Source organism: Schistocerca serialis, chromosome 6 (assembly GCF_023864345.2).
Source record: "Schistocerca serialis cubense isolate TAMUIC-IGC-003099 chromosome 6, iqSchSeri2.2, whole genome shotgun sequence".
Classification (NCBI taxonomy): Eukaryota; Metazoa; Arthropoda; class Insecta; order Orthoptera; family Acrididae; genus Schistocerca; species Schistocerca serialis.
Window position 1 is genome coordinate 603,632,254 of NC_064643.1, and position 1,153,433 is coordinate 604,785,686.

Here is a 1,153,433-nt window from a genome sequence, read left to right on the forward strand (position 1 = left end):
CATCATGTAATGTAAGTTTTCTCTGAACTTAGTCAGTAGTCTTAGACGATCCACTAAGAGATAGGAAAAAGAAGGGCCACAGACTCTAGTCAGTGTTACACTGAGCAAATCGAGTTGAAAGAAAAATTTAAAGGCTCTAATGAAGAACTTCATTATGTTTTTTCTTTAATTTTATAACACTAGTTTATTTAAGGCTCCACACTCGTTTAATAATGAATTTAATAAATATTCAAGTACAATAAGTAAATAAATAAATAAATATGTAAATAAATAAATAAATAACATATTACATACGTAATACTATTTTGACTTCCCAGAACAGCAGAAACCTTCAATTTAAAACTCAAGTGTTTTTTGGAAAAGTGCATACTGAGACGAAAACTCTGTCATGGTAGAAAAAAATTGTTACACTTGAGTGGTTACACTTCGAATGTTTTCCAAAGTGTGGACAATTCTAGTGTCTGAAAAACAGGAAAAAGTCAGCAGGAATCCTTGTTACTTGTGACTCATGAAATGCAGTTGGTCTTAGTAAAATAAGATCATGTGTTTGAAGGACTAAGAACGTGCAGAGTGAAATTGTTCGTTACAGACCATTACACCAGAAGTGAAACACGAAGTGTAACGTAATCTTTCCCGTAACACCATTATCACCATTACCAATATCCCTTTCTAACTTTTCTGAATAAAGGCATCTGTGTACGGCTCAAAAAGATTAGAAAATAATAGGTCTAAGTGTCTGGATTGGCCAGACAAAAAGTCCTAATCTTTGGCATCTGTGATAAGATAATGAATGAGAGGTTTAATGAATCGAGTGCAAAAATCCACGGGTATTCTTTTCGAAAGCGTCTGCTGGTTCTATCAGTACTCATTCAAAGCATCGAAGAAATGAGGTCACCGGAGTCCAGAGTATGTCAGTAGAGCAGTGCAGTCAGCACGTGAGACGCATTTCCCGATGCCCCAGAGCGAAGAAACAGGTCCGACTGCTAGCCACGTCTTAGCCGGGTCACCGCCTGAGGCGCATTCGCCGGTGAGTGCGGCCACTCCTCAGCGCCGGGACTGGGAGCACTTTGCTGCCCCTTAGTTCGTCGTCGTCTTCGTCGTCTGCACCTTGTTCCTCGTCGCTGTCCTCCACCCGCAGTCCGTAGTCGTCGTCTTCGTCGTCCAGGTCCTCACCACTGTCGCTCAACTCGTCTTCGTCATCGTCATTGCCATCGTCGTCTTCGTCATCCTCATCGTCTTCGGCCTCCTCGTCGTCATCCTCTCCGTCAGGTACGCTATTGCTACTGTCTGTCGGCTTCTTCTTCTTGTTACTTCCTTGGTGCACATTTCTGTCTATCATCATAAGATCTTCAGCGGGATTGTCAGTCGTGTTCCAAGTTTCCTCCGAATCTGGGAACATAGTCATCTCTTCACTGGCTGTTCCTCCTTGTTTATCATCCCCGACGGCTTCCATTTCAGAACTGGCCTCTCCTAGAGGATCCGCAGGCTTCGAGTATGCTGGCGGCTGTGTCGTCACTTCATTTTTCTCCTCCTCTTCTTCTTCTTCATTCTTATCATCTCCACTATCACCCCCTTCTTGCTGTTCTTCACTTCCTTCTTCTGCAACCTCTTCATCCTTTTCCTCGTCATCCTCTTCGTCATCATCGTCATCATCATCATCATCATACTCTTCATCCTGTTCATCTGGTGTGTCAGAAGATTCGGCAGCCTCTTCCTCTCCTTCTTCTTCCACATCTTCCTCTGAGCTCTCTGTCGCGGGTGACGCTTCGACAGTTTCGTGGGTGGTAGGCTCCTTGGGGGGTGCTGCTGCAGCCGTTACCGGTTTCTCCGACGCAGGCCTTTTCCCAGCTGCGTTAACCTGCGTCGGGGCGCTGGTGACAACCTCTACCACGCTGATACTGGTGACGGTCGCCGTAACAGCTTCCGCCTCCTCCGCGGCGTTGTCCGTCGCCGCGGTCGACGACGCCATCTGGTCGTTACCCGTTCCTGCGACGCTCGACCACGTCACCACCTTCTGTGCGGCAGTGGACGGTGTGGGAGGGAGCGGAGTAGTCGACGGTCTCGTCGGCTTCGCGCGCGGAGTTGTAGACGCGGTAGTGTTGCGGCGGGTCGCCGGGCGCTTCGGAACGGCCGGTCTGGACTTGGTTGGTTTCGGTCTGGTGGCTTTGACCGGTTTGGCAGGCGCTCCGGCCGTCGCCTTCGGTGGCGAAATCGTGGAGGAGGCGGCGCCCTTGCGTACGGGTCGGGGTGTCGTTGCCGTCTTTGTGGGCCGGGCAGGCGCCGCCGCCGGCTTCCTCTTGTTCTTGCCGGGGGCGGCGGCAGTGTTGACTGGAGCGGGCTTCTTCTTGCTGGCGCCTCCGCTTCCGCCGCCGGCGAACAGTCCGAGGAGGTCGTCGCCTAAGACGCTGAAACCTGTGTAGTCGGGGGATACGTCGTTCTCAGAAGCGTCGTCGTCATCGTCATCGTCGTCGTCGTCGTCGTCGTCATCGTCGTCGAGCGCTATGTCGTCGTCGTCGTCGTCATCGTCGTCCAGTGCGTAGTCGTCGTCGTCGTCGTCGTCGTCATCGTCGTCGTCGTCGTCGTCGTTGTCCTGCTGGAGCGGCGGCAGTGGCGGCGCGGGCTCCAGCGAGAGGCCCTGCTGCGCGAAGCGGAAGCAGGAGACGCGCACGGCCGCCTCCAGATCCTCGAGGGTGCGCAGCTCCAGGCCGAGGCAGGCGCGGAATTGCTGGTCCCCGTCGCGCTGCACGCCGTACACGCGGCCGCAGAAGCGCGACACGCCGCCCGGCAGCGGCATGCACACCGGCTTGGGACGCCGCCCTGCCGCAGGAGACAACAAAAACAATTACCTCAATACTAGCTCATTGCCCGCTGCTTCGCTAACGTACACTCTGTGGTCTCAACATATTCCTGTATTTTTGTTTTTCTGTAACCGAATTTTTATGTCGTTCACAAATTGCAAAACCTTCTAACCTTTTCACCCTAATTGATACCATAGTACCATAGTAATTTTACAAATGTGCATATGACCTAAAAGGGATTCTGGTAGCTAGAATCCAACATACAAGGCAGATAAACCATATGCAAATTTTCATAGAATTAGTCTGAAAAACGCTTGCTTGATAAAATATTAAAATGAACACTTTCATCCGTATTTTACCCCCCCCCCCCCCCCCGGGTTGAATTACCAAAAAGAGTCAAACACATATTTTTTATTATTTCCAACTGAGAAGCTAAATTCCAGTTTTCATAGATTAGCTTTAAAAATGTGTTTGTAGTAACATATTTTCATAAAACATTTCGTCTTAATTTTAATTTTAAAAACCAACAGCCTCAGTTGCAAAGTTTACCTACATTTACCTACGTTTTAGTGGGAATAACCCAACCTTCTTCAGAATAAAAGTAACTAGCGTTTGTCCATAGTGGACATCGTCAAGTTAAAACTACAATTCCATAAATTATCGTCAGACTGTAAAAACTTATCTAAAGGGTTCTGATATTGAGAAGGTTATCTACACTTACAGTGAAAATGTGCTTAATTCATTAGATAAAAAATTGCAGGCAACTGGTATATTTTGTGATCTGTCAAAGGCATTTGACTGTGTAAATCACAATATCCTTTTAAGTAAATTAAAATATTATAGTGTAACAGGAAATGCTGCAAAATGTTCAAATCTTATATCTCTGGCAGGAAACAAAGGGTGTTATTAGGAAAGAGACATGTCTCAAGCTATCAGGCATAATCCAACTGGGAACTAGTTACATGTGGGGTCCCACAAGGTTCCATTTTAGGGCCCTTACCTTTTCTTGTGTATATCAGTGACCTTTCATCAGTAACATTACCAGATGCCAAGTTCGTTTTGTTTGCTGATGATACAAACATTGCAATAAATAGCAAATCAAGTATAGTCTTAGAAAGATCAGCTAATAAAATATTTGTGGTTCCTAGCCAAATCCTTGTCACTAAACTTTGAAAAAACACAATCCTGCAGTTCGGAACTTGTAAGGGGTGTCCCACGAGTATATGCCTAACATATGATGACAAGCAGAAGAAGTGGACAGTGTTAAAATCATGGGATTACAGCTTGATAATAAAGTCAACTGGGAAAAACACACCACAGAACTGCTGAAGCGTCTTAACAAATCTCTATTTGCAATGCGAATTGTGTCAGACATAGGAGATATAAAAATGAAAAAGCTGGCATACTATGCTTACTTTCATTCCATAATGTCATATGGGATTATTTTTTGGGGTAATTCATCAAGCCAAGCTAAATTTTTCCGGGCACAATAACGTACAGTAAGAGTTATATGTGGTGTGAACTCAAGAACATCCTGCAGAAGCCTGTTTAGGGAACTAGGGATACTAGCTACTGCATCCCAATATATTTATTCTTTAATGAAATTTGTCATTAAAAACATATCACTCTTTCAAACCAATAGCTCAATTCATGGAATCAATACTAGAAATAAGAATAATCTTCACAAGGATTAAAAGTCACTTAGTCTTGTACAAACAGGTGTGCATTATTCAGGAGCACACATTTCAATAACTTGCCAGCAGCCATAAAAAGCATAACAACCAATGAAATTCAGTTTAGGAGAAACCTAAAGGATTTATTGGTGGCCAACTCATTCTACTCCACTGATGAATTTCTCAGTAGAACCAATTCATTTGTGTGTGTGTGTACATATAAGTACAATATAACTTCTGCACAATTTCAGTGCAGTAATGTGTTGATTGTAAATAAGTGTGTGTGTGTGTGTAAGTACAATCTAACTTCCGCACCATTTCAGTGCAGTAGTGTGCTCATTGTAAATAAGTATTATAGTAGTTGTATTACACGATTATCACCTTATAAATAAATAAATAAACTTTTTTATTTTAAATTCAGTGCATTAGTATTTGTAAAATCATTCTTTCATATAGTGTTCATTAAAAAATGACGATCATTCCATTTGGGACCTGTGGAATGGTACATTAGCTTATTTGTTTAAGTTGTAAATATTTGTCATGTATTGTTGTTTTTCTGACATGTTCTACATCCTGGAGGACCTCCTCACTACGGATCAATTGGAATGAAAGTAAATCAAATCAAAATCAAAACTGCCACGGCCCCACTTCGCGACCGCGATGCGGTAGCCACGAGTGCTGTACTGGAACTGACCGTAGCGTAATGAGGCCCGCCTAGGCGGACACAATACCTTGCGCCTGCGCATAAACTGTGTGTTGTTGGGACAAGACGCGAACTTAACTCCTGACCTCGACTTTACTAGTAAAGTGAAATAAAAGAAAGGTACAGCTGAGGAAAAGAGCGTGTATGTTATCCTGTGCAGAACGTACTCAGTTCGACTGACTTAACATTTATGAAGTATTCGTTGGTCATGATATGGGGAACACATTACGTGCTTTCAACGTATGGCCTGTCTAGGAAACTTTTGTGCTTAAGCACGAAGTTTAATCACCTAAAAAGAACTTAGGAGTGAGAAGGATAATATAAAGCCAACATCGTCATTATTATGACCCCTCAGGGGTCGAATTCCAAAAAAACGCTGAAACACGTATTTCCTATTTGTAGCCGAGAATTGAAACACTAATTTTCACGCATGTGGCTATAAAAATATTTCAGTAGTTCCTTAATACTGATTTATTTTTAAAATAATCACCCACTATTTTACCCGCTACGGGGTTAAATTTCCAAAAATTCTGGAATATTTATACTTCTTTGTTTCTGACCAAGAAACCAATACTGATTTTCGTAGTTTCAGCTTTAAAAATGACTTAATGGGGACAGATTTTCAAAAAAACGTCTCATCCCCCTCCTCCTACTACGGGTGTAATTTCGAAAAATAGCTTCTTAAACGGCGCCAACAATACAAGATCTACACACACTCCAAATATCAAGCTTCTGTCATTATTTGTTTGAGCTGAGCGATGATGAGAAAGTCAGTCAGGACCCTGCCTTTTAAATATATACATGGCAGCTCTTTCAACGTGGATTCCGTCAACAGGGGTCATGCGAAAAATACGGCTCGCTCTTAGCTGCTGGTAAATCTCGCCGGTTGAATGGTCATGGTCCTTGAAACTTTTGCGTTCCTAACGTTTCGTCCACAGCGGCGCTGGACATCTTCAGACGTTCTCGTGGTTCCGCTGAGTCTTTCCGATTGACCGGCCGGGCGTCGCAGAGCTAAATACTTATAGATACTGTGGAAAAGGGGTGTGGTTAACATTTACACGTAATTGGCAGAGATAATCGTTGCCAGAGATAAAGCTTAATCATAGAACTGTTGATTGTCAAACATGTTATTTATTCATCAAGCCTGTACACCTGCTGTTTCATGGCTTCTTCTTTCCTCTTACAATATCCCTATGTTTATACAGGGCACGCCTAAAAGACCTATCGTATTTCGAGAGGCCACAGTGTGAGCTCTGGTGATGATACTGTTGTGTAGGGGGTATCGATTGATAGTGGTATACATGCCATTTTCAGTAGGTCTAATGGTTTGGCTAAGTTGACATCGTGCATCTGTTGCGAAGGAGTATATTTGTAGTGGTGGTTCTGTGATTATTACTCAGCGGGAATTTCGCATTCGGCCGACATGATTCTCTTTCAGATACAAAAACTGTTTGAGTTTGGTTATCAGACTTTAGAACATCAGGCTATGCACTGCGAATAAAATCTGCTGGCGGGCTCCGCACTATAACGACGCCGAAAAATGTGGCTCGTGCGAGAGCGTCAGTCCAGCGATCTCCAAAGCGTACAGGACTCAAAAACGCAGCTGCTCTGGGATTGACCGACAAGAGTGTAAGAGGAATGCTGCACAGAGATCTTCACATGCACCCATCAAAATAATGGCTGGCAAAGGACTATGTGAGAGATATTTTGAAATTTGCTGAGCTGTCTGTTAGGAAATTCTTCAGAAGCACCATCCAGGCAATCACCCAGGACGTGACTGCCATTCCATCGGAAATCGCACGTTATGAACAACTTCCGGTAAAGGATTCGTCAGTGTGTCAACAGTGGAGGGCGCCACTTACCGGAAGTAATTTTTAAAACCACCTAATGTAAAATGGCATAGTATTTGTTGTTCACAAACAAAAGTATTTTCTTTGTATCTTTGTTCGTCTGTTTGTGACTACTTTTCGAAATACAGGAGGCCTTTCCGACGGATCCTATATATTTCGGTGTATATCTCAGTATAGCCCTGAACAGTAGTTCGTCATTGTCACAAAATTTTGGTTTCAGAAATCTTCAGTTAGTAATTTCCTACTTAAGAGCATGCTCTGCTACAGCTGATTCTTCCACGTCCCCTAGGGCATGCTTCTCTTGTTAGTTCTAATGCTTACCTTACTGAACGATCTCTTAGGTTTTCACGACGCGGTTGATTAATAGTTTGCTTCCGGACGTTCTGGTTTTAGTCCAGGCAGTGCGCCACATTACAGTGAAACCCACAGCACCTGAAGAAGGCGTGTGGGCTGGTGGTCGATGTCTTGTGCATGAAATGGAAACAACAACTCGGCAGAACATCCGAAAACACACTGCCGTGCCTTACCGCACGTACACGGAATTTTTTTATAACACGCACGCCGACAGAAGAGTGCGTTTATCCTTTAGAGATCTGAGAGCTCGACGTATTTTCCTTCTTGGTCTAAAAACTAGTTCTATGTCATGCTTTTCCTAAAATCTTACCAATCCCATCAGTTACATTTTTAATAAAAAAATTGAGAAACTGTTTTCTTCCATAGTCGTGCTTTATCGTTGACCTTCGGTCTATTGTTACCTGGGCGTAGAGCTATGTTTATTTCTTTTCCTCAATAGCCATTTTTCTCTAAAGCCTGCTTCAGATGTTTTATTTTCGAGTCCAAGTTCTTCGACATGCTAATTCTCTTAGCTTTGTAAATATTTATTCGTATGCCTCATTTTCTGAAAACCTTTGTTTTCCAATCTTCAGTCGATCTGTCTCATAACTAAAACATCCAAGAAGGACTCACGAGCATTTCTGGATATGTCCAGCGCAGCTGTGGCCGAAATGTTAGGAACGGCGAACTTTCGTAGACTACGACCATACAGCCCTAAAGATTTGCTGGTAGATGAGACATCCGGTCGTGAAAGTCTTTATTCTATGATAGTTCGCTCTGTTCATCTACGAGATTCTGGCACGGTAAACAACAGTGACCAGGTTGAACAGTACAGGGCCGCCAGTTCAGAAAGAACTGTGGTAGTGAAAAAAACATATTTTTAATGTCTGTCATTAAGCATCAGTTAACGTAGAAGCCCTACTCGAAACTGGCTTGTTTTGGCTACCCACCACGGTCACGCCACGAGCGGTCCAAGTGAACACCACTCAGCAACTCTTGGATAAAAATGCTGAGTGTCAGACGCCGCAGTTTCCGCGCTCCGCTGAGAGGGAATCAGTACTGCGTTAGGGTTGTATGCCTTGATGCCTTGGGGCAATCAGCGAAGAGACGTAGCCATGAAGGCAATGCTCTCTTCTCTGCTGGCTCCTGAACCGAACAAACGGACCTGCTCTTATCTCCCTGACGACTTCCCCTCAGCCCTCCAGTTTCAACACCACTGAACTGGCGGCGTCTTCCTGGTGACGCTGTACACCGAATATGAATAAATTTTCATCATGGTTTAACTTGAAATTTTGCTTCAAAAAGAAGGGATGCCCCAACTTCGCCTGTCCGCCTCTGTCCTGAGCAGCGCAATGTTCCTTGGCTTCCGGAAGACATTCCACACAATTTCAAACTGTCGTTGAATGAACAAAATACGAGCTTACTGAACAACAGAACAGATTTGTGACTGTATTCAGTACTCCCTTGCAGACAGAAGTCGACACGTTTTCTTAACGGGACGGAATCGACCTGTGCGCAGGTGATTTCGGGAGTACCTAGATGGAGTGTCATATGGCCGTTACTGTTTACAATATTTTTAAGTAACGTTGCCGATAACGTCGGAAGTCCCGTGATGTAGTTCGCAGACGATGTTGTTGTCTATAGAATGCCTGCAACTGGAAACAGAAGAAACCGTACAATACCTGCAATTAACTGTGTGGAGCGATCTGATATCGAATGATCACATAAAACAAACTGTAGAAAAAGCAAATGCCATGCTCATATACTTCGGGAGAATCTTGAGGAAACGTAATTCATTCACGAGAGAAATGAGTAGCAAACCATTTCTAAGATCTATTCTTGAACGTTGGTCATTAGTATAAGTCCGTTACCATGTTGTATTAATAAAATAGGTAGCGAATATAAAGCGAAGAGCGGCGCGTTTTGACATGGAGCCGTTCAGTACGTGAGAGAGCCCTACGGAAATGCTCAACAACGTCCAGTGGCAGGTGCTACAGTCGAGCCGCTGTGTATCACACAGGTGTTTGCTATTGACATTCCGAGAGCTTTCTTTCCAAGAGAGAGATCGCTAATCATCTGCATAACACTCGCGTGTTGACTGAACCTACCATCAACAAATATAGCAGCACACTTACGAACTGCTTCGATGTCTTCCTTCAATCCGACCTGGCAGAGATCCCAAACAGTCGACCAGTACTCAAGAATGGGTCGCTCAAGAATTCTATGCGAGTTTTCCTTCCGAGTGGACCAGTCGCCTTCCCTACTATCGTCATTATACTCTCGGTCTATTTCATATTGTTTTGCAACGTTACGTTATATTTAATAGACGTGACTGTCTCACGCAGCACACAGCTAATGTTGTATTCGAACATTACAGGACTGTTTCTCCTTGTCAAATGCATTAGCTTATATTTTTCTACATTTACAAAACATTACACCAAACAGAAACTCTGAGTCATGCTGTAGCCTTCGACAGTCGCTCAACTACGACACTGTCCCCTATCCTATAGAGTCATCAGCAAACAGTACAGGTTGCTGCCTAGTGCGAACTCTGTCCGTCAGATCATTTATGCATACAGGGTGGTCCATTGATAGTGACCGGGCCAAATATCTCACGAAATAAGCATCAAACGAAAAAACTACAAAGAACGAAACTCGTCTAGCTTATAGGGGGAAACCACATGGCGCTATGGTTGGCCCGCTAGATGCCGCTGCCATAGGTCAAACGGATATCAACTGCATTTTTTAAAATAGGAACCCCCATTTTTGTTACATATTGGTATAGTACGTAAAGAAATATGAATGTTTTAGTTGGACCACTTTCTTCGCTTTGTGATATATGGCGCTGTAATAGTCACAAACGCATAAGTACGTGATATCACGTAACATTCCGCCAGTGCGGACGGTATTTGCTTCGTGATAGATTACCCGTGTTGAAATAGACTGTTTACCAATTGCGGAAAAGGTCGATATCTTGTTGATGTATGGCTATTGTGATCAAAATGCCCAACGGGCGTGTGCTATGTGTGCTGCTCGGTGTCCTGGACGACATCATCCAAGTGTCCGGACCGTTCGCCGGATAGTTACTTTATTTAAGGAAAGAGGAAGTGTTCAGCCACATGCGAAACGTCAACCACGACCTGCAACAAATGATGATGCCTAAGTAGGTGTTTTGGCTGCTGTCGCGGCTAATCCGCACATCAGTAGCAGACAAACTGCGCAAGAATCGGGAATCTCAAAAAAGTCGGTGTTGAGAATGCTATATCAACATCGATTGCACCCGTACCATATTTCTATGCACCAGGAATTGCATGGCGACGACTTTGAACGTCGTGTACAGTTCTGCCACTGGGCACAGGAGTAATTACGGGACGATGACAGATTTTTTGCACGCGTTCTATTTAGCGACGAAGCGTCATTCACCAACAGCGGAAACGTAAACCGGCATAATATGCACTACTGGGCAACGTAAAATCCACGATGGCTGCGACAAGTGGAACATCAGCGACCTTGGCGGGTTATGTATGGTGCGGCATTATGGGAGGAAGGATAATTGCCCCCCATTTTATCGATGGCAATCTAAATGGTGCAATGTATGCTGATTTCCTATGTAATGTCCTACCGATGTTTCACTGCATGACAGAATGGCGATGTATTTCCAACATGATGGATGTCCGGCAGATAGCTCGCGTGCGGTTGACGCGATATTGAATAGCATATTTCATGACAGGTGGATTGGTCATCGAAGCACCATACCATGGCCCGCACGTTCACCGGATCTGATGTCATTGGATTTCTTTCTGTGAGGAAAGTTTAGGGATATTTGCTATCGTGATCCACCGATAGCGCCTGACAACATGCGTCAGCGCATTGTCAATGCATGTGCGAACATTACGGAAGGGGAACTACTCGCTGTTGAGCGGAATGCCTTTACACGTATTGCCAAATGCATTGAGGTCGACGGACTATATTTTGCGCATTTATTGGATTAATGTGGTATTTACAGGTAATCACGCTGTAACGGCATACGTTCTCAGAAATGATAAGTTCACAAAGGTACATGTATGACATTGGAACAACCGAAATAAAATGTTCCAACGTACCTACGTTCTGTATTTTAATTTAAAAAACCTACCTGTTACCAACTGTTCGTCTAAAATTGTGAGCCATATGTTTGTGGCTATTACAGCGCCATCTATCACAAAGCGAAAAAAGTGGTCCAACTAAAACATTCATATTTCTTTACGTACTACACGAATATGTAAAAAAATGGGAGCTCCTATTTAAAAAAAAACGCAGTTGATATCCGTTTGACCTATGGCAGCGCCATCTAGCGGGCTAACCACAGCGCCATCTGGTTTCCCCCTTCAAGCTAGACGAGTTTCGTTCTTTATAGTTTTTTCGTTTGACGCTTATTTCGTGAGATACTTGGCCCGGTCACGATCAATGGACCACCCTGTATAGAGAACAAGAGCGATCCTTCCACACTTGTCTGGGGCAGTCCTGCCGATCCCTTGTCTCTGATGACCAATCGCCGTCGACGAGGACAATGTACTGGGTTCTATTACTGAAGAAGTCTTGATGCCATTCACATATCTTGGAATCTTCTCCCTATACTTGTACCTTCGTTAACAGTCCGCAGTGGAGCACCGTGTGAAACGCTTTCCGGATGCCATATATGGCAACACGTTGATACCATAGTTATGTAAAAGCTCCGAACCTATTATCATCAGGCGTTACTAAGAAGTACTTGTAAAGATAAGCTGTTGTAAACACTGTCTCACAGCAGAGGTGCAGCCACACAGTCCAGCACGTTTGCGGTACTGGCGGTACTGCAGATGAGTACTTCCTTCTGAGCAACTTACCTGAGATTGTTGTGTTGTGTAGGACCCGATCGGCAAAGCTCATGGTCACTAACATAGAATCACCTTGCAGGTACTGGATACGGGCACATCCTGAAAAAAAGTGCAAATTAATTTCATACATGGCATAATGTCTAAATTTTTATTTTAACGTTCTCTCTTGTAACGGTCGTTGTTTCAAGGCGTCTCTTTCAGAAAGATATAAGACTCCATGAAACAATAAATACGTAACTGTGAATGATTCTTAAACATAGCGCGTTTTAGCAATAAATTCAAATTAAATAAACACGGGAGCAGCTACGCAACCGATATTGTATTCATCCCATTTCTAAATGTCTCTCACACTTTCCATTTTTAATCAGATCTAAGCGACAATAGGTCACTGAGTAATGCAGGATAAGCCATGACAAGGATGTAAGTGTAGTAGAAATAGAGCAGTACCGTCAGGGCAGCACGGAAGTGCAACTAGTAGTGGAGATCGTAAAACTATTGTTAATGCTCATTGCTAAAATCAGTCAGTGTGTAACCTCAACAACGATTAAATAAAGTAAGTCATAATTAATAAAATTATAAACAGCCGACCAGTTGCAATGGATAAAGAATTCTTTACCTAGGTTTCAACAAATTTAAATTTGTCTTCTTCAGAAGGTGGCAATTTTACATTAGTAAGGACTAATGTACCATCGCCGTTTTTACAAATGTCGGCATAGATCCATTTGTCAAAATTAAAATATAGCCCTAGAAATAGGGTTTGTCACGTAAATATAAATTAGTACATGGATCTTGCAGAGCTCACAAGAGTCGCTAGCATACATACAGAAACAGAAGAAATAGTAAACAAACCACCACTGACTGGTTTTCTGCAAATCATCTCTCACTCCATTTTAAAAAGACGCACCATGTTCACTTCTATACATCTACGAGTACTAAATCAATGATAAGAGTACCACATGATGAGGAAATAATGTAGGGTGGAAACTTCAAATTCTTAGGTGCTCATATTGATGAGAATTTAAACTGGAAAAAGCATATTTTGTAATTCCAAAAACCAATTTTGTTCTGCAGCATTTGCACTTGGAATCATTGCAAACCTTGGGGAGAGACTGTGGCGCCTCTGGCGTGAAGCGCCATGTCTTTGAACCGATGTTCTTTGACTTTACTTTAGTTCACTTTGTCTATGTCTCGCGCGCCATTGTTTGACAGCTTCTCTTGTATTCGCTTTGTTCATTGTTAAAATAAATGTTCATTCGACTGCAAAAGTGTGTTGTTACAGTTCTACGCCACGTAATAACCACAAGACAAATCAGTAAGTTAACATATTTTGCATATTTTCGTTCAATAATTTCATATGAAATAATGTTTTGGGGTAATCCAGCCTTAAGAAAGAAAGTCTTCATTGCTCAAAAACTTGCTGTAAGAGTACTACGCAGTGTACACCCATGATCATCTTGTTGACATCTGTTTAAAGACCTGGGCATTCTTATTACTGCTTCACAATATGTTGATTCCCTCATGAGTATGTTGTAAATAACCCATTCCAGTTCAAAACAAACAATGCTGTACATAATTATAATACCCGAAGGAAAAATTTCGTTCATTACTTCACATTAAGATAGTCTTTAGTATAAAAAAGGGTACACAATGCTGCAACAAAAATTTTTGATCTCTTACCCAAGGATACAAAATGTCTGACTGATGCAAAGTAAAATTTGAAAACAAACTGAAAAAGCTTCTCCTTGTCAATTCTTTCTATTCTGTTCAAATGGCTCTGAGCACTATGGGACTCAACTGCTGTGGTCATAAGTCCCCTAGAACTTAGAACTACTTAAACCTAACTAACCTAAGGACATCACACACATCCATGCCCGAGGCAGGATTCGAACCTGAGACCGTAGCGGTCGTGCGGTTCCAGACTGAAGCGCCTTTAACCGCGCGGCCACTCCGGCCGGCCTTTCTATTCTGTAGAAGAATCTCTGATACTGTAATGTGTGAAATGTGGTATTTGGGAATTACTAACTCACATCTGTAGATTTAAAAAAAAACTACTACTTTATAACTGTTTAGCTTAAAAATTAAGTTGTGAAACGTACATAAAACGACTCTTTCCACATCATTATGATTTATCGTGCAAATGGTCCACGGAACGTGAAACTAACTAAGTAAGTAACTGACTAACCCTTGAAACTGGTCTGAATGTCAGTGTGCTGAACTAAAGCCAAATCATCAGCACAAATGAATTTTCTGTTGTGAAAAAATCTTGGCTCTATATTGGCAGTTCGCGCCATGGATCTCGACAAAGAATCAGGGTTTTCACTGGGCCTTTTCAGTGATACTCGTAAAACTATAATACTCTATGGTGTTGCAAAGAAGAATCAGTGTCGTTGTACACCGTGTTGTGAGCTACCGCGAGACTTACATGTGTCACCCAGTAAAAGTACTCTTCCGTCGTCCGAAACCTTCCTTTATGTGGTGGAGTGCACTTTCTGCCACATCTAAAGCTCTCTGTTCCTGGATAAGATGTTCTTTAACTTATGTGGCCAAGGAAGATCGCCACGAGTGTCGCGTATGTGACAAAATAGCGATACGTGTCAGCGTCTCTTACATCTTACGCAAGTGTGAAGATATTCCTCAAAGCTTAGTCAGAACATTCAAGGGTCTCCTGAACGTCTGTGGAAATGTCCCGCAGGTTGCAGGTATAACCTAAAAACTTTTCTCTGCTCCTCCATGCATGCTGTGGCTGTGCAGAACAACATATATTTCCCTCTGTTGTCAGTGAGTACGTTCTCTTTTGTCTCAAAATTTTTCATTTTTATTAGCGTGGATAAATAGTTGTATCCATAATTTTCTTTTTTCGGAACTAAAGTAGTGACCTTTAAAAATAGGTGTGTTTATCCATTCGTGATTATTCTTAAGCCCTCCGAGAGAACTTCTCAAATCCGAACGGTGGTTAGTGTGGAAAATCGTTCTTGTCTTCAATAGACACACATTGCACTATACAGTTCTCTTTTAGTGCTTCTACTCGAGAGCATAAATGCGCTCTGCTAACAAGCAGCCGGCAGTGGTTAAAATGGCTTCATTCGAATGACCGTCGTCACTACAATTCACAGATTGAAGAAATTTGTTAGGATATCCTGCACCGTCTTTGAACAGGGATTCGGTCGAGGAAGTCGTCAAGGCCTACCTTGCGAGCTTTTTCGTTGATGGTTACCGTTACCTGTGTAGGACACGGTCTGATTGAGGAAACACTCAATGCCCATCCTGGATGTTTTTTCCTTGAGCGTAGGCAGTACACAAGCAGCGGCGTTTACTATATGTTGGATCTTTGTCTAGTTTCAGAAGGTCTATCTTTCGAAATTTTCTCCACACTCTGGCTATTTATTTACTCTGAATATGCTAATTTACAAACTCAACGGACTTTCTTGCCGACATATTTACTTTCTTCCAATGTCATTCCACCTAGACCCGCTACTCTGCCCATACTTCCTTTTTTTTACTTTTTGGTACTTCTTCCTAGGTGTATTCTTTTGAGGTCATAAGTCTACATGTTTATTACTTTTTTCTATTTACAGCACTCACATTTTTTTTTCCATAAGGAAAGGAATCTGGGAACAAGTTGATGTGCTCAAGACTTTTCGTGCAGTTGCCAAAAGTTGTCATGCTTTCTGATTTTGGACGTATCACACCTTTCAAGGGTAGAGACCCATCAAAATATTGTTAGTGCTAAACCTTTCACTGCCGTCTCTTCATCAAGGATTTCAGCTCAAACAGAGCAACAAATTCAGATAAGACAGCTTAAGTATCTTTACTGAGCACAGGAATATATTTTACTTGGCAGCAATGGAGAGTTGGAAGCCAGTCCTTGGAGAGGTTAAAGTAGAAGTAAACCGAATTGTTTTTGTGGAAACCACAATGTTTTATTTGACTCTCTGACTTTTGAACTATTATAGCATGGTTTTGCTTACTGAGTTTCCAAAGACTTGAAATGGGACCAAGGTTGAAATAAAAACTATGCGCGGTGTGTGAGTTTTGGCTCATTGTAGATTTTGAGTTTCGGCTTATAGCTAGACACATGTCCCACGGTTCACTTTGCACGGTATATCGTAATGACGTTGAACGAACCAGTTTAGAGAACATTAACTTAATCGGTATTTTAATGTAGTAACGTGTTGACCATTTACGGATGACGTCAAATAACATAAAACAATGTTTGGTTTAATAACACAAGTAAGTATGCAACACATTTGCAGTAAATGTGATGCAAGTATCTAAATAACAATTGTTCTGTGGACTAGAAGAATTTGTCCAGAAGGAACTTTTCATGTTCCTAATTTGGCTTCTGTATCTCTAAAGCATTTAATGACATCGGGTAAGTGATCGTAGATGCTAAAAGCAGCATTATTCACCCTTTTTTGAACTCAAGTTAATTGTAATGAAGAGTAACGATGACCATTTTTTTCCTCTAACACTGTAATTATGGATGTGGTTATTCCTTCTGAACGCCGATGGAGACATACAACAAATTTCAAGAGAGAAAATATGTGGTGGAATGTTGTAGTTACAATACTCAACTCCTTAGAAACTTACTTCCTCTAAGTTGAGGATGCAATTTCGTATGAGATTGCTGAATGAAAATACCGAGAGTGTTAGCCTACTGATTTGTGTATGTTCAAGGACTGCAATAACAAAGATCACAAGTGTCTCCAATAACACAAAGCGTAAAAGTGACACTACTGAGCTGTTTAAGGAACTCTAAAACAACACGTTTCGCGGCCACGAGCTTTACTGATTTATAAGTTCAAGAGCAGAGAAAGAGGGAAAAGTTGCAGTTTTTAATATTCTCTTGTCTACAAAAAACCGACGTCTTTAGTAGTGTAGTCACAACGTATAGAATACAATAGTTTCGAGTAACAAAATCTTATTCAGTCAAGCACAGCCAGTTCTTCTCAGAACTAAACGTGAGACTCGTCGTACTAGTTAAAGTATACATTAACCTCTTGTAACACGGGTCAGCAGCCAGCGTGAAGTTCTGAAAGGAAATAATATCCCTTTTCCGGCTGCAGAAGTTTTATTTATTTGTTGTTGCAGTTTCGGCGTTAAGGCATTGGGAAGCATAAATTATTGGTGCCTTGCCACGGCACGGTGTCCTTACTTTATATTTCATCCTGCAAGAGAAACAGCACGACCTATGCTCGGTGGTCGCAGTTACTGCCTCCACTGCTGCAAAGTGGGACACAAGCGTACGATGGTACCGTTAGTTACAACTCATAACTGTTCCGTGACATAGCACCAATTATTCATGCCTGACGTTGGTGTAATGGCGAAACTGGTATAGCGAAATAGAAAAAAAAACACTTCTACAGCCATAAGAATAATCATTTTTTAAAGTGTACAGCTCTCCCGGACTTGTTAAGTAATTGTGATGCTATTAATAATGGCAGCAATTTGTTCTCAGCTAGCTATTCAAATATGTTTATTTTGCACAATAGAAAACAATTATTCGTCTTTTGTCGCCTAATTTTGCATCTTAGTCATACACGTTTCATCTACATCTACATCTACTCACTTACTTTGCTATTCACAATAAAGTGCCTGGCAGAGGGTTCAATGAACCACCTTCAAGCTGTCTCTCTACCGTTCCTCTCTCGAACGGCGCGTGGGAAAAACGAGCACTTAAATTTTTCTGTGCGAGCCCTGATTTCTCTTATTTTATCGTGATCATTTCTCCCTATGTAGGTGGGTGCTAACAGAAGTTTTTCGCAATCGGAGGAAAAAACTGGTGATTGAAATTTAATGAGAAGATCCCGACGCAACTAAAAACGCCTTTGTTCGAATGATTGCCACTCCAATTCACGTATCATGTCTGTGGTACTATCTCCCCTAGTTCGCGATAATACAAAACGAGCCGCCCTTCTTTGAACTTTTTCGTTATCATCCGTCAGTCCCACCTGATACGGATCCCACACCGTACAGCAATACTCCAGAATAGGGCGGACAAGTGCAGTGTAAGCCGTCTCTTTAGTAAATCTGTTGCACCTTCTAAGTGTTCTGCATAAATGAATCGCAGTCTTGGTTTGCTCTACCCACAACGTTATCTATGTGATCGTTCCAATTTGGGGTATTTAATTGTAAACCCTAAGTATTCAGTTGAATTTACAGCCTTCAGATTTGTGTGACTTATCGCTTAATCGAAATTTAGCGAATTTATTTTAGTACTCGTTTGAATTACTTCACACTTTTCTTTATTCAGGGTCAATTGCCATTTTTCGCACCATACAGATATCTTATCTAAATCCAAATGTTTAAAGCATGCTCGGTGCTCTAGAAATGAAGTTGTATTACAAGAGATGATCAAAAAATTTCAGTTTGAGGCTATTGCTGCAGCGTATACGCAACGTAGCGCGACTCTTATGCGGGTATATAAGCACCGACATGTAGGCAAGGGATTGGTGTATGCATTCGTGTCTTTCCAACGTCCGAGCGGTAAATGCGGAAACGTGAGCTGTGGCGATGTTATTATCAAATGCGTCCAAACAGGACCAACGTGTTATTCTTTTCTTGGATGCCGAAGGAAAAACACTGGTAGACACCTATCGGAGAATGAAAAATGTATATGGGATAATTAAAGCGAAACTAGGGAAAACTGCGACAACGGGTGCTTCCCCTTCGTGAAAACGTACGCCCCATACAGCAAGTGTCGCAACGAAGAAGTTCTCACTTGGGAGACATTAGAGCACCCATCGTATAGGCCTGATCCCTACCCACCACACCGTCGGTTCCTTAAAACACGGCTTGAAGGGTAGACAACTCCTGTCGAATGAGGATGTGCAGCAGGCAGTTATGGATTTCTTCACGCAGCAGGACACAGTGCTTTACCAGACGCGTTTCTTCGACATGGTGCATGATTGCCTCAATGCACACCGCAATTTTGCCTAACTGACGTACCGCTTCTGGACTGTAAGGCCTCCGAACGGAAACTTTTTGGTAGCCCCTTTTACAGGGTGGTCCATTGATAGTGACCGGGCCAAATATCTCACGAAACTCGTCTAGCTTGAAGGGGCAAACCAGATGGCGCTATGGTTGGCCCGCTATATGGCGCTGCCATAGGTCAAACGGATATCAACTACGTTTTTCAAATAGGAACCCCCATTTTTGTTACATATTCGTGTAGTACGTAAAGAAATATGAATGTTTTATTTGGACAAATTTCTCGCTCTGTGATAGATGGCGCTGTAATAGTCACAAACGTATAAGTACGTGGTATCACGTAACATTCTGCCAGTGCGGACGGTATTTGCTTCGTGATACATTACCCGTGTTAAAATGAACCGTTTACCAATTGCGGAAAAGGTCGATATCGTATTGACGTATGGCTATTGTGATCAAAATGCCCATCGGGAGTGTTCTATGTACGCTGCTCGGTATCCTGGACGACGTCATCCTAGTGTCCGGAGGTTCACCGGATAGTTACGTTATTTAAGGAAACAGGAAGTGTTCAGCCACATGTGAAACGTCAACCACGACCTTCAACAAGTGATGATGCCCAGGTAGGTGTTTTAGCTGCTGTCGCGGCTAATCCGCACATCAGTAGCAGACAAATTGAGCGAGAATCGGGAATCTCGAAAACGTCGGTGTTGAGAATGCTACATCAACATCGATTGCACCCGTACCATATTTCTAGCACCAGGAATTGCATGGTGACATCTTTGAACGTCGTATGCAGTTCTACCACTGGGCACAAGAGAAATTACGGAACGATAACGGATTTTTTGCACTCGTTCTATTTAGCGGCGAAGCGTCATTCACCAACAACGGTAACGTAAACCGGCATAATATGCACTATTGGGCAACGGAAAATCCACGATGGCTGCGACAAGTGGAACATCAGCGACCTTGGCGGGTTAGTGTATGGTGCGGCATTATGGGAGGAAGGATAACTGGCCATCATTTTATCAATGGCAATCTAAATGGTGCAATGTATGCTGATTTCCTGCGTAATGTACTACCGATGTTACTACAAGATGTTTCACTGCATGACAGAATGCCGATGTACTTCCAATATGATGGATGTCCGACACATAGCTCGCGTGCGGTTGAAGCGGTATTGAATAGCATATTGCATGACAGGTGGACTGGTCGTCGAAGCACCATACCATGGCCCGCACGTTCACCGGTTCTTACGTCCCCGGATTTCTTTCTGTGGGGAAGTTTGAGGATATTTGCTATCGTGATCCACCGACAACGCCTGACAAAATGCGTCAGCGCATTGTCAATGCATGTGCGAACATTACGGAAGGCGAACTACTCGCTGTTGAGAGGAATATCGTTACACCTATTGCCAATTGCATTGAGGTTGACGGACATCATTTTGAGCATTTATTGCATTAATGTGATATTTACAGGTAATCACGCTGTAACAGAATGCATTCTCAGAAGTGATAAGTTCACAAAGGTATATGTATGACATTGGAACAACCGAAATAAAATGTTCCAACGTACCTACGTTCTGTATTTTAATTTGAAAAACCTACCTGTTACCAACTGTTCGTCTTAAATTGAGAGCCATATGTTTGTGACTATTACAGCGCCATCTATCACAAAGCGAAAAACGTGGTCCAACTAAAACATTCATATTTTTTTACGTACTACACGAATATGTAATAAAAATGGGGGTTCCTATTTTTTAAAAACGTGGTTGATACCCATTTGACCTATGGTAGCGGCATCTAGCGGGCTAACCATAGCGCCATCTGGTTTCCCTCTTCAAGCTAGACGAGTTTCGTTCTTTGTAGTTTTTTCGTTTGATGCTTATTTCGTGAGATATTTGGCCCGTTCAGGATCAATGGACCACCCTGTATAATACATGATTTTGAAACATATATTGTGTTCGAACATTTTGAACTACCTCGAAGGAAACATTCTACTGACACACAGCCAACGTGGATTCAGAAAACATCATGAATCAAAACTATCTCTTTACTCGTTCGAAGTGTTGAGTGCTATTGACAAAGGATTTCAAATTGATTCGCCGGCCGTTGTGGCCGAGCTGTTCTAGGCGCTTCAGTCTGGAACCACGCGACTGTTACGGTCGCAGGTTCGAATCCTGCGTCGGGCACGGATGTGTGTGATGTCCTTAGGTTAGTTAGGTTTAAGTAGTTCTAAGATCTAGGGGACTGATGACCTCAGATGTTGAGTCCCATAGTGCTCACGCCATTTGAACCATTTCAAATTGATTCCGTATGTCTGGATTTCCAGAAGGCTTTTGACACTGTACCACACAAGCGGCTTGTAGTGAAATTGCGTGTTTATGGAATCTCGTTTCAGTTACGTGACTGGATTCGTGATTTCGTGTCGGAGAAGTCACAGTTCGTAGTAATTGACGGAAAGTTATGGAGTAAAACAGAAGTGATATCTGGCGTTCCCCAAGGAAGTGTTATTGGCCCTTTGCTGTTCCTTATCTATATAAACGATTTTGGAGACGGTCTGTGCAGTCGTTTTAGGTTGCTTACCGATCACGCTGTCGTTTATCGTCTAGTAAAGTCATCAGAAGATCAAAACAGATTGCAAAACGATTTAGAAAAGATATATGTATGGTGCAAAAATTGGCAGTTGACCCTAAATAACGAAAAGTGCGATGTCATCCACGTTAGTGCTAAATGAAACCCGTTAAACTTCGGTTACACAATAAATCAGTCAAATCTAAAAGCCGTAAATTCAACTAAATACCTAGGAATTACAATTACGAACAACTTAAATTGGAAAGAACACATAGAAAATGTTGTGGGGAAGGCTACCCAAAGACTGCGGTTTTTTTTTGTTTTTGTTTTTTCAGGGCACTTAGAAAATTTAACAGATCTACTAAGGAGACTGCCTACACTATACTTGTTCGCCCTCTTTTTAGAATACTGCTGCGCGGTGTGGGATCCTTACCAGATAGGACTGACGGAGTACATCGAAAAAGTTCAAAGAACGGCAACACGTTTTGTATTATCGCGAAATAGTGGAGAAAGTGTCAATGAAATGACACAGGATTTGGCATGGACATCATTAAAAAAAAAAAAAAAAGGCGTTTGTCTTTGCTGCGGAATCTTCTCACGAAATTTCAGTCACCAACGTTCTCCTCCGAATGCAAAAATATTTTGTTGACGTCGACCTCCGTAGGGAGACACGATTGCCGTAACATAATAAAGGAATCTTCAACTTTTGTGGTCCTGTCCGTAATAATAAAGGAAACTGGGTCTAGCACGGATAGATATAGAGGTGTTCGTATTTTCCATGCGCTATACGAGATTGCAACAATAGAGAACTGTGAAGGTGGTTCGATGAACCCTCTGCGAAGCACTTAAATGTGATTTACAGAGAATGCTTGTAGAGGTAGACGTAGAAGATGTAAAAGAAACACGTAAGTTATCCAAGCACACGCTTCACCTCCAGTGTTGAGCGCTGCAAGCACAAACATTCGCACATCGGTACTTGAATCACATGGATGCTTGTACCTGCGGCCCAGCTTCTGTAGTGTGTGTGTGTGTGTGTGTGTGTGTGTGGGTGTGTGTGGGTGTGTGTGTGTGGGTGGGTGTGGGTGTGGAACTCCGCTGGCTGGCGGCGCCTTACCTGGCCCACGGAGCAGCGGCAGCGCGAACTCGCGGCAGCACTTGCAGACGAGGCTGGCGCACGAGCAGTAGCGGCTGGGCCCTCCGCCCCCGCCGCCCCCAGCCGCCTCCACGTCGCCGGTGGCCACCTCCGCGGGGGCCGGCGCTGGGGCCACGGCCTGCTTCTGGCCCGGGCGGCGCTTCGGACCTGCGCGGCCCATGAGAGTGTCACACTGAATACAAGGCACATTTCCTATAACCCCACATTACACTGAGGTGACAAAAGTCAAGGGATAGCGATATGCACACATACAGATGGCGGTGGTAACGGGTACACGAGGTACACAAGGGCAGTGCATTGGCGGAGCTGCCATTTGAACTCAGGTGATTCATGTAAACAGGTTTCGAATGTGATTACCGCCGCACGACGGGAATTAATAAACTTTGAACGCAGATTATTGGAACAAGACGCATGGGACATTCCATTTCAGAAATGGTTAGAGAATTCAATATTCCTCGATCCACAGTATCAAGAATGTGCCGAGAATACCAAATTTCAGCCATCACCTCTCACCACGGACAGCTTAGTGGCCGACGGCCTTAATCTGACGACCGAGAGCAGCGGCGTTTGCTTAGAGTTGTCAGTGGCAACAAATAAACAACACTGCATGAAATAACCACATAAATTAAGGTGGGACGTAGGACGAACGTATCCGAAAGGATAGTGCGCCGAAATTTGTCGCTAATGGACTATGGCAGCAGACGACTGAAGCGAGTGCCCTCGCTAAAACCACGACATCGCCTGCAGCGCCTCTTCCGGACTTGTCACCATAGCGGTTGGACACTAGATGAATGGAGAACCGTGGCTTGGTCAGATGAGTCCCGATTTCGGCCGGTAAAAGCCGACGGCATGGTTTGAGTGTGGCACAAAACCCACGAAGCCATGGACTCAAGTTTTCCTGGGGACTGTTGTCCTCATCACTTCGTAATCATTCGGGAAAATGGCGAGACTGGGCAGAGTAAAGATTGGGATTTTGTATGGGAGCCGATAACCGCGTCGTTGAACGCCCCACAAGCCAATCACCATCAGTTGTGAATAAGGTACTGTGCAAGCGGGTGGTTGCTCCATGTTGTTGAATGTGTTTACGTGGAATGGACTGTGCTCTCTGGCCCGACCGAACCGATCACTGACTGCAAATGGTTTTTTGCGGCTACTTGGAAACCATTTGGAGCCATTCACGGACTTCATGCTCCCAAACAACGATAGAATTTTTATGGATGACGATGTACCATGTCACCAGGTCAACATTGTTCCCGATTGGTTTGAAGAACATTCTGGACAATTCGAACGAAAGATTTGGTCACCTGTCGGACTGTTATGGGACATAATCGTGCACAGAACCCTGCAGCAACACTTTCCCAATTATGGACGGCTATAGAGGCAACATGGCTCAATATTTCTGCAGGGAACTTCCAACGACTGGACTCCATGCCACGTCGACTTGCTGCACCCCGCCCGGCAAAAGGAGGCCACACACGATATCAGGAGGTAGCCCATGACTTTTGTCACCTCAGTGTAAGACACAATGGTCTCTTTAAATCCAATAAAAACTGAAACAATACCAACAGTAACTCAGTTAAACATAACAGAAACGATAAGACACTTAACCGTGTATGGAGCAAAAAATAAAAAGTTCAAGGAATACATCGTTTCCACCATGCTGTTACTTTACATGAATACCTCATCAGCACCACAAGTTAGTTTCCTAAGTGTGCCCATTCTCAAGTGCACAAATGATGTGGATACATCATCCGCGTATGTAGTGGATATCAGAAAACACGTATCGTGCGTGACGTCGTCAAAGGACACGGCCTCGGAATGTGTGTCCACAAAGCAGCTGTGCGCAGCTGCGTACCAGATTTCGGCCCTTACCAATGGACCTGGACGCAGCGAAGGCCAGCAGCAGGAATATGAGCAGCAGCTCCAGGATAAACGAGAGCCGCATCCTGGATGTCAGAGGTGGTCAGCGGCGCTGGCGGTAGGCTCCAGGCGGTGTGGTCCTCTCTCTGATACCTGCAAAGCAGTGCCCTCATCACCATCAGTTTGTCTCGGAGATTAACGGTAATGATGTAGGCCTAGGATTCTGTCTCATTCTCACACAAAAAACCTATACTCATTTCTTAAATGCTGGTGTTGGAGATTAAAAATTAAAACTTTCCCTTCAGCTGTGCATATTGGGTTCAAAATACTAGATGAAAATATTTTCGAAGCTAGGAGAGACGGGGGAACATTGGACATAGGGGCACGATGGACAACTGGTATTGTTTCGTTCAACTTACCTTAGAATGCGCCACCGACAAAGACGATTGATGGCAACAATATTGTCGCCTTTCCGCAAACGGGCTAGCGCAGTTAGATTGTCGAGCGAGATAGGCATGCTTTTATGTTTTATTGTCACTGAGAGTAAATTTTACTTCCTCCAGATGTTTTGTTGTGTACCCCGAGGTAACGCTTTCACGAAGCAAATAAGTCCATGGACAGGATTAGTCTGATATTGTAGACGGTGATAAACGTTTAAAACGTTTTCGTAAACGGACTAATATAATTCCAATATGGCGAAGGGGCACAATGGCCCATTAAATAGGGGCACGTCGGCCCACATGGTCAAACTGCCCCGTTCTTTTTTTCTAAACTTTAATACTTCCAACATAGTCAAACATGATACTCAATGCAATTTTTATGTGAGAAAATTTTATACTGAATTGATTTGAAGCTGATAACATAATTCGATATGTAAGTTTATCTTTGTTTTCCTTCCGAAACCAACAACTTTCCTTCATATATTCAACCAAAACGATTGTAATATAAATTTGAAATTATTGGTTATGGGACATTACATGATATATATTTTGAAATATAAAATCTACGTGTAACTTTGAATGTAATCACGTTTCCGCTCATAGTCGTTTTGCCGTTTTGTTTTTAGGATGGTTCGAAATTATAAAAACAAAACAGAACGGTGCAATGCTTTCTGAAGCACTTATGAGATTAGCAGTGATAGCAGTAAAACGAAATGAAAGATCCGTTAGGGAAGTGAGCCGAGAATTTAACATACCTAGAAAAACATTAGAGAGGTATTGTAACAGATTCAAAGATTAGAACCTTCGGAAACGCCAACAAAATTCTGGGATAGATTTAGCTTCGCAAAAAGATTTCAGGTAACGTTTTTCTTTCTTTTGTAGCGTTGTACTGTACTTAATATTTTAGCTACTTTAACGATGGCATCAAATGTAATGGAAATAACATATAAAACTAGGTTCGCTAATAATTTACTGAAAGCTTTATTTATCCAAGGATTACTAAAATACAGTATGACCTACATAGCTGAGAGAAATCCATGTTTTCAGGTATTTGACCCGAAGAGGAAACCTTGATTGAAGAGTGCCTCACTTAAAGCTAGTGACGTATACTTTGGCCTTTCACCAAAAGAAGTTCGACAGTTTCCCTGCATCTACGCAGTTGCCTCTCAACGCAAAATACTCCAACCTTAGACTGAATATGGAACGACGGGACCTGTTGGTCTTCAGGATTTCTGAAACGACATCCAACACTCTCCATTCGAACTCCTCAGTTAGCTAGTTTGGTGCGATCCAGTAGCTCCAAGAAGCGCAACATAGCCTTGTTTTTTGACAACCTGACCAACGTTTTGACAGAACTGCAACTGACACCTGGTGATATCTGGAATGTAGATTAAACTGGAATCACACTGTCAGAATGACAGAATGATAGCTCGAAGGCGATTACATCCATCAGAGCGGGGAACATCTACTGAAAGAGGATAATTTATCACTACCGCTTTAGCTGTTTGTGCAGTTGGGAATGTCTTGCCTCTATTTTTCATATTCCCGAGGGTTAACTTCAAACCCCATTTTATTGGGCACGGTCCTGTTGGGAGCAATGGTAGTGCGCGATCCTCAAGCTGAATGACAGAAACTACCTTCTTCAGATACATGCAACATTTCGTATCACATGTCCGACGTTCCGAAGACCATCCTCGCTTGGTAATAATTGACAACTGCAGTTCCCTTTTGTGAGCTGAAGTCTTATTTGCAAAGAAAATGGTGTCACACTTTCGTTTTCCCCAGCCCACCGTAGTCACAAACTACAGCCCTTAGATCGAAGTGTTTACGGCTCTTTTAAGAAATTTGTAACCTCAGTGTGCAGTGCATTGATCACAGCAAACAAACGACCAATGACAATATACGGGGGCCCAAGCATTGTAAAAATTGCGCTACCAAATCAGTTACAACTAAAATCATATTGGCTGGATTCAAAATGGCAGGCATCTCCCCCTTAATCAGGTACATTTTCACAGATACAGACTTTCTGCCTAAGTATACAGCAGATAGACCTGACCCTAATGCTGTCGTTTGCGGTTTGATAGCTGGAGCTTGCCCTTCAACTGCTGAAGAATATAATGGTACGTCTATTTTGTCAGTAACAACGCCTGTTAAGTTGAACGTCATATCGCGTGAACAACCGTGCTTACCAACGCCTGAATAAGTCACAGACAAGAAAAAGAGACAGTAAAGAAATGAAGAACTGCAGCAATACTGACAGACGCTCCAGTTAAAGACGAATTACAGCGCGAACAACAAGCCTCCAAAGTGAGAAAGGAAAACGCTTTAAAGAGAAATACATTTTCTGCGCAAAAGTGGCTGTGGCCATTGTAAAGCTGCCGAATAAAGCGCAGAAGCTCGAATTAAGCGCAGAAAGAAAGCAGACATTCGTAAGAAGGTCCTCCAAGATGAGGGTTATGATGCTCTGCGTCTTAAATCATTTTCTTATAGCAATCCAGGTGATGAATAGATTCAATCCACAAGTTGCAAGAGGCGGGCATATCAGCCGCGTGTAAATAATGACATGAAAGGATATTTTTATGAATGTTTGAACTGTGAAGATCCTATCGGACAATCGGACGAAGACATAAAAGTTTTGGACTTGCTTTTCTGTCAAACTGTATTTAAAGCAATGATAATACAATTTATGATTGTATTTTCTGTCATAAAGCTGTAGGAATTTATATTAAAATACACTGTGAGTATTAAAGTCGGTATATTTTCAGTTAAATAACCAACGTCATAAGTAATTAAATGATAAAAATCATATGGGCCAACTTGCCTCAGCTGCTGGCTTGACTTACCTCGTGGGTGGGATAGTTTGGGCAAGGTGGTATTACTGTACTAAATATTCTTTTTATGAATAGACAATCAGTGAGACGCCGTAATCGCTTAGTTGTAAAGTGCTGACACAATGTACCAGTGTTTCCACATAAAAAGATTATACGTCCGTAATTGATGAACCGTAACGAGATTTATGCAGGTATAAGAAATATGAGCAGCTACGAAATCGATCGCATATAACATTTTTACATCAATTAATAAAGCTGAACGAAACATTTTTTAAATTTTTGCTCATCGTTAGTACAAAGAGCTTAAGTGGTAAGAATTAATGTTTTCTTTGTGAGAAAAACGCATTTTTTTCGAAAATGCACCACTGGCAGAAACAAAACAATATCGACGCATAAAGATGTAACAAATACTGTTTTAGCGGTACAGATTGAGATCGCATAATGCTGTCGATTCTTTTCAGATGCTGGGCCTGCCAAGAGCGATGATTCGTTATTCTTTCTATGTATCGAACTCGATCTCTTCCACTTGCGCAATTGAATCTGTCAGCATTCCTCGCTCTATTTGTTTATCTGAGTACCCGTTTGCCTTTCATCGGCGCGGCTACCCTTGTCTAACAGCGTGCCATCTCTATGGGCTGGAGACCTTGGCACAATACATATTTCTCACACATAATGAACAGAGGTGTGGGCACTTGATTCAGTGTCTGTGAATCAGCTTATTCTTCTCTTAGCTAGTCACATAAATCACAACCTTTGCCGAACCAATAAAGAAAAAAATAGCTCTTAGTTGGTCAGGCAGGAAGTGTGAATGGATTCCCAAAACATACTGTGACATGCACGCTTTACAGGTCATGTTCACTGGAAAGAAGAGAAAGGGGTTATCAACTAGCGCTGCGATTGTTGCGTGTCGGCAGAATCAGTTACCGACAATTGTAGGCAGCATTTCTGTAGTCTTCGTAAGCACCTCAGGCATAATAATGGAGTTAACCCCCGCAGATCTCGACAGCGGTCTACAGCCACAATGATGATCGAAGGCCTACATCATTTTTAACACATTTTCTCGTTACTAGACATAATTTGGGGTAGGTATCAGGTTGCTACCACTTAGGATTCGGGAGGTGTTCACACTAAGCTTTAATACGGTCGCACGAGCTAAACTAAAAAAATAAAAACGGTTACCAACTGACGTGGCGATGTCAGAGTTTTTTTCATTAGCCGTAGGAGACTACGAAAGCTAGAATCCATGCTAAATGACAGGCATGGTTATGTCAGTGTGTTTTCTGTAGTCGATGGAGGCTACGAAAGTTAGAATTCATGCTAAATGACAGCCATGTTATGGTTATCAAGTCATCTTCAATCAAATTAGACTGACAAACTATAATAATTAACTTCTAATTAAAATAGAACCTCATTTACATGTTTGTAGTGCACTTTCCTAACATCTAGCTGCGAGAGAGATCAGTAGTGGATGTCAATTTTCACTGATTCCATTTTATTGGGACTTAATAGTGGTTATGGCATTACCGTTGCAAGGTCTTTCGTAATACAAAGTCCATTATGATTTTTATCTCAATCCAAATAAAAATGCCATCGCTGGAGGTTAAGATAACATACCGCCGACAGTTACTACAGTGCAATGCTTTTGTTCCACACGACGACCAAAATCTTTCGGTGCCAAGACTCTTTAACGCTAGTGCTTGAAAACAGTATTAACTATGAAGTGAGTTCAATGAACAGAAAAGCACTATTGCAATTTCTGGAGACGTTTTGTCACTGTTCACAACTTCATCCGAAAAGTAATAGTTCAAGATTTGTACCCAAAGACGAAACACTCCGTTAATAACAACTAAATAAGTAGTATTTAGCATCCAGAACTATTTATTTGGTCGTTGTTTTGAAAACATATTTAATTTAAAATGAACAATCTATCTAGCGCTGGATCTACTAAACTAAGAATTACACTGGATTAAGGAGTCCGGGGAGATTGTTAAATCTTTCCGGGCTACTGATTCGTAGCCGAGCAGTAAACTTGACGGAAGACATATTAGAGGGTGTCGTGGCTTCGATTCACTGCACAAACGGCCTCACTACTTAGCGATGTGAAATTTCCTACCCTTGTACATAGCGTGACGACTATTTTTTTTTATTCTAGCGTCGCTGACAGTTATCATTTACTTCCTCGCTACAACTGAAGCTATTGTCGTGTTTGGCAATCTGCATCGCTAATATAACAATAGTTTCAATAGGACGAAATATTGCGTTTATCGAGGAAATCCATTCCATTACGGTTTAATAGCCAAGAAAATTTCAATAATCGTAACTTTTGTGAATATTTCGACTGTGTCCTTAGCCAACAACTTGTTCTGTTAAAAATTTCCAGAACAAGCAGAATGATTTGGCTGCCGAAACAAGTCGTGTTGAAAAATATATGTATACAACTAGAGCAGTGATTTAAAGTATGAGTTAGCCTATGTCTGTAACGTAAGGTCTTTCATAATAATTAGTACATTGCTTTAAAGAAAAAGGAAACTCCGCGATCGTTCCCTCGAGACCACTCGATAGCCGACCGCCTGCCGTGTCATCCTCAGCCTCGGTCATCGGATGCCCTATGGAGGAACATGGGATCAGCACACGGCACTCCCGGCCGCTGTCGCCGTTACGACCTTGGAGGCGCTCGCTACCTCTCAGTTAGGCAGCACATCAGTCTGGCATCACGAGGTCGAGTACGCCCCGGTCAAGTTTCACCACCGAGGAAAAATCCCTGGCAATAGATGAGGGTCTGTCGCGTTGACCACTCTTTTTTGTCGCTCTCGGCATTTGGCCCGAGCGGACTTCACATGACACCAGGTTCATCGTTATTTTTATTACAAAGGGCAGCTGGTTTAATAATTATTTATTCCAATGAACTGATCGGGACTCCAGTTGACTGTTGGGTGACATCAATTTGTACATTACTTTAAAGTGATGTTACAGGTAGAGATTCAGAGTAAGGAAGTAATTTTAGTGTTTAACGTTCCGTCGACAACGAGGTCGTTAGAGACGGAGCAGAAGCTCGGATTAAGGAAGAATGGGGAACGCAACCGGCCGGGTTCTTTTAAAGGAACCATCCCGACATTACCTTAAGTGATTTAGGGAAATCACGGGGGATCTAAATCTGAATGGCCAGACGGGCTTCGAACCGTCGTCCTACCGAACCTAGTCCAGAGTGTCAACCACTGCGCCACTGCTGCCCCACGTCGCTCTGTATAGAGAGTTAAACAATCCCCCTGGAGGTTGCGTCCCACAGTTTGAGAACCGCTGCTATTTAGGCTCTCCAATGTAGTTGTATCAGCCGCGACTTCTGAGTCGTGGCCGTTCCAAAGAGGAAGCGTCTGATACAAAGATACTATCGCCGCATCTCGCTCAGTCGATTTCGATATCTCTGGAGGAGCAACTTGTTAGGAAATAAGTACAAAATAACAGAGAGAGTTGGTTAGTTTTCTTGTATCAACTTCCTTTCTACCCAAGAAACCTGCCTTTGAATGCACATTTAAGGGGGGGGGGGGGGGTGTTAAGACTTACTCAGTTTTCTTAATGTCTCACCGTACGCTTCAGAATTGATTATTTATACACATTGCATAAAACTGAAAGCAGGATTTCTTAGCTTCTTTGACAGTCGTAACCCTCCTGGCTGACAGGATTTGCCGCACGTGTTTTGGTTTATTGGGCGAGGGGACGTGATCCCAGATAGAATTAAGCTGTTTTGTCTCTTCGTTAACTAGGAAACCCCTGTCCCTTCACCGACTACAGTTATGTAAAGTGACATTTCTCTTCTGCATCGTAACAAAAACGAATGTCCAGACTCATTCTTAAATTTCTAGGTCATAGGAAAGACTTTTGAAACCAACCAGCACGGAACTTGTGGGACCCTTGTCGTTTGGACACGATCTTATATAAAAAACTTGAATATACTTCCGGAAATTTGACAGACACATTCCACAGACGTATAGCCACTTCTGTCATCATCACAAACACTCGTCCTTTCATTCTGAAACAAACGACACAATTGACGCGCAACACATCCACTTACCACATTCGGTCCGCACACATCACGCGTGTAGAGGAGAGTAACAACAGCTTTGAGATTACTGTCGCCACAAGCCATATTACAAAGAACAGATTTCACGTTTGGCGGGATTCGCAATCGCTGCACTCATTTTTAACGGCTATTGTAGGCGAACGAACAACACTGAGCCGTATGAATAAAATGAAGGAAACGCTTTTCTTCCAAGTTAGAAGCTTAAGTTTCGGAATTTATGAGTAAAAGATGAAGCAAGAGCTCTAGTTTGTGGGACAAAACGGAGAAAGTACCTCTTCCCTCACCTTGAGCTCTGCTTTCGACATTGGATAAACTGTATAAATAAAACGAAGCTTGGACTTCATTCTGGAAGAAGTAGCTTCTGAAATGTGAGGTCTGGTCAGTAGTACGGTCTTGTTTGCAGGGTGCAGTTGGGGCTCAACCAGCAGCATGTGTACGCCGCGAAAAATTCTACAGACCTAGCAAATGCTCAACTGGAGAGCATTATTAAGGTCTATATCATTTCAACGAAGTAAATGTTAAATAGATTGAGAATCATTTTCTGCCAGACCTAGCGAAGAGCCGAGGTGGAGCTCGATCGTCAGAACAGACGGAATGTAGCTGAATCCAGGATTCCAGTCCGGCATTGCGGAAGAAATGGGCACTCATCAAACTACAGTGATTAGTGCTTTTAAAACGATAATGGAAAAAGCTGACTTGTAGATGAAATTTCAGTCGTCACCACATGATCTGATTGTGGCAAAAAAAGAGTGGCTAGATAAATGTAAATTTCAGGTGGTACTGGTGTAATTGACTGCGCGTCTGAATTCCGAAACCAGCGTAGTATGGCTACGAATTTATTAACATAAATCGTTACGTTGGTATAAATGTGCATGCTATATGCAATGTAAATGAACATATCTGTAGCATTAAGGCTATCTGGCCCGGGTCATCACACGAAGTTCGAATATGAAGAAAGTAAAATGCCCGGGAAGTGCTAAATGACATTAAGAACACTCTTCTTTTGGGCTATGAAAGCTATGGCCTAGAGCGCTGGCTGATGAACCCTGTCGTAATTCAACAGAGGGTAGTCACAAGTCATTCAGTGTGATGGAGCGTTGTTTTGATCAGCTGAAGAGGTGGTTTGCTATTGTATAGTATGATTGCAGAGTTGCCTTAACAAATCATTCAATAATTATAGCTTGCTGCTTTGTGCTGCATAATTTTGCAAAACATCTTCAGGATGAAGATTTTGAGGATACTGCACTGGATTTCCACGGCGATCCTTCATTTGAATCGGATGAGGACATCGTTAATCTATAAGCCACACTTACAACAAATTGCAACGAGGCCTTAGGTTGAAAAAAAACAAAGGCTGCTGACAGTGCAGGCGAGGCAGACAGCTAAGAGCTTTTGTGTTAGAAGTAAATGGAAAAAGTTATTCATACAATCTGAAAAACAGCTTGATTTCATCCTTTTGCTTGCAAGTAGATGTTGTGACTTCCTCCTTTTGTCTTCCAATCTTGCATTTCAGTTTTATTCACACGTTGCAGTGTGACTTTCTCGCTGTTATAACTCTGTAAACATACTTACCTACTAAGGAAGTAGTTACCGAGTGTCCCGTTCCTCCCAGTAGTCCCATGCGATGGGGAAAAGGAAATACCTTTTCTGGTGGCCCTCGTACTAAACCGTTTCACTATCACTCGCACTGAACCTTCAAATGCCTCTTTTATTGGAGCGAAAGACAGTGTGTAATGATTTTAGTTAATGTCTTATTCAGAACTAACAATACCCACCGTTTCGTATTCCAGTTTGCGGAAGGGCTATTCGTAAGTACCTCTGGGGCTTCAGAAGACGACTGCAGAAAAACTACAAGGCTTACAGGAGACAGATACACGTCAGTGGGCAGAGACTCTCTCCAAGTTTTTAACTCACATTGCAGGTAGGTGTTCAGTACGGGCACCGTTTGGGACGCGTCAAACGTCAATACGAGTGTGCAATTCAGTCAAACGAATTCCCCGGGAAGGCAGATCTGTACATCGGGTTGCCTATCTGCAGGCGTCAACGAATTCGTTGCGGCAATACGGAGCGGAGAGTTAACAATGAAGCTTGAAGATATCACAACCTACAGCTGCCATTTGTAACTATAAGAATTCTGCAGACCATTAGCAGGTTTCCCACAATCAGTGAGACGCTGATAAATAGCAATAACATCCATCAAATTTCCACAGTTTCTCTGATAACATATGGTCGGACACGTTCGCTCCAATGGCGTATTTGTCCGACGATACGTGTCCCCTTAAATGCCCAGATTGTAATTCGTTTCTGACGACAACGCGAAACTAAAAAGAAAGACAACGCGAAACTAAAAACACGACTACTTGCAAAAATTACGCACTTGGATTACCTATAGCGTATCACATTTGCGTACTACGGAAGTACAGGACTACAGTCAAGAATGCACAAAACACCTGAAGCTGTAAAAATGTTACAGCGTCTGCATTCGAACGACAGCACTGCTTGTACAATGGAACGACCCGACATCTCTCCCACCTATAGCTGTCATCAAAGAAACTGAAGAACACTAATACTGAGTAACAGCTGCGGAACGAACGGCTGAGGTAGAACGTTTCCAAGGAATGAACACGACGTTGCAATCGTGAGGATAACATCCTGGCCGCACGGACTTATCTGTGCGTAATAGGTTGCGGGATGGAACTCTGAGGCTATGACAAAGCACACGAACGGTTTATCCATAAAATTTAGGGAATGCAACCGCATAAACTTCATTTCTTTTAATATTCCTGCCGTTTATCTTCCTGCCATCTTAAGCCGGGTTCATATACGCACAAAAGTGTCGCCACGGCTAGTGTCACACTGCAGAACTCCCAACATTTAGTGGCGTAATTTAAGAGATGCAACTTTTCTCACGCCACAAAAAGTTAAGATACGTTGTACTTTGTTGCGCCACTTTCCTACCACCACTGCTCTTTGGTGGCAGTAATTCGAAACACTAGCATTCTGTAACAGTTATCGTGGAGTAATTGCTGCCGTACTCGGTCCTATTTCAGTGTGTTATTATTTTATTTCTAATAAAAGTGAAAACAATGTCGGCAGGTACACTTTCGTAGCTTTTAGAACTACGGGAATAGCAACCTGATTTTCTGCAGCAGTGTGTGTATAAATAAACTTAATATATGTTACCAAAAATGGGATTCGTATAAACTTCGTAATTCCTGAGACCAAGCATTGTATAAACGATAGATTATATGCAGGAAATAGCTCCGGAACGTGATGTGGCAACTGTTAAACTGAAAATTAGTTTTTCGAAATGCCTATATCAATGAATACAGCAAGATTCTAAGATCCTGGAAGAGTGGCGTGTCTGCAGATATATTTACATGCCAGCTGTTGGTTAGTTTGCCATTGCAGACAGCATTTTCGTCTCCGTGTGTTATTTCTTTTATAAATGTGTTTTTATCCCCTGGTTTATCCATGTGCGAGATCTACTTTCGGATCCAACACTTGGGTTTCATTTTCCTTCTATTTAACTCTTGTCAAGGTCTAAGGCTATAACCTGCGCTACAACGTTCGTACTCGCCGGTATGATTTCAATTGACGCCATATTGAAAGTTGAGCAACTACATAGAATTTGTGGCGTCCTGTGTGAACAGTAGCTCACGATGCCACTACAGCAAGCCACAAGGTGTGGCGCCACATTACATGCGTGTGTGAACCCGGCTTTAGGAATGTGTCGGTTGAAGCGATAGTGCACAACAGTACTTATTCCAGCGTTTCAAACCATCGAAGCACAAGGACCAGAAACGTTTATCGGAGCTAAATGAGTAAGCATAAATTGAATCTGTGGCTACGGTGTGGATCCATGCTGAGATATCGATGTGTCATTATTAGCTACACTGTAGCGATTAAAGAAGGAGCCAGAGTCCATGATTTGTCTAGGTTTGGCGAGGAATGAAATAACAAAGACAGCGATTTCAACCTAGGCAAATCATGGAATCCGGCCCTTTCTTTAATCAACTCCCAAAGCCGTCGTTGCAGTGTAGCTAATAACGACACATCGATATCCCAGCATAGATCGATCTCGTAGTCTCAGATTCAGTTTGTTCATATGCTTTGCCAGATATCAGGATCTCTGGCACGCGTGTTCTTTGGTTTTAAACGGCGGAAGAAATAAAGTTTATGACAACGCGTTCCCGAAATTTATGTAAGAATTATTACGCCGCCAAAAGCATCAAGATGCACTCACGAGTGGTACTGATTTGTTCAAGATTACTGAAATGTTAACAGCATGAGAACAAGCAGTGCAATAAAAACTGTTTTTCTCATTGCTATCCCAAAAGTAAGTGAATGACGAAAACTCGTTTTTCTCTTGCTGCTTAACATGTAATATGTTCCAGCATGTAACACATTATTTGCTTAATACGAGTAGATACGATGTAGTAACAGTGCTACTGAAATAGTTCATTACATGTCGCCCATCTTCGATACCTACTCTCTGTCTTCCAGCAGAACTTGAGGAACCCGTCCAGTACCTCCAGGAGCTGCGCTACTACCGTCTGCACCGGTGCTGCACTCTCAGAAGCTCAGCAGGACCACTGTCCCATCAGTGGCAGCCGAGAGGCGCAGCCAACCGACAGTCCCTCCTTGCGTGGGTGGGGGTCCCTGCACGCGGCGCCGGTCGTTGCGCTGGAGGCTCCAGCTGCAGCAAGCGTGCAGCCCTGAGCCACCAGCCGTGTCTGACGACCCCCACACACAGCCCCTCTTAGCGGCAGCCTCAGAGAACGACCGCAGCTAGAACCAGATACTGGACGCGGTGGATGCCGTTAGCCGCTAGGCGCCCGTCAGCCGCGCCGTGGCATAAAATGCTATGACGACTGCATTCGTGCTCGAGAGCCTCCGTGCGGTGCAATGCACTGTGCGCTTCAAGCTGCTGTTATTCTACTTCCCTGTCCTTTGGCCTCGCGTCCTTCTCCAGTCAGACAGAGCTTCAGCGTACCTCCATGTTACTCAATCTGTACAATGAGCAAGAAGAAAAGGAAAACAGACAGAAATTTGGAAATGGAATTGAAGTTCAGAGGGAAGAAATAAAATTCTATGATTTGTGGATGACACTGTAATTCCGTCAGAGGCGACAAAGAAGTTGTAACGTTGGATACAGGACGAAAATAATAAAAGTCAAGCTGCGGTAATGAAGTATACGCGAATTGAAGCAGTTGATTTGGGAGAAAGTAAATTAAAAAATGATATGCTCATTTTAGTAGACGAATTTATCTTCTTGGCCAGCAGACGAATTGAGACAGCAGAATAAAGGGAAGCAGAATGTGCACTGGCAATAGCAAGAAAAACGTTCCTGAAAAAGAGAAATTTCTGCTTATTTCGAAAATAAAATTAAGTGTTAGAAAGTGTTTACTTAAAGTATTTCTTCTGAGTGTATTTTTGCGTAGAATTGATATCTGGACGTTAGCCGAGCGGTCTAAGACGCTGCAGTCATGGACTGTGCGGCTGGTCCCGGCGGAGGTTCGAGTCCTCCCTCGGGCATTGGTGTGTGTGTTTGTCCTTAGGATACTTTAGGTTAAGTAGTGTGTAAGCTCAGGGACTTATGACCTTAGCACTTAAGTCCCATAAGATTTCACACACATCTGAACATTTTTGATATCTGGACGATAAGCAGAAATGTTTTTGCAATGTGGTGGCACTGAAGAGTATCGTAGATTTCAAGGGGGAGGGGGGGGGAGGGGGTTAGAAAGGTACTGAATCGAATCAGGGAGAAAAGAGGTTTATGCTACAGTTTATCTGAAAGAAGGGGTAGGTTGATGAGGAAACATCTCGAGCCATCAAGGAATAGTTAATTTGATAACTGGGGGAAGTAAGGTGGCAATCAAGCCGTGGCTACAAAAAGAATGTTCAAATGGCTCAAATGGCTCTGAGCACTATGGGACTCAACTACTGAGGTCATTAGTCCCCTACAACTTAGAACTAGTTAAACCTAACTAACCTAAGGACATCACAAACATCCATGCCCGAGGCAGGATTCGAACCTGCGACCGTAGTGGTCTTGCGGTTCCAGACTGCAGCGCCTTTAACCGCACGGCAATGTTCAAATGGATGTGCATAACAGCAGTTATGCAGAAATGAAAAGACTTGCAAAAGATAGACTACTATGAACGGATGTATCCTATTTATGCCAACAGCTCACACAGAGACTTATAGCCTGACAAACAATCACAAACATCCGCCAAATTCTTTCTAATGATTTCCAGGGAATAGACATTGTAACGTAACGCTCATGTTGGGGAACTGGTCAGCCGCCTAAAGTGAATGGAAACTTGGAATTGTAAGTTTTGATTGGTCTGAGGAGCCGTGGAGCAATGGCTTCGAGTTGTATGGAGAAGTCATGTTGCCAGGTTAGTACCTACACCTTCGCTGGCGAGTGGGAGGCCAGTTACGGGTAATCGGTGGGTTTTCTCTGGGCTCTAGAGTTGGGGGGAGGTGCTTAGCTGTTCGGACAGCACATGGATGAAGGAGCTGATTCTGTAGATGGTGGCAATCGCAATATTTTGGACTAGGTCTGCTTAGAAATACTTTGAAATTAAACAATAATTCACAGTATCGACGTATAACAAAGCCAGTCACGTCAGAGTAATCACAGTACTAAGGTGCATGTTTTCAGACATTGGCATCGTGCATGTCAACGATTTTATGTAGTGATACCAAATTTATACACTTATAAAAATCTTTAAAAACTAGTAGCTGTTGAACACTTCATTTGAAGTCACTGATGACAGTGCCACTTAAGCAGAGTTAGTAAACACGATTTTCGGAAACTCCTTCACCAAAGAAGACGAAGTAAATATTCCTGAATTCCAGTCAAGAATAACTGCCAAGATGAGAAACATAGAAATAGATATCTTCGGTGTCGCAAAGCAGCTTAAATCACTTAATAAAGGCAAGACTTCCGGTCCAGATTGTATACCAGTCAGGTTCCTCTCAGAGTATCCTGACACAATAGCTCCATATGTAGCAATTATATACAACCGCTCGCTCGCAGGAAGATCCGTAACTAAAGACTGGAAAATTGCTCTAATCACACCAATGCCCAAAAAGGGAAGTACGAGTAATCCGTTTAATTACAGGCCCATATCACTAACGTCGATTTGCAGTACGGTTTTGGAACATATACTATATTCGAACATTATGAAGTACCTCGAAGAAAACGATTTATTGACACATAGTCAGCACGGATTCAGAAAATATCGTTCTTGTGGAACACAACTAGCTCTTTATACTCATGAAGGAATGAGTGCTATCGACAGGAGATGGTAAATTGATTCCATATTTTTAGATTTCCAGAAGACTTTAGACACCGTTCCTCACAAACGTCTTCTAACCAAACTGTGTGCCTCAGTTATGCGACTGGATTTGTGATTTTCTGTCAGAAAGGTCACAGTTCGTAGTAATAGACGGAAAATCATCAAGTAAAACAGAAATAATATCCGGCGTTCCCCAAGGAAGTGTTATAGGCCCTCTATTGTTCCTGATCTATGTTAACGACATAGACGATATCAGTAGCCGTCGTAGATTGTTTGCAGATGATGCTGTCATTTACCGTCTTGTAAAGTCATCAGATGACCAAAACGAACTGCAAAATGAATTAGATAATATATAAGAAAACTATCAGCCTCGATTGCGGTAATGAAACCAACCTTTACCTAGGTTTCAGCCCATATAATTAAGCCTTCTTCGGAAGATAACTTAATCTATAATTTGCCTAAGAGGGCAAGGTCTAGAAATAAAACTAAGCAGCCTAGACCATTCCCTCTTAGACAAATTATAGATTCAGGTATATCTTCAGAAGAAGGCTCAATTATTTGGGCTGAAACCTAGGTAAAGGTTGGTTTCCTTACCGCAGTCGAGGCTGATAGTTTCTTATATATTAGATTATCACGATTGCTGACTGGGCTGCAATGTTGAAAGTACAATGATTTAGATAAGATGCCTGTATGGTGCGAAAGTGGCAATTGACCCTGAATAAAGAAAAGTGTGAAATTATTCACATGAGTACTAAAAGAAATCCGCTAAATTTAGATTACGCGGTAAGCCACACAAATCTGAAGGCTGTGAATTCAACTAAATACCTAGGGTTTACAATTACAAATACCCTAAATTGGAACGATCTCATAGATAACGTTGTGGGTAGAGCCAACCAAAGACTGCGATTCATAGGCAGAGCACTTAGAAGGTGCAACAGGTCTACTAAAGAGAGTGCTTACACCATTCTTGTCCGCCTGTTCTGGAGTATTGCTGTGCGGTGTCGTATCCGCATCATATGGGATTGACGGATGACATCGAAAAAGTGCAGATAAGGGCAGATCGTTTAGTATTATCGCGAAATAAGGGAGATAGTGCCACAGACATGATACATGAATTAGAGTGGCAGTCATTAAAACAAAGGCGTTTTTCGTTGCTACGGGATCTTCTTATGAAATTTCAATCACCAGTTTTCTCCTCCTAATGGGAAAACATTCTGTTGGCACCCACCTACATAGGGAGAAATGATCATCGCGACAAAAGAAGAGAAATCAGGGCTCGCACAGAAAAATTTAAGTGCTCGTTTTTCCCGCGCGCCGTTCGAGAGTGGAACGGTAGAGAGACAGTTTGAAGGTGGTTCACTGAACCCTCTGCCAGGCACTTTATTGTGAATAGCAGAGTAGATGTACATGTAGATGTAGATGTGATCTTAACAAAACGAGGTATTAAATGATAGTGTAGGACATTAGGTATCATCACTAAAAGCCAAACATGTATGTATTTTATTTATTGATTCAATTACTACATGTTTTATATCTCTCTGGTTATGTAAATATGTCACACAATCGTATTCTCCACGCAATATCAGAACATAAGCGCAGTATGACTTTCCTTGTACCTCTCCATATGTGTCCGTATGTCACATATGTAGATTATGAGCTGATTTCTATTTTATTTAAGTATTAAACTTGGTCTCTACTAAAGACTCGCATTACTTGAAAGTAGTAACTTAAATGTAATATTTGATATCAGCATTGAGTAGACCGCAAAGACATGCTTCTATTGAAAAGGTCACCTTTACTTTTTCTCATGTTTTATCAACATTTTCTTGATTATTCATAGAAGCACATGTGCGCAAATTTCATGTTTTATTTGATTTTGCATAATTATTTGAAATAGGACAATGTGTTTTGGCGGGCAAACAAATGGCTTCTTAAGTGTGTACAAATGGCAGCTCCTGGTCATTATTTGTCAGGCGATCATCATGTGCGGATCTTTCTTCGAGGTGTCGTGTCTGCTACGCTGCTGAGAGCGTGGTTTCGGACTTGTGAAATGATAGTTTTTGGGTGGGAAACGTCTGTTGGCACTTAGAAAAATTTCGAGTCAGATGGGTCTTAGAATTAGTAAGCCATCTGCAACGTTAACAGTTCGCGAGTCATAAGCGATGCGCACTGTTCAACACTGATGATTTTTGTCAACAAATCTGGAAGTATTGAATAGACTGCGGTAGCCTATTCGTGGTTACGCGAATTTCATATATTCATCGCCACAGTGGACTTTATATATTTATGAGCTGGCAAATATTTTGTGGTTAGTCAACGAAATGGGATTCCTTTTTTCGCTGCCAAGTGATATTTAAATAGCAAATGGAGAATCCGCTCCCACAAGAAATACGTAATCAAGCAAGTTTTGCTCCGCTTCAATATTACTGTCATTTCATTTCGTGGGTAAACAATATCTATAGTACCACCATTTTAAGCTACTTTCGTGCTTGCCTGACCGAATAAATGATCTGTTCATTACAAACTAAAAACTTTGGTATCGATACATCTATTATTCAAAAGAATACACCTAACCTTTTTTTCATCATTTAATTATTTTTTATTGCGCTGCAGCTGGTATTTTTTACATTCGTGTTAAGAGAGTGGTTTCAAAAGTTCTCGGAATCACCACGAGAAGACTGCGGTAGAGCAACGAGCTGTTCACGTCATATTCATTGGACTGTTGCCTGTAAACATGTGGCACCTCAGTGCTCTTGGAAGAGAGCTGTTGCGGTGACGTGGCTCTGTTGTTGTTCCCGCGTGTTGATTTGCGAAGATGGAAAAAATCGAGATTCGAGCAGTGATTAAGTACTTCGTAAACAAAGATATGAAAGCAAAGGACATTCGTGCCGATTTCCAGAATACACTGGGGGACTCTGCTCCTTCATATTCAGCTGTTGCCAAGTGGACAAATGCTTTTAAATTTGATCGGGGCAGCTCAGATGATGATACGCGCAGTGGTCGACCAAAGATGTATCACTACTCCATAAATTATTGCAAAAGTGCACAAAATGGTCATGGAGGATCGCCGATTGAAAGTGCGTGAAATTGCTCACGCTTACCAGATGTCATCTCAAAAGGTATATTACATTTTAACTGAAGAATTAGAAATGAAAAAATTATCTGCAAGATGATGCCACAACTCTTGACGCTGGATCAAAAACGTATGAGAATGGACATATCGGAACAATCCAGAATGAGATTTTCACTCTGCAGCGGAGTGTGCCCTGATATGAAACTTCCTGGCAGATTAAAACTGTGTGCCGGACCGAGACTCGAACTCGGGACCTTTGCCTTTCGCGGGCAAGTGCTCTACCAACTGAGCTACCCAAGCATGACTCACTCCCCGTAGAGCACTTGCCCGCGAAAGGCAAAGGTCCCGAGTTCGAGTCTCGGTCCGGCACACAGTTTTAATCTGCCAGGAAGTTTCACATCGGAACAATGTTTGGGCCGTTTTAGGAGAAACGAACAAGATTTTTTTGCGCCAGTTTATGTCCACAGATGAAACTAGGGTGCACTTCTATACCCCAGAGACAAAACAACGGTCAAAGCAGTGGAAACATGCTGATTCTCCGCCACCAAAGAAAGCAAAGACAATTCCTTCGGCGGGAAAGGTCTTGGCATCAGTGTTCTGGGATGCGAAGGGGATGCTGTTTGTAGATTATCTCCCCACTGGGCAAACAATTACTGGATAAATTGCAACAAAAGATATGCGAAGAAAGGCGAGGTTCAGCAACGAAGAAAGTCATCTTCCATCAAGACAATGCGCGCCCGCAAACATATGTCGTCGGCATGGCAAAATTACACGAACTGAAGGTATGAATTGTTGCCACACGCACCTTATTCACCTGAAATGTCTCCGTCAGACTTCCATCTCTTCCCAAAACTGAAAATTTTTCTTGGTCGGCGAAGATTCACTTCAAACGAAAATTGAGAGCCGGAGTTGACAACTATTTTGCAGGCCTGGAAGAAACTCATTTTCGAGATGGGGTCAAGGCACTGGAGCATCGTTGGGCTAAGTGCATTAATCTACAAGGAGATACATTGAAAAATAAAGTTTCACTGATGTAAGTACTTTTCTTCTATTCCGTTCCGAAAACTTTTCAAACAACCCACGTAATTGCCGACACTTAGGTAAATTTGACCAATGGAAAATGGAAATGTCGTGTGGCTAGGGCCTCCCGTCGGGTAGACCGTTCGCCTGGTGCAGGTCTTTCGATTTGACGCCACTTCGGCGACCTGCGCGTCGATGGGGATGAAATGATGATGATTAGGACAACACAACACCCAGTCCCTGAGCGGAGAAAATTTCCGACCCAGCCGGGAATCGAACCCGGGCCCTTAGGATTGACAGTCTGTCACGCTGACCACTCAGCTACCGGGGCGGACTGACGAATGTCAGAAGTTACAATTAAAGCAGACTTGTACGGCTCGATCCTTTGGCGATATCGTGCCGATATTCCAAACAGAGCCGTGCATCGACTAGCTGTGTGTAGTGGGATTATTGTAGTTAAACAGTATTGGTGGTGGTGAGCCGCAACCGACATACACTGCTTGACAAAGAAAGTAAGGCATCAAGAAGACGTGGGTGGACGACAGTTGAACTTTGTACACGTACACATCACCGGCTGATATGTTACATATCTGATTCTGGTCGCAATACTCTGTGACACGTAGAACGGCCACTAGAGTGTATTAGAGGTGTTTGTGTTTAGTGTTGTTACCAGACTTGGTGACGTATTAAGGGGCGTGATCAAATGTTGATTGATTACTGTGAGCCGGCCGGGGTGGCCGAGTGGTTCTAGGCGCTACAGTCTGGAACCGCGGTCGCAGGTTCGAATCCTGCCTCGGGCATGGGTGTGTGTGATGTCCTTAGGTTAGTTAGGTTTAAGTAGTTCTAAGTTCTAGGGGACTGATGACCTCAGAAGTTAAGTCCCACAGTGCTCAGAGCCATTTGAACCATTTGATTACTGTGAAAGATAGCATTATCAGCTCCTGACAGCGTGAAAGGGACTTTATAATTGGTCTCCAATTGGCCGGCTAATCGAATCGCACAGGTTTGTGAGGCATACTGATGTGACAGTGGCCAGGTATTGGACAGCATGGGAACGTAAGGGCAGGCTTATTCGTCCTCAGTGTTCCGGGCGAAACATCTGACCCTCACAAGGGAGGATCGCCGACTTGTGCACCAGGCACATCGTAACCTCTTCAAGCCTGTGCCTGCCATCCGAGAACAAGTACGGGACTATATGCAGCGTTCTGTGTCATTCCGCACCATTTCTCGGACACTAGCAGCAGCCGGGCTAGGAAATTCCGTGCTGGAACCACGACACGAACGCCTGTGTTTGGGTGGGGGGAGGGGGGGGGAGGTTGTCGTGACTGCCGGACTGTTGATGAATGGCGGTACATTGTGTTGAGCACAACCCATGGCCATCGTACGCGCGTGTGACGTCGACCTGGGGAGAAGCCCCATTCCTCCAACGTTTTGGAGAGGCACAGCGGAGTTATTCCTCGCATCATGAGGTGGGAAGCCATCGAGTATGATTTCACCTCACAACTGGTAATGATTAAGGAAACTGTCACAGCACAATATTACGCTACGCACAACCTACGTCCTCACGTACAGGGTTATTACAAATTATTGAAGCGATTTCACAGCTCTACAATAACTTTATTATTTGAGATATTTTCACAATGCTTTGTACACACATACAAAAACTCAAAAAGTTTTTTTTAGGCATTCACAAATGTTCGATATGTGCCCCTTTAGTGATTCGGCAGACATCAAGCCGATAATAAAGTTCCTCCCACACTCGGCGCAGCATGTCCCCATCAATGAGTTCGATAGCATCGTTGATGCGAGCTCGCAGTTCTGGCATGTTTCTCGGTAGAGGAGGTTTAAACACTTAATCTTTCACATAACCCCACAGAAAGAAATCGCATGGGGTTAAGTCGGGAGAGCGTGGAGGCCATGACATGAATTGCTGATCATGATCTCCACCACGACCGATCCATCGGTTTTCCAATCTCCTTTTTAAGAAATGCCGAACATCATGATGGAAGTGCGGTGGAGCACCATCCTGTTGAAAGATGAAGTCGGCGCTGTCGGTCTCCAGTTGTGGCATGAGCCAATTTTCAAGCATGTCCAGATACACGTGTCCTGTAACGTTTTTTTCGCAGAAGAAAAAGGGGCCGTAAACTTTAAACCGTGAGATTGCACAAAACACGTGAACTTTTGGTGAATTGCGAATTTGCTGCACGAATGCGTGAGGATTCTCTACCGTCCAGATTCGCACATTGTGTCTGTTCACTTCACCATTAAGAAAAAATGTTGCTTCATCACTGAAAACAAGTTTCGCACTGAACGCATCCTCTTCCATGAGCTGTTGCAACCGCGCCGAAAATTCAAAGCGTTTGACTTTGTCATCGGGTGTCAGGGCTTGTAGCAATTGTAAACAGTAAGGCATCTGCTTTAGCCTTTTCCGTAAGATTTTCCAAACCGTCGGCTGTGGTACGTTTAGCTCCCTGCTTGCTTTATTCGTCGACTTCCGCGGGCTACGCGTGAAACTTGCCCGCACGCGTTCAACCGTTTCTTCGCTCACTGCAGGCCGACCCGTTGATTTCCCCTTACAGAGGCATCCAGAAGCTTTAAACTGCGCATACCATCGCCAAATGGAGTTAGCAGTTGGTGGATCTTTGTTGAACTTCGTCCTGAAGTGTCGTTGCACTGTTATGACTGACTGATGTGAGTGCATTTCAAGCACGACATATGCTTTCTCGGCTTCTGTCGCCATTTTGTCTCACTGCGCTCTCGAGCGCTCTGGCAGCAGAAACCTGAAGTGCGGCTTCAGCCGAACAAAACTTTATGAGTTTTTCCACGAATCTGTAGTGTGTCGTGACCATATGTCAATGAATGGAGCTACAGTGAATTTATGAAATCTCTTCAATCATTTGTAATAGCCCTGTATTATCTCTCATGCGAGAATACCGTGGTGTCATTTTTCAACAGGACAATGCTCGTGTGCACGTGGCACGTGTCTCTATGAAATGTCTGCGTGATGTTGAAGTACGTGGCCAGCAAGATCTCCAGATCAGCCCCTGATAGAATATGTGTTGGTCTAGCTCGGACGACATTTCCAGCCGTCCTTGGGGGCCGAGCGGTTCTAGGCGCTTCAATCTGGAACTGCGCGGCTGCTACGATCGCAGGTCGGAATCCTGCCTCGGGCATGGATGTGTGTGATGTCCTTAGGTTAGTTAGGTTTCAGTAGTTCTAAGTCCAGGGGACTGACGACCTCAGAAGTTAAGTTCCATAGTGCTCAGGGCTATTTGAACGACATTTCCCTCTCAGTGCCAGTATCCAGAATATAAAGGATCAGCTGCAACAGTAGTGTGACAGCATCCCTCAGGATAGGACACAAAGTATTTATGACCCCCCCCCCCCCCCAGTTCCCAACTGAATTTGTGCATACAATTTCGTACTGTTAAGTAGTCTGATTCTACCAAGTTCTTTGTAAATTTAACACTATATTATAATCACTGAAATAACATCATATATACACTCAGCCTGCGAACTTTCATTACGTTTCTTCCTCCCTTTACTGGTGCTTCATTTATTGTCAGCGAGTTTATTTTTAAATATTATCGACTGCTGCCCAATATACGACATAACGCGTTAACACCGCCATATCAACAGACTGATTTGAAGAACGTAATGGAAATCACGAAATTTTCTTAGCTATGAATACTGATGTTGATTATGTTCATAGCTTTATTCTCAGCTGAATATAAAATTGTCCCGTAAAGATAATAATGAGCAACACCGAAAGATAATAATTATTTATGTCTAATATTTGAGATGAATCGGGGAGCGAGATTGACAACTGAAAAGAAAGAGATTCGCTATAGACGAATGTTGAAAGAAGAGACAGCCGAACTCAAGTCTTTTGTGTTTTTTTTGAAATTTATTATAGAAGATCAATATTGGGGTTGCAAGAAGTATTTTATTTAAATGAGAAATGTGCGAGAGAACCTGAACACAGAGTTATAAATACGAGCGTTGTTCATCTCTGGGATAAACAAAAAATATATGGGTGAAAGATAAATAACTGAGGCTCGAGAAAGGAACGACGTGAGTATCAATTATTGTAAAATTGTTACTACAGTGTGATTTTATGTTTCAAATTTTTTGTTTTATAAAAAATGGACGCAGGTAAAAGTTATTACATTTTACTCTTTGCAAACGTGGCAGAAACTATGAGTCTTTTCATTCAATAGAAAATAAAGACACACCCACATCCCGAACTGCTCTATCAGAATGTTTTATAGTTTTCAGAGCAGAGACAAACGTTTTCTTGGCAGAAAATCCTAAGAAATTTTGGTCTTATGTCAAAGCGGTAGGTGGATCAAAACAAAATGTCCAGACACTCTGTGACCAAAATGGTACTGAAACAGAGGATGACCGACTAAAGGCCGAAATACTAAATGTCTTTTTCCAAAGCTGTTTCACAGAGAAAGACTGGACTGTAGTTCCTTCTCTAGATTGTCGCACAGATGACAAAATGGTAGATATCGAAATAGATGACAGAGGGATAGAAAAACAATTAAAATCGCTCAAAACAGGAAAGGCCGCTGGACCTGATGGGATACCAGTTCGATTTTACACAGAGTACGCGAAGGAACTTGCCCCCCTTCTTGCAGCGGTGTACCGTATGTCTCTAGAAGAGCGTAGCGTTCCAAAGGATTGGAAAAGGGCACGGGTCATCCCCGTTTTCAAGAAGGGACGTCTAACAGATGTGCAGAACTATAGACCTATATCTCTAACGTCGATCAGTTGTACAATTTTGGAACACGTATTATGTTCTAGTATAATGACTTTTCTGGAGACTAGAAATCTACTCTGTAGGAATCAGCATGGGTTTCGAAAAAGACGGTCGTGTGAAACCCAGCTCGCGCTATTCGTCCACGAGACTCAGAGGGCCATAGACACGGGTTCCCAGGTAGATGCCGTGTTTCTTGACTTCCGCAAGGCGTTCGATACAGTTCCCCACAGTCGTTTAATGAACAAAGTAAGAGCGTATGGACTATCAGACCAACTGTGTGATTGAATTGAAGAGTTCCTAGATAACAGAATGCAGCATGTCATTCTCAATGGAGACAAGTCTTCCGAAGTAAGAGTGATTTCAGGTGTGCCGCAGGGGAGTGTCATAGGACCGTTGCTATTCACAGTATACATAAATGACCTTGTGGATGACATCGGAAGTTCACTGAGGCTTTTTGCAGATGATGCTGTGGTGTATCGAGAGGTTGTAACAATGTAAAATTGTACTGAAATGCAGGAGGATCTGCAGCGAATTGACGCATGGTGCAGGGAATGGCAATTGAATCTCAATGTATTCAAGTGTAATGTGCTGCGAATACATAGAAAGATAGATCCCTTATCATTTAGCTACAAAATAACAGGTCAGCAACTGGAAGCAGTTAATTCCATAAATTATCTGGGAGTAGGCATTAGGAGTGATTTAAAATGGAATGATCATATCAAGTTGATCGTCGGTAAAGCAGATGCCAGACTGAGATTCATTGGAAGAATCCTAAGGAAATGCAATCCGAAAACAAAGGAAGTAGGTTACAGTACGCTTGTTCGCCCACTGCTTGAACACTGCTCAGCAGTGTGGGATCCGTACCAGATAGGGTTGATAGAAGAGATAGAGAAGATCCAACGGAGAGCAGCGCGCTTCATTACAGGATCATTTAGTAATCGCGAAAGCGTTACGGAGATGACAGATAAACTCCTGTGGAAGACTCTGCAGGAGAGACGCTCAGTAGCTCGGTACGGGCTTTTGTTAAAGTTTCGAGAACATACCTTCACCGAGGAGTCAAGCAGTATATTGCTCCCTCCTACGTATATCTCGCGAAGAGACCATGAGGATAAAATCAGAGAGATTAGAGCCCACACAGAAGCATTCCGACAATCCTTCTTTCCACGAACAATACGAGACTGGAATAGAAGGGAGAACAGATAGAAGTACTCAGGGTACCCTCCGCCACACACCGTCAGGTGGCTTGCGGAGTATGGATGTAGATGTAGATGTAGAAGGTTGTTCACACCGGATTGTATAACAGCTGTTATTTTTAACCTACTGCGATTAATACACCAAACAATACAGTTCTACAACGCATCGACGCCCTATGAGTGTAAACAGATAGCAGTACAACGAAAAAGGCGTTCGCCAGAGAAGGCGATCTTGCCTTCTCTGGTGAACGCCTTTTTCGCTGATTTTTTCGTCTTCTAAAACAAAACAACTGCACTCATCGAATAACGACAAAAAACTAGTGAAGTGCCACATCGAGTTACCCTTAATGAACCAAACACGTAGTAAAAGCTTGTAATACACTCTGATTTTAATCACAAAGAGATGTTTGCCATGTAAATATATTAGCTCAGGAATAGATTCTGTCGCAGTTACATTCAATATAACACTGACCATTTACTTTAACAATACATAACGCACCCTTATCAGTGATAAGTGATAAGTAATCAGTGATCGTATGAATGAAAGAAGCATATTTATCTTCTTTATCGGCATGATGTACGTGTTGAGCAATTATAAACTTTAATCTGTTGCGCACGCACACATTTTTGATCAACAGCGCAAACGTATTGTTATTTGTATGGCTTACATGGCCATTTTACATTCTAATTTAAGGATTTCATTTATAAATAATTAACTTTACGTAATATAAACAAACGAACCCAGTAAACATATGGACAGCAAACTGCAGAGAACATATATAATTGAATTCCTTTTATTATTATATGGATGATAGGTTAAAGTAGGAAAGAGGAAAACTTCGGGCTTTATGTAATTGTGCACAGGGCAGTGAACTCATATGAAGAGATACAATTTTTCTTATCGCATTTCCACCATATAAAGGTATATATAAACGCCTAGTGTTGTGCTATTTTTAAGTCGAAGTCTTGTAGTAACATGTGTTGCACTGGAATCTGATTTTATGATAACTATCTACTATGTGTGAAATGGCTGAGTAACTGAATCATCAGATAGACGTAAAATTTTGTCATGGAAATATCAAAGTTGTTATGCAGACCTAATCGGGAATAAACAATATGTGGGCAACTGCTATGTAGTCAAAGTTTTAAAGAATACATGTTTGTGGACTTATGTATTCTGTCTTCAACAAGTACTTTACAAAGCACCGATCTGTTAAACATTTCCATCTTAAGCACTCGTTAGTAGTTTGAATACCTGCCTATCTTAAATTAGTCTGTTGGCGAACAAAATATTGTTGAATTCCCATAGAAGGGAGTCAGTAAACAACAGAAAGACGCGGTTTAAACGCGAGAGCGGACTTAACTACTCGTAACTCAATGAAGACGCAAACAGCAAAACAAGTCGTCCAGTCGTGTCATCGTGAAGCTCGTCTGAACTGACACAACACAAGAAACAGGATTAGATAAGATTTTCAACATTATGTTGCCTTCTGTGCCAGGGTATTTAAAGAGCTGCACAGGGTAAATAGCAAAACGTTGGCGGAGGCTTGGTATCGTGTTATTAGCACAGGTCAATTTAATACTAGGTTAAACGTAGTCCTCCCTCTATTCCCGCATGGTACAAACATTTCATCTCTGCATACACACAAGACAGCCGAATCCGACTAAAATATGTTTTCCGTATGCTAAGTTTTCTATCCTTATAACTTTCAGTTCCATGACAACTATTTGTGCATGCTTTAGTATCTACCCTGTTAAGCTGTCTCTTCGTCTTATAAGGAACTATCATTAACTACATTCCTCCCTGTTCCTTCTGTAGTCTTTTATTTGTCAGTTCACTCATTTTAAAAACCATGCATCGTAAGACATCACAGATGCTTCCAGATAAATCTTCTCTGACTTTTCACTCGCCTAGAATTCAATTTCTCCAGCCGGTCACCGAACGAACAATGATAACCATTCTGTAAGTGTACCATTCTCACAATAGCATTTATTACCATTCTGTTTATTTCTTTACTACTGTACGCCTGTTAATGTAAGCGAGCATAACATTTCGAAACAGCAAGAAATCGGTAACTGCTAACAACTATATTACAACTTTTTGCTGGCTGCTGCAAATCGACAGATGGAGAGTGAGTGAGGGAGCTGCGCAGCTGGCGGACATTCTAGATCACTCTCACTTTTACGAACGTAATATCGATGTTAAATCAATTAAAGCTCGTATAGGGTATTAACTAATCCTAGTATGGAACCTGATATTTTCTTTTACGATGTTTTGTCAAAAATGATTTTTACTGATATTCATCGCCTGTTAAATCGACATGGCTAAGAAAAATGTATGTTCGCAACTGAAGTAGTAATGTATAATTATCGTCCACATCCATAAGCTTCGATTACTATTGGTTAGCATGGATACAGAAATTTTGTAATAACAGTATTTTCCTCCCCATACGTTCCCAGTACTTGCTTGCGCACCATCTACAATGACCACGTCAATAACGCGTCGTTAACCCAATCCTTTCATCTCCTCAGCGCACAGTTTCAGAGACTTTTTCTTCAATTCCATACTAACAGAACTTTCTTGTTTATCTGGCCTATCTGCTTGACGTGTCTCCTTTGATCCGGCCATGTTGTGCAACTTGATTCCTGTATGGCAGAATATTTTATTTACTCTATCGATACTTAGGAAGCCATTTTTATCCCTTACACTATTCGTAATATGATGTAGCGCAACTTCCACCTTTCGTACACATAACATCCTCGTTAGGATCTCCTCTCCCTCCCCCCCCCCCCCCCCTCACTCCCGACCTAACCTATTTATATGTTTACTACTTTGGGCAAGGATAGTTTCATTAACAGTGGTACTTAGTAGGTAATGCTATATTACGGACTTCCTCGAGACACACTAAATAGGCTTTCCGTTAACACCTTCTTTCCAGCGCTATATAATTCATAATGTTCTATATTTTTTTAGAGTCTAATTAATGCCATACTTGTGAGAGAAATGTATTTTCATTGCATTAAATGTAGTTGACATTAAACTATTTTGAATAATAATACTAGTATGCGTCATTTCTGATGAATATTAAGAAATTCTTCCTAAGCTACTGAGCCTGAGCTTTTGACTCTATCACGTCGTAGATGGTTTTGGATGAGCTCTCTTATTTTGAAATGCTCCCTTATTTTTTTCTTTTTACAAGGTTGTACATTCACACAGGACAAAAATAACAGTGAGAATCACTGGAAGAAATTTCAACTAACTGCATCGTACGTTTCGCAATGTAACATTTGTAGCAGGTAACCATCACAACACACTTTTGAGCATCACAAATTAGTACTAACGATGTAAAATACAACAAATTAACATACAAGCCAATTACATATAAAACATGTATTATTTATTCCTACATTAATGTCCTGCTTTTGAGTAAAAATGAGTATATCGGCGTGCGTATGATTTTACACTATTGTAGCAATGAAAGACCAAAGGTAATTATGCGGAGTAACGAAGATAATTGACAGTTGTATTCCGAACTAAACTATGTGCCTAACATTGTATTACGTGATCCCGCAAGGAAAATAAGAAAACGAATTGGAGAAAGATAAGATTGAAAATCAGTGATTCATGTGAAGTAATCAAAATCATAAGGAATGTATGTGGGACATGACTCGAAATAAGTTATTATTTCTCTCTAGCTATTTAATAATAAGTAACTAAAAACAATAGCTATTGCTTTTTGGGATGAGCTGCTATACTAGACTTTTTTTTGTAGGATTACTACTATTATGCGACACTTAAGAATTTATAGTGATGCATTCATATAACGGCTATCGTATTATGATGATGAAAGATTAATTTTTAGTTGTTACTGTAGTTTTGTCCTCTACCATATTACTAAAACTTATTCAGTGAAATAAACACTTGTCTCGAAACTAGTTCTGGCATAATAGATGCCCAGTTGTCCAGTGTACGGGAAAGTATTAATTTTTAATTTATATACAGCTGTAAGTGATTAGCGACTCGATAACCTCCTTTAAAAATACAGAAATTGTGAATGGAAATTTCTGTGATGTAAGCTATGAAAACTGATAAAAATGCCAAAATGTTGTAAACTTTTTGTAAACGGACCTTCAAACTAAGTGTCAACGGCCCATCTCTTTTGATATAGCAATGATATTGGTAATCCAAGAAAACGGTATAACTGTTACTGCTTAGTTTGTATGTTGCTGTCACAAACGGTGTTGCGCATATTTGTAGCAAACCATCATCAGCGGTGTTACAGTGCAGAAATTATAGTAGACTCAACATCGTCACTGTATGCTGAACAAACATTATAATTTACTAAACGGAAATGAATGTAGAATCCATTTGTATCTACGTGAATAACAGGTTAAAATGTACACTTACAAGCAGACAAAGAAGTATTTAAATGATTTTGTCGATTTTTATTGTACTGGCCTGCAGAACGAAAAAATTTGCACATTCCCTATCGTTGTGTGGAACAGCCTTCTGAAGTAGCGTATCTTAGGTCAGTAAAGTACTTAGTCTGCGAGAATCAGTAATAGGAATATGGTTTGTAAAATAGAAAACTGATCACAATACGGACTCCACTTCAGAGGTAAAATAGTAAACTGATCACAATACGGACTCCACTTCAGAGATCTATTAATTCTTACAGATACTGCCCAACACATATCCTTCTTAGTAGTATTTGTGATTAATAATAAAAATAAGTTTATGATGCACTGTGATTCACAAAACCAAAATATCATCACCACCATCAGTGACATGATAGCCTTTTGTGAATTTTGGCCTTCCAGCACTCCTGGTTGCATTGAATATCTTCTTAATCAATGTGTCATTAGTTTTCAGTACACGTCCTGCACATGCAAGCACTGCAACTGACATTGTCTTGCTCACTACATACATCATATAAGGTTCAAAAATAATTTCCACTTAAGAGTTTGTTTACATTTTTATGCCTTTATGCTATTTTTCTGGTGTCAGACTTAAGGTAAGGAATTTCAAATTCCTGCGAATTACAAAGAAAATCGAAAACAATCTTACTAGTGACTGCTTCTACAAATAACCAGGATTGAAAATTCCTTTTATGTAGGCCTCAGTTTTCACATTATGTAGATGAGTGTAATGTAGCGAAAACTATTATAGTGCTCGTATAAATATTAAGCAAAGAGAAGTAGATAAACAACAGCAACGGGAAAGAACTTAATTGTATTACTTTCATCTATCTCCTTTTTAACTGCAAATATAGTATATTTCATGTGATTGTTAATTACAGATACAATTAACCGTACCCGTTTTGGACAAGTAGTAATGTCTGTTAATTTAGGTACTAACTCATTATCTCCTAAATGTCGAGCCTGGTGATGTAGTGATAAAGTGTGCGCCTGGAAATCGAAACGTTGCGTGTTCGAATCCGGGTCGGATTGTAAAGTAGCCTTCACCTACCAGTGATGTGAAGATTCGCCAGGAAGGATTCCAGATTAAATAATACGTCTCCTTTCCCTGGTAGCATTCTTGGGGTATATTAAGGACAGACAATTCGCCGAAGTGGCATCAAATTGAAAGACACACCAAGGCGTTGTGCCACATGTATATATTATTAATCTCCGAAATAATTGGAATATATGTTACCACTTCCGGTAGGGTGCCGAATCTCACTGGCTTGACGTTTTAATTTATTACTTCTTTGCTACGAACTCTGGTCGTTCCAAATTTTGCAGGACAGCATACACATGTACTAATGAATGTACTTGCAAAATTGTTTCACTGTACAACACATACCTCAAGAGACAGGACGTCTCTGACTCTGTGCCAATGTCCGAGTGAGAGTCTGGCCCGTCTCAAAATCGTTATAGGTATTTTGTATTTCATGGTTGAAATACCTATTTAAAAATTAATAGACTCATTTCCAAAGTTGGATTGAACGGTGTAGTACCTAGGCCGACAATGACGTAAGAACTATCATAGACCTGTGTCCTACTGTCCTTCAACCCATTCAGGTAACAAGGAGTGAGCGCAAGAGGTTGCTGTAAAACTCGCCAGACGCAGTCCTCGCTTCAGTGTATACAGAACAAAGCTCTGAGAAAAGTGAAGACACGTAGACGAATGATAAAATCCTCAACATTATCGACGCTTCGAATCGAACACGTTTCATTCGCAGTGAAATGTGAACACGAGCCTCCATCTATATCTGTATCCCACAAGCCAGCTAACGAATGTGGCGGATGGTACTTTGTGTAGCATTGCTCCGTGAGAGTTCCAATGTCTTTCATTTTACCTTCTTAGGTTTTTTCCGGGTACGGGTAGATAGGAGCAATATGTCGTTTAACTGTACTACGATTAAACACTCGGAATTTTAACGATAAAACACGCTGAGATCTACAACGCTTCTCCTGTAGCATTTGCTACTGGAGTTGGATGAGCTTCTCCGTGTCACATTCGCACGTACTGAACGAACCTCTGGCGAAATGCTCTGCTCTTCTTTGCATTTCTATTTTTTCTGTCAGTTTCATCTGGCGAGAGTCGCGGGTGAGCAATACCCATCTCTAGGTTTAACGAAAGTTTTGTAATCTATGTCTTTCGTGCGTAGACAACAATTCCTGACAACTTTTCTAACGAATTTCAGTCTGGTCTTTACTTTTACGAAGTCATCATATTTTAAATAGTTCCATAGGAATGTCGTTGTCTTTGTTGTGATTTTTAGTCCGAAGATTAGTTCGACGCAGCTCTCCACACTTGTCTGCCCTGTGCGAACTTGTTCACTTTCGAATACCTACTGCAACCTACATAGATTTGAACTTTCTTACTGTGTTCATCCCCTCATCTCCCTCTGCAATATTTACCTCCACTTTCACAAGCTGCGACATTGTCGCGAATAAAACAGTAACCCGTATATACAATAAGTTTCCTTTAATTTGCGTATATGGTCACAAACTTTTTGTTAACAGATTACCGGTTTTGATCTATAATGATCATCATCAGATCTGCAGCAAAAATGGGAAACAAACATAAATACACTCGCAGATTGTCTACAGCTTAAAAACAATAAATAGGCCACAATGAAAAGTACTACTGACATATGCGTTTGTGCGCATACGAAGAGTGCCAAGTCAGCAAAAGCATCGTCAGATATAAGTAAATAACATCATGTGCACGATTCATGTTGTCAGCAACACTACTATTGAAAACAAGCTGCCGTACTTTTCATTGTGGTCTGTTTATTGTTTTTAAGCTGTAGACAATCTGCGAGTGTCTTTATGTTCTTTTCCCATTTTTTGATGCAGATCTGATGATGGTCATTATAGACCGAAGCCGATAATCTATTAACAAAAAGTTTGTGACCATAGACGTAAATTAAAGGAAACTTATTTTACCTCAACATTTCCCTCAGTTACCAGACTAATGAATGATTAATGTCTCAGAATATGTTCTATCAACTGATCCTTTCCTTCAGTCAAATGCGCCAAAAATATCTATTTTCCCCAAACTGATTCAATGACTCCTCATTAGTTACTCAGTCTACCGTTTAATCTTCAGCATTACCACACCACATTTCAGAAACTTATGTTCTCTTTTTATCTGAGCTGCTTATCGACCATGTTTTCAGACGAATTCATTCAGGAGAGTTTTCCTAATACTTAAACTTATTTTAGATATTAACCTTTTTTTTCAGAAATGTTTTTCTTGCTATAGCAAGTCTACATTTTATATCCTGCCTGCTGCGGTCATTATCAATTATTTCGCTGCACAAATAGCAAAACTCATCTGCTACTTTTAGTATCTCTTTTCTTAATCTGATTTCAGTAGCATCGCCTGACTTAACGCGACTACATTCCATTACCCTTGTTTTACTTTTCTTGCCGTCCATCTTTTAACCTTTTAACGCCTTTGAAGGCATCACCCAGTCCGTCCAACTGTTCTTCGAAGTTCTTTGCTGTGGCTGACAGAATTACAATGTCACCAGCAAACTTTGAGATTGTCCATACTCGCAAATGCGAATACATTTCATGTATGTTAAGATTTTTATTTCTTTTCCCTGAACTTTAATTAGCTTTGCAGATTTCTTTTTGGTCTTCTTTATTGTTTGCTTAATGTACAGATCGTGTAACATTGGGGTTAGGCTACAGCCCTGACAGCCTTAAAGAAGGAGATGGAACAATGGTTCACACACTGGACTTGCATCCGTAAGGGCGATTTTTCAAATGCCCATCCACCCATCCAGATTTAGGTTTCCTGTGATTTCCCTAAATCGCTCCATGCGAGTGCCAGGATGGTTCCTTTGAAAAGTGCATGGCCGATTTCTTCTCCGTCCTTTCGTAATCTGAGCTTGGGCTCCATTTCTAATGAATTCTCTTTCGACGGCACGTTAAACTCTAGTCTCCCTCCCTCCTTCCTAACAGCCTTGATTAGCCTTGTAATGAAGCCTACTGTACGGCGCACAACAGAAATCTGGCGACTCAAGCTGTGGGCGTTGGCGAGTTGGGAGCGGTCGAGGCGAGGGGCCGTAAGCTCCAGCAGAGCTTTCCTCCAGCCACGGCCGGCTCTCTCTCCAGCTGGACCGGGACCGGACGCTGCCTTGGCCGTGACCTCCAGCCGGGACACAACGGACCGCGTCCACAGCGGACTGCCTCACGCCTTCCCCACAGACACTACGCTGCTTCTCTGGCTTTCTCAATCCGCATTACGAACGCGATGCCGTAGAATTTAGCGGTTTAGAACTCGGGAAATCTTAGGCGCTTCAACAGTTCACGAGAACATTGCCTGAACAGATGACAGGGCATTGCCTTGTTAACTGTTTGAGTACAACAAAATGAAAACAAATATAATTTTGAAAAGTAACCTTTATTACCATGTTAAGCAACAAATGCAAGAAGAAATTGGCTGTTGTAAACCCTGAATTGTTTTAAGGAAGTGGTTTCACTTTGGGACATAGTTTTAAAATTTTTCACAAAATTAACCTTTTCTTATCATTGTGAGAACGAATACGAGAAGAAACTCGCAAAAAAACAAACATTCAATTATTTTAAGAAAGTGGATTCACTTTATAACCACTATGAACACTGCTTTCAACTACCCGTCATTTCATGTGATATATTTGAAAACAAATCCGCATTGTTCCTAGACACAGTCCCATATCTCGAAACGCCCATGAACTCATAATGCCTAAAACAAATTATAGTTCTAAATAACAAGCAATAAAGGACATAAAATTTAATAAAATTTATATCAAAATTACATAATCCACAGTGAATTCATTTCGAAACCACTCATAAAAGCAGTAGCAGAAACTCAAATTTACGTGGCACAACTTTACGTATACTTACTTTCACTGTTAATCATATCACCAACATGATTATAAAAAAGACGCATGTCCCAATCGCCTACAGCCACACAGCACAATCTCCCGGTCGACTGTTGCTTAGATTGCTATAAGCGACTACTATAATGCACAACATTCGTAGAAGTTCCACACTGTACCAGTAGATATCTCTGTGTTGCAACGGCATCGGTGATTTCTTATAAAGGCAGTGGTACCTTTAAAAAGTTAATAATATGTTGGTTTCAGGCAGAAGTCACTGAAACTCAAATGGTTAAACTTTCCTGACCTGCGGACATAATATCAATGGAAAAAGGAATATAGGAACTCACCCCATTTTCGTACTACGGAGGGAAGAGTACATGTAGCGATTTCTACTGTACTTAGTCTGTAATCTTCGGTAATCTGGGACGGAATATCTGTGCAAACTGGTGTCTTGTGTAACGTGGTTTAGAATGGCCGCTGTTAAAAACACACAATATTCGTTTTCTGTGGGCGAAAAAACTTGAAAAGCACTTACTTTGCCGGCCGCGGTGGTCTCGCGGTTCTAGGCGCGCAGTCCGGAACCGCGCGACTGATACGGTCGCAGGTTCGAATCCTGCCTCGGGCATGGATGTGTGTGACGTCCTTAGGTTAGCTAGGTTTAAGTAGTTCTAGGGGACTAATGACCACAGCTGTTAAGTCCCATACTGCTCAGAGCCAGCCAGCACTTACTTTCACCGTGGGAAGTGTAGTTAATGGAACGATCGTTACGGGTGACTGAGGCGTGACACAGTAGTGCCGCATGTTTGGGACAGAAAAATGTGAGGCCCGTGTCAGGAGAGCCGTAGGCGACTATCTGCACTCAATGACAAACTTGCAGAAATGATGAAGGAAGCACTTAGAGGGAACAGGTGATTTACACTCATCGAGTTATCGGACCATTTAGACATCCACCTACATGAGCAAGAAATGCTATAGGGCGACAGGAAGCTATAATCTGCCTCTATAGAGAAAGAAAAATAGAAAAAAAAATTAAATAAGTGCAGTGTTCGTCATATCTTTAAATTTAAGGTGAAAGGATTCCTTACGCTAGAGTATTAATTTTTTACAGCGGTTTCTCTAATAATTTATTTTAGGTTAATATCGAACATATCTACTACCATGAAATCTCTTGTTTAACGTAAGTTTTTCGTCATTTGAAACATAAATCATTTTGGATCATCTATAGTTCGCACTATAACGCTATAATAGCTCGAATAGAACAGTCATTGGATCTGCTATATGAAGTATGATGATTATGTTCTTATTTTGTGACGTGTTTGCAATTAATCGTACCCACTTCATGTCTATCATCATATTACTAAGGTATCATTGGTCTCCTTAGCCCTTTTCTTCTTAGCTTGCGTCTGACACCCTATGCTCTTTCTGCTCCTGAACTTTTTGCGTTGTGTGTATGCTTTGCCCTTCGAGTCCAAACACAGAAACTACTGTTATCATCTGGACGCAAGCTATCACGCTTTAGGAGTCCCCTTCTTGCTGACCAGTATTGGTTGACTGTAATTTTGTCTTAGTGCTATGGATTGCAGTTCGCAACTCAGCTATCTCTTTCTTGGCAACTGCTAAATCACCTCGAGGTTTGGAGGTTAGTTGCTACTTTTAACATTATTAGCAGTGCTATTGACAATCAGTGTGACTCCAAAAATGAACAGTGCTGTTTTTCGTGCTTGGAAGTTGAGCAAAAAATGTCATTCATGAAAAAAGTAGGAATTCATTGTACTGGTTTTCATACCTGGAATAGATTCCACATAAATATTTACTGAAACTAATAAATTTTCCATGAATTATACTTATTGAAACCATTCACATTACATTATCACGAGATAAGTCCCATCTTGAGAAAAGTTTTAACTCTTGCAACCAGAGATGCTCGGGCAACAAAAATTCTTTACTTATTCACTTACGACAAGAACATCAGTAACATCGTCTTAGTGTGCCATTCGGCTTATATTTGCTATATTATGATAGGTGTCACTACTAGCGGCGTTGTTTTTGTGCATTTGCGTGCCTCGGACCGTCAGTTTTCGACTGTAGAATACTGTGGACCCGAATAATTTTTTTCAAGTTCTTAGACGCGATTACTTAAATATTTGTGGTAGAGTATCAGTTACAACGTTTTCAGATATTGGTTAAAATTGGTTTGTAGATTTCTAAACCCTTTAGTGACATTTCTTTTTTACCTATATAGATCTTTCACGTCCATATAAAAGCAACGGATTAGTGCAATAACAGAAAGCTAGTTGTGGAATGCTTCGAATAAAAGCACAGATCACTCGTTCAACACCATCCCGAGGGTGTCCTGGATTCTTCCACCATCAGCTTTAATGAAATGTCTAGTTCGTGATTATATTACACTTTAGTCTAGTACTGATATACATAAGGCGAATTTGGCACGGAAGTCTGCCCTTATTCTGTTCCCTGACTAGCCGTCCGGTGCCCGACCAAGGAACGCAGTGTCACTTCCTGTATGGTAACGGTCTCAGTGCCGCGGTTGAGCCAGGGAAGGTTATGCGTCTGTGTGAACTGGGACAGTGCAGACATTGCTTTATAGTATTCTAAAGAAGCCGAACTCAGTTTCTGTATCAGTATCATGTTTTTAATTCTAACGGCTTCTACATGCCTCTTGAAGAGAATGTTTCAATGGTTCCTTTCCTAAGGCCACGATTAGTTCTTCTAACCTTTCTCGGCTGACTACATTAGTGATACGAATAACCGAAAATAAATATAATTCGCCTTCTATAAAGAACACACTGGTCGTTTTCGAGCACTGTACACAGTTCAGAATTGGTATCAGGTGGTCACTGTTGACGTTAAGTCATGGCAGTGAAGTGGTATGTGGTAGTGGTTCAAAATGGTTCAAATGGCTCTGAGCATATGGGACTTAACTACTGTGGTCATCAGTCCCCTAGAACTTAGAACTACTTAAACCTAACTAACCTAAGGACATCACACATATCCATGCCCGAGGCAGGATTCGAACCTGCGACCGTAGCAGTCGCGCGGTTCCGGACTGAGCGCCTTAACCGCGAGACCACCGCGTATGTGGTAGTGGTTGCGTAGGATCTGTCCAGTAAGATGAGTAGCAAAAAGGAGCTACCGTCTTTGGACGTCCCCACGACCACACCGTGAAATAACTTGCCCCACTTGTCGTTGTATCTACACTGTCTGTCCAACGTGTTTGCGGGGTATGGTGTAAGAGACGCAGCCATGTAGATGGCGTAAGAACAATTATCGCAAAAAAGATCGAAGCGGATAGGGACCGTAGACAAGTTTCTTGCTTTGTCAATGACAATCGGTTTCAAATCCGACAAGAATTCCTGCTGTCACTAAGCGTAGGTCTATCTGAACCAGTTTCCGTGCGAAAACTGCGAAGGAAACTGTACGCAATGGACAATATGAGTCGGGTACCTCCCAAAAGAGCGTTGCTCACAGTGGTACAAAAAACTGCACGTTTTCATCGGGTTCGATAATAGATGTTAACAAATTTATCTTCTTCAGAGACGCCTTCTTGCTATTGCAAGTAAGCCTTTTATGTCTTCTCTTATTTTGCTCCCCAAATAGCAGAACTCGCCTACTACTTTCAGTATTTAACTTCCTGATTTAATTACCTCTGCGGCACCTGATTTTATTCGACTACATTCCTTACTCTGGCCTTACTTTCGTCGATGCTTGTCTTATAATCTTCTTTCACGGCACTGTCCGTTGCATTCAACCGCTCTTCCATGTCGTTTGCCATCTCTGATCAATTTTCAAAGTCATCGGCAAACCCTAAATTTGTATTTCTGCTCCTTGGACTTTAACTTCTTTTCCTTATATCTCTTTGGTTTGCTTTACTGCTTGTTCAACGTAAAGATTGAATGCCATGGGGAATAAACTACAATCTCGTCTAACTCCCTTTTCAACCAACTTTTTTCCTTTATTTTCCTTCGACTTTTATAGCTACCTTTAGGTTTCTGTAGAGGTTGTAGGTGGGATTCGCTCTCTCTGTTTTACCCTTGCTATGTTCACAATATAAATGAATTAACGCTGACACGAGTTACGGAAGTACACTACTGGCCATTAAAATTGCTACACCAAGAAGAAATGCAGATGAAAAACGGGTATTCATTGGACAAATATATTATACTAGAACTGACATGTGATTACATTTTCACGCAATTTGGGAGCATAGATCCTGAGAAATCAGTACCCAGAACAACCACCTCTGGCCGTAATAACGGCCTTGATTCGTCTGGGCATTGAGTCAAACAGAGCTTGGATGGCGCGCACAGGTATAGCTGCCCATGCAGCTTCAACACGATACCACAGTTCATCGAGAGTAGTGACTGGCGTATTGTGACGAGCCAGTTGCTCGGCTACTATTGACCAGACGTTTACAATTGGTGAGAGATCTGGAGAATGTGCGGGCCAGGGCAGCTGTCGAACATTTTCTGTATCCAGAAAGGCCCGTACAGGACCTGCAACACGCGGTCGTGCATTATCCTGCTGAAATGTGGGGTTTCGCAGGGATCGAATTAAGGGTAGAGCCACGGGTCGTAACACATCTGAAATGTAACGTCCACTGTTCAAAGTGCCGTCAATGCGAACAAGAGGTGACCGGTACGTGTAATCAGCGACACCCCATACCATCACGCCGGGTAATACGCCAGTATCGCGATGGCGAATACACGCTTCCAATGTGCGTTCGCCGCGATGTCGCCCAACACGGATGTGACCATCATGATGCTGTAAACAGAACCTGGATTCATCCGAAAAAATGACGTTTTGCCATTGGTGCACCCTGGTTCGTCGTTGAGTACACCATCGCAGGCGCTCCTGTCTATGATGCAACGTTAAGGGTAACTGCAGCCATGGTCTCCGAGCTGATAGTCCATGCTGATGCAAACGTCGTCGAATTGTTCGTGCAGATAGTTGTTGTCTTGCAAACGTCCCCATCTGTTGACTCAGGAATCGAGTCGTGGCAGCACGATCCATTACATCCATGCGGATAAGATGCCTGTCATCTCGACTGCTGGTGATACGAGGCCGTTGGGATCCAGCACGGCGTTCCGTATTACCCTCCTGAACTCACCGATTCGATATTCTGCTAACAGTCATTGGATCTCGACCAACGCGAGCATCAATGTCGTGATAGGATAAACCGCAATCGCGATGGGCTACAATCCGACGTTTATCAAAGTCGGATACGTGATGGTACGCATTTCTCCTCCTTACAGGAGGCATCACAACAACGTTTCACCAGGCAACGCCGGTCAACTGCTGTTTGTGTATCAGAAATCGGTTGGAAACTTCCCTAATGTCAACACGTTGCAGGTGTCGCCACCGGCGCCAACCTTGTGTGAATCCTCTGAAAAGTTAATGATTTGCATATCACAGCATCTTCTTGCTGTCGGTTAAATTTCGCGTCTGTAGCACGTCATCTTCGTGGTGTAGCAATTTTAATGCCCAGTAGTGTATCATGCTGTTGGGGTTGGAAGAATATTTTGTTTCGTCTACATCGAGGCCGCTGTAAATGAAAAGCTGACGCAGTTGGCCAGGAAATCGAGTGCAGATAATTTTGGGGTGATTATTCCTGTTTAGTCTGAAGCAAAGTAAGAAAACCGATGTAGAGCTAAATGTAAGTGTTCAAACGGGGACTAGAACACCGTTTATTACTGCATTACCTCATTCTACTACTGTAGCGAATACCTTGCTGAAGTCTGTGGCAGAACAGAAAGCGAGCGCCCGAGGCGATCAGGAGTTGCCCAGCTGGGTAGGCAATCTTTCGAGGACACGAAGGTCGGCGCAGCGTCCAGGACGTCCCGGTGGTAGAAAGTGGCCGAGGGAGGAGTCCAGTCCTTCCACATGGAGCGCAGACGCGCTCACGCACGCGGCACGCACCGCTGACACACATGCGTGCAGGATCGCGGCCGGTCCTGGTCTGGCGGCCTTCCGGCGCCTGGCGACGTCGAACTCCCGACGCCGTTTCACGGTCAGCTGCCAAGGACTCCCGCACGAGTCTCGGCCGTATAATGCCACAACCCTTTTTCGATATGGACTGACACAGTTTAACACAGTAATAACTTACTGAGCAAGCAGTAAAGGAAACGAAAGAAAAGTTCGGAGTAGGTATTAAAATCGATGAAGAAGAAATAAAAACTTTGAGGTTCACCGATGACATTGTAATTCTGTCAGAGACAGCAAAGGACTTGCAAGAGCAGTTGAACGGAATGGACAGTGTCTTGAAAGGAGGGTATAAGATGAACATCAACAAAAGTGAAAGAAGGATAATGGAATGTAGTCGAATTAAGTCGGGTGATACTGCGGGAATTAGCTTAGGAAATGAGACACTTAAAGTAGTAAAGGAGTTTTGCTATTTGGGGAGCAAAATATATGATGATGGTCGAAGTAGAGAGGATATAAAATGTAGACTGGAAATGGCAAGGAAAGCGTTTCTGAAGAAGATAAATTTGTTAACATCGAGTATTGATTTAAGTCCCGGGTTCGATTCCCGGCGGGGTCAGGGATTTTCTCTGCCTCGTGATGGCTGGGTGTTGTGTGATGTCCTTAGGTTAGTTAGGTTTAAGTAGTTCTAAGTTCTAGGGGACTGATGACCATAGATGTTAAGTCCCATAGTGCTCAGAGCCATTTGAACCATTTTTTTTAAATTGATTTAAGTGTCAGGAAGTCGTTTCTGAAAGTATTTGTATGGAGTGTAGCCATGTATGGAAGTGAAACATGGACGATAAATAGTTTAGACAAGAAGAGAATGGCAGCTTTCGAAATGTGGTGCTACAGAAGAATGCTGAAGATTAGATGAGTAGATCACATAACTAATGAGGAGGTATTGAATAGAATTGGGGAGAAGAGGAGTTTGTGGCACAACTTGGCTAGAAGAAGGGATCGGTTGGTAGGACACGCTCTGAGGCATCAAGGGATCACCAATTTAGTACTGGAGGGCAGCGTGGAGGGTAAAAATTGTAGAGGAAGACTAAGAGATGAATACACTAAGCAGATTCAGAAGGATGTAGGCTGCAGTAGGTACTGGTAGATGAAGAGGCTTGCACAGGATAGAATAGCATGGAGTGCTGCATCAAACCAGTCTCAAGACTGAAGACCACAACAACAACTTACTGTAGCGTAATTTGTCTGATGTGATAGAAGAAGAAACAGGAGTCGATTTAGAAGATATGGGGGATCCAGTATTAGAATCAGAATTTAAGAGAGCATTGGAAGACTTAAGATCAAATGAGGAAGAAGGGATGGATAAAATTCCATCAGAATTTCTAAAATCATTGGGGGAAGTGGCAACAAAACGACTATTCCCGTTGGTGTGAAGAATGTACGAGTTAGGCGAAATACCATCTAACTTTCAGAAAAATATCATCCACATAATTCGGAAGACTGTAAGAGTTGACAAATGCGAGAATTATTGCACAAGTAGCTTAACAGCTCAAGCATCCAAATTGCTGACAAGGATAATATACAGAAGAATGGAAAAGAAAATTGAGGATATGTTAGCCGGCCGGTGTGGCCGAGCGGTGCTAGGCGCTACAGTCTGGAACTACGCGACCGCTACGGTCACAGGTTCGAATCCTGCCTCGGGCACGGATGTGTGTGATGTCCTTAGGTTAGTTAGGTTTAAGTAGTTCTAAGTTCTAGGGGACTGACGATCTTAGGTCCCATAGTGCTCAGAGCCTTTTTTTTTTTAGGATGTCTTAGATGACAACCAGTCTGGATTTAGGAAAGGTAAAGGCACCAGAGAGGCAATTTTGACGTTGTTGTTGATAATGGAGGCAAGACTAAAGAAAACTCAAGAGACGTTCATAGGATTTGTCGATCTGGAAAAAGCGAGCGACAGTGTGAAATGGTGCCAGATGTTAGATATTATACGAAAAGTAGGGGTAAGCTATGGGGAGAGACGGGTAATACACATTATACATAGAAGAGCCAAGAGGGTATAATTAGAGTGGACGACCAAGAACGAAGTGTTCGGGTCAAAAAGAGTGTAGGACAAGAATGAAGTCTTTCACCTCTACTGTTCAATCTGTACATCGAAGAAGCGATGATGGAAATAAAAGACAGGTTTAGGAGTGGAATTAAAATTCAGGGTGAAAGGATATCAGTGATACGATTGGCTGATGACATTGCTATCCTTAGTGAAAGTGAGGAAGAATTACGTGATTTGCTGAATGGAATTAACAGTATAATGGGTGAAGAATATGGATTGAGAATAAATCGAAGAAAGACGAAAGTAATGGGAAGGAGCAGAAATAAGAACAATGAGAAACTTAACATCAGGAATTCTGCTACCTAGCTAGCAAAATAACAAACAATGGACGCAACAACTTGGGCATCAAAAGCAGATTAACACTGGGCAAAAAGGGCATTCCTGATCAAGAGAAGTCTGCTACTATCAAACATAGGCCATAATTTGAGAGAGAAATTTCCGAGAATATACGTTTGGAACACAGGCTTGTGTGGCTATGAAATATGGACTGTGGGAAAATCGGAACAGAAGAGAATCAAATCATTTGAAATGTGCTGTTACAGACGAATGTTGAAAATGAGTAGACTGATAAGATAATGAATGAGAAGGTTCTGCGTAGAATCGGAGAGGTCATCCAAATGAGTGCTAAAAGAAACTCGTTACACTTCGGTTACACGATAAATCAGTCTCCTCTAAAAGCTGTAAATTCAACTAAATACCTACGTATTATAATTACGAACAACCTAAATTGGAAGGAACACACAGAAAATGTTGTGAGAAGGCTAACCAGATACTGCGATGTGTCAGGACACTTAGAAAATGTAACAGGCCTACTAAGAAGACTGCCTACACTACGCTTGTCCTTCCTCTTTTAGAATACAGCTGCGCGGTGTGGAATCCTTACCAAATAGGACAGACGGAGTACATCGAAAAGTTAAGAGATAGGCAGGACGTTTTGTATTATCGCGATATGCGGGAGAGAGTGTCACAGAAACGATACAGGATTTGGGCTGGACATAATTAAAAGAAAGGCGTTCTTCGTTGCGACGGAATCTTCTCACGAAACTCCAATCACCAACTTTCTCCTCCGAATGCGAAAATATTTTGTTGACACCGATCTATATGGAGAGGAATGATCACCACGATAAAATAAGGGAAATCAGAGCTCGTACGGAAAGATACAGGTGTTCATTCTTTCCGCGAGCTATATGAGATTGAAATAATAGAGAATTGTCAAGGTGGTGCAATGACCCCTCTGCCAGGCACTTAAATGTGATTTGCAGACTACCCATGTAGATGTAGCTGTAGGAATGGAACATGTGGAAAACACTGACAAGGAAGGAGAGGATGGTAGGACATTTGTTGAGACATCAGGGAATGACTTCCATGGTACTAGAGGGAGCTGTAGAGGGCAGAAACTGTAGATGAAGACAGAGATTGGAATACATCCAGCAAATAATTGAGGATGTAGGGTTGCAAGTGCTACTATGAGATGAAGAGGTTGGCACAGGAGAGGATTTCGTGGCGGTATGCATCAAACCAGTCAGAAGAGTGTTAACTGAAAACAAAAATCGTAATCTTTGTTTATCTTTCGTAATAAAAATTTTTATTGACGTCACCTAAAGAGCGAAATACATCTTAGTTAACCACAAGTCTCCCCAGGGAGACGTAAATCGAAAATTGTGTAACGCATGTCTGCGAGTGGATCACCATTGTTTTTAGACAAGTTGGACGGTCCGCGTCGATACACCAACAAATCGGGAAACATTCACTGTGTGGTCACGGTAGCGCCCAAGCTCGACAGAGTCTTTCTGCAACGCCTCCACGTCGACCCATCATACGGCGGAGATTCCTTACAAACGAGTGGCACGCACATACCACTTCGCTGCTGTGACTTAACGCCAGTCCCTGTGAGTTGCATTACTTCACCACGTTTCTCAAAAATGTTCAAATGTGTGTGAAACCTTATGGGACTTAACTGCTAAGGTCACCAGTCCCTAAGCTTACAGACTACTTAACCTAAATTATCCTAAGGACAGACACACACACCCATGCCCGAGGGAGGACTCGGACCCCCGCCGGTACCAGCCACACAGTCCATGACTGCAGCGCCCAGACCGCTCGTCTAATCCCGCGCGGCTACCACGTTGCTGTTATTGGCTTTAGCACGCCTGACAAAGCGGTCTTTAGTGACATTCTCTAAAATATTCACAACTGCTCAATCAAGAAGCATAAAATACTAACATTGTTTTAATATTGGGACACACTTAATGAGGCTTTAATTAGGTGCCTTGGTATACGTAGCCTAGAACAGCGACTGAAATTTTCCCGTGTTTGTCGCTTTGTTCTAATAATGTAGTTATCATTCGTAAAGTGATCATGATGCTACATGCCTTGTATTTAACATGTTACAATTTTTCGACAATCGTGTAAGGTACAACCATTTTCCATTTGTGTGTTAATGTTACATCACTATCCTTGTAAATGTCACAGAAGAAATTTATTTTCTTGAATTTTTTTGTTATCTTCGTCGCGCCACTTGTTATAACCACGTCTTGAATATAACGTTCAGTTCTAACACCTTTGAACATGTTATGTGCCACGTGCAGCATATAACGTTTTTATACAGTCACATCTACATGAAACGTCATGAAACGTTTCAAGGTTGACAGTTTGTCTCGCCATATCCGCAAAGTAATGCCTTAAACGCACAGTTGTTAATTTGTAAGTTTCAGTGGAGTAATGCCATTGTTTCTTTCTACAATGTCGACTGACTTATTGTGGATGAGTTGTCGTGCAGGAGTTCATAAAATATGCAAACATGGCGTAGTATTGCTGAAAAGAACAACTTCAATCGCTGGTTCATTGAAACACTATTGTATATTCTTTGTGAAACAGTAAACAGGGATTTTCACGCGAACAGTATTGATTGGAATGTCACATACGATCAAATTACTGTTACAAAAATAAAATACTCCACCTTGAACTGATAAAGATGTAACAAACATACCTGAAATATATAAAAATCAGCTTTTCAGGAGAAACGCATAGGGCCACGTCAAACAGAACTGCCTTACCCGTCTGTGAGCCGCATTATAGCCGGGCCCGGCTACCCTGTCCTCCAGTGTGACATTGCAGTACTGCCGTACCCCTGATTCATTCTCTGGCTAATTCATCACTTGACGGTAGCTCCTGAGGCATTATTGGTCAGCCCACAGCTTTCCTGGACGCTAATTTCTGCATTAAAGAGTGTAGTCGTTATTCCTGCCTCGAAGATCACCTGGCTTTTTCCTCACGATTAAGAGTGGGCTGTGCTTGAGTCTTTTCACCAAGAAAAATCTAGTGGTGTTATAGATCATCAAATTCAGTTGAGTCGCTGGTACAATCAAGTAGCTCTAAACTAGTGTACTAGTGTCCAGAAGGCACAAGTATTTCTCACAGTGCATTTATCTTAATGGACGAGATTCAGTCGAAACCTATAGCCAATAATGCGAGAATATTTGAAAGAAGAAACTTATAGTTGCGCTAATCTGCAAAATTCGCTTGAGATGCAGTGTACTGATAGATGTCTAAAATAACATAATGTATTCCAAATTTAAACTACTTGTAACGTCTGTGCTCTTCTGTTTTCCACGTGCAATGAAATGAAAATTAGAAAAGTCCCTGAAATTTAATAAATAGCTTATATTTGAATAATGCCACAAAGTCTTTATATTAAAGTGTGTTAAGGGTAATGGATATAATGTTTTACTGTGAGAAATGAGGAATATCTTTTGCCATAACGTTGCCAGAAATACGTTGTGGTAAACACTTCTGTAGACAGTATTGCGGACTGCTTGCTAACGCATGGTCGAACTAACGAGAGGATGACAAGATCACGCTTTTTAAACTTAGAGCAGGTATTATAACAAATGTCCCAAAATGTAACGAGAAGAATTTTACCGAGAATTACACCAAAACAACTATGAAAAAGACTAAAATTTGAATTCATCAGAGAATAGTGAAACTCTCACAGCTAAATGAGTACACTGAGGCCCAATGTTTCTAGGCATTCCACATATCTCGCGCAAATCTGTTGTGTCAGCTTAGAACGACCATGTTATTGGGGCATCTTTAGTTATTGCACATTCGATTAAAAAAATTCCCCTGCCCCCGGGGCATCTTTGATTATTATCCATTTTTTTCTTCACCACACCATACATATTCAGGTTTGGTTTGTTCGAAACGTCACAGCGTCTTCAATCGCTCACAGTTTTCACACTGCGGTGAGCTACTGTTTCAAGACGTCTCTGTTGTGGTTAAGTTAGTCTTGCCTGGTTCACTGCGAATATACTTGCAACACCTATCTTATGAAATAATGAGCTGGCGCCAGTGACAGACGACACGAGTCTCAGAGTGTAAAATTTATGATCAAAAGAAGAAAAGTCCTCAATATGAATGTATTGCACTCAAACAGGACAGCTGATCGATAATTCTCAAGAAGTTAAATAACTTATCTTATAAAGAATCATTCTACAAATTAAGAAAAGTTTGCTTCTTGATGTTTGTATCCCTATCAGCACTTAAGAAATAATGTCCATTAAAAATTAACATTTATTCATACAATAAGTAAGAGTTGTTATCCCTTAACAGTCATCAGCTTACTGAAGTAATTTATTACAAAGGAGTAACAGATGAACAGCAGATGAATAGCACAGGCAGAAAAGATGCATATTTTCTTTGTGTTATAAAGTGAGCTGACCCAGCAGTTAACAAACTGGACTGGCATTCTGTGGAACAGGGTTTAACACGGCCGAGTTCGTTTCCCCCTTTACCCGTTCTGAGTTTGAGCATCGTCTTTAACAGACTGTTCGTTGGTTCGGCATTAATCCTCAACTTCATTCGTTCCTTTTGCTTCTCTCTTATGGAAGAAGCTCATCTGGAGCCTTTTCCAGTTCAAACGTTACATTAATGATAGTCTTCTGAAAAATTTTATCACATTTGTATCTACGTCGGGTCTGGTGGGCTAGTGGCAAAACGCGTAGCTGGAAGCAGGAAGGTCGGACCACGGAAGTTTTCAGTCAGCCTTTAATCTAGCCTTCATCTCTCAACGGTGTGAGAAGTCCCCAGGAATGACTCAAGGTTCGGATAACTGTAGGTTCCCTTTTACCAGAATCACTAAGGAAGATTAGGGACACGTAAGTCGCCGGAGATGTGGCCTATTGCAAGACTTGCGCGCGGAAATTGAGAGACATGAAATCTGCGTCTCCATCTCCGAAGTAATATGTTTCTTGACGATTGTTCCTCACGAGGGAACACGACGATGGACTGATGAATGGCTGAAAGAATGACAGAATTAATCATTAGTGCTTCCGTGGATCATATCTGGCAGTGACGTGTCCACTGGTTTTACCGTCTAGTTCTACAGACATTACGCGAGAATGGGAAAAGCAAGGTATAGGCGCAACTGTTGATAAGCGAGAAAGCAGCATAATGTTATTTGTTATCATAGTAATTCATGTTGCCTAACATTTACATTTACTCGAAACTTAGAAAGTTAAGTTACAGAGCAAGTTGTTAGATAGAGCCCAAGAAAATGTATGCAGGTTTTCTCTGATGACAACTTCAGCATACAACTGATACATGGGCAGAAATTAACGAAACAGTTACTGAGAATTTAAGCAGAACTTCCAGTTGTTTACGTGTTTCAAGGGGCAGCGCATGGATTACCACAGGAGAAAATACTGTCAAAACAAATAACTAGTGTAGTTACGAGAAAGAATTAGTAATAACTTGTAAAAATTTTCGATCAAAAATTGATGAAAAATATAAAGCGAAGACTTTTTCTCAGGACGACGGTTCAATCCCGCGTCCGGCCATCCTGATTTAGGTTTTCCGTGATTTCCCTAAATCACTCCAGGCAAATGCCGGGATGGTTCCTCTGAAAGGGCACGGCCGACTTCCTTCGCCATCCTTCCCTAATCCGATGAGACCGATGACCACGCTGTCTGGTCTCCTTCCCCAAAATAACCAACCAACTTTTTCTCAGACAGATTTCTAAGTGCGTAGGTATCAGACTATAAAACGAAGGTTCAGGATTCAGATCCTCGATCTATCTCTAGAGGAAAGGAGGCGTTCTTTTCGTGAATCGCTACTGAGGAAATTTAGAGAACCAGCATTTGAGGCTGAGTGCAGTACAATTTTACTGCCATCAACTTACATTTCGCGGAAAGACCACAAAGATAAGATAAGACAGATTAGGGCTCGTACAGAGGCATATAGGCAGTCATTTTTCCCTCGTTCTGTTCGGGAGTGGAACAGGGAGAGAACATGCTAGCTGTGGTACGAGGTACCCTCCGCCACGCACCGTACGGTGGATTGTGGAGTATGTATGTAGATGTAGATGTAGATATCCTTGAAAATTTTTGGCATCCATCTCCTCTTTCACTTCCGACCACAATTTATGTGGAAAATGGAAACCTGTGCTGAGTGTCGGTGTCCACTTTAAACTGAAGGGCTGCTATAAATAACTGGCAGGAAAGTGAAGCGTAGCATGTGCAATAGGACGATACGTAGTAAAACACCGTGGTCTTCTCACCACCCTTCAGGCTGAGAACAGCACTAGTTTTTTAGGAGAGCCAGAAAACCTCGGAAGGTGCAGCCTGAGACAGCACGTACCTGTTGTGAGGTGACGGGTTCCGGGTACGTGGCGCGGCTGCAGGGAAGTTCTGGTAGGCGCGGTGGGCGATGCGTCGCGGTCGGCGTGCCGGCGTCTTCTGAGCTGGCGGCGCGGCCGCTTCCAGGTCAGCGGGCAAGTCGGCCGGAGCCGCCGGCCGGATTCGCTTTCCGACACCTGCCGTGCCGTGCCGTGCTGGGAACTCTCGAACCTTCCCTCCGGCTCCCCGACGGCTGCCGCGTGTGCCATGCCGTCTCACAGAAGTCTCACAAAGTTACAATGCGCGTAGGACGCTCAGTCAATTGTAACACTCTGTGATGAAACCAGTACTAAGCTAAGACGACAGGACTGAAAGGTTCAAATGGTTCTAAGCACTATGGGTCTTAACAGCTGAGGTCATCAGTCCTCCAAACTTAGAACTACTTAAACCTAACTAACCTAAGGACATCACAGACATCCGTGTCCGAGGCAGGATTCGAACCTGCGGCCGTAGCAGGCGCGTGGTTCCGGACTGCAGTGCCTAGAACCGCTCGGTCACCGCGGCCAGCGACTGAAAGGTGGAAGGAATACAGAGAAGAGGGGAAGGGGTACCTATATAAGGGAAACAAGTATTATAGATTTTTTTTTTTTTTTACATTTCATTCTCTATTCAAATTTGTAGACCGGGCTTGTCTCAGATCCGGCCCATTGAAGAGTAGCAGTTATTTTCAGCCACTTACCAGACGTGATCGTAGTGAGACATCGTGGGATCCTAATTGAGAAAAAATGAGAGGGGTTTACCAAGCGGCATTTACCGGGTGATCAAAAAGTCTGTATACATTTGAAAACTGAATAAATTACGGAATAATGTAGATAGAGAGGTACAAATTGACACACATGCTTGGAATGACATGGGGTTCTATTAGAACCAAAAAAACACAAAGTTCAAAAAATGTCCGACAGGTGGCGCTTCATCTGATCAGAATAGCGATAATTAGCATAATAAAGTAAGACAAAGCAAAGATGATGTTCTTTACAGTAAATGCTCAATATTTGCACCATCATTCCTCAACAATAGCTGTAGTCGAAGAATAATTTTGTGAACAACACTGTAAAGCATGTCCGGAGTTATGGTGAGGCACTGGCGACGGATGTTGACTTTCAGCATCCCTAGAGACGTCGGTCGATCACGATACACTTGCGACTTCAGGTAACCCAAAAGCCAATAATGGCACGGACTGAGGTCTGAGGACATGGAAGGCCAAGCATGACGAAAGTGGCAGCTGAGTACACGATCATCACCAAACGACGCGCGCGTCTTGCAATACTTTGTTTTTTCTTTTTTTTTCTTTGGTTCTAATAAAACCCAATGTCCTTCCAAGCATGTGTGTCAATTTTGACCTCTCTATCTACATTATTCTGCGGTTTATTAAGTTTTCAAATTTATACTGTCTTTTTGATCACACGTTATATAGGAAAACCTCCCAAGAAACTATGCTCTCCATTACCCCAAACAAAAATTAAAATTATGTGCCTATGTTTTATGTATGTATGTACGTTTAAAGCGTATGTATGTATGTATGTTGTGTATGTGCGTGTGTTGCGCTTGAAATTTGTAGAACTTTTTTATTACTTTTCGCTTTCTACCCAAGGTAAAGTGGTCAGTTCGATCAATGCCCCATTGAAGGCTCGGCGACCTTTCAGCCAAATACCAGGCCAGAGGGCCGAAGAAACCACAACTATGTGGAGTATCTGGGACAGGATTTCCTGTTCTTGAATGTGCCTTACACAAAGGGAAACCTCCCCAAATTCTTGGTTAAAAAAATGGCTCTGAGCTCTATGGGACTTAACTTCTGAGGTCGAGTCCCCTAGAACTTAGAACTACTTAAACCTAACTAACCTAAGGACATCACACACATCCATGCCCGAGCAGGATTCGAACCTGCGACCGTAGCGGTCGCACGGTTCCAGACTGTAGCGCCTAGAACCGCTCGGCCACACAGGCTGGCGAAATTCTTGGTCAGAACCGGAAGATGGTATTACTTATAATTTAATTCAGGAAAGGTATATGCCAGACAAAAAAATGGGGAGCCTAATGTAAGTATTTGGTCATGTGCATACCGACTAAACTACATCGTTTACTTGACATGTCATGTGTACGAGACCGGACTGATAATTACAGAAACGGAAGAGAAAGTAGATGAAGATGAGAAGCAAGGTATAATACTGGGAGTTGAATTTGACAGCACAATGAAAGCCGAAAAAAGGCTCCTGGAATAGGCGGCCCTTCCTCAGAATTATTGACGTCCTTGCGAAATGAATATTCCACCTGATATGCAGGATATATGAGACTGGCCAAATACCGTGAGACTTCATGTGGAATACAATTATTCCGATTCTAAAAAAGCGTGTGCGGTAAGTGTGAATATCATCGAATCATCGGTTTATTAAGTCACGGCTGCAATAACTAACATGAATTATTTACAGAAGAAAGGAAAAACTGGGAGCAGCCGTCCTTGGAATGTTCCATTTGGGTTCCAGAGAAATGTAGGGACACGGGAGGTAAATGCAGGCCCTACGGCTCATCTGAGACTGAAGAAAAACAAACCAGCTTTTATAGCGTTTGTAGATTTAATACACTCTTTGAAATTCTAAATGTATGGAGAATAAAATCCATGGAGCGAAAACTTATCTACAGCTTCAACCAAAACCAGGCTGTAGATATGAGAGTCCGACGACATGAAAAGGATGCAGTAGCTGAGAAAGGAGTAAGTAGCCTGTTTCCCGTGTTATTCAATCTGTACCTTGAGAAACCGGTGAAGGAAATCAATGAGAAATTTTGAAAGGAAATTAAGATGCATGGGGAATAAATATACGATTTGTTGATGTCATTGTTATTCTGGCTGACACGGTAAAGTACTTGGAAGATAATCGGAACGGAATGTATTATGCCTTAAAAAGAGATTATAAGATGATCGTCAACAAAAGTAAAACAACAGTGATGAAATACAGCCGATTTAAATCAGAGGTTGCTGAGGGAATTCGATTAGGAAATAAGACATTAAACACTGTTGATCAGTTTTCTTATTTCGGCAGAACATAAGGTAACCATGGAAGTATTAGAGAATATATAAAATGTAGTCTGGCAACAGCAAGAAAAGCATTTCTGAAAAAGAGGAATTTGTTAATACGGAATACAAATTTAAATTTTAGTATGTCTTTTCTTAAGCTATTTTTGTGAAATTTTGCGTTGTGCGAGAGTGAAACTTAACGCAATTACCAGTTCGCCTCTTTGAAATGCGGTGTTACAGAATGCTGAAGGTGAGATAGGAATATCGAATTACTAATGAGGTATTGAATGAGAATTACAAAAAGAGAAATTTTTGGCTCAAGTTGATGAAAACAAGGGAATGCCTGCCAGCGCACATCTAAGGCATCGAAGATGTAATGCTAATTGATGGTGGTGTTGAGGCAGTACAGTTGAGCCACCGTACAGTGCTTGTCGGAGGGTACCTTATATCACTATTGTCATTTCCTTTCCTGTTCCACTCGTAAATAGCGCGAGAGAAAAGCAACTGTGTGTCTGCCTCCACACGAAGCCTAATTTCTCTTACCTTATCGTCGTGGTCCTTACGCAAAATGTACTTTTTCGGCAGTAGAATCGCTCTGCAGTCAGCTTCAAATGCTGATTCTCTGAATTTTCTCAATGGTATTCCTTGAAAAGAACGTCACCTTCCCTCCAGGAATTCCCCTTTGAGTTCCCGAAGCATCTCCGTAATGTTTGCGTGAAGTTAGAACCTACCGGGAATAAATCTAGCAGCTCGCCTCTGAAATGCTTAGATGTCTTCCTTTAATCCGACCGGGTGGTGATCCCAAACACTCTAGTAGTACTCAAAAATGGGTCGCTATAGTATCCTAAATGCGGTCTGTTTTGCAGATGAATCCACTTTCCTAAAATTCTCCCTATAAACCGAAGTCAACCATTCATCTTCCTTGCAGCTATCCTTACATGTTCGTTCCATTTCATATCGCTTTGCAACGTTAGGCCAAGACGCTGCAGTCGTGGACTGTGCGGCTGATCCCGGCGGAGGTTCGAGTCCTCCCTCGGGCATGGGTGTGTGTATTTGTTCTTCGGATAATTTAGATTAAGTAATGTGTAAGCTTAGGGACTGATGACCTTAGCAGTTAAGACCCATAAGATTTCACACACATTTGAACATTTGTTACGCCAAGATATTTAAACGACGTGAGTTTGTCAAGCAGCACGCTATCAACACTGTATTCGCATATTACAGTTTCGTTTTTCCTACTCATTTGCGTTAACTTACATTTTTCCACATTTAGAGCCAGCTGCCATTCATCACACCAACCAGATATTTTGTCTCAGGTAAGTCACCCTGTGTCCCCCTACAGTCATCCAACAACGTCAACTTCCCATTCAACACAGCATCATCAGCAAACAGCAGCAGATTGCTGCCCACCTTGTCCGTCAAACCATGTATGTATACAGAAAATAACAGCGGTGCTATCACACTTCCCCGGACCACTTCTTATGACGCCCTTTCCTCTAATGAGCACTCACCGGCGAGTACAACGTACTAGGTTCTGTTACTTGAGAACCTATCCGCGAACCTATTCCGTACGCTCATACATACGTTAACAGTCTGACGGAGGGGCACTGTGTCAAATGCTTTTCGGAAATCTAGGAATGTGGAATCTTCCTGTTGCCCTTCATCCATGGTTCGCAGGGTATCATGTGAGAAAGGGGCAAGCTGAGTTTCGCACGTGCGATGCTTTCTAAAACCGTGCTGATTCCGTTTAAAAATTGCCCATAACTCCTCTACATCCAACACATTGGAACTAAATGGTGTCATTTCATTGTCCAAGTGGGATGCTAACAACTGCTTATTTGCTCTTTCTAGCAGAAATGCTCTCCTGTCCATCTTAATTCATTTATTAACTTTAGTAACCATAGACGGTATGATTCCTGTCTCTATATTGTCACCGTCGATAAGGTCAGGTCTGTCTGTCCTTACAAGGTTGTAGTGTAACGTGACATTTTGTTAGGAAATGCCATGGTACACTCTTAGGCTCTTCGAGAAATGTAAGATATTCACGTGAATATAGACAGAAAAACTATTATTTTAAGTTAAGTGAGCTAGAGTGGAGCAAAACACTGTAGCTAGGGTTCTGTCTATGCAGAGTCAAGAATATACGCGGGAGATGTCCCTGTCGTGGACACGAGTGGTGAACGGAAGTCGCCGCTTGATGTTGTGGGCATGTTGTTCCGTGTAGCCGCCGATAGAATGTGTTATTGTGGACCGCCAAGGAATAAGAGAATGCATTAGCAATGAACATTATGTAAATTGTATTGTATTGGATTTACTCTATTGTATATGGACCAGAGAGAAGGACGAACCTGGTGCTTTGACAATATATGATTGAAATGATAGAACTCTTGTTATGAATGCTTTCCGTTATTTGAAGCGAGAAATGAGCTCTTTTTCCAGCTAATTCATGCAAGCTTCGGGGAAGAGGATTCGAGCACGGTGAAGAAGGTTATTAGCAGGGAATAATGATGATGATGTTGGTTTGTGGGGCGCTCAACAACGTGGTCATCAGCGCCCGTAAAAGTTCCGAATCTTTCCATTTACAGTCTTGGCACTACCCTACTGATGATGAGATGATGACAACACAAACACCCAGTCCCCGGGCGGAGAAAATCCCCGACCCGGCCGGGAATCGAACCCGGGACCCCGTGGTCCAGAGGCAGCAACGCTAGCCACTTTTTTTAAAATTTTGTTCGATATATTTCGTTGCGTTTGGTCTGGGCGAAAGTCACAAGACATCCGTTCAAGTTGATCGTTGAATCCTTGACTCAGTTGTGGCTTTTTTTTTCCAGGAAGCACGTAGCCCAAGCCACTAGCCGCTTGCTGGGGACACTGAGGCTGAATAGAGGGACCATCTCGACAAGATAAGTTTATAAGTGACCGTAGCATCCAGAAGATATTAGAAAACAATTCTAATCTAAAAAAAGTCGTGTGCTATTACAGAAGGACATCTAATTAACTTGCTGATTTCAGAAGCTCCTATTGCTCCTTTTCCGTATTTTTTTAGTTAAATTTATGTTTTAAAAAGTCCGCCTTTTTCCTTTCCTCTCATTTTCTATCCAAACATGACCTATGTATGATCTTCAGTACGTCTCCTTTTAGTCCTGAAAAATGTTATAGGAGACTTCTGTTTCGCACCAAACATTCAGAAAGTAAGCAGCGACAATAACGTAACGTCTCGATGAGTGTGGAGACTTAAATTTCCCTAAATGTCGTCTTTGTGTATGAAAACTTGCGATACCAAGTGAGACTGAAGTGAAAAAGTTGAAAAACAGTGTATGTAATTACACTTCGTAAAGGAGCACACCAACGTAAACAACACTATGAAAAATATAAAAATATCCACTATTGTTACTCTCAGGAAAAAATTTTTTTTCCTTCGATTGCTTTGCAGGTAACATACTGTTAAGCAATAAAACACATAACAGCAGTCCAGTTGATACTTTCCCATATTTAAAATTAATGCAGTTTCACGTGAGCAATCACAACAAAATAAAAATATACGTAGTATTTTTATGCCTAAAATAGAAAACCAACGAAAAATTTTGTTTAATATTTTACAGAAATATATCGAGATCCACTGAAGATGACACGTACATGTCAACGTATGTTTGGGTAAAAAAGAAACAGAAAGGAAATTTATTGAGTTTTGTAGAAAGAGTGGAGTCTTAAAAGCCTGTGTGTTATCTCTTCAGTACTCATTGCTTTCAAGCATAGACAGGAGAGTCGGTCCGTCAGCTCATCATGACATTGACACCTACATAGAATAACTTAGTATTGAGTCCCTGCAGAGATGCTGAAAGTCTGTAACGAAATGTTCTCAAGGACACTGCTGAGCTGTACTAGACATGGTCGTGAAATGCCCTTGCCTTCCTCCGATCGTTCAATTGATTTATCTAGCCAGTTACAGGTGCGACCCAGAGTTTAACACGGACTAGGAATCACGATGCCGCTTGTCGTTATTCACACAAATGAATCACTGCCAGTGGTGAAAGAAGCGATAAGTGTCAGACAAAATCGCAGGAGCGTCTGAGGATCAAACCCCATAACTCTGGATTTATACTTACTCAGTGAGCCAGGGAGTTACACTAAGTGTATCATTTCTAAACTCTCATCAACATATGATGCCGATCCTCAAGATATGGAAATGACTTGGTGTCATGCGAATTACTACACACGTGATTGGTTGAAACGCTTCTGGAATAGCCGACCCGTCGCATTACGTGGCATCCATATTAGACTTGACTCCTCACTTATACTAGTGCTTCTTCACGAATAGTTCCCGTCTCTATGGGAAATTGAGCCCTTTCTTATCTTTCTGTCTGTTCAACGTTCCCCAAGAGATTAAAATCACTGGGTGTCACATGGATTGTTGCACATTTTGATGATTGAAAAACATTGGGTTGAAGATCGCAAGCCAAAACTTCCTCTCAGAGAGGTCACAGTTCGTAGCGATAGACGGTAAATCATCGGGTAGAACAGAAGTGATATCTGGCTTTCCGCAAGATAGTGTCATAGGCCTTCTGCTGTTCCTGATTTATATAAATGATCTAGGTGATAATCTGAGCAGCCCCCTTAGATTGTTTGCAGATGGCGGTATAATTTACCGTCTAGTAAAATCATCAGACGATCAATTCCAATCACAAAATTATCTAGAGAGAATTTCTGTATCGTACGAAAAGTGGCAATTAGCACTGAACAAAGAAAAGTGCGAGGTCATCCACATGGGTACTAAAAGAAATCCGATAAATTTTGGGTATACGATAAATCGCACAAATCTAAGAGCTGTCAATTCGACTAAATACCTAGGAATTACAATTACGAGCAACTTAAATTAGAAAGACCACGTAGATAATATTGTGGAGAAGGCGAAACAAAGACTGTGCTTTGTTGGCAGAACACTTAGAAGATGCAACACTCCCACTAAAGAGACAGCCTACATTACACTTGTCCGTCCTCTGCTGGAATATTGCTGCACGGTATGGGATCCTTACCAGGTAGGATTGACGGAGGACATCGAAAAAGTGCAAAGAAGGGCAGCCCGTTTCGTGTTATCGTGCAATAGGGGTGCGAGTGTCACTGGTATGATAGACGAATTGGTGTGACAGTCTCTGAAACAAAGGCGATTTTCTTTGCGGCGAGATCTGTTTACGAAATTTCAATCATCAGCTTTCTCTTCCGAATGCGTAAATATTTTGTTGACACCCACCTACGTCGGGAGAAATTATCATCATAATAAAATAAGAGAAATCAGAGCTCGAACGGAAAGATTTAGGTGTTCCTTTTTCCAAGCGCCATTCGAGAGTGGAATGGTAGAGAAGTAGTATGAAAATGGTTCGATGAACCCTCTGCCAGGCACTTAAGTGTGAATTGCAGAGTAACCATGTAGATGTAGATGTAAATTTTACGCTACCACTGAGGTTGCTGCCTCTTCACTCAAAAATGTTATTTACGCATTTTGCACGTATACTATTGATGACATTGTTAATTTGAATACCTATTACTTCCTCATCAATCTTTCATTACCGAATAGCGAGAGGAGCAGTGTTTTCACTGTAGCATTCAAAACTAAATTTTAAGGTTTCTCTTCTCGAAGAGGGCGTGTTACTTACAGTTCAGTTGACACTTCTCTACATCACGAACGACACCACTCATTAATTTTTGTGGACAATTAGTGCCATGTAGTTCACAAACCTGAGGGAACGATGGACAATTTAATTTTTCACAGCAGTTGATCGGAACAACAGGCATGTAGTAAATCAACATCTCCTTAGTGGACTATATGGTTTTTGTGCTTTCAAATTTCATAATATCCATCAATCTCTTACCCATGTGTCGGACATCTCTCCGAGCAGTGGACTATAGAATACAGTTTTTTTTTTTTTTTTTTGCAGGACTTTGCTTTTCTTTGTTCTCGTGCTCGTGTCGGTTGCTACTGCTTATTCATTCATATTAAATGTCTTTAATTCCTATCTAATTCTGTTGTTTTTTATTTTAGCTCCAAGGGAATATCGAATAATTCTTTTGTGGATTTCATTTCCACTGTTTCAGTGCTTCTCTTGGCTTTTTATGTTCAGGGCTCAGTCCTCACAACAGTGCACTAACATAGCCGCTGTCATTAGTGCATAAAATATCATTTCTGCGTCTTATTTTGTTTCGTTGGTAAGCTTTTTGTTTCTACTGTGTGCAGATCATTCACCTTGATCGTAGGTTATGGTACATCCTCAATAATTAATTTTGCTAACCTGCTCGATTATTGTCAGATACAATCTTTAAATTGACTGGATGTTTTCCCTTGAATATCATTACTTAACATTTGCCTTAGATGTCTCTAGGCTGTAATTTACAACCAAGTTCACCTATTCTTTCGTGACCAATTGTGCATCAGTTTCGTTGGCCGCGAGCTAGATCTGAACATTAGTAAATAAAGTTCTACATAAAGCTGTGTTGTAATTTGTAAAATATTACTTTGCTCATCTTTTATAGCGCTTTAGTACACATAGATACGTGTAGTACATAGAAATTCTCGCACACTTTTTGGGTGAATCGCGTCTCAGCGTATGGTCAAAGTGCTGGTGATCAATTCCGTGTCTATATATGCTAGGGTCTCAGAAATTAATGCTAAGAAATCCCGTAGGAAATAATAGAGTGGTCGAGTTCCCTGTGACTTGAATGATCAGGGAACAGAGATTCACCTTCTAGACAAGTGTCCAGAAACAGCGACCGAGTTATGGTTACTGGAATCGACAATTACGCGAAGCGATTTTCGACTCAGTGAGTACAACAAACACTTATATGTGCTTATCAGTGGAGTTAATGAATCAAATGAAAAGGAATATAACACTAACAAAAACTGAACATGTCTACATAAGTGCCTTGGAAGCCTCAATTTTACCCACTGATACTGATACAGGGCATGCAAAAGGCTGTGCTATCGAAGCCACGTACTAAGAACGTAAACGTTGAAATCAGAAGAGAAACTGGTAAATGTTTCCGGTCTCGATCGTATGGATGATCTTTATTAATTACAAGTTTCGCCACAGCCATCTTCAGATACTGTAACAATATCATAAAAAATACAACAAAACTATTACGACGTTTACATGTTAGAGACAATTATAATTTTTCTTATCTTGAATATAGCAGCATTTAGTTTCTGCAAAATACCTTGAACGTGATACCTCCAAAAAAATTTTTCGTCTGCCTTCCTATACCGAATTTAAATTGGTTTACTTCAATAAACTGTTTTACCATCTGGAGAACATGAAATTTTGCTTCTACAATAATTCCGTATGTTTTGAGTATTATTGCAGTTATGCATTGATCTGTTCTCTGAAATCCCACGTGGTGATGTTATTGAATACCGTGTTACGTAGATCATTTATATTCCATTCCACGCATTTCACAATAACACTTGTGTCAGCTGCATAGAGAAGACAGTTTTGGCTCTGAGCACTATGGGACTTAACATCTGAGGTCATCAGTCCACTAGAACCTAGAACTACACTACTGGCCATTAAAATTGTTACACCAAGAAGAAATGCAGATGATAAACGGGTATTCATTGGACAAATATATTATTCTAGAACTGACATATGATTACATTTTCACGCAATTTGGGTGCATAGATCCTGAGAAATCAGTACCCAGAACAACCACCTCTGGCCGTAATAACGGCCTTAATACGCCTGGGCATTGAGTCAAACAGAGCTTGGATGGCTTGTACAGGTACAGCTGCCCATGCAGCTCCTACACGATACCACAGTTCATCGAGAGTAGTGACTGGCGTATTGCGACGAGCCAGTTGCTCGGCCACCATTGACCAGACGTTTTCAATTGGTGAGAGATCTGGAGAATGTGCTGGCCAGGGCAGCAATCGAACATTTTCTGTATCCAGAAAGGCCCGTACAGGACCTGCAACATGCGGTCGTGCATTATCCTGCTGAAATGTAGGATTTCGGAGGGATCAAAAGAAGGGTCGTAACACATCTGAGATGTAACGTCCACTGTTAGAAGTGCCGTCAATGCGAATAAGAGGTGACCGAGACGTGTAACCAATGGCACGCCATACCATCACGCCGGGTGATACGCCAGTATGGCGATGACGAATAAACGCTTCCAATGTGCGTTAACCGCGATGTCGCGAAACACGGATGTGACCATCATGATGTTGTAAACAGAACCTGGATTCATCCGAAAAAATGACGTTTTGCCATTGGTGCACCCTGGTTCGTCGTTGAGTACACCATCGCAGGCGCTCCTGTCTGTGATGCAACGTTAAGGGTAACTGCAGCCATGGTCTCCGAGCTGATAGTCCATGCTGATGCAAACGTCGTCGAATTGTTCGTGCAGGTGGTTGATGTCTTGCAAACGTCCCCATCTGTTGACTCAGGTATCGAGTCGTGGCAGCACGATCCATTACATCCATGCGGATATGATGCCTCTCATCTCGACTACTAGTGATACGAGGCCGTTGGGATCCAGCACGGCGTTCCATATTACCCTCCTGAACCCACCGATTCCATATTCTGCTAACAGTCATTGGATCTCGACCAACGCGAGCAGCAGTGTCGCGATACGATAAACCGCAATCGCGATAGGCTACAATCCGACCTTAATCAAAGTCGGATACGTGATGGTACGCTTTTCTCCTCCTTACACGAGGTATCACAACAACGTTTCACCAGGCAACGCCGGTCAACTGCAGTTTGTGTATGAGAAATCGGTTGGAAAGTTTCCTCATGTCAGCACGTTGTAGGTGTCGCCACCGGCGCCAACATTGTGTGAATGCTCTGAAAAGCTAATCATTTGCATATCACAGCATCTTCTTGCTGTCGGTTAAATTTCGCGTCTTCCTGGTGTAGCAATTTTAATGGGCAGTAGTGTACTTGAACCTAACAAACCTAAGGACATCACACACATCCATGCCCGAGGCGGGTTTCGAACCTGCGACTGTGGCAGTCGCATGGTTCCGGACTGAAGCGCCTAGAACCGCTCGGCCACCGCGGTCGGCGAAGACAGTTTTAATCATTTGTCACGTTTGCTGGCTCATAATTGATAAATATCAAGAAAAGCAACGGACCCCAAACAGAACTAGGTGGCGCCCTTTTTTCATTCACTTCACACGTCACTAGTCAGATTCAAATCTCGTCTCTGTTTGTTTACTCTGAAAGACAGCCTTCTACTTCCTACTATTTCCCATATATGAAGTTACCCTTGTTGAGCTTCAGCCCTAATCCTGTAATGTTTCAAATTATGTAAAACTCTTTCATGATCCACAGACAAAATGTTTTTGTTTAAGCAAAGAAAATACTTGCCGTCCTGAGCCTATGGTTTAGCCCTGGTAGTACGTCTCACAGAAAATAATAACTTGCATTTTCTCATAACTGCGAGAACTATCACACAATTACCTCTACAGATCGTGCAACCGCGCGATGCAACCGTGCGGTCTTGAACGCCTTGTCACGGTTCGCGTGGCTCCCCCTCGTCGGAGGTTCGAGTCCTCCCTCGGGCATGAGTGTGTATGTTGTCCTTAGCGTAAGTTAGTTTAAGTTAGTGTGTATGCCTAGGGACCGATGACCTCAGCTGTTTGGTCCCATAGTACCTTACCACAAATTTCCAATGTGATGGTATTGATGGTGAGTTCGTATGGGACGAAACTGCGGAGGTCATCGGTCCCTGGGCTTACACTACTTAATCTAACTTAAACTAAAACCTCGAACCTCCCACGGGGGAGCAGCGCGAGCCGGGGCAAGGCGTCGTAGACCACGCGGCTACCCCGCGCGGCAAGCGTCTGATAACAATAATATACAGAAGAATGAAAAATGAGATTGAGGATCTGTTAGATGGCTAGTTTGGTTTCAGGAAAAGCAAAGGCATTGAAAGTCAGTTTCATACGGCTGTGGGTGTGGAGAGGGTGGAGGGGGGAGGAACGAAGGGGGGGGGGGGGATCTACGAAAAATCGAGACACCTTGACAGGATCTATCGACCTAGAAGAAACGTTCGACAGTGTAAAATGGTACAAGTCGCCAGAAATTCTCAGAAAAAAGGCAGAAGCTAAAGGAAAACAGGCTTAGTATACAAAACGTACCCAAGAGGGAAAAATAAGAATGGAAGTGCAAGTGCTTAGATTAAAAAGACAGTAAGACAAGGATGCTATCTATTAACCTTACTGTTGAACCTACGTGCTAAAGAAGCAGTGTCGAAAAGAAGTGAAACGTTCAAGAGTGAGATTAAAATTCAGGATATCAATGAAAAGACTCGCTGATATCATCGCTATCCTCAGTAAAAGTAACCACCTGTTGAGTGGGATGAACGAATTACTAAGTGTTGAATATAGAGTAAACTAAAGGAAGACAAAATTATTTACGAGTAGCGATTAAATTTCAGACCAAAACTGGGAACAACGTATTAGACAAAGTAAAGGAACTGCGTCAAATCGGGAACAAAATAACGAACACTGAACGATGCAAGGAGGCATAAGAAACAGATTAGCACGGGTAAAGAAGACATTCCTCACTAAAAAAACAATATACCATTATCGAACACCGGCCTTAATTTGAGGAAAAAATTTCTGGGACTGTGCATCTGAAATACAGCATTGTATGGAAGTAGATTAGGGATTGTGGGTAAAACCGGAAAAGAAAAGAGGAGAAGGGTTCCACACGTGGTATTACATAAGGATCTCGAAAATTAAGAAAACTGCTAAGAAATTAGGTAGTTCTCTGCAGAGCGGGCGAGGATAGGGATACGTGGAAAACAGTGACGAGAATAAGAGACAGGATGACAGGACGTGTGTAGTGAATCGCCTGCAAGGCCTTTGTTACATTCGTCTACATGTTTCACTTCAGTGTTGCAGCACAGTCGTTATCGCTCGAAGCAAAGCTCTCGTCCCCCGGCAGCTCTCTCCCGATCTCGCAAAATCCTGCGCCAGCTCATTCGCGGGATGGGACAAGGATGGCAGTCATTTCCCCTGGGATACAGCGTGGCTCATCGCACTTTCGCCGCGTTCCAGGAACATCCGTGACCGCGTCGTGTCCCAGTCACCGCGGCTCGGCTCAGCTCGCCTTCCGGAGGGGCCGCCGTCGGCCTTGATCGCTTAACGCCACCGCTGCGCCCTCCTTCCTGTGCCTTCATTTAATTCCTTGTCTTACTACTCCCGTTTCCTCTTAAATATTTATTCCATTTTGTTTCATTCAATTTCTTCCCTTTCCTTTAGTCTCATCCTTCCCTGCCTCATTGTAGCGATAAAATAGGACAACGAATAAAACGTTACCTAACAGCTTAACCCAATTTCTTTCTTTTATTTTTGTTCAGGCATTAAACTTATATCTCATCATGTACAGTTTTGTTACAGTGTGTTATCGTTATAGACTAGAAAATCAGCAAATACATTCAGGCTGTTGACCCTTAAAACTGCAACAGTACGAAGGCAGCAAGCAACAGACATCAATCTCGCATGCAGTGTGATACATGCTTCGACATACAAATGATTAGTATTTTAATAGAAAAGCAGAAAGTAGGTTGGAGTAATGTCATCTACATTACTTGTATCAGGAAAGGTTTTTCATTCAGAAATCAGTTTGTAAAGTTGCTTATTTATGACAAGATCATGTTGTGCCTCAAGTAAGAAGGAAAACTGTCTTCCAGCACGTGTCGCAATTCGGCAGCGGCAGGATCATGCCCTACCCAGCGTGCGTTTTGTCGTTCCGCGTTGCTCAGGTTGCCAAACTGCTGCGAGTATTCAACTTGACGTACCCCGTCTCGATACTAGCCGCGATGCCGTACCACCGATTGCGTGCTCTGTTCTCGCTTAATGTAATGTGGATAACTGAATGCCTTTCCGTCTTCAGTAGCCCACAGAGTCAGGCAGGTGTAGCCTGGACATGACAAGATGTTGTATTCTTTCTTAAGATGTATTGGAAATGAATTAATGTTCTTCAAATGACTTCTTTCGTTGGTATAAATGTCCTTGTTAATCGGCGGAATCACACCTAATATGAAAAATTCTTCGTAATTACTTTGTCTTTTTTAACATAACATGAATTCCAAATTTCTGTTTTTATACAGCTGAATCTTTTAGTCCGTCAAGATGAGAGGGGAGTGTCTTTCAAATTTCAAATAAACACGAGCGACGGATCGCAGCGATCCGTTGCATGGGCGACCGATCGCTGCGTAGATCGCACGTGTGAGCAAACCGCAGCGATCGATCGCTGATGGCGATGTGGCTGCCCTAGCTGGTTAGCAGCGGCGTGTGTCAATATGGCAGCGACTCGTTTCTCTGTTTATCATGTAGACCACAGATAACATACACTGCGTATGACGTCATTTTACTGAAACCAACATCTAAGTCACGTGACTCGGGGCACGAAGCCGTGTATGTCATTAAGCATTTATAGTGCACAATTTATAACATTTCTTTTTGCATATCAAATGTTGTGCTGTTGTGTTTTTTACTAGATGCAGAAGTAAAGATGTTCACAAATGCTCAGATAAATTTTTTTCTGTATCCCACAGATTAGAGAAAGTGACGAAAATCTCAGTTCTGTAAGTGAATTACTTAAAAATAATTGCAGAGGTATTTCCATAAGTTGAAAGTTAGGATGGGTGTTTGTCCTTCGATGTAAAACTTGTTAAATGCCTAAGCTTTCGAGACGACATATCCTTAATATCTAGCTCACTACGCCAGTATAATCAGTATTTTGTAATATATTACCCTTCCTATCTTGATATAGTATCGGTACTGGATTAAGCAAAAGTTAGAAAACGTTTGTGCTCTTTTGTGTAAATACCTGACATTATGTACATAAACGAATTTGCTTTCTTACAATCTTACAAAGGCTTACTAAAGCATTTCACACATATTCTTGTGGAATTGTTAGAAAACTAATGCTGCGTTCGAAATTGTTATTTTGTCCTCCCGGCGGAGGTTCGAATCCTCCCTCGGGCATGGGTGTGTGTGTTTGTCCTTAGGATAATTTAGGTTAAGTAGTGTGTAAGCTTAGGGACTGATGACCTTAGCAGTTAAGTCCCATAAGATTTCACACACGTTTAAACATTTTTTTTTGTCCTCCACTCCTGTGGAAGCGATGAACTACAAGAATTCAAAGTGAAAAAAAAGAAAGAAAGAAATAAAGTATTCGCTAAAGAACAGTCATTCTGTCGCTTGTTAAAAGAACTGCCAATACGTTTCACCTCGACCACATGTAAAAAAGATAACTACTGCTTTATTGTCAGGAATTTCTGAGAAATTAGCTTAACTGCACTATTAAATGTGTTACAGTTCGTTGAGTTGTCGAAATCCATGCTTGATTTCAGTTATAAATGAGAGAAATTGTAACTGTCAACTCCGCTTCACACAGCGCCTAATGACAGGAACTCAGCTTTCTGCCCCGAGTCACATGATTTAGATGTTGGTTTCAAGCGTTAACACGGCAGAGATATGGACATGCGCGGACTATCTTATATATGGTCTATATTATAGTTTATCAAGTGTGGGTGTGCAGTTCTGTTTCGTGTCTCTTTGCCCAGGTTGAGTAAGAAATTTGCGTTAGAATTTATAGTTGTCTCGGGAAAACGGAGTTGCCATTTATATTAATAAGTACGGTAACACAAAATACACCTTCCGATTTTGCACTGATTAGCATTTTGAAGATTATGCTGTAGAAGTAGAGTTGATGGAAAGTTCATAGTATTAGTCGTGTTACAATAGGCTCCCTCTTATGAACACGGACCTGTACTGTAACGTTAAGAGGACATTTTAATTTCAATATTCAGGACAAATCCATTATACAATTATACTCAGGTCAGTTGTCATTTCATATAATCTAACTCTCCTTCATACAACTTGTAGTAACAGTTATACAGTAATCACTAGTGCCGCCATCGACATCATTTCTATAGGTCCATCGAGTAAATTGTATAAATGCTTGCAGTTAAATTATAAGACTATTGTATAGAAAGAAATTCAGGACTAACAAGCGTCAAATGAATTGTAGTGGCACACTGGAAAAAGTTGCACAACCCATTTGGCGTTAGTGAAAAGTGTAATGCCATTCGGAAATCAGCTGCAAGTGCTGATAAACATAGCAGTTCATTTTCCACATCAGAACTTTTCGAAATAGTGACGTTCATAATACTGATTGAAATTGCTTGGCAAATCGCTCGTGAGTGTGATGTTGAGGCAAGCTACCGATTGCTGGCGATATCGCATGCAGAGGTCGCTACGATCCATCGGTCTTGTATGGGGCCCTTTAGAATAATTCCTTTCCGTTTCACTGAAACAATGACACTTCGCGTCATTAAGTTCGACAGGCCACAGATGCTATTTGACAGCATTCCCGAGCAACATCGATATAAATGTATCACTTCAAACTGCTTTTTCCTTTTAAAATGTCAGTTAATAGCCGGCCGGAGTGGCCATGCGTTTCTAGGCGCTACAGTCTGGAACCGAGAGACCGCTCCGTTCGCAGGTTCGAATCCTACCTCGGGCAGGGATGTGTGTGATGTCCTTAGATTAGTTAGATTTAATTAGTTCTAAGTTCTAGGCGACTGATAACCTCAGAAGTTAAGTCACATAGTGCTCAAAGCCATTTGAACCATTATTTTTTTGTCAGTTAATATTTGCGATTAGAGCGTAAGATCTGTAATTCTTTAAAACTCCTACGTCCACTTTACTGCCAAACACACATCTAATCTGAAACTGTTAATAAGTAACGTTCACAGATTCTATTGCTGGAAGCGAAGTTCACGTAACCGTATTGTTCTGGGATTCCTCTTGAATTACCATCTAGCTCAAATTTGCCCTGAAGGAATAAAATGAAACTATTTCGCTGATTGTGTAAGGACAACTTTACAAAAATGTAATTCAGACACTACTTCAGAAATCGGTAAAACTTTCAATATATGTTCCGACGTGCATCACAGTTCCAAAAATAACTTGTTCACTAATAGCTTTAAAGTAGCGTTCCACGCTCAGAAAAAGTTAAAAATGGTGACCTGTCCTTCAGTTGTATACATCAGGCAGTCTTTTCATTGTTACCCCTTAGTAAGTAAAATTAGAATAATTTCTTTTGCTCGCTACCCAATAGACATAGTTGTCACACATTTAAAATAACATTAATTTTATTTACAAGACGTTGGAATGGCAAACAGTGGTCATTAGAAGCTCATGTCTTATTTTGATCTGATAAATTTACATAAATTCATGTCAAACATCAGTTTTATAATACACCGCAGAGAAGACGCTCGCAGTGATGACACGATGATAACAATGAACGTCGCGGACCGTGATTAGTGACCCGCACTCACGATTACTGCGCCGGTGGAACACCGCTGAATCGCCTGCCAGAATCTCCCCCGTGCGAAATGAAAGAAATATAAAAACAATATTTTAGTACATACATTAAACGTAAAAAATGCATAATTAAATCATAGCCTTTTCTTGCCCACTTGGTGTCGCTCTCACGGTAAATGAGAACGGTGCTATTCACTAAAACATGGAGCAGCACAAACGTCATGCAGGTTCCCGTTGGTTCCGAGAGACTATATTGTACCCACTGCCGCGCTGTATCGTAAACCATATTACGTACCAGCCGGCTTGTTTGCAGCAAGATGAATATCCACGCGGGCAGTGCGACAATATCTGGAGAACTCCATAGCGACAGCAAGGCAACAACGATAGCTGTTGCAGTTAGTTAATTAGTTTCATCTTCTGTAGATTACATGCACGATAAGCATTATCATGTGGAGTGTGTCAGTTGAACTCAATGTCACAGAGACACTAATTATTTCTTTTCAAGAATTCCTCCGTGGTATAGAGGTTGTTAGAGAAAAAGAACGTCAACTTGTTAGAAATTTTATTACAATTTACACATTATCGAAGTGTTTCACAATTCAACGTAGCATTCCTTTTTGTGACAAAGTGAAGTTCACTAGAGGGAAGTGCATGTCGTTTTTCTTTCTGGTATTGTGTTGGTGAATACGGCTATTACTCTCGGGCGGTAATGGATTATTGATAACTAATTGCATGCATAAATAAACATACTGCGAGGCGTGGGTAAAAATTGCCGGTTTTTTAAACAGATGCTTACATGACATATGTTTGTATACTATACACGTAACACTAATTACTTTATTTTGAGCAATTAATATTTTTTGTCTCAGGGGTCACCCCAGAATATTACGAGTACCATGTACGATATCAGTGAATTAAAGTACAGCAAATCTGTTAACATACTAATTTCTATGTCCTCAAAAATTGGCAGTTGTTCTTATAGCGAAAGTTGTTTAACATAACGTTTTAGCAGGTATACTATAAGGATGTTACACTATAAGTTTTTATCAATACGCACACCCAATAACTTGGAACTTTCTACACTGCTTACTAATTTCTTTTCTTGGCAAACTGCAATCTTAGTAGGTGTTACACAATTTACGGTAAAGAAATGGAAGGGCTGTGTTTTTTCAGTTTCAAGGTAGCCAATTTGTGCATATACTGTTTCTATTACCATTTACTATTTTCACTGTCGATTATTATTTGATAGGCTTTACAGTAACGTTTGTACCATCTGCAGAAGTACAAATTTTGCGCCACGATTCAAATAAAATGATAAATCATTAGCATAGAGCAAGACGGTACTGGGCCTGTGTTCAAACTCTTCGGAACGCACACTGATTTCTCATGACGATGATGCGGCGTCTCTGTTTGCCTCATTCAAACATCTGACGGTAAACTGAATCAATTTTCACACTGCCGTGGAGTGTGCGCTTATTGGAAACTTCCTGGCAGGCCGGCCGCTGTGACCGAGCGGTTCTAGGCGCTTCAGTCCGGAACCGCGTTGCTGCTACGGTCGTAGGTACGAATCCTGCCTCTGGCGTGGATGTGTGTGATGTCCTTAGGTTAGTTAGGTTTAAGCAGTTCTATGTCTAGGGGACTGATGACCTCAGATGTTAAGTCCCATAGTGCTTAGAGTCATTTGAACCATTTGAACCTTCCTGGCAGACTGAAACTGTGTGCCGAACAGGGACGCGAATCTGAGACCATTGTTTATCGCGGGCAAGTGCTTTATCGACTGAGCTATTGTTGTGCACATAGTTCCGCGTAGTCAGCGCGTACACAACTTTCCCAATAGAGCGCGCCCAGCTAAGCACAACAGCGCAGGCGCTGCGCTCGTCCGTCTCCGCTCTACGAGATGGCGCTGCCATAAAGACGGACCAAATTCTGCTTCTGCCGATCCGCGTATTAATATGTAACGCAGCCAATGAGATTGGTGCTAACGTAGAACCTTTTCTCCTCGCGGATCACACTCGCGCAGTGATACCTGTACGCGCGAGGTATTATAACGAGTGTACAGACCTCTGATTAGTCAGTCTGCATTAGTCTGCATTAGTCTGTACCAGTCTGCATTAGTCTGTACCCGTCTATAGTCAAGTTTCAGTCTGCGCCTAATAAGATTATCATATTCCTGTACATAGCCATGAAGATAAATGTATAGACACTTTTGTCAAGTATCAGAGATATGTGAGAATAAGATTAACGTACCAAGACCAAAGGAACTTCAGACTGTCAATTGTAAACAGCATCCAGAATCAAGTTACGTAATGTCTATCCTTTTTATTATTTTAATAAATGTGTGTGAAAATTAATCAAGTTCTGTTTAAAGTTGGTCACCGTCAATCTGCTACTCTAAGCGTGCAAGTGGCATTTCTATCGTCTGACCTAACGGCAGAAGATAAACACGCCACTATAAGACCACGAGACATATTGCTGACACTCGCCTACTTAGTTAGAGCGACAAGTCAAATAATCTGATGTTGTGTGTAGCGAAGGTCTTACAGTACGCACACCACAGCTATCATAGCACAACAAACGCCCCGTCATCAAGGCTTTACTTCTGCCAGTACCTCATCTCCTACCTTTCAACTTTCACAGAAATTCTTCTGCGTACCTTACTAGTCCGTCAATGGATGCAGGAGAATTTCCGTGGAGTTCGGAAGGTAGGGGATGAAATACTGGCGGAAGTAAAAATGTGAGGCGGTAGAGCACTTCCCGCGGAAGGCAATGGTCCGATATTTGAGTCACTGTCCGGTGCACAGTTTCAGTCTACCAGAAAGTTTCGTCCTAATGTAACTTTCGGCACCCTGTTTCTTAAACAACTAAACCAGAAATGTACTGAAACATGTACCCCATAGAAACTCAATTTCTTTAATATAAATTATTGTCAACACAACCAGGTGCCTTTCATAAGTCACAGATCACGATTGGTGATATTTAACCATTTAAACATTTTGTAGTCTGCTCAGTCAAGATACACACAGCTTTCTCGGTAGAGTAACCCTTCTGAAATGAAAACTGTGATTGACTAAGTATCCCAGCATTATTTAGGTGCATGGCCAAACTCTAGTACTTTACAGTCTCAAACAGTTTTTTTTTTTTTTGAATGATGTAAGAAGTGAGACTGACATATGAGGAGACACCTTTCTTATAGAGTGCCGCAAAGTAGCATATTCGAATCTGTTGGGGGAAATACCCTAACTAACGATGTGTTACTCATTCGACACAGACTATAAGGAATTATAGTGCCACAACTTTTTAATGTCTTATTCGAGATTTCATCAGCTCCAGACTTTTCGTTTTACTTAAACTGCTCTGTACTCGTTCTTAAGCGTTCTGTTTTATTTTCACTTCTGAACTTATTCAAACGATTTTCTCATCCACTTTTAAAATGAAATTATTAAAGATATCTGCTACACTTGAATTGTCTTTAGCAGAAATTGTGCAGGCTTCAAGGGCTTCTTCTCCTGTCTCTATTTTAAATGTATTCCATACTGATTTGATTTTAGCGTCGAATCCGGCTATATTGGATAAGATGTGTGCACTCCTGAATGTTTTACAACTTTTCTTAAAATGTTACAGTATTGTTTATAATATGAAAGTACATTCGGATCCTTACTTGTTCTATTTTGTAGACTCACCCTTTTCGTTCTGAAGATACTTTGATACCTGAGGTGATCCAACGTTTCTTTGAAGACTTACTACTATTGCAAAGAATAATTCTTTGGGAAAAGTGCTTTCAAAAATGGTACATTTTTAAATATGCTTAATTTGGAGTGGCACTGGACTCACCGTAAATTTCGCACTAGTCACTTTCTTCAAGTTTTCCTGAAAATATTTCGTTGTTTTATCATTAATCGAACTGACGATTGGACTGTACATGCAGCTAATGTAATGTGATTAACTACGTATCAAGATACGACATTCCATTTCTCACATGGTAGGCTTATGTTTATTTAACTTTTGCTTTTTGCCCGAATGGTTTATCAGCTACTGCCACCTTGAATTACTAGAGTAAGGAAATTGATAACGAACTGTTGATACTAAACTGTATGTGACTGATACATCAAGTGTTCACTTATCCTGTCAGATTTCTTTAAAAAAATTGTACTAAAATCACTACACATCAGTAACATCTTTTTTTCCGTCTCACAGACAGCACAATGAGGGATCAATATGTTCCACGAAAATTTCCCTAATACGCGACAGGGACCTTTATACTGTAACTATAAAAAATGTTATATTGTCCAATATTGGCACACAAGCACATGCTCCCATATCCTGGTCTATACAAAATTTATTACTCATTTGTAAATTTTTGAATTTATATTCATTTTTTAATGAAAGTAACAACTCCTCCTTTATCTATACTGGATCTACATGAATTCACAGATAATTGGGAACACTTTTTGACATAATTTTTATCCCACTTGTTATATGGTGTTGAGAGACAAATGACGTCAGTTTCTTCCCTACTATTCTGATCTTCCAAATAAACTGACAATTCACTTACTTTACATTTTATTCCCCTTACAATATGTGATGAAAGGTATCCGGCCACCACCAGATCATATGTTTTTTATATTTAGTGCGTTGTGCTGCCACCTACTGCCAGGTACTACATGTCAGCGACCTCAGTAGTCATTAGTCATTGTGAGGGAGCAGAATGCGGCGCTCCGCGGAACTCACGGACTTCAAACGTGGTCAGGTGATTGGGTGTCACTTGTGTCGTATGTCTGTACGCGTGATTTCCACACTCCTAAACATCTCTAGGTCCACTGTTTATGATGTGATAGTGAAGTGGAAACATGAAGGGACACGTACAGCACAATAGCGTACAGGCCGACCTCGTCTGTTGACTGACAGAGACCTCCGGCAGTTGAAGAGGGTCGTAATCTGTAATAGGCAGACATCTATCCAGACCATTATACAGGAATTTCACACTGCATCAGGATCCACTGCAAGTACTATGACGAATGGCGGGACGTGAGAAAACGAATTTCATCGTCGAACGGCTGCTCATAAGCCACACATCACTCCGGTAAATGCCAAACTATGCCTCGCTTGGTGTAAGGAGCGTAAACATTGGACGACTGAAAAGTGGAAAAATGTTGTGTGGAATGACGAATCACGGTACACAATATGGCGATCCGGTGACAGGGTGTGGGAATGGGGAATTCCCGGTAAATGTCATATGCCAATGTGTGTAGCGCCAACAGTAAAATTCGGAGTCGGTGGTGTTATGGTGTGGTCGTGTTTTTCATGGACGGAGCTTGCACCCTTTGTTGTTTTGCGTGGCACTATCACAGCACAGTCCTACATTGATGTTTTAAACATCTTCATGCTTCCCGTTGTTGAAGAGCAATTTGGAGATGGCGATTGCTTCTTTCAACACGATCGAGCACCTGTTCATAATGCACGGCCTGTGGCGAAGTGGTACACGACAATAACATCCATGTAATGGACTGGCCTGTACAGAGTCCTGGCCTGAATCCTATAGATAACCTGTGGGATGTTTTCGAAAGCCTTGCCAGACCTCACCGACCGACATCGATACCTCTCCTCAGTGCAGCACTCCGTGAAGAATGGCCTGCCATTCCCCAAGAAACCTTCCAGCACCTGACTGATCGTGTGCCTGCGAGACTGGAAGCTTTCATCAAGGCTGAAGGTGGGCCAACACCATGCTGAATTTCAGCATTACCGATGGAGGGCGCCACGATCTTGTAAGTCATTTTCAGCCAGGTGTCCGGATACTTTTGATCACATAGTGTATATTTTGATGAAGCAGGATAATTTCCATTTCTGTGTCTTAAGTGATGAAGTGGGAGTTTGTCAACTTAATTTCCTTTAATGCTGTTCGTCTGAATTTCGCCTAAAACATTTGTCTCATTTTACCTCAACAACCACATGGATTTGTTCTTGTCTGCTGGAGGACTGTCTAACCTTTCTTCTAATAGATCTGCTAACTTATTTGCAGCCATGCTATTCAGTTGTAGACCACGAGAAGTACGAGTATATCTCAACATTCCTATAGAACAACACTAACATGATATCTCTCATCCATCGCAAGGAGCCCACGCAGCTTTGTGCTCATTCGCCTCACAGGGCGTTAACCCGAGGCCAGCCATGGTTTCACAAGACCTCTACAAAACCAACACGTTTGTGCACAATGGCTATTCCTATTTTTTTCAGGTCATCCCTAATACTGCAGTTTACATTATTAGACAGACTGTTTCCAGACCCACGAACTAAGAGCTCCTGGTCATCTTCGCTGAAATCGCTACCCATTTGTCTTACATTTTCTCTTGATGCAGCAGCAAAGAGTGTGCCCTAACAGTGGTGCGCCCACAACAACAGGTAGAAGAGTGGGACTGCATCGTCTCCGACTCGATTCTGCGTGCAGCAGTAGATGAGACGTATGCGTATTTGGAGTCTCCACGGAGAATCGTCATATTGCATTCGTCGTAGTCACACAGTCCCAACATATGGTGTGATGGTATGGCATGCCATTGGGTAAACAACACTATCACCTCTTTTTCACGTAGCCAGCAATTTGGAAAGCAGCCATTACAATTCTGTCGTGTTAAGGTCGGTGGCAGTGCCCTGTCTTCGAGGTCTCTCTCTTTTAGCAAGATAACGCATGACCACGTGTTACCTGTCCTGTCCTGACCTACCTCAGTGCAGAGCGTGTTTGACTGTTGCCCCAGCCCGGACCTTCTCCATATCTCTCCCACTGAAAACATCGAATCCTTTCTGGACTTGCAATTTTAATTGCCAGCCTGTAAGTAGAGTGAAAAGTAGGGCTAATTTAATTTTTAAATATGAACGAGGCATTTATTGGAGTCTTTCTTCTTCTTCTTCCTCTCCTTCTTCTTCGTCTAGTGTTCAACCCTGAGGTTGGTTTTCAGCAGACCGCCATTCCTCTCTTCTGTCTGTCTTGCTCTTCATTTCCACATATGTGTTACATCCAACGTCATTCATGATCTGTTGACGTATGATATCCTTGGTCGTCCCCACCGATTCCTTCCATCATTAGCTTCTTCTGCTATTGTTCCAATGATGTTGTTCTGTCTAGGATGTGCCCTCCAAGTTTGTCTCTTCGTGTTTAGTTGTGCCTTCACAGACATCTGGTTTCCTGTAATCTTCTAAGCACTCCTCCGTTTGTTACTTCATCCCTCCAGCTGATCTTCGTCATCCTTCTATAGCACCACATCTTCAGGGCCTCTAGCCATCTTCTCCCTTATCTTCTAATTGTCCAAGTTTCATATCCGCATAGGGCCACACTCCAAAAGAAAGCTTTCATGATACGTTCCCTTATTTTCAGACTGATGTTCTTGTTAGTGAGTGAGTTCCTCCTCTCATTAAATGCAATTTTGGCCATATGTGTTCTGCTCGCAATTTCTTTCTGGTTTCTACCATCCCTTGTGATTTTGATTCCCATGTAAGTAAATCCCACTATCACTTCCAACTCCTCTCTTCCAATTCTCATTCTCAGAGGTTCATATTCTGTTCCTGTATTGCATACCATCACTTTAGTCTTTTAATGTTTAATCTCAGTCCATACTGGCTGCATAGAATCCTCTCCATTGTTCTGAGGACTTCCTCTAGTTCTTCTTTTGTCTCCGTGACTATAGCGATATCATCTACATAACGTGGCATGTCTATCTTCTCTCCATTAATTTTGATCCCCACCTCAGTAGTTTCTTGAACTTTGTCTATAGCTTCCTGGATTGAACCGTTGGATACAAGAGGAGAGAGAGAACATGCTTGTCTTACCCCTTTTCTAATATTTTCTTCTTGTTCCTGGAGACAGTTCCTAATCACTGCCACCTCATTCTTACAGAAACTGAGTATCACACGGATTGTACTTCAGTCCACTTTTCCTCAGCACTCTAAACATCTCTTGCCAGATAACGTTATCAAATGCCTGTTCCAGGTCTACAAAGGCAATATAAGTTGGTTTATTTTTCTGTAATTGCTTTTCGATACGGAGTCTCAGTGCCAGAATCGCTTCTCTTACCAATCCCCTTCTGAAACCAAACTGATCTTCACTCAGCATATGCTCCATTGAAGTAAGAACATGGAAACACTACGTTATTACGTATTACCATTGGTTTACTGTCCCTCTCCTCTTTCTAAAGCATGTGATGTCGCTTTTTCTCTGTCTAATTGTATATTGTACGTCTCGGTGAATCGAGCAATAGTAGTTTCCCATCGTTCGGTATTGCAACGGCTCTGATAACGTCTTACGAACTCTTTGATGTTTTTATGAAAGAACTGACTTTACTCAAAATTTCGGGGGAAAATCAAGGTAATTGCTCAAAAAGTGAATCTTGAACTAACATCTTAAACTTTAGCAGCATTTTTGTTACACCACAAACGCACTGAAGCGCCAAAGAAACTGGTATGGGCATTCACATTCAAATACAGATATATGTAAGCAGGCAGAATACGGCGCTGCCTATATAAGAAAACAAGTGTCTGGTGCTGTTGTTAGACCGATAATTGCTGCTACAATGGCAGGTTATCAAGATTTAAGTGCGTTTGAGCGTGGTGTCATAATCGGCGCACGACCGATGGGACACAGCATTTTCGAGGTAGCAATGAAGTGGGGATTTTCCCGTATCACCGTTTCACGAGTGTACCGTGAATATCAAGAATCCGAAAAAACATCAAATCTCCGACATCGCTGCAGCCGGAAAAAGGTCCTGCAAGAACGGGACCAACGACGACTGAAGAGAATCGTTCAACGTGACAGAAGTGCAACCCTTCGGCAAATTTCTGAAGATTGCAATGCTGGGCCATCAATTAGTGTCAGCGTGCGAACCATCAGCGAAACATAATCGACATGGGCTTTCGGAGCTGAAGGAGCACTCGTGTACCCTTGATGACTGCACGACACAAAGCTTTCCAACTCGCCTGGGTCAGTCAATCCAACATTGGACTGTTGATGACTGGAAACGTGTTGCCTGGTCGTACGAGTCTCGTTTCAAATTGTATCAAGCAGATGGACGTGTACGGAAATGGAGACAACCTCATGAATCCATAGACACTGCTGACGTTGAAGCTGGTGAAGGCTCTGCAATGGTGTGGGGCGTGTACACTTGGAATGATATGGAACTATATAAGACTCTGACAGGTGACACGTACGTAAGCATCCTGTTTAATCACCTGCATCCATTCGTGTCGATTGTGCATTCCGAAGGACTTGGCCCATCTCCCGTGCGGAACACGATCGTGCGGACATCTGATTGACAGTTTGTGTAATTATGGCGTGAGTTAGACACAGGACGGCAAAATAGCGGTTTGTTGCTTCAATTTTGGACACCAATGTAATATCCCCTGAACTATGAATGGTACCATGATATAATTTTGTAGGTTCATTTAGCGGCATACATTAACACTGTCTGCCAAATTTATTGCAAATACAGTTAGCAGCACAAAAGTACTAAATTTGAACGTCATGATGATGGGGCAGCTATTCACGCATCTCATTGTTTATGTCGCCATATCTCCTGAACTATGATAGGTAGGTGGTCTTACCTCCAAGAGATTGTTACGTGATAGCAAGGTGTATGTGTACCAAGTTTTGTCTAAATCAGTCGAGTGGTTTAGGAGAAGATGCGGAAAAAACAAACATATACGCATCAACTTTTGTAATATGTAACTAAACAAAGCACTCTGTACATAAATTTTATAAAGACTACATTCCAAAGAAAAATTTTGTTAGATGAGGCACAGATCGGAGGAAAGGATTGGATTGTGTTTTGAAAAGAGATTATCAGGTAAGAGTCAGGATTAAATTAGCTTCAAAAATAAGGCTTCAAAATCAGCAGACGAATTTTGCTATTTGAGCATCAAAATAGCAGACGATGACCGAAGTAGAGAGAACATAAAATATAGACAGACAACAGCAAGAAAAGCATTTATGAAAAAGATGAATTTGTTAACAGCTAATGCAAACTGAAGTGTTAGAAAGTATTTTCAGCGGGTATTTGTCTGGAGTGTAACCTTATATGAAGCTGAAATGTGGGCGATAAGGACTTCAGAAAAAATAATAGCTTTTGAAATATGCTACGTGAGAGTACTGAAGATAAGATGCGTATATCTGATGACCAATGAAGAGTCGCTTAAATGATTTGAGAAGAACAATTACAGCACAACTTGATTAAAAAAGAATCCGTGAATTGGACACATCCTTTGGCTTTTCAGTTTAGTGGAGAGTAGAGAGAGTAAAAACTGTCGAAGGAGACCAAGACCTGATTCTATTAAGTATGTTAAAACGGATACAGATTGCAGTAGCAAGATATAAAGAATCTTGCACCGTTTGAGAGCGACATCAAACCGGTCTTTGTACTAAAGACGAGAACAAGAAAAGTTTTTTAATATGAATATCCACTACGTGTACTGTAGTAAAATTTTCTTTGCCATTCAGAAAATAATTACTCGTGATTTTGACATGAAGTTGCAGGTAGTAATGGTAAAAATCTGTATTAGATAATTCCACTATATCGAATAGCTATGTATGTCTTACATTTTTATCTTTTTTTTTTTTTTTTTTTTTTTTTTTTTTTACTCTTGAGATGAATACACTTAAGAGAAAGAAACCAAACAACGTTAAATAACGATAGCAGTGTAATCTTTATGCTTCCACTACGGTTACTCTTCCACCCATGCATTGAAGTCTCCTGGCAGAATTTTTGCAGTATGCCCAGTGGCGACCTCTCAAGCAAGGCATGTGTACTCGAGCGCAGTCAGCGACATTCTCCGGCAGATGGCACTGACAGCCACAATCTGCTAGGCGTCTTTCACAGCCTCATACTTTACCACTAAGGAAAACTATTCGCATTTCTGAGGTTTCCATTACAGACCCATGCTAACATTCGTGCAAATTATTCTGAATGAGAAGGGCCGTTTAGCATTAGCATTAATTTTTAGGAAACTATTCCTCCACATAAATCGCCAAATCAGTAAGTCATGCAAAATAATTAACACGTCATACAGGAGGATTTTATCAGGAAAAGCAAAAGAAGCATTCTACGCGTTGGGGCGTGTCATGTTAGATTCCTTAATCGAGTAGGTAAGTTAGAAAATTTAAAAAGGGAAATGGCTAGACCGAAGTTACACATAATGAGCATTAGTGAAGAGATGTACGTTTAGGCTGCAGTTGAAAAGTGTCCAACTGAAGTTATCAGGTGATACAAGAGACTATCAACGCAGCCGATACGACGAGTACTAAACACTGGTACGATAGCTGGATAGAGTTCGTTTTTTCCCTGTAACTTCAGTTCCTTATATTTCTCTTCAATAGTAGTAATATACTTTATTTATTTTCAGCTCCTTCCATACATCTTCCATGCCAGATGTCTCGGTTTCAGTGATAAACTCGATTCTACACAACCGCTATCTTTTATTTTGCGTACATTAGCTTGCATAACAAATATCGTTTCATCACCACCCGAAAAAGAAAACTGACATTCTACGGGTCGGAGTCTGGAACGGTAGCTTCCTTAATCGGATAGGTAGTTTAGAGAATTTAAAAAGGAAACGTTGTAGATTGTACATAAGTACAATGGGAATTAGTGAAGTGCGGTGGTAGGAAGAGTATCACTTTTGGTCAGATCAGTACAGGGTTTTAAATACAAAAGCAAATAACAGATATGCAGAAATATATCTAATAATGAATAAGAAAAGAAGACTGCAGCTAAACTATTATGAACAGTATAGTAAACGCAAATGCGTAGCCAAGATAGACGCGAAGACGACATCTGCCACGGTAGTACATGTTTATGCACCAACTAACTCCGAGATGATAATGAGATTGAAGAAATTTATGACGAAAGAAAAGAAAGTTTTCAGATGGTTAAAGGAGATAAAAATGTAATTGTGTTGAGGAACTGAAATTCGATAGCAGGAAAGCGAAGGGGAGAAAAATTAGTAGGAGATTATTGAGAGGGCAAAGAAGTGGAAGAGATAGCCTACTGGTAGAATTTTGCACAAAGTTTAATTTAACCATTGGTAACATTTGGTCTAAGAATAATGAAAGAAGGTTATATATGTGGAAGAGACGTGAAGACAGTGGAAGGTTTCAGATGAACTGTATAATGGTAAGACAGATTTCAAAAACAAAGTTTAAGCTGTAAGTTGTTTCCAGGGGCTGATGTGGACTCTGAACATAATTTATTGGTTATGAACTGCTTATTGAAACTGAATAAAGTGCAAAATGGTACGATTTCAAGGCGATGGGACCTACATAAACTGGAAGACTCGGAGGCTATTTAGAGTTTCAAAGGGTGCGTTAGCCATTGTTGAAATGCAACAGGAGTAAGGAACACAGTAGAAGATGAATAGGAAGCTTCGAGAGACGAAACAGAGAAGTTAACAAGGAACACAAAGGTAAAAAGATAAGGCCTAGTAGAAATCCTTAGATAACACAGGATATATTGAAATTAATTGTTGAAAGGAGAAAATATACAGGGTCCGGCAAAAAGACCTCCCGTATATGGAATCAGTTTCGTTGTGGCTGCTGACATGGAGGAAGTATCGATCGATAGCGGTGTACATGCCATTTTCAGCAGGCGCAATGACTTGACTAGGTGATCATAGTGAGTGTGTCGTGGAGGAGTATATTCATAAAGGTGGTTCTGTGATTACTAATCAGTGAGTATTTGGCGTCCGTTTCCAGCTTGGCCGACAATTCTATTTCTGATGAAAAAAATTTCAAGTTTGGGTATCCAACTTTAGAGTATCAGGTACTCCACCGAAAATAAAATCAGCTAGCAGACCTCAGAATGTAACAACACCCGAAAATTTGGGAAGTGTGAGAACATCCGTCTAGCAATCTTCAGAGTGTTCAGGTTTTAAACATTCACCTGCCTTGGAATTGTCTGATAAGACCATTTGCACAGAGGTCTTGACATGGACCCGTACAAAAGATGGTTACCCGAGAATGAAGTGAGAGAGAGAGTTTGAATCTCGCAAAGCTATATGCGAAGAAATCCGCTGGGCCGAACAAGCTTTGCAGTGGCGTCAGTAGGTGACAGCAACATTGAGTCGTGATGATGGACCTGTACATCAAAGTATGAGAAATCCTAAGTGCAGGTCAGGTAGCAGAGGCTCTGACCACTCAGCGGGAAAAACCTGACCATTTGAGTGAACTTCGGAAGGTAGCCGCCATGACCGAATTCATTGAACAAAGTAAATATTAGATAAGCGAAACTCTAAATAAAAACTAAATCAAACCAGTGACAGAGAAGCCAGTGATATGAATTTAAATACAAAAATTAGAAGAGTGCATGGACTACGAGATTTAGATCTCAAGTTGTTTGATGTTTAACATTTAAGATATCAAATGATATTTGAAAGTTAATAACTCACTGATGCCTTAAGCGAAACATACAAACGTAGTATCAGTGGATGGGGTCAGTGAGTATGTCAAAATTAATAATAAATCTGATATTCTGGAAAGTAGATTTGAGGAGAACGAAATTTCACAGGACACCAAAGTTGATTCATTGCTATTACAGTTAGACTCTGGAAACAATGGTTTGTCCAATTTATATGAAATATACCATACAAAGAACGCAATGATTTATGACTTAAAACTAGAAACTTTTGAAGAAATTATCGGAGAGATACAGGAATAGAAAACAGATCTGTTTAACATTCTGACTAATAACCAGGAAGTGTTTTCAGATAAACTGAGAGTAGTAAAGAACTTTGAATACCGTATTGAAGCAATAGAACATGAACCATTTTTCGTGAGACCTTATCCAGTACCTCTAGCTAAGAGAGAAGCCGTGAAGACGGAAATCGACAAAATGATTGAATGGGGAATTATCGAAAGCAGAAATAGTGAGTATAATAGCCCTCTCATTATTGTAAACAAGAAAGATGGAGGCGTGCAAGTAGTAATCGATGCATGAACACTAAACAAGGTGGTCAATAGAAAAGTAGATTGTCCAGAAAATTTAGACGAACTGTTGCAAAAGTACTACAATGTGCGGTATTTGACTAGCTTAGATCTCACAGTGGGGAATTGGCAAATTCCATTCCATAAAGACTCTCAAAAGTATACTGCATTTCTATACGCGGGAAAATATTACCAATATAAAGTCGTTCCTTTTGGTCTTAATACTTCTGTCTTAGTTTTCATTAGGGCTTTAGATTGTGTGTTAGGAAGGGAACTAAGTGCCAGATTGACCACAAACGTGGACAACTTGATCGCCACGGAATATTGGAAAGGACACTGTGGATTATTACACAAAACCTTTTCTGCTCTTCAAGCAGGAGGGATGACACTAAAACTGAAGAAGTGCAAACTCGTAAAACAAGATATAAAATTCTTGGGGCATATTATTACCACTTCTGGGGTTGGAAGGGACCCAGAGAAGTTAAATGCCATTGAAAAATGCCCACCACCTAAGAACCGAAAGCAATTAAAAGCGTATCTGGGTCTCTGCAGATGTTACTGCAAATTCGCGAAGGGGCAAGCATTTAATAGTCCTCATTTAAATGGGTTACTTACGAAAAATAGCGCATTCATTTGGACAGAGGAATGCCAACAATATTTCGAAAATTTGAAAAATGAATTAATAAGGAACAATATCTTGCATCTCCCTGTTTTGAGTGAACCATTTCATATGGGTACTGATAGCAGTGCATATGGGATCAGCATAGAAATTTTCCAAGAAAACATACATACAGTAGAACCGAAACATAGAATAATAGCTTTCGCTAGTCGAACCCTGACTAAAGACAAAATAAATTACACCATTTCAGAAAAGGAAGCTCTAGCAATGATATGGGGTTCGAAAAAGTTTCGAAATTATTTGTGGGGGCATAAAACAATTAAACATACTGATCACAAAGCGTTGACGTTTCTTAAATACTGCTGCTTATTTGTTGTTGTTGTGGTCTTCAGTCCTGAGACTGGTTTGGTGCAACTCTCCATGCTACTCAATCCTGTGCAAGTTTCTTCATCTCCCAGTACCTAACGCAACCTATGTCCTTCTGAATCTGCCGCTTATTTACTGGAAGATTAAGCCGTTGAGCACCGTACCTCCAGCAGTTGAACTACGATATTTTGTATGTTAAAGCAAGTGCAATCACGTAGCAGATGCTCTATCCAACTACCTGAAGGTATAGACAGTGTGCCAAAGGAAAATAACGAAGATGGCACATTCCATATGAGGTTCATCAAAGCGGTACAGGGGAAAAAGAAAATCCAACATATTTGCAAAACTATACGATACTACCAAAATGAAGACGAAGTCTTGAAGTCAGTTAAAGTAAATTTTAATAATACCAAATATCATCAAATTAGTAAATATTATAAGATCTTCAAAGATATTCTATACAAACGAACAGATGTGAGTAGACAGGAGTGGAAAATGTGCTGGCCATCTCAATTTGAGACAGAAGTAATTGACTATTTTCACCTCACCATAGGACACTGTGGTCAGAAAAAGTGTATCGAAAAACTTTCTGACGTAATAACAATAAATATCAGTGCAATAAAGAAAGTGACAGATCGAATTAAGTCATGTGATATTTGACAAAGGGGAAAGGTCACAAATCGAACCAGCCAAGGTAACATGCAAAACAATGTACCACAAGATACTCTTGATTTATTGTCAGTGGATTTGTACGGGCCTCTCCTGAAAATATCCGGAAATTTTACCTGCATTGTAGTGGTATTAGAAGTATTTTCGAAGTTTTTCAAACTTTTTTCCATTAGGAAAGCTACTGCAAAGCAGTATTTAATAGAATGACTGAATGTTTCAATGTGATAGGAAAACCAAAGGCAGTACTATCTGATAATGGACCCCAATTCATTTCAAAAATATGGAAGGAAAGGATGGAACAGAATGGCATTCAAGTGGCATGTATTTCGGCCTACCATCCTGCAAGCAACCCAGTGGAACTAGGTAGATTGTGTCGAACTTACTGCCACCACAATCATAAAGCATGGGGTCAGGTTTATTGCAGACTTTTAAATTGTAATGAATACTCTCCACAATGAACTCCCAAGATTAAAGCCCATTTGGTTGTTCTGTTAATTTTACCAAAATCGAAATTGTATCCGACACCCTTGTCCATTATACACACCTCTCAGAGGGTAACATTAGCGTGTTTCACGGCACATTAGTGTTATAAGTACTACTGAAATGTTATGAGAGATTGTTCGTGAATGTAAGGTATTTTAAATTACAAGCCGGAATTTGTATGCCATGCATGAAAAAGTGAATTTTCCCGTAAACGAAATAGTGAAAGTAGCGGCAACATTGTTAAATTTGTGTAATTAGGGATGTATAAAAAATCATTATTCCCATGCACTATTCACGAGTGGAGCATGGTTGGAAGGATCAGATAGTGAGTGATACGAAAGTACCTTCCACTGCACAACATTAGGTGGCTTTCGGAGTATGCTGTAGATGTAAATGTAGATTGTGATTGGTTTAGTTGTTCAATGTTTATTGATGATCTAACTATACAAACCAGCAAGCGTATGAACAAAAACACTAATTGTGACAAAACCAGTCAAGCTGCTCGGAAACTGCGATCAGCTTTGGAAAGCTGGCAAATTCACGTGCAATCTACAAAATTATATTTATGCTTTAGGTACTCCTTCGAAAGACTGAAGCGTGACAGTTTTGACTCACGTTAGTGCGAGGCTATAAGTAATGGCGACAATATGCGTGCTGCACACGCTTTGCATTCGGAAGTCAGTTGGAGTGGGGTTCACGAAAAGACAGGATGTATGAGCGGCAACAGGTGCATCAGAAATACGTTCTAAGTATTTGGTGGTGGACTTGTAAGTATTTGATGTGTACCGATCGCGAGACTCTGAACCTTTTTAGCTTGTGACGACTTATAAAAAACTGACTTCGGGTGAATTGGTTGTGATTACTCAATAATTTTGGGTTAGGCGACCTAGTTTTAAACATTTAAAAATTGTTCTGCGGTCGATTTTGATGGTGACCTACAATAGAATATTTTGTCAGTCTGCGATCATAATATTGCGGAGAAGCAGCTTTAAATATTATGCACTTAAACCCTCACACAGAAACATTTCAATAATGAACGATTTTAAATAGCGAGAAATTATATTTTGGTTTTTTCTGCAATAAACTCAGTTTGTGAAAAGATTAAATCGCAGTGAGAAAGAAATATTATTTCACGGTAAATTTCTGCCTGCGTTATTGAACTTGCGACAGACTTCACACAGGATTTAAAGTGATGTATGCGTCGGTTGGTCTCTGGACTGTGCTGTAGCCAACAATTTGAAATCCAACCACGCATCAGAAGGCCCGAAAACAGTGCTGTTCTTGCTTTTATTCAATTTTTTATTCGTGTTGATGCACGTGGAGTCTCGCGATTCATTATTAGGTGATAGCAATAGCTTTAGCTTCATCCTTAGACAATTAGGTATTTGACAAGAATCAGCGAGAAGAACATTTCATGAACATTAATTATGACTTAAAAAATATAGCGAGAAAATTAACCAGGAACCTCACACCCTAGTAACGTATTAAGCGAATTTCTTGATTGAAAAAAAAAAGTTGAATACTTCTTAATACGTTGTAACGCATCTTATACAGGATGAGTCACTAACTATTGCCACCTGGAATAACTCCGCAAGTATGACAGTAGCTGAAAAGTTTGTGGGACAAATGTTGCATGGGAGAACGAGGGCCATAATATGACGTTGGTTTTTTGTTGCTAGGTGGGGTCGCGTCAGAGATATGAAGGTCAACTTTTTTTTATGGGATGCTGTAGTTTGGTACTTATTTTCTGATAGCGGCTGTCGAGACGAATCCACATTCGCTTGATTCCACGATCCTAGTCTTACCATTCCTATTTGTGTTGCATTGGGAAACCGTCGGATGGTGTTTACATGTCAGTGGCACGTTAGATGGATACGCCGTAGCCAGCCGATGTGGCCGAGCGGTTCTAGGCGCTACAGTCTGGAACCGCGCGACCGCTACGGTCGCAGGTTCGAATCCTGCCTCGGGCATGGGTGTGTGTGATGTCGTTCAATTAGTTAGGTTTAAGTAGTTCTAAGTTCTAGGGGACTGATGACCTCAGATGTTAAGTCCCATAGTGCTCAGAGCCATTTGAACAATTTTGATACGCCATATTCGGCGAATATTTACTATTTGCACGATATACGAGAGAGAATTGTCAGAGGATGTGCTTCGATAAGTGTCGCTGTGGTAAGGAATACCACTAAATCCATGATAAGAAATGGTTCAAGTGGCTCTGAGCACTATGGGACTTAACATCTGAGGTCATCAGTCCCCTAGAACTTAAAACTATTGAAACCTAACTAACCTAAGAACATCACACACATCCATGACAGAGGCAAGATTCGAAACTGCGACCGTAGCGGTCGCGCGGTTCCAGACTGAAGCGCCTAGAACCGCTCGACTACCGCGGCCGACAAGAAGATTGCAGCATTGCATTGAAACCAATGGTCATAACTTCCAACAACTTCTGTAGATGGACGTTGATGTCACCTTTGTGACCTTCGTTGACCTTCAAAGACCTTGCTGTTACACAGCATTGGATTCGTCTCGATGGCCGTTATCAAAAAATAAATACCAAACTATAGCACCCCTTTAAAAAGACAAAGTTGACCTTCATATCCCTGGCGCGACACAACTTAGCAACAAAAAACCAACGTCATATTGTGGCCTACGTTCTCCCTCGTACTTTCGGAGCTATTCCTGGTGGTAACAGTAAGTGACACCCTGCATATGACATACAGGAACTGGTAATCAAAACGTCATCCAAAGTTCCTATGAAATTTTCTAGACAGGGGTTCATATCTGCGCAGTCTACAATATTCTTAAGACACGTTGCATCATTCTAACACTTTCCTTCCGACAGTTTCACACTGACCCAGCTTAACATTATATGTACAGCTTTGCTGAATCCATAAAAGAAAACATAATTTTACGTTTTACAATCAACGTCCTTCTTTGTTTAGCTGCTGCAAACTCATCCAATTGATCCCATCAGCTCCATGTACTGCCTGCAAGTGGTCCAAGAGTCTTCTTACGCGAAGTCGTCCAGAAGACAGCAGACACCCTCAAGTACTGTGTTCAGTGGCACCAGGATCAATCTGTGCATACTGTGGAACATACTGTGAGTCATTTGTCACGGCCATCGGCCAACAGATAGCTCTAAGGGGTGTGTCTGTGCAATCTTTGTTCTGACTCTATAGACAGTAACTGTGTTGAGTTTCGAGGTGAACAGTGTTTGCATTTTTCTATGGCACAACAATGCCCCAACGTCGAGTACGTTCTCCTACTGAACGCTTCAGCCATTTGAATGGGGTCACATTGTGTGCTGCTGGATGCTGGATGGACATATCGACAGACTTCTTCACATGTTGGGTGCAGTGTATAGGCAGTGTGTCACTGCTATCAACACTGGTCTGGGGAACTTTCCCATACCTGTAGGCCGGGTTCTGAACATCCGCCGCAGTACAGACGCACGTCAAGCTGGACGCTTTGCGCGAGCAGCGTTGGCCGACCATTGTGCACCTGCTGTGTCATCAGCTACCTTTGCGTCCACCTGCTTGCAGCAAGGCGAAGATCACTTGTGCCTCTGGCCGGGCCACTACCGCCACCACGACACCGCCAAGTATGGCTGTTCTGGTGTCGTGAAACAGTTCACTGGAGAGTGCAACGACGCTCTGTTGTCTTCAGTGATGAGAATTGGTTGTGTCTGTATGCGAATGGTGGACGTACAGATGTACAGCGCAGACTTGGTGAGATACATATTCCATAGCGCATTCACCCGTCCCAGGCTTGTGTGTGTGTGTGTGTGTGTGTGTGTGTGTGTGTGTGTGTGTGACTTGGGGGGGGGGGGCTTCAGTTGCAACTAGCGGTCGCATTTGGTGTTTCTGCAGGGTAAAACAAACAGATCCCACTACACTGCACAACCCGTTATCGCCTTGCTACTGCCATTTCTTCGGCAGGAAGATGATGTGCTTTTTCAGCAGGACAACTCGGCTGCTGCGACGCAACGTGTTCTTCTTAGCGCACAACAGCTGTGGTGGCAGATCTCTCGCCAGCTGAACACTTATGGGACATGGTGGAACTTTCTCATTCTCCAGGGCCTGCAGGAACTTTTGCCGAATGGCAACAAAAGGCGCAAGATGCTTGGTACGTTCTACAACAGTTTGGCATTCGCCAGCTTTGTGATCGTTGCAGGCGAGAATATACGTCAACGTTCATGTCGAAGGTGGGAGGGATAGGCTGAGCATTCATGCGACTGTTTGGTCACCTTTTACTGTGACGTGTGTGTTTCATTTGATCTGAGATTGTTATCATGTACTCTTACAATGATGCACTACCTGTCACTTCACTTGTCAATATTATGGTCTTGCGCTTGAGGCTGTTCCATTTCCTTTTTCGGAAGTGTAGTTCGCCCAGCGCTACAGTAAACCTTTCTGAGACACCTTTCTCATCTGACAGGTAATCTAACCCTCACCACTGTAACACCTACTTAACTGGAGACTTACTCGATACGTAATCAACGTGGAAACCATTGCCAGACTGCATACTAAACTGAAAAGCGTTTCGCCTTGCCTCACTCCATCACCTCTCCCAGTCCTTCTGCTCAAATCTACTTTGTAATTACCTTGTGTCTTCTTTATACACATCTTCTTCACTTAAGATGCTGGCCGCGCGGGGTAGCCGCGCCGGCTTGGGCACCTTGCCACGGTTCTCGCGGCCTCCTCCGTCGGAGGTTCGGGTCCTCCCTCGGGCATGGATATATGTTGTCCTTAGCGTAAGTTGGTTTAAGTTAGTTTAAGTAGTGTGTAAGCCTAGGGACCAATGACCTCAGCAGTTTGGTCCCATAGGAACTTACCACAAATTTCGAAATAAGATGCTTTGGTGACAGCATCTAAAGGTCTGTACAACCAAGGATTTACTTTTTTGTCTATAATTTTTCCCTCTCGTTGTCAGTGAGTATCCTGTAGTTACCTGCCAATCGCTCTCAGTTTCCAGAAGGATAATTATTTTTAGACTTTTCATACCTTGAGGTATTACACTTGAAGGGCTCTTTGCGGTCAGCTATTAAACTTGAAGGGCTCTTTGCGATCTTGCCTTCATGGAATTCAGTTGTATTCAGCCAAATCACGATGACCTGAGAGAATGCGGAGAGGTTACCAAATGTGATCATTTGAAGAAAAGGAGACTACAGTTTGAAGTCCCGTCAACAACAAGGACGCAAGATCGGCCTGGGGAGGATGAGAAAGAAAATCGGCCTTTCCCTTTGTGAGGAAATATCCCGGAATTTGCTTCAAGTGATTTAAGGAAACTATGGGACATTTCAATCTGTATCGCGTGACGGGGATCTGAACCGTTGTCCTCCAGCGTCTCACCATGCTGCTGTCCCGCCCGCTGAGAGTATTTGGGAGAAGTTCCGGCATGTTCCCTGCAACAAAGGAAAACCTCTTGAAATTCTTAATCGAATCCTAGGAGTGAAGCTATTTTTCATTTTTTCTTAGAACAATATACTGAGGCAACAATAATGGCATACGTCCTAATAGCGTGTTGGACATCCTTTTGCACGGCATAGTGCAGCAGCTCGACATGACATGGACTCAACAACTCGTTACTGAGTCCCCTGCAGAAATATTGGTCCATGCTCCCTCCACAGTCGTTCATAATTGCGAAAGTGTTGTCGGTGCAGGATTTTGTGCACGAACTGACCTCCCGATTATGTCCCATAAACGTTCGATGGGACTCATCTCAGGCGAAATGGGTGACCAAAACGACTCGTTCGAATTCTCCAGAATGTTCTTCAAACCAATTGTGAACAATTGTGGCCCAGTGATAAGGCACATTGTCATCCATAAAAATTCCATCGTTGTTTGGGAACATGAAGTCCACGAACGGCTGCAAATGGTCTCCAAGTAGCCGAACACAGCCATTTCCAGTCCACGATCAGTTGTTTTGGACCAGAGGACACAGTCCATTCCATGTAAACACAGCCCACACCATTACTCGTATGAAGCTTGCATAGTGCCTTGTTGACAACTTAGCTGAATGGCTTCGTAGCGTCTTCGCCACACTCGAACCGTAGCATCAGCTATTGTCAACTGAAATCGGGAGTCATCTGACCAGGCCACGGTTTTCCAGTTGTCTAGGGTTTAACTGATATGGCCACGAGCCCAGGAGAGGCGCTGCAGACGATGTCGTGCTATGAGCAAAGCCACTCAGGCCGCCCGCCTGCTGCCACACCCCACTAACGCCATATTCCGCCGCACTGCCCCCGCGGATACTTTCGCCTCAAGCCCCACATTGATTTCGTCGGGTATTTCACGCAGTTAGCACTGGCAACACTACCCAGAAGCTGTGCTCTCAGTCGTTAAATAAAGGCCGTCGACCACTGAGTTGTCCGTGGCGAGAGGCAATGCCTGAAATTTGGTATTCTCGGCACTCTCTTGGCACTGTGGGTCTCGTAATATTGAATTCCCTAACGATTTCCGAAATGGAATGTCCCAAGCGTCTAGATCCAACTAACATTCCGCGTTCAGTTCACGTCGTACGGCCATAATCTTATAGGTAACCTTCCCACATGAATCACCTGATGTGGTATCGGTAGCTACGATGCCACGGCGTAGGTACAAGTTCTTAGGTTGGCACTAAGTCACCGACACCGACGACGGCGCCCTCTAGCCGGCGCTGTGCAGCTCTACGAGCGACGCTCCGGATTCAGCCCATTTGATCAACAGCAGACGACCAAGCAACTTAGCTTCTACTTCATAGGGGGGTAGCTTCTACTTCACAGGGGGCTAACCATGACAGACTTTACCTTGTTACTTCAATGATAGTTTGCCCAACTGCTACTAACTTATAGCTCTGATACAGAACGGCTTCGCACTTAAGCGCTCATCTGTACGCAAAGATAAAGGCTCTGAGCACTATGGGACTTTACAGCTATGGTCATCAGTCCCCTAGAACTTAGAACTACTTAAACCTAATTAACCTAAGGACAACACACAACACCCAGTCATCACGAGGCAGAGAAAATCCCTGACCCCGCCGGGAATCGAACGCGGGACCCCGTGCTCGGGAAGCGAGAACGCTACCGCGAGACCACGAGCTGCGGACACGCAAAGATAAGCAATACTGTAATTTATATATTTTCCTACACCAGTAAAAGAGCTTTAGCCTATACGCAGTACCGAAGTACTTCACCTTTTCCTTCTTCTACTCGCGTTCTTCACTCTCGGCCTATTTTGCAGGAGCAGATCCAGGCGGGATACAAAACATGAGACCTGAGTACAAACGGCAGCTCTGCCAATGCGCTGCCCTTCTATGCCCTGTGTACGCGATACTACCGCCATTTGGGTATGTGCATATCGCTCACCCATGACTTTCATCATGCACGTGTGTGTGTCTCAGTGCGCGACACACACACACACACACACACACACACGCACACACACACAGAGAGAGAGAGAGAGAGAGAGAGAGATACGCGCGCAAAGTGGAGGGTTTTTCTCGGTATGCGCGGCAGTGCACCTGTGTGTGTAGCACCAGCTGGGCGTCGTGCGGTAACACACTACTGCAGCAGAGAGAAACGCGGCACGGCACCTGCTGGCCTGTTTGAGCAGCCGCAGATGACGCCCTCTACCAGGAAGCCGCGCCAGTAGGCCAGTGGACCGGCTCGCCAGCCTGTGCTCGCCCGTTTTGCGCATCGACAAACATCAAAAAAGTTGCTGCAATTTGCTTCCACATTCCTGACGCATCCGCGCCATCCTCAGCGCGAGTAGTGGCTTCTTCCTCGTGAATTCCGGGTCTGGTTTGGGGCCTTCCTGATGTAAGCTTCTGGTTTACTTCTTGTTTATTGATCTTCCCGTTAAAGATGACACGGATACCAACGCAGCGAAGTTGGCGAAGGCGTTTACTGTGATCTGATGTACGTGTGTGTGGACAGACCCCATATTTAGAGTTGCCAACCGTACTTTTAATGAAATATTGTACTTATTTCGGGCAATTCTTCTGTAAATTGTGTGAGTACAATAAAGTACGTGAAAATACTTTACTTATTGTAAATTGATTTTTTTATAGAATTCATTTTACATAAATTGTTAAAAGACCACGAAACGTAATCGTAATTTTGGGTTTAACTGATTGGATGAATAACTGAGCCATGAACGGAGTAGGCTTGCCTTTTTTTTAAGCCAACCGCTGTGGCCGAGCGGTTCTAGGCGCTTCAGTCCGGAACCGCGCAACTGCTACGGTCGCAAGTTCCAATCCTGCCTCGGGCATGGATGTGTGTGATGTCCTTAAGTTGGTTAGGTTTAAGTAGTTCTAAGTTCTAGGGGATTGATGACCACAGATGTTAAGTCCCATAGTGCTCAGAGACATTTGATTTTTTTTTTTTTTTAACGCAACCAAACCTCGAATGTCAACAGTGTCGCTATCAAAGTTTCGTGTCCACATTTCAATGGAGAAAGAGTGATAACTCGTTAATTTCATATCCTCTGCAACTAGTAATACCGCATATGAGTCTGTTAGACTGTAAGAAGTACATAAGCATCTCTGTGTGGATTATTTATTTTACGAGAAGTTAGCTGACGGCCTCCAAAGTACTATTCGTTACATATAGGCACCAGTCGTAACATTTCTTGTCCTTAACAGACGATTGCTGCGAACCTCTGCAGTCAAACAGCTGTGGTGGCACTATTCCAGCATGGAAAAGCTTTGTGTAGTGTGTCTGTTTGTTTTCTGTGAGGCGTTCTGAGTGTAATGGAATCCGATTCTCCGCTTTAAAGCTTCGTGTAATAGTGATTCATGGATAAAGACAACTTTAGTAAACAGAGTACTCCATCTACAACTTCAAACCGTAATTTAAACGTGAAGCTGATGAAAGAGAGAATGAATATATTACACCGAAAAAATGTGTCAGAAAGACTGATAAGATGGTAAGTAAACAAAACTATCAGAGAAATATGGAAGTCAATTGGCAATCGAACATAATGCTTAGCTAACTAACAACGCACGAAACAATACAATGAAAAATGCAAATTATATGGCGCTACATTTCGAATTGCTTCCGTTGCAACAGGACAGGTGAGTGGAAAAATGTTATGTGGATGCATGTGTTGTATATACATGAGTGTATGTTTTGTTATGGTTATTATGGGTGGCTGGTCTGGTGGTTTGTGGTGAATGATGTGAACGATTTATTCTCGTTATTTTCAGGTTAAGCACCACATAGAAACAAAGCACCATGAACATAAATTAGGATTGAAAAAAGAAAATCTCGGTTCCCGGAAAAATTTCTGGACTCTGGATCAGTTTCCGCATCTATAAGTCCATCATGCAGTGATCTTGAAAATATTACCGCAGCTGAACTAGCCTTAACATATCACACTGTAAGTAAATTTGTCCTACAAGAATATGGTCGCTATTGTGAATGTGTATAAAATCGTCCACTTTAATTTAAAGGCAACTTAAAGTATTCGTCTGACTAGAACCAAAATGAAAGTTATAGTTACAGAAGTGCTATTCAAAATGCATTAAACCATCTAAATACAGCAAATTTATTTAGCTGCCTACAGACTGGTGCTTCTAACAAGGGAAATCATAAAAATGTTTCCATTAGTGGTACAATATTTGACAACCAAAAATGGTATTCAAAATAAGTTAATAGATTTTTACAAAAATAATGATGATTCTGCAGGCGGCATATTTCAAGCAATTCAGACATCAATGGAAAAATACAAGTTATTTTCTCATAGTACATCTGGCCTAAGTGCTGCCAATACAAAAGCTAATATTGGGTTAACCATTCATTATTTACAAATATGAGAGATTCGTTACTAGATTTGATTCAGGGAAATGTGGTGCACAAATAGTGCTTATCTGTATCAGACATTCCATGAGCTTTTATCACATGACATAGGGAATGTAATTTCGAAAATTTATTCTTATTTATTATTCTGCTGCAAAAAGTGAAGGATTACAAAAAAAACAATAAATGGAACGAGACTTTCATGCGGTGAAAGGCCATGTGTGGAAAAGACAGCGCTCTCTTTTACCCTGTAAAAATAAATTATTATTAAACTGGAATTCCAGCAGCAGTTATCTTGTAAGTTTAGGAGAAAACCGTCCAACGATTTAGCAAAACTTTTTAATGCTGAGCATAGAAAACGGCTTGATTGAAATTTACTTGCATTATTGTAGCCACATTTTAAATTTTTAACTAAAACTTTAACATAGTACAATTCTTGATGTGTATAATGTCATGGATAATCTTAAAAAAGGACTAAGAAAAGGAAAACAAAGTCTCTTCTTTCGATATGAATCAGGCAAAAATTTCAACTGTTGTCTTCACCTAAACTGCCTAGTAAAACTGACAAAACTTTTTACTCTTTGTTGACAAAGCTTTACAGTATCTAAATATATTGTTTGATTTTAGTGACACAACTGGCTATTTACACCAAGCAACATAAATTTAGAAAGTAATGTTGAATTTGACCATTTTGTTAAGATAGTTGAAAATTTAAAGCTACGAAAACTCATTTTAAATATGGATTAACTTTATGGGGAAACCGCATTATTAAATCAGTTGTATGATCACATATATTTCTGAAGGTTCTGCAGACTTACCCACTAAAGAAAAATGGCAGCAAATATTTAACAAGGCAAGTGATCACTTCATAGAAATGTACAAATTAATTTCATTTCTGAAACTTCCTGGCAGATTAAAACTGTGTGCCAGACCGAGACTCGAACTCGGGACTTTTGCCTTTCGCAGGCAAGTGCTCTACCAACTGAGCTACCCAAGCACGACTCACGCCCCGTCCTCACGGATTTACTTCTGCCAGTACCTCGTCTCCTACCTTCCAAACTTTGCAGAAGCTCTCCTGCGAACCTTTCTTTCAGGAGTGCTAGTTCTGCAAGGTTTGCAGGAGAGCTTCTGTAAAGTTTGGAAGGTAGGATACGAGGTACTGGCAGAAGTAAAGCCGTGAGGACGGGGCGTGAGTCGTGCTTGGGTAGCTCAGTTGGTAGAGCACTTGCCCGCGAAAGGCAAAGGTCCCGAGTTCGAGTCTCGGTCCGGCACACAGTTTTAATCTGCCAGGAAGTTTCATATCAGCGCACACTCCGCTGCAGAGTGAAAATCTCATTCTAATTTCCTTTATATTGTTGATTCCTGCCACTTAAGCATTCACAGAGTGAGTTTTTTCTGTGATGAATACGAACTGGCAGGTCAAAAGAAAAAAATCTCTGAATTAAATAAAAAGTAATTTTTTTTTAAATCTTGACTTAAATATTACTGCTAATATTGTGTGAGGCTACTTAGCAATCACAGTTATTTGGAATGAAAATATATTTAAAACAAAACCATGAAGTAAAATAAATAATACTTTATTTGCATATAGAGTACTCTTTTTTCCTGCCTTTATCAACCAATACACTTAATTTGCTCAAAAAAATTGGCAACCATACTCATATTTCATAAACTGTGCATGAAATTTCAAGAAGAATTTCTGATAATGATGCTACGCACTGGGGCCATTTAGTCGTGTAGTAAATACGCGTTATCTTTTTATGTACCGAAATCTCTACTACTAAAACTCCATCCTGGAATCCGGAACCAGGTACCAGTCACAGCCCAGGGGCAACATAAATTCAATATTTCACGTAATTATTCATGAATTTAAAAAATTTAAATGTTGTCATAAAACATTTATTAAGAGAGATAGTCATATGTTAAAAGGTTAACAGAAGACAAGTGTCTCAGAAACAACGAGTTTCTTCTGAGGCAATGTAATTGAAGATGCGCAAATACTCTGGCTTTATTCATCCAGTATTAGAGAACGAGAGCTCTTGGCGACTGCTAACAAACTTCAGACATAATTTAAAAACTTTACGAAGCTATTTCTCGATGATACCCAGCACAAAATGATGTCAGAAAAAATATTTGTCACTCCCCACATTTTCGTTGTTGATGCAGCCAAACTTCAGCATAACGTTTTAATTATTCCATCTTTACCTGTAACTCTTTTTGCAACACGATTTGCAGATAGTTTCCACATAAACCACTGAATGTACTTGCAAAATGATATCATTCTAAGACATATAGTTCAGGAGATGTGACTTCACGACACTGAGATGAGTGGTAAACTGGGTTTTTCTTAAAATGGAGCGCAAATTACCCAGTTTATATTCAACACATGGATACGCACTTTCGTGTATTACATTTTTACATCATTCGTTGGTGAGAGAGACTAGCAGACATGTCATAGGCCCCATTACTCCACATGTAAATTTCGTCGGTACAAGAATACTCCCACCACCTGCCTAAACAGAGGTCTCTATTCCCAAGTGAAATGTGTTACCTCATTTGGTTCGCGACTTATCGCATTCTACTCTCCAAGTGTAACAACGTGTATCATGTTACATCAGTCCATGGAAATGGTTTCCACCCTGTGAACGTCCAGTGTAGGTGGCCATGCTAATCTCAGTGCCCTGTAACATGCAGGAGCACATGTACACCTGATGCAGTGCCTTCTATATTCAATAGAGGGCTGGTGGTCTTGGGTGGTATGGCTGTTTACTAGTTGCTATCAGCTTGCGGTTGTGTTGTTTGCTGCCGCGACTACTGGGGAAGGGAACTATCAGTTACAGCAGGAATCGATCCAAACGAACTGTCTGATACGCCGAGAGTCTACAAAAATCTGACAAAGAAAGCACAATCCCGTTCCCTCCCCCAAAAATGTGTACACCTCAATCCGCAGTTGTGCTACACACACACACACACACACACACACACACAGAGAGAGAGAGAGAGAGAGAGAGAGAGAGAGAGAGAGAGAGAGAAGATACTAATACAAAAACTCAGCACAATGATTAATCAGCTGCCTGCTTCAAAATATGATTCAGTGCTAAAATTCTAGCGATCTAGTGTTTTAATTATTACAGTCTAAGTGAATTTAAACAAATGTCTTAAATGATTAAGATTTAACACTAAAAACACAAAGAGTTGCATTGATGTTTGCATCTCTTATGGATGTTGTAAATCGACCTCACTGCTCTTGGTACATGAATTTCACCAGTAAATATGAAACAATTGGATGGTACTTCAGTTTGTCTTTGAAAAACAAACCTCTCCGTTTAACACAAACTAGCACAGCTTCATATGAACATGTGAGGTGCATGGGGAAAGTAAGGACCGATTAGGTGCGAAATGGAAATCCCTGTGAAAATCTGATGGAACTTTGCGCAGATGTGTTGGGCACCGTCTTTAGTGTGCCTATCGATCGCTTTACGTCTCTCTGTTCAGTTCAGAGCGGAAAAGAGATCACGTAGAAATACCTAAAACAACAGTGTCTCTCGCCAAGTATGTAGATCTGGTGAGAGATTTCGCCTGAAACTATGCAGCCAACATAACATAAATGTCGTGCGTTTATTTCTTCAAGACAACTTTCAGCCGTATTCTATAGGGCAAAGGAGACGCTCCTGCAGCATTTTAGATGGGAAGTGTTTGGTCACCCACAATACAGCCCTTAATTGGTTCCCTCCGTTGTTCACTCCACTCGCATTAACCGCTGTCAATGAAGACATTTTTGTACAAACAACGAAAGGCAGGGCAACTTAGAGAATTGGCGGAGAGTACAGGCGGCTGCTTTCTGTGACGAGGGTACTGGAAAGTTTGTACAAGCCCGACAAATGTGTAAGTCGGAACGGCGACTATTAAGAAGGTGTGGCTAACCATTACGAATAAAAAAATTTTAATTGTCACTGTGGTTTTCATTTCGTGACCGATCGGACCTTACTTTCCGAACAGCCCTCATAAGTAGTTGAAACTGATCAAAAATTACTTAGGGGTCACTGAAAAGATGCGCTCACCAATCAGTATAGTTTATAATGCTGACTGCTTTGGTGAAGACAGATAGCGTCGCTCACGGGGTGGAAGCAGAGCCACTAGCCTTTTGCAGCATCGTTCACCCAACCGATGCCGGTCCTCTTGTTTGGAGCCGAATGGAGGCTTAGACGAGCTTGAGACGATCCTGGATGCGGATTTCTCGACCTCCGGTATCGGGTGGAGAACTGTAGGACCCGCACCCCGTCCCTCCACTTAGCAGGTCAGGCGTGTACTGCACGCAGGAAGCAGCTACTAGTGTACGAGTAGCTAAACACGCGTGGGTTATTTTAGGACAGAGGCAGCCTCCACACTTCCGATAAGAGGCGTTGTGATTTCACACGGTTAAGAATATTATCCCCATCAATTAAAGAATGTAACATTTGCTATGGCAAACTGGAGAAAGAAAATGTTAAGATAGCGTTAATTAACTGCAGAAGCAACTTCAGACAGCCCCCACACCTAGTCTCTCTTATAAACTGTAACAATGTCCACGTAGTTATAGGGACGGAAATCAGGCTGAATCAAGATGTTAATAGCAATGAAATTCTAGATTCCGATTAGAATATATATCGCAAAGATAACCGGTGTTGTAGGCGCGTTTATAGTCGTAAAAATACAATATTAAAGGTGGATCAAACACGTTCACTGGATGCTTTTGTAGACCCCCTCCCTCAGCAGTGGTAGCGGTGGACAATTTGAGGGGAAACTTGGAGAAAAGAAATATTACAGTATTCGGTGGATATATCAGCTTACCAGTTGTAGAGTGGCAGGCTATAGTGGTTAGAGCCATCTAGTAGATACACGGTATCGTGTGAAATTGTTCTAGATGCCTCATCCAAAAATTACCGTGAGCAGTTAGTCAGAGAAACGTCTCATGAAGAAAACATCCTAGATCTCCTGGTGACAAACACACCCGAACCTTTCAACTCAACGTAGAACAGGGAATCAGTGATCATAAGGTCTTTACAGCATCACTGAATACAGCAATGAATAGGAGCGCAAAGACAGGTTTGAATATATTTCTACTTAGCAAGAGCGACAAGAAACATATTTAAGATAAGCTGAGCGGTCAGTATCAAAATTCCATCTCTAGCACTGAACAGTGTTGAGCAACAGCAAAATTGAAGAGCATTTGCGTTAAGCATCAACAAAGCTGAACAACATTGTATAATACGCTGGAGACAGGTGAGCGCCATACAGATTTGTGAGGTATGGAAAACGTCCGCTGTGATTCGACAGCAGTGTTAAAAAATTGCTATGAAAGCAAGGAGCTTGACTGCAAATGTAAACGTAGTCAGAACCTCACAGACAAGCCAAAACTGAACGAAGCCGAAGTTAACGTCAGAAGAGCTAGACGTGAAGCGTTCAGCGAATTCTAAAGTATTCACAACGAATTCTAAGAAGTTCTGGTCTTACGTTAAATTAGTGAATGTATCGAAGTCGTCTATCCAGGCACTGTGTGACCGCATTGGGGTCGCAATGGAGGATGACACAAAAAAATGGTTCAAATGGCTCTGAGCACTATGGGACTTAACATCTATGGTCATCAGTCACCTAGAACTTAGAACTACTTAAACCCAACTAACCTAAGGACATCACACACATCCATGCCCGAGGCAGGATTCGAACCTACGACCGTAGCAGTCGCGCGGTTCCGGACTGAGCGCCTAGAACCGCTAGACCACCGCGGCCGGCGGATGACACAGAGAAGGCCGATATATTAAAAGTCTTTTTTTCCAAAACAGTTTCACTGAGTAAGATTCACTGTAGTTTCTCTGTTGGACCGTCGCACGAACGTCAGATTGACAGATATCGAAATAAGTGACAACAGGATAGAAAAGCAACTGAAGACGCTCAACAGACGAAAGACCACAGGACCTGACGGCGCACCAATACGGTTTTACATATAGTTTGCGACTACCAGAAGTGTATTCCAGGTCGCTGGAGGAACGAAGCGTTCCTAATGGTTGGAAAAGACAGCAGCTCATTCCCGTTTTGAGGAAAGGTCGTCGAACAGACGCACAAACTATAGGCCTATATCTTCGACATCAGCCTGTCGTAGAAGTTTGGAATATGTTTTATGCTCGCGTATTGTGACATTTTTGGAGACCGGAAACCTCCTCTGTAGAAATCAACACGAATTTCGAAAACAACGATCGTAGGAAACCCAGCTCGCTCTGTTCGTCCACGAGACCCAGAAAGCAGGAGATATCAGCACCCAGGCTGGTGCCGTGTTCTTTGGCTTCCGTATGGCTCTGCCGCCTAAGGAACGAAATACGAGCGTACAGAATATGAGACCAGCTGTGAGTTTAGATTGAAGAGTTTATCAAACGGAACACAGCATGCCTTTCTCAAAGGACAGAAACCTCTAGACGTAAACTTAACTTCGGTGTACCCCAACGGAGTTTCAGGATCAGTACTTTTCACAACATATATAAAATGGACTGCGTCGGAAGTTCCATGAGGCTTTTCACGGACGATATTGTTGTATGCAGAGGAGCTGTAACGCTATAAAATTGTAGTGAAACACAGAGCATCGTTGCTTGGTGCACGGGACGGCAATTACTTCCTTACTCCTTGGCGCTACAGCCCGTGTAGGAGCTTGCCCTCCTGGACAACCTCGGCTCACTCTTCTGTGCTGGCTGCCTTGGCTCTCCATCTTCTAACTCCCATTCTTCTCAAGTCTTCTACGTTGTCTAGCCATCTGGACCTTGGTCTGCTCCTTATACGGCGTCTATCTGGTTTTCCTTTGAAAACTTTGTTGACTGTGCTGCTCTCCACCATTCTTTCTACATCTCCCAACGAACGTACTCTACTGCTCTTTATTTCTGTCACGATATCTGGTTTGTCGTACAACTCTCTGACATCCTTATTATTTCTGATTCACCAAAACCCCCTATCATTCACTGGCCCGAAGACTTTCCTAAGTTTTATCTTTTTTTATATATATATCTGGGATTCACAGTCATGTAGAACTTTATAAAAGACATCGTATTTACGCCAGTGACTGTAACACTTCCTTTATTTCACGATTGCAATTTCGACCTTAGGCTATTATCAAGTGTAGATTTTTGTGGCTTTAAGCCATGTCAACTTAAAATGAGCTGACACATTTATATGTAATTGTCATTACTGTTAAATACATTCGTGACGATGCAATATGTGTGCTCGCAATATGTAACAGCGTCACGAATGTATTTAATAGTAATGACAACGGCATATAAATATGTCCGCTCATTTTAAGTTGAATGGCTTAAAGTCACAAAAATCTGCACTTGATAATGGCCTAAGGCCGAAACTGGAATCGTGAAATAAACAACGTGTTACAGTCACTGGCGTAAATACGATGTCTTTTATAAACTTTTCTAAGTATCTTCCTTTCCCATCTCTGCAACAACTCCTCATCATTTTGCGTCCTTGTCCAAGTCTCCGAACCGTACATCACCACAGGTCTCGCTGCTGTACGATACACTGTCAGCTTCAGATTCCTATTGGGGCTTCTTGCTTTAAATACTATAATCAGTGCGAAGTAGCTCCTGTTACCAGCTGTAATCCTCGCACATACTTCTTCTCTCATATCATTATTCTCAGTTACCAGTGACCCAAGATATTTGGAGCTCTCGCAGCGTTCAAATTGTTTCCCATCCGAAGTCATGCTTCTGTCCCCTACGCTATACCTTTTCCTACATGCTAACATATACTTAGTCTTTGACCGATTTATTGTCAGCCCCATCTCCGCTCCGTATCTTTCTAGTTTTTCAAGCTTTTGTTCCAGGTCCTGTTTCCTCCTGGATAAGACGGAATGGCCTTCAACATAAACAAATGTAGCGTATAACGCAAAAATAGACAGAAATACCGGTTACAGTATGATTATAGGATTTCAGAACAATCTCTAGAAGCAGTTATATCCATAAATATCTAGAAGCATGTGCACGGAGCGAGTTAAAATAGAATGACCACATAAAACTAATCGCTGGTAAGGCAGATGCCAGACTGCAATTCTTTGGAAGAATCCTTAGAAAATGTAGTCCACCGAGGAAAGAGGTTCACAAAATACTCTTCCGACCAATCATTCAATATTGGTCCTCAGTCTGGGATCCGTAACAGGTAGGACTGATAGACTAAATAGAGAAGATCCGAAGAAGAGCAGCACTTTTCGTTACAGGTTCATTTAGTAAGCACGAAAGCGTCACGGAAATGCCTAGCCAACTCCAGTAGCAGAAGCTGCAAGAGGTTCGTTTGGAATCACGGTGTGTTCCGACAGCATACGTTCGTAGGAGAGTCAACCAATATATTGTTTTCTCTTACGTACATCTCGCAAAGTCAGCATGAAGCTAACATTAGAGGTGTTCGTGTCCACACAGACGCTTACCAGCCCTCGTTCTTGCCTCGAATCATTCGCGACTGGAACAGGAAAAGGGAGGAGTAACAGTGGTACTAAGAGTAACCTCCGCCACATACCGCAAGGTGGCTTGCAGAGCGTAGTCGTAGATTTAGATGTAGATGCAAAAATTTAGTCCCAATTCAGTCATTCGTCCAAAATAGTCTTGCACATTTAAGATGATCCAAGATCAATTTGGATGCTAAATATTTACCTCTATCTTTCGGTAAGTGTATAGCTGTACAATAATCGTTTAGCACACAAGTATTCACGTTACTTTCACAAAATGGACCCGCACCCTTTTTATTCATACCTGAAACTAATGTGATACCTGCTTTCACAACAACATAATTCTACGAAGCTCCCCATCAAGATGCAGAAGCAGCTTGTATCATTCTTACACACATTAGCTCGCCGAATACTGTAATCTCCAGCTCTCTTCAACGTTCGACCGCTTCAGTCGACTGTCTACCGCATCTCCAGAATCAAACTTTCGATAGATATGTATGCGAACTATTAACATACACATATAAATCCTGGTGGAGTATAGGATATAGGTATATGTTACACTACACTCCGGTAAACATACGCCGTTAAGCCGCTACGATCGACGGCGAACCTGCCATCGACTATTCTACATCTGCATCCATACTCTGTGAAGTGCACAACTCGGTGTACTTCTCATTCATCCACATAATTACTCTGTAAGTCACAAGCATTTGGCATACGGTTCAAAGAAACACTATTGTGCTATCATTCAACCGTTTCACTTTAGAACAGCGCATCGAATAAATGAACAGCTATACCTTTCCATGCGAGCGCTGATTAATCTTACACTCCTGGAAATTGAAATAAGAACACCGTGAATTCATTGTCCCAGGAAGGGGAAACTTTATTGACACATTCCTGGGGTCAGATACATCACATTATCACACTGACAGAACCACAGGCACATAGACACAGGCAACAGAGCATGCACAATGTCGGCACTAGTACAGTGTATATCCACCTTTCGCAGCAATGCAGGCTGCTATTCTCCCATGGAGACGATCGTAGAGATGCTGGATGTAGTCCTGTGGAACGGCTTGCCATGCCATTTCCACCTGGCGCCTCAGTTGGACCAGCGTTCGTGCTGGACGTGCAGACCGCGTGAGACGACGCTTCATCCAGTCCCAAACATGCTCAATGGGGGACAGATCCGGAGATCTTGCTGGCCAGGGTAGTTGACTTACACCTTCTAGAGCACGTTGGGTGGCACGGGATACATGCGGACGTGCATTGTCCTGCTGGAACAGCAACTTCCCTTGCCGGTCTAGGAACGGTAGAACGATGGGTTCGATGACGGTTTGGATGTACCGTGTACTATTCAGTGTCCCCTCGACGATCACCAGTGGTGTACGGCCAGTGTAGGAGATCGCTCCCCACACCATGATGCCGGGTGTTGGCCCTGTGTGCCTCGGTCGTATGCAGTCCTGATTGTGGCGCTCACCTGCACGGCGCCAAACACGCATACGACCATCATTGGCACCAAGGCAGAAGCGACTCTCATCGCTGAAGACGACACGTCTCCATTCGTCCCTCCATTCACGCCTGTCGCGACACCACTGGAGGCGGGCTGCACGATGTTGGGACGTGAGCGGAAGACGGCCTAACGGTGTGCGGGACCGTAGCCCAGCTTCATGGAGACGGTTGCGAATGGTCCTCGCCGATACCCCAGGAGCAACAGTGTCCCTAATTTGCTGGGAAGTGGCGGTGCGGTCCCCTATGGCACTGCGTAGGATCCTACGGTCTTGGCGTGCATCCGTGCGTCGCTGCGGTCCGGTCCCAGGTCGACGGGCACGTGCACCTTCCGCCGACCACTGGCGACAACATCGATGTACTGTGGAGACCTCACGCCCCACGTGTTGAGCAATTCGGCGGTACGTCCACCCGGCCTCCCGCATGCCCACTATACGCCCTCGCTCAAAGTCCGTCAACTGCACATACGGTTCACGTCCACGCTGTCGCGGCATGCTACCAGTGTTAAAGACTGCGATGGAGCTCCGTATGCCACGGCAAACTGGCTGACACTGACGGCGGCGGTGCACAAATGCTGCGCAGCTAGCGCCATTCGACGGCCAACACCGCGGTTCCTGGTGTGTCCGCTGTGCCGTGCGTGTGATCATTGCTTGTACAGCCCTCTCGCAGTGTCCGGAGCAAGTATGGTGGGTCTGACACACCGGTGTCAATGTGTTCTTTTTTCCATTTCCAGGAGTGTATTTTACTGCGACTGTCGTTTCTCTCCTTGTAGCTAGGAGTCAGCAAAATATTTTGGATAATGAAAAACGGCACTATGTGCCTATTTTTTTTCTTTCTTGGCACAACACGTTTCGAGAATTTATTCACATTTTCGGGTGCATTCGTTTACATAAATATTTCCTGTCACCTTTGCATGTGTCATCTTTGCCTCTTGCAGTAGACTTGCCTTTTTGAGGTTACACTGCAATCCGAAAATCGTACAAAATGAATCTTGGAATGTTTTTATATTGTTGTAAATCGAGAATTCTTCATGATATCAGCAGGAAAATTACGAATGAGGCCGCCCACGCTGGGCGTCAAAATGTAGTGAACGAAAAAATTATCCTCTCTTATATGAAATGACATGTAGATGAATGATGAGGCAGCCCCACGTTGGACGCCAAAAATGTAGTAAATATAAGTATTTAAATGAAATCAAACACAAAATGTTATGAAAGTAGGAAACTGATAAGCGAATGGAACAGACTGTTCAGATGAATAAAACATGCAATGACTGCATTTATTTTAGTAACTTTTTCACACAAAACAAGAAAAATTACAAATCTCAGGGCCAATTTGACTTGACGTGGACACGACTCAGTCATTACGGTGAAGGACGGTGGGGGGAGGGGGGGGGGGGGAATGAATGAATCATCTCACCATTATTATTCGTGATCATTCGTCGTGTTGTGCTGTGCAGCGAGTCAGCTGCTCTTCACGGAGACCAGCAGCCTTACGGGGAGGCACGGTCTCCACGTTGACTTCGCCGTGTGTTGCGTGGCCGAAATGCCGGGAGGCGATGGATGAAAGAGCCCTGATGTCCTATTACTTCCACGCTGCCTCCCGACTCCTCATCTCTCTCTAAGCCTAACGGTCCTTCGAAATTTTCTTCCTCCCGGCGGTAAATAAATAATGGCGTGTGACGACGGCCTCCCGTCCGGTAGACCGTTCGCCTGGTGCAAGTCTTACAATGTGAGGCCACTTCGGCGACTTGCGCGTCGATGGGGATGAAATGATGTTGATTATTAGGACAACACAACACCCAGTCCCTGAGCAGAGAAAATATCCGACCCAGCTGAGAATCGAACCCGGGCCCTTAGGATTAGAGATGGGTCGAACTCGTTCATTCCCGTGAACTACTTCATTCATTTCACTCTTTGCCGTGAAGCGTTCAAATGAAGTAGTTCATTCATGAAGTACGGAAGGCTGGCGAAGTTGCCCAGTTCGCCGCTCAGCCACTCGCTTCGACTCGCTCGTGCAATAAAGCTTCGTAATACTTCATAATTTTACCAACAGATGGCCGAACTATGCAGTAACGTGCACGCAACGTTTTACGCTCTTACAGCATCTGAGTTAACTTAAATAGAGCACGGTAGAAGGGGACAAAGGAAAGATAAACAGAGGAGCCTGTCACATATAAAGAAGGTATTACATTTAATCTTGCTCGACATTGTCTCATGAAGCGCCCAAAAAAGTCTTTATCTGCCAAATGAAACATTATTTGTTGTATTCATGGACTGAAAACTAGGGCTACCAACGAAATACAGTCCAATTTTATGCTCCTTTTAAAATTTAATCCAAAATAGAATGAGTATGTTTACCACTGTCACAAAGTCTATATACCTACGTTAAGTAATTATTCAGAAGTTTTCCTGTAGATTTTATTTTCGTTGAGAATAATAACCCTCCAGATTCAAAAGGTAAACTGTCACCTGTAGTCATTGGTACGATTTCAGGTAAAATCCTTCTTTCAGTGTTATTAACAAACCTTTTATTTTCATGTTGGCTGTGCGTTCTCACACAGCCAGCCTCTTCGTTTGTATCTTTAATATTCATTTGTCTGCAAGCGCTGCCAACGGCAGGCTACCCGTAGAGGCGAAGTTTAACTGCACAAATGGTCACGGGTAATGATGTCAGCACTGCAGGAAGCAGCTGACGCTGCATTCCCCTCGCCCCTCATCCCCCAAACCCCTCGAAAACCTATCGTTCCCCACAATCACCGCGCTATTCGTCGACAGGCACTAGCGCCGAAGTAGTGGGAGAGGGAGAGGGGAAGAGAGTGAGTGAACTAGAATAAAGTGTGGAGTGTGCTATCTGTGAAGAGTTTGAAGTACCAGTTCATTGAAATTGAGTGGTCAGTTCACACTTCACTGGAGTGAAGCGTTCATTTGAACGACTCATTCGCGAGCTCCCCATCACTACTTAGGATTGACAGTCCGTCGCGCTGACCACTCAGCTACCAGGCGCGAACCCTCCCGGCATTCTCACTGGCGGATTGAATTTCGAATACCACCCAGCGCCTAGTTTCATGACCACCCTGTGCAGGGTAGAAATTTTCTACGTCTCGCGGGCTGGTATGTGACTTGGGAGCCGTCAGGGTGGCCGAGCGGTTCCAGGCGCTACAGTCTGGAACCGCGCGACCGCTACAGTCGCAGGTTCGAATCCTGCCTCGGGCATGGATGTATGTGATGTCCTTAGGTTAGTTAGGTTTAAGTAGTTCTAAGTTCTAGAGGACTGACGACTCAGAAATTAAGTCCCATAGTGTTCAGAGCCATTTGAACCATTTTTTTTGGCTTGGGAATTGGGGTCTATCTAACGATTTCAGTGGCAAGGCAGTTCTCAACGTTGATGGCATGACGTTTCGATGCTTTTCTGCTTTCCTAAGTTGCCTTGAAAGCAGCTACACATCACTTCTTTGTAACTGTTCTCTCTGCGTGAGATCTCCAGTGTTGCATTTGTGTGTCATCGAAGAATCTGCTGATGTTCGTCATTTGTAAGGAATGACCTTACTGTCCAGAAAACATCTTTTTAAGTAGGGTGATTTCTTCAGTAGTTCTTCAGTCCCACAGACCTCATTGTGCGAATTCTTGGCTCTTTGTTATGCTCCTTCATGGCACCTGTAGGGTGCTGGAATTGTCGACACGTTCTTGCTTTCCAAGACAGGTAAAAACGGCTGCTGCGAACCAAAAGAATTCAGACGCCTTCTCGTGTACATTCTTGACGTTTCGGTCCCAGTCACAGTAGGGTTCCATCAGTTTTCGCCGCGCCTTCACAAGGCGTCCATTCCTCAGTGATGTGGGGGTACCCGCCCAGCTATCCCCAGCGTGTTTGCAGAGTGGCTCCAATGTCCGCATCTCGGGCACCCGCCCCATGTGATCCGCCACTCTCCTCGTTCTGGGCCGCTGGCTCAGTGAGTTGGCGAAAGTGACAGAAGCGAATGTTAGAGATGGTATTTTTGTTTGTCTGCTTACAAGTATTGTGAAAATGTACGTACAAGGTGGAGAAAAATTGCGTCACGAAATTTTAACCCTGGATAGCTGATGTCAGAGGCAATTCTGACGTTACGGCTAATAATGGAAGCAAGGCTAAAGAAAAATCAAGACACTTTCATAGGATTTGTCGACCTGGAAAAAGCGTTCGAGAATATAAAATGGTGCAAGCTGTTCGAGATTCTGAAAAAAGTAGGGGTAAGCTATAGGGAGAGACGGGTCATATACAATATGTACAACAAACAAGAGGGAATAATAAGAGTGGACGGTCAAGAACGAAGTGCTCGTATTAAGAAGGGTGTAAGACAAGGCTGTAGCCTTTCGCCCATACTCTTCAATCTGTACATCGAGGAAGCAATGATGGAAATAAAAGAAAGGTTCAGGAGTGGAATTAAAATACAAGGTGAAAGGATATCAATGATAAGATTCGCTGATGACATTGCTATCCTGAGTGAAAGTGAAGAAAAATTAAATGATCTGCTGAACGGAATGAACAGTCTAATGAATACACAGTATGGTTTGAGAGGAAATCGGAGAAAGACGAAGTTAATGAGAAGTAGTAGAAATGAGAACAGCGAGAAACTTAACATAAGGATTGAAGGTCACGAAGTCAATGAAGTTAAGGAATTCTGCTACCTAGGCAGTAAAATAACCAATGACGGACGGAGCAAGGAGGACATCAAAAGCAGACTCGCTATGGCAGAAAAGGCATTTCTGACCAAGAGAAGTCTACTAATATCAAATACCGGCCTTAATTTGAGGAAGAAATTTCTGAGGATGTACGTCTGGAGTACAGCATTGTATGGTAGTGAAACATGGTCTGTGGGAAAACCGGAACAGAAGAGAATCGAAGCATTTCAGATGTGGTGCTATAGACGAATGTTGAAAATTAGGTGGACTGATATGGTAAGGAATGAGGAGGTTCTACACAGAATCGGAGAGGAAAGGAATATGTGGAAAACACTGATAAGGAGAAGGGACAGGATGATAGGACATCTGCTAAGACATGAGGGAATGACTTCCATGGTACTAGAGGGAGCTGTAGAGGGCAAAAACTGTAGAGGAAGACAAAGATTGGAATACGTCAAGCAAATAATTGAGGACGTAGGTTGCAAGTGCTACTCTGAGATGAAGAGGTTAGCACAGGAAAGGAATTCGTGGCGGGCCGCATCAAACCAGTCAGTAGACTGATGACCAAAAAAAAAAATAGCTGATGTCAGTAGAAACCAAAATTACTAGGGTTTTGCCGGTGGTTTCTGCGACGTGTTGCACGAGATCCAGATTTCTCGACCATTGTGTTGTTTAGCGATGAGCGCACCTTCCTTCGGTACGGCCTTTCCAACACTCGAAACATTCATTACGAAGCAAGGGGAAATCCTCACGACACGTACGTCCACTGACATCAGGAACGATTTTCGCTCAACATTTGGGCAATCATTGTGGGTGACCATCTGATTGGGCTGGTCCGTCTACCTCCTCTGTTACCGGGGCAAATTACCTTCACTTGTTGCAAGAAACTCTACTCGACCTGCTGGAAGTTGTTCCCGTGGACACACGGCTACGGATGTGGTTGCAGCTTGATTGGGCGGCCGCACATGACAGTCGTGCTGGGCGCGGATATTTAAATGAACTCTTCGATGGCTAGGTAACTGGCAGAGGCGCTCGTAGGACATGGCCCCCACAATCACCAGACCTCATGCCGCCGGACTTTTTCCTGTGGGGATTCTTCACCCGCCGCACGCAAACCACCCAGAAACGAAGAGGAATTAATGGATCGCATTCAACATGCCGTCAGTCACATCAGGGCAATGGCGTCAGAGAGTCGCCAGTTCGAGTACCTACTTTAAGTAAACAATCTCCTAGAGGCGTAAAAGGCCGTTTTCAGATCCGACACAATTTGTAAAAGACTATCTGTACCCGAACTAACAGCTGTTGACGGGTTTGTTCCCGGCACGTCTTATCATGAAACTACAATGGATGTGTCGGGACTCCGGCGGATTCGCCCCCAGAGTGGAAGGCTGGCGCGCTACCACCGAGCATGCGGGCCGCCTTGGATACAGCGCGATCTGCGGCAGGCAAAGCATTCGCGGTCATGCGTTGTCCAGAGCATCCGGCAACAGGGCAATCCAGCGGCCAATCGGAGCGCCTGGCGTCAAGTTCCCGTACTTCAATAATTGTGCGTTGTCGACCTACACAACATTAGTAATTTTGGTTCCTACTGGCATCAGCTATCCGAGGTTAAAATTTGGTGACACAGTTTTCCTTCACCCTGTATTTTGAACGTTACGTGTGGACTAATTCCTGTCGTAGTTTGTTATTTGTGAAGAAAGCTGCTTTCACTTTATGTGACTTAAGTAGTGTCCTAGTTTTTGAGAAATGTTTATGTAAGGTATGCTGGCCATACATTTACTGTATTGACTCTGTACCCTCGAAAGTCTCCTCTGGTTTGCTGACAGATCCTATAATCAACTTGATTCAATGTTTCGGCGATCCATCTGTCCACCATCTTCAGGAGGACGCTGCTGCTGCTACTGTATCCCGATGAAACCTGATGACAAGACTACAAATCGTCATCCTATACAGGACTTCGTACCGCACACGATGCATGCGCCGCCCGTCACAATTATTGCCCTCCAAGACTGGGCAGGTGGCGCCGGGCCTTGTAGAACACCGGCGGCAACGACATATCGCACTTAAAGACTATTTACAAACTCCCTGGTTGGATGCACCGAAGAACATTCTGCTTTGATGTAATTTAGTAAAGAGTTCCACGTCATGCTAAGAGGAAAGCCATTCTCTCTATTAATCACTTTTTCTGCCAACCTAATTTCGATTGCCTCTTTTTAAACACTGTTCCCAAAACCAGAAGTGTTGGTAGCTATCACAGTCTCGTCAGATTTCATCCAATGTCCCTCTTTTATGTAATGTTTTGCTACTGTCGATTTTTCCGGCTGCTATGGCTCCACACGACGGCGATGTTCCACGCATTTGTCTTGAATTGTGCGGACAGAACGGCCGATGTAAGCCTTCCCACATTGACACTGAACCTAAGCCCCGAATCATCTTTCACAGAGAAGAGTAATGCCCTGGTCTTGGAAGGTGGACGGAGCACCCTCTTAATCTTAAAAGTACTTGACATTCTTCCAATCTAGACTATATATCTCCAGCATAACGAATAACACAGCCGGGCGAATTTGCTTCTCAGAGTATCCATTGTTCTTAAAAACAGCCATCAAATGTGCAAGTTCTCGGGTTGAACTGTCCGCGTCGGAAATGGTATATGCTCTGCGTACCAGAGCCCTAAGATGCCACTGCGTTAGTATCTTATCATGCAGATACCGATCAGTGTGTGTCGGCTTTCGATGAACACTATGTCCCAGAGTACCATCTTGTTTTTTGTAAACCATGACGTCCAAAAATGGAAGCATCCCTCCACTTTCAACCTCCATGGTAAATTTAATGCTGGAATGAAGACAGTTGAAGTGGTCCAAAAATCTGTTGAGAGCTTTACATTCATGAGGCCAGACGAAATGTTCATCTATGTAGATGGCTGTTTGTTTCTGGTGGATTTTGATGTTGCGGTATTCATACTCACTATAGCGACCTTGTGGCCACCAATTCCTGTAACCGTCATGGCGTTCTCTATTTGCTGACGACTGTTTATCGCCAAGAGGTCTAGTATGTTATTGCAATAATTTAGACTTTGTGTGGGCTCCTGAACTAAATGATCAAAATAATTCTGGAAGGAAGCATTTAGTACTACGTGCCGCCTATAAAAGAACCTTCGCATTCCATTAACGTGTGGAGTGCGGAAAGAGTGACTCCTTCATTGCATTGCGCATGTAGTTATTGGTCCGATTTTCTCTTAGAAGTCCCTGCTGGTCCCTTAAGTAGGGGGCTGAAGTAGATTCCTAGATTTCTCGCTCAATACTGGTTTTCTCGTGTGTGAAACAAGCCGGTCACCATTTGCGCTCTGCTCCTCTGTGTACGTTCAATATCCCCCGTTAGATCTATTTGGTATCGGTATCACACACTTGGCCAATACTCAAGGATGAGTCGCGCAAGTGCTTTGTAAGCAATCTCATTTGTAGACTTATCCTATTTTCACAGTATCCTACCAATAACCTCCCTTAGTAACTATTGAGCGTAATACAAAATATTACTTCCAAGATTTGTACGAGTTGAGTGATCCCAGACGTGACTCCTTGATACTGTAGGTACTGGTTAATGGTTTTTGCGTTTTGTGAACACGTCAATTTTACAGCCAATGTTTGAACCACTTTGAAATCTTTCCAACAACTGACTGAATATTTCTGCAGCCACTTTCAGACTGCACTTCATTATTCGAGGGACGTTCAATAAGTAACACTATATATTTTATCCGTGAAAGAAGGTTGCTTTTATTCAGTATTTCAATATATCATATTATTCTCCACTCTTTTGGCTACAAATTCCTGTTTTTCTACATAATCTCCGTTCTATGCGAGGGCCTTGCACCAGCTTACTGGGAGGCCCTGTATGCCCGCGTGGTACCCACCACTCTACTGGTTGACGTCAGAGCCAACGTCTTGTAGCATCAATAACGTCCCCGTCACCCACGTACAGCTTCCCGCGGATTGTGTCCGTCACTGGGCCAAACAGGGGAAAGTCGGAAGGTGTGAGATTCGAGCTGTAGGGTGGATGAAGACGGACTGTCCAATGAAGTTTTGTGAGCTCCTGTCGGGTGCACGGACCTGTGTCAGGCCTTACATTGCCATGGAGAAGGAAAAGTCCGTTGGCGAACACGCTGAAGTCCCCTCTTCAATTTCCTGAGGCTAACACGCGGCTGACCGGACAGTTTGCGCGACTTAGTTGCGATGATGACAGACGCCTCGCCCAACGTCTCATCGTGCTTTTGTTCGCTGCAAGGTCTCAGTAGACATTCTGCACGCGCCTTTGGTTATCCGCGATGCTCTAGTTTTCCGCCAAAAGAAACTCAGTGACAGCTGTCTGCTTGGAACGCACTTCCGTTACAGACGCCATTTTGAAGGCTACGTATAGCGTCGCCATCTATCGAAACTAAGTGAAACTACAGGGGCTGAAGCGGAGATACTGCACGATGTCCTACAACAAACTCTGGATTTTTCCTACCGAAACTCTCCGAGAAAAAAATGTGTTGCATTACTTATTAAACGCCCCTCGTAGTAGCTGCGTCATTACAACAAGTCTCAGATTACTATTAATATTATCTTCCAGTCATTAATTTACAACATGAACAGCAAGGAGTCCACTGTGGCTCATCTCATGTTATGGCTACGTTTGTCGATGACTCCATATAAGATACAATGCTGTTTCCTCCGTCGCACTAAATTTTCGATCCAGTCATAAGTACCTCTTGATATCACGTATGATCGTACTTTCAATAATAAGCGTAGGTTTGGCTGAGACAAACTCTTGTTTGGAGGTGAAGAAGTACTGCGTCTACCCGGCTGCTTTGTCCCGTGGCTCTCAGGATGTCACGCAATCTTACTTTGGTTAACAATGCATGAAGTGGTTCGACGTCCAGTGCTCTGTACCATAGCCACGGAAGCGCTCTCTCTCTTTTCTTTATCTCTTTCTTTCTCTCCAAGACAGCAGCTGTCTGTAATCAAATTTATGTAGCTATATTTTTAGAACTGTTAAGAGCATTCGCCAGTAATCCACCTCTATCCCCACCACAGTTTCTTTAAAGAATCGAGCTCCCATGTATAAAACATCCGTTTCACGCTTTTCAATGTGTATGACGTCATATCTCCTGAACTATGTGTCGTACAGTCATATAACACTGTTCGACATGGGTTCTATTTCTGATATTAAAGTATGTGCTTCTAGACCATTTTACCGTGGGAAATTCAAATATGTAAACAAAATATCGTTGTCAGGGATACTTTTTATGTAATATGTATATATATGTATATTCACAATTCATGGCAAACACAGAGACGTTATAGGGAAATACGGGTATGTTGCCACATCCAGTAGTGATATAACGTGATAATTTCTTGTGCAACAGCAGGTGGGAAGAATCAGACATCATTAGGTTGTCCCCCGCCACACCTATGTCATTAAGACCACCTGAAACATCTCATTAACTCGAACGGCGACAGCAGTAAAGCTTCAAGCCTCCTAGGGGCAGGTGCATCGAGTTTACAACAGTGGTGTTAGCCGCAATTGTGTCAGTATTAACGAGTGGGTGTTTTGGCTGACAAGTAACTGTCTGTCATATTTCCGAGCACGGTTGAATTTTTTAGTTCCTGTGTGTAAACTGATTGAGCCTGGTGCTGAAGGTAAAACGACTACTTGTTTTTACACATCAGTGTTCCTCTAGTTCCCTACTATTAATTTAATATAGGTGTATTACCAATGTGGTATTTTTAAATTTGCAGAAATGCCACGTCGTCGTGGATGTCGATATAAGCCGGACAACTTCTGCTACATCTGTGGCAAGTTCACTTTTGCCAGAAATAAGAAGAAAATTTCTTCAGTCATAAAGAGAGCATACAAACATTACTTTGGAGTAGAGGTAGGAGACCAAGATAAAGAATAGGCACCACATTTCTGTTGTGCTACATGTTACTGCAAACTAATTCAGTGGTGGAAAAATAAAGAGAATGAGAATGTGGCGTTGTTTGCTGTTCCCATGGTGTGGAGAGCCTAAGGACCATGTTACTGATTGTTATTTCTGTCTAACAAAAATTCAGGGTTTTACAAACAAAGAGTCGAAGAGGCACATTGTTTACCCAGATCTGCCTTCAGCGAGAATGCCAGTGCAGCATTCCGACAACCTTCCAGTACCTTCAAGAGCTCGAGGTCAAATTCCGAGTGACAGTGAAATAAGCAGTACTGAAGAAATCACAGATGATGATTCTTTATATCACTGCACAAGTGAGTCATCGCCACATTTGTTAACACAGGCAGATTTGAATGATTTAGTACGTGATCTAGGACTAAGTAAACAAAAGGCGCAGCTGCTTGGTTCAAGATTATAAGAGTGTAATCTACTGCACCGAAATACTAAAATCAGTGTGTTCAGGCCCAGAGAACATGCCTTTATTTCTTATTTTTCAACTGACGAGGCACCGACATTTGCAATGACGTTGCTGACCTGATGAAAGTGCTGAACTTCCCTTATATTTCACAGGAGTGGAGACTTTTCATAGATGCATCGAAAACAAGTCTGAAGGGTGTTTTGCTCCATAACGGAAACAAAATACCCTCTGTTCCAGTAGCTTACGCTAGTTTGACAAAAGAGAATTACGAATTCATACAAAGGATGCTAAATTCATTAAAATACAATAAACACAAATGGAAAATATGTGCAGATTTCAAGGTAATTGCTGTGGTACTGGGAATGCAACAAGGCTACACAAAGTATGCCTGTTTCCTTTGCGAGTGGGATAGTCGAGACCGAAATTCTCACTACGTGAAAAAGAAATGGCCTAGGCGAAGATGGGAAGTTGGCGAAAAGAATGTACAACGTGAATGTCTGGTAGCTCCTGAATATATACTACTTCCACCGCTTCACATCAAAGTTGGCCTGATGAAACAATTCGTGAAGGCCATGGATCCAACAGGCTGTGGGTTTTCATATCTAGCTACCAAATTCCCCCGTCTTTCAGCTGCAAAAATAAAGGAAGGTGTTTTTGTGGGCCCACAAATCAGGGAGCTGCAGAAAGATGCAAATTTTGAAGCATATTTGATAAAGAAAAAACCGCATGGGACTGTTTCAAGATGGTGTCGGAAAACTTCCTCGGAAGAAGAAGAACTACTAACTACAAAGCAATGGTGAAGGATATGATCAAAGCATATCAGGATTTGGGGTGCAATATGTCTTTGAAGGTACATATGATGGACTCTCATCTGGACTACTTCACAGAGAGTTGTAGTGACGTATGGGATGAACATGGGGAAAGATTCCATAAAGACATTTCTACCATAGAAAGGTGTTATGAAAGGAAGTGGGTACCTTCTATGTTAGCAGATTAGTGCTGGAATATCATTCGAGAGAAGAAAGATTCAAAATACAAGAGAAAAAAGTGATGTGCATTACAAGGCAGTGGCTCATTGTTTGTCAATTTTCTGTAATGTCTCATGTCAAATAAATGCTTCAAAGTGTATACACAGAGGTTACTGTGTTATACGTTAGATCCCACCCTCCATTAATGTGATGAACTTATAACATCATAAAGATGTGCATTTGTTTGTCGAATTTCACCTCACGTTTGCTGCACTGTATCAGAAACTGAAAAGAGAAATAAAATTGCGATTACTCATAAACTATCCCTGACAGAAAAAAACCAAAAACATTTTTCAATTTAGCACTCAAAATACAACTAGGATCACAATATTTTTATCAGAAATAGAAAAAAAGTTTTTTTTTTGTAGAACAGTGTGATTTTACGGGTACATTCAATGGCATACGCAGATACTGTCTCCAACTGTATTGCATAATAGAGTCGGTAGTAGAGAAGTGATAAAGTAGAACGTCATGCCTCATGCTGAACTTTTATCACGTGAACAGCGAAAATATAGCAAACGATAAATTTTTTTTTCCTATTATTTTGTGAGACGTGTCAGCGAGAAAAAGTTTAGATAAGGGTTCAAAATATATATGAAGTTTGTTGAAAGCCGCTAAATGCTCTCATTCTCAAATGCTGGATGACTATAGTCTGGCTAATTTGCATGCCGTGAGTTACGCTGCCTTAAGACATAAACACAGTTTCTAACTATAATACTTGTCTTGCTGAGTTAAACCTCTAAAACAAGACTATACTTCTTAATCATCAGATTATGGTACCATTTTAAATAAATAAATTCGATCAGTGCATCAGCAAGGCTTTAGAAAGCATCGCTCCTGCGAAACGCAACTCGCCCTTTTTTCACATGATATCTTGCGAACCATGTATAAAGGGTATCAGACGGATGCCACATTCCTTGACTTCCGGAAAGCGTTTGACTCGGTGCCCCACTGCAGACTCCTAACTAAGGTACGAGCATATGGGATTGGTTCCCAAGTATGTGAGTGGCTCGAACACTTCTTAAGTAATAGAACCCAGTACGTTGTCCTCGATGGTGAGTGTTCATCGGAGGTGAGGGTATCATCTGAGGTGCCCCAGGGAAGTATGGTAGGTCCGCAATTGTTTTATATCTACATAAATGATCTTTTGGATAGGGTGGATAGCAATATGCGGCTGTTTGCTGATGATGCTGTGGTGTACGGGAAGGTGTCGTCGTTGAGTGACTGTAGGAGGATACAAGATGACTTGGACAGTATTTGTGATTGGTGTAAAGAATGGCAGTTAACTCTAAATATAGATAAATGTAAATTAATGCAGATGAATAGGAAAAGGAATCCCGTAATGTTTGAATACTCCATTAGTAGTGTAGCGCTTGACACAGTCACGTCGACTAAATATTTGGGCGTAACATTGCAGAGCGATATGAAGTGGGACAAGCATGTAATGGCAGTTATGGGGAAGGCGGATAGTCGTCTTCGGTTCATTGGTAGAATTTTGGGAAGATGTGGTTCATCTGTAAAGGAGACCGCTTATAGAACACTAATACGACCTATTCTTGAGTACTGCTCGAGCGTTTGGGATCCCTATCAGGCCGGATTGAGGGAGGACATAGAAGCAATTCAGAGGCGGGCTGCTAGGTTTGTTACTGGCAGGTTTGATCATCACGCGAGTGTTACGGAAATGCTTCAGGAACTCGGGTGGGAGTTTCTAGAGGAAAGGAGGCGTTCTTTTCGTGAATCGCTACTGAGGAAATTTAGAGAACCAGCATTTGAGGCTGACTGCAGTACAATTTTACTGCCGCCAACTTACATTTCTCGGTAAGACCACAAAGATAAGAGAGATTAGGGCTCGTACAGATGCATATAGGCAGTCATTTTTCCCTCGTTCTGTTTGGGAGTGGAACAGGGAGAGAAGATGCTAGTTGTGGTACGAGGTACCCTCCGCCACGCACCGTATGGTGGATTGCGGAGTATGTATGTAGATGTAGTAATTATATGAAATATTGAAAATCAAATTTTTGTTGGCCATGGATGCCGTTAGGTAGGCCTCTATGAGATGCACGCAGTGAAGAGGTACCCTACCGTATTAAAAGCCTATGCCGATAGTGAAGGTGAACGGGATTCTTGAACCCGTGACCTCGACTCTCGAGGGATCAACGGTAACCTAGCGATCACAGAAGCAAGGCAGCAGAGTTGTGCACTGTAAGCCCTATAAAAATCCGTTCAAGGCAACATTTTTGTTTCAATTAGAGGTCGAACCATTCACTCGCGCTTCAAATTACATTTCTAGACTTGCGTTATCTTGTGGGGATTTGTAGGACACTCCTTGATAGATCACACGTTGACTACACAAAGACAGCAGCTACTAGGGTAGCAGAATGCTTGTGGAGTGCACATGAGAGGTTTTTTTTTACGATAGACGGTAGTTTGAGGTACTCTGATGAACACTCGCCGGTCGACACGCAGCAAGGGAGGTCAGACCGCATTCGGTGAATTGTAGAAGCATTCGTAATAAAGTTCCCGAATTTACTGTCCTCCAGCTAACTTCTCGAGCTCAAATCATTCTTGGGATCGAGAGCTGGCTGAAACCCGAAGTGGAAATCTCTGAGATACACACTGTGTGATCTAAAGTATCCGGACACCCTCCCCCCCCCCCCCAAAAAAACACGTTTTTCGTATTAGGTGCATTGTGCTGCCACCTACTGCCAGATGCTCCACATCAGCGACCTCAGTAGTCATTAGACAACGTGAGAGAGCAGAACGGGGCTCTCCACGGAACTCACGGACTTCGAACGTGGTCAGGTGATTGGGTGTCACTTATCTCATACGTCTGTACTCCTAAACATCCCTATGTCCACAGTTTCCGATGCGATAGTGAAGCGAAAACGTAAAGGGACACGTAAAGCACAAAAGCGTACAGGCCGACCTTGTCTGTTGACCGACAGAGACCGCCGACAGTTGAAGAGAATTGTAATGTGTAATAGGCATACATCTCTCCAGACAGTATCAACTGCAAGTACTATAACAGTGAGGCGGAAGGTGAGAAAACTTGTATATCATGATCGAGTAGCTGCTCATAAGCCACACATCACGCCGGTAAATGCCAAACGACGACTCGCCTGGTGTAAGGAGCGTAAACATTGGACGATTGAACGGTGGAGAAATGTTGTGTGAAGTGACGAATCACGGTACACAATGTGGAGATCCGATGGCAGGGTGTGGGTATGGGGAATCCCCGGTGAACGTCATCTGCCAGCGTGTGTAGTGCCAACAGAGAAATTCGGAGGCAATTGTGCTATGGTGTGGTCCTGTATTTCACGGAGAGGGGTGGCACCCCTTGTTGTTTTGCTTGGCACTATCACAGCACAGGTCTACATTGATGTTTTAAGCACCTTCTTGCTTCCCACTGTTGAAAGCAATTCCCACTGTTGAAAGCAATACGGCGATGGCGATTGCGTCTTTCAGCACGATCGAGCACCTGTTCATAATGCACGGTCTGTGGCGGAGTTGTTACGCGACAATAACATCCCTGTAATGGACTGGCCTGCACAGAGTCCTGATCTGAATCCTACAGAACATCGTTGAGAAGTTTTGGAACGCCGACTTCTTGCCATGCCTCACCGACCGACATCGATACCTCTCCTCAGTGCAGCACTCCATGAAGAATGGGCTGCTATTCCCCAAGAATCCTTCCAGCACCTGACTGAAGTGTGCCTGCGAGAGTGGAAGCTGTTATCAAGGCTAAGGGTGGGCCAACATCTACTGAATTCCAGCATTAACGATGGAGGGCACCACGAACTTGTAAGTCATTTTCAGCCAGGTGTCCGGATACTTTTGATCACATAGTGTAGTTGCCACATTCATCTACACCTGTGTGACCTATGTGCATTGCAGTTGCTGTGATGAATGGCAGCTTGCCCTAAATGTGGAAAAATTTAAGTTAATGCGGATGAGTGGGAAAAACAAACCCTTAACTTTCGGATACAGTGTTAGTAGTGTCCTGCTTGACACAGTCAAGTCGTTTAAGTATCTGGGCGTAGCGTTGTAAAGCGATATAAAATGGAACGAGCTTGATAGGACTGTGGTAGAGGAGGCGAATGGTCAACTTCAGTTTATTGGGAGAATTTTAGGAAAGTATGGTTCTCCTGTAAAGGAGACCTATTCATCAGCACTGCTCCAGATTTTGGGATCCTAGCAGGTCGGATTGAAGGAAAGACATCGAAGCAATTCAGAGGCGGGCTCCTAGAGTTGTCACCGGTAGGTTCGAAACACGTAAGTGTCACGGAGATGCTTCGGGAACTCAAATGAGAATGCCTGGGGGAAGGCGACGTTCTTTTCGGGCAAATTATTGAGAAAATTTAGAGGACCGGGCATTTGAAGGTGACTGCCGAACGATTCTACTGCCACCAACATACTTTGCGCACAGGGATCACGAAGATAAGATACGAGAAATTAGTGCTCTTACGGAGGCATACAGACAGTCGTTTTTCAAAGGGTTCAAATGGCTCTGAGCACTATGGGACTTAACTTCCCAGGTCATCAGTCCCCTAGAACTTAGAACTAATTAAACCTAACTAACCTACGGACATCACACACATCCATGCCCGAGGCAGGATTCGAAGCTGCGAACGTAGCGGTCTCGCGGTTTCAGACTGTATCGCCTAGAACCGCTCGGCCACACAGGCCGGCAGTCGTTTTTCCGTTGCTTTATTTGCGAGTGGAACAGGAAAGGAAATAACCAGCAGTAGTACAGGCTACCGTTCGCCATGCACAGCGCGGCGGTTTGCGGAGTATCTATGTAGATGTAGATGTAGAGATCTCATCGAATTCGTAGCTATTCTGTGATAAGGTTAGCTGAGAAGGTGTAAGTAGCCTGTTTAGGTTTTTATATTGGTAACGCCACGTAGCGCTCTGTATGATAATCACTGGCTGTGCTGTGTGCAGTCTGTGGCTGGTTTGCATTGTTGTTGCCTATTGTAGTGTTGGGCAGTTGGCTGTTAAAAGCGCGTAGCGCTGCGCAGTTGGAGGTGAGTCGCCAGCAGTGGTGGATGTGGGGAGAGAGATGGCGGAATTTTGAGAGCGGACGATCTGGACGTGTGTACATTAGAAAGAGTAAATTTGTAATATTGGATATCATGGACTGATATATACATTATGACTTTTGAACACTATTAATGTAAATACATTGTTTGTTCTCTATCAAAATCTGTCATTTGCTGACTATACCTATCAGTAGTTAGTGCCTTCAGTAGTTTGAATCGTTTATTTAGCTGGCAGTAGTGGCGCTCGCTGTAGTGCAGTAGTTTGAGTAACGAAGATTTTTGTGAGTTAAGTGATTTGTGAAACGTATAGGTTAATTTAGTCAGGGCCATTCTCTTGTAGGGATTATTGAAAGTCAGATTGCGTTGCGCTAAAAAATATTGTGTGTCAGTTTAAGCACAGTCATGTATAATTTTTCTAAGGGGACGTTTCAAAGGTTAAGTGTTACATTGGTGGAATCTACTTTTAAGGCTCCTGGATGCATGGTGATAGATCTGGTGCCCCGGAAAGAAAAGAAAAATATTCATTTGCCCTAGCAATATCAAAAACAGTCAAATGCTTAGTGGAGTTGGGAAATTAAGAGTGAAAGACATCAGTGCATGCTGCAAGAACAAAGAAAATATGCAGAAACGCATTTCTCTCTCTCTCTCTCTCTCTCTCTCTTCCTACGTGTCACTGCTTAGTGAAGAAAGTCACCGGACTTTCTTAGCACAGTGCAGCGACTCCGCGATTGTGCGAAGAGGGCCGGGAGAAATTAAGGCGCGGCGAAAGCGCGTGCTGCGTGAATTACACGCGTGCGTCACCGCCTCTGCGGGTGGACGGCTTTCCACAGGCGGCGGAAGCAGTCCGTTACTGCGCTGTGGCCTCCTCTACTCTGGCCGGGGCAGGTCTGCGAATTCAGCGATCTTGTCATCTTATAGTTGAGACGCATGTTCTTCTCACCATATGTGATACACGAACTATAAAAAAAAGCGGCCGTCAAGAAAATAGGTCGCCTCACAGTCTTACAGCATTGCCAATCAGTGATAATAAATTTCAGATGTTAGTAAAAATTTCGAAAAAATGTTTGACATTTCTATTTTTAGTTTCCACTGTTACAGACTACATTCCAAAAGAAAACTGTCGCCAGCTGCTACGAAAAAGTATAAAATCTATCGTTACAATAAATTCAACCCGTAGGAAAAACAGAACCAGTGACACATTTGGACCGAAAAAAATATATGAACGTTCTGAAAGTTAGAGATCCATGTGAGACACGTTTTCGTGAAAACACAGAAGTACTGCGAAATAAAAAATAACGTACACTAAGAGGTGAGAAACTATTCCGCCTGTGTGACGAAAAATGTCATTGCTGATGAATTTGCATTCTTTTGTATCTTGTACAAACCTTCAGCGAGAAAATTGTTAAGATAGCTATATCATTATTTTAGGTAATACCTGAGACCTCATTTTTGTATCGTGTCACCTATGAATGCATTTTATTTATGAGAGAATCGGTGCACGATAGCGCGGCGTACTTGTATGCCGCCACCAGGATTTTAGTTCCGAGAAGATTCCCTACCCCCAAAAATTTTCTTATTTGCGGCTCTTACTGACCTTTTGTCACTGCGCTCATCAACCAAACTGCCGATACACGCTTTGCAAAAGTAAATGTAGCCGAGAGCGCTAACACGCTGCTTCCTGTAGTCGGATAGGCTCGCCGGCCCCGGATCGAATCCGCCCGGCGGATTAACGACGACGGCCGGGGTGCCGCCCAGCCTGGATCTGGTTTTTAGGCGGTTTTCCACATCCTACTAGTCAATACCGGGCTGCTCCCCACGTACCGCCTCAGTTACACGACTCGCAGACATTTGAAACACATTCACACTATTTCACGATTTACACTCGACGCAGACAGCTGGGGTACACAAATTCCGTCCTGAGGGGTATGGGGTGGCGGCAGGGAAGAGCATCCGGCCACCCCTTAAAATAACATGCCAAATCTGGTTAACCATGGCCGAACCTGCGTAACAGGGGGACAAGGCGCACGCGATAGATAGAAAAATAGAAGATTCGGGAATACCACGAGGTTTTTTGTCATGTAATGAATCAGTTTGGCCTCTGGAGTGAAGCTTGTGTTCAGTGAACCAATATTGGCGATGATTAAGCGGCCACCTCCAGCAATAGACACTTTCAAACCACCGTTTTCTTTGGAGTCGTGCCATATGCACTTGTTGGGTTTGCCCGCATCTCGTGGTCGTGCGCTAGCGTTCTCGCTTCCCACGCCCGGGTTCCCGGGTTCGATTCCCGGCGGGGTCAGGGATTTTCTCTGCCTCGTGATGGCTGGGTGTTGTGTGATGTCCTTAGGTTAGTTAGGTTTAAGTAGTTCTAAGTTCTAGGGGACTGATGACCATAGAAGTTTAAGTCCCATAGTGCTCAGGGCCATTTGAACCATTTTTGAACTTATTGGGTTGGTTTTGTGAAACCCGAGAACACTGCAGGCCTATTGTTCTCAGGATGCAATAATACGCAAAACTTTCGCTCTTGCCTTTGCAGTGTCTCTGCCTTCCATTGAAAATTTTCGTCCACCATTAAGCTTTCTGGATAGGAAACCAAGAGAGCGGAGAAGGCGAAGGGTAGTTCTTTCAGTGAGATCACCCTGTATTCTTTTAGGCGTCAGATGGTCTCCTCTCTCGTAATAACCAAGTACAGTTCTACAAACGAGATCTTTGTTGAAATCGTCAAAGTCTGTAGATTCAGTTCTCGTTTATATCCCTTTCTTGGAGAGTTGAAACACGTGTTCACATCCGGAGATTCTGTCGATGTTACTGATTTACTAATAGTCTACAGTCTACAGTCGACTTAGAAATACAAGACGCGTTGCTGTCCCTTTATGAATTTCCGCAAAATTTATGTTATTCCTGGCGTCTGCACTGTTGCCCAGATCAGTACAAGCTTCAATGCATTCGATACGAAGATTTTAGATTGTTTTCGAATGTTTTTCGCTCTTTACGCACACCAATCGCAATTTCTCTATACATGGACCTTTGCTCTAGCATTTTTCTCACTACCAAACAGATTTCAATGCACAGCTTCACGGAAGACTGAAACGACACGTGAATGCACGATATCGCATGGAAACACTGAACATTCTGCGGCAACAAAGCTATGAGGCAGGCGAATCACAGCTCTTAACGGCTGATGACTGCAGGCAGCGGGTATGGAGTACCGTAAGTAATCGTACGCTGCACTAGTTTCCCTAATAGCTTTAGACAGTTGAGGTCGTACCCGCTTACCTCTACGTTGGCTGTGTTGCGTACTTATTGGCAGTTACCCCACAACAATCGCTTTCTTTATGTATCCGATCAGTTTTAGTAGATTCTCCTAAAAACCAGAAGCAGTGAACCGCCTCGAAACTGAGTGAGGATATTTAAAGGACCGGCTAACCTGCGGAACATTTTTTTTTCTATATATTTATCCTCCTGTTGTTGTTGTTGTTGTTGTTGTTGTTGTGGTCTTCAGTCCTGAGACTGGTTTGGTGCAGCTCTCCATGCTACTCTATCCTGTGCAAGCTTCTTCATCTCCCAGTACTTACTGCAACCTACATCCTTCTGAATCTGCTTAGTGTATTCATCTCTTGGTCTCCCTCTACGATTTTTACCCTCCACGCTGCCCTCCAATACTAAATTTGTGATCCCTTGATGACTCAGAACATGTCCTACCGACCTGTCCCTTCTTCTTGTCAAGTTGTGCCACAAACTCCTCTTCTCCCCAGTTCTATTCAATACCTCCTCATTAGTTATGTGACCTACCCCATCTAATCTTCAGCATTCCTCTGCAGCACCACATTTCGAAAGCTTCTGTTCTCTTCTTGTCCAAACTATTTATCGTCCATGTTTCACTTCCATACATGGCTACACTCCATACAAATACTTTCAGAAACGACTTCCTGACACTTAAATCTATACTCGATGTTAACAAATTTCTCCTCTTCAGAAACGCTTTCCTTGCCATTGCCTGTCTACATTTTATATCCTCTCTACTTTGACCTCATCAGTTATTTTGCTCCCCAAATAGCAAAACTCATTTATTACTTTAAGTGTCTCATTTCCTAATCTAATTCCCTCAGCATCACCCGACTTAATTCGACTACATTCCATTATCCTTGTTTTGCTTTTGTTGATGTTCATCTTATATCCTCCTTTCAAGACCCTGTCCATTCCGTTCAATTGCTCTTCCAAGTCCTTTGCTGTCTCTGACCGAATTACAATGTCATCGGCGAACCTCAACGTTTTTGTTTCTTTTCCATGGACTTCAATACTTACACAGAATTTTTCTTTTGTTTCCTTTACTGCTTGCTCAATATACAGATTAAATAACATCTGGGACAGGCTACAACACTGTCTCACTCCCTTCCCAACCGCTGCTTCCCTTTCATGCCCCTCGACTCTTATAACTGCCATCTGGTTTCTGTACAAATTGTAAATAGCCTTTCGCTCCCTGTATTTTACCCCTGCCATCTTAAGAATTTGAAAGAGAGTATTCCAGTCAACATTGTCAAAAGCTTTCTCTAAGTCTACAAATACTAGAAATGTAGATTTGCCTTTCCTTAATCTTTTTTCTAAGATAAGTGGTTCAAATGGCTCTGAGCACTATGGGACTCAACTGCTGAGGTCATTAGTCCCCTAGAACTTAGAACTAGTTAAACCTAACTAACCTAATGACATTATAAACATCCATGCCCGAGGCAGGATTCGAACCTGCGACCGTAGCGGTCTTGCGGTTCCAGACTGCAGCGCCTTTAACCGCACGGCCACTTCGGCCGGCTTTTTTCTAAGATAAGTCGTAGGGTCAGTATTGCCTCACGTGTTCCAACATTTCTGCGGAATCCAAACTGATCTTCCTCGAGGTCGGCTTCTACCAGTTTTTCCATTCGTCTGTAAAGAATTTGCGTTAGTATTTTGCAGCCGTGACTTATTAAACTGATAGTTCGGTAATTTTCACATCTGTCAACACCTGCATTCTTTGGGATTGGAATTATTATATTCTTCTTTAAGTCTGAGGGTATTTCGCCTGTCTCATACATCTTGCTCACCAGATGGTAGAGTTTTGTGAGGACTGGGTCTCCCAAGGCTGTCAGTAGTTCCAATGGAATGTAGTCTACTCCCGGGGCCTTGTTTCGACTCAGGTCTTTCAGTGCTCTGTCAAACTCTTCACGCAGTATCATATCTCTCATTTCATCTTCGTCTACATCCTCTTCCATTTCCATAATATTTTCCTCAAGTACATCGCCCTTGTATAGTCTCTCTATATACTCCTTCCATCTTTCTGCTTTCCCTTCTTTGCTTAGAACTGGGTTTCCATCTGAGCTCTTGATATTCATGCAAGTGGATCTCTTTACTCCAAAGGTCTCTTTAATTTTCCTGTAGGCAGTATCCACCTTAACCCTAGTGAGACAAGCCTCTACATCCTTACATTTGTCCTCTAGCCATGCCTGCTTAGCCATTTTGCACTTCCTGTCCATCTCATTTTTGAGACGTTTGTATTCCTTTTTGCCTGCTTCATTTACTGCGTTTTTATATGTTCTCCTTTCATCAATTAAATTCAATATTTCTGCTGTTACCCAAGGCTTTCTACTAGCCCTCGTCTTTTTACCTACTTGATCCTCTGCTGCCTTCATTATTTCATCTCTCAAAGCTACCCATTCTTCTTCTGCTGTATTTCTTTCCCCCATTCCTGTTAATTGTTTCCTTATGCTGTCCCTGAAACTCTGTACAATCTCTGGTTTAGTCAGTTTATCCAGGTCCCGTCTCCTTAAATTCCCACCTTTTTGCAGTTTCTTCTGTTTTAATCTATAGTTCATAACCAATAGATTGTGGTCAGAGTCCACATCTGCCCCTGGAAATGTCTTACAATTTAAAACCTGGTTCCTAAATCTCTGTCTTACCATTATATAATCTATCTGATACCTTCTACTATCTCCAGGATTCTTCCATGTATACAACCTTCTTTTATGATTCTTGAACCAAGTGTTAGCTATGATTAGGTTATGCTCTGTGCAAAATTCTACCAGACGGCTTCCTCTTTCATTTCTCTCCCCCAATCCATATTCACCCACTATGTTTCCTTCTTTCCCTTTTCCTACTCTCGAATTCCAGTCACCCATCACTATTATATTTTCATCTCTCTTCACTAGCTGCATAATTTCTTTTATCTCATCACACATTTCATCAATTTCTTCATCATCTGCAGAGCTAGTTGGCATATGAACTTGTACTACTGTAGTAGGCATGGGCTTCGTGTCTATCTTGTCCACAATAATGCGTTCACTATGCTGTTGGTAGTAGCTTGCCCACAGTCCTATTTTTTTATTCATTATTAGACCTACTCCTGGATTACCTCTATTTGGTTTTGTATTTACTCAAACCTAAACAGTATTTGTAGCAAAACTAAGACATTCAATGTTTAATTCAAATTAATTCGAAAACCATTTATCCCTAACGTGAAACGGAGGAATGCTTTAGTAAAAATAAAGAAAACAATGCTAATCATAAAACGCAATTTCCGCAACGAATGGTGAAATAACAAAAACCGCAAAACATCAATATATCAAACTTCGCTTTAAAACTTCGGCGAACATATGTAAAGTATGTTGCTGTTATTCATAAACAACTTTTGCATTTATCAATAGTAACAGGACACTCCTGCCTTCGATCAAGATGAAGAACATTCTACTGAGTACAAAATAATAACAATAATTATAAATACTTTTTTATGTTTGTGCACGTAAACTGTGCTTCCATTAAAAGTAATTGCTTGTATTACATAAAAGCGGAGAAATCACGCGATCAACTAATTTTCATTACTTATTAAAAGCAATTTATATTCTGTAAGTATATACAATACACAATGGACTGACACTAAGTGATGTGCGGTGCTAATTATGTGGAAACAAACAACCGAACAAACAAAAAACAAAGAGAAATTGTCGGCTCCCATTTTCTCTCTTACACATTCATTTATGTTTTTTTCCTAACAAATCTACCAACACTACCAGTAATCCTACCATTTAGTACGTCATTTATGTACTGTACCAGAAATACTGAACCTTAGTTTTGGTAGAGCGCAACTCTAAGCGGGTGTGACGTAGAGGTGTCAACTTTCGTGACTGACACTTTAGTGATTTTTTGTGTGTCACAATATGATTTACAAACTTTTCACCTGACTACTCTGCACTACTTTTCTTTCCCGTGTTGCTGTTCCCTAACAAAACAAAACAAAAACAATAGGACAAGTCTTTTTTTCTAATGAAAGTTATTAAAATTTATGTGTAAAATTGTTTATAACATCAGTAAAAGAAGCTACAGACACGCTAAAAATTTGCACAACATACCATCTGATAGTGCTTGAAGTCAGCTACAAAATGAGTATATTTATTTTACTGCAAAACAAATTGTAATATATAAATTACTTAGTAAAGAATAACTGTGTTTCAAAACGAAGAATTCTCCAGAGGTACACGAAAGGTTATCGTCAGCATGAAAGATTCATGCATTTATTCATTTATTTTGTTTAATAAGTCATTGTTACAAGATGTCAGTTTGAATAAGATAGTGAGGAACAGCGAGCTGAACAAAGTAGATTTCACTAGCACAAGCCATTCTGTTTTGTGCTAAATGTAAAATATAACATCAAATTGATTGTCTTACAATGTTTAATGTATAATGAAGTGATACCTGTATGAAACTGTTAAAATGTATGTTATGTGTATCTGAAATATTTAGAATTGTAATAAGTCATATACAACTGACTGGTGGTCGAACATTCAAATACTCACTTGACTGCACTAGTGAGCCAAGTGACAAAAGTGACAAGAGGCAAACACAGCGTGATTCGTGGTCTTGATGTTCGTAGATGTTTGGGTAACGTGCTTGGTAAGGTTGAGTTGCTGCATGTGTGCTCGGTGTAAAGAATATTTCGAGGTGCACGGATTCAGGAGTCATTTTGCTGTATATCGGCTTGAATTTAGAGCATATTTGAACAGTGAATGATAGTATAGCTAACACTGGCTGACGTTTTCTGAATTGGTTATTGTGATAGACTTTGATGAGCTCTATGAGCATTAGAAATTTATTCAGTTTAGTTGATTTTGGTGCTCATCTGTCAGTTGACATCACAATATTTGTTTATTACCCCCCCCCCCCCTTGCCCATACAGACGTTGCAGTGTCTGACTCATCCCACATAAGGAGATAATTATTTACTCTCCCATTTTCTCACTATCTGCCCAAAATAAATTCATTAAATGAATTTTGAAACTAACTGGCTGTGTATTTTAGCTATAGTGTAAGGCCTATACTATAAAATATGTTTGTAGTATATTAATCTTCAATTTTGTGAGTCCAGTATAGTAAATAAGTTTTATTCGTTGTGAGAGTATTAATCAACAATTATTGCTTGACCGTCTTCCCAGTGACGCAATTACACAAAAATTAAATTACATCAATAGATTGAAAATGAAATGATGGTGTGGCATTATACGCCGTGAAACCTCATTTGGGATGGTTTGGCTGCCTGATGCAAGTTCTTCTCCAAATGTTCTGTTAAGATGATCTGTAATTAACTGTGTGGTACACCTATAAGCTGGTACCATACGAATTGTGTTTGTCCAGTGGAATGTCTTGCAGTAATTGTGGGGTATATCTGTTTGGCAATGTAGGTTCTTGCGTCTATGTACAGTCCCACCAGTCAAACAGGGACCAATGATGGGATGCTTGTAAAGCCTCCACCACACTCAGACCAACGTAATATTTACTGTCTTGTCTTAGCCACCGTGGATTTTCGACTGACTAGTAGTGTATATTGAAAAGACTGATTTGCCCGTGTTTTGTAAATGATGTCTCAACCATACAGAAAACCTTTCATCCAAACGCTGCACCACTTTGCAGTTTCGATATGCACCATTTGCAGAACTGTGATCAATTTCAAAAGACATTCGCAAGAAGTTGTTGATGGGCCAAAATGTGGAAAAGATGAAATGCGTTAGAATCTAGCATTTTCAGAAAACTCTTATAGCGGATACCTTTGACCAATGCAAGCTGCTTTGTAGTGACATGTTTTTGGATGGCACGTGCGTCTATATGGTATGCACTCGTTTTAGATCTAAGCCACACAAAGTCAACAATCTGCAACCCATTCACCCTGTCTTTCGTAAGGCCAGCAACCTTCCTGTTTTCAGACGTGTCGAATGCTTCAGGATTGTACCTAATTACCTCATATGGATACCAGCTTTTCACTCAGGAGATGAAACAGTCTCTAACCATATGAAGCAATTTGGGATGAGCGAAGTTTGTCTTCGTAAACTCATAGTGGTATCGGTACATGTGGACTTTGGACAGGTCCCTAATACACATACCAATATAGACAGGATTTGTGAACTGCACTGAAACCTTAGCCTTTATCACACCAACTAGCCCTTCATTGAATATTGTGGCCCACTTAAAATTTGGTCTTTCGATGTAATTCCTTTTGCCATGAAGCTCATCCCAACTGTGAACTAAATGAATTTTGCAGTGGTTTGTAACATTTCCATTGTTTTTCCGAAAACAAAATTATTCATTAATATATAAAAATCCTTTCCAGAATCACACATTGTAGAGCCCTCTTTTCGGTATTTACATAATTTTGCATCTTCAGCCAGAGCTGCTGCTTGAAGGGGATGGTGTGGGTGACTAATAAGTTTCGTCCTTAAATTGAGATACTGCTGGAGATTTCCATAAAGCAGAATATATCTCTGATCATTCCCCAGCATTTTCATCAGGTTGGGTACAGAACCATGTGATGGGACTAAGCTGAAAGTCACTGTGGATATGTCGCAAATGGGCAGGGTATGCCAGCTCTCCCTCCAAGACATAACCTTCACCATAATACGCAGCCAAATATTCGATATTTTTCTCCAGTCTGGCTGTTTACTCTTTGGACAGCCATCGGAAACCCCCAAACGTCAGACATTGTTGCACGGCGTGCCCATATAGGTTGTTTACAAACAAGTAAAGGATGTAACTCAAATTGTAAGATGGCCTGTACTTCTCCTCGCACCTTCGCGGGTTATTCATTTTGGGGTATCTGTGCACATAGTGGCAAAGTTCCCTGCGAATTCTGCGTTTAGAGAAGAGTAACATGTCAACGTCATTCAACAGTTCGATATTCACTTGTATACTTTTTGACTTTGCATCCTACGAAAGTCCTGATATGATGTAATAGAAGGCAGGATTCAGAGTCTAAGTGTCCAAGCATATACTCCTGAATTTATAAAAAATGTCTGTGAACAGGCGACGTCGGTGTCCACGTAAAATCCAGCATATTCCCCTAAATTAGGGATGTTGACCTCTAGTCCAACATTCACTGCATTCACATACTCTGCATGTATTATGGCAGTGGCTGCGAGTTTACTGGAGAATACGCTTACGTCGGGCACTGTGGTTTCTTCGACTACCTTCTTCAAATCCAGTTTCATGATCACAAGCTGGAACTTTGTATCATCAGGATATGCAACTCTGGTGATATGCCTATCGTCCTGATGCACTGTCTCAACAAGTTTCTGAAGAAACGCTTGCATTAAACATAGTGAGTTGAGGAAGTGGAGCATTATTCTTGGCATGATTCGGTTGGAAAATGAAATGTAGTTTTCTACACTGTAAGGTATGACACTGACCTTATCATTTTTGGTGCCTCGATCCAGTGGCGGCCCATAATTATGACACTCAACTGCCTTCTGGTATAAGGTATCATTTTTTCACAATCTGGCCACGGGATCGTTGTTGCTATAAATCTTATCAACACTCATTTCAAGTTTTTAGAGCTCAGAGAGCTATGTATGTGAATTGACTGATATTAGGGCCATACGAGCATACAATTGATATGCGTCCTCATACGTTATGTGCCATTCAGTGGAGGTGGTATGAGGGGCAGTAGGTTCACCTTCACAACGCACCACAGAAACTAGTAAGCACTCGATGTCAGCGTACACAACGAAGGGGCAATGCTCCCTGTGGCGGTCATTCTTAAATATTTAGAACCTTTTTTGCCTTTGTAGGCATTTCGACGTGTTTAGATTCCTGGTTAGGAGCATCAGTTAGGTGCTTTTCTACATACCCGCTCATAGTAAATGAACTGAGGCATCTGTAGCAAAAAGGCCTGGCTCTCTTTCATTTGTTTTCTATCTCTTTCTGTCTGTCAGTCTCTTACCTTTTTTGTAATTGGACGGAATGCAGGTGAGACATGATTTTGATCCAGACGTATTTTGGCTTCTCGCCGTTGGAGAATAGTAACAAACCTGGGTCACTGAGGTGCTGGCCAGCTGCTCTAGCAAAATAGAATGGGTTGAATAAATCACTTCTTCCTGCACAGGGTCCTCGTGATGTTCTTCTGGCATGTTTTTATCTACATGCAGGCCATGAACTTAAATTGAATGAACAGGGTTCTATCTCTTTCAGAGGTGGAGTATGCGGCTGAATGCCTTACGAGATGCTCTTTCCAGCATTTCGGAGAAATGACCCTGTATGACTCTGCAATCGATTCGTCCCAAGATGTCATGCCACACGCTCTTTCAGCATCACTGCCTTCCTTGGGAGGGAGGGAGTGCGGGTAGGGGGTGGGAGGGTTCGTGAGGTCGCAGTACAGAATGACCTTGCACCCCTAATGGTACAATAGTACAGATCGTTGACGATTTTAGTGAGCCACGTTTCCAAAACGACTTGACAGACATTGAGGAAAATGATAACTCTCAATTGCGTGATTTAGAGTTGTCAATGCACCAGCAGTCTTAGAGTAGCCGAATGCAGCGGCGTGATGTACCTGGTGAGCTGTAACGGAGTGGGCCACAGTGCTGCTGTCTGGATCAGAGGATGTTAGTGTGGTCTAGGGCGGATCAAGCTGAGAAGAATGCATCGTTGACGGATCCACTTGTGGCGAAAGCATCATCATCGATCGGCTTTATTGACGCGTATGGTCGTGGCGTTGTTGTTGGTGCAAGCCTACTTCTCGATGGTTCCAGAACTACTGCAAAGGAAGAAATGAGATTGATAAGTGTCCTGTGTAACACATTCAACAGGCCAATGCATCCGTCAACAATTTCTGATACTTACATTGCGTTTTATAGATGTTGGTATAGCCAGTAAGGGTTAACCACTCATTGTCATTACCATTTGGGATATTATTAATGTACTGTAAGGTTTTTCCTTTCAGTTCATCATCAACATCTGTTGGTATATTAACATCGAGTGCATCTAGAAGAAAGGCGAACATACATGATAAGTATTGCATGCGAGCGTAAATCACTGTAGAAGAAGAAATACGAGTTAACACTCATGTTGGAACATCTTTATTCAAATCTGAAACTGCTGAGTGAAACTGAACGTACTGCCTCTTTGCTATTTTTTATCATTTCATTTCTGACATACAGAACTATTCCCGACAAATACAACTCAAACTTATTCTATTCATTTATGACCCACAATGTACAAGGATAACGCAATCTGACTATTAATTAACACAAAAGAATGGCCCTGAATTAGAAGAATCCTAACAATAACCCATACATTTCACAAGTCACTTACCTCACAGAAAATCTTCATGATACGAACTACAGCAAACAGCAAGTATACAGCCAGCTAAATAAAACGATTCTAACTACTGTAGGCTCTAACTACTAATAGGCATGTGGTTAGCAAAGGAAAGATTTTGTTGCAGAGCAAACAATGTATTTAGCAGATTTTACCTTAATCATGTGATATCCAGTTCGAAAAACTATATAACCGTCCGTGACATCCAGTTCTAAAATAATTCCATTACCCACATTTTACTATCCATGTCCAACCAATATTAAATCTCCATGACAGACAAACGTCCAGACCGTCCGCTCGCGCTAACACTACTTCTGACCTCCGTCAGTGCTAACTATTAACCTCTAACTGCGAGTCCTTCCAGCCACAGAGTCTCTTACAGAGGGCGCACAGCGCTGTCAGTGATATTAATGCAGTCTATAGCGCTGCCAACATAAAAACGCATAAACAGGCTGAGACATAAACAGGCTACTTAGAATGTATCTGATCCAAAAAATCAGGCTTTGGGTCGATAACTGGGATAGATGGGGCAGAATAACTCCATCCTCCATGCTGTTAGCCCATTCAGACATAGATATAACAGTACTCACATCACCTACAAAAGAAAGAATGCACCTTAGAAGCATTGCTTAGGAAACATAAGTTACTATTTTTTTAATTATTTGAACGCAGACATATACTGATACAGAATGAGTGTTCAAATGAAAGATACAAAACGTTGTTACAAGAAAACAGTTTCTAATTTGCATATGCCTCTTTGGGATAATGTAGTCAGACATCTAGTGGCAATAATGTAGTGTCCGGCGTGTCACTAATCTTATTTATGGATTCTTCCGGTACTTTTTGGTAAGCAATTCCATGTTTAAGGTCGAATAACAAGTACACTGTTTTTGTTCTATTGGTCAATAGTGCCGATACACCACTTTTATCCGTCCTATACCCTTCCAGACGGCCGGCTGGAGTGGGCGAGCGGTTCTAGGCGTTACAGACTGGAACCGCGCGACCGTTACGGTCGCAGGTTCGAATCCTGCCTCGGGCATGGATGTGTGTGGTGTCCTTAGGTTAGTTAGGTTTAAGTAGTTCTAAGTTCTTGGAGACTGATGACCTCAGAAGTTAAGTCCCATAGTGCTCAGAGCCATTTGCACCATTTGAACCTTCCACATGCTAGTAAGTTAGTTCTTGAAGATGGCCAGAAACAGTTCGAAATAAACAAAAATTAGTAGAACAAAAAGAGTGTACTTATTATTCAACCTTTAAAAAATTGTTTTTATTATTAATACACTCATTTATACTTACATTTTAGTCCTTTATTTTCCAGTAGCACAGCACACCCCTGATCTGGGTCTCGCAGAACTGCAGGACCAGGACACACGGGTGTTGGACATACTGCCACAGGCAGTCTTCCTGATTTATGGAACCAGGCACTGCCGTCACAGCAGCCTCAACTCGCTGAGCCGTAGTTAGGTGCCAGCAGAATAATGCTATTCGCTAATGCTTACAACTTTACTGCTAGTGAATCTAAGTGCGATCATGTTGGTCTAGTGAGCAACAGTGGCTTTGATGAAGTAACTGAAGCAGAAAACTTACAATGTGTTGGGGATAGTGCAGTATTCACGGTACGAATGGGATTGTTTGAGCAGCTTGAAGGGATACATAGAGAAGAAGATGACGATGAAGCACAATCCATCTCATATACCTATTAACTTTCATATGGTTCAAATGGCTCTGAGCACTATGGGACTTAACATCTATGGTCATCAGTCCCCTAGAACTTAGAACTACTTAAACCTAACTAACCTAAGGACAGCACACAACACCCAGCCATCACGAGGCAGAGAAAATCCCTGACCCCGCCGGGAATCGAACCCGGGAACCCGGGCGTGGGAAGCGAGAACGCTACCGCACGACCACGAGATGCGGGCTAACTTTCATATGTCTGGGAGGAAGGTTTCAATAGTTGATATGTACGGAGAAGCTTTGCTTGAATTAACTCCAGGGACAAGCACATTTACATGAAGCATTCGTGTGTTGTGAATTTGAGTGATTTGTGTTGTGTGTTATTGATCACAACAGACAGGCTGAGCCGCCGGCTTCTGCATGTCAGAGGTGCGTACTATGATTTTGTGAACTATTTGCATTAGAATAGTGTAAACATGATCCAATTAAAACAGTGTATATGCTTGTATTCACCCAGTGCCAAAATGAACAAGTGTATATCCAATAAGCATAAAGTCTGTAGAAGCTGAACTCATGGGCGGTATTTATAACCGGGCTTATACCTACAAACAAGCACATCACTCTTAAATACTTCACACAGCCACCTAAATCTGTGTAAAATATCTCATAACAAAGGCATAAGTTGAGTATGAAACACATAATAAGCAATAGTGATCCAACTGATGTCTTTCAGTAAGTTTCGTAGAAATGTCTAAAAGTATTTTACGCACATTTCTATATTTCAGCTACTCATATATATGATAAGCATCAACGTGATCCTCTTCTCTTCCTTCTCCTTAAAACTGGAGTTCCCCAGCTGAATCACCATGACATATTGACGGATAATTATTTTCAGAACATCTAGGACATCTGGGCTAAGCAGAATTCTTGAGTACACCAAAGTCGTGCAGAAATCGTTCTCCTTTAACAGGAGTTGCTAGATATGTCCAGAGAATAACCACATGCAACAGTGCTCACAAAACGTTCGTTACCCTCACACAAGTTTACAACGAGAACTGTCGCTCTGCGTTTATTATTTAGTGCTGAGGATTATAATTTTATCCATTTTTGCATGAGCAACAGCGATGAACTGGCTGTAGAGCTCAGACTGTTTATTCTTTTATTCAGAAACCAATAATAACATAAATTATTTTTTAATGTTTTAAAGTAGAATGCGCTGTTGCTAAATACACACACACACACACACACACACACACACACACACACACACACACACACTGAAGCGCAAAAGAACTGTTATAGGCATGCATATTCAAATACAGAGATATGTAAACAGGCAGAATACGGCGCTGCTGTCGGCAACGCCTATATAAGACAAGTGTTTGGCGCAATTGTTAAACCGGTTACTGCTGCCACAATGGTAGGTTATCAAGATTGAAGTGAGTTTGAACACGATGTTACTGTCGGCACACGAGCGATGGGACATAGTATCTCCGAGATAGCGATGAAGTGGAGATTTTCCCGTACGAGCATTTCACGAGTGTACTGCGATTATCAGGAATGCGGTAAACATCAACTCTGCGACATCGCTGCGGCCGGAAAAAGATCCTGTAAGAACGGGACCAACGACGACTGAACAGAATCGTTCAACGTGACAGAAGTGCAACACTTCCGCAAATTGAAGCAGATTTCAATGCTGGGCCATCAACAAGTGTCAGCATGCGAATCATTCAACGAAACATCATCGATGTCGGCTTTTGGAGCCGAAGAGCCACTCGCGTACCCTTGATGATTGTATAACACAAAGCCTTACACCTAGCCTGCGCCTATCAACACCGATATTGGACTGTTGACTGGTTGTCTGGTTGGACGAGTCTCATTTCAATTTGCATCGAGCAGATGGACATATACGTGTATGGAGACAACAGGGGACAGTTCAAGTTGGTGGAGGCTCTGTAAAGGCGTGGAGCGTGTTCAGTTGGGGTGATATGGAACCCCTGATACGTCTAGATACGACTCTGATAGGTGACAGATACATAAGCATCCTGTCTGATCATCTGCATTCATTCATGTCCATTGTGCAGTCCGACGGCCTTGAGCAACTCCAGCAGGACAATGCGACACCCCACATGTCCAGAATTACTACAGAGTGGGTCCAGGCAAACTCATCTGACTTTAACACTTCCGCTGGCCACCAAACACCCCAGACATGAACATTATTGACCATACTTGGAATGACTTGCAACGTGCTGTTCAGAAGAGATCCCCCCCCCTTGCTCCCCCCCCCCCCTCCCTAGCACTCTTACGGATTTATGGACAGACTTGCAAAGGGTAAAAATGTCGAAACATACAGGAATAAGAATGTAGTTGGGACAAATATATACTGAACTAATTATTATTTCTTTCTTTTTCAGCAGCAGCCACCTGATGTGTTAATGATGTTGTTTAACATCAGTTACAATTTAAACAACAGTGCCTGTAAATATGTCAGAGTCGAAATGATGTCACTTCATGAGTTTTATCCAGTGGTGGTGTTCGAAAATCCTAGATATACTGACGCCAGCGTGATACTATGGTTGTATGAGTGGATTAGTCTATGTGGCGCTTCAATGCCGATTTCTGCTCCACTCCACAGGAACGTTCACTCTCCCACAGTGATATTATGAGATCGTACAAGTGCAACCCAGCTTCCTCGAGTATGTCGACTAAGTTGGCAACCATATGTCTATCGATTCTGTGTGAGAATGTGGAGCAATCTGTTGGAGTGGCGTGCAAAACTCTTCACCAATCAGATGAAATAGCTGCTGAGCTTTAAGATTCAGGTTGTGCATCGGTGCAGGTAGAAATGTATGAACCAGCTGTGCCAGATGTCGGCACAGAGCTATAATCTTACTTAAGTATCTTCGCATACCCTGATGTATGTAAGAGTTTATAAATAAATAAAAAATTATAACAGCTACATGTGTATGTTTTTCATTTCTGTATATAGCTGCCTGTATGCAAATGTAAACACAAAATTGTCACCATGACCGAATGGACGAAACACACTCATCCCATGGGTCTTGTAGTCACTGACTGGTCCTGCAGTGGTACTGAAAACTGAGAGAAAAAGAATGGATTGCTGCTTCCCAATAAATATGAGTACATTCTATAGTTATTGGATCATCTGACTGCGGAAAGAGTAATCTTATTCTCTCACTTTTAACGCATCCTGAGGAGATACATTTTGCGCATGTCTCATATATGTTTTCAAAAACACTATTTCAATCAAAATACTTGTTATTATAGGAGATTTTGCAAACTATTGACGGAGTTACATACCATAATTTCGGTGAAAGGAGTGATATTTCAGTACCTGAAAATGTAAAGTCAAACCGATATTCAGATTCGACGATGTTGCAGTGGAAAACCAGATCCGGTATGCAAATATTTTTGCTTCATTTGTCATATGAAAAATGATGTCTTTTGTTGGAGCCAAAGATGTTCCAGGATTCCATAGCAGATGGTAGAGAATAATATGAACCTCATTATCGCTTTCAAAGAGGATAATATGAATTTTAAAAAAATGGTTCAAATGGCTCTGAGCACTATGGGACTTAACTTCTGAGGTCATCAGAGTCCTAGAACTTAGAACTACTTAAACCTAACTAACCTAAGCACATCACACACATCCATGCCCGAGACAGGATTCGAACCTGCGACCGTAGCGGTCGCGCGATTCTAAACTGTAACGCCTAGAACCGCTCGGCCACTCCGGCTGGCATGAATTTAAAGCATATCTACTAATCACCAATAGGAACGGACAGGACATTCAATGAATTTCTAGTCAAATTCACAGACTGTTGGACATGCAGTATGGGTTTCTGGTTATTGTCAAAACAAGAAAATTGAATGTTTGCCAATACAGATGAAACTTACAGGAGTTTCTTTTTAAAAGATAGTGTACCAATGTGTAACCGTGTCAGTATACTGTATATAATGGACAAGTTTGCACTCATGTCACACACTCATCCCGAGGGGATGATGCACGGACCATACAAGATTGTATACATTGATACAAGAATTGAAGCAGTTAACAAAAAATTTATGGAATTGAATAGTATTGTCAAGGCGGTAGCTAGGAAAGGTGAGATGTATGAATCCCAGTTGGAGTAGTTGAATAAAAGAATGCAGTAACATGAGCTCTATGTTGATGGAAAAATTGAAGCAGTCAATGCAAGACTAATGGATAGGCTTGGGTTTATCCAGGCATAGACATGAAAGTTTATTCCCTTCACCACTATCATTCTGGGGATGTATACACAGAGGAGACACCTAAGACAGGCCACCCCTAATATATACAAAAAAATGGTTCAAATGGCTCTGAGCACTATGGGACTCAACTGGTGTGGTCATCAGTCCCCTAGAACTTAGAACTACTTAAACCTAACTAACCTAAGGACATCACACACATCCATGCCCGAGGCAGGATTCGAACCTGCGACCGTAGTAATATATACAGTGTGATAAATAAATCGAGGAGCTCCCGAAAATTGTCAACGACCTGTAGCATCGAATCATTAGGTGCAAAGCAGTTCTGTACTGCGAGCTCTTAAACCGCCACCCACCAGTCCCTCCCTCCCAAGCAAAGCAGTGATATTGAGGGAAAGAGCACTGTCAAATTTTGGGGGCAAAATGCCATGACGTTTTGGGACGAGTCAATTGCAGACTGATTTGGATTTTTTGCGAAGAGTATCATACTGGCTCATTTTCCGAAATGCAGGAAGGAGCATCTCGTAGTGCACTCAGCCACATACTCGACCTCAGTGTGTACTCTCATCCAGTTAATGGGTCTCCAGTTTCAACCCTTTTCCAAAAGATTTTTCTGCTAAAAAAGTGTGTAGAACTGTCTAGAATCTAGAGGAGAGGAATGAATATTGCTTTGCATGATCCCTTCGGGTTTGTGACAGAACTCACTTGAAAACTGCGTGTGTACAGACACATAGAAAACATAAAATGCCTGCGGGCATTATCACTCCAATGGCAACTCATTTCACATGAAAATACAGCATGTACCAAAATTCAAGAAATAGAACCCTGATCATTCAATTCACGTTTATGTGTTGGATGTAGATAAAAACATGCCGAAGAAGATGATTAAGAAGGCCCTGTGAAGGAAGAAGCAACTTATTCAACCCATTCTACTTTTCCAGAGCAGCTGTCCAGCACTACAGTCACACAAATTTGTTGCTGCGCTCCAGTGGCTAGAAGCCAAACTACATCTGGATCAAAAACATATCCCACCTACATCCCGCACAACACACACAGATAGAAAAAACCAGTGCCAGGTACTTTTTTCTGACGATGCCCCAGCTCTTTTACTAAGAGCGAGTATCCAAAAAAGCACCTAACTGAGGCTGTAGCCAAGAAACGACACCTGTGGAAATGCCTAAATGTTTAAGAATGCCCCAAATATTTAAGAATTCAAGAAGGACCACGACCAGGAGCGTTGCCCCTTCGTTGGATATGCTGACATCGAACGCCTATTGGTTCCTGTTGTGCACTGTGAAGGTGATCCCACTGCCTCTCATACCACCTCCACTGAATGACACATAACATATGAGGCAGCATAGCAATTGTATGGTCGTAGGACTAATCTCACATTCACATCATACATAGTAAATAATCCTGCAAGAATGTTGCTTTCTGAGCCCAAAAAACTAGATTTATGACAAAAACATTCCCATGGCCAGATTCTGGAAGAATGATACATTATACCAGAAGGCTTGACTGTCACAATTATGGGCTGCCGTTGGACGAGAAGTGGAAACTCCATATTCAGACCACTGTCATGTGATGGGGTAGGTCTCTTGTGCAGCTCGCAATGCATGGAACTTGAGATCCCTTCTTTTATTTATTCATTTATTTTTATTTATTGATTTATTTAACCTGGCAAGATTAGGGCCATCAGGCCCTCTCTTACATCTAACCAGGCATTCTACTTATTTTACATTCATACGTTTTAGTAGGCATGTTAAACTACATCTAGTACAAAAAGTGAAATAAACAATTAGAAAGGTACACCTGGAAAAATACATACATATAGAGTTTATATTCGTAGATCATAAGTACTGTTATAATTAGACATTATTGAAGAGACAAATTTTAGATAGGAGTGCTGGCAGCAGGGAGTATGAGGGAGACTCATGGTGAAGGGAGGAGAAGAATAGACATGATGGAACATAATTAAGGAAATACACTCCTGGAAATTGAAATAAGAACACCGTGAATTCATTGTCCGAGGAAGGGGAAACTTTATTGACACATTCCTGGGGTCAGATACATCACATGATCACACTGACAGAACCACAGGCACATAGACACAGGCAACAGAGCATGCACAATGTCGGCACTAGTACAGTGTATATCCACCTTTCGCAGCAATGCAGGCTGCTATTCTCCCATGGAGACGATCGTAGAGATGCTGGATGTAGTCCTGTGGAACGGCTTGCCATGCCATTTCCACCTGGCGCCTCAGTTGGACCAGCGTTCGTGCTGGACGTGCAGACCGTGTGAGACGACGCTTCATCCAGTCCCAAACATGCTCAATGGGGGACAGATGCGGAGATCTTGCTGGCCAGGGTAGTTGACTTACACCTTCTAGAGCACGTTGGGTGGCACGGGATACATGCGGACGTGCATTGTCCTGTTGGAACAGCAAGTTCCCTTGCCGGTCTAGGAATGGTAGAACGATGGGTTCGATGACGGTTTGGATGTACCGTGCACTATTCAGTGTCCCCTCGACGATCACCAGTGGTGTACGGCCAGTGTAGGAGATCGCTCCCCACACCATGATGCCGGGTGTTGGCCCTGTGTGCCTCGGTCGTATGCAGTCCTGATTGTGGCGCTCACCTGCACGGCGCCAAACACGCATACGACCATCATTGGCACCAAGGCAGAAGCGTCTCTCATCGCTGAAGACGACTCGTCTCCATTCACGCCTGTCGCGACACCACTGGAGGCGGGCTGCACGATGTTGGGGCGTGAGCGGAAGACGGCCTAACGGTGTGCGGGACCGTAGCCCAGCTTCATGGAGACGGTTGCGAATGGTCCTCGCCGATACCCCAGGACCAACAGTGTCCCTAATTTGCTGGGAAGTGGCGGTGCGGTCCCCTACGGCACTGCGTAGGATCCTACGGTCTTGGCGTGCATCCGTGCGTCGCTGCGGTCCGGTCCCAGGTCGACGGGCACGTGCACCTTCCGCCGACCACTGGCGACAACATCGATGTACTGTGGAGACCTCACGCCCCACGTGTTGAGCAATTCGGCGGTACGTCCACCCGGCCTCCCGCATGCCCACTATACGCCCTCGCTCAAAGTCCGTCAACTGCACATACGGTTCACGTCCACGCTGTCGCGGCATGCTACCAGTGTTAAAGACTGCGATGGAGCTCCGTATGCCACGGCAAACTGGCTGACACTGACGGCGGCGGTGCACAAATGCTGCGCAGCTAGCGCCATTTGACGGCCAACACCGCGGTTCCTGGTGTGTCCGCTGTGCCGTTCGTGTGATCATTGCTTGTACAGCCCTCTCGCAGTGTCCGGAGCAAGTATGGTGGATCTGACACACCGGTGTCAATGTGTTCTTTTTTCCATTTCCAGGAGTGTATAAAGGAAAAGAAGATTGCCTGGCTAATAGAGATAGATGAAGGGGAAGGCATCTCAGGAGCAAGATAGAAGACGCTAGCTTTGCTATTTGACAGATGAGAGGATTGGCCTGGTACATTAATTTTGTGGAGAACTTTATGAGGATGATAGTAGGAAATGCTTCAACTTCTTCTTAAAAGCAACAGGAGATTGAATTTTGCGCAAGGTAAGGGGCAGTTTGTTCCAGAGGCGGACAGCGGCAACTGAGAAGGAGTTTGCAAAAGTTTTTGTTTTGCGAGTGGGCACAATTAGGATACCAAATAAGAGTGACCTCGTGTTTCGATTATGATGGCATGACAGGTTTTTAATCTCTGAAGCAAGGTACTGGGGTGCTTGCGCGACGAGGAGTCTGTGAAGTAGACATAGAGTGTGGTAGTCACGCAATTTGTCCGGCCGCAACCACTTTAGCTCGGCGTATGAAGCACTAACATGATCATATTGGCGAATGTTGCAGGTGTAACGCACACAGGCATTAATGGTTAGCTCTAGCCGTCTTTTGTTTTCACTACTCGTGCCTTGATGAATCACATCACAATAGTGGAGGTTCGGTAGAACGAGTGCTTGCACGAGCTGGCGTTTCAAATCCTGTGGAAATATGTTCCGAAACTTTTTGAGAGCATAGAGACAAGCAGACGTCTTTCGGCACACTGCGACTATATTCTCCGCCCAGTTGAGATGCTCATCCAAAGTTACACCCAAGTTCTTCGCTGTTTTCTGATATGGTATTGGAGTACCGTCGAGTAGAATAGGAGGTAGCCGTTCGCGGAAATCTGAACTTATTAATTTCTGATGGGCTATTAAGATTACTTGCGTCTTTTTTGCATTTAGTTTAAGCCCCAGGCTTTTCGCCCATGTCACTACCGAAGACAGATCATCATTCATCTGAGCGATTGCAGTGTTTACGTCTTCAGGTCTGACGCTTAGGTAGAGCTGGAGGTCGTCGGCATAGAAATGATATTTACAGGAGGACAGAACCGACGAAATATCGTTGACATATAAAGAAAACAAAAGTGGTCCTAAGACTGATCCTTGTGGCACTCCCGGGGAAACATGTTTCCAGGAAGATTTTTCATTTACGCAGACAACACATTGCTGTCTGTCTTTTAAGTAGCTTTCAAACCATCTCATTGCACTATCAGAGAAATTAAGCTGTTGCATTTTTCTGAGCAATATGTCAAAGTTAACAGTGTCAAAAGCTTTGCTGAAGTCCAGTAGCGTCAATATTGTTGCCTTTCGATTGTCGATGGCACATTTCAGGTCATCTGTTACTTTAATTAGAGCAGTGTTTGTGCTGTGATGTTTACGGAAACCGAATTGAAATTTGTCATGTAGGCTGAATTCATGCAAGTGTTCAGTGATTTGGTCATGAACAATATATTCGAGTGCTTTGGAAACAGCAGGCAGTATGCTAATTGGTCGGTAATCACTAGGCAGTTGCGGGTTTTCGGTCTTAGGGATGGGTCGAATTATGCTTCTTTTCCATGCAGTGGGGTATATTCCGTTCACGAGGGAAAAATTAAATATGCCAGTTAAGACAGTACTAAGATATCGGCAACATTCTTAATCATGGTTATACCGATACTGTCGTTGCCTATTGCATCAGAAGAGATTCTCATTATTGCTTTTCTTGCCGTATTTGTTGTTACATGTTTTAGATGGAAGCTATCGTTGTTAGTTATCCTGTTTGGGGATTCTTGTGGACGGTAATTATCCGCCGTGCTGGTATTCAGAGGTGCAGAGAAGAATTCATTTAATTCGTTAGCTGACACATGAAAAGTAGTTTCCGATTTTGCCTTTCCGACCCCCAAGCTACGGAGATTCTTCCATAGAGTCGTGGGCGTCAGATCGCTGCATACAAGGGAGCGAGCGTGCCTGATTTTAGCATTGCGAATGCATTGTTTCACTCTGTTCCGTAGCTTTCTGTATTCTTCGAAACGCTCGGGTTTCGGATCTGCCTTGAAACGCCTGTGAGCAGCATCCCTATTAGTCATCATTTGACGTAATTCAGCTGTCAGCCATGGAGCAGGAGATTTTCTTACACGGATTGTGCGCACAGGTGCATGTTTGTCATAGAGGGCAGTGAGTTTATCACCAAGTTCATTAATTTTGCCGTCGATTGTAGGTTCTCTGATTATTTGATGCCATGAGATTTCTGAGCAATCGGCTGTTAGAGCGTCAAGGTCAATACGTTTCATGTTCCTACAAGTTATGTAACGCGATTTGATCCTTGGGGGCTGCACAGAGTAGGCCAGGAATATTACATCATGTGCTGAGAGGCCAGGGGCCGATGTTTGACCAACATCTCTTACTTTGTCAGTCTGTTTCGTTGCGATTACCTCTATAAGAGTATGACTGTGCGCCGTATGGTGTGTAGGTTGTAATGGAAGAATGTTCATGCTATTGCAACTAAACAATCTTCTTAGGTTTATTGCGGAGGGAGTGTCTCTTAGCAGGTCTACGTTCAAGTCACCCATTACGATGACATGTTCGTATTGACACTGGAGTGAATGTAATTCCGACTGCAAGGAACTCATTGAGTTTATTTTTGGCGGCTTGTACACGACGCCAGTCAAGAATTTCCGACTTTGTATATTTATTTCAATGAACATGAATTCAGCCTCTTTTTCTTCAGCAGGATTTGACGTACATAAGACTTTCGCTTTGAGATCTGTTCGTATATACGCACCGACCCCGCCACCTCGCTTGTTTTATCTGTCTGCCCTAAGAAATGTGTACCCTGGGAGATGAATAGATGCAGTGGATATGTGTGGTTTTAACCACGTTTCGGATAAGAGGATTACGTGGTAGTTTAGTTGGTTGAAGAGGAGGCTGGTACCACACATACCCATCTTCTTCCATAATTTGAATGAAGATGATGCACTTGGGTGATTTCGCCTTCAAAAATGAAAAGGTCAGTGTCATACCTTACAATGCTCCACTTCCTCAACACACTATGTTTCATGCATGCGTCTCTTCAGAAACTTATTGAGACAATGCACGAGTGCTGCATATTCTGATGATGCAAAGTTCCAGCTTGCGACGAAGAAAGAGATCTTTCCTTATGAATACCTGAATTTGAAGGAGAAACTCCACGAAACCACACTCCCCGACTTAACCGTTTTCTCCATTGCCACAGTGGAAGCAGAGTGTGGGCATGCAGTGAATGTTTGACAAGAGTTCAACATCCCTAATTTAGGGGAATGTACTAGTGTACTAGATTGTACATGGACACCGAAGTCGCCTGTTCACAGACACTTTTTAGAAATTCTGGAGTGTATGCATGGACACTTACACTTTGAATACTGCGTTCTTTTAAACCACTGGTTCTTTTAAACCATATCTTTCGTAGGATTTAAAGTTAAAAAGTATGCATGTGAACATCGAACTGTTGAATCATGTTGACTTGTTGCTCATTTTTGAACGCAGAATACGCAGTAGACTTTGTCAGTGTGTACACATATACCCCAAGATGAATAACCCGTGAATGTGCGAGGAAGAGTACAGACCATCTTACAATTTGAGTTACATCCTTTATCTGCATGTAAACAATCTATATGGGCACGCCAAGCAATAATCTCTGCTGCTCGGAGGTTTCTGATGGCTGTCCAAAGAGGAAATCGTCTGACAGGAGAAAAATATCCAACATGTGGCTGTGGATTCTGGTGAAGGATATGTCTTGGAGGCAGAGCTGCCACATCTTGTCCATTTGCAAGATGCCCATAGTGACTTTTAGCTTACTCCCGCGAAGTGCTTCTGTCCCCAAGCTGATGATAAAGCTAGGGAATAATCAGAGGTCGACCTGGCGCAGGGCTGTTGAAGCTGAGGTGACAGCCGTTGGCCACTCCTGGAGTAACACCAAGAAGATGGCAACGAACAGGTTCACATGGAGAGCTCTAATATGTGACCTATGCTTCACATCGGAGTAAAAGGAATTAAGTAAGTAACATTCTCCTTTACAGAAACCTCCAGTAATATATCAATTTGAGGATGAAACTTGTTAGTAACCCACAGAAGTTCCTTCAAGCAGCACCTCTGGCTGAAAATGCATGCATATGTAAATAACGAACAGCGGCCTCTTACGGTGTATGATTTCGGAAACATTTTTATAAATTAATGAATAATTATAATTTCGGAAAAACACTGTAATATGTTAGAAACCACAGCAAAATCCATTAAGTTTACAGTTTGGATGGGCATCATGGGAAAAGAGACCACATAACCAGACGAAATTTTGAGCTGTCCACAATTTTCAATGAAGGCTTACTCTCTTTGAAGACGGTTTAAGTTGCCTTTCTATATTGGTATTTGTATTGGGGACCCCTCCAAAGTGCACATGTACCCATTGCATTACGAGTTTACGAAGTCAGACTTCGCTCGTCCCAAATTACTTCACGTGGATACAAAAAATTTCATCTCCTAAGTGAAAGGCTGTTATCCGTATGAAGTAATCAGATACAATCCTGAAGCATTCGACACGTCTGGATATTGTGAGTTAACGAGCGTTTCGTTCTCATTTAAGTATATGGGCGAAAGAATCAGCCTTCAGGAATTGTGAAACGAACCCTGACGTCCAGGACCGTGTGCCACAAAGAGTGTAGATTCGCCACGAGACGGGGAAATTCACTGGCGTCTATTGTGCTGAATGAGACCTAAGTGCTGTTGTGTGCGAGTGAGACAGACGAGAACCTACGTAATAGGGAAACCCCGTAGAAGCTGTTTGTGGCCAGGGAAATGTAGCAGTGTTAAATATGGCGGACCTAAGATCGACCATAAAGGGAAACATTTAGAAAACTACTTAATTCTGTTGTAATTCAGGGGATGAAGCCACAGTAATTGTAATCTATCATCGCTCATAAATTTTCATGGTGATCCCAATAAAACTTGAATATTGATCATATCTATAATAGTTTAGCATTTACTGTTAAAGTGAAATTAACAAGTTTTGTTAAAAGACCTGAATGCTAAAATGTGAACCCTTTGGTTGGTCTCAACGATCGACATTTCATATACACTCCTGGAAATGGAAAAAAGAACACATTGACACCGGTGTGTCAGACCCACCATACTTGCTCCGGACACTGCGAGAGGGCTGTACAAGCAATGATCACACGCACGGCACAGCGGACACACCAGGAACCGCGGTGTTGGCCGTCGAATGGCGCTAGCTGCGCAGCATTTGTGCACCGCCGCCGTCAGTGTCAGCCAGTTTGCCGTGGCATACGGAGCTCCATCGCAGTCTTTAACAATGGTAGCATGCCGCGACAGCGTGGACGTGAACCGTATGTGCAGTTGACGGACTTTGAGCGAGGGCGTATAGTGGGCATGCGGGAGGCCGGGTGGACGTACCGCCGAATTGCTCAACACGTGGGGCGTGAGGTCTCCACAGTACATCGATGTTGTCGCCAGTGGTCGGCGGAAGGTGCACGTGCCCGTCGACCTGGGACCGGACCGCAGCGACGCACGGATGCACGCCAAGACCGTAGGATCCTACGCAGTGCCGTAGGGGACCGCACCGCCACTTCCCAGCAAATTAGGGACACTGTTGCTCCTGGGGTATAGGCGAGGACCATTCGCAACCGTCTCCATGAAGCTGGGCTACGGTCCCGCACACCGTTAGGCCGTCTTCCACTCACGCCCCAACATCGTGCAGCCCGCCTCCAGTGGTGTCGCGACAGGCGTGAATGGAGGGACGAATGGAGACGTGTCGTCTTCAGCGATGAGAGTCGCTTCTGCCTTGGTGCCAATGATGGTCGTATGCGTGTTTGGCGCCGTGCAGGTGAGCGCCACAATCAGGACTGCATACGACCGAGGCACACAGGGCCAACACCCGGCATCATGGTGTGGGGAGCGATCTCCTACACTGGCCGTACACCACTGGTGATCGTCGAGGGGACACTGAATAGTGCACGGTACATCCAAACCGTCATCGAACCCATCGTTCTACCATTCCTAGACCGGCAAGGGAACTTGCTGTTCCAACAGGACAATGCACGTCCGCATGTATCCCGTGCCACCCAACGTGCTCTAGAAGGTGTAAGTCAACTACCCTGGCCAGCAAGATCTCCGGATCTGTCCCCCATTGAGCATGTTTGGGACTGGATGAAGCGTCGTCTCACGCGGTCTGCACGTCCAGCACGAACGCTGGTCCAACTGAGGCGCCAGGTGGAAATGGCATGGCAAGCCGTTCCACAGGACTACATCCAGCATCTCTACGATCGTCTCCATGGGAGAATAGCAGCCTGCATTGCTGCGAAAGGTGGATATACACTGTACTAGTGCCGACATTGTGCATGCTCTGTTGCCTGTGTCTATGTGCCTGTGGTTCTGTCAGTGTGATCATGTGATGTATCTGACCCCAGGAATATGTCAATAAAGTTTCCCCTTCCTGGGACAATGAATTCACGGTGTTCTTATTTCAATTTCCAGGAGTGTAGAAGCGCATCATTAAAATGACAGATGTTGTAAATATCAACTTTGTAACTTTATTTGTTTAAAAGGTATAGTAAATTTAAATTATCAGTATTTTCAGTTAAGCATCGGATCATCGTTTCCTCCATACAAAACACGTTGAATGATGGCAGCATGATACGTTATTGAATCATTAGGTAACAGAATATTTGTTGTAAAATTTCGTGCATGATAGTTACTTTTGTTCTTTATTTATTTATCAGAAAGACATTGGTCCAAGGCTACTGGCCGTGACATTCAAAGCTAAGAAGGAAATTGCATTGGTTTTATTTAAAGAAACTTAACGTTTATTTTGTAATGGATATTATTGTTACTATATTTAGAACTTGAAAGTGGTCCAACTTTGATTATTTAAATATGTTAAAATGTAAAATAATGTAGAATGAGCCGTAGGCTATCAGATCGATGGCTTCAGGGAACTGCCCTAGTCAGTTAGTTGAGCGAGGATGTTCGGCGCGCGGGAAACGCGGCCGGGGACGGGTAGAGGGACAGTTCTGGCGGAGACGCGATGGCGGACGGTCGGTCTTTAGGTAGCTAGGAAGTGAAATGACTTGGAAAATTTCGCGTTGTGTGGTATCGTGGAACTTAGTCTCTGAGCGGTGCGCAGCCGCGCGCCTGGTGTAAACTCGAAACTTTTTGTGTAAATAACGAGGTGGAGTATTGGACTTGTAATTCGCGGTGAGATTGTGAATGATCGAACTGTGTCAAATGGATATGCGCTCGAGTGTAATAGTAATTCTAAATACGACGACTTTCGCTGTTAGTTTCCTTTCTGAATAAACATTACTCCAAGCAACCCGCAACTATATGGCCTACATCATTTGTGGGTCGTTAATTTCGCACCCGATATTATTATTGTTGTTGTTATAAGTTATATTAAAGTTGTATGTTTCATACAATTCCGCAAATTTGCCACAAGCCAGACAATTTAATCAATGGGTCACAAGTGTCTAATTTAGGGCACGTGCGGTTCAACCCCTAGATGAGTTTGAGCCAAGACATTTCGTCGAAAAGGAACTGCATGTGAGCCCGAACATCTTTGGGATGTTAGCTCGCACTATGTGGCTGATAGTGCTTATGGTACTACACTCAAAACAAGAAGCTTATTGGCCTGACCTGACGAAAAACGAGGTGAATGGGCTACAGACTGTGGAGACCTAAAGTGTACGTATACCATGTAGATGCAGGTGCCATCAGTGGCATGTGCCTACAATGCAGCTTGAATTGGTCAATGGTATGTGCTGTAAGAGAGTTCTGAGAATAATTTCCACATTTCGGCTCGTCAATAACTTCATGGCAAAGTCTTTCGAAATCTATCACAGTTCTCGGAGTAGTGCATACCAAAATTGCAAAGTGGTGCAGCGTTTGGATGCAAGGTTTTCTGCGTAGAGGAGACATCATTTACAAAACGTGGACAAATAAATGTTGACAATATGTACTACTCGTCAATCGACAATCCCTGTTGGCTAACAGAAGCGAGTAAATACTACGTTGGTGTGTCAGGTCTGGTGTAGGCTTTACAAGCATCGCATCATTAGTCCCTGTTTGTTGGTGGGAGTCCACATACTTGTAGACACAAGAAACTACGGTACCAAACAGATCGGATCAACCTTTGAGAAACACAAAACGCCGGCCGCGGTGGTCTAGCGGTTCTGGCGCTGCAGTCCGGAACCGCGGGACTGCTACGGTCGCAGGTTCGAATCCTGCTTCGGGCATGGGTGTGTGTGATGTCCTTAGGTTAGTTAGGTTTAAGTAGTTCTAAGTTCTAGGGGACTTATGACCTAAGATGTTGAGTCCCATAGTGCTCAGAGCCATTTGAACCATTTTTGAAACACAAAACGGTCAGCGCGATCAGCAGACTTAACACTTCTGAACTTTTATTTGTGATGTAAGTTAAGTTCTATAAGAAAAACACTGTGTGTTAAGACCAGATGCAGTGTTTAATGTGCATTAAAGGTATGTTTGAAGATAGTATGAAAGACATGTTTTTTTTAAACTTGCATGTTTAGCCTACTTTACATTACACATGTAAAGCTCAATTGGCATGTTTCAGTAACCAGGTAGCGCTGTTTTTATCTATACCATATTTCTGTAACATTTCAGTCTGGTTTTATTTGTCAGAGCAAAATTTGTTATTTTATATCAATACAAACACTGCAATAGTTTATTTTTGGTTATATATTTTATGTGAATTTGATGTATATTGAAATCTGTAAAGAACAATGTATGATGTACCTTGTGGCTGCCTGTGTAGGATTGCAAACAGCTGCTTCAGTGTGAATTGATCTGATCTATGGGCAGGTTACAGCATGTTTAACAACCTACATGCTACTAAACGGTATTTTTGTCTTGTCATGCAATATTTAAACTGAGCCACTGCTAAAACACTTCTTGTATTCAATTCAAATGTCTGATTCCTATATGTGTTGTTCTTTTTAGCACTGGTAATAGCTGTACTGCAGCTGAAATCTAGCTAGATCTGGAATAAAATACAGATTTATACGTGACTTCTTCCTGTGTGCATCCTTGATTACAACACTTTCACAATCGCTGAGCACAACAGCTCCTAATGGAACCCAACCCAGTAACGTTTCAAACTACCTTCGGAGTGTCGGCAGGGTGACTGGCGTTGGGGCATCTCCCGCCTCATGTTGAGTCTGATACTCTGCCAGCCGCCTTGGTCGTCCCTCTTTTGCTGTTTTAGTTGCATTAAGGTGCAGTTAACCTTTTTTCTGGCACAACCTTTTTCTGTCTCAGGAGTAGCACTCTGAAGAACGCACGACCTTATCCTCAGAACTAGCTGATGACGAAAGAAGAGTTGAACAGATTTTTACACTTCCCACACTTCCTCCATTACAGTTGGTGCTGATCCCATCTATAACACCTTGACTATAACGGATCAGGGGAGGGATGACTATAAGAGCGTCAGCCCCCTCACAAGCTGAGTCCCAGGGGACACTTGCCTGGGCGCACCCATCTACTGACCGGATTTTTTCCTCTCACCTTATTTTATTGTTGTCAGGCCAACTGATGTTCATTACATTTTAGTCTTTTCCTTTTGCTATTACGAGACCTCGCAGCTAGCGGCCATTATTTAGTCCGTAATTGTCTTGGGCCTTCCTTAATCGGGTTGGTGAGGGTCAGATGGAGATGAAGTCCTGGGGAGCCCTCTTCAGATGTATGACCTGCACACCGGACCGTCACACATAGTTTTACGTTAATTTTTTCTCAGCCTTGGGATCAATATTGCTGTTAGCACTCCTCTGTGCTTTCATAATTAGATCAAATTTCATTAACTCAAGATGTTCTATCTCTGGTCAGAGGGACTGGTGATATACTTGTTCAGGTCCTGAACCGTCCAAGCAACTAACGATTTCAAGTATGTTCTGTGATGCTCATTAACAAAGGCCAATCCTGCGTCAGTCTTATTATATAGATGTTCCGGAACAGTTTTATTGTTCCCGCTCTGTGTGGTCTATCTTAACTGCCTCACCTGTATACTGCGCTGCCTACAGAGCAGGTATGGCGTGTTTTCCCCGAATGAGAAATGGCGGGTTGATTTCTTTACACAGGGCACGGCAAGGTCCCTTCATCTTCATTCCTCAACCCGAGATTTTAATGTCTTTAATAACCTCATCGTCGATGGAAGGTAACGCACAGGCTTCCTTTCTGCACTGCCGATATTGACGCTCTGTAGCGTCGTTGGATTACGTTCCCAGATATGGATTCCTATTCGAAATATTATATTCTCACTCCCCCGGAAGTTTGTAACGGGTATTTTCGGACATCCTGTATGTGCCAGTAATTGCTGAGACACGATATACATTCATGCTCATAAATTAAGGATAATTCCAGAATGTGGTGCCACACAACGTGGTTCTGCACAAAACTGGCGCTAATAGCGTAGGCACATAGGGAACACACACGACACAGGTCTGTAAGTCCACGGTATCGGTGATAAGTTGAGAAAACCGTCCCGAAAAACACGTGCTACAAAACGCCACTGTTTCCTGCCCATGTACCCCGACATCAGTATGGGATATGATCAGCATGCACACGTACACAGGCCGCACAACGGGTTAGCATACTCTGGATCAGGTGGTCGAGCAGCTGCTGGGGTACAGCCTACCATTCTTGCACCAGTGCCTGTCGGAGCTCCAGAAGCGTCCTAAGGGTTTGAAGACGTGCAGAGGTACGTCGACCGAGAGCATCCCAGACGTGCACGATGGGGTTTAGGTCTGGAGAACAGGCAGCCACTCCATTCGCCAGATATCTTCTGTTTCAAGGTACTCCTCCACGATGGCAGCTCGATGTGGCTGTGCGTTATCATCCATCAGGAGGAAGGTGAGACCTACTGCATCCTTGAAATGGCGGACATACTGGTGCAAAATGACGTCCCGATACACCTGACCTGTTACAGTTGCTCTGTCAAAGACATGCAGGGGTGTACGTGCCCCAATCATAATCCCACCCACACCATCAAACCACGACCTCCATACAGGTCCCTTTCAAGGACATTAAGGGATTGGTATCTGGTTCCAGGTTCACGCCAGATGAAAACCCGGAGAGAATCATTGTTCAGACTATACCTGGGCTCGTCCGTGAACATAACCTGGGACCACTGTTCCAATGACCATGTACTGTGTTCTTGACACCAGGGGTCAGTGAAATGCACCTTGCAGGTCTCCGGGCGAGTAAACCACGTCTGTTCAGTCGTCTGCAGACTGTGCGTCTGGAGACACCTGTTTCAGTGGCTGTGGTAAGGTCCCGAGCAAGGCTACCTACAGTACTCCGCGGCTGTCTGCGGGCACTTATGGTGAGATATCGGTCTTCTTGTGGTGTTGCACACTGTGGACGTCCCGTACTGTAGCGCCTGGACGCGTTTCCTCTCTGCTGGAATCGTTGCGATAATCTTGAGATCACATGGAGGGCCCGTGATACGTCCTGCTGTGTTTGACCAGCCTCCAGTCGCTCTAGTATTCTATCCCTGATAACGTCATCAATATGTGTTCTTTGAGCCATTTTCAACACACCATCAGCACGTCTGAAAACGTCTGCACACCTACTCGCTGCACCGTACTCTGACATGCACCAACACACCTATGCGTATGTGGACTGCTGCCAGCGCCACCGTGTGACGACCGCAGGTCCTATTCACCGCATGGTCATACCCCGAGGTGATTTAAACACGCAAACCGCCCACCAGAGAGTCTTTTCACCATGTATCAGCATTATCCTTAATTTATGAGCATAAGTGTCTATCAAGAACTCGTACGCTATAATCAGGGGTAATTTCGTTTCTCGCTGCAATTTCTGACAAGGAAACCTCCCCACCGCACCACCCTCAGGTTTAGTTATAAGTTGGCATAGTGGATAGGCCTTGAAAAACTGAACACAGATCAATCGATAAAACAGGAAGAAGTTGTGTGGAACTATGAAAAAAATAAACAAAATATACAAACCGAGTATTCCATGAGCAAGATCGGCAACATCAAGGACATCTGAGTTCAGGGGCGCCGTGGCACGTGGTTAGCGTGAGCAGCTGCGGAATGAGAGGTCCTTGGTTCAAGTCTTCCCTCGAGTGAAAAGTTTAGTTTTTTTTATTTTCACACAATTATCTAAGTTCAGGCACTCACACATAATCAACTTCGCTCTCCAAAATTCCAGGACATGTTCAGATTTTCTTGGACATATGCACGATTTGACGCTATACACACGGAAAAATTTGAAAACGTTAAAAACATATGTTTTGACAGAGCACAAGGAAAACTGTGGGACTGTGAAACTGTTACATTCATTTGTTGCAGTTTGTGTGACGAACTCTTATGTTTCCATCACTTTCTTGGGAGTGATTATCACATCCACAAGAAAACCTAAACCGAGCAAGGTAGAAGAATCTTCGCCAAGTGTACAAGTTAGGTGGGTCGACAACATATTCCTGTCATGTGACGCACATGCCGTCGCCAGTGTCGTATAGAATATATCAGACGTGTTTTCCTGTGAAGTAATCAGTTGACCTATGACCTTGCGATCAAATGTTTTCGGTTCCCATTGCAGAGGCACGTCCTTTCGTCTACTAATCGTACGGTTTTGCGGTGCAGTCGCAAACCACAACACTAAATTTACTACAGTGAACAGAGGCGTCAATGAACGAACGGACAGATCATAACTTTGCGAAAAATAAAGAAAGTAAACTTTTCACTCGAGGGAAGACTTGAACCAAGGATCTCGCGTTTCGCAGCTGCTCACGCTAACCACGGGACCACGTCGCTCCTGAGCTAAGAGGTCCTTGATATTGCTTATCTTGCGCATGGACTACTCAGTTTGTATATTTTGCTTATTTTTTTCATAGTTCCACACAACTTCTTCCTGTTTTCTCGATTGATCTGTGTTCAGTTTTTCAAGGCCCATCCACTGCGCCAACTTATAAATAAATCTGACGGGGGTGCGATGGGGAGGTTCCCTTGTGAGCGTTAAAAGTTGGATGAAGTTACTTCACACATTATCAGCCACTATCCTGCGCCACCCACATTTCTTCTGACAACATAAAACACAGTAAAAAGTTGTTCAATTTGCATCGCTGTCGTCGCGTTGTCGCCTCTCTATCGTATTCTATTTGGATGCAGGCCTACTACACAACCTACAGTGCAGTCGCTCAGCTCTCATGTCCTGGATGTGGAGAGGTTGTGCTGTGACGGAGTGGAGTCGATGCGCGTAGACGACAATCGGCGAGTGCCGCCGGCTACGCGCGTCCTGCTTCGGTCCCCTGCCGGGCGTCGAAGCCACGGCCGGTACGTGCCTCGCCGCGCCGGCACACTTGCTGCGTGCTCGCGCTAAGTGGGCCGCTACCTGCTGCCCGCTGCCCGCTTTTATTGTCGCAGCCGCCTATCGCGGAAGCGCGGCGCCACACCGCGCCGGCTCTAGTTTCTCCTGGGCCGCGCTACAAATCTTTTTACCGTCCGTAATCACATTAGTCTTGTGGCTAGCCATAAAACTCCACTCACCGTCCGGGAAATGGCGGGATTAATATTCTCACCGACGTAGTTTTCTCATTTCTACGCTTAGCGTGTTTGAATCTCTTCCGGCATCGTGACCTTGTTTATAGGGTATTAGGCTGCGTTCACACCGCGCACCGGAATGGGATGTACTGGACCGGTACACGCCTAGGCTTCACACTATGCGCCGTGCCGCGACGGGAAAAAGTGTGGGAGGGGGGGGGGGAGGGGGCGTCCAGTTCCTCACGCTGTAAAAATTCTTGAGGGTGCCCCTGTAAGACTAAGCCACAACGTTTTATGAACTTATCTTTTTCTTACACACTTTCTTTTGCAAAAACAAATCATCATCATCATCTTCTTCTCCACTCCAAGTATTAGGCCATTTTAGTTTTGCTTGTTACAGTATCCTTGGCCGCTTCTCCCACCTGGCTCAGATCTTTTTACCTGGAGAGGTTGTCTTTCTCCACTCGTTCTTTCAATATGTTCATTTCAGTTTCTCCTATTTTCTTGTGTTTTATTGAGGATGCTGAATACATTTAGCTCTTTCCTAATATCCGCATTTCTAAATCTGTCGTCTCTTATGCATCCGTTTACTGCTCTTAGAAACCTCATCTCCATTGCCTGTAAGCGACGTTCTTGACGTTCGCTTATAACCCACGATTCACTTCCGTAAACAAACACTGGAATTGGTTCAAATGGCTCTGAGCACTATGGGACTTAACTTCTGAGGTCATCAGTCCCCTATAACTTAGAAGTACTTAAACATAACAAACCTAAGGACATCACACACATCCATGCCCGAGGCATGATTCGAACCTGTGACCGTAGCGGTCGCGCGGTTCCAGACTGTAGCGCCTAGAACCGCTCGGCCACTCCGGCCGGCAAACACTGGAATTGCCATCGTCTTATAAAATATCAGTCTTCTTTTTTTTCCTCGTTTTATGTTTTAGACATCTGTTTATTGTTCCACATATATTCCCAAACTATTTTAACCTCCTCTCCATGTCTTCGACCTACTAATATGTGACGTCACAACCTGAATAATTAAAATGTTTGACCTGTTCTACTGTCGATCACATTTATTGTCCGTACAGAATATTCCCTTTTGAAAGCCATTGATTTTGTCTTCTTTTCTGATATCTTACCTAATATTCGCCTTTGTAATGCATCTTCGTTATCCGTCAGCAGTGTGGCGTCGTTTGCATATAAAAGACAATTCAACCGGGAATTACTGTTGGTCGCCGGCCAGTGTGACCGAGTGGTTCTAGGCGCTACAGTCTGGAAACGCGCGACAGCTACGGTCGCAGGTTCGAATCCTGCCTTGGGCATGGATGTGTGTGATGTCCTTAGGTTAGTTAGGTTTAAGTAGTTCTAAGTACTATGGGAATGATGACCTCAGATGTTAAGTCCCATAGTACTCAGAGTCATTTGAACCATTTGAATTACTGTTAACCCTAATTCCCCCTTGAAAATCTCCTTCCGTTTCCGAAATTCGTCATCTAAATAAATGTTAAAAAGTGTGGGTGTAATGCTGCGCACTCGTTTTACTCCTTTGTTTGTGACTATAGTCTGTGTTATAATGCCATTTACATCTAAAGTTACAGTCGTGTGTTCGTACAGACTTTTTAAAACGTTTGTTGTATGTTGTGCATATCCCCTTTTCCTCATAATGCTCTACAGTTTATCAGTATTATCAAATGCCTTAATAAAACCAATGAATGCTAAATGAGTTCCCTCTTGTACTCTCCTGTTTTTCGATTATTTGTTCTATTAAAAATACTGCATCTGTCATCGATCTACCCCTCCGAAATCCCATTTGTTCTTCACCTAATAAACTCTCAGCCGTAACCTTTAATCTCTTGTTCACTTCTCTTGCATAAACTGTGCATGCGGTGTCAAGTAAGGTCAAGTAAGCTGAGCCCTCTATAGTTCTCGCAGCTACTTTGGCCTGCCTTTTTAAATAGTGACATCACCTTTGCTTGAGACTATGCTTTTGGATTAGCTCCCCTTCTCCAGCACATATTAAATAAATGAAGTAGTCTCTTTTGTAGAAGGGTACCTCCGTATTTTACCATTCCACCGTTTATACCATCCACCCAGTAGCTTTTCTGTGTTTTTGTGGAGTTGAGGGTTTCTCTTAATTCATCCACATGTAAATCGTCTACACGTCCTATTTGAAGCTCATTCTCTATATTCTCTGTGGAGCAGTTTTCTTCGTACCACAAGTTCTTGTAGTGTTCTGTCCAGTTTGCTTGTTGAATGTTATTATATGACCCAACTTCTTCGGTTTGATTTGGCATTTTCACTGTTTTATAAGCTATCATTTACGTTCCGTGAATATCGTCTTCTATTACTTCTTAATAAAACAAGACGCCAACTTTAAATTTCTCTTGATTTTTTAATTCCGTAACGCTTCTCAATGGATTTTGGATAAAGTTTGTGGTTACAAGTTCTCATTTTTGTACACGTTGTATCTTAGTTTCTGAATAAACCGTTTAATTTCTCACAGTTCGTAACAGTAACTGCGAAATGACGCTATTTACCAAGCTCGAGAACCTGATTTACAAAACTTGTATTGAAAAAGACTGCCGGTCGGAGTGGTAGAGCGGTTCTAGGCGCTACAGTCTGGAACCGCGCGACCGCTACGGTCGCAGGTTCAAATGATGCCTCAGGCATGGATGTGTGAGATGTCCTTAGGTTAGTTAGGTTTAAGTAGTTCTTAGTTCTAGGGGACTGATGACCTCAGAAGTTAAGTCCCATAATACTCAGAGCCATTTTTGAAAGAGACTGATAGCATGTAGCTTACTGTTTCACACGTTTTAGACCATACGTTGTTGTAAGAGAAATATAGCTAAAACTATTAGGTTCGTGGACAAGTCCCTTACGTTTTAGTTTTGCATATTCGTATTCCGGTTGTTATGCCTTTATTTATCATTGTAATTTTTCATTTGCAGTTCACTGTTGCCTCTGAGTGTACGTGTTGTTCTTTTGCCATTTGAGGATACTGCATGGAGTCGCGGTCGCTGAAAAATGGAGTGCCAAGTGGAAAAAGCGGAACATTTCCGGTATGTTGACGCATTTGTGTTCAAGAGAAGGGTGACAGCAGCGGAGGCAGCGAGAAACATTGGCACCGTGAATGGGTTTAATACTATGGGACAGAACCCCGCAATAAAATGGAAATTGTTTTCTCGTTTTAAGAAGGATCGTTTTGACGTTAGTGACTCCCCGTTGAAGAAGACCTTCGGCGTTTGGTGAATAACGTTTGAACGCATTAATCCGCAATGATCCAACTCACTGTACTTGAAAAGTGGCAGATGTGATGAACTGTGATCGTCTACCATCGTGTGACATTGTGAGGGCTCAAAAATCGGATGTATGTGCACCGCATGCTCTAAGCCGGGATCACAAAAATCAGCCAGTGGCTATGTATGCCTCTCCGCTTAATCGTCATCAATTGGCTCGTGAATAACACCGACCATTCTCATCCTGTACCGTTACTGGGGACGAGAAATAGTGTGTTTATACTAACAAAAGGAAAAGAAAGGAATGGCTGTACCCAAACAAAGCAGCAACTCCCCATACAAACACCTGCGTGCATCCACAAAAGATAATGTTATACATATGGTGTAATAGCGACCGAGTAGTGTGGTAAGGAAACCGGCGAGGTCAGGGATTTTCTCTGCCTCGTGATGACTGGGTGTTGTGTGCTGTTCCTAGGTTAGTTAGGTTTAGGTAGTTCTAAGTTCTAGGGGACTGATGACCATATATGTTAAGTCCCATAGTGCTCAGAGCCATTTGAACCATTTGTGCTAAGGAAAGTAGAACCATCACTACAGACGTTTGCCGTCAACAACTGAGACATACTGCAAACCCAATCCAAGATCAACGACCAGGAAGACTACGTCGAGTGACGCTACTCCACGATAACGCCCGCGCGCATTCTGTAGATTGACAAATACACTATACAGGAGTTGGGTTGGGAAGTCGTTCCGCACCCACCTTATTCACCTGATCCTGCGCCCTCAGATTTTCACCTTTTCCGCTCTCTATCGAACAACCTTCAAGGAACTTCCTTCCCGGACGACAATGCGCTCCGAATACAGCTTGACAGGTTCTACGCCTCAAAACCACGTGATTTCATAGTCGCGGAATCGAAAAGTTACTCCAGCGTTCGAATACTGTTGTACTAGTGAAAGAGACAACATTGTTAATGACTAAAGTCTCTGTTACTTAACTTATGGAAAAACGCAAAAATCTTAGCAGTAATCCACGCGCTTTCAAATTTAAACTGAAGAGTTTCTTCTTGGGTCACTCCTTCTGTTCTGTCGAGGAGTTCCTTGAAAAATGAAGCTGATTCCTGTGTTATATTGTTGATTGCGTTTATATGAACTTAAAGCTTGACGTCGTTTTAGGGTTCATAAACATTTTATTTTATCTGTTCTTACTTTTCTGTTGTAATTTCACTTACTGACACGTTCCATGGTCATGAAGATTTGCTCCTCAATTTGGTGCTACGGTACTACATTTGTAAAATAAACAAATACCGTAAATAAAAACTTGTGGAGCCGCGCGGAATTAGCCGAGCGGTATAGGCCGCTGCAGGCATGGACTGTGCGGCTGGTCCCGGCGGAGGTTCGAGTCCTCCCTAGGGCATGAGTGTGTGTGTTTGTCCTTAGGATAGTTTAGGTTAAGTAGTGTGTAAGCTTAGGGACTGATGACCTTAGCAGTTAAGTCCCATAAGATTTCACACACATTTGAACACATTTGAAAAACTCGTGCACCAACCTAATACAAACGATTTTTTGAAATGGTAATGACGTAATTTCTGTCTCCTTTCACTAGTGAGTGCGAGGTACTGGGTAGCGTCAATGAGACGAGCGAAGGTAATGCAGTTCGCACTGGTTTAGTTCAGTGTCAAATATTGCAGAACAGAAAAAAGAGTTAATGACGATCAGTGCAGACATAGTACCGGACTCTCATGTGATTTTAATCGTCGATGTTCAGAAAACCCCCTACAAACATACGTTTTTCATCTTTTGTGCATTGTGCTGTCACCTTCTGCCAGGTACTCCATATCAGCGACCTCAGTAGTCATTAGACATCGTGAGAGCAGAATGGGGCGCTCCGCGGAACTCACGGACTTCAAATGTGGTGAGCTCTCTGGGTGTCACTTGTGTCATACGTATGTATGCGAGATTTCCAAACATCCCTAGGTCCACTGTTTCTGATATGATAGTAAAGTGAAAACGTTAAGGGACACACACAGCACAAAAGCGTACAGGTCGACCTCGTCTGTTGACTGACAGAGACCGCCACAATTGAAAAGGGTCGTAATGTGTAGTAGAACACATTTGGTATGTTCTGGAACGCCGACTTCGTGCTAGGCCTCACCGACCGACCTCGATGCTTCTCATCAGTGCAGCACTCCGAGAAAAATGGGCTGCCATTCCCCGAGAAACTTTCTAGCGTCTGATTGAGCGTATGCCTGCGAGAGTGGGAACTGTCATCAAGGCTAAGGGTGGACCAACACCATATTGAATTCCAGCGTTTCCGATGAAGGGCGCCACGAACTTGCAAGTCATTTTCAGCCAGCTGCCCGGATACTTTTGATCACGTAGTGTATATACGAATTTCTCCCTCGGTGACTACCGATTTCACTAGACAGTCATCTCCTATGGCTTTATAGTTGGCTACACTTTACATTAAAAAAGACAAACATTTATGTATTTCCACATCCTGCAGTTAGTAGAATGTACATTTCGTATTTGGAATTAGAAGAGGGCAGTACCTTAATGTAAAATGGTATTTTGCTGTGGATGGACTATGTAATAAAAGCTCTCTCCCGACACTCAGCTTAATTGATTTGTAGTTGGTGATGAAAAACGGCAGATGTCAAAAACAGTATTACATTTATACATGTCTCTATGTCCGAATTGACTAATATGCAAGCTGTTCCTTTCTTAAATTTTCGCTTTTGTGTTTCTGTGAGTGTGTAATACCAAAAATTGTAAATAATTACACGCTTTAGATCGACCCCATCTTCACTTTCAAAGGACTTTGGTTAACTCTTAGAAATAATATTTCTTTTCGGAAACCCAGATGATGAAACCAATGGCAAATAGAGCCCCATTTCAACGGGATCTTCCTTGAATTATTTGATCTCACATGGCCAAATTATAGTATTCTCGTCTCCGTGTCTAAGGAGCTTCCATTTCGATTTTTCTATTTCAACAGAAAGAAGGAAGGAAGGAAGGTTAGAGTTTAAGGTCCAACGGAAATCGAGGTCACTACCGACAGTTCAGAGAAATAGTAATGGGTAGGTGTATCTAGTACGCAAATAGGCTGGTTGCAGGCTCTCAATTGGCCTCCTTATAACGGGGCAGAACCAGCTTTCATCAGAAAACACAATAGAGCTCCACTCTGCCCTCCAGTGAGCCTTCACTTGACACCAATGAAGTCGCAAACGGCGGTGGTTTGGGATCAGTGGAACGTACGCTAAAGGACGTCTGGCTCGGAGTTGTCCTCCAAGTAACCGATTTGTAACAGTTCGCTGTGTCGCTGTGGTGTCAACTGATGCTCAAACTGCTGCTGCAGATGCAGTACGATGCGCCACAGCCACAGGCCGAACACGACGGTCTTCCCTTTCAGCAGTGCCAAGTGCGCGCTCTTCTTGCGATCGTACATTCCCGTTATCACCGCTGCCCGCAATCATGTACGGTGGCTACATTCCTGCCAAGTCTTTCTCCAGTATCGGAGAAGGAACATCCATCTTCTCGTAGACCTATTACACGACCTCGTTCAAACTCAGTGAGGTGCTGAAATGGCGTCTTCGTCACCTTAAAGGCATTCTTGACTAACATCAGACCACCACGTCCATTATCAAAGGTTAATTAACGCTCACGACCGTTACAGCGTGTATTTAAAGAAAACCTGATTTACATCCACATACATCCTCCTACTATCTGTAGCACAACCACTTTTTGCTGTTGCAGTCTTTTTTCCGACACTGTATTTCAGGCGATACAAGGTTTAGAATGAGCAATACTTCTGCGGTAGTGCATGTTTCATAATACGAGTAAAAATGTGCTTGCTGTAAAGGTAATCTTCGTTCTACATAGAATACTATACAATCGTCTGTGATGTATCCGTGGTGCAGCTTACCAAATGTTTGCAGTTCCACTGGCGCTTACAACGGTGCGTCAAACCGGGGCACTCCCCCACCCCTCCCGCTTGCTATCCGGAGTGCAGAGTTTGGACTAATATAGTGAGTGAATAACCATGAATTCTCTGGGATATAAACCTACTGAATTTAGTTCTTATGGCATGACATGTCTGGAAACTGACCAGCACGTTTATACCAACAATGGCAATTTTCGAGTCTTGTATCTCCCCCCACCCCACCCCCACACAATAAATATTATAGCGGGCGTCCATTTGCGGTACACCACTAGGTGTCAGTGACGGATCATTACTCGACACAAGAACATGCTCACATGCGTTTAATATGTGGTGTTGGAATATGTAGTTAGCGGAGATCATAGCAATTAGAGAGAAGTGTTTTGCAACAAGAGTCGTCGTAATCGGAAGAAATTTAGCTCTGCGGATGGAAATGTGACACAAACTAAACCGTCCGAGCGACAGAGCTGGCCATGGCTCCCAACAACCGGCTGTTCTCTCTCTTAATTTGAGAAGATGGGTGATGTGGAAGAAGCTCCATCAATAGCCACCCGTCAACTCTCCTGTGAAATGCACATTTCGGTGGATGCAGTGTGAACAGTTCTGGAGGAGCAGCTGCTACTCCCACATCATTTTATCCATGATGGACTGTTATTTAGTTAAAGATTACTGGGGAGGCGGCGACCAGGCAGAAATTCCTTCAAAAGAGCTTTATTTAACTGCCGTACCCGTTTCGAACAAATATAACCGTCCTCAGAAGCTGTGCTTGTCTTAGTATGTGTAGTGTCAGAATCGTCAGTAACATGTCGTTTGCTCCCGTGGGGTGTAAGAATTTATTTAGTGTATCTACACTTACTATTGTGTGGATGACTTGCGTGGTATATAAAAATGTGTTAATGTGTATGCTATTCAAACTATATAAAGTGAGTAACTGTTGTACACTTACATTTGTTCCAATGGACAATGATTTTTACCCCTTCTAACACTATACGTTTTTTGGGAGGAAGCACGAGATGTTGAAATGCAAACAACAGGCACACACTATGCAATCAATTGTGGCACACGAATATTTTATAATATACTACATAATAGTTACGTCTCAACTACATTTCGTTAAGCATAGGATATGAGTAGAAGGCGCCACAGGTCAAAAGCAGAAAGAATTCCATATCTACATTCGAACAAATTTGTTATTTAAGGGCTAGAAAACAAATTGCTTACAGATGATTATGGAAAGCAAACAATGAGAACAAAGATGGGACTAACTTGAAGTTGACATCATAAATAAGTCACTTCCAATATAAATTTATCCAAGTATAATTACAGAACGTCGTAGCAAGTTTAAAAATTAAAAATATTTGATATCTACATCCACCTCTACATACATACTACGCGAGCCACCGTATGGTGCGTGGCGGAGGGTACCCTACACCACTACTAGTCATTTCCTTTCCTGTTCTACTCACAATGACTGTCCGGGCCCTAACCTCTCTAACCTTATTTCCATGGTCCTCACGAGAGACGTACGTTGGCGGCAGTAGAATCGTTCTACAGTCAGCCTTTAATGCCAGTTCTCTGAATTTTCTCAATGGTGCTCCTTGAAAAGAACGTCGCCTATCCTCTAGTGATCCCCATTTGAGTTCCCCAAGGACCTCCGTAATACTTGCGTGTTGTTGGAGCCTACCGATAACAAATCTACCTGCCCTTCTCTGAACTGCTTCTGTCCTCCTTTAATCAAACCTGATGGGGATCACAAACACTTGAACAGTACTCAACAATGGTTCGCACTAGTGTCCTATTGGCTGTCCCCGTTACAGATGAACCACACTTCCCTGAAATTCTCCCCATAAACCAAATTCAGTCACTCGCCTTACCTACTCCCATCCTTACATGCTCACGCCATTTCGTGTTGCTTTGCAACGTTACGCCTAGATATTTAATCGATGTAACTGTGTCAAACAGCACACTACTAATGCTGTACCCGAACAGTATTGATTTTTGGACTACTTTCAGTCTCTGGTTAGTATATATTGGTTTACGTTGAAAGTATACTGTTATTTGTGAACTAGATGGTTCTCGGAAAGGAACCAATTGAAAGTATGCTATTGTGAATAAAATAATGGTGCTGATAGGATCGGCAAATTGAAAAATTCCTACTTCTAAATCAGTTTCTATGATTTTGGCAAGAGTCGCCATGCGAACTACATCTACCTTGTAGTCTCGTTATAGAACAAATGGGCGCTTAAATTTCATTAACTTTCTTTAATCACTCATTTGATTTAATGGCCCACGTAAAATCTGAATTTGATAATGGCTCTTATAAAAAATTGATAACTTTATTCCATTTCAGTCATTCAATCAAACGATCAGGGCTTCACACCCAATTTTTTTCCATAAGGACTCTTATTAGTTCATGAGCGAATAAAGGGTTGATAGACTTGCAATATAGAAGTCATGGATTAGTTTTAAATGTTTGTTATGAATGATTTATTTATCTTGCAGGTTAGACTGGATTCGAGGTATGTTATGGAATTAAATTCATCAACACAATGCACACACGTCGTCCCTACTTTGTATGAATTTAAATTTACTGGTATGGCAACACCGAATATCGATAGGAGAACGTCAGGGTATTCTCACCAAAAAGCACATGCACTAGTGTAGAAATATCATAACTCATTTGTAAAAGAAAATGAAACTAATTCTCCACTACTGGTAACTGCTACATATCCTACTGCGTAATCAATAAAGAAGTCTTAGCTCAACCCTGAGCAAGTGCTAAACTGTCAAAAATCCAGCAAAGAAAATTTAAAAAAGAAAAAAATAATTCAAGCAAATGGCTGTTCGTTTAACTCTGTGAATTGAGACCTGTTGTGCTTAGAGTGACACTAGGTTGAATACACTGCTACGCGTACAAGAGGACCTCACGTCTTCCACTAGAAAATTCAACTTACATTTGGAAAACTGCACGCATATGACACGAACATTGAAGGTGCGGGCAATTCGTTACCGAAGAACTGGTGAATGTTTCTCCATTATCTGAACCAATCCCCAAACCAAGGAAAGTCCTTTAAATTACTCAATTTCAAAATGATGAAAAATAATTCACCCATGTAGTTATTCCCTCTACTTCACAAGTTTCGTCCAATACAATGTTTAACAAAGGACTGAGCCGGCCGAAGTGGCCGTGCGGTTAAAGGCGCTGCAGTCTGGAACCGCAAGACCGCTACGGTCGCAGGTTCGAATCCTGCCTCGGGCATGGATATTTGTGATGTCCTTAGGTTAGTTAGGTTTAACTAGTTCTAAGTTCTAGGGGACTAATGACCTCAGCAGTTGAGTCCCATAGTACTCAGAGCCATTTGAACCATTTTTAACAAAGAACTGAATTTCGATGTTCTCTGAGTGACATGTCATCAAGTACATGATGGTGCCTTCAAAGAAAATCATTCTGTATCCAAAGAAACATAAGTTTAATTTTGAACACCTCCGCACACATTGATTAAACACTGAAGGTGCAAGCGTTTACTGAAGATTAATGAAACAAAGAACTTGGCCCATACTGCCAGCCATGTGGCATTGTAGTTGAGCAACGTCACCAACTTTCAAGTCCCTAAAATCCGTGAAAACTATAACATGTATCACCGTGTTTCTCGCAGTAACGTTCCATGTATCTACTTTACACATTGAGAGCAAAGTCACTTTATAAACAGCATGGAAGAATAAAGGTTCTTTGTACTGCATTACAAATGATAGCTCACTGACTCACAAACGCATTCACTACCAAAAGCGCGTATGCCCTACCAAAGGCGCAAAAATAATGGTAATTCTACATCCGAAGCTACTCCTACCATAACTAAAATAATTTCCCCCACTATCTAAAAATTGAAATAAATACACTGAAATAAATAATACATTTACATAAGTACATTGAAATACCTCTCTCAACAGAGTCTGAAAGGATGCACCTGTTCTTACCAGATCCTAGTGTCAGATTGCCAATCGGACGTACCATGTAAACCTTCTTCCTCGCCAGCACAGAGGGGGAAGCCAGAGATGGCCGCCCACCCCCTGACAACTTAACTGTGTATCTGCTCAGACACCCGACCTGAGGTAATGCCAAACTTCTCCGCCTTTTTGCTGAATCTACCACTATTGGCACAACTTCACTAGCAGACAACAGACATTGATTTCCTTTACAAAACTCTTACTCACCCTTCTCAGTAACTCATATTGGATCAAACAATAGGAAAAGGATGTAGCAAAGACACAGGTGCATAATCATCAATGTAAATATTGAGAATGAAATGAGTCACTTCTTTCCAAGAGACTCACTACCTTCGCTATCAGGTAGGAGGCGGCAATGCGAGAGAAGAATGACTTACAATAGCAGAAAAAGACAGGAGATGGAGCTGACAGATCCATCTCAGCACACTACACCTCGTGAAAAGAAAATGTGTTGGAATTAGCCTTGCAGTGGAAGGCTGGTTCAAAACATTTTCATAAACAGTTTCTTTTGTTTCTTTCACAATGCTCTCAAAACAGTAACAAAAGTTATAAAACTCCATAGTACACCCGTTAGCTCTGTGTAAGTAAGGGACAGCTGCTAACTCTTTTGCAATGATAATGTCTAAAATATGCACAATATAACAAATAAATAAGAAACATTTCATACATGCAAAATGATTAACAAATGTTACATAAACACATATCATGTCAATTAGTTTTAAGTAGACACCTTTACGTAGATGTGCTCCTGCACCAAGTGCAAAAATATTGCATTGACCATTTGTATAATAATATCTTGGCACTCAAAAAAATTTTAAGCTGGTCCAAAGTATGGACTCATAGAAACAAAAACATGTAAATCACTAGATATTGAAACAACCAATTAAAGTAGAGAAGGAAATTAAAAATAATGAAAGCAAAAGGTATTAAATCCATAACGACACAATGATAAATCTAAGAAGCAAATATATATGAAAACCCATCAAAAATACATGTCATAGTGTAACAGTACAAGAGATTTCATCTACACACAGGTTTTTAATATCATGTACAAAAATGGTGGATAAAAGAAAGACTTTGTCACAGAAGAGCAAATGTAGTTATGCAAATAGTGATCAACAGGCACAAAATTAATATGAACTCAAAATAGACGGCAGCCACTGATGTATACAAGAAGCAAAAGTAATTATATGTTTTGTGTAAAAACAACAAGAAATTTCAATCATGCGAATGTATTCAGTGTCACATACAAAACTAGTGTGTAAATGAATGACTGTTACAAAACAGCAAATGCGATTAATACTTAAGGGGGACTGCCATGTAATGGCTGTCTACGGGCCACCTTAACAGATACCAAATTGAAGTTATTTCATATAACAATTTTCATGAAAATAAAGTCCACACTGTGACTTAGCAGATGACGTTTGCCCGTCTTCCCTGTATGTGGTACAAATCTTTCACGCGGTGCCTCTTGAAACACCAAACACTTGAGCTACCTTGTTTATAGAAGTGGCCACGAACAATTTGCCAAAATAATGCACTCACGGCTACAAGGAACACTGTTGTGACCACAACTTACGTTTGCAACGTATTGAGGGCATTGCACAGGTGGCATTCGTGCGCAAATACAATAGCGCAACTTGCAGGCTTGGCTTCCATCTGCATTCACATACAAGCATGCATTTCTCGTGGTGTTTCCATATTTTTGTACAACGTATGTAAATGTTTACGCAACGAAATCTGACTTTCTACTTGTTTTACACGCTTGCTATTCACTAGCATTGTTGGTGCAACATGACAGTGCCCTGTCCATCGCAAATGGCGATGGACGGAACTACAGAAAATTCTAGCAGCTAAAACTAGCCAGCTGGCATCTGCTGCTAGGTAGCTTGTGGGCCAGTATATCGATCGCGGTATCCTTACATTCCCACCATTGATTATTTTGCAAAATGCAAATGTTGGCAAAAATAACAGCTCAAAATCCCATGATATTTACAAACACGCCATCTAGATCGAAACACTCAACCAATTATCTGTGGCGTTACTACATTTGTCAAAAGAACAACAAACCAACTCAGTCACACATTAAAAGTTTACAACAGTTTACAACTCCGACTAGGACTGGCTTAGGTTAGTGATATCTAAGCATATGTTTTATTTTACGTATCAAAATGTCAAACATTTATGAAACTCAGTATCACACAAATTGGATGAAGGACTATCATATAGAAATGAAACTTCCTGGCAGATTAAAACTGTGTGCCCTACCGAGACTCGAACTCGGGACCATGCCTTTCGCGGGCAAGTGCTCTACCATCTGAGCTACCGAAGCACGACTCACGGCCGGTGCTCACAGCTTTACTTCTGCCAGTATCTCGTCTCCTACCTTCCAAACTTTACAGAAGCTCTCCTGCGAAACTTGGAGAACTAGCACTCCTGAAAGAAAGGATACTGCGGAGACATGGCTTAGCCACAGCCTGGGGGACGTTTCCAGAATGAGATTTTCACTCTGTCTCGGTCGGGCACACAGTTTTAATCTGCCAGGAAGTTTCATATCAGCGCACACTCCGCTGCAGAGTGAAAATCTCATTCTGGGATCATATGGAAAGATATAACAGTCTGGAAAAACTTAGTAACTATGCAGTAGTAAATTAAGTAAATAATGAGGAATATGCCTTTCTGTAAGATCAGTAGCCATGCTGATCATACATATGTATAAATTACATTAATCATTTTCTGTATACGTAGTATGGAAAGTATAAATAACCAAAGGGTTCAAATGCTGTTCAACAACATCTTAGAAAAAATATAATGTGTAAATAATCAAAATCAAAAGGTGATGTACATTAACAACATAACCAATGGATTAAATCAATACATCATCAACCAGACAACGCTCATAAATCACCTAAATACAAAACTGGATGTCTATATATTTTTATCCCATTTCACTTTTCCTGTTAAACATTTCCAACCAAAATACTATTATTAACAAGACGTTATGTACACACCGATAAATAAGCCTTGATAATCGTTTTTGATAAATGTGTTTGCTGTAAAAGAGGAAATAAACACATGCAAAAACATTCATCTTCATTATCAGTGCTTTCCACTTTTTTGAACATGGCGCTTTACTCACTGCGCTGAGAATCGCTCGAAGTTCTCGTAGTACTGCATAAGCTGATGAGCAGGGGAGCAGACCCACTTTTGTGGCTTGCTGATATTTTCGCACCTCCACTCATAGAAGAAAGAGGTATAGCCCACCTCTGGTGACGCATTTGGTCAGCTGTTGCTGGTAGACCCATGTTGTCAGCAAGTGAATTGAGCCCTGCTGGAATGTGAATGTTTGGGCAGCCTTAACAAGGAGACCATCCTACAATGGATTTTTGTAATTTTTTGTATTTATGGTATGTGAAGGTTGGAAGTCTAATATCGATATACCAAATCAGTTCGATGCAACTCTCAAACATTCTCAAAAAATATACTTTGAAGCTTACCAGGGAACTTTAATTCAGTAAAATAAAGGCTATTTTCACGATAGACTGTGTGGCTCACTTGGTAGCATTGGAGAATGGAAATGTGGATAAAAATCTCACTGTCTTCTTTTTCGTTTTTTTTTTCTATTCGAATACATCATTTAGATATAAAATTCATCTGTGCTAATTAACTCATGTAACCAATTTTTTAAAATGCAAATCTTGTTTCTAATTACACAGCACACACAAAATTCCAGTTTTCAATGCAAATATGTGTCTTTAATTATAGATGTTTTACCAAAGATTGTTAATAAATTTGTAATGTTTTTCAGTTAAACAATCTTTACTCATGATTTATATTTGCAATGCATGCAATATGCAGTTATAAACTAGAAGTTGCGCATTTTTTTTAAAAAAATTGATGATTAAATATGTGGTGTTTATCATAAATTTGATGAATTTTATATTTAAGTGATGATAGTATCAGAACTGAACAAAAAACGAAAAATGTAGAGAAATTTCAAACAGTTATTCTTTGGTTACCCAGTTTCCACTCTATAAAACTACTGTGTGAGACACACATCCCACTATGGCAATAGCTCTAACTTCAGCGATTTAAACTGCTCGAGAATTTTTGAGAACACCTCCGAACTGCTGTGAGGGATCGATTTTGAGGTCTGAAGTTTACATACCATAATCATTAAAAAATTACAAAAATCCATTTTCCGAGTGGTCTGTTTGTGAGTGTGGTCAACCGTTGATCCATGGCCATCTGCTGATATGTACCCTGCGCACCTCCCAGGTGCCTGACGCCTTCTCATCCCTCTGCGAAGCCATCATGGCGCCAACTCATTGATACTAACGAGTGACTGTAGCCAGCTGCATGAGCTCCGAGCAGCCTGAGCATGCACTGTGGAACCACCACGTCCGTCGGTGATTCTGACTGTACCATCGTGTGTAAAGGCGTGGTATGTACTTGATTACAAGTAAACATTGTGAGCCAAGACCGGAATCATAATAAAACAAACATGTATTTTAAACATTTATTTGCGTCATATAAAACTTATTTATCTTGAATCTGCCAGGAAGTTTCAGGTTTCTTATTTTTCTTCTTTTTCCATGTTATATTGCTTTTCTGTTGCAAGTAGATTTACTTTCAAATTATTACATCTATTCTTAATTTAGAAACGTCAGCTAGACCTGATTCTGGAGGTGCAACATTCAATTTGCCTGTGTTTCTCTCTAATGTCTCAGATAATGTTGCGATTTTAGCCAAGGTCCTGTTCATATCTCCTGTCTCTTCTTTAACTACATCTTCCAACTGCCATTGTTAAGGCGGTTCCCACAGTTTTGCTTTTTCTTCTGAGAACCATATATCTTCGGCATGCGCATTCACCACGACTTCTAATAAAGTTGCAAGGTCGCTCAAGGGCTCTGGGGTAGAAGAGTTTGATATTTCTAAAACCTTGTTTTTTGATACTTCTGGATCACGTTCTTTGTTATTTTCTTCTTCTATCGGCTATTTCCTCAGTTTTGTTTCTCTGATCGCATTTCATTTATACGTAATTTATTCGTAATTACACAGTCCATGGAAAAACGGTTGCTGAGTCTAATTATCCAATTTGTGCCAGAATGGAGGCAGAAATGTATGAGCCAAGTGTGCCAGATATATACATAACTGCGATCGTACTTAAGATTGTTATATACCCTGCAATAGAGAAGTTTTTATAAATGAACAAAATTGGGAGCGGTCTCTGTAAATTATCCTGTATGTCAATGTGGATGCACAGGCATCATCACGCAGAGTGAAGAAAACATCTCCTTCAGAGGAGTATTGTAGCAACCAACTTGTCCTGCAATGATGATAAAAGATGGAGAAACAAGAAGATAGGACCTTCAGACTGTGGAAAGCCTAATCTTGTTCTAACACTAGTAATGCACCCCGATGGGGTTCATTTTGGGTACATATATATATTTTTTCAGATACCTTGCTTCACCCAAAATAACAGCTATTGCAGAAGATATTGGACAGAATTGAGAGAGTAAAGTAGCGGTTTTCCACCACCAGGGAAATTTAAGCCAAACAGCATTTCATATTCGATGATGTCTCGGTAGAAAATAGGGATGAAAGGCGGAAATATTTTTGCGCTGGCCACCATATGCAAGTCGATACATTTTATTTGAACATGATATACTCAAGTATCCTAAAACAGTTGGTTCAAGTTAATGTGAAACTTATTATAGTTTTCAAACAGGACACTCTGAATGTAAAGCATATTTAACAAGATCTTTTAGGAACCAATATCTCATTCAATGAACTTGTCGCCATATGTGTGAATTTCTGGACTAACTCACAGGATAGCTTTCTGGTTATTGATAAAACTAGTAAATCGAATGAGGGCCAGTATTGATGAAACTTCAATGAAATTCTGCATAAAAATCAGTGTACCGGAATATAACTGTATCAGTATATTGTAGGCTATGGACAACTTTGTGCAGATGCAATGTGCTCATGCGAATGGGACGAAACACAAGCCAAACATATGTTTACACATCGACAGAAAAACCGGAACAATCAACGCAAGATTAACGGAACTGGATACCGGAGTCGAGGCAGTGATTATGAAAGGTGAACCTCAGCCGAATATGGAATCCAGTGAAGTGAGCGAGCAGTCAACACAAGTCTAACAAAACTGAGTGGCGATAACAAGGCAGAAGCTACGAGAGGTCAACCTCAGGAGCAGCAGTTGAATGATATAGTACAGTCGCACATTAAGATGACAAATGCAAAGACCAATGAGGCTCTTACAGCGGCTGTGAGGGCTCTAAAAACATTAGGAGAGATAAAAAATAGCATGGAAAGAAAAGCTCGGGAAGAAGGCAATGAAACCCTTATGATGGTACTCAACATAGTAAATGCAAAGTAGCTTGAGAGATTTATTTGTAAGTCTATATAAGATGTGTACTATCTCAAAGTGTGACAAACTCCAAAGTCATAGAGGTACGAAAGGCATTCATCACAATCTGTGACTCTTGAAACTGGGACGGCTGGATAATGTACAGTCTGTGATGTATTTAGACCTGTAACAGAAAATAAGCGGATCTCCCTCATGGTGGCAACATCAGATGGTGAGTGAAGAAGAGAAGAAGAAGATAAGAAGAAGAAGAGGGCAAGGAAAGATATACTGTCATTGATTTGATCAACCTTCATAGTGTTAGCGAACTATATATGATATATGGAATCAGCCAAGATCAACCATATAGACTGGGAAAGATACCTTTACAGGTAATGAAGGGCACCGTCCACATTGGTGACAGGGAGTCTGAGTGGACACTTGGTTTAGTGGAGTTAAAATTTCTGAAAACTTCAAACTCCAAGAAGTACTTCCCGAAAGGCAAGAGATCATATGTTGAAATATTACGAATGACTGGTGTACATAGGGGAGACAGTGCTTGAACAGGTCGATTAAAGAGCCTACCAGTCTGCAGCAATTGTTTACAAATCTGTGCAATTTGTCTCCCACTCTTAGCCTTCAAAGGATGGGTCCAATGAATTTGGAATATGCTTCTATTATCATTGAAATACCGGGTGATCAAAAAGTCAGTATAAATTTGAAAACTGAATAAATCACGGAATAATGTAGATAGAGAGGTACAAATTGACACACATACTTGGAATGACGTGGGGTTTTTATTAGAACTAAAAAAAATTGTTCAAAAAATGTCCGACAGATGGCGCTTCATCTGACCAGAATAGCAATAATTAGCATAACAAAGTAAGACAAAGCAAAGATGATGTTCTTTACAGGAAATGCTCAATATGTCCATCATCATTCCTCAACAATAGCTGTAGTCGAGGAATAATGTTGTGAACAGCACTGTAAAGCATGTCTGGAGTTATGGTGAGGCATTGGCGTCGGATGTTGTCTTTCAACATCCCTAGAGATGTCGGTCGATCACGATACACTTGCGACTTCAGGTAACCCCAAAGCCAGTAAATGCACGGACTGAGGTCTGGGGACCTGGGAGGCCAAGCATGACGCGTAAGAGATCTTTCACGCGCAATCTGTCCGACATTTTGTGAACTTCGTTTTTTTTTTTGTTCTAATAAAACCCCATGTCATTCCAAGCATGTGTGTCAATTTTTATCTCTCTATCTACATTATTCCGTGGTTTATTAAGTTTTCAAATTTATGCTGACGTTTTGATCACCCGGTATATTTGAGTATTTTATTCAACTGTGAGTATTCTCTCATATCCACAAGATCAGTCTGCCATAGATCAGGCCTGTTTCGTGAAACAGTAATAGCTCAAGACAAGAAGCGTAAACGACCTACAGTATTCACAGAAGCTCGTCTCGATGACATTGCATACCGCCTGGAAAATTCCCCTGAAACGTCTCTTAGACGTCTTCGGAGCAAACACAAATATCGTGCACCTCTGTACAAAGAGGTACTAAGCTGCTTGGGCTAAGGCCCTAAAAGTAACAGTAGTACAAGAACTTCGACTTCGTGATCCTGTGCACGGGGTCAAGTTTTGAGAATGAGTTATAAAACAAGTGGATGACGGTGAAATGGATCCTTACTCATTCTGTTTTCAGACGAGGCTTTGTTCCGTTTACACAGGTATGTTAACTCCCAAAACTGAAGACACTGGAATGCAGATAGACCTGTTGTGCTTAATGAGCAACCACTTCAGGGTCAGAAAATAGAGTGCGGTGCACAGTTAGTGGTGACAAAATAATAGGCTCAATTTTTTAATGACAAAGTTACAAGTGAAAACATGTGCAAAACATTTTGCGATCGTTTTTTAATGAACTGAGTGAAAGAGAACGAAGCTTCGCGTTTTTTCAACAGGAATCGGCAGGGTTTCATACGACACGCAATTCACGATGTGTTCGATGGAAGAGTGATTACTAACAGTATATGGCCCGCTAGAAGTCCTGATTTAATTCCATGCGATTTTTATTTGTGGGGTGCGCTGAATTACAAAGTGTGCACAACAAATCCTCACACGATAGAAGAACTCAAGGGCAATATCCGTGAATCGGTTAATGCAATATCACAGAGAGTATTACGTCGTGTCATTAATAATTTCTTGAGTAGATGGTATAAATATGTGGAAAGAAACGGCAGGCAGTTCCAGCATCTCCTTGCGTGACATGGGTGAGCACAAAATTTATTTGCTTACATTTTAAATGTAGTCATGTCGTACCGCAGCAGTAGACGGACGATACGGCATCTGATCGCCGGGCAACGGAGCGCTCGGTGCCCGGCATCTACATCTACATCTACATTGATACTCCGCAAGCCACCCAACGGTGTGTGGCGGAGGGCACTTTACGTGCCACTGTCATTACCTCCCTTTCCTGTTCCAGTCGCGTATGGTTCGCGGGAAGAACGACTGTCTGAAAGCCTCCGTGCGCGCTCTAATCTCTCTAATTTTACATTCGTGATCTCCTCGGGAGGTATAAGTAGGGGGAAGCAATATATTCGATACCTCATCCAGAAACGCACCCTCTCGAAACCTGGACAGCAAGCTACACCGCGATGCAGAGCGCCTCTCTTGCAGAGTCTGCCACTTGAGTTTATTAAACATCTCCGTAACGCTATCACGGTTACCAAATAACCCGGTGACGAAACGCGCCGCTCTTCTTTGGATCTTTTCTATCTCCTCCGTCAACCCGACCTGGTACGGATCCCACACTGATGAGCAATACTCAAGTATAGGTCGAACGAGTGTTTTGTAAGCCACCTCCTTTGTTGATGGACTACATTTTCTAAGCACTCTCCCAAGGAATCTCAACCTGGTACCCGCCTTACCAACAATTAATTTTATATGATCATTCCACTTCAAATCGTTCCGTACGCATACACCCAGATATTTTACAGAAGTAACTGCTACCAGTGTTTGTTCCGCTATCATATAATCATACAATAAAGGATCCTTCTTTCTATGTATTCGCAATACATTACATTTGTCTATGTTAAGGGTCAGTTGCCACTCCCTCCACCAAGTGCCTATCCGCTGCAGATCTTCCTGTATTTCGCTACAATTTTCTAATGCAGCAACTTCTCTGTATACTACAGCATCATCCGCGAAAAGCCGCATGGAACTTCCGACACTATCTACTAAGTCATTTATATATATTGTGAAAAGCAATGGTCCCATAACACTCCCCTGTGGCACGCCAGAGGTTACTTTAACGTCTGTAGACGTCTCTCCATTGATAACAACATGCTGTGTTCTGTTTGCTAAAAACTCTTCAATCCAGCCACACAGCTGGTCTGATATTCCGTAGGCTCTTACTTTGTTTATCAGGCGACAGTGCGGAACTATATCGAACGCCTTCCGGAAGTCAAGAAAAATAGCATCTACCTGGGAGCCTGTATCTAATATTTTCTGGGTCTCATGAACAAATAAGGCGAGTTGGGTCTCACACGATCGCTGTTTCCGGAATCCATGTTGATTCCTACATAGTAGATTCTGGGTTTCCAGAAATGACATGATACGCGAGCAAAAAACATGTTCTAAAATTCTACAAGAGATCGACGTAAGAGATATAGGTCTATAGTTTTGCGCATCTGCTCGGCGACCCTTCTTGAAGACTGGGACTATCTGTGCTCTTTTCCAATCATTTGGAACCCTCCGTTCCTCTAGAGACTTGCGGTACACGGCTGTTAGAAGGGGGGCATCAGATAAATGGAACACACAGTATATCTGAAGGTAGCAAGAGCAGGTAAGTGCGAGAACTATCGCCTAGTCCACTTAATAGCTTCTGCACCCAAGTTGCTGACAAGAATACCATACAGAAGAATGGAAAAGAAAACTGAGGAAGTCTTAACTGACGATCAGTCTGGCTGTAGGGAAAGTAAAGGCACCAGATAGGCAGACTTAACGGTTCGTTTGATAATGGAAGCGAGACCGAAGAAAAATCAAGACACTTTCATCGGATTTGTGGACGCGGATAAGGTATTCGACAATGTGAAATGGTGCAAGATATGAGAAATTCTGAGAAAAATTGGAGTATAGGGAAGGAGAATAATATACAGCATGTACAAGAATGAAGGGGGAACAGCAAGATTGAAAGACCAAAAACCAAATGCTTCGATTAAAAAACAAGTAGGACAGGGATGCGGTCTTTCAACACACTCTATACATCAAAGAAGCAATGACAGAAATACAATAAGGGTTCAGAAGTCAGATGAAAGTTCAGGGTGAAAGGATAGCAATGATAAGATTCGCTGATGACGTTGCTATCCTCAGTGAAAAATGGTTCAAATGGCTCTGAGCACTATGGGACTTAACTTCTCAGGTGATCAGTCCCCTAGAACTGAGAACTACTTAAACCTAACTAACCTAAGGACATCACACACATCCATGCCCGAGGCAGGATTCGAACCTGCGACCGTAGCGGTCGCGCGGTTCCAGACTGTAGCGCCTAGAACCGCTCGGACACCCCGGCCGGCTCCTCAGTGAAGATGCAGGAGAATTATGTGGATTGAGAGTAAACCGAAGAAAGACGAAAGTAATGAGAAGTAGCATAAATGAGAATAGCGAGAAACTGAACATCAGTCACAAAATATACGGAGCTGAGGAATTTTGTTACCTTGGAAGCAAAATAACCAGCGGCGGACGGAGCAAGGAGGACATCAAAAGCACACTAGCACTGGCAGAAAGGGCGGTCATGGCCAAGAGAAATCTACTCGTATCAAACATAGGCCTCAATTTGAGGAAGAAATTTCTGAGAACGTACGTCTGGAGAAAACACTGTATTGTAGTGAACCACTGACTGCAGTAAAACGGGAACAGAAGAGAATAGAGGCGTTTGAGATGTGGTGCTAGGGAAGTATGTTGAATATAAGGTGGATTAACAAGGTAAGGAATAAGAGTTTTCTCCGCATAATCAGAGAAGAAAAGAATATATGGAAACACTAACGAGAACAAGAGACAGGATGATAGAACTTGTATTAATACATCACACAATAGCTTCCACGCTACTCGAAAATTACACCAAATCAGAAAGTGAGCAGTAGTGAACAATACGAAAGACAAAGACATTTTAATCCAAGCATCCACAGCCAGCGTGGCAGACTGTCATTTAGAAGACACCCGGGTTGCATTTGCGAGGCCGGCCGCTGTGGCCGAGCGGTTCTAGGCGCTTCAATCTGGAACCGCGCGACGGCTACGGTCACTGGTTCGAATCCTGCCTCGGGCATGGATGTGTGTGATGTACTTAGGTTAGTTAGGTTTAAGTAGTTCTAAGTTCTAGGGGACTGATGACCTACAATGTTAGTACTCAGAGTCATTTGAACCATTTATCCTCAAAAAATGGTTCAAATGGCTCTGAGCACTATGGGACTTAACATCTGAGGTCATCAGTCCCCTAGAACTTAGAACTACTTAAACCTAACTAACCTAAGGACATCACACACATCCATGCCCGAGGCGGGATTCGAACCTGCGACCGTAGCGGTCACGCGGTTCCAGACTGAAGCGCCTAGAACCGCATTTATCCTCAGGGAAGATGCAGGAGAATTATGTGGATTGAGAGTAAACCGAAGAAAGACGAAAATAATAAGTAGTAGCATAAACGAGAATAGCGAGAAACTGAACATCAGTCACAAAATATACGAAGCTGAGGAATTTTGTTACCTTGGAAGCAAAATAACCAGCGGCGGACGCAACAAGGAGGGCATCAAAAGTAGACTAGCACTGGAAGAAAGGGCGGTCATGGCCAAGAGAAGTCAACTAGTATCATACATAGGCCTCAATTTGGGGAAGAAATTTCTGAGAATGTGCGTCTGGAGAAAACACTGTATTGTAGTGAACCATTGACTGTAGCAAAACGGGATCAGAAGACAATACAAGCGTTTGAGATGTGGTTCCAGGTAAGTATGTTGAATATAAGGTGGATTAACAAGGTAAGGAATAAGAGTTTTCTCCGCAGAATCAGAGAAGAAAGGAATATATGAAAACACTAACAAGAACAAGAGACAGGATGATAGGACTTGTGTTAATACATCACGCAACAGCTTCCACGCTATTCAAAAATTACACCAAATGAGAAACTGAGCAGTAGTGAACAATACGAAAGGAAAAAAAAATCATTTTAATCCAAGCATCCACAGCCAGTGTGGCAGACTGTCATTCAGATGACACCTGGGCTGTGTTTGTGAAAGGCTTGACACATTTCACATATCCAGTGGTTCTCCTCCGTAATAAAAATTGTGGAAATACGATGGATGTGTGCATGCACATAGTTGAGTACCGTGTACAACGCCTTGTTGGGGACCATGAAGATCCCGCTACCTTGCGATGGCTGACTCCAGCCGAAGAAACGCCAAGAGCTTCGGTTTGCATTGCTGCCCATGCACACACAGGAGCCGTTGCGGAGGCTGGATTCCTCCATCTCTTGCAGCCACCAGTGCCGTTACGAGAGGCGGTACTGCTGTGCAGAAAGATAGCCGGGAATGCATTTCGACATGCGTCTGCATTACTGGACTGATCCTCTAGCTAAGCTCACAACGAAAACCTCTTCCATCCATCCCGAAGGAAATAAAAGAATACAACTGCAATTAAAAAGATTGATGATGATTTAAGTACCATTACATATCATTTATTGCTGATTAATGAAGGAGGTTTTGGCTGCTGTAGTGGGTAGTGCATTCAAGCAGAATGATCGTATCACCTACGCGTCAATCGCTACGTTTACACGAGAGACGACGTCCGGCAGAGGAAAACCGAACTTCGAAGCCGGCCGAAGTAGCCGAGCGGTTCTAGGCGCTTCAGACTGGAACCGCGCGGCCGCGCAGGTTCGAATCCTGCCTCGGGCATGGATGTGTGTGATGTCTTTAGGTTAGTTAGGTTTAAGTAGTTCTAAATCTAGGGGACTGATGACCTCAGATCTTAGGTCCCATAGTGCTCAGAGCCATTTGAACCATTTTTTCGAACTCCGAAATCCATTTTCCGCTGTCGAATTCACATGTTAAGGTCTGAAACGGTTTTGCTAGACCGCTCAAATATCTGTTTTCCGACAGTCAGTTGTTTTAGACAAATTGGCTCTGCAAGGCAGTTGTTTCTGTCTCTAATTTAGTCAGCACATTGGCTACTTCTCTTCAGTTAAGCATTGTAGGTAGACAACTTCATGCTTAGACTCAATTACTGCACACAAACTCACTCCCTTCAGATTAAATGAAACTTTTTAAAAACTAAACGTAACTTGACAACCAAAGTACATTTTAAAAACGGGTGTGCGTTTACTTATAATGAAAATCTATTGTGGAATAAGAAATACGGCAGCTAGAAGCGTAGTTCCGGATTCGATATTGGTGTGTTTACAAAAGCAAAAAGGAGCGGTATTCGGAAATCGGTTAACGAAATCCGGGGTTGAGAGCCTCATGTAAATGTAGAGAATGTTTACCGCAGAGTCAGTGGTCATCTCTGCTTCGTCCACCCACTTAAAGGTAACACGCTGTCAGTCATTAATGCCTCTTTAAGTGTCCTGTCAGCTCTCGATGTCCCAAGCGATACTGACGGACAAAACGTTCATCTTACCAGGGACACCTTTGACCTCGAACGCTCCGAACCGCACGGAACCATGTTTGTAATAATATCTGATCATAAAAAAACAGTGGTCTGCGTCATTTTCATGCAAAACGTTGCATTCTACCACTAGTGACATTTTAATAGAGAAACAAAGTAACAATATGTTAACACCATAGGAAAGAAATTATATGTAATTCAATGACGTTAGTGTATCATTACATGTTCAATCAACAGTGGCAAAAAAACCTGCTTAAAGTAATTATTACAGCCCAGAATACATATATCTTACACACATAAAAGTGCTTTTATTAGTCCTCATAGTGCAGATGCGGTATTTCGGTGAAGGTGTTAAAGCAAAGTGGAAGAGGACAATGTGCCCATCTGACTGAAACCATTTTACCTTATAAATCACTTTCGCACCCAAGCAGTCCCGTATCAAAAACCGCACTAATTACATTTTCAAATGATGATATGGATATGTCGATATCGTAACCAGCCTTTCGCCAAGCATACCGTGACATAGGCGTACACTTTGATGCGAAAATTGATTGTAAATCATAGAGTGAAGTTTGCTGATGAAATGACATTTACGCATCTTCGCTTGCGATTTGGCACATTGTAGTCTTACAAAATCACCAATCCTTCTGATATGGAGCTCATACTTCCGAAAGAAGTAAATGTCAAGGTGATGGCAATATTTTATTGTTTTCGGTGGCAATATCTTCAGTTCAACATCCTTGTTTGGAGATCATGCAACTGAAAAGGTACTTACTGTCTGTATGTCCTGACCAGGAATCACACAGGAATAGGCTCTTTTTACTTGTTATACGTTTGCAAAGGACTGAAATTAGAACACGTTTCACGTGTTCTTTCGTCATTTTTCCACTTCTGCTTGCCACCAGATTAATGGCTTTGAAATATGTGGGCCGAAAGTGCCTTGTGCATCTTGAAAACAGACGCAAAACTTGTTTGCTATTTACCTGTCCTTGATAAAGCCACATCAGCTGTGTAGCTGTGGGTGAAGCCATGTACAGACTGCAACCCACTAGCTGTAATTTTGCCTCCTCTGTGAGGCAGTCTGAATGATGAAGACATTTCATACTGGAACTGACTCTGGTCACTGTTTGAAACTTTTCCTTTCGCCACCCTCTGCTTTCTCATAAACATGTTCACTTCCTCCACAAAACGTTGCACCTTCTGACGTATACTATTATCGCCTTCTATGTCTTACGTGTGACAAATGTAGTAATGTGCCTCGATGCAATGTCATATTCAGCATTAAGATTGTCGATAAAACAAATCGAAGCTTGAAATTGTCCAAGCCAACCATTTGAGACGCTTTTAGCTTCCACATTTGCAGATGTCAATAATGAACTGTAGATCTGTACGACCGTCAGAGCGCGATATTACAAGCCCTTTTATAGATTGTAATTGCGGCAGTCTGTTTCCTTTGAAACGAGCTCCTGCTCGCCTTTTGCTAGATACATAATATAGAATTAGTGTGAAATTTCATTTATTTTTAATGCACTTTTAATGCACTCATTAGTTTGCTATAGGAATTGAAGCCACGATTGTAATAGTCTTCATAAATGTTCGCTAGCACGATGTCATCAGTATTTTCTAATACACCGGCCGTCGATTGTTTGGTTGGAGATAGTCCATACTTACTTTCACTGGACTGTTCCTGTTGCTCTGAAGATGAACGACATGTACCGCTTGAACAATCAGTTGCAGGTTCAGGTTCTTACTGTCAAAAATCAGTATATCTATCCAGCGTAACGCACTGTATTTCTTTGTCTTTGCCATTGTATTTCTGAATTATTATGAACCATGAACCATGGACCTTGCTGTTGGTGGGGAGGCTTGCGTGCCTCAGCGGTACAGATAGCCCTACAGTAGGTGCAACCACAACGTAGGGGTATCTGTTGAGAGGCCAGACAAACGCGTGGTTCCTGAAGAGGGGCAGCAGCCTTTTCAGTAGTTGCAGGGCCAACAGTCTGGATGATTGACGGATCTGGCCTTGTAACACTAACCAAAACGGCCTCACTGCGAGCTGCTGAAAGCAAGGGGAAACTGCGGCCGCAATTTTTCCCGAGGACATGAAACTTTACTATATGGTTAAATGATGAAGATGTCCTCTTGGATAAGATATTCCGGAGGTGAAATACTCCCCCATTCGGAACTCCGGGCAGGGACTACTTGGTGGACGTCGTTATCAGGAGAAAGAAATCTGGCGTTCTACGCATCGGAGTGTGTAATGTCAGATCCCTTAATCGGGAAAAAAAGGGAAATGGATAGGTTAAAGACAGATATAGTGGGAATTAGTGAAGTTCGGTGGCAGGAGGAACAAGACTTCTGATTAGGTGAATACAGGGTTATAAATACAAAATCAAATAGGTGTAATGGAGGAGTAGGTTTAATAATGAACAAAAAAATAGGAGTGCGGGTAAGCTACTACAAACAGCATAGTGAACGCATTATTGTAGCCAAGACAGACACGAAGCCCACGCCTACCTCTGTAGTACAAGTTTATATGCGAACTAACTCTGCAGATGACGAAGAGATTGATGAAATGTGTGATGAGATAAAAAAAATTATTCAGATAGTGAAGGCATACGTGACTGGAATTCGATAGTAAGAAAAGGAAGAGAAGGAAATATAGTACGTGAATATGGAATGGGGGTAAGAAATGAAAGAGGTAGCCGCCTGGTAGAATTTTGCACAGAGCATAACTTAATCATAGCTAACACTTGGTTCAAGAATCATGAAAGAAGGTTGTATGCATGGAAGAGGCCTGGAGATACTGGAAGCGTTCAGATAGATTACGTAAAGGTAAGACAGAGATTTAGGTACCAGGTTTTGAATTGTAAGACATTTCCATGGGCAGATGTGGACTCTGACCACAATCTATTGGTTATTAACTGTAGATTAAAACTGAGGAAACTGCAAGAAGGTGGGAATTTAAGGAGATGGGACCTGGATAAAAAGACAGAACCAGAGGTTGTAGAGAGTTTCAGGAAGAGCATAAGGGAAAGATTGACAGGAATGGGGGAAAGAAATACAGTAGAAGAAGAATGGGTAGCTTTTAGGGATGAAATAGTGAAGGCAGCAGAGGATCAAGTAGATAACAAGACGAGGGCTAGTAGAAATCCTCGGGTAACAGAAGAAATATTTAATTTAACTGATGAAAGGAGAAAATATAAAAATGCAGTAAATGAAGCAGGCAAAAAGGAATACAAAGGCCTCAAAAAGGAGATCGACAGGAAGAGCAAAATGGCTAAGCAAGGATTGCTACATTGTGAGAATGTAGAGGCATATCTCACTAGGGGTAAGATAGATACTGCCTACAGGAAAATAAAAGAGGCCTTTGGAGAAAAGAGAACCACTTGTATGAATATCAAGAGCTCAGATGAAACCCAGTTCTAAGCAAAGAAGGGAAAGCAGAAACGCGGAAGGAGATGTACTTGAGGACAATATTATGGAAATGGAAGAGGCTGCAGATGAAGATGAAATGGGAGATACGATACTGCCTGAAGAGTCTGACAGAGCACTGAATGTCCTAAGTCGAAATAAGACCACGGGAGTAAACAACCTTCCATAAGAACTACTGACAGCCTTGGGAGAGCCAGCCCTAACAAAAGTCTACCATCTAATGAGCAATATGTATGAGACAGGCGAAATACCCTCAGACTTCAAGAAGAACACTATAATTTCAATCTCAAAAAGATCAGGTGCTGACAGATGTGAAAATTACCCAACTATCAGTTTAATAAGTCACGGCCACAAAATACTAACGCGAATTCTTTACAGACGAATGGAAAAACTGGTAGAAGCCCACCTCGAGGAAGATCAGTTTGGATTCCGTAGAGATAATGGAACACGTGAGGCAATACTTACCCTGCGACTTGTCTTAGATTCAGGAAAGGCAAACCAACATTTCTAGCATTTTTAGACTTAGAGAAAGCTTTTGACAATGTTGACTGGAATACTCTCTTTCAAATTCTGAAGGTGGCATGGGTAAAATACAGGGAGCGAAAGGCTATTTACAATTTGTACAGAAACCAGCTGGCAGTTATAAGAGTCGAGGGACATGAAAGGGAAGCACTGGTTGGGAAGGGAGAGAGACAGGGTTGTAGCTTATCCCTGATATTATGCAATCTGTGCATTGAGCAAGCAGTAAAGGAGACAAATCAAAAATTCGGAGTAGGTATTAAAATCCATGGAGAAGAAATAAAAACTTTGAGGTTCGCCGATGACATTGTAATTCTGTCAGAGACAGCAAACAACTTGGAAGAGCAGTTGTACGGAATGGACAGTGTCTTGAAAGGAGGATATAAAATGAACATCAACAAAAGCAAAACGAGGATAATGGAATGTAGTCGAATTAAGTCGGGTGATGCTGAGGGAATTAGATTAGGAAATGAGACACTTAAGGTAATAAATGAGTTTTGCTATTTGAGGAGCAAAATAACTGATGAGGTCAAAGTAGAGAGGATATAAAACGTAGACTGGCAATGGCGATGAATGCGTTTCTGAAGAAGAGAAATTTGTTAACATCGAGTATAGATTTGTCAGGAAGTCGTTTCTGAAAGTATTTGTATGGAGTGTAGCCATTTATGATAACTATTTAATTCTGTAGTAATTCAGGTAATGAAGCCACAGTAATTTTAATCTACCATCCTTCATAAATTTTCATGATAATCCAAATAAAACTCGAATATTCTTCATATCTATAATAGTTTAGGATTTACTGTTAAAGTGAAATTAACAAGTTTTGTTACAAAGACCTGAATGCTAAAATCTGAACGCTTTGGTCGATCTTAACGATCGACATTTCATATAGAAGCGCATCATTAAAATGACAAACGCTGTAAACATCAACTCTGTAACTTTGTTTGTTTAAAAAATATAGTAAATTTAAATTATCAGTATATTCAGTTAAGCATCAGATCATTATTCCTTCCACACAAAACACATTGAACGATGACAGCATGGCACCTTATTCAATCATTAGGTAATAGAATATTTGTTGTAAAGTTCAGTGCATAATAGTTACCTTTGTTCTTCATTTGTCAGAAAGCACATTGGTGCAAGGCTACTGGCCATGACATTCAAAGTTGCGATGGAAATTGCATTGGTTTTATGTAAAGAATTTAACATTTATTAAGTAATGGATATTGTGTAGAAGGTGAAAGTGGTCAAGCTTTGATTATTTAAATATGTTAAAATGTAAAATAATGTAGAATGAGCTGTAGCCAATCAGGTGGACGGCTTCAGGAAAAGGAACTGCTCTAGTCAGTTGAGCGAGGATGTTCGGCGCGTGGGAAAAGCGGCCGGGGACCGGCAGAGAGGAACAGTTCGGATTGAGACGGCAAACCGGACAGTCGGTCTTCAGGTAGCTAGGAAGTGAAGCGACTTAGAAAATTTCGCATTCTGTGGTATCGCGGAACTTAGTCTCTGACCGGTGAGCAACCGCGCGCCTGGTGTGAACTCGAACTTTTCGCGTAAATAACGAGGTGAAATTTTGGACTTGTGTTTTACGATGAGATAGTGAATGATTGAACTGTGTCAAATGGATATGCGCTCGAGTGTAACTCTAAATAAGACCACTTTCGTTATTAGTTTGCTTTCTGAATAAACATTATTCTAACCAAATCGCAACTGTGTGGCCTATATCATTTATGGGTCATTAATTTAGTTCGCGGTATTATTACTACTGTTATTATATGTTATATTAAATTAGTATTTCGCAAACTTGCCATCAGGCAGACAATTTAACCAAAGGGTCACAAGTGTCTAATTTAGGGCGTGTAATGCGACACATGCGGTTCAGCCTCTAGACGATTTTGAGCCAAGACATTTCGACGAAGAGGAACCGCATGTGAGCCAGAACATCTTTGGGATGATAGTTCGTAAGCTTTGCCCGGAAATGACACAGACCACTGTTGTTTTGTGATGGGTGTTATTCTAAGCATGATTTTGAGCGGTTCTGAGAGTTCGAGGTCAAAGATGTCCCATATATCATAGGGTCGAGCAAACACACAATAGGTCGGATGGTTGTGGGTGAGTAAAACTCAAGCAATTGCGGAAAATTAATAAAAACAGCTCAAGATTCAACTTAGATGGGCATGTGAGGACTCAATAAATTCAGTACGAAACGATTTGTGCAATTAAAATTGTTGAGTTGGGCTGCCATTCAGTTGGTGAGCATGTGGTCGTGGGTGGACAGAATCTATCAGTTACTGTGAGGTGCCGGTTGAACATTTAGCAGACTCCTGGGATGCTATGAGGTCTGAACTTGGTAACCTACGTAATGAACAAATTTCTCTCTGTGAGATCATGTGAAATGAAAAAGCAAAGTTGCGCTGCAGATAGCTAATTAAATATCTGATTTAAACAGGAGTCACCCAACTAAACATGAAATATGGGTATCATAACTCGCACATATATACTGATAATAGTTTCCATCAAACTACCAAATGAAGCTAAAGATAACAATTCGATTTATTGGTAGGTAATGTGATTCTAGTCACTGAACGAACACCACAAATAATTACAAAGGGTACAAGAATGTAAAAACGTGTACAAAAGACCTTGGCTCAGGCGGGTGAATTTGAGATGGAAATGATACAAAAACTGTGTCCATGAAAATCGCCAATAATCGTTAATAAGTTGACAGCCTAAAGAAAAGACCCAGAAAAGTACGTACAGGCACCAGCTCTCTCGCCTAAGCGCATATTGAGTACAGCGAGCTGGCGACATGGATTAATTCACAAAATCGAAACCCGATATGAAACAAATATTTCGCGGTCCCCTTGTCACATGTGGCACATGCTTACCCCTCTGCTGATACCCAGGTGCGGAGGGTGTCTGCCGAAGTGGTTGAGAACTCCAAGTTGAGCTCCGGCGTCTGAGGCAAAGACATCTCTCTTTGCAAAACTAAAGTGTACTCATCTCTCCCTGAACATAAAGGATGAAGAAGCGAGCTATATAATGTACAAGACGAAATGTCTTTCTTTCTCCTCTGCTTCACAAAATCTATCTGATTCTACCAGCGCCAGAATCTCGGTAGCGCAGAGCAATAGTATACTTTCCCAGTTCCAACCGATGAAATGTTTGTAACAGCTGAAACGATTTCCCTTCTCCTAACGAACTGCCGTGTTTAACTAATACTGCTGAAGTCACTCTTAGAATAGAGCAGTAGACAGAAATTCTCTTCCACTACTTGTGTGTTTTCGAGTTTTGTCCCACTGAAATTGCTGCATGTTCTCACTTGCAAGTCTCCGACACTGCTTCAACATTAGCTGTCATGAGATAGCCCTGGGCCTCCTTACAAAATTTAAACATCTGCATCTGCAGCCTTCTCCAGTCCCCAGCAACTGTGTTCCACGCTGAGTGTGTTGTATGTTTCTCTGTTCCACATGCAGACCTCATCTTTTCCAAAAGGCATTCATTAAGCTACTTCGCACCGGAAGCTTACAAGTGCTACGCACTCTTAGTCCGCCACCCTCATGGCAACCATCCTGGGTCCTCGCATCAGTCGAAAATCAGCTCTCACTTCCCCACACATACCTGACTATCCTGGTTTCCAACAAAAACATTTTTATGGCCTGCACGCCATCAACTTGGAGCTCTTGTACATTATCACAGTTGGCTACTGCACCCAAGTTTCCGAAAAACTCTACAAGGACACATCACCATTCAGAATTAGAGGAAACAGTGCTACTTGGATTTGCAGTTATTGGTATAAAATTTAACTGTGTGTATACTTTCATACAGCGTTGGGTATCCTCACGGGTATATTGGTTTATTAACAAGGTTATTAAGTAGCTTTGGAAAACCTGTCCCATAACATCATCCCTTCCTCAGTTTCATAATTGATGCTGATGTACTTATGCTGGGACATGTCAGCGGCCCAAGTACATCACAGAAACTTTCCCTTGGCTTGGGCTACATTTTATCATTTTGTTTTCGTGGGCACTGGGTTAATGTGATTCACGGTATGGATTGTGGCGTAGACTAGGGCATCCTGTTGCCAAGGCCACAACTTTAAACTCACATTCACTCTTAGCCACAACTATCCACGTAAGTACCTACGAGGCATGTTTTTTAAATAAGTACCGTTTTGAAATTTAAATAAAAGACGTACTAAGATATCTCAATAATTTTATTTTTACATGAAATCCTGTACCTTAATCTACTTTTCTACATAATTTCCGCCAATATTGAGGCACTTGTCATAACGTTGAACCAGTTTTTGAATACCCTCCTCATAGAAGTCTGCCGCCTGACTTGTTAACCACTGCATCACCACTGTTTTGACTTCGTCATCGTCTTGAAGACGCTCACTGCCCAGGTGTTTCTTCAAGTGCAGGAACAGATGGTAGTCACAGGGCGCGAGATCGGGGCTGTACGGAGGATGATCTAGAGTTTCCCATCGAAAAGATGTGATGAGATCTTTGGTCTGATTCGCCACATGTGGACGGGCATTGTCTTGCAGCAAAACTATGCCCTTGCTCAACTTGCCAGGTCTTTTGTTCTGAATTGAACGGCACAGATTGTGCAATGTCTTACAGTAAGCTGTTACATTGATTGCCTCATTACAAGGCAGAAATTCCACAAGCAATACTCCTTTTATCTCCCAAAAAACTGTGCACATGATTTTCCAGGCAGAAATTGTTCGTTTAAACTTCACTTTTCTGGGTGAATCTGGATGCCACCATTCCATGGACTGTTGCATTGATTCTGGTGTGATGTAGGCCTCCCATGTTTCATCGGCCATAACGATTTGGCTTAAGAAATCATCACCGTCGTTGTGGTATCGCTCAAGGAAAGTCAATGCATTCTCTAAACGTTTGGTTTTGTGCACATCCATCAACGTGAGCACAATTTTCGGTAATTCAAGTGCTCGGTCACAATGCCATACAAAACACCACGAGAAACATTAGGAAAGTCATCCCGCAAGGAGTAAATCGTAAAGCGTCTGTTTTCTCTCACCTTATTGTCCACTTCCTGCACCAAACTTTCATTAACGACCGAAGGAGCCCACTCTGTTGTTCATCATGCACATTTGTGCGGCCATCTTTAAATGCTCTCACCCACTTTCTTTCCACTCCATCACTCATAATGTTTTCTCCGTAAACTGAACAGATCTCACGACGAATATCGATCGCTTTTAGGACTTTGGCACTAAGAAATCTTATAACAGTCGGCGGGACTCACGATTATCGGAGGCATCTTAAACACTCAGTACACAACGTAAACAAGGAAGAATCAGCTTGTAATGGCATCAGTGTGTAGAAAACACATGTAGGTAACCAGTGCGCATGCGCAGAACGCCGACCGCAGTGCTGCGGCCGCAGTGTGGCAAAACGGTACTTACTTAAAAAACACGCCTCGAATATCTGCTGGCATGAGAGTAAACTTTTATTCAGATTACAAGTAAATAGGGAGCACCAGATCACAAACTTACAGTTTACTTCTACAATAGTCAAGAGAAAAGTCATTGCCATAAGAATGTCATACATGTTGCTCAAATTTACTCACACTCGAAGTCAGTTGAATAGTAACTTATTAGATATTCACATTTACTATATTAGAATCGCAAATCATTCATACTTTTAGCTCTCTTTCCTATTAACGTTATTCACAATATAAAAAACACCTAAATGCATTGACGTAATTTCATTTCAATGTATATGAACATAAAACGCAATATCGATCTCCAAGACACTATAAAACTCGTCTGTAATATCATTTGTGTCACTGTATGAGATAATTTAAGTACAAGTTTATAAAACACTGTCATTGTTGTGACATCTTAATTACATGAAACATGACATTCATATGTTTGACATAGACTTCAATTATTTTCACATATCCTTACACACTAAGCATTAAATATAGTCCCTGAAAATACATCAAACAGAAACACAAAAATAATAATGCACTGCACTGTTTCTGAGGAAAAACACTGTCCAACACGAGGGTCGTCTTGACCGCATGTTCAACTCGAGAAATGACATGATTTCGTAGGAGTTAGTGTTCACAGAGATTTTACAGTTCATTTTATGGAAGCGTGGCACAATTTGTAAGCTCGAATAAGGATTGCCTTTCATTGATTTGTTGGATGTCTCTATTTTGGTCCAAGGGCTAGGTAATATGATTGTTCATGTCCCCAGACAGCTTGCAATAAGCAATCCGATCATTCTCATCTCTACTCCTCTCGATGTTTGTCGTTGTATTGTTTATGACTGCTGGATCTGAAAGATGACCAGTGTCCCAACAGCATTAGTAAGGCAATGTGAATAGTCTTTCTGGTTGTAAACGTAGGCTTACGCGGCCGTTGTCACAGTCGATAAAATTCTTTTGGGTTTGAGGCCGCATTGTCATCTATAAAATTCCGACGTTTCGGCGACTGTTGCAAGGCGCCTTCCTCAAGGTGTATTGCTAACTGCTGAATGAGCACTACTTTGGTTACTTGTATACTATGGAGGAATGCTGTCATTGGATGTGAGGGTGAGGAGGAAGGGTCTTAGGAGTTCATTTTATTGGTCTTTGCATTGCGTGTTGTCATTGGCGGAAATAGGTGTTTTCCATTGGAGTTTCCTTTACTGCATGCCATTGTTGGAAATCGCCGAATAGGAAACTGAGCGGCGACTACAGGGTAGCGTTGTTTACTAACTGCCCAGTATCGACTAGAGAAGGTCAGCACTCTGCGTACCGTCCGCAGCTGTGGCCTACCGCACGCCTGTTGCTCTGCGAGAACTGTGAGCTGTCCTTCGGCAAAGCTGTCACTGCTGGCTGCCAAGACACTGGAAGTCCGTTTTCTCTATTCATATTGTCATTCCACAAGTGCCACAGGCACCAAGAATATATGGTGTACCAAAGTTCCACAAAGAAGCCTTTCCTTTACGACCGATAGTGAGTAGTATTAACTCACCGACCTACAAATTAGCGAAAGAATTGGACCCGAAGCTTGGACGTTTAGTGAGCCATACAGGTTCATACGTCAAGGACTCCACTCATTTTGTAGCACTTTTGAAAGAAAAGCGAGTCTCGGATACGGATCTGATGGTCAGTTTTGACGTAAAGTCATTGTTCACGAATGTATCCGTGACGGACACAATGAAGATCTTAGAGGAACGCATGGCACTTGATATCTGAGAGCTAGTGCGCCAATGTCTGACGACCACCTCTTTCAGATGGAAAGGGGATTTTTATGAGCAGACGCATTGTGTAGAAATGTGTTCCCCTCTAACGCCTGCCGCAGCAGACATTTTTATGCAAGCGTTCGAAGAAGTAGCACTCCAGTCCGCAACACTACGCTACGGTACGTTGATGACACCTTTGTTATCTGGCCACACTGAGAAGAGGAGCTTCAGAACTTCCTCGAACATCTCAACCAGCACCACAGCAAAATTCACTTTACCATGGAGATAGAAAAGAACGGGGTATTGCCTTTTCTTGACGTGGAAGTTTACCGTAAGCCGGACGGGAAGCTTGGACACAGAGTTTACAGGAAGCCCACCAAGACGGACAGGTACCTGCACGCATCCTCCCACCACCATCCTACACAAAATAAATCGTCCCTGCAAACTTTAACTAAGAGAGTCTACAGGATCAGTGATCAACACAACCTGCAAGCTGAACTACAGGGTTATTACAAATGATTGAAGCGATTTCCCAGCTCTACAATAACTTTATTATTCGAGATATTTTCACAATGCTTTGCACACACATACAAAAACTCAAAAAGTTTTTTTAGGCATTCACAAATGTTCGATATGTGCCCCTTTAGTGATTTGGCAGACATCAAGCCGATAATCAAGTTCCTCCCACACTCGGCGCAGCATGTCCCCATCAATGAGTTCGAAAGCATCGTTGATGCGAGCTCGCAGTTCTGGCACGTTTCTTGGTAGAGGAGGTTTAAACACTGAATCTTTCACATAACCCCACAGAAAGAAATCGCATGGGGTTAAGTCGGGAGAGCGTGGAGGCCATGAAATGAATTGCTGATCATGATCTCCACCACGACCGATCCGTCGGTTTTCCAATCTCCTGTTTAAGAAATGCCGAACATCATGATGAAAGTGCGGTGGAGCACCATTCTGCTGAAAGATGAAGTCGGCGCTGTCGGTCTCCAGTTGTAGCATGAACCAATTTTCCAGCATGTCCAGATACACGTGTCCTGTAACGTTTTTTTCGCAGAAGAAAAAGGGGCCATAAACTTTAAACCGTGAGATTGCACAAAACACGTTAACTTTTGGTGAATTGCGAATTTGCCGCACGAATGCGTGAGGATTCTCTACCGCCCAGATTTGCACATTGTGTCTGTTCACTTCACCATTAAGAAAAAATGTTGCTTCATCACTGAAAACAAGTTTCGCACTGAACGCATCCTCTTCCATGAGCTGTTGCAACCGCGCCGAAAATTCAAAGCGTTTGACTTTGTCATCGGGTGTCAGGGCTTGTAGCAATTGTAAACGGTAAGGCTACTGCTTTAACCTTTTCCGTAAGATTTTCCAAACCGTCGGCTGTGGTACGTTTAGCTCCCTGCTTGCTTTATTCGTCGACTTCCGCGGGCTACGCGTGAAACTTGCCCGCACGGGTTCAACCGTTTCTTCGCTCACTGCAGGCCGACCCGTTGATTTCCCCTTACAGAGGCATCCAGAAGCTTTAAACTGCGCATACCATCGCCGAAAGAAGTTAGCAGTTGGTGGATCTTTGTTGAACTTCGTCCTGAAATGTCGTTGCACTGTTATGACTGATTGATGTGAGTGCATTTCAAGCACGACATACGCTTTCTCGGCTCCTGTCGCCATTTTGTCCTACTGCGCTCTCGAGCGCTCTGGCGGCAGAAACCTGAAGTGCGGCTTCAGCCGAACAGAACTTTATGAGTTTTTCTAGGTATCTGTAGTGTGTCGTGACCATATGTCAATGAATGGAGCTACAGTGAATTTATGAAATCGCTTCAATCATTTGTAATAGCCCTGTATAGAACCTCAGGTCTATTTTTGGAGCTAATTGCTACGACGTGAGAATGATACACAAAACCATGGCGACGAAGGAGGGGGACAACATGGAAATGCAGAACGAAGCACAGAACACCGTCATGCTACCATATGTACAAGGGGTTACTGAACGCCTGGGCAAAACTCTCCGTCGGGCAGGCATTAAGCCGATTTTTCGTAGCAACAACAAAATAAAAGACATTCTGGGCTCGACGACAGATACAATTGACAAGTTTGACACCGCCGGAGCTTATGAAATCGGGTGCGAATGTGGACTGGTGTATGAAGGTGAGACTGGGCGCCTGATAAGCACGAGGTTAACTGAACAAGAGACATACATCTGCCTGAAACACTACAACAAATCAGCGGTGGCAGAACTTCAGGAACAGTGCAGGATCAAGATCGAATTTCGAGAGGCCCTCGTACCGGCGAAACAGCCGTTTAGTTTGAGGAGGAAGATTAAAGAGGCTATAGAAATAGCCAAGCGACCCGACAATGTGAATAGAGAAGACAGGTACGGACTTCCAGCGTCTTGGCAGCCAGCAGTGACAGCTTTGCCGAAGGACAGCTCGCAGTTCTCGCAGAGCAACAGGCGTGCGGTAGGCCACAGCTGCGGACGCTACGGAGAGTGCTGACGTTCTCTAGTCGATACTGGGCAGTTAGTAAACAACGCTACCCTGTAGTCGCCGCTCAGTTTCCTATTCGGCGATTTCCAACAATGGCAAGCAGTTAAGGAAACACTAAAGGAATACGCCTATTTCCGCCAATGACAACATGCAATGCAAAGACCAATAAAATGAACTCCTAATACCCTTCCTCCTCACCCTCACATCCAATGACAGCATTCCTCCGTGGTATATAAGTAACCAAAGTAGTGCTCATTCAGCAGTTAGCAATACACCCTGAAGAAGGCGCCTTGCAACAGTCGCCGAAACGTCGGAATTTTGTAGATGACAATGCGGCCTCAAATCCAGAAAAATTTTATTGACAGTCTTTCTGGTTGTTTCACAAGAACTGATGCTTTGGTGAGTTGTTCATGTTTATAAAAACAGTTTCCTAATTATGAGGACACTTTTTTTATAAAAAACAAATCTGAAGATGGTCATTATAGACCGAAACCGGTAATCTGTGAACAAATAGTTTGTAACCATAGGCGTAAATTAAAGGAAATTAATGCAATACAGGTTATAAAATAAATAAAATAAATTAAATAAAATATAATATTAATTATTTTTATCTGTATGATTGGCTCTCCTATGGGTCGTCAGGTTTTGATTATTCGGTATCAGACGCTTGACAATGGCTTTTTCGTAAAGGCAATGTTACTCGTAGTTGACCGTGAAATAAAACTGAAATAATCGGACTTCGTAATTAAATCGTTTCCAAAGACTGCTGCGGTAGGTGCGGACTCATAAACTAAATCTCAATATTACAATAATTTGCCAGCCATGCCAAAACGTCGTACAGAGGTGATTGTCTACTAAACAAAAAAATTACACAGTTAGTTAAATCAGATATATTCAATGAATAAGCCTACAGTTCATAATCCTACTTACTTTTATAAATATAAATTCTTTTCAGAATCGAGTGCCTAGTATGGTTGCAACTCGCAGTAATTTTCTATATCATGAAATATGGCGGTGTGCCAGACAATAAACTAAAATACGTGCTTCTCGCACCACTTCAACCAGGGCTCTTTCTTTTTTTTTTAATCAAACATACGAGTAACGTAAATGTACTTTTGTTTTATCAGCGACACAGCGCTGCAGTTGTGTGCCATAGGCTTTATTTGTTTGTCACTGATTATTTATTTAATTAATATCTCGCGTTTCCGAGGAAACTCACGCTCGGCATGCAAATGTGCCTTTATATTGCCCCCTGAATTGCGACGCGAAAGGACACACCTGCAGGCGAGCAATTCACCTAAAGGCACAAGAAAATCTAAGTTATCTACAACTATTTACATGACTTACATTATACAGTATATTATATACAAAATTTGAATGACGCGCGTGCGCCGAAAAAGTTCTTATGTTGGCAAAACGGAGTGCGCGCATGCGCAGAAGCGTCTGTGTAACTACGGCACTGCCGTTATTTCGTAAATTTAGATCACGCGGCACAGTATTGCAGTTCATATTGTTCGTGTGCGCGCGCATTTCTTAGTCGTTGCACAAAGAAAATATTCCACCAAGATTACATATGAAGACTACATTCTATGACAGGTAACTTAGTTTTAAAATTACAATATTTGTTATAATACAATACAACTTTAGATTGTTGAATGTTCTTAGTTACATAGCATTGCAATGAAATGCTTCAACGAAAAATGTTCTGTTGTTTCAGGTGCGTTGACCTATACACATGGTGTCGTTATCACAGTTCATATTCATCTGCTGCACCATAATTTTTTACAGGTTAGTATCGTCGTGGTAAAGTTTTTTGATCACAGTAACATCGTTGTATAACAACGTGATTAATACATAAGCGTGTCCATTTCCTATTTCCATTATAGTCGTTGTGATGCAGTTCGTTGTGACGAAAAGCATTGTTTATTACAGATCAGACGTGACCCGTCGAGTAATTGGTCCACGTGCAGTTCGTTTTTTTTTTTTTTTTTTTTACATTCCGTGGAAGCTTGGTTGCAGAACCTCGGACGGCACATAGCTGGCGTCGATCCTTGGACAGTCCAGGTAAGAGTGTCCGTCACATTTCGAGAACATTTCATTCCCTGAAGTTCCAACCAAAACTCTTCCACCCGTCGTGTTGTTTTCTGGACAGGCACTTTGTGTCCATTTAATCCAGTTAACATCTTGAAGTTGGGTACTGTAGTAATGTCACTAGACGATGCACGAATTATTCACTTCACATTTTCAGTTTTTTGCTGAATATAGCTCACCTAAATGTTCGTTAATGTCCGTGAACAGAGGTTCACTATGCAATGTCTTTTTGGCACTCGTTTTGTTCAAATTTTCACACAGTAACAGTTACATTATACATCAGTTTAAAAAAACATAAGTAATAACACATACACACGTCACATATTTTCTTAGCATAAACATAATACAGTTGCACATAAACATGTTTACATCATCATTACATAGCTATAGGTTATTACATTGTGTCACATTTGATTACATGAATTGCAGATATTTACATCCTCTTTAGCGGTTTTGCTGGGATATTATCGATGTTTTTTGTGATGTCATCTGAAATTAAGATAGGTTAGACACAACATTCCTTACATCAGTAGGCAAGACCAGGCGTTTTCACTACTCAATAAATATTCAAAATAGTAAGAGAGAGAAAATGTTCGATTCCTCGCGTTTTGTGCGTGTGTGTAGAGTGTCTGTGTGGCCTTGACTACTGATAGATGCTTTTCGTGTTGAGAGATGTGCGTCTAATCTATTTCTCAAAGTAAATGATCGCTTCACAGATGACGTCTGTCAGTTCGTCAGGTGTCATATCAAGTCAGTGGTACCTACAATAACAAATGTTCCGTGAAAAATTAATATATCATTCACTGCTACGTAATCATAAATTTTACTTTAATATTCAGTCTTCTCGGTGGAGCCGCGGCGTTGAAAGAAAAGTTCTTCTGTCTTCAACTGCGTCACTGGAACGCTGAAATGAAAATTTCTATACTACTTATTATCTGTGTTGTAGCAACAGAGTTTTTCGAGTTGCTTAGCAATATTTTGATGGGTATGACTTTTACATTATTCAGCCTGAAATGCTCTAAGATCTCGGTGTGCGTATAGCCCAATAATTTTGTTAGTTCTACGATGTTGTAACAGATACGCACCAGGGTGCGGTATGTTAACAATTATATAAGGTCCTTCATATAGCAGACGCCACTTAGCGTTGCGTCGTTTGAGTGCAACAGATTTATGATGAGTACGAAGTAGTACAAGCATTCCTACCTCGAATTTTTGTTTTCTTTTTATTATGTTTCTGTGATGTTTGTTTCGTATCTGTGCGTGATGTGTCAGCGTAGTCAATACTTCTTTTATTTTCTGTTCAGGTGTGATTTCCTTGTCTGACAACTTAGGTAATGGTTCTATCCACTGATCGTTCTGTTTGCAATTGAACATGATCTCGTTAGGTGTGTAATTCGTATCGTAAATATTTAAGTTATTGTGTACGTCTTCGAAAAGACTTAGGTAGGACACCCAATTAGTATGTTTTGATGAAATATAGGTCCTCATGAATCGATTTAGTTCTCGGAAAAGTCTCTCAGTCGCGTTACATTGTGGACTAAACTTTGGAATAAATATACTTTTAATGTTATTGTCCTTCAAGAAATTTCTCCATTTGTACCCAGAATAGTATGCTGCATTATCTGACAGAATTGCTTTAGGTTTTCCCACGTGCGTCAGGTAATCACTTGAGAATCTTCGTATTATAGCATTTGCAGTGGCGGATTTTAAAGCATAAAGTTTTACATGTTTAGAAAAGATATCGTAAAAAGCTAAGATATATTTGACGCCTCCAGAGCTTGCTGGATGCGGTCCACTGATGTCAGTACACAGAATTTCCAGGGGTTTACTAGGTAAAATAGAATGTAAATCTGTTTTTGTGGATAAATTCTGAGGTTTTGATTTTTGACATATGACACATGTTTTTAGTTCCCTATAAATTTTTCTTCTCATATTGCTAAAATAACAGTATGTACTGAGCTTTGCCAAACACTTTTTCGTCCCATAATGACCCCAAACTAAGTGTGTGTGCCAAATTAGATTACGTTCAGACTCTTTGGGAATGCATACACACCAGTTAGTAGCATTTGGATGTCGGCGGTAAAATAACACATCATTGTGTAACTTGTAATACTTAGTCAAAGGATGGTTGTGTTTTTCTACCAGTAATGTTATTATCTTATACCAGTGAGGATCAGATTTTTGTAATTCAGCCATGTTTCTGCACATATCAGTATAATATTGGTGATACTGCTTGTCTTGCATTAAGAGAATCCTGTAGTCATTTATATTTTCTAAGTCACTGTTGGTATCATTCATACCTTGTGGAAGTCTAGACAAAGTGTCTGCAATGGTGTTGTCCTTACCTCTTATGTACTTAATTTCAAAAGAGTAGTTCTGAAGTGTAACTGCCCATCGTGATAGTCTAGGATGTACAAGTTTACAAGTTAACAAAAATGTCAGGGCCTGGTGATCGGTGTAAATTACCGTATGTTTTCCAAATAAATAATAATTGAATTTCTTGAATGCCCATACTATGGAAAGTGTTTCTAACTCAGTAGTGGAGTATGTACGCTCACATTCAGTTAGAGTGCGACTCGCAAACCCAATAATTCTTATCTGCTCCTCCTCCTCTTTCTTCTTTACAACTTGAAATAAGCAACAGCCCAAGCCAGTACGTGAAGCGTCACAAGTCATACAAAAATCTAAATTGAAATCTGGATGGCTCAATATGTTAGCATTCACTAAAGCATGTTTAATTGTATTAAAGTCATTCTGGCACTGTTCCGACCAGATCCAAACTTGATTCTTTCTGAGTAGATTTAGCAGATGTTTACTGTTCAAAAGTGGTTGTGGCAAAAAACGTCTGAAAAATGAACATAGCCCAAGGAATGATTTTAACTGCTTTTTAGTTCGAGGGCTAGGAAAGTTTCTGATAGCATCTAATTTACTGGGATCCGGACGTATGCCCTGTGAATTAATGATATGTCCTAAATACTTTATCTCACTGCAACCAAACTTTGATTTTCTAAGATTGGCTGTGACTCCAGCTTGTGCAAATTTTTCTAAAATTCTTTGAAGTGTGTCAACGTGTTCATTCCAGGATTGTGTAGCTATCAGTATATCATCTACATAGTGTGTGACTGTCTCAAAGTGTGTGACTGTCTCAACTAAATCGTCGCCAAGCACGGTATCCAGGGCTGTAATGAATACCCCAGAGCTGACATTCAGTCCGAAGGGTAGAACACAAAACTGATAGGTTCGCCCCCCGAACATAAATGCAGTATATTTCCGAGAATCAGGAGTGATGCCCACCTGCCAAAACGAATTAGCGAGATCTATTGTGGAAAAATATTTTGCATCTAGAAATTTCTGTAATTGCTCTTCTAAATTTTCAGGTTTTGTGTGAACCGGTAAAATTATTTCATTAATAGCTCGTGCGTCTAACACTAACCTAATGCCTCCATTTGATTTTTTGACAACAAGTAGAGGACTACAATAAGGTGAGGTGGATGGTTCAATGACCTTCCAGTCTAACATTTGTTTTAATTCTTGCCACACAGCAGGTCGTTGAGATAACGGTACGTTATATGTCTTATGGTAGAAGATCTTGTGAGGCTTAACTTCAATCTTGTACACATACGTGTTGATAACACCTAATCGTCTGGTAAAAACTTGTAAATATTTGGATAACATTTCCTGTAGTTTTATACGTTCATGTACACTGAGAGCTGTAGCTTCACTTATCTTATGATCAAGCAATGTTTTCAAGTCCATTAGCTCTGTGTCAGATGAGTGTGTTTGCATGTCTTGAATGTCTTTGTCAAGTACTAACTGAACCTTGTACCCAGTACAGTGTTTGTCATGCTTTAGAGTTCTCCTGTCCAAATCAATAATAATTACACTGCCTTTATCATTTAAAATACATTTACCTTTGGAGAAGTCTATAATGCAGTCCTTCTCGCTCATAATATCTATTCCTAATATGCAATTTGTCACAAGGTTTTGTACAACCAGGAATGGCCATTGTACGGTTCCATTACCTATTTTAACGTTTACAAAAACTTGCTTCGTAACCCTACATGACTTATTACCTAGTGCAGTAGTTATTTTACAGTTTTGGGCAGGAAACTCAGGCACAGGTTCCCATTCACACATCTTTTTATAAAAATTAAAAGATAAAACGCTCACAGCTGCACCTGTATCTAGGATAATAGTAGTTGGAATCCCACCTACTACACCAGTAGTGGATGCTAAAACAATTTCATTTGTGTTTAAACGACATTGTGTACTGTCTTGTAAAAGTTCATCTGATATATTGTCATTGTGGTTGTATCTTATAAATAAAACAGGTAGCTTTTGTTTAGAATTATTAGGCACATCAATATTTTGTTGTTCAATTGTGGTGTCAAATAACTGATTAACATTGAAGTCGCCCCCCAAGAATTCTTCAGCCACGACCTGGGGCAAAGTAGTGACTGTTTCTAGTTTGTTGGATAATCATTTGTACTAGGTACTGACACAGATTGGGGTTGTGCATCAGGTGTCATTTCTATTATATTCACATTCGGATATTGCCTATTATGATCTCCAAACTTTTGCGGTTGTTGTTGCCGTTGCGCATTATAACTTACCTGTCGGTCGTAAGGTATGCTCCAATTTTGTCCTGGTGGCTGCTGTGGTAAAGCAGTGTTCGAATGAAAGTATTGATCGTTACGAGTCCAACCTTGATGCTGTCTTGGCTCGTAGTTATTATTATTTCTATTTCTGTTTGTGTTTTTGTTATTACCTTTGTATCCGTTGTTACCGTTGTAGTTATTACCGCGGTGGCTTTTGTATGGATTGCCGCATGAAGTGTTATTACTGTTGTAATTGTTGTTTGTATTGGAATACGCGTGTTGATTTTGATTTCCGTATTGAGACGGCATGTGAGTTTGCTGTTTTTGCTGTACCGCGTATCCAACTGTGGGCGCGCCAGAATTGTGTTGGCAAGCCTGCATGTTTTGCATACCACTAGTGTAAACATTGTGGCTGCTGTTTTGCCGCGCGAAGCGCTGATCTTCAAGTAACATGTCAACCGAATCTAAAGCTGTTAAAAAATAATCTGAATCGTCATCCGGGATATGTAGAAGTTTTTCTTTAATGTTGAAAGGCAATTTGGCCTTCAACGCTCGGAGTATATCACGTGTTGCGACTGGTTCGTCTAAAAAATGTCCCATGTTCAAGTATTTTTCAAAATATCTGCGTAAGTTACCATTTTTACTGTTAAAAGTTTCAGGTTCTAAGATTTGTCTTCTGAGTCGCTCCTGGACGGATTGCGACCAGAATTTGTTCAGAAAAGCACGCTCAAACTCACTGTACGTGGTACATACGTCAGCTTGACTGTATGCCCAGACAGCTGCATCGCCTTGGATGTAACCGACAATATATGAAATCTTTCTCCGGTCACTCCAAGTGCGTGGAAATGCGTTACTAAAAGATTTGAGAAAAATCACCGGATGAATGGTTCGTTTTTCTGGGATAAAAATCTGAAATTGCCTGTGTTTCATTAAGCTTTCTTCTTCCTTTGCATTATGATATGGATTTGTTCCACTGTAATTACTGCAATGCTCAGCTGGCGAGTAATTACGATAATGTTGCTGTGGTTTACCATGATAATAGCTTGTGTTTGTGGTTGCACGTCGTGGTATGTGTTGTAGTCGTGGTGTGTTTTGTTCTTGTGTGTTTGTGGTGTGCGGTATGTGTGAGTCATACTCGAATGTATATTGATTTCTGAACTGTACATTTTGACTGATATTTTCGTTACATTCAGACTGTGGTTGATCGGTGAATTGTCTCGTGGGCGCAGTGACGGATTGTACTGCGTCACTGATCAGCTGCTTGTTATTAGTAATGTATTGCGCTACGGAGTCGTGCACAATTGTTGGTAAATTTTCACGTAAGCATCTATCAAAATGTTTGTCTTTGTTCTCTACCCAATCATGAAATTCTTTATTAATATTTTGAAAATGAGCTGTGGCATCAGATTGTAAGATGTCAGTCAGGTGTTGTTCAACATCGTCAAATTTATTCTGCACGTCAGTAATTCGTTTTTCAAGGTTGTCGTGTACTGAAGGATATGTTTGAATTTGTTCAGTAAGAGCTTCACACGTGACATTAAGGTTTTTTAATTGTGTCTGTAAAAGTGCTACGTCATTTGTAGTCTTTCCTTGTCTCGTATTAAGCTTGGAAAATTTCGTACTGAGTTCAGTCATCTGTTTGGTCAGTGTGGCGTCTATAAGTTCCACACGTTTACACAAAGTGTCATTACATGCCTTGATTGCTATGAGGTCAGATTTAATTTCGTCATTTTGTGTCTTTAAGGTTGCCATGTTTTCCGCGTTCTGTTTCATTAGCACTTGTAACATGTTGGCAATGTTTACTGTTTGCAAGGTCTGTGCCCCCGCCGCGTCATTAGACGTGACGTCATGCATTAACATGGGCTCTGACTGAGACTTTGAAATTTTTGTGGTGGACGGCCTATTGTCAAAATTTTCGTCAACACTTGCCTCAATGTTTGATGAATCGTCACTACCGGTTGCTGTCGTAAAGTCATTTTCTAACATTTGTCTCTCGTCCGAGTCGGATTGCGTCTGAATAGTACGTCTTTGCTGTTCCATTTTTGCGTATTGTTTTCTAGTTATTACCATGCCACACGTGATATATATATATTTCAAGAAATTAATGTTTGACACTGGTTTTAAAATAAAATGCAGTTGAGCATGAATCGCTCGTAGCAACAATGGCTGTTTGTTAATTTAAAAATATAAACTGAATTTGAGATTATTGGTAATGCCTGCTGGCCATGTTACATGATATCGTACAGAAGTCGGCCATATTGTACACTCGTGTATTGGTATTGTTGCATACGTTATTGTTTAAGGAAAAATACTGAGAATGGAATTTATCACTGAAACTGTTATGCGGAAAAGAAACACTACAGAATTTTACTGAAAAGCTAATACACTGAATTATACGTCTGGTCAAGCCTGCTAATGCAAAGATGCTGCGTCTTACCTTATTTTGCTGGAAGCTTCTTTGCGTCTTCCCGCAAAATTTTATAATTGGCAAATATCTTCTGATTTTTTTTTTATTTCTCATATAGTCAAGTCCAGGACCAGAAGGTTGATTTTTCACATGAAACAAAGAGAACAATGTAACAAATGACAAAATAACAAGTCCGACACGCAGTCGCCAATATAAAATAAATAAAATAAATTAAATAAAATATAATATTAATTATTTTTATCTGTATGATTGGCTCTCCTATGGGTCGTATTAATTATGTATTATTATGTATTATTGTATGATAGTGATTGGTTGTACTTAATATTTGCGTGACGTTTAATTATTCGGTATCAGACGCTTGACAATGGCTTTTTCGTAAAGGCAATGTTACTCGTAGTTGACCGTGAAATAAAACTGAAATAATCGGACTTCGTAATTAAATCGTTTCCAAAGACTGCTGCGGTAGGTGCGGACTCATAAACTAAATCTCAATATTACAATAATTTGCCAGCCATGCCAAAACGTCGTACAGAGGTGATTGTCTACTAAACAAAAAAATTACACAGTTAGTTAAATCAGATATATTCAATGAATAAGCCTACAGTTCATAATCCTACTTACTTTTATAAATATAAATTCTTTTCAGAATCGAGTGCCTAGTATGGTTGCAACTCGCAGTAATTTTCTATATCATGAAATATGGCGGTGTGCCAGACAATAAACTAAAATACGTGCTTCTCGCACCACTTCAACCAGGGCTCTTTCTTTTTTTTTTAATCAAACATACGAGTAACGTAAATGTACTTTTGTTTTATCAGCGACACAGCGCTGCAGTTGTGTGCCATAGGCTTTATTTGTTTGTCACTGATTATTTATTTAATTAATATCTCGCGTTTCCGAGGAAACTCACGCTCGGCATGCAAATGTGCCTTTATAAGGTGTTGGTTTCAATTACCACTATTCAAGTAGTTCTGCAGTCAAGGTTTTCGCCATATCCTTCAACAGCAGGGTAAATGTATCGCTCTGAAGGGTGAATAGGTAGAGGAGAACTAATAACCTCACAACGTCACGGTCGTAAGACGTTTTTCTCTAGGTCCTAATTAAAACTCTGACTACTCCTCGTCCACCCACAGCTCCGTGCCCATTCCTGTAGACCAGAGGTCGGCGCAGACAAGCTTATCGTCAGCGGCCAACCGCATCCGGGCCGAGGGAAGCGGCGCCCCCTTGTTCTGGCGGCTGGTCCGAGGACGCGTTCCAGAGCTGTAGCGGGCAAACAAAGGCCTGGTTGGAAAGTGCAGGCAGCGTTTGCGCTGGCCCTTTCTCCGGGGAATTTCTCCGGCGCCCTCCCACGCCATCCGGGGCGGCGACCCGGTGACCCGGTTGCGGGGCGGCCGGTGGACCGCGCTGCAGACGCCAGAAGCCAGACGTCCGCCATGGCCCGCGCGCGCACCACCACCGCCGCCGCCGCCGCCGCCTCCCGCCGCTGCCGCGCGCCGACGCCGCCGCCGCTGCAGCTGCCTCTGCTACTGCTCGTGCTGTTGGCAGCTTCAGCGGCCGCCGCGCACACACACCGCGTCGCCAAGGGCTTCTTCGGTGAGTTCAGCGTGTGCGTCGAGGACTTCCTGACAGGCAGAATACGACACGCAACCCTGGACTTCGAGCTTACATTAATAATGTCGTCTGACTAGGGCCTCCCGTCGGGTAGACCGTTCGCCGGGTGCAAGTCTTTCGATTTGACGCCACTTCGTTGACTTGCGCGTCAATGGGGATGAAATGATGATGATTAGGACAACACAACACCCAGTCCCTGAGCGGAGAAAATCTCCCACCCAGCCGGGAATCGAACAAGGGCCCTCAGGATTGACATTCTGTCGCGCTGACCACTCAGCTAACGGGGACGGACCGAGCATACATTCAACTTAAGCTTATTGTGTCCCCCGTGAAACGTGATAGACACAAGGGAATTAAGGGAATAGTCTCGTAAAATAATGAAGTTTTTACTCTAATCAATCAATTTGTCTCAAAACTTAAACATACAATTTCTGCATCTTGCTAAATATAATTACAAAGTTACAACTCGATCTATCCACCCGTTTTTGGAATTATTTTATTTTATTCTGAAATGTTATTTTTTAAACTGTCTTCTTTTATGTAGTAAATTTACTGTAATGTTCCAGAAAAAATTGAAGACTGTATTTAATAACATAGACAAACAATTTTGTGTAAGCTTTCTTGGCTATCTTCTGCGTTGGCCTTAAAATTAATTTGCTGTAGTATACAGGGAAGTTGCAGCATTAGAAAATTGCAGCGAAATGCAGGAAGATCTGCAGCGGATAGGCACTTGGTGCAGGGAGTGGCAACTGTCTCTTAACATAGACAAATGTAATGTATTGCGAATACATAGAAAGAAGGATCCTTTATTGTACGATTATATGATAGCGGAACAAACACTGGTAGCAGTTACTTCTGAAAATATCTGGGAGTATGCATACGGAGCGATTTGAAGTGGAATGATCATATAAAATTAATTGTGGGTAAGGCGGGTACCAGGTTGAGATTCATTGGGAGAGTCCTTAGCAAATGTAGTCCCTCAACAAAGGAGGTGGCTTACAAAACATTCGTTCGACCTATACCTGAGTATTGCTCATCAGTGTGGGATCCGTACCAGGTCGGGATGACGGAGGAGATAGAGAAGATCCAAAGAAGAGCGGCGAGTTTCGTCACAGGGTTATTTGGTAAGCTTGATAGTGTTACGGAGATGTTTAGCAAACTCAAGTGGCAGACTCTGCAAGAGAGGCGCTCTGCATCACGGTGTAGCTTGCTGTCCAGGTTTCGAGAGGTTGCGTTTCTGAATGAGGTATCGAATATATTGCTTCCCCCCTGCTTATACCTCCCGAGGAGATCATGAATGTAAAATTAGAGCGATTCGAGCGCGCACGGAGGCTTTCCGGCAGTCGTTCTTCCCGCGAACCATACGCGACTGGAACAGGAAAGGGAGGTAATGACAGTGGCACGTAAAGTGCCCTCCGCCACACACCGTTGGGTGACTTGCGGAGTGTAAATGTAGATGTAGATGTAGAATTTTCAAAGTTCTCAATCTTTTTATTTAAATAATCAAAACATTCACTTATCAGTATTTTCTTTTATAAATACTTTTTTTTCCAAATTATACGCAACATTGTTAGCGCTGACAGTAAGAATGTCCCCTAAAAGTTTCGTCCACTTTTGGAAAAAATATTATATTTTAATGTTCTGTTTCACAAATTAGAGATAAACGCAGTCAAAGTTACACAACACAATCAAGCCCCGGTTCTTGCTATAAAATCCGCCTCGACTGTAACTTGTTCTTTCTGCTCTGTTCTGAGCTTCTTCAGCTTCTATGGCCGTCGCTCTGGACGCATGTCGTCGTCTTTTTTTTTCAAATTCTGGGCACTGTTTGGCCTTTTGCTTCCTTCTTCGCTCGCCTCTAACTTTGCTCCTTCACGTCCTTAATCCTCACAGTACAGTGGTCTCTGATGCTCTTATTGCTTCTGACAGATAGCACCCTTGATTGAACTGTGAAACAGCTTCTTTCACGGCTAGTTCTGCTTCTCTTTTAGACACAGATATATCCTTTGGGTACTTTGATCAGATTATTCTACGTAGACGTTACGTTGCATTTTGAGTCTTTCGAGGAGTGCATCTGGAGGGAATCATAACAGATGCCAGCCTCTGATAAACAGATATCATTCTAACAACAGCAGATGGTCTCAGAACAGTATGGCTTGCAGTTTTATTTGATTCTGCTTGTTCTCCTTTGGCAATGGCACGATTAAAGAAACGCCAAGAATCAAAAATGGTTCAAATGGCTCTGAGCACTACGGGACTTAAACATCTGTGGTCATCAGTCTCCTAGAACTTAGAACTACTTAAACCTAACTAACCTAAGGGCATCACACACATCCACGCCCGAGGCAGGATTCGAACCTGCGACCGTAGCAGTCGCGCGGTTCCGGACTGAGCGCCTAGAACCGCTAGACCACCGCGGCCGGCACGCCAAGAATTCCCGCCTTTTGGGGACTTCATGTGCTGCGATTTCTCATAAGGGCTCAGGCTGTGTTACAGTGTCGCATAGACTGCACCCTTCATTGCCGTAGTGTCTGGAGCATTGTCGACAATGGCTCTTCTGTAATAATGAGTCAGCTAACAACTGTTTCTTCTTTCAAACTTCTATGTGCTTTCTCATCGAGAGTCACGTTTTGTGCCCGAATTTCTTTCACCAATTTCTCAATCCTGCCCCACGTTCTTTGGCAATGCGAATAACACAATGTTCCTTCACAATTTCTGTGTTCCCACAGATATTCAGTTGAGTTTATTATATTTTTTATACATTTTTCTTTCGAATTTCACAAAATCCTTTCGTATTATATCAGTGCATGTATGAATGAACATATCTCATCAAAAAAAGATTTTTTTATTAAAAAAATCAATATTTTCTTTCCGGACTATTCCCTTAAGGGGGAGGGGGTCGATGCGAAATTGCAATACTTTGAAGAAAACCTTATAAAGTTCAAAGTTTTCAGGACAATTTTCCTATACCAGGCACAGTTGTTAAGACATGTTATGATCAAACGCATACAAGTTTTCATGCTTATTAACGTTACACGGTCTTAATTACAAAGAAATAAAATTTTTTCAACAAGGTGAGTACAAACGTTCCTTTTTTGAAAACGAAATTAATGTATTTTTGTACAAAGTTTCATGTACCATTATTACAAATACCTGTGAAACAGAATTTTGGTATCTCCTTTGGCTGAATACTTACGGCTCTCCAAATATCTGTGAAAAAGTGCACCAAATTTTAAGCTTTTTGTCTCTTAAATAAGTGCCTTAATATTGCAGTAAATGAAAGTTCATTGCACAGAATGTTTCATTATAATATTAACTAATTGTAAGCCAAATTCAAGTACTGCAACGTCAGTGGTTTGTGAGGAAAAGGTACATAAAGTTTCGAAAATGTAAGAAGCGGAAAGTCTGAATCGAAGATTTGTCTATGTTTGTATTATGTCTTACCTTATCGGAGTGAACTAGTGCAGATCATATGCATACTCCTCTTCATTCTCTAGGACTCTTTTCTTTGTCTTCTTGGTTTAACCTGATTTTTAAACTGAGTAGTAATAACGTCAGTTGCATCAATTCTCGTCTTCTGAGGACTCGTTTTCTTGCTTGAGGAGACGTCTTCCTTCTTTATTACTGAGCTAGTTTTCAGGCTGTGTTTATGGCATTGAGAAAAACGACATTTTCTAAACATTTTAAACACTTTACTGGAATGAGTTACGCTGCAGATTGTAATAATAGATGTACACATAACTTTCGTAAACGTTACTCCCTTGCAACTACTTGTAAACAAACACCATAAGCCAGAGAATACAACATCTGTGGCACTGATGCCATTCCAGAGCCTTTCTTATGTATCGTATACACATTCCCCGCGTTGTGACTGCATAAAACTATCAGAAATCACCGCAGAAATAAATATTATGTGAAAATACCTAACAAAAAAGGGGCGTGGCCTCGAAAAGCTTTTTCTGGTTATCATTTTTGTCACGCTTTGGAGTGGAATTGGGATTTAATATTCAGGAACCGAAATTCCATTACCATATAGTAAATGAAAAGCCAATAAAATATTTTTTTATTTCGATTCCTTTCACTTATTTCCCCCTTTAATGACATCTAGCTGCTAGTGGACATTGATTTACATCAATGGGGAAAGTCGAAGACTTGTGCCAGACTGTGATTCGAACCCCGGTCTCCTGCACTCGGCAGATGCTCTGACCCTAAGCCACCTATTTTTTTATATACCATTTTGTTCTTTATGGTTCGTTGTATTTTTTCGGGGCGGACGACCCATAACGTTTGTTCAAGTTTATCGCTCACCCATTAACTCAGTTTTTTTTATCACAGAGGGCAGACCGAACACACTGAGCTATCGTGCCAGCTAGCCAACCGGACATAGTTGCATCGTAACTTCACGGATTCCCCTGCACATTTCTCGTCAGACCCAAATCCTCAATCATCCGTATACTACTGACGTAATGCACCTGCCCATTAACGTCATTACTTGCGGCATTGTGTCGATTTCCGTAAGAGTTCGAGCATGATGTGTATCTGCACTGAATGGTTCATTGGTCACCCGCGTCTTAATTATATGTGAGGTGTCTGTTCTTTCGGACACATATACGACTCAGCAACGTGATGGACCACTGTTCATGATGCACAGCGAGTATATAAAATAATAGGCAACGTTTAAACACCGCACACCTTACGGAAAATAAGACGAAAATCCTGTGTCGATATTTGTCCTCACCAATTTGATCCATGTTGAGACGGTGGGTAGGCCAGGACTAGGATTTCAGCATATGTAAACAGGAACGAGCAACTCTCAATCGTTTTCGTTAGATCGAACTTGAAAGTTTTAGGCCTCTTTATATGCTTTGTATGGTCGCAGGTTTTCAAGCAGTCAGGAGCTGAGTGAGTAAGCGCTTAGTTCCATAAGTGCGAGGTCTACATATCGAATCTTATTGCTGGTACTTTCTTCTAATCCCCACGTACTTCTAATAATAGAGTTTTTCTTATTGAACTACCCATATGTGTTTCGGAGAAGTTTCTCCACCTTCGTTCAGTTTTAGTTATTATCTGTTGTGCAATATACAAAGAATATATGCATTATTATATACACCACTTTTTTGAGATTATAGTATTTACGTTACTATAAGTACTGACAGAAATATTAACGTGAAGAATAAATATATACCTTGTTATGACGTATTCGTGTTCACATGTCTGTTTGGTATTGACAATACAGCTACAATTATTACCTTCCAATATGTCATCTGCAGTTAATAAGCGTTTGTTTGTTACCAGTTCGTAATTTCTCACAACTTTTTTATGTCTAATATAATATTATCGTTTTTTTCTTTCTATGGCAGTACTGTTGTTATAATTTGTTGCTCTGTAAACAAAGATCCGCTATTTTACTCTTTGACTACCATTTTTAGCTAATCTTTGTTTACAAAACAACAAAACATAACGGTAATAGTGCTATAGAAAGAAGATAACGATAGTACCATATTAGGCAAAAAAGTTGTGACAAGTTACTTAACAAAACAATTATAAACGTTTATTGATTGCAGATTACATATTGGAAAGTAATAATTGCGTCTGTGTTGCAAATACCAAACATTTGTGAACACCAACACGTAATAATAAGATACATGTTCATTCTACAGTATTTCTGTCAATACTTATAGTAATGTAAATACCATAATCTCAAAAAACTGGGAAATATCATAATGCATAAATTCTTTGTATATTGTTCAACAGGTAATAAATAAAACCCACTGAAGAAGGAGAAACTTCTCCGAAACCTGTATGGGAAGTGAAATTGTGTTTGCTCAAGGCAGAACCACATTTTTCATATTACATATCAGGAAGAATACGCGCTGAAGGAGAGTGCTTCAACCACAAAATGACTGTCTAACAACAGATTTATTTTGACTGCGCAATTTATCAAATTAATGATTCAGTTATTATTTACATAATAAAATATCAAATTAATGATTCAGTTATTATTTACATAATATTTATCCTGAAAAATACAGAAAAAACTTTTTCCTTAAGAAGACTGGGAATAAAGAAGGGTACACGAGGATTTTCAATCAAATCAATAGAGTCATTTCATTTATGTTATTGCATATACATCTGTGATCAGTATAATATGTAATCTATGGAGCACTCCATGAATCAGGACGATACTAATCGTAGAAACTTGGCAAACAATAGTTATTACGAGATGCAGGACGTGTGATGAACGATGAATTTTTCCATATACATGATTTTCAATGTGTCTTTGGTTTAAATTCATAAACGGTTCTCCGTAATCACACACTTTAGCGGTGTACCACTCATATAGGAGCATATCGACGAATACTAGCGCGGAGACTGATGGTGTACGACTGACTGAAATTTTACGCGCTTTTATCTAGAAGCTGTCTCTCTATTCTGTTCGATGGTGTTCGCGCAATTTCATGGTAGTCTTCCAATGTTCTTCGCTAGCATGTAAAAATAAGGTTGCCCTAGAGGAGTACATTTGGCACAGATTACTTTAAGACTCCACTTTGGCAGAATAATGTGGGAATGAAGAAAAGACATACCAGTAGTTAGACTCGATCCAAGGACCTCGCGGTTAAGAAACTAACCGCTTACTCGCTAAGCTGCGTACCATTCAAAATATATAAGCAGGCCAAAAATTTTCGAATCCGATTTTCTCGGAATCAATTGAGAGTTGCGTCTACATATGTTGAAGTCCTAGTCGTGTCCTGCACACCCTGTCAATATGAATCAAATCGGTGAGGGGAAGTGCGTGCGGTCACTTTGTTAATGACAAATTATTAGATCAGCTCGTGCTGCTTGACGCAAAGCGCGCTAAATCCGTAGATCACTTTTACACGAATATTGCGCAATTAATGGCTTTATAATTTAAAAATAAGGGAAAAACATCATTCTTCTACACAGGCATTTACATACTTCCAGGTCTAGTTAATGGGCAGGAAGTAGAACGTGACATTATACAGTAGTAGGGACCAACTTGACACTTGCCGAAAGTAATTTAAAGAAACCACGGAAAATCTAACTCGGGTGGCCAGACACAGACTGGAACCTCTGTCCATCGGAATGCAACACTAGATGGTTTACAACAGCGGCACCCCGTTCAATTTTTCCCTGCTGTACAGTACTGGTTCCAAAACAAGTTATCTAATAATGTAACATTCTAGTGGAACATAGTTCATTCATTTCACATTACCATCACTACACACGGCACAAACACTTATACAAATTATATCATAATGCAACACTACATACACTGTCAAATGACACCAAGACCACAGCGAATGTGTTTGGTTTCCATGTCGTGTATTTCCCCCTCCCATTTGATTGTCTGGAAAGTGCTCGTATTTTGTGCATTTGTTCCCGAGAAAAGAATTTCACAGCTGTATAATAAGAGATATTAAACTCATAAAGAGGGTAAGATGTTAGCATTGTATATTGCAGCTCTGTGGAAATAGAGCAAGTGTAGCGGTTTCTTTGGCTCTTCAGTGTATAACAGAAGCAGACTCTTACAACACTGATAACCTCGCAATTTACACGATCTAAAATCAAAGTGTGCAGCCACAGCTGTCAGTAGCACTGCAGCTGTGAACACAAGTCTCAAGTCTACAGACTACACTTATACATGTTTGAAAGATACGCGGGGGGGGGGGGGGGGGGAGGGGGGGGGGAGTTGCTGTCTTTTTCTGCCTGATTTGGGAAAAGTCTTACTTTTTCTTACTGGTGATAAAGTTAATCATCGCCGGTGGCCTCCCAAGTCTCCAGACCTCACACCTTATGACTTTCATCTGTTGGGTTATGTAAAAGACCGCGTTTTTATCCCCATGCCCATGGATTCGATTAATAACTGAAATAGTGCTGGAGGGAATGACACCTTGAATCCTGCAGGGTTGTCCATAAATCCGTAAGAGTACGAGGGGGCGCAGATCTCTTCTGAACAGCACGTTGCAAAGCATCTCAGATATACTTAATAATGTTCATTTCTGGGGAGTATGTTGGTCAGCGGAAGTGTTTAAACTCAGAGGAGTGTTCCTAGAGCCACGCTGTAGCAATTCAGGATGTGTTGGACGTCACATTGTCCTGCTGGAATTGCCCAAGTTCGTCGGAATGCACAATGGACATGAATAGATGCAGGTGATCAGACAGGATGCTTATGTACGTGTCACCTGTCAGAGTCGTAACTAGACGTATCAGAAGTCTCATATCACTCCAACGGCACACGCCCTGCACCATTACAGAGCCTCCACCAGCTTGAACAATCCCATGCTGACATGCAGGGTCCATGGATTCATGAGGTTGTCTCCACACCCACACACGTCCATCTGCTCTATACAATTTGAAACGAGACCGTCCGACCAGGCAACGTGTTTCCAGTCATCAACAGTCCAATCTCAGTTCTGACGGGGCAGGCGACGCGTAAAGCTTTGTGTAGTGCAGTCATCAAGGATACACGAGTCGGCCTTCAGCTCTGAAAGCCCATATCGATGATGTTTCGTTGTGGTTCGCAGGCTGACACTTGTTGATGGCCCAGCATTGAAACCTGTAGTAATCTGCTTAAGGGTCGCACGTCTGTCACGTAGAACTATTCTCTCCAGTCGTCGTTGGCCCGTTTGTAGTATCTTTTTCTGGAAGCAGCGATTTCGGAGATTTGATGTTTTACTGGATTCCTGATATTCACGGAACAATCGTGAAGTGGTCGTACCAGAAAATCCCCACTTCATCGCTACTTCGAAAATGCTGTCCCCCATCGCTTGTGCGCTGACTATAACACCACGTTCAAACTCACTTAAATCTTGATAATCTACCATTGTAGCAGCAGTAACAGACCTAACAACTGCGCCAGACACTTAATGTCTTATATAGGCGTTGCCGACCGCAGCGCCGTATTCTGCCTGTTTATATACCTCTGTATTTGAATACGCATGCCTATACTAGTTTCTTTGGTGCTTTAGTTAATTCTTAAGTAAAGTGTGTGGCAAACATGCTTCTCAAATTTTCAAACACATGCTCTTAAATGACGTATTTCTCTGAATTATAATTTCTTGAAGTTATGGCAAAGCGATGTACTAGGTACTGATATAAACACATCATTATTAATGTATTAAAATGTTATGTAGTTTATCGTTACGTTATTTATTGCTAGTGTGTCCTAGGCATCTGTGGTGCCACTTTAGAAGTGGGGATCACAACAAAATCTATTTGGTGGGGATGGGCTAGGTGGAGGAAGAGGATAGTAACAAACCGTATTATATGCTCCTCAGACAATTATTTAAGACAGAGACAAAAGTTTCTTTTTTCTGGCCTGAGGCGTGAATGGGAATTTGGATTGAGCAGAGAGGCGTCCTGGGGTACATAGTCTGGGCAAATGTGCAAAGACACTGTGCCAGGATAGTATAGTGGTTAGGGCTCGAATCCTGTCCTTGGTAAAAAATTTGCCGGACGTGATTAGCCGAGCAGTCAGAGACGCTGCAGTCATGGATGGTGTGGCTGGTCCCGGCAGAGGTTCGAGTCCTCCTTCGGGCATGGCTGTGTGTTTTTGTGCTTAGGATAATTTAGATTAAGCAGTGTGTAAGCTTAGGGACTGATGCCCTAAGCAGTTAAGTCCCATAATATTTCACACACATTTTAACATTTTTGGTAAAAATTTTCATTCGTCGCTTCAGTCTGCATATCCATATTGTCGTAGCGGCCCCTTATCAGTTAGAGGGCCCGCACAACTGACAAGCAAAGTGGGCTGCCGACCTCCCTTCAAGAGATCAGATCGAAACATCGCCAGTGGATGTAAACAACAACAGACTCTGCATAAACACGGAACTACTTCGTGAAAAGCAACAAAAAAAAATGGTCCAAATGGCTCTGAGCACTATGGAACTTAACATCTGAGGTCATCAGTCCCCTAGAATTTTTAAATGGCATCCGTCCATCCTTGAGGGATGATGGTGTAGCATGCTTGGTTCAGAGTCTGCAGCGTCTGCTGTGGCTAAAAAGTCCCACTTGAGAGTGGCGTTCCCTACTGCACTTTGGACATGTGAAATTTGAGGGACATCGAACAGAAGCCGCTCTGTCTCTTCGCTTTGTCCTCTTCTTGATTTGTTCCTGTGTGCGTTCGTCCTCTGAGAGCTTGACGCCGTTGCGCACAGTTACTCGCCACTTGACATGGTCATCTGCAATGCTTTCCCAGCGACTTGGATTGATTCTGGTCTTGGTCAGGTCTCTCTTGCAGACATCCTTGAAACGAAGATGTGGTCGTCCCACTGGCCTCACACCTTCCTGAAGTTCGACGTACAGCAGCTGTTTCGGTATCCGTTCAGGATCCATGCACCTGACATGTTCCAACCATCTTAGACGTCGATGACTCAGGAGTGCAAAGATGCTGGTTGTGCTTGCACGATGAAAGACTTCGGTGTTGGGTACTCTATCTCTCCAAGAGATCTGAAGGATCTTCCGGAGACAGCGGAGATGGAAGCTGTTGAGTTGCGATTCATGCCTAGAAAGAGTTGTCCATGTCTCACAGCTATAGAGAAGGGTGCATATAACACAAGCGTTGTAGACTTTTAATTTAGTTTTTGTGGTAAGCAGTCCGTTGTTCCATACTCTGTTTTTCAATCTAGCCATGACAGATGATGCCTTTGCGATTCTGTTAGTAAGTTCAGTGTCCATGGACAAGTTGCTACATATTGTGGATCCCAAGTAGGTAAAGTCATCAACTATCTGGAGAGGATTGCCATCAATGCTAATGGATGGAAGGTTGGTAGTGCTCTGCGCCATTATCTTAGTCTTTTGAAGGCTGAAGAGTAGACCAAACTTTTCACAGGCATTTGATAATTTGTTGATTATATACTGCAGCTCATCTTCTGTGTTCGCTACTAGAGCTGCATCGTCCGCATATAACAACTCACGGATAACAACTGTATTTACTCCATCAGACCTCGTATGTAGATACACTCCCTCCTCACAGTCTTCAAAGGCAAATCTGAGCAGAAGGGAAAAGAAAATCCCAAATAATGTAGGAGCTAACACACACCCCTGTTTCATACCGCTATTAACAGGGAATGCTTCTGATGTTTTACCGTTGAAGCAAATTGTTGCTTGTGTTTTCTCATGGAAAGAGACAATTATCTGCAGTAGTTTAGGTGGGCATCCAATCTTCTGCAACAGTTTGAAAAGCCCATTCCTGCTCACTAAATCAAACGCTTTAACAAGACTTAGAACTACTTAAACCTAACTAATCTAAGGACAGCACACACATCCATGCCCGAGGCAGGATTCGAACCTGCGATCGTAGCAGCAGTGCGGTTCCAGACTGGAGCGCCTAGAACCGCTTGGGCACAACGGCCAGCTCGTGAAAAGCCGTGTGACAGAGACCCACGAATTGGAACTAATGTGACTAAGTGTAGCACTTCGCCGAATCGGCGTTATAAGCACACCAGCAGTCAGACCGGCAGTGTGTACCTACAGTTAGGAGAATTCCGCCCAATACCTACGCCGGCTCTAGCATAGTAGACACTCGCCATAGCATTCAGAAAAATTTTGTATCTTTGTAATTGTGTAGCGTAGTATTTTGGTTATTATTTTCTTTTCGTCGTGTCGTACTCTTATCTGGTTTCTGCCACGACAAGAATTATTGTGCTTCTTGTTGTTTTTTTTTTTACGTTTGGAAGGCAGTGCACGGCAAGAAGGTGTTTTAGTTATAAAGAAGTTTGTTCAAACTTGATCGTTAGTTCTTTTCTGTCAACTGCAGGACACTAGACACATAATACATGTTGCAAAAGTCTCTGGAACCACACGGTTTCTTTTGATTAAAATAAGTGAAGTTTTTAGGGAAAGGCTCTTCAGTTTACTGTACACCATGCGAAAGTAAAACTGGAACTGTTGAAGGTTTGAGATACTGAGCCACGATATCAGCTGCCCGGCATTGGTGAGGAATCGCCACCAGGCCACCACTAACGGAACACTGCTTCAGTAGTGGCTTTCCACCCGACGACACTCGGTGGCACCGCTGACAAGCCGAACAGTGGGTGGCCTCAACTGGACCGTCGGCTCGTGACGTACTGGGACGGGTCGCTGCTCAGTGTTATTTGGTAGTACGGTCGGGCAGGTCATGTGGTTGGCTAGACATGGAGTCAATACAGAAGATTTCATCTGTGAAGTTGTGAAGAATATTTAAATAAAATGGAGAAGGTTAAACCATGGGAATCAGTCATTTCCAAGTTTTCACTGGACTTCGGAGGCAAAAGTACTGTAGGAAAAAAAACTGGTGAGTGTGGAAACAGCAACGATTAACAGACTGGAGATGCTCCACATTTTCCATTTTATTAAACGAATAAAAACGACAGACCTAGGATATTCAGTTCTGTACAACTCCAGGCACTACGCCAGTTATACGAAGGTAATCCCAAAAATAAGGTCTCCTATTTTTTATAAGTACATAGACCTGTTTATTTTTACAATGGTTTACATCAGTTTACAGCTTGAACATTTAGCTATTTTTCGACATAATCACCAATTCTGTCGATGCATTTTTGTAGACGCTGTGGCAGTTTTTGTATGCTCATGTCATACCAGCTCACCGCCATGCTCTTCGGAAAGTTTTGAACCTCTTCTTTCACCTCGTCGTCGGAGCTGAATCGCCTTCCGGCCAAATGTTCTTTTAACCTACAGTTGATAGTCACTGGGCGCCCAGGACTATAGGGCGGGTGGGTGATTATGTTCCAATGAAACTGTTGCAGGGGAGCAACGGTTTGCCAAGCGATGTGTGGGCGGGCGTTGTCATGGAGAATGTGTACGCCCTTGCTTAACATTCCTCTTCTCCGGTTCTGAATGCCCGTTTTAGTTTGTTCAGAGTCTCACAGTACCTGTCAGCGTTAATTGTGGTCCCAGTGGGTATGAAGTCGACCAACAATGCCCCTTTCCGATCCCAAAAAACGGTTGTCATAACTTTACCGGCAGACTGTGTTCTTTTGAATTTCCGCGGCTTTGGCGAGGAAGGATGCCGCCACTGGCATGATTGTTACTTGGTCTCAGATGTAAAGTGGAATGCCCAGGTTTCGTCACCCGTGACAACTGAGTCCAGAAAGTTGTTCTGTTCGGCTGCAAGGCGGTGAAGAAATGCTCAGGAAGCATCAGCTCGTTGCCGCATGTGGTCCTCAGTCAGCATGCGTGGCACCCATCTTGCGCACACCTTCCGGTAGTTCAATAGGTCCGTTAAAATTTTGTGAGCGGTGCTTTGGGAAACCTCAGGAACCAACGTGCAGAGATCATCCAGTGTGATCTGCCGATCTCCACGCATGCTTTACTCAACCTTCAACACCGTCTCCTCAGAAATTGACGGTCTCCCGCTCCTTTGTTCGTCGTGAACTTCGGTCCGACCAGCTGCAAACTCTACACCACTTACGAACATTTTTGACATCCATGCACGACTCCCCATACACTTCCGTCAATCGGCAATGGATTTCAAAAACCGAATAGTTGCGCGCAATTCGCACTTGGCGGTAACATCCAACGGGAGCTCCATTCTCAACGGCTGCCAAGCCAAGACTGAGCGCCTCAGCGCGGCGTGCTCATGTTTACACACAGCGCGTGAAGCACTCTTCATAACAGTGCAACCAACTGCCACACAAACAGAGTTCTGTAGTTATAAAAAAAACAGGAGACCTTACTTTTGGGATTACCCTCGTAAGTCTAACACATGGTGAGGAAGTAATAGAGCGGAGAGGTCAAAATTTTAAGTGTCCCTATTGATGAGAATTTAAACTGGAGAAAGCAAATTTTTAGAGCTCCTAAAACAACTTAGTTTAGCTACGATTGCACATTGACTGATTGCACATCTTCGTGCTAGACATGTCAGTAAGTTGACATATATTGCATTTTTTCATTCATTAATGTCTACTAGAGGCAAACAAAGGCCTTAATTGGAAGAAGACATTTCTGAGAATATACGTTTGGGGTACAGCATTGTATGGTAGTGAAACATGGACTATGGGAAAACCGGAACAGAAGAGAATAGAAGCATTTGATATGTGGTGCCACAGACGAATGTTGAAAGTCAGATGGACTGTTAGGGTAAGGAATGAGGAGGTTCTGCGCAGCATCGGAGAGGAAAGGAATGTGTGGAAAACAATGACAAGAAGAAGGGACAGAATGATAGGACATCTGTTAAGATATCAGGGATTGACTTCCATGGTGCTGGAGGGAGCTTTAGAGGGCAAAAACAGCAGAGGAAGACAGAGATTTAAAAATATCCAGTAGATAAATGAGGACGCAGGTTGCAAGTGCTACTCTCAGATGCAGAGATTGACACAGGAGAGAAATTCGTGGCGGGCCGCAGAATTTCAGTCAGAAGACTGATAACAAAAAATATTCATATGGAATAATGTTCTGGGGTAACTTAACCTTAGGAAAGAAAGTATTCATTGCTCAAAAACGTGCTGTAAGATTAATATATGGGGCTCACCCAGGATCCTCTTGTGGACATCTGTTTAAGGGGTTGGATATTTCTCATTAACATCGTTGTGAATAATCCAGAGCAGTTCAAAAGGAATTATGATACACATAATTACAACAGCAGAAGGAAAATTTACTTTCATTATTCGTATTAAGGTTGTCTTTAGCACAAAAAGGGGTGCACAATGGTGCAACTAAAATTTTTGATCACTTATGCAGTGATACAAATTGTCTGACAAACAGCAAAGTAAAATTTGAAAGCAAACTGAAAAAGTTTTTCCTTGACAACTCCTTCCATTCCGTAAAACAATTTCTATTATTGTAGTGTGCAAACAGTGGTAGGTAGGAATTACTCACACCTGTTTACTAAAAAATTGTAGATGTTCAGCATATTTACGAATTAATTTGTTAAGTGAATGGAAAATGACTAGTCTGTATCGTTATGGTTTATCGTGCAAATGATCCAAGGAACATGAAACTGAGGAAACTAAACATCCAAAATTTACTTCATTTAAATGAGATTTCGAACAAGACGATCTCGTATTTGTTCATTCTGCCTGGTAGGTATCCCTCTGTGCTGACAAACCATTCTGCATATTTGTAATGAACATCGTTAACATCATCGTGTTTGTGTTGGATCTACTGATATGTTATATAAAACATAAGTAGTCGAAGTGACTTCAAGACACTGCGTAATACACAGCTTGTTTTTTATAACGTCATCAGAAGGTTCTGGAGATACGTTCAAAGTTCAACGAAAAACCCTCCACTTGTTAGCAACAATGCCGAAAGTACATTCAATATATCTTCTAGCCCCAATAATAAAGTGATCCATTGTAAGATGACTTGATGACATGTATATGTTTACCATCTATAGCCATCATACAGTCAGGGAAATTGGCTGCCCTTTCGAAGGTTGTGACGGATTCCAGGAGTTGACTCACTGCCAGATAGGGGAACTACAAAGATCTCAATTACTGCAGGATAACCTGATGCACCTGTTGTATGTTCACAGAAGTAGTTGATAGACCAAATCGAGATTGTCGGTGAAGCTCCAAGACCTAAAAATGGCAAATGCCTATTATAAGCAAGAAGCATTTCCTTTGCCTTTCCAATGCTATCGTTACACAAAACTCTCAGAATACAGTGCTTATGGATACTGGATATTTTTTTCGTTTCCTTTTCAGCATTCTGAGTCGTTGTCACCTTTGTGCTCATACGGCAAAGACTACCAAATCCACCGGTTAGTCCCTCAACCGTTAGGGGTAAAACTCAGTGGGACCCGGGGCAAGTAAGGCTAGCAACCTGCTTCCCTGGTACTTTAAATATGATGCTGGCAACAATCAGAGCAAACTGCCTCGGACCTTTGGAGGTAACGGAGTCCCACCTCAAACTGACAAACCAGGGACTCCTAAGATACGACTTGGCAAACAAATGGTAATGAGATGGGGAGCTATTAATATCAATGGGGGCTACTCTGGGAAGAAGATAGAGCTGGCAGAGGCTGCAAGTAAGATGGGGCTGGACGTCTTAGCTGTTAGTGACATCCGGGTAAGGGGTGAGAAAGAAGAGGAAGTGGGAGAATACAAGGTCTACCTGTCACCAGTCAAAGCAGGAATAGCACAATGTAGTGTAGAGCTTTACATCAGGAAATAAATGGAACCCAGCGTAGTTGCAATAAGGTATGTAAACGAACGACTGATGTGGATAGATTTGACAGTGTCTAGCAAGAAAATTAGGATTGTGTCAGTATATTCGCATTGTGAAGGGACAGATCGAGATAAGATGGATAGTTTTTATGATGCACTCAGTGATGTAGTTGTTAGAGTAAAGGACAATTTTCTGCTCATGGGTGATTTTAATGCCAGGATTGGAAATCGAACAGAAGGGTATGAAAAGGTTATGGGTAAATTTGGAGAGGATATGGAGGCCAACAGGAACGGGAAACAACTCTTGGATTTCTGTGCCAGTATGGGCTTAGTAATCACAAACTCCTTTTTTAAACATTAGATCATTCACCGGTATACTGGGGAAGGCAGGGGAATCAGATCTGTCATTGACTATATAATAACAGATCAGGAATTCAGGAAGGCTGTGAGGGACACACGTGTATTCAGGGGATTCTTTGATGACACTGATCATTATTTAATCTGCCGTGAAATTGGTATTGTGAGGCCGAAAGTGCAGGAGGTCAGGTCCACTCCATAAGAGTGGAGAAACTTCAAGGTAAGGAAATCAGGCACAAATACATAACAGTGATCTCAGAAAGGTACCAGTTAGTTGAATGTAGTCAATTACAGTCATTGGAAAAGGAATGGACAAGGTACAGTGACACAGTACTAGAAGTGGCTAAAGAATGTCTTGGAACAGTAGTGTGTAAAGGTAGGATGAGGCAAACAGCTTGGTGGAAAAGGAAAAAGAAGGCGTATCAAAAATGGCTACATACTAGAACTCAGGTAGACAGAGAAAGTTATGTTGAAGAAAGAAACAAAACCAAACAGATAATTGCAGCATCCAGGAAGAAATCTTGGGGAGACTTTGGAAACAGGTTGGAGACTTTGGGTCAAGCTGCTGGAAAACCATTCTGGAATGTAATTAGCAGTCTTCGAAAGGGAGGTAAGAAGGAAATGACAAGTATTTTGGACAGGTCAGGAAAACTGCTGGTGAATCCTGTGGATTCCTTGGGCAGCTGGAGGGAATAGTTTGAAGAGTTGCTCAATGTAGGTGAAAATACGATCAGTAATGTTTCCGATTTCGAGGTAGAATGGGATAGGAATGATGATGGAAATAGGATCACATTTGAGGAAGTGGAGAAAATGGTCAATAGATTGCAGTGCAATAAAGCAGCTGGGGTGGATGAAATTAAGTCGGAACTCATCAAAAACAGTGGAATGCCAGGTTTTAAATGGCTACACAGGATAATTGAAATGGCCTGGGAGTCGGTACAGGTTCCATCAGACTGGACAAAAGCAGTAATCACACCAATCTTTAAACATGGAAACAGAAAAGATTGTAACAACTACAGAGGTATCTCTTTAATCAGCGTTGTGGGTAAAATCTTCTCAGGTATTGTTGAAAGGAAAGTGCGAGTATTAGTTGAGGACCAATTGGATGAAAATCAGTGTGGGTTTAGGCCTCTTTGAGGTTGTTAGGACCAGATCTTTAGCTTACGGCAAATAATGGAGAAGTGTTATGAGCGGAACAGCGAATCGTATCTATGCTTTATAGCTCTAGAAAAGGCATATGACCGGATTCCTAGGAGGAAGTTATTGTCTGTTCTACGAGATTATGGAATAGGTGGCAAACTTTTGCAAGCAATTAAAGGTCTTTACATGCATAGTCAGGCAGCAGTTAGAGTTGACGGTAAATGGAGTTCATGGTTTAGAGTAGTTTCAGGGGTGAGACAAGGCTGCAACCTGTCTCCACTATTGTTCATATTATTTATGGATCATATGTTGAAAACAATAGACTGGGTGGGTGAGATTAAGATATGTGAACACAAAATAAGCAGTCTCGCGTATGCGGATGACTTAGTTGTGATGGTAGATTCGATTGAAAGTTTGCAAAGTAATATTTCAGAGCTAGATCAGAAATGTAAGGACCATGGTATGAAGATTAGCATCTCCAAAACGAAAGTAATGCCAGTGGGAAAGAGATACAAACGGATTGAGTGCCAAATAGGAGGAACAAAGTTAGAACAGGTGGACAGTTTCAAATACTTAGGATGCCTATTCTCACAGGATGGCAACATAGTGAAAGAACTAGAAACGAGGTGTAGCAAAGCTAATGCAGTGAGTGCTCAGCTACGATCTACTCTCTTGTGCAAGAAGGAAGTCAGTATCAAGACTAAGTTATCTGTGCACCGTTGAATCTTTCGACCAACTTTGTTGTATGGGAGCGAAAGCTGGGTGGATTCAGGTTACCTTATCAATAAGGTTGAGGTTACGGATATGAAAGTAGCTAGGATGATTGCAGGTACTAGTAGATGGGAACAATGGCAGGAGGGTGTCCACAATGAGGAAATCAAAGAAAAACTGGGAATGAACTCTATAGATGTAGCAGTCAGGGCGAACAGGCTTAGATGGTGGGGTCATGTTACACGCATGGGAGAAGCAAGGTTACCCAAGAGACTCATGGGTTCAGCAGTAGAGGGTAGGAGGAGTCGGGGCAGACCAAGGAGAAGGTACCTGGATTCGGTTAAGAATGATTTTGAAGTAATAGACTTAACATCAGAAGAGGCACCAATGTTAGCACTGAATAGGGGATCATGGAGGAATTTTATAAGGGGGCCTTTGCTCCAGACTGAACGCTGAAAGGCATAATCAGTCTTAAATGATGATGATGATGATGATGATTTTCAGCATCCACTTTTCACAGAAAGTAGAAAATCGTAAGGGATTCTTCCAACTGATAATCGCCCAAAAAGAAGAAAGAGCAGTCTAATACTGCAGCTTCTGAGTGAAAACAATACATTTACTTCGAGAATTTAGTATTTCTTACGGGGGTTGAATGAAAAGTAATGCCTCCACCTTTGTTAATTGGGTTTGGATGGGCATATTTTAATAAAACAAGTGGAGAAATAATCCTTAGAATGTGATCTTTAATTACCAATATTCACTTTTCCACATAATCACCAGTTAATTGGATACACTTCTGTGAACGATGAACAAGTTTTCTGAAGCCGTCACTGAAGGAGTCAACACTCTGTTTCGGCAACCACAGTCTCACAGTTCTCTCAACGTGTTCATCAGAAGCATAATGATGTCTCCGCAGATTGCCTTTCATTACCGGGAACAGATGGAAGTCAGACGGTACTAAATCTGGACTGTATGGAGGGTGCCGTACAGTGGTGAGACTCAGTCTCTGAAGTTCTGCTATGGTGGCACGTGAAGTGCGTGGTTTGGCATTGTCATGCTGCAGGAAAACCTTCCCCTTTCAGACCCTTGTTACCTGTCGTTTCAGAGTTCGCAGCGTTGTAACGCTCTGAATTTATTGTTGTTCCATGATCAAGAAAATCAACTTGGATAACATAATCTGCGTCCCAGAACACTGTGGCCATGATTTTTCCAGTTGAGGGCTGCATCTTGAATTTCTTTTTCTGGGGCGAGTCTTTGTGTCGATATTCCATAGACCGACGTTTCGTCTTCTGTCACAATTGAATGGAGAAAGGCGTCGCCTTCATTCTTGTACAGCGAGAGGAGTTCCTGGCAAATTTCAAGTCTGTGTGCTTTCATTTCAGGAGTCAGCATCCGGGGTACCCGTCATGCACAGATCTTCTGACAGCCAAGCAAAGCAACGTGACCCACACGTTCTTCTGAAATGCCGATTGTGCTTGCAATTTCTCTCCGAGTGATAACGACGATCGTCCTGAATCAATCTGTCAACATTTTGCTTGTGAAACTCGGTGGTTGTTGTCACAGGACGTCCAACTCTTTGTTTGTCACGCAGGTGAGATGTTCCTGCCTCAACATCTGTAAACTTACTCGCCCAACGACGCACAGTGCACACATCAACTTAATCACCATAAACTGCTTTCATCCTCTGATGAATCTCCTTTGGGCTGACACCTTCTGCTGTCAAGAATTCGATGACTGCACGTTGCTTAAATCGCATTGATCGACCGTCTGCACGAGGTTCCATACGTTACACTGTAACAACACAACCGTTCAATGCTAAGGCTTCCCACCAACTGGAGCTGTAGAGAAGAGGCTATGGAACAAGCAGGTACCTACCGTATACCAATGCTGCCGACTGTTGAAGAGTTACGAAGGTGGAGGCATTACTGTCCAGTCAACCCTCATAAAATGCCAGTTAAAGCTACGTCTGTCAGTACTGAAGAAGAAATAGAGGATGACCCCCAGCACGAGACGTCACAAACCAGAGAGACCGAAATAAGTACACGTGAGTTCTACGCATAATAAAAAGAAGAAACATACAGGAACAGACGAGCTAACTGGATCTCTTAAATCTAAATTCTACAGTCGTTAAAAAGCAAATGAACAGAAAGATGAATACACACCCTTCATGTTATCTTTAGTATCTGAACTTAAAAGCCTTGCAAAACTTGTGAAATTAGATATCTATACTCTGCAAGTGCTTGGAAGAGAGTACGTCACATTGTACCAGTTACTGGAGTTTCTTTCTGTTCCATTCACGCATGGAGCGCGGGAAGAATGATAGTCTGAATGCTTCTATGCGTGCTATAATGAAGTTCGTCGAGGTATCGTTGGGACTTCGTACAAAATGCTGCATTACTTCAACGCATTTTGTTGCAATTTATGACACGATGGTTACGGTAAGTTAACAATAAACGCCCTATTCTTGAACTTGTACCACGATTTACTGTGTTAACATTTCTATACGTTGCCCGAATTTTTCTCTATATTGTAACACTACAACTGACCAGATCACACTGATCATTGTCCTTATTTGTAAACATCGCTGATTTCTTTGAGAAGAATTAAACACTGCTAGCAGTAGTGCAATAACGTTAGTGATTCAAAGAGCAAGCAAGCCTTCAACAGACAAATTAAAACAAGGAAATAAAATTAAAATGAAGAACTTCGCCTATTACGAGGTCACACTTGTAATCGAACTAGCTACAAAATTACCTATGTAAAGTGGAAATATAAGATGTATCACTAAAGTAAAATAAAGTTGACACTCGCAAGTATATGGCTTATTTGAAATTCTTGCACGATTGTAATGACATTTTGCGTCTAAAGCAGGTACTGGTAATAGAAGAGGACAGAAATAAATTAAAGATATTGGCCTCCAAATTTGTTTTGCGAACACAGCTCACCAAAAACGGATGACGCTCGCCCGGTTAGCCGATCGGTCTAACGCACGGCTTTCCGGAGTGGGAAGGAGCGCCTGGTCCCCGGCACGAATCCGCCCGGCGGACTTGTGTCGAGGTCCGGTGAGCCGGCCAGTCTGTGGATGGTTTTTAGGCGGTTTTCCATCTGCCTCGGCGAATGCACGCTGATTCCCCTTATTCCTCCTCAGCTACACTATGTCGGCGATTGTTGCGCAAACAAGTTCTCCAAGCACGCGTACACCACTATTACTCTATGACGCAAACATAGGAGTTACACTCGTCTGGTGTGAGACGTTCATGGGGTGTCCACTAGGGGCCGAACAACACAATAATCCTGAAAGAGTGGTTCGGAATGTGGCAGCAGAGGGGTGAAGTGGACTGCGGTAGTCGTTGCGGGGTTGTGGACCACTGTGGCTGCGGCGGGGACGTAGTCTCTCCGTCATTTCTTAACATACGATACAATACAATAACGGATGACAGACACACTGTCGCTACACTGTCTGTTCTAAGAGCTTCCTCTTATGGTTTCTTTCAATTCCAAATGATTAGCTGTACTGAAGGATATAAGTGGGGAAGGAAAAGCTCAGCATGAAGGACTAAAATTAGTAGGCAGCGAGTGACGACCTGTTTGGCCTTGCAGACTTCCTGTGGGACCTGGGCGAGGAAGTAGCGGAGCAGAGGGAAGTGGCGGATGGCGACGATAGCGACGCAGACGTCGACGGCGGCCCGCTGGAGCGCGCCTGCTCTTGCGAAGGAGCCGCCTGCACGTGCTGCGTGGACTTCAATTTCACCTACGTCGATCTCGGTGGTCCAGGTGAGGAACTCATACAGCACTGGCAGCAGAGGTGTTTCCTCCATGTAGCAAATGCTACCGAGCCCTGCCGCACGTTTTCTCTTTCTTAGGGCGAAAATTAACCTTTAACAGTTTCGCATTGAAAGAAATAACCGTTTAGGATTTTGTGCGAATTATTGTTCAGTATTTTTAAAACACTGGAAATAGTGAATAGTTCACGTAAATTTGTATTTTCGAACGTATGAAGAAGAGGAAAGGTGTATTGTGCTTGTATGAATAGACTACTACTACTACTACTACTACTACTGCTAATAATTATGTTTTAATAAACATTTTACACATTGCAAATTGGCACGAGACTTTTACTGACACGTTCATTTCCACTATGGTCTGCCGTGCAGTAGATAATACGAACTTGCGCCACAATATTATTGACAGGCTTGTTTGTTTTACATTGTTATCGAGGATCGCCTAAAATCATTTGTTGATGAAAAACTAAGTAGTGCGTTGCCTTTTACATTTTAACATGAGCTGCAATTAAAAAAAAAAAAAAAACAATAATGCTAGACAGTTGGCACAAGTCTGGACCCACAACTGCCAGCAAAGTCACTTCTACTCTCCGGCTACTTGAGCGATGGTAAAAATATGGAACAGTTTTTATCCTACTTCTCTTGCTTAGTGGAAACAAGAGGGGGTCACTTGGCCAGTTCATATGTATACACGACTTGTATAGATACTGGTCGAAAAGGTTTGATTCAGCTTTATGATGTAGAGACTTATCATTTGTAAACAGTTTTTTCCCTTGCTATTTGGTTGGAGCTGGTAAGTCAGCTGTGATAGGTAGTTTCAATATCTTGAGTAAACTGATTATGTTTCTCAGAAAATAGTTGTCACTGATTGGTAGGCATACATTTGTCTAATATTAAACAATGGAAACTCCAGGTTAGAATATCAACAATATAAGGAAAAGATAGATTGCTACTTACCGTGAAGATGACACATTGATTTGTTGACAGACACAATGAAAAGACGCTTACATACTATTCAGCCACAGTCTTTGTCAGAAAAGGAAACACACACACACACACACACACACACTCATATGTCTGCTTGTGTCTGTATATGTGTGGATGGATATGTGTCTGTGTGCGAGTGTATACTACCCCTTTTTCCCCCTAAGGTAAGTCTTTCCACTCCCGGGATTGGAATGACTTACCCTCTCCCCTAAAACCCACATCCTTTCGTCTTTCCCTCTCCTTCCCTCTTTCCTGACGAAGCAACCGTGGGTTGTGAAAGCTTGAAATTTGTGTGTGCGTTTGTGTGTTTTTTGTTTTGTCTATCTACCAGAGCTTTCTTTTTTACAGGGTGTTTCAAAAATGACCGGTATATTTGAAACGGCAATAAAAACTAAACGAGCAGCGATAGAAATACACCGTTTGTTGCAATATGCTTGGGACAACAGTACATTTTCAGGCAGACAAACTTTCGAAATTACAGTAGTTACAATTTTCAACAACAGATGGCGCTGCGGTCTGGGAAACTCTATAGTACGATATTTTCCACATATCCACCATGCGTAGCAATAATATGGCGCAGTCTCTGAATGAAATTACCCGAAACCTTTGACAACGTGTCTGGTGGAATGGCTTCACATGCAGATGAGATGTACTGCTTCAGCTGTTCAATTGTTTCTGGATTCTGGCGGTACACCTGGTCTTTCAAGTGTCACCACAGAAAGAAGTCACAGGGGTTCATGTCTGGCGAATAGGGAGGCCAATCCACGCTGCCTCCTGTATGTTTCGGATAGCCCAAAGCAATCACACGATCATCGAAATATTCATTCAGGAAATCAAAGACGTCGGCCGTGCGATGTGACCGGGCACCATCTTGCATAAACCATGAGATGTTCGCAGTGTCGTCTAAGGCAGTTTGTACCGCCACAAATTCACGAAGAATGTCCAGATAGCGTGATGCAGTAATCGTTTCGGATCTGAAAAATGGTCCAATGATTCCTTTGGAAGAAATGGACCAGTACTTTTTGAGGATGCAGGGACGATGGGACTGCAACATGGGGCTTTTCGGTTCCCCATATGCGCCAGTTCTGTTTATTGACGAAGCCGTCCAGGTAAAAATAAGCTTTGTCAGTGAACCAAATGCTGCCCACATGCATATCGCCGTCATCAATGCTGTGCACTATATCGTTAGTGAATGTCTCTCGTGCAGCAATGGTAACGGCGCTGAGGGGTTGCCGCATTTGAATTTTGTATGGATAGAGGTGTAAACTCTGGCGCATGAGATGATACATGGACGTTGGCGTCATTTGGACCGCAGCTGCAACACGGCGAATGGAAACCTGAGGCCGCTGTTGGATCACCTGCTGCACTAGCTGCGCGTTGCCCTCTGTGGTTGCCGTACGCGGTCGCCCTACCTTTCCAGCACATTCATCCGTCACGTTCCCAGTCCCTTGAAATTTTTCAAACAGATCCTTTATTGTATCGCTTTTCGGTCCTTTGGTTACATTAAACCTCCGTTGAAAACTTCGTCTTGTTGCAACAACACTGTATTCTAGGCGGTGGAATTCCAACACCAGAAAAATCCTCTGTTCTAAGGAATAAACCATGTTGTCTACAGCACACTTGCACATTGTGAACAGCACACGCTTACAGCAGAAAGACGACGTACAGAATGGCGCACCCACAGACTGCGTTGTCTTCTATATCTTTCACATCACTTGCAGCGGCATCTGTTGTTGAAAATTGTAACTACTGTAATTTCGAAAGTTTGTCCGCCTGAAAATGTACTGTTGTCCCAAGCATATTGCAACAAACGGTGTATTTCTATTGCTGCTCGTTTAGTTTTTATTGCCGTTTCAAATATACCGGTCATTTTTGAAACACCCTGTATATATATATATATATATATATATATATATATATATATATATATATATATATATATATATAAAAACAAAGATGATGTGACTTACCAAACGAAAGCGCTGGCAGGTCGATAGACACACAAACAAACACAAACATACACACAAAATTCAAGCTTTCGCAACAAAGTGTTGCCTCATCAGGAAAGAGGAAAGGAGAGGGAAAGACGAAAGGATGTGGGTTTTAAGGGAGAGGGTAAGGAGTCATTCCAATCCCGGGAGCAGAAAGACTTACCTTAGGGGGTGTGGTGTGATGTGGATCTGAGTATGTGGAAAGCATGGTCCTTGTTGTCTGGAGTTAGGGTGTGTATCAGAGACAAAAAACTTAATCTGAAAAAAAAGATATACCATTCCATTATGTTGCCAGGTGGGAATTTTGTGGACAATACACATTCCAAACAGATCAGAATAACTTACAGATGTCAATGAGCATACACTAAGTGAAGCTTAGGCATCCAGATGCATAACAAATTGAGATGGCACCAGAGTCCGGAAAAAGTTAACTGAAAACCTCAGTTCTGCTGCATTTCTATATTTCCTCTTTTTATAAAATAAATTTTATTTGTTTTCTTGTCCAGGTATTTCTACTTGGCCTTACCATTTGCATAGTCTATAAGGAAAATATTTTTGCTTGTCATATTGTGCTTTTGAATTTCACAGTTCATCCTAAATCCTTACTCTCACATATACCATAAGGGAGTAAATGTATTGGCAAAGAGATGTAAGAACCCCATGCTCTCAGAACAAGCTTCTGCAAGATGCTCAGTCATCAACTTTACATAATATTCTTACTGCACACTTCTGTATAATGAGTCCTTTCTCAAGCTCAGCTGCTTTACCCTGGTACATTATGCCATTGCATAGTACTGAAATTACGCTAGCAATTCTGTCTGCAGTCCAACTTCATGAGAGAGGTTTCTCAACACAAAGTAGGCAGAACTGCCTCAACATCTATATCTATGTGCGTACTCTGGAAGCCAGCACATGATGCATGGTGGATGATACCTTCTACTACTACTGCTCATTCCCTTTCCTGTTACACTCCCAAATAGAGAGAGGGAAAAACAACTACCTATATGCTTCCACATGCACCCTGGTTTCTCTTCTCTTATCGTCTTGGTCCTTGCACAAAACGTATGTTGGCAACAGTAGAATTGTTATGCAGTCAGCGTCAAATGTTGAGTCTCTAAATTTTCTCAAGAGTGTTTCGTGAAAAGAACGTTGTCTTCCTTCAGTTCTTGAAGCATCTCCATAACACTCATGTGTTGACTGAACTTAGCAGTAACAGATCTATCAGACTGCCTCTACATTATTGTTTCGATGGCCTCCTTTAATATGACCTGGTGGTCCCAGATACTCTAGCAGTACTCAAAAATTTGTTGCGCTAGTGTCTTAAACATGGTCTCCTTAACAGATATGCTACACTTTCCTAAAACGCTCCCAATAAACCAAATTCAACCATTCACCTTTCCTATTGTTATCCTGAAGTGCTCATTCCATTTCATATAGCATTGCAACATAACACTTAGATATTTGATCTCCATGACTATGTCAAGCAGCATGCTGCTGATTCTGTATTTGAACATTACAGGATTATTTTTCCTATTCATCTGCATTAACCTACATTTGTCTACATTTAGAGCAAGTTGCCATTTATCAAAGCATCTATAAAGTTTGTCTAAGTCATCTTGTACCCTCCTACAGTAATTCAGTGACAACATCATCCCATACACCATAGCATCATCAGCAAAAACAGGCATGGATTGCTGCTCACCCTGTTTGTCAGATCATTTATGGATATAGAGGAGAAGGATGGGCCTATCACAATCCTCTGGTGCACTCCTGATGATACCCTTGTCTGTAGTGAACTCACAATTGAGAATGAAGTACTGGATTCTCTTATTTGAGAAGCCTTTGAGTCATTCATGTAACATACATCCAAGTAACTTCACAGAATATTTTTGCCAACTGCAATGAATTCTCCCTCTCCTATGGCATCTAATCTGTCTTCTCGATATACTTTCCATGCCTCTTGGTTCCAAGAATAATTTGAGTGTAAAAGCTTTCCTTGACAGCAGTAAATTCAGGAACTTTGTTATGAATACAAGTACTCTGCTACATGAGTAGCTGCACCCTTTGTGAACTGCACCCGCAACCTATCAGGGGGCGTCCAAAAATCCCCCCCCCCCTTTCCCCATAACTCAGGTCAAGAAATGTGCAGCCAAGACTGTCATAGAATTGATAGAGTCCTTGGTTTGTATCCCCCTATCCCCCCCGCCCCCCCTCGGCTCAAAGGATGCCGATCAACATTGGGTACAATGCTGCAAATAGTGAACCCCGCTTTCACCCCATACGCCAGGCTAGTGGTCTTCACAACTTCTGCCAGTTGCCCGTACAAACTGAGGATGACCTCAGAACCCAAGTGACAGATGTCATTAGTGCTGATGTGAGCCAGAAATATTGACAACAGTTTTTTGCTAATTCACATGCTGGTCCATCTCAGTCTGGATATCTAGAAATATTATGTGTCTTTGTGTGATTAAGGGTTAAGCATCTTATTGCGAACCAGTTTTAAGTCATTCCCTCTAAACTCCTGGCTGCACCTGGTGCGGCTGTGGCTGGTATGGATGTGATTGGGCCCTTAATCAGTATACAAGTTATAGCATACAATATCATTTATAAGAACCCTCAATTGATTAACAACACAGCTATGTATTTGACAGGCTGATTATGGTGTACACTATTTAACTGGTCTCCAAAAAGCTTGAACTAGGCTATGAGCAACACAGAAAGCAAGCAGCTAATAAATATTTCTCCTAGATCAGATGATGATAAGATCTATTTCAAGTTTCTATTGTCAATCAAAAACAGAAAAAAATAGAAAGTTGCCTGCTGACTAAACTTGTCTGTTACCAAGTACAGAAAGTTTCATATTGCCTGTGGTTCAGTATTCATATGTAACTTATTTAAGAAAGTTTAGTTGGAAATGAGTCTAATTACTTTACTGCACTACACTTTTGTTTGTTCTTACTCATTTTTCCTGGTGTACTTTTTGAACCAAATAGTTAATAATACTTGTACCATATGGGTTGATTGCCATCTTTAGCAACTGCAACGAAACATGCAAAATGGCAGGGGGACAATGATACTTCCCAACATGAAAGTGCACTTATCTTAAGTGCAGTGAAAGTGTTCTCTGCAAAAACATGTGGAAGATGAAAAAGAATGCAGTAAACAAAAAGAAAAGAAAAAAACGTTAGTAATGAAAAGAATAAATACTGTTTATAGTAATAAGTAAAGCACGTGAACTATTGATGATCATAACAAACAAAATTATAAGAGAAGAAACCGTATTGTTACAGTGACCACTTCAGGATGTTTTAAAAGAAAGTGAAACACTTCTGGGCTTAATAAAACTTTTATTGCAGTTGCTAAAGATGGCACTTAACCTATACAACTTATATATGTGCAACTGTGGAAAAAAGAGGCCAGAAAACAAAAACGCAACATGTATATTTAATACAACATTTGTCACTAATCTTTTCAGGATGTGTGGAGATGACATACCTGTCTCCTGCTGAAGGAATTAATGTCAATATTTCTTATGGAGACAATGTCCTTCTGAGTGAAGCAATCAAGGGTGAGTTTTGTATTTTCTAATCAATCACATTATTCATGAAATTCTTAAATACTTTCCAGTCCATCTGCTCCTGAAAGGTATCCATTGGTAATAATAAAAATTAATTTGAGATTAGCTGTGATTAACAAAATTTAATAAAAGATCAATACATAATTTTCATGTAGATGTTGTCTCCCAGCCTAGAGTTCAGAGTGAGGATCCGCATTCTGTTCGAAAGTTCTTCAGTAAACTATCACCAGATTTAAATCATGCAATTGAGAACTGCAATAAATTGAAAAGCAAATTGAAAACATATAAGTTAATACTAGTCATTTCTACAAATAATGTGCCTTGCTGCAAGGTTTTTGGATTACCAATAGCACTATGACACATGACAGTTTTCAACATAAACAGATCTCTGTTTTTACTGTAAGAGGACAGCTTCTGTTCTTGATAAATATAAATGCCAAAACGTAAATAATAAGCTGGCAGAAATAGATAATTAGCAGCTATTTAGTATACCTGACGAAACAGCAATCTTTTCAAAAGATAGGTGCTATTCTGCTAATTTTACTGCATTAAATTTATCTTCCATAAGCTCATAGGTCATAGTATGAGGGTGGTTTAAAAAGTTCCTGGAATCACCATGAGAGGTCAGCACTAGCGCAACGAGTTGTTCACATGATATTCATTGGACTGTTGCCTGTAAACATGTGCCACGTCATTGCTCTTGGAAGAGAGCTGTGGTTGTGATGTGGCTCTGTTGTTGCGATTTGTGAAGATGGAAAAAATCGAGATTCGAGCAGTGATTAAGTACTTCATAAAGAAAGGTATGAAAGCAAAGAACATTCATGCTGATTTCCAGAATACATTGGGGGACTCAGCTCCTTCATATTCAACTGTTGCCAAGTGGACAAATGAATTTAAACTGGTTGGAGAGCATAGATGATGATCAGTGCAGTGGTTGGCCAAGGTGTGTCACTACTCCAGAAATCATTGCGAAAGTGCACAAAATGGTCATTGAGGATCGCCAGTTGAAAGTGTGTGAAATTGCTCACACTTGCCAGATGTCATCTGAAAGGGTATATCACATTTTAACTGAAGAGTTAGAAATGAAAAAATTATCTGCAAGATAGGTGCCATGACTCTTGATGCTGTATCAAAAACATGTGCTGTCGCCATGGCAAAATTACATTAACTAAGGTATGAATTGTTGCCACATTCACCTGATATGGCTCTGTCAGACTTCCATCTCTTCCCAAAACTGAAAATTTTTCTTGGTGGATGAAGATTCACTTCAAACAAAGAATTGATAGCCAGAGTTGACAACTATTTTGCAGGCCTGGAGGAAATTTATTTCTGAGATGGGATCAAGGCACTGGAACATCATTGGGCCAAGTGTGTTAATCTACAAGGAGACTACATTGAAAAATAAAAAAGTTTCAGTGATGTAAGTACTTTTTTTCTATTCTGTTCCAAAAACTTTTCAAACCACCCTCTTGCTTTGGTGACAGTTACCTATTAATGGTGTTTTAACAACCGTTATATATCTGGATATGTTCATCAGGCCATCTTTTCCTTACAGGAAGGAATATACAGAAATGTATGAATGAAAGTTTTATATTCCAGAGCTTGTTGTTTGGTCAGTTTGCTATGAGGGCACTTAAAAAATTAAGTTATATGTTGTCTAAAAACAAAGACGATGTGACTTACCAAACAAAAGCGCTGGCATGTTGATAGATACACAAATAAACACAAACATACACATAAAATTCAAGCTTTAGCAACCAACGGTTGCTTCGTCAGGAAAGAGTGAAGGAGAGGGAAAGACGAAAGGATGTGGGTTTTAAGGGAGAGGGTAAGGAGTCATTCCAATCCCGAGAGCGGAAAGACTTATCTTAGGGGGAAGAAAGGACAAGTATACACTCGCACACACACACATATCCATCCGCACATACACAGACACAAACAGAGATTTGTAAAGGCAAAGAGTTTGGGCAGATATATCAGTCGAGGCAGAAGTACAGAGGCAAAGATGTTGTTGAATGATAGGTGAGGTATGAGCGGCAGCAACTTGACATTAGCGGAGGTTGAGGCCTGGTGGGTAATGAGAAGAGAGGATATACTGAAGGGCAAGTTCCCATCTCCGGAGTTCTGACAGGTTGGTGTTAGTGGGAAGTATCTAGATAACCCGGATGGTGTAACAGTGTGCTAAGATGTGCTGGCCGTGCACCAAGGCATGTTTAGCCACAGGGTGATCCTCATTACCAACAAACACTCCTCTTTCCTGACGAAGCAACCGTTGGTTGCGAAAGCTTGAATTTTGTGTGTATGTTTGTGGTTGTTTGTGTATCTATCAACATGCCAGCGCTTTCGTTTGGTAAGCCACATCATCTTTGTTTTTAGATATATTTTTCCCACATGGAATGTTTCCTCCTATTATAAGTTATATGTTGTTATTGCAGGTCAAGTAACTCATATTGAGTGCTGCACCACACTCCAGAGTGACAGAGGCACATTACACTATTTTTTGACATAATCACCAATACTCTGTAAACAACAGTCAGAATGTTCTATTAATTTTTCAATGCCTTGATGATAGGAATCCACTTCTCGGTCAGGGTGCCATCTGAGTACTGTTGTGTGAAAATCCAAATCTTATAAAAATCTGCACTTACTGCAAATTGGTTCCTTGATTGCTAGACATTGTCATCTACGGGCAATCACTATCAAATGCTCCTGTGTGGCCTTTGTCATGTTGTTGGCACGATTTCACTGTGACTGGACACAAATTTACATTTGGTCCATATACCACCAGAATTTCATGGTTAATCTGTGCAATTTAGACATTTAGCCCACAAGAATAGTGCTGTCCTGCTTAAATCAACTTTTGAGTGTGTTTCCAGTTGCTGCGCCATTTCAGTCCTGCACTGTGATGCATTTGTTAACCATATCACAGCAGAAATGTGTCCAGAGGAAGCCCAGAAAACAATGTGCCAATGTTCTCAATGTTCTTAGTGTGGACGACATGTTACATACTGTTTGAAGTCACCCCATAATTCTTTTCAATATAACTTAAAAATTAGTGGTGAATCTTCTGTGATTTCCTCCACAGGAATTTAAAGCTGGTTTTTTAACCTCAGCATCAAAGCTGCAAAAAGAAGTGCAAGGTATTGCATCCGGACTGTGATCCGGCACTAAATATCACTCCACTATAAAATTTGATGTACCACAAACATTTTCTGCATAAAGAAATGAGAACAATAAGCAGTATGAATCCAGAAGTCTTCTGAATCAATTTTTCCTTCATAGTGTAGCAATTCTGGCTGCAAGGTTTATTGCATGTCACATTCGTAGAAAGTGGGTGCCAGAGAGGGGGAGGTGGGGGCTCCTCAACACTCAAACTGGAAATCCTGCACCCCGTGGGACCATCAGGTTGTTAGGGAGTATTTGGTGAACCTATAAATGGTTAACTGTAGCCTAGTAAGAGCATTTCAATAAATTATGCAGAGAGATGTAAATGGTGTTCCATAAAACTTTGCTTGTAGCTATTTATGAAAGGACACCTGAAAAAAGTCTTCTGACTTAATTCCTGTGTACTCACAGTTTTGTATGGGTGGAGATACAGATCTGTACTGAAAACTCAGCTTACAAATTTATCAGAAATCTCGAATGCAACAGCATGTTTTTGAACATTGCCTTGGAGGCTAGTGTGTGGACTTTTTAATGGCAGTGATACTTTTGTGATTTTAATGCTCCTAGGATGGCCAGATGGTTTATTTGTAATGGACATACAGTTTTTCTTAGATATGCAACCCATTCCATTATCTCATGATCTAAAGAGACAACACTGGATTTAAAAGGAAGGACAGGCAAAATGTTTTTGTGTCACAGTAATTGACTCATTATATATTTGGGAAAATAAACACACTTCAGCTATTTAGTACTCTGTTTTCAGAACCAAAGCATAGATTTCCCTGGTCACACAGGACTCCACATTTGATTCCATCAATGATTGTCTTTTGGGTGATGTATACTGCTATACTGCTATAATCTGGATTAATTGCATATACCTTTAATATCTTATTATTAACATGCATTTCAAATTTATAATAAAAGATTGTTTTCTGTAGTAGGGGGTGAAACTATAAATGACTCTTCTTTTAGAACTGAATAATTCATTTTGTTGATTTCACATTGGTAGGTGCAAAACCAGATCCAGTGTGTCTAAATATGCTGGGTGGCCTCACACAACTGTGCGCACGATTTAGTGATCTTGCACCTACCTCTGATGGGTTGAGATGGTGCTTGCAGTTGGAACCTGCTCTACTTGGTGATGTACAAGCTCAGTTCCCACTTGGCTGCTTTCGAATGGGATCAGATGGAATGGTTCCGGATCCACCAGTGAATGCCACACTGCCACCAGCCAATACCGTGTAAGTAACACATATTTATTTGTAATTGGCCGTGACCATTGGCATAGCAACCTGGATTTATATTAGAATTTTCAGTAATGCTGTCACTTCATTACAAAAAGTACAAATGCAAATACAAATATATATATTTGTAACATATGCGTTTTGTTAGATGTAGGATAGTGTATAATGCTAGACTACAACAAACTTAATATTCTGTATGCAATGTGTTATTGCCATATGAATCTTTTTTTCTAATTATAAATTATCACAATGAGCCAGCTGTTCTAACCAATTTGATGTTTCAAATTGTCATGGTAAAAGTGGTTGTCCTTTACATGACAAATATATAGGTTCAGTACCTCTCTGTGGGTGGACGAATTACTTTTGTGTGCTCACACACACACACACACACACACACACACACACACACACACACACACACACACACACACACACACTATATTTGATCTCCCTATCTCTTTCAAATTCTATGGCAGCCAGTTTTGCTTGTTAGGTAGTACCCAAAGTGTCAAACAGATAGAATTTTAACATTTAATTTATCATTGGCAGTGAGAGAATTAAGAACAAAGCACTTTCACTTTTTAAAAAAGGAAGGGCAGGGATATCGGGGGTACTGATCATGGCCTTATCAATAGAACTAGAGTGAAAGAGGAGAAGAGTGGAAATTTGTTGTGGCTGTATCAACAGAGTTGCAGTGTCATGTGTCTTGTATAATGTAGAAATACTTCAGAAAATCTTACTGATGGTGACTGGTCATGAACTGGAGATCCTTTCTTCTTTACTAAAAATTCAGGCTCTGTACCATGTCACAGAGCAGAACAAGAAAACAGTACTGTAAGACATTTCATAATTTAAGGGAAGGTAAACAGGTGACAGAGCCTTAGACCACACTTAAATTTGGATGAGTGATGGATACTTTTTGCTTAATTTTATTTTCTGCTCACTGAAATGAACCTGCTAATATATCAGATGTTCTGGTCTGGCAACTGAAATAAAAATACATTCTGCACTGATGTAGATGTAGAGGAATTTTGAATAATACCTTGTATCTCATTACCAAATGTACTCACAGAAGGGTCTCATTGTTTTCTACTTCATTTGAAAATGAAATGTTCTAATTTTGCTTCATTTTGGTTATCCCATTATCACATCTTCTTGATTCTGAATACATTGTTATGTACCATCTTAACCAGTACCTTGTTCTGTAATATTTCATCTGCTATTCAACATATAAGTGGACTTGCTTGCTGTCTCTTCTTTCCTCGGTAGCACCATATGTTCATAGTCTCAAACCAAAAAACTGTTTAGACATTTTAACTATGTCCAACAACAATGAGCTCAGAACTAAGGATTTTTAGATTCATTAGTGGGCAGATCTATTTTCCTCAACACACTACTGAGTGATGACTAGTCTCTAACAATTAGCTGTACTTTCTACATTATTTCGGCGGTAGCTCTCATAAACACTGTCCAGCCAATTTTCATACAAAACAGTATCATTAAACAACACAGTGTAGCACCCTTTTATCTTGACATCTTAAACAAAAGTCACATTCAGTGGTAGTTCATTTGATTAGTTCCTTACTATTGTCTTTAGTAAACTTGTGTACACATAACATTACTTTGTAATTTACTGAAGTCACTCTCAAAACAAACTAAGCAATTGTTCACTAACTGATGTTCAGTAATCAAAGTCAGTGAGCATAACTGTCTTTCATAACATAGTTCATCATAACTGACACAACAAACCAGAAGTTTATGCATGTATGTGCTCTGTTGTTCACTACAGAAATGTGGATTCCAACACATAACTGTGAACTCCTTACACTGAGATGTTAATGTTTTCAAAACTGACCATGAACTTTAACACACGCATGTGTACAGTACAATTACCAAATGATGATTACATGTTTAAGCAAGTGAGTGATGCAGAGATGTTAGTGCAGTGATTGCGGTATATGGATTTTTTACATAGATGTTTCTCGTGTGATTATCAGATTCAGACAGAAGATTTTTGGAATGGTGAGATATATAAAGCATGCCAGAAAGATATATTGTAATCTTGATTGTTACATTATACTGTATAAAAATGCGGGGTGGACATTTAATAGAGTAGATGACCTTTAAGTTCCAACAATAATTTGCTTTAATGAAAAGGCAGCTGGTTAGACATGTATAAAGATTCACAGTACAATTTGATTGGCACACTGTATGCCTCTGAAATAGATTACTGATTTACAAGTAAAACTGCAAAGTTTTAAATTTTGCTGATTTTGTGCAAATTCTTAATTAGTGGTCCAACTGAATAATGAAGAGTGTTGTCTGGTCAGAAAAATTATATCAGTAATAGCATAATATCAATTCCTGGACTCTGACAAGTACAGTGGCTATAGTGGCAAAAATAATTTTGGGTGTGGCTGATCTTTAGGCCTGATATTAAGATCTTTAAAGTTTTTGGAAAACTGAAACATGGAATTAGGAAGAATGAAATCAGAACATTCTAACAAATTGTGTCAGTACTCTTAAAATTACTTATTAGCTCACTCCAATTTTACCATTACACACTCTAGTAACAATTTCTCTTAATTAATATGGTTCCAAACAAAAAGAAATACTTCATTATAACCAATTGACTGTAGATGATCACATGGGTAATAAAATTTTATGAAACATTGTATGAACAATACTTTGGCATTTTTAGGTAAAACACTGCTAGTACACTAGTATGTATAAATAGTTTCAGATAAAAGATAAGGAAAGCAATAGTTACTTAAGAGAAGTAGAATAATAGCAGGTAGAGTAATGTCATTTACTGCTTCAGGCATACCTATTTTCTGTTGAAGAAATAGGTTGATGAATAGCAAAAGATACTAATATGGTGTTAAATTGCGGAAGGGAAAAGTGAGAAATCCCTAAAATCCTGTCACAAGGACAGTTATGGCAAGGAGAAGTTTTGAGGGAAGCCTCATTAACTTTGAAGTATAACTCAATAAATTACACATGATGAGGCAAACCTTGTGTGTATAACAGCAGACACCAAAGATATTCTTATCAGCATCTTCATATTCCACTAACTTCAAATAGTATTGTATCTCCTAGCTTCCTACAAAAAAAAAAAAAAAAAAAAAAAAAAATGAAATGATCGTATGGCATTGTTGGTCGGGAGGCCCCATTCAAGGGAGTTCGGCTGCCGTATTGCAAGTCCTTTTTAGTTCACACCACTTCGGTTACTTGCAAGTCGATGATGATGATGATGAAAATGATGATGGACACACAACACCCAGTCCCCTGCCAGGAATTGAACCTGAGCCCCCTGCATGGTAGGCAGTAATGCTACGGAGGCGCACGCTTACTACACATCTTCACAAACATAAAAACAATGTTCCAAATATCCAAAGAACATTCGCTTCGGATCTATGTTTATGTAATATTCAAACCAGACTACATTTCAATAAATCAAAACTTGAAATGAAACCAAAGCTTTATGCTCTTTTAAGTAGCATAGCTTCCTGCGCACTTATCCTAGCAATAATTTTCAATGCAACAGAGTCCATAGCTGTGATGAATTTTTTTAAGAATTTCTTGAAGCCCTCAGCTGCCATTCTCTTTATTTCCTGTACAATTTCGGCCTTAGGCCATTTTCAAGTATTTCATGGATGATTTTTTAGTAGCAGATTATGTCATATACGTCGTTGCTCCTATAACATCATGTTATGCTCATAAAATGAATCCAAGCAGTGCTCGAAAGTAATGTGCTCCTAAATAGTGTGAACACCTTGGATTTATTTTATGGGCATAACTTGAGGTCATAGGAGCAACAATGTATATGACATAATCTGCTACTAAAAGATCGTCAATAAAATACTTGAAAATGGCCTAAGTCTGAAACTGTACATTCATACAGGAAATAAAGAGAATGGCAGCTGAAGGCTTCAAGAAATCTTTCAAAAAATATCCTAGCAATATTCTAATACCACTAAAGCCACTGAGGCTAATTAATAATTATTTTCAAGAGAGAGTAATGTGTTCAGAAATGTAACTTTATTTTGCATGTAGCTGAACACAGGAACAATACCAAAGCAAAGATATATAAAAGAAGATAGCATAGCACTAGAACAAAACCAAAGAGTAAACACATTGTAAATAATATTCTTCACAGAATAAACGCCAAAGTCCACTGTGTGATGTTGTTGTCACCTGGCGGTTCCTAAACAGCCCCCCTTTGTAGAGCAAAGTATTTTATAATTCTGCCCACCCTTAAGCACTTATCCGACAACAGTGGGTCTTCTGGTGTGGTTTCCTGCTTCTGGCTTGGCGTGTTGCTCTCTGCGGGCAACACCTCTTCATCATATTGTGTAGGGGGCAGTTCTTCACTGGTTCTTGATTTTCTTCATCAGCTGGTGGCCACATGTGTGCCTGTTTAACTCTCTCAATGGAAACAGTTTGTCGCTTCCCGTCATGATTTATCTGCACCGTATGTTCATCTCTCATGAGTTCTTTATACGGCCCAGTATACGGCAGCTGAAGAGGTGTTCGTACAATGTCTGTTCTCAGCCACACATAAGGGCAATCGCTAAGCTGCCTGTGAACGAATGGTGCGTTGGTGCAATGTCGAGAACCAGGTGTCAGTCGTAGCTGTGCCATGTGGTTGTGGACTTGTGGTAAGACATAAGGGATGTCACCCACTGTCACTTCCATCAGTTCAACAAAAAATTCTGCTGGCAACCAGTTCAGCCATGGATGCACGTAGGTCTGATTTGTGGGCAGTTCAGAGACGTAGCAGCGCCACTGGCAACGCTGAAGTCCAGCTGTCCTTATGGCACATCAATGCTGTCTTTAATGATCTGTGCCACCGCTCAACCAAGCCGTTGCTCGTTGGGTGATAAGTGGTGGTGCGGTGATGTCAGAATCTACAGAGCCTGGCTACTTGTTGAAACAAAGTGGATTCAAATTGTCGTCCTTGATCAGTTGTCACATATAGTGGACATCCAAAACGGGAGATCCGAGAAGCCAAAAATACTCAAGCTACCATCTCTGCTGAAATGTGGAGAAGCTTCCGCCCATCTCGTAAACCAGTCCACTGATGTCAACAAATACTTGTAGCCTTCCTAAGGTGGTAGAGGGCGCACAATGTCTAAATGAACATGGGGGGAAATCTCCAACTGCTTTACGTACATGCCGTCCAATCTTGTTCCTTTGGCACAGCATGCATGTTGTTGCCCAACGGTGGCAAGCCTTCCTTATACTCAGCCAGACAAAATGTTCTGTGAGTAGTTTGATAGTTGCTCTGCTACCCAGATGACTGAGTCCGTGTATGCTGTCGAAAACCTCTTTCCGTGGTTGCCTTGGGATGAAAGGCCCGGGTTTGTTCGTAGCTATGTCGCACCATATCTTCACATTTGTGCCCGCTGGCTGGACTAATTTTAACTTAAGTCCAGTTGTTACATCCTGTAAGTAATGTTGGAGTTGTGCGTCATTAGCTTGTGTTGCGGCTAATTTATCGTAGTCTGTGGTTTGTGAAATAAACAAGACCCGCGACAGGAAATCAGTGGCCATGTTTTCGGCTTACTTGATGTGGTTGATATCTGTAGTAAGTTGACTGATGTATTCTAAGTGGTGAAATTGACATGAAGAACAGTTATCCTATGACTTACTGAATGCAAAGGCTACTGGTTTATGGTCGGTGTATACAGTAAATGCTCTTGCCTCTACATATGGGTGAAAGTACCAGATAGCTTCATATATCGCTAATAGTTCTCTGTCGTATGCACTCCATTTCCTTTGTGGGTCTGTAAGTTTTCATGAGAAAAACCCCAAAGGCTGCCATTTGTCATTTATTTTCTGGTGCAGTGCAGCTCCCAAATCAACTTGGCTGCCATCAACTACTAATGACAGCAGTGCTTTTGGTACCGGATGAGTAATGAGTACTGCTTTTCATAAGTCAGCCTATAAGTGTTGAAATGCTCTCTCCATGTCCACGTTCCATTGCAACGGTCGTTTGCCATTTGCATTTTTACCTGTGAGAGTGTCTGTGAAGGGTGCTTGTACTAGTGAAGCTCGCACCAAATGCTGTCTATAGAAATCTACCACACATGAAAATGTTCTGAGTTGACAGTAAGTCTCGGGGTGGTTCACATTGTCGATTACTGCTACCTTGTCCTCTTGCAGGCGTATGCCCTCCACCGAAACTTCATATCCTAGAAACATCACATGCCGTTTTCGCAGTTTGCATTTTCCTTTGTTGACTATTATTTTGTACTGTTTTATTCAGGCGAACAATGTGGACAACTTCTTGTGCAGTTTTGCCATTGTTGATGAGATTAATATGTCATCAAGACATCTGAAGCATCCTTTCAACTCACGCAACACTTCATCAATAAATCGTTATCATGTTTTAGCTGCATTCTTTAACCCAAAAGGCATTTGGACATATTCGAATTAAACCAAAGGTGTTGTAACTGCTGTTTTCAGTAAGTCTTCCTCTGCAACCGGTACTTGGTGATAAGCTTTTTTACAATCAATAGTGCTAAAGAATGAGATTTTCACTCTGCAGCGGAGTGTGCGCTGATATGAAACTTCCTGGCAGATTAAAACTGTGTGCCCAACCAAAACTCGATCTCGGGACCTTTGCCTTTCGCGGGCAAGTGCTCTACCATCTGAGCTACCGAAGCACGACTCACGCCCAGTACTCACAGCTTTACTACTGCCAGTACCTCGTCTCCTACCTTCCAAACTTTACAGAAGCTCTCCTGCGAACCATGCAGAACTAGCACTCCTGAAAGAAAGGATATTCCAGAGACATGGCTTAGCCACAGCCTGGGGGATGTTTCCAAAATGAGATTTTCACTCTGCAGCGGAGTGTGCGCTGATATGAAACTTCCTGGCAGATTATAACTGTGTGCGCGACCGAGACTCGAACTCGGGACCTTTGCCTTTCGCGGGCAAGTGCTCTACCATCTGATCTACCGAAGCACAACTCACGCTCGGTACTCACAACTTTACTTCTGCCAGTACCTCGTCTCCTACCTTCCAAACGTTACAGAAGTTCTCCTGCGAACCATGCAGAACTAGCACTCCTGAAAGAAAGGATATTGCAGAGACATGGCTTAGCCACAGCCTGGGGGATGTTTCCAGAATGAGATTTTCACTCTGCAGCGGAGTGTGCACTGATATGAAACTTCCTAGAAGATTAAAGCTGTGTGCCCGACCGAGACTCGAACTCGGGACCTTTGCCTTTCACGGGCAAGTGCACTACCATCTGAGCTACCGAAGCACGACTCACGCCCAGTACTCACAGCTTTACTTCTGCCAGTACCTCGTCTCCTACCTTCCAAACTTTACAGAAGCTCTCTTGCTAGCTTCTGTAAAGTTGAGATGGTAGAGCGCTTGCCTAGATGTACTGAATGGTGGTGTGGGAACCGCCTGGTGGCACAAAAAAATCGCACAGTGGACTTTGGCATTTATTCTGTGAAGAATGTTATTTCTGATGTGTTTATTCTTTGGTTTTGTTCTAGTGCTTTGCCATCTTTTTTTATCTATATCTTTGCTTTGGTATCATTCCTGTGTTCAACAACATGCAAAAATAAAATTATATTCTTGAAAGCATTACTCTCTATCAGAAATAATTATTAATTAGCCTCAGTGGCTGAACATAAAGAAAATTGCGATGTACAAACAAGAGAATTCAGTGACTTCAGAAAGTTTGTGGAGGAATGAAGAGATGCAGCTGGTGAACTTTCAAGAACAGATCCATGAACAACTTGAAGCACTGAAGTTACCGTTGGAGACGCCTATTACTCCAACATCAAACATGCGTGTGGCTGTACAAACCAACAGCTCGCCAGAAAACATGCAGCACGTAAAAATTCGAACACTGCAGTTCCTGCTGGACAAATTGCAGCTATGGTTTGTAATGATTGAGCTCACGTTTGCCCAAAGAAAGATCCATGATGAGCAGACAAAGTTCATGATAATGGTGACAGCGCTGGATGCTAGAGCAGCAACTACAGCAGAAGATGTAATACTCTGACCTCCAGCAGAACAACTGTACACAGCATTGAAAAATGTATCACTCACCAGAATGTGTAAACTGTTAAATCAATGCATATGGCAGGTGCTTAAAGAAGAAGCTATAGGTGACAGGACACTGTTGGTATTTTGGAAGCATTTGCACGGTATCGTCAATGCCGAAGAATTGTCAGATGCGATGCTCAAACACATCTGGCTAGATCAATTATCAAGCATGGTAAAAGCCGCACTAGTTAGTCATGAAAAAGACAACATGCAGAATCTCTTGGAGATAGCAGAAAAAGTCCATGCGACCATAGGCAATCCATAGATGAATTGCATGGCAATCTTTAATGGGGAAGAAGTGTATGTTGGTACCAGTGTATGTTGAAAGTGTATGTTGGTACTACCGACGCTTCGCGGATAGAGCAACAAAGTGTTTGCAGCCATGCGCATACCCAAACATGAGCGGCGGCCTGCAATAGGTGCAACGAGCTGCAGTAGCACAAAGTGCCTGCAACAATGAGATGAGATCGATAAAAACAACAGACAGTTGAGTAATGTCAATAATTTTCTTACCACCTCCAAATGGCTTTATGTCAGAGATGTCAAGTCGAACCGTTGCTACCTAATAGACTCGGGATCCGATGTGAGTGTGCTCCCCTTTACTGACTATCAAGGAATGGATGGCACTCCATTGATGCAATTAACCACAGCAAAATAAGTCACCCATTGTTGCTCATGGAACACATAAAATAGAAGTTGCTTTAGGTTTCTCACAAAGCTGTCAGTGGACCTTCATTCTGGAAGAGGTGTGAGAGGCGATATTGGGTGCAGACTTTCTTTGTGACATGTACATTACCATAGAACTTGCTCATGCACAGATTAAATGACATCAAGAGACAGTAGATGGCATCATGTAACGTGACACATACTGCACTGGCAAGCATAACTGTGATGTGGTGCTACAAGCCATAAATGATAACACAGTCGCAGAAAAATCCGCAGTAACTCACAAAACTGTACACTGCGTTTACACCACGCCCGGTCAGCCAATACATCAATGACTGTGCAGGTTAGCACCCGATCAGTTTGTGGCAGCAAAAGCAGAATTCGAGGCATTACTGGCATCAGGTACTTTAAGTAGATCAGACAGCCCATGGGTGTCACCCATACATTTGGTAAAGAAAAAAAGATGGGTCATGGAGACCATGTGGCGACTACAGGAAGTTAAATGCATGTACTATACCAGATCATTACCCAGTGCCTAATATTTACAATTTCACAAATCAATTAGCTGTGGCAATGATCTTTAGCACTATTGAAACTTCCTAGCAGATATAACTGATCCAATGCGAATCTATCCATATATCTGTTTAAACTACCTTTACTTGATAATGAGAAGTCTTCTGGGGCACAGATTAACGGGTAACTTGACACTGGAAAGAACAATATAGTTGTAGATCTTAGGAGCAGGTGCAAGAACTTGTGTGGCAGATCCTTGGGAGTGTTGTGTACATTAGGTATGCGGAGATGAACATATTAGCAGAAGGTATGATTCTTTGTCACCGTGAAAAAACTTCTATAAAAGTGGACATTCAAATTAATGGCTCTTGAGAACCCTGTTCATTTAGTTTGAGGTTTGCTCTGTCCTTGCACATGTTGTCAGTGTAAAGCTTAATTTATCTATCCAGTCAAACACAAGGAGTGTGAGAATACCTATGGTGCTGATATAAACTGAGGTTGTTTTGCTGTTTTTACTACATTTATTTCCCTTCCTTCTGATAATAAATACACTGTTATTGTCAATAGTATCTTTCACATACCCCAATGAACTTAAAAAACCTTATTACCCATATTTATGATTTCAACAATGTTAGTGAAGCAAAAATTAATAATTGTTTAGTTTTGAAACGTGTTCTGTGCTTCTTACATTTCTCCACCCTAAAATGATGTTCAATCTTTCATATATAAGATTACTGTGGCAATGTTTAATCTGAAATCTTAATACAAAATTTCCGCACACTGCTAAATAAACAAAATTTAAAGCTATAGATAAAGTTACCTGGTGTATGTATCAATGGCGTTTTTTTCCTCCAGTGAGACAACTGATGAAGACATCAATGAAGAAGCTTTAATTGCAGCAGTAAATGAATCAGCTGAAGAAAGTATTTCATTCCTGAGTAATCTTTTAGGAATTACATTGTCAGGATCAAACAAAACTCAAGAACAAAACACAACTGAAGTAGCAACAGAATCTTCAGAGAATCCAGAAAGCAAAAGAAGGTCATTGCAGCAACATAAAAAACATTCATAAAAAGTGCAAATGAGAAGTTGTGAAATCATTTCTCACAGCTTCACTGATTGTCAAGACTGCAAGAAAATGACTCTCTTGTTACTTCATAGTCATTAATTTATTTATTACATTTCAGAATGTAGTGAACAAAAGCTAATTCCTAAAATTTGTTGTATAAGTTATTTATATTTGTTGTGTAGAAACACATTAGAGAAACTTTCATTTTTATGTGATTTACTGTATGATTTTAGCTTATAAGTAAAGTTAATTATATATAACTGATGTACAAACTACTGTCAAGGACAATTTTTATAACATGAAATTACTTATGTGCAGATATAAGACTTTCTCAGGTCAGTGATAATTTAAGGTTGATCCAGCATTAGTTGAATAATATACCTTGCAAAAGTCATGAAAAGTTAAGTCGGTGATGTTAAGTGAGTGATTGTTCCAATTTTTGTATGGTGTTGTATACTGCCAATAATAATCAATAATGAAACTTAAGATAATAAATTGTTCTCTATTGAATGTAACATTGTAATTCAATTCAAATAATTCTCAGTTTTTTGCAGTTATTTCATTTTAAAATGTTGATGTAACTGAACTCTAGAACAATTTTTAATCAAAATCATGGAATTTGGTAGAATAATATGACCAACTGTTTTAAAAATACAGATACTGCAACTGATACAATATATCACTAATTTCAATGTTTAATAAAAAAAAATTGAACACCTTTCATTGTGCACATGCACCTAATGTACTGATGTTTTGATGATGATTCTGGGTGTGAATAAAAATAAATGACACATTTAGAGTGTGTTCCTAGTTTGTTTCAGAAGACAAAATCATAAAACAGAGAGTGACAAGGGGCTGCCAACTGTTGCATTATTATGCTGAAAACTGCAGTTTAGATCAAAAATAGCGAAAATTTGTGCATTAAAATTTTATTTCATGCTGTATTTTATAGGTGCTAAATTTGTACCAGCACAGTCACAGATCATTCCATCTGCTAGTAGCATATGAACATTGTGGGTTAATATTTCACCTGGATGATTAAGTGAGGAAATAAACACAAAATTTTATGAGAATTTTCATGGATATGCTGCAGTAATAGGCTCCTGGTTTACGTGAAGCCTCTTCTTTGCCACAGGAAGATGTTAAAGACACTTATTTTGCCATACACATGAGTAACAGGGCAGGGAGGGGTGGGGGAGTATGTTAACTGAATGTCTGCCATATTAGGGAGGGCCCCAGTGGTTAATCAGAGGCCAACTTTTTTAGATTATCTTCAGTATCCAAGTAGACAGTTTGGAAACAAAATTATCGCAACAAAAGACTCCCAAAGAAGTAAAAAATTTCAGGAAAGGTGTTCTATCAGACATTTACCTGAAGAATAAGGGGTTGTCCATTTGTATTTTCCTGATAAAGAAATAGTATAGGAAAAGGAAGAAATGAGGATAGGCCTTATTATTTAACTGATGTGAGTTATTCCATCGTTTTAATATGCACCAAAAGCTAAAGATGTGTAACTTATTCACAAAGTATTGGAAAGGACAGCTAGCATAGTTTTTGTTCAACACTATTGTAAAAGAAAACAAACACCTTCCTCATAGAATTTCATCCACTTTTATGGTACCAAACACCAAACCAACAAATTTCCAGCAATGTGCCAAACCCAGTTCAGTAATGCTTATTCTATCTGCAACAGAGCAAGATGGTGTTCCGTCAGGTTCTGATCACATGAATTTGTAGTTGAGACATCAGTGTGAATTCATTGTCGTGCTCCTAAAATCACTGTACCACGATTCTGGTCTTGTGACAGGGACAATTATCCAGCTGGAAGAAGCCTGTTGGGGCAGACATCAAGCAGAGAAGGATTGGCAATGAAGTTCATGTACTGCACAGTTGTCACGGTGCCTTTGATTACTACCACAGATGTCCATGTGAATGTCCCCCGTAGCATAATACTGTCCCCATCAACCTATGTCTGTGGTGTGGTGCATGTTTTGATCAACTGTTAGCCCAGATTACAGTGTATTGGGACAAGACCATCGATCTGGAGTATCAAGAAATGTGATTCATCTGACCGGGCAATACATCTCCATTGTTTGATGGTCCAGTCTTGCCTTCTACAGTCTTAATTAAAAACGTCATTAGATCAACATGAGAATATGTAGAGGGTCATTTGCTGCATCCAAGTCCACTGAAAATTGCTCCAAAACACTTGTACCTGCACCAGCCTTGCAGCCTGTTCTCAGATCTGCCACAGATCATCATCTTTTCTGCTTTACAAAGTAGGTAAGCCTCTGACCTCCACATCCTATGATGAAGCCTCAAATACCTTGTTACTTACTCATGGTTTCATTGTCCATCAACCACTTTCCATAGATGCTGAAGACAGTAGCAAGCAAACAGCTGACCAGCTCTGCCATTTCAACATGTTCATTGCCACCATGCTTAGCAATCTGCCCTTTGTGAAAGTCACCTGTACTGGAAGATTTCACCATTTGCAGCTCACACTTGTGCTAGAATGATCTTCGTTTGCCTCTGCTCTTCTTATATACTGATCCTGCCATGTCAGGAGCCCACAGTGCCACCAGGTGGAATTCATTCTCACTGTGTGCAGTGGTCCTAATATTCTGGCTCACCAGTGTATCCTCATGCTGTAGAAATGTAAATGCTCTGTTGAAGAATAGGCAGTTTTCTATTTCATTACATCACCAGTGGCATCATTTGGCAGAGGCTTGTCAATGAATGAACATGTCCCAATACAGAAAAAAATATGAGAACAAAGGGAGGTGTGCGAAACTTAAGAACAAAAGTAGCTATTGCATGATGTGCCACTGTCAAGTAACACAGTTTGATGAAATTTGGACTGAACATAGAAAGAACTGCTATGCAGTATAGTACAGAGGCCAGGTGGAAGAAATATGCAGTTAAATGAACAGAAATGATATTTTTATTCATTCAAAGACAATACTTACACTTAATTCACCATGATTTGGTCCTCTGAACATTCCTAAAGTTGTGACATGTTTCTTAAAGGGTGTGTGATCACCACAGTTGGCAATGCATGCTCCCCTGCTGGCCACAAAGTTGGTAAGGAGATCTTGTGGAAGGGCATTCAATTTCTCTGCCTGCATGGTCGGCAATTACTGGATGGTCATTGGTGCATGTGGACATGCTGCATTGTCTTCCAAATGCCTCCAACATATGGTCAGTTGGATTTAAGTCAAGGAACAGGCTGGCCAGTCCACTCACCAAATATCCACTCATTCCAACAGATCCTCCATTTGTATTGTTCGATGCAGTCACACATTGTCATCCAAAAAACTGAAGTCAGGACTGAATGTACTCCGGAAAGGATGTACGTGGGTAAGGAGTACAATGTCACAATGTTGTTGACTGGTGAGTTACCATGCTCAACAATTTGGGGGTCAGTATGTCCAAGCAACATTATGCCTGCCCACACCGTAACACCTGAACCACGAAACGGTCATGTCTGACAATGCTGGACATACTCTCATATGGTGAAAGGTAGGAACACGTTATGTACCCAAGTACTGTGTAAAACATGATTGTTTTGATGGTCCGTATGTTATGATGTGGGAAGTCTAATGGTTCCTATCTTTACTGCTATTAAAGTTGAATACTTTGAAATAATTAACTCAAAAACCTCGTTTGAGCAATGAGTTGGTTTATTCTTCAGCTCTCAAGTATTGCAAACAACTGAAGCATAAAAGGGTCAACCTTAGTTTTAAGTATCTAATAACTATCTATAAGTCTGTTAACATCTTCGTATCTTTTTTATTGTAATTCATTGTAGTTTCTTCATCTTCACACAGGATTGATGGCTTACAAGATATAATTCCTTATTGTTGGTTACAGTAGGATAAATATTATTCCTATCACTGCTGCATGTTAATATCTGAATTAAAAGTTGTAGATGGTCGACACATTTGTTTCCAATCATAATTCACAACTGAAACCTGAACATGCTACTTCTTACAACAGAACAAAACAGAGTCCAAATTATTGACTAACATTCTTCCATGCCACAAACCAGCCAACTCCAACACAAAGCAACCAGCAATGCTCACATCGCATCATAATTCAAAGATGTTACAATTACATTTACATTGAGAGATACAGTTAATAAGTTGGTAATATTTTATGATGATTATATTGCAAAAGTTATTCAAATTACAGTCTAATATTTATTTAAATAATAACAATAATAAATTAAAATCATTTCAAAAGATTCTTTAAAAATTTAATTGACACAACCCTTCACATTTTTAAAGATTTAGTTATCACATTTTTTAGTGTATTTGTATTTAAGTTAAATAATTATCTCTAATTTATTTAATCATAATAAAGAAAACAAAAATATACATCATTTCTGCAGCATATTTGCGTATTGGGTATCTGATTGTCCAAGCGTATCAGATACGCCAAGTATTTCCATGTATCAAGTACTCCGATAGCTTGTGTGTATTGGATGTTCCATTCATTTTGCGGTGAAAATAAGATCAATGCCCAATTTCAATCATCGAACAACGTAGGTTGAGCAGCTCTTGGTGCAAGCAGATATTCGGCAAATCGACTAGCCTGCCCGTTCCCCAGTCTTAAATCCCATCGAGCTTATGTGGGACACATTGAGGAGACACATTGCAGCCTGTTCACATGTACATACGACTGTTCAGCAGTTGTCAGTCATGCTGTGGAGGAAAGGAATGCTCTACCACAAGAGCTTCTTACCGTCTTTGTGACCCGCAAGGGGACAAGTTGCAGAGCTTACACTGCTGTCTGTGTTGACCACATACTCTACTAAGAACCATGTCCCACCTGTCATAATGGCAATGGGATCATGAGGTACAGCAGTAACTTCAGTGTAATTATTGTTTTTAAATAAGAGTGTCACTTCTGTTCATTTCATAGTGTATTTATTTCAGTGTCCTGTGTGTATTGTAGCATTCTTTCTGTATATGGTCCAAGTTTCATTGATTTGTGCTGCCTGGCAGTGACACACCATGCATAAGTTACTTTCATCCTTAAGTTTTGCACACTAGTGTAGTATGTGTATTACCTGTTTGTAGAAACACCCATTATGGCTAAATCACATATAGCTTGGAAACCAATTGCAAGCAAGTGAGTGAATATTATAAGCCCAAAAGATGCATGGATTCAACAACGTGGCATCCTAAGACTCAAAATGGGAAAATGCAAGTGAGATGATCTTGACAAGGAGAAGAAAGAAGAAGAAGAAGAAAAAGGAGGAGGTGGACGCTTCTCCTAACCAAAGATATTTTTAACATTTGCTTAGCTGTAGTGCTCTGCTTTGTTTAGAAACTACTGTGTTTATTTTTGTAGGTGATCAATATTCTTACAAACATATCTGAATGCTGATTGTTAATAAGTGGTATTTGGTGAGTATTCTTCAAAATGATGGCCATGTATGTTTGAGAAACTTTCATTCTTCCTGGAGTGACTCATGAGTATGATCAATTATATTTTCTATATTTTCATGACATGCTGCAGATCTCATCATAAAAAGACATCTGAGACATAATACTGGGTTAAGATATACATTATCAAAAGGGAGTGGCTGTTAGGAACTAAATCAGTACACACTATTAACAATCATAATTAAAGCTTTTATGTTGAAAGAAGGTGTTGCATTCTCAGTTGTGTTAAAAGTTGTTGTGTATATTCTACTCTTTTCTTAGTAACGATATGACCACTACGATTTATATGAAAGAATAAATTGCACTTCTGAAAAATTTTACAAGGAACATTGATTCCTGCTATGCTGTTAAAAGGAATCTTCAACCCTTGTGTCTAAATAACCATAATTTTATGGCTCTCTCATGTGAATTTTCCTTGTGATACATTTCCCATATAATTAGTAGAAGGTGTAACCAATAAGATGTGTTTTTAATTTTCTTTTCAAATTGGAGGTGTTCCAGATTTCATGTTTGATGTCTGACAGTTATTACCTGCTGAAGACTTTTGTGCCAGAAAATGGAAATTTACACCGGAGCCTAGAAAAGGAGGAGTATCTACAAGAAAATTACTTTTGTGCCTTTTAATGCAGTTTTGTAAATCACATTTCATCTCATATTGTTGTTGTTAGCACTAGTTATAATTAAGAAGTAAAGGTACTATAATAACAATTATTATTATTACAAAAATAAAATCAAACAATGGAAAATCCAGGATGGAATGTAACAATATCAGAGAAGGAAAGTTGCCACTCACCATATAGCGCAGATGCTGAGTTGCGATAGGCACGATAAAAAGATTCACACAATTAAAGCTTTCAGCCATTAAGGCCTTTGTCAGCAGTAGACACACATGCGCACACACACACACACACACACACACACACACACACACACACACACACACACACACACTCACATAAACGCGACTTGCACACATGTCTGCAGTCTCAGAGAGCTGAGACCAGACTGCGAACAGCAGCACCAGTGCATGATGGAAGTGGCGACTAGGTGGGGGTAAGGAGGAGGCTGGGGCAGGGAGGGGGACGGATAGTATGGTGGGAGTGGCAGACAGTCAAATGTTACAGTTTAGACAGAGGGCAGGAGAGAAGGTGCAGAGAGGGGAGGGGGTAAGTAGCGGAAAGGAGAGAAATAAAAGAAATTAAAAAAACTGGGTGTGGCGGTGAAATGATGGCTGTGTAGTGCTGGAATGGGAACAGGGAGGGGGCTGGATGGGTGAGGACAGTGACTAATGAAGGTTGAGGCCAGGAGGGTTATGGGGACATAGGATGTATTGCAGGGAAAGTTCCCACCTGCACAATTCAGAAAAGCTGGTGTTGGTGGGAAGGATCCATATGGCACAGGCTGTGAAGCAGTCATTAAGATGAGGGATATCATTTTTGGCAGCGTGTTAAGCAACAGGGTGCTCCACTTGTTTCTTGGCACTTGTTTCTTGGCTACAGTTTGTTGGTGGCTATTCATGTCAACAGACAGCTTGTTGGTTGTCATGCCTACATAAAATGCATTACAGAGGTTGCAGCTTAGCTTGTAAATTACATGACTGGTTTCACAGATAGCCCTGCCTTTGATGGGATAGCTGATGTTAGTGACCGGACTGGAGTAGGTGGTGCTGGGAGGATGTATGGGACAGGTCTTGCATCTAGGTCTGTTACAGGGGTATGAGCCATGAGATAAGGGATTGGAAGCAGGGGTTGTGTAGGGATGGACGAGTATATTGTGTAGGTTCGATGGATGGCAGAATACCACGGTAGGAGGGGTGGGAAGGATAGTGGGCAGGACATTTCTCATTTCAGGGCATGACGAGAGGTAATCAAAACCATGGCGGAGAATGTAATTCAGTTGCTCCAGTCCCAGATGGTACTGAGCTACGAAGGGAATGCTCCTCTGTGGCCGGACTGTGGGACTTTGGGAGGTGGTGGGAGACTGGAAAGATAAGGAACGGGAGTTTTTTTTTTTTTTAACAAGGATTACTCCCCCCACCCCGTATCAATGATGTACATGATGTCCCACATGCAGTGCCACTGTTCTTTGGAAACTGAATATCTTTTTGCTGAACTTGGTGGTACCAGCAGGTTGTGGAGGAACTGCACTCAGCATCATTTTCTTCGTCATGGCACCTCATTGATTGTCATGCCTTGTCGGCATTGTGTTGGATGTGTTCAAGTACTACATCTTCATCTTTGGCAGTCACAAGGCCAGCAGTCTTCATTGCCTCTTGTGTATCATAGAGGGTAGGTCTGAGTCTGTCAATGGAAATGGTGGTAGGCACACCCCTGTTGTCTCTCTACCAAGTATCATATATGACCCTTTATTTGGCGACTGCAATGGCTTGCACATTGTGTCATTCTGTATGGATATGTTACTGCAGCTTGAGTGGTCCTCAAATATCATCCACATTGTTCTCCAGGTATGAATGGCTGGAGTTGCCAGATGTGCGACTATAATTTAGTGACAAATTCTGATGCATCGATCGTATCATCTATCACGTTATGCATGAACACCCTTCGTAGGTACAGTGTCTGTCGGCACACTAATTCAACTGCTGTAGCCTTCAGGTTGCTCTTAAATGACATACCGAGACCAAGGACCATGATGGGTAATGTCTCCATCCAATGTGTGTAACACGACATGGAAGGGCTGTCCTGAGTTTGCGATGCAGACTTTCTGCTATTCTGCTCACTGCTGGATTGTAAGTAGTAGTGTGAATGAGCTTAGTGCCCAACAAGCTGGCCAATACTTTGAATAGGTATACCTCAAATTGGTGTCCTTGATCTATTATACTGTGTATCCGTACCCAAAACTGGGCAATCCATCTGCAAAAAAACATTTGTGCTTCTGTCTCAGCTGTGATGTTGTTCATAGGGAAACCATCAGGCCATTGTGAAACTCAATCCACAATGGTGAGGCAGCAACTGTAGTCTTTTGACACTGGTAGGGGCCCTACAATGCCTGTGTGCACGTGTTGAAAGCATTGACTTGGTGGTAGGGATGTGCCTAATGGTGCCTCGACATGCCAAGTAACCTTATTTTTCTGGCACTCCACACAGTGTCTGACAAATGTCTTACAGTCTGCATCCATTCCTGGCCAGACAGGACTCTGTTTGACTAGTTTCACCTTGCCATGGGATCCCAGATGAGCCAGGTTATCCACTGACACAATTTCTTGTGACTGAAATCGCTGAGGTATGAACAGTCCTACTTTTGCCCCAGATCTATCAGAGTCCAATGTGACGTTGTTGTAACTTTAATCCCTCTATGTGATCCAATAATGTGCATAGTTAGCTCATCATTGTGATGCTACGACTGAGTCAAGACCTTGTAATCAACTGCTGTGGTTATAGCTTCAACATGTGAGAGAGCGTCTGCTGGTTCACTCAGCTTCCCTTGTACCCAGTGAGTGAGTCATAAAATGAGTGGTATAGTCCAAATGTTGAAGTTGTCTTGGTGATGCTTTCTCTGGTTTCATACTGAAAGCGTATGTCAGCTGTGTAAGGCCGGTGTATACAGTAAAGTATCAACCTTATAACGAGTGCCAGAACTTCCTGACTGCAACAGATGCAGCATATAGTTCTTGATCATAAGTTGCCCAGCATTTCTGTGATGGTGGCAGCTTGTGCCTAAAGAATGTGACTGGCTGCCAGCTATGTTCAACCTGTTGCTGAAGTACAGGATCAGCAGCGGTAGCTCATGCATCTACCTTGGGCACAAGTAGAGCCTGTGATTTTTGGCAAAATCATTGTGCAGTCCTGATATTGCTGTTTTGTTTTTCAGTTTGGAAAGCAGTATCTGTTTTGTTTGTTCATAGTCCCCTGTTATTTGGCTTTGGCGTGCCATTTGGAAGATCATTTAGTGGAGCTGTTATTGGTGTATGAATCAATGATAAAGATTAAAAATGCCGAGAAAATGACATAGCTGCCTAACTGTAATGGGACAGCCCTTAGGAGGCCGGATGCCATGGGCATTGATTGTATGTACAAGAAAGTGGATCTCTGTTGCCCCAAAGGTACACTACGCAGTGTTAATAACTAGGCCTTGCACATTCAAACCGTCAAATATCTTGGTTAAATGTTGTAGATGTTCTGCTCCTGATGTAGACATCTCTAACATGTCGTCTATGTAGACATAACAGAAATTCAGATCTCTCATGATAGCATCCCTAAAGTGTTGAAATGTCTATGCTACGTTACGCAGTTTGAAAGTCATTCTCACAAACTCAAAAAGATCAAAGGGAATTCTTATATTTGTCTTGTGTATGTCTTCTGGTGTGACAGGAATTTGATAGTATGTTCATACTAAGTCCATAGTAGAGAATATTTTCTTACCATGTATGTTGAAAGCAAAGTTTTCTTGGAGTGGCACCAGATATATCCAGGGATGGTCCTCACATTGAGTTGGCAGTAATACTATCATGGGTGCCATCTATTATTCTCCTTCAGCACTAAGTGTAACAGGGCTGTCAAGCTGCAACTAGATGCTCAACAGATACTCTGTGTCAGCATGCCAAGAATTCCTGCTTCATGACTTTGCATTTTTCTGTTGTTAAATTCCTAAGACATACATTGACTGCTGGTCCTGGTGTGTTAAGGATGTGATGTATTGTGGTGTGCTTCACTGGTGCAAGGGAGTGTGATTGTTTTGTAATCTTGGGGAGCTTCTGTAACAGGTGTATGTACAGAGTATTCCCCAAACTTGTGCATTCTGTCATCAGACTGACACAACATGCCTTTGCTTGGCTATCCTGGTTAGAGATGGGAGTGTGATTGTTTTGTAATCTTGGGGAGCTTCTGTAACAGGTGTATGTACAGAGTATTCCCCAAACTTGTGCATTCTGTCATCAGACTGACACAACATGCCTTTGCTTGGCTATCCTGGTTAGAGATGGAATCTATCAGTTATTGATGTTGTAGATTTGGGGCCAGCCATAGAAAGATAAGGGCTGCAACACATCTGCCATCATGAACTGCCATTCGAGTCTGTGACATAATCCGAGACTGAGTAATAGTGTCATTTGCCCATATGTCCTGATCTTTGAACTGTTGGTAACAAATAGGTAGTAATCATTGCAGTTGTAATGTAGTAGTCAGGTTGATGGGTACATTGACACTTCCACCCTTTGTATGTTGGTGTCACGGTCCATGATGAAGAGGTGACGTGTGCTATTGCTAGAAGTAGCTGCTGCTGATATGGACTCTGTGTCATGGTTCTACTTGCGTGGTGGTGTACATTTCCAGTCATCATTGGTGAACTTCTTACAATATTCAGCATAGCAGATGATCAATTGCAGCTTTGCAATGATCGATGACACAGCCGTTGACAAGTGTGAGTCATTTGCAGTGCAGTGAATTGTGTGGTCAGCTCAGGCAACTATGACAGCAGGGATGAGACAGTCACTGTGGGCACATTACCTTGTTATGAAACTACTGTTGACACACTCACAGAGGGTACATTTCCATAATTCTGTCTGCTGTCTGTGCTAGCACATTCAAATTGCCAGTGCAAAGTGTTAAAATTTTCTGTGTATTGGAAGGCAGACAAGACAACCAGATGTTTCGTAGTATGTCATCACTAACTGCATTACTTGCCAGCATCTGTAGATGTCATACAAGTTTTGATGGGGTACAATAGCCAAGTTATTCTGTTTGTAAAAGTTTTTCCAATTACCTTGTCTCTGATTGGGATAGACTTGTTATTAAAACATTTTTTATTGATGCACATCACTAGGTGTTCAACGGTACAGTCAGGATGTCTTGCACTTCTGCAGCTAAATCTTCATTTAGTGCTGCAACAACATAGTATCTGATGATGTATGAGCTAACACAAACTGGCTTTCCAACTGCGCAAGCCATAACGCTACATTATGTTGCCAGAATGATGGGTGTTTGATCACGATTCTGGTGTTTGATCACGATTCTGATGATCCCATCACTTGCAGCCAGTTCTATGGTTGTTGGCGAGTCTGTCATGTCCAACATGAAAATAAGTGTGACACAGCTGGCATGGAAGGAACAAGCCTGTGGGTTTTGCGATGCAATACACTGCATCATAGCTGACACAGTTGTACTGACGTAACTCTTCATTGGCAGGCAGCAAATATGTGGTTATTCATCGAGAATTAATCTCTTATTTCCACATATGTTACATTAATACTTGCACATACGAGTATGTTATATTTTTAATAATTGGAGCACGGAATACTAAAACTAAACCAAGAGTCAAGAAACAGCACACAGAATCATGTCAGGCATGCCACTGTGCATGTCATCATGATGTGTTACCCTACAAAGATAACAATAGTAAAGTTCTGAAGCAGTTACTTTTCCTTTACAGATTCTGCCTCTGAGCTTGTCGGATTCTGATCTCTGCCATTATAGTTTTGTTGGCCTGATTTTATACATAAGATGATATACTTCATTATTTAAGCCATTAATAAAGATTTTTGGCATGATTTACCATAAGTTTTAATATGGTGCTTGTACTACAAAAAGGATGTCCCCAGTGCGGATGCATAAAATGGTTTCATAAACTTTTCTAAGTTTCCTAGCCCACGACCTAGTCCATAAACAAATTTATGGTTAATATTTATATTTCATTTTGAGCAGAAAAACCTAAGATTGCATTTTTACAAATGACTGTGTAATTTATAAAATAACAACTTCTTTATACACCAGTCTTTAGTCAAAAATCACCCAAAATAGTCCATCCCAGCTGAGAGAGTAGATAAGCAACAGCTATGTCAGATCTGCTCCTAGTAATCTCTCACACAAAAGCTATGTGCAACCTGCCCATGAAAACATGCACAACGGCATCCACAAAATCTCAGTGATGTTGTTGCCCGAATAATTTCTTTAATTCAAGTTAGTGAATATTTTGACTGAATTGTGTTGTGGTTAGGAAGAGGGTTGGACTGTTATTGTCATTGGAATGAATGATTGTTATGTGTGTGGTGACTCTCATTAATTACTAAACTAACTGAAATATTACAGAGTACTTTTATCTAATGGACAACTGCAAGTCAGCATGTGTACAGCAATGGAACATAGTGTAAATATGAACTGCATTTTATGCCACACTTAGTCAATTTGTTTTAGTGACTTGTTACAGCTGCTAATGATTCTTGGCAGTGTTTCTAAAACCCATGCTCCAATAACATTATAATTTGCCTGATGAGTTCTGCCACAGGACTCTTGTTCATTTGGGAGTGCTAACCTGGTTTGAGTATTATTAATCTTACAAAGTTGAGAGACTTGTCATCTCTCCAACAATAGGACATCAAGGCTAATAGATATGCAGAAAAGCAAAACAAAAATTGTGCTGTTGTCTTCATTATTGAGCAAACACGATCCAGATTCATTAAACTTTTCAGTGTCATGATTACAGATGGACGTGTTGCCGAGGAGGTGATGGAGAAGGGACTACAAAATTCAGTTTAGTCAGCTTATAGTGTGTTGCCTCTACTTTTGCTAGTTATCCATATAGATCCCAAAGAATGTTACCATCATCAGCCATTTCACATTGCAATGCAACTGATTAAGGACCACATTTTTGCTAAATTTTATTTTTGATGTTACAAGCAAAAATTCGAGCACTCGATACATACAAATGCTCAAAGTACCTGATATACTAAGACAATAAGATCACACAATACACAGACATTTTTCTGAGTTAAAGTAATTAGATTTTTATAAAATTTTGGAAAGATATTTAAAATTAACAATGTTATTATCAGTATTGACATTTTCATAATTTATTGTGAGTAATAATTTCAAAAGAAAGAATGAATTATTTATAAATTTATCAGTATGTAAAAATTGATAGTTTGTGAGATCATTGTACTGTGAGCCTTTATATCTTTATGGTCTGACATGAACATGATTAAGCAACCTTTCTCATACAAAGGATGAACTTTTCAGCAACACCATCTAAGAGCGGGACAGACTCAAGCATCAATGTCTCGATCGACTTATTGACAGCATGCAGAGGAGGATCCAAGTGGAGCAATCTATTCTGAAAGTTACCTAGCAGTAGGTTTTGATTTCACAGATGTGCAGAGACGAGAACTTTTAAATGACTGCTTTTATTTTGGTTATTGTTTTATTTTGAATTCCCAACAAATTTATTTTCTAGTTTCACAATACTCATACCTCCCTTTTATGTAAGCCAAACACATCCACAGTTATTCATATGGTAAAAAAGATCAGCAGTTTACATGCAGCGACTTCCCTTTTGCAAGTTATCTAATGTTGTCTACCCACCTTCCATTAGATCATGCAAATGGCCTTTTATTACCTCTTAGAATCCAGCACAGTACCTCTTTGATATATGCAATGTCCAGTTTGCCCCAACTGCTTACACATTTAAAATCTGCATCCCACTTTCATAAACAAAAACTGCTGTAAACTTTTCAGCACATTGGAACTTAAATTTTGAAAATTGTTTAGTTCACCAAAAGCACAAAATGATGTTTACTTTTGTCTCTTCAACAGCCCAGCTCTTGTCTTGAGTTGCCTTGTTTACAAAAACTCGTTAACTGGTTCTATGAAATTGTTATTAAATTATATAATTTTCTTTTCTATTTGTTGATTGTAAATCATTTTACTTGTATGGTAATTGATTTGCATATCTTCTTTCAAATTTGCTCCAGTTATTTCTTCTATCCACTGTTAATCTACACTAGGGACGAAGAGCACAATGTCATCAGTGAAATGAAAGTGATTCAGGTATGTTTCATTAACACATATTACTTCTTTATTTCCCCAGTTTTTAGGGTCTGACAACTTCTACAACTGCTGAGAGCACATTTGGTAATATGAAATGTTTCTGTCCTGGAAGAGGGAGGTCTGGAGGTAGAGGAGAAGGATCCACAAGACAAGGATGGGGTAGTGGGATAGTGTGAGGTAGGTCTTTTGACAGCTGAATCAGCGGCTGCATGTGAGGATGAAAGGAGTTCAGAGGGTAGAGCTTATAAAAGATAGAGAGAGAGAAAGAGGGGAGAGAAGGAGAGGAGAAGAGTTTGGACATGAAGAGGGAGATATGGAGAGAAGAGATAGAAAAGGTGAAGGTGGAGAATGGGCACAGAGGTGGTGAGAGAGAAAGGGGGAGGGGGAGGGGGGGAGAGAGAGAGAGAGAGAGAGAGAGCATATCTGCATTGGGGGAGGAGGGGAGGAAGAATGGTGGGAGAAGGTAGAATGTGATGTGGTTGGGAAGGGAACAGTGAGGAGAGAAGAAAGAAGGGAAAAAGAAGTAAGGTGAGACAGTGAGAAACAGGTTAGTGGAGGTTTAGGGCAGAGAGACTGCAAAAGTACAGAAAATATTGGCCAGACAATTCCCAACTGCATAGTTCAGAGAAGAGAAGGGAAACAGGTTAGCGGAGGTTCAGGGCAGAGAGATTGCAAGAGTTCAGAATATGTTGGACAGACAATTCCCAACTGCATAGGTCAGAGAATCTTGCACTGCAAGGGAGTATTCATGTGGCCTGTGTAGTCAAGCAGCTGTCATTTGTGTTGTGGTGGGCAACATGTTCAGCAACTGGATGGTCAATTTTGTGATTGCCTCACTTTGGTGGCGGCAGTTCATGCAGGTAGACAGTTAGGTTCTTGCTACGCTTACATAGAATTCAGTGCAGTATTTCCAGTACAGCTGATACATAACATGGCTCTATCACTCATGACTGCTTTTTATTGGTGGTCAAGTCACTGGTGTCTCCTACCCACTAAAAGGCTGGGCTACATTTGAAAGCAATCTAATTATATATCAGCTACATTGCAATTGCTGTACAGCAGTCTATGTAGGCATCACAAGTAACCAAATGCCTACTCACATAAATGGTCACCTCACATACTATGGCAAATCACAAACTTGACCATCCAAAGCATAGAAAAGCAACTGAAATCACTCAACAGAGGAAAGTCCACTGGACCTGATGGGATACCAATTCGATTCTACACAGAGTACGCGAAAGAACTTGCCCCCTTCTAACAGCCGTGTACCGCAAGTCTCTAGAGGAACGGAAGGTTCCAAATGATTGGAAGAGAGCACAGGTAGTCCCAGTTTTCAAGAAGGGTCGTCGAGCAGATGTGAAAAACCATACACCTATATCTCTGACATCGATCTGTTGTAGAATTTTAGAACATGTTTTTTGCTCACGTATCATGTCATTTCTGGAAACCCAGAATCTACTCTGTAGGAATCAACATGGATTCCGGAAACAGCGATCATGTGAGACCCAACTCACTTTATTTGTTCACGAGACCCAGAAAATATGAGATACAGGCTCCCAGGTAGATGCCATTTTCCTTGACTTCCGGAGGGCGTTCGATACAGTTCCGCACTGTCTAGTAATACAACGATGAAAATTAATATTACGACGATGTCAAACCTTATTTTCATGATTTAAAGAAGTATTCATGATATTAAAAATGTAATTATAATTTTATTATTTTAATTTTTATGCTTAGCGTATCAAAGAATTTCTAGTGCATGGAATAAATTAGCATTGTCTGTATACGAAACTATATATGATTGTTAAGGGTTAAGCATGTAATAATTCGACGTAAGACATTTTGTTGAGTCTGAATTTTGTTCTCGTACTGGTTGGTAGAGAAGGAAAAGTTCCTTAATCGATGTGAAGGTAGAAAGGCTGTAAAAAGGAGAGAGAGAGAAGGTAAATACAAGTTATTCAAAGCAAATATCTCCCAAGTGTAACGTCTTGTCATTTCCTATAACTAAAAATTGCAAGGTCTAATCTGAGCCTGTCCTGAATAACAGCGAAGAACATTTATGTTATCATATATTTTCTTCGTTTGACCATGGTTGTGATTCGCATGTTTCTTTTTGTTATGTGACGTGTGATGAATATTTTCATTATATGCGCAAAAGTGCACACAGCTTTAATCGAACCTGCGTCTTTCGGAAACGATAACTTTTAATCAGTACAATTACACGAATACCATCTAAATCACAACTGTGATTGCAAAAGTGTTTCCTGGACCAAATAATTCTTATAAAATGTGTATTTTACAAAGCGAGCAGCATTGCACTATCGCTGACTCGCAACAATCGAAAGAGTAAAATCAATGCTTAAATAAAATTGCCACCTTTTAATAATTATTATTATCCCATTTAATAAATAAATAGCAATTCAGTGGCTATTCAATCAATAAACAGAGGGGGCAATTCAGTGGCAACCGTGACAGGACTAGCTTATATGTGTGTGCTAATGTGTGTTTTTTCTATTTGTTTCATGCTGTAATGAGCGGAAATCTACGACGACCCTAAGCACGATATTTTTGCTGTACCATTCCATCCCAGCGGCAGTAGAATGAAGCACTGTGTAAGGTAGGCTCAACCTCTTCTTCGACCTGGTGCTATATCTTACTAAAGAAACAAAAAACAAAACAAAAAATTACATTTTGTGGGTGCTTTTTTTTTTTTTTTTTTTTTTTTTTTTTTTTTTTTTTTTTTTTTTTTTTTTTTTAAGGACTTGTAGTCCGGGGTGATATGTTACAATACAGCATCACCGGTCTATTGCGGTCTAACTGTGTTGGTGAGGCAGTAAATTTCCACAGGGCAGTGATTGCGTCACTGCAATTCACTTTGGAGGTGTGGCGGTGGGACTTGGGTGTGTCCTCTTAGGAAGTTATAAGAGTCAATTATATTTAAATAACTGCGAGAAGGATCAGCAAAATACAGCATCAAGTGTTTTCAGTAGAGGTTAACTGAACGAGATTGGAACTGAATTTTAATCAAACGAAAGTGAACATTTATAGTACTGATTCCAATCTAGCGCAGTGAAGTAATTATTTTATGTTTTGTGTGATGGAATAATTGATGTGTTGTGTGTGACATATTCCCGTTTAGACTTGCACCCAAACATTTGCAAACATGGTGAAAACAGTGGGACATGTAAGAAAAGCTACACAGCAGGAAGTAACTGTAGAACATTCAGAGGAGGAAGTAATAACTAGTGATGTAGAAATTGATAATATTTTTTTCATATCAGACAGAGGATATAGAACAGGACACTAATATTAAAGTCAGTGATCCATCTGCTGTAGAACACTCAGGCAGAATACAGACGGTAGTTCAAGTGCATACTGAAGCAGAACCACACAAAACACCAGTTACAGTCAATTTACCACCGGTAAAGCCAACAAAAACAGTAATGGATCCATTTTCTCTCTTAATGATGAAAATGGAACAAATGTTTAAAATACAGGAACAATCACAGGAACAAATGTTTAAAATACAGGAACAATCACAGATACAGCAAGAACAAGAAACTGCTAAACAGCTTGCAACTGAGATTAATAATAATTTAGATAAACATATCAGCAGAGTAGATGAACGGATTAGGATCTTGGATGAACGCATCAGTCAATTAGATGAATGTGCGCAGTTAAGCTTTTCACAGTTCTCAAAAGAGATAGATCAAAAGCTTGAAAACCGGTTAAAGGAACACGATCGCCAGCTGCGACAGCAAATAGATGCCCAGTTGTCTGCTATACAGAACAACATTTCAAGTATGCAACAAACATACCATGACTTACCACAGAATGTAAAGCAAGTAACCCAGGATGTGGACAAATTACAACAAACACACATTTCTTTGGAAGCAGAAATACGCAACATAAGTACACGTATAGAAAACCTTACGGTTGATAATCAAAACGTAATAAAACAAAAATGCAAAGAACAAGAAGAACACGTTGTGACCACATTCAACACATGGCTAAATGACAAAGACAAACAAATTAGTACTGTTATACAGAAGGAACTACCTGTGATGTTACAACGAGCAGGAACACAACTGATACATGAAAACAACACAAAGATTCATGAACTCCAGACTGAATTACAAAACGTGCAGAAAGTGCTTAATGAAACACGTATGCAAACATCTCATAACAGTTCACCGGAGTGTGTTAGTATCACAGAAACACACCCTGATCATTATGAAATGCCTTTAACTGAAAGTAGGGGGCAGACAGGCGATAATTTCAACCCAACACGTGGAGTAACACCCGTTTATCAAGACCGTACACAATCATTGGTGACTCAGGATGCTTTAGTGAAGAATTCAAAGTTTCAGAAGTTTACCAATGATAAGAACGGACCCCATCCAATTGTGTTTATCAAAGGGATCCACGGGATAGTGGCAAAAAGTTGGAACGAAAGGGAGAAAATTGTCTTTACCATTACCCATATTCAAGGTGAGCCAGCATTGTTCGCGACACAGAAAGCTGAACAATGCAGCTCCTTCGATGAATTTGAACAAGCTTTTCTAAACAAGTATTGGTCACGTGGGGTACAAGAACGTTTAAGAAAAGAAGTTTATAGTCCTGAGCCATTTAATAGAAAAGGCGGTACTTTGCGGAAATATTTTGAAAAGTATGTGGACAAAGTGAAATATTTATCCACACCAATTCCTGCGTGTGATGTTTTAAAGATATTAAAGGAGAAGTTACTGCATGATCTAAAGGAGAAATTGTTTCACATTCCTGAAGACAATGTGGAACATTTTCTATCTGTACTGGACTCTTTAGATTTGGTTATCGAAGAGGACAGCCACCATTACGGGAATAATTCGTCGAATAATGGTAATGGTAATGGCAATGGGCGAAACCACAAGAACAATAGTAATAGAAACACCTACTATGGGAATCAAAATCATTGGAATCGTCCGAATTATTCAGGATGGCAGAACCACAATATGAACACAAGTTGACAGTACAGTAATGCACCGAATCACAATTATCATCCACAGAACAATAGTGGACAAAACAATAACGGAAACTTTTCAAAGAAACGGAAACGAGATTTTAGAGCTAACGCCAATTAGAATAACAGTAATTTTTCAAATACTCAGCAAAACATGCAACCACTACATAACTGGTCAACACAGAATTATGCACAACAGCAATGGCAGCAGCCTAGGCCACCGCAATATCACAACAACAATCATGTACAACCCCCATATAATACAAATATGTCAAATAATATGCAGCAGCATATGAATGTGCAGCCATGACAACCACTGAATCAAAATATCAAGATCATTGAGGTAAGTGAACCGAAACCATCAACCAGTACCAGGCAGTCAAATTAGATACGATGACATTCTGCTCCCGTGTGTCAGTCGCAGGGTGTCTAGGGGGCACTTGCATGAATGATGTTAGTAATAACGAGCAACCAAACGTGCAGACTACCAGCTGTAGTAACAATGAGAATGTGTGTCGCATAGAATCAGCAGCGATCAGGTCGAACAACGTGAAAAATGCAGTGTGTATGAATAATTCTGTTGATGTTGCTCAGAAACGTAGTTCAACTATGCAGATGTTAAGATATAATGACGGAGTCAATATAAGAGAGGAATTATGCCAAGATTTTTGGAAGAAGTGTAATTTGTTAGAACGGGAAGTTGTACAAGCAGCTATAGTTTGTGATATTTATGGTATTCAAACTACGGTGATTTTAGATACTGGAGCATCTGTTTCTGTGCTGAATGAATCGTTCTTTCTTCACTTAAAGAAGATTAGAAAGATTCTGGTTTTTCCAGTCACTAATTGTCGAGTTACAGGAGCCATTAGTCATAAAGCCCAACTAGTTCAGGAACAGACACACATTTGTATTAATTTTGGAATGGGAGCCAAAGAGTGCACCTTCCTTATTGTAAAGAATTTAGCCGTGAACTGTCTCCTTGGATTAGATATTTTGCAAGAGACAGAAACTATAATCGATCTGGCAAAGGGTGAATGCAGCATGTGTTTCGGTGACACGAGAGTCAGGTTAGACTTGGTAAAGACCAAGGAATTGCATGGCAAATATTGTCAAATTTTAAAGATAGAACCGATTCGCGCACATTTATGGCGGCTTCAAGATAGTTTCAATTGCAGTACATTCCCGGTCACGGAAGATGTGAAGGACGAGGAGAATATCCACCTCTCTGAAATAGTAGAAAAAGTACAACACTCCTCTGGTCTTGACAGTCTGCAACAAAAGCAATTATTAGACACACTTACCAATTATCGTAAAGTATTTTTGAAAAAACCTGGACTAATTAAAGGTTACGTGTATGACATGCAAGTGTTTCCCCATGAAATTTACTGTCATCAAACATACTCAATACCCAGTGCGAAAAGGGAAGCAGTAACAAGACTCTCAGAATACCAATTAGTTGTAAGAAAATTTCAGCTCCAGTTAGACAGAGAAGAGGACGCTGAGCTGCAGCAAGGAGAAGAAGAATTGCTTCAAGATGATTCCACCCTAAGACATTTAATCAAACATAATACAAACTTGTCGAGATTTAGTAAACTTTAAGGAATCTGTGCGTGTGAAACTACGAACAGTGAACAGAACTGCATATTTCACACAACAGTAGGATATAGTGAATTTAGAAAATAAATGTTTCAATTTGTTGGTTGTTAACTATTTTGAACTCACTAGGGTGAGCATGTTATGTTCTTTTTTTTCTTTCAGACTGTGTACAGGATACACTTACAACATGTAAAGTTTACGTGAGTTATGTATAGGTTTAACAAAATTTCCACCGTAAGTTAGTGCTCGGACTTGCATGAGCTATAAACCAGGTCGAACAAGATGTTGTCCATGACTGAACAGATCATTACACAGACAAACATGTACAGACTTGTGTTTATCAGTGCGCAATTCTTTGTAAGTCCAGGAGCACCTTTTCGAGAAAATATATGACTTAGGATTTGCTTTTATATTGTAAATGACTACAATTATGTACTTCATTTGATATGTACAATCATTCAGTTATTTATCATTATATAACTAGACTGCATAAAGACATTCTTAAGGGTAGCACAAGGACTTTACCTTGTCAGACTTGATAACTGTGATCAAGTGACTATGTGGTGAAGTGAACATGTCACAGACGACCTATGAACAAAGACTTCCTGTGAACATTATCCTCTACGCGTACAAACTTTATTTCACTGGCGAAAGAGTGGAATTTAACACAAAAGTGGACACTCAATGAGTGCGTTATGTTACCATGATTTCGTTTTCAAATTTTGTGCTACGAGTGTTTAATAATGTCAAATATTCAGAGTGTTATTGGGACCACATGCGTGGACGTAACATTCCAGGCAAACTAAAACTCAAGAGCAAGTGTTTTTATCGATCAGTCAGCAACAGTGTTGAGTCGTAACAGTGTTGGGAACTGCTACTGACTATATCATTAAACCCGTTGCAGAACTGTACAATGTTGGAACGTAATTACATGAAACTTTAATTGCAGATAGTCAGTTACATCGGAAGGACGAATGGACTTGCATCATGATAAAGAAACTCACAAACAGTCGAACACCTCACAAAAAAAAAACACATTCTTCTTGTTGAGTGAAAGAGTGCGTGAAATATGATGTAATTTAGACGTTAATTTAAGGAACTGATACTGCTGTTTGAATTTCATGTGACTGTATGCTGGGATGCTGAGCACACGTGTCGGTGAGGGCAGCATTCTGCAGCGACATTATCCGTCATCCCTTGCCGCAGCCTGCCACGTCATTGCAGTCCATCGCAGACTTACCTGATGGGGTGAGACATCGGTGTTGCAGTACACCAAGTCGCCAGCCGTTGTCACCAGCACCACTATCACAAAATTGTACCATTATTCAATGTCATACAAAGTGAATATTCAAATGTTGAAAATTAAAAAAGAGGGTATGGAAGATGTGCTCGCTCCACCATGGTTTTTTTCCGGGGTTTTTCCCATTGGCCTTTGCTCGAATGGGGGAGCGTAACTCAAAATCCCTGAGACTTAAAAGTAAACAAAGCACATGCTTCCAAGTGAAAGAACACAGTGAACTTCAAACAGAACAGACAAGGAAAATAAGCCTGCTTGGATGTCCAGTCAAACAAGTGTGACTGTACATCCAAAGTGGGCAATGTAGTGCTACAATGATGAAAATTAATATTATGATGATGTCAAACCTTATTTTCGTGATTTAAAGAAATATTCATAATATTAAAAATGTAATTATAATTTTATTATTTTTGTGCTCAGTGTATCAAAGACTTTCTAGTGCACGGAATAAATTAGCATTGTCTGTACTACGAAACTATATATGTGATTGTTAAGGGTTAAGCATGTAATAATTCGATGTAAGACATTTTGTTGAGTCTGAATTTTGTTCTCGTACTGGTCAGTAGAGAAGGAAAAGTTCCTTAATCGATGTGAAGGTAGAAAGGCTGTAAAAAGGAGAGAGAGAGAAGGTAAATACAAGTTATTCAAAATATCTCCCAAGTGTAACGTCTTGTCATTTCCTATAACTAAAAATTGCAAGGTCTAATCTGAGCCTGTCCTGAATAACAGCGAAGAACATTTATGTTATCATATATTTTCTTCGTTTGACCATGGTTGTGATTCGCATGTTTCTTTTTGTTACGTGAGGTGTTATGAATATTTTCATTATACGCGCAAAAGTGCACACAGCTTTAATCGAATCTGCGTCTTTCGGAAACGATAACTTTTAATCAGTACAATTACACGAATACCATCTAAATCACAACTGTGATCGCAAAAGTGTTTCCTGGACCAAATAATTCTTATAAAATGTGTATTTTCCAAAGCGAGCAGCATTGCACTATCGCTGACTCGCAACAATCGAAAGAGTAAAATCAATGCTTAAATAAAATTGCCACTTTTTTATAATTATTATTATCCCATTAAATAAATAAATAGCAATTCAGTGGCTATTCAATCAATAAACAGAGGGGGCAATTCAACTGTTGCCTGATAAACAAAGTAAGATCCTACGGAATATCAGACCAGCTGTGTGGCTGGATTGAAGAGTTTTTAGCAAACAGAACATAGCATGTTGTTCTCAATGGAGAGATGTCTACAGACGTTAAAGTAACCTCAGGCATACCACAGGGGAGTGTTATGGGACCATTGCTTTCCACAATATATAAAAATGACCTAGTAGATAGTGTCGGAAGTTCCATGCAGCTTTTCGCGGATGATGCTGTAGTATACAGAGAAGTTACAGCATTAGAAAATTGCAGCGAAATGCAGGAAGACCTGCAGCGGATAGGCACTTGGTGCAGGGAGTGGCAATTGACCCTTAACATAGACAAATGTAATGTATTGCGAATACATAGAAAGAAGGATCCTTTATTGTATGATTATATGATAGCGGAACACTGGTAGTAGTTACTTCTGTAAAATATATGGGAGTATGCGTACGGAACGATTTGAAGTGGAATGATCATATAAAATTAATTGTTGGTAGGGCAGGTGCCAGGATGAGATTCATTGGGAGAGTCCTTAGAAAATGTAGTCCATCAACAAAGGAGGCAGCTTACAAAACGCTTGTTTGGCCTATACTTGAGTATTACTCATCAGTGTGGGATCCATACCCGGTCAGGTTGACAGAAGAGATAGAGAAGATCCAAAGAAGAGCGGCGCGTTTCGTCACAGGGTTATTTGGTAAGCGTGATAGCGTCACAGAGATGTTTAGCAAACTCAAGTGGCAGACTCTGCAAGAGAGGCACTCTGCATCGTGGTGTAGCTTGCTGTCCAGGTTTCAAGAGGTTGCATTTCTGGATGAGGTATTGAATATATTGCATCCCCCTACTTATACCTCCCCAAGGAGATCACAAAAGTAAAATTAGAGAGATTCGAGCATGCATGGAGGCTTTCCGGCAGTCGTTCTTCCCGCGAACCATACGCGAGTGGAACAGGAAAGAGAGGTAATGACAGTGGCACGTAAAGTGCCCTCCGCCACACACCATTGGGTGGCTTGCGGAGTATAAATGTAGATGTAGATGTAGAAATTGCCGAACATGCTGTGCATCACAACACAAATGACTTCCGCAGCTGCTTCACTACATGAGCCATTAGGGTACTCCCTTCCCACACAAGTTTCTCTGAACTATGCAAGTGAGAATTATCTCTCCAGCATATTCTATATTCTCACAATACCCCCTGGCCAAAACCTTCACAATGTTCTCTCTCCCTTCCTCCCTCCCCCCCCCCCCCTCCTCCCCTGTTCACTCTCTCTCTCTCTCTCTCTCTCTCTCTTTCTCTTGCTCATTTTCTATGCCTCTCCATTTCTCTTTCCCCTCCATGTCTCCCTCATCTTCACCTTCACCTCCTTTCCTCCCCTTCCTTCTCACTCCCCACCCCCTCTCTATCTCTTATATGCTCTACCATCTGAACTCATTTTGTCTTAATGTACAGCAGCTGAATCATCTGTCACCCCATCCCCCTCTCTGTCTACCCTGGGAATTGCTCTCCATAGTCAGTAATCAATAATCAGTCTGAGTGTGACTGCAGGAGTGTGCATCTGTGTGCACTTTTATTACAGAAAGAATAAGATCTCAAAAACTAGGGTGATTACCGTTTCCTGTTACATTTTTCTGTGTGCCAAACAATGGTCTGCTGTAGATGAATCGTTTCCTTTCCCTTTTTTACATATTTTCCCATCCCGAAATTTACATTAATTTTGCACATTGCTGATTCAGCACTCTTTCATCCAATACCCTTTTATCTTTGTTACTGCTTTTCTTTTCCTATGTATACCGTGGTGGAAATATTTATTGCATCACCATGAATTACTTAATAGTTTTGTCTTTTGCTGCAGTTTGCTTCAGGTTATATCAGCCCCATTGTTGCTAAACTTTATTGACATATTCTTGCCTTAATAATCTGACTTCTTCACATGTTTTCCAAAAATACACAACTCTTTGTTGTTGTTATTTAGTTTTACAATGAAGCCAGTGTTTATATTGCCATTTTGAGTTGAGTCTTTGCAGTGAGAAGATGGGCAAGTCAGTTGAATTAATTCCAGAAAAGAAAGCTGCTATACTTGCTTATTTGTCTGTTGGTGTCAGTCAGCACCAGAGAGATAGCCTCTAAGACAGGATTTAATCAGTATACAATTTCGAGGTTACTGAAAAAATACAGAGAAAAAGGAAATGTTGATCGTGAGAAAGGAAGAGGTCGGAAAAGGGCATCTACTGCCAAACAGGACAGGGTATTGAAAAGGCTTTCACTCAACGATCGTTGCCTGTCATCAACTGAACGAAAGCGAGACTGGGAAGAAATGTGTGACATCTCTGTAACCAGTAGAACTGTAAGAAATAGTCTACTGGAGGCTGGACCCTCAGCCCGTAATCCAAGAAGGAAGCCTTTATTAACCAATGGCTCAGATGGAAAAGTGTTCGTGCGTCGAAGAAAAGGTGAAGAATTTTTGCCATCAACCATAACACATACAGTCAAACACCCAGAAGGACAAATGGTCTGGGGGTGCATTTCTAGTCATGGAGTTGGTCGTCTGGACTTCATCAATGGCACTGTCAACCCAGATGCCTACATAAGCATGCTTGAAAGGAAGCTTATGCCAACCATTAGAGACCAGTTTGGAGATGTTTCCAATTGCATTTTTCAGGATGACTCTGCTCCATGCCATAGAGCTTTGAAGGTGAGTCCTATGACTAATATTTGTACCAAACATGAAGCAGATTACTTTCTTGGTTAATTTCCACATACTTCTACATTTCAGGTAAAATCTTTCCTTCGACAAAATGGGGTTCGAGTATTAAAGTGGCCTGGAAACAGCCCTGATATCAATCCTATTGAGATTTGTTGGAAGGTTATGGGAAATGCTATCACCAAAAAGAAGCCATGGAATAAACAGGGCTGTGTTGAAGACCCTTTTGCGTGTATGGTTTCATGAACTGAGTGAGGAGTACACTAAAAAGTGAATTCTTTCAATGCCTTCACGATGCCAAGCGGTGCTTAAGGTACATGGTGGAGCAACAAAGTATTAAATGTGTGTTCATAAGAGACAATACAAACACTGAAATCCATCAGTGTTATTGTAATATCTCTTTATATTCGATGAATTATTCAGATACAATTCTACCCTTGAATGACGTTTACTAATTTTCTATCCTCATACTCGCAGAATCCATGCGAAAAATAGTTCATACAATTGCTATGCCATGAGCACATAAGTATTCTTTGTTATATATAAAAACAAAGATGAGGTGACTTACCGAACAAAAGCGCTGGCAGGTCGATAGACACACAAACAAACACAAACATACACACAAAATTCAAGCTTTCGCAACAAACTGTTGCCTCATCAGGAAAGAGGGAAGGAGAGGGGAAGACGAAAGGAAGTGGGTTTTGGGTAAGGAGTCATTCCAATCCCGGGAGCGGAAAGACTTACCTTAGGGGGAAAAAAGGACAGGTATACACTCGCACACACGCACATATCCGTCCACACATACAGACACAAGGAGACATATTTAAAGACAAAGAGTTTGGGCAGAGATGTCAGTCGAGGCAGAAGTGTAGAGGCAAAGAAGTTGTTGAAAGACAGGTGAGGTATGAGTGGTGGCAACTTGAAATTAGCGGAGATTGAGGCCTGGCGGATGACGAGAAGAGAGGATATACTGAAGGGCAAGTTCCCATCTCCGGAGTTCGGATAGGTTGGTGTTGGTGGGAAGTATCCAGATAACCCGGACGGTGTAACACTGAGCCAAGATGTGCTGGCTGTGCACCAAGGCATGTTTAGCCACAGGGTGATCCTCATTACCAACAAACACTGTCTGCCTGTGTCCATTCATGCGAATGGACAGTTTGTTGCTGGTCATTCCCACATAGAATGCATCACAGTGTAGGCAGGTCAGTTGGTAAATCACATGGGTGCTTTCACACGTGGCTCTGCCTCTGATCGTGTACACCTTCCGGGTTACAGGACTGGAGTAGGTGGTGGTGGGAGGGTGCATGGGACAGGTTTTGCATCGGGGGCGGTTACAAGGATAGGAGCCAGAGGGTAGGGAAGGTGGTTTGGGGATTTCATAGGGATGAACTAACAGGTTACGAAGGTTAGGTGGACGGCGGAAAGACACTCTTGGCGGAGTGGGGAGGATTTCATGAAGGATGGATCTCATTTCAGGGCAGGATTTGAGGAAATCGTATCCCTGCTGGAGAGCCACATTCAGAGTCTGGTCCAGTCCCGGAAAGTATCCTGTCACAAGTGGGGCACTTTTGTGGTTCTTCTGTGGGGGATTCTGGGTTTGAGGGGACGAGGAAGTGGCTCTGGTTATTTGCTTCTGTACCAGGTCGGGAGGGTAGTTGCGGGATGCAAAAGCTGTTTTCAGGTTGTTGGTGTAATGATTCAGGGATTCCGGACTGGAGCAGATTCGTTTGCCACGAAGACCTAGGCTGTAGGGAAGGGACCGTTTGATGTGGAATGGGTGGCAGCTGTCATAATGGAGGTACTGTTGCTTGTTGGTGGGTTTGATGTGGACGGACGTGTGAAGTTGGCCATTGGACAGGTGGAGGTCAACGTCAAGGAAAGTGGCATGGGATTTGGAATAGGACCAGGTGAAACTGATGGAACCAAAGGAGTTGAGGTTGGAGAGGAAATTCTGGAGTTCTTCTTCACTGTGAGTCCAGATCATGAAGATGTCATCAATAAATCTGTACCAAACTTTGGGTTGGCAGACTTGGGTAACCAAGAAGGCTTCCTCTAAGCGACCCATGAATAGGTTGGCGTACGAGGGGGCCATCCTGGTGCCCATGGCTGTTCCCTTTAATTGTTGGTATGTCTGGCCCTCAAAAGTGAAGAAGTTGTGGGTAGGATGAAGCTGGCTAAGGTGATGAGGAAAGAGGTTTTAGGTAGGGTGGCAGGTGATCGGCGTGAAAGGAAATGCTCCATCGCAGCGAGGCCCTGGACGTGCGGAATATTTGTGTATAAGGAAAACCCACTTCCTTTCGTCTTCCCCTCTCCTTCCCTCTTTCCTGATGAGGCAACAGTTTGTTGCGAAAGCTTGAATTTTGTGTGTATGTTTGTGTTTGTTTGTGTGTCTATCGACCTGCCAGCGCTTTTGTTCAGTAAGTCACGTCATCTTTGTTTTTATATATAATTTTTCCCACGTGGAATGTTTCCTTCCATTATATTAAGTATTCTTTGTAGTACTCTCTCTGGTGGTTGTTAGAAAAAAAAAAAAAAAAAAAAAAAAAAAAAGAAAGGGAGCTTCGGAGATTGTCTTCGTGCCAATTAGCCTGAGCTTGGTTTGGAAGAACTGTAATCTGATTATTGAGATTTATCACAGAAGATAACTGATACGAACTGTACGATTAAAAGGAAATATATATAGATTGCTCCTTCAAATAAAAGGTGTGTATTTGAAATTTGAGAATTAATGATATTTATCGATATATTGCGTAGTTGTTAATCAGAAGGGAACTTCCGAAAGACTGGATACGAACCTGCATTTAATAATCCAAGAGCTCCATTACTTCTTCGGAAGGCTAAACTGCATCAAAGCCAAATATCCGCTTGATATGAGGTTTCCCGACTGATTATACAACGCTCCCAAAATTACGAGGCATTTTATTTGTACAGATTAGCAGACTGCCGCAAAGCACGAGCCTGCAGAGAAGAAGAATCATCGCCTGATTTCATTCTAACAAGTAAAATTTCAGAATCATTTTGAGTGACTGAGCTATGACTGTGTTTCCTATCATGAATGATTGATTGCTCGAACGAAATGAGAGCTACAGAATTACGTAGATAGGAGGAAAAAAATTACAGTGGCGCCAGTGTGACAGGACTCTCTTGGATTGTTATATAATATATGTATTTTTTGTTTCATGAAAACCAACGAGAACGAAACGTAACGAACCTGAAGTGAGATACGGTGCCCATAGTAAAAGATTGCTGATACCAAGAAACGATTTCAGCTATTGGACAACACCGAGACTACAGAACAAGGCCAGAGAAATCTAATTTTTTTATCCTGTAGTTAAAATAGTTTGAAATCAATTTAGAAAGAACTTTTTTCCAGGTAGTAGTTAGATTGTGGAACTGTATATTGTGTGATTTTCGTATCTGGACATTGAACTTTATACCATCTGTGAAGTAATTTGAAAGTTAAGTGTGTCTACGACAGTAAATTTGAAACTGCATTTAGTGATTAGAACCTGATATTGACAGTTATTTAATGGTATTGACTAGAGCGGCATTTAAAATGTCATTGAATCAGCAACGAGAAGTGCAACAGCCTTCAGCTGTTTGCACAGAAGCAGTGGCCACGGATAGCAATTCTGAGACTTTTGTGGCTAGCGGTAGCAATATAAATAATCCCGCTGGTTCAGGAAACATTCATACAACAGCTGATCAGACTGTTGTTGAGACATTAGTTGTTATTATGCAACAGTTGTCTCTATTAGCCGAAGGCCAAGTGGAGGTAAAACGAGACTTATTCGTTATACAAAATGAACTCCAAAATCAATTAGCCAAAAATCAAACAGAATTACAAAATCAGTTAAGAGCAACCTTTACCGAATTAGATCAGAGATTAAATACCCAGACACAGGAAATAAAAGAACAGGCAGAAAGGACCGAACAGAATCTTATTGCTCAAATTGAGCGGGTCTGCCAACAATGCCAAGAAAACAATAGTAAATTAAAAGCGGAACTAACCGAATATGTATCTGTCAAAATTTACACGATACAAAAACAAGTAGAACTGTTTCCTCAAGTAATACAAGCTCAAGAGGACATACAGCGTTCCGTAGCTATGATACCAGAAATTATAGAATCCCAAGATAATCTAAAGAAGCAATTTGACGAAGTGAAGGAAAAACAGGAGACAGTGGAACATAGAATGAATGTACTTGCGGGGAAGTTTTCAGAAATGACATTAGAGCGGCAAAATTCTCCTTCAGAAACCATAGAAGAAACTGTGAAAGTAGCTTTACCATTAATTTCAGGGAGTTCTGAGGAGAATTTTTTCAACAAAGGGTTAAAGGAAGTTCGAGAACAACTTGGCAAAGAATTCTCGCGTTGGAAAGAAAATATCGAAAGATCACTCAATCTCTCACAGGAGGATTTAGAAACAGCGAGAAGTAGGAAACAACATTCTCAATCTGCGCGTGAAATTCCATCCTCGTCAAGATCCGATGTAGACAGAACTGGAACGTCGCAAGTTAGATTCGATATAACGGATAGCCACAGGGAAGAGTACGAACAGGATGATTTTTGGAATCATAGTACCGTTGAGGAAAAGATGATTAAACAGAGACAATTTCAAATCTTTAACCCTGACAAAAAGAATGTTCATCCTGTAGTCTTTATTCGAAGTTTCAGAGGTCTATTTCCACGATCTTTGACAGAATGGCAAAAGATAAGTTTTGTATGTGGATATATACAAGGAACAGGAGCATTGTGGGCATCCGAACAAACATCTTCTTGTAAATGTTACAAAGAATTTGAGCAGGCTTTTCTAGCAAAATATTGGTCTGCTGGAGTACAAGAAAGACCTAGGCAGGAAGTATTATATCCCGAGCCTTTCTCATTTTCTAGAGGATCTCTAAAGAGATATTTTGAGAAATACATTAATAAATCTTTGTATTGGGATGTACCGATTCCTTTGCCGGGTATACTTAGAATACTCAAGTCCAGACTACCCACCAGTATAAGGAATCAGCTGTTATATGTAAATGATAAGGATATAGACTCATTTATTACTACGCTTGATTGTATTGATATAATTGAGGACAATAAAATGGCAAGAGAAATGTCATATCAAAGAAGAGCAATAGAAGCGAATCCGATCTGCAACTCGAGTGGGAATGGCAGTAATGGTAGCAGTAACAATAATCATAACCAACTACACTCTCCGAGGAGACTTAGCAATGGACAAAATGCAAACAATAATTATTACCATAATGGAAACTTTAGTAATGGTGCAGCGAGGGGCTATTTTAGGAACAGTTGGAATTTTAATCGATATAATCCAATGTATGGCAACACAGGACAGTTCTACCAACACCAGCAGAACAACAACAATAATTACATGAATCAAGCAAGACAACATAGACAGAATTCACCACAACAACCAATAATCACTGAAGTAGCTGAAGAGACAAATACCAATTGGACCAACAATCAGTCAAACTAAACATGACCGCATCGTGCCCCGGAGGAGAAGTCAGGGGATCTGTTAGGAGCGAAACAGTAAAATTACAAGTGTTAAGACATAATGATGGTGAGCTGTTGACTGAAGAGTTAACAAAGGATTTAATAACATGTCATAATGACAGATCGAGTGTTCCGGTATTGGAAGTATTTGTTGATATGGAGGAAGTTCCAACGAATGTGATATTGGACACCGCCGCTTCCGCCAATGTCATCTCAGGCGCTCTTTTTCGGAGAATTATTAGGAAGAAGAAGGTACCAATTTTGCCAGTACAGAACTGCAAAATCATCGGAGCTGTTGGAGCACGCTCTCCCAATGTCAAAATACAAACACAATTAGAGGTGAAAATGGGAAATGTAGCAATAAAATGCACGTTCCTTGTAGTGGAGAAGTTATTAGTGGACTGTATTCTTGGTATTGGGAGTATGCAGGAGTACGATTGTCAGATTGATTTTTTGGAAGGAATAGTTAAATTTAGATTAAATGGAGAAGAGATAGCACTGGATTTAAAAAGAAAGGAAACGGTGCATGAGAAATATTGTCGCGGTGCCATAATTCAATTAATTGACACTACAAACGGTTGTTGGAAGGAGTTTTCAAAGGATTTGATACAACAGGAGGACTTAAACCAAACAACAGCGATAAAAGCTAGTGAATCAAATCAGCTTACCGGAGAACAAAGGTAGCAGCTTCATTATTTGTTAGGGGCATATGAAGAGATTTTTGATGAGAAACCAGGAATTATTAAAGGGTATATTTGTCACCTACAAGTGAAGCCACATCAGACTTACTGTTACACGCACTATCCGATCCCCTGGCATTTAAAACAATCTGTTTAAAGGGAGATAAATAGAATGTTAGAATGGAACTTGATTGAGCCATCAACTAGTCCATATTGTTCTCCGCTCTTAGTCGTTCCAAAACCTGGAGGCAACGGACGAAAAGTATGAAGACCAGAATTTAAAATGGGAAGAAAAGATTCGACTCGCACTTGTCAATTTAACTAAAAAGGCAGTACAACGGAAATTGATATATGAAAAACGGATTCACCGGATTCAGACGTTTCATCTTGGAGAAAAGGTTTTATTGAGGCGACACATCCAGTCCTCAAAACTGATGAAGAACATAAAGAAATGGAATCTTATTTATACCGGACCATATGTTATTGTAAATATACCAAATCCTGGATCATACTTGTTGGCATATCCCAAATCGAAAAGAATAAAGGGATTATTCCCGCATAATGATATTAAGAAATTTTTTGAAGGATCGTAGATCTGTGATACCAAATATGGAGAAGAATTTAGAGTGGAATTTGACTATGAGTCGAATGTGTATATAAATATCAAGAAGTTTATGTTGTCTAGAGGTTAAGAGACAGTGAGATTGCTCCTGTGATAGGTTAAGAGACAGTGAGATTACTCCTGTGATAGGTTAAGAGACAGTGAGATTGCTCCTATGATAGGTTAAGAGACAGTGAGCTTACTCCTGTGATAGGTTAAGAGACAGTAAGATTACTCCTGTGATAGGTTAAGAGACAGTGAGATTACTCCTGTGATAGTTTAGCACAAAAATTTTAAGATAGGTAGAAGAATTTGTTAATTACTAGCGTTTGTAAGTGTGGACTATGAGCAGAAGGCACAGTGGTATACAATGAAAGTGCATCTACATTTCCTCAAGACACAGCACTTATATGAGAATTGCGTGTGAAGAACAGTGTGGGATATGTAGGTAAATACGCTGTGTGTATGATGTGCGCTGTTCGCGCAAGAAAACAAATGAACTGTGAAATGAAGCAACAGTCGATAATGTCACTGTTGCAAACAATTGAAGAAACTCCCTGGTTGCGCGAGAGAAAATTATTATAATTTTTAGATTTTTCATTATGCCTTCTTTACCAGGAGAATTAATTTAAGAATTTTAATTAACATTTTAAGAATAGCAGTTTGTGTGTTTCATATTATGGACATATTGTTGAAATATATTTCCATAAATGTTCATGAGAGGATGAAGAAGATTCTGCGATTGGATGATTTGTTAAATAAACATACGTCATCATTAATGATATTTATTTGCAAGTGGATCTATAAATCAATTAATTATAAGAATAATGAAAATTTTTCAAATTATTCCTTTTGTGGAGTCATTGTCATATGCCTATGTTTAAAATTTTTCATCAGGTGTAAACTTAAAATTTATCCATAATTTCGTAATTGAAAGCAAACCTCGGACAGATTCAATGCTCTACTTCCACCTGCACTATAACAAAACGAAGATTAGATTAAAAATTTTTTTGAGAGGAATACATTCGATATGAGCTACAACAAAATTTAATGCCCACAGTCTATTTGGCAATGTTTTGGACGATCAGCAGTTGTAATGCAAAACAACTTTGGTATTGAGGACTACAAAAAATTCGTGATTGTCAGGACTGATGGATGTTTCAGTCTAGTACAGATGGAAGAATATAGGAATCCACTCCGATTTTGAGTTCAACGATGAAATATGGACTTTGTTACCTTAATCCACTCTCTTCCAGGGATTTATTCAGTCAGAACCTTTTCTTATTCCACTTTAAACCTGTTTCATGTTCACGTCCCTGACCATCTGTTCCTGAGATCATCTTCCTGTTTCTACGGCACATTACCAGCTTCTATCCTGTACCATAAGCCATCGCCTGTCCTCCGTGCCGCCTCCACCGAGCACTGTACGTCGCCTACCCGGTGTCCGTACCCAGTGTTCCTGTTCCATCGACTTCACAACGAGATCGCCAGCTACATCGTCGAAAGCAGAATTTTGAAAATTTATTTTTTGAGCAATATTGTAAAATTTTTTTTGGCTATGAGGCACTATTCAAAATTACTGGATTTAGGCTTTCCTATCTTCTTTAATACCTGAGCTGGGGTCTATTCTTCCGGGTTTTCCAGGGTTTCCCTGTGAAAGCCAGTTCCCGAATGGGTAGACCTTTTTCGTAGTTACACCAATCTACATCTTCCCTGGTTATGTACTCGGGATGCGGGTATACCCCGGTACATGTAAAAGCTACAGCTTAGGTATTCTCGTAACTCATTGTCTTAACATGTTACCCATACTCTCTATAGTAAAATTCTACTAATTCAAAATATTCCTCTTTTGAATAAACAACCCAACAATTTTTTCTGTTAGCTCACAAAGTGTATTATCATTAACTTTGCTCGCTGCGAGGGGCAATTGTAATATCTCTTTATATTCGATGAATTATTCAGATACAATTCTACCCTTGAATGACGTTTACTAATTTTCTATCTTCATACTCGCAGAATCCATGCGAAAAATAGTTCATACAATTGCTATGCCATGAGCGCATAAGTATTCTTTGTAGTACTCTCTCTGGTGGTTGTTAGAAAAAAAAAAAAAAAAGAAAGGGTGCTTCGGAGATTGTCTTCGTGCCAATTAGCCTGAGCTTGGTTTGGAAGAACTGTAATCTGATTATTGAGATTTATCACAGAAGATAACTGATACGAACTGTACGATTAAAAGGAAATATATATAGATTGCTCCTTCAAATAAAAGGTGTGTATTTGAAATTTGAGAATTAATGATATTTATCGATATATTGCATAGTTGTTAATCAGAAGGGAACTTCCGAAAGACTGGATACGAACCTGCATTTAATAATCCAAGAGCTCCATTACTTCTTCGGAAGGCTAAACTTCATCAAAGCCAAATATCCGCTTGATATGAGGTTTCCCGACTGATTATACAACGCTCCCAAAATTACGAGGCATTTTATTTGTACAGATTAGCAGACTGCCGCAAAGCACGAGCCTGCAGAGAAGAAGAATCATCGCCTGATTTCATTCTAACAAGTAAAATTTCAGAATTATTTTGAGTGACTGAGCTATGACTGTGTTTCCTATCATGAATGATTGATTGCTCGAACAAAATGAGAGCTACAGAATTACGTAGATAGGAGAAAAAAATTACATTATGTTACAACATTAATATGCAGTGTTTCTTTCAACATTAGTATTCGTATTCCAGTATAGCAAACAGAATAGCTGACATATCCACTTACACTCATTTTTCAAGAAAGTATTAAATTATAAAAAACAGACATTTTTATAGAAAAACATTAAGAATGAAAACAAATTGACAAAAATTATTGTGTATATTCATTTCTGGTAGAAATCAAGGGAAATCAGGCAAACTTAGCTCAGTTGTTCAATGACTGTAACAAAAATTGTTAATTGTAAAAGGTGATCCAATAAATATTTCCACCACTGTAACTGATTTGTCCATTCCTTATTCCTTAACATGTCCTCTACAGCACATGCCTTCAAAACACACACCGACAACCCTTTGTACTGCAATTTGAATGTGCCCACCATGCTAATAAGTGCTGTACTACCAATCCCTGCTCTGATGGTGATTGCTGCCTTCTGAAAATTTAATTCCAGATCTGTTTTCAAAATGTGCTCCACTACCAACTCATGGTGGCCAACTTGACTGTTAGCCAGTCATCTGTGTTTATTTACAATAGCGTTGTATGATCACATGTGTTTATTTATGATCCCGTTGTACATTGTGCATGGATTGTTGTGATTAAACACATCTATTTCCAAGTGTGCCTACTGCTTCTTGCTTCTTTAAAATATTTTCTGACCCTCCTGATAACTTCGAACACAGCTTTCTGTAAAGAATCTACCATTTATTTCCTTTGTGGGAAAGATGACATGCAAAGATCAATGTAGAGATCAAAATTGAGAACAAGGAATGTAATGTACATCTTGATTTCATTGTGTTTGAGCACTGTGGATAACCCATTCATGGCATCTGACTGAAACTTATGTGTATTGTGGCATCTTGTATTTATGCAAATAAAGAGGCTCAATTTCATTATAACAGTCAACGATGTGTCTACTACCCTGCAATCAATTCCCTGTACTGGTGAACCACGACAAGCACCCCATTTCATTAGCATTTCAGAAATATTCAGCACTGTGTTCCTACCAACCAGTGAACAGTGATACTAGATAACGGTTATCTGGACCTTTTGCCCCACCGTAAATACCATATGTAGTGGGTTCGAAGTGCAACGAATGATATGGAGCAGTTCATTTATGAGGTGAAGAATGAGAATGACTATATTTCTCCACCCACTCTAGTAGATGACCATGTGAAAATGTGCAAAAAACAATGTGATGCATTCCTCGGATCTTACTGACTTCATTACAGAGGGGGATCAAAACACACTGTTACAAATGTGTTCTTGGACTTGAATCAGATTTTTGTGCGAAAGTGTGCCACTGTGACCACACCCCATTTGCTTAACATAGTGCTTCCACATCAGAAATTGTGCAGACAGGTCTGTTCCTTCCCCCTTATGGAAGCCAGCCAGGTGGGTTGTACACGAAGAATTACAGTTTATTTTCCACACCGTGCACAATCAATGATGTTCCAAATGACGACACCCCTGTATCACATTACTTGGCACCATACAGACACAGTTACAGTGATGTGGATACACCGTAGCATGCATGAAGTAAACTCCTTTATTTCAGCTCGAACACCTGGAGACCTGGTTTGCCACCACAGAAACCGTTCTGTCTGCCCACAACATTGTCAATGATGCAGCGAATTATTCTGCTTTGTTGTGTAATATTGGCAACTATGCATCTATTATCAGTGATGTCATCCTGTCACCCTGCCCATTAGCAAGTTTGAAATGGCAGTGGCAGCTTTGTTGCAGCATTTGTGCAAAGCAACAAGTTCATTAGGCAATTTGTAGGGAAAAGATGCATGGCAGGACACCTTTCCAGTTCCGACAAAATCTAAGGGAATTAGTGGAAACTAATCTTATGCCTGATGATGTATATGCATATGGACAAGAATGCTGCCCCCTCAAATCCAAGTTTCATTGATTACTAATGAAGGCAACATGCACGATAACAAATTACATATTGCTCACTGGATTTTTGCACTGCAAGACCAACACTCTTACTTCCAAGGAACCGCAGGTGATTTTCAGCAGCAGGAGCCATATTACACCATGACACAGCAACTAGTAGCTGACATGAGCTAAGAACATCAGAGCAATGTGGCACGTTCACCAGTGGTCAGCGTCAACTAACTCCTAGGATACCTTGTGATCAGCTGCACGTATCAGACCAGTCACCAGCTGACGCCACTCAGAACTCCAGCAACAGCTGGCAGAGTACGCACTCATACTGGTTTCATTCACATTCTGGAGTAACCACTCACAAGTGCACCACACCATACTTGCACTCGCATGTTGTTTGTGACCTTCAGTAGGTGTCATAGGTTGTGCGATTAAGAAAACTGCACTTAAATCTTATGCATATAAGCCGAACCAATTTGCCTCATGGTTCCAAACGTAGTGGCCATTTATACATTTTTGACAGAACTACTGACTAGTATCTTCTCATTGACTAGGGATCTGAAATGAGTACAATCATCGGCAAACCATCTTATCCTACTCCTCCGATGTTGACAGATTATTATACATCATCACCAAAAGAGCTTCAAGACTCATACTATTCACTGACTAAATAGCAGGCTACAGTGGAGCAGATGTATGTAGACATGAAAATGTAACATTCAAAACTGGAGGACACAAAATTGACTACACAGAAAACTTTGCACAGAAAATGTAGCAAACTAGCTGAGATCATGTATCAACTGTCACTGTTACGGAGTAATGCAATTTGTTACCCTAGACATCCTCCGCCTCCTGGTTCCCATCCCCATGTGATCTTAAAAGCTGTGGACAAATTAAAAATTATGACAAACAACTTCACTCGCTGTTTCAAGGAAGGTAAGTAATTTAAATACCTGGATGGTAATCTAAGTCAAACACTGTTAGAGTTGGATGCGGCAAATACAGGATATAACAAGAATGTGAAACAGTTACATAAAGAGGCAGTACCTAAAACTCACAAATGAACTGCCCAGGAATTCTCAGTGACTACACCTACTTACCTACTTTCCCCAACCATGGACTTCAAGCATTAACCACGGAAAATTTACAACTCAGTGACTGTGACATTAGTGAATCACTTCACACTCACAGTGTTACTAGAGTTTTGCCTAGTGATTCTGCATTCCCTACATACTGTGGCATTAGGGACAATACCATCCATGGAATAAACAGTTCTGAAGGACCTCCAGTCTTCCTCCACAAAGCTCGACATCTAAGTATCAGACGGATATCTGACGCCAAATATCCATGACTCTGTTCACACATTACTTGGTGCTTCGGTATTTAGTGTTACAGACTGAAAAGACATATCTGCAGATCCCATTGGCTATGGAAGACATTTTCAAGATGGTCATCATTACTCCTTTTGGATTATATGATTTATTGTACATGCCTTTTAGGTTCAAAAATGCTTTCCACAAATTTGGCCATGTTTTTATCTCTTTTTCAAACGTAAGGCCTAACAGCTCAGTTCATGGAATCAATACTAGAAATAAGAATAATCTTCACAGAGATTTAAAGTCTCTTCTTTAGTACAGAAAGGTATGTATTAATCAGGAACATGCATTTTCAATAACTTGCCAGCACCCTTAAACATTTTAACTACCACTAAAGTTCAGTTTAAAAGCCTAGATGATTTATTGGTGGCCAACTCCAACTCCACTGATGAATTTCTTAGCAGAACCATCTAATGTGTACATGTTACTAATAATATCAAATAATGCGAGATGAGTATTATGTACAATTTGACTTCTGCGCAAATTCAGTGCAGTAATGAGATCATTGTAAATAAGTGTTGCAAAATGATTTTTCTATTTGATTTTTCTTGGCTACAATAGTGCAAAATTATCATATGCACCTTAGTGTATTGAACATTTGCATGTTTTGTACAAGATTGCTGTTACCCCATAAATGAAAATATGTTGAATATTTTTGATTTATTCCACATCCATGAAGACCATTTCACTTGGGATCTGTGGAAGGTACATTAGCATATCCGTTTTTCTCAGTAAATATCTAATGTGTATTTTTGTTCTGCATCCTGGAGGATGCATAATGAAAGCAAGGTATCACACACATATAAATAAATTTCAACCAAAATTCTGTTACAATAATTTTATTCGGTAATCACAAATATGTACATATGAAACATACATCGCCATTCACACAGCTCTAATACTACTAACTGGCTGGCAAACATTTAATAAGTAGCTGACTGTGAATAAAAACATGTGATACGTAAAATGATGAAGTAAGTTTGTTTTGGTATCAAAATTGTACATAAACTGTTATACATAACAGTATCCTTTTCTGGCAAAAATCTAAGCCAGATACTTAGAGGGGGTATGTGTTGTAATGTGTCATGTAATGCCTTTCTACTTACAATTAACAATGTAGAAATATAAATTATATTTAACCAACATTCAAAACCATGTAAAATGACTCAATAAAAAGGAAGACAATACAAAAACATAATTTCAAGTTTGGAATTGGACTGATTCCGTATCCTGAAAGAAATATTCTATGCTGAGACAGTAAGTGGTTCTTATTTAAGTGATTTGTGTCAGTTTTCTTTTCTTTTCTTTTTTTTAAAGTTACAATATATACTTAAAAATGTGAACTGTAATAAGAAGTGCCTTTTGAACTGCTCTGGGATGAAAACCTGGACTGAATAATATTACACAGTAACTTTTTAGCCAATGACTTGTCATTTCCTACAATTTCAGTTTTCTTGCTTTAATTTTGATTGGTCTAAACTACTGAAATCTTTTCTGTTTGACTTTCCTGTTATATATTGATATCGATCTAAAAATGCAGAACTGATATGACTGACTGCATTGATAAATCAGTAATAGCTTGCCTTCTGTTAAAATTTACCACAAAAATTTTACAAAGGTTTATACACACATACATTGAACCAAAACACACACACACACACACACAAACACACATACACACACACACACACACACACACACACACACACACACACACACACATGTGGGAAACTGTTTCCTATGTGTAATAATTTCCTACTATATAAGTTACAAATTATGTACATAAATATATACATAATAAATTGCATATACATTTAAAATGGTACACATTTCCAGAAATAAACAAAGATTTTTTAATTATAAAGAACTTGCTCACAGTATCAATTTATGACACATTAAAATGTGCCCTTCAACTATTAATAAATACACATATTTAAAATAACCTATTGGTTTGCTCCAGTCATTAAATGCTTTCCAGGCACTTATAATGACAGTATAATGCAAAATGTCACTTTAACAGCACCATATTATCTACAACTTGAACAGAAACTGAAAATATACTAAAACTTGAGGTACATATAAAAACACCACTCATATTTGTGTACCTAGACAAACAATACAACAGCAATACAAAAATCTGACTGATGTAATGATTAATTTTGTCTGAACTAGTTATCAATTTCACTTAGCTTCAAGGATAACAGCTGTGAACAAACCCACTACATTAGTGATGAATGTTATGCTCCATAGGATGTGCCTCCAACTTAACTGTTCATAATCACATCCAAAGCAATACCTTTCCAACTGTATGTAAAGTATGCAGCTCAATGGTAACAAACACCTCTAGAACTGTTTAGCTTCTGTATTTATGGCTCCACTGAAGATGTCACTGGTCACGACGGGTACCATGTGTTTCAAATAATGTCTTTGGAAAATTCAGGTTAAACAATTTCCAACTGAATTTTCTTGAGGGCACACTGCAGCATTGAATGACACTGACTGTGGGATGGCATGAGTGTATATTCCCCACGAGTAGCTCACTGGGCCGGCAGCTGTCCTCGGTATCAAGCTTATACCTATGGCAAAATATGCACTAGCAGTTTACCTACAACTTAAATGCCTTGAAAAGCTATGTGTAATTAAATGGTGGAATAACAAAAGTTAACTTGTATGTACAAACAAAAAAGCCTCCTCTAAAATCCATTACTGTTTGACTGCCATCATTCTTTATCAATGCAATTGCTTCATAAAGGGATAGCAAAATTTTGTTTACTTCAAAAAGCATTTATAAAATGCTTCTTAGCAAATTATAAGCAAGCTTTGTAGCTCCCTACTGGGAGTATGATGATAAAATGACAATCACCATGAATGAATATTGATATAAAAGATATGCAGAAAGCTGAGACTTATGAAAGATCAAAGCATAAAATGACATCAAATTAATATTGTAATGTGAAAAGTGAATTGATTACATCCTAAAGTAGCAAAGTGGCTAACAAGTATAGGCAACTGATAAATTTTGTAATCCTCATGGAAATAAAATGAGCAATACTCAGCAATGCAAAGCAAGAATATTTAACATCACTTGATATTGATGATTTAATGAAATCCAATAACCAAAACAATTTTACATTTTTCCTGAAAATAAGAGTCTGTAAGAGCTAATTGAAGTGTAACAGTCTCCCTTTTGAAAAGTACTGTGACCGACTGCAGCCAATGTCAAGTACTGAATCCAGAAGAAAGTGCAGGTTTCACTAAATCTTGAAACCAAAAACTCAAACATAAATTTAAAATTTTGGATTTTTGAGACAAGACATTCTTGGGCTATAGCACAAACAACAAAAATATTATAGTCGTATTTTAGCAATAGGTTCGTGACTAACTGATGTACCCCTTTCTAGCTTCAGAAAAAGTATTACAAAATCCCAGTCATTGTAAAACTAAATAAAGAAATAAAGCTTCTGATCTGATTAAAAGCTTTTCAGTAATGCAGGCAACTGCTTATTGTGAAACATAACTCCATCACCTATTTACAGTTTGTTTTATGATCCATGATTTTTATGTAATCACCAATAAGCACATTAGAGTATGAGTGCCCTCACACCTCTTACTGCTAACCACCAAATTACAGAATATTTTATGAACTTTTAAGTTGGAGGCATGTTATTGTGTAACCCCACACCATTTATCTTCTAGTGCACCAGTCAGATAAAATAAATAGTATGGAAATAAAGTTATAAACTAGATACCACAGTCAGCATTAGTAAACCCAGCAGTTTCAGTCTTACATGTAGACTGCATTTATTGTATATGAGTTATATTGCACAAAACTGGGACATAATATTATAAATGACATTCATAGACTACTGTCCACCATATGTTACTCATTTACCATGAATGTTTTTATCATTTGGCAGCATAATGACATCTGTTATCAGTTCATTAATGTCTGTTTCAAGCATGGGCACACTTGAAACAAAAACAACTCATTCTGTGCGTAATTTCTAGTAAAGAATGAAAGGAAAAAAGGGAACAAGGAAACATGATCTTCATAACATTAATACTTCCAAAAACTTTTCTATGTGCCCTATTTTCTTTTCTTTTTTTGTATTATTTGCAACATTTTTAAAACATGAAAACAAGGATACATACATCAGCACTGTCTTTCCTCACTCATTTTCATATCACTGCACATTCATTTATCAACAGCAATATGTTGTTATTGCATATAAACTATAGCACACTTCAAGCAAACAGTACCAAGAAGCCCAACACTCAGCATGTTATCCCTACCTGATTTGACTTTTTCAAGTTGCATACTTTCTCACGAAATAATGCACAGATCACTGTTAAATAATTTCCAGTTTTCTATTTCAAGGACAAGACAAACCCAAAGTAATGAAAACCAGTATCCTTGAGGCTTTGTTTTTTCTCACCTCTGATGTTGATTGTCAAGCAAAAATATTTTCTACTTATTTTTGTTGCACTGCTACCGACTTTAGGTTTTCAGTATCACACTAACAAAAATTCATGTATGAAGATATCATTGCAAACCCTGTGAAATGGGGACCAGATAAACAGTTACTGACAAATATCTGCAAAAAGTTGTTGCAGAGGCTATGAACAGAGCAGAAAATGCACCTGATTGCCTGTGTGCCTGGTGAATCTTTCAAGAACTATGTTCAGAGAATGTAATAACAGTTTTACACACCCATTTGATAACAGAAAAGTCTGTTTGAAATACAGACAACTGATGACGAAAAATGCATCTACTAAACAGGGAAATCACTGAGCAGGTCGGTCTCTCTCTCTCTCTCTCTCTCTCTCTCTCTCTCTCTCTCTCTCTCTGTCTCTCGTAGCTTTCAACTCACTTTTTTAAGTACCTATCAGCTGCTCAGCATTTTTCATTGATGTAATATAATTGTATCCATTGAAAAGGGTTTATAAAATCTACTTTTCCCTGGAATAAAGAGTGAGTATGTATGTAGATTATCAACAATTCATCAGGAAAAAACAAATTAAGACTTTTTTAAACTGAGAGGCAACCTCTTCAAGCAGTTGACAGAAGGCCTCCACTGCTAAGTATCTTTATAGCACTCATCTGAAATACGGAAAGGCAAAGGATATATAATAAACTGCAGTGTGCAGTGCAGTCTTTAAAACATCTTTCTACTTAGCTGAGATTGAATCTTACATTAATAATACATGGACCAAATTATTGTAGTACTCTGTCTATCAATCAAGTCAACATGTAAAAATAGAATTAAAAAACAAGGGAAATGTTAAAAAGAACTAGAGAGGGTTATAAAATGAAATACCTCGAGAAAGGCATCTCGATCAGTTTACAGTACGTTAATGAGTTTGTACTCTGCATACGTAACAACTCTTTCGGCGCAAAAAATATCAGTCATACAAATAGTTTTGACTGTATAACTGCAAATCAAAATAAATTTACTCTAATATGTAAACTGTCCACAGCCACCACTGTAGCCAACCTCATGCCCCACTATAGCTAGGCATGGCCAACACCAGGACAGGGAATGATAAGCTGGGAGGAGAGCAGTAGAATGCATAGTCCATTACTTGTTATAATCAACATAGACTCTCACTACCTCGCCTGAATATTTCCGCTGTGAAGGCATGAAGTAGAAATCAGGTTGCAAATCAGTAGGCCGCGAGCCTGGACCTCTTGCAACTCTGTTATCCTGGGTGTAATACCCATTGCGGAGCTGGTGGTTGTGTCGTGCACCACCTCCTCCACCAGGTCCTTGAACTGCTGTCCTCGGTAGAGAATATGTAGTGCGTTCTGCAGCTGGCACTGATGATGCAGATGCTGACAGTGGACGCTGCAGCGATCGTGTATTGTCCGCCGTGTAGCGAGACTGGGAGTGCGGTCGTAACGGTCCGGCAGATGTAGGTGCCACTGCCCTCGACTGTCCTGTTCCCATGCCACCAGTAGACATGCTGATCGCTGAACCATTTCCTGGTAATGTACCACCCCCAGAGCCAGGTCCTCCAGGAATCTTCTCTTCATGTTCAAATGCATCAAATGCATAATTTGTGTTGGCAGCTGAGTAATCCTTCCATGCAGAGTTTGGAATAAGATGATCCTGAAAATGTTTTACATATAAATTAATGTTAAACTGTTGCTGTATTTTTTATGATTATAATTCTTTTTGAAATGTTCTTTATCAAGTATAGGCCTACATTTATTATTGTATGGCAACAATGTGTAATAACTGAGTGAGAAGTAAAACACATCTCTTAAAAGGACAAAAAAGAGCACATGACACAGCAGGTAAACAAAGACAAGGAATTCTCGCTCTCATCAATGATGTCATCTGAATATCTGTAAGTCTTATGAAGACAGTGCTGATGGAAAACAACAGGAATTTACTTGTCTCATTAAATGGTGAGAAAGTTGTAGGATTTTGTATTTCTTTTGCACTTTCCACAAGTGATCTGACATTCAGTCAAAATGTGTACAAATTTCTATCATGTACAAACAACATTATAGAAATAAATTTCCTTTAACCTCTTAAGAATAAATATTAAATTTATGGAAGGAGCTTCAAATATAATATCTGAAAACCTCAATGGAGAAGTAACACAGCCAACCAGTTGCAAATAACTGTTTAATATATTTACCTAGGTTTCAACACCTCCAAGGTTGTCTTCATCACAATGAAAATTTAGAAGCACTATAAAATAATACATAGAAAATAAGTTTCACAGAAATATTAGCCAAGATGAAGAATGTCACCACATAGAAAGGTTACTTACATAAAGGTACATTGTGAGAAGGCAAAGTTTACAGCACACATTCACAAGTAAAATTAAAAATGTTCCAGCCATTGGTATGTACACCCTACAAGGAACAGCATCAAACTGAACAGGCCAGGGGCTGCAACAAAAACAACACACAGGTTGCCCAATAGGCAGCACAACTTACGTCTTGTTTTTGTAGGAACAATGTAAGCCACTGGGCAGTTCAGTCTGATGTTGTTCATTGCAAGGTGTACATACCAAAGGCTGGAACATTTTTAATTTTGCTTGAGCGTGTCTGCTCTAAGCTTTGACTGTTGCCTTCTCGCAATGTGACTTTATCTAAGTAACTTTTCTATGTGGTGACATTCTTCATCTTAGCTAATATTTCTGTGAAACTTATTTTCTATGTACTGTTTTATAGGGCTTTTAAATTTTCATTCTGATGAAGACATGCTTAGAGTTGAAGAAACCTAGGTAAATGTATTAAACAATTATTTGCAACCAGTTGGCTATGTTGCGTCTCCATCGAAACTTAAATACAGTTGCTGAAAGGCAGCCATATTCAAAACTGCAATATTTGCAAATGGCTTCAAATATTTGATTTTGACATTCTGATTCAGTTTTACTAATTTTCATAAACTTCTTCACCGTATTGATTATTTTCTCATTTCTATACACTGTACAATTTGTACAAATTGTGAATCATAACTTTTTCTGTTGTAAAACATATGGAACAATGTCTAATCTGTCACTCCTTGCCACAAAAGCTGTGGCTGAATGATTTATTTCTATATACAGCAAAAGAGATTCCATGTGCAATCAATCATCACAGCACTTACAGTACCGTAAAACGGGGTGAATAGAAACAGCAGGGTGAATAGAAACAAAACTTCATATACACAATTACTTTGAATACTATAAGGTTTTACTGGATATCAGTTTTAACTGTTATTGTTTTGGGGTTGGCAACACTTCAGACTAACAACGAAATTATGTTTTTGTTGGGTTGGCAGCATTGTAGGTTGATGTTTATCCTTATGTCTGTGTCAATAGTTTTTAAGTTGTTTTCCTACCTACTTTGAACTTCTCTAGTAGGTAAACGTGTATTCTACATATGGCAGTTAATGGCATTGTAAGTACTACATATAACATCTATATAAAACAGTTAGGGCTCGTTTTTGTTTCACTTTCAATGAAATCAGATATGTGAATTTTCAATTTTTTTAGGTTATGTTTATAAACTTTGCGGGGTGAATAGAAACATATGAATTCTGATGTTTCTATTCACCCCACAATAACAAAATCTAAAAAAAATGTATTAGTATGCCATATTAATACTATATAATTCTCTAGTTATGTTACATGCACAACTAACATATCTTCCTTGTTTCAGAGTTGGTGTTCAAATGCGTCATGGAAATACAAACCCATCATTGGAGGTGGTTACAAAAAACACAGACCTATGGGTAATCATATAAACAATGCCCTCTCTGACATCAAATCAGGGTTAGCTTGCGGAAAGCAGCTGAAATACATGGGATTCATTTTATCCTACTATACAGACACCTAAAAAGAGGCACCAAAATTAAACCTCAGGGTGGACAAACTGCCTTGTCTTTTGAAGAAGAGAAGCTGTTTGTAGACAGATTGAAAATATGCAGTGAATGGGGCTATCCTATTGACTTTACAACCTTAAGACTTCTAGAAAAGGATTCTCTGGACAGAAGGGGGGAGGAAGTGAGAAGGTTTATGATTAATATCCCGGGTCGTGATTTTGTGGAATCATTTATGAGGCAACACAAAGATGAGTTAGCTGTGTGAATGTGCCAAGACATAAAACGCTTCAGAGCTGGTGTTACACCAGAAACCATCAACAGTTACTTCGATGAACTGTTAAAGGAATTGGAGAATGTGCCACCGTCTAATATAATAAATTATGATGAGACAAACCATACAGATGACCCAGAAAAATGAAAGGTAGTCACACGGAGGGGAACTAAATATCCCAAAAGGGTCAGATCCAGAAAAATGAAAGGTAGTCACACGGAGGGGAACTAAATATCCCAAAAGGGTCATGAACTCCTCACAGGCATCAATCTCTGTTATGTTTTCAGCTTCTGCGGATGGCACTATACTACCCCCTTATGTCATGTATAAGGCTTTGCATTTATATCGAAGCTGGACTGAGGCTGGGCCAAAATATGCAAGATACAATCAGACAAAATCTGGCTGGTTCAATTCATTCTGCTTCGACGAATGGGTCCTAACAGTTGCTGTCCCATACCTGAAAAAGCTGGAAGGTAAGAAATTTCTCATTGGAGACAATTTACCTTTGCTTCTGTCCATAGAATCAGTTAAGCTGTGTCAGGACAATGACATAAGATTTATATTCCTACCAGCAAATTCAACACACCTGACACAACCACTGGATGTGGCATTTTTTCGGCCTTTTTAAAACAACTTGGTGCCAAATATTAGAAGAATGGAAGAAAGGCCCAGGAAGAAACGAGGCAACAGTTCCTAAGGATAAATTTACGTGGCAGGAAGTTACTGATATCCGGCAGTTCTCCCGTGTTTTTATGGAACAATCAGTATGCCGGGAAAGCTTTAAACATCAAATTTACTCTACTTTTGAAAAAGTTGTGTGACTCCTTGAAGGAAAAAAATGTTATTGCAGGTTTTAGGAAATGTGGGATCGTGCCTCTAGACTGCAATAAAGCACTGTCAGTACACCCAGGTATATCAGTAAATGAAAACCAGGATAAGAACAATCTTGAAGAATCCACTAATGCTGTTGACAACAGTTAGAGGATTAGACAAGGCGAGATTTCTAAACAAAGGAGAAAAAGGTCAAAAGTTAATGTCCAACCTGGCAGAAGTGTTAGTGTTGATGACTTTGAAGACATGAATGGGGAGGATGTAGCCCCCAATTCTTCACTTTACATCGATCCAAGCCCTTGTACATCTAAACATGCCAAGACAACCACAAAATACCAAGAAAAACTGAAAACATCATGATTCATCATCAGAGGATGAAGATACACACTCAGTGCAGGATAGTGATGAAGACTTGATTTTTTCCTCTTCAGATTCTTCAGATCAAGATGAAAATACAGGTATCTCCATAAGCCAAGGTGACTATATGGTGGTCAAAGTATATGGTAAAACATCATCTTTTCGATATTATGTTTGCAAAGTTAATTACCTTACTGACAATGGTTTTCTTGGAACATTTTAAAAAAAGAGTTCCTCAAACCAAAAGGTTCACAATGACTGAAGAAGAATCTTTTGTTTCAAGAAACAATGTCATCCTAAAATTGTTGTCGCCAGTTCTCTGCTCAAGTGCTCGTTTCAAAGAAATGCAATGTTTTGAGGATGATCTTTCTGATTTAATGATTTATTAATAATACAATACCAGTCTCATGGTAAACAGCTGTGTTCAGTGTTTGTTCACCTTAATTTTGAATAGATTATCCATGTGACACAAACATTTTTGTATATTTTACTTACTTTTAAAATTGATAAACCATTATCATTTGAAATAAATGTTTTTCTGTTTACTTTATAATAGCTTTTATCAACCTCTCTTTGCTTTTAAAAGAAACAATGATAGTTTTACAACACTGTTTCTATTCACCCCTATCTGCAGGGTGATTAGAAACACAATGTTTAATTTTTTTTTTAATTTTTTGAAAGAAAATAATTTGATAATACTATCATAAACTGATAAGAGCAATACAGACCTGAGTTTGGGTAGTATTTTTTGTTTAAACTTAACAAACAATAAGTAAATTTTTCAACCAAAGTTCAAATTTGTTGCTATTCACCCTGTTTTACCATAATGTAATTCCTATCAATATTTGCCAGTAGCATTAGGTGGCAGAAGGGAACGTGGTGAACGAATGATGGAGTATATCATAGCTGAAAGAAACAAATTCAACAAAAGTGGACTTGTAAGAGATCAGACAAGCAAAACAATAATGAAATAATCAACAAGAAGCAATACTACGAATGTGTGTGTAATGCAGGGAGTGACCACAAACTAGTTTGGCAGTTTTCATGTTCAAGTTCAACACTCAGCAAAAAGGAACATTGTACTCCTGATATTGATGAACTGCAGATAAATTAGTTATCATTTTAAATAACTCTTCCTTAAAAACCTGACCAAATAGATAACTTGAAACTGTTAAAGTTAAATGTCTTGGAAAGAACTACAAGAATTCAGGAAGAAGATATATTCTCAGAAGCAAAACAAATTGTTTAGAACCCTCTCACTCACTCAGTCAGGAAAGACAATCAATGTAGTGAGATACCTGTGATTCTAATGCAGTATGAGAAGAAATAAACAAAAAAGAACATGAGGAAATTTAACAATCACCTCATCATGTAGATGACAGACTAAAATCAAAAGAAGAAAATTTTGAAATGCAGGAAGGCAATCTAAAGTAGCTTGAATTAAGAACAAGAAAGAACATTATTTCATATATAAGCACGATATCACTAGCACTTTTTCCATTCATTCATGTATCATGCTATGCGTCTCCGCAAATGAAGGAGAGTCTTAAAGATGCAGAACAACTGAAGTCAAGTTATACATCAACAAACAAAAGCACCTATTACAGACTATTTAAGTTCATTATATTGCCAACTATTTATAGCTAGTGCTAATCTACTCACATAATTAACATTGGGAACTACTTCTAGTTTAATTTTTAACTTGTTATCAGTCAGTATTGTTATCCAATACCTTTTCTTGCACTGCTTACTTCCTGTCTTATTTCCCCTTACTTCACACTAAGCATTTGTGTAATGATCTCAGAGACTGCTGTTACATGCTTGTATAATGAAAAGGTAAAACTTGTTTAAACTGAACATTAATATTAACCGAATTTACATGACAAAGTCTAAATATTCTGATAAATCAGAAGAGAGTATAGTGCCACACTTTTTTACTTTTTTTTGTACAATGTATACTGACACACCATCTTAAAAAGAAACAACTTCCTTGGACAGCAATACTAATGAAATATTTGATGTAATGACCACTGGTGTACACATCACACAGTGTCAAATTAAAAACAAGGATGCTCCAGCAGAGGAAAAAATAAGATACCTGTTAGAAGCAATAACAGTAGTCATAAATAGAGTACTGAGACTGGGAAAATACTACGCATCTGTAAAAATGTTGAAATGGTGCAACTGTATGAAGAAGAATGTTGTTTGAAAGTTCAGCAAACATTTTCAGTCTGGTTTATGTTCTCATCAGTCACAGAGTGCCTTTAATATCCAATCACCTATTACCTTTACTCCTTCCATTGTAATACTATTGCTCAAGAAGGGCAACAGAGAAAAATCTTGAGACTTATCATCTTATAAATTATCTGATTAATGTCATAGCGAAAGTACTTAATGAACAACAATTGTTCTTCTACCAACCAGTCATATAAGAAGGATTTTGCAAATGTTTATCAAACACTGACCATAACTCATTCAAAAAACCATGGAAAGCTACATCAACATAAATCAAACATTCACTGACTATTGCAAAGCGCTTGATTCAATGTACTAGCGGGCAGTCATAAAAGTCCTTAAGAATTCCATTGTCAGTTGTAAATATATGAGCACTTTGGATCACCTTTCTGAACAGGCAATAACATGTGTCAGGTAGATGAAGACCTCATTCCTGACATGATCCCAGTAGTCAAAGAAGTTTAGTATGGGGTACAACACCTCTGAATGTGTTTACCTTGTCCACAAAAGTTGCTACTACAGCTGAAGAATGAGAGCTACACTAAAGTTTTGAGTCCAGATATCCAAACTGTTAGAACTGCCCACAAAGCTAATGAAGAAACAGCACGTGAAGAATAGAGTTTGGCACGATTCACAAAGCTCAGTTCATCCTGGTCAACAAAGATGTTCCTACATAGTTAAAAACAAAACTGTGCGATAATTGTTACCTGCCAGTAATAACGTATGGTATCAAAACACTGGCTCTGACAAAACTGAATGTTAATAAGTTACAGCACACACATAGGACAATGGTGAGGTAGATATTGGGCAAAACCTTCAGTGTCATCAGAAAGAAAACCATAGACAAGATACACCCTTAGGAGAGTTAAGACATTGAAATGGCAATAGCTTGGTCACACGGAGAAGCAAAGCTTCAATAGGTGATTCGACAAGATTGTTTGATGGAGACCTTGGGGACACCCAAGAGGTGTTGGAATACTAAGAGGAAAATATTTTCCAGATGATTTTTGACATATTCCACTTCCATGTGGACCATTTCACTTTGGAACTGTGAGATGAACTTTAGCATCTTTTGCTCTTGCAATATGTTCAACATCCCTGTTGATTTTCTCACTATGGCTCAACAGATCAAAAAGGGTACCTAATTTGATAGCTTGATTATATGAAGATGGCTGCTGAAAGCACATGGGCACCTGAGAATTCAGTATCAAGTTAAATTCAAGAATATGACAAAAGAATTAGTGTCTAATCCTGTTTTCTAGTCATATTCTGGCACAAACATTATTTTGCAGTTTCAAATTCTTAGGACCTCATGTACAGCTGTTGTACTCCTATATATGATCCTGATACAAAAATAATAGGTGTCTCTTTAGAGTTACCAGGCACCATTTTCAATTTAGTTTTTGAGCAGTATAAATAGTTCCTCCCAAATAAAAAGTGTGCATGGGGTATTCATTACAAGCAATATGATGATGTCTATATTGCAATGTTAGTGTCCAATCACTATAGCAAATCAGGTTAGTCTGGGACTATATTCAGTTGATACATTAGTACTGAATAGGTTTGCAAACAATGTGATGTGATGCTATATCGTTACTGAAGCACTCCTAGAAACACTGACTATCGTTCCGTTTTACTTTCACTGTCAATAAGCATCTTTGACCTGAATAACACATTGGCAAAGTAAACTGAAAACCTCAACAAGGTGGCAACAATATCTTCTGTACACCAGAGAAATCAAGAAATGAAGCAGTAACAGCATGCTCTCCAGTATTCTTACAAGTGGGATGCTCATACGCTACATATCTATAGGCCAGTTTCTTGCATATCTCAGCAATTAAACATTCATCAACACTTTTTTTTTTGCAATACTTTTACACATTATCACTGTGAAAGCATGTATTCGCAATATATTGTGTTTTAATCCATGCTTCCTCTGAATAAACCACTGGCCTCTTTATCAATGTTCACTTTTATATAGTATGCTTTTTTGAAACAATTTAATTTGATTGGCATTTGCTGACTCATATATTCTCTAATATTTTCAAAGCAAAGCCCATATGCTAAAACAATTTTCCCAGTTTCTTTGACAACCATGAAGACCTGGTCTATGAGATAAAAGCTGTGACTTTGTGCAAAGTTAATATTTCTTTGTAATGTTCATAATATTGACAAAAATGCTGCTTAATAACAAATTCATCAATGGGATATTTGTGTGCACTTTCCTTCTTCTTCTTCTTTAGGGCATATATTTGGATCCCACTATGTACAGCCTCAGTTTCTCCAGCCCTAGTTTGCACACAATCAACGTACTCAACTTTTAACATTTTGCTTCCACATGGTACTGCTTTTTGTGTCAGCACTGTCACTTCTTTCTTCTTCTCATCATAAATAAATTTAATGATATTAATAGCATGCAGTCACACCAAACCACAAAAGTATTTTCTGTGATCACTTTTCATGGTTGCACTGTGAGGTAACAATGTGCACTGTTTTAGACTGCATGTGGCTTTATTTAGTTAACTCCTGCTGCAGGCAGATCTCCAGTTCACTTTGCTGCATAGTGCTATAAGTTGCTCTATGAAAGGAATATATAGAACTTCAGTTCAGACAATATTATGTTTGTTCTGAGAACCAAAATAATGTTTTTCATAGACAGTGAATGTTATATGATATACACCACAAGCAGAATTAGTTTGGTCCAACACAAGCTACAAGATACAAAAACAAACTTTTACAAACACACACACACACACACACACACACATATGCATGCACACAAAGGCAAAATACACTATATAAATCACATTAATGGGATATTTTCTTAGTGCAGCACACAGTGCTAGAAAATCCACACTGATGACACAAAAACAGGTGTATTACTTACGAGTTTCACGTGCTCCTACTATTTCCCACAATTTTTATCATTTCTGTGTATGCAAAGACATAGATGTGCACATACATACATGTAGATTATGTATCAAATTACAAATAAAATAAATGAATTAAGTTTGTTGTGCCAACTAAGTATTTGATGGAAGTATAGTTCTGCTTTAAAGCCTTCACTCAAATGACACCCAAAAACCAACCTAACAAAGATGGAATTTAATTTAGAAACCTCACACACACTCAGTACATGAACAGATGTTTCCAAGTTTTTGATAGTAGTCATGGGAAAGCAAGGGAACATGATACACCACATACTGCATTTTTAATGGAATTTCAAATACCATTATATAAATGAAATTGGAAAAGCATGAAACTACAGTTGGAATTGTCATAATAAGGCACTCATATAATGTTTCACATTCATAGCAGTCATGGGAAAGCAAGGGAACATGTTACACAACATACTGCATTTTTTAAAATGGAATTTCAGATATCATGATATAAACGAAATTGGAAAAGTATGAAACTCCAGTTGGAAGTGTCACAATAAGGTGCTCAGATAATGTTTCACATTTCATTATCAATTGGTCACTTCATCCAGTAGATACAAAACCTAACAAAATTAGTTACTATAGCAAAATTAGTTACTAATGTAGAGATAAACCACATACTTCTGATTAATTTTTGACCAGTTTCATTCATCATATATGAGCATCATTAGGTAGTCAGTGACTTGGTGGGAACATAAAGCAAGAAGTAACACATCTAGAGATATCAAAACTACCCTCACATACCTCACAGATTGACCAATTCATTAAGCTAAGTTCACACATCATGAAAGAAGACTAAACAGTATCAGTCAAATATCACAGCAATGTCATTTCATGATATAACACACCAAGCTGAAACTACTCCACCTGCTGTTATTGCACTCTTGCAAATAATTAATATTTTTTCTTTACTGATTTTTCAATTTTCATCCAAGTATCTACATGTGCATATGTAGTAGACACCTGAATCTACCAAAATGTTAACCAGACTTTGCTTCACTTAGATTTGTTATTGAGACTGATTGCAATAGGGCATTTTGTGTTCCCAGAAACCATGTAACTTAAAATATATTAAGAAAGGAACTTATTATTACAATATGCAACAGCAGATTCAGAGTGAACTAGTATGTTGTTTTGGACATATTTACACCACTCATTAAAAAGACTGGCAGTAACATATTTGATTTTTCTGGCACTAATTGACTTAGCAGACAATTAATTCTGAAGTTAGGAGACACCAAACCTTTCCATTCCAGCTTCTATCCTTATTCTTTGTTGTCCTAATTTTTATGAACTGACTGATACCCTAGATTACATAATTAAGCCATTAATTAACAAACTGGATAATTCATCACAATTTTTACGATGGCACCTGTACTCATAAATGAGTTATTCCCAATGCAGGCATACAAAATGGTTCCATGAACTTTTAACATTTTATTAACTCAACACATACGAAGTCTGTTCAAAAAATTCTGGAACATTCGTAATTTTGCGCCAATGATGTGTTGGAACAAAATGCAGTTGACATCTCTGTACACACCTGTGTTTAATGTGTAACTGCCAAAAGTTTCATTGTTGTATGTCTCTTAACTATTGTTCAGTGCTGTATTGAGTAGAACATTGAGTCACACAGTTTGCGAATTTAGAGATGGTAGAGTTAGAGGAGCAACGTGTCTGCATTAAATTTTGCATGAAATTAAAGAAAACCTTAAAGTGATGAGTGCTTAAGCCGTACTCAGTGTTACGGCTTAGAAAAGGCAGGATGAAAGCTAAAGATGACCCTTGCTCAGGACATCCTTTGATTTCTACCAACAATGCTCATGTCAGGAATGTCATCAAAATTGTGTGTGCCAATCGAGGACTGGCTATCCGAGAGTCTGCAGAAGAATGTAACATTTCAGTTGGATCATGCCATGATATACTGACACAGCATCTCAGAATGCATCGTTTTGCCACCATGTTCATCCCACAACTCATGAGTCGAGACCACAAAGACTTTCACCTCACAATTTGTGGAGAGCTTTTGGATTATGCAAATGAGAACAAGATGTTTCTTAAGAGAATCATACCAGGTGATGAGATGTGGGTCTACAGTTATGATGTTGAGAGTAGGGTTAAATTTTCACAAGGAGTTGGGAAAGGTTTTCCTAGACCCGAGAGGTCAGGTCAAATGACAAAGCCAAGCTGATAGTTTTGTTTCACTTTGAAGGATCAGTTCATCATGAATTGATGCCAAAGGGATGAAATGTTAATCGATGGTACTATCGGGATATGTTGCTGCACTTGTAAGAGAATGTGAGAAGTAGCTGTCCTCCGCCACACACCGTTGGGTGGCTTGCGGAGTATCAATGTAGATGTAGAAAATGGCCTGAAATGTAGCAAGACAATTCATGGCTCTTGCATCACGATAACGCACCCACCCTGTCATCTCTGTTGGTGCATGACTATTACACAAAAAATGAAATCACTGTGCTGCCTCATAAGCCATACTCTCCAGACCTGAGCCTTGTGGTCTTTTTTTATTTCCAAAGTTGAAAACCCCATTGAAAGGATTAAGATTCGCAACGATAGACAAGATAAAATAAAATTCACAGACAGTGCTTCACGCAATCCAGCAAGAGGTGTACCAAGACTGCCTCCAGAAGTGGAAACAGCATTGGAAGTGTTGTGTCAATTGCAGAAGAGAGTATTTTGGGAGACTATGCACAATATGTAAAAGGTAAGCATACAAAAATTTTGGGGACGAAGTTCCAGAATTTTTTAAACAGACCTTGTATTTTGTAAACTAAATGTCTTTAACATATAGCTCATCCAAATTAGCAAAATCTGTCCTACCAGTTTTTCAAACCATTATGTAATTTCTGAAATCATAATATGTTCATATGCTAGCCTTTATGTAGCACATCTCATTTCATCTCAAAATCATCAATCTGTAGTTAGTTGTCACAATACCCACATCTCAACAAGAGCCAGTGCCAGATTGGTATACGAATAACACCTATGCGGAATGTCGGAAGACCATGACTATTCTGTATTATTTTAGAATCAGTTTCGAATCTGCTCCCAATCAGTACACTAAACTTCGCCCAGTGACTTATGTTATCTTTCATGCACTTATATTTTGAGTCTATTTGTGAGATACTATCACTTTGGGCATTTACTGCGTCTATGCACTGGATATATAATATTTGAAATGTTATATCAAGGATCAGATCATAGCATGTGCACTGTTTTTTCATAAAGCAAAGCCACTGTTATGACAGTGGTTAGTTAGCACGCTCTATAGTTTTGTTGTATTTATATACATCATTTCAATGAAGGGATTGATAGAGGAACCTGCCTGTAAAGGATACTTTTATGAGAAATGGAACTGATCATTGGGTGTTTCACAGAGACAATAAATATGGAAAAAGTCACAATTTTAATTTAAAAGTGTGCAGTGTACATTATTAGAGGAATTCCTGAAAGCCAGTTTATAGCAGTTTTATGAACTTTCTTCAAGGAGACACTGAGTGCGAACTGGACAAAGCAGATAGGTACATTCCCAATGTTATATTGCAAATGTGAAAATCACACACATGGACTACTGCAAAGATGTGAAAATAAAATCAATTAATGTGTAAGATGAAAAGTTATATGGTAAAAATAAAACATGCAAAACTATGTGAAACACACCGTAACACAGTTTCATGAATGTGAACCATGCATTTCAGTCCACCACCATTGGCTAAACGACTTTATTGTTGACTCACCATTAGACAGGAATCATGAAGTTATTGTCTACCAGTCCCTCTGAGAGTGACCACAGCTACTGTTGTAAAGGTATGGTGTGTGGGAGTCGTGGACATGGAAGTGGCCATGGGCTGGAACCCCCAGCGGTATTGCATACACACGCTACACAACAGGAGAAAGGGCTACCAAAGGTGGCAATTGCTGTGGGTAGATACTAGTCATGCAGGGGCTATGTAAATAGTTTTCAGCTTCCTACCTGACTGGTCCTGACAAATTGGCAGCCTCACATTTACCACTTCACAAAGAAAATGATGGACAATAAAAAAACTAAATATTAAATATAATTTAGTAGTGTGTTCAATCCACACTTGCAAAATGGAAATATCAATACCAGAATGAAATCAATATATCTTTCTAATGGTGACACCCAAATGGTAACAATAAATACTATTGAAGCTACCGAAACATTACTTTAAGAAATTATTAAATTATATTCCACTTCCAATGAGGAAAAAGGAAGATAAACCATTCTAATGACAAATTTTGAAGATAGAATCCAGAAAAAATACATCTACAGTCCATGAATATTTGAGGAAACCTAAGATTTAATTCAGAAATATAGAGGGACTGTATGCAGCTGAATTATGCATACTATAAAGACATATTGCTTGAAAATCAGTACATATGGTATTGTGATGATAGACCTGAATGCTACATAGAAAAAAAAGAGCCAAGTATTTATTAATATTAAAACTATACACTGTGAGTTTATACCAAAATTGAGTACCTTTTGGGCATGGTTTTGATGCAATGCAGTGGCAAGTGTGATTTGAAGAAGTGCTATTACTTTGGCCTTCACTTGCTCCAGAGTATTCAGTATTCAAAATGTTTACAATCATATAATATGATTCAGCCATCTCAATGCCCTTTAACACATAATGGAACATAGTGCAGAAAACATCAATATCCTAAGCTAAAATAGGTCCCTTGATCACAGTTGATGCTTTATTAAAAACATTGTCAGGGAAGACTCATTTACCTTCAGTTACTACAGTGATTCAAACTCTATGTTAAACTGTAGATACCCAAACAACTGGGCTTCTAAGTCCGTTCAAAAGTAAGAAGATAGCAAGGGCATTACACATCCAATAACATTGTGCCCAATAAAGCACTGTGGTGGTCAAACCAACATTCAGTTTGAGGGTAGCTTCACCTTTATAATTACAATCAGATATGCATTAGGCAAGTGCTGTATTTTTTATTTATCTTCATCCAGTTTCTCTTCAATTTTTATTACAGTTCTTCTGATATACAATCTGCTAACCTGACATGTTAGGATAATAGCAAAAAAGTTTTCACATTTGTCCATACATGCCTTCTTTGGTAATATGTTACTAATTTTCTAGAAATTGGTGGTACTGGTAACATATGGTTAAGATATTGAATAAAACTATTTGAGAACAGGTATACAACTGCAGTGTACATGATATAACCAAAACAGCACAAATTAAAATTGAAAGGTACAAATATATGACACTCTGATTTGATACCTCGAAGTGGGAAGGCCTTAGAGTTCAAACTGGCATCACAAAATATTAATTGTTGGGCAGTAATGGAGTTGTGTCAGCTTAAATCTTCCATTATATATTGGCATTACTGGTGATTAAAAAGTATCTTCAATAATTTCAAGTAGAATTAAATACTCACATACTTCAGGAAAAGCAGATTGATCAAATGATAAAAAAAAGTTAACCATCATACTATGACCTGAAAGCAACAGCCATTTATCTCAAACATATTCAACAAGCACCCTCTGCCCCTTGGTCATATTGCCCCCTGTTTTCAGTAGTGGAGTTAGTATAATCTTACACATTTATACCTCAAAGCAAAATAATTCATCATTCATGCTAAAGAAATCACTCTTACAGTGGAAGAAAGTGTACATGTAATTTCTACTGACTAAACAGAGGCAGATGACTTTTTTCTGACAGTTAAGAGAACTATGTCATTCCCTTGCCTTGTATTTATAAATGTAAGTATCTAATAATACAAACAACAATGATGAGAGGTAACTACTGAATACTATCTAACTGGTGTTGCATGCATAAATATGACAGCTCAAAAATTTGCTCTAGCTTGTGAGCAGCATAACTTGTTGTTTAGAGTCTCTCCCTCCCTCTCTGTCTCTCTTTTTGTTATCATACGTAATTTTCATTTTCTTGGTTTTGCTGAGAACCACATGCCTCCTTTACCCCCACTTATCTATACTTCACTCTCTCCACTTAACACCACACATCTGTGTCACTCCCTGTTGTCACAATCCTTTTCTCTCCCCCCTTCATCTGTCTGCTTGACAACAGCTCATGTTTGTTTTGGGAGGGAAGTTGGAAAGGGAGGATAGGTATCCACGTATGACTGCAGTAAGAAAAAGTGATAGCTCACTCAAAAGCCACAGCAGTTTTCTTAGCTGCTCCATTTGTGTCTGCTCCAGCAATCCACCAGGAGTTGAATAGTTCCTCCCCTTGCGCCTATGTTTACATCCTACAATCCATACATATTATAAAAATGTGTGTATCATAACAGCATTTCCATGCTGTAAAACATATGTCTAAAAAAGTCACACATGGGGTCTTCCTGCTCGGTTCCTATTTGAACTGGGAACATGGGGTGAAAAGTTTTTAGTTATGTACAGACCAGCACCCACTTGTATAGCCATTTCAAAATCTTTCTTACTTTAGGTTTGTTACAGTATATTAAGCGAGGTCTGAATGACAAGCAGGAGCCATTTGTAGGTGTTCCATTTGTAATTTACACAAGAAAGTCGCTACTCACCGTATAGTGGAAATGCTGAGTCGCAGATAGGCACAACAAAAAGAGAAGAATGATCATTAATTACATGTATTTGCCTACCTTGTTACAAAATTTGAACCGATCCGTACAAGTCTGAAAAACAGAAGTGGTGCACATTAAAAAAACTGCCATGTGGTTTCAGTTGCCTGAGACTGCAGTCAGGCATGTGGGGTAGGTACGTGTGTGTGTGTGTGTGTGTGTGTGTGTGTGTGTGTGTGTGTGTGTGTGTGAGATCTATTTTTGATGAAGGCCTTACTGGCTGAAAGCTTTATTTGCGACAGTCTTTTTGTTGTGCCTATTTGCATCTTCGCTATATGGTGAGTAGCAACTTACCTTTTCATATTTTCCATTCCATCCTAGATTTTCCATTGTTTGATGTTCTTCTGGGAGGTGTTTGAAGCATGTCACTTCTGTACTTTAAACTTGCATGGATTGGTTTAAACTCTGCACAAAGGTAGATAAATGGATAACGTGAAAACTATTTTTTTTTATCCAGTTATCATTATCTATTGTCAAGATAGCACGTAAAAGTCGTTCTCACATGAACTGAATATGCAGAAAAGTTTTAAAGTGAGCAAAATAAATAAAAATGCATTCTTATGATAAAACTGAAAACTCACTTCCAAAAATGTAGTTTCATTAGGATTTTATGTGCATAAAACACATTTTAGTGAGGTTCCTTATGCACACCACATCTATGTTTCAAACTTATGCGGATCGGTTCAGATTTTGTAACAAGGTAGACAATTACATGTAATTAATGGTCATCCTTTTCTTTTGTGAAAGCTTTATCCATTGCCACGATATCCACAACATGGTTCGAAAGACATTGAAAGAACTTATACCAGATCAGTCAGTCACCGCCCAAGTCAACATCAATCCACATTCATTGTCAAGCTATGGCAGTCTAATGTCAAAATTATGGTATGGTAAAAGTTGGGAACCAGAATGAAAAATAGCACAAAAAAGACAAATATGTCCTGGGCAGAGTTAGGGAGGTAAAAGAAGGGAACTTGCTTTTCAACTTATCTGGCAGCTTTAAAGACATTTAAATGAAAACATCTTGACAAACTGGAGCTTTTTATGAGTTAACCCTAGTTTCTCAGCACAGTGAATGCTCTTAGCTGCAAGGTGCTGGTACACCTGCATCTTGCAATCTATACGCTACAGTTCCTGATCCTGTGCCTAAAATTCAGAAGATTCACCAGCCACAGTAAAAACTATATAAATCATCATATAATATCATATGGCTTAAGAGCATAGAAGTAGTAGCTAAAAAAGTTTTTTGAGGGGATAAAATTTTTATGGGTGGATTTGTTCTTGGGAGGACACTAAAACAATCTTTAGATTTCTTGGAGGGGGGATTGACTTTTTTCCCCACGCAGACCATTTCTCCAACAAATCCACCCCCTATCACATGTACAGTGAGGTGTGTAAGAACAAAGAGAGAGACACAAATGTATGAGCTTCTAGAGAGTGGGATGCATCAACAATAGGAAGTATTGGGGGGGGGGGGGGGGTGCATCTATAACAGGAAGTATCCCAGACTGGAGATGCACACATCTTGAACTTTAACGACATTTTGTGTCATGCTGTATGTCATGAGAAGTGCCATGTTGGATGACATGATAGTGTGTGTCATGTTATACGATGTGACATCATGTATCATGTTACTTTACTTGACACAATGCATTACATTACATGGCAAGGGTACTAATAGTAACAAGCAGAAAAGCACAATTAAGTGAAGATGTTTTGATTTAAATGTCTCTGAAGTTGCCAGGTAAGTTGAAAAGCTAGTTCCCTTCTTTTACATCACTAACTCTGCCCAGGACATATTTGCCTTTCTTGTGCTATTATAGGAGCTGTTTTCATTCTGGTGTATGTACGTTCCACACCATCTCCTAAATCATTGGACCAATTTCAGCCAAACTTGGTACACACACACACACCTTTTAACATTGGGAAAGAATCACTGTTGGGGTAAAAGCCACCTACCTATCAGCGGTATGGAGGCGGGGGTGAAAAAATGTGCAGTCCATGACATGCAAATACCCAGACTTTATTCACACAGTATTTTAGAATGAGAGCACTTAGTGACTTGCAACAAACATTACACATAATTTCAAACCTTTACAAAACTTTTTCTCATTGACAACCCCCATAAAATGAAGAAAGAAAATAGTTTACTGAAACTTCCTGGCAGATTAAAACTGTGTGCCTGACCGAGACTCGAACTCGGGACCTTTGCCACAGCTTTACTTCTGCCAGTATCTTGTCTCCTACCTTCCAAACTTTACAGAAGCTCTCCTGCGAACCTTGCAGAACTAGCACTCCTGAAAGAAAGGATACTGCGGAGACATGGCTTAGCCACAGCCTGGGGGATACTGGCAGAAGTAAAGCTGTGAGTACCGGGCGTGAGTCGTGTTTTGGTAGCTCAGATGGTAGAGCACTTTCCCGCGAAAGGCAAAGGTCCCGAGTTCGAGTCTCGGTCAGGCACACAGTTTTAATCTGCCAGGAAGTTTCATATCAGTGCACACTCCGCTGCAGAGTGAAAATCTCATTCTGAAAATAGTTTACTGCTTGCTCACTGCTCCTGCAGTAAAACTGACACATCAGACATGGCCTTTTAATTTATTACTTCTGTGCAATTAATTGTACTCATGGCACATTCTGCAGACAGTATTCAAATATACCACTGGATGTGCCTGCAGAATTATATCATTGTACAACACATTGTTCAGGAGATAATAGTGTCATAAAAATTGAGCTGCTTGAAAATGAAACTACAGGGAGAGATTTGATAAAGATACAGATGCAATATGTGTGCAAATAAGTGTGAAATATGTTAAATATTTGTGACACATGTGTACTCTACCAAAGCCACAGGTAAAAAGCTCCTCCTAAACCCCTGGATCAATTTTAACCAAACATGGTACATATATTACTTACTATCTGGAAAGAAATACTGTGTGGGTAAGAACCACCAGCCTGCTAATACGGTGGTGGTGATAATTAGTGATGGAGAGAGAAAGTGAAGAGGAAGAGATGGACAGAGAGGGGAAGGAAGAGATGGACACAGATAGGAGGGTGGAGGATATGGACAGAGAGAGGGGAGGAAGAGGTGGACAGAGAAAGGGGACAGGAGGAGATGAGGAGAGGGAGAAAGAGAGAGATAGGGGGAAGAAGACATGGACAGAGAGAGAGAAGGAGGAGGAGGAAATGGACAGGGAGGAGGGGAGGAGGAGGTGTATTAAGAGAAGATTGGAGTAAATACACATCCAGGCAATGCTGGTGCACAGCTAGTTATTCAGTAAATGCAAACTAACTATTTAAATACATATGACCTTATAACAATGGTTGTCTCTGTTTTCATGTTGCTTTTATAAGTCTCTTTATTGTTGAAAATAATGCTACTGCTGTACATAATATCTTGTAAATTATTTTCTATCTTGATTTAAGGGTTCATCATTCACATCTGATTAGGTATTTATTATTGCATTATTTCATGGTTCTCACTTTGATTATCAACTTTTGAAACAATAGGTAAACAAGTGGAGAGACTTGAAGAGTATGTTTAAGAATACCATGACCATGACTTTTAGTTTCATTTGTGAAAGAGACATAAGAGGCATGGCAAAAAAGAGAGAGAGAGAGAGAGGGGTTTTTTTTTTTTTTTTTTTTTTTTTTTTTTGTAGGGTTTAAGGGCACTCAACTGCTGAGGTCATTAGCGCCCAGTCACTGGTGTTAGAGCACATGGAATCTGCTAAAACTCAAGGGGATGGGGGGACACCAGAAGGACCTAACAAAGATGCAGATAAAATAAGTAAAAAGGTTAAATGTCTTTGGACAAGCCAGTTAAAGTTATAAAACGCAGAATACGAGCAGCCGCTCGATCGTCATCAGCTAAAACATCCGGTAAAGTAGATGGCAGGGACAGGACAACACGAAATTGACTAAAACGGGGACACGACAATAAAACATGGCGCACTGTTAATGCCTGACCACAAGGGCACTGCGGGACTCGGTCACCGGAGAGCAGGTAGCGGTGGCTAAACCGGCAATGCCCAATCCGCAAGCTGGTCAGAAGGATCTCCTCGTGCCGAGATGGTCGGGAGGATGTTGTCCAAGCAGTTGGGAGCGGCTTTACTGCCCGGAGCTTGTTTCCTTGGAGGGATGACCAAGCATCCCACCACAACGAAACAAGCCTCTTACATACATCCCCACGAACGTCAGATGACGGGACACAATGGGAGGCTGGCTGAGGCAGGAGGACTGCAGCCTTGGCTGCAGCATCCGCAGCCTCATTTCCAGGCACTCCTACACGTCCGGGAACCCACAGAAAGCTGACAGAACCACCATTATCAGCGAAAGAATGGAGGGACTGCTGTATCCATTGAATCAAGGGATGGACCGGATAGGGAGCTCCAAGGCTCTGAAGAGCACTGAGTGAGTCAGAGCAGAGTACATACGATGAATGGTGGTGGCGGCGGGCATACTGAATGGCCTGATGGAGAGCAAAAAGCTCGGCCATAAAGCTGGAACATTGGTCGAGGAGCCGGTATTTAAAGGTGGTGGCCCCGACGACAAAGGCACAGCCGACACCATCGTCAGTTTTGGAGCCATCAGTGTAAATAAAGGTGTGACCGGCAAGTCGAGCACGAAGTTCAACAGACCGTGAGCAATACACTGCAGCCGGAGTACCCTCCTTCGGGAGTGAGCTGAGGTCGAGATAAATATGAACCGGAGCCTGGAGCCAAGGTGGTGTCGGGCTCTCACCCTCTCTGAAGGTGGTAGGGAGGGCAAAATCCAATTGTCGAAGCAGGCGACGGAAGCGGACTCCGGGGGGCAGCAGGGCAGACACATACAACCCGTACTGACGGTCAAGAGAATCGGCGAAGAAGGACTTGTAAGAGGGGTGGTCAGGCATAGACAACAGCCGGCAGGCATACCGACACAGCAGTACGTCGCACCGGTAGGTCAATGGTAACTCGGCAGCTTCAGCATAAAGACTCTCGACAGGACTAGTGTAGAAGGCTCCGGGCGCAAGATGTATCCCCCGATGGTGGATGGAGTTGAGCCGGCATAAGAGGGACGGCCGAGCAGACGAGTAGACGAAGCTCCCATAATCCAGCTTCGATCGGACTATGGACCGATACAAGCGAAGCAGGACAGTGCGATCCGCTCCCCAAGATGAACCGCTAAGAACTCTGAGGACATTAAGGGAACGTGTACAACGGGCCGCCAAATAAGAGACATGTGGAGACCAACACAGTTTCCTGTCCAACGTGAGCCCTAGAAACTTAGTTGTGTCCACGAATGGGAGAACAACGGGACCGAGATGTAAGGATGGCGGAAGGAACGCTTTATATCGCCAAAAGTTGATACAAACCGTCTTCTCTTCAGAGAACCGGAAGCCATTTGCCACGCTCCATGAGTAGAGGCTGTCTAGACAACGCTGAAGGCAGCGCTCCAGGAGGCATGTTCTCTGGGCACTGCAGTAGATCGCGAAGTCATCGACAAAGAGAGAGCCTGAGACATTAGGTGGAATGCAATCCATAATTAGATTGATCACGATGGCAAAAAGGGCTACGCTCAAGACAGAGCCCTGAGGCACTCCGTTCTCCTGGAGGAAGACGTCGGACAATACGGAACCCACATGTAGCCCTAAACTTTCGATCCGTTAAAAAGGAATCAATAAAAAGGGGCAGGCGACCGCGTAGGCCCCACCTGTGCATAGTGCGGAGGATACCTCCTCTCCAACAGGTATCATAAGCCTTTTCCAAGTCGAAGAACACGGCTACCGTTTGGCGCCTTCGCAAAAAGTTGTTCATGATGAATGTCGACAAGGTCACAAGGTGGTCAACAGCGGAGCGGCGGCGACGAAAGCTGCATTGGACATTAGTAAGTAGTCGTCGAGATTCAAGAATCCAGACTAACTGAGCATTAACCATGCGCTCCATCACCTTACAGACACAGCTTGTAAGAGAAATGGGGCGGTAACTAGAAGGAAGGTGTCTATCCTTCCCGGGTTTGGGTATAGGAACAACAACAGCGTCACGCCAACGCATGGGGACTTGACCTTCGGTCCAGACGCGATTGTAGGTACGAAGAAGGAAGCTTTTGCCCGCCGGAGAAAGGTGTGCCAGCATCTGAAAGTGAATGGCATCTGGCCCCGGAGCAGAGGACCACGACAGTGCAAGTGCACGTTCGAGTTCCCGCATAGTGAAGGGGGCATTATAATTTTCCAGATGCAGCGAGTGGAAGGAAGGTCGCCGAGCCTCTTCTGCCTCTTTCCTGGGAAGGAAGGCAGGATGGTAATGGGCGGAGCTTGAAACCTCCGCGAAAAAGCGGCCAAAGGCGTTGGAGACAGCCACAGGATCAACAAGGACCTCATTACCTGAGGTCAGGCCAGGTACCGAGGAGTGGGCCTTAATGCCCGACAGCCGGCGCAGGCCACCCCAAACAACGGAAGAGGGAGTAAAACTGTTAAAGGAGCTGGTCAAAGAGGCCCAACAAGCTTTTTTGCTGTCTTTGATGACTCTACGACACTGCGCTCGGAGTCGTTTGTATTCAATACAATTCGCCAACGTAGGATGGCGGCGAAAGGTGCGTAAAGCACGTCGTCGAGCACGGATAGCGTCCCTACAAGCCTCATTCCACCAGGGGACGGAAACGCGACGTGAAGAAGAAGTAGTACGAGGAATGGAACGTTCGGCAGCATTGATGATAACAGCCGTGAGGTATTCGACCTGACTGTCACAACTGGGAAAATCGTGGTCCGGAAAGGTCGCCAGGGAGGAGTAAAGTCCCCAGTCAGCTTTCAGTATGTTCCAGCTCGAAGGACGTGGGGATGGGGTGTGGTGCAGGAGACGAACGACACAGGGGAAGTGGTCGCTCAAATAGGTGTCAGAAAGGACATACCACTCGAACCGACAGGCAAGAGTGGTAGAACAGATCGAGAGGTCCAAGTGGGAGTAGGTATGAGTAGAGTCCGAGAGGAAAGTTGGGGCGCTGGTATTGAGGCAGACAAGATTGAGATGGTTGAAGACATCCGCCAAGAGTGAGCCTCTTGGACAGGATGCAGGAGAGCCCCAAAAGGGATGATGGGCATTGAAGTCGCCAAACAATAAGAACGGTGGGGGAAGCTGAACGATAAGGTGCATCATGTCAGCCCGACTAACAGCAGATGACGGTGGAGTGTAGATGGTACAAACTGAAAAAGTAAAAGCAGAAACAGTAATGCGGACAGCTATTGCTTGGAGTGGGGTGGTCAATGGGATGGGATGGTAATAGACATCGTCCCGAACGAGCAACATGACCCCACCATGAGCTGGGATACCGTCCACAGGGGTGAGGTCATACCGCTCCGAGGTATAGTGCTTAAAGGCAATACGGTCAGTCGGGCGCAACTTGGTTTCCTGGAGACCAAGGACGAGTGGACAGTGCAGGCGGAGGAGCAGTTGTAATTCCTCCCGATTAGATCGAATACCTCTTATGTTCCAATGAAACAACGCCATCGCTAGTCAAAAAGTTGGGGGAACGAGACGGGGGAAGAGCTGGTCACCCGACGGCCGCGGAGGGCCACGTTGTGAGGGAACAATGCTACAACCAACGGGAGGCGGATCCGGTTCCATCGACTCGTCGCCAGCTGCGGCCGCTGTCCCTGGTTGTGTAGGAGGGGCCGCATCATTTGCCGACGAAAGGCCGGCGGAGCGCCTGGCAGCAGAGCGCCCGGCGAAACTGAGGACGGCCGGGAGCAGCGACTCACGGATGGAGCGTCAGACATAACGCGCCAGGGTGGAGAGGGGGATAGAGACTTCTTCTTGGAGGCCTTCTTGGAAGGCCAAGGAGGCACAGGGATGGTGGGCTGGACCCGAAGAAGGTCCTTACGCGCGGGGTCCGTTTTGGAACGCCGGACCTCGGAAGCTGGGGTCCGGAACGTTTCCCTGATGGACGCCTGAGAAGAGGATCGCTTCTCAGGTGGCGTGGGGGGAGGAGGAGGAGGAAGGGTGGCCCCTGGGGCAGAGGGGGTGGGGGCCATGGGGGAGGAGGATTTGGAAGGGAGGGATTTGGGAGGCGGAGGCAGAGCCCCTTGATGGGCGGAGGAGGCGGAGGGATAGGGGTGAGGATACCGCGGAAGGAGTGGACACAACTGAGGCAAACGAAGTGGTCAATGGCACGGGATGGAGGCGGTCGTACTTCCTTCGGGCCTCAGAATAAGAGAGCCAATCCAAAGTTTTGATTTCTTGTATCTTCTTGTCCTTCTGATATGCGGGGCAGTCTGAGGATCTAGGCGAGTGGACGCCAGGACAATTAATGCACCGAGGTGGTGGGGTGCACGTATGTTCCTCACGAAGAGGACGTCCACAATCGCCACAAAGGGGCTCAGCCTCACACCGTGACGACATGTGCCCAAAGCGCAAACACCTAAAACAGTGCATAGGAGGCGGGACGTAAGGTCGCACGTCACACCGGTAGCACATCACCTTTACCTTCTCCGGGAGAACGTCCCCCTCGAAGGCGAGGATAAAGGCCCCGGTGTCGATGCGACGGTCTTTGGGGCCACGCTGGACTCGCCGGACGAAATGCACGCCTCAGCGCTCCAGGTTGGCCCTGAGCTCCTCATCAGATTGTAGCAGGAGGTCACGATGAAAAATAACCCCCTGCATCCTATTTAGTGCCAGATGTCGGACAATGGATACTGGGATGTCCCCTAGGCGGTCGCACGCCTGGAGCGCCGCCGACTGTGTGGCGGAGGTGGTCTTTATAAGAACGGACCCTGATCGCATCTTGCTGAGAGCCTCGATTTCCCTGAAGATGTCCTCAATGTGCTGAACAAAGAACATGGGCTTGGAGGTGGCGAATGTCCCCCCATCAGTTCGAGAACAGACCAAATAGCGGGGGAAGTACTTCGCCCCAAGCCGGCGGGCCTGTCCCTCCTCCCATGGAGTGGCCAAGGGGGAAAGGGCAGGAGAACCAGGACTAGAAACGGTACCTTTTCTTTTGAAAGACTCGGCCGCAGAGCGACCTGATACGTGTTGACGTTTCATCTGCGAAACGTCCGCCCCGATACCACCCACTCCGACCAGGGGCTCTCCCCACGGGCGCCACCCAGCCGCAGCAAGGGCCACCTGGCAGGATGACCATTGCCGGGAGTCCAGATGCCCCAAGGAGATGGGCATCTACTCCTAGGCCGACGTGGGGAGGGTGCAGCTCAGGTATCGGCAGTACGATCCCTGTGTTGTCAGGGGGCTACAACCTAGAGGGTACATGACGACCCCACCACAACGGGCTGGTTACCGTGCTGGATTTCTGGTGCCATGGAAAGTCCATCATGATCACTGGGGCAGATGGAGATGCACTATGGGCGTAACTTGGACAACCCATCAGGCGTTTAGGCCCAATTTGAGGAATAGTGGGTATGGTTACAACGCCGGTGCAATGCTGAGTGCCAAGGTCTTAGTGCACTTAGGACCAGTGGTACACCATGTAAGGTGTCCTTCCCCAAAAGGCTCGTACTTCAGTAGAATTTTGAAAAATGGAGGTCAAACCCCAAGGGGGACCATCACATGGAAGGCCGAAACGGTTGAAACTCCTTTTAGTCGCCTCGTACGACAGGCAGGAATACCTCGGGCCTATTCTTACCCCGGACCCGCAGGGGGGGGGGGGGGGGGGGGGGGGAGATAGAGAGAGAGAGAGAGAGAGAGAGATCCATAATGTGTGATTCAGTAAGTCTCTGTATTATGTGACAGGTATCATTCTGGCATAGATACTTCCCACACATTTTGCTGTCCCTTACAAAGAAAGTTTCAATAAAACAGGTCAGAAGTAATGGAACGGGGTTGGGGAGGGGGGAAGTAACTTTTTGGTATAAACTTTCAACACTTGGGCTTCTTTCTTTCTTTCTAATTAATTTGGTTACTGGAAAATATCTTCACATACTTTTTCAGCTCATGAATTATTCATTTGTCCCTTCAGCTCATGACAAAGAAGAAGATACCTTGAAAGTAGATACGAGAAAAGTTTGTGAGTTGCATTAGGAGACACCAGGTTTTACAAGCCCCAGCTTAGTTCAAGTAGAAGCCAGTACATCACAAAATCATTTTTACTATAAAACTGTAATTAGAATATTTAATTACAACATCCTGTATATGAGGTTCTATTATTTTTCATAACTTCACAGTAGATCATCATGAAATGACTATTTAAAATAGTGACAATAACTGTGTAAAGGAGATCTGCAGAAGTAATCTACTTTACACTGATGTAAATGAGGACTCCAGAAGAAGACTTGTCATGATATTGCAGGAGATGAACTGCCATTTTGATAAATACTGGACTGTTTCAACATTTCCTAATCAAATACACCCTGTGGTGCAAATCTGTGACTGGCCAATTGATCTAATGCCAGGTAGAGTGTAGTCTTTCTTTCCTGTGACACTAGGAGGGTAAGATGGCAGGTCCATCACCTCAGCCAACCTTTACCCTTGAGCAAGAGCCACACTAACATTTTATAAATCACATTTAATAAATTTTGCATAAGTAGTGATGCTATGTGAAAAATTCATGTAAACCGTCCACAACAGTGTATAGCAAGAAGAAGCCAAAGATGAATGGCAAATAAGAGATCTCACCTTATCTTTTATCTACCCTTTATTTATAAACAATAGGAGGATTAGTTTCTAATGTAGGCTACCTAACCTGATGATAAGTTGCAGGAAGTGTAGGAAACTCCTTATTATTCTTACAAGTGAACCAATAAATGAAAAACACTTTAGAAGAGGACAAAGATGTATGCCATACTCTTAGATCTAGATCTGCCAAGTCATTATACATCACAGTTTGTATTAAAATACAAATACATGTTCTGCCATAAATGGGAAATGACAGTTTCCAAGTCAAGGCCTACTTATGAGCATAACACAAATGCCACTGGTTTCCAGTCTGAGATGTGATGGCATACAAGCCAACTGAGGTTCTAGATTGCTACACTTTGTACAGATTTTCTAAGTTTACTATGTGATGCCATCTCAACACTAGATCATTATTTTAATATAAATAAAAAGAAATAATTTTGAAATATAAATATCTGGTTTACATGTAAAGCAGTCAATGAAATAAATGGAAGGTTTATCTTATACTAAAAAAGTTTCATTTAGGATTACCTTGTGGTGTGATGCAGGGCTTCTAACTGTTTTATAAATAGTGCAAGCTGCTTGAACAATTGCTATGAACACCAGTGCTGCAATACACCCAAGAACGATATACAGCTTTGTTGCAGAAAGGACTGTGTCTTTATTTTCAGTATTTTCTGTGTTTTCTGGTAAATCTGATACTTCTGGAAAAGAGACAATTTATTCAATACATAATAATTATTTTAGTTAAAATCAAACAATGGAAAATCCACGATGAAATGTAACAATATTATGAGAAGGAAAGTTGTTACTCATTATATAGTGGAGATGTGCAACTCACACTGAAACCATCAGTTTCAGTTGCCTGAGACTGCAGTTGTGTGTGTGTGTGTGTGTGTGTGTGTGTGTGTGTGTGTGCACGTATCTGTGTCTATTGTTGACAAAGGCCATTGGCCGAAAGCTTCAAGTGTGAAAATCTTTTTGTTGTGCCTCTCTGCAACTCAGCATCTCCGCTATATAGTGAGTTGGATTATGCTGAGCAAACACTTTACACAATAAAAAATGTTACTGGTAAACATTAGCAGAGAGAACCAATTATTCAAAATTATGTAGACTGTATTTACAATAAACTGTCACTACACTTCTAAATATTATTTGTGTCTCCATAATCTAAATTTGACAGTAAAACACTACTGGTGCTCCACTGATCTTCAATAACTACTGGTAAGCTTTTGCAAAAAAACTTTAATATTTGTCACAGATTAAGAATAAACTACTTGATGTGAGATAAGAGACATGTTTACAATAAGCATTATTAGGTGCCCCACAGCTAACTGGAATTATCTTGCCTTGAATTTGGAAGATGAGATAATTTGTAGAAGGAATAGTAATTTACTAAATTTTAATTTTCTTGTTCTTCTTCTTCTTCTTCTTCCCATTTGAGTTATTTTTGCGCAAAACCTTTGCACCAGAACACAGAAATCCACTTTAAATTCTGAGTAAGGGGGTAAATTCTACACATTATTATTTTTACCTCTTAATTTTGTCATTAGGTAAACTGAACTTAAACTGGAGCTGATTTTTATTATTAGTAAAAAATACTATCAAGAAGTAACTGCTTTGGGAATCTGCATGAGAAGCAATAATTATTGATTTGACAATACATTATTATAGCACACCTGAGCTTAATTTACAATAGCTGCCCAAAAGATAACATGGGGTGAAGATGTGCAAAATGAACCAGTAACCTTATCTTCAAGTTTGAGGCTAATATGCAGCAGTCTACTAGTTATTTTGTTAATGTGCCATTGTTCAATATCACCCCAGCAAAATGAGTAGATTTTTTCATTCATTATTTTGATTGTGTTCCATTCAGGTCAATCTTTAATAGGTCTGTGGAGCATTTTTAGTGACCCCATTTCCATATTATCTCTTTATAGTACTTAATATATGAACAGGAAACAGATACTGAGCAGTAATGTGATGATGACAACTTAAGGGCACAGTTGTTACTCAGAGCTAATAAAACATCCTCTCTCTCTCTCTCTCTCTCTCTCTCTCTCTCTCTCTCTGTCCTCCCCCCCCCCCCCCCCACACACACACACACACCATTGTTTGGCAAGATTCAGTATCAAAGGTGGCCATAAACTTATAACTTGATCCTTGTATCAGTCACAAGAGACATTCTCAGATGTAGCCAAAAACTTATCTTTTAAGATGTCAAACTGGTCATTGACTACGAGGTGGTTGTAGCAACAATGATTATCAAAGTACAAAAGGCAACTAAAATAAGTAGAAATCAACTGGATGTAATTAAACCATCAGCCAATTTCAAAGGCAGGTTTCTTGGGCCATCACAACCAATGCAACACTGTTGGTCCCTCCAAACAAACAACCTACGAGTATATCACTTGTCACTCATTATCATCCTGGCCTTGAATTTATTTATCAGCTACTTTGACAAAGCTATGACTTCCTAAAGTTGTGCCTGAAATGAGACCCATTCTGTCTGACATTTGGCCACTGCACCTAGAACAGCTTGCAGTTGCCCTCCCAATATCTGAAATACCCTTGTCAAACCCTATGCTCATCCTGCACCCACATCCCTACCCTACGGCTCCTATCCCAGTAATCATCCCTGCTATAAAATTTGCCCTATGCACCTACCATCACCTATACCAGCCCTGTAACTGGCAAAACATATACTATCAAATGGAGAGTCACCTGTGAATGACACATGTCATATACCAGCTGTTATGTAAACAATGTTTGGCTGTTTATGCTGGCATGACCATCACCTAGTTATAAGTTGGGATGATTGGGCATAGGCAGAGGATTGTACAGGCAACACAACATCCTGATGCAGAGCATGCTCTACAACATGACAATCATGACTACTGTGCCTGTTTCATCACATCTGACATCTGGATTCTTCACTCAGACATGAGTTTCCCAGAACTCAGCAGGTGGGAACTGGTGCTACAATATGTCCTTGGTTCTGGCAGTGCAACTAGCCTTACTTTGTGTAAATTTCTTAGATCTCACCATTTATTCACAGTATCTATTCCGTTCTTCACTCCCAATTATCTTTCGTTTTTTGACCTGTCTCTTTTCTGCAGGCCCCCCACCCACCTCTACCATATACAGTGCACTCAGGTTTTAGCTCTTATTATCTCATGCTCAAAATTTGCACAGTAATCTCTTTCCTGCATATTACCCTTCTATCTTTCACATTTACGCTACCAGGTTTTCAGATATCGTCCCGTGCAGTCCCTACAGTCTGTCTTCCTTTTCGTCCTGTCTGGTAAGTCTCCCCTGACCTTGGGTTCTGGATGACTTTCTTCTGCTGCCACTCGGTGAGTAGATCTTTTATCTATCCCCTTACACTAAAACAAGTAGGAAAATTTATATGTTCAGCAAACTAAATAAAGAGGCAGTAGTGTCAAATCTCAATGAGGGACTTAAAACATTCCATTCTGACAAGGAACCCCTTGAGTAAGAGGTCACAAAAGGCCAATGATGTTTACGGCATTCGACAGCCCTCACATTCTCTACCATGCAACCACAATACTGCCTGCTAATGGCAACAGGAGGTGGAACTGGAGGTATCCGATGCTGAGCACAGCATGGGGCTATGGAGTGTAGGTGAACTGCTTAGCCTACAAGTAACTCACAACAGTGCTAATGGTGCTGTTATAAAGCAAAGCAATGGCAATCATAAAAAAAGCAAACATTGCATTACATCTACAGCAAGAGTCACCGAAGTTGACATTTCATCAGAAAGAAATTGAATAAATTTTGCGGGGTGAGAAATAAATGTCAAACGAAATATTAGCATTTCTGCAAAATGAGTCAGTGGCAAGTGTGGTGTCATATATACTCAACTGTGCCCACAAGGAGTACAGTTATGATGAAATGTGCTTAAAAAGTGAAGGTGATATAGCAAACAAGTGTTAAGCCATGTAGTTCATTGTCATGTCAGACAGGAAGCCACAAATCCCATCTCCACTGAAAAGTAGTATAGGACAATATGGTAAAAAAACAGCTGTGAACAAATTTCGAATAAGTTTGCAGCAATGTGACCATGTAGTGCATAAGAAAAACTAAGGATATTCAAGGGCAGACAAGGTGCACTTGTTACAAACACTGGTTTTTCCATGTTTCGAAGATGCTTGATACAATTTACAGGATGAGCCTGATAGTGACTTACTACGTTATGCACATCAAATTGCACACAATGTAGATTACAATGATTTCAAGAGAAGTAATGAATGACACATAACTTCAAACAGCATTACAGAATTGGAAGATTTAAGATAACAAAATTTCAAATGCAATCTGACAACACACAGCAAACTGCAATTGGCCTGAAAATTTATAGATGAGATAAATATACATATCCAATTGTCCAGAAAGGAATTTACTTTCAGGTCTGACCAATTGAGGACTCAAAGAGGAAATGCATATGAAATGGACCATGGAAATTAGAAGTACCAAGAGAGTTGTATCAAAATCAACTAACATCTATGTCCTGATGTGTTTGTGCACAATTATGCCAACTGTTAATCTAGATGATAAATTGGACGGACAGATATTTAGAGCAAACTATCACTCCTGAAAAGTGTGCAACATTGCAGTTCATACCACCTGAAACCATTGGACAATTTCAGCCTCTGGATATTTGTTTTTTCTATGCTTATAAAATTCATCATCACACGATCTGCAGCTATGCCTTAAAGGATAGCCAGTTTCATGATAAGCACCATGACTGACTGTTTCACATTTGGTTGCATCCCATCACATTCCATTCCAACAGTTCTCACCACCCCATTACACAATATGATTCTATATGAATTCTTTAAGAGTAGATACCTAGCTGAATATCCTGCATGGTTTTAACTACCAAGGAGTTTGCCTTAGAACTTAATGGTGCAAACCTTCGTGATCACTGTGGCATGCTATTTTTCATTCAGTGTTCATGGCACAAGTTAATGGTTTGTTTTGAAGATTTCTCAAAAGTCGATGATGTCCATTTTATGAAGGGTAATACATACATCCCATAGAAGATTGAGCTCTCCACTCCCAAACACTCATTCTCTGTCACCCTCCTGATGCACATGGTGAGTCATTAGCAGCTAATATTTTTCCTGATGTAATTGCTAATTCAACATTTTCAAAGGAGCCTTACTAAAGATTGTACTTGTGATCTCAATTCAAGGGGTTCCTTGTAATTAGGAGCATGTAGAAGTACTGTGACAAGATCAAAAGAATAGGTGACACTGCACTGGACAAATACTATTTATTAGAACAGTATGATATGGTAGAGACTTGAAAACACACAGACAATAAAAGCACACACACACACACACACACACACACACACACACACACACACGACCAATGTCTCTGGCCATCCAGCCTCAGTGGTCATGTGTGTGTAGTTGTGCGTGTGTAAATGTGCACATGAGTTTTACCAGTAATTTTCACCCTGCCCAGTGATGACAGGAATGAAATATGTTATGAAATGTGTCACACACACATTAGAGGCAGGCCACGAAGTACAAACACCACAAAAGCAGGAAGAGCTGCCATTCAAGAACTAAGGAATGATCCTGAAATAGCCATTCTACCTGTGGGCAAAAGAGATGCCACTGTAATACTTCCACTGTCAAGTACAATTACAAAACTTACAACCCATTTGAAGATCCAGCACACAGAAAACCAAAGGGAGACCCGACAAAGTGAAGAACAAGACCACTGAGCTTTTACGTCACTCCCTACCAGAGGAAATCATTAATAAGCTTTGACCTTGAGCTATTGCACCACAAAGGCTCTACGGCTTACCAGATGTTCACAAACAAGACGTTACTCTGCATCCAACTGTGAATCACATAGGCGCACCTGTGTACCAGATGACCAAACATCTAACAGTAGTATTAATCTCCACTATTAGTAAATGTCAGCACCACATGAGGAACTCTGCATATTTCATTCAGGAGAAGCTGGATTCAGTTACTCATTCAGTCATAAAAATTCAAGTTTTCCATGGTTTCACCAAATCAGCGATGGTGAACATCAGCACTGTTCCTTTCAAAAGGACACAGCTGGTTACCTTCCCTATCTTTCAGCATTTCAAGGTTTTAGTAAGTATCTAATAACTTAATTTTGCTTTGATATTAAATCCTAATCTGCATTTATTACCTGTGGTTATTTTTCAAATTATGCTTGATCCAACATTCTGTACCATGGTCTGACCTACATACTAATATTTTTTTTCATTTAAAAAAGTACTACTATGTTTTTCTCTCTGAATTCCTTATACCAGAATCAGTGGTTTAATAGCAGAATTTCATTATGTCAAATTTTCCAATAAGAACCACCTTACAGAATGCTTATACTTCTGCAAATTATCAGATTTTAATCATGTATCATAGTGCACACAGCAACAGATTGAAAAATCACTTACTAATTGAATTTCAAGCTTCAGGAACATCAGATTACTGTACAAAGAACCAAAGACCAGGTGGAGGAAATGAAAGACAGAAAATATATAAAATGGCAAGAGAAATCATTATTCAACAACTCAGCGGTGTGACATAGGATTGTGATCCCGAGGAATGCCCTGCAGCTTTACATTATATGTGTTCAGTTCAGATCCTTACAAAGCTCAACCAACACTTATATTCTCAATTACTACATATTCCTGTTGGCCTACCCTGAGTTATCATTTTTATTGGAAAATGTTAACTATATGTTCTTCATATATCTGTTTGTTGTTTACTAGTTTATTCTTAATTTTACTGTTTAAAATACATAACTATGTCTTACGTTTTATAAGATCAAATTCAACATAATTTGGATCAACAGAGAGTGCACCAACACGGCCACTTTTGACAGTCTCTAGGAGAACTTGCTGAACTGACTCTGGAACTTCATCCAGTGGCTTTCCATTTTCATATTTGTCCTTGTCTAGAACTAATTTCATTTTTGCTATGACATTTCCATTTAATCTGGAACACAATAATATGTAATGAGAATTTGAAAAACAGGATGACACTGTGTTTTCAAAATTCATTTTAACACTAACATTTATTCTTGTGAATGAACGAATGGCCAGATGAATGAACAAACATTTAGAGCATAGAATAATATAATTAACATTGAGTTTTATGAATATACACTCCTGGAAATGGAAAAAAGAACACATTGACACCGGTGTGTCAGACCCACCATACTTGCTCCGGACACTGCGAGAGGGCTGTACAAGCAATGATCACACGCACGGCACAGCGGACACACCAGGAACCGCGGGGTTGGCCGTCGAATGGCGCTAGCTGCGCAGCATTTGTGCACCGCCGCCGTCAGTGTCAGCCAGTTTGCCGTGGCATACGGAGCTCCATCGCAGTCTTTAACACTGGTAGCATGCCGCGACAGCGTGGACGTGAACCGTATGTGCAGTTGACGGACTTTGAGCGAGGGCGTATAGTGGGCATGCGGGAGGCCGGGTGGACGTACCGCCGAATTGCTCAACACGTGGGGCGTGAGGTCTCCACAGTACATCGATGTTGTCGCCAGTGGTCGGCGGAAGGTGCACGTGACCGTCGACCTGGGACCGGACCGCAGCGACGCACGGATGCACGCCAAGACCGTAGGATCCTACGCAGTGCCGTAGGGGACCGCACCGCCACTTCCCAGCAAATTAGGGACACTGTTGCTCCTGGGGTATCGGCGAGGACCATTCGCAACCGTCTCCATGAGGCTGGGCTACGGTCCCGCACACCGTTAGGCCGTCTTCCGCTCACGCCCCAACATCGTGCAGCCCGCCTCCAGTGGTGTCGCGACAGGCATGAATGGAGGGACGAATGGAGACGTGTCGTCTTCAGCGATGAGAGTCGCTTCTGCCTTGGTGCCAATGATGGTCGTATGCGTGTTTGGCGCCATGCAGGTGAACGCCACAATCAGGACTGCATACGACCGAGGCACACAGGGCCAACACCCGGCATCATGGTGTGGGGAGCGATCTCCTACACTGGCCGTACACCACTGGTGATCGTCGAGGGGACACTGAATAGTGCACGGTACATCCAAACCGTCATCGAACCCATCGTTCTACCATTCCTAGACCGGCAAGGGAACTTGCTGTTCCAACAGGACAATGCACGTCCGCATGTATCCCGTGCCACCCAACGTGCTCTAGAAGGTGTAAGTCAACTACCCTGGCCAGCAAGATCTCCGGATCTGTCCCCCATTGAGCATGTTTGGGACTGGATGAAGCGTCGTCTCACGCGGTCTGCACGTCCAGCACGAACGCTGGTCCAACTGAGGCGCCAGGTGGAAATGGCATGGCAAGCCGTTCCACAGGACTACATCCAGCATCTCTACGATCGTCTCCATGGGAGAATAGCAGCCTGCATTGCTGCGAAAGGTGGATATACACTGTACTAGTGCCGACATTGTGTATGCTCTGTTGCCTGTGTCTACGTGCCTGTGGTTCTGTCAGTGTGATCATGTGATGTATCTGACCCCAGGAATGTGTCAATAAAGTTTCCCCTTCCTGGGACAATGAATTCACGATGTTCTTATTTCAATTTCCAGGAGTGTACATACAGGGAGTGAACAAAAATATGAAAACACCAACAACACATTGCCATACCTACACAGATTAGAAAAACATTTGGCATTCGAAACAGCTTCCAGTCATCTCAAAATGGACAAATACACTATTGCATGGTTTTCAAGAGAATCGTATACTATTCTTCCTGCAACATAGTGGCAAGTTCGGGTAATGATTATGTAGGCAGATAGCAATCATGCACCCTTTTCTCCAAAGTAGACTGCTTGGGCTCAGTAACATCAAGATCTAGTGGCCATGGGAGATATAGCACTTCATCCTCTTGCTCGAAAAACCAGTCCTGGACAATGTGAGCTGTGTGAACGGGAGTCCTGTTGTCTTGGAAAAGAGCATTACCATTGGGGAACAAACATTGTACAATGGGATGGACCAGATAAGCTAAAATGGACACATAATCCTTGGAGCAATGCAGCCTTGCATAGTATCCATGGGGTCTATGGAATACCATGGTATGGCTGCCCAGATCATCACTGATACTCCGCCATTTTTCAGTCTTGGATGTAAACTCTGCCAGAAGTTGGAAACAGTGTGAAACAAGACTCACCCAACTAAATGACATTCTTCCATTGCTCCATAATCCAATTTTCATTATTTCAGCACCATGTTTTTCCATTACAGGCATATCTATCAAAGATGATTGGTTTAGGAATTCTATCTTGTCCTGCAGCACACAACTTATGGAGCTCCTTCATGTTGTTTTGGTGCCGAAAGGGTTCATGAGTGTGACATTCAGTTCTGCAATGACTCTTGCAGTTGTCACCCTCTTACTTTTGTCACAATCCTCCTCAATGATATCTGTCATGCCACTTGACACCAACTTTGATCCACATTATGACTTAGCAGATGGTATGTTTCCACTTTCCCTATACATGGTACAAATCTTTGATATGGTGTACCTTGAAACACTAAACACTTCAGCTATCTTGGTTAGGAAGCACTCACTGTAGGAAAACCAACAGTTTGCCCATGTTCAAATGTGCTGAGCTCAGACATAATGCATTCACGACTGCAGAAAATACTGTTTAACCTTGGCTGACACTTGTAATATATTGCACAAGTGTCATTTGTGCTCAAATACAACAATGCAACGTGCATGCTAGGCTAGCATCTGCATTTATATTCAAGCATGCATTTCTCACAGTGTTTTCATATTTTTGTCCACCTCATGTTTTTCAAAAATAACTTCTTATTATTTATAAAGTTCTTCATGGATGCTACATTGAAAAAATCAGATTTACAATGCTGGAGGCAGAGAATCGAGATAGAGAAACAGAAAAGATTAAATGAAATGAGATGAGATGAGAAAGATACAGGTGAGCTAAGGAGGACCAGAAAAGTTACAGGGGCCAGTGGGAAGGAGGGGGAGACTGACAAGGGTGGGGGATTAAAGGTACAATTTTGGGGGAATAGAAGATGGAGCAGAGACACCTGGAGAACTAGAAAACATTGAAGCCAGAGGGGTTGCAGGAATAAAGAATAGTGTGTAGACTGAGAGAATTTCAGAAAAAAATGTTGTTAGAGGAGGGTGTATTAAGATGGAAAGCTCTTCCAATCAAAGTTGCACAGTTTGTTGCACAACTGTAGTTATTTATTAGGCCTTTGTTCGCAGTTTGGAAGTGGCCACTCATCCAAATAAACAGTTTTTTCACAGCATGTAGGACACAGCATAGTGACTGCAGGAAGGTTGATGGTAGGTGTGGCTGTTTTCACAAGTAGCCTTTGAAGTAGAAATTGATGCTGACAAAGTTAGAATATCCGGTGATGAGAGGATATTGCATATGGAACAGGCATTACACCTAGGTCTAACAACAGGATGTGACCCATGGAGCAAAAAATTACAACTTGGACCGGCCTGAGGTGAACAAAAATAATCCATAGGTTATGTTCTAGTCTGGATTTTCCACTGATTTAAGCTTTAAAGCCTTTAAACACAGTCTATAATAATGGGAAAAGTAAAAATACTGATTTCCACATTGAACCAAAGCAAGATTCTTTTTAAGGATGTCTTACTATGACATGAAATGGCATTTAGAGAGGGAGTTTTGGAATTATGGCAGTTATAATACACGATTACGCCTTGTGAATATTTCATATCTTGTGACCAGTAAAGTGTCAGTATGACATCCATATAATGCATCAATGTCAACATATGATTACTATATCATTTTACTATGTCACAATGAGTCTTTTAAGAATAATGAAGACTGTGAAGTACTTCTCAGTGAAAGTAATGTGAAATCACAGACATGTACACATGAAATTAACAGCAGAATTATTCTGTTTCGTAAAGGGAGAAAGGAAACACTTTTCTGTAAGAAAAACACAGCAATATTCAATCAATAATGGGGGATTATTTTAAAAAACTCTTGAATGGAGAAGTGGAAGACAACCCAAATGATAATGAAATGCAGAGCGGGTATTACAAGAAGAACAATCACAAAGTTGGATGGGAGTAGAGGAAGCTCTGAGAAGCATGAGCAAAGAAAAAAATCTAGTGTAGCTGATGAATTAGATGCAGATACGATCAAAGTGGGAGGAAAATAAAAAATCCATTGGTTGTACAGTGTGTTAAATGCAACCTGGAGAGAGATCAAGATCTCAGATGATTGTCCCAAAGGTGTAATTATATCATTATTCACAAAATGCAATAGAAAACTACCTCAATATAACACAGGTATAATATTGAGTTTGTCTGGAAAATAATTTGGAGAAGATCACAGAAAAGAGTCTTTAAATGATAAATGAATCTCTCCTGGGTGAAGAATGGTATGAGTTTAGGAAAAACAGGAATACAATTTATCTGATACTTGAAACAGTAATGCAACCTGATACATATTTGAAAAGATAAAAGCATCACTCTAGTGTGACTGGACTGAGAAAAGATCTATGACAGTATACCAAGATCAAAATTCTCAGAATGCCCAGAGAGATGAAATGTACCCAAGGACTGACAGAAAATGAAAATCTCTGCTGAAGATGTGTCAGCTGTGTTTGAGTAGGAAATGAAGACAGCAAATTGTATGAGACTAAATATGGAGTCTAGCAGGGGAGTACCTTATCTCCACTGATCTTGGTCACTGTGATAGTTGATATCATGAAAAGGATAGAAGAGCAGTTTGGACTTCAGTTTAGAGCAATGGTGTTTGCTGATGATGTTGCAATCTGGGGAGATACAAATTAAATCCAAACAAACTGAGTAAATAGAATAATCACTTTGAGGAGTTTTGTCTTAAAGTTGGTGAATCAAATACTGCAACCATGAAAGTAAGCAGACACAGAGGACAACCTACACTGGAACATCTCTGAAGAATGCGCAACATTTCACACATTTGGGCATTGTGACAGATCATAAAAACTTAACATGAAGTGAACTTCTAAACCATACACACTTTGCTATCCAGCTTTACAGTCAAGTAGGTGCCTTCATCAAGACAACTAGATACCAGGTACCATACAAGGCAAAACTATTTACCTTCAGTTCCTACTATATTCCCATTTTGACCTGCACTCTGACACACACACACACACACACACACACACACACACAGTGAGTGTGTGAAGTCTGTTAGATCTATGTTGAAGCAAACAAAAAAAGGATAAGATAAGGAACCAAAGGAACAAAATAGTTAGAGGTGCAAATCTCAGCTTATTGGCAAAGCTCTGTAAATCTAGATTAAGATGGTATGGTCATGTGGAACAGAAGAAAGAAATCAGAGTATCAAAAAAAATTCCTTGAAATTACTACAAATAGGAGAAGACCATTTGAATGGCCAATGAGAAGATGAACCAACACAATGAAGAAGGATGTTGTCTCCTTTAGGATAGGATTCATGGGGAAGAACTGTATGAGGACAGAAACAGTTGAAAGACACTCATCACCAGCACCATGAAGACTGGAGCTGCAATCTAATGATGATAATGGTGATTATGTAAGAGAAACCAGATCTGAGTCCCAGTCAAGCCATTGTAATGTTTCCATAATTTGTGTCCACAGCCAAAGAAAATTTCATGCAGGTCTTAACAACCAAGAAATTAAGTTTCTATGGCACCAACTTTGATTTTTTTCTTGGGCGCTTCTGCCTCCCACATCAGAAATTTGCTATTATTTTCAAATATTTTGCTTTCAACTCCTTTACTTAAGAGTAGTGATCATCTCTCCTTACATCACACAAAGTTATTTGTAACAAAATCACACTATACATATGTTTCCATCAATAAATAGACCAGCCCCAATTGAATGTATCACAATTCGTTGAGTTTTTAAAAAAGTTCTTGTTCCTCTGACATTCCCATGTAATATCCAATCTCCTGAAAATTTACAGTTTTTCAGAGAAATTTTTGTCCTCTACTGGAATTTTTGGCACAGAAGCAGTTACAGTAATGTGAATACAGTGTCACTTTAAGACAGTTAATATTGTTCCTACTGTCACTTTAAGACAGTTAATATTGTTCCTACCTGTTATCTTCTTCACATTAACACTACATCCTAAAAACATTATAAGTAAATGGCAGGGAGAACCTATCTTAAGCAAAAATTATCAGTAATTTTTGGGGTTGGATTACACTTACTCTTCAAAATCTTCCACCTGCACCTTATGGAAACCTTTCAGTTTTGTGAGAGCATCAGTAAATGCACCGCTCACAGTATTTGTTAGAGTATCATACTCTGGACTCCCTGGTTTTGGTATATGGTAATTTTCACCAAGATTTACAATCTTCACATCAACGGTATAAGCCAGTCTTGGTGGAGCAGGTGTGGTGCTTATTACTTCATTTAACTCCTCTGGAAATGGTTACAGATATTTAAATAATCTATTGCTGTCAGCAGAACAGTACACTAAATATGTATTACTCTTTACTTCTTATTACCTGTCAAGCATGGTTTAATACATATTCTTTCTGCAGAAATACTGGGAACTTGTTCATGTTTCCTCATTCTCTTATTTTTAGAATTAAACACCCCACCTCTCACAGGGAACATAAAGTAGTAGCATGTATTTTCAGTGAATGAAAAGTCCTAAAACAGAATTTCATAAGTGTTAATAGCAAATAAAATTAATGTCGTCTTGTTATAATCTCATTGGGTGAACAAACTGACAAACTTACTTCATGAAATTGTAGGAAATTCACTCTCTCAAATTGAATTACACATAACAAATAACTTATTGACTACCAACATAAATTAAAATTTGTGTTATGCATTAGATTACAATTCATAAACAGTGCACTATGACTATAGCACATACAGTCTTGTACAGGTGGTCAGCCAGTCAAGGAATATCCAAGTTCATAACAAAATTCTATTCTGAAATTTTCTTGTATACTTTTCAACGAAGCTACCAGAGTTAGTTCTTTCAGTGGCTATGTGCCAAGCCAACATATCCTTCAGGATAAAAGCACTTCATTCCAGTACGAACCGCTGAGCGGGTACACTTTCAGCCCTCTGCTGAATGTGCTGGTGTACTTGTGCCACCATGTTAACCAATAGGAAATGTGGGAAGTCAGTCGTGTAAGGTTGCTAGAGGGTCATGGAGGCAGTTGCACATCTCTTGGTTTCCAGCTCTGAGAGAGAGTAGATGCACTCTCATGAACCAGCCCCCAAGCATCTGCCTGTGGCCCTGCTCACCACAACAAGGCCCCAGCCACATAAACATCAACAGCCGCCTCTCCTGTTCCCCATCTCCTTATTATATTTGACCAAATTCCTAGACCAGCAGTCAATTTTTACCTCTGGCCCCATGGTGAGCCCTTTCTGTATTCCAAGTACCAAGAGCATACACCAAGTTTTCTTCATTTACCTCTTTTGCTTTGCCACCTCCCTCCTGAACTTACCCATCCCACTCTGTATCCTGTACAGTCTTCAGATTTTGATCAATCAATTACTTTTCAAAAGTTAAAAAGAGATACAGAACCATAAATATGCATACAGTGACTACCACTGTTAGCAATATTACAAATTCTATCCACCACCCCTTCGGTAGAATATGAGCTAGAAGCCAACCCAAACTATGAAACATTTTGGCAAGCTTTGCTTATATTAATTCAAATTCTTCTCCTGCATTCTCTCACTTCTATAAGGTCTCAACCTGTGTAGTGTAAATTGAAATACATTGTATGACATTTATTTATTATGACATTCTAAAAAAGTTTCTCTGGTAGTTTATCAACTCCTGTGGTATAACGTGTATTAGAGTTATAATATTTAAAGCATGTTTTTTCTTTATTTACCTACTACTATGTAGTTGTAGTTTAAATATTTAACTCCTTAATGGATTTTACAATATGTAGCCTTGTTTGAAAGACTAATAAAAAACGAAATTAGTGGAACTCACCTTCTCATCATCAGTGAGTCGCTTACGGCTAAAATATAATGTTGTAATACCGTTATTAATGCGACCACTTATATTATAAATATCTTGTGTCTCTCCAAGTGGAGGAGGAGTGTAGCCTGTCACCCACGTATCCATCATAAATGGCTGCCCATTCTTGCTGTCCACCCATCCAAGTATAGCATCAGTCTGGGACTGTTCAAACAGATAATAATAAATGTTAATTACAGTATATGAGAGCAGCAGCTTTATGTTCATATATGAGTTTGCAACACAGTATTTTTAAAGAGAATTATAATAAATAAATGTGATGCTGCAAATGAGAACAAAAGTCATCCCTATTCCTGTGCATGGAAGACTGTGGCACAAATTTCATGATATTTTATACCTGCATAAGAGGCAGATCTTTCAAAAATCTTGGATCTTTACTGCACATACAAAATGAAGAAAAAGTACTATTGCTTGAGTCAGTTTTTATGTTTCTTGGATTAAATTAGCTAGATACATTTTTTGTTCCTTGCACCCATAGTGAGGATATTCTCACAGATGCAGAACACACCGTAAGTGGCACTGTGTATTAGAGGTAAGTGATCCCCCATCCTCCACTGATCTACACTCACAATATGCATTTAGTTGTGTACAAATGAACAACTGTCTTGCTGTAAGTATACTGCACCTGACTTCTACAAGTAGTTTAACCAAGAAGTCCTTGTCCAGTTGTCCCAGAGCCAAAATGATATCTATAGAGAAAAGTTTACTAAACTCTAGAATCTGTTGATGTGCTCTTTCAAATGAGAGACTGCTGGATATAATACTGTCCTTATGGCACTTTGCAGGAGACAGGTTGGTATCTTTTTTGAGAAATGACACTTTAACAGTTTGAAATGTAGCTGAGGTATGCAGAATTCTGTTAATGAAGTAATCAACAATAGGTGTTACATTCACTTCATGATATGCGTTAATACATGTCTTATGTGGTACTACTGATCACAATATAAGTTTCTACATGTGTTACATGATACTACTGATCACACAGAAGTAATTATTTCAGGTATTATGGATGAGAGATAATAAAAGTATTTCTTTTGGGTTTTGTCATGCACAGCAAGCAGGTACAACATATTCCAATAACAGTTCATCATCTCACTGAGTATTTTGAAAAAGAGAAAGACAAACAGAGATACAAACTTGGAAATAACTATTTGTTTAGCATTGCACTCTTGTATTGTTCAGTCATCCGCCTCCGTAGTGCAGCAGTAGCGTTAGTGCCTACCATGCAACGGGGCCTGGGTTCGATTCCCGGCAGCGGACTCGGTGTTGTGTGTCCATCATCATTGAGAGACAAGTGGCATCAACTAAAAAGACTTGCAGTATGACAGCCAAACCCCGAATGGGATATCCCAGCCAATAAATGCCATACAATCATTTCATTGTTCAGTCTATTGGATTAGTAATGAGTAACAAGGCGAGAGTACAAAATTTCAAGTATTTTATTTGAAACGGTTTAAATTTAGGTTTACTGCTCAAAATGTAGGTAACTGTCATGTATTTGGATATAAAAGGTTAGTTTCAATGAAAACATGTTACTGAAAGAAAATCATCAAAAAGGTAGTGTTATACTGATAAAAATTATTGAAAATAATTTTGAGTCACAGATATACACAACAAAAAGAGACTGTTGAAAAGTGAGCTTTCAACCAACAAGGGCTTCATCGAAATTAGACAACATACATACACACAATGCAAATGCAACTCACATACACATGATCACAATCTCTGGCAGTTGAAGCCAGCAACTGTGATCATCTGTATGTGAGTTGCATTTGCGTTAATATGTGTGTGTGTGTGTGTGTGTGTGTGTGTGTATGTGTGTGTGTGTTTTGTCTATTTTCAACGAAGGAGAAAAGCTCACTTTCTGATAGTCTCTTTTTGTTGTGCCTATCTCCAACTCAGCACCTCTATTATATGGAGAGTAGCAACTATCATTTTCATATTGTTACATTCAATTCTGGATTTTCCATTGTTTGAAAGTAATTCTCATACTTAATGAAAACATTCTGCTGTCAATAAATGAAAAAAATAGTTATTTTTGTTCAAAATTATGTTATTTGAAGAATTACAGGGAGTACATAAAGTCCGGGAACACTTTCAATTATTTATTGCACAAGAACCTAACACTGTACAGATATCACACATATGTCATTTTGAAGAGAAACCCTGAAAGTTTTTTTAATCATGTATACCGCCACAGCATAGTTTGGTAATTTGCCAATAGTCAGTGCTAGTCGCAAACACGTCAGGATCAGGTGCGGAGCGAGCTTTCTGTGTGTTGGAGTTCGACAAAAACAAGTGTGCTACAGCTGTTCAACGGATGTTTAGAACCAAGTATGGTAAGAAGCCACTGGCACAACAAATTTGTTACAATGGGTTGCTTGCACCTGGCAAAGAGAAACAGACGTCCCAGTGTGAGTGAAGTGAATGTGGAGCATGTACGAGAGACATTCATAAGTATTCCAAAGAAATTGGTGTCTCATGCATCCCGTGAACTCAAAATGGCTCCAATGACAGTGTGGAAAGCCCTGTGACAGAAGCTGTCTATGAAACCATTCAAATTGGAGCTAGTGCAGAAGCTCAATGATGACGACAAAGACAAGCATTTTCAGTTTTGTTCGCAGTTGCAACAATTGAATGAGGATGGGGATGGCATTGTTGATCGCTTAATTTATAGTGACAAAGCCACTTTTCACACTAATGAGAAATGAACAGGCATTACTGTCAAATCTGGGGTGCAAAGCATCCACACAAATGCATTGAATTTGAGTGTAGTTCCCCAAAGGTAAATGTTTTATGTGCCTTGTCACGTCAAAAACTGTACAGGCCATTCTTCTTTGCCAAGAGCACTGTCACTGGATATTTCTACTTGGACATGCTGCAGCAATGGCTGATGCCTCAAATGCAATCGGACTCTCCATTCATCTTTAAGCAGGATGGGGCTCACCCCCATTTTCATCGTGAAGTTTGTGATCTTTAAGCAGGATGGGGCTCACCCCCATTTTCATCGTGAAGTTTGTGGGTGCCAGAATATGGAGCTGCCACATCAATGAATTGGTCATGCTACAGAAGGGGAGAGCTGTTTCATGAAATGGCCTCCCCGATCACCAGATCTCACTCTTTGTCACTTTTTTTCTGTGGGGACACATTAAAGATCTGGCGTATGTACCGCCTCTACCACGTGATGTAGCAGAGCTCCGGGAGAGATTATGGGATGTGACTGCCACAGTCAACGATGCCATGCTGGGATGGGTATGGCAAGAATTCGATTACCCTATTGACATCTGCCGGGTCACTCATGGTTCGCATATTGAATGTTTCTAAAAAAAACTTTCAGTTTCTCTTCAAAATGCAATATGTATGACATCTATACAGTGTTTAGTTGTTTTGCAATAAATAATTGAAAGTGTTCCTGGACTTTAAGTACACCCTATATTAAAAGGAGTAAACTTGCAAATTCTAAAACTTTTGATCTCAAAGCTGAAATTAATTTCAATAATAAACTGTTTCTGCCTAAAATATATTTTTTTTATAACAGAAGTATTTGTTAAAAATTAAAGTAATTAGTAAAGCTTGTGGTTCTAGAATGTTCTGGTGCATGTAAAGAGTTTATATATATGCAAGAAGTGTGCCACCTGTAGGTTTAGTCTGGCCCATGATTGCAAAGTATTCAGTAATTATTTAGTAAGGATTTTGTTCTCATTCGGTTCAGACATCATGTGATGTTGCATTCAGATATCTTCAAACCACTATTTTTTATTTTTTAATTGAGCCTTTTAAGAAAATTATATTTCATTTACGTGAATGTTGAGGATTAAGTTTATGGGAAGAATTTTGCATGAAAATAAATAATAATCATTCGAAGAACGAGAAAGTGTTTCAATCAAAATGAAATCAAGCTCACCTCAGACAGACAAGAAAGTCAATCTTTATCTGCCACTTATGTACCAGACCATAAAGAAGAAGAGCCGGAACATATTTTATGGCAGGAGGAAGAATAAACACATACAGTGAGTCTGGTTATGCTGTAATGACAGTCAGGATACAGTAGTACATCATGAAAACTTTACCAGAGTAAAGTATTGTGCCAACTTTCAGAACGTTATTTTTGAGCAGCTATTAGGCACAATTTGTTTTACTTAGAGTGTTAAAAACAACATAAGCTAATGACAGCAGTGGACACAATGCTAAGTAACAGTCTGCACAGGTATGGAGTAGGCCTTCCACCAAGCAGTAAGCTAAGCCAAGTCCAGATATCAACATTTCACAGGCAACTCATATCATTCCCACACAGTTGCCACATGTGGGGCCACCAGAAGCTACTTTGCACATGTGAGGGCTAACTGCCAGCATCGTAGCCAGTGCCAAGTGAGGAGCCATGACCTACAGACATTTACATCATGTCAGAAGCTGATGGTCACCGATGAAACCACATGCACTAACACAAAGGTGCGTGACCCAACTTATCATGACGGACCGTGAGTGTTATAGCATCACATCCATGAACAACAGTGATTATAAGTGCAAGTGTGATGAAAGGTGTATTTCATGGGTGGCTTTTTTCATCAATTTACCTACGAAAAATAATAGTGCAAATAGAAGTAAAGGTAAAGTTCTGCATCCTGGCCCTGATTGGCCAGTCAGGAACAACTGACTGCTGTGTCATCCTCTACCAATGGTGTCGTCGGATGCAGTATGGAAGAGGCACACGGTCAGCACACTGCTCTCCAAGATATCAGTTTTCTTCATCTTTGTTTTCAGCTACATCTACATCTACATCACTACTCTGCAGTTCAAACTTAACTGCCTGGCAGAGTGTTCTTAAAACCACCTTCAGACTATTTCTATATTGTCCCATTTTGTAACAGCGCATGGGAAAAATGAACATTTTAATCTTTCTGCAGAAGTTCTCATCTCTTATTTTATTATGATGGTAATTTCTCCCTATGTATGTTGGTCACAATAAAATATTTTCTCATTCAGAGGAAAAATTTGGTGATTGAAATTTTGTGAAAATATCTCGCAGCAACAAAAAATACTTTTTATCTAAAGAGTGCCATCCCAACTCTCTTATCATATCCACAACTCTCTCTCACCTATTTAATCACAATACCAAACAAGCTGCCCATCTTTGGACCTTTTCGATGTCCTCTTGTTAATCATTTATGGTAAGGAACCCACACGAGATAGCAATAATTGAGCAGAGGACGAACAAGCACAGTACAGGCAGTCTCTTTAGCAGACCTGTTGCATCTTCTAAGTGTACTGCCAATAAAATACAGTCTTTTGGTCTGCCTTCCTCATGATATTACCTATGTGATCACTACAGTTTAAGTTGTTCATAATAGTAATTACTAGATACCTGTGTAAGCGAAATTTAATGGATTTCTTTTCATACTCATATGGATGACTTCACACTTCTTCTTATTCAGAGAGAATTGCCACTTTTTGTACCATACAGATACTATGTCCAATTGCAATTGGTGTTGATCTCCTGATGACTTTAACAGATGGTAAATGACAGCTGCATCTCCAACCAATATAAGAGGACTGCTCACGCCATATAACACTTCCTTGGAAAACACCAGGCATCACTTCTGTTATACTCTATGATTTTCCATCAGTCACCATGTACTGTGATCTTTCTAGCAGGAAATCACAAATCCAGTTGCACAACTGAAGTGATACTTCTTAGGCAGTCCACCCCTGGTAGCAGAATGGTCAGCATGATGGAATGTCATATCTAACGGCCCAGGTTCAATTCCCGGCTGGGTCGGAGATTTTCTCCACTCAGGGACTGGGTGTGGTGTTGTCCTTATCATCTTCATTTCATCCCAATCAACATGCAATTCACCAAAGTGGCTTCAACTTGAAAGACTTGCACCAGGCGAACAGTCTACCTGACGGGAGCCCTAGCCACATGGCATTTCCATTTACTTCTTAGGCACACATTTTGATTACAAGTCTCTTGTGAGGAATAATGTCAAAAGCCTTCTGGAAATCTAAAAATATGGAATCAATTTGAGATCCCCTGTTGATAGCACTCATTACTTCATGAAAACACATAATTAGCTGTGAATAAAAAGTTCTCAGGTTTCCAGCAGCGTTAAGTGATAAAAATTACATGAGCTTTTGGTTAAGCACTCATACACCATTTTCAAGTGTTATAACTGCCATTGGGCTGCTTGAACACCCCTTATATACACTAGCTGCTGGCTATGCATCACTGGTGCTTGCGGCATCACCATATATGGGCATACGTTGACCTGGCAGTCAATGTGCCTACTTCAACTGCACAACTGTTGGGCCCCACACTGTGCTGAACTTGTCTTGTCAAATTTTATCCGATGTCCTTCCAATGTGACTCACACTAATAGTTTCTGGGATTGTGTAATTAATGAAGCTATTGAAATAAAAATCACTGATAACATTCTAAACAGAGACACTGCCCTGCAGCTCAGCATAGCATGGCATCCAGCGATCATGCAGCTGAAGTGGACACATTGATCCCCCGAGTCAATGTATGCTCATATATGATGATGCTGCGAGCACCAGTGATGTTACAGCAGGCAGCTAATGTATGTAAGGGAAATATCAGGAGCCCATTGACAATCATACCAGTTGACAATGGAGTTCTGCTATGAAAAGAAATGGTGCCCCAGATAATCCCTCCTCGTTGTCAGGCCATAAGGCAAGCAACAGTCAAGTTGGTATCCCATTGCTGACATGTCTTCAGCCTGAAATCTCATTGGCTAGAGTAGATTTGTCTTCAGTGATGAATCCTGCTTTGAATTAAACCCTGATGACCGGTGAAGACATTTGGAGATGGCCCAGGCAACTGTGGGGTACCAAGCTCACTGTCACCCACCAACCTGACTGTCGGCCCAACAGCCAGGAGTGATAGTCTTTTCACAGAAGGACCCCATTGATTGACATCCGCAGTGCCCTTACAGTGCAGTGATACATTGATGAAATCCTATGCCCTGTTTTGTTGCCCTGCATGTCAAGTCATCCAGAGCTTACATTTCAGCAAGACAATGCCACCCCACTTCCCCTGCACATGGGGAGAGTTGCTACTGTTTGTCTCTGTGATTGCCAGACCGTACATTGGCCAGCAAGATTGCCAGATCTCTCCTCAACTGAGAATGTTTGGAGGATTATGGGCAGGGCCCTCCAACCAGCTTGGGATTTTGATGATCTAATGTGCCAATTGTACAGAATTTGGTGTAGTATCTCTCAGGAGAACATCCAACAACTCTATCAATCAATGCCAAGCCGAATAACTGCTTGCATAAACACCAGAGGTCAGCCAACGTGATACTGACATACAAATAAATTGTTCAGTTTTCCTGAAATTGTAATCACTTGTTTGTCTGTACATGTACATCAGATCTACTGATATCCAGAGTGCATGTGAAAGAGGAAGAAAATTTGACAGTCTTATGTATTTGGAATAAGAGAGGGAATGCATGGTAAGGTTACTGAAGAATGTAGGCTGAGGAAAGAAATATGATAGGGGAGAAAGGCTTCTACAGTTCTGCTATAAATTGCAGGAAACACAAGAAAATAAGATATACTTGGAGAGGACCAGGAAACAAAGAACTTTTAAGTAGACTATATCACAGTCAGACAAAAATTTTGACATCATATCCTGGACTGCAAGGCACATCAAAATGCAAATATAGACTCACACGATAACCTCATAGTGATGGATAGCAGGCTGAAATTGAAGAGGATAAAGAGAAAGCCCCCCCCCCCCCTCCCGAATCCCATGAACCATGGACGTTGCCTTTGGTGGGGAGGCTTGCATGTCTCAGCGATACAGATAGCCGTACTGTAGGTACAACCACAATGGAGGGGTATCTGTTGAGAGGCCAGACAAACATGTGGTTCCTGAAGGAGGGCAGCAGTCTTACTAGTTCTTACTAGTAGTTGAAGGGACAACAGTCTGGGTGATTAACTGATCTGGCCTTGTAACATTAACCAATATGGCCTTGCTGTGCTGGTACTGCGAATGGCTGAAAGCAAGCCGAAACTACAGCCATAATTTTTCCCGAGGGCATGCAGCTTTACTGTATGGTTAAATGATGCTAGCGTCCTCTTGGGTAAAATACTCCAGAGGTAAAATAGTCCCCCATTCGGATCTCCGGGTGGGGACTACTCAGGAGGACGTGGTTATAAGAGAAAGAAAACTGGCGTTCTATGGATCGGATCAGAGAGGGGAATGTCAGATCCCTTAATCGGACAGGTAGGTCAGAAAATTTAAAAAGGGAAATAGATAGGTTAAATTTAGATATAGTGGGAATTAGTGAAGTTTGGTGGCAGGAGGAACAAGATTTCTGGTCAAGTGAATACAGGGTTCTAAATACAAAATCAAATAAGGGTAATGGAGGAGTAGGTTTAATAATGAATAAAAAAATAGGAATGCAGGTAAGCTACTACAAACAGCATAGTGAATGCATTATTGTAGCCAAGACAGACATGCAGCCCATGTCTACCACATTATTACAAGTTTATATGCCAACTAGCTCCACAGATGACGAAGATATTGATGAAAAGTATGATGATATAAACGAAATTATTCAGATACACGGGAGACAAAAATTTAATAGTCATTGGGGACTGGAATTCGATAGTAGGAAAAGGAAGAGAAGGAAAAGTAGTAGCTGAATATGGAATGAGGGTAAAGAATGAAAGAGAAATCTGTCTTGCAAAATTTTGCGCAGAGCATGACTTAATCATAGCTAACACTTGGTTCAAGAATCATGAAAGAAGGTTGCATACATGGAAGAGGCCTGGAGATACTAGAAGGTTTCTGATAGATTATGTAATGGTAAGACAGAGATTTAGGAACCAGGTTTTAAATTGTAAGACATTTCCAGGGGCAGATGTGGACTCTGACCACAATCTATTGGTTATGAACTGTAGATTAAAACTGAAGAAACAGCAAAAACATGGGAATTTAAGGAGATGGGACCTGGATAAACTGAAAGAACCAGAGGTTGTAGAGAGCTTCAGAGTGAGCATTAGGGAAAGAAATAAAGTAGAAGAAGAGTGGATAGATTTGAGAGATCAAATTGTGAAGGCAGCAGAGGATCAAGTAGGTAAAAAGGAGAGGCTTAGTAGAAATCCTTCAGTAACAGAAGAAATATTGAGTTTAATTGATGAAAGGAAAAAATATAAAAATGCAGTAAATGAAGGAGGCAAAAAGGAATACAAACATCTCAAAAATGAGATCGACAGGAAGTGCAAAATGGCTAAACCAGGATGACTACTAGAGGACAAATGTAATGATGTAGAGGCGTATATCGCTAGGAGTAAGATAGATACTGCCTGTAGGAAAATTAAAGAGACCTTTGGAGAAAAGAGAACCACTTGTATGAATATCAAGAGCTCAGATGGAAAACCAGTTCTAAGCAAAGAAGAAAAAGCAGAAAGGTTGAAGGAGTATGTAGGGGGTCTATACAAGGGCAATGTATTTGAGGACAATATTAATGAAATGGAAGAGGACATAGATGAAGAAGAAATGGGAGATATGATACTGCATGAAGAGTTTGACATAGCACTGAAAGACCTAAGTCAAAACAAGGCCCCGGGAGTAGACAACATTCCATTAGAACTACTGACAGCCTTGGGAGAGCCAGCACTGACAAAACTCTACCATCTGGTGAGCAAGATGTACGAGACAGGCGAAATACCCTCAGACTTCAACAAGAATATAATAATTCCAATCCCAAAGAAAGCAAGTGTTGACAGGTGTGAAAATTACCAAACTATTGGTTTAATAAGTCATAGCTGCAAAATACTAACATGAATTATTTACAGCCGAATGGAAAAACTACTAGAAGCCGACCTCAGGGAAGATCAGTTTGGTTTCTGTAAAAATGTTGGAACATGTGAGGTAGTACATCTTAGAAGATAGATTAAGGAAAGACAAACCTACATTTCTGGCATTTGCAGACTTAGAGAAAGCTTTTGACAATGTTGACTGGAAGACTCTCTTTCAAATTCTGAAGGTGTCAGGGGTCAAATACAGGGAGCGAAAGGCTATTTACAATTTGTACAGGAACCAGATGGCAGTTATAAGAGTTGACGGGCGTGAATAGAAAGGAGTGGTTGGGAAGGGAGTGAGACAGGGTTGTAGCCTATCCCCGATGTCATTCAATCTGTATATTGAGCAAGCAGTAAAGGAAACAAAAGAAAAATTCAGAGTAGGAATTAAAATCCATGGAGAAGAAATAAAAACTTTGAGGTTCGCCGATGACATTGTAATTTTGTAAGAGACAGCAAAGGACCTGGAAGAGCAGTTGAACGGAATGGACAGTGTCTTGGAAGGAGGATATAAGATGAATATCAACAATAGCAAAATGGTGGTGGTGGTGGTGGGTAGTGTTTAACGTCCCGTCGACAACGAGGTCATTAGAGACGGAGCGCAAGCTCGGGTTAGGGAAGGATTGGGAAGGAAATCGGCCGTGCCCTTTCAAAGGAACCATCCCGGCATTTGCCTGAAACGATTTAGGGAAATCACGGAAAACCTAAATCAGGATGGCCGGAGACGGGATTGAACCGTCATCCTCCCGAATGCGAGTCCAGTGTGCTAACCACTGCGCCACCTCGCTCGGTAATAGCAAAATGAGGATAATGGAATGTAGTAGAATTAAATAGGGTGATACTGAGGGAATTACATTAGTAAATGAGACACTTAAAAGTAGTAAATGAGTTTTGCTATTTGGGGAGCAAAATAACTGATGATGGTTGAAGTAGAGAGAATATAGACTGGCAATGGGAAGGAAAACGTTTCTGAAGAAGAGAAATTTATTAACATTGAGTATAGATTAAGTGTCAGGAAGTCGTTTCTGAAAGTATCTGTATGGAGTGTAGCCATGTATGGAAGTGAAACGTGGACAATAAATAGTTTAGACAAGAAGAGAATAGAAGCTTTAAAAATGTGGTGCTATAGAAGACTGCTGAAGCTTAGATGGGTAGATCACATAACTAATGAGGAGGTACTGAAGAGAATTGGGGAAAAGAGAAATTTGTGGCACAACTTGACTAGAAGAAGGGATCAGCTGGTAGGACATGTTCTGCAGCATCAAAGGATCACAAATTTAGTACTGGAGGGCAGCGTGGAGGGTAAAAACCGTAGAGGAAGACCAAGAGATGAATACACTAAGCAGATTCAGAAGGATGTAGATTGCATTGCAGCAGATACTTGGAAGTGAAGAAGCTTGCACAGGATAGAGTAGCATGGAGAGCTGCATCAAACCCGTCTCTGGGCTAAAGACCACTAGAACAACAGCAACAACAACAAGAACAAAGAGAAAGATCAATACATTTAACAATGTTGAATGAAAATATATATAATAGAGGGACACATTCCACATGGGAAAAAATATATATATAAAACAAAGATGCTGTGACTTACCAAACGAGAAAGTGCTGGTAGATAGACACAATAAAAAACAAGGGAGCAAAAGATTATTTACAGCTTGTACAGAAACCAGAGAGCAATTTTAAGAGTCTAAGGATATGAAAGGGAAGCCTTATTTCAGACAGGAGTGAGACAGGGTTGTAGTCTATGTACCTAATGTTATTCAACCTGTTTATTGAGCAAGTAGTAAAGGAAGCAGAGGAGAAATTTGGAGACAGAATTAAAATTCAGGGAGAAGAAATAAAAACTTTGAAGTCTGCTGATGAGACTGTAATTCTGGCAGAGACAGACAAAGACTTTGATGTGCAATTGAACAGAATGGACAGTGTCTGGAAATGAGGTTATATAAGATGAACATCAACAAAATAAAATGAAATGAGACACCAGAAGTAGATGAGTTTTGCTATTTGGGCAGACAAATAATTTAGGATAGCCAAAGTAGAGAGGATATAAAATGCAGACTGGCAATAGCATACAATGTCTTTTCTGACAGTATTTGTCTGGAGTGTAGCCTTGTATGGAAGTGAAGCATGGATGATAAGCAGTTCAGACAAGAAGAGAACAGAAGCTTGTGATGGAATTCTCTAATTTTGGAACCAAAGCAGTAATCTGTTTTACTTGCTAAAAACATTCAATGGCCAAGATCACATAAATATTTCTTTATTTAAAACAACTGGTTTCCATGGACATTTCTGTTATCTCCAGGTGACAAGCTGGCATGAGCTCTAACGTAGAATGAACACGTTTCAAAACAAAAAGATTTTTGTAAGCCCTGAAGATGACAGCACAGTCTGTCAAAACAGGTTGTTTTAAGTGAAGCAATATTCATGTGATCCTGGGTGTTGAATGATTTAAGAAGCTTTTTAAATACGTTGAAGTGGTTAAGAAACTGTATTCAAATACAGAGATATGTAAACAGGCAGAATACAGCGCTGCGGTCGGCAACACCTGTATAAGACAGCAAGTGTCTGGCATAGTTGTCAGATCAGTTACTGCTGCTACAATGGCAGGTTATCAAGATTTAAGTGAGTTTGAATGTGGTGTAATAGTCAGCACACGAGCAGAGGGACACAGTATCTCTGAGGTAGCAATGAAGTGGGGATTTTTCCATATGACCATTTCTCAAGTCTACCGTGAATATCAGAAATCTGGTTAAACATCAAATCTACGACACTGCTGCAGCCAGAAAAAGATCCTGCAAGAATGGGACCAAGGATGACCAAAGACAATCATTCAACATGACGGAAGTGTAACCCTTCCACAAATTGCAGCAGATTTCAGTGCTGTGCCATCAATAAGTGTCAGCATGTGAACCATTCAACAAAACATCATCGATATGGGCTTTCAGAGCTGAAGGCCACTGGTGTACCCTTGACGACTGCATGACACAAAGCATTACACCTCATCTGGGTCCAACAACACTGCTATTGGACTGTTGATTACTGGAAACATGTTGCCTGTTTGGATGAGTCTCATTTCAAATTGTATAAAGTGGATGGACATGAACGGGTATGGAGGCAACCTCATGACTCCATGGACCCTGCATGTCAGCAGGGAACTGTTCAAGCTGGTGGAGGCTCTGTAATGGTGTGGGGCATGTGCAGTTGGAGTGATAAGGGACACCTGATATGTCTAGATACGACTCTGATAGGTGACATGTACATAAGCATTCCGCCTGATCACCTGCATCCATTCATGTACATTGTGCATTCCGAAAGACTTGGGCAATTCCAACCGGACAATGCGACACAAGGTTGGATTACAGGAAGATATTAAAGTAGTTGGGAAGTGGGCTGCTAACTTGTTACGAACAGGTTCGATAAACACGCAATTATTATGGCGATGCTCTGGGAACTGAAATGGGAATCACTGGAGGCAAGGCAATGTTGTTTCCAAGGAACACTGTTGAGAAAATTCCAGAAACCACCATTTGAAGCTGACTGCATAACAATCTACTACCACCAATGTACATTTCACATAAAGACGTCAAAGTTCATTTTACCTGGCATAAGTGAATCACGCTGACTACTTCATTATGGTAGCAGATGAATGTCATTATTCACATTGAAAATCTCAAAAAACTATAGTAACTCCTAGTGTGGAGTTTCAAACGAAATGCTACATGTTATGAGATCCCATTTACAGCAGTATGCAGTAGACATATTACAATGACGACTTTAACTAACATTTTAACTGCTCTCTACGACTTTATATGTGAGCCAATACTCAGGAGGGAAACTTATGACGTAAACATCTCACTACAACAGATATTTGGCAGGTGTTGTACTTTATACTTGTATTTATTTACCATTCTTGTATCATTTGAGAAGCCAATTCCTGTCCATGTGTCAGTGTGCTTTGTATGTATTGTAAATCGAAGCTCATCCTTTTTGTTGTGATGTTCCCACCGGGCATAATACTCGCACTGGCCCTTCTCAGGATCACATCCACGAGGAGTTCGCCAGTGACCACCACAGATGCTGGCATCAGCAGTGGCTGCAGTTTTCTGCTCACGCTCTGCTTCTTCTGTAGAAAAAGTTGGCAAACAAAATACTGAGGTATTACACACTTTGCTTAGCATGAAATTAAATTGTTGGTGATAGTATTACCATAGAAGTTGAGTGTCGTCTGTCCTCTTTGTGAGCCATGACCGTGATACTTCAACTCATCCTGACGATAAAAGTCTTTCACTGACGCTTTATCCTTCTCTAAGCCTGATTTGGGATTGTGTATGTATCTGTTTGGCTCTTGTCCTTTAGCCCAGATAACATGCATTAAGTCCTCCTCAATTGTGTGATCAGTAGGCTCCACAGCTGTGTAAAAGATTGTACATTTAATAAAATAGTACACCTAGAAACTTTTACTTTTGTCTAAAACAGTACCTTATTAATTACAATTTTAGTTAAAGCCACATATGTATGTTTTCATCATAGTATAATAAACAAAATGACTGAAACACTATTACTGTGTTTTTCACTTTTCACATTTCCATTACTTGGGCCTATATGTGATACAGCCAATGGCATTTACTGTTTTGGACATTTTATTTCTGTATAACATAATTATCAGATGCAGTTCAACAACTATTTACCAAAACTTCTTACTACTATCCTCCTCACATTCCTGATGAAGGATATCAGAATCTGACATTTATTATAAACCACTAGTTTTGACCTTTTAAAAACATTGTTGCGTTTGATTTACTTTATAGATGAATTATCTCTCAGTCTTGCCGATGATTTAATAGACAACCACTTTCTCAAGATAGCAGCTCATCTTCTGACTGATTAGTTGCTCTATAATTAAATGATTCAAGTACCTTTCAGTTTCTTCCTAAACAATATTGTTGTAACTCCATCTTTTTCAAAACCCATTGCTGCAGTCAAATCATCATTTCCTCCCCAGAACTTATCAACTTTTGGAGTGGACCTGGAAGATACAATCATCTTTTACATTGTAGTACATAAATCACACACAGAAAATTCAAATATAGAGCTATTACACGTCCGTGGCTTGCCGGGTGTCCATAATTACTGAAGTGATGATTGCTATGCAACAACCTTTGTGGGAAAGACACCAAACCTAATATTTGTGCAAGCATCATAGTTTGAATGTTATACGAGAAATAGGAAATATAGTAAATGGACATTCCTTTTATAGGTCCTCATACTGACATTGTGTCATTCGCACACTATTTACGTATTCCACAGTGCATTCTATCTTATTACTCTAAGATGCAAACATTACTAAATTAAAAAACCCTACTTCTAGAGTTTTTGTCATTTATGTTATAAATACAAGAAATATTAGAAGGAATTAGGTGATCTGACCCAGCACACAAGAATTGTGTGTTCTTTCTATTTATTTAGGCAATGCGTCAAATTTAATTCATGAACATTTGGGTGTTTCAGACAATTTAAAACTCTAAGCAACAGCTATCCTAAAAAAAATCATTACTATGTGCCAGTTAAAGGCTGCAGTCCTTTGTGCTTTATAGTTAAATTGATTTTTGTAAAATCATGTAGTCAAAAATAAACTATATTTCATTTCATCAATATAAAAAATGGAATCGGAGAATTACACTGAAGAGCTGTATCACAGGAATAAAATTAAACTCAGAATGGGGTATATAAAATATGGAGCCCCATGATTACCCTCATATTCTTAATCTACATTAATAAAGCTATCTGTTGACACAAGCATATTAATGAAAGATGTGAACTAAACTATACCATACACAACCACGATGATAACTGAACAGACCTGAACTTCAGAGCAAACACCGAAACAAAGAATAAGAATCATATTATACAATTTTAAAAAACTGAGTGTGATGTGCTGTTAATACAAATTAGCATTACTGACATTCTGCTAATTATGCATTGAGTTTTTCTTTTTACATTTAACATAACCATAAATGGATAGCTTCCATTAGCAGATACACTGTAAATTTGCTGTTTTCCAATTTCTTTCAGTATCCCATTCAGCTGCTGCTTTTCATTACTCTGTATAGCAATAGCACAAGAGTAAGTTCATGAAACATAACCACTGGTGGGGAGTGAGGTGACTATTTAAACATGACAATTTACTTTAATTAGAACATTAAAATTAACAAGTAAAATAAGAATCCAGAGATAGTCAGTTTAAGCGAGGAGTGACTAATAAGGAATACTTTTAATCTATATTTCAGTTTTAGTACATTTACTGCCTTTTGCCTACAAGTCACTTTAACTTCACATCTTTCTTGTTTTAGTTTTGAAGAACAGTACATGATATTTGCAATAACACACCTGCCATGCATTGCTCAGTTAATAAATAGAGAAGTTATCTCAGGAGCTACAAATACAGTCCAAGATAAATGTTATTTTTGCATTTTAAAAGTAATCTGCTAGGAGCAATGAATTATGAGTAAAAGAATTTTACAGATTCTATGATGCACCATGAAATAGCGTACACATACCTGTCTCGTGTGTAGTAGTCCATTATACGATGTCTACTTCCCCGAGCAGAACCAATCACAATGTCAGTGCAATCCATGGCATTAAAGTCATGACGAGGAGCGTAGATATGAAGTGCTCCACCTATAACGAAGAAACCTGTTCAGATAATTATGTCATTTCAGATTAAGATCTTCAAGTTCAAAGTTTACTTGATTAATGTGCTAGATATAATTAGCTTAGGTTTCTTTTAATTTTTCTCCCATTAGTTCAACCGCAGAAAAAATCTCTGACCTCAAAGCTTACATTGTAGCAAAAAATTAAAAGACAGAAGATTTCAGCAAAAATATTTTTAAATGTAAATAGTATGTGCTGTGGAGGTTTTAAACCTCATTGATAAGCACAAGTGGAAATTTAAGAGAACAAAGTAAGGTGAACTCTTAGGCATTTAGAGTAAAGGAGAGTAATATATGTTTCATATCCATGCCCCTTAACACATTTATGTAAGAAATGTTGAGTGTAAAAACACTGATTGGTGATGTAGAGTAATTCTTCTGCAATTTAGAAGAATTCCTGGATGAACTATCGACAAACAAAAAACAGGTTATAGAATGAGATTTTCACTCTGCAGCGGAGTGTGCGCTGATATGAAACTTCCTGGCAGATTAAAACTGTATGTCCGACCGAGACTCGAACTCAGGACCTTTGCCTTTCGCGGGCAAGTGCTCTACCATCTGAGCTACCGAAGCACGACTCACGCCCGGTACTCACAGCTTTACTTCTGCCAGTATCTCGTCTCCTACCTCGTTTGGAAGGTAGGAGACGAGATACTGGCAGAAGTAAAGCTGTGAGTACCGGGCGTGAGTCGTGCTTCGGTAGCTCAGATGGTAGAGCACTTGCCCGCGAAAGGCAAAGGTCCCGAGTTCGAGTCTCGGTCGGACACACAGTTTTAATCTGCCAGGAAGTTTCAAAAAACAGGTTATAATAATAGTAGATGTGAACATTGACTATTTAAGCTATAATGTAAATTACTTCGGTATTCTGACTTTTATATTGCTACTGCACAGTGACTTATTCTCTTATAAAAAAAAAAATGACCATGACAAACTTAAGGAGAACCTTTCACAGAGAAACCAGCAGAAGATATACAAAACTGATGATATTAATGAAAAGTGGGGCCATCTCTATGAAACATATAACCACATTTTAAGTGGGCATGTCCAGTAGTAAAAAAATTAAGGAAATCAGATTACACAAAGAATCTTAAAATTCCTCCCAAAACTGACAAATTAAAGGAAAATATGGATGACTCATGTGTGCTGTTCAGAGATACATAATTGCAATACTTCCTAACAAAGTACAAAAGCAGCAAAAATATGTATAGGAAGTCCCTGAAGACTCTAAACACAAACTATTAGCTGAAAAGAGAAGTGAATTCAGTACTGTCAGTAAGACAGTCTTGACTGTAGTGAGAATGTGAAAGCAAAGAGTATTCAGGCTGCAGTAACAAAGCACTAAAAGAAAAACGGAATGCTGCTGAGGAAGCCCATGATAGTATTTGAGGCTTTCATAAAACATTTCAGTAATGCATGAATAGAAGAAACTGATGAACCAACATTACAATTAAACTCAGTTAAAATGAGTAATTCATTGTACCTAACAAGTATGACGGAATATGAAGTCATGAAAATAATCTCAAAACTCAAAATAAAAACATCCACTCACTGGGATGCCATATCATCTACACCACTTAAAGAATGCAAAAATGAATTAATAAAAGCAATAACACATTTAATAAACAGTTCAACTGCCCAAGAGGCTTTTAAAATTTACTGAGATGTGGTCAGTGAATAAAAAGGGAGCAACCACTGAGGTAAAGAATCGAAGGCCAATTTCATAGACTTCAACACTTGGTACATCACTTGAAAGAGTGGTATCTTTCTCCTGTAAACAAAACTTATTAAACAACTTGCAGCACAATTTCTGAAAAGGAAGGTCCACAATAAAGCAGAATAAATTTTTTCCCATGCACTGCTAAACAGACTACATAAAGGAAAAAAAGTCATTGGAACATTTTTAGATTTTTCTAAGGTCTTTGATTCTGGGAATCATGCAGTAATATTATCCAAGTTACAAACTTGTGGTATCAGGGGACCAGCACAAACGATTTTAAGTTCTTATCTCTGAAACAGAAGACAGTGTACAGAACTGTATTATAAGAATGAAAGTAAGCTGTTAACAGTAAAATCAGTATACAAAACTCTCAGCTGTGGAGTCCCCCGGAGAAGTATTCGTAGGCATTTTTGTTTCTTGTATGTATTAATAACTGATGGTTAGCTGTGGTTCTAGTGAGCAGTTAGCATTCCAAAGCAATGGAGAAAACTTTGAACTAAATGTCATACTGAATCCCAGTCTACAGTTGAAATATCTGAGAAACTAAGTTTTTAGGCAATGTGATTGATGAACATCCTCTATGGACATAGCATATTAGCCACATCTGTAAAAAGGTTACCTGCAATATTTACTCACTATAATACCTCTAAAATATACCTCCTCCTGGTCTTAAACAAGTATGTTTTTTAATCCGTATTTGCAATATGGTGCTGAAATTTGGTGTGGCACATCCACAGCCTAAGTGGATAGCATATTCAGGCTTCAAAAGAGAGCAGTTAGGATAGCTGCTTATATAAGCAGGTGCCAGTTCTGTAGTGACTGCTTCAAAAATTACAATTAACTAACTGTGTGTTCACTGGATGTTCTTAACACTGTAGTGTTTACAAAAGAGAATGATGAAATAAGTGTAATGAACAGAAGCATTCATAATTACAATGCATGAACTAGTTGTGATTATCATACGATACTGAATAATAAACAAGCTACAGATCACAGTCCACTTGGAGCTATAGGGCAGTTTTATAGTAGATTGCTAAATAATATAAAGTAACTCCATGGCAATCTTTTTAAGGGCAGGTTGAAATAGTTGTTAACTGAAATATGTTTATACTTACTCAAGGATTTACGATCTGCATTATTGATAGTTCTCCTTTTATGTACTGCAATATATTATAGGTTTTATATAACAGTATACAATGTGCAATGTGGTGTGTGTATCCATTATACGTTTGGCAAGATATCATTGTAAATGCATGTACAAAAAATGATCATGTCTAAGACTATTAAGTTATTATTGACACAGATTATTATCAGGAACACAACATGTACACCCAAAAAATGAATTGCAAGAATAACTGCCATACAGCATCTGTCTGATGTATATTGATGCAAAATATTTGTACATATAACTTTAATGTATTTTCACTTCTAATAAATGTCTTACTTATATATAAAAACAAAGATGAGGTGACTTACCGAACAAAAGCGCTGGCAGGTCGATAGACACACAAACAAACACAAACATACACACAAAATTCAAGCTTTCGCAACAAACTGTTGCCTCATCAGGAAAGAGGGAAGGAGAGGGGAAGACGAAAGGAAGTGGGTTTTAAGGGAGAGGGTAAGGAGTCATTCCAATCCCGGGCTCCCGGGATTGGAATGACTCCTTACCCTCTCCCTTAAAACCCACTTCCTTTCGTCTTCCCCTCTCCTTCCCTCTTTCCTGATGAGGCAACAGTTTGTTGCGAAAGCTTGAATTTTGTGTGTATGTTTGTGTTTGTTTGTGTGTCTATCGACCTGCCAACGCTTTTGTTCGGTAAGTCACCTCATCTTTGTTTTTATATATAATTTTTCCCACGTGAAATGTTTCCTTCCATTATAAATGTCTTACTTAGCTTCATTTAACAATATTTGTGATACAAGCTGCACATTATCATCCTGCATAACTCTGTACATGCTTGGCATATGTGTACAAGATGTTTCACTAAGTGACGGATACAGATAGTCGCCCCTTCTCTGTATTATTTGATAATTAAATATAAAGTACACAGGAGTAAAATTTGTCAGGAGTGTTTTTGCTTATTCTTTGTTTCAACACATTTATCAAAATGTTCTGTTATTACCTCCAAACAAATATTTAGTGTCACTATGGCATAAGAATCAGTCTTATATTTTGATGTGTACAAATGTCAAGAGATCCCAAGACCAGAAGATTTCGTGCAATATGCATTTTCTATTACCAAGGTGAATAATATTTTAACATGCTGAATTACAAGTAAATGTTTTAACTGTTGTATGCTGTATACAATAAGGTTGCCTTCAAGGGGGAAAACTCAAAGCAGTTGTTTTTAAGTTAGAGTTTTCTACTTTAAGTTAGAGTTTACTACATAATCTATTACCTTGAGGCTGTGGCACAGCCTGTGCAGAAAAAGGCTTCCCACTGCTTGTAGGCACAAGCTTGGGCTTTGCTTTGGATCCAGTCCCAGATGATGGCTCAGGCTCTGAAGCTGGCTCGGGTTCAGATTTGGGTTCTGGTTCAGAACTGGGTTCAGGTTCAGAACTGGGTTCAGGTTCAGATTTAGGTTCTGGTTCAGAGCTAGGTTCTGGTTCAGAGCTAGGTTCTGGCTCAGAACCAGGTTCAGGCTCAGATTTGGGTTCTGGTTCAGAACTAGGTTCAGGATGGGCTGAAGCATTTAATCCAAGCTTTGGTCTAAGCAGGAAAGCAGGCTTTGTAGCTTGAATAGGACCTTGTGATGTTCCTGGCCTTGATTCTTGAGAGGCAGACTGTTGTCCTTGCACAGAAGTCTTGCCTAATGAAAGAGAAATTGTGCAGTGCAGAGATATACAGAAAACACCAACCACCTTTAGCCCTTACAGTACAAGCTTGAAAGCAGTGTTTTATGGTTCAAGATCAACAACGAAATACTACAGGAACAGAAGATCTATCAGTAGAACAATATTTACATATTTGACTGTGTATAACTGGTTGACAGATTCTATTTCTGTATCACAGGAAAGTTACAGCAAGATTTGTAAATACCGAAGTTTTGCTTAGAAAAATTAATTACTGTTGCACACATATGGCATGCTTTAAGAGTAATTCACGAATTTTGGTCAGACAAAATTTAAATTTAATGTTAAGATTACTGCAATAAAAGACACATGAAAAAAATCAAAGTGCTTAAAAAATAAGTTTTCAAAAGAGAGCAATGTGCCATAGTTTCCATAAAATGTTTTAATAAACTATGAACATAGGATGCTGAGACCACATAATCAAAACTATGTTCAGTCACATAAAATAAAGGAGAAATTCCAAAAGCAAACTGGAATCTGAACTTTTAGTGTATTTTTTGTGTTCCCTACCTTAACTTTGCTGCTCTGAAGAAATCCAAGACCAGAGCTATTTTATATATTATTTTGCAGCAAGTTTAGATCAATAATATTATACACCAATGGATTACAGACGTAAGTTGAAATTAACACACAGAAAATGGCCTTTATTTCTTTGCTACAGAAATTTATCCTGAAATGGAAAATTATTACACTGTAGGGAGGATTGTGCATTTTACCTGGAGACTGTTCTACATTTGGTGTTTCTCTCTTCCGGCGACCTGAAAAGGAAGGAAAAAATAAACATACAAAAACATTTAATAAGTCTTGCATATTCTATTTAAGGGATATAATTAATAGTGATTACTGTATCATGTACCTCTTCTGGCACTGACTCGATAAGATACACTTGTCTTCTGGACAGATATTCCTTGGTCACTTGGGACAGTACTTGATTCAGGAATTTCTTCCAGTTTTGTTTCTCTTGATGACACCACCTAAAGAAAATCAATTAGAACAAAAAGTAGTAATGAATTCCTTAATAATATAATTGTTTACATTACTTGTGAACGAAAAGTAACCAAACATAAACAAATGTGGTATATCTGTGAGTGTCATGCTGAATTTAAATTGCCATATGCACTCATAAATATTATGGCTTGATTTAAATTTATTTTTAGAGTAGTTAACTGAACACAGCATCCAATAATATTTGATTTAGAGTTTAATATCCTTAATGCTATTCCACAGTTACTGTTGCTTTGCAGTTAATTTGTGTGTGCTAAGATTCTCCCTTCCCTTCAGCACTAAGGCTTTTACTCTTTTCATTTCCTGTACCTTCCTTAACCTTCTAAAGAATTCGTTTTGAAAATTCTGAAAGCTCTGGATTCAAATGTATTTTTAAATCAGCACATATTGTCAGGTAATTTTACTTCTTCCAGTTGAAATGCATCTTTACACCACATTCCCAACAAACTATTTTTAATGTTAACTGACTAAATCATATAAATTCAGTTAAGAAATGAGGGAGCTGTTAAATCACTAAGAGGCAGAAAGACTGGCCATCATTTACCTTCAATAGACACAACTCCCAGTACAGCTGATAGATAAATTGGTTAATAATACTCCTAATGTTTGCAACAATTCATTACCACTCCTGGAATTAAAGAGAGAAGGTTGAAAAGTGGCAGAGGGTAGGTCACTCACACTCTAGATCGAGAAGGATGCACCTATAATGAGGAGGGAGACAAAGATGTAGGAAAGGGCATACCCTGTGTCTTCTGAAAGAAGACTGACATCAGCATCCTTTATCTGAATAAAGGCTCCACTGTTGTGATATCTGACCATGACAGAATGCAGCAGTGGGACTTTGTCTGCTCTTACACACTGTAACAAGCAAAAGCATGTCATAATGACCCCACTCTTTCCTTCCAGACAGAGAAACAAAGGCTGTTAAGAACTCCAGGGCCTTCATGATGGCTCACAGCTACCTTCCTGACAGATGCACCCCCATTTTCTACCAGAAACACAACCTCCCTAGTAATACCATTGTAGCAGTAGTCTTCAAACCTCCAACCAAACACCTCTAGCTGAAAAGAAAGTGTCTCCCACATTACATAAAAGACACCAACCCCTTCCTAGAACATCTCAAATCCATTTTCACTCCTTTGAAAACTTCTATCTCAGCACCAATGTGATCTTCCTTTACACCTACATCCCACATCAACATGACCTCTTAAGTCCTTTAGCACTTTTGTTTATTGTCACAATAGGAAATTTCATCCTTACCAACAACTGCTTCACCTGTGAGGACCAGACAAACAAAACAAAAATGGGGGAGGGGATTAATTATGTATCCTTGAGTTCTGAGCTCTCAGTGAAAAGTAACACTTTTGTGCCTCAAACCACATTAACTTCTTTGCCTAAAGCAAATTCACCTGACCCTTCTCCAAAAACAGAGCTACTTTCATGGTTGTTGACCTCAACATCACTGAGGATGAAATTCGAATATGAGTCCACATCAAACCAACCAGAAAGAACAGTATCTCCACTTCAACAGCTGCCATCACTTCCATGTCAACATTTCCTTTCCTACAGTCTAAGTATTTATGGTAAATTTATCTGTTCTAACAACAAATTCTTCAATGCTTAGTCATCTCTCAATCAGTCTCCTTCTCCCTCTCTCCACCCAATATTGCTCCTCTTTCAAAAGTGTCATAAGCATCCTACTCATCATCCAGTACCATCTAGACTTTTTAATGCCCCAATACATCACCCTTTCTGAATTTGAGCACTGAAATGAGATGGTCTCTCCCAGATATGCTTCCCACACCATCCACTGTTTGCTGGCTGTCACTCTCCTAATTTGCACAACACCCTTGTCAAACTATGTCCCAACACTCTTCACCTACAACAGTTCCCATTGTAGCATTTGCTTTACAGACCCACCCACAAGCACTCAACATGAGAAACTACTCAAGTTGTATACTAATTGCTATATGGATGGATATCCAACAAGCTAGCTATCCTTCCATACATACATGCAAACATCTCCTCTCTCTTTTCCTCTTTCTCCTTTTTTTAACTGCATTATTCCACTTTTTTTATTTTTGCTTCCCTCTTTTACTTCTCACTCTGTTTCTTCAATCATCTTTGAAAGTAAGATAGTACATTAGTATGTAGTGTGCTACCTTCAACCAATTACATTCCCTTACACGTGTCCCATCATCTGCCTTTCTAAAAATAAAAAATAAATAAAAATAAAAAAAAGAAGTAGGTTCCTCTCCATGTGAGGTCCTGCTCCTGCCCGACTTTCTCAACCTCCCACTACACCCCGCCTTTCACTCTGAAGAAGGAAATATTGTTCTGAATGTCAGGCATGTTGTTTTTAAGTGTTTTATCAGTGGCACTGACAATTATGTCTGTTGAATTACATAATATACAAATTGAGAGGTAATTTAATTTTTACTTCTAAGTTGATGCTTCCCAGGAAAAACACCAATGTTTGCCATGCTGAGAAAGAAGAGTGAATTACAGAATTTGCTGGTATAAAGATCAGTGTAAGATGTTCCTTACTAGTTTAAAAGGGACAGTGCACATTTCACAAAGCACAAAAGGCTAACTTAAATAATTTCCCACATAATGATGATTATAGTGTGAAGACTGAAACATGTAGAGCATTTAATAAGTTAATGACAGATGTTGGAAACTTGTCAGTCACACCCCTCAAAGGTGCAGTCCATTATGGATTAAATTAAAAAATCTTGCCTTCTCAGAATGGTAAAATTTAATATGATTCTAAATAAAAAGTTTGGATTCAGTCCTTACATTTAATGTCTGGTGAATTTCATAATCTCAGAGATACATTCTATCAGCAAGCAAAGAAGTTCCTGAACATCCTTACAGTTCATTAAGTAATAATAGTGTTGTCACAATGAAAGCAATAGTAAAAGAAGATTAGTGTTTTACATGGAGAAAAACACAGGAACCTCTAAATACTCAACCAGCTGCAATGCTGATTGCAACGAAAAATCACCTGATACCTGTGAATATAAACAGTGACAAGACTGCATCAGTGTGCACCAAGTGAGGTGGTACAGTAGTTAAATTGCTAGAATTACATTCAGGTAAATTTTTTTTTTTTTTTTTTGGTAGGGTTTAAGGGCGCTCAACTGCTGAGGTCATTAGCGCCCAGTCACTGGTGTTAGAGCACAAGGAACCTGCTAAAACTCAAGGGGATGGGGGGACATCAAAAGGACCTGACAAAGATGCAGATGAAATAAGTAAAAAGGTTAAATGTCTTTGGCCAAGCCAGTTAAAGTTATAAAACGCAGAAGACGAGCAGCTGCTCGAGCGTCATCAGCTAAAACATCCGGTAAGGTAGATGGCAGGGACAGGACAACACGAAATTGACTAAAACGGGGACACGACAATAAAACATGGCGCACCGTTAATGCCTGACCACAAGGGCACTGCGGGGCTGGGTCACCAGAGAGCAGGTAGCGGTGGCTAAACCGGCAATGCCCAATCCGCAACCTGGTCAGAAGGACCTCCTCGCGCCGAGATGGTCGGGAGGAAGTTGTCCAAGCAGTTGGGAGCGGTTTTACTGCCTGGAGCTTGTTTCCTTGGAGGGATGACCAAGCATCCCACCACAAGGACACAAGCCTCTTACATACATCCCCACAAACGTCAGATGACGGGACACAATGGGAGGCTGGCCGAGGCTGGAGGACTGCAGCCTTGGCTGCAGCATCCGCAGCCTCATTCCCAGGCACTCCTACATGTCCGGGGACCCACAGAAAGCTGACAGAACCGCCATTATCAGCGAAAGAATGGAGGGACTGCTGTATTCGTTGAATCAAGGGATGGACCGGATAGGGAGCCCCAAGGCTCTGAAGAGCACTGAGGGAGTCAGTGCAAAGTACATACGATGAATGGCGGTGGCGGCGGGCATACTGAATGGCCTGATGGAGAGCAAAAAGCTCGGCCATAAAGCTGGAACATTGGTCAAGGAGCCGGTATTTAAAGGTGGCGGTCCCGACGACAAAGGCACAGCCGACACCATCGTCAGTTTTGGAGCCATCGGTGTAAATAAAGGTGTGACCAGCAAGTCGAGCACGAAGTTCGACAAACCGTGAGCAATACACTGCAGCTGGAGTTCCCTCCTTCGGGAGTGAGCTGAGGTCGAGATAAATACGAACCGGAGCCTGGAGCCAAGGTGGTGTCGGGCTCTCACCCTCTCTGAAAGTGGTAGGGAGGGCAAAATCCAATTGTCGAAGCAGGCGATGGAAGCGGACTCCGGGGGGCAGCAGGGCAGACACATACAACCCGTACTGACGGTCGAGAGAATCGGCGAAGAAGGACTTGTAAGAGGGGTGTTCGGGCATAGACAACAGCCGGCAGGCATACCGACACAGCAGTATGTCGCGCCGGTAGGTCAATGGTAACTCGGCAGCGTCAGCATAAAGACTCTCGACAGGACTAGTGTAGAAGGCTCCGGTCGCAAGACGTATCCCCCGATGGTGGATGGAGTTGAGCCGGCGTAAGAGGGATGGCCGAGCGGACGAGTAGACGAAGCTCCCATAATCCAGCTTCGATCAGACTATGGACCGATACAAGCGAAGCAGGACAGTGCGATCCGCTCCCCAAGATGAACCGCTAAGAACTCTGAGGACATTAAGGGAACGTGTACAACGGGCCGCCAAATAAGAGACATGTGGAGACCAACACAGTTTCCGGTCCAACGTGAGCCCTAGAAACTTAGTTGAGTCCACGAATGGGAGAACAACGGGACCGAGATGTAAGGATGGCGGAAGGAACGCTTTATATCGCCAAAAGTTGATACAAACCGTCTTCTCTTCAGAGAACCGGAAGCCATTTGCCACGCTCCATGAGTAGAGGCTGTCTAGACAACGCTGGAGGCAGCGCTCCAGGAGGCATGTTCTCTGGGCACTGCAGTAGATCGCGAAGTCATCGACAAAGAGAGAGCCTGAGACATTAGGTGGAATGCAATCCATAATTGGATTGATCGCGATGGCAAAAAGGGCTACGCTCAAGACGGAGCCCTGAGGCACTCCGTTCTCCTGGAGGAAGACGTCGGACAATACGGAACCCACACGTACCCTAAACTTTCGATCCGTTAAAAAGGAATCAATAAAAAGGGGCAGACGACCGCGTAGGCCCCACTGGTGCATAGTGCGGAGGATACCTCCTCTCCAACAGGTATCATAAGCCTTCTCCAAGTCGAAGAACACGGCTACCGTTTGGCGCCTTCGCAAAAAGTTGTTCATGATGAATGTCGACAAGGTCACAAGGTGGTCAACAGCGGAGCGGCGGCGACGAAAGCCGCATTGGACATTAGTAAGTAGTCGTCGAGATTCAAGAATCCAAACTAACCGAGCATTGACCATGCGCTCCATCACCTTACAGACACAGCTTGTAAGAGAAATGGGGCGGTAACTAGAAGGAAGGTGTCTATCCTTCCCGGGTTTGGGTATAGGAACAACAACGGCGTCACGCCAACGCATGGGGACCTGACCTTCGGTCCAGACGCGATTGTAGGTACGAAGAAGGAAGCTTTTGCCCGCCGGAGAAAGGTGTGCCAGCATCTGAACGTGAATGGCATCTGGCCCCGGAGCAGAGGACCGGGACAGTGCAAGCGCACGTTCGAGTTCCCGCATAGTAAAGGGGGCATTGTAAGTTTCCAGATTCAGCGAGTGGAAGGAAGGTCGCCGAGCCTCTTCTGCCTCTTTCCTGGGAAGGAAGGCAGGATGGTAATGGGCGGAGCTTGAAACCTCTGCGAAAAAGCGGCCAAAGGCGTTGGAGACAGCCACAGGATCAACAAGGACCTCATTACCTGAGGTCAGGCCAGGTACTGAGGAGTGGGCCTTAATGCCCGACAGCCGGCGCAGGCTACCCCAAACAACGGAAGAGGGAGTAAAACTGGTAAAGGAGCTCGTGAAAGAGGCCCAGCAAGCTTTTTTGCTGTCTTTGATGACTCTACGGCATTGCGCTCGGAGTCGTTTGTATTCAATACAATTCGCCAACGTAGGATGGCGGCGAAAGGTGCGTAAAGCACGTCGTCGAGCACGGATAGCGTCCCTACAAGCCTCGTTCCACCAGGGGACGGAAACGCGACATGAAGAAGAAGTAGTACGAGGTATGGAACGTTCGGCAGCATGGATAATAACAGCCGTGAGGTATTCGACCTGACTGTCACAGCTGGAAAAATCGTGGTCCGGAAAGGTCGCCAGGGAGGAGTAAAGTCCCCAGTCAGCTTTCAGTATGTTCCAGCGCGAAGGACGTGGGGATGGGGTGTGGTGCAGGAGACGAACGACACAGGGGAAGTGGTCGCTCGAATAGGTGTCAGAAAGGACATACCACTCGAACCGACAGGCAAGAGTGGTAGAACAGATCGAGAGGTCCAAGTGGGAGGAGGTATGAGTAGAGTCCGAGAGGAAAGTCGGGGCGTCGGTATTGAGGCAGACAAGATTGAGATGGTTGAAGACATCCGCCAAGAGTGAGCCTCTTTGACAGGATGCAGGAGAGCCCCAAAGGGGATGATGGGCATTGAAGTCGCCAAACAATAAGAACGGCGGAGGAAGCTGATCGATCAGGTGCATCATGTCAGCCCGACTAACAGCAGATGACGGTGGAGTGTAGACGGTACAAACTGAAAAAGTAAAAGCAGAAAGAGTAATGCGGATAGCTATTGCTTGGAGTGGGGTGGTCAATGGGATGGGATGGTAATAGACATCGTCCCGAACGAGCAACATGACCCCACCATGAGCTGGGATACCGTCCACAGGGGCGAGGTCATACCGCTCCGAGGTATAGTGGGAAAAGGCAATACGGTCAGTCGGGCGCAACTTGGTTTCCTGGAGACCAAGGACGAGCGGACAGTGCAGGCGGAGGAGCAGTTGTAATTCCTCCCGATTAGATCGAATACCTCTTATGTTCCAATGAAACAACGCCATTGCTAGTCAAAAAGTTGGGGGAACGAGATGGGGAAGAGCTGGTCACCTCGATGGCCGCGGAGGGCCAGGTTGCGAGGCAACAACGCTACAACTGACGGCAGGCGGATCCGGTTCCATCGACTCGTCGCCAGCTGCGGCCGCTGCCCTGATGGTGTAGGAGGGGCCGCATCATTTGCCGACAAAAGGCCGGCGGAACGCCTGGCAGCAGAGCGTCCCGGCGAAACTGAGGACGGCCGGGAGCAGCGACTCACGGATGAAGCGTCAGATGAAACGCGCCGGGGTGGAGAGGGGGATAGAGATTTCTTCTTGGAGGCCTTCTTGGAAGGGATGGTGGGCTGGACCCGAAGAAGGTCCTCACGCGCGGGGTCCGTTTTGGAACGCCGGACCTCGGAAGCTGGGGTCCGGAACGTTTCCCCGATGGACGCCTGAGAAGAGGATCGCTTCTCAGGTGGCGTGGGGGGAGGAAGAGGAGGAAGGGTGGCCCCTGGGGCAGGGGGGGTGGGGGCCGCGGGGGAGGAGGAGTTGGAAGGGAGGGATTTGGGAGGCGGAGGCAGAGCCCCCTGATGGGCAGAGGAGGCGGAGGGGGGACAGGATAGAGGTGAGGATACAGCGGAAGGAGTGGACACAACTGAGGCAAACGAAGTGGCCAGTGACACGGGATGAAGGCGGTCATACTTCTTCCTGGCCTCAGAATAAGAGAGCCAATCCAAAGTTTTGAGTTCTTGTATCTTTTTCTCCTTCTGATAGGCGGGGCAGTCTGGGGACCTAGGCGAGTGGACGCCAGGACAATTAGGGCACCGAGGTGGTGGGGTGCAAGTATGTTCCTCACGAAGAGGACGTCCACAGTCGCCACAAAGGGGTTCAGCCTCACACCGGGACGACATGTGCCCAAAGCGCAAACACCTAAAACAGCGCATAGGAGGCGGGACGTAAGGTCGCACGTCGCACCGGTAGCACATCACCTTGACCTTCTCCGGGAGAACGTCCTCCTCGAAGGCGAGGATAAAGGCCCCGGTGTCGATGCGACGGTCTTTGGGGCCGCGCTGGACTCGCCGGACGAAATGCACGCCGCGGCGGTCCAGGTTGGCCCTGAGCTCCTCATCAGATTGTAGCAGGAGGTCACGATGAAAAATAACCCCCTGCGTCCTATTTAGTGACAGATGTGGGACAATGGAGACTGGGATGTCCCCTAGGCGGTCGCACGCCTGGAGTGCCGCCGATTGTGTGGCAGAGGTGGTCTTGATAAGAACGGACCCTGATCGCATCTTGCTGAGAGCCTCGATTTCCCCGAAGACGTCCTCAATGCGCTGAACAAAGAACATGGGCTTGGAGGTGGCGAACGTCCCCCCATCTGTTCGAGAACAGACCAAATAGCGGGGGAAGTACTTCGCCCCAAGCCGGCGGGCCTGTCCCTCCTCCCATGGAGTGGCCAAGGGGGAAAGGGCAGGAGAACCAGAACTAGAAACGGTACCTTTTCTTTTGGAAGACTCGGCCGCAGAGCGACCTGATACGTGTTGACGTTTCATGTGCGAAACGTCCGCCCCGATACCACCCACTCCGACCAGGGGCTCTCCCCACGGGCGCCACCCAGCCGCAGCAAGGGCCACCTGGCAGGATGACCATTGCCGGGAGTCCTGATGCCCCAAGGAGACGGGCATCTACTCCTTGGCCAACGCGGGGAGGGTGCAGCTCAGGTATCGGCAGTACGATCCCTGTGTTGTCAGGGGGCTACAACCTAGAGGGTACATGACGACCCCACCACAACGGGCTGGCTACCGTGCTGGATTTCTGGTGCCATGGAAAGTCCATCATGATCGCTGGTGCAGATGGAGATGCACTATGGGCGTAACTTGGACAACCCATCAGGCGTTTAGGCCCAATTTGAGGAATAATGCGTATGGTGACAACGCCGGTGCAATGCTGAGTGCCAAGGTCTTAGTGCACTTAGGACCAGTGGTACACCATGTAAGGTGTCCTTCCCCAAAAGGCTCGTACTTCTGTAGAATTTTGAAAAATGGAGGTCAAACCCCAAGGGGGACCATCACATTAAGGCCAAAACATTTGAGACTCCTTTTAGTCGCCTCTTACGACAGGCAGGAATACCGCGGGCCTATTCTTACCCCCGAACCCGCAGGGGGGACATTCAGGTAAAGGGGGCTGAAAATCCCCAGCCAGTCATTCTTCCCTAAATCACTAACAGAGAATGCTGTAATTGTTACTTTAAAAAGGAAACAGATGATTACCTTCCAAACTTTTGTCTAACCCAAGCTTAGGTTTCATCTCTAATGAACTAATTAATGAAGGTATTACACCCTAATCTTCCTTTTTCTTGTTACATCTGTTCTTACATTAATAAAAGAAAAACAGTCCCATTGATGTTACATGCTACTGACGTATAAGACAGATCAAATTTAAGGGCATTTCAGTGACAATTTAAAAAAAAATCTGTATATACTGCTATAATCAAGAAAAGCAATTGATAAAATAATGTTTTCAGTCTCTCTCTTCATCGCGTTAAGTGCATCTTTCTTTTGAAGTAAAATTTTCTGTGACGGTGTATCTAGTGACCTTGTATATTATCTCAATAACTGAGTATTTCACAAAGAGAGAAATTTTTAAGTCTGCCTGCACCAGTTGTTTATACATTTTTGCCATAGGCCAAGGTTGGGCATTCCCTGCTTGATGTTACATGATGACAATACAACAGTATGAATTTTACATTTTGTGAAAAAATCAAACTTTGAACATGCACTGTCATGACTATTTCCAGTCTAGATGCTGTATGACTTTGAACTGTTTGCAAAAGTCAAGTGAAGTTCTAGGGATGTCAGTCTGAAAAACCAGAAAGTGCCCTTGCAACTTCACCTTAAGACATAAAGAAGAGAAAAGCACACAATAAAATAGTTAATGGCTAAATTTGAAGACTAAAATTTACTGATACACAGAGAAAGAAGTTTGAAAAATTCTAGATCTTTACGTAAAAGGCTGAGCATTTGTCAACCAAAATAAAATTAATTACAATACGTTGTATTATCTATCATATTTTTTTCACATGACACACTGAAAGCAGTCAGGCAGATGCAGTATTTCTCAATTTCTGAAAAGCTCTTGGCTTAATATTGTACCTACTCTTATTATCAAAAGTGCAATGTATGGGTAAACAGCAAAATTTTTAACTGGATTGAGGATTTTTTGAAAGGAAGTATGCAGCATGTTATCTTGGATAGAAAGTAATCAACAGATGTAGAAGTAACTTCAAGTGTGCCCAAGGGAACTATATTGGGATCCTTGCTGTTCATGTTTTGCGTAAGTTAGCCTGTGAACAATACTTATAGTAACCTCAGACTTTCCACAGGTGATGCAGTTATCTATTCTATAGTACTGTCCAATAAAAATAGCACAAATATCCAGTCAGATCTTGATAAGATTTCAAATTGGTGCAAAGACTGGCAACTTGCTTTAAATGTTCAGAAATGTAAAATCGTGCGCACCATAAAAAAAAAAAAAAAAAAAAATGTTGTATCCTACAACCTTAATATTTTATGTGTCACAGTTGGAATTGGTCAACTCATACAAATACCTGGATGTAACAGTTTGTGGGGACATGAAATGGAGCTAAGACATAGTCTCAGTCATTCGTAAAGTAGATGGTGGACTGCAGCTCAGCTGTAGAATACTAGGGAAATGCAATCAGTCTACAAAGGAGGCTGCAAACAAAGCACTCATGCAACCCATCCTACAACATTGCTCAAGTGTGTGGGACGTATACCAAACAGGGCTAACAGGGGATACTGAGTGGTACGAAAAAGGATAGCACAAATGGTCAGAGGTTTGTTTGAACCGTGAGAGAGTGTCACTAAGATGTTGAAAGAACTGAGCTGGTGGAAGATTGAACACTGATGCTAACCATCCAGAGAAGGGCAACTTATAAAGTTTCTATAATCAACTTTAAGTGACAACTCTAGGAATATACGAGTATTACAACCCCCAATATATTGCTCACATAGAGATGGCAAAGACAAGATTAGACTAATTAAAGTAAGCACTGAGGCATTTAAGCAATAATTCTTCCTGTGATAAATACATGAGTAGGAGATAGCATGAACAATTGGTACAACGGGATAGGCCTCCGTCATGCACTTCACAGAAGTTTGCAGAGTATAGATTAGGACGTAGTTCTAATATTTAAAAAAATGTATTTAATACAATTATTTCACAGAAATTACTGATTTCTGTAATGCTGTACTATTTTATTAAAGGCCACACACCCACACACACACACACACTCACACACACACACACACACACACACACACACACAAACACACAAACCATTAACTTCTCTAGCATGCCAACAAGGTTCTATATAACAGTACAATTTTTTTGTCAAACTGTACCTCATGTACTCAATGTGTTTTGGCTACTGTATTTTCTAGTAATGACTAAAATTTTCAAATAACACTCACTTTATTGGTAACATTTCTGGACGGTTGCTGAGTTGTACTTGTCTGTGACACATCAGAAAGATTGGATGCACTGCTTGGTGCTGGCTTAGCAGTAGGCTTTAGTTCACTGCTGGGTTCTGGTTCACTGCTTGGTTCCGGTTCACTGCTTGGTTCCGGTTCACTGCTTGGTTCTGGCACACTGCTGGGTTCAGGTGCACTGCTGGGTTCAGGTGCACTGCTGGGTTCAGGCGCACTGCTGGGTTCAGGCGCACTGCTGGGCTCTGGTTCACTGCTGGGCTCTGGTTCACTGCTTGGTGCTGGTTCACTGGTTGGTTCTGGAGCTGCTGTAGTGTTTGATTTTCTGAGACCAGGAGGTTTTGTGTTTGCTAACTTTGGTTTCCGAAGAAATAATGTAGGCTTTGTGCTCGATGCCGAAGGTTCTGGTTCACTTGTTGGTTCCGGCTCAGTGGATGGTTCTGGCTCACTGCTAGGTTCTGGTTCTGGTTCAGCTGTTTACACACAAGATAAGCCTGAGATAGGTAGTAGATGGCAGATAAATAAACACTCATCATTCATCACATTGCTAAATAGAACAGTGCCTGACACAGTTCCTGAAAAGTATTGTTATAACCAATTCCCATGTATTATATAATTGGACATATTAAAAATCTAATCACCAAATGGTGACAAGAGAAAACCTACATAAAAGATATGGAAATGTGTAAGTTTTCATAGCCAATGGCTTGTTCTTCTGGTAGAAGTGTTGAAGGGAAAGGAACAGGGGTGAAGAAAAGGACTGGTGAGATTTAGGAAATGGGAGCGTTATTATTTATTTATTTATTTTATTCATCATCCAAAAGGTAACACATGTGATATAGAATTTGTCATTAGAATGTTTACATGTAACACATGATAACTGTTGTGACTCCCCGATCATTCAAAGCCCCGCCGCGCAATTACGCACATCCTCTACGTGCGACGCTGTCTGCCAGCCATGCAGCAGCTGCGCCAGCTAAGCGGCCAGCCGAGCAGCGGCCGCTAGACTGGGACTCAGTGCTCATTCGAATGCTAACGTGTACACATGTCTTGCTTGCCAACTTACTCTGTGGCTTATATGTGTTGTGTCGTTCTGAAATATATGTGTTAAACTTGATGTTATAACAATTGGCGACGAGGTAGTGGATTTTTCCTTTTCACCGTTGACCCACAGGGTTCCATGGCTACTGTCGAGCAACTATTGCAAAATGTCCTTGAACAGCAAATGCTTTTAACAGCGGCGATTCGCGATTTTATCGCGGCGTCAAATGCGGGGCATTTCTCGTCATTGGCTATACCTCCTTTTCCTCCTTACGACGAGACGGCGGAAGACTGGTCTGATTATGAAAAACGTCTTCGACAGCACTTCTTGGCATTTCATGTCACGGACGAACAACCATGTAAGTCTCTGTTCCTTTCCTGGATTTCATCTCAAATGTATCGGTTGTTGTCACAATTGGCTCCTTTGAAGGATCCTGTGTCTTTGTCCTTTGTTGAAATGTGCTCATTTCTGTCTATTTTCAAAAGCAAACGCATGTGGTAGCCTCTCGTGTTGCCTTTTATCGTTGTCAAAAACAGCCACATCAATCCTATCGCACTTGGGCTGCTGAACTTCACGGCCTCAGTCGAAAGTGTCAATTTGTTACTGACGTTCACAAAGACTCCTATGCCGATTCCATGGTATGGGACGCTATTATCCGGTCGGCACCCGACAAAGAAGTTTGGTAACGTGCCCTTCAGTTGGCGAATCCGACTCTAGATGAAGTTCTCTCCATTGCGCAGTCTTTTGAAATTTCTCGCACCGCTGGGGCGCAAATAGAGGCGTGGGGTGATGTCGGGGAAATACGACCTCTGTGCGCTGTTGAAGATGCGTGCGGCGCATCCCCGCCGGCCGACGTGGCCGCAGTGCGCTCCCACGCGCAGCCTTGGCCTAGCCGTAAACAACCCGCTAAGAAACTGCAGCAAAACCCCCGGCAACTTCCTTCATGTCCGCGGTGTTTTACGAAACATTCACGTGAGGATTGTCCCCAACGTTGGGCTGTGTGTCACAATTGCAAAAAGAAAGGTCATGTGTCTTCCGTTTGCAAATCCGACCGCATACATGATGTTCATGAACATGACGCTGATTCTGATTCTGTGTTGTCTGTCAATTGCACTTCTTCCCTTTCAGGGAAGTTATTCCTCACTGTCCAAATCCTTGGTCGAGATGTTTGCATGCAAGTGGATACCGGTTCTGCTGCCACTATAATTAATTCTCAGACGTATCTTCATTTGGGTTCTCCACTCCTGCCACCTGTTACTCGGCAATTACGGATGTACAATAAACAGAAGATTTCTCTCTTGGGACAGTTTAATGCTGAGGTATCTTACAAATCCGTCGTTCGCACTGTTTCCATATTTGTGGTCGACCAGAGCAACGCAGAAAATCTTTTTGGTTTCGATGCCTTTCGCGTTTTTGGGTTCTCCGTAGATGACTGTCAATATTGTCTCTGATGCTATTCCTAATGCTCAACTGGATTCCTTGTTGACATTTTCGTCCTTTTTTTTCTCCTGGGTTAGGCCTTGCAAACGACTTTGAAGCTCATATAACGCTCAAACCCACTGCTCGGCCTAAGTTTTTTCGGGCTTGGCCCATTCCTGTGGCCCTTCGTGATCGGGTAAAACGGGAGTTGGATTGTCTCACTACGTCAGGGGTTTGCTTCCTGTCACTTCCAGTGAGTGGTCCTCTCCTGTCGTTGTCGTTGCTAAGCCAAATGGTGATATTTGTCTCTGTGGCGATTTCAAAGCCACTGTAAATGCTCAATGCCTCATCGACACTTACCAGGCCAGTATTTTTCTAAAATTGACCTGTCAGAAGATTATCATCAACTTCCTCTCGACGTTGCTTCCTGGCAGTTTCTGGTCCTTAACATGCCTTTCGGCCTCTATCAATACCAACGCTTGCCATTCGGGGTTGCTAGTGCCCCTGCTCTCTTTCAGCGATTCTTGGAACAATTACTGCTCCCTGTCCCTGGGTGTATCAATTACATGGACAACATTGTTGTCACTGGCTCCACCACTGAAGAACATCTTCAAAACCTCCGCACACTTTTTCATGTCTTACAGACTGCCGGTCTTAAGTGTAATCTTCAGAAATTACAATTTTTTCAGGCATCGATCACGTCCTTGGGGTTTCAACTCTCTCGGGATGGTATTCGTCCGCTTCAGCAAACTGTTGCTGCGATCAATGCCCTTCCTCGCCCTACATCTGTTAAGGAACTGCAGGCCTTCTTGGGGAAAATAGCATACTATCACAAGATTTTACCGTCAGCAGCTTCGGTGGCTCAGGTGTTGCATTGCCTGTTGCATAAAAACGTGCCTTTTCATTGGTCCGCGTCATGCGAAGCGGCTTTCCAGAAATTGAAGACTATGCTGAAACAGGCCCCGTGCCTGGCTACTTATCGACCTGGCCAACATCTTGTTCTTGCCGCAGACGCCTCTAAATACAGGGTCAGTGCAGTCCTTGCTCACCTTTTTTCTGACAGTTCGGAACAACCCATTGCTTATGCCTCCAAAACGCTCACGGATGCCCAACAAAAGTATTCTCAAATTGAGAAAGAAGCTTTGGCCATTATTTATGCTCGTCATAAATTTGGTGTTTTTCTCTGTAGCTCAAAATTTCATCTTGTTACGGATCACAAACCACTTGTTTCCTTGTTTCATCCATCAACGTCACTTCCCGACAAGGCTGCACACCGCCTCCAGCGTTGGGCTCTTTACTTGTATCGTTTCAATTATGAGATTCATTTCTGGCCAACGGCGCAACATGCAAATGCTGATGCTCTGTCTCGCCTTCCCATGGGTCCTGATCAGGCATTCGACAGGGACGAACTTTTGTGTTTCCACCTGGATGTTGCCGAGCAGCGGGTTGTGGACGGGTTCCCCATAACTGGGGACAGGCTGGTGGCTGCTACGGGTTCTGACCCTACCCGCTCCCGGGTTTTACGCTTTATTCAGAAGGGTTGGCCAGATAGCCCGTCTGCTAAGACTTCTGATCCGTTGCGGAACTATTATGCTTTGTGCTACTGCCTCACGGCTAGGGTTGGTGTTATCCTCCTCTCCACTGACAATGCTTCGCCGCGTGTTGTGGTACCTGCGTCTTTGCGTGCTTCGGTCTTGCGCCTCCTTCACCAAGGGCACTGGGGTGTGTCTCGCACAAAATCTCTGGTGCGCCATCATGTGTACTGGCCTGGCATCGACTGTGAAATAGCACACATGGTCGCTGCCTGCGGCCCTTCTGCATCACAGGCCGCTGCCCCGAAGTCATCTTTGTCACCGTGGACTTCGCCTGAGAAGCCCTGGGAGCACATTCATGCTGACTTTGCGGGACCCTTTTTAGGTACTTTTTGGCTCCTTGTAATTGACGCCTACTCTAACTTTCCTTTCATTGCCCCTTGCATGTCGCCTACCACCGCGGCAACCACCAGTGCTCTCGCCCGCATTTTTTCTTTGGAAGGCCTCCCCTCTACTCTTGATACTGATAATAGTCCGCAATTTTCCTCTTCTGAATTTGTGGATTTTTGTGCTCGGCACGGCGTTATGCATGTCACGGCCCCGCCGTCCCATCCACAATACAACGGTGAGGCTGAACGACTGGTCCGCACATTTAAGGCTCAGATGCGGAAACTTCTGACTTCTTCTGCTGCTGATGATGCGCTCCTCCAGTTTCTGGCATCTTACCGTTTCAGCCACATGGGCAACCACAGCCCGGCTGAGCTCTTACATGGCCGACAGCCCTGCACGCTACTTCATCTTCTGCAGCCTTCTACCTCACGGCCGCGGGTGCCTTCACTTGGCCGGTTCACTGCCGACGAACTCGTCTGGGTACGGGGATATGGCAGGCGGCCAAAATGGAGCCCGGGCCGCATCTTAAGACACCGTGGCAGATGCCTGTATGAAATCCAGATGGACACGGGTGTTGCAGTGCGTCATTCGGACCAGCTTCGGCCTCGTGTGCCAGCAACGCCTGTTCCGAATGCCGCTACACCACCTTTGGCTCTACCTGATGCTCGGGATCTTGGCATCTCCCAATACTCACAACGCAGCCCTCTCACCATCATCACAATGCCAGCATAAGAACGGACGCCACCAGGAGACGTGTCCATGCAGGAACTGGATGACCATCCTCTGTCAGAGCAAATCTACTCGCCTCCTCCTCCAACGGACGCCGACACATCGCCCATGTCTCCTGTCATATCAACTGGACTTGCCGCAATGGGCAGATTGGTGCATGGGGCCCCAGCAGATTTGACCCCTACGTCTCCTGTCATCTCGACCCGTTATCATCAGGGACACTTCCGTCCGTACGGGAAGCCTCCTCCTCGAGACTTTACGGCGAGTCAAACAACGCCTATGGACGTTAGCCATCTCCAGGACACCTCCATCAAGACCAGTGCAACAATTTCAAAGGGGGGAAAAGTGTTGTGACTCCCCGATCATTCAAAGTGCCGCCGCACAATTACGCACATCCTCTACGTGCGACGCTGTCTGCCAGCCATGCAGCAGCTGCACCACTTAAGCGGCCAGCTGAGCAGCGGCCGCTAGACTGGGACTCAGTGCTCATTCGAATGCTAACGTGTACACATGTCTTGCTTGTCAACTTACTCTGTGGCTTATATGTGTTGTGTCGTTCTGAAATATATGTGTTAAACTTGATGTTATAACAATAACATAATAAACAGGCAAAGCAAATTACATACCCATAATACAAAAACAGAGAACAAACACAAAGTACACAAAAAAACACATATTAATGACAAATATATGTAGGTCATTAAGTGGGTCAGGGGAGACTTACTGGATGAGATGAGTAGCTGACTTTTCTGTACCTCTCCCCATTTCCTAAACCTTGCTAGTCCTTTTCCTACCTCCCTCTTTCTTTCCATCCAATTCTTCTGGCAGAAGAAGGAGCCAGTAACTCCAAAAGCTTGCACAGTTTGAGAACATTTATATATGTATTCTTCTGCTGCCGCTTGGTGACTAGATTTTTTATCAATCCAATTACACTAGATTTTCAAACATTGATTATTTTGTTGACATATCAATTCCTGCATACTACTTCTGTCTGTGGCATTTTAATGCACTTCTTAGACAAAACATACCAGTCCTCACCATTAAAAAGACAACAAATATCTGCTTTCACTGATAACTACACTGGCAGACAATCAAGGGAAGTAGTCAGGCAAAGAACATTTGAAAATTAACCAACTCATTTCTGTTATGGAAGCCATTAAATGCAAGTTATAAACAAAAACAATCTGCTCATCTGAAGCTCAAGCTTTTAACATCACCTGATGTGAATAAATCCTCTTTTCTATCTTTAAGAAGGAACCTGTGGTTCTAATAGCTGTGTGTAATCCTATGATTTTATTTATTTTTGTGTGTACCTATAAGCTGCACAAAAAATTGCATTCCTGACTTTGCTGATGATCAGCCCATATGCCACTCTGTGAAAGTAAAGATTGGGCCTGAAATACAACAGTAATTTGTTATTCCAAACCTGGAAAAATGTAGATGCTAGAAAGGGTAGAAACAGCAGAATAATGAAACTGATTAGTGCAAACTGTACAAAGTAAGTTCCACAATATGAAGTAGCTGGAGGGCAAGGGGCAACCTGCTTCTGTGCACATTTACGCCAGTCCACGCACAAAGTACAGCAAATACCTAGAGCTGCCCCTATCACAGTTTACTGTAAGTGTTTATTAATTAGAATCAAGAGATTGGTGCATAGATTAAGTTTTCTAACACAATGTCTCCAGCCCTTGAAGTCCATACACTAACTTCCATGATCCAAGCTGTTACCTGCTTAGGCTGACCTTCTGCTAGACAATGAAGATAATATTGCTGTGAAGTGTACACTAGTGTAAAAGACTGATATGTGTCACACCACCAGACAGAGAAACTTTTAAGTCCATCTGCATCAGTGGTCTGTATGACTGTATCAGAAGCTGAAGTAAGCAAGCACTTTTTATTTGTATAACACTTCTCGACAAAGCAGTATATAGTGCACTTTGTTTCTTAATGCAAAGTATTCTCAAATAAATGTGGAAGAGGCAGATTTCATTGTGTGAATGTAAGTGTTACAGTTAACAAACTACGGCTTTATTCCTGCAGTCCCACAACCATATCATGGTAAAAAAAAAAAGAAGTCAATGGTAAAATATTAGAGGTCCATCTGGACCATTCTGAAAATACTTTACCTGCAGAACACAACAGAGGCTGCTTCCTTCATTGTATATTATGTGCCGAAGCATATCAGCTCAGTTCCCAGATAATTAACTCAAGATTGAGATTCAGCTGTATAACACCACTCCAAATAACAATAAAAAGATAGTTACATTATTTAGCTGCAGTAGGGTTCAATAATTTTGAGAACACCCCTTGCCTTCCTGATGTTGCCCCCATCAGGCTTTTCCTTGTGCTCAAAAGTGAAGGTTGGCAATTTTTAAGTACTCTGCAGGAGAGATGATGGATAAATGTACCAAGATGCACAAAGATACTTAGAGAAAAATGTCTTTCTGCTAAGTCCTGCTGACACTGAGATGGACTGGTGCCAGGGTGGATGACAAACTACTGGTGCTGCCACCACCAACTGATGGTTACCATAGAAGCAAGTGTGCTTCCCAGAGTTACTGAAGTATGCTGAAGTAAGACCAGTACACAAAAAAGGTCCAAAAGAAGAAATTGGAAATTACAGACCTGTTTCTATCCTGTCATTTTTCTCTAAGTTATTTGAAAAGCTTGCTGCAACACAGATACTAAATTTTGTCTCAGAATTTAATATCATTGATAAAAATCAATTTGGTTTCCAAAAAGGAAAAAGTACCTTATACACAATAAACTCATTTGTTGAAAGAATTAGCTCCTCATTGGATAACAGCAGCAAAGTTGCAGGTATCTTCTGTGACCTAAGCAAAGCATTCGATTCAGTGAATCACTCCTTCTTGCTGTATAAATTAGAGAGATATGGGATCAGTGGGAGTGCCCTCCAGTGGCTGACCTCATATTTGACAAACAGGAAGCAAAGAGTTATAATAACATCTAACTCTGCAAATTACTCATATCTCACTAGGTATTCCCCAGGGCTTGGTTTTGGGACCAATTCTCTTCCTGTTTTATATAAATGATTTATACCCTTGAACATCAATGCAAAGTCAGTCCTATTTGCAGATCACACTTCAGTGCTGACTGAAAAAAATAATTTGCAGAAATTGCTGACTGTGTTGTAAACACTTTGGATTCTCTGGAAGCCTGGTTTCAATCAAATGGTCTGAAACTAAACATTACATAAATGCAACTCACACAATTCAAAACAAAACAATCTAATCCAAGTGAGATCTATGTCCTATATACAAAATGAGAAAATAGAACCAGCAAGCACATTGAAATTCTTAGGACTAAACTTGGACGAAAACTTAAGCTGGCAGGCACAATCAGAATATTTAGTTAACAAACTAAATAGCTTTTCTTTTGCAATGGGAATGTTACATGCCGTAATAGACAAGGGCAGCTGAAAAATTGTGTACCATAGTTACTTCGAATGTGTCATCAGATATGGCATAGTATTTTGGGGTAATTCAAGTTATATGGTATGGATATTAAAACTTCAAAAAAGAATCATTAGGAAGATGTGTGCTGCACATCCAAGAACCTCATGTCATTCATTGTTTAAAAAACTAAATCTATTATCTGTCCCATCACTATGGATTTTTGAAATTCTAATTTTCCTGTGCAACAAAGTTGAACTTTGCAAAGAATTTCACTTCAAACACACTTACACATCTAGGCAAAAACAAAATTTCATGCTACTTCAAACACACTTACACAACTAGGCAAAAACAAAATTTTATGCTTCCTCCACACCAATTAAAGCTATTTCTATGACTCCTCAATATATGAGCATGAAAATATACAATAAATTAAAGGGCTGTGATATTCTGAGCATGGAAATTGGTCATCTAAAGAAAAAATTACGTGAACTGTTAGTGGAAAAATGTTGTTATTCAGTGAATGAGTTTATGAATGATGAGGTGATAATTTAAGCAGGGCAATTAACATCTCTGTAAAAAAAAGTGTTGTACAGCTAAAAAATTGTTTGATAACTATATTTGTTATTATTTTTAAGTCTGTAAACTAAATCCATAAAATTATATATTGACATGTCTCCAGTACAACAGATCACAAGATCTGAATATTGTATGTTATGAGATGAAATTAATCAGATCAAATCAAATCAAAACCAGCATTGTATCTATATCATGGGGAACCAAACGCTGGTGATGGATCAACTGTCACTCTCTGGATGAACGTACTGCCCTCCTTGCCAGCCTTTCCGCTGCCCACAGTTGATCAACTGTATTATTTGGATTTAGCTTCAAACTCGCTCTCTTGGCTTCTCTCTTGGACAGTGGCCACTTGCGTATTAATGAAACTTGCATTTCTCACCATTTAGATTAGATTGTAACTCAACGGACTGGCAACTAGCATGTGATGATTTGGTTCAAAATGTAATTCTAAATACCGTGTACTAACCCTTGTGAGTAACTGTTGTTCGTAAAATAAAGTGTGGGTCAGAATTAACACACAATTGGCGATTAAGGCTATCATTTGGAATTATTAATAATACAAAATAAAGTGTCAAGGCCAAGATGGACCTGTATTTCTTGAAATTTGTGAGAAATTAGGGGAAAAAAAGAAATGATATTGTGGCGTTGATGGCCCAGAGGCCCCATCTGGGGAAGTTTGGCTGCCGAATTGCAAGTCTTATTTCAGGCGACACCACACTGGGTGACTTGCATGTCAGTGATGATGAATGGTTGAAGAGGACAAACACAGTGCACAAGTGGAGAAAATCTCCAACCCGATCAGGAATTGAACCCGAGCAAATTGCATGGGAGGCAAACACCGTAACCACTCAGCTAAGAAGGTGGATGGAAAATAGAAAAATAGTAGAAGCAGTATCAGCAGAAAATTGCCCTGCTACAGTAACTGATGCAACAAGACGTGAACAACAGTAGCTGATACTTCTCTAAGATAGACACAGCTGACACATATTTGCAGCTACTGTCAGACGAGCAGTCACAGAGAATTATGGTAAAACTACACTGTTTGGTATGTATTGGTGTAAACACTTCTCCTTCAGCTATACCAGTATAACTGGAACTTTCCACTGGTACATAGAATAGATGATGCAGGACATCCCCAGTACATCAGTTTCCTGGCGGACATTATCATCACAAAACCCACGAGAGCAACACACTGAGAATATACGAAAGTTGTTTCAGATGCTGCATATTAATAGCTTAAAATGTTAACTGATCAAATGAAGTTTTGTCCAACCCAGTGATGAATATTTAGACCACATTCTCAGCAAAGGTGGTCCAAAACTCACAAGACAGAATATTGTATGCCATTGATCACTTCCCAGTTCTCACAACATCAGGAAGCACAATCCTTACTACGAAAAATTATCCCTTAACTCAATTATGGAAAAAAAGTTTCCATGTATGTTTGGAATCACCAACACTAAAAGGCATTCCAAACATTAAAATCATGTAAAACTTGAACGTTGTCTAATCACTTACATGCCAGGCAAGAGCTTAGTACTCAGAACACTTGCACCACAACAGGAATAGTTTCCATGCTGCCCCAGAAGTACCTTCATGTCCAGCCAGCACCACCACTGCCTCCACATCACAGGTGCCACTTCTGTCCTCGGCGCAATGATCCACTGCCACCCACCAGCAAGAGGAAATGGGGACAAGAACCTATTGAATTTGACCCCTTACCATGGGATGAGACACCAATTTTGAAGACTCAAGGCTAAACCAGCATTGTATCACAGTGATAGCAGTACGCAGCTATCACCATTTCAGAATCATCGGTGCGGATTTTGTATCCTCACCCAATGTCAAGATAGGCTAAGACAGTGAAGCAATCGATATGCTATCAGAAACTGAATCGAACTATCACCAACAGAGCCACCAGTGGAGTATCGTATGGAGTCAATCATTGGTAACATGCCAGGCTTAAATGGGCAGTACAACACTCCAGAATGAGGTTGGAGATGGGTGGCTAGTGGCTCAGTGTGAAATAATAAGTTTGGTGGTTAGGAATGTGGAGAGGGAGGGGTGGCAAGTGCATGGGCTAGACATGTGACACATTGGTATTGGAGCTGGTGAGGTGTGGCAAACGAAGAAGATGATATGAAGGCACAGATTTAGAAAGGGGTGACAGGGCAGAGGACAGGGATACCAACACTTTCCCTTTCCTCTGTCCTATCAGCCCCTTCTAATCCGCACTTCCCTTTCATCTTCATCATGTGCCACACCTCAGCAGCTCCAGTATGTATGTACCTCCCACCCCTCCCTCTCCACATTCCTAATCACCAAACTTACTACTCCCCTCTGTGCCACTAGCTACCCCTCCCCAACCATTCTCTCTGCTTCCCACCTCTCCTCCCACCCCCACCCCTTTACCCACTGTACTCTAGTCCTCTCTCTCTCTCTCTCTCTCTCTCTCTCTCTCTCTCTCTCTGTGTGTGTGTGTGTGTGTGTGTGTGTGTGTGTGTGTGTGTGTGTGTGTGTACTCTAGCTCGCCAAACGATTTATTCCAAAAGCTAGCAAGTTCCTGTTTTGTGTGTGCCTGTTGATGAATCAACACTTCCACTATTTGGTAAGTGTTTTCCTACATTATCAACTCCAATAACAGACAAATGCAGTTATGTTTGAAAACATAAATTTATATCTTGTATTTATGGATACCATGCACAACAGAGCTTATCGTAATGTGTACAGGATCTGATAACCCACCTGCAGGTGTTGTGACTGGTGGTGTCACAATGACAGTGTCCTTAATTTCTGGGAAGTTGCGGCATGTTGCGGTTAGAGAGCGAGGTCTCCAACCCAGTCCCACCCAACTGGTACCGTTGACAACCAAAACAGCTTCCAGTTCCTTCTGTTCCTTAAAAATTCTCCAGTAGAGAGTAACATCAGCACTCATGTTTCGCTGGGTGTACTGTGCAAAATCTATTTCTGTAGTCCGCACAGGTGATCCTGAACAATTAAAAAAAATATTGTTAGAAGCACAGAGCAATGATAAATTCATACACACATCAAAAAGAGTTTTGTGTCACCTCAGTTTTGAGGACTCCAGAACCTGTACAGAAAATTGGAATAGAGATCAACATGAGCATCATTTCCGCCCTTTTTATTGCTCATGAAAACCACACATTGCATGTTGTACCACCATACAGTGAGACCTTTAGAGGTGGTGGTCCAGATTGCTATACACACCAGTACCTCTGATACCCATAAGCATGTCCTCTTGCATTGATGCATGCCTGTATTCGTCCTGGCATTCTATCCACAAGTTCATCAAGGCACTGTTGGTCCAGATTGTCTCACTCCTCAACAGTGATTCGGCATAGATCCCTGAGAGTGGTTGGTGGGTCACATTGTCCATGTTGTTGTTGTTGTTGTGGCCTTCAGTCCTAAGACTGGTTTGATGCAGCTCTCCATGCCACTCTATCCTGTTCAAGCTTCTTCGTCTCCCAGTACCTACTGCAACCTACGTCCTTCTGAATCTGTTTAGTGTATTCATCTCTTGGTCTCCCTCTACAATTTTTACCCTCCACGCTTCCCTCCAATACTAAATTGGTGATCCCTTGATACCTCAGAACATGTCCTACCAACCGATCCCTTCTTCTAGTCAAGCTGTGCCACAAATGTCTCTTCTCCCCAATTCTATTCAATACCTCTTCATTAGTTATATGATCTACCCACCTAATCTTCAGCATTCTTCTGTAGCACCACATTTTGAAAGCTTCTATTCTCTCCTTGTCCAAACTAGTTATCGTCCATGTTTCACTTCCATACATGGCTATGCTCCATACAAATACTTTCAGAAATGACTTCCTGACACTTAAATCTATACTCGATGTTAACAAATTTCTCTTCTTCAGAAACGCTTTCCTTGCCATTGCCAGTCTACATTTTATATCCTCTCTACTTCGACCATCATCAGTTATTTTGCTCCCCAAATAGCAAAACTCCTTTACTACTTTAAGTGTCTCATTTCCTAATCTAATTCCCTCAGCATCACCCGACTGAATTCGACTACATTCCATTATCCTACATCGTCCATAAACAGCCCTTTTCAATCTATTCCAGGCATATTCAGTAGGGTTCATGTCTGGAGAACATGCTGGACACTCTAGTCGAGCGATGTCGTTATCCTGAAGGAAGTCATTCACAAGATGTGCACTATGGGGGTGCGAATTGTCATCCATGAAGACGAATGCCTCTAAAATATGCTGCCGATATGGTTGGACTATCGTTCAGAGGATGATATTCATATATCATATAGCCATTATGGCGCCTTCCATGACCACCAGCGGCGTACGTTGGCCTCACATAATGCCACCCCAAAACAGCATGGAACCTCCACTTTGATGCACCCACTGGACTGTGTGTCTAAGGCGTTCAGCCTGACCAGGTTGCCTCCAAACATGTCTCTGATGATTGTCTGGTTGAAGGTATACGCGACACTCATCAGTGAAGAGAATGCGATGTCAATCATGAGCGGTCCATTTGGCATGTAGCTGGGCCCATCCGTACCACGCTGAAATGGTGTCGAGGTTGCAAAGATAGACCTCGCCATGGATGTTGGGAGTGAAGCTGTACATCATGCAGCCTATTGTGCACAGTTTGTTGTAACATGATATCCTGTGGTTGCACAACATGGTGGCATCGATTTCAGGGTTCCTCCAAGCCATAATCCATTGATAGCAGTCATCCATTGCAGCATTGGGCAGACTGAGCGAGGCATGTCATCAACAGTTCTTGTCCCTCTGTATCTCCTCTATACCCAAACAACATCGCTTTGGTTCACTCCGAGACTCCTGGACACTTCTCTTATTGAGAGCCCTTCCTGGCACAACGTAACAATACAGACGCGATCAAACCGCAACATTTACCATCTAGGCATGGTTGAACTACAGACAACACGAGCCGTGTACCTCCTTCCTGTTGAAAAGACTGGAGCTGATCGCCTGAAGGACCCCCTCCGTCTAATAGGCACTGCTCATGCACGGTTGTTTACATCTTTGGGCAGGTTTAGTAACATCTCTGAACAGCCAAAGGAACTGTGTCTGTGATACAATATCCACAGTCAATGCCTATCGTCAGGAGTTCTGGGATCTGGGGTGATGCAAAACTTTTCTTGATGTATGTATTATAATTAGAAGGGGAAGAACTTTTCTGTAGCAATTTGGTGGTATATACCCTATTATTTTTGCACTGAAACTACAGAAATTACATTTCAGACATCAAAAAATCATACAGTATTACCAGTATTTATTATAACATCTTAGTGGATTTTTTTCTTTTTGGGTAGGGTGCACAGCTATGTTACTGCAAAGTTTTTATGGGTGACATCTATTGCTCTTATAGCATTATTATAATTTTCAACATTTTTCAAGGCACCTGCAAGTTCTGGTTATGGGTTAGTAGTGCTAATGGGTTGATAATACCAGAAACATTTTGCAAGCTATAAACAAATATATTTCTGATGTACATAAGATACTAACACAGCAGAAGTATAACAGGGAGAATTTATCTTGTCATATTGCAAAAAATGCTCTAGTATGTCTCTAGGCTCAATGTTTTCAGTAAATGGTATTGTACTTAACAAAAATTCCAAAAAATTAATTTACTTTCATAAAGGTAAAATGTTAAATTTTTCACAACATAGACCTAAATTTAAATTTACACTGGCACTCAAAATATGTACTTGACATAACATAATATGTACAAAACATACAAGGTACACTATCATGAAATGTTTTTTAATCACTTCATGAACTGGAGCATGGAAAATAGCATTACTTTTTTAACACTCTTGATGCTCTGACGAATGTTAACCCGTATTCACAGTTTATATGTGAATACCATGTTTGTAGCTACATTATGCTCTAATGTTCCAAAGAGGAAATTGGTTTCCAAAATTTTTCAAACATTTTTCCATGAGACAATTTGGAGCTTCAAACATGAGCCAGTTCAAACTAGGTTTCCAAAATTTCTCAAGCATTTTTCCTTGAGATAATTTGGATCTTCAAACATCAGCCAGTTCAAACTTCTCAGTACTGTTGATCAACAATGGGAGTACATTTACGAATGACAAGCAACTCGGTGACAAGTATTCTGTCCTTTTGTGCTCACACCACTGACTTCACCAACCACAACTTATCCTCCCTCACTGCCCATTACTCCTCTTAATTGCATGGATCTCTGACACAGCAGTGAAATGGCAGCCTGCAGGGAAATGGCACACTGTGTCATATAATGTTCCCTGCAGGCCTCCTTGGTGGTCTGGTCTGCTTGTACACTTTTTCAAGTCCCACATGCCCCAATACCTGGCAGAATAATACCCGCTTCCCCCATTGTTAAAGGAAATACAGTTGATCATGTATGAGCTGGACCATTTTCTTTGCTTAGTACTTGTGCTGCAAAGACTGTAGGGCACTAAGAAAATCAGAGCAGATGAGAAACTATTTGCCCGGTAAACACCTCGTCTGCTCCGGTGCCTCCAGCATAGCATGCAGCTCTGCAGTAAATACCCCATCTCTATGCAGTCTCTCTTGTGATTCATTAACCTAAAATAATTCTGGACCTCTGCAGAAGCCAAGGTGATCTACTCCAACCTTGGTGTAAAACTTTAAAATCAACCACACTCAACTCTAAAAGGCAATCCTTCACATGAGTCTCACAGGGCTCATTGCTAGTTGCCAATTATGAAAAACCTAAGCAATGATAGGGAATATAGGTGTTTTTGGTGTGGGTGTTGATTTATAGGTCTGTCGTACCATGGGAAGTTGTTGCCTGAAATGAAGCAATGGCTCAGCAGCCTCAGCACAGAGGCTCGGTCTGGGGCTGGTTCTAAATAGCCCAGGGGCCACCCTAAGTCCTTCATGCTACATCACATCCAACACCTTTAAATAAGAGGGTGTTACAGATCCACAAACCATGCAATCATAAACAAGCCGAGGTTGAAGGCTCTGCAAAACTAGTCAGACACATTCAGTCTTCTCCCCATGAATTTTGACTCAGACCCTTCAATATACATTCAAGTGAATGTCTTTTCAGGTTTCTAAGGTGTTGCAACCATATAAGTTTATAGTCAAATGTGAGACCCAGAAATTTCACTGTTTCTTTAAAATTAAGGACAGTGTCCCCTCATCCTCAGTTTAGGAGAGTTTGAAACAGAATGAGAACAGTTAAAAATAACACACCCTGGCCTCTCAGTTGAGAGCCTCTCAGGCAAGTAGTCGTCTTCGGTTCATTGGTAGAATTTTGGGAAGATGTGGTTCATCTGTAAAGGAGACCACTTATAAAACACTAATACGACCTATTCTTGAGTACTGCTCGAGCATTTGGGATCCCTATCAGGTTGGATTGAGGGAGGACACAGAAGCAATTCAGAGGCGGGCTGCTAGATTTGTTACTGGTAGGTTTGATCATCACGCGAGTGTTACGGAAATGCTTCAGGAACTTGGGTGGGAGTCTCTAGAGGAAAGGAGGCATTCTTTTCGTGAATCGCTACTGAGGAAATTTAGTAACCAGCATCTGAGGCTGACTGCAGCACAATTTTACTGCCGCCAACTTACATTTTGCGGAAAGACCACAAAAAAAAGATAAGAGAGATTAGGGCTCGTACAGAGGCATATAGGCAGTCATTTTTCCCACATTCTGTTTGGGAGTGGAACAGGGAGAGAAGATGCTATTTGTGGTATGAGGTACCCTCCACTACGCACCATATGGTGGATTGCAGTGTATGTATGTAGATGTAGATGTAGATGTAGAGAATTTAAAAATTCTCTTCTCCTACCATTCATACAACCATCGAAGAGTTAGTTGCAAGTAACAAGTTTTTGTTGCGTGACTTGATGAGGAACAAAGGACAGAGAAGTCATCAACAGACAAAGAACACTGGACAGAACCTTTAAGTACTGATGTGATATTATTAATAGTGATGAGAAAGATAGTCATACCAAAAACACAGCCTTGAGGGGCACTGTTCTACTGCTCAAGCTGATGAGAGAGGATGTCACTGAGTCAGTACCTAAAGTACCATGGCGACAGGAAGGACCACATAAAGGTGGGAAGACACCCTCAAAAACCCCATTCATGGAGCTGCATGAGGATAACGTGTCTCCAGGTAGTATCATATGGCAAAAGCCTTGCCACTGTGGTAACACTGATTCCTGACAGATCACTGAAGTTAAGCACTGTCAGGCTTGGCTATCACTTACATGAGTGACCAGCGGGATCTACCGAGTGCAGTTAGCAAGTGGGTTGCACTCACCCCTTGTAAGACCAATTGAGAGTTACTCATCTGAAAAGCAGTGGCTCTGATCATAAAACTGAAATGGCGAGGAGCTGTGTGCTGACCACAAGCTGCTCCATATCCACATACAGTGACACGTGTTGGCTGAGGACAAAACAGTGGTCATTTGATGTCATTGGGCCTTCTGAAGCCTGTTCAGATGGCACACCTTCTTGGTGTGTCAAAAAATATATCCATTACGTGATGCCAGTACAGTAAATCCCGTTCCACAGACACTTCCAGGAAGGCCAGGTTATGAAAGTTGAAGCAATATCTCCTGTGCCCCCCCCCCCCCCCCCCCCAAAAAAAGTGACCTAAGAAAGATGTTTAAAATAAATGGTTAAGTGCAAGTGACAAAGAGGATAGTTAGAATGAATAGAGAAGTAAAAAAGTACATCCGCAAAGGAAAAAATTAAATCTCAGAAGAAATATGTGAGAAAGTTAATTGTTTCAATCACAAAAGTAGCAGAGCATGGAAAATGGTTTCAGGACTAAGAAAAGAAGTAAAAGAAAGAGAGCACCTGCTGATTATCAGATACAGTGGGAGAAGCATTTTAAAGGCTTGCTAACAGAAACAAGGATAGAGTATATGGAAGATGAAAGGGAAGCAGAATGGTGAAGAGGTAAAGAAAATAACTGCTGAATAAGTACAGAAAGCAGTAATACAAATGAGAATGGGTAAATTACTAGGACCTGTAAATGCACCATTAGAGTTACAGAAGTATGCCCCAAGTATCCTGAATGAATATCTGAGCAGGTTATTTAATAAACATATGTGATATGGGGAGGGAATTCCAGCAGAGTGGAACTTAATGTATTTAAGTCCCATAAATAAAAAAGGGAGCAAGAATGCATACAGCAATTACTGTGGCACAAGTGTTCCAAGTTCAATTAGCAGGCTGTAAGGGGGGGATTTTAAAACCAAGAACAAAGAAGATTATAACTGAATAGGAAGAATAAAGCACTTTTGAAGATGCAGGTCATGTGCAGATTATATCTTTAGCCTAAGTCAGGTCATAGAGAAGACATTGGAAAGAAATGTGATTTTCATATATCTGGGAAATGCATATGACTCAGTGCCACTAAACAGATTGTTCAAGGTGTTCGGACCAGGTAAATTGCCAAAACTTATGTAACAAGTACCACAAATCACTAAAAGTCATTAAAGTGATGAAAGAAATTTTTATGGGAGCCTTCTGAGTGACTAAAGGACTGGAACAAGGATGCTGTCTGTCTTCCACACTCTTTAAGATGTATGTGCAGGAAACACTGAATCATTGGTGTATGAAGTGCATGGGCATAGCAACTGAAGCAGGGAACCAGTGTTCATACATACTTTTCTGTGCTGATGATACGGCTGTTGCAGCAAATGATGCAGAGGATGTATCTTACATGCATAAGAAGTTTTCGGAAGAATATAAAAAGTGGGGTTTCAAAATCAATTTTGAGAAGACAGAATATTTATGCTACAGAGAGGAGGGAAGTAACCTGGACATTGGCGGATACCAAATTAAAGTGTGTAAGAGTTTAATAAGTATCTAGGTAATAGCCTATCGTGTGTTGGCACATGTGACACAGATGTTTAACAACAGTTCAGGCAGGGAAAGGTGGCTACCCAAAAATTAAATCCTGTACTTTGGTCCTCAGAATTGAGTTTAAATGTTAAATTCAGTTATACAGATCCATCATGCAATCAATAACAAATTATGAGAGCGGGTGTTGAGAACTCACAGAAATAGATAAAAAGATACTCAGAGCTTTAGAAATGAATCAATTGAGAAGAACACATAAAATTGCCCGACATTTTCAGAAATGAGAAAGTAAGAGAAAAGACCCAGATCCATTATGGTATTATGGATAGGATAGAATAAAGGCAGCTAGAATGGTTAGGACATGTGGAAATGTCAAAAGAATGGAAGAAGGCAGGGAGAACCAGACCCAACTCCATCCCACAGTGTAAGCAACTCAATGTGCGGTTCACACTTTCGCAAAAGCATAAGTCACGCACAGAGATACAGACAGCTTAAATGTTGTTCACAATCAAAACTGAAGTTATCTTTGTTTAATAAAGATCCTAACTGCAACAATTATGTACAATTACTACCAGGATAAGAAACAGTGTAAAACAGAATGAAATGAAGTTACACCATGGTAACACAGGAGTCAACAATAACTACCTCACACAGTACTGCCTACTGTCAGCTAGGTAATTTGTATGATGCAGGCATATGCATTTTCAAATTTTCCATTCCAGTTTTTGTCATACCAGTGCTGCAGTTGTGTGCATGATAAAAGTCATTTGAGATTTGTGAATTACATATTGTAAATTGAGAACACTGGATTAATCATGAAGTTATTACATTTGGAATTCTATGGGACAGTTATTGTACACAAATCCAGATATGATTCCTGAGACAAGATGGTCATGCTTGGTAGAAATAACAGTTTTATCAGATACTGGATGGTTTAAACTTATACCACGCATAAGTGCATTATACATAAAATATTCTTATTATTTGAACTTTACAAAAGATTCCTTCTCTAACGTTTGAAACAAGTTGATTGCATAAATTGTTCTTAATGTATAATCATGAATGGATCCCTTACCCCTTTCAGAATGATTGTAATCTTTTCGCACAATTGTATCCAGAATCTGCATCTCTGTAATGAACCGCTAATAACATTTATCACCAACACGTGTATTTGTAAGGTTTATATACATAATTCATTACCACTACACCAGACAAGTCGTCTGGCTACAGGTACCTTATGCTAACCATGCAAAGCAGGAACAGGACGCTAGTGCAGATTACTTTTGTTTGTGTACTCAATTTTAATGTAACTACGTTTTAAAGAAATATGTCCACTGATTGTAAATATATATGCTAAATTTCTTTAGTAACTTATGCACAATTATTCATTTATTTTTAACAATCACTGTATGAAGCTGCAGCTATTTACCACTATTGCATGTGGTCTCACTGCACTGGATCACTTCGTAACATAGACCTCTCATGTATGGTCTGATACTCTTTGAACAATGGAAAATCCAGGATGGAATGTAACAATATTATGAAAATAATAAAATATTATGAATATTATGAAAATAACAAAAAACAATATTATGAAAGTGAAAATTTCATAATACTGATACTCTTTGACTTGTTTGTAATTTATCTAACAATCAGTTGTAACTGTGTCTTCGCATCTAACACGCAACAGTATTTTCTCTTTGTTATGGATCATCTATTGTCAGTGTACCGGATGATCTCTAGTAAAATATAAGCATGTTATGAGGTGTGGCAATAAAGAAACCAGATTGGTTGTTGTGCGCATTTCCGACTTTGTCAAGGACAATGAGAAGAGTGGGGGAGTAACATTGGGACTCTCCCTGGCATGTATGCATAATTCCATGCCTCTGTGGTGGTTAGTCTGGCTGTAAACCTTCTTAGAAATGGGTTGTGTGTCAGAGCTCCATCGGAATTATGCTACGCTCTAAAATGGAACGTCTTAACATCAAATTCCTCACAAAGCTTGGAAAGTCCGCCACAGAAACTTACGATTTGTTGAGTTTTCTGGTGATCCATGTCTATCTCAAACACAAGTTTTCGAGCAGGTTAAGAGGTTCAAGGACAGCAGGGAAGCTATCAAAGATGATTCAAAATCAGTCTGTCCTTCCATTCTGAATACTGAAGGGAGCATGGAGAAAGTCAGTAGAATTGTTCAAGAAGACTGCCGCCTAAGCATTTGAGCAATTTCAGAAATTGCCTGCATCAATAAGGAAACTGTTAGACAGATTTTTCACAATGATCTGGACATGACAAATGTTTGTGCTAAAGTGATGTCAAGAATTCTCGCAAATGAACAAAGGCAACACCAAGTGGACTGCTGTCTTGCCACTCCCAAAAACACTGAAAATGACGCTGATTACCTCAGCAAAGTAATTACATGATGAAACATGGATATTCCAACATGATCCAGAGACTAAGCAACAATCCATGCATTGGAAGAGCCTCAATGCCCTAGGAAGTAGAAAAAGCACATGAGCAATCAAAATTCAAAGTAATGATGATCGTTTTTTTTTTTTTTTTTTTTTTTTAATATATATATATATATTAAAGGGTTACCTACACTGCAGTGTTGCAAGTCGTCTACTATGCTGTTGAGGAGGCTTGTTGCTTTTCCCTTTTTTAACTGCACTGATTGGTTGCCTGAAGGTCAGAGTGAACAGATGCGATGAAAGAAACCAGATGTGGAAGAATCGCTCATGAATTTTTTGTCAGAACAACGAGCCAGCACATAATGTGATGTCTATGAAGAGGTTTTTGGTGAAAAACAACATTCCAGCGATTGAACATCCATTGTATTTGCCTGACCTAGCACCATGTGATTTCTTTCTCTTCCCAAAGCTGGACTCTGCACTAAAGGAACCAGGTTCGTGTCCATGGATGCAATAAAGGAAAAAGCAACAAGCCTCCTCAACAGAAAAAGACTTGCAGCACTGCTTCCAACAGTGGAAAATTTGAATGGAGCGGTGCTGAGATCAGGGAATGGACAACATTTAAGGGGACAATATTTCAGTAGTGTAAGTCTTTTCAATATGAGTCCAATTTCTTTATTGCCACACCTTGTATAATCACTTTTTCATTGTAAAATAAACATAATAATGAGGACTGTCACTTTCTTGTTCAGCAGTTGTGATGAGGTACAAGGTTGTAATTATAGCCTTGCCATGATAAAGTTTTAGATGACAAGTGACTAATATTTGGTTTTCTGTAAGTATCAGTTTACACAATCTCACATTTCAGTTGAGTGTACACTAGGTATTTCTGTATGTTTTATGCTCTTATTTGCTGTATACAGATGCCACAAAGATGGCTGATAACTAAAAACAATAGTTAATAGTAAAATAAATACTGACAGCAGCTTGTCATGAACTTCTTAAAATAAGAACACAATGGTAGTCATAGAGTTGCAAGAAAATGCTGATCATAAAGTAACACAACTGTCACAACTGGGGGTCAATACCTGCTGATAAATGCTTGCTATAATGAAATGCAAGACTGAGACTTTAACGAAGGTATTCATCTCTCACTGAGTAATCTCAGTCAGCTGGACCATCTGACCATGCCTCATAAAGTGACTCAAAGCTGTAACTCGGCACTGTCTATCTTCTACATGTTTTCAAATTCTGTGGACAGTCTCCTGCACACTTTTCTATAACAGGATCCATGGGAAAAAGAATAAGGCAGAGAATGGCTTAGGCACAAATCCTCTGCTGCAAACTGAGAGACTTATTCTGAGCACTACAGTTAACTATGGCTAGCTAGTCCAGCAAGGTACACAGACAGACCTCTATAGAAAAGCAGGAGGGAAATACTGCCTAACTGATTCTTTTAATCAGGCTATTAGGCACACCTGAGTGAGACAGATGGTAGAGCACTGCTAGCAAAAGGAAAATATCAAGACCTGAGTCCTGGTCCAGAAAACAGGTTTTCATTTGCACGGTGTTCCATACATTTTCAATCTACAAATGAAATTTATGTGTAATTGAATTACTCACTCTTGTTGCACCCAGGACCAAACCAGCCAACATCACAGTAGCACTGCCTGCGGGGTGGTGTAGTAGCGCCGATGTCAATGCAAGCTCCATGCGGTCCACAGTCAGCAGACGTCTCGCACTCTTCCCGGTACTGGCATCGTGGCCCACGGTACAGTCGATCGCACAGGCACTTCCCCAGCAGGCTCCGGCCTCGCCCACTGCAGTCCTCCTTCCACGCCTTGCCTGTGGATTCCACCGGAATTCTGACTCATTGCACATTTGCAAATTTTTCTTCCTACATCTCCATAATAGAGTCCCTAACATTCACTGGTATGGTCATGTTCTATTTAACTAATTTTAGTTTGAACCCTGTTAGTGACCCACAAACATTTTTCAACAACAATAGACAGTCAAGTAGAAGGGATGTACATTCGTCATCCAGCTTGTCTACCTAGTAAGCATAAATTTCAAAATTTTCTTTAAAATGTTTTATGGTGCAACTGTAATTAGAAAAGGACCTACATGGTACAGAAGAATAAGTGCTTCAGGTTCACTTCCTCAAACTGCAGACAACAAATCTATCACATATGCACAATCTGTACTGTCAAGATGAAAATTTGGGGTGAAATAATGAGCTGGCAGCTACTGAAAAGAGTTGACACAAGTCATCAGTCTTCTCTTGTGCAAGCACATAGCTGGTTGGGACATCTTTCCTTCCTGACTCTTACTATGATCTAAGTACAAAATTGTGAAACATAGCTAGTTTTCTAAGGTGAGCACCTCTTGACCCACTAAGACTGGCTGGTGACCTTCCAGGCTCTTCTGGGTGCACTTGGTTGTAACACAATATAGAAATAAACCTGCAATGTACAGATAATCATGACCATGCATATTTTTCACCTGCATGGTGGCACACAATTCCTGACCAATGGATTGGGTGCCCGTGCCCCAAGTTAAAACATAAATTTCTCCCTGTAATTGCTGTTGAGTACATGTATGTTATGCTAAAGGTTTCGGTCCATTCATCAACTGTGGATATTTAGTTCAGTAGCCATTTGGAGCTATTTACCCTCTGCTATTCACGTCCACTGGTTTTCAAGAAAGTTGGGCACTTGGCACTTTGGTCTGAAGGAGGAAAAGAATCTCTAGCTCAATATTTTTACTCATCCCACATAAACCCATGAATATCACCCACCATGATTGGCTTGGAACTAATTACTAGGTAAGCAAATGGCCAAAAGTATGCTAAAGCATTGTCTCTGCCGCCATCACCCCCTCCCCCATCTCTTTCCCGTGCTCCTGTAAAACAGTGTTTAATAGTAGTTGCTCTGGCAGGCATATTGCTGATTACGTAACAATTAAGGTTCCTGTGGAAAGAACTATTTACTTCATGTTGTCGTTGTGTCCAGTCTGAAGACTGCTTTGCTGCAGCTCTCCATACTAATCTATCCTGTGCAAGCTTCTTCATCACAGCATAACAACTTCCATTACCAAACTTATGAGTCCTTGCTGTCTCTGTATGTACTCTATCAACTGATTCCTTCTTTCAGTCAAGTTGTGCCACATATTTCTTTTTCCCCCAATTCAATTCACCACCCCCTCATTGGTTATTTGATCTGCCCTCTAATCTTCAACATTTTTCTATAGTACAGGTTTTGAAAGGCTTTTATTCTTGTGTTATCTGAAACGCTTATAATCGATGTTTCACCATCTAAGAATGCTGCACTCCAGACAAATTCCTTCAGAAAATACTTTCTAACACATAAATTTATATTAAATGTTAACAAATTCCTCTTTTTCAGAAATTCTTGACATGCCATTGCCAGTCTGCATTTTGTATCCTCTGTAATTTGGCCATCATAAGTTATTTAGCAGCCCTAATTGCAAAACTCAACTACTACTTTTAGTGTCTTTTTTCCTAATTTAATTCCCTAGCAACTGATTTAATTCAGCTACACTCCATTACTCTTCTTTTACTTTTTGTAATTTCATCTTATATTCTCTTTTCAAGACACTATACATTCTATTCAACTGCTCATCCATGTCATCTGCAATCTCTGACACAATTACAATGTCACAGGCAAATCTCAAAGTTTTTATTTCTTCTTCCAGAAATTTACATATATTTCACTCATACCTCTACATCTACATCTACATGACTACTCTGCAATTCACATTTAAGTGCTTGGCGGAGGGTTCATCGAACCACAATCATACCATTGTAGAGGTGGGAGTTTAGGTCCTACGAACAATGACATCAGTGACAAGCATTTGCTCAAATGTACAAGAAAAGGGAAGGTATTTAGCAGTGACTCACTGAAGGAGTCATCCTGGCTTTGGCCTGAAATGAATGGGGAAACCACTGAGAAATATGGAAATTTTATCTTCCTCTTGTACTGAATGTAAGTCAGAACCTCATCCAGTCACCACCTTGCTCATTTGCTAGCTTCTAGAGGACAAGTTGCTATACGTATTAGCTGACAATAAGACAGCATCTCACAAAAATTTCTCAGTAGTATGGGGATACCACTCCGCTGTGCTATTTCCCTGTGTGATGTCATCTTTCTGTAAATAACTATGGATGCAGGATTTCCTAGAAGTTGGTGATTTAGCCTTGTGTGGAACTTGTTTTGGATTTGATTTCTTCTTGGATTGCAACCAGGTGGATCCATTATGACAATGATGCAAATGTTCAAAATCCATTATCTATATTGTTAAATAAATGTACTGATTATTAATAGTAGCTGTCTTCAGTGCACACATGATGTATTTAGTGTAATTAATTGTAACTGGCTCCCAATTAATGAAGGTAACATCACTGATGAGTCCTGTTTTAGGGGATGCTGAAAGTACATCAATTATGGCATATTCTTCTTAATGCAAACACTTTATTACATCTTTCCACACCACACATCAACATGGAATCCATAACACATCAGAACAACAGCAGAGATCATAGGTCATCATCATCAAAACAGCATAAAAGACAAAGATCACACTTTTAGGTCAAGTACTGTTTGTACCTTGACGACTGTCCTCAACTTTATCGATTCCTCAACTTCATCGATTCTCAAAGCGTCTGCCACATCAGCCCCCCACCCTCCTCCCATCATTCCGGAAAGCAGTAGCTCAGCCACACCTTCCAAGAGTTCCTTTATGTTGATCACTATTGGGGGAGTTCACCATCTGCACTGATTGTGAAAAACCTGGTGCACCACGAACCTGCAGAAAAATGCAGATCACCACTCCACAGGATTTTGTCTGCACAACTTCTGAGACAGTTGGTACAGGAGGCAGTAGTTGGAAACGTACATCTGAATGACCCTAATGTCCGTGGGCAGATCCTCACCTGTAGCCACACAACGTGATTGTCTGGTTGTTGTCAGAGTAAGCTGGCTTAAGATGATCCAGCGATACTGCATCCTGACTCACGTTCCAATCAATAATGAACGGCTTGTCATTCCTGTCAATTACTCGGTGGGACAGTATACAGTATACTGAGAAGCAAGTGGTAGTTTGACTGCATCATCTCTCACGCAAACCCAAAGATATGTAAAGAGATCTTTGTGATAGAGGAGCCTGGTAACGTGCCGCACAGGATTCACAGGTTGGAGACAACACATGTGCGTTTGGAAGGTTTGCAGAAAATCAATGTACTCCCCAACCAATAAACTTGGAGAACGTATGAGGGAAAAGAATTCACCCAGTATTTTTAAAGCTTCGCCATACACCTGCTGGGCGGTGGAGCATCCTAAGTTTTCCTAAGAACGGTTCTGAACCCAAGTACAACTAATGGAATTTCTCTTGTCCATAACTCTGAATAGCAATATAAAGCACCTTCGAGCAGGCGCTGCATACGCCCCACGACCCTGTTACTGGCGAGATGATAGCCTGTAGTCCTGACATGCTTGCAATCACACAGACGCATATGTTCATGAAACAGTTGACAATCTAACTGCTTGCCTGTCTGACGTTACCAAGTCGGGGTTATCACTTTAAAGGATGCCGAAATCACACCCTCAACACATAAGCTTGTTAATAGAAATACTTTATTATTTTTTTCCATAGCACACAGCAACATGAAATCGATAATATTTTAGAACAACAACAGAAAGCAAAGAGCAACATCATCAAAAAAAGCATAAAAGAAAAAATCACTTGTACACTCTTGGGTGAATGATTGTTTGTACCTGAACTAATGTCCTCGACTTTATCGATTCTCAGGGCGTCCGCGACACTATATTATTCTCTAGCTGTTCTAGAAATTTGAACAGATACATCAAGAACGAAAAAGAATCTGCACATTATTCTAATGAAGTGCAGGTCCAGGAAGGAAATGGTGTTATGGAACAGCTTCACTCTGTACAACTTTGCAATTAATTCTTAAGATCAGCGAGAATGCTGATGAATCCAAAGCTCATGCTTACCGTTCTCGCCTCTGGATCGAGCGAGATTAATCCAACAATGTGCCACAGGAAAATTCTATTCGGAAGAGACATGCATTGATTGTTGTCTGGTAACACAATTGATGCCCCCCATTCTCTCTCTCTCTCTCTCTCCCTCTCTCTCTCTCTCTCTCTCTCTCTGCCCACGAACAACGCTTACACGCAGTACGAATAAAATTTTTTCTCGCTGTATGTACTCGAAGTTTTGCGGTATTTTCAAGAAAATATCTCCAGTGCTGAAATACACGTGAAAAAATTACACGATAAAGTATATCGTAGCGGGACGAACAGTCGCTCGAAAAACAATTGGTAAATATTTTAAAAAGTCTTCTCCTTTTCCCATAAAATACTGTCAGCTCCAAGACTTTCGTTCTCATACTCTTTACTCACGATCTCCTGAGCGAGTGGATCGGTCGAATTCTATAAAAACAGAAATCGGTCAACTTTGAGCCGCGAGTCTTTTGAGGCCGGTCGCTGCCGACATTGGCGATCCGAAAGCACAGTGCCTGTGCGCATAATTTCCATAAAGCCCCCTTTTACACTGGTACGAATGGAAGCGAACACAAGCAGATATGCATTCGCTGACAGTTCGCCAGTGTTCACTATTATTAGTTAGTATCTGTGGACAACCGTTTACGCTAGAGGGAACGGAAATGAACACAAGATAACAAACATGGCCTCTGAAACTTGTGTTGTTTTTTTGGCGCTAATGATCGGCACACAGGATACAACACTATGCAGTTTGAGCCACGATGCACAACCCTGATATTGAAAGAGACCTTTTTGTATGAGAGCGACATTTTAGAAATACAGTTTGAAGACATAATGGTGCAAGTGAACTTCATAAAAAAAAGATGCCTTGCATCCAGAACCTTCAGTGACTTACCTTACACAGTACACGTACTTAAAGTGAAAAACATTGTATAAATTTGTCGTTTCACTTTGTATAATCTGTGACTTCATATAAACACTGGAATGTTTAAGGTTGTTTTTCTCGGAATAAACTCTACGCTTCTTATACAATTATAATTTCCGCTCGAGCCCCATCTTGCCCCCCGCCCCCCTGCCCCGTGTTTGGGTATGCAGAGATATGAGGTAGACTTATGACCTTAAATGGTCACAACAGCAGCCTGCTTCTTTTTACACTAAAAGACTGATGAACTCCCACAACGAAGGCACTCGGGTCGAATAGATTCCCCTTAAAAGGGAAACACTCGATACTTTGGAGTTTTGTAAATGGCGTAGGAATGGCATCAGGCGCTCCATAGCTGACGTAAATTATGACAGTGGAGAGGCGTATCAGCGCAAGTCGATTGTATGGAGTCAGCGCAATAAGGTGGGTCAACTTGAAGGCGTGACACGGTGGCAGTAAGGAACTGCTGTGTTCGGACGTGCCCGCGAGCACACCGTAATCTGAATTTCTCATTTCTTGGAATGGCGCAGAATCTACAACGTGTGAACAAGAAACTGTGTTCCGCTAGCACCCGTGTCACCACAGTGTACGAACAGCGGTCGTCAAAATACCCTAATCGACAGACACTTTCCGGACAATGTTGCACTCTCGATTCAAAAGAGAACGCGCAATGACGACTGGCAGAAGATAACAGAAATTCATGAATCTGTAAAAAGATCGATGAGCGAAGCATGCTACAGCTACTACCGTCACTTCGCAAAATAAATTGTCCAGAACCCGAGGTAATTCTGGACCCACGTAAAAACGCTAAGCGAGTCGAAGGCTTCATCCAATCACTCGTTGACCAGTCTGGCGTGGCAACAGAAGATAGCAAAAGGAAAGCTTAAGTATTAAATTTCAGCGTTGACGAAATCGTTCACACAGGAGGATCCGACAGACACCGTCGTTTGACAGTCTAACAGACTTCCGCATGGGGGACAAAGTTATAGGCATTCCAGGGGTAGAGAAGCAACTGAAGGAGTCGAAAACAAATAAGTCGTAAGATCCGGATGGAATCCCAGTTCGGTTTTACAGAGAGTACTCCACGGTAAGGGCCCCTTACTCAGTATGCATTTATCATGATCCTCACGCTCAGTGCAAAGTCCCAGGTGACTTAAAAAAAAGCGCTAATGACTTCTGTATATAAGAAGAGTAAAAGAACGGACCCGCAGAATTACAGACCAATGTCTTTAACATCGGTTTGCTGCACAATTCTTGGACATGTTCTCAATTCGAATCTAATAAATTTCCTCGAGGAGGAAAAGTTTCTGACCACAAATCAGCAGGCATTCACAAAGTAACGCTCGTGTGAAATTAAGTTTTGCCCTTTCCACATAATATCCTACAAACCATGGATGGAGGGCAATATGAAGGTTCCATATTCCTAGATTTCCGGAAAGCGTCCGACACTGTGATCCACTGCAGACTGCTGACAAAGTCCGACATAGGGATTAAGTCCCCACGTATGTGAGCGGCTCGAAAACTTGTTAAGTAATAGAAAACAGTACGTTGTCATCGACGGCGAGAGTTCATCAGTCAGGAGTGCCACAACGAAGAGTGATATGAATGCTCTTATTCTCTAGGTACATGAATGATCTAACGGAGAAATTTGCGGCTTTTTGCTGATGATGCTGTGGTTTACGGGAAGTTTCGTCGTTGTGTGACTGTAGGAGAGTACAAAATTAAGTAGAAAAAATTTCTAGATAGTGTGATGAATGGCAGATAGCTCCGAATGTGGAAAAATGAAAGCTGTTGCGGATGAATAGGAGAAAGAATCCCTTAACGTTCGAATTTAGGTTCAGTAGTAGGCAGCTTGACACAGTCACGTCTATTAAATATCTAGGCGTAACGTTGCAGAGAGATATGAACTGGAGCAAGTATATAAGGACGGTAGAAGTGAAGGTGAGCGGTCGACTTCGATCTATTCGGAGAATTTTGGGACAATGTAGCACATACACAAAGGAGACAGCGTATAGACACTGGTGCGACCCATTCTCGCGTGCCGCTCCAGTGTTTGGGATACTCTCCATGTCAGATGAAAGGAAGACGTCGAAGCAATTCAGAAGCGTGCTGCTAAAATTGTTGCAGGTAGATTGGATCATGGCGCGAGTGTTACAGAGAGGCTTCGGGAACTCGAATGGAAATCTTGGAGGGAAGACAACGTTATTTTCTCGGAACGCTATTCAGAACATTTAGAGAACTAACAATTGAAGCTGACTGCAAACGATTCTAGCGCCGCCAACTGACATTTCGCGCCAAGGACCACGAATATAAAAGCACTCCGTCTTCAGGCCACAAGTGGCCCATCGGGACCATCCGACCGCCGTGTCATCCTCAGAGAGGATGCGGATAGGAGGGGCGTGTGGTCAGCACACCGCTCTCCCGGTCGTTATGGTGGTTTTCTGTGACCGGAGCCGCTACTATTCGGTCGAGTAGCTCCCCAATTGGCATCACGAGGCTGAGTGCACCCCGAAAAATGGCAACAGTACATGGCGGCTGGATGGTCACCCATCCAAGTGCCGGCCACGCCCGACAGCGCTTAACTTCGGTGATCTCACGGGAACCGGCGTATCCACTGCGGCATCTACCACGAATATAAGATGCGACAAATTAGGGTTCGTATCGGGGCGTACGCGAGGCCCGTCCAGGAAGTAAAGCAACACGTTTTTCTTTTCTCGGCCATTTCGACTGCAAAAATTCGGAATTTGTTGTGGTAGGTCGTGAAATATTCGTGCTTCAGCCCTTACAGTTTAATCAAGTTCCGACAGGTGGCGGCACTACACGTAGCCCTTAGAATGACGGCTGTAACAGAGGTGCGTTCCAAGCAGAGACCTATCATTGAGTTTCATTTGGCGGAAAGCAGAGCATCGCAGGCATTCGCGGAACGTCTACAGAGACCTGTCAGCAAAAGCACGGCGAGTAGATGGGCGAGGCGTGTGTCAGCATCGCAACAAGGTCGCGCAGAACCTGGCAGATCTCCCGCGTGCCGACCAGCCGCACACAGCTGCGAGTCCTGCAGTGTTGGAACGTGTGGACACTCTCATTCGACAGATAACGAACAAATACCTCGCTCCTCAACAGGACGTCTCTGTTGGTAGTGCTGACATACTTGTCTACCAGTTGTCTGCCCGCCAGGTTCCTCACCACCTGACAGAAGATTGTGAAGAGCAACGAAGGACCATCTGTGCGGAATTGCTTGAAAGTTATGAGGCGGATCGTGGCAATTTTTTGTCGGAAATTGTCGCACGCAATGAAACGTGGTTTCATCACTTCGAACCGAACAAAACGGCAAACCATGGAGTGGCGTCATATCACTTCTCCTCCGAAAAAAAAGTTCAAAGCCGCATCCTCAAGAAATAAAACAGCCATTTTTGTTTTACATTTCTATTTTGAAAGTTCTGTAATTCCAATGGTATCTAATAAGTGATTTCGTGTAATATATTAAATCTCATAAAATTTATAATTCCAATTGTGTACAGGTAGGTCAAGCTTGTCCAATATATGTTCGCAATATTTTACATTTACAAATGAAGCCATAGTTACGAAAATTTAGGTTAGCATTGCTATCTTTCAGTATTTTATATAATATGATGTATATCCTATGTAAAAGTCTTTTTTTTTGTATATCCAGTGTCAGCATAAAATAAGTAAGGCTTTGTGGATAGTTACTCATAATATTGTTAAACTTTTAATTATTAATCTAATAAATTTGCACTGTAGCTTTGTTGACTTGATTGTTAACAAACATATACATAGTAGGAGCACAACGCTCAAAGGGGGTCAGTTGGACACCGTTTTGAGACGCAACCACTGTATTGTACATCTGTGCAATAATCTAATTGTTGTAATACAGTATTGTGACTATGTAGCCTGTTACGTGGAGTGGGCTCCCACTAAGAAGAAGTGGTGCAGTTTGTCATAAATAAACCAATTTAAAACGATTTGGTACCTGGATTATTTCATGGAATTCACACAACTTGATCCAGTAAGCAGATGAAATGGACCGAGGCAACGACTATTTCAGCAGCAACAACAGCAGCGGCGGCAGGGAGCACATTACTCTGAGTTACACCGAACTAAGATACGTATAAGAAATCAACTGAACTATATATGTGTCACTGCGGAACTAATTACTAAAGTGTAATGTTTTGGAAACTGTTCTAGCAGTAAACATTTACATTTGTCTCAAAGTAAGTCTTTGAGCGGTGGAGGCCAATGTGATCAGTAAGAAACACCCCCACGATCACACGTTTCTTGAATGTCTATGGAACACAAGAATAATTTTTGAGGACCCCAACGGCCTCGTATCACTTGCAGTCGAGATGTTAAAAATTTCGCCCCAGCAAAATTTCCCTGCCTCCCCACGTAACGTAACAAAGAAGTTTCGTTACACTCAGACGGTAAAGTCATGGCGATCGTCTTCTGGGACTCTGAAGGGGTTATTCTCTTTGATGACCTCCCTCACAGTGCACCCATCAACTTTGGAATGTGTTTTGGTATTCTCAGGAAATTGAAGATACTTCAGCGTGTTCGGTGCCACAAAAATGCAAACGACAATTCAAGTCCTTACCCAAGTCTGCGCACCCGAAAGCAGCTCACAAAACTTCTCTGGACTGTTCTCCCTCATGCTCCCTACAGCCTGCATCTCGTACTTTCCGACTTTCAACAATTTCGCTTAATGAAGGATGCACTCTGCGCGGAGCAGCTCGTGTATCATGGGGAGGTTATTGATGCAGCAAGATGTTGTCTCCGCCGTCGACCAATAGAGTGGTACCATTCGGGCATGCAGGCCCTCCCAGTAAGCTAGCCTAAGGCTGTCGCATTGAACGGAGCTAATGTCGAAAAATAAGGTTCTGTAGCCAAAAGATTGGGGACTAATACACTACTGGCCATTAAAATTGCTACACCACGAAGATGACGTGCTACAGACGCGAAATTTAACCGACTGCAAAATATGGAATCGGTGAGTTCAGGAGGGTAATACGGAACGCCCTGGTGGATCCCAACGGCCTCGTATCACTTGCAGTCGAGATGACAGGCATCTTATCCGCATGGCTGTAATGGATCGTGCAGCCACGTCTCGATCCCTGAGTCAACAGACGGGGACGTTTGCAAGACAACAACCATCTGCACGAACAGTTCGACGGCGTTTGCAGCAGCATGGACTGTCAGCTCGGAGACCATGGCTGCGGTTACCCTTGACGCTGCATCAGAGACAGAAGCGCCTCCGATGGAGTGCTCAACGACGAACCTGGGTGCATGAATGGCAAAACGCTATTTTTTCGGATGAATCTGTTTACAGAATCATGATGGCCGCATCCATGTTGGGCGACATCGCGGTGAACGAACATTCGAAGCCTGTATTCGTCATCGCCATACTGGCGTGTCACCCGGCGTAATGGTATGGGGTGCCATTGGTTACACGTCTCGGACAACTCTTGTTCGCATTGACGCCACTTTGAACAGTGGACGTTACATTTCAGATGTGTTACGACCCGTGGCTCTACCCTTCATTCGATCCCTGCGAAACCCGACATTTCAGCAGGATAATGCACGACCGCATGTTGCAGGTCCTGTACGGGCCTTTCTGGATACAGAAAACGTTCGACTACTGCCCTGGCCAGCACATTCTCCAGATCTCTCACCAATTGAAAACGTCTGGTCAATGGTGGCCGAACAACTGGTTCGTCACAATACGCCAGTCACTACTCTTGATGAACTGTGGTATCGTGTTGAAGCTGCATGGGCAGCTGTACCTGTACACGCCATCCAAGCTCTGTTTGACTCAATGCCCAAGCGTATAAAGGCCGTTATTACGGCCAGAGGTGGTTGTTCTGGGTACTGATTTCTCAGGATCTATGCACCCAAATTGTGTGAAAATGTAATCACATGTCATTTTTAGTATATTTGTCCAATGAATACCCGTTTATAACCTGCATTTCTTCTTGGTGTAGCAATTTTAAGGGCCAGTAGTGTATGTTTATTGGAAACCTGAATAAAACCAACCTGCTTTCAGTAAAGAATGTGTTGCATTACTTATTGAACGCCTCTCCTAGATAGTCTTTTCTTCCCCTCGGTCTGTTCGCAACTGGAACAGGGAAGAAAATAACTGGCAGTGTTACCCTCCGCCATGCACCATATGACGGCTTGCGGAGCACGTATGTAGATGTAGACGAGTGTCACGGCTTGTCAATCACAAACGGTTTCAAACTCTACAGGAACTGCTGCTGTATGTGAATGCAAGTCCATTTCAACCAGCTGCAGAGCGAACACTGGAAGGGACCTCGCAAAAAGCCTAACACACAGCGGCACATAGCTCAGCTCGTCTTCAATGGGCCAGACGATAGTTACAGGCTAGTGGCAGACGAATGGTCGGAAGAGTCGCGATTTTGCCTCTTCTCATATGATTCAAGGCCGGTGGCGCAGTGAAGCGTTTAACTCTCATTGGGTATAGTTGAAGATGGAAGTGGTTCTACGGTGTTTTAGGATGTTTTTCGCACCATCACTTGGACGCATTCATTCAGGTCACCGTGAAAGTGAAGCAGAATGTTTATTTCAACATTCTCAGTGGCCAAGTGTTGCTTTTTATTCTACGTGTTGATGACGAGTATGGCGAAAGCAGTGTTCACAGGGCTACACGCATACGTTGCTGGTTTGACGAATACTCAAGTGGTCTATAGCACCTCAACTGACTCGCTGAATCATGCTATCTTCAATCGCAGAGAAAATACCGGGTAATCAAAAAGTCAGTATAAATTTGAAAACCGAATAAATCACGGAATAATGTCGATAGAGAGTTACAAATTGCCACACGTGCTTGGAATGACATGGGGTTTTATTAGAACCAAAAAATTCAAAAGTTCAAAAAATGTCCAACAGATGGCGCTTCATCTGATCAGAATAGCAATAATTAGCATAACAAAGTAAGACAAAGCAAAGATGATGTTCTTTACAGGAAATGCTCAATATGTGCACCATCATTCCTCAACAATAGCTGTAGTCGAGAAATAATGTTGTGAACAGCACTGTAAAGCATGTCCGGAGTTATGGTGAGGCCTTGGCGTCGGATGTTGTCTTTCAGCATCCCTAGAGATGTCGGTCGATCACGATACACTTGCGACTTCAGGTAACCCCAAAGCCAATAATCGCACGGACTGAGGTCTGGGGACCTGGGAGGCCAAGCATGACGAAAGTGGCGGCTGAGCACACGATCATCACCAAACGACGCGTGCAAGAGACCTTTCACGCGTCTAGCAATATGGGGGTGGAGCGCCATCCTGCATAAACATCGTACGTTCCAGCAGGCTGGGGATGATGCGATTCTGTAACATATCGGCGTACCTCTCACCCGTCACGGTAGCAGTTACAAGACCAGTTCACACATTTCCTCGAAGAAAAAAGGCCCGAAACGGTAGATGTGGTGAATGCAACCCATACCGTGACTTTCTCGTCGTGCAATGGAGTTTCCACGACAGTTCTAGGATTTTCGGTAGCCCAAATTCTGCAGTTGTGGGCGTTGTCAGACTCTCGGAGTGTGAAATGAGCTTCATCGGTCCACAACACGTTACTCAACCAATCGTCATCTTCCGCCATCTTTTGAAATGCCCACACCGCAAATGCCCTCCGCTTCACTAAATCGCCAGGTAACAGTTCATGATGCCGATGAATTTTGTACGGATAGCATCGGAGGGTACACCCAAGTGCCAACCAAACAATAGTGTATGAAATGCCGGTGCGACGTGCGACTGCACGAGCGCCGACTTCCCCGTCCATAGACGAACCCGCTGCAGTTTCCATTTCTTCCTGAACTGTCTCAGCAGCGTTACGCCTTGTGCTCGGTCGGCCACTACGGGGTCTATCGTCTAAACAACCCGTGGCTTCGAACTTCGAAATCATTCTCGCCACAGCTGCATTTGTCAACGGACCTTTACCCGTTCGAATCCCCCTCCTATGGCGATAGGATCGTAACGCTGAACTAGCACATTCCCCATTCTGATAATACAGCTTCACTAAAAGCGCCTTTTCAGGTAATGTAAACATGCTGTGACTGCTGGCGTGTCTGATTCTCCCTCTCATTACAGCTCCTTTTATACACGATTGTCATGCGCAGTCACTGACGTTTCACTGTCCAGCGCCATCTGTCGGACATTTTGTGAACTTTATTTTTTTTTGGTTCTAATAAAACCCCATGTCATTCCAAGCGTGTGTGTCAATTTGAACCTGTCTATCTACATTATTCCGAGGTTTATTAAGTTTTCAAATTTATACTGACTTTTTGATCACCTGGTATATGGCGCTATCTGGAAAGCTGGTGAAACATAGCAATTAACATCCCTGCAATTTGATAACTAGTGTACTGGATCGAATGATCAACGCGTGGCTTGAAGTGGATGCGGCATTCCTCACCGAATTGACTCCATTATCGCGGCCAAGGGCGGTGTCAGACTGTATATAAGTGATGTAATTTGTAAAACAGACTTAGCCTGGTTTTTCTCTGTGTGTAAAGGGAGAATCTCAACAAGGATCGACCGTCCCAGGAGCTGGACTTGTGTCCCATCAGAAAGATGAGGGCTGAGTTACTCACGCGCCCGGATGTCGACGTCGGCACAGGACCAGAAGCGGTAGCTGCTGCCCCACTCGTCCGCCTGTCGCTGCAGACGCAGAGTGCAGTTGGCGCACGTGAAGTCGGGCGGCAGCTTCACCTGGTAGCTCTGCGCCCTGCAACAGCACCAGCGCAACACACGTCTCAGGCGTGGCCGTGGACGCCCTCAAAAATTTACCCAAGAGGGGGCATTATTCTAAAATTGCAGTTTTCTGTACGACTGATTCAGTGAGTCTGAGAATTGATCATGGTTCAAATGTCTCTGAGCACTATGGGACTTAACATCTGAGGTCATCAGTCCCCTAGAACTTTTAGAACTACTTAAACCTAACTAACCTAAGGACATCGCACACATTAATGCCCGAGGCAGGATTCGAACACGCGACAGTAGCGGTCGCGCAGTTCCAGACTGTAGCGCCTAGAACCGCTCGTAATGGGTCATGCCCAAGAACTATACTGCCTGACAAAAAAAAAAGTGAGGCACCCAGACGACATTGTCAGCATACACATCACCGGTGGAGACGTAAATGATTAAGGGTGCGATTGTACATGACAGGTAGAACGGCCACCAGAGCGCATCAGCGTTGTGCGTGTTCAGTGTTGTCATCGTGCCTCGTAGGGTATAAAAGGGATGTAGAAAGTGTGAGGTGCTGGGTGATGGCTGTGAAGGGCACGGAGGTGCCGTGCGCTAATATGAGACTGCGTTATTAGGCCCTGACAGTTTGAAAGCGGCCTCATTGTGGTCCCCATTTGACCAACTGGTCTAACCGCGCAACATCCAGATTTGTGGAGCATTCGTTTCTGACTGCGGTCCAATATTGGACTGCATGACGATATGAGGGCAGCCAAACTGAAATCACCAAGAAAATACTGTTATTGTTTTTATCTTCTACATAGACCACTTCGTCTGAGGCTGAAATGATTTACAATTAACCTTCCTTAGATATACGAACTAGCATTTTCGTAAGGGATTTCAAACTTTGCGCCGGCCGGAGTGACCGAGCGGTTCTAAGCGCTTCAGTCCGGAACCGCGCGACTGCTACGGTCGCAGGTTCGAATCCCACCTCGGGCATGGATGTGTGTGATGTCCTTAGGTTAGTTAGGTTTAAGTAGTTCTAAGTCTAGGAGACTGATGACCTCAGATGTTAAGTCCCACAGTGCTCAGAGCCATTTGAACCATTTTTTGTACCCTTGATGACTGCAAGACACAAAGGTTTACGCCTCGCCTGGGCCCGTCAACACCGACATTGCACTGTTGATGATTGGAAACATGTTGCCTGGTCAGACGGGTCTCGTTTCAATTTGTATCGAGCGGATGGACGTGTACGGGTATGGAGGTAACCTCACGAATCCATAGACCCTGCATGTCAGCAGGGGACTGCTCAAGCTCTGTAATGGTGTGGGACGTGTGCAGTTTGAACGATATGGGACCCCTGATACGTCTACATACGACTGATAGGAGACTCGTACGTAAGCATTCTGTCTGGTCACCTGCATCCATTCATGTCCATTGTGCATTCCGAAGGACTTGGGAAATTCCAGCAGGACAATGCGACACTCCACACGTCCATAACTGCTGCAGAGTGGCTGTTGGAACACTCTTCTGAGTTTAAACATTTCCGCTGGTCACCAAACTCACCAGACATGAACACTGTTGTGCATAAATGTTCAAATGTGTATGAATTCCTAAGGGACCAAACTGCTGAGGTCATCGGTCCCTCGACTTACATAATACTTAAGCTAACTTAAACTAACTTAAGCTAAGAACAACATACACACACACTCATGCCCGAGGGAGGACTCGAACCTCTGGCGGGAGGGGCCGCGCAATCCGTGACATGGCACCTCTAACCGCGAGGCCATACCGCGCGGCTGTTGAGCATATCTGGGATGCCTTGCAACGTACTGTTCAGAAGAGATCTCCACTCCCTCGTACTCTTAGGGATTTATGGACAGCCCTGCAGGATTCATGGTGTCAGTTTCCTCCAGCACTACATCAGACATGATTAGAACCCATACCACGTCGTGTTGCGGCACTTTTGCGTGCTCACGGGGACCCTACACGACGTTAGGCAGGCGTACTAGTTTATTTGGCGCTTCAGTGTATAAATATAAATGGAACACGAAATTGACAAGGGACTTGATTTCCAGAAAACAATTATTTTTCACATTCTCAATTTAATTTGAAATCGAAATTACATTAGAAACTGTAATTATTCTTGTATTTGTAATTAACTCTGAGCTGTAAGAGAAAATGATGAATAGTAGAGTTAGCCTCTCTGAATAGAATATCGATTGTATTTGTGATATCGCAGTTTCGCGAGTGTTATTTTGATATCACTGTTCTTTTCGACATCCTTTGGGTGAGTTGCTCACACGTTTCTGTTGTAGGCAGTTGTGGCAGCGATTTGGAAGGATTGTGTTACGTTGAAAGTGCAATATGGCAATAAACGTGTTTTGAAAAGAATACACAATCCTGCAACGACATATTATACACTTAATGTAAGTGAAATAGCCTGGATATCTCCACGTAACTACTCCATAAAGGAATCATCCACTTTGACTACTGTTCTGCGAAAAACTGTGAGAAAAATACACAATTTTTGCCAAGAAACAAGGTAAGTCGACCACAAATTTTACTAAAATTAGAGAAGTTAATTAACTATACCATTCATTCTCAAGCTCATGCTTTACGTAGATGAACATATTTTTTTATTCCAAATAAAACATAGTTAATGCTTAGTTTGTAACAATTATCAATAATTATTTTCGACCATTATTTGAACAGGTTAATGAGTGAAAGGTCAGAATACATAGCGGCGACCATCTACGGGTGACAAGTCGTGTTACTTATACAGATGGACATCGATATGACTTACGTAACATCGTCCCGGATGAACTCCGAGTTTCCCACTTTAGGCGTCAGATCGAGCACCGGGCGGTCCAGGCTATCCAGCACTTGCAGTTTGTAACCACCCTGTGAACAAAAATATGGAAAATCAATAATCGACACGCACTGGTCTCATATGTATTATGACAATGCAATGTACAAGTTACACATTTTATTGGTCTGCGTGTCTTTTGTTGATGTACTAGCATCTTCATTCGGCCCACATCCCTGAAGGTTGTTCTTCTTGATGAGACGTACGGAGCACGGTGGATGAATGAATCAATCAAGTACGCAACACTTTCAATACAGCAAAAAAAAAACAGAAAGCGGAGTCACTCTATAGGAGTTGCTGGAGCAACTAAAGCAGCAATGTTATTAATCAGGATTTGTGCAGTTTTGTCAGATAGTGACAGTGTTGGTGAACTGTATCTGTTATTGATGCACAATGATTGTTCATATTTTTGTATACGCTCGCTGTGGTTCTCATTACCAGCCTATTGAAAATATGGTAAATGGACATGGCAACACGAAAAACGTAGCAACTGTTGCTCGTTCGAGAAAGATGATAAAAACGAATGTTCCAGGCGGTAATTTTATAGGCGTAGCATTCTAACGCGAGTTTCTAGCGCAGCCATTATTGTGGTTTCTGAAACTGAATTTTGTTTGTTCTTCGGTACCTTGTGTTTAAGCAGGCGTCCGTGTATTGTTAATGCAACCAATGAACAACGTGGAATCAATATGTAAATTCGGAACCGGTAATGGCGCTTTTTTCCAGTAAGGTAAATCAAAACCAAACTGTGACTGGCTGTGGTGTAATCTATAAGCGCTCTGACAAGGATTTGTTTCTGTTCTTTTTCATCTTGATTTTGCTTGCACGATCGTTATTAGTGTCACTTCAAAAATGGAATAGTTTCCGTGACAAATATTCTTCTATAGTAACTACGAATTGCCATCTACTGACAGAGTGACATGCTCTAACGCTCTAACATGTAATATCCTTTTTATACATAACCGTTTTCACAATTATGGGAATGTAGGAAAGTATGCATTTGTTGATTTATCCTTGATGCGTTCAAATCTTCACGAATTTTGACACGAGGATTATTTTGTCATAACAAAGACGGAAGAGGAGGAGATTATAAGTTAACATCGACGTCCCGTATCACCTCTTCGGTCGGTGTATTTTGTTTATGGATAGCGATAACGTTTCCAAAATCTGAATTTCTGTATAAACAGTCCACTGTTTGACAGCATTAAATGCCAGGCGTCCACTACGATAAAGTGGCTTGCATGTCTGATACAAAAAAAAGCACTGTTTCATTGGCTTCCGTTTTTGGGCTTTGTCATACATCACAAAGGTCCTCAGAAGAGGGTAAGTACATAAAATTACGCGTTTAACAAGGAAGAATAGCCTCTAAAGTCACGAAGACACTCGTTCATTAGAGACGGGCGATTTAACAACAAAGCGGTGTATTCGTTTTGTCTTAAAGTGAGAGATTTGCAGGCACGAAGCTACTCGCTTTTGATGTATATTGTCAACAGTGAATCACAATTAAAAAATAATGGCAGCATTCAGAAGTAAGCTGCTTAAGAAAAAGGTGAAAAATTGACCAGCGCCGAGAGTGCTCCCCCCCCTCCCCCCCCCCCCCCCCCGCCCCTTTCCCCTGCTCCTATCGCTTTCAGGCATAGTCGACCTTTTCGCAATGTCTTTCACCCATGACGTCTTATGTTCATACATCACGCTAACTCATACATTTTTGGGTGAAGGCGTCTCTAAAGACCTGAGCCAGAGCAATGCATGGGACGTCAGTCCCAGAAACAGGAGTGAAATGTTTTGTGTAATAGATTTTGAGTTATAACTGCTAAGTTAATTATGCAACCACAAGTAAGTTATGTCACTCACAGATTACACAACTTTAATATGTTCGCTTTCTCTCATTCCCTGAGAAGAGGGAAGAGTGCAGAGCAAAACCTGCAACAACCGGCACAGCTGAGTATTGCATTGTCGACAGCACGTCATCGCTTCTGCTGTACAAAGTGGAAGATCGTAGATAGCGAGTCACTTACGTGCAAATGCTTTATTTGTTTAGAATTAATTGCATATATCCCCAGTGTCTATCTGTTTAGTGTGTTATGGTCGAATATCAAGAAGGCTTCCTTTCCGACATACCACGACCATGATTCATGGCTCAAAACAAGAAGTTTTGAAAGCAGTATCATTTACTGTAATGAAAAGTGACAGTAATAACTTGAATGACGCTGTTCGAAAGCAAACAGTGTTAGAAACAATTAAACTAGATAAACAGAGCACTTTAGTTGCTTCAGCTGCAAAGTAAAGGTTCATAATTTTCTCCAATGTTATTTTAATAATAATATCAGTTGATTATGGCTTATACCTTACCGATAAAGAAAATGAAGAGAGAAGAAACTTAAAAGAAGTTCCAGAAAAAATTAATGTAGAGGAGCGTGCAAAAGGGCAATATCAATGGTAGAGTAAAAGGAGATGGAGTGGTGGGGGAAGGATGCGATGCATCTTTCCACGGCTACATGCCCCTTAATCACAATGTCTCGATTTTAAAAAAAAGCTATGAAAAGTGACGGGCAATGTATATTTCATTCATTTATTTATTACACAGTGTTTTTCTCGTCGATACTGTCACAGGTATAAGGAAGTGTTGGGCCATCAAATGCTCATAGTTATTTTTATTATTTATTTTTATATCTTTATTACAAATTTTTTCGTTGTCTGTAGGGGCTTTCAAGCTAATATAGGTACGTTCCAAGTGTTGTTTAGGCAAATGGCAAAAACAGAGTTGGAAACATTTGCTATTTTGAAAGACGCAGCCAAGGCGACCAACTGCAGCGCTTCCTTTGTCATATGTTTCACAATACAGTAGACAATTTACAATAAGACACTACATTTTATGAATGATTTGTATTCCCAACTTATTCTCAGACTCTTCGTTTATTGACAACTTTCAGTGTCTTGTTTGATTCAAGTTCCTGGGACCATATTAAACTTAAGATTTTGCCGCCCCCAAAAACCTGCCCTCCTGGGCGTTGTCGCGGTTCGCTCTGCCCTCCCCCCCCCCCCCTTCCCCCCGCCTTTCGCTCCTTACAGCACCTGCATATCTGAGAACGTGTTCAGGCTTAGACTCAAGGGAAGTGGCGAATGAAAGAGTTAGCCTTAAGGGGGGGGGGCGATGCCTGCTAAAAAAAAAGAACCAAAATAAACGCTGTCAGTCTGAAAGTGCACATCTCAGCACACCTGTGGGCGCTGGATTCTCCTTAGCAAGCTGTACTCAAAGTGGTCGGAGACGTTGCTGCCCAAGCCAGCCAAAAATGTCCAACTGTGTGTGAAATCTTATGGGACTTAATTGCTAAGGTCATCAGTCCCTAAGCTTACACACTACTTAACCTAAATTACCCTAAGGACAAACACACATCCAGGCCCGAGGGAGGACTCGAACCTCCGCCGGGACCAGCCGCGTAGTCAATGACTACAGCGCCTAAGACCGCTCGGCTAATCCCGCGCGGCCCAAGCCAGCCCCTCACCCCACTCCTCGCCCTTTTCTCCTGAAGTCATCGAGTGAACGAGGAACGCACGCCATGTTTTCGTTGGCACCAAGCAGCCTCAACCGCGCTTTTTTTGCCAGCAGGTACCTGAGACCAATTCCTGGACGAAAGTGTTCACGATGTGGGTGCAGTAGGCTCGTGTATCATCGTCTTGTAAGACTAAAGCATCGTTGAAATATTGACCTTACAGATGGACAACAGGTTCGTTGGCCCTACTTTGAAACTGAACAGTCCTCAAGTTACCATCGAATGCGACGACATGCGTCAGATAAAACGTACACGGTAGTGGCATAAAACATATCTGACCCATATCCCTGCTTATTCCAAGGATCTGCATGCTTGGGACGTGGATTAGTACCCGGCCGCCTCCATCCTCTTCTGTGATGATGATCATCGTGTGTCAGACAGATCTTGCACCTCGGTGACGTCATTGATCTAGATTCCATTCGAGACGTTGATCTGAACAACTTCTTCGCGTATCACGGCGTTCTGGGTTTGTACTCGCGTTCACAATAAACACCTAGAGACCAGTATGATCGTATAGAGGCTATTGTATTCTGTCGGGGTGGACATAGCCTTCTCGACTACAAAAAGGCAGTGCGCTTTCTTTTCCATTCTCCTCCGCGTCATTATAAGCGATAAATTGTAGGTAGCGGCCCTCAGCTGATATTGGTGGCCATGGGCTATCACTGTGAGACACATCTTCAGTCTGTATTAATATGTGCATCTGCACTCTGCAAATCATTGTGAACTGCATGGCAGACGGTACTTCCTATTCTACCAGTTATTAGGGCTTCGTACCGATCCATTCACCTATGGATCACGGAAGGAATGATTACTTCAGCGACTGAGTGCGCGGTTAATTTGTCTAATTCTGTATTTGCGGTGCCTACGAGAGCGATATGCACGGGGTTGTTGTATATTCCTAGATTTCTTACTTAAAATTGCTTCTTGAAATTCTGTTAAGTTGGCTTTTACGGCATAATTTGTGTCTATCTTCAAGTATGTACCAATATAGTTTTGTCAGCAGCTGCGTGACGCTCTCCCACGGGTCAAACAGACCTCCTGCCGCCATTCTTTGTATACGTCCAATATCCCATGTTAGCCCTTTTTGATATAGGTCGGACAAACTTGAACAATATTCTAGGATGGGTCGCAAAAGCCTTTGGAAGCGATCTCCTTTGTAGATGGATTCCATTTTCCTAGTATCCTACCAGTGACCCAAACTCTGCCAGCTGATTTATGTGCGACTGGAATAACGTAATACATTTCGTATCCCGGCAAGTTTATCCACCCAGGTATTTGTATGGGCAGAATAATGCCAGTTCTGTCTCACTGGTATTATAGTCCTAGGACATAACATTCTTTCGTTTATTGAAATACACAAATTTACGTATCTGAACATTTAAAGCGAGTAATCGGTGTTTCCATCACTTTGAAACCATACCAAGATCAAACCGAATATTCGTGCAGCTTTGTTACACAGTAACATCATCATAGATAACTGCATAACCTGCGGAAATTCTGTGGTTACTACTAATATTGTCATTCTTCAGTTTCTCCCGGCGTTTTTGTTGATCGAGCATCTCACGGGCGTACTGCCTGTTCATAGTGTCCAACGGACATATGTCGCGACCATCAGGTGCGCTGACTAGGGGCGCAGTGCAGACTTGCAGGGCGCCCCGGTTGAGTTGGCGTGGGTGTAGCTACTACGTCCGTTGTGGCCGCCAGAACGTTTTGTTTCCTGTGTGTCTTCTTGATTAGACCCAGAGTTGGTTTCCATGCCTTGCTGAGATTATAGCCGCAGTCCTGTTTGGCGAGATTGTTCATGGTGCGGATTTCGCCGACCTCTCTAACGAATCTATCCCACTCTTTCGAGGTTTGTGCTAAAATGCTGATACGTTCGTCTCGGACAAACTGTGCTCTGCGATCACTAAGTTGTTGGGGTACGTTAGTCGAGCTTGCCGCTGGTGTTCTCGACATCGATATTCGATGGTGCGCTGTTTGTCTTGCCACAGTGATACGGTATCTGACATACGCTGACCTTACGTAAAGCGAGACGCTCCGAGTTTTAGTGGGCGGGCAAGACAGTTCTTACTCGGTGCTTTCTAGGTGTGTGCCCGATTTTTCCAGGCAGCTCGTCTATGTACGGTAAAAAGGCAGCGGCTGGGCCTTTCTCCCCGTGTTCGTCCATCTCCACAGGTTGTGCTGTAGTGCAGGGCGAAGAATGCACCTAATCTACCATTCGCAGAAACCTTTTTGTCGGTACACGGTTCTCAGTTGTATTTATTCCTTAACGAAATTCGTCATAAAAAATTTCTCTCTTTTTCTTACCAACAACTCAGTTCATCGAATCAACGCTAGAAATAAAAAATTGGCTGTACAAAGATTTAAAGTCACTTACTTTCGTCCAAAAGTGTTCCCATTTTTCAGGAACACAAATTTTCTATGACTTGCAAGTAGCCATAAAAAGTTTAACTACTAACAGAGTTCAGCTTAACAGGTGTCTAAAGGATTTACTGGAGACCAACTTCTCGTTCTCTGTTGACGAATTGCTTTATAGGACTAACTGATTTGTATATGTTAGTAAGAATATCAAATAATACGAGTATTAGCGCTATCTGACTTCTATACATATTCAGTGCAATAATACGTCCATCGTAAGTAAATACTTAATCTACATTACAGAGAAAAAGGAAAATTAAGGTTCAACGTTCAGTAGATGACTAAGTCTTTAAAGGTGGAGCACAGGCCACGATCGATGGAGGAAACTGGACGTCTCCTTTCAATTGAAACATCCAGGATTTTGCCCTAAGCGGTTTACAAGACCCGCAAAAAGCGGACCTCGCTGTCCCGAGTCAGTAAAGAGAAAGAGCCTACAAGCTTTTATCAAGCCCACACAGACATCCTGAGCTGCCCATTCCGGAGGTTCGAGTCCTCCCTCTGGCATGGGTGTGTGTTGTCCTTAGCGTAAGTTAGTTTAAGTTAGATTAAGTAGTGTGTAAGCCTAGGGACCGATGATCTCAGCAGTTTGGTCCCATAAGATCTTACCACAATTTTCCAAATTACTTTAGTGAGAAATGGTCCAGGTGGTTTATCAAATGCGAGATTTCATGTTTCTCTCGTATCTGGATTACTATGTTACGGCTTGCCTCAGGTCATTAATCTGTGTCGTGTAAATCGAAGTGAAAGTCACTGCATGGAATGAAACAGCTACCTCTAGCACTAAGTTGTGCATTAAAACAAATTATTTCCGTTACGTGAGACAAATTATAATGTGAAAGAGTCTTGCAACCAGAAGAGAAAGCAAATAACGATACCCAATGAGACAAGTTTGTCACAGATAACACAAAAAAAGAGTGTAAAGGTTTTGAACAATATCACAATTCCTATCCAGCATTTCAAAACAGATGACTGAGCAATATTTCAGCACCATCTCAACTGAAAGGATGAAGAACACGTTACTCTTACACTCCTTTTCTAAGCGGTTTTAGACGATTTCAGTGTTGCATTACCCAGCTTCCCTCAAATACCAGTGCCACAGACTCTGTGTATTCCGAAGACCCTTACGCAGCTGCCTAAGAAAGTGCAAGACAAAATGTTGTAATGGCTACAGTGCATGTCTTCGATTAACTCTTTCGTGATAAATGAAACAGAACTATCCACAGAAATAGTTGAGTCTTCCGTTACTCGAAAAACCAATACATAAATTACAAACAAAATTTTAACACAGCATCATAGAATCTAGCAAACTGATTATTAATCCGTGTCATCAGCTCAACAACCTCGCCTACACTAATTACCAAGAACACTGAAACGAGATACGTTTCGCATTCCTTATGCGTTTGCTATTTGTCGAACACATGCGATTCACGCATTACCTGTACAATTTAGAGAAGTAACCAGGTCTCCCCTGCCACACTGAACATTATCTCTGTGTGAAGCTGTTCTCACTGAGAGCAATCCTCTTCTTGTTCTGAAGGTCAGGCAGACCTCTCGCCTCGTTGTGGGGAACATGTTAATGAAGTGTCCTTACAGACGATCGCCTGTGTACGGAGGCAGCGCCGCACAGCTGCTTTGCAGTGCAGGTAGCGTAGCCGAGTCTGTGTAGGCGAACACACCATCGACAAGGCTAACAGTGAAAGTTCCTCTGGACAGCAACAAGATGGTTACACCACTCACAGCTTCAAAGCACAAATCGTTTCGTAGAACATATATTCTTTGTAATAAGAGCATAAATGTCAGCTATTCAAGAATAATGAAAGAAAGTGGCGCCGAGAGTGAGCAGAACGCTAAAGAGGGCAGATTACAGCGACGGGTGTTACACTTTGATTTTTCATTCCAGGAAATTGCCTGTAGTACTCATTTTTCGTTCGCTTGTACTAGCATAAACTTCCATTCCAATTTCACCGATTTTTTTCACATCACAAATAAATTATTTTGCAATGTAATTACATAATAATTTAAATTTAATTTCATCTATGGAAACTGAACCAAATAAATACTGTTACGTCACGACCCGGCTGTTGAGCGGTTGCGTATAAACAGCTCGACTTGCTAGGCTCGTTTAAGTCTGAAAATTAGCTAACTACGTCTTTAAAGTTTTTGACCGGCCTAATGCCCATAAAACTGAAATCACCAAGAAAATACTGTTATTGTTTTTATCTTCTACATAGACCACTTCGTCTGAGGCTGAAATTATTTACAATTAACCTTCCTTAGATATACGAACTAGCATTTTCGTAAGGGATTTCAAACTTTGCGCCGGCCGGGGTGACCGAGTGGTTCTAGGCGCTTCAGTCTGGAACCGCGCGACCGCTACGGTCGCAGGTTCGAATTCTGCCTCGGGTATGGATGTGTGTGATGTCCTTGGGTTGGTTACGTTTAAATAGTTCTAAGTTCTAGGGGACTGATCACCTCAGATGATAAGTCCCATAGTGCTCAGAGTCATTTGAACCATTTTTTCAAACTTTGAATTTTGACCTCGTCGAGTTAGCCAATCAACCACTACTGCGGCTATAACCTTAACCAATTCTGGGAACCAGAATCTATACAACATCAAAAGTGAAATGATTTCCGATGCAGGTGGGGCACCAACGAACACGTTGCTCATTGCATGCGCTGCTGGATGTGGGCTTAACACCGAATATTGGACACGCTCCAAGGTATGAACAGCGGACAAATCGCCTTGGGCCCGCTACGTGAGGTAAGTGGGGAGGTGTATGTAGATAAAAGACCCGTGCTCACCCACAGGCAACCAATCAATCAGCGCATCTGATGATGGAGACGTGATCGATTTCCGAAACGCTGTGCCTGTTGAACACACACATCCGACCCCACTCCAGTATGTTATCATTCCTTTACTACAAATATTACTGAGAAATTTTTTGTGGTATTTCTGATGTGTCGACAGAAGTGCCGACACAGTGTGGGTTGAGGAGACCGAAATACACGCTATAAGCTCACCCAGGATGGCGTGAGGTCTGAAACAGGATACGTAATGAATGCTATAAAGAAAAGTACGTAGCTTCTGGAATACTTAACTTTAATCCATCCCTGTGGTACATCGCTCTTGACGAGACAAGTGAGACTCCATAGATACATGCAATGTTACTAATGGCGCCTTGCTAGGTCGTAGCCATGGACTTAGCTGAAGGCTATTCTAACTATCTGCTCTGCAAATGAGCGAGGCTTCATCAGTGTGCATCGCTAGCTACGTCGTCCGTACAACTGGGGACGAGTGCTAGTACGTCTCCCTAGACCTGCCGTGTGGTGGCGCTCGGTCTGCTATCACTGAAAGTGGCGACACGCGGTTCCGACATGTACTAATGGACCGCGGCCGATTTAAAGCTACCACCTAGCAAGTGTGATGTCTGGCGGTGACACCACAATTTCCTTTTTGTCAGCATTCACTAATGGAGCACCCATCTCGCACAAAGTTTTCTCATAGAGAAGGAATCATACAAAATTTACCCCACTCTTTCTTTAGATACGCTTTTAGTGTAAGGAACTTTACATACTCCTAACACCCATCACCAAAGACAACATTGTACAGTTTCTTGATGTTGTGTGGTTACAGTTTTTGGACCTCCTATAAATGTTTCATTTTCGAGGGAAGTGACGCGGCGTTTGAATCCAGCCACCCACTTTGTAACTTCAGTATGAAGCAGCAGATTTCTTATAAACATTGTCTTCGAAAGCTTTTTAGATTCTTTGAAGAAATTATTTCGAACATGATAAATCTGTGTATTTGTCAGAATCCATATGTTCTCTGGATCGGTCACAAGCCTTTTCAAGATCTAAAACTACCACATTTGGTGGACAGTCAAATTCCTTTCCTTTGTGGGTTAACGGCTCGGTTGTATGTCAGCGATACACGAACAGCCCTTCCTAAATCCTCGTACTTCATATCAAATATTGTGAATCATTTTCCTTTCAGAATTATTGGAAGCATTTTATTGTTCAAACGAATATGCATCTACTGTATGCTCCCCAAGCCACCTGACGGTGTGTGGTGGAGGCAACTTCTATTACAACTAACTCATCCTCCCCCCCCCCTCCCCTCTTCCTTGTTCCATTAATGAATGGCGTCCGTGAAGAATAACTGTCGGCAAACTTAATATCTCGAATTCCGACGTTCTGTGGTCATTTCGCGAGACGTATGTGGAAGCAGATTAAATGTCGGCCGACTCTTTCTGGAACGTACTCTCTCGGAATTTCAATAGTAAATCACTACGTGATGCACTATGCCACTCTTGTAGCTCCTGCCACTGGAGTTTGCTGAACATTTCCGTTACGGTCTCGCGCCGACTAAACGATCCCGAGATGAAACCCGCGGCTCTCCGTTAGATCTTATCTATCTCTTCTAATAAATCAAACTGGTAAGGTCCCAGACTGAAAGCAATGTTCAACAATCGGTCTAATAAGTAACTTCTTTCGTGGACGAATTATATTTCCGCAAGATTCTTCCTATGAATCTCTGTCTGTCATGTGCTTTTCCTGCTGTTTGTTTTATGCGGTCACTCCAGATGGTTAACTCCTAGATATTTTACCGTAGTTACTGCCATCGGTACTGTAACTATACAACAATGAAATTTTTCCCTTATGTACGCGCAATATGACACATAGGAGAAGCAGTCCACTACTGTACAAATAAACTACTGATGGTAAACTGCTGCAGACAATAAATATCGTCAAATATCTAGGAGTAACCATCCGGAGCAACGCTATGTGCAATGACCACATAAAATAAATAGCAGTAAAACCAGATGCCAGACAGATTCATACGAAAAACCTTAACACTTTATGTGAAGGATTACGAGACTTCTAGAAAATATAATTTCATTAATTTCTTTCAGCTGTTGTTGCGTAGGACGGTCATTTACTCCTTGGGCGTGCCGAGAAAGTTCTTGTGTTTCCGAAATTCTTTGATTTGTTTTTCATACTCAGGTCACAGAAATGGTATCATGACCGGTTTCGACTTCTTAGCAATTCATCGTCAGGTGATATGAGTACGTTCAAATAGTAACTCGTGAAGGAACAGGATGTCCACATATAGTCTTTGCAACTTAAGACTTTAATAACTTTAAAATTATACTAAACATTAACAAATGGTTTCCAAAATGCGACAAGCCAACCCATAATTTTTTTTTACCTTCCAGGTGACGCAATTTTGACGCAAAATTGAACTTGAAAATATAAAATGTGGACGCCACAGCAGAAAGCTCATTGTATCGCCAGGTTCATACAGAAGACGTCCGCTTCGCGACGAAACTTAACACGGTATGGAAGATAATTACTGTCCCGCCCAACTATTCGGGCTAGCATACGTCACTTGTGGAAACAGTTAGTGTTCTCCATAAAAAGAGACCGGGTCGCCGACGCTGACAATGGACAGCAGGCGTCTGCAAGAAGTTCGACAAAATCGGTACGTACGGCAGCCAGAGTGTTGGAAATGAGAGGATCAACAGTGTGCATAAGAAGTTACGGTGATGTCCCTACAACTGATTCAGGTGTTATAAAGTCTACGGACAAATCTCACCGTGTACTGTTTGCAGTGACTATGCTAGGTATGACAGATGCAAACAATTACTTTTTGGAGAAGATGTGTTTCTCCGATGAAGCAACTTTTCATGTGACCGGTAACCATCGTCATAACGTTCGCATATGGGGTTCACAGCATCCTCATGTTACACGTGAAATGGAAAGAGAGAGTCCCAAGGTCAGTGTTTGATTACTGATCAATTCTTTTCCATCGAGTCTGCCGTCAGCAGTGGCGCTGACCAGAGCTTGCTGTGCCACAGCTGGAACACCTGCAACCTGACGTCATACTCCAGCAGAATTGGGCACCACCCCGCAGGTCCGTAAATGTTCGTCAGTTTCTAGATGAAAAGTTTCTGGATAGGTGGATTGGACGAGAAGGTCCAATTCGATGGCCGTCACGATCCTCTGACCTCACACTACTAGGCTTCTCCCTGTAGGATCTGGTGTGCTGAACAAAGGTAAGAGACCTGCAGGACTTGAAGGCGTGCAATCACAACGCATTTGAACATGTCATCGTGGAGATCGTGAATCGTACATGGAGAGGGAATTCCGAGTAAACATTGTCCGTGTCACTAAGCGCGCACACATTGATGTGTGTGAATGAGGAAACAAAACTTTATGAGTTACCACGTGTTGAAAACAATTTGTTAATATCTAGTATAGTTCGAAAGGTGTTAAAGTCGTACGTTGTAAAGATGATTTATTAACACCGTGTACAGCTGAAAAGGGCACGAAAAATTGGTTCTCTTGCCCTTTTCATCTGTACTTTCAAGAGTTACCATGAACCAGGTGCTTAAGAATGAAATCGGAATTTGGCTGCAATAACTACACGTCTGTTGTTTGAAACTGATAAACGATATTTTATTCAAAATAATCTCCACTGTTATTTATACATTTCTCGCAACTCTCCGGCAGGCTATGAATGCCACGCCAAAAATAGTTCTTCTTTTGAAGCGAAGCAGTGAGCGAAGCATTTTCGCACATTTTCACATGAATTGAGGCGTTTTTCAGAGAGAGCATGTCCCATTGATGAAAACAGATGATAATCGGACGGAACCAAGTCTGGAGAATAAGCGGTATGCCCTGATATTTCCAAAATGAACACCTAGATCGTTTCCCTGACCCATTTTGCGGTGGGCGATGGGGCGTTGTCATGGAGCAATATGACTTTGTGTTGCCTTTTTCCATATTCTGATCGTTTTTCAGGTAATGCTCGATTTAAATCGATCATTTGCTGTTGGCAGTGATCAGTGTTAACGGTTTCACAGGGTTTCAGCAGCTCACAATAGATAACATCCTTATGTCCCACCAAACATGGAGCATTGACTTCTTCCCAAAGCGATTTCATCTTGCAATGGATGTCGATGGTGTGCCTGGATTCACCCTGCCTGGACTTACGACGCTTAGGATTCACAAAATATATCCATTTTTCATCGCCTGTCACTATTCGATGGAGAAACAACTTTCTTTTATATCTCCCGAGCAGCATTTCACAAATGGCCTTTCGATTTGCTTCCTGTCTTTCATTCAGTTCACGCGGAATCTTTCTGCACCTTTCCCATTGCTTTCAATCGAAGAAATAAGGCTTTCTGCGTCACATTCAACCGTTCCGCGAGTTAAGTTTGAGTATCATCTTCATCCGCCTGCAATTCGTTGTCTTCGAACTTTTTCAGTGGTTTCCCGCGCTCGTCGTTTCTCACGTCAAAATCACCAATTTTTAATTTTTCGAATCACTCGAAACATTGAATTTTCGCAAGAGCATGCACCCAGAAAGCTTCAAGAAGCATTCGAAGCGATTCTGCAGCAGTTTTCTTCACATGATAACAGAAAACCAATGCTGTCCGCAAATCGTAGTTCGTAGACACAAAACTCGACATGTTTACGGCTTTGAAAGAGATACCGATGTATGAAACTTGGGTTACTGTGTGTTGATATTCGTCGTCAGCCGTTACACGAAGCACATGGCGCTGCAGACGCGGTCTCACGGGCCCTACACTCACGGCTAGCACCATCTATAAGGAAATACCGGTTTCATACTTCTACACCTGGTAATGTACTCATGTCACCTGACGATGACTTGCGAAGAAGTCGACATCGGTTATGATATCATTTGTGCAGCCTGAGCAGAAAGGCAAATTAAAGGCTCTGAGCACTATGGGACTTAACATTTATGGTCATCAGACCCCTAGAACTTAGAACTACTTAAACCTAACTAACCTAAGGACAGCACACAACACCCAGCCATCACGAGGCAGAGAAAATCCCTGACCCCGCCGGGAATCGAACCCGGGAACCCGGGCGTGGGAAGCGAGAACGCTACCGCACGACCACGAGATGCGGGCGGCAAATTAAAGGATTCCGCTGTTTTATTCTAAGGTGTTACGTCTAGTCTGTCTATTTTATTTATCTCCCCGGATTGCTCGCCCTACGATGGCAACCGTATAGGTTTGCCCTAAAAGTATCCTTTGGGGCGCTGTCAACTATTTGGTGAGAAATGTGCTCTCCACGATCTCGCATTATACGCTTGCGGACCCGCCAGTGTATCTGTGTTGTTGTTTTTTTTTTTTTTTTTTTTTTTTTTTTTTTCTCCCTGCTTCAGATGCCAGTGCCGGCTGGAACGAATAAGTCTACAGTGGAGCGTCTCAGTCGCAGAGCGCGCTAGTGTGTGTGTGTGTGTGTGTGTGTGTGTGTGTGTGTGTGTGTGTGTGGTGCAGTGGAGAGCGTGCCGTGCAGGTATTCACTGGCCCGGAACCACTCTGAAGAGCCAATGGCCAAGAATCAGCGGCCCCCTTTGCCGGCAACCGATACGTGCAAACAGAGCAGGTAGACGGGACCACCGACGTGGGATCTCAGCCTGCCAGCTAGCCAGGAGCAGCGGACGGGGCGCGCTCTTGCGTCCCAGGTCACGCCTCGGCTGTGTCCACGAGGGGAGCACGTCCATCGCGGCCCATTCTTCTCCGGGTCTTTCTTCCTCGCCTTTTACTGAACCTCGCCTCCAGTGCAAACACACACACACACGCTCTGCTCCTCGGATATTCCTCGACTGCCCACAGAGATCAAACAGCGGATCGGTTCCTGCGAAATTACTGGCAAAGAGCTTGATATATGTGAATAACCTCCCTTCTTATGTGAAACAAGATGCTGAACTCACACTGTTTGCTGATGATACAAGCATAATTATTAATACAGTAAAAGAAAGTCTGACAGAAAATGATAGAAATAAGGTCTTTGGAAAAGTTATTAAAGGGTTTTCTGCGAATGGGCTTGCTCCGAACTTTGAAGAAACACAGTATAATTCCTTCAATAAACATAACACATCAAAAGAAGTCAGTAGCCAGGGTAGAGCATACTAAGTTTTCCGGTGTACATATAGATGAGAATCTTAAATGGAAAATTCATATTTTGGATCTCCTAAAACGACTAGGTTCAGCAAATTTTGCAATCAGAATAACTGCCAATTTTGAGGATGTGGAAATTAGAAAGCTAACATACTTTGCATACTTCCGCTCTCTGATGTCATACGGAATAATACTATGGGGCAACTCAACACTTAGGCAAAAGGTATTCACTGCTCAAAAGAAAGAAGTTAGAATAATGTGTGGGTTTCATAGTCGCACATCTTGTAGGCATCTGTTTAAAAGGTTAGGAATTCTTACAACTGCTTCACAGTACATTTACTCAGTAACGAAATTTTTTCTCAACGACATGGACCAGTTTAAAATCAACAGCGACATTCATGATTACAATACCAGAAAAAAGAAAGACCTACACTATCCTTTACTTAACCTATCTTTGGCACAGAAAGGGGTAAAATATGTTGCTATAAAACTTTTTGATAAATTACCAGGTGAAATAAAATGTCTGACAGACAGCAGTAATAGTTTCAAAAACAAATTGAAATCATACCTCCTTGACAACTCCTTCTATACCATAGATGAATTCTTGAATGTGAGTAAATAAATCTGGAGATATAATATATGCATTTTGTGCCATTTAAGGGAATGGGATAGATAATAGAAATACTTAGGTATAACACTATAATGTAAACAAAAAAAAGAAAAGAAAAAAAAACTTGCTTCGTGTGAGCATTTCTTGTGCATTTGACTCGTTCCACATCATAACGGTTTTCCGTGCTATTGATCAATGGAACACGTAACTAACTAAACTATACCTACAATCCGTGTTCGTGGAAAACTGATATTCCACATCATACTAGGGCAGCTTTAACGACGAATCATCAGCAGCAGTGTCTCAACCTCGGTATGGGTGGCGCAATTTAATAAATAAACAGGATAATTAAAGCACAGGAAGGCTTTAAAGCCAGAAGTAACATAAAAAGATAAATCCGCCCTAGCCTGCCATGGAGGCCCAGCGGTACCGACCGACTGCCGTGTCCTTCTCTGCCCACAGGTGTCACTGGATTCGGATATGGAGGGCACGTGGTCAGCACACCGTTCTCCCGACCGTATGTCAGTTTACGAGACCGGAGGCGCTACTTCTCAACCAAGTAACTCCTTAGTTTGCCTCACAATAGCTGAGTGCACCCTGCTTGCCAACAGCACTCGGCAGACCGGATGGTCACCCAACCAAGTGCTAGCCCAGCCCGACAGCGCTTAACTTCCGTGATCTGACGGGAACCGGTGTTACGACTGCGGCAAGACCGTTGGCTAGAAGTAACATACACACATCAAAAAGAGTTTTGCATCACCTCTGTTCCGAGAGTTCCGGAACCTGTACAGGAAATTGGAATAGAGATCAACATAAACATCATTTCCGCCCTTTTTGTTGCTCATGAAAACCACACATTGCATGCTGTACCACTATACAGCGAGATATTCAGAGGTGGTGGTCCAAATTGCTGTAAACACCGGTTCCTTTAATACCCAGTAGCACTTCCTCTTGCATTGATGCATGCCTGTATTCGTCGGTGCGTACTATCCACAAGTTCATCAAGGCACTGCTGGTCCACTTTGTCCCGCTACTCAACGGCGTTTCGGCGTAGCTCCCTCAGAGTGGTTGGTGGGTCCGTCATCCATAAACAACCCTTTCCAATGTATTCCAGGCATGTTCGATAGGGTTCATGTCTGGAGAACATGCTGGCTGCTCTTGTCGAGCGATGTAGCTATCCTATCATTCACGAGATGTGCACGACGGGGGCGCGAATTGTCGTCCACGAAGACGAATGCCTCGCCAGTATGCTGCCGATCGAAATGCCGTGTGGCTAGGGCCTCCCGTCGGGTAGACCGTTCGCCTGGTGCAAGCCTCTCGAGTTGACGTCACTTGGGCGACTTGTGTGTCGATGGGGACGAAATGATGGTGATAATGTCAACACAACACCCAGTCCCTGAGCGGAGAAAATCTCCGATCCAGCCGGGAACCGAACTCGGGCCGTGAGGTGTGACACTCCGTCGCGCTGACCACTCAGCTACCAGAGGCGGACATGCTGCCGATATGGTTGCACTGTCGGCCGGAGGATGGCATTCACGTTACGGCGCCTTCCATGAGCACCAGCGGCGTACGTCGGCCCCACGTAATGCCACCCCGAAACGGCAGGGAAGCTTCACCTTGCTGCACTCGCTGGACAGTGTGTCCAAGGCGTTCAGCCTGACCGGGTTGCCTCCAAACACGTCTCCGAAGATTGTCTGGTTGAAGGCATATGCTACACTCATCAGTGAGGAGAACGTGATGTCAATCCTGAGCGGTCCATTCGACATGTAGTTGGGCCCATCTGTACCGCCCTGGGTGGTGTCGTGGTTGCGAAGATGACCTTCACTATGGACGTCGGGAGTGACGTTGCGCATCATGCAGCTTATTGCGCACGGTTTGAGTCGTAACACGACGCCCTGTCGCTGCACGAAAAGCATTATTCAACATGGTGTCGTTGCCGTCAGGGTTCCTCCGAGCCATAATCCGTAGGTAGCGGTCAGCCACTGCAATAGTAGCCCTTGGGCGGTCTGAGCGAGGCATGTTATCCACATTTCCTGTCTCTCTGTATCTCCTCCATGTCCGAACAACATGGCTTTGGTTCATTTCGAGACGCCTGGACACTTCACTTGTTGTGAGCCCCTCCTGGCACAATATAACCAGTTGTTGTGAGCCCTTCCTGGCACAAAGTAACAATGTGGCCGCGATCGAACCGCGGTATTGACCGTCCAGGCATGGTTGAACTACAGACAACACGGGCCGTGTACCTCCTTCCTGTTGGAATGACTGGAACTGATCGGCTGTCGGACCCCCACTGTCTAATAGGCGCTGCTCATGCGTGGTTGTTTACATCTTTGGGCGGGTTTAGTGACATCTCTAAACAGCCAAAGGGACTGTGGCTGTGATACATCATCCACAGTCAACGTTTGTCTTCAGGAGTTGTGGGAACCGGGGTGATGCAAAACTTTTTTTGAAGTGTGTAGAAACATGAATTTATTAATGAGTGCTGCGTCTTTGTCATTGTCACTTTGTCCTCGCCTTTCCCCGTTACTCGGGGTCGGCTTTCCTAATCATGCGGCTCCATCTGTCTGATCAAAAGTATCCGGACACCCCTATTAGTGCAGAATTGACCACTAGATATGACGAGTGGGGGACCCACCAGTATGAAAGGAGACGGGAAATAGTTTGTGGTCAGTGGCGGAGAAGCGGCAACAGCAGGATGGTCAGCCAGCAGCGCTCGGTGACTTCGAATGCGTACGCGGTCATCGGCTGTCACCTGATTAACAAATACAGGATGTCAAACAACCTTCAGCCGTCTACTTTCCAAACTTTTTTTTTTTTTTTTTTTTTTTTTTTTTTTTTTTTTTTTTTTTTTGCTGGCAGTTTCAGCTTTTTGCTGCGCCATCTTGAGGCCCCAGACTGACGTGTAGGAAGGAAGATTCTACCTCGGTTCTGATCAAAACAGGGGCCAGCCATACTGTTATTAGTAGACTTTAGCTATGGCGATCATTTCAAGCATCACCTGTGGGCGGATGAAAGTTTAAGTAATCGCCATGGCAAAAATCTACTAACACCCGTGTTGCTGTCCCCTGTTTTTATCAGAACCGAGGGAGATTCTTCCTACAAGTCGGTCAGAGGCCTGAAGATGGCGTAGTAAAAAGCTGAAACTGGTAGCCAAATAAAACAATTTAGAAACTAGACGGCTGAAAAACGTTTAATCTGACATCCTGCATCGAACAGCCGAGTCCCGCAACCATCTCTAACAAGATGGAAGTACAGAAACTTTATCAATAAATAAGTCAGAGACACTTCAACCCCTCTACAGATGCCCCGGTCGACTGTTGGTGATGTGATTATGAACAGGAAGCGCAGAGGAACGAGCACAGGTAAACGAAGAACAGTTAGACACCCTCTACTTTCGGACAGGGAGCGTCGATTATTGTGGAGGATAATTCTAAAACATCGCGTGGTATCAGCGGAATGAAGCAAGGTTTCGCAGCAAACCAAAGGAAACAGATCCGTAAATTGATAATTTGCAATTATATCACTTTTTTTCCATTTGTTCTCTGATTGCATTTCTGTCTGTCAGTCTGTTAAGATCCCATTTTTTTTTTCCGAAAAGGTTAGAGGAATCAAGCTGAAATTTATTTCACCTACTAAGGTTTACGGCCCCTTGGCTGTGTTAATAATTTACGTTTCTAAGTCAACGAAATCAAAAGGTATGGCTATATATGTCACATATTTTAACACTCGCAAACTCACTCGACAAAACCTATAGATGAACTACCTACACATATGACGGCCCTCGTGGTTTAGCAATAAACCGCATATCTCGAAACCGAGAGTTTGCGGGGTCGAATCTAGTTCGGGCCGTGGAATTTTCAGTCTTCGTTTTAACCTAGCCTTCATCTCTCAACGATTTGAGGAGTCGGCAGAAACAATAAATGGTTCAAAGTGCTCATTAAACTGAAGGTCTCCTTTCCCGTTTTTGAAAACTGGGATAGCGCCGAAGATGCGGCCAATAGAAAGCTTGTACAAGGCCGCTGAGCCAAACGAAATTATTATTATTATCATCTACATACATAATTTTGTGAGGAACCCTCAGAGCGCGATTCTACCGACATTTGCCCAGTTTTTTCAATTAAGTTTATGTTTTCTGTAGGACAATGAAGGGACGAAAAGTAATTCATGGAGTAAACAAAAACAAAAGAGTTGCAGGTAACTGAGAGTCGGAAGAAATTGCGGTTTTTTTGTAGGAGATCCCCAAATTTTTTGCAGTATGAAAGTTAAAAAGGGAAGAACGGATGGTTGGGAGGAGGGGGGGGGGGGGGAGCATTGCTGTGCTCTTAGATAGATTTGACGAGAGCGGCGATGTGACTCGGAAACAGGCAAGGCGATAGGTCACGAGACGTCGGTGCTAGCGCCGGTTACTCACCCTGTGTGGGTACGCCAGGTGCCACGTTACGTTGAACACAGCGCCAGCGGGGAATGACGTCTGCGTGGTACCTGAGAAAAGAAGATATCCATCAGCAAACTAGAAGTTTACAAGTAGTTCAAATATATAGCTAATAACAGTGCTCTATCCCTCGCTTATTCTCGACGTAAGATTTTGTTTCGATTGAAATCAGCCGATCGTAACAGGCAGTCGTATTTTTCCCACGAAACGAAGGACGCTGACTTATTTTCAAAATAGCAATTGCAAATGAGGCAAACTGTTTACACGTAATAAAATTTCGAAAATAAACCAGCTTTCGTTTATGAAATCAAAGTACTTACCCTTGGACTCATTGGGTACTATTACAGATACAGCTGACATACAGTTGTTTTAAGAGCGATGGCTATTACGCGTGCTGTCCTCACCTCTAAAACGAATCTCTCAGATGCAGCACCATTGAGTTTCTAAGGCGTAAGAGTCGTCGTGCTCTGTGTGAAAGGGCTTTGCGCAGCGATCCAGTGCGTTGTTTGATAATTAACGGCTCTTTGAATGCAACACTTTCTCTTAGAGTTTACAAAATATTTTGTTTTATTGTTTGGCTTTTATTTTAACGTCACTAAAAGAGACTCGTAAGGACAAATTTCTAAACCACAATGATATCATTCATTTCATGTATACTGGTTGTCAGTGGATGCTGTCGTCACACAAAAGGAAAAGTAATGCACGTGGCCAGCGAAAGCATTTTAGGTGACCCCATACAATCAGTGGCGTAGGAAATGTTCTCACTAGAGGATTACCTCTTCTAAGAGGATGAAGCTAACACTCGCACTTCGCCTCTTAATGTCCAAAGAACGTTTAATGAGTCATTACTGAGTCTCAAAAAATTCAGATATGAATGTTAACAATCCACGATGGTCGGTATCGTGGGAGAGGAAGTGGGGGGGGGGGCAATGCGGGAGGAGGGGGAGTATGTTTCAAGGAATGTGAGTAATATTTTTCTCGACGGATGGTTTAAAGTCCCACTAACCATCGTTTAGGATTTTGTCACGGTGATTCAGGCTGGTCTGGATTCCAAAGGCAGTCCTTCATCATACTGGGTGAGAGTTCATTCTACGTCATCCAAGCCTTGTATTGATCAAGGTTCTAATGAACCATTTCCGCTGACAAGTGGGATTGCTTCCGCTGATGAGTAGGGCTGTTTAGCGACGTTACCGTGTGAAGTAAACTGTCGAATACGATAGTGCACCGTAAGTGTTGGGAGGACAGGTATTGTCAGGGTGGCAGTCTTCCATGTGCTTGGTGTGTCGTCTGTTACTCCGATGGGTTTAGTGTTCCACAACGTCGAAGGAAACGGTACAGGCTGCCGCTTACTACGTCTTCAGCACGGAGTCAATCAAACCAACTTTTTTAGACCATCTCTGTCAAGAAATCTCTGTCTTCCATTTCTCCAACTAGTCACTACTGAACGGGGCGTGAAGACACTGCTATCTACAAATGATAATTTTTTCCTCCTTTATTTCCTTTCTCTTCTTTTCACTCTGTACATATAAGATCTTCGACGATACAGGATATTTTTTGTTTACTTCCGTATATGAAATGTAATTATGTTTTACTTTATGTTGCAACACGAATCTCTTATGAATTGAGTATACAAAAATTTCAAGTTCCTTTTGATCTTCTTTGTAATTCGTTTGTTAAATGCGTCGCGCAAAACTAAATGTAATACGCAGAAGTGTTATACACTCTGTGAAGCGAGAGCGATACCGACAGTGCTAGTCGAAGAGGAAGAGTCAGTGGGAGGCGTTGCTATACAACATGTAACGTGTCAGCACCGCGTTGGATAAAAACGCGAACAAATATACTGCCAGGCTGTAACGTTTCCGGCTCGATTTGTACTAGATACTGACGTGAACGTTGTGAAAGAAAATGTTAGACTGTTTGAATCCTGCGAGCTTCGTGGAGTGTTGTAAACAGCAGTGGCAATGCACACGCGACTGGGCAGTGACTTTCGTTATTAGAACCAAATTATTTGCATCTTACTGAGTTGCAGAAACAAATATACTTTAAGATTCTTATATAATTTGCAATTAAATGAACTGTCACACGCCTTAAAATATTAACCATCGTTGTGGAAACATTTAAACTCTTTAATATATGTGAATCTGGCCTGTCGAATAGTTAATTCGCTAAAGTGATACTCATGCTAAGAAACGGGCAGACTGTAGTTTCGCGGCTCTTTTCAAAACTTGTAAGGGACGTTAATAGCAGAATAGTGTATATAAGGAATGTTAAAGTTGTACAAATAAGATCTTCGACAGCAACAATTACGCTCGATCGATCTGCGACCAAACGGATACGACAGAAGATAACGTTAGCGCTAGAAGAATCACATACTAAGTAAGAGGAATATAACCATTCCAATCTACGACTGATGGAGCTACCTTAATTACTCTGTCACTACCGACGAAATGCCGTTGATGCTACAACTCACTGATCACGCGCAGATAAGCTGCAACGCAAAGTGCTCTCTCGTCCTATAAAGACAGAAAGTCGGTATTCTCGTCGGGTATGCATCCAGAAAATGTAGTCATCCTGTTAAAAACCATTCAGAAGTCAAGATTACACAAAATATTTTATGATCAAGACAATCGATTTCAACAGTCTTTGGTGTCATCTTCAGATCTGTAAGTAAATGCAATACATGGAATATGTCTCACTTTACATAAAAGTTTTAGTTTGGTATTATAAAAACCAAATAACCTCAGGTGGACCTGTACATTTACATACGCCAAACATTCTTTGTAATAAAACATGTTCATTTTACGCTGAAATAACGCACAATATGTCAAGTGGATAAAACGCAGAACATTATAAACGTTCGTCATCGCTAAAACATTTAAGAACGCACAGCATCTTGTCCAAAAGGACATGTTCATATACATGTTGCATACAGTTGGTTATTACATGTTAAAAATACGTATACAATAGCATATCTGTTTACATATGCTGGACACAAACTGAACAGTGCAAATCCACTTTAAATGGCGTACGAGGTACAACTGACAGGAATTATTGCAAACATAACATTTGTAGAGTGTGAAGCAGACACCAGGCTCTTACATCGAAACTATGTAACAGATCGTAAATACTTCTCCCAAGAGAAGATACCTGTCGATTGTACCTTGGTCGCCATTTAAAGTAGATTTGCACTGTTCAGTATGGGTCCAGCATATGTAAACAGACTTGCCACTGTGTACGTATTTCTGTCACGCGACAAACATCTGTAAGCAATATCTATATGGACAGGGCCTTTTGGACAACATGTTGTGTGTTTTTAAATATTTTAGCCATGACGAACGTTTATAATGTGCTGAGTTTTATCCACTTGACATCTTGTGCATGAGGTCAGCGTAAAATGAAAATGTTTTACTACAAAAAATGTGCCGGCTGGAGTGGCCGAGTGGTTCTAGGAGCTACAGTCTGGACCCGCGCGACCGCTACGATCGCAGGTTCGAATCCTGCCTCGGGCATGGATGTGTGTGATGTCCTTAGGTTAGTTAGGTTTAACTAGTTCTAAGTTCTAGGGGACTAATGACCTCAGCGGTTAAGTCCCATAGTGCTCAGAGTCATTTGAACCATTTGAACAAAAAAATGTTAAATGTATCCCTTGTAAATGTACAGGTCTACTTGCGGTTTTTTTGGTTTTTATAATACCAAACTAAAACTTTTATATCAAGTGAGACATATTCCATGTACTGCATTTACTTACAGACCTGAAGATGATACCAAGGACTGTTGAAATCGGTTGTCTTGAGTAAAAGATATTTTGAGCGATCTTGGCTCTTGAATGGTTTTTAACAATTAAAACAGATCGGTCTTCTTACTCTCATAATGACTAAATCAATCAAGTAGTAATCTTGACACAACATTTCAACGGACCAACGGGCCGCCACCTTGAGGTGAGTACGCTGATGCACAATCTTGTCCGGACTGAGTTTCCAACAGAATCGGCGACCCCTTTGTACACCCCCGGTCGGTCCGCCGCGCTTGCGCGAGCAGCGGCACAGTGAACTAAAGAGCACAGCTGGAAGAAATAAGCAAAACGATACATCGCTAGTAAAACACCAATTAAAAGAAACCGAAGGTCGAAATAAAGATCATTGTTGTTCAATATCAGATAAAATCGGATTCCACATCTTAAAGGGAAACCCTTATCCCTATTAATACTATTATCAGATAATCGAATATCTGTAGATTGCTTTAGAACACATTCCAGGTGGCAAGAAGCAGGAGCGATCATTTGCGTCTCATTGAAATATTGTGGCAAGATGACTTCAGTTTCTGGCTGCATGCCGGGGAAGTCTATGTATTCACAAGACTCTTACGTCAGTGTTTCCCAACCTTTCTGAGGTCATTACCCCTGACTGCAATAAGATATTAACTAGTACCCACCCAGCCGCCCTCCATCAATAACGTCAACAATTTCAGTTCAAATGGTTCAAATGGCTCTGAGCACTATGGGACTCAACTGCTGAGGTCATTAGTCCCCTAGAACTTAGAACCAGTTAAACCTAACTAACCTAAGGACATCACAAACACCCATGCCCGAGGCAGGATTCGAACCTGCGACCGTAGCGGTCTTGCGGTTCCAGACTGCAGCGCCTTTAACATTTTCAGTGTCTGACTAAATTTAAGAAAGAAAAAAAACACACTTTTATATTTAGAATGAGAATTATTGAACTATATAAACTAAAATCATCATGACTTGTGGAGGGTTTTCATTAGGACGTTCAAACTGCACAGCTGGCCGCGGGGAATGATGGGAATTAGTATGTGCAGTATGGTTTGGTTTAGCGACAAAGCCCTCTTTCATTTGAATGGGTTCGTCAATAAGCAAAATTGGCGCATTTGTGGGCTGAGAATCCGCATTTCGAGAAGTCTCTCTACCCTCAGTGGTTGACTGTATGGTGTGCAGTATCCAGTCACGGAATAATCGGTTCGATATTCCTCGATGGCACGGTGACTACCGAACGGTATGTGAAGGTTTTGGGAAATGATTTCATCCCCATTGTCCAAAGTAACCATGATTTCGACAAGACGTGGTTCACGTAAGACGGAGTTCGACCCCAACGAAGCAGGAAAGTGTTTGATGTCCTGGAGGACGACCGCATTCTGGCTCTGGGATACCCATAGGCCACTGGCATGGGCCTCGATAGACCCCATATTCTCCAGATTTGAACACATGCGACTCCTTTTTGTGGGGCTTACAAGGTGTACAGTAATAATCCCAAAACCATTGCTGAGCTGAAATCAGCCATTCAGGAGGTTCAAATGGTTCAAATGGTTCAAATGGCTCTGAGCTGTTAAAGCTGTGGTCATCAGTCCCCTAGAACTTAGAACTACTTAAACCTAACTAACCTAAGGACATCACACACATCCATGCCCGAGGCAGGATTCGAACCTGCGACCGTAGCGGTCGCGCGGTTCCGGACTGTGCGCCTAGAACCACTAGACCACCGCGGGTTCAGGAGGTCATCGACAACATCGATGTTCCGACACTTCAGCGGGTCATGCAGAATTTCGCTATTCGTCTGCACCACATCATCTCCAAGCTTATCGAACACGTCACAGCCTAAAGCCGAGTATCTGTAGTGACGTCATGTTGAATAAAATGTAGTAGTTTCTAACTCAAAGTTCAAATGTGTGCGAAATCTTATGGGACTTAACTGCCAAGGTCATCAGTCCCTAAGCTAACACACTACTTAACCTAAATTATCCCAAGAACAAACACACACACACCCATGCCCGAGGGAGGACTCGAACCTACACCGGTACCAGCCGCACAGTCCATGACTGCAGCGCCTGAGACCGCTCGGCTAATCCCGCGCGGCAGTTTCTAACTAATTTACGTGTTTTTCATGAAGTTCAGTAACTGTCAACCCGAAAAACTGAGCGATATTGCGAGATGTACCATCTTTATTTACGAAATTAGTTACAGAGTTTTTTTTGCGATCTGTATTCTATCAGGGTTTTGTTTACCAGATTCTGACACAGTTCCCATCGGTAACTTCGGAAATGCAACGGGTTCTTTTGAGTCTAAATAATCAACCTTTACTTCATTACGCTCTTCCAAGTTAAATTTTCAGATAAATTCACGGTCAAAATTTCTCAAAAGTACGTCTCTTAAAACCGGTTTCTTCTCACGCGGTTCAGTTCCCTCACAGGACTGAGTGACACGTTACGAGACGACATCGCACCGGATTCTTGGACTCTATGAGGGAAAGGACCGCTGCTCGGGTTGACGTGTTGTGGTAATGGCAGGCGTAAGCAGTGCCCCCTGTGGGAGGGAAACCAGTTCCGCTAACACATTCCGGCACGCTCCGGCGGTAACTTGTGACAGGTGTCGGGAGCGGCAGCGCGTGGGACGCGGTCTGACCAAGGCCGCGCCATCGCCGGTGTCTGCCTTCGCCGCTGCCGCAGCTGCTGCTGCCTCTACATCTCCCAAGGCTGGCAGCCGTGGCTCGCTGTGAGTCACTGGGCGGCCATTCCACATGCTTGCGTTCAGCTTCCTTCCCTCTATGTTGCTGCAGCCGTCGACTGTAGTGGACCAGGTACAAATGGTTCAAAATGGTTCAAATGGCTCTGAGCACTATGGGACTTAACTACTGTGGCCATCAGTCCCCTAGAACTTAGAACTACTTAAACCTAACTAACCTAAGGACATCACACACATCCATGCCCGAGGCAGGATTCGAACCTGCGACAGTAGCAGTCGCGCGGTTCCGGACTGCGCGCCTAGAACCGCTAGACCACCGCGGCCGGCCGGACCAGGTACACTTGTTAACAACTTGCTCTCATCTACAGACACGGGTGTGTAGCATCCCCAAACTACAGACAGAAACTAATAGAGCTGACAGAGAATGCATCAGTTCTGCTTGCTAACGCCTCTTCCATTTAACCAGTACATCGCAGACACTGAAGGCAGGGAGTTTCAATATGGCAATGAACTATCAGTTACCTTGAAACACGGGGTAAGACGATAACAGACCTACCGTAACTACAGTACGAATCTCCCTGGAGGCGTAGTTTTATAATTTGAAAAGAAATGAGGAACAGCAAAAAAAAAGGAGAAAAGGGAGAAGGGTTAGGAGAAGGAGAAGAAGAAGGAGAAATGATTGGAGATCAGTGAAATGGATTGGGTCGGAGGTGTGCAGAAGGAAATCATGACGAGATTCAGATTGGACTATGTTGGGTCCTTGTGCGGAGAGGCTTGTTTATGGTTTTAGCCACTTCCGTTGTGCCAAGTAAGAAAATGCAAGCAAGTGTAATGAGTACATTTTGCGTTTGCCGTTTCGCTTGTTACGGGTTTGCGCTGATCGGCAACGACGCAATGGAAAAGCATTGGCGTTATTGCTGCAAGCAATGTGGCTTTGGACTGTGTGTCGCACCATGTTTTGAATGTAAAAGGTAAAGCTGTCGTCAAAACGTGGGCTGGTCTGAACATCACAGCGCTCCACTAGGCGTGGTCCTATTATGTTGTACGCCGTTGCCTTCCTCTGACCTCTGAACTGCTTTCTCCTTTCTCCTTCCAGTTAGAGGGGCACTCCGAACTACGACGCAACTCGACGTTTATCACGGCAACAAACACTGCCAGAAGCGGAAGACCGGAAATAAAAATCCTGGTAGTGACCGGGGAGCGAAGCAGAGAGCTTTGGATCTGTATTCTGGCACTTTGCCACTTTTTTTACCTTTATTTAATAAAATAACGTTACACAAGCATATGAACAAAATAAACAGTTCACGAATTGTGTACTTTTCAACATATCACATTTCAGTCTTAAGTATGGAATACATCTTTCTGTTTGTTCCGCCGGGGTGTGTGCGTGTAAAATGTCATCAACTTTTAATATAAATCTATTGGTGGTGAACTATCAGATCTGTGGGTATCTGTTGAAACTTTCCAAATTAACTTTTATTTAGTTTTCTTTTTTCTGGTCGATTTCAATAAGTTACTGTTTTTTGTTACATAATCGTAATTTTTAAGAAATTTGCGAACTTTTCCTTATATTTTTTGTTTGCCTTAGGCTGTGATGTTGTATAGCGCTTTCATTTTCTTCTGTCAGTATGCAGTGTACTGTTTGTCCTTTGATCCAATTCACAGCACCGCGTTTTGTGATTGGGCACGAAATATCACATTGGTTTAGAAAAGCTGCTAGTGTAATACATTTGGGAGCTGTTCTTTTTATATTCGCTAGCTTCTGCCTGACAACATGCCAAATTTTATCTTTTTACACATAAATGTTCATCGCTGTCGATTAAATTACACGACGGTGTGGTTTTCGAATCATAGGCTGTAAATTTTTATTCGATAACATTTTTACTTTTGTTTTCCGTCAGTTTAAAACTATTTCCCTTGTTATCGTCATATTCTCCTCCGGAATGTTTATCTGTCAATAACTGAATTCGATCAAAAACATTTTCAGATTATGAAATCCGATTGGGATGTGTTGCACATTTAACTGGAGTAACTTCGTTAAGCCAGTGAGATGTTAAGCTGTTGAATGATCTTTTCCATAATTTGTACACTTTACATGCAAAAAAGGCTTTACACTTAATGCTAACATCCACGTGGTTTATTGTACCGCTTCCTGCCGCGAGAATTTGTGTGTCAAATTTAAAGTTGAATATGTTCCTACGGGCTAAAAACGGACCGAAGGCTGCCACAATTGTGATAGCCGTGTCTCGAGGAATGGGTATCGCTTGCACCACATAGTTGATTTTTGCGCCGACTTCTGAAATTCGTCGAGTTTCCTCATCCTATGCTCTTGTACACTTGCTCGTACGCTTGCGAGTATTTTCTTTTCTTCTTGCGTTCATCAGCGACGGCGTGTTTTCGTGGGATCTTTATGCGATACCTGATTTTTCCATCTGGGAGACGATCTATATCCGCCCTGAGTTCTGCATACATATTCCAAATACCACTGAACCACCACGAACTTGAATTATGCATTTTTTCCTTACAATTTGCAAGTTTAGAGGACTTGATTGTTTTGGAATTGGAAGCTTGGTATTTCTCACTGAAAGAGGTAATCAAAGAGCGCCTCACTCAAAACTACGCTTGCATGAAATAGTCAACAACCAATATCAGCTTCTAACGTCTGAATGTACAAAATATGGTAGATCCATATGAGAACCACCTTCCAACACAGCTCTCAATATCACTTGTATAGAATTAAAACATTTTTTTTTGAAACTATAGTCGTACAATGATATAATTTACAATGATATAATTTTGTGGGTATCTTCTGTGGTATATGTAGATACTCTCTGCGCAAAAGGTTAGCGGATACAGTTAGTAGTACCAAAATAAATTAAAACGACGTGCGTGATGCTTTAGTTTTAACGCATTCAGCAAGGGATAAACTGTTTTCTTTTCATCATTTTGTGGAGCTGTAACTGGAAAAAGTTTAGAAAAGGTGTAAAATCTCTGTAAATATCGTTGGAAGTCGCTAAGATCTTTCATCATTCTCATACACTGGATGAATATAGTCTGGATGAAATTTTCCGCCCTGAGTTAACGCTGTCTTAAGACATGTAGACTGCTTCTAACTTAAATACTTATTCCTACTTATTCCGTTAAACCCTTAACTTAAGATTATGCCTCTCAAGGAGTAGATTATAAAAGAATTTCAAGTTTTTAAATTCGGTCAATAATTATGTAAAATATTGAAAATCACATTTTCGTTGTCGCTGCAGACGATTAGATAGGAAAGCTGTAAGGCAACTTGTAACGAGAACGTTAGACAAATGAAAAGCACGTACATTGAGATTCTGCTTGATTGCCGCTTTAAAACGAAGCAAAGTAAGTACGGTGGATGGGAGGAGGGGAGACGTGTAGATTAAACAAGGAGTGGGGGGCATCGAAAGAGGGGGAGGGGGAGAGGAAAGATAGGGGGAAACGGTGAAGCAAAATCGAAGCCACCATAGGTAGGCCACTACCCAGAGGGCAAAGAATATTAAAGAACTGATCAATCAGTGGCTCTGCCAGACATCTCCATACGTGAATTACACACTCTCAGGAGTCTTCCAACAAATCTGCGCCTGTCTTCTGCCTTTGCCTCTGCTAAAGTCATACTGTTGTAACTCTTCAATTCGATCAATAAAGCTACTGCGAGGATCTCTGTTACTGTGGTCAAATAAAATGACTGATCCAGTGTAATCAAACTACATGGTTGCTTGAGGCTAGTCCAAAATCAAATGCGTAACAAATGAAATCACCCAGCTCACACGTTTCCAGCCGACAAGAGCACTGAAGGATAAGGAAGCTTTTTGGAAACGGTGTAGCTAAATTCAAGCCTTAACTGATTTAGGAAAACCTAACATTCCATTAGCAGCGTCGTCCATGCGAATGCGTGTGACCTAGCAGTGAAATAACAGCTTATTTTCTTTTTTTTTTAAGCAGTACACTTTCACAACAATACACTCTGTACGACGTTCATCTCATGAACAGATTCCACGCCTGAAGTTCGATTCTGGAAGGTCTGCCATACACCCAACAATGTCTGTCACTGGACGCAAAACTATACTCAGGCACACCTTACCTTAGACATGGGAACGGGCGGAAAGCCGGAGAGCAATTCTTACTTTAGATTACTCAGCTGCCCCACTGCGAGAGCAGCACAGTGCAGAGGTGTACACTCCTGCTTACAGGCTTCGTTTCTTTTCGCTTTTTTTCTACACTAAGTCCTCTTCTCCCGCACTTTCTCACGCAACTGTTCCAGATGACTTGTGTAACACTGACCAGTTATAGATTTATACTTTGCAAGGTAAGCGATAAGAAGAACCCGTTTTGCTTAGCAGAAATTACTGGGCACAACCCATTTGCTTTCCAGTCCCGCTTCGCCGTTTATTGTGGAGGTCCGCCGCCATCTTCGCGTAATCTTCGGTAACAGAGAGCTGCATAATATGTCTTGCTTCGGTTTCAAAACTGTGTGAATATTCTTGGTAAAAATGGTAATTATCAATTGAAAAAACACTTTTTTCCGCAATTTTTCATTTTACGCGACCAAAGCCTCGTGCCACTTGTCGGTTGGTTGTCCGCAGCTCGTGGTCGTGCGGTAGCGTTCTCGCTTCCCACGCCCGGGTTCCCGGGTTCGATTCCCGGCGGGGTCAGGGATTTTCTTTGCCTCGTGATGACTGGGTGTTGTGTGATGTCCTTAGGTTAGTTAGGTTTAAGTAGTTCTAAGTTCGAGGGGACTGATGACCATAGATGTTAAGTCCCATAGTGCTCAGAGCCATTTGAACCACATGTCGGTTGTAGCTCGGGCTCCTGCCACGTGTAAATTAGGAAGACAAACGTGATTAAATATTGTCGAGAATCCGTTTTACGTTCAAATACTCTGAGGTGCTCACCTTGCACTAAACTTCCTCATGGATAATTCTTCTGATACGGCTATTGCGTCAATTACATCACATGCGTTTAACGGCTGATCGCCTAATACCATGCAGGACACATTCTCTAAGTTTTTATCTGTGGTTGCTGTTTCTCGAGCGTCCCTTTTACTCCGAAGCATGCAACATTTACCAACACAACCATTACAAAATTACTTTCGTGGGAACGCCAGCCCTGTGTCGGCCAGGTAAATTTTCTTCTCGTCCTCGTAACACTGTCAAGTGACCCAGTCATCCTCACTTTACTAAATGGATATAAAAGTTCCTCAGGTTGCACGCTGTTCCGTAGAAAGTGGACTAGGTGATGCACAGGTGGTCACGCCTTCCCACCCGAGACTGCTCTACTTAAGCTAACCTGTTCTTGGATTATCTTAATGAATTGGCACGTAGAATTTCTTCCTACCTCTGCTCTGTGAATCTCTCCTATATGTTGTCTCTGGAAGCAGTTCTGGATTCTTCAGAAAATCCATGCAGCCTACTTGGAATTCTAAGTGGATGAGCGGATAGTTAATTTACTTGAAATAATTTCCGGGATGCCATTACAAAGTATTTATTAGCAAACATCGTAAAACAGTAACAATTTAACAGTCTAAGACGATTCATCTCAAGAAGTTAATACATTTCGAAAGCCTGGCAAAGCCAGTTATCACAAAAGAGCTGGCTCCAAGGACAGTGCATCCTATCACCGTCTGGCGAAATCGGTGCTCGATGGAAACCTCTCTCTTGCATCGTAATACTTGGTAGCTTTTCGTACATCTTCGGCAATTTAAAAATATTCATTTGTCTACCGAATTACTGCTTAGCGATACTGTGGTATTAAAGTTCTGGTGACCAGTAGGCTCCTACTAGTATTTGCTGTATCAAAAGTGGACTTTAATAACTGATATTTAATACAGAAAATCCTGAGTTTCATGTCACAACACTTGTGGTTTTCCTACGTATTGACTGCCCAGAAAGATTAGATTTCAGGGCTCGCGAACATCACTCCACGCCCATGACTCACTACCGCTCCGTGTCGTTCACTCGTCACTGCTACCTTCCAGGGAACCACCTTCCTAGCCGCTGTCATCGTATTTTGTAGCACTGCTGAAGGCAGGGAGTTCCTTCCACTACCGGCCGAATTCCAGTAAATGTAAAATTCAGAAAATAAAACACATTCCGAAAAAGGAGGAACCTCGCACGCCCTAACATAAATCTGTTCACCCATTGGACTTCCAGTTACCTACCATCACCCCCACCCCCACCCCTACCACGATGTGTTGCGTGACGAGTGCGTTCACTTGATTGTTCGGAGACTTCTGACCACCAAGTGTGTTTCGGTAGTAGTACCACAAGTCCTTATCAGGCGCAGATTTGGGCACCCGTACAACAGGTGAAATCTGCGTAATTCCCTTCACGTCAGGCACGCGGAAGTGATTCGGGCGGAAGGGAAAGCTGGACGCAGTCAACTACGCGCCCCTCGACCACCTCGCCGACTTAATTAACGCCGATACGCGTGACTGCGCGCCCCATCGCACCAGGCCCGAGGGTGAATCTAATTACAGCCCGAGGCGCGGTACCTCGCCGCGTGACGTCACGAAAAACTTAACGACTTCTCTGGTTAATCTCGGGCCGGTGTCCTTTCCATTTGACGGTCTCGTAATGCTCCCCTTTCGATTAATCTCGAAACGTATTTCGTTCCTGTGCAAAAAAGAAGCTCGCATTCAGCCGTTATTCGAACGCTGGGTAATTGTGTAAGAGTATCTCGCTGTAGGAAATTGGAGCGCCGTAGTTTTTTCTACTTAGAAGCAGACTGCAGTCAATCTCCAGGGAGACGATTGCTTTGTCTCTCAGCTCAAAGAGAAAGTATTCTACAACTCGACCCGTCCTAAGGAGATTGCTGTTCCGGGTAATGAGTGCCTATTACAGTCAGACGAAGTGAATTGCGAAGTACTAACTAAACAAGAGAAGTTCGTTCTCTTCTTCATACTATCTGAGTTCCAAAAATCATTCAGCAGGAATGACATTAGAATGTACGCCGATGGCATCTTTAATCTATTAGTTTGGTTTATAAGTTCGTCATGTATTTATTTTCATGTTGGTATTCCGATTGCCATGGGTTTATTTATCGATTGTAATTGTTTATTTGTAGTTCACTGTTGTTATCTGAGTTTACATATTGTCGTTTTGTCATTTGGAGATAGTGAGTGGAGTTGTGGACCCTAGAAAATGGAGTGCCAAATAGAGAAATCGGAACATTTCCGACATATTCACCTGTCTGAGTTTAACAGAGGGGTCAGTCAGAAATATTTTGTTGCGATAATGCCGTTGGACAGAGCACGGCAAGAAAATGGTTCAAATGGCTCTGAGCACTATGGGACTTAACATCTATGGCCATCAGTCCCCTATAACTTAGAACTACTTAAACCTAACTAACCTAAGAACATCACACAACACCCAGTCATAAGAAAATGGTTTTCTCGCTTTAAGCAAGATCGTTTTCACATCAGTCACTCACCAGGTTCAAGAAGGCCTTCTGGGTTTGATGAACATCATTTAAACGCACTAACCTACAATGATGCACGTCAGTGTACTCGAGAACAGGCGAATGTGATGAGCTGTAATCATTCCATCGCCGTGCGACATTTGCATGCAAAGGGAAAGGTTCAAAAACAGGGTGTATGGGTGTGCGTGCTCTAATCCGAAATCACAAAAATCTGCGGGTGGTCATATACACTACTGGCCATTAAAATTGCTACACCAAGAAGAAATGCAGATCATAAACGGGTATTCATTGGACAAATATATTAAACTAGAACTGACATGTGATTAAATTTTCACGCAATTTGGGTGCGTAGATCCTGAGAAATCAGGCCATAATAACGGCCTTGATACGCTTGGGCATTGAGTCAGAGCTTGGATGACGTGTACAGGTACAGCTGCCCATGCAGCTTCAACACGATACCACAGTTCATCAAGAGTAGTGACTGGCGTATTGTGACGAGCCAGTTGCTCGGCCACCAATGACCTGACGTTTTCAGTTATCTGGAGAATGTGATGGCCGGGCCAGGGCAGCAGTATCCAAAAAATACGTACAGGACCTGCAACATGCGGTCGTGCATTATCCTGCTGAAATGTAGTGTTTCGCAGGGATCGAATGAAGTGTAGAGCCATGGGTCGTAACACTTCTGAAATGTAACGTCCACTGTTCAAAGTGCTGTCAATGCGGACAAGAGATGGCACCCCCCCCCCCCCCCCCCATCCACCGGGTGATACGCCAATATGGCGATGACGAATACACGCTTCCAACGTGCGTTCACCGCGATGTCGCCAAACACAGATGCGACCATCATGGTGCTGTAAACAGAACCCGGATTCATCCGAAAAAATGACGTTTTGCCATTCGTTCTCCCAGGTTCGTCGTTGAGTACACCATCGCAGGCGCTCCTGTCTATGATGCAGCGTCAAGGGTAACCGCAGCCACGGTCTCCGAGCTGATAGTCCTTGCTGCTGCAAACGTAGTCAAACTGTTCGTGCAGATGTTTGTTGTCTTGCCAACGTCCCCACCTGTTGACTCAGGGATCGAGACGTGGCTGCACGATCCGTTACAGCCATGCGGATAAAATGCCTGCCATCTCGACTGCTAGTGATACGAGGCCGTTGGGATCCAGCACGGCGTTCCGTATTACCCTCCTGAACCCACCGATTCCATATTCTGCTAACAGTCATTGGATCTCGACCAACGCGAGAAGCAATGTCGCGATACGATAAACCGCAATCGCGATAGGTATACAATCCTTTATCAAAGTCGGAAACGTGATGGTACGAATTTCTCCTCCTTACACGAGGCATCACAACAACGTTTCACCTGGCACCGCCGGTCAACTGCTGTTTGTGTATGAGAAATCGGTTGGAAACTTTCCTCATGTCAGCTCGTTGTAGGTTTCCCCACCGGCGCCAACCTCGTGTGAATGCTCTGAAAAGTTAATCATTTGCATATCACAGCCTCTTCTTTCTGTCGGTTAAATTTCGCGTCTGTAGCACGTCATCTTCGTGGTGTAGCAATTTTAATGGCCTGTAGTGTATGTATCTCTGCTTGCTCGTGAACAACGCCGGCCATTCCTATCCCGTATCGTTACTGGTGACGAGAAACGGTGTCTTAACCCAACGTAAGGAAAAAAGGAATGGTTGAGCCAAAAAGCAGTAACTTCCCTGCGCGCATCCACAAAAGATAACCTTATGCATTGGTGGAACAGCGGCGGTGTGGTGTATTAGGAGTTGCTTCCCAGGGATGTAACCATCACTGCTGACATTTATTTTCAACAACTGATAACGAACGTTTTGCAGGCGCTGTCCAAGAAGAACGACCACGAGAACTGTGTGAAGTGACGCTACTCCACAATATCGCCCGTTCGCATTCTGCCAGGCTGACAAAAAACACTATACAGGAATTGGTCTAGTAAGTTATTTCGCACCCATCTTATTCACCTGACCCTTCACCGTCAGATATTCACCTTTTCCGCTCTCTATCGAACTACCTCTCCGGATGAAAATGCGTTCGCCTCGAAACCAAATGCTTCTACAGTGTCGAAATCAAAAAGTTACCCCAGCGTTGGCAGACTGTTGTAAATAGTGAAGGAGGATGTATTATTGAAACTAAAGTCCTTGGTTCAAATGGCTCTGAGCACTATGGGACTTAACTTCTGAGGCCATCAGTCCCCTAGAACTTAGAACTACTTACACCTGATTAACCTAAGGACATCACACACATCCACGCCCGAGCCAGGATTCGAACCTGCGACCGTCGCCGTCGCGCGATTCCAGAATGTAGCGCCTAGAACCGCTCGGTCACTCCAGCCGGCCTAAAGTCCTTGCTATGTATATCTGTTGTCCTACGAACTTATGCTTGGACCCAATATATTGACAATTGCTGGTTAGAATCCTCAATTTGTGGGAACTTCCCTCGAGGTGTCGATTTGGGGTCAATAAAATACCAACCTGGTGAAACACACATCGCTTATTGCGTGCCTGGTATCTTGCAACTAGTAGACGCGGGTGAACAGGTAAACTACGTCCTAGATATTCGAAAGACTTTAGATTCTACCGTTCTGTCAGTCATCAATTACATTCATTGTGGAGTATGTTGTGAGAACTGAGAACTGCGACTGTTAATTAGAAGAATGAAATTTGTGTGTGTGTGTGTGTGTGTGTGTGTGTGTGTGTGTGTGTGTGTGTGGTAGCAAATATTTTAAACATATAAAAGAGATTTACAGTTCAAGAAGAACAGTACGTCTGCTGACAGTCTCTTATTCACAATAAATATGGTTTCCGGTGAATATGTTACGTAAAATCTTTGTCTAAATATGTAACTTCTTCACTATACTATCACAACGTTGTGTAACAGATGTACAATCAGAAGCACACACAATTTTCTGTTACAATTCAGCATGCGTGCTATTCTTCTTAGACTTTCAGAGCCTTTTAAGTCTTAAACTATTCGGTACGTCTCACATCTATAAATACTGTGCTTAACTCATTTAAGTATTTACGGTGTAAGTCATAACATAATGTCTCGGGAACACCACATGAAGTGGCAGGAAAACGCCACTGATTACCGCTAAGAACAGTCATGCAAAAATGCATTCCCCCCGAATTTTGTGCAACCACTGAAACACATATAGTAGATGAAGTACAAAGTTTATAACTGATCCAGAAATGTGTATCATGTTCATATTGTTAACTGCTAACGAGACTACGATCATGTGAAGTATATTCACGAATAAACAGTTAGCTCTAAGAATTTGTGAGGGATGATGGTTTACAATACGTTATACTGACAGCTTCACTCATTAATGGAGAACATCTGTACAGTGCTCATTTGGTAACTTAGTCAAGCAGCTGCAACTTGCGTCAGACTCCTATCTTCCGAAGAAGAATATATCCAGATTTTGATAGGAGATAAAATACCACTAGAAAACGAGTATAAAAGACCAGTTTTATTCTTTTGCTGTTTTATGTACCACTGAGAAGAAATCTCGATCAATAAAGCCACATAAAATGTGACCCCAACAGAGGAAACTTCGTGAACCACACTGCTTTTATCTGATTTGCGAACGACAGGCTCTTTGTTCAGAAGGATGTGTAAATACCTGTCATTAGCAATAAAACAGTTTTATTAGCATTTTCTTATACGACGTTTACATTTTGCGTCTGGAGCAATTTTATGTGTAGGAGCTTTTGTGTGAACTTTTATGTTCCGGTATCCTCAGTGAGGAAATAAAAATACTGGCATACCACGTTCATGATCTATTCCTATCTCTGGCAGGCACGGTCTGTAAATTTCGTGTATCTGCTTCATCTGTTTCTGTTTCTAACTTCACGGACAATCTCATTTCGTAAGAGCTTTAACGCTCTGTTGGCGCCAGCGGCTACTCGTTAAGGTGCGACTAACTCTTAGTCGGCAGTCAGCGTATTAACTAGATCGATAAAATTCTCGACATTCCCAACGTAGAAGAAGCCAGTTTACCTTGAACATAGAAGACAATGTGAGAGGTAAGACGTCCTAAGTAAATAATCCGAGTCGCAGTCGAAGGACAGCTAGCTGCTAAAAGAAAAACGAGACCTTGGCCGGAGAATATCGGAGAACATAAACTGAGCCTTGAAAGTGCTTCTGCATATGTTGGCCACTGAGACGTATGTTAGCGAAAGGGTTTTTACCGTGCGGAGAGGAAGGATACTAAGACAGGTTAACCACATATTCACGAAAAAACAAAGCTGCTCCTTCGATATTCTCGTTTTCTTTTTACCCTCTCTTCTCGCGAAATATCTAGTAAACTTCTCCTTATTTGTAACAGACTCCCTGTCTAATGCTGCTTGTGTCGTTACGTGTTCCGCTCTGGTATTTCAAAGCGGTAGGTGGGAAGCGGTTTACTACCACTCGTCAGGTTAATGATAGTCACTCCAAAACGTCGGCCAGGCAGATTACCGTTCGTATGTACTTTCTGACGTGCACTGAAGTAAACGTCCAGCTAACCTCCGACTTCCATAAAATACAATTACAGGAGACACATAAGCTGTGCTTCCTTACACGTTATGAGTGACTTATGACTGTAATCATGATTGTCAAGATTGCCGTAACAATGCTCCGGGGCATCCAGCCACTGCTGGGTCTGGGAATTTTGTTTCCCATTTCCAGCAGTTTAACTGACTCGCTTCTAACAAGACTTTGTGTACATGAAAAAAAACTAAGGTCCATAGTACTAACAAGTCAAGAGTTTCATAAATTTTTGAAATCAGCTCCAATAACGTAGCTGTTATTGACGAGCACAGATTTGAGTAGCTCTGAATGTGTAGCATCGACTTCTGCTGACGAATTAGAGCCCAGATTATTCACTGCTCCGTCAAAGGCTGACAGCCTTTCTGGATCATGTATTTCTTCCTCTTCCTCATCGAACAGGCCATCTCTGTGCTACTCCTTTCTGTACGTCCTTTCTTCCGCAATAAACAGTCTTCCCGTCTACTGCTCTTAGGCGAACGCGTTTACATTTTACTTTCCCCAATTTACGTTCACTCTGTATGCTGCTTGATTTCCTTCGATAGTCTCACGTCTTTTTAATTTTAATCTTAACCGATCTATCCTGCTGGATCCCTACCACATTCTTATAGTTTCTCCATTCACTGATGAGTTAGAGTACTTCCTAAGTAACCTATGGCTTTTGTGCCACTGCCATCTTGGTACCTACGGTATCATTTCGTTCCCTGATTATCTCCCTCTTTATCATATTCATCTCGTCCCCTCCTGAACAACTCTCGATATTGCCACTGTCACCGAGAATTTCGCCTTCTTATTATCTTGTTCTAAATTGTCAATTTCTATTGCAATTTCACCCTACCCTTATTCTCTACTAGATAATGATCTGCGTCTATGTCCGTACCTGGATACGCTTTGCAGTCCAGCATTTGACCTCTGAATCTCTGTCTAATCACTGTTATTCCAGCCGATATCTTCTCGTGTCTGCCCGGTTTTTCTCCCCCTTCAGTTATTCGTTTGCGATGGGATTCACGGAAAACTAATTAAAAACAAGACTTTTCTACATATGTCAGCTGCTTTCTTCCTCAGAGCTATGAACCACGGTATGTTATTTCTCCGATCTTTCACGAAACATCTTATTCAAAACTGTTGCGTCTCTCCTCGTCTCTTGTCCCACACCAGTCCATTACTCGTTTGGGACAGTACTGTACATAGTGGCCTATGGAAAACGGGAATATATGTATTGGAACGCACTAACAAAACAAAACAAAACATGGTATACCACTGGCTATATAACTGAGAATGGTTGTCAGCTTTAATACTGTAAGTATCTTGGACAGTATGCATTCCATTTTATCGTTCACTACTAGCCTCTGTGCGACCTTCAGAATGTTAAGACTCGAGGAATGTCAGGGTTCCTTTTCAGTCTGAAGTTTATGTGCGTTCCAATTCAAGGTGTCACTGCAGAAAGAATTCACAAACATTGATATCTCTGAAACAGAGCAGTTGCAATGATACATGAAATGACGCTCCACTCAAACGATCTGCAAACAGATGAGATTGATTCTCAAGCCTCAAGTGACGTACCGCCGATCTTGTTGAATTCACGTATTTTTCATCTTAACGCCTACGTTGTTAATGCATCTTCCGCGCAGACAGTGTCTCGCGCATTGCAACGTAGTTAGTTGATGCCACTGACCTAGCGACACATACTGTCAGTTCGCGAAGAAACCATTCCAGTAGATACCAAGAATGATTTGAATGAATTAAGAGTTTCTGCTTTTACCAAGTTCTCCGTCAGTTAACACATTTTGAGAGAGAACATAAGAGTGCCATAATGCAAAGGATTTCAATAACTATCTTATCTGTCGACACAATCATTTACCACTCCCTAGAGAATGACTGATTAGCATGAGAAATAAGCAAGCTAGAGTGACGAGAAGACACTTTCACTTCTGTAATGTATTCAAAGGAGGTAGACGGAGGTTCTCGAGGTCACTTAAATACGCCTATACCGTCACATATTACCATACATTTCGGCATCGTATGCTTCTCTACAAGCCTCCCCCCCCCCTTTCTATTTTTTGGAAAAAATTCCGTTTGGACTTCTGAGAAACTGTCGTAGTGAGTAGGTGCAATTTCTGATGAAGGCTTTCCATCGTTACCATAATCACTTTAAAGTAACGATAGTGCTTCCTTCAAGGGATGTATAACTGTTATCCGAACCCATCTTTTTCTGACTGAGAAGGTCCTCTCCCTCCAAGAGCATATTACGAAAAATACTTTTCAACAACCCTCTATAGCTTGAGAAGTGACCTAAATATCGAATAGCGTTTTCACAATCTAAACTAAAATATATGGTTCTGTTTGTTCCGTTCTCCGGTCAGTCCTAGGATTTTTACAAGTCACTTACCACTTCTTTCTCCTCTAGCAGTGTGTTGACAAAAATTCCGAGTTGCACCGTGTTTCGGAGTCCACTGTGAACCACAGGTTCCTCTACAGCTGACTGCGTAAGAGGGTTCAAAGCTCAGCGGAAGACATTGTAAGTAGGCTGTTTACGTTTTTATATTGGTAACGCCACGTAGCGCTTTGTATGAAAATCACTGGCTGTGCTGTGTGCAGTCTGTAGCTGGTTGGCATTGTTGTAATATTCGCTATTGTAGTGTTGGGCAGTTGGATGTGAACAGCGCGTAGCGTTGCGCAGTTGGAGGTGAGCCTCCAGCAGTGGTGGATGTGGGGAGAGAGATGGCGGAGTGTTGAGAGCGGATGATCTGGACGTGTGTCCATCAGAGACAGTAAATTTGTAAGACTGGATGTCATGAACTGATTATATATATTATGACTTTTGAACACTATTAAGATAAATACATTGTTTGTTCTCTATCAAAATCTTTCATTTGCTAACTATGCCTATCAGTAGTTAGTGACTTCAGTAGTTAGAATCTTTTATTTAGCTGGCAATATTGGCGCTCGCTGTATTGCAGTAGTTCGAGTAACGAAGATTTTTGTGAGGTAAATGATTCATGAAAGGTATAGGTTATTGTTAGTCAGGGCCATTCTTTTGTAGGGATTATTGAAAGTCAGATTGCGTTGTGCTAAAAATATTGTGTGTCGGTTTATTGATAATCTGAATACTAAAGAGAGAAATGTTTGTGCACGTTCAGTTTTGCTCAGCTGTTTGAAAATCAAATAACTTAAGGGGTTTATCAGCACAATCATTCATAAATTTTTCTAAGGGGAGGTTTCATGAGGTTTCAACATCTCTAACAGGGCCATGCCCAGTCAAGCACTATGGTGTTCAAAACAGTATTTGGCTTGATAACACTTTTACCTTATCTTTACACACATTTCATTAATCATAACTGTACCTAATGTACTAATACGTACATTACTTACCTGACAGGCTATATATACTTCTTGCGATGAGTAGACGATTCGCTTATTCCAGTCACAGACGAAGTTATTGCGAACGTTTCCTCGATCTTCCAGTGTCTATTTTACTATTAGGTGTATATGATACAGCACTCGTTCGGTAATCTTCGCTCTTGCTTTCTGTTTTCGTTTATTCTATCTTCATTTTTTAAATAACCAGTCCTCTCCGCACATCGTCATTATTCATTCACGCAGTCTTGTGCAGCCTAATACGGACCTCAGGAACCTCATTTCTGATCCGTGTTTGTTATTAAGATGATTAGCAACCGTCACTCATGTCTCTGAGGCGTAAATCGAACTGACACATCCATCAGTTTATAGCACTCCATTATTTTCTCGTTTTGTTAGCCAACGTTGTTCAGTTTGTTCCACACTAGGCCTCGTACTTATTCACATTGTGAGTGATATCAATACAGCCAAGATAATTGGAGTTAGGCAGTTGCCAAATAGGCCACTTATTTTCGCTTATTTCTGTTCACAATGGATATTTGCCTCCAGAGCACATTTCATACGCACATCAAGAACATAGATACTAGATAAGAATTTAGCGAGCATCTTTCGCTCCAATCGTAGGATGACTAGACCGAAGTCACTGATATTGGTAACAAGTTACCATGCATACAACGTATAGAAATCTTCCCGTAAATGTGTACGTACAACTGTACTGAATATGAGTAAAGACACAAAATATATCACAAAAATGTTACTATGTATGACGTTAGCCGTATCTGTTATCCTGCACCCAAACACTGCATCACCCAGCATATATTACTATCAAATCCTTACCATGGCAATATGGTTTTCTTATACGCTGAAGGAGAGACTGATGACCTTGAAAGCTTAGTCTCTTTAAACTTACAATCCCCCACCGCCACCAGCACTACCCTCCTCAACGCCCTTGACAAGCTACAGATCGTCGAGTTATACCTATACAAAATTATGCTGATAATGTACAAATACAGAAGTTTCTCTGTGATAACTTGCCCTTAGCTTTCCACACGCATTTTGTAGAGGAACTGAGATAATTTAACTCTATAGTATTGACAATACTATAGCCTCGAAAGAGCCAGCCCTGACAAAACTCTACCATCTGGTGAGCAAGATGTATGAGACAGGTGAAATATCGTCAGACTTCAAGGCGAATATAATAATTCTAATACCGAAGAAAGCTGGTGTGACAATTACCGAACTATCAGTTTAATAAGTCACGACTGCAAAATACTAACACGAATTCTTTACAGACGAATGGAAAAACTGGTAGACGCCGACCTCAGAGAATATCAGTTTGGCTTCCGTAGAAATGTTGGAACAAGTGAGGCAATACTGACCCTACGACTTATCTTTGAAGATAGGTTAAGGAAAGGCAACCCTACATTTCTAGCATTTGTAGACTTAGAGAAAGCTTTTGACAATGTTGACTGGAATACTCTCTTTCAAATTCTGAAGGTGTCAGGAGTCACATATAGAGAGCGAAAGACTATTTACAATTTGTACAAGAACCAGAAGGCAGTTATAGGATTCTAGGGGCATGAAAGGGAAGCAGTGGTTGAGAAGGGAGTGAGACAGGGTTGTAGCCTCTCCCCAATGTTATTCAACCTGTATACTGCGCAAGCAGTAAAGGAAACAAAAGAAAATTTGGAGTAGGAATTATAATCCATGGAGAAGAAATAAAAACTTTTATGTTTGACGATGACGATGACATTGTAATTCTACCAGAGAGGCTTGACTCGGAAGAGCAGTTGAACGGAATGGACAGCGCTTTGAAAGGAGGATATAAGATGAACATCAACAAAAGCAAAACGAGGATAATGGAATGTAGTCGAATTAAATCAGCTGATGCTCAATAAATTAGATTACGAGATGAGACGCTTAAGGTAGTTGATGAGTTTTGGTATTTGGGGAGCAAAATAACATGATGGTTGAAGTAGAGAAGGTATAAAATGTAGACTAGCTATGGCAAAGAAAGCGTTCTGAACAAGAGAAACTTGTTATCATCAAGTATAGATTTAACTGTCAGGAAGTCGTTTCTGAAAGTATTTGTATGGAGTGTATCCATGTATGGAAGTGAAACGTGGACGATGAATAGTTTGGACAAGAAGAGAATAGAAGCTTTCGAAATGAAGAATGTTGAAGAGTAGATGGGTAGATCACATAACTAATGAGGAGGTATTGAATACAATTGGGGAGAAGAGGAGTTTGTGGCACAACTTGACTAGAAGAAGGGATCGGTTGGTAGGACATGTTCTGAGGCATCAAAGGATCACCAGTTTAGTACTGGAGGGAACCGTGGAGGGTAAAAATCGTAGAGGGAGACCAAGAGATGAATACACAAAGCAGATTCAGAAGGATATGGGTTGCGATAGTTACTTGGAGATGAAGAAGCTCGCACAAGATAGAGTAGCACGGAGAGCTGCCTGTAACCAGTCTCTGCACTGAAGACCATAACAACAACAGTATTAACAACAGCAATTAGTACACGTTAAAGGCAGATTTTTCTGCTTTTTATGCATTATGTAAACGAGTATGTGGATCTGGTGGCGTAGCGTAGCTCACTCTTCTCCGTAAAGTCCCAAGCAGCTGCCATATAGAATTGCTCCTGACAACATCTTAGCGACCATTAACAATTTAACTGCGGCTGTGTTTCAAAGAATAGACATACTGTTGACACTGAAGCTCGATTGAGGTGTATGAAGCTGGCTTGTTCTTTTCTCGCTCAGCACCCAGAAAGCGATAACTATTTCCGTCGGAGAGATTCGAAGGCCACCGTGTGAACACGATGTAGCGACGTGCGTGACGGAGGGCGTGTCCGACCGTTACCTCAGAGGAACGCAGCGGGAGTAACTGGGGAAGTCTCGGGCAGCGGCGCCCGCCAAGGGCCGCCGTCTTAGCCGGGCTGTGGCGCTGTCGAGCCGCCACCTCTGCGCTCACCTCGTCCCCCCGCCGCCTCAAAACACTTGCTATGCTGGAGCCGCGCCTAAATTCCGAATACCGTCTCTGTGACCGGACTGGCGACGGTCTCTGAATGCCAAGCGCCCGAGAGTCCGCGTCAGATTCCTCAGCCCAGCACGTTATCCAGGAGCGATGGGGAACTGTGCAGGAGGGTCACATTATAACAGTCTGCTGGCTTGAAACGTTATCGCGAAAGTATTTCCCCCGTTCACTAGATGAGGTGTCTCACAGAAAGAAAACTTTTGTTTGCAGTCCGGAGCCTAAGCCAGGATTCGAAGTCGGCCTTGACCTTTATCTAGGGAACGAACCTCAGCATTTAAGAAGGCGAGTGCGTGATCAGTGTGCACACGTGGAGATAGCACTTTGCACCACCGCCAGTGTCCCACGCCTCACACACCTGCCGCTGCCAACCGTGTTAACTGGCAACACCGCGGAAGCGACACGTTGTCCCCTGTTCCTGCTTCTTACTCTCCTTAGATAGGTTTATATTCTAGGAAAACTATCACCGTCACTTCTTAACGCAGTACTTGTGTCTGCTTTATACCACCCATAATGGGCACTACAGTGTTTAAGTACCTTCATCACACATGTGCTACAGTCGTCAGTCCGAAGAGTGGTTTGATGCAGCTCTCCTAGCCACTCCGTCCTGCGCAAGCCTCTTCATCTCCGAGTATCTACTGCAACTTACATCCTTCTGAATCAGCTTAGTGTATCCATCTCTTCGTTCAAATGGCTCTAAGCACTATGGGACTTAACATCTGAGGTCATCAGTTCCCTAGAACTTAGAACTACTTAAACCTCACTAACCTAAGGACATCACACACATCCATGCCCGAGGCAGGATTTGAACCTGCGACCGTGCCACCAGCGCGGTTCCTGACTGAAGCCCCTAGAAACGCTCGGTCACAGCGGCCTGCCATCTCTTGGTCTCCACCTACGATTTGTACCCTCCACACTTCCCTCCAGTACAGAGCTGGTGATCCCTTGGTGCCTCAGTATGTATCCTCCGAACTGATGCCCTACTCTACTCACATTGTGCCACAAATTTCTTTGCTCCCCAATTCTATTCAGTACGTCATCACTGGTTACGTGATCTACCTAAACAATCTTCAGCATTCTTCTGCAGCACCACATTTCGAAAGCTTCCATTCTCTTCTTGTCTAAACTGTTTATCGTCCATGTTCCACTTCCGCACGTGGCTACACTCAATACAAATACTTTCAGTAAAGATTTCCTGACACGTAAATCTAAACTTGATGTTAACAAATTTCTCGTCTTCAGAAACGTTTTTCTTGCCATTGCTAGTCTACATCTTATATGCTATTTACTTCGGCCCTCATCAGTTATTTTGTTGCCCAAATAGCAAAATTCATCTACTACCTGAAGTGTCTCGTTTCCTAATCTAATTCCCTCAGCATCACCTGATTTAATTCGATAGCACTCCATTATCCTTGTTTTGTTTTGTTGATGTTCATCTTATATCCTCCTTTAAAAGAAGTATCAATTCCGTTCAGCTGCTCTCCCAGTTCCTTTGCTGCCTCTGACAGAATTACAATGTCATCGGCGGATCTGAGAGCTTTTATTTATTCTTCCTGGGCTTTGATTCCTACTCCAAATTTTTCTTTTGTTTCCTTTACTACTTGCTCAGTGTACAGACTGAATAACATATGAGTAGGCTACAGCCCTGTCTCATTTCCTTCTCAAGCACTGCTTCCCTTTCATACCCCTCGACATTTATAACTGCCGTCTGGTTTCTCTAAACGTTCTAAATAGCCGTTGGGTCTATGTATTTTACCTCTGATACCCACAGAATTTCAATGTGAATATTCCAGTCAACATTGTCAAAAGCTTTCTCTGAGTCTACAAATGCTAGAAATGTAGGTTTGCCTTTCCTTAACCTATCTTATATGACAAGTCGATGGTCAGTATTGCCTCGCATATTCCTACATTTCTCTGGAATCCAAACTAACCTTCCCCGAGTTCGGCTTCTACCAGCTTTTCCGTTCTTCCGTAAAGAATACGTGTTAGTATTTTGCAATCATCACACATAAACTAGCAATAAGATCAACACTTAATGTCCTATGCGTGTCCCTTAGGGCGTGTCACAGTTAAGCCGTTGTCACACGGACTGCATTCTAACGTCAACGTGTCGAGTTTATGAGGACACAGGGTGGAAAAAGCGCATTGAGGTGTCTTTCAGAACGTATAGAGACCATCAAGCATGACAGACGTTCTGAACGTACCACCAGTGAGACGGAAGAACAACACCTACGCCACGTGCATGCATTTCTTTTCAGTACAGTGTCGGGAGACGCCATGTTGGCTGTCAGCTGAAGACCATTATTTTGTGGGTTTCATATTACAGCTAACGTCATATGAATGTCTGTCGTTTCAAAGTACCAGCAGATTGAGGGTCTCTCTAAAGCCCGTCGTTTATTGGTACGGTTTGTTGTAATAAAATTACAGGAAACATCATATTGATCGTTTAAGACTTTTTGACCTGTACCTTACGTGTTACGGAAGTATATCTTTTCGATGCAAAGTCACACTGAAGATCCACCAAAAGCACATTGTTCTCGGTACGATTGTTATAATTAAATGCCTTCGGCTGACAGTGATATACAAGACACGGTCACGTGTTACGGAAGTTAAGCGTAGAGTGATGTGGAGCCGTTTCGTGTCTCACTATATCTTTCTTTTTTTTTTTTTTTAGTGGACTCTGAGACTTCCTTATTAATTTAACAGAAATACAGGGTTCTACAATACTGAATTTTATGTAAATGTAAGTGCGCTGTCTCTCTCCAGAGTACCTTTGTTCGACTGGCTTTATCTACAAGAGCGCTTGCACTATTTGCAATAAGAATTTTGTTCCTTCTTGTTTAAAATCTTGTAGTTCACATGCCCTAAAGATTCTGCTACTGAGTAGAAACAGTGATCAAATGAAAATGAGCATAGGGTTTTATTAGAAAGTGAGAATGATGAAATAATTTTTATTTTGTGTGTATGACAATTGTAAAATTGTCTTACTATTTCTAATGAAACTTTTCCTTACTGACTGGACATGGAACTTTCCTTTTTGCCGTAAAACATGTTCATGGATATTGAAGTTTTAGCTAACGTATACTACAGACAGAACAACTGGGCTAGCAAGTGGACAAGCGATGATACGTCTATTGTAATAGAACTAACGTAGGAATTTTATGCCCGTGCATTTCATAAATAAACTGTACGATTTGAGAGCCAGATACAGCTGACAACTATTGATGGAGCGCGCTGCGATTGCAAACGAGTCTGTTCAAAAAATTCCGGAACATTTGTAATTTCGCGCCGATGGTGTGTTGGAGTGAAATGTGGTTGGCTTCCTTGCACACGCCTGTGTTTAATGTGTAACTGCTGGAAGTTTCATTGTTGTATGTCTGTTAGTTATTTTTCTGTGCTGTATTGAGTAGAACATTGTGTCTCACAGTCTGCGAATTTCGAGATGGCAGAGTTAAAGGAGCAACGTTCTGCATTAAATTTTGCGTGAAGCTCAAGAAAACCTTTGCATAGAGACAAAAAATGATGAAGGAAACCTAAGGTGATGAGTGCTTAAGCCGTGCTCGGTGTTACGAATGGTTCACACGCTTTAAAAATGGCCGGACGGAAGTTAAGGGTGACTCTCGTTCAGGACGCCCTTCGGCATCTACCGACTACGCGCACATCAGGAACGTCAACGAAATTGTGCGTGCCAATCGAAGACTGACTGTCAGAGAGACTGCATTTCATCTGGATCACGCCATCAAATCCTGACACAGCATCTTGGAATGCATCGTGTTGCCGCCAAACGACCCACGGCTCAAGAGTCAAGACCAGAAAGACCTTCACCTCGCAATCTGTGAAGAGCTTTTGCGTCGCACAAATGAGATCGATATGTTCCTTAAGAGAACCATAACTGGTGGCCTGCCGCTGTGGCCGAGCGGTTCTAGGCGCTTCAGTCCGGGACTGTGCTGCTGCTACGGTCGCAGGTTCGAATCCTGCCTCGGACATGGATGTGTGTGATGTCTTTAGGTTAGTTAGGTTTAAGTAGATCTAAGTCAAGGGGACTGATGACCTCAGATGTTAAGTTCCATAGTGCTTAGAGCCATTTGAACCATAACTGGTGATAAGAGGTGGGTCTACGGTTATAATGCTCAGACCATGGTTCAATTTTTAAAATGCGTCTGGAAAAATTCCCCAAGAGAGCTCGTCAGGTCAGGTCAAATGTGAAAGCCATGGTGATACTTTTCTTTGACTTTGAACGATTAGTCCCTCACGAATTCGTGTCACAGGACCAAACTGTTCAAAAATGGTTCAAATGGCTCTGAGCACTATGGGACTTAACTTCTGAGGTCATCAGTCCCCTAGAACTTAGAACTACTTAAACCTAACTAACCTAAGGACATCACATACAGCCATGCCCGAGGCAGGATTCGAACCTGCGACCGTAGCGGTCGCGCGGTTCCGGACTGAAACGCCTAGAACCAAACTGTTAATAGATGGTAGTATCAGGACGTGTTCCTACGACTGCGAGAAAATGCGAGAAGGCAATGGCCTGAAATTCTTTTATTTCCAACGTTTAAAGGACGAAGATTTGCAACGATAGACGAGATGAAGGAAAAATTTGCAGACGGCGCTTGGCGCGATCCAGCAAGAGGCGTCTCAAGACTGCTTCCGAAAGTGGGAACGGCTTTGGGAGCGGTGTATCAGTTGTGGAGGAGAGTATTTCAAAGGAGACCATGCACAATAAGTAAAAGGTAAGCGTAGAAAAGTTTTGTGGACAAAGTTCAGGAACTGTTTTGAACCGACGTCGTACCTGTAACACTAGAGAGAAAAATGACTTTCATTACTCATTATTAAAGCTGTCAGTGGCTCAGAAAGGAGTTCAACATGCAGGAACAAATTTTTTTGATCTTTTGACCAATAAAATAAAATGTCTGACAGGTAGCGAAGCAAGTTTTCAATTTAATTTAAAATCATTTCTCCTGGACAAATCCTTCTGTTCCGTTGATGAATTTCTACTTTAAACTGGCGGCCAGAAAAAAAATAGTTGCAGTAGTACTAAAAATAATAAGGTAATCGTTAACGTTAACACCAGTCATCTAGAGATACCCTGTAAACTGGCTCGTTCCACATTATTTCGATAAAAGATTTGTTCAAATTATCCAGGAACATGTAACTAACACCAACAAAACGAGCAACTTCAGTCACTGAGTGGTCATGAGTACGCCCTAACACGATACCTCCTTTCTGCCATTTGTCTTACTCTGTTAATGCCATATAACTGACTGGCGCACGCGCGAGCGCACGAGTTACGTCATCCGTGGAGGGTCACATGACCCACAGTATCTGTTTTATACTGTCCACAGCGCTTCATAGGCGTCAGTGTGATCTTTTACGGGGTGGGGGGTGGGGTAGGGGGGGAGGGGTGGAGAGGTCAATGCTATGTCCGGAGAGCTTAGAGGCAGTGATGGTAGTAGTAGTAGTAGTAGTAGTAGTAGTTCGATACCAGAAATGTTTCCAAACCGTTCACAGGATCATGAATATGCCAATGAGGATCATTATGTTCAGTGGATGTCTGCTACAAGCGAATGTAGCAGCACAATCCACAGTTCTCTTGACGTCGTTCAGACAGGGGCAATCGAAATACTGACAGTTCCAATGTTTAAGGGACAAATCTCACCTGAAATAAATCACGCTGTAGGAAATACTGCAACTAGCGACAAGCTTTTTTGAAATCATTTTATTGTACAACTACTACTAGTTACGGGCCTGAGCTCATCGGTAGATGGTAGTGTTGACTTCTTTGCAAGATTTAAATTTGTGCCTTGAAGAATAAGACAGAGATTTGATTTTCTTAAACAATCCACATTGATCAGTGAACTGGACTAAATTTTTATTTAGGTATTTAGGTCGTCCAAAATGAAAAAAATTACAACTGAAGTAACTGATGAATGAAAATACCGCAAACGTGAATATTAATTATTGCTCACCCTGCAACACAAAAACCAGATTACAGAAATGACTAGCTGTGTACTCCTCTTGGCATTCTATACTTTCTCAAAACAGAGGACATGGCATGGGAAAGCCACTCGTACTCGCGTCGTCCCATACCAAGAGTGGAGAAAGTGACGAAATCGGCAGTATAAGGGTAAATTTTCACGACGAAAGCAGCAAAGGTCTTGGTGCAACTCTCCTCACAGAGATTGGGGCGGCGGCTGACATAGCTTTCCCCTTTGACAATGACTAATCTTTTATGGTGAGCTGTGTCACTCAGACCTAGGTGTTCCTGTTTGAAGTCAACTTTACAACCCCAGTAACGGAAGACGTTCTCAGTGCCTACTACGTGTCACAAATTGGATGCTAAGAGACAGCCATTAAGAGATAACTGGACGCTTAGAGGTTAACTACCCTGACGCTAGTGCGGCACGGAGTTCATGGTTTTTAAGGAGCAGAAGTGGGTGAGCCGTGTTAAGCCCGCTTTCACCCCAGGGCACACTTCAGTTGTCCCCCTCTCTTGCCGTGACGCCAGGTGCTCCGCCGAGAGTGCTTTATGCGAGGAAAGCCGCCTTCGCCGTTCCCGCTGCCGGCGTCTTTAAGCGGTACTCTGAAAGAACACTCGTTACGAGAAAGCGAAGCAAAGTCATTGTCGCCCTGTTACGGTATCTGCGCCGTTCCTACAAAGCCTTCCAGGAAGTAGCGCGCAATGAGAGGTTAAAAGACCGTGCCGAGCAGAGACTAACTCGGATCTTGATTTTTTGCAAACTTTACACACACCAGCCAACGGCCTTGCCGCAGTGGTAACACTGGTTCCCGTCAGACCACTGAAGTTAAGCGCTGTCGGGCTGGGCTAGCACTTGAATGGGTGACCATCCGATCTGCCGAGCGCTGTTGACAAGCGGGGTGCACTCAGCCCTCGTGAGGCAAACTGAGGAGCTACTTGACTGAGAAGTAGCGGCTCCGGCCTCGGAAACTGACATACGGCTGGGAGAGCGGTGCGCTGACCACTTGCCCCTCCACATCCGCATCCAGTGAAGCCTGTGGTCTAAGGATGACACGGCGGCCGGTCGGTGCCGTTGGGCCTTCATCGCCTGTTCGGGAGGAGTTAACACACTCCATGCCAGGCTCGAAAGGAGGTCCTATGAACAATCTATGAACTTCACTGCCGCACGGCGTGGCCGCGTGGTTTTAAGGCGGCATGTCACGGATAGCGCGGCCCCTCCCGCCGGAGGTTCGAATCCTCCTTCGGGCATGGATGTGAGTGTTGTTCTTAGCAAACATTAGTTTAAGTAGTGTGTAAGTCTAGGGACAGACGACCTCAGCGGTTTGGTTCCTTAGGAATTCACGCACTTACTTATTCTTTGGCGCTACAGCCCATGTAGGGCCGTGGCCTCTCTGATGATCACAGCCCAGTCCTGACGATTTGCTGCTCGTTCCCTCCATCTCCTGTCTCCAGTCTTTCTCAAATCATTTTCTACATCCTCCAGCCATCGTTTCCGGAGTCTCCCTTTGCTCCTTTTGCCACCTAGATTTCCAGTGTAAACCTTTTTAACGGCTCGATCCTCCGACATCCGCTCTACATGGCCCAGCCATCGTCATCTGTTACACTTAATTTTAGTCACCAAGTCAGGATTTCTAAACAGTTCTTCCAATGCCTTGTTTCTCCTTATCCTCCATATATATAAATGACCTAGTAGATAGTGTCGGAAGTCCCATACGGCTTTTCGCGGATGATGCTGTAGTATACAGAGAAGTTGCAGCATTAGAAAATTGTAGCGAAATGCAGGAAGATCTGCAGCGGATAGGCACTTGGTGCAGGGAGTGGCAACCGAACCTTAACGTAGACAAATGTAATGTATTGCGAATACATAGAAAGAAGGATCCTTTATTGTATGATTATATGATAGCGGAACAAACACTAGTAGCAGTTACTTCTGTAAAATATCTGGGAGTATGCGTGCGGAACGATTTGAAGTGGAATGATCATATAAAATTAATTGTTTGTAAGGCGGGTACCAGGTTGAGATTCATTGGGAGAGTCTTTAGAAAATGTAGTCCATCAACAAAGGAGGTGGCTTACAAAACACTCGTTCGACCTATACTTGAGTATTGCTCATCAGTGTGGGATCCGTACCAGATCGGGTTGACGGAGGAGATAGATAGGATCCAAGGAAGAGCGGTGCGTTTCGTCATAGGGTTATTTGGTAGCCGTGATAGCGTTACGGAGATGTTTAGCAAACTCAAGTGGCAGACTCTGCAAGAGAGGCGCTCTGCATCGCGGTGTAGCTTGCTCGCCAGGTTTCGAGAGGGTGCGTTTCTGGATGAGGTATCGAATATATTGCTTCCCCCTACTTATACCTCCCCAGGAGATCACGAATGTAAAATTAGAGAGATTAGAGCGCGCACGGAGGCTTTCAGACAGTCGTTTTTCCCGCGAACCATACGCGACTGGAACAGGAAAGGGAGGTAATGACAGTGGCACGTAAAGTGCCCTCCGCCACACACCGTTGGGTGGCTTGCGGAGTATAAATGTAGATGTAGACGTAGATGCCCCATCTCACACAAGGCTCAAAAAATCTTTCTTAATATTTTCCTCTCCCATCTTCTCAAGAGCTCCTCTTCTGCTACAGTCATTGTCCATGTTTCTGAGCCATACATTACCACCGCTCTTATGACTGTTCGATAGACAGTCACCTTCGATTTTCTGCTCAGACTACGCGACTGAAGGATCTTGATCAGGGTCCAGTAAGCTCCACATTCGAACATTTTTATGAACTTCACTCCGTTTCGACCACCGCAAAACTCGTATCGCGTAGCTTGACGAATTAGAACTGCTAATAGAAAGAGTGCCGGATGTTCATCGCTCCGGCTGTTTGAGGTGATAGATAAACTCCAGTGGAAGATTCTGCAAGAGAGACGCTTAGTAGCTCGGTACGGGCTTTTGTTGAAATTTCGAGAGCATACCTTCACCGAGTATATTGCTCCCTCCTACCGTATACCGCGCGAAGAGACCATGAGGATAAAATCAGAGGGATTAGAGCCCACAGATTTAATCTGCCAAGAAAATAATTACTTGTTATTCCTTGTCAGTTTTTACCCTGCCTCAAAACTGAAAGTAGCGGTACACCTTATCTGATATTAAATATGAAATTTATCTCTCCTCTTACAAAATGGTATTGGTTAGCTCTGGTGTAATCAGAGTCACTCTCTTTTTCTACTGAAATTTTAATACATATGTAAAGCATTTCCTCGGCTGCTGGTAACAAATGCTTTAATTTCCACTAGCAGTTCCGTTCTTTAAACATTTTCAGATGACAGATGGGTCTGACTTAACCGAATGGTTTGGTACATATGGAAACAGTTTCAGTTGCATGTGGCTTTACACCAAGCCCCATGATAGAATAATAGCGAATACAAATGCCACTACAGCGCCACGAGGAGGAAGAACCAAGCGGAATGGTGACAGCTATGCATCGTACCTGCCCACAAGCAAGTAGCAAAGAACATTGCTTGTTGGTGTACGTAGCCGGTAGTGGAAATACAAGTACACTACTTCTTCACGGGAAGTGAGTTGATGCTTTACACTCACTGAAGAGCCAAAGAAACGGGTACACCTGCCTAATATCCTGTAGGGCCCCTGCGAGGACACAGAAGTGCCGCAACACCACGTGGCATGGAGTCGACTAATGTCTGAATCCGTAAGAGTACGTGGGGGTGGAGATTTCTGAACACCACGTTGCAAAGCATCCCAGATATGCTCAATAATGTTCATGTCTGGGGAGTTTGGTGGCCAGCGGAAGTGTTTAAATTCAGAAGAGTGTTCCCGGTGCCACTCTGTAGAAATTCTGGACGTGTGGGGTGTCGCATTGTCCTGTTGGAATTGTCCAAGTCCGTCGGAATGCAGAATGGACATGAATGGATGCAGGTGGTCAAACAGAATGATTACGTACGTGTCACCTGTCAGAGTCGCATCTGACGTATCAGGGGTCCCATGTCACTCCAATTCCACACGTCCCACAGAACCTCCACCAGCTTGTGCAGTCCCCTGCTGACATGCAGGGCGCATGGATTCATGAGGTTGTGTCCATGCCCGTACACGTCCATCACCTCGATACAATTTGGAATGACACTCATCCGACTCGGCAACATGTTTCCAGTCATCAATGTCGGTGTTGACGGGCTCTGGCCAGGGGTAAACGTCGTGCAGTCATCAAGGTTACAGGAGTGGGCCTTCAGCTTCGAAAGCCCATATCGATGATGTTTCGTTGAATGGTTCGCACGCTGACACTTGATGGTCCAGCACTGGAGCAATTTGCGGAAAGGTTGCACTTCTGTCACGTTGAACGATTCTCCTCAGTCGTCGTCAGTCCCGTTCTTGCAGGATCTTTTTCCGACCGCATTGATATCGGAGATTTGATGTTTTACTGTATTCCTGATATTCACGGTAGTCTTGTGTAATGGTCGTGCGGGAAAAACTCCATCGCTGTGTCCCAACTCTCGTGCGCCGACTATAACACCACGATCAGACTCACTTAAATCTTGATAACCTGACGTTGTAGCAGTAGTAACCGATCTAACAACTGCGCCTGACACTTCTTGTCTTAATATAGGCGTTGCCGATTGCAGCGCCTTATTATGAGTTTACATATCTCTGTATCTGAATACGCACGCCCATACCAGTTTCGTTGGCGCTTCAGTGTATGAGAGATAAATGACACAAAATAATTACATACCTTTCACCACAAAGGTTCCCTCGTATCAGTAATTTATTTTCGATTTTAGCCGAGTTACTTTAAATGGCTGAAATGAAAGTGGGAATCGACCTGATACTAGTAAGAAAGACAGGATTCAAGCCTGCTATACGAAAATAAGCATCCCACTCCACCCGTATCTTTTTTTTTCCAGCTTCTGCACCCATTTGTATACCTTCGGCTTGTGAAACGGACGAATGCCAGACTGCTGAATCGGGTGCTCGGGATTCCTCCATGGCTCCTACGCACACCGCGATGTCGCCGCAGATTTCTCCGTAGCGACACCACCTCGACACAAAGGACACTCGAGGTCGGCAAGGAGGACACGGTCGCGGACTGAAGCAGACACAATGGGCGTGCAGGCCATCGGAATTGTAAATCCGCAGTGCCTGACCGCGAATAGAGTGGGTGCAGCCGGCACCTGCGGCGGCGCGCCCAGCGCATGGAATGCGCACGCGTGCGCAGCCGCCGTCTAACGGTGGGCGCAACTCTCACCGGCTTACTGCACGAGCTCTCCGTACGTTCCGTGAATCTGCTCGAAAGTGAGAGCGTCAAGTATCTCGCTGTGGGTCTTGAGTGTTCAGCTGGACAATACGCTGTCTAAAACACCGATTCACAAGCAGGAGTTCTTAGTAGTCAACCCTTTACGTAAAACATTCGTCACAAGGCGTGGTTCACACTGTGATACACGCTCCAATGAAGATCGCGCGACCTCACGCTTTCGGTGCGGTGCTCGGATTCCCACTGGGATGAAGCGATATGCGATGCGACAAGACAGCACGAACCACGTTTCAATTTCGGTTGCAATAATGAGCCCTTCTGAAGAGGACATCATTGCAGCTTATCAGTGCTTAAAGCGCTATAAATGTCAAACTTTGAGCTTTCTGGTGAGGACTTTCAACACGAAAAATTCCCCGACTTCTACGGAATGAATCCAGACAGTTTCCACTTTTTTCAGGAACTGGTGTCAGCTACTCTGAGGAAGCAGCACACACATTTTCGACGTGCTACTTCTCCTGTCATTGCGATATAAGGTAAGATGATGAAATTGTTTGATGATGTTAAAAATGCCCCCATGAAAAAAATGCCGCCTTGAAAAGTTTATTTTTTGTTAAGACTGCTTAGTAAAGTACTTAACTCAGGTGCTAGATATATACTGCCGGAAAAAATTAATACACCTGGAAAGACGACGTCGATTTTGATCAGATGGCGGCATGTCCCACCAGGGGGATAGTACGTATACACTACGGCCATTAAAATTGCTACACCACGAAGATAACGTGCTACAGACGCAAAAAGTACCCGACAGGAAGAAGATGCTGTGATATGCAAATGATTAGCTTTTCAGAGCATTCACACAACGTTGGCGCCGGTGGCAACACCTACAACGTGCTGACATGAGGAAAGTTTGCAACCGATTTCTCACACACAAACAGCAATTGACAGGCGTTGCCTGGTGAAACGTTGTTGTTGTGATGCCTCGTGTAAGAAGGAGAAATTCGTACCATCACGTTTCCGACTTTGATAAAGGTCGGATTGTAGCCTATCGCGGTTGCGGTGTATCGTATCGCGACATTGCTGCTCGCGTTGGTCGAGATCCAATGACTGTTAGCAGAATATGGAATCGGTCGGTTCAGGAGGGTAATACGGAACGCCGTGCTGGATCCCAACGGCCTCGGATCCCAACGGCCTCATATCACTAGCAGTCGAGATGACAGGCATCTTATCCGCGTGGCTGTAACCGATCGTGCAGCCACGTCCCGATCCCTGAGTCAACAGATGGGGACGTTTGCAAGACAACAACCATCTGCACGAACAGTTCGACGACATTTGTAGCAGCATGGACTATCAGTTCGGAGACCATGGCTGCGGTTACCCTTGACGCTGCATCACAGACAGGAGCGCCTGCGATGGTGTACTCAACGACGAACCTGGGTGCACAAATGGCAAAACGTCATTTTTTCTGATGAATGCAGGTTCTGTTTACAGCATCATGATGGTCGCATCCGTGTTTGGCGACATCGTGGTGAATGCGCATTGGAAGCGTGTATCCGTCATCGCCATACTGGCGTATCATCCGGCGTGATGTTATGGGGTGCCATTGGCTACACATCTCGGTCACCTCTTGGTCTCATTGACGGCACTTTGAACAGTGGACGTTACATTTCAGACGTGTTACCATCCGTGGCTCTACCCCTCATTCGATCCCTGCGAAACCCTACATTTCAGCAGGATAATGCACGACCACATGTTGCAGGTCCTGTACGGGCCTTTCTGGGTACAGAAAACGTTCGACTGCTGCCCTGGCCAGCACATTCTCCAGATCTCTCACCAATTGAAAACGTCTGGTCAATGGTGGCCGAGCAAGTGGCTCGTCACAATACGCCAGTCACTACTCTTGATGAGCTGTGGTATCGTGTTGAAGCTACATGGGCAGCTGTACCTGTACACGCCAACCAAGCTCTGTTATTAGGCCAGAGGTGGTTGTTCTGGGTACTGATTTCTCAGGATCTATGCACCCAAATTGCGTGAAAATGTAATCACATGTTAGTTGTAGTATAACATATTTGTCCAATGAATACCCGTTTATCATCTGCATTTCTTCTTGGTGCGCAATTTTAATGGCCAGTAGTATACTAATAATGGATTCAACGTCGCCCGCCAACAGGTAGCGTAGTGGCATAGCGACCAGTGTGCAGTCTGTGTCTACCCCTTAACGGCGAATGCTCACAGCCCGAAGGCTCTATGTTGTGCAAACGTGTGAAGCAAGCAGGCAACTATGCCACGGAGACGCATTCTTGCTTCCTACGGCCAACCGGGCAAATTTGGAAGGGGTCAAATCGTGGTCTTCCGAGTGGCGGGATGGCTCTTTCGGAGAACTGCCACAAGTTGGACGTGCTGCGTCATTTGTGCAACGACGCTGCTATCAGTGGTCACGTGAACATTCTGATACCCGTAGACGAGGTTCTGGACGTCCGCGCAGCACATATGCCCACCAGGATCGCCGTATTCTACGGACGGCAGTGGCAGGTCGTACAGCTACCACAGCACAGATAAGAGGGCTTGTGAGCTCAGCCGTGTCAACACGAACTGTTGCGAACAGTTAGCAGTGGGGTACGGGCTCGCTCACCTCTTGCCCGTCTTCCACTAACGGCACAGCACCGTAGCGCACTGCTGGACTTGTGGCGTCAGAAGATCACTTGGAAGATGAAACGACTTGCCATGGTCTTCAGAGATGAAGACCATATCTGTCTGTCTGCACGCAACTGACGGTCTGTTGCGCGTACGACATCGACCTGGTGAGTGCTGCCTCGTAGAGTGCATTCGTCCAATTCAGACTGGCCCCATCCCAGGCCTTATCTTCCGGAGTGCGATAAGCAACAATTCTCGTTCACCTTTGGAGGATACGCTAACCAGCGCTCGGTACTTGAGGAACCTTGTTAGATCCGTTCTTTTGCGGCAACAGGAAGGTGATGTGTTGTTCCAACACGCTAATGCTCGCCCACACGCCTCCCGTGAAACCCCAAGTCCCCTGTAGAACGTCCAGAAACTTCTCTGTCCAGCACGATCTCCGGACTTGCATCCAGTCGAGATGAGATGAGAAGTGACTCGTGCGATTCATCAATCAAGAGCTCTTACAGAACTACGTGAACAGGTCGAGCAGGCATGAAATAACATATCATTGGACTGAATTCGCAATCTGTACTATCGACTACATGCCAGAGTCACAGCGGTTGCACTACCGCTCGTGGACTCTACATCACGTACTAGTATGGGGGTCTCAGCATTGGTCGCTACCGGTATCCCAGAACCGCTTGTGCTACTGATCTATAAATGTAAATATTTTATGTACTCCTTATGCAGCGTTGCCAAAATAAATCTTCAGTGAAGTGGGAACCTCTAAAATGTGTACTTTTTTCTCAGCTATGTTCAAATAATGGTTACAAATCAATAAGCCTAGGATAATATTTCTGCAACTGTTCTGTTATGCAAAGTAGTATACGATTCAACTGGAGGACCAGAAGAAACGTTGCAGAATTTGATGCGAGGTCAGTCACCACCAATGGTAGGTGAACACTGCGTACGGGCAGACAGCGTATTTGAAGAAACGGAAGAGGCCCATGATGATAAAAATCCCGACATGTCCTTCTCGGCTTCATCCAGCTGCTCATTCAGAAGTGACAAGAATTTAGCTTTCACATTACTTTCACACTTGCCACAAAGTTTCCTGAAATCAGGGAGCACAGGCTGAAAAAAAAAATCCAGTCAGCAATATCAGCTAAAGAATCCCAGTGTATTTCCATTTCAGTCCTTTTTTTCTGGCTTCGGCTTGTATCGGCAGCATACGAAAAAAGAGAAACAGGAGGCAGCTACGCACTCCCATAGCCAGGCGTCCGTTGCATCGCGTACATCACGTAACTGCCAACCTCGGGTGGAGAACCTCCAATACGTACCGTGCATTGCATTTACTTGAGAAAGGAAAGAGGTACCGTTCTCCTTCCACCGTTAAAAACAATTTTGATATTTTGGCTGTATTTCGTAGACTGCAAAATTTTCAAAGTATGCCTGGTGATTTACTTACTTGTGATGATCACAATAACTGTGGGCAATAACAAAATTAAAACCAGTTAATTACCAAGCTGCGATGTCACGCTGTAAGACGTGGAAAGATCAGCTTTTTTTCTCAGCACTTTCCTCAAAATTCAGTGGGAAAGTCTGCACAGCAGAAAACACGCGCAAATATCGAAACAGTGGTTTTTAATTCTTTGCGCAAAAAAGTGAAACTCTGTTGAGACTAAGTACAGAGATGGCTGTAGGTTTGCCTCATCTATATGAAGCAGTTTACTTAAGGCACATCGAATGGCACGAAATTTCCCTCGCCATGTATTGTACAAGTTGAGTGGAGAGACTAGCACTCCATGTGTAACATCCCCTTAGAGAAATTATGAAAGACTGTGCTAGTAAACTTCTACGTTATTTGATACAAAGACAGCTGAGTAAAACTGAACGTACTCAGACAGTTCTCTCTACTTATTCTGATCATCACTAAAATGACACACAATATTTTTTAGCGCAACGCAATCTGACTTTCAGTAATCCCTACAAAAGAATGGCCCTGACTAACAATAACCTATACCTTTCATGAATCATTTACCTCACAAAAATCTTCGTTACTCGAACTACTGCAATACAGCGAGTGCCAATACTGCCAGATAAATAACAGTTTCTAACTACTGAAGGCACTAACTACGGATAGGCATAGTTAGCAAATGAAAGATTTTGACAGAGAACAAACAATGTATTTACCTTAATAGTGTTCAAAAGTCATCATATATATATATATATGATGAAAGGAAGACGATGCACGTTCACGCTTGGTGGTAGCCACTTTGCTAACATTGCTAACTGCATGTTGTTGTTGTTGTGGTCTTCAGTCCAGAGACTGGTTTAATGCAGCTCTCCATGCTACTCTATCCTGTGCAACCTTCTTCATCTTCCAGTACGTACTGCAACTTACATCATTCTGAATCTGCTTAGTGTATTCATCTCTTGGTCTCCCTCTACGACTTTTATCCTCCGCGCTGCCCTCCAATACTAAATTGGTGATCCCTTGATGCCTCAGAACATGTCCTACCAACCGGTTCCTTCTTTTTGTCAAGTTGTGCCACAAACTCCTCTTCTCCCCAATTCTATTCAATACTTCCTCATTAGTTATGTGATTCTTCTGTAGCACCACATTTCGAAAGCTTCTATTCTCTTGTCCAAACTATTTATCATCATGTTTCACTTCCATACATGGCAACACTCCATACAAATACTTTCAGGAACTACTTCCTGACACTTAAATCTATACTCGTTGTTAACAAATTACTCTTCTTCAGAAACGCTTTCCTTGCCATCGCCAATTTCCTTTTTCTGGCGGAAACAAGTCCAGATCGTCCGCTTATAGTAACCTCTCAAAATTCTGGCATCTCTCTCTCCGCATCCACCACTGCTGGCGGTTCACCTCCAACTGCACAACGCTGCGCGCTGTTCACACCCAACTGCCCAACAATACACAAGCGAATATTCCACCAATGAGTCCAACCAGCCACAGACTGCACACAGCGCAGTCAGTGATTTTCATACAGAGCGCTACGTGGGGTTACCAACATAAAAACCTAAACAGCCTACTTACACGTGTTGCGCCGAGCGATGCGACAGAGAAACGTGTCGGTGACGTATCGCTTTCGCCCGAGTGGGAACCAGCCAGGCTGCTTTACAGCGTTTTATGACTCCGGCGATGCAGGTTGGTCCTTGCGCTGTGTCCGGAGTAGCGTTGCATACGGTATCGCATCGCCTCAGCGTGAACCACGTCTAAGATTAGCAGCAGAGCGCAGAACGTTCTATTGAACTAGCGTAAAATATTGTACTGTGCAACATTCCCAAATTTCGCCATAATCACTGCAACCATCATCAACAATTAAACTATCTCTGATTTGATACATCAGCAAACATCTGTCCCTGTCCACTTTTATTTGGCCTATCGATCTTTCTTCTTGGTTGTTGTTGTGTAAACGTCAACGCTGACTTTGGTGATCTGCTTTTTTACGTTCTTATTACATGCTATCTCCATTTGATCCTGTACTTCATCATTTCTTCCTTTAAAATTGACGTGTCTAATTCTTTCCTGTTATCTTGATACCTCTTCCAGTCAAGTCATGAGTAACCAGTTACCGCTCTCAGCTATCTCATGTTTGCACTTTATATCCTTTTGATCTTCTCTTCGTGTCCAAAGCTCACATCCGTAAAAGGACGACGGTACTGCCATTACATGCATTCTGTGTGTTCCAGAAGGTTACATCCGATTTCTCAAGACTACTTCTTTTACGTGATGAAGGTAGAAACTTGAAATAAATTTTAACTTACGCGTCGGAACTAAACGTTTACTTTGCTGCCTGGTGTGGGTTTTCGGTTCGTATGGTTGCCGGTAAGAGTCTCCGTCTCATGCTCGTCCGTCAATCAACATGCATCTAACTGATGTCACGACAACACGCCATGAAAGGACGTTCGCGCTCTCCACTTCGACGGATGCAATTCAGTTATAACTGTGCCGTACTGCACGTCTTACAGCTCAAAGCATTCGAGGATGACACCAGCAGTTTCAGGACTCTGTTTATGTAAGGCGAATTCCACAGGTCTTGGCCACGTGCTCGTTCAAGACGTTGCGCTAATCAATAGTCCACAGGAGTCTAATAGTCGGGGCAACCGGGAGTTAGCCACACATGTGTATGTCTGACGTGTTTTTTGCGGCGACGTTTGTGTTTCAAGCCATACATGATTCAGTTGTACAAGCCACGTGTGACGGTGATAATTTTCAACGCGGACATATGTGTGAATTCATTGCGGACGGCGAGATAGAAGATATTTCTTTTCACGTTTAACATTAAGTGATGGAGGTACATTTTCATTTAAATGGAAAACTGAGTCGCTACAACTTTACAATTTTGGGCTTACAGGAGTGACATACCATACCGGGTACGAGAGAGACTCTCCAAAGCTGCACCGTGCCCCGAGAAAAAAATTTACGGCTAGATTTTTTTCTCTTTTTTTGCAAAATACGCTTACTAAATCACGTGGCTGGATATGATAGAGATCTGACTTTTCCCACAGTTGCAGGAGTAGCCCGAAAATTTCTGTTTTTAAGGGGATGGAGTATCACCGCATTAGTACCTCCATGTAAGAGCATTCCTTAACAATGACAGGTCTCAACGATAGATCAGCCTTAAGGGATCTAATGGGTCTGCACGTTCCATGGTTTTTCAGTAAATCTAGACATGCTCACAAACAAATGGTTCAAATGGCTCTGATCACTATGGGACTTAACTTCTGAGGTCATCAGTCCCCTAGGCTGAGAACTACTAAAACCTAGCTAACCTAAGTACATCACACACATCCATGCCCGAGGCAGGATTCTAACCTGCGGCCGTAGCAGCAGCGCGGTTCCGGATTGAAGCGCCTAGAACCGCTCGGTCACAGCGGCCGGCAGACAATGAGTTTTGGAATAACCATGAAGGTAATTGGTTTTTGAAAAAACTGATTTCTGAATAAGAAAGGCGTTTAGCTCACATAGTATATGCCGAAAAAACTCATTGCGTCCATTTTTGCAGAAGGCGAGTTTTGAAAAAACGGTCTTCAATTGTAAAAGGTCCTCCAAGGTTGTATGCTCGTGTACGTAAAAGACATACCGGAATGAAATGACGTCTCACTGGTCTCATAGACAAATTACGCCATTCTAAAACTCTATTTTGTACCCCCCCCCCCCCCCCCCCTCCCAGGAATATATTTTGTCACAATTGTCCTCCGAAATATCCACCCGTCTGAGCGATTCCGTATAATTCATGCCATAATGCCTTCGCCACACACTCCCAGAATCACTCAAATTTCACCTTCTCCCGACTAGTTAACCTTGTTTGAGCCCACTTCAGCCTATTAGCGTCTCCAATCCAACTACATCAAATCATCGTCGCAGACACAACCATATCCCTGCCTGTTCCCCAATCCTCCGAACAGAACCTGTGATTTTCTCCTTTTCCCAATCCACCCCCTCTCCCTCCCCGAATGTTCTTCTTCGACGCCTATTTTCGTTTTCCCATTTTTGAGCCCATTCCATTCGCCTGTCTACCCGGAGCTGGCCATCAAACCTTCAGTCAGCATCATCCAGATTACCTACTGAGGCACCAGCAACATCAAGCCCCAGAACGACGCAACAACTCTCATGTTTGGAAATGAGCTCGATCGAACCACGCAATGGTAATTCGTTTTAAGTAGTATAGTCTACATGTTCTTCTCTTTTAATAGTTGCTTTTAATGACATCATAATTGTAATACCTTGTGCGATAGAAGAGCTTCCAGCTTGCCCACACGTGGGGGCAGACACTGACGTCAGAGCCAATCATTATACCCCGGAGACAAACATGCTGTACAAATTTTATCATTTCGTTTCCATCAAAGTATAAATACACACGTAGTTACGTTAGCTATTCAAATTACAGTTAGAGTGGTTCGTAACGCTCTGAAAACGTAATTGTTTCTGTGTTTGAAATTATTTTTTAGCATTATACGGCTGCAGTTTCTACCTGGTGTTCAGAAAAGCGTGCAATACATTCAAATAGCTTCACACAGCATTTCGTTAACCACTCTCGTGATCTCTTTAATGTCAAACGTCGCTCGAGACTAAACAAGAGTATTGATCTCCGCACAACATAGCTAGCAGGAATTTGAATGTACGGGCAATTCGAGGCACTTAGCTGAATTGTGTTATGCTTCGGTCACAGCTTTCACCGGGCTGAAGGTTGTGTAAACAGCATACCTGCAAAGGTAACGCGTCTGCGCTCTTCCAGCAATGTTTATAATTCATTCCGTATCCAGTTTTTCTATTGTGAATTGTGCCTTTAATGGAGAGTGCTTCGTGTTAACGACTCGTCAATTATTCTTCACATTGTGACTTTTAACGAGCGATTGCTAATGATTATCTTCTTTAAATGGTAGATAATTTCGCTTAATGTACCTGAATTCATGTTTTCAGTAATTCTTATTACGAAAGGAATGAGTGCTAATGACCGCGTCCCCCTTGCTCGGTGACGTGGCTAAAGAGATAGAAACACGTTTATGATTTTAACTGCTAGTGTTTAATTTACTGCTTATCACTGTGCACGCTTCACAAAACTCGTCCAGTGTAACTCCTGTGTTTCTCTTACAATTATATGTTACTTAGTTACACGGTGAAATTTGGTTTCTTGTTCTTTTGACAATGTTTTTCAACTATACTCATTTTTTAACTTTAGTTTCTGGGACTTCCGGTACATTTTTATTCAGTTTGGTAACTGAATTTTGTTAAATCATACATGGCATTATGTCTTAATGGCACACACATGTTATTCATTTTGCTTTATAGCTGCCCTGAATATAATCTCCATCAGATAGTACCTGAACGTCCTAGAGAACTTACGCCTTAAATTCGGACCGATCATTTAACACATATAAGGCATTTGATTGTTATCATGTTACCATCAGTTGTGTTGATGTCTATCTACATATCTCCGGCCATAGAGATTTACACCTAATTATTCACAGGAGCTAACATGGTCCTAAACAGAACGACACTATTAAATGCAGAAGCCCAGATTTACAGTACTAGCTCCACTGAATTTGCGAGTCTCAGTTCCACATCTTTCCCATTCGGCTGTTGAAGCAAAGACACATGAAGTCTTCTTAATGCTGTCAATGTAGAGAGGCTTGCGGGATGAATGCTGTCTACTCTCTGCGAAGTATTTTCAGTCGCTGTCCTACAGAGTCTGCGTGTGCTTTTTCCAGTTATTCAGTTGATCCTAATTAATGATCCCTAATATTTATCGATAAATGCTGGATTCTTTCAAAAAATAGCCTCCAGCTGGATAGTTTGCACAACGTACTGATTTCTTGTGCCAGTGAATTTTTACGCCTTGTAGTCTCGAATTTACCTTCGTCAGTTCTCTCTATGTTCTGGTGGCTGAATGATGAGACTAACATTAGTAGCAATGTACACCAGTAACAGCCACCTAGAAAGTATGACCTTATTTCATCTCTACAAAATGTACTGTTACAGAAGCAACGTGCAATTGAAATCTCAGAGCGTGAGAATTGTTAGAGCAACCGATTTGTAATTCTGCTTTCTTAGTGTGACCGTCATCTGTCCATGACGACGAGTAATACACAACCATACTTAGAACAGTCATGGTACGAAGCACAGCTTCTTTGAAAAGAAACTCCCGAAGAAGTGCTTCACTTCCGGAGAATGCAGTTGTGCCATTTACGTTGTGTCTGACCTGTTTCCTAACTTCTTGCAGAAGCTTTCCATAGATAGTCGCATACAAACAGCTAGGGCGAGGATTTCGAGAAATTTGTCTGTCACCGAAACTCACACTACGTTTGTCGTCTTGTTCCTAAGATCAAACGCTGTTGGAATCTCCATTCGCGAAGATAACGCACGAGTCGCTCTGGCTCTTGCACGGGACATTGCCAGCGTTTATATATCTTCCGTTCAATATTCTCCGATTTATGCACGATATTTTTCAAAATACTCGCTCTTAAACACTTTTCCATCTGCAAAATATTCTTTACATATACACAAATATTTATAAGCATGATTTTCTTTGTTATTTCCGCATTCTCTCTCATCGTTGCGTATATAAGAGCGCGGCAAAACGTTTAGGTGTTAATATGGAGGAAAAAAAAAACTACATAGGCTACTAAAGTACTTTGTGAATTCATAGTGAACGTGATAAGTATACAGAGAGAATTCAGTCGTGGTTGCAATAAAGATGGACTTGGTAGTTCGTCTTCTACTACTACTACTACTACTACTACACTTGCGAAGCGTTTCGCCTGTATTGAAAGGCATCTTCAGACAATCAAACTATGGGTAAATAATCGTCTCATGAACTTTGGAGTCAAACACTTAAAATTGCATCTAGGAAAGAATGGGCCAAGTGCATGTACGACGCCCATACTTTCCTGGTTGTAATTTTATGCGTTTGACTCCTCATGTCATGAGACGATTGTTTACCCATAATTCGATTGTCTGAAGATACCTTTCAATACAGGCGAAACGCGTCGAAAATGAAGAACTAAAAAATAAATCCATCTTTATTGCGACTACGACTGAATTATCTCTACAGTCATTACTACCGTACATACCAAACAATTACGAATCAGTCAGAAGCGCCACGAACAGACGCGAATTAGCTGAAAGGCTTCGATAGAATTGTTAAATTGCATATGAGGTCGTTACTCAACATCCCACAACACATGAAGGGCGCATGACCGCCAGCTTTCTCGATTCGGTAGCAGTTTCGCAAGCAGACATCGCAAGCGGAAATACGAGTACGTAGACGCCCGAAAAGAGGAGGAAGAATGGATCGCCAGCGAAAGAGAAAGACTACATTTTGCATACAATGACCGAGTATTACCCGCCGGCTGCCGTTTCATTTTCTTCGCCATATCGCAATCCCGGTTTCACTTTTGAGGTTAGAGGGAGCGAATCTAAGGAAGGGGCGTATAACCGTCTCTTGTCTGCGTGGTGTTGCGGTCTCATTGTCTCGAGAGTTTTAAAATTACAGTTAGAAAGCCTTCCACTACGGAAAATCGGATGTCTTAATATCTTGTGCGCTTCAAATGGTTGTCAGAATTGTCTTCCAGGTGTCAAAAAGTAGTTATTGCAGTAAGTGTTACTCTGGAAGAGCAGAAACGAATTCTATATTTCTTTCATGCAGAGAATCGATTTAGTAAAGAATACCTAGACTGACTTCGTGAATGAGCTCTTTAAACTATGGACACGTTGAAAAAATGTTTTAAGGTTAGATTATATCGTGCAAGACGAGGAAACGAGTTACATGTATCACCAGATTGGGCACCAATACCATTAATTAAATTCTAAATCGCTCCGCAGACCGTTAGTGAACCGTACATCAGATGGGAGTAAAATTCGAATATGGTCTTTTTAAGGAAGTCCGAAGAAATTTCGTCTCACGCGGAGAAAAGCAAATCAGGTTGTCATAAATCACGCTTCCTTCAAACATAGACGAGTCTTTCATCGATTCGACACAGCTTTGTTCTCTCTCAGTAAACTGACGCTGAAATGAGAGAAATTCGGTTAATACAAAGGGTGTACCGACAATCCTCATTCTGAAGTTCAATTCGAGAATGGAAATAGGAAAGAGGGAAAGTGCCACGCATGGTATGGTGGCTTGGCGAAGTTTAGAGGTTGTGAGGGTATCGTAGAAATCTTTTTTTGCGAGCGGGTGTTGAAGCACGGAAAGACACGACATGGCCAGTTGCGGATAAGGAGTAGTGTTTCTGCAGCACCAGCAGGTACATAATTGTACATTTTTTTACAAGTATCTCTTTAATGTGTTTACAGAGACGTGATGTAATACATAGGAAACTCAGAATTGTTTCCAGAGAATAGAAAAACTAAGAATAAATGGGCTGAGGTCCGGATAGAATTTGCCGACAGCGATGGCTTCTTCTTGTTAATATTACACCATAAGATTGTTTCAGTTCCGCTCAGAGCTGATGCGAGGCAGACATTTATGTTCTGGTAAAGTACAAAGGTCGAAAATTTATCATTTTCACCTTCTTCTTTAATTCTGGTCTGAAAGAACTGAAACCACTTTTCGTAAGCCAAGAAAGTAACTGATATTTGCTGAGTACCCGAGTGTCATATTTGCGTAATTTGTGGGAACGTAGGTTAGGCAGAGCCAATGGCGGAGATGGCTATTTTTTTTTAATAGCTGAAATGTCATTGAGTGCAGTGGAAAAGTAGTCTTCGAGGCCTTTCATTTATTTTTGTTAAGACTTTCGACGCTGTTAGAGCCAGCCGAAGTGGCAGTGCGGTTCTAGGCGCTACAAAATGGTTCAAATGGCTCTGAGCACTATGGGACTTAACATCTATGCTCATCAGTCCCCTAGAACTTAGAACTACTTAAACCTAACTAACCTAAGGACAGCACACAACACCCAGCCATCACGAGGCAGAGAAAATCCCTGACCCCGCCGGGAATCGAACCCGGGAACCCGGGCGTGGGAAGCGAGAACGCTACCGCACGACCACGAGATGCGGGCTAGGCGCTACAGTCTGGAGCCGAACGACCGCTACGGTCGCAGGTTCGAATCCTGCCTCGGGCATGAATGTGTGTGATGTCCTTAGGTTAGTTAGGTTTAATTAGTTCTAAGTTCTAGGCGACTGATGACCTCAGAAGTTAAGTCGCATAGTCCTCAGAGCCATTTTGAACGCTGTTAGACCTTAGGTCGTCGAGCATTTAGAATGCATCGTAATAGAACTGATTTACCAGTAAAATATCTGGTCTTGTATACCGTTGACTAACAAAATAAAAAACAAATATTTATTGTCTTCAAAAGGAAGAAAAGTACGGTTTTCTCGCGCGAACATGTGTGAGTGAGTGAGTATGTGTGTGTGTGTGTGTGTGTGTGTGTGTGTGTGTTTTGCACTCCCGCAAGGAAATAAGTATCGTATTTAACTTTCTACTATAGTCTTACACGCAGCTAAGCTGTCTTATGCTAAGACAGCAATTTTTTTTAAAGGAGAGCCTTACTTGCAACACCAGCTCGATAGTGTTGCTAGTATCCCTCGAGTTGTGTGACCGAAGAAATATAAAAAGAACAATTTTTTGTTTGCAGCCGATTGTAAGATGTGGTGGTATATAATAAATATTTTTTTGTTTGGTGTAGGATAATATTACGTAAAATTGTGATTTCCTATTTCTGTTGTGGTACTTGATTTAAAGAGAAATGGTCATCATTAGCATTCGGTTCTGATTTTGGCTAGCATGAGTCTGTTAAGCAAACTCAATATCGCCACAACTATTTATATAGATCTTGGATTTTCCGCGTAAGTAACAATTTTTGAAACACAGCGCGCGACTCACCGCCTTCTACTGTTAGGTTTGCGTGAGTGGCTGCTACTATTAATAAAAATCTGCGTATATTACGCGGAATGTTGTAACAAAAATTAGTTATCAGGGGCCCTGATGGCAACTGGTTATGTACCGATTTTGAAACGACGATTTATACCTCAGATATTTCTGTTTCCATGAAAAGTAATAAACTGTTTTTTTTTTATTTTTCATTAGCAAGGCTAAGCTAAGCTAAGGAGATTGTCGTCATCTGCCATTAAGCGGCCAATCGAAGATTTACCGGACTCAATGCAACGAAAATATTAATGATTGATTTATTAATTTAATTTCACTGGCTTTAGAATACTGAATGAGAAAAACAGAGAACTCCCATGCATTTACATTTGCATTTAATAAGAACAATTGTTTTGAGGGCGTAATGGCCGACCTATGCTGCAAGAGAAATGGTGATCCCCTCCGGAGCACACGAACTGTATCCAGCGTACATTGACGCCTACCATCCGTGACAGAATCGAAGACAAGAGAGTGAGTCATATGATACAATGTCTCTGTTTTTTTTTCATTGACCACCACCGATAAAATAAAGAAGGTTCGATATCATTATCTTTAGTTCTCTAGATTTTTCGTCCAATGTTAATGTTCGTTGCACAAAACATATCGCACATTAACGCTTCTAGGGTCACATGACGAATTATTCATCAGAATACAAAAACTCCATTTGTTTTTTTAATAAATGTATTTGGCGTTCGCCACAATGAGGGCGTTGATTTTTGCAGAAGCCACACTGGACCAAAAAGCATCGCAAAATAATTTGTTATACTACATTGTAGATGTACAATGTGACAGTCAGATGTAAACGAGACAAAAAAGCAAATATACTGTTTATTATTTCAAAAGTAATCGCCATAACCGTTAATACATTTATCCCACTGTGAGACAAGATGGTCAACGCTCTCATGGATAAATGTTTTCGGTTGCCTACAGAAGCGTGATTGTACCCCGGCGTGATCTTGGTCGTCTGAAACAAATCGACAGCCACGAATGTCTTTCTTCAGCACTCCAAAAACATGCAAATCGCAATGGGAGAGATCGGGACTGTATGGAAGATGTATAAGGGCTTTCCAGCGAAACTTCTGCAGCGTTCTCGAAACAACTTTGCAACATGACGGCGGGCCCGCGTGTTGCCAAGATTGTTTCGCTCGGAAGCCCTTACACATCCTCCATACAGTCTCAATCCCTCCCCATGCGATTTCTATATTTTTGGAGCCCTGAAGAAAGACATTCGCGGCCGTCGATTTAAGGGCGAAGAGGTGTAAGCCTGAACGCAATCATCTTTCCGCGAACATTTTTCCTTGAAGGCATTGACCGTTTTGATAGTGGGATAAATGTGTTAACAGCTATAGCGATTAACTTTAAACAGTTCACTTATTTTTTCCATCTGTCTCGTTTTCTTTTGATTTTCCTTTATATTATACTGATATATCTAACAATCAGCATATTTATGACATTAAAGTCGACTAAAAATCTTTACATAATGTATGATGGTTCGTCTGCTGTCCTATTGTATTTAAGCTTTAAAATGTTGTCAGTGTGTTCAGTTACATAAAAAAGACAGGATTTAATCTCCCGTAAAAGAAGAGGTTATTAGAGATGGGGCACTATCTCCGATCGGACAATGATACGGCAGTAACTCGACCGTATCCTTTTCAAAGAAACCATTCTAACATTTGCCTTAAGCGAAAAAGGTTCCTCTCAAACAGGACTACCACAATTCCGACCGTTTGGAATGTCTGTCCACTGTGTAAACAAGACGCCAGTGAATAATTGGTAAGCTTTTTGAAAGGGAAAGCCCCTACTGCTTGATGACATGCGTTGAGGGCAATTAAAATGTTTTTTCTGTGCTTCTGTCGTCCTCCTCTGAGATTTAAATCTGATGTGTTTAGAGAGAGGATACAGTTAGCTTAATGTGAGAATAACCAGGGGAGGGGTGGAGAGAACATGAGAAACAAGAAGCGCATTCTTGCGGCGTAGAAAGACAACAGTTAGACGGCTGTTTGTCTTTTCACTCTCCCACAAACTCGCACTTTGGGGAAAGCGAGTGGGAGAAAATTTGAGCAGCGGCAGCGCGGAGCAGATTACGAGAGTCCCGCCAATTTACTGGGCTGCTGCAGGAGCGCCTTCCGCGAAGCAAACGCGTCTCACCACGTGGTTAGCTTGCTTTCGCTTGCTTTCCCTTTCACACTTGTGGTCAGCTTTGCTCTCGTCTTCCCGTTTCCTGTCTTCCTGGACGGTACTCACTGCGTGCATGAATACCAACACAAATACTGAGACACATACAAACACCACGACATTATTTCGAGGATAACAACTCGAAATAAGCACACCAGACCAAAAACGTTAGGTCACTCTAAGAGACACTACGCAAATGTCGTGTAATACTGCCTCAGACATCGAGATGAGCGCAACAATTCCAATTCCAGAGAAAGCAGATGCAGACAGGCGTGAATATACCGAAGTATCAGTTTGAAAAATCATAGTTGGAAAATACTGATACGAATTATTAATAGAGTAACGCAAAATCTCCTAGAAGCAGGTCTTGGGGAAGTTCAGTTTGGGCTCCGGAGAAATGTTGGAACACTCGACGGCAATATTGACCCTGCGACTTACCTCAGAAGACAGGTTACAGAAAGGCAAATCTACATTTATGCAGTCCTAGAATTAGAGAAAATTTTTGACATTGTTGATTGAAATAAATGAAGCTCTAAAGGTAACAGTGGTCGTGCGGTAGCGTTCTCGCTTCCCACGCCCGGGTTCCCGGGTTCGATTCCCGGCGGGGTCAGGGATTTTCTCTGCCTCGTGATGACTGGGTGTTGTGTGCTGTCCTTAGGTTAGTTAGGTTTAAGTAGTTCTAAGTTCTAGGGGACTGATGACCGTAGATGTTAAGTCCCATAGTGCTCAGAGCCATTTGAACCATTTGAATCTAAAGGTAACAAGGATAAAATACAGGCAGCCAAAGGTTGTATACAACTTGTATACAAACCAGATGGCACCAAAGAGTCGAGGGGCATGAAAAGATTCCAGTGGTTGAGATGGGAGTGAGACAGGGCTGTAGTTCATGCCCGATGTTACTCAATCTGTATATTAAGCAAGCAGTGATGAAGTCGAAGAAAAATTTGGAGAAGGAATTAAAGTTCAAGGAGAAAAAATAAAAACTACGGGGTTTGTTGGTGACATTATAATTCTGTCAGACAGCAAAGGACTTGAATGTGCAGTTGAACGCAATGGACAATGTCTTGAAAGCAGGATATAAGATGAAGATAATCAGAAGCAAGACAAGAGTAATGGAACGTAGCCGAATTAACGAGAATGTACTGCATAGGACTAGGAAGAAAAGAAATGTGTGTCATAATTTGACTAGAAGAAGGTTTTGGTTGGTAGGACACACTCTGAGGCTCCACGGAAACATCTACTTAGGATTGGAGGGGAGAAATGGGAGGGGGGGGGGGTTACAATGGCGAATGGAGACAGGAGACACCCACAGTAATCAGGTTCAAATCACTGTGTGTTGCAGTGGTTACGGAGAAGTTTGCACAGGAAGAGTAGCCTAGACTAGTGCATCAAACCTGTCTTCAGACTGAAGACGACAACAACAACGACGACGACGACGACGCCCCTGACCTTGATTTTCTTTTTTTAACATCGGTCTTCTGACTAGTTTGATGCTGCCCGCCGCAAATTCCTCTCCTGAGCCAACCCCGTCATCTCAGAGCAGCACTTGCAAAAAAAATGGTTCAAATGGCTCTGAGTACTATGGGACTTAACTTCTGAGGTCATCAGTCCCCTAGAACTTGGAATTACTTAAACCTAACTAACCTAAGGACTTCACACACATCCATGCCCGAGGCAGGATTCGAACCTGCGACCGTAGCGTCACGCGGTTCCAGACTGTAGCGCCTAGAACCGCTCGGCCACCCAGGCCGGCTTCTTCACTTTCACAAAGGACACCTATCTCATTAGCAAATATTAACATTAATATCCTTAGACTCCGAATTTTTATCCCACTGTTGAACGTTTCTTTTGTTTCCGTCATTGCTTCCTCGACGTACTATCCGCAGCCCGTGGTCTCGCGGTCGCGTTCTCGCTTCCCGAGCACGGAGTCCCGGGTTCGATTCCCGGCGGGGTAAGGGATTTTCACCTGCCTCGAGATGACTGGGTGTTTGAGCTGTCCTCATCATTTCATCATCATTCATGCGAGTGGCGAAATTGGGCTGAGTAGAGGTTGGGACTTTGTACGGGCGCTGATAACCGCGCAGTTGAGCGCCCCACAATCCAAACATCATCATCATCGTCATCGACGTACTGGTAGAATAGTAACACGTAAATATGACGCTGAAAATGGGTTTCTGGAATTCGGTTTTCACTTGGGGAGGGTGTGTCTTAAGTGAACGTGGTGTATCAAAGCCGCCGGGTAATTACACGAGCGTCGAGTGGCGGCTGGCGTGTCGGCGGCCCATTGTGTTCACGGGGGCGGCGCACCGCTCCTTTCTCCCGCCTCGCCACCCTCACCGCCTCCCCCGCCGCCGCGCCACGGAGCGGATGGACTTGTCTACTTGTCTCCGGCGAGATGAGATGCGCGCGCGGAAATTGCGAGAGCAGCGTTGCGCGCCGTAACCCGCCAGGCCGTCCGCTGCAGTTAAGTACCCAGTGTGGAAGGCAGCCAGGCCGTTCTATAGCAGCGGGAGAAAGGTGGAGCTAAGGCGTGTGCTGGAATGCGTGCCATTTAGTAGTATCCATCGTAGCCAGTACTCTACTTTCCGCCACTGACAATACTAGGTAAAAACGTAAAACAAGATTTAAAAACAGTTATTTTACTGCCACTCACAATTTGTGTTAATGTTGTACGTTGTTTCATTACACAGTGACGTGTTCCAAGCGTGCACTTTGCACAATACCAGACAAATTTGCATACAAATTACAATTTATTTTTCAGAAACGTGAGTAACAATACTACACCTCTCTCCTTTCCAACAAACAAACACACACACACACACACATACACACACACACACACACAGCTCCGTCACACCGCGCGTCGCTTCATCGCTCAAAGATATCACTCCCACCTTAAATTTCGTGCCGGGAATATAGAGGGTGACAATTAGTGAACTAATTGAAATAAAATCGTCATGACTTCTCAACAATTTGCGTTAGGGCTTTAAAAGTGCACGGTTGGCCGCAGGGCATGATGGGAATTAGTATGCTTTGGTTTAGTGACGAAGCCCACTTTTGTTTGGATGGTTTCGCCAATAAGCAAAATTGCCGCATTTGAGGGACTGAGAATCCGCATTTCGCGATCGAGAAGTCTCTTCACCATCAACGGGTACCTGTGAGATGTGCAACGTCCAGTCACGGAACAATCGGTGCGATAATCCTTGATGGCAAGGCGACTACCGAACGGTACGTGAACGTTTTGCAAGATGAATTCATCCTCGTTATCCAAAGTGACCCTGGTTTCGACAAGCTGCGGTTCATGCAAGACGGAGCCCGACCCCATCGAAGCAGGAGAGTGTATGATGTCCTGGAGGGGCGCTTTGGGGACCTCATTCTAGCTCTGGGGTACCCAGAGGCCACTGGCATGGGCCTCGATTGGCAGCCATATTCTCCGCATCTGAACACATGCGAATCATTTTTGTAGGGCTATATGAAAGAGAAAGTGTATAGCAATTATCCCAGCCCCATACGAATTCCTAACTCCATAGAGATAGTCCTGAAAATGTGGGACTGTGAATTTGAAATAGCTATGAAAATGCTTGTAAGGTTTATAGAGAAGAGCGTGGAGGTGAACAATTCATGAATGAGAGCACTGAAAGTCGAACCAAGGCCCCTCTGACAGCCTTGGGAGAGCCAGTCCTGACAAAACTCTACCATCTGGTGAGCAAGATGTATGAAACAGGCGAAATACCCTCGGACTTAAAGAAGAATATAATAATTCCAATTCCAAAGAAAACAGGTGTTGACAGATGTGAAAATTACCGAACTGTCAGTTTAATAAGCCACTGCCCCAAAATACTAAGACGAATTCTTTACAGACGAATGGAAAAACTGGTAGAAGCCGACCTTGGGGAAGATCAGTTTGGACTCCGTAGAAATGTTGTAACACGTGAGGCAATACTGCCCCTACGACTTATCTTAGAAGAAAGATTAAGGAAAGGCAAACCTACGTTTCTAGCATTTGTAGACTTAGAGAAAGCTTTTGACAATGTTGACTGCAATACTCTCTTTCAAATTCTGAAGGTGGCAGGGGTAAAATACAGGGAGCAAAAGGCTATTTACAATTTGTACATAAAGCAGATGGCAGTTATAAGAGTCGAGGGACATGAAAGGGAAGCAGTGGTTGGGAAGGGAGTGAGACAGGGTTGTAGCCTCTCCCCGATGTTATTCAATCTGTATACTAAGCAAGCAGTAAAGGAAACAAAAGAAAAATTTGGAGTAGGAATTAAAATCCATGGAGAAGAAATAAAAACTATGAGGTTCGCCGATGACATTGTAATTCTGTCAGAGACAGCAAAGGACCTGGAAAAGCAGCTGAACGGAATGGACATGGTCTTGAAAGGAGGATATAAGATGAACATCAACAAAAGCAAAACGAGAATAATGGAATGTAGTCGAATTAAATTGAGTGATGCTGTGGGAATTAGATTAGGAAATGAGACGCTTAAAGTAGTAAATGAGTATTGCTATTTGGGGAGCAAAATAACTTATGATGGTCGAAGTAGAGAGGATATAAAATGTAGAATGGAAATGGCAAGGAAAGCATTTCTGAAGAAGGGAAATTTGTTAACATCGAGTATAGATTTAAATGTCAGGATGTCGTTTCTGAAAGTATTTGTATGGTGTGTAGCCATGTATGGAAGTGAAACATGGACGATAAAGAGTTTAGACAAGAAGAGAATAGAAGCTTTCGACATGTGGTGCTACAGAAGAATGCTGAAGATTAGATGGGTAAATCACATAACTAATGAGGAGGTATTGAATAGAATTGGGGAGAAGAGGAGTTTGTGGCACAACTTGACTAGAAGAAAGGATCGGTTGGTAGGGCATATTCTGAGGCAAGGGATCACCAGTTTAGTACTGAAGGGCAGCGTGGAGGGTAAAAATCGCAGAGGGAGACCAAGAGATGAATACACGAAACAGATTCAGAAGGATGTAGGTTGCAGTAGGTACTGGAAGATGAAGAACCTTGCACAGGATAGAGTAGCATGGAGAGCTGCATCATACCAGTCTCTGGACTGAAGACAACAACAACAACAACAATATGTACAGGGTTAGAAATCTGTAAGGAGCTAGGAAAATTTAATTTATACTTTTTAGTCTTATTTACAAATAAGTATATTAAAAATTGATTTTTATTTAAATAACTATTTTGTGCTTTTTGGTCTTGTGTGTGTATGTGAATTTTTTCAATCGATTTCAAATATTTTGATGGTATTGCATCAGAGATATGGAGTCAGGTATTTCACCTGAGCCAACCAATATATTGCTTCCTACTACGTATATCTCGCAAAAAGACCGTGAAGGTAAAAATTAGAGACATCCGAGCCCACACAGATATTTACCATCAGCCGTTCTTTCTGCAAACCGTTCGCGAGTGGAACAGGAAATAAGAGGACAAATGGCAGTGTTACACTGAGTATCTTCCGCCACACACCAGACAAGAAAGCGAGTTCATATTACACTTTCACTCAGTTCTGTGCTATATCAAATTCCTGTCGGAATTCCAGCCGGATCAAACTGTCATCTGAGCACAATATTTCATCGGTCCACCTGGCCGCCATTATCAGGTGAGAAAAGCTACGCTGCTCTCGCCGACAACGATAACTTTTCTCACTTTATGATGGCGGCCAGGTGGACCGATGAAATATTGTGCTCAGATGACAGTTTGATCCGGCTGGTATTCCAACGGGAATTTGATATACTAATAAGCCAGGAAAGTATACATAGTCACAGTTCTGTGCTATGTTTAAAATTTTAAATCTCTAGCTCATCGAGAAGTTAGTTTAAAATAAACTGCAGTAAACGGACAGACAAGAAACTGATATCCATTACCTGATCCCCACTCTCACTGGTCAGCCGTGACCATCCGCTCACGTACCGCCTGAAACATTTTCGATACTACCTACACAACACGCCAGTCCTGCAGGGCAGTGGAGATGTCAGGCGTTACCAAACCTTTTCACTTCCATCCCTACCCCCACGGGAGGCAGGTGGAAGAAAGCGAGTTAATAATGCATTGTCATTGATGTCTGTGCTTTGTTTGAAATTTCAGGTCCCTAGATCATCATTGGGAAGTTCGTTTAAAATCGATTGCAAAATTTGTACCGAACGGATAGACAGACCTGGAGTCCGGATTAAACGCAGAGAGAGAGAAAGAGGGGAAGGGGGGCGGGCGGGGGTTGGGGAGAAGAGAGAGAGAAAGAGAGAGAGAGAGAGAGAATCAGACAGTCAATGACCGCAGGTGAGCGACGGCCGACCGCATCTCACAGGCCGCGTCCTAAGGCAGCCGGATTTGCGACCAGAGTCGGCTGTGTGTGGGCGGCGTGGGCGGCTGAGTCACACACCGGCCGGCCTGCTAGCGGGCATGAGCAACCACAGCTGAGGCGCTGACCGGACCGTTACGGCTGACTCGGCGCTGACTGCCGTCGCCGACTGGGAACTCCCCTAGCGCAATAGATCCTCTGCGAATGCGGCGACTAAATGGCCGTTTATTTACAGAGAGAAATTTGTCACAACTGAAAAGTGATATTTGAGGGCATCCAGGCCACATTTAAAGTAACGCAGAAAGGCAGATACCGTCTAAGCCACTCACGTATTTTAACCGAATCCTTGTCCTGCTGACAAGCTGCTAGTGTCAGTAATTTTTTCGTCCGTAAGTTTAATAAGCGCAACACACAAACAGAACAGAGACTCCTACACTAAACTCTGCCAAAGTTGGGGTAATTCTTCGATTCCGCGACAGCCGAAATCACGTGGTTTTGAGGCGAAAGAGCCATGACAGGAACGCATTTTCATCCGGAAAGGAAGTTACTTGAAAGTTGTTCGATAGAGAGGGGGAAAGGTGAAAATTTGAGAGCACAAGATCAGATGAATAAGGTGGGTGCGAACTGACTCACAAACGCAACTCCTGTATAGCGTTTCCCATCAGTCTAGCAGAGTGTGCGAGGAGTAGCACCACTTCATGCAGTCGTTGGTGATGGAATGCATCTGCAAGAGGTGTCAGTTGTTGACAATAAGCGTCAGCACTGTTGCTTACTCCTCGGGGAAGCAATTCGCAGTACACCACAACATCGCTGTTCCACCAGATGCATCATATGATTATCTTTTGTGGATGCGTGCAGGTCTCCTTACAGGGAGTTCCTGTTTTGTTTAGGCTCAACCACTCCTTTCTTTTCCTTAGCACTAAGACATCACTTCTCGCCACCAGTAATGATACACGATAGGAATGGTCGGTGTTGTTCACGAGTCAATTGATGACGAGCAAGCATAGATGCAAATTTGGCCGCATGCTGATTTCTGTGAATTTGGCTGAGAGCATACGCTGCCCATATATCCAATTTTTGAACCTTCTCCATTGCATACAAATGTCGCACGATGGTGCAATGATCACAGTTCATCATATTTGCCAATTATCGAGTACACTTACGTGGACCATTGTGGATTAACGCGTTTAAACGATCTTCATCGAACCCAGAAGGTCTTCCTGAACGTGTAGAGCCACTAATGTCAAAACGAGCCTCCTTAAAACAAGAAAAACATTCTCTTGCCGTGCTCTATCCAATGGCATCATCCTCGTACACGGCGCAAATGTTTCTCGTTGCTTCCGCTGTTGTCGTACCTCTACTGAACTCAAAGAGAAGAATATGACTGAATTGTTCCGATTTTTCCACTTGGCACTGCATTTTCCAGCGTCCACAGCCCCCCTCGCCATTTCCAAACCACAAAATTACAATATGTAAACTCAATTAGCAACAGTGAACTACAAATTAAACAAATGGCAATCGATAAATAAACCCATAGCAACCGAAGTACTAACATGCAAAACAATAACGCTACGAAGTTACGCACCAACCTAATAGATAATGGATCTGAGGAAGACCCGTAACAAAACTGAGATCGGTAATGGAATGAAATGATCAAGGAGGAGCCTGTCTTTCCTCGAAACTTCGACGGCAGTTGTGTGACACTGCAATTCCACCCGCCTCTTCACGTGCCAAGGAGTCTGCCATCAGCGCTACGCGAGTTGAAATAACAAGAAGAGGCCCAAATCAATTAAAATTATGCTTAAATTCTTGCGCAGTATTATTTCGCTCATTATAACTAAAAGTCTAACGTACATAATTTGTTAATAATTTTGTTTCAAAATTGGCATAACTACATTATGACATCATCAACATCATTATCATTTACATCAAGGACTGGCCCTTTTGGTCCGTTCCACCTCCTTCAAAACTGGGCAACCTACCTCTTCCTCGGTCTTCCTAAACCCTTTTGCTTCTCGGTTATATTGTTTTATGGCTTTAGTGATTCCTGCATCTGGTATACGATCTATATGTTCATTCCGTCTTAACTGACAATGTTTTATTATGAAAATTATTTTTTCATATTCAGTTCAGTTCGGATATCATCATTTCTTTTTTTACTCATCTAAGTATATCCAGCCAGTCTGAATAGCTTAACACGCAGAGATCTCCCTCAGACAAAAATCGGAGAGTGAAGAAACAATCGTAGTAAAATCCCTTCCTGTGCGATCAAAAGTATCCGGGCACCCCTACGTAATGCGGAACTCACCACTAGATGTCACGAGAGGCGGGCACGTCAGTGTGAAAGGATGCGGGGACAATTCTTTTGTCAGCATAGAAGTAGTAACATCGGAATGGGTCCGTCAGGAGTGCTCAATGACTTCGAAAGTGGACTAGTCATTGCATAAGGCCTGAGTAACAAATACCCCCTGAAGGACATTTCAACCCTTCAAAAGCTGCCCAAATTGACTGTTCTGACGGGCACGGAACGTTGAGCATTGCTGGGGGTAGTTGCAAAAATCGCAAGAAATCAGCGAAAGGAATCACTTGTGAATTCGAAAGTGCTACCAGCAGTCGAGGTAGCTCAATGACTGTGCATACGGAGTTAAAAAGAATGATGCACGAAGGTCGAACCGCTCCTGATTAGCGACACATCACTGCAGTCGATGGTAAGCGACGCTTGAGGTGGTCTAAAGGTCAACGCCGCTGTGCACTGGATGACTGGAAACGAGTAGTGAATCACGCTGTACCCTGCGGCAATCCCATGGAAGGGTTTAGGTTTATCGAGCGCTTCGAGATGGCTACGTGCCATCATGAATAGCCCCGTCAGTGAAGTATAGAGTAGGTGGTATTACGATCTCGTGGTGCTTTTTGTGATTGGGATATACTCCTCTTATTGTCCGTAAGAAAACGTTAAGTGCTTACAGCGGAGAAACATTTCGGAGGCGACAGTTGACTGTACAGCAAGAGAATGTACCGTGTCATAATGCAGCATCTGTGAGGCAATGCTTTGTGAGCAATAACATTTCTGACATTGACCGGCTTGCCAAGAGTCCCGGCCTGAACCCAAACTAACCTTTGGAATGAGTTACAGACATTAACACGGGCTATCTCCACCCTTTGCCTTAGTTGCGACTCGAACTCTGCTGGGACACTTTTAAATACGTGTCCGAGTGTCTCTGGAGGAATGGCAGCCCATTGTTCGTCAAGAGTCGTTACCAAAGAAAGTAATTATGTACGATTGTGAGGTCTGGAGCGTAATCGACCTGTGCCATGTTAATGTCCGCTAAATAGGTATCCGGATACATCTGGTTGCGTAGTGTCCTGCTGGACAGTATCCTGGATCTAAGATATGAACTTAAAATTCAGTAAAACAGTCTCTATCGCAACAGATGTTTACTGCAGTTGGGAACCGGTTTCTGACTATAATTTGGACCATCTTCAGGCCGTAAGCATCATGATGGCAGTTGATGGCGGTGGACGGATCAAGACTCTTAAGACCATGGACATATTTTACACCGATCGCTGTTAAATCTTCAGTGAAAGAACGCTTTCTAAAACTTTTAACGCACTGTGATCCTGAGAGAGCTTAGAAGGTTTTGCAAAGTGACCCTTAGAATCCGCGGAATATTTTAATCGCTTCTTCTTTTTCAAAGAGGCGCCTCCAAACAGAAAATGTTCTCCTTGCGTTGGTCGGAGGCTAGGCGGGATGGAAATCCTCGAAGGATACCCCGCAGGTACGAACTGACCGCTGTCTTTGTCAGCAGCGCAGTTGGAAGACGACTTTGTTTTTTAAATAAAAAAAAGTCTGAAGCTTACCGGTCCACCAGTGATTCCGAGGTCGTGAAACTCCGGCACGCGGCCATCTCAGTCCCATTCTCCTTCGGCGTCAGCGGTTACACTCTAGGAAGGCGCCAGCCGTTTTCGCTTTCGGGTCCAAGCACTTGCCGCCTTGAGTCTCATTACGGTTTCGCTGTTGATTACCTCGGGCAGAGACGCGTAATGATGCCCGCGATTTTTCGCCACCACTTTTAACGCGGCGCGAGCAACTGTTTCGAGCAGGAGGCAGCCTGCTGGAAGCTGCGAGCCACCTTCGACATTCCAGCCATTTCCGTTTGTCGCCTCGACCGAACTCCCAAGAGTGCAAGGATTCTAGACATCTTCCGGTTCATCTCGAGAAGTTTTCGGTCAATAATAGCTGCGGCGCGGATGTTAAATTTAGTTTGTAGAGTAACAGAATCTTGTCTGTCACTCTGCAACCACTACTTGTTACGTAATTTACTAGTAATACCTGTTTCCATTTAAATGTCACTCAAGTTGCCTGCAGTGAATTCTTGGCAGCAACTGTACTTTGTCAAAACTATTCTCGACAATGTGAAAGTTCATGGTGTAATTCATGAATATTTTCATGATAACCATCTTGTTTTCGTATCGTAACCCCTGTCCAACTCCCCAGACTTTTAATCACTTTAGAAACCCTGAAAGTAGAGACGAATTTCATTACCTTAAGCAATGAATATTGAGACTAAACTAATTTACCAACGGACAGGGCACAAAATTGGAGATACTTTCCTCCCTCACTTACAAGGACTGTATCTGTAGCAAGGAAATCGCTATCAATCTGTCACAAAGTTCTGAAGATTTTCCCATAGATGTTCGTCAAAAACACAAGACGTCTCCGTACTTAACACGATGTAGGAAAACAGTCGGTATTCAAAACAGCTTCGACTTATTTTGGAACGGATAAATATAGGTTTTCTATGGTTTTTCAAGAGAATCTTAAACTATTCTTCCTGCAAAATAGTGGTAGTCTCAGGTAACGATGATGGAACTGTGTAGCGACCACACAACCTTCTCTCCAAAGTAGACCACAAAGGCTCAATAATATTGAGATCTGGTGAATGCTCTGGCCAAGAGAAAGTGCTACAGTTCGTCCTCGTGCTCACAAAACCAGCGTGTACACAAACACATCACCACCATTGGCGAACAAACATTGTACCGTGGGATGAACCTGGCAGGCCAAAATGGTTGCATAATCCTTGGCAATAATGCGATGTTGCGAAGTAACCGAGAGGTCCATGGAATACCACAATATGGCTGACCAAAAGGTCACCGGAATCCCGCAATGTTTCTGTGGTGTCACCGCCAGACACCACACTTGCTAGGTGGTAGCCTTTAAATCGGCCGCGGTCCGTTAGTATACGTCGGACCCGCGTGTCGCCACTGTCAGTGATTGCAGACCGAGCGCCACCACACGGCAGGTCTGGAGAGACGTCCTGGCACTCGCCCCAGTTGCACAGCCGACGTTAATAGCAATGGTTCACTGACAAATACGCTCTCATTTGCCGAGACGATAGTTAGCATAGCCTTCAGCTACGTCATTTGCTACGACCTAGCAAGGCGCCATTATCAAGAGATATTTAACTTGTGATGCCTGTACCGACAGACCGATGTACACCACTTATGGATTAAAGTTAAGTATTCTACCAGTTACCTCCTGTTTTGCTAGTCTTATTTCTCTGACCTGTTCCAGACCTCAAGCCAGACTGCGTGAGCTTAAAAGCGTGCATTTCGGCCTCCTCTAGCAACACGGTGTTGGCTCTTCTGCCAACACATCAGTTTCACTCCCGGAACGTAAATTCTACCAGAATTCGGAAACAACGTGCAACAATCTTCAACAATGATCATCTGGCGCTGTTGCTCAACACACGCTTTCGTTCGCGTTGTGACTCAGCGGATCAAGTTTCTCCGTTTTCCTAGTATGCGGCATAAATCTTCGATACGGGGCCTCTCGAAACATCAAACACGTCGCTCACGCCGGTCGCTGTGGCCGAGCGGTTCTAGGCGCTTCAGTCCGGAACCGCGCTGCTGCTACGGTCGCAGGTTCGAATCCTGCCTCGGGCATGGATGTGTGTGATGTCCTTAGCTTAGTTATCTATAAGTAGTTCTAAGTCTAGGGGACTGATGACCTCAGATGTTAAGTCCCATAGTGCTTAGAGCCATTTGAAACATTTGAACTTCGCTCACCTTGGCTACGGAAGCACATACCACAACCGCCACCGCAAGGTGTCGAGGGCGTTGGATGAGTGCTGTTCGTGATCAACTCAACAGCGCCACCTCCACACTTGGCCAGTGTCTGCATTTTATGTAACACGCATTTCTCGCGGCGTTTCCGTATTTTTGTGCAAGCTTTGTATCTTCTTTGGACTATCGTAAAGGAATGTGGGAAGACTTGGATAAAATTCCCACTGCGCATAAAGAATGTAAGCTGTCTTCATCCACAAATGGCTCAAATGGCTCTGAGCACTATGCGATTTAAGATCTGAGGTCATCAGTCCCTTAGAACGTAGAACTACTTAAACCTAACTAACCTAAGGACATCACACACATCCATATCCGAGGCAGGATTCGAACCTGCGACCGTAGCGGTCGTGCTGTTCCAGACTGAAGCGCCTAGAAGGGTCATAAATCAGATGCGAATAATTATAGGCCTATTTCGCTTACGTCAATCTGTTGTAGAATAATGGAACATGTTTTGTGTTCTCGTATTATGACGTTCTTAGATAATACAAATCTCCTTCATCATAACCAACATGGATTCCGCAAACAGAGATCATGTGAAACTCAGCTCGCCCTATTTGCCCAAGAAATTCACAGTGCCGTAGACACTGGCGAGCAGATTGATGCCGTATTCCTGGACTTCAGGAAGGCATTTGATACGGTTCCGCACTTACGTTTAGTGAAAAAAATACGAGCTTACGGAATATCGGACCAGGTTTGTGATTGGATTCAGGATTTCCTAGAAGAAAGAACACAACATGTCATTCTTAACGGTTCAAAATCTGCAGATGTAGAGGTAATTTCGGGAGTACCGCAGGGAAGCGTGATAGGACCTTTATTGTTTACAATATACATAAATGACTTAGTTGACAACATCGGTAGCTCCGTGAGGCTATTTGCAGATGACACGGTTGTCTACAAGAAAGTAGCAACATCAGAGGACTCGTACGTACTCCAGGAGGACCTGCAGAGGATTAATGCATGGTGCGACAGCTGGCAGCTTTCCCTAAACGTAGATAAATGTAATATAATGCGCATACATAGGGGCAGAAATCCATTCCAGTACGATTATGCCATAGGTGGTAAATCATTGGAAGCGGTAACGACCGTAAAATACTTAGGAGTTACTATCCGGAGCGATCTGAAGTGGAATGATCACATAAAACAAATAGTGGGAAAAGCAGGCGCCAGGTTGAGATTCATAGGAAGAATTCTAAGAAAATGTGACTCATCGACGAAAGAAGTAGCTTACAAAACGCTTGTTCGTCCGATTCTTGAGTATTGCTCATCAGTATGGGACCCTTACCAGGTTGGATTAATAGAAGAGATAGACATGATCCAGCGAAAAGCAGCGCGATTCGTCATGGGGACATTTAGTCAGCGCGAGAGCGTTACGGAGATGCTGAACAAGCTCCAGTGGCGGACACTTCAAGAAAGGCGTTACGCAATACGGAAAGGTTTATTATCGAAATTACGAGAGAGCACATTCCGGGAAGAGATGGGCAACATATTACTACCGCCCACATATATCTCGCGTAATGATCACAATGAAAAGATCCGAGAAATTAGAGCAAATACGGAGACTTACAAGCAGTCGTTCTTCCCACGCACAATTCGTGAATGGAACAGGGAAGGGGGGATCAGATAGTGGTACAATAAGTACCCTCCGCCACACACCGTAAGGTGGCTCGCGGAGTATAGATGTAGATGTAGAACTGCTCGGCAACAACGTCCGGCCTCTTCATCCACACAAATTCTAAAAAATCTGGGTATGTATATAAGTATGTATGCGTATATGTGTGTTCCACCGCAACTCCTCCTAAACCGCATGACCTATTTCAACCAAACTTGATACACATATCAGTTACTGTCTGGAAAGAACCACTGGCAGGATATGAATCACCAACCTTTCAAAGGAGTGGGGGTGTAAAAGCAGTGTGGCCCACGACACGAGAATACCCAGCTTTAGTCATCCAGTATTTGAGAATGAGAGCACTTACAGAGTTACAACAAACTTTGTTCATAATTTCAAACCTTTACGAAATTTTTTGTCTCTGACAGTAACAAAGAAATCGTGAAAGGAAAACAGTTTATCACTTACTACATTTTCGCTGTTTAAGCATTAAAAAAGGCACATGAAGCATGGCGTCTTAATTTATTACTTATTTGCTACTAACTGTAGTTGTGGCACAGTTTACAGACAGACTTCACATATATCACTGAATGTACCAGAAAAATTACATCACTGTACGACACTTGGTTCAGGAGATATGACGTCACAAACACTTAAGGCGTCAAAAACTGCCGCATCGTGCATGACATTTAAATTTATTACTTTGTTGCTACTAACTCTACTTGCAACACTTTTCACAGGCAGTATCGACATTTACCACTCAGTATATCTACAAGAATTTATCACCGAACGACACACAGTTCACTGAGATGCCTGAAAACCTGCGACATCCTGCGTCACGTTTTCATTTTTTACTTCTTTGCTACTGCATTCACGACACATTTCGCAGACAGCAGGCACAAACACCACTGGATGTACCTGCAAAATTATATCATTGTTCAGCTGATAGTTGAGGAAATACGGCGTCATAAACATTAAGCTGCGTGGAAATGAAAGTGCAGGGTGAAATTAGCTAGAATGAAATAAGTGTAGAAATACGTGTGAAATATGTTAAATAGGTGCGAAATTTGACATATTAGTTATTATCTAGAAAGAATTACCCGCTTCCTGTTGGGGTGAGCGTCATATGGCGGAGAGAGAAGGGAGGACTCGGACATGGACAGACAGTGAGGGGAAGGAGGCAACAGGCATAGATAGGAGTAGGAGGAGGAGCAAGAGGAGGTGGACAGAGATAGGCGGAGAGGAGATGGGGAGAGAGGGGGGGGGGGAAATGGAGGAGATGGACAGAGGCAGGGCGAGGAAGAGAAAGGCACTGGCATGGCGGAGGAAGCCCTGAAAAGACAGAGGGTGAGGACGAAGTGGATAGAGAACAGGAAGAGGACGTGATGGACAGAGAGAGTGGATGGGAGGAGATGGACAGAGAAAGGAAAGGGGAAGAGTTGGACTGACAAAGGGGTAGGAATGGATGGACGGGTGCTGGAGATGGAGAGAGCAGGGGGGTGGTGGATATGGACTAATAAAAGATTGGAATAAACGCACACATGGTCACTGCCGGGTTCTGCCCTAGTATCTGAAAAAATGCTTGGTAATTCCTACAACAAGAGAGAAAGAACACGATAGTATTCGGTTACAAGTCTAGTGGTAAAAATATAGAGCACCTCATATCTTGTGTACACGGTACTTAGAGAACTAATGTACAAAGCAATAGGAACTGTGCCTAAGCTGTAGTAGGGAAGGTTATTGTAATACCCAAACCTGTCGGGTGGGTTCTCAAGAAGCGCAGTGTATCAGTAAAACAGAATACGAGATATAGGTCCGACCAGGTCTAGAGTACTGCTCTTGGATTGTTGATCGAGTAGGCATGACAGCAAGCACCCAACATGTTCTGAGACAACGTGCTAGGATCGTAACAGATCGGCGTCGATAGGGTGAAATTAGAGCCCAGCAGATGTAAACTTTTAGATTAAGTTTCCAATTAAAATACACTTGTACTTTAGTTGTACTGCATACTGAAGTCAGTGACTCATAACCAAACGTTACCAGTTATCTCGCAAACAGCTCTTTTGCGAACCCGTGTTTACTGGAACATTTTCGCTCCCATTATCGTATGCGTACATCCGTGTCACTTTTCGCTGTTGTGTATGATACACGTTGTATACGTCAGGGGCGGTACTTGGTGAACCAAGCACGTCGCGAAATCTTTGTTCGCAAGTGCTGCCTATGACGTATAGAATCCCGATGGTCACTTTGTGATCGAAACCGGATGCGATGTGCTAAAATTAATAGGAGGCTATAATAAGCCGACCACTCTTCTCAATAGACGGCATGTGGTTATCTCTCGAGAAGACATCCAGAGCGTACTCTTTTTTCTTTTGGCAAACCTACTGGTGTTGGCCAGCTGGCCTCTAGTAGCCTGACAGCTGTAGCTACCGCACGGGATATTTTCTTTGGCGCGGCAATTAACCGCCGCCCCCGACAGGTATAATGGCCGGTTAAACGGCCGCGCATAAACAAGCCAGCCCGTCCTTTCGCTTTTTTTCCGACCCGCCGCGCCGCGCCGCTCCTCCGAGCGGCGAATCCGAACAGCTGGTCAGAAAGGTCGCCGTTGCGTAAGGCGCTGCTCCTCCAGGCGCAGAGGACGGGCCTCGCATCCGCCTCGTAGCGGCCACCGCGCGCATACCTGATGAAGCTGCGGGCGCTGCTCGATCCGCTCGGGTTTCACACACCGAGCGCTGCCCGGACCTGCGCGAACTCTCCCTGGAGGCTGTCTCCCGTCTAAGAGGCAACCTTCACCGGCCGACAAAGCAGGCGGGCCCGATACGGCAACAGCAGCGACCAGAGCAGAGTCCTGTTGCCCGCTAAATAAAAGTCAAACAACCGGTTGCGGTATTTCTGGCTCTTAAGGTAAGAAAAAATGGCTGACATCGAAATAAGTGTCCAAGGAATAGAAAAGCAACTGGAATCACTCAACAGAGGAAAGTCCACTGGACCTGACGGGATACCAATTCGATTCTACACAGAGTACGCGAAAGAACTTGCCCCCCTGCTGTCAGCCGTGTACCGCAAGTCTCTAGGGGAACGGAAGGTTCCAAATGATTGGAAAAGAGCACAGGTAGTCCCAGTCTTCAAGAAGGGTCGTCGAGCAGATGCGCAAAACTATAGACCTATATCTCTGACGACGATCTGTTGTAGAATTTTAGAACATGTTTTTTGCTCGCGTATCATGTCGTTTCTGGAAACCCAGGATCTACGCTGTAGGAATCAACATGGATTCCGGAAACGGCGATCTTGTGAGACCCAACTCACTTTATTTGTTCATGAGACCCAGAAAATATTAGATACAAGCTGCCAGGTAAATGACATTTTCCTTGACTTCCGGAAGGCGTTCGATACAGTTCCGCACTGTCGCGGTATTACACAGATGTTTCTTAACCAACAAAAACTAAATGCGTCTTGGGCAAACATTTTCAGTTTGCAGTAGGCGCAAGACGGAAACATTAGAAACAAAACTTATTTTAACACCTGCTACGAAAGACAGTCGTCGAAATAAGCGTTGGAAGTTCTGTGGGTACAACTTAGATCACAATAGTAGGACACAGGAAAACCGTTCCGCAGAGAATGGGCTGCTTATTGTTCCTTGGAACTTTTAATTTTTTAAAGACTACTGCGAAACATAAGATGCATTATTGTCTTCCCAAATTATGCGAGAGTTATCTTGATGGAAGTCTCTCTGAAAGCTAAGAGTACTGATTAAGATCTTGTCTTAGACGTAAGAAGACACTGCGAAAAGTTGCGAAAGCAACGCATTGTTCGTGGAAATTTAGTTTGTATGCCACTTTCATCTTTCGAAGAGGTTCAACAAGTAGTCTTAGTTTGCGAAACTGCTTCAAACGAAAGAAAAGGAACTGAGGACAAAACTCATAGTGTAGGTACGGTATTTTGAAGATAATTTCGTCCGACACTAACACATCAAGACTGATATGGACGACGCCTTTTGGTATGTAGCTACAAAACTTTGTTATAAAGCTGTCAGACTCATGTGAGAGACTGTGCTTAATTAACCTGTCGTACGCATCAAAGAAAAGCCTGCAGTTACCAAACAAGTAGGCGCAAACAGGCAGACGGAAATTTATATTGCCGTGGAGACAGCAGTAATTAAAAGCTACATTCCCCCTTGATTGGCTAACGGTATGTACGAGACTAAATCTCGTTGGTATATGTTACAAGATAAAACTTGTTTTTTTTTCTCGGGAAGACAGATTTTATGCTTAAAAATTCAGTATACCTTGTATGTGAGAACAACAGCTCCTGCGTTTAAAAAACAATGACTGTATACCTCCTAAGCCGTAGCTCAGTAACTCCATCGTTAACTATTCGTTGCATTTTTCTACAATTTCAGTTCTTGTTAGCGTGTTTTAGCGAAAAATATTCAGCAAAGCTGATTCATTGTACTCACGCTGTCATCATATTTCGCTTTTTATTAATTCAACATTTGGCGGTAAAACGGGATCGTATTTCGATTGAGGTCACTCATCAGTGCTCTCTCGAAACCTAGGTTGTTTAGGTGATTGTTTTATTTCACTTTGTCTACAAGTGTCAGTGACAGCAAGTCTGATTGTTGAATGGAAGAACTGCATCCAAGGGTTGCGTTTCCAGAATACATAAGGAATGTGAATATTCAAAACGTTGTAATGTGTTCAAATAGCCGCGCGGTCTGGGGCGTCTTGTCACGGTCCGCGCGGCTCCCCCCGTCGTAGGTTCGAGTCCTCCCTCGGGCATGGGTGTGTGTGTCGTCCTTAGCGTAAGTTAGTTTAAGTTAGATTAAGTAGTGTGTAACCTTAGGGACCGATGACCTCAGCAGTTTGGTCCCATAAGACTTTACCACAAATTTTCCGTATTCAAATTTTTGGACAGATGGAATGAATCACTTTCGATTATTCACTGAATTTCAGCATTTCATAATAAAAGGGAATAAGCGAAAGCTACCAGTAATACTGTGATCGTCCAAACTCATGATAATATTGTTATTCTGTTTGGGTCAAGCGTTACAAATTTTTTTAAAAAAATGATGAGAAACTGCTTCGTTTTGTGCATAGCTAGTTGATGGAACTCAAATAATATATATATTTATATATTCAAGACGCCTTTTTCTTGCTGCAGCATTATATTTATTGACGTGCCAGGCGCGTTTCGCTTTTTATTTAAAGGGCAGCTTCAGTGTATTTATTCTGACATATAGCTAGAGAAAAAGTATGGTGTGAATTGAATCTAGAAGATACCTTCAAAATAAAAGGGAAAATGCGTCTGGAACGTAATTAATTATTATCGAAGCAGGAAAAAGGCGTCTTGATTAAACGACGAATAATAAATGCTTTTGCTGACTTTTCCGGTCGAAACTGGGTTAATTACGTCCTCTTCAGCTGTAAACACACACACACACACACACACACACACACACACACACACACACACACATTTACTCACTGGTCGAATGTGTTGTCCTCAGGTCGTTCCTCAAGTACGCCCGCCAGTGAAATATGAACGTGGCCAATCGATCGTTTATAGAGAAGCCGATGATGTCCATGTCGGCTGAATGTGCCATTAGAAGTATGAATTATGGTGCAAGGTTGCCAGTCGAAAGTAACTGGACACCCCCCCCCCCCCCCACCCACACACAAACACACATACGTGTAAACTCGCTGCCGTGTGAAGGTACAGTTTTTCCTGTCGCCGCAGGCGGCAGCTTGGCAAGCAATGTCTCCTCTTAGACTCCTACGCAGCAGAACCGCTGTCCGGCAAGTGTCACCGGCTTTCCTTACACGCGTCCCAGACCCCTGCCCAGCGAAAGGACGACAACAATGACGTACCCTGCCAACTTATATTTCTACGTGATTAATGAACATGTTTTGCTCCGTATTAGGGGCAAGCGCAGGAACTCTGTCTCTAGAATGTTTTCACCTCTTTGGGAAATACTACATGGGGATATTATATGATAGCTGCGGACTCACTGTTGTAACACACGCACTGAGTTCACTGCCTCGTCGACAATGACAGCAGACTGACAGGGACCACCTTCTCAGAGGGTAAAGTCTCTCGTGGAGAGAACTACGACTCCCGCGCAGTGGCGGATACAGAAAAACCTCGGGGAGGGGACACTAAAAGATATCTTGAGCTATCTTTACTTTTACCGTAATAAAAAAATAATCAAGTCACATGCAAAGTTTAATTCTCGAATAAACGTTTTCTTCGCACTGAAAAATGCAACACCGATACACTTGGCACTAAAACACACACGGTCACACTCCGCGTTTTTCTAGTATCACTAAGCACAACACCGGCTGAGGTCCGTGGTAATAGCCAATAATCGCACTTGTTCACTTTTTAACACTTATCGCGACGATTGTAGCTTTCAAACTGAATACCTGGCAGCGACTGTACTTCCCTCATATATGTGGCTAGGTTGTTTCGAGAACATTCGCTACCAGAATGTTCGCTTCCAGGCTTTTATGGAGAGTGAACAAATACCTACTGTGGAAGAGAAAAGCAAATATGTACCTTATGACGTATAATATAAGGGCGAGTTTCCAATGATTACATCATCTGGCAATTTTATGTGTGGAACTTTTATTGTCGATTCCGTTCCTTTCTAGTGCATTCGATAGAGGGCCTATATACTAACAATGCGTTTTTAGGAATCTTCTCGAAAGTGACTTTTACCAGAGTTATACGCATCAAAGCTATTGTCACGTTATTACTAAAAATATTAGTACGAGTCTCGTAACACTATTTTTACTGAGAAACTACTATGAATTACTATTATTAGTACTTCACAATCAACTGATCACTCTTGACTAATTATCACACTTGCACTAGCTACAACAAGGACGGTTTACTTGTTCATTCTTCAGTCTTAATATTTCTGCTTCTAAATGTAAACCAGCTTCCTATTAGACGAAAAGTCCGTATTTATAACGCTACCTATCGAAGGTTCTCTGTACAAGAAAACAGTAAAATATGGCGACTTTTCTCGAACAAATGACAGACAGAATAACGTGGACTTGGAAGACCTGGAGATGCTCGACGCTTATTGACAGTCGACCTTCGACATAAACAAAGTAACGTATTCCGTACAAAAAGCTGTAAGAGCCGACACACGACAGCCGAATAAGCGTTTGAAACAGTCGCACCCAATAAATATTTGGGAGTATGCGCCGGAGCTGTAAATGTGGAAGGACCATCTGAAACCAGTCGTCGGAAACATGTACAATCACTGAATGGGTCTAACGTTTGCATTTAGTCCTTTCTTGACCAGTCCGGCGTGGCAGTTCAAGTTTTAAATTTCACATTCAATTAATCGTTCACACAGGATAATCGTACAAACACGCCGTCATTTGACCATCTGACAGACTCCCGTGTGGACGACACAGTAATAAGCATCCCTGGTGCAGACAAACAACTGAAACATTTGAAAGCAAATAAATCACCAGGTCCAGATGGAATCCCAATTCGGTTTTGTAAAGAGTACTCTACGGCACTGACCCCTGACTATTTTCGTGAATCTCTCACCCACTACAAAGTCCCAAGCGACTGGAAAAAAGCGCAGGTGACTCCAGTATATAAGAAGGGTAAAAGAACCGACCCGCAAAATTACAGACCTATATCCCCAACTTGGGTTTGCTGCAGAATCCTTGAACGTATTCCCAGTTCGAATATAATAAACTTTCTTGAGACTGAGTATGTTACGTCCACGAATCAGCGTGGTTTCAGAAAGCGTAGCTAGTGCGAAACTCAGCTTGCCCTTTTCCCACATGACATACCGCGAACTATAGATGAAGGGCAACAGGCAGATTGCATATTTCAAGATTTCCTGAAAGCATTTGACACGGTACCCCATTGCAGGCTGTTGATGAAGGTACGGGGATGTGGAATAAGTTCACAGATATGTGAGTGTCTCGAAGACTTCTCAAGTTACAGAACCCAGTATGTTGTCGTCGAAGGCAAGTGTTCATCAGAGGCAAGGGTATCGTCAGGAGTGCCTCTGGGAAGTGTTGTTTTCTCTTTATACATAAACGATTTGGCCGACAGGGTGGGAACCGATTTGCGGTTGTTTGCTGATGACGCCGTGGCGCACGGTGGGGTACAGAGTGACTGCAGGAAGATAGGAGACGATTAAAGACAAAATTTCTGCCTGGGGGTGGTTATGGCAGCTAGCTCTAAACGTGGAAAAATACGGATGAATAGGAAAAACAAACCTGTAATGTTCCGTTGCAGTATTACCAGTGTTCTGCTTGACACAGTCAAGTCTAAATATTTGGGCCTAACGTTGCAACGCGATATGAAATGGAACTGCGGTGGTGAAGGCGAATGGTCGACTACGGTTTATTGGGAGAACTTAATGGAAGAGTGGTTCACCTATAAAGGAGACCCCACTTGCTACATATTCTTGAATATTGCTCGAGTGTTTGGGATCCGTACCAGGTCGGATTGAGGGAAGACACCGAAGCAATTTCACACGGGGGCTGTTAGATTTGTTACTGGTAGGTTCGAACCACACCTAAGTGTCACGGAGATGCTTTGGGAACTCAAACGGGAATCCCTGGAGGGAAGGCGACGTTCTTTTCGAGAAACACTATGGAGAAAATTTGGAGAACCGGCATTTGATATTGACAGCCGAAAGATTCCACTGCCGTCAACACGCACTGCGCTTAAGGACCACGGAGAAAGGATTCGAGAAATTAGCGCTCATACGGAGGCATATAGACAGTCATTTTTCCCTAACTCTATTTGCGAGCGGAGCAGGAAAGGAAATGATTAGTAGTGAGTAGTGGTACAGGGAAACCCCCCCCCCCCCCCCCCCACGGAAGTACGAGGGTCGATCCAAAAGAAATGCACACTATTTTTTTTAAATCCATCATTTATTCTACATGTTTGAAAGTTTTACAGTGTGTAGATACATCCTTTAGGAACAATATTTTCATTTCTCCACATAATTTCCATCCCTCTCAACTGCCTTACACCATCTTGGAACCAGCGCCTGTGTACCCGCACGGTAAAATTCTGGACCAGCCTGTTGGAGCCGCTGTTTGGCAGCGTGCACGAGGGAGTCATCATCTTCAAACCTTGTTCCACGAAGAGAGTCTTTCAGTTTCCCAAAGAGATGATAGTCACATGGAGCCAGGTCAGGACTGTAAGGCGGGTGTTTCAGTGTTGTCCATCCGAGTTTTGTGATCGCATCCACGGTTTTTTGACTGACATGTGGCCGTGCATTGTCGTGCAACAGCAAAACATCCTGCTTTTGCCGATGTGATCAAACACGACTCAGTCAAGCTTGAAGTTTCTTCAGTGTCGTCACATATGCATCAGAATTTATGGTGGTTCCACTTGGCATGATGTCCACAAGCAAGAGTCCTTCAGAATCGAAAAACACTGTAACCATAACTTTTCCAGCAGAGGGTGTGGTTTTGAATTTTTTTGCTTGGGTGAATTTCCACGATGTCACTCCATTGATTGCCTCTTCGTCTCTGGTGAAAAATGATGGATCCATGTTTCATTACCTGTCACAATTCTTCGAAGAAATTCATCTCCACCATTCTCGTACTGTTCCAAATGTTCGCTGCATACTGTTTTTCTTGTTTCTTTGTGAGCCACTGTCAACATTCTGGGAACCCACCTGGCACAAACCTTTTTTAACGCCAACACTTCCAGTATTCTGCAAACACTTCCTTCCCGTATCCCAAAGTAGCGCGACAATTCGTTCACTGTGATGCGTCTGTCAGCAGTCACCAATTCGTTAACTCTCTGCACATTGTCTGGTGTGTGTGCAGTACGAGGCCTGCCGCTGCGAGGACAGTCCTCAATATTGCCGTGCCCGCTTTCATCACGTAATCTGATTGCCCACCGACTAATTGTACTGCGATCGACCGCAGCATCTCCATACACCTTTTTCAACCTCTTGTGGATGTTTCCCAGTGTCTCGTTTTCACAGCACAGGAATTCTATGACAGCACGTTGCTTCTGACGAACGTCAAGTGTAGCAGCCATCTGGAAGACAGGCTGTGACGGCGTCACTCACGGGAACAGGTTGAACTAACAAGGGGAGGCCGCCAATTGTAAAATTCAGATTCGATTCATACTGTGCATAATAAAAGCTCATGGCCAGAGGTGTAATGTGGCAAAGCACCAAGATGCACTTCTCAGCCGTCAGCCGTTGTCGAGAAAATCGACAGTTAAAATAAACCGTTTGGTGAAATACTCTCTACGATTAATACTTTTATACAGCGTCGTGGCGCAGCGGTAAGCGCTCGGGTTCGTAATCAGAAGGTCGCCGGATCGAATCTCGCGCCATGCAATTTTTTTAAATTATATATATATATATATATATATATATATATATATATATATATACGTTTCGGCCCATTCAACATCTGTCCTTCAAGTGTAACGAGCGAGTAACGGAGTTTATATTTCATACCTGCCACAGCAAATTTGTGTTCGTGGGGTCTGTATTCTAATTCGAACGTTTTACGTATTCGTTTCTACGTCTTCCGTTAACTATACGTGGTTAACATTATGAAGACAATTATTAACATTTGTGAAATACAACTTTGTTTGCGGAAAACATAATGATGTTCGAAGTCGCCAGTTTTTCCATGACAAACGACTTTCAACAACTTATTATATGCATAATTGTTGCAACTGATTGCCGGGAATTATATATATATATATATATATATTTGAATTATAAAAAACAAACACTAAAAAAAAAAAAGTTGCATAGCGCGAGATTCGATCCGGCGACCTCTGGATTACGAACCCGAGCGCTTACCGCTGCGCCACAACGCTGTATAAAATTATTAATCGTAGAGAGTATTTCACCGCAACGGTTTCTTTTAACTGTCGATTTTCTCGACAACGGCTGAGAAGTGCATCTTGGTGCTTTGCCACATTACACCTCTGGCCATGAGCTTTTATTATGCACAGTATGAATCGAATCTGAATTTCACAATTGGCGGCCTCCCCTTGTAAGTTTGAAAACATGCGGGAGGGATGTATCTACACACTGAAAACTTTCACACATGCAGAATGAAAACTGTGTTTTTACAAAAATAGTGTGCATTTCTTTCGGAGTGACCCTCGTAGCTTAGAAAACTCTCATTCGACGGGTAATTCAAAACTGTTTATCAGTTCGGGACTCTTAACGCTTAGTACTAATAGAGTAAATAGGGAAGATGCAGAGAAGAGCATCCCCTTACGTTATACATTTGTTTTGCGAGCTCGAAGGTGTCACAGAGTGGGTAATCAAACTCCAGTGCCAGGCGCTGGAAGAGAGGCGTTGTGCTTCAGCATGTGGTTTGCTATTAAAATTTCCTAGAGCGTCCATTGCAAGGAGAGTCAACCAACATATTGCTTTCTCCTAGATACATCTAGTGAACAGACCTTGAAAGTAAAATTAGTAACATTCTAGCTCACACGGAATCCTAGCAACAATCGGTCACCTCGCTCACCATTCAAGATTGGAAAACGAAAGGTGTGGGGAAGGGTAGGGGGGGGGGGGGGGGCGGTGAGAGGTGACAGTTGTACACAAAATACGCTCCGCCACACCTTATAAGGTGGCTTGCATAGAATAGATGTAAAAGATATAATATTGTTTTACAGGGAAATTACATAATACGCTTCTGCTTCTATATCAGCCGCCAGCAGATGATAATCTACATCTACATCTACATCTACATTGATACTCCGCAAGCCACCCAACGGTGTGTGGCGGAGGGCACTTTACGTGCCACTGTCATTACCTCCCTTTCCTGTTCCAGTCGCGTATGGTTCGCGGGAAGAACGACTGTCTGAAAGCCTCCGTGCGCGCTCTAATCTCTCTAATTTTACATTCGTGATCTCCTCGGGAGGTATAAGTAGGGGGAAGCAACATATTCGATACCTCATCCAGAAACGCACCCTCTCGAAACCTGTGCAGCAAGCTACACCGCGATGCAGAGCGCCTCTCTTGCAGAGTCTGCCACTTGAGTTTATTAAACATCTCCGTAACGCTATCACGGTTACCAAATAACCCTGTGACGAAACGCGCCGCTCTTCTTTGGATCTTCTCTATCTCCTCCGTCAGACCGATCTGGTACGGATCCCACACTGATGAGCAATACTCAAGCATAGGTCGAACGAGTGTTTTGTAAGCCACCTCCTTTGTTGATGGACTACATTTTCTAAGCACTCTCCCAATGAATCTCAACCTGGTACCCGCCTTACCAACAATTAATTTTATATGATCATTCCACTTCAAATCGTTCCGCACGCATACTCCCAGATATTTTACAGAAGTAACTGCTACCAGTGTTTGTTCCGCTATCATATAATCATACAATAAAGGATCCTTCTTTCTATAATGTTTGGTTTGTACGGCGCTCAACTGCGCGGTCATTGGGACCCGTACAAAATCCCAGTCTTTACACAGTCCAATCCAGCCGCTTCTACGAATGATAATGAAATGATGACAACACAAACACCCACTCCCCGGGCAGAGAAATTCGTCAATCCGGCCGGGAATCGAACCCGGAATCCAGTGAGCCAGAGACAGCAATGCAAGCCACTAGACCACGAGCTGCGGGCGCCAGCCGAAATACACTTCGCTTATTGTTTCAGAAATATGACAGACGCGTTAGTTCTGAGGTTATCACAATAGACAGCCTAGGTATCAGGATTAGCAAAATGATTTCACCTATTTAACATTAACGTATTCATAACCGGATTTGGAATTAACTTATTAACTGTAATCAATGATTACGGGGACACCTGATTCCAGCAGAGAGAGCACGTGTGTTTAACAGTTTGAGGCTGCGTGATGTGGAGGACGCAGTCGGAAGTTGAGCCTGAGGGTCGGTTATCCAGCGGCGAGGCGAACTGGGTCATCCGTGGGAGGCTTCCGCAGCCCCGTGTGATACCAGCACTGTGCCACACTTCCTGTCCCCGCAGGGTCCGCTACGAGCAGGAAGCTAGTGCTCAAGGTTATGGTCTACTCAGTCTCGGCAGCCGCTAGGTCACTGGAGCACTAGCTCAGCTGGACAAGCAGATGAGAGGAAAGTACCATCCCAGCATTCATCTGAAAGAGCTTAGGGAAACAATAGAACACGAAACTCGGCCTGGCAGGAATTTGAACTCTGGTGCTGGTGAAAAAGAGTACAACGGCTTAAAAAACGCACCAGTCGTATGTCTCCCATGGAGTTCGCGGTTCGGTTACGTCATACTCACCAATTAGGGTTGCCAACGCTCCCGTATTATAGGGGAACTCTACATTCTTGTGAATTTTGAAGCCTACTCCCGTCTCCCGTTTTTTTTTTTTTTTTTTTTTTTTTTTTTACGGTAGATACGTATTTGAGAAAATGACACAGATTAAGATTTACCCTGCCGCATATGATTCAAATATCGGTGCTGGACGATCGTTACAACATCGATTAATCGATACGGCATAGTATTATCGATCAGCGCACACTCCGCTGCAGAGTGAAAATCTCATTCTGGAAACATCCCTCACGCTGTGGCTAAGCCATGTCTCCACAATATCCTTCCTTTCATGAGTGCTAGTTCTGCAAGGTTCGCAGGAGAGCTTCTGCAAAGTTTGGAAGGTAGAAGACGCGGTACTGGCAGAAGCAAAGCCGTGAGGATGGGGCGTGAGTCGTGCTTGGGTAGCTCAGACGGTAGAGCACTTGCCCGCGAAAGGCAAAGGTCCCGAGCTCGACTCTCGGCCCGGCGCACAGTTTTAATCTGCCAGGAAGTTTCATATCAGCACACACTCCGCTGCAGAGTGAAAATCTCATTCTGGGTACATCTAGATAGTTCATAAGCTTGAATGCAGTCATTGGCAAACAAAACATAATAGCTAAATGGTTTAACATTACCTGACCATCAGCTGCGTCGGCTACGTTATTAGTTAAAGGAAAGGAAGGAAAACGACTAGAAGAACATATGGGCAACTTCAGGAGGGTTGAAAACAGATAGCGCAACTGTTTCGGAAATCTTTTTGCAGCCAGAAGGCCAACAGATACGATTTGATAAGACTCAGATTTTGGCTGCGACGAGCGGTTATCTACATCCATATTCATCAAGTCACCTTTATGGCGTGTGGCGGAGGGTACGTCGTGTAGCAAAGTCACTTCGCCTTTTCCTGTTCCAGTCGCTAATGGTTTGCGGGAAGAACTACCGCTGGTAAGCCTCTGCGTGGGATCGAAACTTGATCTCTCTGGTCTTTTCTCGCGAGATACGTGTAGGGGGAAGTAATACATTAGTTGTGTGTTCTAGGACCGTGCGCTCTCGGAACTTTAACAGCACACCATACCGTGATACAGAATGCCTCTCTTGCAGCGTCTGCGCCGGCCTGAGTGGCCGAGCGGTTCTAGGCGCTACAGTCTGGAACCGCGCGACCGCTGCGGTCGCAGGTTCGAATCCTGCCTCGGGCATGGATGTGTGTGATGTTCTTAGGTTTAAGTAGTTCTAAGTTCTAGGGCACTGATGACCACAGCAGTTAAGTCCCATAGTGCTCAGTGCCATTTGACCCATTTTTTTTGCAGCGTCTGCCACTAGATTTGACTGAGCATCTCAGTGACGCTTTCGTTTTAACGACCAACTTCAAAAAACTTCTCTTCCTATGCTCATTAATGACAGGAACGACCTGTCCATCGCACCAAACTCCTAGTTCTTAAATGAATCTGTAACGAATTGCACTGCTCTTCTTTGGATCGTCTCTATTTCCTGTATCAATTCTATCTGGCACGGATCCCACACCGACGAGCAATATTCAAGTATTGATTTGACGAGTGTTTTGTATGCTATTTCCTTTGATGAGGAGCTACATCTGCTGAGGATTCCACAATGAATCTGTCTGGCATTATCGTTACCTGCCGTCAATTCCACTTGTAATCGCCCGGTACGTATAGTTCTATATTTTTATAAATGTAACTGTTTCCTGTGATTGTTCTGCAATCGTGCAATCATACAATACGTGGCCTTTCTGAATGTGTATTCGCAACAGGTTACATTTGTTTATGTTGAGGGTCAACTGCCGGTTCCTGCACGTAGCGTGGATCCTCTGCATTTTGCTACAATTTCCTAGCTACCCGACTTATCTGTATACAGCAGCATCATCTGCAGAAAGCCACTTGGAACTTCCGACGTCACTACTAAGTCATTTGTATATACCGAGCATAACTAAATTCACTTTACAGACTTTCAGAAAACGTTCCTTACTCCGAAACATATTCATAGCTCGTAAGGTATGGATTTTTGAGCCCATGTCTACAGGAGATTTTTTTTCTAATTCGGTCCATACTACCTCCTCCCGAAATATGAAAAGCAAGGAGCTTGCAGTAGACGAGATGTGCTTCACAGTATCAAAGATGAGCAACTGCCCGTAGCTCTTAACTTATGCATTTTTGAGACCATGTTCACTAAACTTTTTTTTTATTGTTTTGCTGTAAGGAACATGTCCTCAAAGTCTACAAAGGAAATTTAGTTACACCCTGTATATTGTGAACAGTGATAGCACTCACTGGGACGCATCAGAAGTTGTTTTTACGTTTGAGGACTTCTTTCTGTTGAGAATGACGCGGTAGTGTTACATTTGCCGGGCTGATTTTCCGTACGCTCGTATATTTTCATTAGGCTTGTTCATTAGGACACTGCAATAGATTGTAGTGAGAGGTGATAGACATCATTAAACGAGATGCCATTGACAGCGTCGGGCGATAGCAGTAGGGGACGAAAACAACCGGGAACGGCCAACACTGCTTTAAATTTTTGGTAACGTGAAAAGTCCAACTTCTGAGAGGAAGCACGTAGAAAGGAAATTTTACTTGAGTCAGCAGAGAGCTAACGTGTGAACGAGATCTTCATTGAATCTACAACCGCCCTCGAAGGTGTCCTCGGCTGTTGGTGTAGAAACAACAAATTCGTTGTATCACGGCGATAGCCCGTAATAGTTTGATCAGTGTGACATTTCGGTCGTAAAAGTTTACATTTTAAAAGTGGACCACGTGGAATGAGTGGTGCAGCGTCTAAAAAAATGGTTCAGATGTCTCTGAGCACTATGGGATTTAACTTCTGAGGTCATCAGTCCCCTAGAACTTAGAACTACTTAAACTAACAAACCTAAGGACATCAAACACATCCATGCCCGAGGCAGGATTCGAACCTGCGACCGTAGCGGTCGCGCGGTTCCAGACTGTAGCGCCTAGAACCGCTCGGCCACCCCGGCCGGCGTGCATCGTCTAAAGGTCCAATAACTTCATACGAAATTGATGATGATGCATCGATAACCACGCAGCAGCACCAGCTGGTTACATTGTGCCCATGGGTAAAACATAATCCTTGTCTGTCGTCAATGATTTTTTTTTTAATTGCTCCTAGGATGCGCGCGCTGGGTGTATGATGTGTCAGTTGTAGTTAGTGGTTTCAGTTGGTCAGTGGCACTCATGAGACGTGGCCTTATGGATGTGTGTGAGATGGCGTATTATCATCTGAATTATTGTTCCAATAATAGTTTGGGATTAGAGTATTCAGTCCTGTAGGGGGTTTGGCTAACATGAAGTTCCACTTTGAAGGAATTTCTCGTAACCTACTTGCGTTATCCAGACATTATTTATTTTATACTGTTGGTGTTCGCGCGACAACTGAGATAGTAAGCAGTAGTTTGTTACTTGAAATTAGGTGTTCTAACTTACAAGTTCCACTGTCCGCATCATCGTTCGGTTCTAAGTAAAACATTCACAGTGTCATAGAAAATAAGTAAATACAGCAAAATATAGACTTATGACTGACAGTTTAGGAAAGGATAAAATAGTACTGACACAGAACAAAAGAGGTTGATAAATGTGAGAGTGCGCGAGAGTGTCGCAAGCGCCTTTCCGTGAGGTTTCTTTGCGGGAGCGACGCTTTTGCCGTGCCGGGCTCGGGTGTCGTGCATAATGGGACACGTGGGGGGAGCGGCGGACCCGCCGTGTCAGCCGGCGCACGCGGAGTGTCCGGCCGACCCCGTCTCTTGTTTTGCAGTTCCAGGAAGCCACGAGCGCTGCGCGTGCGTCACGACGGAAGCTGGCAGCGGTGGGTGGGTGGGTGCAGCGAGACAGCCGCGGCGGCGGCGCGGCAGGAATGCGGTTTCCCAACCGTGTGGCAGCGCCAGCCCGCGCGTAAACAACGCACGCTCCTTTCTCCACTTCCTTTCTTTCAACGGCCCTTACAACTTAGACCTTACTCGAGCGTCACTGTTATTCATCTTCTGTCTCTGTGTATGGCAGCGCAGAGTAAGAAAAGAGTTGCAATGTCTCCTTCACACATCTTTATTTACAGTTTCTTTGTTTATTGCGCCTGTTTTGAAATGTTCCTTATATCCAACTCTTCGCAGTTTCAGGCACTAAGTACGTAGATTTTAAATTGCCTGGCAGGTTCAAACTGTGGTGTCGCCGCAAGGCACCACACTTGCTAGGTTGTAGGCTTCAAATCGGCCGCGGTCCGTCAGTACACATCGGACCCGCGAGTCACCACTGTCGACGCTAGCAGACCGAGCGCCGCCACTCGGCTGGCCTGACGAGGCAAGCTAGCGCACTGGCCAGTTCTACAGCCGACTTTAATAGGAATGGTTCACTCGTTATAGCTTCAGAGATCTCATTTACAAGGACGCTAGTTAGCATAGCCTTCAGCTAAGTCAGTAGCTACGACCTGGCCAGGCGCCACATACAGTTTATGCATTGACAATTGAACTATATGTGTGGCTCAAAATGGCTCTGAGCGCTATGGGACTTAACATCTGAGGTCATCAGTCCCCTAGAATTTAGAACTACTTAAACCTAACTAACCTGTGACTGCTATGGTCACAGGTTAGAATCCTGCCTCGGGCATAGATGTGTGTGCCGTCCTTAGGTTAGTTCGGTTTAAGCAGTTCTAAGTTCTAGGGGACTAATGACCTCAGAAGTTAAGTCCCATAGTGCTTAGGGCCATTTGAACCATTTTTGAATCTGCAGGAGAACTTCTGTGAAACTGGCAGACGATATTTCTGACGCCTTGAGCTGAAGGAGTAATGGAAGAGACCGAAAAATATACCCCTTCACGTCTGGCGTGGAGAGGCGCCGGTCCATTGTCGCTCTTCGAGCGAGAACACGTAGCGAGAGTGTGCGCGCTCGTACGTTTACTCAAAGAGCGAGGAACAAGTCTCTCCTCAGTACTTCACTGGGAGAGCACATCTGTCGAGAGCGAATCGAAGTGCGACTCTATATTGAGTCCTTGCGATTAAGCGTTGTTCACTGTGTTGGCCGACACACTTATTGTGCGGTGTGAACAGACAGAGTTATAGTTAAACGTCTGCGAGCGAATTTTTGAGTGGCATCGTGGTGGACTGGTTATCTGACCGGTGTACCACGCCAATAGTTAGACTAGGGGCGAATAGGAGTCCTTGACTTCATCAAGGCATAGGGAGAGTTTGATTGGCGAAGGTCAATCCAGATAGAACGAAAGTTATCTTATTTGTCAGCAGCGAGCGGCGCAGACAGCAGTCATCGCAGCTTACGGTATTGTGCGCTGCAGTTATTGCGAGCCCCATATTTCCTCCACAACAGTACTACATTTCACACGCGACAACCTCGACCATACCTAGCAACATTCTAACGGATAATTATTCAAGTTGAGTAGGCGCGGCTCTCAGCTATTCTGCCAAGTCAATAACGATCTTAAACTTTGTATAGAAATTTCACTAGCGAATCTTATCCTTGAGAGTTAACTTCACATTCCGAAAAGAACCAGGATATAACTTGTTCAATTCATAACTAAAAGTACCATTGTGATTTTTCAGAATTTTTGCAAAATAAATAATAATTTTCTTTAGTTTCATGTTTTTCTTATACTAACGAGCACTACTCCAGTACCCAACTATTCCACTAGTTACATAAGAAATTTTGTGAATTTTTGTGTCATTTCCTTACAATGGACGACTCCAGAAGATATTTATTGCTGTACGTTTTTCAGGCATTTCTCTTTAGAACGTTAGGAGGGTCTGTCTGACTTCTGTAGTAGTGTGGGGGTGGAAATTGCATCTTGCAGGAGCCACAGGGTAAAGGGTACATCTCAGATTAATCCGCTGCGCAGAATGACAGATTAGCAACCCCACGCTCACAAAATTAGTGCTTACAAATTGTGATTTAGTGAACGGATGCTATTAAAAAATGAAAGGAATTCGGACGATATATTAACATCGCTGTGAACAACTATACCTGCCCGGATAGCGGAGCGCATTTAACATTTCGCTTCCGGAGTTCTCGGAGGCAAGCCGACACGGGACCGAATCCGCCTCGCGGATGAACGACGAGGACCGGTGAGCCAGCCAGCCTCGAAGTGGTTTTCAGGCGGTTTCCCGCATCCAACTGCGTGAATATGGGACTCGTTCTCACGTCCCAGCTCCGGTACACGCTACGCAAACATGTAGAAAACGTTGCTGCACTTGAACACGAGATCTTCTCCGGAGGCAGGCAGATGGGGTGCTCAGATTCAGTTCCAGGGGAAGTATTGGCGTCGGAAAGGACATTCGCTCACCCACTGTCACTGACACTGCCAAACTCTGTATAAAAAATGCGGTCCCTATAAAGGAAAGGGGCAAGGGCGTGTTGCCCGCAATATCTCTTTAACGAATTAAATTATCTGAAACTGGTTTTCGTTAGTCTTAAGAGCACAATCCACTTGTGGCAACAGGAAGCAAAAAAAATTACACATCCTAGTTTGGAGAAGTTTGCCTGGAGTGTAGTTTTGTACAGAAGTCGATAAGCAGTTACGAGAAGAAGGGAGTAGAAGCTTCTTGAAATGTGGTGCTACAGAAGGATGCTGAGTAAATCGCGTAACTAATGAGAAGGTACCGAACAAAACTAGAGACAAAAGAAATTACCGGCACAACCTGACTGAAAGATGGGAGACTTTTTGAGGCGTCAAGGAATCGTCACCTTATTATTGGAGGCAAATATGTGTGTTGAGAAGGGGGAGCGGGGGGGGGGGAGGGGGGGGGGGGGGTGGAAAAATTTCAAAGGGAGACCAGAGACGAAAAATGTAAGAAGAGTCAAATAGATGTGGGTTGCAGTAGTTACTCGGAGATGAAGAGGCGTGCACTGGATAGAGTAGCATGGAGAGCTACATCAAACCAGTCTTCAGAATAAAATCCACAACAACAGGAGTATGGATGAGGTCAGGTATGTAAGAAATCGGCTTTCCACGAAATCGAGCTCACTTCAAACTGCGAAAATTCCGATAGCCAGTCTTTGGACAGAGTTGATTTTTGCCAGCTGAGGAGCCGCCACTGAGACTTTGACGCTAGAGAGCACAGAGTTTGACAGGTAAATGTAGACCTAATTTCTATTACGTGCCGATGGAAAACTCAGCAGAATAATCCCACTCGAAAGTAACAACGTCTACGTCTCTTACTATGTAAGAGGGCTCGCAGAACGGAATTAAAACAAAGACACTTTTTTATTTAAAAACTTTCTGGTGCGAGCCCCTAGATATCCTGCACGTAAATGCGGCCCTACCTTGCCCTTAGGGTAAAAATTATGCAAATGGAAGTGGATCGTCACATAAGTATTTTTGAGATGAGGAACCGACGGTCGGGAATGAATCGCTAGCTTTTTATTGTCATGAGAAATTTTTACCATATAACCAATATGTAAATCCATGTGAACTACTCGAAGTTGATGTCTTCAGTCTCAATACAGGGTTATTACAAATGATTGAAGCGATTTCACAGCTCTACAATAACTTTATTATTTGAGATATTTTCTCAATGGTTTGCACACACATACAAAAACTCAAAAAGTTTTTTTAGGCATTCACAAATGTTCGATATGTGCCCCTTTAATGATTCGGCAGACATCAAGCCGATAATCAAGTTCCTCCCACACTCGGCGCAGCATGTCCCCATCAATGAGTTCGAAAGCATCGTTGATGCGAGCTCGAAGTTCTGGCACGTTTCTTGGTAGAGGAGGTTTAAACACTGAATCTTTCACATCACTATGCGTGAAACTTGCCTGCACGCGTTCAACCGTTTCTTCGCTCACTGCAGGCCGACCCGTTGATTTCCCCTTACAGAGGCATCCAGAAGCTTTAAACTGCGCATACCATCGCCGAATGGAGTTAGCAGTTGGTGGATCTTTGTTGAACTTCGTCCCTAAGTGTCGTCGCACTGTTATGACTGACTGATGTGAGTGCATTTCAAGCTGGACATACGCCGGCCGAAGTGGCCGTGCGGTTAAAGGCGCTGCAGTCTGGAACCGCAAGACCGCTACGGTCGCAGGTTCGCATCCTGTCTCGGGCATGGATGTTTGTGATGTCCTTAGGTTAGTTAGGTTTAACTAGTTCTAAGTTCTAGGGGACTAATGACCTCAGCAGTTGAGTCCCATAGTGCTCAGAGCCATTTGAACCAAGCACGACATACACTTTCTCGGCTCCTGCCGCCATTTTGTCTCACTGCGCTCTCGAGCGCTCTGGCGGCAGAAACCTGAAGTGCGGCTTCAGCCGAACAAAACTTTATGAGTTTTTCTACGTATCTGTAGTGTGTCGTGACCATATGTCAATGAATGGAGCTACAGTGAATTTATGAAATCGCTTCAATCATTTGTAATAGCCCTGTACATATATGCTCTGCAACGGCACATACAACTTTGCTGCGCATTTAAGTTTCCCTTTCCGATGTAGTATGTGAGTTTCTACTGTACTTTCATGTACTAGCAACATCATTATTATTACATAAAAGAACATATTGTAGGCGACATTGCAGACTATTGTCTATTGTTTCAGAAGTTAGTGCCACTAACATCGGTGCACAAACTTGCACGTTTTGGGAACACGTGTCGCACTGGTATCGGTCATTCAAATCTTGCAATACTCATTTCTGATCTTACGCATCTTTCCTCAAAATGTTCAGTCTAGGATCCTTCACCATTTATCAAATTTTGTCGCCAAGGCCTTGGGTGAAACTATATATCTAAGCGTATTATCCACGCATTAACACTACATACACAAGAACACTACGCCTTCGTGGTCACACTCTTGCGGCTGTGGCTCATACTGAAATAGATTCGGTCTCCCATCAGAACCTTTATTGAAATTTACTGCGTCTACATACCTCTAATCTTTTTTAAACGTTCTAATCTTTATTTGCTGCTAAACTGCTTCCCTCTGGCGCTCCTATTACTGTTTCATGATGCGTTAACGGATGTGCCATCAATGAGATTCTTCTTGTGGCAAGAGGTTTCATAGTATTCATCCGCCTCATACTAAGCCCATAAGTTCGTCATTTCAATACCTTGTTCTATTACTCGAGAGTTATTCGAGTCCCTTACATATATATGTGTGTGTGTGTGTGTGTGTGTGTGTGTGTGTGTGTGTGTGTTCCGCGTCCTCCAATTTGTTTTGTTTACATGCTCTAAGCACCAGAGCAATTACAGAAGAAAGTAGTAATTCTCTTGTTTCTATACGACGGTTGGAACTTAAATAGTGGCAACTATTTATTCACAACCGATACAAAAGAGTTACATGTTTGCACCAATTACTGTCCTTCAAAGTAGTCACCAGCGTTGTGTAGAACCGTTGCCAGCGATGTGGAAGGCGTAGTATACCGTTAGCAGAGTCTGTTCTGTTGATGGTGCGAATGGAGCGGTCTACTGCTCTCGAATCTCTGGAACAATTGTGAAGCGAATGCCACGAAATGGTTCCTTCATCTTCGGAATCAAATCAGAGTCACAAGGTCTTAAGTCTGGGGAGTGTGGTGGATGGTGCAGTACTTTCCAGTGCCATCGACCGAAAATGGTGGGTGGGTGGCGCAGAAAGTGTCGCCGCTTCTTTCGCAAAGCTGGTCGCACGTGATGCTCCAAAAACGAACAGTAATACTGTGCATTGACGGTCTGCCGTGGAGGAACGTAATGCATTAGGATAACACCATCACAGTCGTACACGAGAATCACCATTACTTTAGACCGCTCCATTCCCAACATCAACAGAACAGGCTCTGCTAACGGTATACTACGCCTTCCACATCGCTGGCAACGGGTTCTACACTATGCTGGTGACTACTTTGAAGGACAGTAACAGTCGCAAACATGTAACTCTTTTGTATCGCTTGTGAATAAATAGGTGCCACTATTTGAGTTCCAACCCTCGTATATAATAAGAAGAAACAAGAGAATTAGTATATATATATATATATATATATATATATATATATATATATATATATATATATATATATATATAGAGAGAGAGAGAGAGAGAGAGAGAGAGAGAGAGAGATACGCTATTTGCAAATGGTCAAAGAATAATCACCACAGAGGAATGGAGTTATAATAATAAAATAGGATGAATAGTTTTTATTTTGCGTAATAAGGCAATTGATATTTCTGGCGGTGATCATCGTTACAGTGCACAAGCACAGTATTTCGGGACACGCGCGCAGTCTCGGTTAGAAGCATCCTCGTGTTAAAGGGCGCGTGTGCGCCGTGAGCAGAGGCGTTCCCCTGAGGACAAGTGGGAAAACGCCGTCTTCCCTCGGCCACAATGGTTTCCCATTGTGTGGCAGACAATGGCAACACTGACTCATAGCGGGCGCGTCTGCAAGCTGAAGGGAGCAGCGGCAGCTCGGCTCACGCATCTAGCACGCACGTTTCACGCATACTGTGGCCGTACTTTCCGTTTTTGTTGTTTCACCTACTAAGTGCGGAATATTTCTCTCGGGGGGGTAACAATGGCAGAACGGCTTATTATAGAGTGCTGTTGCACTCTTTCAATTAAAAAAGATGGGCGTGAGTCTAACTCGAGAATGAGAGTGTCTGAATTTGCGTTGGATCTGTTTTGAAACTCAGTTTAGATTATTATAATCCGAGCCAAGAACGATGGCGGTTCGCGCAAGTCGAATCACGGATGGGAATTGCATTGTTGACGATTCCAAGCGACAGTTGCGATACGCCTATGCGCGCGCTTTCCGCTTGAAGAAAGCGTGTATCCTGCAAATTAATGTCTCTCGCTTACTTATGGATACTTAATGACATACAATCACTATCAGCAATGACAACTCGCAACAAATGGAATCGAAATTCATTAAACAGCTCGTTACGATCACGTTTAATGCTCACAATAGGTACGGCATTCACAGCAAAGTGCTCAGAATATACTGAACGCTCATTGGCTGTCGGGCATACGTGACGTAGGTGTGCAGGACAAACCTAAACTCAATCGCCATCGTTCGTGACCCCAGCTATGGTAAACAGAAAATGGAAAACAGTATACGTGGCAATAAAATATATTTCGAAGGGGGCGATAAATAACGGATAAGAGACATATTTTGTGACAGGTAATGGTGAAAAGTGCAGAACTTTATTACGGAATGTGGCGGAGCGCTCAGCGTGCCCGATTGCGACAAGCACTGACATTAGATGGATTTTTCCTCTGAAGCAAGATGGCAACGACATCCGAGTCTGTAGTCAACTAAGCGGTTACTCGTACTTCAAGGACAAGTAAGCACTGCAGTTAAAGGGTGTCAACATTAACGGTTGAGAGAAACCGACCCCACGAACCTCGAGAGGAACCTACGTCCACCGAAAGCACCTGACGACAGATTCATAAATTCAGTGCCGAGCATCCTCATTGCCAAGCGTGTGAATACAAAACATGACTGCGGTTGAATGGAAAATGCGACAAGTGGAGAAGGCCCAGGTAAATTCCAGCATGGGAACGCTTGATTCCTCCTGTTAAGCACTGGAAATCGTGTGATGGATTGAGCATTCTTCCACTGCTGTTGTTACGCCTGACGAGTGTGCTATTACCAGGGACTATAAAATCATAATAGCACATCTGGTGCAGATGTTCTTTTGTAACAAAAGTTCAGTGCTTCAAACTATTGCAATGACGTGCACGAACGTGAAACTGACGTTCAGAAACTTCTCAAGCCACTGATAGCGATACTGATGGGCCCGTAACGCCTAATTAAGCGATCAGACGAGTCTATCTCCATCCTCTTGGCTGCAGTGATTCATTGAAGAAAGGACGTAAGGAAGGTTGGAGTGTACCACCAGTCAGCGCTTGGGTTACAGGGTGGTCAAAAAAGTCTGAAAAGGTTGCAAGGGCGTTTCGGCATAGGTTGTGCTGAGGAATGACTATTGTTGTGGTCTTCAGTCCTGAGACTGGTTTGATGCAGCTCTCCATGCTACTCTATCCTGTGCAAGTTTTTTCATCTCCCAGTACCTACTGCAACCTACATCCTTCTGAATCTGCTTAGTGTATTCATCTCTTGGTCTCCCTCTACGATTTTTACCCTCCACGCTGCCCTCCAATACTACATTGGTGATCCCTTGATGCCTCAGAACATGTCCTACCAACCGATCCCTTCTCCTGGTCAAGTTGTGCCACAAACTTCTCTTCTCCCCAATCCTATTCAATACTTCCTCATTAGTTATGTGATCTACCCATCTAATCTTCAGCATTCTTCTGTAGCACCACATTTCGAAAGCTTCTATTCTCTTCTTGTCCAAACTATTTATCGTCCATGTTTCACTTCCATACATGGCTACACTCCATACGAATACTTTCAGAAATGACTTCCTGACACTTAAATCAATACTGGATGTTAACAAATTTCTCTTCTTCAGAAACGCTTTCCTTGCCATTGCCAGCCTACATTTTATATCCTCTCTACTTCGACCATCATCAGTTATTTTGCTCCCCAAATAGCAAAACTCCTTTACTACTTTAAGTGCCTCATTTCCTAATCTAATTCCCTCAGCATCACCTGACTTAATTAGACTACATTCCATTATCCTTGTTTTGCTTTTGTTGATGTTCATCTTATATCCTCCTTTCAAGACACTGTCCATTCCATTCAACTGCTCTTCCAAGTCCTTTGCTGTCTCTGACAGAATTACAATGTCATCGGCGAACCTCAAAGTTTTTATTTCTTCTCCATGAATTTTAATACCTACTCCGAATTTTTCTTTTGTTTCCTTTACTGCTTGCTCAATATACAGATTGAACAACATCGGGGAGAGGCTACAACCCTGTCTTACTCCCTTCCCAACCACTGCTTCCCTTTCATGTCCCTCGACTCTTATAACTGCCATCTGGTTTCTGTACAAATTGTAAATAGCCTTTCGCTCCCTGTATTTTACCCCTGCCACCTTTAGAATTTGAAAGAGAGTATTCCAGTCAACATTGTCAAAAGCTTGAGAATGACTATTAAGAAAAAACAATCGATACGTTGCGCCGTTCCGAGTTAATTAGCATTGAAGGTAGCCAATCAGGCCGCTGGGCGAGGAAATTCAGGCGGTCTGCTGTATCACCACATTTCTTCTTCGTTTCGTTTTCTAAAACCGAACAAGAGAGCGACAAAAAAATTGGACACGGTACGTTAGTAAGGGCGGAACCCGAGCCAAAGACTGTTGTCTCGTGCGCTATCATCTACGCTAAGAGAAGAACTGACACTGATTGCATCTGGCGGGCCGCTTGAATTTTCACGCGCAATGGCCTGATTGGCTAAAACTTCAATGCTCATTAACTCGGAAACGTCACAACGTATCGATTTTTTTCTTAAGAATTAGCCGGCCGAAGTGGCCGTGCGGTTAAAGGCGCTACAGTCTGGAACCGCAAGACCGCTACGGTCGCAGGTTCGAATCCTGCCTCGGGCATGGATGTTTGTGATGTCCTTAGGTTAGTTAGGTTTAACTAGTTCTAGGTTCTAGGGGACTAATGATCTCAGCACTTGAGTCCCATAGTGCTCAGAGCCATTTGAACCATTTTTTTTTCTTAAGAATTATTTCTCAGCGCAACGTACCATGCAACACCGCTACAAGCTTTTCAGAATGTGTCTGACCACCTTATGTAAACACCCGTACGAATTAATATGGGGATGGGAGTTAAAATGAAAGTAAGGGACCTCTTATGCGTTATGAGCAAAGAAGGGTGCATCTCGATTAAGTGTTTGCAATACAGACTGTCTCGAAGAGATTTCTCTGATTTCACAAGACTCTTACCTTCTATATGAATGAAGATAGGAACTTGGGGTAAATTACCTTAAGCACCGATACCCAAAATTAGCGTTTTTTTTTGGGGGGGGGGGGCGGGGCGGGGCGATAGTGAGTTTCCGATTTTCGTTCTCCGTTTCAACTGATAAAAATCAGTGACAACTGTGCAGCATCATTTTCGTCATCAGAACGGCATTGCACCAGCTTATACCGTAAGTTGGTTCAAAATGGTTCAAATGGCTCTGAGCACTATGGGACTCAACTGCTGTGGTCATAAGTCCCCTAGAACTTAGAACTACTTAAACCTAACTAACCTAAGGACAGCACACAACACCCAGCCATCACGAGGCAGAGAAAATCCCTGACCCCGCCGGGAATCGAACCCGGGAACCCGGGCGTGGGAAGCGAGAACGCTACCGCACGACCACGAGATGCGGGCCCGTAAGTTGGTGTGCGGATCTTAGATTGTACCATTCGGCTCCAAGGTTGACTGATCTCACGGTGGGCTGGGCGTTGTGGTCGAGCGGTTCTAGGCTCTTCAGTCCGGAACCACGCTGCTGCTACGGTCGCAGGTTCGAATCCTGCCTCGGGTATGTCTGTGTGTGATGTCCTTAGGTTAGTTAGGTTAAAGTAGTTCTAAGTCTAGGGGATTGACGACCTCAGATGTTAAATCTAATAGTGTTCAGAGCCATTTGAACCATTTGATCTCACGGTATGCAACTTTTTTTGTGGGGTTTGTGGAAGACTCCATCTGCCCTTCCAACGGCACTTGTGAAAGGTAAATCAGAACATTGGTCCTAAACGTAATTTCAGAAAGTACCCCAAAGATGTAAGCGCATACGTTCTTTCAAAATACAAAATCTTTGTAAATCTATGCGTAAGCTAAAATTAACCTCAAGTTCCTATCTTCATTCATATAGATGATGCAGTTTTGTAAAATCGAATGAATTTCTTTTTAAAAACGTTGTATTTTATTCATCTACTGCACACGTTAATCAACGACGGAGGCTGCACGAGGTCGGAGATTAACCTCCTCTAAGTTTCATTTCACGGACTCACTGCGCGCCTTAGCCGCTGTACTACTTTTATCAGTCGAGGATCTGTGCGCCACAATAACCCTCAATACGTTTGCCATCTGACTGCAGGAACGTAAGACAGCTTCTGGTTCCAAGCGTGTCCCGCGAGATGGGAGCGGAACCTGTCCACCTTGCAGCAAGGCCGAGTTCGTGTTTCGGCGAACAGAAAGAGCCGACTGGTGCGTCACACACCTGTCCAGGGGCCTCACGCGTGACAACCGTTTCGTATCAAACATTCACTGCTCACCTGTAGCTCTGTCGATTCCGCTGGTCAACACTGGAGACCACGAGGGATCTGAAGTACTGCAGTACGCCGCCACTTCCAAGCACTGTCGCTGTTAAGATCACACAGGGCTGTCAGGTGCGGCTCGTGGCTTCAATACTGGCGAAGGCTGCTACGACATTTATAAATGGGAACTAACCTAGCTAGACCTCAGGGTACGCTACTGTTCACTCTGTCATCACCATAAACAATATTTCATGGGGGAGACGGGGGGGGGGGGGGCGGAGGAACATCACACTTTACCCAAACGTTTACGTAGTGTATCTTCTTTCCGTTTCATAATCAACTACTAAATAACATCAAAAGCTAACTCGAACATAAAATCTATAAGTAGCTTATTTATCTCCCAACGTCACACTTACCGACAGTTTACCACAACAAATGGTACCAAAAGACCCGTTTTGGAGAAATCTTTATGCGGTGTATGTTAGCTTCGCTGCATGCTTATACAGGGCTATTAGAAATGATTGAAGCGATTTCATAAATTCACTGTAGCTCCATTCATTGACATATGGTCACGACACACTACAGATACATAGAAAAATTCATAAAGTTTTGTTCGGCTGAAGCCGCACTTCAGGTTTCTGCCGCCAGAGCGCTCGAGAGCGCAGTGAGACAAAATCGCGACAGGAGCCGAGAAAGCGTATGTCGTGCTTGAAATGCACTCACATCAGTCAGTCATAACAGTGCAACAACACTTCAGGACGAAGTTGAACAAAGATCCACCAACTGCTAACTCCATTCGGCGATGGTATGCGTAGTTTAAAGCTTCTGGATGCCTCAGTAAGGGGAAATCAACGGGTCGGCCTGCAGTGAGCGAAGAAATGATTGAACGCGTGCGGGCAAGTTTCACGCGTAGCCCGCGGAAGTCGACGAATAAAGCAAGCAAGGAGCTAAACGTACCACAGCCGACGGTTTGGAAAATATTATGGAAAAGGCTAAAGCAGAAGCCTTACCGTTTACAATTGCTACAAGCCCTGACACCCGATGACAAAGTCAAACGCTTTGAATTTTCGGCGCGGTTGCAACAGCTCATGGAAGAGGATGCGTTCAGTGCGAAACTTGTTTTCAGTGCTGAAACAACATTTTTTCTTAATGGTGAAGTGAACAGACACAATGTGCGAATCTGGGTGGTAGAGAATCCTCACGCATTCGTGCAGCAAATTCGCAGTTCACCAAAAGTTAACGTGTTTTGTGCAATCTCACGGTTTAAAGTTTACGGTCCCTTTTTCTTCTGCGAAAAAAACGTTACAGGACACGTGTATCTGGACATGCTGGAAAATTGGCTCATGCCACGACTGGAGACCGACAGCGCCGACTTCATCTTTCAACAGGATGGTGCTCCACCGCACTTCCATCATGATGTTCGGCATTTCTTAAACAGGAGATTGCAAAACCGATGGATCGGTCGTGGTGGAGATCATGATCAGCAATTCATGTCATGGCCTCCACGCTCTCCCGACTTAACCCCATGTGATTTCTTTCTGTGGGGTTATGTGAAAGATTCAGTGTTTAAACCTTCTCTACCAAGAAACGTGCCAGAACTGCGAGCTCGCATCAACGATGCTTTCGAACTCATTGATGGGGACATGCTGCGCCGAGTGTGGGAGGAACTTGATTATCGGCTTGATGTCTGCCGAATCACTAAAGGGGCACATATCGAACATTTGTGAATGCCTAAAAAAACTTTTTGAGTTTTTGTATGTGTGTGCAAAGCATTGTGACAATATCTCAAATAATAAAGTTATTGTAGAGCTGTGAAATCGCTTCAATCATTTGTAATAACCCTGTACTTTTAAGTATTTTCATTTCTAAACATCACACCTTTAATGTTTAGTGCACTCTAAGCGCGGTGTTTATCAGTTCGTGGCGAAATAGTTACGTTTCAATGACGTCACGGATCTTGTGCTGTGGCTGGTTGACATGAGCAACCTGAGCAACCGCCATGAAAATGTACAGACCGTATTTACACTTGCGTCTTATAAAAATGTGCATTGTAAGTGATATAGCGCATACCTCTCAGCTACATTGCACACTGCTCTGTTAAAACTGTGTACATACCCTTGCCTGGATTTACACTGTTTTTGTTCTTGATTCATGCTTACATGGAATCTGGGCGCATCAAGTTCCTTCATTTTATCCTAACCGCGTCTTCCAAGTTTTTACCCGATAAATTGCACACTGAATTCATACTAACTTATTTTCGAACTCTTGGTATGCTGCTTTTATTCGAAAGAAAGTAAAACTCACTAAACTCATCCATAATACATTCACTGCTAATAACGCACGTTCCCCGCAGTCAGCAAGCAAGGAAACTAAAGTAACGGGACATATTTCGCGCAAGGGGATATACGCGCGCTCTTTTCCTCTAACCGTTCGGGAAATTCTCGATAGGTTGTAATATTTACGTTACCGTTCTCTAGTGCACTCTGGCGAGGGATTTGCAAACTTATTCCAGTGGTGGATAGAAGAGCCAATAGCAGAAACAAAAAAGCTGTGTAAAACACGCTTCAGTCCGGAACCGCGCTGCTGCTACAGTCGCAGGTTCGAACCCTGGATGTGTGTGATGTCCTTAGGTTAGTTAGGTTTAAGTAGTTCTTAGTCTAGGGGACTGATGACCTCAGATGTTAAGTCTCATAGCGTTCAGAGCCATCTTTGTGTAAAACACTATCAAAACACAATCTTAAACATGGCTGCAAAACAACAACTGTGTTATTCTGAAGAGACGGAAAAATCAGCCAATCAGTTGCAAATAAATGTTTATTACCCCTTTATTTGCAACTATTTTGCAACCTTTATTTGCAACTGGTTGCCTGATGTTTCAATATCTTCACTATCAGAACAGTAATACTAAACTTCGATTAAAGACGCATCAAAGCGCAGTAAAGATATACAGATACAGGGATTCAATAGGGGAGTTTCAGAAACTCTGTACATGCCCTTTTGGTGCAAGCAGTGGAGCTTGAAAATTGTGTGCAGGTCTGTAGCACATCCTTAGGGCGAAACACCAGAGCCCTCAGGATGTCCACAAGAGCAATACTCCGAGGAAACGACGTCCTAAAACCTCTGCTACATAGACCTAAACGGGATTTCAACGCGCATCCTTACGACTAGCTACTACCTCTTCGAAAAACATCGCGAGACATCACATATTAACAGTCCCAAAAACGTTGACCGGCGTTATTTAAATTCGTGTGGGAAACACGCGAAATGCGTTCCGATAACCTAAATTCTGTAGTACGTTAATGAGAAATTAATATATATATATGGTGGTCCACTGATAGTGACCGGGCCAAATATCTCACGAAATAAGCGTCAAACTTGTATAGCTTGAAGGGGGAAACCAGATAGTGCTACGGTGGGCCCGCTACATGGCGCTGCCATAGGTCAAACGGATATCAACTGCGTTTTTTTTTAATATGAACCCCTATTTCTTATTACATATTCGTGTAGTACGTAAAGAAATATGGATGTTTTTGTTGGACCACTTTTTTCGCTTTGTGACGTCTATCACAAAGCGGCACATTCCCAAAAACGTTGATCGGCGTTATTTAAATCCGTATGGAGAACAGGAGAAATGTGTTCCGATAACTTACAAATTCTGCAGTAAGTCACTGAGAAATTTATTTTGATATATATATATATATTGGGGTAGCTCCACATCGGAGCCTATGTTTACGAGCCGCGCCCGCTCGCTATACATTTTTGGGTAGATCAGTAAGTAACACACAACAATGGTTGCCTCCGACGAGGTACAGCTTTCGTGAACGCACTGTAAATCACTGAGCAGCTTTAGCTGTTTAGTGACGTACCTCTCGGCCTATGAAAATCATTCAGCCATTACCTGACATACTTTCCAAAATTCTCAAAGTTCTGCTGCATACCTTGCCAGAGTTCCATGTGTCAGACGACGGAAATGGCGGAGAAATATCTCAGCCACAAAGCAGGGACTGTTTCCGAAATGAATCCTCCTTTTTCTGGCACAGTGTCCTGTTCTACATCTACGTCTACATAGATAATCCTTTTCTTTCCTGTTCCACTCGCAAAAAGAGCGAGGGAAAAACGACTGTCTGTATGCCTTTGTATGAGCCCTAATTTATCGTACCTTATCTTCGTGGTCCTCACGCGCAATGTATGTTTGCAGCAGTAGAATCGTTCGGTAGTCAGCTTCAAATTCCGCTTCTCTAAACTTTCTCAATAGTATTCCTCTAAAAGAACGTCGCCTTCCTTCCAGGGATTCCCATTTGAGTTGGCGAAGCATCTCCGCAACACTTACGTGTTGCTCGAACCTACCGGCAGCAAATCTAGCAGCCCTCCTCTGAATTGCTTCGTCTTCTTTCAGTCCTACCTGATACGGATCCCACGCAGTCGAGCAGTACTGAAGAATAGCTCGCACCAGCGTCCTATATGCGGTCTCCTTCACAGGTGAACCACTCTTTCCTAAAATTCTTCCAAGAAACCGAAGACTACCGTTCGCCTTCCCTACCACAGTTCTGACATGTTCGTTCCACATCATATCGGTTTGCAAGATTTCGCCCAGATATTTAAACGACTGTGTCAAGCAGGACACTGGTAATACTGCATCCAAACGTTACAGGTTTGATCTTCCAACTCAACCGCATTAACTTACATTTTTTCGTATTTAGAGCAAGCTGCCATTCATCACACCAACTAGAAATTTTGTCAAAGTCGTCTCGTTATCTTCCTACGAGTGCAGTTCAATAAGTAATGCAACACATTTTTTTTCTCGGCCAATTTTGGTTGAAAAAACCGGAAATTTCCTGTGGAATATTTTCAAACATTCCCGCTTCGTCTCGTATAGTTTCATTGACTTCCGACAGGTGGCAGCGCTGTACGGAGCTGTTAAAATGGCGTCTGTAACGGATGTGCGTTGCAAACAACGGGCAGTGATCGAGTTTCTTTTGGCGGAAAACCAGGGCATCTCAGATATTCATAGGCGCTTGCAGAATGTCTACGGTGATCTGGCAGTAGACAAAAGCACGTTGAGTCGTTGGGCAAAGCGTGTGTCATCATCGCCGCAAGGTCAAGCAAGACTATCTGATCTCCCGCGTGCGGGCCGGCCGTGCACAGCTGTGACTCCTGCAATGGCGGAGAGTGCGAAGACACTCGTTCGAAATGATCGACGGATCACCATCAAACAACTCAGTGCTCAATTTGGCATCTCTGTTGCTAGTGCTGTCACAATTGTTCACCAGTTGGGATATTCAAAGGTTTGTTCCCGCTGGGTCCCTCGTTGTCTAACCGAACACCATAAAGAGCAAAGGAGAACCATCTGTGCGGAATTGCTTGCTCGTCATGTGGCTGAGGGTGACAATTTCTTGTCAAAGATTGTTACAGGCGATGAAACATGGGTTCATCACTTCGAACCTGAAACAAAATGGCAATCAATGGAGTGGCGCCACACCCACTCCCCTCCCAAGAAAAAGTTTAAAGCCATACCCTCAGCCGGTAAAGTCATGGTTACAGTCTTCTGGGACGCTGAAGGGGTTATTCCGTTCGATGTCCTTCCCCATGGTCAAACGATCAACTCTGAAGTGTATTGTGCTACTCTTCAGAAATTGAAGAAACGACTTCAGCGTGTTCGTAGGCACAAAAATCTGAACGAACTTCTCCTTCTTCATGACAACGCAAGACCTCACACAAGTCTTCGCACCCGAGAGGAGCTCACAAAACTTCAGTGGACTGTTCTTCCTCATGCACCCTACAGCCCCGATCTCGCACCGTCGGATTTCCATATGTTTGGCCCAATGAAGGACACAATACGTGGGAGGCACTACGCGGATGATGAAGAAGTTATTGATGCGGTACGACGTTGGCTCCGACATCGACCAGTGGAATGGTACCGTGCAGGCATACAGGCCCTCATTTCAAGGTGGCGTAAGGCCGTAGCATTGAATGGAGATTACGTTGAAAAATAGTGTTGTGTAGCTAAAAGATTCGGGAATAACCTGGTGTATTTCAATGCTGAATAAAACAACCCCTGTTTCAGAAAAAAAAGTGTTGTATTACTTACTGAACTGCCCTCGTACAATCACTCAACTTCGACAGCTTACCGTACACCACGGCAGCACCAGAAAACAAACGCAGACTGCTGCCTAACGTGTCTGCCAAATCATTTATATGTATAGTGAACAAAAGTGGTCGTATCATACTGACCTGGGGCAGTCCTAACGAAACATTTGTCTCTGATGAACACTGGTGAGACATTCACATATTTGTCAACTTATCCCGTATGCCGGCCGGAGCGGCCGAGCGGTTATAGGCACTTCAGTCTGGAACGGCGCGACCGCTACGGTCGCAGGTTCGAATCCTGCCCCGGGATGGATGTGTGTGATGTCCTAAGGTTAGTTAGGTTTAAGTAGTTCTAAGTTCCAGGGGACTGATGACCTCCGCTGTTAAGTCCCATAGTGCTCAGAGCCATTTGAACCATTTTTTATCTGATACGCTGGTACCTTCGTTAACAGCCATCAACGGGACACCGTGTCAAATGCTTTTCGGAAATCTAGAAATACGGGATCTGCAAGAGGGCAACATCCAGTGAAAATCGAGGGGGTAGACGCGCGGAGTGGCCTCGCGGTTTGAGGGACCATGTCACGGATTGCGCAGCCCCTCCCGCCGGAGGTTCGAGTCCTCCCTCTGGCATGGGTGTGTTTGTTGCTCTTGGCAGAAGTCAGTTTAAGTAGTGTGTAAGTCTAGGGACCGATGACATCAGCAGTTTGGTCTCTTAGGAATTCAGACACGCCGGCCGCGGTGGCCGTGCGGTTCTGGCGCTGCAGTCTGGAACGCGGGACTGCTACGGTCGCAGGTTCGAATCCTGCCTCGGGCATGGGTGTGTGTGATGTCCTTAGGTTAGTTAGGTTTAAGTAGTTCTAAGTTCTAGGGGACTTATGACCTAAGATGTTGAGTCCCATAGTGCTCAGAGCCATTTTTGAGCAAATTCACACACGCGCATCAAGGGGGAATCTTGGGCATTTCGACAAATATTAATGTCTCCTGTTTGCGGATTTAATTTTCAGAGAATTTTTCGTAATATGTTGTCTTAAACGCCTTTATACAGTGCATTCGTGTAACAATAGAGAAAGGGCAGGATCACTCCAGCAGTAGCCCATTTGAGCATTCACTTCATTGTAACTTAGGGTGTCACAGTGCGGACATGTGACGCTGTTGATAACCGCCCATGGCTTGTACAGGTTAAGCTCAGCTGCACTTCTCCTTCTGGTTCTCTTGTCAACAGTTGTTGCTAATTTTTTTTATGGGACTAACATCTGAGGTCATCAGTCCCCTAGAACTTAGAACTACTTAAACCTAACTAACCTAAGGACATCACACACATCCATGCCCGACGCAGCATTCGAACGTGCGACCGTGGTGGTCGCGCGGTTCCAGACTATAGCGCCTAGAAGCGCTCGGCCACCCTGGCCGGCAAGTAGCTAAATATGCATTAATGTTTTAAAAATCAAAAGGGACACAACTGGAGTCTTATCAAGCACACTTGGTCAGACTCCAGATTAAAGTTTTTTCCGAGTTTACGATAAGCGCTGCAGTACACTTGGTCGGGTAGTTGATAGTGCGCGTACGTCGGAGCGCCCTTGGCGGCGGCAAGCAGGCAGTAAACACGAGACAAGTGCCTGGAGTGGCGGCGTTGCGCAAACTGGAGGGCGTCGCCTCTGCAGAGTCTGGCAGCGGCTCAGTCGCGACGTGGGCGTCCGGCCTCGCCGCGGAGGCCGCGGCCGGCGTGGGCGGCACTGGCGCTTCTCCCTGCAGCTGTCAGCTCTGGGGAGGGCGGCTCACGGCTGGCGCGTCTCCCTCCCGCAGGCGTCGCGGGCCTCACCCCGCCCACTGTGACACTCGCTTTCTACGTTTTCGTTGTGTATCTATTTGGAGGGGCGGATTAAATTATGTACACTACTGGCCATTAAAATTGCTACACCAAGAACAAATGCAGATGATAAACGGGTACTCATTGGACAAATATATTATACTAGAACTGACATGTGATTACATTTTCACGCAATTTGGGTGCATAGATCCTGAGAAACCAGTACCCAGAACAACCACCTCTGGCCGTAATAACGGCTTTGATACGCCTAGGCATTGACTCAGACAGAGCTTGGATGACATGTACAGGTACAGCTGCCCATGCAGCTTCAACACGATACCACAGTTCATCAAGAGTAGTGACTCGCGTATTGTGACGAGCCAGTTGCACGGCCATCATTGACCAAACGTTTTCAATTGGTGAGAGATCTGGAGAATGTGCTGGCCACGGCAGCAGTCGAACATTTTCTGTATCCAGAAAGACCCGCACAGAACCTGCAACATGCGGTCGTGCATTATCCTGCTGAAATGTAGGGTTTCCCAGGGATCGAATGAAGGGTAGAACCACGGGTCATAACACATCTGAAATTTAACGTCCACTGTTCAAAGTGCCGTCAATGCGAACAAGAGGTGACCGAGACGTGTAACCAATGGCAGCCCGTACCATCACGCCGGGTGATACGCCAGTATGGCGGTGGCGAATACACGCTTTCAATGTGCGCTCACCGCGATGTCGCCAAACACGGATGCGACCATCATGATGCTGTAAACAGAACCTTGATTCATCCGAAAAAATGACGTTTTGCCATTCGTGCACCCACGTTCGTCGTTGAGTACACCATCGCAGGCGCTCCTGTCTGTGATGCAGCGTCACGGGTAACCGCTGCCATGGTCTCCGAGCTGATAGCCTATGCTGCTGCAAACGTCGTCGAACTGTTCGTGCAGATGGTTGTTGTCTTGCAAAGTCGGAAACGTGATGGTATGCATTTCTCCTCCTTACACGAGGCATCACAATAACGTTTCACCCGGCAACGCCGGTCAACTTCTGTTTGTGTATGAGAAATCCGTTGGAAACTTTCCTCATGTCAGCACGTTGTTGGTGTCGCCACGGGCGCGAACCTTGTGTGAATGCTCTGAAAAGCTAATCATTTGCATATCACAGCATCTTCTTCCTGTCGGTTAAATTTTGCGTCTGTAGCACGTTATCTTCGTGGTGCAGCAATTTCAATGGCCAGTAGTTCAGAAAGCATGTTGTAAGACTCATACAGACAAGCAGGCGAGTCTTACCTGTTGTCACTCAGATGGACCCCCGTCCACAACACCAAGTGCACTATCCGTCCAAGAAATTCAGAGACTTATTTTATTCCTCGCGTACAAGCGACGTCAGAGCACTAACGAAGGCGGCAGCTTGAGCTATCAATTCTGAACAAGACATGTGGATTCGCCTAGTCAGTGTTTTGACGTGCGACCGTGGTGTGTCGACGTCATTGCGACACAAATCTCTAAATCAAGTATTCCAGATATTCTCCAGGATGTTCCTAAGAAGAGGAAAGTGCGTGTAACGTTTATTCTACACACCTTGACCCCCCCCCCCCCCCCCAGCGAAAATAACGACTCGTGGACACTTGCAGCAATTCGAATGAAATGTAAAACACGGAGAACAGTTCTTTTCTGACACAAAACATCACGGGTGACGATACTTGATGTTATTAGTACGAATCTTACACAGAACGACGAAATGCAGAATAGGTCTTTCAGGAAGAAGTGGCGAATGTGTCACGAGAGTTGAAGAACACCCCAAAGGAAGACTTTCCCTTCAGTTATATATGGTTGTATGAGTGTTCTGTGCATTGTACTTAAGTGGCGGGTGGGGGTGGTGGTAGGGTGGTGGACGGCACTGTGTCAAACACTTGAAGCATTTAAACACCGCCGGCCGGAGTGGCCGAGCAGTTCTAGGCGCTACAGTCCAGAAACGAGCGACCGCTACGGTCGCAGGTTCGAATCCCGCCTCGGGCATGGATGTGTGTGATGTCCTTAGGTTAGTTACGTTTAATTAGTTCTACGTTCTAGGCGACTGATGACCTCAGAAGTTAAGTTGCATAGTGCTCAGAGCCATTTTAGCCATTTAAACACCATCTTAATTTATGTCATTTCTTTGTTAATCCAGTCTCGAAACTTTTTAAACAGACGGGTTATATCAATTTCTCTCTCTCTCTCTCTCTCTCTCTCTCTCTCTCTCTCTCTCTCTCTCTCTCTCTCTCTCTCACTCACACACACACACACACACACACACACACACACACACACACACACACACCCGCGCGGCGCGCGTGAGGCAGAGCGGTAGCTCGAATCAGACAAGGGAGGGTAAGGAAACCGCTTGTCGTCTGCAAAAGTAGAATCCCAGAAACTGTATTAATCACACACACTCACTCACTCACTGGTCATACCGGACTCGAGAGTCCATTACCGCAGCAACGTATTTTCGCCATCTGTCCCTGTCTTGGGCTATTTCCTTCCATTCACCTTCAATACCTAGGCTCCTCAAATCAGCCTTCACATTGTCCTCCCATCTACGCCTCGGTCTCCCCACAGGACGTTTTCCCTCTAAGTGCCCTACCAGTACTCTATGCGCTGCCCTGCCCTCATCTATTATAGCTACGTGACCCGCCCATCGTAGCCTGCGTGATTTAATAATACTGATCACGTCAGGGCTTGAACAGAGTTCGTGAACCTCTTCGTTATGCAGTTTTCGCCACTCTCCGCTAATGTCATCCCTTTTTGCTCTGCAAATTTTCCTCAATATTTTGTTTTCAAATACTCGACACGCTTTTCATTTTCCACAGTGAGAGACCAAGTCTCACACCCATACAGCGCAACTGGTAGAATAATAGTTTTGTATATTCTAATCTTTAAATTCTTAGACAATATCCGTGGTGAAAGTAATCTATTCAGTGAGAAGTAGCACGCATTTCCCGCCCGTAATCTCTTCTTCAGTTCGGATTTAATCTCATTTCTCGAAGTGATGTCCACGCCTAGACACTTAAATGTGTTCACTTTTTCAAACTGCATGTCTCCAACTCTTAATATTTCCTGATCTACTGCTGTTGGCATTGTAGTAGTAACCAGGTATTTAGTTTTGTCTTCATTTATCCTTAGACCTACATCTTCACTAGCCTTGATTAACGCATTCGCATTTCCTCTTACAGATTCTTTCCTATCGCTAATGATGTTTAGATCATCTGCATACCCTAATATCTTAATATTTCCATTTAACTCCACACCCTCTGAATTATCTGCTGCTATTCGTACAATATATTCTAGGACTAAATTAAAAAGTAGCGGAGACAGGTCATCTCCCTGCTTAAGTCCGTTCTTTATTACAAATTGTTCTGACTCCAATTTCCCCACCCGTACTCTACCTTTTGTGTTTTTCAAACTCGCTTCTATAAGTCTAACATACTTCTTTGGTATTCCAAGTTCCAAAAGAATTCTGTACAATTTTGATTGCAATAGTGAATCATAAACAATAAATTGTATTAATCGGCTTAGGAAAATCACGTGAAACGTAAAGCTAAAGGAGTGAAGTCACGTGAGTCCAGAGCAACAAAATACACCGGTGTACAACAGTTAAGCGTAATAGGGGAAAAGAAGAAAGAGAAGTGCGAAAAGGGTAACAAACCTTGTAAAATGCCGAGATTTTCTGCATTAGTGACAAATATGGCACTTATGCACCAACCCAGAATATTGCGTTAGCATTTTATTTCCGAGAAGACGCAGTCTCTTTCTGTCATTATATAGTGATTTTTACCAATACGCCATTTGGATTCTGTTTAGGTGGTTATAGTCCTTTGACACCTTGAAGCAGATCGGAGATAGAGACAGTAGTTTCAGCAGGTGCCGCTGTGATTTCTAGGTTTTGCGAACGGCTCCCAGAAAAAAAAAGGTAACGTTCGTTACGTACCACCACGGCGCTGATCAAAACAACAAGCTGGCCGCTGTGGCCGAGCGGTTTTAGGCGCTCCAGTCGGGATCCGCGCTGCTCCTACGGTCGCAGGTTCGAATACTGCCTCGGGTATGGATGTGTGTGATGTCCTTACATTAGTTAGATTTAGGTAGTTCTAAGTCTAGGGGCCTGATGAGGTCAGATGTTAAGTCCCACAGTGCTTAGAGCCATATGAACCACATTTTTGATCAAAACGACAACACAAAACCAATACATGACCTTAAGTGCGCGGCGAATTCCAACAATGCCAGACTAAATTAGGTGCAGAACGTGGCCAACAGGTATCTCAGGAGCTACATTTTCGTGAGAAGCAGTGTATGGGAGGCACGGCATAGTTAAGCCGTAGGCCTATGTCAGATGTCCAACAATGTGTGCCTGCCGCAACGCAGCAGAGAAGGGCCCCAGATTGAACGATGAATGAAAGAAGATACGTCCACTTCACAGATGTGAGGCATTAGTGTCTACGATGCTCCTTTTCACTCACTCGTCCGGAGCGGATGTGATAGTAAGTGCAACTGGAGTAACACAGCAGAGAGACACAGTGGACAAAGTACGATCGTGGCCAAGGAGCTGCCAGCAAAAAACGGTTCAAACGGCTCTACGCACTATGGGTCTTAACATCTAACTAACCTAAGGACATCAAACACGCCTAGAACCGTTCGGACACAGCGGCCGGCCAGCCACCAGCATCAGGGGGCCCAAAAAATCTGAGGATGGCTTTAACATAAGCCGAAACCGGTCGTAATAAACAAATGTTATTGCGATCTTGACTGTTGTAGAGAGAGACGGCTACTATTGGACAGGCGTAGGGTGTTTCACATTGCCACTAGCGATCATAGAACTTCTTGTCACGCCCGCATATACAGAAACGAACTACTGCAGCAGGTTATCATCATGGAATTATTCTAGGGCGCTCAAAAGCATGGCTGCTACTGCCCTAGCTGAATTTGAATGTTTGCCGTTTGTGAAAATTGCGAAGACACCTATCCTTAAAAAAAAATCTGGCTGTGATGGTGCACCACAGAAATACATTAGCATTTTTTTTTTTTTTGAGAATGTGTGACGTCACCAACGTTTAAGAGTGAAGAGACCGGACTTTTTTTTATGTGAAATTTGGACAGACCTGTTCTTCATGGACGATGATGCTTGTCTGTGCGGAGAGATATGGCGAAAGAATTTCTCGTACGTCAAAACTGACAGACCATCGATGTCACTGATTTCCATACTGCATGTATCACTTTGTGGCGACTAGAGCTCAGAAGATGGTCATAATTGGAACTTTGACAGAAGTACCATCTCCATTTTGTCGCTTACCTACCGAACGGATCAGAGGGAAACGGCCGGACTCTGTGGTCGAGCGGTTCTAGGCGCTTCAGTCCTGAACGACGCGGCTGCTACAGTCGCAGGTTAGAATCCTGCCTCGGGCATGGATGTGTGTGATGTCCTTAGGTTAGTTATGTTTAAGTAGTTCTAAGTCTTGGAGACTGATGACCTCAGATGTTAAGTCCCATAGTGCTTAGAGCCATTTGAACCTTTTAGAGGCAAACGGCGCGGGACACTGGTTTGCATCCCCCAGGAGAATCAGTCAATGAATGTAGCATGGCTGCTGGGAGAAGGTGCGACTGCCGAACCGACGCGCCAAGTGGGTCGTGAGTTACAAAACGCAGCCGGCCTCTTACAACACACGCACGCTGGTCCTCACAGAAGCAGCACTCATTATACCGCTCTGCGGCGGACACGGCGCCTCACGTGGCCGATGTCGGCGTCAATTGTACACAGCGCTCATTTCAAACACCCGGCACTTTCTCCATTTTCGATACAGCTGTCACGAACTGAATAGTCCGCAGGCACCTGTGGCTGCGAAGTTTTTTCTCTGTCCACAAAACGAATGCGTGGGAAAATGTCATTCTTGTCACAAACACAAGACCAGGTAGTTGACACCTTAAATAAATCGGTACTCCCACAGAAGGGGCTTCTCTCCCTCTCGCCTCTCATCTTCGCTGCTGCCGCATAACAAATGAAAGAAGCAGACAGTTATGAGCAGAATCGCCTTAGTTATTGTTACGACGTAAAGTCAAGTGCCGGCACGCTAGTCGGGAACGATAGAGAAGAGAGGGCTGTGAGAAGACGTCAGCCAATCGCACACTGACCGACCCCTCTCCAGGACGACAACGCGACAGGGGCTTCTCTCCCTCTCGCCTCTCATCTTCGCTGCTGCCGCATAACAAATGAAAGAAGCAGACAGTTATGAGCAGAATCGCCTTAGTTATTGTTACGACGTAAAGTCAAGTGCCGGCACGCTAGTCGGGAACGATAGAGAAGAGAGGGCTGTGAGAAGACGTCAGCCAATCGCACACTGACCGACCCCTCTCCAGGACGACAACGCGACAGCAGCGGCCCCTGTGTGAAGAGGACGTAAGCAACCGACTGGCGACGCCCCAGTTGAATAGCAGCTTCAAGACTAGCGACTTGGATAGAAGCGTCAACGCTAGTTACTTCGCTTGTACTGTCTACGAAACACAGACTTGGGATTGTATATGCCGCAGAGGATTAATTATTTCGTATGTCGCCCTTTGCTTACGACGCATCTGTGTAATTGCAACGTTAAGTATTGTACACTACCGGCCATTAAAATTGCCACACCAAGATGAAATGCAGATGATAAACGGGTATTCATTGGACAAATATATTATACTAGAACTGACGTGCGATCACATTTTCACGCAGTTTGCGTGCATAGATCCTGAGAAATCAGTACCCAGAACAACCACCTCTGGCCGTAATAACGGACTTGATACGCCTGGGCATTGAGTCAAACAGAGCTTGGATGGCGTGTACAGGTACAGCTGCCCATGCAGCTTCAACACGATACCATAGTTCAGCAAGAGTAATGACTGGCGTATAGTGACGAGCCAGTTGCTCGGCCATCATTGACCAGACGTTTTCAATTGGTGAGAGATCTGGAGAATGTGCTGGCCAGGGCAGCAGTCGAACATTTTCTGTATCCATAAAGGCCCGTACAGGACCTGCAACATGCGGTCGTGCATTATCCTGCTGAAATGTAGGGTTTCGCAGGGATCGAATGAAGGGTAGAGCCACGGGTCGTAACACATCTGAAATTTAACGTCCACTGTTCAAAGTGCCGTCAATGCGAACAAGAGGTGACCGAGACGTGTAACCAATGGCACCCCATACCATAACGCTCGGTGATACGCCAGTATGGCGATGACGAATACACACTTCCCATGTGCGTTCGCCGCGATGTCGCCAAACACGGATGCGACCATCATGATGCTGTAAACAGAACCTGGATTCATGCGAAAAAAATGACGTTTTGCCATTCGTGCACCCAGGTTCATCGTTGAGTACACCATCGCATTCGCTCCTGTCTGTGATGCAGCGTCAAGGGTAAACGCAGCCATGGTCTCCGAGCTGAGAGTGCATGCTGCTGCAAACGTCGTCGAACTGTTCGTGCAGATGGTTGTTGTCTTGCAAATGTCCCCATCTGTTGACTCAGGGATCGAGACGTGGCTGCACGATCCGTTACAGCCATGCGGATAAGATGTCTGTCATCTCGTCTACTAGTGATACGAGGCCGTTGGGATCCAGCACGGCATTCCGTATTACCCTCCTGAACCCACCGATTCCATATTCTGCTAACAGTCATTGGATCTCGACCGACGCGAGCAGCAATGTCGCGATACTATAAACCGCAATCGCGATAGGCTACAATCCGACATTTATTAAAGTTGGAAACGTGATGGTACGCATTTCTCCTCCTTACACGAGGCATCACAATAACGTTTTACCAGGCAACGCCGGTCAACTGCTGTTTGTGTATGTGAAATCGGTTGGAAACTTTCCTCATGTCAGCACGTTGTAGGTGTCGCCACCGGCGCCAACGTTGTGTGAATGCTCTGAAAAGCTAATCATTTGCATATCACAGCATCTTCTTCCTGTCGGTTAAATTTCGCGCCTGTAGCACGTCATCTTCGTGATGTAGCAATTTTAATGGCCAGTAGTGTATATGCTGCAGAGGATTAATTATTTCGTATGTCGCAGTTTGCTTGCGACACATCTGTGTAATTGCAAGGTTAAGTATTGTATCTTTTCATTTTGTAATAATATTCATTAATACGGTTTGTTTGAATTGTTCGTCTAGCGAACCGAGTACGTAGGGCTCCTAAACTCCACATTGTTGACGACGAGCATGGAGACATAACAGTTACTAACCAGGCATGAGTGTCCCCCGTCTCCATATTTATTTAATGTGTTTACTGAAGAAGCTATTCAGATCATAAAGGATAAGACCTGGGGAATACAAGTCAATGGCGAAAGGTTAAATTGTATGATATGGTGATGACATCTTAATACACTAGTGTGCACAACTTAAGGACGAAAGTAGCTTTCTTAAGATGTGATACTGCAAAGTAAATTAGGTCGATGGAATTTGGACCATATATATAGAAAGAATTACCACACTATAGTACAGAGGACAACTGAAAGAAATTTGCAATGAGCCGAACTGAAACAACACTTGTATTCAAGGTCAATAATCACACTGCAGTCTCCGCAGTTCATGATGGTCCGCGGGACATTAGAAACGGTGGGTCATGGTTCTTAACAGCGTTGTTGAATACCACGGACGGCAGATCATGCTCTGCGACGTCCTGGCCACAAGGTTGGTAAGGAGTTCTTGCGGTAGGGCCTTCTATTTCTCCACCAGCACGTTTGACAAACTGCTGAATGGTCGTCGGTGCATCTGTCGTGCTACAAACGTCTCCCCAACTCGTCCCATACGTGCTCAACGGGACTTAAGTAGGGAGAACGGGCAGTCCAGACCATTCGTCGAATTTCCTCTCATTACAAGAACTTCACCTGCGCTGTTCGATCCGGTCGCGCGTTGCAATCATAAAAATTGAGTTGGAGCGAATGCCTCCTAGACGGACGCATATGGGGGAATGGGAACAGTGTCACAACAACGATGACCGGTGAGTATGGCAGTAAGCCCAGGCAGCATTGTGGCACCGCACATCATAGCACCCGGACCACCAAAACGTACCATGTTCGACAATGGTGGACGTACCCTCGTATCGAGAGTAGTGCATCCATGAACATTTCCGAATACGATCGTTTTGGTGGTCCAGATTTTACGGCATGAGGAGGCATAATGTTGAATAGGTGTACTTATCGTTACAACTTTGATCACGGTACACTCACCCGTCGGCGTCCACTTTACCCTTCCCCACGTGCGTATTTTCAGGAATGCATTCGGCCCTAACTTCATTTTTATGGATGACAATGCCCGATAGCATACAGCGCATGTGCATTTCTGCAAACGAGAGAATTCCAGACACGATCTTTCTCCTCGGAATGCGAAAATATGTTTTTCACACGCACGTATATAGGGAGATATCGTCATTGTAATAACGTAAGAGAAATTAGAGCTCGCACGGAAAGATCGAAGTGGTTGTTTCTTCCGCACGCTCTTCGAATGTGAAACGCTAGAGACATAGTCTGAAGGTGGTTCGATGAACCCTCTGCAGAACACTTGTGTGTGAATTGCAGAGTAGACATGAAGATCTAGATGACGGTGCCCTCAAAACTCATTTTTACGTTTTGTTTTGAAGTCTGTCCCACTAACTACATCATAGAGCAATTAGCGAGCTTCACGGCCTACATACTGTGCTGATGGTCAGTTCTGATTCTTTTAATAACGAGTATAACAGCGCGACAGATCCAAAGCCGTTATTACGGTATACTGGAACGGAATATGAGGATCTTGTTAGTTCTGGTGACTATGTCTTGTAAGACTTCACTCAGCAGGATCGCCTCATATACTTGGTCACTCTAACTGGCTTTTGATAAATTTCACTCATGTAGATAATTAATAACTTAGCACTGCTAATTTTCCTTCTTTTGCGGGCTACCGAACTACTGTGCGTAAGAACTCTATCATGGGTACTTACATTGATATGGGCACAGATGAGAGTGTGTGTGTGTTCGAGGGTGGGAGCCGGGGGGGGGGGGGGGGGGGAGGAAGTTGATTGCTAAATCACAAATAGTGGCAAGTAAATTAGTTCTCACTGCCGAATGGCGTCAAGCACGCGTTCGCAATTTTTAAGCGGCAATGTTAATGTTGTGCTGGAGTTAGATGACTCTGTGCCTAGAAGTCACTTAAAACTTCCGGGCTCTTAAGCCGTGGTCGATGTATAAAACTTTCTCCTAACGTTTCCTCTCCGACTGCTGCAGACATCTACTGAGGTAAAATGGCTAAGAGCCACGTTAGGAGAAAGTTTTATACATCGACCACGGCCTAATAGCCCGGAAGTTTCAAGTGGTATCAGTACCAGCCGTGAAAGATTACATTGTATGATCTGTGTCTAGAGTTCAGCACAATGTAACCCCACTGTCTTATAACAAACCAGCACTACATCTGCAACATTAAGAACAAAAATGATCGTATGGCTTGATTGGCCAGGACATCCCGTTTGGGGTTATATAATAAAGATGCACTGCTGTTCAGTTAATTGCGACCGATTAAGAGCCGTTTCGGGCAAAAGAAGGAATGGCGCCTACTACGAAGCCACAGCGGATTTCCTCTTCGATTTGGTAGCATGGAAAATTCTCTAATAACTTACTGTAAGTCGCTTCGCGGCATGTAAACGGGTTGCACCCAAGCTGAAACCCGGCACACTCGACATAGTTGTAATGGTCTTATAAAATTCGGACATTTACAAGCTTTTGTTTTGGTTAAAAGTGTATTTCACGGCACTGAGGTACCTGAACATGTCTCAGTAGACTGACAGCGATCCACTGATGAGCCACAACGTGATGACCAATGCCCGACGCGAGACTGGATACCGACTCGTGACGCAGTAAGCAAAGCATGCAAGCGGAGCAGAGACAAATGGGGAAACATGCTAGTAACGACATGGGCCTCAAATGGGGAAATCCCACTGTCATAACTGACTCCGACAAAGGCCAGATTGTTGTGGGCCGGCGCCTGCGAACGAAAATCTCGGAAACAGCGAAGCTATTCGGTCGTTCATGTGTTACTGTCATCAATATCTACGGAAATTGGTTGGCAGACGGTGAAACCAAGAGTAGGCGACAGTGTGTTGACGTCCATGCCTCATCACCGAGCGCGGAGGTCGGAAAATTGCCCGGTGGAGACAGCAGGCCAAGCGCCGATCTGGCGACAGAGCGCAAAGCCGGTGCAGGAGCAAGTGTTTCGGAGCACAGTGTCGAATTCCTGGCTCCGCAGCAGACTTCATGTTGACCCAAAGACAACGTTAATTACGTTTACAGAGGACAGGGGATCATCGAGGGTGGACCGTGGAGGATCAATTGAAATGGATCGCATGGCCGGATGAATCACGTTTCTTGTTACACCATGGCCTTGGCTCCGATTACCCCATTATCCAGGAGAACGGCTGCTCCAAATATGCGCCGCGTCATTGGCGCAGGACTCTGGGGGGCAGTATTACGCCTTGGGAGACAGTCATATGGCTTCCATGGGCGTTTTGTAGAAATCGAAGGAAGCACGACACACGTGGACTACACACTAATAAAACATCCTCGGATTTCAAGCAGCGTCAAGTGGTTTACTGCCCGCGACCTTTCGGCAAAGATCTCCTCTGCCATTGTCAAATATCATCCACCTTGACAATGGCAGAGCAGATCTCTGCCGAAAGCTCGTGGGCAGTAAACCACTTGACGCGGCTTGAAACCCGAGAATGTTTTATTAACGGATATCGTCGCGAAAGCATGCATTCGTACATGGGCTACACATTATTGCGGACCACTTGCATCTGTTCATTTGTGATGTCTTCCCTGACGGGGATGGCATCTTCTAGCAAGATAAACGTCTGTGTCATCAGGCCAGAACAGTGCTACAGTGGTCGAGGAGCGTGATAGGGAACTCCCGTCTCAGTCACTGATACAACATGCACTGATCAGAAGTGTTTGGATGCTCTTGCGTAGTGAGGAATTGAGTACTAGATGGCACTAAAGGCGGACCTGGTGATACAAAAGAGGGCGGGGTGTATTGAGCTGTCAGCAGAGAAGCAGTAAGACCAAAATGAGTCGGACACGAGAGCTCAGTGATTTCGACATTGACTACTCACTGGATGTCACCATAGTAAGAGATCGACCAAGGACATTTCAGTCCTTCTAAAGCCGCCCAGATCGACTGTTGGTGTTGCGATTGTGAAGTGGAAACGCGAAGGAACAACCGCAGCTAAACCAAAACCGGGATCTTGTGCACTCACTGACAGGAAACGTTGAGCGTGGTGTAGAGTGGTTGTAAGAAATCGCACAAAATCAGTGGAAGTAATGACTCGCGACTTCCGACGTCCTACCAGCAGTCCAGCTAGCATAATGACCGTGCGTATGGAATTAACAATGGCCTACAATGGTCGACCAGCTCGTCAAAAGCCGCACATTTCTGTAGTCCTGTGCTAAGTGACGCTTGATTTGAAGAGGAACGCCACTGAACAATGGATGACTACAAACCACTCATTTGTGTGATGTATCATACCCTATGGAAATCCGATCACGGGCTTTGGATTTGGAGAATACCTTGAGAATCTTACTTGCCATCGTGTGTATTACCAACAATGAAGTCCGGAGGAGTTGGAGTTAACAGTATGGGAGTGTTTCTCGTGATTAAAGTGTACTTCTCTTATGGCGCTTAACAAAGCGCTAAATGTGGAAGAATACAAACACGTTTTACAGCACTGTGCATGGCGGACAGTAGACGGTTGTTCGTGGAGGTGGAGGAGGAGGAGGAGGCTATAGTTTAAGGTCCCGTCGACAGCGAGCTCATTAAGGACAAGAGCACAAGCTCGGATTAGGGAACGATGGAAAGCGGCCGGGTGCTATCGAAGGAACCATCCCGGCATTTGCCTCAAGCGATTTCGGGAAGCGGGTTTGAACCGTCGTCCTCCCGAATAACAGAGTGCTAACCGCTGCGTGCCCCGCTCGGTACGGCTGTTTGCATCAGCAAGACAACGCACGCTTTCATAAAGCAGCATTTGTGAGGCCATGGTCTGTTGACAAGATTCATGAAATCGATGATCTCCCAGCGTTCCTACCAGAAACTTAAGGAACACCTTTGGAATGAGTTAGAAAGTCCAACATCTGGATCCGGCTCTTGACGAATAACCAGCTGTCACTTCTGAACAGGCATACAGACACATCATTGCAACTGTCCGAAGCAGAGTTCAAGCACTCATAGAGGCGAAGAGTGAACACACCGTTTATTAATATCCACTAATAGGTGTCATCCCGCCCGGTTAGCCATGCGGTCTAACGCACTGCCTTCCGGGCGGGAGTGCGTGCCAGTCCCCGGCACGAAATCGCCTGGAGGATTAGTGTCGAGGTCCGATGTGCCAGCCAGTCTGTGGATGCTAGAATGTGATTTTCATTCTGCAGCGGAGTGTGCGCTGATATCAAACTTCCTGTCAGATTAAAACTGTGTGCGGGATCGAGACTCGAACTCCGGACCTTTGCCTTTCGCGGGCAAGTGGTCTACCATCTGACCTAACCAAGCACGATTCACGCCCCGTCCTCACAGTTTCGCTTCTGCCAGTACCTCGTCTCATACCCTCCAAACTTTACAGAAGGTGTCCTGCGAACCTTGCAGAACTAGCACTTCTGAAAGAAATATTGCAGAGACATTACTTACCCTCATTCTGGAAACATCCCTCAGGCTTTGGCTAAGCCATGTCTCTGCGATATCCTTTCTTTCAAGAGTGCTAATTTTGCAAGGTTCGCAGCACAGCTTCTGTAAAGTTTGGAAGGTAGGAGACGAGCTACTGGCAGAAGTGAAACTGTGAGGACGGGGCGTGACTCGTGCTTGGGTAACTCAGATGATAGAGCACTTGCCCGCGAAAGGCGAAGGTCCCGAGTTCGAGTCTCGGTCTGGCACACAGTTTTAGCCTGCCAGTAAGTTTCAACTTTCAGTCTGTGGATGGTTTTTAAGGCGGGCCGGCCGCGGTGGTCTAGCGGTTCTAGGCGCGCAGTCCGGAACCGCGCAACTGCTACGGTCACAGGTTCGAATCCTGCCTCGGGCATGGATGTGTGTGATGCCCTTAGGTTAGTTAGGTTTAAGTAGTTCTAAGTTCTAGGGGACTGATGACCACAGTAGTTAAATCCCATAGTTCTCAGAGCCATCTGAACCATTTTAAGGCGGTTTTCCATCTGCCTCGGTACATGCAGGCTGGTTCCCCTTATTCCTCCTCAGTTACTCTATGTCGGGGCGGTTGCTGCGTGCAAACACTGTCTCCATGTACGCGTACGCCATAATTACTCTAACACTGGGGTTACACTCGTCTGGTCCACTGGGGCCCGAACCACCACACAATAACCCTGGGTTCGGTATGGAGCGGCGGTTGTGTGAGTGGACTGCTGTAGCCTGTTGTGGGGTTGTGAACCACTGAGGGCTGTGGCGGGCAAGAGGCCTCTCCGTAGCTTCTACGTCCCCAGTTCCATGCAATAAAAAAAATACCTGTCTACATACCTTTGGTCACATAGTGCAAAGCTTGATGTCAATCACTAATTTTAATGACGCTTCAACAACAATAGAGTATAATCTATTGCTGATAATAAAGAAATAAACTATAGTAATCTTTTATATCTACATATTAGAACCAGAGCAAAATGGCTGTGAGCACTACGCGACTTAACTTCTGAGGTCATCAGTTGCCTAGAACTTAAAACTAATAAAACCTAACCGACCCAAGGACATCACACACATCCACGCCCGAGGCAGGACTCGAACCTGCGACCGCAGCGGTCGCTCGGCTCCAGACTGCAGCGCCGAGAGCCGCTCAGCTACTCCGGCCGGCGAACCAGAGCATCTTAGGATTAAAACATCTTCATAATTTCCCGTACTACCTTTTCACTGTCCAACCGTGGCGACCTCTTGGGTGCTGCAGGAATTCGTCGTAGAGTTGGTACAAAAGTATCCCAGAATTTCTCATATCGTAACTCTTTCTTCATATGACAGGGAACGGATCTTGTATTTTTTGTTTTTTCTTGTGGTTTACTATTATTCAATTGTAACACCTCCGTATAGGTCATGTTAGGTTAATAGCAAAGGCCATGCTGTTTAGTTTTAGTAAAAAATTAAAGTGTCTCGTGCTGGTGTCGAAACGGAACCTGCCCAAATAAATCTCCCCTTTTCCTCCCAGAATCCACGTTGTTCGCAACCACCGTGGTCTGGTCGCGGGGAACAGGTGCGCAACGGGAGCGACGCTGGCCACATGTCTGGCTGGCCGTAAATTAACGGCGGCGTGCGTCGCCGTGCTAATAAGTGAGTGGCGAGGGCGCGGGACGCTGGCGGCAGCCAAGGTCGCGCAGCGCCTCTGCAGGTGGCCGCCGCAACCACCACTAGCAAGTAAGTTACGACCACATGCTGGCCTCTCAGTATTCTCGCGACCTCCTCGCCAATGAATGACGCATCAGAGAAGGATTTCAGCTTTTATTCGCGACACACAATCGCGAATAGCTTCTCTCAACATTCTCATAAACGAAGGCTATAAAACTTGGAGAGCTCGGAGACTACATCGATGTCCCACAAGTCTTCAAACGGTGCGGGGTGGATTTTTTTCCTCCTTTGCCGTACCATTCGCGAATGGCACTTGGGACGAATGATTTTTTGTAAGCCTACGTCGGAGTTATACGAACGACATTCAATAATTAGAGAGACAAATTGATGTAGAAATGAAACAGTTTGTAGGAGGAGTTTTGTGCTCTCATGACGTTAGTTTGGCATCACACGGATGAAATGAGAATTAGCTGACGCTTAAAAATTGTTTTGTTTACAACCTCAAGTTTGCATATAATGATGGCGTGTCCGCTTCAAGTTTCCATATTAGCTAAACAATGTTCAGTGATCCAGTTTTTTTCTGCAGGTGGAAAACTGGTTAAAATCTTTTCGCGAATGATTTTACAATATAGGGAAAGTTGAGTGAACCGCGTGAATTTAATATAAGTGACAGAGCAGTTCAAAAATGGTCGAACCGCAGTGGTTCCAGATCAATCAGCTGGTGTTAACTCCCGTACTGACAACATTATTCGGGAGGACTGTCGTGTTACAGTCGAATATATGGCAAAAACAATTGCAGTGAGTATTGGCACAGTTCATAACTTTGTCAGTAACTAGCTCGAGTTCAGCGAAACAAGTGCAAGATGGGTCCGGAAAGAGTTAACGCAACAGACTTGAAAGAACGCTATGAAAGGGTGGATGACCCTTTCCTAAACCATATATTAAAGTATGATGAAACTTGGATTCACCATTTTGACCAGAGTCCAAAAAAAAAGGAAGGTGGAAGAATTTGTGGCAATGTGCTCAAACAACGAGAAAAAGACGTATCAGATATAAAAAACTAGTTCATCGTTGTGAAAACTATTAATAGTGGTGGTGATTATGTTGAGAAGTAGCACATGTCACATTTGGTAAAAATACAGTTTTTTTCTATACCAATTTATCTCTTTAATTGCCGAACGTCCCTCGTAATTTGTTCAGTATTCTCGTCATAGCTCGTCGTAGTCACTTGGCGAAATATATGTGGGAGGAAGTAACCGGCTGTTCTTGGGTGTACGCTCTCAAAGAGCCTAACAAAGAGTACTTTGAATTAGAAGATAAACCAGTAATAATTACAGTATAAACACCTAATCTAGTACAACATAAAAAAATAAAAACCCGAATTTCAATACTAAATCTCTTCGTGATGCAGAATGCCTTTCTAGTAGCGTCTACCAACGGCGCTCGTTACGCATCTCCGGATCGCTCACTCGCCGGTTAAACGATCCCGTGACGGAACGCGCCGTTCACAGTTGGATCTTGGTATCTCTTCTACTAACCGAACCTGGTAAGGGTTCCGGAGTAATGAGCAAGAACTGGTATTAGAAGTGTTTTGCGGGCCGCTCCTCATTTCACTTTAGGTCGCTCCGAATAGTTCCTCCTAGGCACTCTACGGTAGTTACTGTTTCATCAAGTGATTTGTTGCCAATAGAGTAATTGAATAGCCACAGGAAGGCGCAATAGTGAGGGACGCTCCGGTCGGAAATGCCACGGTATATAACTGGCTGGTCGGAAGTGTCACGGCACCTGCAGTACCCACAAAACGGTCGGAAAGTCCACGGAGGCAGAGACAGGCCCGGCTAGGAAATAAGATGTTGAGGCGTAACGCCTTATAACGATACTGCCTTGGAGACGGTTAAGTGAGAGATGTGTCTCAGAGCTGGACAGTGACAGATGGTGATGCGAGACTGGACGCACACGTAGTTTATGTATCAGTCGATAGAGGACAATATTGGACAGAGGGACTGTGATTTTAGTTTCGATTGTACCCACTAGAGTGCACTAAAGTAATAGAATGTTTTTCATAAACTGTTCTAGTATTTTCATAAAGTGTCGTTATGTCTTTTTATATGTAAAATGTTGTAAATGTGTTTAGCAGTATGAATGATGCGTGAGTGTGGTTTAAGGTTAATATCGAGATAATTGTTTAACGAGTTATGTAGTAGGATATAGTGTGGGAACATTTCGAAGAAGTATGGATATGGACAAAGGGGATTTTTGTAGAATAGATTTGCAAAGTAAGTTTACGGTAAAGGGAAAGTTAATTCAGGTATAAATAACAACAGTAAATAACTTTATGCATAAGCAAAACTTTAGCATATTAGATAATTACGTCGGTAAAAAGTGCAGTCGTGAGGTTTACTATTTTGCGATTGGTATAGATGAAAAGCGCGGACTGACGCGGGAGAATGTTGTTTTGCCATTGGCTGTTGAGTAAACTGACCAATGGTAAAGCAAGATTTTCGCGCGCCTTTCTCTGCTGGTAGAGAAGACATAGAGTATTCCAGGGAGGAGTCGAAGCCTAGCCATGAAAGAGATCGGATGTGTGCAGTAGTAGTTCCGAAGGAAATGATAAGTTGCCGGATCTAGCAGTGTTTCGTACATCAAAAGTGTTGGAAAGTGACGGCATAATTATCCCGATGTGTGTGTATAAATTTCGAAATTAAGTGAATTTTGTGACGAGAAAAGACATAAATTCCGCGTGGCGTATTGAGCAGGTCGGTGGCTAAAAACTGTGACTGCATTTGGTACCGACAGACTTAATATTTGGCGAGCATTATCAATCAAAAACAATCAGTATTTTTGTAGCTATTACGTTTTCGGGAAATGCAACACCATAAACTTGCTAACGTGAGTGAAAGGGATTGTGAGTGACTGTGTTAGGACTAGCACGGGCTTGGCAGTGATACTTGTTCACCTAAGTTTCAGAATATATTAATTGAGGACAAAATTTCCAACCTTTCATTTCGTGTTTCTCCCAAAACGTAGATTAGTGACTTAAATTGCAGCCTGGTTCAGGTCGAAGTACAGTAGGTTTCACTCGGCTTTCCTACTGATGATCTACTGAGACAATGTTCACAGGTAGGTGCAGGTTCGTCGTAAAGGGACGGAAAGAACCGCGCCGCCGCAATGTTACACCCTTAGAGCGAGTTGGCGGTTTCGGCTATGAGGACATTTGAAATAAGCTTTATACACTTTCAGTTATTAAAATTAAGCCGTATCTGGACGCAATTTTATATTCTCTTTCAAATAACCCTTAGTAAGTAAACATGTTTACGAAAACTTCATTTCCGCGGGACTATAGTACCGTTAGTTGCACTGCATTTTCTTGTAGTCTAGCTGCTGGCTAGAGCGCGTGGTGCTTGCTGCGTGCTTACCTCTGGGCATTCCGCAGGGCGGCCTGGTGCGCGAGGAGTCGAGGAAGTCGAGTGCGTACCTCCTGGCCGGCGGGAAGGTGAGCGCCACGTGGGCGCTGGCCTGCCACAGGCAGCAGGCGGCCGCCAGCAGCCCCAGCACCCGCGCCGTCCCGCCCATCGCGCGCTGCAACACACACCTGACGATGTCAGCGCTCTGCCCGCCGAAACGTTCCAAAAGTAAACACAGGCAACAACAAAAAACAAATAGCGATTCTATTCGAGACACAAAGACCGTCAGAGTTCCCCAGGCTAGTCCCCACATGTTTAACGTAAGCGTCATTTGAGGCTGGAGCTTGTTTCGATATAGCTTTCCACTTTAATCTATACTTTTCAAGTCTGTTCATCTCCACATAATTTCTGGACACTAATCAGTTTGAACCTGCATAGCCGGCCGGAGTGGCCGTGCGGTTCTAGGCGCTACAGTCTGGAACCGAGCGACCGCTTCGGTCGCAGGTTCGAATCCTGCCTCGAGCATGGATGTGTGTGATGTCCTTAGGTTAGTTAGGTTTAATTAGTTCTAAGTTCTAGGCGACTGATGACCTCAGAAGTTAAGTCGCATAGTGCTCGGAGCCATTTGAACCATTTTTTTGAACCTGCATACTGCACTCAAATGTAGACCTCTCTCCGAAATTCCCCTAATATCTCTCTCTCTCTCTCTCTCTCTCTCTCTCTATATATATATATATATATATATATATATATATATATATATATATATATATATATATATAAACACACACACACACACACACACACATACTTATGCATCCTTTAGTAAGTTAACCGTACTTTGAAGTTAAAAACTTGAATACACAGCATTAATCTACCACAATGATACATATTACATAGTTCCTTATGAATAGGCTTTCGGCTTCTTAGGCTATCCTCAGGTAATGTACTGTTTCTCTGGGGTGGACTTGGGTTAGTTCAAATGGCTCTGAGCACTATGGGACTTAACATCTGAGGTCATCAGTCCCCTAGAGCTTAGAACTACTTAAACCTAAGGACATCACACACATCCATGCCCGTGGCAGGATTCGAACCGGCGGCCGTAGCGGTCGCGCGGTTCCGGACTGAAGCGCCTAGAACCGCTCGGCCACTGCGGCCGGAGTGGACTTGGGTTTTTAAAAAATGTAAGCTAAATAACACTATAGATTTTATAAATAATCGACAAGTACGCCAAAGAAGAAGAGATAGAACTGCAATGGACATGTTATTCCATGGACTCTCCCGCTTCGATGCATGAGCTATCTTTCCTCTGTCATTCGCTTATCTTATCTGCTTGGATTCGGACCTAAGAGTATGTTGTTGCGTAAAGCTCATCTCGCTGTACCAGCTGACAATGTAAGCTCTACCTCAAACCCGAAAAATGTAATGGTTATTTTGTCAAAAGAATTTGTGTATGTAGTCAATCTATTGTAAATCTGATACCTTTATTGTCTTAAGTAGATATGGGCCTTAACAAATAATTTTCATTGTTACGCGCCATCTTAGAAAAATCTTTAACATTTTTCTTTTAGCTCATCTACGAGACGTGCCGTCGGTTAGGACAATTAACTTTATTTCAGATCCCACGAGACCGGAGGCAGCTAACAATAATTTAACAGTTTTATTTACAGATTTTCTTTATGTAACGAGATAACATCCCAGGCAGAAAAGGTCTGGTAACAGGATTCCAGTTCCATTATAGGATTTCATTTGTAGATGCTACTCTTGTTATCTTATACTGGGGAATCGAGACGAAACCACGATGTATCGACGATTACGTAACTACCCTGAGAACTGAGCTAGTTTACTGAGTGCTTATACAAGTCGGGCTAAATTAAACAACATTTTACACTGTTAATAATATTCCTACATTAGTTATTTCTCTTTTATGCTGAGCCAGTGCATTAATGTGTGTTTCTTTTTTATATAAGTCACGGCTCATATTTTATTACATTACACTAATAGTCACAAAACAAATAAAAATTTATGTTTTATTACATTACAGTAGCTTGAAACTAAACAGTTAGTCCACACAACTTCAGCGAGAGTTCCTAGCTGTGCAAAGATTGTTGTACAAAGATATGGGACATTTTATGAATATACCGATAGAAAACGGAAGTATGATGTAATACCCCCAAGAGACTCTGAACAAATAAATCTTATATTACAGTATATTCAAATATTAAAACTACTTGGTGTATCAGCCAAATATGCTGTAAAAGTGAGTAATGGTAGAGGTTACTATGTTATATGAATAAACTTATGAACAGGCCGAAAAAAGGAAGGGGCGGTGGAGAAAGCAGTCTGTGAAATTTGGGTGTGAGAGAAGCAGTAACTGGCTGCTGCTACTTTAGTAAGGATGACTAATGGAACGGTGTTTGGTCATTAAGGACCAGGTCAGGATACTTTGATTCGTGTCTATTAATGGCCAGAATTTCGAGTAATTTTAGTTTTCAGTTTTTGGTACCTCTATGGAGAACACATATCGTATCGTAACAAACTATTAAATAAACATTATTGTGGAACATTAAAACTGTGTATTCAAGTTTTTAATATGTCTATGTCTGTCCAAGAGCTGACAGAATACTCCATAAGAATTCCTTGATCAATGACAGGTCTCTTGATACGCAGTTCTCGTTTAACATAAAATTGATTTGCTGACTAGGCATCCAACCTCACAGAAAACCATTTCTTAGCATATATATCATATTGTAAACAAGGTCCTACAGAACCTAATACTAAACAACAAGGTAATAAACACAACAGACGGAAAATGCTTTTAGGCCTAATTTACGTTCCTACAATTATTTCTTAAAACTTTGCAGACCTAAATAAAAGTATCCTAAAGGTGCCTAAACGTGTTCGGGCAGTAAAAAGATTAGCTGATATTGTTCTTGTCGGTTCTGCAGCCGGACCGTACAATCATCTTGACTCAATGGAAGGGCTCAATCTGGGCGCCGTCTCGAGGTGAAAACTTGCGTTGGCTAATCTCGCAGGAACCGATTCATACCGTGAACGGCGGCACATTTATACGTCGCTGATGGTGGGAATCAGTTCCTACCTGAAGATGGCGCCCAGACGGAGCTCTGAAATACTGTATCCAGATGACTGCATAATCCGGCTGCAAACCGACGAGAATGTTATCAGGTAACAGGACAGGAAAGTTTAGATAATCACAGAAAGACTTCTCGTTTGTATAATAAGCGGACCTGAAATTCCACAATTTTGTCTACAAATCAGCTGCTGTTACAGCTTCAAAACGAAACGATGATATTGCTTAACGCCTCTGTGCTTCTGTCAACCGGTCCTTTCTTTTACGCAAGTTCTACCATTAAGCTCTTGCCTACTTAATTCGATTCATGAATCGATTCCGTGGTTCACCAGTTAGCGCTGATGGCTACTGACACAGGGGTTCCACCATTTGTTTCCATACTATACGACAGGTCTTTTTTCTGTCATTACTTGCTTCATTCACCTTTGGTAATTATTTGTATACGTGAGGGCCCCGCCCGCCGGAGGTTCGAGTCCTCCCTTGGGCATGGTTGTGTGTGTTGTTCTTAGCATAAGTTAGTTTAAGTGGTGTGTAACTCTAGGGACCAATAAATATGCAGTTTGGTCCCTTAGGAATTCACACACATTTGAACATTTTGTATACGTGAGAAGTGCCAAGTTGCACCGTGGTTGGAAGTTCACGTGGAACTAAAGGCCCCCATGTAACTGACTGCGTAGTAACATCACGCTGCAAAAAGTTATGTCACGAAATGAACTAGAAATAAATAAAATGTGAGTTATGCAAACACTTGTAGAAGAAAGTTGTTCTTTCTGAATTAATCGACAATGGTCTCTAATGAAATGCTTTGCATACATTATGCAGATGGTGTTGTCGCAGAGCTGCTAAACACTATAAAGATACCTTAAGGAACATACGTCAATGGAAGTAATCCTTCATACCTTAGCTTAATCGCACTGGCAACAACAGACGTGTGCTCCTGCAGTGGCAGTCTAGCCGTGTTCTTGTCGTGAGTCACCCGTGGAAACGCGCTGCTCAGCGGGCGTGAAGGCTGGGCCTTAACCGCGTGCTTACGACACGCCAAGCTACCGCGGCGGGCCTTCAACGAATAATGGTCGACCCAACAATTTTCCAGACATAATACAGAAGAGACAGGCGTTTAACTAGGTCTAGGATGGCCTTTGAAGTCTTATGCACACCCAGTGATGTAATGCGCAGTCCTAGTGCTCTTTCGCTTGCATCCATTGATAGAGTGGCTGTTTACACGCCTGCCTCAATGTTACTTGTACCTTGATGCGTACCCCGAGGTGAAAAAAGTCATGGGTTAGCGATATGCACATTTACGGATGGCGGTACTGTCGCTTACACGAGGTGTAAAAGGGCAGTGCACAGGCGGAGCTGTCATTTGCACTCAGATGATTCATGAGAAAAGGTTTCTGAAGTACACTACTGCCCATTAAAATTGCTACACCACGATAATGACGTGCTACAGACGCGAAATTTAACCGACAGAAAGAAGATGCTGTGATATGCTAATGATTAGCTTTTCAGAGCATTCACACATTGTTGGCGCCGGTGGCGACACCTACAACGTGCTGACATGAGGAAAGTTTCCAACCTATTTCTCATACACAAACAGCAGTTCACCGGCGTTACCTGGTGAAACGTTATTGTGATGCCTCGTGTAAGGAGGAGAAATGCGTACCATCACGTATCCGACTTTGATAAATGTCGGATTGTAGCCTATCGCGATTACGGTTTATCGTATCGCGACATTGCTGCTCGCGTTGGTCGAGATCCAAAGACTGTCAGCAGAATATGGAATCGGTGGGTTCAGGAGGGTAACACGGAACGCCGTTCTACATCCCAACGGCCTCGTATCACTAGCAGTCGAGATGACAGGCATCTTATCAGCATGACTGCAACGGATCGTGCAGCCACGTCTCGATCCCTGAGTCAACAGATGGGGACATTTGCAAGACAACAACCATCTGCACGAACAGTTCGATGACGTTTGCAGCAGCATCGACTATCAGCTCGAAGACTGTGGCTGCGGTTACCATTGACGCTGCATCACAGACAGGAGCGCCTGCGATGGTGTACTCAACGACGAACCTGGGTGCACGAATGGCAAAACGTCATTTTTTCGGATGAATCCAGGTTCTGTTTACGGCATCATGGTGGTCGCGTCCGTGTTTGGTGACATCGCGGTGAACGCACATTGGAAGCGTGTATTCGTCATCGCCATACTGGCGTATCACCCGGCGTGATGGTATGGGGTGCCATTGGTTACACGTCTCGGTCACCTCTTGTCCGCATTGACGGCACTTTGAAGAGTGAACGTTACATTTGAGATGTGTTACGACCCGTGGCTCTACCCTTCATTTGATTCCTGCGAAGCCCTACATTTCAGCAGGATAATAAACGACCGCATGTTGCAGGTCCTGTACGGGCACTTCTGGGTACAGAAAATGTTTGACTGCTGCCCTGGCCAGGACATTCTCCAGATCTCTTACCAACTGAAAACGTCTGGTCAATAGTGGCCGAGCAACTGGCTCTTCACAATACACCAGTCACTACTCTTGATGAACTGTGGTACCGTGTTGAAGCTGCATGGGCAGCTGTACCTGTACACGCCATCCGAGCTCTGTTGACTCAATGCCCAAGCGTACAAGGCCGTTATTACGGCCAGAGGTGGTTGTTCTGGGTACTGATTTCTCAGGATCTGAGCACCCAAATTGCGTGAAAATGTAATCACAAGCCAGTTCTAGTATAATATATTTCTCCAATGAATACCCGTTTATCATCTGCATTTCTTCTCGGTGTAGCAATTTTAATAGCCAGTAGTGTAATTATGGCCGCACGCGGATCGCGGAATGGGAGTTGGAGCATGGGACATTCAGTTTCGGAAACCGTTAGAGAATTTAGTACTCCGCGATCCTCAGTTTCAAGAATGTGCAGACAATACCAAATTTCAAGCATTACCTCTCACAACGGACAACGCAGTCGCCGATGGCTTTCACTTACGACCGAGAACAGCGGCGTTTCGGTAGAGTTGTCAGTGCTGACAGACAAGCACCATCGCGTGAAATAACCTCAGAAATCGATGTGAGACGTACGGCGACCGACGCGAGTGCCTTTGCTAGCAGCACGACACCGCCTGCAGCGCCTCTCCTGGCTCGTGACCATATCGGTTGGACCCTAGACAACTGGAAAACCGCGACCTGGTCAGATGAGCCCCCAATTTCAGTTGCTAAGAGCTGATGATACGATTGGAGGTTGGCGCAGTGTCAACAAGGCACTGTGCACGCTGCTGGTGACTCCACAATGGTGTGGGCTGAGTTTACATGGAATGGAGTCGGTCCTCTGGTCCAACTCAATCGATCACTGACTGAATAATTTGGCCATCCAGATCGCCCAGCATGAATCCCATCGATCATTTATGGGACATAACCGTGATATCAGCTCGTGCACAAAATCCTGCACCGGCAGCAGTTTCGCAATTAGGGACGCATACACAGGCAACAAGGCTCAATATTTCTACAGGGAACTGCGAACGATTTGTTGATTCCACGCCAAGTCGAGTTGCTGCGCTACCCTGGACGAAATGAGCTTCGACACGGTATTAGGAGGTGTCTCATGGCTTTCCTCACCTCGGTGTATATGTCGCAATGCTAGTATTCTTTCATGAATTGATGTATGTATAAAATTTTACTCTGTGTTGTTGTGGTTTGTTCTATTTTGACAGTCACCGAAGACTTCAGTAAAGCTGAGTTTACTTACAATCCTAGTTGCATGCGGTTGTTCTTGTGACCCGACAGTATTTCGCTGAGTTTACTGCTTTATTTCTTCCTGTTTCATTTCTTCAACTGTACTGCCATCGTAGTTGTTCACATTCGCAAGTAAGACCTTGAAAATATAAGCGGAATCAGTACAGAAGGTAAACGTTTTTCACCAGCAATGCTTGAGGGGAATTTTGAAATGGTTCAAATGGCTCTGAGCACTATGGGACTCAACTGCTGAGGTCATTAGTCCCCTAGAACTTAGAACTAGTTAAACCTAACTAACCTAAGGACATCACAAACATCCATGCCCGAGGCAGGATTCGAACCTGCGACCGTAGCGGTCTTGTGGTTCCAGACTGCAGCGCCTTTAACCGCATGGCCACTTCGGCCGGCGGGAATTTTGAAGATCAGTTATTGCGACCACGTTTCGAATCATGAAGTGATGACGATTAGACGTCTATGCAGCCCACACAAAATCGTTCCTGGAAGGTGACTGATGCTCGCGGGGCATGTTCTACGCAATGACCTTCCTAGACTCTGAGAAGCTCATCTGCAGAAACCAGCACGGTTTTCGGAAACACCGGTCACGCGACACACAGCTGGCCCTCATTGGACATGATATACAACAGGCTCTAGGTACCGGCTCCCAGGATGATGCCATATTTATCGGCTTTCGAAAGGCGTCCGACTCAGTTCCGCACTGTCGCTTGCTCCAAAAAGTGCGCGCTTACGGTCCATCCGATGACATATGCGGGTGGATAGAAAGTTTCCTACCAGACAGGGAGCAGTATATCGTCCTGAAGGGGTGACGTCAACAAAAACAAGCGTAACTTCAGGTGTGCCCGAGGGCAGCGTAATAGGTCCGCTGCTTTTTACGATTTACATAAACTATCTTGTTGATGGTATTGACAACGACATTAGATTGTTTGCGGATGATGCTGTAGTCTACAGGAAAGTAGTATCACACGAAAGTTGTGAACAAATCAATCAGGATTTGCAGAAAATAAATGCGTGATGTAATGACTGGCAGTTATCTCTCAGTATTAGTAAGTGTAACCTACTGCGTATAACAAGGCGAAAGCCGGCCGCAGTGGCCGAGCGGTTCTAGGCGCTACAGTCCGCGCTGCTGCTACGGTCGAAGGTTCGAACCCGACCTCGGATATGGATGTGTGTGATGTCATTAGGTTAGTTAGTTTTAAGTACTTCTAAGTCTATGGGACTGATGACCTCAGATGTTAAGTCCCATAGTGCTCAGAGCCATTTGAACAAGTCGAAAATACCCATTAATGTACAAGTACAAAATAAAAGCCCAGTCTTTGGAAGCGGTAACATCCGTGAAGTGTCTGGGTGTGACTATTCGAAATGATCTCAAATGGAATGATCAGATTACACAAGTACCGGGCAAGGCGAACTCTAGATTGCGGTTTGTTGGTAGAATCCCGAAGCGATGCAGTCCTTCACCAAAGGAAATTGCTTACAATACTTTAGTTCGTCTAGTTTTAGAGTATTGTTCGTCTGTATAGGACCCTTACCAGCTGGATCTGATTCAAGAGATTGAGAAGGACCAAAGAAGAGCAGCAAGATTCGTGACTGGTACATTAAGCTATCGCGAGAGCGTTACAAATCTAATAGAAAGTTTGAAGTTGGACACACTTGCAGATAGAAGACTCGCTAAATGGAAGGGGCTGCTCACTAAATTCCGAAATCCGATCTTCGCCGAGGATCTAGATCATACATTATTACCACCAACTTTCGAATAATGCAATGATCACCATTCAAAGTTACGGGAAATTAGAGTTCGTACTGAGTAGTTTTCCCCTCGCGCGATCCGCGAGTAGAACAGAGAGGGGTTGATAATGTGAAGAGGATATTTTTAAACACTAGGCTACGGTTCTTTATTTCCTGTTCAAATAATTGTCAGACTGAGCAGTCAGGAATGTCAAAAAAAAAAGTTCAGATAAAATGCGATGTTTTGTGCCCATAATAATGACAACTGGATAGAGAGAGGCAGATATACGTTCAGCAACATGGCGGCCAAAGATGTCGAGCGTCACGACTTCGTAACTCACAGTGCTGACTGCAGATTCTCTTAGTTGAGCTCACTGCCCTACACTGGCGGCTAGCACCGTCTATAGGGAAATTCCGGTTTGAGACTTCTACAACCGCTACACGACAAACGAGAAGCGGCACTGGTAAATCGGTTTACGAAATCCGGTTTTAGGAGCGCATGTACGCATAGTGCGTATGTACACTACTAGCAATTAAATTTGCTACACCAAGAAGAAATGCAGATGATAAACGGATAATCATTGGACAAATTTATTATACTAGAACTGACATGTGATTACATTTTCACCCATTTTGGGCGCATAGATACTGAGAAATCAGTACCCAGAACAACCAACTCTGGCTGTAATAACGGCCTCGATACGCCTGGGTATTGAGTCAAACAGAGCTTGGATGGCGGGTACAGGTACAGCTGCCCATGCAGCTTCAACACGATACCACAGTTCATCAAGAGCAGTGACTCGCGTATTGCGACGAACCAGTTGCTCGGCCACTATTGACCAGACGTTTTCAATTGGTGAGAGATGTGGAGAATGTGCTGGCCAGGGCAGGACCGTCGAACATTTTCGGCATCCAGAAAGGCCCGTACATTTCCTGCAACATGCGGTCGTGCACTATCCTGTTGAAATGTAGGGTTTCGCAGGGATCGAATGAAGGGTAGAGCCACGGGTCGTAACACATCTGAAATGTAACGTCCACTGATCAAAGTGCCGTCAATGCGAACAAGAGGTGACTGAGACGTGTAACCAACGGCACCCCATACCATCACGCCGGGTGATACGCCAGTATGGCGATGACGAATACACGCTTCCAATGTGCGTTCACCGCGATGTCGCCAAACACGGATGCAACCATCATGATGCTGTGAACAGAACCTGGATTCATCCGAAAAAATGACGTTTTGCCATTCGTGCCCCCAGATTCGTCGTTGAGTACACCATCGCAGGCGCTCCTGTCTGTGATGCAGCGTCAAGGGTAACCGCAGCCACGGTCTCCGAACTGATAGTCCATGCTGCTTCAAACGTCGTCGAGCTGTTCGTGCAGATGGTTGTCGTATTGCAAACTCCCCCATCTGTTGACTCAGGGATCGAGACGTGGTTGCACGATCCGTTACAACCATGCGGATAAGATACCTGTCATCTCGACTGCTAGTGATACGAGGCCGTTGGGATCCAGCACGGCGTTCCGTATTACCCTCCTGAATCCACCGATTCCATATTCTGCTAACAGTCATTGGATGTCGACCAACGCGAGCAGCAATGTCGCGATACCATAAACGGGAATCGCGATAGGCTACAGTCCGACCTTTATCAAAGTCGGAAACGTAATGGTACGCATTTCTCCCCCTTACACGAGGCATCAGAACAACGTTTCACCAGGCAACGCCGGTCAACTGCTGTTTGTGTATGAGAAATCGGTTGGAAACTTTCCTCGTGTCAGCACGTTGTAGGTGTCGCCACCGGCGCCAGCCTTGTGTGAATGCGCTGAAAAGCTAATCATTTGCATATCACAGCATCTTCTTCCTGTCGGTTAAATTTCGCGCCTGTAGCACGTCATCTTCGTGATGTAGCAATTTTAATGGCCAGTAGTGTATGAGACTGTGCCGCCATCAGCGGACCGCGCGTCCACGGCGCCGCAGCCAGCGACCTTGGCCAGAGGCGCCGCTTGCTTTCCCGCGTCGCCGCGGCGGCCCCGGACGGGATGGCTGCATTCTTGGCAGCGTCCGCACCTGCGCCGTACCTCTCGCGCCTCGCGTTCGCCGGCGAAGAACGCGATCGCTGTCGCGCCCGGCGCGGCACATATTACGGCAGCCGGCGGAAAGTTTCCGCACTGCGTCACCGTGAACTCAGCATTCCGCCCGCGACTGTGGCCACATCTTGGCCGAGGCTCAGGTAACTGAATAGGGAATTCTGAGGGGCTCCGCTTCAGTCACGCCGGACACTTGACTTTCAAATGCACCCAAGGTTACCTTCACGACTGGCAAAACAGTCCTTACGTTCTGAAAACACGGTCATAAGGCAACCGTGCTCGTGCCCCTCCGTATCCAGATAAACATCTGAGTACCTACGTCTTTTTAGATGCAATTTTTTGTCCACAGACTGTAATATTATTTTCTACACTGACTTTGCTGGTCTGAATGCGGATATTTTCTAAATGGAAACAGTGACTCAGCTCCAGAGCAAGACATGTGAATGTATGGCACAGCTGCTTTAGCTTTGCTTGAGATGTGACATGCTTGTTAATTACAAGGATGAAGAAAGGAAATTTGCTGTTTGCTCACTGCTGGTTCGTCTCTAACTTATCCCGGTTGGAATTACAGAGTATTTAGCAGTCATCCGATGTCTCCATTTATTCTGAATAAATACATAATTCGGGAGATACCTCACACCATTCCGGAGGTCACTCATTCCAAGAAAAGGAAGAACACAGGGTGATTCCGTGATGATGATACCAACTCCAGGGATGATGGAGAACGGTAAATGTATGAATGGTTCAAATGGCTCCGAGCACTATGGGACTTAGCTGTTGAGGTCATCAGTCCCCTAGAACTTAGAACTACTTAAACCTAACTAACCTAAGAACATCACACACATCCATGCCCGAGGCAGGATTCGAACCTGCGACCGTAGCGGTCGCGCGGTTCCAGACTGTAGCGCCTAGAACCGCTCGGCCACTCCGGCCGGCGGTAAATGTATGACTCTATGGTAAGGGACCCCGGGCCAGAAAAGAAGAAGTCGAAAGTTATAAGCGAAAATCGTTCTGTTAGCTCTTGACAGTCGAATACCCTATGTATCGGTAGTATTGTTGCTAAGACTATACGGTAGGAAATTTTCGGAGGTGGTACTAGGGACCAAAATAAGAAAAAAAGTCCGGTAAATATGGCCAACAAAATGAATACCTTAAGAGCTATGAGAATTTCATCTTCACTACTGTGAAACACACCTTTTCTACTGAAAAAGTGCCTATAGTTTTTATGGTATGCATTTTGGAGCCCATATTTACTGCACTTTATTACTGTTTTGATCCATACTACCGTCTCTGAAAGTTGCAAACTCTACAATCTTCTGCTCTCTCTCTCTCTCTCTCTCTGTGTGTGTGTGTGTGTGTGTGTGTGTGTGTGTGTGTGTGTGTGTGTGTGTGTGTTTGTGTGAGTTTGCCGTTAACTGGTGGTTAACGGCGAGGTTAATAGCACTCTTACAAATAAGACACGCATAAAATGGCTGAAAAAGGTTACCACACAGTAAAGAGTAAACCTAGAAAATGACTCACTGACACTCCCGTCTCTCTCGTGTTGACGCACGCAGTTACTCCCTATCGCAAACCCCTTAAGGCAATGGGGCAAGTGTGAGCCACACGTGGGATTAAAACATAATGGTTAATGTGTGTGAAATCTTATGGGACTTAACTTCTAAAGTCATCACCCCCTAAGCTTACACACTACTTAACCTAAATTATCCTAAGGACAAACACACACACACACACCCATGCGCGAGGGAGGACTCGAACCTCCGCCGGGACCAGCCGCACAGTCCATGACTGCAGCACCTCAGACCGCTCGGCTAATCCCGTGCGGCGATTAAAACGTAAGTAACCTGACAGAGGAACTAAACTAACGGCACAGGGAAATGTGACTGGCTGACAACTTACAAAAGACATGAGTAAGCCTGTCATCCTGTTAACACACTCAGAACATCTCCCTGAAATTTTAGGTAGCAAGCTGGCCGTGTCACAAAACAAAACTCTCACCACACTCCTACGAACGTCACTTAAAATAGAGGGCAGATCTGACGGAAAATCTGCCGCTGCCCTCGGGTCTGAAAATAAAACTCAGTCTAATAGGACGTGGCGCACAGTGATCTGTAAGGCACGAGCACCAAACACTGGCTGGTCCTCTCGCCGTGGCAAGAAGCCATAAGTCATAGGTCTGTGGCCTATGCGAAGGGCAGTGAGGCAGACCTCCTCCAGGGTGCGTGGGTGGAAGCTGGTAGGCCACGGCCGTGTTTTGGACTTCACTAGACACAACTTATTGTCTGCCACATCCAGCTATTCTTCCTTCAATCGACTCATGAGAGCGTACCTCAACAACGGGACGACAGCACGCAGGAGAATGGCACAGTGAAGTAACTCACGATCACTACACGCCTCTTTGGCTGCTACATCCGCCCTTTCGTTCCCTAGTATACCCTTTTGCCTTGTATCCAGCAAGAAGCATCCCCTTCCCCGTCTTTGTACTCAGAGAAGGGCGCCCTGAATACCCTGGATTACTTTACCAGCTGCACACAGGCGTTGTAGAGAGTGAAGGCCACTGAGGGAATCGGAACAGACAAGGAACGTAGCACCGGTAACACACCTCATCTGCTCCAGTGGCAGCAGGATCGCATATAACTCCCCGTCAAAAACAGTAAACTCTTGAGGCAATTGGAACTTGAGGACGCGGTCAGTGAAATCAACAGGGCAACCGACGGAGTTAACATTTTTAGACCCATCCGTACGAGGGGCTTACTTACAATAAGTCATGCAACACACGTTTTTTCTTGGCCAGTTTCGCTCGAAAAAAAATGTGGAATTTTCTGTGGGGCGTCGTGGAATATTCCCGCTTCAGTCCCCCTGCTTCATGAAGTTCTAATATGTGGCGGCGCTGTGCGTAGCTTTCACAATGATGTCTGTAACGGAGGTGTGTTCCAACCAGAGAGCTGTCACTTTATTTTGGCGGAATACCAGAGCATCACACATATTCATAAGTACTTGCAGAATGCCTACAGAGACCTTGCAGTGAACAGAAGCACGGTGAGTCGTTGGGCGAGGCGTTGTCGTCATCGCAACAAGCTCGCGCAAACCTGTCCCATCTCCCGCGTGCCGACCGACCGCACACCGCTGACACTCCTGCAGTGTTGAAACGTGCGGAGATCCTCATTCGAGGTGATCGACGGATAACAAACACATCGCTGCCCTGACGGTAGCGCTAACACACTCCTCCACCAGTTGGGGATACTCAAAGGTGTGTGCCTGCTTGCTAGTACTAATCCTGTTAATCCATCAACTGTGAATAGGAAAATGAATCCTAGAGCTCATAATAATGGTGGATTAAACTTGAATTTAGTTCCGTATAATGTGGCTAATCGCTTGCTTCCTCGCAGCCTAGCAGAAGACCATAAAGAGCAACGAAGAACCATCTGTGCGAAATCGACTGCGCGTTGGGAGGCTGATCGTGTCAATTTCTTGTCGAGTATTCTCACAGGCGGTCAAAGAGGGTTTATCACTTCAAATCGGAAACAAGACAGCAATCGAAGTTAAAATCTTCTGGGTTACTGGGGCGCGTCATGTTTTTTCTAAAATGAACTACGTTTCGACCTCTCTGCTGGGATCTTCCTCAGGATCTTCTGGTGTCCACTACTGCTAAAACACTCTGGCAGTAGTGGACACCAGAAAATCCTGAGGAAGATCCCAGCAGAGGGGTCGAAACGTAGTTCATTTTAGAAGAACACTCTAGCAATAGTGGACACCAGAAGATCCTGAGGAAGATCCCAGCAGAGGGATCGAAACGCAGTTCATTTTAGAGGAAACATGACGCGGCCTAATAACCCAGAAGATTTTAACTTCAGTGACAACGGCCACGAAAGCCTGCAGACTTACATGACAGCAATCAATGGAGAGGCGGCACACCTGCCTCTCTTATGGTGCAACGATCAAGTCTCAAGTATACTGCGCTACCCTCAGAAAATTGAGGAAATGACTTCAGCATGTTCATCGCCACAAAAATGGAAACGAACTTCTCCTTCTCATGACAACGCAAGACCTCACACAAGCCAGCGCACCCGAGAGTAGCTCACAAAACTGTTCTTCCTCATCCACTCGAGAGGTCGGCTCTCGCGCCTCCCGACTTCCGTTCCTTTGACCCTATGAAGGATGCACTCCGCAGCAAGCAGTACGTGGATGATGAGGAAATTATTAAATTTCCTTTACTTTACGTCCATGGTCACAAATTATTTGTCATCAGACTACCGGTTTCGGTCCATAATAACCGTCCTCAGATCTGTTTTATAAAAACATGCCCTAATGTACTGCTGCCATAGTGGCATCGTCATCTTGCCAGACAAAGGCTCTTGCATATACTGTTATTTATATATATTTGACGATGCTGGTGCTGACTTTTTGTCTAACATTTGACGGTGCCACTATAGCTGCAGAACATTAGGACATGTTTTTATGAAATAGATCTGAAGATGGTGATTATGGACCGAAACCGGTAGTCTCATGATAAAAAAATTTGTGACCATGGACGTAAAGTGAAGGAAATTTGCCGGCCGGAGTGGCCGAGCTGTTCTAGACGCTACAGTCTGGAACCGCGCGACAGCTACGATCGCAGGTTGGAAGCCTGCCTCGGGCATGGATGTGTGTGATGTCCTTAGGTTAGTTAGGTTTAAGTAGTTCTAAGTTCTAGGGGACTGATGACTTCAGAAGTTAAGTCCCATAGTGCTCAGAGCCATTTTTTGAAGGAAATTTGTTCTATATTCGGGTCTGTTTTAGTCGCGACCATGTCGCTGCTTGGGGAAATTATTGATGTAGCAAGACATTGCCTCCGACGTCCATAAAACCAACCTCATTTCAGAAAAAAATGTATCGCAATATTATTGAACGCCCCTCGTACTGTTTGTAAGATATCGTGTGTGAATAAAACGAGCTGTATTTCATACGAACACTTTTTCCTGAATCCATGTTGCTTCAGTAAAACAAGCTTCTGTATCTCCGTAAGTCACATAATGTTAGAACTTAAAATGAGCTCTAAAATCCTCCAACAGGTGGACGTTATCGATGGTGGTCTGTTAATTTTGCACACTCTTTGTTTTACCGTTTTTACAAACAGGAGTGGATTGCGATCTTCTCTAGAAATTCGTGACTTTTGCAGTGTGTAAGATTTTAGGTAAATATGGTCTAGGAAAGAGGCTAACTCAGCAGCGTTTTCAATACAAAGTCTAATAGCCAACTAGACAAGGCTTCATTTATCGTTCGATCTGCGCAGTCTTAATTATTTTTTAACTGTGTTGCGTGTAAAGTCTTAACAGAATTCTTCTAGATCCAGAACTCGAAATATAGAGCGTACACTATCTCCTTAGAAAGACATACTGGACAAGATTGTGTTCAAAACAACTTGTGGAGGTGTAGGACTCAGGAGGAAGGAAAGTTTTTATTTAACTTGGAGAGCGACATCATTAGTGATGGTAGGATGGCACGGCGGAGGGAGGGATGGTGTAGGGAGGAAGTAATAGCGGAAGTAGCCATTCCAGTATTCCCCTGAAGTGGTTTATGAAAACAAATGAGAGCCTAATTTAGGGTAATCTGACTGGCATTTGAATGCCGCACTCAGCGAAAGAGAATGTCTTAAGACCTGAACGCAGCGCTGTACACTCGTTTTTCAGGTAAATTTTGCTTAATAGTGCTTTTAACGAAGAACGCCGATGAACAAAGCTGGAAAGAAACCACGGTGTGTCGAGTAGAGATTTTGATTAACATGGGAAAAAGTCTTGTTGGTGAGGGTCAGAGCAATGGACCGGAAATGGTCATAGTAGTCGCACTCTCGGGACATATATCCTTCAGTTTTCTCCAGAAGGCTTCTAACGAACATACCTGTTCATCAAACATTAAGAGACTCCTTTTAGCACAGTGATCCTGCCTCACAGGTTCATCCGGCAAACGTCGTAGTTAAGACGCACTGGGTCAGGCTTCGTTGATTACACAAGGGAGTCAAGGATGCCATTAAATTAGCGTTTATTGCGAGAGCAGTGTCACCGAAGTTGTCAAGGAAGATTAAAACGTGAACATTTAACTGGTAACTTGTAGCGCAGAGACTTCAGTGCCTGTACAAAGACAGGAGTGTAAAACAAAATGAAAACTGCTATTCCTGTCAGGTTCCTTACGCAATTACAACTTCGATGGTAGTAGGCACTGGCTTGCACATTCCTTTATTAAAAAGACGATGAATTTATTTCGCTTGGTTATGCATTGAAAGTAATTTTCTCAAGCCATCTGTAACCACATTTAGCTCGTCTGAGTACAGGACTGTCAAATTAAGGGGACGGAGAAATGCGTGACGTCACCATTCGTTTAATACATAAATTCGTCAAAATGGCGTACAACTGCAGAAGATCCAGAGGCCGTTGGTTTCAAAAATCCACGCCGAGGCGACGGCTGCGCTGAGGGACAGCAGCCTCTCCAACGGCCAGACTGCTGGCGCCACGCCTGTGAGTGGGCAGCCCGAACTACCACTCGGCTGAAAGTCTGACCGACCGCTGGCATTTCCGCCCCTGCTCACGTCGGCGACGGGGCCTTTTGCTGTCAGAGGAAGCATACAGTGTGCGTGGACCCGGGATTACAAAACTACTGAAAGTAGTAGTAGGCTTTATTTCGCAATCAGCAGTCGCTCGGCAGTATACGCCATTTGGCGCAGCATGTGTTCGTCTCCACCGCCATGGAAGCAACCAGGCACCATTACTCTCAGTTTTTATCAAGTCATTCGCGGAAGAATGCTCATAGCAAAGCCGATCGTGTTTAAGGGGACCACACCCTGCCTATCTAAACCATGTTAATTTAGGCAAGTATTTGACCCATTTCTGAAAAAAACTATTTGACGCGGGACCTTCATATTTTTACTATATGTTACATGATGCTAATAGAGTCAACTGTACTAAAATGTACTTTATCCATTTTATAGTTTTTAAGAAATACTTTTTTAAACTTATTAACAAAAATATTAAGTTTTTTTCTGCAGAAAATATTTTTTGTCAACTTCCTAATCGGGGAATATTAATGAATGTAGTACTAGAGGTGGCTTTTTATGTTATGCAGAGTCTCTGAAAATTTCATTCATTTAGCTATGATAGTTTCTGATATAATGGTGCATATATACTGAAAATTTTAGTTTGCGGAAAACTGACTTTAAAGAAAAAACTTTTGAAATTTGTTACTTACAGTTAATTAAAACTGTCTTGTTGCATATGATGGCCCTTATTTGGCCTCTAGCAGGTCTTCCAGCTTATTTTTCACCTTCCTGGATGTTTGTCTTGCTTTCTTGGCCATATTAGATGCAGACCTGTCTGCATCGGCTATCCTCATTTTATCGCAATGTTGCAGCCCAGTGACCATACTTTCAGCAGGATTAATTCCCAGCTTTTTCAGTACCCAACACTTTCCAATATTACCACAATTGAATGTAATAACAGTATCATGAATTCCTAGTTTCATTGTGTGCATACCTACAAACACAGTTTTAGGAAGGCGGTTCCAAATTATGCTGTTGAAACATTCATTTGCGTACTGTGTCTGCCCATGCAGACATTTCCTTAGAAGGTAAGGATGAGCCAAGTCTCTGAAAATAGGTTTAATTGGTGTAATAACAGCAGCAGGAAGAGAATGTTGGCGAGAGTAAGATTCTCAGTTGCCTGAGCCCTATTGTAGTTGCACCACGATTTTTCTCCTGATGGACACAATCCATGACATGGCTTTTCATCAGTAGAGGACTTATGGAAGAATATGGCCCAAACATCTCTCTTCATTGCCTCCAGATTTTCTTTATTTCTCCTAATTGCCTGCCCATAGTATACCTGCAAGTTTTCTATAACAACTACTCGCAATCGCACCTGAACAAAACTAACCGCGTGTTTGAAACCGTGTTGTTTACAAACAGCAAAAACCAAAGACTACCGACGGTTGCATTCCAAGGATAGCCAACACACTCGGGAGTAACAAAAATCCCTAACGTGCAATGTAGGGGATATAAAGATCTAAAATATATGCAGAAAATTGGGTGACAGAAAACTGGGCGTGGCACATAAACACACATGGCAGCAAAAAGCTCTTTAAATGCTCGAAAAAAAATTTTTTTTCAGCAAAATCCTTTTCATAATACTTAAATAAAACCTTAATCTATCGAGATATGATGAAAACTGAAAATCGATTTTTTTCGACCTGAACCACGGTGTGGTCCTCTTAAGGTGTAAATATTCGGTTTGGACCGCGAGAGATCGGGCTCCCGGCGTGCTCAGTGTTACTTCGGTGGTCTGTCGTCTGTCCCAGTCCGTGTGCTCGCAACGCGTTTCCATTCAAGGCTCTTTACCGTAACTTGTGATTCGAGTCATGGAAATCATCTTTGTAAAGCTGCATCAAAACTTTTACTATAGACAGGAATAGTTGTCATTATCCTTGTTAGTATTTTTGTGTCTCTCCGCAGCAAGCCTGTGAATCGCCTGTGTATTCCGAAATTCTGAAACGGCTAGTTACCACCTATTTGCATCGAGGCTGTCCGCCATTTCAGTGTGTTTACGAGAATATATCTACCTTCCCTTTAGCTGCCTATTACTGGTCTCTAGTCTCCCCCTGTCCCCTTCATTATCCAGTGAAATGAAATGAAATATCGTGTGGCGAGGGCCTTCCGGCGGGCAGACCCCATCGGCTGGTGCAAGTCTTTTGAGGCGACGCCACTTCGGCGACTTGCGCGTCGATGAGGAAGATGAAGACGACACAGACACCCTGTCCCTGAGCGGAGAAAGTATCCATCCCAACCGGGAATCGAACCCCCGTCCCCCCGACATGACAAGCCGGCGCGCTGGCCACTCAGTAACAGTGGCAGATAATAACCAGTTAACTTCAGTAAGCGGTCGATATCCGTGCAGTACGTGAAGAAAAATCCGACGCCATCACGGTCGGAGAGTAGCAAATCATCAGCTGAAGTTGCTCTAATCTGATGGGAGGGAAGACGGTGATAGCCAGAACTCATTTATTTCTTTCATTTCGATCCCTCCGAAGCCAAAAGAAACGAGCCCGCTACAGACTCACGTTATCCATTACAAATCTGAGACCTGAAACATTACCCGGACGGAATTACCTAAGTTACAGCATTTAATTTCACGACTGCATAAGCAGGGGCGATGAAGAAGAAGCTGAAAGCATTCCGGATGTGGCGTTGGCGAAGAATGTTGAGCGTTACATAGAGAGACAGGGTACGAAATGATGAGGTACTAAAAAGAATATGCAACGAAAGAAATCTACTGAAAGCTCTGCCCCAGAAGGAAGAGGCAGATCAAAGGGTCATCTAAGAAATCTAGAAACACGAGTATTTGACTTGGTAGCAGATGAAGCAATAACAGGGAAAATGCACAAGCAAGCAAAAAAAAAAAAAGGTTAAAATGGCTCTGAGCACTATGGGACTTAACTTCTGAGGTCATCAGTCCCCTAGAACTTAGAACTACTTAAACCTAACTAACCTAAGGACATCACACACATCCATGCTCGAGGCAGGATTCGAACCTGCGACCGTCGCAGTCGCGCGGTTCAAGACTGTAGCGCCTAGAACCGGTCGGCCACACCGGCCGGCTACAAGCAAGCACACAAGTTTATGTAAATGTGATTGTACGAGATGTTGCGTATAGAATTTACCTAGAGATAGGAAGATAAGCGCAGAATAAGAAAATACGAAGAATGACGTTAAACCATTAGAAATACTCATTACTTTAAAGGCAAACCAACAATATTATCTTTTTCTGAAGACTACGGTTTTTTTAATATAACTTTATTATTGCGTCGTGTATTTGACGGAATTAGTACAATACTTAAGCAGTGATTGCAGTGCCACACATGTAATTTGCAAAATTATAAATCTGAAGATTGTTAAATCTAGCTGAAACTGCTAATATGGAATACAGTATTGCGATTTAGCCAACCAGTAATTTCTTCTGCGTCACCATTCGGAACCTTTCAGTTCCGTTTGTTGCTATTTGTACCAGCACAGTGCCACGTTAATAACCGAAACTGTAACATTTACCAAAGAAAAATCGCCAAACAGGCGCCTGTTGTTTTATTTAGACGACCGGTTTCGGCATCTCATTAATGCCATCTTCTGGCCCTTATGCACTCCATGTATAGACAATAAGATATATCGATACATGCATAACTGAAGCCATCGGTACCTGGATCCCGTGAATTGGTTTGTGGAGAAGTAAACACTCCACAAACGAATCCAAGGAATCCAGATACTGATGGCTTCAGTTATGCATCTATCGACGTATCTAACAAAATGGTTCAAATGGCTCTGAGCACTATGGGACTTAACTTCTGTGGTCATCGGTCCCCTAGAACTTTGAACTACTTAAACCTAACTAACCTAAGGACATGACACACATCCATCCCCGAGGCAGGATTCGAACTTGCGACCGTAGCGGTCGCGCGGTTCCAGACTGAAGCGCCGGCAATTTTCTACACAGGGAGTGCTTAGGTGCCTGAAGATGGTATTCATGAGATGCCGAAACTATTCGTCTAAATAAAGTAACTTCTGAAAACATACGGCTGGTTAGCGATTTTTGTTTTGTAAATATTTGGCAGGCTCTATCCCGTATCGATGACGGATTAACAGAGATTGGAACTGTAAGATGTAACTCAGGCTTTGTGGCCCAGTAGCAAGAATTTCTTTGAAAGAAAACATACTACCAACAAAGGCAGTGTGTTTTTGAGCGTGAGGTTAGGCTGTGTCTCATTCAAATTTACCGAACCAGTATATGTACGTTAGCAAGAGAGGGCGGAATAGAAGTATGAGCATTAAGATGCCGATATGACGGCAGACGACACAACAGGTTATCTTGTGACATTTAATACGGTGTATAAGGCAGTGGTGAATAGGGACGGGCGGCAGAGCGAGCGGCTGGTTCCAGTGTGGGCAAACTGCGTCGCACAGCAGGTACCGGTAAGGCGTGGACTTGCTTCCTGCCGACGCGACGCCTCTGGGATGCTCGTCAGGTGCGCCTGCGGAAGCGCAGGAGTCACCGGCCGACGGCTATGGACAGCGGACGTCGACGCCCCGTCTCGCAGCTCCCTGGTCACTCATCCAGCCTAGACTGCTGCCGAGCAGAAAACCTGCGCTACAGCGCGTATCTCGCGACGACCTCCCGAAACTACCTCGCTCACAACTTGCGAGGAACAAGCAAGCGCGTCCATTTGATTTAACTAATCTGTAAAGATAATCTACAGGGTGGTCCACTGATAGTGGCCGTGCCAAATATCTCACGAAATAAGCACCAAGCGAAAAACTACAAAGAACGAAACTTGTCCAGCTTGAAGGAGGAAACCAGATGGCGCTATGGTTGGCCCGCTAGATGGCGCTGCCATAGGTTAAACGGATATTAACTGGGCTTTTTAAATAGGAACTGCCATTTTTATTACATATTCGTGTAGTGTGTGAATAAATATGAATGTTTTAGTTGGACCACTTCTTTCGCTTTGTGATAGATGGCGCTGTAATAGTCACAAACGTATAAGTACGTGGAGTCACGTAACATTCCGCCAGTGCGCACGGTATTTGCTTCGTGATACATTGCCCGTGTTAAAATGGAACGTTTACCAATTGCGGAAAAGGTTGATATCGTGTTGATGTACGGCTATTGTGCCCAACGGGCGTGTGCTATGTATGCTGCTCGGTATCCTGGATGACATCATCCAAGTGTCCAGACCGTTCGCCGGTTATGTTTGTGACTATTACAGCGCCATCTATCACAAAGCGAAAAAAGTGGTCCAGCTAAAACATTCATATTTCTTTACGTACTACACCAATATTTAGTAAAAAATGGGGGTTCCTATTTTAAAAAACGCAGTTGATATGCGATTGACCTATGGAAGCGCCATCTAGCGGGCCAACCATAGCACTATCTGGTTTCCCCCTTCAAGTTAGACAAGTTTCGTTCTTTGTAGTTTTTTCGTTTGACGCTTATTTCATGAGATATTTGGCCCGGTCACGTTCAATGGACCACCCTTTATACTACCACACAACGAAAAATGGTTTTTGAAAATATTTACCAAAAATCTCGAAAAGTTCTTGACGGATTTACTTTAGTTTTTTATACGATACTCCAATAACCTTCGGCTGGACATAGCTACATATTTTTTTAAACAACAATGTTCAGGTTTGTTGTTAAGAACCGACTGCTATAAAGGAAATGTTGTGCTGTGAAAATGTGTGGTTTCGTTTCCTCTTTCACAGTCAGTTTTGACAGAAATCAGAAACGCTGTATTTATAGCTTATTGGCTTATGGTTAGAAAACTAGTACGGAACCTGAATCGTCGGCAGCTTTGTGATCCTACCCTTTGGCATATTAAACCAAACAAACAACGCTCACTGAAGCTACTATGCTCACAGATCCATCAGCACGAGAGGCCTCTCACACTTGCGTATATCAATAATCCTCACTGATTTACTCATTTATTCTAAGCGACTTCAGTTTCCAACTAAGATATCGTTGGCAAATACAAAAAAGGCTCAAGATCATCGAGAGGGGGAACGAGGACGCGGACGGAGTGGTGGAGAAGAAATGGACATAGAGGGGAACGAGGACGTGGAAAGTGATACGGGGAGGAGGAGATACACTATGTGATCAAAGGATACGGACACCTGGCTGAAAACGACTCACTACTCCGTGACGCCCTCCATCGGTATAGCTCAAATTCTATATGGTGTTGGCTCAACCTTGGCCTTGATCACAGCTTCCACTCTCGCAGGCATACGTTCAGTCAGGTGCTGGAAGGGTTCTTTGCGAATGGCACCCCATTCTCCACGGAATGCTGCACTGAGGAGAGGTATCGATGTCGGCCGGTGAGGCCTGGCACGAAATTGGTGTTCCAAAACATCTCAAAGGTGTTCTATAGGATTCAGGTCAGGACTCTGTGCAGGCCAGTCCATTACAGGGACGTTACTGTCGTTTAACCACTCCGCCAGAGGTCGAACGTTATCAACAGGTGCTAGATCGTGTTGAAAGATGCAATCGCCATCCCCGAATTGCTCTTCAAGCAAGAAGGTCCTTAAAACTTCAATGTACGCCTGTGCCGTGATAGTGCCACGCAAAACAACAAGGGGTGCAAACCCTCTCCATGAAAAATACGACCGCACCATAATACCACTGCCTCCGAATTTTACGGTTGACACTACACACGCTGGCAGGTGACGTTCACCTAGAATTCGCCATACCCACACGCTGCCATCAGATCGCCACGTTGTGTGTCACTCCACATAACGATTTTGACAATTCAATCGTCCAACCTTCACGTTCCTTTCAGCAAGCGAGGCGTCGTTTGGCATTTACCGGCGTGATGTGTGGCTTATGAGCTCGACCATGAAATCCTAGTTTCCTCATCTCCCGCCTAATTGTCATAGTACTTGCAGTGGATCCTGATGTGATTTCTGTGTGATGGTCTGGATAGATGTCTGCCTGTTACACATTACGACCCTCTTCAACCGTCGGCGGTCTCTGTCAGTCAACAGACGAGGTCGGCCTGTACGCTTTTGTGTCCCTTCACGTCTCCACTTCACTATCACATCGGAAACAGTGGACCTAGGAATGTTTAGGAGTGTGGAAATATCGCGTACAGACGTATGACACAAGTGACATCCATTCACCTGACCCCGTTCGAAGTCAGTGAGTTCCGCGGAGCTCCCCATTCTGCTCTCTCACCATGTCTGATGACTACTGAGGTCGCTGACGTGGAGTACCTGGCAGTAGGTGACAGCACAATGCACCTAATATGAAAACGTGTGTTTTTTGGGGTGTTCTGATACTTTTCATCACATAGTGTAGGCAGAGAGAGATGGGAGAAGATGATGGACAGAGAGAGGAGGGGAGAAGATCAGGATATACTGTATATCCAATTCCCATACAGCTTTAGCAGTTGCGAAGTACTGCCGGATTCGCTAGTACCTAATTAGAGAGACCCTTACTTACTGGTGAATTTGAAACAAAAAAAGATTAACTTTCTGAATAGACGCAGAAGGACCAAAAAATTTAGTACGCGAACGCCATTTTCCACCAAACGACAAACTACGGGAGAAATCATCTCCCAGAAAAAGAAGCGTACTTCATCGGTTGCATCAAATCGATGTCACTGGAGAGAATATCTAAGAGTATTTTTTTTTTTTTGCCCGCATCTCGTGGTCGTGCGGTAGCGTTCTCGCTTCCCACGCCCGGGTTCCCGTGTTCGATTCCCGGCGGGGTCAGGGATTTTCTATGCCTCGTGATGGCTGGGTGTTGTGTGCTGTCCTTAAGTTAGTTAGGTTTAAGTAGTTCTAAGTTCTAGGGGACTGATGACCATAGATGTTAAGTCCCATAGTGCTCAGAGCCATTTGAACCATTTAAGAGTATTTTTACCTTCGGGGAAAACAGAATACATTGGAAATACATCTACATGCACACTTCGCAAGCCACCTTACAGTATTCCAGTGGCATATGGCTCGCGCGAAGAACGAGGAAGCAACATATTTGTTGACTCTTCTAGGAACGTTCGTTCTCGGAACAGTAGACCACAATGTGATGCAGAACGCTTCCCTTGCAGTGTTTGCCACTAGAGTTTGCTGAGTATCTCTGAGACGCTGTCGCGCTTGTAAATGAAAAGCGCTGCTGTTCCTTGAGTCTTTTCTATTTCCATTGTCAGTCCTATTTGGTACGTTTCCCAGGCAGACAAACTATTTTCAAGTACTGATCAACGTGGGTTTTTTACGCTGCCTCCTTTCGTGATGGGCTACATTTCCTGAAGATTATTTCAGTGAATCTGTTTGGCATCTGCCTTCCTGTGATTTGATTTATGTGGTAATTCCATTCCAGATAGCTCCGTACGCATACTCCTAGATATTTTATGGAAGTAACTGCTTCCAGCGACTGTTCTGCAATCGTGTAATCATACAAAAATGGGAGTATATATTCGCACTACGTTCTATTTCTTTATGTTGAGGGTCATCTGCCACTCCATGCACCAAGTGTCTACCCCCTGCAGGTCTTCCTATATTTCTTTACAGTTTTCTAGCGTTTAGACTTCTCTGTACATAACAGTATAATCCTCGAAAAGCCTCATGCATCTTCTGATGTTTCCTGCTAAATCGTTTAGTACATATTGTGAAAGGTAATGGGATACGCCGGAAATTTGTTTTACTTCTGAAGATCTGCTCTCCGTGGAAAATTATATGCTACATTCTTTTTGCTAGAAACTCTTCAATCCAGTCACACACGCGATATTCCGTGCTCTCGTATTTTGTTCATCAGGTGGCAGTGCGGGACTGTATCGAATGCGGCACCTAACTGGGCGCCTGCATCTGCTGCTCGCTGTGTCTTGTCGATGCACAGTGCGAGCTGCGTTTCACAGCATCGTTATTCTCGGAACACTTGTTGTTTCCTACAGAAATGTCTATAATACGCGACCGTAAATCATGTTCCAAAATTCTGCAACTGACTGACGATAGAGATCTAGGCCTCCAGTTTTGTGCCTCTGTTCGACACGCTTCCTGAAAACGGTAGTGACCTGTTCTTTTTTTTTTCAGTCATCAGGACGCACTTCGCTTCTCCACAGACCTACGCTATAGTCGTTGCTTATTTCGATAGCAGCCATTTTGCCGTTCGTGCCAAGATTTAAATGAGGTACTACTGCGCGATCTCCGTCTGTGAAACATGGAGAAGGACATTTAGTATTTCGATCTTTTCTCTGTAGTGCCTTGTTACAGTGCCAGTGTGGTCACAGAATGTCTGGACAGGTGGCTTCGATCCATTTACTGACTTAACAGAAGACAAAATTTCTTAGGATTTCCTGTCAATTCAGCAGACAGAAGATTACTTTCGAATACGTCGAACGCTTCTCGCATGGCAGTCCTTGAGCTAATTTTGGCTTCGTTTGATTGATATTTGTCTGTGAGGCTTTGTCTACGTTTAAATTTGCAGCGAAGCTCTCTCTGCTTTCATAGCAGACTTCTCAAAACTTTGCTAGACGGACACACCAATATTCTAGAATGGTAGTAGGACTAATGTACTAAATTACAGGCCCATATCTCTAACGTCGATATGCTGCAGGATTTTGGAAGATATATTGTGTTCGAACATTATGAATTAAATGGTTCAAATGGCTCTGAGCACTATGCGACTAAACTTCTGAGGTCATCAGTCGCCTAGAACTTAGAACTAATTAAACCTAACTAACCTAAGGACATCACACACATCCATGCCCGAGGCAGGATTCGAACCTGCGACCGTAGCGGTCGCTCGGTTCCAGACTGTAGCGCCTAGAACCGCACGGCCACTCCGGCCGGCCCATTATGAATTACCTCGAAGAAAACGGTCTACTGACACACAGTCAACATGGATTTAGAAAACACCGTTCTTGTGAAACATAACTAGCTCTTTATTCGCATAAAGTGTTGAGTGCTATTGACAAGGGATTTCATATTGATTCCGTATTTCTTGATTCCCGTACGACTTTTGACACTGTACCACACAAGCGGTTTGTAGTGAAATTGCGTGCTTATGGAATATCGTCTCAGTTATGTGACTGGATTTGTGATTTCCTGTCAGAGAGGTCACAGTTCGTAGTAATTGGTGGAAAGTCATCGAGTAAAGCAGAAGTGATTCCTGGCGTTCCTCAAGGTAGTGATATAGGCCCTTTGCTGTTCCTTATCTATATAAACGATTTGGGAGACAATCTGAGCAGCCGTCTTCGGTTGTTTGCAGATGCGCTGTCGTTTATCGACTAATAAAATCATCATAAAATCGAAACAAATTGCAAAACGATTTAGAAAACATATCTGGATGGTGTGAAAACTGGAAAATGACCCTACATAACGAGAAGTGTGAGGCCATCCACATGAGTGCCAGAAGGAACCTGTTAAACTTCGGTTACACGATAAATCAGTCAAATCTAAAGGCCGTAAATTCAACTAAGTACCTAGAAATTACCATTACGAACAACATGGATTGGAAGAAACACATAGAAAATGTTGTGAGGAACGCTAACCACAGACTGCGTTTTATTGGCAGGACACTTAGAAAATGTAACAGATCTACTAAGGAGACTGCCTACACTATGCTTGTCCGTACTGTTTTAGAATACAGCTGCGCTGTGTGGGATCCTTACCAGATAGGATTGACGGAATATATCGAAAAAATTCAAAGAAAGGCAGCACGTTTTGTATTACCGCGAAATGTGGGAGAGAGTGTCACTGAAATGATACAGGATTTGGGCTGGACGTCATTAAAAGAAAGGCGTTTTTTGTTGGGACGGAATCTTCTCACGAAATTCCAGTCACCAACTTTCTCCTCCGGATGCGAGAATATTTTGTTGACACCTACTTACATAGGGAGAAACGACCGCCACAATAAATTAAGGGAAATCAGAGCTTGTACGGAAAGATATAGGTGTTCGTTCTTTCCGCACGTTATACGAGATTGGAATAATAGAGAATTGTGAAGGTGGTTCGATAAACCCTCTCCCAGGCAATTTAATGTGATTTGCAGAGTATCCGTATAGATGTAGATGATGTAAAGCGTTTTGTACAATGCTCTTGAACTTTGTCCATCGTTGCCGGCCGCGGTGGTCTCGCGGTTCTAGGCGCGCAGTCCGGAACCGTGCGACTGCTACGGTCGCAGGTTCGAATCCTGCCTCGGGCATGGATGTGTGTGATGTCCTTAGGTTAATTAGGTTTAAGTAGTTCTAAGTTCTAGGGGACTGGTGACCACAGCTGTTAAGTCCCATAGTGCTCAGAGCCATTTGATCCATTTTGTCCATCGTTACTCACCGTTGTTAGTGCTGGAGTTGAAATTTAATACTGACCACTGAGGTAATTTGACATGTTTCTTGTGGCTCTTGCTAAGCAGGATGATCTTCCTACCTTTGTATTCCTATTTATAGCCGTATACAGTGATGCTGTAAAGGCCTTCTTATTACTGATATAGCACATCAGGCAGTACAGAGGGGACTAGACCGCAGACATACGATAAATGAAATCAAGTAATACCTAGACAGAATGAAATGCATAATTGCATGGTCGCAGTAATGCAAGGCGACCAATCAGCTCTGGATAACGTGGTCCATAGCTGACTTGATCTAAACTAAAAGAAAGCAATGAAAGTGTAGAATTACAAGTGATAGTCATGGTGATGAAAAAGTATATACAAACGACTGCCTCGTCACTAAGCGAACTGGTACCGAACTTTTCGCTTACCAGCAGTTTGCATTACAGGGCAGACTTCACCCATGATGTTTAATTTAAAACTAAAATTGTTAGTAAAGAGCACCCACTCCACGCAACAAGAGTGTCAGTCTGCCAAGTTGCTGATAACCGAAATGTTCCATACCGGTTCCGTTGATAACAAATATATACACCTCGCAGGCGTTAATCCACGCCTTCTTGTCACCACGTCGACTGTATACGTCCGAACTGCAGAGAACTATTTTCCTAATAGCTTTCAATTAAAGGATCTTTCCAACTAGCCCCATGTCGTCCTCTACCGCTTCCTATCCTGCGGTAGTCCTTCCACTTTTACATAATTACTGCACTCAACTTCGTCGATAATCTTCTTTACATATTCCATCCCCGTCTGTTTCTCTAATTTTCTCCTCTGTTGCTCTTTCTAGTGGCAAGCAGCCGCAGATAGGTGGTCAGAGCTAACCACAGAAGAATTTCTCGCTTGCATTACTTCCGTTCGTTCTTCCTGGCTTGGGTGACACAAGAAACCGCGAAAGATTAGTTATCGAAGCTTTCACATGCTCTTACATAATCACTTCCTCTGAAGCTCTAGATTGCATTGTAGCCAGAAACAATGTGTTTTGTCTCATCATTTCTGTACTTTGCAACACAGGTGGAGGTTCAGTGACGCATTTTCTTTTCGTCACCTCAATCGACTCTGCAGAGTCGCCGCGCCATCTGTGCTTGCGGTCGTCATGTGCGGCAGTTTATGCGTTTGGAGTCATTGTCTGTGCAATCTTCACAGTTCACTGTAGATATTGTTGACCTCGCAAAACTGACCATGTTTAATTTCCGATACGCTATTACCCACGCATCTTGCACCGATTCTCAACCCACGTTCAATGTCGGTTTTGTCCAGGTAAAAAGTGACTTAAATTACAGTAAAATGTATCCGAATAACTGACAAGACAGTTCTGTGGTTAGCCAGACTTTACAGTAACTGAGCCAAACGTAACAGCCTATATCGGCTGCATACTGGCAGTAGACCACGTTGGATGAACGAAATTTACATTCCACTTACATGAACGTGAATCAGAGTGGAAATTACAATCAGATTTCTGAGAATATTCGCTATGAAACATTGAATCGTCTTAAAGACTGTAAATAAGCATTTAAAATTTGGGACTACAGAAGTACCGAACGAAGTCGCAGAAGTCTGCGCGGCAACATGAGCTTAGGCATCGAAGAGAAAAGTACAGGCAAAAGAGACTTGAGGAAAACAAAGACAATATATGTGTCACAGAATTACTGAAGATACTGGTTTTAGAATTTTACGCAAAAATAACGAGTGTAGGATATTGAGGAGGGAAAACAGTGTTGTGGACGGCAATTTGAGTGGACGGGGAGACTTGTCAAGAGTAGTGTTTACTTATTTATTTATTGCAATCATAAAAACTGCTCTCCTGTGTGTCTAGAGTAGATCGTACAATAGATCAGTGCATTGAAAACTCTCTACAAAAGAATATAATTTTTTCCTTTAAATTCAACCGATGGAATATTAAGATACTAAATTATACAAGAAAAATTGGTAAGTACGTACATAAAGGAAAGGTGAGTAGTAAGCAAGAGAAAAAAGACGAAAATAATGGAAAAAAACAGAAGAGATAAATGTATTATGATACTCATTACGCAAATTTCTCTAATTAACTGAGGCTTGCGGCTACCTCGGTACATCATCGAGTTTTGTCTTCGCTGTTCAGGAAAACAGCCAGCGCTTCGGGCAACTGTAATTAACTGTCCAGTTGTTTAGCGATTCAGCAAAAACATCGAGTCATCACAGCTATTGTTACTAGTGACTAATGTATTTACATTAAAAATAAGTTAAAATTTTATTACGGTAGTATATGCTCCATTTTATTACGGTAGTATATGCTCTTATTAACAGACAACACACAACACAGTAATCACGCAGTGTTTGTCTCCACATTGTCAGTACCGTTGTCCTTTCATACCTCACCATCATTCGCATATCCCCTCTCACTCATCCCTTTCTCTCCTGTTGGCATTTCTTGTAAGCGTATTTCTGCTTCTAATAGCTGCTCTGAACTTGTTTAGTTCATTACTGGATATATTGTTCTTGACTGTGTTGAGTGACTGGAATGTAACAGCATTACCGATTAGGTACGTCATTCCGTCCTGAGGAGGTTCATGCCTCCTAACTTCCGCTTTGAGTGGGCATGTGAATACCGCATGCTCAGGGAACCCTAAATCACCTGTCACACAATGCTGTCATTGTATGTACGTGCTGGGTGTAAGAGCCGTGTCCTGTCGTAAAGTGAACCATACTTCTTCTGGGGACGATATGCTTAATTTTCAGTCTCTCTCTTATGTTTGGAAGGAGACTCTACACCCGGCGTCCTGTATTTCCACTGTCCCAATCCCGCTGCCGTTCATCGAGTGTTCAGTCTCGCAGATCTAACTTATTAATTGCCCTGAAATACGTAATTCCTTGCACTTTATCTACGTTAACCTGGCACCAATATCCTGTGGCAAGGTGGCGTACTGTGGTGTCAGCTGTATATGTTCCCAGAGTGAAGAGGAGAGCCTCTGCCGGTGAAGTACTGTACGATTCAGTCGTCCTTAGGAGAACCTCCCGTTGCGTATGTCTTAGGGTGGCTCAGTGTAGTACGAAGCGAAGTCACTGAGCCCAAGCACTTACTACAAGACCCACAACGGAAATAAAGAGCAGTATAAAGAGCAGTAAGAATTGTAATGATAAGGTGTTAGTCATTTGAAACGATTACTTTTAGCGCTCCTTCAGGGCCGTTCTTGCATAACCATCAAATTAATCATTTATAGTGTTTTCGTTTTCCTGACGTTACGAAAATTAGGTCAGTGAAATAAGCAAATGGGGAAGTCGATAAGTGCTAATTAACGATTAGAGTGATGAGCTGTACTTCGTATGTGATCGATTACCTTTCAGTCTAGTAGTTCTGGATGTACATCACTCGTTCATGTTTACGGAGCAATTTAGGGAAAACTTCGAAGCTAGGTGCAGAATTCAGATTGCGCGCTGGCATGATAACAGAAATGAGCTAACAGCAAAAAGATCGCGAAAGTTGTGCGTATGTGGCCTTGGGCGCATTTCCTCCATGCGGCATGGTGTCTCTTGTAATCCTGCCTGCTGAAGCGAGAAACTATGCCAGAGCTCCGAGCTGTAACCTTGTAGTCGTCCTTGAAAGACGCTGGGAAGCTTTGCATTCTGTCAACACCTTTCAGTTTCTCGCGAATTGGCGTTGCGGTCGGCGTGTGAGACCGCGCGCGTTTATAGTTTGCCCGTGGAGGCGCAAGCCAAGAGAAGCGTCCTCTAGGCGCTCGTCCAGTGCTTCCCCTGGAACTGGGAGAACAGATGAGGCCAGCGAGTTTCTCGCTACGGAAACTAGGCTACGAGCTACGCATTATGTCCCTAAATGGTAACCGGAATTACCGACAACGTATGCAAGTAGAAAGGCGTATGTTAAAGATACGGTTTCTATTCGAACACATTACAGTGTGTAGAATTTCCAAACTGCTTTCTGTTGAGCTCTAGGGTTCTTCCACAGTCGTACAAGGAGTCCACAAAAATCATTACGATAAAATTTAAAATCTATAAACTTCAGTAAAACGATTAAAGGTATTTAGAATACACATACGCTCAGCATAACCAGACATCTACAAACACTCAGCAAAAAGTGCAGTCATTTAATGTGGATAGGATTGTTTAGTTTGGGATATTGCTGAAGAGCTAACTCCTGCTTCTTGTCTGCTGTTTGATGCTTGTCGCACTGCAATTTTTAAAAACATTCGAGATATGGGTGGAAGGAAACGCTGTATACAGCCCCCAAAAGACGAATACCAAACAGAGAATGCTCACAAAATGTGGGTACACATGTGGATAAACGTTGAGACTTGACAATACTCTCTGGTCCTCTACTTGAACGATAATTTGGAACTAGACGTAAACTGATGGTAACAGAAAAATATTCACACAATGGAAGACAAAAATAACAATTTTGGAACAACATTCATTTTGAAAAAATGTGGTATTTCATCACTAGAAAATAAATTAGAGCCAGAATAAATCTTAGCAAAATTTAAGTTGATGCTATTCAAAGAAAGACTGGACCGGTCTTGTTTTAAAATATAAATTTTCGAATAACCTTCAAGCAAGAAATTATTTACAACACTTCATCAGGGGCAAAAGTACTACTAAGTCCCTGTGCTTCAGAAATTTACGTCATAATAATAGTGAATTAGTGGGTCATATACCCTGCACTATCGCCGAGGTTGTTACCGCTCGACTCTGAGACACACCGGTTCGAATCCTGGTGGTGGATGAAATTTTCACTGCCAGTGTTTGGCCTACAAGGGGAGGAGAGGTGGCGATCACCAGTCTTCGCGTCAGCATCCTGCTCTCTATTCCAGACCCCTCCGCAGTGTCTCATGACCTGAGGGTATGTGACACTGGTAAGTGCCCAGAACCCACGCCTCCCGTGGTCAGAAAAACAGGTCCCATTTCTCCCGGACGCTTAAAAGGTCCGCTTGTGGTGAACAACTCTCGCCTCCCACAGTCAAGGATGGGATCCAGTACTCCCGTCCAGAGCAGGTAGCTACTCACGTGATTCTCGCAGAAGCCCTAAGACATTTTCCGCGTCTGTCGTAGGTAACATGGAAAAACGCTCGGATTATCCTGCGTATCAAGATCAATAGAAAATGAGACTATAAGCCTTAAATGTGGATTAGTGGTCTTTTTATTAGTTACTTGGCGCAGTTATTAGATCGGTTACTGCTGCTACAGTGAGAGATTATCAACATTTAAGTGAGTTTGAAGGTGGTGTTATAGTCGGCGCACGAGTGGTGGGACACAGCATCTCCGACGTAGCGATGAAGTGGGGATTTTCCCGTATGACCATTTCACGAGTGTACCGTGAACAACAGGAATCAGGTAAAACATCAAATCTCTGACATCAATGCTGCCGGAAAAAGATCCTGCAAAAACGGGACCAACGACGACTGAAGAGAATCGTTCAACGTGACAGATGTGCGATCCTTCCGCAAACTGCTGCAGATTTCATTGCTGGACCATCAACAAGTGTCAGCGAGCGAACCATACAACGAAATATCATCGATAGGGGCTTTCGGAACCGATGGCCCGCTCATGTGTCCTTGATGACTGCACGACGCAAAGCTTAACGCCTCGCCTGGGTCCGTCAACACCGACATTGGACTGTTTATGAATGGAAACATGTTGCCTGGTCGGACGAGTTTCGTTTGAATTTGTATCGAGTGGATGGACGTGTACGGGTATGGAGACAACCTCATGAATCCATGGAACCTTTATGTCAGCAGCGTACTGTTCAAGCTGGTGGAGGCTCTGTAGTGGTGTGGGGCGTGTGCATTTGGAGTCATATGGGATTAATGATATGGAACCCTGATAAGTCTAGATACGACTGTGACAGGTTGAAAGGTGGCTACGCTAAGTCACAGCGCCAGAGATTGCGCCAAAGATTATTATTCCGCCTCCACTGGGCAGTAGTAGTTCAGAGGATTTCGAGGACAGTTGTTCTGTTGGGCGAGAGAGTAGACGCTGTTCGTTTGGTGTAATGTGTAGATGGAACAAGTTGCAATTGTCAGAATATATTTGAGAAAGGAGATGGGCTTTTGATTTATGATGCTGGTGTAATGGAATATTTTCGTCAATATATAATGAGGTAAGAAGGTATTACAGTTTTCTTTAATGACAATCCCTCTTGCTCAAAGGTACTGTCAACAAAGCATCTGGCTCGTGTTCATTTATTAGACTAGTAATTCTGGTTTCTACGTGCAATTATAGCATTTCTGGTTTTTCAATTAGTTCATTGTAAATGGCGTTTAAAAAAAGTTTGTCGTATTGAGAAAGAACCGAGTCAGATACATGTACGTTGAGTCACACTACAACACACAGAACAGTTACACTTGTGCTTTGTTGTTTCGTAGCTTTTATAGTTGCAGGGGACTTAATTAATCACTTGTGTTACAGATTGCGTGCTAATATTAGCCAGGGCCAACCGGTTACGAGACTTCGTAACCGGTCACACAGCTACTAAAATTATTGCATTTATTCATTAATATTAGTGCATTCTTTTTAATTAAGCCCCCATGCAAGGTGACGCGTACGTGAGCATCCTGTCTGATCACCTGCACCCATTCATGTCCATTGCGCATTCCGACGGACTTAGGCGATTCCAGCAGGACAATGTGGCACCCCACACGTCCAGAATTCCTCCAGGGTGGCTCCAGGAACACTGTTCTGAGTTTAAACACTTCCGATGGCCACCAAACTCACCAGACATGAACACTATTGAGCACATCTGGGACGACTTGCAACGTGGTGTTCAGAAGAGATCGCCACCCCCTCGCACTCTTACGGATTTTTGGACAGTCCTGTAGGATTGATGGTATCAGTTACCTCCAACACCACTTCAGGTATCAGTCGAGTCCATGCCACATCGTGCTGTTGCTCGCGGCGGCCCTATACGATATTAAGCAGGTGTACCAATGTCTTTGGCTCTTCAGTGTACAATACCACAGTGCGCAGAACATTTGTCTGTCCTCGGTCGTGTGTAACACATCCTATATCTTAAGGGTGCAGTAGAAGATGGGCTGGACACGAACCCTGGCGAAGATGTTTACTACTTCGCCGGCCGGGGTGGCCGAGCGGTTCTAGGAGCTACAATCTGGAACCGCGTGACCGCTACGGTCGCAGGTTCGAATTCTGCCTCGGGCATGGATTTGTGTGATAAGTCCCATAGTGCTCAGAGCCATCTGAACTATTTTTTGTTTACTACTTCGATCGCCTGTTACTTATGGCAATGGCGTTGCGACTGCAGTTTATCCATGTCCGTTCTGTTTTGCGTTCCACTGGTTGCGGTGGGTCTGTGTATCAACTTGAGGTTGTACCCACTGGTCAAGAACTTTGTTCGCATCCTTTTAATATCAGGTGTTATATTGTGAGCAAGAGTTAGGTGCTGCGCGCGTGGTCAGCGAGCGTATGAACAGAGTCCGTTCTCTTTTACTGCTTCTCCACGTGCTCGACTCTTTGAACTACAGCTGGTTTCTGTATAAGTCAGACATGCCTTTCACTCGATGTACGTCAAATTCGCATAACTCCTCTGAATTTCACATTGTGCTTCCCTAAATCTGGACGCATTGCGGTTATGGGGCAGTGTCAGTGACGAGATGAAGCATGTCCCTGCTGACAGGAATGGTGTTGCAGCAGCCGGCCGCAACTCGGATGAACAAACGTGGCAGGCGGCGGTGGGTCGGGAAATGAGAGCAGGAAGCGGCAAGGAGTGCGCGCACACAGCCGGCCGGCCGGCCGGGGAAGTTGGCCAACGCGGCCGGGCTAGGCTCGGCTCGGGACAGCGCAACGCCCGCGGCGCTGCACCGCACTTCCTCTGGTACACTTGTGCAGGCAGACCACCTCAAATGGTTCAAATGGCTCTGAGGTCTATGCGACTCAACTTCTGAGGTCATCAGTCGCCTAGAACTTAGAACTAATTAAACCTAACTAACCTAAGGACATCACACACATCCATGCCCGAGGCAGGATTCGAACCTGCGACCGTAGCGGTCATGCGGTTCCGGACTGATGCGCCTTTAACCGCACGGCCACACCGGCCGGCCCAGACCACCTCCTCACAGCTGCGACCAAACATTAAAAACCACAGTTACTCGTGATGTACTGTCTCAGTGATGCTTCTTCACACATAATGATTATAAACCTTTTCACCGTGAAAACGAAGACGTTAAAGCAAGTTATGCGCCTTAGTCCCACCTGCCTCAGTTTAAGTACCCTCAATACAAATGTGTAGTAAAGCAAATTTATACACTCCTGGAAATTGAAATAAGAACACCGTGAATTCATTGTCCCAGGAAGGGGAAGCTTTATTGACACATTCCTGGGGTCAGATACATCACATGATCACACTGACAGAACCACAGGCACATAGACACAGGCAACAGAGCATGCACAATGTCGGCACTAGTACAGTGTATATCCACCTTTCGCAGCAATGCAGGCTGCTATTCTCCCATGGAGACGATCGTAGAGATGCTGGATGTAGTCCTGTGGAACGGCTTGCCATGCCATTTCCACCTGGCGCCTCAGCTGGACCAGCGTTCGTGCTGGACGTGCAGACCGCGTGAGACGACGCTTCATCCAGTCCCAAACATGCTCAATGGGGGACAGATCCGGAGATCTTGCTGGCCGGGGTAGTTGACTTGCACCTTCTAGAGCACGTTGGGTGGCACGGGATACATGCGGACGTGCATTGTCCTGTTGGAACAGCAAGTTCCCTTGCCGGTCTAGGAATGGTAGAACGATGGGTTCGATAACGGTTTGGATGTACCGTGCACTATTCAGTGTCCCCTCGACGATCAACAATGGTGTACGGCCAGTGTAGGAGATCGCTCCCCACACCATGATGCCGGGTGTTGGCCCTGTGTACCTCGGTCGTATGCAGTCCTGATTGTGGCGCTCACCTGCACGGCGCCAAACACGCATACGACCATCATTGGCACCAAGGCAGAAGCGACCCTCATCGCTGAAGACGACACGTCTCCATTCGTCCCTCCATTCACGCCTGTCGCGACACCACTGGAGGCGGGCTGCACGATGTTGGGGCGTGAGCGGAAGACGGCCTAACGGTGTGCGGGACCGTAGCCCAGCTTCATGGCGACGGTTGCGAATGGTCCTCGCTGATATCCCAGGAGCAACAGTGTCCCTAATTTGCTGGGAAGTGGCGGTGCGGTCCCCTACGGCACTGCGTAGGATCCTACGGTCTTGGCGTGCTTCCGTGCGTCGCTGCGGTCCGGTCCCAGGTCGACGGGCACGTGCACCTTCCGCCGACCACTGGCGACAACATCGATGTACTGTGGAGACCTCACGCCCCACGTGTTGAGCAATTCGGCGGTACGTCCACCCGGCCTCCCGCATGCCCACTATACGCCCTCGCTCAAAGTCCGTCAACTGCACATACGGTTCACGTCCACGCTGTCGCGGCATGCTACCAGTGTTTGCGATGGAGCTCCGTATGCCACGGCAAACTGGCTGACACTGACGGCGGCGGTGCACAAATGCTGCGCAGCTAGCGCCATTCGACGGCCAACACCGCGGTTCCTGGTGTGTCCGCTGTGCCGTGCGTGTGATCATTGCTTGTACAGCCCTCTCGCAGTGTCCGGAGCAAGTATGGTGGGTCTGACACACCGGTGTCAATGTGTTCCTTTTTCCATTTCCAGGAGTGTAGTACAGCAAAATACGTTTTAGCTCGATGACCAGTTGCACGATTTTGAATCATTATACGAGTAGTGAGATAGAAGGTGCAGTAGCTGTATGATGGACAAGTGGCAGAAACGTTCGAGAAGAAACCGTGGTGGAATGGAGGAGTCAAGGTAGTAGTAAGGAAATACAAGGTCTTCAGACCGTGGTTCCAAGAAAAGACTGGATTAGCAAGAGAAAATACAAAGAAGCAAAAGGCAGAAAGCGGCAAAAAAGGCAGTGGCTGAGGAAAGAAGAAAGTGGGTGGGAGAATGTACGAGTGTTACTCGGAAACTAAGCTTACAAGGTATATAGCATGTGATGTCGGTGGGGAAAGCTGGTACCACTTCCGTGTAGCGCGAAGGCAGCGGAAGGAACGAGCATTCCCAGCAACCAGTAGCTAAAAAAAATGGTTCAAATGGCTCTGAGCACTATGGGACTGTTAGACACTGGACTCGCATTCGGGAGGACGACGGTTCAATCCCGCGTCCGGCCATCCTGATTTAGGTTTTCCGTGATTTCCCTAAATCACTCCAGGCAAATGCCGGAATGGTTCCTCTGAAAGGGCACGGCCGACTTCCTTCCCAATCCTTCCCTAATCCGATGAGACCGATGACCACGCTGTCTGGTCTCCTTCCCCAAACCAACCAACCAACCAACTATGGGACTTAACTACTGTTGTCATCAGTCCCCTAGAAGTTAGAACTACTTAAACCTAACTAACCTAAGGACATCACACACATCCATGCCCGAGGCAGGATTCGAACCTGCGACCGTAGCAGTCGCGCGGTTCCGGACTGCGCGCCTAGAACCGCTAGACCACAACCAGTAGCTAGTCGATTAGTGTTGTGGTGACTGTTAGAAATGAGCGCTTCCACTCCGGCTGCCGCAAAGTGCGAAGCACGCGCTGTAATTCGCCACCTAAATGCTAAGGGCATGAACGCCTCTGGATTCGTCGCGAAATTGTTTCAGTTGTTTCGGTTTATGGAGAGGTCGTAATGTCAAGGCAGCATATGACGAAATTACAACTCTGGAAGGATAGAAATCCACGATGAAGACAAGCGGAAAGCCGTCTGTTGTGACTGATGATGTGCGGCAGAAAATTATAGAACATCATCTGTCTGAGCCCCGTTTGATAATTGACGACTTGCATGCAGTTTCTCTTGTTCATGAAATCGTAACTGTTCGACTAAATTATCACAAGTTGTGTGCGCGATAGATGTCCGTAATGCTTAGTGATGCACATAACATGAAGTTCGGTGCCGCTAGCGAATTTCTTGACGGCTTTTAGACTGAAGGCGACGCTTTTCTCGACTCTATAGTGACAGGAGATGAAACTTGGGCTTATCACAATATTCCAGAGAGCAAACGACAATCAATGCAGTGGCGTTATACTCATTCTCCTTCAGCCAACAAATTCAAAACTCAGCAAACAGCGAGGAATATCCTGGTGTCAGTGTTTTGGGACAGAAAAGGGGTTCTGCTCATTGATTTTTTGGAAAGAAGTCAAACAATAAATGCTGCAAGATACTGTGAGACGATGAAGAAACTTCGGAGAGCCGTACAAAACAAACGCTGCCGGATGCTGACAACGGGAATCTGTCTCCTTCACTACAACGCGCGCCCGCACACCGCTCATGCAACACAAGAGTTGTTGACTTCGTTTGATTGTGAAGTTTTAAGCCACCCCTCACAATCCCGATCTCGCATCTAGTGACTGTCATCTGCTCACTAAATTTTAGGAACAACTTCGTGGAAAACACTTTTCCGACAGCAAAGAGGTGGAAATTGAAGCGAAGAACTGGCTGAAAAACGCGGCGGGAGACGTCTGTAACACAGGAATCAAAAAACTCGTCCCACGGATGACAAAGTGTATTGAGGTAAATGATGATTACGTGTAAAAATAATGCAAGACCTATACTACAATGCATGTATGTTTCATTAAAATAAATTCATTTTTTGTACTTCAAAAAATTCTTGTAATCTTACTTTCCGGATTAGCCTCGTATATGGAATGGTCAAAAGTAAGAGGTTTGCGAGAGGATGCGACAATGATGGATAAAATTGGGAAAGAGGTTAATTCCAAGAAGACACTGAAGATAGTGTGGAAGGGGTACTTGTTGAGGCACTTGCTGTCTGAACTGGCAGGGGGGAAGAGCCTGACATGGAAAAAAGTGGAAATGGCAATGGACAGGAGCGAAAGGCACCAGGTGTTGATGAAGTAAGTGACGAAAAGGTGAAGGCAGCAGAGGAAGTTGGTTCAAAATGGCTCTGAGCACTATGGGACTTAACTTCTGAGGTCATCAGCCCCCTAGAACTTAGAACTACTTAAACCTAACTAACATAACGGCATCACACACATCCATGCCCGAGGCAGGATTCGAACCTGCGACCGTAGCGTCGCGCGGTTCCTGACTGTAGCGCCTAGAACCGCTCGGAGGCTCCGGCCGGCTGAGGAAGTTGGGAAACAGTGGCTGTAACGTTTGATCAGGGTGGTATGAAGCGAGAAGAAGGCTTTAGAACGGCACTAATCGTTCCTATATTCAAGAAATGGAGTTGGAAGGACTGTAGAAACTACACGGGAGTCACACTCATACCGCACTCTGCCAAGGTGTATGAAAAGATCCAGAGAACAAAGTCCGAACAGGGATCGACGAGCACTGCTTCAGGCTCGAGAAATCAACTGTTGACATCATATTTGCAGTGACTCAGCTCTTATGCAACACTGTGTATTTGGGAAAGACCTTGTGATAGCCTTTTTCGATATATAAAAGGCATTTGATAGCTCCTGTAGAAAAAAGTCTGGAAAGCACTAGAAAAGAAAGGAGTGGAAAGAGAGACAATAAACAAAGTGGAGGAAATATGTTGTGGAATTCTGAATTGAGCGTAACTGGGAAATTAAAAGGACGAACTGGTTCCAGCAAACAAGTGATGTGAAATAGAACAGTGCATTGTCACCTCTCCTCTTCGTTGTGGTCTTGAACGAGATAATGACTAAAGTCGCAGTAAAAACCGAAGAAGACAAGATGAAAGCAATGGTGTTCGCAGATAATTTTATGATCTGGGGAAACAGGGGGGAGGAGATCCAGGAATAGCTGGAAGCTTGGGAAGAAACTGTGATACAATATGGAAGGAGATTTAATGTAAACAAATGTGAGATACTAGTTACAACTAGGAAGAAGGATAGACCAACATGAGGAATTAGGAGCGGAGACAAACAACTGAAGAAAGTGGAAAGTGTCAGTTACCTGGGAAATGTGATAGAGCAAAGCGAAAGAAATGAGAAGGAGAATTGTCAGGAACCTAGTATAGAACAAAGACGTCTCACAAAAATACAAAGAAGTAGTATGTAAAAGGTACTTCATCCCAATGCTGACTACGCATCTGAAAAATGGGTAATGAAGAAAAAAGATGTAAGCAGATTATAGGCATGTGAAGTTCCTCAGAAGCAGGGTATGAGTAACGGGGAGAGATATGATGAGGTATTAAAGGGCAAGGAAAACCGTGAAAGAGGAAACCTTTCAGAGCAGGATGGAAGCATCAAGGCTAAAATGGAATGGACACTTCAAGAGAATGCAAAACAAGAGGATTCCCAAGGCAATACATGAAATGGAGATGCGGAGGAAGACCGAGGGACAGTTGGCTGTGAGTCGTGGAGGAATGTGTTGAAAAAAGAGGAGAGGGCTGGAAGAGAGTACACACAGAAAGATGGTGGGAAAAGGGGACTAGATGACGAAGCTGATGTTCAAGATGATGATGATGATGATGATGATGACCTGACTACTTCTTCCGATATCAGTCCAACAGATCCATCCACATATCATACTATAACAACGAAATTCTTCCCGCAACCCGACTACGAAATCCGTCCAAAGATTCCCCCCCCAAAAATGGCTCAAATGGCTCTGAGAACTATGGGACTTAACTTCTGAGGTCATCAGTCCCCTAGAACTTAGAACTACTTAAACCTAACTAACCTAAGGACAGCACACACATCCATGCCCGAGGCAGGATTCGAACCTGCGACCGTAGCGGTCGCGCGGTTCCAGACTGTAGCGCCTAGAACCGCTCGGCCACCCCGGCCGGCAGATTCCCCACTCTTCCAGCCGTAACCGAATACTTCTTTATAAATCTTTACCTTTACATGTCATGTTCAAGTCATGTCTCCTCCCAGCTTTCCTCCCTCCAAGAGCCTGGTTCTGGATTCTCTCACCCACCTTTCCTATCGCAAATCCTTTCCGAAGCACTCTCCCACAAAACCACTTATGACAGTCCAGTCAGTTTTATTTATGTGGACACAAGAAATCGGCTTGTTTACACCTTTTTATTGTTTTAAAATCGCTTTTGTATAAACAGCTCGACATTAAAATTGCAATATTTGGAAATTTAGCGAGTAGTGCAATTTTCCTTGTGCGTGTGGAGCATAGTATTGAAAATACATAATTAAGCGTAACCACTTGTCTGTAGGTTGTATGGGGAATTCAGGAAACGAAATTTGTTGCACAGAGCTGCCACCTGTGGAAGTGACAATGTTTCTAACCTATTTGGACATCGAATTCAGTTCCAACATAGGTATTTTATATATTGGAGAAATGCTTCAAACTGGCCACACGTGGACTGAGGCCCGGCCTGCCTTCCCGCCGCTGAGGAATCTGTCCAGAGACGGGCGACGCGGAGAGCGCGGGGAAGGGCGCCGCCTTCCAGGGTTCAACGTCCGTCGCGGGCACTTGTGCTGGCCCAGTGCCGGCCGCGCAGCCACTGTGTATGTCTTTGTTTCTCTCTTCTCTCCTCCTCTCCTGTCCTCTCCTCTTGCCATCATCACCGTCCCCGCGGAAGGCTGCCTGCACCTCGCGCCGCTGGCCACACTAATTGCATGGCGAGCGTGGTGTATCTAGGGCGGCCAGTGGCTACGGAACTCTGTACTGCTTCGCCACTCCTTCCGCGCTCAAGGCATGAAGGGGAAAGCCTAGACTCTCATTTGCCCCCCGCGCTCTGGAAACCGGGAAGTGCATCCAGGTGCATCCGTAGTAGTACCAGTATGCGAGCTCCCTCGCTACAGTGTATAAGTTTTGATATAAGCACTACGGAAGAATCAGAAATATGTGCACTCTTTTTTGTCATTTTAAACGCCCCCCCCCCACCCACCCCCTCCACACAAACACGCTCTGACGAAGAGGGTTAGTTTGATAGTGGCAACTAAACACATCAAAAAAGTCTTGCATCACCTCGGTTCCGAGAGTTCCGGAACCTGTACAGAAAATTGGAATAGACATCAACATAAACATCATTTCCGCCCCTTTTATTGCTCTTGAAAACTGCACATTCCTTTTTGTACCACCATACAGCGAGACCTTCAGGGGTGGTGGTCCAGATTGCTGAACACACCGGTACCTCTAATACCCAGTAGCACGTCCTCTTGCATTGAAGCCGGCCGCTGTAGCCGAGCGGTTCTAGGCACTTCAGTCAGGAACCGCGCGACAGCTCCGGTCGCAGGTTCGAATCCTGCCTACGGCATGGATGTGTGTGAAGTCCTTAGGTTAGTTAGGTTTAAGTAGTTCTAAGTTCTAGGAGACTGATGACCTCAGATCTTAAGTCCCGTAGCGCTCAGAGCCATTTGAACCATTTCTTGCATTGATGCATGCCTGTATTTGACGTGACATACTATCCACAAGTTCATCAAGGCACTGTTGGTCCTGATTGTCCCACGCCTCAACGGCGATTCCACGTACATCCCTCAGAGTGGCTGGTCGGTCACTTCGTCCATAAGCAGCCCTTTTCAGTATATCCCAGGCGTGTTCGATGGGTTCATGTCTGGAGAACATGCTGGCCGCTCTAGTCGAGCGATGTCGTTATCCTGAAGGAAGTCATCCTCAAGATGTGCACGATGGGAGCCGCGAATTGTCGTCCATAAAGACGAATGCCTCGCTAATATGCTGCCGATAAATAGTTTGGACAAGGAGAGAATAGAAGCTTTTGAAATGTGGTGCTACAGAAGAATGCTGAAGATTAAATGGGTAGATCACATAACTAATGAGGAGGTATTGAATAGAATTGGGGAGGAGTTTGTGGCACAACTTGACTAGAAGAAGGGATCGGTTGGTAGGACATATTCTGAGGCATCAAGGGATCACCACTTTAGTATTGGAGGGCAGCGTGGAGGGTAAAAATCGTAGAGGAAGACCAAGAGATGAATACACTAAACAGATTCAAAAGGATGTAGGCTGCAGTACGTACTGAGAGATGAAGCAGCTTGCACAGGATAGAGTAGCATGGAGAGCTGCATCAAACCAGTCTCAGGACTGAAGACCACAACAACAACAACATTATTTTTCTACGTCAGTTTGTCTAATTACTAAAGTCCCGTCGTAGAACTATAGATTATGATTACTATTTGAAAATATGCATTGCGGAATGTTTTGGCTTTGCGATTTGTTGCCTGACGACCAGTGTGAATCTTCAGTGTTTCGGTGCATTTGCTTTATATGAACCGCGAGCAGCTGCAGCCTTATTGCAACGTTGCCGAGAGCCGCAAGTGGCAGTGAGCTGCAGAGATCCGGGTTCGACTTCCGGACTGGCCCATATACTTAATGGCTAAGAGGCGGCCAGCGCGTAGCGATGGACGCGTTTCTCCGCGGGCGCGATTGAGCCGGTAGCCGCTTTCGCCTCATTACGGAGTTGCGTGCCGCCGGTCCGTTGTTCTCGCCGGCCAGCAGCGAACGGCAGACTGGGTGGGTGGGATTAATAACCCCGGAGGCAGCGGACGCCCGCTGCAGGACGGTACGAACACCCCGAGCCCCACTGCCCCGGCGAGGAAACGGTCAGCAGCCGTGGAACCCAGCGAGCCAGTTCCCGTTATTAATAAAATAATAAGCCCGCATCTTCTGATGTGTTGTGGGCGCACCGGAACGCTTTAATGGAGTAACGGGCAGCGGCACAGTTGGTACCATGTTTACGTTCTCGTAGCGTGACTGCCCGTCCGATGGTCACTGGTCCACGGCCCGTTACTCTGAAATGCTGGCTCGCTGACCGACCAGAGCGCCACTGAGAACAGAACACAAATCAACACTTTCTACAAACAAGAGATAGGGAACGGATTCCCAGGACTAGTCGTCGTTTTGTTTGGACTGCTCAAGGTTCGTTTTATATACACGCCACTACAGATATTAGGTCATAACATGTTCGATATGCCTGCCATCATTGGCGATTATGTTGTAAGTGGGCTGCTTCTGTGTTGGCAGATCTGTGTAGCACTTTGAATTGGATCTCTGACTGCGCTTTCTTTGTAAGAGACTCTGTGGCTTGTTGGACTTGTTGTTGGAAGTTAATCAAATGGTTCAAATTGCTCTAAGCACTATGGGACTTAACATCTGTGGTCATCAGTCCCATAGAACTTAGAACTACTGAAACCTAACTAACCTAAGGACATCACACACATCCATGCCCGAGGCGGGATTCGACCCTGCGACCGTAACGGTCGCGCGGTTCCAAACTGAAACGCCTAGAATCGCTCGTCCACAGCGGCCGGCGGAAGTTAATCGCTAGTAGTGTTGGGCAGTTGGAAGTTAGTCGCCAGCAGTGATGGAAGTAATGTTGGGCAGTTGGAAGTTAGTCGCCAGCAAAGATGGAAGCACTGTTGGGCAGTTCGAGGTGAACAGCCAGCAGTGATGGATGTTAAATGGGAGAAGTTAGCATTGATGGAGGGTAGAGGTCTGAAGTGTTAGCGTACGCTAACGCTCTGGAAGAATCCGATTTGGAAATTGAAAATTATTCATGATTATATATCTGTCACATTATTAAGGCAAAAGAAAAAATATTTGGTTTCCTTTGCTAACCACATGCCTATTAGTAGTTAGTGGCTTTTGTAGAATCTTTTATTTATCTGGCAGTACTGACGCTCGCTGTATTGCAGTAGTTCGCGTAATGGTGGTTTTTGTGAGGTAAGTGCTTAATGAAATGTATAGGTTGTTACTTCTTTTTAGTCAGGGTCATTCTTTTGAATTAATTATTTGAAGTCAGGCTAACCTTTTTTTGAGCAGTCAGATTGTGTTGCGCCAGAATATTGTGGGTCAGTGTAGACATGATAAGAATAAGTAAAGAGAAAGTAGGTTCACTTGCATTCAATTGTACTCAGCAGTTTAAGTAAAACATATAATAAAGAAGTTTCAATGTGGCGTAAACGAATAACGAAGTTCTGCGTGACCCGCTGAAGTGTCGGAACATCGAAGCTGTCGATGACCTCTCGAATCGCTGTTTTCAGCTCAGCAATCGTTTTGGGGTTATTGCGATGCACCTGTTCTTTTGTCTTTCCCCACAAAAGGACTCGCACGTGTTCAGATCCGGAGAATGCGGCGGCCAATCGAGGCCCAGGACAGTGGCCTCTGGATACCCCAGAGCCAGAATGCGGTCCCCAAAGTGCTCCTCCAGGACATCAAACACTCTCCCGCTTCGATGGCGTCGAGCTCCATCTTGCATGAGCCACGTGTTGTCGAAATGGACAATGTGGACGAAATCATATTTCAAAAGCTTCACATACCGTGATATCAAGGAATAGCGTTCCGGTTACTCCGTGACTGGACACTGCATACCACACAGTCATCCGTTGAGGGTGAAGAGACTTCTCGATCGCGAAATGCGGATGCTCTGCTCTCCAAATGCGCCAATTTTGGTTATTGACGAACCCACCGAAATGATAGTGGCTTTCGTCGCTAAACCAAACATGAATGCGCATAGTAATTCCCATCATGGTCACGCCTTCTTCTCGTTGTGCCTTCGATTTTCCGCAGCATTAACGTCTTTTCTAACGAATCATGTCTTCTCATCCCGTGCCCAAAGTACGTCAGTTTTTGTTTCGGTAGCAGACCGTCCTGTCAGTAATCGGGTGTTATTTACTGTAATACTGAGCTATTGCGATTGCGTGCGGTCTATGGAACTTCAAGGAATTTCCTCCAACACAGTTCAAAAGTGTCTGTGCTATTTCGTTCAGCGCTTCCTATGGTTCAGGCCTCACATCCGTACACAAGGACTGCAAAGACCGTAGCCCGCACAATACGGATCTTTAGTTCAAATGGCTCTGAGCACTATGGGTCTTAACATCTATGGTCATCAGTCCCCTAGAACTTAGAACTTCTTAAACCTAACTAACCTAGGGGCATCACACAACACCCAGTCATCACGAATATGGATCTTCCATGTTAAAGTTATGACTACTGGTTAAAACATTATCAAAGTCGGACACTGCATTTCCTCCAAGCTTCTCTCGATTTCATGGCTGCAGTTACCATCAGCAGCAATCTGCGACCCGAGACAAGTGAATATGGAGTATTCGAAGAACTGTGACTTTCTCCCGAACAACAGGGACTTACATGCATTGCGAACAGGAAGTAGTGCATTGAGAATGGCTAGCTACTAGCCGAAATCTGGATTTGCGTGATAAAATCCAAAATCCAAAAAAGGATTGCTGCACTCTACAATTTATATGTCACACAACAGTCGCAAAGTGCACCCACTTTCCGACTGGAAGGTAACCTGATGAAATTTGAAGCTACCTGTGGGACAGTTGGAATAATTTGCGAAGAAAAACAAAAAAGGACACACAAATGAAATCCTATAAAGTTATGCTTGTACCCACTCTTATATATGGTTCCAAACTGTGGGCCGGCCGTGGTGGCCGAGCGGTTCTAGAAGCTACAGTCTGGAACCGCGCGACCGCTACGGTCGCAGGTTCGAATCCTGCCTCGGGCATGGATGTGTGTGATGTCCTTAGGTTAGTTAGGTTTACGTAGTTCTAATTTCTAGGGGACTGATGACCTCAGAAGTTAAGTCCCGTAGTGCTCAGAGCCATTTGAACCGAATTGTGGACGGTCACAAAAAAAAAAAAAAAAAAAAAAAAAAAAAAAAAAAAAAAAAAAAAAAAAAACCATGCACACTGGCGCAGAGGCTAAATTCATGAGACATATAAGGGGCTGTAATGAAATGGATAAAATAAGAAACAAAACAATAAGAGCATATTTAAAAATCTTTTCAGTTAATGACTAGACGCAAGAGAATAGAAGTGAAATGGGAGGCGAATGTTGGTAGAATGGTAGAAACTAGATTGCCAAAAATATAATGAATTCTCGGCCGACTGGGGAGAGAACTAGATAGACCTCGTAAGAAGTCTATGGATGATATAGACCGAAACAGGTGACAGTAACACCTCATCCTTGGAAGGAGATGACGATGCTGAAGAGGAGCTGATCTGGCTGGCCTATTATTATTATTAACCTGAGTCTTTTTCATAAACACAATGCTGTCTGAATATTTTTGTCTGTTACAGAGCCATAAAGCTCCAGAGAGCACTTTTGGGCCATTGTGCACAATATGACATCTGAACAAATCGTTGTAAATGAGTGATGAAAATGGTTTTTCTATTTGATGATGCGTAGGTACAATACCCTAAAAGTTGTCATACGCACTTCACTGTATTAAACATTTACGTGTTTTGTGACAAGTTTGCTATTATCTTTTAAATGAAAATATGGCTAAAATTTCTTGACGTATTCCACATCCTTGGAGTCCATTTCATTTGGGATCTGTGGAAGGTACTTCAGCACATCTGTGTAGCTTTGCAAAAATGTATTGTGTATTCTAATTTTCTGGTATGTTGTACATTCTGGAGGATCTCCTCATAATTTATCTGTTAGAACGAAAAATACATCTAATCTAACTATGAATACACAAATAGATTTCTTTGAGGGCAATTATTACTCTTTAAATTAAAAAACTCGGTTACTGAAATTCTGAAACTGACCTTTTCTCTGGCGCAGCATCGCTTCTTCAGGTAACTTTTCTGTACAACGGTGTCAGTACCAATACGGGCTCTTGCACTTAATGTAAATCGCTCCAGTTATTTAGAACCCCGGAGGAAAAGGAGAACCAGCATGAAGTAACCAGACTACAAAAATGATGAAATTCTGTTCGTAATCTGGCCTTGGGTCTCCTCAGTCACTGCGTGGTAAGGCGCTGTGTTGTGACTGCGTACGTGACTCACCTCATCTCTTCGCAGAACATGGAAGAAATGCTTTTTAACGTTCCGTTTTGTTTGTCTACGACACACACACACACACACACACACACACACACACACACTGCTTAGTTTGTCAAGGTTCACTAAGTTTACCTACGTTTAGCAACTGCCACGTTGCCTCGTTTCTGAAGATTGCTGTGAGGTGATCTGTTAACGCGGGGATGGTTTCACACGTCTCATTATAAGTTTTCAATCTGAACAGCATTGGAGATATTGTATTTAGAACAATCGCTGCTACCGCTGCGGATGTAGTATAGTAAGAGACGATTTGCATTAGGTAATCGCACTGTTATCTAGCAGTAAAGTTCACTATAGATTCAGTCCAGCAATTTTACGAATACGTGTTGTAATAACTTTGATAGGGGACAATCAACAGCCGTTGAGAATTTTCTAATGGTCAAGGTTTAATCTCGCAGATATATGTCAAGAAAATCTTCGTTAACATTTTCAGCTCTGGAATGCACGATTAACCGGTACTACCAAACGTGTGTGATGAGTACTTACGAGAGAGATGGACGTAATTTTCTGAGCTTGACGGTTTCAGGAATATTCACAACTGTTGTTTGTTGCCGGCCGCGGTGGTCTAGCGGTTCTAGGCGCTCAGTCCGGAACCGCGCGACTGCTACGGTCGCAGGTTCGAATCCTGCCTCGGGAATGGATGTGTGTGATGTCCTTAGGTTAGTTACGTTTAAGTAGTTCTAAGTTCTAGGGGACTGATGACCACAGATGTTAAGTCCCATAGTGCTCAGAGCCATTTGAACCATTTTGTTGTTTGTTAGGCAGAATAATTATCTAACAAAAAACAACCAAGCGAAACACTGATACTTAACATAAAACATCAAACTTGAAGGAATCAAAAACGAAGTAAGGAAGATCATTAGGAAAAATTTAGGAGCAACCTATACCCAAGACGATTACAGGCTATAATCGATCAAAACAACAGAAGAATTTCCGAACGTCGAAACTGACATTAAGAAAAGCTGAATAGAATTCTTTGTTCGTTTCAATAGACTACCAGAAAAGCGATTGTCAAAAAGGATAATAGACTAGGTGACATCACTTAAGAGCTTAACATCTTTTGGATGAACGAATTTCGAAAGGACCTTAAAAACGCGATCATAAAACCAACTGACGGTTTAGAAAGAGACACCTTCACACAGAAAGTAAGCAAATGGGTAATTACATCAGAGCAACCAAAACAAAAATAGTAGAGATCCAACTGACGGGAAGAACGTAAAGAAGCCTTCTCGGAAAGAATGAAAAACCTATTGGAACAACAAGAAGAACCTGAAGAGAAGTTGATTGACTTATTTGCTTAACGTCTTTCATTTACTGGGAAAATAGGAAAACCTATCTCGTCATTGCTCGGTGATGATACAAAACAGAATAAAAATTCAGTATTTCAAGCATTACTGGTAACATTTGACTAAACTCTGCTGAAGCTGACTTAAAAAGAATGAATGAAAATGAATTGGGAGCTTGGTAACATGGACGGTGAGCAACAAAACTATCATAAAGCGATCCACAGTGTCAGAGGTCAGCTGCACCAATGGCGCTCTGACCTCGCTAAATCTCTGTGGAATTCTAAACGAAGAAACGAAAGAAATTTCAAAGCTTCAAACCTCCTCGATACCGGAGTCATTTAGAGTTGGTTTTTGCTCAGGGTCGTCGTTTTGGCATAGCAACCATACCGGTATTCTCAGCTTATATTCCTATCATAATAACCTAGTCTTGGACGAGAGTGGAAACTCAGAATCTTTGTTCCCTTCAGGAAGGCCTAACGAGATTTTTAAATTTGCTGTTCCCAATTACCAGTCCAATGCCTGAACCAAGGCGCAGCTCGCTCCGTTCTCATCGATATGAATTCCATGACATCGGCGCAGTGAATCTTAGAGTCTATGAGTTCTAAATTAAACATCGTTCAGTAGGAATGAACAACACTGAGGGATGTGCACGTGAATGCAATCTGTATACGACAAAAGCAAAAGAACTGACTATCGCGCATTGTACGGATCCATAACAAAAATTTGTCGGTAACGCCATTGGTTTTTACCGCAAGAAATAACAAAACAGCTACAGCCAGGATGAAATGTACTTATGTAAGAATACACAAAAGAGAAGTATCGAAGAGTAGCATGTAGCTTACCTGCTGTAACAAAAAATCAGTAAAACCTCTTTGTGGAAAGTGTTGTGTAGTTCACGTCATCAAGTAAACACTTCTTCGGTGCTGATCTCTCTCGCATTCTGATAGTTCCAAATTTTGTTTATTACCCTATCGGGTGATGGTAGCAATCGACTACCGATCACAATTTAACTAAGATATTTTACAGCAAACATTAGAGTAGTTTTAGTTGTTTTATGTTACGTTCATTCAGTTTTAACAAACTAGAAAATTTAAATGTTCAGTCGTCCACGGCCGTGAGATTTTAGGGCATAAAATAATTTTCTATCCCACTGCTTTTACACAAAAATGCAACATCGGACTCATTTCTCAAATTTAAGCACATAACATCGTAACATTAACTGGTGTAACTGTAATTCTTTTTATGTAAGTAATAACTTTATCTTCATTATGTTCGTCTTGCATAGCACTCTCCATGTTATACTAGTAAATAAATTTATTAAATTATGAAATACCAAAATTCACGCCGGGCGAAGTGGCCGTGCGGTTAAAGGCGCTGCAGTCTGGAACCGCGAGACCGCTGCGGTCGCAGGTTCGAATCCTGCCTCGGGCATGGATGTTTGTGATGTCCTTAGGTTAGTTAGGTTTAACTAGTTCTAAGTTCTAGGGGACTAATGACCTCAGCAGTTGAGTCCCATAGTGCTCAGAGCCATTTGAACCATTTTTGAACCAAAATTCACGAAATGGTTGAGGCATCCAATTGTTTTGAAACATCAACGTTAGCACACCATACATTCTAACATGGAATGACGAAATTGTGTAAAACGTGTAGCAGAGCATTTAGTTAACAATGCGAAGTCGATAGTTGTGGTTTGCACAATTGGATGCAACCTCGTTCAGATGTTCGTTATTCAAGTAAAATAGAAACCTATTTCGACTTTTATCGTATCACTTTGATAAAATCGACGCTTAAGTTTCTTGTTTTGGCCAAGTCCTAATGACTACAACCACCACTTGGAGGGCTGGTCGTGAACGTATCATGTTCCGTATTCGTTGACCATGAAGTCTCGTAGATTCTCGCGGCTATTTCTCCAAATGCGGTATTCACAATAGACTGGGACGCTGTATCCTGTTGCGGACTGTTAACAGCAGAGACAAGAGCCGTAATGCACGCGAACATTCGCCAATCTAGTGCTGGGCTACAACAAACTGTGAGTAGGCGTTCATCCCGCGTCACAGGCCATAGAGGCGGGGCGGCAAGGACACGGCAACACCGTCATTGTGCTCCTCTAAGACCTTTTCTGTACCAGGGGCCCGACCCTGGAATAATCACCCTCACTACATGATTAAATAACATCTCCAGCTTAAAAAGACAGCACAAAATTAAAACAATAATGTGTGCCTTTGTCCTGTATCAAACCTATATCCCATTAACACTAAAAACCCTTCATTTCCCAAAGTCCCTAGATGATACACACTATTTGAATATAGCAATGTATATATCTTCCTTCGACTCGTCATGTAAGAAAATTTCACTTTTGTATACCCACCCACATATATATTTTTTATGTTCTAGTGTCACAATTTTTATCTTTGCTATCTCTGCTATTAGTTGTTAGTCAGTTCTCTTCTTCCAAAGCACATAAATATAAATTTTGTTTCGAACCCTTTTCAATTCTGTTACTGACACTTCATTACTGTGTATCACATTAAATTTAGCAAAATGTTCCAAAGATTGTTTGAACGACTGTTTTATCGAAATGATGTGGAGGAATCGATTTACAGGATACGTCTGCATGATAACTGTTAACATCACTGAACATATTTTTTAGTCCTACTCGTGCAACTACATTTAAAATTTTTTTTTGCACACGCTTCATGTTTCTGGGCATATGATCAACATTTGATGCATACCGAACTCCTTTCTGCGCCAATAACAGCTTTGATACTGGGTAATAAAGGTCACTTTTCCCTTCTAGTGGCCGGCCGGTGTGGCCGTGCGGTTAAAGGCGCTTCAGTCTGGAACCGCGTGACCGCTACAGTCGCAGGTTCGAATCCTGCCTCGGGCATGGATGAGTGTGATGTTCTTAGGTTAGTTAGGTTTAATTAGTTCTAAGTTCTAGGTGACTGATGACCTCAGAAGTTAAGTCGCATAGTGCTCAGAGCCATTTGAACCCCTCTAGTGTTGCAGGTATGGACAACACTGTTCTCCTCAAATTGTGGTGGATTCTTAATGACGAATTTCATTAGCGAATATATGTACTGAGACGGTGCCGATCTCCTCGAAGACGTACCTGCGACTACTGGTGAACACCTAACTGTTCGCTGTTGTGCAGTCTATACTTTACAAGTGGTGGGTTGCCCTAGAAAATTATTAAACAAAATATTACTGAGTGGAAATTTGCAAAATATTTCGGGAGGTTGACTGCTTTCACGACTAGCAATTATACGAAGGGCAAAAGTAGCTGAACTTAGTTTGTAATGGAGAACCTCAGTAATACGTTTCTACCAGTTCTAGGCGCCGTCAATATTACACCCAAAAATATGGAGCATCCTACCCTACTTACCGAGTTCTGTTCATGTGCTACGTCAAATATTGTGGTGAATATTTGTTGTAAGGAACTGAATTTAATGTGTTTTCTCGAAATTTAGGGACAGTCCATATCCGGAAAACCTCTTATTAATTCTTTGGAGAACTTCATTAAGAATCTCTTCTGTGGCTTTATTTCTAATGGATTTTATTGTAACATTAGTATCAAATGCAAAAAGTACCAAGTCTACTTGTTGAATGTTAAGTAGGTCATTTCCATATATAAGAAGTAGGAGTGGAACGAAAACTGAACCCTGTGGGACTCCTTTTGTGATTTCTCCCCGGTCACTAAAATTTTCCATCCTTCCAACATCGTTTTAACTATTCAGCACAGCTCTTTGCATTCTGTTAGTTAAATATGATTCAAACCATCTGTTTATAAAGCCACCGATTCTATAAAGTTTTAACTTTTCTATGAGTGTAACATGACCTACATGATTAAATGCCTTTTGAAGATCACAAGAAAATACCAAGTGGCGATATGTTACTATTTGAGATTGTAATATTAGATTCTGAGTCGAGCATCCTGCCTGGAATCCAAACTGTGGCAGGCTAAATGAATTTTTCTACTTAAATGTGAGACTATTCTTAAGTATAGTATTTTGAAAAAAAAAGGACAATACGGAATTTGGACGATAATTGTTTAAGTCTTTGTTGTCACCTTTCGTGTTGAGGAGGTTTATCAGTTACACATTTTAATCCGTCTGGAAAAATTGCCTGTGTCAGTGATGCATTACATGTCATTTTTAAGCAACCGGGTTGCAAAAACTATTAGTGCGCGCGCGCGCGTGTGTGTTTGTGTGTGTGTGTGTGTGTGTGTGTGTGTGTGTGTGTGTGTGTGTGTGTGCGTGCGTTTGAAACCAAGACCGATGTATGAGAGGGCCTGAAGACAATAACCAGATCAGGTGAAATAAATAAATGGGGCTATTTATCTCGCAACATTCAGACACGTGGGACGTTTACATGCGATGAAATGGAGTTCGTGACACAACTGCAATCTTATATCGTCAGTCAATGAGACAGAAAGCTATGACTGATCACGTGCATACTCGTCGCCCCCGAGACTCTGGATCTTCCGCAATCCACGTACCTTCAGTGAGACGATGGTCCACACCCATCGCTCCAAATCTGTTTCTCGATGATTTTGCGCGGGCCTGGCTTCGGTGTTGCGTATGCCCTCCGTGTGTTAGCACTTGTAACATGCGTATCTCAGCATCTCTGGATGAAGGCAAGAACACTAAGTACGTGCTGTCTCCTCTGTAACAGCAATTAGATATTTCGTATAAATATTGTGCCAAGAAGACAACAATCTAGCAGAACTATCCGTGAGAATATCATATGTTGTCATCGCCGGGAGTATATGAATGCCGCGTCCCGTATACTGCGTATGTATATGTTGTTTTTTTTGCGTCCGTAGGCAAATTGCTTCGTCTTTCTCCAAATTTTCCTGATTGAAAATATGATCTGACAGGAGTCGGTTACGTAGATGGAACTCAGCAGAGTTGACTGATCGATCGAAAGAGGAGAAACGTAGAGAGACGTGGGGTTGGATTACTTGTGCGGAGAGACTGGTTATCAGTTGGCGATGGAAACGAATATGAAGCAAAAATCTGGTTACGGTGACAGACTGATCCGTATATTTGTAAAAGGTCTGCGTTAGCTCGGAAGGCGAGAGTTCAGTTGTGAGTTGCTGGAGCCAATGAATGTGAAAGCAAAACATTTCATAAAGTGTCTTAGGCTCCTCAGAAATGTCAACATATTCCAACGGCGCACAAGTGTCAGAAAACCCAGAGAGGTAGTTGATGCGTATCCGGATTGACTGTTTCAGAATGGCTGTTCCACAATGACAGAGTGGTACCCCTCTTGTCCACCGTACGATGGCTTATGGACGACATATTCTAGACTTGTGAGACCTGAGTTTCTCCTGGTGTATACAACTTTCAAATAACTTCCGGGAATTCAGCAAGGTAACACTTTCAGCGACCGCCGATCTGTCTGATTCGTTGCGGTTAATTGAGGCCAGGTATGGTGCTGAATTAACTAATATCTTTCGGCATGTGTTGACATCCACTTACTTTTTATTCGATGACCAGTATTACGAGCAGACAGATGGAGTTGCGGTGGGTAGTCCGTTGTCTCCTGTGATCGCAAATTTGTTTATGGAAGACTTCGAGGAACGTGCATTGGAGTTGGTGCCTTCGAAACCCGCCTGTTTCTCTAGATATGTTGACGATACCTTTGTCGTTTGGCCTCATGGTAGGGAGAATTTGAATACCTTTCTAGAACATCTGAACTCGATCTACCCGAACATTCGTTTTACGATGGAGGTGGAAGAGGATGGTTGCCTTCCCTTTCTTGACGTTTTGGTTAGGAGGAAGGATGATGGATCATTGGGACATGCAGTCTACAGGAAACGTACTCACACTGACTTGTACTTACAGGCTAATACTTGTCACCATCCGGCTCAGCGTGAAGGGGTACTTCGTCCCTTGGTACACAGGGCACATGTCGTTTCGGACGCTGAGACTTGCCAGCTGAGCTGTCCCATCTTGAAGTTACATTTCGTCAAAATGGCTATAGTGATAGACAGATTGAACGTGCGTTGACTATCGACCAACTGTATATGGGTGACTGATGATAATTCTGAGTCAACACCTAAGTCTACTGCCTTTTGCCTTACGTAGGAAACGCTTCCAACAAGATCGGTCGTATTTTACGGAAATACGATGTGAAATGTGTTTTCCGGCCTCTATGATCTTGGCATATATTGGTCGAACTATCAGGACCGTGGAGGACCGATGTACTCAGCATAAACGGCACACACGATTACAGCAGCCAAGTATATCTGCTATTGCCGAATACTGCTTGGATACTGGTCACCCTATTTTATATAATAACACCGAGATATTGGTATGCACGTCCAACTATTGAGACAGTGTCATTAAGGAGGCAATTGAGATTAAATTAGCGAGCAACCTCGTTAACAGGGATGGAGGTTTTTGTTTAAACTCTGTTTGGAATCCGGCTCTCTCCCTTGTCAAAAAACAGAGGGACAGAGTCAATGTTACTCCAGCTGCGAATTCGTAGTCTCACTATCGATAGCTCTGACTTAGGTCATCTTTGGTGGCACTAGTGTTCAGTGTGTGTGTTATCTTTCCTGCTTCAGTCCGAGAACCGAGGTTTTAAATTTGCATGTACTTCGCTTGTACGTTGCAGTTTGCCTTGAAAATGGCGGGGTGTTCTCCCGCCGAAATATCGGCGGTCGCTGAAACTGTTACGTGGCTGAATTCCCGGAAGTTATTTGAAATATTCTAGACATACTTGTAAGCTGTATTTAAATCAGTTACTCAGGGGTATCTTTCGCGAATGTGGTTGCAAACACTACCTTTGTGTGAAGTACTTGGTCACGTCGCCATTGTTGACTGCGCTTCGGGAACAAGTCTGACAGCTGGCTACTGCGCAGTTCTGTGTACGTGACTGGCACTTCTCGGTCTCACAGCAGTGCAGCCCAGGAGATGCGATGACGCGGGGGAGCGAGCGGCAGCGGCAGCGGCGAGAGCGCAACCTGCAGAGTAATGCAGAGCGGAGAGCGCCGCCGCGGACGACCAGCTGCGAAAAACTGGCAGGAAAATCAGAGTCAAGGCGATCCGGTGCTGGCGGCGGCGCGCAGAGACAGCTAATGAGCGGACGGACGCGGACGAGCGACCCAGCTGCGCGCGGATGCCAACTGGAGCGGCCGGCGCGCGGGAAAGCGCAGCCGCGGCCGACAGCATTGTGTGTGATCGGCACAGCAGGAGCCGTCCACTAGCGGTGGGAAGGCAGACGCAAGCAGCCACTAACATCAATCTAGTACGGGGGGGGGGTCACCCGGAAAGTACTGCACCGCATTTTTTCTTTTTTTCTCTCAGCCGAAAACAATGCTACGAGTGCGAAACGATCACATATATACACTACTGGCCATTAAAATTGCTACACCAAGAAGAAATGCAGATGATAAATGAGTATTCATTGGACAAATAGATTATACTAGAACTGACATTTTATTACATTTTCACGCAATTTGGGTGCATAGATCCTGAGAAACCAGTATGCAGAACAACCACCTCTGGCCGTAATAACGGCCTTGATACGCCTGGGCATTGAGTCAAACAGAGCTTGGATGGCGTGTACAGGTATAGCTGCCCATGCAGCTTCAACACGATACCACAGCTCATCAAGAGTAGTGACTGGCGTATTGTGACGAGCCAGTTACTCGGCCACCATTGACCAGACTTTTTCAGTTGGTGAGAGATCTGGAGAATGTGCAGGCCAGGGCAGCAGTCGAACATTTTCTATATCCAGAAAGGCCCGTACAGGATCTGCAACATGCGGTCCTGCATTATACTGCTGAAATGTAGGGTTTCGCAGGGATCGAATGAAGGGTAGAGCCACGGGTCGTAACACAGAAATGTAGCGTGCACTGTTCAAAGTGCCGTCAATGCGAACATGAGGTGACCGAGACGTGTAACCAATGGCACGCTATACCATCACGCCGGGTGATACGCCAGTATGGCGATGACGAATACACGCTTCCAATGTGCGTTCACCGTATTGTCGGCAAACACTAATGCGACCATCACGATGCTGCAAACAGAACCTGGATTCATCCGAAAAACTGACGTTTTGCCATTCGTGCACCCAGATTCGTCGTTGACTACACCATCGCAGGCGCTCCTGTCTGTAATGCAGCGTCAAGGGTAACCGCAGCCATGGTCTCCGAGCTGATAGTCCATGCTGCTACAAACGTCGTTGAACTGTTCGTGCAGATGGTTGTTGTCTTGCAAACATCCCCATCTGTTGACTCAGGGATCGAGACGTGGCTGCACGATCCGTTACAGCTATGCGGATAAGATGCCTGTCATCTCGACTGCTAGTGATACGAGGCCGTTGGGATCCAGCACGGCGTTCCGTATTACCCTCCTGAGCCCACCGATTCCGTATTCTGCTAACAGTCATTGGATCTCGACCAACGTGAGCAGCAATGTCGCGATACGATAAACCGCAATCGCGTTAGGCTACAATCCGACCTTTATCAAAGTCGGAAACGTGATTGTACGCATTTTTCCTCCTTACACGAGGCATCACAACATCGTTTCACCAGGTAACGGCGGTAAACTGCTGTTTGTGTATGAGAAATCGGTTGAAACTTTCCTCATGTCAGCTCGTTGTAGGTGTCGCCACCGGCGCCAACCTTGTGTGAATGCTCTGAAAAGCTAATCATTTGCATATCACAGCATCTTCTTGCTGTCGCTTAAATTTCGCGTCTGTAGCACGTCATCTTCGTGGTGTAGCAATTTTAATGGCCAGTAGTGTATATGCATTGATGTGTGCAGGGTGTGTGCAGATCGTGAAGGATAAAACAAATACACTTAAGGAGGAAACTAACCTTCATATGATGTGCCGCTGCCAAGCAACACAGCTCGATAAAACTTGGACCGTGCATAGCAAGAACTGTTGCAGTTTAGTACAGGAGGTAACTGAAAGAGATGCGGTACTTGCATTAGTACGGTGTGAGATCACCACAGACAGCAATGCAGGACCTGCAGATTGCTGCCATGCTGGCCACGAGGTTGGCAGAGAGTTCTCGTGGCAGGCCGTTCCATTCTCCGTAGCGTAGCGGTAACGTACCGCCTACCACGCGGGGGGGCCGGGTTCGATACGCAGTATGGGACTGGGTGTTGTGTGTCCATTATCATTGACTCGCAAGTCGCTGATGTGGCGTCACCTAAAGAGGACTTGCAATACGGCGGCCGAACTCCCCGAATGGGGCCTCCCGGCCAACAATGCCATATGATCATTTCATTTCACCAGCGCGGTGGACATGTGATGTGGATGATCCTTTGTACATGTGGACGTGCTGCAATACGTTTCCCCAACGGATTCCGCACGTGCTCCACGGAATTTAAGTCGGTGGATCGGGCAGACTAGTCCACTCGCTCCGAGAGCTGCTCCACCTGCGCTGCTCATTACGGTCGGGCATTGTCGTCCGTAAAAATGAAGTCAGCGACGAATGCACCCCTGGAAACACGTGTATGAGGAAACAGTACAGCGTGTACTGTTCCTCTGTTTTCGAGAAGAACTACAGAGTTCGACTATTTATTATTGCTGACGTCCTTCAGAAATATTTCAGTTCCAATTTTCTTATTTTCCAGGTTTTTATTTGTCAGCGCCAACCTTAACTCATTGTTGAAGCCTTTGTGAATAGTGTCCAGTTTTTTTTTTTCACAGATTGTCCATTATTTTCTTGGGTACTTGCTGCACTGAATTATTTGAAAGTATAATTTCAGATGGAAATGCCGTGTGGCTAGGGCCTCCCGTTGGGTAGACCGTTCGCCTGGTGCAAGGTCTTTCGAGTTGACGCCACTTCGGCGACTTACGTGTCGATGGCAACGAAATGACGATGATAAGGATAACACAACACCCAGTCCCTCAGAGGAGAAAATCTCCGATCAAGCCTGGAATCGAAACCGGGCCATTAGGTATGACAGTCCGTCGTGCTGACCATTCAGCTACCAGAGGCGGACAATTTCAGATCATATAGGTAAAAAAAAGTGACACCAGTAACCACATAAATGGACGTAGTATATAACAACGCTACAGTGCGTACTGTTTAAACCCAGAAACCGCCTACAGAAATGGTATGTGAATAAGGGTACCTCTCCTTACGTATGCAAGAAGTTTCGTGCAACTCCTGTGCTAGGCCCATGACAGGTTTCCAAACTCACTGAGTGTTGCCGCTCTTCCCTTGATAAATATATGTGGACGCCCATACTTGTAGCGTTGTTGCTTAGCATAGAATTTGGAATCTATAGTTAAAGATCAGAGATTGTAGAATGTGCTCTGAAATATGCGACGGCTCGAAAAATTAGAGTAATAAAACTAAGTACTTCGTTCTGTTTATTAAGAGTGCAACAAATATAAAAAGCGACGTTAACATACAGCTACACCTTTCGACAGTAATAGAATAAAGTCATTTGCGCAAAAAATGTTCATTTTACTTTAAATTCGCCAACCGGTGACACTCCATCCTACCGCTCGTTGTTTCTTTCGCAGCGCCTCCCGCCGCGACGACTTCTCTTGCCACACCAGCTGACTTCTCGTACAAAGGCATGGGCAACTGCTTCCTTCCATTCCAAAGATAACATATGGCTCTAACTAATTTAAATATAGTGTTCAGCCTGATCGTATGCTGATATTTTGAAATGGGAGGGAACAGTTGGCCTAGCTGTTGTACTACAAGACATCTGGTTTGAAAACAAGTGGACACAGCGGAAGAAGAAACACTTTGGCGAGCTAGTGGTACTGTGACGGGACGCAAAAGACGGACACGGGCTGGCACATTAAAGTAAGACAAACATTTTGACCAAAAGTCCAAATATAGTGTAGATGCGTTGATGGTACGCTGCTTGCCTCCATCGTCCCAAATGGTTCAAATGGCTCTAAGCACTATGGGATTTAACTTCTGAGGTCATCAGTCCCTTAGAACTTAGAACTACTTAAACCTAACTAACCTAAGGACGTCACACACATCCATGCCCGAGGCAGGATTCGAACCTGTGACCGTAGCGGCTGCGCGGTTCCAGACTGAAGCGCCTAGAACCGCTCGGCCACAACGGACGGCTCCATCGTCCCGATTAAGAGTCCAGACGTAAAGTATCGACAAGACGTGTAATGAAGGGAGCACAAATCTACACAGGGTCAGTTGTAGTGGAGGCGAACGGTCGACTACGGTTAACTGCAAGAGTTCTAGTAACGTGTAGCGCACTCATAAAGAAGATAGCGAAGAGAAAGCTTGTGCAATCCATTCATCTTCATTATTCAAGTTTTTGGATCCTCACCTAGTCACGTTCACGCAAGACATCGAAGCAATTCAAAAGCATGATGCTAGATTTGCTACCTGTCGGTCAGATCGTTATGGGAGTGTTACCGATGTTACCTTGAGCTAACTGCAAGAGTTCACTAGCCCCAGGAAAAGCAGTTCTCAAAAGTGTCAAAGCGAAATTTTATTAGGATTTTCGAGTGTGCAGCTTTTGCTACCGTAACAGGTGAAAGTCGTAGCAAGGTCACGTTACTTAGCAGACGCGACTTGGGACTGGTGAAGTAGCCGAGGAAAGTCACGATATTTAGAAAAAAATATGAAGTAGGGTCGCTACAGGTAGTTAGTTAATTTTCAGATTCAAACACGCTCAGAAAGCCCAACAATGTGGCTCCTTTAAGCGACTCAGCATCATATTCTGTGTAGATACTTTAAGGGCCCTCTACACACTCAGGTACGTGCACCGACTTGTCTGTACAGACAAATCGGTATGCGTGAGCGAATCACCGACTGAAAAAATTGTCTGTGCCTGTCTGTACGAAATCTTGTGGCGATTGAATGGACACAGACCGCATGTACAGACCAGATGAAATGCTTTAATACTCCCTATGTGGCACTACATGTTTCTGGAATGATTTGGCTCAACGATAAGGGTGACGATACAGCAGAAATTTGCAGATCAGCATACAGTAGCTTCTGCCAGTTGCCAAGTACCATACGGTGTAACATACTGCAAGAACACAAAGGTAGTTAAACCAGTCGTCTTTTTCAATATTTAGCTCCTTCACAAGATTTAGGTACGAAAGCCTTACACGTATTACAAGCCAGTCGTTTGTCTATCTTCTCTGCGCTGAACTTTTTCTTTTTATAACTTCCAAAATATTTGCATTAAACAGAATAAATATCCAACAAGCCATGGTCAAAAAATACTATGCACACTCAGATCACTGATTCAGGACTGTGCGGACACGTGGTTGGCAGGTGTAAATGCGAAATGAGTACCGCGGACGATCGATGCGAACATGACCGAAAAAACCTGAATGCGCAAAGGGGCCTTTACTCGTGTCTTGTCACTTTCCACTCTGACTCGTTGGTACTGAATGAATAAGTTGCATAGGAGCAGGAGAGAGCCAGCAAGGCCGTGCAGAGAAGCTGCTGCCGTAAACAGCAGATACGGCCCGGCGGGCTCGCCACAAAAGAACCGCGACAGACGACGCTGTGGGGCTTCGCACTTCCTGTCGCCCTGGTGACGTTACTCTCTCTCATCCCCTCTTCCTCTCTCTCTTTCTCTCTCTCTCTCTCTCTTTCTCTCTCTCTCTTCTCTCTCTGTTGCCGTTCGGCCGGGTGTAACTCCCGAGAACAACGCCATCTCTGCCCTCCGCTGTCCTAAGGAACGTACTTGCAGCACCCGCCATATTCTAAAAGGAGGGCAGCACGGTAAGGCTATTTGCTTTACAGTTAAAAGGAACGAAAGCTTATGTACGTATCCATAATCTGCAAGTCACTGAAGAGCGTTCGGCGGAGGGTACTTTCGGTACCATTTCGTTTTCCCCTCTTTCCTGTCCCATTCGCGAAAGACGAGTGGGAGAAATAATGGTAGGCTAACCTTTGTTTAAGCTATAACTTTGTGATTCTATTGTAGTGGTTATGACAAAATAGACGTTTCCGACTAAATCTTCGGAGCAGTACGTCCCGTAATGTGTCTCGCGCTCCGCTTAACGCTAAGACTGCGTGAATTCTGTCTGCAGCCTCGGGTGTGATTTCTTGCGATCCAATGGAAGCTCCGAGGATGGATCAAAGGAAAGTTTCAAAGGGAAGAACCATCCAGGCACTTACCTTAAGCTGCCTAACAGCGGAAAATGTTAGACAGGGAGCTGGGCGTCTCAATTGCCGCCCTCCCGAATTTGAATCCAGTGTCTAAACCGCTGCGCCCACTTGTTCGGCGCGAAGCCATCAAAGACGGAGGAAGGGCTCAGAATGCTCAACTTCGGCTTGAGTAGGCAGACTCTCGGCGCGTACTGCGGGTCTGCTTCGTGTATACACTTAGGTGGCAATAGTTATTGGATGCCTTTCACAAGTTAAATGAAATGATAATTAAATCAAGACTCTAGGCTTCCGACAGGCTTTGATATACATCAACGGGGACAGTTGAAAATGTGTGCCCCGACCGGGACTCGAACCCGGGATCTCCTGCTTACATGGGAGACGCTCTATCCATCTGAGCCAGCGTGGGAACAGAGGATAGCGCGACTGCTGGGATTTATCCCTTGCACGCTCCCTGTGATACCCACATTCCAAACTTAATGTCCACACATTACATTCATAGTGCCCCAGCCCATTACACTCATTACGCGAGGCAGACAATCTTATTGAGTCCCGTAAGTGTTCGGGAAATGCGTGTGCATCCGCACAGAAGAAGGAGGTCAATGGCCGGTTAGCCTTAACTATATGAAGACGGTATCTGTTCTTTCGGACATGTCCGAAAGAACGTATACCATCTTCATATCCCCTAGTTAATGTCGCGTCGGACCTCCTTTTGCCCGGCGTACTGCACGAACTCTGTCATAGACTCAACAAGTCGTTGGATGTCCCCTGCAGAAATACTGAGTCATGCTGTCTCTACAGCCATCCATAACTGCGAAAGTGTTGCCGGTGCAGAATTCTGTGCACGAACTGACCACTCGATTATGTCTTATAGATAATAGACGGGATTCATGTAGGGCGATTTGAGTGGTCAATTCATTCGCTCGAATTGTCCAGAATGTTCTTGAAAGCAACTGCAAACAACTGTGGCCCAGAGCCAAGACGCACAGTCTTCCAAAACAACTCATCGACATTTGGGTACATGAAATCTATGGACTGCTCAAAGTAATTATTTACAGTCAGTTACCGGTTCACGTGGACAAGAGGATCCAGTCCATTAAACACAGCCCACACCGTTATGGAGCCACCACCAGCTTGCACAGTGTCTTGTTGACTTCTTGGGTCCATCTCTTCGTGGGGACTGCGCCACACTCGAACCTTGCCACTAGCTCTTACCAGCTGAGTCAGGCACTCGCCCGTCCTGTTCTCTAAGGTCCAACCGGTATGGTCGCGAGCCCAGGAGGTGCGCTGCAGGCGATGTCGTGCTATCAGCAAAGGCACTCGCGTCGGTCGTCTGCTGCCATAGCCCACTAACGCCAAATTTCACTGCATTGTCCCAACGGATATGCTCATCATACACGTTCCACATTGATTTCCGCGGTTATTCCGCGCAGTGTTTCTTGTCTGTTAGGACTGACAGCTCTAAGCGGAAGCGATTGCCGTCGGTCGTTAAGTGAAGGCCGTCGGACACTGCGTTGTCCGAGGTTGTTGTTGTTGTTGTGGTCTTCAGTCCACAGACTGGTTTGACGCAGCTCTCCACGCTACTCTATCCTGTGCAAGCTTCTTCATCTCCCAGTACCTATTGCAACCTACATCCTTCTGAACCTGTTTAGTGTACTCATCCCTTTGTCTCCCTATACGATTTTTACCCTCCACGCTGCCCTCCAATACTAAATTGGTGATCCCTTGATGCCTCAGAATATGCCCTACCAACCGATCCCTTCTTCTAGTCAAGTTGTGCCATAAATTTCCCTTCTCTCCAATTCTATTCAATACCCCCTCATTCGTTATGTGACCTACCCATCTACTCTTCAGCATTCTTCTGTAGCACCACATTTCGAAAGCTTCTATTCTCTTCTTGTCTAAACTATTTATCGTCCACGTTTCACTTGCATACATGGCTATACTATATACAAATACTTTCAGAAACCACTTCCTGACATTTAAAACTATAATCGATGTTACCAAATTTCTCTTCTTCAGAAACGCTTTCCTTGCCATTGCCAGTCTACATTTTATATCCTCTCTACTTCGACCATCATCAGTTATTTTGGTCCCCAAATAGCAAAACTCCTTTACTACTCTAAGTGTCTCCTTTCTAATCTAATTCCGGCAGCATCACCCGATTTAATTCGACTACATTCCATTATCCTACTTTTCTTTTTGTTGATGTTCATCTTATATCCTCCTTTCAAGACACTGTTCATTCCGTTCAACTGCTCTTCCAAGTCCTTCGCTGTGTCTGACATAACAACAATATCATCGGTGAACCTCAAAGTTTTTATTTGTTCTCCATGGATTTTAATACCTACTCCGTATTTTTCTTTTGTTTCCTTTACTGCTTGCTCAATATAGAAATTGAATAACATCGGGGATACGCTACAACCCTGTCTCACTCCCTTCCCAACCACTGCTTCCCTTTCATGTCCCTCGACTCTTATAACTGCCATCTGCTTTCTGTACAAATTGTAAATAGCCTTTCCCTCCCTGTATTTTACCCCTGCCACCTTCAGAATTTGAAAAAGAGTATTCCACTCTACATTGTCAAGAGCTAAGTCTACAAATGCTAGAAACATAGGTTTGCCTTTCCTTAATCTATTTTCTAAGATAAGTCGTAGGGTCAGTATTGCCTCACGTGTTTCAACATTTCTGCGGAATCCAAACTGACCTTTCGCGAGGTCGGCTTCTACCAGTTTTTCCATTCCTCAGTAAAGAATTCGTGTTAGTGTTTTACAGCCGTGGCTTATTAAACTGATAGTTCGGTAATTTTCACATCTGTCCGAGGTAATGCCTGAGATTTGATATTCTTGGCACATTCTTGACACTGTGGATCGAGGAATATTGAATTCCCTAACGATTTCCGAATCTGAATGGCGCCTGCGTGTAAGCCAACTACCATTCCGTGTGAAAAGTGTATTAATTTCCGTCGTGCGGCCATACTGACATCTGGAACCTGTTACACGTATCACCTGAGAACAAATGACAGCTCCGCCAGTGCAGTGCCCTTTTACACCTTGTGTACGCGATACTGCCGTCATCTGCATATGTGCATATCGCTGGCCACCTCAGTGTAGAACTGGGCACGGCTCTCCTCAGTGCGTAGCGGTGACATGCCATGGCCTCCTCCAGACAGTCCGGTCGGACTCCGGCACAGCCTCTGGGCGAGGAAGACACGGCCCAGCCGCCGCAGCAGGCCGGCCGCGAGTGGGAGGCGCCGTGGAATGCCGCCCCCCGCCCACTGACGGCGCTCGCGGCTATCCAGAGGCAATTTACCGCACGGCGCGTCCGTCTCGTACATCGCCTGCGGCCGCCTCGCCGCTTCATTAGAATGCAGACGCTCTTGCTTGTAGCGAAACACGTACGCGGAGGGCTGGAACAGCACGCGTGGAAAGCATTCGGGCGACTGTGTTCGCAGTCGAAGTGCACTGACGCAACGCCTGCTACGTGGAATTACATACTATCGGCGAGACCGTCAATTACACCCATCCCAACATTGAGGATATCGAAATGATCCGACTGACGTACGAGGGGCGTTCAATAAGTAATGCAAAACTTTTTTTTCTGGAAGCAGGTTGGTTTTATACGGGCTTCCAATAAACCATATTATTCTCAACTCTTTTGGCTACGAAAGCCTGTTTTTTATCATAATCTCCGTTCAAAGCGTTCAGTGCGACGGCGTTACCCCACCCTGCTGCGAGGGACTATATGCCGCATGGTCGGCGTCGGAGTCAATGTCTCGTTGCATCAATAACCTCCCTTCTTGTTGCATCAGTAACCTCCCCATCATTAATGTAGTGCTTCCAGCGGAGAGCATCCTTCACTGGGCCAAACAGGTGGATGTCGCAAGGTGCGATATACAGGCTGCATGGCGGATGAGGAAGAGAACAGCAGTCCGTCTTCAGGCCACAAGTGGCCCATCGGGACCATCCGACCGCCGTGTCATACTCAGCTGAGGATGCAGATAGGAGGTACGTGTGGTCAGCACACCGCTCTCCCGGTCGTTATGATGGTTTTCTGTGACCGGAGCTGCTACTATTCGGTCGAGTAGCTCCTCAATTGGTATCACGAGGCTGAGTGCACCCCGAAGAATGGCAACAGCGCATGGTGGCCCGGATGGTCACCCATCCAAGTGCTGACCACGCCCGACAACGCTTAACTTCCGTGATCTGGCGGGAACCGGTGTATCCACTGCGGCAAGGCCGTTGCCGGATGAGGGAGAACAGTCCAATAAAGTTCTGTGGACTCCTCTCGTGTCCGCAGACTTGTGTGAGGCCTTGCGTTGTCATGGCGAAGAAGTTCATTTGCATTTTTGTGGCGACGAACACGCTGAAGTCGTTTCTTATATTTCCTGATGGTAGCACAATACACTTGAGAGTTGATTAATACACCATGAGGGAGAACGTCAAACAAAATAACCCTTTCAGAGTCCCAGAAGACCGACTGGGGGAGAGGGTTTGAACTTTTTCTTCGGAGGAGCGATGGTGTGGCACCAATGGATTACCGTCTTGTTTCCTCTTCGAAGTGATGAGCCGATGTTTCGTAGCCCTTGACGACACTCGACAAAAAATTGTCACGATCAGCCTTGTAACGCGCAAGCAATTCCGCACAAATGGTCTTTCGTTGCTCTTAATGGCCTTCTGTTAGGCAGCGAGGAACCGAGCAGTCACACATGTCTGAGTAGCTCAACTGGTGGACAAGTGTGTCAGCAATGCCGAGAGAGACGCCCAGCTGAGCAGCGATATGTGTGTTTGTGACCTATCGATCACGTTCGAACACAGGTGTGTGCGGCCAGCCAGCACGCCGAATATCTGACGGTTTACGTGATAGTTTTGCGACGATGACACGCGCATCGCCCAACGACTCACCATGCTTTTGTTCACTGCCAGGTCTCCGCACACATTGCGCAAGCGCATATGAATATCTGTGATGCTCTGGCCTTACATCGAGAGAAACTCAGTGACAGCATTCGGCTCGGAAAGCATCTCCCTTACAGACGCAATTTTGAAGGATATGGATAGCGCCGCCACCTATCGGAACTTAAGGAAACTGTAGGGGCTGAAGCGAGAATATTCAACGATGCCCCACAACAAATTAAGCATTTTTCAATTCAACCGAAACTGGCCGAGAAGAAGAAAAATGTGTTGCATTACTTACTGAACGCCTCTCGTATATTGCTTCCTCCTGTGTATCTCTCGCGATTCCGCATTTTTTCCACCGACATTTGCCGAGGGAAAAAATGTGTTGCATTACTTATTGAACGCCTGTTGTAGAATGGACGTCATTTTTAAGTCAACATGCAAAGGCTGCGCACTACGATTTCAGAAATAAGCAAGCTTACGTATGGAAAAACGAGAAACTCTCCACAGATGAACGAAGACTATGGCCACTACTCGATGCTGCCTTCTGGGGTTGTGGGCAAGTGAGGCAGTAATGCCACTACATAAGGGAGCAGAGACGAATGTGGAATCATGCTAACGACAATACGGGCCGCAAGTGGAGAAGTCCACAGACATAAGCGACAAATTGGTACGGTCCGGGGCCTCGGAACAAAATCCTCGAGAACGGCAGAGATACTCAGCTGTCGCACGCTGCTGTCGTCAGGACCTTTGAAAATAGTTGAGGGACGGTGAAACGACGAGTAGCAGACAAGATGGAGGACGTCCACAACTCATCACAGAATGTGGAGGTCGGAGCCTTGACCGTTCCTGTAAAGGAGCATAGGCAGCAACCTGTGGCAGGGTCTGACGACAGAGTACCAGGCTGGTGCAAGCAGGAGTGTTTGGAAGTAGACCGTTCAGTGCACATTGTTGAACTTCAGGCTATGTGTTTCCTTGTTGACGGAATTGTCATTTGCGATTCTAGTGGGCACGGCATCTTCGAGATTGGACCTTGCATCGACGGACAGCTGTCGCCGAGTCCGATGTATCACGGTTCTTGTTACACCAGGCAGATGGTTCTACCCGGATACGCCGTCATTCCGGTGAACTGCTGCAGGAAACAGGCACAGCCGGCCGCTCTGGCCGAGCGGCTCTAGGCGCCTCAGTCAGGAACCGGGCTGCTGCTACGGTCGTAGGTTCGAATCCTGCCTCGGGCATCGATGTCTGTGATGTCCTTAGGTTTAATTAGTTCTACGTCTATGGACCTACTAGGATGACCTCAGATGTTAAGTCCCATAGTGCTTAGAGTCATTTGAACCATTTTTTGAAACAGGCACCGCGCAGAGAACGCTGGCCAGTGGGGTCATTCACTTGAGCTTCCAAGGGACCTACCGTAGTAACAGAAAGCACCACTGCAGCGGATTACTTGCATCCCATTTTGCATGACGGCTTCCCCGAGCGCGATAGTCGTCGTTTATTACGGCGTCGTCCACTTCTCCGTCTACCTTTGAAGAATGTAGAGAAACGTGCTAGACGGCATTTGTGTATGGAACGACGTCACTGGAGACAGGAATGGCACCATATAGTGTTTCGGACTAATCCAGGTGCTGTTTGTTTGAAAATGATGGCCGCATTTTGGTTCGCCGCAGACAGGGGGAGCGGCATCACAGTGACTGCATTCGCGTAACAGATACAGCGCCATCTCAAGGCCTTATGATGTGGGGCGCTATTAGGTAAAACCACAAGTCATAGTTGGTGCATGTCCAGGGCACTGTGACTAGTGTAACCTATGTGAATGACATCCTGCGACCCGTAGCCATAACGTTTCTGCACAACACCCCAGATGCCATTTTCAGCAAGACAATGCACGACCACATGTTGCTGCACGAACACGTGTCTTCATGGTGTCACAGTACTACAGCCTTTTGCCCTGGCACACGAGATTATCAGACCTGTCGCCAATCGAAAACGTGTGGGACATGGTGAAACGACGGGTGCAGCGCGTGACTGAGTACCAACCCCCATAGATGAACTTTGGAACCAGGTGAATGCAGGATGGATGGCTATACCAGAGACTGCCATTTGCGCCTTATACGCGTCGATTCCATCACGCTCGCAACAAGTTATCAGGACCCTTGGCGTACCCTGGGCCTACTAGGAAACAGGACACAAGCTGAAACTAGGTGACTGAAATGATAATCATTTCTGCAGAACGTACTAATGTTCACTTTATGTGAATATGAACGTCCCATATCTAGTAGTTCGTGTTCTGTTTTTTCTAAACATGAATGTAGTTCAGACTAGTGCATCGAATGTTGCAGACTACATTGTCCCAGAGGGGGCACGGCTTCTAGCTGAGTCCGATGTTCACGTACAGTGTCTACTGGAAGAGCAGTATCCTCCAGACTTTTTGTGGAAGTGTGCCAAAGAAAGGAACTGAGGTGCCATTTTAAGCGTTCTGTGCTACATGCCGAGGAACAATCTATTACTGAAAGGTAGCTGCAGAAAGGCAGCATTTCAGGATCCAAAACTTCCTTGATGTTGCTCAGAAACAAACTAATTTACTTCACCTGCCCCATCTGAAATTAAAGACCCAGTCCACCCTCTTCCTGCGCAATAAATTCTGCTCAAGTCCTAAATCCCTACATGGCAACAGTTCCTCCTTACTTCTTACAATATCTGGAGGTAAGCTTTCCCTCTCAAAAGTCCACATCTAACAATGAGGAAAAGTCATCCGAAGGTCTCGCGTGTTGCGTGGTTTCATCTGTATATCCAATGGTACCTTAAATGACCAATCTAGGCATTCCCACATTACGATACTGATTAATTATTTGGGAGAAAGCTGTCGCAGCGATCACTACAGAAGTGGTACGTATTACAGAAGGAAATTTTTTTATCCGTTAGCGCACCAAGTGCGGTCTGCGGTAGCTACAGTCTAGCGTCATCAGTACTGTGCACAAAGTACTACAAACAACCAGACCACGTCCGGTTACAGCGCACCTTCGCAACCATTCACAGATCAGCCCATAGCTACTCGCAACACAAACGCATTATTCTTCTTTGACCTTTCACGCTACTGCACGGCGGAGGCCATGAAAAAGTATACGACTGACGTTTATCTTACCGGCCTGAAGTCAACAAAAACTGGATGTCCAGAGTGAAAGAAAATTATCGCGTCAGATAAACGTGCTATTAAAACTGAAGAATTATGTTTACGCGGATTTATCCCACTTGAATAGCATACTTCTAGCAGGGATATGGTTACTTCTAACAGACACGATTTACATTGTACTATCCTTGGACCGAGGACAGGAAATTCGATGAGATTTCAAAACAATGCATTATCCGCAGATCCGTTATTCCCCATTTTGGCTCTAATATTGGGCCGTTACACACTATTTCACGGGCGTTAATTATTTTGGAGCATTGTACAAACGAAATCCCATATTACTTTAACGAATTTCCCACTGTATTTCCAGAAGAAGAGACTAAACGCAGTTCGCGTCCACATCTGTCGGTTGTACATTTACAGCAATATTTACTGCATTTCTCTGTGGTGGAGGAAATGGGGATGTGACGTAGCTGTCTTTTAGAGGTTTACAGAAGACAAGGAAACAAGCATTTTTGAGGTTACTGCGCCTGTAAAACAATAACACGAAACCAACAAATAGTATGCTCCTACATCGTAGTTGCCCACAATGTAGCTTCGTCAATAGAAGTATTCTGTGTCTCTAGCTATGTTCTTGTGTTTTGCCGACGGAAAGCACAGTTTTGTACTGGCTGTTATGACCTGCTGTATGAGCGAATGTCTACAAATATGTCGCTTGTTCGTGTGTGTGTGTGTGTGTGTGTGTGTGCGCGCGTGCGTGCGTGTATCGACGGAAAACAGTGCTGCACGTAGAAACGCCACAATAACATGCGTCAAACAAATTATAAAACAAAGGATATAGAAAATGTGTATGTGATAATGTAGCATTAAAGGCCAAAACGCGTTGTAATGAAGACACTGCAATGTATACTGTTGTGGTACAACTAACAACGTTATATAATTAGAAGTTCTAGATTTATGAAACGTACTTATCCTGGTGAATCAATGATAATAGTAAAGTTATGAAGTCGAACAATGATCCTTCAAAGGCTTGAGGAGAAAGGCGCCTGGTTCTGAAATCAAAGCTCAGTTTCGCTGTCGAGAGCGAAGAAACATCGGCGGAGCCTTCGGAAATACCTGAAACTATCAGGAACTTTGCTAGAGGGGGCATCGGGTGCCTTCTAAATGCTAAGGTCCACGGCTGCACGAGGCAGGCAGCTTGCCCTCACTGCACTTCGCCAGAAGCGCGGCTTGTGATTTGTATATATTGCAGATAGTTTTGATGCTGGAACTTTGTAAACATTTCTTATCTTAAATTTATTTGCGAAAAATTTTACTTCATAATGAAGACCCAAAAAATCTACCTTTTCCGATCGTATGGGTACATACAGGTGTTCCACAATTCGTTACACACTTCTGTAAGTTGTAGAGGGGAGTCAGTAGATCAAGTTTTACATAGGGACCCATGCCCGGGAACATCTTGCAGCGACGCTACAGAGCGTCGAAGTTACAGGCGCCGGCGCTTGCAGTGTTTCAGAAGTGATGCTCAATAACCCACACTTGGAAAGTACAGGCCAAATATAGCTAAAAAACTCCAATAAAAATGAGTCCCGCAAATCAACCGTTGCCGAGGTATCGCACTAATTCCAGTTGGGAACCAACTGTAAACGTCCCTGGATATCTTGGTATTTATGTTGGTACCTCAAGGTTTGGGATCGACTATCTGTTTGTTTCCACATGCGCAACTACTTCCCTTCCCCCCCCCCCCCCCCCCCCCCGTTCACTGTGCCGTACCGACCTCACAATCAGTTACGAACGTGAAGGCACCACGGACGGAGGTTAAACCAATGAAGAGAACATTGACGTGCACTTCATGTGTGACAAAGCGAATGGCAGTGCCTTTGAGGTTGCACGGTTGTATGAAGAAGCTTTTCCTCTCCGTAGGCAGCCCGACAGGCGTAGGTTTAGCCAGGGACATCAGAGCCTTAGAGAAACCGGGAGTTTCGCATACCATGTACGAGAAGGTCGACCCAGATCCATTAACATCGGTTGTTGAAGAAAGGATGTTACGCTTTGTACACGAACGTCCGAGTACTTCAGTAAGGAGGATTGCTACCCAAGAGTGTGTTCTAGGCTAGGACACGCTCTTGGGTATCCTCCTTATTGAAGAAACGCGTAAGATAAGTCGTGGAACACCCGGGGTAGACATCTGCGATGAGAGTTAAGCTAAAACCTCACGAAAGGGTAACCGAAATGAAGTCACGCTTCCAGCTAATGTATGGGCTTCTCTCAGGCATATGGGCGGCTGCTGCATTGTCGCGGCCAGGTAGGTGAAGACACCGGGTCTGGAAATTGTAATTTACTGGTTGATGGTCTGACCAGATAACAGACGTTTGACTGAAGAGGGTGCGTAAGCTCCTCCGATAAGGTTGTAGTTTTGTCAGAGACTGCAAAAGACTTCCTGAATCAGTTGAACAGGTTGGACAATGTCCTGAAAATGCGTCGGTCGTAAGATGAACGCCAAGAAAAGTAAAATAAAGAGCAGTGGCGTGAAGTCGAATCTAATTAGGCGTTGCGGGGGTAATTAGATTAGGAAATGCGACACTAGAAGCCCCTGACGATATATGCTATTTTGGCAGCTAAGTAACGGAAGATAGCTGAAGTACATGGGATTTAAGTGTCAGCAGAGTATTTGTCTGAAGTGTGACCTTGTATGAAATCGAAACTTGGGCGATTAATAGTTGAGACAAGACGAGAATAGCAGCGTTCGAAATGTGGAGCTAAAGCAGAATGTTTAAGATTAGATGGTTGACTGGATTAAGAAGTACTAAATCGAACTGGGGAAAAAAGGTAATTTATGCACAACTACACAAAAGATAGAATCGGTTGATCAGACAGTTTCCGAGGCATCAAGGATCGGTAAGATTGTAGAGGGAGACGAAGGTCTGATTACAGCAAGCAGCTTCAATGGACAACTTTTGTGAATTTTTTTTCTTTTTCATTCAATTATCTGCCTAAGATATACCGGATTAAATTTGGGTTAGTCGGACATACAACAGTTCGTACACAGCACTAATTAACACCTCGTTGATCGTAGTGTCGTATCTGTTCAGCGCCACACCATTAGGTGGCTTGCGGAGCATGATGCAGATGTAGATCCATATAACTAGCATGAAATTTAAAGAACAGTTAAATATTCTCGGTATAATTTTATATCCATGCAACAGATCCAAGCAAACATCTTTAGTAAATTCTCCTTTGTTCTGACAGCAGCAGCGTGCTCCAGACATCCACCGTTCGAGTTCGCCAACTTTTTCTTTCAGTGTGTTATCCAAGCGGACTTACTCGCAAGTGTCGCTCACTATAAGGACCACGGACTGCGGCTCGGGATAAGAGGTTTTCATATATTCGTTATCTGCAAGTATGAAAAGATACAAACATCGTTAGTACACCAGTTCGTAGCTCCCGCCTATGGAAGTGTAATGTTGCACCGCCATCAGAGTCATACATGCGTACTAAACTATAATTTCATCAGATAATATGTTTCATATAATTACTTTATATTGCAAGGAAAACGTTTCAGAAGAAGAGAGTATAGATTTAAGTGTCAGGAAGTCGTTTCTGAAAGTATTTGCATGGAGTGTAGCCATGTATGGAAGTGAAACATGGACGATAAATAGTTTGGACACGAAGAGAATAGAAGCTTTCGAAATGTGTTGCTACAGAATAATGCTGAAGATTAGATGGGTAGATCACATAGATAATGAGGAGGTATTGAATAGAATTGGGGAGAAGAGGAATTTGTGGCACAACTTGACTAGAAGAAGGGATCGGTTGGTAGGACATGTTCTGAGGCATCAAGGGATCACCAATTTAGTACTGGAGGGCAGCGTCGAGGGTAAAAATCGTAGAGGGAGACCAAGAGATGAATAGATTAGATTAGATTAGATTAGATTTACTTTCATTCCAATTGATCCGTAGTGAGGAGGTCCTCCAGGATGTGGAACATGTCAGAAAAACAACAATACATGACAAATATTTAAACTAAAACAAATAAGCTAATGTACCATTCCACAGGTCCCAAGTGGAATGATCGTCATTTTTTAATGAACACTAAGAGTCATTTTACAAATACTATTGCACTGAATTTAAAATAAAAAAGTTTTATATTTATTTATAAGGTAAGAAACATGTAATACAACTACTGTAATACTTATTTACAATGAACACATTACTGCACTGAAATGGTGCAGAAGTTAGATTATACTTACACACACACACACACACACACACACACACACACACACACACACACACACACAAATTTTCAGTGAACACATTACTGCACTGAAATTGTGCAGAAGTTATGTTGTACTTATATACAAATCAGTTGGTTTTCCTCAGAAATTCATCAATGGAGTAGAAGGAGTTGGCCACCAATAAATCCTTTAGGCTTCTCTTAAACTGAATTTCATTGGTTGTTAAGCTTTTTATGGCTGCTGGCAAGTTATTGAAAATGTGTGTTCCTGAATAATGCACACCTTTTTGTACAAGACTAAGTGACTTTAAATCCTTGTGAAGATTATTCTTATTTCTAGTATTGATTCCATGAATTGAGCTGTTGGTTTGAAAAAGTGATATATTTTTAATGACAAATTTCATTAAGGAATAAATATATTGGGAAGCTGTAGTTAGTATCCCTAGTTCCCTAAACAGGCTTCTGCAGGATACACTAAGCAGATTCAGAAGGATGTAGGCTGCAGCAGGTACTGGGAGATGCAGAGGCTTGCACAGGATAGAGTAGCATGGAGAGCTGCATCAAACCAGTCCCTGGACTGAAGACCACAACAACAACAATTGTTCATAAGAATCAGCCATATACAATAACTTGCAGACTGGTGAAGCTAACTGATGTTTGTAAAAAATAACAGGGAAACGTGATAACTTTCCATAAGGGGAGAGGGGGGGGGGAGGGAGAAAAGATCCAAAAAAGTGTTACACCGTCTGCGGTACTTGTTGTCTGAAAGGCGAATATTTCGTAAACGTCGAGAGATGTACGTAACTGAAAAGCGAACACGGGATAGGAATAAATGAAAGAACTGTTCACGACGTTATTCTGGAAAAGTATACTCTGGCAGAAAGTTTAAAATCAGTGAGCATTCCACTGCGGAGTGAAAATTAATTCTACAAACCATCCCCTTGGCTGTGGCTAACCCGTGTCCCCGCCATATCGTTTCTTCCGGGAGTGCTAGTTCCGCAAGGTGTACAGGAGAAGAAGAGGTACTGGAGGAAATAAGGCTGTGAGGACAGGTCGTGAGTAGTGTTTTGGTATCTAAGTCGGGAGAGCAATTGCTCATAAAAGGCAAAGGTCCCAGGTTCGAGTGCCAGTCCGCCATTCAGTTGTGATCTACCAGGCAGTTCGAAGTGTAGAAAGTTTAGCTTGTCGTACTCAAGATTCCCTTCTCTCTGTCACATTAGACCCAATTAGCTACATCTCCATACATACACTGTACTGCGCAAGCCCCCATGCGCTGCTTGACAGAGGGTATCTTGTAACAGTGCTGGTCATTCCGTTTCCGCCTCCACTCGCAAATGGAGCGAAGGAAAATCTGTCTGCATTCCTCCGTACGAGCCCTAATTTCTCCTGTCTTCGAGAGTCTTGCTCCGAAATATACGTCGGCGGCCGTAGAATCGTTCTGTGGTCAGCAGCAAATGCCGGTTTTCTAAATTTCCTCAATATGTTCCGCGAAGCAAACTTCTTCCTTCTACGGGTTCCCGCCTGATTTCACAAAGCATCTTCGTAGTGCTAGGATGTTTATCGAACCTCCCGGTAACAAATCTAGCAACACGCTTCTGACTTGCTTCCATGTCTTCCTTTAATCCGAACTAACGGGGAACCGAAACACTCAAGAATGGGTCGCTCTGGTTTCCTATACTCGCCCTCCTTTAGAGATGAGATACATCTTCCTAGAATTCTCTTAATAAACCGTACCGTACCGTGCCGCATATCATGTCTGGACTCTTGTCTGTGTAGTTTTGATGGACTGGTGAGCTTTGCCTTAATGTCTTCTGAGTTTTGGTTTTAAAGCATATGGGGTCGATGATTACATGTGTTTTTGTTTTGTTTTGATGTGTGTGTGTGTGTGTTTTGACTGGTTCAAACCCTGAAGCCACGGGTGAAAATTTTTTTCGGGTGTTTGTAGCTGCCTAAGCCTGAGAGAGTTGATGAGGTGAATTTTGTGAATTTGTGTAAAACGATTGATGGGACGGTTGGCATGTTTGTGTCTTTATGTGTAAGTGTGTTCGGGATGGACCAGGCTGCATCACTTATTATCCTGAGAGCCTTGTTTGGAACTTAACGGAAACATGGTCCGTAGTAGTCTGTAGTGCGATGTTTATTTAATCGTGCGATTAGCTAATTTCGACTAAGCGACACTGTCAAGCTCATTTTGACATCTGTATTTCATGTTATTTTCAAATCAGTCTTAATTACAAGTAAAAAGTAGCCATATTCCGTCATTTTACGAAAGGATCCACATTATAGTGACATCTTTTAAGATCGTATCCGGCACTTCGCTCTATGTACAACAATACGTCCTTGACAATGACGCTTATTCGAAACCAGCTAATCGCACTATTAAATAAACAACGCATTACGACCTACTACGGATCATGTTTACGTTTATTAAGTATCTTGAGGCTATGGATCCCAAAAAATACAAAAATAAACTGTTTGGAACTATTTTCAGTTTTCATACATGAGCATTTGCGGCCATGCCACAGATCTCAGAGTCACAAAAGTAAAGTTGGAAAGACGACCATCTCCTACATACGTAAGACGACTTGGATGGGCAGCCCTTGCCTCTGAGCATTGAGTATAACTCAGTCTACCCGAACCCCAATTACAGACATCGAATATGTGTGCACTCCACAAGAGTTTTTTAAAATCAAATTTCAGACCTAGCTATTTGAACGTGTTGCACCAGGGGATGCCTCTACCGTCGATATAGATTTGACAGTTTGGAGGTCTCGTGATTGTGAACATTATGGCATTGCACTTGGTCGGATTGATTTTAATTTTCTAGAAATTACATCACTGTGTAATCTAGTCGAGATATCGTTTGATACTCACGGCTATCTAACTGGGGTTCCGAACGCTGTCTCGTATCTCGTAGAATGTCGTTCGTAAAAACTGCTGTACAGGGTGGACCCAGAACAGATCCCTGGGGGTTTTCCAACTCAATTAACTTAACACTACTCTCATAAAATTTCCTATTGCGTGAAAATGAGTTCACCATATTCGAGAGATGTTGTGGGCAGTCGTACTGGTGGACACTGTAAATTAGTCAGTCGAGCCAGACACCGGCAAATGCGTTTTCTATGTCTGAAGACCGAAGTCCACCATTCGCCTTTCCCACTGCCGACCTTACGTGCTAATTCCAGTTCAAGTCGCTTTACAGCGTTACGCCTCGATATTTAACTGGTGTGACTTTGTCAAGCAGAACATCGCCATTACTGTATTCGAATATCGCAGGAATGTTTCTGCTACTCATCCGCATTAACTTCCATTTTTCTACATTTAGAGCAATCTGTCATTCATCACACCAAACAGAAATCCCCTGCAGTCACTCAGCTACCCCACTTCTTCCTACACTGCAGTGAAAGATACCCTTTACGGTACATTACAGAAAGTTTTTTCTGACTGTTAGCTGAAACGGCAAGAACTTGGATACAAGCATCGAAACACGTGTCCAACGTCCTATGAAAACAGGATTGGCGACCTACAAAATTACGGCGTATACGCTTTACAAATTGCCCGCTGATTTATATTGGAGAAAAGTCCACACAATAGTGCTTCGTGAATGAGAATAATTCCAGGGAGTGATTAATTGTGGCGAACAGCACAAAAGGTATTTACAGCGTACGCAAGCTTACGTCACGCGCAACGTGAGCGTTTTGGTTATCCTATACATATATATATTCCTGCAGCAGGCCGCGCTCCTTTCCCTCGCGTGGCGTGGGGAATAATTTTTCGACGGTAACGACTGTAGTTGTCAGCCGTTTGTGGCGGGCGATTACCGGCTGCCATAAAGTAGGAGAAAGCCCCGGCAGGGCAGCCTTCGAGGGATCGCCGCTCTAGCGAGTCACGGGCCGCAGGTGGCTCGGGCTTTCCACGGCGCACGGCGCACCGTGATCACGAGGGGCCTGCTTTGATTTGCCTGTCCAGCTGCCACGGGCCGAGGTCGCTCCGCGATACCAGTCACCTCGCCCTACAAGGGCCTATTGCCCGCTCCTTGCTGCTGCTGGGTCTTTGCGTCTCGCCGGCGAGCGAGAGGTTCCTTTCGCCTCGCCTGGGCGTGAATGGTGCTAGCTTTTGTGTACCTGTCGACCGCTATGCCTTCGGCTGGGGAATTCTCTTTGACAAAGCTGTAACCATTTCTGGTATCGCGCCATGAACAGCGTAAAATTCGCTGTCACCTCAGATCATTATGACCGCCTCCTAGACCGACACACAAACACACACACACACACACACACACACACACACACACACACACACACAAAATGTCTGTCGCGAGGAAGTGTTCCAGCGAAGTGAGTATTGGGTTGGTGCATACGTTTTTCCACATTTTACTAAACACGATAGACAAACATAACAGAAACTTTAGTCATCAATAACCTATTCTCCTTGTAATAATTCTGGCTTAGTCAGCCATCATATTAGGCTCCAAGAAGCTGTTCTCAGAGCAGTGGAGATGCAAGAACTATATAGATGAGAAAATGTGGTGTGAGGTACCTGTGACAGATGTTAGATTCGCTACCATTCCTGTGCGAAAGACCGCCTGCATAGTGCTACTGCTCTGTGATTGGCTGCTGTGCTCGGAGCAAGGGTGCCAAATCGTTAAAGTATAGTTATTATTATTAGTTAAACTACTCATTGGATTGACTTCACTTTTTAATATAAATATCTCTCAACAGCTGACTATCAATCAGTCATTTTAGAATTACTAAAAACAATTTAAATCAAAAACAAAAGACTGACGAAATTGCAGACGAAGCACTTCGGAAGCGTTCGGGTCACGCCTTTTCTGGTATGGCGCGCGAAGTGTTTCGGGTTGCTCGTCACTCTGGATTAAGCAGTCGAGATGAACAGACATGTTGTCTGTCGTAGGCTGTGTTTTCAATTTTTATTTAAGTTCCTGTTCGTCGCTGTGGACTAGGCAGTCGAGATGTACAATCATGTCGTCTGTGGCAGGATGTGTTTGCCGGTCTTCAGTATTAAAAGATTCACTCAGGTAGTCATGAGGCACAGACACGTGCCACAAATAGTGTAAAAATACATTTTCGTAAACATTGTGTTTGATCATGTACTTTGCTGTACCAGAAGGTGTTGTATTAAGATCATGCAGTCTTCTCGTGTGGCTATATTAAAATACGCGATTGGCATCCCAAAGAAGTGATACATTATTTCCGAACAGAACCTCGCTAAAAGTCAGTTTCACCCTCAAGATACAGAACTTACGACCTGCGTGCTGTTTTCTGCGCTGGGGACATCAACTTGAAGACAGCAGGTTAGTCAACTATAACAGAACCTTCGTATTGTGTAGTGGAAACAACTAGGCGCCTCACGTGTACTGCATGCACAGAACAAATGTGCTCAGTGACACATCTGCAGTAATGCAGAGGTAAAGGAGAATGATCGTTATTAACACCAACAATCAATTCATTCTTCCCGTATCCTTCACTATTAACAAATGTCTGCCGCCTACGGAGTATTTTTTTCGAGTCCGCGAGTGTAGAAATCACGTGGTTCTAAGGCGAAGAACTCATGGAGCCATGTTCGGAGCACATTTTCATCCTGAAAGGAAGTTCCCTGAAGGTCATTCGATAGAGGGCGCAAAACAAGTGAATAATACCGGTGCGGAATGACTTCCCAATTGATTTGATTTTTGTCAGTCTAGCAGAATGCGGGAGGACATTATCGTGGAGTAACATCACTTTATGCAGTTCTCTTGGTCTTTGTTCTTGGATTGCGTCTGCAAGACGTCTCAGTTGTCGACAATAAACGTCATCAGTGATGGTTACGCACATACAACCACCTATTGGTTCTTGTGATTTTTGACTTACATCATGCGATACCTACACACTTGATTTTTGAAGGCTTCTCATTGCATGCGAGTGTCGCCCGACGCTGGATTGATCATAGTTCGCCGGCCGAAGTGGCCTAGCGGTTCTAGGAGCTACAGTCTGGAACCGCGCGACCGCTACGGTCGCAGGTTCGAATCCTGCCTTAGGTTAGTTAGGTTTAAGTACTAAGTCTAGGGGTCTGATGACCTCAGCAGTTAAGTCCAATAGTGCTCAGAGCCATTTGAACCATTTGATCATAGCTCATCACCTTTGTCAGTTGTCGAGTACATTGTCGTGGATGGCTCTGGCTCTGTGCACTATGGGACTTAACATCTGTGGTCATCAGTCCCCTAGAACTTAGAACTACTTAAACCTAACTAACCTAAGGACATCACACACATCCATGCCCGAGGCAGGATTCGAACCTGCGACCGTAGCAGTCGCGCGGTTCCGGACTGAGCGCCTTAAACGCTAGACCACCGCGGCCGGCTTGTCATGGATCTTTGTGCATTGATACGTTTAAACAATCTTCATCAAACACCGAATGTCTTCCTGAACGTAGGGAGTCATTAATGTCAAAAAGATCCTACTTAAAACGAGGAAACCATTTTAATGTCGTGCTCCGTCCAATGGCATTATCCCCATACACGTCGCAGATGTGTTTGGCTGTCTCTGCTGCTGTCACCGCTCTATTGGAATGAAACAGAAGAATATGTAGGAAATGTTCCGATGTCTCGACTTCGTTCTCATTCTATCGTCCACAGCTCCACTCACTATGTCCAAATGACAAAATGACAATATGTAAACTTAAGTAGTAGCAACAGTGAGCTACACATAAAACTTGCAATCTATAAATAAACCCGTGGCAACCGGAATAGCAACATGCAAAACAAGGACACTACTAACTTATGCACCAACCTAACAGACTGGACAGGAGGCAGGCTGTTCGGGGATTGGAGGTGTGGCGTGAGACTTCTGCGTGGAAACATTTCCGCAAAGCCGGTGGCTCTTTTTGGGATTAGCAGCTACTCGCTAAAGTTACACAAAGAATTTGATGAAGGGTGTTGTAATGGTTCCACATCGGCCATTGGTTACAGGTATTTATTTAAATTCGCACAACTGGCCAATTTCGGAATTCCAGGCCATTCTCAAGTGCTGTAGGCGCCAATATGTCGCAATGTATCCGACTATTTAGCAGCTGACATGGCAGCGAGCACGTATGCGTGCAAGCGTCAAATTTAAAACACAATCCAGAACGAATTTTCACTCTGCAGCCGGGATGTGCGCTGATGGTGTGCGCTGGTATGAAACTTCCTGGCAGATTACAACTAAGAGCCGGGCCGGGACTCGAATCAGGGACCTTTGCCTTTCGAGGGCAAGTACGCCACCAGATGACTCCCGACCCGTCCTCACAGTTCTACTTCCACTAGCACGTCATCTCCTACGTTCCAGACTTGAAAGAAGTTCAGCGAAACTTGCAGGACCAGCTATCCTGGAAGAAAGAATATCGCGAATACTTGCCTTAGCCACCGCACAGTGGATTGTTCCCAGAATGAATTTTCACTCTACAGTGGAGTATGTGCTGATATGAACTTTCCTACAAGACAAAGGTCCTGGGTTCGAGTCCCGGTCCAGCAGACAGTTTTAAGCTGCCAGAAACCTTTTAAAAATGTTTACTGAATGCAGTAATAGATGTCGTAATGTGAAATTAAATAAATCAAATAGGTGTAAACAACGACCGATGTGGGACCATTACAGTGTCCATCAACACATATACGGTTTTGGTACCGCAGATGAAGAAAATGATTGGCACAAAGAATTTTTTTCCTATCGAGCAGTGTAGCTCAGCGTGCTGTAGAATACGACACCGGTTACTGGGAATCAGTTTTGATAAATGTTGAAAAGTTGAAAAAACTGCGACCAGTGACTGTTTTAAAGATAATTTATTTTGTCTTCGCCGTCCTCAGGTTGGTCTGTTCGTGCTTCAAATGGCTCTGAGCACTATAGGACTTAACTGCTGAGGTCATCAGTCCCCTAGAACTTAGAACTACTTAAACCTAACTAACCTAAGGACAACACACACATCCATGCCCGAAGCAGGATTCGAACCTGCGACCGTAGCGGTCCCGCGGTTCCAGACTGTAGCGCTTAGAACCGCTCGGCCACCCCGGCCGGCTTTCGTGCTTCATACTCTGGAATGTGACAGTCTAGTTGTGAGTTGGTGGAGACGACCAATGTGATAGTAAAAAGCGTTGTTGTTGTGAGAACGATCTGTAGCTTAGCTCGATGTCCAGGATGCTGGACTAAGTCAGTTCGGTTGTGAGATGCTGAAGCCAACGGATATGAAAGCGAAAAACTGCCTCAAGTGTCTCGGCTTCCGCAGAAATATTTGCACCAGAGTCATCTGCTACTGCTGTCACCAGCAAAGGAATCGCTTTGTAGGTAGTACGAAAAGCCTTGCATGATCGGATTTTAAAAACGGGGGAGGGAGAGGTAGCGGTAGGGGGCGTCAACTATTCACGTGGGTTTGTGGTCTCGATTGTCGTTGACGTCGTATGTGGATGAAGATAATGGTGTTGCGAGCAGGCCACTGAACAGTTTAATCAAAAAGGCTAAAATACTAGTGTCTCCGGAATGATTCTTTCGATCAGTAGCGTAGTGCCTGCTGTTTTGAAACTTCCTGGCAGAATAAAAACTGTGTACTGGACCGATAGGAGAGCTCGTCTAGCAGAAGTACAGCTGTGAAGTAGGGTGACAAGTCGTTCCCGGGTAGTTCAGTCAGAAGGGCATTGACCAGGGAAGGCAAGGTCCCGAGTTCGAGTTCTTGTCCGGCATGCAGCTTAAATCTGCTAGGAGGTTACACACCAGTGTCTATCAGAATAATTCGTTGCTTAAAGTCTTCTTCAATGCAGTCACACCTGTGCACTACATGCTCGAAGACCTGACAAAAAAGGAGTACATAAAATCAAGGAACTAATTGTCGCGGCGTGTTAGTTAGCTTGCGCTGGGTCCTTACGCTGTGAGTGGTAAGTTTAATTAAAATCGGTCATCTCAGAGGCAGGTCCCCTAGACCTAGAACTACTTAAACCTAACTAACCTAAGGACATCACACACATCCATTCCCGAGGCAGGATTCGAACCTGCGACCGTAGCAGCAACGCGGTACCGGACTGAAGCGCCTAGAACCGCACGGCCACAACGGCCGGCTGAGTGATGGTTGTACACACCATAAAACTAGTGTGCAATTGTGACTGTAATAACGAAGACTTTGATAAACGGTCTCTCGCTGTAGTTCTTGGGCAGTTATGGTTAACATGAACAGTTTAACAAGTTGTGCTGTTTTGGTAATGATGCACACCAGTTGACCCAGATGGTAGCAACAGTTAAGTATTTTATTATTAAATCAGAAAATGGCCTAATTCGGCTGAAACAGTAAATAACGGTCAAGAAAATGTGATCTAACGTGTTTCGCTCATAAGAACGGGCTACTGTATTTGAAGCACCGTAGCAAGTGGATGGCGTTTGCATTCATGCGAAAACTCGGTGCTGTGAGGGGTAAGATTTGAATTTCCTTGGCCGTGGAGAAACTGGCTGATATGATTGGCGAGGGATAGCCTTTCCAGGTTTTCCGATTCATAGGACAGATGGGCGTTAGCGTGACTGGAGACAGAGAACACAGAATAAGGACACCAGGGGATACTGCTGGCTGAAATAAAGGCAGTGGCGTGGCGAACGCGTAATGGTCTAAGGACTGTTGTATACACCATTCGCTAGGAACATTAATCCGCATGGAAGGTATTCTTCACTGATCTGGTTAAGATTTCAGCCTCAGAGGTCACACGAGTCCCGTACAGTATGATATCTACTCGAAGACGTGCTATTTTACCAAGATGATCTGCTGCGGATGGCTGGAAGAGCACGTTCAAGTTTTCGAAGTACTGTCTACCCCCTCTCCCCTCCACGGCATGCAGAATCCTTCTTAAGGGGCTCCGGAACGCCCTATACTAGCAATGTTAAAATAACGCTTATAAATTACATCTTTCCTCACAAAGTATTTGAGGTAGGAAGTTGAACTTTTTACAGATTATTTATTGGAATATGGGCTACAACTTAACACAGGGATTTTACAAAATTTTAGTTCAGTTATTAAAGATGATTTTTTTTCAATTGTAATGAAAATTCACAACATTTTTTTGCAATTTTTTATTTATATATCCAAAAATATACAGTTTTTGGGAAAAAGGCTGTGTTAAATTATGCAGAAGGTACTGTGTAACATTTACTGAAAGTTTGAAACAAATATGTTTGGAAGATCCTTAGAAAACATGTAATTAGTATGAGAAAATAAAAGTTTTGGGAATCGAGAGACAAAGATTGGATTAACTTTTTAGTGCATTCCAGGTCCATAGGATGGATTATCTTCATCCTCTGCAAACTCCTCCTCCAGCTTCCTCTTGTTCCTCCTCCTGTTTACTCTTGCTTGTATTTCTAGACTCTTTACAGCCCCGTCTGCAGCCCGAAGGCGTTCCTTGTCTAAAGCAAGCATCGCTCGTACCATGTTAGAGCCTATCTTCATTCCCATATTTTTAAATACCTTGCACCTTACAATGTTGCCATCATTGAAAGTCGCAACAGCATCATACACACCAAAGTGAAGTGTTTCTATTCCAACAAATACAGTCTTGGGGATTCTCGACCATATAACACTATTTACACTTTCATTGGGGTTTTGAGTTTTTCCGTGAATACACTTTTTCAACAGTTCAGGTGCTGCTAAGTCTCTGAAAATAGGTTTTATCACCTCCATTACTGCATGAGGCAGACTGTGCTTATGAGTGTACACTTCAGCAGTTAGCAATCCTTTGTTATATTTACACCAACTGTCTTCTTCTCTGGGACACAAGCTATGTTGGGGATTTTCATCGGTTGAAGAAGTATGAAAAAAAAGAGCCCAAACAGCCTTCTTCATTTCCTCGACACTTTGTGTATTTTGCCTAATAGCCATTCCATAATAGTTCTGTATTTGTTGATTACACTGTCAGTTAACCTTCCCTTCCCGTCCAACCCTTTACCATCACTGAGTTTTTGTTTTTTGTACGAAGCTTTCAGTCACCGAAGTCTTGTTCCCATTCGCTTCTGTACGTGTCCAATACACCCAAATTTCTGCACTACAACATCATCACCATAGGGCTTCAGTCCTTGAACATGTTTGAAACTTTTAGAATCACCGTCACCAAGGTAATTAACATATCGCACTTTATCACACGCCTCAGAACGCTGGAATATACTGGCAACACCAGCCACTTCCATTCCTCCACTACTGCCACTATAGTTAGCTTTGCAATTATTTTCATGTGTACCTTTATACACTCCTGGAAATGGAAAAAAGAACACATTGACACCGGTGTGTCAGACCCACCATACTTGCTCCGGACACTGCGAGAGGGCTGTACAAGCAATGATCACACGCACGGCACAGCGGACACACCAGGAACCGCGGTGTTGGCCGTCGAATGGCGCTAGCTGCGCAGCATTTGTGCACCGCCGCCGTCAGTGTCAGCCAGTTTGCCGTGGCATACGGAGCTCCATCGCAGTCTTTAACACTGGTAGCATGCCGCGACAGCGTGGACGTGAACCGTATGTGCAGTTGACGGACTTTGAGCGAGGGCGTATAGTGGGCATGCGGGAGGCCGGGTGGACGTACCGCCGAATTGCTCAACACGTGGGGCGTGAGGTCTCCACAGTACATCGATGTTGTCGCCAGTGGTCGGCGGAAGGTGCACGTGCCCGTCGACCTGGGACCGGACCGCAGCGACGCACGGATGCACGCCAAGACCGTAGGATCCTACGCAGTGCCGTAGGGGACCGCACCGCCACTTCCCAGCAAATTAGGGACACTGTTGCTCCTGGGGTATCGGCGAGGACCATTCGCAACCGTCTCCATGAAGCTGGGCTACGGTCCCGCACACCGTTAGGCCGTCTTCCGCTCACGCCCCAACATCGTGCAGCCCGCCTCCAGTGGTGTCGCGACAGGCGTGAATGGAGGGACGAATGGAGACGTGTCGTCTTCAGCGATGAGAGTCGCTTCTGCCTTGGTGCCAATGATGGTCGTATGCGTGTTTGGCGCCGTGCAGGTGAGCGCCACAATCAGGACTGCATACGACCAAGGCACACAGGGCCAACACCCGACATCATGGTGTGGGGACCGATCTCCTACACTGGCCGTACACCACTGGTGATCGTCGAGGGGACACTGAATAGTGCACGGTACATCCAAACCGTCATCGAACCCATCGTTCTACCATTCCTAGACCGGCAAGGGAACTTGCTGTTCCAACAGGACAATGCACATCCGCATGTATCCCGTGCCACCCAACGTGCTCTAGAAGGTGTAAGTCAACTACCCTGGCCAGCAAGATCTCCGGATCTGTCCCCCATTGAGCATGTTTGGGACTGGATGAAGCGTCGTCTCACGCGGTCTGCACGTCCAGCACGAACGCTGGTCCAACTGGAAATGGCATGGCAAGCCGTTCCACAGGACTACATCCAGCATCTCTACGATCGTCTCCATGGGAGAATAGCAGCCTGCATTGCTGCGAAAGGTGGATATACACTGTACTAGTGCCGACATTGTGCATGCTCTGTTGCCTGTGTCTATGTGCCTGTGGTTCTGTCAGTGTGATCATGTGATGTATCTGACCCCAGGAATGTGTCAATAAAGTTTCCCCTTCCTGGAACAATGAATTCACGGTGTTCTTATTTCAATTTCCAGGAGTGTATTTTTGTGGACATCTACAATACTTTGATATTACTGCTACATCTAAAACTTTCCCTGTATACGTACTGGTGGCAGATACTACACCATGAAGAGATGTGTGTCCCCGTTTATGCCAGGTACCATCGAACGCTGCAGTCAAATCTCTGTTACCATTATTTTCCATTACTGCCTCTTCCACAGCGTTCTTCATAGATTCTATACAGACATCTTCTACTTTAGACCCTATTAATTTATTATAGGTCGTAAACTTGGTTGGGGGATTTGGAAGATTCATGATGCCACAGAAAATTGCACCTGCAGTAGCACCCTTACCAACTGAACGCAAGGAATAAACAAATCTAATGTTGTGTTCGTAGATTTTGCTACCATTTTCTTCAGTTGCAGTTACTGCAACACTGTTCCAAAAGGTGGTCATGTATGAACACGTATCACATTTCAGTTGTATTTCACTAGCAAGTCCTACGTGCTTTACTATGGAGAGTTCCAGTCCAACTTCACAACAATGAATACATCTTACACAGTTTGAAAAAATTCCTTTGAGAACCGACATATCAAATATTTCATTCACATCCGATTCGCCCATAAAACATTCATAGTTTTCACTCATTGAACCAAGCTTCTTCTGTGAAGTATTTTCTTTCCCACTTTGACTGCTATGGGCAGGTGTACTTGAGAGGTGAGGTTCACTCACTTGGTTATCGTCTTTATTGTTTACAGTAATAACACATACCTTTGGCTTTCCAACATTTCTCCTTTTCTTAAAAGCCTTCAGAGGATTTTTAATAACTTTACTTTTACTCATTATTATACTTCAACAAAACAGAGACTCAAGAAACAGAATTAATTACGAATATTTTCGAGATAACGACAGAGTAAATAAACATGAAACAATCGACAATCACACCAGCGATATATATTGAACCATCACAGGTTAGCCACAACACATACTATATCTCACATCACTAAAATGTACCTGATGAACACGGACGTTAATAATAACACCATTTGACAGCAGTTTAACAGCGCCACAGTGGGTCACGCCCATGTAGAACACATTTCAAAAACAATTTAAAAATAGTTGTAGTCTTCGGAATTGAATAAATTATATATCTATTAAAAGGTAATAGTCTGCAGATTCAGAAAACGCAAAAAAGTAAAAATTGAACTTTTCATGATTTTGAGCCTTTCCGGAGCCCCTTAAATCTATTCAAGATTTACGGAGCACTCAGATCGTCCTTTTCGCTTTGTCAATTCTCCAGCACGCGCTCGACAACAGCTGTTGGAAGCTCTCCTAATAGTATGGCCTCACAGCCCTGAAAAAGCTACCAAAGCCAGACTGCATCAGTTCCACAAGATGTAGCTGCTGTTTAGCCACCAACCTGAAGGTGCAGCGGCCGCAATGGAGTGTAGGACTCAATGTTTTTGCTAAAGAGCATTTCTTTAGAATAAACATCACATACAAAACGTTAACTGTCACAATGTTGAGTAATACCGATGAGTGTTTACAGCCTCATCTTTAGATACATACTGTGCCCACAGTTTACGTGCATTAACTTTACTGTCAAAGAGTCCACAGTTACGCATAATAATTGCTATAGTTTGTAAGGTGAAATCATTTCGTACAAATGGGCAGGATACAAATTAACAATGAGCAGTTTGTGCCGGAGCCAACGCTACTCAAGGAAGTGATGAGCGAGTGGGCAATACAGTTTCTGAGACTTGCTGACGCTTTACCACACGCAGTGCTGCAACACCGATCCTGTCTCATAGGTACAGCAAATTTTGCATGGCCAGTCGAAATTCAACCTCTACAAAATCACGATGTAAAATGTCTGCTTTTGTCTGCGTTGTAGCAATAAAAGGCGACCTACGCACGTTTCCAATTGGACAGTACTGTGGATAAACTAGTAACTCCAGAAACTACTCTATTGCCCTAACTTTGCTATTTTGAGCAGTTTGTTATCCCACGCATTTCGTAGGCTACAGCGCATCAAAAAGGGAGTTTCTAATGAAATGGATCCACAGTCCACATTGCCGAGGATACAACGCGTCATAAGATAGATATTTGATCTCATATTCCGACGTTTCTTCTTGGCCCCCTACGTTAATCAGATTTTTCAGTATATTATATGGGTTAGCTCACAAATCATGTACAATAGACGACAGCCGTTTGCGAATAAATCGTCCGAATAAATGCTGAGGGGGTCACTGTGAAGCTTTTACCTCCACTCTGACGTGAGTAGGGGATTCCAGGGACTTACAAAAACCTCTCTCTTCCTTCGTAAACATAATTACAGGTATCGCCGTATACAGTGTGTTCTCTCCAAGAGATGTTCTCTTCCGCAGTTTTGGGTGACGTCAGCGTTTTTCTGTGGCCGTCTCGGATCGGCTGTAGCGGCAGAATGCGGGGGTTTAACGACCTTGGAGGGGCAAGGCTCTTCTGGTAACGGCACGCTATACCACGCCCGAGTCCGCGAGTTCACGGAACCAACTGCTGGGAGATGTTTGCTGGCAGCGCATTGGACAGGGAGAGGATTGTCGGACGAGGCGCTCGGGACTCAAACGAAAGACAAGGTGACGGTTGCTCTGGCGTTCTAATGGCGTGAACTGAAGGCAGGAATGGTCAAAGGCTGTTCACTCTACGAAATAGTCACTACGTCCGTCGTTAAGTCGCGTAATATTGTGCCCCAAGTTGGGCGCCAAAATATCGTACCTCGCATGGTACTGAACCCATGCTCGATGCTAAAGTGTGGTGAATGGGAATTTTTAACGGTTATATAGGGAAAAATTAATTGAATTTTTTGTTTGCTGGCTGCCAGAATGATTGTAAGTAATCAAACCGAATGTCACCTCTTCTCTGCTTGTGTGCAAAGCACTGGAATGACAGAGATGAATACACAATTATGTTTAAATGGTTCAAATGGCTCTGAGCACTATGGGACTTAGCTGCGGAGGTCATCAGTCCCTTAGCACTTAGAACTACTTAAACCTAACTAACCTAAGGACATCACACACATACATGCCCGAGGTAGGATTCGAACCTGCGACCGTAGCGGTCGCGGGGTTCCAGACTGCAGCGCCTAGAACCGCTCGGCCACTTCGGCCGGCAATTATGTTTATTTTCCTTCAATATCCATCACATTTACGTCAACAGTCATTTCTTTGTGGTGACTAGTTTAGGACAAGCACGTCCCTTTGCAGACAATGGCCTTAGGCGTAAATAAACTGCACGTGATTGTCCGAAACTAGTCGCAACAAAGATTGAATTTTCTCATTTTGAGAAGACCGAAGGAGCGGTCTGGTTTACTTGGAAAAAACGTTGAACAGCCAGGATCGCATAATCATATCTTTATTTAAAAACAACCGGTTTCGACAGATTTTACTGTCATCTTCCGGCCCTAAAAATCTTTTGTTATGAAACATGTTTGTTTTACGTTTGACCACACGCCATTTGCACAAGACGCTTTATGTTTTCAAGTACTTCAGTTATGACACAGCTTTCATAATGTGCTGATTTTTATCCACATCACAACCTGGCGTGAGGTTCAAAGTAAAATGAACACGTTCCATTCCAAAGAATTTTTAAGACCTGAAGATGACAGCACAATCTGTCGTAGCCTGTTGTTTTATGTAAAGAAATATTTACGCGAGCTTAGCTGTGGAATGTTTTTAGTTACCACAGAGAAATGGCTATTATCGCAACTATGACGGATATTGTGGGAAAATAAAGATTTTAGTAACCCAAGCTTCTGGTCCTATCCTCCATCAGCATGTTAGAATACTGATAATCAAAACAGTTTATTAAAAAAATGGTTCAAATGGCTCTGAGCACTATGGAACTTAACATCTATGGTCATCAGTCCCCTAGAACTTAGAACTACTTAAACCTAACTAACCTAAGGACAGCACACAACACCCAGCCATCACGAGGCAGAGAAAATCCCTGACCCCGCCGGGAATCGAACCCGGGAACCCGGGCGTGGGAAGCGAGAACGCTACCGCACGACCACGAGATGCGGGCAAAACAGTTTATTAAAACAACGAAAAGCCGGCCGCTATGGCCGAGCGGTGCTAGGCGCTTCAGTCTAGAATCGCGTGACCGCTACGGTCGCAGGTTCGAATCCTGCCTCGGGCTTGGATGTGTGTGATGTCTTTAGGTTAGTTAGGTTTAAGTAGTTCTAAGTTCTAGTGGACTGATGACCTCAGAAGTTGAGTCCCATAGAGCTCAGAGCCAAAACAATTAAAAGCAAGAAACCTCGTTAAATAATCTCAGGGCGTTTGGACCGGACAGCTGGACAGACAAGGCACAAATGGGTGCGCTGGGAGGAGATGGCGCTGGCGTGTTCGTCAGGTCTCACCAATGACTTGAACCGGCAAGCGGTAAACGGTTCATTGAATAAAGTATTTTTTCATTGCAGTTATTTTGTGAAGAAGGAGAGTTAAGTGAAACTAGGTCCATATTTTCAAAATGTGAGTGCTTTGTTGCTGTCTTCTGCTTCTGGAACACTGACGTTAAGATTCACCGAAATCTTTTTTGTAGTTTGTAGTACAATTTGTACAGAATATTTGTCTTTGCGAATAGTCTAGCTTGCTACAAATTAAGTGTATAATTAGTATTTAAATGATTATTTAGCGAGACGTAAAACGTGAAGTGCGGAAATCATGGTACCATAACAGCAATGTCTGTTCTCTACTTTTGCACGAAGTTCATTATTACTCACTGTTTGGTGCGATCTTCCTCTTGACCGCTAAATTTACGGAAGTGTTGTTAACGATTCGAACGGAGCTAAATGTTTCTGACAAGAAAGAATATAAATGTCACTGATGCGCGTTTCAGTCGCAGCATTTTAAGTTGTACAAATAAAACAGTATGTGCGTCAGTGAAAATGTTCGAATGTGTGTGAAATCTTATGGGACTTAACTGCTAAGGTCATCAGTCCCTAAGCTTACACACTACTTAACCTGAATTATCCTATGGACAAACACACACACCCATGCCGGAGGCAGGACTCGAACCTCCGCCGGGACCAGCCGCACAGTCCATGACTGCAGCTCCTCAGACCGCTCGGCTAATCCCGCGCAGCTGCGTCAGTCACTTGTTTGTTTTGCCACTACGCGTTTCGATGATTCACACCATCATCTTCAGGTGCAGAATTGTTTATTTACATGGCAGGTGTAGGTGAAGTGTACAGAGATCTTTTCACAAGCAAACCGAGGGCAGTGTTGGTTATTTTGTGTCTTTTGCTAATGATAAAAGTTTTAACTTCTTAAGTGCCATTTCTAAATCAATAATTTTTATCATTAGCGAAAGACGCAAAATAACCTGTACTGCTCTTGGTGTGCTACTGTGAAAAGACGTCTGTACTCTTCACCACCACCTGCCATGTGAATAAGCAATTCTCTACTTGAAGATGATTGTGTGAACCGTCGACGAGCCTGGTGACAAGATAAACAAGTGACTGACGCAGAAACTGTTTTATTTGTATTGATCAAAAGTAGCAGCCCTCAAAATGCCGTTCCTTATGGACCAAATATCAATTTAAGCTGTGATCTTACGTTCCTTTCCAATCTTCCCCCCCTCCCCCGTCCCCCTCTGAGAACTTCCTTCGATGCACTCAGAAAAAAGCATCAAGGAATTCGCACCGTTACGATCCTCACAAAAGCGCAGGGTTACTGAAAGCATGTTTTCCTAGCGCAGAAAGACAGCTGGCATTGAGTCCCCTCGGTCAATCATAAGCCTTTTCACTGTAAGTCATCTCCACACATCCCCTTTGTTCGTCGCTCGCTCTTCGAGAAAGAATTTTCACGGAGCACCAACAAGCTGTTAGCGGTGCCTTCTGTGTGTTTGTGCAAGGCCGCTGCATCGCAGTCACATGCTCTCCGTTTTACTTTCGCATTCACTACAGTAAGCAACAGAAGATGGATCAGTGGCACACGTGCTTGAATAAATAACTAGGTATCTTCTCATCACTTCTGACGTACATTACGATAGCTACTGTCCTTTTAAAGAAAAGGAATTGAATAAGTATTACGATACCAAATATGGCGGCACTTTTTTCTATCGTCTGTATGACATGAAAAGTCACCGTTCTCCTTGATATATAAAGGAAATGGCTCTACTGATACATATCCATATTAAAAATAAATAAATTCAAACTGCATGTCAAGAAGTACTGTGAGGGAAAGAATTATAAGTTACCTTCTCCTTGTGTTTTGGAGTCCAGTGCGAACTGTCAGTGATCCTGTGAATTGTGAGGTCGTACTGAAATTGGGTCAATCGATTCAGAACAAACGGCACGGCGTTGTGTATGTGGGAATTTGTTTACTGCACACTACACATGAATCGTCGAGGTCTTCCAAGCTAGAATTTTCGCTACATCCATCGTGCAATACTGATCTCGGTCCAAGTGGTTCATTTGTTCAGCAACTTGATGGTCAGTAGAAGTTTCTAGACGGTGTGGTTTTCGAGAGGCATTAGTTAAAGCGGCGAACGTAACAGTTCTATTAGGCTTAAATAGAAATGGAAAAAAACAAGGTCAGAAAAGATAAGAAAAAGGTAGTGGAAAATGACATGATGCACAAGTATTTGCGCAGCGGTAAGAATGAATCGGGGCCTGTGTGGACACAACACATTAACCAAGTACACAGATTTACAGCAGCAATCTCGAGTGAGTGAGTGAGTGAGTGTGTGTGTGTGTGTGTGTGTGTGTGTGTGTGTGTGTGTGTGTGCGCGTGTGTTTTTTTATCAAGAAAATACGCGAATGTCATGATGTCATGCACCCGAAATATGTTGTTTGGTTTGTGACTCCGACATTTGTTGATGCTGAGAAAAACTGTAAACATGGTATTTATTTGCAGTTGCGAACACGAACAACCATCAGCTGTGTAACGGAAAGGCGACAGTGAAGTTCTATGCCGGACCGGTACTCGAACCCGAGTTTCTATCTTTACGCAAAACTGTATGGATTTCTGATCTTACATTTATTTACGAAAAATTTACTTCCCTGATGCAGACGCACCCATCCGTCTTTTTCTATTGTATTAGTAATCAGATCCTTTCTATCTGTACGGGTTTATCGATATCTATGATGAGCATTTCGGGAATAGCCCATGAAACAGTAACTAAATTGTAGGCACATTTTCATCTCGTGTAGGCAGATTCTTCATTGTTTGTGTTCATTGCAAGCTCGGTTGCAGTAACATATTAAGGGCTACACGGCAAAAGATATCCTCGATAATTTCAGCCGAATCCTCCGGACTTGTAAAATGAGGGCGAGTATCGATCTGTGTATTTGTGGTATGGCGCGAAGTTGGTGCTCCAAGAGAATACATAAATAGGCGGTCTGGGTTCTATGGACGCAAGTCTGTGAGTTTCGTTTTTAACTGTATAAAATCATTCCCCTGGTAATCATGGAGACAGATGTTTCTTTGTATTGTCACGCTTTGTGTTCCCTAGGGGACTGTTTTTCAGCGGTGGACTATAAGAGTCCTGCCCTCATACAGAACACTAACAGCATCGAAATCTTCTCACGAGAATTGGGACTATGTTCTAATTTTTCCCTCCGCAAGTCCAGGGCAGTTTTCGAAAACAACATTCGAAAAGTGTTCACATAAATTTCAGACAATGCGGGCGAAAAGACACGATATTGTTTGATGTCATCATCTGCTATTAGTCAATGGATCCAGTAACGACTGTGAAATATCTAGGACTGATCACTCGGAAGTGGAACGACCACCTACTCCATTCAACGATTCTTTCTTAAAAACATCAACTTATTAGTCTATCGCTGCCTCTTTAACAAGATTAGTCTTAACGTTTGTGTCATCTGCAAAAAGTACCAAACCTGCTTCATATTTTTCACCAGCGGTCATTCACATATACAAGGAATAAGAGAAGACCGTAAATTGAAATGTTTTTCACATCGTTGACTAATATTTTTCCTTTCCAGCACTATTTGAACACTACGTTTTGAAATAATTTTTTAAGCGTGTTTCAGACCAGTGGCTTATAATACCATAAATTCCATAAATCTTTAAGTTTTTGTAGCTTAGTACCATAATCTAAACAATCAAATGCTTGTAATAGACCAGAAAAAATATTAACCGATGAAATTTTGTTATTTAAAACTTATTACAAGTTATTGGACTTTTATAAACAATCCTTTGTTGGTTAATATTGCAAAACACAATTGTTTATAAGAATTTAACAACTTTTAAAATTCATAAGTCGCTTATGTCCAACCTGATTATGTCAGGAAACAATATTAAAAATTACTATTTTGTAAGTGTATAAATGGCATTTTGAATTGTTCTGTCCTCTTTTAACACCAGCTGTACAAAGTGTATTGTTACTACTTAAATGTGACACAAATAATGACTAAATCGTTTACGGATATAGAGTTTCAGTTCCTTACTGACGAAAATTATTGTAACTTGCTTGGTCACTGAAGAGATGCGGCATTTCGTCACGTTTACATTTCGCAATGAACATGAACTGATTCTTTGAGTTCAATGAGACTTTTATTATCTACTTTTTACACTTAAGCTATGAAGTATCATAACTCCAAGCCGAAATTCCGTGCGTTCCATACGTTGACCAATCGTGTTCGTCTTTTCGTCCGCTTGCAACAGCGGGCGCAACCTGGATGATCCATGAGACAGGGGCCTTGGATGTGTTTTCAATGCTTCACTTCGCGTAGAAGCTGGATAACTTTGATCATAGAATTCATGTGGCGTACGTGGTCGACACAAATATCTAGAATGTCCAGTAACTCAGGCCAAGCCGCGCTTCCTACGCCAATATTTGCAGCTTGTCCCTTTGAGGGTCCTAATGAGTCACGTTATCTGGTAGATAGGAGTCAGTTTAAAAGAGTAACAGAGCATAATGATGCCTGATGACGATTTACGAAGGTGGAAACGGGCACAATATATGTGGAACCGTCGATCGATGTACATTGGTGTCAAAAATTAACGCAACAAATCGCTATTTCCCCTTGCTATGTCTAATTCACGGTATAACCATACAATCTGTCAACCATATGTCTGTACGATCCTGTTCTGCACGGAAGATGGCATTCCGGTCAACGGACAACCATGCAAACGTGACGTCAGGGCACCTGTGAAACGAGTTAGTGTTTGCCGGATAGCCCCACATCCACAATCGCTGTGTACACAGCCACAGACGGTGCAGTATTGCACAGAGAAGATGCCTACCAGACTCTCTGTGGTGGAGGGCCATAGAAAGAATGGAAGTAGGACAGACGCAAACTGAATTGGCCCGATGGCTTAATGTGGATCGTTCTGCTGTTTCTCGGATGCGCCGACAGTTTATAGGGACCGAAACTGTATCCCGGAGATCGGGACAGCGCCGACCACGTGTGACATCAAAAGAGAGGACCGTCATTTGGCTGTAAGGGCACTATATTACAGCCTTAGTACTGCACGCCAACTGGCATGTGAGCATTCAGCATCCACTGTACGTGTTGTAGCGAGGCCAAAGGGTGTACAGAAGTATTCGGCAAAGTGACCTTTATTGTCAGAGACATGCTGTATGTCTACCTCCGATGCATCTTCACAGAAGCGAGTGTCTAGAGTGGAGTCATCAAAATTCCACCTGAATGGTCCAACAGTGGGCCAATGTTGTTTTCACAGATGAGTCCCGATTTAGTCTGAAGAGTGATTCTCGATGGATTCGCATCTGGAGGGAACGTGGTACACAATTTCGGGACCCATACATTGTGGAAAGACACCGAGATCGAGGAAGATCCCAAATGGTGTGTGTAGGGATTATGTTTACCACTTGGGCCGCGCGAGATCAGCCGAGCGGTCTAGGGCGCTACAGTCATGGACTGTGCGGCTGATCCCGGCGGAGGTTCGAGTCCTCCCTCGGGCATGGGTATGTGTGTTTGTCCTCAGGATAATTTAGGTTAAGTAGTGTGTAAGCTTCGGGACTGATGACCTTAGCAGTTAAGTCCCATAAGATTTCACACACTTTTTTTTTTTTTACCACTTGAACCCCTCTTCATGAAATTGTACGGGTGAATCGGGAAGGTTTAACTGCTGTCAGGTGTCGTGACGAGATCTAGGGACCTCTTTTGCGCCTGTTGCGAGGTGCTGTGGGCCCAGAGGTCGCATTGAGGGACGAGAATGCTCGACCTCATAGAGCACGGGTGGTTGATGTTTTCTTGGAAGATATTGCACGCATGACGTGGCCTGCTCGCTCTTCAGACTTGAATCTTATAAAGCATGTCTGGGATGCACCAGGGAGACGGGTTGTATCCCGTCAGCATCCACTAACCACTCTCCAAGACTGCGAGCAGTTCTGCAGGAAGAATGGGCATTACTGCCTCAACATGAGACTGATGACACCATTCACAGCATGCCCCGTCGTTGTCAGGCCCGTATTGCTGCCGGAGGTGGTCACACCCCGTACTGAGCACATTAACCAGTTGTCGGAATGTGCGTGCAAATCCGTTACGTTGGAAAAAAAGAACTTTTTGTCTACCCTTATCAATGTTGCAATCGTTTGCGTTCTGTATTCTTTACATCGTGTATGCTTCACTATTACCTGCTTCTACTGTTTTGTAGCAAAATAAACGCAACCTTGCAAAATTTGATTTTGTTAATTTTGGACACCAATAAATTTCATAAGATATGAAGCCTAGATACACTACAAATTCTGTTATTTTACTCGAAATTGGCTTTCTTTTGGAGTGCGTTTCGTAACAAAATTAGAGAGAAATAATACTATAGTAACAAATATGCTAAAAATTCTTTTTTTCCAAGTTTGCTTTTGTAATACAGGATTAGTTGCCAACAAGATTTTTTGTAAGAAGCCCTTGCACGCTCATGTTTCCTGGTTGTTGTCGGCCTTCGTTTGACTTAATTACAGAAACAAATTTGATGTAAGGAGACATCCGCATCAAAGTCTATACGAAATATTCTCTGCTCTCCTGTGTAATGGAATTAAAATAAAGTGGTGGTATTTTCTATGTTCTGCAAAATCTTGCAACTACTACTTCTTGAAATAGCTCTTCAGTTTATGCTTACGACTCCTGGTAAGATGTGAGGGTTCGAAGGCTCATCCTCCAAGTGGCAGTCGAACACCCTGACGGTTCACCCGTCCACAGAGGCCGCCGGCCTGCTATTGATTTCTTACGGTGGACACCAATAACACTAACCAACTGTTTGCCGTGCTACATCAAGATATCAATTATTTCACAGGCGTCCACTGTAAATCATTCAAGACGTTTCTTACGGGCGCTATCTCTTTTCTTCATCAAACTGAGCGGTAAATTTGTATTTGCCGTGTGCCCTAATCAATACCAAAAGAAAACAAGTCACGAAACAGCTTTTCAATGGACGTGTGCGTTACGCTTTCAGGCACTTCCACATATTACACTAGTCCTCGCTAACGGTTTCTGACCTTAAGCTGCCGCAGTGCGAAAGCTTCGGATCGACAACTATTCTACGCAAAGCTACCGCGAGGTAAAAACTTCTTGTTTTCTTGACTTCTGCGGAAACTCCACCTTCCTTCCTCCTCCGTCGGTAAAGTGAACATAATTCCTGCCACGAAGTAGTATTGACTTACCAAGGAACGGTTCTGAAGTTGGACTACTTACTTCCTGCCGCTACAGCCTGAAGATCCCGCACGTGAACTTTGTGAGCTCTGAGGAGCATGGGACATACCTGTAAAACAGAAGAAGAAGAAGGAAATTAGCTTATTCATTAGTAACATGAAATGCCATACAGTACTAATTACTGGCCATTCTCCATTAACTACGTAATATATGTAAACAGTTACTGCACGCAGTAATTGTTTACATAGGAGTCAATCATCGGATTTCCCTCAGTGACTGCCACCATACGTATGTTTATCTTCCAGTACAAGTAGTACAGTACAGTACAGTACTGGGAAGAGAGTATCAGACATTTTATGTAAACAAGAGACTTGTAAATAACTAGTTATTGGTGTTCTACTGAGCTACTACTGCTAATTAATGAAGACATTCCGAACTTATAATCAGTCACCATTTTCTCTCTCTCTCTCTCTCTCTCTGCATATTTTCAATCTTTCCTCTTCTTCCCATTTGTTGAATCAGATATTCTTCTTCCTACCTTAAAGTGCTATTTAGGCCATGGTGTTCACGCTGGAAGTTGTCTAAGTCAATATGTGAGCGTCTGGGATGGAATGAGAAGAGAAACATTCTTGCTCGGCCTTCTACTGAATTATATGTATCTACTAGCTTGTTGGAACCACACGTCCAGTCTCCTGTATGCCGCGAAACACATGTCATTCCTACACTTAGGTGGAATTAGACGCAACTGAATACACGATACGACAGAAACAGTATATTAAATTCCGTTTACTTGACGTCTATCACGGCGCAACATCGACGAATATCGTCTAGAAGCGGACACAGACTTTCAGGAACATGAAACAGATGCCTAGCTGACAAACAGGATGCCAAGGCGTCGAGGACTGAGGTCATAGACGTCAGTGGTAATCATCCGATGGAGGAACTTCTCGCGGCTGCTACGGTCGCAGGTTCGAATCCTGCCTCGGGTATGGATGTGTGTCATGTCCTTAGGTTGGTTAGGTTTAAGTAGTTCTAAGTTCTAGGGGACTGATGACCTAAGAAGTTAAGTCCCATAGTGCTCAGAGCCGTTTGAACCATTTTTGAGGAACTTCTAGTGGAAGTTAGAATGATAATCAAACATTAAGACAATCACATGTCGAGGAAGAGGTCCCAGGGAATAATCTTGACAAAGCTAACCAAACCCGTATTGCGCCATGCAGCTAACACCTAAGGAGAAAAAAAAAATGGTATAGGGAAACTGTGCCGGAACCCGACACCTGGTCCGCGACGGAAGTCAAACAAGTGTTCATTAAACATCCCTTGAAGAATGTTTTACAAGTCGTCTGGATCACTGTTTTCAGTGGCACTGTCAGACTCCGTTCTAACAGGGAAGTTACGCTCTAAATTAGTAGGATGCAACTGCAGGAACACTTGTCTTTAAACTTCTGCCAGGAAGTACAGTAAGCTTCACGTATCGAGACGTCTCCTGCGAGGGCAGCAAATGATTCATCTTCTAACTTCCTTGACACACGGAAGAAAACAATGAACCCTTTCACAAAGTTCCTGGTTGTCCTGAAAACTCTGCCGTTTCTCCTCTATAAAGTGTCCTAGTACTCCATATTTGCTGCGAGCCTATCTGCGGTTCGTAATCGGACGATACTGCGTCCCCTCGTCCGTTCACCCGTTCACATACAGTACTAAACGCATTAGGAACCTGACAAATACTGTGATGTTTATTTACGCGTTTAATACTGTAGGCTGACAGATAATGCTGGTGGACGGGATGCCGAAGGGCAGAAAGTGAGACCTCCGAGGCAGCCGCGTGTATTCGTGAGAAGCAACCTGTTTGCGTCTGTCTCGCTCAACAATCGACCGCGTACGCCGGCTCTCGGTGCCCGTCAGTTGGTAGGCCTGGTGCCGCGTAGCGAGCTAGGGCGCGCGTCCACGGTTTGCCTTCCGGCTCACCTCACAGGTCGATGACTTCCTGCGAGGACCCGGGCAGGTCGCCACTAAAGTGTCGCAATCGCCAATCGCTTCTCCACTACCCGCCGTCCCGCTACACTCGTGGCATCAAACTGCTTTCGTCATCTGGAAGTACGAACAACTCACTTTCTTCGCCCTCTATGTATCTGTCGATAAATCGAAATGGGAAGTGATTGTCTTACAGGGTTCTCGACTTTCCGCGCCACATAAAGAGGAGGGACAACCACACTGAAGTTTATGTCAAGCTATGAATTTAATGCTTAAAACTTTTAAAACGTGAAGAACCGTCCTTAATGCAACAGATTCGATGCCGATCGAACAGAATGACGAGACAAGAAAAAGAAAAGCTATAACTTTTACATTAAGAACCTCTGACACCAGTGGCAATCGTTCCTCTTCATTGTCTTTCAGACTGATTCTCACAGGACCAGTATCAACAAATCTGTTTCTCCAGAATAATGACATAAGCTGGAGATCAAGAAACTAAGATCCGACCTTTGTCGGCCATCTTTTGTTGGAAATTACTCATACGATGTAGAACGTGAAGGTATGCAATCTGTTAAGAAAAGTAGGAAGATGACACTACAAAACGTACGGAACTTCATCAAACAAAAGACGCAAATAAGTTTCCTTTAATTTACGTCTATGGTCACTAACTTTATGTTAACAGATTACCGGTTTCGGTCTTTAATGACCACCGTCAGATCTGTTTCATGATGGTCAGTAAAGACCGAAAACGGTAATCTGTTAACAAAAAGTTTGTGACCATAGACGTAAATTAAAGGAAAGTTATTACATATACGGGTCACTGTTTTTTTCGCGACGCTGTCGCAGCTTGTAAAAGACGCAAAATAGTAGCTTAGTATTAAATGACCATATTCAGTTTCCTTTTTCCTCTCTGAAAACTAAGTTTTAGTTACAAATACTAAATTAAAATTGTAAATTCAGCTTTATTTTTCATCAGTTGTTAAAGGCGCATCCACGTAAAAAAGGGTTTCCTTTTTCAGTTAATGTAACTATATGTGAAAGTGAGGTAGCATTACAGGATCTGTTGAATGGAATGAACAGTCTAATGAATACAGAATATGGATTGTGAGTAAATAGAATAAAAACGAAAGTAATGAGAAGTAGGAAAAATGAGAGAAACTTAACACCAGGATTATTGATCACGAAGTAGATGAAGTTAAGGACTTCTGCTACCTAGGCAGTGAAATAACCCAAGACGGACGGAGCAAGGAGGACATAAAAAGCAGACTAGTACTAACAAAAAGAACATTAGACCAAGAGCAGTCTATTAGTATCAATTATGGACCTTACTCTGAGGAAGAAATTTCGGAAAATGTACGTTTGGAGTACAGCATTGTATGGTAATGAAACACAAGAGAATCGAAGCATCTGAGATGTAGTGCTACACAATAATGTTGAAAATTATGTGAACTGATAAGGTAAGGAATGAGGAGGTTCTCCATAGAATCGGGGAGGAAAGGAATATGTGTAAAACACTGACAAGAAGAAGGGAGAGGACGTTAGCACACCTGTTAAGACAAGGGAATAACTTCGGTGGTACGAGAGGGGGGGGGGGGGGGCGGGCTGAAGAGTGTAAGAACTGTAGAGGAAGACAGAAATTGGAATACAGCCAGCTAATAATTGAGGACGTAGGCTGCAAGTGCTGCTCTGAGATGAAGAGGTTGGCACAGGAGAGGAATTCGACGGGTGCAGCTCAAACCACTCAGAAAACTGATGCCCCCACTCCCTCCCCCCCCCCCCCCCAAAAAAAATTGTGCACGACAAAAAAAAATGTAATGCTTTCCCTTGACATGACTCTACACGTCATTGTTATTGTATCTTCTGTCTAAATAATAACTGTGTTACTTCATACATCATTTTATCCGTGTTTGCCTCGGATGTTTTTGACATTCAGTGGTCGCCTGAAGATAGACTAAGAAGCTGACAGCCGGTTCGCGACCGAATAAATATAATTTTACTCAACATCAGGACGTGTTCCCTATTTGATATTATGATCATATCCTTCCAAGAACCGACGGAAAGTTCAGGTAAATAATTTTGCGTCTAAAATTTCTGTGAAGCACATGCTGAACAGTAACTGTACATTCTAACAGAAGGACACAAACGAGTGTCCCCGATATCGAAAATCCCTGACAAACCCTCTCCTCCCCCCCCCCTCTCCCACTCAAAAAAAGAGATAGCTTTCCTTTGGATGAAAGATGGTTCGTGCTCACTATGAAGTCCAAACGGAATTCCGTGTCATAAGAAATTCTTAAGTCACTGCTTTCGGCATAGCAAATGTTCATTAGTGTCCAAGGGATAACAGTGAGAAGCGGTTCGCTCGCCATAATTGTTATCTACTAGAAGATATTGCTTTGTCGGCGCTGCCACCTCATAGTGGTAATTAAGTTGGTCTGACTGTAGTTATAAAACGGAAACAGGTCACCAAATAGAAATAAATCGTGATGTCGGCAATTATAAGGTAAATCATTATGAAAGTTCTGTTACCGACTGTGGAAACTACGACGCTGTTCTCTAGAACTGCAGGCGAAAGTCATTCTTACGCTCTAACTACAAATACTTGAACGAAATAGAAGAATACTAGTAGCAGACACACAGTGATTTGTGATAGGCATTTTAATAATACCAATGTAGTGCTACGGAATTTCAGCTATATCCGAGTTCAGTAATACTAGACATCCAGGTCCCGTGAAAAGGACATCACAGAGAAACGACCAGGTCCAATTCGAAAGTAAAAGCTGATACAAGTTATCTCTCTGTGAGAGGAGCACACCGTAATTTCGTGAGTCACGAATAGATAAATAAATAATGCTAGTACAAGAATTTGAATTTTATCCCTGCCTCTTAAGTGGTAGCGATTGGTCATATCCCGCATCGCGGAAGGAAACCCGTATGTAGTGTAACCCTTTGTTCACAAATAATCATAAAAGACTCATACAAGTAGGACGTAAGTTTCCATCGTATTGGCTACGGAGATCCCCTCAATCAGAACCGGGTCTAAAGTACACTGAAAGCTTCCGTGACGCCTAAACAGGATCCGAACAGGCCAGAGTTAGACATACCCTACGCAACTAGGATATCGTCGGTACTCCTAGGTATGACTGCGGAATAGGTCATGGAGCACATCGCCAAACGGAGCTGCTCGAAGAGGCATCCTGGGAGCTACGGTTCAAGTTGCTAACAGGATGTGTTAACACTGATATAAGCACTTTAATATGAAATGCCATGTCAAAATATCTTTTTTTCATTGTCTACCTTGTGATGAACTTTCAGATCTTATTTTGACAAATAATAAATAAAACACCTGTATCATAAAATACTTTTCCGGGGTCTGCACGTCTAGGTAAACTGACGTCTAGTCTCTGTGGACTACAGGTACGGCCGCTTCCTCGCGAAGTCCAGGTTATGAGTTTGAGCTCCGCTTCGGGATGCGACGCGGAATTGCTAGAGTCGTAAAACTAGGCAACTGTAGACTATCGTAAGTGACAGTAGACTACCGTAGTTTTCCTAGCAGCTTTGATCAGTTAAGGTCGTAACCGCATTACCTCTACGTTAGGTGTGCTGCATATCTATTGGATGTTATCTAAAAATAATGGCTTTGAGCACTATGGGACTTAACTTCTCAGGTGATCAGTCCCCTAGAACTGAGAACTACTTAAACCTAACTAACCTAAGGACATCACACACATCCATGCCCGAGGCAGGATTCGAACCTGCGACCGTAGCGGTCGCGCGGTTCCAGACTGTAGCGCCTAGAACCGCTCGGCCACTCCGGGCGACTGGATGTTATCTCATTTCGACTGCTTCGTTTGCGTATGTGACCAGTCTTTTAGTAGGTTCCCCTAGAAACCGAAATCTGTGAACCGTCTAGAAACTGAGTGAGGATATATACAGGGCCGCATAATCTACAGAACAGTTTTGTCTGCATAGTCATCCTGTTGTCTGTTGCTTAAAAATAAACATTATTTATAACAAAATTGAATTTATCAATGTTTAAGTCAGTTTCTATTAGAAAATTGTTGATTTTTAACGTGAAGCAGAGAGATGTTGTAGTAAAAATAGAAAAAACAATACAGATTTATCATATAGCGCCAGAAAACGCTGTTTCCAGAAAGGAAGGAAAAATTAAAAAAAAAAAAACGCGAAAGAAAAACATATCACTCATAGCTTCAATACTTCGTCGAGTTCACATAAACATGTTTCTGTCACTAGGAAGTTTCATGTTTCTGTGATTCATAAACAACCTTCGCACTTATCAATGGAAATCAGCGTTTGGCGCCATTGGCCGGGAGGCTCCTTACGGGGCAGGTCCGGCCGCCTTGGTGCAGGTCTTATTACATTCGACGCCACATTGGGCGACCTGCGCGCCGGATGGGGATGAAATGATGATGAAGACAACACCAGTCCCCGAGCGAAGAAAAGCCCCGACCCAGCCGGGAATCGAACCCGGGCCCGTAGAACGGCAATCCGTCACGCTGACCACTCAGCCATCGCCCAGTAGTATCAAGAAACTCTTGCCCTTGATTATAATGAATAACGTTCTGTTGCGTACAAAATAACAATTATATAGACATTTTTATGTCTGCGTATGTAAACTGTACCTGCAGGAAAGATAATTGCTTTTGTTACATAAAAGCCTACGTGATCAACTAATTTTTATTACTTACAAAATGCAATTTATATTTTGTAGGGATATAAAATACTCAATAGACTAACTCCAACAATATGCGGTTCTAATGATGTGCAAAACAAACAAATAAAAAACAAAGGGAAGTCGTCGGAAACCAATTTCCTTCTCGCACATTCATTCATGTTTCTTTCCCAACCAATATAAATAGTACCGGTGATCCTACCGTTTACTACATCATTTACGCACTGTACCAAAACTGCAGAACCACAGTTTTGGCAGAGTGGTACTCTAGAAATTACCGTTACTGTTGACAAACTAAATGAGGTATATGCTTTCGGCGCCTGACAACATCTCACTACTCGGAAGCGCCTCGCGCACTATATGCTCCAGGAAGCAATCAAAATTACTTCGATGATACTACATCACTAGAGACGTCGTGGTCTTTTCCGACCTCCAAACTTTCACGCCGAGGCATGGCTGTCCCGAAAGGGAGACTGTTCCTGTGGGAGGTTACATGGCAGTGCGGAAGGCTTACCACGGGGAGGTTACTGCGCCTGCGCACCGCAGAAGAGAAAACGTGGTTACCCACCGCCGAGCCGTACAATTTGCCAGTGACGCCCTCTGACCTCGACCCCGCTTCAAATTACGACAAGACCACGTCGTTCGTTACGCACGCCTGCTGACTGCTAAATCAACGGCAAAGACGCATGTCCCAGCTTATTACGTCTTGCGTATTGAGTCTGAGATGACGAAATAGCGGTAGCCAATCAGTCACTGTATGACCACTCTGCTTTTACAATAAACCACGTATTTCGTACTAGTCAAGTGACTCATTGGAATGGATTTACTCCGTCTGAACGCCAAAAAGACGAGGAAATGAGCAACGTGCCGCATCAGCAGTGGGTGGGAACGGTAAACACGCACCACATCACTATCTCCCGTTTCGTAGCCTTTTGTTACATTGCTGTTCAGGAGGAAGTCCGTGAGCCACTGGTGGAACGTGACTGACAGCTCAAAATAATAAAAAGTTAAAGCAGTTTATGGGAATGGTTCTAGCACGGCGTCATGGCTTCACTGACATAATGACATCGCCTTAAATAAGATTACTCTGTGACATACGGCACCTCTCCCTGCGAGGGGTCGAGACATCAGTTTCTAGTCCTAAGCAGAAGGAAGGAAGCACAGTCATCACAGACGGAGCACAAGCTCCGATTATGGAAGGATGGTGAATGAAATTATCCGTGCCCTTTTCACATGAACCATCGCGCCATTTGCCGGGAGTGATTTAGGGAAACCTAAATGTGAATGGCCAGATGGGGATTTGAACTGTCGTCCTCCCAAATGAGAGTTCAGTGTGCTAACCACAGCGCCACGTCGCCCAGTATTTTTTAAGCAAAGACGAGGCGAATGTGGGAGAGATTTTGTCACTACCATCTTGACGGGAGCGCACAGTACGTACAGCGCGCCGACAAAAGTGCGACGGTTCATCTGAATATGACGAGTTGCAGCTGTCCAGTTGAAACAGCGTTCAGGGAAGCACATGGCAGAAGTTCGCAGCGAAAAAGTCTACAGCCACAGGTTTCAGTTCCGTTCACCGCCTGAATATTTTGGTATGGTTCACTCTTCCTTCGTCCGTGATCTACAACGCGTCCCTCTCTTCATTTCCAGTTTTAGCACGTGGTTACTTCCACCATTTCCTTTTAACGTAAATATCACACTAAGACAGTATCATTTTAGAAGCGTCGAAGTACATGCACGTGTGCCCTTGTCTGAAATTATTTACTTTTAATGTCCGATCATAGGTACATAACCCTGTAACAACATTCGCCTCTTATTTAGATGAGGACTAACTTCCGAGGTGTGGCCATGAAATTAAAAAATATTCTCGCAAAGAAGTAGTCAAAACAAGAGACGATTGTCAGAAATTGAAGTCTGAAAACCATAATTATTATAAGGGAACAATGGAATAAGTAAGACTAGATAAGTTGTTAAGATTATCTCCTTCTCGATGGAATAAGAGCAACGTTGTTAAAGAGTGGGAGAAGGAACTACAGGGCTATTACAAATGATTGAAGCGATTTCATAAATTCACAGTAGCTCCATTCATTGACATATGGTCACGACACACTACAGATACGTAGAAAAACTCATAAAGTTTTGTTCGGCTGAAGCCGCACTTCAGTTTTCTGCCGTCAGAGCGCTCGAGAGAGCAGTGAGACAAAATGGCGACAGGAGCCGAGAAAGCGTATGTCGTGCTTGAAATGCACTCACATCAGTCAGTCATAACAGTGCAACGACACTTCAGGACGAAGTTCAACAAAGATCCACCAACTGCTAACTCCATTCGGCGATGGTATGCGCAGTTTAAAGCTTCTGGATGCCTCAGTAAGGGGAAATCAACGGGTCGGCCTGCAGTGAGCGAAGAAATGATTGAACGCGTGCGGGCAAGTTTCACGCGTAGCCCGCGGAAGTCGACGAATAAAGCAAGCAGGGAGCTAAACGTACCACAGCCGACGGTTTGGAAAATCTTACGGAAAAGGCTAAAGCAGAAGCCTTACCGTTTACAATTGCTACAAGCCCTGACACCCGATGACAAAGTTAAACGCTTTGAATTTTCGGCGCGGTTGCAACAGCTCATGGAAGATGATGCGTTCAGTGCGAAACTTGTTTTCAGTGATGAAGCAACATTTTTTCTTAATGGTGAAGTGAACAGACACAATGTGTGAATCTGGGCGGTAGAGAATCCTCACGCATTCGTGCAGCAAATTCGCAATTCACCAAAAGTTAACGTGTTTTGTGCAATCTCACGGTTTAAAGTTTACGGCCCCTTTTTCTTCTGCGAAAAAAACGTTACAGGACACGTGTAACTGGACATGCTGGAAAATTGGCTCATGCCACAACTGGAGACCGACAGCGCCGACTTCATCTTTCAACAGGATGGTGCTCCACCGCACTTCCATCACGATGTTTGGCATTTCTTAAACAGGAGATTGGAAAACCGATGGATCGGTCGTGGTGGAGATCACGATCAGCAATTCATGTCATGGCCTCCACGCTCTCCCGACTTAACCCCATGTGATTTCTTTCTGTGGGGTTATGTGAAAGATTAAGTGTTTAAACCTCCTCTAACAAGAAACGTGCCAGAACTGCGAGCTCGCATCAACGATGCTTTCGAACTCATTGATGGGGACATGCTGCGCCGAGTGTGGGAGGAACTTGATTATCGGCTTGATGTCTGCCGAATCACTAAAGGGGCACATATCGAACATTTGTGAATGCCTAAAAAAACTTTTTGAGTTTTTGTATGTGTGTGCAAAGCATTGTGAAAATATCTCAAATAATAAAGTTATTGCAGAGCTGTGAAATCGCTTCAATCATTTGTAATAACCCTGTATATAATCTCCTTCTCCCACTCTTTAACAACGTTGCTCTTAACATCGTTGCTCTTTAACAACGTTGATCTTATTCCATCGTTCCCTTACAATAATTCTGGTTTTCAGACTTCATTTCTGACAATCGTCTCTTCGTTTCACTACTTATTTGCGAGAATATTTTTTAATTTCATGGCCACACCTCGGTCGTTAGTCGTGTGTGTGTGTGTGTGTGTGTGTGTGGTGTCTGTTATGTCGAACATGTCCGAAAGATCTTCGGACATGTTCGGAATAACAGACACCATTTTCGATCCTACAGCCGCTTTCATTCCTTTTGTGTCTTGATGACAAGAAAGTTGGAAGAGCGGCGGAGGATACGTAAACAACAAACTACACCGAATAGAAATGGACTCTTCGGTCTTAATCGGCTGAACGAAGCCAATGACAGCGACAATAGTAGTAACCAAACATTAGTAATTTGCCGTGGCACGTGACTCGGATTAAACGAGACGTTGCATTGGTTGTTGGAGTGACAGCCGCCCGTAGTGTGGGCAAACTGCTTGATGTCAGCGCAGTCGATCGCAAAAACATTGCTTCTGCTCGACGCGCGGCACATTCTATATCGGGGGTCACACAAGCACTGCACCCGTCACGTGCCAGGACGTCGAAGGTGTAACGTGAGTATTCAGATTCGCATAGAACCATCGCTGCCACAGTCAACTGTCGTGGACATACACATTCTGAAGACACACTGGAGTCGCCGTCGACCGTGGTTTATTGTTGACAGCGGGTGGGTAACAATCACTTGCCAGTTCAGGAAGCTGGACAACAGTCGATTAGTGGTCGTGTTGTTAATGTTCTCGCTGCTGAGGATGTCGCTGTTGCTGCTGCTACTACTGTTGTTGTCGTTATCAGTTCAACGACTGGCTCGACAAAAATATGGAAACACGATGATAAATCCATGCTTGAACATAAATGCAGATTCTGGCCAAGCGTGCTGGTTGCAGTCGCCTCTGCAATGTCCGCAATATGTCGGAAGTGTCAGTCGTGTTCAGAACAGTGTTCTGTTGAGCTGTGAATGCATTATTTCGGAGCTCAGCGAACTCGAGCCTGGGCAAATTGTTGGTGCTCGCAAAGTGCGTGCTGCCATAATCAAGAGAGCCGATGTGTTTCGTGTTTTCAAGGGGGACCGCATCGAAGATTTAAACCGCATACAGGGAAAGCGAGAAAACATCATCCGCTAAGTCACAATGCGGACGAAAGTGTGAGTTGAGCGATCGAGACAGACGGTCATTGAAGAAGATTGTGTCGATAAATAAAAGAACGACAGCTGTAAAAGTCATCGCAGAACTAAACGTCTCTCTTTAGGTAGGATGTGTCACAAAGCTCTCCCTCCCCGACTCGATTCAGTACCTCTTCATTGCTTATCTTCTCTTCAGTAGTCTTCTATTAAATAACATTTCAAAATCTCCTCTTGTCTGTACTGGTTGTCGTCCGTGTTGCACTTCCGTATAAGGCTACACTGCAGACAAATACTTTAAGAAGATACGTCCTGACAAATTTATTGCATTTCTCTTGTTCAGACGCTTCGGAAATAGCAAAACCGTTCTTCTGCTACCGTCCCCATTTCCTGATCTAATTTCCTCAGCATCATCTCATCTACTTCGACTACTCTCCACCATCGCCGTTTTATTTTGGTTGATATCCATCTACTTCCTGTTATTTAATGTCTCCTTTTTTCGTCTGTTGATGACCAGAACGAAATTTTCACTCTGCAACGGAGTGTGCGCTGTTGCTGAATTTCTGGTCGGATTAAAACTGTGTGGCGGACCGAGACTCGAGTTCGAGTCTCGGTCCGGCACACCGTTTTAACCTCGCGACCTTGGAAGCCTACGGTGCAGTTCTCTATACGGTGGACCCATCGGTGACGCCGTGCCCTCCATAAAATCACGCGGCACAGTTCTAAATGAATCGCACGCGCTGAAAACCCCTTTTGTTGATATGTGGCCGTCATCCCGACACGACGCTCACTGGCTAATTAACGAGCGAGGGAGACCCCTAGCGACAACCACGTGAACCGGCAGGTTACAGCTGATGCCAAGATGAAATGTTGGTTACGATGCGTAGATTAAAATCTACCCCAAGTTACTCTCTCTACTCATATAGGCAAGGCCGGTTCGAGACCGCCCGCATCTCGTGGTCGTGCGGTAGCGTTCTCGCTTCCCACGCCCGGGTTCCCGGGTTCGATTCCCGGCGGGGTCAGGGATTTTCTCTGCCTCGTGATGGCTGGGTGTTGTGTGCCGTCCTTAGGTTAGTTAGGTTTAAGTAGTTCTAAGTTCTAGGGGACTGATGACCATAGATGTTAAGTCCCATAGTGCTCAGAGCCATTTGAACCATTTTGAACCGGTTCGAGACTATTTTTCAGCACACAGCACAAGCGACATATCATTTTCCTTCTGTGCCACCACAGACCATAGCCTGCCTCTTCTTGGACTCTTAGTAAGACTTTCAAAAATAAATCTAAATCTGCTGAGACCTAGTAGATAGTGTCGGAAGTTCCATGCGGCTTTTCGCGGATGATGCTGTAGTATACTGAGAAGTTGCAGCATTAGAAAATTGTAGCGAAATGCAGGAAGATCTGCAGCGGATAGGCACTTGGTGCAGGGAGTGGCAACTGACCCTTAACATAGACAAATGTAATGTATTGCGAATACATAGAAAGAAGGATCCTTAGGAAATGTAGTCCATCAACAAAGGAGGTGGCTTACAAAACACTCGTTCGACCTATACTTGAGTATTGCTCATCAGTGTGGGAGCCGTACCAGATCGGTCTGACGGAGGAGATAGAGAAGATCCAAAGAAGAGCGGCGCGTTTCGTCACAGGGTTATTTGGTAACCGTGATAGCGTGACGGAGACGTTTAATAAACTCAAGTGGCAGACTCTGCAAGAGAGGCGCTCTGCATCGCGGTGTAGCTTGCTGTCCAGGTTTCGATAGGGTGCGTTTCTGGATGAGGTATCGAATATATTGCTTCCCCCTACTTATACCTCCCGAGGAGATCACGAATGTAAAATTAGAGAGATTAGAGCGCGCACGGAGGCTTTCAGACAGTCGTTATTCCCCCGAACCATACGCGACTGGAACAGGAAAGGGAGGTAATGACAGTGGCACGTAAAGTGCCCTCCGCCACACACCGTTGGGTGGCTTGCGGAGTATAAATGAAGATGTAGATGTAGATGAGTGTGGAAACGGGTTCCTTTGCTTTGAAATAATCACCATAGAGACGCTGCTATAAAACAGAAATAAATTTCCAAACCTTAATCGGCTGACAAATATGAAAAAAGCAATACAACTCCATTTAAGGTAATTCCTGAGATCTTTAGAAGTTTTTAGTGTAGTCAGAAAGAACTAAACCTTTTGTGCTGTTCTACCTCCAATAAAAACGTGCAAACTGTGGAACTGACACCCAAACCTCCGGATGTCAAGACACTCAGATCTGTACCAAACGTTGTATGTCGATAGAGTAGCAACCAAAACTCCGACATAGTTCGTGCTGTGTGCTGTCGACCAGCAGAACGGGCGTAAGCGTCGAGTAAAGGTAACACCGGAGTACGGAGCAGAGGAAAAGCATAACTGTGAGTAGCTAAAATACACAGCTTCTGCGGGGAAATTGGTAGAGCGTTGCATCTTTGTACAGAGAATCTTCGGTTCGAACCCAATGACGACCATTTTTTACTGCATTATGCATGAAAGTGTTACACGCGACAACATGTTTATACGCGTAAACGGGCTGCTTGGAGTTTACAGAAATTTTCTCTTGCCAGTCTGTTTTCGCTTCATTTCTTTGATAGTAGCAAACCTATACATTACATCTGCAGTTTCATAGAATATACAACCAGAAGAGAAAAATACAGAAACAACTGCATCACACATTCGGAAGTCATAATAATAACAGTAATAGAACTAGCAGTAGTAATAAATAAACAAATTAATAAGATCAATAATAAATACATAACGTTCAACTAACGAAGCAAAAGCAGACGCCAAAAGAACATTGCTACCAAACTCCGAAAAGTCCTTTTACATGTCAGGAACACGTTCTCCCATACAAGAGTTTCACGCGTAAACAGTTAAAAAAAATTGAACTCACGGGACATGATAAGAATTATGTTCCTGTAGATACGCATCATCTTATGGCAGCTTACGACACTGTGTTGAGGGAGGATCGATGTTGAAGTTCACTGAAATCATCGAACGCCAAAAGCTGGTACGACGACCCCACGCTCTACCTAATCACCCACGAGAGATTCATGAAACAGGCACTGACAGATACGGGTTTCATGTGCTCCGTACTTCCGGTGTTGCTTTTAATTACCTTTTATGTACGTTCTACTGAACAACAGCAAATAGCAGGAACTAAATCAGTAGGCGTTTTGGTTGATAAAACGTCTGGTACTGATCTCACTGTCTCACATTTGGGGGTTTCGGTAGAAACAATTAAAATATGAAATGTCTTATTTAGTTTAATAATGGAGCTGTTTAATTCTAAAATATCCAAATTATTTCATTTCCCTTCGAGAAAAGTGGGACAGAAATTAAAAAAATATAATCTAATTTTCTGCTGACATCCTAAACATAGAACACTGTTTAACTGCGTGAGATGAGTGTTGCACGTGACGAAATCTCACAAGTAACTAATTCAGTATCAGGGAAAGTAGTAGAAAATTGATAAACAAGATCAAAATTATTCAGATGTGCAACTGAAAGGAAACGCAAAAGCTTGTATGTGGTACGAAATAGAAGTGTTATTCAGTATATGTACTGACAATTTTCCCAGTGCACGAAAACCTTAGAGTGACATTTTCCTAGCCTTCAACTTAGCAAAGTCTTTCGAAACAGGCTCTGCACCTGATGACCCCAAGGTGTCCCTTTCGATGGCTAAAATTGACAGTGCATACAATGGCTCCTGAGTAACTGTTGCCCTAAAATATGCCTTGAGTTTTCAAACTCTCATTTTTTATCACTAGCTACAGATGTAAGTAAAGTCAAGGGGATTCAGAAGCTTACAAAAGTTCTGTGAAACGTGTCAATAAAATTGCTTTTTAATATAAAATGATAAGCTTTGCAGAGATCTTCCAGCAGGGAGAACGGGCACTAAGACCGAAACTTTTGCGTTCGGTGAAATTAAAGCCCAGTTAGAGGGGGCCTTAATCGAAAAGTTTGCGTTTCAAATACATTTATAGTAACTAGTAGAGCTATTGATAGTGAAGTCAGTGGCGGCCCGGAAATGTCTCGCTAACGGCCCGTTTGCAGACCAGTGTTTTGTGAAACATTCTTGCTCTTCTCATAGTGTACTTGTCAGTTTTCGCCACTAACTGCGATACATCCCGAACGCAAATGTTGCCTCTCGCGTCCCCACCAGCTCGGCGCCCCAAGAGGTCGCTTGTGTCGCTTAGGCCTTAAACCGGTCCTGCGCATACACTGAAGCGCCAAAAAAACTGATATAGACATGCGTATTCAAATAGAGAGATATATATATATAAACAGGCAGAACAAGGCGCTGCGGTCGGCAACGCCTATATAAAAGACAAGTGTATGTCGCAGTTGTTACATCGGTTACTGCTGCTACAACGGCAGTTTATCAAGATTTAAGTGAGTTTGAACGTGGTGTTGTATGGTTCAAATGGCTCTGAGCACTATGGGACTTAACATCTGAGGTCATCAGTCCTCTAGACTTAGAACTACTTAAACCTAACTAACCTAAGGACATCACGCACATCCACGCCCGAGGCAGGATTCGAACCTGCGACCGTAGCAGCAGCGTGGTTCCGGACTGAAGCGCCTAGAATCGCTCGGCCACAGCCATCAGCTACGTGGTATTATACTCGGCGCACGAGTGATGGAACGCCACATCTCCGAGGTAACGATGAAGTGGAAATTTTCCCGTACGACCATTTCACTAGTGTACCGTGAATATCAGGAATCCGGTAAAACATCAAATCTCCGACTTGTCTGAGGCTGGAAAAAGATCCTGCAAGAACGGGACATACGACGACTGAAGAGAATCGTTCAACGTGACAGAAGTGCAACCCGTCCGCAAATTGCTGCCGATTTCAATGCTGAGCCATTAACAAGAGCCAGCGTGCGAACCAGTCAACGAAACATCATCGATATGGGCTTTAGGAGCCGAAGGCCCACTGGTGTACCCTGGATGACTGCAAGAGACAAAGGTTTACGCCTCAATTGGGCCCATCAACACTGACATTGGTCTGTTGATGACTGGAAACATGTTACCTGGTCGGACGAGTCTCGTTTCAAATTGTATCGAGCGATGAACGTGTATGCGTATGGAGACAACCTCATGAATCCGTGGACCCTGCATGTCAGCGGGGGACTGTTTAATCTGATGGAGGCTTTGTAATGGTGTAGGGCGTGTGCAGCTGGAGTAAGATGGGACCATTGATACGTCTAGATACGACTGTGACAGGTAAGCATCCTGTGTGATCACCTGCATTCATTCATGTCCATTGTGCATTCCTACGGGCTTGGGCAATTCCAGCAGAACAATGCGGCACCACACACGACCAGAATTGCTACAGAGTGGTTCCAGGAACACTCTTCTAAGTTTAAACACTACCGCTGGCTACCAAACTCCCCAGACATGAACATTATTGGGCATATCTGTGATGCCTTGCAAGAGATCCCCATCTACTCTTACGGATTTATGGACAGCCCTGCAGGATTCATGGTGTCACTTCCGCCAGCACTGCTCCCGGGAGCCCTACCTGATAATAGGCAGGTGTACCAGTTTCTTTGACTATTCAGTGTAGAAGTAACAATCTTGTGAAATCGCCCTGCATGTATCGTTATGTAGCGAGTTCCATTAAAAAATCCGGAGAGTGCGTGCATTTAAGACTGTAAAGTCTGGATTGAAAGATCCAGTGCCTACGCAGGCAGCAACAGATGTCCGTCTCCGTGTCGCCTCCTGACGTGACGTGGAGTAGGACAGGTGTTTCCGCGACGTCTGCGTTGGGGGAAGAAACCAGGTAAACGACTGGCCGCTCTGTTAAGGCAGCGACCTCACGCAGCGAGGCGGCTCCGCTCAGGCCAAAGACGGCGGCGGCGAGGGAAAGGAGAGGCGCGACACAGATAACTTCTGCGGAAAGCCGGGCCGAGTCTCAGTCTCTGTCCGGAGTCTGCAGTCTCGAGTCTGGAGTACACCTACCGGTTTTGTCGCGGCTGCCCGGCCGGCAGGTTTCACTCGCGTGGAACGCTTTTGCTGTTGCGGTTTGGCGGTGACCACTACGTCTGCTTCTTTTCCTTTCTTTCTATAGCCGCTGCCCTCCCCCCTTCCCCCCATCACCCAAAAAAAAAAAAAAAAAAAAAAAACTCCCTCCTCGGTCGCTTGTCGAAAGTGCTCTTGTGGTGTCCGAACCGGGCCTCACCAGCTAGAAAAAAAAAAAGACCTTCAAATTTTATACGTGGTTGTCCACGTCTGAAACTCTTAAGGCGGGATTCTCAGAGCGGTCGGGAGGTGAATGTAATTAAATCCGATCGTCCAGAGAAAGTCAAAATTTCGTCTGCAACCTAGTTCTTGCTTAAAATTTGTGTTATTCGAATCAAGACAGGTATTGAGCGGTACTACTGTGAACAACAGATAATCACCTAGAATCTACAGGCCAATAACTGTTTGCTACATCTTTGCCATTTTAAGCCGAGAACTTTATAACTGTACAGCTTATTGGTTCCAGAACTCGAGTAATATTTATGTGGCTATACTACTTGACTTTTCCACAGCCTATGACATGAATCTTAGCTTAAGACTGCGTCATAATGTGTTGAGCTTCATCATACATGCGAGTCCGTCCACCTACAGCACAGTCGATGGAATCAGTACTACAAGTAACAAGGAGGCAAAAGAAGAATTAAGAGTAGGTATTAAAATCCATGGAGAAGAAATAAAAACTTTGAGGTTCGTTGAGGACATTGTAATTCTGTCAGAGACAGCAAAGGACCTGGAAGAGCAGTTGAACGGAATGGACAGTGTCTCGAAAGGAGGATATAAGATGATCATCAACAAAAGCAAAACGAGGATAATGGAATGTAGTCGAATTAAATCGGATGATGCTGAGGGAATTAGATAAGGAAATGAGACAAAGTAGTATATGAGTTTTGCTAGTCGAGGAGCAAAATAACTGATGATGGTCGAAGTAGAGAGGATATAAAATGTAGACTGACAACGGCAAGGAAAGCGTTTCTGAAGAAGAGAAATTTGTTAACATCGAGTATATATTTAAGTGACACGAAGTCGTTTCTGAAAGTATTTGTATGGAGTGTAGCCATGTATGGAAATGAAACATGGACGATAAATAGTTTGGACAAGAAGAGAATAGAAGCTTTCGAAATGTGGTGCTACAGAAGAATGCTGAAGATTAGATGGGTAGATCACATAACTAATGAGGAGGTATTGAATAGAATTGGGGAGGAGCTTCTGGCACAACTTGACTAGAAGAAGGGATCGGTTGGTAGGACATGTTCTGAAGCATCAAAGGATCACCAATTTAGTATTGGAGGGCAGCGTGGAGGGTAAAAATCGTAGAGGGAGATCAAGAGATGAATACACTAAGCAGATTCAGAAGGATGTAGGCTGCCGTACGTACTGGGAAATGAAGCAACTTGCACAGGATAGAGTAGCATGGAGAGCTGCATCAAACCAGTCTCAGGACTGAAGACCACAACAACAACAACAACAACGAGTAACAATAATCTTCTTAGAGTTTTAAAGTCACTTGCTTTGGTCTAGAAAAGTGTCCACTATTCAATAAAACGTATTTTCAATAATTTCACAGCAACCAACAAAACTTTAGCTGGTTGTAAATTTTAGTTAAATGGGACCATATAGGATTTATTGATGGCCAACCTCTATCTCGTTGATGAATTCTTTAATAGAGCCGACTGGTGTGTGTGTCTGTGTGTATATTATTAATAATACCAAATAATGTATTATGTTAAATCCGATTTCCTTAGATCTTCAGTACACCTACGAGATCAATGCAAACGTGTTGTAAACTGATTTTGTCTTTGATGATGGGCAGCTACAACAACATAATTCTTATCATCCCGCGATTCCGAAATGTATAGAGTGGTTTTAATACCTCAGGTGCTTTACACAGTCTCCTCCCACTTGACTTGAGTACAACGCACAGAAGGTCCATACAACCGTGTGAGACAGAGAAGTTCCGCTCTGGAATCTTGTTCAACTAGCGCGTCACAGTAGCCCCAGTATGAATTACACCGTCAAAGCGTTGATCCTTTATGTCAATTTTTGTGCTTTGTCATTTTGTGGTAGGTTCGTATTGATTGCACAAAGTCTCCTCACCCACGATTATTTTTTTTAGAAAAGAAGTGTCCCCGTTTGTATTTTAAATTGCAACAGGTGTCTACACCTCGCTATTTTTGTCCGCGAGTAAACGTGTGCAGGCCAAACTCTGCACACAATTTTCTCTCCTTCAAAACATTGTAGAGACTGTCTTAAAGGCTCGGTTGAGGTATGTTGCTATATTGCGATTTGACGCACCGTGGCCGCACGTCCACTACTTTTTTTTTTAATACTGCTCGCTCAAAACTCATGAGTCGAAAGCATAATTGTTGGTTGAAGCTGTTACCGTAGTTACCGAACTAACGTGGTTTGTACGCAAGGGATAAAATAAATGAGGAAAGTTGTTGGACGGGTGATGTATGTTCGTTAAGAGTATTGTACATTGACAAATTTTGTGACGTTTCTGTTATTATCTCCGAAATGTTTAATATTTTTTCACTTGTTCCTCATGCATGAGGACCATTTCACTTCCTGGATGTCAAATAAACACCTTCCACCCGTCAAACTTCCAACCTTATTCTATTTGACGACCAGTCGCAGCGTTTTACTACGCCATCATCTAGCCCCTGACCGACGTGTAGGAAGAATCTACCTCTGTTGTGATCAAAATAGGGGCCACTGTAGTAAATATCTACTAATACCAGTGTTTAATTTGACATCCTCTATCGAACAGCTGATTCCCGCAACCATCTCTAAAGAGATGGACGTACAGAAATTTCACTTCCTGTCTGTGGCAGGTATAATACCATATCTCTGCTTATATGGAAATATGTGCGTTGGAACTTAAATAGTGGCAACTATTCATTCAAAACCGATACAAAAGAGTTACATGTTTGCACCTGTTGCTATCCTTCAAAGTAGTCACCAGCGTTGTGTAGAACCGTTGCCAGCGATGTGGAAGGCGTATTTCGTCTCCTACCTTCTAAACTTTACAGAAGCTCTTCTGCGAACCTTGCAGAACTAGCACTCCTGAAAGAAAGGATATTGCGGAGCCACAGCCTGGGGGATGCTTCCAGAATGAGATTTTCACTCTGCAGCGGAGTGTGCGCTGATATGAAACTTCCTGGCAGATTAAAACTGTGTGCCGCACCGAGACTCGAACTCGTGACCTTCGCCTTTCGCGGGCAAGTGCTCTACCATCTGAGCTACCCAAAGCTATGAGGACGGGGCATGAGTCGTGCTTGGGTAGCTCAGATTGCAGAGCACTTGCCCGCGAAAGGCAAAGGTCCTGAGTTCGATTCTCGGTCCGGCACACAGTTTTAATCTGCCAGGAAGTTTCAGACACTGTGTTATCGGCCCTACCCGCCGGAGGTTCGAGTCCTCACTCGGGCAAGGGTGTGTGTTGTCCTTAGCGCTTAGTTAATGTAGTGTGTAAGTCTAGGGACCGATGACCTCAGCAGTTTGGTCCCTTAGGAGTTCACACACACACACACACACACACACACACACACACACACACACACACACACACTCAAACATTGTGGTGTACCTCTTTTCATTCTGAAATATTGCTAAGAAAAAAAGAAAATATTAAATATCCTAGTAAGTAATAGCACGGAACCAGTTAATACAGTATCTGAATTAACCAATCAAAGCGTAAATTCTAGGTAGCAGATTAAGCAACGACTAGTGAAAAATAAAATGCACAAACGCACGCGCGATCAAACGCTACTATATTCTGTCAGTATTTTTAAAGACAAATCGTAGAGAACTTAAATTTTATGCAACAGAATCACAAACAAAATTAAGCGTTCGCGAGAATCACGCGTTTAGCCTCTCAGGTCAACGTCGTACAAGTACGTGGTCTTCGGCGGCCAGAGTCAACTAACACAAACTACTTCTGGCTGTACGGCCGCGTCCTGTTTGTTGCTGGTCTTCAGTCGTCTTTTGATACATTGACGTGTTCTCACTGATTACCGCAGCTTCTTAGAACGCATGCAAAACTACGGTTTGAGGTGTAAATCTGTATACAGACGACTACGTGCGTAACATGCTCTGGCACAGCAGTGTGCCCCTGCCTCCACTTCAGACAGTGCTGCGCGATGCCTTCTCGCAGGCAGCCCTGGTCTCGTGTCGCAACCGCGGGCTGTCCGCACACACGACGACACCGGCCAGCCTTGGAGACGCCAACATGCCCGGCGTTCCTTCCACATACTTCCTCCAGCGGCGAGCAAACACACAACGCTCCAGCGGCATTCTGCGTTTCGTAACACATACGCCGCTGCACTTTCTAAAAAAAGAAAAAAAACGAATAAGGCAGGTATTTTTTCTTCACATTACGGTTCTGATGCGAGAACGGCTTACTGGCCTTCCGTCAGGAGGCTGTCCATATCCGAAATATGCGCTGTACAGTGCGACGCTGCAAGGGTATTCAGAGGTACTGTCGTGCTGCATTTCTAATTTATGCTCAAACGAGCTTGCACGGTGTTCCTCGGTTGCTCATTTAAAATTTTTATTTCATGGAAAGATAATCAATTATATCTGTAATCCAAAATCAAGGGAATTTTATTTGCACGATTTTAATAGTACAACGTAGTATGCAAATTATAACAACTCCCTTTTCTTCCAACCCTCCGAAATGAATGCTAAAATATGTGTACAGCAGTATAAACGATTGTACGCAACAAAAGCTAGCACCCTTATTTCTTTGCGAAAGATTCTACAAAGTTTCACCGAATCATAAGCAACTGACGTCGGATTTAAACATATTCATAACTATCGGAAATAAGAAGTTTCCAAACAGAATTTTCCGGGTGGAGTAAGACAACGTATACATCCCACGAAATGATCAGGATGAGAAAATTCGAGAGATTATAGCTAAAAACAGAGGACTGCCGACAATTACTCTTCCCACGCTCCATTCGAGAATGGAACAGGGAAGGGAGGGGGGGGGATTAGTTAATGGTACCAGAATTATAAGAAAGCACGTTTTAAGAAGAGTCAAGCGACACATTGGACACATTTACTTCCTGTCACTATATCTCGTGCAATAACCATGAGTGAAAAATAAGAGATATTACAATCATACGGACGGCTTACTGGAACGCACCATCCCATACTCGGACAGGGAAAGGGGGGGGGGGGGTAATCAGTGCCGTCCATCATTGTATTGTACGGATCTGGGGACCTAGAAATACCGTAGCCCACAGTGGACCCACAACCCGACGATAGGTTACAGCAGTCCACTCACCCCACCGCCGCCCACACACCGAATCCCGGGTTATTGTGCGGTTCGGCCCCCAGTGGACAGGTCAGAGTGAAAGACGCATACCTAAACAGACACAGTTTTTGCGCAGAGGAACTAATAGCAACATGGACATTCACAATGATACTGCGTCTGTTTTATTTAACAGTCATAATAGTAATACGTGAGCATCGAAAATTGAAGAACCCATTTTTAAAATTAATTGTACAAGAAGGCCAATGAAACTTATATAATCTGAAAGCAATTTTGCCATAGATGTGTACAAAAGAAAAAAAACATGTATATACATAGCCATTAGGAGAGGTAAAAGGAAATAGACACACACATTAGAAACGTTTTCCTTCGTCTCTGACTTTGCTATCAACTTCTACCACGCTTTACGATCGGGTGCGCTATATTAGAAACGACACACGAAACTAACAACGTTTCGTGAAGTTGCATTCTAGGGACGTTCATGTTTAAATGTTGTAGATAGCTCATTTGCAGTAACAAACGCAAACCGGGCAGCTACAATCCCGCAACTGCTACGTCGTAACGAAGCCGTCGGGGACAACAAACGTCATTTTTTCACTTACTTTGGTAATAACTCTATGTTCGTTTGCCAGCGTCACCACAAAATTTAGAGTGTTTCTAATTTTCAGTATCTTCATTTTGAGTAGGTTCAGCATCCCTTATTATAAGGAAGCTATATTTGTTTTAGGCTATGCCTCAAAAACGAACATTACCGGGTCGGACTGAAAAACGAAGAACTAGAGAGAGAGAATTTTTTTGTAGACAAAGTAATAGGAATAATGCAGGTGTTGAGAAAGATAATTTTATTGTCGATCTGAAAGATGCATTTAAATGTGCACTGAACCTAATACCAAATAACTTTGAGAACTGTAACTGTAGATTTCGTAATGCAAATCATTTCGCGTCTGAGGCGACTTCACGCCATACAACGGCATCCACACATTGTGTTGTCAGAAGGGAAACGTTAATTTGCTCCCTTTAACACAAAATTTATTTTTCAACGCAGTGTATCAAAGACTCCCTTCAAATGATCGAGCAATTAAAGAGAAATCAAAGAATTGTTTCAAGAATACCCGTAGCTACAATGCAGCATTTGCCACGGACAAGTTCCGCGGCTAAAATTTCAGGCACTTCAAATTAAATCACATTTGCTGTCACAGATCAGGTCCACTGATGCAACTGATCGAATCTCGAACACAGGCGATAGTAGTTATCATTATTGTCTGATTTTACGTTGTCTGTCCATGTGGGCGCCCAGCTATGCTATGACTCAGGATCGACCGCATTTTTCGGTAAACGAGATAAGGAAATGCATTAGCTTGGTATGCATGCCTAATGAGCTATCCGTAACGACGTAGTCATCAGCCTCCGCTTTCCTGGAAAGACCCATAAGATACTGACAACCGAAGAGTCTGGTCCTAGGGATAGGTGCTTTACGAGAACCTTGAATTCACAATTTATATTGCAATCTTCAGCGCATTTCATAGTCAGACGGAGGTGACGAACGTTCATGTGGAGAAGGATATGAGAACGTACTTTATATGAGCGATTGTTATCTTAACGCCCTAGACGTTAGCGTCGCTTCTTATTTCCGTTGATGTCAACAGTTGGATTCCAGGGAAGTACTTCGAATTTTCAGGGTAATCTGTCCACGCGAGGCCAGTCGAATGGCTATTGGAATACCCAAGTTAGGTGTAGCTGACATTGAAACGAAAGACTTATAGCAGACAAGGAGCTACATAGAGCACTTTTTTCTGTCTTTACAGGAATCTAAAACAGTGCGCGCGGTGAACGACATACTATATCATTTAACTAAACCAAATTATTGAATAGGTTACACACGTCAGAGTTCATATACACTACTGGCCATTAAAATTGCTACACTAAGAAGAAATGCAGGTGATAAACGGGTATTCACTGGATAAATACATTACACTAGAACTGACATGTGATTACATTTTCACGCAATTTGGGTGCATAGATCCTGATAAATCAGCACCCAGAACAACCACCTCTGGCCGTAATAACGGCATTGATACGCCTGGGCATCGAGTCAAACATAGCTTGGATGGCGTCTACAGGTACAGCTGCCAATGCACTTCAACACTATACCAAAGCTCATCAAGAGTAGTGACTGGCGTATTGTGACAAGCCAGTTGCTCGGCCACCATTGACCAGACATTTTTAGTTGGAAAGAGATCTGGAGAATGTGCTGGCCAGGTCAGCAGTCGAACATTTTCTGTATCCAGAAAGGCCCGTACAGGACCTGCAACATGCAGTCGTGCATTATCCTGCTGAACTGTAGTGTTTCGCAGGGATCGAATGAGGGGTAGAGCCACGGGTCGTAACACGTCTGAAATGTAACGTCCACTGTTCAAAGTGCCGTCAATGCGAACAAGAGGTGACCGAGACGTGTAACCAATGGCATCCCGTACCATCACGCCGGGTGATACGTCAGTACGGCGATAACGAATATACGCTTCCAATGTGCATTCACCGCGATGTCGCCAAATACGGATGCGACCATCATGATGCTGTAAACAGAACCTAGATTCATCCAAAAAAATGACGTTTTGCCATTCGTGCAGCCAGGTTCGTCGTTGAATATACCATCACAGGCGCTCCTGTCTGTGATGCAGCGTCAAGGGTAACCGCAGCCATGGTCTCCGAGCTGATAGTCCATGCTGCTGCAAACGTCGGCGAACTGTTCGTGCAGATGGTTGTTGTCTTGCAGACGTCGCCATCTGTTAACTCAGGGATCGAGACGTGGCTGCACTATCCGTTACAGCCATGCGGATAAGATGCCTGTGATCTCGACTGCTAGTGATACGAGGCCGTTGGGATCCAGCACGGCGTTCCGTATTACCCTCCTGAACCCACTGATTCCTTATTCTGCTAACAGTCATTGGATCTCGACCAACGCGAACAGCAGTGGCGCGATACGATAAACTGCAATCGCGATAAGCTACAATCCCACCATTATTGAAGTCGTAAACGTGATGGTACGCATTTCTCCTCCTTACACGAGGCATCACAACAACGTTTCACCAGGCAATGCCGGCCAACTTCTGTTTGTGTATGAGAAATCGGTTGGAAACTTTCCTCATGTCAGCATGTTATAAAAGTCGCCACCGACGCCAAACCTTGTGTGAATGCACTGAAAAGCTAATCAGTTGTATATGACAGCATCTTCTTCCTGTCGGTTAAATTTCGCGTCTGTAGCACGACAGCTTCTTGGTGTAGCAATTTTAATGGCCAGTAGTGTATTTATCAGTCTACGCAATCATTCGCTACGGTTTTGCACAGTTATTAATCGGCTGTCTTCCCGTCAACGAAATCATCAGTTCGCCTAACCGAATGACCACCAAGCTGTCATTCACTTCACCTACGGACGTGTGTTGGCAGCACTGAACGTCCCTTTTTGGGACGACGCTAATTATCCAGATTCAGTAAGATCGCCTTGGAAACCGAGGTGCTCCTCAGACTAGACTGGAAAGTAAGATTTCCGCATTCTCTAAGTGGAAGAAATTTTCAGCACCTGCATCTGATCAGCAAGATGAAGAGCGGTGGCAATGTAATTACAGTGTCTGATGGCCACGCTATGCGTGAACACCCGGTGTTAAAAAAAGTTTCCAGCCATGTTACTCCTGAACTGAAGTCCGTATATCTTCATAGGTCACACGAAGTGACGCCATGCGGCACTGTTGAAAATGCTAAGCCGATCACTGAGAGTAGCTTTCTCATCAACGGCTTAATCAATCCGTTGATGAGAAAGCTACTCTCGGTGATCGGCTTAGCATTATTCAAGAGGAATTAGATACTTGCATCGGGTTTCAATAGCTTCCTTCTCTCATAATAACCGCCTACACACTACACTGGGCACGTACTGTCCCAGTCGTAATGTGCGCTATAGAACAAGCTTGTCTTATTAGCTCAGAGAACAACCGCTCGGCGTCTTCCAGCCAGCAATGCCGTACGACTCTTGCTTCTGTGTAGGAAAAACCTGCCTCCGACATTTCTCGAAAGCTGGGAACAGTGCGCTGAGGATGAGGCGAATTTTTAAAAGTTTCACATGTAGTCTCGGCATACAAGCCAAACGTTCTACCAGCTTAGGCTATTTAGAAAGGGGAATCAAGGACATTCGGGTGTTCTTTCTGAAATGCTACAGTGTGCCCTGCAAACACAGTGAGATAGTGGACGATGGGGACCGTAATACAGTCGACACTCCAGCAAAAGGGTGATTATTATTATGTCTGCTGAAGGAAAGGCTGCAAAGTTCCGCGCAGCTCATCTCAGTATCAGCGACACGGCTACAAAGAATTTCGGTAAGCAGAAGTTCTCCTAGCAGCTTCATGGGATGGAAAATTCTTGTTTTATGAACTACACTCCTGGAAATTGAAATAAGAACACCGTGAATTCATTGTCCCAGGAAGGGGAAACTTTATTGACACATTCCTGGGGTCAGATACATCACATGATCACACTGACAGAACCACAGGCACATAGACACAGGCAACAGAGCATGCACAATGTCGGCACTGGTACAGTGTATATCCACCTTTCGCAGCAATGCAGGCTGCTATTCTCCCATGGAGACGATCGTAGAGATGCTGGATGTAGTCCTGTGGAACGGCTTGCCATGCCATTTCCACCTGGCGCCTCAGCTGGACCAGCGTTCGTGCTGGACGTGCAGACCGCGTGAGACGACGCTTCATCCAGTCCCAAACATGCTCAATGGGGGACAGATCCGGAGATCCTGCTGGCCAGGGTAGTTGACTTACACCTTCTAGAGCACGTTGGGTGGCACGGTATACATGCGGACGTGCATTGTCCTGTTGGAACAGCAAGTTCCCATGCCGGTCTAGGAATGGTAGACCGATGGGTTCGATGACGGTTTGGATGTATCGTGCACTATTCAGTGCCCCTCGACGATCACCAGTGGTGTACGGCCAGTGTAGGAGATCGCTCCCCACACCATGATGCCGGGTGTTGGCCCTGTGTGCCTCGGTCGTATGCAGTCCTGATTGTGGCGCTCACCTGCACGGCGCCAAACACACATACGACCATCATTGGCACCAAGGCAGAAGCGACTCTCATCGCTGAAGACGACACGTCTCCATTCGTCCCTCCATTCACGCCTGTCGCGACACCACTGGAGGCGGGCTGCACGATGTTAGGGCGTGAGCGGAAGACGGCCTAACGGTGTGCGGGACCGTAGCCCAGCTTCATGGAGACGGTTGCGAATGTTCCTCGCCGATACCCCAGGAGCAACAGTGTCCCTAATTTGCTGGGAAGTGGCGGTGCGGTCCCCTACGGCACTGCGTAGGATCCTACGGTCTTGGCGTGCATCCGTGCGTCGCTGCGGTCCGGTCCCAGGTCGACGGGCACGTGCACCTTCCGCCGACCACTGGCGACAACATCGATGTACTGTGGAGACCTCACGCCCCACGTGTTGAGCAATTCGGAGGTATGTCCACCCGGCCTCCCGCATGCCCACTATACGCCCTCGCTCAAAGTCCGTCAACTGCACATACGGTTCACGTCCACGCTGTCGCAGCATGCTACCAGTGTTAAAGACTGCGATGGAGCTCCGTATGCCACGGCAAACTGGCTGACACTGACGGCGGCGGTGCACAAATGCTGCGCAGCTAGCGCCATTCGACGGCCCACACCGCGGTTCCTGGTGTATCCGCTGTGCCGTGCGTGTGATCATTGCTTGTACAGCTCTCTCGCAGTGTCCGGAGCAAGTATGGTGGGTCTGACACACCGGTGTCAATGTGTTCTTTTTTCCATTTCCAGGAGTGTAACTAAAAACTTCACGATGAGAAGTGTCTTTCAATTTGCGATAGGAAATCGCAGCCAGCGTTATAACCACTACATCATTACGTTCTTAGAAAGCATGCCAGTCAAGTTTCAAGCCCTTCGAACGTGTTGCCGGCAGCTGTGGCCGAGCGGTTCTAGGCGCTTCAGTCCGTAATCGCGCTGCTGCTTCGGTCACAGGTTCGAATCCTACCTCGGGCATGGATGTGTGACGTCCTTAGGTTAGTTAGGTTTAAGTAGTTCTAAGTCAAGCGGACTCATGACCTCAGATGTTAAGTCCCGTAGTGCTAAGAGCCATTTGAACCATTTCGAACGTGATGTTTCAAGTCGCACCTAACCACACATTTTGTGGAATTCAATTGCAATACACAAATAACTTTAATAAGTCTCTTCTTGTAGGTTTCCACAACGCGTTTTGGAACTGATATTCTTCACAATCACTTTTAGCCTTGACCTAAAACGTACGTATTCAGTGTTAATCAGCTCAGTCAGGCAATGAGGGATACTTTAGAATATAAACACTCTTTAACACACATATTATATTAATTTCATATAAACCCACTTGATAAGGGAAGCATAATACTTCGACAGGTGTAGAGCAAACGTAAATAGTCACTGGTTACAGTTATGTGTGTGTCAAAATTCAAGAAAAATGGTTCAGATGGCTCTAAGCACTATGGGATTTAACATCTGAGGTCCTTAGTTCCCTAGACTTAGAACTACTTAAAGCTAACTAACCTAAGGACATCACATACATCCATGCCCGAGGCAGGATTCGAACCTGCTACGTTCCGTACTAGAATCGGTCGATCACCACGGCCGGCTGTTGAAATTCATTTAAAACTATTATTTTTGCTAACTGATGTATGTATAGTTTTCTTATTCGGGTCTTGCGTGACATTTTCTCTTTCTCTTCAAAGCATTCTGTCGTTCTCTTTAACTGACATCGCCGGCTCGTACACATTGCTGAGAGCTCGATTCCGCATCGACGCGTGGATCTAACTGATTCAATTGATTCATTTAACTGGAACGTTCTTTTCGTCTTCCTTCCTGTAAAGTCTTAAATGGATACTTTCCATTCAGCTAGTAAAAAAATTGCATTTTAGAGAGAGAGCATTGAAAGAAAGGAAAGCAATGCGTATATTTCATCACAACAATGTATTTTTTTATACAGATAACTACAACACAGCGTTTTTTTCAAGCAGAAATTAATACTGTTTCATTCTGTTAGAGCTTAAGATTTGTCATTTCAGTGATTTTAACATGTCACTATGACCGAAGTGTTCTCACAATACGGATGCCTTTCTTCTTTCGTGGCTCCAGCATACCACACCGTGTCTTGTACGGTTCTACTTTAACGTCCACGGTACGTTGTCTGGGAGGCAGGGCTGTGGTTTTGGACTTTCGCCGGCCAAATCTTTTCCAGATACCCAGTCTACAAAACTGAAAGTAAAGTCTACACCAGGTAACAGCCCACCATTCATCTTGAACACTATGCACATATTGTGTAGTATGGCACCAAACATGTAGCTTAGAACCTTCTGCGTAATCCATTTTCGCTTTTCCTTGCACCATTTTCTAGCTTCTAAGCCTGCCAGCACTCTTTGCCAACAACTCCGGGGCCGGCTTAAGTGGCCGTGCGGTTCTAGGCGCTACAGTCTGGAACCGAGCGACCGCTACGGTCGCACGTTCGAACCCTGCCTCGGGCATGGAAGTGTGTGATGTCCTTAGGTTAGTTAGGTTTAATTAGTTCTAAGTTCTAGGCGACTGATGACCTCAGAAGTTAAGTCGCATAGTGCTCAGAGCCATTTTTTGAACAACTCCGGCATGCCTTTAGTCTAACACGTGCATTCGCTTAGTATTCTGGCTTTTCTTTCACTCAACTCCACCATGTCCTCACAAAATGCTTTCACCATTAGCGCCCCTCTTCTTTTTCCCACTTCTGATCGCTCGCCTCTCTCTGTCTACGCCACAACACTGTCTTCTGTCTGTAGTTCCAAAAGAACTTTTACCAATGTTTGTCCTACAGGACCTCTTTGTTCAATGTAATGACAAAAATTCATTCTTATTCATATTTATTTGCGCATAGTGGTAAACTATCAGCCCAAAACTATTTCGTCGGCGGGATGTACTGTAAGCAGTTCAGGCTTCCTCTCCAAAGCACATAGGCTAGTCAACAACTTGTTCGTGGGCGTATGTTGAAGAAATTTTAATCTCATATTAACAAAAATTATTTTATTTATGGGCAGTTCCTTTTAATATAGAAGACACTCAAATTTGAAGTTACCCGCGAAATGAAGAAATTTTTGTAAGATTTTTTGACCTCTACTACAGCAGAACTTTTCTCAATTACAGCATAATAACGACCTCACAACTTGCGATTTTCAGACCTGTAGAACATGTTTCGTAAAACTAGCAATGTTCTATTCATTTTAATTGCTTTACATGTCTGTCAGTCCAGATTCTAAACCGAAGCCATGGTTTCAGGACAGAATGCGTTTCCAGGGGAGTGTCTAATGTTTATGTTTGTTCAGCAATCGATCTATCGATCGCCTGACCTTTGAATATTTCAAAATATTTCACATCCTCTTCGTTTCTGACGTTCGCCTGCACGATGCTATTACTAAAGAAAGCCGTAGTATTATTAATATTATCGTTAATAATTAATTTTAGTAGTCTACAGAGTTGAAAACTGCGGTAATAACCTTTATCTTCACCAATAAACACATCTGCAGCGTAATATTGCAGGTAGCTCATGTTTAAATGCAAGAGGTAAGACACTCAAAGATATATGTCATTTAGAAAAAAAGAAAACAGCAGAGCAATATACTGTCGCTAAAAATATTGCCGCAACTGTTAATGCAAAAAGCGATACATAACAACGAAATCACAAACAGTAACCATTGGTTTGATTCAAGCCCTTAAGCATGACGTCTCTTCGGCGAAGTGTGAGTGCAGCGACGCAAGTGCAACCGTTTAATATAGAAGACAATTCAGCGGGCGTAGTGCGCTTGTTGTAAGCTGAGATATTTTCTCGGATCAAGTAGCAGAAATTACTCTTTAAAGCTCTGCTGCGCTGACCGAATTACTTGGAAAAATACACGAAGTGCAAGGTGGTATTGGGGGAAAAAAAAAAAAAAAACATGAGAGGGTCGTAGTTAATTCCCCCACTAGGCGCTTGTATGACAGATATGTTTCAAACGTATAACATACAGGAGGCTGAATCACCTTTACGAGAACTATTCACGAAGCCCCTTCGTTTGCCCCTGTCGTAGCAGCAGCTGTCCACGCCGATACAGAACCATGATACGTGCCATCGGCATTCCGACAGGGCACCTCTTTTTTTTATAAAGAAGAAAACAACACGCTAATGAGAAGACAGCTTACAGCTTGGCACGTCCATAAAATACCGCTTCCAGTTCCCTGGAGAGCCTGCCACCTAAGTGTATTCTGTTGAAAGAAATTTATGTTCGTGCTTACTTTGTACTGATTAGCTAGTTTTTCCCACTAGATTCCGAAGCACCACACGAGGACAGTAACTTACCTGCAGCACACCGTAATCAACAGAAGACGGCTTAAGTCAGTCCAAAAGTCGGTAAATAACTTTCACAATTTTAGTATCTAATTATAGAAGTCTTATCATATGATAGCTGGATAAAGTCGGATCCGATTACGACTGCATAATGATTCTATATAATTCATGGAGATGTGCAAATAACTCTTACAGCATGCATGTCACGAATGTCAACACCGTCGAATGCCTTGTGACGGAGATTTTCCTTTTATATCATTTCTACTTGTTAATTCGATAGTGGTCTTTGTGTTGTTTACTGTTTTCAAAGTAAACTGACTGCATATTTAGCGATTTTGTTAATACAAATTGGAAATGTGAATAAATATATCCGAATGTAAAAAATTTATTAATCAATGATTTCCTTTTATTGTACTTTATGTAATGTTAATGTATTGAATATATGTAATCAAATACTATACCCATTAGTTATATGTTAATATCCATATTTTACAGTCGATGTAGGAAGAAGGAAGACAGCTGAGACCGGAAAGATGGAGCGAGACATGGAACTATATTAGTGGAGGAACGGTCTGTGTAATGGGGAAGGAGGGAAGGAATATTTTGAAGCAATAGTGGGAATATGAAGTGTTGAGGAGGGTGCTGAAGGAATATTGCAATGTGAGGTGATGAAGTGATGCTGTTTTCGTCATCGGTGTAATGACAAATGTCGTCAGAGACTGAGTACGACATGCTGGCGGGCTTGAAGTAGTTCATTACGCATGTGAAGTATTCACAGACTCTGAGGCAGATCAAGAAGGGAGAAGAAGCTGAGTTAATCTGATGTAGAAGACTTCAAGAAAGAAGAGAAGAACAGAAGAAATTGAGAATTATTTAATGGCGGACTTTTAGCTGTTTCGAGTTGGTTACAAACTGATTGGACTTTTATTGAAAGTGTGTGGATGGAAAGAGTGACGTAAACTTGTAACGAATTGAGCGGCCAAGATCACTTCTATGTTTGTCAGCAAAGTGGAAGATGTACTTACACTGTATCTTGTAGACAGACTGTAGCAAAGGAATGAACTGTGCTTACTAATAATTGACTTTTATTTTGTTTCACGTTCCGCAGACTATTTAGAGCTGTATTTATTTTTGGTAAGGGTAAGGGAAATTACATGTTTCGTGGAAAACGAAAGTTTAAATGAGCAGTTCGTCATCAAATGTTTAAATAGTGCGGTTGCTCACTGCTGAAAGACGTGTGTTAGTGAAAATACCCACGCCAAACTCTTTCAGGAACTGTCCTGTGACCTACGGAAAGCGTTTCCTGAACATTTAATTATCGCCTTGAGCGGAGTATTGGTTGTGTGGATTTTCAGCTTAATTTTATTAAATCTGAACTGGAAACTCCGCCTTTTTTGCAGCCATCTCATCCCAGCAGAGGCAGAGCTGCCCAGCGATATGCTGCAGCAGTCAGCGGCCAGAGGTAGGACAATCGCAGAATACATCTGGCAGCAAACGGGAAAATAATAATAATATAAGTGTTTTTGCGACGACTCCGGATACTGCGAGTATCACTAAACCGATTTAGACAAGTGGATTAATTGAAACTCAGAATATATATATACAGTAATGAATGCAATAACAAAATTTAAATTAAACTTGCAGTGCAAAACTTTGAAAAATAGACTCAAGTTAACAGTAACCAGTCCAGCTTTAGTGTAACATGCAGACACTATAATTCCTCTTGCAGTCTAGTGCCATACAAATTCCATACATGTATAGTCAGTTAAATTCGTCACTTGACAGAACTTTTAAAGATTTATTACAATAGAACTATAAACTGGATATTTTGTATCATAGATTTATATTAGAGATGACGAATTATTTGTTACTATTATTATTATTATTATTGTTATTAAACATTAATCATTTGTTGTCTGGCTTGAATGTGTGTTCATACGTGCATTATCTATAAGGAAAGAGGGAGGCGGCGCAAACTATGTACACTCCTGGAAATTGAAATAAGAACACCGTGAATTCATTGTTCCAGGAAGGGGAAACTTTATTGACACATTCCTGGGGTCAGATACATCACATGATCACACTGACAGAACCACAGGCACATAGACACAGGCAACAGAGCATGCACAATGTCGGCACTAGTACAGTGTATATCCACCTTTCGCAGCAATGCAGGCTGCTATTCTCCCATGGAGACGATCGTAGAGATGCTGGATGTAGTCCTGTGGAACGGCTTGCCATGCCATTTCCACCTGGCGCCTCAGTTGGACCAGCGTTCGTGCTGGACGTGCAGACCGCGTGAGACGACGCTTCATCCAGTCCCAAACATGCTCAATGGGGGACAGATCCGGAGATCTTGCTGGCCAGGGTAGTTGACTTACACCTTCTAGAGCACGTTGGGTGGCACGGGATACATGCGGACGTGCATAGTCCTGTTGGAACAGCAATTTCCCTTGCCGGTCTAGGAATGGTAGAACGATAGGTTCAAAAAAATGGCTCTGAGCACTATGGGACTCAACTGCTGAGGTCATTAGTCCCCTAGAACTTAGAACTAGTTAAACCTAACTAACCTAAGGACATCACAAACATCCATGCCCGAAGCAGGATTCGAACCTGCGACCGTAGCGGTCTTGCGGTTCCAGACTGCAGCGCCTTTAACCGCACGGCCACTTCGGCCGGCGAACGATAGGTTCGATGACGGTTTGGATGTACCGTGCACTATTCAGTGTCCCCTCGACGATCACCAGTGGTGTACGGCCAGTGTAGGAGATCGCTCCCCACACCATGATGCCGGGTGTTGGCCCTGTATGCCTCGGTCGTATGCAGTCCTGATTGTGGCGCTCACCTGCACGGCGCCAAACACGCATACGACCATCATTGGCACCAAGGCAGAAGCGACTCTCATCGCTGAAGACGACACGTCTCCATTCGTCCCTCCATTCACGCCTGTCGCGACACCACTGGAGGCGGGCTGCACGATGTTGGGGCGTGAGCGGAAGACGGCCTAACGGTGTGCGGGCCCGTAGCCCAGCTTCATGGAGACGGTTGCGAATGGTCCTCGCCGATACCCCAGGAGCAACAGTGTCCCTAATTTGCTGGGAAGTGGCGGTGCGGTCCCCTACGGCACTGCGTAGGATCCTACGGTCTTGGCGTGCATCCGTGCGTCGCTGCGGTCCGGTCCCAGGTCGACGGGCACGTGCACCTTCCGCCGACCACTGGCGACAACATCGATGTACTGTGGAGACCTCACGCCCCACGTGTTGAGCAATTCGGCGGTACGTCCACCCGGCCTCCCGCATGCCCACTATACGCCCTCGCTCAAAGTCCGTCAACTGCACATACGGTTCACGTCCACGCTGTCGCGGCATGCTACCAGTGTTAAAGACTGCGATGGAGCTCCGTATGCCACGGCAAACTGGCTGACTGACGGCGGCGGTGTACAAATGCTGCGCAGCTAGCGCCATTCGACGGCCAACACTGCGGTTCCTGGTGTGTCCGCTGTGCCGTGCGTGTGATCATTGCTTGTACAGCCCTCTCGCAGTGTCCGGAGCAAGTATGGTGGGTCTGACACACCGGTGTCAATGTGTTCTTTTTTCCATTTCCAGGAGTGTATATGGTGGTCTGTTAACTGAACGAGAGCAAAGCAGCAACTATATTGATTGACGGCAATTTAGTTGAGCGGAATAAGTATTCAAATATTAAACAAGTTTCAATACAGAGAGAATACGACAGCTATTTTTACAGTCAAAATCAGTAAAGCATTAGCAGTTGCTTTATATTTACTCGATGAGACGGTAGTCTAGTCCTTTTCAACGTTTTAGTCGGCTAACAGTGTTTTGGAACTAACACTGACGATACTTCTGCGTTTCTAGCGCAAGTAAGCTCCCATCTGTTTCATAACGCGTGCCATGATCCGCATGAAAAAAGACAAAGAAACAAGGACTGTAAAAAGTTATTATGTTCATTAAGAGTCTCTTATCATGCAATTTTAATTACTTTATGTAATACTCTGGTGTAATTTATCATTGATTACACGATGTTCATCTCTTACGACTTTTGCGGTTTATTGTGGGTGATTTCTTGTCACACTGATTCCTTTAAATGCTCAGCATTTACAAGGTAGATTTTTAGGAAAGACAAAAAATGGCTCTGAGCACTATGGGACTTAACATCTGAGGTCATCAGTACCGTAGAACATAGAACTACTTAAACCTAACGAACCTAAGGACATCACACACATCCATGCCAGAGGCAGGATTCGAACCTGCGACCGTAGCGGTCGCGCGGTTCCAGACTGAAGCGCCTAGAACCGCTCGGCCACACTGGCCGGCCAGGAAAGAAAAGCTCGTATTAAGAAGAGTACTGTTGAAAACAATTGCAGACCTGTTTAGAACATTATTTTGATCAAGGATAATACAAAGACAGAACTGATGCACGGTATTAGAAATTTAAGTGGCCTGGTCATCATAAGAATTTGGATTTACAGTTGCGGAAGAAGCGAAAGATATTTATTTAGGAAGTAAGATTACACACAGTGACCAAAGCAATGAATGAAAATTGGTAGAAAGGAAGCTTTCCTTGATCTATCGACTCGCCGAATCGTGGCTGTGTCCAGACAGAGTAAAACTCACCTATCAGCTTGTTGACAGTTGCGCTCGCATTCCACCAGACGCGCAACTTCTAGCAAACAGGAGACTTCGTGGAACCGTAGAATGGTGTCGTAAATGGAAACGTTCGTACGATTGCGATTGTCCGTGAGGAGATTGTTTTGAAAACAAGGAACTTTAAGGGAAAAGGGCCAGTTTATGGGTGGTCATTATCGAAGTAGTAACCTTGAATAATAGAGCCCTTATCTGCAACAGCCTTGTACGTACTTACACGCAGCTTTGCAACGTTGTGTGATATGGAAGAAACTTTTCCCACTTACTTTTGGGCAAGACTACTCAGACTTTGAGAGTGAGGGTAATGAACAAACTTAGCCAATGCCTTCATTTTTCTATAAATACATGTGTTGTGGACTTCAGTCCGGTTTGATGTAGCTCTCCACGCTACTCTAACCCGTGCAAGCCTCTTCACGTCCAAATAACTACTGGAACGTACATACTCGTACTTCTGAATCTGTCTGCTATATTCATCTCTTGGTCCCCCTGTACGATTTTTACCCCGCGCGCTTCCGTCCAGTACTAAATTCGTGATCGCTTGACGTCTCACAATGTGTCCTATGAACCGATCCCTTATTTTAGTCAAGTTGTGCCACAATTTTCTTGTCTATCCAATTCTATTCGGTATGGCCTTATTTGTTACGCGATGTACCCCTGTAATATTCAGCATTCTTCGGTAGCACCACATTTCAAATGCTTCTATTCTCTTCTTGTCAAAACTGCTTATCGTCCATGCTTTACTTCTGTACATGGCTACACAGTCAGGCGGCTCTCTCTTTCATTCCTTTCCCTCAGTTCATATGTATCAAGCGTTTAAAAGTTTTTTTTTTTTTTTTTAAGAAAATATTTAAGTATTCGGCTAAAGCTCATCAATACACTTCAATGGGACGAATGTGAATACATTCATCGACGGAAAAATTCCGTACAGTCTTTGTAAGTAGTCCACTGTGTTTTACATCAAATATAGTTCAGATAAAATGACAGTATGTTCCACCTTGACTGTTACGGTATTTAAACGCCTGACAATTAGGAATCCGTCATGTTTATGTTTTGGAGCGATAACATGAGATGTGTTTGTAGCGTCCACCTGTCTAATCATATACATACCTTTCACTCCATCTGTATCAGAGGAGGACGTAACACTTTACATGATAATTCCTATTCAGCTTAATGCAAAGATTGCGTTCTTGTCACCAGTCATACCTGGTGCATGTACAGTATTTTCATTTAAACCGACAGTAATTATTATATGAAGTCTTACGTCTCCAGTTAAAAGTACAGACGACGAAAAATTTGTGTATATTTTTACACATGAAGTCAAATACATACACGGGATTGGACACAAGAGCAGCCGACCGCTGTGGCCGAGCGGTTCTAGGCGCTTCAGTCTGGAACTGCGCTGCTGATACGGTCGCAGGTTCGAATCCTGCCTCGGGAATGGATGTGTGTGACGTCCTTAGGTTAGTTAGGTTTAAGTAGTTCTAAGTCTAGGGGACTGATGACCTCAGATGTTAAGTCCCATAGTGCTTAGAGCCATTTTTTGAACACAAGAGCAGTGTTTTCTCCACAGTAAAGAATTTATATGGACGAACTTCATGTCGACTTGTATGAGAATGAAGTCTTTCACTGTTGAATAAAACATTCTTGGTCTTCTTGTCGCGCCAATTCAGGGTAAAACCTCGAGTTCTGGACGGCTACCTCCATCGCCTTCGTCAGGAGTAACTGACTGTCAAAATTGCTGCTGTGGTGGCCTTATATAGCCCATAGACGACTTCTGATTGGTCGGTTATTACGTCATGGTGTCGCAGATGGTGTCAACGTCTGCGCTGGTGGCGCCACCCGCCTAGCGTAAACATTGCGATGAATATCTCTGGCTCTTCTCTGCTTCGAGAGCTCGCTAACAGGTACCGCTAAGATTGTATCCGTTGTCACGATTGAAGATTTTCTCACACATTCTTATTTCTACAGCCTCTTTAATTAATGCATCCCTGTATGACGGATCCAGGGACAAAACTTTTGTATCGTCAAACAGTAGTTTATGTTTGTTTGTGAAGCTGTGTTCAGCAACTCCAGATTCCTCTAGTCCTCGATCTTTTAATATGCCGTCAATGTTCTGCAAAGCGGTCGGAAACGGTGCGGATGGACTGACCGATGTAATTGAGTTATCACTTGAAAAAAGCAAACGCATCGAAATCAAGATCGTAAAATAAATAAATTCAATGACAGTACTGACCGGAAATGTTTCTGAAATATGTGGGACTATGACAGCAAGTAAACAGAAAATAACAACATAGAGCGCACTACTGAATCATGGTAATACAGCTTCCCAAATGCACAGTCTGTCCGGTATTCCGGGTGTTCAAGGCGTGCTAGAGTAACTGGTAAGTTTCAAAGCAGAATAAGATAATAGTATGGAATCCCCATCTTTGTACAATACTAAGCAGCCAAACTAGTAACCTAGTTCTACGGCAGGACATCACAGTCTTGAAATGCTCTTCAAATGCGCAGCCTCTGTTGTTGGTATGTATGAGCTGTTGCGACCAAGCCTTACAAATGAGCAGCACTGTTTATCCAATGAGAAATTTCCCACCCTTTCACATTACCTTCAGAGTACGGAGTCCGTGCCATTTACAACCAGGCGGAGAATGGATATTACGCAAGAACCTGCGGGAGGAAGATGAAGTCAGCGGTAACTGGCAGTTAGCAGCCGCTGCGTGTCAGGTTAGAGCACGTAGACGCCCTACCACAAAGCTGTTACGTGACGGTGTTTTTCTTTTTTTCTTTGAGTCATCAGTTTTCTGATTGATTTGACGCGCCCCGCCACAAATTCCTCTCCTGTGCCACACTTTTCATCTGAGAGTAGCACTTGCAACCTGCGTCCTCAATTATTTCATGGATGTATCCCAATCTTTGAATTCCTCTACTTTTTTTTATTCTATACAGCTCCCTCTAGTACCATGGAAGTTATTCTCTGATGTCTTAACAGATGTCCTATCATCCTGTCCCTTCTTCCTGTCAGTGTTTTCCATTTCTTCATTTTCTCCCCGACTCCGCGGAGAACCGCCTCAGTCCTTACCTTATCAGTCCACCTAATTATCAAGCTTCTTCTGTAGCATCACATCTCAAATGCTTCTATTCTCTTCTGTTCTGATTTTTCCACAGTCCATCCCTCATTGCCATAAAATGCTGTGCCCAAAACGTACATTCTCAAATTATTCTTCGTGAAATTAAGGCCTACACTTGATACTACCAGTCTCTCGCTGTTCTCATTTCTGCTAATTATCATTATTTTCTTCGTCTTTCTTCGATTTACGCTCAATCCATAATCTTTACTCATTAGACTGTTCATTCCATTCAGCAGCTCCTGTAAATCTTCTTCACTTTCACTGAGGTTTTAGACTATCACACAGAAATTAACGAGCATAAGTCGCTGATCGGACGTATTGCAAGAAACTGTTGAACAGATGGATTGAAGATATCAAGCAGCAGGTTAGTGAGGAAGAATACCAAACAATGTACTTAAGGAACTAAAGAACCTGAGTGGTTCGGCACGTCTTACTACACGACGCATCGCTGAAAAGAGTAACTGAGGGGTGGTGCGAGGATAGAATTACAAGAGTAGTCCCAGAACGAGTACATAAGGCAGGCCGTCGATGATACTAAATGCAGCAATGATGCTCAGCTGGCAAGCAACGGGAGTGGAGACCACGAAATGAACCTTAGGGTTGATCGGTTTTATGACTGAAGCAGCAGCAGCAGCAGCAGCAGCAGCAACAACAACAACAACAATAACAACGACGTCAACAAGCAGTTCCTCTGATTCAGTATGTTGCCCGAGAATAAAGTGTTAAAGAGTTCTATTATATTGGTTCTATGACGCATTACTATACACTACAATTGCTGAAAATTACAGTAATGAATAAAATATTAAATATTGCTCTGACAATGATGTTCTCGAAGAAAATAGTTTGAAATATTAGACAAAATTAGGGAGAGAAGGAAACATAGTAGGTGAATATGGATTGGGGCTAAGAAATGAAAGAGGAAGCCGCCTGGTAGAATTTTGCGCAGAGCATAACTTAATCATAGCTAACACTTGGTTCAAGAATCATGAAAGAAGGTTGCATACATGGAACAACCCTGGAGATACTAAAAGGTATCAGATAGATTATATAATGGTAAGACAGAGATTTAGGAACCAGGTTTTAAATTGTAAGACATTTCCAGGGGCAGATGTGGACTCTGACCACAATCTATTGGTTATGACCTGTAGATTAAAACTGAAGAAACTGCAAAAAGGTGGAAATTTAAGGAGATGAGACCTGGATAAACTGAAAGAACCAGAGGTTGTGCAGAGTTTCAGGGAGAGCATAAGGGAACAATTGACAGTAATGGGGGAAAGGAATACAGTAGAAGAAGAATGGGTAGCTTTGAGGGATGAAATAGTGAAGGCAGCAGAGGATCAAACAGGTAAAAAGACGAGGGCTAGTAGAAACAGAAGAAATATTGAATTTAATTGATGAAAGGAGAAAATATAAAAATGCAGTAAATGAAGCAGGCAAAAAGGATTACAAACGTCTCAAAAATGAGATCGACAGGAAGTGCAAAATGGCTAAGCAGGGATGGCTAGAGAACAAATGTAAGGATGTAGAGGCTTATCTCACTAGGGGTAAGATAGATACTGCCTACAGGAAAATGAAAGAGACCTTTGGAGAAAGGAGAACCACTTGCATGAATATCAAGAGCTTTGATGGAAACCCAGTTCTAAGCAAAGAAGGGAAAGCAGAAAGGTGGAAGGAGTATATAGAGGGTCTATACAAGGACGACGTACTTGAGGACAATATTATGGAAATGGAAGAGGATGTAGATGAAGATGAAATGGGAGATATGATACTGCGTAAAGAGTTTGACCGAGCACTGAAAGACCTGAGTCGAAACAAGGCCCCAGGCGTAGACAACATTCCATTAGAACTACTGACAGCCTTGGGAGAGCCAGTCCTGACAAAACTCTACCATCTGGTGAGCAAGATGTATGAGACAGGCGAAATTCCCTCAGACTTCAAGAAGAATATAATAATTCCAATCCCAAAGAAAGCAGGTGTTGACAGATGTGAAAATTACCGAACTATCAGTTTAATAAGTCACAGCTGCAAAATACTAACGCGAATTCTTTACAGACGAATCGAAAAACTGATAGAAGCCGACCTCGGGGAAGATCAGTTTGGATTCCGTAGAAATGTTGGAACACGTGAGGCAATATTGACCCTACGACTTTTCTTAGAAGCTAGATTAGGGAAAGGCAAACCTACGTTTCTAGCATTTGTAGACTTAGAGAAAGCTTTTGACAATGTTGATTGGAATACTCTCTTTCAAATTTTGAAGGTGGCAGGGGTAAAATACAGGGAGCGAAAGGCTATTTAAGTTTGTACAGAAAGCAGATGGTAGTTATAAAGAGTCGAGGGGTATGAAAGGGAAGCAGTGGTTGGGAAGGGAGTGAGACAGGGTTGTAGCCTATCCCCGATGTCATTCAATCTGTATATTGAGCAAGCAATAAAGGAAACAAAAGAAAAGTTCGGAGTAGGTATTAAAATCCATGGAGAAGAAATAAAAACTTTGAGGTTCGCCGATGACATTGTAATTCTGTCAGAGACAGCAAAGGACTTGGAAGAGCAGCTGAATGGAATGGACAGTGTCTTGAAAGGAGGGTACAAGATGAACATCAACAAAAGCAAAACGAGGATAATGGAATGTACTCGAATTACGTCGGGTGGTGCTGAGGGAATTAGATTAGGAAATGAGACACTTAAAGTAGTAAAGGAGTTTTGCTATTTGGGGAGCAAAATAACTGACGATGGTCGAAGTAGAGAGGATATAAAATGTAGACTGGCAATGGCAAGGAAAGCGTTTCTGAAGAAGAAAAATTTGTTAACATCGAGTATAGATATAAATGTCAGGAAGTCGTTTCTGAAAGTATTTGTATGGAGTGTAGCCATGTATGGAAGTGAAACGTGGACGATAAATAGTTTAGACAAGAAGAGAATAGAAGCTTTCGAAATGTTGTGCTACAGAAGAATGCTGAAGATAAGATGGGTAGATCACATAACTAATGAGGAAGTATTGAACAGGATTGGGGAGAAGAGAAGTTTGTGGCACAACTTGACTAGAAGAAGAGATCGGTTGGTAGCACATGTTCTGAGACATCGAGGGATCACCAATTTAGTATTGGAGGGCAGCGTGGAGGGTAAAATTCGTAGAGGGAGACCAAGAGATGAATACACTAAGCAGATTCAGAAGGATGTAGGCTGCAGTAGGTACTGGGAGATGAAGAAGCTTGCACAGGATAGAGTAGCATGGAGAGCTGCATCAAACCAGTCTCAGGACTGAAGACCACAACAACAACAACAACAGACAAAAATTATTTACTGTTCTCTATGTAACTCTGGAAATAAGTAAGAAAAGTTTGAGCTATATGTTCCTCCAGAGGGGAGGTAGATGACAGTGAACGAACTTACGTAGGATATCCAATTGTCTACGCCATTGTTGAAGAAACCATCCCAGGCACTTGTCCGATTCATCTGACAGAACCACGAAAAATCGAAATCAAGATACCTGGACGAAAGTTGGAATTCTCAATGTGGTCTGACTGTCTTAAAAACTATACATTTCGTTTGGTGTTAGTTTCCTGATACATGATCACTGTCCGCAGCTCGTGGTCGTGCGGTAGCGTTCTCGCTTCCCACGCCCGGGTTCCCGGGTTCGATTCCCGGCGGGGTCAGGGATTTTGTCTGCCTCGTGATGACTGATTGTTGTGTGACGTCCTTAGGTTAGTTAGGTTTAAGTAGTTCTAAGTTCTAGGGGACTGATGACCATAGATGTTAAGTCCCATGGTGCTCAGAGCCAGCCATGATCACTGGCGCTGGGATTAGTAAAATGTTCAAATGTGTGTGAAATCATATGGGACTTAACTGCTAAGGTCATCAGTCCCTAAGCTTACACACTACTTAACCTAAATTATCCTAACGACAAACACACACACCCATGCCCGAGGGAGGACTCGAACCTCCGCCGGGACCAGCAGTGGAATTAGTATCTATGGATCACTTATCGTGAGCGATGTAGTCGTTTAGATAAAGCTTTACAGTGAACCAAGGAAGATGTCTGGTGTCCAGCGACATTCGAGCTGACTGAGCCGAAAATAATGTTGTAGTGTCACCGCCAGACACCACAGTTGCTAGGTGGTAGCCTTTAAATCAGCCGCGGTCCGTTAGTATACGTCGGACCCGCGTGTCGCCACTATCAGTGATTGCAAACCGAGCGCCGCCACACGGCAGGTCTAGTCTAGAGAGATGGTTGGTTGGTTGGTTGGTTTTGAGGAAGAAGATCAGACAGCGAGGTCATCGGTCTCATCGGGTTAGGGAAGGACGTGGAAGGAAGTCGGCCGTGCCCTTTGAAAGGAACCATCCCGGCATTTGTCTGGAGCGAGTTAGGGAAATCACGGAAAACCTAAATCAGGATGGCCGGACGCGGGATTGAACCGTCGTCCTCCCGAATGCGAGTCCAGTGTCTAACCACTGCGCCACCTCGCTCGGTAGTCTAGAGAGACTCCCTAGCACTCGCCCCAGTTTTGTACAGCCGACTTTGCTAGCAATGGTTCACTGTCTACTTACGCTCTCATTTGCCGAGACGATAGTTTAGCGTAGCCTTCAGCTACGTCATTTGCTACGACCTAGCAAGGCGCCATATTCAGTAATTAGAATGAATTCTGAACAGACAATATTGTGAATCATGTACCGTCAAGGGCGACGTTCATCATTAATCGATTAAAGTTAAGTATCAAACTACTTACGTCCGCTTTCTGAATTCTGATTCCTTGTCATGTTCCAGATCTCACGTCAGTACAGTTCTTCCCTCCTCACGCCAGCCTGCGTGAGCTAAAACGCGTGCATTTCGGCCTCCTCTCGTAACACGGTGTTGGTGCTTCCGCCAACACTACAAATGTATTATATGTTTACTTTTCCGAAAACAAGGGAAACATACCCACTGCTCATTTTCTGAATATAATGACAAAATATTAGTCAAGTTAGACGTTCTGTCGGGTAAAGGTGAGTGACGTGTGGTGAGCTGATCTCAGCGCGCGCAGCGGCGTCTGGGTGTGGGGTTATGCAACAGAACAGGCGGCAACCAGGAACTGGCGCTGTGTGGGCCCAGCCGATCCGCGAGGAGGCGTCACGTGGGAGGTGGAAGCAGGAGCAGCGGCTTGGACGGAGGTTGGAAACTAGTCCGAGAACTGCAGTGGTTTGGCGTACAAATGGCCAACACTTAAACTGGATCTATAACAGGCTCCCAACAAGTCACCAACAACTTTTCAGAAAACATGTATTTAGGAAAAGTCTACAGGTAAAAGGCAAAGCTGTCATTAATGCAAAGGTTCGTTTGACTACCACAGCGCTTCACCAGGCACGGTAATATTGGAGGTTGTTTGTCCTCGCCATACTCCAGTCTCTGAACTGACATATATAACCATTTTTGCGGGAAAATACAATTTATTTAACGTGGACTCCAAACCACGAAGCAACTTGGCATTTCTCATGTCAATAAAAGAAGCGACAACTGACCAAAAAAATCTAGCATCAACTGGCTGGGATTGCATCCGGGACCTTCCGATTTACAGTCCGACATTTACCCACTCAACCACCGGCTCACACACTTCTACGACACTACAATTTGAAACGTAATTTTCATTTAACCCTTACGTTGTTCTTGGCACCATCAGTACATAAGAGATAAGCTGTCAGTTACGAGCAACATTCCGAAGACAATCTTCATTGCTTCGTAGCAGGTGGTAGACAGTTCGAAACATGGTGGTGAAAGAAGGAAGCAAGGGGCAGCAAACTAGGAGACATGGTGACGTAAAGTTCCTCGATACTGAACTATGCGTCAGTATCCTCGGTTGAATCTCAGAACTCTTCACAGTGTTTCGTGGTCAGAGAAACAGTTGATCATTTCGCCGGACGAGTGCTTAAAAACCTGCAAAAGTTTTGCTAGCTACAGTGTCAATCGCGTAATACGTAAGAACCGTCCACCTAACAACATCTATCTACAGCTACACCGTACGAATCAGCAGAAAGTACTTTTACCCATGTCATACATTTTTGTTTCTTCCCGATCCATTCACAGATGCAGCATGGAAATAATGACTGCTTGTTCGCCTCTCTGCGAGATGTTAATTTTTTTCTGTATGAAGATTAGATTGGTAGATCACGTAACTTAACGTGAAGGTACTTAACAGAACTGGAGAGAAGAGAAATTTGTGGTACAACCTGAGTATAAGAAGGGATCGGTTGGTAGGACACATTCTGAGGTATCAAGGAATCACCAATTTTGTACTGGAGGGAAGCGGAGGGTAAAAATCGTAGAGGTAGACCGGGAGATGAATACAGTAGGCAGATTCAGAAGGATGTAGGTTGCAGTAGTTGCCAGGAGATGAAGAGGCTTGCACAGAACAGAGTAGCGCACAGAGCTTCATGAGACAAGTCTTTGGACTGAAGACCGGTACAACAACAACAATAATCTCAATGAGATGCGTATGAAGAGGGCTGCAAAATATGCGTAGTTTCTGCCTCGAAAGACTTTCTGTACGGCGCACTTTTCGAGTGTCTATCAGTTAACACAGTTCAAAATTTCTTTTACACGCTGTCGTGCCAGTCTTCTTTGTATATTTTATGCTCGATGCCCATTTTGTTAAGACCTGATATGGGTCCCGTACACCTGATCAGTGGTCCGTATAAGTATTTAAGTGTTTTGTATGCAGTTTGTTGTGTAGATAACTGCAAGTGCGCAATATCCTATAAATGAATCACAGTGTCATTTGTATTACCTATAAAGGGCGTGTGTGGTCTTTCATTTCTTATCGTTACACACGGCTAGTTTTAAACAACTATATGACACGACTGACTAGTTATGACCCATCAATCTTGTAACTGGTACCTGTCAGCTTGAAGTGTCTGAAGGTGACTATATGATGTCAGTGTCAGTGTCACTTGCTGTTGTTCTCGGCCAGCTATGGCTAACTTAAAGGAAAGCTTTACAGCTCTCTCGGTACCATTCGTGAGGACAGGCTATGTGACAGATCCGCGGTTCACCGCCATCCTTTTGTTCATCGTCATCAACTAATCGTACTCATGGCAGTATCAAGACTAAACACACTGACGATATAACGTAGACACGTTGCAAGGAAGGGATCGACACGAACGGAGTAAGAAAGACTCTTACTGATTGGGTACCAGAATCAACCAACATCTGCGGGGGGATTCAACCAATATGCTATAACAACCAACCTTTTATCAAGGTAACAATCGAGGTTGCTTCTCCCAATTCTTTCACCTTGCTTGCGAGTAAAGGTGTTGAATAACGCCTGCAACGGACCTTTTGCTGTGGTGCCTCTGTTGTCTTGAGTTTCCCGCAAAAAGTCTTTTGAGTTGGTGCTGAGCAGCTGTGGCGTTTCTGCCACATTCTTCGCCTACATTACGTATTTATGTTACTTCCGCTTGCTATCGGTCTGCAAGAACATTCTGTAGCAGTAAGGTAGTATAGTACCGTGCACCGAGTTGCGCGGCATGTGATTTCACAGAGAGTGGGAAAGCGCTTGCTAGCGGTGACCGTATCATATAGACAGCCGTGAATCACATGCTGAGCGTGGCCCGAAGCAGTCCAATGTTGCTAGTTAATATTTACTATTTGAACACTGCTCTGCTCCTTAGTCATATCGTCAACATTAGTTGACTGATAGAAAGTTAATAATAATTTCATAAAGTCATTTACTAAAGTAAAAACGCATATGAGAAGAACGTTTCAGCTTCGTCGTTATTGGTGGAAGACGAAGGACCAATCAGAAGCGTGCACTGAATAAGCAGGCGCCAAACTGTTGCTGTTTGCTGGGGTGGTCGAATGGAATACGATACCGATAATTACTTTTCGCAGTTGGCACTGCCTCAGAGAACGTTTGTGTGCAACAACACACTAGAAGTGTTATACCACATACGAACAAACGCAACACGCGCTTTAGACGGTATAATGTAAAGAGTTACCGAAAATCATTTTTCGTGTCGAACGGTGCCTTACTGAACGGCCGTGTAAAATTTTGAACATTTTGTAATACGGTGAATCATTAGATTGTGTCCTATTGCGATGCTCTGAACACACCTAGCTTCAGCGGCATTTGATTTAATGAATGAACAGAAGCAGCCTACACCTTGTGTTTCTTGATTACCGCTAAACGTTAACGAACGAAAAATTAGGTGTCATAATATATTTTGATATATCTATTTCGTAACACTGGGTTTTCTCTCGTGCTGTCACTTCAGTTTAGTGTAGTTTCGTGTCTGCACATCGAATCCTGCGCCTACATGGAGAAAAAGTCAATCGGGACGAGATCTACGAGATAACATAAGAAGCCGCGAGGTAAGCAAACCAAAGCCAGTGACGCCAGGAAAGTGGAGAAGCATACCCTCACAAACTACACTACCGGCCATTAAAATTGTTACACCACGAAGATGCCGTGATACAGACGCGAAATTTAACCGACAGGAAGAAGATGCTGTGATATGCAAATCATTAGCTTAACAGAGCATTCACACAAGCCTGGCGCAGGTGGCGACACCTATACAGTGCTGACATGAGGAAAGATTCCAATTGATTTCTCGTACACAAACAGCAGATGACCGGCGTTGCCTGGTGAAACGTTGTTGTGATGCCTCGTGTAAGGAGGAGAAATGCGTACCATCACGTTTCCGACTTTTATAAAGGTCGGAATGTAGCCTATGGCGATTGCGGTTTATCGGATCGCATCACTGCTGCTCGCGTTGGTCGAGATCCAATGACTGTTAGCAGAATATGGAATCGGTGGGTTGAGGAGGGTAATACGGAACACCGTGCTGGATCCCAACGGCCTCGTATCACTAGCAGTCGAGATGACAGGCATCTTATTCGCATGGTTGTAACGGATCGTGCAGCCACGTCTCGATCCCTGAGTCAACAGATGGGGACGTTTGCAAGACAACAACCGTCTGCACGAACAGTTCGACGACGTTTGAAGCAGCATGGACTATCAGTTCGGAGACCGTGGCTGCGGTTACCCTTGACGCTGCATCACAGACAGGAGCTGCGATGGTGTACTCAACGACGAACCTGGGTGCATGAATGGCAAAACATCATTTTCTCGGATGAATCGAGGTTCTGTTTACAGCATGATGATGGTCGCATCCGTGTTTGGCAACATCGCGGTGAACGCACATTGGAAGCGTGTATTCGTCATCGTCATACTGGCGTATCACACGGCGTGAAGGTATGGAGTGCCATTGGTTACACGTCTCGGTCAGCTCTTGTTCGCATTGACGGCACTTTGAACAGTGGACGTTACATTTCAGATGTGTTACGACCCGTGGCTCTACCCTTCATTCGATCCCAGCGGAACCGTACATTTCAGCAGGATAATGCACGACCGGCACGACGGGCCTTTCTGGATACAGAAAATGTTCGACTGCTGCCCTGGCCAGCACATTCTCCAGATCTCTCACCAACTGAAAACGTCTGGTCAACAGTGGCCGAGTAACTGGCTCGTCACAATACGCCAGTCACTACTCTTGATGAACTGTGGTATCGTGTTGAAGGTGCATGGGCAGTTGTGCCTGTACCTTGCATCCAAGCTCTGTTTGACTCAATGCCCAGGGGTATCAAGGCCGTTATTACGGCCAGAGGTGGTTGTTCTGGGTACTAATTTCTCAGGATCTATGCACCCAAAATTGCGTGAAAATGTAATCACATGTCAGTTCTAGTATAATATATTTGTCCAATGAATACCCGTTTATCATCTGCATTTCTTCTTGGTGTAGCGATTTTAATGGCCAGTAGTGTATACTATTGACAGAACCTGGCATTTCTGCAAGGTAGATAGGGCATTTTATGTAATCCACCGTGTAACGGATAGGCAGGCGAACATCATAGTTATAATAATAATCCACCGTCGCCGTTCTTCTGTTTTTCTTTAAACGTGACTCTGTGACGCAAACGCAGGCGCGTGCACATCCAGAGCCGGCACACACGCCCCCCCACAATCGCTGCTCTTCCGCCACGAGATGGCTTATCTCCGCGTATCGAGTGACCCCTCATCGACTACGCCCTGGACCTTACGAGGTTCCCACATTTCGCGAACGGATACAAGATATTTTCTACCTTTCACTTGTTCCCCCGGCCTTCCCTGGCAGGTCTTTCGGCCAGGCGCAGAGGTTGCTTTTCAGGACACACTCGATTTGCATAAACCATGACGCACACAAGTCTGTCGTAATTATTCGCAGGAACTTCCCTTTCTCCTTTAACGACTGTACTGAAACATGACATTATTGTTATTGCTTTCCTCGCGTTTTGAACTCGAGGACGTACGCTTTGAAACGACTCTGGGAACGGAAACCGCATTTCCAGGTAATACCGCGATCGCAATCTCAAGTGTCGATACAGCTGCTTTCGTCTACGGCTACGACATACACCAGTCAAGTGAAGACTGAAAAACAACTTGATTTTTCATGTTTACTCATTCTTAACTCCATATGACGAGCGTGTTGATTGTATATGAGTTTCTTCTCAGCGTACATACGAGATGTGATCAAAAAGTAACGGGAATTTTTTTAATTTCGCCGAGTTTATAATTCGATTTTCAACTTGTTTTAATCTTGTTATACACAGGCTCCTGATGTGTGTTTCCATGTTTCAATATTTAGTTAATTGTTGACAGTCAAAAAGGTTGTACGTGTTTTCGAATGCTCGGCGAATGTTTACTTTAGAAAAAGATGGATCAAAGAATTTGCATTAAATTTTGCTTGCAATCAAGTGCCGCACCGCGTTCGAAATGTTGACTGTGCTTTTTGGAGACTCTGCTATAAGTAAAACAAGAGTTTACGAGTGGTATAAACGTTTCAAGGACGGTCGAGAAGGCGTTGAAGACGACGACCGCCCCGGACGACTTACCACATGGATTACTGACGACAGTGTGGAAGAAGTAAGAAAAATTGTTTTGGAAAATTGTCGAATCACTGATGGTGTCGACATATCCTTTGGCTCATGCCAAGCAATTGTTTCGGATATTTTGGGCATGAAACGTGTAGTAGCAAAGTTTGTTCCAAAACAATTGAATTTCGATCAAAAACGACGTTGCGTGGACATCACTCAGGAACTGCTGAATGAAGTCGACAACGATCCAGCTGAAGTTGATTATAACACGTGACCAAACATGGGTATAGGCGTACGACGTCGAAACCTAGGCCCAATCGTCCCAATGAAAACTACATGAAGAGCCAAGACCGAAAAAATTCGACAAGTAAAGCGCCGGCACGCCAGTCGGGAACGAAAGAGAAGAGAAGCCTGTGAGAAGAACTCAGCCAATCACAGACTGACCGACTTCCCTTCCAGGACGACAACGCGACAGCAGCGGCCTCTAGATGAAGAGGACATAAGCGCCGCGCCCGACTGCTGGCGGCCCAGTTCGATTGCAGATTCATGATTAGCAGCGTCAACGTTAAGCACTTCGATAGCAGTTCAGGAAAGACTTTCGTCACTTACACATCAGCAGTCACTGCAAAGACGGACTATTTCGTATGTCGCCCATTGCTTGTGATACATCTTTGTGGTTGCCAAAAATAATTACCTGTAATTTTCTTTTTGTAATAAAAGTCATTAATACGAGTTGTTTGTTTGTTTGTTTGTTTGTCTAGCGAACCGGACAGGTAGGATTCCTAGACACAAGATTGACGACGAGGCTGGACGAAAGGCTTTAAGCTTAGAGCTATTAATTGAGTGCGGGGTTTGAACAGTACGCGCGCACGCTACACAAAGAGCTACATCTGTTATATATCCTCGTCTACGCGAAGTCAGATCACTTTACTTAATTCAAATCCAGTTGAGAGGTTTATGAAGACAGTTATTTTCCCTCTCAGTCTTTGTCGACAGGCACGTTAAAGTTCGTAAACGAAATATTTATTTTTTCCATCTTGCAAACAGTTACGTGAAACCAGAGATTCTTAACTACACGTTGCATTCAGTTCCCTTAAACAGTTGACTCCTACATGGCGTAGTGCTCACTGTTTGCGCACCCCGATAAGTAAAGCTTACCTTAACTTCACGTGATGTTATGTACTTTAAATATCACTGTTTCTATGTCTCTATATCTAGTCTAGAAAGCACTCCTCGATATTCTTAAATGAATTTCAGTCTTTAGGGAAAGAATGTCTTTTGGGAAAGAATGTCTTTTGGGAAATGGAATTTGTATCTTAGCAAAGGATTTCACTTTCATAAATGATCGGGTACACAATTTAAGTGAATCTGCTATATATTGTTATACACTTCTTCTTACACACAAATCACATAAGCAACCACTTGCAGCGCACACTCAGCCGCAGAATGAAAATTTCATTCTGGATACATCCCCCAGACTGTGGCTGGGCCATATCTCCGCAATATCCTTTCTTCTAGAAGTGCTAATCTTGCAAGGTTCGCAGGTGAGCTTCTGTGAAGTTTGGAAGTTAGGAGACAAGGTATTGGCGGAAGTACAGCCGTGAGGAGTGGTTCTGAGTCGTGCCTGGATGGTTCGGTCGGTAGAGCACTTGCCCGCGAAAGGCAAAGGTCCCGAGTTTAAGCCTGGCTTCGACACACAGTTTTAATCTGCCGAGAAATTTCGTATCAGCTCTCCGCTGCAGAGTGAAAATTTCATGCTGACTCCCTACGGAGCTTATATAGAAAAGAGTGTGTCTAACACCGAACAAAACAGGACGGAAACGAGAGCGTACAATGACTGTCCCTGGCATACAAACTACGAAACAATATAAGGTAGGAAACTTCAGCTTCCTAAACTTTTGCGTTCTTTGCCTCTTTCCTTTACCTTTGCACTACGTTTATATTGAAAATCTGTAAATATTCTCTAGAAAACATTTACTGAAGGAATTAAACAATTAACCTAAGCTTTATTTCACTCACCAAAAATGAGCGAGGCGTTAGAATGGGACATATTGTTCCCATCGATGGATGACGTCGCGGTGACTTTACTCGTAGAAGTCTGCATTTTGGCTGTTCAAGAAATGTTCGACCTCGAAAATCACATCGTCGTCATTCAGGAAACCACGCAATGGTTTCTTTATTCGAGTCATGCAGCAAACACAGCCTGATGGGCAGCTTCCTGCAAGGCATCGTTTTCACAGCCCCCGTAACCTCGCCAGGAGATTTCGGTAGTGTGCTCCTGTTGACAGTTTCATTTCTTACGATCATAAACACTGGGCACTACATCACGGCACTTTTGAAATTACCCGATTATACACAGATGAAGCAAAAAGTTGTATCACCCTGATATCTCTTGCAGGTGTGTTGCTAAGGTGGTTGTGTCTGAAGTTATTTGTAAACACACGCACAGTTATCACGAGCGCGCTACCTGCGACTAGAACGCTGCACTCTTATGGACTGCAGAATTTCAGTTGAATATAACGCATCTTCGATTAGAATAGAAGTAATGAATTAAAATTTGTGGCTAGGCGGGGTCTTGAACGCCGGTCTCCAGCTTACTAAGCAGCCTGGCATTAGCGAACACAATATCAAGATAGGCTGAGGTGGGAATTGCAGTTTGTGTTAGGGAGGGCGCTAGACTAGGGTATTTGAGTTGGGTTGTTTGGGGGAGGAGACCAAACTGTGTGGTCATCGATCTCATCGGATTAGGGAAGGACGGGGAAGGAAGTCGGCCGTGCCCTTTGAAAGGAACCATCGCCGCATTTGCCTGGAGCGATTTAGAACTGGGGTAGTCCAGGCAGCTATGAGACCAGAGTGATGTAAAGGATAACATTTGCCAAGTAAGTAGGAGATTCGGGTTCTAGTGCCGATCCTGGCACAAACTTTTAATTCATTCCTTCAGCTTCTACCGTTAACGAAGATATAGTTGAGACTCTCAATATGTCTCCAGGAAAATGTAATTAGGTCAGAAAGTAAAGCACCTGTAGGGACGTGTTACAGATGTCTGTAGAACATTAGGATGTATGTCAATCACGGCACGGAGGACAATCGCGAGCAATGATCGGATCCGCATCATAAGTTACGGAAGCTACTCTACGGCCACCGGAGTCAAATGATGTGATGCGGATATGGAATCGGTTCTAACTGACAGTTGGTGTTGACGACGTACGCCGCATAGGCCGTCCAAGTTGAGCACAGCACGAGTTTGGAGTCAAAGGAACCACGGGGTGTGTCCTCCAAAACTGAATTTGGCCGTTCGAAGAGGCTACAGGACGTCGTATTCGCTTCAGACTCTTAGGAGACGACGACGTACACCACAACACTGTGCACTCCAGATGGGCACGAAATCATGCAGAGTGGACGCCCCAGGATTGGCGCCGTGTGTTGTTTGAGGACGAAAGTCTGATTTGCTTTTACCCTGATAATCTCAGACAACTTGTTTTGGTTCTTGAAACGCATCGCAGGTGCGAATATGGACAACCATCAGCTGTGTAATGGAATGATGTCAACGAAATTTTATGCTGATCCGGAACGCGAACCCTGATTTCCCGCTTACGGCGAGCAGTCGCCTTAGCATTAGGTTACCCGATCACGACTAACGGCCATACCCAAACTTCTCTAAGTCGTCAACCGGGTGTCTACATCCTGTACTCGTACATGCACGAATCTCCGAAGGAACACTGCATCGTAACTTAGAGTAACAATGGCACCACAGTATCGAAAAATGGTTCAAATGGCTCTGAGCACTATGGGACCTAACTTCTGAGGTCATCAGTCCCCTAGAACTCAGAACTACTTAAACCTAAATAACCTAAGGACATCACAGACATCCGCGCACGAGGCAGGATTCGAACCTGCGACCGTAGCGGTCGCGCGGTTCCAGACTGTAGCGCCTATAACCGCTCGGCCACTGCGGCCGGCCACTACAGTATCGTATAACTTGTTTGGAGGAAATCCGGTAATATCGAACGCCCCCAACGCTATGTCCCACGCGTGCAACAAGGTATAAGTGGAGATGTTCTGAGGTGGCATTACGTTTGCTCAAACTACACCTCTCCTGGTTGTTGAGGGCAATCTTACTGCTCTACGGTGTCGGGACGAGATTCTGCAGCCAATAGTGGATCGTATCACTAACATTTTGGTGATAATTTCATTTTGGTGGTGATAACTCGCGTTCTTTCAGCATACTAGGGTAAAAACTTTCCTATTCTTTTCATATCTGTGTGGAAAGCACCTGTTGTCGCCTCTAACACTGCTCGTTCGAGGGGAACGCCTTCCTATCCACAATAATAAGCATACCCGCACTACCCACAGACATCGTGGGCAGCTGTGAGATAAGCCACACAGGCGAGTGGAGTGGCCTGGAGAACCACCACTGAAGAGTGGAACAATCTGGACCAGCGTTGGCTTGATGATCTCATCGATGGTAGGCCAGGACGATCCAAGCCTGTAGCCGAGCAAAGGGACTTTGTTCAGGAGTGCTGTGAACCCTCCCCGCGCCCTCCCTTGCCTTCCCCTCCCACGCCACCGTACGCTACTCCACTTCATCAATGGGCTGCGTCATTTGTTTTAGCTACTCTAGCGACATGCTACGGTATTTTGGCGAGATGATTTCAATGAGTAGCAGGACGATAGTCATATTTTTGCAAACAGTAACAATTAAGTAACTTTATTTTTTCGGTAAGATAAAACTATAACTAACGCTAGTATAGCTTTCATACGTTCAGCATGAAAAAGCCGTTTTCCGATCACGTAATCGAGTCAATACTTTCCTATTGTTCTCAGATCTGTGTAGAAAGCACCTGTTGTAGAGGTCGGCTCTACCACTGCTCGTTCAAGGGGAACGCCTTCCTATCCACGATAATACGCATACCGGCACTGCCCACAGACATCATGGGCAGCCGTGAGATGCCGTGAGATAAGCCATACAGGCGGAAGGAGGCGTGGGTCTGGCGCAACGTAGACCCCGCAGAGGTCGCTTTCTCCGCGGCCGGTCCTCGCACTGGCCGCCGGCGTGGTTTCTCCGCGCCGCTTAATGAGGCCTTTTCTCGTGAGACAACACAGCACCTGTAGCTGCTCCTGCCTAGGCGGGCCTCCAAAACACTCGGTTGCGCGAGACGCAGTGTTCCCTCTCTGGCGAACCTCTCGTGGTACCCCGTTACCTCTGCAGCCCACAGTGGGCAGGTGACGCAAGGCCGAGACACGTTTCATAAAAGACAATTACTCTTACGTTTTTCGATAGGCAGACAATGATCACTTTTATGTAAGAAATTTTGTGGAAATGTCACTCGCAATAATCTCGTTTTATGGCCAGGTTAAAAATCAGTGTAAGTTGTATGATAATTCACCTAAAGATAAATTTGCAGCTGAGAATGGTCTTAAAAAGTGATCAGAGAGATGAAGACATTCAACTGATGCCTCACACAGGTGATAGCACTGAGGTGTCAACGACATCAGGTAAACACGGCACCACTGGTCGGGATACCTCGTCTGGGGCTGTTCGGACCCCTGATAGATGTCATTCCATTTGACGCCATTTGCGGAGAATCGGGCGTCGATGGAGATGAGATGAATTGGTTAGGATAACACGAACGCCAGGTCCTCGAAAGAAGAAGATGTCAGGTCCGGTCGCGGATTGACCCCGGGACCCATCGATCCCGAGGCAGCAATGCTAGTCAATAGACGACGAACTGTCGCTCGTAGAATTACCTAAATACTTCCAATAGTGTTACAACATTGCAGTTTGGTGGTGTAATGGAACAGAGAAAGAGCAGTATCACAATCTAATAAAATCTGTGAACGGGGACCTCTAAGAATTATTTTTAAATTTCGAAAAACTATTTACAGTATGGTGAAATCCTAGTTTTAACATTCAATAACCTCTGAGTGGTTGTGGAATCCGACATAAAGAAAATAATTCCAGTAAAGTAATTCGTCACTGTAAGTAGGATAGTGCATTATTAAAAATGTTAAACCTATCCTCATAAACGAAAGTATCGAGGAAAGTGATCCTTTCAATAAGAAACTTGAAACACAGCAGCATTTCGTAAAAGAGCCCAATTCCAAAACTGGCGAGGCATGAATGACGAAACGAGGCTCACAGAAAACTAACGCAACAATGAACAAGTTGAAGCTGAAGGAAAGACAGGTTTGATATAATGCAGTTCACGACTGTGCAAAATAGAAACAACAGAGAAGAAAAAAGGCGAAGAAGAAAAAGAAGAGTAGGAAGAGGTCGAAAGCTCTTGCCAACCTGAATCTCTGTTTAGCAATCACAGTGCTTCACCAGGTGTGGTCGTACTGGAGCTGCTATCCCTCCAGCTTTCTGCGACCTCCGAACTGACTTTCCCAGCCAGTTACAGCGGGAGGTACAGGGTGACGTGCACTCTGAATCACGATGTATCTTTGCACTTGTATAAAACGTTATCGTACGCGAAAGGAGTGATAGGAGCCATAAAAAAGTGCAACGCCAAGCGAGCATCGAGACTTCAACCTGTGTAGTCTGAAAATTGAGTTCCACTGTGACCAAGCCACACGGTATTATCAGATAAAACACTGAAATTAACTATGCATTCATATTTAATTTGTAATACGCTGTATAACCTATTCCTAAATTTGACACTAATTCACTTTTAATACGAAACCCCAACATCTGTCTCAGAGGACGTACGACTCCTGTTCTTCATGAGGGCTGCCGGCCGCCTATTCGATTTCGCGTGCTCCACGCCAATCCACGAAATTACGGGTCTTTCAGCCAATTAGGATCAGAATGTAGCCACTCTCTTCGGCCATTTCCAGCCCCTGCTTCTGCTTCCTGGCACGGCTTTAAGAACTGCTAATGTAAGAGATTGGAAAATAACTGACGGACGTACGCTCCAAACAGAGAGCTGTCACTGAGTTTCTTGTGGCGGAAAACCAGAGAGTCGCAGACATTCGTTCATAGGAGCTTGCAGAATGTCCACGGAGACCTGGCTGTGACCAAGAGCAGGGTGAGTCGTTGGGCGGGGCGCCTGTCATCACTGCAGACCTGTCAGACTCGCGCATGCCGGCCGGCCGCACGCAGCAGTGACTCCTGCAAAGTAGGAACGTGCGGACACTCTCACTCGAGGCGCGCGACGGATCACAGCTGAGCGTCCCGCTGCACAACTGGACCTCTCCATCGGCATTGCTGACACACTCGTCCACCAATTGGGGTACTCAGAGATGTGTGCTTGCTTGGTTCCGCTTGGTTCCCTGCTCTCTAACAGAGGACTGTAAACACAACTAAGGACAACTTGATATCCTCCCTCATCGTGCAAGAATCAATGTGGAAGTGTTTTGTGCTATCGCTAAGCAACTGAAGAAACGACTTCGGCGTGTTGTCGCCACAAAAATAAAAACGAACTTCTCCTTCTCTGACAACGTAAGGCCTGCGTATCTGAGAGGAGCACACAGAACTTCATCACACTGCTCTTCCCCATCCACCCTACAGCCCCGATCTCGCACCTTCTGACTCCCACCTGTTTGACCCAATGAAGGATGCGCTACTCGGGGAGCGGTATGTCAATGATGGGAGCTTATTGATGCAGCACGGCGTTGGTTTCAATGTCGTACAACGGAGTGGTACTGTAACCTCCCTCTTACTAATCGGCCTATCCTGCTTGCGATGTAAAATATGACCGTGGATCGCGTGTATGGATAATAGATTAAGGTTATCTTCCCCGAAGAAATAATACCGATAAGTAGGAGGAAAGTGTACAACCAACCCTTCTGATGGAAAAGTCTACTAAAAATAAAAAGTAATTAAACCGAATGGGCTATAACTTGGAAAAATGAAAGTTATTTTGTGCATTCACTCACGAACATCACTGGACAGAAAAGGGGTACCACTGATCATGAATCCAGAAGTTACACTAATGAACGAAAAGGAAATCCACTGGGGCAATTTATATCCAAAGTCCTGTACAAGATGATGGGAAAGAAAGACATGTATTATTAAACACTGACGTGACAACTGAAGGTTGTCATGTTTTTTGACATTAATTATGAGTATGTAATGATAAAGAAAACTGGGAAGTCACTGTTACGTTATGTTTGGCATTAAATTTTGAAAAAGGCAATCGAGTAATGATTTGAAAATATGTAATTAAACTGTATGTTAGCATTGAATTTCGTTGCGTGAACAATGACTTTCAGTGACCTCAACATAAAGTCATCAAAGAAATTTAGAAAAAAAACAAACACTTTTTACTTTGCGGTTATTTATTTTGCAAATTGCATTTCATATTATTGTCTGAACAACTGAGCCTCTTTTACTGACTTGAAGAGAATTAAACACTAGAATACGAGACAAACCATAGAGCCATGTGCTCCAAGCTATACGTAAAATAAAACTTCCGCACTCTTAGTTTGTGCATTTCTTTAGATTTGGATTTTTTCAGTGATTGGTTCTCAAACTTGAAAAAGGAATTGCTTTACTTTAGTCATATACTGAAGCCTCTGTTGTACAACAGTTAATTGAAAGTAGACTGAGGCTAAAATTCTTAAAAGTGAAATTACTCATTAATAAACTGGCTGTAACTATTAAATTTGTTTCTTATGACACTCAGTTAGCATATTAGGAAAAAAAAGGAACTAGGATCCTGCTTGGTAACAATGTCTGGGGGCAATGTGGACACAATCGCCCTAAGTTTAACTGATTATTATTTAAATAAATTTTATCAATCAAATCACGTTCAGTTTTACTTCAGTGCTGTGCATACGACGAAACCCGCAGCCGACGAAACTGTGTTGTTGGAACTGCTGCTGTTGTTGAAGACGGTAGCATCTTGTGGAGTCACGGCTAATTACAGGAACGAGCAATCGTAATTAATACAGCCTCTTCCGCCCGTCCACTGTCCGTACTCCTGCTACTAGACATCTGGCCGGTGCGCGTACATGATGCCGCCAAAGCGGTACTCTCTACTGCGAGAGCGTTAACACCACACTTCCGCGCCGGCCGGAGTGGCCGAGCGGTTGTAGGCGCTACAATCTGGAATCGCGCGACCGCTACGGCCGCAGGTTCGAATCCTGCCTCGGGGATGGATGTGTGTGATGTCCTTAGGTTAGTTAGGTTTAAGTAGTTCTAAGTTCTAGGGGACTGATGACCTCAGAAGTTAAGTCCCATAGTGCTCAGAGCCATTTGGAACCACACATTATCGTTGCTAGTCGATGCAAATAACAATTCCTTTGGCTTTTTCCCAGAGCTTACAAGTTTCACAGTAAGACACAGATAAATACAATGAAACATCAACAGAATTCTAGCTAAATTTACCCATGCAGTGAAGCAATGTCCTTACTTATCAGAAGAAAGCATTTAAATTACAAATACGAGTATTTACATGCAATTCAGAGAAAAATTATATAGCGGTAGCAGGTGCCATACATCCTGCATTTTCGGCGTTACAGTACCATTTAATGGAAATTATGTAGAAAAATAGGGTTTTGTAGCCAAATGAGTGGGGAATAATATGATGTATTGGAATCCTGAATAAAATCAACCTGCTGTGAAAAATGTGTAGCATTACTTATTGAACACCCCTCGTATGTTACAAACCGGCAAAAAAATCCTAGGCCTGATCGTGGATTGAGCCGAAGACCTCTGGTCTGTCTGGCACTCGCTGCTGATCCCATTTGGTTAAGAAATCGTTGTTAAAATTCCGGAACACGAGGTGTTGTGTGTCTGCATCTGTCAGAAGCGCAACAGTGGGCACAAACGCGTTGCCGCCACGATTTAGTGCGCCCTTTGGAGCTACGCACGAGAAATAGGAACGCGTTTTGGCCTCGAGTGGCGGCAGTGAGTGCGGATGTTGGGCAGCTCGGTGTCGGGCCGTGGTGCGGCCCTGGAGCGGCCGGCGGCTGCAACGCGATCCGCCGCCCTGTGCCTACTGGAGCGGCTCCAGCACGCACCACCGGCCACGGCGCCGCTGCAGCCTCCGATGTCTGGCTCTCCCAGGACCCTGGGCGCCGCCTCCGGGCCGCAAGGCACCGCGGGGACTGCCGCGAGCATACGCAGATACTCGAAAACACAAATGCGTTTCGGCGTCAAGTGTGTGGAATCCGCGCGGTCACACGGCTGTTCAAGTAGACACGAAGAGCAAAGAATGGCGTTTATTTTATCAAAAACCTTTAAGAGTTTTCACATAAAAATATTTCGTGGCATTACTTTTCAACACGTCAAAGTATTAGAGCGACACTCCAGTTTATCGTCATTGTCTTCATCAGCAGTAATTGTCTCTAGTCACTCTCAACAAATGGCCCGTCACTGGACAATCTATGCTATCGTGACGTCATGTTGCCTAAGATGTTGCCGAGGTCTACGATGGAAGAACGCCGGTGTCTGTTCTTTTGGACATGTCCGAAATAACAGACACCATTGATGACCTGCAGCCGTCTCGAATGTATTTAGAATTATATATTAATACCTTCAGTTGCTGACGGGCGTTGATATGTTTCAACTGGGACAGGTGAAAATGTGTGTCGCGACCGGGACTCGAACACGGGATCTCCTGCTTCCATGCAGACGCTCTATGCTGCTGAGTCACCGAGGGCACAGAGGATAGTGCTACTGCAGGGACTATCTCGCGCACGCCTCCCGCGAGACCCACATTCTCACCTTAAATGTCCGCACACAACATTCATAGTGTCCCTACACAACACACTCATTACTCGTGGAAGACATTCTTACCGTGTCCAGTCAGAGTTCGGGTAATATGTGTGCATCTTTCGGACATGTCCGAAAGAACAGACACCATATCCATATAAGTATATAGTTCTGGCAATACCGGCAATGACCTTCTTCTGTGCGGATGCACATATTAGCCGAACTCTTACGGGACTCGGTAAAAATGTCTTCCACGAGTAATGAGTGTGTTGGGTAGGGACACTACGTATGTAGTGTGTGGACACATAAGGTCAGAATGTGGGTCTCGCAGGAGGCGTGCAGTAGATAGTCACTGCAGTCGCACTATCCTCTATGTGCTTGGTGGCTCAGATGGATAGAGGGTCTGCCATGTAAGCAGGAGATCCCGGGGTCGAGTCCCGGTGGGGGCACACATTTTCACCTGTCCCCGTTGATATATATCAACGCCCGTCAGCAGCTGAAGGTATTAATACATAATTCTAATTTCGTAAACCATTAGGTGAATCTCTCACACGGTCACGACAATCAGTTGTACCTGAGGAAAACGTTAAACGGAATGCTGAATGCTCATCTCTTATTGTAATATGGCGAGAAAACTGACCGATAACATCTTACATTACTTATAAAAGGTCGGATGGCTAATTTAACTATTCTCCTGCTGAAAACTCCTCAACTGTTGGAACCACTGCGCCAACTCCCTTCATTCCCGACAGGAAAGAGCTGCACCTGCTCTTTCCACCGTCTGGTGCTGATGGCTGTCTGAATTTTATGAAAATAATAATGGAAGTCTGATAAAGGCGGTATTCAGCTATCAACGTCCTCACCTCCTCCAAGGCGGTGCTTGAAATGTTTGGCCGTGCGATGTCATATTGAAGGCACCTGTTCTTATTTTGCCACATTCGCATTCATATCTCCCACAATACTAGATGCACTCTCTAGCACTTCGTAATTCGCGTTTAAGCTTCTGTGATGATCATGTTAGGGATGGGAGCGATTTTATATTGCCTTACCACGATAAATTTGTCTTTTCCTTGCGGGTAAATGGTGTTAGCAACGTTGTACATTACTTTTGACCATTCTTCATTTATTAAATGTTCGTATAGTCGTTGTGTAGTCACTGTTAATTCCCTAATTTCATCATACGAGACAGTATGATCGGGAACTGCCGTATAACGACAGTCACACGTCTATGTCTTTCACATTGAACCTGCGAAGGTAAACTGCATTGGCCGTGTCCCTGATTGCGGTTTGCATGGCCAACAGGGAACAGTATGACGGGCCTCAGTTCTTAACCTTCAGTAAGGATATGTTGAACTTTTGTCGAATCCGATTTACGTAATCAGCAGAAAGTTGCACGATGTTTCACAGCAATGTCTACCGGGTAGACTCCGAGAATCAACAGTAAAGCATCGAGTGGATTCACCTGTTCCGCACGCACCGAAGTCTGTGCGCCCAGAGACTTGCTACGAAGCCTGAGGTGGCAGTGAAAAGCAGCATCGTGACAGATTCGCACCACATTCAGCGGTAGCTCTTAGCTGTTGAGCGGAAAACTTCGTGAATAATGTTGCTAGCGACTGTCTGAACGTGTTGTGCGAAGTTTCGCTTTTCAACCAGTTGGACTTCGAGATGTCATACGACTGTCGATTGAGATGTTTTCTAATTTAACTGCAGGGTATCTACATAATGAAAGATTTCGAGACACAGTAGCCCTCCATATGCTAAATCTGATGGTAGGTCAGACTGGATCGGCCTGTTTCCTTCCGTTTCTACGAAAATTTTATCACATACACTGGGCCGACAAAAGTCATGGGATACCTCCTAATATCGTGTCCGACCTCTTTTTGACCGCTGTAGTGCATCAGTTCAATGTGGCATGATTTCAACAAGTCGTTGGAAGTCCCCTGCCGAAGTACTGAGCCATCCTGCCTCCATACCCGTCCATAATTGCCAAAGTGTTACCGGTACAGGATTTTGTGTAGGAACCGACCTCTCGATTATCTCCGATAATTTCGATGGGATTTGTGTCGGGGGAAATGGGTGGGCGAATCATTCACTAAAATTGTCCAGAATGTTCTTCAAACCAATCGCGAACAATTGTGGCCCAATGATATGGCGCATTTGTCATCCATAAAAATTCCGTACCATGAATGGCTGCAAATGGTCTCCAGGTAACCTAACATAACAATTTCCGGACAATGATTGGTTCAGTTGGAGCAGAGCACGCAGTCAATTCTATGTAAAAGCCGTCCACACCGTTATGGTCCCACCACCAGCTTGCACAGTAGCTTGTTGACTACTCGGGTCCTTCGCTTCGTGTGGTCTGCAACACGCTGCAAGCCTACCATCAGTTCTTGCCAACTGAAATCGGCACTCATATCTGATCTGGCCACGGTTTTCCAGTCATCTATGAGGGTGAAGATTTGTCTGATGTGATAGAAGAAGAAACAGGAGTCGATTTAGAAGAGATAGGGGATCCAGTATTAGAATCGGAATTTAAAAGAGCTTTGGAGGACTTACAGTCAAATAAGGCAGAAGGGATAGATAACATTCCATTAGAATTTCTAAAATCATTGGGGGAAGTGGCAACAAAACGACTACTCACGTTGGTGTGTAGAATGTATGAGTCTGGCGACATACCATCTGACTTTCGGAAAAGCGTCATCCACACAATTCCGAAGACGGCAAGAGCTGACAAGTGCGAGAATTATCGCACAATCAGCTTAACAGCTCATGCACCGAAGCTGCTTACAAGAATAATATACAGAAGAATGGAAAAGAAAATTGAGATTGCGCTAGGTGACGATCAGTTTGGCTTTAGGAAAAGTAAAGGGACGAGAGAGGCAATTCTGATGTTACGGCTAATAATGGAAGCAAGGCTAAAGAAAAATCAAGACACTTTCATAGGATTTGTCGACCTGGAAAAAGCGTTCGACAATATAAAATGGTGCAAGCTGTTCGAGATTCTGAAAAAAGTAGGGGTAAGCTATAGGGAGAGACGGGTCATATACAATATGTACAACAACCAAGAGGGAATAATAAGAGTGGACGATCAAGAACGAAGTGCTCGTATTAAGAAGGGTGTAAGACAAGGCTGTAGATTTTCGCCCCTACTCTTCAATCTGTACATCGAGGAAGCAATGATGGAAATAAAAGAAAGGTTCAGGAGTGGAATTAAAATACAAGGTGAAAGGATATCAATGATACGATTCGCTGATGACATTGCTATCCTGAGTGAAAGTGAAGAAGAATTAAATGATCTGCTGAACGGAATGAACAGTCTAATGAGTACACAGTATGGTTTGAGAGTAAATCGCAGAAAGACGAAGGTAATGAGAAGTAGTAGAAGTGAGAACAGCGAGAAACTTAACATCAGGATTGATGGTCACGAAGTCAATGAAGTTAAGGAATTCTGCTACCTAGGCAGTAAAATAACCAATGACGGACGGAGCAAGGAGGACATCAAAAGCAGACTCGCTATGGCAAAAAAGGCATTTCTGGCCAAGAGAAGTCTACTAATATCAAATACCGGCCTTAATTTGAGGAAGAAATTTCTGAGGACGTACGTCTGGAGTACAGCATTGTATGGTAGTGAAACATGGACTGTGGGAAAACCGGAACAGAAGAGAATCGAAGCATTTGAGATGTGGTGCTATAGACGAATGTCGAAAATTAGGTGGGCTGATAAGGTAAGGAATGAGGAGGTTCTATGCAGAATCGGAGAGGAAAGGAATATGTGGAAAACACTGATAAGGAGAAGGGACAGGATGATAGGACATCTGCTAAGACACGAGGGAATGACTTCCATGGTACTAGAGGGAGCTGTAGAGGGCAAAAACTGTAGAGGAAGACAGAGATTGGAATACGTCAAGCAAATAATTGAGGACATAGGTTGCAAGTGCTACTCTGAGATGAAAAGAGGTTAGCACAGGAAAGGAATTCGTGGCGGGCCGCATCAAACCAGTCAGTAGACTGATAACTAAAAAAAAAAAAGGGACCAAACGAAATGGTCAAAAGCCCAAGAGTGGCGCTGCAGTTTGATGAAGGCTCCTGCGTCGGTCATCTGCTGCCACGGGCCATTAGCGGCAAATCCTAACGGATAGGTTCGTCGTACATCCCACATTGATTTCTGCGGTTATTTCAGGCAGTGTTGCTTGTCTGTTAGCACTGACAACTCTACGCAAACTCTGCTGCTTTCGGTGGTTAGATGAAGGCCCCTGCCACTTCGTTGTCCGAGGGGAGAGGTAACGCCCGAAATTTGGTATTCTCGGCACACTCTTCACACTGTGGATGTCGGAATATTGAACTCCCTAACGATTGCCGAAATGGAATGTGCCATGCGTCTGGTTCCAACTACCATTCCGCGTTCAAAGTGTGTTAATTGCCGACGTGCGGTCATAATCATGACGGAAACCTTTTCACATGAATCACCTGAGGACAAATGACAGCTCCACCAATGCACTGCCCTTTTATACACTGAAGCGCCAAAGAAACTGGTACAGGCACGCGTATTCAAATACAGAAATATACGAGGGCAGTTCAATAAGTAACGCAACACATTTCTTTTCTCGGCCAATTTTGGTTGAAAAAACTGGAAATTTCTTGTGGAATATTTTCAAACATTCCCGCTTCGTCTCGTATAGTTTCATTGACTTCCGACAGGTGGCAGCGCTGTACGAAGCTGTTAAAATGGCGTCTGTAACGGATGTGCGTTGCAAACAAAGGGCAGTGATCGAGTTTCTTTTGGCGGAAACCAGGGCATCTCAGATATTCATAGGCGCTTGCAGAATGTCTACGGTGATCTGGCAGTGGACAAAAGCACGGTGAGTCGTTGGGCAAAGCGTGTGTCATCATCGCCGCAAGGTCAAGCAAGACTGTCTGATCTCCCACGTGCGGGCCGGCCGTGCACAGCTGTGACTCCTGCAATGGCGGAGCGTGCGAACACACTCGTTCGAGATGATCGACGGATCACCATCAAACAACTCAGTGCTCAACTTGACATCTCTGTTGGTAGTGCTGTCACAATTGTTCACCAGTTGGGATATTCAAAGGTTTGTTCCCGCTGGGTCCCTCGTTGTCTAACCGAACACCATAAAGAGCAAAGGAGAACCATCTGTGCGGAATTGCTTGCTCGTCATGTGGCTGAGGGTGACAATTTCTTGTCAAAGATTGTTACAGGCGATGAACCATGGGTTCATCACTTCGAACCTGAAACAAAACGGCAATCAATGGAGTAGCGCCACACCCACTCCCCTACCAAGAAAAAGTTTAAAGCCATACCCTCAGCCTTCTGGGACGCTGAAGGGGTTATTCTGTTCGATGTCCTTCCCCATGGTCAAACGATCAACTCTGAAGTGTATTGTGCTACTCTTCAGAAATTGAAGAAACGACTTCAGCGTGTTCGTAGGCACAAAAATCTGAACGAACTTCTCCTTCTTCATGACAACGCAAGACCTCACACAAGTCTTCGCACCCGAGAGGAGCTCACAAAACTTCAGTGGACTGTTCTTCCTCATGCACCCTACAGCCCCGATCTCGCACCGTCGGATTTCCATATGTTTGGCCCAATGAAGGACGCAATCCGTGGGAGGCACTACGCGGATGATGAAGAAGTTATTGATGCAGTGCGACGTTGGCTCCGACATCGACCAGTGGAATGGTAGGGTGCAGGCATACAGGCCCTCATTTCAAGGCGGCGTAAGGCCGTAGCATTGAATGGAGATTACGTTGAAAAATAGTGTTGTGTAGCTAAAAGATTGGGGAATAACCTGGTGTATTTCAATGCTGAATAAAACAACCCCTGTTTCAGAAAAAAAATGTGTTGCATTACTTATTGAACTGCCCTCGTACAAACAGGCAGAATACGGCGCTGCGGTCGGCAAAGCCTATGGTAGACAAGAAGTGTCTGCCGCAGTTGTTAGATCAGATTATCAAGATTTAAGTGAGTTTGAACGTGGTGTTACTGTCGGCCCACGAGCGATGAGACGCAGCAGCTCCGAGGTAGCGATGTAGTGGGGATTTTCCCGTACGACATTTCACGAGTGTAACGTGAATATCAGGAATGCAGTAAAACATCAGATTCCCGACATCGCCGCGGCTGGAAATGATCCTGCAAGAAAGGAACCAACGACGACTGAAGAGAATTGTTCAACGTGGCAGAAATGCAACTGCTGCAGATTTCAATTCTGTGCCTTCAACAAGCGTCAGCGTGCGAACCATTTAATGAAACATCATGGATACGGGCTTTCAGAGCCGAGGTCCCATTCGTGTACCCTTCCCACGCCTGGGCCCGTCAACACCGACATTGAACTGTTGATGACTAGAAACATGTTGCCTGGTCGGACGAGTCTGATTTCAAATTGTATCGAGCGGATGGGCGTGTAGGGGTATGGAGACAATCTTATTAATCCATGGACACTAATGTCAGCAGGAGATTTTCAAGCTGCTGGAGGCTCTGTAATGGTGTGGAGCATGTGCAGTTGGAATGAGACTGGACCCCTGATAGTCTAGATATGACTCTTAAATGTGACACTTTCGTAAGGATCCTGTCTGATCACCTGCATCCATTCATTCCCATTGTGCATCCCGACGGACTTGGGCAATTCCAGCAGGACAATGTGACACCCCACACGTCCAGAATTGCTACAGAGTGGGTCCAGGAGTGTAAAACCTTCCGCTGGCCACCCATCTCTCCAGACATGAATATTGTTGAGCATATCTGGAATGCCTTGCAATGTACCGTCAGAAGAGATCTACACCCCCTCGTACTCTTACGGATTTATAGGCTACCCTGCAGGATTCGCGGTGTCAATACCCCTCAGCACTACTTCAGACATTAGTCGAGTCCATGCGATGTCGTGTTGCGTCTGTTCTGCGTGCTCGCGGGGGACCTACACGATATGAGGCAGGTGTGGCAGTTTCTTTGGCTCTTCATAGTACATTGTGTTCGCTACAGTACCGCCATTCTGTATCACCTCACAGTAAATGTTGAAAATAAAGTGTCTTGCAAATGTACGCAGTGATTTAACGAAGTCTCTTTTCACTCAGGTAAATTTCTACTCTCTCTCTCCCTCCCTTCCTCGTTCACGAGAGGCTTTCGTGCGTACGAGAGCCCGTTTGTCACGACGGCCTGGCACCGACAATCTCGCGCCGATTACGCAGAGCAACTACGCGCTGACGAGCCGCACAGACTTTTACAGCGGTCGGTGAAATTACCAGAGCGGCAGCGGGGCCCCTGCCCTGACGGCTCCGGCCCGAGCTAATAACACGGGCAGCGGTGTGGGGCGGCGGGCCGCAGCGTGTGAAATGCACGCACGTGCGTGAGCGCAGGGCAGCTCACGCACCTGCACGCACCTCTTTACACAGTCTGGGGCGCCGCTCGCGCTGTTGGCTGGAACTGGCGCAGCGTTGTTCACGTCCTTATGTAGTCGCGTGCCACGAGACGGCAGCGAAGCGCTCAGCTACTCCTCTAACAAGCGAATCTCTCCATCGCACTCCCCTCAGATTTAGTGGGAAGAGGGCCAGTGGACAATCCGGCAAAAACTGAACACAGATCACACATGAAACCAGGAAGAAGATGTACTGTAACATGAAGAAAAAAATGTTCAGATGTGTGTGAAATCTTATGGGACTTATCTGCTAAGGTCATCAGTCCCTAAACTTACACACTACTTAACCTAAATTATCCTAAGGACAAACACACACACCCATGCTCGAGGGAGAACTCGAACCTCCGCCGGGACCAGCCGCACAGTCCATGACTGCAGCGCCTGAGACCGCTCGGCTAATCCCGCGCGGCAACATGAAGAAAAGCAAAATAGAAACTTCCACGGTGCATGCTCAAGAAGTGCAACACTATATGAATGGGCGATGGCGTCGTGGTTAAGTGGTCACGGTGTTGTGTATTCAAAGCTCCCTTGTGGCTTTTTTTCCACAAAATTATGAACCGTCTGTCCGATCACTAAAGCGTCTGTTCGCGGTATTCAAATTTGTGTTTGTGTCGATCTATAGCCTATTTACAATAGCGAGGTGTAAGGAAGATACTTGTGACGAAGATTGATTCTGCACAATTAATCTATTTGCAGCCGAAGGAAGTAGCTTTCGAATGGGAACTGCAAACGTCTGGTGATAAGCCGACAAATCAGCCGAATCCTCCAGCGGAAAAACAGGTCTGGTGTGTCATACACGGCATCAATGACAGTACGTGTATGATGGGAATCTCGTACCGACGCAGCTAACTTGTACGCCTAGTAAGTGAAGTATGGCTCCTTGACCGATTTAGGTGTTCGTATGAATACGATCACTCCCAAAGAAATGATGAAAACATACACAACTTGCAACAATGACACAGTTTTACATGTGCTCTGTCAAAGCACATGTTTTTAACGTTTTTGAAGTATCGTTCCGTTTTGGAAGCTTTGACTCTTTACTTCCTTTATTGTAACATAGTTCACACCCGTTTGTTTGTTGTTTTCATTTCTGTGTGATGGCTACGTGGTATTTCGCCTGCTCTCACTTTTACTTGCTTCGGTACTGTACTCTTACCAAATCACCCATGTTCTACAACCAATGTATAATATGATAACTGCCAAGATTACAGAAGGAGAACAAACATTTCAATGACTTGACGCAAAGTTCATAATTTTGTGAAAATAAAGTTGGCAGCAGGGAGTTTTTGCACTCATCTCGCGCACGTATTAGTCCAACACCGTGACCACTTCCTTTTTTTAAATCTCATTTTGTTCGTCATTGTTCGTTGCATTTGTTCCGAGCGGACATCCCATGACACCTGTTGAAGTTCATCAGTGACGCATTCAGTCAGTTTTTTTCTTACAGGCGGCACCTGTCTTTCCGACCGAACACTCTGAGCTACTGTGCCGGCAGACCATTAAACCACTACGCCACTGCTCCTTCACATCCCTCAATGTTTTACTTCTTGAGCTTGGGCCGTTCACCATTTCTATTTGGCTTTTTCTTACAGTTCAGTACACCTTCTTCCCGTTTTCATGCTTGACCATTTTTGACGAGCTGCCCACTGGGCCCTCTTACCAATAATTCTGAGTGGGTTGCAGTCCGGGTTTGCCGTGTAAGTGACAACAGAGTACGATGAGGGTGACATTCCATTCAGGTGGCCGGCCGATGTGGCCGAGCGGTTCTAGGCGCTACAGTCCGGAACCGCGCTGCTGCTACGGTCGCAGGTTCGAAATCTGCTTCGGGCATGGATGTGTGTGATGTCCTTACGTTAGTCAGGTTTAAGTAGTTCTAAGTCTAGGGGACTGATGACTTCAGATGTTAAGTCCCATAGTGCTTAGAGCCATTTGAACCTTTCAGAAAAAATTGCTCTGAGCACTATGGGACTTAACTGCTGAGGTCATCAGTCCCCTAGAACTTAGAACTACTTAAACCTAACTAACCTAAGGACATCACACACGTCCATGCCTGAGGCAGGATTCGAACCTGCGACCGTAGCGGTCGCGCGGTTCCAGACTGTAGTGCCTAGAACCGCTCGGCCACCCCGGCCGGCTTGAACCTTTCAGGTGAGTGCCAGTGAAACCCTAAGCCGTCCCGACATGGGACGTGTTTCTCATCGTTAAGCGTACCAGACGTGATCGCCACCATCGTTGGTGCACACTCAGAAACGAGCTGGTGCATCACACGCGCTCCTCATCCCGATTTGCGACCACAGCGTTCTCAGGGACAGTTGACGGCTGTATATGGTTCACAGGGCAAGCAGTTTATTTCCGAAAATTGATGAGTGTAATACTGCTACGTTAGTTATCTTAAAAAGGACATTTCCTCCCTTGTACATGTGCTACACTCCGATTAAAATTACTTGATAGTTTCCTTTTCACACGTTGGTGGTTTCCTCCAATCATAGCGCACAGTGTCACGTCCGAACCGTTCACCATCGCCAAACTGCACAACTGTTGAGGTGTTGAGATTAAAAAGTGGACATGTCATCATTTTAAAGGTATGAGTTACTAATGTAGTCATTATTTTCAAACGATTCTCCATCTGTTGGTTCTTAAATGCGACTTCTTCAGTGACTTTTCTCCCTGTCTGAGCCAGTGTTGAAACTTCATTTTGAGCAGAAATAGGACTTGTCACAGACAGAAGTCCCTATATTGCGCGAAAGAAATTGAGGAGAAGGAGGAGATTAATGTTTAACATCCCGTCGACAACGAGGTGATTAGAGACGAAGCACAGGCCCGGATTAGGGAAGGGTGAGGAAGGTAATCAGCCATGCCCTTTCAAAGCAACCATCCCGGCATTTGTCTGAAGCGATTTAGGGAAATCACGGAAAACCTAAATCAGACTGGCCGGACGCGAATTTGAACCGTCGTACCCCCGAATGCGAGACCATTGTGCTAACCACTGCGTCACCTCGCTCGGTGCGAAAGAACTTGAGGCGTGATGGCAGCACCGTAGCGGGATGCAGTAAACAAAATAGAGTACATTGTCCAGTCAAAATGCGTCTCTTTTTCACCCGGTAGCAGTGGAATGGTAAAATACGAATATCCTCTGGTTAAGACTGCATCAGCACCTCATTTTCATAATATGCCGAGAGTCTACATAGACGTCATCCTCTGAAACCTGAGAAACTACAGAATACTTCACGCGTGATTAATGTTATCCCTTTGCAGTTGTGTGAGTATTTCGATAATATTCTAAAGAAATGTGACAGTAATGAAGTGACTGTTGGAGCGGAAGACAACGAATCTGGAAGTTTGGGACAGTGATCAGGAGTGACAAGTTTATGAACACAACACTGATGAACGAAAACACCGCGAGGTTGAATGCCTCGTGGTAGTGTTGCGGGCACGTGACGCTGTAAGGAAAGAATGTAAGCGGATGAAAGACGGATGGGCAGTCATTACTGCGAAGATAAGGGCCACAAATGCAGAAATACACTGACATAAGCCGTTTTGACAATGCGCACATTGTTGCGACGCTGTGACTGAAAACGAGAATCTCTGAAACGATGAACCTGATCGCCTGTTGGCGTACTACTGTCGTGAGAACCTACGGGAAGCGTTTGAGGTATGATGAAATGACGAGTAGGCCGTGTGGTACTGGACGACAACGTCTCATAACAAAATGTGGAAGTCGGAGGAGCCACCACCGTGTAATAGAGGAGAAGCGCGATCTGTAGCAGATCTCACGACAAAGTATAGCCGGCCGAGGTGGCCGAGCGGTTCTAGGCGTTACAGTGTGGAACCGCGCGCCCGCTACAGTCGCACGTTCGAATCCTGTCTCGGGCATGGATGTCTGTGATGTCCTTAGGTTAGTTAGGTTTAAGTAGTTCTAAGTTCTAGGGGGCTGAAGACCTCAGAAGTTAAGTCCCATAGAGCTCAGAACCATTTGAACCATTTGACAAAGTATAATGCTGGTGTGAAACTTCCTGGTAGATTAAAACTGTGTGCCCGACCGAGACTCGAACTCGGGACCTTTGCCTTTCGCGGGCAAGTGCTCTACCAACTGAGCTACCGAAGCACGACTCACGCCCGGTACTCACAGCTTTACTTCTGCCAGTACCTCGTCTCCTACCTTCCAAACTTTACAGAAGCTCTCCTGCGAACCTTGCAGAACTAGCACTCCTGAAAGAAAGTTTTAATCTGTCAGGAAGTTTCATATCAGCGCACACTCCGCTGCAGAGTGAAAAATCTCATTCTATAATGCTGGTGCATGCACAACGGTTTCGGAGTACACCGCTCAAAGGCCATTGTTGAACACGAACTCCACATCACGCGACCCTTAAATGTTTGTGTGTTGACCCAACGAAATCGTCAGTTACGACTGCAGTGGGGACAGCGTCACTGAGTTTTCACCGAGGATCGATAGAAACAGGTCGCCTGTTGAATGAATCGCATTTCTTGTTACACCAGATCGATGGCTGGGTCCTTACACGCCATCGTCCAGGAGAATGAGTTCAAGAAACATGCACCGCGCCACAGATGCAGGCCAGTGAGGCCAGAATTATGCTACGGGGAAGATTGACTTGGGATCCCATGGGATCTGTGGCAGCAATCGAAACCAACATGACAGCAGTCAACTGCGTGAACACAACTGCGAAGCACTTGCATCTCTTCATGCTTGAAGTCTGCCCCTACGGCGACGACATCTTCCAGCAGGATAAATGCCCATGTTGCAAGGTCAGAATCGTGCTACAGTGGTTTGAGGGTCGTTATAGTGAACTCATGTTGGTGTCTCGGCCAGAAAATGTACGTGATTCGTATCCACTGGAACACACATCGGGGCCACGTGCGGGCCCGTAAACCACCATCCCGTAATACAGAGAGGCATCTGGTGCCACACACTTCTGGAATACAGTCAAGGACTTGTAGAATTCATGTCAAGCAGAATCTGTGTTGTACTGTGTTTGGAAAGTGAAACACCACGCTATTAAATAGGTGGTCATAAAGTTTTGACTCATCGGAGTATGTGCCTGTCAAAATAAACAGGGTTGTTTAATAAGTAAAAAATATGGAATTAACTCTTCCATGTTACAAACCTAGGCACTAAAAAGGATATTGTCTTCCATTATATTATCTGTTTAGATACATATTACTTAATTATGAATCTTTATATAAATCATATTCATGTGCATGAACATGAAATTATTAGAAAAAATATTGTGCTTGAGAATATACTTTTTTTTTTTAGTTACACGATATTCGTAAGTAAATGAGTGTTGTTTAAATCAGAAAGGGTATATGTCAGTTACTTTATATTACCATTTTGTATTATTTGCCTTATTCTATGATTAAAGATTTTGGTGTAAAATTGTATACTTCCTGATGAGCATTTGGGAGTAACTGTAAGGTCTGGGAATAATACTATTCAAGATTATACAGTTGTCTTTCAATATATCTCAAAACTACTGTTGAGTGGCATGTCCTTCTTTTGATCTCAATACCTCAGTTGGCCAGGTCACTCCCAAGTACTTGTCCGACTTTCTTTCTTGATATGTTTAGATCCTGGACCTTGCGTCTGGCTCTTTTATTTCGTATTTCATCACATGTTCTAACGATGCCCAAAACAATACACACACACAGACAGAAAGTTCTTTTGAATGAATGATTAAGTAATACTGAATTACGATCGAATCAGGCGGTGATGTAGATAGGAGTCTTGAGTTCGTTGGTCTACATTCCCTGGAATTTTCACAAAATAGAACAAACTCACTCGTGAGAGACCGCGCTCTGATATGTACGAATATTGCTTAACAGCCTTCTATTAAAGTAATAAAAATCTCCCACAATCATTTAGAAAACACAAAACAATCAATCACGTTTGTCTTCGTAATATCACGCCTCGATCCAGCACATTACAATAGAATTGTATACTATGCGATCGTGTCTTTCATGTTATGATGTCCAGAAGGCTTTAAGTCTGTAACTGACATTTATTACAAATAAATAGTACCAGAGAATGACACTTTTCTGAGCAATCTTCAAAGTGCTGTTGCCTCAAACGGCGTACTTTAATCGTAACGTAAGTCATAATACGAAAACAACCAAATACGAATATTCTTTAACCAAACGTGTGACATTTCCTATCATTTAAACAAAAATTTGTACCGACAGTTCATTTTCGAGAAATTCTCGATGTGCTGATCGCTTTGAAGCAGCAAGTATTCATAGGAAGCAAGTTGTACGTACATCAAAAAATGTTTTGCGTCACCCCGGTTCCCAGAACTGCTAAGGATAGATGTTGGCTGTGAATACTGTATCACAGTCAAAGGCCCTTTGACTGTTCAAAAATGTCACTAAACCCGCCCAAAGATGTAACCAGCAATGCATGAGGAGCGCCTATGAGAAGGAGGGAGTCCGACAGCCGATCCAGTCATTCCGCCAGGGAGGAGGTACACGACTCGTCTGTAGTTCAACCATGCCTAGAGGGTCAATACCGCGGTTCGTTGCGTCCGCATTGTTACTTTGTGCCAGTTAGGGCTCTCGACAAGGGAAGTGTCCAGGCGTCTCGCAGTGAACCAAAGCGATGTTGTTCGGACATGGAGGAGATACAGAGACAGCAACTGTCGATGACATGCCTCGCTCAGGCCGCCCAAGGGCTACTCCTGCAGTGGATGATCACTACCTACGGATTATTGCTCGGAGGAACCCTGACAGCAACGCCACTATGTTGAATAATGCTTCTCGTGCAGCCACAGGACGTCATGTTACGACTCAAACTATGCGCAATAGGCTGCATGGCGCGCAACTTCATCCCCGACGTCCATGGCGAGGTCCATGTTAGCAACCACGACACCATGCAGCGCGGTATAGATGGGCCCCAGCAGCATGCCGAATGGACCGCTCAGGATTGGCAGCATGATCTCTTCACCGATGAATGTCGCATTTGCCTTCAATCAATCAGACAATCATCGGAGACGTGTTTGGAGGCAATCCGGTCAGGCTGAACGCCTTAGACACACTGTTCAGCGAGTGCAGCAAGGTGAAGGTTCCCTGCTGTTATGGGGTGGCATTATATGGGGCCGACGTACGCCGCTGGTGGCCATGGAAGGCGCCGTAACGGTTGTACGATACGTGAATGCCATCCTCCGAGCGATAGTGCAAAGCATATCGGCAGCATATTGGCGAAGCATTCGTCTTCATGGACTACAATTCGCGCCCCCATCGTGCACATCTTGTGAATAACTTTCTTCAGGATAACGACATCGCTCGACTAGAGTGGCCACCATGTTCTCCAGACATGAACCCTATCGAACATGCCTGGGAAAGATTGAAAAGGGCTGTTTATGGACGACGTGACCCACCAAACATTCTGAGGGAGCTACACCGAATCGCCGTTGAAGAGTGGGCAATCTGGACCAACAGTGCCTTGATGAACTTGTGGATAGCATGCCACGACGAATACAGGCATGCATCAATGCAAGGGGACGTGCTACTGGGTATTAGAGGTACTGGTATGTACAGCAATTTGGACCACCACCTCTGAAAGTCTCGCTGTATGGTAGTCCAACATGCAATATGTGGTTTTCATGAGCAAATAAAAGGGCGGAAATGATGTTTATATTGATCTCTATTCCAATTTTCTGTACAGGTTCCGTAACTCTCGGAACTGAGGTGATGCAAAACCTTTTTTGAAGTGTGCAGTATAAAACCACCTACATGGACTTCAACTTAAAAAATCTAATGTTTTCGTGTAAACAATAGCATTGACAGAAAATCCTCTATGTGTTCCTCACACTGCTGGATCTGCATATTGTACATAGCAGAACCAAGAGCGCTCCTGTAATGACATCCTGTGGTACACTATACATTATTTGTGTTTCTCAAGTCTCTTTACTCACCAAAAACTTTAGGACAGATCACTCTGTGTCCAACTCTGGCTTTACCTTAACACGACACTTGTCAGCGATGAGCGAAACCTAGAGCAACAACTGTCATTTTTTGGACCGGTAATATTTTTCGAAGTGATATTCTAGATTTTTTTCATTCCTTGCAATAGTCAGTTGTTCAACTTCTGTCATTTCGATTTACTTATTAGTGTAGTTTACTATCTTAGCTTTCACAGTATTTATGTCCTACGAGATTGAATACGTGCGTCAGTAGCAAAAAGCACATCTGGAGCTTCAGCAATGGTTGCCAGAATGTCGCCCGCAGATTTTATTTGATTTTATCAGGAACGACAACTGGAAATAAGTCAGAATGCTGCTTTCAGTTCGAACATAGAAAAACAACAGAATTAATGTTTTTACATGAACAAGGGTTTCTGCAGTGATTCAGATCGTTTCGTCTTCAATAAATTTAACCTTCAATTTCTAAACGACGCATTATGACTGCGTTTCTCTATTTGCAATATCTCTCTTACAAACTAGAGAGCGAAAAGCGCAGTGGCCAAAGGAACTTGAGAAAGGGAGTGGGAGTGGGGGATCAATTAGTTAGTACTAGGCAGCAAAAGAACTTTCTTTTTAATTATAATACTTTAGTAGATGATACGATCAGTGCATTATCGGCAGAACAGAATTCCAAGGTTTTTCCAGACTTTCCCCGCGCAATGGTGAGTCCGCAGTTCAGCTCTGTTGCGTTCGCACTCGCGTTACGTGCTCCTTGTTTTTGAAGCACGCGGCGCGCTATGGGGGATTGGCGGCACGTCCCCGAAGGCCGGCGCGCCGTACCTGCCGCCGGTCCTGGAGTCGTGTGGAACCAGTTCTGGGTGTGCGCCACTTTGCGGCTGACCTTCTCCTTCGAACGCTGCCCAAGTCAGATGTGAAAGTGTGACCGGTGCCGACTCTGTTTTTCTCCGTTTTCATCTGCTGCTGACCGGAATGCCAATCTCAGAAAACAGTCACTGGCTGGCGGGCGCGCGTTACGCGACGAACGGCGAGAGCCATCCTTCGGAATGTCGTTAGATGTTTTTTTTTATGTCGTGTATCTGGCAAGTAGTTACTTTGCTAAAAAGGGCGTTTCTCAGTACGCACGATGTACTATTCGGTGCTCCCAATATACATCAACAACAGCCGTGCCCAGTACCCGGACATCACCTCGCAACATTATCCTCGTACAAGTCCTATTGGGGTGCATATTGCACCTCTAGCATTCCTACCATTTTTGAACTGCATCTTCGTATCCTTTACTTAAGTCTACATGTACGTCTACGTGATTACTCTGCCATTACAATAAAGCGCCTGGCAGAAAGTTCAATGAACCACCTTCGAGCTGTCTCTCTACCGTTCCATTCTCGAATGGCACGCGGTAAAAACGAGCACTTTTTTTGTGCGAGCCCTGATTTCTTTTATTTTATCGCGATGATCATTCTCCCTATGTAGGTGGTTGCCAACAGAATGTTTTTGCAATCGGAGAAGAAAACGTGATTGAAATTTCATGAGAAGATCCCGCCGCAACGAAAAACGCAGTTGTTTTAATGATTGCCACTCCAATTCACGTATCATATCTGTGACACTATCTCCCCTATTTCGCGATAATACAAAACCCTTCTTTGTACTTTTTCAATGTCATCCGTCAGTCCCACCTGATGCGGATCCCACACCGCACAGCAATACTCCAGAACAGGGCGGACAAGCGTGGTGTAAACAGTCTAGTAGATCTGTTGCACCTTCTAAGTGTTCGGCCAATGAATCGCAGTCTTTGATTCGCTCTACCCACAATATTATCTATGCGATCGTTCCAATTTAGGTTATTTGTAATTGTAATCCCTAAGTATTTTGTTGAATTTATAGCCTTCAAATTTGTGTGACTTATCGCGTAATCGAAATTTAGCTGATTTCTTTTAGTACTCGTGTGAAAAACTTCACACTTCTCCTTCTTCACGGTCAAAAAATGGTTCAAATGGCTCTGACCACTATGGGACTTAACTTCTGAGGTCATCAGTCCCCTAGAACTTAGAACTACTTAAACCTAACTAACCTAAGGACATCACACACATCCATGCCCGAGGCAGGATTCGAAACTGCGGCCGTAGCGGTCGCGCGGTTCCAGACTGTAGCGCCTAGAACCGCTCGGCCGCCCGGCCGGCTATGAAGCATGTTCATTTTACGTTTGACCTCACGCCATTTGCACAAGGCCACTCCGGCCAGCATTCAGGGTCAATTGCCCCTTTCCGCACCTTACAGATATCTTATCTAAATCATTTTGCAAGTCGTTTTCATCATCTGATGACTTTACAAGACGGTAAATGACAGCATCATCTGCAAACAATCTAAGACGGCTACTCAGATTGTCTCCTGTGTCGTTAATATAGATCAGGAACAATAGAGGGCCTATAGCACCGTCTGTGTTTCTGCTTCCTGTTCTTGATCAGCATCCAGTCTTTGTCCCTTTAATTTGATTTGCAACGTGGGAAAGAGTAATAATTCGGTCGGCGCTAAGTTCGATCGTTAATAAAGCTGTCATCTAATTTTTAAGCATAACATCTTGCATACTGTGCCCCACATCCGGTCACACGTCGTCATTATGCAGCAGCTAGCTGTTTTATGCTTTCTCTCTGCTTCTTCTATTTCTACTTCTTCTTCTTCCTCTTCTTCTTATTCTAGCGAGGTTTGCTTATTCATGATTTGGCAATTTCTTTCAACTCCATGGCCGAGTGGCTCTCCTGTCAGCATGCGCGTCATTCAACGTTTGATAAGAAAGTTCTTTGTGCCATCTGTCTCTGAGTTCATGAATTCTATAATATCTGCTACGTGTTACCTCGTGCTTTTACCATGTTTATCGTGCTCTCTGTGGTGCAGACTGGGATCCAGACCGGCATTTGCCTACGCAAGCCCGAGACCAGACACTGACTGGCCAGTGCACTTGGCCAAAGGATTCCATCCGAATCTAGTCACCTCCTCTGTCTCACCATTTAGCGAGCTGCTGCCTTAGGCAGTACAATCAAATCTGTGCAGCTCCTCTGTTTTCATTCTTCTTCTTCCTCAACCTTGGTCTCATAACACTATATCACCCTATTGTTCAGTTGGGATGAACTCGTTACAAGCTTTTTTTTTGGCCCGTCTAAGAATGTATCTACTATCACGACGAGACTTAGTATTTTAACGGTCTTAATCATAAACCATACCTGCGCCACTAATCTAAACCTTCACAGTAAGGTCAAAATCCTTTTGGAGCTGTTGCCGAAGTCTCTATCTCCCCTGGAAACTTGTAACCAGTATTGCTTCCGTTCATAGTGCACCAGGCTAACACATTTTGCTGCATTCTCCTCCATGTTAGGCAATCTGACCTCAGTGTGTTAAGAGACCTTGGACGACCAATCTACGATCTTGCAAAAGCAAAAACCTCGACTCTGAATTACGAAGGATGACTGTCGATCTTTTTTCAACTTTTTCTTAAATGCCAATGCTGGTCTTTAAGTTAGTACTTTACCTAAAGCGCTCTCACGAAACGTTTTGGGTGTTTCTGCCAAGTGGTGTTATTTCATCTCTGCCACACAAAACTTATGGAAACACAGCAATGGACATACATTCATTGGTGGTAATGAAGCAATTCAATCAGTTTGTGACACTTGCTGTATTACAAGGGCCGTAAATTAGTAATGAAACTCATTTTTTTCTCTGGTCAATTTCGGTTAAAAAATGGAATTATGAAATATTCCCTTTTCAGCTCCTATAGTTTCATGTAGTTCTGATAGGTGGCAACGCTATAAGTACCCTTCAAAATGGCGTCTGTAACGGAGGTGCTATTCAAGCAGACAGATGTGACTGAATTTCCCTTGGAGGAAAACCAGACCATCGCAGATTGTCTGCGGAGACCTGAAAAGAACAAAACCACGGTGAGTCGTTGGGAGAAGCGTCTGTCGTCTTCGCAACAAGGTCGCGCAGTCCGATCTCCCAAGTGCCGGCACGCCGCACACCTCTGTGTCGCCTGCAATGTTGGAACGTGCGGACACTGTCATTCGAGGTGGCGGATTGCATTCAGACGCCTCGCTGTGCAGCTGAACGTATCTGATGACAGTGCAGTCACGCACTGAACACCCCTCGTAATTTACGTAGCGAATGGAACAACGTACCAGCAGGGTTTCGCTGGGGTACGCTTTACTGATAACCACATGTGTACGAATTTCAAATTTCAGAAACTTACGGATAATACTTCATATATTTTCCCTTCCACCGAAAGCGGTTGCTTCACAGCGATGAATTTTTAAAGGTTCTGCAGCAGCTGTCTGGTGAAGATCTTACTGCCGTATAGTACAGACCCAAACGTCTGTGACTTTTTTGCTCTTTGAACGTCTGGAGACTTTTCTATTATAATGTGTAAGATCACCAACAAGTTTAATTTTGGCGCAATTTCCTCCGCCTTTAACGTACACTCAGGCAGACTCGCTTTCACTTATATTACAATGATTCCTTGTGCGTAGAACCATAGCAGTTGATGCCATAAAACATGTGTTTGCTTTTGTCCTATCATAGAACTCACTTATTTGAAAAGTACGGTAAGCAGTAATGTCCCTTTCATTAAAGCTCTCAAGTCTTCCAACTGATGCCACTTAATCTCCAGGATACAGTACTATAGCTACAGTCACCCAACCATTTCCATGATCATTGTCAGCAATATTATCCACAGTAAAATTGAACACAGCTCCACAAAACACTCAAGGGCCGTGTAAAAACACTTGAGCGCTTGCAGGTTGAGCATTTAATTCAAGCCGGCCGGTGTGGCCGAGCGGTTCTGGACGGTACAGTCTGGAACCGCGCGCCCACTATGGTCGCAGGTTCGAATCCTGCCTCGGGCATGGATGTGTGTGATGTCCTTAGGTTAGTTAGGTTTAAGTAGTTCTAAGTTCTTGGGGACTGATGACCTCAGAAGTTAAGTCCTGTAGTGCTCAGAGCCATTTGAACCATTTAATTCAATATCATCTACAGCTTTCTAAGAGACATTATTGCTTACCGTACTTTTCAAATAAGTGAGTTCTATGATAGGACAAAAGCAAACACATGTTTTATGGCATCAACTGCTATGGTTCACAAGGAATCATCGTAAAATAAGTGAAAGAGAGTCCGCCTGTGTGAATGTTAAAGGCGGAGGCAACTGTGCCAAAATTAAACTTGTTGGTAATCTTACACATCATTATAGAAATTTAATGAAGTTCCATTCTTTATCTCCTTCCTTTATATCCCATCACGTCTGGAGACTTTTGAAAGAATACGAGATGTACAATTTTTGAAAGTTAGGTGATCTGCTGCATATACTAAAGAATCCCCCATTAAGTGAAAAATAAAAGTAATAACTCTTTCGTGGCGTAAACACCCAAGTGATTAAGCCGTTTTTTGCAAACTGGGAATAAACATCTTGCGTCAACACACTGACACTACACTAAAGACGTTGACTTACAATCAAGCCAACCGAGCTGCATGCACGCACGAGAAATTTATCTCGTGCGACAGTATAAGTAGAGAAAAATGGACGTGCTGAAGCACATCGTGTGCGAATGTAGTGGGAAAGAGCTGTACCTCACGTACTCTTGGTCGTACGTAATGCGGCGACTTACGGAGTACAGGCGTCCTAAATGTAGCTGTGATACCGGAGGGGAACTCTAATGACGTGAAATGTACTTGGCACGAAGCGGTCACATTTCCACGCAGCGAGAGTTGCGGTGTTCCGCAGTCTGTTACACTCCTCCGCCAACTTCCGCCGTCTCATTAGCCGCATTAATGAAAGAGAAAGTGAGCTCATGTCAGCCACATCATCCATCCAGTAATTGCCAGCACCTCTTCTCACCAAGTCGCTGCAGAGTTCCGACGTGACTGCGTGATGAATTAGCGGTTACTGTAACGACACAGCTGTCTTTGTACAACGTTTATGGCCAAGAGGCGCCGGTAATAGGCCAAGGAAGCCGGGAGCTGGTTCATACCCTAATAAGTATAATTTGGCAGAATACTAGGAAGCGTTTCCTATTTTATATTATAAGGGGCAATCAAAAAGTTACCGTTCGATGGCCGTACAGTCCAGAATCGGTATGCCAATCAGGCTACGAGCCGTGAACATTGAGACAATAATTCTACCAACGTACCACGTTGACTATACCTGTTTGGTAAAACACGGTATGCTGCTCCGTGAAGAAGTCAGTAACTGTCTTATGCACATCATCGTCTGACGGGAATAATCGACCCTTAAAGGTCTTCTTTAAGGGGCCGAAGGTGGGATAATCTCGCGGGGAGAGATCAGGACTATAGGGCAGGTGCTCGAGGGCCTCTCACTGAACTCTTGCAGACTTGATTTTTTTCTGGAGGAAGGAAAATTTTCGTTTATGCCCTACTGTTTTTAGGTGAATGGTTTTAGATGCAAGATATACACAAAAATATGTAACCATTTTCGAAACACTGGCTTCATTTTATGAACTGAAATAACTAATTACGAAACATTCTCTACTGTAATAAACAGTAAAATGATCATTCAGTAATTACCATGCAGAATAACAATAACAATATTCAATTCTACAACGGAATATAGTGAGCCTCAATCTGTATATTGAGCAATCAGTAAAGGAAACAAAAGAAAAATTTCAGAGTAGGTATTAAAATGGAGAAGAAATAAAAACTTTGAGGTTCGCCGATGACATTGTAATCCTGTCAGAGACAGCAAAGGACTTGGAAGAGCAGTTGAACGGAATGGACAGTGTCTTGAAAGGGGGATATAAGATGAACATCAACAAAAGCAAAACGAGGATAATGAAACGTAGTCGAATTAAGTCGGGTGATGCTGAGGGAATTAGGTTAGGAAATGAGACACTTAAAGTAGTAAACGAGTTATTATGTGGGGAGCAAAATAACTGATGATGGTCGAAATGGATGGGATATTAAACGTAGACTGGCTATGGCAAGATAAGCGTTTCTGAAGAAGAGAAATTTGTTAACTTCGAGTATAGATTTAAGTGTCAGGAAGTCGTTTGTATGGAGTGTAGCCATGTATGGAAGTGAAACATGGACAATAAATAGTTTGGACAAGAAGAGAATAGAAGCTTTCGAAATATGATGCTTCAGAAGAATCCTGAAGATTAGATGGGTAGATCACATAACTAATGAGGAGGTATTGAACAGAATTGGAGAGAAGAGAAATTTCTGGCACAACTTGACTAGAAGAAGGGATCGGTTGGTAGGACATGTTCTGAGGCATCAAGGGATCACCAGTTTAGTATTGGAGGGCAGCGTGAAGGATAAAAATCGTAGAGGGAGACCAAGAGATGAATATACTAAGCAGATTCAGAAGGATGTAGGTTGCAGTAGGTACTGGGAGATGAAGAATCTTGCACAGGATAGAGTAGCATGGAGAGCTGCATCAAACAAGTTTTTGGGCTGAAAACCACAACAACAACAACAACAACAACATAGTGGGCCGCCCACATCTGTACATTCTGGTGGTCACAGGCTGCTGCGCACTGCTGCGTTGACTTGCTGATATTTTCATGGTGATGCCCAAAAGATGGCAGCGCTTTTGCAGGATGAAAATGCTGAACATTCACAAATATGTACCTCAGGTTTCCATTGAGAAAAAATACTTGTGTCGGAGCTAAGGCATAGTAAAAGTTAATGCACACAACTGTAAACAGAGGCTCTGAAAGGGTTAGGTTGGCGTAACTTCTGTGTTACATTTGCGATGAAGGGACGTGTGTCATCATGAAGCAGCAGCAATTCTTGTCGCATTATTCCACAGCGGTAGTTTTCTCCCCATACACATTCTTCGTTCTCCCCATGAACGTCAACCGATGTTTGCCCTTCGATAGCTAAGAGAAGAATAACAGCACTTTCGTAGTGTTTCGAGGCGGTTGTTAATAATATCGCCACAGTCCACCTTTCCACATTTACCGCACGTACAATGCGACAGTAATCCTTTGTCTACATATCGGTGCTGATACACCCGAATCACAGTCGCCCTACGTTGCAGCAGCGGCCTTAAACGGGAAATTTTTGATCGCCCCTTATACTGTTCAAGTCTTTGTCTTCCTCTACAACTTTTATCCCCGACAGTTGCATCCATCAGGAAAGTGACGATTCCTTCATGGCTAAAGAGGCGTCCTACCAACCGATAGCTTCTTTTACTTAGGCTGTTCCACAGATTTCTTTTCTCTCCGATGTAGTACTTCATTAGTCATCCTGTCTACCTTTGTGATCTTCGGCATTCTTCTATAGAAATGCATTTCAGAAGCCACTACTCTCTTTCTGTCTGTATTGCTTACCGTCCAACGTATCACTTCCGTAAGAGGCTGCACTGCAGACGAACTATCAGAAACTGCATCCTAACACTTCACTTTATACTACGTGTTAATATCTCCATGCTACCGCCAGTCTCCATTGACATGCTCTCTACTTCAGCCATCATCAGTTATTTCTCTACCTGAATAGCAAAACTCTTCTACTGCTCTCTTCCTAATTTAATTCAGTCAGCACAGGTTCATTCAATTTTTCTACACTTCATTAATCTTGTTATATTTCTGTTACAGACATTGCTAAGTAGTTTGGAGTTTAACGTAGGACATTGGCGGAAAAGTGATTTACGTCACCAAATTACTTTCCCTTCTCGGCCAAATACTCACGACGAAAATTTTTCCCGCCACTAAGATTCAAACCCGCTTCCTCTGATTCGTGCGCCAGCACACAAGCGTACAGTAGAGACGTCGTCTTCGAACGCGGCGCCTGTCTCAGAATGGCATTAGAAGCAATGAAATGTCTGTCTTTTATGTTCATAAGTAGTTTGTAAAAACTTCAAACAGCCGTTAACTTGACTTGCAGAATTGTTTTGTTTCTATAGCGCTATAAGGCAGTATTACATATGTATCGTTCAACTGGAATAGCGTGCCGACATAAAGTTATTTCTTTTGGATAATTCATAAACATGAATTCATCCAAAACTGATGAAAGTTTTAAGAAATCTACTCCTTCAGTTCCAGCGATTAACAAATTCACCTCTGACTTCAAACGTGGTCCTGTTTCTGCTGGAGACGTTGCAGTTGGTGCGCGTCCCGAAACTGCAGTCGTGGATAAAAGCAGAAAGGCCACAATCTTTTATTGTGCGATCGGCGATTAACGATGTATAAAATAGCTAACGCTATAAAGGTATCAGAACTACGTATAAAATTAATTATGAAATAGCTTTATGGAAGTTGGTTGCGGTATTTGTTGAATATTGACTAAAAACGAATGATAAAACGAATGTCTTTAAAAAAGAAATTAATTGCTTTTCACGTCAAAAGCAAGGGCCCAGCAGTTGAAGCCGCAAACCTAACACCTATTAAAGTTCTGGCAGGAATTTTGTGGTTCTGTACGGAAAAAGGCTACGTCGATTTCTTCCCACTCAAAACGACGTACTGAGTATAGTTAGTTGAAAAGGTATTTATTTCAAACACGTATCTATTCTAATCCTGAGTCAGTCACTTTCCAACCCTACCGTATGAACTTTAAGGACACCCTTTACTGCATCTGCAATATTTCTTTTCGTGAGGCTAATCACATGCACTTTGCTTGGATGAAATATGAAAAATTCAGACAACAGAAGAAACAATATAAATACATCGACGGCAACACTGCTGATTACGAACGTTCTCCTGAGCAAAAGGATACTCGGAAATTACTTAGGGAGAATAAGACTTCCGTATATAACGTGTGTAACTCAGCAAGACTTGCCTCTTACATCATATTATCTTTAATGTTTCATAAGCTTATATTTGTGTTTTAATTGCACAATAGGATAGAATAATTAATTTTCTAGGCCAGAGGAGTCTTTGGCACAAGTTGCGTTATACGTTAATTAAATCTGTTGCTACTTTAAGCAACTAAAACTGTATGACACATTTTTGTAGTTTTTGTGAACACGGTGTATAGAAACATCGCTTGATTGACGTGACGAACGAAATAAAAGTAAAACAGCATGACCCTCACTTCGTCGACACACGTCTCTCCCTGTGCTTCCTTCTTTCCTCTAACTCGGTCTTTCCGGCTTCCCTAGAAGTAGGCGTTACCGAAGACGGCGACGGATTTTATTGCGACAGTGGTAACGGTATCGGTTTTAACGACTAGGTAACGTCTCGTGCACGGAAGTTAAACCGACGTGGCTCGATGAAGCCTTAAGTTTACTGTCACTCAGCCAACTAGCCATTGACATGTCATGTCACTTGAGCATTCGTTTAATAATAAACATGTAGAAGCAGCAGCTACAGCTGGATACTAACGAACGGTATAAAAATAACGAATTCGAAGAATTTTCTGGATGATACTGTTACCAGGCGATAAAACTGTTATGTGTTCCAGCGTCCTGAGTATGCCATGTATTTCGCATCAGACCAAGCAAAAACGCTCGTGAAACAGATGACTACTGACAAAAATTATAGAAAAATGAAGACGCAACTGAAGTAACCTATTGCGTTTGTGATAACTGCCATGCTAAACGCTACACCAGTTTCCAATTACAATTGTACTCCGACTTTGGTTGGATGAGTGATCCGTTTGTCAAATCAGCGGATGAAAGGGCACAAAACCTTCCAAACGTAGCGAAGAAGTGAGAGGCACTGATCGCTCTTCGGACGAGCGCTTTACTTTAACGATTATCATACCTGACAGCCGCAATCTTCGCCGTTTACCTTTTGACAATGAACCAATAGGAAATAACTTAGCGGCTGCCTGGAAAGAAAGTAAAAAAAAAAAAAAGAAGACAGATGCAACCGAGAAAGGAAGTGCCGCTAGAGAGGCACTTCTAATCGGTTTCAGCGGTGTTAAAGACCCGGCGCCGTAGCGTCCAAGGACCGTCGCCTCCCTGCGCGCTGCACCGTAGACACGACAGCAGTTCTTCAGGCCACAGCCAATCACCCCCCACAGCCAATCGCTTGGCTCCACTGGATCGGATAATTCGTTTGCAAACGCTGCAGGCGTAGAGGCTCTTAGTTTCGGCTACCGACACGCTTTCGTTTCGATTCCGCAGGGCCGCTCATTTCGTGAGAGACGTCTACACCATTAGTCACGCAAAGACGACGTCAGGCAAAGTGTCCTGTTTCCCTCAGTTGACAGAACGTACCGAACGTATTAGCAAACGTATTTACTCGCAGTAGATAAATAAATTTTTCCTTCCGCTTTAGTACCCGTAAATTACACTACTGGCCATTAAAATTGCTACACCAAGAAGAAATGCAGATGATAAACGGGTATTCATTGGACAAATATATTATACTAGAACTCACGTGTGATTACATTTTCACGCAATTTGGGTGCATAGCTCCTGAGAAATCAGTACCCAGAACAACCACGTCTGGCCGTAATAACGGCCTTGATACGCCTGGGCAGAGTCAAACAGAGATTGGATGGCGTGTACAGGTACAGCTGCCCATGCAGCTTCAACACGATACCACAGTTCATCAAAAGTAGTGACTGGCGTATTGTGATAAGCCAGTTGCTCGGCCACCATTGACCAGACGTTTTCAATTGGTGAAAGATCTGGAGAATGTGCTGCCCAGGGCACCAGTCTAACATTTTGTGTATTCAGAAGACTTGCAACATGCGGTCGTGCATTATCCTTCTGAAATGTAGCGTTTCGCAGGGATCGAATGAAGGGTAGAGCCACGGGTCGTAACACATCGGAAATGTAACGTCCACTGTTCAAAGTGCCGTCCATGCGAACAAGAGGTGACCGAGACGTGTAACCAATGGCAGCCCATACCATCACGCCGGGTGATACGTCAGTATGGCGATGACGAATACACGCTTCCAATGTGCGTTCACCGCGATGTCGCCAAACACGAATGCGACCATCATGATGCTGTAAACAGAACCTGGATTCATCCGAAAAAATAACATTTTGCTATTCGTGCACCCAGGTCCGTCGTTGGTACACCATCGCAGGCGCTCCTGTCTGTGATGCAGCGTCAAGGGTGACCGCAGCCATGGTCTCCGAGCTGGTAGTCCATGCTGCTGCAAACGTCGTCGAACTGTTCGTGTATATGGTTGTTGTCTTGCAAACGTCCCCATCTGTAGACTCAGGGATCGAGACGTGGCTGCACGATCCGTTACAGCCATGCGGATAAGATGCCTGTCATCTCGACTGCTAGTGATACGAGGCCGTTGGGATCCAGCACGGCGTTCCGTATTAAACCTCCTGAACCCACCGATTCCTTATTCTGCTAACAGTCATTGGATCTCCACCAACGCGAGCAGCAATGTCGCGATACGATAAACCGCAATCGCGATAGGCTACATCCGACCTTTATCAAAGTTGGAAACGCGATGGTATGCATTTCTCCTCCTTACACGAGGCATCACAACAACGTTTCACCAGGCAATGCCGGTCAACTGCTGTTTGTGTATGAGAAATCGGTTGGAAATTTTCCTCGTGTCAGTACGTTGTAGGTGTCGCCACCGGATCCAACCTTGTGTGAATGCTCTGTTAAGCTAATGATTTGCATATCACAGCATCTTCTTCCTGTCGGTTAAATTTCGATTCTGTAGCGCGTCATCTTCGTGGTGTAGCAATTTTAATGGCTAGTAGTGTATTTTTAACTCAAATTACGAAGCAGAATTCAAAATATAACTATTTATGCAGCATCGATACCAATTCTGTTAGAATTATAACGGAAAATGTATCGATCAGCGAAACGGTCTGTGTCCGCAGATCGAGAGGCAATGATAAGTTTCAACGGTATGATGGTTGTTTCTTCTTCGTCGTCGTCTTCTTCTTCTTCTTTAGCACTACAGCCAAAAATGGTTCAAATGGCTCTGAGTACTACGGGACTTAACATCTGTGGTCATCAGTCCCCTAGAACTTAGTGCTACTTAAACCTAACTAACCTAAGGACATAACACACATCCATGCCCGAGGCAGGATTTGAACCTGCGACCGTAGCGGTCACGCGGTTCCAGACTGAAGCGCCTAGAACCGCACGGCCACATCGGCCGGCGCACTACAGCCCTTTGTCCTATTTGGGCATCCTGCCTTCTGCCATCCTCGCCACGTGTCCTAATCAGCAATAGAAATGCCCGCGCTACGTACATTCGCTATATGATCCAAAACAAAATGGTACAGCCCCTCAATGAAGTGGGTTATTGTGCGGTAATTCATTTTCGACAGCAGCAGAAAAGTTGCATCTGTTTCAGGCCAGCCCAGATGACTTCTTTGACCCTCTCCATGAATGTGGTCTATCGAACGGTGAAAATGCCGCATTGTGCGGCGTCTGATGATACTGAAAAAAGGACGTACTACTTTTTTTTTTGATAGAATACTCTTTTAGGGAAAACCAAGACGCTTTTAGTTATAATGCGGTCGTAAACAGGTAGAGAAATGCGTGTGACTATAGTCTTTTGCCGTCTGGACTACAGCAAAGGCTGAATTCGCCTGAGGCGTTAAAGCGGGGAAGCCATTTCTGTGGTCGTAGTTAACAGCGCAAAACCAGGAAGCCGGAATGGCTGCCTTCCTTCACGTGATCCTTACTGGTGCATTAGAGCAGGTGTCACTGAGAATTCTTTAAAAATCTTACCCACGTGACAGATACCACTTCCTCTGTCGCTTACCCATTCGTCTGACTTGACACTTGTGACGTTCTTCGTCTTTAGCTGCACTTCGTATGCGTAGTTTATCTGGAATAGGGACTCATTAAAACACTAAATTAACTGCAGACAAATGGACCAATTGAAATATAGAGAGACCGGTAAACTGAAGAAATTTCAACCTCAGAATTACGTCCACCCACTGTTCAGGAAAAAACCCTCAAAACAAAAAACATGGTGATCACCTAACAAGAATGTAGGTAAATACCAAATGGATCATATTGCGATTTCCAGTCCACATCACAAGGAGATTTTAAACTTTAAAGTTTGCAAAGAAGCAAACATTTACACAGACCACTACCTAGGCCAAGTCAAACTAAATTTAAAGCCCCAATAATTCAGCAAAAGAAAGTCGACAATTTCTAATCTGACACTAGTAAAAATTAACCACTACTATTAGAGAAGTGACTCTTGTACAGAACGTTAGCACAGAACTGAAAACAACTCAAACACGTTTTGAGAACCTGCCAAAACCAAATCTTCTAAAAAGGTGGAAAAAGGCTACTTGGTAGGGTGAAGACTGTGAAGAGGCAGTAATGTCTCGACACACGTCATTCTAAACATGAAATAGTAACAAATCAGAAAATGCACAAAACACTTTGCTGTCAAACAGAAAAAAGGTTCAAAATTATACAAACAAAAACACAATATGAGAACAATCAACTCCGAGAAACTAAAGAATACTTTTAAAAAATCGTTCCTTTTTATAGAACATTTCAAACAAAGGTAAATGGATAACAACCACAAAATCTCTGGCTCAAGAAACAAAATCGACAGTTGGCACTTAATAACTAAGTAAACTGCAGAGAACTTCGCAATTTTTCTAAAAAAAAAGTTCTAAATTGCCCTGAGGGCACAGAAAGATGTCCACCATAAATTCCTCCTAAAAGTAGTCAGGATTCACAAGCACCAAATGCTTTGCTGGGCAAAGTAAAAGGTTAAAAAATAACCAAGCATATGGTAAAGACATCACTGTCGAAGAACTCTTGAAATCATTTGGCCCATAAACCTTAAAAGAAATTACATTGTTCATTCTTTGTCAAACAAAGATAATTCCGGTTGATTGGGAAACTGCATTGATACATCCACTAGAGCACACAATAAGGGACACAGAGGAATTTCCTCCTTCCTGTCCCACACAGCTTAAGTGCAAAATTTGAGAATATCAAGTAGGTTTCAGACTAAATACGTCTTGCCCAGCACAAATTTTAGTTCCAAGACTAATTTCCAGAAATCAAAAAAACTAGCTTGGACCTTTTTACTCTACAAAAGCTTATGACTCAGTGAAACGTAAGTCTCTCTTCCTAATTCGTAAAGAACCAGGACTGGCTCTCAAAACTACTGCAGTTACTGGTGCAATACTAAATGGTACAAAATCTAAGGTAAAATTGCGGGAGAAATTTTGGAACACTTTGAAAACAAAGCACAAGCGACACAATGTAATGCGCTCCCTCCATTACTTTTCAAAAGTGTCTTGGAAAAAGAGTGACGAAAACTAAAAGTAGACGAAGAAATCAAATTAGGGAGAAGCAATAGTAGGACAGTCTGCTTACCTTTAGCAGATGACCAGACGATTCTATGTCAGGACATTCAAGCAGCAAGGGAACAATTAGAAATTCTTAAAAAACAGAAGAAAGACTTCTAATTTTTTGAAGAACCAAAACACCCGTCTAGCAACAACTTGCCACAGAACATTCTAAAAACTAAATACGGAAAAATCGATAGAGATTCTTAGTAGAAATTTTTTAAGTGAAACAATTTAGGAACATGCCTGGTAAAGATTGTTAGCGAAATTCATTGTCACAAAACGGAAACAGATTTAAGGTTTACAAAAGATATATATTTTAAAAAATGCATCTCAAAATACACAAAATTGAGACACTACTTCACAGTTATCGAACCAGAGTGTGTTACGAGACTGAATCAGTCATTTTGAAAAGAAAGAGAAATACAAAGGAAATCCAAAAAAGAAAACTAAAACTAAACGGGAATATTTTAGGACCAACTTATGCCGAAGAAAGAACAACAGCCGGCCGAAGTGGCCGTGCGGTTAAAGGCGCTGCAGTCTGGAACCGCAAGACCGCTACGGTCGCAGGTTCGAATCCTGCCTCGGGCATGGATGTTTGTGATGTCCTTAGGTTAGTTAGGTTTAACTAGTTCTAAGTTCTAGGGGACTAATGACCTCAGAAGTTGAGTCCCATAGTGCTCAGAGCCATTTGAACCATTTGAAAGAACAACATTTATTCCTATATGAAAATAAACAGGCTAAAACTCTACAGACATTTTAGAGGACTGGAACCAACCAGGTTAACTAGCCAAGTTATGGAACTGGACGAAACTCGGAGTAATGCCAAAATCGAAACAATACAATGAATCGGTTCAGTAAAAGAAGACCCGGAGGGAGCAGAAGACACGGAGGAAGCAGCAATAATACAACTAGAGTACCAGACACAAAAAAAAATTTGGAAGAAAATTGACGGCTAGCCAGCTGGCCTGCAGGAAAACGCGACAACGAAAAAACTTGCTCTGTTGGGTGCAAAAGAACCCCTTCTGGGGGAGTGAAAGTAAGATGAGCAAAATGAAAAGCTGCAACAAGAATTGAAAATTTCCCTTGTACATCGCATGGTCCAGCAGGATACAAACGAGAATAATAAATATCTTTGGTGTTGTTGCTAGCTCGGTGCGAGCCATTCGATTTCACACCACGTCGGCCATTTGCGTGTCAGTTCCGATACATCTTTTATCGAGCAGCTTCTCATATGGCAGAGACGAGCCTGCTCCACACCTTTCCACCACAGAAAAACCTGATGTCACCACCGGGCAACGAATAGGCAGTTCGATTACTGATTCGAGGTTACAGCTTATGGATGCTCTTTCGTCAGCTTCGTTAATTAATAAATTTGGACACGAAAAACTAGTTTAGTGGTTTGTCTATTTAAAACTTTTTCGTTTCACCTTTTCTTTTTCTTTTGCACTCCACAGATTAGGCAACGTTGCCTGTTCCGGCTTCAAAATTTATCTCACCATAGTTTCCTTGGTCTTCACGGATATCTTGTTCCCTTAGGCCTATAGTACAACACTTTGCTGGAGGTCCTCTTTTTTGGCATTTTCTCAATACACTTCCTCCTGTCATCTCTCTTTTTTGTTCATTTTTAGATTTCCTTTTATTGTGCTTGAGAATCTCATTTCGGCAGCCTATATCTTGTTTCTATTAGCTTTTGTCAACGTCCATAATATAGATCTGTACAGAAAAGCAGGCACAGCCACTACTTTGGAGAACTTCATTTGCGCTTCTTTTCAGGTTTTGGTTTCTACGTTTCTATTTATTGTACCGCATGTTTGCTGGAACGTGGGTAATTTATTTTTAAAATCCGTTTCATATTTATAAGTGACATATGTTCGCAAGTAATTACAACACAGGACGTTTTCTAATATACGCTACTGACCGTTAAAATTGCTACACCACAAAGATGACGTGCTACAGACGCGAAATTTAACCGACAGGAAAAAGATACTGTGATCTGCAAATCATTAGCTTTTCAGAGCATTCACACCAGGTTGGCGCCGGTGGCGACACTTAGAACGTGCTGACATGAGGAAAGTTTCCAACCGATTTCTCATACACAAACAGCAGTTAACCGGCGTTGCCTGGTGAAACGTTGTTGTGATGCCTCGTGTAAGGAGGAGAAATGCGCACCATCACGTTTCCGACTTTGATAAAGGTCGGATTGTAGCCTATCGCGATTGCGATTTATCGTATCGCGACATTGCTGCTCCCGTTGGTCGAGGTCCAATGACTGTTAGCAGAATATGGAATCGGTGGGTTCAGGAGGGTAATACTGAACGCCGTGATGGATCCCAACGGCCTCGTATCACTAGCAGTCGAGATGACGAGCATCTTATCCGCATGGCTATAACGGATCGTGCAGCCACGTCTCGATCCCTGAGTCAACAGATGGGGACGTTTGCGAGACAACAAACATCTGCACGAACAGTTCGACGACGTTTGCAAAAGTATGAACTATCAGCTCGGAGAACATGGTTGCGGTTAGCCTTGACGCTGCATCACATACAGGAGCGCCTGCGATGGTGTACTCAACGACGAACCTGGGTGCACGAATGGCAAAACGTCAGTTTTTCGGAGGAGTCCAGGTTCTATTTACAACAACATGATGGTCGCATCCGTGTTTGGCGACATCGCGGTGAACGCACATTGGAAGTGTGTATTCGTCATGGTCATACTGGCGTATCACACGGCGTGATGGTATGGGGTGCCACTGGTTACACGTCTCGGTCACCTCTTGCTCGCATTGACGGCACTTTGAACAGTGGACGTCACATTTCAGATGTGTTACTACACGTGGCTCTACCTTTCATTCAATCCCTGCGAAACCCTACATTTCATCAGGATAATGTACGACCGCATGTAGTAGGTCCTGTACGGGCCTTTCTGGATACAGAAAATGTTCTACTGCTGCCCGGGCCAGCATATTCTTCAGATCTCTCACCAATTGAAAACGTCTGGTCAATTGTGGCCGAGGAACTGGCTCGTCACAATACGCCAGTCACTACTCTTGATGAACTGTGGTATCGTGTTGAAGCTGCATGGGCAGCTGTACCTGTACACGCCACCCAAGCACTGTTTGACTCAATGCCCAGGCGTATGAAGGCCGTTATTACGGCCAGAGGTGGTTGTTCTGGATACTGATTTCTGAGGATCTATGCACCCAAATTGCGTGAAAATGTAATCACACGTGAGTTCTAGTATAATATATTTGTCCAATGAATACCCGTTTATCATCTGCATTTCTTCTTGGTGTAGCAATTTTAATGGTAGTCCGCAGCTCGTGGCCGTGCAGTAGCGTTCTCGCTTCCCACGCCCGGGTTCCCGGGTTGGATTCCCGGCGGGGTCAGGGATTTTCTCTGCCTCGTGATGACTGGGTGTTGTGTGACGTCCTTAGGTTAGTTAGGTTTAAGTAGTTCTAAGTTCTAGGGGACTGATGACCATAGATGTTAAGTCCCATAGTGCTCAGAGCCATTTGAACCATTTTTTTAATGGCCAGTACTGTAGTATCAATGATACTAACTTTGCTTCTAACGGTAGATTTACCTTCGGATGTCACTGTTTTCGTTTTATCTACGGAAATTTTAAAATTCTAATTCTCACATAACTGCTCTAACATATATACTCGTCTTCAGTTTTACTTATAATAATCTGATCATCTGATCAAATAGTGTCGTCTTAAGCGTAAAATTTGGTTCAATGTAATTGCCTCCATTAATTTTGTACATCCATTCTCTAATCAGAATGTCTATATAAATTGTAAACAAAATAGGAGAAAATCTACAACCCTGCCTCACGTCTTTGAGGATATCTTTTTACAACAACTTCAGTCTCCGACATGTACACAGACTATTGCGTCTTTATAATACATGGACGATACTGCGGTGCCTCTGTTGTTAAGAAAAACAATGAAAACAGTGCAATGTTCCTTCGGATACGCAAGCATGTCTGAAGAAAGTCTGCATCGTTATTCTTAACAAAAGATGCACTGTAATACTGTATTAATCCGCCGATATTAGACAGCGACTTTCAGTTAAAAAATGTCGTCCCCTGTGCGGGAATTCCATAATCTGCGTACAAGTACAAGTACAGGTTGTGGCGTACAGAGTGAGTCGCGCACGGATAGCCAAAGCGATTAAGGCGACCGCTGGCGTAAGGCGGAAATCCGGGTTCAGATCCCGGTTCGGTACAAATTCCTTTCTGCAGCTGATAGTTGTTCGTCTTCGCAACTGCAGATACATTTCATGTATTTATATATACTTTGTAATACTTTAATGAGACTATTAGGATATTCTCTGAGTCATCACTTCCCATAATTTTTCCATATTTACTCGATCGAATGATTTTCCATAATAAAAGCTATATGAGTTTCAAGGTAACATTCCCTTTTCAAATTCTCTTATCTGCTTAAATGTGAAAGAGACATCGTTACAGGGTCGTACCTTTCTAAAACAGTTTTTTTTTTGTTCTAGTAATAAAACATCTTTGATGACTCGGACTCTTTTCCTTAATATTCTTACATATATTTTATATCCTGTATTCAAAACACTTATTCCCCTATAATTTCACCTTTCTGTAGGTAAATTTTTGTACATTTCTGACGCTGCTTTCAGTATTCTGCATATTTTCGCAATCATCGATACAAATTCAATGTAGCTAAAATCGGTTGGTGCCGCTTACTGTCTCCTCCCGCTGGTGTATCAGCAGGCAAGCCATTTTGATTTCATTCACCTTCTCCATTAACGGGCGCGGTCCGCTAGGCGAAGGAGAACCGTGGCACCGATCGTATCGAGGCGTCACGATGTGCTGGCGACTCGGAAACTCGTTTCGTGCTTTTATTTTCACTCGCCAGGCTAAACGCTGGACTCGTGACCGAGTTCCAGATAATCTACTCTGTTCATAGGTATACTCCAACAGCGCAAGTATGCAAAGATATTACGCGCAATATCTGAGCTTCGTTGCAGGTTAAGTTTCCTTTTCGTCCATCAAATTCTGATTGCTATAAGTTCTTTCCTCATTGGTATTTATAAGTCTTCTCATCTCGTTTTTTATCTGCTTTCTGAAGCATTACAGTTTAAATGTTTCCATTATCTTCCCATCCGTGTTTCCCACTGTCCACATTTTATTTTTTCCAAATATTTTATTTCCGATGTCTATTTCGGAGTGAAAGTTCCACCGCCAAAATATCGAAGAACTGCAGGAGGCTTTCCGTGATGACCTGGTGAAGGAGGCGCACAATGATTCGTTAAAAAATTGAATGTTTCCTTATAATCCTAACTTGGCAAGGCCCTGCAGCCGATGTTATGACCATCCAAACTTTCTTGAAATGACAGTCACCCTGTTACAGGGAGACCAAGAGATTAACGTGAAATCCGAACTACAGTGCAGCTTGCCAATTTTCACATGTAAAAATAGTTTCCAGCAGTGAAAGAAACGATATAGGACAGAAGTCCTGGGAACGACCGTGGACTGAAACCAAGGGTGAAGTTGGTGCGTGCACATGGGGGATGTGTACTCTGGGTTTGAATGAGGGAGCACAGGGTTGTGGATCTCGAGTGATTGATTTTTCCAGTCATGACTGTCTAACTTCGGTATCGACAGCGTGCAAAACTGATACTAATCAACACGGCTGATGTAAAAGAAAACAGTACTATCTTTGTGTCAAGTTTGGACTCGTAGCCCGAAGCAAACACAAGAGACCGAGTCACACGCATTTAACGTGGTCCCTTAGAAAGCTGTGATGTAGACTTACGGTTTCAGACAATTACTTGCAATCCGCGGACTCCTGGTAAAAACGTCTTCACTATAATTCGCAACGCAACGATTTAATAAGGACATTTTATGTTGAGTACTATGCCAAAGGGTTCGAATCCTGCCTCGGGCATGGATGTGTGTGCTGTCCTTAGCTTAGTTAGGTTTAAGTAGTTCTAGGTTCTAGGGGACTGATGACCTCAGAAGTTAAGTCCCATAGTGCTCAGAGCCATTTGAACTATGCCACAGAAAACTTTTGTCTCGTAAACAAAAAATCTTATTCCGTCGCCAGAAGGTAAGAAGTGCTACATTACAAACGGCTGTCGTAACTCAAGAATTAAATACCGGGAAACGGGGACAGGAATGATAAATAACGCCACATGGCTTCTGAAGACGTTGTGAGAAACGAAAAAAACTAAGATAATTTTTAATCAAGATATTTCTGATATACTATGATACACCGCTTTGTCGTCATTCTTCCTTACTGTTGAACTCTCTGCGATTGAATTTGAATTCGTAAAGCGTAAATTATATTATAGTACTCCGTGGGCAACATCATTACAATGACAAGTCATTCAAATCTCGCATAAGTAATGAGCTGAGAGGCCAAAAGTTACGTGACGGATTGTCCCATTTGAACACGTGCCCTGTACGATGTCTGAAAGTTAGGGCTAAATACGTCATATGGAGCCAGTACAGACACGATAACTGAGCCGTATGTTAGAAACAAGTTCGTAGCGAACAGGACAGCGTAATCGCGAGGTAAAGGAGACGACGGACGACCAAAGCGGGTGTTCTGTCAATAAAACGTAGTCTTTGGTTCGCCTTAGCAGCAACATTATCTTTGTGATCGTTCCTGTTCAATTTGTTCGTAATTGTAGTTCCTAGGTATTTAATTGAACTTACAGTCTTTAGATTTGTGTTACTTATCTGTAACCGAAATTTAACGGGTTCCTTTTAGTATTCATGTGGATGACCTCACATTTTTCATTTTTTAGGGCCAGTTGCAACTTTTCCGGGCATATAGTACCTTGTTTAAATCATTTTGAAACTACGATGTAACGATATTTCACTACCCGGGTTATTCCGAATTACGATGCAAAGTTCCTTCGAGCATGCAAGCGTGAAGGAACAGGCACTGCGGCGACTACGTCCGTTATGAAATACTTGAAATGTATTCGCAGTTGCGAATATGGACGACTATTAGCTGTATAATGGAATAACGACAACGAAAATTTATGCCGGACTGGTACTCGAACCCGCATTTCCCACTCATTATGAGCGATTGCCTTACCATTTGTTTTTAAATCTTATTTTGTTCGCTTTCGTTCATTGCATATGCTCGGGGCGGACGTCGTAAGACACCCGTTTAAGTTCGTTGTTGATCAATTAACTTAGTTTTTTTTTTATTACAGAGGGCAGCTAACCCTCTGACCGAATACGCTGAGCTACCGCGCCGGCTACCATTTGGCTACCCGAGTACAAGTCGCGGCCACATCCAATTTTCCATATGTCATCAACGATGCGTCTACAACCTGTACTCGTACGTCCATAATGTATATTCCGTACAGGAATACATTATAGTTGAAAGTCGCTTGCCCGGTATCAACAAGTCTTCGAAATAAACACTCCAAAAACGAATTCACGGAATCCATATACTGATGGTTCCAGTTATGCAAGTATCGATATATTTGTCTCTACATGGAGCGCATAGGGGTCTGAAGATAACATTAATGAGATGCCGAGCATGGTTGCCTAAACTAAATAAGTTCTCAAAAATACGGGTATTTGGCGATTTTCCTTGCTAAATATTACACCGGCCGCTGTCCCGTATTCACGATGGATCAACCGAAACATGGCGGTGTTGTCTTTAAATCTTGCTGAAATATCCACTCCTTCGTGAAAAGCGTAGCACATGGCTTACAGTTGTTTCTTCGGCATCTAGGGTCTTGGGTTGTTTTGGGGAAGGAGACCAGACAGCGAGCTCATCGGTCTCATTGGATTAGGGAAGGACGGGGAAGGAAGTCGGCCGTGCCCTTTCAAAGGAACCATCCCGGCATTTGCCTAGAGCGATTTAGGGAAATCACGGAAAACCCAAATCAGGATGGCCGGACGTGGGATTGAACCGTCGTCCTCCCGAATGCGAGTCCAGTGTCTAACCACTGCGCCACCTCGCTCGGTCATCTAGGGTCTCTCGCAGATGGTGTCCTAGGTCCTTTTGACGTCGCAGCTCTTGGGTAGCTGGACAATCCTCGAGGACGTGACGTAACATTTCAGTTTCTCCACAAAACCCCAGCGGGGATTCTTCCGGTCGTAGCAGAAATTCATGAATTATTTGGTTCGTCCAATTCTGAGACAGCATAAGGCAATACCCTCCCTTGTTGAGCTCCATAGTGAACTCTGCTAGACCTTGTTGGTGAGTCTGACGGCCCGTAGGTTACTGGACTGTGTAGCATCTTGCCATTTCTCTTCCCATTTCCTGAGGATATGGCGTCGAGTGTGGAACCGAGGTGAGTGCGGTGGTTCAAAAATGGTTCAAATAGCTCTAACCACTATGGGACTTAACACCTGAGGTCATCAGTCCGACACGCCAGGGTAGCCGAGAGCGCTAACGCGCTGCTTCCTGGACTCGGGTAGGCGCGCCGGCCCCGGATCGAATCCGCCCGGCGGATTAACGACGAGGGCCGATGTGCCGGCCAGCCTGGATGTGGTTTTGAGGCGGTTTTCCACATCCCGCTAGGTGAATACCGGACTGGTCCCCATGTTCCGCCTCAGTTACACTGCTCGCAGACATCTGAACACATTCGCATTATTCCATGGATTACACTCGACGCAGACAGTTGGGGTACACCAATTCCGTCCGGGGGGAGTACGGGGTGGCGGCAGGAAGGGCAACCGGCCACCCCTTAACCATTAACATGCCAAATCTGATTAACGATGGCTGACCCTGCGTAACTGCGGGACAAGGCTCAAGCGATAGAAATAGATAGAATCTGAGGTCATCAGTCCCCTATACTTAGAACTACTTAAACCTAACTAACCTAAGGACATCACAGTTTCCATGCCCGAGGCAGGATTCGAACCTACGACTGGAGCAGCAGCGCGGTTTCGGACTGAAGCGCCTAGAACCGCTCGGTCACAGCGGCCGGCTTACTGCGGTGGTGACCGTGGAGGTACAGGATGGTTGGGGGGGGGAGGGGGGGGGGGAGGGAGGGTTCGCAGCCGGCAGGTGGCAACGACACGGCGAGAGGTGGCCTGCCCGCCGCCCACGCGTTGCCAAGCCCAGCCCAGTCCAGTCCGCCGCGCTGTGCGCCGTGCGTGCAGAGCAGACGCAGCAGGGCACAACACTGCAGCTGGAACAAGAAGATTCGGAAAATGAGGCATAACCAACTAAACCGTGTACCGTGCACCTCCAAGTATCAGTTGAAATGTAACGAAAACCTCGAGAGAGAGATTTAAATCCCCATTCTTGGCCGCGCCCTTGGGTCCGTGGTTTGATTTGCACGGATGTCACAGCAGTTGCCGGTACCCAGGAAAAGCGCGGCTTTGTCCTACCTGGAGATGGTTTGTCAGTCTTTCCGTAATCCTCTTAAATTGGCTGTACTCGGGGCCTATCACGCTGCCATGCCGGTTTAAGGGTAACTGATGTTCGGGACGGCAGCCCTAAAGTGAGCATCACTTCGCAGAAGATACTCTTTAACTTGAGAGGCAAACGGCCAATGAAATTCTTGCATTCTGCTCCTGGGATTCATTGACCGAAAGGCCTGTATGTGAATGTGATCTCGCGAAATCGAGGAGTCGAGCGGCAGGCCTCTCTCGTATTGGAGATAACTCGTGGGGCGAAGCTGAGATACGTTTTAAGAATGTCGAGTGTACCCACTCGGGAGTGAGTGATTCCCTATGATAACTCAAGTTGTTCTCCCAGTGTGGCAAGCTTTGACAGAGATCGCCAGTTCGCAGATGTGCAATACTGCTTAATTTATCATTCTACTGGGAGCACATTACAATTTTAGTGACTGTTAATGTGCTCGGTGGGAGAAGCCGTATATTAAAATGTAAAGCCATTAGCCATCTGAGGATGATGTTTAATTAAAGAAATGGAATGGGGAGGTCTCACTGAAGGCATTAAATTCCACATGTTTCTATCGAAACTTGAAGTGTTGTAACAAGCTTGTTTGCGTGGCTATCATCCACAGCAAGCATAGAAATATTCGTTCTGTAACAGGGTGTCTACGTAGACAAGAAAAAAAAATTCCCGGATTTTTCCCAGAATTCCCGGTTAAAAACACAATTTCTCCCGGATGAAATTACGTATAAAGCGGGTGAAAATACATCTGTGTTAAGTAACAGTATACTTTCCCTCGGAGCTGTAAAACCTATCAGTCCTTTGAATCGTAATGGTCTTATACCGGCGGAGGACGTCCCAGCACTTTAGGAAACGAAATCCAGGATAAACAATGCGTTTGGAAAGTTGTTTGATGTGAGACAATATGCACAGAGTTTATTTTCGTACTGCGGAAGTATATACACAAATTCCACAAATTACAGCACGGTAGGTTCCGAAACTCTAAAATAGAGATTGTGTTGAGCGATGCACTTTTGTCAGCCAGTCATAGCTCATGTCACGTGATCTCGCTAGCAATTGACGGCAGTTATTCAGAGCACGAGACCTACGAGAAAGACAGGCCGCGGCGAGTACGTTGCGAAGGTAGGCCGAGCTCGCTCAAGTCAGCATAGTGCGTGTCTACACCGGTTAACTCTTAAGTAGATGTGTATGTACGAACGAGAATTGCATCGTCTATTGGCATCCACTGTTATTAGTCCTACAATGATAGGAAGTCCGTAGGCCTACTAACAGGCTCTAATTTGGCAATTAAAATCGTGCCAAAATGATTATCAGTTGCGTAGAAAAGTCGAAGTGTTCTGGCATGAAGAGACTTATGACATTGCTCAGTAACACATTATGCACATTTTTTTGAAGGTCAATAACATTTTTTGCCATCGATTGCATAATTTTTTATCTATGAAAGAACAATGTTAAATATGAAAACTAACTTGATGCTCAGTCTTTTTTTAGCGTGTGTTATACGTTAAGTCATATCAAATACAAATGTGCCGGTAAAATTTTAAATAGTGGCATAAATGACTTATCTTCTGGGCCCGACATTTTTCAAATGCCTGATCCTCAAAGTGTTACGTTTTGAATGAGAGTTACAACGCCCTGTGATTTAAGAAACGCACTGCACGTTCTCACACGTAACATAAATCATCTTGCGTCGAAATTTACTTTGAAAGTAACACCTCTCAAGCCACTATTCGTAATATTTTCTGGTGATCTGTTAGAAATATAAACAATTGTGACGTCACGTACATCGAATGCACGTTAGTTGTTACGGACGTACTGCATAATCTTCGACCTAAAGCCTTTGACACTTTTTACCCATTTTCTATGCAACTAAACTTTTATTTTGGTGTTATTCTCTGATTTATGTTTCATTGCTGCAGTATTATTCAGCAGTAGTGGACTAAAGTTCTTTGTCAGCGTATCAGATCATACACGTCAAACCTACAAAACTTTAACTGAAATCTAAAACAATGAAAAATCCCGGAATTCTAAAAAATTCCCGGGTTTTTCCAGGATTTGTCCTGGATGAAAAAATTGCCGGGTTTTTCCCGGATCTCCCGGATGTCCCGGGCCGTATACACCCTGCGTGAATAAAGATCGCCTTTTTCAAATGTTCAAATGTGTGTGAAATCTTATGGGACTTAACTGCTAAGGTCATCAGTCCCTAAGCTTACACACTAAGGACAACACACACACCCATTCCCGAGGGAGGACTCGAACCTCCGCCGGGACCAGCCGCACAGTCCATGGCTGCTCACCTTTTTCTTGCCGCAGAATGTGGACTGGGCCGGGGCCGCGACTGAGCCTTCGCACGACGCCACGAAAGCAGCGAGGACGAGAAAGACGAAAATATTTCAGCGTGACTGCCGGGGAGAAAAGTGATCGAGCAAGTTTTCACAGTACGCAGACTCGACGCACTGCATGAAACCCGCCCATAAGTCTAATCCTATCTGGTTTTGTCGACGTATTCAACAAAGTCCAACTGGACACTTGTTTATAAATAAACTGCAACACCTTCAGCTGCACTGCAAAAGTAAAGCTCTTCTCAACGCTAACACTGGCTTAAACACCTCAGCACCTTACAACGCACTGTCCTGTTGGATGTGGGAAGTCCGTTCTTTCCTCTGACCTTTCTGGATTGATTAAATTAGCTGTAGCGAAATCCTGCTGTTAAACGTGGACTCAGAACGGCTGTAAAACTTGGCACATTTCACACAAACAAATCTATGTAGGAAGTGAAAGAAGCAATAAGGGATATAAATTCCTGGGGCTGGTTGAGGAATGCACAACGGATCTTTCGATTAGTAATATGACACTCATTTGGCCACCGAGCATGCACTATATTCTTTTACCTCCCGTACTTAAAATGCTTCCGTGCAGAAAGTGTTTCGAGCTTCTATTTCCCATGTTAGTAGCGACTTCAGACTGTAAGCTACAGCATGTCGCCCCACGCTAGCATCACTGCGGAACAGGAGTGTCGCAGTGTCAGAGGAGAGAGTACGTGCTCTGGGCTTTCTGCTGTGGTACAGATAACGGGTGCATCACAGTGTGGGAGTGAAATGAGCTGCAACTGGAAACGTACTGTACTCCGAAGCTCAAGTACGAGGGATAGAAAAATTCTTGTGGGCCAAATGGCACACAGTTCAAAATGGTTCAAATGGCTCTGAGCACTATGGGACTTAACATCTGAGGTCATCAGTCCCCTAGAACTTAGAACTACTTAAACCTAACCAATCTAAGGACATCACACACAGCCATGCTCGAGGCAGGATTCGAACCTGCGACTGCAGCAGTCGCGCGACTCCAGACTGTAGCGCCTAGAACCGCTCGGCCACCGCGGCCGGCGGCACACAGTTCCACCGAGAAAGTCTGGCAGTGTATGGACCAAATGCAATGTCTACTGAGGTCGGTGGTCGGTTGGCGGTGTCAGAAGTTTGAAGCTTGCAAGTGAAGTCAGCGACGAGTTACAGTCATTTATGTCGCATGTTTTGAAACACGAAGAGACGCGCGCCGTCTAGCCCAGGTAGGTTAGTTTGCGCTGACGTAGAACCGCGACACGTAGAAAGAAACTAGGTTGTCACAGTAGTATGAAAGGAAAGTAACGGAAAGTGTTTGATTTGTAACTATACAGGGTGAGTCACCTAACATTACCGCTGGATATATTTCGTAAACCACAGCAAATACTGACGAACCGATTCCACAGACCGTACGTGAGGAGAGGGGCTAGTGTAATTGTTTAATATAAACCATACAAAAATGCACGTAACTATGTTTTTTAACACAAACCTACGTTTTTTTTAATGGAACCACGTTAGTTTTGTTAGCACATCTGAACATATAAACAAATACTTAATCAGTGCCGTTTGTTGCATTGTAAAATGTTAATTACACCCGGAGATATTGTAACCCAAAGTTGACGCTTGAAACCTCCGACGTTCAGTTGCGTGTTGTAACAAACACGGGCCACGGTCGGCGTGGAGGACGCATAAATTGGCCAGCCCGTTCTCCTGATCTTACACCTTTGGACTTCTTTCTGAGGGGTACGTTAAAGGAGAATGTGTACCGTGATGTGCCTACAACCCCAGAGGATATGAAACAACGTATTGTGGCAGCCTGCGGCGACATTACACCAGATTTACTGCGGCGTGTACCACATTCATTACGCCAGAGATTGCAGTTGTATGCAGCAAATGATGGCCACCACATTGAACATGGCCTGACATATCGGGACACACTCTATTCCACTCCGTAATTGAAAACGGAAACCACGTGTGTACGTGTACCTCACCCCTCATGGTAATATACATGTGCGTCAGTGAAAAAGACCAAAAAAAGTGTCAGCATGTGGACGTAATGTGCTGTTCCAGTCTCTTCTGTACCTAAGGTCCATCACCGTTCCCTTTGGATCCCTATGTAATACGGTGCTCTTCGATACACACGATCGAACAGCGGAGGAGTGGTACTCAAGCGTCAACTTTAGGTTACAATATCTCCGGATGTAATTAACATTTTACAATGCAACAAACGGCACTGATTTCGTATTTGTTTATATGTTCAGATGTGCTAACAAAACTAACGGGGTTCCATTTTAAAAAAACGTAGGTTTGTGTTAAAAAACATATTTCCGTACATTTTTTTATGGTTTGTATTAACCAATTACACTAGCCCCTCTCCTCACGTTCGGTCTGTGGAATCGATTCGTCAGTATTTGATGTGGTTTACGAACATATCCAGCGGTAATGTTAGGTGACTCACCCTATATAAGACGAAGAAACAGCTTTTCTCTGAGTTTGTGTAATACGTTTTTCGGTTTGGGTCCCCGCCTTTGAGTGCGTTTTTCCCTGGTGCTGTAAGGCCGTACAGACGTGGGTAATGCAGATCAAGAAGGAAGACGACCAACATCGACCACAGACTTTAACGTTCCGAGCATTGTTTACAGAGATATGGTGCCTATGTTGACAAAGAATGTGACGCATCTTTGTCAGTTTGAACTGCAGTACAGAATTCAGTAAAAATTACTTGGCCTGCCATAATAACCTGCCAACGGCCTTGCAGCAGTGGTAACACCGGTTCCCGTCACATCACCGAAGTTAAGCGCTGTCGGACTTGGATGGATGACCAGCGCTGCTGGCAAGCGGGGTCCACTCAGCCCTTGGGAGGGTAACTGAGGAGCTACTTGACTGAGAAGTATCGGTTCCGGTCTCGTAAACTGACATACGGTCCAGAGAGCGGTGTGCTGACCACATGCTCCTCCACAATCGGCATCCAGTGACGCATATGGGCTGAGAATGACACGGCGTCCGATCGGTACCGTTGGGCCTTCCAAGACCGGATTGAGTTCAGCCATAAGAGCCAGTAACTTGCTTTTTGAAGTTCCCTCGTAGGATTCCAAGTACGATATATACGCTAGTTTAGCGAGATCATCTCGTAAAATCATTGGAGTAATATTCTCGAATTGAAAGAAGTAAAACTTGAATGTCCCGTATCCACAAAAACACTCACACGAGCACACACACACACACACACACACACACACACACACACACACACACGCGTGGAGAACTGTGCAGGAGACAGAGCAACCATTGCAGTACAACATAACCGACAATATTCTCACCGGGCGAACGGTTCAGACTGACTATTGTAATGCAATGCAACGAGCTACAGAAATTTCTGCGATGCTGTGCAGAAGAAAAGGAAATACCAGTCTCTGTAACAGCTTTGCACCTTTTCTACAGCAGAACTGGATTTAAATTACGTTGCTGCCGATTGCAATGAGCCCTCGCTAGTATCTTTGGAATCGATTGACGTTGCGAACCTTAGTGTAACAACGCGATCTCTGTGCGATACCAAATTATTTTATATACATCTTTATTATTAAAATTTTAAGCATCTGTGGCACTTTAAACGTACGAGTGTCAATCAGTTATATTTCATATTCGTTCATGGGTAATAGTCTCAGAAAGACTAAACTGATTTTAAATTTCGTGCTCACTTAAGACAGATTCACAATGGGTGTCACGTCACCTTCCATCAAAACACTCTGCAATGCCATTCTAATGGTTGTATCCACACTTTCCGTCACATCGCGTCACCGTTCAAGGTTTCCCGGGAAGAAAGTTTTTATGGCTGACGTCATCCGTCCGCAAGCTCATTTCCTCCCGATGCACAGCCATGCATTCATTTCCATATTTAGTTTCGTCGTGGTTTTCGTAGCTGATGTCAGTTGTTATTCTAAATCTGTTGTTCGTTATTTGTTATAAATTGTTTTGTTAAAACTTATAATTTGGTAATGTATGACGAAAGACTAACTGAAGCAGGGAGGCAGCAGCCTGAATCGTACATGCACGTACTAAATTATTTGCCCTCTACTATATTTATAAAGTGGTTTTTTGTAAATTTCGGTACCGTATTTAATATTTATTCTGCAACGAAATGGACTGCAATATGGCTGCAACTTGAAGTGAAAAAAGTACTGCGAGTAGAATCAGATTGACGGTAAGTTGAATTCATTTGTATGTTGCCAGACATTTGTAATGTTTCAGAAAGAAATGGGTTAAAACCTTCAGACATTGCAAAGCGCCAAAATCATTTCTTTTAGGAGTAGTTTGTTTAAATAACTGTCTGTGCTGGCTTATTTTGTGTTAAGTTGCTCTCTGGTCTGTGTGTCAAATAGTTTTGGAATGATCAGTGGTCAGTGTTTGTGTGGTTTCACTAGTTAACCGCAGTACAAATAAGGCGCTTTAACAATTAAAAGCCAAATACGAGATGTAAAGTGAACCTATAAACCTTGAAGGGAAATGTGTTGAGGGAGATATGACAATTGCACAAATACCTGAACAATCCAATTTTTCAAGGAATGTGATGGTAGTTCGTAACACTGTGTTCGTTTTCTCAATTCTGGGTGCAATTTGACGTAACAAATGAAATAGACTGCTGCTTCGACTTTCTAAAATGTTTATAAAATGCAGAGTCCTCTTCCTCCAGCTCCTTGTATAGTGTGTGAAATTCCGCTTCTGTGTCACGTAGTGACATTTTTCGGATTGACACTCTTTTTTGCGTTGTTTTGCACTATGTCTTCCTTCTCTAATGCAAGAGCTATCCCTGCCAAGCTGCAAACTATTTGAATCCAATAAATATTTTCGAACAAATTCGGACTCCAGCATCCAGGTACACTGGATGCTTCACAAGTCGTGTTACACACTTCTATACGTTGCAGAGGGGAGTTGGTAATGAAGTTTACATTGGAATCCATGCCCGGGAAGGTCTTCCAACTACGCTATAAAGCGTCAAAGTTATATGCGCCAGGGCCTGTAAATGTGTGTATATACAGGGTGATTCCGTGATGATGTTGCAGACTCTCTAGGATGATAAATGAGGTAAAGGATCCTGTACCGGAAACGAACGCGTGGAAAGCGAAAACCGTCCTGATACCTCTGAGAGTGAAGGAAGGGAGACTGGATTTAACATCCCTTCGACATGGAGGTCATTAGAAACGGAGTACAAGGTCGCACTGCGTCACAGGTGAGGAGGGAAATCGGCCTTTCAAAGGAACCTCTAAGAGTGGAATGCATGTGCTGGGACTGTTGTTGCCAAGATCGTAGGTAGGCAGTTATCAGAGGTGGTAGTATGGACCGAAACAAGAAAAAATGTGTGGTAAACACGGGCTTTAAAACGTATATCTTAAGAGCTATGAGCACTTGCTGAATAGCGTAGATGTGTTTCACAGTAGCGAAGATGGGTAAAAGGTCTTAACGTGTGAATTTTAGAACTCATGTTTACTGGAAACCTCTGGCGTGCCACAGGGGAGTGTTATGGGACCATTGCTTTTTACAATATATATAAATGACCTAGTAGATAGTGTCGGAAGTTCCATGCGACTTTTCGCGGATGATGCTGTAGTATACAGAGAAGTTGCAGCATTAGAAAATTGCAGCGAAATGCAGGAAGATCTGCAGCGGATAGGCACTTGGTGTAGGGAGTGGCAACTGACCCTTAACATAGACCAATGTAATGTATTGCGAATACATAGAAAGAAGGATCCTTTATTGTATGGTTATATGAGAGAGGAACAAACACTGGTAGCAGTTACTTCTGTAAAATATCTGGGAGTATGCGTGCGGAACGATTTGAAGTGGAATGATCATATAAAATTAATTGTTGGTAAGGCGGGTACCAGGTTGAGATTCATTGGGAGAGTCCTTAGAAAATGTAGTCCATCAACAAAGGAGGTGGCTTACAAAACACTCGTTCGACCTATACTTGAGTATTGCTCATCAGTGTAGGATCCGTACCAGGTCGGGTTGACTGAGGAGATAGAGAAGATCCAAAGAAGAGCGGCGCGTTTCGTCACAGGGTTATTTGGTAAGCGTGATAGCGTTACGGAGATGTTTAGCAGACTCAAGTGGCAGACTCTGCAAGAAAGGCGCTCTGCATCTCGGTGTAGCTTGCTGTCCAGGTTTCGAGAGGGTGCATTTCTGGATGAGGTATCGAATATATTGCTTCCCCCTACTTATACCTCCCGAGGAGATCACGAATGTAAAATTAGAGAGATTCGAGTGCGCACTGAGGCTTTTCAGCAGTCGTTCTTCCCGCGAACCATACGCGACTGGAACAGGAAAGGGAGGTAATGACAGAGGCATGTAAAGTGCCCTCCGCCACACACCGTTGGGTGGCTTGAGGAGTGTTAAAGTAGATGTAAATGTAGACATTTTCTCATTGTTTTCCTCCATACTACCACTTGTGACAGTTTGTCTACCCTGCAATGTTAGCAACAACAGTACCAGTACATGTATTCCACTGACAGAGGTGTCAGAACGATTTTGGATTGTAACTTCCGACTCGTTCGTTCCCGGGACGGGGCCCTTACCTCATATTGATACATTTATCCTTCTCCGTCATCCAAGAAAGTTTGTATCAAAAAATGGTTCAAATGGCTCTGAGCACTATGCGACTTAACTTCTGAGGTCATCACTCGCCTAGAATTTAGAGCTAATTAAACCTAACTAACCTAAGGACATCGCACACATCCATGCCCGAGACAGCATTCGAACCTGCGACCGTAGTGGTCGGTCGGTTCCAAACTGCTGTCCAGGTTTCGAGAGGGTGCATTTCTGGATGAGGTATCGGTTTAAGTAGTTCTAAGTTCTAGGGGACTGATGACCTCAGAAGTTAAGTCCCATAGTGCTCAGAGGCATTTGAACCATTTGAACACATACATTTACAGGTGCCGGAGCCGGCGCCTGTAGCTTTGACGCTCTGTAGCGTCGTTGGATGACGTTTCCGGACAAGGGTTCCTATGTAAAATTTGATCTACTAAGTCCTCTCTACAACCGCTAGAAGTTTGTGACATGAATTGTGAAACACCTTGTATAAGCTACCGTCTTGCGTATGTACATTCGCACGTACATGCAGCTGAAAATCATCTTGCGAAAATCGGAGTTCGCGCGAAAAAACAGTTGAGGACAGCCGTGCGAGTGAGTCACGTGACGGATTGACTTGACGTGACGGCCAGTGTGAATTGTCTTTATTTCTGAACAGATTTCGCTGGACCAGCACGAGGAAGTGCCGCAGGGAGACGGCGCGCCTTTCCGCCGGTGTGTATAACTCAACTGGCCGCTCTGTGGGCCGGGCGGGAGGTATGGCGGCCGCGTTGCTGTGGCAACACCGCCACCGCACTGGGGCTCCGCCAGCCGGCGGGCCCGGTCTACCTCGCCAGGGCCGAGGCGAGGCGCCGCGAGCGGCCGAACAGACTCTGGCCGGCCGGCCGGAACGCCGACTTGGGCTCTGCCAAGTTGAGCCACGGCACGACACGGCACGCCGCTCTGCACAAAAGGCACGCAGCGCGGGGGGCAAGGCCCAGGGGCCATTCCTGTCTGAGCGCGGAGTCCGCGACGGTATTGCAGGCGGCGACGCGAGCTGCCAGTGGGGGCGTGATCTGCGCGGACCGCTAGTGGAGACCGTGACAGCATGTACGGAGACGTTCCGTTACCGGTCAAAATTTCACATTTCTTAGTCACAACGCGTTTCGGCGCTCGACCTGCAACTGACATGTTAGATCTCATTTCGCGGTGTAACACGAAACACAAAGTGGTTCAAATGGCTCTGAGGACTATGGGACTTAACATCTGACGTCATCAGTCCCCTAGAACTTAGAACTACTTAAACCTAACTAACCTAAGGAGATCACATACACCCATGCCCGAGACAGGATTCGAACCTTGAAACACGTATGTAACATAGCAGCGATGGCGAGGCATTGTAGCATCTGTGACCAGAGAGTATGCGCTTGACCGCGCGAGTGTTGCGAGCGGTTCTCAGTAGCAGTCAGTAGTCGTTGCGAGTCTGTAGTCGTCATGCAGAGCGGTCGGTCAGTAGTAGCAGCCCAGTGCGGTTGTGTGATGTAGGCGGTCGGCAACACTGGTCAAGATGCTGAATAAGGTATACTGTTAATTAATATAATTATTAGATAATGAAAAATTGTAATCATTCTCCAACAAGTTCCCCAATAATAATTTTTATTTCAAAAGCATTTTTTCAAAAATTTAATTTTTATTGAACTAAAGATCTCGTTGCACTTCCCATTTCATTCCACTTTTTTTGAAGAAAAATTTCACTAGAATCACAAAAAAAGGAAATATTATTATTTGCAATGCAGTTCCTCCAAGCGGTGCGCAACAACAAGAGCAGATATGTGACATCGATTTATTCTGAGGTAAGACTTTAATTCTGATTGTTTTACACAGGGCCAAAGACTGATATTTCGGTTTAATTGAATTTCCTTATCACTGAATGGACTTTAATTTTTCATGAGGAATTTATATTTGAGTCAGATTGCGAATTTCACGTTTTTGGTTGCCATTGTCAGCACATTTTTGTGGGCGAGGTTACACTTGGTTCCCATTTCTATTAAGTATTGTCATTACATTCCTTTTAAATTTTTGTGGGAAGGTTACACTTGGCGACACCCAGTCCAGGATCGTATTTCGTTGAGAGTCTTTTGAGCGACAGTCAGATATCTGCTCTTATTTGCTTAGATATAATTAGGATTTAGCGCAACGCTTTTAATAATATTGTGACTTTCTTTCTACAGGTCAACGGCAATTTGTTGCTCTGTTGTATTGGTGTGTTGCTTTTGCATTGTGTTTATTTGTTTTGTGAAAAATTTTGACTATTGTAAAAATGCCGCGAAAGACTGTGAATAGTGTATCGCGAGGTATTACGAACGAAATTACCGGCTCAAATGACTTTACCGATAGGACATGTGACACGCAGTGTAATGATGACAATCCTGCGTCCACTAACAATCAGTGCATTCCAACCACTAATGATGACTTTCACCTTAATGATGAACAAACGAACTCAATTGTCTCGTCTGTTAACTTGACGACAATTGATGACGCAGAACGCTCTATTGTAATGAGCGCTGCAGAGCTTAACACACCCGATTTGGAAAATTCAAGTAACGTACAGGCAAATTTGTCTAAAGAAAATGATCAGGATACTCAAAGTAGGACGGATTTATTTAATTCCGGAACAGTGTCTGACAATGTACATCCGACTGATAAACGTTTTTGTAAATTACAGAATGACCAAATGGTCACACAAAACGCGACAATTGTAGATACACCATCAAACAGTAGTGAGAATAAAGTAGGTAATGTTACTTTGGAACAATTTATGACAATAATGCTACAGTCTAAGAACAATAATGATGAAAATTTTAGACAACTTAGGGAAGATAACAAACAACAGAGTGAAAATTTCAAACAACTTAGGGAACAGAACAGACAGCTTAGTGAACAAATTAGAGACGTTGCCGCGCAGTGCCATGACACTAAGGAACAGTTGCGCACGGAAATTGAGGCTTGTTCACAAAAAAATAGCGAAGAAATAAAGTCGGTTGCGCAAGAATTAAGGGAAATGCAAACAGCCGCGACAGATACACTCAGAGACGAAATTAGCGGAGTCGCCAAACAGTGCTCTGAAAAAGCTACACAATTACGGGACGAGTTTAGAGCAATGACGGTAGAACTTTCGCGCACTATGGACGCAAAGATAGACGCGAAATTCGAACAGCAGAACACTCAGATTAACGAGCGCTTTAATCAGCACATACAGAACAGTGATACGCGTTTCCGCAGATTTATTCAGGATCAAAACAAAGTAAAACGACAAGTCATGGAAACAATCACTGCACAAAGACAAGAGGACAAACGTAAAATATTCGCGAAAGCGAAGACGTATGTAGACAATAATATTACTACAGTGTCCGACAAAATTAATACCATAGAACAATTGAACGCGGAATTACGAGATGAAATTTCTGACCTTAAATCAAAAACAGATACACACACAGTAAATATTCAAACAGTGACAGATAGATTCGAACAATTAGATCTAACACAGGATTGTGATGTTATCAAAGCTGATGTTAAAAAACTGAGCGAAACTACGCGCAAGTTGCAAAAACAGATTAATGCGTCTGATTCTAAAACCGATGATCAGGTTAAAATACTGACTGAAAAATGTGATGAATTGGCCAGTCGTATTGAAGTTATCGAAAATGCTAATGACAATAAATCAGACGATACTGCACCGGTTTCATTTATCCAAACACCTGAATTTCAAAATTTACAGCAGACAATTAATGAGATCGATTCATCTAACAACACGTTACGTAGGAAGTTATCAAATTTACAACAAGAAGTAACAGAAATGAAAAACACTTCTGTTAATAATACACAGCAGACGCCACGTTGCGAGCATTTGTCAGAGTCACGCAGCGTGTATAATGTGAACAATTTACAGAGACTACGCGACTTAAAATCCGAAAAGCCACGCGACTTAAAATCCGAAAAGCCACGCGACTTAAAATCTGAAAAGCTACGCAACTTGAAATCCGAAATGACACAGACGAACAGATTCACACACAAACCTGAACGTGTTATCAAACTGAGTGACGAGAACGTAGATTTCGAGCAATTTGCATTTGTAAGAAAATGTAAGGAATTTAATAATGACAGCGTACAGGTACACGCTTTGCACTGTATACGACAATTTATCTTTGTACATTCACCGCTATTGCCTGTAATGCAGAAGCTAGCTTTGAAACAGATGCGACAATTTGCTATTGTATTTTCATCAGCATTACGTATTATGCAGAAACTGGAATTAGCAAGAATACAGCGATTTACTTTTGAAATTTTACCGCCATTGCCTATAACACAAAAGCTAAAAATTATTTGCAGTGCGTAAAAGACCTCAGGGGATTCATTACGCTTTAATGAATATGTGCCGTAGCGAGCATAGGGCCCCGAGCTGTAGTAGTGCTGTTTCATCTTTAGTTTTCTGCACTGCTGCCTTCTCTTCTACTATCCTTTATATCTATCAAAACTGCTCTTTAACTATTGCTCTACCTAGAATTAAGAAAAATGACAAAGAAAACCCGATGTGACAAATTTTTAGCGAATGTGACAATTTTCATTAGGCACTCGAGAAATGACAACTACGAGAACTTTTAATAACAGATAAAATTTTAATCATCAGTATGTACAAAATTTCAGCAGTCGCAACCACATTTTTGTAACAATAGATGTTTTTCACCACAATAGCATGAAAGTCAACCGCTTAGCATACCTAACCAACAATGCAGTCTACAAGGTCAACCAAACTTTAATGTTCTGCCGCGTGCACGTATAGTCCCAGGTCCAACAAATAGTAACGCATGGCAAAAAAAAAATAACTACGTACAGACAACACACCATTTCAATTCCTATCGCAATGCGCCGTATAGAAATGACTATCACGACAGACGTAAAAATAATGAGCACAATTCTCGGCGTACATTTAATAACAGTCGATCTTATGAGCAGCAACAACATCAGCAACAACAAATAATCATGAATGGAACAGACAATAGGTGTCATCCATAGCGTAACACATCAGTAAGAAACAACAAAGCAGTTCATATAGTGGATATGCCACAACATTCTCCCGTAAATAATAATACGTACGATAGTTTTTAACCAGATACAGCACAGATTGCATATTACAGTAACGCAAACATTACTTTTGACACACAGAATTTTGCTCACGAGAATGTTATTTGAAACATGCTTTGTTGAATGCACCACTATTATCGCACCCAGATCTTACTAGAAATTTTCCATTGCCACCGACAGTTCCAACACCGCCTTAGGCGTACATATTTTCCAGGAAATAGAAGAAGATGGTTCTATAGTAATTAAAAACATTGCATTTGCAAGTCGCATTTTGTCACCTGCTGAGCGAAATTATTCTGTTACAGAACTTGAAACATTATGTGTTGTATGGGCTTTTACGAGATTTCGGCACTTTCTTTATGGCAGACATACCACCGTTTACACAGACCACAGAGCGATACAATTTTTACTTTCGGCCAAATTCACGCACGATAGATTAAGCAGATGGAAACTTTATTTACAAGAATTTAATTTTACAATAGTTCACATTCCCGGCACACAAAATGTTATAGCAGACGCACTATCGCGTTCTCTCGGCAACAATCAGCAAGACGTAGCAACCAACTTCTGCAAAACAAATTTCAGTGTCATGTACATTCAGCAAGTTGCATTTGAAAATTTTATTTCATCTTCATTACAGGACATAGCAAAAGAACAAAATAAAGACAACGTGTGGAAAGAAATTAAACACCTTTGGCTAGATAAGAATAATGTTACGATTAGAAACCACTACACTGTGCGCAATGACATTCTGTTTCGCCGCTCTCATCCTGACAGCAACAATTGGTTATTATGCATTCCTGACGAACTGGTTAACAAATTAATTTGGTACACTCATTTAAGCTACGCACATTACGGAGCACGAAAATGTTTCCTTATACTGAGACAGAACTGTTATTTTGCCAACATGGAGAAACGTATACGACGAGTTTTAGCGTCTTGTAAAATTTGCCAGAAAGCTAAATCAGACACCACTTCACATATTCCTCCATTATATCCCATTATACCTGTGAAATTAAGACACATGGCCGCAGTAGACATTTTTGGTCCAATTCCCAGAACTAACAGAGGTTTTTGCTACATTTTTGTCGCTGTTGAGCTCACTTCAAAATTTGTTACTTTCACTCCGTTACGCAAAGCTACTGCTAAAACTGTTTCAAATGCATTTGTAAAACATTTTCTATCTCATGTAGGGCATGTGATGAAAGTAATTTCTGACAATGGATCTCAATTTCGTAGTAGCGTATGGACACGCATGTTACGAGCCAGAAACATTTCTCCGATCTATATATCCAAGTACCACGCTTCTTCGAACCCTTGTGAAAGATTAATGAAAGAAATTGGTAAGCTGTGCCGAATATACTGCCACAAAAGACATATTGATTGGGATACACACATACTCTCATTCCAAGATGTAATTAATTCCATTCCAAATGAATCCACTATGCTATCTCCGACTGTTATACTGAAAAACGTTGAACCACCGAACAAAATTAAAGAATTAATAGAATTTCCCAAAAGTCGTCGCCTACGACACCACGAAATAATTGACATTGCGCTGAAGAACATCAAACGTGCCGCAGAGCGCCGGAGAAGACAGCAAAAACAGGTTTGTAAACGCCGCGTCTTTCACGTTGGACAGAAGATACTAGTACGTACACACTATTTATCCAGCAAATTAAAAGGTAAGTGCAGTAAATTTGAACTTCTATACGCAGGTCCATATCGGATTCGCAGCATCCCTCACCCCAATGTTGTACACGTCGAAACTTTGAGAACCAGAAAATCGAAAGGCAATCACCATATCTCAAACATTAAACCGTTTATTGAGTGAAACCACTGTATGATTCAACACACTATGATGTCATTTACTAATGCAATTAATTCACCTGACTAATTACTGATGATTATCGTATTTTTTCTTGGCAAGTGCCCGGCAAGGTAAGGTTAGCAGGTCGCTTTTCTTGTCGTTACACATCAGACCGTGCACATTTTCTACTTTTTTGTGTATATGATTGTACTCCAGTTTTGTTTGTATGCACTATGAAATAGTTAAGATATAACACACACCAGTCGACTTTGACATTTTTTTTTGCCTTATGACATCTCAACATCGTGACTGTTTCACATTTTTTTTGCTGCTGCATTGTATTATTCTGTGTACATTTTTGCATCTGAACACTGTCAACGTCTTTAACATATTACGTTTTCTGTCATGTTATGCTGTATGGTTAATTATGTCACCATAAACCAGTCATTATCTAGTGGGTATATGATTTAAATGCAGGACATTAATCTTTGTTCATCAATTTCAGAAAGGAATGATGATTCTAAGAAATAAATTTAACATAAATGGGAATTTCACCTACGGAATAAACGAAAGGAGATGCAATAACTTTATGAGGAAGAGTAAATGGATCAGGATTAACAGGCATTAACAAGAATATACTATACTCATCACAGAATAGCAGTCTTAACTAATTTTTTCTTTCAGAATACAAGGTGATTGATGCAGGCTGTCGGAGAGAACTACACATCTTAGTTTTAGTGATAATGAGTAATGAAGTGATTTTTTGCAAATGATAATGAATACTGATGAATAATGATGAAGGATATGATGTTATGAATAATGAAGTTTTTCTTTACAGGTGACAGATGAGGATAATGTTGAAGTTATGTATTTATGCTACGTAGTTATTTAAGTATTTGTTGCAGTTTGCTTTGACAGCAGGTGTTACATTGCATAGTAGGATGACTGAAAGTTTTGGAAAGGACAGCTATGGAACACATTTTTATACACACTTCACTGCCTGTTAATTCGAAGTTCACTACTTTTCAGCATAGTGTGCGTTTCTTCTTTCAGGTCAATAATCCGTTTTTGTATTTTTTTTTTTCCAGGAGAAGTTTTTCATGACACTTACTAAACCTGTTACTTATTGTACCTGTTCTAGTACTTGCATTTTTATATTTTTTACCCATTTGTGTCTATCGTTTATAAATGTGATCACATGTACTGCCTTGTTACATAATCTTGCTACAGCTGACTCATGACGAATGACGTTACTATCCTCATTTGCAGCAATAGGTCAAAAGCAAATAGTGTTATGTTTCAGCAATTAATTATCGATCCCAACGCAATGCATTGCTAACAAAAAAAAACATGTATTACCAGTCCCACATAATGTCACTAGTTTATGATAATTCTGAATAATACTGATCAACTCTGAATAGCATGTCACTTGATTAATGACCTCTTAATGAGACTATATTCAAAATAATGCTTTGTCACTAGCTAATAACTGCCATTGTTTGTTGTAATGATACTACTTATAATGCTTGTGATTACTAATGATTTGACTGTAATTAACTGATTTTAATAATGCCTTTGTAATGATCTGAATACTACTGAATGAGGAACACTGTTTATTGTAATGAGTACTTGTAATGCCCATGATTATTAATGCTATGACTGTAATTAACTGATTTTTAATAATGACTTCGTAATAATCTGAATAATACTGAATGATGATTTTATTCAATACTTGCTGGCCACTGAGTGCCAATAATTAATGTCACTCCACGAATTGTTATTAATTATGTCATTGATTAGCTCTTGTTTCCAATGTTGATACTTTGTAATTTGAAATGAATGTGACTGTTTAATAATGCTTTGTAATTAGGAGAAGGCTAATAATTCTTAATATATTGGAATTTCAAATGATTAATTAACGATGCCATACTTTGTTGTTGGAAATGAATGTGACTGTTTCATAATGCTTTGTAATTAGGAAAAGACTAATGATTCTTAATAGATTGGAATGACACATAATTAATTAACTATGGTACTGTTTAATAATGCTTTGTAATTAATTAAGGCTAATAATTCTTACTATATTGAAATGACAAATGATTAATTAATTAACTGTAATTAGACAAATGATTAATTAACGACAAATGATTAATTAACTGTAATTAGACAAATGATTAATTAACGACAAATGATTAATTAACTGTAATTATACAAATGATTAATTAACTGTAATTAGACAAATGATTAATTAATGACAAATGATTAATTAACTGTAATTAGGAAAAGGCTAATAATTAAGAAATTATACTCTGTAACTGGAAAAGAATGCGATTATTTAATAATGCTTTGTAACTAGGAAAAGAAGATTACTGATTCTATGTAAAACAATTAATGAACATTTTTCTGTAATACTACATACATGGTACAGAAATGTTCAATAACTGGGCTATGAATGCCGCACACTACTACTGTAATTGACAATATTATGTGACTTAATGTCCTTCACCTTATGAGCTAACTACCCTGAATTACTGCAATGTCCATTTGTCCTGTTTATCCTAGTGATCATGGAGCACTATCTTTGGTTTTGCACTAATTCTACGTTGGTGTGCCTTGTAAGAGTGTGGTGTTGACACGACATGCTGTCCACCACCGTGAGCAATGAAGACGTTATTATGGTCCCACTGTTTGGTGTACCTAATGTACTGCCAAAATGAAAACATGGAACATTACTACGACAGTTCAGTGTCTTGGCTACACTGATAAATTCTGATGGGAAAAGAACTTCAAGTTGTGTCACTTGGTGTTGTACTTCTGTGGAAAGATATGGACTTTCAGAGCAGCTGTGTGCAATCTAAAGTGCTACAACCATGATGCAATCCTTCCCTTTCTTATCCTGATTCTTGCCACATAGTTCATAGGTTATACATTTTTCGATTCGCTGAACTCCAATGCGAGTACACTTATATCACTTGTCAACATAATATTTTTTGCCAGTCTGTTTATTTGTTCTGAATATGCTAAAGAATTTTTTCAGTGCCTGTGCACTTTATCTGTCAAAAAAAATTTGTATATACTTTTCTGATTTGCTACTATGTTTTGTACTCACATTTTGTCTTTGTCTGATATATTTTGTACTTAGTGCGTGTGCACAACATTTACTTTATGTACTACATCTAATTATTCTTGCCAGTCTGTTTATTTGTTCTGCATATGCTAAAGAATTTTTTCAGTGCCTGTGCACTTTGTTATCTGTCAAATAATTTGTATATACTTTTCTGATTTGCTACTATGTTTTGTACTCACATTTTGTCTTTGTCTGATATATTTTGTACTTAGTGCGTGTGCACAACATTTACTTTATGTACTACATCTAATTATTCTTGCCAGTCTGTTTATTTGTTCTGCATATGCTAAAGAATTTTTTCAGTGCCTGTGCACTTTATTATCTGTCAAATAATTTGTATATACATTTTTCTGATTTGCTACTATGTTTTGTACTCACATTTTGTCTTTGTCTGATATATTTTGTACTTAGTGCGTGTGCACAACATTTAAATACTCTGTAAGTTGTAGAATTTTGTTAATTAAAGAAAAATTTTGCCGCGCTTGGCAAGTCCAAATGACTCACCATCGCTGCCAAATTTTTGCCCCCCCAGTGGAGGGTTATGAAACACGTATGTAACATAGCAGCGATGGCGAGGCATTGTAGCATCTGTGACCAGAGAGTATGCGCTTGACCGCGCGAGTGTTGCGAGCGGTTCTCAGTAGCAGTCAGTAGTCGTTGCGAGTCTGTAGTCGTCATGCAGAGCGGTCGGTCAGTAGTAGCAGCCCAGTGCGGTTGTGTGATGTAGGCGGTCGGCAACACTGGTCAAGATGCTGAATAAGGTATACTGTTAATTAATATAATTATTAGATAATGAAAAATTGTAATTATTCTCCAACAAGTTCCCCAATAATAATTTTTATTTCAAAAGCATTTTTTCAAAAATTTAATTTTTATTGAACTAAAGATCTCGTTGCACTTCCCATTTCATTCCACTTCTTTTGAAGAAAAATTTCACTAGAATCACAAAAAAAGGAAATATTATTATTTGCAATGCAGTTCCTCCAAGCGGTGCGCAACAACAAGAGCAGATATGTGACATCGATTTATTCTGAGGTAAGACTTTAATTCTGATTGTTTTACACAGGGCCAAAGACCGATATTTCGGTTTAATTGAATTTCCTTATCACTGAATGGACTTTAATTTTTCATGAGGAATTTATATTTGAGTCAGATTGCGAATTTCACGTTTTTGGTTGCCATTGTCAGCACATTTTTGTGGGCGAGGTTACACTTGGTTCCCATTTCTATTAAGTATTGTCATTACATTCCTTTTAAATTTTTGTGGGGAGGTTACAACCTGCGACCGTAGCGGTCACGCTTCCAGACTGAAGCGCCTAGAACCGCTTGGGCACCAGGGCCGGCACACGAAACACAAAAAGATAGAATGAAATTTTCACTCTGCAGCGGAGTGTGCGCTGATACGAAACTTCTTGTCAGATTGAAACTGTGTGCCGTATCGAGACTCCGACTCAGAACTTTTTGCTCTCGTGGGCAAGTGTTCTACCATCTGACCTACCCAAGTTCGGTTCAAATGGCTCTGAGCACTATGGGACTTAACTACTGTGGTCATCAGTCCCCTAGAACTTAGAACTACTTAAACCTAACTAACCTAAGGACATCACACACATCCATGCCCGAGGCAGGATTCGAACCTGCGACCGTAGCAGTCGCGCGGTTCCGGACTGCGCGCCTAGAACCGCTAGACCACCGCGGCCGGCACCCAAGTTCGAGTCCCGGTTCGGCGCACAGTTTTAATCTGCCAGGAAGTTTCACACAACAAAGTAACTTTCTAGAATTCTCAAACTCTTCGATGGCGCGTTGAGCAATGATGTGTGTTATGGATGGATGAAGGGTAACAGGCACATTCCATATTTTTAGATTTCAGGAAAGCATTTGACACGGTGCCTCGTTGCAGGCTGTTAACAGAGGTACGCCGGCCGGTGTGGCCGAGCGGTTCAAAGCGCTTCAGTCTGGAACCGCGCGACCGCTACGGTCGCAGGTTCGAATCCTGCCTCGGGCATGGATGTGTGTGATGTCCTTAGGTTAGTTAGGTTGAAGTAGTTCTAAGCTCTAGGGGACTGATGACCTCAGATGTTAAGTCCCATAGTGCTCAGAGCCATTTGATTTGAACGGAGGTACGAACATATGGAATAAGTTCACACATATGAGAGTGGCTCGCAGACTTCTTAAGTAACACAACCCAGTATGTTGTTCTCGACGGTAAGTGTTCACCAGAGACGAGAGTTTCGTCACAAGTACCCCAGGGAAGTGTGATAGGACCGCTGTTATTCCCTGTATACATAAATGATTTGGCGGACAGAGTGCGGTTGTTTGCTGACGACGCCGTGGTGTACGGTAAGGTGTCGAAGTTGGGTAACTATAGGAAGATACAAGACGACTTGGCCGCAATTTCCAGTTGGTGTGATGAGTGGCACATAGCCCTAAATATCGAAAAATGTAAGTTAATGAGGATGATAGGAAGACCAAACCTGTAATGTTCCGTATTACTAGAGTCCTGCTGGGCAGTGTCAAGTCATTTAAAAATGTGGGGGTAACATTGCAAAGCAATATGAGGTGGGACTGTGGTAGGGAAGACGAATGGTCGACTTCGGTTTACTGGGAGAATTTTAGGAAAGAGTGGTTCACCTGTTAAGGAGACCGCATTTAGGACACTGCTGCTACCTATTCTCGGGCTCTCCTCGAGCGTTTGGTATCCGTACCAGGTCGGACCGAAGAAAGGCATCGAAGCAACTCAGAGGCGAGCTGCTACATTTGTTATCGGTACGTTCGAGCAACAAGTAAGTGTTACGGAGATGCTTCGGGGAATTGAAATGTAAATCCGTGGAGGGAGGGCGACGTTCTTTTCGAGAAACACTACTGAGAAAATTTAGAGAACTGGCATTTGAAGCTGACTGCCGAACGATTCTACTGCCGCCAACATACGTATATTGCGTATAAGGACCACGAAGATAACATACGAGAAATTATGGCTCATACGGAGACATATAGGTAGTCGTTTTTGCCTCGCTCTAGCTGCGATTGGAACAGAAATGACAACCCGTGATACAGGGTACACTCGGCAAACCTACGGTGGCTTGCTTAGTATCTGTGTTGAGGTGTAGAGGTAGAGGTGCTCTAAGGAGTATAGTGCGGACGCCCTAATGTGGCAGTCGGGCACGAGCGAAAACAAACGAGAACTTGCATCGGCGCTGAGGGGAGAAGTACGAGGGATCACATCGCACCTCCTTGTCGTAGAGTTGGCAGCCTACACCCTAGATCAGGGGTTCCCAGACTTTTTGTCACTGTGTATCACCTGACATTTTTCGAAATTTGTGCGAGCCACTAAAGCTTGTTCACTTTCACACGATCCCTGTGGTTGAGATGGTTGCGGGGTGGAGAGTTAAGCGACAGTTGCCGCTGGGGTGAGGAACGGTACGGGGGAGGCCGTGGGGAGGGGGGGGGGATAATTTTCGACTCTTGGTCAGTGCTGACAACATATATACGGTTTTTGCGTCGGGCCGATCAGCTACTAAGGCAACGTGACACACACAAGTAATACGGTGTCGTGGTAGCAGTTCGTTAACTGGTTGCGTCAACAGTTTTACCAACGAACTCAGAGTGCTTAGAACTTTGATGACATTTTAATAGCCGGCTGGTGTGGCCGAGCGGTTCTAGGCGCTTCAGCCCGGAAGCGCGCTGCTGCTACAGTCGCAGGTTCTAATCGTGCCTCGGGTATGGATGTGTGTCATATCCTTAGGTTAGTTAGATTTAAGTAGTTCTAAGTCTAGGGGACTGATGACCTCAGATATTAAGTCCCATAGTGCTTAGAGCCATTTAAACCATTTTGAACATCTTAATAAAAAGGCTTCATGCTTCGATTTGAAAGAGTTTCTAAGCAAGGCAGTGAGAAACTGCGTTATCACTGGTTTCTGTACCGGCTGTTACTGAAAAGCCAAACTGTAAGTAGCGTTCGTCGTACTTGCTGTTAGATGTTGGTTTAGATTGTTTAACCGTATCCTTGTAGGCAGAAGGAGCTTCCTGGCTTAAAAATGGCTAAATGATTAACTTGAAACACCATCACGTACAAGACAAAAATGGTTCAAATGGCTCTGAGCACTATGCGACTTAACTTCTCAGGTCATCAGTCGCCTAGATCTTAGAACTAATTAAACCTAACTAACCTAAGAACATCACACACATCCATGCCCGAGGCAGGATTCGAACCTGCGACCGTAGCGGTCGCTCGGCTCCAGACTGTAGCGCCTAGAACCGCACGGCCACTCCGACTGGCCGTACAAGACACACAATGAAGTTAACATCACAGTCGTAGTAGGCAAGAATGAGCTCGTTGTAATACGCACACTCAGGTTCCAGGCGCAAGCTTCTTTCGTATCACCATGCCATCTAATGTAATACCCAACAAAGCGACAATGGCAACAGTAAAGGTTCACAGCGTAATGACTACTGCGACACACATTGGTACATCGCATTAAGTGGGCAGCAGATGCGCGAAACTTTCTAACAAGCACCAACAAGACCCTACCAAAACATCGCCGTCAAAGCAAGATGAATCACTATCGGTCAAGGCAGCGACGATTAGTGAACGGACGGATAGTGAGTGTGCAATCCGAATTTCGTAAATCAGAAACAAACACTTTGAGGTAAAACCCTTTTCGTTAACGTTATACAGACGCTAAATTTATCACTTCTCTCACTATCATTTTACTTAGAAAATAAAGTAATATAGCATAGTTTATTTATATCACTACTTGCTTTCTCTAGTTGTACATGTACTACCTGAAGTCCTTGCGTGCCACCACGCGTACCACCGTCTGGGAATCCCTGTCCCAGGGATAAGCTGCTGCGAAAGGCGAAATGACATTAATATAGCGATCGCCGATTATTTTGTGTAGTAGTGGGTCGGTGACGGACCTCGAACAGCCTCAACTCTCATTACAAAATAAGAAACGAAAACAACGAGCAACGCAGAAAACAAAATCCATGATAAGAAGATTACAGCACTGCACTGATACCAATGGTCATCACTTCGAACACCTTCTGTAAATGGACGTTCATGTCATCTTTGTGACCTTCGTTGACCTTCAAAGACCTTACTGTTAAACGTCATTGGATTCGTCTCGATAGCCGCTATCAGAAAATAAGTACCAAACCATAACATCCCATTAAAAAAAAAAAAGAAAAAAAAGTTGACCCTCATATCTTTGACGCGATCTCACCTAGCAGCAAAAAACCAACGTCATATTATGGCCCCCGTTGTCCCATGCAACTTTTGTCCCACAGACTTTTCAGCTTCTATCATACTTTCGGAGTTATTGTCGGTGGCAATAGTTAGTGCCTCCCCCTGTATTACTCCGACAGAATTCAAACTGCATTATCTTAGTTCAAATCCACTGGCATCACTGTGGTGTCACCGCCAGACACCACACTTGCTAGGTGGTAGTCTTAAATCGGCCGCGGTCCATTAGTATATGTCGGACCCGCGTGTCGCCACTGTGTGATCGCAGACCGAGCGCCACCACAAGGCAGGTCTCGAGATACGGAATAGCACTCGCCCCAGTTGTACGGACGACGTAGCTAGCGATGCACACTGACGAAGCCTCGCTCATTTGCAGAGCAGATAGTTAGAATAGCCTTTAGCTAAGTCAATGGCTACGACCTAGCAAGGCGCCATTAGTAACATTGCATGTATCTAAAGAGTCTCACTTGTATCGCCACAATCTCCAGATGTACCATAAGGATGGATTAAAGTTAAGTATTCCAGAAGCTACGTACTTTTCTTTATAGCATTCATTACGTATCCTGTTTCAGACCTCACGCCATCCTGCTTTAGCTTAGCGCGTGCCTTTCGGCTTCCTCTCATTGTGTCTAGGCTGTCTTGTCTAGACTCAACAGTCACAAGCTATAGTCTAACTAAATTCAGTACGGATAACAAATGGATAATAAGGGCAATCACAACATTCATAACAGGTGTCAGCAGAAGCCACCTATCTCCCAAGCCCCCTTCACAGAGTATTCTCTTCAGTAACTGAACGTAGCTGTGATGAAAATAGCCTCGTCCAATCGGAAAACAATTACTACTCTAAGTTATTGCTCCAGACGACTTACGCTAGAATATAAACATCTAAGCACATGTACATGCTTTTATACATGTACATACACTGGCGAAAAAAACCGCAACACCAAAAAATAGTTAATGTAGGCTAATGAAATCTGGGGAACACAGTTATTCAGCTAACGTATTTATGTGATTAACATTGAAAGAACATAGTTTAATATAAACGCGAAATAAGCCACTGTAAATGCGAAATGCACTCCGTCATTAGGCCACAAGCTGAGAATGCGGATAGGAGGGGCGTGTGGCCAGCACACCGCTCTCCTGGTCGTTATGATGGTTTTCTGTGAACGGAGCCGCTACTATTCGGTCGAGTAGCTCCTCAATTGGCACCACGAGGCTGAGTGCACCCGGAAAAGTGGCAACAGCGAATATCAGCCTGGATGGGTGGGTCACCCATCCAAGTGGCGGCCACGCCCGACAGCGCTTAACTTCGGTGATCTGACGGGAACCGGTGTATCCACTGCGGCAAGGCCGTTGCCCCGTAAATGTGAAGTGCTAGTGCATTAATAACAGGCGTAACCGCCAGAATGTTGAATGCTTATATTGTGTTGTACAGGTGCCGGATGTCAGTTTTTGGAACGGAGTCCCATGCCTGTTGCACTTGCTCGGTCGATACTGGTTGTGGATGACGCTGGAGTTGTCGTCCGATGTTGTAACATATGTGCTCGATTGGAGACAGATATGGTGATCGAGCAGGCCGAGGCAACATGTCGACACCCTGTAAAACACGTTGGGTTACAACAGCGGTATGTGGGCGAGCGTTATCCTCTTTGAAAACTCCCCTGGAATGCTGTTCATGAATGGCAGCACGACAGGTCGAATCACCAGACTGACGTACAAATTTGCGGTCAGCGTGTGTGGGATAACCACGGAAGTGATCCTGCTGTCAAACGAAATCGCATTCCAGGCCGTAACTCTTAAGTGTAGGTCCAGTGTGTCCAGCACGCAGAAATGAAGGTTGCACGCCCTCAACTGGCCTCTTCCTAACGGACGACATCACTGGCACCGAGGCACAAACAGCTTTCGTCAGAAAACACAACAGACCTCCACACTGCCCACCAACGAAGTTGCGAATGGCGGCGTCTGGCTCGGAGCTGTCCTTGAAGTAACCGATTTGTAACAGTTCGTTGCGTCACTGTGGTCCCAACTGCTGCTAAAACTGCTGCTGCAGAGATGCACAACGATCCGACAGGGCCGAACGCCGGACACGGTCGGTCTTCCTCTCGGTAATGTCCATGACCGCCTCGTGCCGGTCTCCTTACGACCAAACATTCTTTTGATCACTGATGCCAGTAATCGCGTACAGTGGCTACATTCCTGCTAAGTCTTTCTGCAGTATCGCAGAAGGAACATCCAGCTTCTCGTAGACTTACTACACAACCTCGTTAAGACTCAGTGAGTTACTGATAATGGCATCTTTGTCGCCTTACAGGCGTTCGCGACTAACATCAACTCACCACTTTCAATCTCAGAGGTAACGCTACAGCGTGTATTTAAAGCAAACGCGATTTGCTTTCTAATACTGCCGCCACTAGCGCCACCCTTATGCGACTTGCGCGAAATTTGAACAGACATCATATTTCAGCTGTAGAAACACGCCTACTAACTTTCCCTTATGTTGCTGTGGCCGAGCGGTTCTAGGCGCTTCAGTCAGCAACAGCGCGACGACTATGGTCGCAGGTTCGAATCCTGCCACGGGCATGGATGTGTGTGATGTCTAGTTAGGTTTAAGTAGTTCTAAGTTCTAGGGGACTGACGACCTCAGATGTTAAGTCCCATAGTGCTCAGAGCCATTTGAACCTTATGTTGCACGCTCCCTCTTGTCGTCGCGATTTTTTTCTGTCGGAGTAAAATCTCCGAAATTAACTGTGGGAACGATGTGTGAGTACACTTCGTAACTGTTGCGTTAGAGTATCATACATATGTTCTCAGCTTCAATGTACAGTGAAAAATCTCAGTCCCTCCTAAGAAACACTTTGGAAACACTTAAATAGTAACAACTGATCTAGAAAGGTTCCAGATGCGTTTGTCTCTATTGGAATCCTACTTCGGTGTCAAAACTATGTTTCTGATTCCCCCCGAGACATAAATCGAAAGAAATCAGTTTTAACAGCTGTGCAGTTATCAATTTTAAACGATTCTAACAGTTAAGTAGTGTGTTGCCATAGATCAAGAGGGACGCGAACTTCAAATCGGACGCCAAAAGGAGCCAGTATCTTACTGTTTTTACGCAGAAAATAAAAAGAATTGCACGGCATTGTCTCTAGAAAAGTGATCAACTTAACGGATTGTACCAGCGCGCTTTTATACGGGCATGCCTGGGTGTAGCGATACAGCCGAGCGGAAAACGTATAAAAAGCTTATCGGCGACGAAACAAACACCGCAGATAGTTGGCACGATAACCACCATTATCAATTTAACGCACAAATGCGAAGAACTTACCACGTTTTAGAAGTGAAGAACGAATCGCCAAGCTCCACAACCGGGTATTTACTACTTTTGCGTGGAACGATAAACCAAGCAAGAGGGGGAGAGAGCGACGTAAGTGGCAATTACACGTACCGCCAGGAGGCGAGATGTATGTGCGCTGATTGCGTACCCGCGCGGCGCGCAATTCTTCCTGAGCTGTCAGGAGAGTGGAACGAACATTAACTGGTCGCCACTTCCGCTATTTAAAACTTCAGCGAAAAATGCATTGCTGCGTCTGCGAAGCACTACACTTCCCATGCTCAATAACGTTCAGTTGCGAGAATGCGATAAAGGCACTATTTGCCGTTAACTTTGGTATGCTGTAAGTAGTTTTACTAATAACTTTATGCTAAACAGAAGAAGCTCGATTAAGTCAACGACGTTTTCCAGTATAGCAGCTACATAATTAAAAATTAGTTTGGCTCGTGACGATATAACAGCACAGCTAAATAATTTCTATAGAAAACTTAGAAAAGTATCAGGAAACAAGAAATTGTTATTGAGAAATGTTGTTAAAGTAGCAGGGAGCACTAATCCATAGAAGCTTTTTGTAGATGTAAATCGCTGATAACTAAGAAAAGGACTGGAAGAAGTAATATGCTGTTGAAATCTGGTGTAGCTAAGGATATTTGCTGCTAAAGAAAAAGTCGTTCAGCCGGCCGCGGTGGTCTAGCGGTTCAGGTGCTCCGTCCGGAACCGCGCGACTGCTACGGTCGCAGGTTCGAATCCTGCCTCGGGCATGGATGTGTGTGATGTCCTTAGGTTGGTTAGGTTTAAGTAGTTCTAAGTTCTAGGGGACTGATGACCACAGATGTTAAGTCCCATAGTGCTCAGAGCCATTTCAACCAAAAAGTCGTTCAGTACTGGTCGAAACTAAACCATGTTGACAGTGGAAAGTAAAACTGAAATACATTATTCGGCAAAGAAGGATTCCTTAGAAGGCGGTTTTCACACAGTGGAGTGGCAACAGGAAGGAAGGAAGGGAGTGAGTCAGTGGAAGGAATAGAATGCTCTTGAAACAACGCCAGACTTCCGAGTATGTCGAATGGAGTGGCCACAAATTTTTCACGTTCTCACAATTAATTGGAAGATTATTCCGAATTTAACTTGTTGTTTAAATTTTTATAACGAAAAGAGCATTAAGACAGTGGACTACTCTACAGATTAGTCTCTTACCGTATCCCTCACGTTCGTTGGCTTTAACAACTCTCTAACAAATCGTCACGTTCCAACATGACACAGACCTCAGACTTCGACAAGGACCAGCATGTCACCACTAGCAGGATTTCCTCTGGAACGGGGAAATTCGTGTGTTTTAACATCCAAGGCAAAAACATAAGCTGGCTGAAAAATAAAAATCCTCTTGCGTACCCAAAGCTGATAGTAGCTTTAGTGACGTGTACGTAGTGAGGAGAGATGTGGATCAGGAGAACCTCTCTCGCACTCAAGCCTTGTTCAATGCGTCCAAGGCAGAGGTAAAGCGCAATGCAGCATATACCCTGTGTAACACTTGGCGCTAGGCTGATGTGACTGAATGGCTAACGAGGCTAGTCGTTTTTGTACTAACGAAGTCTCATACTGTAAAAGAAATCAAGTAAATCGCCTGTTTACCGCCTCACACTGACCCGAGAGAGCACAGGAATGGCAGTTGCCCGAAAAATACGCGTTAAACTTGGGCTAGAAAAGTGACCGTGGCGAGGTTCTCATCGTAAACGGAACGGTGAATTCGTATGAGTAGAACCGTGGCGTGAGTGCTAGACGTTGCAAAGACATTTTCTCTGAACTTCAAGCGGGTTGGGGTTGGGTTGTTGTGAGGAAGGAGAGCGTACAGCGAGGTCATCGGTCTCATCGGGTTAGGGAACGACGGGGGAGGAAGTAGGCCGTGCCCTTTCAAAGAAACCATCCCGGCATTTGCCTGGAGCGATTTAGGGAAATCACGGAAAACCTAAATCGGTATGGCCGAACGAGGCATTGAACCGTCGTGGCTAGACATACGTAGAACTCGCTCTGCTGTGAGGCAGAAGTTTCTACATAATCCTTCCAGGTGTGGTTCCGACATATCCATTTGGCGCCATATGACCCCCTTTCTAACTGAAAATTACGTGCTTGTAAGAATACAGACATATCTGTAGATACTGTTCTTTGGGTACCGAATCTATCCTTACATATCTCTGTCAGGCCAGAGGAGTACGGAAGGCTCACGGTTGCCGCATAATGGTAATTAAGTTTGGGTTTGGTGCTTGCCAATAGAGTGCACAGCAACTAGTCGGTCTACTGTGAGCGAGCCTCCAGAGCGGGTCGTGCGTGCGCACGGTCTCACGTCGAATTGAGCAGGTTTTTAGGCAGCATTAATATTTGTGAATTGGTAGACACATTAAATAAAAGTTTTGCATCGCCCGGTATATTGTGTAGCCCTACCTGTACCGATCGGAAGGTCACCCCCGATGTTGTTTATAAAGATACGAACAATTACCACGAACGCAAATGACGATTTGAACACCGCACTCGATTCCATTGCAACATTTCGGCTGAAAGTAAGGCACAAGTGGGGACGAAATGCAGATGGTTGTGGGATAACGAAGTGGACATCCACAATACCAGAAGGACAGTCGTGGGTCCGCATCATCATGTTACGTAACCAACCAGGGAAGTTACTCGACGCTGCACCAGAGGCAAACGATGTGCGAACGTGGCATGGGTTCCAGTTGACAGGAGGTGTTGAAGGCGTACATCGCACAGGCCGTCCTCGTTCGACAGGCGCAAAGGATATGACGGATATCTAATACTTTTGAGTCAAAGGAACCGTGGGCTGAGTGCTCCAGAAATGAATCCAGCATTCGAAGAGGCTACAGGACGTCATGCGTTGCGTCGAAGTCTTAGGAGACGACTGCATGATGCGAATCTGCGTTTCCGACGACCATGTCGAGCACCACGTCGTACATCGCGGCACCATGGACTCTGGTACAGATGGGCACTAAATCATGCAAAAATGAACGCTCCGGGATTGCCGTCGGGTGTTCTTTACTGATGTAGCTCAGATATGCTTTTACCCTGATAACCACAGCCATTGTGTTTGGAGACAACGCGGTAATATCGAACGCCTCCAACACTGTATCCCACATGTGCAGCATGGTGGTGGTGGAGTCTTGGGGGCCACCATCCACCTCTTGGGGTGTTGAGGGCAATCTGACTGCTCTACGGTTCAGGGAAGAGGTATTGCAACCAATAGTGGCATTGCAGTGCAACACTTTGGCGAAAGTTTCTTCTTGTTGGATAATAACTCGCGTGCTTATCGAACTGTTCTCATGCACACGTTCGTTCCAGATATTAGGATCACCAGAATGGAGTGGCCCGCCTCTTCACCGGCATGTACCCAATCGAACACGTTTGGGATCGACTGAAAAATGGTTCAAATGGCTCTGAGCACTATGGGACTCAACTTCTGAGGTCATTAGTCCCCTAGAACTTAGAACTAGTTAAACCTAACTAACCTAAGGACATCACAAACATCCATGCCCGAGGCAGGATTCGAACCTGCGACCGTAGCGGTCTTGCGGTTCCAGACTGCAGCGCCTTTAACCGCACGGCCGCTTCGGCCGGCGGATCGACTGAAACGAATTAGTTTCAGACGTAGATAACGACCATGTACTGTGTCTAGCTTACGCAGAACCGCCACTGATGAATTAGACAGTTTGGACCGGCGCTGGCTTGATTATCTCATCGATGATATAGCCGGCCGAGGTGGTCCAGCGGTTCTAGGCACTCAGTCCGGAACCGCGCGACTGCTACGGTCGCAGGTTCGAATCCTGCCTCGGGCATGGATGTGTGTGATGTCCTTAGGTTAGTTAGGTTTAAGTAGTTCTAAGTTCTAGGGGACTGATGACCACAGATGTTAAGTCTCATAGTGCTCAGAGCCATTTTCATCGATGATATGCCACGATGGAATCAAGCCTGTGTCGAGCAAGAAGACGTTCCACCACATACTGATATGATGTTGCTTAGGAGTGCTTAGAACACGCCTCCCATCGCCCCCCCCCCCCCCCCCAAACAGACGATTTAGTCATTACACAAATGTTTGTTTCTTTTACTTGGTGATGTGGACACACTGCAAACGGCTATATGAGGAGCAACAATAAAGTAATGAGATTTTCTTTGCAAGATGTGGCAACCCTGCAGGCTTGCGTAGGCACAATATCTTTGACGTTGGTCTATAAGCTGCTTCTAGTCCAAGCGGAACATCGACGCACATCGACGCAACTGCTCAGTCGTGAGTTGTGCTGTAACAAGTTAACACGTGTTTGTGTCTCTCATCACAGAAATGGAACCGCATAATATTGTGCAATGTCATGCATTTTCTTTTTGCGATTTAACGCGACGACAACTTACGGTAAGCTTCAGAAGGCTTTTGGAGAGGAGGTTATGTCAAGAGCTCAAGTTTTTCATTGGCATAAGATGTTTAGTGAACGCAGAACGAATGAAGATGAAGACCGCTGTGGACGACCATCAACCTCACGGACGGATGTCAACTTGGCCAGGGTGCGTGAACGCGTACGATCTGATCGAAGATTATCTGTGAAAATGATTACAGGAGAACTGAACATCAATCGTCTAATAATAACTGAAGATCTTCTGCATCACGATAATGCGCCGTCCCATATTGCTCTGTCAGTACAGCAATTTTTAACCTCAAAACAAATTTCAGTACTACCAGTCACCTTATTTACCAGATATAGCTGCATGCGACTTTTTTCTGTTTCCAAGGGTCAAAACTGCGGTCAAAGGACACCATTTTCAAACAACACAATATGTGCAAAAAGCTGTGACGAGAGTTTTTGAGGATATTACAGTAGATCAGTTCCAGAAATGTTACCATCAATGGCAGAAACGCTGGAAAAAGTGTGTGCAATCAGAAGGGAACTACTTTGAAGGAGACAACACTAAACTTGACTATAACGATATGCAACATTTTCTTTCACATCAGTCTCATTACTTTACTGTCGCACCTCATATACCCACGCTTCAGAGCCAATTTTTGTTCCTGTGCCACGACTCTCGAAACAAAGGGCTAATACAAAATCTGTGTTGATGTGTGCGTAAATTCTATATTAATCGCGACAAGGCAGAGTGTTTAATCAGTTCAGCTGGGTGAGCAGTCGTGTCGGGTCGTGCGCTGTGGGGCACTGAAGGGTCATAACTGAGAGTGAGGGTCAATTTCGTATTTACTGAGAGAACATTCAACATATTGCAGTGGCCGTATCAATGATGATACCGTATGAGTAGAACCGTGGCGTGAATGCTAGACGTTGCAAAGACATTTTCCCTAAACTTAAAGCGGCTTGGGGTTGGGTTGTTGTGGGGAGGGAGACCGTACAGCGAGGTCACAGGTCTCATCGGGTTAGGGAAGGACGGGGGAGGAAGTCGGCCGTGCCCTTTCAAAGGAACCATCCCAACATTTGCCTGGAGCGATTCAGGGAAATCACGGAAAACCTAAGTCGGGATGGCACAACGAGGGATTGAACCGTCGTCCTCCCGAATGCGAGTCTAATGTGCTAACCACTGCACCACCTCGCTCGGTGAACCTAAAGCGTAATAAATTCAGTGCTCTTTATAAACTGTTCGCCATTTCAAACGACCTTTTTCATCCTTTTATGTGTAATGAGAAGGGTAGCAGTTCGATAGGGCGCATGCCACTCAGGAAGACAGAAACTGTAATACCGTGTTTTGTGTACCTTGGGACTAAGTTGTTCCTCCAGTGATGTCCAAGTATTTTAAGTCCGATGCTGAAGCAATACGATAGCAAGGAATTCAGAACCAACTTCGAATAGCAAACACTAAGTGCGCAGATTACAATTTGCATCGAAGACGGCGGCTTCGGAAATGGCAGCCATATTGGTAATATAATCATACAGGCCCCCTTTCCCTCTCTCGTGTCATTCTAAATTACTTTAAATTTGTGTTTATTCAGACGTGTTGTTTAGAAGAGTGGTTTCACACCCATCGACCAACCTGTATATTCTGACCATTTGATGTTGGTCCGTGCTACCACAGCAAATATTTACGGACGTTGACTGATGTTTAGTCAGATCTTGTAACATAACAGAAATAAAGTTACCTCAAATTGCTACAATGTGGCTTCGAATTTTTGATACACGGGAAGATTCATCAAAGGTCAAAAACAAAATTAGTGGCAGGAAAAACAATTAAAAGGCTCATTTTTAAGCCACGAACTTTCCGAAATTTGGTTTGACATTGTAGCCCAATCACAGAGTGGTTCAAATGGCTCTGAGCACTACGTGACTTAACACCTGAGGTCATCAGTTCCCTAGAACTTAGAAATACTTAAACCTAACTAACCTAGGGACATCACACACATCCATGCCCGAGGCAGGATTCGTACCTGCGACCGTAGCGATCGCGTGGTTCCAGACTGAAGCGCCTAGAACCGCTCGGCCACAACGGCCGGTCCTAATCACAGAAACTTTACTCTCCCCTATTGGAAACTTTACAACGTAGAAACAAAACAGCAGAAAAAACCAGACGCGTGCGCTATAGTCTCGACTTTAACATTGTTTAAAAGTTGTTCTCAGACCAAGAAGCGTGCTGAGACCTCGACACTTATAAAAGGGATCAGCACGTCTGCTAGTCCAAATGTGTTTTAACGCATTCTTCCGATCCATCTGTGGCATACAGCAAACCAGTGCTTAACAGTATTGATTAAAAACAGTCGTGGTTGCAATTTTAGTTTTTTATTTTTCAACTACGCGTTTCGCCTTATTTAGGCATCATCAGGTTGATCTTAATTTGGTATTTCTTAGACCGATCCTTTAGACGGTTTTAACTTATCTGTCATATTTTTGCTTGCGACATATACTTTTATCATAAATGTGTGCAATACGATCTACATTTGTCCTCTGTTGGTACACCTCAGTACTTGATATTAATAGACACGCTCATTCCGTTCGCCCCTAAAGTGAGTGCTAACTGGTCAGATGAAAGACCATACGTGTGATGCCGTGTATACCTCACCTGGGCGAGAGAGAGAGAGAGAGAGAGAGAGAGAGAGAGAGAGAGAATGGCGAAATAAATTTCGAAAACAAAAACCAGTTTACGCGTCGGCAACGGCGTGAATAGCGAAATTAAAAGACGTGGTGGCTATTACGAGTCGCTTTGGGTGGTTCAGAAAACAAACCAAAAAACTTGAAAGTGAAAAAAGGATTGAAAGATAAATTCTATGCGGAACTACTGCTTAAAACATTTAGTCACAATGACAGCCTGTTTACGAGATCAGCTTGTACGATGTAAAACATAGTACTGGCCTCGGAAACAAGTTTGTTACCAACGGCTTACGTAACGTAATAGAAAAATACAAAACGCACGTGTGTCCAGGAAACCTGAGTGCGTAAAACAGAAATGGAACGCGATTTTCAAGGACGGAGGAACACTTGAGATCAAGAAGACTGTTTTTCAGTCTGTTCACGCAAAATCGTTTACAAATGAATCTCACCGCTTGGCGTACCCGAACAGGCAGTTACAGTGCTAATACGAGGGCAGTTCAATAAGTAATGCAACACTTTTTTTCCCTGAAACAGGGGCTGTTTAATTCAGCATTGAAATACACCAGGTTATTCCCCAATCTTTTAGCTACACAACACTATTTTTCAACGTAATCTCCATTCAATGCTACAGCCTTACGCCACCTTGAAATGAGGGCCTGTATGCCTGCATGGTACCATTCCACTGGTCGATGTCGGAGCCAACGTCGTACTGCATCAATAACTTCTTCATCATCCGCGTAGTGCATCCCACGGATTGCGTCCTTCATTGCGCCAAACATATGGAAATCCGACGGTGCGAGATCGGGGCTGTAGGGTGCATGAGGAAGAACAGTCCACCGAAGTTTTGTGAGCTCCTCTCGGGTGCGAAGACTTGTGTGAGGTCTTGCGTTGTCATGAAGAAGGAGAAGTTCGTTCAGATTTTTGTGCCTACGAACACGCTGAAGTCGTTTCTTCAATTTCTGAAGAGTAGCACAATACACTTCAGAGTTGATCGTTTGACCATGGGGAAGGACATCGAACAGAATAACCCCTTCAGCGTCCCAGAAGACTGTAACCATGACTTTACCAGCTGAGGGTATGGCTTTAAACTTTTTCTTGGTAGGGGAGTGGGTGTGGCGCCACTCCATTGATTGCCGTTTTGTTTCAGGTTCGAAGTGATGAACCCATGTTTCATCGCCTGTAACAATCTTTGACAAGAAATTGTCACCCTCAGCCACATGACGAGCAAGCAATTCCGCACAGATGGTTCTCCTTTGCTCTTTATGGTGTTCGGTTAGACAACGAGGGACCCAGCGGGAACAAACATTTGAATATCCCAACTGGTGAACAATTGTGACAGCACTACCAACAGAGATGTCAAGTTGAGCACTGAGTTGTTTGATGGTGATCCGTCGATCATCTCGAACGAGTGTGTTCGCACGCTCCGCCATTGCAGGAGTCACAGCTGCGCACGGCCGGCCCGCACACGGGAGATCAGACAGTCTTGCTTGACCTTGCGACGATGATGACACACGCTTTGCCCAACGACTCACCGTGCTTTTGTCCACTGCCAGATCACCGTAGACATTCTGCAAGCGCCTATGAATATCTGAGATGCCCTGGTTTTCCGCCAAAAGAAACTCGATCACTGCCCGTTGTTTGCAACGCACATCCGTTACAGACGCCATTTTAACAGCTCCGTACAGCGCTGCCACCTGTCGGAAGTCAATGAAACTACACGAGACGAAGCAGGAATGTTTGAAAATATTCCACAAGAAATTTCCGGTTTTTTCAACCAAAATTGGCCGAGAAAAAAAATGTGTTGCATTACTTATTGAACTGCCCTTGTAGTAATAACAGGAGACGTGTAACACCAGCAGCTCGACTGGTGCCGTCAGAGGGTTTCTTGGAAGATGGAATGGAGCGTCGTGGTCTTCCGCGATGAAAGCCGATCCTATCTGCAGGCGACTGATGGCCGATTGCGCGTACAGCTTAGACCTGGTAAGCGCTGTCTCGTAGAGTGCATTCCTCCAAGACACACTGGCCCCGCCGAAAGCCTATGGTGGGCTGGGGTGCGATCAGCTACAACTGGTGTGCACCTTTGTTGTTCTGGGCGGGGAGGGGGGGGGGGGGACGCTAAGAATAACGCTCACCCACATGCTGCCTGCGAAACTCATTGTGCTCTGCACGGCGTGCAGCAACTTCCCTGGCCGGCACTACGTCCTGACTTGTCTCCAGTCGAGACGAGAAGTGACTCATGTCAATCGTCAACTAACAACACTTACAGAACAGGTCGATTAGGCGTGGCTTAAAGTATCCCTGGTCATTATTCGCCATATGTACGATCGACTAGATGCCAGAGTCACCACCTGCGTTGCCGCTCGTGGAGGCTACACCACGCATTAATATGGGGGTTTCAGCATTTGTCGATACCGGGTACCTCAGAACCGTTTGTGCTATTCATCCGTAAACGTAATTTCATGTACTCCACATGCATTGTTGCAACACTAAATCTTGAGAATTGGAAATCTCTAAAAGGGTGTACTAATTTTTTTTTTTTTTTCGGCTGTGTATGTTTCGATTTTTTTAAAAGTAATTTGCCGACAACACTGTAATAGAAAAGTAATGAGTCTTTCAGCTTACTTGTGCGCAGTAAGGAATACATACTGTATGAAACTTCCTGGCAGATTAAAACTGTGTGCGGATCGAGACTCGAACTCGGGACCATTGCCTTTCACAGGCAAGTGCTCTACCATCTGAGCTACCCAAGCACGACTCACGCCCCGTCCTCTCAGCTTTACTTCAGCCAGTACCTCGTCTCCCACCTTCCAAACTTTACTGAAGCTCTCCTGCGAACCATGCAGAAGTTTCATATCAGCGCACACTCCGCTGCAGAGTGAAAATCTCATTGTGGAAACATCCCCCAGGCTGTTGCAAAGCTATGTCTTCTTTCAGAAGTGTTAGTCCTGCAAGGTTCGCAGGAAAGCTTCTGTAAAGTTTGGAAGGTAGGAGACGAGGTACTGGCAGAAGTACAGCTGTGAGGACGGGGCGTGAGTCGTGCTTGGATTGCTCAGATGGTAGAGCACTTGCCTGTGAAAGGCAATGGTCCCGAGTTCGAGTCTCGGTCCGCACACAGTTTTAATCTGCCAGGAAGTTTCATATCAGCGCACACTCCGCTGCAGAGTGAAAATCTCATTCTGGAGACATACTGTATTTTTCGTGAAGGAGCTCGACTGCCAGCCTGCACCAATCGCCAGTCCACTGCAGGTTTCCTGCATTTCCCTACAGTTTCCTGGCGTTTCCAACTTTCCTATACACAACATCGCCATTTAAAGAACTCACTCACGGCACTTCGGACATTATCCACCTGATTATTCGTATATTTCGGGAAAAGTATGTGTGTGAAATCTTATGGGACTTTACTGCTAAAGTCATCAGTCCCTAAACTTACACACTACTTAACCTAAATTATCCTAATGACAAACACACACACCTATGTCCGAGGGAGGACTCGAACCTTCGCTGGGACCAGCCCGCGAAAAGTAACGGCCCAATAACCTTCCCTTGGAATACTCGCGAAATTGCTTTTACATCTGACGATTTTGTCTCGCAAAGATCGTCGTCTTGATTTCTACCTGCCGCGAAATGCTGAACCCAGTCACAAAGCTGGTTCGACATTCTGAGAAAAATCTTTGGGTCAAAACCCGAAAACTGAATTTGGATGAAAAAGAAATCTCAGGACATCCACCAAGTCACAGAAGAAGATCTCGCAGATACCATCAGAAAGTGGCTATTATAGCTAATTGTCATCTGTAAATGCAATCGACAACAGCCTTACAGATGAAAAACCGCAGTAAGATTGTAAGTAGGTTGTTTAGGTTTTATTATTGGTAACGCCACGTAGCGCTCTGTAAGAAAATCACTGGCTGTGCTGTGTGCAGTCTGTGGCTAGTATGCATTGTTGTCTGCCATTGTAGTGTTGGGCAGCTGGATGTGAACAGCGCGTAGCGTTGCGCAGTTGGAGGTGAGCCGCCAGCAGTGGTGGATGTGGGGAGTGAGATGGCGGAGTTTTGAGAGCGGATGATCTGGACAGAGATAGTAAATTCGGAAGACTAGATGTCATGAACTGATATATATGACTTTTGAACAATATTAAGGTAAAATACATTGTTTTTTCTTTATCAAAATCTTTCATTTGCTAACTATGCCTATCAGTAGTTAGTGTGGGCGCTGATGACCCCGCTGTTTAGCGCCCGTAAACCTCAAACACACACACAGTAGTTAGTGCCTTCAGTAGTTTGAATCTTTTATTTAGCTGGCAGTAGTGGCGCTCGCTGTATTGCAGTAGCTTGAGTAACGAAAATTTTTGTGGGGCAAGTGATTTGTGAAAGGTATAGTTTAATGTTAGTCAGGGCCATCCTTTTGTAGGGATTACTGAAAGTCAGATTGCGTTGCGCTAAAAATATTGTGTGTCACTTTAGTGAATGTCTGAGTACGTTCAGTTTTGCTCAGCTGTTTGAAAATCAAATAACATAAGATGTTTATCAGCACTGTAATTCATTAATTTTTCTAAGGGGACGTTACAAGATTAACAGAAGTTAATGAAGAACGAAAAGAAATTGGCATTCATGATGAAATCATTCAAGGTAGAGCCCCAGTTCACGAAACATACAAATTTTGCTGAGAAGCCTAACTGACAAAGCTCAGAATTGACAGAAGAATGGAAGAAGAAACACAGTGGACGAATGAAGGGAGACAGTGAGGAAATGGCAAAACGACAAGGCCAAATAAGTTTAGATGCACTCCTTAGTTGGCCACAACGAATTAAAATGAAAATAGATGAAAAGAAAAGGCGAAAAAATGGAAATTCAACAACAATAACAACTTCATTGACAGAAAACACCATTGTTATAAGAGGATCCCTCGTGATACCGTTTTTTATACAAGTTTTCAACCGCAGGAAGGAAGTGCGTGTCTTCAGCACTGCGGGAACTTCCTGATCGACGCCATCTGCTGGCACAAGAAAACATTGCGTCCCTTTCTTCGCTACAGGCAAGGGGGAACGAAGACGCGCGCTGACTGCAGAGTGTGTAATGGCGCCGGAACGCCCGGAGCAGCCAGCCACGCAACACGCTGAAGGGAACTGCTTCGTGTCCACCGCACGCACTCCCCAACACGGTCATTACAGATTCCGCCGCCGACCACCGACCGACCACTTTCACATTTTTGCCGCTTTCTATTTGCCCTCCCGAGCTGCTCAATGGACGGAAGAGAGAAAATATTTCTCGGCCGCACTGCCGTGTCTGCGGTACAACCCAACGCTGCTACCGTGCGTTTTGTAAGTAGCACATTCTTCCGTTACCTGAAACGCGTTCAAAATATACGCTGCTGTTATGATGCCAGCATACAGAAAGAGGCATGCCTTGGCGTCAATGGCAGACATGTGGCGCGATAACAGTCTAGAGAAAGCTCTGAGTTGTCTCCATATCTCTAGCCTGTATCCACGTGGTCGCGGACCCGAAACAGGCCAACTTCACCACTCAACTCGCTACCGCATACGCTCATCGGCTCTACCTGACACACCCACTGAGTTCCAACTGTGTAACACAAAATCTGAGTCAGTTATTTTTGAGACTGCAAAGATACTTCCCTACCACATATTTCTTCCAAATCACGGCAGTTCGCCTGAAGCCTGAGAGCTGTCAGAATGTTACTAATCAGGCTTTACACTACGTTAGGGTACTAAGAACAGAATAAGAATACGCCTTCATTCTCAGTTCATCTAGATATATTCCGATCTGTTCATAACCTTCTGAACTGCGCCGTTGGTCGAGACACTGGACTCGTACTGGAAATAGCAGAGTGGAAATACGCATTGGGTTTGATTTATATTAATGTATGTTTTCAAAAGCTACCCTGTGTTGGCGTTCAGTTGTAAGACATTCCCAACGCCGCTGAGCCACACAAAACTATACAAGCTCCACTAAGTCACTTCAGGCGACATTCTTTTAAGCTTCCCGTGGATCGTTGCAAGACAGTTTAACAAGGCCACGGCTGATTCCTCGTCCTAGCCTTGCCAAAAAGAGCAAGTGATCCATCTCTATGTCAACATTGCTTACGTAAGTAAACTGCGATGAACACATTGGATTTCCACACGTGTTAGGAAGAACGTTTTTCTGCCGTGTCAGGTTTTCAGTACTACAGTCTCTCGTCAATGTATCATCAGAAGATACTCTGTAGAGTTTAACAAATTTTAGGTCTTAAGGGGGCAACCACTTTCTCCTCCCGATAGCAAGAGCAATCTTAACCCTTTGATAACGTGATGTTTTACTCCAGGGGAATCTGGTAAAGGTTACGTGCAGCATAACCAAGTCAATTAGAAAATAACTGTAAACGATAATCTGTAAAAGTAGTCACTAAGAATGTTCTCTTATAATGTAGCGGAAACGTTTCATTTTCGTAAATTTAGGGTCTATGAGGCCAATAGAATAAATAGTTTGCAGATTATACTAGTCACCGGTTTCAGAACCTGAATGAATGTTTACATTTTATACAAAATGAATTGCATCGTTGTTTTCGATCTGTTTACATTTTATACAAAACGAACTGCATCGTTGTTTTCGATCTGTTTACATTTTATACAAAACGAACTGCATCGTTGTTTTCGACCTGCACCACAGTGCTTTTGGTGCCGGGCACAGAACTGACACGACACAACGTGAAGTACGAGTTTCAAGAAAGATCCTGAGCCGTCAAATACAACAATTCGGTATCAAATATGATTTGTTAGACAACAAATAGAATACAGCATACAAAATTCTCATTTTGTAAATTCGACGTACAGTCTCATTCCGAAAAATCATTACGGGGATAGATCTTTCATATACTATTTCTCAAAGTTTGCTTGATAGATGCTGCAAGAGAAAACGGCTATCTGCTGTCAGAAAGCGGTTTCTCTGCAAATTACGGCATTTATCTGTCTTACCAGTACGTAGAAGAATGATAAATTAACTGGCATGAAAAGATAAAACAAAACGTATGATTCTATTTCTTAAACAGCTGTTCGGCGAATTTGTAGCATAATTTTGGTACAACGTTTCGTGTTTATTCTTTAAATAATACTAGGTAATAGCGCTTGAAATATGTAATTGCGAGTGGCATTATACGTCTTGAAATGTATCTGTCGAAACTCAACAAACATACGTTAGTAACATACGATCCCTTCGTTTCCCTTCGAAGAAACGAAGACGACGCTTCCCATGGACGTCTTCAGATCTGGTAGAAACACGCTCTCAGTGCCAAGTTGTTAGACAACAAAAATTTCACTGAGCTTACCTGTGGGTGGTTATCCAAAGTTATATCGAGCCCTTGCTTCGTTGCTGAGGGTTACGTACAGCAGACAGTTCACTGCCACACAGATGTGCAGGACACGAGAAGTTACGACTAAATGTCACTCGCAACACAGCAGCGCCCACACACAACAGTCCTCGACGGCGGTCCGCGTGCGACTGGAGTCTCCCAAGACGCTGACTACTGGAGTTACCGCGGCGGCGCCTCTGCACGCGGGCACCCACTGCGCATGCGCGAGTCCGCGCGCACCTGTTGGAATTCCTAAGTCATTACAATGCGAGAGGGACGCTTACGGGAAGGTGAGCAGTGACACACCAGAAACCGGTTGCCAAAAGGTTCTACGGGAACGGAGCGTGGGCCACCGATGGTGGAACTTTTGGCCGGACGAGTAATACTGAAACTTCAGCGAAACACACTGGTAGTGGAACGAATGCTGTGCCTGTCTGAACAAAATCCTTTCGGACTTTAGGTCGTAACTGGGTAGAGTCTACAAGGTATATCATACACCGAGTTGACAACGACTAATGGCGTAACGATATGCATATGTATAGATGGCAGTAGTATCGCGTAAACAAGGTATAAAAGGGCAGTGCATCGACGGAGCTGTCATTTGAGCTGTCATTTGTACTCGGGTGATTCAGATGAAAGGGTTTCTGACGTGATTATGTCCGTACGACGGGAATTAACAGACGTTAGCGCCGAATGGTACTTGGAGCTAGACGCATGGGAGACTCCATTTCGGAACTCTTTAGGGAATTCAATATTCCGAGATCGACAGTGTCAAGAGTGTGCAAAGAATACGAAATTTCGGGCACTCCCTCTCCCCACAGGCAACGCAGTGACCGACGGCCTTCACCTAATGACCGTGAGCGGCGGGTTTCGCGTAGAGTTGACAGTGCTAACAGACAAGCAACAATGCGCGAAATAACCGCAGAAGCCAATGTGCGACGTCCGACGAACGATCTTTAGGACAATGCGGCGGAATTTGGCATCAATGGGCTGCGGCAGCAGGCGAGCGACGTGGGTGCCTTTGCTGACAGCACGACATCGCCTGCAGCGCCTCATCAGTGATAGCGACCTTATCGATTGGACCGTATACGAGTGGAAACCCGTGGCTTGGTCAGATGTGTCCCGATTTCAGTTGGTAAGAGTTGATGGTAAAGTTCGAATGTGGCGCAGACCTCACGAATCTATGGACACAAGTTGTCAACAAGACACTGTGCAAGTTGGTGGTGGCTCCATGATTATGTGGGCTGTGTTTACATGGAATGGGCTGGGTCTGAACCGATCACTGACTGAAAAATACTATACTAGGCATTAAAATTGCTACACCACGAAGATGACGTGCTACAGACGCGAAATTTAACCAACAGGAAGGAGATGCTGTGATATGCAAATTATTAGCTTTTCAGAGCATTCACATAAGGTTGGCGCCGGTGGCGACACCTGCAACGTGCTGACATGAGGAAAGTTTCCAACCGATTCCTCATATACAACAGCAGTTGACCGGCGTTGCCTGGTGAAACGTTGTTGTGATGCCTCGTGTACGGAGGAGAAATGCGTACCATCACGTTTCCGACTTTGATAAAGGTCGGATTCTAGCCTATCGCGATTGCGGTTTATCGTATCAGGAGGTTAATACGGAATGCAGTGCTGGATCCCAACGGCCTCGTATCACTAGCAAGCGAGATGACAGGCATCTTATCCGCATGACTATAACGGATCGTGCAGCAACGTCTCGATCCCTGAGTCAACAGATGGGGACGTTTGCAAAACAACAACCGTCTGCACGAACAGTTCGACGACGTTTGCAGCAGCGTGGACTATCATCTCGGAGACCATGGCTGCGGTTACCCTTGACGCTGCATCACAGACAGGAGCGCCTGCGATGGTGTACTCAACGACGAACCTGGGTGCACGAATGGAAAAACGTCATTTTTTCGGATGAATCCAGGTTCTGTTTACAGCATCATGATGGTCGCATTCGTGTTTGGCGACATCGCGATGAACGCACATTGGAAACGTGTATTCCTCATCGCCATACTGGCGTATCACCCGGCGTGATGATATGGGGTGCCATTGGTTACACGTCTCGGTCACCTCTTGTTCGCAGTGACGGCACTTTGAACAGTGGACGTTACATTTCAGACGTGTTACGACCCGTGGCTCTACCCTTCATTCGATCCCAGCGAAACCCTACATTTCAGCAGTATAATGCACAACCGCATGTTGCAGGACCTGTATGGGCCTTTCTGGATACAGACAATGTTCGACTGCTGCCCTGGCCAGCACATTCTCCAGATCTCTCATCAATTGAAAACGTCTGGTCAATGCTGGCCGAGCAACTGGCTCGTCACAGTACGCCAGTCACTACTCTTGATGAACTGTGGTATCGTGTTGAAGCTGCATGGGCAGCTGTACCCGTACACGCCATCCAAGCTCTGTTTGACTCAATGCCCAGGCGTATCAAGGCCGTTATTACGGCCAGAGGTGGTTGTTCTGGGTACTCCAATGAATACCCGTTTATCATTTGCATTTCTTCTTGGTGTAGCAATTTTAATGGCCAGTGGTGTAGAAGGTTCGACACACTTTTAGGAGGTATCCTAATATTTTTCCCACCTCAGTGTATACGTAATAAATAACTTCGACGTAATTTTGTGAAGACCTGTCTCCGTCGCCCTTGGGAGAACCGCGGCAAGCCGGTCGAATCGTCGGTGTTTTATTTATAAAAGGTGTCTCACAGTTAACAGCAAAAACTGACATGGGTGAAAGTATGTGGAAATAGAAGCATAAACGTTGCACTAAACATGAGATAAATGCGAATATTTGGGCACGGGCCACTACTGACTTCAGTATGAAACATTAGCAACAGTTAAGCTTTTTTCTAAAATCACGTAACTATAATCAAACAATTTCGAAACTTGAACTCTCCTTAAAAAAATCCAAAATCTAATTCTTAAATCCATTTCTCTAGCAATGATCGATAAATACTAATAAAAAATGAGTAGCGAAAAGATTCCTGATCTGGTTGTCTGAGGAACCAAGAATGCTATATTGTCAAACCGCTGCCGCAAATCGAACAAACTTAATCATTACCTATAATCTATTCTTTACAAAGAGTACGATTGTAGCAATGCAAAAATCAACTCTTTTTCTCTCCGCGATAAATCTTCCATTAGTCCATAATATAATTCCCAAAAATCTTCATTGTTTGCTGCTTACTACTACTACTACTACTACAAAAAAAAACTCTTCATATCTAACTCCAAAGCTCGACTGTCTTGTCTCAGCTACTCGCCGTCAACCGATAAATCTGGCGCTTCCGTAGACCAAAGATAACCTCTAACTCATCTCTGTGCAGCGCAATTTCTCTGCCAAGGGTGCGTGCGCGAGTCTAAACGATTCAAACCTTACGAGCACGGTTCCAGACATTCAAAACAAGAAAAATTCCTAAGAAAATCTACACGCACACCTATCGCCGTTAATGAATAAAAACTGGAAAAGTGCAAGTAGGACTCTTGCTCGCTGGTTTCCGTACAAACTTAATTATGTATATGGATGGTTTTTATGATATATGTTTGCGACTATCAAAACTCACTCGTAAAAACTATCCATAAACATTAGTAAGTTTGTACGGAAACCAACGAGTCTAAAAATATGTGACATAAATGGCCGCAACTCTTGATTTAATTAACTTAGAAGTTTCAATTTTTACACTGCCAGTGGACCGTAGACCTTAGTATTTGATGTAAATTTCAACTTAATATCTACACCCGTTCCTGAGAAATAAGGGTCTTAAAAGACGGGCAGACAGACAGACAACGAATGGCAAATAAATATATTTTATGTGATGTAATTTCAAACTAGCAATTTTCAGGTTTTTTCCTTTAATTATACTGTTAAACCTTGCTTCTTGGAAAATTTCGTGGTTCTAGGTTTTGGTGAGTGAGTTCACGAGTATCAAAATATGTGTCACAAGTCGCTGTATCTTTAAATTACATTGTCTTAGAAGCTAAAATGTTTTCCACCGCAAAGGGGACGTAGGCTTTACTATTTTACATAACTTTCATCTTGATCCCTTTACTCGTTCCTGAGCAAGAGGGGTGTTAACAGACGGACGGACACGCGGTCAACCAAGTGATTCCATGTAAGGGTTCCGTTTCTACCGACTGAGGTAAGGAACCTTAAAAATGGAAACGACCATCTCGTATCAAATGCCTGGATAGCTGCAGTTTAGCAGAAGTGTCCATGATCCAGGCAGCACAAGGGATTATAGGCCCGTGCAGAAGACAGCTGGCATCGAACGAATATTCCTGATCAATCCATTATTGAAGGATTATGATTTTTCCATATTCCCTATCTGACACCAGGTTTTTTTGCCAGTCTAATTATTAATTAGCATCAATAGCACGACATGCGGGGAATGGCTGTCAGGAGGGAATCAACTGCTCCCGTGCACACCAGTAAATCCTCAGTGGACAGAAAGGGCTGTGAGACGAGAGCGAAAACACATTTCAGGACGATTGCGTCAGATAGCACGTCTACATGTGACACAGCCTACAGAAGAAGAAAACCAGATTTCGGAAACAAATTTTCACTTTCGCGTTTAAGTGTTGTATCTGTATCGATATTGCTAGTCTGATCAAATACCGATTTTTGGAGCGTCAGTTGTTTTACACGAATGGTGTCTCTAAATCAACTGTTGTTGTTTAGTCATCGGGTTAAAGAGTTGTGTAACGTATTACTATCTTTACGACGTTTCTCATCGAGCCATATACGTTATCTCGCATTTCTCGCTGCTTCTCTCTCATCAATAATGACAAAAATTCAGAAATTCAGGGTCGCCACCAGCCCAAGCCCTTCCTAACCATTTAGAAAAGAACGGAGCTGGAAAATTATTAGTTTAATTACTTTCATAATTTAATTACAAGTATGCAAATTTCTTTAAATAGCACTCCATGTCGTGCATGAAGCAACTTGATTAATTCAGAATTGGAAATCGGAGTAAGTGGGTAAGGTCAACACCACAGAATTTATCTTTCACGTAGATTATTTATTGTATCGAAGTATTTGATTGCACATCCTAACTACACATAACTGGTGGCTGACTAGAAATATTTAAGTAAGAATTACGTGAGAATGTAACAGAGCACAATTTAACTACAGCAAGAAGAAACACAGAAAACGGGGGTGGGAGACATGATACTATTTCGCATTACGATTCTACGCATGCACTATTCTGGACAGAGGTTTAACCAATGCACGACGTTGTGCGATAATTATTCAACATACTAACTGCGTCTGCTGCTTGCATACAGCCGAACTAGAGCACGTGGTGCATTCCGAATCAAACTTTGGTGCTGCTTTGTAGAGAGCGCACGAAAGAACAGACATTCTTGCAGAAATTATAGCTCATTAAACAAGCACACTGTTAAAATAAAGCCTATTGCGATGCCGTGGTGGACTAGAAGGGTCATTGATTACTAAACATGTGGCACGAAACCGACACACAAAGACAAAAGTAACTTCCACTAAAATTAAGATTAAAAATCATATTCGCTTCGACGCAGTATTATACTCACGTACGGTTGAAGTGATACTATCCAGCTTTTCCTAATCAGATTTACCGTTTGAAATTCTACTGCATCGTTGTTCAAAATGAACAAAGTAACTTCCACACTTTTAACTGAAACATCCAAAATCGCCTATTTGAAGCAATATAATTATGGTACATTTGGAAAAATAACTCGCTTCACACGCTTCAGTTAAGCCGAAGTTCTTAAGTATTTCAACAGTTAAACATAACAAAGTCCTAAATCAACCTGCTTCCTACCACCTGAAACCCCCCTTAAGAGCTTCAATCCGTACTCACCAAACCTTCACCGAAGAGTGCCCCTTTCTCTTTCCAGATTACGGAGTTCCCCGTGCAGCGGAAGCTACCAGAGGGGTGGCCCTCCGTCACCAACCTCACACACAAAAACAGCCTTCGACTAAGATGGGTAAACCTCTGTATTCAGGTACTGGAAACCTAAGTTGGTCATCCTGTGTTCTCCTTCGAACAAGAAGCAACATCGTCTGCTCCCAGAAGACGATGACCAACTCAGCGTTTCCCACTAAACAAAACCGAAACCCCCCTTTAAAACACACATTTAATATTCAATAGGCCTTATCTGAGTGCTCAGTCTTTCTGGAAGAGTTCATGAATAGAGCTAAAATCAGGTAGTAAAGTTGTACCGATTTCGACAAGCGTCTTATGAAACGACTTCACAGAGACGTTTCAGTGGTTATTAGTACCTTCCTAATTTTATAATAACGAAGCAGTACGACTTCCTTGTGGGTTGCAGTGAAGTCGTAAGGAGGAGGATCAGGAGATTGTTCAAGGAGTGATCTTTAACTACTTATCAACGCCAGTGCGAAGCTGTTTTACGAGGGTTGTCCAGAAAGTAAGTTCCGATCGGTCGCGAAATGGAAACCACAGTGAAAACCAGAAACGTTTTATTTGCAACAGTTAGGTACATCTTCCACCTACTTCTCTACTTCGAGTGTTGTCGTAGTGTTGTATCAACTTTCCATTATCCCCTCACCATAGAAAGCAGCCGCCTGTGCTTTCGGCCAGTTATCTGCACTGGTCTGCAGCTCGCTGTCTGTAGAAAAAATTTGCCTTCATAGCCAGCGGTTCTTGTGTGCAGAGATGAGACTCAGGGGGAGCCAATTACGGATTGTATTGTGGGTAATCATGTGGTGTCACCGCCAGACACCACACTTGCTAGGTGGTAGCCTTTAAATAGGCCGCGGTCCATTAGTATACGCCGGACCCGCGTGTCGCCACTGTCAGTGATTGCAGACCGAGCGCCACCACGCGGCAGGTCTAGAGAGACTTCCTAGCACTCGCCCCAGTTGTACAGCAGATTTTGCTAGCGATGCTATACTGACAAATTACGCTCTCATTTGCCGAGGCGATAGTTAGCATAGCTTTCAGCTACGTCATTTGCTACGACCTAGCAAGGCGCCATTACCAGATAATATTGAGATTGTAAAACATGTACCGTCAAGAGCGATGTACACCAATTATGGATTAAAGTTAAGTATTCCAGCAGCAACGTACCTTATTGGCTATATTAATTACATTGTCCTGTTCCAGACCTCACGCCAGTTTGCGTGAGCTTAAACGCGTGTATTTCGGCCTCCTCTAGCAACACGGTGTTGGCTCTTCTGCCAACACAACAGATCAAACACTTCTCATCGGAAACGCTGCAGGAGCGTCTTCATTGCCCCTGCAGTGTGCGGCCGAGAATTGGCATGAAGAAGGAACTGCTCGACAGTTGTGTTATGTGGGCTGCATGACACAGGCGAAATCTCTAACCAGGCCCTCATACTTGGCGGGAGACGCTATTCCCTACACATCTTTATGTGCTCACTGTTCACTCAAAACTGAAAAGAGCGACGCGACACGATCGATGGGTATACTAGAGACGCTGCCCAACTCAACTGTGCAAAGCTGTTTCCGGACTTTCCCAGTAGTTTCCATTTCGCGACCGATCGGTACTTACTTTCTGGACAACCCCCGTATTATACCCAAATACATGACGCACCTGTGGAGAAGACGCGAAGTAATCGTTGTGGAATACTATAATACTCGAACATTTTGTAAAGTTGAAACGCCTAGAAAACTGTTGAATGAGTAAAGGCAGATTTTTATTATTGTGTGGAACTTGGCGTCTGTTTTGTCACCAACCATTACCACTAAGAAGGAGAGTGGATACACCATTTCACAGATCAGCCACGTAGCTCACAGTGTTATCGCCAAACTATTAGAGTCCGATAATTCAGCAGACACATCAGTGTTTACATATATTGTTCCATGGAATTAAGACAAAATATGATTCGTTTCAGTTAAATAAAGGAAAAAAATATCTTCTCAGTCAATCAAGTACTTCTTCTCTTTATTCACTCCACACAAAATCACTTCGTTCATATTAGCCAACATTTAAAAACTGAAGTAGCAACATGACAATTAAATCACGACTCAGTTACGGTACGGTGTTTGCATGGGGCGAAAAACGATTGTGGGAGCTGAAATGCGGCAGTCATTTCCGTATTAAATAACTAGAGTCTTTACATGACCGACCAGGAGTGGTATCGAAGAATCGGTTTACGGTAAACCAGATTTCGGAGCTCATGTAAACTTAAGCCGACCTCACGCGGCACATGTTTCTCATCGTGAAGAACATCAGACGACGTTTCCACTGTGGTTGTTGTACGCTTGGAAGCGAGTTGTGCATCACACGTAACGCGCTCCTCATCGTGATTTGCGAATGCTGCGTTTCCCAACAATTTTTGTTGGCTGTATCTGGCTCGCAAGCGACAGTTTCTTTACGAAAATGAACCCGCGTTAAATTGTTGCAATGACTACATTTAAACGCACATTTTCTCCCTTATCGATATGCTAGCAACGTTGTTCTGCCTATAGTAAACAGTAATTAAAATTCCAATATCTATGAACGTTAATAGGTAATAAGAGAAACATTATGTCCAGCCACTATGGACATTAGCTTTTAAACCTCCATTACAAATAGTGAGATACAAATTTACAATATTCATCCACATAAGATAAAAGTTATTCATCACTCGCACTTGTTAGTTAAAGCCTAAGATCATTCTTACTAGATCACTGATCACTGTTTGTAAAAAGTAACAGAACTTTTAGAACCTATGAAATAAAAGACTTGAAACAAGCAAATGCTAATCTCCTATTGCATGTAGTGCAAGCTCTCTTGTATGTAAAGCCAAAAACATCATTTAAATATTGCATTATTACTGTTAAATTTCTTGTATTGAATGTAAGTGTCTGTGTGTGTGTTTCTAAGTGATGCATGTGTACATGCATATTTGAGCTCACAGTCGAACACAATATTTAGAAAAGAAATCGTAACACTACCGTCTGCTACTGCTATACCACAACCTTAAAGTTGCAGGCAGGTAGTGAAACAAAACGATCTTGTTAAGGGAATTATGGTATAAAGCAACAGAGCAGTGTTACCCTCTGAGAGGAATTTTGTTATGTTGACCGTGTTGTTCCTAACGGAGGTGGCTTATCGGAAGTGAAAGTCAGAATTACGTAAGTAATTTAACAGTAACAAACAAAATTTTTGCCTATCTGCACTGTTTAATGGATAAAGAAAACGGTCGCCAGCCTAATTAGGCAAGAGAATGATTAACAGTCTCGTTTAAGAAAGTAGGTATGCGTAACTTCAACGGACAAACACAACCTAGACTTGGCCACACGCGAGTGCAATGAACTCTTGACACCTGCATATGTTAACGTTAAGGTTGGGACGAACAGCTAGAGCAGCACAAACTATTTACATAAATATAACAAATAACGAAACACACTATTACTTTCAGGGCTTACAAAAACTGAATGGTCTTTATAACGTTATTATTACTATTCACTGCAGAATCATTAATTGGATATAGGTTAAGTCTTTCTCAGTTAAATACTTTACTATTTAAAATGAAAGTTAATTGGAATCCACTGAAAGGTTGTTTCTCACTATCATTTGAAGAAAGAAATTATGATTTCCATAATTAATGGTCTTTCCGTTACTTGTTACTCACCATTAACACAATAGACAAACTGTGGATCCTGTTATACTATTAATATGCACTTCCAATACACAAGAGGGACAAACACTTAGCAATCATGAACATATAATTTCCTACTATTGCAGTTTTCCACTTTTACTACAGCGAAACACAATGTTGACAAAATTGCAAGAAACTGACTCACCTTTTAGAATTTACTACAGATAGCAAGGTGATCATTTGCCAAGCAAAACTTTATAAGCCTCAGTCTTAAAAACTTTTAATTTTGAATTTGGCAACAACACATTAATAAGCAGTTTTAATAGGAAAATTATTTTCAGAAAGCATCATTTACTTTAACTCACTCTCTTGCTACTTTAACTTTCTTTTTACTATGTTCAAGAGCCATTAATTAGCAAAACACTGGCTTTAATGTTCTTTCAGTAAGGACACTCGGAAATCACTTTAGTTCAAACGGAGAGGAACCTGAGAGGTGTTATGATATGGAGGAAAATCAGGGTAGGTACATAAATTCAGTTATAAATTACCTTATATTTGAGCACACTAACACCTCCATTAAGCTGATCCTTCACTGTACATCATTGTAGTATTCCGATGCAATGATTGCGCAATGTGGTGGCAACTGCATGTTGGTAGGTGGAATTCCAGGTAGAACTGCTGGACTCTGTCATTTCTTGGTGGCGATGATAGATACAAATCCCAGAATAGTTCCAGCTATTTATCCATCCATCCGAGACATTGGACAGTAGCAGAAAAAGCCTCTCTCGGAACCAGGACAATATGCATCTTTTACATGGCAGTGCACAGTTCGGTAGCTCGTCCCCGACTCGTAGCTCGTCCCCACCTTTTCTACCCAGGCCAACCACAATTTGCGCGCGCTACAGTTCCGTTCCCGAGGGGAACCACTACACGTTTTACATACAAACTAACTAAGAACCCTAAGTGAGGATCAGCAATTTACATAACAGCAATCAAACGCATTAAATAAACCAGAACATTTGCACATATTGACATTTCAGCAAAAAATTATTCACATAGAAATTACAATTATGTATAGTAAGTGTTGTTCCCTCCAAATGGGACAAAGAATTTAAATGACAGGTACACTACTTTGCATAGAAACAAACCACGACATCAAAGTTTTAACAAAGAAAGGAGTATGCAATTTTGTGTTATCGATTCAATCAAACACATTTACAGAAGCTCAACGATGTAACATTAAATAAAACAAAAGGCAAAATAAATCAGTAGAGCATTAGAGCTATGGTGTTACAAAATACGTATCAAACAATCTCGAAAGTTTTTCGGATGAATAAATAAATTAATAAACAAGTACTGATTTGCGATGGAATCAGGCAGGGTTTAGAAAGTGGTCTTGCAATTCGTTGATCCATGTTCGGTAGCATGCTCACAAAATGAAACCAACTCACTCCTGAAAGAGAGCTCTCTTGTATTTATGTAATGTGGAATGTTAAGGGGAGGTTTGCTATCTTTGGCCCGAAAAAACTATGTTCTTTGAGAATTTTTTTCTCGGGATGTGTTATAGATATCAATGTCAAATTTGGTCAAAATGTTTATTGATATTTCATCTACAAGCTGGAAATTTTTCGACCGGAGCAAAGGCGGAAGTGCCGTCGGAACGAAACAAAATTCCGATGTATACCTCCAAGCGCGGTATGTCACAGGTTAGCCGGCTCCTCTGAAATCAAAACTGATTTGACGTTAGCGAAGTATATACGATTCTTTAGTAGTTGTACCTCGCTTAAGTTATTTGTACCACAGGAAACAAAATGGCAGCCATTTGAAAAAAATAGGGTTTTCTTTCCTCGATTTTTCGACCTCGTCGGCCAAGTAAAAATATTTATAGTTGATGGATCGGAATAAAAGTGGTACAACTCCTAGACAATTTAGTTAGCTTCGTCGGAAACAAAGAATCATACCAATCGGTTCATAGATTTGAAGTTACCTTACCGCGCGATAAAAAAAAGTAATTTCGAGAAAAACGCGTTTGAAGTTTTGACTACATATAAATGCAATATTATGCAATTTACGTTCAATCTGCTATTCCGGGTCCATAAACTAGTCCTTCCCCTTCCTCATAGAGAGCATTTTGCTCGATCTGGGCGATCCTACGCTGCTCCAGAGCCGCTCGTACGGCCGGTGACAAACGGTTTTCGGTGGTCGTACGAATACTTGGCGATCTACGTCGAATAGTGTCCCAGGGTGACGTCCATCGTTGTCATGGCCTTCAGAATTGCTGAATACCCTTCGTTGATGCTGCCCACTGCCAGGGAAGTCGCAATCTCCACAGTCTTCGCAGCAGAATGCAAATGCATGGGGGCTAACCTCCAAACACACGCGTTCAAACTTTCATTTGAATTTTATGCGTTTCCTCCCAAGCACCGGTACAATAACTCGTCTTCCGAAAGAAAAACACTGGTGCGTGAAAAAGGCCGATTTCAGGCAGGAGCAATTTTTTGTTCAAAGGAAAATAACAAACATTTCCGCTCCGTATTGGGAAAAACCTTTTCAGGGGTGGATTCTAAACATTTTTATCGATCCCAAAATGCAATTTTAAAAAAATCGATTTTTTTGACTAAAAGATATTAAACCTGCCCTTAAAGAACATACTTCTGTTAAGCTAATAAAGAAGTCCAGAATCCTTTAGGAAGTGCAAAGGAAAATAACAGTATATTTGGACATTGGAGGATGTGAACGAACTGTATTTAACTTCGCAGCTCCCTACCTCTCCCCGCTACCCTGCAGTAACATTTTCTCACAAATAATAATGTCTGTAATGTTACGATATCCTGAAGGCTTTAAAGGGATAGTCCTCCCTGAAAGCCGGCCGCGGTGACGGAGCGGTTCTAGGCGCTTGAGTCCGGAACTGCGCGACTGTTACGGTCGCAGGTTCGAATCCTGCCTCGGGCATGGGTGTGTGTGTGATGTCCTTAGGTTAGTTAGGTTTAAGTAGTTCTAAGTTCTAGGGGACTGATGACCTCAGATGTTGAGTCCCATAGTGCTCAGAGCCATTTGAACAATTTTTGAGCCTCTCTGAAAACTAAAAAATATCCCTTTTCTTTTTGCTGAGTATATTCTTGGCTTGTCTGCTTTATAGGAGCGTTCATCTCAAGTTTGCCAGAAAATCCGTTACCGAGTTACACGACGATTTGTGGGAAAGTGTCTCCGAAAACAGTTCACATCGGCAGAAAAATAGTCGACATGGCGGCGAACCTGGCAGCATGTTATTTCAGCGTCGGTGACTGGTATCATGGAAATTATGAACGTGCTCGAACTTGATATCGGACCAGCCAGTCGAACATTTCCGCGAAAGCGGACGAAAAGTGTATCGAACGAGCAGAACGGCGGATGACGGAAACAGCCAAAGAGGCCCGTAGGACCACTGTGGCTACGAAGAAGGGGGAAGTGGATGTCCTTTTAGTTCTGGAAGGATTGCTCTATGGTGCAGGGATCACTGACTAGAAGTACGTTTAATTTAGCAACAAATAATGGAACCGAAAACGTTTCTCTCGGAATCGTATTTTTCAAATTGGCTGAAAACATAACTCGAGGACAGTACATACGATTGTGATCGTAATTTAATGTCGATATTGTAAATTGAATTCTCTATCAACTTACCTAGCCGTTTTGCGATATCTTCAGGAGTCTGTTATTGACGCACACTTTTGTCTCGATTTTGTGGGCATAGAAAATGACATTAGTTTCAAAACGTCACCATTTTGTTAGAACTTAATATTTTTCAATTAGTCTCTGTATCCTGATAGAAAATATATTGAAAACGTCGTATACAAAATTATTTTGTTACGGGTCCAAAAGGGCTTCGGGAGTTCCCGCCGGTGATCAGCGTTCCGGTGGCAAGGAATTCTTCCACCTGGTGCACCGGTTGCAGGGGGTGTCTGATGTGGTCACAAAAATGATTCTTAGAGACAGAAGTGTAAGGAATAAAACTGTACCAACAGATTTGGCATTACTTTTTATTTACCTTGAAAAAATCACGAAAGTCCTCTATCGTTCGTGCGTTCAAAGAGGGATACACCCTTAACAGCTTATTTGTCATTAACTGATGTTTAATTATAAAGAATCATACCAACAACGACGGACTTTTGATGAATCTTCAATGTGTAATCGCATTTAAAAAGGTATACTTTGTAGATCACGGGCTCCCGGGTTCAGTTTCCGGCCGGGCTGGGCATTTTCTCCGCCCGGGGACTGGTGTTTGTGTTGTCCTCATCATTCAGGAAAATGGCGAGACTGGACTGTGAAGAAATTGGGAATTTGTACAGGCGCTGACAAGAACGCCGTTGAGAACCCCACAAACCAAAAATCTTCATCATCGCCGTCATCACGGTATACCTTCACAACACGCAAGTTATAACACGAAAACAACTAAGGAATTTATTTAACGACATACCGTCTTACCACCGTTGTATTACAACAAATCGTACGAAAATGACTAACGTGCCAGTGCCGTACAACAGCATCGATCCGTAGGACGTAATTTGCACCAAATACGTGCTTAAACTTCAAACGACGTAATATCATATGGCGACTCTCAAGTTCTGCTTGTGACGTAGAACACGACCTTGGTCACGTTTCTCTTCGCGAAGCAAAAATCTGACTTCTCTTATTCAGCCTTTCACGCTTCGGAATGCCGTGGAACGTGAAATTGCACGTTGTGACGTCACAAAACTTGTCCAGTTCCTCTTCCACAAACGCGTTCACGTCCCGTCTGAGGACGACCTCATTAACAAGGAACCCATTGAGTGTGATGTTACATGTTAAATCTTTAGTAAGGCGCAACTGAAAGTGTTGTGTCGACAATTGTGACAGAAAAAATATTTCCAGAATGAGATTTTTCACTCTGCAGCGGAATGTGCGCTGATATGAAACTTCCTGTGCCCAACCGAGACTCGAACTCGGGACCTTTGTCTTTCGAGGGCAAGTGCTCTACAATTTTTATTTATTTATTTATTTATTTATTATTTTTTTTTTGCATTTTGTTAGTTGTTGATTGTTGTGTTTGGTCGTTGCGGACGTCACATGACATCCGTTCAAGTTCGTTGTTGATCCTTTCACTCAATTTTTTTTGTTACAGAGGCGAACCAGCTCTCTGACAGAACATGCTGAGCTACCGTGCCGGCCCCATTTCAGCTACCCAAGCACGACTCACGGCCCGTCCTCACAGCCTTACTTCCACCAGTACCTCGTCTCCTAATCTGCCAGGAACTTTCAGAAAAAATACTGATTGCTAATGACCCACCATGTGCATCACGAGTGTGACAGAAATGAGTGTACGGGAGGTGTAGAGATCAACCTTCTATGGGATGAATGTATCACACGTCACAAAATGGATATCGTCTGCATTCAATTGGCGTAACGAGGTGAGGAGAACTGATGGAATGTGATGGCGTGCAACCGAATGCAAAACAGTTTGTCGCGGAGCTGTCTACCCTTCAAGGCTTTGCTGCAGAGAGTGATATTATACGTTTTATAGCCACGAAAAGGACTTTCAGAGACTGAATTTGTCCAGTGATTCCAGGTTGTATGAATTGCACTGCAACACACTTTTCAAGAGGAATAATTTGTTTTAAAGAAATATGACTTTTACATGCTGACATGAAACGAAGCAAAAGCAAGTTATTTTGCCCAGGAATTGGTCACAAGCAGTAGCAGAAGTTCTCTTACCTCCTTTTCCCCATTCTTGCTTGCTGTATACCCTACTGCCCTTGCGAGATCACGCACACAAGAAAGAATCGTACGGGTCAGAGCACCTCTAACTTCTCACAGCACAATAATAACTTTCCAGCCAATTTACCAACCTGATTAAGAGTCAGCATAATTGTACGAGAATGCGTTAAGGCACTGATATTAGTTGATCTTGATACAATTCTCTTGGTATCTCTGATTTCCAGGGTTTCTTTCATATGCATTTCCCCTTCAAATCCCGATTTGTCGGAGTTGGAAACAAATTTCTTACTAATTTTTTTTTTCTTTTTTTTTTTGCTGTGCTTCAAGTTGACGCTTTGTTTCAAATTTCGTTATCTTACGTCTTCCAATTCTGTAGTACTGTTTTCAGGTTATGCAAGCATCCACTGCTTCCCTTGAAATCACAGTAATGTATGTCGCGCACAATTTGATGTGCATAATGTAATGGGCAACTATCATGTACCTCCTGTAAATTGTATCGAGCATTCTTGAAACACTGCAAACACCAGTTTTTGTAACAAGTGCGCCTTGTCCTCCCTTGATTATTCGTTGCTAGTCCTATGCGCTTCACGGTGTTAACGGTACAAACTTATTCGAAATTTGTTCATAATTGTTTTCTTAGTATATTGCGAATGATTGTCCAAGTACGTAATTATATTTAGTACCTGCTCCTTGGACAACGATTGTCCTTTACTACATTTAACTGGAGATGGAATTTGTGGCTCCCTGTCCGAGAAGGATGACGAACTACGTGGCTTGACACCTGTTTCAATATGAGTCTCACTTAGTAAGCGCGTATCGTCATCATTGTAGTCCTCATGTACATTGTCCGCACAGTCGAGCATATCTGACACCACACATTCCACTGACTCATCTTGCAGAAACGCTAATATTTCATCTGCCACTTCTTTGCGAAATTCCTTGGGTTCTTTCTGATGAAATGTCAACTTCGGCAACTGTTGTTCTAGATACAGCGCGAAGTTTGCCTTATTTATTACTGCCATTGCTCTGCTTTGTGTCAACATTATTAGCACTGTAGCAATATTGTGGGTTACCCGCCAACTAAGCAGCTCACCATGCGCCATAGCCTCATGGTGTGCTCACCATTTTGTTCCTCTAGACACGGCCGTTACCAGCCACTATTGTGGTTGAATGTTGGACAATAAGCCGGCCACTGTGACCGAGCTGTTCTAGGCGCTTCATGCCGGAACTGCGTGACTGCTACAGTCGCAGGTTCGAATCCTGCCTTGGCATGGATGTGTGTGATGTCCTTAGGTTAGTTAGGTTTAAGCAATTATAAGTTCTAGGGCACTGATGACCTCAGATGTTACGTCCCATAGATCTCAGAGCCATTTGAACTTTTTTTTGACAATACTTGGGGCATCGAATGCCGTAAACATCATTGGTCTTTTGCGAAATCACCCTTAAGGGGTTACTTGTAAGACAGTGAGAGTAAGTGAATGACTCAGTACTCTGGTAAACAACCAGGCATACCAAAATAGGCGGCTCCGATGGTCGAGACCTTGGGTACCGTTGTCAGCCAGAGTCGAGACAGCGATGGCCCGCAACTGTGACAGGCGTTGCTTCACCGTTGCATCGCATTCCTGACCTAGTTCTGGTATCAGTCACTGTGGTCAGGGCCGGCACTGCGCGTCCTGTGTCTCTTCCTTTTGCATCTCCGGTCGCTTCCGAACGCGTCACTTATATCTCTGCCTTGCATCTTCCTACTTCAGTTTTCATTGTAGTCTTCACTCTATCCTTTGAAAACCTCTTTATCTCATAATAACTACTTTAACCATTTGCTTACTGTATTCATCTATTAGTCTCCTTCTACAACTTGCACCTCCCACATTTCCCTCCATTACCAAATTGACGATTCCTTCATGCTTCAGGACGCGTGCTCGCACCTGATCCTTCTCTTAGTCAATCTGACATAAATTTCTTTTTGCCCCAATTCGAGCGAGAACCTCCTAATTTGTTATTCCATCAACCTATTTCATGCTCAGCATCCTTCTGTAGCACCAAAACCTTCTATTATCTTGAAACTTCCTGGCAGATTAAAACTGTGTGCCCGACCGAGACTCGAACTCGGGACCTTTGCCTTTCGCGGGCAAGTGCTCTACCACTGAGCTACCGAAGCACGACTCACGCCCGGTACTCACAGCTTTACTTCTGCCAGTACCTCGTCTCTATTATCTTCTTGTCCAACCTGTTAACTGTCCACATTTCACTAACATACAAGATAACACTCTAGACAAATACCTTCAGAAGAGACTTCCTAACACTTAAATTAATATGATGTGTTAATAGATCTCTCTACTAAAAAAATACTTTTCGTGTAATAGTCAGTTCACATTTTATATTCTCTCTACTTCGACCATCAACAATTATTTTGTTGCCAAAAAGCAAAAAGACTCTACTATTTTTAGCTCCTCAATTCAAAACTAATTCCTTCAGCATCACCTGCTATTCCATCACCGTTTTACTTTTATTGATTGATCCTATAGCCTTCTGTCAAAATGCTGTCCATTCCGTTCAACCCCTCTTCCAAGTCCTTTGCCATCTCTGAAACAATTACATTGTCATTTCAAAGTCTTTATTTCTTCTAGCTCAACTTCATTCGTCTTCCAAATTTCTACTTGACTTCATTTACTGCTTACTCAATGTACAGACGTTTATCTGGGATAGGATGCAAAACTCTCTTACTCCCACCTCAACCACTACTTCCTTTTCGTATCCTTAATCTCTTGCGTTTCTGGACAAGCCGTAAATAGTTTTTAGCTCCTTCTATTTTATCCCTGCCACCTTTAGAATCTGAAAGCGTGTATTCCAGTCAGTATTGTCGAATACTTTCTCTAAATCTACAAATGTTATAAGCGTAGGTTTGTCTCTCTTTAACGTATCTTCTTAGATAAGTAGTTGGATCGTATTGCCTCACGTGTTCCTGCATTCCTCCGTAACCCAAATTCATCTTCCCTGAGGTTGGCTTCTACTAGTTTCTTCCACTCTTATGTAAGTAATTCGTGTCAATGCAGCGATGATTTATTCAACTGGTAGTTAGAAGATATTCACACCTGTCACCACCTCACTGCCATTAAATTCCTCTTGAAGCATGAGGGTATTTCGCCTGCCTCACACCTTGCACACCAGCTGAAATAGTTCTGTCATGGCTGACTCTCCCCAGGATCGCAATATTTCTGAGGGAGTGTTATCTGTTCTAGGTGCCTTGTTTCTACGTATGTCATTCACTGATCTATCAAATTCTTCTCACGTTATCATATCTCTCATCTCATCTTCATCTTCTTCCTCTGCCTCATATACTATTGTGTACAATTTCACTTGCCTTGTACAGTCCCTCTGTACATTCCTTTCACCTTTCAGTTTTCCTTTCTTTGTGTAGTACTAGCTTACCATCTGAAATCTTGATATTCATATAACTGCTTCTCTTTTCTCCAACCAGCTCTTTAATTTTCTTTATCAGTGGCTTCTGTCTTTCCCCTGCTTATGCATGCGTCCCAGACTTGCGTATCACCTCTGGCTACTCATGTTCAGTCCTTTTGCATTTTTTGTAAATCTAATTTTTAAAAGTTTGTTAACGTCTACCTGCTTCACTTGCTGCATGTTTATGTTTTCTCCTTTTGTCAGTTAAATGCGGTATCTCCTGCATTGACCAAGGGTTTCCACTAGGGATTGTTTTTCTACCTATTTGATCCTGTGCTGCATTCCCTATTTAATCACTCACAGCCATCCCTTCCTCTTCTGTTGCATTCCTTTCACCTGTTTCAGTAGAATCTTACCTAATGCTCCTTCTGAAACTCTCAAAAACATTTAGTTCTGCGTCCCATTCCTGAATTTCCTGCCTTTCGCCAATTTCTTCAGTTTTAGTCTGCAGTTAATCTCTCATACATAAAAGGCAGACTGTATGTGTATATGTATGTGATGGACCTCCTCCCAAACCTTTGGATCGATTTCAGACAAATTTGGCACAGAAAGAGAAGGCCTCACAAGTATCAGCATTGTGGTCTTATAACCTCCTAGCTCCAACAGGAGTGGCGATAAGGGGAGGAATGTGTGTATGGTTTTTCAGCCCCTAGCACATAGACTGCCCTACATGAGAGGCGTGCTGTATGGGAACAGTGTCGGCCTGCCAAATCAACTTGCTTTGCAGGCCAGTCTACATGATAGGGGGTCAGTGGCAGAAGACTTTTTTCTGGGCCATGACATATAGGCCATCCTATGTGACAATTGCGTTGTGTTGGGGTACTAGTGGTCTGCTTTATCAACCTGCTTTTTATGATGGTCTTATGTCAGAGGTAAATAAATGATTTTCGAGCCCCTGATGTCTAGCCTGCCTGACTGACAGGCACGTTGTGGGAAAAGTATTGCCCTGCTTTACTGAATTGCACTTCAGCGACTAAAAGTGCTGTTGGGCATGGGTGGAAAGAGGTTGAGATGGATAGACAAGGGCACAGACAGGGGAGGAGGAAATGGACAGGGAGAGGGGAAGAGGGATAGATACATGAGTCATGTGGAAGGTGTAGAGAGGTGCTGGGCAGGTGGAAAAGAAGACGGAAAGGCAGAGTAGAAAGGGAAATGGAGTGGAGGATATGGCCAGAGGGAGGGAGGAAGAAGATATTGTCAGAGAGAGGGGGTGGAAGAAATAGACAAAGAGAGGGGGAGGAGGAAATGAAGAGAGAGAGAGAATGGAGAGAAGGGGGTGTGTTCAATGTATGTCAAAGTGATATGCAAATGAAGTTGTGGGGAATAAGCTGACAACCAATAAATTGTAGTCTAAGTCTACATCTGACCCTGGATATGTTTTGTAATTTAAGATATGGTTTTGGAATCTTAGATGTAATCTGTTTGAAACTTTGATTGTCTCCAGGTCTTCTCCATGTATACAACCTCCTTTTATGATTTTCAAAGGAAGTGTCAGTGATGATTTCTGTCCCCTATCGCAATTAAATTTACGTCTCCCTTAATTAACTCAAAAATTTGGTTACCTCATACTCCAGTCTTTCAATCCGCAGAGCTATTTACCATACAAACTTCTACTATTGTGGTTGGTGTTGGCTTAGTGTCTATCTTGGCTAAGATAATGCGTGGAGTACACTGTTCATAGAAACTTACCTCCATCCTGATTTTATTATTAGTTACTAGCTAGTGTTCTCGGCTCTGCTCAGGGGGTTGATATGAGATTGTGTGGTAGTTGGAATAAAAGGCTAAACTTTAAAGTATACAAGGTAAATAAACTATTGAAAACACATTCTAAGTGATTACAATACTTGTTGAAGTATAAGATGTAAAAAAATTATTGAAAGCATATTCTAACCATTTACAATACTTGTTTATAAACAACATTTTTGGAACTTTCAGCACTGCAGCGCGTCAGCAATCGTAAGTATCGAAATAATTATGAAAATCCGCCTCTATTGCACAAACTACCTGGTGTTTACCTAGGTTTCAGCGTGGGTAACCACGCCTTCTTCAGAACTAAATATAAAACTGCTTGCCTAAATAGACATAGTCAAAGTCTAAAATCAACACCTACAGCGGCAAGACCCCATATTTTTTTTTTTTTTACAAATACACGATACAAACGTATCCTGTATTTGTTAAAAAAATTTTATGCGGTCTTGCCGCTGTAGGTGTTGATTTTAGCTTTTGACTATGCCTGTTTAGGCAAGCTGTTTTATATTTAGTTCTGAAGAAGGCGTGGTTACCCACGCTGAAACCTAGGTAAACACCAGGTAGTTTGTGCATTTGAGGAGGATTTTTCATAATTATTAACATTTTTCGTTTTATTATTCAGGCTATACATGTACAAATTTTTCGAATTTTCAGGTTGATGCCGCAATATTTTAAAGTTTGTCCTTGTGCTTTGTTAATTGTAAAATTGTAGACTAGTTTGATTGGATATTGCAGTCTTTTAAATTGGAATGGCAGGTCAGTAGAGATCAGTGGTATTCTGAGGTAAACAGTGTGTGTCCTTCGTACTTTCCAGTCAAAAGTTCGGCTTCGATTATATTATTCGATAGATGTTTGACGATCAATCTTGTTCCATTATGCAGTTTTGGTGAGTTGAGATTTATGATTGGAGTTCCAATTTCAAGTCAAAGACAGTGTAATAGCGTTCCTGGTGAAAGGGTACAGTACCGCCCGACATTGAAAATAGGTACAACATACTTCATTATTTTTGTCAGAACAACACATTTTTTTTTTTTTTTGTAAAATAACTCAATTTCAATTAATACAGCGAAGCCGGATACCAGTGTGGGAAAGAATGACAATTTATTTATTTAATTGATCACATGTTCACTCCCACAAAGTAAATCCCTACATCCAGTTTGGTGAGATCTGTGAAATGAATGAATGTATGGTCGTCTGCTAACCACAGATAGTGAATGTGAATATATGATCATCTTTGAGACGATCCTTTGGGCCACCTTTGGTGGGACCAAAGAGATGAAATTTACCTGAGCTTCGAGCGCCTGAAATGTGGCTGACCAATACGGTAGCAAGGTGCTCCCCCACTTCAGCAGAGGTGCGAGAGGACCTCAAGAACGGCCATGTTTCAGCACTCTGCCGCTGGATCTTGTGCTGTTAAGACCTGTCTTAGTTGTGCTCCGTAAAGGCAAAAGAGTGGAGACATGGTATGCATGTGGAATATTTAAGAATAGTTTGAAATAATAATTTCTCTATTTCAGGAACTTTTGTTTGGAGAATTAAATGTCAGGCAGGTACTATTGATGGGATCGTAGTAATCTTCGGAAGTGACCAACGGTCACAATGAAACCACGTGTAGCAATAAGTTGAAATACTTCCGAGTGCTTAAGTTAAGCTGAATTACTAGCGTGTGTACAATAAGTTGAAATATTTAAGAAATAGCGTGTGTACCATAAGTTGAAATATTTGAGAAATGGCGTGTGCAGGACTTGAAATTAGAGACGAGTACTTCCACGTGGTGAGTACTGTGTGAGTCTCAAACTGTGTATGAGACAAAAGATAAAGAGAAGTACTCGTCCATGGTATCAGTTGAGGACTCGCGTGTGTGATGAATACGTTCTTAATATTACTTTGCGTGATGTGATTCCGTGTGACGGTAGATTCAAACTCTGAGAGAGAAGCAAGGTGAGTCGGCCGTCTATCCAGCAACGCCACTTGGCTTGCATTGCACAGGAAGACGTGCATATATCTCCAGAGTTCATAGTAGGAAAGTAGAATTACGAAGTGGGGCAGTGTCGTGTGAAACTGGGATAAATATTAATTGAAGTGGGAAAGCTGAAAGTGATAATGTTGTGACTATTCTCTGTGTAGTATTTCATATTGTAGTGTGGTGTATGTCATGTAATTTGGGTATGTGTGGTTTGCATGGGAGAGTAGCGAGGTAGTTTCAAAATATTAGTGGGGATATGAGTGTTCCTTTTGTACTGCTCGGTCTGGAGGAAAGTTTCGTGATGATGATTGTGAAAGTCGCAGTGTGAGAAATAATAAAAGATCCACCATCCTATCCATAAAGTGCACTGTAGCGTTAAATAATTACGAGACCATAAGAGAGAGATTCACCAATGTAAAGCCATGCCCACTGGGCGGAATTTCTCATGTGTTATTGTTGTAGGTTATAGAATTTGTGTGTTTAGGTTATAGAATTTATCGGAATAAATAAGATAGTGAAAAGAAAAAGATTGGTGGCCTTTTCCTTCGAATTGTATGTTGTCATGATATCCAGTATTTATAGTGTGTGCGCCACTCATATTCAGTGCGATGGCCACGTGTTGATAAAAGCCGTTAAATAAAAAGGAAAGAAAATGTGGTATTGCCAGTGCGTAGTGAACAGTCAGAGTTCTGTAAATTACTGATAGTCAGATGCGTGTTTCCGTTGCGTATTATTCATACAGGAGGATAATTTGTAACTTAATTGTGAGTACGGGAGTTCATGTTACTCGATAAATAAGAATGAATCCACTCGCTTGGCAGACCACTCATCTTGCAGGCCTGACTGCTTGATGCCACAGTATGAGCAAGGCATGTGGGTGCCTCTCACTGGTACTTGCAAAGACTTTATAAATTCTGTAGGGAAGTTCACACTTTCTTCAACATTTACCATCCTTCGATCAATTTGTATATTCTCTCTTCACTGGGTATTTTCTTTCGAATATTAAAGTTGATATCGTCGACAATTATAGTTTTAGTTGCCAAAATAGCCCTTTCAAAAAGGCAATCCAGGTTGGTGTGGTTGTGAACATCTTTGGGTAAATTTGGTCGATGATTCGTTTTCAGCAATGGCTATGTTGCAGAAATCATTGTTGAGTTTTACGAGGCCAGTCGCCTGGTCAGTACAATATGTGCCAGCGCCTGTTTGTAAAAGTTGTTGAGCAAAATGTGCTATTGTTTCCTCTTTCGATAGTTCAGCTCTCATATTTTTTGTTAGTCGCAGTATTTGTATGTGTGGCCACACATGCAATTTTTTAAAGCGTGCATCGATCTCGTATGCTGGTGCTGACTAGGGGATAACTGGAAGTCTTTGTTTAAAAATCTCCTAATAGTATCAGTAGAGCCCCTCCCACCACTTCAGGGTTTCCTCGCAAGTCTTCTAATGTTCTGTCCATGGTTTCAAGGGATTTTTTATGTGTCAATGTGCACTCGTTTCAGAAGATAATTTCAGCTTCCATTAGAAGTTCACTCCTTACAGATGCTCTTGAGATTTTCCCTACCGAGAATCGTTCTTCAGCTGTATTCAACGGTAGGTGTTGGGACGAATGGGCAGTTCGTTCTCCTTGCATAAATGTGGCTGCAGTATGGGATGATGCCAGTGAAAGTGCGATGTGTTGTTTAGCACGTATTTCGGCCAGCAATAGATTTATTAGAAACGTTTTCCCAGTGCCGCCTGGAGCGTCCAGCTAAATAATTCCGCCAATGTTGGCGATCCGGTCCATGATAACGTTGTAAATATCCTTTTGATTGCCACTGAGGAGCAGTTTGTTGTGAGCAATGTACTGAAGTAGTCCGTTGGTGCTGTAGCTTTTTTTTCCTTTGTAATTTCGAAGTTTAGCACGCTGATAGCTTCTTTTCAGGTGCTTGCATCCCAAGTTGTACTGAGGTCTGGTTGTTTATTGCTAAAAATTCGTTTTCTAGGCGAAGGAGCGTTTCATTGAAAATGTCGTCGTTGAATTCGATGGTCAGTTCAGGATGGGCTTGTCGGGTTTGGTACAGTACATCGCCAATCACACTGTCTTTGAAACAGTTCCGTAGCTGTTTTGGATTCGATGGGTAACATGTCGTTAGAATTATGGCGAATAAGTCTCTCATTTGTTCGCATGAAGCTGTGAGTGTGGCTTAGTCCTAAGCACTGGAAGCATTGGCATGCTTCTCTGTACGTCTCGCATAGGTAACGGCCTTGAGGACTGTGAAACTTGTTCGTCCCCTTATTTCGTGTAGTAACATCCGGAGATAGAAACATTCAGCGTTGTTCGGATATACTGTGCTATCGGCCTTGTGCGCCGGTTTTCATGATTCCTGGGTGACATTCTACTGGAATTCCTTGTTTTCGTCGTTGAAAGAGTTTTCTTGCTGCGTTCCACGTGAGGACGTCGACATACAGTAATGTTTTCGCGAATAGACCCGTTTGACATAGTTGGTAAAAAGCTGTTAATGTTTTGTTTTGATGTGGTTTTCTTGGAGTTTTTCCGGCGGTGTCTTTTGTGAAGTAAACTCTTCGTCCATTCCCCAAATGTTCTGCTGGATGTTGTACAGTTCTTTCGCGTTCGTGTTTGGGAAAACCGAAAATCCGCCCGCGGCTACGTTACTGTTGATGCATCTTCCTATTTGGTACATGACGACCTCGTCGTTTCTGTTTTGTTGTCCACTGTTTTTGGCTATTTGAAATACTGCCTTGTCACTACCTTTGCTCACATACTTACAGACATATTTGATGGATTTCACTGAATTGCAGTATTCTACGGTTATGTGTGCTTGGAACATTTTGGAAAATAGTGTGTTATATTGTACTACCCATTGATTATGTACTTCCAATTAGTCGCAGCCTCGAATTCGTATTTTTGCTGTGAATCCTCCGTTTTTTGGCGCTCTTCTTCTGTATTTGGGATAGCCATCAACTCCGGTTGGTGTGACGTCCACGTATGATTTTGGGTACTTTCTTGTACATTTTCCATTACTCATGCAGGCTAAATTAGGAATTTAATGGCTCGCATGGTCCATGAATAATGTTTTTCACTGCTGTGTTGTACAGTTCCGGATCTTCTTGCGAACTGGGAAATTCAGCTTGGATGATTTTGTCGATATCCTTGGGATGAATTCTGTCATGTAGCGATATGAGATTGTGTGAGTGAGGCAGTCCTCGTTTTTGCCATTCGATTGAGTGCATCCAGTATCTAACGGTTCCAAAGATGCGGCACTTTGTGATGACTTCAATAAATCTCATTTGTTTTTGTTGTGTCAATGCATGGGGGCTTGTCCTTATCTTAGTTGTTCTTTGATTTCTGGCCACGACGTGCTGCACATGAATGTTATGAAGAAGTCAGCTCGTCCACTTTTTCCTATGTAGATCAGGGCATCTTGAGTGTATTCGTGCATGTGTCTCGGACTTCCTGTGTGTGATGAGGGTAAGATTACCTTTGTTCCAATGTCGTCAATGTTTCCGTCATTTACGATTGGGTCTCGAAAGTGGATGTGTTCTTCCGTGTGTAGTTCCTTCTGATTCAGTCTTACATAAAGTATCTGTTCCCCTTCTATTTTAGCATATATATATACCAGGAATTGTTGGAATAAACGGCGAATGATGAGAAAGCGATTGTTTGTTTCATTGTCTCTGATCAATAATCAGTAAGCATAAAACTCCTTGGAAGTGACTTTTTTGTTTGTTTCTGCACCTGTTTCAGGTTGGATTTGTTTCACCTTAAAATTATATCAATCCTCTCCGTGCAGAAATATTAATGGATATTGGAGGGCACCATATGAACTGTGTGTCTCTGCAATGCATTGTAGTCCTTCTCTTCTCCGTTGTACAAATATGTCACGGATTGTATTTTGATCCACAGTTACTATGGTGACTTCGTTTATCTTATGTATATTAAATCGACGTTCGTGTTCTCCAGGTGGTCTTTTGTCGGCTCGAATTATAACTTTACAGTCGTCGGAAATTATTCGGTCTAGTGCTGTTTCGAATATGTGAATCAGTTGACTGTATTTGCGTAAGATCCTCTGTACGTCTTGGACTACTACTGATATTTGTGCATATTTGTTTAGTTTCTGTTTTCACACTTCCGACTAAATATAGTTGCAGAAATTTGTAGTCTTCGTTGGATAGTGGTAATAATGATCCCACGTTGTGATAGGCTCCTCCTTCGGTGGAAAAAACATAATCGATTTCATCTTTGTTATTGTTGATCTAAGTGACTCCGAAAGAAGTCATTTGGAAGCAGGCGTTGTGTGCTTTTATATTTTACAGGAAGTGTTCTTTATATTCTCTCGTCGGGTCGCAGTGGAGTGCTTCATTTGTCAGGTAGTACTACATAATTGTCCTCGTCCGCACTTCTCGTAGGGTAATATTTTCATGGCTGGCTTGACTTCACAGTCTTTTATTATAAGATTCTGTCGCAATCCTTGATTCTTCATTTCGTTGTTCTTCGGTTTCTCTGCTTCCCACGGTTCTCATTGTCGTTCGTTGGGAACTTAAACGTGCTTCGCGCTCTTCGTATGTTTCGTTTATTCGCTGTTCTTTTTGTTTTCGCCGTTTTGCTTTAGAACTGGCAAGATTTCCTCCCCTTTTAAGTTTGGGCGTCGTCTAAAATATAAATCAAATCAACTTTTTATTAACAAATACACTAAGTACACTTTACACAGTTTTCACACTATCACTTTGACTTCTCACTCTTCACTTTTTGGTTTTATTCAATCACTGCACTACTTTTTCGGTTCCTCTCTTCGTCACTGATAATAAACTGACGTACGAACCGACGACGGGTCTTGCTTTATATACCCCTGCCAATGAGTAGCCACACCAGTGGCGAATTCCAGAACATACCACAAAGGCTTCGAATAGTCCTCAATGTTATAGAACATTCCACAAAATTCGAGAGTCTTCTGGAATGTTCCACATTCATCTCGGATGTTCCGGAATTTTCCCGAACTTTCTGGAACCTTTGCGATTGCTCCAGACTATTCCAGAACATCCCAGAACATTGTGGAACGTTCCGGGACATTCTGGCATGTTGTCGAATGCTCTAGAATATTCTCGAATGTTGTGGAATGTTCTCGAATGTTCTCAAATGTTCTAGGAATTTCTCGAGGGCGAAACTTCCCAGCCCTTATATCTTTAAAAGCACGTCCTCCGGTAAAAACGCGAAACTTCTTCATGGATGGAATATAGAGGGTTAACGCACCATATAACTCACTTGATCGTACCGGAACAGCGGCACGCACATTGTGCACTTACTTTTACAATATATATTTATTAGACCAGTTCCTGCATTATCAGTATTTGATTTTGTATTGATAATCCTGCACTGCACACTACAACTCTTGCAAATTCAAGTTTTGCTTTTCATAATAACGATATCCTTTGAGTATTTCCGCGCGGAGATCCCAAAAGGGGACTATTTTACGTCCGAAATATTTTATCCATCAGGACCCATTACTTAATCATAAGGCAGAGCTGAAGGGCGGGAAAAATAATGGCTGTAGTATCCCCTTGCTTTCAGCCGTTTGCAGTACCAGCTTTGCAAGCCCAGTTGACTAATGTTATTAACCATGATCAGTCAATCAAAAATACTGAACCCCTGCAACTATCGAAAAGGCTGCTGAGCGTTTTCAGGAACCATATGTTAGCCTGGCCTTTCCACAGATACTCCTCCGATGTAATTATTCCTACGGTATATCTATCCGTGTCACTGAGGCGTGCCATCCGGCCTCGGCAAAATCCGTGGTTCATGGGTGAACTTTATTTTAACATCGCAACATACATTTAATTGCTTCCACAGGTGATCGTTCGAGTTCACTAACCATGTTCTTGGCCTCTGTAAAACCTGCAACGTAAAGCAGCGCACTTACTACGCTGTTCTTTCCAAATACGCAGCTGCACTCACATTTCTCTTATTTCTTACTTCACGCTCCGACAGACATTCATTTCCTCAGATCTTCTCTTTTTTGCTCATTTCCATTCGAAGAAAATATTAAAAAATTGTAAACGCAAATTGTGTGTTGTTGGGGAAGAACCAGTCACAAGTACCTTTAAAAATTCTTATTTTAATGCCACAACCTGTTTCGGGCTATCTTGCCCATCTTCAGACGGCTTGCTTTTCCAATTACATTTATTTTTTCGTCAGTCCACCCGCTGGAACGTATTGCTGGAGAAGCAGAGGTGGTGCTGACGAAAATATTAATGTAATTGGAAAAGCAAGCGACCTGAAGATGGCCAAGATAGCCCGAAACCGGTGATGGCATTGAAATAAAACTTTTTTTAAAATATTTATGGCTAAACAATTCTTAACGGCCTCAGAGTTCACGAGACGCAACATGCATTAACTAACATAAAAACTGCGTTTTGCTTTACAATTGTTGTCATAAGACAACAACTGTGTCATCCTGAAGACCGTAACGAGAAATTATATAACTCCGGAATGGGTCCCACTCGGGGCTTGGGTGTGGACTTTAAAAGTGCCGTCACGTTCTGTGTTCTACACAGACGAATTGTTAACGGAGACAAACAAGAGCGTATGTTTACTGGATGTAACAAAGAGAATAATCCTGTAAATGAATTAGAATGTAGCTTGTACATTACTTCAGTCTCTGATATCTTGCACTGTAGCTGGATGAATTGATAAGGCCTATCCTGAAGTTTCAAAAATTCAAATGGCTCTGAGCACTATGGGACTTAACATCTGAGGTCATCAGTTCCCTATAACTTAGAACTACTTAAACCTAACTAATCTAAGGACATCACACACATCCATGCCCGAGGCAGGATTCGAACCTGCGTCCTTAACCGTCGCACGGTTCCAGACTGAAGAGCCTAGAACCGCTCGGCCACTCCGGCCGGCCCTGGAGTTTCAGTATACCAGTGTCACTGTGCATTTCAAAAGATAATGAAGGAATGAAAACTTTGTTTGAAATGAACTTCTAATGGGGAAAAACTAGGTAGAAAAAGAAAATTTGATGATACCTGCGTGACATGCACGAATTGCGTATTTGGTGGCGTACTGCGTTCCAAATTTGGGGATCAGATTCCTTGTCGGGGACATAACCTTAACTCTTCAAAAGTGTTCCCTCTTTAATTTCCTTTATTCAGATTCGTTGTCTAGGACATTGTGTGTAGGGCGAAATCGATTATTTAAACACCTTCTTGGACCCACTGTGAACTCCACAAAGGGTCTTCAGGACTTTCTTCACTCATGGCCCACGATCGTTAATAAAGTTACTTCATGTTTGTACGTTTTGGAAAACAAACCCAGTATGAATGTCGCGCCACATATTGCCGGGAGCTGTCGCTGGAGAGGGATGCTACCGAAGATTACGTTGGTGAGCCGGTAGCATCCCCGAGAGGGGCCAGAGTGCCGCTGATACGATGCGCAGACGACGATGTGATGTTAATAAAACACTCTCGTGTTTCAAGCCGTGTCAAGTGGTTTACTGCCCACGAGCTTTCGGCAGAGATCTCCTCTGCCATTGTCAAGTGGATGACTGTCGTGTGGTTGTCATTGCTGTCATATAGCCGCGCCGTCGCTCGTGACTTCGCTCGTGACGTCACTGGTGTTCGGTGACGTCACGAGCACCAGTGACGTCACGAGCGACGGCGTGGCTATATAAGCACAGCAATGACAACCACACGACAGTCATCCACTTGACAATGGCAGAGGAGATCTCTGCCGAAAGCTCGTGGGCAGTAAACCACTTGACGCGGCTTGAAACACGAGAATGTTTTATTAACACATATCGCCGTGAAAGCATGCATTCGTACATGACGATGTGACGGTTGCACGCAGTGTCAACTTTGAGCTACAAAGCCAGTGAGGCTTTGATGACCTCGCTACGTCGCCCACAAAGTGAGGTCGCCATTTAACGCTGCCACAAATGAGGCGCTTGTTATCTCTAGCAACAAGCGGCCTGTTGACCTGAATCACAGGATGACACGTCCCGTGGTCTAGGACCGTGATAAAACTGAGCGCTATCTTGGATCGAATCGAAACATGGAAAAAAACGTGTACGAAACATCAGCCGGAGCGACACTACGGCCTGTACCCTATCCTCAATCCTACGGAAACTGAAGCAGCATCATCAACGTTGCACCCAGCTGACAAACCTAATAAAAGGAAGGAAAAACGGAGGCCAAAGGCTGCAGCAACAGACACCACTGCAATTATGTTAGAAGTTCTTGGGGTCAGGTGCCGCGTTATTCTCGCCAGGATCTTACGGCCCAACAGTAAGCGTCTCTATTTTATCGATTACCTTCCGCCCCTCCGGCTTTCCCTAGCGAATCGAGATCTTGCAATACATGTAGCTATGGATCGTGGGTTGCGTCAGATTAGTTGGCGCCAAAACAATTGCGGAGAGACTTCTTGTCCAGCATATGGAGTATCTTAGCGCAGATTCCGCAGCTACAGTAATAGGTTTGAAGAAAATACGAGCACCAGTCGCAATTTTATTTTTGTTTTAAGCTAGGACCGATTTCGGTCCCCAAAGACATTATCTAGTGGCATCTACACGGTATGAAGATCAGATTTAAACAGAATCAGTGAAATGGTGGAGAATATAGTAGTCATTATCAACAACAGTTCAGATACATAAATGTTCAAAGCAGCTTGTCCACACACTTCATAAGAGCAACAAATTAAAAAATAATATAGTGTGAACTAGTGATACCATTATGTGAACTAGTGGTACCATTAAAAAGAGAGATATATCTTGTAAACCAAATAAAGCTGAAAAACACCTCATCAGCAAAAATCATAAAACACCGCAATAGCATAAGTATTATACGAAGTCGGGTACAATCTATAAAATCGATGTATGTCACCTGAACTTTAATGTCAGGCAACCAGAGAGAACACAGGATGGCAGCTGAAATGTGCCAGGGGATGGCACTTAAATAGGTGAGAGAGGCAAGTTACAGTGAGGGACAAGTAGGCAAGCAGACAAAGGAAAGCACATTTTATCAGCTTTTATCTCATTAGTTTCCTCTGCCCGCTTACCTACTTGTCCCTCTCTACAGTCCCTCCTTGTAACTTGCCTCTTTCCCCTACTTAAGTGACACCTGGCACGTCTCAGCTGTCGTCCTGTGTCCCTCAGGTCGCCTGACGTATAAGTTCAGATGACATACGTCGATTACCGACTGTAACCGACTTCGTATAATATTTTTGTTATTGCAGTGTTTTTATGATATTTTTAGCGTTATATGACTAACAAGGTATATCTCTGCTTTTAATAGTACCACTAGTTCACAGTACATTCTTCTTTAATGTGTTCCTTTTATGAAGTGTGTGAATCAATTGTTTTTAGCCTTTAACTGTCTAAATTGTTTGTTTTTGGAGAAGTTCCACATTGACCAAAACACAATTTTTTCCTTTTTCTTTTTATTCCCCAGACATCTTTCGCTGAAGTTACAACAACATCAGTGGGTTTTTTGCTATCTTCTATAAAAGAGGTGTAGTAGAACAACCTATGTGTGGCCCCACTCTCGGTTGTTGCCAGATATATCCAAGGGGCGGCGATGACGTCATCCAAGATGGCGACCTGTAGCCTTGGCAACAGCCCATGATGTCATCCAGCTGACGACGCGAGTACCATTATCCAAGATGGCGGCTTTTGGCGGAAAGTGTCACTCCCCCTGGCAGGATGTTTGAATTTTGACATGAAATTGAATTATATGCTTCTACTGGTCCTTTGCCCCCCCCTCCCCCCCCCCCCCCCCCCCGTGTTCCGACTTTTTTGGATGATGCTGTGTCACCCTCTTGGAAAATAGGCGGGAAAATTTGAATTTTGGAGGGAATTTTGCTCTAAGAGCGAACTCCTGCAGCTGAGGGGAGTTAGTATGGTGTTGCCCCCACTAGAAAATGCTCATTATGACATTCAATTCGAATATAAATTGTTTAAATTTGTTTAAATTTATTATCAACCTACAGCATAGTGTGGTGTTACCGCCACAAGAGGCTGAGATATCAGTGCTTGTTGAGATGTCGGTGTGGAAGGAGCATGTATTCAACTAGCGAGATGTTGGTGCCAGACAGGGGGAGTTTTAATAGCTGTGTTACATGCACTCATTCAGCCGAGGAGTGCATCCACAACTCACTGCATGAAGAATGGAAGCGAGCATTAATGCTTGAACATTTGAAGAGGAAGAATACGGTCCTACAAATAAATGCTTTGCATTAAAGATGCATTACACAACACATGGAAACATCTGTCTCTGCTGGAACTGTCTGTCATTTGTAAAACTTATGTATAAGCTCCCAGCCAACAAGAAACAACTGCCACCGAAACAGCACACCAAAGAACTGAGCTAGTTCGTGAGTTCACCACTACAGGGCGCCGCAATAGGTCACGTGATCGTGCAGTTCAGTCAATAGGAGCACAGCATCAAGATGACGTCACATGTTTTTCTCAGCTGCACGTCTGGAGGGGGAAATTGGCGGGAAAAGGAATCAGCCTGTTCTGGGCAGCTCGAGAGAGTAAGGACTGTACTTTATTTATTTTTGGAACATTTTATTTAGTGACGGATTTCACTAACACTCACTCTGATGTGCTTGGGGTCACAATATACGGTTTACAGGCATGGAAACTACTCATAAATAATGCAGTACAATGATGTGCAGATGCGCAAACAACTCGTAAATTACCGAATTAATCCAGTACACAGCATACAGACGAGCAAACTACTTGTAGATCACCGAAATAATGCATATGTAATGAAATGCAAACACGCTCACAACACTTAAACACCCAAAAATAATTCAGTGCACAAACACTCAGTGCACGTAAAAAACGCAACGTATCAGCGACTTGAACCCTGATTCTACTCGATGAAAAGCCTAACACATGGAAACTGTCCAGATGCGGGAGAGGAAGGTTACGTTAGCGTACTTTATTTATTTTGGTCGGGAAACTGACGCAAATATCGATCCTAATTACGTAATTAATCACAAAGATCGGGCCTAATTACACAGCTACATGCAAAGCGTTACACAAGGACGGCAAGGACGCCGTAAAAACTGGCGATATCATACAACTGGCGTTATCCCATTGGGAAAAAATTTCGCAATACCACTCGAAACCAGCGACATCAACACTCAAACTCTACCCTACACCTACAAAAAAATGGTTCAAATGGCTCTAAGCACTATGGGACTTAACTTCTAAGGTCAGCAGTCACCTAGAACTTAGAACTACTTAAACCTAATAACCTACGGACATCACACACAACCATGCCCGAGGCAGGATTCGAACCTGCGACCGTAGCGGTCGCGCGGTTCCAGGTTGTAGCGCCTAGAACCGCTCGGCCACTCTGGCCGGCCTACACCTACAAGCCAGGTGGAAAAAGGCTGGAGTGTAACGTGCTATCTTTATTCTTATTGGTGGGAAATACGTTCAATTGACTAGATGCTGGTGTTGGGCAGAGAGCAGTTTAAAAAAAAGTGTATTACCTGCAGGCATTTAGCATCCATCGCTGCGTGACGTCAGAGTTCACTACAGATGCTCACTAAAAATCACCCTACAGCCGAGGTAACCGAAGCCAATACACGCTACCACAGCTGATGGAAAAAATGCGTCACAAACCAGGTACAAATATTAGACAAAACTAAAATGGACGAAACGACAGACTGGACACAACTTTGAGGAAGAATCCGAGAGGCCATGAAACTAGCACAAGCACCACGCAGAAGGAAACACCGTTGGTGGAACCACACATGTGATCAAGCTATTGACCAACGAATCAGTGCATGGAAAAAATTTAGTAGCCACATATACCCAGGTAATTGGATGAACTTCCTGAAAACACTGAAACAATCAAGCAAAATCATTCACAATGAAAAACGACAGTATGATAAACGGCGGCTGACGGAGACGGAATCGGACTTCACGAAGAACGATACAAGAAACTTCTACAGAACGTTCAGAGAAAATATGACTGGATGTCAACCACCCTAGTTGTGCTTCAAAAGACCGAATGGAACCCTAGAAGCCAATACCAAAAACAATTGTGACATTCTGGCGAAGTACTTTGACAAACTCCTCAACACGGATCCCCCTATGGAAGAACTGATGACAGAAACGAGCACGTACAATCCAGATAGTGAACATCCAACTCTAGAAGAAGTTAAAGAAATAATCAAGTTACTCAAGAATCGTAGAGCACCAGGAGAAGACGGCATCATCGCGGAAATCTGGAAGTTACAAGACCCAGAACTCACCGAAGACATCCACAGGATCTTGGAAGATATCTGGGAAACCATGAAAATTCCCGACGACTGAAAAACTGCCCTGATACACCCACTACACAAAAAAGGTGACAAGACTGACCCGAACAACTACAGAGGAATATCCCTACTACCGGTCACATACAAGATCCTCTCTAAAGCTTTGCTAAACAGACTAGAATGCCAGACCGACCACTTGATTGGGGAATACCAAGCAGGTTTCCGTAAAGAGCGTCTTGTGCGGAACAAATTTTGAAGCTGAAAATGATTTTACAACACAACACAACACAAATTGTGCTCCCTGCCGCCGTTGGATAAGCAGCTGAGCAGCAAGTCGTATACTCCTAGCTCACTCGTTTGTTACATAGTTTAATTCTTAATTTCTTTGCGTGTTTTTGGTACTTGCATTGTTTAATTCATAAATTTCGGGCGTATTATAGTATTTGAGAGTTGTAGCATCGCGTTTTAGTACCTGAATAGTGTAAATTCGCGTAGTCGTTTGTCTACTGTTTTTGTTTTGAACGGCCAGTGTCGGTTGGTCACAGTCAGTGTGCTCCCTGCCGCCGTTGGATAAGCAGCTGAGCAGCAAGTCGTATACTCCTAGCTCACTCGTTTGTTACATAGTTTAATTCTTAATTTCTTTGCGTGTTTTTGGTACTTGCATTGTTTAATTCATAAATTTCGGGCGTATTATAGTATTTGAGAGTTGTAGCATCGCGTTTTAGTACCTGAATAGTGTAAATTCGCGTAGTCGTTTGTCTACTGTTTTTGTTTTGAATGGCCAGTGTCGGTTGGTCACAGTCAGTGTGCTCCCTGCCGCCGTTGGATAAGCAGCTGAGCAGCAAGTCGTATACTCCTAGCTCACTCGTTTGTTACATAGTTTAATTCTTAATTTCTTTGCGTGTTTTTGGTACTTGCATTGTTTAATTCATAAATTTCGGGCGTATTATAGTATTTGAGAGTGTAGCATCGCGTTTTAGTACCTGAATAGTGTAATTTCGCTTAGTCTCCTTCCGCCGCCGAGCAGTGTCAGCAGTGCGCAAGTAGCAGCATTACTGCATTTACTAGGCAATCTTGTATTTTAATAACCGTTTAAATTTTGTCGATTTGTTTGCGCTCTCTGTAGATTAGTTCATACGTTCTTTGCAAAACAGTTTTTAGCATGGATAGGGACTGCAACTGCTGTGTTCGGATGCAGGCTGAGTTGGCATCCCTTCGCTTCCAGCTTCAGGCAGTGTTGGCTTCGGTCACACAGCTTGAGGCTGTTGCCAATGGGCATCACTGTGGGGGTCCGGATGGGGGTTTGTCGGGGACGGCCAGCTCGTCCCACGCATCCCCTGATCGGACTACGGCTGTGGTTGCCCGGGATACTGCCCGCATTGAGGCTGATCCCTCATCTGTGGTAGAGTGGGAGGTCGTTTCAAGGTGTGGCAGGGGGCGAAAGACATTCCGGAGGGCTGAACGGAAAGCCTCTCCAGTTTGTCTGACGAACCGGTTTCAGGCTCTGTCTCAGGCTGATACTGATCTTCGGCCTGACATGGCTGCTTGTCCTGTTCCAGAGGTTGCCCCTCAGTCTGCAAGATCCGGGCAGTTGCAGAGGGTGGGCTTACTGGTAGTTGGGAGCTCCAACGTCAGGCGCGTAATGGGGCCCCTTAGGGAAATGGCAGCAAGAGAGGGGAAGAAAACCAATGTGCACTCCGTGTCGTGTGCATACCGGGGGGAGTCATTCCAGATGTGGAAAGGGTCCTTCCGGATGCCATGAAGGGTACAGGGTGCACCCATCTGCAGGTGGTCGCTCATGTCGGCACCAATGATGTGTGTCGCTATGGATCGGAGGAAATCCTCTCTGGCTTCCGGCGGCTATCTGATTTGGTGAAGACTGCCAGTCTCGCTAGCGGGATGAAAGCAGAGCTCACCATCTGCAGCATCGTCGACAGGACTGACTGCGGACCTTTGGTACAGAGCCGAGTGGAGGGTCTGAATCAGAGGCTGAGACGGTTCTGCGACCGTGTGGGCTGCAGATTCCTCGACTTGCGCCATAGGGTGGTGGGGTTTCGGGTTCCGCTGGATAGGTCAGGAGTCCACTACACGCAACATGCGGCTACACGGGTAGCAGGGGTTGTGTGGCGTGGGCTGGGCGGTTTTTTAGGTTAGATGGCCTTGGGCAAGTACAGAAAGGGCAACAGCCTCAACGGGTGCGGGGCAAAGTCAGGACATGCGGGGACCAAGCAGCAATCGGTATTGTAATTGTCAACTGTCGAAGCTACGTTGGTAAAGTACCGGAACTTCAAGCGCTGATAGAAAGCACCGAAGCTGAAATCGTTATAGGTACAGAAAGCTGGCTTAAGCCAGAGATAAATTCTGCCGAAATTTTTACAAAGGTACAGACGGTGTTTAGAAAGGATAGATTGCATGCAACCGGTGGTGGAGTGTTCGTCGCTGTCAGTAGTAGTTTATCCTGTAGTGAAGTAGAAGTGGATAGTTCCTGTGAATTATTATGGGTGGAGGTTACACTAAACAACCGAACTAGGTTAATAATTGGCTCCTTTTACCGACCTCCCGACTCAGCAGCATTAGTGGCAGAACAACTGAGAGAAAATTTTGAATACATTTCACATAAATTTTCTCAGCATGTTATAGTCTTAGGTGGAGATTTCAATTTACCAGATATAGACTGGGACACTCAGATGTTTAGGACGGGTGGTAGGGACAGAGCATCGAGTGACATTATACTGAGTGCACTATCCGAAAATTACCTCTAGCAATTAAACAGAGAACCGACTCGTGGAGATAACATCTTGGACCTACTGATAACAAACAGACCCGAACTTTTCGACTCTGTATGTACAGAACAGGGAATCAGTGATCATAAGGCCGTTGCAGCATCCCTGAATATGGAAGTTAATAGGAATATAAAAAAAGGGAGGAAGGTTTATCTGTTTAGCAAGAGTAATAGAAGGCAGATTTCAGACTAGCTAACAGATCAAAACGAAAATTTCTGTTCCGACACTGACAATGTTGAGTGTTTATGGAAAAAGTTCAAGGCAATCGTAAAATGCGTTTTAGACAGGTACGTGCCGAGTAAAACTGTGAGGGACGGGAAAAACCCACCGTGGTACAACAACAAAGTTAGGAAACTACTGCGAAAGCAAAGAGAGCTCCACTCCAAGTTTAAACGCAGCCAAAACCTCTCAGACAAACAGAAGCTAAACGATGTCAAAGTTAGCGTAAGGAGGGCTAAGCGTGAAGCGTTCATTGAATTCGAAAGTGAAATTCTGTGTACCGACTTGACAGAAAATCCTAGGAAGTTCTGGTCTTACGTTAAATCAGTAAGGGGCTCGAAACAGCATATCCAGACACTACGGGATGATGATGGCATTGAAACAGAGGATGACACGCGTAAAGCTGAAATACTAAACACCTTTTTCCAAAGCTGTTTCACAGAGGAAGACCGCACTGCAGTTCCTTCTCTAAATCCTCGCACAAACGAAAAAATGGCTGACATCGAAATAAGTGTCCAAGGAATAGAAAAGCAACCGGAATCACTCAATAGAGGAAAGTCCACTGGACCTGACGGGATACCAATTCGATTCTACACAGAGTACGCGAAAGAACTTGCCCCTCTTCTAACAGCCGTGTACCGCAAGTCTCTAGAGGAACGGAGGGTTCCAAATGATTGGAAAAGAGCACAGATAGTCCCAGTCTTCAAGAAGGGTCGTCGAGCAGATGCGCAAAACTATAGACCTATATCCTTTACGTCGATCTCTTGTAGAATTTTAGAACATGTTTTTTGCTCGCGTATCATGTCATTTCTGGAAACCCAGAATCTACTATGTAGGAATCAACATGGATTCCGGAAACAGCGATCGTGTGAGACCCAACTCGCCTTATTTGTTCATGAGACCCAGAAAATATTAGATATAGGCTCCCAGGTAGATGCTATTTTTCTTGACTTCCGGACGGCGTTCGATACAGTTCCGCACTGTCGCCTGATAAACAAAGTAAGAGCCTACGGAATATCAGACCATCTGTATGGCTGGATTGAAGAGTTTTTAGCAAACAGAACACAGCATGTTGTCATCAATGGAGAGACGTCTACAGACGTTAAAGTAACCTCTGGCGTGCCTCAGGGGAGTGTTATGGGACCATTGCTTTTCACAATATATATAAATGACTTAGTAGATAGTGTCGGAAGTTCCATGCGGCTTTTCGCGGATGATGCTGTAGTATACAGAGAAGTTGCAGCATTAGAAAATTGTAGCGAAATGCAGGAAGATCTGCAGCGGATAGGCACTTGGTGCAGGGAGTGGCAACTGACCCTTAACATAGACAAATGTAATGTATTGCGAATACATAGAAATAAGGATCCTTTATTGTATGATTATATGATAGCGGAACAAACACTGGTAGCAGTTACTTCTGTAAAATATCTGGGAGTATGCGTGCGGAACGATTTGAAGTGGAATGATCATATAAAATTAATTGTTGGTAAGGCGGGTGCCAGGTTGAGATTCATTGGGAGAGTGCTTAGAAAATGTAGTCCATCAACAAAGGAGGTGGCTTACAAAACACTCGTTCGACCTATACTTGAGTATTGCTCATCAGTGTGGGATCCGTACCAGATCGGTCTGACGGAGGAGATAGAGAAGATCCAAAGAAGAGCGGCGCGTTTCATCACAGGGTTATTTGGTAACCGTGATAGCGTTACGGAGATGTTTAATAAACTCAAGTGGCAGACTCTGCAAGAGAGGCGCTCTGCATCGCGGTGTAGCTTGCTCGCCAGGTTTCGAGAGGGTGCGTTTCTGGATGAGGTATCGAATATATTGCTTCCCCCTACTTATACCTCCCGAGGAGATCACGAATGTAAAATTAGAGAGATTAGAGCGCGCACGGAGGCTTTCAGACAGTCGTTCTTCCCGCGAACCATACGCGACTGGAACAGGAAAGGGAGGTAATGACAGTGGCACGTAAAGTGCCCTCCGCCACACACCGTTGGGTGGCTTGCGGAGTATCAATGTAGATGTAGATGTAGAAACAGATCTTGATCATTGCCTTTGTCGACTTCAAAAAGGCGTACGACTTTATCGACCGGAAAACTCTCTTCAAAATTGTAGCTGAATACAAAGTAGACAGCAAAACACGGACTATCATAGAGCAAACCTTGACCAACACGACCTCTAAAGTAAAGTTCTGTGGGGAACTATCAGAGCCCTTAGAAATTCGCACAGGTGTCCGACAAGGCGATGGCCTCTCACCTCTTGTTTTCAGTCTAGTGTTAGATAAGTTAATAAAAGAATGGGAAATAGCACAACAGGGAATAACCTTCGGAAACCTACAAATTAAATGCCTGGCTTTTGCAGACGATTTGGCGATTGTCACGAAAGGTACAAACGAAACAAAAGAAGCTATTGAGAAACTACACGAAATTGCTTCCAAAACTGGACTACAGGTGTCTTACGAAAAGACACAGTTCATGAGCACAAAGAAACTTTCATCTCTGAAGACAAAGTATGGTACGATTTACAAAATGGCAAACTTAAAATACCTCGGTGAAACACTACAAACGAGCGGACGTAACAGACTCAAACGAGCCGGCCGGTGTGGCCGAGCGGTTCTAGACGCTATAGACAGGAACCGCGCGACCGCTACGGTCGCAGGTTCGAATCCTGCCTCGGGCATGGATGTGTGTGATGTCCTTAGGTTAGTTAGGTTTCAGTAGTTCTAAGTTCTAGGGGACTGATGACCTCAGATGTTAAGTCCCATAGTGCTCAGAGCCAGACTCAAACGAAGAAAGAAAAACTAAACTGGACAAGGCATACAAAGTAGTGTCGAATCATTATAACAAGATCTGACAAGAAGCCAAATTACGCCACTGCGACGGAGACAATCACAGAAGAGATTAGAAAACGCAGACTACAATTCTATGGACACGTATACAGAATACCATTACACGGGCTGACCAAACAGATCATTGACTGGGTAACCACTAGAAACAACAAATGTGTGGCAGAGGTAGAAAACGACCTGAACCAACTAAACATCACAAGGGACACAATAAACGACAGAATAAAATTCGGAAAAAATGGTAATTAATTGAAACCCTCAGCTGCCGACAGGAGTTGTTGACATACATCGATGGGGACAGCAGAAAATGTGTGCTCCGACCAGGACTCGCAGGTCTCGAATCTGTTTTTTTTGTTTTGTTTTTTACAATACGTAAAACTTTATTCAATTCAGAGATATAGAGTAGGTATAAGTGAAGTTTTAGAATTCATTACATTTCGTTTTCAGTTTTCAAATTTCATAGTTATTGTTTTTATTGCATTACTGTGTTGAGTTCGTTTATTTCATTTCCAAAACATTTTCAGTTTGTATTGAAATTTTGTCGAATCTGTGGCTTTCTGTGTCATGATAATGGACTCTACGGTTTCTAATTATGAGTTTTCTGGCAACGATAAATGTGGACAATAATTTTCTGATGTATTAGAAAAACACAAGGACATAGAATTGGCAACTGATTATTTGCTTATTTTTGCTTTGGTGTAAGAAGGGTGATTTTGCTTTTGCTTTTGATTTCACTTTAACTAATCCCAGCGAGGGCATTGGTGTAGCACTGAACACAAAACAGCACTTTGATGGTATTCCTGGGATGGCTGGTAGGCGTGGCGCGGGCTGCAGCGGCGGTGGGCGTTGCCATGAGCCGCTGCCCTCCCTCAGCTGGGCTCCGTCCGCGACCCCGGTATCTCCTGCTTACATGGCAGACGCTCTATCCATCTGAGCCACCGAGGACACAGATGAATAGCGCGACTGCAGGGACTTATCCCTTGCACGCTCCCCGTGAGACACACATTCCCTACTGTCCACAAACTACATATGTAATGTTCTTAATAGACATTTGCCCATCCGCTCATTACTCGCGCCAACTAAGGTGACGATTCCCGCAAGAGTTCGGGCAGCCTGTGCGCATTCGCAGAGACGAAGGCCAATGGCCGGGTAGCCTTGAACTACATATGAAGATAGTAACTCTTGAAAGAACAGATACCATTGATGACCGTGCAGCTTCTCTAGAATAGATGATAATTAATTGAAACCTTCAGTTGCCGACAGGTGTTGTTGATATACCTCGATGGGGACAGATGAAAATGTGTGCAAGGGATAAGTCCCTGCAGTCGCGCTATTCATCTGTGGCCTCGGTGACTCAGATGGATAGAGCATCTGCCAGGTAAGCAGGAGATCCTGGTTTCGAGTCCTGGTCGGAGCACACATTTTCAGCTGTCCCCATTGAGGGATATCAACAACACCTGTCGGCAGCTGAGGGTTTCGATTAATTATCATTTTTTCCGAATTTATTCTAGAGAAGCTGCACGGTCATCAATTGTATCTGTTCTTTCGAGAACAGTTACTATCTTCGTATAAAATTCAGAAACATCATTAAGAAAAGTAAACTACAGGAGATACACTGTGACAAACGGACAGGCGTAAAATGGAGCGAAGAACACAGGCAAGATCACAGCCGGAAGATGAAAGAAATAAGGACAACCGAAAAGGCAACCAAAATGAAGCCGAAGACACGAAGCCGACAAGAAGCATGGACAGAGGACCGGTAACAGAAACACAGCGAGCGAATGAGGGAAGTTTGGACAGCAAGGAAAGCAGCAAAAGGAGTTAGCCATTTAGTTTAGTCTGTGCTCTTTAAAACGGCAAAACACAAATTATATATATATATATAGGGTGATCCATTGATAGTGACAGGGCCAAATATCTCACGAAATGAGCATCAAACGAAAAACTACAAAGAACGAAACTCGTCTAGCTTGAAGGGGGAAACCAGATGGCGCTATGGTTGACCCGCTAGGTGGCGCTACCGTAGGTCAAACGGATATCAACTGCGTTTTTTAAATAGGAACCCTCATTTTTTATTACATATTCGTGTAGTACGTAAAGAAATATGAATGTTTCAGTTGGACCACATTTTTCGCTTTGTGATACATGGCGCTGTAATAGTGACAAACGTACGTGGTATCACACAACATTCCGCCAGTGCGGACGGTACTTGCTTCGTGATACATTACCCGTGTTAAAATGGACCGTTTACCAATTGCGGAAAAGGTCGATATCGTGTTGATGTATAGCTATTGTGATCAAAATGCCCAAACGGGCGTGTGCTATGTATGCTGCTCGGTATCCTGGACGACATCATCCAAGTGGATAGTTACGTTATTTGAGGAAACAGGAAGTGTTCAGCCACGTGTGAAACGTCAACCACGACCTGCAACAAATTATGATGCCCAAGTAGGTGTTTTAGCTGCTGTCGCGGCTAATCCGCACATCAGTAGCAGACAAATTGCGCGAGAATCGGAATCTCAAAAACGGCGGTGTTGAGAATCCTACATGAACATCGATTGCACCCGTACCATATTTCTATGCTCCAGGAATTGCAAGGCTACGACTCTGAACGTCGTGTACAGTTCTGCCACTGGGCACAAAAGAAATGATGGGACGATGACAGATTTTTTGCACGCGTTCTATTTAGCGGCGAAGCGTCATTCACCAACAGCGGTAACGTAAACGGGCGTAATATGCACTAGTGGGCAACGGAAAATCCACGATGGCTGCGACAAGTGGAACATCAGCGACCTTGGCGGATTAATGTATGGTGAGGCATTATGGGAAGAAGGATAATTGGCCCCCATTTTATCGATGGCAATCTAAGTGGTGCAATATATGCTGATTTCCTACGTAACGTTCTACCGATGTTACTACAAGATGTTTAACTGCATGACAGAATGGCGATGTACTTCCAACATGATGGATGTCCGGCACATAGCTCGCGTGCGGTTGAAGCGGTATTGAATAGCATATTTCATGACATGTGGATTGGTCGCACGTTCACCGGATCTGACGTCCCCGGATTTCTTTCTGTGGGAAAAGTTGAAGGATATTTGCTATCGTGATCCACCGACAACGCCTGACAACATGCGTCAGCGCATTGTTAATGCATGTGCGAACACTAAGGAAGGCGAACTACTCGCTGTTGAGAGGAATGTCGCTACTCGTATTGCCAAATGCATTGAGGCTGACGGACATCATTTTGAGCATTTATTGCATTAATGTGGTTCGTCTAAAATTGTGAGCCATATGTTTGTGACTATTACAGCGCCATCTATCACAAAGCGAAAAAAGTGGTCCAACTAAAGCATTAATATTTCTTTACGTACTACGCGAATATGAAATGAAAAACGGGGGTTCCTATTTTAAAAAACGCAGTTGATATCCGTTTGACCTATGGCAGCGCCATCTAGCGTGCCAACCATTGCGCCATCTGGTTTCCCCCTTCAAGCTAGACAAGTTTCTTTCTTTGTAGTTTTTTCGTTTGACGCTTATTTCGTGATATATTTAGCCCGGTCACGATCAATGGACCACACTGTATATAATTGGTGACTATGTGTTGCCTGTTCCTCTACATGTTCATGTTGAGTATGGTGTGGTCCCTACAGTCTTTCAGGATCACAACAGCATTGTCCACAGGACTGCATGCAGACGTTCCTTGCACGATGAAAACTCAAGCTCTCTTTCACACCCCGAATGGTCTGCTTAATCATAAATCTTCATCCCAGAGAAAATATGTAGGACTTGGAACAGCAGGTGAAACGTAGCAGTCAACATCTCTACAGATCCAATGACCAATGAATGGCTCCAGCTGGATATGACGCAACTCAAGAGCCCTGTGGACTCCCTGTATCGTCAACTTGAGGCGTCATTAAATAGTATTAGCCTGATATCCCCCCCCTCCCCCCTAGGTTATTTTGTTCGGTGTAGTTAACACCACTGAAAGGAGCGGTAGCGGAGGTCCTCGGTTTGCTTACTCAATCGGGGAATGTCTTACACCTGTCACCTCCTCCCTGGCAGAGTCACAGACAGGTAGACGCGGCATTTGTACGCTGTCCCGTGCCTGTCCGTGCGGTCCGCGCTTTCCAGAGAGCCACTCTCGCACCAGCAGCGGCAGCTACTCGCCACACACGCGCCTCCCTTACATAACGCGCGCGCTGGGGCACGGCAGCCACATCTCGAGAAGGGCAGAGCGGGTGCGCCGCATTCCTCGCTGTCCGCCCCTCCCCCTCCCCCACTCTCTCGTACACACACACACACACACACACACACACAGAAGTGGCAATCTCTTCCTCTCTAGCCACTTGTCTCCCAGCTCAGATCCGTGTGCCGGAGCACGTGGATGCCTACTGAGTAGGGCGACCAATATTTGATTATGGTTTTAAGGGAGATGACAAACATCTGACCATGAGCTTAAGAGAGGTTGAAGGGAGATTTGTTCGCAGTAAATTTCAGCTGCACAACTACCTGGCATTGTCCTCGAGTGGGTGACAACAGTGACATAAATATTAAACAAGTGGTATATTTCACTTTCTTTTATCCTTATTATGTGATACGGTATTACATTTTTGAGTTAATCACAGAAAAAGATTTTAGAGTGCAGAAGCGTGTAATAAGACCCATCTGTGGTGTAAATTCAAAAATGAGTAATTGGGTAAAGTTTCCTGACATGTTCCACAGCAACGACAATTCTCTGATTTTTGGGTCTATGGAATGAAAAATAAATGTAATCGCCGCGCGGGATTAGCCGAGCGGTCTGGGGCGCTGCAGTCATGGACTGTGCGGCTGGTCCTGGCGGAGGTTCGAGTCCTCCCTCGGGCATGGGTGTGTGTGTTTGTCCTTAGGATAATTTAGGTTAAGTGGTGTGTAAACTTAGGGACTGATGTCCTTAGCAGTTTAAGTCCCATAAGATTTCACACACATTTGAACATTTGAACATAAATGTAATCTAATCTAAAGTGAGCAAAACAGTTTATTTGTTCGTTGCAAATAACCCACAAATACAATTACTATAAAATTAAACAAATTTGCACGTATATACTATGTACACCCTACTACTACTTATGTATAGAAGCTGCAGAACTGCGATTTTTTTTAAATTTCCTGTGCAAATTTTAAAAAACCCTTCGCATACACTATATGATCAAAAGTATCCAGACACCTGCCTGAAAATGACTTACAATTTCGTGGCGCCCTTCATCAGTAATGATGGAATTCAATATGGTGTTGGCCCACCCTTAGCTTCCACTCTCGCAGGCGTACGTCCAATCAGGTGCTCAAACGTTTCTTGTGGAATGGCAGCCAATCCTTCACGGAGTGCTGCACTGAGGAGAGGTATCGATGTCGGTCGGTGAGGCCTGGCACAAGTCGGCGTTCCAAAAAACCCCAGAGGTGTTTTATAGGATTCAGGTCAGGACTTTGTGCAGGCCAGTCCATTACATGGATGTTATTATCGTGTAACCACTCCGCAACACGTTGTGCACTATGAACAGGTACTCGATCGTGTTGAAAGATGAAATCGCCATCCCCGAATTGCTCTTCAACAGTGGGAAGCAAGAAGATTTCTGAAACATCAATGTAGGCCTGTGCTGTGATAGTTCCAAGCAAAACAACAAGGGGTGCAAGACCTCTCCATGAAAAACACGACCACACCATAACACCACCGTCTCCGACTTTTACTGTTCGCGCTACAGAAGCCGGCAGATGACGTTCACTGGGCATTCGCCATACCCACACCCTGCCATCAGATCACCACATTGAGTACCGTGATTCCTCACTTCACACAACCTTTTTCCACTGTTCAGTCGTCCAATGTTTACGTTCCTTACACCAAGCGAGGCGTCGTTTGGGAATTACCGGCGTGATGTGTGGCTTATGAGCAGCCGCTCGACCATGAAATCCAAGTTTTCTCATTTCCTGCCTAACTGTGTAGTACTTGAAGTAGATCCTGATGCAGTTTGGAATTTCTATATGATGGTCTGGATAGATGTCTGGCTATTACACATTACGAGCCTCTTCAACTGTCGGCGGTGTCTGTCAGGCAACAGATGAGGTTGGCCTGTATGCTTTGGTGCTGTACGTGTCCCTTCACATTTCCACTTCACTATCACATCGGAAACAGTGGACGTTTAGGAGTGTGGAAATCTCGCCTACAGATATGTGACGCAAGTGACACCCAATCACGTGACCACGTTCGAAGTCCTTGGGTTCCACAGAGCGCCCCATTCTGCTTTCTCACGATGTCTAATGACTGCTGAGGTCGCTGATATGGAGTACATGGCAGTAGGTGGCAGCACAATGCACCTAATATGAAAAACTTATGTGTTTGGGTTCATATGGCTCTGAGCACTATGGGACTTAACTTTTGAGGTCATCAGTCCCCTAGAACTTAGAAATACTTAAACCTAACTAACCTAAGGACACCACACACATCCATGCCCGAGGCAGGATTCGAACCTGCGACCGTAGCGGCTGCTCGGTTCCAGACTGTAGCGCCTAGAACCGCTCGGCCACCACGGCCAGCATGTGTTTGGGGATGTCCGGATACTTTTGATCATATAGTGTACATAATCAAAATTGCTTTCAGACATAAGCTCTGACTTAATCAGTTCTAAGCTGCTGCTGTTTCTCTGATCAGTATACTTATTGTTCATAAAAGAAACAACTCTTTTAAAGTGTTCCGAAATGATGTTGTGTTGTGTGAGCCAACTGAGGAATAAATAAGGTAACAAGCGTGTTTAAATATGAACATCTCTATAACCTTCTTTCGCTAGTCCTCGTTATTTCCGCTGTTATTTGTGCCACCGCTGGTGACTGGTATGAGGTGAGCGCATTCGTGGTTTGCCAGTACTGACAGCGCATCCGTGGTTTTTCAGTACTGACAGTGCATCCGTGGTTTGCCAGTACTGGCAACGCATCCGTGGTTTGCCAGTACTGGCAACGCATCTGTGGTTTGCCAGTACTGGCAACGCAACCGTGGTTTGCCAGTACTGGCAACGCATCCGTGGTTTGCCAGTACTGGCAGTGCTTCTGTGGTTTTTCAGTACTGAAAGCGCATCTGTGATTTGCCAGTACTGGCAACGCATCCGTGTTTTGCCAGTAATGACAGCGCATCCGTGGTTTTTCAGTACTGACAGGGCATCCATGGTTTGCCAGTGCTGACAGTGCATCCGTGGTTTATCAGTACTGACAGCGGATCCGTGGTTTGCCAGTACTGACAGCGCATCCATGGTTTGCCAGTACTGGCAACGCATCCGTGGTTTGCCAGTACTGACAGCGCATCCGTGGTTTTTCAGTACTGACAGCGCATCTGTGGTTTGCCAGTATTGGCAACGCATCCGTGGTTTGCCAGTACTGACAGCGCATCCATGGTTTTTCAGTACTGACAGCGCATCCGTGGTTTGCCAGTACTGGCATGAACATCCCCCTCTCAACGCATAGGTTGTGTCATTCCTTCCACGCTCCTCTCATTCCCTGGAGCGAACCGTCTTCTTTCCATGGGAGCAGAGAATGAACAGAAAACAGACCAATTGTGACAATAGTATTCTTTAGTACACGAAACCTTTTCGAGATCTCTCGGTCATGAAAGTTGAACTATCGATAGTACACAGTAAGGTAGTTGTGAAAACAATCGGTATGCTAGTTGTAAATTTCCGTAGCTGTGTTGGAAAAGAACCAGAGCTCCAAACCCTAATGGAAAACATTGAAGCTCAAATAGTTATAGGTATAGAAAGCAGGCTAATGCCGGAAAAAAGCTTAGGCGAAATTTTTCCAACGATCTAACAGTGTTCAGAAAGGATACATTAAATACAGTTGGTGATGGAGTATTTACTGCTGTAAGAAGTAGTTTACCTTGTAGTGAAATTGAAGTAGATAGTTTTTGCGAGATAGCATGGGTAGAAGTTATACTTGACAATCGGACTAAACTATTAATTGGGTCGTTTTACCGACGTATCGCTTCAGAAGGTATAGTTGCTGAACAGGTCAAAGAAAACTTGAGTCTCATTTCAAATACTGTACGTACCCCACTCAAACATTTATAGTTGGTGGTGACTTCAATCTACCTTCGATGTACTGGAAAAATTATACGTTTAAAGCCGGCAGCGGGCATAAAACGTCATCCGAAATAGTACTGAATGCTTTCTCAGAAAATTATTTTGAACAATTACTTCATGAGCCCACTGGAAGTGTAAACGATTGCGAAAGCATACTTGACCGCTTAGCAGCAAATAATCCTGGTCAAATAGGGAGTATCGTGACGAATATAGGGATTAGTGACCACAAGGCCGAATACCGTAACACTTACAACCATAAAAAAGAAACGCAAAGTAGATCTGTTTAAAGAAAAATCTGATAAAAATGCTCTTAAAGTCTTTTTAAGAGACAGTCTTCACTCCTTCCGATCTGATCATGTAAGCGTAGAAAAGATCTGGAATGATTTCAAAGAGATAGTATCGACGGAGATTGAGAGATATATACCACATAAATTAATAACTGATGGTACTGATCCCTCATGGTTTACAAAACAGGTCAGATCGCTGTTGCAGAAGCAACGAAAAAGGTATGCCAAATTTAAAAGAACGCAAAATCCCTAAGATTGGCAAAGTTTTGCAGAAGTTCGAAATGTAGCACGTACTTCAGTGCGAAATGCTTTTAATAATTTCCACACCGTAACTCTGTCTCGGAATCTGGCAGAAAACCCAAAGAGATTCTGGTCATACATAATGCACACCAGTGGCAAGACGCAATCAACACCTTCACTGTGCGATAACAACGGTGAAGTCACTGATAACAGTGCCACTAAAGCAGAGTTATTAAACACGGTTTCCCGAAACTCCTTCACCAAAGAAGACGAAGTAAATATTTCTGAATTCCAATCAAGAGCAACTGCCAAGATGAGAAACATCGAAGTAGATATCCTCAATGCAGCAAAGCAGTTTAAATCACTTAATAAAGGCAAGGCCTCGTCCAGATTGTATTCCAGTCAGGTTCCGCCCAGAGTATGCTGATACAATAGTTCCTTATTTACCAGTTATATACAACAGCTCGCTCACTGAAAGATCCGTACCTAAAGACTGGAAAATTGCTCAAGTCACACCAGTACCCAAAAAGGGAAATAGGAGTAATCCGCCGAATTACAGGCCCATATCATTAACGCCGATTTGCAGTAGGATTTTGAAACATATACCTTGTTCGAACATTAAGAATTACCTCGAAGAAAACAATTTATTGACACCTAGTCAACACGGATTCAGAAAACATTGTTCTTCTGAAACACAGCTAACTCTTTATACTCAGGAAGTAATAAGTGCTATCGATAGGGGATGTCAAATTGACTCCATATTTTTAGATTTCCGAAAGAATTTCGACACCTTTCTCACAAGCGTCTTCTAATCAAACTGCGTGCCTATGGAATATCGCCTCAGCTGTGCGACTGGATTCGTGTTTTCCTGTCAGAAAAGTCACAGTTCGTAGTAATAAACAGAAAGTCATCGAGTAAAACAGAAGTAATATCCGGGGTTCCTCAAGGAAGTGTTATAGGCCCTCTGTTGTTACCGATCTATATTAACGACGTAGGAGACAATCTGAGAAGCCCTATTAGATTGTTTGCAGATGATGCCGTCATTTACCGTCTTGTAGAGTCATCAGATGACCAAAACGAATTGCAAAATGGTTTAGTTAAGGTATCTGTATAGTGGCGAAAAGTGGCAATTGACCCTGAATGAAGAAAAGTGTGAAGTCATTCACATGAATAATAACAGAAACACGCTAAATTTCGATTACGCGATAAATCACACAGATCTGAAAGCTATAAATTTAACTAAATACTAAGGGATTACAATTACAAATAACCTAAATTGGAACGATCACGTTGATAATGTTGTGGGTAGAGCAAATCAAAGACTGCGATTCATTGGCAGAACACTTAGAAGGTGTAAAAGATCTACTAAAGAGACTGCTTACATCACACTTGTCCGCCCTATTCTGGAGTATTGCTGTGAGGTGTGGGATCCGCATCAGGTGGGGCCGACAGATGACATCGAAAAAGTTTAAAGAGGGCAGAGTGTTTTGTATTATCGCGAAACAAGGGAGATAGTGCAGCAGACATGGCACGTGAATTGGAGAGGCAATCTTTAAAACAAAGGTGTTTTTCGTTGCGACGGGATCTTCTCCTGAAATGTCAATCACCAGTTTTCTCCTCCGATTGCGAAAACATTCTGTTGGCACCCATCTACATAGGGAGAAATGACAATCACGATAAAATAAGAAATATCAGGCACGTACAGAATAATTTAAGTGCTCGTTTTTCCTGCACGCCGTTCGAGAGAGGAACGGTAGATAGACAACTTGAAGGTGGTTCATTGAACTCTCTGCCAGGCACTTAGTTGTGAATAGCAGAGTAATCACGTAGATGTGGTTGAAATCCAAGTTTCCTCACCTCCCGCCTAATTGTCATAGCACTTGCAGTGGATCCTGATGCGCTTCTGATTTCACGTGTGATAGTCTGGACAAATTTCTGGCTATTACACATTACGACCCTCTTCAACTGTCGGTGGTCTCTGTCAGTCAACAGATGCGATTGGCCTGTACGCTTTTGTGCTGTACGTGTCCCTTCACGTTTCTACTTCACTATCATATCGGAAACAGTGGGCCTAGGGATGTTTAGGAGTGTAGAAATCTCGAGTACAGACCTTTGACACAAGTGACACCCAATCACCTGACCAACTTCGAAGTCCGTGAGTTCCGCGGGGCGCCCCATTTTGGTCTCTCACGATGTCTAATGACTACTGAGGTCGCTGATATGGAGTACCTGGCAGTAGGTGGCAGCACAATGGACTTAACATGAAAAACGTATGTTTTCGGGGATGTTCGGATGCTTTTGATCACATAGTTCGGCCTGAACTGCATGCGCCTCACACTGCGGGTTGAGTGCCTCATCGGGTTGCTGGTGCACTTGTGGCCTTGCGTCATTTGACAAGGGGGCCGAGGCCCACGAGAAAGACAGGACATGGTGTTACGTCACAGCACGTGACGTGAGAGGTCTTACCAGTGCCATCAGCCGTCTCCGTGTGCAGAGAGTAACTATTTCAGAAGAATTTAGTAATTCTTGATTGCGTGTTTAAATGCTTGGAAGTTGTCGATAGCACACGACAAAATTGAGACCTTTATTGGGCACCTTTCCAATGAAATACTGATTTCCCGTGGACGCTTCACGGAGCCGAGCGTTCACGAAGTGTGGCGGACAAGCCGACTAGTGTGACGTCACAAGTTAGTTGCAGGGCCCGTATATCTCATTAGCCCCGCAAGAGACTAAAAACTGTGGGACGTCGGCCCACATCACTCGTCACCGCTCAGCTGCTGTCCGTTAGCTGTGTTGCTTGGCCCTTTCGAGAAGTTCAGTTTTTAATGTTCCAGTGTGAGCGATGATCTCTTGAGAGGTATCCGACTCCGAATATTCATTGCATGCAGCTAAGGTAGCATTGTTCGCTCGGAAATTGGTTGAGATGGACCTACACTAACTGACGACAGTATTTGCTGTCGGGTTTGAATGGTTCAAATGGCTCTGAGCACTATGGGACTTAACTGGGACTTAACATCTATGGTCATCAGAACTTAGAACTACTTAAACCTAACGAACCTAAGGACATCACACAACACCCAATCATCATGAGGCAAAGAAAATCCCTGACCCCGCCGGGAATCGAACCCGGGAGCCCGGGCGTGGGAAGCGAAAACGCTACCGCACGACCACGAGCTGTGGACTGTGTCGGGTTTGAAACCGAACATCATTGACAAAGCGTGACAGTCATCTCCTGTTCCTGTCAGTTTTAATTTCATACGACCGCTGCTGTTTTACCCTGTTACCGTGTACGTGGCTGCGGTACAGCTCTCTGTCGCGTCACCATGTCGAGCCATCTTATCGCACTGATTCCATACAAACAGTTAGCACACACACACACACACACACACACACACACACACACACAACCTCACGACCATGTCTCACGTCAGAGGATCACACAATGCTCTGGCGCCAGTTATACGCCATCACAGTACTCCAAAGCGACCAGTGGGCTCTTCTAAGGTGGTGACTAATACTTTACGTCCCGCGTAGGTGGCTAATTAGTAGGTTGCTATACCCACTGTTTTTACGAGTAGTAGCAAAAGCTCTCACCTACAGTCTGTGCCTCGTGACAACATACCGTTGACACAGTTTATAGCGTCATCGTATTTTAATGACGCGTTGGCCGTAACAGCGGAATCACTCCTAAATCTTATGTAAACGCTGTATTTAAACATGGCCTAGTACTACATCGATTACTGCGACTTTTCGTATAAATGGCCTGTTCTTTATATTTTCGGAGACTGCTCACTGTCGCTAGCCAGTTGTCATGTATTGTTTTGAAGCTGTTGCGATTAAGTTTTGCATTATCAGTACGAAACCGGTGCGACTTGGTCAAGACGTGTGAAGTTAATGTCTCGGCGAGATGTATCCTCTTAAAGAAAGAATCATTAGTTGAGGGGGACGTGTCTACTTCTTCAATTAAAGAAACGCGGGACATTTCTGCAAAGAAGTTTGCTGACGTTTCCATACCAGCAGAGAGCAGTGTACAGGATGTGCTGACAAAGTGGCGTACTGCAGGAGCAGTTGCAAACGCAAAAAAGGATCGAGCCGCGTTCATTCGTACACCCGCAGAGATTACGGATATTAGAGCACGAATGATCCAGAGGCGAAAGAAGTCGACACGTAAATTGTAGTAACGAGTGAACGCTTCGCATAGGTCTTGTCAACGTCTTTTACGCCATATAGGAATGAAGCCCTACAAAATGGCATGAGTTCAAGAACTGAAGGAGGAAGACAAGGCAAGAAGTGTGAATTACTGTGCGTGGCTATGTCAAACAATTGAAGGCAGAATGTTGCATCCGTTGCTGTGTTTCATGAGTGACGAAGCCTGATAGGCATATCCATTACGGATATATATACATCATTTGAAACTCATGGTCACGCGGGGTAGCCGCGCGGTCTGGGGCGCCTTGCCATGGTTCGCGCGGCTCCTCCCGTCGGAGGTTCGAGTCCTCCCTTGGGCGTGGGTGTGTATGTTGTCCTTAGCGTAAGTTAGTTTAAGTTAGATTAAGTAGTGTCTAAGCCTAGGGACCGATGACCTCAGCGGTTTGATCCCTTAGAACTTACCACAAATTTCCAATTCGCAACTCATGGAGAAAAATGGTTCAAATCTACATCTACATCCATACTCCGCAAGCCACCTGACGGTGTGTGGCGGAGCACTATCGGACTTAAGATCTGAGGTCATCAGTCCCCTAGAACATAGAACTACTTAAACCTAACTAACCTAAGGGCATCACACACATCCATACCCGAGGCAGGATTCGAACCTGCGACCGTGGTGATCGCGCGGTTCCAGACTGAAGCGCCAGCGGCCGGCTCATGGAGAAGCTGGTAGAAGCTTCACAACAAGATTTAAAGAGCACATGGATGCACTCCGTCTTAACAACCTGAACAAATTCAGCTTTGCCTCAACCTTGAACAACACAGTCATTCTGCAAACAACATAGAACAGTGCCTCCAAATACCTCATCTTGGATACAAAGGTACGATACTTGACCTTGAAAAGTCGAAATCTTTATCAACACAAATACAGCACCTGATTACTTATGCAGTGACCAGACTGAACTGAAAGATAGATTTTCCTTCAAAATTTCGAAGATTTACTAGTTCAAAACAGGAATTCAATACTTTTATACATTTTATCTTCACATGAAGTAAACAGAACCTACCTTTACTAATTTTCCAGATCATGTTAATGTTTTATACTATCGCGAAATATGGAAGAGAGTGTCACAGAAATGATGCAGGATTTGGGCTGGACATCATTAAAAGAAAGTCGTTTTTCGTTGCGATGGAATCTTCTCACGAAATTCCAATCACCAACTTTCTCCTCCGTATGCGAAAATATTTTGTTGAGACCGACCTACATAGGAAGGAACGACCACCACGATAAAATAAGGGAAATCAGAGCTCGTACGGATATAGGTGTTCATTCTTTCCGCGCTCTATACGAGGTTGAAATAATAGAGAATTGTGAAGGTGGTTCGATGAACCCTCTGCCAGGCACTTAAATGTGATTTGCAGAGTATCCATGTAGATGTAGATGTAGAAGAACAGAAATAAAGTCAGCAGTTTGTTTAAGTTTTGTTCTTCTTGTATTTTAAATATAAAGTTCACGGTCATAAAGTTTATTTCAAATACACTCATGTTCAGGAAAAACAGAATATATTGAACGACTTGAGACAGGACGTTCATGTACACAGGACATGTACATTAGTATAATCTGCAGAAATGATTAGCATTCGAACCATGTCGGCCCGCGGGTTCAACATCGATATCGCGCGCAGCACCACCTACCGGTAAAATGTGCCTGCGGTTCTCTATAAACCGAAGGTCATGGGTCAGCACGTGTTGAACAACAGACGTATGCATGAACCGTACGGTCAAATCAGTGAGTTTGAAAGACGGTGCATTATTGGCATGAGACAATGTGATTTATCCAACCGGGAAACTGCTGCTCGTGTGGGACGAAGCGTTTTGGTAGTGCATCTGGTGTGTAGCGAATGGTTCACGGAAGGCCACAGAACACGATGAGACGGGTCAGGTCGCACCACCCAGACCACTCCCAGAGAGGATCGACCCATCATCCGAATGGCAATGCAAGACAGATCTGCGTACTCGTCGGCTTGGGGCAACAAGGCACAGTGTAACACATCGTACATTGTCAGGGGTGACAGTTTGTCGCCGTTTATTACGGCATAGGTTACATGCTCGTCGTCCATTTCTCCACCTACCTTTGACGAATGTGCAGAAACCCCCCAGACGACAAAGGTGTATGAAACAACGTTACTGGGGACAGGGATGTTATTAGCGTTTTCGGACGAATCTAGCTTCTGTTCGTTTGCAGATGATGTCCGCATTTTGGTTCGCCGCAGACAGGGGGAAGCGGCATCACAGTGACTGCGCTTGCACAAGACATGCAGCACCTATGTTGTGGAGTGCTATTCGGTACAACCACCACAAACCACAGCTGGTACGTGTGCAGGGCACTGTGACCAGTGTGACCTACGTGAACGACATCCTGCGACCCGCACCCACACTGTTTCTGCACAACACCCCAGACGCCATTTTTCAGCAAGACAGGGCACGACCACATACTGCTCCACGAACAGGAACATTCTTCGTGTCACAGGATGTCAGCCTTTTGTTCTGGCGCCCCAGACCACCAGACTTGTCGTCAATCGAATATGTGTGGGACGTGGTGAAACGAAGGGTACAGCACTGCACCGCGTGAGTGCAAAGTGGATCGCTGTACCACAGGACGCATTCGCCCCTTATAAAGCGTCGATGCCATCACGCATGGAACAAGTTATCAGGGCCCATGGCGAACCTTGTGCTTACTATGCAAAAAGACACATGCTGAATAGAGGTGACTGACTTGCTAATAACATACTAATGCGCATATCATGTGAATACCAACATTCTATTTCTAGCCTTTCAAGGCGTTCTGTTTTTTTCTAACCCTGAGTGTAGTACAACTATGTATTATTTTTTTCCTGGGAACTCATGATGATGACAATCTTGATTAAAGTACTTGCCCCTAAACTCACTGTATTATACGTTAATATAAGAATAGAAACAATACACCAGATCATTTGAAGTTTGTACTTGTAGTAATTTATTTATTTCTTTTAATTAGAACATTCATCTTAACGCGAATTTTTATTAAAGTATTTGCCCATACATCGACTTTAATACATGCAAACAAATACAAATAATATCTCCGAGCAGAGTAGGCCTACCTGTATCTCATGCTGAGGAACATCTTTGTAACAAGCACACTGCTGACCATTAAAATTGTTACACCAAGAAGAAACGCAGATGATAAACGGGTGATCATTGGACAAATATTTTATACAACTGACATGTGATTATATTTTCACGCAATTTCGGTGCATAGATCCTGAGAAATCAGTACCCAAAACAACCACCTCTGGCCGTAATAACGGCCTTGATACGTCTGGGCATTGAGTCAAACAGAGCTTGGGTGGCATGTACAGGTACAGCTGCCCATGCAGCTTCAACACGATACCACAGTTCATCAAGAGTAGTGACAGGCGTATTGTGACGAGCCACTTGCTCGGCCACCATTGACCAGACGTTTTGAATTGGTGAGAGATCTGGAGAATGTACTGGCCAGGGCAGCAGTCGAACATTTTCTGTATCCAGAAAGACCCGTACAGGACCTGTAACATGCGGTCGTGCATTAGCATGCTGAAATGTAGGTTTTCGCAGGAATCGAATGAAGGGTAGAGCCACGGGTCGTAACACATCTGAAATGTAACGTCCACTGTTCAAAGTGCCGTCAATGCGAACAAGAGGTGACCGAGACGTGTAACCAATGGGGCCCCATACCATCACGTCAGGTGATACGCCAGTAAGGCGATGACAAATACACGCTTCCAATGTGCGTTCATCTCGATGTCGCCAAACACGGATGCGACCATCATTATGCTGTAAACAGAACCTGGATTCATCCGAAAAAATGACGTTTTGCCATTCGTGCACCCAGGTTCGTCGTTGAGTACACCATCGCAGGCGCTCCTGTCTGTGATGCAGCGTCGAGGGTAACCGCAGCCATGAACTCCGAGCTGATAGTCCATGCTGCTGCAAACGTCATCGAACTGTTCGTCCAGATGGTTGTTGTCTTGCAAACGCCCCCATCTGTTGACTCAGGGATCGAGACGTGGTTGCACGATCCATTACAGCCATGCGGATAAGATGCCTGTCATCTCGACTGCTAGTGATACGAGGCCGTTGGGATCCAGCACGGCGTTCCGTATTACCCTCCTGAACCCACCGATTCCATATTCTGCTAATAGTCATTGGATCTCGACCAACGCGAGCAGCAATGTCACGATACGATAAACGGAAATCGCGATAGGCTACAATCCGACCTTTATCTAAGTCGGAAACGTGATGGTATACATTTCTCCTCCTTACACGAGGCATCACAACAACGTTTGACCAGGCAATGCCGGCCAACTGCTGTTTGTGTATGAGAAATCGGTTGGAAACTTTCCTCGTGTCAGCACGTTGTAGGTGTCGCCACCGGGGCCAACCTTGTGTGAATGCTTTGAAAAGCTAATTATTTGCATATCACAGCATCTTCTTCCTGTCCGTTAAGTTTCGCGTCTGTAGCACGTCATCTTCGTGGTGTAGCAATTTTAATGGCCTGTAGTGTAATAGTTGTATAGCACATACTGGTGCTGGCAAAGTTTCGTTATCACAGTGGGTATGTGTACATATTCTGTGAAAGTGAGTGATGTGGTACCAACTGTCCATCACAATGGAAGAAATGAAAACCGCCCATACCGTCGCAGTAAGTACAAAATTAAATTTTGGGTCAAAATCGGCATAAACAACACTCATAACGATGCATTAAAGCATTTTCCATCTTGTCACTGAGCCAGCATCCAGCATTACGCTTTGAAATAGCTTTCTAACCTCCTGTACAACATCTGAAAATGAGCCTGAAGAGGTTCGAAAACCGGCTCATGGAATAAATAACTGTTTCAAGAAAGCGAATGATTGCAGTTTTCTCTATTTACATTGATCAAGCCTGGTTCAATATGATAGGACTTGTGAAGTGGCAGAAGAACGAATACTGATCAACAAACAATCACTATACGAGTAACGAGGAACCTCTTCAGGCTCAAAAAGTCGGAGTGTGTTGTGCCGTGTCAGAAAGTCAGGTCCCATGTGTTTTCAAATTAATAGTAAACACTGCTGTGTATATGTGAATCTAGAGTGTCAGCGAAGCATTGTGACCGCCGCGTTCGCCCGACCTAGCCACTTCTGACTTTTATCTGTGTGGAACTCTAGAGAGAAAAGTGTACGCAAGTAACCAAATAACGTTAGAAGACCTGAAGGAAAGCATTGATGCGGGAAAGTTTCCATCGTATATATTAACAAGTTAGGACGCGTGCAAAAGTTCATTGAAGCGCAAGGTCTTTCTCAGCCACTAATGTAGTGTAAGTAAGATAAGACCACTTCACTAAATATAGACCTTCGCATTTTTCGTGCGCCACCCTGTGTATCGGTTATAACTTCAAATGTTCACTTTTGTTTGTTATGCATTTGGGGATTACTAACAGCAATATAACGCCCGTTTTCAAACTCTTTTTTTCTGTAGATTGTTGGTTTTAAATCAAGCGTTAAAACAAATGTATCATCAAATGCAAAATGCGTACGCACATCTTAAATGCAAAAAGCAGACAAGCACGACTGATTACCTCAAGTAGAGCAGTATACTGTAGTATGCACTACTGCGTTGGATTTCAGCGTTGAAGTAACTTGTTAAAAGACAGTAACTTGTTAAAAAACCGAAAGAACACTGTCTTTTTTGCGATTGTAGAAAGCTAGAAAATTGAAATTCCAATATGTCTTACTTTTTCAAAATACATAAGTGGAATAATAGTGTACTCGTTATTAATGTTTTATGGTTACGTGTGTTAAATATTTTCAACGTTTTAGGTACAGTACATCACGTTTGCACAACATTTCAGAGAGAAACATACGAGAAAGTGTAGGCATTCGTGTAATTGAAGAGATGCGCGGAAAAACGGACTAACCTTCAAATGTAAAAACTTTTGCCATCTGTTGCTGGGTACGGGAGCTATCGAAATTGACATTGGTCCCACCCCTAATTGGTCTCACTCCTAAGTGATATTTAGGGGTGAGACCAATATCAATTTTAATAGTTCCCGTACCCAGCAATAGATGGCAACACTTATCTCTAAGTGTTTACGTTTGAGGAATAGCCCATTTTTCCGTGCATGTCTTCAATTTATGTATATAATCCTGTCTTAACGTTTTGGTACTGGCTGATTAATTTTTTTAATACGGTAAGTGGAGCGAAGTTGTGTCATTCATGACTATTACACATCACTTGTAGTTGGTTTTAAACATGCTCAACATTTTACAGACCGCGTTCGACATTTTTAAACAGTTTATATTGTTGCTGTTTCCTTCTTCATTTCTTAACTGTTTTTACATTTTTCTGGCATTTTGTTGCAGTACGTGCTGCATAAACATAAGAAAATTCTCTTCAGTTCCTCTCCACATATACTGCTCTATAAATACTGCAAGTGTCTGTATTTCTGCTACTTTTTGAAGTGTTAACTCTTTGGCAGCCTACAGTTTACAGGTAAGAAATTTTTATCAAAAAACGAAGCGAAAACCCGGTTTTGTACGAGTATCATTTTCAACGACCGTAAACCATCGCTCCCTTCGACCTCGTTATACCCCGTTTCAACTGTATTCGCTTATTCTACGCACGGGAATAAGAATACGTCTCTACTCATTAATAATTATTCTAGCACTTCGTCTCCAAAACGTTCGAGTATAGCAATGTTCGGCCAGCCATCGCTTCGCACTTTTACTACATCGCAGATTATCTAGGTGAGTGTAGTAAAACAGATTCATACGCATTACCGCGCTCGGTTAAGACTTCAAAACACCTTCTCCTCGAACAATCTTCTCCCCCACCTCATCCATTAGAGTTCAGTGACCTATATGGTGTTTCGATGTGATAAGGACAGCCCAACGTAATCTCTCTGCCCGTGTCGCTACGAGAGTGCTACTTTCGCGTCCCGCCAGGGGCCACGTGCGCCGACTAAGCAGCGATGCGCGCCCGCTCCCTCTCACAAGGGGAGGCCGCCAATTGTGAAATTCAGATTCGATTCATACTGCGCACAATAAAAGCTCATGGCCAGAGGTGTAATGTGGCAAAGCACCAAGATGCACTTCTCAGCCGTTGTCTAGAAAATCGACAGTTAAAAGAAACCGTTGCAGTGAAATACTCTCTGCGATTAATAATTTTCTAAAGCGTCGTGGCGCAGCGGTAAGCGCTCGGGTTCGTAATCCGGAAGTCGTCGGATCGAATCTGGCGCCATGCAATTTTTTTTAATTATTAGTTTTTTGTAATTCAAATATATATATATATATATATATATATATATATATATATATATATATATATATATATATCAACTATTAATGAATTGCTTATGCATGTTGGTGAAGGCGGATCGCTCTCCAATTGAACCGCCTCCATGTTTCCGTTTGTTTAACAGGGTGTACCAAAGCTCTCCCGTCCGCACTGATTTTCGACGATGTTATAAGTTGCGCTAGGGACCGCATCTACCTTCTTTCGAAGTTAGCAGGCAACTACGCTGTTATGCGGCGGCTCGTTTCGGCCCATTCAACTTCTGTTCTGCAAGTGTAACGAGCGAGTAACGGAGTTTATATTTCACACCTGCCACAGCAAATTTGTGTTCGTGGGGTCTCTATTCTAATTCGAACGTTTGACTTACGGTATACTTGTTCGTTTCGGAATATCGTTTCTACGTCTTCCGTTAACTATACGTGGTTAACATTATGAAGACAATTAATAACATTTGTGAAATACAACTTTGTTTGCGGAAAACATAATGATTTTCGAAGTCGCCAGTTTTTCCACGACAAACGACTTTCAAAAACTTATTATATGCATAATTGTTTCAACTGATTGCCGGGAATTATATATATTACGAACCCGAGCGCTTACCGCTGCGCCACGACGCTGTAGAAACTTGTTAATCGTAGAGAGTATTTCACCGCAACGGTTTCTTTTAACTGTCGATTTTCTCGACAACGGCTGAGATGTGCATCTAAGTGCTTTGCCACATTACACCTCTGGCCATGAGCTTTATTATGCGCAGTATGAATCGAATCTGAATTTCACAATTGGCGGCCTCCCCTTGTCAGTCATTTACCACTGACAACTGGAGGATGGCCCTCCAAGGACAAGTACTGGCTGTGAAGTGGAGATGAACGCTGTGAGCAGCTGCCGAAACTAAATATCATTTTGAGCGAGTGTTCGTTGCAGCTCTAACAACTTCTATGCCTGAGAAGCACTTCGCTCGGGTTTGGTGGAGGGCGGTCCTGAACTCGGTCTGCTATTTGTGGGTACAGAATTCACGGGCAAACTGAGTCGTAGTTCAAATGGTTCAAATGGCTCTGGGCACTATGGAACTTAACATCTGAGGTCATCAGTCCCCTAGAACTTAAAACTACTTTAACCTAACTAACCTAAGGACATCACACACATCCATGCCCGAGGCAGGATTCGAACCTGCGACCGTAGCAGTGTCGTTGTCCCGGACTGAAGCACCTATAACCGCTGGGTCACCGCGGCCAGCTGAGTCGTAGTCATCAGCGCTTGTTGAATTTGTCTGATGAGCACCTTCGTGAGTGGCCTGAACGAACAGTCATTCGTAGCAATCCGCTGAGTCATAGGGTTTTTCACACCGTGTGTTTAGGTTCGAGTTGCCGGCCGGAGTGGCCGAGCGGCTCCAGGCGCTACAGTGTGGAACCGCACGACCGCTACGGTCGCAGATTCGAATCCTGCCTCGGGCATGGATGTGTGTGATGTCCTTAGGTTACTTAGGTTCAAAAATGGTTCAAATGGCTCTGGGCACTATGGAACCTAATATCTGAGGTCATCAGTCCCCTAGAACTTAAAACTACTTTAACCTAACTAACCTAAGGACATCACACACATCTATGCCAGAGGCAGGATTCGAACCTGCGACCGTATCGGTCACGCGGTTCCAGACTGCAGCGCCTAGAACCGCACGACCACACCGGGCGGCGTTACTTAGGTTTAACCCTAGGATGCATATACAGGGCCTCCGAGGCCCTTTTATGTCTTCATTTTTAAAAACATTCTGTAATTTTTTGTTTGATTTCAAACTGCTTTCCAGTACTCTTTCACTAACACTGTGACATTCCTCCTATAAAGTCTGAATGAGATACCTTTTTAAGTTTTTTGTATAATTCAATACGTTTACCCATACACCGTGAATGCAGGGCTTCAGAAGCCCTCACACATTTATAAATGTTCTTTAGCCTATATTGTCTTCAACATTTGTTTGGGAGCAGTTATTAATTCAACAATAACTGTAGTGGTATTTCCAGCAACAGGAGTGCCAACAGCAGCAGTAGCTGTAGTAGTACTAGTATAACTAAAAAATAATATACACTACTTTCACATATTGGCGTTGTCAGTGTATTATTGATCTTTTTGCTATCAGATGTTTTATTATTGCGTAGTATTGTTATCCTGTGTTGCTCTTGTCAGTCTCATTGTTACTGTAGTTTGTTTGTTGCTGCAAGGCCCATATTGTTACGAGTATGACTCGTTTAGTGCTGCACAAGCTGCTGTTCGAGAGACACGCCTTTTGCTATGGCTTCGACACGCAAAGCAAGAGAGTCAGTACGTGCAAATGCAGCTAATATTGAAAGTGTTGTGGCTCAGTGGTTTGAAGAAGATGATTCTTGCGAGGAAGGAAATATTTTTGAAGATGCAAGTAGTGAAGAATCAGCCAATGAACCTGCAGATGTGAATATTGAGGCAGATGACAGTCCTTCCGATAATATTACTTCATCAGAGTCTGAAAATGAAGAACCACCACAAAAAAGTATAGAAGACCACACATACATTAGACGGAATGGAACTATTTGGAAATTAGATCCTCCTGCAACTTTTCGTACGCCTGTCCATAATATCGTAAAGGAGGCACCTGGTCCAGCCATTAGTTTGAAAACATGTAAACCTAAGGATGCCTGGGACTATTTCATCTCCAAGGAAATACTACAGGAAATCATCAACCGCACAAATACTGAAGGCAGAAGAGTGGCTGCTTTGCGTGGTAAAACGTGGAAAAACGTTTCGCTTGCTGAAATGGAGGGTTTTATTGGTCTTTTACTGCTTTCTGGTGTTGAGGAGTGTTGAGATGTCCCTATTAGAGAATTATTCTTGGATGAAAAGGCAAATCCTACATATAAGGCCACCATGTCACTAAATAGATTCGAGGATATAAGGAGAATGATTAGATTTGATGACAGGCATACCCGTGAAGCTCGATCTGCAGATGCCAAACTTGCAGCTGTTCGCTATGTATGGGAACTATTTCTTCACAAGTGTAGAAATAAAATGATTCCCAATGATTTGCTCACAGTTGACGAACAGCTAGTCACATTCCGTGGAAGATGCAGCTTCACCCAGTATATGCCCTCTAAACCAGCCAAGTATGGCATAAAAATATTTTGGTTATGTGATGCTACATCTGCATATGCTTTAGATGGAATTGTTTACATGAGAAGGAGGCCCCATGAACCTATTCAGAAAAATTTTGGATTGAATGTGGTGAAAGATCTTCCTAAAAGCATTGAAGGATCATCAAAAAACATTACCGTTGACAACTTCTTTACTAGTGTTCACTGGCAGAAGAGATGCTTCAGAAGCAAATTACAGTGGTGGGAAGAATCAAACAAAATAATCCAGAAATTCCTAATGAGATGAAACCATCTGCCTCAAGAGCGATTCATTCCTCTTTGTTTGCATTTAGAGGTGACATTACAATGGTGAGTTATGTTCCCAAGAAGAAAAAGTCTATAGTTCTCATTAGCACAATGCATCACAACGGAAACATTGATGAAACTCATGCAAAAAAGAAACCAGATATAATAAAGTACTATAACTCTACAAAGGGTGGAGTAGATCAAATGGACCAGAAAATTCGTTATTACACTTGCAAGAGGCAAACAAGAAGTTGGCCCTTTGCATGATGGATGAATATGATGGAGGTCGCAGCAATGAATAGTGAAATTTTATTCTCCGCCCAACATCTGACATACCATAGTGGAAGAAGTGATAAAAGGCGTTTGTTCCTAAGAGATTTAGCAGAGACCACTAATGGAACTTCGTATTCAGATCCCTAATCTTCCAAAGAAAATCATTGATGCCATGCAAAGATGTGGTGTTCAAAAATATGTCATATTGCCAACCCAACTACCGGTTTCAGTAAAAAGAAGAAGATGCTATTATTGTCCATAAAATAAACACAGGAAAAGTATTAAGTGTAAAACCAATATTTGTGAGGAACACAGTGGCCTTCTTTGTGCTTCTTGTTTGTCACATGTTAAAAACTAAGAAAAATGAAATTTTATGTGAAAAATGAATAATAACTTTTGTCAAAATATTGCCTATATTCATAATATTGTGAATAATGAGTATGTTTTAATTGAAGAAATTGGTTGTAATAAACGTTATAAAATGTAAACTGCAACTTATAAGTGAATTAATAAAATTATTTGTATATGTTGTATGTAAATGGTTGTAACTAATAAAAATTCACTCTTAAGAGTTTTTTCAAAAATTAATAAAATGTTTATCAGATCCACCAGATCCTGTTACTGTATCTTAGGAATCTTTCAATACGACAATAAATTTGACAGAAATAAATTTAACTCCAAAGAATGATTATATGAAAAGAGGAAAATTTTAAATTAGGGCAGGGCCTTGGAGGCCCTGCATATGCATTCATGTGTGTTTTCGGCACCATGCATCCTAGGGTTAAGTAGTTCTAAGTTCTAGGGGACTGATGACCTTAGCAGTTAAGTCTCATAGTGCTCAGAGCCATTTGAACCATAGTTTCAAGTTAATAACGATTTTATCTACAGAGTTTACCGGTTCCATCTTGGTCATCTTACATTGGTGAAAGTGTCCACAGAGTCTCAGCCTTTTTCCTAAAGTATGAATATTATTTGTGCTGCTTTTGTGTAATGCTGTTTTTGTTGAAGCTATATGGACTTTGTCCATTAAATTGCACTTATTTATTCTTTTATATAACTAGTTTATGTCAATTCTAGTGAAAGAGTTAAAATAATATTTCCGTGGTTTACCTAAAGGGGATATTTTAAATTGTTTTGTAGCTGCTAATCGAGTGTTCTGGTCCGCTGTGCGTGTACGTGTTAATTGGTGTGTTAACTAAATATTTACTGATGCCTGATGTATTTTTTAGAACGAGTGGTTAACTGAAAACTTTTCTGTGTGTTCTAGTAGTACCTGGTTTCATACTTTGCTTTATTGAAATTATTTGAGACAGAAGCTCTACGGCATGTCACCATGTCAAGCCTCAGTTGAAGATTATTCAAACATCAATTTTATGGAAGATTTTTTTTTGCATTTGTTTTACGTTGTCAAATTTTGCGTGTTAAAAGCAAATTCGATATAACGTTTTGGAGAGGTTTAAATAAATTTGCCTTTTCCGGATGAAGTGTTGTTTTTTTGTGATCTAACATCTTACTACTCCCAGCTCCTAGGTTGCTAATGCATTTCTTTCACTGACATTCACAAAGAAATCATAGTCACTTTTTATTTAAAACATTACAAAGGTGTTGAGAAGACCTTCACTTCATCGTGCTGAGGTAACAGGTACAGCTGATCTATTGGTATTGTTTATCTTAAACAATTAACTCCCGGAAAACCGATATTTCATCGGGTTAGTAAAATCAATTCAAGGCTAATGTGTGAACACGACGGCGGAAATTGGATCTTCAGCTTTCATAAGTTGCTTCGCATGTAAACGGTAGCGCCAATAGGCATGTTTGAACGAGCTAATGGTTCCAGTCCTGGTTCTTACATAAACTTTGAATTGTTACTTCGAACTGACATCATTTGCGTAAATATCGGAGACTTACGTGAGATCTGTTACTTATCGCAGTAACCGCGTTGATATTAATCCACAGTCGTCACCACGACGCTAAACCATATTTTCTGTTTTTTATTAAGATTGTCTCTTGACTGCCTTAACCTCTAAGGTAAAATTTTTGTCACATTTAATGACATTTTTTAATGTTCATTAATGATGTGAATGTTCTCAAAGCCACTTACCGCTGTACAGATTCTCGTTAAGGAACAGAGTTCTTTGGATTTTAACAGATCTGTAGCATCTTGTTCAGCTTATAACCGGGACAGTATAGTCTCAGCAGACTGCATACTTCTGCACTCGCATGTTCCAGTAACAGCAGCACAGTTAGTCAGCAGCCTCGCCTTCCTGGAACGGTTACTGGTGTGACCTCCTTCTTCTCCGTTGAGTATTTCTGCTTTTGGAAGCAAGGTCGCCACCCGCTCCTGGCTTAAGAATGCTGTCGTGGCACACACATCTTAATGCTACATGCGGAAGCCCATCGGTGTGTCTGTCTCGGAGACGTGTTGATTTCACCCGTCATGTATGTCTCTTCTAGTCCAAGAAATGTTAATCCGATAAGGTAGTTTGAAGACATCCAAATTTCGGTTATACGGATGACTGTAACTGCCCCTTAAATCAATTCATAGGCCCGGAGTGCCGAAAATTTCGGTGTCCCTTAATGATGAATTCGAACTAGAAGAAGCTTAGTCTCCGTCTCCAAAAATTAATCCAGCACAAACCCTAAAATTTGGGGCTATAGTGATGAAGGTGACTTGGTTGTACGAGACTATTACCTTTGTCTGGAAACATCTTTCTCGGTAAGCATTATTGTTAATTATTTCTAACCCTGTAAATGGGTATATAACGGTAGATGCTTGTGTGGGGTATACTAAACAGGAGAGCAGCTTAATGTCCCAAGATGCAGTTGTAACATTCTTCTAGTCTAGCGCGGCCAGTAGTGCGAAAATACCCAGATCCTGCAATAAGAGGGGCGTTTGAAAAGTCCGTGCAAAGTCCGAGAGATGGCACCACCGGCGCGTATCGAGGTCATGTTTAGTTAGTAGCATCTTTGCAAAGAAAGCACACCAAGTTTCAGCCATATTTGTCAATTTCTTTGTGTTTGGCATTCGTGTGAAACAAGGAAGTCGATTGATTGTCAAAAAATGGACGAAAAAGAATTTCGTGTTTGATTAAACATTACTATATGAAAGACAAAACGCCTCAGGAGACTAAAGAGAAGCCTGATAAACATTACAATGACTCTGCACCTTCGATTAGAACAGTTTATAAGTGGTTTCCAAATTTTCGGAGTGGCCATATAGGCTCAAAGTTACGCTGAACTTTCTGAACGCCCTGTGGAGGTTACAACTCCAGAAACCATTGATAAAATGCATGATATGGTGATGGATGACAGGAGAGTTAAGATGCGTGAGATTTGCTAGTGCTGTGGGCATCTAGAATGAACGGGTACGTAATATTTTGCATAAACATTTGGAAATGAGAAAGCTATCCGCAAGATGGGTTCCGCGATTGCTCACGCTTGAGCAAAAACGGAATCGTGTGAAGTGTTGCAAGGATGGTTTGCAACTGTTCAGGAAGAATCCGCAGGACTTTAAGCGTCGTTTCGTCACTGTTGATGAAACAAGGATACATTACTATACTCCTGAGACCAAACAACAATCTAAACAATGGGTTACCAAGGGAGAATCTGCACCAAAAAAGGCGAAGACCATTCCTTCGGCCGGAAAGGTTATGGCAACTGTCTTTTGGGATTCACAAGGGATAATCGACTATCTGGAAAAGGGTAAAACTACTACAGGTGAATATTATTTATCGTTATTGGACCGTTTCAAAACCGAGCTGCAAGAAATCGGGGTCGATTGGACCGCAAAAAAGTCCTTTTCCATCACAATGCACCAGCACACACCTCAGCAGTTTTGGTTGCAAAATTAATGGTAATAGGATTCCAGCTCGTTTCACATCCCCCCTGTTCTCCAGACTTGGCTCCCTCAGCCTACTATTTGTTCCTCATTTTGAAGAAATGGCTGATGGGACAAAGATTTTATTCAAACGGGGAGGTGATTGCAGCAACTAATAGCTATTTTGCAGACTTGGACAATTCCTATTATTTGGAAGGGGTCAACAAATTAGAACAGCGTTGGAGAAGTGTATAAGTCTAAAAGGAGACTACGTCGAAATATAAAAAAGGTTTACCCCAAACATGTACGTAGTTTTTATTCTCGCACAGACTTGTCAGCCGTCCCTCGCACTAGTTGGAGGCGACTTTAATATACCGAATATAGACTCGGACGTCTATGGATTCATCGCAGTGGAGGACCGACAGACAGTCTTGTGAAGTACTTTTGAACACGTTTTCTGAAAACTGTTTTGAGCAGATGGTTCGCCAGCCCACATGCAGTGAGAAGATCTTAGACCCTACAGCTACAAACAGGCCTTACCTTATCGATAGCGTCACTACAAAAACGAGGATTAGTCGTCACGATGTCATTACAGAAACTACGGCTACGAAAGTTAATAAATCAGTCAAGAAGGCTAGAAGAGTGTTTTTGCTAGAAAGAGGAAATAAGCAGTTGTTAGCATTTCACTATGTCAGTTCCAGCAAGATAGGACATAGAGGAATTACGGGCAAAGTTTCAGCAGAATGTAAATCGTGGTCTGAAGAACTATGTGCATAGTAATTGGGTTAAGAACGGAAAAGACTCACCCTGGTTTAACAACGAAATTCGGAAAATGCAAAGTCTGTTGCACTTCCGGTTCAAAAGAGGAAGTGCAGATAACGACAGGCAGATTTAGTCCCTTACGGATCACGTAGTAATAAGCAACCCCAGCGCGTGGATGGAGTTGAAAAGAAATAAGTCAGCAGGTCTGGATGGAATCCAAATTCGGTTTTACGAAGAGTACTCTACGGTATTGGCTCCTTGCATTTTTCGCGAATCTCCCGTCCAGCGCAAAGTCCCGATCGATTGGGAAAAAGCGCAGGTGACTCCTGTGTACAAGAAAGGGTAAAAGAACGGACCCGCAAAATAGTAACTTCAGTTTGCTGCAGAATCCTTGAACATATTCTCAGTTCGCATGCCGTAAATTTTCTTGTGACTAACAAGCTCATGTCCACGAATCAGCACGATTATGAAAGCACGCTCGTGCGAAACTCGGCTTACCCTTTCCTCGCATGATATATTGCAGATTCCATATTTCCGGAGAGCGTTTGACGCTGTGCCACACTGTAGACTATTAACGAAGGCGCTACCAATGAAATAAGTTCACAGTTAAGTGAGTAGCTCCAAGACTTTGTAAGAGGTCCATGATTAAGAAATTTGTGCTAGCGCACTCGAGCAGATGTAATTTCGATGTATTGCTCACGCGCTGCCTGCGATATGTAAGGTATAAGAGAATCTCAGACCAGAGAGCAGTGTTGTATGCAGTAGGAACTGTGTGGTAGTTGGGGGTAAGTAGTTGCTAGCGAGCAGTCGTGTGTGTGGAGTTGGCTGGGCCGGTCGTGGGAGCGATGGCGGTGCCTGAGCGGTATAATGTAAGGTAAAAGCAGCCTCGCGCATATGTAGTATTGTTATATCGAGTCCCATGCAAATGTTTTTAAAAAAAAATCTCTTAATAATAATCTTTCTCATAAAAAGTAACTTTTGATAATCATTCATTTCAATTTAAAGAACTTACTAATTTCTCCAATCCATGGTCATCCCGATTATTGTAAAGAAAAATCAGTTGTTTCCTTTTATACATGACAAATCTATCGGCCAGCATTGCACTCGTCTGTGCCAGAAAAATTTTTATAGGAGCAGATATATACGCGTTATCCGGCGACCTTATTGAGGTAAGAATTTTCAATTTATTCAGAATGAATTTTCAGGGCCATGACGCAGCACTGCTGACGTCCTAAATTTACCAGTTTAAATTCACAGTGAATTATTGAAAGGTTATAAGTGAGCGACAAATTTTTTATTGAGAGATTAGTGACATTTTATTATTGATAGGTTACGCAATTTTCCTGTTGGTAGGTTATACTGAATGTGAACAACATAATTATATTTTTTACTGTTGAGAGGTTTAGGAATTTTTCACTAAATGTGAATATTATTCTTATTCATATTTTTTTTTTTTTTTTTTTTTTTTTTTTTTTTTTTTTTTTTTTTTTGTGGGGAGGTTACAACTTCTTCAGTAATAGAACCTAGTATGTTGTTGCCGACAGCGAATGTTTGTCAGAGACAAAGGTATCATCAGGAGTGCACCAAGGGAAGTGTTATAGGATTGTTATTATCTTCTATACACGTAAAAGATTTGACCAACAGCTTGGGAAGCATTCTGCAGTTGTTTGCTGATGATGCTGTGGTGTACGATAAGGTGTTGAAGCTGAATGACGACCAGGATACAAGATGACGTAGACAAAATTTCTAGTTGCTGTGATGAGTGGTAGCTAGCTCTGAATTTAGAAAAATGTAAGTTAATTCGAGTGAGTAGCGAAACAATGACGCAGTGTTTGGATACGGCCTTAGTAGTGTCCTGCTTTCAATATCTGGGCGCAGTGATGCAAAGGTGTATGAAATGAAACGATCACGTGAGGATTGCAACAGAGAAGGCCAATGGTCGACTTCGGTTTTTTGTGAGAATTTTCGGAAAGCGTGATTCAGCTGTAAAGGAGGCCGCATATAGGACGCTAGTGCGACCTATTCTTGAGTACTGCTCTAGTGTTTGTGTTCCGTACAAGGTCGGATTAAAGGAAGACATTGAAGCAGTTCAAAGTCGGGCTGATAGATTTGTTACCAGTAGGTTCGAACAACACGGAAGTGTTACGGAGATACTTCGGGAACTCAAATGGGAATCCCTGGAGGGAAGGTGATATTCTTGTTGAGGAACAATATTAAGAAAAACAATATTAAGAAAAATTAGAGAACTGGAATTTGAAGTTGACTACAGAATGATTCCACTGTCGCTAACATGTACTTTTCGCGAAAGGACCACGAAGAAAAGAAACGAGAAATTAGGGCTCATACAGAGGCATACAGACGGTGGTTTTTGCCTCGCTCTATTTGTGAGTGGAAAAGTAAAGGAAAATTGCACTAACCACATACTGCTGAGTTACAACTTACACAGGGTTGACAGATGAAGAAATAATAGAAAGGATAGGAGAGAAATAGCACCTATAGAGAAGTATCATCTTAAGAAGAACAGATGACTTGCGACCTTCAGTGGTACAGGTAGCCGTACCATAGTTGCACCGACGTCGAAAGAGTATCAGTAGTGAGGCCATACTTACTTACGCTTCCTAAAGAGAGGCAACAGTCTGGATAACTGACTGATCTGACCTTCTAACTTTAACCATCATGGCCTTGCTATGTTGACATTGCAAATGGCTGAACAAGGGGAAACTAAAACCCTTCTATTTTTCTAGAACAATCAGCACTGCTGGACTGATGTCCAGACTTAAAGCTACAAACCACTGTTTCCCCGTCCTTCAGTTCGGAACCGCGCTGGTGCTACGGTAGCAGGTTCGAATCTTGCCTCGGGCATGGATGTGTGTGATGTCCTTAGGTTAGTTAGGTTTAAGTAGTTCTAAGTCTAGGGGACTGATGCCCTCAGATGTTAAGTCCCATAGTGCTCAGAGCCATTTGAACCATTTGAAATCCGTTAAGTTGTAAAATACGTAAAAATATTTTTATCTACCGTTATTCATGTTGCAGTTGTTTACGTTCTGTATTCTTTATATTTTTTCCACTTTACTATCACCCGATTATACCGTTTTGTGGCAATATAAACGCAACCTTGCAAAATTTCGGTTTGTTGCTTTAATTTTGCACACCAGTCTATATAATGATGATGACTACCTATTGTGTAAAATATTTCGGAGGAAAAATAGTTCTGCAACTTAGGTCTCCGGAAGGGGACTACTCAGAAGGGTGTCGTCAACAGCAAAAACAAAAGTAGCGTTCTACGATTCGGGGTATGGAATGTGAGGTCCTTTAATCGTATAAGTAGGTCACAGAATTGTAAAACAGAAATGGATAGACTGATGTTAGACCCGGTGGGAATTCGCTAAGTGCGGTACCAAGAAGAACAGGACTTCAGTAAGGTGAGTACAGAGTTACCAAAATAAAATCCAATAGAGCTAATCCAGAAGTGGGGCTAATAATGCATAAGAAAATATCAATGTGGGTGAGCTACTATTGTAAGTAGGCTGTTTAGGTTTTTTTATTGGTAACGCCACCTCTGTATGAAAATCACTGGCTGTGCTGTGTGCAGTCTGTGGCTGCTTTGCATTGTTGTAATACTCGCCATTGTAGTGTTAGGCAGCTCGCTGTGAACAGCGCGTAGCGTTGCGCAGTTGGAGGTGAGCCGCCAACAGTGGTGGATGTGGGGAGAGAGATGGCGGAGTTTTGAAATTTGTCACGAACTGCTATATTTATATATGATGATATCAAGGTAAATACATTGTTTGTTCTCTATTAATATCTTTCATTTGCTAACTATCCCTATCAGTAGTTAGTGCCTTCAGTAGCGTGAATCTTTTATTTAGCTGGCAGTAGTGGCGCTCGCAGTATTGCAGTAGCTTGAGTAGCGAAGATTTTTGTGAGGTAAGTGATTTGTGAAACGTATAGTTTAATGTTAGTCAGGGCCCATTCTTTTGTACGAATTATTGAAAGTCAGATTGCGTTGCGCTAACAAAATATTGTGTGTCAGTTTAAGCACAGTCATGTATAATTGTTGAAAGGGGACGTTTCATATGGCGACCCTTAGCCTAGGATACCTCACTGGAATCTTCTGATTTTTTCTTGTAGTTTGTGTATTTAGTGTAGCTTTTGTTTATTGCTAGCGCGTAATTGTAGAGAGAATCTCCTTTGTAGTTGTAGCCTTTCATTGTTGTACAGTAAAACAGTTGTGGCATGCATATAGATTTGCACCAAGTATTTCGCAGCTACGCTTGCAATTAACTAGATATTATTTTCAGTGCTATGTTAATGTGTTCTCCTATTTTTGCACTTCAAATTGTGCTTTTCTGTGTTATCGTGTGAAATATTGTGACAATTATGGCGTGTGAAAAACGTAATACTAGGCTCTAAAGTAAATTGAGAAATGACAGCGAAGACGAAAGCAGTGTGTTAGCGCCGCAGAGTAATGAATTAACTAATGTTCAAAGTAGTAATTTGGTAATTGTGCATAGGGAAATGGAGCGGGCGGCAAACAATGGTGTAGACAGTGACACAATTAGAGAACAGGGAAGCATTATCGATCGATCGGTCGGCAATAGCTCGCCTCAGGAAGCCGAAATGACACGACACGATCTCGCAAATACTGTAGATTCAGGTTTTGGATCCTCACCGTTTTCTCAAATAAGTCAAGACACATTTTCTGCTGGTCAAAATATGAATGTTTCCGGTGCAAATTCACTGCCGAAAAGCACTGAGGAACATGTTTCAGACACCAATGCATTGTTATTACAATTAATACAGCAAATGGGACAAACACAGCAAAAGCTTCAAAAGTTAGACACATTGGAACAAAATCTTAAAAAGTTAGACTCATTGGAACAAACTCTTGAACAAACACGTGAAGATTTAACTACTGAGTCACATAACATTGAATTGAAATGTCAAAAAGTCTGTAATGACGTAAAAACACAAGTTTGTGAGCATTTTCAACCTATTTTTTCGCGGCATGAAAATGCATTACAGAATCACGAAGCAGCCATAAAAAAACTGCAAACTATTGTTCATGAAAATCATGAGACCTTGCAAGCAAAATTTGACTCAGTTGCATCTATCGATTCGGTTACGCAACTTGCAAAAACTCAGGAAAACTTAAAGGACACAGTAGATACTCTGAAACTTGGTTCAGAAAAACACACTGAGGAAATAAGTACACTATCGGAGAAAGTAGCCGAACTTTCGGATCAGTTCACTAATTTATCTACAAAGGTAGATGATGATCTGAATGACACAACACCTGTAGCCTTCACGGACACTGAAGAGTATGAACAAATTAGAAAATTCAAACAAAATCAAAATCAAATCAATACACAGTACAAAAGAGAAATCCGGGAAGTACAAGATCAGCTGACACAGGTAATACAAGAATTACGTATTTCAGAGGATACTCGCGCCCCAGTACGGGAAGAGGGACACAGAAATACGGAACAGCCACAAAATAATAAAACAGGGCATTTCGGAAGTTATGAAATAAATTGGCAATGTGCACCGAATTTTGATATGGAATGGCCGACACGACCTAACAATGACCGATATGCGACTCGCCGACATGATGATTTTGACTATAAGCTGTTCATTACTACACGTAAATTCAAAACATTTAAGAATTCTGGCAACAACATTCATCCACAAGCATGGCTCCATCAATTCTCTCATTGTTTTCCTCCCAACTGGTCGTTAGAACACAGATTAGAATCCATGTGTGGCTATTTAGAGAATGAACCAGCTGTAAGAATGTGATCGGTCACTCACGATTGCCACAGTGAAGGAGAATTTTACCATGCCTTCCTCTCAGCATATTGGTCTCAAGCCACACAAGACCGAGTAAAACATAGCATCATAATGATGAAACGTTTCGAACAATCTGAATTTTCCAGTCTTATGAAATATTTTGAAGACATGTTGCATAAGAATCAGTATCTTTCAAACCCATACAGCCCCTCAGAACTCATCCGCATTTGCTTAATCAAACTGCCTGAACATTTACGACATATTATTTTGGCAGGACGTTGCAAAGACGACATTGAAGCATTTCAGGGACTCTTACAAGAATTAGAAATTGACACTGACAATCGCGGAATGCGAAACCAGGAACACAACAATTACAGGTCACATCCGTCGCAATTCCGCGATGAAAGAAGTAATAACTTGACACGACAAGGCTATTCTCACAACACAAATCGTGACCAAAACAGACACCACCCGTATGACAACCGTTGGCAGAGTAATACTAGTTACAGAGAAAGATCGCATTTCCATAGTAATGAATATGACAGAGACTACCATAGAAACAGACAATATGGGAACAAAAGCAATTATGATCAAGGGAGACAGAATAACTTCAGACGCTACAGTTCAGCGCGCAGTTACGATTCTGGGAGAAATTCGCCACCACATGACCGATAGACAAGAAACTACAGGAACTACCGACATGACGACTGACGATATAATCATAACGACAGACCTGAATTTCATCAGAACTGGCGGGATTTAAACAGGGCTGGGCCCTCTGGGCAAGGTGAATTTGTAGAAGTTAGGTCTCCAAATCCCAATAACGGCGCGCGCCAACAAAGAAACAGACAATGACTCGCACCGCAGGCAGCCACCAGCGCCGGCTGGCTCAGGGAAAAATAACTTAGACGCTAACCTTGAGAAAAAAATTTCAGTATTCTTTACCGACGTATACCAAATGACAATTGCATTCAAGTTCAAACTCTGAGTACTAGGAAGAGTAAAGGTTTACACCACATTTCACATGTAAAACCGTTTATTGAAAGATAATCTGCTTTTTAACTTAGTCTTTGTCATAAAATTTTTCGCTTCACATTACTAATATGCTTTGTCAGACTTAGAATCTGTTAACATACAACAATGTTTGAAGTTAAATATCCAATCAAGAACCAAGAGACCTTATTTAAACAGAAATGACGAATGCATTGTTATAGTGAACAGACGTCACAGTGTTATTGTGTGTGTACATTCTTGCTTGTTTGTTGCACGATTACATAACGACTATAAGGCTCACATCCTTAGAACATTTACCAGTACTGCTAATGAGATTTTAATGCAACATTTTGGTTTATTTGAAAATACATTCTGAATTTAAAGTGCTTTCTGAGAGATACCAGATGACACAGAGGTTAGTTTATGTGACAGCTACACGATTTTTATCACGACGCTACTAATGAGTGACAATTTACAATGTTGCTTTTGCGGTGTATCTGTTTTATATCTGCACAGTTTTTCTGAATTCTTCTGGAAAGTAAAACATGTTTTAATAGTAACTTTTGTGGTATAGCTACAATGAGACAGCCTTTTCCGTAGCACAACAATACGTTACAGCACAGTAATTTCTTCATCACAACAATAAGCGTAATAACTAAGATATCTATACGCAAAGCATTTCACTTTGTTTATCATGAGGTAAGTACATTGGCTTCTGCAGAACTTAGCTTTTGGAGGATGATAACTACGACACTTCCACAGAGATTATCTTATAACCAGATGCACATTTAGCGCTACAGGACACGCATTTCAGTGATTAATTTTGTACTTAAAACATTTATTTTTAAAGATTTTTGAATTACAAAGAAAGTTTTCCGTGATACATTTCATTCCATTGCTGTAATTTGTAACACCTGGGAGTATAATTACATTTATCCTCAGGGGGATACACGCTTACTTTGTGTACCATGTGTGTGGCAACCACAGGGAACCCTAGCTAATATGGTATTTGCTTATACAACTTTACACATCGGTACCATATTTCTCTAACACACAAATTACACAGCTATCTGATCATTTAACTGAGAGATAAACATTTTTTTACTACATCAGTGTCACATGTTTACGCAATACACAGTTGGGTAACTTCACACTTATGAAACTGTATTTTGTCTGTACTTTGTAAACTGTTCATATTTTTTCGGAACCATTGTGATACTATGAGAGCTTTGAATGATATATTTGGTAAGGGAGCATGATTTTAAAGTACGTTTGAGGTAGATGACACTATTGAAATGAGCAGAGAATTTTTTTAGGTTTTTAAATTATTGCAGAAAGCTACGACGTTTTTGAGATTTGACTGAGGTGTTATGATGTTATTTTTACGACGACGATGTGTATTATGCTGCTGAGGTATGTTTATGATTAATAGGCTGAGGCTATATAAGTTATTTGATTATGCTTCATATTTATAATGACGAAATATTGACAAGTGTCGATGGATACGTATATGTGCAATAAGGTAAGGAGTAATGAATAGTGGGTAGGGACTCTAGACTTGTGATACAGGATGTTGGAAACCAAGAATCGTACTTTAAGAGTTATGAAATGTGTGTAAATGCGTGAATGTATCACAATGCCGGCGAAAATTTTTTTGGACACTTATATTTATAGGATTTTGTTTCTACACATTTGCAACGCTAATTCTTGACCTGTGAAATATTTTTATGTGAGACTGTCACTGTAGCGGAAACTGCTGTCGTAAATATTTCCGTAAGAAAGTTAAGTGACCACCTGCACGTAATGCGTCGCGGGCACCCACCTGGGCGACAGCCACCCGAAAAAAAAAAAGCCATTAGCCTTTCAGCGCACAGGTAGAAAAAAAAAGGGGAGGCCATTGTCCGCGCTACTGACATTTCCTTGTTGAAAGCATACTGTGGAGCTCGTAATTTATGATATTTACTGAAATGCCTAATAAAATGACAAGAAATATTTTTACATCTGCACACCTGATTATGACAAGCGTCTTTCTATGAGAGTTGAGAGAATTTCTACTAACTTATGAAATGTCACATGACTACTGAATGATATTTTTATGCTTTGCTTTTCATAGTTGCTTATTTCATTTGATATCTGGTTTCCAGCTGTGTTGCAGCATTGCTTTTATAAAATGAAATGCATTTGCTAATGTGAACGCTTTCTGTCAACAGATCTATTAAATAATTATTTTATGATCCACATTCTTTAAAAAAGGAGCACTTGGGAAGGAAAGAACAATAAGAAGGAACTAGTAACAGTAACACATAATTTTCTTTTCAAGTACATGGTAATATTTCTTTTTACAATCAGTTGTTGTGGTGCACCACTTTAATTACATAGATATTAAGATGTGAATATACATTTCCCTTATCTGCATTGTTGTTTTTACTGTAATATTTTTTCTGCTTGAGCTATGTCATGTTTAGGTATAAGTTACTGCTGTTTGCCAGGCGTAGTGTTACTGAATTTGACTTTGTTTTACTCCGCTAAGCCAATTTTACTACTCATTTATTTTTCTTGTTGCTGCACATTGGCTCATATTAGTTGTAATGTTGCATTGCTTGGTAATTTAGATTTACTGTAGCTTGCTTTGCAATTTTCCATTTTTTTGGTCATTGTTGTTTGTGTTACTTATTTTGTGCTGCTGCATTGCCTCGTTCCTTAGTTTAATATCTGAGCTCAGTAGATTTAAGTTAGCTTAAGAGGGGGTAGACTATATAAGAACCTAACTATGGAGAATAGGGAAAGAATGCTTTGAAAGTTATATGAAAACGATTTGGGCCTAAATGAGTATTGTACAATCAGAAATAATTATTTTGAAAGAAATATGAACAGAATACAGAAAGCAGGCTTAGATAGGACTTTTTGGGAATAATGATGAACAAAGGGAGATCTCCATGCAAAATACTGCAGTAAAACAAACCCTGTCCTTTCCCTTTTGTGTTATCCCACTATATGTTTGTGTACCCTTGTGTATTTGTTTTCTTCCTGTCTCTGTGTACTGTATCATAGAACTTTTTTCTCTTCTAATACTAAGTTACATTCACTATGATGAGGAATACTGTTATCCTCAAATACAATTGGCATTAATAATGTATTATTTACTTTGTAAAGATGTTTAGACATTATTTATTCTGTTTTGTGTTAATGCTCATGTGTGAAGTTGATGTTTCGAAAGTTATTCTGATCTTTTATGTATTTACTTATGTCAGAATTCCTGTAACACTGATGTATATGTTATTTCGATTCTTTTGTAAAGCCCATATTACTACAAATGTTATCTCTATTGTTATGTTCTTTAATGATGTATTCTGTGTCTTTGTAATTGTATTCTCATGTTATAAAATTGTAATTGTCACCATTCATCATATTATTAACTTGTTAGTTACATTTCACTGCACACGTTTCTGTTGGTCATAGTATATGGACAATATGTGAGAAGTTGGGACTGTTAGCGTTTGCACGTGTGTTACTAATTCAGCAAGGGACTGGATAACAGCATTGCTGGTTCTAAGGACAATTTCAAAAACTTTGTGAGTGCACAAGTGGTGGTTTATGGACTTGCTATATTGTCCGCAAGACTCTTCAATGGTGATTGTGCACCTGCACAGTCACAACAGATGGCTGTTGGCTATCTCTACAAGGACTACAGTGGGTCTGCATCTTTGATGACCCACCAATACCATCATCTCTACAAGGACTACAGTGGGTCTGCATCTTTGATGACCCACCATGCCATTATTTCTACAAGGACTGCAGTGGGTCTGCACCTCTGGTGGCCCACCAATACCACAATCTCTACCAGGACTCCAGTGGGTCTGCTCTGTGATGACCTACCTACCAATATTCTTCAAAACTTCGAATGACTCTGCTGTGGGTTTGCTCCATTGTGGCCCATTACCTGTCAGCATGTCAAGAGTCAGCACTGTCTTTCCGTTGGAAGGACAACACTACTTCTTCAAGACGGCATGGAAATCCACTACTTCCGTGTGCATTGTCTTTTACTGCTCAGACTTTGAGAAAAGAGACGGCAGTTTCACTGTGAGGAATGATCAGGACTGTCTCTATAGACTGTGAGAAAATTTGAGCTTTTGACCAACATAATATCAATAAGTGTGTGCATTTGATTTCTTTGTTATTGTAATTATGAAAAATTTTTTCAAATCTGTATTGGCCACTGCCCAATACAATTTGTAAATTTTTTTGTGGGGAGCATGGGGGCTATGTAAGTAGGCTGCTTAGGTTTTTTTATTGGTAACGCCACTTCTGTATGAAAATCACTGGCTGTGCTGTGTGCAGTCTGTGGCTGCTTTGCATTGTTGTAATACTCGCCATTGTAGTGTTAGGCAGCTGGCTGTGAACAGCGCGTAGCGTTGCGCAGTTGGAGGTGAGCCGCCAGCAGTGGTGGATGTGGGGAGAGAGATGGCGGAGTTTTGAAATTTTTCACGAACTGCTATATTTATATATGATGATATCAAGGTAAATACATTGTTTGTTCTCTATTAATATCTTTCATTTGCTAACTATCCCTATCAGTAGTTAGTGCCTTCAGTAGTTTGAATCTTTTATTTAGCTGGCAGTAGTGGCGCTCGCAGTATTGCAGTAGCTTGAGTAGCGAAGATTTTTGTGAGGTAAGTGATTTGTGAAACGTATAGTTTAATGTTAGTCAGGGCCCATTCTTTTGTACGAATTATTGAAAGTCAGATTGCGTTGCGCTAACAAAATATTGTGTGTCAGTTTAAGCACAGTCATGTATAATTGTTGAAAGGGGATGTTTCGCTATGAACATGATAGTGAACGTACAAAGCCAATATTCACGAGAGTAGTGCAAATTTATATTCCTGCTAGCTCCGCAATTGATGAAGAAATTGAAAAAAATGTCCATTTAGAAAAAAATTAATCGGATCTAAAGGGAGACGAAAATTTAATTGTGAATGGTGAGTAGGGTTAGAGGTAAACGAAGAGAAAACATAAAAATGTCACAAATGAAGCAGCCAAAAGGAATAGAGAGGTCTAAAAATTACTTTGACAGGAAGAGCAAAATGGCAAAGCAGAAATGACTAGAAAAGAACTGCAAATCCGTAAAAACATACATGACAAGGTGAATGGTAGATACCAGCTATAAGAAAATGAACGACGTCTTTGGAGGGAAGAGAAGCACCTGAATAAATATCAGCAACTAGTTGGCATGCCAGTACTAAGCAAAGAAAGCAGAGCTCAAAGGTGGAAGGTTGCACCGACGTCGAAAGAGTATCAGTAGTGAGGCCATACAGTGAAAATGGATAAGGTGATCTGGAAGATGTGATTGTGTGTACTGTGTACTGAACCAGGCACCTAGAAATGACGGAGAGGCTTCGTTCCGCCGTAGTGGTTCACAAGCCCACAACAGCCCACAGCAGTCCACCCACCCCACCGGCGCCCCACACCGAACCCAGGGTTACTGTGAGGTCCGGCCCCCCCCCAGTGGACTCCTCCCCCCCTCCCCCTTCCACGGGAAGGCCTCATACCAGACGAGTGTAACCCCAAATGTTTGAGTGGTAGAGCAATTATGGTGTACGGGTACGTGGAGACAATGTTTGGGCAGCAATCGCCGTCATAGTGTAACTGAGGTGGAACAAGGGGAACCAGCCCGCATTCGCCGAGGCAGATGGAAAACCGCTTAAAAACCACCCACAGGCTGGCCGGCAAACCGGACCTCGACACTAATCCACTGGCGGACCCGCCGGCACGCCTTCCCGCTCGGGAAGCAGCGCGTTAGACCACGCGGCTAGCCGGGCGGGCGGGAGATGTGATACTACGAGAAGGATTTGACAGAGCACTGAAAGAACGAAGTCGAAACAAGGCCCCTGGAATAGATGACATTCTTTCAGGATGATTATGATCTTTGGGAGAACATAACATGACAAAGGTATTTCACTTGGTACGCAAAAGACATGAGACAGGCGAAATACGGTTAGTCTGCAAGAAGAACGTATTAATTGTAGTTCCAAGGAAGACAGGTGCTGACATATGGGAGTACCACCGGACCATCAGTTTCATAATTAATAATTGGAAAACAATGATGCAGATTATTTGCTAGAGAATGGAAAAAATGGTGGAAACCAACTTCGGGCAAGATCGGAGAGTATAGGAATAATAATGGCTCTACGAATTATATCAGAAGATAAGTTGAAGAAAGACAGTAAGACGTGAATAGCATTTGTAGACCTAGAGAAAGGAACTGACAATATTGACTGGAATACAGTCTCTGAAATTATGAAGTTAGCAAGGATAAAAAGCTTATGAAGAACTTATAAAGAAACGATACTGCTTTTGTAAGAGTCAAAGGACGTGAAAATGAAACAGTGGTTGAGAAGGATATGAAACGAAGCCCTAGCATGTTCCGAGTGTTAGTCAGTCTGTACACTGAACAAGCAGTAAAGGAAACAAACGAGAAATTTTAGATAGTCGAAATAAAACTTTGAGATTTTCTGTCGGAGATAGTGGAGGAGTTGGAAGGCAGCTTGAACATCAGCAAAAGTAAAGAAAGCCTATGAAATGCAATCCAATTAAATCAGGATTAAATTAGGAAATGAGACACCAAAAGTAGTTGACGGCTTTTGTTATTTGGCAGCAGAATATCTGACGATGTTCGATATACAGAGGATGTAAAATGTAGACTGGAATCAGCAAGAAAATCGTTTCAGAAAAAGAAACTATGTTAACATCTTATATAAATTTAGCTATTAGGAAGTGTCCTCAAAGCATCTGAAGGGTAGCCATGTATGGAAGTGGAACGTGGACGATGAACAGTACATACAAGTACAGAGTACAGGTTTTTTTAAATGTGACGGTACAGCAAAATACGGAAGATTAGACGGATAGATCGGGTAATTGATGATGAAATACTGAGTCGACCTGGGGAGAAAAAAAATTATGGCAATACTTGACTGGAAGAAGGAATCGGTGGATTCCATACACTTCGAAACGTCAAGGAATAGTTAATTTGACGAAGGTGGGAGGTGTGGAATTGTAGAGGTAGATTGACTCTTGAACAAAGTAAGGTGCTTCACACGGGTGTGGGTTGCTGGAGTGATTCAGATGTGATGAGGACTGCATAGAACAAACTATCCTGGACAGCTGCATACAATCAGTTTTCGCATCGAAAATAACTACAACAAAAGCAATACTTAATTTTTACTTGAATGAAATTTCACTCCTCTCACAATTACCATGGCTTATTTCATGTGTTTTGTAGACCAACGTTTCGAGATCAGACGCTTTAAAAAGACACATAAGAGGCCGAAAAACAAAGAGAACAACATGCAAATTTCTTCACGTCCGTAAAGCATGAGCACTCCTCACACCGAAAAGAAACAAGTGTTCTATTTGTAAATCAAGTCTGTGTACTTCAGACTGACAGCTGCCAATACTTCGTGATTTTTTTGTCAGGTCAGGAAGACTTAAGTCGCCGTTCCAACATTTGATTTAAGAGTTGGTACCGTATGTATTCAACGCCGTAGTCCCAATGTAGCGGAAGAAGTGGGCGTAGAAAGAGAAAGGACAGGAGAGAAAGGTTGTTTACCTGGGACTGACGGCGCAGAATATCGGTCTCGCATCATCGCCGCCAAGCGCTCTACCAAGCCGATTGATGCTACTTCACGGTAAAAGTGTATCCCACGATTTCTAATTTCTCCGTTACACATCCCCCCCCCCTCCCCCCGCCGGCCACCCTCCCAGGAATCAATTTCTTCTCTCTCTCTCTCTCTGCGTCTAGTTTCATCCCATGTGAAAATGTGAATCCCGGAAGTGGCGTGCTGACGCGCCGATGCCCGGGTGGGTCAGGTTCAGAATGATTGTGCACCTGTCTAAACGCTCCTGAACCATGTGAGGGTCGATCGATGATAGTCCATCGGAAGGAAGATTGTTCTCCTAGATAAAGTGAAATTTTATGGGATTGATAGTATAGCCAACCAATGGATAATATCATACCTAAGCAAAATAATGCAGAAAGTAATTCACCCCAATATAATCCAGGAAATGATTCTGACTGAGGTGATATCACATATGAAGGGCTTATTTCAATAGTGGTACAAGTCCATTACCTCCACTTTTCTGCTTAAAATGCTTCTGAAATTTATGATCCAAACAAACAGAAAGAAAGGTTCATCTCTAGCAAGAAGCCATATGCTTGAATATTTCTGGTATCCCAACTGCAGCTCTCATTTAACTTTAGGACTCTGTATCTCAATATGAACAAAAATGGACTTGTACCACTATTGAAAAAAGCCCTTTATATGAGGTACCCCAAGCCTGTCTTAGGTGCACAATAGTTCCTCGTACATGTAAACGATTTTCCGTCTAATACACAACAAGCAGAATTAGTTCTTTTTGCGGATGACTCTTGTACTATAATCAGTCCAAGTATTTCTACTGAAACAGAAGAAATGGTAAACAAAGTTGTTAAACGAATCATTGACTGGTTTTCTGCGAATGGTCTCACACTCAGTTTTAGAAAAGCTCAACAAATTCAGTTCTGCACATCTGTGGGTACTATACCAACGCAAAGTGTGACGCATCGTAAGAAAATAATGAATGTGGTGGAAACTTCAAACTTATTAAGAGTCGATATTCAAGAGATTGAGGCGCTTGCACCCATGGCCTGGAGGTAGCGTCTTCGATTAGTAATCAAAACGTCCTCGGCCCCGGCGTGGAACACCACCACCATTGAAATTTTGAATAACAATCAGCACTGGCGGCCGAAGACTTCCGCCATAAGAAGTTACACTCTTTCTGTCAACGACCCTGTCAAATAGGGCGGAGGAGCGGACAGAGGTTCAGGGCACTCCCTTGTCCTATGGGGAGGGAAACTACCCATAATGGCGGAAGAATCAGCAATGATCAACGAGATCAGGATACAGAAGACAATGGAAACCACTGCAATAAGGCAAATGATATGTATCCACAGGACATGTGGGTTGTAATTGAGAAAGTGTCATGATGACCTCTCCTTTGGCAAAAGATTCCGGAATAGTCCCCCATTCGGATCTCCGGGAGGGGACTGCCAAGGGGGAGGTTACCATGAGAAAAAGATTGAATAATCAACGAAAGGATAACGTTCTACGAGTCGGGGCGTGGAATGTCAGAAGCTTGAACGTGGTAGGGAAACTAGAAAATCTGAAAAGGGAAATGCAAAGGCTCAATGTAGATATAGTAGGGGTCAGTGAAGTGAAGTGGAAGGAACACAAGGATTTCTGGTCAGATGAGTATCGGGTAATATCGACAGCAGCAGAAAATGGTATAACAGGTGTAGGATTCGTTATGAATAGGAAGGTAGGGCAGAGGGTGTGTTACTGTGAACAGTTCAGTGATCGGGTTGTTCTAATCAGAATCGACAGCAGACCAACACCGACAACGATAGTTCAGGTATACATGCCGACGTCGTAAGCTGAAGATGAACAGATAGAGAAAGTGTATGAGGATATTGAAAGGGTAATGCAGTATGTAAAGGGGGACGAAAATCTAATAGTCATGGGCGACTGGAATGCAGTTGTAGGGGAAGGAGTAGAAGAAAAGGTTACAGGAGAATATGGGCTTGGGACAAGGAATGAAAGAGGAGAAAGACTAATTGAGTTCTGTAACAAGTTTCAGCTAGTAATAGCGAATATCCTGTTCAAGAATCACAAGAGGAGGAGGTATACTTGGAAAAGGCCGGGAGATACGGGAAGATTTCAATTAGATTACATCATGGTCAGACAGAGATTCCGAAATCAGATACTGGATTGTAAGGCGTATCCAGGAGCAGATATAGACTCAGATCACAATATAGTAGTGAGGAAGAGTAGGCTGAAGTTCAAGACATTAGTCAGGAAGAATCAATACGCAAAGAACTGGGATACGGATGTACTAAGGAATGACGAGATACGTTTCAAGTTCTCTAACGCTATAGATACAGCAATAAGGAATAGCGCAGTAGGCAGTACAGTTGAAGAGGAATGGATGTCTCTAAAAAGGGCCATAACAGAAGTTGGGAAGGAAAACATAGGTACAAAGAAGGTAGCTGCGAAGAAACCATGGGTAACAGAAGAAATACTTCAGTTGATTGATGAAAGGAGGAAGTACAAACATGTTCCGGGAAAATCAGGAATACAGAGATACAAGTCGCTGAGGAATGAAATAAATAGGAAGTGCAGGGAAGCTAAGACGAAATGGCTGCAGGAAAAATGTGAAGACATCGAAAAGGATATGATTGTCGGAAGGACAGACTCAGCATACAGGAAAGTCAAAACAACCTTTGGTGACATTAAAAGCAACGGTGGTAACATTAACAGTGCAACGGGAATTCCACTGTTAAATGCAGAGGAGAGAGCAGATAGGTGGAAAGAATACGTTGAAAGCCTCTATGAGGGGGAAGATTTGTCTGATGTGACACTAGAAGAAACAGGAGTCGATTTGGAAGAGATAGGGGATCCAGTATTAGAATCGGAATTTAAAAGAGCTTTGGAGGACTTACGGTCAAATAAGGCAGAAGGGATAGATAACATTCCATCAGAATTTCTGAAATCATTGGGGGAAGTGGCAACAAAACGACTATTCACGTTGGTGTGTAGAATATATGAAACTGGCGATATACCATCTGACTTTCGGAAAAGCATCATCCACACAATTCCGAAGACGGCAAGAGCTGACAAGTGCGAGAATTATTGCGCAATCAGCTTAATAGCTCATGCATCGAAGCTGCTTACAAGAATAATATACAGAAGAATGGCAAATAAAATTGAGAATGCGCTAGGTGACGATCAGTTTGGCTTTAGGAAAAGTAAAGGGACGAGAGAGGCAATTCTGACGTCACGGCTAATAATGGAAGCAAGGCTAAAGAAAAATCGAGACACTTTCATAGGATTTGTCGACCTGGAAAAAGCGTTCGACAATATAAAATGGTGCAAGCTGTTCGAGATTCTGAAAAAAGTAGGGGTAAGCTATAGGGAGAGACGGGTCATATACAATATGTACAACAACCAAGAGGGAATAATAAGAGTGGACGATCAAGAACGAAGTGCTCGTATTAAGAAGGGTGTAAGACAAGGCTATAGACTTTCGCCCCTACTCTTCAATCTGTACATCGAGGAAGCAATGATGGAAATAAAAGAAAGGTTCAGGAGTGGAATTAAAATACAAGGTGAAAGGATATCAATGATACGATTCGCTGATGACATTGCTATCCTGAGTGAAAGTGAAGAAGAATTAAATGATGTGCTGAACGGAATGAACAGTCTAATGAGTACACAGTATGGTTTGAGAGTAAATCGGAGAAAGACGAAGGTAATGAGAAGTAGCAGAAATGAGAACAGCGAGAAGCTTAACATCAGGATTGATGGTCACGAAGTCAATGAAGTTAAGGAATTCTGCTACCTAGGCAGTAAAATAACCAATGACGGACGGAGCAAGGAGGACATCAAAAGCAGACTCGCTATGGCAAAAAAAGGCATTTCTGGCCAGGAGAAGTCTACTAATATCAAATACCGGCCTTAATTTGAGGAAGAAATTTCTGAGGATGTACGTCTGGAGTACAGCATTGTATGGTAGTGAAACATGGACTGTGGGAAAACCGGAACAGAAGAGAATCGAAGCAGTTGAGATGTGGTGCTATAGACGAATGTTGAAAATTAGGTGGACTGATAAGGTAAGGAATGAGGAGGTTCTACGCAGAATCGGAGAGGAAAGGAATATGTGGAAAACACTGATAAGGAGAAGGGACAGGATGATAGGACATCTGCTAAGACGTGAGGGAATGACTTCCATGGAACTAGAGGGAGCTGTAGAGGGCAAAAACTGTAGAGGAAGACAGAGATTGGAATACGTCAAGCAAATAATTGAGGACATAGGTTGCAAGTGCTACTCTGAGATGAAGAGGTTAGCACAGGAAAGGAATTCGTGGCGGGCCGCATCAAACCAGTCAGTAGACTGATGACCAAAAAAAAAAAAAATAAGAACCCCTAGGCACACCATATTATATGCCCCCCCCCCCTCCCAAAACAAACATGTTTTAAGTAATAACTATTACCCGATCACTTCACAGTTGCCGTTTTGGGGTGGAGCGCTGTGAGCTGTTTCCCTACTCAGCTATTCATTGTTCTGAAGGACGTGTCAGCAGTCTAGTCGCGCCCAATCAAAATGTAATATGGTTCCTGAACTGTACTTGGTGTACGGCACCGGATAAAATGTTTCAAATGGCTCTGAGCACTATGCAACTTAACTTTTGAGGTCATCAGTCCCCTAGAACTTAGAACTACTTAAACCTAACTAACCTAAGGACATCACGAACATCCATGCCCGAGGCAGGGTTCGAACCTGCGACCGTAGCGGTCGCTCGGCTCCAGACTGTAGAGCCTAGAACCGCACGGCCACTCCGGCCGGTGGCATCGGATAAAACAAACTTAAAACAGCACTGTCTTAAACATTCTTCTGTCGAAAGACAACAGAAACGAGCACAAGGAAAATAACTTTTCTTTTACGGCCTAAAAATTCAGCAGAACGTGTAGGAGACAACGGATTTTTGTTATACATTCACTTTTAATATGTTCTTTTACACGAAACCGTTGAAAATGAAAATAAAAAAGTTGTGTTACGTTCTAAAGATTGAAGTGAACGTGTCATACATTTGAAATTAATACGTACTTTTACAGAGATGCATTCAAAATTAAAATTAAACTGTCGTTTTACAATCTAATAACTTGAATGTGTAGCAGATAAAAAAACAGGTTCGGTGTTAATACGTGAATCTATAGGAAAGCGTAAGAAATGAAAATGAAATAGAGATTTCAGTGCACGAACTAATAATTAAATACAGACGAACAAACACAGAACTGGATTTGCTATTACATAATTTTATAAACTAGTGTGGAAAAATCAAATTTGTTTTATAATCTATTAGTTGACGTGTAAAGCATTAGGGTCTGTGTAGCTACATGCTGCATAATAAATGTACACAACACCTTCAATATATGTAAAGGCCGAACAGTTTTATACTGCAGCTACTGCTCTCACCGTAGCTCTTCCTAACGGTATTAGCAAAGCTCTTACGTATTTATCGACAGAATTGTACTACGTTATTTATTAACGCTTTTTCATCTGAGCGTACTCTCCAATAACGTATATTTCCACGATAACTATACATTTTATCCGACGTCAGGAAAACGCAGCAGTTGTAATATACTACAATATCAGTGTGACTTGACTGTACGGCGACGAGAGGCCTGGGTCATTAGGACATTGTTTAGTATTCTCGGGCGCCTTCAGTCACGTCTGCACGTAAACGACGTTTAGTTCCGCATTCTGCCATCGACAATTGTAAAATAAACTGGTAATACGTAGTTTGTAAATCCAATCAAAGTGCTCTAAGTTATAATAAAAATCACATTATAATCTTAAATTTTTAAAAGTAATATGAATAAATAAACAAACTCACCAGTCAGCAATGTCTGCGTCTGGCTTTGACGGCAGAAAACTCGTTGATCATGTCTTCATAGTTCAGACGGTTATCAGGAAGTCGGCTTCGATGTGAGGAATGGAGAAGGCGTTCAATCTCTCCTCAGACAACGTAGACGTAGGTACTACTTCAGTCTTTTAAGAGCCGAAAACAAGCGTTCTGCTGAACAATTTGTAAGTGCCGTACATAGAAATATTCTAAGAGCAACGCCAACATTCGGAAGCACGGACTGTAACCTCTCTTTTCGTAATAATTTACTCATTTTGACTGGTATATCACTAATCTCAGAAGATTTCTAAAGTTCAGCGAAATGCACACATTCACTATGGAAGGAAGGTTCGAAATCTGTGTCATATGACGCTTGGAGTTTTGCTGCACGTTTTGCAATATCGTCAGGTGAACTGTTCTTAAGGTTACTGAAAACTGTGAAAGAGTCCAACAGTGTTCTGTAGCTTTCCTTCCTCCTCACTAATTCGGTGTACAAGTTGTCGAGTACAGGGAGAAACGTTTTGAATCTAAATTTTTCCCTTCCAGTCAGAAAAACTTCTTGAGAATCCGCTTCTTCGTCATCATGAAGTTTGCGTTTTCGTGATCTTTTATAGGTGCATTCATAGTCTATATCAGTCACAATCTCCATGGATTTATTTTCATAATCGTTGAACATGCCACGAATAGATGCAAAAAATCCTACAAGTGATTCATATAATTATGCACTATTTTAGTATCAATATTTACACTTTGCAATTTCAGATTTACACTATCAAATCTCTGGAGTATGTCCTTGCATCATGAGTACTGTTTGTAGTCTGCTGAGTTGATTCAACAAAGCTGAAGCCTCATTTCGCACAAGTGGTTTTTCGAACGTATTATTGGCAATGTGCGTGAGGGCATTGATAACGCCCTCCCACTTTTCATATATATACAGGCTTCCTCTCTTGCTGACCAACGTATTTTTTATAGGCTTTTTACCGTTTTGCTTCTTGGTTTCATGAAAGAAAGAAGTTTATCCCAGCGCTGTGTAGAATCAGAGAAAACATTATAAAGGTTTTGCACTACACTGAAAAATGGACTTGCTTCCCGACAACAGCTTGCAGGACTAGTGCCGACTAAATTCAAAGAATGTGCTGCACAAGGCACACAATGCGCTTTCGGATTTCGTTCTTTAGTGCGTGCCTGCAAGCCAGTGTAGGGTCCTGACATATTGCTTGCGTTGTCATATGACTGGCCTCTACAGTCAGCAATATCAATGGAATTTGTAGACAGGACTTTTAGTACGTCCTCAGCTAAGTTTTCCGACTTGTGTACCGGATTTGGTACAAACACAAGTTCAACAGGTTCACCATTCTCGTTCACATATCTTAAAATGGAAGCTAATTGATCAATATGTGAAATGTCCGCAGTAGAATGTACTATTATAGAGAAATATTTGGCCTGTTTTATTTCACTTATGGTAAGTCTTTTTATTCGTTCAGAAAGAAGCTCTATTATTTCATCACAGATCGTTGAAGAAAGATAACTTGTATGTCCCTGACCTTGATTTCCATATCGTTCAATGTGCTCTACGAGACATGAATCAAACTTGGCTATAAGTTCAAGAGAAATCATAAATTGACCATTATGTACGGAATGGAATCTTTCAACGCGTCCACGTAGGGGAAATCCACGACTTGTTAGCTTCTTCCCTACTGCAAACACCGTTTTCAACACACTGTGCAAGTACATTTCTTCTGTCTCAACATATGACTCGAAATGGTTATCTATTGTTCCAAGTGACTTTTTTTTGTTAAGAGTGATAACTCAGAATTTTGGTGTTCAAGTGAATTCTCATGATGAGTAAAGTATTAGAAATATTTTTCCAGTCTGCAATACCATTAGTAGCATTTGCGGCCTTACCCCCGAACAGGTTACATGGGGCACAAAAAACAGCAGCGGTCCTACAGGAGTATACTAGAAAATCACGCAAAGTTGATTCACCATTTAAAGGTTTACGGTAAAATACATTTTTGTTCAAATATCTGGTTTTATCGCCTATGGATCTCCTTGAATTAGAAAAATCATCGTTATAATTTGATTAATGCCATGTTGTAAGAGTCAGTGACATACCATTCTGCAGGATCATCACTACGAGGTTTTATCATTTTGTAATGTCTGACTCGACACAGTTTTTCGTGAAACTCGAAATCAGGAACAATTTGCTTTTCTTCATTTTTAACTTTTGTTTCGTCTGTATTTATTCTTTTAGAACAGCTGCAGTGTCAGAAATATCATCCGCACTACTTGAACTCGTAAGTGGAACCAGCAACTTTTTTGCGAAAAATTTATCTGCTCTGCCAAGCGTTTTTAGGTCATTGGCTTCTCGTTCTCATCTTTCCTTCCATAATTTCCGAAATATCACCCCACTTAATTTTGCACCTTTGCTTTTTTCGCTGTTATTCATGTTAAGGCACTTACAAAATTGTCAACCAACAGTCAAAACAAAAGCAAAAAAAAAAAAAATGTAAAAGGAAAGAAAGAAAGATTGTATGCAGTTCCAATCGTACTACACCGCACATGGGCTTTTTACTTTAAAACACGGCCCTCGAGCACGGCCCTCCTTTCAACACGGAGCGATGAACTGACCAACTCGGATTACGAAAGAACGGCAATGCAGAAAAATTTAATTTCATCGTCGCCTGTTTCTCTGTTGTCGGTGAACAGTAGAAGCACACCTGCTGGCTGGAAGTCGTCTCGTAAAGAAAACGTGACAGTCCCTTTTTTGGCTTCTATTTCCCGTGTCGACGGAATTTTAGCTGGGACGCAAATTTGTTCTGAATATTCTTGACATTGTCTTTCTAATTTAAAAAGCAAATAATTTTCGTAATTTCTTGCAGTGAGGTGTGTTGGATCGACTCTTATCCCACTTATTCTTATAACATTTTAGCGGTTTCTGTGGGCAGAGAAGACAGACTACAAAGTTTAAGTAGTCTTGTTGGCAGTTGATGTCGTGTGCTGTCATTTGTGTAAATACTGCTGTTATGTCTACACGCAAATGCACCTTTTGTTCCAACATAAAATAAAAATAACCTTTCCTCGAAGAAAAAAAGCTTAGTTAAGAAGTTTCATATAAAATTTGCAATGCCACGTACTATTTGATTGCTCAGAGTAGGAACTTTGATATCGTGCAGGCAGCAGCACAATAAATGAGACAAACGAAAGTTGGTTTCTTCTTCTTTTCTCGCCAAAAAAGTAACTAAGTAAATAAATAAAATTTTTAAATTGTTGTGAAGTGTATTTCACAAATTATTAGATATTCGGCTTATGTTATTTTCGTATAAACATGTGTTTAAAAATGTAAAACATTCCCAGTAGCAACACGTTTTGTTAAACGGGTGTCATTAAATCAAAGATCAGGTACTGAACACCACAGAGCTTTCACATTAATTACAGTAATGGAGGGTTGACTTGATACTTCCCCGTAATTTCTACAAGAAACTTAAGTAGAGTCGGGTTTTACATACTTAGGTCCACACATGTTACAATATTTAAGAAACTGCTGATTAATTTATCACAGTTTTTCATGGCTCTAGGTATTTTCACGGGGAAAATATGGTAGGGTTAAGTAGAAGCCGACAACATTCTCGGAATAACAACGTTTCAAACATTCTATTGTAGATTGCCGTCCTGACAGCGTACTTCAAAATATTTTGAGCAATCATGAAGATGATACCAGACAGAAACCCAATGTTAAATTTCCATTCAGTTACCAAGTAAACTGTGTATATTTTCAAACTTGTATTGTTGTATTTCGTTCTTAAGGATTATTTTAACTAGCAAGTTGTTTGACAATATTAAAAAATTTTGTCGTTTGTAAGCACAGTTATTTTAAAATATAAAAGGTCAGAATGAGTACAGAGCAAAAAATGCTGCCCCCCCCCCCTTAGGGTGCCGCCCGTAGGCCCGTGCCTAGTGGGCTTGTGTGTAAAACTGCCACTGGTCAGAAGCTTGAACGTGGTAGGGTTCAAAATGGTTCAAATGGCTCTGAGCACTATGGGACTTAACATCTATGGTCATCAGTCCCCTAGAACTTAGAACTACTGAAACCTAACTAACCTAAGGACATCACACAACACCCAGTCATCACGAGGCAGAGAAAATCCCTGACCCCGCCGGGAATCGAAGCCGGGAACCCGGGCGCGGGAAGCGAGAACGCTACCGCACGACCACGAGCTGAGGACGAACGTGGTAGGGAAACTAGAAAATCTGAAAAGGGAAATTCAAAGGCTAAATTTAGATGCAGTTGGGGCCAGTCAAGTGAAATGAAAAGAAGACAAGAATTTCTGGTGAGTAATATAAAAAAAAATTAGAAAATTATGTAAAGGGAGTAGGATTCGTTATGAGTAGGAAGGTAGGGCAGAGAGCGTGTTACTGTGAACAGTTCAGTGATAGGGTTGTTCCTCATAAGAATCGACAGCAAATCAACTGCAACAACGATAGTTCAGGGATACATGCCGATGTCACAAGCTGAACATGAAGAGACAGAGAAAGTATATGAGGATATTGAACGGGTAATGCAGTACGTAAAGGGAGCTGAAAATCTAATAGTCAGGGGTGGGGACTGGAATGCGGTTGTAGGGGAAGGAGCAGAAGGAAGGATTACGGAAGAATATGGGCTTGGTACCAGAAATAACAGAGGAGAAAGGCTAATCGAGTTCTGCAATTAATTTCAGCTAATAATAGCGAATATTCTATTCAAGAATCACGAAAGGAGGAGGCCTACATGGAAAAGGCCGGGAGATGGAAAAGATTTCAGCTGGATTACATCATGGTCAGGCAGATATTCCGAAATCAGATACTGGCTTGTAAAGCGTACCCAGGAGCAGATATAGACTCGGAACACAATGTAGTAGTGATGAAGAGTAGACCGAAGTTTAAGGGATTAATCAGGAGGAATCAACACGCAAAGAAGTGGGATAATGAAGTACTACGGAATGCAGAGAGATGCTTGAAGTTCTCTACGGCTATAGATACGGCAGCAATGAATAGCTCAGTGGACAGTACAGTTGAAGAAAAACGGATATCTCTAAAAAGGGCAATCACAGTAGTTGGAGAGAAAAATATAGGTACAAAGAAGGAAACAGCGAAGAAACCATGGGTAACAGAAGAAATAATTCAGTTGATCTATGAAAGAAGGAAGTACAATAGTGTTCAGAAAATTCAGGAATACAGAAATAAAAGCAACTTAGGAATGAAATAAATAGGAAGTGCAGGGATCCTAAGAAGAAATGGCCGTATGAAAAGTGTGAAGAAATCGAAAACCAAATGGTAGTCGAAGGACTGACTCAGCTTATGGGAAAGTTAAAACAACATTCGGTGAAATTAAAAGCAAGGGTGGTGACATTAAGAGTGTAACGGGAATTCCACTGTTAAATGCAGAGGAGAGAGTGAATAGATGAAAGGAGTGCATAGCAGGCCTCTCTGAGGGGAAAGATTTGTCTGATGGGATAAAAGAAAAAAACAGGAATCGATTTAGAAGAGAGAGGGGACCCAGTATTAGAATCAGAATTTAAAAGAGTTTTGGAAAACTTAAGATTAAGTTAGGCGGAAGGGATACATAAGATTCCAGCAGAATTTCTAAAATCATTGGGGGAAGTGGCAAATAAACGACTATTCACGTTGGTGTGTAGAATGTATGAGTCTGGTGGCATACCATCTGACTCAGGAAAAATATCATCCTCACAATTCCGAAGACTGAAAGAGCTGTCAAGTCTAAACTTATCGCACAATCAGCTTAATGTCTAATGCGTCCAAGTTGCTGGTAAGAATAATATACAGAAGAATGGAAAAGAAAATGGAGGATGCATTAGATGACGATCAGTTTGGCTTTAGAAAAAGTAAAGGCAGCAGAGAGGCAATTCTGACGTTGCGGCTGATAATGGAAGCGAGACTAAAGAAAAATCAAGACACGTTCACAGGACCTGTCGACCTGGAAAAAGCGTTCGACAGTGTCAAATGGCGAAAGATGTTCAAAATTCTGAGGAAAATAGGCGCAAACTCTAGGGAGAGATGGACAATATATAATATGTACAAGAGTCAAGAAGGAACAACAAGAGTAGAAGACCAAGACCGAAGTGCTCCGATTAAAAAGGGTGTAAGACAGGGATATATGTAGTCTTTCGCCCCTACTGTTCAGTCTGTACATCGAAGAAGCAATGACAGAAATAAAAAAAAAGGTTCAGGAGTGGAATTAAAATTTGAGGTGCAAGGATATATCAGCGATACAATTCACTGATAACATTGCTATGCTGAGTGAAAATGAAGAAGAATTACATGATCTGCTGAATGGAATGAACAGTCTGATGAGTGCGGAATATGGACTGAGAGTAAATCGAAGAAAGATGAAAAGAAAGGGAAGTGTCAGAAATGAGAACAGTGAGAAACTTAACATCAGGATTGATCATCAGGAAGAACATGAAATTAAAGAATTCCACTACCTAAACAGCAAAATAACCCATGATGGATGGAACAAGAAGGACATCAAAAGCAGACGAGCACAGGCAAAAATGGCATTCCTGTCCAAGAAATGGGTACTAGTATCAAACACAGGCCTTAATCTGATGGAGAACGAAAAAAGACATTCAGTGCTCCACATTAAGGTTGTCTTTAGCATAAAACGGGGTGCACAAGACTCAACAATAAATTTTGATCAGTTGCCTTGTAATATAAAATGTTTGACAGACAGCAAAGTAAAATTTGAAAACAAACTGAAAAAGCTTGTTGTTGACAACTCTTTCTGTTCCAGTGGAGGGGTTTCTAGTGTAGTGTGTAAAAGGTGGTGTGTGGGAAATGGGATGGGTAGAAATTACTAACTCATATCTGCACAAAAAAATGAAAATAAAAGCAAAGCTTATAAATATTCAGCATGTAGCCATGTTTACAAATTAATTTGTGATGTGAATGCAAAATAAGTCGTTACACATCATTACAATTTATCGTACAAAATGAGGCATGGAACATGAAACCAACTTCAGTCTCACTGAGGCTACAGATTTGCACTCGGAAAAAACCCCAACAATTTACCTGTACAAAGAGCTGTGATATCAGGATGAATGAAAGTAGTATGGCATGGTTAGCTGGAAAAGCCTGAGGGGTAGGTTCAGCCTCCTAATTTGAAGGGTTTTTGTTCTTTTGCAAACAACTGTACCTTCTCTTCGCAAAGTGTTACAGTTTTGTTAGGCATGTATCTGTTGAGGTTAGGTGACTATAATTGGTGTTTGCGTAGTGTAATGCAGTGTTTCCGCTGTGTGAAGATGAAAGAAGGGAGGGATTTAAACCTGGTCCGACATGTAGCGTCCGTCTCTCGCATGATTGTCTGTAATGTTACCTGACTATAGGCGAGTTAACCCATTTGGGATACCATACTGTCAAGGAATTAGTGGACATCGATTTACATCAATATGGAAAGTTGGAAATTTGTGCCAGACCAGTATTCGAACCTAGGTCTCCGCTTTACTAGGCATATATTCTGACTAGCTTAGCAAGCAGGAGATACAGGTTCGAATCACGGTCCGGCACAAATTTTAATTTCCTCTTTTGATGTAAAGCAATGCACACTATCAGCCACATGTCGTAATTCCTTTGTGTCTTGATTGATAATGGCTGGATCAAAATGTTGTCTGTTCTTCCAGACATGTCCGAAAGAACAGATATCATGAAAAGTAGCGACCCTTTGGGCGCGCCATCTTTTAGAGCTTTTTGATTATGTAGTCCCCGCAAAGACATTGCAGTCATGTCAGCTAGGTAGCGGGCCATCAGGACGAGTTAATTGTTGGTATGACAGGAAACGACGAAGTTTGTTTGTCGCTAGCAATAAAAGTTGTTGCACTAGAATTTCTTTCTTTGTCAGCGAGGACGGCAGGGAGATGTGGCCAGGACGGGAGACGTGAAGGAAATAGCCGTTGGCTCTTCCAGGAAAGCATTTGGGCTTCTGCAAAAGTCTGACCGCTTTGTTTGTGAGTGCAGGCGGTGGCTTCTCGTCCAGCAGGAGAACGGCCGCGGCCGCGGCCTGCATTCCGGAGGCGGATTGAACACCTCAGATGTGCGGCTAATAAACTGGCTTTGAGCCTTATAATTGCTCTGGGGAACGCACCCGCGTTTCTCTGGCGTCAAGATAAGCAGAGGAGAGCATAGATTTTGGCAGCACAAGTTCTCGTTGGAAGAATACCAGTGTTGTGCCTTGCGTTCACACAGCGCGGTCGCCGGATGTAAGACGCGGCCACCGCCTTCTCGAGCACTGTGTGCCAGTGCTGCAGTGGCCGCAGCGCGGCATACTTCCAAGTGCTCACAGTGGGGGCGCCACAAGAGATGCCAGCAGTCATAACGCTGGAGTCGGCGGAGACAATCAGGATGCAGCCCCACGTGACTGAGTGGCGTCGTCGTGGCCCGGAATGGGAGTCGTCTGATGGACCACCTGGAGTACAGAGCAGGTCTCCTCTCAGTGCGACGCTGTTACTGTGGTAGTGCTTACGGGAGATGAACTTTGGCTACGGAGCTGGACACCAGTGATTACGCTGAGTTATGTTTCACCTTCTTTTCAGAATAAATCTTCTAAGTTGTAATTAATTCGACTTTCCATTTGGCTGGGAAACAACAACCGCTATGCTGTGTCTAGGCGGGAGTTCTGACGCAGTGTTGTAAGTACGCCATTGGCACAGTTTGCCTCAGCAGCTTGGCCATTGGAGGGGACAATTTTTAGCGACTCCACATGAATCTGGTGCCGAGGGAGTAAGAGAGGAGAGATTTTCGTGGCGTTCGGTGGATGTCCACCATAGAGGGTGGAGTGGACAGCTCGGCTGAGGTACGCTGTACGCTCGGCAAATTGGCGGAGTGCCACCACAGAGGACAGTCGGTTTTTCTTTGGCACGCCAGCCGTGGTTCTCTGCATATCTCGGAGCGAGGGCACCCTGGTCGTGCCCTTTGCAGTTGCGCACCTACTGCCGGTCTCCACATCACCTGTTGGGCAGTTTAGTGATGAGCATGTGGGCGGCCCGGGCCTATTAGCAATCTTTATCTGAGGACTTAGTCTTCACTGCAGCGATTTCATCTGACTTACATCCCTGTATTTCAACCAATTGGAATTGATGTTCAGCTAGCAGTACACAATCTCCGTCAGTACCCTACACGTAGATACAAGGCGTTGTTGCTATTACCTTGAGGTAGGTATCATTTTAGCTCATCCTCTCCCCCCTTAATAACTTTACCAGCCATCAGCATCATCTGCCACGGCGTATTTTGTTTCACTTTTTTTAAAATTTGATCTGTATGCTAATTCTCGGAATTCGCGTGTTGGCTTTGTAATGAGCTAAGTCTGAAAAGAGCAATATTTCATTTCAGTACCCTATTCATCTTGACCAATTGAATTATAATAAATTTTCGTTAGCTGAGAGTACGTAATAAGGGTAGCAAACCTTACAACCACAAATATGCCGTACGCTCGTTTTTGTGATATACAAGTATTTATTCATGAGAAGTAAAGAGTGTTATTGAGAGGATGACTCAAGTTGTATATTGCCGGAAGGCTTTCGACACCATTCTTCAGAAGAAGCTTCTAATAATATTGCTTCCCTACAATCATCTCCTATAAACATCGAATAAAAATTTGAATGTCCTTTCTGAAGGTATTTGTCTAGAGTATATCCTTGTAGGGAAGTGAATCGTCGGGCATAGGCAACTCAGAGAAAAAGAAAAGATACTTTTGAAAAGTGGTACTACAGAGGAATGCTGAAGATTAGATGGCTAGATCGGCTAAATAATGAGAAGATGCTGAATGGAACTGGTGAGGAAAGAAACTCGTGGCATAAGTCGACTAAAAGAAGCGATTGGTTGACAGAACACATTCTGTGACATCAAAGACTCAACAGTTTAGTGTTTGAGGAGAGTATGGGGAAGGGGAGGGGGGGAAGTCGTAGAGGGAGACCAAGAGACGGAGACAGTAAGCAGGTTCAGAGGTATATAGTTGCTGGGAGATGAAGAGGCTAGCAAGGATGGAGTAGCGTGGAGAACAGCAGCATACGAATCTCAGCAGTAACAACGACACACGCAGTATCATCTCAGCTGTGCGACTGAATTCATGATTTCCTGTCAGAAACGTCACTGTTCGCACTATCTGACAGGAAGTCATCTAGTGAAACAGAAGTGACATCTGGGTGTGTTAAAGGCCCTGGCCCTCTGCTGTTCCTTTTCTACACTGCCTGGCATAGGAAGTGAAGCGCCCAGAAGTCACGGTCGGACGTCAACGCAACTACTCACACGTACACACCATGCGCGGGTATGTAAATGATTACAGTTGCAGATCTCTCTTACAAATACAACGGCCTCAAGCGCATTAGTGATATTCGTGTTTAGTGTTGTTACCAGGCCTACGAGGGGCGTAGACAGCATCAGGTGGTCAGCGGACTCTGTCACGAACACGAAGATGCCGCGTACTCATTTGAGACAGCGTTATCAGCACCTGACAGAATTTGAAAGGGGTCTCATTGTGGGTCTCCGCTTCGCCGGTTGACTGAATTGTACAATATCCGTATTGGTGGGACATTCGGCTGTTACAGTGGTCCAGTGTTGGAATGCACGACAAAGTAAGGTGCAGGCGTACTCTCCGTCAAAGTTCGAGTCGACCGCATCAAAGTACCACAAGGAAGAATGACCGTATTGAAGTTAAAATCTTCTGGTTTATTAGGCCGCGTCATATTTCTACTAAAATGATCTACGTTTCGACCCCTCTGCTGGGATCTTCCTCAGGATCTTCTGGTGTCCTCTACTGCTAGAACACTGTCAGAGACGATTTTTTTTTCTTTACTGTTATTTTAAAGCTGTTTACAGGCAGGCCAGCAGCAGCATATTACGCCGCTCTTTGGCCACAGAGAAACACAAAAGAGACAAATGAAGGCAATTAGAGAAAAACATGGTGGGCATATAAACGGAGACAAACACTTTTGAAAATACATGGAGCCATTCATGGGCGTAGAGTCCAAGATAAAATTTGTTCAGACAGTTGGAGACATACATAGACGAAAATTGTCACACACGAACGGAGGTGCACAAAACGAATAACACTGAACCACTTAAGCACAAACGACGGCACACACAGAAACACGAGGCGTTGATCTCCGGCGCGCGAATTTTCACTAAGCATGTACGAGTCCAGGGACCTGCCAAGAGAGGAGGAGGGGGGCTGGGAGAGGGAGGGGGGAGAGCAGAGATGCCACGGGCAGGGGAGATAGGGGGGAGGGAGGAAGGGGGAGGGAAAGCCCGGGGGAAGAGGGGTGGAGGGAGGAGGATGGGGGGAAAAGGAGAGAGAAGGGAGGGAGGATGCCCAAAGGAAAAGACACAGGATGTGGGAGGCGAGGATCAAAGTTGGTAGGAGGGGTAGATGGAGAGGAGGAGGACATCATCAGGCAGGGGGAGCTGGCGGAAGCCACCTTGGGAGAGGGTAAGGAGGGTGGAGAGATGGAGACCGGGTGGGACGTGGGAATACAGGTGCGGCAGCGGGCGGGGTGGGAGAGGATGGGCGAGACAAGTGGGTGAAGAGGATCGAGTTTACGGGAGGTGTACAGGATCCGTATCCTTTCAAGGAAAAGGAGGAGGTGAGGGAACGGAATGAGATCGTACAGGATCTGCGTGGGGGAGGGGAGATGGATGCGATAGGCGAGGCGGAGAACATGGCGTTCAAGGATTTGAAGGGATTTATAAAAGGCAGGGGGGGGGCGGAGATCCAGGCCAGATAGGCGTAACAAAGGAATGGGCGGATGAGGGATTTATAGGTGTGGAGTATGGTGGAAGGGTCCAGATCCCACGTACGGCCGGAAAGGAGTTTGATGACACGGAGTCGGGAGTGTGCCTTGGCTTGGATTGCCCGGAGATGGGGGGTCCAGGAGAGGCAACGGTCGAGGGTGACGCCAAAGTACTTAAGGGTGGGAGTGAGGGCGATAGGACAGCCATAGATAGTGAGATAGAAATCAAGGAGACGGAAGGAAGGGGTGGTTTTGCCTACAATGATCGCCTGGGTTTTGGAGGGATTGACCTTGAGCAACCACTGGTTGCACCAAGCGGTGAACTGGTCAAGATGGGATTGGAGAAGGTGTTGGGAGCGCTGCAGGGTGGGGGCAAGGGCAAGGAAGGCAGTGTCATCGGCAAACTGGAGAAGGTGGACGGGGGGTGACGGCGGCGGCATGTCCGCCGTATATAAAAGGTACAGAAGTGGGGAGAGGACGGAACCTCGGGGCACACCGGTGGAGGGGAAAAAGGTGTAGGAATCCATGTTATGGATGGTGACGTAGGAAGGACGGTGGGAGAGAAAGGAGCCGGGCAGACAGACGTAGTTAATGGGAAGGGCGAAGGTTTGGAGCTTGAAGAGGAGACCAGAATGCCATACGCGGTCATAAGCACGTTCGAGGTCCAGGGAGAGGAAGATTCCGGAGCGACGGGAATTAAGCTGTTCGGAAAGGAGATGAGTGAGGTGGAGGAGAAGGTCGTCGGAAGAGAAGGACGGCCGAAAGCCACACTGGGTAACAGGAAGGAGGGTCATTAGGAGGGTCGGAGCGGGGGGCGACGACCGTCTGAAACGATGAGGAGGACAGGGAGATGGTCGCTACCAATAGGCTCCAGGACATCCACCGTCATGCGGCCAAGGAGGTTAGGGGAGGAAAGGATAACATCGGAAGTGGAGTTAGATTCGGGACAGGTGTGCTGGGGGATGGGGATAAGGTCGCCTTGAAGGGAGGAGAGGAACCGATGCCACGGCCGTAACTGGGCGGCGGAACGACTATGGATGTTGAGGTCGGCGGCTATCACGTAGGAGGAGAAGGTATGGTCAATGTGGGAGAGGAAGTCGAAGGGAATAGGGGCGTTAGGGCGGACATAGATGGTGGTGCAGGAGACTAAGGATCAGGTGTTTGGTGGGGTCGGGAGGGAGAGGTTGGAGCCAAACTGAGATCTGGCGGTGGTGACCAATGGCAACTCCGCCATGTGCAATCGGAAGGGGATTACCGGAGCGGTGAAGGAGGTAGGGCGACGTGTGGGCAGTGTGGTGGGGTTGGAGGAAGGTTTCATTGAGGAGGAAGGCATCCACGCGGTGGGTGGCAAGGATGTACAGGAAGAGGTTCTTGTTGGCGGGAAGGGAGCGGATGTTGTTGAAAAGGATACGGTGCTGTTGCGCCATGACAGGGATTTAGATGAGGGTGTCAAGCCGGGAGAAGGTGAAATGGGCCTGGTTGTAGGTGTAGGTGGCATACATTTTGAGGTGGAAGAAGGAATGGGTGGCGAGGGAGACCTGTTGGAGGGTGTGAGGGCGCTGGAAAGGGTGGACATTTTGCAGGACAATGGTGAGGAACCTGATGATGTCCTCAGCAGTTGAGGGGGGGGGGAACGAAGGGAATTGCCAGGAGGGGTGCGGGGCGTCCGGAGGACGCACAGGGATGGTGAGTTCAGGAGTGGTCGGAGGGGGTCGGGCTTTACACTTTTGGGAGTAGGTGGGATGGGGGAGATTGCAGGTATTACAGGAGGGAGGGGATTGAAGGTTAGGGCACTGCCAGAGGAAGTGCGCTTGCCTACAATGTGGGCAGGTGGGGGCCTCACAGCACTCGGCTGTTGGGTGCGTGTTATAGCACAGACACCTCTGGCAGCACAGGGATTGAGGAGGGGAATGGGAGGGGTCGACCTTATAGCGCTGGCTGAAGAGGAGGGCACCCTCCTTGAGGAGACGGTCAATGGAGGGGGCGTCCTCGGAGAAAACCCGCATAAGGCCGGTGGGGCCGGCCGAGTTAAAAATGCGGCAGACCGCCCGCACCCCCAGTGTGGGATGTGCCTTGAGCTCCGCCAACACCTCCTCCTCCGTGATCATCGGACTAAGCCAAATGATCACGGCGGTGAGGGTCGGCGGGCGACATAGGGGTTGGGGTTGGCGGGTAGGAGATGGAGAAGGAGCAGGGGTGAGGGAGGCATTGGGGCCAAACCAGGTGATGGGGAGGCGAGAGAGGATGTCAGTATGGAGGGTGGAGCTGGGGGAGGAGATGAGAACTGAATCCCATCTGGGAGTGAGGAGTGAGATGGGGGCACCAGGGAAGTGTTGCCGGAGGAGGAGGGAGAGACTCCGGGCCTCGAGAAGGGAAGGATCGAGATGGGAGAGGAGGTATTTGTATAAAGAGGGGGGAGCAGGAGGAAGAGGAGGAGGAGGCGGAGGGAGCAGGGCCAGGCGGGGAGACATCCATGGCATCCTGGGGGGGGGGGGGGGAAGGAGGACGGGGCGGGGCCTTTTTGCAAGAAGAGGAGGTGGTGGTGGTGCCACTAGGGCGTTTAACGGCGACAGAAGGGTGGGTGGTGACATGAGGGACGGGAGCTATAGGAAGGTGGCGGGAAGTGGCAGGTCCTGGAGTGGACGCAGCAGTCGGCGCCAGAGATGGTGACGGTGAAGGCGACGGCGACGGCGATAGCGATGGTGGTGGCGGTGATGGCGAAGGCGATGGGGAGAGTTGGGCATTGGCAGTGGCCACCACCCTAGCTGGAGCTGCAGTGACAGGCTGGGGGAGTGGGGAGGAAAGGATCAGAGGGAGAGGAGTGGGAGGAAGAAGCTGGAGAGGGGGCGACAAAGAGCGAGGGCGAAGGGAGAGTGAGAAGAGGAGGGATGGAAAGAGCGGGGGGTGACTGGGCACACCATGAAATGGTGGTGGTGGCGGCGGAGGGCGACGTGTACACAATGGCAGTGGTGGTAGTAGTGGCAGTGGTGGTGGGGGCTGACATGACGACCGGGATGAACAAAAAAGCACAGGACGAAAAGGAGAGAAATAAACTGGGGACGGACGAAGAGTCCCACGCTGCTGGCGCTGGCGCTGGCGATGGCTGGCAGGAACGCCGCAGCTGCTGCTGCTGCCGCGTACGGGGCCGGGGCCGCTGCTGCCGCTGCTGCTGCTGGAGGGAGGGCTGGCTGGCTGGACCGCTGCTGCTGGCCGGGACCGCTGCTACTGCTGCTGCTGCTGCTCGGCTGGACCGCTGCTGCTCGGCTGGCTGGTTGGCTGGCTGGCTGGCACCTGAAACCCTATCGCTTCGATTAGAACCGGAAAGGCACAATCGAAGAGCGTTATCCTTCCGGATTACCGCCGGAGATGGTCAGAGACGAGTGTCGCGTCCTCTTATAAAAGGGAGTTTTCTCGCGTTCGTGCTGGAGAAGTGATAGTATTGGTTAAAATTCATATGGCTACCATTGGTGGGCCATAGTCATAGGTTAATATTCCCGCTCTGATGCAGATGGGGCGTTGGTGGCTAACCTCCTATGGATACCATTGGCGCCCCATCGTCATTGGATAGAAAGGCACTCTTCCACACTTACACTGGAAAAGGGGGATTAGTTGAAATTCCTGCTACTGCTATTGGTTGGTCGTTATCATTGGGTAGATTCGAAACGGACAGAGCAAGAGAGTGGGAATGTTTCCCCAAAATATTGTTGTCCGCCTGGCGACTTGCAGCGCGTTGTTTATGTCGCTCGCACACGGCGGCCGCTTATTCACTTCCTTGACAGCGGGGAGCCACGATGCCGGAAGCCCATAACAGTCCTCTCCATTGAAATTTCATGCATTCTTGGAAATTTCATCCGCTTCTCGGCCTTTCCTTCTATAAATGTTTGTTTCCTTAGCCAGTATACTTACGTTATTAAAATCGATGTCAGAGCCCTCTACATCAGAGCGGGAATATTAACCTATGACTATGGCCCACCAATGGTAGTCATATGAATTTTAACCAGTACTATCACTTCTTGAGCAGGAACACGAGAAAACTCCCCTTTAAGAGGACGCGACACTCGTCTCTGACAGTGTTCTAGCAGTAGTGGACACTGTAAGATCCTGAGGAAGATCCCAGCAGAGGCGTCGAAACGTAGATCATTTTAGTAGAAATATGACGCGGCCTAATAACCCAGAAGATTTTAACTTCAGTGACAACGGCCACGAAAGCCTGCAGAATTACATAATGACCGTGTTGTACATGAAACACATCATAACATCTTCATATATGCGCTTGCCATTCGAAAACAAGTAATGGAGTCCCTGTAACTTTCTATATTATCCCGCACCACTGATCGGATTCCGTACATCATGTTATGCATCAACATCATATTATTCCCCACTCTTTTGGCTATAAAACCCTGTTTTTCAATATATTCTCTGTTCAGTGCGACGGCCTTACACCACCTTATAGGGAGGACCTGCATGGCAGCGTGGTACCACTCTACTGGTCGAAGCCGGAGCCAACGTCTTACTGCATGGATAACCCCCCCCCCCCCCCCCCCCATCATCCACGTACTGCTTCCCACAGAGTGCATTCTTCATTGGGCCAAACGGGTAGAGTCGGAAGGTGCGATATCCGGGCTGTAGGGTGGATGAGGAAGAATAGACGAATTAAGTTCTCTGAGCGCCTCTCGGATGCGCAGACTTGTGTGAGGTTTTGAGATGTCATGGAGAAGAAGAAGTTCGTTTGCAAATGGTTCAAATGGCTCTAAGCACTATGGGACTTAACATCTGAGATCATCAGTCCCCTAGACTTAGAACTACTTACACCTAAGGACACCACACACATACATGCCCGAGGCAGGACTCGAACCTGTGACCGTAGCAGCCGCGTGGTTCCGGACTGAAGCGCCTAGAACCGCTCGGCCACAGCGACCGGCAGTTCGTTTGCACTTTTGTGGCGCCGAACACGCTGAAATAGTTTCTTAAATTTCCTAAGGGTAGCACAATGCACTTCAGAGTTGATCATTGCACCATGAGGGAGGACATCAAAAACACAATAAGCCCCTCAGAGTCCCAGAAGACAGTCGCCTTGTCTTTACCGGCTAACAGTGGGGTTTTCAACTTTTTCTTCGGAGGATATATTATCTCTTCCTTTCTGTGGTTATCAATTATTATTATTAAGTGAAAGACAAGAAAGGGAATATATATATATATATATATATATATATATATATATATATATATTGATTTGTAGGTGGCCAAAGATAAGTATTAAATTGTGGCTCAAATGAGCGCCAGGCTCCCTACAAATTATTTCAAATACTTTCGGCGAAATGTAATGCAGGCTAAGTTCACTGACCTAGAATAAATCGTATCTTCGAAGGTATGCATTTTTTGACGAAATAAAATTAGTGAAACTTTGCACTTTAGTTAATTGAATAACTTGAAATGATTCTTTCTGCTGCGGCTGTGGTGATATGCTACACACAAAAATAAATTTAAATTCGCCGCGTAATGGCGGCCAATTGTTGCCAGTCAAAGATCACCGCTGCTCGCTTCGCAGAGACTGAAAAAATTCTAAATAACTTCTTGCACTAATTAATTCAGGAAGAATTGTTTGCGTGGGTTCTTTAAGTAACACAATGCACTCACTTTTTGTAAATATATTTCCACTAAGCACAGAATACACACTTGAATTATTCGCTGCGTACGAGTACAAATAGAACAAAAGCTACCGCTTTGCAATAGAAAGCGTACCTTACATACAGCAGAAGAAATGATCTAACTCGAAGTGATTTTAAATATCTTTTTTCTCTTATATATAATGACAAAGATAATAATGTTAGTTTCGAGAATGTTATACACTAATGTCTTTTTATTACATTGCTATCGATATAGTCTTCGTTTGAAGCTAATTTAATACATTTTCATAGTTAATTTGTTGTTTATGTCCATATAATATTATTCAGAGTCCTTTTATTATTTACTTCAATTATATCGGCTTGAATATTTCAAAAGGGACACTATAAGGAGTGGTGGTTGGCACCACTCCATCGATTGCAGTTTCGTTTCCTGATCGAAGTGACGAGCCCCTGTTTAATCGTCTGTCACAATATTTGACAAGAAATTGTCACGGGCAGCCTTGTACAGTGCAAGCAGTCCCTCACAGATGGCCCTTCGTTGCTTTTTATGGTTTTCTGTTAGGCGGCGGGGGACTCAGCGGGCACACATCTTCGAGTACCCCCAGTGGTGGATGAGTGTGTCAGCACAACCAACAGAGACGTCCAGTGGAACAGCAAGGTGTCTGACTGAGATCAGATCGATCATTTCGAACGAGAGTGTCCGCACGTTCCGAAACTGCAGGAGTCACAGCTGTGCGAGTCCGGCCAGCATGCGGCAGATCGGACAGGTTTGAGCGACCATGTTGCGTTGATGACTTGACGCCTAGCTCAACGACTCATAGTGCTTTAGTTCACTATCAGGTCTCCGCACACATTTTACAAGCTCCTATAAATATTCGCGATGCTATGGTTTTCCGCCAAAAGAAACTCAATGACAGGTGTCTGCTTGGAAAGCACCTCCGTTACCGAAGCCATTTTGAAGGCTACGTATTGCACTGCCAAGTATCGCAACTTCATCGAACTGTATGAGCTGAAGCTGGAATCTTCCAAGGCGTCACACAACAATTTCCGCGTCAGAAACCGGCCGAGAAAAAAAGTATTGTATTACCTGTTGAACGTCTCTCGTACTTAAAGGGAATCGAGGCAGACGACCACTTGCGATGTCTTCACAAAGCTGCATAAAATTGAGTGAAATTTGGGCCCAGTTAAGTGTAAACGTAACTGAAAACTCTACATTTGAAATACAGTCATACTGAGAAAACATTTTAAGTCAGTGGCAGCTAGTAAACATAGATTCGCAGTTTTCTCGCAAACTGCTCGTTTGTCCATCATTATTTACTGAAACATTCGTTCGTCTATTATCCCATACTTCGGCTCGTGTCAGTTTTCGCCATTTATTGTGCGACATCTTCTGTATAAATTATGCACTTTGGAGTCCGTTGCGCCCCTCTCGGCTTGGCCCTTCAAGAGTTCGCCTGTGTCCCTAGGGATATAAAAAGGCCCTGTAAGAGGGCAGCAGTGAATAAATAAATTTCAATAGACCAACTGATTAATCGTGGCCGACGGCTGCATTTCGATATGTCAAGCTTAAGAACGCTTGCGAGGCTCCCACCACAACCCTGGCAAAGGCCTGGCACTGAGATGATACTCGATGTATGATGTGGCATCCCTTGGCCAATACTCAACAGATGGACAACTGAACACGATTGCTCAGTAGAGTTATTAACGGAATTTTACTGCTGTAAATTTCTAATAACAGATTGTATGATTTCTCTGTTCAGAAACAAACAAGGCAGATAATATTAAACAAAATTGTATCTCTGTCTGCTTCGCAATTCATATCTTAAACACGCACAGAACTGAGTAGCGTGAGCAAATACGTGCTTTTGTAGTCTTTTACTGGCTGAGTTATTCAACAGCTTACATGTTTCATATCAGTAAGGATGTCCTCATTAGGAGTCTATAGAATGGAGAATTAATCTAAGTAAATCTGACAGCTGCGTTACTATGAAGTATGATAATTCCCTTTGTTGTTGTTGTTGTGGTCTTCAGTCCTGAGACTGGTTTGATGCAGCTCTCCATGCTACTCTATCCTGTGCAAGCTTCTTCATCTCCCAGTACCTACTGCAACCTACATCCTTCTGAATCTGCTTACTGTATTCATCTCTTGGTCTCCCCCTACGATTTTTACCCTCCACACTGCCCTCCAATACTAAATTGGTGATCCCTTGATGCCTCGGAACATGTCCTACCAACCGATCCCTTCTACCGGTCAAGTTGTGCCACAAGCTTCTCTTCTCCCCAATCCTATTCAATACTTCCTCATTAGTTATGTGATCTACCCATCTAATCTTCAGCATTCTTCTGTAGCACCACATTTCGAAAGCTTCTATTCTCTTCTTGTCCAAACTATTTACCGTCCATGTTTCACTTCCATACATGGCTACATTCCATACAAATACTTTCAGAAATGACTTCCTGACACTTAAATCTATACTCGAAGTTAACAAATTTCTCTTCTTCAGAAACGCTTTCCTTGCCATTGCCAGTCTACATTTTATATCCTCTCTACTTCGACCATCATCAGTTATTTTGCTCCCCAAATACCAAAACTCCTTTACTATTTTAAGTGTCTCATTTCCTAATCTAATACCCTCAACATCACCCGACTTAATTCGACTACATTCCATTATACTCGTTTTGCTTTTGTTGATGTTCATCTTATATCCTCCCTTCAAGACACTGTCCATTCCGTTAAACTGCTCTTCCAAGTGCTTTGCTGTCTCTGACAGAATTACAATGTCATCGGCGAACCTCAAAGTTTTTATTTCTTCTCCATGGATTTTAATACCTACTCCGAATTTTTCTTTTGTTTCCTTTACTGCTTGCTCAATATACAGATTGAATAACACCGGGGAGAGGCTACAACCCTGTCTCACTCCCTTCCCAACCACTGCTTCCCTTTCATGTCCCTCGACTCTTATAACTGCCATCTGGTTTCTGTACAAATTGTAAATAGCCTTTCGCTCCCTGTATTTTACCCCTGCCACCTTTAGAATTTGAAAGAGAGTATTCCAATCAACATTGTCAAAAGCTTTCTCTAAGTCTACAAATGCTAGAAACGTAGGTTTGCCTTTCCTTAATCTTTCTTCTAAGATAAGTCGTAAGGTCAGTATTGCCTCACGTGTTCCAATATTTCTACGGAATCCAAACTGATCTTCCCCGATGTCGGCTTCTACCAGTTTTTCCATTCGTCTGTAAAGAATTCGTGTTAGTATTTTGCAGCTGTGGCTTATTAAACTGATTGTGCGGTAATTTTCACATCTGTCAACACCTGCTTTCTTTGGGATTGGTATTATTATATTCTTCTTGAAGTCTGAGGGTATTTCGCCTGTTTCATACATCTTGCTCACCAGATGGTAGAGTTTTGTCAGGACTGGCTCTCCCAAGACTGTCAGTAGTTCTAATGGAATGTTGTCTACTCCCGGGGCCTTGTTTCGACTCAGGTCTTTCAGTGCTCTGTCAAACTCTTCACTCAGTATCGTATCTCCCATTTCATCTTCATCTACATCCTCTTTCATTTCCATAATATTGTCCTCAAGTACATCGCCCTTGTATAGACGCTCTATATACTCCTTCCACCTTTCTGCTTTCCCTTCTTTGCTTGGAACTGGGTTTCCATCTGAACTCTTGATGTTCATACAAGTGGTTCTCTTATCTCCAAAGGTCTCTTTAATTTTCCTGTAGGCAGTATCTATCTTACCCCTACTGAGATAAGCCTCTACATCCTTACATTTGTCCTCTAGCCATCCCTGCTTAGCCATTTTGCACTTCCTGTCGATCTCGTTTTTGAGACGTTTGTATTCCTTTTTGCCTGCTTTATGTTTTGGTAAAAACGTTCTAAAGCCAAGATCGCATAAATATTTCCCCTACCGTAGCGTAGAGGTAGCGTTTCCGCCTACCACGCAAAGGGCCCGGATTCGATTCCTGGCGAGGTACTGGGTGTTGTGTGTGTTTCATCATCATTGATCCGCAAGTCGTCGAAGTGGCGTCAACTAAAAAGGACTTGCAACACGGCGGTCAAACTCCCCCGCATGGGGCCTCCCGTCCAGCAATGCCATACGATCATTTCCATTTTTTGCATAAATATTTCTTTATTCACAACAACTGGTTTCGACAGTCATCTTCAGGTCAGCAAAGTCTGTCGAAACCGGTTTTTATAAACAGGGAAACAGTTACACGATCTTGGCTTTAGTTTCTCCAAGTAAAATCTATATATTTTGTTAAGAATTCATCCACTTAAAAAAATATTCATGCATACGGTGTCGTCTGCGCATATGCCCAACTATGCACTTAGTAGAGAAGTTCAAAAAGTAATGATTTCATGAAAAGATACTTAATATTCATAAAAGCTTACATCCCAGTTTATTGCGTTTTCTTTTGTTATTTGAATGTTGTGTAACGTTCGGAATGTACGAGTCATTGTTTTAGAGACGCAGCTATGTGAAAATGTGACTATGACCTTGCGTAATGAGCAACTTCGACAGCACGAACGTGTCTTTGTGGCCACATGGACATCTCAAGTGTCTAATTTAAGTGACGTCTACGAAAATGCAGTATTACTACTATGAAACAGCAAGATAACACTGGCGTGCGGTCGTTGGTGACCAGTACCGACTGTCGCCTCTGTCCATGCCTTCGAGGCCGGGAAGGATGCAGAGCGGTTGTTGGCACGGTTTCCTTCGGTGGCACCAGGATGTGATGTCAGCGCGTGCCGTATGTATACGTATGTGTGTGCGTGTGTGTGAGCGCGTGACCTTGCTTTCACTATCGGTTCCAAGGCGTTGTCCATAGCATTGGCAGAGGCCTCTCACAAGGCGACTGCAGTATAATAGTGTATTAAAGGCCGCTAATCATTATCACGAGCTTATAGAAAGTACACGGTAGACCGATTGAATTGTGACCAAACTCATAAGACCGCACAGTCACCTCTATCATTTACAGCACTCTGCTGTGGTCGACTTTTATTGCGACACCTGTAGCAGCAAAATTTTATGCGCCGATATAATATATGCATAGAGACTGACATCTCATTGAACACGTGGTGTTTATGAGCCTAAGTGTTTACTACTAGGCGTAAGTTGTCAATATATAAATATTCATTTCAGACCATTACATAATTATCTCAGAGCAGCCTGCTCGCGAGAAAGGCAGGTGAGCCAGGCACAGAACGAATCTGCATGGCTGTTTAACGACCGTTGATTCGCCTTTAGGCGGTTTTCCACGCCCGTTTGGGCAAATGCTCGACTATTCCTTAATCTTCCTCAAAAAATATTACACACGAACAGCTGAAATACGATAAAAGAGAATAAAGTTTACACGATTCACAGATGGATGACGCACAGGAAGGGCAACAAGCCACAGAATTAATTTTTTTTTTTTAAATTGCCAAATCATGGAAACAGCGGGCCTGTGTATAAATTATTTGGTAGATGTCAATGTCACTGTGAGCTGTTCGCAGGTGATGGTGTTTACAGGGAAGTCGTGAAGCCCGAAAATGGTAGCGAAATGTGGGAAGACTTGCAAAGGATCAATCCTTGGTATAGATACTACCAAATGACACTCTCCATAAATAAATGTAATACGTTGCACACAAAGCCCCATTATTTTTCGATCAATCGCTGGAAACAGCACGACCATACAGTATGTGTGTGTGTGTGTGAAATCTAATGGGACTTAACTGGTAAGGTCATCAGTAGCTAAACTTACACACTACTTAACCTAAATTATCCTACGGACAAACACACACACCCATGCCCGAGGGAGGACTCGAACCTCCGCCGGGACCAGCCGCACAGTTCATGACTGCAGCGCCTGGGACCGCTCGGCTAATCCCGCGCGGCGACCATACAGTATCTAGGAGAATGCATCAGAAACGATCTAGTGTGGAATGACTACATAAAACTTGCGTGGGCCATACTGGTCATTGTGGTGGTTCACACGTACTTACATCAGTCGCCATAAATGTCGTCATAAGAGTCACAGCGACACAGTTTTATTCGGCTTTTCCCACAACGACGTCCAAGAGCACCTATGCTTACGCAGTCAAAATGAAACGTAAGAAATTAACGGGGAAGTCACTGCTTAAAAACCACCTGTTGCTTCATCTGTTACGTTAAATATTAATATTTGCAATACTACATCATTATTTTTTATAAACGATACGTACCTACACAAGAGAGGCCTGTTTACATGACACTGTTACTTGCCCTCCAGCTTTATAAAGGATGTTCCGGGAGACATGCTCAATATTCAGCGATATGACAGGAACGATAGTTTGAACCAAAGAACTCTTGTAAACATCGGCTCTAAAGTGCGTAGCTTGAGTTATGAGCACTTGTAATGGATCATATTATTATTTTTTCGTTCTTTTTATGCATGTAAGCCATAATATAACCAACAGTAAAATAATAATTTATTTTGTACCAGCGATAATGTTGGGATACAAACAGAACAAGTAGAGATACGTTCTTCAATTGATTAATATCTGCACCTTCACCTGTTTGTCTCTATAAGCGTTAGCGGGCGGACGTATGACAAGTTCCGCCGTGTTAATATTGATCAAAAATGTGTATTCTAACCATGCATTAAACAAGTGTTCTAAAAGTTATTAAGGAGACGAAGTTTATATATGGATATTTATATAAATAACCCCATCTGTTCATCATTTCGCCCGCGCCGAGAACCCTGCATCAAGAGGATCGAAGAAGACCAGAGGAATTTGCGTGAGCAGAACAGGGGCGATCCAGTAACGGCATCGTCATAACCAGCTCTATGCACAATGGCGATAACGAGAAGTACGTAAAATTAAATGATGAATTCTGATCTTAAATGTATTGAATATTGAAGGTCTGTTGATATTAGTGCCCGTTAAAGTTCACTCAGATATCTGTACCTTCCATTCAATTTCTTTCTATTTTTCTTTCCAATTTTTTCTAATTATTTAAGCAAGATTATTAATCAGTTTCCATTATATATTATATTTTATGCACCCCCCTCTTCCCCCTGTTCTGCCACTATTCACACTTCTTCGTCTTCGATACTGTGAAACAAATCAGTTCCACTACAAATTACGCTGACGGAAAAAACGGCAACGCTAAAACATAATTAACATGGAAAATGTTCAAATGTGTGTGAAATCTTATGGGACTTAACTGCTAAGGTCATCAGTCCCTAAGCTTACACACTATGTAACCTATATTAACCTAAGGACAAACACACACACCCATGCCCGAGGGAGGTCTCGAACTTCCGCCGGGACCAGCCGTACAGTCCATGACTGCAGCGCCTTAGACCGCTCGGCTAATCCTGTGCGGCAATTAACATGGAGTAATGAAATTTCGGGAATACATTTTTCTAGGTAACAAATGTAAGTGATTAACACAGCAAGATCACAGGTTAATGTAATTGCGAGATAAGCCATTTCAAATGTGAAATGCTGGTACATTAATAACCGGTGTAGCCTCCAGAATGTTGAATGCAAGCATGCAAACGTGCTTGCATTGGGTCGTGCAGGTGCCAGCTGTCAGTTTTTGTGATGGAGTTCCATGCCTGTTGCACTTCGTCGGTCAGAAACGAACGATTGGTGCTATTTGTGAATGAAGTTGGAGTTGCCTTCCGATTCTCTATTGGAGACAGATTTGGTGGTCGAGCGGCCAAGGCTACATGTCGACACTCTGTAGACCTTGTTAGGTTACAACAGTGGTAAGTGGGCGGGCATTATCCTATTGGTAAACACCCGCGGAATGCTGTTCATGAATGACAGCACAACAGGTCGAATTACCAGACTGACGAACACATTCGTAGCTAGAATGGGTGGGAGTATGACGAGAGTGCTCCTGCAGTAATATAAAATCGCACCCTATACCATAACTCCAAGTGTAGGTCCAGAGACGCAGGCATGTTCGCTGCAGGCCCTCAAGTGACCTCCTGTTACCAACGCCAGCCTTAACTGGGATCAGTGTAGAACCAGCTTTCATCAGAAAACACAAAAGATATCGACCCTACCCTTCAATGAGCTCTTGCCTCCACCAAGTCGCAAATGGCGGTGGTTTGGGATCAGTAGAATGCACGTTGCCTGAAGTCTGGCTCGAAACTGTCCTTACAGTAACCGATTTGTAGCAGTGCACTGAGTCACTGTGGTGCCAACTGCTGCTCAGACTGCTGCTGCAGATGCAGTACGATGCGCCAGAGCCATACGCCGAACACCATGGTCTTCCCTCTCGGTTGTGCCACGTGGTCGTCCGGAGCCCAATCTTCTTGCGAATCTATATTCCCGTGACAGCCGTTGCTAGCAATCATGTATTGTGACTAAATTCCTGCCAAGTCTTTATGCAGTTTCGCAAAATGAACATCGAACTTCTTGTAGCCCTATTACACTACCTCGCTCAAACTCAGTGAGGTGTTGTTAATGGCTTCTTTGTCGCCTTAAAGGCAGTCATGACTAACGTTAAATCACCACGTCCAATCACAAAGTTAACTAACGCTCGCGACCGTTACAGCGTGTATTTAAAGTACAGGGTTATTACAAATGATTGAAGCGATTTCACAGCTCTACAATAACTTTATTATTTGAGATATTTTCACAATGCTTTGCACACACATACAAAAACTCAAAAAGTTTTTTTAGGCATTCACAAATGTTCGATATGTGCCCCTTTAGTGATTCGGCAGACATCAAGCCGATAATCAAGTTCCTCCTGTCCCCATCAATGAGTTCGAAAGCATCGTTGATGCGAGCTCGCAGTTCTGGCACGTTTCTTGGTAGAGGAGGTTTAAACACTGAATCTTTCACATAACCCCACAGAAAGAAATCGCATGGGGTTAAGTCGGGAGAGCGTGGAGGCCATGACATGAATTGCTGATCATGATCTCCACCACGACCGATCCATCGGTTTTCCAATCTCCTGTTTAAGGAATGCCGAACATCATGATGGAAGTGCGGTGGAGCAACATCCTGTTGAAAGATGAAGTCGGCGCTGTCGGTCTCCAGTTGTGGCATGAGCCAATTTTCCAGCATGTCCAGATACACGTGTCCTGTAACGTTTTTTTCGCAGAAGAAAACGGGGCCGTAAACTTTAAACCGTGAGATTGCACAAAACACGTTAACTTTTGGTGAATTGCGAATTTGCTGCACGAATACGTGAGGATTCTCTACCGCCCAGATTCGCACATTGTGTCTGGTCACTTCACCATGAAGAAAAAATGTTGCGTCATCACTGAAAACAAGTTTCGCACTGAACGCATCCTCTTCCATGAGCTGTTGCAACCGCGCCGAAAATTCAAAGCGTTTGACTTTGGCATCGGGTGTCAGGGCTTGTAGCAATTGTAAACGGTAAGGCTTCTGCTTTAGCCTTTTCCGTAAGATTTTCCAAACCATCAGCTGTAGTACGTTTAGCTCCCTGCTTGCTTTATTCGTCGACTTCCACGGGGTACGCGTGAAACTTGCCTGCACGCGTTCAACCGTTTCTTCGCTCACTGCAGGCCGACCAGTTGATTTCCCTTTACAGAGGCATCCAGAAGCTTTAAACTGCGCTTACCATCGCCGAATGGAGTTAGCAGTTGGTGGATCTTTGTTGAACTTCGTCCTGAAGTGTCGTTGCACTGTTATGACTGACTGATGTGAGTGCATTTCAAGCACGACATACGCTTTCTCGGCTCCTGTCGCCATTTTGTCTCACTGCGCTCTCGAGCGCTCTGTGGGCAGAAACCTGAAGTGCGGCTTCAGCCGAACAAAACTTTATGAGTTTTTCTACGTATCTGTAGTGTGTCGTGACCATATGTCAATGAATGGAGCTACAGTGAATTTATGAAATCGCTTCAATCATTTGTAATAGCCCTGTATGTCTGATTTGCTGCTTAGTGAGTTCTTTTATGCGACTGGCACGAAACTGAATTGACATCACCTTCCTATATAGAAACACGCCTACCAACTTTCGTTTATGTCCCACAGCTCCTTTCGGTGTTGCGATTTTTTTTTTTTTTTTTTTGTTGTTGCCGTTAGTGAATTTTACTTCTCGTATTTTTAGAGGAGATACTATTATGGACCAAACCAAGAACAAACTGCCTGGAAAACGTGGGCTCTACAATGCGTAGAGGAGAAGGTCCCAATACGGGCAGTGGTCTAAATATGGGCGAGAAGGCCTGTGGGCGCGGAAAGTGCTGCTACCTGTGTTTAAGTCTATCCCTCACCACCTCCGAGGACGACTATAAATTGGTTGTGCGATTACGCATATTGTTTGCCTGCGGTGAGATTTTGCGTTCTGTGAACTGCGCTCTATCGACAGATATGTGCTTAACCATTTTCTTTAGAATTAGACTTAGCTCTGCATGCATTTCGTTCGACGAATTGTATTACTGGTATGTTAAAGTATCTGCTTCCTAGTTTTCATTGTTCTCCCTGCACTTCGTAATGTCCGTTAGGGCCATTTCGCAGAAACCACAGTTTGGTGCAAATATGGGCCACCATGAAAGGTGTAATTATGGACTAGCCTATATCTGGACCAATTTATATTCCTATAATTTTAGTTGAAATCAACTCAAGATTTGTTTTTCAGGATGCTATGTAGATTTTCAGGATGGCACGTAACAAGTATAAATACCAAGCCAAGGGCAAAAGGAAGACAGAGGACCTTTGGAGATGGCTGAAGCCAACACTGCTGCGAGGGCGAATAAAGGCTGCAAAAGTATATGATGTACCTCGCTCTACCCCGTGGACTTTGAGTAAGGGAACAGATCTTACTTCCACCGCTGCTGACAGTGCCAACCTATGTAGGTCTTCTGTTTTAGGACCAAGTCTGAAAGAAGAGCTTGTATCTTACTTGATGACTATGGAACAAAGGTTTTTCGGTTATATTGTAGCCGATTTGAAACGAATGGCGTTTATTTTACCGGAGAGAAATTACATTAATGCACCTTTCATCACAAACGCAGGTGGTAGGAGTTGGGCAGATCTTTATCTGAATCGCCATTCATCTCACCTATCGCTCGATCCTCAGCCAAGATCGTCGCGAACGGGTAACACAGAACCTCCAACGGCGAAACTTTCAACAAATTCAGGTTATACTCTCCTCAGCGAGGAAAGTTTCCTGAATTTCCTCTGCTCATTCCTTCCTCATCACATGCACAACCAGAAACTTCGTCTCCCGTTAGCCTTTCGATATTTCCCCATCACCCACAACTGCAAAGAAAACAAGCAACGCAAGTCGGAAATCTGCAAAAGCTTGCTTGACTACAGCATCACAGGACAAGGAAAAATTCACAAGTACCTTGGACAGGTTGCTGAAGAGGAAAAGACAGCTAACTTTTCCTGATCAAAAATTGAAGCAGATACAAAAATCAAAAAAAGAAGGCAAGAGAAACCTATCTTCGTCTGACTAATTATGTAATGGGGATGAGCCTGCCCTAGACGGCGGGGAAAGTGATTTCGAGCTTTTTGAAGACCGCACGCCTTCTACGACAGATGTATTGTGCATATTCCGCGACGGCAGTTTTCAGCGAACGCCAACGGAGAAACTGGGATTCAGTGTATCCAGTGCCGCATGTGGGTGCATACTGAATGTGCAGGGACGGACAATGGAGTTTAAATTTGTGATTATTACAAGTAGAATTGCATTTCAAAGTTGTTTTTAAATATATTTTGGTTCATATTAAAGGTAGCGCATATTTGGACCCAAGAGAATACCGGCGTTTTTGCATAGCTTTTTCAAACAAATTATTTAAAATAAGAAAGTTTTTTGTTTAATCCCCCATAACTTCGAAGGGCACATGTTATTGCATCATCCCACGGTTTCTTCAACAATTTAATCATTAACAGAACAATGTTACTGTGTAGCCGGCCGAGGTGGCCGAGCGGTTCTAGGCGCTACAGTCTGGAACCGTTAGACCGCTACGGTCGCAGGTTCGAATCCTGCCTCGGGCATGGATGTGTGTGCTGTCCTTAGGTTAGTTAGGTTTAAGTAGTTCTAAGTTCTAGGGGACTGATCACCTCAGAAGTTGAGTCCCATAGTGCTCAGAGCCATTTGAACCATTTGTTTTGTGTAAAAACCTTAGTTAGCTTATATTGGGACCTTCACCTCTACCTTAAGAACTATGAGTACTTATTCAGTGGAAGAGATGCGTTTCACAGTAGCGAAGGTCAATAAATCCTCATAGCTCTTAGGGTATACACTTTAGAGGCCTTGCTTATTAGACTTCTTTGGTTCATACCACAGTACCACCTCTCAAAATAAGGAAAGCAATGAGCTTGCAGTAGAGGAGATTTATTTCACAGTTAGAAGAAGAAGTGCATGTAGCTCTTAAGGTATGCATTTTAGAGCCCATGTTTAATGGACTCTTTTGCTCTGAACGATTATTCCTGTCATACCCCAGAATATTGACCATTCTCCCTCGGATACCCTCTAGCTAACACTGCTATTTCCAATGTACGTAAAAGGAATTTTCAATCCATGAACCTAGAGAGTCAGTTAATTCCTAGAAGGAATGGCTAAGGGGGTTCTTAATTTACTTCCGAATTCGGATGGTTTCTACATACACTACTGGCCATTAAAATTGCTACACCAAGAAGAAATGCAGATGATAAACGGGTATTCATTGGACAAATATATTATATTAGAACTAACATGTGATTACATTTTCACGCAATTTGGGTGCATAGATCCTGAGAAATCAGTACCCAGAACAACCACCTCTGGCCGTAACAACGGTCTTGATACGCCTGGGCATTGAGTTAAACAGAGCTTGGATGCCGTGCACCGGTACAGCTGCCCATGCAGCTTCAACACGATACCATACTACAGTTCATCAAGAGTAGTGTCTGGCGTATTGTAACGAGCCAGTTGCTCGGCAACCATTGACCAGACGTTTTCAATTGGTGAGAGATCTCGAGAATGTGCTGGCCAGGGCAGCAGTCGAACATTTTCTGTATCCAGAAAGGCCCGTACAGAACCTGCAACATGTGGTCGTGCATTATCCTGCTGAAATGTAGGGTTTCGCAGGGATCGAATTAAGGGTAGAGCCACGGGTCGTAACACATCTGAAATTTAACGTGCACTGTCCAAAGCGCCGTCAATGCGAACAAGAGGTGACCGAGGATTGTAACCAATGGCACCCCATCCCATCACGCTGGATGATACGCCAGTATGGCGATGACGAATACACGCTTCCAATTTGCGTTCACCGCGATGTCGCCAAACACGGATGCGACCATCATGATGCTGTAAACAGAACCTGGATTCATCCGAGAAACTGACGTTTTGCCATTCGTGCACCCAGGTTCGTCGTTGAGTACACCATCGCAGGCGCTCCTGACCGTGATGCAGCGTCTAGGGTAACCGCAGCCACGGTCTCCGAGCTGATAGTCCATGCTGCTGCAGACGTCGTCGAACTGTTCGTGCAGATGGTTGTTATCTTGCCAACGTCCCCGTCTGTTGACTCAGGGATCGAGACGTGACTGCACGATCCGTTACAGCCATGCAGATAAGATGCCTGTCATCTTGACTGCTAGTGATACGAACCGTTGGGATCCAGCACGGCGTTCCGTATTACCCTCCTGAACCCACCGATTCCATATTCTGCTAACAGTCATTGGTTCTCGACCAACGAGAGCAGCAATTTCGCCACACGATATACCGCAATCGCGATAGGCTACAATCCGATCTTTATCAAAGTTGGTAACGTATTGTAAGGTGCTTAAAAAAGTTATTAGGAAGGCAAAAAGTATGTGGTATGCAGATAGAATAGCCAAGTCTCAGGATAAAATTAAAACCATGTGGTCAGTCGTAAAGGAAGTGGCTGGTCTGCAGAGACAGGTCGAGAATATAGAATCAGTGCGTAGTGGGGATGTCCGTGTTACTGATAAGTCGCATATATGTACAGTACTTAATAATCACTTTCTGAATATAGCAGGTGAACTAAATAGAAACCTAGTCCCAACAGGGAATCATATAGCGCTCTTAGAAAAAAGTGTTCCGAGACTGTTACCTGAAATGCTCCTCCATGATACTGACAAGAGGGAGATTGAGTTAATAATTAAATCACTAAAGACCAAGAACTCTCATGGATATGACGGGGTATCTAGCAGAATACTGAAGTATTGTTCCACGAATGTTAGCTCAGTACTTAGCCATATCTGTAACTTTTCCTTTAGGAGTGGTCGGTTTCCTGACCGATTAAAGTACTCGGTAGTGAAGCCACTTTATAAAAAGGGAGACAGGGATAATGTTGACAATTAAAGACCTATTTCTATCCCATCGGTGTTTGCTAAAGTTATCGAGAGGGTTGCATATACAAGGTTACTGCAGCATTTAAATTCACATAATTTGCTGTCAATGTACAGTTTGGTTTTAGAAATGGCTTAACAACTGAAAATGGTATAGTCTCTTTTCTCTGTGAGGTTTTGGACGGATTAAATAAAAGGTTGCGAACGTTAGGTGTTTTCTTTGATTTAACGAAGGCTTTTGACTGTGTTGACCACAAAATATTACTGCAGAAGTTGGAACATTATGGAGTAAGGGGAGTAGCTTACAATTGGTTCGCCTCCTACTTTAAGAACAGAAAGCAGAAGGTAATCCTCCGCAATATTGAGAGTGGTAATGATGTTCAGTCCCAATGGGGCACTGTTAAATGGGGCGTTCCCCAAGGGTCGGTGCTGGGGCCACTGCTGTTTCTTATTTACGTAAATGATATGCCTTCTAGTATTACAGGTGTAACCTCCCCACCGCAATTTAAAAGAAAAAAAAACAATAATACTTAATACAAATGGGAGCCGAGTGTAACCTCCCCACAATAATTTTGAAAAAGTATGGACAATATTATTTAAGAATGCTAATGGACATTGCTCTAAGCGTAACCTGCCCACAATGAAATGTACTGACAATGACAACAAAAATGTGAAATTCGCAATCTGACTCAAATATAAATTCCTCACAAAAAATTAAAGTCCATTCAGTGATAAGAAAACTCAATTAAACCGAAATATCGGTCTTTGGCCCTGTGTAAAACAATCAGAATTAAAGTCTTACCTCAGAATAACTGGATGTCAAATTTCTGCTCTTTTTCGTGCGCACGGCTTGGAGGAACTGCATTGCAAATAATAATATTCCTTTTTTTTGTGATTTTACTGAAATTTTTCTTTAACGGAAGTGGAATGAAAGGGGAAGTGCAATTAAATCTTTAGTTCAATAAAAATTAAATTTTTTGAAAAAATGCTTTTGAAATAAAAATTATTATTGGGGCATTTGTTGGAAATTAATTACAATAAATAAATTTTTACATTATCTAATGATTATATTAATTAACAGTATACCTCATTCAGCATCTTGACCAGTGTTGCCGACCGCCTACATCACACAACCGCACTGGGCTGCTACTACTGACCGACCGCTCTGCATGACGACTATTAGCGTACTGCACTACATGACGACTAGTAGCGAACTGCACTGCACGACTACTACTGACCGACTGCTCGTAACTAAATCGAGCTTCAGACTGCCACGACTACAGACAGAGTACTGCTCTGCATAACGACAACTAGCGAACTGCTCGCAACACTCGCGCGGTCAAGCGCATACTCTCTGGTCAGAGACGCTGCAATGCCTCGCCATCGCTGCTGCGTTACATACGTGTTTCATAACCCTCCACTGGGGGGGCAAAAATTTGGCAGTGATGGTGAGTCATTTGGACTTGCCAATCGCGGCAAAATTTTTAATTAATTAATAAACTTCTACAATTTACAGAATAATTAGATGTAGTACATGAATTAAATGTTGTGCACAAGCACTAAGTACAAAATATATAAGACAAAGACAAGATATGAGTACAAAACATAGTAGCAAATCAGAAAAATGTATATACAAATTATTTGACAGATAACAAAGTGCACACGCACTGAAAAAATTCTTTGGCATATTCAGAACAAATAAACAGACTGGCAAAAAATATTATGTTGACAAGTGACATGAGTGCAGATGCACTGCAGTTGAGAACATATCAGTAAATGATGAAACGTATATACAATGAGTAACAAATGACATAAGTGCATACGCATTGAAGTATTGAATATACAGAATGAGTACATGCACTGCAGTTGAGAACATATCAGTAAATGATGAAACGTATATACAATGAGTAACAAATGACATAAGTGCATATGCATTGAAGTATTGAATATACAGAATGAGTACAAATCATATTGAAAAATGAGAAAAGTGCACAGGCACTGAAGTTCAGTGGAAAACATATTAACACCTAACATAAGTGCACATGCACTGTAGTTCAGAACATATCATTAAAATAAAAATGTATATACAATATAAAAGACAAGAGTGTACATATACTGTACTTCAGAACAAATCGAAAAATGTCTTTAGCATTTTCGCAATAAATAATCATAATGGCAAAAAAATCATGTCCAAAGTGCACACGCACTGAAAAATGTCTTTAGCATTTTCACAACAAATAAACATAATGGCAAAACATCATGTCGACCAGTGCCACAAGTGTACTCGCACTGGAGTTCAACAAATCGAAAAATGTATAACCTATGAACATAAATGATGTTACCAAAAAAAATTTTTTTCTTTATGTGACAAGAATCAGGATAGGAAACGGAAGGATTGCATCATGGTTGTAGCACTTTAGATTGCACACAGCTGTTCTGAAAGTCCATATCTTTCCACCGAAGTACAACACCAAGTGACACAACTTGAAGTTCTTTTCCCATCAGAATTTATCAGTGTAGCCAAGACACTGAACTGTCGTAGTAATGTTCCATGTTTTCATTTTGGCAGTACATTAGGTACACCAAACAGTGGGACCATAATAACGTCTTCATCGCTCACGGTGGTGGACAGCATGACGTGTCAACACCACGCTCTTACAAGGCACACCAACGTAGAATTAGTGCAAAACCAAAGATAGTGCTCCATGATCACTGGGATAAACAGGACAAAATGGACATTGCAGTAATTCAGGGTAGTTAGATCATGAGGTGAAGGACATCAAGTCACATAATATTGACAATTACAGACTTCATTAGTAGTTTGTGGCATTCATAGCCCAGTTATTGAACATTTCTGTACCAAGTATGTAGTATTACAGAAAAATGTTCATTAATTGTTTTACATAGAATCAGTAGTCTTCTTTTCCTAGTTACAAAGTATAGCATGGTTAATTAATCATTTGTCATTCCAATAGTATTAATCATTAGCCTTTTCCTAATTATAAAGCATTATTAAACAGTCACATTCCTTTCCAGTTGCAAAGTATAATTAAGAATCATTAACCTTCTCCTAATTACAGTTAATTAATCATTTGTCGTTAATTAATCATTTGTCATTCCAATAGTAAGAATCATTAGTCTTCTCCTAATTACAAAGCATTATTAAACAGTAATTAAGATTCATTAGCCTTCTAATTACAAAGCATAGCATCATTTGTCATTTCAATATAGTAAGAATCATATTCTTTTCCGGTTACAAAGTATAGCATAGTTAATTAATTATGTGTCAGTTAATTAATCATTTGTCATTTCAATAGTAATAATCATTAGCTTTCTCCTAATTACAAAGCATAATTAAACAGTAGCATAGTTAATTAATTATGTGTCATTCCAATCTAGTAAGAATCATTAGCCTTCTCCTAATTACAAAGCATTATTAAACAGTCACATTCATTTCCAATAACAAAGTATGAACATTGAAAACAAGAGCTAATTAATGGCATAATTAATAACAATTCATCGAGTGACATTAATTATTGGCACTCAGTGGCCAGCAAGTATTGAATAGAATCATCATTCAGTATTATTCAGATTATTACGAAGTCATTATTAAAAATCAGTTAATTACAGTCATAGCATTAATAATCATGGGCATTATAAGTAGTCTCATTACAATAAACAGTGGCAGTTATTAGGTAGTGACAAAGCATTATCTTAAATATATACTTTTTTTTTTTTTTTTTTTGTTAGCAATGCATTGCGTTGGGATCGATAATTAATTGCTGAGGCATAACACTATTTGCTTTTGACCTATTGCTGCAAATGAGGATAGTAACGTCATTCGTCATGAGTCAGCTGTAGCAAGGTTATGTAATAAGGCAGTATATATGATCACATTTATAAATGATAAACACAAATGGGTAATAAAAAAAATGCAAGTACTAGAACAGGTATAATAACTAACAGGTTTAGTAAGTATCATGAAAAGCTTGTCCTGGAAAAAATACAAAATGGATTATTGAATTGAAAGAAGAAACGCACACTATGCTGAAAAGTAGTGAACTTCGAATTAACAGGCAGTGAAGTGTGTATAAAAATGTGTTCCATAGCTGTCCTTTCCAAAACTTTCTGTCATCCTACTATGCAATGTAACACCTGCTGTCAAAGCAAACTGCAACAAATACTTAAATAACTACGTAGCATAAATACATAACTTCAACACTATCCTCATCTGTAAAGAAAAAACTTCATTATCAATCACTTCATTATCCACATTATCATAACTTCATTATTATCATCACCTGTAAAGAAAAACTTCATTATTCATAATACCATTTCCTTCGTCATTATTCATCAGTATTCATTATCATCTGCAAAAAATCACTTCATTACTCATTATACAACTATTCCTTATCTCTAGCATATTTCATCACTAAAACTAAGATGTGTAGTTCAGTCTGACAGCCTGCATCAATCACCTTGTATTCTGAAAGAAAAAATTAGTTAAGACTGCTATTCTATGATGAGTATAGTATATTCTTGTTAATGCTTGTTAATCCTGATCCATTTACTCTTCCTCATAAAGTTATTGCATCTTCTTTCGTTTATTCTGTAGGTGAAATTCCCCATTTATGTTGAATTTATCTCTTACACGCATCATTTCTTTCTGAAATTGATGAACAAAGATTAATGTCTTGCATTTAAATCCTATACCCACTAAATAATGACTGGTTTATGGTGACACAATTAACCATACAGCATAACATGACAGAAAACGTAATACGTCAAAGACATTGACAGTGTTCAGATGCAAAAATGTACACAGAATAATACGATGCAGCAGCAAAAATGTAAAGCAGTCACGATGTTGAGATGTCATAAGGCAAAAAAAAAAAAATGTCAAAGTCAACTGCTGTGTGTTATATCTTAACTATTTCACAGTGCATATAAACAAAACTGGAATACAATCGTACATAAAAAGACAAATGTGACGTTCGTTGTGTTCAGCTTGTATGTAGTGTAGTTAATAGAGGCGAGAATTAAAGACTTTAATGGAGAGAGAATTTGATAAAATTAATACGTCATTACATAGAACTGCATAATTATTCATAAAATACGTAAGTTCATCTGGAAAAATATGCACGGTCTGATGTGTAACAACAAGAAAAGCCACCTGCTAACCTTACCTTGCCGGGCACTTGCCAAGAAAAAATACGATAATCATCAGTAATTAGTCAGGTGAATATAATTGCATTAGTAAATGGCATCATAGTGTGTTGAATCATAAAGTGTCTTCACTCAATAAACGGTTTAATGTTCGAGATATGGTGATTGCCTTTCGATTTTCTGGTTCTCAAAGTTTCGACGTGTACAACATTGGGGTGAGGGATGCTGCGAATCCGATATGGACCTGCGTACAGAAGTTCAAATTTACTGCACTTACCCTTTAATTTGCCGTATAAACAGTGCGTACGTACTAATATCTTCTGTCCAACGTGAAAGTCTCGGCGTCTACAAACCTGTTTTTGCTGTCTTCTCCGGCGCTCTGCGGCACGTTTGATGTTGTTCAGCGCAATGTCAATTATTTCGTGGTGTCTTAGTCGCCGACATTTGGGGAATTTTACTAATTCTTTAATTTTGTTTGGTGGTTCAACGTTTCTCAGTATAACAGACGGAGATAGCATAGTGGATTCATTTGGAATGGAATTAATTACATCTTGGAATGAGAGTATGTGTGTATCCCAATCAATATGTCTTTTGTGGCAGTATATTCTACACAGTTTACCAATTTCTTTCATTACTCTTTCACAGGGGTTCGAAGAAGCGTGGTACTTGGATATATAAATCGGAGAAATGTTTCTGGCTCGTAACATGCGTGTCCATACGCTACTACGAAATTGAGATCCATTGTCGGAAATTACTTTCATCACATGCCCTACATGAAATAGAAAATTTTTTACAAATGCTTTCGAAACAGTTTTAGCAGTAGCTTTGCGTAATGGAGTGAAAGTAACAAATTTTGAAGTGAGCTCAACAGCGACAAAGATGTAGCAAAAACCTCTGTTAGTTCTGGGAATCGGACCAAAAATATCTACTGCGGCCATATGTCTTAATTTAACAGGTATAATGGGATATAAAGGAGGAATATGTGAAGTGGTGTCTGATTTAGCTTTCTGGCAAATTTTACAAGACGCTAAAACTCGTCGTATACGTTTCTCCATGTTGGCAAAATAACAGTTCTGTCTCAGTATAAGAAAACATTTTCGTGCTCCGTAATGTGCGTAACTTAAATGAGTATACCAGATTAATTTGTTGACCAGTTCGTCAGGAATGCATAATAACCAATTGTTGCTGTCAGGATGAGAGCGGCGAAACAGAATGTCATTGCGTACAGTGTAGTGGTTCCTAATCGTAACATTATTCTTATCTTGCCAAAGGTGTTTAATTTCTTTCCACACATTGTCTTTATTTTGTTCTTGTGCTATATCCTGTAATGACGATGAAATAAAATTTTCAAATGCAACTTGCTGAATGTACATGACACTGAAATTTGTTTTGCAGAAGTTGGTTGCTACGTCTTGCTGATTGTTGCCAAGAGAACGCGATAGTGCGTCTGCTATAACATTTTGTGTGCCGGGAATGTGGACAATTGTAAAATTAAATTCTTGTAAATATAGTTTCCATCTGCTTAATCTATCGTGCGTGAATTTGGCCGAAAGTAAAAATTGTATTGCTCTGTGGTCTGTGTAAACAGTGGTATGTCTGCCATAAAGAAAGTGCCTAAATCTCGTGAAAGCCCATACAACACATAATGTTTCAAGTTCTGTAACAGAATAATTTCGCTCAGCAGGTGACAGAATGCGACTCGCAAATGCGATGTTTTTATTTACTATTGAACCATCTTCTTCAATTTCCTGGAAAATATGTACGCCTAAAGCGGTGTTAGAACTGTCGGTCGCAATGGAAAAATTTCTGTTAAGATCTGGGTGCGATAAAAGTGGAGCATTCAACAAAGCATGTTTCAGGTTCACAAATTCAGAATGTGCTTGCTTATCCCAAGACCAAATAGTGTTTTTACCTGTTAATTGGCATAATCTGGGTGTGTCTAAAGCCGAGTGATGAATAAATTTGCGAAAAAAGTTAATTAAGCCCAAAAAACTGCGTAGTTGTTTCTTCGTCGTAGGAACAGTAATGTCACGTAGAGCTTGAAGTTTTTCCGGATCAGGCGCAATGCCTTCTGCTGAAATTACGTGTCCAAGAAATTTTATGGAAGTTTTGCCAAAGTGTGATTTACTGAGGTTAACTGTGAGTCCTTGTGCATGAAAAGTTTGCAACAGTTGTTCTAAAATCACATTGTGTTCAGACCAGTTAGCTTCTGCGATAAGAATGTCGTCTACATACGTCGTAATTCTGTCTTTAAGTTCTGTCGGAAGTATTGTGTTCAAACCGCGAATAAAAGCTGCAGAAGAAATAGTTAAGCCGAATGGTAATTTGCAAAATTGATAACAGTCGCCAAAACAGAGAAAAGCTGTATATTTTCTGCAATTTGGATGAAGTTGAATTTGCCAAAATCCCGATTTCAAATCTAGTGTAGAATAAATAGTAGTACCGTGAAATTTCTGTAAAAGTTCCTCTAATGTCTGTGGTCGATCTGTTTCATTAATAATAATGTCATTAATGTGACGTGAATCAAGTACAAGGCGAAGTGAGCCATCTTTCTTCTTAACAATATGTAACGGGTTTATGTACGGACTAACTGCCGGTTCTATAATTCCTTGATCAAGCATATCCTGCAATTCTTTTTTAACTTGTTCTCTATGAATATACGGAATAGGATAATGCTTTGCTTTAAATGTGTCGTGCGGTTTGACTTGAAATTCATACATAAAACCGGACATAGTACCAGGAATGTTGTCAAAAACTGGAGCTTGCTGTAAAAGAATTTTGTGTAATTGCGTTCGTTCGTCGTCTGTAGTTGCACTGCTATCTTTAACCTTATCAGAAATCAACTGCATTACGTCGTAGTCAGCTTCGTCTGGAGTGTTATAATTGTGTACGTACGTATCCGTGAACAATGTGGGATTACAGTCTATGTTACGTGTTGCGGAAATGACCTCTGTACGGTTGATTGTTTGTTCTTCCGCAGATAATGAGTGCTGAAATTCTAAAGCAAGTTGTACATTTTCATCCTTTAACATTAAATAAAAATTCTGAAAATCAATAACTGCGTCGTGTTGTACCAGAAAATTCGTACCTAAAATTACGTCTGTCGTCAATAAAGGAACAATCCAAAAATTTGAGTCGAAAGTATGACCTCCAATACAAAATGATAAATGCGTCTGTAATTTAACGTCTACTCCTTTACTCGGTACTGCCCCTTTCACTTTTGTTTTGCCTAATGGTAATGTCGGATACGTATTCTCTTTGTTGCACTCGTTGAAAGTCTCCTCATTTATTACTGATATTGGTGATCCGGAATCAATTACTGCTGAGAATTTCGATGAACCAATTTTAATTTCGATAACAGGATGTGAAATGGTTTTGTGAATAACTGGTCTTTCCTGTAAAAGAGTGTCTCTGATGTCGTCAAAGGTAATTACATTTTCGTGAACTACATTTTGCGTGTCAAAGGTAGTGCTTGTATTATTGGAAGATGCGATCTGTACAGTATCTAGTCAGCTTCTGTCTGACGTGTTATTATTATTATGAGGATTCTGTGGCATTTCTACTATTTGAACAGTTCTATTACTTCTTCCAGACGTGTTACGCTCTGGATGGTACCTACTGTCGGGTTCATTCATGAGAATATGTTCTTGCGTATGATTTTGCTGTTGGTGAGACCGACTGTTATTATATGTACGCTGGTAATTGTGCTCTTCGTTTTTACGTCTGTCGTAATAGTCATTCCTATACGGTGTATTGCGATGGGAATTGAAATACTGTCTTCTTTGTACATAGTTGTTTTTCTGCTCCCGTGCGTTACTATTTGTTGGACCTATACGTCCACGCGGCGAAACATTAAAGCCTGGTTGACCTTGTGTATTCCATTGTTGGTTAGGTATGCTAACCGGCTGGTTTTGATGTTGTTGTTGTGAAACACCTCTATTGTTACTAAAGTGTTGTTCCCGTTGCTGAAAATTTTGACGGTATTGATAATTAGAATTTTGCCTGTTATTAAAGTTTTGGTAGTTGTCGTTCCTAAAGCGTCTGTTATCTTTCCGATTGAAATTACGTCCCTGATCATAATTGTAGTACTGTTGTTGACCTTGGTTGTTACACGAAAAGTTTTTGTTCACAAAAGAATAATCAGATTGCTGTACTTCCAAGAGCTGTAAAAGATCTCTGAATGCTGAAATGTTTTCTTTTTGCTGCCCCGTTAGAAGTGACACCGTGGTAATTTGGAAATGCATAATTGTATAAGTGCGGATTCACTGTACGGCTCACTTAGGTACTGGTTTTGTTGGACCATATGCTCAAAAAATTGCGTCACACTGGGAAAATTTGAGTTCTCGTAATTCGGCAAACTAATTAACTGATCTTTAATTCCGCGCTGTGTCGTCTTCGACCAGTACGCTGACAGAAAAGCATTCTGAAATTCCTCTACCGAGTAACATTGTCTCGCGATCGGTCTCATACGAGTTGCCGGTTCGCCTTCCAAAAAACTGCAAATAAATTCAAGTTTGTGTGTTACAGGCCAAGTCGGTGGAAGAGCAAAGCTAAATTGTTGAATCCAATCCAGTGGGTGAATCTGCGTTCTATCGTTTTTAAAAACTTTAAACTTTCTCATTGACAGAAAATGTTTGTAATCGAAATTATCATCTCTGTGTGATGGAACAGGTTCAGGATCGTAAGAGAATCTATTGAACTGTGGTTGATCAGAATCTAAGTCCCGTACTCTCTGCAGATTACCCAAATTATACGCACTGCGTGAGTCTGACACATGTTCATAAAGTGGCGTCTGTTGTGGTATGTTATTAACTGAAATGCTTTTCATCTCTGTTACTTCTTGTTGTAAATTTGATAACTTCCTACGTAACGTGTTGTTAGATGAATCGATCTCATTAATTGTCTGCTGTAAATTTTGAAATTCAGATGTTTGGTTAAATGAAACCGGTGAAGTATCGTCTGATTTATTGTCATTAGCACTTTCGATAGCATCAATACGACTGGCCAATTCATCATATTTTTCAGTCAGTATTTTTGCCTGATCATCGGTTTTAGTGTCAGTGGCATTAATCTGTTTTTGCAATTTACGCGTAGTTTCATTCAGTTTTTTAACATCAGCTTTGATGACCTCGCAATCCTGTGTTAGTTCTAATTGTTCGCATCTGTCTGTCACTGTTTGAATATTTACTGTGTGTGTATCTGTTTTTGATTTAAGATCAGAAATTTCGTCACGTAATTCTGTGTTGGACTGTTTGATGGTATTAATTTCGTCGGACACTGCAGCAATATTATTGTCTACATACGTCTTCGCTTTCGCGAACATTTTACGTTTGTCTTCTTGTCTTTGTGCAGTGATTGTTTCCATGACCTGACGTTTGACTTTATTTTGATCCTGAATAAATTTGCGGTAACGCGTATCACTGTTTTTTATGTGAAGATTAAAGCGTTCGTCAATCTGAGTGTTCTGTTGGTCGAATTTCGCGTCGATCTTTTGATCCATTGTGCGCGAAAGTTCTGCTGTCATTGCTTTAAACTCGTCGCGCAATTGTGTAGCTTTTTCAGAGCATTGTTTAGCGACTCCGCTAATTTCGTCTCTGAGTGTTTCTGTTGCGGCTGTCTGCATTTCCCTTAATTCTTGCGCAACAGACTTAATTTCTTCGCTATTTTTTTGTGAACAAGCCTCAATTTCCGTGCGCAACTGTTCCTTAGTGTCATGACACTGCGCGGCAACGGCTCTAATTTGTTCACTAAGCTGTCTGGAATTGTCGTCTAATTTTTCATTAAGCTGTTTGTTCTGTTCCCTAAGTTGTTTGAGATCTTCGGCATTATTGTCCAGTTTTTCGTTCTGTTGTTTGACCTGTTCATTAAGTTGTCTAAAATTTTCGTTCTGTTCACTAAGTTGTTGTTTGAGTTTTTCGTTATCTTGTTTGTTCTGTTCTTTAAGTTGTCTGAAATCTTCACTCTGTTGTTGTAGCAATCTTACCATAATTTGTTCAAAGCCAAAGTTAGCGTTTATACTCTCTGAGCTGTTTAGTGGTGGATCTGGAACTCTCTCGCTTACTGTAACCATTTGGTTATTCTGAGATTTACAAAAAGGTTTGTCAGTCGGATGTACACTGTCTGACATTATTTCGGAATTAAATAGATCCGTCGTACTTTGAGTATCCTGTTCATTTTCATTAGACAAATTTGTCTGTGCGTTACTTGAGTTTTCCAAATCGGGTGTGTTAAGCTGGGCAGCGCTCATTACAATAGAGCGTCCCGCGTCATCAATTGTCGTCAAATTAACAGACGAAACAATTGAGTTCGTTCGTTCATCATTAAGACAAAAGTCATCATTAGTAGTTGTAATACACTGATTGTTAGTGCACGCAGGATTGTCATCATTACGCTGCGTATCACAATTACTATCGGTCACGTTGTTTAAGTCGGTAATTTCATTCACAATACTTCGCGATACACTATTCACAGTCTTTCGCGGCATTTTTATAATAGTCACAATTATTCACAAAACAATAAGCACAAATGCAAAAACAACACACAAATACAACAGAGCAACGAATTGCCGTTGACCTGTAGAAAGAAAGTCACAAAATTAGTAAAAGTGTAGCGCCAAATCCTAATTATATCTAAGCAAATAAGAGCAGATATCTGACTGTTTTTCAAAAGATTCTCAACGAAATACGATCCTGGACTGGGTGTCGCCAAGTGTAACCTCCCCACAAAAATTTTAAAAGAAATAAATGACAATAATACTTAATACAAATGGGAGCCGAGTGTAACCTCCCCACAATAATTTTGAAAAAGTATGGACAATATTATTTAAGAATGCTAATGGACATTGCTCTAAGCGTAACCTGCCCACAATGAAATGTACTGACAATGACAACAAAAATGTGAAATTCGCAATCTGACTCAAATATAAATTCCTCACAAAAAATTAAAGTCCATTCAGTGATAAGAAAACTCAATTAAACCGAAATATCGGTCTTTGGCCCTGTGTAAAACAATCAGAATTAAAGTCTTACCTCAGAATAACTGGATGTCAAATTTCTGCTCTTTTTCGTGCGCACGGCTTGGAGGAACTGCATTGCAAATAATAATATTCCTTTTTTTTGTGATTTTACTGAAATTTTTCTTTAACGGAAGTGGAATGAAAGGGGAAGTGCAATTAAATCTTTAGTTCAATAAAAATTAAATTTTTTGAAAAAATGCTTTTGAAATAAAAATTATTATTGGGGCATTTGTTGGAAATTAATTACAATAAATAAATTTTTACATTATCTAATGATTATATTAATTAACAGTATACCTCATTCAGCATCTTGACCAGTGTTGCCGACCGCCTACATCACACAACCGCACTGGGCTGCTACTACTGACCGACCGCTCTGCATGACGACTATTAGCGTACTGCACTACATGACGACTAGTAGCGAACTGCACTGCACGACTACTACTGACCGACTGCTCGTAACTAAATCGAGCTTCAGACTGCCACGACTACAGACAGAGTACTGCTCTGCATAACGACAACTAGCGAACTGCTCGCAACACTCGCGCGGTCAAGCGCATACTCTCTGGTCAGAGACGCTGCAATGCCTCGCCATCGCTGCTGCGTTACATACGTGTTTCATAACCCTCCACTGGGGGGGCAAAAATTTGGCAGTGATGGTGAGTCATTTGGACTTGCCAATCGCGGCAAAATTTTTAATTAATTAATAAACTTCTACAATTTACAGAATAATTAGATGTAGTACATGAATTAAATGTTGTGCACAAGCACTAAGTACAAAATATATAAGACAAAGACAAGATATGAGTACAAAACATAGTAGCAAATCAGAAAAATGTATATACAAATTATTTGACAGATAACAAAGTGCACACGCACTGAAAAAATTCTTTGGCATATTCAGAACAAATAAACAGACTGGCAAAAAATATTATGTTGACAAGTGACATGAGTGCAGATGCACTGCAGTTGAGAACATATCAGTAAATGATGAAACGTATATACAATGAGTAACAAATGACATAAGTGCATACGCATTGAAGTATTGAATATACAGAATGAGTACATGCACTGCAGTTGAGAACATATCAGTAAATGATGAAACGTATATACAATGAGTAACAAATGACATAAGTGCATATGCATTGAAGTATTGAATATACAGAATGAGTACAAATCATATTGAAAAATGAGAAAAGTGCACAGGCACTGAAGTTCAGTGGAAAACATATTAACACCTAACATAAGTGCACATGCACTGTAGTTCAGAACATATCATTAAAATAAAAATGTATATACAATATAAAAGACAAGAGTGTACATATACTGTACTTCAGAACAAATCGAAAAATGTCTTTAGCATTTTCGCAATAAATAATCATAATGGCAAAAAAATCATGTCCAAAGTGCACACGCACTGAAAAATGTCTTTAGCATTTTCACAACAAATAAACATAATGGCAAAACATCATGTCGACCAGTGCCACAAGTGTACTCGCACTGGAGTTCAACAAATCGAAAAATGTATAACCTATGAACATAAATGATGTTACCAAAAAAAAATTTTTTCTTTATGTGACAAGAATCAGGATAGGAAACGGAAGGATTGCATCATGGTTGTAGCACTTTAGATTGCACACAGCTGTTCTGAAAGTCCATATCTTTCCACCGAAGTACAACACCAAGTGACACAACTTGAAGTTCTTTTCCCATCAGAATTTATCAGTGTAGCCAAGACACTGAACTGTCGTAGTAATGTTCCATGTTTTCATTTTGGCAGTACATTAGGTACACCAAACAGTGGGACCATAATAACGTCTTCATCGCTCACGGTGGTGGACAGCATGACGTGTCAACACCACGCTCTTACAAGGCACACCAACGTAGAATTAGTGCAAAACCAAAGATAGTGCTCCATGATCACTGGGATAAACAGGACAAAATGGACATTGCAGTAATTCAGGGTAGTTAGATCATGAGGTGAAGGACATCAAGTCACATAATATTGACAATTACAGACTTCATTAGTAGTTTGTGGCATTCATAGCCCAGTTATTGAACATTTCTGTACCAAGTATGTAGTATTACAGAAAAATGTTCATTAATTGTTTTACATAGAATCAGTAGTCTTCTTTTCCTAGTTACAAAGTATAGCATGGTTAATTAATCATTTGTCATTCCAATAGTATTAATCATTAGCCTTTTCCTAATTATAAAGCATTATTAAACAGTCACATTCCTTTCCAGTTGCAAAGTATAATTAAGAATCATTAACCTTCTCCTAATTACAGTTAATTAATCATTTGTCGTTAATTAATCATTTGTCATTCCAATAGTAAGAATCATTAGTCTTCTCCTAATTACAAAGCATTATTAAACAGTAATTAAGATTCATTAGCCTTCTAATTACAAAGCATAGCATCATTTGTCATTTCAATATAGTAAGAATCATATTCTTTTCCGGTTACAAAGTATAGCATAGTTAATTAATTATGTGTCAGTTAATTAATCATTTGTCATTTCAATAGTAATAATCATTAGCTTTCTCCTAATTACAAAGCATAATTAAACAGTAGCATAGTTAATTAATTATGTGTCATTCCAATCTAGTAAGAATCATTAGCCTTCTCCTAATTACAAAGCATTATTAAACAGTCACATTCATTTCCAATAACAAAGTATGAACATTGAAAACAAGAGCTAATTAATGGCATAATTAATAACAATTCATCGAGTGACATTAATTATTGGCACTCAGTGGCCAGCAAGTATTGAATAGAATCATCATTCAGTATTATTCAGATTATTACGAAGTCATTATTAAAAATCAGTTAATTACAGTCATAGCATTAATAATCATGGGCATTATAAGTAGTCTCATTACAATAAACAGTGGCAGTTATTAGGTAGTGACAAAGCATTATCTTAAATATATACTTTTTTTTTTTTTTTTTTGTTAGCAATGCATTGCGTTGGGATCGATAATTAATTGCTGAGGCATAACACTATTTGCTTTTGACCTATTGCTGCAAATGAGGATAGTAACGTCATTCGTCATGAGTCAGCTGTAGCAAGGTTATGTAATAAGGCAGTATATATGATCACATTTATAAATGATAAACACAAATGGGTAATAAAAAAAATGCAAGTACTAGAACAGGTATAATAACTAACAGGTTTAGTAAGTATCATGAAAAGCTTGTCCTGGAAAAAATACAAAATGGATTATTGACCTGAAAGAAGAAACGCACACTATGCTGAAAAGTAGTGAACTTCGAATTAACAGGCAGTGAAGTGTGTATAAAAATGTGTTCCATAGCTGTCCTTTCCAAAACTTTCTGTCATCCTACTATGCAATGTAACACCTGCTGTCAAAGCAAACTGCAACAAATACTTAAATAACTATGTAGCATAAATACATAACTTCAACACTATCCTCATCTGTAAAGAAAAAACTTCATTATCAATCACTTCATTATCCACATTATCATAACTTCATTATTATCATCACCTGTAAAGAAAAACTTCATTATTCATAATACCATTTCCTTCGTCATTATTCATCAGTATTCATTATCATCTGCAAAAAATCACTTCATTACTCATTATACAACTATTCCTTATCTCTAGCATATTTCATCACTAAAACTAAGATGTGTAGTTCAGTCTGACAGCCTGCATCAATCACCTTGTATTCTGAAAGAAAAAATTAGTTAAGACTGCTATTCTATGATGAGTATAGTATATTCTTGTTAATGCTTGTTAATCCTGATCCATTTACTCTTCCTCATAAAGTTATTGCATCTTCTTTCGTTTATTCCGTAGGTGAAATTCCCCATTTCTGTTGAATTTATCTCTTACACGCATCATTTCTTTCTGAAATTGATGAACAAAGATTAATGTCTTGCATTTAAATCCTATACCCACTAAATAATGACTGGTTTATGGTGACACAATTAACCATACAGCATAACATGACAGAAAACGTAATACGTCAAAGACATTGACAGTGTTCAGATGCAAAAATGTACACAGAATAATACGATGCAGCAGCAAAAATGTAAAGCAGTCACGATGTTGAGATGTCATAAGGCAAAAAAAAAAAATGTCAAAGTCAACTGCTGTGTGTTATATCTTAACTATTTCACAGTGCATATAAACAAAACTGGAATACAATCGTACATAAAAAGACAAATGTGACGTTCGTTGTGTTCAGCTTGTATGTAGTGTAGTTAATAGAGGCGAGAATTAAAGACTTTAATGGAGAGAGAATTTGATAAAATTAATACGTCATTACATAGAATTGCATAATTATTCATAAAATACGTAAGTTCATCTGGAAAAATATGCACAGTCTGATGTGTAACAACAAGAAAAGCGACCTGCTAACCTTACCTTGCCGGGCACTTGCCAAGAAAAAATACGATAATCATCAGTAATTAGTCAGGTGAATATAATTGCATTAGTAAATGGCATCATAGTGTGTTGAATCATAAAGTGTCTTCACTCAATAAACGGTTTAATGTTCGAGATATGGTGATTGCCTTTCGATTTTCTGGTTCTCAAAGTTTCGACGTGTACAACATTGGGGTGAGGGATGCTGCGAATCCGATATGGACCTGCGTACAGAAGTTCAAATTTACTGCACTTACCCTTTAATTTGCCGTATAAACAGTGCGTACGTACTAATATCTTCTGTCCAACGTGAAAGTCTCGGCGTCTACAAACCTGTTTTTGCTGTCTTCTCCGGCGCTCTGCGGCACGTTTGATGTTGTTCAGCGCAATGTCAATTATTTCGTGGTGTCTTAGTCGCCGACATTTGGGGAATTTTACTAATTCTTTAATTTTGTTTGGTGGTTCAACGTTTCTCAGTATAACAGACGGAGATAGCATAGTGGATTCATTTGGAATGGAATTAATTACATCTTGGAATGAGAGTATGTGTGTATCCCAATCAATATGTCTTTTGTGGCAGTATATTCTACACAGTTTACCAATTTCTTTCATTACTCTTTCACAGGGGTTCGAAGAAGCGTGGTACTTGGATATATAAATCGGAGAAATGTTTCTGGCTCGTAACATGCGTGTCCATACGCTACTACGAAATTGAGATCCATTGTCGGAAATTACTTTCATCACATGCCCTACATGAAATAGAAAATTTTTTACAAATGCTTTCGAAACAGTTTTAGCAGTAGCTTTGCGTAATGGAGTGAAAGTAACAAATTTTGAAGTGAGCTCAACAGCGACAAAGATGCAGCAAAAACCTCTGTTAGTTCTGGGAATCGGACCAAAAATATCTACTGCGGCCATATGTCTTAATTTAACAGGTATAATGGGATATAAAGGAGGAATATGTGAAGTGGTGTCTGATTTAGCTTTCTGGCAAATTTTACAAGACGCTAAAACTCGTCGTATACGTTTCTCCATGTTGGCAAAATAACAGTTCTGTCTCAGTATAAGAAAACATTTTCGTGCTCCGTAATGTGCGTAACTTAAATGAGTACACCAGATTAATTTGTTGACCAGTTCGTCAGGAATGCATAATAACCAATTGTTGCTGTCAGGATGAGAGCGGCGAAACAGAATGTCATTGCGTACAGTGTAGTGGTTCCTAATCGTAACATTATTCTTATCTTGCCAAAGGTGTTTAATTTCTTTCCACACATTGTCTTTATTTTGTTCTTGTGCTATGTCCTGTAATGACGATGAAATAAAATTTTCAAATGCAACTTGCTGAATGTACATGACACTGAAATTTGTTTTGCAGAAGTTGGTTGCTACGTCTTGCTGATTGTTGCCAAGAGAACGCGATAGTGCGTTTGCTATAACATTTTGTGTGCCGGGAATGTGGACAATTGTAAAATTAAATTCTTGTAAATATAGTTTCCATCTGCTTAATCTATCGTGCGTGAATTTGGCCGAAAGTAAAAATTGTATTGCTCTGTGGTCTGTGTAAACAGTGGTATGTCTGCCATAAAGAAAGTGCCTAAATCTCGTGAAAGCCCATACAACACATAATGTTTCAAGTTCTGTAACAGAATAATTTCGCTCAGCAGGTGACAGAATGCGACTCGCAAATGCGATGTTTTTAATTACTATTGAACCATCTTCTTCAATTTCCTGGAAAATATGTACGCCTAAAGCGGTGTTAGAACTGTCGGTCGCAATGGAAAAATTTCTGTTAAGATCTGGGTGCGATAAAAGTGGAGCATTCAACAAAGCATGTTTCAGGTTCACAAATTCAGAATGTGCTTGCTTATCCCAAGACCAAATAGTGTTTTTACCTGTTAATTGGCGTAATCTGGGTGTGTCTAAAGCCGAGTGATGAATAAATTTGCGAAAAAAGTTAATTAAGCCCAAAAAACTGCGTAGTTGTTTCTTCGTCGTAGGAACAGTAATGTCACGTAGAGCTTGAAGTTTTTCCGGATCAGGCGCAATGCCTTCTGCTGAAATTACGTGTCCAAGAAATTTTATGGAAGTTTTGCCAAAGTGTGATTTACTGAGGTTAACTGTGAGTCCTTGTGCATGAAAAGTTTGCAACAGTTGTTCTAAAATCACATTGTGTTCAGACCAGTTAGCTTCTGCGATAAGAATGTCGTCTACATACGTCGTAATTCTGTCTTTAAGTTCTGTCGGAAGTATTGTGTTCAAACCGCGAATAAAAGCTGCAGAAGAAATAGTTAAGCCGAATGGTAATTTGCAAAATTGATAACAGTCGCCAAAACAGAGAAAAGCTGTATATTTTCTGCAATTTGGATGAAGTTGAATTTGCCAAAATCCCGATTTCAAATCTAGTGTAGAATAAATAGTAGTACCGTGAAATTTCTGTAAAAGTTCCTCTAATGTCTGTGGTCGATCTGTTTCATTAATAATAATGTCATTAATGTGACGTGAATCAAGTACAAGGCGAAGTGAGCCATCTTTCTTCTTAACAATATGTAACGGGTTTATGTACGGACTAACTGCCGGTTCTATAATTCCTTGATCAAGCATATCCTGCAATTCTTTTTTAACTTGTTCTCTATGAATATACGGAATAGGATAATGCTTTGCTTTAAATGTGTCGTGCGGTTTGACTTGAAATTCATACATAAAACCGGACATAGTACCAGGAATGTTGTCAAAAACTGGAGCTTGCTGTAAAAGAATTTTGTGTAATTGCGTTCGTTCGTCGTCTGTAGTTGCACTGCTATCTTTAACCTTATCAGAAATCAACTGCATTACGTCGTAGTCAGCTTCGTCTGGAGTGTTATAATTGTGTACGTACGTATCCGTGAACAATGTGGGATTACAGTCTATGTTACGTGTTGCGGAAATGACCTCTGTACGGTTGATTGTTTGTTCTTCCGCAGATAATGAGTGCTGAAATTCTAAAGCAAGTTGTACATTTTCATCCTTTAACATTAAATAAAAATTCTGAAAATCAATAACTGCGTCGTGTTGTACCAGAAAATTCGTACCTAAAATTACGTCTGTCGTCAATAAAGGAACAATCCAAAAATTTGAGTCGAAAGTATGACCTCCAATACAAAATGATAAATGCGTCTGTAATTTAACGTCTACTCCTTTACTCGGTACTGCCCCTTTCACTTTTGTTTTGCCTAATGGTAATGTCGGATACGTATTCTCTTTGTTGCACTCGTTGAAAGTCTCCTCATTTATTACTGATATTGGTGATCCGGAATCAATTACTGCTGAGAATTTCGATGAACCAATTTTAATTTCGATAACAGGATGTGAAATGGTTTTGTGAATAACTGGTCTTTCCTGTAAAAGAGTGTCTCTGATGTCGTCAAAGGTAATTACATTTTCGTGAACTACATTTTGCGTGTCAAAGGTAGTGCTTGTATTATTGGAAGATGCGATCTGTACAGTATCTAGTCAGCTTCTGTCTGACGTGTTATTATTATTATGAGGATTCTGTGGCATTTCTACTATTTGAACAGTTCTATTACTTCTTCCAGACGTGTTACGCTCTGGATGGTACCTACTGTCGGGTTCATTCATGAGAATATGTTCTTGCGTATGATTTTGCTGTTGGTGAGACCGACTGTTATTATATGTACGCTGGTAATTGTGCTCTTCGTTTTTACGTCTGTCGTAATAGTCATTCCTATACGGTGTATTGCGATGGGAATTGAAATACTGTCTTCTTTGTACATAGTTGTTTTTCTGCTCCCGTGCGTTACTATTTGTTGGACCTATACGTCCACGCGGCGAAACATTAAAGCCTGGTTGACCTTGTGTATTCCATTGTTGGTTAGGTATGCTAACCGGCTGGTTTTGATGTTGTTGTTGTGAAACACCTCTATTGTTACTAAAGTGTTGTTCCCGTTGCTGAAAATTTTGACGGTATTGATAATTAGAATTTTGCCTGTTATTAAAGTTTTGGTAGTTGTCGTTCCTAAAGCGTCTGTTATCTTTCCGATTGAAATTACGTCCCTGATCATAATTGTAGTACTGTTGTTGACCTTGGTTGTTACACGAAAAGTTTTTGTTCACAAAAGAATAATCAGATTGCTGTACTTCCAAGAGCTGTAAAAGATCTCTGAATGCTGAAATGTTTTCTTTTTGCTGCCCCGTTAGAAGTGACACCGTGGTAATTTGGAAATGCATAATTGTATAAGTGCGGATTCACTGTACGGCTCACTTAGGTACTGGTTTTGTTGGACCATATGCTCAAAAAATTGCGTCACACTGGGAAAATTTGAGTTCTCGTAATTCGGCAAACTAATTAACTGATCTTTAATTCCGCGCTGTGTCGTCTTCGACCAGTACGCTGACAGAAAAGCATTCTGAAATTCCTCTACCGAGTAACATTGTCTCGCGATCGGTCTCATACGAGTTGCCGGTTCGCCTTCCAAAAAACTGCAAATAAATTCAAGTTTGTGTGTTACAGGCCAAGTCGGTGGAAGAGCAAAGCTAAATTGTTGAATCCAATCCAGTGGGTGAATCTGCGTTCTATCGTTTTTAAAAACTTTAAACTTTCTCATTGACAGAAAATGTTTGTAATCGAAATTATCATCTCTGTGTGATGGAACAGGTTCAGGATCGTAAGAGAATCTATTGAACTGTGGTTGATCAGAATCTAAGTCCCGTACTCTCTGCAGATTACCCAAATTATACGCGCTGCGTGAGTCTGACACATGTTCATAAAGTGGCGTCTGTTGTGGTATGTTATTAACTGAAATGCTTTTCATCTCTGTTACTTCTTGTTGTAAATTTGATAACTTCCTACGTAACGTGTTGTTAGATGAATCGATCTCATTAATTGTCTGCTGTAAATTTTGAAATTCAGATGTTTGGTTAAATGAAACCGGTGAAGTATCGTCTGATTTATTGTCATTAGCACTTTCGATAGCATCAATACGACTGGCCAATTCATCATATTTTTCAGTCAGTATTTTTGCCTGATCATCGGTTTTAGTGTCAGTGGCATTAATCTGTTTTTGCAATTTACGCGTAGTTTCATTCAGTTTTTTAACATCAGCTTTGATGACCTCGCAATCCTGTGTTAGTTCTAATTGTTCGCATCTGTCTGTCACTGTTTGAATATTTACTGTGTGTGTATCTGTTTTTGATTTAAGATCAGAAATTTCGTCACGTAATTCTGTGTTGGACTGTTTGATGGTATTAATTTCGTCGGACACTGCAGCAATATTATTGTCTACATACGTCTTCGCTTTCGCGAACATTTTACGTTTGTCTTCTTGTCTTTGTGCAGTGATTGTTTCCATGACCTGACGTTTGACTTTATTTTGACCCTGAATAAATTTGCGGAAACGCGTATCACTGTTTTGTATGTGAAGATTAAAGCGTTCGTCAATCTGAGTGTTCTGTTGGTCGAATTTCGCGTCGATCTTTTGATCCATTGTGCGCGAAAGTTCTGCTGTCATTGCTTTAAACTCGTCGCGCAATTGTGTAGCTTTTTCAGAGCATTGTTTAGCGACTCCGCTAATTTCGTCTCTGAGTGTTTCTGTTGCGGCTGTCTGCATTTCCCTTAATTCTTGCGCAACAGACTTAATTTCTTCGCTATTTTTTTGTGAACAAGCCTCAATTTCCGTGCGCAACTGTTCCTTAGTGTCATGACACTGCGCGGCAACGGCTCTAATTTGTTCACTAAGCTGTCTGGAATTGTCGTCTAATTTTTCATTAAGCTGTTTGTTCTGTTCCCTAAGTTGTTTGAGATCTTCGGCATTATTGTCCAGTTTTTCGTTCTGTTGTTTGACCTGTTCATTAAGTTGTCTAAAATTTTCGTTCTGTTCACTAAGTTGTTGTTTGAGTTTTTCGTTATCTTGTTTGTTCTGTTCTTTAAGTTGTCTGAAATCTTCACTCTGTTGTTGTAGCAATCTTACCATAATTTGTTCAAAGCCAAAGTTAGCGTTTATACTCTCTGAGCTGTTTAGTGGTGGATCTGGAACTCTCTCGCTTACTGTAACCATTTGGTTATTCTGAGATTTACAAAAAGGTTTGTCAGTCGGATGTACACTGTCTGACATTATTTCGGAATTAAATAGATCCGTCGTACTTTGAGTATCCTGTTCATTTTCATTAGACAAATTTGTCTGTGCGTTACTTGAGTTTTCCAAATCGGGTGTGTTAAGCTGGGCAGCGCTCATTACAATAGAGCGTCCCGCGTCATCAATTGTCGTCAAATTAACAGACGAAACAATTGAGTTCGTTCGTTCATCATTAAGACAAAAGTCATCATTAGTAGTTGTAATACACTGATTGTTAGTGCACGCAGGATTGTCATCATTACGCTGCGTATCACAATTACTATCGGTTACGTTGTTTAAGTCGGTAATTTCATTCACAATACTTCGCGATACACTATTCACAGTCTTTCGCGGCATTTTTATAATAGTCACAATTATTCACAAAACAATAAGCACAAATGCAAAAACAACACACAAATACAACAGAGCAACGAATTGCCGTTGACCTGTAGAAAGAAAGTCACAAAATTAGTAAAAGCGTAGCGCCAAATCCTAATTATATCTAAGCAAATAAGAGCAGATATCTGACTGTTTTTCAAAAGATTCTCAACGAAATACGATCCTGGACTGGGTGTCGCCAAGTGTAACCTCCCCACAAAAATTTTAAAAGAAATAAATGACAATAATACTTAATACAAATGGGAGCCGAGTGTAACCTCCCCACAATAATTTTGAAAAAGTATGGACAATATTATTTAAGAATGCTAATGGACATTGCTCTAAGCGTAACCTGCCCACAATGAAATGTACTGACAATGACAACAAAAATGTGAAATTCGCAATCTGACTCAAATATAAATTCCTCACAAAAAATTAAAGTCCATTCAGTGATAAGAAAACTCAATTAAACCGAAATATCGGTCTTTGGCCCTGTGTAAAACAATCAGAATTAAAGTCTTACCTCAGAATAACTGGATGTCAAATTTCTGCTCTTTTTCGTGCGCACGGCTTGGAGGAACTGCATTGCAAATAATAATATTCCTTTTTTTTGTGATTTTACTGAAATTTTTCTTTAACGGAAGTGGAATGAAAGGGGAAGTGCAATTAAATCTTTAGTTCAATAAAAATTAAATTTTTTGAAAAAATGCTTTTGAAATAAAAATTATTATTGGGGCATTTGTTGGAAATTAATTACAATAAATAAATTTTTACATTATCTAATGATTATATTAATTAACAGTATACCTCATTCAGCATCTTGACCAGTGTTGCCGACCGCCTACATCACACAACCGCATTGGGCTGCTACTACTGACCGACCGCTCTGCATGACGACTATTAGCGTACTGCACTACATGACGACTAGTAGCGAACTGCACTGCACGACTACTACTGACTGACTGCTCGTAACTAAATCGAGCTTCAGACTGCCACGACTACAGACAGAGTACTGCTCTGCATAACGACAACTAGCGAACTGCTCGCAACACTCGCGCGGTCAAGCGCATACTCTCTGGTCAGAGACGCTGCAATGCCTCGCCATCGCTGCTGCGTTACATACGTGTTTCACAGGTGATTCAAAAATATTTCTGTTTGCTGATGACACCACCTTGGTAGTGAAGGATCTTGTGTGTAGTATTGAAACATTATCAAATAATGTAGTTCATGATATAAGTTCGTGGCTTGTGGAAAATAATTTGATGCTAAATCACAGTAAGACTCAGTTTTTACAGTTTCTAACCCACAATTCAACAAGAACTGACATTTTAATCAGACAGAATGGGCATGTTATAAGCGAGACGGAACAGTTCAAGTTCCTAGGCGTACGGATAGATAGTAAGCTGTTGTGGAAAGCCCATGTTCAGGATCTTGTTCAGAAACTAAATGCCGCTTTATTTACCATTAGAACAGTATCTGAAATAAGTGACATTTCAACACGAAAAGTAGTATACTTCGCATATTTTCATACGCTTATGTCATATGGTATTATTTTTTGGGGTAATTCTTCTGATTCAAAAAGGGTATTTTTGGCTCAAAAACGGGCTGTTCGAGCTATGTATGGTGTAAGTTCGAAAACCTCTTGTCGACCCCTATTCAATAGTCTGGGAATTTTGACATTGCCCTCATAGTATGTATTTTCTTTAATGTCTTTTGTTGTTAGCAATATTAGCTTATTCCCAAGAGTTAGCAGCTTTCACTCAGTTAATACTAGGCAGAAATCAAATCTGCATGTGGAATGCACTTCCTTGACTCTTGTGCAGAAAGGAGTGCAGTATTCTGCTGCATCCATTTTCAATAAGCTACCACAAGAACTCAAAAATCTTAGCAGTAGCCCAAACACTTTTAAGTCTAAACTGAAGAGTTTCCTCATGGCTCACTCCTTCTATTCTGTCGAGGAGCTCCTGGAAGAGCTAAAAAATTAAGCAAATTCCAGTGTTACATTCTTGATTTTCTTTATTTAAACTAACGACTTGTCGCCTGAATATGTTTCTTATATTTCATTTTATCTGTTTCTACAATCGTGTTATAATTTCATGTATTGACTCGTTCCATGACCATGGAGACTTCTCCTAAATGTGGTCCCACGGAACAACAAATAAATAAATACATAAAAATAAATAAAGCGTGATGGTACGCATTTCTCCTCCTTACACGAGGCATCACAACAACGTTTCACCAGGCAACGCCGGTCAAACTTTCCTCATGTCAGCACGTTGTAGGTGTCGCCACCGGCGCCAACCTTGTGTGAATGCTCTGAAAAGTTAATCATTTGCATATCACAGCATCTTCTTCCTGTCGGTTAAATTTCGCGTCTGTAGCACGTCATCTTCGTGGTGTAGCAATTTTAATGGCCAGTGGTGTATACTGTTCTGTTTCCTGATGACACTACCTTGGTAGTAAAGGATGTTGTGTGCAACATTGGCTTGGTTCAAAATAGTGCAGTACATGACTTAAGTTCATGGCTTGTAGAAAATAAACTAACGGTAAATCACAGTAAGACTCAGTTTTTACAGTTTCTAACAGACAATTCAATAAAACCTGACGTTTTGTAAGTAAGCTGTTTATGTTTTCTTATTGGGAACATTACGTAGCGCTCTGTATGAAAATCACTGGCTGTGCTGTGTGCAGTCTGTGGCTAGTTTGCATTGTTGTCTGCCATTGTAGTGTTGGGCAGCTGGATGTGAACAGCGCGTAGCGTTGCGCAGTTGGAGGTGAGCCGCCAGCAGTGGTGGATGTGGGGAGAGAAATGGCGGAGTTTTGAAATTTGTAAGACTGGATGTCATGAACTGCTATATACATTATGACTTTTGAACACTATTGAGGTAAATACATTGTCTGTTCTCTATCAAAATCTTTCATTTGCTAACTATGCCTATTAGTAGTTAGTGCCTTCAGTAGTTTGAATCTTTTATTTAGCTGGCAGTAGTGGCGCTCGCTGTATTGCAGTAGTTCGAGTAACCAAGATTTTTGTGAGGCAAGTGATTTGTGAAGGGTATTCGTTAATGTTAGTCAGGGCCATTCTTTTGTAGGGATTATTGAAAGTCAGATTCCGTTGCGCTAAAAATATTGTGTGTCAGTTCAAACACAATCATGTATAATTGTTCAGAGGGGAAGTTTCAGTTTTAATTTCACAGAACAGGCATTTGATTTGCGAAACTGAACAGTTCAATTTTCTAGGTGTTCAGATAGATAGTAAGCTGTCGTGGAAAGCCCACGTTCAGGATCTTGTTCAAAGACTTAATACTGCCATATATTCCTTACTGTCATTTCTCGTTAACAATATTAGCTTATTCCCAAGAATATGCAGCTTTCACTCGGTTAATACTCGGCAGAAATCAAACCTGCATTTGGATCGTACTTCCTTAACTCTTGTGCAGAAAGGTGTGCAGTGAAGTGCTGCATCCATTTTCAATAAGCTACCACTGGAATTCAAAAATCTTAGCAGTAATCCACGCGCTTTCAAATCGAAACTGAAGAGTTTCCTCGTGGGTCACTCCTTCTATTCTGTCTAGGAGTTCCTTGAAAAATTAAACTGATTCTTATTGTATTGTTGATTGCTTTTACTTAATCTTATGGACTGACTCTTCTCGGGTTCATAAACATTTATTTTTATCTGTTGTCTGTTATTACTTTTGTGTTGTAATTTCATGTACTGACACGTTCCATGACCTTGTAGATTTGCTCCCCAATTTGGTCTTAAGGAACTTGGTGTGTAAATAAATAAATAAAAGTACATACTCCATATCTGGTACCACAACTAGTCATTTAATCTTACCTCTCGCTTTATGCTTCATGCAAGTTTGTTCAAAAATGGTTCAAATGGCTCTGAGCACTATGGGACTTAACATCTATGGTCATCAGTCCCCTAGAACGTAGAACTACTTAAACCTAACTAACCTAAGGACATCACACGACACCCAGTCATCACGAGGCAGAGAAAAATCCCTGACCCCGCCGGGAATCGAACCCGGGCGCGGGAAGCGAGAACGCTACCGCACGACCACAAGCTGCGGACGCAAGTTTGTTGCAGAGTGATGCTGTCTGTTGCAAGTCGTTCAACAGACTTCCATCTGACATTAGTTAAGAAGTTGGGAACCCCTACCAATCCTACGTAAACATTACAAGAAGTGACTAAATCGATTTCTTGAATCTGCGTAAGGACTTCCCCGAGAGCTATTTCTCAGGTAGAAATACGTCCATATGACTACAAAAATACAATTCCGCAGGTTCACGAAACCGTCCTGGGTTACACACTTTTAATTTCAAACATTAGTAGACACTCAGCTTTCCTTCACTAGCAAAGCTGCGCACAATAGGCACAGGTCCTTTCAGGGGGTGGTGTTACTTGGATGCAGGGCCTATGTGCTTTTACGGCACAGTCAAGGTATCGTTTTCATGACGTTTTGAGTAGTTTCTAAATTAGATCCCCGTTCCCATCAACAGAGGAGTCGAGAAGCCAATATGTTATACAGCACTCCGCTTAGGAATCACCTGGCGAACCATAAGTACTCCGTAATAAAACGCCTATTTCCTTTCACACCTTTTCAAAGAACAATTTGGTCTGCCGGAATTTACGAATATTTACGTAATATTGAATAGTCTTTCACCATAGTTATGGAATTATTGGTTTAACACTGCATAATCTGCTGTTTGTTTCCGTTCAGTGAATTATTTCTATAAGATTATTCTATTTCAAACATACGTTATCTCAATATAAAAACGAAATCGATGTGGATTTTACAATACATACGGAGAGGTGCCTTATCTGGCTGGTTAGTTGCAAACATCATGCACGAACTGACTCGAAGAAAAGGAAGGAAGGAAGTTTAGCGTTCAGCTTCTCATCGACGGCGAGGTCACTGAAGACGGGGCACAATTTCGGTATGCGGGAAGGAAGGGGAAACAGGCCGACCGTGTCCTTCTGAAAGGACACATCCCAGCATTTGACTGTAGCTATTTGAGGAAACCGAGGAAAACCTAAATCCAGATGACCAGACGGGGATTTGAACACCCGCCATATAGACTTAGGTTTTCCGTGGCTTCCCCAAGTCGCTTAAAGTAAATTCTGGGATGTTTCCTTTGACGAGAAAACGGCCGACATGGCACTTCGAGCTTGTGCAAGGTCTCCAGTGACCTCGTCGTTGGCGAGACAATGAATCCTATCTTCCTTTATTCTTCCTTCCTTTTCAAAGGAAGCATTCCGATATTCGCCTTAATCTATTTAGCAAAACCAGGGGAAACCTGAATGTGAATGGTGGATGGAGATTCGAACCCGAATCTTCCCAAATGTGAGTCCAGTACCGTAACCCCTGCGCCGCCTCGATGGATGTCACCGATTAAGACAAGGAATGTGTCGTGCCTGGTAACGCAAGGAGAAGGGAAATTAAAATCGTAGCACGTTCTGTTTCATCCTCTCTCCACGTGAGGTGTATGTGTCTCGTGGTTCCAGTTTTCCAGAGTTCAATGAGAACGTACTCTTCTATACAGTGATGCGAAATTATTAATCAGCAGCAACTGCTGACATTTCTTCGGTTGCCACAAAGCAGATGAAAAACCATAGTGTACAGAGGACTGTACATTGAAAGGAAGTTGAAGGTGATATTATAGAAAGGGAGGAAGAAGTAGTTGCGATGGGAGATGTAATATTGCGAGAAGAAGTTGACACACCACTGAAGGACTTCAGTCGAAATAAGGCCCCTGGAGTAGACGACATACCCCCAGAACTACTGATATCGATGGGAGAACCAGCCATGACAAAACTTTCCACATAGTGTGCAAGACGTACGAGGTGCAGGTGTACCCTCAGATTATTACATTTAATAATTAGAATTCTAAAGAACGCCGATGCTGACAGCTGTGAATATTATCGAACACTCTGTTTAATAAGTCGTGTTTGCAAAATACAGACACGACTCATTTACAGGAATGGAAAAACTGGTAGAAGCCGATTCCGGAGAAGATCAGTTTGGGTTCAGGAAAAACATAGGAATATCTGAGGCAATACTGACCCTAGACTTACCTCAGAAGAAAGGCTAAAGAAAGGCAAATTTACGTTTATAACATTTGTACACTGAGAGAAAGCTTTTGACAATGTTGACAGGAATACACTCTTTGGAATTCTAAAGGTAACAGGGTTAAAATACAGGGAGCGATAGGTTATATACAACTTTTGCAGAAACAAGACATCAGTTACAAGAGTCGAAGGGCATGGTAAACAACAAGGGAGTGAAACAGGCTGTAGGCTACACCCGACGTTATTCAGTCTGTACACTGAGCAGCCAGTAAAGGAAACCGGAGAAAAATTTGTAGAAGGAATTAGAGTTCAGGAAGAAGAAATAAAAAATTTGAGGTTTCCCGACGAGATTGTGAAACTATATCTTTAATTATTTTATTATACTAAACACTGAAGTCCCTTGGGGGAAAGAAATTACAACTACAAAGGAAATTCCATACGTACAATTACGCGCTAGCAGTAAACAATAACTAATTTCTAATCATGCGCTAATTATTCAGACTAAAAGGAAATTAGAAGATTCCAGTGAAGCATCCTCGGCTAAGAGTCGACAGGTAATACTGTGTGATTACTTATTTTTATCATTTAAACACTGACCTACAGAATTTTCCCTGACAAATACAAACTTAATCTATTCATTTATTACCCACAATACACAAGTCTAACGCCAACTGATTGCTATACGCTGACAACATGACTTCCAATAACCAAGGCCCTGAATTGCAAGAAATTCTAACAATAATAAAAATCCAAAAAATATGAAATTAAAGAAATATGAAACTACCTCAAAGTCTGTTAATTGTCTAAACGCATTTCAATCACGAACCACACAGTTTTTTTTCTATAAATCATTTTCCTCGCAGAAAATTTTCATAACACGAACTACAGCAAGCAGCAAGTACAGCCAGCGAAATAAAAAGATTCTAACTACTATAGACTAACTACTAGGAGGTATATGGTTAGCAAAAGAAAGATTTTGTTGAAGATCAAACAGTGTACTCGTATTTAGAAAATTTCACTTTATTCATGTGACATCCAGTTCCAAAAATTATATAGTTGTCAATAATTCCACTGCCCTGACATTACCAATCAAACATACGTCATCGTACATTTCCTTGCGTCTCACTTTACAGTGCATGTCCTACCAACACAGAGTCTCCACTAAGGAAAAAAACTTTTAAAAAAAACATGTCCATACACTTGTCTATCCACCCGCTAACTGCTAGTCCGTCCAACCCACAATCTCTTGCCGACGGCGCAGAGCGCTGTCAGCGATATTAACAGTCTGTAGCGCTGCCAACATACAAACAGGGTACTCACAATTGTAATTCTGTCAAAGACAGCAAAGGACTTGTAAGAGCAATTGAACGGAATGGGCAGTGTCTTGAAAGGAGGATATAAAATATACATCAACAAAAGCAAAACAACGGTAATGGGATGCAGTTGAATTAAATCAGGGATGCTGACGGCATTAGATACGGAAATGAGACACTAGATTCGAACCAAGGTCTCCTGCTCGCTAGGCAGATGCTCTGGTCACTAAGCCATCGGGTTCAGTGGTCACTGCAACAGCACGGACCACCCTGGCACGCCTTCCGTCCGACTCAAACTCTCAACTTATTCACTCACTACTGATGCAGTGACCCTGCCCATTATCCCCGTAAGAGTTTGCACGTGATGTGCATTCGCATTGAAGAAATGATTGGCTGTCTCGCCGTATATGTGTGTGGATGGGTTAGCGATCAGAGCACCTGCCCAGTAAGCAGGAGACCTCCGTTCGAATTCGGGTTCGACACGAAATTTGAACTTTCCCCATTGTAGCCGCGTGGTCTAGGGTGCCTCGCCACGGCTCGCGCGGCTCCCCCCGTCGGAGGTTCGAGTCCTCCCTCTGGCATGCTTGTGTGTGTTGTCCTTAGCGTAAGTTAGCTTAAGTTAGATTAAGTAGTGCGTAGGCCTAGGAACTGATGACCTCAGCAGTTTGGTTCCATAGGAACTTACCACCACTGTATTCCATTGATTTCTTTCAATACCCGCTCGTAGCCAATGTCTGTAATTCCTTTGTGTCTTAAGTAGCAGATGTGTTTCCTTATTAGGGTAGAAAAATAACTGATGATAGCTGAAGTACACAGGCGGTGAAATATAGATTGGCAATAGCAAGAAAAGCGTTTCAGAAGAAGAGTAATCTGTTAACATCGAATATAAATTTAAGTTTTAGAAATTCTTTCTTGATGATTTTCGTTTGGAGTGTGGCCTTGTATGAAAGTAAAACGTGAACGATAAGCTGCCCACACAAGAAGAGATCAGAAGCTTTTGAAATGTGGTGCTACAGAATAATGTTGAAAATTGGATCGATGGATCGTGTAACTAATGAGCAAGTACCGAATAGAACTGTGATAAAAAAATTGTGGCATAACTTGACACATTCTGAGACATCAAGGAATCACCAATTTGGTATTGGAGGGAAGTGTGTGAGATAAATATTGTAGGGACAGACCAAGAGCCGAATGCAACAAGCAGGTTCAAAGAGTTGTAGGTTGAAGTAGTTATGCGGAGACAAAAGGGCTTGCAAAGGATAAAGTGGCGCGGTGACCTTCATCGACCCAGTCTTCAGACTAAAAATTAGAACAATATAGCAACAATAAAGACATTTATTAGAGGCCAGAGGAGATTGTTTTACTAGTGACTGACATATTTATCTTGAAACTGAAGGCCACTACTAGTTATAAACTTTAAAAAAGAAAAATAGTACTCAACTCGATGACTGCTTGTGATATCAAGGTGAAAATTTATTTTCTTAGTAATGTCGGGCCGTGTTTTCTGGGTCAGAATTCTCCTGTTATTTAACGCCTTACATCTTACATCGAAGGTGTACTTTGTGTGACATTTTTCCAGGGACTAAATCTCTGAAATCAGTTCTGGTAGGTCTAAAAAATACTGCTGTCGTAAATTCTTCACTGAACATTTTCCATCCACAAATGAAGGACACCCAGAGGGATAACCAGCAAGTGATGTAAAGAGTACGGCGAAGGTGGTACGACGTACTCAGTCATACCCTTTTCGCATCGATTGTTCTCCGGAACATTCGCTGTTGAGCGGACTTTTTCAGACAGGACGTACAGCCTTGCTGTTTCGTTCAATAGGGTACAAGCGCAACCAGTCACTAGTCATTATTAGCCCAGTCAACGAAGACCAGAAAATATCGATTAGTGGAAAAAACCGTGTAGTTGCAAATTTTTACGCGGTGCTAGGAGGGAGTATCCTGAAAAATATACTGAAGTGCTGAATGGTGGGGACTGAGCGTTGGGTTGAGAGGTGGGGAGGAGACCCGTTTAAATGTCACTTTTTTATGTTTTTCTCGAATAGATCGAATACCGCGAATGCTGGCGAAAATGTCTCACAGTAGAAAATTAAATCAAACGAAATTTCAGAAAAAAGGCATTATTCATTTTTTTTCTCTAGGACGAGTAATTTCCGCCTTGTAGGGGATGGAAAAATCGCAGATTAGTAAAAATGTGGTTTTAATAGAATAAAATTAATGCTTATCTTTAAACGAAGTCGATCAGCAACAAGTATTAAACCTGCGTACGAGGTCTAAGTACAGTAGAGCGGTGTTTAGGGGTAGATTGTGTTCAGGGGTTGTAACACGGTTTAGGGAAGGATTTGTGGGGTAGAACCGCACGATAAGGTGGGTCGCTGAATTGTGTTCATGCGCTTCCCACCTTTATAGGGTGCAAACTGAAGAGCGAGCAGGTAACTGTCCACTCTATCTACCTCACTCCGTCACAAGAAGCAACTTCAGGGTGTCACCGAACGATATGTCGACCCTCCACCGTGTGCCTTATGAATCGCAGGCAACGCAGTGCAGACACGTGCCTCCAGGGTGTTTATTTTCCACGAAGTGCCTTGACACTACATGGAATGCAGGTATGCGTTGCTAATGAGACTAACGCAAGAAAAGGTTACGGAAAAAATCCACGTAAATCTCTGCATACCGTCCTACACTGCTAGAGGGGAAATTGATTGGCTCTGAGCACTATGGGACTTAACATCTATGGTCATCAGTCCCCTAGAACTTAGAACTACTTAAACCTAACTAACCTAAGGACAGCACACAACACCCAGCCATCACGAGGCAGAGAAAATCCCTGACCCCGCCGGGAATCGAACCCGGGAACCCGGGCGTGGGAAGCGAGAACGCTACCGCACGACCACGAGATGCGGGCGGGGAAATTGATTCTCAGTCGTCCTACACAGCAGCTGTAGTGTTCTTCCGGTAAAGGCAACTGCCCCCACTGCGAGCGCTACTCGATTTTCAGTTTACAGAGAGATTATATCTCCCTAGCATTTCATATCCAGTTCTCTTATGTTAACAGACAAAATAATTTCACTGAGCTCGTATTTATATAGTGGAGTTAATTTCAGTTTATTAAATCGGTCGTTATTTTCAGTTGTTAATTCGGCTATTTTTTTAAAAATTCAATAGCTGGAGCTGTCAGCTATCTACCGCACTGGAGAACCTGTCCCAGTGTAACACAGTGTCAATATGTATTCGACAATGTCATTGTCTCCAGTGTCACTGGAATACTTTCCACAACTTAAGAGGTATAAAATGCATCACTCCGGTCTTATCTCTTCCAACATCAAGACAGATCAGCTGCTTAAATTGCATCCCTTCTACAACAGAAACGGGTCACCTTGGTGTTACAGAGCTTCAGACATTCCAACGTAAGTCAAGCAATGCACTACAGCAGATTACTGTTATAGACTTGAACATGATCAGTCCCATTTCGTCAGACATATTCACACCCATCTTGGAAGACATACTGTGGATGTGTGGTAAGCGGCCCCACTCAGTACAGCCAACTCTACAGATATAAAGGGTGGTCCATTGATCGTGACAGGGCCAAATACGTCACGAAATAAGCGTCAAACGAAAAAACTACAAAGAACGAAACTTGTCTAGCTTGAAGGGGGAAACCAGATGGCGCTATGGTTAGCCCGCTAGATGGCGCTGTCATAGGTCAAACGGATATCAACTCCGTTATTTTAAATAGGAACCCCCATTTTTTATTACATATTCGTGTAGTAAGTAAAGAAATATGAATGTTTTAGTTGGACCACTTTTTTTCGCTTTGTGATAGATGGCGCTGTAATTGTCGCAAACATATGGCCCACGATTTTAGACGAACAGTTGGTAACAGGTAGGTTTTTTAAATTAAAATACAGAACGTGGGTACTTTTGAACTTTTTATTTCGGTTGTTCCAATGTGACACATGTACCTTTGTGAACTTATCACTTCTGAGAACGCATGCTGTTACAGCGTTATTACCTGTAAATACCACATTACTGCAATAAATGCTCAAAATGATGTCCGTCAACCTCAATGCATTTGGAAATACGTGTAACGACATTCCTCTCAACAGCGGGTAGTTCGCCTTCCGTAATGTTCGCACATGCATTGACAATGCGCCGACGCATTTTGTCAGGCGTTGTCAGTGGATCACGATAGCAAATATCCTTCAACTTTCCCCACAGAAAGAAATCCGGGGACGTCAGATTCGGTGAACGTGCGGGCCATGGTATGACGTTTCGACGACCAATCCACCTGTCATGAAATATGGTATTCAATACCGCTTCAACCACACGCGAGCTATGTGCCGGACATCCATCAAGTTGGAAGTACATCGCCATTCCGTCATGCAGTGAAACATCTTGTAGTAACATCGGTAGAACATTACGTAGGAAATCAGCGTACATTGAACCATTAAGATTGCAATCGATAAAATGGGGGCCAATTATCCTTCTCCCATAGTTCCCCACCATACATTAACCCGCCAAGGTCGCTGATGTTCCACTTGTCGCAGCCATCGTGAATTTTCCGTTGCCCAATAGTGCATATTATGTCGGTTTACGTTACCGCTGTTGGTGAATGACGCTTCGTCTCTAAATAGAACGCGTGCAAAAAATCTGTCATCGTCCCGTAATTTCTCTTGTGCCTAGTGGCAGAACTGTACTCGACGTTCAAATTCGTCTCCATGCAATTCCTGGTGCATAGGAATATGGTACGGGTGCAATCGATGTTGAAGTAGCCTTCTCAATACCAACGTTTTTGAGATTCCCGGTTCTCGCGCGATTTGTCTGCTACTGATGTGCGGATTAGCCGCGACAGCAGCTAAAACACCTACTTGGGCATCATCATTTGTTGCAGGTCGTGGTTGATGTTTCACATGTAGCTGAACACTTCCTGTTTCCTTCAATAACGTAACTCTCCGGCGAACGGTCCGGATATTTGGATGATGTCGTCCAGGATACCGAGCAGCTTACATAGCACACGCCCGTTGGGCATCTTGATCACAATAGCCATACATCAACACGATATCGACCTTTTCCGCAACTGGTAAACGGTCCATTTTAACATGGGTAATGTATCACGAAGCAAATACCGTCCGCACTGGCGGAATGTTACGTGATACGACGTACTTATACGTTCGTGACTATTACAGCGCCACCTATCACAAAGCGAAAAAAGTGGTCCAACTAAAACATTCATATTCTTTACGTACTACACGAATATGTAATAAAAACGGGGGTTCCTATTTTAAAAAATGCAGTTGACATCCGTTTGACCTATGGCAGCGCTATCTAGCGGGCCAACCATAGCGCCATCTGGTTTCCCCCTTCAAGGTAGACGAGTTTCGTTCTTTGTAGTTTTTTCGTTTGATGCGTATTTCGTGAGATGTTTGGCCCGGTCACTGTCAATGGACCACCTTGAATAGTGGAGTTAATTTAAGTTTATTAAGTCGGTGGTTATTTTCAGTTGTTAATTGAGCCATTATGTTCAAATGGTTCAAATGCCTCTGAGCACTATGGGACTTAACTTCTAAGGTCATCAGTCTCCTAGAACTTAGAACTACTTAAACCTAACTAACCTAAGGACATCACACACATCCATGCCCGAGGCAGGATTCGAACCTGCGACTGTAGCAGTCGCGCGGTTTCGAATTGTAGCGCCTAGAACCGCTCGGCCACTCTGGCCGGCTATTCAGGGTCAACTGCCACTTTTTGCACCACACAAATACCTTATCTAAATCATTTTGCAAGTCGTTTTGATCACCTGATGACAAGACGGTAAATAACAGCATCATCTGCAAACAATCAAAGACGGCTACTCAGTCTCCTACGTCGTTAATATACCGTATATCAGGAACAATAGATGGCCTATAACACTTCCTTGAGGAACGCCGGATATTACTTCTGTTTTACTCGAGGACTTTCTGTCTATTACTACGAACTGTGACCTTTCTGACAGCAAATCACGAATCCAGTCGCACAACTGAGGCGATATTCTATAGGCACGCAGTTTGATTAGAAGACGCTTGTGAGGAACTGTGTCGAAAGCCTTCTGGAATCTAAAAATATGGAATCAATTTGACATCCCCTGTCGATAGCACTTATTACTTCATGAGTACAAAGAGCTAGTTCTGTTTTACAAAAACTATATTTTCTGAATCCGTGCGGACTATATGTCAATAAATCGTTTTCTTCGAGATACTTCACAATGTTCGAATACAGTATATGTTCTAAAACCCTACTGCAAATCGACGTTAGTGGTATAGGCCTGTAATTCAGCGGATTACTTCTACTTCCCTATTTAGGTATTGGTGTGACTTGAGCAATTTTCCAATGTTTAGGTACGGATCTTTCTGAGAGCGAGTGGTTCTCCATAATTGCTAAATATGGAGCTATTTTATCAGCATACTCTGAGAGGAATCTGACTCGTATACAATCTGAACCGGAGGCCTTGCCTTTATTAAGTGATTTAAGCTGCTTTGTTACACGGAGGATATCTACTTCTAGGTTTCTCATCTTAGCAGTTGTTCTTGATTGGAATTCAGGGATATTTACTTCGTCTTCTTTGGTGAAGGAGTTTCGGAAAACCTTGTTCAATAACTCTAGTTTAGTGGCACTGTCATCAGTGACTTCACCGTTGTTATTGTGCAGTGAGGTACTGATTGCGTCTTACCACTGATGTGCTTTATGTATAACCAGAATAGCAGTGAACCCCCTTCGATTTACATATAGTTTCACCGCAGCTGGATCTGCATGGAGTCTGTTCCTTCTGAGGAACGGACACACTTTGCATTCAAACAATCTCTCTAAATGGCAGCAATTCTTAGACAGAAAAGATTATCTAGCCCACCAGGCACGCAATTAACAACAAGAGAAGTGAAATAACTTTCTGGCCATTTATTAATACACCAAAAAGGGACTACAACGTAATTACACGGCGTTGCAATAAGCTGTCAACGATAGACAGCAGCAAGATGTCACATTTACCAGTCCAGTCCCTTTCCCAACAACTCCACAAAGGTCACTGACATCACCACACTTGCAAATTTGACACTTCTCAGCCATTGTTTACAAGAATGTACTTTACATAAAAGTCAGCTTGCGAGAAGTACACATTTCGTAAACTGAAAATAGTTCCACTGTATAAACACGTGGCAAGTGAAGTTATTTTGTAGTTCATGGTGAAGGAAGGAGTTAGTAAATCATATCTGCATTCTATGTAGTGTTAACGCATTTTGTCGGAAATAACCCCCCCCCCCCCCCCAAGTCTATTGTGCACTGTCGCCAGTGATTAAGAAGGCAAGCTGTGGAGGGTTGGTATAAGCAAATAGCGTATAAAGATAATAGCGGGAACTTTCACAGGAATGCGTTAGTCCCGTATGAGAGAACGTACAACTATGACATTTAGCGGTGCCACATGATACTATTATTTTTATCGTCTGTTAGCATGTAATACCTTGTATGAAATACAAGTATGAGATGCCTTGGATTTGGCTCTAGTACATAAAGCAGTGTGTGTTTACTGAATCATAGGTTGAGAATTGTGGCATAACGATTGTCAGAGACCTGGGGGTGATAGACTACATCACGTTTTCCACTTGTCGTCTTACATAAGTTATTTGATGACGTCTGCAAAGTTTTCTGGATTTCGACATTCTTTTATGATGACCGAGATGCGGAAAACTTGTTTATTTTATTTACATGTACTTAATCAGCACGGCAAGGTATTCGTTGGCCGCGCAACCGCTACGGTCGCAGGTTCGAATCCTGCTTCGGGCATGGATGTGTGTGACATCCTTAGGTTAGTAAGGTTTAAGTAGTTCTAAGTTCTAGGAGACAGAAGTTAAGTCCCATAGTGCTCAGAGCCATTTGAACCATTTATTCGTTGGCCAGTAAGAGGAAACAATTTTCGCAAACACCCTCCACAGCTGACACTGTAGCCCACTTCACCTTGAATGTCGGCGACCGATCCTTGTTACTCCGCTTCCTCTTCTCTTTTTCTTTTCTTTGGACTTCATCTGAAATTACTTTCCTTTCTGTCGGGCAAAGCTCAAGAAACAGAACCAGGTCAAATACTGAAACGAGGACCAAAAAAGTGATATGTAACAGCAATAATGTAACAAATCAATGAACAGGTTTTAAAATACCGCTATTTTATGTCTTTGCAAATAATACTTAGCCCTGGCTTAGTGAATTCTTGTTTCTTAAGTCCTTCTCTACAAAATGACAGGAGCATACTGCACGACTCCTTTTTGAATGTTGTGGACTATCTTTTCTAAATATTTCATCAAGACCTACTCTTCTACTACGAATAAGCCGATGTGTAATTTAAAATAAGAAAAACCAAGTTGCAAATAATATCGTTCTCAATTATGCGAAGCAAAACTAACTCACCAAGAGACACTAACCTCCAATTAATATTCATACTTACATTTATTTATTCCGTGGGAATCCGTAGAAAGATATTGTGCCACTTTGTTGCCAGTAATTATTGCATCCATATGTGGCACAAATAATACCTCTATCAGCCATTTTCAGCTCGTAAATGAACTGAAAGTGTCTTTCAACAGAGCTTTCGTCTTCTTGTTTACATACGTGAGGCTGTTAGTATTCTTTTCCAGCCACCAGAGTATGCTGCAATCGCTGTCACGCTCTAGCGGGCAGATTTTCCTTTTCCGCTATTTGCTTGTGAAGTACTCCGTGGTTGCTTCTTGTGACGTAGTGGGGTAGACATAGTGAGGAATTTTTAATTCGCGGACCTATGATGAGGGGAAGTGCATGAACACAGTCCGGTGACATACCGTCCCTCATTATTCTACCGCACACATACCGCCCTCCCCCCCCCCCCCTCCCCTCCTCACTCCACCCTGTTACATTCCTAGAACACAGTTCACAATCTGTAGGGTGTGGTCATGTGGTGATTCCCGGAGGCGCACAGGGAAACTGCGGTCCTTGGGTGTGGAAGAGGCACACCTCGCGCAACGGACCCCTGTGTCGCCACGCTGAGCAGCGACCGCACATCGTACAGGTCGGAGATGGTTGCCTCTGCTGTGAGTATTGCGGAGAGGGAGATTTAAAAATAATCCGATCTTCACACTTATCTAAGATCCTAACGGTACATTTCTGGACGTTCTTTACCTACTCTACCATATCTAGGAGTCTGTAATAGGAGTTTTGGAGCGTACTGTGTTCAAGGTGCGTGAGAAAAGTAATGAGACTGATTTTTAATCTCCCAAAATTTTTACTTTTTTTTCAAACAACAATAGTGTGCCCTTCAATGCAGATGCCTTAGGCAGCTATACAATGTCACAATTGTTGTTCCTTGTTTTCGCAGCAGTGCTGAAAGGCTTCGGCTGGTGGGGCCCTTCACATCACGTTCTTTTGAATGTTCTCCAGGATCCAAAATCACGTTCTTCTAAGACGTTCTTCAATTTCCGGAAAAGAAAAAAGTCACAAGGCTGAAGATCGGACGAATGGGGGGAGGGGAGGTTCAAATGGCTCTGAGCACTATGGGACTCAACTGCTGAGGTCATTAGTCCCCTAGAACTTAGAACTAGTTAAACCTAACTAACCTAAGGACATCACACACATCCATGCCCGAGGCAGGATTCGAACCTGCGACCGTAGCGGTCTCGCGGTTCCAGACGGCAGCGCCAGAACCGCGCGGCCACTTCGGCCGGCGGGGAGGGGAGGGGGGGGGGGGGGGGGTTGTGGAACAATAGGAATGCCTTTTGAGGTCAAAAATTCCGTGATGGAAGTGGGCGTGTGACATGGGGCGTCGGCATTATGCAGCATTCACTTGTCTGCAGTGTCCGGTTTCGCTCGATTCATCCTTTTCCAGAGACTGTCAAGGACATCTTTTTCATTAAACTCTTGGGTGACAATTTGTCCTGGAGGACTACATTCCTTATGCACGATTTCTGTGAATAAAGCATAGCAGTACTGTTTTGATCTTTGATTTGCTCATTCGAGGTTTTTTTCAAAAAATGGTTCAAATGGCTCTGAGCACTTTGAGACTTAACAGCTCAGGTCATCAGTCCCCTACAACTTAGAACTACTTACCGTAGCGTTCGCGCGGTTCCGGGTTGAAGTGTCTTGATCTGTTCGGCCACACCGGCCGGCGAGGTTTTTTCAGTCAGGCAGATGTCTCAGTGTGCCACTTCTCACATCGCCGCATTGTTTCAGAATCGCATTAAAAAATTCGGCATTCATCACGTGTAATCACACGGCTGAACCATTCGTGGTCATTGGGAATCCTCTCAAGCAGATCGACGAACAAGTTTCTTCGATTGTCCTTCTGCTCAGTTGTGAAGGTTTTGGACACCATTTTGGCACAAATATTTCGCATGTGCGAAAGGTCAGTCAAAATTTGATGTACAATGAAAATGTTTGACAGGTCACCCATCATCCTTATTATTAAACATATGTCTGATCTCACAACAGCACGCACACGTTCGACGTTTTCATCGGTTTTTGAAATTGGAAGCTCTCTCTCAGCGAGATTCATCTTCAACGTATTCCCGGCCTTCCAGAAATGATTTGTGTCAGCGAAAAACTTGCGCTCTTGATAAGGTAAGTCCCCTAGGCCTGTTTCAACTTATCCAAGATCACACTCACGGATTCCCCAAGTTTAACACAAAACTTGATGGCATGGCGTTGCTCTAAATTCCGCTATTCCATTTCAGTAACACAAACACACACACACACACACACACACACACACACACACACACACACACACACACACAGCTTCACCGATGGCGTTCTCAAAAGTCGCCTGATGGCTGTACGTAGCTGAAATTCGTACTCAGCGTCTGCACGACGGGTGATCCTCCAAACATTCTAGCATATAATAGGCTAGTTCAATTGAACAGAAAGAAACTACATGCATGATATAGAAAATTCCCCAGTATATGAAAGTTCCTGGCAGATTGAAACTGTGTGCCGGACCGAGACTCGAACTCGGAACCTTTGCCTTTAGCGGGCAAGTGGACCACCAACTGAGCTACCCAAGCACGACTTATGACCCGTCCCCACAGCTTCAATTCCGCCAGTACATCGCCTCCTGCTTTCCAAACTACACACAAAATCTCCTGCGAACCTAGATTTTTATTTTTTTAAATATGCACCTTAATACGTTACAGCCACAGCTATCATCAGAACCACCAGGTCTGGATGGAATCCAAATATGGTTTTACAAACAGTACTCTACGGCAAGGCCCCTTACCTAGTCTGCATTTGTCGCGAATCTCCCGCCCAGCACGAATCCCACGAGACCGGAAAAAAGTGCAGGATAAAAGACCGGACCCGCAAAATTACAGACCAATATCCCTAACTTCTGTTTGCTGCAGAATCTTTGAACATATTCTCAGTTCGAATACAATAAACTTTCGTCAGACTGAGAAGCTTATATCCACGAATCAACATGGTTTCAGGAAGCGTCGCTCGTACGAAACATAGTTTGCCTTTTTATCACATGATATACTGCGAACTATGGATATAGGGCAACAGGCAGATTCCATATTTCTAGATTCCCGGAAAGCATTTGACACGGTGTCCTATTGCATGCTGTTAACGAAGGTACGAGCATATGGAATACGTTCACAGGTTTGTGAGTGGCTCGAAGACTTCTTAAGTGATAGAACCCAGTATGTTGTCTTCGGCGACGAGTGTTCATCAGAGAAAAGGATAATGTCAGGAGTGCTCCAGAGAAGTGTGACAGAACCGCTGTTGTTCTCTGTATGCAAAAATGGTTTGGCAAGCAGAGTGGGCAACAACCTGTGGTTGTCTGCTGACGAAGCTTTAGTGTACGGTAAGGTGTCGAAGATGAGTGACTGCAGGAAGATACAAGACGACATAGACAAAATTTCTAGTTGGTCTGATGCTTTGGTAGCTAGCTGTAAATGTAGAAAAATGTAAGTTAATGCGGATAAGTACGTAATGTTCAGATACAGTTTTACAAGTGTCCTGCTTGACACAGTCAAGCCGTTTAAATATCTGGGCGTAACTTTGCAAAGCGATATGTATGAGAATTGAGATGGGGAAGGCGAATGGTCGACTTCGGTTTATCGGGAGAATTTTAGTAAAGACTGGTTCATCTGTAAGGAAACTGCATATAGGACGCTGGTGCGACCTATTCTTGAGTACTGCTCGAGTGCTTGGGAACCGTACCAGGTCAGATTGAAGAAAGACATCGAAGCAGTTCAGAAGCGGGCTGCTACATTTATTACCGGTAGGTTCGAACAATGTGTGTTACGGAGATGTGTTTCGCGAAATCAAATGGGAATCCCTGACTGCGGACTCGTGCAATGATTTTGTCATTTATGCACATACCTACCATTGTCTCCTCTGTTGTAATTCGGTTTCAACAGTACTTTATACAAAAAAAGTGAAAACAATGTTTCATCAGGAATTTTCGATTCGGAACCGTATTGGTGCGCAAAATCATGAACCACTTCCCCCATGCAGCCGTTGGGAGACTTACAGCTTAACGTGAAAGTACGAAGCAGAGTCAATATACACAAAACATTTGCTCAAGAGAAAATCGTTTCAATTGCAGGAAGTATTCACGGACCAAGGAGGAGCCGAATTTTGAACAGTCAAGTCACGTAATTAGAGTACTCTTGGGAATGGTTTGCAAATAATAAATAATTATGATTGAATTATGTTTCATTTGAATGTACTATATACAAAACCTTACGATTCTCTAAACGATGCGATCTTTTAAGTAATTTGGAGCCGGTTAAATTGTTTGGAAATAGTCGGTTTGGTGACGCAACGATCGCTCGCCGTCGTTTCCAAGTTACGACGTACATCGTGCGAGCCTGCAGTTTGTAGTGATGACGAAGTCAGATTGTTATTACCATTAGCATGTAAAACTTGCCTTGCATTGAAACCTAACATAAAACACGGTTTTCTGTCACCCAGCTTTTCCACTCTCCAACAACCACGTCTGTGCCTCTAATCCAGTTTCACGAAGGTAAAATGTATGCAATTAATTCAAAGGAGCCGACGAAGCAGGACAATTCTATTTCATTTATTCTTAAGCCTACGTTTTCAAGATTTTATTATTCTCTTGCTGTCATCAATGTGATGCGACCTTGTTTCGTGAACGTTTCACTTCAGATTCTAAAACATTTAAAAATCCACATCGATCGGTTACGGCACACCAACATGTAGAAAAAAGGTCTGGTACGGAACTTTAACTGTTTGCTATGTTAAGCAGCAATGACGGTTGATTTCTGTATCCCCACGAATAATTGCAAATAAATGTTGAAAGAAAACGGTAATTGTAATTTATTAAACTTGGGAACTGTAGGTTACTTTGTAATAGCCAGTCTTTGGTGACTCGTGGGCCTGATTCACACAGCTACTGAAGCTCGCATGCTTCCTCGTCACGTGACATGGCAGCAGCACTCCGAGCACAAATACAGAACTATAGCGTCCGGACGTTGTGTTTAGGGGGTAAAGCACCTAAACGAATGGCACCCCTTTCCCGGCACGCCACGGCAACAAATTATGCCTTAAATAAGCAATTATGAGAGTACATTCACTTTATGTTCACCCCATCTTCAAATGTTTACATTCATTTACGTTTCGTGGACACTATTTCTATACGTACGGTATTTTGCAATACCAGTCTTAAAAACTTAAGTTAAAAATTCTGCAAAACCATTAGTAAAGAAACAATGTTCATAACACCCACATAAACGCAGAAATCTGAAGTTGGAATGCCAGGCACCTTGAAATGTCACATTGGAAACACAAACGCCTATAAAAGCAACTGATTGCAGATAATTCATTATAAATTACCTTAGATGTCAACAGTAGCAGTGTTCTATTACGTCCACCACAGACAAGAATTATTAATTTTAATACGAGAAAGAAAAGTAAAACAAAATACAGCAATGGGATTGACACAGTCATCGAGAAATTAAAATTAAGTTTGCGATTATTGGCCACAGGCACGTCATTCGAGTCTTTGAACTAACAAATAAATACTATTAGCAAGTATTTTTTAGATATTTGTCAAAAATACATTTGCTGATTACTCACGTTGGCACTGACTGTTTCTGTGATACTAAATAAATTAAGGCATCATTCCTTTGTTCATTTCTAATTCTAAATCGTTTAAACTTAGCATACGTCGGCAGTATTATACAGAAGCCAAACGGAAATAAGCGAACTTTTACTGGTCTGCTATGAACTTCCCATCAAATCTACTTCCGAAAGCGCAAGCTACAAAATGCTGATCACTGCAAATCGGAGGGTGTGTTTTCTGTTACTTCTTAAATGGCAACACCGGCCTCAGCTACACTTCAAAGAGTGGTTCGTGCTTCCTGAATAACTAAATATTCTAAAGCAAAGTTCTTACTATACTTGGGCAAAGCTAAACAAAACAGAACTGTACAACCACGCACAATGCCTATACAAACGACTAGCAGAACGCATGCGATTCATCAGATTGCCTGGTCTTTCCGCGCGATCAACGACCGATCGCTACCATCTGCCCATATACGAGCGATCTATGAAATAATCGCATGCCCATGAGATGGGTCGCTGCGATCCGTCGGTCGTGTGTGGAGCTGTTAGTAAAGTACATGAGTGTAACAAACCCATGTTGGAATGTTGGCAGTACCGAGCAACAGCTGTGCATTGTTTCGGTTACTCAAAGCGCTGGAAGTGGTCTGTGAGTTCTCGGCAGAGCACGGAGGCGTTAAAATCGATAGTTGTACGGCACGTTCGATCCGCAGTGGCCCATTACTTCCGGGAATTTATGTAAACAACCATGGCCGAGTGGTTGAGTAGAGCGTGTTGTTGAGGGGTACGAGAAAACGATGGAAGTAATTTCTGTACAAACTTTCGATTTCGAATGGATGCATCTGTCAGCCAGTGGAATGAAGAATGAGAGACGCCAGAAAGTAAGTACGTCTCGTAGGTGTTGAGCGAGCTCCGTGAAATGGAAAGAACTATGCTTTAAAGAGAAAGCTGATGAAAGGCACAGTTCAAGTAACAGTATCCAACTTTTTTAGAACGTAGGGACTAACAATTCAGGCTTTGCAAAGGTGCTGTTTAAGTTTTATGTTGTATGTTTGTTTTCATTTACAGCTATTTTTTAAATTAATTTTACGTGAGGGTTGTCGAATGTGCAAAAAATTAGAAAAATGAATTCCGCATTTAAATGTTTATAATCTCTTGGCTTACTGAAGATCGATTTAAAAAATGTGAAACGCTTTGAGGTAAATTAAGTTTTGGTTAAGAATCCAAAGAAATCTGGTTGTAATATGTTGTTACAGTTACAGAAAATGCATTCCACCTACCTTTCGATGATTTGTACTGCTGGTATGACTGTAGTTATGTGGTGTTAAAAGGTTGGTTGGCGTTTCACAAAAACATAGGTGTACGTTTTTTCCTTAAATAAAATACAGCGTTGTAACTATGGAGGCGTACTTTTGTTCAGTAATGCTATGAGTTGTGATAGTTTTCGCGGTGATTGTTAACGATGGAGAGTAAAGCGTAATACATTGAAGTAGAATATGTTGCCTTATTTGTGAACTGTCCCTTGTGCTTTGTATGTTGTATTGCTGCATGTTGTCTTTAGTCGGCACTCTGTCATTAAACGCACAGGATGGGAGTAGAGGCTAGGCTCGTCGCTTGTCATCTTGAAAAGAAACTAATAATTTTCTACTTTGGAAAGTATCAGAGGCGTTGGGCCTCAGTTGATTGTCCGATTTCTTCCTTCAGCTATAATGACAATCAAATGAAAATACCCACATTTAGTTTTTTGCAACAATACCTACGCTTTATGTAAGATAAGCTTCACAAGAAGCATATGCGACGGATTAGAGTTAACAGCTGCAAACCGGTTTAAACAAACATATGTTGCACTGTAAGTAGCATCACACTAGTTACCTGATTTCGTTTTCTCAGAAAGTAGTAATAGCTTATTAGGTAATCTAAAGGAAAAAAAATTGAAAATAGCATGGGAAGTAATGAAAGTAGTGCGTTGCACTAGTGAAAACCGCATGGTAGTTTAGTAATTTTAAAAAAAATCACTAATGAAACTCAGTAGTGTCAAGCATTGTTTGCAGCTACTTTCCGGCTGCTGCTGCTGCTGCTGCTAGCAACATTTTGCTGTTTTGTAAACAAGAAACTGCTACTAATTTGAAGAATAAAAATATTTGTTGCTTCCTGAACTTATTATCTTCTACTTTAGTGCACGTATATTTCAAAAAAAAAAATAAATAAATAAATATCCTGTCTGTAAAAACTAAGTCATGTTTACTGGCTGCTTTACAACAGACACTATAAACCCTTGTAGCTAACTACACTTTTAGTCCATCAAAATACTAATTTAAAGTATTGCAGGAAGAACACACCGGTAATTGGGTAAAAGTTTATCTTTTGAGTTAGTTGGGATCACCAATATGGTGTGCTGTGTGGTTTGAGGCGCCATGTCACGGATTGCGCGGCGCATCCCGTCGGAGGTTAGTCCTCCCTCGGGCATGGGTGTGTGTTCTTAGCGTAAAAGTAGTAAGTCGAGGGACTGATGACCTCAGCAGTTTGGTCCCTTTGTATTTCACACATTTGAACTAATTTCATACTTCGTTAGGTGGGGTCTTGTTGGATATCGTTACGCCACAGTGCATTGCTCTGAGCATTTTACAAAGCAGCAAAATCCACACGACGGTTTTCTCCTTTTATAGTTAGACGGTGCACATTAAAGATCACATGGATGTAATTTCTCAGCAACAGATCCATTGAGGATCCATTAAAACTGCTACGAGCTGTGCGGTTATCCACACTAGACAATGCTCTTACTGCTCGCTCCCCTTGACTAAATACTGTATTCAGTTTAGGTTCACAACCTCAGAAGATAAATTCATAATTCTGAAAAAGAAAATAGGGTAACATCCTTATCTTCAGGTGAGCGCAATTAGTTGATTGTAAGGGCAAAATATGAACTGAGTATTTGATTAGTTTGTGTGTGTTGGCTCCATTTTAACTTGTTATCCGACAGGACCCCAAGGAATTTTACATTGGGTGTTTCATTTAGTGTGTTCTGGTGCTAGCAGGTCAGTTTTGCTTGTTAGAAGTTGCTTAACGTGGTTCTATGCGAGATTGAAAGTTGAATTGTTAGTTTAGATCTGTTCAACCGTCATCTGAGCTGTCTGTTAAGATCGAGGCTGGACCCTTATCAGTAACCAGTATCCTTTACTGAATAGATATTTGATGTTACTGCAGTACCATTTATGTATGCTACTCTGGAAACTACTTTGAAGTGAAGTGCACGGCGCAGGGTTCTTAGCTCGGTACCATATGTCAGGGTTTCTTCTCGCTCCACTCGTGTATTGTATGTGAGAAGAATGACCGCTAAAATACTCCTGTGTGTTGTAATTAGTACAATTTTATAATTTTAACCTCACTTTCACTACAGGGAGCCGAATATGTATCTTGGTTCCTCAGATTTCAAAAACCAATATTAACTAAGTACGGTGTCATGAGATAAACAGGCTGTCTTCTGGAATTTGCGTTGCAGATTTCTCGTTTCTGTATCAAACCTGTCACCATTTGTGATGTAGGGCCTACTTACTTGTTTACGTTCAGTATCCCTTGTTTTGATATGGGTACCACACACTTGAACAATGTTCAAAGACGGGACACAGAAGTGATTTGTACTGTCTTTTGTAAACTAACAGCGTTCCCAGTATTGTCAATGAAGCTAAGTCTACTATGTCTTACCTGCGATGAGACTATGTGATCATTCCATTTCACAACCACACAAATTGTTACACCCGGGTAATGGTGTATTCTAATGGTTAGTAATTGACAATGTGACCGTAGCATACATTTTATCGTTTTGTGAATAACCCTGTACGTTTAAAAGAAGTTGTCAAGTTTGAGCTTCCTCTCTGAAAACTTAGCAGAATCTGATTGAATATTGTTGCAGCTTCTTTCAGACAGTACCTTATTATAGATAACAGCACCATCTGTTAAGTCTGAGGTTGCTATTATTGTCTGCCATGTCAGTGATAACATGAAAAGCAAGGGCCCTTTCATAGGTAATGTATTAAGTGGTACACATCCGGCTACGACTATCCAAGGTATTTTGCGTCCTGTATGGAATCATTATTTGTGGTACGGAATCTAGGGTTTTCCGGAAGGCGCTAATTACTGCATCTATTTGGTTTCCTTTGTCCATGACTTTCAAGATGTCACGCGAGAAAAGCCAAAGTTGAGTTTCGCATGATTATTTTCAAAATGCATGCTGATTTCCATAGTGTTCAAACTGTTAGATACCTCATCTGTTTAAGCCCAGGATATGTTACAGCATTTCACATTAGTCGGACGTCAGTGAGACTGGACGATATAGTTCAGTATATGACGTCCGTAACTCGTGGTGTAGTGACCAGCGTTGCAACCTCTAGATCACGGGTTCGATTCCCGGCCGGGTGGGGATTTTCTCTGCACGGGGACTGGGTGTTAATGTTGTCCTCATCATTCCATCATTCGTGAAGGTGGCTAGATTGGACTGTCAAGACTGGGTATCTGTACGGGCGCTGATGACAGCGCAGTTGAGCGCCCCACAAACCAAATACTATTATTATTCTGTTCTAGATAACTTTCCAAAAAGTTTGAAAATATCGGAGTCATGTAGGACTGGAGTTGAGGTGATTTTTTTTCTCCAGTTTCGTGAATGGGTGTTACTGAGCCATATTCTAAGTCCACCGGGAAACATGTTGTGAGTCATTGTTTAGAAAGACAGCTTAAATGTAGCACTATCTTCAGCACAACGTTGCAGTAATCTGATAGAAACATCACCAAAGGCAGCGGAATTACTACTTTCAAGCGACCTGATGAATTACGTAATCTCTTTACGGTCTGTTTTTCTGGAGCCGTCTGCTGGTGGTGTAAGCAGTGTCTGTGCAAGGAAATTTGATACATCAGCAGTTTGTTGTTCATTAGTGGGTGCAACTTTTGTGCCGTTGTGAAGTAATCACTTAATATCATCGTATGATTTGAAAGTGTCATCATTTCCGCCAAAGTTATTTTCAGTGGGCTCAGTTTTATTTGGGTCACTATTTTCGAAGTCTGATAATTTTTCAAATCTTTAACCGTATTCTTGGAGTATCGCGTTGTACGAGAACAGTAAATGATTTTCGTATTAAATGACACACGAAAATTTTACAATACGGGTGGTAATAGTTTAAAATCTTGACTGTAGCTTGTCCTCTAAATCAGGAAGAAATCTCTTCCTACCACAAGGTAATTCCGTTATGCATGCTGATACTTGATTTTACCTATATTTGTTTTAGGGGAAACAACATTCAAAGGCCTTCAGGATTAAGAAACAGCTTCAGCTGTGTACAGCTAAAGCGGCGCCTAACTCCCATGACGACTGGTCACAGCTACGGTTGCCCTGTTACAAGGTTTCCAAGAAGACTCTAAGGGCTGTAGGAATGTATCTAACAAAGAGTTAAATTTCCCATCTTCATTGTGTGCTTTGTAAATTTCATCCATCGTTCTTGCCGTTATCTGTCAGAGCGCATTGATAAAGTAATACCTGGGGAAATGCGTGATACACACTGTGGTTCCTTTCTTCTCATCGGTCTGGTTTGATGTGACCCTCCACGAATTCCTGTCCTGTGCCAACATCTCCATCTCAGAGTAGCACGAGCAGCCTACGCCTTCAGTTATTTGCTGAATCTATTCCAATCTCGGTTTTCTTCTACAGTTTACACTCTAGTACCGTATAAGTTATTCTGCTAAGTGTTAACAGATGTTCTACCATCTTGTCCCTTCCTCTTATCAGTGTTTCCCTTATATTCGTTTCCGATTCTGTGGAGCACCTCTTCATTCCTTACCTTATAAGTCCACCTAATTTTCAGTATTTTTCTGTAGCATCACATCTAAAAAGCTTAGATTCTCTTGTATCTCGGTTTTCCCACAGACCGTGTTACACTACCATATAATGCTGTGCCTTAGACGTACATTCTCAGAAACTTCTTCCTCTAATTAAGGTCTTTGTTTGATACTAGGAGACATATCTTGGTCAGAAATGAACGTTTTTGCCTGTGCTAGGCTGCTTTTTACATCCAGTTTGCTATGTCCATCATGGGTTGTTTTGCGGCCGAGCGAGGAGAATTCCTTAACTTCATGTACTTCGTGATCACCAGTACTGATAAGTTTCCAGGTTGCCACAGGTTCTGGAAATCAGGAATATCAAACTTGTCAGGAAAATCAGGGAAATATGAAAAAAAGCACTGGAAAATCTCGTTTTTGTCTCGGTAGATTAGATGGTTTGTTTACTAATACGTCTTGCATCGTCACTGGTTGGGTTCAGCTGAGCATGTGCGCCGCTTCCCTACTCACTCATTACGACTGCTTCTCCCATTCCTACCACTACACTATGCTTTCAGTCAGTGCTGCCACCACTTGGGGGCCGATAGCCTAGCAGCTGCAGACGAGAGGCAGGGAGGTGTGAGTAGTAGTTTGTTTGGATCTGATTATCTGAGACTGTAGATGCAGGGGCCGGAGACGGAGGTCATGTGTGCACGAGTTGGGTCCGAGTGTGCGAATGTGTGCGTGTACTCGTTTTCTGACGAAAGCTATTTCCGAAAATTTAGTTGTGCTAGTGTGATTCTGTTCTGTGTGCCTGCCTGTCGCTCAGCGACCATCTTTATGGTGAGTTGCTACCTATCCTCATTACTATTGATTCTCAGAGTATTTGCACAAGTTAATTGTTGCATGGATTGATCACTGCGGTCCCATTTCAACTGCATGCTGTCTGTGACTCCTGAAAAGCTGGTCACACTAGTGGATTTCCACGACAGGCGAAAATCGTAGGCCATTTCTGCGGATCGGGACTGCCGATATGAAGCCCGTCGTTTCCCCCTAAAGTGCAGGCGCTGCCCCTCAGCTCTAGTCTCACCGATCAGCCTGCAGGCCGGGTCTGTTTTTGTTTGGTGTAATGCAGCCGATTTTCTTAGTTTATCCATAGATCCAGAGGTCACGGGCGATGGATTTAAGGAATTGTGACTGTCTCACTACTAGTACATAGTACAGCACCGTGTTTTGTAAACATTTTATTTACTCTAGTATATTCCGGTGCTACGAAAGTAGTTTATTTATTAGAAAGTATAGATGATAACAACAAACTTGTGCCAGTCACTGGCGGTTTGTACGCTATGTACTCAAATATTTCTCGAAAGAAAAATCACATAATTCCTGTACAATAATAGATGTGACACAGTGGACAATAACCGACAGTAATGAACATAGTAGAACCAACATTCTATCGGCGGTCACCCATTTTGTTGGTTTACACAACTTAGTTTTATTGAAAAAATAACATCGATGGTCTTAATGAAACACACACACCATTTGGCTTGCTTTCTCCTTCTAAAAACAGTTCATTACGAAAGGTGTTGTGCTACTACTAACGGCTTTGCTCACATTTGGAAACAGCACTGTTTGCAAGTTTCATTTAGATAATCTCCTCGTTTGACACTTGTTTCTTGTAGTGTAGCTGTAAAGACGGACTGTCAACTTACCTCTTTACTTACCCTTGACCTCAAAATTTGTCAGGGAAAAATGCTAAGACTTGTCTGGAAATCAGGGAATATCACTTGGGGGTTCTTGTGGCAACCCTGGTTTCTTGCTGTTGTCATTTCTGCTACTTCATCACTTAAGTCTACTTCGATTTACTCTGTGTTCTGTCCTCAGTAGACTGTTCGTTCCATCCAGCAGATCCTCCGATTGTTCGTAACTTCCACTGAGCATGGCAATGTCGTCAGCTAATCTTATCATGGATGTCCTTTCACCTTGAAGTTTAATTCCAGTCTTCCACCTTTGATTTCCATCGTTACTTCTTCGATGCATGGATTGAAAATTAGGGGGAAAAACAACGTTCTTGTTCCTACACCGTTTTAAAACCGATAACTTCTACTCACATCGTTCCCTGCCGGCTATAGTATATACTGTATATTACCCGTCTTTCCTTATAGCTTAAACCTATTTTTCTCAGGATTTCGAACATGTTGCACAATTGGACGTCGTTGAACGCTTGTTCAGAGTCGACAGATCCTTAGACCCGTGTCTGGTTTTTCCGTATTTGTGCTTCCATTATCAACCGGAAAGTCAGAATTGCTTCTCTGGTGCCTTTTACCTTTCCGAAAAGCAAAGTGGTCGTCTGACACATACGCAGTTTTCTATTCTTCTGTATTTCATTCTTGTGATAAATTTGGATGCGTGAGCTTTTAAGCAGATATTGCGATAATTCTCGCACTTGTCGGTTCTTGCAATCTCCGGAATTGTGTGGACGATATTCTTCCGGAAATGACATGGTATCGCGTCAAACTCAAACATTCTACACACCAACGTGAATCGTTGTTTCGTTGCCCCCTTCCCCAACTGATTTTAGATCTTCTGGTGGCATGTTATCTATCCCTTCTGCCTTACTCAGTACTAAGTCTTCCAAAGATCTAAATTCTGATTCTAATACTGGATCCCCTACCTTTTCTTACATCGACTCTTGGTTCTTCTTCTGTCACATCAAATACCTCCCATGCTTATGTCACCGAAGGTTGCTTTGACTTTTCTGCATGCTGATTGAGTCCTTCCGACAAGCATTTCCTTTTCGATTTCTTCACAGTTTTCATGCAGCCATTTCGTTTAAGCTTCCCTGCATGTCATACTTATTTCAGTCCTAAGTGGTGTCTTACAATACTTTTTTTTCAATTACGGTTTAGATCAAGAACCATCTTCACAGTAGGAAAAATATCTGCTGTAACAACTTCACATGGCATGCATGCTGTTTAACCAGAAATTATACGCCATTGCAGACTTGAAAACGCAAGAAAATTGACAGTAAAGGCCGTAATACAGGCGTAAGCTAGCACAAAAAAAAGTTGGAAAGATGAAAACTGTAAGAACAGTAAGCGCACAGCACCGCTGCTCAGACATAACCTGTCAGAGGTGATAGCGAAAAGTGCTAAACGAAATGAAAGACCCGAAACAACTTCACTCAGAGTATTGACTACGACGATCGCTTTGAGACTCGTCCGTTTCTCAGCTCCACAGTTCGGTGTTGCACTTACGTGCACCTTCGTCCGTCAGTCGGAGGACTATCACCAAACGTTCTATCCACTGGTAAATTTAATAACGAAGTTACATTTCCCACCCACGGAAATTTTCTGAATGAAACAATGCGCAGCGTTCCTGCATACATAGAAACGAGCGCTCAAATCTTTTCCCATGCTCGGTGCCAGAAAACGAGCATAGCCCAAAATGGCGACTGATTCTCACGCAACACAGAAAGATTCTATCTCGGTGGAGCCAGCCAACTTTGGAGGTCGTCGTCTGAAAAACATTGTGGCCTGGCCAAAACGGAAGCATTGTCCCCCTTTACGTTTATTGACGCCAGCGAACCCTTGGGGAGGGTGGTTTTTTCAGTGCCAGTTCAACCGGACCGGCTCAAAATAACAGGCTTCTGAAATAAGATTTTCAGTTTATTCCTATTACTTTTTGTAATTAAAGTAGAAATACAAGAAAAATGGAAACATTTTGACTCCCTCAGTTGCAAGATACATAGACTTAAAACATTAAATAGGCAAATAAAAGAAAACTTAGTACGTCTAGTGTTTCGTGCTTTCCTTGAAGTCATAAATGGGTGACTATTACAAAAAGTCACCAGTGTTCTCCTAATGATTCTCATTTTTCGAAACTCCGCTCAGAAGTCATGTTGGACTCGGGATTATACCACTATTCCGAGGTTGAGAATAATGAGTGCTAAAGGACAAAAACTGTGGTTGCAAGAATCTGATACAGATTATGCAGATACAGATTATGTAGTCACAGGCAGCAGACCAATTGCTATCTATTTTTATTGTAAACTACGAAAACTGCCAAGTTCCCTCCTTACATTACGTCTAAGTTTGTGGCTTCTCCCGTTTTTAAATTTTAAAGCAAATGGAGCACGGTTCTTCATTGATACACTTACTAAGGGAACTTACTTTGTGGACTTACCTCGTATATCCGTTCTGAGTATTAAAATAAATTTTTACGTGGTTTTCATTGTAATTCATGTGTCGCCCATTGAGTAACTGTGTCACATCATGATTTACCTTTTCAATATTTCGTATTCATTGATACAAAAAAGTACCATAACTTCATATAAATTTGCAGAAATACGCTTTCAGCAGACGTTTACTTTCGCGCTGTTAACACCATAATTAGTGAGGACTGTGTGCCCGTTGGCAATACTGCGAAGAAACCATTCCGCTGTTACGCATTGGCTTTTGCTTTCGTTCCTCCTTGTCGCGCTTCCCCCTCATCCCGGGAAACTAAAAACTTTACAAGGAATAGTGGCCGATGCCCATGCGTATTGTAAGTTATACTTCTAATCTGCATGGAAATGGCACGTGCACAACAGATTGTTACTCAGAAATTCAAAAATTATTAAATGTAATAGGCAAGGAGAATAATTTATTCTCCGTGGTAATACGTTAGACGCGTTCATTTCCTAAATATGGCGCAATGTTTTTTAAAATTAGCGCTTTTGTTGGTAGATTTTTGTACCTTTTAGTTAAAATTTAAATTTCTAAAATTTTGACATGAACTTAACAGGTCTGTGACTTTCCTGTTGCTAGGGAAATTAAATGTTTTATTGTAATAGTGCCATCAATCAATCTTTACTTGCAATTCAGAAAAAAATGAGTTGGTAAAGCCTATCTCTGGAATTCATTTCAACAATGTTTCGAATTTTGCACACTAGAGTACGTAACAATGAGCACGAAAAAGTCCAATGGAAATAAATTTTTTTCTCATTGATATTAATTTTCGTTTCAGTTGCCTTCAGTGACACAAAAATTTACATAACACCTCCAATCGTGTACTGAAAGTCTACTCTATGGTTAGTTAGCCGGGAATCCGCGAGGAACAGATTCCATTCTTCGTTGTTTGTCGTCTCTATCACAAAAGCGAAAGTACTGATCAGCCAAGAATAGATGGCCACTTCCTCCGACGCTTACGACAAATACGGAACTGAAATCGCAGCGCTGCCAACATATGCAGTCTAATAATGCGTGGTGCGGTATTATTTCAGTAGGTATTTCATAATGAAGTGGGCACACATTTGAAAATGAACACATATGCAACGCTCTTTAACGAAATCAGGTGATCGTTACTGCGCCCTGAGTTCACAGTGCATCAATAGTACAACGCAGGTGTGTTTGCGGCGCTGACAATAGCTCGCCTTTTCTGTTCCATACGTGTAGTATTTTGTCTCTTGTGTAGTTGTGCTACCTATTTACCCATAATTGAGTCATTGTGAGGAAGAAAGTGACCGTTCGTGTACTCATATTCCACCTAGAAAATACCCAGAAAAGGTGGCTGGACAAGATAAAAGGAAGGTAACAATTCACCGCAGCATCGCTCACAATTTTTAGACATCAGTGGTTAAAGGGTCCGGTTTTTAAGGACTGGTTTTTGCCAGACACCAATGATTCAACCAAAGCTAAGTGTGCATTTGGCCTGGGAACATCGATGGTAGCTGAAATATCTAATTTGAAAACTCGCGCCACTACAAAAAACATAAATAACAAACCTGATTCTAGTGTAAAAACGTGAACATTAACATTGCTTGGATTCCAAAAAAGTGTAGCTGCTCGAAATAAAGGACGTCCAGAAATTAAACCTGCTGCTTCTTTTTTAAGAGCATAACATTGCATTTTCGGTTGCTGACCATTTGATACCTTTATTAAAAGAAGTTGACTGATTCTAAATTAAGGAAATAGAGCTCAAACGAACTATAGTAACAGCAGTGGTAAAGAGACATGGACGGGGTCATAAAGCAGAATTAGCCTGAAAACTAAAAAAAAAAAAGAATTTGTCATGACGGACGAGACAACCGACATTTCAATGGTCAAAAGCGGCTTGCGTTGTGGTACACTATTTTGATCCAGTAATTTGTTGAAGTGGGGCCCCACAAAATTCTTAAACCATCTCAATCTCAGACAAGATGGCTTTCATTGTCAGCAGGGGCTGAAAGAGTATTAGATCAGTGGGTACGTCTATTTTTTATCGGTTGCACGACAAATCGTGCATATAAAGCCAAAGCCGATGTGCGAAATCGGGCAGTATTTATTTCTGAAACACTTAGCAACCAATTCTACAAACTTTATTTTTATTTCCTTGAATGGTCGCTCCCTTCGTTTAATAAATTGTCTGGGAATTTTAAAGCGAGAGAGTAGTTACTCACAATCTACATGAGAAAATACGCCAACACTTCCAGGAAATCCTATTGCGTTATTTACAACGCGAAAATGTCATGAGGCCAAGCCCAGATGAAATATACCCTGAAAGTCAGCGTCATCAACTCCATAACACTGAACTGTATCTTGTCAAAGTGTATGAGCTCTTAAAACATCCAGATATGGTCAGGCATCCTGCAGATACTGAACAATTCTTCTCATGTTGCGAAGATTTCTACAGAGTTGCTGCCACAGAAATGAGAAAACGATATAACGTGGAGGACCCTGTCTTGTCAAAGTTAAAAGTTCCCAAACCAGAATCGGCGCTCCCACATAATTTCAGGAGCCCTTTCCCAACACTAATACTTCTTGCTGAAGTGGTTCAGCTTGTAATTACACCAGATGATCAAGCAAAAAAAAAAGACGATCAATGGAGACCTGAAGGGTTGAATGAAATTAGTGAGCCAGATAAGTTTTGTGATCTTTTACTGAAAACTGAAGATTTTTCTGAGCTGACGCTTTTTGCTCAAACTGCACTGTCCTTACCTCTTACAAATACTGAATGCGAGCGGATTTTCAGTAGGGTTAATTTGACAAAAACAGGCATAAGAAAATGGCTAACTGTGGGAAGTGTGAACGGCACACTTCTTACTGCAGAGAGCGTAAAAGGACCAACACGTACTGGAAATTGCGTCAATTTTGAACCAACAAGACATGTATAGCCGTATGACTAGGGAAAAATTATACAACAGCGTAAATAAGAACGATGTCAGTGAGGCTGGAGATGTACCTGATACTTTATTTGGAGACACAAACTAAGACTTGAAAATACCACAAAAAATTTCATAGTTGTATGGAAATGTAAGTTCGATGGCGCCACAGTTAGGTGATCTGTGGCGGTGTCGTGACCTCATTCGCACGTCTAATGGCAGACCAGGAACGAAAAACGCTTCAACGTCGCCAAACATTTGTCAAAGCAACAAAGAGATTTCTCCCGCCAATGAGAGGGGAATATTTCCAGTCAGCTAATAACACAGTTAACTAAAGTGCCTTCAAGATCGTCTAAATAATTCATGTACTTGTGTAATTTTATAAACTAATAACCTAATGGTTATATCTCGTGATGAAATTATTAGTGCGCATTCTAAAGTAGCCTCAATGTATAATGCGCGTTAGCGAATCCATGGAGAAGAAATAAAAACTTTGAGGTTCGCTGATGACATTGTAATTCTGTCAGAGACAGCAAAGGACTTGGAAGAGCAGTTGAACGGAGTGGACAGTGTCTTGAAAGGAGGATATAAGATGAACATCAACAAAAGAGGATATAAGATGAACATCAACAAAAGCAAAACGAAGATAATGGAATGTAGTCGAATTAAGTCGGGTGATGCTGAGGGAATTCGATTAGGAAATGAGACACTTAAAGTAGTAAAGGAGTTCTGCTATTTGGGGAGCAAAATAACTGATGATAGATTTAAGTGTCAGGAAGTCATTTCTGAAAGTATTTGTATGGAGTGTAGCCATGTATGGAAGTGAAACATGGACGATAAATAGTTTGGACAAGAAGAGAATAGAAGCATTCGAAATGTGGTGCTACAGAAGAATGCTGAAGATTAGATGGGTAGATCACATAACTAATGAGGAAGTATTGAATGGGATTGGGGAGAAGAGAAGTTTGTGGCACAACTTGACCAGAAGACGGGATCGGTTGGTAGGACATGTTCTGAGGCATAAAGAGATCACCAATTTAGTATTGGAGGGCAGCGTGGAGGGTAAAAATCGTAGAGGGAGACCAAGAGATGAATACACTAAGCAGATTCAGAAGGATGTAGATTGCAGTAGGTACTGGGAGATGAAGAAGCTTGCACAGGATAGAGTAGCATGGGGAGCTGCATCAAACCAGTCTTAGGACTGAAGACAACAACAACAACAACAACAGCAGCGAATCTTTGTTACTTCCGAGAGTGAAATAAAATTATGTAACGGTTGTTAATCGATATTAACCATTCACACATTCCAGTACGTCTCATCTCACCGCCTCTACCCAACCCCCGGGCGCAAACAGCAGAGACGAGTAATGTGTCCAGAATTTGGGTTTAAAATTATGGCCACCGTAACGTTTTATTTGTTAAATTCAAAATTTTTAAATTTACAAATGCCTGCTAAATTCACACTCATTTAATGCCATATTTTTGGTTTTATAACATTTTAAATACTTGATAAATGTAAGAGGTTTGAGAGCCAAAGTACGATATTTTTAATTGTTTATGTACGAGGAAAAAGCTTTGTGGTTGGCAACCCTGATATTTGCCACCACTAACTCGTTAGCGCTGTTGCTGCGAACACCTGGTCTTGTGCGCGACGTGTTGTGTAAATTGCGTTGCCTTAGTGTCTGTTATTCGTCTGTTTCCATTGCGTGTGTGTGACAAATTACTGCAGTGGCTTTGGGTTGTCCATACAAAATGTCCGAAAATAAAAGGCGGGGCCGTCCTAGAATCCACAGTCTGAAACCATCTTTGATGAAACTCGGACAGGAAATATTATGCGAGGACAATACCGTGAATACGTCTGCATCGTAAGACAATAGTTTGAGGTGGGAAAGGACAATGGAGACCCTCTTTATTTCCATTAATAAGGTAGTAGAGAGACCACAGGATTAAGAGAAACTGAATAACTGTTATAAATATAGGCAAAGAACAGAATGAAAAACTGAATACTGATTCCAGACCATCAAATCTTGATTCAGAACCGTAAAGTCTGGGAACTCCGGGGGAAAAAAAACGATGCGCCGAGAAACGTGTGACAAATCGTAATTCTTTCGAACAGGATGCAATTCGCAGACATTTTTATGCATAAAATCACCGTAGAGGGCATCCAACGTTACGAAAACTGCTTGTAACGCTTAAAGAAGCTGGTCTTTTTGTTGTCATCTGGCCGTAAGCTGCTCTTGGAACAAGGTACTGCTGCATGCCGATGCGGATTATTGCGACAGGTAAAAACATTGCTTTCGATGATCTAGTGTGGTTCGATGAAGCATGGGTGAATTCTGGTCATACGCTGGAGACAGGTTGGTCTGACGGATCGCAAGAAGGAATGGCAGTACCTGTTGGTAAAGGAAGCACACTCACTTTTTTCGCAGATACAGCCTGTGGGTTTGTTTCCGCCCGTCTACACATTTTCAACCTCGCATTTTCATGGGGAAATGAAGTACCCAACCTCTTTACGATGCTTTGAAAATTCGCTGTTACGAATGTGGAGAAATCTTCGTGCATTGTTACTGACAATGCGCCGTACCACACTGTTGTAAAGGACACAGCCCCAATGACCTCTTCTAGAAAAGAAATCCCACAGTGGTTACGACGAAATTATATAAAATTCGATGCAGGAATAAAGTGGAACTACTAGAACTTAGCTTAACGTAAGCCACGACACCCGACATGCGTTGTAGACGAAGTTGCCAACAAGCATGGACATTCTATAATTAAATTACCGGTCCATCATTGTCACTTTCATGCTATATAGCTTGGGCCTGTATCAAAGGGTACATAGAACATCAAAACAAGAAATTAATGCTTTTGGTAGATGAAAGACACTTATATGATGTTTCTGAAGTAACTGTGGAAAACTTCAGCAATGTTGTAGCGCATACAAAAGGTATTGTGCAGGAAGCATGACAACCGATGTGTATTGGAAAATAGTGTTTACAAACTAATTATTGCCGTCGAGAAGTCATCTGAAAGTTCGCGACACAGATATAAGTGGCATTTTCCAAGGAACACTTCGACTGGTAGTAAGTTCCAAAAAAAAAAAAGTAGCTTTTGGAGGAGGAGGAGGAGGTGGTGGTGGTGGTGGTGGTGGTTTCGTTGTCTTGGTATTTTTGAGTTTCACGATTTGGTGCGAAGTTCATGGCACAAGACGAAAATGTAACAGTAACCTTCTCCCCCTCCCCCTCTTATGTAAGTCATGTCAGCACTTCAACAGCACCGCGCTAGCAGAAGCTTGCGCACAGCAGCAGATGTAGGGTGACCATACTTCCCGATTAATCGGGATTGTCCCGTCTTTTGAGGCTCGAAAATTTGTCCCGACTCCGTTTTTAAAACAAGCAATTTGTCCCGATTTTCAAGGGTCATTTTCAGACATTTACAAAGTGGTTAAAATATTTTCTGAGTGTCGATTTTATAAACTATCAATTGAAACTGACATCCCGTAAGTTGGTACCCCTGATGATGTACAGCTTAAGCTTTATTATTGCGTACTCTTATTTCTTTGCTTTTGCTTGCCATTGTTGTCAGCACTCAGTATCAGTTTCGTGAAGTGCTAGCACTTCGTGGCGATGCCGAAACGAAAATCAAAGTTTTCGGAAAAGCTTCAGAGGAAATTTCCTTGCTTCACTGCTACAAACAATGAGTGTTCAGCAAAATGTAACGTATGTAACTGTGCTGTATCCGTCTCATGGTGGTGCTACAGATCTTTAGCATCGTATGGAATCAGAGAAACACAGGAAGAATCTTAGATCGGCAGTTTCCTCGCAAATACACAGGAACAGAAAAACGTAGCTGCAGCAGAAGGAGCCCTGTCATTCCATGATATTAAACACCACCAAAGCTATCGTTCTAATGACTGCAGTGTTCAACTAAACAAAAAAAAAATTTCCTGATTCTAAGATTGCAGAAAATGTTTCGTGTTGAAGAACAAAGTGTGAAGCAATTATCAACAATGTTACAGCTCCGCATTCCCAGAAACAGGTAATAGCTGCTGTAACCAGTGCAAAATACTTTCCAATGTCTACTGATGCTAGCAACCATGGGCATCAGAAAATTTTTCCTGTGATAGTTCAGTATTTTTCTGTAAGTGAGGGTGGACTGCAGACGAAATTGCTTGATCGTGATGAATTGCAGAACGAAAAGTCCGAAACAATTTCCAATTATCTTACTCATGTTATATAGTCATTCAGTATAATCTCAAAGTGTATTACATTTGGTGCAGACAATACTAACTGTAATTTTGGGGGCTTAATGAAGAAAGAGGATATTAATGTTTTCACACATCTGAAAGGAAAAATTAAACTCTAACATTGTTGGCATAGGTTGTCCAGCACATGTTCATAACATACTTCCAAGTGCTTGTGATGTTTTACCTGTTGACATTGACTGCATTGTCATGAAGTTTTACAACCCTTTTCATATTTTTTTTCTGTTCGTGTTGCAGAACTCACTGAATTCTGTGAATTTGTTGGTGTCACTTACAGAAACAGGGTGTATACGACCCGGGACAACCGGGAAAAACCTGGGAATTTTTTCATTCGGGAGAAACCCGGGAATTTTTCGGAATTCCGGGAATTTTTCATTGTTTTAGCTTTCAGTTAAATTTTTGTAATTTTGACTGCAGAATTGATTCTCTAGCAAAGAATGTTATTGTTTCCTGCTACTGGAGAATGATACTGCAGCAATAAAATATAAACGAGAAGGAAAAAAAATAAATCTTTAGTGACAAAGGAAAAGTGCAATATACAACAACAAAACACCGTGCACGCACAAGCGTGTGCAAATAGCAAAAATATGTCAAAGGTCGTCGGGCGCGGACTGTAATTCTTCGCAACAATAAACTGCTTGCTATGAGCATGACGTCACGACTGTTCACATTAGGTTCGTTTGACCAGTTGCCAGCGGTCTGTTGCGCATGCGCATTTGACCGCGTATAAGCAGTACCTTCTCCCGTCTCCCACTACTTGAAGTTTGGCTGTTAGCTGTATCGGTAGTAGCAGCAAGCAGCCAGATGCAAACGAGAAAAAATTTTTCTCGCGTGCCATAGCTGCCAGATTCGCGCTTTCACAGAGTTGTCTGAGTTGTAGTGGGGAAGGGGCTAGTCTCCACGTGACCCGTGTTTACGTTAAGTGATTTCGGTGCTTCTCTTCGTGTACAGCTCCCACGTCAAATGAAAACAAAACGGATTTCTGTGGCCGGGAGCTATCAAGTGAATTAAAATACATTCACATAATTACGGAGGGCAAAAATATATTATTAATTTCAATTTTCTGATTTTATTTTATTTCCAAGTTAGGAGCAGTCAAGCATTAATCGCCTTGCAGAACAATGAAGTTATTTTTGCAAGTTCACTAAAGAAATTTGGCTTTATTAATCTTTCCGCTGAGGAAATCATTTTATTTGAAACGAAGTGTTTCATTCTACAGTATTGGCTAATTCCAACTGTTCGCTGAATTTCAAGTGCAATTTCAAGTGCACGTTATCATCTTCTGCCATGTATGGCATTATGCCATAATAAAGAACCAAAAATGAGATCGTAGAGTACTGGTACTCCAAGAAAATTTACATCCCAAAAACCACACTGAAAAGCTTAATATCAGATGGGACCTACTTCATTGTGAATCTGGAAAAAGCCAATTTACACTTCAAGCCTTATTATGCATTTTAGTATGGTTCACGAAATTCCAATGCTCTTTGGAGTATTCTCTGATGCCCTGTTTCTTTTATGCTGTAATGTAAGCTCTCTTAGTGCGTTATACACACGAACATGCGGGCATCCTACACCACTGCAGTTGCACACGCACAATGCCTGTTTTCTGGCGCTCTCTGGCAACTGGTAAATTGAACCTATTTCTAACAGTCTCTGGATAGTACTGCGAACGGTGGTTAGAAAAGCGTTACTTTCAAAGTAAATTTCTTTTTACGCAAGATGGAATAAGCTACGTGTGAGAAAGTGGGATGGATATCTAAATCACAGCGTTCGAAACTGAACAGTTTGAGAACCAGCCACTTACAAGAATTTTGAGCCGAGACATTTATGTCATAATTTTAAATTTACTGGCACAGTTGTGTGATGTATCTTAAAGTATAACACACGCAAGAGAGATCAATATTACATGTGAAAGCTCAACTTCTGTTGTAGCGTGTTAATCTTAGAGACCAATATAATATGTGAAAGCTTAGCTTTTCTTGTAGATATACGGTACTGTGTACATTAATGTAAACCGTTAACTTTTCCTCTTGTGTGTTCGCGCAATGTAACCAGTGATCTTGCTATTGGCTGACTATAACACGTGACCTATGCTCTGAATAGCTGTCATCGGCTGGCGAGATCTCGTGGTTTGAGATACGACTCGCTTACAAAAGGACATCGCAACCTCGGTTTCAACGCTCTGGAAACTAACGCGCTGTGTTTGGTGCAATTCGAATTTATGCTTTCGTAATACGAAAATATGCAGCGTATATGTTGCTGCAAATCAAAGGTCCTTCCAAAACTTCTCATTTTTTTAACTAAAAGTCTCTCCATACTTCTCTCCCCCGTCTTTTCTTTTTTTTCCCGGAAGTTCTACGCGATTGTATAAAACGTTAACCATTCAAAGGATTGATAAGTTTTGCAGTTCCGAGGGAAAATCTACTGAAAACCTACTGTCACTTAGCACGGAAAAAGTGTATATTCGCCCGGGAAAAAAGGATATTTTTTAAACGGGATATCCGGGAGTTTTATTTCCTTGTCCTCGTATACACCCTGAAAAATTTACTTTCCTTTTCCAAAACAAGGTGGCTTTCATTGTTGTCAGCCATAGAAAGGATCTTGAAAATGTATGAACCTTTGAAATCTTACTTTTTGTCACAGTCTAACTCAAAGTGCCCTGCAATCTTAGTTTTTTCAGTAATCCTATAAATGAATGTTATTTACTTTTGTACCTTCACAAATGAGTGTTCTCCAACAATCCATTCTGAGCATTGAGAAACAGAATAATTCCATATGTGAAGTATTAGCAGTCTTAAATAAAGCTTTGACAAGTCTAAATTCAAGGAAACATGAACATTTTGTACCACTAAGTGTAAACAAACTGCTGAATGATTGTGACCACCAGTCTGTTAAAAAATTTGACATAGCAGTATCAACGTTTTATGTTGCTTCAGTAGACTATTTATCCTCATGGTTACAGGGAATAACTGAGTTTTCTGTATTCTTATGGATGATGCTCACAGAACAACCAGAATGGTCAGTAGTTGAAAATACTTTAATGTGGCTAAATGAAAAGGGCATTCTAGTAAATGACAGCCTCTTATTTGATGAAATAATTCATATATAGTCATTTGTAAAACAAGTGGAAACACGGTGAGCAGTGGAATCAGTTGATGCCACATGAAAAATGGTGTCAGTTTTTCAGATCTTGCCAGTGTAATGAACAGTTCAGAAAATCGCTTAATATAGTGCAGTACTTCTTTTCACTCCCTGCCCACAATACAAATGTTGAAAGAGTTTTCAGCTTACTATCGTCACAGTGGACAGATGAGAGGAATAGATTCACGGTGAGGAGCGTTTAGTGTATTTTACTGACCTGTTTAAACATCAGTAAATACAGTTGCACTGACTTCTGTTCATACCTATTAGGCCAACCTGAGTTGCTGAATGAAATTTCATCTTCGAAGAAATATGATTGCAGTGTGGAATCCACAAGACCATAAATTCCTTGTGTCCACTAAGAACTTTTTTTGTAGTGATTGTTACTGTATGTCTTTCTACATTCTGTGTTAGAAATGTTACATTTCTTAATAAGTAAATTTCTGAAACTTGAAATGTACTTCTTTCCATTTTTTCTTTGTTGGTTTTGTGTGTACACACACACACACACACACACACACACACACACACACACACACACACACACACACACACACACACACTATATATATAATCAGTGAAGGCTATATTTGCAGAGGAAGAAGAAATGTTAGCATTAAAAGTGATATTTAACGAGAAATAAAAATTGCCCCACATTTTGGCCAAGAAAATTTATGAAAGTCCCACTTTTGTCCGAAGAAAATATCTTCACCCTAAGCAGATGGCAAGATAGAGTACAGGACACGCACATTGACAGAGCCATGACGCAGGGCAACAGCTTTACCGAAGCATTTAAATTGGATAGCACTGGCTAAGCAGCTGGTCCAACTAACCTGTAGTGATGTGGGCAGTTGCAGTTCAGATAAAAAGAGAAGAGTAAAGAAACAATATAGCTTCTAATGTTGTTTAATTTTTAGAGATAATGAAATAATAATCGGTGAAACTCAAGCACTATCGTGCTCTTCGTGGGTGACGAGACGTAAAGCATAAAATGCACTCGTTGTCACCTGACATAGTATCCTAATTACAGACAAGAGTGATGAAAATTCCTTGTTAGTGATGCAAAAGCATACTTCAGAGATTTCACCGCATTGTTGATTATTGATGCCTGAGAAGGTATTAATTGCAGTCAGTCGTCTGGTAATATGTTAGCTCCTTCATCAGAATACGAGAAATACATTCAGTTCTGGAAATGACATCTGCTACCCTGATAACGAATTCCAAAAGTCACCCAGGTGCCGCATTTTGTCTTCTCCGACGTGCCGCTCTATATTCCGCCAGCGTTCGGCAGTGACGTGTGAAAAAGCTGCGTCGGTTAATTCCAGTACGTCTGTAAGCTTAACTGCCTCGTTATTTCTCGCGACGAGTCCCTTGGCTCCAGTTCAGTTGGGTTCATATTTTAATCGCTGAGTGGGAAATGTGAAAATTCCGCATTTGCATGCTGTGCTCGATACTGGGAAAATGATAGTTCTCATGTTTCTAGGAAACTTAACACTCAGATTACTGAGAGACTACACCTGTGGTATGAAACATTGGACATAGTCCAAATAGAGAATATCTGGTTTTTCATTGTTGGCCAAAAAATTAATTTTCTTAATTGAAGCAACCTTTATTAACAATCCTTCATAAAATATCGATACTGAAGGACTTCTATTTGAAATGAAAATAGACATTGTAGCATTACATGAGTATGTCCAGGACGTCATATCAACTTGAGATTTTTTACACATGGAATTCATTTCTAAATTTTATTGATTATTTACAGAGAAAAGAATTTAATTATGTAGAGCATTTAATAGGTAATGAGTTTTAATGAGAGATAAATGTTTTGACATAGCAAATAACTTTGTTGTATTATGCATGATATGTTTTCTCTTTGTAAGAACAAAAACTTCCGTGTTGCTCGAGTGCGCGATCTAGTAGTCGTGGAGTGCGGATGTGCTGTAACTTTCATGAATGGGCATAGAATTGTTAATTTACAACCCGCAGTTGATTTAAAAATTATTCTAGGGACTTCGGTGCAAACAAATCGGGCGCGAATTCTCAAATATCGGCGCGGAGTTTAAGATACGCGGCTGGATATCGAGCGTTATCGTCGCGTGTGTGTGATTCAGTAACATTAACCGCAATTTACGGACATTAGCTTGATAATAACTATCAAAGACTTATACGAGCGGCATAGTAATAGCCTTGATGCTTAAAGCAAGCGAGAAGCGTTTTACGGTCGGGATACGACAAATTTTGATCATTGCATAGTCAATTTGTTGATACGTTGCTTAGCAACTCATAACCGGACAGTGATGGAATTACTGAAACGATCTTTTAAGTATCAATGACCGCTTCACACACATCAGAAACTACTTTAACTGTGAGTGACTTCTGAATTGGATGAATTTTTTTATTTGAGCTAATTGGTATTAATAAGCTTCATTCGAGGTAGGTTGAAAATTAATGGTGTCGCGCTCATTCAGTTCAGTAGAACGATAGATAGTATTAGCTACGCTACTATTTATAGTTTTAAAAGAAAAGAAAGCATATACCTGTTTTTTCTTCGAGAAATTTTCGTACTTCAGTCATCAGTCTTCTCAAACTAGAGGCACGAGTGACGCTCCCTCACAGCACTCAGATATTGTGAACCACAAAACTCACGTGCCCCCTTCTCACCACATTTCTGCATTGAAAACCTGAGATACAGCCGCGGTACGAAGAAAGAAGAGGAATGATCAGCGAAAGAAACGGAGCAAAGAGAGAAGGGGAGTTCACAACATTTCGCGTGCAATATGTATTTAGAAACAAGACGTGCATTATTCATAAAAATGATGAACTTTACAGTTAAAAGATGTAGGTATCTCAAATTACGCGATAAAAAGATGACCAAAGCGAGACTTGAACCAGTGATACACGCGCGCCATACATCCAATGTGGAGTTTGTGACCGCTAAGTGTCATTCAATACGATCACGACGACACCCCCCGATCGACGTTAGCACTCATGATGTCACTCGCCTTCATACATGGCAGTGGTTGTTTGAAAATTCGTGACGCTAGCTCAATGGTCGTCAGTTGATTTAAATGTTATTCCCGGCTGACTCTTTATTCAATTGCTGCCACGGGGGTGAGGAGAAAGAACACATCCTGGTGATACCAGCATTATGCGTATTTAGAGATGTTCGATTAATCTGAATGGTTTGCAATGTTCCAGCGATTCTATTCGAACTCTATGCTGATGCACCGACAAGGACCAGTTTCGCAGACAAATATGCAAGAACGTAATGGATGTTCAGTTTCTCAATATAGTTCGTCGCATTCACACATTATACATCCGCTGTAAGAGCAATTTCATGCATTTTTGGTGTCCCACAACACTGGTTGGCTAAATATTATGACTATACGTTGTATACAACTTCCACAGATATTGTTTATCATGTAGTCAAGACTACGTAATGAAGCCAAACTCGTGGATAAAATTGAAATTTAGTTTGTTTGTTAATACTTTTCTTATAACTAACTAAATATGAGATATGAATCTAGATTGGAGGTGATGATCCTATCCTTCTTTTCAGTATTAGAACGGTCGATATCGTGTTCTGAATAACGCGTGTCATATAACGTCCAAATATAGACACGACCCAGGCTCTCAATTCGCCACTTAAATGTCTATTCTTCGCTCTCGAAATGTTCGATGCGATTGTCTTTCACACGCAGCCTTCAATTTAACGGAGTATGACACTGTTTTTAGTATTTTTGGTCCCCGTTAATATGTGGTAGTTAATAAGCGAACTATTTTTATGCTGGCGCGTTGTTTGTATCAGTTACCCCCGCAACCGCCCAAGGATAAGATTCTCTTAATGTTCCGCGCACACGCGTTTCACAATTTCATAAAATGCAGAAATACGTAAACTATAGCTTTCCGTTGCGTACAACTTTCGTGGGGTCCACAACCATAATAGTTTCCCAAGAGTATTTTTACCAGTTAACACAAAGTTCGAATTATGTTGTCGGAATCATTTTCACTTCACCCGAAAATAAACGTCTCTGATCACTCCGTCACACGTAATGTATTTTAAACGTGCTTGAAGAGTCTTTAAATAATCTCCTTAACGAATTTCGCATGCATCCGCATTGCATGCTACTTTGGTGGTTGTGTGTGGACTTAGGGAACTAGTGCAACGGGGAAGTTGGATGAGGTTTACTTGGCGGCCGTCCCGAACGGCAGGTCCCTATACATTGACATAACTGACATGTAAGAATCCTGACTCGGACGAAAGTGTCACTAATTGCTAAGAGAATATCTTCACTGGTAGCTAAAATTTAAAGAGCAAGAATATCTCATTTATGAAACTGCAGCGTTATCATTGTTGTTAAATCTAAGAATTTTGTTAATGATGATAATCATTCTCATTGGACTGTAAAAGAAATGTTTCCAGATACATAAGGATCTTAGTTTTTTCGTTATTCTCTTATCAGATAAAAAAGACAACTTTTTGGAGCCCAAGTTTCGTGAGGTAAAATTGCTGTTCGATTCTGCTTACTATGTTCTACGATCTTATCACTTACATAACGTTCTAAAATTGTTGAATAATAGGCAAAAGTTTGCCCGGCCCGAATAATTTTAAGAGTGGAAGGACAGATCATTGCACATGCCTAAGTTCAGAAGTGCCAGAGTTCAAAACTCTTATCGGTCTGTGGCGCCTCAGCGTGGTGTCTGCATCGTCAAATAGAAGCAATGCATGTAATAGTTAGGATACAGTGTATGCCGAGGTTCATTACAATTTAACTCGTCGAATCATTTCTTTTGAAAATCGTTATTAGAAACGGTTTAGATACAGTAACTCCACGTCGGTAGAATTACTAAAATGAGGACGGTTTTCTTGTTATGACTGGGTGTTGTGTGATGTTCTTAGGTTAGTTAGGTTTAAGTAGTACGAAGTCTAGGGGACTAATGACCATAGATGTTAAGTCCCATAGTGATCAGAGCCATTTTTTGAGGACGGTTTTACATCGGTGTCAGCAGTTGGATAGGCTGACTGAGCTGACGAGCGCTCGAATCTAACTGGAGTCCACTGTCATTTTTTTTATTTGGACCTGTGCAGGTAATATTTGAATCTTAATTCACTATAAATTGTGCAGTTGTAAGAGTTTCGGGGTTCTACATTCTTCCAAAAGATTCCGTTCTATAACCTAATCTGTAACAGTCACAGCAAAAATACTGAAAATGGATGTAGTTATTTGTAATTACTTTCTGTGGATATGGCTTTCAGTATCTGTTATTTCCAGTTTAATATTCGTTCTTCAACTACGGTACGCCTTTTTCGACCGCTACGCAAAAAGAAGAGATCGACAGCCCCTTGGTTGCTTGTCAGCTCACTGTATTGGTAGCTGTAGTATGTGTCTGATCGAATTTCACATCAACCTTTTTTTTTGCGTCGCAAATATTTCGTGCTTTGTTTACTTTTTGTTGTCAAATTAAATTTCCTTTTTTACTTTTCAATATTCTCATCAGTAAATAACTAATTCTGGGTTGCGAATTTGATGTCACATAATCTTCCTTGGAAGCTCATATATATCTGACATCCCGTAGCAAAAATAATTATCTTCGGAGGGTGATTTCATCTGAGCACTTAACACAGTTGCAAGTAGATTTGTATTTTGAAATTAATATTGTTGGCCTAATAACTATGGAGGCCTTTTAAAGAAAAATGAAATAAAACGAAGAGTGGGCTACATATAGCTTCAGTAGTTTTTCCACATGCTGTTGGCATCAACAGCAGCTTGGATCCTTGGAGACATAGAATTGACAAGTCTGTGGAAAAAGTCCTCATCCATGGCAATTTTCTCCGCTGAAGAACGAACCAAATCCCATAAGCCATTCACAGTTCGCAGAGGAGGGTCTGGTCAATTTTCTCGCAGTCTTCTTAAGTTGAGCCCATGTGCGCTATGGGATTGATCAGATGACGTTGGAGGTCACGGAAGGCACTGAATAACATTATCCCTCCTTGGAAACTAGGCATTAGTCCCAATGCAAGTGAGTAATGGATGATTATCATGTTGGTTAAACGTCCTTCGTGGTAGCAAAGTCGAGCTCCAGGGGTATTCAATTTTCAAGGAAATGTTCATAGCATTCTGAATTGAACTTGCCTTGTATAAGTTGTAAAGTTCCTGCACCCATGTAAGACATCCAGTCTCAGTATTTCACACTTAAGCGTCCGCTTCTACAACGTGTGGCCACGAAGCACGCGTTTCACCGCTGCCCATCTGTGCAGTAAACAAGAACAGGACTTTTGCTTCTCGACTCGATTGCGCGCACGTCGCAAAAAATGACTTTTCTCCAGTTAACATATTTGCAGGAACTCACAATTGCTAGTCCATCGACGGCTTGTCCGTCAGACAACGGTTCTTTGTTGAAAGTACGATGGGACCTATTCCATAGCTCTTCAATCTTCTGAGAGCAGCTCTCGTTGATCTCGGAGAATGTGAAGCTCTCCTCAATTCCCGGATGAGTGACAAAGAAGCATTCTGGACCGCCCTGACCAATTCATCATCTTGTCTCCCTGCAGACTGATGATCTTCCAGGTATTGGACGTCTCGCTACCTCACCATTATCTCGAAATCGTCTAATCCACTTCATTGCTGTGGAAGCATAAACACCATAACGACGTCCTGCCTCAGATGCAGTGACACAATTTTCAAAGAGAGCTATTATTGGCTCGCCAACATTCACATCAGCCATTTTGAAGTAGACCTGTGACCTGTGCCAATCAGCTTATAAGTTTCTCATAACTTGAAACCACACACACACACACACACAGGTTAGATAATTTTAAAATAAATCGGTTCCCGCTGTTTTTAATATTTACTTATTAATTTTTTTGTAATAAAACTTCGTTTGCATTAGGCAAACAGGTTCTAAAGGCATAAGACTTCTATAATGAGAGAAGCGAAACAGAAAACTTGCAAGGCAAAGTCTCCCGTGTTAACTCAAGTAGGCAACAAAATTACAAGAAAGTAAATGCATTGGTAACAAAAGAACTTCTGTAAAAGTAATTTTGCCCAGATGAGAGTATGTGCAGAAGAATCTTTGACAAAGTGGGTACCCTTAACGCGATTTTCATCTTCTGCCTAATGTCTTCGTATCGTTTTTCGTTCTTTTTGTTTCATCTTATTGTACCCCGTTGTTAGGACAAAGCTGATGGTGAAGTGTTCACCTGGAAGGTTACGTATGTATATACTACGAGCAGCTAACAGTTTGGAAATAAGTCGACTGATGTGAGTAAAATTAGGCGCAAGAGTTCAGAGATCTTTTGCATAATAGGTGGAGTTTTAAGTAAATTCGGAAGTATACCACTATATCCGTGGTATAGTGCCGCCGCCAGACAGTTTTAGAATGTCTATAGCTGTTTACTGCTTTTTTATGGTGTATCCATAAATAAGAGGTATGAGACAGCATCGCTGATTTTTTGGTCTATAAAGCCAAAGGCCATGTGGCCTAAAAGCTCTACACCATTGTGATGTGTCGGCCTCGGGAACGGTTTAAAATCAGATTCCAGGATGCAACAGACGCTCACGAAAGCAGGTGTGGTGCGGTTGATTAATGCCACCATTACCTGGCATGTTTTCCAACCACTTCCGGACACAGGAAGCTGTGGTCTCGTCGCTAGGTCACAATCCATTTTTCGACTTCTTTTAGTCCTTGGAATTAAACCGCGTATCATATGAACATTACAGATGCCAACACCTGAAGCTCGAAGAAAAGAGGTAACGAACGATACTGCGTAGAAACCCTAGGAGCTATAATCCGTTCATCATAAGAATAAACCTGATGTGAACATTGCAGTATGTATTCTTCCGCGTATGCTCGAACCTCATTGGATTTCCGTTCCACATGGGACTGCAGCCAAGCAGTAAAGAGTATAGTCAAGTATAATCATAAGGATACGTAAAATGCTGTATTATGTGCCCATAGATTGAGCGATCATGCGGGACAACAGCTTTACGGGCGCATTTAACGTGGACAGTACTGGCTGGTCAGCTGGTACAGCTAGCCTGCAGTGACGTGGCCAGCTGCAGGTCACACGTAAAATGAGACGAGTAGAGGAGCAATACAGCTTCGAATGTGATTTAGTTTTTAAGCAGAATGAAATAATACACTGCTAGTCTCCCACCATACGCTTATTAGACGACTAGACGAAAACTGCAACACGTTACCGTTTTTAGCTAACTTACTATTGTAATTAAAAAAGAATGATGAAAATTCCTGACCACAGGGTATTTTTTCTGCTTGAGCTGTGTTTAACGTAAGATAGTATTGAAGGATTTCACAGTGTGCTTAAATATTGAAGCCATTGAAGGTATTTCTTAGTCATCTGGCAATCTCTTAGCTCCTTTTTTTATCCGAATCCGAGAAAAACATTTCAGTTCTGCAAGTGTCACGTGCTACGTTCATAAAGAGCCTATCAACAACAGAATCCATGAAGCCAACCAGGCACAGCAATTTCTCTTCATTTATGCCGAGCCCCTCTATATCCCTCCAGCGTTCGGCAGTGACGTGTGAAAAAGCTGCGTGCGTTTAATTCCAGTACGTTTGGCAGCGTAACAGCCTTGTTACTTCTCGGGCGAAGTCCCGCCACTTGGCTCCGTATCTGTTTTGTTGGGTTCATATTGTAATGGTACAGTAGCAAGCGTAAAAATGCAGCATTTGTAAGATGTGTTCGATGCTATGAAAATGATTGATTTTTCATGTTTCTACGATACTTACCTGCCTCTCGGATACAAGACGATGGGCAGTCCAAATAAAAAGGATATGGTTTTTAATTTTCCCTTAAAAAATTAAGTTTTCTTAATCTAAGCACCTTTTATGAAGTTTTTCATAAAACATAGATAATTAAGAATTTGTATCTGAAATGGGAACAGCAATTTCGCGTCCAGTATGTAATTAGAAACAAGATGTGCATTATTCATAAAAAATTCGTTTTATAATAACGAGATGCAGGTATCTGAAAGTGAACTAGAAAAAAATAAGAGTTGAACCAACGCACGAATAACCGCAATTCGTTCACATGGCATTACGCTACCATTTTTATTCAGAAATAGTTATTACGGGGAAATAGTTACAACTTAATGAAATTGCTTATTATAGTGACGGAGGTCTAATCACCTACATTACTGGAAGCAAAGGCTTCCAGTAATGTAGGTGATTCGCAAAGGCGAAAACAAAAAATTTCTTGAAATTGATGTCCGTCGTTTGGTCGTACGTGTTTTTCATAGATCAGATTTTCTCGTTTTTCCATGTTCTGAATCGCATCGTCGAAAATCTGAGTTGGCACGACGATTCTTCTGAGAAAATTAGCGTATGTATCATAGTAATTGTTGATGCGTAGTTGCTTGTGGTACTGGTCGGAGATGTAGGTCCAAAAATCTCCTTCGTTCCTTTCTTTACTGGACAGAAGGTAAAATACAGCGTGTCCCTTTAACCAATTGACGGTATTGTTCTTAGAGCCGGGATATAGTTCTTCCGGGTATAAAAGGCACGTTAACGTTATCAAATAAGGCGGTTTTCTCTGCGTAGTTATTTTTTTCTGATTCACAACCATATGCTATTTGCAGTCCCACAGACAAATTGTTCATCTGTGTCAATCAGACTCCAAGTGGTACATAAAGGGAATGCGCCAGATGAATGGAATGTAGTCTGGAATTAGATGGAAACATCCTATTCACAAAATAATACCACAATGACCGCACTTTTGTTGGTAAATGCGGGTGGTGTATGTACCTCCAGGTATCATGCCAAGAGTGACCGACATATTTTTGTTCTATGATGTTCTTGGTCTGAAAGTTCATTAAATTTTGGTAGATTTTCTTGGCTTTGATGACATCTTTCTCGGGTGTTCCCAGTCTAACGTAGCCATATTCTACAAAGAAACGATTTAGGTTGTAAAGCTCATTTGAGATGTGGTGAACGTCAATTGGGGCGTCCGGGCTGGCCGGCGCTATTTCATTTAACAGAAATGCGGCAACACCATTGACTGACCGCTTCCACAGTTTGTTTTACAAACAAAGCTTGTGCTTCGTTATACACGTCTGTAAGATTCAATTCACCGTTGCCAGTCGGTAGTCAACGTTTGGTATTTGACTTTGAAGATGTGGCCGCGGCTGACGAAGTGGTGAAAAGCTGCCAGAATCCTGTTCAACATCCCTTGGCATTGGCAGGGCTCGCGCCACGTAATTTATTTTAGAGGATAAATAAATGTTCACGAGAGCCACTCTCTGTATCTGGTGGTGAGGACTCTTCTGTAATTAACTGTGATGGTCTGCCGGATATCCCTTGTGTGTTCCACCCCAAGACATGTCATGGTGACAGTTTTATTTATTGGTCCATGATGGGAAACTCTTAGTCCACTTCCAGTATTCGGGCACCCTTGTCGCACCGAACTTATCACTGAAATGGGCTTACTCGATTGACCGTTACCATGATTGTCGATGTTACCTTCTGCAGAATATTTGTAATACTGTCGATAAAACATTGCTGATAGTTCATGGCGCGCATGGTGTGAAAGAAATTAGCATGATCGACTCTATCGAACGCTTTCTCGAAGTCCAATGACACAATGGCGCACTTTATTTTACAGGCTGTAGCAATAGAAATAGCATCTCTGTAGTCGCGGATTGTGTGGTAAATGGACCTGTCTTTTCCTGCGCTCGATTGATATGGTCCAGTAACATGCGTTCAGTACTGATTTTAATCTTTCATTTATGGTGCGGGCAAATATTTTATACTCAAGAGTTTAGGAGAGTGATAGGCCGGAAATTAGTTACAAAGTTTCCGGCAGGATGTTTCGGGATTAGAACTATGGTTCCCTCTAGGAAGTAATGTGGGACGCCATTGGCCGGATTCACTAGTTCGTTACAGATACACTTTAATTTGGGTATCAACTGGCTTCTGGACATTTGATAAAACTCCGCCGGAATGCCGTCAGGCCCAGGAGACTTTTTTTTTCTCCCCTTCGGGCTTTGTGTTACAGCATCTGCGACTTCGATAATTTGAGTCAACCGGTTTGCTTCTAACGGGTCGAGTCTGCGTGTTAATCCCGTCATGAAGTCATTGTCCGCCGGGATGTCCGTTGTCCTATAGCCTAATAACTTTGTGAAGTATTTGCGAATTTCGTTCTTGATGTCACTTTGCTGCGTCAGTAATCTGCCGTCAGAAGATCTTAGTTCGGTTATTATTTTCCTACGTTGCCCCTTCTTCTCACTGATCACATCATATACAGATTTTTCTTCTCCTTGTGCGGCATCGTGAAGTCTTGTTATTTGATTGACCCTCCAGCTGTTTCCGTTTCAGTCCGAGTAGTTTAGCCCGAATTTTTATTTACATGTAGTTGGCAATTACGGACACATCAGATTGGTACAGGTCACGAAGGACTTGGAAGTAATACTCTACTGTCCGTATTTGCCAAACGTTTTTCTCGCGGGAGTAATTCATGAGAGATTTTCTTATCACGGGTTTCCCACACTTCATCCACCATGCCAGTGCCGAGGTAAATGAATTTGTTCTCGCACATTATTGAATATTTCATGCTATTCAGGGTCTTTTAGGTGCTCAACGTTCAACTTCCACAAGCGACGTCCCCTGTACGTTTCTTGACGTTTTAAGTTAATGGTACATACGTGTACAGCGTGAGCCGAAAAGATAGTGGGCCAAAACTCTGGAGGACGTGCGTTTTCAGGTCGACTGTTACATAGATCCTGTCGATGCGACTAGCGGAATGATTCGTAATATGGGTGAAACCTGGCAATGCACCGTTCTTGAGCTCCCAGGTGTCAGACAAGCGGAGTTCTGTAATTAACGGCTCCGAGTTCTGCACAGTTATTAAAATGTGGCGTCTGGTGTCTTAGAGACAGCACGCAATTAGTCACCTCCAAAAATATGCTCGTAGCGGACACGAAAAAGGGAAACTTTAACACCTTTATAAAAATCTCCTCTTCGCCTCCTGTTCCCGGGCCAGATAGTGCATAGATATTTATAAAACGCGTATGTGAATGGTGGCTGCTAGACTCTGCCAGTTCCTCGACAACTGTGATGATGATTCCGTCTTTGGCACATATCGCCTTTCCGAGGTCACGGTCTCTCCCGGGATTTAAGACTGCATTATAAACTGTGATGCCATCCAGTCTAATATCTGTAACATACCAGTATCTGCGGCGAAGAGCATATCTTGCAACTTCTTAAGATTTAATTCGCTACGGTTCTTGTTTAGATTCAACGTCCCGATTCTATAAGCTTGTAGTGAAGTCCTGATTAAGTATACAAGTCGTTACGGCCCGCTGTCGATGAAGTCTAAGGTTTTCCATGTACACGAGACAGCGTCTCGTCCCTCATTTCCTTGTCTTTCTGGATTATTTCCTCCAGGTAGGTGTGACACTTCCTTCATTTCCTCATCTGCGGGTAATTCTTCAATGTCAACTGCCCAGTTTCTCGTATCATTGCGTTGACACAGCTCTATCTCTGCCACACGTTGAGATGGAGTCATGTTCTTCGTTTCTTTGATTGGGGACTGTTTCGTTTCGCCATCCTGTTGCGTCTGCGTGTTCACTTTCCGGAAGTCGTATTTTCCCGCTGTGTGCGGGGTCTGTGGGTCTACGTCAAAATCGCTACCGACTGCGCTGCACTTTCAACGAGCGTTTATCAACTGCAGTATATACAGGAAAACTTCAAAGCCGATTACTCCGTAAATTTAAGAAAAACATTAAGAACAGCCTATTACTCGGCACTTTTTAACCGTGTACTACGGAACAGAAAACAACCTCAGCCATTTTTATTCTGCGCATTAATAGCGCTACAATTAGAGCATAACGCTGCCGAGGCTGTGACTGCACACGATTTTTGAAATAAAAACTACGTAGCTATAGTATTATTCATGGCTGTTGACACATTTGAATCCCCCTGCGGGTCCGGGGAACGAATAGGCCCGAGGTATTCCTGCCTGTCGTAAGAGGCCACTAAAAGGAGTTTCAATCATTTCGGCCTTCATTGTGATGGTCCCCATTGGGGTTTGACCTCCATTTTTCAAAATTCTACAGAAGTACGAGCCTTTTGGGGAAGGACACCTTACGTGGTGTATCACCCGTCCTCAGTGCACTAGGACCTTGGCACTCATCATCGTAACGGCGTCGTAACTGCACCCACTGTTCATCAATTTGGGCCTAAACAGCTGATGGGTTGCACAAGTTACGTCCATAGTGCGTCCCCATCTGCACCTACGATCGTGATGGACTTTCCATGGCACCCGAAATCCAGTATGGTAGCCAGCCCGTTGTGGTGGGGTGTTATGTACCCTCTAGGTTGTAGCCCCCTGACAACACAGGAAACGTACAGCCGATACCTGAGCTGCACCCTCCCCACGTAAGCCAAGGAATGGATGCCCGTCTACCTGGGGCATCAGGACTCCCGGCAATGGTCATCCTGCCAGGTGGCCTTTGCTGAGGCTGGATGGTGCCCGTGGGGAGAGACCCTGGTCGGAGTGGGTGGTATCAGGGCGGACGTTTCGCAGATGATACGTCAACACGCATCAGGTCGCTCTGCGGCCGCGTCTTCTAAGAGGAAAGGTTCTTTCTCTGTCTCTCTCTGTGTCTGGTTCTGGAACTTCTGCCTTTCCCCCTTCGCCACTCCCTGGGAGGAAGGACAGGCACGCCGGCTTGGGGCGAAATACTTCGCCCGCTATTTAGTCTGTTCTCGGACCGATGGGGGGATGTTCGCCACCTCCAAGCCCATGTTCTTTGTACAGCATATCGAGGATATCTTCGGAGAAATCGAGGCTCTTAGTAAAATGCGTTTGGGGTTCATTCTCATAAAGACCACCTCCGCTACACAGTCGGCTGCGCTCCAGGCATGCGACCGACTATGGGACATCCCAGTGTCCATTGTCCCACATCTGGCGCTCAATAGGACGCAGGGGATTATTTTCCATCGGGACCTCCTGCTGCAAACTGATGAGCTCGGGGCCAACCTGGAGCGCCATGGCGTGCATTTCGTCCAGCGCGGCCCCAAAGATCGTCGCGTCGACACTGGGGCCTTTATCCTCGCCTTCGAGGGGGATGTTCTCCCGGAGAAGGTAAAGGTGATGTGGTACTGGTGCGACCTTACGTCCCGCCTCCTATGTGATTCTTTCAATGTTTGCGCTTCGGGCACATGTCGTCACGGTGTGAAGCTGAGCCCCATTGTGAAGATTGTGGACGTCCTCTTCCTGAGTGACATACATGCACCCCACCACCTCGGTGCTTCAATTGTCCTGGCCTCCACTCCCCTAGATCTTTCGACTGCCCGGCATATCAGAAAGAGAAGCAGATACGAGAATTTAAAACTTTGGACCGTCTGTCTTACTCTGAGGCCAGGAAGAAATATGACCACCTCCATCCTGTGATGTTGACAACGTAGTTTGCTTCGGTCGTGTCCACTCCTTTCGCAGTATTCTCACCCCTATCCTGTCCCCCCTCCACCTCCTCACCCCATCCGGGGTTTATGCCTCCGCCTCCCACATCCCTCTCTTCCAAATCCTCCTCTCTCGCGGCCCCTGCCCCCTCTGGCCCAGGGGCCACCTTTCCTCCTCCTCCTCCTCCTCCTCCTCCGCCGCCGCCGCCGCCGCCGCCTCCTCCTCCTGTGAAGCTATCCTCTCCTCAGGCGTCCATTGGGGAAACGTTATGGACCCCGGCTTCCGAGGTCTGGCGTTCAAAAAAGGACTCCGAGCATGAGGACTTTCTTCGGGTCCAGCCCCCACAGCCCACCATCCCTGTGACTCATCGTTCTTCCAAGAAGGCCTCAAAGTAGTAGTCTTTATCCTCCTCTCCACGCCGGCGCGTTTCGTCTGATGCTCCATCCGACAGTCACTGCTCCCGGCCGTCCTCAGTTTCGCCGGGACGCTCTGCTGCCAGGCGCTCAGCTGGCCTGTCGTCGGCGGACGATGCTGCCCCTTCTGCGCAACCCAGGAATGTGGCCGCAGCTGGCGACGACTCGATGGAACAGGATCCGCCTCCCGGCGGTTGTAGCGATGTTCCCTCGAAACCTGGTCCTCCGCGGCCGTCGAGGTGACCAGCTCTTCACCCGTTTCGTTCCCCCTTTCTCTGATTCGCGATGGCTCTGTTACATTGGAACATAAGAGGTATTAGATCTAATCGGGAAGATTTACAACTGCTCCTCCGCCTGCGCTATCCGCTCGTCATTTGTCTACAGGAAACGAAGTTACGCCCAACTGACCGTAATGCTTTTACCCACTATACCTCCAAGCAATCTGACCTAACCCCTGTGGACGGTATTTCAGCTCATGGAGTGGGGTCAAGTTGCTCGTTCGGGACGATGTCTATTACCATCCCATCCCATTGACCACCCCACTCCAAGCAATAGCTGTCCGTATTACTGTTTCTGCCTTTACTTTTTCTGTTTGTACTGTCTACACTCCATCGTCATCCGCAGTTAGTTGGGCTGACATGATGCACCTGATTGCTCAGCTTCCTCCGCCGGTTTTATTGTTTGGCGACTTCAATGCCCATCATCCCTTTAGGGGTTCTCCTTCATCCTGTCAGAGAGGCTCCCTGTTGGTGGATGTTTTCAACCATCTCAATCTTGTCTGCCTCAATACTGGCGCCCCGACTTTCCTCTCGGACTCTACTCATACCTACTCCCACTTGGACCTCTCGATCTGTTCTACCACTCTTGCCCGTCGGTTTAAGTGCTATGTCCTTTCTGACACCTATTCGAGTGACCATTTCCCCTGTGTCGTTCGTCTCCTGCACCACACCCAATCCCCACGCCCCTCCAGCTGGAACATACCGAAAGCTGACTGGAGACTTTACTCCTCCTTTCTGGTCCAAGATTTTCTCAGCTGTGACAGTCAGGTCGCATACCTCAAGGCTGTTATCATCAATGCTGCCGAACGTTCCGTTCCTCGTAGTACCTCTTCTTCACGTCGCGTTTCAGTCCCCTGGTGGAATGAGGCTTGCAGAGACGCTATCCGTGCTCTACGACGTGCTTTACGCACCTTTCGCCGCCATCCTACGCTGGCGCATTGTATTAATTACAAACGACTCCGAGCGCAATGTCGTCGAATCATCAAAGACAGCAAAAAAGCTTGTTGGGCCTCTTTCACAACCTCCTTTAACAGTTTTACTCCCTCTTCTGTCGTCTGGGGGTGGCCTGCGCCGGCTGTCGGGCATTAAGGCCCACTCCTCGATACCTGGCCTGACTTCAGGTAATGAGGTACTTGTGGACGGTGTGGATGTCTCGAACGCCTTCGGCCGCTTTTACGCGGAGGTTTCAAGCTCCGCCCATTACCACCCTGCCTTCCTTCCCAGAAAAGAGGCAGAAGAGGCTCGGCGACCCTCCTTCCACTCGCTGAATCTGGAAGATTATAATGCCCCCTTTACCATGCAGGAACTCGAACATGCACTTGCCTTGTCCCGGTCCTCTGCTCTGGGGCCAGATGCCATTCACGTTCAGATGCTGACACACCTTTCTGTGGCAGGCAAATGCTTTCTTCTTCGTACATATAACCGCGTCTAGACCGAAGGTCAGGTCCCCATGCATTGGCGTGAGGCCGTCGTTGTTCCCATACCCAAACCCGGGAAGGATAGACACCTTCCTTCTAGTTACCGCCCCATACCTCTTACAAGCTGTGTCTGTAAGATGATGGAGCGCATGGTTAACGCTCGGTTGGTTTGGATTCTTGAATCTCGAATGCTACTTACCAATGTTCAATGCGGCTTTCGTCGACGCCGCTCCGCTGTTGACCACCTTGTGACCTTGTCGACTTTCATCATGAACAACTTTTTGCGAAAGCGCCAAACGGTAGCTGTGTTCTTCGATTTGGTGAAGGCTTACGATACCTGTTAGAGAGGAGGTATCCTCCGCACTATGCACAGGTGGGGCCTACGTGGACGCCTGCCCCTTTTTATTGATTCGTTTTTAACAGATCGAATGTTTAGGGTATGTGTGGGTTCCGTATTGTCAGACGTCTTCCTCCAGGAAAACAGTGCCTCAGGGCTCCGTTTTGAGCGTAGCCCTTTTTGCCATAGCGATCAATCCAATTATGGATTTCATTCCACCTCCCGTCTCTGGCTCTCTCTTCGTCGATGACTTCGCGATCCACTGCAGTGCCCAGAGAACATGCCTCCTAGAGCGCTTCCTTCAGCGTTGTCTTGACAGCCTATACTCACGGAGTGTGGCTAATAGCTTCCAGGTCGCTGAAGAGAAGACGGTTTGCATCAACTTTTGGCGATATAAAGCATTCCTTCCACCATCCTTACATCTTGCTCTCGTTGTTCTCCCATTCGTGGAGACAACGAAGTTTTTAGGGCTCACACTGGACAGAAAACTTTGTTGGTCTCTGCATGTCTTTTATTTGGCTGCCCGTTGTACACGTTCCCTTAATGTCCTCCGTGTTCTTAGTGGTTCCTCTTGGGGAGCGGATCGCACTGTCCTGCTTCGCTTATATCGTTCCATAGTCCGATCAAAGCTGGATTATGGGAACCTCGTCTGCTCGGCCATCCCTCTTACACCGTCTCAACTCCATCCATCATTGGGGGTTACATCTTACAACCGGAGCATTCTATACTAGTCCCGTCGAGAGTCTTTATGCTGAAGCTGCCGAATTACCATTGACCTACCGGCGCGACGTACTGCTTAGTCGGTATGCCTGCCGGCTGTTGTCAATGCCCGACCCCACCCCTCTTATCAATCCTTCTTCGACGATTCTCTCGACAGTCAGTATGGGTTGTATGTGTCTGCCCTGCTGCCCCCTGGAGTCCGCTTTCGTCGCCTGCTTCGACAATTGAATTTGGCCCTCCCTACCACCTTCAGAGAGGGTGAGAGCCCGACACCACCTTGGCTCCAGGCTTTGTTTCACATTCACTTGATCTCAGCTCGCTCCCGAAGGAGGGTACTCCGGATGCAGTGTATTGCTCACGGTTTGTCGAACTTCGTACGCGACTCGCCAGTAACACCTTTATATACACTGATGGCTCCAAAACTGACGATGGTGTCGGCTGTGCCTTTGTCGTCGGGGACGTCACCTTTAAATACCGGCTCCTCGACCAGTGTTCCAGCGTTATGGCCGAGCTTTTTGCTCTCTATAAGGCCGTTCAGTATGTCCGCCGCCACCGCCATTCTCCGTATGTACCCTGCTCTGATTCACTCAGTGCTCTTCAGAGCCTTGGAGCTCCATATCCGGTCCATCCCTTGGTGCAAAGGATCCAGCAATCCCTCCATTCTTCTGCTGATGATGGCTCTCCTGTTAGCTTTGTGGGTTCTAGGCCATGTAGGAGTGCCTGGGAATGAGGCTGCTGATGCTGTGGCCAAGGCTGCAGTCCTCCTGCCTCGGCCAGCCTCCCTTTGTGTCCCATCATCTGACATTAGTGGGGTTGTTTGTAAGAGGTTTGTGTCATTATGGTGGGATACTTAGTCGTCACTTCAAGAAAATAAGCTTCGGGCCATAAGACCGTTCCCAACAGCTTGGACAACCTCCTCCCGACCATCTCGGCGAGAGGTGGTCATTTTGACCAGGTTGCGGATTGGGCATTGCCGGTTTAGCCACCGCTACCTGATATCCGGTGACCCCACCCCGCAGTGTCCTTGTGGTCATGCGTTGACAGTGCGCCATGTTTTATTGTCGTGCCCCCGTTTTAATCAATCTCGTGTTGTCCTGTCTCTGCCATCTACCTTACAGGAAATTTTAGCTGATGACGCTCGAGCAGCTGCTCGTGTTCTTAGTTTCATTACTTCGACGGACTTGTCCAAAGACATCTAACTCTTAATTATTTTATCTGCGTCTTTGTAAGAACTTTCTGGTGCCCCCCCCCCCCCCCCCGCCCCCTTGAATTTTACCAGATTGTATGTGACTGGGCGCTAATGACCTTAGTAGTTGAGCGCCCTAAAACCCCACAAAAACGACACATTTGGATATCTTAAAGTTCCATGTAGCGTAACTTAGAAATAAAAAAATACCTAAGTAGGACCTACTTCCAAGAGCGCAACAACGCCGGTGTACGTGTGCTACGGCTTCTGGCCAATCATCGCGTTTGTGTTTGTTTACATCAGGTTTATTCTTATGATGAACGGATTATAATCATCAGCGGCATCAAAGCGCGGGGAACGCAGACCGCCACCGTCATAAGCGGCAATGCACAGCGCGGCGGCCTCTTTGAAAACTTGAGAGCACTTCTTCAAAGGGAGGCCTAGCAGTGAGCTGAAGTGATTCGCTTTAAGCCGCGTGCACTAGTATGGCGGCGTCCTGCGTGAACAAACTGTTGCGAACGCTCTGTGAGCGGAAATATCAAACAATGGCCGAGGGTCAAATTGCCCTACGTGAGCGCGCACGTGCGGGACAGTGCGGGACGCGATCAAGTTGTTTGATATTTCCACGCGAGGTGGACTCGGTTTGCAGTGTGTTTTTCATCTTAAAATGGCTGAAATTGTGATCGGTGCTGTTCAAGAACGGCGTGTCTTGTGGGACAAGAGATATAAAAATTATCATAACCGTTTAATATCATACCGTGAATGGGAGGAAGTTGAAAAAAATTGGTACTATAAGTGAGTACATGTGTCGTTTACTTTCTGTCAGCAGGATTTTGTTCAACATACATTTTAAAATTTTTCTTCATTGCCGATATAAATGATACTACAAGTAAATGCACAGAATACATTTTTAAGCAGTTTACTCTACATTCTTTGTACAGGATTGTGTTCAAAATACAATTTAAAATTATCCCTCACTTGCACAGCTGCTCGTGATGATCCATTGTATTTCTTTTTGTAAATTGTCTTGTGCTGTATTTTGTATATTTCGGTATACATCTTGGAAAAATGCCACCTTTCGCTCATTTATTGATTCAAGATCATGGATGATGTTGTGTAATAAAGTTATAGCTTCAACAATATGTGCTGCATTTTCCACACTTTTGATAGGTTTATGCAAAATTCTAACTAGGATGTTACAAAACATTCTACCACCATTCTTGCCCGAGATAGCCGATGGTTGTATATACCTTTACCGTCACCTGCAGTCGTCGTTCTTTCAGGAAAAGGCCTCATTAAATGCTGCATCACCTAGAAAAACATACGGACACTTGATACTGGATCCTGGCAAAAATTCTATAGGTAGATTGTCTTCCTTTTACAGTTGCATGTTGGAAGGGGCATTCATCAAACACCCCTGCGTCATTGTCTTTGCTGTAGGAGCCTACATTCACCATGACAAACCTATAATTTGCGTCGGTGACGGCTAATAATCCAATGGAAAAGGATTTGTAGCAGTAATACATGAAAACTAGATTTACTGTTTCTTAAATACGAATGTGTTTCGCATCTTACTTCCAAGACAGGAAATTGCCATCTGTCCCAAAAACATCGAACTATTTTTTAAAGTCATCTTCTGTTAGCTCAAGCGTATGCTTCTTTAAGAGTTGTCCAGATAGCTTTACAAACCTCTGCAACGATTGTGGAAATAGCTGTTTCAGAATTTTTTAATGAAAAAGCGAGTTGGCGGACGGTACACTTGGCCATACTTAGAGTCCATGCTACTCTTAAGATATTTTGACACAACGAGAAACAGAAGGGAACATTGTTAGAACACTCAGCAGCGAGCACGTCTTCGGAGTTTTTTGACTCTACATGTGCTATTACTCTGGAAGACGAAATGGATTTGAAGGACACAGAATATCTTTCAAACTGCTACTGTCAGTATCAGTTATGAGACTCTCAATGACAGTAGTGTTGACAACGATGAGCCTGAACTTCAGGTTTCTGTAGGTGAACAGCGAGAGCAGGCCACGGTGCTGATTTCTCAAGCAACAGAAACTATCCGCAATTATAGCATCCCTTCAGGCTCTATAAATCCACCGGTTGCAACGATAAATAAACGTAAGGAAAAAGATGGGCTATATACATTTCTCCAATTAGAGAGAGAGAAAATTAAAATGATGCGTCGGGGACCAAGAAGATAACATTGAACCTTCTGTGGTTCAAGACAGTATTGCCATTTATGAAACAGTTGCCATCATCAAATAAATTACATTTTATAACACAAATGCAGGAGTTATCAAAGGAGTTGTCGAAGCTTAACGCGCCACAGGTGCCACAAGTTGATCATTCAGATCTTACTAATGTTTGAGAAGTGTGAAGTACATATAGTTATGTGAATAAAGAAGTAAGAAGACTGATTTATTATGTGTGTTCTTACCAGTCACCATAAACAGTTCAACTGAAACATGTCGCTGGAAATTAGTCGAATTCAATGGCAGAACAGATTTTATAGCGTCCACGATATAATCAAACGTTGTGGGTGGCATTCGAGCATACTCCTTGAATAACAAAGGTTGACATTTCAATTCTTCATACAGATGTGAAATTCTCAATGACTATTGCTTTCCAAATATACAGGGTGCGTCAGGAGAAAAGGAACATGCTTTGAGGGGTGATAGTATTAGTGATCCTGAACAAAAAACTTCATGTGAACGTATGCCCTATTCCGAATGGTTTCAGAGATAGAACACATTAAATATCTTTCGTCCGTTTTCCCTGAACAACTCGAAAACTGCACTCTCTATCGAAAACGTGTCGCAGTCTAAAATTAAACAATATTAAATTTCCTTCAAAAAAGGTCCTATTCATTTTTTTCTCTAGATCTAATGGTATGTGCGAAGAGAGCGCGAGAATGTCGAAAAACTGGCTCGACGCGCATGCTCTGTACGTAGCTTTGATAGGCCTCTTCGAGGTAGCAAGTTGAGACGAACAGTTTGATACGGGACACTTGTGGTCTATCAAGTCGCGGAAACTACCTCCAATTGGCCTACAGGCTACTTGCAGATGGCGCGCACGGCACTTAGCACCCACGAATAAAATACTTCAGCATGTTTCTCCATACTGTAGTGAGATACGGCTTTTGTATCAGCTTTAAAAACAATGTCGGTATGTCAGCTACTTCCCATACGCAGGAACATACCACCTAAAATTAACCAAACGTAAAGTAGCCGGCGACCACATTTTTCACTGTAAACACTCTAGATTTGATGCGATAGCTTACCTAGAAATTGATTATCACAATGACTTTGACAAATATAAAAAAATTGACACTTTATCAAGCTGCTACTTGATACTGTAAGATACGGAAAAATCAGTTTTTTGCAACAATTAGTTTTTTATAATCGAATGACAAGTATCCGAAAAACTTAACTACAGGAGTCAACGTACCTTTGCTTCATTAACTTAGAATATTTTTTACTGCAAGAAACTCGGAAAACGGTTTTTTCTCATGAACCGTTTCATCCACCACGCAGCTGACAGCTCACGGAGAACAGAACGACCTAATCGCACCACCTCGCACTTGCCTGTTCACGCGGTCCGGGGGCGCGCCGCGTTCGCATTTGACCGCTCACGTAGGACGTGGTGTAAGTGCCGAGGTACGCAAGGCTAATCGTGGCGCTCTGCGCATTGTCGAGAAGCAACAAACAAGTTACAGACACTGTCAGTACTTCAAAGACAATGTTCATTCGCGCGTGCACTCAATTTGGGCTGTTTCTCGCTACCCAGCCAGAACGAGATAGTAGTATGCCTACAGAAGACGAGTACATTAATTCATTTTCTATCCCAAAAGTGTTAGGAGTGAATCAGAAAACAGGAAGCTTACTATTTACGTGCCGGCAACGGACTTGTGGAATCTAAAATATGATTACCACAAAAAATGACTGCACTCCTGAGTACAATCCTGTTGAATATAATTGAGAAAAAGTGGCCTGCCATTCTACTCCAACTCCTTCACTTCTATCCTCCACATCAGGTACGCCAGTCGCTCTTTCAAGGAGAACATCGCGTGCTCCCCTGTCAGTGTTATGGCTCTCGCTGAACCCTCCTGCGGGTCTGCGGGTTAGAATAGACCCGAGGTATCCTTGCCTGTCGTAAGAGGCGACTAAAATGAGTCACTTTTCGTCCCTATAAGTGCAGGTCCCATTTTGTGGTTTGACCTGCCAGTTTCCAAATTCTACAGAAGTGCGGGCTATATGGGGAAGGACGCCTTACGTGGTGCACGAGTTATCCATAGTGCCCTTAGATTCGATCTCCTGAACCTCTTGTCATGGATTTGCATCTCCACCTTCAGTTCAACTATTTGGGTGACTACGCTTTCTGGGGTATGTCATTATCTTCCGTTGTCTCCTGCCCTCTTTCGCCCCCATGACAATATTGGATTTCTCTGCGCCCACTGTTCAGCACTGTAGCCAGTCTTGTACCCATTTGGTGGTAGCCCCATGACAACATAGGGATGGCACTGCTGATGAATGAGCTGTAAACTCCCCACGTATGCCAAGGAGTAGATGCCTGTCTTCCTGGGGCATCAGGACTCCCGGCAACGGCCATCATGCCAGGTTGCCTTTGCTGTGGCTGGGTGGCGCCCATGGAGAGAGCCCTTGATCGGAGTGGGTGGCATCAGGGCAGATGACACGCAATGAAGCGGACTAAGTCATCTCTTGGTGGTGACCGTACGGCACCAGCAGTCTATAAGAAGGGCAAGATGGAATACAATGCCGACAGGTATGACCCTAAATCATTTCCCTCCCTCGCTACACCGTAGGAGGAACATAGGACTACAGACACACTGGCTTTTAATCTGTAGCAAAACTGATAGGGACTCCTTTCTCTCTACGATTCCTCAGTTTTTCGTTGACCACCTTGAGGATGAGTTTGGAGAAGTGACAGCGCTGTCAAAGATGAGAAACGGCTCAGTCTTGATTCAGACAGCATCCCCAGCCCAATCCCTGTCGTTACTCGCCTGTGACCGGCTGGGTGATTTTCCTGTTCCCGTCACTCCCCATAAAAGCCTCAACATTGTCCAGGGGATCATTTTCCATCGCGACCTCCTCTAGTAGTCTGTCGTGCTTGCTCCACGCCATTTTATAATGGCGATGTGTTCATTTCATCCGGTGCGTCTACAGGGGACCCAAAGATAAGTGTTGCTACAAGTGGCTTCATCTTGGCCTTTGAGGGTGATTCCTGACTGAAAAGGTGAAGGTGATGGTTTACCACTGCGACGTTAAACCATACGTCTCTCCCCCTATGCGGTGCTTTAAGTGCTGCAGGTTTGGGCACATGTCTTCCCGCTGTAATTCCAGCGCCACACATCGAGACTGCGCACGTCCATTGCACCCAGTACTCCATGTGCTCCTCCTCCCACTTCTATCAGCTGTGGAGAGCACCACTCCCCCTGCTCGCCAGACTCCCCAGTACTCCAAAAGGAGCGGAAAATCGTGGAGTAAAAGACCCTGGACCGGTTGACTAAGAGAAGCAGAAGTAGTCTACAAAGAAACAGGACCCACTGGTGGTCCCAACACCTCCACTCCCTATCAATTCTGCATCTGAGGATGCGGTGGAGATCTCGGCGTCCCCTGTGGACCTTCATCTCACTCCTCATCCACAATAGGAATGGATACAAATACAGAATTGGTGGCAGCAGGTGACCCTGTAGCATAACCTGCCTCCTTGCGCACTTCATGCATTCCCAGCCTCAAGTTAATGTCATCCTCCAGAGGAATTGAGACTTTTTTTCCACCACCTGTCTGAGCTACGGCAACCCTTAAGCTTTACACCTTTCTGCATTGCCCTTCAGGAAACCTGGTTCCCGGAAATGCAGACCCCTGCCCTCCCCAGCTACAGCGGATATTACAAGAATCGTAATAGTGTCAGAGGTTGTGTCTGTCTTGAACTCAGTATGCAGTGAACCTGTGCCCCTTCAAATCCTCTTGAAGCTGTCAGGATAAGGGCAATGCAGGAAATAACTGTCTGCAACGTATATCTTCCTCCAGATGGTTGCAGTACCTCTGAACGCATTGGCTGCACTGATCGATCAACTCCCTTCTGGGAGATTTTAACGCTCATAACCCCTTGTGGGGGTGGCACCGTGCTTACTGGCCGAGGCAGATATGTCGAAAATATACTGTCACAACTCGACCTCTGACTCTTAAATACAGGTGCCGCCACACATTTCAGTGTGGCACACGGCACATATTCGGCCATTGATCTCTCGGTTTGCAGTTCTGGCCTTCCCCCATCTCTCCAGGCGGATGTGGCTGCCAAATGTGCATGTTCCCTCCCTCACGTTGAATGTGCCGTCCCCCTCCATGCTGTTACCTCCCTTTTGCGTTTTCGTGTTATGCGTCAATGGGAAGAGGAGTGGCTGGCAGTCGGTGAAAATAAGCTGCGTTTGGTCAAGGCCACCACGCGGCCATGGCGTACGTCCCACCAGTCATGCAGGCGGGATGAGGTTCTCCTCACTCGCCTCCGCATCGGGCACAGTCTCTTAACGCATGGTTTTTTACTCTAGCGGGAGGACCGCCCAATCTGCAGTGCTTGTGGCGTCCAGATTACTGTCCGCCACATTTTACTTGACTGTCCTTTATTCACTGACCAGAGGGCGGTAGTTTCCTTGCCACCGGATTTGCCCTCTATTTTGCAAGACGACGCAACGACTGTGGTTAAGGTCTTACGGTTTTGTGTCCTGTCAAATTTGTTGCCTCGGATTATAATGTGCTGCTGGGTGACTCGGTCACCCAGGTTTTAGGTAAGAGGTCCGCCAGTCACGATTACCTACTTGTTTCACTTCGATTTCTGTTCTCTTTTCCTTGTTTCCTTTCCTTTTTTAGTGCGTTTCTTTTCCTCTTGTTTTGCCTCTGTATGTGAAGATTTGGAACTGCGTCAGGCCTGTGTCTTTTAGCCGTTCTCCTTGTTCGCTGTCCGTCTTCGTCCCTTCACCGCATGTGTTCCTGTTTCTATGCGTTTGGGCGCTGATGACCACGCTGTTTAGCGCCCGAAAACCTCAAAACCACACACACACACACACACACACACACACACACACACACACACACACACTCTCTCCACTGCACATGACGACCTATGCGGTAGTGACCACTTCTTCACCTTCCTGTCACTGCCCCAACGTCATGCCCACGGTCGCCTGTCCAGATGGGCTTTAAACAAGACAGACTGGGATGCTTTCATCTCTGTCAACGTTGAATCTCCCCCACATGGTGACATCGATGTGGTGCTTCAGCAGCTAACTAAAACGATCGTTTATGCGGCGGAAAAAGTTCTCTCGTTCTTTAGGGTGCTCCGGCGAAAGACAGTCCCTTGGTGGTCGTCGGAAGTCGCTGTGGCAATTGAGGAGCGTCGGCGAGCTCTACAGCGGCACCCTTCACTGGAGCACTTCATAGCCTTTATAGCCTTTAAACAGCGCCATGCCCACGTTCGCCAGCGTATCAAAAGACTGACACAGGAGTGTTCGTCGAGATACGTCTCGACCATTGGGTGCCATACGTCACCTTCTTAAGTCTGAACGAAGATCAGACGTCATTTTGGGTACCAGACCCCAACAGGTGTCCCTGGCATTAACATCAATGGCGTGTTACCTACCGATGCAAACGCGATTGCCGGGCAGTTGGCTGATCACTATGCTCGAGCTTCTTCGTCGGAGAATTAACTGCCAGCCTTTTGCACTCTCAAACGGCGGATGGAAGGGACGTCCCCTCGTTCACTACATGCCACAGTGAACCCTATAACGCCCCATTCACAGAGTGGGAGCTTCTCAGTGCCCTTGGACATTGCCCTGATATAGCTCCTGGGCCAGATCGGATCCACAGTCAAATGATTAAACATTTCTCGTCTGACTAAAAGCGACATCTCCTCGTGATCTTCAACCGGATCTGGTGCGACGGCGTCTTCCCATCGCACTGGCAGGAGGGCACCATCAAACCAGTGCTCAAACCCGACAAAAACGCGCTTGATGTGGATCGCTATCGGTCCATCAGCCTCACCAACGTCATTTGTAATCTTACTACACGACCTGGCGACATCATATGCTTACCACATTAGATGAGTGGTGTCTCCGAGCCCATTCCCGATTTTTATCCAGAATTTCCTGTCGCTTCGTGCTTTCCGTGTCCAAGTTGGTGTCTCCCATAGTTCCTCCAATATCTGGGAGAATGGGGTCCCACATGGCTCTGTGTTAAGTGTATCTCTATTTTTGGTGGCCGTTTACGGTCTAGCAGCAGCTGTAGGGCCGTCTGTCTCACCCTCTCTGTATGCAGACGACTTCCGCGTTTTGTATTGCTTAACCAATACTGGTGTTGCTGCGTGGCGCCTACAGGGAGCCATCCACAAGGCGCAGTCGTGGGCTCTAGCCCATGGCTTCCAATTTCGGCCGCAAAGTCGTGTTATGCACTTCTGTCGCCATTCATCTGGAACCAGAACTTTACCTTAATGATGATCCATCACTGTAGTGGAGACACATAGATTTTTAGGACTGGTTTTCGACGCCCGATTGACTTGGCTTCCTCACCTTTGTCAGCTTAAGCGGAAGTGCTGTCAGCACCTCAATGCCCTCCGCTGCCTGAGCAACACCAACTGGGGTGCAGATTGCTCTAAGCTGCTGCAGAGCTACAGAGCCCTTCTTCTATCCCTCCTTGACTAGGGGAGTCTGGTTTATGGTTCGACAGCGCTCTCAGCGTTGCATTTACTGGACACAGTGCACAACTGTGGCGTTCAACTAAGGATGGGAGATTTTAGGACGGTGACCAGCATCCTGGCAGAGGCTGAAGTCCCTCCATTGCAGGTTAGGCGTGCACAACTGCTGGCCAGTTGCGTTGCACACGTAAGCAGTTCTCCTGCGCATCCAAATTACCGTCTCCTTTTTCCACCCACGGCGGTTCATCTCCCGCATCAGTGGCCCAGGTCAGCGCTTACATTTGCAATTCGCGTAGAGTCTCTTGTGTTTGAAGTTTGAGTCCTTGCCTTTATCATCTATACTCGAGGTCCATTCGCGTACACCTCCATGGTGTACACCTACGCAGCAGCTTGGCCTGGACCTGTCACATGACCAAAAATGGCTCTGACCACTATGGGACTTAACATCTATGGTCATCAGTCCCCTAGAACTTAGAACTACTTAAACCTAACTAACCTAAGGACAGCACACAACACCCAGTCATCACGAGGCAGAGAAAATCCCTGACCCCGCCGGGAATCGAACCCGGGGACCTGGGCGTGGGAAGCGAGAATGCTACCGCACAACCACGAGCTGCGGACTCACATGACCAAAAGGACTCGGTTCTCCCCGCAGCTATCCGCTGCCACGTTTTCTCGTTTCTTGATATGTAATAAGGCCATGAAGTGGTTTACACCGTCGGCTCGATGGCTGACGGCACGGCCCGAATACTGCAGTGTATTCACTGCAGCGCTGGTGGCTATGTCTCGTGCTCTTGAGCACATCCGTTCATGACTTCCAATCGTCTCTTCTGTGTACTGACATCGTGAGCAGCCTCAAAACTATCGACCTGTGCTACCCTCGTCATTCTTTGGTAGCGACCATCCAGGAGTCCATCTACGCCCTGGAACGCTACGGTCGTCCAGTGGTGTTTGTGTGTACCCCCAGTCACGTCGGTATCCCAGGCAACGAACTTGGTGACAGGCTGGCCAAACAGGCAACACGGAAACCGCTTATGGAGATCGCATTCCAATAACTGACCTGCGTTCGTTTTTACGCGGTCTGGTTTTTCGGCTTTGGGAGACGAAATGGCATATTCTCAGTACGAACAACAAAGTGCGTACCATTAAGGAGACTACGAATGTGTGACAGTCCTCCATGCGGGCCTCTCGCAGGGACTCTGTGGTTCTCTGCCGGCTCCGTATTGGCCACGCTTGGGCGACCCACGGCTACCACACGCACCGCACCGTGAAGACCCGCCTCAGTGTCGATGCGGCGCCCGGTTGACAGTGGCCCATACTCTGTTGCACTGTCACACTTTGACTGTCCTTTGGTTACCGTACTCTGTGCCGCTAATTTTGTCTGACAACGCTTCATGGGCTGAATTAGTTTTAAGTTTTATTATTGAGGGTGGGTTTTATCATTTGATGTAAGTTGTAGCGCTTGTTCTTTGTCCCTGTGTCCTCCACCCTAGTGCTTCTAGAGTGAAGGTATTAGTGTGTTGCAGAGTGGCTGGCTTCTCCTTTTTATTCTCATGGTCAGCCAGCCATGGTAATCTAGTTTGTCGTTGTAACCTCTTCTACCTGTTTCGTGCGTTTCTGTGGTGTTCTTCTCCCCTTTTGTTCATTTAAGTATTTTATGTCCTTCCGTCGTTCTTGTGGTTTTTCCTTTCTCTCCGTTGTCGTACTCTCACCCTTGTGGTGTTACAAAAAGGTACGGCCAAACTTTCAGGAAACATTCCTCCGCCGGCCGCGGCGATCTAGCGGTTCTAGGCGCTCAGTCCGGAACCGCGCGACCTCTACGGTCGCAGGTTCGAATCCTGCCTCGGGCATGGATGTGTGTGATGTCCTTAGGTTAGTTAGGTTTAAGTAGTTCTAAGTTCTAGGGGACTGATGACCACAGATCTTAAGTCCCATAGTGCTCAGAGCCATTTGAACCATTTTTTGAAACATTCCTCACACACAAAGAAAGAAAATGTTATGTGGACATGTGTCCGGAAACGCTTACTTTCCATGTTAGGGCTCATCGCATGGAATCCCGATGCGCTGATGCAGCGCTGGAGAATGGCGTATTGTATCACAGCCGTCCACAATGCGAGCACGAAGAGTCTCTACATTTGGTACCGGGATTGCGTAGACAAGAGCTTTCAAATGCACCCATAAATGAAAGTCAAGAGGGTTGAGGTCAGGGGAGCGTGGAGGCCATGGAATCGGTCCGCCTTTACTAATCCATCGGTCACCGAATCTGTTGTTGAGAAGCGTACGAAGACTTCGACTGAAATGTGCAGGAGCTCCATCGTGCATGAACCACATGTTGTGTCGAACTTGTAAAGGCACATGTTCTAGCAGCACAGGTAGAGTATCCCGTATGAAATCATGATAACGTGCTCCACTGAGCGTAGGTGGAAGAACATGGGGCCCAATCAAGACATCGCCAGCAATGCCTGCCCAAACGTTCACAGAAAATCTGTGTTGATGACGTGATTGCACAATTGCGTGCGGATTCTCGTCAGCCCACAGTTGTTGATTGTGAAAATTTACAATTTGATCACGTTGGAATGAAGCCTCATCCGTAAAGAGAACATTTGCACTGAAATGAGGACTGACACTTTGTTGGATGAACCATTTGCAGAAGTGTACCCGTGGAGGCCAATCAGCTGCTGATAGTGCCTGCACACGCTGTACATGTTACGGAAACAACTGGTTCTCCCGTAGCACTCTCCATACAGTGACGTGGTCAATGTTACCTTGTACAGCAGCAACTTCTCTGACGCTGACATTAGGATTATCGACAACTGCAAGAAGAATTGCCTCGTCCATTGCAGGTGTCCTCGTCGTTCTAGGTCTTCCCTAGTCGCGAGTCATAGGCTGGAATGTTCTGTGCTCCCTAAGACGCCGATCAATTGCTTCGAACGTCTTCCTGTCGGGACACCTTCGTCCTGTAAATCTGCCTGGATACAAACGTACCGCGCCACGGCTATTGCCCTGTGCTAATCCATGCATCAAATGGGCATCTGCCAACTCCGCATTTGTAAACATTGCACTGACTGCAAAACCACGTTCGTGATGAATACTAACCTGTTGATGCTACGTACTGATGTGCTTGATGTAAGTACTGTAGAGCAATGAGTCGCATGTCAACACAAGCAACATAACCTTCCTTCAATTGGGCCAACTGGCGGTGAATCGAGGAAGTACGGTACATACTGACGTAACTAAACTGAGCTCTAACATGTAAATTAAGCGTTTCCGGACACATGTCCACATAACATCTTTTCTTTGTGTGTGAGGAATGTTTCCTGAAAGTTTGGTCGTACATTTTTGTAACCGTAAATTACCTTAAATATTTATTTCCGCCATCTTTAAAACCCTTGCGTCACCCGTTGACGTTCTGTTTTCCGTCCTTCAGCTGGTGATAAACAACTATGTGCAAATTACTTTCACCTTCCAGTTTTCCAGATGCGTGCACACACACATACTGCTCCATACTGCGCAGTTGCACGGCGCGCCGGGTGTGGACGAGGCCGAAGGTTGATGCATCCTTCCACACGACAGGTGCAGAGCTTCGTGTTGGGTTCACTGTGGCAGTGGTGTAACTTTACAAGTGGATCTGTGCCCTTGTTTTGCTTTTGTTGTTGCTCGTCTTAGCTATTCTCAAGACACTGTCGAATGTGTTCAACTGCTTTTCAAAGTCGTTTGCCGTCTCTGATACAACTAAAATGTTTTTGGCACACCTCAGGTGTTATTTCCTCTCCAAAAACTTAAACTACCTTCCAAATCCCTCCATTGATTCCCTTTACTGCTTGATAATTGTACAGACTGAATAATATGAGGATAGACAGCCACCTCACTCCCTTTCCAAGGAAGGATTCTCTTTCGTGTCCTTAGTCTCCTATGACTACAGTTTGGTATCAGTGTAAGTTGTAAATGATCCTCCATTCCTTGTATGTTATCCCAGCTGCTTTCAGAATTTGAAAGCTTGTAACCCAGTCAGCATTGTCAAATACTTTCTCTAAATTTACAAACACTGTAAACGTATGTTTGCCTTTCTTTAACCAATCTTACAGGGTGAAAGGGTCACTATTACATCTACTGTTTTTAATATTTTTTTTGTGGGATCTAAAATTTAAAAAGCCTGATTTAGCTTCACTGATCAGGATAGTAAAAACATGCGTATATTAAGGGAATTTTCATTCACAAAGCAGGTTTATCACATTCACACAGTTTAATACTGTTCTATCCTGATTAAATTGAGCTTAACTTAAATTCCATAACGCAATGAAGCAATTTCGAAGTCTCGGTGCAACGAAAATTGTCAGTCGATCTCCTGAAAACATTTCTAATAATTATTAACTTTCGGTGATCACATGGGGAAGACCGGAGCTCTGCTGGTAAGACCTTGTTAGCCTATTTATTTGAAGTAATAAACTGGATATCTTGAGCATACAAAACGGCAGGTTCGTCCGGTGTAAATCAGACGTTCCCCACTGATCCCGTGCAACACAGCGTAGTAAGCAGACACTGTCAATAATAATCAGTTAAATAATACGCGAACACACTTACTTTAGTTTATTTCATGTATTAAATTCCTTCTCATACAGAATCTCATCAAGATAGCGACTAGCTCAACAATACATACATATACGTCTTCGTTCTTTCACGGCTAATCGACAAGATCTCCTTCATTCTTTTTATAAGAGAAAACATAGATAGCAGAGAAGCTATTCCATGGAGTAAATGGACGTTCCAAGGAATAATAGGGCTTGAAACTACTTTGCATTGATAATCATCGTATATTAAAGTTTAGGAATCGGTAAGATGAGATATTTCGAGATATGTACTGAGTTACAGAATTTATAAAATTTCTGAAAATATCGCGGAGAGACCGCTGCAAGAGACATTACATGTTCCTGCATTTCTGTGAAACTCAAACCTCTACCCTGAGGTAAGCTTCTACCAGATTTTCCGTTCTTCTGTAAATAATAGGTGTTTATATTTTGCAACCATGATCTCTTAAACTGCTGGTCGGATGGTACTCTCGGAACCTGCCTTCTTTGGAAAACTCAGTTCTTCGTTAAGTTAGATTGTATTTCGGCTGTCTTACACATGCTGCACAAATTTTTTCATGGCTGGTTCTCACGAGGATATAAATTCGAGAGAACGTAGTCTACTCCAGGGGCTTTGCTTCAGTTCAGGTCTTTCAGTGCTGTCAAATTCTTCTTGCAGTATTATATAACCCATCTGTTTCACCGACTTCACCTTCTTTTTCTATCATACTATATTGTTCTGAAGCCCGTTTTACATGTATAGCCCTTCTGCCTCTTCCTTTCAAGTTTTCCTTTCTTTACTTAATACCACCGTGCCATCTCAGTTCTCGAATCTGTCTTCTCAAACGAGTAAAAGCAAAAACACTTGTAGGGAGGCGGGAGCGTCAGTTTGAAACGTGGTGTCGGCTCCTTGCTCCACCTGAGATCATTCGGTCCCACGACAGGTCTGAGCTACGGCTGTTGATATTTTTAAAAATATTGGCCATCCGATATATCGACACGTAAAAAGTATAACATGCCACAGATATATCGGTATAATCATCGATGTATCGACAGAAAATATATCGACGTGACGACTTACAAAATGTCGGCTGAACATCGTAAACGTACTGCCGATTTTAGAGTTGTATATTTAAATATTGATTTATTATTAGATACTCTGTACGTCTACAAAGTAACGGCCTCCCTATCCTTTTTAGAGCAAGGATGGAAAGAAAAAACATGCACGTTCACGCTTGGCGATAACCACTTTGCTAATCATGGTCACTGCATGTAATGAAAGGTGTCAGATGGGTCCGTCGTTCTGTTTCGTAACATACCGGATTTGCCCGGAACACTTCTTTTCGACTACCCTGTTTCTTCATTTTTGCGAGCGCTAGCGACGTAGCAATTAGTGTCAAAATAGGGTGGTGAAGTTGACTTCTCTGTTGGTAGAGTAGAGCGCCGATTGCGTCTGCATTTCTCCTCACACGCCTCCGCCTACCGTAAAGTGCCATTTACATTGTCGTTCATCATTTTCAGCAGCTGTTTAAGAATGGCGATGTGAAGAAATAACACCCTAATTACGTTAAAAAAATTTTTAATGCAGTTTGTGTGCTATTTCTTAACACCGGAAATCTTGTTACTGCATTCACACTGCCATCTCTCAATGCAATTCCACTACTTCTTTGTGCCATCTACACTTGCTTCACACAGTCAAACATAAAGACTGGACGTCATGAAAGCTCAAAAAGCAACAAGATGTCTGCACACAGTGTAGGTAAAATTGTTCTACAATTTCAAAAGAAAAATATTTACCGAAAATTACGAAAAAATATATAAAAATGTCGCCACTCATTATTGCTTTTCGATATCAATGTATCGATATGGCGGGGAAAAATGTAGCCTACATGTATCGATATTTTTTAGCCCTAACCACTTCGTAAAGACCGATGTTGACTGTCTACAGCTGAAATGCCCGCTGATGCTTATTTCAACCCTGCGTCGTCATAAACTTTGTTACTAAGTCTACTAACACTACCAACAACGAAACTCTTCAGAGCACAGTCCCAACATCATTCCTGTGAAAGTTCGGTTTCCTTCCGGTGACTAGTTTTCCATGTATACTGGCTCAAGTAGCGTAAGTTTAATTATGATCATCCTGCATTTAGTTCACAAGAAGCTCTGTTGCTCTTGCCATAGCACTCAACCAATTTAAGTCAGCAGCTTTGTTGTTTCCACTCGCTGCTTATCATTGGTTTATAGCAAATTTTTTTCTCTCTCCGCATCTTAATGGCGAAAACAGGGATCGCTGGCAGCATTTAATGCCTACTTTCTCTGCAGAAGTTCAAAGTAAGGAAGTTCTGTGAAACTGTTCTATACCTGACTGTGCAAACAAAAAGATTTTTTTGGCACGATTGACAATTTGTGGTAAAGGCGAACGGAAGACTGTGTTTTATTAGCAGAACAATTAGATGATGCCACAGATATACCCCCCAGGGGCTCAGCATTCATTTGCTGAGTACGGGCTTGGCGACCCCGGGGTCCTGAGCTGGGGACTGGTCAGCGCCGCCAGTCTCCTGTCACCGTAACCCCCGGACATGCTTCAGCGACCACCGCATGGCGCAGCGGTGGAATGTTGTGTGCTGCGGGGAATGGTAATCTTGGCTTGACCGCCTGGATTGCGAGGAAGGTAAACCTCTATAAAAAAAAACCTCAATCTTGCGGTGTGCTGCGCGCCTACAAGATGCATGGCTGTTGGGGTGGAACAGTCGCAAGCGGGCAACCTCTGGGGCACCTGCCGCGCCCCAGTTGTATAAGGCTTACCTAGGCACACGGGGTTCTGTCTAGGTGGACTTCTAGTTCCCTAGCTGCTCGACCGAGGGACCGAGATGGAACCCTCGAACTTTTATTCTTCTCCTGCCAGCGGAAAGGGTGGACCGCTGGTGGGTTTTAACACCCAATCCAACAAGAGGGCTCGTGTAACCAGTCCTCTTGATTTAGGTAGTAGTAACAGAACGCATGCTACTTCGCAGAATGTGTATTTCATAATTAAAAGAAAAGATGGGAGTTTTGAAAAAGTTTCGCCATTTTGTGTACAGTAGGGCTTAGAAGGTATTGCTGGCACATTAAAATCTCTGGGAACGAAGCTGCAGATGCCGCGGCCAAGGCTGCGGTCCTCCAGCCTCGGACAGCTTCTTGTTGTGTCCCTTCGTCGGATTGTAGCAGGGTAATTTGTCGGCGCATTTTATCGCTGTGGCATGCCGATTGGGCTGCACTTACGGACAACAAGCTTCGGGCCTTGAAACCTCTTCCCGCGGCCTGGACGTCCTCCTCCCGCCCTTCTTGGCAGGAGGAGGTCGTTTTGGCCCGGTTACGAATTGGACACTGCCGGTTCAGCCATCGGCATCTGCTGACGGCTGCGCCGGCGCCGTTCTGCCTATGTGGGCAATTGCTGACGGTCCGCCACATTTTAACTTCCTGTCCGGATTTTAACACACTGCGTCTTGATTTTGGCCTGCATGTACTCTAGATGCCATTTTAGCGGATGACCCGCGAGCAGCTGCTCGCGTTCTTCGTTTTATCAACTTGACAAAACTCTCTAAGGACATTTGATTATGCGGTTTTTTTAATCCTATGCCTGTCAGTCTGTCTTTTATCGTGTTTTCCCTTTTAGTTGTTGTTTCAAACTTGTGCCTCGCGGTGCATTCTTAACGTAGTCTTGGCGCTAATGACCATTGAAGTTGTGCGCCCTAAAACCACAAAAAAAACATTAAAATCTGTAAAGCGCTTGCGAAATGGCACCTTGTTGGTTGAAACATCTAGTTCCCAGCAAGTCCAGAACCTTCAGAAGGCACAATTTCTTGGGGAGTTTGCGATAGAGACTGAATTTCACACCACCTTGAACTACAGCAAGGGTGTTGTGACTTACAGAGATCTCGTTGACATTCCCCAAGGAGAACTGAAGGCTGAATGGTCCCGGGAAGGAATTGTCGACGTGCAACACATTATGAAACGGGTGGATGGTGCTCTCATAAAGACTGACTCATTTATCCTTACATTTAACACCACCAAATTGCCAGAGCATGTGAAGGCAGGTTTCCTACGTCTCAGTGTACGGCCTTATTACCCCAACCCCATGCGGTGTTTTAAATGCCAACACTTTGGACACACTACTCTCGGCTGTAGAGGGGAAGCCACTTGCGGGAATTGTGGTAAAGCCCCCCATGAGGGAGTTGGTTGCTCCTCTCCTCCCAAGTGTGTCAACTGCTCTGGGCATCACCCTGTGTGGAGTAGGGAATGCAGAGTTTTCCTTGAGGAACGGAAGATCCATGAACTAAAAACTACAAAACGCATCCCGTATGGTGAGGCGAAGAAAATCTAAAAGTCCATGCAGCCGCCCACGTTCGCTGCTTCCTTTTCTTCCGTTCTCTAACAACCAGTCTTAAAAACCGATGCTGCTACACAAACGGAGGTTGCTACTGTCAGCACTAGCACCTGCGCTTGTCGGTGTACGTGTGCTGCTGCCGTTCCTGTGAAGCCTGCTGCTCCCCCCCGGCCTTCTGACCAGGCCGTGGTAGCTGACATCATGGAACTTCCTGCCCCTTCCCGGGTCCAGTCTTGTGTACCACCCAGCACTGCTACACCCCCTACTGCTTCTGAGGTTTTGGCTCCAATGCCACCTCAGGCCAGAACATCGAAGCCAAAGACAAAGGTGAAGACTCGCCCACAAAAGGAGACTGCAAAGATGACCTGACTGGAGAAAGGGCCAAAGGCGGAGTCGCTGTGTTTGTCAATAATGACCACCACTCCTCTGCTCTCCCCCTGGATACTGACCTGCAAGCAGTTGCAGTTGAAATTTCTTCACCTCGGAGGCTTACCGTTTGCTCCCTTTATTTACCCCCTCTGGATGCAATGACCTTAGACGCTCTCACAGATCTTATCGACCAACTCCCCCGCCCATTTCTTCTCCTGGGAGACTTCAATGCCCATCATGTCCTGTGGGGCTCCACTACTCTTTGCGCTCGAGGTCGAATTTTGGAGAGCCTCCTAACATCTCAAGTGTTGTGCATCCCCAACACAGGTACTCCGACTCATTTCTCTACTGCTACAGGGTCATTCTCAGCCATTGACCTATCTTTCTGCTCTCCAACCCTCACCGACTCTGTTCACTGGGAGGTCATTGACGACCTTCATTCCAGCGATCACTTCCCTATCTGCATTCATCTCCTGGATGGTGTATTGCTGGAGCCGCGGCCACCATCGTGGATGATTGGCAGGGCTAACTGGCCACTGTTCACTCGGTTGGCTGTCTTTGACCGCCACAATAACGTACAGGAATGGGTGGATCACATCACGCTTGTGGTCCATCATGCTGCTGACCTGTCCATACCACAGAGTTCTGGCACTCCTAAGCGGCGCCTTGTGCCTTGGTGGACAGAAGAGTGCCGTTCAGCCATCCGGGACAGGCGTGCGGCTCTTCGCCGATTTAAATGCCGCCCAACAGCGGTCAATCTTGCCGCCTTTCGAATCGCGAGAGCCAGGGCACGGCGTGTCATTAAAGAGAGCAAGAAAAGGTCATGGCAGGAGTTCCTGGACTCCATCAACCGTTCCACTTGTTCCACAAGAGTATGCGAAGCCATCCGGAGGATTTCCGGTAAACATAGCCGTTTACCAATAGCAGCAGTCCTCAACCAGGGATGCCTTCAAACGACACCCAGAGCCATTGCTCAGACACTGGCAGAGCATTTTGCACAAAGCACTGCCACTGCAAATCAGGATCCAGCGTTTCGTCGCTACCGTGCGACTGTCGAAAGAGCGACCTTGGACTTTCGGTCGAACAGTTCTGATGCCTACAATTCCCCTTTCTCCCTGTGGGAACTTGAATCGGCACTTACTGAGACTTCTGACACTGCACTAGGTTACGACCGCATCCGGTACTCCATGCTTCGACATCTGCCAGCGGCGTCAAAGGAAATCCTTCTCGAATGTTTTAATCTCATATGGCAGACAGGAGTGTTCCCCACCTCGTGGAGGGAGGCAATTCTCATCCCTCTCCTCAAACCAGGAAAGGACCGCACATGTCCCGGTAGTTATCGTAGTATCGCCTTGACAAGCTGTGTCGGAAAGAGCCTAGAACGGATGGTTAACCGGCGTCTGGTCTGGCTGTTAGAGACCAGACAACTCCTTAGCCGCTTTCAGTGTGGATTCCGAAAATTTCGGTCCACGGTCGACAACCTGACCCTCCTAGAGGCGGCTATTCAGCAGGCTTTTCTCCGTCAGCATCACTGTATCGGTATCTTCTTTGATATCAGTAAGGCATATGATACTACTTGGAGACACTGTATTCTTGCACAAATGCATCAATGGGGCTTTCGTGGCCGCCTCCCCATTTTCATTCGGTCTTTCCTGTCTCAGTGGTTTTTTCGGACCCGCGTTGGTAACACACTGTCTGATCGCTTTGAGCAAGAGAACGGTGTCCCCCAGGGCAGTGTTTTAAGCGTTACCCTCTTTGCCATAGCCATCAACAGTATAACGTCTACAGTGAGGAGTCCAGTACAGTGCTCCTTATTTGTGGACGACTTTGCTGTTTTCTGTTCCTCCTCCAGTGTTGCAACCGTGAGCCGTCAGTTGCAGCTAACAGTGCGGCGGTTAGAGGAGTGGGCTGCAAAGACGGGTTTTCGGTTTTCTGCCGAAAAGTGTGTTTTATGGGGGATACTGTACTACATTTTAGAGACACAGTGCGGTTTCTGGGCCTAATTTTTGACTCCATGTTGTCATGGCTGCCACACCTACGTGACTTGAAAGCCAGAACGCTGAAGGCACTGAACATCCTCAAGTGCCTCAGCCACAGGTCTTGGGGCGCGGACAGGGCGCGTCTCCTACAGTTTTATGGAGCTTTTGTGCGTTCACGGCTGGACTATGGGTGCACAGTATATGGGTCAGCGAGGCCATCTTATTTGCGGATCTTTGACGCTGTTCACCATGCTGGGATCCGACTGGCCACGGGTGCTTATCGGACCAGTCCCGTACCCAGCCTCTGTGCTGAGTCTGGCGAACCGCCACTTACCATCCGGCGGCAGCTCCTGCTGGTGCGCCAGGCTTGTAAGTTTCTTGCAGCTCCCAGATCGCCTGCTCACCATCTTGTTGCCTATCCACCTCTGGACCGCCTTTTTACCCGCCGTCCCCGGGCTACGTTGCCGTTTGGGATCCGTGTGCAACGTGTACTAGAGTCCCTCGGTGTGGAGTCTGTACAACCCCAAATCCAAGGTTTTAACCGCCTGCCACCCTGGTTACTGAAGCGGCCCGTAGTGATTTTAGATTTATTGCAGTACAAGAGAGACTGCACTCCTGCCACCGTTTTTAATGCAGCATTTTCTGCCATTTTATCTGAGCACCACGACTATGTAGCTGTTTTTACGGATGGGTCGAAACAAGGGGATTCTGTTGGTTGCTCAGTTGTTTTTCCATATCGTGTCCTGAAGGTCCGACTGCCTCATACTTTTACTTTCTTTGATGCAGAATCGTTTGCGATCTTGCGGGCACTGGAACACATGAGACATTCTTCCTCTCCTAAATTTCTTGTCTGTTCCGATTCACTCAGTGCCCTTCACTCATTGCAACGTTTGTATCCGGCAGACAAAATTGTCCAGACCATCCAGGATGCCCTCCTCCGACTACAGCGACTGGGGAAGGTTGTAACTTTCTGCTGGGTTCCGGGGCATGTCGGCATTGCTGGGAATGAAAGGGCAGATCTCGCAGCCAAGGAGGCGTGTCTCGCCCCACAAGTATCTCAGTGTGCTATCCCCTTGCACGCACTCACCTCGCTGTTGAGCTCACGGGTCATGCGTCGGTGGGAGGATGAGTGACTGGAAGTGACTGACAGTAAGCTCCGTATAGTCAAGCCCACAACGCGTGTGTGGTGTACTTCCTTTCAGCCCCGTCGACGGGACGAGGTTCTCCTCACTCGGCTTCGAATAGGCCACAGCCCTATGACGCATGGCTTCCTTCTCCGGCGAGAGGACCCTCCAATGTGTGGTGCTTGCGGCGTCCAGGTCACTGTGCGCCACGTTCTCTTGGATTGCGTTTTATTTTCTGACCAGCGGGCCACGGCTGACTTGCCAGCGGACCTGCCAACTCTTTTAGGCAACACTCGGACGAATGTGGTTAAAGTTTTAAAGTTCTGTGCCATGTCAAATGTTTTTACAAAGATTTTAGGGAGAGGATTTTTATTTGCTCACTGTGTGACAAGCTCGCCCATATTCTATGTAAGTAGCCCGCCAGTGACAATTTCAGTGGCATTCTTGTTGCTATGTTTCCCCTTTCCTTAGGTTTTACTTTCTTAGGTAGCATTTTCCTTCTTTTCCTGCTTTGTTTGAGTGTGTGCTTTAGTTTTCTTAGGTCTGTCCACATTTGTTTCTTTTAAATGTGTGTCAGGGCGCTGATGACCTCGATGTTGAGCGCCCAAAAGCCCCAGCACACCACCACCACCGTGTGTGTGTGTGTGTGTGTGTGTGTGTGTGTGTGTGTGTGTGTGTGTGTGTGTGTGTGTGTGTGTGTGTGTGTGTTTGCCCGTGTGTGTGTGTGTGTGTGTGTGTGTGTGTGTGTGTGTGTGTGTGTGTTTGCCCGTGTGTGTGTGTGTGTGTGTGTGTGTGTGTGTGTGTTTGCCCGTGTGTGTGTGTGTGTGTGTGTGTGTGTGTGTGTGTGTGTGTGTGCGCGCCCGTGTGTGTGTGCGCGCCCGTGTGTGTGCGCGCGCCCGTGTGTGTGCAGTGACTGATAGTGAGATATGAGTGAACAGTGTAGTTGTAAAAGAAGTATTGCATACCAGGAGTAAACCTAATGATTGTCTCCAACTAGAAGTTCATAAGTATGTGTATACGAATTAGCTTATTTTAAATTGGTCTAAACTTGCAAATGCTTGACATGTCCTAAATCATTGTAAAAAGAGACCTACGGATGAATACTACTACTACTACTACTACTGGAGAGGAAGTAGAGAAGACGGTTAGACAGCTTGGCCGTGACGTCGTATCGAGGGAGACGCCCAGTCGCAGCCTGGCTCAGTTTACTGAGATCTTAAGTGGAGTTTTTAGCCTTTTGCTGTCTTTGCACTGTGCAGCTCACAATTTGCGAGGTTTATTCCGCGACTTGTGTTGCGTCTTCAGTGATTTCACTTACGTGGATCATCGATCCGTTGTTTAACTTGGATTTGTGTGCTGTGCGGATTTGGTAAGCTAATCACGGTTCCGTTGCAATCTTCCACATAGTTGGAAGTACCCACTAGATATTGATAGAACATTCTGTACCAATGAAGCTTCTTTCAAGCATTACTTGTTGTATTTTTCTATACAATATTTTTTCGTTTGTAGGATCGTATTTGTTACACTAATTTCGGGATACATAATTTTTTTTACCTTTAAGTAAGCAGTATCTTTGTCATAATTAAGTGAATCGATATTCACATTTTGATACAAATAAGTAATTGTAAATCATTTGTGAGAGTTACCTTGAGGAAATAGTAATATGTTGAATGCTTAAGACAGTATTGTTTTTGTCCTACACCCCCTGCGGGTTCGGGGGTAAGAATAGGCCCGCGGTATTCCTGCCTGTCGTAAGAGGCGACTAAAAGGAGTCTCAAACGTTCGGCCCCTATGTGATGATCCCCTCTTGAGTTTGACCACCATATTTCAAAATTATTCTGTAGAGCGAGCCAATTGGCGAAGGGCGCCTTACTTGGTGCATTGTGTCCATCGTGCATTGAGACCTTTAAGCAGCTTATTCGTCGTTGCTTTGCAGTCCCGCTCTCTCTATCCATCTCTTGGCGAGAATACATTCCTGGGTCCGATTTTCGACATGCAGTCTGCAGTGCCGCTTTCTGCACTGACGACGACCATGGACCACTTGCCACCTAATATCCAGCACGGTAGCCAGTCCGTTGTGGTGGGGCCATCAAGTAGCCTGTTGTTTGTAGGCCCCTGACAACACAGGGATTGCTCTACTGATGACTGCGCCGTTAACTCTCCACGTATGCCAAGGGATAGATGCCTATAAACCTGGGGCATCGAGACGCCCAGCAGTGGCCATCCTGCCAGGTGGCCTTTGCTGTGGCTGGGTGGCGGATGACACGCAATGAAGCGTGGCATATCTTCTCTTGCTGGTTGCCAGCCACCAGCAGTCTCTAAGCGTTCGAGGGCTCTCTTTAATGCAAACATGTATGTCCCCAAATCGTTCCCCTCTATAGCCACACCATGGGAGGAACGAAAGGCTATGAATGCCATGGGAGGAACGAGAGGCTATGAATGACAGCGAGACGTCTTTGCCCCAGTATCTAGTCTGTATGAGAGCTGCTGGGCAATCCTTTCTACATCTACATCTATACTCCGCGAGCCACCTTACGGTGTGTGGCGGAGGGTACTTATTGTACCACTATCTGATCCCCCCCTTCCCTGTTCCATTCACGAATTGTGCGTGGGAAGAACGACTGCTTGTAAGTCTCCGTATTTGCTCTAATTTCTCGGATCTTTTCGTTGTGATCATTACGCGAGATATATGTGGGCGGTAGTAATATGTTGCCCATCTCTTCCCGGAATGTGCTCTCTCGTAATTTCGATAATAAACCTCTCCGTATTGCGTAACGCCTTTCTTGAAGTGTCCGCCAGTGGAGCTTGTTCAGCATCTCCGTAACGCTCTCGCGCTGACTAAATGTCCCCATGACGAATCGCGCTGCTTTTCGCTGGATCATGTCTATCTCTTCTATTAATCCAACCTGGTAAGGGTCCCATACTGATGAGCAATACTCAAGAATCGGACGAACAAGCGTTTTGTAAGCTACTTCTTTCGTCGATGAGTCACATTTTCTTAGAATTCTTCCTATGAATCTCAACCTGGCGCCTGCTTTTCCCACTATTTGTTTTATGTGATCATTCCACTTCAGATCGCTCCGGATAGTAACTCCTAAGTATTTTACGGTCGTTACCGCTTCCAATGATTTACCACCTATGGCATAATCGTACTGGAATGGATTTCTGCCCCTATGTATGCGCATTATATTACATTTATCTACGTTTAGGGAAAGCTGCCAGCTGTCGCACCATGCATTAATCCTCTGCAGGTCCTCCTGGAGTACGTACGAGTCTTCTGATGTTGCTACTTTCTTGTAGACAACCGTGTCATCTGCAAATAGCCTCACGGAGCTACCGATGTTGTCAACTAAGTCATTTATGTATATTGTAAACAATAAAGGTCCTATCACGCTTCCCTGCGGTACTCCCGAAATTACCTCTACATCTGCAGATTTTGAACCGTTAAGAATGACATGTTGCGTTCTTTCTTCTAGGAAATCCTGAATCCAATCACAAACCTGGTCCGATATTCCGTAAGCTCGTATTTTTTTCACTAAACGTAAGTGCGGAACCGTATCAAATGCCTTCCTGAAGTCCAGGAATACGGCATCAATCTGCTCGCCAGTGTCTACGGCACTGTGAATTTCTTGGGCAAATAGGGCGAGCTGAGTTTCACATGATCTCTGTTTGCGGAATCCATGTTGGTTATGATGAAGGAGATTTGTATTATCTAAGAACGTCATAATACGAGAACACAAAACATGTTCCATTATTCTACAACAGATTGACGTAAGCGAAATAGGCCTATAATTATTCGCATCTGATTTATGACCCTTCTTGAAAATGGGAACGACCTGCGCTTTCTTCCAGTCGCTAGGTACTTTACGTTCTTCCAGCGATCTACGATAAATTGCTGATAGAAAGGGGGCAAGTTCTTTAGCATAATCACTGTAGAATCTTAAGGGTATCTCGTCTGGTCCGGATGCTTTTCCGCTACTAAGTGATAGCAGTTGTTTTTCAATTCCGATATCGTTTATTTCAATATTTTCCATTTTGGCGTCCGTGCGACGGCTGAAGTCAGGGACCGTGTTACGATTTTCCGCAGTGAAACAGTTTCGGAACACTGAATTCAGTATTTCTGCCTTTCTTCGGTCGTCCTCTGTTTCGGTGCCATCGTGGTCAACGAGTGACTGAATAGGGGATTTAGATCCGCTTACCGATTTTACATATGACCAAAACTTTTTAGGGTTCTTGTTTAGATTGTTTGCCAATGTTTTATGTTCGAATTCGTTGAATGCTTCTCTCATTGCTCTCTTTACGCTCTTTTTCGCTTCGTTCAGCTTTTCCTTATCAGCTATGATCCGACTACTCTTAAACCTATGATGAAGCTTTCTTTGTTTCCGTAGTACCTTTCGTACATGATTGTTATACCACGGTGGATCTTTCCCCTCGCTTTGGACCTTAGTCGGTACGAACTTATCTAAGGCGTACTGGACGATGTTTCTGAATTTTTTCCATTTTTGTTCCACATCCTCTTCCTCAGAAATGAACGTTTGATGGTGGTCACTCAGATATTCTGCGATTTGTGCCCTATCACTCTTGTTAAGCAAATATATTTTCCTTCCTTTCTTGGCATTTCTTATTACACTTGTAGTCATTGATGCAACCACTGACTTATGATCACTGATACCCTCTTCTACATTCACGGAGTCGAAAAGTTCCGGTCTATTTGTTGCTATGAGGTCTAAAACGTTAGCTTCACGAGTTGGTTCTCTAACTATCTGCTCGAAGTAATTCTCGGACAAGGCAGTCAGGATAATGTCACAAGAGTCTCTGTCCCTGGCTCCAGTTCTGATTGTGTGACTATCCCATTCTATACCTGGTAGATTGAAGTCTCCCCCTATTACAATAGTATGATCACGAAACTTCTTCACGACGTTCTGCAGGTTCTCTCTGAGGCGCTCAACTACTACGGTTGCTGATGCAGGTGGTCTATAGAAGCATCCGACTATCATATCTGACCCACCTTTGATACTTAACCCAGATTATTTCGCATTCGCTAATAACTTCACTGGATATTATTGAATTCTTTACTGCTATAAATACTCCTCCACCATTGGCGTTTATCCTATCCTTGCGGTATATATTCCATTCTGTGTCTAGGATTTCGTTACTGTTCACTTCCGGTTTTAACCAACTTTCCGTTCCTAATACTATATGCGCACTATTTCCTTCAATAAGAGATACTAATTCAGGAACCTTGCCCTGGATACTCCTGCAGTTTACCAATATTACGTTAACTTTTCCTGTTTTTGGTCTCTGAGGACGGACGTTCTTTATCAACGATGATAATGTCCTCTCTGGTAAGCCGTCAGGTATTTTATCGTTTCGCCCAAGGGGGGGTCCCTCTAACCTAAAAAACCCCCGTGTGCACGCCACACGTACTCTGCTACCCTAGTAGCTGCTTCCGGTGTGTAGTGCACGCCTGACCTGTCTAGGGGGGCCCTACAGTTCTCCACCCAATAACGGAGGTCGATGAATTTGCAACCATTATAGTCGCAGAGTCGTCTGAGCCTCTGGTTTAGACCCTCCACACGGCTCCAAACCAGAGGACCGCGATCGACTCTGGGCACTATGCTGCAGATATTAAGCTCAGCTTGCACTCCGCGTGCGATGCTGGTTGTCTTCACCAAATCAGCCAGCCGCCGGAAGGAACCAAGGATGGCCTCAGAACCCAGGCGGCAGGCGTCATTCGTTCCGACATGTGCTACTATCTGCAGCCGGTCACACCCAGTGCGTTCAATAGCTGCCGGAAGGGCCTCCTCCACATTACGGACGAGACCCCCCGGCAAGCACACCGAGTGCACACTGGCATTCTTCCCCGACCTACCCGCTATTTTCCTGAGGGGCTCCATAACCCGCCTAACGTTGGAGCTCCCTATAACTAATAGGCCCGCCCTCTGTGACTGTCGGGACCTTGCCGGAGAATCGGCCACTGGCCCAACAGGCGAGGCATCCTGTGGTGGCTCGGAAACGATGTCATCACCACTAGGAAGCACCCCGTACCTGTTGGAAAGGGGTAAGGCAGCTGCCACGCGGCCAGATCCCACCTTCGCCTTTCGGCCAGGCACGCGCGAGCCCACCACTGTCCGCCATTCACCCTGGAGTGATGGCTGACCGGTAAGATGCTCACTGCCGGAAGACGCAGCGACATCAGGGGTTCCATGTGATTCCAAGGCCACCGAAGTAGGCATAGGTCTCACCACAGTTGCCCCAACGCCACTACGAGCCGACGCCTGCGCCTCGAGCTCGATGAGCCTAACAGACAAAGCCTCCACCTGCCCCCGAAGAGTGGCCAATTCTCCTTGCGTCCGCTCACAACAACCACAGTCCCTACACATGACTATGTTTACCCTACTCTATACGGTGACAAATTCCCAAGATAATCTTCTGATGAGCTACTCTGATAATCAAGAAACACTCACTGAAATACGAGACGCGAAAACTACGCTAGGTTTTCCCAGAAAAACTATTTAAAAGCTAAGCGCAGCAAATAAGTACAAAAACGCTTTATACAAACAGTACTCGCTGCTGCTGGTGCTCTCGCTCTGGCTGTCACAAGACAACTGCTGATTCAAGTGACTAGTGGCTAACGGCCGCGAAACAAACAAAAGACGGTTTTAGGGCGCTTTCTGTTCTAAACGATCAAGAAAACACTAAGAAATCTAACACGAAAACTACGTAAAGTTTTATCAAGAACTGTTAGTTACTATGCAGAGCAGATAAACACAAATAGAATCCCTTCCTTAGTGGAAGGTCGTAAACAAAATGCAAAATAAACGCTTTATACAAACAGTACTCGCTGCTGCTGGTGCTCTCGCTCTGGCTGTCACAAGACAGCCCATGAAGCCTCGGTTCTTCATAGAGCATTTAGAGGACAAGTTTGGGGAGGTGGAGGGCTTGTCAAAACGGCGGTCTGGGTCAGTCTTGATGAAAACGGCATCCTCTGCCCAGTCACAGGCATTACTCGCTTGTAAGAATCTGGGATGTTTCTGTTTCTATCACGCCTCATAAAAGCTTAAATATGGTGCAGGGCATTATCTTCCACGGGGACCTTCTTTTACAGTCTGATGTCCAGCTGCACGCCAACTTACAGCGACGAGGTGTCAGTTTCGCCCATCGCGTCCACCGGGGTCTGAGGGATAATAAGGGTGACACATTACTCGAGAAGGTGAAGGTGATGGTCTACGGCTGTGATGTCAAGCCAAATAACCATCCCCCGATGCAGTGCTTAAAGTGTTGGAAGTTCGGCGACGTCTTCCCGCTGTGCTTCCAGCCTCATATGTCGCGATTGTGGTCGTCGATCCCATCCCGATACTCCATGTGCCCCGCCTTTCATCTGTGTCAACTGTGAGAGCACCATTCCCCTTGCTCGCTGGACTATAAGATTCTACAGAAGGAACGGAAAATGATGGAATACAAGACTGTGGACCGACTGACCTACACTGAGGCTAAATGGAAATTTGATAGGCTTCATCCCATGTGCATGACATCTTATGCCGCCACTGTCACTCCTGTTACAGCTCCATCCGTTGCACAACATACAGTCAACTCTCAGAGCCGAAGGAACACAACTGCCCCCTTGATGTTGGTTGATGTTGGGGAGCACTTCCCTCCCTGTTGCTCCCACACCACCTAGCTTGGGAGCAACCCTTCCCCCCCCCCCCCCCCCCCAAACCATCGGGGGCACCAGTCGCAACTTCTAAGCCGGAGAAGCGTAAGTCTTCTTAGACTTCTCTCGCTAGGAAGAGATCCCTTGGGTCACTCCTTTCCCAGGTTCCTACCAGTGACAAACCAGACACTCGCCAGCGGCTGAAGAATCCCCAGGTAGCTGGTCATAGGGCTTTGTGGTCCTCTTCAGTCTTGGAGACTGAATCAAAGAAGCCCTCCCAGCAAGGACAACCAAAGGAACAGCGTGAGAAATCGAAATCGAAGACCCCTAAGACCAAGGAAATTTCGGCGGCACCCACTCCACCACTACCTACAAACTCTGCATCTGAGGATGCGGTGGAGATTCTGGCGTTCGCTGAGGACCTAGGTCTCGCTGGTCCCTCAGACATGATGGATGTCGCTCCCGTCGGTACTCAATCGGTGGCAGCCGGTGACCCAGTGGCGTAATCTACTCCTCAGTCCATACACGCCTTCCTCGGCCATGAACAGTGTCGTCCTCCAGAGGAACTGCAGCGGTTTTTTCCACGATCTTGCTGAGCTCCAACGACGTCTCAGCCTTCACCCTTTCCTCTGCATTGCTCTTCAGGAAACTTGGTTTCTGGCGATGCGAACCCCCGCCCTCCATGGCTATTGGGGTTATTATAAGAACTGGACAGCTTACAAGAGAGTATTTGGTGGCGTCTGCATCTATGTTCTTCACTGTCTTTACAGAGAGTTTGTCCCTCTACAAACACCTTTAGAGGCTGTCGCTGTTTGGGTGTGAATGCCTCAGGCTGTTACTCTCTGCAGTCTCTATCTTCCACCGGATGGTGATGCCTCGCAGCATGCCCTGGCTGCGCTGATAGCCCAGTTGCCGCCAACTTTTCTGTTACTGGGTGACTTCAATGCCCATAACCCTTTAGGGGTGGATCAGCGGCAACAGGCCGAGGCAGCATCGTTGAGCAAGTATTGGCACAGCTCGACCTTTCTCTTTTAAATACTGGTGCCTTTACACATTCCAGTGTGTCGCATGGCACATACTCAGCCATCGATCTTTCAATCTGCAGCCCTAACCTATTACCATCTGTCCAAGGGAGTGTGCATGACGTCTTATGCGGAAGTGACCACTTTCTGATCTTTCTGTCACTGCCACAGTGTCACTCTCCTGGGTGCCCCTGCAGATGGGCTATGAGTAAGGCTGACTGGGACTTGTTCACCTCCATTGCCACTATTGAGCCTCTTTCCAATGATGCCATTGATGCGTTGCTTCTACTTGGTCACCACCGACATCGTTACTGCCGCAGAATCTGCCATTCCCTGTTCTGGGTCCCCTTGGCGGAGGACAGTGCCTTGGTGGTCGCTCGAGATCGCTGAGGTGATTAAAGATTGCAGGTGGGCACTCCAGCGACACAAGAGGCATCCCTCATTGGCACACCTCATAGCCATTAAACGGCTCGGTGCGCGAGCCAACGCGCCTCATTCACCAGTGCAAGCAGTAGTGCTAGGAAAGGTATGTCTCCACCATTGGCCTCTGTACCTCTCCATCGTAGGTTTGGACCAAGATTAGGCGACTCTATGGCTGTCGGACCCCCATCAGTGTACCTGCACTTTCACTGTATGGAGCAGTCTGTACTGACTCACACAATTGCAAACTGCTTAGCGGAGCATTTCGCTCTGAGTTCCGCTTCTGCGAATTTCCCACTGGAATTCCACTCCCTGAAAGAGCGATTGGAACTTTGAAGCCTTTCATTTCACATGCGCCACTCTGAATCGTACAATGATCCGTTCAATGAGTGGGAATTCCAAAGTGCCATAGCCGTTTGCCCTGATATGGCTCCCAGGCCAGATCGCATCCACTGTCAGATGCTCAAACACCTCTCGGTGGACTGACAGCGACGCCTCCTTAGGCCTTTTCAACCTTATCTGGGTTGAGGGCGAGTTCCTGTCGCAATGGCGGGAAAGCATCGTAATCGCCATGTTGAACCCTGCGCAAGAACCCACTGGAGCTGGACAGCTACCGCCCCATTAGCCTCACCAGCGTTCTTTGCAAGTTGCTCGAACGCATGGTGAGCCAGAGGTTGAGTTGGCTACTTGAGTCTCGGGGCCTTCTGGCTCCGTCTCAGGGTGGGTTTCGTAAGGGCCGTTGTGCCGCCGATAATCTGGTGTGCCTGGATTCTGCCATCCATACAGCCTTTGCCCGCCGTCAGCATCTGGTCGCTGTCTATTTTTGACATGCGGAAGGCATACGATAAGACATGGCGACATTACATCCTCTCTAAGCTTCATGGTTGTGGCCTTTGGGGTCCACTCCCGATTTTAATACAAAATTTTCTGTCGCTTCATTCCTTCCGCATGCAAGTTGCGGCCTCCCATAGTGCCTCCCAAGTTCAGGAGAATGGGGTACCGCAAGGATCTGTCTAAAGTGTCTGCCTCTTTTTAATTGCAATTTATGGGCTCGCTGTGGTGGTGGGAACGTCTCTCAGCTTCCTTGTATGCTGACGACTTCTACCTATACTTCAGCTCCAGTGGCATTACAGCTGATGAACGGCAGCTGCAGGGCACTATCCGCAATGCACAGTCTTGGGCTGTAGTGCATGGCTTACAGATTTTGGGTACCATTATCTGCATTATGCATTTCTGCTAGCGACGCACTGTTCACCCTGAGCCACAGCCTTATCTTGACGGCGAACCTCTTGCTGTAGTGGAGACGCATCGGTTTTTGGGATTGGTTTCTGATACCTGTTTGACTTGGCACCTTCATATTCGGCAGCTTAAACAGACGTGCTGGCCGCATCTTAACGCTCTTTGCTTGAGTCACACCAGCTGGGGTGCCGATCGGTCCGACCTTCTTTGGCTGTACCAGGCGTTAATTCAGTCCCGTCTAGGTTATGGGAGCCTAGCTTACGGTTCGGCATCACCTTCAGCATTTCTGTTGCTTGACCCCATCCTTCACAGTGAGGTCCGACTCGCCACTGGAGCTTTCCGGAGCCGGTCAACAGCATACTTGTGGAGGCAAGTGTTCCTCCATTGCGGTTCAGGCACCAACGATTACTGGCCACTTACGCTACACACGTATGTAGCTTGCCCGGGTATCCCATTTATCGTCTCCTGTTCCCTCAGTCGGTCGTCCATCTTCTGGAATGGCAGCTCCGATCAGGATGTACAATCGCGGTTCGCGTCAGAGCTGTTCTCTCTGGGCTTGAGGTTTTCCCCTCTTCCACCTCTTTTCCGGGCCCCTCTGCGTATACCCCCGTGGTGTGTGCCCCGCCAATGCCTTTGGCTCGATTTGACACAGGGCCCGAAGGATTCAGTCCCTCCTGAGGCCCTCCACCGCCACTTTCTTTCAATCCTTGCCGCGTTTCAAGGCTCTGACGTTGTCTATACTGACGGTTCGATGGTTGCTGGTCGTGTCGGTCATGCTCTTACTCTAGGGGATCATTATGAACAACACTCATTGCTGGCTGGCTGTTGTGTTTTCACTGCCGAGCTGGTCGCCATCTCTCGCGCCCTAGAGTATATCCCATCCTGCTCAGGTGAGTCCTTCATTATCTGTAATGACTCCCTGAGCGGTTTACGAGCTATCGACCAGTTTTTTCCTCGCTCCCATCTGGTGATGGCTATCCAGGGGTCCTTCCACACTCCTGCCCGTTGCGGCCGCCCTGTGATCTTTGTGTGGACCCTGAATCATGTCGGCATCCCAGGAAATGAATGTGTTGACACGCTGGCCAAATAGGCTGTCGGTGCACCAGCCTTGAAGAACGGCCTTTCGGAGAGTAATCTCAGGTCAGTTTTGTGGCAGAAAGTACTTCGCAGCTGGGGTGAAGAACGGCGCACCCTGCCTTCACCCAACAAACGTCGGGCCGTGAAGGAGACGACTGGTGTGTGTGTCGCTCCTCCTTACGAGCCTTCCGCAAGGAGCCTGTTGTCCTCTGCCGGCTGCGCATTGGCCGCACCTGGGTAACACACAGCTATTTATTACGCCGCGAGGACCCACCTTTATGTCGCTGCGGGTCAGCTTTGACGGTGGTCCAAAATTTGTTGTATTGCTCGCTTTTAACTCCGCTCAGGCAGACGTTTGCACTGCCTGATACGCTTCCTGCACTTTTATCAGATGACGTTGCGATGGGAGATTTAGTTTTGAGTTTTATTCGTACAGGGGCTTTTATCGCTTGATCTAAGTGTTTGTCCTTTGGCCTACGACCGCAGCTCGTGGTCGTGCGGTAGCGTTCTCGCTTCCCGCGCCCGGGTTCCCGGGTTCGATTACCGGCGGGGTCAGGGATTTTCTCTGCCTCGTGATGACTGGGTGTTGTGTGATGTCCTTAGGTTAGTAAGGTTTAAGTAGTTCTAAGTTCTAGGGTACTGACGACCATAGATGTTAAGTCCCATAGTGCTCAGAGCCATTTGAACCTTCGGCCTACGATTTTAGAGTGGCGTTTTAAGCGCGTTTCTTGGTGGTTGGCTTTTACTTTTTTGTTTCTATGGTCGGCCAACCACTTTCACACTTGGTGTGATTTTAATTCCTTTTTTCTGGTCTCTCTGTGTCTTTCTTGTCCTGTGTCGTCTCTTGTCATCTCCATTGTTTGTTATTTGTTCTTATTCTTTGTGCGTGTTTAAAGTTCGTGGAAAAAGGCACCGATGGCCTTGGTAGTTTGGTCTCTTCGATCCCACAAACCAACCATCCTTTTTGTCCTACAACAGTCGAAGTCAGGTGGCACTAATTAAAAAATGACGGATTTCTTTTGCATAAATGAATAGTGCTCATTCTAGCTGCGTTAAATTGTAGAACAGGCGCCCCAACTTCGAATATTTAATGTGTACTGTAGGGAATTTACTACATTTTCCTCACAATTGATTTATAAGAATTGCTGCCGTTTGTATAGAACACAGTGGTGAAATCATAGTGTAACTAGCAGTTCGTCGGTTTATGGTTACACAAGCGAACACTAGCTTGTGTAAATGTGGCAGGCAGTTTGCACAGTCCTCTGCCGAGCCCCAGCAGGTCACAACCCCCCTCGAACAACAAGCCTAAACAGTTCAGTGCACACAAGAGTTTGAAGGACCACGGAACATTTTATAAGGTTTTTCGGAAATTGTGTGTTGTAAAAACATATAATTTTGCAGGTATATGTGCCTGTTGTATGCAAAATATGTTGTAAATAATGTCACAAGTAATAAATTAAAACTCCATAACTGATGCTGCAGTTTTACTTCATGAACAGCGAGAATGTGAGCGATAAGCGTTTTTACTTTCATAGTCTTGGGTGGATATCAGCGGGAAAGTGTTTCGTGAAGATTTGAAATACTGTGTACGGTTTGTTAGAAATAGCTAAGTCCTCTCCTACCCAAATATGGGGTGAATAGTGTCTGGATTCTTCTATTCCTTCCACGACTTCAAAAGCTGCCTCAAACAAACCATATACCCCCAGTTTCAAACTGACTTGTTGCGTTAAACATGAGATTACACTTTGTAATAAGTAGGTCAGACAGTATTTGAAATTTTTAAGCCCGTGCACCAGCTGTGTGAAATACTGAAAATCAAATTTTTGTTGCACCCAGAAGCCTGTTGATAGGCACCCTGCAACTGTAACTTTGCTCAAAGTGAGCCGTTGAGTAATATACGTACCTTACGAGGACCTTGGTGTACTGCGAATAATTAGGATACACCTAGCTTTGGAAGGACGAAAGAATGCTACGTTCGGACGTTGAGTCAAAATATATTGACAGAACATATCAAGGGGATTTTCGAAATCCCTAACAAAGTAATTAATATTATTAGGCGCTTCTAAAATTCATAAACAAGTTTTTTCCTCAGTGGCTGACTTTTTCTCACTTTGTCCAACGTGTTTCATTCCTCTCACCTCAGTTTTTTTAGTTCATTACAAAAGCTTTGGTTCTTTCTGCTTTAGTGCTCTGAATTTCAAAAAAAGTAAAATATCTACTTTGGGTACCGTTTCTATCAAGCTAATACTGGTATCTTGTATGAAAAATACTGTAATAATTGCCTTAGATGGTTGCAGTCTTCTATAAATGCTGTCGGTTTTAAAGAGTAAGTGGTTTGCCACGCAAGTATGGATGCTTAAAAGAAGTGCAGTATAACGTCCACATGTTACTATCTCGTAATTGCGCTATTAGGAAACTTTTTGTTCTCATTGAAAAATGCAGTGTATCTATAGTGATTAATTTTTGTACGGTATTGACATTTTCACAAGTTTGTATTATAATTATTACTAGCGTTTTTGTATTATAAGTATTACTAGCGTTAACTTCGATAACACCGATTACATGTAATGATGGCTCAAAAACAAAATAAAGCATTTGTATTTAAACTTGTCGTATTGGGAAAAATGAGAAAACAACCTCTGCATGCCAGTTTTAGTGGCTTTTAATCTGCAGCAGACATTACTAACACAGGCGGGTGACAGCATACATACAATTATTACTACGACGCGATTCAGGTCACAGTTTGGTGGCGGAAAAAAGCAGTTTTATGCTTATCATACATTTAGACACCTGTGTGGAAGTTCATTAATGTTATTGACTTTCACGCTGGCATCAAGCTTGTACTTCAGTGTGTTCACATGCATAAACCGTGATGGCGGAACGGGAGACAATCAAAATGTCCCGCATTACACGTTATAGGGGAAAGAAACAAATACTTTACATCACATTTAACATAGCAAACAGGCGTATCTTCATATATTTGCCATTTACTCGTAATCACGGCTCGTTGGTCTAGGGGTATGATTCTCGCTTCGGGTGCGAGAGGTCCCGGGTTCAAATCCCGGACGAGCCCTGAAAATTTTTATCTTTTAAGATCCCGTTTTTAATTGACATTTATTACGTATATACACTTCTTTTGCCTTATGATTAGTTTCTAAATTATAGCTGTTAATAAAATGTATATCTGAAGTGTGCAAGCGAAGTTTTAACAGTGTGAATAAAATAAGACAGCGTCATAATTTCACCGCATTAGTGATTCAAACTAAATATAGACATATGACTACATAACACTACCCGCTACCACATATTTATCTTGTGGAGGGCACATTATTTTTAAAAGAAGATTCACAAATACTTGCCTAAATCGCGGTCGTTTACCTGTTCTTCGTAAACTTCAGCCGGGATCACTGGTGATGTTTTACGACATAGCACTGAAGAGTTGCACCGGCTCGAGAGAGGCATTGATGTAGTAATATTACTTTAGTGTAAATTTATATGTACGTAGAAGTGCGTGTCCCATAAATAATTCTTATTCAAATAGTTACCCATGGTCGGAGTTAAACTTAAAGAAAATAAAGAAGCCATTCATTTGTTAAGAATGGGGCGTGGAATAAGGTTTCCAGCTGTAATTCCATAGTAAAAGCGGCCTGTAAACCCAGCAGTTGGTTTTTGAAAGTCAGTAATTAAGTTGTTGCATAACTACTAATAATTCATTCCAGAGAAGACAGTTTGTTGACATATATTTTGCAATGATATCCACATGGCGTGCAAATTGTCACGAAACACTGCAAAATATGTTTGGAATGCATTAATAGCAATAATATATAGTAACTATGACTGTCTTAATATTCCAAAATGTTTTTTGCTATGTATTCATTGCACATTTCCACTTAATTAGCCGGCCGCGGTGGCCGAGCGGTTCTAGGCGCTTCAGTCCGGAACCGCGCTGCTGCTACGGTCGCAGGTTCGAATCCTGCCTCGGGCATGGAGGTGTGTGATGTCCTTAGGTTAGTTAGGCTTAAGTAGTTCTAAGTTCTAGGGGACTGATGATCTCAGACGTTAAGTCCCATAGTGCTCAGAGTCATTTGGAACCACTTAATTATTTCGATACTGCCACAGGATGGAAACATGGCATTTCACTACAATTTTTCTCTTATCTTCAGAGTCTGTGCATATATTAGTTATTGCAGCATTTAATTTGCTCTGTTTTTTGCACAGTCATTTGTTTGTTGGAACAGGCCTTTCTTGTACGACTTAGTACGTTTTTAATATACGCGTGTGGTCTCTTAAGAAAGTCGTCCAACTACATATTTTTCATTCGGTTCACATAACTTGTTGACTTCTTACGTAAGGTTTACCCAATTCTGTACGTAAGGTAATTTCTCAGGTTTCTGCCAAACGACACGGAAAGATTTCACTTTGTATCTTTGACATCGTTCATTAAGAAAGTGAATTAAGAAACATTAATAGTAAAAGATCCTTTTTTTCAGTCAGTTTTCCTAATAGTCACATTTTACTTTTATAACATTAACGCTCTATGCTCGTTTTATACGCCCATATTTAGACAGTTATTCGAACTGGCCACATTTATTCTAAAACACAACATGAAAGAGCTTTTGATCTCTAGAGACTCGATCTCCTCCGAGACGAGCCTTTACTTCCACGTAGATAATGATCGCAAGCGATTCCTCTTCGTGTAACAACAAAATTGTAATCCATGCACTAGAGCGTTTACTTGATAAAAGAATGAACTATCTGGTCTTATAAATATGACGGATAGCATGAAACGATTATATAACTTGAGTCAAGGGCTGTTGCGTGCACCACTTCCGAACTATTTATATCTGAATAGAACACCATGCATTTCATTGCGGCGGAGAAAACTATAAAAATTTCTTAACAACAAAAGAGTACCTTCACAGTGAAGAAAACAATTACCACGTTCTTCTTGGCAGATAGAGGTGTTCGATATGCTACAGCTGTTTTGACGTCATTGGACTATCGTAAGCATTATTTCTTAGCGTGGAACATTGCTAATACATAGTAACGTAAGCGCCGTTGGTTTTATGAATAATTAATTGCTTTAGATGTATAGTGTATCCATAAAGGACATGATTCCGTCACGTGCAATTTCATCTTATAGGGCGCGTTTTGTTAAAGGTATAGACGGGACCAAGTCCTAGTCTGTTGGCTTGTACGACCACTTCGCTGGTTCCCATAAGCTGGGAACTTGTTCCCAATGAAAGACGACGTAAGTCGACCTGAGTGGGAAGGGTCAAGGAGGCTGAATCGTTTCTCCTGAAACGTCTAAACCAAGTGCTTAAAATCGAACATTGTGGAATGTTTACGCAAAACACTGGAAACATTCCCTTGTGCCGGATAGACAAGTATAACTTTCGAATACTGCTCACCGCTCTTGAGGTTTCTGTCGCGATGTCTCTAATAAAACAGTGCTGCAAAACTTAGCATAGAAAATCATACTATTGACCCTAGCATATATATATATAATGTATGTATAAATGCATAGATGTTGCAGCTTTCACGCCTTTAATCTGAACAGTTATTCTATTTAATGGCCTGAAAGATGGGCAACGAATCATTACTTCTTGCACCTTAAACTTACATCCGACTGCCTAATCTCTTGCCATTTTTGTAATGACAAAAGTTGCGCCTCCCTAGGAAAACATAAATTTCAAAGAACATTTCTCTGACCATATAACCAAAGAGATAAAAAACGTACCTCACACTTGAATGAATTGTAAAATTAACAGTAATCTAATACTTTAAAAATTGTTTCCAGCCAATCAATTAAATACTCCCACCACTTAAAAAGAATTCTTGAATACTAAAGTTTAAAGTACATTCTGAAACAGTAAACACACTGTGCGCGTCGTAGTATCTATCTTTTCATGTAAAACTGTTTAGTCCCATTTCAGTGTTAATTAATCCGACTTGGCGCAATAAGATATTAACATGTGTTCCAAAAGAATAAAGGAAATGAATGATGCATTACAATATAATTCATGTCCTCATTGTTCTTGTCGACAGCTTCTGGAAGTTCCCTAGTGGTCAATCGATTATTGCGTTGTCGACACTGCTTACGCCTCCTCTGACCAGGTATTCCATCCCCTGGCGGCTCCCTACATAACAGAAATTATTTTCAACAATTAATAAAATGATTTTCTCCAACTTTCATCTGTAATGCCATCACTTAACGATATTTTTAAGCATTGTCTGCAACGTCGCAGCTACTATGTGCTCGTCCTACAGAACTAACGTTCACTCATCTTTCGATGATTTCTTCTTCTGCAGTCCGGCCCACACGCCTCCCCTGTTAAGAACTCAACGATGTTCCTCTACTGTAAAAGCTACAGTGAAATTAGTGGCATTATACGAATCCAACAGATGCAATAAATGTTTCTCAGTAACAGGTTAACAAAGCGATTAATTGAAAAGTAATTTGCTAGTGGAAACATAGCTGTATTGGCACTCGTTTGATACAAAAACAAAGCTAAACCCATGCTAATCTTAAATTCTAGTTGCAGGACTTACCCACAGCCCACGTAATAGCCAGCATATGGTAACCAACCGAACTCGTTACCAAAAAGATTACCAAACGGTTTCTGTGACAGAATGCTCGCTCAAATATTACACAGTTTTGACCACTATAAATGTTCAGTTTGTGGTCACAGCTTGTATAAGATGCCACGCGGACTTCGGTTACTCAAGTCACAGTTCACATATTAAAATCGGAATTTCATGTGTTCGTTCTTCTCTCACTTTCGCATTCACTCTTCTGCACTCCATGTTCAGATTTTAATCACTATTCTGGAAAATTCACACCTAATCAGAGCTCCTTAACACCTGCATCCGAAGGTGGCGATGGTTGAGCGCCGAACTCACTCTAGTCTTCACAAAGCAATGCTTTAGTCCACAAAATTCGTGCGTACGTACTGCCCTCTGTTTCGCTGATACACATCATGGCTAATCCGATATTAGTATTAAACGGCGCAGTGCTACGTCGGTTGCATTTAACCAATCACAACCTAATAGCTTTATGAATAATTTACTAAATGAAAAAATTTAGAGACTTTACGATAAAGAGGGGGTTGTTTTGATATTCGTGAAGTTCCCAGTCCCGTAAACTGGCTAGTTACGTTACAAAATTCCCCCGATATTATTATTCACTTTCTCTGTACAATCAAAATTCTCACGTTAACGTTTAACCATTTAATAGACATTACAATATTTATATGCTACATTACTTTCCATTCACACAGTCATTAACATAAAAAATTAAATTAGCAGTGGTTCATGACGGTCGTAATAGTAACAACAACAACAACAACAACAACAACAACAACTACTACTACTACTACTACTACTACAGTTTCGTATGCAAAATGTGTTCTAACGCTTTGATAATTTCGTAGTGCTGAGTTTCTCCTGCCGTATACAACTTTCAAATAACTTCCGGGAATTCAGTCAGGTAACACTTTCAGCGACCGCCGATATTTCGTCGGGAGAACACCCCGCCATTTTCAAGGCAAACTGCCCGCCTTGAAAATGACGGGGTGTTCTCCCGCCGAAATATCGGCGGTCGCTGAAAGTGTTACCTGGCTGAATTCCCGGAAGTTATTTGGAATTTCGTAGTCCTTAATCAGCTGACACCTTTCGGGCACAGTTGTAACTACTTGCAGTTAGCCACTTAACACCGGCGCGCTACGAAGTGCTACGCCTCAGGGTCTAGGAATACTACCGTAAAGCGAGAAACAAGAAAGAGCGTTTATGGTCGGTATAATCGCACTGTTACTTGCCTTACATTCCAGAAGCTCTCGGCGTGTACTTGATAGTAGTAGCGTGAAGTCGAAGGACATACGTTCGTTACCCTAGAGTAAGACAGCGGTATAGGGTAAAGTTGCAAACAGCAGATAAAGTTTAGAATTCTATCCAAGTTATACTTCTGTACTAAGATTGCTGAATCTACTATTACATTAATTATTAACACAGTAACGTGTGAATTAAGCTGAAACTAGTTTGTATTAGAAACTGATTTAAAACTGTAAAATGAATCGTGCAAGAACCCGCCAGTGGTCACCTCATTTTAAAACAACTGCATGTTATGTGTCGTTCTACTCATTACTAGGCCCTGCGCGCAATGCATCATCGTCGCAATGAAATAATGAACTCTGACTACGCCTGCTTATGTCTGATAAATGAGGATCGCCTAACCGTGGAAGAAGTTGTAGCAAAAACGGTTCACAAATGTAAGTCGATTTAACTGTTACCAAACTTTTATTCGGTTTTAAAAAGCAACGTACCTTCTGAAGCGTTACTCTTAAAAACAAACAGAAAACTAAGATGAAAAAGTGAAACAAATTTTGTTGGACTTTGATTGAAATCCTTACGAAACAAAGGAAAAATGCTCTTCACGTGGTCAGCTTGCATTTTCAAATTAACAAGAGAAATAAAACACTGAACTCGCCATTCTAGATAAATGCGAGCTGCTCACAATACGGACTGTTACTGCAAAAGTGATACTTAAAATCTTCAAACTTCGGTCAGCATGGGACAAGTCAGGAAGCGAATGCCTTAAAATTCCCTGTTCACCGTTCAAAGCTGAACACTTCGCTCAAACTCACTTCAAGGGGCAACGGGACGCTTGTTGCAAATGCAATCAAACGTGGATCTGTATTTAAGCTTAAAATTGAGGAGAACGCTGATGAAATTTGTTATTGTGTACAAATACACGCCGCGCGAGGTGGCTGCGCTGTTTGATGCTCCATCGGGCATGGTTGAATGTGTTGTTCTTAGCATAAGTTAGTTTAAATAGTGGGTAAGTCTAGGGGCCGATGACCTCAGCAGTTTGGTCCCTTAGGAATTCACACACATACAAATACACACATTAGTGCTATCGCGGGGGCGGGGGGTACAGCACCTGAACAGTCTTAAAATCTCAAATTTATGTGTGTACAAGTATTAAAACAGCATAATTCCTGTTTCAGAGAAAGAGGACGAAAATCCACTGATGCTGAAACTCGAGCAAAACATGCCTGGGAAATAAAAATTGTTTTGCTCTAGGCGGACCCTCTGCAAAAACAAATCCGGTCTTTTTATATTAGTGGGCACAGATCACGCTGGCCAGTGGAAGGGGCATGACACTGAATTCGGCGGACATAAATTTTGTGGAGATAGTAAGAATTTTCCCTCGTTGCAAAGAAAACGAAAAGTGGGTGTTCTTGTCGACACCCTTGCTGAATAAGTACTTTTCACAGCTCAGGTGGGCACTTGAGTGCTTAGGAACTCCTATAGCCGTGCATAGTGATTGTACCAGGTAACCGCCAATTCGAGAGCAGTTTACGACTACTACTTGCCCTGGGAGCCTCCCAAGTCTTGAGAAAAGCGTACCTGTCTCAACTGTACAGTAAATACGGATTGTGCAGGAAGTCGCTTCCTTGCGTGATAATATTCAATGCCACCCGAAAAGTTTGTACTGCATGCTTTTGTATGTGGAACTAACATAATTCAGTTGATACAGAATCATGAAGCAGTATGTACCAGTCATTTACAGAACAAAGGGATCAACTGCACCTTCTGCAGGAATGTAAGTAGAGGAAATTGTACTGTTTTATTTCCATAAAATGCCGTACTTTGTACGATGGTAGACTAATTCGTTGCTCCTTGCCAATCCAGTTAGAGTAACGAGTTAAGTCATCTACCCAACGCCGGCCGAAGTGGCCGTGCGGTTAAAGGCGCTGCAGTCTGAAACCGCAAGACCGCTACGGTCGCAGGTTCGAATCCTGCCTCGGGCATGGATGTTTGTGATGTCCTTAGGTTAGTTAGGTTTAACTAGTTCTAAGTTCTAGGGGACTAATGACCTCAGCAGTTGAGTCCCATAGTGCTCAGACCCATTTGAACCATCTACCCAACGGTTAATTTGAACACCACAGTGCATTAGTAGGCATAGTCCCGTTGGGTGTCCAACGCGATCCGTCATGTGACACCTGCCCATACATGGTGCGAGTGCTACCCCACAAGGAAAACACGCTACCAATTTTAGACCTTCCCCACCCGACCCTGCAACACTCAAATAACATTCCCAACATGCAAAATTCAATACAATCGCAAGTACAACACTAGCAGCTGAAATAAAAAATCACAAATGGTAAACATATTGTGACGACTTTATTCTATTTCGGTATAACTTTTGCCATCGTGTCCAATGATAAAGGTTTAATTTTTACTGGAACTGGAGCCTGTGTGGGGGGTCGCAGTTGGATCTTAACGCATCGGAAAGGAACGCCAAGTTCTGTAAATTGTATTTTCCTCGTGTCTGGACCCAAAGTAGTTGTCCTAGCACAGTGAAGGGCGAGGCGTCGGGTCTTGGTTAGGTGCTGTTGGCTGAAATATACGTGACCTGGGGCTAAGGCACACTGTTAAGGGAAGTAGTCGAAATTTAAACATGGACTCTTGTTATTTTATTTACGACTTTAGCAATGGTTAAAATAACAGAGCCACGGTGATAAAATTGTGCGCTCACTTCAGTAGGCGATCTACAGTCCACATGCAAAATAATCCACTCAAATGAACAATAGATAAAAGTTCCCTAATATTTAACTGGCTGGAAATACAGACTGGTTGCAAGCACTACATCTTTATCGGATGTCTGCAAGATTTGTACTCTAACTCCCGACCTCTTGCCAGCACACAGCTTCACAAGACTGGAACTCTTAACTACAACCGGTGTGGATCACACTCGTGGTGCATCGTTCGTGTAAATATGACAACACACGGAGATACGGGCTGTTCATAACTTGTTTCAAACGTTTTTGTCAGACCATTAAACCCACGACCCTTCAAAGAATTGAACTCGTGTATAAAATAGCTACGAATATATGATTACTTTATAAAGAGAGTTTGTGTTAAATACAGTGGAGTCCAGAAAATGTAGATACTCTTTGTTCATATCTTTGGAACAAAATGACATTTCGTGGCAAATTTGCGCGGTAGCGTATTCCGTTGTTTTATAAACAACCACGGCGCGCGATTTCCAGCAGACGACAGTACACCAAGGAATGAAGCAAGATCGTCGTTTGAGTAACGCAAGGCCATATTGAAGTGTTATTGAAAGTACGAAAACATGGAGGTACCACGGCAATGGCGTGATGTGTACGGAACTCAGCCACCAACACGTACGATTTACCATATTCGGGATAAATTAGAAGCCAACGGTTCTGTTCAGGATGTGCGTAAGGAAATGTCTGGCCGACCAAAAACATCATTTACTCCAGCTTCCAGCGCTGCTGTGTTGCAACAGTTTACTGTGTCACCTCAGTAATCAGTGGAACACGATGCACCTGAAGCTGGGTAAGCCGATCAAGCATACGACGAATTCGGAAGGCTGCGAAGTGGAAAGTGTATATTCAAAGATTGCTGAACGCTATAAACGGGGAAACCATGATCGAAGGATTTAGGATTGCGAGTGATTTGAAAACATGCTTCGCGAGGATGAACGTTTTTTCGGGGATGGTTATCGACTCTGACGAGGCGCAATTCAAACTGAAGCGTACGGCAAACCGCCACAGCTGTGTGTTCTGGAATCTTAAAAGTTCTCGCGTTAAAGTGGACAAACATGTTAATCTACTGGGTGTTTACTTGTGGTAGGGTCTGCCATCGCGCGGTTTGATTGGCCCATTCTTTGAAGGTATCATAACTGGTGAGGTGTATCTTCCTATGCTGCAAACATAAATTTGAACTTGCCATCCGAAAGATATTTGCAAATCAAGGATTTTACCTAAGAGACGGCGCTCCGCCTCACTGCAATAGATGTCCCAGGGCCTATTTGGATGAAAGTCTACCTGGACTACGGATAGGTCGAAGAGCAGCTGTTGAGTACCCACCGCCGTCTCCAGACGTTACACCCCGTGACTTCTACCTATGGGGGACGAAAAATGAAGTTAAGCAACACTGAACGAGCTAAGAGAAACAATCGAGGCGTCCGTTGCGGCCATTACACGGACACCAATGAAAGCCGTTGTTCGTTCAACAGATCAGCGGCATCGGCGGTGTTTGGCTGCTAATGGGGCTCACTTTGAATGCACAAAATGACCTTCGCCCCGTGCAAGAATTGTAAAGGTATGACATGTTATTTCATTAATTCTGGCTGTCAGTGTGTTTACATTTTTCTGGACTACTCCTGTTTTTTGCTTTAAGAATGTCGGCGAGAAAAAGTTTAGAAAAGATTAGAAATTATTATTTAGAGTTTTTTGAAGTCTCTAATAGGGGCAAGGCCCAAGAGACAACTTTACTAATACAATTCATTTAGAAATGTTTGCCTACCTCGTTATGATTCATTATTGATTCACTTACCTTACCAACCCTTCTGTTCCTACTAATTTTGGTATGGAAGAAACATAAATGGGGGAAAATGTCTACCGAATACATGAGTCAATTGAACATAAGTTCTCTGCCCCCCCCCCTCCTCCCCCCAGCCCAGATGCTGTGGACGCAACGGTTTCTAGGAAAATGTGTGGATGATGATGATGATGATGATGATGATGATGATGATGATGATGATGATGATGATGATGATGATGATGAGCATGGACATGGATGCTCAGTTTTCAGTTAGCTATCGAACCTACCAATTTGTAGTTTGAGTGTCATGTACTTCACAGTTGCTTTTCGCAAAAAATGGATCGGCATTGAGCCAAAATCTTAAAATTAGTCTTCCTTTTAGATTCTAAATGAGAGTTGCCAAATATGGGACTAATAGGTTGGCTGCGTGAGGCCTAGCCCTCGTTATGAAGCGCTGGATATGTACAATCTGGGTAATTTTGCTCCGTTTTCAGCAAAAGCTAGTTTCTTCGCACACATAAATATTTATGACGTCATACCTCCTGAACTGTTTCGCGAGGATCACCACTGTCGGATGTAGGTTCGAGATAAGGTTCCAAAATTGATCCACCTGTATTAGATCTGGGATATTGTTTGGGGTGGATCCATCTGCGTTACGTCTGTGAAGGGGGGGAGGGGGAGGGGGGGGGGGTCTGGTATCTCCGTGACAAACCGACTAGCAGGTTTGTTTACAAAATGAGTGTCTGTTGCCTGAACATTACTTTTTCGATCTGTTACATGATGATGAGCTTTAGAGTACACGAAACTGTGATAGCTGTAGTTGGACTGTATTGTTTCATTAACACGTACAACACAAAACGACGGTCATCGTTGTTAAGAGTCATGGAATGATCTTTTCTGAATTGACATTTGGAAGGCATATAAGTGAGCTTGCAGACACTCTAGATTCTCTCCAGTATGGTGGAGTGGCCCAAAATAATTATTTGATGCTACAGATACATGGCAGTGTAAACAGTAAGAACATAAATATTCTTTAACATTTACGCATAAAATATGAATAAAAATTTGGGAAAATAAGTAAAATACGGAGAACATCTGAAAAACCCGGATATGAAAATAAGAATACACGATAACTGAATTTATACAGAGGGAGTAATCGAAATTTGTGGCAACCAACAACCACCCTACGGACACCAAAAAATGCTATTAATTAGAGGGAGGAATCGGAATTTACGGTAAAACTGTAGAACTTCACCGTGTCCACAAGATGTACGCATGGGATGACACCAAATATATGTGATTTAATAGTGGAAGCACGGTACATTAGAGAAAAGAAACTGCCATGTTTCCCTGTATGTAGACCATACCGCATCAGCAATAGGCATATCAGAAAAAAATTAGCTGACGTGTGTACATTGTACTGCACACACACTTCGACAGATTCTGAAGTCACGTGCTCTCAGTGACTGTCGTATCTCACTGGTAACGGCTGCTGTTCAGTCGTAATGCTTTGCGGTACATTAGGGCGCCAGTGTTGCATCGTCAGATCCATTCCTATCTGAGGCGGTGTCGCATACATTTACCATCATAATTATCTTTCAAATAAACAAACATTCTCTAATTGCGAAGTGGAATTGCTTGACTTTAAAATGAGTTTTCTGATGGAATATTGTAACACATTCTTACAGACGATACGTGTGTAATCCGTAAGCGCCATAGTATTTAAAGCTGGTGAAGCACATTTTAAGCGCTGTCAACAACACACCATGGTTCATAAAGCACCTGACTACGTTGCATTTGATTTATATGAATCTAATGCTTTTTCTTTTTTTTAGTTTTTACAAGGGTTTAAGGAACTCATCTACATTCGAGCAGCTAACAAGGCTCTCATTCAAAAAATAAGCTGAACAGTTAACGATTCTTTCGTGATCGCCAGGGTGGTGTATCACAGAGGTCGAAAAGTCAGTAGAAAGAATAAGGAGAATTAATGTTGATACATAGGTGTTGACTTTGACTTTTGTAGAGTTAAGCATTCCAGATAATCAGTACCAAGACTAGGTAATAAATTATGTTTATAGTTTCTAATTACCTAACATGGAAATAGATTACACAAACTACCAAACAGCGATACTAACAGCCACAAACTATCTCTTGGTTGAAATCTACGTTAAGCATCTGATTTTGTTGGTCTCCTGGATGACTGGTTATTCGTAGTTAGCAAAAGTGTGGAGTGAATGTAGTAGAAGACGGTAGCTTTGTAAAGAAACATTTGTTAATGGTGGGAGGCAGTACTACACACAGAAATACTAGCTGGAGAAAGATATTTTTCTCCATCCAGAGCATTCTTCTTCTCCTCCGTAATTATGTCAAATTTATATCAAAGGTTTGGCGTGGAGAACGATTTTAGGTAGTTACCAAGCCCCGATTCACATTATAATGTGGACCCATTGGTGGATAATTATGCCGCAGTATTTTATACATGAAAGTACAGGATATAGACAGTGAGAGAGTGGTTCCCGTTCGTATGGATAATTTCGGAGCTAATGAAGGAAGGGTTTGTTAGTTGCTAATTAAGCTGTGCCAGACAGCCTACTATGGATCGCAGCCAGAAGCAAATCGTCTATACAGCTGTAACATATTACTTTCCCTCACAAATGTCTCGGATCGGGAAAATCTGGGATATTATTACTAATACGTAGGTTTGCTGACAATCACTTAGTAGGTTCGTTGCCGATTTTCATTTAAACCTATGGAATAATTGTTTCACGAGCGTTTGTTTCATAGAGTGGTGAACTACGTAGAAATAGACTAAACATATTTTATGTTCAGACAGCCAGCTTACTGGGATCAGGTCCTTAGTAAACTAGAAATTGAACCTTCGCTGCCGGCCGGGGTGGCCGAGCGGTTCTAGGTGCTACAGTCTGGAACTGCGCGACCGCTACGGCCGAAGGTTCGAATCCTGCCTCGGGCATGGTTGTGTGTGATGTCCTTAGGTTAGTTAGGTTTCAGTAGTTGTGAGTTTTAGGGGACTGATGACCTCAGAAGTTAAGTCCCATAGTGCTCAGAGCCATTTGAACCATTTTTTGAACCTTGGCTGTGTCTAACATGTTTTTTTATTTGCTGCGATGCACTAGCAGCAGTTCCATCTTCTAGAGGGTTTTGGTACTGGTACGATCAATCATCTTCATCAAAAACCGTTTGCTTATGCTCGGCACTGTGATAATGTCGCTGTGAAAAATACATTCCAAGCGTGGGAATATGGACAGTTTGTAACGATCTTTAAGAAAGTTTGTGTTTTTGTTTGTTTGCCAATGAATATGCAATAGGCAATGTTTGTCTTATGCAAATTTACTGTGTGGCGTGCCTAATCAGTTTTACTGTAATCCAAAAAAATTGAGGAACTTAATCTGGAAAACCAATACGCAATGAAACGAAATCGATACCTCCAAAATTTACTCAGTCTCGTGAGCACCGAGTTATATGGCCCTTGATAAAATTGCCTTGCAAATAAACAATGAAACATATTTTCCTTAGTTCTAGAGTCGCAACGGATGTAATCTTGGTATTCTTTTCTCTCCACTGGATACATAGAAAATATTCAATATTGGCACAGCGAAGTGAAATGCTCTCGCACAGCGAAGTGCAATGCCGGCCGTAAACTAGCTTCATTTAAATAACGTCAATACGTTAGGTGAAAAATGAGAAACATTGCAAATATTCAGTGAAAATACTGGATATTGGCTCCGTACTATGCAATGCTGCCTGCATTGAAACTTAAAAACATTAATACTTTCCTGAGTCTGGAACATCAATATTTTTCTGACAGATTGAAAAAATGATTTCTTTAAATAATATTCATTGGATTTAAATGAACACGACATGGAAGAGGATGAGGCATTGATAGGGGATATGCTCAGACAATGCTTTAGTTTGAAAATTGTGTTCAAAGTAAAGTTTGACCTCCACAAAATTTCATTCTAAACATTTTACATTAATTTCATAATCACTGAACTTCTCACTGTTCGACAATTCTCACTTACTGTCGTAGTTAAAAACACTTGAATTGTTACATGACAAGAAGTCTGACGTCGTTTGACAAAATAGATTCCAGAATTTAACTTCTCTGTATCAGGATTACAAAAAGGTGGCGCACGAAACACCGGCTCCGAGTGCAGACTGCTCGCCAATTACGCACGATTTGTTGACTGCTACGAGCAGGATAGATAAACACGTATTAATTATGCAGTGAAGAAATAACAAACTAATGCATACGACTTAGAAATAATAGATGACGATTTGTAAGCGACAATGAGAAGTCTAGTACTCCGTGCCGATTTTTCGGCGCCACCCTGTACCACTGAAATAATATTATAGGAGTTGTCATATTCTCTTTACAAAACGTGACACCATACACTCAATTACGAAGCGCGATCTTCATTCGGTTGTAAGTCGGTCTGCCTTTCATAGCAATGAACATGCCCTGTTACCTTGAATAATAAAAGACGGAAAATGGCCACTCGTGTGGGCCGTGCCGACGTCCTTCGCATGTCTAATAACGAATCTAGCCTTTTTACAAATATTTCTTAAGCTGTTTATTGAAATAGTGAAGTAAGCTGATATGCCGTTTTGTTGTCTGAAAAGATGTATGTTATTACATACCACGTAATTTTTATGTAATTTACGTAATTAAAAAAGTAAATTTTAGTTGCCGGTTGTGGACGGTGAAGAGAATGCGAAAAGAACCAGAAGTTCAGAGTTCAAAAAAGGTTTGAAACAGATCTAGAATGGGCGTGCGAAGCGAACGAAACTAACAACTCGATACTGAACTACACTGCTGGAAATGGAAAAAAAGAACACATTGACACCGGTGTGTCAGACCCACCATACTTGCTCCGGACACTGCGAGAGGGCTGTACAAGCAATGATCACACGCACGGCACAGCGGACACACCAGGAACCGCGGTGTTGGCCGTCGAATGGCGCTAGCTGCGCAGCATTTGTGCACCGCCGCCGTCAGTGTCAGCCAGTTTTCCGTGGCATACGGAGCTCCATCGCAGTCTTTAACACTGGTAGCATGCCGCGACAGCGTGGACGTGAACCGTATGTGCAGTTGACGGACTTTGAGCGAGGGCGTATAGTGGGCATGCGGGAGGCCGGGTGGACGTACCGCCGAATTGCTCAACACGTGGGGCGTGAGGTCTCCACAGTACATCGATGTTGTCGCCAGTGGTCGGCGGAAGGTGCACGTGCCCGTCGACCCGGGACCGGACCGCAGCGACGCACGGATGCACGCCAAGACCGTAGGATCCTACGCAGTGCCGTAGGGGACAGCACCGCCACTTCCCAGCAAATTAGGGACACTGTTGCTCCTGGGGTATCGGCGAGGACCATTCGCAACCGTCTCCATGAAGCTGGGCTACGGTCCCGCACACCGTTAGGCCGTCTTCCGCTCACGCCCCAACATCGTGCAGCCCGCCTCCAGTGGTATCGCGACAGGCGTGAATGGAGGGACGAATGGAGACGTGTCGTCTTCAGCGATGAGAGTCGCTTCTGCTTTGGTGCCAATGATGGTCGTATGCGTGTTTGGCGCCGTGCAGGTGAGCGCCACAATCAGGACTGCATACGACCGAGGCACACAGGGCCAACACCCGGCATCATGGTGTGGGGAGCGATCTCCTACACTGGCCGTACACCACTGGTGATCGTCGAGGGGACACTGAATAGTGCACGGTACATCCAAACCGTCATCGAACCCATCGTTCTACAATTCCTAGACCGGCAAGGGAACTTGCTGTTCCAACAGGACAATGCACGTCCGCATGTATCCCGTGCCACCCAACGTGCTCTAGAAGGTGTAAGTCAACTACCCTGGCCAGCAAGATCTCCGGATCTGTCCCCCATTGAGCATGTTTGGGACTGGATGAAGCGTCGTCTCACGCGGTCTGCACGTCCAGCACGAACGCTGGTCCAACTGAGGCGCCAGGTGGAAATGGCATGGCAAGCCGTTCCACAGGACTACATCCAGCATCTCTACGATCGTCTCCATGGGAGAATAGCAGCCTGCATTGCTGCGAAAGGTGGATATACACTGTACTAGTGCCGACATTGTGAATGCTCTGTTGCCTGTGTCTACGTGCCTGTGGTTCTGTCAGTGTGATCATGTGATGTATCTGACCCCAGGAATGTGTCAATAAAGTTTCCCCTTCCTGGGACAATGAATTCACGGTGTTCTTATTTCAATTTCCAGGAGTGTATCAGCAGTCGGCAATGGAACTGCAACGAGTGGCCACGCGGATGAGGACGAGTCCGGCCGAGCGAGACTGAGACTGAGACAGACGGGAACAGGACCGATGCTGGAACGAGACCGGCCGACGTGCCGTTTGGGAACCAGACCGACCGTATCCCGTTCCCGGGTACTTTAAGTAGAAAGCCGCGATCGAAGTGAAATATGGAAGACCGTTTCTTAGGAATCGTTCCTCGCTCGTTCAGTTTATCGTGGTGAACCGTTCCTTTGTACCCGGTAGTTCGTGAACGACCCATCTCTAGTACGGGCCACTCGCAGCGACTCCATGGCTTTCTGCCGGCTCCGCATTGGCCACACGTGGCTAAAACATGGCTACTTTGTCGCGAGGACCCACCTCGGTGTCATCGTGGCTCACATATGACTGTCGTCCACATCTTGCTGGACTGCCCACTTTTAGCCTCTCTGCGGCGGACTTTCAACCTTCCCAGCACCCTACCTTCGGTGTTGGGCGACAGTGCCTCAACATCATATTTAGTTTCACGTTTTATTCGTGAGGGAGGGTTTTTATCGTACCATCAAAGTGTGGGCATTTAGCCTTCTCTCAGAGGCAGCCACCCTCCCTCCATTTCAACTGTCACACTTTCTTTGCATTTGTCTGTCTTGGTGGTCGTCTTTTCCTTACATGTGTTCATCTCGCTTTGTCTTTTTGGGTTGGACATTTTAATGTGTTGCAGATTGGCTGGCTCATCCTCTTTTATTACTGTTATCAGCCATCCCGGACCATCTGCTCTATGCTTTCAATACCTTCTTCTACTTCTCATTTTTGTGTATGTTTTCTCCGTCTGTTGTTCGTTCCATTCGTGTTCTTTTTTACATGTGGTTCCCCATCCCTTTCCCCCCTTTTACTTTCTCAAACATACTTGGGGTGTTTTTGTGCCATGAGCCTTGATTGTGTCAGGGAAACGGAGTGATGACCCTGTAATTTGGTCCCTTGTACCACAAACCAACCAATCAACAGTCCACAGTTAGTGTTAACGTGCCCAGGCGAGGCGTAAAGCTCTTCGTCGTACAGTCAAGGATACACGAGTGGGCCTTCGGCTCTGAAAGCCCAGAACAATGATTTTTCGTTGAATGGTTCGCATGCTGACATTTGTTGATGTCCCACCATTGAAATCTGCAGCAATTTGCGGAAGAGTTGCACGTCCGTCACGTTGAACAATTCTCTTCAGTCGTCGTTGGTCCCGTTCTTACAGGATCTTTTCCCGGCCGCAGCGATGTCATAGATTTCATATTTGGCGGGTTCCTGATCTTCACGCCACACTCTTGAAATAGTCATATGGGAAAATCCCCACTTCATCGCTACCTCGGATATGCTGTGTCCCATTGCTCGTGCGCCGACTGTAACACCACGTTCAAACTCGTTTAAATCTTGATAACCTGCCATTGTAGCAGCAGTAACCTATCTAACAACTGCGCCAGGCACTTGCTTTGCCGATCACAGCATCATATTTTGTAAGGTTTAAATCTCTCTGTATTTCAATACACATGCCTATACTAGTTTCTTTGGCGCTTCAGTGTATGTCACTGATGTTGAAAAGAGGCTGTCAGAATTTAAAGTAATTTTCCACTTTAAATTTCATAATAAATTTCAGGTGTGCTGTTTATCAGTGATACGAAATATTTCGTCTTTCAGTAATGCAGTTACAAGAATTCCTTGAAGTAAAAGTGGCAGTATGACTGTCTGGTGTAAATAGTTTTTATTTGTAGAATAATGCTGAATTCCTCTTGGTCTGGCACAGGACCGCACCAGCGGCAACCACTCCACACTACACTTCCATGTGCACATTGGAGCCGACAAGAAACTGGATCCTTTCGCCTTAGAATGAAAGATGGTGACTGTGCGAGGTGTGGTAGAACACACCATAGGGAAGAGAAAGTGTTCCAAGCTATTGGTGACAGCCCTTTCTCTAGTAGTCGGTGCGTTCCAAGAGCTTTGAACTCGAGCCAATTAACTGTTTTGAGAGCCTCATATGAACAATTGCACCCTTTATCATCCACAGAAAGGTACAATCATTGCAACAGCGGTCTTCCCGAGTTGCTTATGCAACATAATCCTACAGCAATGTATAAAACATCCGAATTGGTTGTGCTTCCGTGTTTACAGAAAAGGCCGTTAGGCATGTAAGAGATGAGATGGCTCGGTCACCAATGGAGTTGTCTTGAGGGGGGGCGGGGTGGGGGGGGGGGGCGGAGAGCACGTGAAGAGCCCAGTTCACGATACGACGCAGATACTCGCACGGGCCTGCTTGCTGGGATTTTCACAGTCGTGGAAGTAGTACACCAATGTCCTGGAATTTTCGACCATGTAAAACAGTCGATAGGACGTCGCTGTATACACTGCCTCCATCACCATGGTGGTCGAAATTATGTACAACTGAAAGGGAACAATACTGCATATATCATCTGCTGCACTGTGCCCTGGCAGAAGAGATTCAACACACTGTGATTAAAATGGAAGTATTTCGTCGGAGGCTTGTTGCGTTGCTTGGGTTGTTAGTTATTGCATATTAAAGGCTTCTTAAAGATATTTACACTGAAGCAGATTGCGGCAACAAACTGAATAAGTCATAATTACATTGTTTCCCCTAGCAAGAGCAGGACACTGTGCCTTGCAAAACAAGTCAACGCTAAGCAGAGGATACGTTGAGATTGTTTTTCTCGGCGCTGTGTCGCCTTGCTGCGTTTTTAGGTCGCGCAAGTCAATAGTGACGAAGGTGCTAAGCACCTGGCGTTTCACTGGCCCCGCGTGGCGATAGCTGCGTGTCCCAGTTGGCTGCGTGCTGCGTTACGCAGCACTGTGGGTGCGGCCCCTCGGCAGTGCCTGCCGACCCTTCGCACGCCCCCGCCTTGTGACGATATCGACTCTTACAAGTATCGAGCCGCACGCGTTGTGTGAGCCGAGTCTCTCGCACGTGCGGTGTTTGAACAATTCAAGAATACGCGGAGAGATTTAGAGTGAGAAGGCGACATCAACCAACACCGGAAAAGTTGGAAAATTCTGGTTTTCTCTCCCTCTCCCCCCTCCCCCTCTCCTTTCGCTATCAGAACTCATTAACATTACCACACGACAATGGACCACGTATCTTTCGTGCTAATAATGAAACTGCAAAACTGTCCTTTCTGTCGGTTTGTTTGACTGCCCTAATCTTCAAAACTACAAGACGAATTTTCATGAGGTTTTTACGGCTGACTTAAGATTAGCTTCGTGCAACCTATAGGATATATTTCATCAAAATCGGGTCACGGAAAAAAAGATCCCGTAATTTAAAGTTTTAGGACTCTGCTCAGCTTAGTACAGTAGTTGGATGTTTACTGTAGTGGTGGTATAGTACACCAAAGAACCAATAAATGGCGCTATTACTTTATTTACCTCAGTGACAGAAGTATTTTGTGGAGAATTAAGTGACGCAATTTTACCTTCACGAATACAAACGCAGAATTTATGTGGCTAGGATATACCGTTTTACTGATTTCACATTGTGTATTAAAAACTTAACGAAATTCCTTTGCTTCTTTCGATATGTTGAATGTATATTTGACTTCTTGTTTATGACAAACGAATTTCTCTACAGTGTGATACTCTGAGTTGCGTCTTTGCAGAATGATGTACTTAACCCCAAAAAGCCACGGCACGCGTAGGTCCTGCTTTAATCTTCGCTGCAAAGCACGGGCGCATAGCTATGTAGTACTGAATGAGCCAGTAGAATAATAGGAAGCGTAATTGCGAATGATTTATATTGAAACTGATTGATATTAATAACTGATTCAAATCACTGTTGTAAAATCTGCGAGCAGTATTAACCCACCTGGTTTAACACATTTGTATGCTAGGTATCATTACACTCCTTATTTGGCCACTGCGCACAGTGGAAACAAGCACATTGAAAACATCAGGTCAGAGTACATCTGGTTAAATTTGTTAAATGAGGATCGCGTAAGCTTGGGAGAAATTGTGGGAAATAAGGTCCACAAATGGAAGTCGATTTCACAATTACCAGACTTCTATTCAGTTTCAAAAATCAGCATGGCATCATGAAATATTACAGCAGTTTCTCAGAAAACAAAGGCGCAGAAAAGCAAGTTATTTGGGAATTTCATTGAAACTGTTACGAAGACTGAAAAGAGGAGGAAAGTGTTCCACAAACGCTTCAAGCCATCTGCGTTTTTGAAAGTGCGACAGATCTTACTGCCTAAAAAATTCTATGTTCACGCATTCGTAGCGGTACATTTAGCCTAGACTACGTTGGAGGGGCGACAACATGCTTCTTGCCAATGTGGCAAAACGGGAATGTACCTTATCGAGGCTAAAATTTGTTATGGCGTACGAATACACATATTACTATTGACAGTTTGATACCGAGTTTGGCCTGTCCTTTCCTGTTGATAGACATAGCCCATACATGTTGACTGTGAGGGACGATACACTAGATTGGACGGACAGAAATGTTGTGGAGATTGTAGGAATTCTCTGACGTTGCAAGGGAAACGAAAAGGCGGTGTTATTGTTAGCATCCTTGCTGAATAGGTACTTAATAGCATATCAAGTGGACACTTGAGACCTTATCCACATCTCTCTCCACGCTTAGGGATTTCTTCCACTTCAGAATTTAGTCCCACTGATTCCTTGGAAGCTCCAAAGTGTCTTGCAACCGTGACTGCAGGCAGTGTAAAACATTTTATGCTGCAATTGGACAGTAAACGCGGTTTCTGTTTGAATTCACTTCTGTACGTGAGAACCTGCAACCTCCTTCCAAAAGTATGTATTGTCCGATTTTATTTATAAAATACAAGGGTTGTGCAAGAATATAGAAACACAGCGAGAAATCGATGCTTGAACATAAATGCAGATGCTAGCCAAGCGTGCAGGTAGCGCCATTGTGTTTTACCACGAACGTCGCCTGTGCGATTTCCTCAATTCGTTCAAACTGTCAGCCGTGATCAGAACATTGTTGTGTGTAAAGGCGACTGTGGTATCACGGAATTAAGTGAAACTGAACATGTGCCAATTGCTGATGCTCGTACTGTGGGTGCTTCCATGACCAAATATGCCGAAGAGTTTCGTGTTTGAAGAGGTGCCATATCGAAGGTTTGTATCGTTTACTTCCATAAATTACGTCCCGCTGCCCAGCTTCCAACGTATCTAAAACTCCAGGTGGAGGGGCTTACTCTCAGCTACTGCCATACGGCCGAAAAATGTCACGAAATTTTTGGAAAATTGGGGAAAATGCAGCAAGCTTCCCCTCTTTGCATACGCGACACAAATTTTTCTGTCACGAGGTTGGCACTTCTGGACTGAAGCACAGTTCTTTTGACTCGTCGGCCCGTCCGACCTGTGCTATGCGACACGACGCGATCACGTTCGGTGAACAAAATTTTTGGAGCGAAAACATGCTACCGCACTACCCGACTAGAGGCACTCTTTCAGGACACACAAGTGAGCATAGATAAACCAAATTTTCATGCTCGAGTTATTTGCAGTGAATGGCAAGGTAGACGCAGAGTCTGCCACCCTAGGTGACAATGGCACCCTGATTTGTTAGTCAGGTGACACGCAATGAGTAATCCACGTTCGAAGTCACTGAGGTCCGTTCACCGACGCAGCTCCTCCACCGACCAAGCAACACTGCCTGCCTCCTTTTATACTGGCGTGTATGCCTCTCGTTACATCTAATGGTCGATACCACATTAGACAAAGTTCTGGGGATGATGCGGATAGGATTGTGTACGTTTGGACAGCTGGTGAGCAGGTACCTCTAAACGTTACATCAGGAACTGTGGCAGGAGAGTGACCTCATGTCAGTTAAGGTAACAGTCTGTAATACCAATTCACCTTAAGACAGATACATATCTACCACGAGATGGTTGAATTAGTGGTACAGCTGCTTCCAGCCAGTCTACCTACTGGGGAGTTTCCAAGTTCACAATCCTCTTTGGGGCATCAAGTACACGTCTAGCTGGGACCAAGTAACAGAGCAACTACTTTCAGAAATGTCTACTGCTTAACGCTAGAGCAGTAACACGTTTCAGAACATGAGAACCTGCAACCTAGTCCGAAAAGTTTGTGTTGCCCACTTATATTCATGAAACAGCGGTTGCACAAAAATATGGAAACACAGATGCTAGCCAAGCCTGCAGGTTCCGCTATTGTATTTGACCAGCAACGGTGCCTGTGCAATGTCGCCAATACGCTATGGAAATAGGGTACGGTGATTTGTCGGAGGTTGTTGGCACAAGTAGGTAGGCTAGGAGAGAACGACCGAACGGGCGCCAAGGTATGTCACTGATGACGTTGCTGGACGTCACCGGCGATTCGACTCCCTACCCCCCCCCCCATCTGAAAAGAGCTAAGCGCCCTATGTACAAAATGGTGGGGAATTCAATAATCTGAGATGATGCATTATCATGCTGGATGGCCCGAAATACGCACTGGCGCTGTGACCGTAATCCAAGATGGCTGAGCTGGAATACAAGATGGCGATTGAACATGGCGACCAGGGCATAATGGTACAGGTTGGGTGTCATCAGATTCAAAGTTATGGAGTATTGTCTGTGTGACCTCAGAAACAAAGGATGTTTGTGCATTTCCAGGCTTGGATAATGACCTCCTTGACCTATTTTTTTCTAGCTACTATTCACTCAGTGGTGTATGGTTACAGTGTACTGCTTCTTGTAACTCCTAAGTTTGGATCTCTCTGCTCGTGTCTAAGTAAACAAGGGCTGAGATGGGCAGGGCTTTCCAGGCGTGCTCCCATGCCGCTGCGCCGACCAAGTTAAAAGTCCAAACTTTGTGCTGTGTAGTAGGAACACTTGCGTCATTATGTAAAAAAATCCTTTTTCAGAGAGAGCTTCGTCTCTGTGGTCGAGAGGTTTGCCACCACTTGTCCATGGTAGCCTCTAAGAGCCAAGTCACAACACACCAACACTGCTCCTGGGAGGTTGGGCAGGGCTGTCAGCCGGTCGGATTGCCTTTTCACGTAAGACGTGACGACTTCAGCTGCCGGTAATCAGCCCAGCTCCATGCAAACACACACTACACACATACTTCCATTCAATAACGTAATGTGAAATGGGGTACGGGGGCACTGCAACCACTCTCCGCATGGCCTGATATAAAATGACAGCAAACATGAAAAGTGCAGGAAGCTTCAAAATAACCCAAAACCCAAATTTTAAAAAATAGAGATGCACATTAGTTCTTTGTATTGCCATAAATGCACTAGTTTACATGGACTTCACATGGTTCAGTGCGTAGGCAGTTGGTTGCCAGCATTGCTGCTGACGGCTCTCACCCAACAGCCCAGCAGGCTGGAGTAGCATCTCCTATGCTATCCCCTTTACATTACACAACAGAGCCTCACTCCACATAAGACAGGAAGACACAGAAGCAATCCTAAAACCACCAGAAATACTACTGAAATCAAGGAACTTTTGTATGAAACCGCCTCTCCAGGGGTGCTCCTGTGCTTCTAAAATTAATAGTGTATAGGTAGCACTGAATTCTGCCATGTAGGACCAAGTCCTTTTTCACTAAATACAGCAGTGGGATTCTGTTTTACAGGCACTGGACAGGCTCTTGACAGGTTGAATGGGATGGAGTACATGTTGTTGTTCTGTCTCCAGAAAGGCCATAAGACAGTCTTCCAAACATGAACATCGTACTAGCATTAGCAATATACACTGATTTGCCAGAACATTATGACCACCAAACTATTATTGATATAAATCCGTCCAGTCAATAGCAGTGTCACCTGGCAAGGAAGGACTCCTAGTCAGACGCACGTACAGTGCATGTAGTATCGGCGAGCATGCTGTCCGTGTGTAGAATGAAGAAGGCGCACCATCTGAGTTAGACCGAGGGCAGATTGTGGTGATCCAGAGGTTCGGCACATGCATTTCGGGTATGGTGTGGTGTCTTCAGCATGTGGCGAAACTATTCGGAAGTTGTAGGCTGGGCAGACTGGTAAAACAGGATAGGCAGCGAACGGTGATAGAACTAACATCAGACTATAATGCTGGGCAAAGTACCGAACATTCCGACATCGGTACCTATAACTGAAATGGGAACAAGACCATCGGCAGTGGACGTTGCACAATGGCAGAGCGTTGCATGATCTGAGGAATCCCGACAACTATATCACCATGCTGATGGAAGGGCGAGAATTCATCGTCTTCTAGGCGAACAGCTCTTTGACTCCTGTACTGCAGTACGGAGACAAGCTGGAGGCTGCTCATTTACGCTCTGGGCAACATTCACGTCGGCATTCTTGAGTCCAGTGGAGTTCGTGCAAGGCAGCTTGACGGCCAAGCAGTATCGTCTAATGGTTGTGGACCACGTACACCCCTTCATGACGACCATGTTTCCTGACGGCAGTGGCATTCTTCAGCATGATAATACGCCATGCTGTAATATTGCTACACGAATTTGCTATGCTGAAATCGGGTGCTAATAGTAGAATAAAAGCGGGTTAAAAGCTGTGAGCTGTCTGGGGAGAAGTTAACCGTGCATTACTGCGCAACTGTTTCACCAGGTAACTAGTCTAGGTTTACCGCATTACCAATCAGACTAACATTGATTATAATCTTTTACAGTCATACAACAACCGGTAATATATCTATATATAAAAAGGAGAATTTAAATAAAAAGAAAGAAATCAGTTTATATTTGGAAATTTATTTTAAGATTGTTCATTGAAATATCAGCATATTATACGTGAGTTATAACTGAGCTGGTGCCTTGTTTAAGGATTGTAAAAATGTGAGATTTTAATCTTACGGAACACATCAAATATGGAGCCAAGATTGGGAGACTGCCTACAACACTGCATTCACAAAACAACACCCAAAGAACGTTGAAACATAAGCAAGAAGAAATTAACCACAACCAACAGATTCAGTTTTCACCCAAAGAAATTACGTTCGTAACACAAACCTGTCCGTCATGTAATTACCACACACTGGTATACTAAATTCATATTAACTCTTTGTGAAATCTTCCCAAAAAGAATAGCTGAAGGCTACTTTGATGATTACACCACATGCTCCACGTGGTCAACTTGGTTTACAGAAAGCGTATAACTCCACAGTAATTTTGATAATTAAAATAAATTCGATCGAAAAGCAATTGACAAAAGAAAAACCTTGAACTGGTTACTAACGTCTTACTATTAACCTGATGGGTCAGTTATATAAGCACGTGGTACTGGTCTCGCAAAGTACACTCCACGTGGGTTGAACATAAAGAAAAGCACAAAGAAAAGTTGCTATATTGTAAAATATTGTCAAGACGAGACGTTATAATCACACAAGCATTCACATTTAAGATTGATGAACTTAGTTAGAGTTACTGATCAACACGTGGTTCCACTTTACTCACAAAGTAATGACAAAGCAACTACCGCAAAATAATCTGAACTTCACACGAGAATTACACTCCGCTGCAATTTAAGATAGCATTAGATATTTTAGAGCTAAATCTGAAATCAAGGTATTAAGTTTTCAGTTAGGCTGAACTTCAGAAATCCATTGTCCTACGGACTTAGCAGACACGCGCTTAGCCGGAGATCTTACCACTTCAGACGCTCGCCACGGTCTCACAGCAACTGCCTACTGCCGAGCGTGCTTCCTGAGGGTAGCTCACAAAGACAAACGGAAGTGGCCAGAGGGGCAGCTTCCTATACCAACATGACAACGGACGGACAGAACCATACTAAGGATAGAAACCTCTTTGCTTTTAGGAAGCGTAGCTACCTGTTCCGACGTTGGTCCTACTGTTCTCTAGCAGACAGGCTTGTCTGCTACCCTCAAGCATGCAACTACAAATACATTTGCTCATTCATACTCTCACACAGAAGGGAAGGGGGATGACAGTATCTTATCATATACAGTATATAAAAGAAAGCGGATGTAGGTTCCGTATGAGACTGTGTGACATGAATTATATATAAACTGTGTTTTAAAGTGTAGTAGTGTGACAGATCGTTCTTGTTTATGTGTAAAAGTAACACATTCCACTACTCAGTCTCCTCCCAGATAGTCAGAAACGCCACAGTAAATTTAGGAGAGGAATTTACTCCATAAATGACAACAGATTTAAGAAATTAAACATGAAAGGAATCCAACAGAGACCTTTCAATGCACTCGACAGATGTGAACCCAATCGAACACACATGGGATCTCATTGAACGAGGTGTCAGAGCTGATCAGGGATTATGTGGAGACCTGCCAAGGGCTCACTGCTTCCATGCGACGACGCAACACTGCTGTTATCCGTGCCAAAGATGGACATACCGGCTGTTAGGTAGGTGGTCATAATGTTCTGGCTGATCAAACTTGGGTCGTGTGAATCAGCTTGATGATACGTAGACACTACATTTATAATTTCTAACTTGTAGAATAAGTGCTGTTCTGACATATATACATTGCATTATCACGTTGCGTTGATCAGATTTGTACCACAAACCCAAAACCACCACAACATGGAAGCTGAACGTTCCATACACATTTCTGACGGCAGAGTTCAAGTCGCAGAGGTTCACTACATTTTAACACTTAAAGCTACTTAATAGAGGCACAGATTCGTTCTCCCACTGCTTGATATAGAAGTGGAATAGCAAAAGGGGTTGACTAGCAGTAATAACAGTTTCTGCTGACATATTGCCTGACGGTAGTGACACTTTCCACGTGACCATACAGCTTGGGTGAGAAGTGATCACCCCCAAAGTATGCAGATAACTTGCATCACACTTGAAGATTGAAACGATGATCATTACTTCAAAACATTTGGGGAATAGCGGCTTACCAATTTCATGTCACATTCACTGTCGAAAACTTGAGGTAAACACAGACAAAAGTCTTCTACATAAAGTGCACAAAAATTTGCCGTGCCGTCTCCTCAAGTGGATTAAAAGCTTGACTTACTTGAGTTCATTTCTTTGGACGATTTGGGGTCATAGAGCTTCAGGTTCAGGAGAACTCGCCATCTATCTTTCGTCAGCCATTTCTTTCAATTTCGACTAGGACTTGGAAATTGTCCTTGCTTCCCCTTCCACCATCCTCTGTGTAGCTCTGGGCTTGCCTCTCTTCTATCTTTCACGTGGATTCAATTGCAGTGCCTTCTTTTCGATTGCCTAGTGTGGCTTTCTCAGTGTGTACCCCGGCCTTCTCTTTCTCTCACACATCTAAACTGCTGTACTTATCTGGTGTGTTTCCCTCCAGAGCTTCTCATTACTTGTTTATTCTTCCATCAGATGCTCACGACGCACCGGAGACACCTATAAGGGGGCGACCAAAAGGTTTCCCTTCGAAGGCTGTGGGGTCAAAAATCGGTATGCCAATGATACAAAATCCGCATGAGCATTGAGGCAATCATCCTACCGATGCACCATGTTGGAGAAACTCGGTTGGTAAAACAACGTGACGTAGTTCGCGAAGAAGATCGTAACTGCCTGCTGTACATCCTTTTCTGACAGGAATCGTCGACCCTTCATGGCGTGTTTAAAGGCATTAAAGGCTTGTTAATCGCGTGGGAAAAATCGTAAGTGCAGGCGCTCGATTGTCTCTCGCATCTGCTGGCCTCCCAAATCGACAGGCTTCTTGCGTGGAATGGCGACGAGCACGCAGCTTTGCGCACCGTTCAACAACCGTGGTTTTCGACAGGCAAGCTGCGTCCCATACACATTCTTCATTCTCGGTGGGTGTCTGTTTTTGTCCTTCGGCAGCCAAGAAAAGAACAGCAAGTTGGTCCTGTTTGGACGCATTTGGTGATAACGTCCACATAGTTGACGTTCCCAAACTTACCCACACATATCATAGACACACGAATGCCACAGTAATCCCTTGCCGACGTGTCGGTGCTTGTATACCCTCATCTGCGTCGCGCTACGTTGCTTTTACGTTCACCAGAACCCTCAAAACGGAAAATTTTTGATCCCGCTCCCCCCCCCCCCCTTCTTGTATTTATGAAGATCTGTAGCTGGCGTGTACTCGTGTCTACTTCACTGGCGTATAGGACGGCCTTCGCACTCGTATTGAAAATACGAAGTATGGTTTTGCAGGTGATATTGGTTTCTCTAAACTGGATACAGTTCTATAAAGGCTGCCTGTATCTTCTTTTTGCAGCTCCTCAGGTCTTGCCCAGTTTCATCGTTTGTCACCAGATTACCCAGCAACAAGTGTGTCCGCCACTGACGAGTGCTCTTAGATGTTCCCGAATTTACTCTCATATCCTTCGTTTATCTTGAGGCTCCTTCTTTGAGGATGTTTAATTTAGCTTTCATATGTCAGCCTCTAAGGTAATACAACAGTCGTCTGCAAAGTCCAAATCCTCCAGACGTTAATAGATTCGCCATTGGATTCCTCCTCCTACCTGTTGCGACTCTTCTCACAACTCAGCCAAGAATGAGTAAGCAAAATGGTTGAAGAAAAACACGTCCTGCTGGACTCTAGTTGTTAACCATATTGGCTCAATGAGATTTCCCTTGCGGCGCACAAATTTGTAGCTTCGATGTTTAGAGTTGTGTGTTACGCCATACTTCCGCGACAGAAGTTACAGACGTAATATTTAAGTCGTACTTCCTTTCAACACCAGTGAATGCCAGGAGTGATGTTGTCTTGAATTCTCTACTGTGCACCAAGACACCTGCGTTGTAACAGAAAACAGGTCTTTTACACAGTCGACCTTTAAGTGAATCTTTAATCGAATTTAAGACGGTTCTGATGTCTGACATCCTAAGATATTATCAACATCTAGATAACACTGACTTTTTGCCGAGGTGCTTCAATTCCTAGCTGCAGAGAGGACCTAAAATGCGATTTGTAGTTTAAGGGGAGATCTGTCTGTGAACTTTGGTATTTCATCGTTCCCAAATCAATTTTTTCTGTTTCTGTGATTGAACTTGCTTCCATTTTGCCACTGTCATTGATCCTCACACTTAACAAAGTGTGGTCTATTTCATTTACGCTAACATGATGCGGCAAGAACCAAGCAATCTTATGGCAGTTAAGATTTGAAAACAGTATACCTCCAACGACCAGGTCACGTTCAGCGTACATATCAGCAGTTTACTATCCACACTTCTGTTCCTATTACCGTGGACGACCATAATGTGTTCAACGCGTTCGTTTTCTGAGCCCAGTTTGGCGTTCAGTCTCCCATTATAAATTTTTACTTTTCTGCAATTAGTGTTCTTAAGGACGCCACTTAGCTTTATGTAAAACACACACTCACACTCACACTCACACTCACACTCACACTCTCTCTCTCTCTCTCTCTCTCTCTCTCTCTCTCTCTCTCTCTCTGCCACTTCAGTGGGTGCATAGTGCGGCGGGTCAACGTGCTCATACTACTTCTTCACCGTGTCCGTCAGTCGACCTGACAGTGTCATTCATTAATAACAACACATTTCCAACGATAGTAGCAGCTGTTATAATATATGATGATCGGTTCGGTCTTCCAAGGCTCTTAACAGCTAACTAGCCTTCACACTGGCTTGTAAAATTATCCTGCAAAGGCTTTAACTTTACGAGAATTTTGCAAACTGTTCCACCAGTATTGATTGGATCGATATCAGCGTCGGCTCTTCCGAAGTAGTACTTCATCCTAGCGGACATTAACTGTTCCAACGATAGTAGCAGCTGTTATAATATATGATGATCGGTTCGGTCTTCCAAGGCTCTTAACAGCTAACTAGCCTTCACACTGGCTTGTAAAATTATCCTGCAAAGGCTTTAACTTTACGAGAATTTTGCAAACTGTTCCACCAGTATTGATTGGATCGATATCAGCGTCGGCTCTTCCGAAGTAGTACTTCATCCTAGCGGACATTAACTGCGTAACTGTAATAAATAAATCTGCTCATAGTCTTAAGCAATAACGTATTTTTTGCAGCTCAACATACAGTTATCCATTGCTAAGATAGCCTGTGATATTAGCACATATAGCCAGTCATGTGCGCAGCTATGTAACTCACATCTCTAACGTTACGTCACGTTCAGAAATTACGGCACCTTTTCAGTTTGGAAGACTGTAGATCACTTAAAAAGCATGTAATAGCCTCTCAACACTGATGTTGAAAGTTAATATTGGCTCCAAATCCGAAAGACACTTCATCGAAAATATCAGTCTCGAAGATAGTCCATTTCCGTTTTCTCAACCACACTCAGTGATTCGACTTCTGTTGAATAACATGATGTGGGTAAGATTTAAGACTAACATTCTTGGTATAAATAACTTTTCAACAGAGGTTTAAAATTTACATTAATAATACCTGTTCAGCTTTTATTCAGGCAACGGCAGATAATAATTAAGATCATACAAAGTACTTCATCTTTTTCCCATTCTCAAATAAAATAAACGTTTAATAATAATAATAATAATAATGATGATAATCATCCCTGTGGAGGCCCGGGAAAAGAATAGGCCTCCGGTATGTTCTGCCAGTCGTAAAAGGCGACGAAAAGAACAAACCACTAATAGGGCTAACCCCCACCCCTTTTAGTGTGATTAGTTGGTTCAGGACAGAACTAAAGAAGCCTCGGACAAGCGCCGTCATGGTCAGGGACGACGCTTGAACCCTATGCCCGCCCGCAATGGTAACGACACTGCTAGCCAACTGGAAAATGATTTAAATCCAAATAGAGGTGTTTTGCAGGATATGCTTCCTGCAACCACCCTAGAAGGAAAACAAAGACAGAGGATGAGATGGTCAGATGAAGTTATTCGACACCTCATGTTCTGTTATTACCAAGCAACAAACCTAGGAACCAACACAACTGGATACAGATCACAAGTATACACAACATTTATTACTAGATACCCAGAATTAAAATTTTTAACAGAACAACGATTAGCTGATCAGATCCGTGTAATAATAAAAAATAACAGGATACCCCAGTCAGAATTAGAAAACATCAAACAACAAGTACAACAAATACTGGAACAAAATAATGTGCAATCAGAAGAAGAAGAAAATACAGTAGTGGACTCAAACATCCCAGAGCAAACAAACAAAGAACAACACGCACCAATTAAACAATCAGAGAAAAACGAAATCTTAAGACAGCCACCAGAACAAGCACAAATAGAACACGAAGTGACACAGATGTTAGATATAGAAGAAAAATTTCAGCTAACATATATAGAATACAAAGACACAAATACAGACATTAGACCATTCTTGCATAGACCACCAAATAACCCACAAGTCGAAACAACAATAAAAACTATCAACACAATCATACACAACAAAATAAATGAAAACACAACTATGGAAGAGTTACAACTACTGGTTTATATAGGAGCACTCAGTACACTAAATATACACACTAGGCAGAGATCAGAACCAACCAACACACAGAAGAAACCCACAAAACCAGCATGGCAACACAGGCTACAGATTAGAATAGAAAAACTGAGAAAAGACATTGGACAACCAACACAATTTATAAGAAATGAAATATGAGACAAAAATGAAAAAGGTTAGGTAAAATCTCACAACAAGACGCGATAGAGCAATTAGATGAAAAGAAGCAGAAATTACAAGCATTGGCCAAACGACTTAGAAGATACAAAAAAAGTGAAAATAGAAGGAAACAAAACCAAACATTCAACACAAACCAAAAGAAATTTTACCAGACAATAGATAACACACACATTAAAATGGACAATCCACCAAACATAAGACATGGAACACTTCTGGAGCAACATATGGTCAAACCCGGTACAACATAATAGACATGCACGGTGGATACAAGCAGAAACAGACACATACAAGATGATGCCACAAATGCCTGACACAGCAAACCCAGCTAAATATCGCCCCATAACATGCCTACCAACAATATACAAAATATTAACTTCAGTCATTACACAGAAATTAATGACACATACAACACAGAACAAAATTACAAATGAAGAAAAAAGACTGCTGCAAAGGAGCACGAGAATGTAAAGAGCAACTGATAATAGATACAGAGGTGATATCAAGCTAAAACTAAACAAAGGTCGCCACACTACGCATACATTGATTACCAAAAAGCTTTTGATAGTGTACCCCACTCATGGTTACTACAGATATTGGAAATATACAAAGTAGATCCTGAATTAATACAGCTCCTGAACATAGTAATGAAAAATTGGAAAACCACACGTAATATCCAAACAAATTCAAATAATATCACATATCACATTACAGCCAATACAGATTAAGCGTGGAATATACCAAGGAGACTCATTAAGTCCTTTATGGTTCTGCCTTGCTCTGAACCCACTATCCAACATGCTAAATAATACAAATTATGGATACAATATTACTGGAACACACCAACACAAAATCACACATTTGCTATACATGGGTGATCTAAAACTACTGGCAGCAACAAATCAACAACTCAACCAATTACTAAAGATAACAGAAGTCAGCAATGACATAAATATGGCTTTTGGAACAGACAAATGTAAGAAAAATAGCATAGTCAAGGGAAAATACACTAAACAAGAAGATTACATATTGGATACCCACAGCGACTGCATAGAAGCGATGGAAAAACGGATGCCTATAAATATCTAGGATACAGACAAAAAATAGGAATAGATAATACAAATATTAAAGAAGAACTAAAAGAAAAATATAGACAAAGACTAACAAAAATACTGAAAACAGAATTGACAGCAAGAAACAAGACAAAAGCTATAAATACTTATGCCATACCAATATTGACCTACTCATTTGGAGTAGTGAAATCGAGTAACACAGACCTAGAAGCACTCAATACACTTACACGATCACAATGCCACAAATATAGAATACATCACATACATTCAGCAACAGAAAGATTCACATTAAGCAGAGAGGTGATTTATCGACATAAAAAACCTACATTATGGACAGGTAGACAATTTAAGAAAATTCTTTATAGAACGAGCAGAAACTAGCAAAATACACAAAGCATCACTCATATAAATACATCGGCTACACCACTGCAATTTCATAACCACTTCTACAACCCTTCAGATCACATAACATCAACAGATACGAAGAAAGTAAATTGGAAAAAGAAAACACTTCATGGCAAGCACCCGTATCATCTAACACAGCCACACATCGATCAAGACGCATCCAACACATGGCTAAGAAAAGGCAATATATACAGTGAGACGGAAGGATTCATGATTGCAATACAGGATCAAACAATAAACACCAGGTATTACAGCAAGCATATTATTAAAGATCCCAATACCACAATGGATAAATGCAGGCTTTGTAAACAACAAATAGAAACAGTAGATCTCATCACAAGCGGATGTACAATACTAGCAAATACAGAATACCCCAGAAGACATGACAATGTCGCAAAAATAATACATCAACAGCTTGCCTTACAACATAAACTTTTAAAACAACACGTTCCTACATACAAGTATACACCACAAAATGTACTGGAGAATGATGAATACAAATTATACTGGAACAGAACCATTATAACAGATAAAACAACGCCACATAACAAACCTGACATCATACTCACCAATAAAAAGAAGAAATTAACACAACTAATCGAAATATCCATACCCAATACAACAAATATACAAAAGAAAACAGGAGAAAAAATTGAAAAATACATCCAACTGGCTGAGGAAGTCAAAGACATGTGGCATCAGGATAAAGTTGACATACCAATTATACTATCAACTACAGGAGTCATACCACACAATATCCACCAGTAAATCAATGCAATACAGCTGCATCCAAACATATATATACATCTACAGAAATCCGTAATTATTGATACATGTTCAATTACCCGAAAGTTCCTAAAGGCAATATAACACATACCGTACAGTTAAAAGGAAGTGACGCTTGATCAAGGTCCGCGTAACTCCATTTTTAACCGGACTTAACGTCTGAGAAAGTGAAGGAAATAATAATAATAATAATAATAATAATATAATAATAATAATAATAATAATAATAATAATATAATAATAATAATAATAATAATAATAATAATAATAATAATAATCATCTAAGGCCGTTGTTCCAACGAGACGTCTTTCAGCGTCGCATGACCGCCGCCTTCGCGCGTATGGTGACCAGCATTCAACGACGCCGTACCTTTTTGCAGCAAGTCCTCGTTGCTCCAGCGTCCTCTAAGCCAGTTAACAGGAGGAGACAACGCACAGTAAACACTGTTTCTAAGGTAAAAGTGTGTTTATGACACATATACATATTTTTGACATTATGACCCGATACAGCGTAACTAGATTTCCTTCTATATAAATGTCACGTATCTCGTCAATCCAGAGTTTTTACAACTAACCATGGATCGAACCGCGTCACTAAAGAAAGGTAGCGCTGGCCAAGGATGTGCTATATTCCCATCAATATCCATACAATAGCACTGTACTACAGTATTTCACACATTTCTTTTAAAGTGTAGAGTTGTTACCCTTTCTGCGGCTGGTTTACACACCAGTAATCTCCTAATGCAGTTTTGTGACAATAGGAGCCCTACATCATTCATTCGCGTCACGTCTTCACCTGTCTGCCCTATTTACAGCAGCAAGCCACCATTTTGTATTTAAACTTCCCTTGGATTATGGCCGTCTTGTTTCACTCAGTCCCGTGTATCCAGGCGATAGTTCCATGCCTCTTTCTCGACTTTTCGTAACCTTCCCGCCTTTTCACTGTCCTTGGATTTCAAAATCCAGTACTAGTTTCCGTTTTCAGACCAATCCATCCAGTTATTTCTCCTTCTAGTTTCTGAGAGACTAATTTTGTGGTTGCGTGCTATCAGCCGACAGCCCCGAGTGCCCTGGTGAACCTGCTACCTCTTGGTCTGGCACCTGCCAAGTTTTCATTTCCGGGCGATACGGCTTAGATATCTTGCCTTCTGCTTGACTACAGAACGCTGTCCAACCCTCCGCATCATGAGTCATATGTGCTTAACCGATGTCCTGGTTGCGAAGGATCTTCCGCTTCCACATTAAGGGACACACTGCTGCCACACAAAAGCAGAGGAAATAGAGAAGAGGATAACAAGACAGGTATCGTGGGATGCTTCTTCTGAATCCCCTGTGGAGACCTGTTTCGTCTGGAGCCCTGCCGGGTTTGGGAGACCCTGCCAGTAGTTACCCTGTCGTTGGTATAGCACACACCAGTTAATTGGATCCCACAAACCACCTCTCCCATACGGACTGTTCAGTTAAGGTCGCTTGTCCCGACGGTCGTGAGGGTGGGGGGGAGGGGGAGGAGGAATATGGAGGCGGTTCTTTAAACGGCTGCTCGCTGTCTATAACAATAAAGCACGTCATGTCTGTGAATGTTTATTAATATGTGTCGTTATAGCAGTTTTTCAGCAGTATCTCTGAAAGACCGTACACCTTATCTTAGGAAATGTGTGAACCACTAACATTTACCAGCGACTGAAGACACTGAAAAGAGATTTTTTAACGAAAGGTAATACAGAGACCAAATTTCTTCAGATTGGCTAGTGGCCGCAACTTTTTTCTGGCGAAATGACGAACTATTTTTTTTAATTGATAGACTATTTATGATATTTAAAGCAATTAAACTTTTAACAGAGTAGAATGACGTGATCATAACTGTTTTGCAATGAAACTTTACCAAAAGAGGCAGATGAGTTGGATAAGAACCCCAAGCTGACCAGCTAAGTCCTTGCCCATTGATTTCGTGGCAGTGCAAGCGATACTGCCTGAAGTTGGTCTTGACCCCTTAGCGGAGCCCTCTCCTCTTTTGCAATCAGTATGCTCCTCGCGGGCATTAGATTGTCATTAAAATAGTCGGCTGGAGAAATTATCTTGCAATTGGAAAAATTGTAGTAATATTTCCTTTACGATACAGTGATTCTTCAGTTCAGTGTAATCCAGCACTTTCCAACAGATTGACACTACAACCAACTTAATAAATTCTGGTTTAGAATGGGTCGCCGAAAAAAGAAATTTCTAATATAACAAAAGCAATGGACACTTAAAACAAAATTACTCGAAGTATTATTTGGTTGTGTCAAATTGTTTACACCTTACTTTTGTTAAAATTCATTGAGTGCATGTTGTTGTTGTTGTGGTCTTCAGTCCTGAGACTGGTTTGATGCAGCTCTCCATGCTACTCTATCCTGTGCAAGCTTTTTCATCTCCCAGTACCTACTGCAACCTACATCCTTCTGAATCTGCTTAGTGTATTCATCTCGTGGTCTCCCTCTACGATTTTTACCCTCCACGCTGCCCTCCAATACTAAATTGGTGATCCCTTGATGCCTCAGAACATGCCCTACCAACCGATCCCTTCTTCTGGTCAAGTTGTGCCACAAACTTCTCTTCTCCCCAATCCTATTCAATACTTCCTCATTAGTTACATGATCTACCCATCTAATCTTCAGCATTCTTCTGTAGCACCACATTTCGAAAGCTTCTATTCTCTTCTTGTCTAAACTATTTATCGTCCATGTTTCACTTCCATACATGGCTACGCTCCATACGAATACTTTCAGAAATGACTTCCTGACACTTAAATCAATACTGGATGTTAACAAATTTCTCTTCTTCAGAAACGCTTTCCTTGCCATTGCCAGCCTACATTTTATATCCTCTCTACTTCGACCATCATCAGTTATTTTGCTCCCCAAATAGCAAAACTCCTTTACTACTTTAAGTGCCTCATTTCCTAATCTAATTCCCTCAGCATCACCCGACTTAATTAGACTACATTCCATTATCCTTGTTTTGCTTTTGTTGATGTTCATCTTATATCCTCCTTTCAAGACACTGTCCATTCCATTCAACTGCTCTTCCAATTCCTTTGCTGTCTCTGACAGAATTACAATGTCATCGGCGAACCTCAAAGTTTTTATTTCTTCTCCATGAATTTTAATACCTACTCCGAATTTTTCCTTTGTTTCCTTTACTGCTTGCTCAATATACAGATTGAACAACATCGGGGAGAGGCTACAACCCTGTCTTACCCCCTTCCCAACCACTGCTTCCCTTTCATGTCCCTCGACTCTTATAACTGCCATCTGGTTTCTGTACAAATTGTAAATAGCCTTTCGCTCCCTGTATTTTACCCCTGCCACCTTTAGAATTTGAAAGAGAGTATTCCAGTCAACATTGTCAAAAGCTTTCTCTAAGTCTACAAATGCTAGAAATGTAGGTTTGCCTTTCCTTAATCTTTCTTCTAAGATAAGTCGTAAGGTCAGTATTGCCTCACGTGTTCCAGTGTTTCTACGGAATCCAAACTGATCTTCCCCGAGGTTGGCTTCTACTAGTTTTTCCATTCGTCTGTAAAGAATTCGTGTTAGTATTTTGCAGCTGTGACTTATTAAGCTGATAGTTCGGTAATTTTCACATCTGTCAACACCTGCTTTCTTTGGGATTGGAATTATTATATTCTTCTTGAAGTCTGAGGGTATTTCGCCTGTTTCATACATCTTGCTCACCAGATGGTAGAGTTTTGTCAGGACTGGCTCTCCCACGGCCGTCAGTAGTTCCAATGGAATATTGTCTACTCCGGGGGCCTTGTTTCAACTCAGGTCTTTCAGTGCTCTGTCAAACTCTTCACGCAGTATCGTATCTCCCATTTCATCTTCATCTACATCCTCTTCCATTTCCATAATATTGTCCTCAAGTACATCGCCCTTGTATAGACCCTCTATATACTCCTTTCACTTTTCTGCTTTCCCTTCTTTGCTTAGCACTGGGTTTCCATCTGAGCTCTTGATATTCATACAAGTCGTTCTCTTATCTCCAAAGGTCTCTTTAATTTTCCTGTAGGCAGTATCTATCTTACCCCTAGTGAGATAGGCCTCTACATCCTTACATTTGTCCTCTAGCCATCCCTGCTTAGCCATTTTGCACTTCCTGTCGATCTCATTTTTGAGACGTTTGTATTCCTTTTTGCCTGTTTCACTTACTGCATTTTTATATTTTCTCCTTTCATCAATTAAATTCAATATTTCTTCTGTTACCCAAGGATTTCTACTAGCCCTCGTCTTTTTACCTACTTGATCCTCTGCTGCCTTCACTACTTCATCCCTCAAAGCTACCCATTCTTCTTCTACTGTATTTATTTCCCCCATTCCTGTCAATTGCTCCCTTATGCTCTCCCTGAATCTCTGTACAACCTCTGGTTCTTTTAGTTTATCCAGGTCCCATCTCCTTAAATTCCCACCTTTTTGCAGTTTCTTCAGTTTTAATCTAAAGGTCATAACCAATAGATTGTGGTCAGAGTCCACATCTGCCCCTGGAAATGTCTTACAATTTAAAAGCTGGTTCCTAAATCTCTGTCTTTCCATTATATAATGTATGTGAAACCTTTTAGTATCTCCAGGGTTCTTCCATGTATACAACCTTCTTTCATGATTCTTAAACCAAGTGTTAGTTATGATTATGTTGTGCTCTGTGCAAAATTCTATCAGGCGGCTTCCTCTTTCATTTCTGTCCCCCAATCCATATTCACCTACTATGTTTCCTTCTCTCCCTTTTCCTACACTCGAATTCCAGTCACCCATGACTATTAAATTTTCGTCTCCCTTCACAATCTGAATAATTTCTTTTATTTCATCATACATTTCTTCAATTTCTTCGTCATTGAGTGCATATTTATATAAAAATTCACACGAAAACTGAAGATGGCTTTGTAAGACCAAATCCTCCTTCCTTCCCCCCCCCCCTCCCCCGATTAAGAAAAACGCTTTTCCGAAGATGCGTCGACTGACTGATATGTGCTGTTACACCAACAGTGAACCATACTTCTGCAATGTAATGCTCGCAAACATACTCTTTCGCGAACACAGAAGTGTACATTTTCAAACTGTAAAACGAACTGAAAGATATATTACTGCTGCACGCAAGACCTCTGAAGGAAGATAAATTACTCTATAATGACCTGTCGATGACACGGTTACTAGATACAGACAGGTCACAGAAGACTTAACTGGAGTGGAGTTCAGGCTCAAATGGTAAAGCCTTCCCCGAAGAAAGAGAAAAGCTAACATTTCGCTAACAGTCCCACGGTGACAGTGCGCTGGTCCTCAGCATTGGAAAACACTTTTTTTTTTACTTCGGACACCCTCTTTATAACCCTCTCTCCCTACGAAATAGATGTCTCCGCTTACCCATTACGTTTGCTGTAGAACTCATGACTGTGTACTCAATACATATTCAGAAATTTACAACCAGCCACTTGTGTAAATTACTCGTTTATTCCGTTAACTTGTTTAAAAACTTTTTCCGACTCTTTTTCATATAGTGCACAAGGAAGTTGCATGTTAATTTCCAAAACGTGATGCTGGTGCTTCCTATGTGACATGAAGATAGGTAATGGCTTTCTATTGTGTATGCTGCGAGCTGTCCAAAGATAATTAATTACTGCGGTATTACTCAAGACCATATAGCAGTCTGTTTACTTGTCACACAGCCAGAACCCACCATCATTCAGTGCACTTCCATGTGCACCACCTGAAGATGAACCTGAACAAGTTCGAAAGCTAGTTAGTGCAATAAACTAATAATAAAGAAAATTAAAGTTGCAGTTTCCAGTATTTATACAAGGTAGCAAGAAATATAGAATTTTATAATTAGCTCCTGTGCAATTAATTTCGTTTCGAAAACCCGGGTAAAAACGTAAACAAGAGCTTCAAAATTCCTTTTCCACCATCTATCCGTATTAAGGAAAAATCTATCAAACCTGCAGTTCGCTTTTAAACCGATTTTTCTATTTTAGGTTGGTAGAACGTGGATAAAAAGTAGGGCTCGTCCGGGATTTGAACCCGGGACCTCTCGCACCCTAAGCGAGAATCATACCCCTAGACCAACGAGCCGCCATGTGTCTTCGTTGCATAGTCAAAGTGGTCATGGTGTGTGTGTGTGTGTGTGTGTGTGTGTGTGTGTGTGTGTGTGTGTGTGTGTGTGTGTGAGAGAGAGAGAAACTAGGTTAAAACTATATATAGGTACACTTCACGGAATACAAGGGAAGAATTTTGATCAACGCTAATAGGCGGTAACATAGCAGTGATCATAGTCATGAAAACATTTGGTTCGCAGTATTTATCAGATTTAAATAGAATTTTGATAATCAGTTTGATTCATACGTAGAACAATATACATTGCATGGATGTCGTCAAATGTTTGTACAACATTTCTTACAAAATAAACATGTCTCTTTACAGTATATACCTCTCCTATACTTCTACTTTTCCAATCACGTAAAGTTAAATTTGGTACACAGTACAGTGTTCATGAACATTATTCTACAGTTATTTTAAAAATTTATCTGCAATGTAATAATGTAAATATTTAACTAAAGGTGTGGGGATAATTTACATCTTTTATTTCTAGTCGTAATCTGTTGTACAATTTAATACAATGATATAATACACCATTTTGAGTTTTTGACTTGTTTCTTCTGTTTAGATCTAAACAGTGTCTGGATTTGGTTCCATGGTCGTGAATTGTACTGTTTGTGGTATACAGATGTTTTCCCTTATATACATTATGTTCTGATAAATATATTCACACGGAACTGCCAGAATTTGTAACTTTTTGAACAGCTCTTTACACTGTGCCCTGTTACTGCTATTTTTTACTATTCGAACAGCTCTTTTCTGTATCTTGAAAATAGTTTGTATGTTTCCAGCACTTACCAACCGAAACATAATCCCATAGCTGAGAACTGAGTGCATATACCCAAAGTAGGCTACTTCGAGGGATGAAATATTGCACACTTGTGCAAGGATTCGCAGGGCGGATTTGAATAAATTAGATGCTTGTTATGGTTTCCAGCGCACTTAGACAGAACAAAGCTTCCTGTACATCCTTAACACGAATACATTATTACGAAGATCATAATTATACAAGTCACACTATGATATATACATTATTATACTGGTAATCAAAATTGTAATTTCATGGTATGAAGACGCATAAGTAGTTTTCTTTGTTGTAATTCGTTAAATTTCTTCTGGAATCCCATAATGTTTATTCTTTCGGCTTGTTACATTGTTCGAAGAATATCACACCTGCTGCAACTAAGAGCATTGACGTTCATACAATTTAAATTAAACAAATGTATAAACAGGCAGACTGTCCTGAGATAGTCACAGACGTTGTTGGCATGATAATAATCTGAATCTAATAGTTCAGTTGCCTTTTAGGATTACAATACAATTGTTTTATTATTCGTATAAGCTAAAGCGAGAACCTTGTCGCCTTTACCACGTTTCCCATATTGCTTTATGCTTGGAATGTTGGCAACTGGCATGTCAACAGAAAACAAGTTCACAAAATCTAAATTAATGTATAATCAAGGAGAAATTACCAGCGGAAGAATCAAACGTTAGTCGTTCTTTACCATCTGTTTCCGTGGTGTAGTGGTTATCACATCCGCCTAACACGCGGAAGGTCCCCGGTTCGATCCCGGGCGGAAACAGAATTTTTTTATCTTTATTAGAATTAATGATAGTGATGTACAGTCACCGAAGAAAATTGTTAGTATACTTTGCACGTGTAACTGCGGAAAATTTTCTGTCCCCAAGTAGTCAACTCCACACTCGGTCGTGGAGACGCTGTTGCTGATAGCATTCTGTCTTGTTAATAAGTATAGGTGATTCTAAGAGGGTTTCACAACTTCACACACACACACACACACACACACACACACACACACACACACACACACACAATTATTTTATTGAGGAGACTTATACAGGTAGTAGACGTCATCTGGTAGTGAAATACTGAAAGTTTCATTCCATAGATTTTCACTTCTGCTGAATGTGACTGCCATTGATCATAACAAAATATCGCATATGACATCAGTTTGTTGTCATGCTTTATTCAGCATACCTTGTGAAGTCTGCAGTTTTGATTTTCAACTTCGTATCGTCCCTAGTAGCGGAATTCGGCAGTGAAACTTTGGCTACAAGATAGCACGTTAACAACGTGTCTAAGTTTGCTTAGTAAATTTCTGCGTGTAAGCGACGGAAAGTTTTTCTTACAATCGCAACATGTAAAATTGTTAAGACCTGAAAGTGACCGTACTACTGAAGAACAAATTGTTTAGCAAAATCTATTTAATGACACTTTCAGACCCGTGCTGAAAAACGAAATGCTATTGAGAGAAAAAAAATCGCGGTATGATTGTTTCTCTGATGAATAAGAAGGGCGAAATAGAATAATATCTGCAGCATTTGCTGCTGTTTCTGGGAACTAAAGATTTTTACAGTTCTCTATTCGTGTATATTTTGTTTTCGTCATTCAGCATCGTGCTGCAAGCGATAAGGAAAACGGCTATCCGTATTTTCAATAAAATCTTCCAACCAATAAACATTTGTTCGTACGTCTCGTACAGAGCGGCTGTCGACCTAATTTACTAGTATCTATTAGGAGATAAGCACTATCTGCTTTACGTATAGAACATTCGTAGAGAGATGTTGCAGTTTAATAGAACTGCTCCGAGAAGTATGAGTATAATAAAAAGTGTGGGGAAAATGGAAACTGGCCTGGAAAATATTTACAAGAAGCCTGACTGGAAATTGAACCTTCTTAATTAACATTACAGATGCTGGAAATGGCCAGCGTTGTCGTAAATCCAGCGATTTGCTCGATTTTTCAAACTGAGAGACACGCGTAGCAGCACTGCTTGTGGCATAAGCAGCAGTAGTATTTTCAGTGTTGTGCTGCAGCTCTTCCCGTGTGTGAAATTTGAGTTTGTCTTAAAGATAAAAATCACAGGCAATTACGGTGGCCATGAGATACCACTGCCTCTGCTGTGTCCTCTCCTCGCCGATCATCTCAGGCACTCGTGACAAACTTGGGTGTACTGTTGGTCCACCATGCATGAAAAATCCATGCAGGTTCATCTTCTGTGAGCTAGTCTGCATATGGATTAAATACTTTCTGGATGTACTAGTTAGTGTAATAGTTTGTTTGAAGAATCGTGTTACGATGCGGACAGTAGACATTGCGCACCAACACCAATCTAGAGATTATGCAACAGCTCTTCAAAGTACTGGTGGGGGTTGTCTGATGCATAATGATGCATGTTCTGTGATGCCACATACCCTGACAGATAAAACCAGGCCCCATATGAAGAAACGAAAAGCTGGATCCAGAAGTTCTGATTCAACTTCACTTGGAAGCCACCTGCAGGGGTCCATACGAGAAAGTTCGTGCGGACGCTTTACCACAATAGTAAATTTGTAGGTATATAGGTACAGGTCCTTTCTGGTCCCCCCAGGGGCTCAGCATTCATTTGCTGAGTACGGGCTTGGCGACCCCGGGGTCCTGAGCTGGGGACTGGTCAGCGCCGCCAGTCTCCTGTCACCGTAAACCCCGGACATGCTTCAGCGACCACCGCATTGCGCTGCGGTGGAATGTTGTGTGCTGCGGGGAATGGTAATCTTGGCTTGACCGCCTGGATTGCGAGGAAGGTAAACCTCTATAAAAACCCCTCAATTTTACGGTGTGCTGCGCGCCTATAAGATGCATGGCTGTTGGGGTGGAACAGTCGCAAGCGGGCAACCTCTCGGGCACCTGCCGCACCCCAGTTGTATAAGGCTTACTCAGGCACGCGGGGCTCTGTCTGAGCGGACCTTTAGTTCCCTAGCTGCTCGTGGGACCACAATGGACCCTTCGACCTCTACGTTTCCCCCTACCAGTGGATTGGGTGGGCCACTGGTAGGAAAACACACCCCATCGAAAAAGCGACTTCGTGCTGCGATTCCTCCAGCGCCTGGTGTTACTAGAGATTTATCAGACTGTCGTAACAGAGCACATGCTGATATCCAGAATGTTTTTGATTGTCAAACGGAAGGAAGGTAGCTTTGAGAGAGTTTCTCCCTTTCACATCCACAAGGGTCTTGAGGGAATTGCAGGAACACTGAAATCTCTGAAGCGACTGCGCAATGGGACTCTGTTAGTTGACACTTCTAGTTCCCTTCAAGTCACTTCTCTTAGGAAAGGAACCTGTCTCGGAGAGTACGCTATCGAGACCGAGCTCCACTCCACTTTGAACTATAGTAAGGGTGTTGTGACATGTAGGGACTTGGTGGATATCCCCAAGGACGAGTTGAAATCTGAGTGGGCTGACGAAGGTATTGTCGACGTGCAGCATATTATGAAACGAGTCGATGGGGACCTAGTCAAATCAGACTCGTTTATTCTCACGTTCAATTGCCCGAGACTCCCTGAACATGTTAAAGCGGGTTTCTTACGTTTGCCAGTACGGCCATATTTCCCCAACCCAATGCGCTGTTTTAAATGTCAGCGCTTTGGGCATACTACGTTGGGGTGCAATGGGATAGCCACTTGTAGTAAATGTGGTCAGCCTGCCCATGAAGGAGCCGATTGTTCATCGCCTGTGAAGTGCGTGAACTGCTCTGGGAGTCACCCTGTCTGGAGCCGGGTCTGCCCCATCTATCTCGAGGAACGGAAGATACAGGAGATCAAAACATCTAAGCGCATCCCCTATGGTGAGGCCAAGAAGCTCTTTAAGGCCATGCAGCCACCTGTGTTTACAACATCTTTCGCTTCCACTCTGCAGAAACCGGTACAGTTGGCCACTGTTGCTACACAAACGGAGGTTGCTAGTGTCAGCACTAATACCTGCATTTGCCAGTGCACTTGTGCTGCTGCGGTTGTTTTGCAACCTGCAGCTCTCCCCACAACGTCGGCCAAGGCCGTGGTTGCTGACATTGGGGTACTTCCTGCCCCTCCCCATATAGCACCTTCTGCCCAGGCGAGTAAAGCTCCAACTGTTCACAAGGTTTTGCATTCTAAGCCCCCCAAGACGAAGACGCCGAAGGTGAAGGTTTTGCCACCTGAGGAGACTAGTCAGGGTCAGTCCGATGACGATGCCATCGTACTATCTGACATCTCCCTTGGGTCGCCATCGGAGCTGATGGACATTGATGTCGACCGGGGGCGATCTTCTCGCCCCAGGAATAAATATCCGGCCAGTACGGGCTCTCCTCCAAAGCACAGGGGCAGGGTGAAAATTCAGCCACCCTGATCACTGGCTCCCATATTACAGTGGAACCTGAATGGGTTCAGGACGCATGTGGCCGAATTACAACGCCTTGTAAGAGAGCGCCCCTTGTGCTTATGTTTCCAAGAGACACATTTCCGGGCCACTGATGCTCCTTCTTTACGGGGCTATACCGTGTATCGAAAAGATGATCTGATGGGGGAAAGGGCAAAGGGTGGTGTTGCGGTTTTTTTCCATGACATGCACCACTCATCTGAGCTCCCTCTCGTTACGGACTTGCAAGCAGTTGCAGTTGACCTTCTTGTGGGGCGGAGGCTCACAATCTGTTCCGTTTACCTACCGCCTCAGGATGCAATAGACTCTGAGGCTCTCACAGACCTTATTACCCAACTCCCCCGCCCATTTCTCCTTCTGGGGGACTTCAATGCTCATAATGTCTTATGGGGCTCTACGACTATTTGTCCCAGGGGTCGCATTCTGGAAAGCCTCATGGCATCCGAAGAACTGTGCATCCTCAACTCTGGTGCTCCCACTCATTTCTGTACTGCTTCTGGGTCGTCGTCAGCTATTGATCTTTCCTTTTGCTCTCCAGCACTAGCGGATTCTGCTCTGTGGGAGGTTGCCGCTGACCTCTATTCTAGTGACCACTTCCCCCTTTGGATTCGCCTCTTGGATGAGACTGTGGCATTACCAGTGCCGCCCAGGTGGAACCTCTGCAGAGCTGACTGGACACTTTCAGCCATTTAGCTGTTTTGGAACACCGTGCCAGCGTCCACGAATGGGTCGACCATGTTACAGCCGTGATCTCCCATGCTGCTGAATTGTCGATCCCACGGTCCTCAAGTCATCCCAAGAGGCGCCCTGTTCCTTGGTGGACCACTGAGTGCTGCTCAGCCATCCGAGCCCGCCGTACAGCTCTGCGCCGCTTCAAGTGCCTTCCCTCAGCTGACAATCTTGCGGCCTTTCGGGTGGCAAGGGCGAAGGCGCGGCGAGTGATTAAAGAGAGCAAAAGACGGTCATGGCAATCGTTCCTGAACTCCATCTCCCGCTCCACTAGTTCTACAAAAGTGTGGGAAGCCATCAGGAGGATTTCCGGGAAACGAAGCCAACTGCCTGTCACGGCATTGCTGCATCAGGGTTGTCTACTCACGGCGCCGAGAGACATTGCACAGACACTGGCCATGTATTTTGCCGAATCTACTGCCACTATTAACTGTGATCCAGATTTCTGCCGCTACCGCACTGCCATCGAGAGGGATCACTTGGACTTCCGGTCTCCAAATTCTGAACCCTACAACTGCCCCTTCACAATGTGGGAACTGGATTCGGCTCTGTCTGTGGCTCATGATACTGCGCCAGGTGCTGATCAAATCCTGTACAGCATGCTGCAGCACTTGTTGCTGCCATCCATGGAAGTACTCCTGAATTGTTTTAATATGATATGGTCATCCGGCACGTTCCCTGACTCGTGGAGGGAGGCGATTTTGGTTCCCCTCCTCAAACCGGGAAAGGACCGAATGCATCCCAGTAGTTATCGGAGTATTGCTTTGACGAGCTGTGTCGGGAAGACATTGGAACGCATGGTCAACCGTCGCCTGGTTTGGCTGCTCGAGACCAGGCAGCTTCTTAGCCACTCTCAGTGTGGCTTTCGGAGATGTCGTTCAACTATAGACAACTTGACCCTGCTTGAGGCGGCCATCCAGCAGGCCTTCCTACGTAACCAGCATGGTCTAGGTGTGTTCTTTGACATTAATAAGGCGTATGACACTACTTGGCGCCGCCTTATCCTCAATCAACTCCATCAGTGGGGCTTTCGTGGCCATCTCCCCATCTTCATTTCTTTCCCGCCGCCTCTTTCGATATCGGGCTGGTAATGTGCTATCTGATTTGTACGTGCAGGAGAATGGTGTTCCTCAGGGAAGCGTTTTAAGTGTCACCCTCTTTGCCGTCGCCATTAACAGTATCACGTCCATTATCCGGAGACCTGTCCAGTGCTCCTTGTTTGTGGACGATTTTGCTGTTTTCTGTTCTTCCTCCAGTCTTGTCACTGCTAGTCGGCAGCTGCAGCTTACGATAAAGCGATTAGAGGCATGGACTGCGAAGACGGGTTTTACCTTTTCTGCAGACAAATGTGTGTGTGTTCATTTTAATCGTTCTCGACGTGCTTTTACCTCCCCTTAATTGCGTCTGAGGGGCACCATTCTTCCTTTTAGAGACACTGTGAGGTTCCTGGGCCTCACTTTTGATTCCAAGTTGTCGTGGGTGCCGCACCTTCAAGACCTCAAGGTGCGGGCCCTGAAGGCGCTGAATATTTTGAAGTGTTTGAGCCATCGGTCCTGGGGAGCAGATCGGGCGCGTCTGCTGCAGTTTTATAGGGCTTTCGTCCGGACGCGTCTTGACTATGGATGCACTGTGTATGGGTCAGCGAGGCCTTCGTATCTGCAGATTCTTGACGCAGTACACCATGAGGGTATCAGGCTGGCTACGGGTGCCTTCCTTACCAGTCTCATCCCCAGCCTGTGTGCTGAGGCAGGGGAACCGCCGCTCGCCATCCGGCGGAAACTCCTCATGGTGCGACGGGTGTGTCAATTCCTTGCCTGTCCTACCTCCCCTGCATACCCTACTGTTGCCCGACCGCCTATGGAACGTCTCTTTTTCCAGTCGTCCAAGGGCAACGAGACCATTTGGGATTCGTGCCAAGCATTTGCTAGAGTCCCTTGGTGTGGAGCGTGTGGCACTCCAACTCCAGGGTTTTACCCGCCTGCCTCCCTGGTTGCTCCAGAGGCCCAGCGTCCTTTTAGACTCCTGCGTTTGTTTTTACCTCCTTATTTTACGATATTTTAAACCAGCTTGCCGAGCATGTACCAGTATTTACGGATGGCTCTAAACAGGGGGACTCTGTTGGTTGTGCTGTTGTTTTCCCTAATCGAGTCGTCAAGGTACGGCTTCCTGTGGCGTTTACCATCTTTGTGCTGAATTGTTAGCGATCTTATGGGCATTGGAGCAGATGAGATGTGTTCCCAGTCTTACGTTTCTCATCTGTTCTGACTCCCTGAGTGCCCTTCAGACCATGCAACACTTGTACCCAGCGGATACGGTCGTCCAGAACATCCATGATGCCCTACTCCACCTGCAACGGCAGGGAAAGGAGGTTTTCTTCTGCTGGGTGCCGGGGCACGTGGGTATTAAGGGAAACGAACTGGCGGATGTGGCTGCTAAAGATGCATGTTCCCTCCCTCAAGTTGTTGAATGTGCCGTTCCCCTCCATGCTGTTACCTCCCTTTTGCGTTTTCGTGTAATGCCTCAATGGGAAGAGGAGTGGCTGGCAGTTTGTGAAAATAAGCTGCGTCTGGTCAAGGCCACCACGCGGCCATGGCGTACGTCCTACCAGTCGTGCAGGCTGGATGAGGTTCTCCTCACTCGCCTCCGCATCGGGCACAGTCCCTTAACACATGGTATTTTACTCCGGCGGGAGGACCCCCCAATCTGCAGTGCTTATGGCGTCCAGATTACTGTCCGCCACATTTTGGTTGACTGTCCTTTATTCTGTGACCAGAGGGCGGTGGTTTTCTTGCCACTGGATTTGCCCTCTATTTTGCAAGACAACACAACTACTGTGGTTAAGGTCTTACGGTTTTGTGTCTTGTCCAATTTGTTGCCTCAGATGTTAGGGAGAGGCTTTTAATGTGCTGATGGGTGACTGGCTCACCCAGGCTTTAGGTAAGAGGTCCGCCAGTCACGATTACCTACTTGTTTCACTTAGATTTCTGTTCTCTTTTCCTTGTGTTTCCTTTCCTTTTTTAGTTCGTTTCTTTTCCTCTTGTTTTGCCTTTGCATAAGAGGATTTGGAACTGCGTCAGGCCTGTGTCTTTTAGCTGTTCTCCTTGTTCGCTGTCCGTCTTCGTCCCTTCACTGCATGTGTTCCTGTTTCTATGCATTTGGGCGCTGATGACCATGCTGTGTAGCGCCCGAAAACCTCAAACCACGCACGCCGCACGCACGCTCAGGGAGGGGTGATTACCCGAGCTGGTACCTTCCGAAAGTGCCGATTGGTCACTCCATCCGTTTCGTGGGAGGTGTGACCTGAGATGTGAACAATCACCTAAGGCGGGAGTGCCCTCACAGAGGGCCCCCCACAAGGAAGGAGCAGCCATCGGAGACTCCAGTAATCATGGGGGATACTTCCGCAATGGTTTCCTCATCATCCACTATGTCTGCTCACAAGCGAAAGTTAAATGAGTCTCAGCCATGAAAAATTCGTCCATCATTGCCACAGTTTCTTGTTTCTCGGTCGGACAAATGTCAAGACTTCTCCACAGTCAACCCTTTCATTATTCAGAAAGATGTCGACACAATTGCAGGTCCTGTAAAGTCTTGTTCCCGATTACGAAATGGTACCTTCTTAGAAACAGTCAGTGCTCTCCAGGCACAAAAATTGCTGCGTACTTCACTGCTACACACCTCCCCTGTCTGGGTGGAAGTGCACCGCACTTTAAGTTCATCACGTGGGGTGGTTTATACACGCTCCCTCGAAGGATTGTCCGACGAGGAAATTCAAAACTACCTGTTTGACGAGGGCATAATGGCTGTTCGAGTCATGAAAATGGTTGACAAGGACTTGGTTCCAACCCATACTGTCTTCTTGACATTTGACAGAGTGCAACTTCCATCGAACATCAAAGCGGGATATGAGAATGTTCGTTCGCCCTTACATCCCAAACCTACGCGTTGCTATTGGTGTCAGCGGTTCAACCATACCAGCCAGTCATGTTCCAATCTGGCCAAATGCGTTACGTGTGGCAAGGATGCCCATGAGGGTGCTTTTCCAACTCCATCCCCTTCGTTTCAACAATTGTATGGGTGACCACACTGCTTCCTCTAGAGATTGCCCAATTTTCAAAGACAAACAGCTCATTCAGGAAATCAGAGTAAAGGAAAAGGTGTCGACCTTTGCTGCTCGAAAGTTATTCGCCAGTCGAAAGCCCACTGTGACTCACACTGGTAAATACAGCACTGTCCTTGCCTCTCCTTGGCTTACAAAGGAGGCAGCCACGCAGACTTCTGATATCACCTTTAGTGCCACGGTCGTCAGATCGGCCAGCGCAAAGATGGCCCGTTCAACCTCCCCACTATCACCTACTCACTCTATGGCGTCATCGGGTTCTGCTAAATCATGAGCCCCAAAATCAAACACCCGGACTTCCAAAAAAGAGCCTACTCGTGAAGATTTTTTACGTACCCTGACTTCACAACCATCGATTCCTCCCTCATCTCAACGTCCTGTTCCCAAGGAAACCCAGTTCCTCTCCTTCTCTGCCACAGCGTGTCGTATCCACAGCACCACCTGGCGGTGACCGCCCTCGGCCGTCTTCTGTGTCGCCAAGGCGCACTGCTGGCGGCCAATCAACCGGCCGATCGCTGGTGGCAGGAGCTGCTCCCGAACAACCTATGGATCAGGATCTTCTGCCTTTGGCTGAACGCCGTTCCACGGTGTCGGCCGCCGCCTCTGGGCTGTCGTTGAGGGCAACCTTGGTCACATTCTTCCCTTAGCTGTCCACCCTATGTCCATTATCCATTGGAATATAAGCGGCCTTCGAGCCAATCGGGATGAATTGTCGATCCTCTTACGATCTTACTCGCCGGTCATCTTCTGGCTTAAGGAAACAAAGCTGCGTCCCCACGATCACTTTGGTTTCCCTCATTTTCAGTCAGTCCGATTTCATCTCCCCTCTGTTGATGGCACTCCAGCACATGGATGACTCCTGATTCTTCTCCATGATACTGCCCATTATCACCCAATCCCCTTAAACGGTTCTTTCCAAGCTGTTGCTGTCCGTCTTTCCCTTTCTGGATACACCTTCTCTCTTTGTACTGTGTATATTCCATCATCCATTCCAATGGCAAGAGCTGATCTCCTTCATCTTCTCGATCAGCTTCCACCCCCCTATTTGCTGGTTGGGGACTTCAATGCCCACCACCCGCTTTGGGGATCTCCACAACCTTGTCCGTGTGGCCACTATTGATAGAAGTCTTTCACCAAGCGGATCTTGTTTGCCTCAACACTGGGGACCCTACGTTTTTGTCTGCTTTCACGACAAATTTCTCTCAATTGGACCTTTCGGTCGGTACTGTTCTGCTAGCTCGGCGCTTCGAATGGTTCGCCCTTGCTGATACACACTCGAGTGACCACTTTCCATGTGTCCTTAGATTGCAGCCACAACTGCCATATATGCGCCCGCGACGCTGGAAGTTTGCCCAAGCTGATTGGACACTTTTTTCGTCTCTAGCGTCATTCGATGACCGTCACTTTCCTAGCGTCGGCGATTAGATCACTCATATTACAGACGTTATTCTTACAGCTGCGGAACGTTCAATACCTCGCACCTCCGAATTTCCCCGGCGCCCCCCAGTTCCTTGATGGAACGAGGCATGCCGTGACGCAATACGTGAGCGGCGAGGTGCTCTTCGCGTTTTCCGCCACCATCCTACTTTGGCCAACTGTATCCGCTATAAGCAGTTCGTGCGCGATGCCGTCACGTCATCCGCGATAGCAAGAAGGCAAGCTGGGCCTTTTTTACTAGCTCATTTAACACCTTCACTCCCTCCTCGGAAGTTTGGAGTCGGATTCGACGGTTATCTGGCACGCCTAGTTTCTCGCTGGTCTCTGGGCTCACTGGCGCGCATGATACCTTAGTGGACCCCATTGCAATTTCTAACTCATTTGGTCAACACTTTGCTGGTATTTCAAGCTCTTCAAATTACCTGCCAGCTTTTCTCCCGAAGAAACGTGCAGCTGAAGTGCGATCTCTTGCTTTCTCCTCTCAAAATCGCGAAAGATATAATACTGTTTTCTCCATGCGGGAACTCCAACATGCACTCTCTTCTTCCCGCTTTTCCGCCCCAGGACCGGATGGTATCGACATGCATTGTTGCTGCATTTATCATACCTTAGTCTGCGCTACCTCCTTCGCCTTTATAATCGAATTTGGACCGACAGTACTTTCCCCAGAAGATGGCGTGAAGCTATCGTCGTCCCTGTTCCGAAACCTGGAAAAGACAAACATCTCCCCTCTAGCTATCGCCCCATTTCTCTCACGAGTAGTGTATGTAAGGTTTTGGAGCGTATGGTGAATTGCCGTTTACCCTGGTGGCTGGAGTCTGAGGTCTTTTAACACCTGCCCAATGAGGTTTCCGAAAGCATCATTCTGCCGTTGACCATCTTGTTGCTCTCTCCACTTATATCATGAACAATTTCCTCAGGGAGCTCCAAACAGTGGCAATATTTTTTGATCTTGAGAGAGCATACGATACCTGTTGGAGGACAGGGATCCTCTGCACACTGTTCTCTTGGGGCTTTCGAGGCCGGCTGCCCCTCTTTCTTCGTGAATTTATGGCAGAGCGCACATTTAAAGTGCGGGTGAACACTACTTTCTCCCAAGAAAACGGGGTACCCCAGGGCTCTGTGCTACATGTTGTACTGTTTGCCATTGCCATAAATCCAATTATGGATTGTCTCCTTCCCGATATCTCCGGCTCCCTCTTTCTGGGCGATTTTGCGATCTTCTACAGCTCTCAACGGACCAGCCTTCTTGAACGACGTCTTCAAGGATGTCTCGATCGCCTCCACTCTTGGAGCATGGAAACCGGCTCCCGCTTTTCTCCCAGTAAGACCGATTGTGTCAATTTTTGGCGTCGTGCCGAGTGTCTTCTGCCTTCCTTACATCTAGGCCCTGTCTACGTTCCGTTCGCGGACGTCGCTAAATTCTTGGGTCTTATGTTTGACTGAAAACTGCGCTGATCCTCCCACGTTTCCTATCTTTCGGCTCGCTGTCTGCGATCCCTCAACACCCTCTGTATCGTGAATGGTACCTCCTGGTGAGCGGACCGAGTGGTCCTTCTCCGCCTCTATCGCACCTTAGTGCGATCGAAATTGGACTATGGAAGCATTACGTTTAGTGTCTGGAGCTTTTTACACCAGTCCTGTGGAAAGCCTTTATGCTGAGACTGCTGAACCTCCACTGTCCAATCGGCGAGCTATCCTTCTGAGTCATTATGCTAGCCATCTGTCTTCCATGCCTGTTAATCTGGCCCTTGACATTTTTTTCGACGCCTCCTTGGATTTAGGGTATGCAAGCCGCCCTTCCTCTCTACTACCGCCTGGAGTCCGCTTCCGTCAACTGCTACGTTCTCTTTCCTTCCTCTTTCCTAAACCTTTATCGACAACTTGGGGTACAGCACCACCTTGACTCCAGCCCCAGAACTGCGTGCTCCGTGATCTTTGTCAGTTTCCCAAGGATGGTACCCCTTCTCTTGTTTATCATTGGGCATTTGCTGCTCTATGAGCACAAATGAAGGATGCCACATTTATTTACACTGATGACTCAAAAACAGCATTTGGTGTTGGGAGTGCTCATATTGTTGGCGACACCCCTAATTGATTTCGGCTACCCGACCAGTGTTCAGTTTTTACTGCGGAGCTTTACACTGTTCTCCAGACTGTCCAATAAATCCGTCGCCATCAGCGGATACAGTATATTATATGCTCAGATTCGCTCAGCTCTCTTCTCAGTCTCCAAGCTCTCTACCCTGTCCACCCTCTGGTCCACCGGATTCAGGACTGCCTCCACTTGGGGGGCGTCTGTGTGGCGTTCCTCTGGATCCCAGGACATGTTGGTATCTGTGGAAACGAGGCGGCTGATATAGCGGCAAAGGTTGCAGTCTCTCTTCAGTCTGCTGTTTGCGTGGTTCCCTTCGCCGATCTACGAAGTGTTTTATGTCGTCGTGTTGCTGTTTTATGGCACACACATTGGTCGACACTTCCCAATAATTGTGGGACGTGAAAGCTCTTCCCTGTGCTCGGATCTCTCCCTCCTAACTCGCCGTCGGGCCCCTAGGGGCTCAGCATTCATTTGCTGAGTACGGGCTTGGCGACCCCGGGGGCCTGAGCTGGGGACTGGTCAGCACCGCCAGTCTCCTGTCACCGTAACCCCCAGAGATGCTTCAGCGACCACCGCATTGCGCGGCGGTGGAATGTTGTGTGCTGCGGGCAATGGTAACCTTGGCTTGACCACCTGGATTGCGAGGAAGGTAAACCTCTATAAAAACCCCTCAATCTTACGGTGTGCTGCGCGCCTATAAGATGCATGGCTGTTGGGGTAGAACAGTCGCAAGCGGGCAACCTCTGGGGCACCTTCCGCACCCCAGTTGTATAAGGCTTACCTAGGCACGCGGGGCTCTGTCTAGGTGGACTTCTAGTTCCCTAGCTGCTCGTGGGACCGAGATGGAACCCTCGAACTTTTATTCTTCTCCTGCCAGCGGAAAGGGTGGACCGCTGGTGGGTTCTAACACCCAATCCAACAAGAGGGCTCGTGTAGCCAGTCCTCCTGATTCAGGTAGTAGTAACAGAAAGCATGGTGCTTCGCAGAATGTGTATTTCATAATTAAAAGAAAAGATGGGAGTTCTGAAAAAGTTTCGCCATTTTATATACAGTAGGGCTCAGAAGGTATTGCTGGCACATTAAAATCTGTAAAGGGCTTGCGAAATGGCACCTTGTTGGTTGAAACGTCTAGCTTCCAGCAAGTCCAGAACCTTCAGAAGGCACAATTTCTTGGGGAGTTTGCGATAGAGACTGAATTTCACAACACCTTGAACTACAGCAAGGGTGTAGTGACTTGCAGAGATCTCGTTGACATTCCCCAAGATGAACTGAAGGCTGAATGGTCCCGGGAAGGAATTGTCGACGTGCAACACATTATGAAACGGGTGGATGGTGCTCTCCTAAGACTGACTCATTTATCCTTACATTTAACAGCACCAAATTGCCAGAGCATGTGAAGGCAGGTTTCCTACGTCTCAGTGTACAGCCTTATTACCCCGACCCCATGCGGTGTTTTAAATGCCAACACTTTGAACACACTACTCTCGGCTGTAGAGGGGAAGCCACTTGCGGGAATTGCGGTAAAGCCACCCATGAGGGAGTTGGTTGCTCCTCTCCTCCCAAGTGTGTCAACTGCTCTGGGGATCACCCTGTGTGGAGTAGGGAATGCAGAGTTTTCCTTGAGGAACGGAAGATCCAGGAACTAAAAACTACAAAACGCATCCCATATGGTGAGGTGAAGAAAATCAAGTCCATGCAGCCACCCACGTTCGCTGCTTCCTTTTCTTCCATTCTCAAACAACCAGTCCTGAAAACCGATGCCGCTATACAAACGGAGGTTGCTACTGTCAGCACTAGCACCTGCGCTTGTCAATGTACATGTGCTGCTGCTGTTCCTGTGAAGCCTGCTGCTCCCCCCCAGCCTTCTGACCAGGCCATGGTAGCTGACATCATGGAACCTCCTGCCCCTTCCCGGGTCCAGTCTTGTGCACTGCCCAGCGCTGCTACACCCCCTAATGCTTCTGAGGTTTTGGCTCCAATGCCACCTCAGGCCAGAACATCGAAGCCAAAGATAAAGGTGAAGACTCGCCCACTAAAGGAGACAGCAGTTATACAGTCTCCTGATTTGGATGTCATTCTCTCTGACGTCTCTCTCGACTCCTCTTCTGAGGCGATGGAGGTTGATGTCAGACTGGGGCAATCATCTCGCCCCAAAACTGAGCCTTCACCTGTTGCGGGCTCTCCTCCCCGACAGAAAGTGAGAATGAAGGTACTCCCACCCTGATAGATGTGTTCCATTATACAGTGGAACATGAATGGATTCTGGGCACATGTGGAGGAACTGAACCTCATAGCACGGCAATGCCCCCTGTGCTTGTGTTTACAGGAAACGCATTTAAAACCAGCTGATGCTCCTGTACTAAGGGGCTATACGTCATATCGCAAAGATGACCTGACTGGAGAAAGGGCCAAAGGCGGAGTCGCTGTGTTTGTAAATAATGACCACCACTCCTCTGCTCTCCCCCTGGATACTGACCTGCAAGCAGTTGCAGTTGAAATTCATTCACCTCGGAGGCTTACTGTTTGCTCCATTTATTTACCCCCTCTGGATGCAATGACCTTAGACGCTCTCACAGATCTTATCTACCAACTCCCCCGCCCATTTCCCCTCCTGGGAGACTTCAGTGCCCATCATGTCCTGTGGGGTTCCACTTATCTTTGCGCTCGAGGTCGAATTTTGGAGAGCCTCCTAACATCTCAAGTGTTGTGCATCCTCAACACAGTACTCTGACTCATTTCCCTACTGCTACAGGGTCATTCTCAGCCATTGACCTATCTTTCTGCTCTCCAACCCTCACCGACTCTGTTCACTGGGAGGTCATTGACGACCTTCATTCCAGCGATCACTTCCCTAGCCACATTCATCTCCTGGATGGTGTATTGCTGGAGCAGCGGCCACCATCGTGGATCCCCCATGCTGGTCCGGGGTAAGAATAGGCCCGAGGTATTCCTGCCTGTCATAAGAGGCGACTAAAAGTAGTTTCAACTGTTTCGGCCTTCTATGTGATGGTCCCCCCTTGGGGTTTGACCTCCATTTTTCAAAATTCTACAGAAGTACGAGCCTTTTGGGGAAGGACGCCTTACGTGGTGTATCACTGGTCCTCAGTGCACTAAGAGCTTGTCACTCAGCATTGTAACGGCGTTGTAACCACACGCACTATTCCTCAAATTGGGCCTAAACGCCTGATGGGTTGCACAAGCTACGCCCATAGTGAATCCCCATCTGCACCTACGATCATGATGGACTTTCCATGGCACCCAAAATCCGGCACGGTTGTCAGCCTGTTGTGGTGGGGTCGTCATGTACCCTGTAGGTTGCAGCCCCCTGACAACACAGGGATGGTACTGCTCATACCTAAGCTGCACCCTCCCCACGTCGGCCAAGGAGTAGATGCCCGTCTCCTTGGGGCATCAGGACTCCTGGCAACGGTCATCCTGCCAGGTGGCCCTTGCTGAGGCTGGGTGGCGCCCGTGGGGAGAGCCCCTGGTCGGAGTGGGTGGTATTGGGGCGGGCGTTTCACAGATGAAGCGTCAACATGTATCAGGTCGCTCTGTGGCCGCGTCCTTTATAAAGAAAGGTACTGTCTCTGATTCTGGTTCTCCTGCCCTTTCCCCCTTGGCCACTCCCTGGGAGGAAGGACAAGCCTGCCGGCTTGGGGCGAAGTACTTCCCCCGCTATTTAGTCTGTTCTCAGACCGATGGGGGGACGTTCGCCACCTCCAAGCCCATGTTCTTTGTCCAGCACATCGAGGATATCTTCGGGGAAATCGAGGCTCTCAGTAAAATGAGTTCGGGGTTCGTTCTTAAAAAGACCACCTCTGCCACACAGTCGGCGGCGCTCCAGGCGTGCGACTGACTAGGGGACATCCCAGTGTCCATTGTCCCGCATCTGGCACTGAATAGGACGCAAGGGGTTATTTTTCATCGGGACCTCTGCTGCAATCTGATGAGGAGCTCACGGCCAACCTGGAGCGCTGAGGCGTGCATTTCGTCCGGCGAGTCCAGCGCGGCCCCAAAGACGGTCGCATCGACACCGGGGCCTTTATCCTCGCCTTCAAGTGGGACGTTCTCTGGGAGAACGTAATGTGCTACCGGTGCGACGTGCGACCTTACGTCCCGCCTCCTATGCGTTGCTTTCGGTGTTTGCGCTTTGGGCACATGTTGTCACGGTGTGAGGCTGAGCCCCTTTCCTCTTCGTGAGGAACATACATACACCCCACCACCTTGGTGCGTCAATTGTCCTGGCATCCACTCGCCTAGATCGTTAGACTGCCCCCCGTATCAGATGGAGAAGAAGATTCAAGAATTAACAACTTTGGAACGTCTCTCTTATTCTGAGGCCAGGAAGAAGTATGACCACCTCCATCCCGTGACGTTGACAACTTCATTTGCGTCAGTCGTGTCCACTCCTTCCACAGTATCCTCACCCCTATCCTGTCCCCCCTCCACCTGCTCACCCCATCCGGGGTCTATGCCTCCGTCTCCCACATCCCTCCCTTCCAAATCATCCTCCCTCGCGGCCCCTGCCCCCTCTGCCCCAGGGGCCGCCCTTCCTCCTCCTCCTCCTCCTCCCCCTCCGCCGCCTGAGAAGCGATCCTCTTCTCAGGCGTCCATCGGGGAAACGTTCCGGACCCCGGCTTCCGAGGTCCGGCGTTCCAAAACGGACCCCGCTCGTGAGGACCTTCTTCAGGTCCAGCCCACCATCCCCGTGGCTCATCGGACTTCCCAGAAGGCCTCCAAGAAGTAGTCTTTATCCCCCTCTCCACCCCGGCGCCTTTCGTCTGACGCTCCGTGAGTCGCTGCTCCCGGCCGTCCTCAGTTTCGCCGGGATGCTCTGCTGCCAGGCGCTCTGCTGGCCTCTCGTCGGCGAATGATGCTGCCCCTCTTACGCAACCCGGGAAAGCGGCCGCAGCTGGCGACGACTCGATGGAACAGGATCCTCCCTTTGTTCCCTCGAAACCTGGCCCTCTGCGGCCGTCGAGGTGACCAGCTCTTCACCCGTTCCGTTCCCCCTTTTTTCTGGCTAGCGATGGCTTTGTTACATTGGAACATAAGAGGTATTCGATCTAGTCGGGAGGAATTACAACTGCTCCTCCGCCTGCACTGTCCGCTCGTCCTTGGTCTCCAGGAAACCAAGTTGCGCCCAACTGACCGTATTGCTTTTACCCACTATACCTCGGAGCGCTCTGACCTCACCCCTGTGGACGGTATTCCAGCTCATGGTGGGGTCATGTTGCTCGTTCGGGACGATGTCTATTACCATCCCATTGACCACCCCACTCCAAGCAATAGCTGTCCGTATTGCTCTTTCTGCCCTTACTTTTTCTGTTTGTACCGTCTACACTCCATTGTCATTTGCAGTTAGTCGGGCTGACATGATGCACCTGATTGTTCAGCTTCCTCCGCCGTTTTTATTGTTTGGAGACTTCAATGCCCATCATCCCCTTTGGGGCTCTCCTTCATCCTGTCAGAGAGGCTCCCTCTTGGCGGATGTCTTCAACCATCTCAATCTTGTCTGCCTCAATACTGGCGTCCCGACTTTCCTCTCGGACTCTACTCATACCTACTCCCACTTGGACCTCTCGATCTGTTCTACCACTCTTGTCTGTCGGTTCGAGTGGTATGGCCTTTCTGACAGCTATTCGAGCGACCACTTCCCCTGTGTAGTTCGTCTCCTGCGCCACACCAAATCCCCACGTCCTTAGAGTTGGAACATACTGAAAGCTGACTGGGGATTTTACTCCTCCCTGGCGACCGTTCCGTACCACGATTTTCTCAGTTGTGACAGTCAGGTCGAATACCTCACAGCTGTTATCATCAATGCTGCCAAACCTTCCATTCCACATACTACCTCTTCTTCACGTAGCGTTTCCGTCCCCTGGTGGAATGAGGCTTGTAGAGACGCTATCCGTGCTCGACGACGTGCTTTACGCACCTTTCGCTGCCATCCTACGTTGGCGCATTGTATTGGATACAAACGACTCAGAGCGCAGTGCCGTAGAGTCATGAAAGACAGCAAAAAAGCTTGTTAGGCCTTTTTCACCAGCTCCTTTAACAGTTTTACTCCCTCTTCTGTCGTCTGGGGTGGCCTGCGCCGGCTGTCGGGCATTAAGGCCCACTCCTCGGTACCTGGCCTGACTTCCGGTAATGAGGTCCTTGTTGATCCTGTGGCTGTCTCCAACGCCTTCGGCCGCTTTTTCGCGGAGGTTTCAAGCTCCGCCCATTATTACCCTGCCTTCCTTCCTAGGAAAGAGGCAGAAGAGGCTGGGCGACCTTCCTTCCACTCGCTGCATCTGGAAAATTATAAAGCCCCCTTCACTATGCGGGAACTCGAACGTGCACTTGCACTGTCCCGGTCCTCTGCTCCGGGGCCAGATGCCATTCACGTTCAGATGCTGGCACACCTTTCTCCGGCAGGCAAAAACTTCCTTCTTCGTGCCTACAATCGCGTCTGGACCAAAGGTCAAGTCCCCATGCGTTGGCGTGACGCCGTCGTTGTTCCTATACTGAAACCCGGGAAGGATAGACACCTTCCTTCTAGTTACTGCCCCATTTCTCTTACAAGCTGTGTCTGTAAGGTGATGGAGTGCATGGTTAACGCTCGGTTAGTTTGGATTCTTGAATCTCGATGGCTACTTACCAATGTTCAATGCGGCTTTCGTCGCCGCCGCTCCACTGTTGACCACCTTGTGACCTTGTCGACATTCATCATGACCAACTTTTTGCGAAAGCGCCAAACGGTAGCCGTGTTCTTCGATTTGGAGAAGGCTTATGATACCTGTAGACGAGGAGGTATCCTCCGCACTATGCACAGGTGGGGTCTACGCGGTCGCCTGCCCCTTTGTATTGATTCCTTTTTAACAGATCGAAAGTTTAGTGTACGTGTGGGTTCCGTATTGTCCGACGTCTTCCTCCAGGAGAACGGAGTGCCTCAGGGCTCCGTCTTGAGCGTAGCCCTTTTTGCCATCGCGATCAATCCAATTATGGATTGCATTCCACCTAATGTCTCAGGCTCTCTCTTTGTCGATGACTTCGCGATCTACTGCAGTGCCCAGAGAACATGCCTCCTGGAGCGCTGCCTTCAGCGTTGTCTAGGCAGCCTATACTCATGGAGCGTGGCAAATGGCTTCCAGTTCTCTGAAGAGAAGACGGTTTGTATCAACTTTTGGCGATATAAAGCGTTCCTTCCGCTATCCTTACATCTCGGTCCTGTTGATCTCCCATTCGTGGAAACAACTAAGTTTCTAGGGCTCTAGTTGGGCAGGAAACTTTGTTGGTCTCCGCATGTCTCTTATTTGGCGGCCCGTTGTACACGTTCCCTTAATGTCCTCAGAGTTCTTAGTGGTTCATCTCAGGGAGCGGATCGCACTGTCCTGCTTCGCTTGTATCGGTCCATAGTCCGATCGAAGCTGGATTATGGGAGCTTCATCTACTCGTCTACTCGTCTGCTCGGCCATCCCTCTTACGCCGTCTCAACTCCATCCACCATCAGGGGATACGTCTTGCGACCGGAGCCTTCTACACTAGTCCCGTCGAGAGTCTTTATGCTGAAGCTGCCGAATTACCATTGACCTACCGGCGCGACGTACTGCTTTGTCGGTATGCCTGCTGGCTGTTGTCAATGCCCGACCACCCCTCTTATCAGTCCTTCTTCGCCGATTCTCTCGACCGTCAGTACGGGTTGTATGTGTCTGCCCTGCTGCCCCCTGGAGTCCGCTTTCGTCGCCTGCTTCGACAATTGAATTTTGCCCTCCCTACCACCTTCAGAGCGGGTGAGAGCCCGACACCACCTTGGCTCCAGCCTCCGGTTCATATTTATCTCGACCTCAGCTCGCTCCCGAAGGAGGGTACTCCGGCTGCAGTGTATTGCTCACGGTTTGTCGAACTTCGTGCGCGACTTGCCAGTCACACCTTTATATACACTGATGGCTCCAAAACTGACGATGGTGTCGGCTGTGCCTTTGTCGTCGGGGCCGTCACTTTTAAATACCGGCTCCTCGACCAGTGTTCCAGCTTTACGGCCGAGCTTTTTGCTCTCTATCACGCCGTTCAGTATGCCCGCCGCCACCGCCATTCATCGTATGTACTCTGCTCTGATTCACTCAGTGCTCTTCAGAGCCTTGGAGCTCCATATCCGGTCCATCCCTTGGTGCAACGGATCCAACAGTCCCTCCATTCTTTTGCTGATGATGGCTCTCTTGTCAGCTTTCTGTGGGTTCCCCGCCATGTAGGAGTGCCTGGGAATGAGGCTGCTGATGCTGCAGCCAAGGCTGCAGTCCTTCTGCCTCGACCAGCCTCCCATTGTGTCCCGTCATCGGACATTAGTGGGGTTGTTTGTAAGAGGCTTGTGTCGTTGTGGTGGGATACTTGGTAATCACTTCAAGGAAACAAGCTCCGGGCAGTCAAACCGTTGCCAACTGCTTGGACAACCTCCTCCTGACCATCTCGGCGAGATGAGGTGTTTCTGACCAGGTTGTGGATTGGGCATTGCCGGTTTAGCCACCGCTACCTGCTCTCTGGTGACCCAGCCCCGCAGTGCCCTTGTGGTCATGCCTTGACAGTGCGCCATGTTTATTGTCGTGTCCCCGTTTTAATCAATCTCGTGTTGTCCTGTCTCTGCCATCTACTTTACGGGATATTTTAGCTGATGACGCTCGAGAAGCTGCTGGTGTTCTTCGTTTTATTACTTTGACGGGCTTGTCCAAAGACATCTAACTCTTTCACTTATTTTATCTGCATCTTTGTAAGAACTTTCTGGTGTACCCCCCCCCCTCTCCAGTTTTACTGGATTCTATGTGCTCTAACAATTGTGATTGGACGCTAATGACCTCAGTAGTTGAGCGCCCTTAAACCCCAACCAAAAAAAAAAACAACCATCGTGGATGATTGGCAGGGCTAACTGGCCACTGTTCACTCGGTTGGCTGTCTTTGACCGCCACAATAACGTACAGGAATGGGTGGATCACATCACGCTTGTGGTCCATCATGCTGCCCTGTCCATACCACAGTCTTCTGGCACTGTTAAGCGGTCCATTGTGCCTTGGTGGACAGAAGAGCGCCGTTCAGCCATCCGGGACAGGCGTGCGGCTCTTAGCCGATTTAAATGCCGCCCAACAGCGGTCAATCTTGCCGCCTTTCGAATCGCGAGAGCCAGGGCACGCCGTGTCATTAAAGAGATCAAGGAAAGATCATGGCGGGAGTTCCTGGACTCCTTCAACCGTTCCACTTGTTCCACAAGAGTATGGGAATTCATCCGGAAGATTTCCGGTAAACATAGCCGTTTACCCATAGCTGCTGTCCTGAACCAGGGATGCCTCCAGACGACACCCAGAGCCATTGCTCAGACGCTGGCAGAGCATTTGGCACAAAGTACTGCCACTGCAAATCAGGATCCAGCGTTTCGTCGCTACCGTGCGACTGTCGAAAGAGCGACCTTGGACTTCCGGTCGAACAGTTCTGAGGCCTAAAATTCCCCTTTCTCCATGTGGGAACTTGAATCGGCACTTACTGAGACTTCTGACACTGCACCAGGTTACGACCGCATCCGGTACTCCATGCTTCGACATCTGCCAGCGGCGTCAAAGGAAATCCTCCTCAAATGTTTTAATCTCATATGGCAGACAGGAGTGTTCCCCACCTCGTGGAGGGAGGCAATTCTCATCCCTCTGCTCAAACCAGGAAAGGACCGCACATGTCCCGGTAGTTATCGTAGGATCGCCTTGACAAGCTGTGTCTGAAAGACCCTGGAACGGATGGTTAACCGGCGTCTGGTCTGGCTGTTAGAGACCAGACAGCTCCTTAGCCGCTTTCAGTGTGGATTCCGAAAATTTCGGTCCACGGTCGACAACCTGACCCTCCTAGAGGCGGCTATTCAGCAGGCTTTTCTCCATCAGCATCACTGTATCGGTATCTTCTTTGATATAAGTAAGGCATATGATACTACTTGAAGACACTGTATTCTTGCACAAATGCATCAATGGGGCTTTCGTGGCCGCCTCCCGATTTTCATTCGGTCTTTCCTGTCTCAGCAGTTTTTTCGGACCCGCGTTGGTAGCACACTGTCTGATCGCTTTGAGCAAGAGAACGGTGTCCCGCAGGGCAGTGTTTTAAGCGTTACCCTCTTTGCCATAGCCATCAACAGTATAACGTCTACAGTGAGGAGTCCAGTACAGTGCTCCTTGTTTGTGGACGACTTTGCTGTTTTCTGTTCCTCCTCCAGTGTTGCAACCGTGAGCCGTCAGTTGCAGCTAACAGTGCGGCGGTTAGAGGAGTGGGCTGCAAAGACGGGTCTTCGGTTTTCTGCCGATAAGTGTGTTTGTGTTCATTTTAATCGTTCTCGTCATGTTTTTGCTTTCCCTGCCTTGCATATGGGGGAAACTGTCCTACATTTTAGAGACACAGTGCGGTTTCTGGGCCTAATTTTTGACTCCAGGTTGTCATGGGTGCCACATATACGTGACTTGAAAGCCAGAACGCTGAAGGCACTGAACATCCTCAAGTGCCTCAGCCACAGGTCTTGGGGCGCGGACAGGGCGCGTCTCCTTCAGTTTTATGGAGCTTTTGTGCGTTCACAGCTGGACAATGGGTGCACAGTATATGGGTCAGCGAGGCCATCTTATTTGCGGATCCTTGACGCTGTTCACCATGCTGGGATCCGACTGGCCACGGGTGCTTATCGGACCAGTCCCGTACCCAGCCTCTGTGCTGAGTCTGGCGAACCCCCACTTACCATCCGCCGGCAGCTCCTGCTGGTGCGCCAGCTTGTAAGTTTCTTGCAGCTCCCAGATCGCCTGCTCACCATCTTGTTGCCCATCCACCTCTGGACCGCCTTTTTTCCCGCCGTCCCCGGGCTACGTTGCCGTTTGGGATCCGTGTGCAACGTGTACTAGAGTTCCTCGGTGTGGAGTCTGTACAACCCCAAATCCAAGGTTTTAACCGCCTGCCACCCTGATTACAGAAGAGGCCCGGAGTGATTTTAGATTTATTGCAGTACAAGAGAGATTGCACTCCTGCCACCGTTTTTAATGCAGCATTTTCTGCCATTTTATCTGAGCACCACGACTATGTAGCTGTTTTTACGGATGGGTCGAAACAAGGGGATTCTGTTGGTTGCTCAGTTGTCTTTCCATATCGTGTCCTCAAGGTCCGACTGCCTCAGACTTCTACTGTCTTTGATGCAGAATTGTTTGCGATCTTGCGGGCACTGGAGCACATGAGACATTCTTCCTCTCCTAAATTTCTTGTCTGTTCCGATTCACTCAGTGCCCTTCACTCATTGCAACGTTTGTATCCGGCAGACAAAATTGTCCAGACCATCCAGGATGCCCTCCTCCGACTACAGCGACTGGGGAAGGTTTTAGCTTTCTGCTGGGTTCCGGGGCATGTCGGCATTGCTGGGAATGAAAGGGCAGATCTCGCAGCCAAGGAGGCGTTTCTCGCCCCACAAGTATCTCCGTGTGCTATCCCCTTGCACGCACTCACCTCGCTGTTGAGCTCACGGGTCATGCGTCGGTGGGAGGATGAGTGGCTGGAAGTGACTGACAATAAGCTCCGTATAGTCAAGCCCACAACGCGTGTGTGGTGTACTTCCTTTCAGCCCCATCGACGGGACGAGGTTCCACTCACGCGGCTTCGAATAGGCCACAGCCCTATGACGCACGGCTTCCTGCTCCGGCGAGAGGACCCTCCAATGTGTAGTGCTTGTGGCGTCCAGGTCACTGTGCGCCACGTTTTATTGGATTGCGTTTTATTTTCTGACCAGCGGGCCGCGGCTGACTTGCCAGCGGACCTGCCATCTCTCTTAGGCAACACTCGGACGAATGTGGTTAAAGTCTTAAAGTTCTCTGCCATTTCAAATGTTTTTACAAAGATTTTAGGGAGAGGATCTTAATTTGCTCACTGTGTGACAAGCTCGCCCATATTTTATGTAAGTGGCCAGCCAATGACACATTCCTGTGTCATTCTTGTTGCTATGTTTTCCCTTCCACTTTCTTATGTAGTAATTTCCCTCTTTTCCTGTTTTCCTTGAATGTGTTTTTCCGTTTTATTAGGTCTCTCCACATTCGTTCCTTTTAATGTGTGTCAGGGCGCTGATGACCTCGATGTTGAGCGCCCGTAAACCCCAACACACCCACCCTCTCTTGCAGTCTTCACTATCTTCACAGCAACGAATATCGTATGGGAGATGATCTGTTTAAAATTTGGTCTGGCGATGCGTTTCCTTACCATATAATTCCCATCTCATTTTCTTCTTAAGGAATTTCATGGTGGTATCCCAAATTTTTCATTGTCTTGCCGAAAAATTCGTTATTCATTGAGTAAAATAGTCCTTTTAGAGATCATTCTTTGTTGAAACACTCATTTCGATAGTTAAATCATTATACTACTTCAACCAATGTGACTGCCTGAAGGGGAGAGTGCAGATAATTCTAACGAGCTCCATCCCTTACTGAGACACTGTTGGAGGTTTCTGTAATGCATGACATACCTCTGCTTTTTCCCAGCATTGTCATCAGTTTGGGGACGGAGCTTTCTCGCAGAATTAGTTCTGTACGTAGCGGCAAATCACTGTGCGCGTTATGGAAATTAATTGGGTATTTGAGGCCACATCAGAATCAGCTGCCACACCATGAATATTTCGACGTAATCTGGACGCGCTCGTCTTCAGCCAGCCATTGAAACTCGCCAGCAGGCAGCGATTGTTGGATGGTGTGTCTGTACTAGTTAAGTCCAAGTACATAACATATCTTGAATAGACAGATGCAGTGAACCTTTCATCCATCCATGGGTTATTTGCCTTGGCGTGCCTATGGGCACATTGGCAAAGTCTGTCATGGATCCCTCGCTCAAAGAAAAGAAGCATGTGAACATTGGTCAGTAATTCGATGTTGACATCAGTTTTCTTGAGCATGGTGTCCCAAGACAGCCCAGGTGCTGCGTAATAAAAGGTAGGATCCAGAGGATATGTGGTCATCCATACACTCTGGAATTTCTCAAAAACGTCCGCAAGCAAACACATGTTTCTGTTTGTGTAAACTTTTGCGTACTGTCCTACAGTGGAGTTGCTAAACTCCCGCCAAACACTCACAGCATATTCATACTCTGCATCCAATATGGCATCGCATGTGAGGTTAGCGGTGAATGCAGTTATGTTGAGTAGTCTTGTTTCACGAAGTTTTCTAATAGAATTTGGAAGCTCTATGGGAAAACCCTATTCCTGTCTAAAGTTGAGTGACAGTGGTCACTATTAGGAGTTCCTGCTTCCCATCTGACAACTGCCCATAGATATGCTGGTCAACCGCCTTCTTGTACAAATCATCGTTCTCCTTTGACTTTGCTATGGGAATGTTCGTGCTGTAAAGCTTATCAACCTCCCACGAAAGGATTTAGAGCTCAGTGAGCAGCGAAATCGCAGCATTATCCCTGACATGTGATTTGTGGTGGCTAAGACTCGAATCATACGAACATAAAGCCTGGTACGCTACGCCTACATGCTTTACTGTAAAGGTGGTATGGTCACTTTTACAGTGTGTATGGATGTGAAGGTGTAGTAATTGGCTGAGTGCTTTACAGGAATCTGTAACTTCCATCTCTGGAGACTTGGCCTGTATAGCACTAAAGGTGAAATCATGAAACCACTTAGCAATTGAGGTGCTCTGTGACACCACGGCAATTTCCTCCAGATGTAGAGGATACTTGTGAACTCTCACATCTCCCCAAACGGAACTCAAGCACTGAGGAGACAACGTAGCACAGCACTGTACTTAATTAATGATTTTGAGTAAACAAGAAGCCACACCTTCAGAAAACCGATTGGGTGTCTGTGTCCTGTTGGGTTCTCTATATAAGGAAACGACATGTGCTCATCAAATACATCCTCAATCACGTCATAGTTCAGCTGTGACATCACGTGACTAATATCATGTCTGTCTACAATAGAATGGGAGAGGGAACTGCGACTAGCCACAGAACCACTAAAACTATCACTATGATTAGACTGCGTCCAGTCCTTCGGCGACACTGGCTGCGCTGAGGGGGAGGGGAGTAACTACCGGCAAGGTGCACCATTCTTCTACAGTTGTTTTGGGTGGTGGCGGTGGGATGGCACTGGATTTGGCCAGTGGAAGTAACCTGGCTGCAGGGATGGCTCTGGTGAGGAATGGTAGCCAGAGGAATGGGAGCCAATGGCCGCCATAGAGATGGAGCTCGTGACGCTGCAGGGACAGTGGGGCCGACAGCGGCCGGGACGGTGGCGGCTGAGGCGGCGACCCGTGCAGCCACAAGCATCGTTCTGGCGAGTGAGGTATCTGACAGGACCACATTTTGGCGAAGTCTTCGCCGCTCCAGCCACTTGCATCACAGCGTAGTGCTGTAAAGGAGTGCCTAGAGAGAGAGAGAGAGAGAGAGAGAGAGAGAGATTAAGTGCAACTCGCCTGCTGCTGCAAAGAAAGAATTATACTGGTTATATGTACTACAAAGATAATAAAGAGGGGTGTATAAATTACCAAAATCTCCCTGCCTCCACGATGATATTCCGAAGCTCAGCATTGGCACCCCCATCCACCCACTCAGGCATAGGTGATTCAGTATCAGGCGACTGCAACCCTTTCTCCATCAAATCGCAATGTCGTTGTAGGTATGGATCCTTTATCAAGCTCTCACAATTGCCTCCCAATAGAGAAACAATAATACAGCAGAGGGAAACACATACAAAAGGGAGAGGGACGGGGCGAGCGGGAGAGGTAGGGGGAAATAACTCATAAAAATAAGCCGAAGGCTGCAAAAGACGACCAGTAAGTGACTGTGGCAGTGAACACTAGCAGAAATTCTGGTGTCAAAAATAACCGAAATAATTAACTATTGTCTTGAGATGATGTACATCGTTAATATATAGTAGGAATAGAAGCGGCGATGTGGTTTACTCTGTAATGAATTATGGTACACTGATAGGCTAGAAGTAGCCCTGCCAAAGAGGTGTATGGTAAACGGAGAGTTACGGTTGTTAGGCGTCAGAAAAGTCGACCAATTGGGTACATAGGAGGGCGAAATACTGTTAGGCGACAAGAAAGTCGGGCAATCATTAATGCAGAGTGAGGGAGGAAAGGCAACATGCGACGTGTAGATCGGCAACTAAGTAGCGGTATCTATGGGCGAAATGGTTTCCGCCAACTATTTTTTTGAAGTAAAAGAGTAGACACATTGTTGACATAGAACACAACACTGATACGGAAATCTTATAAAAAGACATACACGTAGTAAATAACGTGTAAATAGGCTACGTAATATGAAGGATAGAGAATGCTCTACGATGGTTTCAAATACGAAGAGTATGGAATAACGATGTAAGAATAGAATAATTAGCCCCTACACATAAGTCACATTGTGCTCATACGTGTATGTCAACAGAAAATACACAGTCATTACATGAACTCAGTTCCTCTAGTACTTCTTGTAGCAAGAATGACACTAAAATGTAGAATGAATGATACCTCATACTGTGGATCGAGGCTATGATTTGTAAATGAATGTTTGTGCATTACGTTTGAGCAAGATCCTAAAGGTTCTCTAGATGTATCTGTGAATCACAATTATAAGCCTCCGTAGGTGAGATTTAATGAGCATAGCACGTGACGCAAGATAGCGGCGAGTCATTAGCGAAACGAGTCGGCAGTAACAGATAGTGCGAGCAAGCACAGCGCTCTTAAGAGGGCGAAGGGCAAGGCCTCAGCTGCATGTAGTTGCAGCTGTGATCAAAACAAAAATACTGATGAACCACCGTCGTAGTATGCTGTAAACAGTGGCATTGTTTATAAACACCAACATCAAAGCAAAACATCACGTATTACGTATTTATGTATTAATAGTGTACGAAAACGTGTCTTTTTAAAACTAGTTTGGAATTCTTAGGAAGCCAGTTTACGCATTTTGTATTGTTTAGTGAAATTGTACTGAAGCCGTATGCTGTGGTTGGATATGGGAGAATGTACCGACAGTTGTTGAACTCAACACCACTTTGGAAAGTATGGAGTTTCATAACCCCTGACCTCATCAAGGACAACAGAATAATCAGTATGCGTTGCTGATGTGGGGTGCTTGCGTATGTTCTGATAAAAGGTGTGTGTGTGGGGGGAGGGGGGGGGGGGGGCGCGCGCGCGCGCGCGCGCGCGTAATGGTCTTGTGTCTGTTATATTTGTAACCATGTGAAGTGGACATCTTTATGACACATTCAAATGTAAAGTGCAGAACGGTACCGACATAATAGCGAGGAAAAGTGAAAAGTCTAAAGCGTGAAGAAGGTTTCATCGAATTGAAAGGACTGTATTGCGCCGATGGTGGATAGCAGTTAGTTCAAAGAACGGCAGTGTGCCGAAAGTGAATACCAATGTAAATTCTTCACGAGAAATATTTTGTTGAATTTAATGGACGGCAGTGCGCCGATAATAGCTTAGCTTAAGAGCTGTATAACATTCTATGATTGAAACTTGGCTAGGAGATGGTGGTTGGCTGTAGAGTATTGTAGCAGAAATGATAGATGATATAACAAAAGACTGCCAACATATGAAAATCTGTGCTGTTAAAAGAATAATGTAATTGGTATTGAAAATGTAACTAAAGATTAAAAATTTTGTGATATAAGATTATAAACGAATTTATTAAGGGTTATAGTTTTCTGTAATCACAAAATAATTGATTGTACAAGTTAATAATCTCAGAATGAAAAAGTTTAAAATACTCGATTGAAAAAACACTAAAAAATTGCAATGGCATGGCTCTTCAGATGATACTTGAAAAAAATTATAAAACATTTGAATAAAAATTGCTTATTTCCAAAATTGATTGTCGTCTAAATCTCAGGAGGGGGGCGGGGGGGTGGTAATGTTTCTGGCAGCCATCGTTTTCAGGTACAAGAAGCTGCTCTTAGAGCAGTTGAGAAGGCAGCAATGGGAAGATCACGTAATGTGGTTAAAATATAACAGTTTCACGACCTTCCTGTTTTCTGCGCAGGGGACAACTACTGCAAAAGACTGCAGGTTGATGAACGTTAATTTGAACCTATGTATTCCACGGTTTCGGTTGAAACAAATAGGCACCTTGCGTGTACTACAGTCTTAGTACAAGTGAGATCAGTGACACGTCATCTGTGGTAACACAGATGTGGTATGAAGGAGAAAAATTATCGAGGGAAATGGTTTAGCATACGCACGTGTATATCCCTCTCTGCCTCAGCTTGCCGTAATAGTAATATAATCTTTTTTCATGTCTACTGCCTGTGACGAAGATGAAAGAGTTAAGGTTTTCATCATTTTCTCATGATATTCCGCTCGTTTCCAGCAAAGATAATGTTCATTAGTAGTTTAATTACAGCTATCCTGATTTATCTTACAGCGGCTTTTGCTAGAAGTGAGAGTTTTTTATCAAGCTAAAATTTTTTACAAAGAATACTTACAGTCTACAGTTAGCCAGGAATGACTACGTGATTTGAAAACACTGTCGCTTAACTAGTGGAGCGAATGACCGCAGGCTTATTTGAGTTGCGAGACTGTGTACAACAGAAATGCTGAAAATCCATAACTGGCAAATTGGAAGCAATGCGCCTTCTCTCTCTCTCTCAACAACATCCTTGGAAAACTCCACAACTCATTCAGCGTAGAAACGACGACTTGTCTCATTTATGTAAGACAAGAATTTAGGTCACAAAGCATACAAGGTTCATTAGCAGATTATTCTTCTATACGTCTATTCAACCTATGTACTTATTAGATATTACGTGAAAAACAAGTTGTGAACTACGTTTCATCGAATTGAGTATGTGTCTGGGTAGTTTCAGTGAGGACGTAGCCTCCCCACTCCAAAACAGTCTAAATGAAATTACGCACGACCCAGCTGTCGCGTAGTGAAATTCAAAGATGTTTCAATTATGAATCATACGACGAAAAAAGGATCGCACTATCGATAGTAAACATTGCTATCGACAGATTTAAACTATTTATATGTCGATAGCACTACTGTATATTGTTAGCCTTCCTCAAGCTCAGATGTTCTGTTAATCAGTTCAGTTCAGTTCATACTTGTAGTTGAATTTAATGGAAGTGCTGCCATTTGTTGTTGCGCTATGGCCTCTTCTGATAGTTTCTGATTAAGGTTAAGTTTGTATCAAGAAACAAGAGGAAAACTGATTTTGATTCGTCCACTAGCGATATGGTAACTTAAAAAAATCTATGCATTGCTCTAATAATGTAATTATATCCGTTTATAGCAATCTAGTGTTAGCACTGGAGTAGTTATTTGGAGACTGGTAGAAATTTGGGGTGGGATATTTCACTGTCACACAAGGCAGCGAAACGGTAAACTTATTACAGATGAGACTAAATTAAATTCAATGCGTAGACGTATATGTTAATTTGTGTGTGTCGCTCAAAAATAGCGGTGATCAACAGAAATATCGCCCAACTGGCGAGGGTTGCATTGAAGGCAAGGCATCTTTTTCACTTAACAAAATACGAATCCGTTATGATCCAATCATGGCTTCACAAAATATGATTTGAAAGGTTCATTTCAATTTTTTATTTTTATTGTTGGACACGGCCCATCACGTACGAAAGTAAAGTTCTTAACATGTTGTTCACGGTAGACCGATTACAATCTTGCACTTCGTCCTCCTTCCTCATACAATCTCTGTTATCGTCCTAATCAGTCGGCTTGCAGGTTTCAGCTGATGTCGCGCCGATGTTTGCTAGAAACTGCAAATTATCAACCTCTTTCCAGTTGTCCCCAAATCTTGTTTAGCCGTTCTCCTTGTTCGCTGCCCGTCTTCGTCCCTTCACTGCATGTGTTCCTGTTTCTATGCGTTTGGGCGCTGATGACCACGCTGTTTAGCGCCCGAAAACCTCACACACACACACACACACACACACACACACACACACACACACAATAATTAAAAAAGGCCTTGATAACGTAAGGAAATTGAAGAATGTTGATGAAGTGAAAGATACTTTTGTAAAATTTGAGACTGAGGAATCTGGGATACTATGATGTGTTGAAGGAATTACGACTTAGTTTCAGATAAACCACACATTTATGAACAAAACTGTTGTTCGATAAATATAGCTATTGTCAAGAGATTTTAACATGTTTAACATTGTGTGTTCTTCATTTTAGCGTTAAGATTCCTTTGCTGTGTGATAATATATCTTACGATAACAAGACTGAGAAATTTTTTTTATTAATCAAAATAACCACGGATGTACTGCCGGTCTACAGCGTCCAACGGGCACAATATTTCGGCGATCATACATATCGCCATCATCATACATGTCGCTCAGTCCGTCAGTTCACCTGATGATGGCGACATGTATGATCGCCGATATATTGTGCCCGTTGGACGCTGTAGACCGGCAGTACACGCGTGGATATTTTGATTATCAAGTACGCCGGGAGAAACTCAAGAATCACAATTTTTTTAATTATTTTATAGCCAAGAGCTATGTTGTATTTTAGAATGCTAATTCGTTCGGCAGTAGAGTGAAGTTGTCATACTGCCATGTAAAGTAATATTTGACTGTGCATTTGGGTATTTCTCAGCTGCATGTATAGCGCGTGTTACATATGTTTAGGAAAAGCGTTTCTTGCTTAAATTTGTACACCAAATACTATTTGTATGTAGGCTTCTCCAAAGGAAATGTTCATAAAATTAAAAAGTAATAAATTCAAAATATTTTTAAGGCCCTCTGTAATAAGTTGGACCCCCAATCCTGCCACTTTGATGGAACGCCTTGCTTATTTTGAAGATTAATAAAATTTGAAAAATGAGGAACTTGTTTTATTCAGTTATCCTCCTCACTTTTAAATTGTAACTAAACACAGATGTAAAAATAAAATTATAAAAAATAGTTAAAATCGTCAAAATGCCGGACGAAAGACCCGCCTATGTTGAGGAATTATTCACTTCCTGTGGAGCACTGTGTTCCGCAAACACAGTGTAGGAGACCTGCTGTAACCTAGTTACGCCCCTGACGCTGATTTCTCTAATGAATGGAAAAGACTGCAGAAAATGTTTACGTTCACAGCGGAGTAGAGATTTGGCCCATTCCACAATTATGGATTTTCAGGTATTCTTCATTAGTGCCCGGGTGCAAACAACGAAAATTATCACAACATTTTTGGCGCTCTCTCTCTCTCTTTGCCACACGCGTGCACGCGCACTCGCTAACGTGCTTGTATAAATACGCAAGTAGAGCATTAAACAGCCACTTGTTTCTGTGGTGTAGTATAAGCCAATAATGCACCTTTAATGTTTTGTGTTTTGACACTATTACACACACAATCTCAGTGTCACGTAATTTCTGTACATTAGCTTATAAATTTCAAACACTACTCTCTGAAGTAGAAAAAGCACACATCCTGTTCAAATTCGGTGGGTGATCCTTCCACTCAGTTTTTTTATTACAGAGACCAACCGGCTCTCTGGCCGAACACGGTGAGCTAACGTGTCGCCTATAAATACGCAAGTAGAGCACTGTACAGTAACTTGTTTCCGTGGTGTAGTGGTTATCACATCCGCCTAACACGCGGAAGGTCCCCGGTTCGATCCCGGGCGGAAACATCTTTTTTTTTCTTTCTTGTAATCAAAGTTGTAATACAAAAAGGTATTTAAATTAACTTTTTAAGCATTGTTACACAGAATTACTACCTGAATTAAGCCAAATTCCTCAAAACTTTTAACACATAATTACTGCTGGTTTTAGGCGTTGATATCTGCTTCATGACTACAATTTAATATGGTATAAATGAATTTGAATTCACAAAATCTAATATCAGATGTTGAATTGCACAGCCTCTTCCGCGTAGCAACCATTCGTGACGGAGAGCCGCAGTTTAGTAGTCCCTCCGTTCACCGACCTCCTGCGCAGGTATGGGACAAATTGCTTTGTAGGCACTGTAAGGCAACGTTCGTCACTGTCGGTAAACCCACTAGAATGTCCTTGTATGTCCATCTTTACAGAGATGGTTGCGGGACACGGGTTTTCGATACAAGACGTAAAATTAAACCTTCGTTTCCAAACTTATTTGGCTAAGAGTTTCAACGTTTTACTACGCTATGTTCAGGCGCTTGACCTACGTGTAGGAAGATTCTATCTCAGTTCTGATCCAAACAGGGGCCAGCAGTACTGCCGACTGATGTTGGTTGAAGTAATCGCTATAGCACAAATCTACTAATACCAGTACTGCTGGTTTGTCATCTTGTGCTTATAATTCTGACTTGTGCTATTGCATAGTGGAGACTAAATGACATTTCACCCTCTTCTGCTCACTATACATCCTCATGTTACAGATTTATTGTAACCAACTGCACCATAAATCTACGTGCTACACGAAATTGTCAGAAACTCTTCTGTTCACTTAAGACTGGTACAACACCTGCCAAAGTCTGGCGATGAGGGCACAGCATATGCAGGTGTCGAAGTCTTCTAAGCATATCATATAAGAGATACACAGTTTTTTTATTGCTCTTACACAGGAAGAACCAATAAGGAACTCTCATATCACAGAATGCGTATGTAGCATCAAAGACTGAAAAACAGATGTTAACTGTAACTCCCAGACAGTATCCATAAGGTGTAATAAACAACCTGTGTATTACATTCATTATTTTGAGAAACAATGGATGTGCTAGGAAGAAGACTCCCTCTTCTGGTCACTTGCTTCTGTTTCAGATTTCTTTGTATTAGGAGGTACGTGATGTTAGCTTTGTCGCATTTATCAGATAATTTTTTTTCCATAATTACTGTTGCCTGCAATTATTGTAGAAACCTTTGTTGCCATATTAATTTAAGTATGAGGGAATTGTGCACAAATTGTGTGATGGCAGAATGACCGTCTACTTACCGCATTGTGTCGTTAATGCATGTATTCTCCATAAATCGAAAGCGCAGATCTTCTTTTGTGAAGTCCGAATGAATATTCATTACCACTTTTAAATGGAAGTCAGTATAGTATTTTCAGTCAACGAGTCGTCAAACAATGACCAATAGCAGTCATCATCCAGTGACAGAGGAATTCAGAGGGTAGACAGAGGATTTGATCCAGTCAGCTGCTACTGTAATAATGGAAGTTTCCATATTGTTGTGGTAGACTCAAGCGCCATGATAAACCTTATGACTCTTCATATTTTTTTTTTTATTTTTTTTTTTTTACAAAATCGGGCCGGCCAGTGTGGCCGAGCGGTTCTAGGCGCTTAAGTCTGGAACCGCGCGACCGCTAAGGTCGCAGGTTCGAATCCTGCCTCGGGCATGGATGTGTGTGATGTCCTTAGGTTAGTTACGTTTAAGTTGTTCTGAGTTCTAGGGTACAGAAGAATGCTGAAGATTAGATGGGTTGATCACATAACTAATGAGGAGGTATTGAATAGAATTGGGGAGAGGAGGAGCTTGTGGTACAACTTGACTAGAAGAAGGGATCGGTTGGTAACACATGTTCTGAGACATCGAGGGATCACCAATTTAGTATTGGAGGGCAGCGTGGAGGGTAAAAATCGTAGAGGGAGACCAAGAGATGAATACACTAAGCAGATTCAGAAGGATGTAGGTTGCAGTAGATACTGGGAGATGAAGAAGCTTGCACAGGATATAGTAGCATGGAGAGCTGCATCAAACCAGTCTCAGGACTGAAGACCACAACAACAACAACACGTTCTAGGGGACTGATGACCTCAGATGTTAAGTCCCATAGTGCTCAGAGCAATTTGAGCCATTTGAACCATTTGATAAAATCGCTGAGACGTGATGCACGCCCATCGTGCCGGTGCAGAATTGCAAGATATGGGAACTATTGGCCTGAAATAGCGTCGTGTGAAATGGGAAACATAGATGAATGAATGTAGGTTATGGAGTGATGAAATGCACATCCCTAATCGTTAAAGGCTTAACTCCAAGCTGCATAATTGGGGTAGAATTCTTTTGTGGGAAGATTTTGGCAGATGATGGTGAGGAAGTAATTGTGGATCTGTTAAGAAATAAAGCTCCTAATAGCAGAAACTGCAGGGCTAAGAGGATAAAGATCGTACAAGGGATTACTAAACATATCAGTGACACACTGTCTCACTGTTTTGACAAGTCAGTCACGCTGTACTGACTGGGTATGAAAGCTGATATGAACCGTATTCAGACCAAAATATTAGTCACAATGCATCAGTGCTGCACAGAACGTCTAACGAGCGCATCTACTAAGAAAAAACATTATTACCGACAAACCTGACGTTATTAGAAGTTACCAATATAATCGGAGGTGATACCCCACAAAATCTACTGCTCATCTACTTACCACATTCCGTGGACGAAATGTCAAGCTGTGATGGAGAAGATTAGAAAAATGCTAGGTTTGACGGTAAGTGAAACATCACTTTCACCTAATAGCAGTCACTTGTTAATAGTTCACAAGCCGAATGGACAGTTGTGTTTAGTTATAGACACATGGGAGATAAATAAAATGATTGTACCAGGGTAAGATTTGTCTGATGTGATAGAAGAAGAAACAGTAGTCTATTTAGAAGAGATAGGGACTCCAGTATTAGAATCAGAATTTAAAAGAGCTTTGGAGGACGTAAGGTCAAATAAGGCAAAGAGATAGATAACATTCCATCAGAATTTCTAAAATCATTGGGGAAGTGGCAACGAAGACTATTCACGCTGGTGTGCAGAATGTACGAGTCTGGCGACATACCATCTGACTTTCGGGAAAGCACCATCCACACAATTCCGAAGACGGCAAGAGCTGACAAGTGCGAGAATTACGAACAATCAGCTTAACAGCTCATGCATCCAAGTTGCTTGCAAGCATAATACACAGGAGAGTGGAAAAGAAAGTTGAGAATGCTCTAGATGACGATCAGTTTGGCTTTAGGAAAAGTAAAGGCACGAGAGAGGCAATCCTAACGTTGCTATTAATAATGGAAGCAAGACAAAAGAAAAATCAAGACGCGTTCATAGGATTTGTCGACCTGGAAGAAGCGTTCGACAGTGTAAAATTGTGAAGATGTTCGAAATTCTGAAAAATGTAGAGGTAAGCTATAGGGATAGACGGGTCATACACATTATGTACAACAGCCCCGAGGGAATAATAAGAGTGGACGACCAAGAACGAAGTGCTCGTATTAAAAAGGGTGTAAGACAAGGATGTAGCCTTCCGTTCCTACTGTTAAGTCTGTACTTCGAGGAAGCAATGATGTAAATAAAAGAAAGATTCATGAGTGGAATTAAAATTGCTATCCTGAGTGAAAGTGAAGAATTACATGATCTGCCGTACGGAATGAAGTCTAATGAGTACACAGTAGGGGCTGAGAGTAAATCGAAGAAAGACGAAGGTAAGGAGAAGTTGTAGAAATGAGAACAGCGACAAACTTAACATCAGGACTGATGGTCACGAAATAGATGAAATTGCGGAAATCTGCTACCTAGGCAGTAAAATAACCAATGACGGTCGGAACAAGGACATCAAAAGCAGACTAGCTATGGCAAAAAAAGGCATTCCTGGCCAAGAGAAGTCCACTAATATCAAATATCGTCCTTAATTTGAGGAAGAAATTTCTGAGAATGTCCGTCTGGAGTACAGCATTGTATGGTAATGAAACATGGACTATGGGAAAACCGGAACAGAAGAGAATCGAAGCATTTGAGATGTGGTGCTATAGGCGAATATTGAAAATTAGGTGGTCTGATAAGGTATGAGGTCGTTCTACGCAGAATAGGAGAGAAAAGGAAAATGTGGAAAACACTGATAAGGAGAAGAGACAGGATGATAGGACATCTGCTAAGACAAGAGGGAATGACTTCCGTGGTACTGGGGGAGCTTTAGAGGGTAAAAACTGTAGAGGAAGACAGAGATCGTAATACATCCCACAAATAATTGAAGGCATAGGTTGCCAGTGCTACTCTGAGATGAAGAGGTTGGCACAGGAGAGGAATTCGTGGCGGGCCGCATGAAATCAGTCAGAAGAGTGACGACAAATGAAAAAAAAGTATGAAGAAGACCAGAGATGCTCAAAGAGCAGATCCAAAAATTTCAGTTTGATACTTAACCAGTATCGATCTCAGGGCCTCTTACTAGCTGATTATATTGTCAGAAAATTCCAGAAAGTATACAGCCTTTCTTTTTTTTGGAGTCTGACTATATCAAATTAGGCTACTTCTTCTTGGCTTAAATGTTAGTGCTGGAGCTTTTGTTACAGTATTGGGACCAGATTTGCTGGATAAGTGACACTCCATGAAAATGATATACTAATAGCTACACTTATATGGGAGGAGCAGTTCGAGGTAACAGAAATGTGCTGCATAATTTTTTGCAGTCAAGAATAACGGTTAGTGTAGAGAAATCGGAATTTGGAAGAGACCAGCTCAGATTTTAACATCATACCATCAGAAGACATTGTACTGAACCTGAATAAGATCAAAGCAATCAAGAATTTTCCACCACTAACAACACGGAAACAGCTGAAAGCTTTTCTAGGTCTCACCTCATTCTTTAGGAGATTTGCCACAGCAGCTACAGAGCAACGATAATCCACCGAAGTTATTAAGAAAGCATACTCCGTGGTTTGGGAGAGAGGAATGTAAAGCAGCATTCAATAAAATTAAGGATGCCTTAGTCCACTCAAAAATATTACACCATCCAGACATAGCCTCACATTCATGTTCAGGTCTTACATCATGTGTATTTGAGATTTTAAAAGACAATGGAACTCGTGAAGCACATGTAGTAGCTTTTGCCAGCTTTGTGTTAACAGAATGTGAAAGGGCATATTCATCAACAGCATGAAGTCCATGCTCTACGCTCGTTGGTAGCACACCGCGTCTTGTACAAGTCCACCGCGGCGCTCGGGGTCACAGCACCAAGTCACGACACCTGAAGATCGGCGTATAAGAGGCCGAAACTGGTCGTGTGTTAAATAACAGAACTTCACTACTGTAGCGGTATTTTCAACCTCTGGTGTAATGCTCAGTTGCAGATGTTCCTCCGACAGGATTGTTTGTAGTAAAATTGTCGTTATTACAAGCGCACTATTTCGAAATTACGAAATATTGCACATAAGTGGAAGGATAACATAATAGCCGATGCTCTGACCTGGTTACCTGAAGATGCTAAGCGTGACTGTACTGTCTAGAAATGTATCATAATATGGGGAGTAACCAGAACACTGACCACAAAAGGTGCAAAATAAAACACAAGTTCAAAACACTTTCGAAAGACGGGCACAATACACCGTTCACAACACTTTTTATTTCACAGAGCTAATGCTCATCGTGATCTATGATGTGTAAGTACCCCAAGATAATCACAGGAAAATTGATTATGGTATACGTAATATGTCTTAATGCATTGAAGTTTCAAAATGTGCACACAAGATAAAGCAATACTGCTGCTTTAAGAATTTATGCAGGAGATAACAGCAGATTATATGAACGTGTATAATCTGTCCCCTCAGTAAAAGGACCAAAACACAATTACACTTTATTCTCAAAGAAAAGCCACTGGAAAGTGTATCAATTGATGTTGCAGTCTTTCTGCCATAGCCCTAAACTAACATCAGAAAATCTACTAACCAGTTTTCAGTAACTGTCTTTAAATGATGAATCTCGGAATATACTACAAACCCCCCTAAGTATCGTGAGAACAAGATTATAGACTAATTACAACACGCACATAGGCAATCAATCATTCTTCCAGCGGCCTGTACGTCAATGAAACCGAAAGAAATCCTAATAATAGGTACGTACTCTCTGCCATGCATTTCGCAGTGGTTTGCAGAGTATAGATGTAGGTGTTCGTAAAAATCGAAACGTGAACATCTGGTAGAAATAACTAATAAAAGCAGAAGGACGTGTAACAAAACGTAATAAAGTTTAGGACCACGATATAAACATTAAAACGCAAAAGTTAAATTTTTACTGTCTTCCAATATGAAAACAAAAATTAATTTTCGTCCTTTTACGCACTGGGAACTTCATCTGTGTTATTTTTCACTTCGTATGAAAGTACTAGTTGTTGAACACCTTGTAGTCAACAAATATTTAAACTGGAGTCTGAAGGTTCAGATTTGGGTTTTAATGTCCGTTTTCCTCAATCCTGTGCCCAGATTGGTGTACAAATAAAAATATCCATCCGGACTACAATTTAAATGATTCCAGACTAACTAGGCAAGCCGTTAAATTATTAAATACACTCCTGGAAATTGAAATAAGAACACCGTGAATTCATTGTCCCAGGAAGGGGAAACTTTATTGACACATTCCTGGGGTCAGATACATCACATGATCACACTGACAGAACCACAGGCACATAGACACAGGCAACAGAGCATGCACAATGTCGGCATTAGTACAGTGTATATCCACCTTTCGCAGCAATGCAGGCTGCTATTCTCCCATGGAGACGATCGTAGAGATGCTGGATGTAGTCCTGTGGAACGGCTTGCCATGCCATTTCCACCTGGCGCCTCAGTTGGACCAGCGTTCGTGCTGGACGTGCAGACCGCGTGAGACGACGCTTCATCCAGTCCCAAACATGCTCAATGGGGGACAGATCCGGAGATCTTGCTGGCCAGGGTAGTTGACTTACACCTTCTAGAGCACGTTGGGTGGCATGGGATACATGCGGACGTGCATTGTCCTGTTGGAACAGCAAGTTCCCTTGCCGGTCTAGGAATGGTAGAACGATGGGTTCGATGACGGTTTGGATGTACCGTGCACTATTCAGTGTCCCCTCGTCGATCACCAGTGGTGTACGGCCAGTGTAGGAGATCGCTCCCCACACCATGATGCCGGGTGTTGGCCCTGTGTGCCTCGGTCGTATGCAGTCCTGATTGTGACGCTCACCTGCACGGCGCCAAACACGCATACGACCATCATTGGCACCAAGGCAGAAGCGACTCTCATCGCTGAAGACGACACGTCTTCATTCGTCCCTCCATTCACGCCTGTCGCGACACCACTGGAGGCGGGCTGCACGATGTTGGGGCGTGAGCGGAAGACGGCCTAACGGTGTGCGGGACCGTAGCCTAGCTTCATGGAGACGGTTGCGAATGGTCCTCGCCGATACCCCAGGAGCAACTGTGTCCCTAATTTGCTGGGAAGTGGCGGTGCGGTCCCCTACGGCACTGTGCACTGTGTAGGATCCTACGGTCTTGGCGTGCATCCGTGCGTCGCTGCGGTCCGGTCCCAGGTCGACGGGCACGTGCACCTTCCGCCGACCACTGGCGACAACATCGATGTACTGTGGAGACCTCACGCCCCACGTGTTGAGCAATTCGGCGGTACGTCCACCCGGCCTCCCGCATGCCCACTATACGCCCTCGCTCAAAGTCCGTCAACTGCACATACGGTTCACGTCCACGCTGTCGCGGCATGCTACCAGTGTTAAAGACTGCGATGGAGCTCCGTATGCCACGGCAAACTGGCTGACACTGACGGCGGCGGTGCACAAATGCTGCGCAGCTAGCGCCATTCGACGGCCAACACCGCGGTTCCTGGTGTGTCCGCTGTGCCGTGCGTATGATCATTGCTTGTACAGCCCTCTCGCAGTGTCCGGAGCAAGTATGGTGGGTCTGACACACCGTTGTCAATGTGTTCTTTTTTCCATTTCCAGGTGTGTATTTTGCACTGAAATCATATTTTTTTATCTTGTAAAAAGGTGCAGACAATTCAAGTGGCTGCACCACGTTTCCATTTAGCCAATTTCGACTGAATCCTGAAAGTGGGATGCTGTTAAACCTGCGTTTCCGGGATTCACGGGGCAATGGGGCATATCATACAAAAAGACGTTTCCTTTTTACTATTTTTATGAAGCAATTATCATCCTGTAAGTAACTCTATCACAAAATTTATATGTAATCCCAATGCAGATTTTAATTGTAACTTAGTATGGATAATGCAAAATAAGCAACCTCTGTATTACATTAATTTTTTTTTGTTTTAGAAACAAACGACGTGTTTGGAAACAACTTCCTCTTCTGGCTGCTTACTTACGTTAGGGTCTCGTTGTATTATGAGATATGACTGATTTATCGGACAATATTCACTTTCTCCATAATTACTGGTGTCTGCACTAATCGTAGAACATTTTGTAATTATCATATTACTTTTACTTAATGACCTCAAATGTTCCAGGTAGACGTATTTGGAAATCGTGCACCCACTGCTTGAAGGCAGATCGATAGATTGCTTATCGCATGGCATTGTTTAAGCATTGTATTCTCCACAAATCTAACCGCATATCTTCTTTGTGAAATCTGAATTAATAATCATTGCCACTTTCTACGTGGAAGTCAGTATACTATTTTCATGGTTAATGAACCTTCAAACAATGATGTTGTTGATCATCAATAGCCACCATGGCCTGATACATCAAGAAAACATTATGTACGACGGCATCGGTATTTGAATGGTGGTGATTGTGTAGCAGAAAATTCGATTGTATCCCGTTGTGAGCATCCACATCTGGCCATCGCACGTGTCTTTCCCGTGGCAAATCTTTATTCGTGCCGTTGCATATTTTTATCAAAATTTAAAAATATATCTCACCTTTATTTGCAGAATGGAAAGATACACTGAAGAGCCAAAGAAACTGGTACACCCTCCTAATATCGTGTAGGGCCCCCGCGAGCACGCAGAAATGTCTCAACACGACGTGGTATGGACTCGACTAACGTCTGAAGTAGTGCTGGAGGGAACTGACACCATGAATCCTGCAGGGCTGCCCATAAATCCGTAAGGGTACAAGGGGGTGGAGATCTCTGAACAGCACTTTGCAAGGCATCCAAGATATGCTCAATAATGTTCATGTCTGGCGAGTTTGGTGGCCAGGGGAAGTGTGTAAACTCACAAGTGTGTTTGTGGAGCCACTGTGTGTCGCATTGTCCCACTGGAATTGCCCAAGTCCATCGGAATGCACAATGGACATGAATGGATGCTTACGCACGTTTCACCTGGCAGTCGTATCTAGACGTATCAGGAGTCCCACATCACTCCAATTGCACACTCCCCACGACATTACAGAGCCTCCACCAGTTTGAATAGCCCTCTACTGATATACAGGGTCCATGGGTTATTGAGATTGTCTTCACACTCGTACACGTCCATCCGCTCCATACAATTTGAAACAAGACTCGTCCGACCAGGCAACATATTACCAGTCATCAAGAGTCCAGTGTTGGTGTTGACGGGCCCAGGCGAGGCGTAAAACTTCGTGTCGTGCAGTCCTCAAGGGTACATGAGTGGGCCTTCGGCTCCGAATACCTATCACTGAACTGTTCACAGTAACTCACTCTTTGCCTTATCTTGCTATTCATAACGAATGCTACTCCCATTATACTAAAAGTATTTTCTGCTGCTGTTGATATTAAGAAGAGGTTGAAAAACCAGCTAACCATTTGCAAATAATTGTTTCACCATGATTTCGATATTTGTAAAAATATATTCTTCAGAAGTAGTGGCCCTAAAAATGTGTACACCAATTACAAAATTATTTTTACAAACATAGTTCATATTACTCTACATTAATCCGATCAGAAATCCTCGTTTACTTTCCATTTAACTTAACTGATCTCCACTATATCTAAATTGAACCTTACCATTTCCCTTTTCAGATTTTGTAGCTTCGCTACAGTTCATTCGATCTTTTCTCATGGTCACTTCCGCCATGATAGTCCCCTCTCGGAGATCCGAATGGGGCAAAAGTCCGGAAACTTCTGCCAATGGAGAGATCATCATGATACTTCCTCAACTACTATCCACATGTCCTGTGGGTATACATTATGGCTCTTTAATGCAGTGATTGACATTACCTTTTGCATTCTCATGCCGTTGATCATTGCTGATCCTTCCACCTTATAGGGGCAGACAGTGCCCTGAACCTATATTCGCCTCTTTGACAAGGCTGTTGGCAGAATGAGGGTGACTTCTTATGCTTGAAGTCTTCGGCCGCCTCTGCTGATAGTTTCTATGCAAAACTTAAGCAGTGGCGAGATTCGAGCGCGGGACCGAGGACACTTTGATTGTTAATGACGTTTAATGATAATACCTTGTTAATGAGCCTGTCTGGGTGTGGTTTTTAGGCAGTTTCCCACATTCAACTACCTAAATACTGGACTAGCAACCACGTCCCACCTCAAATACACTCTAGCGAGTGGTTCAAAAACCGACGCTTACACGCATACATACTCTGTACACAGACAGATGGGGTACGCAGATTCTGTCCTGGGGGAGTGCTGGTATCAGGAAGCGCATGCGACCACCAATTACCACTAACATTTCCTCGACTCATTACAGAGTCCACTCCATAGCAAAACGGGAAAAAGCAAAAGGAGAATCCAGTAGTGTTTTCATGTCATGAAAACTTAAAAATAATTAATATGGGTATCTTTTTATACACCGTGTGGATACATCTGCGAAAAGTCTGACATTGCAACTACACTACTGGACATTAAAATTGCTGCAACAGGAAGATGATGCTGTGATATGCAAATGATTAGCTTTTCAAAGCATTCAGACAAGGTTGGCGCCGGTGGCGACACCTACAACATGCTGACATGAGGAAAGTTTCCAACCGATTTCTCATACACAAACAGCAGTTGACCGTCGTTGCCTGGTGAAACGTTGTTGTGATGACTCGTGTAAGGAGGAGAAATGCGTATCATCACGTTTCCCACTTTGATAAAGGTCGGATTGTAGCCTATCGCGATTGCAGTTTATCGTATCGCGACATTACTGCTCGCTTTGGTCAAGATCCAATGACTGTTAGCAGAATATGGAATCGGTGGGTTCAGGAGGATAATACGGAACGCCGTGATGGATCCCAACGGCCTCGTATCACTAGCAGTCGAGATGCAGGCATCTTACCCGCATGGCTGTAACGGATCATGCAGCCACGTCTCGATCCCTGAGTCAACAGATGGGGACGTTCGCAAGACGACAACCATCTGCACGAACAGTTCGACGACGTTTGCAGCAGCATGGACTATCAGCTCGGAGACCATGGCTACGGCTACCCTCGACGCTGCATCACAGACAGGAGCGCCTGCGATGGTGTACTCAACGATGGCCCTGGGTGCATCATGACGGTCGCATCCGTGTTTGGCGACATCGCGGTGAACGCACATTGGAAGCGTGTATTCGTCATCGCCATACTGGCGTACCACCCGGCGTGATGGTATGGGGTGCCATTGATTACACGTCTCCGTCACCTCTTGTTCGCATTGACGGCACTTGTAACAGTGGACGTTACATTTCAGATGGGTTACGACCCGTGGTTCTACCCTTCATTCGATCCCTGCGAAACCCTACATTTCAGCAGGATAATGCACGACCTCATGTTGCAGGTCCTGTACGGGCCTTTCTGGATACAGAAAATGTTCGACTGCTGCCCTGGCCAGCACGTTCTCCATATATCTCACCAATTGAAAACGTCTGGTAAATGGTGGCCGAGCAACTGGCTCGTCACAATACGCCAGTCACTACTCTTGATGAGCTGTGGTATCGTGTTGAAGCTGCATAGGCAGCTGTATCTGTACACGCCACCCAAGCTCTGTTTGACTCAATGCCCAGGCGTATCAAGGCCGTTATTACGGCCAGAGGTTGTTCTTCTGGGTACTGATTTCTCAGGATCTATGCACCCAAATTTCGTGAAAATGTAATCAAATGTCAGTTGTAGTATAATATATTTGTCGAATGAATACTGGTTTATCATCTGCATATCTTCTTGGTGTAGCAATTTTAATGGCCAGTAGTGTAATTCTGAACGCTACATTGTTATTGTTTACATGCTCATCACTGGTTCTTTTACAATCCCTCGGGCTGCAGTTGATATTTATTCAGTATCAATAGACCACTTTCCATCCAGGATAATTTGCTGTATCCTAGTAGCCACGAAGGCCGACCTGATCTGTTTTGTTTCCTTGTATTATTGATTTTGACTTCAGCTTTACAGTTTCCTCGCCCGTAAGGTCATGAACACTCCTTTTATATGAGTTATTTTTGAAGTCCTTAGGAGTTCCCACGAATGTGCTGAAAATGGTACATTTTGCTCCTTCATGGTGGAAGTACAACTGGTCACTATTCCAGTACCACCTCCATGTGACACAAGCCCGGGGCCGTGTGCGATACGGGCAATCATTTTACAGGAAAATGCTCAAGCACGTACAGTGCAAGCTGTTACTGATTAGTTTGACTGATGGGGCTGCTAATTGCTGTACCGCCTACTGCGCTCCCATGACTTAAGCCCCATGAGTTCAACTCGATTTCTAAACTAAAGGAATCACTTCACGGCATTCGCTTCAGAACTGCTACAAATTCGTCGGGCAATAGGCAGCGCCGCTCGAATTGTCAACACAACCGGCACTGCTGGGAGTATCCTACGACTTCCACATCGCTGGCAACGGGTTATTCACAATGCTGGTGATTGCTTTGAAGGTCAGTAAAACTTTGAAACACGTATCTATTTTGTACGAACTGTAAATAAATAATGACTAACTGAAACCCTCAGCTGCCGACAGGTGTTGTTGATATACCTCGATGTGGACTGCTGAAAATGTGTGCCCCGACTGGGACCCGAACCCGGGATCTCCTGCTTGCATGGCGGACGCTCTATCCATCTGAGCCACCGGGGACACAGATGAATAGCGCGACTGCAGGGACTTATCCCTTGCACGTTCCCGTGAGACTCACATTCGCAACTGTCCACAATTCTACATACGTATTGTACCTTATAGACATTTGTGGACAGTTGGGAATGTGAGTCTCACGGGGAGCGTGCAAGGGATAAGTCCCTGCAGTCGCGCTATTCATCTGTGTCCCCGGTGGCTCAGATGGATAGAGCGTCTGCCATGTAAGCAGGAGATCCCGGGTTCGAGTCCCGGTCGGGGCACACATTTTCAGCTGTCCACATCGAGGAATATCAAAATCACCTGTCGCCAGCTGAGGGTTTCAGTTAGTCATCATTTATTCCAGGGATAAGCTGCACGGTCATCAATAGTAACTGTTCTTTCGAGAACAGTTACTATCTTCGTATATGTAAATAAATAGTTGCCACTATTAATGTCCCAACCCTCGTGTGTGTGTGTGTGTGTATATATATATATATATATATATATATATAAAAATCACAATTAATATGTCCTTGTAGCTCCTGACTTTATAGGAAACATAAGTGTAGCGACTTCGTACGTATAAGGGTAAATCAATGAAAATATGAAATAAATAAACAATCATCGGGTTTCGAACACGTGACGCAAAAAGTGGAAGGACACGTCGCTGCCGGCCGCTGTGGTCTCGCGGTTTTAGGCGCGCAGTCCGGAACCGTGCGACTGCTACGGTCGCAGGTTCGAATCCTGCCTCGGGCATGGATGTGTGTGATGTCCTTAGGTTGGTTAGGTTTAAGTAGTTCTAAGTTCTAGGGGACTGATGACCACAGCTGTTAAGTCCCATAGTGCTCAGAGCCATTGACAAGTCGCTAGTCACTATGCCATCTGTTGCGTTGAGCTGTTCTGCGCTAAAAGCCATCTAGCGCACATTTAATCGAAAACGTTTGAACGTCATTTCCTCAGAAACGGTGGAGTGTCTACGGACAAACAGAGACACATGTTAACTTACTTAATTTCTGGAAAATCAGGTTATGGGACTCCTCGTTAGTAGGGCATTATTTTTCGGACGGCCTCTGCCACTGACCACAGGCAGCCACGGATGGGAGATCAACGGGACGGAAGAAGGGCTGTTTCACAGCACTGAGCCTCGCCTCTCCACAAGCTGTCTTCTGTACAGCATTGCGCCAAGCATCCGTCAGCTGCTACTTGGCATACAGTTGTCAGTTTGGCTCCCTATATACGTAGACATAGTCATCTGAAAGTCACTTCATGTTCTGTCTGCTACAAAGCCCGGTCACTAAGGTCGCTTACAGGTGAGTAGCTGCAGGTGGTACTGGGAGGCAGTCGGGTCCTCTGACAGCTTGTGTACTCCGCTCAGGCCGTAGCTTGTTGGGGGAGCGCTGCTTTCCCCGCTTTCTGTCGCCTGCGGACGCGTCGCAAGCTGCGGGCCTGGCGGAGCTGCTACGTCATACAGCATCACGGCAAAGGCACGTCCTTCCGCTGCAGTCAGCCGGCGCAATCGGAGATGATGGTCGTCTCTGGTGCACGTGGCAGCGCATCCGCATTCTTAATGCATGTTCACTCCTGGTACCCGAGACAGCTGATCTCATAGTGCCATTTTTGTTGTAACTGCTATTTCTAGAACAGGTCCCTTGTCAGAAATCAGTTCTTGCTATCGTTTGCAGCCACACCTAACTGCTTGACAAAGAAAGAAATGAAGCACCCAGATGACGAGGAGAGACACTTCGCGGTTCCAGAAGGTATGTGTTGTTTCAATGACTACAAAACTGAGTCAGATTTAAAAAGCACTCGCTGGGAGGAATTCACTTGCCAGTATGACGTTGCACTTAATCCCTCTCTATAAGAAGCATGCAGTGATTCGGCTGGGAAGGGTTTAATAAAGCCGTGATCTTCTCCTGGGGCAGGCTACCCACAGCTGTTGTACCTGGTCCTTGATGTCCTGGGTGGAGGCAGTGGGATAGTGTTGACGTCCGAACTGGTCTCACACACGTTCTATCAGGGATGATGCTGGGCCACCAGAGTACCGCAACGTAACGCGGAAATTTTATACAAATTGAAGTTGGAGGGGGGGATGGGGGAAGGGACAATTCATGTCAGCTGCATGTCCGAAAGAACACTCACCACGCGTTCATACAACGCAGACAGTTGATATAGACAGGTGCTATGTGTGGACGAGCATCACGATACTGTCGCATGAGAGGTGACACATGAGGACACAAGATGTCAGTGACCTACCTTTGTCCCCCCAGGGGCTCAGCATTCATTTGCTGAGTACGGGCTTGGCGACCCCGGGGTCCTGAGCTGGGGACTGGTCAGCGCCGCCAGTCTCCTGTCACCGTAAACCCCGGACATGCTTCAGCGACCACCGCATGGCGCAGCGGTGGAATGTTGTATGCTGTGGGGAATGGTAATCTTGGCTTGACCGCCTGGATTGCGAGGAAGGTAAACCTCTATAAAAACCCCTCAATCTTATGGTGTGCTGCGCGCCTATAAGATGCATGGCTGTTGGGGTGGAACAGTCGCAAGCGGGCAACCTCTCGGGCACCTGCCGCACCCCAGTTGTATAAGGCTTACTCAGGCACGCGGGGCTCTGTCTGAGCGGACCTTTAGTTCCCTAGCTGCTCGTGGGACCACAATGGACCCTTCGACCTCTACGTTTCCCCCTACCAGTGGATTGGGTGGGCCACTGGTAGGAAAACACACCCAATCGAAAAAGCGACTTCGTGCTGCGAGTCCTCCAGCGCCTGGTGTTACTAGAGATTTATCAGACTGTCGTAACAGAGCACATGCTGATAACCAGAATGTGTTTTTGATTGTCAAACGGAGGGAGGGTAGCTTTGAGAGAGTTTCTCCCTTTCACATCCACAAGGGTCTGGAGGGAATTGCAGGAACACTGAAATCTCTGAAGCGACTGCGCAATGGGACTCTGATAGTTGAAACTTCTAGTTCCCGTCAAGTCACTTCTCTTACGAAAGCAACCTGTCTCGGAGAGTACGCTATCGAGACCGAGCTCCACTCCACTTTGAACTATAGTAAGGGTGTTGTGACTTGTAGGGACTTGGTGGATATCCCCAAGGACGAGTTGAAATCTGAGTGGGCTGACGAAGGTATTGTCGACGTGCAGCATATTATGAAACGAGTCGATGGGGACCTAGTCAAATCCGACTCGTTAATTCTCACGTTCAATCGCCCGAGACTCCCAGAGCATGTTAAAGCGGGTTTCTTACGTTTGCCAGTACGGCCATATTTCCCCAATCCAATGCGCTGTTTTAAATGTCAGCGCTTTGGGCATACTACGTTGGGGTGCAATGGGATAGCCACTTGTGGTAAATGTGGTCAGCCTGCCCATGAAGGAGCCGATTGTTCATCGCCTGTGAAGTGCGTGAATTGCTCTGGGAGTCACTCTGTCTGGAGCCGGGTCTGCCCCATCTATCTCGAGGAACGGAAGATACAGGAGATCAAAACATCTAAGCGCATCCCCTATGGTGAGGCCAAGAAGCTCTTTAAGGCTATGCAGCCTCCTGTGTTTACAACATCTTTCGCTTCCACTCTGCAGAAACCGGTACAGTTGGCCACTGTTGCTACACAAACGGAGGTTGCTAGTGTCAGCACTAATACCTGCATTTGCCAGTGCACTTGTGCTGCTGCGGTTGTTTTGCAACCTGCAGCTCTCCCCACAACGTCGGACAAGGCCGTGGTTGCTGACATTGGGGTACTTCCTGCACCTCCCCATATGGCACCTTCTGCCCAGGCGAGTAAAGGTCCAACTGTTGACAAGGTTCTGCATTCTAAGCCCCCCAAGACGAAGACGATGAAGGTGAAGGTTTTGCCACCTGAGGAGACTAGTCAGGGTCAGTCCGATGACGATGCCATCGTACTATCTGACATCTCCCTTGGGTCGCCATCGGAGCTGATGGACATTGATGTCGACCGGGGGCGATCTTCTCGCCCCAGGAATAAATCTCCGGCCAGTACGGGCTCTCCTCCAAAGCACAGGGGCAGGGTGAAAATTCAGCCACCCTGATCACTCCCATATTACAGTGGAACCTGAATGGGTTCAGGACGCATGTGGCCGAATTACAACTCCTTGTACGAGAGCGCCCCTTGTGCTTATGTCTCCAAGAGACACATTTCTGGGCCACTGATGCTCCTTCTTTACGGGGCTATACCGTGTATCGAAAAGATGATCTGATGGGGGAAAGGGCAAAGGGTGGTGTTGCGGTTTTTGTCCATGACATGCGCCACTCATCTGAGCTCCCTCTCTTTACGGACTTGCAAGCAGTTGCAGTTGACCTTCTTGTGGGGCAGAGGCTCACAATCTGTTCCGTTTACTTACCGCCTCAGGACACAATAGACTCTGAGGCTCTCACAGACCTTATTACCCAACTCCCCCGCCCATTTCTCCTTCTGGGGGACTTCAATGCTCATAATGTCTTACGGGGCTCTACGACTACTTGCCCCAGGGGTCGCATTCTGGAAAGCCTCATGGCATCCGAAGAACTGTGCATCCTCAACTCTGGTGCTCCCACTCATTTCTGTACTGCTTCTGGGTCGTCGTCAGCTATTGACCTTTCCTTTTGCTCTCCAGCACTCGCGGATTCTGCTCTGTGGGAGGTTGCCGCTGACCTCCATTCTAGTGACCACTTCCCCCTTTGGATTCGCCTCCTGGATCAGACTGTGGCATTACCAGTGCCGCCCAGGTGGCACCTCTGCAGAGCTGACTGGACACTTTTCAGCCATTTAGCTGTTTTGGAACAGCGTGCCAGCGTCCACGAATGGGTCGACCATGTTACAGCCGTGATCTCCCATGCTGCTGAATTGTCGATCCCACGGTCCTCAAGTCATCCCAAGAGGCGCCTTGTCCCTTGGTGGACCACTGAGTGCCGCTCAGCCATCCGAGCCCGCTGTGCAGCTCTGCGCCGCTTCAAGTGCCGTCCCTCAGCTGACAATCTTGCGGCCTTTCGGGTGGCAAGGGCCAAGGCGCGGCGAGTGATTAAAGAGAGCAAACGACGGTCATGGCAATCGTTCCTAAACTCCATCTCCCGCTCCACTAGTTCTACAAAAGTGTGGGAAGCCATCAGGAGGATTTCCGGGAAACGCAGCCAACTACCTGTCACGGCATTGCTGCATCAGGGTAGTCTACTCACGGCGCCGAGAGACATTGCCCAGACACTGGCCATGTATTTTGCCGAATCTACTGCCACTATTAACTGTGATCCAGATTTCTGAAGCTACCGCACTGCCATCGAGAGGGATCACTTGGACTTCGGTCTCCAAATTCTGAACCCTACAATTGCCCCTTCACAATGTGATAACTGGATTCGGCGCTGTTTGTGGCTCATGATACTGCGCCAGGTGATGATCAAATCCTGTACAGCATGCTGCAGCACTTATTGCTGCCATCCAAGGAAGTACTCCTGAATTGTTTTAATATGATATGGTCATCCGGCACGTTCCCTGACTCGTGGAGGGAGGCGATTTTGGTTCCCCTCCTCAAACCGGGAAAGGCCCGAATGCATCCCAGTAGTTATCGGAGTATTGCTTTGACGAGCTGTGTCGGGAAGACATTGGAACGCATGGTCAACCGTCGCCTGGTTTGGCTGCTCGAGACCAGGCAGCTCCTTAGCCACTCTTAGTGTGGCTTTCGGAGATGTCGTTCAACTATGGACAACTTGACCCTGCTTGAGGCGGCCATCCAGCAGGTCTTCTTACGTAACCAGCATTGTCTAGGTGTATTCTTTGACATTAATAAGGCGTATGACAGTACTTGGCGCCGCCTTATCCTCAATCAACTCCATCAGTGGGGCTTTCGTGGCCATCTCCCCATCTTCATTCGGTCCTTTCTTTCCCGCCGCCTCTTTCGATGTCGGTTTGGTAATGTGCTATCTGATTTGTACGTGCAGGAGAATGGTGTTCCTCAGGGAAGCGTTTTAAGTGTCACCCTCTTTGCCGTCGCCATTAACAGTATCGCGTCCACTATCCGGAGTCCTGCCCAGTGCTCCTTGTTTATGGACGATTTTGCTGTTTTCTGTTCTTCCTCCAGTCTTGTCTCTGCTAGTCGGCAGCTGCAGCTTACGATAAAGCGATTAGAGGCATGGACTGCGAAGACGGGTTTTACCTTTTCTGCAGGCAAATGTGTGTGTGTTCATTTTAATCGTTCTCGACGTGCTTTTACCTCCCCTGAATTGCGTCTGAGGGGCACCATTCTTCCTTTTAGAGACACTTTTGAGGTTCTTGGGCCTCACTTTTGATTCCAAGTTGTCGTGGTTGCCGCACCTTAAAGACCTCAAGGTGCGGGCCCTGAAGGCGCTGAATATTTTGAAGTGTTCGAGCCATCGGTTCTGGGGATGAGATCGGGCGCGTCTGCTACAGTTTTATAGGGCTTTCGTCCGGTCGCGTCTTGACTATGGATGCACTGTGTATGGGTCAGCGAGGCCTTCGTATCTGAAGATTCTTGACGCAGTACACCATGAGGGTATCAGGCTGGCTACTGGTGCCTTCCGTACCAGTCCCATCCCCAGCCTGTGTGCTGAGGCAGGGGAACCGCCGCTCGCCATCCGGCGGAAACTCCTCATGGTGCGACGAGTGTGTAAATTCCTTGCCTGTCCTACCTCCCCTTTATACCCTACTGTTGCCCGACCGCCTATGGAACGTCTCTTTTCCAGTCGTCCAAGGGCAACGAGACCATTTGGGATTCGTGCCAAGCATTTGCTTGAGTCCCTTGGTGTGGAGCGTGTGGCACCCCAACTCCAGGGTTTTACCCGCCTGCCTCCCAGGTTGCTCCAGAGGCCCAGCGTCCTTTTAGACTTGTCAGAGTACCGGAGGAGCTGCACTCCTGCGTTTGTTTTTACCTCCTTATTTTACGATATTTTAAACCAGCATCCCAACCATGTACCAGTATTTACGGATGGCTCTAAACAGGGGGACTCTGTAGGTTGTGCTGTTGTTTTCCCTAATCGAGTCGTCAAGTTACGGCTTCCTACAGCGTTTACCATCTTTGATGCCGAATGTTTGCGATCTTGCGGGCATTGGAGCAGATGAGATGTGTTCCCAGTCTTAAGTTTCTCATCTGTTCTGACTCCCTGAGTGCCCTTCAGACCATACAACACTTGTACCCAGCGGATACGGTCGTCCAGAACATCCATGATGCCCTACTCCACCTGCAACGGCAGGGGAAGGAGGTTTCCTTCTGCTGGGTGCCGGGGCACGTGGGTATTAGGGGAAACGAACTGGCGGATGTGGCTGCCAAAGATGCATGTTCCCTCCCTCACGTTGTTGAATGTGCCGTCCCCCTCCATGCTGTTACCTCCCTTTTGCGTTTTCGTGTTATGCGTCAATGGGAAGAGGAGTGGCTGGCAGTCGGTGAAAATAAGCTGCGTCTGGTCAAGGCCACCACGCGGCCATGGCGTACGTCCTACCAGTCATGCAGGCGGGATGAGGTTTTCCTCACCCGCCCCCGCATCGGGCACAGTCCCTTAACGCACGGTTTTTTACTCCGGCGGGAGAACCCCCCAATCTGCAGTGCTTGTGGCGTCCAGATTACTGACCGCCACATTTTACTTGACTGTCCTTTATTCTGTGACCAGAGGGCGGTGGTTTCCTTGCCACCGGATTTGCCCTCTATTTTGCAAGACAACACAGCGACTGTGGTTAAGGTCTTACGGTTTTGTGTCCTGTCCAATTTGTTGCCTCGGATTTTAGGGAGAGGATTTTAATGTGCTGCTGGGTGACTGGCTGATCCAGGTTTTAGGTAAGAGGTCCGCCAGTCACGATTACCTACTTGTTGCACTTCGATTTCTGTTCTCTTTTCCTTGTGTTTCCTTTCCTTTTTTAGTGCGTTTCTTTTCCTCTTGTTTTGCCTCTGTGTGTGAGGATTTGGAACTGCGTCAGGCCTGTGTCTTTTAGCCGTTCTCCTTGTTCGCTGTCCGTCTTCGTCCCTTCACCGCATGTGTTCCTGTTTCTATGCGTTTGGGCGCTGATGACCACGCTGTTTAGCGCCCGAAAACCTCAAACCACACACACACACACACACACACACACACACACACACACACACACACACCAACACCTACCTTTGTGCCGTAGGGCCCTCAGTCACCTTCACCTGTGACATGAATTCACACCTGATGACTCCCCACACGTGACACTTGACGCAACAGCACTCTGCCTTTCCGAAACATTGGTAGAATGAGACATCTACAAAGAAAGCCACCGTAGTCGCAGACTGTCATTTGGGTGGTACAGAATCGCGATTCCCCGCTGAATACAAAAGCGACGTCGTTCATCAATAGTCCGTGCTTCCCGTTCTCGGCATCATTACAGATGCAGCCATCTGTGTTGTGGTGACAATGACAGTCTGCGCAATGGACCACAGTTCCGCAGTCTCGACCAGTGGCACGGGACGACACAAAATTTCGCAGAAAGTCTCTCACTTGGTCTCGGATGGCGTGTGCAGATGTGAAGGGGCCACGGTGTGCCTGATGCTCAGTACGGCGATCCTTCCGTCTGGTGCTCCGATGAGTGCGACCGGACTCGACTGCTTTGGTGGAAGACAGCAAACAGCGAGGTCATCGGTCTCATCGGATTAGGGAAGGGTGGGGAAGGAAGTCGGCCGTGCCCTTTCAAAGGAACTACCCGAGCACTCGTCTGAAGCGATTTAGGGAAATCACGGAAAACCTAAATCAGGATGGCCGCAAGCGGAATTGAACCGTCGTCTTCCCGAATGCGAGTCCAGCGTGCTAACCACTGCGCCACCTCGCTCGGTGTCCGACCGGAACTTCCACGACTAGTACGCCTGCTCTCACGTCCCCATGCGGTCCAAAATCGGACCACTGTCACATCCGAATGTTCTGGAAATCTGGATATTGCAAATGGAGGTCCACAATGAAGCTGCTCTCAAACTCTTACCAGGCGCTGATACCGCTGTGTCACACGAGTACGCAGCGTCTCCATATCCTTCATTGTGACTCAGTTGAAGCCCCTTACACATCCTTTGAGATCTGGTAACAACACTAACACACTCTGGTAGCCGTTCTACCTGTTATAGAGAATTCCAACTCTCTAATTATTTACATACCTGCCCAAGGTGTCTACGTGTACGGAGTTATATTTACGTCCGACCATGTCTTCTGAGAGCTTCACTTTATGTGGCATACATTATACAGTCTATGAATCACCTTAAACTCTTGTACCGCCAATAGCTCGCTCCCTTTCATGTTCTATCACTAATGATGCAGGAAGTAATCCATTGTGTGCACTCGAATATCTCTGACTTAATCCCCATGTTTATAGAAGGAAGTATTTACTTGACTCTTTCTTCGGGCTGCAAGAGTAACCATCTCCGATACCCACAATGTCTCTCTTGCAGAATTTGCCATTGCGGCTGGATGAGATCAACTTGTGACAAGCCCTTGTTTCCTAATCCAACCTGCCATAATAAGATGGTCGTCTCTTCCTCAGATTTTCTCTATTTCCTCCAACTGTGGCGGCACGGTCTCCTTTCGTCTACAGAAAAATT

General features: G+C 43.0%; 3 protein-coding genes, 6 non-coding genes and 3 pseudogenes across 12 annotated transcripts; 7 read left to right on the forward strand and 5 right to left on the reverse strand.

Moving 5' to 3' along the window:
* Positions 1 to 319: 319 nt before the first annotated feature.
* On the reverse strand, positions 320 to 24,849 carry LOC126483927 (nucleolar protein dao-5-like). Its single transcript, XM_050107202.1, has 4 exons — positions 24,739 to 24,849; positions 22,828 to 23,013; positions 12,223 to 12,312; positions 320 to 2,817 (listed from the first exon to the last, which is right to left on the reverse strand). The coding sequence occupies exons 1-4, from the start codon at positions 24,809 to 24,811 to the stop codon at positions 1,004 to 1,006; spliced, it is 2,163 nt and encodes a 720-aa protein (XP_049963159.1). The 5' UTR covers positions 24,812 to 24,849; the 3' UTR covers positions 320 to 1,003.
* Positions 13,402 to 273,295, forward strand: LOC126483928 (uncharacterized). Its single transcript, XM_050107203.1, has 5 exons — positions 13,402 to 13,525; positions 251,707 to 251,880; positions 258,342 to 258,434; positions 262,618 to 262,849; positions 272,960 to 273,295. The coding sequence occupies exons 1-5, from the start codon at positions 13,459 to 13,461 to the stop codon at positions 273,174 to 273,176; spliced, it is 783 nt and encodes a 260-aa protein (XP_049963160.1). The 5' UTR covers positions 13,402 to 13,458; the 3' UTR covers positions 273,177 to 273,295.
* A 39,436-nt stretch (positions 273,296 to 312,731) lies between these two features.
* Positions 312,732 to 817,240, reverse strand: LOC126485139 (uncharacterized). 4 transcript variants are annotated; one of them, XM_050108800.1, is made up of 22 exons: positions 817,085 to 817,240; positions 573,796 to 573,958; positions 452,477 to 452,547; positions 432,488 to 432,585; positions 429,591 to 429,724; positions 415,631 to 415,852; positions 404,496 to 404,738; positions 392,632 to 393,119; positions 381,070 to 381,187; positions 380,930 to 380,971; positions 379,760 to 380,170; positions 375,491 to 375,611; positions 373,850 to 373,959; positions 373,140 to 373,343; positions 372,839 to 373,056; positions 359,052 to 359,243; positions 357,589 to 357,736; positions 357,289 to 357,502; positions 350,916 to 351,097; positions 344,619 to 344,788; positions 317,521 to 318,018; positions 312,732 to 314,484 (listed from the first exon to the last, which is right to left on the reverse strand). In XM_050108800.1, the coding sequence occupies exons 2-22, from the start codon at positions 573,950 to 573,952 to the stop codon at positions 314,479 to 314,481; spliced, it is 4,047 nt and encodes a 1,348-aa protein (XP_049964757.1). In that variant the 5' UTR covers positions 573,953 to 573,958; positions 817,085 to 817,240; the 3' UTR covers positions 312,732 to 314,478. The 4 variants fall into 4 exon arrangements, with proteins under 4 accessions (XP_049964757.1, XP_049964756.1, XP_049964755.1 ...); XM_050108799.1 differs by having other exon boundaries at positions 344,619 to 344,791; XM_050108798.1 differs by lacking the exon at positions 312,732 to 314,484 and having other exon boundaries at positions 316,205 to 318,018; positions 344,619 to 344,791.
* LOC126485513 (5S ribosomal RNA) lies at positions 448,668 to 448,785 on the reverse strand (annotated as a pseudogene).
* LOC126485784 (5S ribosomal RNA) lies at positions 484,112 to 484,229 on the forward strand (annotated as a pseudogene).
* On the forward strand, positions 533,187 to 533,270 carry Trnas-gga (transfer RNA serine (anticodon GGA)). The gene is given in 2 exon segments: positions 533,187 to 533,226; positions 533,236 to 533,270. It is a non-coding gene; the product is annotated as a tRNA-Ser (tRNA).
* On the reverse strand, positions 641,575 to 641,692 carry LOC126485373 (5S ribosomal RNA; annotated as a pseudogene).
* A 239,932-nt stretch (positions 817,241 to 1,057,172) lies between the features above and the next one.
* Trnap-cgg (transfer RNA proline (anticodon CGG)) lies at positions 1,057,173 to 1,057,244 on the forward strand. Its single transcript has one exon. It is a non-coding gene; the product is annotated as a tRNA-Pro (tRNA).
* Positions 1,057,245 to 1,096,592: 39,348 nt separating this feature from the next.
* On the reverse strand, positions 1,096,593 to 1,096,664 carry Trnap-agg (transfer RNA proline (anticodon AGG)). Its single transcript has one exon. It is a non-coding gene; the product is annotated as a tRNA-Pro (tRNA).
* Positions 1,096,665 to 1,098,198: 1,534 nt separating this feature from the next.
* Positions 1,098,199 to 1,098,271, forward strand: Trnav-aac (transfer RNA valine (anticodon AAC)). The gene has a single exon. It is a non-coding gene; the product is annotated as a tRNA-Val (tRNA).
* Positions 1,098,272 to 1,130,799: 32,528 nt separating this feature from the next.
* On the forward strand, positions 1,130,800 to 1,130,872 carry Trnav-aac (transfer RNA valine (anticodon AAC)). Its single transcript has one exon. It is a non-coding gene; the product is annotated as a tRNA-Val (tRNA).
* A 13,233-nt stretch (positions 1,130,873 to 1,144,105) lies between these two features.
* Positions 1,144,106 to 1,144,179, forward strand: Trnat-ugu (transfer RNA threonine (anticodon UGU)). The gene has a single exon. It is a non-coding gene; the product is annotated as a tRNA-Thr (tRNA).
* Positions 1,144,180 to 1,153,433: the final 9,254 nt, after the last annotated feature.

What these genes read in the sequence shown, in the direction of transcription:
- LOC126483928 (XM_050107203.1), top strand. Translation starts at nt 13,459, where the DNA reads ATGTTCATTCGACTGCAAAAGTGTGTTGTTACAGTTCTACGCCACGTA. An exon ending in TCTGAGTGAAGCAATCAAGG is followed by an intron (nt 258,435 to 262,617) that starts GTGAGTTTTGTA and finishes TCACATTGGTAG; the next exon opens with GTGCAAAACCAGATCCAGTG. An exon ending in CTGCCACCAGCCAATACCGT is followed by an intron (nt 262,850 to 272,959) that starts GTAAGTAACACA and finishes TTTTTCCTCCAG; the next exon opens with TGAGACAACTGATGAAGACA.
- LOC126483927 (XM_050107202.1), bottom strand. Translation starts at nt 24,811, where the DNA reads ATGCGGCTCTCGTTTATCCTGGAGCTGCTGCTCATATTCCTGCTGCTG. An exon ending in CGCTGCGTCCAGGTCCATTG is followed by an intron (nt 23,014 to 24,738) that starts GTAAGGGCCGAA and finishes TGGGCCGCGCAG; the next exon opens with GTCCGAAGCGCCGCCCGGGC. An exon ending in ACACAACACAACAATCTCAG is followed by an intron (nt 2,818 to 12,222) that starts GTAAGTTGCTCA and finishes CTCCTGCGGCAG; the next exon opens with GGCGGCGTCCCAAGCCGGTG.
- LOC126485139 (XM_050108798.1), bottom strand. Translation starts at nt 573,952, where the DNA reads ATGGGCGGGACGGCGCGGGTGCTGGGGCTGCTGGCGGCCGCCTGCTGC. An exon ending in TCTCAAATGATACAAGAATG is followed by an intron (nt 359,244 to 372,838) that starts GTAAATAAATAC and finishes CTGTTTGAACAG; the next exon opens with TCCCAGACTGATGCTATACT. An exon ending in GACTCACTGATGATGAGAAG is followed by an intron (nt 357,737 to 359,051) that starts GTGAGTTCCACT and finishes ATTCTGTTTTAG; the next exon opens with GACTTTTCATTCACTGAAAA.